Source organism: Rhinoderma darwinii, chromosome 1 (genome assembly GCF_050947455.1).
Source record: "Rhinoderma darwinii isolate aRhiDar2 chromosome 1, aRhiDar2.hap1, whole genome shotgun sequence".
Lineage (NCBI taxonomy): Eukaryota > Metazoa > Chordata > Amphibia > Anura > Rhinodermatidae > Rhinoderma > Rhinoderma darwinii.
The window spans coordinates 204650342-205803774 of NC_134687.1; the positions used below are offsets into that span (position 1 = coordinate 204650342).

The window sequence follows — 1153433 nt, forward strand, 5'->3', positions numbered from 1 at the left end:
ATCGTCATTGTCTACAGTAAATTTTTATATATTACATGTCTATATTAGGGTAATTGGGTCAGCGCTAGCGTTACAACAATGATTGGCGGGGGGGAACATTTTTTTTTTGGGGTGGGTATTTTATGTGTATTTATTATTTAAATTTTTTTTGCACTTTACTTTATTATTTTTTTATTACTATGGTCTGCCCCCCAAAGGTCAAAGAAGACCTTTGGGGAACTTTATATATATTTTTTCTTTCTTTTACACCATGTTTTTCCACTGTAACTGGGGCTGCACAGCAGCCCCAGTTACAGGGGAAATCAGCCCTCTCATAGTGACGATTGTCACTAATAGGGCTGTGCTGGGTCTAGTAAGACCGACCCAGCAGCAGCCTGCCACTAACGGCACCCGGCGATCATGTGACCAGTCACATGATCACCGGGAGGAATAGAGACAGCGCCGCTGCTGCTGTCTCTATTCCTGTACACAGCGCGCATTCAGCGCTGTGTACAAGTGATCAGAGAAGACAGAAGCAGCGAAAGCTGCTTCTATCCTCTCCTCAGGGTCCCCGGCAGTCACTGACAGCCGGAGGCCCGACATTCAGCTGCCCGATCGCGCGGGCAGCAAGTTAAAACCCGAGCCGTAAAAAGTCTATGGCTCGGGTTTTAAGGACCCTGACCGCTGGCCGTAAAAATACAGCCAGCGGTCAGGAACCAGTTAATGGCAGAGCGGGGAGATACCTCCCTGCTCTGCCGTAGTGTTCAGTGGCGTCCCGCTGTAGCATCCATAGCGGCTGCTAGCGGAGCCTCCGGCCATGGTGGGGGCCCGTGCCGGCGGGCGACACGGGCCCCCTCATGCCGCGGGCCCCGTAGCAGCCGCTACTGCTGCTACGGCGGTAGTTACGCCACTGTGTGAACACCAATATACACATTCCGGGCAAAGCTAATACACTAGTATGCCTATTGCAGGACCTAAGGGGCAATGGAATTTAAGTATCACTATAGGGAGAATTTTTGTGTCATGCACCTCCCCTAACACCATGCACTAGGACTAACTCAGTTTTGCCTAAAGTTTTTCTTTAAATGGACCCAACTTTTCAAACAACATATGCTAATCTAATAGTATACCTGATATAAATCAACTTGTAATTTACTAATTATTAAAATTCAGTTGTTTTGTCCTTGCAAACTGTGTGTTAAATTATTGCCACTAGGTGACTCCCTTCCTGTAATCTGCTGCCCACTCTCTGTTGTCAAGCAAAATCCATCCCTGGTTAAAGACAGACTGCATAAGGTGGGGGTGTATCCCTTTACTGTCTGCCAATACAAATCTAAGAAGAGGGGAGAAGGAGGAGGAAGAAGCAAGAGCAGAGTAAGAAAGACATAGACACACTGGTAAGATTTCTCTGTCACCCCAGTGCTGGATTCACAGCGACACTACACATTACTGCTGTATGATGTCCTCCATGTTGCTACAACTTTTTATTTATATATATATATATATATATATATATATATATATATATATATAAGTGAGCAGGATTCTCCTCTTCTATGTGTACAGTGTATAGAAGAGATGATAGCCATTAGGCTCCGCCCACTGAGAATTAGAGATAAAGCCCGCGGAGGTCACATAATGGCCAAATATCACCTGAAAAGTTTGATGCACTTTAAGTGAGCCCTGCTTTGTTTTGCAATGTCTACTAATTAATTAGTTTCATCGCTTTTTAAAAGGAGAGAAGTTTCCACTATTGATCTCCTGTATATCTGTGCCTACCATCTTTTGGAGCTGGTGTGAACACATGAGCATGCCGCCCTCCAGATCATAATATGATTCGATCAGTGTGATGATCTTGTAATGAAATTAGAGTTTCATGATGTGAATAAGGGAATCTGGTTACCCCCAAACTCCAATACCTATAGTGAAAAAGTATAGTGGCCAAAATAATCCCAAATCACCAGTATTTACTTTATTAAATTTTTCATAATTTTCCCCACAAAAAATTGAGAAGCAAAATTTAAAAATGATCAACACAAAATGGAAAAATCATTGAAAATAAATACAGAAATCAACTAAATACTGACCACAAGCAGAAACATATTTATATATAGATATAAATAAAACTTTTATTTCTAAGAACAGTATTGATTGTACACGTATTTGATACATGTCGTTTTATTAGCATGAAAATATCCATACAAATATTTCTATGCTGGTCTCTTCTTATATAATCTGTAGTACAAATGTAAGATCTGCATGGTGTTTGAGAAAAAAATAGATTCAACATAAAATATAAATATGTTTCTTTATAATAAAAATGGGATTTAAAGTATTATATTCTAGGAATCATTTTCTTTCAAGCTAATATGAATTATTAAGTAAGGGATACTAACAAAAAAATGAAAAAGCATAAAAGTGGAGGAGTTGCCCATAGCAAATAAATAGGTTGGTGCTTTTATTCTCCATGAAATATGATTGGTTGCTATGGGCAACACCTCCAGTTTTCCCTTGGACTATTTTTGCCAAATTTCCCCCAAAGTCCCCACTTACAAAAAATGTTGGCATATTGGGGGAGATGTATCAAAACTGTTGCAAACGAAAAGTAAAGTAGATAAATTGAAAAATTGGAACTGGATGTCCATGGGCTACTACTGCATTTTACTAGTTTTGATTCATCTTTCCCAATGTTAAGGGCATGACCACACGTAGCGGAATTGCTCTGGAATTCCGCTGCGGACAGTCCGCAGCGGAAATCCGCAGCGTACACGTTTCTCCATTGCCTTCCACAGCTTTTTAGTTGTGTTCGTTTACACGTTGCGGACAATTCCGCTGCGGAGCATAGGCTGCGGTGCAGAATTTGGTGTCCGCAGCATACAATGGTTGTTGCGGACGTGTAGCGGACTTGTTGCGGACTCATTGCGGAATTTCTCCATTGACTTCAATGGAGATTCAAAATTCTGCAATGAAGTCCGCAGATGTTATGTAGATGTTATGTGTGCTGCGAAGCGTATTGGTTTTACTAACATGACATTTCTTCATTCTTGCTAGACCTATGTATTTCTAGGTCTACAGCTAGACTGAGGAAGTCAATGGGGCTCCCGTAATTACGGGTGACTACGTGTGTGCACCCATAATTACGGGTGACTATGTGTGTGCACCCGTAATTACGGGAGAGTTGCTAGGCGACGTCAGTAAATAGTCACTGTCCAGGGTGCTGAAAGAGTTAAGCGATCGGCAGTAACTGTTTCAGCACCCTGGACAGTGACTTCCGATCACAATATACATCAACCGGTAAAAAAAATAGAAGTTCATACTTACCGAGAACTCCCTGCTTCTTCCTCCAGTGCGGCCTCCAAGGATGACGTTTCAGTCCAAGTGACGGCTGCAGCCAATCACAGGCTGCAGCGGTCACATGGACTGCCGCGTCATCCAGGGAGGTCGGGCTGGAAGGCGAAAGAGGGACGCGTTACCAAGACAACGGCTGGGTAAATATGAATTTCTGTTACTTTTACTAGGGAAAGGGCTGTCCCTTCTCTCTATCCTGCACTGATAGAGAGAAGGGAAGCCCTCTTCCCCTCAATACGCAACGGCTAGTCCGCATCAATTTAATGCCCATTGTAGGCAAAGCCGCAACAGAATCTGCAACGCAGATTCTGTGCTGCATTGATGCGGACAGTGGCGGAAGAAATCCGCCACGTCTAAGCATGCCCTAACAGCAACCAATGAGATTTAAGTTTCTAGTTAAAATTAGAAAATAGAAAAATATAAGCAGGGAACTCATTGGTTGCTATGGTCAGCCTCTCTATTTTTTTGTGCTGGTTTTCATACAGTCCCGTTATTTGAATTAATCAAATGAACATTTAACCCCTTAGTTAACTACAAGCTACTTTTTTTGTTTTTCCATAGTCGCATTCAAAAAGCTATAACTTTTTTATTTTTCCATCGACATAGCTGTATGAGGACTTGTTTTTTTGCGGGATTAGTTGGACTTTTGTAATGGCACCATTTTGGGATACTTATCATTCTTTGATTAACTTTTTTTGGGGGGGAAATAAAAAAATCCTGAAACTCCGCCCTTGTATTACTTTTATATTCACGCTGTTCACTGTGCGGCATAAACAACACACTTTCTTTATTCTATGGGTCGGTACGATTACGACGATACCACATATATATAGTTTTTTTTATGTTTTACTACTTTTTCAGAATAAAAACTCTTTTGAACTAAAATGATTTATTTTTGCATCATCGCTTTCCAAGAGCCGTCATTTTTTTATTTTTCCATCAATGCAGTGATTTGTTGGCTTTTTTTTTTGCGGGACTAGACGTAGTTTTGATTGGTACTGTTTTGGGTTACATGTGACATTTTGATTAACTTTTATTATGACTTTTTTGGGGGGCAATAGAAAAAAAATAGCAATGTCGCTGTGGTTTTTTGCGTTTTTTTTTCGGTGTGCACCTTGCCGTTTAAATTACATGTTAACTTTATTGCCTGGGTCATTACGGTCGCGGCGATATCATATATGTAAACTTTTATTAATTTTTTACACAAAATAAAACCACTTTTATTTCACATTTATTACTTTTTTTTTTGTCCGACTAGGGGAATTCACTTTGCGATCTTTAGATCGCTGCTAAAATGCTTTGGTATACTTAGTATACCAGAGCATTATTGCCTGTCATTATTGTCACCGGCACATCCTAATAGGCATATACCCACGGCAGACCTAGGGGCCTTTATCAGGCCCCCTGCTGCCATGTCACCCCATCGGAGGCCCGCAATTGCATTTGCAGGCCGCTGATGGGTGAGAGAGGCAGCTCCCCCCCTCTGCAAATGATTTAAATGCCGCGGTCGCTATTGACCAAGGCATTTAATGGGTTAAATGACCGGGATCGAAGTAAACTTTGATCGCGGCCATTGGAGCAGGAGCCCGGCTGTCATCAGACAGCCGAGCACCTGCTCCAGCCTGCACGGGACCCCCGTGCAGGACTTAAACTGGGCCGCCGTGAAAAGGCAACAACCTAGCCTAATGCCCCTTAGTAACCGGCATGAAAAGGCGTATTGGTGGTCACTAAGGGGTTAATATTTAATTGCTGATTTTTTTTCTACTTCTGAAATTTATTTTAGTTATAACATTTTCAATGAATGGAATTTTAAATACATATTTTTGGTTTGTGTTCTTTAGGGACATATTTTTGGGAAACTATTATGAATTTTGTCCGGCTGCGTTGTGAAACAGTACAGGACAACCCTTTCTTTCAATAAATTTGCCCAAGCCATGACTTGATCGTCACAGGTTCGGCTACTGAAATCACACAGAACATTTTCTCAGTATGTGGAAGAGATTTAATATAATCCGCAGCATTTCCGTCCTGTGCCTACTTAAAATTACAAGCTGCTGCACATTTCGCCTGCAGTGGCTGCATATAGTATGAAATGGTGCTGATTCAAAAGAATGGGTGGCAATGGCAGGGCCAAATTTGCCCCTCTTTGATATAAAAAGGTTGTCTGCTTTATATAATATCTACTTGTAAGAAGGGTGCCCCAAAGCGATCAGCTGTAATCTGTGGGGAAACCTGGCATTTAGTGTACAATTTCCCTGCAACGCCACCACAGGGCAAATTAAGCATTACACAATGCCCATTCAAATCAATGCAGTGTTCTGTATAATGCAGGACAGGACAGGTCCAAAGTAAGAGACACTCTTTGTAACCGCTCTCCACTCTGGCCAAGAGATTAGGATCCTAAACAGAGGAACCCCTCTATTAACTCAGAATTCCTAATAGGGTTTATGAAAATGGGTATTATAAAGAAGACAACACCTACCATAAATATGATGACCATGTTGTCTATTTTTTATGCCACTGGTTTTTTCCATAAACCAAGGCAGCCCAGCGTAAATATATTAAACTTGTCTCTTTACTTACAAAACATTACGGACACATTGTTCTGTTACCCTTATTAAACAGTTGAAGCCATATAAACATAAACCCCACATTAGTAAATTAACAAACACCCCCATCCCCATTATTGTAATGGAAAAAATTGGGTGTTCAGTATTAAAGTAGAACAAATAACGACACATACAGAGATGCTATACGGCACATACAACCCCATAGAGAATGCGAACGGGAGCCATTCCATTCTCAGTTGCGTGCGCCGTCTGTGTGGGAACGGCGCATGCGCCACTCCCACACAGACCAAAACGAAGCTCGTTCTTAGAGCGAAATCCGGCGCCATTTTTATGTGGACCAGAAGCCGCTGCCGGACAGTAAGATGGCGACTTCCGGCCGCGGCTTCCGGCCATATGTTCAACGAAGCGAAGGCGCAAGGAAGAGGAGCGTAGACCAGCGGAGGCGGCGGCAGGAGCAGGTAATTTATGTTCGTGTATGATGTGTGTATTATGTTCGTGTATGTTCATGTGATACTGTCTGCTGAGCCCTGTATCTAATCCTTCTACACTGTGCAGTCGCTCAGAAAATGGCGGCACACAGTGTAGGAGATTTGAAGACATTGAAACCCTTCCTTATCCTGGCACTAGCCAGAAGAAGGGAGGGGGATTGTGTGAGGACCCTAGAGGAGAATGTGTCCACCCCAAATTTGCAGCATAAATCAATGAGTTTGCTTTACCACAGTGACCATGCTGCAATTTTGGGAGCTGCTCCCTCTAGTGGCCAGCACATGGAAATGTTATAAATTAGAATCTAATATATACTATTTCCTGACTTTTGAAAAAATTACAAAAAATCTAACAATGTGTAATCACTTAAATACTAATTGTTTAACTCAAAAAAATATATATTTTAATTTCTAGCGACACATTCCCTTTAAGGGAAACACCACACTTTTATATATGGTAATCTATAAAATGTTAACAAATTCATGGCAATTAATTCATGGAAATAATCTTTTTAAAGCGTATCTCCAGTTTGGAGGTGCACTGCATGAAACATTATTGAACAGCGTAATGTCCCAATTATACTGTTCTTACCTAAAGTACTACCATTAGAAGCAGGAGTGGTTAAAAAAGAGAGCAGGACAGCCATTAGGGATTTAAAGCTCCCACTGCCAGCCCACTTTCCAAACTAAATGAGACCAAATAGTTTTTCTCGACCAAACAGTTGAGATAGACACAAAACAAAATACAGTGCCTGCTTTTTCGGAAATGGTACTAGTACCCAGTGATCTGCTTTTTCTTAGGACATCTATAAGCTTGACTAATATTCCCTTTAACAAAATTACTTTGTCCTTTACTTTGACAAAATAAATTTTTGAAGGTAGGGCTATTCATATTTTATGGGGTTCCCTGGTTTTGCCATTTATTTGTTCATTGTATAAAACACTAAATATTGAATGACTTTGCCGTTTATTTTCAAATATTGGTTTCCGAGCTGATGTCTTAGGGAAATATATGGGCAGTGGTTTTTATGGGATGTGCGTATCAAGCTATATGTATACAGATTACTCCACAAAGTATCTTGTACATATAGACATATGTACAAATCAAAACACAAGCTACCCATACAGTGCTGATCCCCCCCCCCCCCCCCCCGCCCCAAATCTTGGCTCAGGGAGCACATTTTCACTGTTAACCCCTTCCCTCTTTAGCCACTTTTGGCCTTCCTGACATTTTTCAAATCTGACATGTTTCACTTTATGTGGTAATAATGTCGGAATGCTTTTACCTATCCAAGCGATTCTGAGATTGTGTTCTCGTGACACATTGGACTTTATGTTACTGGCAAAATTTGCACGATATGTTCAGTATTTAATTGTGAAAAACACCAAAATTTAGCGAAAAGTTGCAAAAATTAGAATTTTTCTCAACTTAAATGTATCTGCTTGTAAGACAGGCAGTTACAACACACAAAATTGTTGCTAATTAACAAACACCGTATGTCTACTTTAGATTGGCATTGTTTTTTGAACATCCTTTTATTTTTCTAGGACGTTACAAGGCTTTGAACTTTAGCAGCAATTTCTCACATTTTCAAGAAAATTTCAAAGGGCTATTTTTACAGGAGCCAGTTCAGTTGTGAAGTGGCTTTGAGAGCCTTATATATTAGAAACCCCCAAAAAGTCACCCCATTTTAAAAACTTCACCCCTCTAAGTATTCAAAACAGCATTTAGAAAATTTCTTAACTCTTTAAACTTTTCAAAGGAATTAAAACAAAGTAGAGGTGAAATTTACAAATTTCATATTTTTTGCAGAAATTAATTTTTAATCCAATTTTCTTTATAACACAGAAAGTTTTACCAGAGAAATGCAACTCAACATTTATTGCCCAGGTTCTCCAGTTTTAGGAAATATACCACATGTGGCCGTAGCATGCTACTGGACTGAAGCACAGGCCTCAGAAGCAAAGGAGAACCTAGTGGATGTTGGGGCCTTATTTTTATTCGAATATATTTTAGGCACCATGTCAGGTTTGAAGGGCTCTTGCGGTGCCAAAACAGTGGAAATCCCCCAAAAGTGACCCCATTTGAGAAACTACACACCTCAAGGAAATTATCTAGGGGTATAGTGAGCATTTTGACCGCACAGGTTTTGGCAGTAGGCCATGAAAATTAAAATCTATATTTTTTTCAAAGAAAATGTAAGTTTAGCTAATTTTTTCTCATTTGCACAAGGACTGAAGGAGAAAAAGCACCACAAAATTTGTAAAGCAATTTCTCCCGAGTAAAACAGTACCCCACATGTGGTAATAAACGGCTTTTTGGACACACGGCAGGGCTTAAAAGGGATGGAGCACCATTTGGCTTTTGGAGTTCACATTTAGCAGGAATGGTTTGCTGAGGCCATGTCACATTTACAAAGCCCCTGAGGGGACAAAACAGTGGAAACCCCCCATAAGTAACCCCATTTTGCAAACTACACCCTTTGAGGAAATTATCTAGGGGTATACTGAGCGTTTTGACCCCACAGGTTTTTTGCAGAAATTATTGGAAGTAGGCCCTGAAAATAAAAATCTACATTTTTTCAAAGAAAATGTAGGTTTAGCTAATTTTTTCTCATTTCCACAAGGACTAAAGGAGAAAAAGCACCGCAAAATTTGTAAAGCAATTTCTGCCGAGTAAAACAGTACCCGACATGTGGTAATAAACGGCTGTTTGGACACACGGCAGGGCTTAGAATGGAAAGAGCGCTATTTGGCTTTGGGAGATCACATTTAGCAGGAATGGTTTGCGGAGGCCATGTCGCATTTGCAAAGCCCCTGAGGGGATAAAACAATGAAAACGCCCAAAAAGTGACTCCATTTAGGAAACTACACCCCTTGAGGAATTCATCTAGGGGTTTAGTAAGCATTTTGACCCCATAGATGTTTCATAGAATTTATTAGAATTGGGCAGTGAAAATAAAAACAATCCTTTTTCTTCAATAAGACTTAGCTTTAGTGCAAAATTTTTCGTTTTCTCAACAAATAAAGGAAAAAAATAACCCAACATTTGTAAAGCAATTTCTCCCCAGTATGGAAATACTCCATATGTGGTGATAAACTGCTGTTTGGGCACACGGCAGGGCTCAGAAGGGAAGGAGCGCCATTTGGAGTGCAGATTTTGCTGGATTGGTTTTTGGGCGCCTGTGGGACCAGAACAGTGGAAACCCCCTAGAAGTGACCCCATTTTGGAAACCACACCCCTCACTGCATTTACCTAGTGGTGTAGTGAGCATGTTAACCCTGCAGGTGTTTTGTAGAATTTAGTGTGCACTCGATGTTGCAGAGTGAAAATTGGATTTTTTCCATAGATATGCCAATATGTGGTGCCCAGCTTGTGCCACCATAACAAGACAGCTCTCTAATTATTATGCTGTGTTTCCCGGTTTTAGAAACACCCTACATGTGGCCCTAATCTTTTGCCTGGACATTCGACCAGGCTCAGGAGTGAAAGAGTACCATGCGAAATTGAGGCCTAATTTGGCGATTTACAAAGTATTGGTTCAAAATTGCAGAGGCTCAGATGTGAAATAATAAAAAGAAACCCCTGAGAATTTACCCCATTTGGAAACTGCACCCCTCAAGGCATTTATTAAGGGGTGTAGTGAGCGTTTTCACCCCACAGGTCTTTTCCATAAATGAATGCGCTGCGGATGGTGCAAATTAAAAATTGATATTTTTCCCTAGATATGCCATTTCAGTGGCAAATATGTCATGCCCAGCTTATGCCACTAGAGACACACACCCCAAAAATTGTTAAAAGGGTTCTCCCGGGTATGACAATGCCACTGTAGGGCTCAAATGGGAGGGAGCGCCATTTGGCTTTTGGAGAGCGGATTTTGCTTGGTAGTAGATTTGTTTGAGTATTACTGGTGTTTCCATTTATAATGTGGGGGTACATGTAAGCTGGACAGAGTACATCAGGGGCATAGTCAGGTGGTGTAATAATGGGGTAAAAAAACAATAAAATAATCCATAGATGTGTGTTACGCTGTGAAGCAAACCTTTCTGCACAGGCCAGTGTCGCACTGATATATGGCGTCCTTTCTTATGTCCATTTTGGTCCACACTCCGCACCTTTGCAGTTTGGGGAATTTTGCTGGGAAAGTGTTGTCCTGGTATAATACGGGCACCGTCGCTTCCAGCGGATATATTTGAGTCCTCCCCTTCCTGGTTCCCTAATTTTAGGTCCTTGATAAATCGCCTCTTGAAACAGAAGAAATGTTCCCCTCGGGCCGGCACAACTGGATATTTTTTATTTCCTGACTTATTGGAGCCTTAAATAATTTAATTTTTTCATAGACGTAGTGGTATGAGGGCTGTTTTTTTGCGGGACGAACTGTAGCGATTATTGGTACCATTTTGGGGTACATGCGACTTTTTGATCACCTTTTATCCTATTTTTTGGGGGGTCAGGTAAACAAAAAAATCGCAATTCTGGCATCGTTTTTTTAGTTTTTTTTTATACAGCATTCACCGTGCGTTATAAATTACATGTTAACTTTATTCTGTGGGTCAGTACGATTCCGGCGATACCTAATTTATAGCACTTTTTTATGTTTTACAACTTTTTGCACAATAAAATTACTTTTGTAAAAATAATGTATTTCTTCTGTCGCCAAGTTGTGAGAACCATAACTTTTAAATTTTTTTGTCTACGGAGCTATATGAGGGCTTGTTTTTTTCCAGACGAGCTATAGTTTTTATAGGTAACATTTTTGGATACGTGCGACTTTTTGATAACTTTTATTCCAATATTTGTAGGGCAAAGTGACCAAAAAACAGAAACTCTGGTATAGTTTTTTGCGTGTTTTTTTTACGCTGTTCACCGCGTGCAATAAATAATAATATTTTGATACCTCAGGTCGTTACGGTCGCGGCGATACCAAATACGTATAAGGGAAAAATGGCGATTGTGTTTTATTTTATTACTTTTTTACACTTTTTTATACACTTTTTTTCAAGTCCCACTAGGGGACTTGAAGTTCCAACTGTCTGATGATTTTTTTCTAATACATTGCACTACCTACGTAGTGCAATGTATTAGATCTGTCAGTTATTCACTGACAGCAAGCCTATTAGGCTTCACCTCCCGGCTGAGCCTAATCGGCTTCCGTGATGGCAGAGCAGGAGGCCACTGTGTCTCCTGTTGCCATAGCAGCAGTTGCCAGTCCTGATTGCCGCTAAGATGCAGCAATCACTTTCGATTGCTGCATCGAAGGAGTTAATGGCAGGGATCGGAGCTAGCTCCGGTTCCTGCCATTACAGGTGGATGTCAGCTGTAACATACAGCTGACTTCCAGCGCTAATGACGCCGGATCAGCTTCTGAGCCGGTGCCATCTTGCCGGAGGCTACGGAAGCTGATCATGCTCCGCTGCCGGGCGGATCTTGACCGGCTTCCATGCTAGGTAGATCAGGAGGCCAGTGTTAGGCCTCCGGTTGCCATTGCAGCCACCGGAGCTCTGGCAATTTCATTGCTGGGGTTCTGATGAGCTGCAAACACCTTAAGTGCAGCACTCGCGTTTGAGCGCTGCACTTAAGGGGTTAATGGCGGGGATCTAAGCTAATTTCGGTCCCCGCCATTACAGCCGGATGTCAGCTGTAAGATACAGCTGAGATCCGGCGATGATGGCACGGCTCAGCTCCTGAGCCGGTGCCAAACATTTGGCATATGGATACAGCAATTTGCGGGAAGTCATAGCTTTCCATGGCGTACCCATACGGCAAATGTCGGGAAGGGGTTAAATAGGTACCACACTTTTTATAAACTTTGCATAAATCAATAGTATAAGCGAATACAATAAACTTTATAATATATATCTATTTTTAGAAAAATGCCTCTTTCTCCCCTTATCAGGCTCTTTTCCTCCTCCCCCCACCTTACTAACTGTTCACTCTCTCTGAATCTAGTGTTTTTTTCCATCTTGAAAGGCAAGATGGATCATCAGCTCACTAAGGGATCAGGTAAAAGCTGGCTTGGGAGAGGGGAGGCGGAGAGCAAAGTGAGAAAGAGGAAAAGACACACAGACACACGCTGCATTGGCTTTCTGTTAAGTGTTATATCTGACCCAAGTGCTGGATTCACAGCTACACTGCGTATTACTGCTGTGTAATCTCCTTAATGCTACTGCGGCTTCTATATATGTGATAGATAGAGATAGGAGAGCAGGATTCTCCTCTCGATGTGTGCCGTGTATAGGAGACATGATAGGAGTGAGGTTCCACCCACTAGCTAAGAGAAAACGGAGAATTAGAGATAAGCTTGCAGGGGGAAAAACGAAAAACTGCTAAAAAACGCAGAATTCAAGTCATATAATGGCCAGATATAGTATTATTCCTCATATACACACATATGACAGTCTATTCTGAAAAGTCACCTGTAAGGTTAGGTACGCTTTAAGTTATCTAACATTTAGTTTTAAGTATGAACACTAATTACTAAATCACAGAAATTTTTAGGTTATGAAAACAATGGGGTGGATTACCTGCGAAGTTTCCGCAGTGTATGACAGTAGCAGCAAAGTGGATGAGATTCAAATAAAAGTCCTCCACACGCTGCAGAAAAAAATCTACTGAGCAAACTTTCATAAATTGACCTGTGGTGCAGATTTTAAATCTGTAGCATGTTAATTTATTATGTGTTTTCGTTGAACTTTTGATGCAGTTTTTCCCCATTAAGTTCATTGGGGAAGTAAAAGCTGCAACAAATAGCAAATGTTGCAATTGTTGCGGCGGAAAAGCTGCGATTCTATTTAAAACATTGCAAATCTGAAAAAGACCCATCTTTTTCTTGTTCAAATCTAAAAAGTCCATATTTACTTCCCTGGCATTACATAGCAATGGCTCCTTGCTCCCTGGCTGTTCTCTGAGCAACCCGGCCTCCTGGGATGACATTTAATCCTATGTGACTGCTGCAGCCAATCACAGGCTGTAGCGCTCACATGGGTTGCAGCGTCATTACGGGTGGCCGGGCTGCACGGCGACTAGAGGTGGGAAGCAGGGATGCATCGCTATGACAATGCCAGTGAAGGTAATAATTGACTTCTTTTTTTTTTCCTGCTCTGCTTTGCGCAGCAGCAATTCTGGTCAAAAATCTGCACCACAATTTGGTGCGGTCTCTCATCTGGAATTCCCTGCAAGTTCTAGGTCAAATACGCTGCATACTTTTCCGCAGCGCATGCAACCTGTGTGAATAAATCCTTAAGTAGTATATGTGTGGAAGGTCTGCTCAGCTGTGTAGAATTCAGTTATTAACTGCGTTTAGATAGAAACAACTTTTATTTGAAACGCAGTAACAGGATATGGAGATGTAGCAGGAGCCAGGCGGCAGCTGACAAACTGGCACCTGCTATATCTGTAACACACCGAATGATTTGTTTGTTTTAGTGCAAATTGTACATCATAATTAGAGATGAGCGAACCGGGACAACCGAACCCGGTTTCGGTCCGAACATCAGGAAAAGTTCGGTTCGCAGCGAATCCGAACTTCACCGTGTTCGGCCGAACATGTTTTGACCGAACACGGTCAAAAATATTATACAAATCGGCAGCCACTTGTCTCTATCAATCACTGATAGAGAAAAGAGGCTGCTGATTAAAAATAAAATAAAAAGCATTTCATACATAGCCGGTCGTTGTCTTGGTGACGAGTCCTTCTTCTTCCTCCAGTCCGACCTTCTTTTCTGACGCGGCAGCCTGTGATTGGCTGCAGCGGTCACATGGGCTGTAACGTCATCCAGGAATGTCGGGCCGGATGTCGAGAGGGACGCATCACCAAGGCAACGGCCAGGAGACCAGACTGGAGGAAGCAGAAAGTTCTCGGTAAGTATGAACATCTTTATTTTTTTACAGGTTACTCTATATTCTGATCGGAATTCACTGTCCAGGGTGCTGAAACAGTTACTGCCGATCAGTTAACTCTTTCAGCACCCTGGACAGTGACTATTTACTGACGTCGCCTAGCAACGCTGCTGTAATGACGGGTGCACACATGTAGCCACCCGTCATTACGGAGCCTCATGCACACGACCGTAAAAACACCCGTTATTACGGGTCGTAATTACGACCTGAAATAGCGGGCCCATAGACTTCTGTTAGCCACGGGTACCTTCCCGTTTTCTCATGGGAAGGTGCCCGTGCCGTTAAAAAGATAGAACATATTCTATTGTTTTATTTCACGGGCCGTGCTCCTATACTTTATAATGGGAGCATGGCTCGGACAAACGACCGGCTGCCCGTGGCCGGCCGTGGCCGTGCTCATCTCCTGAAATACTCTGTGCTGCCTTAAACTCTGTGGTCAGGTCAGGATCCTGTTTCTTTTAAATGCTGCTGGGGAACCCGCTCGATCCACTATATAAGGCTGCGCTACAGTGCAGCATTTAAAAGAAACAGGATCCTGACCTGTCCACAGAGTTTAAGGCAGTACAGAGTATTTCAGGAGATGAGCGTGCAGATTCAGTGCTGCTGTGAACTCTGCTCTTACCATTACGTAGCTCTCAGTCTGTTACCTCTCCTCCACTCCTGTCCTCAATAACACCTTCACATGATTGGCAAGTCACCACGTAATGGTAAGAGCAGAGTTCACAGCAGCACAGAGTATTTCAGGAGAGGAGCGTGCTGATCTTGTGCGGGGTGACTTGCCAATCATGTGAAGGTGTTATTGAGGACAGGAGTGGAGGAGAGGTAACAGACTGAGCTACGTAATGGTAAGAGCAGAGTTCACAGCAGCACAGAATCTGCACGCTCCTCTCCTGAAATATTCTGTGCTGCTGTGAACTCTGCTCTTACCATTACGTAGCGCTCAGTCTGTTACCTCTCCTCCACTCCTGTCCTCAATAACACCTTCACATGATTGGCAAGTCACCACCCCGCACAAGATCCGCACGCTCATCTCCTGAAATACTATGTGCTGCTGTGAACTCTGCTCTTACCATTACGTGGTGACTTGCCAATCATGTGAAGGTGTTATTGAGGACAGGAGTGGAGGAGAGGTAACAGACTGAGAGCTACGTAATGGTAAGAGCAGAGTTCACATGATTGGCAAGTCACCACGTAATAGTAAGAGCAGAGTACACAGCAGCACAGAATATTTCAGGAGAGGAGCGTGCAGATTCTGTGCTGCTGTGAACTCTGCTCTTACCATTACGTAGCTCAGTCTGTTACCTCTCCTCCACTCCTGTCCTCAATAACACCTTCACATGATTGGCAAGTCACCACCCTGCACAAGATCCGCACGCTCATCTCCTGAAATACTCTGTGCTGCTGTGAACTCTGCTCTTACCATTACGTTGTGACTTGCCAATCATGTGAAGGTGTTATTGAGGACAGGAGTGGAGGAGAGGTAACAGACTGAGAGCTACGTAATGGTAAGAGCAGAGTTCACAGCAGCACTGAATCTGCACGCTCATCTCCTGAAATACTCTGTACTGCCTTAAACTCTGTGGACAGGTCAGGATCCTGTTTCTTTTAAATGCTGCACTGTAGCGCAGCCTTATATAGTGGATCGAGCGGGTTCCCCAGCAGCATTTAAAAGAAACAGGATCCTGACCTGTCCACAGAGTTTAAGGCAGCACAGAGTATTTCAGGAGAGGAGCGTGTGATTGACTGCAGAGGCCGCTGCAGCCTGTGATTGGCTGCTGAGGCCGCTGCAGCCTGTGATTGGCTGCAGAGGCGGTCACGTGGGATGAAGCGTCATCCCTGGAGGCCGGCCTTCTGACGTCATCCTGACGTGCGTGACCGCCACTACAGCCTGTGATTGGCTGCAGCGGTGACATGGATGAAATGTCATCGCTGGAGGCCGGACAGGAGGAATGTAAGTATGAACGTATTTTTTTTATTTTTTTTATTACATTAAAATTTTATTTTCCGCGCGCCGAGCATGGTACTGTCAAGGTTGCTGAAAGAGTTAGTGCAGCCCATTAACTCTTTCAGCACCCTGGACAGTACCATGCTCGGCGCACGGAAATTACAGGTTCGGTCAGAACTAGTTCGGTCCGAATCGAACTTTTTCGTGAAATTCGGCGAACTAGCCGAACCGAACTTTTCATAAGTTCGCTCATCTCTAATCATAATATAAATGTCAGAAATAGTTCTCTATTTAGTTTTGCTATGGTAAAACATGCTACAATTTGTTTACTTCTAATACCTTTTCTCTTTTTGCATCTCTATAGTGGAATATATATGTATTTTTTTTATCGCCTTTTCACTTATTTTTCTTCTTTGACATATATGATGCTGCCTTCAAAACTGTAGAACTTTACGCTTGCATAGAGATATAGTTTATGAGTCAAAACCCTCCTTGTGTAGACAGTCGAGCTTTACCCATACAGGTATTTGTTGCCCTGTGCATCATTTTGCATCGAAAATGACCGTCTTCTACTGAGGGTTTAATGGGAATGAAAAAAAAATGTCTGAAAATATTCCTTATTGTTCCTAATAACTTTTTTACTATAGTATTTGTGACAGGCAGACAGACAGTAAGCTATTATTTTTTCAGTATACAAAGTACTGCTAGACCTATACTGTACGTTCTGACATCCTGACCGCACATTACTGGCTTTCTAAACTTATTTTGTGAAAAAAACAAAAACGTTTTTGTCTTTCCAAAATGCTTTCTGAAATTGTATTGATTTCTAAAGTGAAGGCTTTGTGTTAAAGTTGGAGTAATGCAGCTAAGTAGCCTTAAAGACCGGTCAGCTCTCCTGACATGCCTGTTTCTGTAAATACTTGCACTCCTTATAAAATAACAATTGCGGAGGATCTTTTTCAATGTACCTATCATTACAGAACAAAAATCACAATCACTTCTGCCAATGTATAAATGTGTATTAGATGTAGTGCATTCAGAAAAGTTGTAAAGAATCTGCACAATTTTGTTCTTTTTCCACCACTTTGCATGGTTCCTGGAAAGATATCCATTACTTTTCTATAATGTTTTCTGAATAGGCAGGATCTACCTGGAGTGATGTCTGAGTTTCCTGCTGACAACAGATTCCACAGCACACTTTGAGCCAGAAGTAGCAGTCGCACCCGGGCCCTGGTAGTAGCGGCGGCCCAGTATTATAAATGGCAGATGGTAGGTGGAGGCCCAGTTGTGTTGAGGCTCCATGTTACACTTCTGATTTCAACCAATCAGATGACTGAGTGTGAGTGAGAGAGAAAAGCTGCACCCTTCTCCCGTCCGCATTACTCAAAACAGAATTTTTGGGGGACTGATGAGATTTTACCGGCAGCCAACAGGCAGTTAAACGGGTTGTTCAAGACTTTACTAAATGGAATAGGCTGATGGATATGTCTTAAAATAAAAAAAACGAAACAATAATCACCTGTTAAATAACCTGCTGCTTCAGGATTGATGCTCCGGTGGTCCCCGCTGGTCTTTGTTTACTTGTCCTGCAGCGATACCATATATCCACGTGACCGCTGCAGCCAGTCACAGGCCTCAGCGGTGACATGTTCACATGTACTAAAAAAAAGATATAACAATAGCTACGCTATAATAACATGCTAATTTATACCATTTTTACACTGAGTTGTCTTTGTAAATAATTGTAATAGTACTGTGTAGTAGCAGATACGTTTACAATTTAGCTCCACCTTCAAGCTAGGCCTTTCAATAAATATTAAGAAATCACATTTATAGCAATTTCCTAATAGACTTTTATTAAAACGTTCACTAACAGAACTATCTGCTACTACTGTAATGGCAGCTTGGGAACTCAAATTTCCTGCTGCCTATCCCCTACCAACTACAGCCTGCTGGCACATGTTCAGGGTACGTTCACATGGTAAGGTTTTGCCCTACAATCCACCATGGATTTTAAAGATAATCTAAAACTCAGATTTCTACCAGATGTTTTGATCGGTGGGGGTCCGGGTGCTGAGACTCCCACCATCACTGAAACGCAGCACCTTCAACTGATCGGCTCTCCTGGTCAGCCAAAAGACGGGCTCACATATATCATGTCCATGAGTCCTTCGCAGCCCAATGAACGAGGAGCGCTTATCACAGTCGAAGGTGTAGAGTGCTTAGCCGAGCGCTTCTGCGCCTTCATTTCAGCGACGGAGGGGGTCTCCGCACCTAAACCCCCACAGATCAAAACTTATGATATCTCTATGACATATTAAAAGCTTTTTGAAAGTATGGTTACTCTTTAAATGAGGCCTGTCTACTGAAGTATAGTAAAAAATTGCTAATAAAATCAATTTCCTACTATACTTATTGAACTAAGTGGTAATTTGGGGTAGAACTGGCAAGTGTCACCAATTCCCAAGATGGAAACTACCTAATACAGAATTTTTTTGTCAATAAAAGGTACAAGAATGAGATGTTATAAAAAGGACTCAGGCATGACTAGTCTTGCTGTAATGCTTTATAAAATTCTGTACACTTTCTTTTGGTCATAGGCAAGTTGGTTGGCACAAACATCAAATTCACAAAGTATCATCCTATGTGTTTTTCTTTGTTCATTCCCTGTCAACACGGGAATCAACAATCAACATACAAAATAAGCTGATGGTAGCACAATGCGCAAAAATATTATATTATGTTTAAGTGCAAGGGTATATATATATATAGACTTCATATAAAGCTTGACTGCAACAACATATCAATTTGCCATTTTAAATACAATACTTCATTATTATAATTCTTGTAATACAATTCTGCTTTTATAACATAACACTTTGTTTTTATCTATGTACACACATCCAGTTGTAACACTTGACAGTAGCATTATGGAGCATGTAATAATAGAACAGACTCTGTTAGGCGGATACTGCTAAAGATGTTGGTTAGTTGTAGTCTCCTTCCTCTCTAGAGAGTACCAAGTGGTAGGAATATCAGGTGACCAGCCGCCTGCATACCCTCCCCAAAAAAATCTACAGCTACACCTCACTGTCCAACATACTTTGGGCCACTTCACTGAATCCATATTGTATTCCCTCTTTCTGGTCTACGAGGTTCAACTGTAAGGTCTCCAAAGGTTGAGAAAAATTGCTCCATCTCCTTCTGCAACATATCATTTCTTTTCTCTGCATCCTCTTTTGCACGTTCTGCGTTCCTCATTTTAATTTCCACCATGGTGTATTTTTTCTTTTCTTGTTCCAGTTCCTCGTGCAGGGAAATAACTTCTGTCTCTAGAGTTAAGCTTCTTTGTTCCAGGCTGAAAAAAAGGCAAAATGTGGTCAGTCACATACGTATTAAATGGCATAAGGTTAAAGAAAGACCAGTTTCACAACTTGAAATGTGAAGAACATAGTAAATCGAGTGTTGGCACATGACTATGGATGGATTAGAAAAAGTACAGTAAAATACATTTAGGTCAACACTCAGGCAATAGTTCATTCATCAGAACTGTACAATATTATTAAATATGTCCATTTAGAATAGTAAAATACAATATAAAGATATATAGATGACTATAATCCAGAAAGTTTGATTGTTCTATAGCTACAGTGAAGGAAATAAGTATTTCATCCCTTGCTGATTTTGTAAGTTTGCCCACTGTCAAAGACATGAACAGTCTAGCATTTTTAGGCTAGGTTAATTTTACCAGTGAGAGATAGATTATATAAAAAAAAAAAAGAAAATCACATAGTCAAAATTATATATATTTATTTGCATTGTGCACAGAGAAATAAGTGTTTGATCCCTTTGCCAAACAAGACTTAATACTTGGTGTCAAAACCCTTGTTGGCAAGCACAGCAGTCAGACGTTTTTTGTAGTTGATGATGAGGTTTGCACACATGTTAGATGGAATTTTGGCCCACTCCTCTTTGCAGATCATCTGTAAATCATTAAGATTTCGAGGCTGTCGCTTGGCAACTCGGATCTTCAGCTCCCTCCATAAGTTTTCGATGGGATTAAGGTCTGGAGATTGGCTAGGCCACTCCATGACCTTAATGTGCTTCTTTTTGAGCCACTCCTTGGTTGCCTTGGCTGTATGTTTCGGGTCATTGTCGTGCTGGAAGACCCAGCCACGAGCCATTTTTAATGTCCTGGTGGAGGGAAGGAGGTTCTCACTCAGGATTTGACGGTACATGGCTCCATCCATTCTCCCATTGATGCGGTGAAGTAGTCCTGTGCCCTTAGCAGAGAAACACCCCCAAAACATAATGTTTCCACCTCCATGCTTGACAGTGGGGACGGTGTTCTTTGAGTCATAGGCAGCATTTCTCTTCCTCCAAACACGGCAAGTTGAGTTAATGCCAAAGAGCTCAATTTTAGTCTCATCTGACCACAGCACCTTCTCCCAATCACTCTCAGAATCATCCAGATGTTCATTTGCAAACTTCAGACGGGCCTGTACATGTGCCTTCTTGAGCAGGGGGACCTTGCGGGCACTGCAGGATTTTAATCCATTACGGCGTAATGTGTTACCAATGGTTTTCTTGGTGACTGTGGTCCCAGCTGCCTTGAGATCATTAACAAGTCCCCCCCGTGTAGTTTTCGGCTGAGCTCTCACCTTCCTCAGGATCAAGGATACCCCACGAGGTGAGATTTTGCATTGAGCCCCAGATCGATGTCGATTGACAGTAATTTTGTATGTCTTCCATTTTCTTACTATTGCACCAACAGTTGTCTCCTTCTCACCCAGCGTCTTACTTATGGTTTTGTAGCCCATTCCAGCCTTGTGCAGGTCTATGATCTTGTCCCTGACATCCTTAGAAAGCTCTTTGGTCTTGCCCATGTTGTAGAGGTTAGAGTCAGACTGATTCATTGAGTCTGTGGACAGGAGTCTTTTATACAGGTGACCATGTAAGACAGCTGTCTTTAATGCAGGCACCAAGTTGATTTGGAGCATGTAACTGGTCTGGAGGAGGCTGAACTCTTAATGGTTGGTAGGGGATCAAATACTTATTTCTCTGTGCACAATGCAAATAAATATATATAATTTTGACTATGTGATTTTCAGTTTTTTTTTATTTTTTATATAATCTATCTCTCGCTGGTAAAATTAACCTAGCCTAAAAGTTCTATACTGTTCATGTCTTTGACAGTGGGCAAACTTACAAAATCAGCAAGGGATCAAATACTTATTTCCTTCACTGTATCTCATATGGAAAATTCCAGAATACAGATGTACAGCAGGTACAGTGCCATACATAGGAGACAGGGGATCCACTGCAAGATTGAAATGGGTTCCTCGTTATGGTGCCGCGTTTATCTCCCAGGGAAGAATGTTCTAGTGATTGTTTCCCCCTACACACCTTTTCCAGAACCCTTAAAGTGTAACTAAATGTCCAACAAACTTCTGACATGTCATAGTGACATGTCAGAAGTTTTGATTGGTGGGGGTCCGAGCACTGAGACCCCCACCAATTGGTAAAACGAAGCGGCAGCTGTGCTCGTGTAAGCACTGAGCCGCTTCGTGTCTGTTCAGCTTTTTCCAGAAAGCCGATGTAGCGGTGTACGGGCTGATAGACTTTTTATTGATTTCCTACATTGATTTCTGGAGAAAGCCGAACAGAAACGAAGCGGCTCAGCGTTCACACGTGTGCTTCTGTAGCTTAGTTTTAGCGATTAGTGGGGGTCTCAGTGCTTGGACCTCCACCAATCAAAACTTCTGACATGTCACTATAACATGTCAGAAGTTTGCTGAACGTTTAGTTACACTTTAAGCTAATTCCCAGACCCTTGTTTGCTAACAATGCAGTTTCTCTGGAGAGTGGAGTCCTGTATAAGTTCTCAACATCTAAAAGAAAAGGCTGAGCTTCCTCTCTCCCAGGGCCACATAGCACCCACGTGGGCTGGCTTTTATGGTACGTGCACCCTTGGCATGATTAAAGAGTATTTTAACCTAAACATAAAATTACCCTATGTTAGTAATTCAGAGGTTAGAGCAGCAGCCAAAGTTTGGTAATCATTTTTTATTACTTACAGATTTATTGACAAGTTTTTGTTAAGTTAGAAGTGCAAAAGTGAAAAGAAAAAAATGCAACCATATCGCGTGTCACCTTTACATTAGCTTCTCTAAAATTAATAGTAAAATTTGGACGTGGTTATTGATAGAACTGAGAAATTAAAGGTCACAACCAATATGGCTGCACTTTCTGTTTCTTCTGTCACATTTGCAAAATGGCAGCCACAAAAAAAAAAAAAAATGCCAATATCTCTGTAAGTAAATAAACATAATCACTGAACTTTAGCTGCTGCTCTAACTTCTGGTTTACTAATATTTGGCCCATTTTATGTTTTGCGTGGAATCCTCTGGATATTCATATAGAAAAATGCAAAAAAGCAATAGAAATAGATGAATAAATGGCTAGTTTTCGTCTTACAAGTTGGATATTTTGTCCTAAGGACCCTCTTGAAGTAGGTCTCAGTAACAACATCTAGTATAATACTCTTTTCTCTACATCTGGAATCACTTTGGAAGGACATCATTGTCTAATAAACCGCATACATAATAGCAATATTACCTTTTTATTCTTATCTCATACTCCAATTTTTGTTTGGACATTTCCTGCTTTAAGCTGGACACAAGGCTGTGCAGTGCACTGTGATTGCTTGAGTTGCTCACTACAAAAGTCTCACTGTTGTCACTGCTACTAGTAGCCCTGCTACTGCGACCCCCTGCGCTTCTCCTGTCAAATTTGGTCTCAAAGTCCGCCGGGTTGTTAATATCCTCAAGAACAGGCCCATCTAATACTGGGTCTTCAAAATTCCCACTGTAAAAGTCCTGCTCTGGACAAGTTGTAGTAGAAGAGCGGCAGGAGTTGGAGTTTTCGGGAAGGGATATTTCACATGACGATGTAGACCACGTTGCACTGTCTACGCTTTGTTTATCATCGGAGTTCACCATGGAGAACTGTTGCTGGACATTATCATACGTAGACAACCTGTGCTGCTGCAATGATTCAAGCGGTGGGTCCTTCTGTTTGTTATCTCTCAGTGTAACGTACCCATTGGGCAGCCAAGTTGTGGTCCGACTGTTCAAAGCGTTGCTCACTGTGTCTGTGCTGGACACTCCCATTTTGACTGCACCATTTTGTACACTGATGGTACCCATTTTTGTTCCCGAGCTCTTTAGAGAAGAGGTTCTTCTGGCCTGTAAGGTACCGTTCGGTAATGAGTGATGCTTCTCATGAACTTCCACTGAGCTACTGAAGGACCCATTGGTGACAATTCCACTGCCCTTATTAAATGCTGGATTTTTTTTCACCATTAACGGTGGGCTTCGGGTAACATCAAGTTTGTGAATGCTATTCCTTGGGCTGTTGGATTTACTTCCTGAGAGCCCAGTGGGAGAACTGTTGTCAACAACAGACCTTTGTGGAGACTCAGATTTCTCCCAAGAACAATGTCTCACTGCTATATCCTTTGTGTTATTGTTCTCTTTATTTTGTATTTGGCCTAAAATAATTTTTTTCTGTAATTCATTATTGTTGTTGCTCAGCTCTTGTCCAATTTGATTTTGGGCATCTGCATCTTTGGGGAACAGTATTTCATGTTCACTTATCATCACAGCCATTAACTGCTGAACCACAACGGTACCTGCAAAAGAATGAAAACAATTAAAGTTATAACATGTATAACACTTAACAACCAGTGGCATATTTATCATGGTTACAGTATGTGCGACGATGATGGTGCCTTGTGCTTAGATATAAATGAACATTGCCTGCGACTAAGCGATCTCCTGCAGAAGAAAGAAGTGACCTGCGAGCAACTGCTGATTGGCTGCTCACAAGTCACCTCATGCTGAAAGCCGTGGAAACAAGAAGAAGGTGAGTATATATTGGGGAACTTCTGAATAGGGCCTTGTATATGGGACACTGTGTGTGTGTGTGTGTGTGTGTGTGTGTGTGTGTGTGTGTGTGTGTATGTATATATATATATATATATATACATACAGTGGAGGAAATAAGTATTTGATCCCTTGCTGATTTGGTAAGTTTGCCCACTGTCAAAGTCATGAACAGCCTAGAATTTTTAGGCTAGGTTAATTTTACCAGTGAGAGATAGATTATTAAAAAAAAAAAAAAAAGAAAATCACATAGTCAAAATTATATATATTTATTTGCATTGTGCACAGAGAAATAAGTATTTGATCCCCTACCAACCATTAAGAGTTCAGCCTCCTCCAGACCAGTTACACGCTCCAAATCAACTTGGTGCCTGCATTAAAGACAGCTGTCTTAAATGGTCACCAGTATAAAAGACTCCTGTCCACAGACTCAATTAATCAGTCTGACTCTAACCTCTACAACATGGGCAAGACCAAAGAGCTTTCTAAGGATGTCAGGGACAAGATCATAGACCTGCACAAGGCTGGAATGGGCTACAAAACCACAAGTAAGACGCTTGGTGAGAAAGAGACAACTGTTGGTGCAATAGTAAGAAAATGGAAGACATACAAAATGACTGTCAATCGACATCGATCTGGGGCTCCATGCAAAATCTCACCTCGTGGGGTATCCTTGATCCTGAGGAAGGTGAGAGCTCAGCCGAAAACTACACGGGGGGAACTTGTTAGGGTATGTTCACACGTAGTCAACAAAAACGTCTGAAAATCCAGAGCTGTTTTCAAGGGAAAACAGACCCTGCTTTTCAGACGTTTTTTTACCAACTCGCATTTTTCGCGGCGTTTTTCGCGGCGTTTTTTACGTCCGTTTTTGGAGCTGTTTTCATTGGAGTCTATGAGAAAACAGCTCCAAAAACGTCCAAAGAAGTGTCCTGCACTTCTTTTGACGAGGCTGTATTTTTACGCGTCGTCGTTTGACAGCTGTCAAACGACGACGCGTAAATAACAGGTCGTCTGCACAGTACGTCGGCAAACCCATTCAAATGAATGGGCAGATGTTTGCCGACGTATTGGAGCCGTATTTTCAGACGTAAAACGAGGCATAATACGCCTCGTATACGTCTGAAATTTGGCCGTGTGAACATACCCTTAATGATCTCAAGGCAGCTGGGACCACAGTCACCAAGAAAACCATTGGTAACACATTACGCCGTAATGGATTAAAATCCTGCAGTGCCCGCAAGGTCCCCCTGCTCAAGAAGGCACATGTACAGGCCCGTCTGAAGTTTGCAAATGAACATCTGGATGATTCTGAGAGTGATTGGGAGAAGGTGCTGTGGTCAGATGAGACTAAAATTGAGCTCTTTGGCATTAACTCAACTCACCGTTTTTGGAGGAAGAGAAATGCTGCCTATGACCCAAAGAACACCGTCCCCACTGTCAAGCATGGAGGTGGAAACTTGGGGGTGTTTCTCTGTTAAGGGCACAGGACTACTTCACCGCATCAATGGGAGAATGGATGGAGCCATGTACCGTCAAATCCTGAGTGACAACCTCCTTCCCTCCACCAGGACATTAAAAATGGCTCGTGGCTGGGTCTTCCATCACAACAATGACCCGAAACATACAGCCAAGGCAACAAAGGAGTGGCTCAAAAAGAAGCACATTAAGGTCATGGAGTGGCCTAGCCACTCTTAATTAAGCCAGACCTTAATCCCAAAACTTATGGAGGGAGCTGAAGATCCGAGTTGCCAAGCGACAGCCTCGAAATCTTTATGATTTACAGATGATCTGCAAAGAGGAGTGGGCCAAAATTCCATCTAACATGTGTGCAAACCTCATCATCAACTACAAAAAACGTCTGACTGCTGTGCTTGCCAACAAGGGTTTTGCCACCAAGTATTAAGTCTTGTTTGGCAAAGGGATCAAATACTTATTTCCCTGTGCACAATGCAAATAAATATATATAATTTTGACAATGTGATTTTCTGTTTTTTTTTAAATATAATCTATCTCTCACTGCTAAAATTAACCTAGCCTAAAAATTCTAGACTGTTCATGTCTTTGACAGTGGGCAAACTTACAAAATCAGCAAGGGATCAAATACTTATTTCCTTCACTGTATATGTATATATATATATATATATATATATATATATATACATACATATTAATGCGTAACCTCTCTAGCTATTGCACAGAATATAGTGGTGCACTCTCCGGTTGGGGGACTATATACTGGGCTGGCGTCAGCTGTCAGCAAGGTTGGGCAAGGCCTGGATCTTTTGTAAGTGGGATACGGGAGGGGCTCTCCAATCACTTCTCTCTTCCCTTAAAGAGGCTCTGTCACCACATTATAAATGGCCTATCTTGTACATAATGTGATCGGCGCTGTAATGTAGATTATAGCAGTGTTTTTTATTTAGAAAAACGATCAATTTTGACGGAGTTATGATCTATTTTAGATTTATGCTAATGACTTTCTTAATGCCCAACTGGACGTGTTTTTACTTTTTACCAAGTGGGCATTGTGGAGAGAAGTGTATGACGCTGACCAATCAGTGACCAATCAGCGTCATACCCTTCTCTCCATTCATCTACTCAGTACATAGTGATCTTTCTAGATCATGATGTGCAGTCACATACTCACACATTAACGTTACTGAAGTGTCTTGTGAGTGAATAGACATCGCTTCCAGCCAGGACGCGATGTCTATTCACAATCCCGACATTTCGGTAACGTTTGTGGGGGACTTAATGACAGCAAGCGTGATCTCGCAAGATTATGCTGTAAACTGTCATTTACAGCATGATCTCGCGAGATTACGCTTGCTGTGCTGTAAGTCCCACACAAATGTTACCACAGTGTCTCGATTGTGAATAGACGACCTGGCTGGTAGTGATGTCTATTAACTCTCAAGACATTTCAGTAACATTAATGTGTGAGTATGTGACAGCACATAGTGAACAACGCAGGATCACTATGTGCTGAGTAAATGAATGGAGAGAAGTGTATGACGCTGATTGGTCACTGATTGGTCAGCATCATACACTTCTCTCCACAACGCCCACTTGGTAAAAAAGTAAAAACACGCCCAGTTGGGCATTAAGAAAGTCATTAGCACAAATCTAAAATAGATCATAACTCCGTCAAAATTGATCGTTTCTCTAAATAAAAAACACTGCTGTAATCTACATTACAGCGCCGATCACATTATGTAGAAGATAGGGCACTTATAATCTGGTGACAGAGCCTCTTTAAGGTGCTGGGAGGACAGCTCTATGTATTTCTCAGCCTCTACTTGTAATATGACTCTGCTGGGTCTTAAACTCAAGGTCCGAGCTCATCAGCACTAGGGAATTGCACTTTATTTGGATTAGGATTACAGGCTGTCCTTGTGCTTCAAAGCTAATAAACCAGAATCCCACATGGAATCTTAGTGATGTGCTTGATAGTAACTTAAGTCTTGAGTGGCACATGCATAACATACTGAGCCATTTTACATAACCACAAGATTAAGGCTATGACTCCCCTTCATGGTCTGCATTTATGTGATCACTGGCAGCCAGTATATTGTCTTCAAAATCACCAAACTGGCTCTTATGATGAGAGGGGATAGTACCCATGAACATGCCATAGATACAATATTATAAATTTAATCAGATTGCCCCCACGTAGAGCATGATATTGCTTATTCAACACCATCTAAAGTTGGAACGTGATGTCATTGCTATTGAAGCTATGTAACACTTGTGCTTGGGGTTATCATACTAGACATGATCAACCAGTCAGAAATGTGAGATCATATATCAGATGTGTGAATGATTGCTAGACGCTGTTCCTACAAGACTTGAAGCAGTAGACGTCTGCAAATATGTTGGCTTGTATGGCAGTATCAGATTCATATCACCTACTCTGTCAACACAAGAACATGTTACTGTATATTTCAGAATACTGTTCTTTATTAAAGAGCACCTGTCACTACAGTAGGTGCTTTTGTACCCACTAAGTGGCTCCCTGTAGGGCTACTTCAGTAATGAAGGCTCTGTTGGATATTTTGACTAGTTTTTCTGATGGGACAACCCCTTCAAGGATTCTCATAGGTGCTGGCCCATTGGCATATTCAAAGTTATGTAAATAAATTTAACACAGAAGAACCTTGACAGTACTGTATTTATTTATCCATCTTACCTTCCATGATAGTCATGGGATCCTCCACCTTAGGACGCAAAATGTTGGGGCCAAATACTGTAGCAAGGTTCTGTACACTCATTTTGTTTACACCAGAATATGACTGAACTTCATCAAGAAACCTAGAATATACAATAAAAAATTAGAAGATATTACATATGCATACTGTACAGGCTGGCACCAACATGTAGCCCACAATAGCTTTCTGTGCAGCCCATGGAGGCAGGACTCATACATTTGTGTCACGTTTGTATGCTCATTGTGTATTAGGCCCCATAAAGTAGTACATTCCGACAAATTGTACACTCCTGAAGCAGGTAGTAGAGTGGTACTGTAAGTATTTGTATTTCAGTGATATAGAAGATACATAAAATTAAAGATCCAATGTTTACATTAAGATCACATTAATACTAGGTCAGTTAAAGGGCTTTTATTTACCCCTTGAGTACCCAGCTCATTTTGGCCTTGAGGACCAGACCCATTTTTTCAAATCTGACATGTGTCACTTTATGTGGTAATAACTCTGGAATGCTTTTACCTATCCAATTGATTCTGAGACTGTTTTCTCGTGACATATTGTACTTTAGGTTAGTGAAAAAATTTGGTCGATAAATTTATTGCTTATTTGTGAAAAACACCAAAATTTAGAGAAAATATGAAGAAATTATGATTTTTCAAATTTTAAATGTATCTGCTTGTAAAACAGATAGTAATACCACACAAAATAGTTACTATTTCACATTTCCCATATGTCTACTTTATGTTTGCATCGTTTTTTGAACATCCTTTTATTTTTCTACGACGTTACAAGGCTTAGAACTTTAGCAGCAATTTCTCACATTTTCAAGAAAATTTAAAAAGGCTATTTTTACAGGGGCCAGTTCAGTTCTGAAGGGGTTTTGAGGGCCCTATATATTAGAAAACCCCATAAAACACCCCATTTTGAAAACTGCACCACTCAAAGTATTCAAAACAGCATTCAGAAAGTGTTTCAACCCTTTAGGCGTCTTACAGGAATTGAAGGAAAGTAGAGCTGAAATTTTCAAATTTCATTTTTTTTTACAAAATTCATTTGTAATACATTTTTTTCTGTACCACAGAAAGTTTTACCTGAGAAACGCATCTCAATATTTATTGCCCAGATTCTGCAGTTTGTATAAATATCCCACATGTGGCCCTAGTGTGATAATGGACTGAAACACACGCCTCAGAAGCAAAGGAGCACCTAGTGGATTTTGGGGCCTGCTTTTTTTAGAATATATTTTGGGCACTATGTCAGGTTTGAAAAGGTCTTGTGGTGTCAAAACAGTGGAAACACCCAAAAGTGACCCCATTTTTTAAACTACACCCCTCAGGGAATTTATCTAGGGGTATAGTTAGCATTTTGACCCCACAGGTATTTTGCTATGTTTATTGGAGTTAGGCTGGGTTCACACGACCTATTTTCAGGCGTAAACGAGGCGTATTATGCCTCGTTTTACGCCTGAAAATAGGGCTACAATACGTCGGCAAACATCTGCCCATTCATTTGAATGGGTTTGCCGACGTACTGTGCAGACGACCTGTAATTTACGCGTCGTCGTTTGACAGCTGTCAAACGACGACGCGTAAATTGACTGCCTCGGCAAAGAAGTGCAGGACACTTCTTTCAGACGTAATTTGAGCCGTTCTTCATTGAACTCAATGAAGAGCAGCTCAAGATTTACGAGCGTCACAGACGCCTCGTTTATTACGAGGAGGAGCTTTTACGGCTGAAACGAGGCAGCTTGTTTCTCCTGAAAACAGTCTGTCATTTCAGCCGTAAATGCCTGCTATCGTGTGAACATACCCTCAGTCTGTGAAAATCAAAACCTACCTTTTTTCTGGAAAAACGTAGAAATTTCGAATTTTTGCAAGGAATAAAGGACAAAAAGCACCCCAACATTTGTAAAGCAATTTCTCCCGATTACGGCAATACCCCATATGTGGTAATAAACTGTTGTTTGGACCCACAGCAGGGCTCAGAAGGGAAGGAACGCCATTTGGATTTTGGAGTGCTGATTTTACTGGAATGGCTTTCGGTGCCGTGTCATGTTTGCAATGCCCTGGAGGGACCTAAACAGTGGAAACCCCCCAAAAGTGACCCCATTTTGGAAACTATACCCCTCAAGGAATTTTTCTAGCGGTATAGTTAGCATTTTGACCCCACAGGTTTTTCGCTGCATTTATTGGAATTAGTCTGTGAAGATGAAAATATACTTTTTTTTCTGAAAAACATAGAAATTTCGAATTTTTGCAAGGAATAAAGGACAAAAAGCACCCCAACATTTGTAAAACAATTTCTCCCGATTACGGCAATACCCCATATGTGGTAAAAAACTTCTGCTCAGAAGGGAAGGAGCACCATTTGGATTTTGGAGCGCAGATTTTGCTGGAATGGTTTTCAGGCGCCATGTTGCATTTGAAGAGCCCCTGAGGTATTAGTACAGTGGAAACCCCCAAGAAGTGACCCCCATTTTGGAAACTACACCCATTGAGGATTTTGTTTTAGGGGTGTAGTGAGCATTTGGACTCCACAGATGTTTCATAGAAGTCATAAACATTGGGCAGGGAAAATGAAAAATTGCATTTTTTCCAATAAAAAGTCGATTAAGCCCCAAACTTTTCATTTATACAAGGGGCAATAGGAGAAAGAGCACTGCTCAATTTGTTACCCATTTTCTCTTGATTACAGCAATACCCCATATGTGGCTGTAAACTGCTATATGGGCACATGGCAAGGGTCAGAAAGGAGGGAGCACCATTTGGTTTTTGATCACAGATTCTGCTGTAATATTTTTCAGGCATCATATTGTGTTTTCAGAGCCCATGAGGTACCAATATAGAGGAAACTCACAAGATGTGACCCAATTATGAAAACTACACCGCTCAAGGTATTCATCTAGGAGTATAGTGAGAAATTTTACTTTTCAGATTAGGAATTAAAACAAAATTGGTAGAATTTTATTTTTTATTTATTTTACAAACGCGTGAGTTTGATGAAACATTTTGGGGATGTATCAAGCACCAATGAGAAAAAAAAAGAACTCACAATTCATTATTTTTTTTTTCCTGTGTTCATTGATACCCTATATAGGACCTTTTTGTATTGAGGCACACGGTGGGGCCCGGAAGTGAAGGTGTACCATGAGGCTCTTCAAGGCCTAGTTTTTGCTTCGGTGATTTTGGGCCACCATGGTGGTATTCATCTAGGGGTATAATGATTTTTTGTTTTGTTTTATATATCCAATTGGTGCACAAGTGGACAATTTTTAAATGAAGGTGACATAAAATTTAAGATGAAGTTTATATGGACATCCTGAAAATGGCATGAAAAAAATTAGTAGTCCACTGAAGAATGGTAGATTCTGAAACATTCTTTCATGCAAAGCCCTGGTTTGGAGGGGCAAGTGCTGCATTGATATATCGTATCCTTTCGGATACCCCTCTTCGAGCACACGCGACATCGTTTTTGTGGATGGCTCTTTTTTTCTGTTGGGGGTACTTCACTGGGGAAGTGCTGGCCAGGGACAATTCTATTTGCCTCACTTCCTGAAGCCCTGCTACTCGCTCCTTCCTCTTGCTCTTTAAAAATTAATTTTTTAATTACTTTTTCAAGGTACTCGAGGTACCTAGAACGATTGCCAGCACTTCGGTACAAAATAAAAGAATTGAGGAGGGCCATTTCAATTAAATATACGGACAGTTTTTTGTACCATACTTTTGTCTTTCGCATGGCACAGTATGGCTTCATTAGTTGATCTCCCAAATCCACCCCTCCCATATGCTTGTTGTAGGCCTGTATGCATACAGGCTTTGAAACAGTGGTGCTTGTTCCACGCACTGAAACTGGATTTGTGGTGTTGCCATGTATTGTGGAGAGCATGAGGACCTCTTTTTTGTCCCTGAATTTTACCAGGAGCACATTTTCATCATATCGTGCCCTGGTTTCGCCAACTGACAGTTTCTCAGCAAGAAAAGGCTTTGGGAGGTATTTTAGATTCCTGCGAGCAGTGCCACAGGCCATTGTTTTCCTTTCAACAAGGCACTTAAAAAGCGGAACGCTGGTATAGAAGTTGTCGAGGTATAGGTGGTACCCCTTATCCATCAGAGGATGCAGCAGGTCCCACACTATTTTACCGTATGTGCCAAGAACTGGGGGACACTCTGGGGGACTAATCGGTTTGTCTTTCCCCTCGTACACACGAAAGGTGTGTGTGTATCCAGACTGGCTCTCGGACAGTTTATATATTTTTATGCCATATCTGGCTCTTTTGTTTGGCAAGTATTGTCAGAAATGAAGCCTTCCTTTGAAATGGACTAAAGATTCGTCAATGGCTATGTTTTTTTCAGGAACATAAACTTCTGCAAAAACCAAATTAAAATATGTGATGATGGGCCTAATTTTGAACAGCCTATCAAAATTTGGATGATCGGGGGGGGGGGGGGCACTGCTCATTGTCAGCAAAGTGTAAAAACTTTAAAAGGGCCTCAAAACATTTTCGCGGCATCACAGCACGGAATACAGGTGTATCATACAAAACATCTGTGGACCAATATGATTTGATGGTTGGCTTTTTTATAAGGCCCATGTGGAGCAAGAGCCCCCAGAAGGTTGCAATTTCATTTGCATTGGTTGGATGCCAAGCTTGGGTTCTGGCATAATGGGATGTCGGATTTTTGCCTAAGAATTGTTGTGCATATAAATTTGTTTGCACAACCATTAGGTCAACTAAAGTATCCGAAAAAAACCATTTAAAAAAATCTATTTCCTGAAAGTCAGTTGGATTTATTTTTATGCCAGGGGCAGAGGTAAACGCAGGAATTTCAGGTGTGTAAGAGGTAGGCGATAGCCATATGGGGTCACTGGTGCTGGGGTCACTTGTGCTGGGCTCATTCGGATCACTAGCCCTGCTTCGTTTCTGAGGGGGTTCCTCATCATCACTGGAGGAGGATAACACAAACTCAGATCCACCCTCACTGGCGCTTTCTGTATCTGAACATAAAATGGCATATGCCTCCTCCACGCTAAATAGACGAGACATTATGGGTGTGTAATAACACTGCACTAACCCTGACGTGCAAAACTAAATTCCTGAACAGTATTGGCAAGGAAACTGTAACGTGCAAAAGTAGCACACAAAATTACTACTAAATTACTAAAACTTTTTTTGTATTTTTTTTTTTGTTTTTTTGTATTTTTTTTATGAAGATAAAATGTAGAACCCCACAAAACTACTACTCAAATATATGGTAGTAGTGGGCGAGGTTGAACTAGTGCTGATTGGCACTAAAGGGTGGGCAGTAAACGGTGCTGGTGGGCACTAACGTGTGCTGACAGACACTATAGCGTCACTGAAGTGTGGGCAGTAATGGGTCCTGGTGGACACTAAAAGGTGCTGGTGAACTATAGCAGTACTAAAGGATGGGCAGTAAAGGGTGCTGGTGGACGCTAATGGGTGCTGGCAGATACTATAGCGTCACTAAAGGGTGGGCAGTAAAAGGTGCTGGTGGACGATAAAAGGTGCTGGTAGGATCTATAGCAGAACTAAAGGATGGGCAGTAAAGGATGGGCAGTAAAGAGGGCTGATGGGCACTAAAGGGGGCTAATATACTGATGGGCACTAAAGAAAAGTATTATATAGGTTTGATTGTTACTAGGGAGGACTGATGGGCACTATAATGAGCACCAAAGGGGGCTGGTGGGCACTAAAGATTGCTGGTGGGCACTAAAATGGCTGGTGGGTACTAAAGATGGCTGGTGGGCACTAGAGAGGACTGCTGGGCCCTAATGGGCACTAAAGAATATTATTAGGTATATTCTGAGGGATGATGGGCACTATAAAGGGCAGATGGGAACTATAAAGGGCAGATGGGCCCTATAAAGGGCAGATGGGCACTATAAAGGGCAGATGGGCACTAAATTGGTCACTAGAAACGCTGTTTTTCCACTGTATTTCTGTCACTCTCACAGTTCTCACAGAAATGAGGAGATCAGAGACGCTGACAGGAGCTTTCTCCGGTTTCCTACATCATAGATAACTGTGATTGGTCAGTCTCTAAAGACTGACCAATGACAGCAATCGCCGACATCGGGGCATGCAGATCTGTCCCCAGCCCGGCAACAGAGGCGGTCAGCTATCACTGACAGCTGCCGCCATTTCGCTATCACTATGTGATTTCACATAGTGACAGTTTGATCCTTCTCCGCAATAGTACGGCGTAGGTACGCTGGAATAAGCGGCCAGCGACGTACTATTACGGCGAAGGTACGCAAGGGGTTAAGGACATTTATGACATATCCCAACCATGAAGAAGAAAACAGCATAGCTCGCTGAGCTACACTGTTTCCATAGAACTGAAAAGTAGTTACGGAAACAGCATAGCTTTCATGCTACACTGTTTCTGTAACTGCCATTCACCACTATTGGACTTACAGAAACAGCGTAGTTCAGCGAGTTACGCTGTTTTCTTCTTCATGGTCAGGATACACACGTCAGCTGGAACATAGAGAGGTAGAACGGGGTTTAGGGGGCCCCGTTCTAGTTTTCAGTTTGAGTCCCAGAGGGGGAACCTGCATCTATCTGACATCGCCAGCCGCTATCAGCCCCACTAGCGCTCGTCTATACAGTTTTCCAGCACGGCAAAGTGCCTGATGAAGGTCGCCTTTGACCGAAACATCGCACTCTTGGCATTAAAAACAAAATAAAAATACCTTTTGTTTCAAAAATTGGTGTGCCGGATACTCTTTTATACTTATCTGACATTTATGGCATATCCTGTGAATGTGCCATAAATGTCCCTGATTGGAAAGCCCCTTTAGGTGCACATAATTCTTCTACCCAAATCACATGGGTAGTGACATATGGATGCTGCCGCTATGCAAGGTGGTTTCGTGGTCTTTGAAGCAACTATAATTGTTCACTGCACTTCACAGGGATTAGCTCTTAGTATTTGATGTAGTCATACTCTTATATTATGCTGCACTCTGGTCATTGTCTCACAGGTCAAATGACTGGTTAGGTGTAGCCAACAAATGTTGAGACACCTCCAAAATATAAATAAAGGGTAGCAAACTCCAAATTATTATGACAAGAAAATGAGAACAAGGTGTCACAACGCCACAAGTACTAGCAAAAGGTATACATTTTATTTATTACTATATAAAAAACAAGAGAAATATAAAAACAAAGCGAGGATCTAAAACAGAGTCTGTATGTGGATCACTCAAAAGAGACGATAGTATAGCCTATGGCATAATGTTAATATTACATACTAAAGAAGTGTATACAACAGGCAGCAAAAGAGACCACTTAGTTAATTGTGTACAATTGACTAAGCGTTTATAAGTCTAATATCTCCTATTTAAAATATGACAATAGGTGACACTGAGGTGTCAGAAAAATTTCAGATATAAGAGACACTAGAAATAGTAATCTGCCCAGAATACCAGACAAAGATCGGGGAAGAGTGCCCTGGAATGACCGAAGATGTAAATCTATGCCCACCTGGTATCACCAGGGGGGCCAGTGTAACAATTCTTACCCATGGAAATGAAGGTAATTAGGTGGTCCACACAATGAGACAACGCCCTGACGCGCGTTTCGCTGGTACCGCTTCTTCACCCTTAGTACCCCTGAAGAAGCTGTACCAGCGAAATTTATCTGAAATTTTTCTGAAATTTTTCTTGAAATGTAGACCATTAAAGCACTAAGTATAGAAAAGCTTCTGAATTAGATCAATCGTAAAGTGATATATTACAAAAATGTGCTCACCTAGCAGATTATAAGAACACGCTTACCCCTAATAAAATATAACTAAAGCCTTGACCACATTGTTTTATCTTTGACATTTATGGCATTTCCACAGGATATACCATAAATGTTTGATTGATGCGGGTCCCAGTTCTGGGATCCGTACCTATGTCAAGAACAGGTGTCCCCTGACCCACATCACGGCTGCAAGGCGGCCACCAGGAGCGGCATCCGACCGAGAAATAATGGGGAGTTGGCCACACATGTGCATAGCTGTCTCTATTCACTTTTATGGGGGTCTATGTCCATTAGAATGGAGCATAGGTGCAAGTACTTCAGGTCCCAGAGCTCGGAGCTGTATCTAACAGACACTTATCCTATGGATATGCCATGTCTTAGATGGGAATAACGTAAAGTAATTTTTCGTACACGAAATCTGTTTTATTTGTTTATGTGCTACATAGGAATCTTACCTACAAATGTACTTCAATAAGTTGTAATTTACTGTCGGAAGGCTTTTCACTTGCTTCACTAGTTCAGCCACTCCCTGTAAAGTAAAATGAACATTATTATTATGCAGGGTATTATCATAAAACAGAAAACTGTGAGAACTGAAGGTCTGAGGGTGTCAATAAATTCCTCACTGGCTGCTTTTCTTTACCTATAAAAGCATGTTCAGACGTGGCAGAATTTTTCCGCAGCAAATGTTGCTGCAAATACGTGCCAATTACGCAACGAGTCTGCAGCAACGCTTCGTTTGCATATTTGACAGGTAATTCAGATGTTGCGGATATCACAGCGGACTTGCCGCAGATTTCAGCTTTTGCATTGCAAAGGCTGAAATCTGCAGTGAAAATCCGCTGTTTCTCCGTAACAGACTGTTCATGCTGCGGTGGGAAAATTCTGCGCCGCAGCCTAAATTCTGCATTCCTCACTGTTATTTTCTGCAACGTCTGAACAAAGTTACCTATAAAGGTATAGAAACCAATGGAAAAATAGCTGCTGCGGATTTCAACTGCGGACTGTCCACAGCGGAATTCAACAGCAATTCCGCCACGTCTGAACATACCATTACATTGTAATTGTACATAATCTCTGCATCAATGGTTCAAAAATCTGAAATTATATATTTCTATGGCTTAAAAATGTAAATGATGACTGATCCTGTTATGTGCCGCAGCATGAAATAAACCTGATAATCCCCTCCCCCACCCCTGTATTCTAGAGGTTTCTTCATAGAACTCCGACCCACACATAACTTCATTCCATGAATCTGGACAACTAGACAACTTCTATATCCTATGATGCTCAAATCTTCACTTTACTTTTTCTTCTAGTGCTCATGTTGCCATAAAGAAGATCTACTCATATCAATATATGGTGATATTACAAAAGGAGGATACAGGGGCTTTACTTGAAGCTCCAGGGCCCCAATGCAAAATCTATAACAGGTCCCCCCAACTATTACGCAACATTTTTTATAGTACTGATCGCCTAATATGGGGCATAGGGACCTTTTGGGTCTCTTTTGGCTCCAGCACCTGGGTGCAACCCCTGGATGGAAGTATACAGTAGTAGGCTTTTATTTCACATCAATATGTCATACCAGGAAAATGGGACTTTGGAAAAAGGAAGGTTAGCAGAATGGACTTCTGGACTTTTGGTTATGGGATTAATCCTCACTATAAAGCAATGACCTTAACTACAAAAACCAAACCAGATTTCAAAATGGCATGCCTACACACAATATTAGATTGAACGTGGGCAAGTATGGATTGGGATTAATTGATAACACAAGATTCTTCCTATAGCCCTGATGTCCTCATATGTGGCGGTGGCGCCAGTAGGCCCCTCAAGCACTAAACTGGGACTGCAACCCCTGCCCACCTACAGTAACATCCCTGCCTGTTAATTTTCTTAATAGAGATATAATATATATATGGCCTTCAGAACCCACCCAAATGATGCCAATTTTTGTCCATTTTCCAGCCGGCCATCAATTTCAGATAATTGTCTCCAAATGCTATAAATACTTATAGGCTAAGAACTCGCTGTGAGCAGCAGCCACGGGCGGATGAAACCACGCCCACGTGCGGTGACGGATGAGCGAACGATTTTGACAGTAATACCGCAGATTTACAGTCTAAATCGTGTGGCCATTCATTACCCATGTGGGCGTGGTTTTGGCTACCAGCCCCTGCCGCGGTGTGTGGTCTCACCCTTAAACAAGGTCTAGAATTGGATTTTTGAGACAAATTCAGAGTCCAAATAAAAAAATATCTTTAAAAGTAACATTTTTGTACTATGAATTATGTTGTTTACAAGGTAACATAGTATAGAGAGCAGAGCTAAATACAAGAAACATCATAGTTCATGTCATGCTATTAGGTAACCAGATCGTTTTCTTACTCGTGAAGAGTCAGCTCTTCCAAAACTCACCCTTATCTATGATATGATATAATAAAGCACGTGATACAATATACAGATTTTCCTTCATAAATAAATGAAGATTGGGAAAGCATTTCATCAACATGGCGATCACCCCGCTCGCTAATTCTCAGGCTACTTACGGATTCCTCCTCCTTGCTCAGCTGTTTTGCACATGAGAGGAAATCTTCATACTTTGAATATGGGATGACAGGCTCTGGCAGCTCTCGCAGGTACAGCTTCAGAAGGGAGGCTACGGTGTGGACATCTGTATTACTGGAGATAACAAAAAAGAAGGCCGTGGTAAATGTTTATACAGAAGAATCCGTCTGCAAATCCATAGCATAGTGTCTAATCTCTGCCATAGTTTCATACATGATTTCTATACTACGCCTAGAAAACGTCTTCATTTTCTCTTTGTCTGCATTTGCTTTCATGTCGAATGAAATAAACGTGTGCATTAGTCATTGCTCTATAAGAGCTTCCCTATTGACATGAACAGTATGGGGCCGGAATAGCTCCTGCGATAATAAAAAGGCAGCATAGAAAGTAAAACAATACATCAAAATCAGGTGAAGGGTTATATATTTTATGTAAGTCTGATTAAACGTAGAAATAAAAAATGAGTCCATAGTCTGCTAGTATTGCTCTGTTACCACATAGTAGAATTGTATTTTCATTATAGTACATGTTGTGTCAGAGAGGAACTCAAAAAAGTACCTAGCAAGATGGACAACTTCCAAAAACACGTATACGCGGTCTTATTGTTTGTTATGATGGGTAAGCGTGCAATTGTTTTCTTATCACATGACACCATTGGCGTGTGCGGCGGTTGCAGTTGCTCCCGACTCTGGCGCTTACATAAGATGACTGCAGTACTGTAGATGACATCTGATGGTTGGGGGAAACCTGGTAAACATTTTGTATTTGAGCCAAGCCAAGGTGTAACTTGAAGTACCTTGGCCTCAATGCAAAATCCAGGAAGCAGCAGGCAAAATTGGGTTAGGATCTGAGGTGATTGGTTTCAGATACATCACAGCATGTCTGGTTCTGGTTGGTATGGTATTTATTCTGTCATTTTTAATTTGCTAGATACCCATTTTATTTAACTATTTTTGCATATGTTATACATTCCTGCACATTTAAAGGGACACTCCGACCAAAACGAAACTTTCCCATGTGTAGTATTATGGTATTCCATGTGTCAGTCTCTCAGCTATTATTTTTCTTGCTGCTTCTATCTCTATATATCAGACTGGGATGGTTGCTTAGCAGCAGTGTGAATCAGGCACGGTGATACTTAGACAGGTTCCTGTCACACAGGTATAATGTAGAAGAATATAGTGCAGCCTCCCTGTCTGTATACGTATGGTTTCTCAGCGAATAGGAGAATGATAATCACAGTGTCCCCCAGCATGCAGGAATGGTATGGTCTTTAACTGGTCATGTGATGTGCTGAAGCATCATGAGTTTGATAGCAAAGCAGAGAGGAAGAGAAAGCTGGGGAAATCTAAGAATCAAAACTGAGGCTTTTTTAAAGCAGAGACAAGGCAATAGTTCTAAAAGTATACATAAAAGAAGTGTAGAGTGTGGTATACAGTCAGGTGGGGCTGCAGACATCGAAAGCTGTGTATCCACTGGAGGTCTTTTTTAATACATGTCCATTGATATAAACATTAGGTTTCGTTTCAGACATTTTTATACCATTCACTGATACAATATTATTTTTTATATATTGGAACATTTCTGTGCAAGTCACCATCTTTTCAGTGTTATTTTTATTGTCAGACACGTGTACAGTTTTTCATGCTTTTGCAGGGTTGTATTATGTTTATGCTCTGATTCAATAAAGGTATTATTATATTGTTTTTCCTGTGGGCTATATACAATAGGTTTTCCAAGGAAGAGAAATGTGTCTAGCATGCCTAGTGAATTGCCTAAAATATATAATGCGTCAAATATATTATATATTATGTATCATATTGATAAACGTGGTACAATTTCTGTGTTTTTTTTTTGTTTTGTTTTAGCTCATACATCTTATTACACTATTGTGTTGTTTCCTAATCATCTAATGGTGAAACATGAAGCATGAGTAACTACCTAATTCTACCACTAGATGGCAGAATGTCACAGCACATTTATTTTTTTTTCTCATAGAACAGCACAGGAAAGTTGACAATGTAATATTTTATCTTCAGAAAAATAGATCTTATAATCGAAATAAATTATTTATCGGCCTTTATTCACTGGTAATACACCAAGATAAGCAGCACAGAAAAATACACTAGACCATATGACAAAATATAGTGTTATGGGATCAGGTCACTTCTACCAGTGAAGTCAATGAATGATTACTAAAAAAAAACAAAAACATTGCCCCATAAAACCAAAAATATTATATTTTATGGTTTATGTGACAATACTATATCTGTTTAGTACATAGCACTACTTGGCCTTTGCAAACATACTGTAACCTCTCCAGCGCCATCCTGCGTGTAAGAAGATAAAAGATTCCTGCTTCTTTTAATGCGGTTTCCCTTAGGGTGGTGCCATTTTCATAAAGTCTTCACAGTGATATGAACATTCTATGGAAAGGTTTGTCAGAGACGATTACTTAGCTTTAACATTCCTCCCCTTGCCCTCAACAAGTCTTTCTAAACATCAATTACTTTGGCACAGCGGGTCACAGAGAAGGCCCACTTAGCCCACTAGCATTCTGGGAAGGCGTTATTCTGCTATAAACTTTATTGGAGGAACAGACTAATTAAAATGTATTTGGGATTAAAGTTACAGCATAACATATAATTTATAGCATAAAGTATACGAAGACTCTGTTGACATCTGCACTATGGTTCAGTTTATAACAGGAACTAGGACACAGTGCCAGATACAGGCCCAGACTGCCCATATGGCAATTCTGGCAAATGCAGATGGTATCTGCAGTGGGCTGCTCTCCTCCTTCTCCGCAGCAGCTGGCTCGTCCCCACCCAATGCACTACACAGCCTACTACAGTCACTGAACCTAGAAGGGGCGCACTATACATGAGCCGACAGGCGCTCTGTACTGACTGCAGGGGGCAACATATCTGCACAGATTCTGCCAGCCCTGCAATATTAGTGAATGCTTCTGTGGCTAGAACAGGTGAAGGACCTGCAGTGACATCATAGTTACATGATGACCTCACAGGTCCTCAACACAGCAGCAATGTGGAGACTAGAGAGGCACCGCAGAGGAGAGAAGCCTGGAGACTGCTGACACTTTTTCTCCTACCTTCAGCATCACCTTCGTACCTCTGCTCTGTGGTGGGGATACTACTGCCAGTAATTGAGAGCTGGTGGTGGGGAAACTGCTACTATCATTGGGGAGGGATAAGATGTGGAAAGTGCTGCTGCCAGCGGGTGTAGCATTGGTAAGGGATTTAAATAGGGCATTACTAAACTAGTGACACATCCTATCTCCTAGCTAATCTAATAGGCGCTGCCACACTGATAATGCTAGTGAGAATTGTGTCCCGAAACGTTTATTATTTTAAAAGTTATGAGCTTTTTTTCTAAATATGTAAAATGAGCCTATACTGGCCAAGTGGGAGGTAACAGCAGCGATTCTCCTGAGGTGGAGCTACCTCACAGCCTCTGACGCTGTCCTATCAGAATGAAGCTTCTTCACACAGTGTGAGAGACTAAGGAAGGAGGGAAGGGAGATCACTTCAAATAGCCATATCTCGGGCTGTGGACCACCTAGAACAGTTCTGATGGCATATGAAAGAGGAGATTCTAATCTATGAGATATCGCCAGTTGAATACATAGTTGGGAATGGATACTATAAGATCACGCTGTGTTGCTGGCCAGGGAATGGGTAGAAGCTGCATGTTGATTGGACAGCGTCATACAGAAAACATTACACTGCCCAGAGTGAAAAGAGTCACCACCTATTTGGCTATTAGAGCCACATTAGCATATTTAGAAAAATGCTCATAACTTTGCAAAAAATAAACGTTTTTTGAAACAAATCCCACTGTAGTTATCAGCAGCAAAGTGCCTATTAGATTAGTTAGGAGATAGGGAGTTAATAAACTGGTGACAGAGTCCCTTTAAAGCTGTTGAGGGGAAGGAGCACTGAGTAGTTTGAGAAGCGCCGTGGCCATCTTGGTTTACAGGAGAGGGGGCCTGGGAATCAACAGATGAGGTCACTTCCTATAAATACATGAGAGAGACTCCAGTGGGGTCGCAGATACTTGGTGAATAAATAGAATATACCCGTGAGGGTTTGTTTAACTAGAACTGGCGCACTCTGTGTTATTATGGCATTTGTCCTATTGAACTTTTTGTTCACATTTGGGTATACTCTTGTGAAATGCTTCCTTGTGATATTCTTTAAAATTGGGCCATTTTGTGTGCTGCGTTTGTAAGTATTATTTTAAATCTTATTCATTAACAATTATAATTGAATATTTGTTATTCGGTATTCCTTGTTTTGATAGGATTTGACTTTTAGATGCAATAGCCAAAGGTGTAATTTGAAGCTTCTGAGCCCCAATACAAAGTCTACCACCTACTATGCTCCATTTATATTGCCGGTGTCTCCTTATGTGGAAGAATGGCCTTCGGGCACCCCATGCGGGTGCACCCCCTAATGCCCCGGTCGGTAGCTTTCTGCTCCGTCACTATTGGTACATGTGAACCCAGCCTCATGGAATACACCGTGTTCCAAATTATTATGCACATTGGATTTAAGTGTTATAAACATTTAATTATTAGTTTTTCAATTAAACTCATGGATGGTATTGTGTCTTAGGGCTCTTTGGATCTTTGTAATCAATCTCAGACACCTGTGATAATTAGTTTTCCAGGTGTGCCCAATCAAAGGAAAACTACTTAAGAAGGACGTTCCACATTATAAAGCAGGCCACAGGTTTCAAGCAATATGGGAAAGAAAAAGGATCTCTCTGCTGCCGAAAAGCGTGAAATAGTGCAATACCTTGGACAATGTATGAAAACATTGGATATTTCAAGAAAACTTAGGCGTGGTCATCGTACTGTGAAAAGATTTGTGGCTGATTCAGAGCACAGACGGGTTAATTCAGATAAAAGCATAATGAGGAAGGTTTCTGCCAGACAAATTAATAGGATTAGGAGAGCAGCTGCTAAAATGTCATTGCAAAACAGCAAACAGGTATTTGAAGCCGCTGGTGCCTCTGGAGTCCCGCGAACCTCAAGGTGTAGGATCCTCCAGAGGTTTGCAAGTGTGCATAAAGCAATTATTCGGCCACCCCTAAACAATGCTCACAAGCAGAAATGGTTACAGTGGGCTCAGAAATACATGAAGACTAATTTTCAAACCGTGTTGTTTACTGATGAGTGCCGTGCAACCCTGGATGGTCCAGATGGATGGAGTAGTGGATGGTTGGTGAATGGCCACCATGCCCCAACAAGGCTGCGACGTCAGCATGGAGGTGGCGGAGTCATGTTTTGGGCTGGAATCATGGGGAGAGAGCTGGTAGGCCCCTATAGGGTCCCTGACGGTGTGAAAATGACCTCTGCAAAGTATGTAGAGTTTATGACTGACCACTTTCTTCCGTGGTACAAAAAGAAGAACCGTGCCTTCCGTAGCAAAATTATCTTCATGCATGACAATGCACCATCTCATGCTGCAAAGAATACCTCTGTGTCATTCGCTGCTATGGGCATAAAAGGAGAGAAACTCACTGTGTGGCCCCCATGTTCCCCTGACCTCAACCCTATTGAGAACCTTTAGAGCATCCTCAAGCAAAATATCTATGAGGGTGGGAGGCAGTTCACATCAAAACAGAAGCTCTGGGAGGCTATTCTGACATCCTGCAAAGATATTCAAGCAGAAATTGTCCAAATACTCACAAATTCAATGGATGCAAGAATTGTGACGGTGATATTAAAGAAGGGGTCCTATGTTAACATGTAACTTGGCCTGCTAAGTTTTTTTTGATTGAAAGAGCTTTTGATTTCTGTAAATGTTTCTTGTCCAACATTAGTGTCAGTGTCTGACCTCACAAGTGCTGTTCTGGGTGAATGGCCACAATTTCTCACAGACATGTTTATTGTGTGGTGATATTTGTGCACCGTATGAGTGGCATATGAACTGTGTGAGCGGCATCTCTCTGATGCGTGTGCATTTGTTTGCTGTGTCCAATAGGTTAGAATTTGTTTATATTCTGTAACAATGGAAAAACATAGGTCTGAATAGGAGCTGTATACTCCAAATTTTAAGATATTTTAAATCAAGACTATTTGCAAGACTATTTATTTTAAGCTTACTTCAGCAATAAAATATGCAAAATGTACATATGCTTTTCTAGCTTTGCCTTTTGTAGCATTATAAATAAAATAAATATGTAAACTGGGCTGTAGATTCTGGCGGATTTTGTATTTTGCAGGACATGCGCAGTTAAAAATCCCTTAAGATGCTCTAGTGAAAAAAAAAAAAGAAGACATTTCATAATGTGTGTTCTATTACTGTATGGGGAGGTTTAAGTCTCCAGAACAACACTGCACTCCCACCATTAATTTGTGAAATTCCTTACTAAGACACCAATTAGCCTGATTTACAGATACCAAGATTCTGCTGAGCTACGAGTCTTCTCCATAATGTGCAGAATGAGAAAGAGGGACATTTTCTGAATGTTTGAAATATATATATATATAAATATACACACACACACACACAGACACACACACACACATACAGTTAGGTCCAGAATTATTTGGACAGTGACACAAGTTTTGACATTTTAGCTTTTTACCAAACCATATTGAATATACAGTTATATAATGAATATGGGCTTAAAGTGCAGACTCTCAGCTTTAATTTAACTTGAGGAAGGGTTTAGGAATTACAGCTCTTTAATATGTAGCGGTCTCTTTTTCAAGGGACCAAAGGTAATTGGACAATTATCTCAAAAGCTATTTAATGGGCTGCATGGGCTATTCCTTCGCTAATCCATCATCAATTAAGCAGGTAAAAGGTCTGGAGTTGATTCCAGATGTGGCATTTGCATTTGGAAGCTGTTGCTGTGCACCCACAACATGAGGTCAAAGTAGCTCTCAATGCAAGTGGAACAGACCATCCTTAGGCTGAAACAAATGAAGAAATCCATCAGAGAAATAGCACAAATGTTAGGAGTGGCCAAATCAACAGTTTGGTACATTCTTGAAAAAAAAACTCCTTCACAACATCTACCCACGTGAAGAACACTCTTCTGGAAGTAGGTGTATCAGTATCTAAGTCTACCATAAAGAGAAGACTTCATGAGAGCAAATACAGGGGGTTCACCACAAGGTGCAAACCATTAATCAGCCTCAAAAATAGAAAGGCCAGATTGGACTTTGCCAAATAACATTTAAGGCCCTGTTCACACGGAGTATTTTGACCAGCTAAAACCGCTCCGCGAAACTCGTCAAAAACCGGCCGAAAATGCCTCCCATTGACTTGAATGGGAGGCGGGGGCGGTTTCTCCCGAAAGCGGTAAAACCGCCTCGCAGGAGAAAGAAGGGGCATGCCCTATCTTCGCGCGGCTACGCCTCTGACCTCCCATTGACATCAATGGGAGGCAGAGAAGCGTATTTCGCAGAGTTTTTGGCCCATAGCGCTCGAAAGGCACGAGTGAAAAATGCAGCGAAAAATGCGTCAAATGTGGCAAACGCCGTGCAGGAAGGTCAAAATCTGCCTCAAAATCCCAAACGCAATTTTGAGGCAGAATTTTCCTTCTGCAAAAAACTCAGCCTAAAGAAGCCAGCCCAGTTCCGGAACAGCATCCTTTGGACAGATGAAACGAAGATCAACCTCTATCAGAATGATGGGAGGAAGAAAGTATGGAGAAGGCTTGGAACGGCTCATGATCCAAAGCACACCACAGCCTCTGTAAAAAATGGTGGAGGCAGTGTGATGGCATGGGCATGCATGGCTGCCAAAGGCACTGAGTCACTAGTGTTTACTGATGATGTGACTGAAGACAGAAGCAGCCAGATGAATTCTTAAGTGTTCAGGGATATACTTTCTGCTCAGATTCAACCAAATGCAGCAAGGTACAGATGGACAATGACCCAAAACATACTGCGAAAGCAACCCAGGAGTTTAAGGCAAAAAAGTGGAATAATCTGCAATGGCCAAGTCAATCACCAGATCTCAACCCGATCGAGCTGCATTTCACTTGCTTAAGACTTGCAGAAAGACCCACAAACGAGCAACAACTGAAGACAGCCGCTGTAAGGGCGTGGCAAAGCATCAGAAAGGGGGAAACCCAGCATTTGGTGATGTCCATGGGTTCCAGACTTCAGGCAGTCATTGCCTGCAAAGAATTCTCTACAAAGTATTAAAAAAAAACATTTTATTTATGGTAATGTTAATTTGTCCAATTACTTTTGAGCCCCTGAAATGAGGAGGCTGTGTAGAAAAATGGTTACAATTCCTAAACGTGTCACAGGATATTTTTGTTCAACCTCTTGAATTAAACCTGAAAGTCTACACTTCAATTGCACCTCAGTTGTTTCATTTCAAATCCAATGTGGTGGCATGCAGGGCCCAAATAATGAAGATTGTGTCACTGTCCAAATCAATCTGGACCCAACAATATATATATATGTGTGTGCGTATGCACTGATCAATTAGGCAGTGATTCATTTCTCACAATTTGAATTGAATACTGTGCATACACTATATGGTCAAAAGATGTTTTAACCACATCCATTGCAAAATTACCATTTTCTAAATGTTAACTGTATCTGCTTGTAAAACAGGCAGTTATACCACACGAAATAGTAGCTAATTAACATCCCCATATGTCTACTTTAGATTGGCATCGTTTTTTGAACATCTTTTTATTTTTCTAGGACGTTACAAGGCTTAAAACTTTAGCAGCAATTTCTCACAGTTTCAAGAAAATTTCAAAAGGCTATTTTTACAGGGGCCAGTTCAGTTGAGAAGTGGCTTTGAGGGCCTAATATATTAGAAACCTCCAATAAGTCACCCCATTTTAAAAACTGCACCCCTCAATGTATTAAAAACAGCATTTAGAAAGTTTCTTAACTCTTTAAGCGTTTCACAAGAATTAAAGCAATGTACAGGTGAAATTTACAAAATTTCATTTTTTTTTGGGCAGAAATTCAATCCATTTTTTTTGTAACACAGAAGGTTTTACCAGAGAAACGCAACTCAATATTTATTGCCCAGATTCTGCAGTTTTCGGAAATAGCTTTCTAATGGACTGAAACACAGGCCTCATGAGCAAAGGAGCACCTAGTGTATTTTGGGCCTCCTTTTTGTTAGAAAATGTTTTAGGCACCATCTCAGGTATGAAGAGCTCTTGCGGTGCCAAAACAGTGAAAATCCCCCAAAAGTGACCCCATTTGGGAAACTACACACCTGACGGAATTTTATCTAGGGGTATAGTGAGCATTTTGACGCCACAGTTTTTTTGCAGAAATTGTTGGAAGTAGGTCGTGAAAATGAAAATCTAAATTTTTTCAAAGAAAATGTAGGTTTAGCAAATTTTTTTTTTATTTCCACAGGGACTGAAGGAGTAAAAGCACCACAACATTTGTAAAGCAATTTCTCCCGAGTAAAACAATACCACACATGTGGTCATAAAAGGCTGTTTGGACATACGGCAGGGCTCAGAAGGGAAAGAGCGCCATTTGGATTTTGAAATGGTTTCTGGGCGCCATTTTGGAAATTACACCCCTTAAGGAATCATCTAGGGGTATAGTGAGCATTTTGACCCCAAAGGTTTTTTGCTGAATTAATTAGAATTAAGCCGTGAAAATGAAAATATATTTTTTTCCAATAAGATGTAGATTTAGATCAAGATTTTTCATTTTCACAAGAAATAAAGAAGAAAAAGCACCCCAACATTTGTAAAGTAGTTGCTCCCAAGTACAGCAATACCCCATATGTGGTTATAAACTGCTGTTTACATATATGGGAGGGTTTAGAAGAAAAGGAGTGGTATTTGACTTCTGGAGCGTAGATTTTGCTGGAATGGTTTGCGGACGCCATGTTGCATCCGCAAAACCCCTGATGTAGCAAAAAAAAAAAAAAAAGAAACTACCCCCGTAAAGGCATTTATTAAGGGATGTAGTGAGAATTTAGACCCCACAGGTGTTTTCAGAAATTAATACGCAGTGGACGATGCAAAGTGAAAATTGCAATTTTTCCACTGATCTGCCTATTCACCGCTCAATATCTTGTGCCTAGCTTGTGCCACAGGAGAATCTTACCCCATAAATTGTTAAGCGGGTTCTCCCGGGTATGGTCATGTCTTACTTGTGGACGTAAACTGCTGTTTGGGCACACTGTAGGGCTAAGAAGGGAAGGAGCGCCATTTGGAGCGTGAATTTTGCTTGGTAGTAGTTTTGCTTGGATTATAAAGTGGAGGCATATGTAATCTGTTGATTATTCCCAGTAAGTAATCAACGGGCTGGTTCCCGTTATACCTTCCAAATGAAAGCAAATATATAGAGGAAGGAATAGTGAATAAAATGTAACTTTTAATTTGACCCATGTAAAATGGAATAGCAATGTTAGTATAGATTATACTCTTGTAATATGTAACATACACAGCACTTAGTATTCAACTTGGCGAATACTTGGTTTACGTTCCGTCAATGCACAGCAGGGTTGCTCAGCATCATTGGAGTTAACACAGTGGTATTCTGCCTGTCCCTTAAGCCTATTCTTAAACCCTCACTGTTGACAACACACTGGGCACTCGTTCTGAAAAGAAGAACCCTGTTGTCCCTGGAACCTGTCTTTATTACTAAATCCGTTTTCCTAACTAGAGCTCCAGCTCCTTGGACAATGGGAGGAAGAGAAAGCGGTTTTCACGGCGTATTTTGCCCACGGCGCTCAATGGCCACGGCAGAAAACGCCAAAAAAAAAACGCCGCAAATAGTGCAGGCAGGTCAAAATCTACTTCAAAATTCCTGAAGGAATTTTGAGGCACATTTTTCCGCCTGCAAAATACTCTGTGTGAACATGGCCTAAAACAGGAAAAAAATAGACCTGTGTATTGTTGCAATTCCACAAAGTAGTTCATTATTTTTGTAACGATTCAGCTATCAAAAGGAAACCATCCAGGGTGCAGCGCTTACAGTATATACTACCAGTCCTACGTACGTACTGTGTATATATATATATATATATATACATACATATATATATATATATATATATCCCACAATACGTTGATATTTTGTTAGTCTGGTTATTTTTTTTTTGTTTATACTTTGTGAATAACAATTGCATTTTGGTCTTTATTCATTTTGTCCTAAATAATTATAGCTGTTTTACTGACAAGTAATTCCTCCTTGGTAGGATTTGTACGCATTATCTTGTAGGCTTCTGCGAGAACAGATCTGCATTTGTAATGAGTAGACACCTGCACAGTGCACTTGACTGTATGTAATGTTTACATTAGAAGAGAAGTATGCCGATCTGTATAGCACGTGTACTTTGTTCTATCACCTATACTATGATAGTCAATCACACTGATTTCTTTATACTGTCATAATGACTGCAGCTGCATACAATCCTAGCGGAGACAGTAACGGCAGACGCATAAATTATGCTGAACTTACAGTGTTTGTATTCCTTTTATGAATTGTGCTGGAATACTACAAAGAGATGGTATCAGATGCTTGCTAGAAGAAAATAGAAGTAAGGCCCCATCCACATGAACGTGCTTTTGCGGCCGCAATTCCCCCAAAAATTCACGGGAGAATTGCAGCTCCATTCATTCCTATGCAGCCATGCACACGACCGTGGTTTCCATGGTCCATGCATGGCCCAGGAGCCCGGACCGCAGAAAGAACGGGCATGTCTTATTACGGCCGTGTTCTGCGGTCCAGGCTCATAGGAAATAATGGACGCGGCCATGTGCACGGCCCGTGATTTTGGGTGACACAACCCTGCCGGCCGACCCGAAAATCACGGCCGTGAACTTGGCTACGGTCGTGTGCATGGGGCCTAAATGTCTTAAAGAGGCTCTGTCACTAGTTTAGTAATGCCCTATCTCCTAGATAATCTGAGAGGCGCTGTCACACTGATAATGCTAGTGAAAATTGTGTCACAAGTTTATTATTTAAAAAAGTTATGAGCTGTTTTTAAATATGTAAATGAGCCTTTATTAGACAAGTGGGAGGTAACAGCAGCGATTCTCCTGAGGTGGAGCTACCTCACAGCCTCTGACGCTGTCCTATCAGCATGAAGCTGCTTCACACAATGTGAGAGACTGAGGCTGGAGGGAAGGGGGATAACTTAAAACAGCCACATCTCCGGCTGTGGGCCACCTAGAACAGTGGTTCTGGTGGCATATGAAAGATGAGTTTCTAGCTGTGACACAACCGGAAGTATCACTAGTTTAAAACACAGTCGGGAATGGAAGCTGTATACTATATGATCATGCTGTGTTGCTGGACTGGGAAGAGGAGAACTGTATTGTCACGTAGGGTTCGTGGACCCACTCGGCCGTGCTGCCTTGGCGGTATGGCAGCTGGCCAACATGGCACAGGTCAGAGTCTATAGTTTATATAGGGTACCTGTGGCAGCTCGGACAGTAGCAAGGCAGACTTGGCAGGAACTAGGCAGCAGGTAGACGTCAGGCGTGGAGAAGCAGGACAGGCGTGGTGTACAGCACAGCACGGCTACAGCTAAGCACGGCACTAGATCAGGATACAGGTTACAGGAACAGGGAACACTGGGAGCAGGAAACACTAGGGGACCATTTGCAAGACAGACTTGGAATACAACAAAGGATGGGGCTGGGACATTCTTATAGCCCAGGGTGCTCTAGAGCAATTAGCTCAATCACCAACATGCATGCGCTCTGGCTTCTTAATTCTGGACGGAGCTCGTGAGCGCACCCTGGTGGTCACTGTGGAGCAGGATGGCCGTATGTGCAGACAACTCTTGAGAAAAGGGCGTTGAATGGATGGAAGGAGTTTGTGGTCAGCGACCACAGACGTTACAGTATCCCCCCTCTTACGCCCCCTCCTCTTGGGACCAGAACGAGAGAGAAATCTCTTAATAAGGGTAGGAGCGTTGAGATTCTCCTCTGGCTCCCAGGACCTCTCTTCTGGACCAAACCCCCTTCCAATCTACTATATAAAAGGTTCTTCCTCTTACTTTTTTAATGTCCAAGATCTCCTTAACCTCTAAGGTGTCTGAAGGGCCGCTGGAGGCAACTGCAGGGCTTGGAGTCTTGGTAATGCAGTTCAGAACCACTGGCTTCAGGAGAAAAACATGGAAGGAGTTGGGGGTAGGAGGCAGCCGAATCTTGTAGGGTTGATCTGCTTCAAGATCTAGAAGGGACCGAGGAACCTGGGAGAAAATTTGTACGATGGCACCCTCAGTCGAATATTGCTGGAGGACAGCCAGACCTTCGTGCCAGGAAGAAACTGAGGGGTTTCTCTTCTCCTTGTGTCCGCCTTCCGCTTCATGCGGTCGACCACCAGAAGGATGGAGGATCGAGTCTGCTGCCAGATCTGTAGAAAGTCCCCAAAGGCCGTGTCAGCAGCTGGCACCTCGGATGTAACAGGGAGCGGGAGAGGAATTCGTGAGTGCTGGCCATAGATAATAAGGAATGGTGTCTTCTGTGTGGACTCGCTGGTATGATTGTTGTAAGAGAACTCAGCCTATGGAAGCAACTGCACCCAGTCATCATGCTGCTTGGAGATGAAGTGGCGTAGGTAGTTCTCCAAGATCTGATTAATCCTCTCGACCTGACGATTGGACTGAGGATGGTAGGCCGAGGAAAAGTCTAACTTTATACCTAGGAGTCTGCAGAGGGCTCTCCAGAACTTCGAGGTGCACTGAACCCCCCGATCAGACACAATATGCTGCGGCAAGCCGTGCAGGCGGAAGATGTGTTGGATGAACAGCTTGGCCAGCAGAGGAGTAGAAGGAAGACCGGTCAGAGGAACGAAGTGGGTCATCTTTGAAAATCGATCCACCACCACCCAGAAAGTACTGCATCCGGCAGAGAGAGCCAGGTTCATCATAAAGTTTATAGCTATATGCTGCGAGGGGGCATTGGGCACAGGCAATGGCTGGAGCAGACCAGCAGGTCTGGAGTGAGCGACCTTGTTGGCTGCACATACAGAACAGGAACAAATAAAGTCCATAATGTCCTTGGGCAGCGTGGGCCAACAGAAATGAGGAGCAATCAGATCCCGAGTCTTACGGGTCCCCGCGTGACCTGCCAGTCTAGAGGAGTGTCCCCAGCGTAGGATTCTTCCACGGTCAGCCAGACGCACAAAAGTCCTCCCTGGAAGAATGTCCCCAACTTGCAGGGGATTGACAATGCAAGACGGATCAATGATGTTCTATGGAATCTCCATGGTGTCTTCTGTCTCGAAAGACCTGGACAAGGCCCTCACATTCTTGTCGGCTGGGCGATAATGGAGATCAAACTGGAACCTGGTAAAGAAGGGCTCAGCCGTTGGGCCGTCTGAAGATAGGTAAGGTTCTTATGGTACGTAAAAATCAGGATGGGATGAGCTGCGCCCTCTAGTAGATGTCTCCACTCCTCCAGAGCCAATTTGATGGCCAGTAACTCCCGAACCCCAATTGAGTAGTTGCGTTCTGCGGAAGAGAAGAGCTTAGAAAAATATCCACATACCATTGACTTGCCCTTGGAGCCTCTCTGGAACAGGAGTGCACTAACACCGACAGAGGATGCGTCCACCTCCAACGAGAACTGTAGAGAGACATCTGGATGATGGAGGATAGAGGCTGACGTGAAGGCACTCTTCAAGCTATTAAATGCGGACTCTGCCTCAGGAGTCCACGCCTTGGTGTTCATGCCCTTCCTAGTGAGGTTAGTGATAGGAGAAGTCAGTGAGGAGAAGTTTGGAATAAACTGTCTGTAAAAATTGGCGATTCCCAGAAAGCGCTGTATGGCCCTCAAGCCTTGAGGGCGTGGCCAATCCAGGACAGACTTTACCTTTTCAGGATCCATCTTGAGACCTCGATTTGAGACGATATAGCCCAAGAAGGGTAGAGCATCTTTTTCAAACACGCACTTTTCCAACTTAGCGTACAGACGATTCTCCCTTAAGCGCAGCAAAACTTGACGGACATGTCTCTGATGCGTCATAGGATCTGGAGAAAAAAAATCAAGATATCATCAAGGTAGACTACTACACAAACATAGAGGTGGTCACGGAAAATGTCATTAACAAACTTCTGGAAGACCGCGGGAGCATTACACAGGCCGAAGGGCATTACTAGATATTCATAGTGTCCATCACGGGTGTTAAATGCAGTCTTCCATTCATCACCCTGGCGAATCCGAACTAGGTTGTAAGCCCCACGTAGGTCTAGTTTGGAAAAAATCTTGGCATCACGTATACGATCAAACAGTTCTGAGATCAGTGGCAACGGATATTTATTTTTCACCGTGATCTGGTTGAGACCTCGGTAGTCAATACAAGGACGAAGAGAACCATCCTTCTTTTTGATGAAGAAGAACTCGGCCCCTGCCAGGGAATAAGACATCCGTATGAAGCCTCCCTCCAAGTTCTCTTTAACATAGGCGGACATGGACAGAGTCTCTGGCAAGGAGAAAGGATATACCTTACCACGGGGAAAGTATGCACCAGGAGTCAGCTCGATGGGGCAGTCATACGCCCGGTGTGGAGGCAATGTCTCCGCCTCCCTCTTGCTGAAGACGTCCGAAAAAGCAGCATAATGACCCGGCAATCCTGCCAATGACCGAGGCAGCGAAGGCTGAGCCGAACAAATCTGCACCAGGCATCGGCTTTGACACTCAGGGCCCCACTGGAGAACCTCTCCGGAATTCCAGTCCAGGACTGGGGCATGTATTCGGAGCCAAGGCAGGCCCAGCAACACAGGGTTAACGGCTTTGGATAGGACATTTAACGACAGGAGTTCAGAGTGAAGAACTCCCACTTGGAGCCTCAGCGGCTTGGTCACAGCTATAACTGGGTCTGTCAGAGGTAGTCCATTCACTGATGCAAACGTCAACGGCCTCTCCAGGGGGGTGGTGGGTAATTGAAGAAGATCCAGCAGGTCTCTACGGATGAAATTAGCAGCGGATTCAGAGTTCAGATACGCAGAGACCTGATGCGTTCTCTCGCCGGAAACTATAGTCACTGGTAAGGACAATTTAGACAGAAGTCCTTTCTTACCCAAGGTTGCCTCTCCTAGCAACCCTAGGCTTTGGGATTTTTGGGGACACAGGCGCACAAGATGGCCACTGAGGCCACAATATAGACAGAGTCCCGAAGTGCGTTTGCGTTGTCTCTACTGGGTGGATAGCTTACACTGTGTAATGTCCGTGGCTGCGGGCTGTCAGGTCCAACCTCCCGCTGACAGTCGCAGCCACGAGTCAGCAAGCGCTGGCCCCAGCCTCCTCCTCAGGAGTAGCCAGCGCTCGCATCTTCTCCCCTCTGCCGGATCCCGTAGGGTGCGCACGCTCGACCCCGCTCTTAAAGGGGCAGCGCGCGCACCGGACCTCATGGACGACCTTTGACCCGTGAGTACCCTGGACTATAAGAGGGGACCAGCCCCCTAGTTCGATGCCTGAGCGTTGTTGTGTTTCCTTAGTCTGTCTATGCAAATTGGTCCCCTAGTGTTTCCTGCTCCCAGTGTTTCCTGTTCCTGTTCCTGTATCCCGATCTAGTGCCGTGCTTGCTATAGTCGTGCTGTGCTGGATACCACACTTGACTGCCTACCCATGCCTGTCGTCCACCTGCTGCCTAGTTCCTGCCAAGATGCTGTCCGTGCTGCCACAGGTACCATAGACTCAGACCTGTGCCCTGTTGGCCAGCTGCCTTACCGCCAAGGCGGTACGGCCCAGTGGGTCCACAGACCCTTCGTGACACAGTGGTCCATCATCAGAGACTCCTTAGGAGGATCGACATCTGAGGACAGCAGGGGTTGCTGCAAATTAGGGACCAGACTAGGAAGGCCTCCCTCCCGACGAGCCTCTTGGAGGCGTTCTCGGATCAGTATCAATTCGGGCGGACAGAAGGATGAGGTCATCCAGGGTAGATGGCAGGTCTCGAGCGGCAAGTTCGTCCTTAATTTTAGGAGACAGTCCATGCCAGAATGCAGCCACCAGGGCCTCATTGTTCCGTATCAGTTCTCCCGCCAGGGTGCGGAAGTGGATGGCGTACTCGCTAACGGAGGTGTCTCCTTGGCGTAGGTTAATCAAGGAAGCCGCTGCAGATGAGACCCGTCCAGGCTCCTCAAACACCATGCGAACAGTCCGGAGGATGCCCTGGAAGTCACGGGGCTCTGGTCCTTGTCTCTCCCAGTTAGGGTTCGCCCATGCAAGAGCCTTGCCAGTGAGGAGAGAGAGATGATGAAAGCGATCCTTGCGCCGTCAGACGAAAATGCCCTAGTATACAGGCTCAAGTGGTTCAAAAATCCACGACAGGTGCCTGCATCTCTTTCTTTTCCACTTCCGGACCGCTATGATAAACGTGGGTCGACACTGCCAGGAGTTGTAGTCTGAGGATCAACACTGCCAGGAGGTGTAGTAGGAGGAACAACAGCTCGTGCCTCCTGCCGACGTGCGAGAATATTCAAAGCCTGGAGGAGTTGGTCCTGTCGAGACCGGAGGTCTAGCATATCCGCCCGCATCTCTTGTGACATTGTCATGGTCTTGGATCGACTAGCGGGGTCCAGGGCCTGAGCTTACTATCACGTAGGGTTCGTGGACCCAATGGGCCATACCGCCTTGGCGGTATGGCAGCTGGCCAACAGGGCGCAGGTCAGAGTCTATAGTTTATATAGGGTACCTGTGGCAGCTCGGACAGTAGCAAAGCAGGCTTGGCAGGAACTAGGCAGCAGGTTGACGTCAGGCGTGGAGAAGCAGGACAGGCGTGGTATACAGCACAGCACGGCTACAGCTACAGCTAAGCACGGCACTAGATCAGGATACAGGTTACAGGGAAGACTGGGAGCAGGAAACACTAGGGGACCATTTGCAAGACAGACTTGGAATACAACAACAAAGCTTAGGCGTGGGAGGATGGGGCTGGGACTTTCTTATAGCCCAGGGTGCTCTGGAGCAATTATCTCAATCACCAACATGCGTGTGCTCTGGCTTTTTAAGTCTGGACTGAGCTCGCGAGCGCACTCTGGTGGTCACTGTGGGGCAGGACAGCCGTATGTGCAGACATCTCTTGAGAGAAGGGCGTCGACTGGATGGAAGGAGTTCGTGGTCAGCGACCACGGACATTACATGTATGATAATTGGACAGCGTCATGCAGAAAACATTACACTACCCAGAGTGAAAAGAAAGAGTAACTTCCCATTTGGCAATTATGGCCAAATTAGCATAGCGACTATTAGATTAGTTAGGCGATAGGGAATTAATAAACTAGTGACAGATGCTCATTAACCCCTTAATGACCGGGCCTGAAAAGGTCTTAATGACTTAATGCTCCATTTTTCCGTTTTTACCTCTCTGCATTACAGCAGCCATAACTTTTTTATTTTTTCATTGACGTGGCCGTATGAGGCCTTGTTTTATGCAGGAGAGATTTTATTATTTTTTTCATAGTTTGGAAGTAGAAAATAAATATTTTTACCGCGTGAATATAATAAAAAGCGATTCTCGATATCGTTTTTCTGGTTTATTTTTTATCCAGTTCACATTTCACGCTAAATAACCCGTTAGATTAATTTTTCAGGTTATTACGGTCATTTAGATACCTAATATATTAAAATATATTTTATGCAAAATAATGATTTTTTGGACTCTTTTTAATTTATTTTTTCTGTTACATTTTTTTTAAATCCCATTAAGAGAGAACTTTATTTATAACTTTATTTTTTACTTGTAATGTATATACTCCTGTATGCTAACACATCATACTGTGTCAATATAACACAGGCTGCTGTTAGGGCAGCACATAGTGTGCACTAAGAGCAGGCAAACTTAACAGACAGCCCTGGGGTCCTTTGTAGGTCCCCAGGGCTGACTGCTTAGGGATTCCCCAGTGTTTGATCACGTCACTGTGTTTCCGACGCGGCGATCAAAGGGTTAAACAGCTGGGGTCTGAATGTTTTCCAACCCCAGCTGTATTCTGTTAGTTACAGCTACTGCTTAGATGAGCGCTCATCAGCCTCTTCTACAGTGACGCCAAAAGACGTCGCTGTAGACTAAGGATATTCACCGCCTGTCGTCAAAAGACGGTGGGCGGTGGTTGATGTGGTAAGATGTGTCATGGTATGAGTCTAGTCATGTAGAGGAAGTGGATATTGCTCTTTAACTGGTACGGTCACAGTTCTGCATTCTAGAAGGGTTCATGTATTCTTGCTGTAATACAAACACGCAGAGTTTTTTGTAGGAGTAAAATCTGTGTCAAAATTTTTAGGTTTTGAGGCAGATTTTCCTCTGCCTGCACGCTGATTCTCGCAATGTTTTTCGCCCGCGTCCATTGAGTGCCACGGGCATGAAACGCGGCGAAATACGCTTTCTCTGCCTCCCATTAAGGCTATGTTCACACGGGGTATTTTGCCGAGTTTTTTGACGCGGAAACCGCGTCGCAAAACTCGGCAGAAACGGCCCGAGAACGCCTCCCATTGATTTCAATGGGAGGCGTCGGCGTCTTTTTCCCGCGAGCAGTAAAACTGCCTCGCGGGAAAAAGAAGCGACATGCCCTATCTTCGGGCGCTTCCGCCTCCGACCTCCCATTGACTTCAATGGGAGGCAGGAGAAAGCGTATTTCTCGCTGTTTTATGCCCGCGGCGCTTAATGGCCGCGGGCGAATAACGGCGCGAAAATTGCCGCGAAAATGGGCGTGCAGGGAGAGGAATATCTGCCTCAAAGTTCCAAACGGAATTTTGAGGCAGATATTCCTCCCCCAAAATACTCCGTGTGAACATAGCCTAATATCAATGGGAGGTCAGAGGCGTAAACACCCAAAGATAGGGCACATCCCTTCTTTTTCCTGCGAGCCGGTTTTTCCGCTCGCGGGAAAAAAAACGCCTTCGCCTCCCATTGGAATCAATGGGAGGCATTTTCAGCGGTTTTTTGGCGTGTTTTCCGACGCGGTTTCCGCGTAAAAAAACTCGTAAAAAAACTCTGCATGAACTCCCCCTTAGGATCTATTCACACAGAATATGTGTATGTCTACTTTTATTGTTATTGTAATCTTTGTTGCTATCATTGCAGACAAAGGACATATCTCCAATAAGGTCTAATACCGTCTGTTATTTGTGAATCATCTTATAAGAAATAAACCCTAGTGGCAAGCGATTGGCTCTACAGTCTCCTACAAATTGGGTGTCTACTGCATTGCATTCAAATATGCGTATAACTATAAATCTTATATCTTAGATCATTGGAAAACACAATTATGTTTGCAAGAGTTAAAAGGAAAAGAGAAAGAGAATGATAAGATCGATACCCAGGACTGTTAGGGTATGTTCATACGCAGTGAGCAAAAATGTCTGAAAATACAGAGCTGTTTTCAGGCGAAAACCGCTCCTGATTTTCAGAAGTTTTTTTTAACAACTCACGTTTTTCGCAGCGTTTTTTACGGCCGTTTTTGGAGCTGTTTTTCAATGGAGTCAATGAAAAACGCCTCCAAAAACGTCCCAAGAAGTGTCCTGCACTTCTTTTGACGAGCCGTCATTTTACGCGCCGTATTTTGACAGCGACGCATAAAATAAAGGCTCGTGGGAACAGAACATCGTAATTCCCATTGAAACCAATGGACAGATGTTTGTTGGCATATTAGGGGCGTTTTTTCAGGCGTAATTCAAGGCGTAAAACGCCCGAATTACGTCTGAAAATAGGCAGTGTGAACATATCCTAATAATAACAAGGGAGAATCCTCTATGTCTAGAGGAAGAAAGGTTTCTACACAAACATAGAAGGGGATTCTTTACTGTCAGGCTAAGTTCACACTAGCATTGTCTTCCGTCAGAGGAAGAGATAACCGAAAAAACTAATGGAAAGCATCGCTTTCGTTTGAACTACCATTGATTTCAATGGGAATTCTTTTATTTCAGTTGAATTCCGTTTGCCTCCGTTCCGCTAGGTTCACCTTTTTTTTACCAAAGCAAAAGTGCTGAAGACTACATTTTTGCTTCCGTGAAAAAACAGAAACCTAGTGAAACAGAGGCAAACAGAATCCAACTAATGCAAAAGAATTACCAAAATCAATGGTAATTCAAATGGAAGCAATGTTTTTTGTTTGGATTTTCAGTTATCTCTTCCTCTGACGGAAGAGACCTTAACCAGAGACAATGCTAGTGTGAACTTAACGCTACATTTACACGACAGTGAAAAAAAATTGCCATTAAAAACTATTAGTTTTTTATGGTCATTTTGAATCAGTGTGTCTCCGAATTTTCATCCATTTCCAGTCCATTTGTCCCTTTTTAATGGCCGTTTGTCATCCGTTTTCCATCCGTTATTCATGGCCATCAAAGAAACTGATCAATTTAATTTGTTGTCCAAATCCCCTGAAAAAACTACAGTGCTCATGTAGATAGTGCCACAATGCCCCTGTAGATAGTGCCACAGTGCCCACTGTAGATAGTCCCCACAAAGATGGTGCCAGTGCCCACAAAGATAGTGCCACAGTGCCCACATAGTGCCACAGTGCCCACTGTAGATAGTGCCAAAGTGCCCACATAGATAGTGCCACAGTGCCCATGTAGAAAGGGCCGCACACAGTGACAATTGTAATGTCCGTGGCTGCGGGCTGTCAGCTCCAGCCTCCCGCTGACAGCCGCAGCCACGAGTCGGCAAGCGCTGGCCCCAGCCTCCTCCTCAGGAGACGCCAGCACTCGCATCCACTCACCTCCACCGGAGCCCGCAGGGTGCGCGCGCACGCTCGTCCCCGCTCTTAAAGGGGCAGTGCGCGCACCGGACATCTTGAATGACCTTTGACCCGTGAGTACCCTGGGCTATAAGAGGGGTCCAGCCTCCTAGTTCGATGCCTGAGCGTTGTTAGTTTTCCCAGTCTGTCTTGCAAATGGTCCCTTAGTGTTTCCCGTTCCTGTTGTTACCCGTACCTTGTTCCCCGTTCCTGTTTCCCGTGCTTTGCCCTAGTATCAAGTCGTGCCACGTCCTGTGTCATCTGCCACGTCCAGAGGAATCTGCCACGTCCTGTGTCATCTGCCACGTCCTGTGTCATCTGCCACGTCCTGTGTCATCTGCCACGTCTGGAGGAATCCGCCACGTCCTGTGTCGTCTGCCACGTCTGGAGGAATCCGCCACGTCCTGTGTCATCTGCCACGTCTGGAGGAATCCGTCACGTCCTGTGTCATCTGCCACGTCCAGAGGAATCTGCCACGTCCTGTGTTATCTGCCACGTCCGGAGGAATCTGCCACGTCTGCGCAACTTGCGGCTCCTGTGTCATCCGCCATGTTTGGCGCCATCTGCCGCACCCATCTCATCTGTGCCAGAGCTGCGGCCACCATCTGGACTATTCAGGTACCCTTGTGCGGGACATTGTATTTCTGGGGTGTCCTGTTGTTTGGCCAGCTGCCTCCCCGCTGCGGCGGTACGGCCTAGTGGGTCCACTAACCCGCTCCGTGACACTCATGTAGATAGTGCCATAGTGTCCCCTCTAGATAGTGACCATATAGTGCCCATGTGGATAGGGCCACACCCCCTTGAAGATAGCGCCACACACTTCCCAAAATAGTGCCACAAACACTTCGGTAGATAGCACCACACACCCCCTGTAGATAGCCCCTCACCCCCCTGTAGATAGCACCCTCCTTGTATATATCACCACACCCCCTGCAGACAGGGGCATACCTTCCCCCTTGTAGATAGCGCCACACAAACCCCACCCTGCAGATATCGCTACAACACACCCCTGTACATAGCGCCATTGGGGCTCCCTCTAGGAAAGGAATCCCCAGCCAGAGCGTTGCCGACACTCTGGCAGGGGATTCTTCTCCTGGAGGATTCCCTGACGTCACTGTCCATTTATGGATAGTGATGCCAGGGGTTTTTCCAGGAGCGGAATCCCCAGCCAGAGCTTTAACAACGGTCTGGCCGGGGATTCCGCTCCAGGAGAAGCCCCTGTCTTCAATTTCCATATATGGACAGTGAAGTCAGGAGCTCCCGGTAAATCCTCTTGTGAGGGCCAGAATCAGTTTTTAACGGCAGTCACAAGGATTGACTCCTGAAAAACGGCCGTTAAAAACTGATCCATTGAGTTCTATGGGGGCTGTCTGGCGGTGAAAATGGGCAAAAATAGGACATGTCCTATTTTTTGACGGCTAGTATTCACAGGCCGTTAAAAATAACGGCTGTGTGAATACAGCCATAGAAGTACATTCTTCTCAAAACGGTCGTGTGATGGCCATTTTTCCCTGTATTGTGAATGTAGCCCAAGAGCAGTGAGACTATGGAACTCTCTGCCAGATGAAATTGTCATGGTTAATTTGTTTAAAAAAAATGGACCCTATAAGTACACAGTCTATTTTAGCCTTCAGTATGTTTTTTTTCAGTTTTTTTCATTACTGGAGTATCTGGCGGGGCTTAATAACCAAACACATGAGGCAGACCTAAAGGCCTTCACTAGGCCTCTAGCTGCCATGGCAACCGCTCGACACCCCTTTCCTCTTTCAGATTCTCGCTATTGACAGTGGCATCTGAGGGGTTAAATGGCCGGGATATGAGTTATCACATAACCTAGTGATCCTGGCCATTGCAGACGGTGTCAGGTGTATAAATCAGCTGCCACCCACAGTGTACAGTGCAAGCTCAGCAACTCCCATTCACTTCTATGTAAGTTCCGGAAACAGAATAGCTCAACTTCCTCGTCTGTTTTTATACTCCCCACCACCTCGTCAGTGAGTGGCTGGAGAGCAGCGAGAGCAAGAGAAGGTAGGATGGGGTTACGGTGCCCTGTTCTAGAGATATCATTTGATTTTCTCCTTTACACTAGGGTACTGCCTTAGGCACGGCCAATAGGCACATACGCTCGGCAGACCTGGGGGCCTTTGTTAGGCCACCGGCTATTATGAAAACTTGAGATCAGATTGGATCCCCCTCCCTCTGTTAAACTCCTTAGGTTCCAGGGTCGCTATTGATCTCGGCATCTAAGGGGTTAAACGCCCATGATCGGAGTTCCCCAAAATGTTACCAATAAAAATGACAGCTCATCCCGCAATAAAACAAGCTCTAGCATACCTCAATCTATGGAAAAATATAAAAGTTATGGCTCTTAGAATATGGCAACACACAACATTTATTTTTTAACGATTCAATTTTTTTTTGTAAAAGTAGTAAAACATAAAAAAAAACTATTTCAATTTGGTATCGCTGTAATTGTATTCACCTGCAGAATAAAGTTAACATGTCGTTTCAACTGACGATAAATGCAGTAAAAACTAAACCCCAAAAAACAATGGAGGTATCGCTGTTTTATTTTCCATTTTTCCAATACATTATATGATGCAATAAAAGGTGCTGTGAATAACTTCAACTCGTCAAGCAAAAAACAAACCCTTATACGGCTATATTGATGGAAAAATAAAAAGTTATGGAGGGGAGAAAAGTACGAAAATGGAAAACTGTATAATGGCTGCAGCGGTAAAGGGTTAACCATACAATAAAGAAAGCTATGAAATGGTTAGGCTTCATGCCGTAAAGGGGTTTCACATTTTGGAGATCCCCATTTTGTATGCCCTATTAGGGCATTTGGAGTTAATACAGGGGTCTCTACTCAGGATCTCCTCTATTAGCCAGAGCACAGAGTCTTAATAAAAAGCTGCTCTTCCTCTGGCAGACCCAGTGCCTAACGTCACCTGCAGTTATCTAGTTGCTGGGAGAAGTTGCCACTGGACATGGGTTGTGCAAAATGGACAACTCCTTTAAGAATAAACATGTTCTATGCAACACTGGATTAATGTATTAGTATACTCTGAGGGTATGTTCATACGCTAAACACCAATGAAAAACGGCTCCAAACACTGCTCAAGAAGTGACATGCACTTCTTTTTTCAAGGCGTTTTTTTTAAAAACCGCCCCGTCGGAACAAAATGCAGTTTTTCCCATTGAAATCAATGGGCAGATTTTTGGAGGCGTTTAGCCTCCATATTCTCAGCCGTTTTTAGAGGGCGTTTATTTTCAGCCGTGTGAACATACCCTCAGGCCTCATTCACACATTGCAGATTTGGTCAGTATTTTGCATTAGTATTTTGAAGCCAATGTCAGGAGTGGATGCATTACAATACTGCATTACAATACTGATTAAAAATACTGATCACATCTGCAATGTGTGAATGAGACCCTACAAACTCCATAATGTAAAATTATATCTGACGTATCAAACTAAAGGCCCTATTACACCGGCCAATTATGGCAGGTGCAACGAGCGCCGATCAACGAGACAGCTCGTTGATCGGCGCTCGTTTGCTCCTGTCACAAGGAGCTATGTATAGGGATGAGCGCTCGTTACTCTGATCGCTCGTCCCCATACATTATTATCATCTGGGCAGCGCGTCTCAGGGAGATGTGCTGCCGACAACGATAATATTTCACTTTCTTAAAATGATACGATCAGCAGATGATCGGGCGTTTGCTCTTTCATCTGCTGATCGCTGCCCTGTTTACACAGGGCAATTATCGGGAACAAGCGTTCTATAAACCCTTGAATGCCCGATGATCGCCCAGTGTAAAAGGGCCTTAACTAGAAGTATGAAACTAGCATACAATGGCCTTCATTTGACTTCTTGGGGTATGTTCACACGGCCAAATTTCAGACGTATACGAGGCGTATTTTGCCTCGTTTTACGTCTGAAAATAGGGCTACAATACGTCGGCAAACATCTGCCCATTCATTTGAATGGGTTTGCCGACGTACTGTGCAGACGACCTGTTATTTACGAGTCGTCGTTTGACAGCTGTCAAACGACGACGCGTAAAAATACTGCCTCGTCAAAAGAAGTGCAGGACACTTCTTTGGACGTTTTTGGAGCTGTTATCTCATAGACTCCAATGAAAACAGCTCCAAAAACGGACGTAAAAAACGCCGCGAAAACGGCGTGAAAACGCCGCGAAAAATGCGAGTTGGTAAAAAAACGTCTGAAAAGCAGGGTCTGTTTTCCCTTGAAAACAGCTCTGGATTTTCAGACGTTTTTGTTGACTACGTGTGAACATACCCTTGTTCTTAATACCGAGGGCAGTCAATAGTCTAGCTTGATGTCATAGTATTATGACTGGTCATATCGTGGCATGCAGATAGAACACCTTGTTTATTTACCGTCTAATAAGTTAATTGACAATTATTTATTGGAATCCTCGTCTCGTCAATGTTAGCTTTTGCCATATTTTGTGAATTAACTCAGTGAACCACAAGTCACAGTATAAAAATAAATTCATCCTGTTGTGACTTGATAATGAATTTAGGAATTGGCAAGATCAACAATGCCTGGCATTAAAAGGTTATTTTTCTCGGGGTTGGTTATAAACAAAATGTGCTAGTCACAGTAATGCTTTTTTTGTTTTTTTTTATAGTAAATAAAAGGACAGCTTCTGTTTTGTTCGTGTATAACAACCCAATATCATGACAACGGCAGAAGTCAACGACTGCACATTATGGAGAGGAGGACCATCTGTCTGCGTCAACATTTTCATTTCGATACTAATTAAAACGTGGTTGGGAGCAGATTCACAATTTCTCGTTTATTGTCTTTATTACTATCGACGGCTGCTGGGGCTCGTGCATAATGAAGGCAACAGGTTTACACAGTACAGAATGTCACAATGTTACATCTACATAAAGCAGAATTGCCTCTGCCAAATAAAGAGAGACGTCTTCTAAACATGAACGCAAATAGATCAAGCTGTCTTTTCTGGAGATAGGATCAGAATGGTTGCCATGAGTAACACCACTGGTCTTGTATATTTCTGTAATGGGCATTCTGGAGTGTTTAAAGGGGTATTCCAGCACAGCGGTCGGCTCTTTCCGTCAGCCTCCCAGGCTTTGAATAGAGTGACACGTGCATGCTTGTCCTCTACTACATTTAAAGTCCTCCCATCCGCCGTCTTGCAGCTGGAGGGAACAGGGAAATGCAGTCCCCGTTCTGGTGATCGGTGGGTGTCTCAGTGGTCAGAACCCCACTGATCTATCATATTTATATTATCCAATGGATAGATGAAAAATGTAAAAGGCTGGAATACTCCTTTAAATGAGCATATACTCAGCGGTTCCCTTTAGTGATAACAGCTGGTTACAAAGGTCAGAGGATCAGATGATCTCTGGGGGAGTAGTAGTAGCCTAAAATATGGTTGTCTACAACATTTATGTCATGTTTCAATACAGTGAAGCCAGTCCAATGGCATCTCATCAAAAAGAGATCGCTAAGGCGGGATTCACACGACCGGGTTGCGTCCGAGCCCGAGTGCCGGCCGGTAAAATCGGCCATTCTGCCCGGCCGGTTTGCATAAAGTTATGCATCCGTGCCGGGCCGATCCGGACAGTGACATCAGCGGCAACTCCTGAAGGGGAATCCCCATGTGTTCGGGGATTCCGCTTCAGGAATTTCCCCTGATGTCACTGCCCAGATATGGACAGAGACATCAAGCGCTCTGTCCAGGAGCGGAATCCCCGAACACACGGGGATTCCGCTCCTTCAAGGAGCTAAAGTGCGGCTAGCACATAGCAGAGCGGGGAGATACCTCCCCGCTCTGCTATAGTGGCGTCGCTACAGTAGTAGCAGCAGCAGCAGCTGCTGCAGCTGCTAGCGGCGCCATCAAAGGTGTCGCCGGGCCAGGGCGCTTTTAAAACAAGCAGGAGAAGGGAGCCAGCGCAGCGCTCCCTTCCACCTGCTGTACACCCCGGCCCTGCCACACCGTGTACAGCGATGCCATTCGTCAGAATGGCATCAACTCCTCCTCCTCACATGCACTCTGCGCTGTGAGGAGGAGGAGATAGAGCGCAAGAGCCGGAAAACCCGGCCGTCACTCGGGACACATCCCGGTGATGGCCGGGTATTACCCGGCCCCATAGACTTCTATGGGAGCCGGGCGGCCGGGTACCCGGGCGAAAATAGAGCATGTCCTATTTTTTGACGGGCGGTTTTCCCGGCCGTCAAAAAATCGGTCGTGTGAATAGCCCCATTAGGGGTCTATTATTGCTAATGCAGCCGGGTGCCGGCCGATTTATGAACGGCCGGCACCCGGCCGGGAAACCCTGCCGTGTGAATGAGGCCTAAGGAGATGAAAGAGAGTGGGAGAAGCATGAAAGTATAAAACAAGTAAGGGCTCATTCAGACGAGCGTGTATCACATGGTGTGATGGCCATTAAAACAACGACCGTCACACAGACTCATGTATTTCAATGGGGTCGTTCACACGATTGTGGTTTCAAAGGAGCATGTGAAGGGTCAGTTAAAAAAGTTGGACATGTCCTATTTTGTAGCACTTCACGCATCCCTCAATAGACTCTAGTCTATGGGGGATGCGTTATAACACGTCCCGCACAGGTGCAGCACGTGTGCACCTCGGAAGTGAAAAGACGGCAGATTTTCACGTCCGACATTGGTCACGTTTGTGTGAATGTAGCCTAAGGTCCTGTTCACATAAGGGTCATGTAAACAGAGTCATGACAGATCTGTTATCAAACGGATCCCAATGTATCCTGATGGACCCCATTGCCTTACATTAGGGTCCATCAGGTTTTTATTGGCAAGAATAGCACTGCAGACTGCATTATTCGTGCAATAAAATATGCCATAATGGAGAACAGCGCTATTGTGAACAGAGGCTAAGAGTGTCAAGATTTACTATCAGTCTGACACTTTGGGCACTAGCATAAGTTTGGCAAAGTGGGACTACTATGACCTGTGCCAAACCGCTGATCAAAGACAGGGGAAAAATTAAGGGGGTTTTCTAGGGCCTGAAAACCCCTCTCTGAACTGTTCACGAAAAAACTGCATATGAATTTATTATTGAGTTAGATAAGAGCAGTAAATATCTCTATGTAGTGAGCACCCCCTAGTGGTAATGCAGAAAGAAAGAATTGTCAGAACTGTGGAACTATTTATTACAAAAAATTTAAATATAGGTGCACTTTCCTGTCCAAGTCCACCCATAACCCCTGCACCATCCGAAACAATAGAATAATATGATATAATTATATAATTCTAATAAATGGTTAAGTGTTAAACACAAAGAACCATAGACCTCCAGGGGTATTAGATATTAACCCATAACACCCAAATATAATCTATAATCAATATCCCTTCTCCACCTTAGACCACTAGAGGTATTCGGTAGTAACTGCTAAACCACTCTAGTCCACTAGGAGTATGACAGGAATGCTATCACTAACCCCGAAACGAGTCCATGTAAAAGTGTATGATGTAATTTATGTAGAAAGTTGGCAAAGTCTGTATAATTAGGGGCATTTTGCTGTCTCCATTTTGAGCATCAAAGCATTTGGAAACCGCCTTTAAAAACCCTGTGTTTGCCCCTGTTTTTTTTAAATAGGCTGTCCTAATGGGATAATCCCCATAACATTTCATGGTGTAATGGTGTATTGCTGCAAACGCAAATCTGTCATGTATGTAATTTAGTGTTCAAACTGAGTGGTAGGATACCTGTCGAAAGATGGCTTCTCCCCACAATCGAAGGCATCTTGTAATTCCTTCACCAGGTTAGCCTGTCCAGGTAGTCGAAATAATCCTTCCTCTTTCAGCCCTCGCTGTCGGATGAAGTCCACACACTGCTCCACCAACATCGGCGCCAGACGAGCGCCATATCGCTTCTCATACCGTACTGTGTCTTCAAGCTTCTGACCAAAGATCCCTGGATTTATTGAAGTAAATCAAATTAAATGTAAGTACATAGCTTTATATGAATTATGTGTTACAATTCCAGGATTAAAGATTGTATGGACCCAAAAATATGCTAGAAATTAAAACATATATATTTTATAATATCTAATGTATTGAATAGAAATAGCATACTCTGAAAAGAAGAAAAATAATTATCCCAACCAAAATGTTTTTACAAGGATTTTACATTATTAATGTATACGGCTGCAAGGTTATCTAAAAACGGATGACTCCAGAACATTATACACACTGCTACTTGAAGGCATTCAGTGATTGCATTGGAATAAAGGTTGATTTCCTAGGAATCTGCTCTTACCTGCCATGAAGTGACAGGACAACTGTCCCGTATTGTAATCATGTTTTCAGTACGGGACAGTAGTTCCACGGAGAGGCAGGGACTCCTAGCATCGTACATAAGTATGATGCTAGGAGCCCGGCTCCCTGCACTGAGTTCGGTCCGGGACTTCCGGCCGAAATACGTCCGTCAATTACGGACATAATTAGTGTGTGTGCACATACCCTAAAAGTTATTTGATGAACTCAAATTTCCATAAATAGCAAGGTTACTTCTTGACAGTCAGTGTCAGTATAAAGTTCTCAGAGACCTTGTAAGCCATAAACCACATACTAAGGCCCACTGCACACGACCGTAGCCGTAATTCCCGTCCGCGGATAGTCACACACATTTGCGGGCCGTGCTCCCTTATAAAGTATGGGAGCACGGTTCGTAAAATAAAAAAATAGGACATGTGCTATTTTTTGCGGAGCATTTCCACAGCCCGAACACTTTCCCGTAAATATATACGGGAAGGTGTCCATGGGCAATAAAAATGAATGGGTCCGTACTTTGATCGGAAATTACGGTTCGTAATTGCGGATCAAAATTACAGCCGTGTACATGGGGCCTAACACATGGAAATATATGTCTTTCTGATACTACAGCCAGGTCAACATCAATCCTCCTCTAAATTAAGCTCTAGATCCATTTTTACTGAAGGCATGAAACTAGAGCCTCATTGACAGAAGATTTGATGTTGCCTATTTGCAGTACTGAAATCAGAGACCCTCATTGTGCAGTAGAAGCCGGGCAGCAATGTGGAGTACTCCTTTAAGGTGTATGTCCGCAACAATTTTTTTTCTCTATTGCAGCACATTTGTGAATAGTCTTGATTAAAAATATTCTACTGACCTGTGAATATAGCTCTTTTGCAGACCTATGTGTTGCCATGGTTACAGACTACAAACAAACCTGTGGGTATCCTGATCCTCCACTCTAATTGGTTCTCCACTTGCTTTTCCCGCTAACCCACAGAGAGTACAACAGTGCAGATAGAAAGGACTACCACATGATACAAAAAAATAAAAAGTACTGTAGCTTGCAAAGCTGAACGTCCTTCACACGGCAGTATTTTGTTCAGTATTTTGCATCAGTATTTGGAAGACAATATATCTAGTATATGGAAGATAATAATCTTTCAATATTTTAGATGCACTCCTGGCTTTGACTTACAAATTCTGATGCAAAATACTGCCGTGTGAATATGGCCTTAGGCCAGGATCACACACACAGTTGTGATGCAGTTTTTTGTGGCAGTTTTTGGCTCAGTGCTTTTTTAGCCAAACACAGAAGTGGACACAAAAAGAAAGGAGATGCTTCAGTCTTTCTTTATACCTTTCCTTCCTTTTGGATCCACTTCTGGCTTTGGCTAAAAAAACTACATTAAAACTGTGTGTGTGATCCGTCTTGCTCTCATGATTAGCAACGCTATGAGCATTCACCAGGAGGGGGCATCCTTTTTAAATTTTTTACTGGGGTCCCAACCTCTGTGTGCCCTTATGAGTCTAGTGAATTATGTGAAGTATCATAATGTCACAAAACGCTTTTTTCTTATTAATAGATATCACTGTTAGGGTCAGTTCGCACAGAGTTTTTTTGGCGCTGATTTTGACGCAGAAACGACATCGGAATCAGCACAAAAAAAACGGCCGAAATTGTCCCCCATTGATTTTAATGGGAGGCAGAGGCGTTTTTTTCCCCGGGTGGCTTTTGGCATGGCCTTCCTTGCTGCGGTTTCCGCCTCTGACCTCCCATTGAAATTGACGGGAGGCAGAAAAAACCTGCGGCGCTCGTTTCTGTGCATTTTCCGCTGCGTGTTTTGCTCTCGGTCCTTGCATTAGCTTCAATGTCCGCGGGCGAAAAACGGATGGAAAAAATTGGAAAAATACATGCAGGACGTTTAAAATATGCCTCAAGGAATTCTAAGGGTATGTGCACACGGTAGCAGGCTTTTACGTCTGAAAAGACAGACTGTTTTCAAGAGAAAACAGCTGCCTCGTTTCAGCCGTAAAAGCTCCTCCTCACATTTTGTGAGGCTTCTCTGACAGCCGTAAATTTTGAGCTGTGCTTCATTGACTTCAATGAAGAACGGCTCAAATTACGTCTGAAAGAAGTGTCCTGCACTTCTTTTGACAAGGCTGTATTTTTACGCGTCGTCGTTTGACAGCTGTCAAACGACGACGCGTAAATGACAGGTTGTCTGCACAGTACGTCGGCAAACCCATTCAAATGAATGGGCAGATGTTTGCCCACGTATTGTAGCCCTATTTTCAGACGTAAAACGAGGCATAATACGCCTCGTTTACATCTGAAAATAGGTCGTGTGAACCGAGCCTAAGGCAGATTTTTCCTGCCTGCAAAAAACTCAGTGTGCACAGGGCCTTAGGGTTCACACAGAGTTTTTTGGAAGGGAAAAAAAATCTGCCTCATAATTCGTTTAGGAATTTTGAGGCAGATTCTAAATAGTTCGGAAATTTTTTTTTTTGCATTTTTGTAGCCTTTTGTTGCCCACGTTTTTTTTTTTGTTGCTAATGCAAAAATCACAGGCAAAAACCGCCGCAGAAAAATGCTCAAAATGAGCGCCGCAGGTTTTTTCTGCCTCCCATTCATTGGGGGGCAGAGACGGAAACCGCTTGAAGAAAGAGCATGCCGCTTTTTTTTTCCACGAGCGGCCAAAAGCCAGCCGGAAAAGAGAAATCAATGTGGGCCGATTTAAGCCCTTATGCACATGACAGGATTTCCCGGTCGTATGACGGCCGTTCAAAAAGTGGCCGTCACGCGGCTGCAGTAGGAACAATAGACCCCTAATTCTAATTCACAAGGCCGATTTTTTGACGGCCCGGGAAACCCGGCCGTCAAAAAATGGAGCATGCCCTATTTTCGGCCGTTCTCTCGGCCACCCGGCTCCCATAGAAGTCTATGGGGCCGGGTAATACACGGCCATCACTTGAATGTGCTCCAAGTGATGGCCGTGTCTTCCCTCACTCGCTCTCTCTCCTTCTCCTCCTCACAGTGTGAAGTGCATGTGAGGAGTAGGAGGGTATTTTTTTGCGCCCTGTAGGAGCGGAATCCCCAATCCCCGGCCACAGCTTCGGCAACGCTGTGGCCGGGGATTGGGGATTCCGCTCCAGCAGAAGTCCCTGACTTCACTGTGTCCATATATGGACACAGTGACGTCAGGGACTTCTGAAGCGGAATCCCCGGCGATGCGGGCGGGGATTCCGCTCCAGGAGAAGTCCCTGGCTTCACTGTCCATAAATGGACACAGTGACGTCAGGGACTTGTGAAGCGGATTCCCCGGCGAGGTGGCCGGGGATTCCGATCCAGGAGAAGTCCCTCACTTCACTGTCCATATATGGACAGTGAAGTGAGGGACTTCTCCTGGAGCCGTCCCCTACAGGAAAGTAGGGGGGGTGCCATCTATGGGGGGTGACTATGTACAAGGGTTCTGTGTAGCACTACCTACAGAGGGCTGTGTGGCATTACCTACAGAGGGGCTGTGTGGCATTGCTTACAGGGGGACTGTGTGGCATTACCTACAGGGGGCTGTGTGGCATCGCTTACAGGGGGGTCTGTGTGGCACTAAATACAAGGGGGTCTGTGTGGCATTACCAGCAGGGGGGCTGTGGTAGTATCTACAGAGGGCAGTGTGTGGCATTATCTACAGAGGGAAGTGTGTGGCAAAAAATTTACAAATGAAATTCGTCCGATTTTAAAACAGACAGGGAAAACACGGATGCAAAACGGGTCAAAATCGGCCGTTAAAAACGGCAACACGGCCCGGAGCGGAATGGATGAAAATCGGATGCAAAACGGCCAGGAAAAACGGCTCAAAACGGCCGTTTTTATCGGCCGACACTCGGACCCTGTCGTGTGAATAAGGCCTAAGGCATTTCTTGGTGCTAATTCTGACGCGTTTTCCCGCATCAAAATTGTCACCACAAGACACTGTGTGAACTGACCCTTAAAGGGGTTGTCCAGTTGTAAAAATTGATGGCTTTTTCTCAGGATAGGCCATATGATCAGTCGGGGTCCATTTCCCGCCACCCCGCCGATCAGCTGTTTTGAAGGGGCCGGAGTGCTGCTTCCTCTTCATTTCCTTTACTGTTCACATTGTGAATCGCGGACACACTTGTAGCGGTGGTTCACAGTATTAGGCCGGATTCACACGAGCGTGTGCGTTTTGCGCGCGCAAAAAACGTGGCGTTTTGCTAGCGCAAAAGGTACATAACAGCTCTGTGTGTCAGCAGCATATGATGCGTGGCTGCATGATTTTCAAGCAGCCGCGATCATTATGACACTCTTTGTATGTTTGTAAACAGAAAAGCACGTGGTGCTTTTCTGTTTTCATTCATAGTTTTACTGCTGTTGCGCGAATCACGCGCGTCACACGGAAGTGCTTCTGTGTGCTGCGCGTGATTTTCACGCACCCATTGACTTCAATGGGTGCGTGATGCGCGAACAACGCACAAATATAGGACATGTCGTGAGTTTTACGCAGCGGACACACGCTGCGTGAAACTCACGGTCAGTCTGCACGGCCCCATAGACTAATATAGGTCCGTGCGACCGTTGCTTGGACGTATATCACGTTTGTCTGAATAAGCCCTTACAGTCTCTTCCCTTCAATGGAAGAATGCTGTAATACTGTGAACCGCTGCTACAAGTGTGTTGGCGATTCACAGAGTGAGTAGTAAAGGAAATATAGGGGAAGCAGCACTCGTACGAGCGCTCCGGCCCCTTCAAAACAGCTGATCGGTGACGGGAGTCGGACCCCAAACGATCAGATATTGATGGCCTATCCTTGGGATAGGCCATCATTTTATATTATTTAGAGCTGGACAACCCCTTTTAACTTTTAACGAGCTAAAATAAAACTTGTATTTAACTACACCTTACAACCTAAGTAAACTGCTGAAACAACATTCTGCTCTATTGCAAACCAATACCTAAAAAAGTTCCAAAACTGTATAGTAAATGATGTCAGATGGCTGGTGGCTAGATTATTGATTCTTAATAGGGACCATGGACATTGCCCAAATACTTTAGAAAGGAACTCTCTAGCCTCTCAGGAAACAATAGCAGTTCGAACAGTAAAAGTAATAGCCTATAATAATATAAATTAATTAGCATTTTCAAAATGGGGCATTGTGGATCTATCTACTTTAACCCACTTGTACCTTATAGAAATACTTTTTCGAGGGTTGGAAATAGGAACATTTTGAAGGCTTTTTCCTGGCTGGGATGTCAACCTGACTCAGTGTCTGACTTTAAAAAGTCATTCACGGAAGTCAACGAAATAAAGATCTCTAGAGGTTCAAGCTGTGACATATACCCGCACATCATTTATTTCAGCAGACTGGGAAGCTGCTCTTTAAACGTGAAACTAGTCCCACAACTCTGCTGCTCAACCACAGCTTTCAGCATACGTAAGTAGCAAAAGTGCTTACAGCTGAACGGAAAATAGTAATATGCATCTCATGACCAAGTGGCCGGGCAAAGGAAAGATTAAGCATTAACAGGAACACTCATAATAGCTCTGACAACTGAAACATGCCGAGATATCCCCAATCACGTGTCTGCCTTCTGTAAAGATACAGAATGATTAGCAATAGGGCTCATGCACACGGCATAGCTGTGCAGGCTTTAACAGACTTCATGTGGGGTTGACCGGGCATTTTATATTGATGACCTATCCATGACCTATCCATAGGATAGGTCATCACGGCACACCCACTGATGTCTATTCAGTGTTTACCAGGAACAGCGCCATACACTTCCGTAGCGGCTGTGCCTGGGATTGCAGCTCAGGCGGAATTACATGCAATCCCAGGCACAGCCGATCAACTAATTTTCACGGAGTTAGGCCTTATTTACACTGCAGTTTTTCACAGCGGCTGTTTCAATGAATAAAGCCTTAGGCCTTATTTACACAAACGTCCGTGGGATGGCCGTTGAAACAGCAGCCGTCCCACGGACCTATGTAATTCAATGTGGCCGTTCACACAGCCGTTGTTTCAACGGAACGTGTGAAGGGTCCGTGGGATAATAGGACATGTCCATTCTTTTCGCGCATCACGCATCCCTCTATAGACTCTCAACTATGGGGGATGCGTGACATCGCGTCCCGCAGCGCTGAGCACGGATGCACCTCGGACGTGAAAAACAGCAGTTTTTCACGTCCGAGATGCGCAGTGCTCGTGTAAATAAGGCCTTACAGTCAAGGGCGCATGCTTTTCTATGGCAGCCCTGCAAAACAAAGCGGTAATACAGTTGTGTGCATGAGCCAAATACTATATTTGTAGGGACTGTAACAATTTATATGAGGCAGTATCATATTTTCCTATTCATTAATATTCTGTTTCAGAAATATATTTCAGGGTGTTTACAGTCGAAAATATCTCTCTCTCTCTCTCTCTCTCTCTCTATATATATATACATATATATATAAATATATATATATGTAAATTACACAATGTACACTGTAACTTTAAGAAACAACAACATTCTTCGTGAAGCTTGTTTGTGATGTCCCCTGAAAGTAATTGCACATTTTATTTTCGGCAATGTCCTGAATGCACTTTAGTCATCTGAAAATTAATCTGTTAATCTCAGTCTCCAAATTCTGCACATTCCATGAGTTGGTGGGGGAGGGAGAGCATCTGCGGGAACCTGTCGCTGATTGGTGGATCACATAGTTTGCAAAGTCTTCCATAGACTTGTTTATACAAACTACAATATACGGCCAGAGATACAAAACATCACATTACTCTGGAGTCGAACAGGCAAAGTCCATGTTATGCGGTCAACATGTTATATTTATTATACCGGGCTATAATGCAAACTTTGAACATTTTGAGAGTAAACTGTTGTGAATATCTTCCTAAAAGTTTGATTTAAATTCAGAGATGTAAGAAGCAATGAGAAATATGTAGTATTAGTGCTATACAATTTACAGTTTTAACACATAAAGTTCTTCAATGTATGATGAAAAATTATACAATATCTGTATCAATAACTTTTCTTGTAGTCATTGAATGGGAACCTTTATTGCTTACTTCCAGTTATACGAATCTGTCCTGATGGACACACAGGTATATACTTGAATAGGCTCTGTTCTGAACATACGTAGCTATAGGATCCTATAAACCCGAGAGGGGCCAACAGGCTGTACTTTTGGCCTCCATCAGAGTGGTATGCAGACTGCATTTCCTATATAGTCGGCCACTGCAAAAAAAAATGTATACCGTACGTTTTTGTTTAACATTGTAGCCAATGGGCAGTATATGCCACTGTACTGTATGGGTTTGAGATATATACTAGTCCATCTCAGTGAATTAGAATATCATCAAAAAGTTAATTTATTTCAGTAATTCAATTTAAAAAGTGAAGCTCCTATATTCTATAGATTCATTACACACAGAGTGATCTATTTCCAGCAGTTTTTTCTTCTTTCAATGTTGATGATTATGGTAACCGTTAATGAAAATCCAAAATTTAGTGTCTCAGAAAATTAGAATATTATATAAGCCCAATTCCAAAAATGATTTTTAATACCGAAATGTCGCCCTACTTGAAAAGTATGTCCAGTATATGCCCTCAATACTTGGTCGGGGCTCCTTTTGCATGAATTACTGCATCAATGCGGCGTGGCATGGAGGCGATCAGTCTGTGGCACTGCTGAGGTGTTATCAATGAGGCGTGGCATGGAGGTGATCAGCCTGTGGCACTGCTGAGGTGTTATCAATGTGGCGTGGCATGGAGGCGATCAGCCTGTGGCACTGCTGAGGTGTTATCAATGCGGCATGGCATGGAGGCGATCAGCCTGTGGCACTGCTGAGGTGTTATCAATGCGGCGTGGCATGGAGGCGATCAGCCTGTGGCACTGCTGAGGTGTTATGGAAGCCCAGGTTGCTTTGATAGTGGCCTTCAGCTCGTCTGCATTGTTGGGTCTGGTGTCTCTCATCTTCCTCTTGACAATACTCCATAGATTCCCTATGGGGTTTAGGTCAGGTGAGTTTTCTGGTCAATCAAGCGCAGTGATACTGTGGTTATTAAACCAGGTATTGTTACTTGTGGCAGTGTGGGCAGGTGCCAAGTCCTGCTGGAAAATGAAATCAGCATCTCCATAAAGCTTGTCAGCAGAGGGAAGCATGAAGTGCTCGAAAATTTCCTGCTAGACGGCTGCGCTGACTCTGGACTTGATATAACACAGTGGACCAACACTGCTGCTCAGTGTCCAAAGTCCTGTTTTCAGATGAAAGTAAATTTAGCATTTAATTTAGAAATCTCGGTCCCAGAGTCTGGAGGAAGAGTGGAGGGGCAGCAATACAAGTTGCTTGCGGTCCAGTGTGAAGTTTCCACAGTCAGTGATGGTTTGGTGGCCATGTCATCTGCTGGTGTTGGTCCACTGTGTTATATTAAGTCCAGAGTCAGCGCAGACATCTACCAGGAAATTTTCGAGCACTTCATGCTTCCCTCTGCTGACAAGCTTTATGGAGATGCTGATTTCATTTTCCAGCAGGACTTGGCACCTGCCCACACTGCCAAAAGTGCCAATACCTGGTTTAATAACCACAGTATCGCTGTGCTTGATTGACGAGCAAACTCGCCTGACCTAAACCCCATAGAGAATCTATTGAGTATTGTCAAGAGGAAGATGAGACACCAGACCCAACAATGCAGACGAGCTGAAGGCCGCTATCAAAGCAACCTGGGCTTCCATAACACCTCAGCAGTGCCACATGCTGATCGCCTCCATGCCACGCCGCATTGATAACACCTCAGCAGTGCAACAGGCTGATCGCCTCCATGCCACGCCACATTGATAACCTCAGCAGTGCCACAGACTGATCGCCCCCATGCCACGCCGCATTGCTAACACCTCAGTAGTGCCACAGGCTGATCGCCCCCATGCCACGCCGCATTGATAACACCTCAGCAGTGCCACAGGCTGATCGCCTCCATGCCACACCACATTGATGCAGCAATTCATGCAAAAGGAGCCCGACCAAGTATTGAGGGCATATACTGTACATACTTTTCAGTAAGCCAACATTTCGGTATTAAAAAAATAATTTTTGAAATGGGGCTTATATAATCTAGTTTTCTGAGACTAAATTTTGGGTTTTCATTAACTGTTACCATAATCATCAACATTAAAAGAAAAAAATGCTGGAAATAGATCACTCTGTGTGTAATGAATCTATATAGTATATGACTTTCACTTTTTGAATTAAATTACTGAAATAAATTAACTTTTTGATGATATTCTAATTAATTGAGAAGGACTAATATGTCGGGGAATACTCCTGACGTATAACTCTGATGTGTCGCTCTGAAGTGATGTAAACAGACCTTACTGCCTTTTCCGATACGTTTTTAGGTGCGTTTTTTTAATTTTTATGCGAAAATAGATGCGATCTTTAGGCTGAGGATTTGGCACTTTTAAAAAAAAATAAAACTGCCAGATACAATTCTAAGATTGAAACGCAAGATAAATTGACATGCTGCAGATTTTAAAATACGCATTGCAGGTCAATTTAGGTGCGGAAAAATTCTGCAATGTGTAGATGAGATTACTTGACATCTCATTTACTTTGCTGGTACTGTAGTACACTGTGGATTTTTGTGTGCATGTGGCTTTACAGGTAAAGTGCAGTTATCAGAGCTTGTTGAGTACTATAAGGGCACGTTCAGACGTGGCGGAATTTTTACACTGCAAATGTTGGTGCAGTTTTGGGGCAATTACGCAACGAATCTGCACCAACAGTTGCATATTTCATTCAGACGTTGCAGAAAACACAGCGGACTTGCCACAGATTTCAGTTTTTGCATTGCAAAGGCTGAAATCTGCAGTGAAATTCCGCTTCTTCTCCGCAACAATCAGTGCATGCTGCGGAGGGAAAATTCCGCACCGCAGCCTATGGTCCGCAGCGGAGTTTTCCGCAAAGTCTGAACTAACTTGCCTAAAAATGTATAGAAATAAATGTAAAAAACGGCCGCCGGAGAATTCCACTGCGCACTATCCGCAGCGGAATTCCACAGCAATTCCGCCACGTCTCAATGTGCCCTAAGTGTTGGCTTTAAGCCAATTTTTCAAACCAAGACAAGTTCATGGTCAATACAACATTTCCCCAGATAGGTAGAGATGTAGTCTTCCAGCTAGTATAATCAAGTCCTGCATAAGCAGGCAGTGTGAAGGTAAAGTTGTATAACTTGCTTATTGCACAGTGAAGTCATATTGCTAGAGAGCCACTAGACCAGTGGTCCTCAACTGGTGGACAGCGGTCAAGTGGCGTCGCTGGCACTGGGCATCCATGGCAGAAGCCCAGATTTCTGGTGTGGTGCCCTGGGCGACTGCTACAATCAATTGTATCTGTGTCCTCAGGATGCAGATATATTTGAATACTATAGCGGAGCAGGGAGCTATCAGCTCGCTGCTCCACTATTCAATAGGCTACAGGCAATTTTAGGCATGCAGCCTATAAGACCCTGGGACAGGATCCCTGCACAGGCCAGCGTGATGACGTTACTGCATTGCACCAGCCTACACAATGGTCCCATCTCGGCTTCTCATTGGCTGCAGGCCTAACTTGGCGTTCTTTGCTATCTACAGGGGCTGTATGTGGCACTATCTATCTGGGGCATTGTGGATCTATCTACAAGGGGGTGTGTGGCACCATCTACAATGGGCATTGTGGCACTATCTACAAGGGGGAAATGTAGGGCACTATCTACAAGGGGCATTGTCTGGCATTGTCACAGTACCCCATGTAGATACTTTCTAAAAGGGGCATTGTTTGGCATTGTCTACAGGGGCATTGCGTGGCAACTATGTACAAAGGGCAATATGTGTGGCACTATCTACAGAGGGAACTGTGTGGCACTCTCTATAAGGGGCATTGTGTGGCACTATCTACAGGGACAGATAAGCCTCGGCATTCTGCCACAAATCCACGGGAAATCAGATCCGTATGGATATAGCCTGTTGGTGCTCAGCTGAGACCTTCATCTGACGACAGACCCAGGTAAATGGACCTTTACAAAAAATACTTAAGTACCCCTGCACTAGACTATACAAATGAATACTTAATTTTATTACGTTTGTATAATCTATTGTGTGTCATCATAATGGGTAGATGGTGGAGCAGGTTCTGGTAGCTTTTTTCCCACAAATAGCGGAGATCAAAATGTTTCTGGTGAGATACCAGGAAGCACTTGCTTTTCTTGTGAGCTAAGAATGCCGCTGGCTGCCCCTTGTTCACAGCTGAATGGAGTATACACAAGTGCTTGCTCTTAGGCTCTGAGGGAGCTTGGCTTCTCTCCCCATCCTTTCAAAGGCTGCTTTATATTTGCACATGATAATTGCTGGATAGTTTCTTTTCACCTGTTGGAAAAGGTCACAGCTCAGCAAGCCCACTCTGCTTTGATGCAAGCTTTGACTTAGCCATTCCTTAAATCGGAATTTAGATAACATGACAAAAAATAAAAGTGCCGCCTCAGAAAATGAATATAATGATTTACAAAGGCACTGAGAAGATTTTTAGATTCTGCACTGATTTACACAAGTGTATTTTAGGAAAACAAGACCTTAAGAGGTCATGAAACCAGTTAGGGCACATTCAGACGTGGCGGAATTGCTGTGGAATTCCGCTGCGGACAGTCCGCAGTGGAATTCTGCAGCGGCCGTTTTTTACATTTGTTTGTATACATTTTTAGGCAAGTTAGTTCAGACGTTGCGGGAAAACTCCGCTGCGGACCATAGGCTGTGTGGAATTTTCCCTCCGCAGCATGCACTGTCTGTTGCGGAGAAGAAGCGGAATTTCACTGCGTAATTCAGCCTTTGCAATGCAAAAACTGAAATCTGTGGCAAGTCCGCTGTGATATCTGCAACGTCTGAATTACCTGTCAAATATGCAAATGTTGGTGCAGATTCGTTGCATAATTGCCCCAAATCTGCACCAACATTTGCAGCGGAAAAACTCTGAACGTGCCCTTATAGTAAAGTACAGATTTGAGATTGTCCAATTGCTCAAACAATATCTCACTATAAAACCGTGTGCGTGGACATTATGGTGGCACACAGAGACCCTACGGTTTTGTATTACAGAGGTGTAGGCACAAAGTGTGCCATCCTATGAAGTTCAAGTGAGGTACCATCTTCTCCACTTAAAGAAACGCAGTTTATGGGCATAATATTATCTGTTGGTACATCATGAATCAATAATACAGCCATATGCGTGAGCCCTAAGATTGATGCTACACATCATATTTTGTATAAATACAGCCAGCACAAAATACATAAATAAATAAATATATATATATATATATTACCTGGGACTGGGGCGCTGTGTGGCACTACCTGGGACTGGGGCTATGTGGCACTACCAGGGAGGGGGGCTGTGTGGCATTACCAGAAAGGAGTCTGTGTGGCACTACCTGGGGGGGCTGTGTGTCACTACCTGGTAGTAGGGCGCTGTGTGGCACTACCTGGGACTGGGGCTATGTGGCACTACCAGGGAGGGGGGCTGTGTGGCATTACCAGAAAGGAGTCTGTGTGGCACTACCTGGGGGGGCTGTGTGTCACTACCTGGTAGTAGGGGGCTGTGTGGCACTACCTGGTAGTAGGGGGCTGGGTGGCACAGAGGGTACTAAATTTATGGGGGTACAAACTGGGGGCCTAACTTCTATATGGGGGCATAAACAGGGCCTAATGTCTATATGGGTGCACAAAGTTTTGTTTTCTGCCATTTTACTGCCGCCGTTAGTTCCCCCGCAAAGGGGCCTACTAAGTCTGTGTCGCCCAAGGGCCCACATAAACCTTGAGCCGGCCCTCAATTCACCCATTAAGCTTTGCTGCAGTTTTTAAGCCAAAGACAGGAATGGATACAACTAGAATGAGAAATATATTCAGGGAAAAATTATATTCCTAGGTCTGTTTTACAGTTGAGGAGGTAAGTGGGTGGGAAACTCCATTTAGGGATCTGATTTAATGTAGACGGGCTGGCCACATACTTTAATGGGATGAAGTAATAATTATTATCACTCAAGACAATCTTATTTGCACCCCCTTCCAAGTAAATTAGCATAAACTACGCTCCAGTTTGCAGAACTGTATTAGTTTAGATTCACCAAAGATGACAAACTACTAAACTAAACAACTGTATAAAACACACATAGGTAGGTAGATGATAGATAGATAGATATGGGCTAGATAGATAGATATTAGATAGATCTATCTATCTATCTAATATCTATCTGTCTCATATCTATCTATCTATCTATCTATTATCTATCTGTCTCATATCTATCTATCTATCTATCTATCTAATATCTTTCTATCTATCTATCTATCTGTCTCATATCTATCTATCTATCTATCTGTCTCATATCTATCTATCTATCTATCTATCTATCTATCTATCTGTCTCATATCTATCTATCTATCTATCTGTCTCATATCTATCTATCTATCTATCTATCTGTCTCATATCTATCTATCTATCTATCTGTCTCATATCTATCTATCTATCTATCTGTCTCATATCTATCTATCTATCTATCTGTCTCATATCTATCTATCTATCTATCTGTCTCATGTCTATCTGTCTGTCTGTCTATCTATCTAAGATAGATAAATAGATACAGACAGACAGATATGAGATAGATAGACAGACAGATATGAGATAGATAGACAGATAGATATGAGATAGATAGATAGATAGATATGAGAGATAGATATGAGATAGATAGATATGAGATAGATAGATATGAGATAGATAGACAGATATATATGAGATAGATAGATATGAGATAGATAGATAGATAGATAGATAGATAGATAGATAGATAGATAGATAGATAGATAGATAGATAGATAGATAGATAGATAGATAGATAGATAGATAGATAGATAGATAGATAGATAGGATAGATATGAGATAGATAGATAGATAGATAGATAGATAGATAGATAGATAGATAGATAGATAGATAGATAGATAGATAGATAGATATGAGATAGATAGATAGATAGACAGACAGAGCTAGGAGAATGCAGATATAAGCATTGCCACAAGCTGCTGCAATTTGTCAAATACAGTAGGATTTAACCCCCTAACTACCAGAGTTTAAAAAGGAGTTATTATTATAAGACATACTGTAGAATAGAATTCCAGAATAACATTACTGTGTACGGTAAATAATTCTACCTGTGGAATGTCAAGTGCTTAGAAAACGCCGTCAGCTCTTCGCTTTGACTTTGTGGGTGATTGAGTTCATTGCTTCCACACAACCAGCTGACTGCTGTGTGAATGCATCAACTCTAAACCAGCCAAAGAAGAGGTGAAAGTAAATACAAGTTATCTAATCTAACCGAAGAAAAATACTTTTCATCTGTATTCTGTCAATTATATTGTGCATACAGAGATGTAGCAGGGCTGAATTTGTCATTTGGCATAACTCCTAATATCACAATGTGTTATTTGTAATTTTACATAGGACTGCAGCTAACCCTACTTCATTATCTTAACCTTATTTCTAAACAAAGTTAAATGACAATTACAATTGTACTCATCTAAATTACATTACAATGTGTGGAAGCGTAAGAAGCTCCTACTACATCTGGACGTACCTCTCCTGAAGCTAAAACACCTTTTGATTTTCCTGTAGGTTGTTTTAGGAATGAATGAGTTGGTCGACAAGGAAGAGGTTGCTGCATTTCGGTCTTCCAGCATTATACAAGTGCAAGCTGGCGTGGGAATTAGTGATGTCCTTTACAGGTAGCATTTAGACGAGACCTATGAATCATTGCCTGGCCCAGAGATTTTCTTCTTTAATGTCATCGGCTAGCTATTGTTTGCCTCCTTGTATATTTACTTCATTTTCTGTCTGTCAGTCTTGAAAGGTTACAAAAATGTCTCAGGAAAAATGACTCATCTTCTGATCACATGTTTGGTGGCGTTCATAAACCATCGCTTCCCACTGTCAACTAGAAAATCCAAAATCCTCATGGCACAAGGCAGCTTTCTGGTTGACGGAAATAGAAAAATTTAATTTCTAGACAATAAGAAGCTGCTTTAAAGTTTATCCAGATCCTCCAAGAACTGCAGAGAACAATGCTAAACCTGAAAATGGGGCCACCACAATATCATTAGATCTTAGAAGAGTGAATGTACTAGTGATCTGAGCCTTATTCCCAGGCTGGCTGGAAAGAAAGGCAATGAAATGACTTCCCAGGAAATTATTCTGATAGAAGCTGTACCATAGAATGCCCGTTGGCCAAGGTATGGATTGGTTTGATGTGCCCCAGGCACGGTGCATGTGGCAGGTGCAGTTCTAAGCTTCAGCAAGTTGGAAAGGAGTAAACAACTATCCCAGGCAGCGGTAGCAATGAAATCCCCGGCTCTGACTTTGAGTTGACTTCAAGCAGGCATCACGTGTAGCAGCTTAGTGATTATTAAAGGTGCAGTCCTCCTTCGTCATTCCTTCTTCAAATAACCTCTACTTCTGCGTTTCACTCCATTCTCAATACCCCCGCAGATTTATTTATTTTTTCAGCAAAAATTCTTACTGTTTAGATAACAGTAAAATAAAATTCTGGAGTCGATTTATAGCACAGCGCATTCATATATATCAACATTGAAATTGCAACACCAAGAAGGAAAAGTTTTGGAATAGTGGAAATCACAGGATTGATAGACATAATCTGCAAATGATAACAAAAATGGAAACAAGAAATTCCAAACATCTTGATTTATTCAGTATCGAGTATGAGCGTCACGCGCAGAAATACACCCACTTTCACGCCTTGGCATGCTATCAATGAGGTAATTAATAGTTGTCTGTGGAATGTTATGCCACGCTGAATGCACTTGGGCACGCAAATAATCAAAGATTGGCTGCTGGCAGCTCCCTTTGCAATTATTGATCAATGATGTCCCAAATGTGCTCGATGGGAGACAAGTCCAGAGATGCTGCAGGCCATGGTAGCACATTTAGGCCACGCAGGCTGCTTACAGCAGCAAAGTATCATTGCGTCCGAGACAGAAGCGGGACTCCTCGCTGAAGAGGATAGACCTCTATTTCAACCTCCATTGCTGTTTTCCTGTGCACTATGATAGCCTTTAAGAGAGTTGGCGTGTGGTCAATGGAACACCTGTAGGTGGACGTCTGGCTCGTAGCCTAATGTCATGCAAATGCCTACTGATGGTTGCCGCTCTAGGCTTGGAATGTGACACCTAATTTCACTTGCAGTACTGAATGGATCACTACGCGCCATTCTTCCAATTAGACGATCCGTCCATGCAGAGGTTCGCCTCCGCGCACCTCTTCATGTAATTCCCGTTCGTTGTTATTCTCCCAACCTCCGGGACAAACCAAGGTCTCTTTGCGACAAGTTGCGATATCTATCACGTCTACAAACAGGAGGCATCACACAATCACTTCACACCATTTGATCCGATTCTTGTGGCTTCATGTGGCTAAAAAACTTTGCTTTCAATCTGACTTTTATGCCCCTCGTACATGCCACAGATTGGAGTGAGGTGCTTGAAAATGGGATAATTTGCAGATCTTAACGACACCTGCTACTTCTGGCTTGCCCTTCTTGGTGTTGTAATTTCAATGGTCAGGTGTGTATGTATGTATGTATATATATGGTAGTAGAGAAGAGAAAAGATTGATCCAGCGCTGATATACCATCTCTGCAATTCCCATATGTGAACTAACGCGTGCAAAACGCAATTGTAGTTCACACACAGGTTATATCAAAGAAGAATCCGCTATATGTCAGAGACTTAGTGCTAGAGGGTACAAAGATTGGACATTAACTAGGGCCAAAAATATAGTTGGAACTAAAAATAGAGAATCCCTACTATTTGCAGACAAAACTAAAGCAGTCGCAACTAATTATACTATGAACAGCAATACTCCAACTCTTGTACTTCAATTCAATAAACAATTTAACATTATCAAAAACATGGTTTTGAAATATATTCCATTGCTATGTGAGGATCCTAAATTAGATATACTTTTGAAAGACGGTTGTAGAATAGTTTCCAGACGAGCACAAACGTTAGGCAATATATTGTCCCCATCACTTCTCACAATGGATTCTCCCAAACCATCCTGGTTGACACATAAGGGATTTTTTAAATGTGGTGTCAACCCTTGCAAGGTTTGCACTTTTGTCAAAATAAACAAACAATACTCTAATTCTACAGAAACTAATACTTTTACAATTAAATCTTATATCAACTGTAATAGCGATTATGTTGTATATATCATTGAATGTACAACGTGCAAACTTAAATATGTAGGGTGCACCACAAGAAAATTCAAGATTCGCATTTTAGAACATTTAAGTTACATCAGGAATCCCTCTATTGTTAACATCTCCAATGCAGCAAGGCATTTCATTACATGCCATAATCGAAATATTAATACTTTCAGCACCTATGCCATTGAAAAAGTAAGAGGGACAATTAGGGGAGGAAATCTTAAACATCGACTTCTTACACGAGAGGCTTTCTGGATTTATAATCTGGAAACTCGCTCTCCCCAAGGACTTAACCTCAAAAAAGAACTTATGTTCCATTACTAAATATTGAGAATATCTATATTTGCCTTCTATTGTTCTCATTAATATTTACATTGACATTTCCAATGTCAGTGATTTCTGTCTTTATAGCCACAATGCAACTTATTATTTTCTGATAATTAATTAGTTTTTACTCACCCTTGTGGTAAATATCATTCTCAAATAATATATGTAAGCTTTAAATAAATTCATTCAAAATTATAGTGATACGCAGCCACAATTTTGTGTGGCTAATAACAACTATTATTCTCTCAGGAATATCGAGAACCCTCTTCACACTATGCGATTTATAGCAGCATTGCTGCGTTTGACCTTGAGTTCTCATACCCGATATATTCTCCTTTCAATGACCTACATTCTACATGCATTTCATGTCAGACAAATACCTAATATCATGATATATTAGTAGATCCATTCCTTATGTTCTTGACTTATTATACACTGCTGTGTTCTATATTGTATATGCATTATATGTGGCTAATAACTATTACTCTCTTACGAATATTGAGAATTCTCTTTACATTATGCGATTTACAGCAGCATCGCAGCATTTTCACACAATATATGTAAGCTTCAAATAAATCAATTAAATTATAGTGACACGTAGCCACAATTTTGTGTGGCTAATAACAACTATTATTCTCGTAGGAATATCAAGAACCCTCTTCATACTATGCGATTTATAGCAACATTACTGCGTTTGACCTTGAGTTCTCATACCCGATATATTATCTTTTCAATGATCTACATTTTACATGCATCTCATGCCAGACTGTATTTCATTGATTTCGTGTCCCATTATGCGGCACATACTCATATTATAGCTCCCTCTTTGAATTCTATATCCTCAATGGTTCACAACCTATTTAAATTTACATTCTCCAAGCTTAATTGTATATAAAGGATACTTCTAAAAAATTAATTCATCTATACACTAATGCTTTACACCAAATAGTCCAAATGACATGCTAATATATGTTATAATTATTTATGTATAGTGTTTCAAATACCTTCTCCCGTGTATACATTAATTGTTTATTCTTTAGGCATTCATCGTGATTCTGTCATATGCAGTTTTTCAAATATTTGACATTATGATATATGGTTATATCTTTTTCAATTGCTTCTCTTTTAACAACATTTAACTATCTGTTTAATGTTTTTAATTTTTGACTTCATATTTTGTTGTACTTTGTATATTTTCGAGTAAATAAAATACAAATTTATTTCTTTGATCGTGTGTCCCGGTCTCCTCCACCATATGCCTAAATTTAATATTTAATTTGAATTTGTTTAGTATAATATTGCACACAAATTTATTTTACTTATTTAGTTAAAGTAACTACATTGTTCAAAATATACAAATTCAGATAAATTCTTTTACTTATTCCCCGCATTGCCACTCCGTTATTCGTTATTCATTAATTGCCTTTTTTCTCTGTTTTACTCGGAGCTAATTACCGGCATTTGCATACTAATTTCAACAGCTGATATCCTGTGCATATAGTGGAGTCCCAGACACACGTTCAACACCTTCCTGCCATGACTAAGAACGCAGACCGCGTTCGAAACGCGTAGGCTTTGGGTATCTACCCACACATCTCCTACCTTTGCCTTGGGACTGCGTCTCCTTTCCAATTTTAATTTTTTCTACAATAAACATGGGACGTGCTTTTCCCTTTTAAACCTATATCAGCGCTGGATCAATCTTTTCTCTTCTCTACTACCATATACCGCGGGCCGTCGCGGGGATCCGACTGACGCTACCTGAAGACGCAGACCGGTGAGCTGGAGGTTTCTCCTTGTTTCTATACTATGTATATATATATATATATATATATATATATATATATATATATATATATACACACTACCATTCAAAAGTTTGGGGTCACCCAGACAATTTTGTGTTTTCCATGAAAACTCACGCTTATCGTTATCAAATGAGTTGCAAAATGAGTAGAAAATATAGTCAAGATATTGACAAGGTTAGAAATAATGATTTTTATTTGAAATAATAATTTTCTCCTTCAAACTTTGCTTTCGTCAAAGAATGCTCCATTTGCAGCAATTACAGCATTGCAGACCTTTGGCATTCTAGCTGTTAATTTGCTGAGGTAATCGGGAGAAATTTCACCCCATGCTTCCAGAAGCCCCTCCCACAAGTTGTATTGGCTTGATGGGCATTTCTTGCGTACCATACGGTCAAGCTGCTCCCACAACAGCTCTATGGGGTTGAGATCTGGTGACTGCGCTGGCCACTCCATTACAGATAGAAAACCAGCTGCCTGCTTCTTCCCTAAATCCCTTTTACCTTGTACAAATCTCCCACTTTACTAGCACCAAAGCAACCCCAGACCATCACATTACCTCCACCATGCTTGACAGATGGCGTCAGGCACTCTTCCAGCATCTTTTCAGTTGTTCTGCGTCTCACAAATGTTCTTCTGTGTGATCCAAACACCTCAAACTTCGATTCGTCTGTCCATAACACTTTTTTCCAATCTTCCTCTGTCCAATGTCTGTGTGCTTTTGCCCATATTAATCTTTTCCTTTTATTAGCCAGTCTCAGATATGGCTTTTTCTTTGCCACTCTGCCCTGAAGGCCAGCATCCCGGAGTCGCCTCTTCACTGTAGACGTTGACACTGGCGTTTTGCGGGTACTATTTAATGAAGCTGCCAGTTGAGGACCTGTGAGGCGTCTATTTCTCAAACTAGAGACTCTAATGTACTTGTCTTGTTGCTCAGTTGTGCAGCGGGGCCTCCCACTTCTCTTTCTACTTTGGTTAGAGCCTGTTTGTGCTGTCCTCTGAAGGGAGTAGTACACACCGTTGTAGGAAATCTTCAGTTTCTTGGCAATTTCTCGCATGGAATAGCCTTCATTTCTAAGAACAAGAATAGACTGTCGAGTTTCACATGAAAGCTCTCTTTTTCTAGCCATTTTGAGAGTTTAATCGAACCCACAAATGTAATGCTCCAGATTCTCAACTAGCTGAAAGGAAGGTCAGTTTTATAGCTCCTCTAAACAGCAAAACTGTTTACAGCGGTGCTAACATAATTGCACAAGGGTTTTCAAGTGTTTTCTAATCATCCATTAGCCTTCTAACACAGTTAACAAACACAATGTACGATTAGAATACTGGAGTGATGGTTGCTGGAAATGGGCCTCTAGACACCTATGTAGATATTGCATTAAAAACCAGACGTTTGCTGCTAGAATAGTCATTTAGCACATTAACAATGTATAGAGTGTATTTCTGATTAATTTAATGTTATCTTCATTGAAAAAAACTGTGCTTTTCTTGAAAAAATAAGGAAATTTCTAAGTGACCCTAAACTTTTGAACGGTAGTGTATGTAAATGGGTTTTCTAAACCAGACAACTCCTTTAAAGAGGCTCTGTCACCACATTATAAGTGCTCTATCTCCTACATAAGGAGATCGGCGCTATAATGTAGGTGACGGCAGTGGTTTTTATTTAGAAAAACAATCTATTTTTACCACTTTATGAGCGATTTTTAGCTTTATGCTAATGAGTTTCTCAATGCCCAACTGGGTGTGTTTTTACTTTAGACCAAGTGCGCGTTGTACAGAGGAGTGTATGACGCTGACCAATCAGTGTCATACACTTCTCTCCATTCATTTACACTGCACTAGCGATATAGATATAGCTATATCGTTATGTGCAGCTACATACACACACTATAAACATTACTGCAGTGTCCTGATAATGAATATACATTACCTCCAGCCAGGAGGTGATGTGTATTCAGAATCCTGACACGTCTGAATCTTTTCTGTGAGATTACAGCAAGGCAAACGTAATCTCGTTTACATCGTAATCTCGCGAGATTACGTTTGCCTTGCTGGAAATCTCACAGAAAAGATTCAGACGTGTCAGGATTCTGAATAGACATCACATCTGCGTCGGGACTCCGTTCATGGGTTCCGTTGGACCTTTCCGTCAGGGGAACACATGAATGAAATCCAAACTGAGACAAACGGAAACCATAGGTGCAAATGTGTAAGGGTTCCGTTGTTTTGACGGAACGAATAGCGCAGTCGACTACGGTATTGATTTAGTCAAAACAACGGAACCCTTACACAACAGTCACAAACAAAGACCATTTGCACCGCATCCGTCACCATTGAAATGAACGGTGATGCAAACGGAAACCTGGTTTCCGTTTGTGTCATTTTGGATTTCGTTCCCCTGACAGAGAGGTCCGAAGGAACCCATGAACGGAGTCCCGACGCAGATGTGAACCCAGCCTTACTCTTGACTGTTTTCCACAGCAGAAAATCCGCTACAAAATCTGCACAAACATCAGCACCATTTTGTGCGGCTTTTCTGGCAGATATCCCTGTTGATTCTGGGCTGAATTTGCTGCAGAATTTTATGCAGGAAATCCGACTGGTGTGGACGTACCCTAAAGTCGTGTGACAGTGTCATATTAGATTCAAATAGAAGACATTGAGCAGCATTCCAGTCAGTTGGTCTGCATATGTAGTCCAGGTCTTCCAACATCTGATCTACTCATAGCACGATGAAGGGTCTACTTCCCAAAGCATCAGTAGTAATTATTTGCATCGGAAAACCCAATAAACAAAATCTACATTATCATACCACCTGGGATACTGTTCAATTTCTTCTGCTGGAATTGGATTCAGAGGTAAAACTGGTCCAAAGAACGGCAATCATCTGAAAACTCCAATTCAGCTGACTGTTGAAATCTGCTTTAAAGGGGATCTGTCACTAGTTTAGTAATGCCCTATCTCCTAGCTAATCTAATAGGCGCTGTCACACTGATGATTCTAGTAAAAATTGTGTCCCAAAAAGTTTATTATTTTAAAAGTTATGAGCTTTTTTCTAAATATGTGAATGAGCCTTTATTAGACAAGTGGGAGGTAACAGTATCGATTCTCCTGAGGTGGAGCTTCCTCACAGCCTCTGACGCTGTCCTATCAGCATGAAGCTGCTACACACAGTGACTGAGGCTGAAGGAAAGGAAGATCACTTCAAACAGCCATATCTCGGGCTGTGGAACACCTAGAACAGCAGTTCCAGTGTCATATGAAAGATGAGATTCTAATCTTTCATATGACACCAGTTCTAGCTGTGACATAACTGGAGATATCGCCACTTGAATACACAGTCAGGAATGGAAGCGGTATACTATATGATCACGCTGTGTCGCTGGGCAGGGAAGGGGGAGAAGCTGTATGCTGAGTGGACAGCGTCATACAGAAAACATTACACTGCCCAGAGTGAAAAAGAAAGAGTCACCTCCTATTTGGCAAGTATAGGCATATTAGCATACTTAAAAATGGTCATAACTTTGCAAATAATAAACGTTTAAAAAAATAAAAACAAATCACACTGTAGTTATCAGCATCATAGCACCCATTAGATTAGTTAGGAGATGGGGAATTAATAAACTAGTGACAGATCCTCTTTGAAGGGAAATATAATGATGCCCATAGCCAGAAAGTCTGCAAGATCTATTGAGATCTAATTTCTACAGATAACCTAAAGCTGGCCATAAACACTAGAAAAAAGTCGACTGAACCAGTCAATTTTGTGAGTCGGGATCAGCCAATAATCTAATGTGTATGGGTGCCTCCCAATTGAACCCCTATGGCAGATGAGAAAGAAGGATTGGGCATGTTGAATTTTAACATGCCTGATCCTTTGTTACCACGGGAGATAAATTGCTGCCAGCACAGGCAACCGCTTATTCCCCTTTTCCCATTAAAAGAAACATTCATGCTTAGCTGAGCATATTTATGGTAGTTTTGGGTAAAATAGCTGCCATCAGACAGCTATTGCATGTGTTTAGCCAGATTTAGACACAATCATTTCTAAAAAGTTTTCTGTTGCCAAAATATGGTGTAAGTTTTAATGGATATAACAAACTGCACATGGATATTTGTGAACATAATGCCCACTAAAACTAGAAATGCCACACAAATCCTATAGATAAACAAAATGCATATTTGTGTCGAAACAAAAAAAAACACAAAAAAAAAGACTTTTACAATTGACACCATGTCTGACAATTGTTTTTGACAATCTGAACGTTACTGGTTACCATAAGGATACCATGTAAAACATATAGTTAGGCTCTATACAAATTTTCTACTCCAGATCTTCTTCATAAAATGTAAGACTTCGTTCAGATGATGTGGATTAGTTGCGTATTCTGCACCGAAAATCTGCAACAAAATACAGTACAATATATGTAAATAAGGATCTTAAAACCCCATTTACATGCTGTGAATTTTTCCACTGCGGATTGGAAGGCATGTTGCAGATTTTCAAATGCAAGAGGTGAAATCTGTGGCAGTACACACGTGATTTTTGCCGCGGATTTGCAGTGGATTCTAAACTCATCAGTTTTTAGAAATGTGGCACAGATTAGGGCTCGTTCAGATGAGCGTATATGTAGTCCACGTGACGGTCGTTAAATCGTCGGCCGCCACACGGACACATGTGCTTCAATGGGGTTGTTCACACACGGAGCGGAGCGTGTGAAGGGTCCGTGAAAAAATAGGACTTGTCCTATTTTTTTCGCGCTTTACGCATAACCCCCCATAGACTCTAGTCTATGGGGGATGCGTGATAATGTGTCCCGCAAGGGTGCACCTTGGACTTAAAAAACGGTTGTTTTTCACGTCCGAGTTTGGCTACGTTCGTCTGAATCTAGCCTTATTATAAATTCGAGCATTGTGCCAAAATCTGATGTTTATGATTTTAGACTTTTACGGTTGTTCTCATATTTTCCTGTTTGTATATGAGCATGTATAAATTACTTAAAGATTATCAGCTATTATTGCGTTTTCTGTGTATCCCCCTCTATTCAAGCTATCTAGCTGATCAGAATGACCTGTCTCAGTACATTCATATTATGTTAATTTCTCAGTAAATTCTATGCGGCTCAAAATGATCCATCCTTTAATAATGTATAAGGGCACTTTGTATGCAAACACCGCAGTAACGTCCTAAGTGACTTTGGTGGTGGTGATGTTTATTCAGGTAACAGGATAAAAAAAAGGAATCATGTTCTTGATACAAGCTCCCCCCAGCAGGACGAACAAACATGAATTTAATCATGTAGTTAATGATTAATAGGAATGCCAGCTCACATAGCAAGCCTGATGAGCCAGGTCCGGGGATAGACCAAACACTGGTTCACTAATAAACCGGCTGTTGTCCATGAAACAGATGTAGCCATAAGAGTTCTCAGTTGTCAGTAGAAAAGAATTCAGAAACAGCGTATGCAAAGTATATCTAGTATATAGCAATTACAGTCTGTTGGATTTATTATACCAAGTACACCACAGCAATAAAACGTGGTCGTTAACTTGCTTACAGATGCAAAAAATATATGTAGGCTACAATATGTGAATGGAGTACTATTCAGAATTATGACTGATTGATTTATATAATGCCATAATCTTCAATGGTGCTGTGCAATGTAGTATAAAACAGGCATGAGTGCAGAAAAGTACAATAAATGAGAACAGAAATGTGCAATAAATGAGTATGGAAATGTACAATAAATGAATACAGACATATATAATTAACGAGTACAGAAATGTGCAATTAACAAATCTAGAAATGTAAAATAAACAAGTACAGAAATGTACAATAAATGTATACAGAAATATACAATGAGTACGGAAATGTGCACTAAACTAATATGGAAATGTACAATAAATGAATACGGAAATGTACAATAAACGAGTAGAGAAATGTACAATACACGAATACAGAAATGTACAATAAACGAGTACGGAAATCTGTAATAAACTAATGCAGAAATGTACAATACACATGTCCAGAAATGTACAATACATAAAAAGAGAAATGTGCAATAAACTAGTAAAGAAATGTACAATACATGAGTCCAGAAATGTACAATAAACGAGAACAGAAATGTACAATATATAAAAAGAGAAATGTGCAATAAACTAGTAAAGAAATGTACAATACATGAGTCCAGAAATGTACAATACATGAGTCCAGAAATGTACAATACACGAGTCCAGAAATGTACAATAAACGAGTACGAAAATGTACAATAAATGAACAGAAATGTACAATAAACAAATACAGAAATGTACGTACAATAAACGAGTACAGAACTGTACAGCTACAGATAGGTAACCAAATTTAAAGGGGCTCTGTCACCACATTATAAGTGGCCTATCTTGTACATAATGTGATCGGCGCTGTAATGTAGGTGACAGCAGTGTTTTTTATTTAGAAAAACGATCATTTTTTATGTAGTTACGTCCTATTTTAGCTTTATGCTAATGACTTTCTTAATACCCAACTGGGCGTGTTTTACTTTTTGACCATGTGGGCGTGGTGGAGAGAAGTGTATGACGCTGACCAATCAGTGACCAATCAGCGTCATACACTTCTCTCCATTCATTGATTCTGCACATAGTGATTTTACTAGATCATTGTGTGCAGCCACATACACACACACTAACGTTACTCAAGTGTCTTGACAATGAATAGACATTACCTCCAGCCACGACGTGACGTCTATTCAGAATCCTGGAACTTCGGTAACGTTTGTATGAGATTTACAGCAAGGCAAGCGTAATCTCATTTTAAATGACAGTTTACAGCGTAATCACGCTGTACATCTCTCTCAAACGTTACCGAAGTGTCAGGATTCTGAATAGACATCACGTCCTGGCTCGTGGTAATGTCTATTCATTGTCAGGACACTTGAGTAACGTTAGTGTGTGTGTATGTGGCTGCACACAGTGATCTAGTAAGATCACTATGTGCAGAATAAATGATTGGAGAGAAGTGTATGACGCTGATTGGTCAGCATCATACACTTCACTCCACAAAGCCCACTTGGTCAAAATGTAAAATACGCCCAGTTGGGCATTAAATTGTAATGTACTTTGTATGTTTTGTATGGATTTGACTTGTATTAATAGTATTAGTAAGCCAGTGGAGGAAATGATCGGTCAGAGAGACCAGTATAGGGGCATGAGGAGGTATAGGAAGGTAATGGTATTTGCTTGACTTTTGATTCTGTGAGAGCCATGTCCAATGTTACAAATTATTTGCTGTAACTGTAAATTTGGGGAGGGGTCCATGTTGATATAGTGGAAAGATGATGAATTCAACTTTGTCCATATTAAGTTTGATGAAACATGAGCTCAAGAAGAAGACAGCTGACAGACAGTCAGCATAGCAAGGGAGTAAAATCAAGATCAGAAAGTATAGCAAATGTATAGACCTCAATTACAACCCAAATGCTCTTTATAACAACAACAAATAAAAACGTATATAAAGCAAAGTATCAAATTGTATTGTTTGTTATCAAAAGAAAATAAATTACTTGGTTACTTTGAGAAAATAGTTTCAGCAAGTAAGGCTTCGTTCACATCTGCATCACGGCTCCGATCATGGGTTCCGTCTGAGCTTTCTGTCAGGGGAACCCATGAATGGAGCCCTGACTGAAACAAATGGAAACTATAGCTTTCCGTTTGCATCACCATTGGTTTCAATGGTGACAGATCCGGTGCAAATAGTTTCCATTTATCACCGTTGTTTAACCCCTTCCCTCTTTGGCCACTTTTGACCTTCCTGACAGAGCCTCATTTTTCAAATCTGACATGTTTCACTTTATGTGGTAATAACTCCGAAATTCTTTTACCTATCCAAGCGATTCTGAGATTGTTTTCTCGTGACACATTGGACTTTATGTTACTGGCAAAATTTGCCCGATACATTCAGTATTTAATTGTGAAAAACACCAAAATTTAGCGAAAAATTGCAAAAATTAGCATTTTTCTCAATTTAAATGTATCGGTTTGTAAGACAGGCAGTTATACCGCACAAAAATGTTGCTAACTAACATCCCCCATATGTCTACTTTAGATTGGCATCGTTTTTTGAACATCATTTTATTTTTCTAGGACGTTACAAGGCTTAGAGCTTTAGCAGCAATTTCTCACATTTTCAAGAAAATGTCAAAATGCTATTTTTACAGGGGCCAGTTCAGTTGTGAAGTGGCTTTGAGGTCATTAGATATTGTAAACCGCCAATAAGTCACCCCATTTTAAAAACTGCACCCCTCAAAGTATTCAAAACAGCATTTAGAAAGTTTCTTAACCCTTTAGACATTGCGCAGGAATTAAGGCAAAGTAGAGGTGAAATTTACAAAGTTCATTATTTTTTTCCAGAAATTCATTTTGAATCCATTTTTTTTGTACCACAGAAGGTTTTACCCAAGAAATGCAACTCAATATTTATTGCCCAGGTTCTGCAGTTTTAGGAAATATCCCACATGTGGCTTTAGTGTGCTACTGGACTGAAGCACCGGCCTCAGAAGCAAAGGAGCACCTGGTGGATTTTGGGCCTCCTTTTTATTAGAATATATTTTAGGCACCTTGTCAGCTTTAAACAGGTCTTGTGGAACTAAAACAGTGGAAACCCCCAAAAGTGACCCCATTTGGGAAACTACACCCCTCGAGGAATTTATTTAGGGGTGTAGCAAGCATTTTGACCGGCCAGTTTTTTTGCAAAAAATTTTGGAACTAGGCCATGAAAATGAAAATCAAAATTTTTTCAAATAAAATGTAGGTTTAGCTCATTTTTTTTCATTTCCAAAAGAACTAAAGTAGAAAAGCACCACAACATTTGTAGAGCAATTTCTCCCGAGTAAAACAGTACCCCACATGTGGTAATAAACGGTTGTTTGGACACACGGCAGGGCTTAGGCTGGGTTCACACGTGGCGGAATTTCACTTAAATTCCGCTGCGGACACTCCGCAGCGTTAATCCGCAGCGGAGCCGTTTCTGCATTGACTTCCACTTCTATTTAGAAGTGTTCGTTTAGACGATGCGTAACATTCCGCTGCGGAGCATAGGCTGCGGAGCGGAATTTGGTGTCCGCAGCATGCTCTGTCTGTTGCGGAGCAGTGGCGGACTCATGGCGGAATTTCTCCATTGACTTCAATGGAGATTCTAAGTTCCGCAATGAAGTCCGCAGCTGTCATGCACATGTTATGTGTGCTGCGGATGCGTCTTGCTTTTTTGCCATGACATTTCTTCATTCTGGCTGGACCTATGTATTTCTAGGTCTACAGCCAGACTGAGGAAGTCAATGGGGCTCCCGTAATTACGGGAGCGTTGCTAGGAGACGACTGTAAATAGTCACTGTCCAGGGTGCTGAAAGAGTTAAGCGATCGGCAGTAACTGTTTCTGCACCCGGGACAGTGACTACCGATCACAATATACAGCAACCTGTAAAAAAATATAAGTTCATACTTACCGAGAACTCCCTGCTTCTGTCTCCAGTTCGGCCTCCCAGGATGACGTTTCAGTCTAAGTGACGGCTGCAGCCAATCACAGGCCAAGCACAGGCTGCAGCGGTCACATGGACTGGCGCGTCATCCAGGGAGGTCGGGCTGGATGCCGAAAGAGGGACGCGTCACCAAGACAACGGCCGGTAAGTATGAAAGTCGTTTACTTTCACTAGGGAAAGTGCTGTCCCTTCTCTCTATCCTGCACTGATAATAGAGAGAAGGGAAGCACTTTTCCCGCAGTCCGCAGCAGCTAGTCCGCATCAATTTTCTGCACATTTTGTGCAGATCCGCAGCCGTAATCCGCAACCCGGATTAGGTGCGGCATTGATGCGGACAGTTGCGGAGGAAATCCGCCACGTGTGGTCATGCCCTTAGAATGGAAAGAGCGCCATTTGGCTCTTGGAGCTCAAATTTAGCAGGAATGGTTTGCGGAGGCCATGTCGCATTTGCAAAGCACCCGAGGGGACAAAACAGTGGAAACCCCCAACAAGTGACCCAATTTTGGAAACTATACCCCTTGAGGAAATTATCTAGGGGTATAGTAAGCATTTTGACCACACAGGTTTCTTGCAGAAATTTTTGGAAGTAGGCTGTGAAAATGAAAATCTACATTTTTTCAAATAAAATGTAGGTTTAGCTAATTTTTTTTCATTTCCACAAGGACTGAAGGAGAAAAAGCACCATAACATTTGTAAATAAATTTCTCTCGAGTAAAACAATACCCCACATGTGGTCATAAACGGCTGTTTGGACACACGGCGAGGCTGAGAAGGGAAATTTGGCTTTTGGAACTCAAATTTAGCAGGAATGGTTTGCGGAGGCCATGTCGCATATGCAAAGCCCCTGAGGGGACAAAACAGTGGAAACCCCCAACAAGTGACCCCATTTTGGAAACTACACCCCATGAGGAAATTATCTAGGGGTATAGTGAGCAGTTTGACCCCACAGGTGTTTTACAGAACTTATTGGAAGTAGGCCGTAAAAATGAAAATCTACATTTTTTCAAAGAAAATGTAGGTTTAGGTATTTTTTTTTCATTTCCACAAGGACTGAAGGAGAAAAAGCACCGTAAAATTTGTAAAGCAACTTCTCCCGGGTAAAACAATAACCCACATGGGGTCATAAACATCTGTTTGGACACACGGTAGGGCCCAGAATGGAACTAGCAACATTTGGATTTTGGAATGGTTTCTGGGCGCCATGTCACATTTGCTGAGCCCCTGTAGTACTAGTACAGTGGAAACACCCCAAAATTGACTCCATTTGGGAAACTGCACCCCCTGAGGAATCATCTAGGGGTATAGTGAAAATTTTTATCCCAAAGGTTTTTTGCTGAGTTAATTAGAATTAAGCCATGAAAATGAAAAATAATTTTTTTTTCCAACAAGATGTAGTTTTAGATAAACATTTTTCATTTTTACAAGGAATAGAGAAGAAAAAGCACCCCAACATTTGTAAAGTAATTTCTCCCGAGTACGGTAACACCCCATATGTAGTTATAATCAGCTGTTTACATATATGGGAGCATTCAGAAGAAGAGGAGTGGTATTTATCTTTTGGAGTGTAGATTTAGCTGTAATGGTTTGCGGACAGCATGTTGCATTTGCAAAACCACTGATGTACCAAACAAAAGTGACCCCGTTTTAGAAACGACACCCCTAAAGGCATTTATCAAGAAGTGTAGTGAGAATTTAGACTCCATAGGTGTTTTTCAGAAATGAATACGCAGTGGATGGTGCAAAGTGAAAATTGCAATTTTTCCACTGATCTGCCCATTCACCGCACAAGATTTTGTGCCCCTAGAGATTGTTACCCCATAAATTGTTAAGCGGGTTCTCCCGGGTATGGTAATGCCATACTTGTGGACATAAATTGCTGTTTGGGCACGCTGTAGGGCTAGAAGGGAAAGACTGCCATTTTGAGCATGGATTTTGCTTGGTAGTAGTTCTGTTTGAGGTATTGCTGGTATTTCAGTTTATAATGTGGGGGCATATGTAATCTGTGCGGAGTACATCAGGGCATAATAAGAGGGTATAATAATGTGGTAAATAATACAATTATCCATAGATGTGTGGTACGCCGTGAAGCGATCCGTTATGTGCAGGCCAGTGTCACACTAATAAACGGTTTTCTTTCTTATCCCCCTTTTGTAACGCTCTGCACCTTTTGGGGACTTTTTCTCCGTAGTTTGGGAAATTTTGCTGGGAAAGTTTTGCGCTGGTATAATACGGGCACCCTCGCTTCCAGCGGATGTGCTATGTCCATTCCCTTTCCTAGTTCCTAAATACTAGGGCCCTGAAACTGAAGGAATGTTCCCCTCCGGCCTGTGCATTGAGATGTTTTTTCATCACCGCATTACTAGTGCCGTAACTTTTTTATTTTTCAGTTGATTGAGCGGTGTGTGGGCTTGTTTTTTGCGAGACGGGCTGTAGATTTTATTGGTACCATTTTAGAACACATACGACTTTTTGATCACTTTTTATTTCATTTTTTGGTAAAGGAAATTACCAAAAACAAGCAATTCTGGAATAGTTTTTTATTGGTTTTTTTTTCGGCATCTACAGTGCGCCCTAAATTACATGTTAGATTTATTCTGCGGGTCGATACGATTACGGCGATACCAAATTTATATAGTTTTTTTTAATGTATTGTGGCTTTTGCACAATAAAATCACTTTTTTTCTAAAATCATTTGTTTTCTGTGTCGCCATATTCTAAGACCCATAACTTTTTTTATTTTTGCGTGCACAAAGCGGTGTCAGGGATTATTTTTTGCGGGACGGATTGCCGTTTTTATTAGTACTATTTTGGACTAAATGTGACTTTTTGATCACTTTTTATAGCATTTTTTGGAAGGAAATGTGACCTAAAAACAAAGATTCTGGCGTTGTTTTTCAGGTTTTTTTTTTTACGGCGTTCACCGTGTGGGATGAATTACATAATTGTTTTGTAGTTTGGGTCGTTACGTATGCGGCGATACCAATTATGTATAGTTTTTTTAATTTATTGCGGCTTTTGCACAATAAAATCACTTTTTTCATAAAATCATTTGTTTTCTGTATCGCCATATTCTAAGACCCATAACTTTTATTTTTTGCGTGCACAAAGCGGTGTCAGGGATTTTTTTTTGCGGGACGGATTGTCGTTTTTATTGGTACTATTTTGGAGTAAATGTGACTTTTTGATCACTTTTTATAGCATTTTTTGGAAGGAGATGTGACCTAAAAACAAAGATTCTGGCGTTGTTTTTCATGTTTTTTTTTTTACGCCGTTCACCGTGCGGGATAAATTACATAATAGTTTTGTAGTTTGGGTCGTTACGGACGCGGCGATACCAATTATGTATAGTTTTTATTAAAAACCTATCAGATGCTGCGCTCTATTGAGCGCAGCATCTGAGGGGTTAATCAGCCGGATCGGAGAATAGCTCCGGTCCTGGCAGTTACAGGAGGGTGCCAGCTGTATAATACAGCTGTCACCCCGCGGTGATGGTGCCGGCTCTGCTTCTGAGCCCGCACCATCATCGCGCCGTAACATGTACATGTACGGCGGATGTCGGGAAGGGGTTAAGGGTTCCGTTGTTTTGACGGAATGAATAGCGCAGTCGACTACACTATTGATTCCATTAAAGCGACGGAACCCTTGCACAACTAAGACAAATGGAAACCATTGGCACCGCATCCGTCACCATTGAAATCAACCTATGGTTTCCGTTTGTGTCAGTCAGGGCTCTATTCTGATGGAAACCTCAGACCGAACGTCAGAACATGTTAAAAGAACACTCTGGGTAAAGCCTATTCTGAAGGAGCAGGGATTCTCCCTTTGGTGTTGTCTGAATCCCTGTGTCATACACCGCCCTATAGGCTCTGCACTAGGCATAATACAATTATGTATCAATTTTGCCTATATTATTCCTTACAATTTCTGTAGTTGAAAGAGAAATTAAGACTAATATACTTCTATTATCAAAATCAATCCTTTTCTGAGCGGAAGCAATTTTATACTACAGCAGTTAGACTCAGCTTGTCAGGAGTAGAGAAACAATGGCAATGTTGCCCATAGCAACCAATTACATCCGTTCTTTCATTTTTTAACACTCGCTAGAAAAAGCAGGATTGAATGGTTTCTAAGGGCCAGAGTCTTATATGTGTCTGCTGCAACATACCAGAATACATAAAGGCAGGGATGCGATTCAGAGAGTTTGACCTGATTCCTGCGTTCTGTATCTCAGGACCAGTTATGCTTACTACTGTCGCAACGACATCACTGCATCCACCTATGTCAAGCTTCAAGCTATTCAAACCACAGGCTTGCACCTCCATATGTGACATGGGTGTGAGGCCGCTACTGGGGAACTGTGTGGGGTGCTCCATGGGGCATATGGTGCTGTTCAGGATGCTAAATAGCACTCTAAGGGCATGACCACACATGGCGGAATTCCTCCGCAACTGTCCGCATCAATGCCGCACCTAATCCGGGTTGCGGATTACGGCTGCGGATCTGCACAAAATGTGCAGAAAATTGATGCGGACTGGCCGCTGCGGACTGCAGGAAAAGTGCTTCCCTTCTCCCTATTCAGTGCAGGATAGAGAGAAGGGACAGCACTTTCCCTAGTGAAAGTCAAAGAAATTCATACTTACCGCCCGTTGTCTTGGTGACGCGTCCCTCTTTCGGCATCCAGCCCGACCTCCCTGGATGACGCTCCAGTCCATGTGACCGCTGCAGCCTGTGCTTGGCCTGTGATTGGCTGCAGCCGTCACTTACACTGAAACGTCATCCTGGGAGGCCGGACTGGAGACAGACGCAGGGAGTTCTCGGTAAGTATGAACTTATATTTTTTTTTACAGATACATGTATATTGAGATCGGTAGTCACTGTCCCGGGTGCAGAAACAGTTACTGCCGATCGCGTAACTCTTTCAGCACCCTGGACAGTGACTATTTACAGACGTCTCCTAGCAACGCTCCCGTCATTACGGGAGCCCCATTGACTTCCTCAGACTGGCTGTAGACCTAGAAATACATAGGTCCAGCCAGAATGAAGAAATGTCATGGTAGTAAAAACAATACGCTCCGCAGCACACATAAGATCTGCGGACTTCATTGCGGAATTTTGACTCTCCATTGAAGTCAATGGAGAAATTCCGCCATGAGTCCGCAACCAGTCCGCCACTGCTCCGCAACAGACAGAGCATGCTGCGGACACCAAATTCCGCTCCGCAGCCTATGCTCCGCAGCGGAATTGTACGCATCGTGTAAACGAACACTGCTAAATTAAAGTGAAAGTCAATGGAGAAACGGCTCCGCTGCGGATTAACGCTGCGGAGTGTCCGCAGCGGAATTTAAGTGAAATTCCGCCATGTGTGAACCCGCCCTAACAATATCCAAATAGGCCCCATTGTCGAATCTCCAGGAATTATAAAGCGCTGAGTTAACCCCTTATCACCGCAGCCATTTTTCATTTTATTTCCTTTCTGCATTGCAAAAGCCTTAACTTTTTTATATTTCCATTGATATAGACGTATGAGCGCTTCTTTTTTTTACAGAACGCTTTGTAGTTTTTGTTGGCACCATTTAATGTACTATCTAATGTAATGGGAAACTGAAAAAAAAGTCAATTGTGGGGTGAAAAGCATAGTATAAACATAAAGCACAGTTACTTCTTCACTGTATACTGTACCTTTATAAATGGAAACTACTGACAGCAACGATAGTATTGCATGATGAATGGTAGTAATTTATATATATGTATATATATGTATATATATATATATATATATATATATATATATATATATATATATATGTTTGGTAACGTTATGGTCTTAAAATGCATTGTATCACTCACCAGGGGCTGAACATAAGTTAAAGTTGCGATATATAGAAAAATAGCAGCATATCCACAATATATGTTTAGAAAACGTAAGTGGGTGCACCAAGGTCAAGGGACCCAGGTCCAAGGACCTTCATAGATACGAGAAAAAGAGGGACTGCAGCAGTCCAAGATTGAGTAAAATAGTGGATTTATTCACCCCACAGCATGTATGCAATGTTTTAACGCCAAGGGTCTTTGTCAAAGACCCTTTTGGGGTGGAAACGTTGCATACATGCTATGGGGTGAATAAATACTCTATTTTACTTTAGTGCTGTGGTCTCTCTCTTTCTTGAAAATAAGTTAAAGTAAAGAACATGATGCACATATTTCCAAATGCACAAAAATACCCAGTAGCTATTCTGAAATGTTGGCATCATACAGACTTGTGTTTGTTAAATGTTAATAACAAAATACTCAAGCTTGGAAGCAGCTCCAGTTATGACAGTCTAAAAGAGGTTTGGCAGGCAAATGGATATTCATATAGAGATTATTGATCTCTGAGGACTAATGAAGTGCTGGCACATTTATAAATTTACATAAGCTAATGACAGAGCACGAACAAGGGAGTTTATCATCTGTCTTAATGTACAGTGATCAATGATCCCTACGCAAGCATTTGCATCAATCCATCCTTGTCAAAAAATGACAGAAGGAGATGGAAATGTAAACTCCCATCTGCACTTTGCCTGATGCTTGGAGATTTTTTTCAGCACTGTATCATTGTCATGTCGTACTGTCATAATTTGGCATTTACTGATGAAATATGCAGGACTGTAACATTGACTAGTCCAGAGTTTTGAGTCAGACCTGGGTCCTGATGCCTAAAGGGGCCAAATGGGGCCTAGGTGCTTCATGTTACACCTTAGAAAAAATTAGATGATCAAATAAAGAAAAGTTAGTAGAGGAAAAAAAAAATGTGGGTTTAACCCTGACCTGTTAGGGCCAGATTTATCAAAATGCACATTAGGCTCCATGTAGCTGATAAGATTGAGGACTCTATTAGTCCAAACCATGTCAGTGCTCTAGTATGAACTTTTTAATCTGTCAATATAGAAGCGGTATTTTGCAATTTTAGTACTGGTCTCCTTTGCATATTGCTCCAAGTTTCTTGTTCAACCACATGGTCCAGTTAGACCATTTAATCTAGATTGGATATGCCCGTGCCACTCTATTTTATACAGACATGCATGCGGATGTAGCCATCTTTATCTTGACTCGGATAACTTGCTGCAGCGCGATATCACACAAATAAAGCTATTGAAAAAGTCAAGATAAAAGATCTTGCCACTATGTATTTAATGCGTTAAAAGTCAACATAAAGACGGCTACACCTGTACATAGGATGTATCCAATGCACACCAGATACAGAGAAGGCATACTGATGTGTCCTTCCGTACCTTTCCTCTTATCTCAACATATCCTGAGATGTGGGGCACGAGACGACTAGCTTTGAAAAAACGCATGATTTTGCTATACTCTGTCACGAGATGTCAATTCTATATGTGTCTATGTGTGACCACCCTGTGGAAGTGATCTGCATTGCAACCTGCTAGCATGTCCCAATATTGTATTGCATTTGTTTCATTAGAAATTGGAGTCCTTAATCAAATTCAAACAAAGATAAGGGCGGACACATCTGTCTACTCTTTTAAGGCTTCATTCACATCTCTGCTAAGATTTTAAATTTTTCTGATGCGTCATAGGAACGGAAGAACAAAAAGATGGAAGTGCCTGAGTCATTGCATAACAGACACTAACGGCGCCCAATGGAACCTATTGACTTTAAGGGGTTCCATCGGGTTTTTGTGAGGGTGTCCGTAATTTTATCAGAATAAATATTACATGCTGCGCTATTTCTTCCAGAATTTTTCACTGGAACAGCAACGAGGGCCCCAGATGTAAAAGAAAAGCTATATAAAGAAAAAACTTGCATAGAACAGAACAAATAAATATATCCAGCTATATTTTGATTAAAATAAAGAAACTCAGCATTCATCTTTTGAAGTTGCGGAAAAAGTCTTGATTGTTACTCCTCCAAAATATACCTCTGCGCTGAATTGAAATTACTACATATTACACTGATGTCTATGGTATGCAAAACTCACCTCCTCCGAATGGTGCCCATATGACTCTACGGATAGACTTCACCCAGTCTTCCATGTCATTCTGTGTGCTGGCCATAAGAAGGTATGTCTCATGGTTTGCAGTCATTCGCTCCCGATCTCCCCCTGGACAAAGCAAAACAAAATTATAGAAATAAGTGATAAAAAAAAGTGATCAAACCTACACAGAGAAAAAGTATAACGGAAAGATTTGTAAATCCACAGTGTTTTGGACCCACTCCTGGTTTTGGCTTACAAATACTGATGCAAAATACTGACCAAAATACTGCTGGGTGAAAGTGGCCTTATTCTGTTTAACAACCCTTGTATTTTTTGTCTCTATGAGCGCTTGTTTTACATTATTAACTAAATAACATGCAACCTCTTCCATATTTAAAATGTTGCTCCTCCGCTATGTACAGAACTTGCAGCTCAAGAACAATTACTTTAAAAGGTTATACAAACAGACTAGCAGTATTAGTGCAAAAGGCGATAGTGATATTTGCAAACAATTCATTCCACATATCTTAAAATATTGTATTCTTCTTCGTCATAGAAACCATAAATAGCAACCTAAATAGACTGAAGAAAGTACAGTTGTAATGTACTAGTTACTATGTAATGGTTATAGATATGGAGAAACAAAGCAGGTTCCTTGTCATGGATGCAGTATATCCCCCATATGTTTTATTTGGTAAGACCAATAAATTAATAAAAGTGTTTCTTCCACTAAGAAAATGTAACACCTATGCACATGAGACATGACCCCATTATAATGGGGGACCCACGTTCTAATGGGGGTCCCAGCGACAGGGCTCCCAGTGATCATACATTTATCATGTTCTTAGTAGGAAAACCCCATTAGGGCATGCCCAGACGTGGCGGATTTCTGTCCGCATCAATGCCGCACAGAATCTGCGTTCTAATGCGGACTAGCCGTTGCGTATTGAGGTGAAAGTACTTCCCTTCTCTCTATCAGTGCTGGATAGAGAAAAGGGACAGCACTTTCCCTAGTGATAATAAAATAATTTCATACTTACCGGCCGTTGTCTTGGTGACGCGTCCCTCTTTCGGCATCCAACCCGACCTCCCTGGATGATGCGGCAGTACATGTGACCGCTGCAGCCTGTGATTGGCTGCAGCAGTCACTTATACTGAAACGTCATCCTGGGAAGCCGGACTGGAGGAAGAAGCAGGGAGTTATCGGTAAGTATGAACTTCTATTTTTTTTACAGGTTGATGTATATTGTGATCGGTAGTCACTGTCCAGGGTGCAGAAACAGTTACTGCCGATCGCTTAACTCTTTCAGCACCCTGGACAGTGACTATTTACTGACGTCGCCTAGCAACGCTCCCGTAATTACGGGTGCACACACGTAGTCACCCGTAATTATGGGTGCCCACACGTAGTCACCCGTAATTACGGGAGCCCCATTGACTTCCTCAGTCTGGCTGTAGACCTAGAAATACATAGGTCCAGCCAGAATGAAGAAATGTAATGTTAAAAAACCAATACGCACCGCAGCACACATAACATCTACATAAGATCTGTGGACTTCATTGCGGAATTTTGAATCTCCATTGAAGTCAATGGAGAAATTCCGCAATGAGTCTGCAACCAGTCCACCACACGTCCGCAACAACCATTGTATGCTGTGGACACCAAATTCTGCACCGCAGCCTATGCTCCGCAGCGGAATTGTCCGCAACGTGCAAACGAACCCTACTAAAAAGCTGTGGAAGGCAATGGAGAAACGAGTCCGCTGCGGATTTCCGCTGCGGAGTGTCCGCAGCGGAATTCCAGAGCAATTCCGCCACGTCTGTCCATGCCCTTAAAGAGGACCTGTCACCTGCCCAAAAAACTGCAGTTGACATTATTATGGTTATGACAAGTTTTTTTCCGCAACGTCTGACCTAAGTTACCTAGAAATGTATAGAAACCAATGAAAAAAACGGCTGCTGCAGATTTCCACTGCAGACTGTCCGAAGCGGAACTCAACAGCAATTCTGCCACGTCTGAAAATGCCCTTTAGATTGCAGACACGCCACAGATTCTGATGTTTTTAATTATTTTTCTTCTAGCCCACCCGGTTTCTTAGATATTGGGGATTTTGGTATGCTAGCATATAACAAAGGGCGTGGGGCTTAGCCAAGAGGGTAGGCCTTAACATTATTTGTCTCTTAATGCAGACAGAGCAGTAGGGAAAGGTTCCTTTTGCAGCCAGTTGTCTTAAAGAAATACTAAACATAGAAAATGCACACAAAAAAAAATATCCCATCATAAACAAATGGAGGACATAAAGGGAGAAATTTTTGGAATATATTTGTGTATAGCCAGCTTAAAATTGATCTTAAAGCATGAGGAATCCAGCCGCTTTAGGTTGATGTCATTTAGGTTGCAATGACATCACAAGTTCAAGGTAACAAGCTGGAAAGAACAATCTTCGCCGCTGTCGTTTATTTACTGCCCTAATCTCTATTAAATTGCACTCATGTATGCAAAAATAAAGATAGGGCTCCTCTCTTCCTGGTTCTTACCACCACCCTCCGAAAGAGGGCTTTTTAATTCCCCCTTACGTAACTCGTGAAAGAAGAGCGCTGTAACCTCCTCAGTACTTATTCTCAGTATTAGGGCTTGAGCTCTCTACTCTACTTCTGTATGACCTGATTTCATTCGTAAGTTTTTCCCGTCAGATTCTAAAATCGTGGCATGTTCTATCGGACTCAGAATATACAGAGGTATTCTCCCCTAGGAGCATTGCCCAGTAGTCCACAGAGGCTCTACAGCTAAGGGAGCCATCCAGGCTCTGTGCACTACTGTGCAGGCAATGTTCCAGGGTGCATGAGCCCGGGGTGTGTGCCAAGAAACTGGTAACACATCTTTTTAAGTATTTTGTTAAAGTTCTAGCTCAAATCTTGACAACGATTTTGTTATTTAGAAAGTTCAACCTCATGCTATTCATAGAAACATAGAGGACTTATCTGTGATAGCATCAGACATCATCTGAAGCTTACCAGCATGAGTACACAGTAATCCTATCCAGAGCTGTAGGAGATCAGCAAATATCCCATCATCAGATATAAAGAGCAATATTCCAAAACCTGCCAACCAGTAAAGGAGAAGGATATCGCAGTACACTTATGCAGCTTGATCACTCACGGGCTTATCGCTGCTGATTCAACAGTTTCTATTGAGCCGCAAACAGCTGATATTTAGTGTACACTTGTGATAAAAAAAAATTGGGTTTAATCTTCTTTTCAGATGTCAAGCAAGGAAACCGGATATTCAATACAATTACTGATAACTTTATAATAGAATCACATGTATTTGTGTGGCTATAAAATGTAAACAATTCTTATTATTATGACAAATACAGTATATTAACATATACTATTTATATGATTATTTTTTATTTCCCCCCAAAATATAGTTCTGCTCCCATAATCCTTACTTAAAGGTGTTTTCTGACTTGGGTCACCCCATTTTGTAAAAAGGTTTCTTGAATATAAGCTGATTTCAGAGAGTCTTGCTAGAGGGGGAATGAACACTGACTGAATTCGGAAGGGGCTACACTTTGTAGTCATTGTCCTCTCTAAACTATTAGTGAGAGTTTCTGAACAGGAGACCTTGTCTATTGACTTAACCTAACCAGGCATTCCCAAATGGGTTCTCTAAGATTCTGTTCACACTGCGGTTGGGACATACATTCTGGGTGCGCTTCTTCAGTGTGCGACCCATACATATACCCTAGAAATATACAAATGTATACAGTTCTAAATGTTGGACATTGACTACTATGGTAAAAAAAAAAATGGTCTGAATTTCCTGCTAACCTAGAGTTGGATTTAAACTGACATACAAATGCAATAGCTGTTGGCCAAGTGTGCATTTTAATTTTAGTGGGGAGAGTAGAGACGCTTAACCTGAAGCTTCTGTTCCCCAATGCAATATCTGTAACAGGCCCACCCCCTACCATTTGCCATTTAATAATAATAATAATAATAATAATAATAATGTCTAGGCCCCTAAGACACCTCATAGCTAGGTCCCTGGGGAGGGGAATGTTTTGCATCAGGCATGTTGAAATCATCTTGAAAGTAGATGGGCATTTTGGCATTATCACGCCAATGCAGTGTATAATTTACCAGATATGTTACATATTATATAGTAGTTTTGTGTATATAGAAAATAATGAAATAGCTGTTCCGCCCGGTGACTTACAGCTGACATTGACTTTCAATATAATAAGTTACTACAGAAGTCAGTAAACATCATTATTTTCATGTGGATAGCAAAAACCTTTCCATCATGGGCACTGCTGACACACGCTCAGCTCAAAATAAAGCATATCTACCTTCCCTCATGAGATCTGGAAAAAAGTAAAAGGTTAGATAATTGGATAGAGATTTGGAAGATTGAAATTCTTCCTCTCCTTATTGAAATGCGTAAGCAGGATAAGACTATGGTAAGGAAACAAATTGTCAGTGATTACATAATGGTCAAGATGTGCGTTGTAGAGCCCTTGTAAAAAGGAAAAGTGTAGTTGTCACCGCTAAAATTATGACCGCCTTTTTTCCTTTCCATTTTTCTTTTAAGGCAGGGGCGCACTATTATGTGGGAAACTGTACCTGAATTACAACTTAAGGGAGCAATGAAGGCAACACTGTTAGGGTATGTTCACACAGGCTATTTTCCATCCGTTTTTTGGGCTGTAAACGTCCCGAAAAACGGCTGAAAAATCAGAAGCAGAACGCCTACAAACATCTGCCCATTGATTTCAATGGGAAAATACGGCGTTCTGTTACGACGGGGCATTATTTTATGCCTCATTTTCAAATAACGGCGCGTAAAAAGATGCCCTGTAAAAAGAAGTGCATGTCACTAATTGAGCCGTTTTTGGAGCCATTTTCATTGACTCAATAGAAATACAGCTCCAAAAATGGTCGTAAAAAAAAACGGCGCAAAAAACGCTAGTTGCTTAAAAAACGCCTGATATTCAGGGTCTGTTTTCGCTTGAAAACAGCTCCGTATTTTACGGCCGTTTTTGGTTAGCCGTGTGAACATACCCTTACTGTTTTATACCTGTGTAGACCATGACTAGTACGTTGGTGCTCATTTAATCCCTGTGTTATGCACCACCCTCTAAAAGCCCCTCCCTGCACAAGGCATAATATAGGACATCAGTTTTACACCGCTTGCTCCTTCAACCCCTTAACGATGAGTGATGGATATACCCGTAGCGTTGCAGGTGTTTGATCGCGCTCAGTGATGGATTTATCTGTCAACTAGATCTCGTGATCTTGTCACAACTGTTGGAATCGGAGTTAACAAGTTTTCAATCTGACATCATCATTGCCTGTAGAATGCAGCAAGGTTGGTACACATTACCTGTAGAATTATAGTCTGTTTTTGGGAATGTATGACCGGAAATTCTCAGTATTTATCAAGGACACAATTTAACAGTGAGATACAAGACTCTTAAACTGCAATAATCAAGACAGACTACCTTTAGATAATGGCACAATGAACTATCAACGCTTAAAAAGGGGTATTTTGCAACTTGTAATTGCCCCCGTCTCCAATAGGGAGTCAGAAGAACCAGGCCGTGTCCCCTGACTTCTGAGTAGTCTGAACTGCAGAGAAGTGTCATGCAACTGTTCTTAGCTGTGTTGAATCAGTGCCCCGATGTAAAGGAGCCTGTGTTAGTGACGGGTTACATTTAAAGCATATTTCACAGCTTAAATCTACATCTACAAGTTCTGCTGGTTACCCTTGGAAACAGACAGCAGTTTAGGCCACTGTGTTGTCAGACGTGATCGAACAGCTTTGTTTTATGTAACTTTAACTGTGCTCCCACAATGCACTGCTCTGTTGAAACAAGAAACCAGCAGAATTCTGGGTTAAGCTTTGTATCTGATTAGAGAAGAAAACAATAAATTAATTTATTTCTCAGTACAAGATAAGTTAAGCAAAAGTATTTATTAAGTTATAAATAAGCCATTCTTTGATTAAATGTAAAACACTAAAATTAAAAAAGATGAAGCGGATGCCAAAACATTATCCCATAAAATAAAATATTCTACCAGCTTTACATATCAGCATGTAAACTTTTTCTCCAGACTTTTCCATGAGCAACATCAATCTTTCCTAAGAGGCCTGTCAAGTCTGAAGTCATTTTGTATGCAAACAGTAAGCATTTCATAATGTAATGCCACCGGGGTATGAATTGAGAGCCATTTACTCCAAATTTCATTAGAAATCAAATTACTCAAACTGCTACTTAAAAAGCTTGTAAGTAAAGTAGCAGCATAATACAAGGAATTGAGCAGTAATTCCCATTTAGTAGGAGAAAGAATGAAATGTATGAGTTTATTGTAACATGTTTATATTAAGATGCGGGACTTTGACGTTTTTATGCGTTAATGACATAAAATGTAGTCGTAGTTTTCTATTTTTTTTCTGCTGGATAAACAGAAAACCTTAATCTATAAGCATATTCAATATAATATTGATTTAGTAAGAGGGGGAAAGCAAATGTAATGTTCTTACTATAGATTGGTGCTTATAGCATCTGGCTATCCATTTAGTCTTTACATTTTTTCCTCCTTCCGAGTTTGCTCCCATCATTCAGGCTTTGGAGAGATGCCATTTAAAAATACAGCAATGCCTATATATTCTAGTAGAAGTTTGGGCTAACCAAAATATATGTCCAACGATGACAACTCAGGAACATTTCCTGACCTAGAATCTATCAAGTTTCCATTTTCGTCTGGCAGTGTAAATGATGACTCTCTTTGTTCTTTATTACTTAGTGCAGCCTACTTTACTTTCAACATGATCAAGGACGACCTTGGAAAGGACAAGAAGGGCATTGGTTGCTATAAAGAAGGCCAGACTCATATATGCTGTTGTTCAGTGTATTGCCAACAATGCTATTGTAAGTTTTTTGACCATCAGTATATTATTGTCGAACAGATTTAACTGAAGTCTACATTTCCTAGTAGTGTAATGTTTTTACAGAATTGTTTGTTTTAATGCGAAAAAAAAAAACCCAGAAGAATTTCTATAAACAATAAAATATGATAACTACGGTGAAACCTCTCCAAACGACTACCTCTTTGAGAAGACCAGCCCTTTATCTAGACGGGACTCTGTGTGACGGATTTTCAGTTCCTTCAAATGCTATATATACTGTCCGGCTCCTTTGAGAGGACCACCCCTCTAGAAGATAATCTTTAACCTGTAGTTATCAATAATACAATAGCTCAGCATCAACAGACCGGAATAGGGCTAACCAGAAGAATTCGCATTGATGCTCCTTTTTAGATCACTGTCATGACTAGGAAAGTAGTTCTAGAACTGCCGATCAGAACAGAATAACTGTGTAAAATATATATAGCGTTGTCTATTGGCTACATTAACTTACAATTCTAAGAAAGTCTTTAAATACATTAGGCAGTCATGGTATTTTAAACTCCATTTACATTCAGCCTTCTTCCTCAATGGATGGAAATTTGCATGAAATTAAACTGTGACTAACTAATTGATCTAGGAAATTCAGTTAATGCATCAGATTTAATAACATGCAGATAAAACTAATTTTCTTTTATTGCTATACAAATTATAACGCATATTCCTCTGCCTGAGAATATGAATCCTTTGGAACAAACTCTAAAATGTTATTTGATTAAGTCAAAGGAGCATAAATATGTCATGATCCCAACCATGGTCTCATAACATATCTTAAAGGCACAGATGTCTTTTGGAAATCAATTGAGATTCCAAAAAAATATACTGAAAGTTAAAATGTTGAATATGGCTGAAAGCATTAGGTTGGAAAAATGATGTAGAGGATCTGCCAGACACAGCTTCTGTGTCGACGCCCGTGGGTAATCAGTCTACACCTGTTCCTAGGTCTGATAGAGTGACTCGATCTGCTACCACTCAGGCTGGTAGGCTGAGGAGTGGGAGAACCTATCACAGCCTGGCCAGACGGTTCCAGCTCCTGCCCTCGGTCTATTTATACCTTCATTTGCTGCTTGTCTTTGCCTGTGATTCTCTCGTTTCCTGGCTCTGCTGTTCCTGCTAATACTACTGACCTCTGCTTCATATAGACCCTGGCTTTACTGACTACGCTCCTGCTCTGCGTTTGGTACCTCGTACACTCCTGGTTTGACTCGGCTCGTTCACTACTCTTGTTGCTCACGGTGTTGCCATGGGCAACTGCCCCATTTCCCTTAGCTTCTGTGTACCCTTGTCTGTTTGTCTGTCGTGCACATATTGAGCGTAGGGACCGTCGCCCAGTTGTACGCCGTCGTCTAGGATGGGCCGTGCAAGTAGGGAGGGACTGAGTGGCGGGTAGATTAGGGCTCACCTGTCTGTCTCCCTACCCCGACATTACAAATGATATATACATGTCACCAACAATTATATGTTAACTTAGGAATGATGTCCATGGCTGCTACACTGTGTAGGAAGCTTCACAAATTAATCCAAAAATAGCAGTATAGTAATTTTTGGATTACTGTCTAATTGCTGGTCTAGGAATAGGGCATGGTCCCCACACCCACACATTCATGTGTAGATTTTACATTTGGCCATGCCTTTGAGCTACACGCTTAACCCCTTAAGGACGCAGCCTAGTTTTGGCCTTAAGGCTCAGAGCCCATTTTTCAAATCTGACATATTTCACTTCATGTGGTAATAACGTCGGAATGCTTAAACCTACCCAAGCGATTCTGAGATTGTTTTCTCATGACACATTGGGCTTCATGTTGGTGGTAAAATTTGGTCGATATATTCAGTGTTTATTGGTGAAAAATTTCAAAATGTAGAGAAAATTTGGAAAAAATTGCATTTTTCAGAATTGAAATGCATCTGCTTGTAAAACAGACGGTTATACCACCCAAAATAGTTACTAGTTCACATTTCCCATATGTCTACTTTAGATTGGCATCGTTTTTTGAACATTATTTTATTTTTCTTGGACGTTACAAGGCTTAGAACATAAACAGCAATTTCTCATATTTTTAAGAAAATTTCAAAAGCCTTTTTTTTAAGGTACCTCTTGAGTTCTGAAGTGGCTTTGTGGGGCCTATGTATTAGAAACCCTGAAAAAACACCCCATTTTAAAAACTAGACCCCTCAAAGTATTCAAAACAGCATTTAGAAAGTTTTTTAAGCCTTCAGGCATTTCACAGGAATTAAAGCAAAGTGGAGGTGAAATTTGCAAATGTCATTTTTCTTGCTGAATTTCAATTTTATTCATTTTTTTTCTGTAACACAGAAGGTTTTACCAGAGAAACACTACTAAATATGTATTGTCCAGATTCTGCATTATTTAGAAATGTCCCACATGTGGCCCTACTGCGCTCGTGGACTAAAACACAAGCCCTAGAAGCAAAGAAGCACCTAGTGCATTTTAAGTCCTCTTTTTTATTAGAATATATTTTAGGTAGCATGCCAGGTTTGAAGAGGTGTTGAGGTGACAAAACAGTAGGAATCCCCCAATAGTGACCCATTTTGGAAACTACACCCCTCAAGGAATTCATTTATGGTTGTTGTTACCATTTTGACTGCACAGTTTTTTCACAGCACGTATTTGAATTGGGCTGTGAAATGAAAAAAATGTCATTTTTTCCAATAAAATGTCATTTGTGATCAAAATTTCTTATTTTCACAGGGAAAAAAATACCCCATTTTGTTGCCCAATTTGTCCTTAGTGTGGCAATACCCCATTTGTGGTGATAAACTGCCGTTTGGGCCCATGGGAGGGCTCAGAAGGAAAGGAGCGCTATATGTTTGTTGGAGTCCAGATTTTGCTGGATTGGTTTTCGGGTGCCATGTCGCATTTGCAGAGCCTCAGAGGTATCAAAGCAATGGAAACCCACCAAAAGTGACCCCATTTTGGAAACTACACCCCTCAAGGAATTCATTTATGGTTGTTGTTAGCATTTTGACCACACAGTTTTTTCACAGCACCTATTTCAATTGGGCTGTGACATTAAAAAAATGACATTTGTTCCAATAAGATGTAATATTTTATCAAAATTTCTTATTTTCACAGGGAACAAAATACTCAATTTTGTTGCCCAATTTCTCCTGAGTGCAGCAATACCCCATTTGTGGCAATAAACTGCCGTTTGGGCCCATGGGAGGCCTCAGAAGGGAAGGAGCGCTGTGTGTTCTTTGGAGTCCAGATTTTGCTGGATTGGTTTTCGGGTGGCATGTCGCATTTGCAGAGCCCCAGAGGTATGAAAGCAATAGAAACCAACCACAAGTGACCCCATTTTGGAAACTACACCCTTCAAGGAATTCAATTATGGGTGTTGTGACCATTTTTACCCCATAGTTTTTTCACAGAACTTATTTGAATTGGGCTGGGAATGAAAACAAAATTATTTTTTTCAAATAATATGTAGTTTTGGCTGAAAATTTCTTATTTTCACAAGAAACAAAATACCCCATTCTGTTGCGCAATTTGTTCTGAGTGCCGCAATACCCCATTTGTTGTGATAAACTGCCGTTTGGGCCCATGGGAGGGCTCAGAAGTAAAGGACCACCATTTGGCCTACTGGGGATTTTCTAGTGCGAAGTCATGTATGCAGAAGCACCTGAGGTACCAGTACAGTTGAAACCCGCAAGAAGTGACCCCGTTTTAATAACTACACCCTTAAGGCATTCATCTAGAGGTGTAGTGAGCATTTTGACCAGAGACCTACACCCCATAAACTGCAATGTGGGTTCTCCCGGGTATGGCAATACCCTACATGTGGCTGTTATCAGCTGCCTGGACACACAGCAGGGCTCAGAGGGGAAAGACGAGGGGGGATAAGCTGTGCGGAGTGCATCAGGGTAAGTAAAATTGGGGTAAATTATAAACCAAGGGATGTATGATAAATTTTAAAACTGACTTTCATACAGAGCTCTGGTTATTCGGGACACGTGTCACATTGATATATTGTGTCATCCCTTATAGCAGACTTTGCACCTCTTTTGACTTTTTCCCTTCTTGCCAGTTTGGGGAACTTCTCCTGGAAAGTGTTGCTGCCTTGGTACGATGCGTGTGGCCCCGCTTCCAGAAGTACTGGGTGCCCCCCCTTCTTGGTCCCTAAAGATTAGGTTCTTGATAATCACCTCTTGAAATTCCAGGAAAGTTCCCGTCTGGCCTGCACATCGACGCAGCACGTACGCATTGTACAATGCCATCTGTATGATGTGTTCCCGGCCAGCTTCTTATACCACACCACATGGCGCTGTAGGGCTTCAGGACTTGATCTGACAAGTCCACACCTCCCATGTACCTATTGTAGTCCAGGATGCAGTCTGGTTTTGGCGTGGCCTTTCCTTCATATAGCCTAAACCTGTAGGTATACCCGGATGCACTCTCGCAGCTTATACATCTTCACGCCATACCTTGCCCTCTTACCCGGCAGGTACTCGCGGAATTGAACCCTCCCTTTAAAATGTACCAGGGACTCATCAATAGAAATACACTTCTCTGGGGTGAATGCTTGGGAAAACCGGGCACTGGAACGGTCTAATAGGGGTCTCCGTTTATACAAACGGTCAAAACTGGGGTCATCTCGGGGTGGGCACGGCTCATTATCAGTATAATGTAAGAAGCGAAGTATTGCCTCATTTATTTATTCTTTTATGTTCCAGTTCAGTTCTGAAGTTGCTTTGAGGGGCCCATATATTAGAAACCCCTATCAAATACGCCATTTTAGAAACTAGACCCCTCAAAGTATTCACAACAGCATTTAGAAAGTTTATGAACCCTTTAGGTGTTTCACAGAAATTTAGAGCAAAGTAGAGGTGAAATTTACATTTTTTTTTTTGTCAGAAAATCCTCTTTATACCATTTTTTTTATAACACAAAAGGATTTATCACAGAAACGCAACTTAATACGTATTGCCCAGATTCTGCAGTTTTGAGAAATATCCCACATGTGGCCCTAGTGCGGTAATGGACTGAAGCACCGGCCTCCGAAGCAAAGGAGCACCCAGTGGATTTTGAGCCCTCCTTTTTATTAGGCACCATGTCCGGTTTGAAGAGGTCTTGTGGTGCCAAAACATTGGGAACCCCCCAAAAGTGACCCCAATTTGGAAACTAGACCCCTTGAGGAATCCATTGTAGTTTTCATGGGGTGCATGCGGCTTTTTGATCAGTTTTTATTCTATTTTTAGGTGGAGTGGTGACTAATAAACAGCAATTCTACTATTGTTTTTTTATTCTTTTTTTTTTACTGCGTGCACCGTGCGCTATAAATGACATATTCACTTTATTCTGCGGGACGATACGATTACGGCGATACCAGATGTTTATAGTTTTTTTTTTATGTCTTATGGCGTTTGCACAATAAAATACGTTTTGTAAACAATCATTTACTTTTTGTGTTGCCTTATTCTAAGAGCCATAACGTTTTTATTTTTCAATCAATAAAGCCGTGCGAGGACTTATTTTTTGCGTAACGAACTGTATTTTCGATCAGTACCATTTTTCGGTACATGCGACTTTTTGATCTCTTTTTATTCCATTTTTTGGGAGGTGAAGTGACCAAACAATTATGATTGTGGTTCGGTTTATTATTATTTTCCTTTACGGCGTTCACCGTGCGGCATAAATAATGAAATAATTTTGTAGTTCAGGCCGTTACGGACGCGGCGATACCAATTATGTACAGTTTATTTGTTTGTTTATATATTTTTATTAATAATAAATGACTGATAAGGGAAAAAGGGGGATTTTTACTTTTAATACTTTTAAAACTTTTATTTTCTTATTTTTACACAACTTCTTTTAACTTTTTTTTTACTGTATTAATTTGTCCCACTAGGGGACTTGAGGGCAGGAGGCCCTGATCGCAATTCTAATACACTGCACTACATGCGTAGTGCCGTGTATTAGAACTGTCAGCTACTCACTGACAGCAAGCATAGTGGACCCACTAGGCTTCCGTCTATGGCATAGCCGGACGCCATTGTTTGGTGTCCGATTGCTATAGTCACCATCGCCGGCCGCTGTCGCGTAGCAGGCCGGCGATGGCAGCTTAACCCCTAAAAAGCCGCGATCTCTATAGAACGCGGCTTTTAAGGGGTTAATCAGCGGGGACACAGCGATCGGTTCCCGCTGTAGGAGCTGTGACAGCTGCTGAACAAGACAGCAGCTGTCACAGCTCCTGTATGTGTCGGGAGGACGGCCGAAACGGCCGTTACTCCCGAGACGTACTATTCCGTCATGGAGCGCGAACGATACAGCTGCCATGACGTAATAGTACGTCCAGGAGCGGGAAGGGGTTAAAACATCAGTTCTTACTCCTGGATTTTTGTGCTTATTTTAAGATGGCATAATAAAACTAGATTTTTTTTTTAACCGAGGAGGTGCTAGACTATGCCCTATTCACTGTATATTTTACAAATTGTATGATATAAAACCCTTAGTGCTTAGTATCTAATCTCTATATCCACTCATAGTCAATGCATGTATTTAAACATAAAGGGGATGTTTTAGAACACTAAACATACAAAATGCAGTAAAAAAATAAATCTCAACAATTGCTTCCTTAATCTCTTTTTCTTCTTTGGTAATTTTTTCTTATATTGCAATTAACACTGATAAATATATCAAGAAATCTTCTATATGTGTTCCAGGATATCAGCCATGTTCCCCCGCCTCCTCGTTCTCACAATTCTGCGTTTGGCTGTAAGACAACTGGCTGCAGCAGGACCCAGTTCCCTCTGCCCTGTCTGCAGTAGGACACGCGGAGTGTTAAGTCCCTCCTTTGCTAAGCCCCACCCTCAGATATTTCCTAGCTGGAAATGAAACAGTTCAGCTGAAAATTAACCCCTTTGTTGTCTGCAGGATTTCTACAAGAAGATTTGTTTGAGTTTGCAGACTCATGAACAATGTGAGGAAGTTTATCTCCTGTCTATTTTTATCATTTCTAGCATTATTTTTGGAATCAACCAGCCATGTTTTTCTAACCATAGACTACCCCTTTAGATATACTTAACTGGTTGAAGACACAGGACAAGAATACTCGTTCTGAGTGGTGGGTGTTTGCCACATTAGTACAATCATTCTAATCCTGTGTGACACACAGTTTGTCCGCACGATCAGGAGCAGGGCAACGGCTGTAATACACAGCCGCAGCCCCGCTCTAATGGCGGAGAAGAGAGAAACATCTCTCCGTCGTTAACCCCTTGAATGCTGTGATTAAAGCTGACCGCAGCATTCAAAGTGAACGTGAGAAGGGGGACTCCGCTTTGATCGCTTCACAGGAAATCCCTGTGATGCGATCGAGGCCTATACCTTGTATGGCCAGACAGCTCAGGGTCCATTGAAGTACCCCAGGGCTGTCTGACCATATTTCCTGTTCTTAGGGCATACTGAGGTATGCTCTAACAACTGCCTGTGTAGAATCAGTACACAGGCTAATGTACTGGCATATAGGTATATGCCAGTACATAAAAATTCTAAAATAAAAATGAGAAATACCCCTATGGGATTAAAATAAAAAAAAGTAAAATTTATTTAAAAAACAGTAATGTTAAATAAAAATAAGTCAGTAAAAAAATACACAGAAATGCACAACATGAAATAATATACACATATTTGGTATCACCACGACCGTAAAAACATGTACAATAAATGTATAACATTATTCATGATGATCGGTGTATGGTGTAAAAATAAATAAATTACAACTACAGCGAAACTGGTTGTTTTTTTCTGCATTTTTGCCAAAATAAAAATGTATATAAATTAAACGATTATGTAAATGTACCAAAAAATGGCACCTACATAAAGTACAACCCATAAACAAAGTCTTATACATCTATGTTGTACAAAAAATATAAAAGTTATGAGCGCTGGTATGCAAACCGGGAAATATGAAAAAAATTGTTCTGTCCTCAAGGACAAAATTGGCCATGTCCTGAAGGGGTTAAAAATGTTGAATAACTATTTAAAATACTTTACTTGGTACAAATTTTGTGTTACATTTTTCTTTATTCATACTCATGGATATCATCATTCTGATTGTTGTAGTTGGAAAAAGATGACCATTTAACGTGGTTTTCTCACAAAATGAAAATATGGCACATCACTAGGATATACCTTAACTTTACGGTTTGGATTTGAACTGCTGGGAACTTCACTGGCCCTAGAACGTGGTCCTTTTTACACTTTTTGTTTTTAAGAGTGTCGTTTCTGCTCAGGTGCTTTGCAGAGGAGTGCAGCACAGCCCCATTCATTTTAATTTACAAGCACAGCAGCCACTGCGTTCTAGTCATCTGTGGGGATACCAAAGGGGAGATCTCTGATGATCGGTAAGTTTTGGCATTTACTTGTAGGGAAACCTCTTTACAGTACTTGACAGAGGGAGGAGGCTGCCCCTTTCAGCCCATCGGTGCCCTGCGATTCGATTGCCTGTCAGTTTATTAATGCATTAGTATACTGAGTATACCGAAGCCATATTTAATCAATCAGCTTATGATCAGCGATCAGGACTAAAAAATGTATTAACGTTAAAAAAAGTTTCTTAAAAAAAAAGTTTTTTTTTTTCAAAAGTGCTAAAACATATATGATATTGCCGCAATTGTAACGACTTGTCTGAAGAAGTGAGCAATTTATTTATTTTGCAGTTTTTTTTTCTGATCTCAAAAAATTTAACAAAAGGTAATCAATAAATTTTATAGATGTGTTCCTCGTTAGCTTTCCTCAAATCTCAACATATCATGCGAAATCAAAAAGTGTTTTGCAATACTCTGACCCAGTGGTTGCGATGTGAGTTGCAGCCTATCAAGTGTTTTGCTAGCATGTTGTGATATCATACTGAATTTGTTATTTTAAAAATTTGAAACTCAACCAAATTCAAGCAAAGGGTAGACACAGCTGTATAAAAATACTAAAAAAAAAAAACAAGCCCTCATACAGCTACATCCCCTTATTAATAAAAAAGTTACGTCTCTCTTAATGCGTCGACACAACAACAAAACATAAAGAAGTCCCACCATAACTACTTATCACCTATCCACAGGATAGGTGATAATTGTTTGATTGCTGAATTCCCCACTGCTGGTACCCACACTAATCAAGAGGAAGGGATTCTGCATGCCGTTCCATCCATTCTCTATGGGACTGACGGCAATACCCGAGTACAGTGCTCAGCAATTTCCGTCAGTTCTACAGAGAACTAGAGAGGAAGAGCGCATGCGTGACAGGCGCTTTGTTCAAACAGGAGCATTTGAACCCCCATTTTCGTGAGTGGTGTGGGTCCCAGTGGTGGAACAACCAGCAATAAAACACTTTTCACCTATTCTGTGGATAAGTGATAAGTTGTTATGGCGGGACAACCCCTTTAATGCCAGAATAGGCTCGGTATTTAAGGGCTTAAGTACCCTCCACAGGTTGACATACGTCTTGAAAACATCTGAGCCCCTACAATGCAATGCTCCCAGGCATCAAGGGGCCTGCAGATACTAGAAGTCCATGAGTCCTGCACCCCAGGCAAACTGATTTTGCTGGAGAAAGATACGGCCAGCTATGTATACCATTAGCTGTAGAGGAAATGTAGGATTACATGGCAGCCATCCAGGTGATTAGACGTCCAGAGCAAGAGGCACTACTTTTTAGCGAGTCTTCACAGTAACTTATAGAAGGGATCCCCCAATCAGGTCCCATTTGAAAGGGGTTGCCTTTAAACTGTGAAATGCTGTTAAATATGGAAGTAGGTTTTAATGAAAATATATCAATATTGCAAAAATACTTTATGGGAACAGTTATGTAAAATTCTACATAGCTTATGTTTTATTCTATAAACTTTCATTTCTGGTTTTAATAGTTTTCATAACAATTAAGAACCAGGGGGCCCTCTGGTGGCACCACTGCAAGATGGCTCCGAGGTTATTTTCAGGGAATGAGAACCTCATGAGATTTGAAATGAAAATCAGTATAAACATTCGATCATTTTTGCTTATTTATAATAGAATGCTACAATGTTTAATTAACAGAATTATATTTCTAATTGTCAAAAACACGGTAACTATCCAAAGCATGACTGTGTAAGAACGGTGACTGGTATTGATCCTTTTAAATGTCAGCATACACTGGATGGATCACAGCCTATTCTGTCTCATATTAATTCCGCTCGCATGTCTGAGTTCCGGTGTAGGCGAGCAGAAGTAAAACTGCTTTTCCTTTTTTCAAAGGACATTTAATCTGTTTTACTCTACAATGTCAGCAGAATAAGTAAGAAAACATAGATTTCTCAATTGAATTGCATCAGCTCATTGCAAATTCATTGCATGGAGACCTGCTAGGAGAGGTGAACATGTCCACTAGGCTAAACAATACTGCAATGGCCTTTGTGTTTTTTATTAATGATTTGTTTTACTGTTCTTCAAACCACATTCATACTCAGCATTACTGTGTTACTTCATAACTCTACATTGTATTATATATAATTATGAGACCAAGCTAGACCTTTGTACCCGATGTAGCCATCTTTATCTTGACTCTGATAACTTGCTGCAGCGCGATATCACACAACAAAAGCCATTGAAAACCCATTAAATAAGCCAAGTTAGTTTCTTTAAACTGTGTATTTAGTGCGCTTAAAGTCAAGATAAAGATGGCTACATCTGTAAATATTTGGGTGACTATAGTGTATAATGTCATATGATTGCGCTATGCAGTTTTTTTCCCCTGAATTTCATAATTTTGTTGAAAAAAATAGGGTTATTCTATCTCTAAAAGTTAACTACTGTCGCGAAGGGTTCGTGGACCCACTGGGCCGTACCGTATTGGCGTTATGGCAGCTGGCCAACAGGACGCAGGTCAAAGTCTATAGTTCGTATAGTGTACCTGTGGCAGCTTGGATACTAGCGAGGCAGGCTAGGCAGGAACTTGGCAGCATGTGTACCTGACGTGGAGAGGTAGGTACACATGTGTACCATGTGTGGAGAGGTAGGTCAGGTGTGGTATATAGCACAGCACGGCTAAATATATATATACATACACACTACCGTTCAAAAGTTTAGGGTCACTTAGAAATTTCCTTATTTTTGCAAGAAAAGCACAGTTTTTTTCAATGAAGATAACATTAAATTAATCAGAAATATACTCTATACATTGTTAATGTGCTAAATGACTATTCTAGCTACAAACGTCTGGTTTTTAATGCAATATCTACATAGGTGTATAGAGGCCCATTTCCAGCAACCATCACTCCAGTGTTCTAATGGTACATTGTGTTTGCTAACTGTGTTAGAAGGCTAATGGATGATTAGAAAACACTTGAAAACCCTTGTGCAATTATGTTAGCACCGCTGTAAACAGTTTTGCTGTTTAGAGGAGCTATAAAACTGACCTTCCTTTCAGCTAGTTGAGAATCTGGAGCATTACATTTGTGGGTTCGATTAAATCCTCAAAATGGCTAGAAAAAGAGAGCTTTCATGTGAAACTCAACAGTCTATTCTAGTTCTTAGAAATGAAGGCTATTCCATGCGAGAAATTGCCAAGAAACTGAAGATTTCCTACAACGGTGTGTACTACTCCCTTCGGAGGACAGCACACACAGGCTCTAACCAGAGTAGAAAGAGAAGTGGGAGGCCCCGCTGCACAACTAAGCAACAAGACAAGTACATTAGAGACTCTAGTTTGAGAAATAGACGCCTCACAGGTCCTCAACTGGCAGCTTCATTAAATAGTACCCGCAAAACGCCAGTGTCAACGTCTACAGTGAAGAGGCGACTCCGGGATGCTGGCCTTCAGGGCAGAGTGGCAAAGAAAAAGCCATATCTGAGACTGGCTAATAAAAGGAAAAGATTAATATGGGCAAAAGCACACAGACATTGGACAGAGGAAGATTGGAAAAAAGTGTTATGGACAGACGAATCAAAGTTTGAGGTGTTTGGATCACACAGAAGAACATTTGTGAGACGCAGAACAACTGAAAAGATGCTGGAAGAGTGCCTGACGCCATCTGTCAAGCATGGTGGAGGTAATGTGATGGTCTGGGGTTGCTTTGGTGCTGGTAAAGTGGGAGATTTGTACAAGGTAAAAGGGATTTTGAATAAGGAAGGCTATCACTCCATTTTGCAATGCCATGCCATACCCTCTGGACAGCGCTTGATTGGAGCCAATTTCATCTTACAACAGGACAATGACCCAAAGCACACCTCCAAATTATGCAAGAACTATTTAGGGAAGAAGCAGGCAGCTGGTATTCTATCTATAATGGAGTGGCCAGCGCAGTCACCAGATCACAACCAAATAGAGCTGTTGTGGGAGCAGCTTGACCGTATGGTACGCAAGAAGTGCCCATCAAGCCAATCCAACTTGTGGGAGGGGCTTCTGCAAGCATGGGGTGAAATTTCTCCCGATTACCTCAGCAAATTAACAGCTAGAATGCCAAAGGTCTGCAATGCTGTAATTGCTGCAAATGGAGCATTCTTTGACGAAAGCAAAGTTTGAAGGAGAAAATTATTATTTCAAATAAAAATCATTATTTCTAACCTTGTCAATGTCTTGACTATATTTTCTAGTCATTTTGCAACTCATTTGATAAATATAAGTGTGAGTTTTCATGGAAAAAAAAATATATATATATATATATATATATATATATATATATATATACACACACACACACACACACATATATGTAGAAAGAACAAGGGTGGAAGCAGCACTCCAAAGGTATCAAGAGGGCTTATTCAAGCATTCAATGCATGAAAATGCCCTTAATGTGAGGGTGAAACGTTGCACTAGGATGTGGTGGTGAATAAACCCTTTTGATACCTTTGGACTGCTGCTTCCATGCTTGTTCTTTGTATCCTGATCTTGGGGTGAGGTCACTCCACTGGAAGGCTCTGCACCCGCCGTAAGGCTTGCTTCACAGTGCTGCTCCAACTTTGTACTCAAAACCGTTAGAAAGAGGGTACGGCCCACTGCAACAGCTGAACGCCCCTGCCCATGACACAATCGCGGGGTGCCAATGGTTGTCATGGAAGTTTGGGGCCCTAATGAAGGCTCCCAGATCTGCCATATTTGTGCACCTAATAAGCCTTGCCAGAGGCAGGCTTTATACGAGCTTGTAAAAAAATAACGATATACTGCAATACATTAGTAAGCAGATAAAAAAAATATATATATATTAAAAGTTCAAAAAACCCCCCTTTTCCCATTTTCCCCCTAGAGCATAGTAACAAAATAAATAAATAAACATAATTGGTATTGCCGCGTCCGTAAAAGTCTGAACTATTACAATATATCATTATTTAACATGAACGGTGAACGCCGTAAAAAAAAAAATTGTAAACGCTAGAATGTCTATTTTTTGGTCACCTCATCTCCCACAAAAAATGAAATAAAAAGTGATCAAACCGTCGCATTTACACCAAAATGCTATTATTAAAAACTACAGCTTATCCCGCAAAAAATAAGCCCTCATACCACTTAATCGACGGAAAAATAAAAAAGTAGTAGCTTTTCGGAATTTGGCGACAAAAAATAAATTTTCTTTTTTACACTTAGGTTTTTACTTGTAAAAGTAGTAAAATATACTACTGTGAATTCCGTAAAAATGGAGCGCAAAAAATCATGGAGGAATCGCTGTTTTTTTCATTTTCTACCCCACAAATAATTTTTTTCCAGTTTCCTAGTACATTATATGGCAAAATAAATGGTGCTACTAAAAACTATAACTCGTTCCGCAAAAATCAAGCCCTCATAGTACTATAAAGACGTTATGGCTTTTGGAAGGTGGGGAGGAAAAAACGAAAATGAAAATCTGAAAAAGGGCTGCGGCGGGAAGGGGTTAATCCTGAATAAATTATTATTGTTATGCCAAAACCACAAATAAACGTTTTGTTTCATTAGAAGACTGACCAGGCGTGCTAATATGTGCCCCAACGTTTTAATGCTGCTACACATTGCCATAAAAAAAGTACATTATTAGATGGTGTTTTCATTATTTTAATATACTAGTATAAAAAAAACTCTTAATTTAGTATTATAGGTAACACATTCTCCAGGTAGAACCTCCATTTACAGCATGCTCTATGATCACGTGTCTCTAAGCGGAGTAGACGTTTTTTTGACAAGCCTCTTGTATACAGTTTCCTAGTGTGTGGTGCATACCAGTTCAGGAGGGCATCATATACTGTAGCTTGAAGACAGTAGAAAAACATTTTGGTTTGCCTGAGTGGCTAATTGGCACCTCTCTGATATTCTGCATATATTAGCATATAGTATGTGCCAAATGTTCCCTTCAGCAAGCGTTCCTAGGGGAATACATCAATAAAATGTGTTAGGAAAACACACCAGTACATAATTTGCAGAGAAACAGCTCACAAAAAGTGTTTAATGGAACATTGGCTTTGATTAAAATGATGGGAAATGCTTAGAATAATTTTATATTTGAAAAAAAGCCAGACATTAGGCCAAAATTATCAATATTGATGCAGAGACAACTGCTGGCGTATGTAAAACATATCTCAGCAAGTCACTATTGACGGTTTTCAGGTTCTCCGTTTTAATTTGTAATCCAGTGTTTCAATTGCAAAAATGATCAACCTACTGTGATTGGTAACTAAAATTCTGCTCTAAGTGTATCAAAACTTTTCATTCACTCGCCACTTCAAATGGAAACTCATTTAGATATCCCATAATTTTCCCAATTAAAACCTTTTAACTACTTCCAGTAGTAGCTGCATCATGACCAGCTCCCCTGCCATGCTGATTGGGCAAGCTCTGCTACATTACTCATACAATCAGGTTGATATAGAATAAAAAACGGGATACTGAGGCGCTGCTTGATAAAGAGTTAATACATTTAATTGAAATAGTATTAATAATAGACGATTGCTACGCGTTTCAATGCCGGACTGGCGTCTTCCTCAGGCAAGTTCTTGCCTGAGGAAGACGCCAGTCCGGCGTTGAAACGCGTAGCAATCGTCTATTATTAATACTATTTCAATGTATTAACTCTTTATCAAGCAGCGCCTCAGTATCCCGTTTTTTATTCTATATCAATCTATTTTGCCATCTCTTTTGAGTTTTGCGTTGGGATCGGCAGCAGCTTTGTACTTACAGATCATTTTCAACCTAACAGGTGAGCATTTACGATCTTTTGCCCATCTTATTCACAACTGATACACACATGTGGCGCCGTGTTTTTTTCACTCTATTTTCCATACAATCAGGAGCAAGGCAACTGCTGTAACACACAGCAGCAGCCGTGCACCAACCGTGGAGACAAAACCTCTGATCTCCGCTGTTTAACCCTTTGTATGCTGCAATCAGTACTGATCTGGGCATACAATAGGAGAGACTAAGGGGAACCCCTCTGATCACTTATACCTTGTATGGGCAGACAGTTCAGGGTCCATTGAAGGACCCCTCGGCTGTCTGACCATATTGCCTGTTCTTAGGGCATACTTAACATCTCACCCAAGGTTCCTTCTTTTACTCTAAGGCTGGATTCACACGAGCACATTACGTCCGTAATGGACGGAACATATTTCGCCCACTAATCCAGGGAGCCAGGCTCCTAGCATCATAGTTATGTACGATGCTAGGAGTCCCTGCAGGACAACTGTCCGGTACTGTAATCATGTTTTCAGTATGGGACAGTAGTTCCACGGAGAGGCAGGGACTCCTAGCATCGTACATAATTATGATGCTAGGAGCCCGGCTCCCTGCAGTGTGTTCGGTCCGGGATTAGCAGCCGAAATACGTTCCATCTATTACGGACGTAATGTGCTCATGTGAATCCAGCCTAAGACCGAGACCACTCCACTGCTAAGAGGGTCAGAAAGTGAGATGTTCATAGTTACAGTGTAGACACTTGGTATTGCATTATTACAGAATCATGATTCATTTCCAATTATAATGTGTATCTTCTAATTTTATCCAGCATGCGTAGGGCTTCAAGGTTATAAAAAAAACATATTTCCTCTAAGCACCCTACGCATCATGTGAAGGATATGTGCAACGCTAATACCATGGGCACCATGTGACCTGTTTTAAGTCACTTTCCCATAAAGCTTTTCCTGCTGTCACCATGTCATGAATTACTTGCCGAAGAGTTCAGTTGTACTAACATGACCCGGCTACCTTTTATGGCCTGAAATCCACTTCAAATTATTTTCTTGAGGAAGAAACAATAAATCTAGGAGACATGCTCAGTGAGCAGGGATTAGATTTTGTACATGAGTAGAAAATAAGCTAGAAGGCAGAGAGGAAACTAGAAAGGTATCTGCAGGTCGACGTTTCAAACTATTTTCTTACAGTACATGCTATGTTTAGTACTGAGAAACCGGGGATACAGTAATAACCTTGATACACAAATTACTTTCCCCACTGATGTATATACAGATTTGGCAATTCTTATCTTGACTCTGATAACTTGCAGCAGCGTGATAACTTATCACTTAAGCCATTGAAAACCATTGAAAAAGTCAAGTTAAAGTTTCTTGCCACTGTGTATTTTACACATTAAAAGTCAAGTTAAAGATCAATACATCTGTATGTGGAACTAGGTAAACAGTGTATTAAAAATAGTTACATAATTGATAGAGAAGAAAAAAAATAATTTCCTCTTTCCAATGATGAATCTATTATTAAAGAGGGACTGAAATTAAAGAGGATCTGTCACCAGATGATAAGTGCCCTATCTCCTACCTAATCTGATAGGCGCTGTAATAAGCTAAACATGAATGAAGAGAAGTGTATGACGCTGATTGGTACACTTCTCTTACACTTCTCTTTAGATTCGGATAAACGTCCTGGCATGGCTGAAGGCGGTCTGTTGACTCTTCCATCGCTCCGGTGAAGGATCTGTAGGAGGAAGTCCTGTCACAGCGTGATCTCGCGAAATCACGCTGTGCAGTGAAACAAGCTAAACATGAATGGAGAGAAGTGTATGACGCTGATTGGTCAGCGTCATACACTTCTCTTTACCATGCCCACTTGGTAAAAAGTAAAAAAACAAAACAGTTGGGCATTAAGAAACGAATTAGCATAAATCTAAAATTGTTAATAACTTGCTCAAAAATGTTCATTTTTCTAAATAAAAACCACTGCTGTTATCTACATTACAGAGCCAATAAGATTATGTAGGAGGCACTTATAATCTGGAGACAGAGCCTTTTTAAGGGGTTTTCTTTTTCTGCCAGTATCCATCAGCCCAGTGTGTTGACTAGGCCGCAGTGATGTATCCATAGTGACGTAAGATCACATGACTGCATCATTCAATTACTATAGGCCGCAGTAGTGACGCGTCCCTATTGATGTAACGTCTCTTGGAAGGTATGGCGTCAATATGGACACATCACTGCAACTGAAACAACACACAGGACCAATGGATTTTGGCATTATATAAAAGGAAACCATGACACAGATGTGAACAAGCTCGTCTTGTCATTATTCAGACTGATGGAATCGTTTAAAGCACTTTTTTAAAATTATAAGCCCACTTTAACAAAAATTGGAAGAGAAAATGGCTTTCCTTTTTTGGTAGTTTTCCTAGTGCCTCAGTGCTACAGCTATGTGAATAATAGGTTTAGATAAAAGGATATAAGCTTAGACAGCCATTTTTGATGCTGGGAGGCAGCTTGCTGCAGTACAAACCAGAAGCACTATTCTGCCTACAATGAACCAAACAATGTTTCCTCCAGCTCAGCCACACACCTTCCAACTCTCCAGTTGAGCATGGAGAGAACCATTTTGCTGTCACTTTAAAACTAATACTGCAACAATAGTAAAACCTGGTGCTAGAAAACACATGGTAAAAGAGTTGTAAATTTTCGATTAATGGAAAATGGGAACTGGTCTGTTCCTGCACGTAGTTACGAGAGTGGAAATAGCAGTTGGTATCGTGATACATTCTTAGTATCTTCCATGTTTAACTTTAGTTCAGGTCAAGTATTACACATTATTCATGGCACTTAGTCATGTGTCAGAAGTTCTATCACCATAACTAGTAGTACTGTTAATGCAAATCAGAAATGAATTAAAACACACCAAGAAGAGAATGAAATAATTGCCTCGGGAGGACTTTTAATGTATTTTCCAAAAAACAATTGGGACAAATGTCACGTGCATTTGTAGAACACATAACCATAAACATGATGCATGTTTCCATGGAACTGCAGAGTCCTTGACTGTTACCTCAGCTGACTTATATAACAAAAATTTATGATCATTCTAGTTACGGAAGTTTGTGTTTTTATGGGTATGAGGCCAGTTTTATTGAGGCCACCCTTGCTGCTGTTAAGGGGTCCATAGAGAAAAGTCCCTATTCGTATTGGCCCCACGGCACTTCTTCACAGGGTTTTTAACCTCCACATCCCTATCTCAAGAAAAGGGGAGATGACCCAAAAGTCATGCTGCCCTCTAGTAGGAAGACTACAAGATGGTGATGTGTTGGCATGAACCCGCACCTCTGGGGCCTCATTTTCATTTTTATCCTAGGTTTTTTTTCTTCTTTTGACACAACTGGTATGCACATGCTTTAAAGAGGCTCTGTCACCAGATTATAAGTGCCCTATCTCCTACATAATCTGATCGGCGCTGTAATGTAGATAACAACAGTGGTTTTTATTTTGAAAAACGATCATTTTTGAGCAAGTTATGAGCAATTTTAGATTTATGCTAATTAGTCTCTTAATGACCAACTGGGCGTGTTTTTACTTTTGACCAACTGGGCATTGTACAGAGGAGTGTATGACGCTGACCAATCAGCATCATACACTTCTCATTGTTCCTGCCCAGCTTCTTTCACTGCACAATCACACTGTGCTGTGGATCATGCTAGGCTGGAACAATGAGAAGTGTATGATGATGATTGGTCAGCGTGATACACTCCTCTGTACAACGCCCAGTTGGTCAAAAGTAAAAACACGCCCAGTTGGTCATTAAGAGACTAATTAGCATAAATCTAAAATGGCTCATAACTTGCTAAAAAATGATCGTTTTTCAAAATAAAAACCACTGTTCTTATCTACATTACAGCGCCGATCACATTATGTAGGAGACAGGGCACTTATAATCTGGTGACAGAGCCTCTTTAAGTTGTGTCCTGCCAGATCCTTTTTGCCTGACTCAGACACAACTGATGAAAAAGATGTGCACTTTTAGCACCTGTGCGACAGCAAAAGTGATGTCACTGGACAAAAAACAGTCCCCATGGAAAACTGATCATTTGGTCTCATAGAAACTCAATAATGTTATTAACGCGGTCACGGACCTCTGCCGCTCACCCCCGGTGAACAGCCGTGACCACAACTTCCCTGCTGTCTGCCGGCGTCTCCCTCCTCAGAGACGCCAGCTGGCGCGGCCTCCCCGTCCTGGACTTCATGATAAAGTTCCTTAAAGTTCCCTACCCTATCCCCAGTGCAATCTAGACCATAAAAAGGGCTCAGCCCTAGTCTTTGCAAATGGTCCCTTAGTGTTGTCCTGTTCCCGTTGTTTCCCGTGCCCTGCTACCTGTATCCTGTGCTGTTTTATTGTTACAGAGCCTGTTCAGTTATTGGAGTTGTATTCTGCTACACCTGTTGTCTACCGCCACATCTGGCGCAACCTGCTGCACCTACTACCATCCGTGTCAGAGCCCCTGCCACCATCTGGACTATTTCAAGTACCCTTGTGCTACGAACCTGTATAGACTCTTGCATAGACTGTGACTTGGCCAGCTGCCTCTCCGCTACGGCGGAGCGGCTTATTGGGTCTCTATTCTGCTGGGTCTGTCATGGCTTCACCTACACGCTCCGGTTCTCGACTGAAGTTCCGTAGAAGTCCTCCAATGGGGCCCCAGATGCCATAGCCACTGCCTGTCACAGGTTCGCCCTGTTTTGCCCACCCTGCCTCAGTCACTCTCTGATCTACCATCTCATTGCACTAGTTTTGTCGACATTTTCAGTAAAAGGGAAGCAGAGACTCTTCCTCCTCATCGCATCTACGACTACTTGGTGGATTTACTCCCTGACGCTTCACTACCTCGAGGGCGCATTTACCCTCTTTCCCTGCCAGAGACCCAAGCCATGTCTGCCTACGTTAAAGAGAATCTCAAAAGAGGGTTCATCCGAAAGTCTTCCTCCCCGGCCGGAGCAGGATTCTTCTTCGTGAAAAAGAAGGACGGATCTCTTTGGCCATGTATCGATTACCGGGGCTTGAACCAAATTACTGTAAAAAATAAGTATCCCCTGCTGCTCATCTCAGGACTTTTTGACAGAATCCGTGGGGCCAAGGTATTCACAAAACTGGACCTACGGGGCGCATATAACTTGATCAATATCTGCGGAGATGGATGGAAAACCGAATTTAGCACCGCTTGCCTGAGCGTTGTTAGTAATCCCATGTTAGTCTTTGCAAATTGTCCCGTAGTGTTGTCCTGTTCCCATTGTTTTCCGTGGCCTGCTACCAGTATCCCGTGCTGTGTTGTTGTTCCGGAGCCTGTTCAGTGATTGGAGTCGTGTCCTGCTACACCCTTTGTCTACCGCCACGTCTGGCGCAACCTGACGCACCTACTACCATCTGTACCAGAGCACCTGCCACCATCTGGACTATTTCAGGTACCCTTGTGCTACGAACCTGTATAGACTCTTGCATAGACTGTGACTTGGCCAGCTGCCTCTCCGCTACGGTGGAGCAGTCTAGTGGGTCCACATACCCCGTGATCGTGACAAATGTTCCTTGGAACACACACATACAAAGATTTCGCCTCAGACTACAAGCCGTATATATAGACAATTAATACCCCAACTTGGTAAATAACCAACATGTATGATAATTGGAAAGATCTTACCAGCGAGGTGATTGGTAGAAAAAATGGTGTGGGGTGATGTCCAGGTAGGGAGTTGAATATTTATATCACTTATCCCTGTTATGCCCTGATGAGATTTTCTCGTATAGATGCGGGGTAGCTGTCCTTAAAAGAGGGCCCCAGCTCAGGATCCTGTCCCTCACATAGTTTCCATACCATCACCCTTGCTCTGTCACTATGCACTTTATTGTACCATATTGGCAGACTCAAGGAAAGCTGGCAGAGGGGTATCTATGCAGCATACAGTTTAGCCACACAGATCTGCCCATGGTGTTGAATACACGTACCTCAGGAGCTGGGCACTGCTGCACATATGGCTTTATTTTATTAACAAAATGAATGAACATTATGTTTCATGTAGTTCTAGGACTTGGATTTGTGGAATACAGTAGCGGGTGGCCTCATTTTATTTGTCTATTGCGAATATACATGAATAGTCAGCCTCGTTCACACATTTTTATATAACCTGCAAAAATCAAAAACGTTAAAGTAAAAAATGCTGCTTAATCGCAAATAAAGGTTGCTGCCTGAGGTAAATAAAACTAAAGCGCTTGTCACATCTTATAAAGAATCACTATTCTGTTAACATCTCATTTTACTTTTCACAAAGAAATTGTGCACAGGACTTAGTCAGCCCTTTCACGTTTTGTTAATTTCCTATGAATGTAGATGTGCTGACGACTTGCACAGTGACAACAGCCCTGATCCTATTAGAGATGGTATAATGCTTGTCTCATGTATGGCAAGTATAGGTAAAGCATGAGACCGTTTCTCCAAGATGTGCGTCAAATAGAAAATGTAAAGTGGAGAGTGATGATTTTATCTACCACGGATGAATGTAACTTTGTCTTATTATTGTAAAACAGTATAAAGCAATTGTCCATAGCTCACTGTGCTGAAGGCTACGTGAAGAGCATAATGGATCAATGTACTCTAATGAGGTTGATAAATCAGAATACGGAGAAAATAAGGCCTCTTGATTCATGTAAGTGACTGTAATTGTGTGCTGACCTTACACTCTTTCTATTACACTACTCCATACACTTCAATCTCACAAGACAATGCCAGATATAAACATCTCATTTATTCCTTCAGCCAAATATCCTACAAAGTTCTTACAACTAACTTTTACTAGAGAACCATATTTGGTAAATTGACTGGCAGCCAGATGCATCACACGGGATCGGGAAATAGTATTTCCATGGTTTGTGAACAGAACTTTTTGTGTGTTGTTACACATCACGACAAATGAAGATGTTGTATGAAGACTGGTAAATTCTTTTAAACAATAACAGCAACCACAAAGTTCCCCGGATTGTGTCTCTATTTCAAATGTCTCTTGATAATACATATGGAAGATTTTGAGGCAGAAATGATGAATAATTTATGATTATCACGCCTTCCTTTGGCTGGAAGCTCCTTTTCTACCTTTTGGAGAATTGAGTGACAATCCCTATAGGACCCCAAGACCTGGATGAGGGATATTTTCTTAATCTGTGACTTGTTTATTATGGTCTTGTGCTTGTATCACGGGCTATAGGGGACAACCACCATAGGCACCAATTACAGCTCCTAATGATGTTGACCCATATGAAAGTCTTCCTGTAGTGAAAAGCTTCAGCAGATCTCCCCCCATGTGTTTCCTGATCACTTAGTCTTGCTTGTTTTGCTGTGACTGCTTGTTCATCTACAGGAGGATAAAATCCTGTAGGATTAAATACTGTATTTACAAGCTGTATGGATGATGTAGCAGATGGAGGGAGTTGGTCTCTCTTCCAGCAATAAACTCTTTCTCTTAGGCCCCATGCACACGATCGTATTTTTCATCCGTAATTATGGACCATATTACGGACCCATTCATTTCTATGGGCTACGGACACCTTTCCGTATTTTTATGGATGGGTGTCCGTGCCGTAGAAATATTAGAACATGTTCTTTCTTTGTCCGTAATTACAGCACAGACTTCCCATAGAAGTCTATGGGCGCTTCAGTAATTACGGATGGCTACGTATATGCATCCGTAGCCGTCCGTAATTATGAAAGCGTTGCTCTACGACACCAGGTGATTACCCAAAATTCCGCCCTGATTTTTTTGCGGATCTGTAAATGGATGCATTACGGATGTGCTATGGACCGTATTTATGGACACCGTTACATATATGCAGATGATTTACGGATTACTTTAAATGACTACGTATCCGTATTTACGGACAGTATTTACGTATGGATGAAATCTACGGACGTGTGCATGGGGCCTTACGTGCCTCTAATCATGGGCCGCGATTGCGGGCATGGCCGGCTGCCGACTGACGCGGACAGCCGCTCGCATTTTCGGCCCGTGCTCCCACACAAAGTATGGGAGCACGGACAGTAAAAAGCGAAATATAGGACACGGGAAGGTGTCCGTGAACAATAGAAGTGAATGCGTCCGTAATTGCGGTCCGAAATTACGGACGATTTTTATGGCTGTGTGCATAGGGCCTTAGCCAGTGTGTAGCAAATAATTGTAAAAAACTGTTTGTTAAAAAGAATAAACAGGAAAGTTTCTTTAACCCCTTTCAGACATTTGACGTATCCATACGCCAAAGTCGGGTAGGGGGAAGTATGGAGCGGGCTCACGGAGTGAACTCGCTCCATACGATGCTGGTGTCGGCTGTTTGTTACAGCCGACACTTCAGAGTAACGAGCGGCATCGCGCTCAAGCGCGATCCCGTTTGTTTAACTCGTTAAATGCTGCGGTCAATAGCAACCACAGCATTTAAATCGTTAGAAAGAGGGGGGCGACTCCCTCTAACAGCTCATCGCGCCCCCCAAAACGCAATCGAGGGGGGCGATGGTTGCTACGGCTGCCTGGGGGCCTAATGAATGCCCCCAGGTCCGCCATCTTTGTGCAGGGCTTAATAGAAGCCTGTCAGAATCACAATATACTGCAATACATTAGTATTGCAGTATATTGTGCAAGCGATCTAACGATCGCTGGTTCAAGTCCCCTAGGGGGACTAAAAAAAAAAGTAAAAATGAGTTTTTATGTAAAAAATGTAATTGGTATCGCCGCATCCGTAAAAGTCTGAACCATTACAATATATCATTTAACCCGCACGGTGAACGCCGTAACAAAAAAAAACTGTAAACGCCAGAATCGAAATTTTTTTGGTCACCTCATCTCCCACAAAAAAATTAAATAAAAAGTGATCAAAACGTCACATGTACCCCAAAACTATATCATTAAAAACTACAGCTTATCCCGCAAAAAATAAGCCCTCATACCACTTAATCGACGGAAAAATAAAAAAGTTATGGCTCTCGGAATTTGACGACACAAAATAAATTTTCTTTTTTACACTTAGGTTTTTCCTTGTAAAAGTAGTAAAATATAGAAAAAAACTATATATATTTGGTATCGCCGTAATCGTATTGACTCACAGAATAAAATTAACATGTTGTTTTAATTGCACAGTGAATTCCGTAAAAAAAATTGTAAAAGTAGTAAAATATACTACTGTGAATTCCGTAAAAACGGAGCGAAAAAATCATGGAGGAATCGCTGTTTTTTTCATTTTCTACCCCACAAATAATTTTTTTCCCGTTTCCTAGTACATTATATGGCAAAATAAATGGTGCTACAAAAAACTACAACTCGTCCCGCAAAAATTAAGCCCTCATAGTACTATATCGATGGAAAAATAAAGAAGTTATGGCTTTTGGAAGGTGGGGAGGAAAAAATGAAAATGAAAATCTGAAAAAGGGCCGCCGCGGGAAGGGGTTAATGTGTGTATACAACTGCATGCAGTTTTTATGGTTACTGGGTATTTGTTTATTTTTTAATACTGCAGACCATGTAGCATTGCAAGTGGCAAATTGACACAAAATGTCATTGTACCTATTTGTGCTTAAATCTACGATTATTCATGTATCCTTTATACAATTTGTAATGTTATGATATGAAATTATACAACATGCTCTCTATAAATAGCAACAGCAACACTGGACGAAGTAAAATAGCAAACGCACGAAGAACAATGTAGATCTCTTAAAAGTTATGTCATTTATTGACTTCAAGCTAGATGGAAAACTTGTAAAACCACCATCTCAGACCCCATGCATCCATTCAAGCAGCTCTTTGAAAGAGTTGAGTTGCAGGAAGAGTTAACACAGTGAGTATTGTACTGTGACTGTCCTTATGGGAAGTTATATTTCAAGTGTACTATGTTCAGCAGACGGGTCATGCTCCTTCTATATTAAGCCTAGAGGAGAAATTGACTGAAAAGTTGACTGTAATTTTACCTTCCATGTTCTGCAGTAGAAAGTTAATCATCCTTCAGTCGCTCCCATTTAAGCGCCATGCACGGCCTTCATAACCTTTACTCAGATTCAAGACTGTACCACGGGTAAGCCTAAACACAGGGTGAGAGCAGAGTTTGCAGACAATAAGCCTGAAATCCCTCATGAGCCAGCGTTTACATGACAGACGCACATTGCAGATTAAATCACACCCACATGGTCCTGTAGAACAGCAATGGCTTCAACAGACGGTAGATCACTGACAAAAGGACATGAAGAGATTATATAACAGTATCATATTTTTATGTTTGGGAATAATACAAACAAATGACGACGTCACTCATGGACGCTAATCAGATTCCAGGATTTAAAGTGACTGTCCATTATCGAGTTAGAAATGATATGTAAGTCAAAACCTATAGGTGATGATTACCCACTATTTATTTTCCCCGGTACTTGCTGCTTGGCTGATTTTTTAACTCATCTTCATCAGGGCAGAGCTGTGATTTGTTACTACAGTTTAGCCACGGTGCCTACAGGGAGTCTGGGGTAGTCTGAAATCCACCTCCTGTCTCATCATTGGTTTAGGCTGCTTCTCTCTCCCTCCCCACTGCATCTCTGTGTCCTTCGATTGGCTGCTGTGTGTGAACCCAAGCTGCTGTGTGTGAACCCAAGCCTATTACAGGCTCAGCAGGAAGTAAGTGCATTGAGAGCTGATTTCTATTACATCAGGGATAGATTGATTATAAAGTGCTGTACAGACTACATAAAGAGGACCTGTCACTAGGGTCCCTGTTCCTGAGATATGGCCCCCCATTGTTTTGGTAGTTACCTATTTTTTATCTTTTTCTCACTTGTGGCTAAAGAGCACCTGTCACTAGGTCATCAAATAAAAACTGCATATCTGACATGAATCCCACATTCCCCCTGATTCCAGCACCGTTTTATGTTCCCGTTTCATGTTACTGAGATATGGCCCCCTGTTGCTTTGGCATCTGGTATGCAAATTCACTGTAGTTGTACTACAGTGATTTTCCGGAGGTGGAACCAGCATCACAGTCTGACGCTGTCCAATCAGCATGAGGCAGCTTCGGACCGGCCAGGCCCAGCGTGATCTTGTGAGAACAACCTTGTCTCGCAAGACCACACTGAGTGAAGACAGAGCAGATCTGAAGCTGCCTCACGCTAAGTGGACAGCATTTGAGGCTGAGAAGCTGGCTCCACCTCAGGAGAATCACTGTAGTTCATACCCTGTTGGCTAACTACAGTAAATTTGCATATCAGGGGGCCATATTGCCCAGCTGCAAAAAAATGGCGCTGGAATCAGGGAGAAAGTGGGATTCAGGTCAGATATGCAGTGTCTGTGTGATGACCTAGTGACAGGTCCTCTTTAACCACAAGTGAGAAAAAGATAAAAATCAGGGAACTACCACACATATTGTGAGACAAATTAGGCCTAGTAGCGGGCAACCTGGAGAGTCGGTTTAAGTGCTGTCAGATTACACTGTCCTGTTCAGTTTGCAGAAATGTGAAACCTGAAAACGAAAATAGGTTCAAATCTGCAAGTTGATCATACATTTTCTGATATTACCGACTTCCACTGGATATCGAAATATAACAGTCAAGTGATTGTTCCACCAAGTTTGTTTCAGCCGAACATGCATGTCATTGCAACATAACTGGTGGATAAACGGCTAAATGAAACCTCTGGCACAGCTTATCTATGGCAAAAACAAAGGGATCAGACAAAGGAAAGCCTATCCTGCTGGATTGGCAAGATTCTATAGACATTAGATGTCAACGCACCTATGAAAAAATATTTAAAAAAGCATACAGTCTCAAAAAAATTAAAAAAGCAAAAAAAAAATACATTTATTTTTCAATATTGTGGCTCTATATATACAGTGGAGGAAATAAGTATTTGATCCCTTGCTGATTTTGTAAGTTTGCCCACTGTCAAAGTTATGAACAGTCTAGAATTTTTAGGCTAGGTTAATTTTACCAGTGAGAGATAGATTATATATAAAAAAATAAAAAAAGGAAATCACAGTCAAAATTATATATATTTATTTGCATTGTGCACAGAGAAATAAGTATTTGATCCCCTACCAACCATTAAGAGTTCAGCCTCCTCCAGACCAGTTACACGCTCCAAATCAACTTGGTGCCTGCATTAAAGACAGCTGTCTTACATGGTCACCTGTATAAAAGACTCCTTTCCACAGACTCAATTAATCAGTCTGACTCTAACCTCTACAACATGGGCAAGACCAAAGAGCTTTCTAAGGATGTCAGGGACAAGATCATAGACCTGCACAAGGCTGGAATGGGCTACAAAACCATAAGTAAGACGCTGGGTGAGAAGGAGACAACTGTTGGTGCAATAGTAAGAAAATGGAAGACATACAAAATGACTGTCAATCGACATCGATCTGGAGCTCCATGCAAAATCTCACCTCGTGGGGTATCCTTGATCCTGAGGAAGGTGAGAGCTCAGCCGAAAACTACACGGGGGGGAACTTGTTAATGATCTCAAGGCAGCTGGGACCACAGTCACCAAGAAAACCATTGGTAACACATTACGCCGTAATGGATTAAAATCCTGCAGTGCCCGCAAGGTCCCCCTGCTCAAGAAGGCACATGTACAGGCCCGTCTGAAGTTTGCAAATGAACATCTGGATGATTCTGAGAGGGATTGGGAGAAGGTGCTGTGGTCAGATGAGACTAAAATTGAGCTCTTTGGCATTAACTCAACTCACCGTTTTTGGAGGAAGAGAAATGCTGCCTATGACCCAAAGAACACCGTCCCCACTGTCAAGCATGGAGGTGGAAACATTATGTTTTGGGGGTGTTTCTCTGCTAAGGGCACAGGACTACTTCACCGCATCAATGGGAGAATGGATGGAGCCATGTACCGTCAAATCCTGAGTGACAACCTCCTTCCCTAAACCAGGACATTAAAAATGGCTCGTGGCTGGGTCTTCCAGCACGACAATGACCCGAAACATACAGCCAAGGCAACAAAGGAGTGGCTCAAAAAGAAGCACATTAAGGTCATGGAGTGGCCTAGCCAGTCTCCAGACCTTAATCCCATCGAAAACTTATGGAGGGAGCTGAAGATCCGAGTTGCCAAGCGACAGCCTCGAAATCTTAATGATTTACAGATGATCTGCAAAGAGGAGTGGGCCAAAATTCCATCTAACATGTGTGCAAACCTCATCATCAACTACTAAAAATGTCTGACTGCTGTGCTTGCCAACAAGGATTTTGCCACCAAGTATTAAGTCTTGTTTGCCAAAGGGATCAAATACTTATGTATCTGTGCACAATGCAAATAAATATATATAATTTTGAACATGTGATTTTCAGTTTTTTTTTTTTATATAATCTATCTCTCACTGGTAAAATTAACCTAGCCTAAAAATTCTAGACTGTTCATGTCTTTGACAGTGGGCAAACTTACAAAATCAGCAAGGGATCAAATACTTATTTCCTTCACTGTATATATATTTTTTTATAACTGAAGCAAGTCACTTGTAATATAAATCTCTTGTACATAGTTTTCTAGTTCTCTCAATGCTGCCAGCAATTGAAATAATGAAAACAATTACATTAGAGATATGTACATGTCCCTGGACGAAGCCATGGTAACCAGAATAAAAATTTCCATTGTTTACATAACTGGCTGTTTTGATGATAATTTGAAAGTAACGTTCAAACTGAAAAAAGGTTTCCATAACAAAGTAACTTTTTCATGTCTAAGAACCTTTTATTGATAAAACACTCAGAAACGCTTTAAATGTAAGATTAATCACACAAAAAGGCTGCACTACTTTTCCAGTTTTTGTGGTTAAAGGGGTTATCCGGGCACAGGACGGTTTGTCATACAGATAACCTATCCACAAGATAGGTCATCAGTATATGATCGGTGGGGGTCCGACACTTGGATGCAGCACCGATCAGCTGCTCCGGCTGCCTCCAGGCACCTGATGTTATGCAGTGGTCGTGTCAAAAGCAGATGGCTCCGTACACTGTATAGTGGCCTGTGATGCAGTACTGCAACTCTGCTCCTATTCACTTGAACAGGAGCAGATCTGCAGTTCTGCAGCACGGCTGCCATACTGTGACTAGAGCCATCTGCTTCCGGCACGGACATCCAGAGGAGCAGCTGATCGGTACGGGGTCCGGGTATCGGACCCCCACTGATCATATACTGTGGATGGGTCATTAGTATGAAAAAACGGCCCAGACAGCCCCTTTAATGCTATGAAATTCTCCCAAAAATAATTCTGTATTCTCTGCTTCAATGAGTGTTGAGGCCTTGCACACATGGCCATATTACTGATTAGTCCAACTGTACTGTAAGAAGGTACCCGTAGCAATCTATGGGGCTTTACTGTACCTCCAATTTCTTACAGAGGCATATAGTGACTTTTCTGTCAAATTCTGACATGGGATACCATATCGGGGTGGCATTTTTCCCTAGAAGCATTGATTTTAAAGGAAATGATCCCAGTGTCCCACAGGGGCACACAGAGTGCGTCAGACTTTGTAGCGCCATAGGGACTCTGCAAGCCACTGTTTAGGCTCCATGTACACGGCTGATTAAAACCTGTGCAGCTCATCTCAGACATGAAATCCTTGCTGACTAACCAGATATGAAGCTATCTTCATTGCATTACCAAAAAAAATAAAAAAATAAATCATCATGAAGACCTCTTTACGGTCTTAATCTGGTTTAAATGATACAATCCAGTTTAAATGATACAATCTATTACATAAAATTTCTACACATTTCTGTGTGCACGTTTTAAACTAGGCAAATTATATTTTTTGATTTTTTTTTTTTTATATAAATGACCCAGTCAACAAACTTTACAGAGATTGTATGTACTGCATTGCGGTATACTCCAGTGCTTTAAAAAGAAAAAAAGAAATCATAATATATAGTAAACAATGCCATGTGTTGAACTGGTATACTCTATAAAAAAAAAAAAAAAAACGTAAACATTTGAGGATACATTCATTACTAGGATGGAATTTTGATGGTACAAAAAAAGTTTTTGTATTTGGGACAAAATTAGTAAAAAACATTTCTATTCTAATAAAAAGCCTTACTTTATTGAGTGATAACAGTCTAAGCAATGGATTCAGCTGGGTGAAATATGTTTTATTCAACCTCCCCTTTAAATACGACATTGTTTTATCCAAAGTATATGAGTGGACTGGAGCCAAGAGTGCGCCTTACATCTCCCAGCCTTTCTTTCAAACACTCTTGTTCTTTGTGTAGTATTTATATACCCGCTAATCCATTGTTCCCTTTTTAGATAAATAATAAGATGAATTAGTCCATTGTGCAGTTCAGGTCGTGCAGTAAGAAACTAAAGCAAAACAGAAAGATTTTTTTGTGTCCTATAAATTAAAAAAAAGTGATACAGTAAAGTGTAAGTTCAGCTAAAATCACTAGTCCATAATGTAGAATTAGAGAGTATAAGCAGCAATCTGATAATAAAACATGGTACGGTAGCTCCCGGGAATTCAACAAGGACTGCTGTAGGCCTTTTTCACACACACACACACACACACACACACACACACACACGCACGCACACACACACACTATTTTTTCAGAATTTTTTTAAAAAATAATTAAAAAAACACCATAAATATCAAGCGTTTCTTATTGCGTATTTTTTTTAATGTGTTTTTGATGCCGTTTGTGAAGTCCTATAGACAAGCCTATGGGAAAACTAACAGAAAAAAACACTATACTAAGAGCATGCTGCATTTTGAAAAAAAAACAGAAAACATCACTAACCCCAAAAAACGCCACAAATCCAAATGCTATTTATTTAGTGTTTTCTATATTTCACTATTCATTTTAAAATAACATCTGGCCGCAGCATTTTTCACCTAAAAAACAACAATGTGAAAAACCCTACCAAAAATGCCTTGAAAAACCTATACCTAGACTTTGTATTGCTCATAAAAAAAACACTGTCCATAGGAATGCATTGAGTAGCTTGAAAATTTCTTTACAATCATTCCAGTTAAAGGGCAGCTAAACGTTTGACAAACTTCTGACATGTCATAGTGACATGTCAGAAGTTTGGATTGGTGGGGGTCCGAGCACGGAGACCCCCACCAATCGCTAGAATGAAGCAGCTGAAGCGCTCCTTTGAGAGCTCAGCTGCTTCGTGTCTGTTCGGCTTTATATGGTCGTGAGTTACGTAAACAGCGTAACTTGCTGAGCTGCGCTGTTTCCGTTACTCCAATAGCAGTGAATGGAAGTTACAGAAGCAGCGTAGCATCTGAGCTACACTGTTTCCGTAACTACTATTAACTTCTATGAGACTTATTGAAACAGCGTAGCTCAGCGAGTTACGCTGTTTATGTAACTCACGACCATATAACGTTTTTCATGGTCGGAAAACACCTCATTCAGCCGCAACACACAGCGGCTGAACGGGGTTTAGGGGGCCCCGTTCTGGAGATGGGTGCGGGTTCCAGAGTTGGGACCCGCATCTATCTGACATTTATGACATATCCTTTGGATAAGTCATAAATGTCTCTCGTAGGAAAACCCCTTTAAAGCATCTGCTGCTAACTTCTTGCTACCAGATGCCACAGGCAGTGTCAGACTGGGATGCCTAGGGCCCACCAGTAGAATGGACTCTGAGGGCCCGCCCTACAGTTACATGCAAATATTACCTGTACATTTTTAGGCCTTTAAGACGCAGAAATGTTAATTTTTTTTTCATTGCAGCATTCCAGAAGCCATAACTTTCTTATTTTCCTGTTTCTGTAACCACATGAAGGCTTTATTTTTTTTTAACGGCACAATTTGAACATACATATAATTGTGAGGAATGGGAAAAAAATTGGTAAATCTACTATAGTTTTTGGGCTTTTTTTTTCCCACAACATGCACCATGCTGTATAAATAACATTATTCCAAGGTAATTTCAATTGCGGTGATACCAAATATGTATAGTTTATTTTATATTTTACTAGTTTTGCACAATAAAAGCATTTTTTCTGGAAAAAAATTTGTGTCCCCGCTTTCCAAGAGTCATAACCTTTTTAATTTTTCCATTGATGTAGCCAAATCGGGGCTTGCTTTTGTGGGACAAGTTTTAGTTTTTAAAAGCACCATTTTGCGGTTCCAAATATTTATTTTCTTACTAGTTTTACTAATTAAATTGACAAATTTTTTACTAAATAAAATTATTTTCAATGTTAAAAAGGTTTATTTTATTTATTTATGGCATTTTTTGCAAACTTTTTTTTTTGTCACATTAAAGGACGATGCTATGGTCATTTACCCACAGGAGAGTTGGTAAATGTCTGATCGCTGGGTACCCCAGCTGATCGTATCGTTTATGTTGCAAGAAATATTATCGCTGTTGGCAGCAAAGTGAGAGAGGTGCTGCCGACATGAAAAAAATGTATGAGGACGAGCGATCGTAACGATCACTTATACCTAAACATAGCTGCTTGTGGAAGAAGTAAACGAGCGCCGATCAACGAGCTCTCGTTGATCGGTGCTCGTTTACACAGCCCATGTCGACCCTTGGAAGAGGACCCTTACATTCAAGATATCTCTGATTGTGAGACAATTTACAATATAATAGAATGATTGGATTATGATAATGGTTGACACAGCTGGCATATGAAGCACCAATGATAAAGCAATATCTGTAGACTACTGCTCTGTCGTCTTCTATATGGGGCCACAAAAAGAGCTGTCTATCATCAATGTATGGGTGGGGAGAAGCAGCAATAACAGGCTCACCCCCTCGATCAAACTCATCCCTCAAAAAAGGGCGCATAGGAGACCTGGCATATCTTTAAGGGCGTGAAATATATTTATAAGTGACATATAATAATGATATATATCGGTAACTTTTATGTCACATATGTCATATAATATTTAAATGCCATTTAATTAAAAGAGCATATTTTAAAAATAGAAAAATGTTTTGACAAGATCAGATTACATCCTACATTACTTCTCTGTTTTTCCTTCTTCGTACATAAATGCCAGCATGTGTTAATTAAAATGAAGCCCAATCTATTTAACATTGACTTGTATCAAAGGTTACACTATGCGATCTTCTAAAAAGAGAAATATATCTTCAAAGGAACTGGTGTGTCAAGACAGGTGTAATAGAGGAGAAGCTCATTAGCACAACATTAGAAAGAATGATCATTCTAATTTAATTTTAAGAAGTAGAAGCTGCCTCCAGGCAATCTTACTTCTAGAAGTAGGTAAAATGAAAAAGTTTCATGCCAAACATGTTTAGGATGAAATTAACCATTAACTGGATTGTCAGATCTTAAAGTCATATATCTTTGAAATGCTCAAATAACTCATGCTGTAACCAGAAAGAATTCTGGAATTAAAGTTCTAGTCTAAACCTTCACATAAAAGCCCAGAAAAAAAAAAAGAATAAACATTCAAAAGCAACTAAAACCCACATATTGATTTAAGGCAAACTTTCATGGGTAATTTTCTATCCATTCTTTACTTTTCCATTGTCCTTGTTTGAAAATGGTCTTAAGACTCTTTTGTAAAGTCTGGAATTGATTAGGGGTTTGCAAGACATGTCAAAGCTGCACCCTTCTCCATTGTCTCAACATTCAGCTAAAATTTGTCTCGTTCTGTATTGCTCAATAATTTAGGCCAGGTCCATTATGTCTAGTGAATTAGTGCCCAAATATCTGGTGACCAATGCTTTATTGCCCCAATCTTGAGTCCCTACAGTGGTTTGATGGTCCAGTCCCTGATGCCCAGTTGTTTAGTGTCCCAACCACTGATGATTATATTCAATGCCCAGTCCCTTGTGCTTCAGATTCTGATTTCCTAGTGTTTAGGATGTTAATGTGCCAGTGCATAAAGTCCAGTGTTTTTTTTACAGAGTAACTGCTTGGGTGCCCAAGACAATCACTGGTGTCTGGTGGCTTTGACAGTCCCTGCTGTTCATTGGGTTTATGGCCCATTTCTAATGTCTGTTACTTTGGTGCCCCAATATGTTTCACATCTGCTTGCTTCTGCATTGCTCTTCTCTCCTGTTCAGACAGGTGGCATTGTGTGATCTGCAGATGTCATAAAGCTTCATGTTACTGCATTGTGGGCTTATGTTTCCATGGTCTATGATATGCTTAGCAGATGTTATATATATGTCAATGCCTAAATGTATATAGAAATAAGTGATTTACAGATAAAAGACCCTTGTTTAGTTTAAATGACCTATGGGCACACGCATTATAACCTAAGAAACCTTAGCTGAGACTAAATATAGAGAAACATCAACTGCTTTGTTCTGTTTCTTTGTAAGCTGATATGCTTTGTCCCTGTCTAGAAGCGTCCAATATTATTATAAAGATTATGTGTGAAGGGGGATATATAGGCGGTTTACAAATTAAATTAGGTTATGTTATAGCAGTTGTCATTTTCCTTAGAAATTAATTTTACAATGTTTCCAAAATAACAAAGATCAGGACATTGTATTTCCAAAACACATTGCCAAAACATGTTATGCATGATATTTTGCCACTTTCTGTTCGCATTTTCTTTTATGTTCTCATGCAACTGTACCGTGCACAGTTTATCTGTAAGTACAGTGCATTTGAAAAGTCTTCAGACCCTTTCACCTTTTCACATTTTGTTAGGTTGAGGTCTTGTGCTAAAATAAAATTAAAAAAATCAAGTTTTTCCCCATCATTCTGCACTCAATACCCTGTAATGACAAAGTGAAAACAGAATTTTAGAAATTTTTGCAAATTTATTAACAATTAAAAGCTTAAATCTCGCATGGACATAAGTATTCAGACCCTTTGCTATGACACTTGAAATTTAGCTCTAGGGGCCTCCCTTTTCTGTAGTTCATCTTTGAAATGTTTCTACACCTTGATTGTCCACCTGTGGTCAATTCATTTAATTGGACCTGATTTTGAAAGACACACCTCTGTCTTTATAAGGTCTCACAGCTGACAATGCATATCAGAGCAAAAACCAAGCCATGAGGAGGACATTAAATGCCTGTAGAGCTCAGAGACAGGATTGTGTGGTGGCACAGATCTGGAGAAGGGTACAAAAAAATTTCCACTGCACTAAAAGTTCCCAAGATCACAGTGGCCTCCATAATTCTTAAATGGAAGTGTCACGATCCGTGGGTATGTGGACCCACTAGGCCGCACCGCCGTAGCGGAGTAGCAGCTGGCCAAACACGAGTCCTAGTACAATAGTACCTTTAATAGTCCAGACGGTAATGGAGGCTCGGCACAGAAGAACTTGTAGACACCATAAGTGGTGTATATAATAACACGACTCCAACAGGTTAAGGCACAGGAACAGATATAGCACGGGATACAGGTAGCAGGGCACGGGAACAACGGGAACAGGATAATACTAAGGGACCATTTGCAAGACTAACATGGGTAAACACAACAACGCTCAGGCAATGAATGAAAGGGCAGATCCCTTTTTATAGTCCAGGGTGATCATGGTCTAATTACAGATTTTCTTTATGTGTGAGCACTGGCCCATTAAGGCCGGGCGCGAGCGCACGCGCACACCCTACGGGAACTAGTGCAGCAATGCGGAAGTAAGTGCCGGTGTCGCTCATGAAAGAGCTGTGGACGTTATAGCAAGAAGTTTGGAACAACCAGGACTCTTCCTAGAGCTGGCCGCCCCGCCAAAATAGGTAATTAAGGAGAAGGGCCTTGGTAAGAGAGGTGACCAAGAACCCAATAGTCACTTTGGCTGAGCTCCAAAGATCCTGTGTGCAGATGGGAGAAACTTCCAGAAGGTCAAACATCACTGCAGGACTCCACCAATCTGGGCTTTATGGCAGAGTGGCCTGAAAGAAGCCTCTCCTCAGTAAAAGACACACGAAAGCCTGCCTGGAGTTTGCAAAAAGAGCACCTAAAGGACTCTCAGACTGTGAGAAACAAGATTCTGTGGTCTGATGAAACCAAGATTAAACTTTTTGGCCATAATTCTAAGCGTCATGTTTGGAGGAAAACAAGCACTTCTCATCACCTGCCCAATACCAACCCTACAGTGAACCATGATGGTGGCAGCATCATTCTGTGGGGGTGTTTTTCAGCGGCTTGGACAGGAAGACTGGTCAGGGTTGAGGGAAAGATGAATGGAGCAAAGTTCAGAGATATTCTTAATGAAAATCCGATCCAGAGTGCTCTGGACCTCAGACTGGGCGGAAGGGTCACCTTCCGACAAGACAATGACCCTAAGAACACATCCAAGACAACACAGGAGTGACTTATGGACAACTCTGTGGATGTTCTTGAGTGGCCCAGCCAGAGCCCTGACTTGAACCCAATCGAACATCTCTGGAGAGAGCTGAAAATGGCTGCCCACTGACGGTCCCCATCCAACCAGAAAGATTTTGAGAGGATCTGCAGAGAAGAGAAAGTAGAAAATCCCCAAATCCAGGTGTGCAAACCTTATGGCATCATACCCAAGAAGACTGGAGGCTGTTATCGCTGCCAAAGGTGCTTCAACTAAGTACTAAGTAAAGGGTCTGAATACTTATGTCAATGCAACATTTGAGTTGTTCCTTTTCAATAAATTAGCAAAGATTACGAACATTCTGTTTCCACTTTGTCATTATGAGGTATTTATTGCAGAATGATGGTGAAAAACTTGAATTTGTTATATTTTAGCACAAGGCCTTACAAAAACACACATCTCCCCGTGTAAACAGATGAGGTGCTGCCAGCAAGGTGCACATTATATTGAGATGAACGATCATATTAAAGTAAGGAAAGGTATACAGAAAAGACTGATGCATCTACTTTCTTTTGTGTCCACTAAAAAACTGAGCCAAAAACTAGACCAAAACTGTGTGTGTGATCCTGACCTTAAATGGACTCTAATGTTGCAAACAGCTTATGGTAATCTAATAGTATACCTGATATAGATCAACTTTGTAATTTACTTACTATAAAAATTTAGTTTTTTTTATCCATGCAAACTCTGTGTGAAGTTACGGGCACTAGGTGTCTTCCTTCCTGTCATCTGCTGTTAACCCCCTGTTGTCAAGAAAAGTCCATCCCTGTTTACAGAGCAGAATTGACGGGCTGCAGAAGGTGGGGGATGTCTCTTCACTGCCTACCAATACAAGTCTATGAAGAGGGGAGGAGGGAGCATAGACAGAGAGTGAGTAAGCAACAGACACGCTGCATACAAGTCTATGGAGAGAGGAGGTGGAGCAGGTGGAGGAAGCAGGAGCAGACTGAGAAAGACACAGGCTGCTGGTAAGATTTCTATGTCACCTCAGTGCTGGATTCTCAGCTAAACTTACTGCTGTATAATCTCCTCCATGCTACTGCAGCTTATACACACACACATATATATATATATATATATATATATATATATATATATATATATGTGATAGACAGGGATAGGAGAGCAGGATTCTCCTCTTCTATGTGTACAGTCTATAGAAGACATGATAGTCATTAGGCTCCACCCACTAGCTGAGAGACAACTGAGAATTAGAGATAAAGCCTGCAGAGGGGAAAACTGTTAAATAATGCAGAAAAGTCATGTAAAGGCCAGAAATATTGTTAATCTTCATGTACACACATGATAGCTTATTCAGAAAAAGTAAAAGCTCCTCCTTTCTGCTTTCTATTAGTTTTGAACCTATTCCTGGCTTTGGCTCCAACATACGGTTCAACTCAGACATATGTAGCAGTCATGTTGCAGTTTTTTGGCGAAATTACAGCAATATATTGTGTTTCTTGCGAAATTGTGGTAGTCTCTGCAAAAAAATTAGACATGCTATATCTGAATATACCCTCATAGGGAAACCAGTTTGGAGAAAGCTTTTGTATATCCGTGCAAGGCCTCATTTACACATTGTTTGTTTTAAACCGCATGAAAAAAATGCATGTAAAAACCCCAGCATTATTTAAACCTAACATGTTTTTAATACCTTTTTTTACATGCATTTTAGTAGCATTTGTTTATTTAGTGTCATTTTGTACATTAGTTGTTCCTGCCATTTTTTAAGTTCTATAGAGAAGTCTAGTCTATGTAGAAACACACCAGAAAAACGCCATACCTTGAGTATGCAGCGTTATAATAAAAATGCCGCTGACACAAACAATTTTACAAAAATGGCAAAAACAAAACGTTTCGTATTTAGGCTCTGATATTCTACTATAGATTTAAACATATGGCCACAGCGCTTTTGCATAAAAACGCAAAAAAATCAGCAAGAATTCGCTGATTGAAAACGTTTTGTGTGAAAGCAACCTATTTTTAATTGGTAAAAAGACTAACCCTTAGGGTATGTTTACACGCAAACTCAAAAACGTCTGAAAATACGGAGTTGTTTTCAAGGGAAAACAGCTCCTGATTTTCGTTTTTTTAGCAACTCGCGATTTTCGCTGCATTTTTTACAGCCGTTCTTAGATCTGTTGTTCAATAGAGTCTATGAAAAACAGCTCCAAAAACGTCTCAAAAAGTGACATGCACTTCTTTTTCGCGGCCGTTTTTCAAAACGGCCGCATAAAAAAACAGCCAATCGGAACAGAACGCCGTTTTCCCATTGCAATCAATGGCCAGATATTTGGAGGCGTTCTGCTTCCGATTTTTCAGCCGTTTTTCGGCCGTGTGAACATACCCTTACTGACCCTAGTAGAGGTTGGAAGAAGAGCTGAAGATAGACTACAGGGGTACTGGTTAAATTTTTTTGTAGGCTTTATAGATGGGTGTTGTAGTAGTTAAATTAACATATAAAAAGGGCGGATTCAAATTTTTGTTGTTTTTTCATAGTTATGGAACAAGGATACAGAGAATGTTGTAAATTAGAGGTAATTTGAAGTTACAAAAAAAATGTTCTGATCAAAATGTTACCAGATTTGAAAGATATATTACGTAATCGAATGGTCAAATAACTGGGCAAAATCTGACACAAAATCTCTATTCAAAATAGCAGCACAAACATAACACACAAACATATACTTAGTAGTCATATCCCTTATGGTTCACAATCAAAGAGAAATCAAATAAATAATAGCTATCTTCTGTTATTTTTTTATGGGGCTACAGAGTCACGTGCATTAAAGAGGCTCTGTCACCACATTAGAAATGCCCTATCTCCTATATAAGGAGATTGGCGCTGTAATGTAGGTGACAGTAATGCTTTGTATTTAAAAAAACTATCTATTTTTACCACTTTATTAGCGATTTTAGATTTATGCTAATGAGTTACTTAATGCCCAAGTGGGCGTGTTTTTACTTTAGACCAAGTGGGCTTTGTACAGAGGAGTGTATGACGCTGACCAATCAGCGTCATGCACTCCTCTACATTCATTTAGGTAGCGCATAGGGATCCTTTTAGATCAGTATGTGCGGTCTTATACTAACACATTAACGATAATGAAGTGCAGAGATTGTGAATAGACATTCCACGGGATGTCTATTCACAATCTCTGCACTTCATTACTGTTTCTGTGGTAGTTACAGCAGAGGAAGAGTAATCTCGTTGTCATCTACAAAGTAATCTGGCGAGATTACACTTCCTCTGCTGTAACTACCACAGACAGAGTAACAAAGTGCAGAGATTGTGAATAGACATCCCGTGGAATGTCTATTCACTGTCTAAACACTTCAGTATCGTTAATGTGTTAGTATAAGACAGCACATACTGATCTAAAAGGATCCCTATGCGCTGACTAAATGAATGGAGAGGAGTGCATGACGCTGGTTGGTCACTAATTGGTCATCGTCATACACTCCTCTGTACAACGCCCACTTGGTCTAAAGTAAAAACACGCCCACTTGGGCATTAAGCAACTCATTAGCATAAATCTAAAATCGCTAATAAAGTGGAGAAAACTGATCTTTTTTTTTTTAAATAAAAAGAATTACTGTCACCTACATTATAGCGCCCATCTCCTTATATTGGAGATAGGGCACTTATAATGTGGGGACAGAGCCTCTTTAAAAAACAAAATCCGTAGACTACATGGACAAATAATGACTGACTACAAAATGGGACTGACTACAAAAACTAAAAAGCAAATAAAAACACCACTGTTCCTTTAGCATATCTGCATTACAAGCTGTGCTAGAAACATGACAGCTATAATAAATCTGCTTGCTATGGCAAACCTGTACTTAAGAATATTATAGAGACATCTGAAGAAGGGAAGCAATTGTCTTCTGCAAACAATATGGTTTTACTTTAGGATTTAACACATTCAGCTGATTTACAGCCTAGTCCTACAACTCGCGATAAGGAGACTACAACACAGAAATTGACTTTCTAGTGTATCAGATATTAGTATTAAAGGGATTCTTAAGAGTAGTTTCATTTTTAGTGAGACAAAAATGAATACACCGAATATACTTACAAATTATAAAAATTCATATACTGCATTTCTATGGTAAACTATTATAATCAGAGCCATTCACTTCATGAGTGGGTAAGATCTGATATCTGGTATTCTGGTCGCATTGAAAAAAAAAAAAAAGAAGAAATAAGCCATTGCATAATGAAAAGTTATACAATTTTCCAGTATATTTTCTGTACCAATTTCTCATGGTTTTCAAGATCTGAGCTTGCAGTCATTTAATAGAAACCTTCATGTGATGTACTGTAACTGTAATCAGTCCTGCACTTGTGTGCATAATTTCTATCCACATGTAGTAGCAAATATTCAAAAATCATGAGGAATTGATACAGAATTTTTTTTGAAAATTGTCTGATCTTCATTCAGGGCTGGCCTTAGGGGTGTGCGACCTGTGCGAGTGTACAGGGCGCTGCAGCCTCCCCACATGTAGGGGGCGCCACTGGGCAGGCCGTTTGAGCTCTGTTCTCTGCTCCTCATTACACACATGGAGGAAGCGAGATAGCAAGTGCAGAGGAGGAAGCCCGTCCTGCAAGAAACCTGTGCAGCAAGGAGAGATGGTAAGTGGCAATTTTTTGTCCATACAGTATGTCTCTGTATGTATATGTTCCAGTCAGGGCCGGCTCCAGGTTTATGTGGGCCCTTGGACGACACAGACTTAGTAGGCCCCTTTGCAGGGGAACTCACGGCGGTAGTAAAATTGCAGAAACCGTTACTTTGTGCCCCCATATAGAAGTTAGGCCCTGTTTATGCCCCTTTATAGAAATTAGGCCCCCAGTTTGTACCCCCATAAATGTAGTGCCTTCTGTAGATAGTGCCACACAGCCCCCTCCCAGGTTATGCCACACAGCCCCCTCCCAGGTAGTGCCACACAGCCCCCCTCCCAGGTAGTGCCACACAGCCACCCCCCTGATAGTACCACGCAGCCCGTCTACCTGGTAGTGTCACACAGCCACCTTCCCTGGTAGTGCTACACAGTCCCCCTCCCTGTAGGTAGTGCATTTTGGGCTCCCTCTAGGAGTGGAATTCCTAGCCAGAGCATTGCCGACGCTCTGGCTGGGGATTCCGCTTCAGGAGAAGCCCCTGATGTCACTGTCCATATATGGACAGTGTTGTCAAGTGTAACCCCAGAGCCATAGTCCCGGGCAGAGTACTACTAGCTAAAGACTCATGGGCCCTGGTGCAAGAATTCAGCTTGGGCCCCCGTACCCCTCCCCAACACCACAAGACCCCTGCGCATGCCTATGTCCAGCTGCCTTGCCTGACAGACCCCATGAATGCCCCCACAGTATAATGCCACCACACAGTATAATACCCTCCATAGCTACCTCCCACACAGTATAATGCCCCCCACAGAGTATAATAATACCCCCCATAGATGCCCCATAGCTGATCCCCAAAATATAATGCTCCCCATAACTGCCCCCACAGTATAACGCCCCTATAGCTGCCACATACAGTATAATGCCCTCATACAATATAATGCCCCACATAGCTGCCCAATACAGTATAATGCCCCCATAATGTATAATGCCCTCCATAGCATCCACACAGTATAATGTCCCCCCCATAGCTGCCCCATACAGTATAATGCCCTCCATAGCTGCCCCATACAGTATAATGCCACGTATATAGTATAATGCCCCCATACAGTATAATGCCCTCTATAGCTGCCACATACAGTATAATGCCCCACACAGTATAATGCCCCCCATAGCTGCCCCATACAATATAATGCCCCCATACAGTATAATGCCATCCATAGCTGCCACATACAGTATAATGCCCCACACAGTATAATAACCCCCATAGCTGCCCCATACAGTATAATGCCTCCATACAGGATAATGCCCCATAGCTGTCCCATACACGATAATGCCACCCATACAGTATAAAGCCCCCATACAGTATAATGCCCTCCATAGCTGCCACATACAGTATAATGCCCCCATACAGTATAATGTCCCCATACAGTATAATGCCCTCCATAGCTGCTACATACAGCATAATGCCCCCATACAGTATAATGCCCCCCATAGCTGCCCCTTACAGTATAATGCCCCCATACAGTATAATGCCCCCCATAGCTGCCCCATACAGCATAATGCCCCCCATAGATGTCCCATACAGTATAATGCCCCCCTTAACTGTCCCATACAGTATAATGCCCCCTCAGCAGCTGCCATATGAGCCCCCCTCCCATATCCAGTATCATGCCTCCATATGTATGTACCTAATAGAAAAATAATAACTTAATTAGTTACCTATCCCCGTTCCCACGATGGGTGGAAGATCCTTCTCCTCCGGTCTGTGCTGTGAGTGACTCGGCACAGACAGATGCGATGACGCCACTACATCGCGCCTGCCTGTGCTGAGCCACTCGCAGCACTGTGCCTTACTCAGGCTCCAGCATTGAACCCAACTGAATGTGCATCTGCGGACGCAGATTCAGTTGGAAGCGGGTCCAGCGCAGACAGCGCTGTGTGGCAACGGGGGCCCTGCGGGCCCCCCAGTCTTAGGGGCCCGGCCGCAGTTGTGACTGTTGCAACCCCTATAGTCATTGCCTGGGACACATTGCCTGGGACACTGCTCTGCTCCTGACAACACTATCCATATATGGACAGTGATGTCAGGGGCTGTCCCAGAGACGGAATCCCGGAGCAGAGCCGCTAGCCCTCTGCCTGGGACTCCTCTCATCCTTACATCACTGTCCATATATGCACAGTGATGCCGTGACAATGGCAGCGTCAGCACCTGGCTGCCGAGTGGGCCCCTCCAAATGTATTGGGCCCCGGCAGTTGCCCGGGTTTGCCGGATGCTGACGCCGGCCCCGATTCCAGTATGTATATAGTTATCAGAGTGTGGAGTTACATAGGACTGCAGGTAACATATACTACATTATCTGTACTCAGAAAGTTATCACTGTGTTTTTTGTTACATAGAACTGCAGCTAACACTACTACATTATCTGTACTCAGAGAGCTATCTATCACTGTGTGTTATCTGTTGTGTTACATAGAACTGCAGAGAACACTACTACATTATCTGTACTCAGAGAGCGATCACTGTGGGTTATCTGTGGTGTTACATAGGACTGCAGGTAATACTAATACATTATCTGTACTCAGAGAGTTATCACTCTTATCTGTGGTGCTACATAGGACTGCAGGCAACATCTACTACATTATCTGTACTTAGATATTACTGTCTTTTATCTGTGGTGTTACATAGGGCTGCACATGAAATCCACAACATTATCTGTACTGGGTATATATGTGCCTGTGTGGGTATATATGGGTCTGTTTGTGAATGTGTCTTTGTTCTTGTATATATGTGCCTTTTATGTATTTGTATATGTCCCAATCCGTGTATTTATCTGCCGGTGTGTGTGTGTGTGTGTGTGTGTGTGTGTGTGTGTGTGTGTGTCTGTACATATGTGTCTGTACGTCTATATATTTACCTGTATGTATATATTCCAGATGTGTGTATGTATATTTGCCTGTATGTCTAAATATCTGTCTTTATGTATGTACAGCATATATGTTCCAGCATGTCTATATATGTGGTTACATTTTGGTTTGTGTAGGGGGCGGCAAAAGAGAGTCCCGTACAGGGCGCCATCCAACCTAAGGCTGGCCCTGTATATAATAACAACTTTTGAAGAACTACCATGTTAATATTCTATACCATACTTATATTTAATGTATATCAGAGCTCATGATTAGACTTTCCTCTTTTTATTGTGTCTGTAGACCTTTTTAAATGCATATATATTTGTCAATAAAGATCATTTCATATTTTTGATACTCAAAAATTGCAATTGCATCTTTTTCTCTTCTTTGGTTTATCTATTTAGTTATGATGCAGGCAATATATACTTGTCTTCTGATTACCCCCCTAAAAAACGATTTGTTTACATAATTGGTACAATCTGGTGGGTGATCACTACGATACTTGTTGGTTATACTAGTATAGTGGTCGCCTTACATTAACCAACTCTGCTGGATAGGATAGGTCCACAAATGGTACTTGTCATGTAGTGGAATGGGGGATTGTTGGTCAATTTACCCAACTGTTCAGTCCACCCCGGGGGAAAAGAGTGCAGAAATACTGTAGTTCAGGGGTCTCAAACTCGGCCGGGTAAGTGGGCGACATATAGAAAATATGGGAAGTTGACAGGCCGCATTACTTTCAAATTTGATACAATACCAAATTATTGTTAATCAATTAGTTATTTGAACTATTATAACACTATATTACTATAATAATAATAATAATAAAACATTACTATAATAATACAGCTAGGTTTAAAATTGCAGAGAATTCTCCACGTGCTTATTTCAACAATCCAGTTTCCCAGTTTAAGTGTCGCTAAATGCAGTCCTGCGGCTCAGTTGGCAGCGTTTGGCAGACACACATGTCAAGATTCGGCAGCCCCTTTTTAGATAGTGCCACAGAGTCCTCTGTGGATTCCTCTGCTGTTGGAACCCCTGACGTCACTTTCCATACACAGTGATGTCAGGGGATCCTCCTGGACCGGAATATGATATCTGGGGCAACCCCAGAGCCGGTGTCCCGGTGCAGAACACTAGTATAGGCTCTGTGCCAGAACTCTGGGGAAGCCACTGACATCAGTGTCCATATATGGACAGTGATGTCAGGGGCTTGCCCAGAGATGGAGTCCTGGAGCAGAGCTACTTCTAGCACTCTACCTGGGATTCCAGCTCTGTTCCTGACATCACTGTCCATATATGGACATGGATGTCAGGGGAAACCCCAGAGCTTGAGTCCCGGGCAGAGCGCTAGTAGTCTCTCCTGGGACTCCAGCTGTGCTCCTGACATCACTGAGACTCCTGCTCTGGGGAAGCCCCAGACATCGCTGTCCATATGTGGACAGCGATGTCAGGGGATTCCACAGAGTCCCGGAGCAAAGCCTATACTAGCGCTCTGCCCGGGACTCCGCTCTGGGGAAGACCCTGACAACACTGTGCATATATGGACAGCCATGTCAGGGAATTCCACTGAGTCCCGGAGCAGAGCCTATACTAGCGCTCTGCACGGGACTCCGGCTTTGGGGAAACCCCAAACATCGCTGGCAATATGTGGACAGCGATTTCAGGGAATTCCACAGAGTCCCAGAGCAGAGTCTGTACTAGCGGCTCTGTGTCCCGCGAGCCGCAGATGACAGCCCCAGGGGCCGCATGCTTGAGACCCCTGCTGTAGTTAGTGCTTTGTCAGGGCAGTGGTTATGAGTATATTAGTGTCATTAGGAGGAGGTAATGCAACCTGTTAGAGGGGTTTTTCACATTGAACATTTTTTTTTCCTAGTTCCTTGATGATAAGCTGATCACAAGGTGTCATTGGACTTCTTTGGCTAATACAATAGGGTCCTCAACAGGAGATCCCCCTCAATTAACTCAGAATTACCCAATAGGGTATTTTAAAATAAATTTTCTAAAGCAAACAACCAATTTTAATATTTGTACTTTACTTTTTTATGTCACTTCTACTATACTATGATGTGTGTTACTTTAATGCTACTTTCTAAACCTGTACCTCCAATCTATTACACCAATTGAATAAATACAGTATATATTTTTGATTTATATCTACAGGATTCCTGTTTATACTTTTTGAAATCTTATTTTGGTTTCGTAACTTTCTGCAACTTTATTTTACCTTTCCAATAGACAATAGAATTGACCTTTTATTATTGTGAGCAAGACACAATGTTGCTGCCTAATTTTGTATTTTCTAATTTGAAACCTATAACAGATGCCCATATTCTGTAATTTCATTTGTGATGTGTGCTTTTTGGAAAATGGGAGGGAAAACATTGATTTTGTTAAAAGCACAGCAAGGCAGAGGCTCACAGTGTGTGAAGAGCCTGCGTAGCGGTGAGATGAATAACATGCTGCTACCAAATAGAAGTGTCTACTTCTTTGGCAAAAAATATCTTGATATGAGCGCAATGTTATCTTTGGAATATAATCCTTATGGCCCAGGTCCCAGACAGCATGAAATCTCTATGATTAGAGATTGTTATATTACTTTTACTACCATAAGTCATTAACAGTAAATTGTACTTTATAAGCTGAACAGAGTCTAAACTTATTTTTAAAGAGGTTGTCCGGTTTTAGCAAATTATTGCTATTTTTCGTATAAAAGTTATAAAATATAATGATCCCAGCACCTGTGTGCCCATCCCATGACCATGGACAGAATTTTATCCACTGGAATAAAACACTGAATGTTTCTAGTGAATAACAACAAGAAGAAAACTTGAAGACTGTGAGGAATTAATACAGAAAATATATTGTAAAATAAAAAACTTTTAATTACACAAAAAATAAAATTTATTTGCTCAAAAAGGACAACCCCTTTAAAAAGCAATCCTAAAAACTTTACATGTATCTTATTGTTTTCTTATAGGTCAACAAAAGTCAGAAATGAAAATGTTACATGCTCAGATCCATATTCATAGGGTGTGGACACTAGAAGACTGTGGCTGCGCTGGGCTCCTGTGTCCCAGGCTAGGGAGGTCATCTCACCTGGTATCATGACATTATTTATTGTAATGAAGTCATCTACTTCAAAGGGGAAAACCCCCATTTACATGTGATCGAAGAGGAACTTTTTTTGGGTCTCTGAGTTGCCTTGGGATGAACAGTCCACCTACTAATATGATTATTACATGTAAGACTATTTCCATTTAGCCCCTGAACATAGGGGATTGAAAGGTGGCGGTAGCACCTGGGCCCTACTACCGGAAGGGGGTCAAAAGGCTGTATTAGGCAGACACCAGTATTATAAATGGCCAATGATAGTTGGAGCGCCCCGTTTTAGATTTGAATTAGATTCCAGGAGCTTCAGGCTATGCTATGGTATACAGCAACACAGTATAAATCTTAGTTGTGCTTTGTTTCTTGTAGTGGGGATTTCACAGTATATTGTTCATGTCATGAACAGTATGTCATTGATATATGTTACACATATGTACACAGCAAATTCACAATAGAATATTTTACATAACAACCAGCTAGGATAAGAAATTGAAATAGTAATGCAAAATGAGCAGACAATGACTGAAACTTTATACAGCACAAATATCTCATCTATGCATCATACACGATATAAGCTGGTGCCCCCCAATTTTCTTCAATTATCCTGATTAGCTGTTGCTGTACACAGCGTTTCCATCTCCATAACAGAGTATGACATTATCCTGTAATGAACTGGTGTAAAATGAGCGAACAATGGCTGAAACAGTATATAGTACAAACTTTCCAAAGATCTCATGCCAAGGTAATACCCTGGTTGCCGTCAGGAGAAAAAGCGGTTGGACTAGTTGGATTTTATACTTTTCAATCTTTTGTTCCCCAGGGGATAGTTGCCCCAGAAGATTATGAGGGTTGCTTATTACCGTACTTAAATAAACATGCACACTCAGCTGTTCCAACAATACATCTTTATGGGGGAGACAGACAAGGCAGGTGTCAGCTAATCTAAGTCTACAGGCAGCTTTAGAACAACCACATTATCTCTTTGTATGGACCAGGTTCTGTACTCCACACTTAAAGGCAGGGATGTAACTAGGAAAGACTGGGCCCCATAGCAAACTTTTGACTGGCCCCCCTCCCCTGGGTGCCACACACAGCCCCCCTTGTAGATAGAACCCCCTGTAGATTGTGCCATACAGCCCCCCTGTAGATTGTGCCATACAGCCCGCCTGTAGAATGTGCCATACAGCCCCCCTGTAGATTGTGCCATACAGCCCCCCTACAGATTGTGCCATACAGTCCCCCTGTAGACAGTGCTATACAGCCCCCCCTGTAGATAGTGTCACACCCCCCTTGTAGATAGTACCATATTTTTCCCCTGTAAATAGTGACATACAGCCCCGTTTGTAGATAGTGTCTCCCACCCGGCCCCTGCAAGACAGTTCCATACAGCACCCCATTGTAGATAGTGCCCCCACCTCCAACTTGTAGCTAGTGCCATACATCCCCCTTGTAGATAGCACCCCTACCTCCCCCTGTAGTTAGTGCCCCAACATCCCCCTTGTATATAGTGCCATACAGCCCCCCTGTAGATAGTGCCCCCACCTCCCCCTTGTAAATAGTGCCATATATCCCCCCTTGTAGATAGCGCCCCTACCTCTCCCTTGTAGATAGTGCCGTACAGCCCCCCCTTGTAGATAGTGCCGTACAGCCCCCCTGTAGATAGTGCCCCCCACCGATCCCTTGTAGATAGTGCCATACAGCCTCCCATTATAGATAGCACCACCCACATCCCCAATGTAGATGGTGCCATACATCCCCCCTTGTAGATAGTGCCCCCACCTCCCCCTGTAGATAGTGCCCCAACCTCCCCCTGTAGATAGTGCCCCTACATCCCCGTTGTAGATAGCACCCGACCTCCTCCTTGTAAATAGCATCCCCACCTCCCCCTTGTAGATAGCGCCCCACTAACAAATAAAACAAAAAAAATTATATTCACCTAGGCCCGGTTCCCACGACAAAGAGAGCTGCTTCACAGAATTCTCAATGCCGACGGGATCCTTGCGTGATCCAGTGACGTAATTTTTGCCGGCCTGCGCAGGGATCGGCACTGACGGGTTCTCTGACACGCAGGATCCACCTGTTATCAATCACAAGTTATAGGGTATGTTCACACGCACTACTTACGGACGTAATTCGGGCGTTTTTGCCCCGAATAACGTCCGAAAATAGCGCTGACAAACATCTGCCCATTGAAAGGAATGGGCAGACGTTTGTCTGTTCACACGAGGCGTAATTTACGCGCCGTTGTCAAATGACGGCGCGTAAAGAGACGCCCGCGTCAAAGAAGTGACCTGTCACTTCTTTGGCCGTAATTGTAGCCGTTATTCATTGACTCCAATGAATAGCAGCGCCAATTACGTCCGTAATGGACGCGGCGTTCAAGCGCCTGCACATGCCGTTACGGCTGAAATTACGGGGATGTTTTCAGGCTGAAACATCCCCGTAATTTCAGCCGTTACGGACGCCCTCGTGTGAACATACCCATAAACTTAGATGTGATCGGTAACAGCTCGATTCTGAGTGTCACTGGACCCACTGTTAGGGTATGTTCACACGGCGGGGGTCCGTAACGGCTGAAATTACGGGGATGTTTCAGCCTGAAAACATCCCCGTAATTTCAGCCGTACCGGTATGTGCAGGCGCTTGAACGCCGCGTCAATTACGGCCGTAATTAGCGCTGCTATTCATTGGAGTCAATGAATAGCGGCTCCAATTACGGCCAAAGAAGTGACAGGTCACACTTCTTCTACGCGGGCGTCTATTTACGCGCCGTCATTTGACAGCGGCGCGTAAATATACGCCTCGTGTGAACAGACAAACGTCTGCCCATTGCTTTCAATGGGCAGATGTTTGTCAGCGCTATTGAGGCGCTATTTTCGGGCGTAATTCGGGGCAAAAACGCCCGAATTACGTCCGTAAATAGGCCGTGTGAACATACCCTTACTGGACCTATCAGTGCCGCTGACCTGACAGATACAGTTGTCAGCACTAGATATACCTGCTCTTTATACAGGATACAAAGCGGCTGTATCTCAAAAAGTTCAAATAATTTTTACTAAAAAGTAATTAGAAAGTTGCTGTTTTATTGTAGAAAAAAAATGTTTTATCATTGCTATAGAACTGCCACTATTAACCCCTTCCCACTGTGGCCACTTTTGACCTTCCTGACAGAGCCTCATTTTTCAAATCTGACATGTTTCACTTTATGTGGTAATAACTTTGGAATGCTTTTACCTATCCAAGCGATTCTGCCATTGTTTTCTCGTGACTTTATGCTACTGGCAAAATTTGCTCGATACAGTCAGTATTTAATTGTGAAAACCACCAAAATTTTGCGGAAAATTGCAAAAATTTGCATTTTTCTACATTTAAATGTATCTGCTTGTAAGACAGGCAGTTATTCCACACAAAATTGTTGCTAATTAACGTCCCCCATATGTCTACTTTAGATTGGCATTGTCTTTTGAACATCCTTTTATTTTTCTAGGACGTTACAGCGCTTAGAACTTTAGCAGCAATTTCTCACATTTTCAAGAAAATTTCAAAAGGCTATTTTTTCCAGAGACCAGTTCAGTTGAAGTGGCTTTGAGGGCCTTATATATTAGAAACCCCCCATAGGTCACACCATTTTAAAAACTGAACCCCTCAAAGTATTCTAAACAGCATTTAGAAAGTTTCTTAACCCCTTACGTGTTTCACAAGAATTAAAGCAAAGTAGAGGTGAGGTGAAATTTACAAATTTCCTTTTTTTTTTTTTTGCAGAAATGCATTTTTAATCCTTTTTTTTGTAAAGCAGAAGGTTTTACCAGAGAAACGCAATTCAATATTTATTGCCCGGATTTTACAGTTTTAGGAGATATCACACATGTGGCTTTAGTGTTCTACTGAACTGAATCACCGGCCTCAGGAGCACCTAGGGGATTTTTGGGCCTCGTTTTTATTAGGTATATTTTAGGCACCATGTCAGGTTTGAAGAGCTCTTGCGGTGCCAAAACAGTGGAAATCCCCCTAAAGTAACCCCATTTGGGAAACTACACCCCTCAAGGAATTTATCTAGGGGTATAGTGAGCATTTTAACTCCACAGGTTTTTTGCAGAATTTATTGGAAGTAGGCAGTGAAGATGAAAATCTAATTTTTTTTTCAATAAAATGTAGGTTTAGCAATTTTTTTTTCATTTCCACGAGAACTAAAGCAGAAAAAACACTGCAACATTTGTAGAGCAGTTTCTTCTGAGTAAAACAATAGCCCATATGTGGTAATAAACTGCTGTTTGAACACACGGCAGGGCACAGAAGGGAAAGAGTGCCATTTGACTTTTGGAGCTCAAATTTAGCTGGAATGGTTTGTGGAGGCCATCTCACATTTGCAAAGCCCCTGAGGGGACAAAACAGTGTAAACCCCCCAAAAGTGACCCCATTTAGGAAACTACACCCCTCAATGGATTTATCTAAGGGTATAGTTAGCACTTTGACCCCACAGGTTTTTTGCAGAAATTATTGGAATTAGGCCGTGAAAATGAAAATCTACATTTTTTTCAATAAAATGTAGGTTTAGCTATTTTTTTTTTCATTTCCACAAGGACTAAAGGAGAAAAAGCACCACAACATTTGTAAAGAAATTTCTCCCGAGTAAAACAATACTCCATATGTGGTTATAAACTGCTGTTTGGACACACGGTAGGGCTCAGAACGGAAGGAGCACCATTTGGATTTTGGTATCTGGGCACCATGTCACATTTGCTGTGCCTCTGTAGTACCAGAACAGTGGAAACACAACAAAAGTGACTCCATTTTGGAAACTACACCCATTAAGGAATCATCTAGGTGTATAGTGAGCATTTTGACCCCAAAGATTCTTTGCTGAATTAATTAAAATTAAGTTGTGAAAATGAAAAATTAAATTTTTGTCCAATAAGATGTAGTTTTAGATCAACATTTTTCATTTTACAAGGAATAAAGAAGAAAAAGCACCCCAACATTTGTAAAGCAATTTCTCCCGAGTATGGTAATACTCCATCTGTGGTTATAAACTGCTCTTAACATATATGGGAAAGTTCAGAAGAAAATAAGTTGGTATTTGACTTTTGGAGCGTAGATTTTGCTGGAATGGTTTGCGGACGCTATATTTTGCATTCACAAAACCACAGATGTAGCAAAAACAAAAAAGTGACCCCATTTTAGAAACTACACCCTAAAGACATTTATCAAGGGGTATAGTGAGCATTTAGATCCCAAAGGTGTTTTCAGAAATTAATACACAGTGGATGATGAAAAGTAATAATTGATTTTTTCCACTGATCTGCCATTTCACCGCTCAATATGGTCTGCCCAGCTTGTGCCATTGGAGAATCTTACCCTACAAATTGTTAAGCGGGTTATGCCTTACTTGTGGACGTAAACTGCTGTTTGGGCACACTGTAGGGCTAAGAAGGGAAGGAGCGCCATTTGAAGCATGGATTTTCCTTGGTAGTAGTTTCGTTTGAGTATTACAGGTATTTCAGTTTATAATGTGGGGGCATATATAAGCTGTGCGGAGTACATGAGGGGCATAATAAGAGGGTATAATAATGGGGTAAATAATACAATTATCCATAAATGTGTGGTACGCTGTGAAGCAATCCATTATGCGCAGGCCGGTGACGTACTGATAAACAGTTTTCTTTCATATCCCCATTTTGTAACACTGCACCTTTTTGGGGACTTTTCCTCCTTTGTAGTTTGGAAAATTTTGCTGGGAAAGTGTTGCCCTGGTAGAACATGGGCGCCCTCCCTTCCAGCAGATGTGGTATGTCCCTTCCTTGTTCCTTAATATTGTGACCCTGAAACTGAAGGAATGTTCCCCTCCGGCCTGCACATCGGTTTGTTTTTTCATCACCATATTACTAGTGCCATAACATTTTTATTTTTCGGTTGATGGAGATGTGTGAGGGCTTGTTTTTTGCGAGACAGGCTGTCGATTTTATTGGTATAATTTTGGGCCACATACGGCTTTTTGATCACTTTTTATTTCATTTTTTTTAAATTGGAAATTACCAAAAACAAGCAATTCTGGAATATTTCTTTTTATTGGTTTTTTTTCTGCATTCACCGTGCATCATAAATGACATGTTAACTTTATTCTGCGGGTCGATACGATTACGTACCAAACTTATATAGGTTTGTCATTGTTTATTTTACGGCGTTTACCGTGCAGGATAAATTACATAATAGTTTTATAGTTTGGGTTGTTTCTCTAATACACTGCACTACATACGTAGTGCAGGGTATTAGAGCTGTCAGTTATTCACTGACAGCAAGCCTATGAGGAGCCGCCAGAGACGGGTCCTCATCGGCTTTCATACAAGGCAGACACAGAGGCCATTATTTGGCCTCTGGTTGACATAGCAAACCAGCAATTGTGTCGCTGGGTTGCCGGTCGGGTAAAAACCCCATAGATGCTGCGCTCTCTATTGGGCGCAGCATCTGAGGGGTTAATCGGATGGATCGGTCCTGGCCGTTACGGAAGGGTGCCAGCTGTATAATACAGCTGTCACCACTCAGTGATGGTGCGGGCACTGCGACGTAACGGTACTGCGGTTTGCGGGATGTCGTATATATACGGCGGATGTCGGGAAGCGGTTAATAGTAATAATAACAACGATAAATATTATAATAATAATATCAGAATTAGCATCTGTGCTAAGCTTGTAATGAGGAAAACAATCTACATCACACGTTTGATAACAAGGTAGATAGAACCTTGAAAACCCATGATATATCAACAACACATCTTAATCATAGAAATATTCATGTTTGGTAGAGACGCATTCTCTCAAGGACATACATTTCGCAAACCGCAAATTTAAACCCACCACTCTCAAAAAGTGAAAGATTTTGTTACCTAGCAACACAGGATCCATCTGAAAATGGTGGGTACAGTTGGTCACAGGGACGTTTCATGAATCAAAGAATCATGCGCGTGAAGAAAGCGAAGTATCTAGTCAATAATAGCACGACAAAAATAAAGGTACAACTTATAGATATAATCAGTATTATACTACAGATGAGTGAAAATTAAAAATTGGTCCCTGCTGAATCTGTAGAAAACCTATGCGTGTTTCAATTCACAAATCAACAGATCGCAGTAGTCTTTGGGTCATTCTAAAAGTTGTTTTATGTATTATGTTTAGAGATTCAAAGGCTTCTCCGCAGTTTGTGCTTCTAGCAGTGTGGAAACTGGCTGAAAATCACTTTGGGCCATCAAGCTAGAATCTCAAATTCCCACACTGTCACTGTCTGATAGTGTGAGAATACCCCAAGTTATGTTTAATTATATCCTAGGTCATTTCCCACAAACTAAGGAAGCCAAAGAGAGGCTTTGACCATTCAAAGGCCATCGTTCCAAATACTTGCTCATTGATGGTCCCACGCTGCGCTCCGCAGACCTCAGTTAGACATATCAGTGACAGTAACCTCAGGGTGACAAGATCTTAAACTGTAGTCTCAATAATAATACAACGTATATGTTATGAACCTTGAACTGAGTGAATTGATTCACTCATCTCTGTCTGATGGTTATCTATCTATCTATCTATCTTCCTGAAAACTGGCAAATATATATATATATATATATATATACACACACACACACACACATACATACATACATATATATACATACACACACACTACCGTTCAAAAGTTTAGGGTCACTTAGGAATTTCCTTATTTTTGCAAGAAAAGCACAGTTTTTTTCAATGAAGATAACATTAAATTAATCAGAAATACACTCTATACATTGTTAATGTGCTAAATGACTATTCTAGCTGCAAACGTCTGGTTTTTAATGCAATATCTACATAGGTGTATAGAGGCCCATTTCCAGCAACCATCACTCCAGTGTTCTAATGGTACATTGTGTTTGCTAACTGTGTTAGAAGGCTAATGGATGATTAGAAAACACTTGAAAACCCTTGTGCAATTATGTTAGCACCGCTGTAAACAGTTTTGCTGTTTAGAGGAGCTATAAAACTGACCTTCCTTTGAGCTAGTTGAGAATCTGGAGCATTACATTTGTGGGTTCGATTAAACTCTCAAAATGGCTAGAAAAAGAGAGCTTTCATGTGAAACACGACAGTCTCTTGTTCTTAGAAATGAAGGCTATTCCATGCAAGAAATTGCCAAGACACTGAAGATTTCCTACAACGGTGTGTACTACTCCCTTCAGAGGACAGCGCAAACAGGCTCTAACCAGAGTAGAAAGAGAAGTGGGAGGCCCCGCTGCACAACTGAGCAACAAGACAAGTACATTAGAGTCTCTAGTTTGAGAAATAGACGCCTCACAGGTCCTCAACTGGCAGCTTCATTAAATAGTACCCGCAAAACGCCAGTGTTAACGTCTACAGTGAAGAGGCGACTCCGGGATGCTGGCCTTTAGGGCAGAGTGGCAAAGAAAAAGCCATATCTGAGACTGGCAAATAAAAGGAAAAGATTAATATGGGCAAAAGCACACAGACAATGGACAGAGGAAGATTGGAAAAAAGTGTTATGGACAGACGAATCGAAGTTTGATATGTTTGGATCACACAGAAGAACATTTGTGAGACGCAGAACAACTGAAAAGATGCTGGAAGAGTGCCTGACGCCATCTGTCAAGCATGGTGGAGGTAATGTGATGGTCTGGGGTTGCTTTGGTGCTGGTAAAGTGGGAGATTTGTACAAGGTAAAATGGATTTTGAATAAGGAAGGCTATCACTCCATTTTGCAACGCCATGCCATACCCTGTGGACAGCGCTTGATTGGAGCCAATTTCATCCTACTACAGGACAATGACCCAAAGCACACCTCCAAATTATGCAAGAACTATTTAGGGAAGAAGCAGGCAGCTGGTATTCTATCTGTAATGGAGTGGCCAGCGCAGTCACCAGATCTCAACCCCATAGAGCTGTTGTGGGAGCAGCTTGACCGTATGGTACGCAAGAAGTGCCCATTAACCCAATCCAACTTGTGGGAGGGCCTTCTGGAAGCATGGGGTGAAATTTCTCCCGATTACCTCAGCAAATTAACAGCTAGATTGCCAAAGGTCTGCAATGCTGTAATTGCTGCAAATGGAGCATTCTTTGACGAAAGCAAAGTTTAAAGGAGAAAATTATTATTTCAAATAAAAATCATTATTTCTAACCTTGTCAATGTCTTGACTATATTTTCTAGTCATTTTGCAACTCACTTGATAAATATAAGTGTGAGTTTTCATGGAAAACACAAAATTGTCTGGGTGACCCCAAACTTTTGAACGGTCGTGCATATATTGTGACAACCTGGGGACCACTTAGCCCATGGGATCGCCATCTCCCAGGTGAGATGGTTGGCACACATAGAAAGTTCACTCCAACTCCTTGAGTAAAAGGTTTAAACCAGCCGCAGCTAGCTTTATTGTCTTCACCACAGCAATCAGTGGTACAACAATAAACATTCAAAATAAACCCTAGGCTGTCCAGCCTCTAACTAACACATTCAGTGTCCCTCACTACGAGACACTGAGCCTTGTGCCCAGCACCTCAAAACCTTCACAGTTTTACCTCACACGGTGGTGACTCTCACAGGCTAGCATGCCTGTCTTCCCCAGACTGAGAGCCCTGTGTGAACAGTACACACCTGAATTAAAGAGCCGTCTCAGGTGAAACCTAACTAGGCTCATCAGACAGCCCAAGACATGGACTGTCTGTATGGAGTGGAAGCCGCCCTTCTCCTTCACACTCCAGCAAACCAGGCCCTATTCCAGGCTTTACACCCAAGCAATAGCAGAGAAACCCCACTCTGCTGTACATGCTCCCTGGTTGCTTAAAACCTGAGTTTCTGCACTGTCCAGTAGCTGCACTGCTACAATATATATATATATATATATATATATATATATATATATATATATATATATATATATATATATACATACAAACTAAATTGCAGAGACAATTGCAAGTGTAAATATATATTGAAGTATTTACTTGTAATATTTAGTACTCTAAGGGCACGTTCAGACGTGGCAGAGTTTTTCCGCTGCAAATGTTGGTGCAGATTTGGTGCAATTACGCAACGAATCTGCACCAACATTTGCATATTTGACAGTTAATTCAGACGTTGCAGAAAACACAGCGGACTTGCCACAAATTTCAGTTTTTGCATTGCAAAGGCTGAAATCCGCAGTGAAATTCCGCTTCTTCTCCGCAACAGACAGTGCATGCTGCGGAGGGAAAATTCCGCACCGCAGCCTATGGTCCGCAGCGCAGTTCTGTCTGAACTAACTTGCCTAAAAATTTATTGAAACAAATGTAAAAAACGACCGCTGGAGAATTCCACAGCAATTCCGCCACGTCTGAACCTGCCCTAACTGGACGAAATACCAATAGGGATACAAGTTTCAATAAAATAAATTATTGCATATGAATCTAAGTGGGCTTTTTTTTCAGAGAATTTGTAGAATAAACTGTAAATTGCTGAAGAAATTGTATTGACTTTTTCCTGCTGTGAATTATTATAATAGAATGAGCGCAGTAACTGCAGAACAACATCCAATCGATATGAGAGTGTTAGAAGGTATTACTCAGCACGCTGCTTTCAGGTCTTTCCAAGAGAGATTGAATAGAAGAAAAAGGCATCTCCTGTGCACTGTCCATGTGTACCTGACATTGTATGCAACTCTACACTATTACAGACATACTGTCCTAAGTGGAAAATATATTAAAAGTTAACGTACATATATGTTTATATGTTGGTAATCATACTTTGTATACAGGCTAACTTCACGGGGTGAAGAAAATATGTTTTCACTTTTACTAATGCGAGTCTATAAATAAGCCATTATGATGCTATAGATGTATTGGTATGTGATGGTACTATATCTCATACAACATTTTAACAAGCCACTGCGATGATACTTTTGCAACCAATTTCTTTTTTTGCTCCAAAATAATCAACCTTAAAAAAGCCTCCTACCTTTTTGTCTACAGCTCCTATGCAGAACTAAGTGTCCCCATGGTGACAGAGTACAACCAAACCATGTGTATAGTCATCTGATCCTGCAGTCATGTGTTACCCCATTTCTATCTGCTCCTCTCCTATGGTCTATATGTTAGCAAATGCAAATAGACTACCCAGAATTTGTTTATAGTCTGTAACCATGTAGACCCATAATTTTACATATAAGCTGTAGACACAAAAAGGTAGAATGTTTTTAATCAAGTGTATCTGCAAAGTTGCTTCATTTTTTAGTTAAGATTCATTAAAGCAATAAGAAAAAATCGAAATGTTTTAAAGCATCGGTGTATTCTAAAAAAAATAAATCTATTTTGTATAAAGAGTTATCCGTAGGTAATAGCAGATAAGTATTGAGGGGGCAGATTGTGGAATGCCTTGTAAAGGCCCTATTACATCTCCCAATTTTGGCTGGTGCGAGTGCCGATCAAAGAGACATCGTTGATCGGCCCTCGTTTGCTCCTGTCACATGGAGCTATGTATGGAGACGAGTGGTCGTTACTCAGATCGCTCGTCCTTTGCTGCCGACAAAGATAATATTTCAGTTTTTTAAAATGATACTGTAAAGGATCTGCCAGACACAGCTTCTGTGTCGACGCCCGTGGTTAGTCAGTCTGCACCTGCTCCTAAGTCTGATCGAGTGACACCTCCTTCTACCAATCAGGCTGGGAGGCTGAGGAGTGGGAGAGCCTATCACAGCCTGGCCAGACGGAGCTAGCTCCCGCCCTCTGTATTTATACCTTCACTTCCTGCTCCTCCTTTGCCTGTGACTCTCCTGTTTCCTGGCTCTGCTGCTTGTACTATTTGTCCCTGCTTCATATGGACCCTGGCTTACTGACTACTCTCCTGCTCTGCGTTTGGTACCTCGTACACTCCTGGTTTGACTCGGCTCGTTCACTACTCTCCTGCTCTGCGTTTGGTACCTCGTACACTCCTGGTTTGACTCGGCTCGTTCACTTCTCTTGTTGCTCACGGTGTTGCCGTGGACAACTGCCCCATTTCCCTTAGCTTCTGTGTACCCATGTCTGTTTGTCTGTCGTGCACTTATTGAGCGTAGGGACCGTCGCCCAGTTGTACGCCGTCGCCTAGGACGGGCCGTTGCAAGTAGGCAGGGACTGAGTGGCGGGTAGATTAGGGCTCACCTGTCTGTCTCCCTTCCCCGTCATTACAGATACGATCAGCATAAGAACGAGCTCGTTCATCTCCTGATCGCTGCCCTGTTTACACAGGGCAATTATCGGCAACGAGCGTTCTATGAACGCTTATCTGCCCGATAATCGCCCAGTGTAAAAGGGCCTTTAGTCATTGTTAGTATTCTGAAATGTACTGTACTTGATAGTTGGAAGGAGAAGCGGTAGAGAAAGGGGGACGTGGATTAATCGAGCAGCAGAGTTGAAGATGTATTGGACGGTCACAGGAGTGTTAGACGGGAGGCCACAAAGAAGGATGTTGCCATAATCTAGAGCGGACATGATGAGGGCCTGTACAAGCACTGGGGTTGACTCGAAGTCGAAAGAGCAGCATATTTGAGATATTTTTTTAGCTGTAGACGGCAAGTGGTAAGTGCTTTATTGTGTGGTCTGAAGGACGGGCAGGATTGAAAGCTTTCATGAGACAGCGGAGTTGTGAGATTGGGTAAAGTGTGGAGCTGTTAACTATGATTGAGAGGGGCTTCTGGTAGGTTGTTTGAATAGGATGGGGGAAAGATGAAGAAGAAGTGGGAGGAGAAGAAGGGGGAGATAGCTGAAGGGCTGGTAAGTCTAATTTGAATGTCATCTGCGTAAATGTTAGAGTTCTTCTTACAGTCCGTCAAAGACACTCCTAAGAATAGACCAGCTTGACTTGCCAATGACATCATTTGCGGTGCCATGATGTCATTGGCAGGTTGGCTTCTCCTAAAACAAAAATATTACAGCTAACAATGTTTTATCTTTGACCTTTGGAGAAAAGCAGTTCAGTTTATTTGTTTGTTTCTTTCTATGGCTAAAATGAATTTGTAATACCAAGATTTCTCTAGAGAGCTGTAAACTGGCAAGCAAAAAGTTTCTTCATTTCTGTTCTCAAAATAAGCATCACTGCAAATTTTTCATTTAACCCCACTCAATGCATGAATTATGTTCTACCCAGTAAGTAATTTGTACCAAAAACAGCAATGGCAATAGAATCATTCGTTTTTGCAGAACTAAATCTACTGTACACAGTTTGTGGGTTAATTCTCATAGATAATGCACAGAATTATAAATGATTGGGCTACATGGAAATTGTAAACCACAGAGCTCTTACAACAGGATGCTCCTCAATGTCTTTTCATCAACGATCAATGATTGTCTACATGATTGTCTACATCGGCTACAAGATTTATGAAGTGTCTACATAACACTACAAAGTCTCTCTTTTCATTTATAGTTGCTTGATAATTGATATAAAAGTCTTCTTCTGTTATATGGAATAACTGCGCTCCTTCTATTGATATCCTCCTCAAAGTGTAGCGCCACTAACTGATGCCCAAACAGAGCTGTCCTGGCAAGCTGATCCAGTCAGAGGATCATAAATTGTGTAGATAGGCACATATACAGTTTCAAGTACATCCTGTATGTTTTCTAAATTATATTTACTGTGTATTGGTTTGCTGCTATGCTATCTATATGCACAGGAGCCATGACTGTGATGGATACTGCAGTGCGTTTAAAGTGAGGTATATTTATCTCAGTTTCCCAGCAGAAAGACTGAATACAATGTAACACTACCCAGTACAAAATACCTCTGTAACCAGAACCAACACAGATGTATGTTTCAAATACAACACAAATAATCGGATCACATAATGAAATACCTCATATATTTACTAGTCATCTATACTGTTATAACGCATATCGATTCAGAGTCTGAAATCAGGTATCCCCCTTACAACATGCTTATCATAATGCTTTATGTCTTGGCTTTATAAATGAATATTCAAAAGTCGAAATATTGGTTCTGATAATAAATGTAAATGTAGCAGAGCAGAATGCAGCACATAATATATTTAGCCTGGATTCACACATACACTTTTCGATGCAGTTTTTTTGAGCCAAACACAAGTTGATATAAAAGAGATTAGAAGTATATGTCCTTTCTTTTGAAAACCTTTTCTGGCTTTGGATTAAAAAACAGCCTTTAAAGCTTACACTAAAACTGCGTGTGTGAAGGCCGCCTGCAAAATTTGTGCGTAGTGATAACTGTAAGTCTAGATAATACAATAAATTGATAATACGATCTAATAATGCAGTCCTATGCCATACTACCGATAACACACTGTGGTATCACAATGAGATATACTCAGGATTCCGACATGTGCTCAGCTACATCTGGCAATTATTACAACCGAATGCAAAGCTGAATCTATCATGGAGCCGTTCTTTTTGTACATTATGGTAACTCAGTGAGTTGCAGATAACTCATTAGGTTTACCTGCAGTCCTATGTAAAACCAAAAATAATGTAATAACTGTGATGACAAACTGCCACATTGGACACACACATATATAAACATATACATGTACACATACACATACACATATATACAGATGTAGCCATCTTTATCTTAACTGTTTACGCATTAAATACACAGTGTCAAGAAACTTTAGCTTGACTTTTTCAATGACTTTTGTTGTGTGATATCACACTGCGGCAAGTGAACAGAGTCCAGATAAACTTGGCTACATCTGTACCGTATATTGTTTAAAGTCAAGGATAACAGGGTGAATGAGATAAAATCACATCTATGCCACCAGCATAAAATCAGTCAAGTCTACAAATGTATTTTCTTGCAGGAAACTAGAAAACAGGGAAATTTGTTGAGAACACACTAAAGGGGATACATTTAAGATGAGTAAAATAGCAACAAACACTCAACATTGCAATGACAGTGCCGGGTATAGAACGATCGCGGTGCTCACTCAGAACAACATCTTTACACCCACGTGCCACCCAGAGTTCTATTGATTTACATAGCTTCACCCACAGTACATTTTATCCAACAAATACCAGCTGTCAGATAACATGACGGGTTTCCGGGGACACAGAGTATCCAGCAGTAGACAATTGTTACTGGTTAACGTTTTACAACATTCTTTTATGCTGAACAACAAAGAACGCGTCTCCCCATAAGAATATAGAACATATGATGAGACGTGCTCATACATTACGTGAACTCTTCCAATGCAGGGAAGCTTGTTGAATTCCGGACACGGAATAATTAGCCAGCAAAGTGCTGTATATGGCAAAACTCCATACGCCGAGGTGGGGAGAAGCCAAGCAAGCGCCGGCTTTAGCTGGAAGACAGAACTCACCAGTGTTGATGCTTTCACGAGCCCGGTGGATACTTCCCGTACACTAGCTGTACAGTCGTTACTGCTGCTTTGATAAGTCCTGCATCTGTTCCCTGTGTGATTGCTCACTGCAGTTTCTCCCATTACTCCATCACCCAGGAATGGCTCTGACACATCCTCTCACCAGCACCGCTGCCTTTCCAGAATCAGGTATGAGGTGTCGTCGCATTAACAAGGTCACATGTAGAAGAAAACGAAGCAGGATGTAAAGCGAATGGGAAAGTAAGCAGCATGTGAAGAGACGGAGAGGAATGCGTCCCTACAGCAACTGCTTATTTCCAAACACGGCAATATGCTGTGTGCAATTTAAAGCTCCAGGAAGTGGAGGTTACAAGGGGAATTGCATTGGATAATAAAAACAGAACCGTGTCCATTAGAGCAAATATCCACAAGTGTGGCTTTCCAGTTCTAGAATGAAGTCCAGAGGTCAAGGGTTGTGTGTTTCATTACAGAAGCAGAGAGATTAGTAAAGACATGGAAATGACTTCTGGAATTCTACTTTGATTCCTTTTTTAACTTGACATGAATAAGACTGAGCAGTTTGCAGGCTGGGCAGGAAATTCCTGAACAAATGTCTGAACAATACCCTCAGTCGCCGAATCCAAGTCTTTATGCAAAGTCAGAGAGCAGCAAACTGCAAGCCTAGCAATATCATGCAAATGTACAAGTAGAATTATGGCCGAACACTTCTGATTAAATAGACTGACGGGGTAAGTCCTCGCTAGTGATAGGCCATGTAGTGTCAGGGTAAAGCACCCTTTTACACTGGCAAATTATCGGGCAAACGAGCGTTCATAGAATGCTCGTTCCGGATAATTGCCCACAGGGCAACGATCAGCCGATGAAAGAGCAAACGCCAGTTCATCTGCTGATTGTATCGTTTTAAATGCATAAACTTTTATGATTGGCGGCAGTACATCTCCAACAGGGAGACATGATAGAAATGTATGGGGAAGAGCGATCGGAGTAACGAGTGCTCGACCCAATACTAGCTCCTTGTGACAGGAGCAAACGAGCGCCGATCAACGAGCTGTCTCATTGATCGGTGCTCGTTTATACAGCCCACCTTGTGTAGAGTATATTTTAAGGAAGTCTTCTAGTTTTAAGAGATTCTCTGGTTAATATAAATGTAGTTCTCCTGACATGTCTGTTTTAGTAAATACTTGTATTTCCTATGAAATAATTCTGGAGCATCTATTCTTATAAATCTGTGTTGTGACATTCCTCTGCTATTCCTTATAGAAATGTATGAATAAATTAACAACCAGGTGTTACCAGTTGGTCTGAAACGGTCCATTCACTGCTTACTGAATGACAGTGTAGGGACACACCATTATGACAAGGGCAACGGCAACACCCAGTTGTTGATTTATTAAAAAAAAATTCTAAGTTACATTCAGATGAGTGTGTCTGATTTACACACGTAAAAAACGCAGCATTTTTTCTACATTTCATACCAGTGTGCTTTGCGTGTGGCATGCGTTTTTAACGCAATGGTCACACGCTGCGTGAAAACTCACACTTGTCTCAGTGGCCCCATTTAAATCAATGGGTCCGTGCAGGGGCGTAACTAGGAAAGACTGGGCTCCATAGAAAACTTTTGACTGGGGCCCCCCCTCTCCTGGGTATCACACAACCCCCCCTTGTAAATAGTGAGTCCCTGTAGATTCCGCCACACAGCGCCCCTGTAGATAGCACCATACAGCGCCCCTGTAGATAATGCCATACAGCGCCCCTGTAGATAACGCCATACAGCCCCCACTGCAGATAACGCCATATAGCCCTCCTGTAGAAAACGCCATACAGCCCCCCTGTAGATAACGCCATAGAGGCCCCTGTAGATAACGCCATACAGCCCCCAATGTAGATAACGCCATACAGCCCCCTGTAGATAACGCCATACAGCCCTCCTGTAGAAAACGCCATACAGCCCCCCTGTAGATAACGCCATAGAGGCCCCTGTAGATAACGCCATACAGTCCCCAATGTAGATAACGCCATACAGCCCCCTGTAAATAACGCAATCCTGCCCTCCACTGTAGATAACGCCATACAGCCCCCCTGTAGATAACGCCATACAGCCCCCCTGTAAATGACGCCATACAGCCCCCTGTAGATAATGCCATACAGCCCCCCCTGTAGATAACGCCATACAGTCCCCCCTGTAGATAACGGCATACAGCCCCCCTTGTAGATAATACCATACAGCTCCCCCTGTAGGTAACGCCATACAACCCCCAACCCCCCCCCCAAAATAAAACGGCCTATAGTTTGTCCTTCAAAAGAGATGTATCCCCTGTCCACAGGATCGGGGACACATGTGCATATGTCCCGGGCGGTCTGCAGAATGTCCCGCTGGGCGCTGCAGCTGTTTCAAAACAGCTGATCGCTGCTGACAGGCGCCCTGCATGCCAGACGTCTGCAGCAGCAATCAAAAGAAGGCAGGAGGCTTGCGGCGGTGTTCTCACTGGGATCGATGTCGGCCCGGGAGTGGACCAGTCATGTGGTGGAGCTGTGTGTGGAGCTATCTACAGGGGGGCTGTGTGTGGAGCTATCTACAGGGGGGCTGTGTGTGGAGCTATCTACAGGTGGGCTGTGTGTGGAGCTATCTACTGGGGGGCTGTGTGTGGAGCCATCTACAGGAGGGCTGTGTGTGGAGCAATCTATGGCGGGGCTGTGTGTGGAGTGATCTACAGGGGGCTGTGTGTGGGGCGATCTACAGGGGGGCTGTGTATGGCGCTATGTACAGGGGGGCTGTGTGTGGAGCTATCTACAGGGGGGCTGTGTGTGGAGCTATCTACAGGAGGGGCTGTGTCTGGTATTATGTACAGGGGGGCTGTGTGTGGAGCTATGTACAGGGGGGCTGTGTGTGGAGCAATCTACAGGGGGGCTCTGGTGGATGATTTTTCCATTGACCGGTAGCAGAGTTACACAACTGGAAAAAAAAAATACCCATCATGTAACTCTGCTACCTGTCAATTGAAAAGTCATCAACCACAGGGTCTCCCTCTTGACTTTCATTGTTCTCAGCCGTTTGGTTTGTCCTGCAGCTGCTGCTGCTGCTGCCATGATGAGCAAATGTTATACCCAAGTTAGGAAAAGTAACATGACGATATAACCGGATCCATAATCTGTGATACCCAGACAGTCTAGAGATCCGCAGTGAGAATGTGCGCGTGTTATTTGCAGAAGGATCTGGCCGTGATTTGATGTGTTGATGCGGGATATTTGGTGTGGTTAGGGGGCGTGGCTTAAAATGTCCCTCTTTTCCAAATTCAAAAGTTGGGAGGTATGAATATGAGATCGCTGGCAGCGATAAGGAGAACGGGGGACCGAAAGTCCCCTGAAGTTCTCCATGACAAACCTCGGACTTCCGGAGTCTGCGCAGTTCAATAAAAATGAAAGGAGCGCTGGTCACGCATGCGCAAAGGCGCGGCCGGTGCACAATTAATTTCTATGGAGCTGCCGACAGACCCCGGAAGTCCGAGGTTTGTCATGGAGAACTTCGGGCGACTTTCGGTCCCCCGTTCTCCTTATCGCTGCCAGCGATCACACATGTATCCCCTATCCTGTGGATAGGGGATGCATGTATTTTGTAGGAACAACCCCTTCAGTGGCGTCGTGCTGTAGCAGCCGTAGCGGCTGCTAGTGGAGCCTCCGGCCATGTGAGGGACCCGTGCCGGCGGGCGGAGCGGGCCCCCTCATGCTGCGAGCCCCGTAGCAGCCGCTACGGCTGCTACAGCGGTAGTTACGCCACTGGGTCCGTGTGGTGTGTGTTATTTAAAGCCACAGCTTACGGATGAGAATCACTCTCGTCTGAATGAGCCCTTACTGTACTAGATTCCGGTTATTACTGCTGGAAACTTTTTTTTGCTTTTCTGATTTTTTTTAAAAAGTATACATGGTTCTGATCCACGTCTTTCCTTTAATCATATAGTACCATCAGATAACGCAGAATATGGTAGGTCTACATTAAACTCAGCATCCACAGACTGCTTTATGGATATGCATGTCTTCACTTTACAGGCTGCCAGTCATTTGTTCAGGATTTAATAGACTGTGATTTATAGACACCGGTGAACCATTCTAACATGCACTTTGAAGTTTTACAATTTATGTATTAATTCTCTGTTTACTACATGAAACATGTACAATCATGTATGTAATTAAGCTATATCCCTTTATTGTGCACAGGAGTCTATAAATCCGTCTACAGGCAGCCAAAATGGGCCAATGTCTCCAGATATGATCCATGCTTCCCAATAGAGGGATCGATTCAAATTTAAAGGATATTACCACGAAACATAAAAAACAAATCACTAGTTTTCATTCTTCAGAACCAGGGTCACATATAGCCCATGAGTAATACCCCCAAAACAATGGGCTATTGATTGTATAACACATTTGAGAGAACTGGTAAGGAAAATAACCGATCGTTATAATGTTCTTTATAATGGAGATAATGATTAATGATTCAAACAGGATTCATTATAAAATTAATTGTTATGACCAAAATAAAACACAATTATGAGCTGTGAGTGTCGTTATCACAGTCTTCCCTTAGGCTGCTATGTCATAGCTAGAGATTAAGTGGTTAAAGAAAAGCTCCAGATATTCCTTGACTTTACTTTGATGACCCGTAATAGGATACCACTGATGATTGGGCTTGATAATTGTGGAATGGAAACATATAAATCAATTAATTCATTCATTTATCTTGCCTAACTTGGGCTCAGGGCCAGATGAAAGCTGGTGGAGGGTGCTGGGAAAAACATTTGGTGGGAGATATCACCCTAGTAACGGTCAGAATTTGTGGTTAACTTACATTGGCCATATACATTAGATAATTGTCGGCAGATCCCTCCAATGTCAACAGGATTTTTTGACAATATAAAGGCCCTTTTACACGGTCCAATGATCAGGCACACAAGCATTCATATGAACGCTCGTTGTCGGTAGCACATCTTGTGTAAACAGGGAGATGTGCTGCCGACATGATGGAAATGCATGGGGATGAGCGATTGTAGTAAGGACCCCATACCGAGCTCCTTGTAAAAAGAAGCAAACGAGCGCCAATCAACGAACTATGCAGGTGATATCTTACCATGCCTGATACTTGTTACCTACTAGGTAAGTGGAGCAGGAGGTATGGCAGAGGATTCTACCCCTTTGCCTATGGCAGGAATGCTCCACCACTGAGTTCTTTTTGTTAGCAATGAAGGTGAATGGAGCATTATAGCCTAAAACAAACAGAAAGGAGGTCCAACTGGCCTCATGCACACGACCGTAGCCATGTGCATGGCCGTGATTTTCGGGTCGGCCGGCCACAGAGTGTCAACTGCGAGCAGCCCGCAAATTGCGGGCTGTGCACATGGCCGCAGCCATTATTTACAATGAGCCTTGACTACAGAACACGGCCGTAATAAGGCTTGCCCCTTCTTTCTGCGGTCCGGGCTCCTGGGCCATTCACGGACAGTGGAAACCACGGTCGTGTGCATGGCCCCATAGGAATGAATGGGGCCGCAATTCTCCTGTGGATTTTTGGGGGAATTGCGGCCGCAAAAGCATGTTCGTGTGCATGGGGCCTTAGTAATAAAGTGTGAAAGCTACATAATCACCTCCTTTGCAACATATTCGATGTGCTGTACACTTAAAAACTCTTAAAACTTCAATGTCTTGCTGCTGGGAGTGTCTAAAAAGTACTTGAGGGAACTGGGTGGTGGCTCCAAGATGGTGAAGGCCGCTGGGCAATTACCCCTGTTATCCTCCCTTCAATCTGTCCTTGCTTGAGATTAGGAGTATGGACCAATGTAACAGCCTGGGTCCACCCAAGGTGCAAACGCAAGCCACGACAAAATGTGGTCTTTCCACAATTCGGCAAAGTTTTAAAGCGAATGTAATATTCACACGTTTTTGCAGGTAAACAGCAGTATAGACATTACAATCATTTGAAGACTTTGCAGTAAGACCAGAAGCCAGCCCCTCGACCAGACCAGCGCCGCTATGCATGTCCGTACCCTAACTGTCACATGACAATGTGCACCTGCAAACTGACACCTGTGTAGAGAAAAGTACTTAACATACACCTGACACATTTCCTAGTATAGGAAAACATGTCACTGAGATAACTGTCCTAACTGCTACACTATAGTGTAGCACAAATTCTTACAATGTACAGTACAGTTACGGAACGCTAATAAATGTGGTAATCCATTTTGCAATTGAGACTAGAGTTTTCTTTTAATTGTATGTTCATGAGCATTAGATACATTTATTTGTGCTCTTCTTTGGAAAACTTAGGGGTCATTTATGGAAGCTTAAATCTAATCTGTCCACTACTTCTCAAAGTGTATTGATATTTGTGAGGTTCCCTGCTGAGGTCATCGGAGGTTACTGATTTCTCCGCTCGGACTGACGGCTAGAATACAAGATATTCTGATTAGGGACAAGCAAAATCTCTTAGCAAGACAAGAACAGACTACAATGTAGCATTCCAATACAAAACTTCTTATGCATGCAGTAAGAAAATAATATCGGTGAGAAAAACTGACCGCTACTGCATAAACCACGGCTTCTCAACTTTTTTTTTAGTTGAGCCTTATTAATGGTTGAAAGTTTGTCAAAATTAACTTTTTCAATTTATTTTTAATTAGTCTCCTGAACCCAGTTTTACAATACAATATGCACAAATGGATTCAGTTCTATTGCTAAACCAGAGGTTGGCACACCCATAGACAGGCCTGTAGAGTATATTATCACTTCTGTCAAAACTGCCTACTGTGCCTCACCAACAACTGAGGGCACCTCACCAGTTAGGGTCACCTCATAGTTAGAGAAGCACTGGTATACACCATTCAAATGTATATAAAAATATATATTTAATACTTAGTAACAATTAGTAAACAACATCTTATAGTCAGTCTCAGACCTAAGGCCATACCTCCCAATTTTTGAATTCGGACATTTTAAGCCACGCCCCCTAACCGCACCCAATATCCCGCATGAACACATCAAATCACGGCCAGATACTTCTGCAAATAACGCGCGTACATTCTCACTGCGGATCTCTAGACTGTCTGGATATCACAGATATTATGGATCCGGTTACATCGTCTTTATGTTACTTTTCCTATCTTGGGTATAACATTTGCTCATCACGGCGGCAACTGCAGGACAAACCAAAAGTCTGAGAACAATGAAAGTCAAGAGGGAGACCCTGTGGTGGATGACTTTTCAATTGACAGGTAGCAGAGTTACATGATGGGGATTTTTTTTTTCCAGTTGTGTAACTCTGCTACAGGTCAATGAAAAAAATCATCCACCAAAGCCCCCCTGTAGATTGCTTCACACACAGCCCCCCTGTACATAGCGCCAGACACAGCCCCCCTGTAGATTGCTCCACACACAGCCCCCTGTAGATCGCTCCATGCACAGCCCCCTGTAAATAGCTCCACACACAGCCCCCCTGTACATAGCGCCAGACACAGCCCCCCTGTAGGTAGCTCCACACACAGCCCCCCTGTACATAGAGCCACACACAGCCCCCCTGTACATAGCTCCACACAAAGCCCCCCTGTACATGGCGCCACAGACACAGCCCCCCTGTAGATATCTCCAGATACAGCCCCCCTGTAGATAGCTAGACACACAGCCCCCCTGTAGATGGCGCCAGACACAGCCCCCCTGTAGATAACGCCAGACACATCCCCCCTGTAGATAGCTCCACACACAGCCCCCTGTACATAGCTCCACACACAGCCACCCCTGTAGATAGCTACAGACACAGCCCCCCTGTACATAGCTCCACACACAACCCCCCTGTAGATAGCTCCACACACAGCCCCCCTGTAGATAGCTCCACACCCAGCCCCCCTGTAGATAGCTCCACACACAGCCCCCCTGTACATAGCTCCACACACAGCCCCCCTGTAGATAGCTCCAGACACAGCCCCCCTGTACATAGCGCCACACACAGCCCACCTGTAGATAGCTACACACACAGCCCCCTGTAGATAGCTCCAGATACAGCCCCCCTGTAGATAGCTCCACACACAGCCCCCTGTAGATAGCTCCACACACAGCCCCCCTGTACATAGCGGCAGACACAGCCCCCCTGTACATAGCTCCACACACAGCCCCCCTGTAGATAGCTCCACACACAGCCCCCTGTAGATAGCGCCAGACACAGCCCCGCTGTACATAGCACCAGACACAGCCCCCCTGTACATAGCCCCACACACAGCCCCCCTGTAGGTAGCACAACACAACCACTTTGTGCCACAATGCCGCCAGAGCGGAGAGCAGTAGAGGTAGCCGGCCCTACTGCTGCCACTCTCCGCTCTGCTTTGATGTCACTCACCGTCAGAAGGAGGCAGGAGTCTTGTAGCGGCGTTCTCACTGGTGTCGATGCCGGCCCAGGAGTGGACCAGTCCAGTCACCTGACCTGTCACCTGACCGGTGAGGTTAGGTGACAGGTCAGGTGACTGGACTGGTCCACTCCCGTGCCGGCATCGATCCCAGTGAGAACACCGCCGCAAGACTCCTGCCTTCTTCTGATCGCTGCTGCAGTCAGCAGCAATCAGCTGTTTTGATACAGCTGCAGCGCCCAGCGGGACATTTTGCAGACCGCCCGGGACTGTGGGACAGCGGTGAGAAACCGAGACTGACCCGCCAGATCCGGGACGGTTGGAAGGTATGCCTAAGACAAATATCTAACCTATCATGCCCTCTCCTGCCCTGCCCTACTCAACATTACCAGGATACCCTATTTCTGAGATTTTTCCGGTGGGCTGAGGGGAACCACCCCTCCATTTAGACCTTCCCTCACCTGATATTTACAACAGTAGGACCCCCAGTAAGGAATTCTTGCTGGAGCTGGGAGGTAAAATCTTGAGTTTTCAGCTTTTGCCTTTAGATTCACAATAATAAAATGTGATTTCATGACAACCTAAGAAAGTAAACCGGACACTTTCTCAATTTTTCCTAGTTCTTATTTAACAAGGAATCTAATGATCTACTTTGCAACTGAAGATTAAACTGCATTGTATTTTTAATTTTTCTTCTTTCTTATAATAAATATTACTAGCGGTAAGTATGCATATGTGGGTCAAGCATGCAAGCGTAGAAATTAATAATAATACAACAGCATGCTATGATCTGAAATGTTTACTCTGTGTAGGGACACAACCTTATTCACAGATAGAATGGTAACACCCAGTTGTTAAATTATTTATACATTTCCAGGAGTTATAATAGAGGAACAGAAATGCAGAGTTCCAAGAAAAGCTGCTCCAGAATTTTTATTTTATGGGTAATGTAAGTATTTATTTAAATAGACATGTTAGGAGAGCTGACAGGTCCTCTTTAAAGAGGCTCTGTCACCAGATTTTGAAACCCCTATCTGCTATTGCAGCAGATAGGCGCTGCAATGTAGATTACAGTAACGTTTTTATTTTTAAAAAACAAGCATTTTTGGCCAAGTTATGACCATTTTTGTATTTATGCAAATGAGGCTTGCAAAAGTCCAAGTGGGCGTGTTTAAAGTAAAAGTCCAAGTGGGCGTGTATTATGTGCGTACATCGGGGCGTTTTTACTACTTTTACTAGCTGGGCGTTCTGACGAGAAGTATCATCCACTTCTCTTCAGAACGCCCAGCTTCTGACAGTGCAGACACAGACGTGTTCTCGAGAGATCACGCTGTGTCGTCACTCACAGGTCCTGCATCGTGTCAGACGAGCGAGGACACATCGGCACCAGAGGCTACAGTTGATTCTGCAGCAGCATCGGCGTTTGCAGGTAAGTCGATGTAGCTACTTACCTGCAAACGCTGATGCTGCTGCAGAATCAACTGTAGCCTCTGGTGCCGATGTGGCCGACACGATGCAGAACCTGGGGCAGGAAGTGAGTGACGTCACAGCGTGATCTCTCGAGAACACGGCTGTGTCTGCACTGCCAGAAGCTGGGCGTTCTGAAGAGAAGTGGATGATACTTCTCGTCAGAACGCCCAGCTAGTAAAAGTAGTAAAAACGCCCCGATGTACGCACATAATACACGCCCACTTGGACTTTTACTTTAAACACGCCCACTTGGACTTTTGCAAGCCTCATTTGCATAAATACAAAAATGGTCATAACTTGGCCAAAAATGCTCGTTTTTAAAAAATAAAAACGTTACTGTAATCTACATTGCAGCGCCTATCTGCTGCAGTAGGAGATAGGGGTTGCAAAATCTGGTGACAGAGCCTCTTTAATGTCACAAATCCTGATGTACCATATTGAATTTTTTTAAATATACTATTTTCTATGAAATGTACAGTAAATAGGGACCAGCAATCCATGTTAAAGATGTCAGCTCTTCTGACATGTCTGTTTAAGTGAATAGTAAAATAAATTTATGACACTTTTATAATATTTTACTGGAGTCTACCCTACAAAATAAGGACAGCACATACGTGACAAGAAGGCGCTAAAATATTAACTTAGTAGCAAATATATACATAAGCAGAAATAATAAACCGCAGAACAATAATACCATTATCCTACTGAGTCGTGGAAGTTTGCACCTAGATGGTGTCCCTTTTTTACAGTAGATGCCAACCTGGTCTCCATTTCTTTTATCCACCTATATCTATATTAGGCAAGGAACAATGACACTACTTGATATCACAGTGTAAAGTGTTGGAGGACTTTGCAGTTAAAAGGCAACTTTGGACTAAAGGCTTTCAAAGTTATCTATAGACTATAACTTATTTCAAGGGAAAAAAGGTTGGCGTGTAGGAGTAATAGGTGAGGATAGGGAGAATGAGAAAAGGACAAAGCTCTGCAGAACCTCCACAATCCATGGTTGGTCTAGTTTTCTCCTATAACTTTGCACTTCACCTATGGGTCCTTGGAAGCTAGAAGTCCGAGACCTGATCTTCAATAAGGTATCATGTCGGAAAATGATAGTGCTAAGATGTTCAGTAAGGGCTCATTTTGGAACCATGGTGTCGCAGAGATTGAAATCCTGAAGATAGATGTCGGAGGGGCAGAGTGGAATAACAATCTTGTCATCACAAGGGATTATCAAAGCAAAGGGGAAGCCCTAACAATAGAGTACCCTCCTTTCCTGCATGCAGGCAGTAACGTAGGTCAGGAAACATTTTATGTCGTATAATAAAAGTTGTACACTGTGAAATGGTGTTTAAAGGTGAACATATACTTTCATATATATGTTAATAGAATTAAGAAAATCACGCAGGACCATTGATATAGCATCTTATACAATGAGTTAACGAACTAGCAATAATTTGGGAGGTATATCTCTTAGCACAGCAGTGAATCTGGGAGCATCTCTTCCACAACCGCCCTGTCGCCTTTGTTTACACTTAATTTAGGATCTTATTTATTGTGTTGGAAATAATGGTCTGGGGATGTCTGACGTGAGTTGACTGAACAAAGCAACCGCCGTATAAAGAATCTTCCTGCTGAGTATAGAAGCCTCACTTTATCCATTTACACCACCAACATCCTGTATTTGATGTGATTTTACAGTATTTATGTGGTTTAATGTATAAAGTAATATAAAGTTTCTACTTGTCCTGATTAATGCAAATAATGCCGTGTATAACAATGCCGTAAAAGATTTTCCATAAGGACAAATGTATTCCTTTAATAAACGTGTTTTAATAAAGCGGTCTAATTTTTTTAAGCTTTTACTCCTCTCGGTCACTTCAAAGCCAATATAAAAAAAGCGACCAATAACTTGGAAACAAACAGATAAACCAAAGCTGTCAGAAGGAGAGTTTTGAATACTAAGACTCAGCTGGTGTTTTTACACCTCTCCATAGTGATACTAAGGCCTTATTCAGACGAACGTTGAAATAGTCCGCATGACGGATGTATTTTTAATGGCCGTCACACGGCTGCAAGTATTTCTATGGGGCTATTCACATGGCCGTTGTTTTAATGGACCGTGTGGAAGGCCCGTGAAAAAATGGGACATGTCCTATTTTTGTCAGTTTTTAAGGATCCCTCAATAGACTCTAGTCTATGGGGGATCCGTGAAAACAGGTCCCGCACGGGTGCAAATCGGCCGTGAATAACGTTTTTCACAACCGATTTGTCACACTGTTCAGGCAACATCTTCATTAAGATACAGTTTTATAAAGGGCCAATCAGCATGTAGGGAAAATGTATAAGTATTGTATAAGATAACCCCTTTCCATTTACCATATGAAACGCCATAGAGAGGATGGACAACCATTTTAACAGAGTTAGTTATGATTTAACACTAGGATCCAACTGTTTCTTAGCACAAAGTGTATACAGTGCTAATAAAATGCAACAGTTTTTATTACTATAGTGTCAGACCGGACCAGTGTCACAGTCCCAGCTCTCTTGTCAAAAGCGGATATGTTCAGAGACATAAATAAAGAGGCCTGAACCTCTTTGTTCTAGAGATCAATGGAAGTCTCAGTGGTCAGGCTCCCCCCAAACATGAAGTTTTGGCATATTTTAGTGATATGCCATAAATATGTATTGGTAAAATTTTGTGCATTTCCTGTCCGTGTGCCATCAGTGTGTGTTGCATATGGCATCAGTGGGCTTTGAGTGTGGCATGCGTTTTTCACGTCCATGCAAGCACTTGGACGTATAACACGTTCGTGTGAATAAGGTCTTCCCAACTGATGCGTGAAACACGGACAGCACACAGATGTCGTACGTGGGCTGTCTGCGGTTTTTACGCACCGGACTATCCGCAAACTAGGTAGAAGATGTGAATCAACTGGGCGGTATCTAACTGGGTGCAAAATCTAGCCCGAAACGTGACCAAGGGGCCCAGACTTTAAGAAACTCATCATGCGCACGACCCATGAGGTGATTTCCTTTAGTCTAACTCCCATTACTAACAATAGCAATGGGATTAGTAGTTTAGCTTCAGTGAGTAAATAAGTAGCTAAAGACCTGATGAAAAATAGGGGAGTCCAGCCAGAGCAGGATCAGTCGTAGGGACAAGTCAAGTTCGGTCCCGCAGATTTTGCTATGGTGCTCACTTTTAACATTAACACCAATTAAAAGGTAACAGAATGTCTGTAAATGTTAAAGCTAATAGCATTTCAATGATCAGCTGCCATGAAACGGAGCATGGGCTTGTTTCTCAGGTCATGGTTGCATTGTGATCTATATTGCCAGTATAAAATATGATCAGGTTTTACTAAATCTTTACATGCCAAGAGTGCATACTCTAAAATGCGATTAAAGGACAAAGTATATGAAAAACAAATACATGCTAGGCAAAGCATGCTACATCATTTGGTACCAGTAATCTAACAATCTCCATAAAGTTTTATTTGATATGATATACAGTACGAAATAAAAGTGTACTAACTATCTGGAAAACATCAATGACTGTATATCTGTTTCAATAGTCCATGCACAACTTTGTAGAATACAGAAGGAATAGCTCTGACTTCTAAACTGATATGTAATACAGTACTAGTCATTCTTGAAGAGCAACTAAGGCTTCATTCAGACGAGCGTGTCCTATTTGAGTGTGCAAAAAACGGACCTTATTTCCTGCTGTGTGCCATCAGTGTGCTTTCCGTTCCGCATCAGTGTGCTTTGCGTGTGGCATCCACTTTTCACGTCCATGCAAGCACTTTCTTTTTTTTATTTCTCTGCATTTCTTTAGCAACTGATGTGTGAAATACGGATAACACATGGATGTCGTCCGTGTGCTGTCCGTGTTTTTCACGCACCTATAGACTTCAATGGGTGACAAATTCCGCAAAAACCCGACCAATATAGGACATGCAGTGAGTTTCATGCAACGGACACTCGCTATGTGAAAAATCTTGCATGTCTGAATAGCCCTATTGACTTGCATGGGTCCGTGTGCTGTCAGTTATTTCAACGGACAGCAAACGGACGCGGAACATGCTCGTCTGAACGAGCCCTTGGTCTTTATTCACACGAGCATATCCGATTTGCGTTCGCGAAAATCGGGCCATTTTTCAAGCATATGACTGTCCATGTTGTGTCAGTGTGGTTTCCATGTGTCATCCGTTTTTTCTCGTCCGTTTTTCTCCTCTGCAAGCACTTCCTGGCTTCACTTTTTTCTTCTTTTAATTTATTAAGAAACTGATGAAGGGAAAATGAACGGCAGACAAATGTTGTCCCTGTGCTGTCCATTTTTTTTCAAACACCAATAGACTTTACCGGGCGAGTCCGATCCACAAAAACGAACCAGAATAGGACTTGCCGTGAGTTTCTCACAACGGACACATGCTTTGTAAAAAAAAAAAACGGATATGTGAATAGCCCTATTGAACCGTATGGGTCAGTGTGCTGTCCGTTGTTAAAACGGACAGCACACGGACGAGAAACACGCTCATGTAAAAAAGGTCTTATAATAATAAAAATAGTTATACCAAGGTCAAATGGGAGTTTTTGGGTTGTCTGACAGAGAGCTACCAAACAGAAAATGGAGATGTTTCTTATGTGAGCATCCTCATACCTTAAAGGGGTTGTCTGGATTAGTAGATTTATTTTTAAATACAATATTAGGGAATTCGGAGTTAGTAGAGAGGGGTCATCCCTACTAGACCTATATCTCTTAGGCAGAGGGAAGATTGGCTACAGAGAGTGTCCCCTGCTCTGGAGGATCCGACGTATCTGTGCATTACATGGACAGTACAATAGTTTCAATTTGGAATGAGTACTATGACTGCGCTATTGATTCCGCAAAAAAATGGAAACCTTACGGAACGGAGACAAACGGAAATCATTAGCAATAGAAGCATTACCAATGAAATCAATGGTAATGCAAACGGAAAGCTATGGTTTCCGTTCATGGGTTCCCCTGACGGAAATTTCTGACGGAACCCATGAACGGAACCCAGACGCAGATGTGAACGAAGATGTAGCCAAACTCTTGCATGTTCCACTATGGGGAGGTTTGTATAAGTGAGACTAGGAGAGGGACGTAGGCAGCACAAGTGTGAGCCAAACTCCCATTATATTGTAATAACGGAGACTGTAAGTTCTTGAACATCATAAATAGAAACATAATGTACATGCCATAATAATCACTTCACAATAGAAATAATGTTAGATGTATCACTTTAGCACCAGAGGAATATTGTATCTTGATTTCGTTATCTAAAAGCATTCTTGCTTTGCCCTGGCCTCATGTATCAAAACTATATCAGAGAAAAAGTGGCCCATAGTAGCCAATCGGAATTCAACTTCCATTTTATAAACTGCCAAGGAAAAAATAAATAAAACATGAGCTCTGAATAGAAACAATGGGTAACATGGCATGAAAAGCAAATGTGCAGGTCGACATCTTATTATGTACAGTCATATCTAGTCATATGAGCAAATCACTAGTAGTTAAAAGAAAAGTCAGTCAAAATGATCATCTGATACATAGAGTGGTTAAACCCCTTTCACCCTCATCACAGCTTTCTTTAACTGTATATCTAAATTAAAGGGATTGTCCTACCATTAAATATAATATTAATTGCATAAATCATGAAAAATGAACAATGTTTGTGAATGTTTTTAAAACACTATGCAGTGAAGAGCTTACTTACAAAGTACGGCCCCTCCTGGTGTCCAAAGTGTATAGCAATGTTCACATAAATTAAATGAGTGCTGGTGGACAGGCACAGGGCCGCCATCAGGGGGGGACTGGGGGTACTGCAGTGAGGGGCCCGGGCATAAATTTTAAAAAAAGGGGCCCGCACTCTGCCGCTGGAATTAATATACTCACGGCAGTGTGACTCTTACGATTTCATTTCGGTGAAAGGAACAGGTCCCATCACGAAGGAGTGGCCCGTTCATTACATCAGAATAAAATCGTAAGGGCCCGCTGGAGAGTGACATGTGCCTGCCCCTCCTCCTCCGCAACAGTGTGACAGCGTGTGGGGAGGAGACAAGGGGTGGAGACATCACAGCAGCGGGAGTTATGAGCTCAGCCTCGGAGGATACGTCCAGCAGCAGCAGCAGTCGTCGTCTTCTTCTTCAGACACAGTGAGTACTGAGTTATGTCTGTGTCCGGCTGCTGCTGCCCGGAGCCTCCTGAAAAGATCTCCTCCTGCCCCCATAGAAAGTAAATATCTTACCCACCTCTGTATTATGTTAACACCGCAGCATAGGATTGTATCAGCTCTGCGGCTCTTATCTCCCGTCCTGTGTAACATGTGACAATAAACCTGTCTTCTCCCTCTGTTTACACAGGACAGCAGAAAAGAGCCGTCGTGGAGCTGAGTGATACAATCCTATGCTGCAGTGTGAACCAATACAGACGTGGGGAAGATTTATGCTTTCTATGGGGAGGGGGTAGAGGGAGATGATAATGGGGGCAGGGAGATGATAATGGGGGCAGGGAGATGATAATGGGGGCAGGGAGATGATAATAGGGCAGGGAGATGATAATGGGGGCAGGGAGATGATAATGGGGCAGGGAGATGATAATGGGGGCAGGGAGATGATAATGGGGCAGGGAGATGATAATGGGGCAGCGAGATGATAATGGGGGCAGATAGATGATAATTGGGCAGGGAGATGATAATGGGGCAGGGAGATGATAATGGGGGCAGGGAGATGATAATGGGGGCAGGGAGATGATAATGGGGGCAGGGAGATGATAATGGGGGCAGGGAGATGATAATGGGGCAGGGAGATGATAATGGGGGCAGGGAGATGATAATGGGGGCAGGGAGATGATAATGGGGGCAGGGAGATGATAATGGGGGCAGGGAGATGATAATGGGGGCAGCGAGATGATAATGGGGCAGTGAGATGGCATTGGGTAAGGAGGGAAATGATGCTAGAGTGGGAAGGAGATAATAATGGAGGGAGGATGGCACTTGAGTAGGGATGCACGATGCATCAAAACTTCGATACGGTTTCGATACTGTGCACCCCCAAACGGTTCAATACCGTTATTTCATGTATTTCGATACTGAGCTGTGCGGCCGCACAGCTCAATATTGTAATACATGAATGTATGAGAGCGGAGCTGCGGCTGTGTAACACAGTCACGGCCCTGCTCCGGAGTCCTGACATGTGCGCGCCGCCAGGATTATGTGATGCGGCCAGCGCTGTACTAATGAGCGGCGGCACTGAAAACAGAACATGGCGGGCGCACTACAAAACACCCCCACATGTTCTGTCTTCAGTGCCTGAACCGCCGCTCATTAGTGCAGCGCCAACCGCATCACCTCGTGCTGACCGCGTGCGGGGCGGGGCAATGGTTGTATTACACAGCCGCAGTCCCACTCTATAAAGGCAGAGATCAAAGAAACCTCTCATCTCTGTCGCTATTCCCCTGAATGCTGCGATCACAGCTGACTGCAGCATTCAGGGGAAAATAAGAAGGGGGGATGCCCCTTGGATCACGTCACAGGAATCCCTGTGACGCGATTGAGGGACATACCATATATGGACAGACAGCCCAAGGTCCAATGAAGGACCCCAGGGCTGTCTTACCATATTTCCTGTTAGGGCATACTCAGGTCTGTCCTAACAACTGCCTGTGTACTATGCGTATATAGATATATACCAGTACATTAAAGTTTCAAAAAGAAAGTAAAAACATAAAGTAATGTTAAATTTAAAAAAAATACACATACACCTTTTTTACAAAACACATTAAAATAAGTCTCAATACATAAAATATACACATTCAGTATTGGCGCGGCCGTAATAACCTGCACAACAATTTTTTTGCGTCATTTATGATGTGTACGTTGTAAAAAATAAAATAAAAACTTCTTTCACTTATTAATGTGAGGCACGAGGTATTATGAATTTTGAACCTCCATGTGCCTCACATTAATAGTAATTAACCCCATCATGTACCTTACACATTAACCCTTTATAATTGAGGAACATGATGGGGTTAATTACTATTAATGTGAGGCACATGGAGGTTAAATTTACCATCACACCTCGCGCCTCACATAAGAAATGGAAGAACTGTTTTGTTTTTTTATTACTGTTGGCAAAGTATCGCTTTGTTATCGAAATCGCAATACTACACAAAGCATCGGTACTGAAGTCCAAATTCTGGTATCGTGACATCCCTCCACTGGAGGAGGCATTATACAATGGGGGGGGGGGGGTAATAATTGGGTGAAAAGTGATGATATCTGAAGGGAGGGGAGAAATTATACATGGGGAGGGGTAGAGGAAGGAGAGAGTATACCTGGGTAGGGGGAGAAAGCTTATACCGGAGGCATAGTTAGCAACAGTCCTGAATTTGCAGGGACTGTCCTGAATCTAAAGAGGCAGTCCCGGCAAATTACTGTCCCAGACGTGTCTCAGCCACTGCCATATTCAATTGTATCTGCGTCCACAGGATGCAGATACAATTGAATACTATGGCAGAGCAGGAAAGTATCAGCTTCCTGCTCTGCCATTCACCCATCCAGGAGCGAAATCCCCGGCCAGAGAGTTGCCGACACTCTGGTCGGGGATTCCTCTCCTAGAGGTAGCCCCTGAGGTCACTGTCCATATATGGACAGTGAGGTCAGGGTCTCCTCCTGGACTGGAATCCCCTGTAGAGAGTGCCACACACTCCCCTGTAGTCAGCGCCGAACATACCCCCTGTAGATAGCGCCACACACACACACCCCTGTAGATAGTGTCACACACTGCCCCCTGTAGATAGCACCACACAATCCCATGTAGATAGCGCCACACAATCCCATGTAGATAGCGCCACACCCACCCTGTAGATAGCGCCACACACCCCCCTGTAGATAGCGCCTCACCCACCCCTGCAGATAGCGCCACACACAGCCCCCTGTAGATAGCGCTACACACAGATAACGTGTGTGCAGCGTGTGAAGAGAATGCAAAAGCATCATCCAGACATGCCCGTGGCGGTGGGAGATCTTAGGGACTACATTTTGGTGAGTGACTCTGCTGTGTATAGGGCTTCAGTGCAATGATTTTTGTTTATATTGCCCTCCTACACCCTGACAGATTCTACATACACACACACACACACATACACACACACTCACTTTCCCTTTTTGCCCCCCACAGACCCGCTGTCTCTTGTCTCTTCCTTGTCACTCCACAGAGCCCCTGTGAGGTTGCGTCTCCCCCCTGGCTACCACTGCTACCTTCAGTTCTCCCAGCCCTGGGACTTAGTTTCTCCCCTTTGCCCTCCGACACCCACCTCCTGTCTCTGCCCTGCTCCTCCAAAGAGTTTTATTTTTAATGTGCCCTACCTCCCGCCCCTTTACATTTCACCCCCCCTCCTAATAACGAGGGGGGCGGGGGCCCAGACTCATTGGCTGTATGGGGCCCAGAAATTCCTGATGGCAGCCCTGGACAGGCATGCTGTCAGTCTCCCCACAGCCATGTCTCTGCATAGTGATCCTCTTTCCACATCCAATATAAATAGCTTTCTGCCCTGCTTGTCAGGGAAGGAGCAGAGCCTTTGCAGTAGTATGGCAGTATAGCGGAGTTGACTCTTTTTCAGCTTGTTAGTTAAGGTGCAGAGATTCTGTAATAGCATGGTATGCTGTTTTGTTTTTTTAACATTGTGGAAAATGGCAGACGTATGCTATTGTATGATTATACAGTGGCATACATGGTAGGTATACATTGGAGATATACATAGGGGAATACTCCTGATGTATACCTATGGCGTATAATGCCAATGTGTTATGAACAGAGTTTTACCTATCTGCAGGGAAAGGGGCTATGTTGTCAGCTGCAATAGGGGGAAGGAGACTGTTTCTGCTTAGAGCCCCTTCCCCAAGCAGCACATATTAGAAGCAGTACCAAGGGGGACACATGGAAGCAAAAAAAATATGAAATGGGTATTGTTATATGCTAGAAACACTGCAAAATACTGTAAAACGGCTATTAACAGGATTTCGGGACTTTTGGTATGAAATTGATTCATTGGAATCAACCCGTTATACTTTACTATTCAGCTCAGTAGAAGTCTGCTTAGAATTTGTGTCAGAAATTTATGAGCTCTATAGAGACACTTTGTTGTGGTGCAATATTACAGGTTTTGCCTTGTAATCTTCTCATATGTATCTATGACAGAGCAGAACATTTTTACTGTATTTTTCCTTTAATTTAAATATCCGACCGGGATGCATTTTGGATTATGTAGAAATATTGGCCTAGTGGGTATGCCAATCTGGGAAGGGCAATAGTGTATGCAGTATTCACCACCACAACACATGTCTGTTGGCAAATACAGCCCACCTTATTGAACAATGCCAGGTCGCACCTCCACTTTTCAAGAGTAAATCAGTCTGAGCGATAAGATCATGTCCACTTTTTCTGTAAAAAAGCAGGGACCTTTATACATGCCGAATGCCATTTTTTCAATACAGTGTTACCAGCTTCATCTACATAATGCACAATGCTTCCAGCACCGCTCTAGCATAGTAGGTGACTATGCTGATCTCTACAAGAGTGCGCAGATCAAGTATGGTTACCCTTGCCTGTCACTATGTGGCCTTCCAAGCTCATTTGGGAACTACCTACCTGAAGAACGTTCTAATAAATGCTTATAATGGGAAGCTCCAGTCTTCACCAGAGTTTCCCTTTTAATGACCAGTAAACAGAATTGTTGGCATGTTGTTGTTTAAGAATCATTTTATTTGCTTTGCTATGTATTTGTGAGTCATAAAAACATTGTATCAAAGAGAGGATGTCATTCTTTTATGCTGCATCCGATTCTGAATTCAGGTAAAATGACTGGAGATGCCAATTCTTATGAGAAGCCTCAGGAGTAACATTTGTTTGACAGGATATTTTGTTCTTGTTCAATGGCAGGAAATGTTTCATTGTAAAGTGTTGTTTTCTTTTATTACTATAATTCCATAGAACTAATGGTCTTTAATTGCTGTGCTTGAGTTTAGTGCATGTTAACAATATACTCACCCTGAGATCCACATATAAATATCTCCGATGGTTCACTCTGTTGCCTAAATTTTAGGATGGAAAGCTTTTTCAAGTGATAGTTTTAATTTCCTACTAAAGGTCAGAGACAAATCTATGATATATGTTGTTATTATTTTCCACTACTTTACATATTTTCTATGTGATCTACATTAAAGTTTGCTACATATTTTCCACTTTTTATAGTTTTTTTCCACTTTATCTTCTGACATATTAGTGAAACGTGCAAGAATATGTCACTGGTGGAGCTAGAATCCAGACAAATTCCCAGAAAGAAGGGTCAACATTGCTCGGTAATACACAATAGGTCACAGATTTCCACAGCCTCGGAATCTTTGGCACATCACTGCATCAGAAGAGCCATTATTATGGGAATCTCAATTCAGTATCTAAGTGGTTTGGATTCATTACTCCTCCTTCCGGAAAAAGGCAGAGGGTCTCAGCTTGTGTATCCTCAGAGGAGTGTCTGTCATTAGATTTTAGGCTAAGAAATGGATAGTAGGGTAAAGAAACAAGAAGATGCCAGTGTTGAAGATCTTAGGGCTTGCATCAGGGTAAAAAACAACTGAACATTAGGTTGGAGTGTCTGCCGAGCCTGGAAGTGTCCGGCATCTAGAGCTCCAACCAATACCCACCCCTCTGCAGCTGACTGACGGCTCTGCTTGTATGACGCTGAAGACAAGCAGAGCCGTCAAGCAACTGCAGAGGGGAGTGGTTGGAGCTCAGAAAACCTAATTTGCATACGGAACACAAAAAAATAAAAGTTATTTTCTACCCTGAAGCAAGCCCCAAGATCTTCAATACGATATGTTTCTACTTCTTTATCCTATCGCTAACTACTGGTGTCAGACGTTTGCTAGCCTAAAATCTCATGATAGACTCCATTTAAATCTCCTGGTCCCCAATGTAAAATGTTTAACTGGGCCCTTTACTTACTTTGCTTATTAGAATGCTGGTGTCTTATGTGGCACAGGGGGCTTTGGGCCCCCTCAGGCACCAGGGCCGGGTTCAACCACTACCTCTGCACCCCCTATAGATACACCCCTGACTACCCCCACTTATCTACTAACATTTATTATAGTCAAAACCTGCTTGATACATATCTTCTAATATCAAAGTAGAAGTAAGTCCTTTAGTTATCTGGGCATATCTCTCCACAGCTTCTTACACTATTTGTGGATAGAATTTTTGTAAAAATATTTTTTTGTTATTGAAGCTTCTCATCTTCCCAGAGTAAGTATTAGTCAGAGACATAGTAGCTATAAAGAAAGACATGAACAGTCGGCAATAAAGACGTGACATAAGTTCCTTACAGTGATTCTACACTTTTCATGTTTTCTCCTCTTTCATCTTTATTGGGGGTTTTATATGCTCTACAGCTGCAACAGAATGCCACATTCATACCAGCTTTATGCATTAATCTAAAAATGGCTGCATAGCTGAACACCTCCTGAATTAACAATGCTACATCTTTCATATACAGTACTAACGTTAAATGGGAAAATGTTGAGTGAGGTCTAAGGCAAATAGATGACAGACAGATATATTAGAAGTCTAGGATTGACACATAGGTAGATTGTCCTCGAGAAGTAGGAGATAGGTGAATGACACATCAAGAGGTATTAGATCTGCTGAAATGTATGACATCGATAAGAAGAAAAGCATTAGCTAAACAGAAAGATTTGAAAAGTAAAATAGATAGATATGAGATAGATAGATAGATAGATAGCACCAGGGCCGACTTTAGGGGCGTGCGACCTGTGCCATTGCACAGGGCGCATCACTCCAGCAGGTGGAAGGGGGTCGCTGCGCTGGCTCCCTTCACCTGGTTGTCTCAGCAGTCGCCTTTCCGCCTGGGAGCTTCTTCACTGAGTGGCATCGCTACCTCTAAAGCAGCCATAGCGGCTGCTAGCAGCGACACCATGCCGGGCGCCCTCATGGGCGGAGCCGCCGCTAGCAGTCGCTGCGGCTGCTACAGCAGTAGCGATGCCACTATAGCAGAGCAGGGAGGTATCTCCCTGCTCTACATTCTACTAGCGCCACTGTAGCAGAGCAGGGAGATAGCTCCCTGCTCTGCTATCTACTAGAGCCACTATAGCTCCCTGTAGGAGCGGAATCCCCGCGTGGCCAGGGATTCCGCTCCTGGACTGAGCGCTTCATGTCTCTGTCCATATATTGATAGTGGCATCAGGGACAACTTCTGAAGCGGAATCCCCGTCCAGAGCGGTGCCGACTCTGTGACCGGGGATTCCACTCCAGGATAAGCCAGTGACGTCACTGTCCATAAATGGACACAGACGACAGGGGCTTGAGTGAGATCCTGGTCACAGCGTCGGCAACGCTCTGGACGGGGATTCCGCTTCAGGAGATGTTCCTAATGTCCCTGTCCATATATGGACAGTGACATCAAGAGGAACGCTCCAGGAGCAGAATCCCCGGCCACAGGGGGATTCTGCTCCGTTAGCGAGCTACATATGCGCTATCAACAGGAAGGAGGGCTGCTATCTATAAGGCGGCTGTGGGCTGTGTGGCACTACCTTCAATGGGGCTGTGGGCTGTATGCCACTATCTACAAGGGGCTGTGGGCTGTATGGCACTACCTTCAAGGGGGCTGTGTGGCACTACCTCCAAGGGGGCTGTGGGCTGTGTGGCACTACCTACAAGGGAGCTGTGGGCTGTGTGGCACTACCTACAAGGGGGCTGTGTGACACTACCTACAAGGGGGCTGTGTGGCACTACCTACCAGGGGGCTGTGTGGCACTACCTACCAGGGGGCTATATGGCACTACCTACGAGGGGGCAGTGTGGCACTACCTACAGGGTGCTGTGTGCACTATCTACAGGGGTCTGTGTGGCACTATTTACAGGGGGCTGAGTGGCACTATCTACAGGGGGGCTGTGTCGCACTATCTACAGGGGGGCTGTGTCGCACTATATACAAGGGGGGCTGTGTTGCACTATATACACGGGGGCTGTGTGGCACTATCTACAAGGGGGCTGTGTGGCATTATCGATAAGGGGGCTGTGTCGGTCGTTTGGTGCTTTTTTTGCCAGCGTCTTTTGCATTAGCTTCAACGGCTTAAAAAAAATGCAAAAAAAAAAAAATGTCAAACAACGCTGTCAACTCCTGAAGGAATTTTTAGGCAGATTTTTTTTGCCTTACAAAAAACGCTGTGTGAACATACCCTACGAGTGTAGTAGTGCTTGTTTTTAGCCATTTTCTGTCTCTCTTTGTAGGGGTGCCCTGAGGAAATTTTATATTTCCAGTGGTGCCTAGAGTCCGAAAAGGTTGGGAAACTCTGTACTAGGCTACAGGATCACGCCGGCCTACGCAAGGATCCCGTCGTGGAGCAGCTCAGTTCATCATGGGAATGGGGCCTAGGTAAGTTACATTTTTTTGTTTGTTTGGGGGCACTGTCTACAAGGGGGAAGTGGGGGGCTGTATGGCACAATCTACAAGGTGGAGGTGGGGGATGTTGGCACTGTCTACAGGGAGGCTGAATGGCACATTATACAGGGACTACTATCTACAAGGAGGCAGCCAGGGGAGGGGGCATTATACTGTGTGGGGGCCACTAAGTGGACATTATACTGTGTAGGGGTACTACAGGGGGCAATATACTGTGTGTGGCACTTAGGGGGCATAATACTGTGTGGGCACAATTAGAAGACAAAATACTGTGTCCTTGAAGGGGTTATAATATATTATTAAATATTATTATTATACTGTATAGGGGGCACTAAAGGGGCATTATACTGCATGGGGGAACTATATAGGGCATTGTGTGGGGGCATTGTCCTTTTTTTATAAGGCATTTTTTTTATGATGGGGTGGGGCGCCGAAAGATAATTTTGCACGGGGCGCCATCTATCCTAAGGCCGGCCCTGGATAGCACACACAGCTGAGGACTTCATTAACATTAGCCCCGGAAAACCCTGAAGACACTACATATGTAGTGAAACATGTCGGGGGGGGGGGGGGGAGGGGGGGCTAACTATTTTAATACAATGCTTAGCTGTTAGATACACCTTTATTTTATTAGATAGTGGAGATATTGCGTTCTGCAGCCACTGACTCTGATTCCAACATTGAGATAAGCCTATGTTCACATCTGCGTCATGGCTCCGTTCCATCATTCTGTTGGAGCTTTCCGTCGGAACGGAGTCCTGACTCACACAAACTGAAACCATAGATTTCTGTTTCCATCACCATTGATTTTAATGGTGACGGATTCGGTGCCAATCGTTTCAGTTTGTCTCCATTGCGCAAGGGTTCTGTTATTTTGACTGGATGAATAGCATAGTCGACTACAGTATTCATCCGGTCAAAACGACGGAACCCTTGCACAACGGAGACAAACTGAAACCATTGGCACCGGATACGTCACCTTTGAAATCAATGGTGATGGAAACGGAAACCTACACTTTCAGATTGTGTCAGTCAGGGCTCCAATCTGACGGAAAGCTCCGAAGGAACGGAGACCTGACGCAGATGTGAACGAAGCCTAAGATAGAAGTGTGCTATCTATAGTTATCCTTCAGGCATTGCGCCCATGAGTTCACCCTCCAGCATCTTGCATTGACTATTTTAATATTTGTGGTTCGTCAAATTGCTTATAACAACATCAATAAAGTATTTTCTTATTTTATTTATTATCTTTCAGAGGCAGTTGGGAAGTTATGGCTCCACTTGCCTTCGGGCATTTAGTTAATACTGATGGCCTCACATGCTCAGCAGCTCAGTCCCACAACCTGGCTCCACTTGTTCATGGGCGGTGGAGTGATATTGTGCAGACCAGCCAATAAAAATCGGCGCACTAGAAGACACTTCATCTCCCCTCCACTGGACATGTTAGGTAGACATCCTAACAGGGAATCATAAGAACACCAGGGGGCGCCATAACAATATGTAACGTTTGTAAAAGCAATATCTAGAAACACGAGCCTTTTATTAAGATGATTACAATTGAAAAATTGTTGTTTTGTGAAATAGAGTAATGTAATATTAAATTGTGGTGCAACCGCTTTAATCTCCACATCTTGTTAACACTTAAAATGTCGCTCCACTTCTGGCTGAAATTACACTTATATACTGTATGACGTATATTATAAGATTACACAAATACAGTCATAGTCATTCCCATAAATACTTTCAGATCAATCTGTTAATAGGTAACACTTAGGGTATGTTCACACACACTAATTACGGACGTAATTCGGGCGTTTTTGACCCGAATTATGTCCGAAAAATGCGCCTCGATAGCGTTGACAAACATCTGCCCATTGAAAGCAATGGGCTGACGTTTGTCTGTTCACACGAGGCGTATATTTACACGCCGCTGTCAAAAGGCGGCGCGTAAATAGACGCCCGCGTCAAAGAAGTGACCTGCCACTTCGTGGGGCGTAATTGGAGCCGTTATTCATTGACTCCAATGAAAAGCAGCGCCAATTACGTCCGTAATGGACGCGGCGTTCAAGCGCCTGCACATGCCGGTACGGCTGAAATTACGGGGATGTTTTCTCCTGAAAACATCCCCGTCATTTCAGCCGTTATGGACGCTGCCGTGTGAATATACCCTTAGGGTATGTGCACACGCTAGCTTGCTTTTACGTCTGAAAAGACAGACTGTTCTTGGGAGAAAACAGCTGCGTCGTTTCAGACGTAAAAGCTCCTCCTCACATTTTGCGAGGCGTCTGTAACTATATTTTATTGACTTCAATGAAGAACGGCTCAAATTACGTTGCAAAGAAGTGCCCTGCACTTCTTTGCCGAGGCAGTCAATTTACGCGTCGTCGTTTGACAGCTGTCAAACGACGACGCGTAAATGACAGGTCGTCTGCACAATACGTCGGCAAACCCATTCAAATGAATGGGCAGATGTTTGCCGACGTATTGTAGCCCTATTTTCAGACGGAAAATGAGGCATAATACGCCTCGTTTACGTCTGAAAATAGGTGTGAACCCAGCCTTATTCTGCATGAGATGGATTTTCAGGAGAACAGGTGGGGGCAGTGAAATACCCTGCCATTGTTCTATATAGGATAATGCAGGCCTCCATTCAGCCTGTATTCTGCCTATAGAGCAGCAAGCACAGGCTGTCACAAAACAGCTTCTGTCTGTCACTGGTCTTATAGAGAAACAGTAAAGAATTAGAATTATTCGTTTCCCATGCTCTATGAATCCTGCTTGTAAAAAAAGTGCAATTGACATAATACATACAGGAAATTTTAACATCTTTTTGTATGCGTTTGTCTGTTACTAGTATATAATACCACTGATACCATAGGTGACTTCTGATTATGTAGTTGCTGGCTTTGTAATAACTGTAAAAATGTGCAATTTTTGTATTATAAAAAAAAACCAGTAATGAAACCAGTGAAATAGCTTGGTAATAAAATACGCATACAAATAGCAAAACCTTAGACAACAAAACAAATGTAGAGGCCAATGTGTTATAAAATAAACAGTACATTATAATATCACATGATCCGTTTGCCATGTATTTTTGTTTTGTGAGTCACAATTTTATTCATTTTTCTGGACACCGCCATCTGGTGGTGACATTTGTGTGTGCAAGTAACTATACTTTCTCTTAGGCTGGGTTCACACGTTGTGTAAATACTGCAGATTTTCCGCAACTGATTTAATTGCAGAAAATCTGCAGCGTATTAAAGTAGAGGCAACGTGGATGAGATTTGAAAACGCGCCGAAAAAAACATTCATAAATTGATCTGCTGTGCGTTTTTTTAATCCGCAGAATGTCAATTTATGCTGCAGAATCTGTGTTTTTCTGTTGCGGGTTTTCCTTATTGAATTCAATGGGGAGTTAAAACCCGCAACAAGTAGCAGATGCTGCGATTTTTGAGCCGGAAAAGCTGCGATTCCGCCGCAAAAATCGCAACTTAGAACAAAAAAAAAAATCTCATACTTACCCAGATCTCTCTGCTCCTGCGTCCTGCCCGGACTCCAGGGATGACATTTCATCCCATGTGACTGCTGCAGCCAATCACAGGCTGCAGTGGTCACATGGGATGAAACGTCATCCCAGGAGGCCGGCTCCAGGATGTCAGAGGGACGCATCACCATGGCTATGGGTAAGTGTAAGTTTTTTTTTTACCTGCTATTTTCCGCAGCGGACATTCCCAACGAAAAATGCATCACAATTTGGTGCGATTTTTTTGTCCAGAATTCCCTGCGGCATCTAGGGCGGATATACAGCGTATTTTTACGCAGCGTATCCGCCCTGTGTGAACATACCTTTATAGTATTTCTGGCTCAACTGTGTGTTAAATTTGGAAAGGCTGTTAATGATAGATATACTGTATATCTTTGTGTTATACGTCATATAAAAATGTAATGTTATATATTCGAGGTATGAACTACCCATTCTAGAACATATGAACCATTTCTAAAAAATGACAGGCACGTGCAGGTAATGCTTGCTGTGGCCTGTAAAAAATGTTTGGTCCTTTTTGACATTCCGCACAGAGTAATAGGAAGATAATACTAGTTATACTTTCTGTCCCTGCCTAACCACAATCTGTCCCTACTATGATGACAATAATTGTTTAATGTGACTAACAAGGGCAGTTGGACAGTACACTACTATGGCTCCTATCTGTCCCTGCCTAACCATTTTTCCCAATAAAGACCAGTTGGGTTTTCTTCAGATGTACTACGGCGTTAAACAGAGTAACAGTACTACGCATCCTGTCTTGCTATATGTCCATTCTGTTCCTAGACAGGTTCCAATTATATTTTTTGGTTGTTCTTTGGGCTGTCACTGGAGTTAGTGAGATCCCACAATCCTGTGTTGGTGCCTGGTGGGGTTCAGGAGGATTTCAAGTTTCAGAGAAGGTGGCAGAGTTACTCCCTTCTGCTCACACCACGCTAAAAGGTGGCACAATGTTGTGCTGTCAGTTTGGTATCACATGACTGACAGCAAAGGCGTACCTACAGCGGGTGCAGAGGTAACCAGCCTTGGTGTCTTAGGAGGCCCGAAGGCCCCTCTGCAACATAAGAAGACACCAGAATTATAAATAGCACATGGCAGGTGGTAGCCACTGTAATAGATTTTGTGCTGGGGCCATGGAGCTTTATGTTACGGCCCTGAGAGACGGCCAGTGACATTTGCACTGTACTCTGGTTCCGCCATTAAAATATGTAGTACTCAAGTTCAGATCCCTATGTCTGTTCCTGTCGGATTCCGCTGTATCCGTACCGCTCTTTGCCAACGTAAATAGTTATGGTCTCAGTATAGCCAGTTATGTTGAAATTATTGACAATAGTTCAGCATGTGGTTATTGTGACTATTGAAAAATACTTGTGCGAGAGAACAGGGTTAAATGCGGGATAAATGCGGGATTTTATAATATGATTACAGCAATGGAAACAAATAGGAAGCCCCATATTGGAATACCAGTGGAAGCAGCAGAAATGCCAGGCAGGCATTTGACTAAATAACCACTGCAGAAAAAAATTTGTGTCAAGATTTTTTTTTCTTTATTTTCAATCTTTGACAAAAACTTAATTCATATTTTTCACTCAATACCACCCTATTTGATATTGCCGGGATGAAACGAGGTTACAAAAAATTGAAGTTCATCAGAAATCAAGCTGTTCAATTTATTCCTCCTCTGTGTCAAAAGTAATAAAATGGTGTATAAATATTAAACAGAGGCAGCCAGCCGGAGGAGTATGAGAAGGAAGCAAAGTACGCGGCACAGGAAAGAGGCAGCTACGGCTAGATCTAGGTCTGATATTACATTTGCATTATAGATATGTATTATGTGCTACACTAATTGTATTTTATGAAAATCTCTAGCCTTAACTTATTAAAGCAGTGAGTCATATTGCTTGGTTGTAGAAGATTTCATTTTGGGAGACAATGTTTACTCCGGTTGTAGCAGGTCTAGATTTGTATTCAACACCCAAAAATCTATAAAGAAAACCTCACATGGAGCCATGTCCGAACCTTATTGGATGTTGGAAGCAAACGTAGATATCAAAATCTAAAAAAGATGTTCAAATGTAAATAAGGATAAGTAGGACAATAAACTCACTGTCTAACTAATGCAACACATTAGGCTTCGTTCACATCTGCGTCAGGGCTCCGTTCAACGTTCGTTTTGACGGAATCAATAGCGTAGATGACTACAGTATTGTTTTTGTCAAAACGACGGAACCCTTGCACAACGGAGACAAACGGAAACCATTTGAAATCAATGGTGATTCAAACAGAAACCTATGGTTTCTGTTTGTGTCAGTCAGGGTTCCGTTCATGGTTCCCCTGACGGAAAGATCAGACGGAACCCCTGAACAGAGCCCTGACGCGGATGTGAACGAAGCCTTATCTGGCTATTCAGACTAGGCACTAAAGAGATAGATTGTTCAATCATGGGCCTATGTGTACAGTGCCACATAAAAGTATTTTGCATATTTGTTACTTTTTAGAACTTTTTAGAACTTCAAGCAAAACTTAAGAACATCCAGAATAAAGGCAAAACACTTCATCCAACACCTATATAACACCTGTATAATTACTGTGAAAAAGTCATTGTTCTTAAGCTTAATGTTGTGACACTTTTAGTAACAACTGCAACCAAATGCTGAAGATCAGTCTTTCCCAATACTTTGGTATAATTTTGCAGAATTGCTTTAACTCTTGGAGGGCTTTCAAGCATGGACTACCCGTTTAAAGTCCTGACACAACATCCCAATGGGGTTCATGTCAGGACTTTGACTTGGCGCCTTTAATTTAATATTTTTTTTTCTTTTGAGCCATTGATATGTGCATTGCTCTTATACTCTGGGCAGCTGTTTTGATGCCTAACAGCTCGGCCTGATGACCAGACATTCTCCTTCAGAATTCAAGGTTTTTTTTCAATTATGACAAGTGGTTCAGGCTCTGAAACAGCAATGCAACAAATCACATTTCACTTACACCGCCATGTTTGACTGTTGGTATGATGTTCCTAATGTGGAATGTTGAAATAACTTTATTTGAGAACCCAAGTCTTCCAAAGTTAAACTTTTAACTCCACCAAGATTTTTTGGGCGAATGTGAGACTAGATTTTATGTGCCTCCACTGACGTTATCTAAGGAAATCTAGGTCAGAGGTTCCTTACATGCTCATATCGGTTCTGGTGTGGCTTCCGTGATAAGTCATACAGTAGATGCACTCTTGGAGAAATGCTAATAGTCTAGTCACTTCACTGCAGGCACATGGACTTTTAAGACACCACTAAATAGCACCATAGATCTCAGCTTCGTGGACCCTCATAAGGGTTTTACATCAGTCAAACTTGAATTTTTCTATAAATATACTGAGACCCAGGGTAGGCGGTAACAAGGACAACACAGCTATAGAAACATCTTCAGTTGACATTCAAACCTATTGAATAGAATCTCCTAAATCCTTCCTGGCAATGTCTGTCCAAATCTAGGTGTTAGCAGATACAATTTTCTCTTAGAGAAAGTTTGTATTATCCAGCGGTATATAAGGCAAGGGCTATGCATCTAGGTCTTGGTTACATTTCCATGCCTTCATTGTAAATTGATTGCAACCCATTGTCCTGTTATTTTCTTACACTCTTGTCGTTGGATGATATGGTTCCTATTTCTCAACTCATGAGCTCAATACTTTAGCTACAAACATATTTTAAGCATCCATTTAACTATGTTCCATTCTTGACACTAACATATTCCAAAAAAAATAACTAAATGTCACATGAAAAGGGCGCTGAGAGCAGAGTACTGACAAAGGACAACGAAGCACTGACTTGTATGCTAGACATTTGGCTACAGTTAGATATAAGACACTTAAGGACAACAACAACAACAACAAAAATCACTGAATTATGCAGGATACAACATGTGACATCAGGTATTATATTTCTGACCATGGACAATTAGATAGCATACCTTTAAGACTAAGACCCCTATAGCTCCACCACAGGATAGGATTAAATACAGCGGCTCAACAGACAGTATCACATGATAGGCTTAGATACAAGGCCCAGCAGACAGTATCACACATGTTAATCTTATATACAGCCTGTATCTAATCCTATCATGTGTGATACTGTCTCACGGGGCCCTGTATCTAATTTTATCATGTGGGATGGGCGCCCCAAAGCTCATTGTTATGCGTGGGGAGCAAATGCTAGCTCGTCTAGTCCAATCCCACAGAATATCTACCGTAACATAAATTGCTGAAAAACTTAATGCTGGCTATGATAGAAAGGTGTCAGAACACACAGTGCATCGCAGCTTTCTGAGTTTGGTACTTGTTAGAGTGCCGATTCTGACACCTGTCACCTGTCGAATGGGCCTATAATGGGCATGTGAGCACCAGAACTGGACCATGGAGCAAAGAAAGAAGTTGGCCTAGTCTGATGAATCACGTTTTTTTCTACATCATACGGATGGCCGGGTAAATGTGTATCGCTTACCTGTGGAACAGATGACACCAGGATGCACTATTGAAAGAAGGCAAGCAGAGGTTGTGTGATGCTCTGTGCAATGTTTTGTTGGGAAACCTTCAGTCCTGCCATTCATGTAAATGTTACTTTAACACGTACCACCTACCTAAACATTGTTGCAGACAAAGTACACGTGTGAATGGCAGTGGCATCTTTCAGCAGGATAATGCACCCTGCCACACTGCAAAAATTGTTCAGGAATGGTATGATTAACAGGGTGTTGACTTTGCCTCTAAATTCCCCAGATCTCTATCTGATGGAGTATCTGTGAGATGTTCTGTAAAAACTAGTCTGATCCATTGAGGCCCCACCTCACAACTTCCAGGACTTAAAGGATCTGCTGCTAACGTCTTGGTACCAGATAATACAGGACACCGTTATAGGTCCCGTGGAGTAAATTTCGCGACGAGTCAGAGCAGTTTTGGCAGCACGACAGGACCTATTATTGTATAGTTACATAGTTACTATGTAATTATATAATATTAGGCAGCTTGTTTTGATGTTATGACTGATGGTGTATATGGCATATTTGGGAAAACTGATCTAACATCATATCTTCAGGGGTGTAGCTAGGGGTGCTGTCAAGACATATGTCCCAAGTGCTGGTGGGCGCCAACAAGTCACTCTACCATGCCCTGCGTATTAACCCCTTGTGGACATAGACGATTTTTTTGAATCTGACATGTATCACTTTATGTGGTAATAACTTGGGAATGCTTTTACCTATTCAAGCGATTCTGAGGTTGTTTTCTCGTGACATATTGTACTTTAAGTACAGTGAAAAAATTTGGTCGACCCAGACCCACCAATCACAGCAATCGCCGGCAATGGACCGCCACTATCGGTCACATGGTGCATGTGGCAGGGAGGGGGACCTTTGTAACTGTTCCTGGACTTAACTACAAGTCCCGGGAACGGTTTTTAAAACTTTCACAGTAAAAACAATGTGATCCATTGCCGGTGACTCGGGAGTGTTAGCTGTCAGGGACAGCTTCTCTCACGGTTCCCGGCGCACACAGCCACCGGCTGTGTTCACCAGGAACAACTCAGTAACTATACATCCTCGTGCGGGAAGTAACCTCCCGTGACGACGTATAGTTACTGACTCGTGCGTGTAGGTGTTAAAATATAGAGTTATAAGAAGCTGTAATGACAGCAGTCTGGTAGTCAAACAATTAAGAGCAAGATACCCATATACATTATTCAAAACAAAAGTTCTCTACCAGTTCCATACATATATTCTCATTTGTGCCGACTCAGCAGAACTAAGTGAATTTATGTGGCATATGAATTATGTATCTTTCTGGCCTTTGAAATGACATTGACTTTTTCTATACACCGAGATCTTTATGGGAACAATATAAAAATCAGAGAACTAAATGATGACAAAAGACATCACTTTAACAAAACACGACAGTACTTCTTGTCACAAATAATTCATAAAAAGTCCCCGATGCATACACTATATTATGTATAGCCAAACTGATTAGTTAGCAGAAGATAAAAAAATAATTTACTTTGCCTATTTTAATTTGTGACCAGAAAATAATAATACAAAAATAACTCTTATGAATTAAATAAAAAATAGGCTCAAAAAGTTAACGTAAAGTTGAAAACATTTGCCATTATTGGACCAGTAATGTTGGACAGGTATGCAATCTAATAGGGTTTTTATATACATGTCCTCTGTAGCGCATTTTAAGTCTCGACACAGACTTTTCTAACTTTCGATGGTTTTAAACCTTGACCAGTGTCACTGTAAACCCAATGTTCCCATGGTGTGGTAATTTTTGGACTATGGAATTGGAAGAGCATTAGTGATATTCAAGCCTAAATTTAAAAAAAAAACATTAAAAACGAATCATAGAGGGAAAATGGATTTTTTTTAGGAAGCCAAACCTAAACAGGGGACTATTGTGATTATTAAGGCAGATCTGTTGTCATACTCTACTGCCCTGTTTAATCACAGCATAGTATGGAGATAGGCCACTGCACTATTAGCCCAAATGGCACAAACAAATATTGTCTAATAGCAGGTAACAAAGAATCCAGCAGTTATCTATAGTTATGTCCGCTATATTCATTAGGGGAGCACTCTACCCCATCATGACCACTCTCCCACCCCTATCAGCAGTGATTGGTGGCTGCTGTTTATACATGAAGATAAACAGAAGTCTACCAGTCACTGGTTAGAGGGGTGGGAAAGGGCACAAGAGGGCTACCCCACCCGTGAATGCATCAGACTCAATAATTCAGCATAGTATGATGACAGATCCACTTTAATGTTTTATTGCCACATTGTTTCCCTTCTCTTCCCATCTGCATTATGTTTTTTAATGTTAATGAGATTTTACATGTCAAAAATAAAAGGATTTACAGTTGTCCTATAGTCGTCCACACTTGCTGGCTTTAATTTATTTTCAAGTTTAAACACAGTGACTGTCATCAGAAGTTCTAAATGACATTATTAAGGCCCAATGCATACGAACGTGCTTTTGTGGCCGCAATTCCCCCGAAAATCCACGGGAGAATTGCGGCCCCATTCATTCCTAAGGACCGATGCACACGACCGTGCATGGCCCAGAATTTGCGGGCGGCTCGCGGGTGATACTCCACGGCCGGCCGACCCGAAAATCACGGCCGTCCACATGGCTACGGTCGTGTGCATGAGGCCTTACAAATCTTAGTTCTTTTCTTCATTTGTGACAACACAAAATGATCATTACTGCTACATTGCGGGTTTTCATTCAGCTTTCTTAGGTTACTACATAGCAAATCTCCTATGCGGTAAAGGTACATTGAATACATTAAGGGTATCACATGCTCTATTTTGTTTGCAGTTTGGCGATTGAATGACTATCCAATGCAAACTCAAATTCACACAATGTCTTCAAAGATAACACATTTTTAAGAACTTTTAGAAAAAAATGTGGCTGCCTTTGGCGGCACTGACTGCTCGACCCTGTACTGTGACAGGGAACTGAATAATCAGTGCCCGATCAATAAAAACGCATAAATAAACACAGCACTGATTTAGAGCACTGTGTTTAGGGTTTTTAGTGACAGTGCACTAATTATATCAGTCCCCTCATGAAGAGGACACTACTTCTGCATTCAGGGGGCTGCTAGGGAACCCTGTGATGTCATTAATGACATCACATGAATTCCCTGTGTAGTTGGGCTCCAAGGCATACAAAGAAGATGCAAAGTTCAACTTCCCTGCATGTCTCTGTGCACAGATCACTGGTAAAGGTTCACTGCTATCAGTACACCGTATATAGGGACATCAGGGAACACACAAATCATATATATCACACATTTCTCAATTAATCAAAAAATATATCATATTGTAAAAATAAATACATAAAATTAGAAAAAAATACAAAAAAGGAAAAAAGTAATGATAAAAAGCCCCCCCCCCAAATAAAAAGTGCAAACCCACACGCGCCAATAAGACATTCTACGTGACACATTTTGCTTGGGTGTCAGGCGCTCAGACAATAATACAGTCCTTTCATGCAGAATATACGCTATCCCAAACATAAAGTAATTATCCCCAGCCACCAATTTTAGTCTGTTCTACCCTGGCCCTATCTGCTTTTGCACATTCACAAAAAAAATGCTGTACTTGTATGTTTTTTCCTATGTACAAAGGTTGCGTCTAAAGTTAAGGGAGGGAGATATATTAAATTAATTAAATACATATTACATTTACATTGTATGGTTCACTTTACTGTCTTTTTTTTTGGTTGTATTAAAATCTTGAAAGTAAAGAATTTAAAATAGAAAATAGGGTCTGTATTCTCAGTGTTATAGCGACATCTTAATTTACACAATGTACACATATTTGGCATCGCTATGCACGGGAACATTAGAGGATTAATTTTTTGGGTAAATATTTTTCATTCAATTAACTACTTTAACCCCTTCCCCCGCATGCATTCTGGGCCCTAATGACCATCGTCATATTCGAAGAGCTATAACTTTTTTAATTTCACTTAATTTTACTTGTTTTTTTGCGGGATGAGTTGTATTTTTCAACGGCACTGTTTTGGGGTATGCAGAATTTTTTAATGAACTTTTATGAACTTTTTGGGGGGTGGATATAAAAAACAGCAATTTAGACATTGTTCTATGCATTTTACATTTACGCCGATCACTGTGCTGCGTAAATAACATGCTACATTTATTCTATGGGTCGGTATGATTACGGCGATACCAAATATGCATAGTTTTTTTTAATGTTTTACTACTTTTGCAGAATAAAAACACTTTTGAACGAAAATAATTTTATTTTGAATCGCCGCTTCAAAGAGCCATAACTTTATTTTTTTTATCAATGTCGCCATATGAGGGCTTGTTTTTTGCAGGACTTCATTGCTACCATTTTGGGGTACATGAGACTTATTGATTAACCTTTTATTATTATTATTTTGGGGGGAATGGGAAAAAATAGCAATTTTGCAGTTGTTTTTTGCAGTTTTTTTATGGGGTTCACCTTGCGGTTTAAATAAAATGATAACTTTATATTTTTTCAGTCTCACTAGGGGACTTCACTATGCGATATTTAGATCGCAGATATAATGCTTTGGTATACTTCGTATACTAGAGCATTATTGCCTGTCAGTAAAGAACAGACAGGCATCTATTAGGACATAACTCTGGCACGTCCTAATAGGTATATAGCCAGGGCAGACCTGGGGGCCTTTGTTAGACCCCCGATTGCCATTGCACCCCATCGGATGCCCGCAATTGCATTTGCAGGCCGCCGATGGGTGACAGAGGGAGGTCACTCCCTCTGTAAACAACTCAAATGCTGCGGCATTTGAGGGTTTAAACGTCCGCGATCTAAGTAAACTTCGATCGCTTATGTTGGAGCAGGAGCCCGGCTGTTAGACAGCCGAGCCCCGACTCCAGCCTGCACGGGAGACCCGTTCAGTATGTCGATTAGGCCGCCATGAAAAAGCGGCGACCTAGAATAAAGTCCATTAATGACCGTAGTGAAAAGACGTATCGCCAGTCATAAAGGGGTTAAAACAAAACATGAGAAATGCTTTCCTGTTTCTGACCATTTCTCTCTTCAAATTTAATTGATATCAGCTCCAATTTGAAAAAATAAGAAAGCCCTATGCACAAAAAAAAGAAACAAAACCTTTTGGGGTAGACTAAAATAAAAAATTAAAAAAAAAATCATCTTTAGATTCCAAAAGATGAAATTTCGCTCAAAACATTAAGCCCCAATACAACACCTGTCATGAAAGGGTTAAGAAAAATAGTTGACAGGTCTGTCTTCGGACACAGTACTGGTGAATGTGCTATACTACCATGTACTTTACCTGGACAGATTTGCCACTTAAGAATCAGTCAAAGCATGTGGGAGCTATAATGGTAGCCATATTATTTTTCACTCCGCTTGCTCTGAGATAAATATAAATAAGAAATGACTGGATAGAAATTTTAACAATCCGACAGAAAAGGACACCCCAAGAACTTACATAGAAAGGTGATGTTTGGATTTTGTAAGCTATTTATCCGGTTTACTAGGCATTGACCTAGCTATCAAGTCAATTTTATTTTATGCTGAGACAATGCTTAGGTCTTAGACCATACAGTTACTTAGTTCCTTTGACCATTTGTCTGAAACGCATGACAAAATAGGAGAAATAGTGAATGATGACAGGTTTGCCTTGTTCAATGTAGGGCAGGTTAGCCCTCAGGAAGGGATGAACTAGCTTCCAGTGAAAGCACACAGCAGAAAAAAGTATAGTAGGAACACAGCAGATAAAAAAGAAGTATAGTATGAACACAGCAAAAAACTAAGAAGTATAGAATGAACACAGCAAATAAAAAAAGAAGTATAGTATGAACACAGCAAAAAACAAAGTATAGTATGAACACAGCAAATAAAAAAAGAAGTATAGTATGAACACAGCAAATAAAAAAAGAAGTATAGTATGAACACAGCAAAAAACAAAGAAGTATAGTATGAACACAGCAAAAAAAAAAAAAAAGAAGTACAATTAGGATCTATCTATCTATCTATCGTCATGAGTGATTTTTTTTTCAAGAAAAATAACATGAGAAGGATGTTTTTTTTTTTAGCTTTATCCTTCTTGCCCACAAAAAAACATAAGTGAAAGCCATTTTGGAAATACAATGTGTAAACCTGGCGTTAGCCATGGCAGTACTCTGCTATCATACCTCCGACCTTCTCAATCTTATTTATTAAACTAGTCAGTCTTCTATAAATGGAGAGCTTATTAGAAATATGTACAAGATACACAGAGCATACAGATCTTTTTTTACATTCCGCAAGCTCCAGTGATTTGTTAATAATCATCTATATTTTAAACATATATTTTACAATTAGAACAACATCAAGTCCATTATCCATTTATAAATGGAAGCAAACCATTCGTTATGGAAATACTTTGATGGCATTGTATAATTCCATATCAATAATTTGTTGGTTTTAGTAATTACACTATTTGCAGTATCTTGGAATAAGGGTAGACATAGTCTGGGCAGAGCCTGATGTTATTAAACGGCAGAGAACAGTAGGTCTTGCTTGTGTTGGTTTATGAATTAACTGTCTGACACTTAAAACAAGAGACTTTTTATTATTTTGTGTTGCAGTAGTTGTGATATTTGCTGCATTTTACAAGACAGCAGCTAAGCCCATATGCTACGAAAGGAAAAAGTAATTTGCAGAGATGATAGTCTTTATGTGTAAGTCATACTTTAATATTGCTGAAGTTATGAAAGAAGAAATAAGATCAATTATTTGATTTACTACAAGCCATTGCTAATGTTATAGCAATGCGCTGCTATTCCCTTTATCTATAGGTACCTAAAGGCAGTGATAATAGAAAACAAAAATAAAATGTCTGCCGGGAATGTAATTTTTTATCCGTTGATTTTAAAAGACGTTTAGTTGGGGAATCAAACCTACATTCTCTTCATCTGCATTTAAATTGGAAAAGGGCTCAGTCAACATTGCTGGCTGATTCAGCTTTCATCTAAGTTACATTACTTTAGTATTTCTGTTATTCTGTGCATCTTGTACAAGGAATATCATAAAATCTCCCTAAGCATGAATGCGTATGTAAAACAGGAATGTCAAAAAGGAGGCTAGAAAAAGCTATTTAATGGGCCCTAGCTTTCCTGAGAAAAATTACAACCTGTATTGAATAGCAGGATATGCATAGTGCCTGAATATGGTCATACACATTAAATAGAAATAAGTTAATCGTCGAACAACCAATGAACAAATGATGAATGTCTCATAAATTATCGTTATGCCGACACAGCTATGATCATTTTAGTCTAAACTGGTCAAACATGGTCAATGATACAAGGTGAAGGATGAACGATCTTTCAGTGTAGAACATTATTTCACGGGAACGATTGTCAAACTTTCTTTTAACAGAACGATTGTTCATGTAACGGCTGACTGCACCATATACAGTCAGGTCCAGAATTATTTGGACAGTGACAAGTTTTGGCATTTTAGCTGTTTATATAACTGTATATTCAATATGTTTTGGTAATCAATATGGGCTTAAAGTGCAGACTCTCAGCTTTAAATTGCGGGTATTCACATTCGAATTTGAGGAATGGTTTAGGAATTGCAGTTCTTTAATATGTAGCTGCCTCTTTTTCAAGGGACCAAAAGTAATTGGACAATTATCTCAAAAGCTATTAAATGGGCTGCATGGGCTATTCCCTCGTTAATCCATCATTAATTAAGCAGGTAATAGGTCTGGAGTTGATTACAGGTGTGGCATGTGTATTTGGAAGCTGTTGCTGTGAACCCACAACATGAGGTCAAAGGAGCTCTGAATGCAAGTGAAATTGACCATCGTTAGGCTGAAAAAAATGAAGAAATCCATCAGAGAGATAGCACAAATTTTAGGAGTTACCAAATCAGCAGTTTGGTACATTCTTGAAAAAAAAAAAGCGCACTAGTGATCTCGTGAACTCCAAAAGGCCTGTTCGTCCATGGAAGACAACAGTGGTAGATGATCGCAGAATCCTTTCCATGGTGAAGAAAAATCCCTTCACAACATCTACCCAAGTGAAGAACACTCTCCTAGAAGTTGGTGTATCAATATCCATAAGGAGAAGACTTCATGAGAGAAAATACTGAGGTTTCACCACAAGGTGCAAACCATTTATCGGCCTCAAAAGTAGAAAGGCCAGATTAGACTTTGCCAAACAACATCTAAAGAAGCCGGCCCAGTTCTGGAACAGCATAAAACTAAGATCAACCTGTAATGACGGGGGTGGGGAGACAGACAAGTGAGCCCTAATCTACCCGCCACTCAGTCCCTGCCTACACAGAGCTAGGGGAAGAAGGGGCAGTTGCCCACGGCAACACCGTGAGCAACAAGAGAAGAGAACAAGCAGAGTCAAACCAGGAGTGTACGAGGTACCAAATGCAGAACAGGAGAGTAGTCAGCAAGCTGGGGTCAATATGAAGCAAGGACAATAGTACAAGAAGCTGCAGCAGCCAGGAAACCAAACGAGAAGAATCACAAGCAAAGGAGGAACAGGAAAGGCAGGTATAAATAGACAGAGGGCGGGAGCTAGCTCCGTCTGGCCAGGCTGTGATAGGTTCTCCCACTCCTAAGCCTGCCACCCTGAGTGGTGGAAGATGGAGTCAGTCTCACAGACATAGAAGCAGGTGCAGACTGATTATCTAAGGGCGTTAACGCTGAAGCTGTGCCTGGCAGATCCTTTACACAACCTGTACCAGAATGATGCGAGGAAGAAAGTATGGAGAAGGCTTGGAATGGCTCATGATCCAAAGCACACCACATCCTCTGTAAAACATTGTGTAGGCAGTGTGATGGCATGGGCATGCATGGCTGCCAAAGGCACTGGGTCACTAGTGTTTATTGAATATGTGACTGAAGACAAAAACAGCCGAATTAATTCTGAAGTGTTCAGGGATATACTTTCTGCTCAGATTCAACCAAATGCAGCAAGGTTGATTGGACGTCACTTTACAGTACAGATGGACAATGACCCAAAACATGCTGCGAAAGCAAGTCAAGAGTTTAAAGCAAAAAAGTGGAATATTCTGCAATGGCCAAGTCAATCACCAGATCTCAACCCGATCAAGCATGCATTTCACTTGCTTAAGACAAAGCTTAAGGCAGAAAGACCCACAAACAAGCAACAACTGAAGACCGCTGCAGTAAAGGCCTGATAAAGCATCTCAAAGGAGGAAACCCAGCGTTTGGTGATGTCCATAGGTTCCAGACTTCAGGCAGTCATTGCCTGCAAAGGATTCTCTACAAAGTATTAAAAAAAACCATTTTATTTATGGTAATGTTAATTTGTCCAACTACTTTTGAGCCCCTGAAATGAGGAGGCTGTGTAGAAAAATGGTTGCAATTCCTAAACGTTTCACAGGATATTTTTGTTCAACCCCTTGAATTAAACCTGAAAGTCTACACTTCAATTGCATCTCAGTTGTTTCATTTCAAATCCAATGTGGTGGCATGCAGAGCCCAAATCATGAAGATTGTGTAACTGTCCAAATAATTCTGGACCTAACTGTACATCGTCATGAAAATTTTAAACAGAATCTTCCTTCCATGGGATGATGGTCTGTCATCGGTAGGCTAAAATCATATTTGTTGTTAAATTTCACCCGGTAAAAGATTGTTTTGGTTGAAATAATCAGTTTTGATACATTTTAAATTAAGGTAAAAGGCCACCTTAACATTTATATTTATCAGGGTTGTGCTGACCTAAAGTACAGACTCCCCTTTTGCTCAAATTAGTTGTTCCTACTCAAGTCCTAGAAAGGCAGTTGAGTCAGTTTTAAGAAACCCTAAGTCACTAACCATGATTGAGAAAAGGTCTACTTATTTGGTGGTGACTGACCATTTTCTGCCTCTTTCACCCCCCAAAAAAATCTAATTTGACTAATTAAAGAGGTTGTCTGTTTAAATAACACATTTTAATAAACCCTCTATAGCAACTCTGAGTTAATCGAGAGGAGTCCCTTATTCTGCATCTTCACAAAGTAGCCATAGCGGCGAGTGTCTACAAAGAGCATCTCTTTCTCTGGAGGACCCAGCCTGTCCATGCACTACCTGAAAAGCCTATTGATTTTACTGGAAACTATGTAATTCTTCATTTCTCTAATGTAATGCTGCAGGGTAATTGACTTCCTGTCAGGTTTACCCTCAGATTACTGAAGATGGGTGAAGGTCCGAGCAGGAGGACACCCTGTGAGTAGCGTATTTTTGGAGATTTCCAACAAATGGCAATAGTGCAAAGCAGACAACCTCTTAAATCTTTCAGAGCTTTTACTTAAGGGAATACATTCACAGGTGATCACAGTGTTCACCCTCAGATTGCAGTTTTACAGGGTAAGGTACAGCTAGACCACTCTATTATCACAAGGGCCCTCTGCAGTAAAAAAAGTAAGGTTCCTATACGTTCCTGTGAGCATACATTTTTGGGGGTGGGGGATTGTGCTTACTCAACTCAATTCTGAATCTCTGTTTTTGGCTGCCAATAGAAAAAGATCAGCTGACAATTTCCCTATGGTGACTAGACAACCTTTGGGTGCCACAGCGAGACAAGAATCTTTATGTTTCCCATGGAGATGAGAGTTGCAAGAGATGTTTGGCCGTGTATTTCCATTTCTGAAGTGAAAAAAAATGTTTATTTGGCAAACCCTAGTGTACATCTTAGTAAAGGAATAGGGACTGATCACTATTAGCCCAAAAAAAACATTAAGATACCGTAGAGAATAATGGCACTCATCTACAAGATATCTTCGACTGCCCCATAGAAATAAATGGAGCGTTGGCCGAGCATGCGTACTACTGCTCCATTCCTACGGAACAGCAAGGTAAGCCGTTCTTGTGATTGGTGGGGGTCCCAGTGGCCAGACTCCAACCGATTAGATATTCATCACCTATCCTGTGGAATGGTGCTATATATTGATTATGGTAAAACCCCTTTAATGTGGAATTTAGAATTTATAAAGACTTGAACAGATACATAAATTCATATAAATAAATCTAAAAAATCAAATCAAAGTATTTATTGGTCAAAGACGTCGATATCTAAAATGTACATTTATATTTTTTTTAACCAAATCACTTAAATGAGAATTCTTATTAAACAGATGAGGTGATTAAACTGAAAGGACACTTTTCCAGAATTTTATATACTGGTATAATGGATACTGGCTATCCAGGAAACTGTTTATAAGTCAATTGTTAAATTTATTTTTAGCCTGTAAAAATGTAGGGACTATGTAAAAAATGTTAAACCCCTTGAACTAAAGCTGAGAGTTTTCACTTTAAAGAGGCTCTGTCACCAGATTTTGCAACCCCTATCTGCTATTGCAGCAGATCGGCGCTGCAATGTAGATTACAGTAACGTTTTTATTTTTAAAAAACGAGCATTTTTGGCCAAGTTATGACCATTTTTGTATTTATGCAAATGAGGCTTGCAAAAGTACAACTGGGCGTGTTGAAAAGTAAAAGTACAACTGGGCGTGTATTATGTGCGTACATCGGGGCGTGTTTACTATTTTTACTAGCTGGGCGTTCTGATGAGAAGTATCATCCACTTCTCTTCAGACCGCCCAGCTTCTGGCAGTGCAGACACAGCCGTGTTCTCCAGAGATCACGCTGTGACGTCACTCACAGGTCCTGCATCGTGTCAGACGAGCGAGGACACATCGGCACCAGAGGCTACAGATGATTCTGCAGCAGCATCGGTGTTTGCAGGTAAGTCGATGTAGCTACTTACCTGCAAATGCTGATGCTGCTGCAGAATCAACTGTAGCCTCTGGTGCCGACACGATGCAGGACCTGTGAGTGACGTCACAGATCTGCACTGCCAGAAGCTGGGCGTTCTGAAGAGAAGTGGATGATACTTCTCATCAGAACGCCCAGCTAGTAAAAGTAGTAAACACGCCCCGATGTACGCACATAATACACGCCCAGTTGTACTTTTACTTTTCAACACGCCCAGTTGTACTTTTGCAAGCCTCATTTGCATAAATACGAAAATGGTCATAACTTGGCCAAAAATGCTCGTTTTAAAAAAATAAAAACGTTACTGTAATCTACATTGCAGCGCCTATCTGCTGCAATAGCAGATAGGGGTTGCAAAATCTGGTGACAGAGCCTCTTTAATCACATCTTCATTGCTTTGTTTTAAATCCATTGTGGTTGTATACAGAGGCTAAATTCTGAAAATGGTGTCACTATCCAAATATTTCTGGACTCGACTGTTTAGTGAAGGTTTTTTTTTTGCCTCCACAACACTGCTAAAAGAGGTTTTCTGGGATTAAAATATTGATGGCCTTTCTTTAGGATATCTGTAGATTGGTGTGGGTCCGATCCATAACAGTTCCACCAATCAGCACAATGAGAATTGGCCATCCATACTCAATTCACAGAAAACTACTTTTAACTCTCGTCTTCCTAATTCCTCCTTTGTGATATCATATGTTTTCCCAAAGTTTTGGGTGGAACTAACTTATGAACAGGAAACTTTATTTTTACAGTACAGTCATCAGTAGTAAAACAACATGAAATTAAGGCCAGATTAGAATTGTTAATTCACTATCCATTATCTTACTATAAGTCTGCAAATGTTACCGCCAATCATATGCAATAGCGTACTTACTTACACTATAATAGGGCTGTTATGTTAAAAATTGTCTGTGACAATACACAGGGCTCAATATAAGCAACTGGCACAACCTCATTGCATGTAATTCATGGACAGCTCGAGTCCACCATAGCAAGAGCTGCTTTTCAGTGTCTCTCCGCTCTGGCTGATAAAGGACAGAGGTTGTCCTGATGGGACCATCCCTTAAAACAAATATTTGGATTCCTATGTGTAGCCGTAGAGAATAAGTGCAAATAAATATGGTTTCAAGTGAATAAATATATTGTATATTGATATTTACTGTTCTTGTAAATATAAAAAATAATTTTTTTGCCAACGTTAATGCACCTCTATTTTTTGCTATTTTGAGAAAAGGTAAACATTAGAAACAAATAATATATATTACTGGAGTCTTACATCTGCTTATATACAGTACATTGACAGAAAATATTAAGGGTGTTCAGGAAACTGATGAAATGTGGTTCAATCCCCCTGAAGAAATGAAACATCAGTAAAGAATACAATATATTATTGTATACAAGGAAATTGATACTATACCTAGATTTTAGATGCACTATAACCTCATGACAGTTTATGACTTATCTATTTTCAGCTTCCAATATAACTCACAAGATTATGATCATTCCCACTTTAATCAAAGAGACTCCCGTTAATATTAGTTTCTCCTGTCAAGATGTTAAAGGAGCACTACAGGCGAGGGGGGGGGGGGGGGGGGGTTGGTAGACTGAAAATATTGTAACTGGGGCAGCATAGGGTCCTGTCAGATACAATTTAATGTCGTTATTGCTGGCACCAATAGACCTGGGGCACTGGGCCAAATACATAGGGCACTTACGCCTAGTGCCAGGAGCTAACAATGAAAATGACTACGGGCAAAATTGATACATTGTGTTATGCCTAGTAGAAGGCTTGAGGGGGCAATACATGACACAGGGATTCTCTCTTTGGTGCTTTTAAATCCCGATGTCATGCCCCACTTCCTCAGACACGTGAGTTTGGCCCTGAGTGTTTCTTTAAAATGTTTTTTAGTTGAATAATAGTTGTGACAACCAGTACGGCACCTATTACAGCTCCTGTAAATTTGCTTAGATATATGGGAATAGGAGATATCATTGCATGACTAATAATAACAACCTCCTTGGCGGCTGTAATGGTAGACATATTGGTTGCACTCAGCCGCCACATAAATAGAGAATTAAGAAATAGATACAATTTTATACAATTTTATTTTTAAAGGCGAAATGCTCTTTAGAATGGTTCTCCAATTCAAGCAAATGATCATGATAGAGGGGCACTCCTCTGCTCACGACCCCACTCTATTAGTCAGAGCAGAGAGACACTGCACAGAGTAGGATGCCCATTCATTGGAATTACAACTGATAATCGTCCTCGGCAAGATGCGAAGACCCCTTAAAATGTACCTAATTTATTTATTTGGAGATTTATTGCCATTTTGGACAGCAGGGATCTTCCCTCCATTACTTGAAAATTAAATTTTTGGGTTATATTGATATTTATTATTTCTTTACTCTTGCATTTCTGATGTTATATGAAATCTTATTTACTCATGCATTTGTACCAGTAATTCTACATAAACTGATATTTTTTGTTGTACTCTATTATACACTTTATTTTGTTACATTAGTGGTTTCATGTGCTTTATATCCCATTGAAGGGTTGATCTGGGAGGTGGCAGCTTATTAGGGTCAGCATCCCCATGTTGAGGCGGATGTACTGATATAGTACTTTAAAATGTTTTTCATATATTTTGTCTGATGTGTTTGCGATGATCTCAATACAAGCCCATGTGTTTTTTGGATGTAGCTTTGGTGCACTTTTGCATTTTTTCACACACCACCTTCTTTTCTTTGTACATTTGATGGCATTTGATAAATTAATTAACTAACTAACTAAGCCCTCCAGCATATTCTGTAACAAAATAAGTAATCAGAATGTTTCAATATGGAAAAATTCCGAGCCATATGCTATTCTGTGAATATTGTGCAGCGCCAATTACAGGGAGCATGCTGTGATAATCATCCTATCATTTTAGATGTATTTAATGGAATAAACATGATATCTATTTTGAGCTTGAGCAGAAATACATAAAGAATTGACCATGATTACAACTTTTGTATTTATGCAGAAATATAGTAAATGCCATCAGTGAGGCTTAAAAATTAAAATCTGAGGCTTATCAATTCTGAATAAAAAATACACTCATATGCTGAGCATGTTTTATTATCGGGTTTAATGCAAATTATCACGAGGCAACCAGTGTATTACAAATATGGGACCATAGCTTAAACATACACGAAATGGGGCAGATTTACTAAAGAGTTTTAGATTTAGACAGCATAAACCTTAGACCAGGCAGTCTAAGATGCGCCAAATTTATCACAGGGGTGCACGTTATATGATCAATTTGGTAAATATAGTTTAGAAATGGTAGACACTTCTCTTTTTTTATACCATCTCTTGGTTGGCTTAATTTTTGTTTGGCGCACATTGGCACATTTTAAGCCTTGCCCCCTACCACGATAAGCCACATCCTCTTTTCTAGACACTTTTTAAAAATGTCTAGTGAGGTGCAAATATCTGTTTTTAATAAGTGTAAAATGAAATGCGCCAATATGCGCCAGATTTCAACAAAATTTGGCACATTTTCTACACATTCTAGATGCAGACACAGTAGCAAATCTGCCTCAATAGATTAACAAGCATGGAAAATCACAGATCATGAACATACAGCTTTACTACACTATTCTTAATGGTATTATACTTTATTATATCATCTGGTGTTAACTGCGTGTAAACCGCCTTAAAGCACAGACTCATTTCAAGCTAAGTGTGAAATGATCCGAGACGTGACAGTTTCTATGAACTTGTTGACTAAGAAACACTCATTTGTCAGTTTTATTAAACTGCTGTGATCTCGAGAAATTCACTACATTTAACAGCAAATGTGTCAGAATGCAGCTCAGAAGCAGCTAAAAATTGGACTAAATAGTAGACTTTGTTATCGTCACTTGTAAATGAAACATTGTCTGGGGACAAATGAACAGCTTGCTCCTTCATCTGGCGAGTATGTAAAAAATGTAGCCTTGCCAGACAATAAGGCTTGTACCCACATCTCTCTACAGTGAGGGTGATGTCTTTACTGGGAAGTAGGTGGAAGTAGAGCAATGTGAAGATACCAGAGTGGCCACTGAATAATCATCTTTGTCAATTATATTTATAGATTTATTGCAGTCAAGGCAATGGAGTCAGATGGCTGCAATACAGCCAGGATCCAATCCCATTTTTAGAGTTTAAAGAGGCTCTGTCACCAGATTCTCAAATCCCTATCTCCTATTGCATGTGATCGGCGCTGCAATGTAGATAACAGTAACGTGTTGTTTTTTTTTAAAAAACTTCCATTTTTGGCCAAGTTATGAGCTATTTTATATATATGCAAATGAGGTTTGAAATGGACAACTGGGCGTTTTTTTTTCGTTATGTCCAACTGGGCGTGTATTGTGTTTTTAATTGGGCGTGTTTACGTGTATGACGCTGACCAATCAGTGACCAGTCAGCATCATAAACTCCTCTCCATTCATTTACACAGCAGCGATGTGCAGCCGCAGATTAACGTTAATCAAGTGTCCTGATAATGAATACTCATGATCATCCAGCCTGGACGTCATGTGTATTCAGAATCCTGACACTTCTGACTCTTTTCTGTGAGATTTGCAGCAAGGGAAACTAAATCTCGTTTACCTCCGTAATCTCGCGAGATTTCGTTTCCCTTGCTAGAAATCTCACAGAAAAGATTCAGAAGTGTCAGGATTCTGAATACACATGACGTCCAGGCTGGATGATCATGTGTATTCATTATCAGGACACTGCAGTAACGTTAATCTCTTTTTATGTGGCTGCACATCGCTGCTGTGTAAATCAATGGAGATGAGTGTATGATGCGGACTGGTCACTGATTGGTCAGCGTCATACACGTAAACACGCCCAGTTAAAAACACAATACACGCCCAGTTGGACTTAACGAAAAAAAAAAAAAACGCCCAGTTGTCCATTTCAAAGCTCATTTGCATATATATAAAATAGCTCATAACTTGGCCAAAAATGAACGTTTTAAAAAAAAAAAAAAGTTACTGTTATCTACATTGCAGCGCCGATCACATGCAATAGGAGATAGGGATTTGAGAATCTGGTGACAGAGCCTCTTTAACATACAATTGCTGCACAGATCCATTATTTCAGGTGTACCCAAGATATCCCAGTGAAGACTCTATTCTCATTGATGCCTTGTCAAGGGATACTCACAATGAAACAAATAAAAATAGGGTTGTTTCGTTTAGTAAACCCATTTTCATATACCCTATTAAATCATTAAAGGGGTTTTCCCATGAGGGACATTTATGACATATCCACCTCTGGGACTCGCTCCTATCTCTAGAATGGGGGACCCCTGGAGAAACCAGCATATCCATGCATTATATAGACAGCCCATTGATATTAATAACATCTGTGTAATGCTTAATTTTTCCTGTGGTGGCGCCACAGGGGAAATTTAAAGGTACAATCGTCGTAAATTATAACTATTCAAAATATAATACAGATCCTAATGTTTTCTGCACCCTAATAAAATATCTCTACCCTTTTACTGTGCATGTCCATTACCAGTTTTTATTATTAATGAAAGCTTAAGTGAACAATGGCTTTCTTTGACCAGAATGTAGACAGAGGCTACACTTAGCGAGATAACCTGAGGCTATCAATGGATATTCCTATATTTCATTCATAATGTGAAATATACTAATAACATTATATTTACGTCTAGTTAATATTTTCCATTTGTTTAAACACTGTTACCTGCAGAATTTCTGCCTTCTCTGACCAGTAAAATGGATGAGAAATAACACTGACAGTTCTGCTGTGTCTCAAAGGAATCTGGGTAAAATGCGTCTTACTTTCCATTGTGACCATAACTGTTTTTCAGAGTTGACGGGACCTGTACGTGGCATTAATCTCTTGAGTGTATAGAAATCACCGCATATGGGATATTACTTCTAGTTATAGTACGATAAATGGCTTAGGTAACTTATGTGAAATGCGCGTAAAGGCGCAGGTCCCCTACTCTATTTATTTGCTTTGTATAAAGGTCAAGTTCTTTAGGATATTACTCTGTCTTGGGCGAGCAGCTTTTTTTTCCTGCAGAAACAAGCAAGGAAGCCAGGGATGCAACATAACTAAATAGCTGCAGAAGAATGTAGAATGTCCTGTATACAAAGCAGATAAAATACACATAGGCAGGCCTCTTATTATTATTAATAATAATAATAATAAAAAAAAAAAAAAAAGAGATACACTTGTGCTCATGAATGTTTCTCTTCTTAAGCTGCACAGTATTTAACTAATGAGGGTAGCAGTTTGTGCTCCAGAGCTGCTTTTTCTTCTCTAACTGGGGACAGGAAGTTACATCATAGGCAGCCATTTTGGAAGCTATGGATAACTGTATTTTATCACAGCACCAGAGGTTCATGTGATGCAGAAACTGATATTATTTTCTGCTTTCCACTCTCCATAGTCGCACACCCATTTTGCTTCTGTAACTGCTTGCATTAATATATCTAACTGTTAATCATCCTAACCTGGGATGTAAGAATACAAGCTTCTTTATTCATTTCAATTGAGGCAGGTCTTAGACAGAAAACAGCTATAAACTAGGGTAACTCTTTTGATATGTAATGAAGAAATAAAATAGCTTTTAAAAAGCACAACCCTTGGCACATGTATATAAGAAACTGAATAAATACTTGAAAATACACGTTATAGACAGCAAATACTTTAGCAGAGACTTAAACTATTGAATAAAAAAATGTCAGTCATACCAATCTGTAAAATGTCTTGTCTAGGAAGCCACTGTAGACTGAATATACAGTCACAATAATCAATATAAAAATATTTTCCTTTTGAATTCACCTTTCTCTGTATGACCCCACAAATCATTACATGGCAGAACGGTCTTAAATTGAGCAACTCCACAAAAATACACTACATATCTGAAGAATGCTGTTATTTAAAAAATATTAAAAAAATATGCACCTAGAATCGTGAAGGACTAGTGGCGTAGATATGTAAGTTATAGATATCTTTGGTTACTTCTATCAAGCCTCCTTTGGACCATTTTAATCATGGAGGAACATCTATTTTACCGGTTATATATTATTTTAAACTTCTTTTTATTAAGACTTGACATCTTTTATACAAACATAAAAGAAAAAATACTGTGATAATAGCTGTCATGAATCACAGTTTACAGAAGAATTAACAGTGAAAACATAGTATACTTCACAGTGAGCATTCCACCAGCCTTTATTTTTCAGCTCTCTAAAAACATTTTATGGTTTCAAATCCTCAAACAAACCCTCCCGTCCCACCCATCTTAGTCGGATGTCGTCATAGAGTAGATATCCAAAGAGTCAGACAATTCAGATAGCAAACCTGTTCTTCCATATTCTACACTAGAGAATACGAAGCCTTCCCAAGTTCCTTTTAAATCAGAAGTAAGAAACTTTGAAAAGCTACTAAGACGGGTCATTATCCGTGTTATTTCTGCCTCGGAAGATACAAATAATCTCAGTTTTTTAAATAATTACTTAGTCCTAGTCCCCTTACACTTAACGATGTCTAGTCTATCGATTTCCAAAAAATGTTGCAGTTGTGACAATATTTTAACGATTTATGGTTGAAGCCAATGAATTAGAACTTAGGCACCATTTTGCTATCAGTAGAGCTGCTACCAGTACAAGAGGAAAAGAGCCTGATGATGGTACTTAGGTTCTAGAGTTAGTCTTATCTTCCAAGTGTTCAGTATATATAAAGTGGTTCCTCAAGTTACAATGGCCTCAGGTTACAATATTTTCAACATGTACTGGTCTTTCCTGGACCATTGTAACTTGAAACCACATTCAACATACAATGATACAAAAAGTCTGGATCTCGGCGCATGTGATTGGCTGGAAGATCCAGTCAATCAGCATGGGATTTTACTGGTTAAACACCTGTGGTAATGTAGTGCATGTCCTGATTGGCTGTCTAGTAGCGCCTCTCTACATTACAGTACTACATGTCCTGTACTGCGCTTTACCTGCGCCAGGATGTGTTGCTCCTTTGGACACCAGATGAGGGCGACTCCATGTTATATTTCTGGTACATTGTGTCCTGTACAGGTGTATGAAGAAGCTCCTGTCCTCATCGTAGAAAGTGATTTATGCCTTCCAGCAGCTATAGTATTTCTGCTCAATCATAATTTTTTCTTATCTGTGGTTGACATTTTGGGGGCTATGGAACCAATTACTAGTTTTCCATAGAGTTATAGTCTCAAGTTACAATATTTTCAACTTCTAATCATCGCACCGAAACCAATTAATATTATATAAATATTCATATTAAACTTGAGGGACCACTGTACCAAAGTCTCCGTCCAGAATGATTGCACTTTCTATTGGGTCCGTACACCACCACATCGATTTCCGGAAAAAGCAGAACAGGAACGAAGCAGCTCAGTGATCACATGAGCGCTTCTGCCGCTTCATTTTAGCGATTGGAGGAGGTCTCAGTGCTCAGACCCCCACCAATCAAAATTTCTGACATGTCACTATGACAAGTCAGAAGTTTGTTGAACGTTTCGTTACCCTTTAATAAAAAATGTTAATATATATGTACCCCACAATGATGGCATTAAAAAATACTACTTGTCCTACAAAAAGCAAGCCCTCATATAGTAAAGACATCCCAAAAATTTATAAGTTATGGCCCTCGGAACGCAGTGATGAAAAAGAAAAAAAATTGCTGCGTCAAGGTCCAAAATAGTTGCGTCCTGAAAAGGTTAATACCCCTTTTGCATCACTACAAAATTGTGATTCTATCTGTGTTATTTACTTAGAAATAATATTTGAAACTCACATATACATAGTATCCTTTATTAAAAAAAAATTCTAGTTAGATTTGTGGCTGTACCATTCATATACTGTACGTTAATACATATCAGGTTGCAGGTTCATGATAGATCCTTTGTTACTTCCAGCCGAAATGAAATAATAGTTTTTATTTCTTTGACAAATAAGAGGTATATCAACCTAAAATCCATAAATGCCAATTTTCCATCAGGTCACAGTTAGGGCTCATGTACACGGCTTTATTATGGCTCTGTTTTGTACCAAGTCAGTATAGAGCTGCCATAGATGTTCATAAATCTTTGGAGGCATACTGAGGTTTTTTTGTTAAATTCTGTACAAATCCAACAATAAAAAAGTGACATTTTCCATAGGACATTTCTCCGTACATATAACGTCCAATGGAACCTGTACAGCCGTGCACGTAGGCTGTACGGCTCCATATTAAGAAACCATACCGATCCTGTGCACTGCCGCACAGGCTCCGTGGGGAGGGGTCTGCCATGTACATGAGCCCTTACACTGAGAGACCAGTATAGAGACAGGTTCACAAAGTACAGTTTTATTACAGTTTATGATTTTTTTAATGCAAAAACCTGTAGTGCATCTCCAAAAAAAGATGAATAGTATAAAACATTAAATTACACCTGACTTCTTTTCAGGATCCACTCCTGGTTTCGGCTAAAAAAAACTCTCCCAAAAACACATAAAAAATGACAATACAATTGTGTTCACCAGACCCAGGGTCAAACTGTCTCACCAGAGCACCAGAGGATCCTCTGTTGGGTCCAGCAGTAGATGGGCACATGCAGTGCTGACTTTGGTGCCAATTACATGCCACTAGGATCAATTTATTATCGGTTGATTCACAAATAACCTTATATCATATTTATGATATTTTCTGTGTGTGTAATGATAACAACAATGTTTATGATGATATTTAATGTAAACCTTCGGACAATCTGTATAGATGGAGTGCAGCCCTCAGAATCATTCCATCTGGTGGCCCCAAGAACCTCCATGTCGACACTGGCCTGGCCTATATAATTTACTACAGTCGCAATGGAATAGCAAAACAATGTAGTTTGACCTCTCTATCTCCCAATATGTCAGATGGTCAAAGTGATATACTTCAAAGATGGTCAAAGAGATATACTTATGGTCCATTGTTTCGAAAGATCAACTTTTTCATGCATGGCTTTGTTCCTCAGCAGTATTTCATTTACACATTACCAAAAATGTGCTGCATATGCAAAGTTAGATACCTAATAGTAATAAATAAAGAGTTCAATTAATGAGTGGGGGCCAATATGTAGTTAGAAACTATAAATATTGTTTCTGGAGTAATAAAATACAATTCTTAATGCAAATCTATGCATCTGCTCCAAATTGGGGTCAAAGAAGGGGACACTTGAGAAATATGGACCTGTATTTCAAAGAAGTGGAATTTATAATCTCACACGTCTTGCAAGTCCAATGCTGTAATGTACTTGGCATTTATCTTTATTCTATTTAGGAATAGGTGGCTTTATAACGTTTCATATACCTTGGCATATGACCACCTCTATAAACAGCCCAGCCAGTTGTTGAATTATTCCTCTATAACCTTAAGTCTTCAGGTCCAGCTAACCAGTCATAGTTATATTTCAATATCTGGCTCTAGTAAAGTATAGGGGCATTGCCGGAACCTATGAAGCATGTAGGAGAATGAAAAATTCTGTTTGCATAATTTTTTCATTCTAGTTCCCATTCTCATGCAGCCCGCACGGCAAAAAAACATTGGTTTCCAAAATATGATTAGACAAAGTACATATTTTATGTTCAATGCCATTAGAAGAAATATGCCGTTTACTTATCATCACACAAAACTGTTTTTAAGAATTCGCCATCTTATATTGTAGCTTTCATCTGATCAAAACTATATTATCCAATCTTTCATTGTATTCTATACCTCTGGTCATTACTGAAAATAAAGTAATGTACATGAAGTTCATTTCTTAGCTGTATTAGCCAAATTATAAGGAGGGCACAGGCCCCAGGGACTCCACCACCAATCCATCCTGTCCAAGCTGGCTCTTGCTGCCCATGCTCCCTGCCTTTCAACTTGTAGGCCCAGGCTAATTGCCAAGTATTTTCACGTGCTGCGTTGATGTCATGGATCCGGCCAGTGGGGAGCCTGCACCACTTAATGCTGACATGGACAAGTAAATATAGTACTGACTATTTTTGGTGGTCCCTTAGACCTCAGTGAAGAGGGCCACAGCCATCTCTCCTATATAAGGCTTCGATAGGCATTCAGGTGGGGTATGTCAAGTGGGGTACTGGTCCCAGGGGTGGGTTGGGGCTGCCATTACATCATGGTTTGAGCAGGGGCCTCCACCAACCTTAATCCGACCCCGACTATATCACGATGTGTTACGGTGTGGTTTTACGCAGTACTGTTGGTAAACTTGCTGGATCTTTTTTTTACACAGAGATTGTATACAAATTGATGCCTGCTACATTTGTGTACATTATTTCATTTTAACCCCTTGATACCGAAGGTATTTTAAACCTTAGTGACCAGAGCAATTTTCGCAGTTTTGCTATTCATAGATGTAACGCAGTATAACTCTGTATGTGTTTTATGTATCGATGTGAATTTTGCACTGTTTTCTTGGGACATGTAGTGCTTCCTTTTTGTGGTATATATGTACCGTATTTTTCGGACTATAAGACGCACCTGACCATAAGACGCACCCAGGTTTTAGACAACAGAAAATAGGAAAAAAAATTATTTGTTAAAAAATAATTTATTCTGTTTCATCACATTCTGAGAGCCAACATTTTTTTATATTTTTTTCATCGATTGAGCGGTGTGGGGGCTTATGTTTTGCGGGACTAGCTGTAGTTTTATTGCCACCATTTTTTGGTACATACGATTTTTTCATCACTTTTGATGTTTTACATTTTTTATTTCATGACTAACTCACCGTGCGAGTTAAATAATGGTATATTGTAATGGATTGGACTTTTAGGGACACAGCGATACCAAATAATTAAATTTTTTACATTGTGCTTGGGGAAAAAAAAATTTGGGAACTTTTAATATTTTTTTTTTTACACTCCTGAAAATGTATCTAGGTTTTTTTATCTTACACATTTTATTAGTTCCCCTAGGGGACTTGAACCAGTGGCCACTTGGTTACATGTGGAGTTACTGAAAGAGCGCAACTATGCTGTTTCCCTAACTCCCATAGTAGTGAATGGCAGTTAGGGAAGCAGCATAGCATGCGAGCTAGGCAGTTTCCGTAACTACTGTTCAGTTCTATGGGAGTTACGGAAACCGTGTAGCTCAGTGAGTTATGCTGTTTCAGTAACTCCACATGTAATCAAGTGGCCAGGAGAGCACAGAAAGTCCCAGACTATTTTGCCACTGCATCCTAGCTCACACGACAGCCTGTGACGTGCCGGAGGCGGCTCCCCTGGACCTAGCAACCAGAGAGGGTTCCTGAACGCCGAACGCGTCCATAGTAACTAGGGGACGCTAGACGCGGCTCCTGAACTGTCAGTCGACAGCAATACACATACGGATACAGTTAATGTAATACACGGCAGTGTGAAAGAACCAGGCCGTGTAAGTACATTGGGAGAGGTGAGTCCTCATGAGAGCCGTCTTAGTAGGAGACTACGCTCTCGAACGTGACAAAGTTAGTGTCCTTTTATCCCAGACGTCAGCCAGGGATCACAGATACATCCAGACAGCGTATATAGCATCGCCGAAAAGGTATGTTAGATACAAGGTATGGGGGATGCGATCCACAATGTTAATCATCCCGTCCCAGTTTTCCTTAGAAGATCGCACGCACAGGCACAGCTCGCGCCCACTGACCAGTGATACACAGGAAAAATCAACTGGTAACATACTCAAGTGGTATCAAAATCAGATGTAGGAGTATACTGGGTCAGAAGAGCCGGGAGAGCTAGAACGCGGAAAAACGCGTTCAAAAAACGCATGGTGTGCATGGAGGACAAGGGCCGATTGATCCACAAATACAGATGTGGAACATGCAAAGCCTGTGTGTCCATATTATGTAGCAAGAACTTCACGAGCACCCAAACTGGTAAAACTTTTGACAACAGGTCATTCATAAACTGCAAAACAAAGGGCATTGTTTACTTGATTACCTGTAAGTGTGGCCTACAATATGTGGGTAAGACCAAAAGGGAATTTAGGAGAAGGATTCGGGACCACATTGGGGATGTCAGAAGGAAAGTGGACACCCCGGTATCAAGACACGTGTGGTCCTGCCATGATGGGGATGCTACTGCCCTTTTCTTCCAGGGAATAGAACATGTGAGACCCCTCCTGAGAGGTGGGGACCTGGATAAGAAGATATTACAAAAAGAGGCAGAATGGATTTTTAGAATGCAGACAATTAACCCTCATGGCATTAACGAACAAATCTCTTATTCTTGTTTCCTTTAATCACATAATGTGACCCTATGGCTTGCTGGGTCATTTAGGGAGTCTTCCATACTTACAATATATGCCACTCCTGGGTATTTGTGGATCAATCGGCCCTTGTCCTCCATGCACACCATGCGTTTTTTGAACGCGTTTTTCCGCGTTCTAGCTCTCCCGGCTCTTCTGACCCAGTATACTCCTACATCTGATTTTGATACCACTTGAGTATGTTACCAGTTGATTTTTCCTGTGTATCACTGGTCAGTGGGCGCGAGCTGTGCCTGTGCGTGCGATCTTCTAAGGAAAACTGGGACGGGATGATTAACATTGTGGATCGCATCCCCCATACCTTGTATCTAACATACCTTTTCGGCGATGCTATATACGCTGTCTGGATGTATCTGTGATCCCTGGCTGACGTCTGGGATAAAAGGACACTAACTTTGTCACGTTCGAGAGCGTAGTCTCCTACTAAGACGGCTCTCATGAGGACTCACCTCTCCCAATGTACTTACACGGCCTGGTTCTTTCACACTGCCGTGTATTACATTAACTGTATCCGTATGTGTATTGCTGTCGACTGACAGTTCAGGAGCCGCGTCTAGCGTCCCCTAGTTACTATGGACGCGTTCGGCGTTCAGGAACCCTCTCTGGTTGCTAGGTCCAGGGGAGCTGCCTCCGGCACGTCACAGGCTGTCGTGTAGGACGCGGATTGGTGGCTTCCCCCGGGGACGACCTTTTGAGGGCGGGCTCTCAGCCTTTTAAACCATGGGTCTTTTCGGCGCGTGTACGGACAGTGTATTAGAGCCGTGCATGCGCCTGGAGGCTAATAATCAGCACATGAACAGTGCTATCCAGTGCTGTAACATTGCAACTATTGAAACACTTTAGAATTTAACTACAATTTATATCTATGAATCCCTGAGGAAACATCACCTTAAGTGTGATGAGGAAACGCGTAGGATCTATATAGATAGTGATTTTTGGCAAGGATATAGCGGAATTTATACTATTAGCAGGAGAAGTGTTACTTAGGTGTGAGATACATCATTCACTCTGAACCATTTTCTCCTGTCGCAAATCGCTTGCTTATGCCTGGTCTGGTATCAGTGGCTGGTTGAGCCACAATTTTATAAATACAATTAATAAACTTTACTTTTTAATCGTTCTTTCAGGCGGTGAACTATATTTAACAATATTGGAACGACATTCATTATCAATTTTTCAGTGAATCTACTATTTAACGATATCATTTAGTGGGGATGGCAGGATTCCTGACGAGTGACATCAATACCGACAAATGGTTTACAGATGCGAGGGAGGTTTTCTCAGACAAAGAACTGATACCGCAGTCTCAAAATTTAAGCATCACTGCTTCTTTTCGACAACTAACTAAAGTATATAAAGACCACATTAGATCCTGGTGGGAAATTCAAACTCTAGAAACGTACATTAAAAACAAGATTGTTCCAAGGGGCCTGAGAATTTCCCTTATCCCTGCAGTGAGGGTTCGCTCCCCTGAGCTTTTAAAAAAGTGGGAGAAAGAATCGATCGAATCCTCATTGAGGTTTATGGGAATTTTGTTAGAGGAGGAACATATCAGCCTGGCACGTAGTAATCAAGAACTAAAAGAGTGTATTACTGCAGTTAAAAAATTTAACAACAACTCAGAATACGAAAGAAAGGAGGCTGTTCTACAACAAACAGTTGAGAAGTTCACGTGTCACATTAAAGAAAGGAAACATTTCCAATTTGTACGTGACACTGTGGACTTCAAAGAAGGAAGAATCTTTGACTATAGTGCTAGGACTGGTCTGTCGCATGAGCCTGATACCGATCCTTCCTGATCTGAGCAGGAACAATCGGACTCAGAGTTTGGTAGAAATCCACCCAGAAGAGGTCAGGGAGGGAACGAAACTGGTAGATACCAGACCCGTCAAAACTTTAGAGGTAGAGGCAGAGGAAAGAGTCAGCATCGTGGTGGTTTTTTAGCCAAGAACCACCCGATCTCAGATTACCTTTTGCGAGACAGAAGGGAGCTATAGGCACTTCAGTAGGGAACAGTGATAGACTCCAGATAGTGAACCTCTCCACACGTAATCTCACAGGAGAGGAGGTGGAGGTACTCAGCAAGGGCCTCTCATTTGTCCCAACCAATAAATTTAATCTTTTCACGTGGGTTAAGGATCTCAACCTCTTTGCCAGGAAACTTAAGTGGAAAAAGTTTTTCAAGATGCATAATAAACGGCAATGCCTTGAATTAGGAATCATGGAAGAAGATCTCCCACATTTTAGACTGCTGGAGGATCTATGGGAGGAGGGTCACAGGGAGGAGGGCAAGGGCCCATTTACAGAGCTAAGGGTCCCGTCAACCAAATATGCACCCCTTAGTGACAACACCCCCATTGATGTTTTTGTTAAGGTAGTGGAGGACCAACTTAAATTAATCAATCAAAAGGAGCATGGCTCTAACATTTCCACTAGAGAGATGGCAGCTCTGTTATCTCTAGAGAGGGATGACAATATCATTATAAAACCCTCTGACAAAGGGGGGAATATAGTGGTGATGAATCGATCACAATATAGCAGGATGTGTCACGACATTTTGGATGATCATAACTGCTATGGGGTCCTTACCAGTAACCCGATGACCACCTTCAAAGAGAAATTAAAGGACATCCTTGGTCCGGCGAAATCGGATAACCTTATTAATGATAGGGAAATTTTAACAGAGTACCCGCAAACGGCAACGTTTTATAGCTTACCTAAGGTACACAAGGGGGTGAACCCGTTGAAGGGTCGTCCCATTGTATCGGGGATTGAGAGCCTCACAAAACGCTAGCCTGTACCTTGATCAGGTTCTTAGGCCGTTCGTTGTGTCCCTGCCATCCTATGTGAGGGACACAATGGATGTGCTGAGAAAGCTTGAGGGTATACGCTGCGATGGTGAGACTCTATTGTCATCTCTTGACGTTGAGTCCCTGTATAGCTCCATTCCACATAATCAGGGGTGTAGAGCTATTGAACACTTCTTGATGGATAAAGGGATACAATACCAGGCCCACAATAAATTTGTGATTGAACCACTTAGGTTTGTCCTAGAACACAACTTCTTTTTATTTGATCAGAAGATCTACCATCAACTCAGAGGAGTAGCCATGGGTAGTCCATGTGCACCCACCTTTGCCAACCTATATCTGGGTTGGTGGGAAAAAGAGGTTGTGTTCAGTGATTTGATGGACAAATGGTCATCATCTATCTTGCTCTGGCTGAGATTCATAGATGATGTCCTTATCCTGTGGACAGGGACCAGGGAGGAATTTAAGGAATTTGTGGAGATCTTGAATGCCAATGAACTAGGTCTTTTCTTTACATCTGAGATTCAAGACACTAGGATCACCTTTCTGGACATTACGATCTCTAAGACGGACATGGGGATTCTGGAGACCAATATGTATCGCAAGGAGACGGCGACCAATAGCCTACTACGGTGGGAAAGCTGGCACCCTTCTAACCTAAAGAGAGGGATACCAAAGGGCCAATACCTCAGGGCACGGAGGAATTGCTCTACCATTACCGATTTTAGGATATCCGCACGTGATCTAGAGAACAGATTTAGACATAGGGGATACCCCAGGGATGTGTTGAGAGGGGCATATCAGAATGCACTTGGGTGCAATAGAGAGGACCTGCTTAACCCAAAACCGAGGGAAACGAATGAAGAACAAATTAGGGTCATTGGTACTTTTGACTCGGCCAACAGAGAGGTCAGGGAAGTGCTCAAACGCTTCTGGGGCATTCTTAAGGCAGATCCAGATGTGGGGGCCATTGTTGGGGACGCCCCGCTCATTACCTATAGAAGGGGACGCAATCTCAGGGACCGACTGGTCCATAGCCATTTACAACCGATGACACCGTGTAGTACCTGGCTGGTTAACAGTACCAAAGGGACATACAGATGTGGAACATGCAAAGCCTGTGTGTCCATATTATGTAGCAAGAACTTCACGAGCACCCAAACTGGTAAAACTTTTGACAACAGGTCATTCATAAACTGCAAAACAAAGGGCATTGTTTACTTGATTACCTGTAAGTGTGGCCTACAATATGTGGGTAAGACCAAAAGGGAATTTAGGAGAAGGATTCGGGACCACATTGGGGATGTCAGAAGGAAAGTGGACACCCCGGTATCAAGACACGTGTGGTCCTGCCATGATGGGGATGCTACTGCCCTTTTCTTCCAGGGAATAGAACATGTGAGACCCCTCCTGAGAGGTGGGGACCTGGATAAGAAGATATTACAAAAAGAGGCAGAATGGATTTTTAGAATGCAGACAATTAACCCTCATGGCATTAACGAACAAATCTCTTATTCTTGTTTCCTTTAATCACATAATGTGACCCTATGGCTTGCTGGGTCATTTAGGGAGTCTTCCATACTTACAATATATGCCACTCCTGGCTATTTGTGGATCAATCGGCCCTTGTCCTCCATGCACACCATGCGTTTTTTGAACGCGTTTTTCCGCGTTCTAGCTCTCCCGGCTCTTCTGACACAGTATACTCCTACATCTGATTTTGATACCACTTGAGTATGTTACCAGTTGATTTTTCCTGTGTATCACTGGTCAGTGGGCGCGAGCTGTGCCTGTGCGTGCGATCTTCTAAGGAAAACTGGGACGGGATGATTAACATTGTGGATCGCATCCCCCATACCTTGTATCTAACATACCTTTTCGGCGATGCTATATACGCTGTCTGGATGTATCTGTGATCCCTGGCTGACGTCTGGGATAAAAGGACACTAACTTTGTCACGTTCGAGAGCGTAGTCTCCTACTAAGACGGCTCTCATGAGGACTCACCTCTCCCAATGTACTTACACGGCCTGGTTCTTTCACACTGCCGTGTATTACATTAACTGTATCCGTATGTGTATTGCTGTCGACTGACAGTTCAGGAGCCGCGTCTAGCGTCCCCTAGTTACTATGGACGCGTTCGGCGTTCAGGAACCCTCTCTGGTTGCTAGGTCCAGGGGAGCCGCCTCCGGCACGTCACAGGCTGTTGTGTAGGACGCGGATTGGTGGCTTCCCCCGGGGACGACCTTTTGAGGGCGGGCTCTCAGCCTTTTAAACCATGGGTCTTTTCGGCGCGTGTACGGACAGTGTATTAGAGCCGTGCATGCGCCTGGAGGCTAATAATCAGCACATGAACAGTGCTATCCAGTGCTGTAACATTGCAACTATTGAAACACTTTAGAATTTAACTACAATTTATATCTATGAATCCCTGAGGAAACATCACCTTAAGTGTGATGAGGAAACGCGTAGGATCTATATAGATAGTGATTTTTGGCAAGGATATAGCGGAATTTATACTATTAGCAGGAGAAGTGTTAGGAAACAAGGGGAGAAGTCCTCCAGCTCACCTGACACAAGAGTTGAGTGTCGCTGTCAGCGCCTGGATCTTTTTCGTGTCGGCACACGATGCAGGAACAGAAGTAACAGAGGAGGTTAAGTCCAGCGCATTAGTAGAGGTAAAATAGAAATTTTTTTTCCAAGTTTAATTAGATTTCCATTAAAAAGTCCATTAGAGTATGGTCCTGGTGTGTGGATAAGGGGAAAGAATGATCCTGTAAGCCTACGCGTTTCGGACGATAACGACGTCCTTAGACTTGGCTGTAGTGTGTTTTGAAACTGGCGCTCTGGCAGATTTATACTATTTCCGGGGTGACAGCTGAGTCCTGATTGCGTTTCACGTCTCTGCGTGTCACATGGAACGCAACCCGGAAGTAAGATGGTGTTGGCGTTGAAAGCGCCCGCTTTGATATCTCGTAAGTTTTCATAACCTATTATGCAACCTGCTCTACGAAGCAATTTGTAATTCTTTGTTGAGTTATGTTGTGAGTTTTGCCTAGTAGAATGTAATACTAAATTATTAAGAACGCTTGTAGAATAGATCGTGATGAGTAGTCACATGTGCGTTCCAGATCACATGACCATGTGGAACGCAAACATGCAGGACGAATCAGCGACGTGCAGTCTGGACGAACAGAAGTCATCCTATTTCGACTACACATAGTGGGTAAGCATTTGATTCCTTTGTAGTTAACAAGACTTGTACGTAGATGATGCTTTCTAGGAAATGTTAATATTGGTATAACTGTGACTGTGGACATAGCTGATTACCGTTCGGATCAAAATTTGTTGTGATGTTGATATGACAGGAAGTGGCCAGATTGGAACATCTTGCGCATCTAAAGTTCAAATTTCACTAGTTAGAATAATTGGATCATGGGTGCACAGGTAAGGAAAGTGAAATGAAAGTTAAAATCTATATTGTGAAAATGTAATGCATGTCAATCAGCATATGTTATGCATGCACCACAGGGGGTGATTGTTAAAATCATGAGTATATGGAGAAGTTCTTGTAAGGACAAGATATCAATATATGTTATGTTGAATCATATAATAGGTTGTTGGGACTGTGTATGGAGAGGTAGTATGACGTTAGTGACCTCACTCATGGATTTAATATTGGAACATAAGTTCCTTTCTTAGATTTAAGCCATCTGGAAATCTTGTTTTTAATCTATAGATCCAAAAGGCTTCTCTTAGGTGGGTTTTGTTTTTTATGTCACCTCCTCTTTTCGGCAAGTGAATTTTTTCGATAGCGTAGCAACGAAAGGTTTTGGTTATCCTATTGTGTTTGTGTATGAAGTGTTTTGATGCGTTAGAAATGTTCACAATATTTGGATTTCTGACATAACTCAGATGTTCCAGTATTCTAGTTTTTAATTTCCGGTTAGTACAGCCCACGTATTTCAGAAGACACTCTGTACATTCAATTATATAGACAACAGATTCCGTGTTACAATTTATATAATTTTGAATGATAAATGTGTCTGTTTGAGTAGAGTTGCTGAAATTTTTGGTGGGGTACGCGTAGGAGCAAACTTTACAGGGGTGTTGGCCACACCTGTAAAAGCCTTTTGTTTCTAACCATGTGGTTTTTGTTTTGTCGTGTGAACTGAAATAGGACGGAGATAGGACGCTGCCTAGGGACGGTGCTTTGCGGGCTACTATCCTGATTCCTCCTGCCAAGATGGTACGCAGACTGTCATCCTCCATGAGAATTGGTAAGTATTGGTTTACTAGATTTTTGATTTGAGAGAATTGATTACTCTGTTGGAGAATTAATGTAGGCTGACTATTAGTGTTTTGCTTTGTGATGGTCTTATTGTGGTACTCAAGTAGTTGTGTTCTAGGTTTTTTAGACATGATATCACTTGCTCTATTAAGTGTCCACTGTGGATATCCTCTTTTGGAGAGTCTAGATTTTATTTGCTCTTCTTCTAATATGAAACGATTGTGTGAACTACAGTTCCGTTTCGCTCGGTGCATCTCCCCTACTGGTATGGCCTGAATGGTTTGTTTGGAATGGTTACTTTTGGCATGGAGTATGTTGTTAGATGCTGTTGGTTTGCGATGTGTTTCGGTAGATATGGTCTGACCTACTTTGCCACTTAGTTTTAAATCTAGGAAGACAATCTCAGTGGTGTTATGGTTGTAAGTAAATTTGAGGTTGCATTGATTGTGGTTCAGACTCTCAACGAACACTGGGATGATATTAATGTCTCCTTTCCATATAAGTAATTTTACTTATATGGAAAGGAGACATTAATATCATCCCAGTGTTCGTTGAGAGTCTGAACCACAATCAATGCAACCTCAAATTTACTTACAACCATAACACCACTGAGATTGTCTTCCTAGATTTAAAACTAAGTGGCAAAGTAGGTCAGACCATATCTACCGAAACACATCGCAAACCAACAGCATCTAACAACATACTCCATGCCAAAAGTAACCATTCCAAACAAACCATTCAGGCCATACCAGTAGGGGAGATGCACCGAGCGAAACGGAACTGTAGTTCACACAATCGTTTCATATTAGAAGAAGAGCAAATAAAATCTAGACTCTCCAAAAGAGGATATCCACAGTGGACACTTAATAGAGCAAGTGATATCATGTCTAAAAAACCTAGAACACAACTACTTGAGTACCACAATAAGACCATCACAAAGCAAAACACTAATAGTCAGCCTACATTAATTCTCCAACAGAGTAATCAATTCTCTCAAATCAAAAATCTAGTAAACCAATACTTACCAATTCTCATGGAGGATGACAGTCTGCGTACCATCTTGGCAGGAGGAATCAGGATAGTAGCCCGCAAAGCACCGTCCCTAGGCAGCGTCCTATCTCCGTCCTATTTCAGTTCACACGACAAAACAAAAACCACATGGTTAGAAACAAAAGGCTTTTACAGGTGTGGCCAACACCCCTGTAAAGTTTGCTCCTACGCGTACCCCACCAAAAATTTCAGCAACTCTACTCAAACAGACACATTTATCATTCAAAATTATATAAATTGTAACACGGAATCTGTTGTCTATATAATTGAATGTACAGAGTGTCTTCTGAAATACGTGGGCTGTACTAACCGGAAATTAAAAACTAGAATACTGGAACATCTGAGTTATGTCAGAAATCCAAATATTGTGAACATTTCTAACGCATCAAAACACTTCATACACAAACACAATAGGATAACCAAAACCTTTCGTTGCTACGCTATCGAAAAAATTCACTTGCCGAAAAGAGGAGGTGACATAAAAAACAAAACCCACCTAAGAGAAGCCTTTTGGATCTATAGATTAAAAACAAGATTTCCAGATGGCTTAAATCTAAGAAAGGAACTTATGTTCCAATATTAAATCCATGAGTGAGGTCACTAACGTCATACTACCTCTCCATACACAGTCCCAACAACCTATTATATGATTCAACATAACATATATTGATATCTTGTCCTTACAAGAACTTCTCCATATACTCATGATTTTAACAATCACCCCCTGTGGTGCATGCATAACATATGCTGATTGACATGCATTACATTTTCACAATATAGATTTTAACTTTCATTTCACTTTCCTTACCTGTGCACCCATGATCCAATTATTCTAACTAGTGAAATTTGAACTTTAGATGCGCAAGATGTTCCAATCTGGCCACTTCCTGTCATATCAACATCACAACAAATTTTGATCCGAACGGTAATCAGCTATGTCCACAGTCACAGTTATACCAATATTAACATTTCCTAGAAAGCATCATCTACGTACAAGTCTTGTTAACTACAAAGGAATCAAATGCTTACCCACTATGTGTAGTCGAAATAGGATGACTTCTGTTCGTCCAGACTGCACGTCGCTGATTCGTCCTGCATGTTTGCGTTCCACATGGTCATGTGATCTGGAACGCACATGTGACTACTCATCACGATCTATTCTACAAGCGTTCTTAATAATTTAGTATTACATTCTACTAGGCAAAACTCACAACATAACTCAACAAAGAATTACAAATTGCTTTGTAGAGCAGGTTGCATAATAGGTTATGAAAACTTACGAGATATCAAAGCGGGCGCTTTCAACGCCAACACCATCTTACTTCCGGGTTGCGTTCCATGTGACACGCAGAGACGTGAAACGCAATCAGGACTCAGCTGTCACCCCGGAAATAGTATAAATCTGCCAGAGCGCCAGTTTCAAAACACACTACAGCCAAGTCTAAGGACGTCGTTATCGTCCGAAACGCGTAGGCTTACAGGATCATTCTTTCCCCTTATCCACACACCAGGACCATACTCTAATGGACTTTTTAATGGAAATCTAATTAAACTTGGAAAAATTTTTTCTATTTTACCTCTACTAATGCGCTGGACTTAACCTCCTCTGTTACTTCAGGAGAAGTGTTACTTAGGTGTGAGATACATCATTCACTCTGAACCATTTTCTCCTGTCGCAAATCGCTTGCTTATGCCTGGTCTGGTATCAGTGGCTGGTTGAGCCACAATTTTATAAATACAATTAATAAACTTTACTTTTTAATCGTTCTTTCAGGCGGTGAACTATATTTAACAATATTGGAACGACATTCATTATCAATTTTTCAGTGAATCTGCATCCTAGCTCACTGGGACATCCTGGGGGGTCAATATCACGTTCTTTACCTTCATAAATTCTAGATGTCAGATGTGTAGCCTGTACCGCTCTCACAGAACTTGTAGATTTTAACCCCATATTTTGCTCTCTTTGAGGGGATGTACTGGCGGAATGAGAGCCTGCCTTTCTAACTCATCAGCGATTCATCCACCGCTAGTTTTTTTTGGGGTTGTACACCGGCATAAATGACTCCTCCAAAATTTTGATATGGGGCCTTATTTTATACAGGCGGTCACGGCCTGGATCACTACGGGGGAGGGGCGCCTGGTGAGTGTCGTAAAAATGAAGATAGCGCAATAGCACTTCATATCTGCTTCTGGGCATAACGGCTGGAAAAACAGGTGTGGCATGTGTAGGGCTTGTTGCCCAATATGACCGGATTGAGTGCTTTTTCACTAAGGATGTTAAGGATGAGCCCCAAATTTTTTTTAAGTTCACCAGTATTTGTGGGGTGCCACTGCTTTGCATAGGAGGACGTTGGCTTTTCAGCAAAGAATTGGCGAGCATACAGATTGGTTTGGTTAACAACCAGCTTCAATAGTTCATCTGTAATGAATATTTTTTTTAAATCAAGGGCTGTAAAATTTTTCACATTAATATTTATCCCTGGTGTGGCAATAAATTCTGGGATATTAGGGGAAAATTACTCTGTGGGTACCCACTCAATATATTCTGGGGGAATAGAGTGGGCCGTGTTTTGTGGTACTTCTGCGACAAGCCCTGTGCTTGTGGACTCTGCAGCGACACTTGCATTTGCAGAAAGCGTATCACTATCGTCGATATCACTGATAGACAACATTTCTACCTCGGATGCGGTTTCTGTATTGCATTCATCAGAGTCATAAATTAACATGGCGTATGCCTCTTCCACCGTGAACCTTCTATGGGCCATTGTAATTAAACACACGTACAACAAAGACTGTAACCAGACACACACAGACAGGTTTATTTTTATTTTTTTTACTTTTTTATTTTTTTTTCACAGACAAAAATACACGGACGTCACAAAAGCACACTTCACAAAAAACTGATGTCGAACAAACACGTAGACTATAAAACTTTTTTTTTACTTTTTTTTTTATATATGTATTTTTTTAACTTTATTTTTCTTTTTTACACAAAAAAATACAGACGTCACACACATACGCTACACAAAAAAAACTGCCTAACCCTAGGCTAACCGTAGGGAGGGAGGAGAAACACTTTGTTTACGTTTTGTGATCACTGTAAATGGTTCTCACAGTGATCACATGAACAGAGACCACTGTTATTGGTCTCCGATCATCACTCTGAAGCCTTGGCTGTTGCTAACAGCCTTGGCTTCAGAGGCAGAATATGTGATGCCCGCGTAAAAAGCTCAGATGAGGCCCCCTCCCTCCAAAACCACTCAGATGCGGCGCTCGCTATTGAGCGCCGAATCTGAGGGGTGAAATAGGATCGCAGGCCACTGCTAGTGGTTTCCGATCGTTGCCCTGAAACCCGAGGCTGTTACCAGCAGCCCGGTCTTCAGGAGATCCCCGCACAATGCGGGTAAAGTTCTTCTGAAGTGATGACGTGAAAAGGCGGCCCTTCAGAAGAACTACCCCAAACGATCGACGTAAAAACACTATTCACCAGTCGTTAAGGGGTTAATCTCATTTTATAATGAAAACCTATATTTTTGCACTTAAATTTTCATGTAGCCCATCATCAAAGTGAAAAATTATGCAAAGAAAACAGTTGTTACCTGTTATTTTCTTAACTCTTTGAAGATCAAGGGCCTTCAGATACCTAAATGTCCACAGCAAAGTTTAATCTTTTGGAATGCCACATAAAGGTGCATATTTTCTTGAGTTATATTCTTTGTCCAAATATATACTTTCCAACTTTCAAGTTTTTGCCCTTTTAAGTCACTCCTCTAATCCTGCCCAATCCCTGCCCATACACACCCATACACACACCATTCAGCCCACACAGTATCATGCTCCCATAGTGCCTCCCACACTGTATAATTCCAAATAGCTCCCCCCACACAGTATAATGCCCCCCATACAGTATAATGCTCCATTGCTGCCCCATACAGTATAATGCCCCCCCACAGCTGCCCCATACAGTATAATGCCCCCATAGCTGCTACCATACAGTATAATGCCCCCATAGATGCACCCATACAGTATAAGGCCCCATGCACACGGTAGTGCCCGCAATCACGGCCCGCGATTGCGGGCACGGCCGGCCACCGACTGCCGCCCGCATTTTTGGACAGTGATGTCAAAGGGCTTCCGGGCTCAGCACTTAAAGTAGCGCTGTGCCTGGGGAGTGCTCTGTACTAATGCTGAAACAGGGAGATGACGGTTCCCTGCTTCAGCATTGGGTTTGTAACATCGCTGACCACGAACTTCTTCCATCCGGTCGACGCCCTGCTCTCCAGAGATGTCTGCACATGCGGCCGTCCTGTTCCACAGTAACCACTAGGGTGCGCTCGCGAGCTCAGTCCAGCCTTAAGGAGCCAGGTGTGAGATTGAGCTAATTGCTCCCAGAGCACCCTGAACTATAAGAGCTCTGCCCCTCCCTGTATTGCCTGAGCCTTGTTGTCGTTACCCTAGTTTGTCTCTGTAAATGGTCTCCTAGTGTCTTCCAGTTCCCAGTGTTTCCTGTTCCTGTTCCTGCTACCTGTAACCTGTACCCCGTGCTATCCTGGTCAAGTACTGTATTGAGTTGGAGTTGTGCTGTGTTCCACGCCTGTCCTGTTACACCATGCCTGGTGTCTGCATGCTGTCAAAGTCCCTTCCGAGCCTGCCTCGCTGCTGTCTGAAGCAACCACAGGTACACCCATACGAACTATAGACTTTTACCTGTGTCCTGTATGCCAGCTGCCATACTGTTAAGGCGGTAAGGGCCAGTTGGTCCACGTACCCAACGTGACAGTGTTCAACTGTATCTGCATTCTGAGGAAGCAGATACAGTTGATACCGGGAGTCCAGGACAGTTGGGTAAAATATATTTTTTTACTTTTTTGCAGAACAGATTTTGCAAAACAGAAACAGTATCTTTTTGTTTTTATGATTTTAAAAATGGAAAAATGGGAAAAATAGGGGATTTTTTTTCTTTTGTGATTAATGATTTTTGTTTAACCAGATACATTTATTCCACAAAATAATCCCGGAGCTGTCCCGAACAGATAGCTGCGGAACAAGGGAGAGAAAAACAAGGTAATCATTTGACAGGTTGTGTAGAATAGATACACTATATATTCTATAATATAGACATATTATTACTGTATATGAGTAAATAATGTACAAGTAAAATGCATTCCAGGCAGGATGGTCCATCTCAATGTGGGTGAGAGTAAAATAGTTTTTTAGTACACAGGCCATTTATTTATTTTTTACTTTTAGGGTATATCCACATATAGCGTACACACTGCAGATTTTCAACAACGGATTTAATTGTGGAAAATCTGCAGCATAATATAGTAGCAGCAGAGGGGATGAGATTTTAACAAATCTCATTCACATGCCGCATAAAAAAAAATGCTGAAAAAACGTTCACAAATTGACCTGCGGCACGGCTTTTTAATACGCAGTCTGTCAATTTAAGCTTTGGAATCGCTGATAAAACCCCCAACAACTAGCAGATGTTGGGATTTTTGTGGCTGACAAGCTGCAAATCCGCTGCAAAAATCACAATGCAGAAAAAAAAACCCTTATGCTTACCCATATCTCTGTGCTTCTCTGTCCAGGATGGCCTCCTGGGATGAGGTTTTATTTCATGTGACTGCTGCAGCCAATCACAGGCTGGAGCGGTCACATGGGAAGAAACGTAATCCCAGGAGGACAGGCTGCAGGACATCAAAATAACGCATCGCCATGATTGCAATTAAATCTAGGCTTTTTTTTTTTTTTTAGCCTGCCGTTTTCCGCAGTGGACATTCCGCCCGAAAAACTGTACCACAATTTGGTGCGGTATTTCATCCGGAATTCCCTGTGTACTTTTACGCAGCCTATCCGCCCTGTGTGATCATACACTTACTATTTTTTTTCCATGGGCTATTATATTATTAATAGTAACGATCTTCTTACAGAGGAATGCTAGGAGGACCTTGTACCCTTACAGCATGCTCCTCTCCCCGTGTGACAGTTGGAGGCCTTTGACATGATTGCAACGTCACGGTTTCCATGGCAATGGGTCAAATGCCAGACGTCCTGCATTTGGGTCCCATTGCTAAACACAGCGCTTACTTTGAGTACTGCGGTTAGCATTTTTGTGATAGGGAGCTGATAAATACAGCTCCCTGTTACTTCAGGAGGATCGGGCTGACACAGTGTCAGTCCAATCTCGTTAATGGCAGAGTATACAGCATTCCAGCTTCAGGGGCATGTAAATATATGTATTGTGGTTGTCTAGGGGTTAAACTGACAAAACTTGCTGTGGTACACAGTTCAAAAATGAATGTTTTTGACTATGCTAGTAAGGGTATGTTCACACGGACTATTTTCAGACGTAATTCGGGCTTTTTACGCCTCGAATTACGCCTGAAAAGACGGCTCCATTACGCCTGCAAACATCTGCCCATTGCTTGCAATGGGTTTTACGATGTTCTGTTCAGACGAGGTGTAATTTTACGCATCGCTGTCAAAAGACGGCGCGTAAAAATACGCCTGCGTCAAAGAAGTGCATGTCACTTCTTTGGACGTTTTTGAAGCCGTTTTTCATTAACTCCATTGAAAAACAGCTCCAATTACGTCCGTAATGGACGCCGCGAAAAACGCGAGTACTTGCAAAAACGTCTGAAATTCAGGAGCTGTTTTCGCCTGAAAACAGCTCCGTAATTTCAGATGTATTTTGCGTTTGCGTGTGAACATACCCTAAAAGAGAATAAAAAAAGCATCAGTTTTTTCTTCATGTCAGAGGCAGCAACAGTAACAGATAAAGCTGGAGCTCATCAAACAACTCCTCATATCTCAGCTTCCTGGAACCCCACGAGTTGTGTGAATATTCAAGTTCTTAGAAGAGTTAAGCTCCACTGGGTAATGCACTGCTAAAATTTACATTTGCCAAAGGCCTGTATAAAATAGGTACATTTGTCCAATGATCTATTTATCATAATATACATATAGAAGAGCTGAATTTGACATTGAATTGCCTCTTTTGTGCTTTAAGATAAGACAGAAAACTAGAGTGAAAAGTGGAGCTATTATTCACAGGGTAGTCCTCCTACTGACTCCCAAATGAATAACTTTGCTAAGCAGCAGCCTGAATATGTTTGGCCCACTGCTCAGCAACTCAAAACAGTGGGTGACCCTTCCTGATTTCTATGCTCTTGTGAAGTTCTAGATACATCAATAAAATTCACTGCAATTGCTGGTAGCATATACTAAATTGTACCAGTGCTAAAGAGCGAGAGCGAGAGGATAACTTTTTAAAAAAAATTGTATTTGAGTTTTTCCAGAAATTTTTAACAAACCATCAATAAATCAACACAGATACAAATTTGATGTAAAAGTTGCACGTCCCGAGCTCCAATCAAACAGCCAAAATGGAGTAGTCTGCCACATTGTGAACAAATATTAAAGTGGGTGTAGACTTTGACTTGTAAGAGAGTAATAAAAAAGGAAACATGTCATGGCAAGGCCCCGAAACAAAAAAAAGGTGGCACGGGTAACCGGAGCTCCAGGCAGCAACCAGGACAGGGATGAAAAATATCAAGCAACGCTGTCCCATTGCGTTGCTGTAATGGTTTTGACGAGGATAACTTTTTAAGTAGTTCATTCATTTCCTTTTTGCACTTTTTAACTTATATAGGAGAAGTAGAGGCATAAAAATAGTGCAGGCTTTCCACATGGCTGCCCTGGATGGGTGGCATCATCAGGGGGGAGGTCAGAGAAGCTTTATAGTTGACTATCCGGGGAGTCCCCATTCAGCAGGATTCAAACAAGTGCTTGGAGGGGTAAATATATGGACATAGTAAGGTGGAAAAACGACCTTCTGTAAGACCATCTAGCTCACCTAAATCAACCTATCATCCTGCAGTTTTGTTCCGTGTGCCACTGTATGATGCTTCTGTACGGTGCCATATTTGGAGGTATTCTAGAGTTTTGATGCCGTTTTTGGCTCAATTTTTTGAGCCAAATCAAGAAATAAATCCAAAAAGAAGCAAAGGTATGAAGAAAAGACTGAAGTATCTCTTTACTTTTGTGCCTACTACTGGGTTTGGCCAAAAAAACGGAACCAAAAACTGCGCCAATAACCACATTTTTTCATACAGAATTTGAGCGTATGCCTCCAATTTCATCTGGGTGTAGAGGTACATTATGTGCCATAGACTTCAACGGGTGTCACATTATGGTTTCTTACAACTCCAAAATTGTACGAAGCCATGTGCATAAATCTCTGGATCAACTCCCAATATCCATGCATTGACAAACTTAGCTCTACCACATTTGTATTTCTGTAAATAATTATATTTTATATAATGAATGATTATCTATTCTGTTCCTTGATTATAGGTAATGAGAAGAATAGTATTTTACTACAATGTGTAAATAAGCAGAAAACGTAATGGTATTAAGAAACAATAAGGCTTATCCAGGGCCGGCCTTAGGTTTTTATCTTTTGGCGCCCCACCCCCATCATTCAAAAAACCACCCCATAAAAAAAGTAGAATGTCCCCCACAGTATGCCCTATATAGTGCCACCACACAGTATAAAGCCACTTTAGTGCCCCCATACAGTTTAATAATATTTTATAATATAATATATTATAACCCCTTCAAGTCACCCCTTCAAGGTATTTTGTCCTCTAATTGTGCCCACACAGTATTATGCCCCCTAAGTGCCACACACGGTATATTTCCCCCTGTAGTACCCCTACACACTGAAAAAATAAAATTTCCTCACTGCACCCCTACCAAAAATTGTTTCGAGAAAGAGAAAACGGCTAAAAACAAGCACTACACTTGTAGGGTATATTCACACAGCGTTTTTTGTAGGGCAAAAAAAATCTGCCTCAAAATTCCTCAAGGAATTTTGAAGCAGATTTTGAATTGACAGCGTTGTTTGCCCTTTTTTATTTTTCGGTTTTTTTTTTAAGCCGTTGAAGCTACTGCAAAAGACGCAGGACAAAAAAGCTCTCCAAACGGGCGCCACAGGTATTTTCTGCCTCCTATTAATTTCAATTGGAGCTCAGAGGTGGAAACCACTTGAAGACTATCAGCCCCCCACTCACAGTAAAATTACCATCGAGGCCCCCCACTCACAGTAAAATAACTATTAGCCTGCCACTCACAGTAAAATGACCATCAGCCCAGCACTCACAGTAAAATGACCATTAGCCCGTCACTCACAGTAAAATGACCATCAGCTCGCCATTCACAGTAAAATGACCATCAGCCCCCCCACTCACAGTAAAATGACCATCAGCCCAGCAGTCACAGTAAAATGACCATCAGCCGCCACTCACAGTAAAATGACCATGAGCCAGCCACTCTCAGTAAAATGACCATCAGCCCCCCATTTACAGTAAAATGACCATCAGCCCAGCACTCACAGTAAAATTACCATCAGTCCGCCACTCTCACTAAAATGACCATCAGCCCGCCACTCTCACTAAAATGAACATCAGCCCGCCAGTCACAGATTCCCCCTGTAGATAGTTTCACACAGCCCCCTTGTAGGTAGTGCCACACAGCCCCCTGTAGGTAGTGCCACAAAGCCCCCTTGTAAGTGCCTCACAGCCCCCTTGTAAGTAGTGCCTCACAGCCCCCTTGTAAGTAGTGCCACATAGCCCCCTTGTAGGTAGTGCCACACAGCCCCCTGTAAGTAGTGCCACACAGCCCCCTTGTAAGTAGTGCCACACAGCCCCCTTGTAAGTAGTGCCATACAGCCCCCTTGTAAGTAGTGCCACACAGCCCACGTGTAGGTAGTGCCACATAGGCCCCTTGTAGGTAGTGCAACACAGTGTATAAAAGGACATCATTAAACAGCAATCAGTGGTAGTAGATGATTGTAGAGAGTGTGGATCGGTGCTGCTAACCTGAGGAGAGTCTCCGTATTTGCAACACCCTGATATGTAAGGATTCTGTTATACAAACTATGGACTTTTCACCATGTAATTACATTTTTTTGGAACAAAGAAATGCTTGAAATAAACTCCTTTGAATTATTTCTGTTTGTCTTTTTGGAAAATCCCATGCTTTACAGTGACAGACATCCCTCTTGTAGGTAGTGCTACACAGCCCCCTGTAGATAGTACCACACAGCCCCCTGTAGGTAGTGCCACACAGCCCCCTTGTAGGTAGTCCCACACAGCCCCCTTGTAGGTAGTGCCACACAGCCCCCTCGTATGTAGTGCCACACAGCCCCCTCGTAGGTAGTGCCACACAGCCCCCTTGTAGGTAGTGCCACACAGCCCCCTTGTAGGTAGTGCCACACAGCCCCCTTGTAGGTAGTGCCACACAGCCCCCTTGTAGGTAGTGCCACACAGCCCCCTTGTAGGTAGTGCCACACAGCCCCTTGTAAGTAGTGCCACACAGCCCCTTGTAGGTAGTGCCACAAAGCACCCTGTAGGTAGTGCCACACAGCCCCCTTGTAGGTAGCGCCACAGAGCCCCCTTGTAGGTAGTGCCACAGAGCCCCTTATAGGTAGTGCCACACAGCCCACTTGTAGGTAGTGACACACAGCCCCCTCGTAGGTAGTGACACACAGCCCCCTTGTAGGTAGTGACACACAGCCCCTTGTAGGTAGTGCCACACAGCCCCTTGTAAGTAGTGCCACACAGCCCCCTTGTAGGTAGTGTCACACAGCCCCCTTATAGGTAGTGCCACACAGCCCCTTGGTAGGTAGTGCCACAAATCCCCCTTGTAGGTAGTGCCACACAGCCTGACCACACGGGGATTCCGCTCCCTCAGGGTGCTACACTGGCACTAGTAGACAGCAGAGCAGGAAGACACCTCCCGGTTCTGCTATAGTGGCTTCACTACCGCTGTGGAGGGCGCCACAGGTGCCCTCATGCCCGATGTCGCCGCTAGCAGCCGCTATGGCTGCTACAGTGGTAGCATGGGCCACGGAGTGAAGCTACTGAAACAAGCAGGAGAAGGGAGCCAGCGCAAAGCCCCCTTCCACTTGCTGGAGTGATGCACCCTGTGCCATGGCACAGGTCGCAAACCCCTAAGGCCAGCCCTGCGCTTATCAATAAAACACAGTTTGTGAACAAGGATCCAGATTCATTTTTTGCAGCTCTGGCTTTTCAGATGTTCTCTTGCAGTTCCAGAGAATGAGACTTGACAGAGCAGCAAATTAAAGCAAGATAAGTAAATTTTATAGCAAACGTAACTCAATAATGGGTGTGAGGCATCTAGCAATTGAATGTGCCTATTAGCCTTGGAGCTTTCCCAATGCCATGCTGTAATGAAGCTTACTAGGTCTTCACAGTTACATCCAGACAGCACTCTCCATGGGAGCCAACAAATAAACCAAGCGTTGCTGTTCATGCTGCCATTGTCAGCTCTGCTCCTAAATAATTTATTCCATAATAAATAGACATTCTATAGAATTCACTATCTGAGGCACAGCTGAACATAGCATTCAAGTAAATACTTTCTGTACAATGCACATGGTCTTTACCTGATGATAGTTTTACATGCACAGTCATGTTACGGGTCTGTTCAATATCTGCTACTAAGTGTATGGTCTACGCTAATTGTTTTTCATAAATTGCCTATTATGGGGAGGTAAGACGGCATAAAACTAAGCAATGAAACTAGTATGCCATAGACAGCTAATACATTGAAAATGTAATGCAACACATAATGATTTCATTACTTCTACTGCAAAATCATTCTAGACCAAAATAGCAGTAAATGTTCTATACGAATGTTTCGATGTTCCATCTATCTGTAATATGGCCTATGGCTTCCTGTGATTTCTGGACAAATGTGGTCATGTCAAGCAGAACAGTAGAATAATGTATTTTTAGAAATATCTGATTAATAAAGCAGACTTAGGCCTCATGCACACGACCGTAAAAACTCCCGTTATTACGGGTCGTAATTACGACCCGTAATAACGGGCTCATAGACTTCTATTGGCGACGGGTGCCTTCCCGTTTTCTCACGGGAAGGTGCTAGTGCCGTTGAAAAAGATAGAACATGTCCTATTTCAGGCCGTAATAACGGCACGGACAGTCCATAGAAGTCTATGGAGCTCTCGTAATGACGTGTGGCTACATGTGTGCACCCGTCATTACGGCAGCGTTGCTAAGCGACGTCAGTAAATAGTCACTGTCCAGGGAGCTGAAAGAGTTAACTGATCGGCAGTAACTCTTTCAGCACACTGGACAGTGACTACCGATCAGTATAAACCTGTAAAAAATAAAAATAAAAGACGTTCATACTTACCGACAACTTCCTGCTTCCTCCAGTCCGGTCTCCCGCCCGTTGCCTTGGTGACGCGTCCCTCTTGACATCCGGCCCGACGTCCTGGATGACGTTTCAGGCCATGTGACCGCTGCAGCCAATCACAGGTCAATCACAGGCTGCAGCGGTCACATGGACTGCCGCGTCATCCAGGGATGTCGGGCTGGATGTCAAGAGAGGGACGCGTCACCAAGACAACGGCCGGGTAAGTATGAATTTCTTTAACTTTTATTACAGAAAGGGCTGTCCCTTCTCTCTATCCTGCACTGATAGAGAGAAGGGGCTGCCGATTAGTGCAGTGCTATTTTGCCGCCAAAAACGTGCCCGTAAATACGGGTGGAATACGGGTGACACCGGACCCATATTTACGGGCACGGGTTCGTAAATACTGGTGCAAAACGGGTGGAATACGTGTGACACCGGACCCGTATTTACGCCAGTATTTACGGGTGGGAAAAAATACGGTCGTGTGCATGAGGCCTAAGGCCTCATGCACACGACCGTATTTTTTCCCTCCCGTAAATACTGGTGTAAATACGGGTCTGGTGTCACACGTATTCGACCCGTTTTGCACCAGTATTTACGGACCCGTGCCTGTAAATACGGGCCCGGTGTCATCCGTATTCCATCCGTATTTACGGGCACGTATTCTCTGCAAAATTGCACTGCACTAATCGGCAGCCCCTTCTCTCTATCAGTGCAGGATAGAGAGAAGGGGCAGCCCTTTCCGAGGTAAAAGTAAAAGAAATTCATACTTACCCGGCCGTTGCCTTGGTGACGCGTCCCTCTCTTGACATCCAGCCCGACATCCCTGGATGACGCGGCAGTCCATGTGACCGCTGCAGCATGTGATTGGCCTGTGATTGGCTGCAGCGGTCACATGGGCTGAAACGTCATCCAGGGATGTCGGGCCGGATGTCGAGAGGGACGCGTCACCAAGGCAATGGCCGGGAGGCCGGACTGGAGGAAGAAGCAGGAAGTTCTCGGTAAGTATGAACGTCTTTTCTTTTTTTTTTACAGGTTGCTCTATATTGTGATCGGAATTCACTGTCCAGGGTGCTGAAAGAGTTACTGCCGATCAGTTAACTCTTTCAGCACCCTGGACAGTGACTAATTACTGACGTCGCCTAGCAACGCTGCCGAAATGACGGGTGCACACACGTAGCCACCGTAGACTTCTATGGGCGGCCCGTGCCGTTATTACGGCCTGAAATAGGACATGTTCTATCTTTTTCAACGGCACGGGCATCTTCCCGTAAGAAAGCGGGAAGGTACACGTGGCCAATAGAAGTCTATGAGCCCGTTATTACGGGTCGTAATTACGACCCGTAATAACGGGAGTTTTTACAGTAGTGTGCATGAGGCCTAAGGTGGGAGATAACACAGCGTAAGGGTATGTTCAAACATGGTAGAATTTCAAAATCTGCAGCAATTTACAGTATAATATATGTGGATGGGGTTTTAAAAAGCCAATCCACATATAGCAGAAAGTAAAAATTGTTAAAATCAGGGCATGCTGACAATTTTCAAATCCGCAGCATTCCCATTCTGTTGAGGAAATGAAGAAGATTTTCATTACGGATTTCATCCTCAGCAATGGACAGGATGAAATCCGCAATGAAAATCTTAGAAATATTTTCATATAACACATGCAGAATTTGCTGCGGATTTGTGGTAAAATCTTCAGCAGATTTTTATAGTGTGAACTCTTTTTCCCCCTCCCTACTGTCAGTAAAGAGCCTTGAGAGGAAGACCTGACTAATGCGTGACAGGCTGATTTCAATGGACTACCATGACTTTTTCCACCATATTGGAACATTGATTAAGGTTGTTTACGAGCTGCTGTAATCTCGCAATTTTATCTAATCTTGTGGGTGACCAAATGCTACCATGGAACCCTAGTTTAAATCTGTCTCCCACAATGTAATAATAACATGGGAACATTTAATACAAGGAGTACATTAGTTATCAAACCCATTTTATTACTGTGATGTATTGAATAAGGAGGCAGATAATTACATTTCCTAAATAGAACTGTACAATTATTTACATCAATTAAATTGTGCACCAGATTCTGAATAACTATTTATTAAAACTGAAACGAGAAAAATGTCTGCAATTTAAAGTTTAGATGTCAGACAACGCCACGGGAGAAGTAAAGTAATTATAAACCCACTATGGAATATGGGAAACCTGTGTGCACAATATAAATTGCAATTTCTGCAAAAAGAGAGGAATTGGTTACATCAATTTTCAGGCTCAGTGAATATAAGGAAGCGCGTGGATCCTGGGAGAGTTAAGAAGTTTAATATTAAGGTGCACTGAGGCGTCAAGCTCTTTCCTGGTTTTCAAGCTGTCTTCTTGTAAGAGGACAAATGACATTTATGTATTTATGACAATTTAGATTTTATGAAGATTATTGGCTTCCACCGATGACCACCACATACGGGTAGCTTCCACCAGTGGCGTACGCAAGGGAAGGTTATAGGGTTTACTGACCTTCCTCTTTGCTCCACACTCATTTCATATTACCTATATAAAGGAGTTTGGTCGGAAATAAGAGTAAGGAGCGAGGGCTTCCTATTAGCTGCCGTGTTTTCCTTTAGAAAATGTCTTATTACAGTTAAGATTCCTTATACTTAGCTTAACAGGGAGGTCATCAAGGAAGGAAGCCCCAAAACCGCTAACTGTAGCTATTCCATGTTGGGCACATAAAATAAGCATGATGAAGCTCTAGGATACAGATAATAGGGTTGCTTTCTTGAACGAATACCCCAATTCTTACTGTACACATATATCAATATATAAAAAACAAAAACTAGAAATGTCAAATGTACTGTAATAGCCTTGTGCCTGTGTCCGAAATGAATTTCTGTACAAAATGGGAAACTACAGGCGACATATTCCATATTAATGTGGGGTGGGGGATGGACTTCTTAATTAACAGTTCACTTTACTGTACATAAAATATTGGTTCAATACTAAACTTGTCTTTTTATTTGTGTCAGCAGTAACCCTCATTAGAATTAGTATAACAGACTTTGCAATGATTAGAAGAACTCTCTTACTTAAGGACATGTTCATCGTAATATTTTTCTCCAAACATGGTGCTAAGGCTCCTTATACCGCTAGTATTTGCTTTACAAAATTGTACTTTTATAAAACTCTCTCTTAAGCCTAAGAAGAAGTCCATTATTTATGAAACCCATGTCCATCTTGTCAAGAATGTCAATGGAAAATGAAAGGAAATATGTCCCTAGGGCAGAACCCCTTGGAATCATGTCAGGAAATGGCAACCAGGGGATTGAAATGAAGAGAACATTGCATATGTTAATGTGACAATCTGTCTCATAGAGAGTGAATTTCCACCTTTTTATATTATGTCACTTTTGGTCCAACATTTTGAGCTTACTAACTTCTTAATATATCGGTTTAAGCTCTAGTTTTTTTTTATACAAAGCTCCAAATCCCTTGCATAGACTTGAATTTAAATGATGAAAATCAGGCTGCCTGTATTCACCACTAGGGGGAGTTTTAGAGCTTACTACATACTGTTCACAAATTGAACTCAATAATAAAACTGTATGCAGTAATCATCTTAGCTCCCCCTAGTGGCCATTGCAGGCACTCAGAATTTCATCATGTAATGCTATAACGGCAGAGGATCTGGAGCTCTGGAAAGGAAAAATAAAGCTTCAGCCGATATGCTATATATTAAGAAACTAGTACATAATTTTGGATCTGTTTTGATTAAATTGAATAAATGAGTGGTCCCATGTTTCAATATTTTCTCATCCGTTATATTAATTAAAATCAGGATGTTTCTGAGTGACAGAGAGGTGTCATTGAGGACTGAAGAGCTACATTCACATGTAATGCACTTTTTTTTTTATCTCTGTCCCATTAATGAAACTCATTACAAATTCAATTGTATCCACTAGTTTAGATTTATTAAGGATTCATTACTATCTATCCTGGTGACAGAATCCCTTTAAAATGGAAGAATTTTTTTAACACAGGACTAGTGTTATAAGGATAAAGAGAGCAAAATATTACACAGTATGAAAAAGCAGAATGTAACTATATTGAACAACCGAGCCTGTGTTTTGCAATAATGGGGTTAAAAAAATATTTTTTTTCCAGCTACAATAAATGAATTATTCACGAATACACACTTATTGGTTTTAGTTTTAGAAGATTAGCATGAAATATTTCTGCTACCTTTATTTAAAAACTAGCTGGATTCCAACCAGGGGCTAGCCAGCGGAACGTTATTGAAAGATAACAATGAGGAGAGACTCTTGGAAAATAAAATTATCAGCAATAATGAATATGGTCCTGTGAGGTATAAATCATTGCAAACGAATGCTACTAAATCCATGAGGATGTAAGAGAGACCTGATTTATATTCTGTTTAGATCCTTCAAAGGCTTTGGGAAATAGTGCAATTTACATGGTATCATAATGTTAAAGCTATAAGCCTTGGTGCCAAATGATGCACCTGTATTTATTGGCTGTGTAATCGACCCTAATAACTCTTAGAAGGAAGACGGGACACTGTTATATTGAAGGGTCTGAATCAGATGGAAATTTTGGGTTTACAGAATTGCCTAATATAAATCATACAAATGTATTCATCTTCAATCTGCTTCATTGTACCATGTAATATCATTTGATGCTGTAATTGATTTTTCAAATTTTTAGAATTAGAGTCTAGCAGATTTGATCCCCCATTGATCACAAGATAATGAGGGGGCCCTGTAGGGCGCCTAGTTGTTGGAAAACTCACCAATCAAACTTTTATGACATATCTGATTGAAATGACTGGAAGACTAAAATCTTCAGGTATTCCTTGATGGCACAAATGGCAGATTTAGACCATCCGTACCATTTCGTGATACGCAAAGAGCTAGACAGATATTTGTGGAGAAGCCGATCTTTTGGTTTGGGATTTTAGTCCTGGTCAGGTACAGTAATTGATAATACTTGGAAAATCGTTCATGACAAACAACAGATGTACGTGGTTTGATGCATGCTCGAATATGGGGTGGAATAGGTCTATACAAAACTTCTTGATCTCATCTTCCATGGCATTATAGGAGCTCAGCTTAGCTGCTAGAGGTCTGTCTGCCAACAAGGTTCTTGTGTAGTTCCAATGACAATGAGCAGAATTGTGAATGCAGCTCTGGATTTTAATACAGACTGTAATTCAGGATGAGTGCTAGATAAATAATACAATGCAATTCAAAATTTTGTTTACACGTCATTTTGTGCAGTACGTTTTTGTTACAAAAATCATAACTAAAATTGGAGTGAGAGAATATATGTTTTCATCAGTTCTATCATGATCTGTTTTTTTTTTAATTTTTGGTTTGTTTTTGAAGATGGAAGGTGTAGACTCTAGAGTATGAACCTAGCCTTACAAAGTTACTAAACTTGTTATGCATTATCTAAACACTGTTAAATGGTGTTCAAATGCACGTAAAAGAAAAATCTCACCAAGGTCAATATCAAGGTCAAAGTTATAATACTGACACTGAGTGTGCAAACCATTGCATAGGGCATTGTTTTTATTATATGTTCAAAATTAAAATGGCACATTGCTGTTGGCTGTAATGGATAAACATTTGGTAAAAATAGATTAATATGTCTATCTATCTATCTATCTATCTATCTATCTATCTATCTATCTATCTATCTATCTATCTATCTATCTATCTATCTATCATTTACCCACATATTAATTTCTCTACCTACCCACTGACACTTGGGTAAGATATCTAACTAGAAGTGCATGCCAGAGGCATGTCAACAGACTGTAAATGTGTGAACTTAATCAGTCTCTCCTACTTTCTTTCTTTCTTTCTCTCTCTCTCTTTCTTTCTTTTTTTTCTTTCTTTCTTTCTTTCTTTTTGCTCTTTGATTTACAGCTCTGGATTTCCTTGCTGTTCTTGAACTATGGGTTGTCACCTCAATTTAGGAAAATGCTAAGTGAGCCAAGTCTTATGCTTGAATGGCTGTAAATTTGATCCTTCCATCACTTTTTTTTATGCTGATATACTTGCTATGGCGTTTATTTTCATGAAAACAAATCTACCAGTTGTTTGTAACATAATCTAGGTATGACCTGCCAGATCAGCAGAGTTTATTTAGCCAACATTTGGATACTAACTTTTTCAAAGAGATCCCTTTATGTTTAGTCTGCTGCATTAAGCAGTTTGTAAAGCTGAGTGTAGGGAATGAAAGTCATGAAGCCAACCATATAATCTGCAGGCATGTGTTTTATCCTGTCAGGCAGTACTAACCTGGATCAGGGGAAATCACTTGAAGTGATTGAGGTGCTTTTTTGTAGCTACAAATTACTACTCAGTCAGCGGAACAATTCTGAAACTATTTCAAAACCCTGCAATAGAGAATAAAAGTCCTTTTCTTTTTAGATCCAACATATACTATATGTACATTGTGGACAAAATGTTCCTAAAGCTCCAGTATTTCTAAGAATTATATATCTTTCAATAGAATATGCACCCATAAAGTTATTAGATATAAAGGTAATAGTAGGAGAAGACTATAAATGTCTAGACTACAGATGTAGCAATCTTTATCTTAACTATTCTTAAAGTGACCCTCCAGTCCCCACAAAAAAATTAACTAATGATAGTAGAATGTTTTCGGTCCCCGTTGTCTTCCATCCAAGATGGCCACCGCTGTCTCAGGCTTGCATAGGGAGCGTATTTTACAAGTATGAGACACGACCCCTCCTACTCCTTCACTGCTTCATAAAGACAACCACATATTAGGGCATATGGCCATTTTTATAAGCCAAGGAAGAGAGCCACTGAGAGAAAGCAGCTCACACTCTTAACTCGTTCATTTACAATATTACATTTCATTTATTTTCATCTCACCGTTTGGCCAAACAAAACTTCACCTAAAGTTAACAGCTTAACAATAGGGGTCCGAGAAGTCTGGGTGACTATTTTTCGAAAAGTGGTTGTCTTCATGAGAGAACCCCTTTAAGTCTCCAGTCTCAGTTACCTGTCCAACCACATGATGAAAGATTCTAGACTTTAGGTGGACACCTGCCCCTTCTAAAGATGATACAACAGAGCTGCAGAAAGAGGTTATGTAGGATAAATGCACCAATATTTTTATGGATCATTGGGCCCTATTGGCAGACTACAACCCTACTCTGTAGTGAGTGACACAGTGGGGAATAGAGATGGTTCTTCTGGCCCAGCACCTGGAAAATGGTGCTTGCACCATAGTTTTCTTTTTGCTATTACCCATTTTTACCCTAAGGTTCCCTAGAATCAAGTCCGGGACACACTGGTTTAGAGCAATGCAGCCATTAAGTTTACACATAAAGGTTAGTATTTAACATTATGCTTCCAGAGATGCCATAAACCCCATATGGAGGGAGTAATATGAAAAATAATATTACTGTACGCTATTACTATTTATGCAATTCCCTAATGTATTTTTCTAAGTAACTCTAGAGCTTATTCTAAGCAAACTAGAGCTGAACTAGGTAAATGTTGACATTTCTAATACCTACTTCATCTATCGGGTAATCCTAGAAATATAACGTTTAGATACTTAAATGTGTTATGTTGTACAGGGAATGAATACAAGCAGTAAACAGTAAAAAAAAATAATCATGACTTTAGCTTCCAATGGAAAAATACTTCTTAGATAGATTTAATATATAGAAAAATAGTCAAATCAGTTGAGGTCAGAATAGGTTCACAGAAACAGTCAATTACGTAGAGAAATGTTCTTCATCTCACAGTATTTATTAGTTTAGTTTGACACTCATGCTTTGAATTTAGTATTTTAGACATTTCAATTTCTGCAAAAAATAATGAGAACAAAATAACGAGCTGAAAATGCGTCATGAGAATCCAGTTGCTTTCTGACTGACACTTTTAACCCTCTGAGGTAAGACACAGACGCATTTTGCTATTACACAATTCTTCATGAACTTTTTGTCACGTACTTAACTCAACACTACCCAGCGCTGGCGGCCCCGGCCAATCGGAATTAAAACCGCAGTATTAAAAGCGGCACTGTACTGGCGTCAGGTTTTACCCTAGCCAGGCTTGTTTTTTCCTGTGAGTCCCTGCATTGTATTTGACTCTTAACCCCTTAATGACCAAGCTAGTTTGAACCTTAATGAGCAAGCCAGATTGGTCAAATCTGGTATGTCTGACTTTAATAGAGAATAACTCTGTGAAAGTTTTGAATATCCAAGTAATTCTGACATTGTTTTTTTGTAACATGTTGTACTTTATTTTAGTGGTAAAAGTAGACTGATACAATTTGCGGAAATTAATAAAAAAATTTACAATTAAAGAAATTTTGTCAATTATAATTGTTCCCTATTTTTAACTGCAATATGTCACATATGTACACACATACTGTACAATTTTTTAAATTAAATATGTATTTCCATCTCTTTACTCTATTTTGGCAGCACTTTTGAAAAAATGTAATACATTTTCAGCAATTTCGAGGACTTACAAATTGAATAATAATTTTATAAATTTTGAAGTACATTTTGTTTTCCTGCACAAAGCCAGGTTTTCAGAGGCGCATAGGTCTCAGAATGATGGAAACCCCCACAAATGACCCCATTTAGAAAACTAGACCCCTTAAGGTATTTATCTAGGGGTATAGTAAGTATTTTGACCACAATTTTTTTTGCTAAATTTAATACATAGCAGGTGAAAAAAAATGACATTTCACTTTTTTCATAAAAGTATCAGTTTGAAGACCAATTTCTTTGTAAAGCGACCATGAGAATGAAGAAACACACCACAAAATCTATCAACCTGTTTCTCCTGTTTTTAAAAATACCCACATTGTGGCCCTAATGCATTGCCTGAACACACGGCAGGGCTCAAAAGGAAGGGAGCACCAGGAGACTTTCAGGTCTAATTTTTTGCTTGAAAATGTTTTATTCCCCACTGTACATTTGGAGAGGCTTTGAGCTGCCAGAACGATAGAAACTCCCCATAAATAACCCCATTTAGAAAACGAGACCCCTTAAGGTATTTATCTAGGGGTATAGTAAGTATTTTGACCCCACAGTTTTTTGCTAAATTTAATACATAGCAGGTGAAAAAAAATTACATTTCACTTTTTTCATAAAATTATCAGTTTAAAGACCAATTTCTTTGTAAAGCGAACATGAAAATGAAGAAACACACCACAAAATCTATCACACTGTTTCTCCCGTTTTCAAAAATACTCCCATTGTTGCCCCAATCTGCTTATTAAACGTGTGGCTGGGCCAAAAAGAGAGGGAGCACCCTTTGGCTTTCAAGGCACAATTGAATAAATTCTAGGCCCCATATCATGCATTGAGCTGCCTGAACAAAAAAAAACAAAACACGCAGAAATGACCCCATTTTAAAAACTAAACCCCTAAAGGTATTCATCTAGTGGTGTAGTGAGCATGCAGACCAAAAACATTTTAAAGGAGGAAATAATGGGTATTATTTCAGACACTATGGGTATATAATGTTTTCTTCAAATTCTTATTACGTTTCCAGATAAAATAGAGGAGACGTGGTAGAAGGTTATTTTGTTAGAAATATGCCACATTAATAAATTTGTGCGGCATACAGAAGAGAAGTGAAGCCGTGTATTCATAACGGATACATGTCGCTATAGACATATTTGTGACTATGTCTTGCTGAAGAAGCAGTTGGTGCCATTATGATGTCATTGTGGACAGAATTCTGTCCTAATATAAAATCAGTCAGAGAGGAAAAAATAAACTGTACTGGAGTGACGGGCAATATCTTCAAACAAATGGAGGAAAATGTATCCAACTATGTTGCAAACTCGAGTCTGATCACTAGATAGAAGAACACCTGCAGGGCTGCCATGACAGGGTTTTTTTTTTTTTTCAGTGACTGGTTGTACAAGTCTCTTTGGCTCCATCAATCCTTATGAGGGACGAATGTGCCAAGTGACGCGGTACACCATAACAGGCCCCTGTCCGGCAAGGTAGAAACCGCTATGTCCTCAAAACAACCAATCACCTACAGAATATACACTACCGTTCAAAAGTTTGGGGTCACCCAGACAATTTTGTGTTTTCCATGAAAACTCACACTTATATTTATCAAATGAGTTGCAAAATGACTAGAAAATATAGTCAAGACATTGACAAGGTTAGAAATAATGATTTTTATTTGAAATAATAATTTTCTCCTTCAAACTTTGCTTTCGTCAAAGAATGCTCCATTTGCAGCAATTACAGCATTGCAGACCTTTGGCATTCTAGTTGTTAATTTGCTGAGGTAATCGGGAGAAATTTCACCCCATGCTTCCAGAAGGCCCTCCCACAAGTTGGATTGGCTTGATGGGCACTTCTTGCGTACCATACGGTCAAGCTGCTCCCACAACAGCTCTATGGGGTTGAGATCTGGTGACTGCGCTGGCCACTCCATTACAGATAGAATACCAGCTGCCTGCTTCTTCCCTAAATAGTTCTTGCATAATTTGGAGGTGTGCTTTGGGTCATTGCCCTGTTGTAGGATGAAATTGGCTCCAATCAAGCGCTGTCCACAGGGTATGGCATGGCGTTGCAAAATGGAAGGATAGCCTTCCTTATTCAAAATCCCTTTTACCTTGTACAAATCTCCCACTTTACCAGCACCAAATCAACTCCAGACTATCACATTACCTCCACCATGCTTGACAGAAGGTGTCAGGCAATCTTCCAGCATCTTTTCAGTTGTTCTGCGTCTCACAAATGTTCTTCTGTGTGATCCAAATACCTCAAACTTCGATTTGTCTGTCCATAACACTTTTTTCCAATCTTCCTCTGTCCAATGTCTGTGTGCTTTTGCCCATATTAATCTTTTCCTTTTATTAGCCAGTCTCAGATATGGCTTTTTCTTTGCCACTCTGCCCTGAAGGCCAGCATCCCGGAATCGCCTCTTCACTGTAGACGTTGACACTGGCGTTTTGCGGGTGCTATTTAATGAAGCTGCCAGTTGAGGACCTGTGAGGCGTCTATTTCTCAAACTAGAGACTCTAATGTACTTGTCTTGTTGCTCAGTTGTGCAGCGGGGCCTCCCACTTCTCTTTCTACTCTGGTTAGAGCCTGTGTGTGCTGTCCTCTGAAGGGAGTAGTACACACCGTTGTAGGAAATCTTCCGTTTCTTGGCAATTTCTTGCATGGAATAGCCTTCATTTCTAAGAACAAGAATAGACTGTCGAGTTTCACATGAAAGCTCTCTTTTTCTAGCCATTTTGAGAGTTTAATCGAACCCACAAATGTAATGCTCCAGATTCTCAACTAGCTCAAAGGAAGACAATAGAGAAAAGGAGGGTTGGATCCAGCATGGATTGTAGATAAAATAGAACGAAGTTCCAAGTTTAATGAACAAAAAATAGTTGGTTAAAAATCAGGACATGGGTTGAAGTGTGAAATCCTGTAGTGTGAGGAAAAATATCGATGATGTGGAAAGCCTACGCGTTTCAGACGCTGCAAGCGTCCTTAATCATGGCTGATGCTGGCCGTCTAGTTTGTGTGGCTAGAATATATATCTTTGCCTACAGGTGTTGCTGGTAACATTAATTGCGTTCCCCATGTGTCTCTATTTCCCTGTTTGATAATGACGAAGTGTTATGAATTTCTATATAGAAGAGAACTTTATACATAGGTTGGAGGAGCCCTTATTTAAGGGCAAATTAAGCTTTGAGGTTTCTAATGGTAGAATGTGTTACTGATATGGTAGAATAATGTGATCGTAATAGCCCAGATCTGACATATGTAATAACTTCCGGTTCAAAGAGTAGTTTTTTGTGCTTGCGTTCCACAGTGTATAGTAAGCTTGGAACGCAAACCGGAAACAACGTGGCAGCTGGAGATCGATACCAGGGTGAACATTGTACTCGGCTCACGGACATGAGAGAGAACACAGCTTATGTAAGTATGTTGGTAAAATATAATATATGTAGTGGGTATGTTGCTTCTTAGTAAAAAGTAAAATTGGTTATTATATTTATGTATTGGGAAAAGAGAGAGTAAGAGGGGAACGTATTGTGTAGATGTATTTAATTAGTAATCTTGATTAAATTTTTATATATTAGCTGACCAGGTTATGTATTTATTATTTAGACGGTCAGTGATTGATATTAGTGACCAGATGAAAAGTTAAAAAAAAAAGTGTCTACAGATATAATATGGAAATAATTGCAATAATTGTCGTTCTTTCAGTGTTTATCCAAAATCACAATTAATATATCAAAAAAGCCAAAGTTCACAATAATTTTTACATATGTTACGTGCATGTTATATGTTTCTTTCACGTCAACATCTTTTAAGTCACCTTGTTTGTAACAGCATTTCATCTTTCACACCCTTCGTACTTTCCCTTTATATCTGTAGACACTTTTTTTTTTTACTTTTCATCTGGTCACTAATATCAATCACTGACCGTCTAAATAATAAATACATAACCTGGTCAGCTAATATATAAAAATTTAATCAAGATTACTAATTAAATACATCTACACAATACGTTCCCCTCTTACTCTCTCTTTTCCCAATACATAAATATAATAACCAATTTTACTTTTTACTAAGAACCAACATACCCACTACATATATTATATTTTACCAACATACTTACATAAGCTGTGTTCTCTCTCATGTCCGTGAGCCGAGTACAATGTTCACCCTGGTATCGATCTCCAGCTGCCACGTTGTTTCCGGTTTGCGTTCCAAGCTTACTATACACTGTGGAACGCAAGCACAAAAAACTACTCTTTGAACCGGAAGTTATTACATATGTCAGATCTGGGCTATTACGATCACATTATTCTACCATATCAGTAACACATTCTACCATTAGAAACCTCAAAGCTTAATTTGCCCTTAAATAAGGGCTCCTCCAACCTATGTATAAAGTTATCTTCTATATAGAAATTCATAACACTTCGTCATTATCAAACAGGGAAATAGAGACACATGGGGAACGCAATTAATGTTACCAGCAACACCTGTAGGCAAAGATATATATTCTAGCCACACAAACTAGACGGCCAGCATCAGCCATGATTAAGGACGCTTGCAGCGTCTGAAACGCGTAGGCTTTCCACATCATCGATATTTTTCCTCACACTACAGGATTTCACACTTCAACCCATGTCCTGATTTTTAACCAACTATTTTTTGTTCATTAAACTTGGAACTTCATTCTATTTTATCTACAATCCATGCTGGATCCAACCCTCCTTTTCTCTATTGTTGTCCGTTTGTCGTGTGCCGACACGAGGATCCGTGCAGGATGATCTGAATCATATATATATATATACAAGGTGAGCTGGAGGTCTTTCTCTATATTTTTTGTCTAGCTCAAAGGAAGGTCAGTTTTATAGCTCCTCTAAACAGTAAAACTGTTTACAGCGGTGCTAACATAATTGCACAAGGCAGACACAATGTACCATTAGAACACTGGAGTGATGGTTGCTGGAAATGGGCCTCTATACACCTATGTAGATATTGCATTAAAAACCAGACGTTTGCAGCTAGAATAGTCATTTAGCACATTAACAATGTATTGAGTGTATTTCTGATTAATTTAATGTTATCTTCATTGAAAAAAACTGTGCTTTTCTTTCAAAAATAAGGAAATTTCTAAGTGACCCAAAACTTTTGAACGGTAGTGTATAAAGGGGTAGTGTCCAAAACCATCTATAGGAACAGTAAAGGATCACTAATCCCCAAAATGATGTCAGTATTTCCAGAAGAACTGTAACAAAGCCCATGGTGTATTGATAAGGAACAGCTCAATTATTAGAGATCCTCCCCAAAAAAAATATCATGCCCATATCACGGTACAGAATTAGGAATGTAACAGCCGTATGTGGCAGGACATAGTCATAAGAAAAAGGAAATACATCCTCAATTTATTCTTGTAACCATTGCTAATATGCACAACTTCCAATAATTCAGGGGTGGCTTAGGCCGCAGGTGTTGGATTTATCTACTAATAAATGCAATGCCCACATTTATTTTTTATTTCAAGAACATTTTTGGGGGTCCATGTTCTGAATAGACAGATGTGGGCTCCTGCACAATAAACAGTATTCATTTGTGAGTGATCAAGTCCTGGATTTAATTGTCCAAGAAATGTATAAAAAAATCAAAAAGGGGAAAATTTATTTTACAGTCTGAAATAAATAATTTACTACCTCCCCGTGAAAATCCCTCCCTCCCTTGGAAAGCCCAAAAACTAAACAAAAAATATGAATAAATTAAATTGACTCCCTAAAATGAATCCCCCACCCCACCCTTTTTGGTGTTCCCTAAATTATATATAAAATCAATAATTAGAAACGGTGTGATAGGTCTCAAAACAGGGGAAGTTGCACAGGCCTGGATTTGAAGGGCACATGGGGCAGTAAAACCGGGTATCCCTCCTCTTTCCATGTTTACTGCACAGCCGGCTTCTCCTTTGGGGGTATTCCTTATTCTCAGTGGCAGGGACGGGGCGAAGGAAGTGGCGCTCAGTGAGCCTTTTGAAATCCTCTGACTCAAAGGATTCTCCAGGTGCAGGGGAGTCAAACAGGAGGTGCTCTATAATTTTCTCCTGATATTGGAGGAAACTGAGCGTTCCCTGGGTCTTATAGAGCACATAACTATTGTAAGTGGCCATTTGGATGAGGTAGATCGCTACCTTTATATACCAGGCCCTAGTTTTGCGCTTGACCAGGTACGGTTGTAGGACCTGGTCAGATAGATCGACTCCCCCCATGAACTTATTATAGTCCACCACGCAGACCGGTTTCCTCTTATCAGAGGTAGCGCCCCTCTCTCTCACTGCCACTGTGGTGTCCTCATGCACGGTGGTCAGCATGTAAACCTCCTTTTTGTCACTCCATTTGACAGCGAGCAACTGGTTGCTTGCAAATGAGAGTGTCGCACCCCTTTCTATCCTCCTGGACACCAGTTGTTGAGGGAAGCCGACTCTATTTTTTTGCGCACTGTCCCACAGGCCCCTGTATTAGCAGCATGGAGGGACTTACACAGGGGGACACTGGTGTAATAATTGTTTTGGTGTACACATGGTACCCTTTCTGTAAGAATGGCACCATGAGTTCCCAGACAATTTTCCCACTAATGCCAACATCCTCTGGGCATCCTGGGGGATTAAGGTGGCGGTCCCTGCCTCATATATAAAAAAGGCACAGGTGTAGCCCGTTGTGCTCTCGCACACCTTATAAAGTTTCACACCGTATCGGGCTCTTTTGGAGGGCATGTATTGGCGAAACGATAGACGACCCTTGAAGGACATAAGGGACTCGTCTACCGCTATTTTTTGGCCTGGGGTGTACAAATTTAGAAATGACTCAGATAGGAGGGAGATGAGGGGTCTTCTTGGTGGGATTTGGGAGTTGTCTGAGAAGTGCATGAAACGCATTATTGATTCGTTCGGGCCATGAAAGCAGCAAATACAGGCGTGCTATGGATAGCGCTGGTAGCCCAGTAGGAGCGGATAGAAGTTTTTTTTTTTACTATCCCCATGTTTAGTGTAATTCCCCAAAAAATGTTAATCTCACAGACGGTTGTGGGGATCCATCCTCTGGCATAGTAAGACCTGGGATTTTGGGTGACAAATTGCCTTGCGTATAAATTTGTCTGCTGGACAATTAGTTCCAGGACCTGATCGCCTACAAACAAATTAAAAAAATTATAGGGGGTCAAATTTGCGACATCAGTGTTGATGCCTGGAGTGGCTGTAAATGGCGGAATTTGGGAGAAAGAAAGTGCAGGATCCCACATTGCGGGAGGGACTGCATTACTAGGCCCTGCTCCTGACCCTTCACCAGTGACAGCTGCGTCCACCACCATAGGGCTGGGGGGTCCAGTGGCAGAAGCAGAACTTGTGTCGCTTTCTGAGCCAAGTTCTGCTTCTGACGCAGTGTCCGTACCGCTCCTGGAACTGCTAGAGCACAGCATGGCGTATGCCTGCTCAGCAGAGAACATTCTACGGCTTCTGCGGTTCATTTTTTTTTAACACTAAACTAACAAGTACATTTTTTTTTATTTGTATTTTACATTTTTGGGGTATTTTTTTTTATATATATAATATAGACACAACACTAACAGAAAAAAATAGAAAAAATACGGTAAACTGCAGTTAATAACAGCAACTAAAACTAAATCAGCGAGAAAAAAAATGAATTACGGAGATAACAAGTAATTATGGGTAATCTGGGGTGATTTACGGGTAATCTGGGGTGATTACGGGTAATCTGCAGTGATCACGGGTAATCTGGGGTGATTACGGGTAATCTGCAGTGATCACGGGTAATCTGCAGTGATTACGGGTAATCTGGGGTAATTACGGGTAATCTCGGGGGTGATTACAGGTAATATAGGAACACTGGCAAATATGTGGTGTATTTCACAGTATAATACAGCACAAGATTTGTATAGTATTTCTCTCTCTCCTCTCACAGATCAACTACAGTGAGAGGAGGGAGGGAAAGAGAACAAATCCTGTGCTGTATTTTGAAAATATGGGACTATGGTCACTGTGATAGGTATATCAGAGTGACCATCTGATCAGGGACCAATTATAAGGGTCCCTGATCAGTTTCTATGTACAGGCAGAATAGCTGCCTTACACTGACAGCGCATGCGTGCACCATTTTTCTTTTTTCCCCCGGCAGTTAGGTGTGGGAGGGGGCACGGGGAGACACGATCAGTGGCAGCGGGGGCCTAACAAGTTGTTTTTTTTATCTCCTCTCACCAAACATACATGGAGGAGATAAAAAACGAATTTACATCGGCACATACATTGTATGCAATCGCCGGTATGGGGACCGCACACAGCGGTCCCCAGTCACTGCTCCAAGCCCTCAGCTACCTCTGGCAGCTGAGAGCAGGGAGCTAAACCTCCCCCCGGCGGCGCTACTTTATTCTGATGCAGTGACGTAGAAAGTCAATGGCATCGGAATAAAGCCCGATAGTGACCGACGTAGAAACACTATGGGCCGGTCACTAACGGGTTAATTGATCCGGCTTGTTTGACTCCTCTTTTGCTTTGTCCCATTGTACCACATATTCGGCTGTGCTACAACCTTGGCTCATCTGACTACCCTCCTGAATTACCCACTACTGTACCGCATACCTGGTTCAGCTAAATCATGGTTACCGACCATTGGTTTATCCAACTACATTTATGCTTCTCCTATAGTACCGCATCTGTATCTGTTTTACTCCCATTGTCGACTTTTAGACCACCTGACCTGCCTGACATTTCCTGGTATGTTATAGTAACTTTACATTTGTCATTGACGTACCTCATTTGGTCTGATTACCCAACCTGCTAAGTGTTATGCAGGGAAATAACCATCGGACTAGCTAGAGGCACCTAAATACCTCAATCCTCTCCTAATTCATGGGTAAGTGGGGTTCTATAGGTAAAATTGTGCCATCAAGTTGGTTCCTTCTCTGGATATTGCAGGAATCAGACCATTACACATATATAAAATGCTTACTCTAGTGTATAGCAAATATTTCAATAAAACAACAATAAATACCACATCTAAAATGTTCTATTCACACTAGCATCATGGCTTCTGTTCATAAGCAAGCTCTAATAGCTATGATCTGTATGGATCTATTTTAAAATGGAACTCACCAAGCCCTGATAATCTCATTGATTTATAAAGAAGTCCATCAGCTTTCCATCGGGATTAGAATATTTTTAACTGCCCCAAATGTACTATTCTTGCCATTAAAAATATCACAGATGAACAGAGCATAATACATATAAAGAATTGGGTCAATAAACGTTAAAATTGGATTACCACAGGCCAAATATGTCAAAAATGCAGGACCAGTAGTTGTGTTACAATGCAGTTAGATTTATTGCAGTTGGGAAGTACAAAGGGAATATCTCATGTACATTAAACTGCATAAATGAGTACACCATTGATTAAATGCAACAAAGAAGTAAGAGCATGTTCACATCAGCATTCAGTTTCTGGTCATGGGTTCCATCAACGGAAAGGCAAACGGAAACCATAGCTTCCGTTTGCATTACCATTGATTTCAATCGTATGGCTTCCGTTGCAAATGGTTTCCATTGGTCTCTTTTCCATAAGGTTTCCCTTATTTTGACAGAATCAATAGCGCAGTTGACTGCGCTATTGATTCCGTCCAAAAAATCTTACCTCAAGCTAGGGTTTCCGTTTGCTTTTCCATTGATGGGTTCCTCTGACGGAAGGGTCTGACAGAACCCATAAAGGGAAACCGAACGCTGATGTGAACAGGCCCTAACATACTAGTACTTAGTATGTTCTGTTACTCTTAAGTACGGCGCTGACCCTTCTTGGCATGGAAGTTCACAACATATTATCACATATTATCTTGTTCCAGTCCTGAGGGATGACCTCCTTCATACTTGATGGGGAGTGCTGCTGGACTTGTCTCTTCCAAATTCCCCACAGGTGCTCAACAGAGTTGAGGACGGGGGACATACTTGGCCACTGCAGCACTTACACCTTGTGCTTCCTGGGCTGGGATTCCACATGGCGTTTTGCTGCATTTTTTACCTGCGTTTGCTTGTTTATGTGGAGCCGTAGCAAAACAATGACTGATGTTGGTCTACGTAGTTTTCTATGTGTTATTTTCTTTGCGGTTTTTACACAGTCTGACTGGCAATAAGAACCTGAATTGGTTGAGTGCCGTACAGAGTTCATGTGCGGTTCTGCTTGCTGTTCCCATGGTTGTTTTGTCATGCTGGGCATATAGCTTCTATTTCTGTATGCAGATGTTTAACACAATTGAAAAATCGTACATGGTTTTTCCTGATGCGTTTTTTTTGCAAAATAAGGACAATATAAAGGAAGGCATGACAGGGTCTCCTCTTCAGGATCCAATTCTGGTTTTGGCTTAAAAAATGCATGCAAAATCTGCACTGTGTGAACAAGGCCTAAGGGTCATTGCTAGACGACCCAGGGTTTGTAGAGAGGGTAGGATCTGCCATAGTTAAGTCTGTAAGTGATTCGTGGGTTAAGTACCACTCCTAATTTTCAATTCTGCATGTTTCAGTGTGATGGTTTATCTGTCTCTGCTGATCAATTAACCCTAACTAGAACCAGAAAATATTTTCGTCTTTTGTCATTTGTAACTTTCAGGAAGGTATACCAGTTTTTGCAACATATTGCGGAAATTTTTTTTTTCATGTTTAGTATTGACATGTTTTTTTGGTAACTGATACACCAGATTTGCTGGAACATTACATCAAATAGGGACTCCAAAAAATGTCTGACTTGTAAAGAAAATTTTTTGCATTTTTTTTAGGTTTCATAGGGGGTGTACTCATGTAAATGCCCTGGAGATTTTAAGTAAATTATTCATAGGGCTCATAAAGAATGATGAGCCTTTGGTTCACATGTGTATACTGAGAAATAGGCAGAATGTATGATGTAGCCTTCTAATGTATTCAGAATTTGACATACATATGCTGCGCGCCGCCTGCGCTGTAACTCGACATATGTTTAGAGATATTATAGTATAAACAGAATCTGACACTTGTCTACTTATTAAATTAGAAAGAGAACTTTGTAGAGCTTGATATATATTCTTAGTTCATGCTGTTCTAAATTCTATGTTTGGCCAGTGCAAGAAAACATTGAAATGCTGAAAAAGGAATTGCTACGTGATTAAAATGTATTGTACTTAAGTAACTTGATGGGGTTGACTGGGAATATTTTGACCTTTCTTGTCTTTTTTTTCCTGGGAAAATGCTTGTCCTTGCCCTTTGACTTTCACTCATTTACTGTTATGTTATATATGTGTTTCTTTTTTTGCAATTCCACAAAGTTTTTGCAGTCTTTGCTTTATATAGTCTTGCTTTAAAGAGATCCCCATGCACAAAGATCTCAGGCTCAACACAATATTATTCTGCTGCCTTTTAATGGAAAATGTGCATATTTTTTCCAGAACTGTCTGCTAGAATCTTTTTAGTTTAGTTATTAATCACATATCTATTTCCTTCTATGTCCAGTATAATACAGCTGGTGCGGGAAACTGATACTTACATTGTGGCAAATTATGTGTCCTGTTTAGCCCTGGCAACTACAAGATGCCCTTAAAGGGGCATTTCCATTTCAGAGATTGAGGGCACAACCACGGAATGTGTCTGATTGGTGGGGGTCAGATATCCCACTAAACAAGCTTGCTCAGCTCTTTCTGTAACTGGCATAGATCTACATGGAGAGAGCCGTGAACTTGGGCGGCAACATCTCCATTCAGTTTTCCTTTATATGCCATAAATGTATGAAATGGACAAACCCTTTAATTGTTAAGTGTACTAAGTGTTATCTGCCCCAACAAAATTGCGCCCCTACCCACTCAAAAGGCTGTGTTGGAAGATGTCTTGGGGATCTAAGATCTTTAACTGTCGGATAAATAAACAGAAATTTGGATTACAGCAAGCAGTGAAAGATAGTGTAGTCAAGGGGAGGTGGGGGAGTAAATAGTTATTGGAACCCACTTAATGGAGCCCACCACGCAAAGAAATTAATAAGAACTCAACAACTTGCAGTTGGAGGACCACAAGTGGATTATAGTAAAGATTGATATGAAATGCAGCTTTTTTAATGATGAAAATCTGTACCTTTGATGTTAAAGAATGTTAGTAAGATTGCAGGAAAGGAATTCTCTAATAAATGTTACAAATAAACGATTGCTAAATATGAAATACTAATACTATATTATATTAATGATAGAAGAGCATTCTCTATTTTTGTCATTGTAGGTATTTGAGAATTAATCTTTGGTGGTACTTGACAATTTGTCTTTTTAAAGTAGATCTGTCATAATAAAACAAAAAGAAAAAATACGGGCGCTTCTTTGAGGAATATTAATAGGTTCGATAGTATGGGAAGGTGAGTAGGTGAGAGTCACTAACCTGAGAGAGTTGTGCTAGCAAATAGACACAACTCTATGATGAGATAAGATGGGCTTTCCATTTGTGACAGTAACTACTGCTGTTTACTGGAGCGCCTCAGCGATCTCTCCAAGGTCCGGGAGTTAGATGAGTGACTGACAGCTGCCACGTTTACATGCAGATACAAAGCAGCCCATCAGTAACTTTGAGGAGGGCGGCGGTAGCCACCAGGGGGAGCGCTACTTCTGTGAATACAGCGGACTCATAACTTTGAGTCTGCTGTATTCTTTGTTAGCTGCAGTTAGCCAGAATACTTTTTTGGGAAGTTTTGGCTAATAGTAGACCGGAGCTGTCCACATAATATGCTGCCCTTAAACAGGACTCCATAGTATGACGACATATTTGTATATGGTATCTCCTGCACCCCAAACACACATTTTTTGGTTTTTGCAAAGAGTTTGTTTTTTCGAAGGGCCTGGAGCACCTTCCTGACATGCTCAATGTGGGAGGACCAGTCCTTGGAAAACACAAGTATATCATCAAGGTACACTACAAGAAATACCCCCAGATAGTCTCTTAAAATCTAATTTATGAAATTCTGGAAGACCGCGGGAGCATTACACAACCCAAAGGGCATGACGAGATATTCGAAATGACCTTCGGGTGTATTAAACGCAGTCTTCCACTCATCCCCATCTCTGATCCGGATAAGGTTATAAGCCCCCGAAGATCGAACTTAGAGAACCATTGGGCCCCCTGAACCGGATTGAAGAGATCAGGAATCAAAGGAAGGGGATACTGGTTCCTTACAGTGATTTTATTTAAACTTCGGTAATCGATGCACGGCCTAAGACTACCATCCTTCTTCCCCACGAAGAAGAAGCCAGCACCTACCGGAGAAGTAGAGGGGCGAATGTAACCCTTGGCTAGGCTTCCCTGGATATATTCTCTCATAGCTTCACGTTTAGGACAAGAGAGATTAAATATCCTTCCTTTAGGGAATTTAGCTCCTGGTACCAAGTCGATAGCGCAATCGTACTCTCTATGAGGAGGTAACTCTTCGGAGGCTTTTTTAGAAAAGACATCCGCGAAGTCCTGAATAAACTCAGGTAGAGTGATCACCTCCTCAGCGAGAGAAAACAAATTAATAGAAAAACATGACGTCAGACATTCATTACCCCATTTAGTAAGATCACCAGTATTCCAGTTAAAAGTGGGATTATGCGTCTGAAACCAAGGGAGGCCTAAAATCAAATCGGACGATAACCCCTGCATCACTAACACAGAACACTGCTCCAAATGAATGGAGCCAACAATGAGTTCAAAAACAGGGGTATGCTGCATAAAATAACCATTAGCAAGCGGAGTGGAGTCAATAGCCACTACCGGAACAGGTTTAGGCAAATCAATTAGTGGCATAGCTAGAGACATGGCAAATTCCACAGACATAATATTAGCAGCAGACCCTGAATCCACGAAGGCATTGCCGGTGGCAGACCTTCCATCAAAAGAGACCTAAAAGGGAAGCAAGATTTTATTAGGCTTCATGTTAATGGGAAATACCTGTGCGCCCAAGCGACCGCCCCGATGGTCACTTAGGCGCGGAAGTCCTTCCGGCTGATTATTCTTGCGCCTGGGACAGGAGTTCAATTGATGCTTGTCATCCCAATAGTAGAAGCAGAGACCATTCTTCCTGCGGAAATCTCTACGTTGGGGAGACACGGAGGCTTTGAGTTGCATCTGTTCATCCGAGTTCTCCGTGGAAGAACGAAGCAGCGGAACCTCTGGAGCCATCATAGGGGAGCCAGAGGTGAAGGCACCAGAACGTTCAAGTCATCGTTCCCTGAGACATCGGTCAAGACGTACCGCTAAAGCCATAGCCTGATCTAGAGAGTCAAAGGTGGGATAGCTAACTAACTGGTCTTTAAGGGCTTTCGACAGACCCAATCTAAACTGGCACCTCAAGGCAGGGTCATTCCACCGAGAGGCTACACACCACTTCCTAAAGTCAGAACGGTACTCCTCAACGGTTCTCTTACCCTGACGTAAGTTCACCAGCTTACTCTCGGCAAAGGCAGTCTTGTCAGTCTCGTCATAGATGAGCCCGAGAGCAGAAAAAAAAAGGTCAACAGAAGAAAGTTCAGGGGCGTCAGGAGCCAAGAAGAAGGCCCATTCCTGGGGGCCGTCCTGGAGCAGGGACCTAATTATACACACTCGCTGGCTCTCAGAACCTGAGGAGTGGGGTCTTAATCGGAAATAGAGTCTACAACTCTCCCGAAAAGAGAAAAAAGTCCTCCGGTCCCCTGAGAACCAGTCAGGCAACTTGAGGTGTGGTTCAAGAGGTGAGTTGAAGGGTACTACCTGGGTAGCATCACGCTGGTTGAACCTCTGAGCCAGGTCTTGGAATTGTAGGGAGAGACCCTGCATTTGCTGAGCCAGGGCCTCAAGGGGATCCATAATAGAGTCAGGGACCAGGGTATGAAAAGGTATGTGGCCTGTGATTATGTAATGGTACGGGGTGCAGAGGTGACGGGTAAGCCATAATCTACCCGCAACTCAGTCCCTGCCTACTTGCACGGCCCGTCCTAAATGACGGCGTACAACTGGGCGACGGTCCCTATGCTCAGTAAGTGCAAAGACAGACAACACAAGACAAGGGCACACAGAAGCAAAGGGTAGTAAGGGCAGTTGCCCACGGAAAACCGTGAGCAACAGGCAGTGGTGAACGAACCAAATCAAACCAGGAGAATACGTAGTAGCAAAACAGAGCAGGAGAATAGTCAGGCAAGCCAGGGTCAAAAAGTTACAGCGGTCAATCAGGTAAATAGCAGGAATAGCAGAGCCAGGAAACAAGAGAATCACAGGCAAGGAACATGCTGCAAGTGAGGGTATAAGTAGACCAAGGGCGGGAGCTAGAACCGTCAGGCCAGGCTGTGATAGGTTCTCCCTCTCCTCAGCCTGCAAGCCTGAGTGGTAACAGATCGCGTCACTCTAGCAGACCATGGAGCTGATGAAGGCTGATTAACCCCGGGGGTCGACACAGAACCTGTGTCAGGCAAACCCTTTACAACTACTTTATGTAATCAGTCATTACCAATGAAATACATCGTACCAATAGTTAAAACTGCAAGATATCACTTGAAAGAATCCAACATATCTCAAGGCATCAGTGAATAGGAGTCGTATGCAAAATTATGTTTCATCATATATGTCAAAGCTTGCAAAACTAGTATGGTTATTTTATATTTAAAGGGGACCTGTCTGCACTTTTTCAAAAACATTTCATATACTTTGTATAAAGAACATTAAAAGCTATGGACACCTTTAGTGGCTTTTTTAAAATAAAATGTATAACTTTTATGTATCACTGTATACAAAAGCTGCAGAACACTGTCAGTCGAATCCGTCAGTGAGCTGGTCTGTCAACTTGGTCTGCAGCGGCTCCTATGTGCCCCTGAGCGATCTTCTTAGCGCAATACTGGTAAGCTTTGATCAGTATGAAGTTAGAAGCAACCAATATTAGTCAGAATACCTTTTTGTTTGTCGTATTGAATAGCGTAGTAGACTACACTATTACATACAAAAGTATAAAGTAAAAGAGTATACTTTTTTTTTTTTACAATGGGAGCTTATTAGCAATGGATTTTTTCCACTGTATGCCTATATAGTGGGATACATCACAGCCTTCTGTGGGTGATTCTCCCACGTATACCTGCAACGTAGGCTCCAGACTTGATGTGAACAGAGGAAAAGACAATACTAAAAGCAAATGATAAAATAATTACTATTATTTTATCTTGCACAATAAAACTTTTAGATGGAACCTTGTGTTAGTCAAGATGTATTGCTTGTAGCAAAGTTTTAGTTTTTCTGTTTTTTAACAACAATATTGTCAATGTGTGTCCGCAAACAGTGCACTTGGGCACCATGATGTTTTATTGGATTTCTGTTGAACTGAAAAGCAATAAACTGTAGAGCTGTCTACAACATAACTATACACTGTGCAGAACAAGACATCGGGAATGTGCTTATCTGATTGAATGTTTCATAGCTTAGAGATCATAGCTGACGCAATAAATGTGCACTGAAGGTCTTTAGCACTAAGTATGCTTCTACGGGGCAGAGAAGTTAGTCTTCTATAATAATCTTAGTAGAATGTTCATAGTAGAAATACTGAAGGCTCTTTCATTTAGTTTTGGTTTATCTGATACATTTTAGGTTGAGGACAAAATAGAAGAACTTCCCTTCAGTAAAATACAAGACAGGAAAGCCATTGCACCATACCTTGGAAGTGATCTAAAAAGTAAATAGTCTTGACTTTACTTGTACTTCTCAAACTGTGAGGGCTTCACTGGTGAGGCGCCCCCTAGTTGTTGGGGATCAAATGCTGCTCAGTCCTTTCAATGACATAACTGATTCCTTTTGTGCTTATTTTAATGGTCCACTGCATTTAGGAGACAATTTTTTAGATACAGTACATTTTTAAACATTTTAACATGGACTACCATCAATGGTGAGGCCAAAACACCCATACTATAACTATTGTTTTGAGCATTGTTTGTGGCTGGTGTATAAAACTATGTATAGAAATGTTGGGTGTCCTAAACACCATCCCAGTTGTTTTGATTTTTTTATTACTATATAAACAAAATTAAGCCCCGGAACCCCTGAGGACGCTGTATAGCACAGCGAAACATGTCGGGGGGGGGGGGGGGGCTCTAATACATACTTTTTAATCCAAATACTTACCTCCATTGCTTACCAATAACGCAGAGTGTCTGACTCGCTGGGCTGCAGCCAGGAGCAGCACTGCAATTGACATATACATACGTGGTGCACAGCCAATTCAATTTCAAATGGAAGTGATGTTTCTCATTTTAAACAAACTAGTGTAGTTAGTTCTTTTTTGCTCCAAGAAGTATAATAAAATTTATATTTATTTAGTTTATTTGTTCATACATTCATCATTGGTAGTTGGTGTTAGAGGAATTGCTCTGCTGGTAACAGCTCTTTGTAAGTAGATTTTTTTATTACAACACAAAAACATTTTTACACTGAACTCCTGTAAACTGGAGGAAAGGTTCATATGTAGTCATGTTACCTAACAACCTATCAGTTTTTAATATAAAAATGTCACCAGTTATTCACTCTGCACACTGTTTCTGGAAGTAATGCGCTCTTTGACATCTTGCTGGTCACAGTAGGTGGATATGTTAGTTAATGTCAAAAGCATCTGTGAAAAACATTATTTCCTACGATATTTGGATTCAGATATTGTAAATGAAGTGACCTTTGCAAGTTATTAAAGGGGTTGTTTAGTTTAGAAAACCCACTCTGCATTCCTATACAGAGGGTCATCACAGAAAAACATTTACTATGCAGTATGCATTTTATTTATTTTTTTACAATGAAACCCTTTGGGTGACAGATGCTACTGTATAGCATCCATCACAGGCCTTTCTCAGACATATACGAAATGAGTGTATACCTCTGACGGAAGCCACGAATGCTGTGTGTATATATAGTGTAATTGCTCATTTATCCTGTGGTGGTGCTGCAGGAAAGTGAAACCCTGCTGGTTTTCCTCACATGTTAAATTTGATCGCTGGAAGTCCCAGCAAAGGGACACCCTGTGAATCTAATTGTCAGGGGACCCTTTCAAGAAAAATACCTGGTCCTGTGTGAAAAAGTAATTGTCCCTTTTAACTACTAAATCAACCAGTTAACCAAATTCAATTGACATTTTGGTTCAATTTCACTAGTCACACCCAAGCATGCTTACTATCAGACCTGTTGAATCTAAATATCACTTATATAGAAGCTGTCTGGCAATAGGAAGAAGACTAGAAGGTCTAAAAAAAACAGCATATGATGCCTTGTCTAAAGAGATTTAAATACAAATGTGAAACAATTCATTGAAATCTACCTGTCTGTAAAGGGTTACAAAGCCATTGCTAAGACTCTGGGAATCCAGAACCACCGTGAGAGCCATTATCCACAAATGTAGAAAACTTGGAACAGTGATGAACCTTCCCAGGTATACCAAAATATCACCAAGAGTGCATCAACAACTCATTAAGGAGGTCACAAGAAAACCCAGATAAACATATAAAGAACTGCAGGACTCAGTTACAGAGTAACTGTAGTTTCAAAAAACTTTTGATGTATCATAGAGACATATCAGAAGTTTTGATCGGTAGGGTTCCAGGTGCTGAGACCCCTACCGTCATTGAAATTAAGGTGCAGAAGCATTGTTATTGGGGCTACTCATTAGACTGAGAACGGGCTCATAGACATTCTATGTGAGCTATCTTTAGCCTAACAAGGAGAGCAGACCACAGCCAAAGATGAAGGTCGCTCAGCTGAGTGCTTCTGGATCTTCGTTTCAGCGACGGTGGAGGTCTCAGCACCCGGTCCCCACCAATCCAAACTTTTGATATGTCTCTATTACATATCAAAGTTTTTTTTTTTTAAAGTACAGTTACTCTTTAAAGAGGCTCTGTCACCAGATTTTGCAACCCCTATCTGCTATTGCAGCAGATAGGCTCTGCAATGTAGATTACAGTAACGTTTTTATTTTTTAAAAACGAGCATTTTTGGCCAAGTTATGACCATTTTCGTATTTATGCAAATGAGGCTTGCAAAAGTACAACTGGGCGTGTTGAAAACTAAAAGTACAACTGGGCGTGTATTATGTGCGTACATCGGGGCGTGTTTACTACTTTTACTAGCTGGGCGTTGTGTATAGAAGTGTCATCCACTTCTCTTCACAACGCCCAGCTTCTGGCAGTGCAGACACAGCCGTGTTCTCCAGAGATCACGCTGTGACGTCACTCACAGGTCCTGCATCGTGTCAGACGAGCGAGGACACATCGGCACCAGAGGCTACAGATGATTCTGCAGCAGCATCGGCGTTTGCAGGTAAGTCGATGTAGCTACTTACCTGCAAATGCTGATGCTGCTGCAGAATCAACTGTAGCCTCTGGTGCCGACACGATGCAGGACCTGTGAGTGACGTCACAGATCTGCACTGCCAGAAGCTGGGCGTTCTGAAGAGAAGTGGATGATACTTCTCATCAGAACGCCCAGCTAGTAAAAGTAGTAAACACGCCCCGATGTACGCACATAATACACGCCCAGTTGTACTTTTACTTTTCAACACGCCCAGTTGTACTTTTGCAAGCCTCATTTGCATAAATACGAAAATGGTCATAACTTGGCCAAAAATGCTCGTTTTTTAAAAATAAAAACGTTACTGTAATCTACATTGCAGCGCCTATCTGCTGCAATAGCAGATAGGGGTTGCAAAATCTGGTGACAGAGCCTCTTTAAGGTCAATGTACATGATTCCACAATGAGAAAGACACTGGACAAAAATGGCATCCATTTGGGAGTTGCATGGCTCAAACCATTGCTGACCAAAAAGATGACCACCAAGACTTCTGGGATAATATTTTGTGAGATGATGAGTCAAAGGTGGAACTTTTTGGAAGACATGGGTCTTGTTACATTTGGCGTAAAGCTAACACTTCATTCTACCATAAGAACATCATACCAACAGTCAAACATGGTGGTGGTGGTGGTAGTGTGATGATCTGGGGCTGCTTTGCTTCTTCAGGACCTGGAAGACTTGTCATAATTGATGGAACCATGAACTCTACTCTCTATCAGAAAATCCTGAAGGAGTATAGCTGCCCGTCAGTTCGTGACCTAAAGCTCAAGCCCAGTTGGGTTACGCAGCAGGACAATGACCGGAAGCACACAAGCAAATCCAGCTCTGTATGGCTTAAGAGAAAAACAAATTAAGGTTTTGGTGTGGCCAAGTCAAAGTCCTGACTTGAACTCTATTGAGATGCTATGGCAAGATCTTAAACAAGTAGTTCATGCTTGAAAACCTTCTAACCGGTCGTAGAGGGATGACAGCGGTCACATGGGTGATACAGGTTTTGAGTAAATCTGCATTTTGTTCTTATTTGGGTTGTCTTTATCATATGTTAAAATCTAATCTATCTATCTATCTATCTATCTATCTATCTATCTATCTATCTATCTATCTATCTATCTATCTATCTATCTATCTATCTATCTATCTATCTATCTATCTATCTGTCTGTCTAGAGAGAAATTCTTGCAGCATATCCAATCTTATTTATTTCAGTTTTCATAGTGCAACATTTCAATCCCACATCAGGATTATTTATATCTATTATATCTATTACATCTATCTACACTCCGCAACATTGAAATTGGAACACCAAAGGAAAAGGGTGGTCACACCAAATATTGATTTGATTGAGATTTCTCTTCTGTTCATTCACTTTGCATTTAGTTAATTGATAAAAAAAAACTATTAACACTTATATTTTTAAAAGCATTCTTACTTTGCAGCATCCCTTCGCACCCTCATACCTTTTATAAAGAAGGTATGCAACAGCTGTATTTTGATGTTCTACAGCAATATGGCACATAGTGGTATAATACAGACTGTAGCTTCTGAAGAACCTCCACTTAAAGAAAGACAGAGCACTACATGTCAGTCAACCCAGGGGTGTAGCTAGGAGGGGCAGGCGGGGCATTTGCCCCGGGCGCAACTCTGAGGTAGGGAAGGGGGGTGCCGCAGAGCAGCCGTACCAGACAGCTGATCGCTGCTGACAGGCGCCCTGTATGCCGGGCGGCTGCAACAGTGATCAGTGTTAGGAGGAGGCAGGATGTCCTTTGGCGGCGTTCTGACTGGGATCGGTGCCGGCCCGGGAGTGGACCAGTTAAGTCACCTGACCTGCCACCTGACTTCTGACCTCAGGTGACTCAGGTCAGGTGACCGGACTGGTTCACTCCCGCCCCAGCACCAACCCCAGTCAGAACGCTGCCACATGACCTCCTACCTCCTCCTAACAGTGAGTCACGTCAGGCAGAATTGAGAGTGTAGGCTACCGCTCTCCATTCTGGCGGCAGTGTGATACTAAGTACAAGGGGGAGGAGGGTTCAGTGGCACTAAGTACAAGGAGAGACGTGGGTTGTGTGGCACTAAGTACAAGGGGGGAAGTGGGAAGGGGGTTTTGTGGCACTAAAAGCAAGAGGGAAAGGTTGTGTGGCACTTATTCTAAAGAGGGGTTGAGTGGCACTAATAACAAGGAGTGGGTTGTGTGGCACTAAGTACAAGAGGAGGGGGTTGTGCGGCACTAAGTACAAGGGGGAGGGGGGAAGTGTGGCACTAACTACAATGGGGGGGGCAGTGTGGCACTAACTACAATGGGGGGGCAGTGTGGCACTAGATATAAGGGGGGCAGTGTGGCACTAAATACAAGGGGGGTTGTGGCACTAAGTATAAGGGGGGTGTGGCACTAAGTACAAGGGAGGGCTGTGCGCACTATCAACAAGAGGGGGCTGTGTGTGGCACTATCTAAAGGGGACTGTGTGTGGAGCAATCTACAAGGGGGGCTGCGTGTTGCGCTATCTACAGGGGGGCTGTGTGTGGTACTATCTACAGGGGGCTGTGTGGCGCTATCTACAGGGAGCGCTGTGTGTGGCGCTAGCTACAGGGGGGCTGTGTGTGGTGCTATCTACAGAGGGTCTCTGTGTGGTGCTATCTACAGGAGGGCCTGTGTGTGGCGCTATCTACAGGAGGGGCTGTGTGTGGAGCCATCTACAAGGGGTGTGTGTGTCACTATCTATGGGGGGGCTGTGTGTGGAGTTCTCTACAGGGGCCTGTGTGGCGTTATATACAAGGGGGGCTGTATGTGGTGCTATCTAAAAGTGGGCTGTGTGTGGTGCTATCTACAGGGGGCTGTGTGTGGTGCTATATACAGGGGTCTATGTGTGATGCTATCTACAAGGGGTTGTGTGTGGCGCTATCTACAGGGGCTGTTTGTGACGCTATCTACAAAGGGGCCGTGTGTGGCGCTATCTACAAGGTGGCTGTGTGTGGCCTCTTTAATTTATTTTCTTTTAATTTATTGTTATGTTAATCTACCTTATTGAACTATATTGCTTGTAAAATGTACAAATAGTTTTATGCTCGAGTTACATTAAAAAATTGTGAAAAAAAATTACACCTCATTGATTGGTAGAGAAAGTAAACATGTCGAGGGGAAAGGAGATGTCGGGAAAGAAGTTGGGGATCTGAATCTTTGCCCCGGATGCTGGAGAACCTAGCTACGCATCTGGTCAACCATGGCACAGTAGGAGGAACTTCTTACATGAGAAATCTGTGATAGACCTATTCTGCAGGATGAGATGAGCAGTGTCTATGTAGCACAATTCATATCTGTATAACCGTCAGGTCCGAACATCAGAGTGTGATAATCATACAAATATTATTTACAGTTATGTCAATGGAAAATTACCATTGACATTTATTATATATATTATTTCAATTTACCTGAAACTTAGACACTTTAAACTTCAATTTATCAATGCACAGATGAACTCTGATTAATTATATTTTCATGGTTTACATGTGACATAAATAAAAGCAGTACATAAAATTATACTTTTGTCCATAAATGCTTTTTTTCCATAAAATAATTTTCATACACATTTATATATCTAACCATGGGAGCAATAATAACCATCATAATCCAGTGCAGCTTGATATGCTGTTACATACATTAATACAGTACTATAGAAAACTATACACACAGACAGTCTTCTACATATAACTTACATGCAGTGGAGTGTAGAGCGAGATTTCCAGGTATTCTTATTCCTAGCTGCATATGAAGAACCAGTAAAATGCTTAAGCTTTCCAAACAATGAGATACTGCAGAGGGCAGTGTTGTTGTGTGTTTCACTAGCTAAATCTTTCCATACCAATGTCAGAAGTAGAAAAAAAGCTGCAACATTAATTAAAAAGTAAAAGTTCTTTTTCATAAGCCGTTTCAGCTTGCTGCTTAAGACGTAGCAACCAAAAGTGTTCAGTTATCAATGCTAAGTGAGGAGTTGGTGTCAATGTCAGGCTGGTGCTCACAAGCCGCGTGTCCCAGCTCAGCTGTTTCATTCAGGAAGTCTCTCCATTCATCATTTCATGGTATGGATGACACATGTTGTCTGTCGTTTACAGCTGTAATTCCCGACATTGTATACTGGGCCTTACTAGAAGTCAGCTTACTCTATCTGCAGCATTACCACTTGAATGGGTGATAAGATGGAGAATTTTAACTGCTAGTAAAGATCTTCAATTCATGGATCTAAAAACCATCTAACTTTATATTTTACAACTACATTTATGAGCAAAAATTAAAATCTCACGAGTGAACACAATAAAAAAAATATTCGTTTCAAGTAAGAAGGCAATAAAATACCATATTAAGTATTCATTGTAGAGCAGTCAGGGAATTGTAGAGTAGATGATAGTGAATATAAATTGGTAACAGAGTTTACTACCCTGAGAATAGGTTAGATTGCTTAATATTTCCAGACTACTAAACTGCATAAATTGTACTTAAAAAAAATACTGTTTTTATGTAATATTAATAGAATACCAAATCTTACACAGCATGGCTTTATATTTCTAGGCATTTATGTGTCCTGGAAGAAACTCTGAACACCTCTTGGACAAAGAACTTGACAAATTTCAAGTGAATATTGAATTTATCATTAAAAGGAGCATGTCCGCTAGTAAAGGGTGCAAATAATGCATGTGCTGATGACTATTTGGATGGCAAAGTGGGGAAATGGCATTGAATGTCATAAAACTTCCAACTAATAAAAACTAAATCTAAGACTCTTGTCAAACGTATAAGACCAATCATTATGCCAGCCATTTTTTGCTGGTATTCCCCCCATAAACTGCTCAATGTGGAGTGGTATAGGGTAGTTTCACTTTTGCATGTGTCTACCATGTTATAAGATGTACTAACTTAAAGTGAACTGTCCTGGTAACAAATTTACAATAAAAATATATTAGAACACATAAACAGAGCTGTTTTGGTGGCACAAGGGGGACCTACACAATATTGGTTCTAATGTTATGGCTGCTGGGACAGCCCCTTTAAGTGAAAGAGTTTTAGAAACACATGCACCTATACTGTCTGTATAATGGGGTTTCATATCAGGACATAGGAATAGATTAACTAAAGTGGTTGTCCGGTTTTAGCAAATTTATTTTATTTATTTTAACAATTAAAATTTGTACAATTTTCTCATATAATTTCTGTATTAATTCCTCATGTTTTTCAATATCTCTCCTTGTTGTCATTCAGCAGAAACATTCATTGTTTATTTTGAGTGGATAAAATTCTGTCCAAGGTCATGTGATGGACACACAGGTGCACGGCTCATTACAGTTACACTATGTGTATTAGAGTTGTGTCTTTTAATAATCCCAGCACCTGTGTCCATCACATGACCATGGACAGAATTTTGCTGAAACTCGGGAACCCCTTTAATTGTTTAGTAATGTTTTATTAAATGTAAGCAGTAGTAATGTTAGACATCTGTTATCTTATCTTTTCTACCTCACATGACATTAATTCTATTAATTAATTAGATGAAATGCTGGGGTATAGTGACAACTGATAAGACCTAATAGTCACTCAAATTAGAGGTGTGCCCAATAAAAAATAACATATACTTTTTTTTCTCCTCCTGTTTGTATATAAGAAACATAGTGACTGAAAATCAAATTATGTGCCCCTTCCCCATTAATTTTAATGGAATAGGTACACAGATTGAAAAAGTTGTTTGAGCTGATGTTATTTTGCCATCAGTTGACCAATCTGATGAAGTTTACTGTTCTCAGCTGTATTGCTCAATGAATTGAGAGGCATTTTCGGATTGATTCCACCAGGATCATTTGCTGGTGTCAAGGACAACAGTGCGTTCTGTACTGACTCAGCCCTAACATGCCAAATGGTAGCAGATGGTGTTATCCTCACAGGCCTTGCATTCACAGTGCTATACTTGGCAAGCTATGAAGATCACCCTCGCTGGGTAATATTCTTGATAAACATATTGATATCACAACTGCATCTATACTTCTTCACATCCTATGTCTTGGCCATTAAGCTCATGTGTGGTTGCGTGGGGTCCTTTGACAGTTATGCAAGGTTTTTCAGAACCGTTAGGAATTTCTTCGCTCTGCTCTGCCAAGCTCTTCATACCAGCGCTTGAATTAAATATGAAATTCTATCAACAATTTTGGACAAAAACGTAACTGAAAATATAATCAAAACTTCAGCAACTACAGCTGAAGAGGAACAGGTGAAAGTTAAAGTGTCTGGATATCCTCAGCTTAGGAATAGCGGCTGTCTGCTGTCTGTTGTGTATGCAGCAATGCTGATCATTAGTCCTGAACCCTTCGTTCGGTATTGATCGTGGAAGGCAGCGACAGCTTTCTGTACACAGTGTGATACAAGATACTCTCATAAGGCTGCTGAATAGCTAAATGAATATACAGTCTGCTACTGTTCCCGTATTTGTTTTTCCCACAATTTCATAATGCATGAAGACTAATAATAATTTTACCATTATAACCTAGATGCAGGTAACATAACAATGTTCAGCATCTCTAATTTCATCTCACTACTTGTTTTATCTTAGAGCGAATCAATATTCTGATTGTGTATTATGCGTATGTATGACATAGTTGCCACTATGATGTCAGTGGAATGTTTTCGCATATTTATATTCATATCAGGGACCGAGTTGGTTTAAGTTACGTCTTTATGGAATTGTAAACACTATTAAAACCGGATTAACCAAATCAGCCAAATGAGGACATTGTATGACATGTTGGTTTTTGTTTTTAACTCATTAATATTTTAAAAATGTATAGTATGCTAGGTTGCTGGCAGAGCAGCATTCAGCTTTAATTTAGAACGAACCCTAACCCAAGTATAAATGGTAGAAATAGGTTTGGTTATTAAAAAGAAAAGAAAAGCTCAAGAGCAACTCATGCTATGAAAGTATATTTAGCCACAGTGACTAGCATATTACAACTCTATATGGTAAACTATGTTACCATTATTATTATTCAAAAATAATGGAGGCACTCCATGGGGCATCTGTGACAGGGATTCTGGGAAACATCTGTAGAAAGCTGTCTAGAGGGCACAGACTTTTAGGTGAACCTCAATAGCTTACTTTCAGGAACATTGTATTAGGAAACGTCTGTCACTTTAAGGTTGTCATGACTACTAGCCTTGCTTCTGGGTGGCCCTGGTTTGAGATGCAGGGCCAATCTAATTTCTCTGTATGCTACCTATCAGTGCCAAGAGTGTAGTATTTGAATCTGTTCAGTTTTCTCATTGTTGTTTGTGATTCTCTTGTGTATGCATGTTTCTGATCAAGCTCCTGGTTACACCCTGTATCACGCTGACTGTTTGGATTCTTTGAACTGGACATCAGATTGTCTTTGAATTTACCCTCTGCTCCCTGATTTGGACTTTTAGTATCTCCTGATTTTTGTACTCTGCTTGCTGATTACCACTCTGGCTTGTCTGCTTATCCGTTCTGGTATTGCCTGCAGTTGCACCTCCTGTTCAACACCGTATTCTATAAAAGCAACCTGGGTTCTATGGAGCCAAATCCAACCTGCCTTGTGGTGGGCTCTGCTGAAGACCATAGAATAGTCTTAGACTCTGCTGACCAGAGTGTTGACGGACTTGAGGTAGCTGATTTACCTGCACGCTTGATCCAGACAGTATCCAGTTCCATAAACTTGCACTCTGTGGAATTGCTCAAGTAGTGATTCCTTGACACATTGGATAACACAAAATTGTTTGTCTTTAACTCATGGGGGGTTGCTATTTTGAATCTATTTACCTGTTTTAGAGAGTGTGGGAGAACAGTTGCGTGACAACTGGGGGGGCCCACTCGGCCTCTGGGTGCTTTACGCTACTGTCATGGCTCCTCGAGGAGCAAAATCCCCGGCCAGAGCATTGCCGACGCTCTGGCCCTGGATTCTGCTCCTGGAGAAGCACCTGACGTCACTATCCATATTTGGATAGTGACGTCAGGGGCTCCTCCAGGAGAGGAATCCCCAGCCAGAGCGTCATGAATGCTTTGGCTGGGGATTCCACTCATAGAGGGAGCCCTAATGGCGCTATCTACAGGGAGGGGGTTTAGCGCTATCTACAGGGGGTGTGTGTGGCACTTTCTACAAAGGTATGTGTGTGGCACTATCTACACGGGGGATGTGTAGGGCACTATCTACAATGGGGTGTGTGCGGCACTATCTACAAGAGAGGGTGTGTGACACTATCCACAAGGGGGTGTGTGTGGCACTATCTACAAGGGGGTGTGTGTGGCACTAGCTACAGGGGGTGCATGTGGCACTATCTACAAGTGGCTGTGTGGCACTATCTACAGATGGCATTGTGGCATTATCTACAGAGGGCATTGTGTTATTATCTACAGATGGCACAGGGCCATGATCTACAGAGCACTGTGTGGCATTATCCACAGAGGACACTGTGGCATTATCTACAGAGGACACTGTGGGCAAAAACTGGGGGCCAAACTTCTATATGAGGGCATAAGCAGGGCCTAACTTCTATATGGGGGCACAAACTGCCATTTTCTGCCGTTTTACTGCCGCCATGAGTTCCCCCGCAAAGGAGCCCACTAAGTCTGTGTCGCCCAAGGGCCCACATAAACCCGGAGCCAGCCCTGGATAAAAACAAAAGTGTGAGTGTAGCACCAGCCTTAACAGTGGACTTAAATGGTGCCGCCAAGTTCTTCTCAAACTGTATTAGTGGATTGGTTACTATTCACCTTTAATGACATCATGAACATATCCGTAATAAGGAGTATCTGCGGGTCAATAATACAGAGATCTATAGTGCAGTTTGTCCACTGCCAAACAGTTCCATATGCATGAGGCCATAGATCACCCCAGGACTCAGTTTTTATATATATATATATATATATATATATATATATATATAAATATATTTATATAAAATAATAATTATTATTATTATTTATTTATTTTTTCACCTGCTAATACGTTTTTACTCCTATTGATTACATTTTATTTTTTGCCATGATCTTGCGTGAACTTCCGTAGACATCAATGGAAAATCATTCAAAACATATGCAGTAAATTTCTAGGCAAATCAGCTACCTAGCTATTGGCATTTGGCCAGCGCAGGCTTAAATTTCTAAAGTAAAAAATAGCATTTGAATAATGCAAAGAATTGTTCTTTGTCATGCAATACAAATCACAGAAGCTTTTTACAAGCTCGAAGCCAGGAACAGTATAATGTGAGACACACAGTTATATCAAGCGCACAGTGACATGCTGCTGTTCAGAAATCAGATTTCTTCTTCCTTCTGTGCAATGGATAGAGAAAGGGCATTTATTCGGAGTCATTATTAATGCCACCTGCTTTGGAGCCAAAACAATCAGTGGGCACTCGATATCGCAGTCATTTAGCAAGTGGCTGGACTCTGGAGCATTATGCCATTGACTTGCAAAGATGCTCAAACTGCAGCTCAGTTACTGGGTTCTCGTGTTTTACTGAATTTGATTTAATTTCCCTCTTGCTCTAAATGTCTATGCAGAATGTGATGAAATATATAATTATACCAATGCAATACCTGTATTACAATATGTCTATGGAGCTGCAAGGTGGCCTGTAATTGATATTCTCTACCAGCACACGTGTCCTTGCCTGCTCACACTACCTGTGGCTCTCCAGCTGTTGGTAAGCGGACGGCAGCCAGATAGGACCATGGGATTTTACTATGCAGTAAAAGTTAGAGAAGAAGATGTTGACCGGATTTAGGTAATGTATTCAGCATAATCTTTCGTTTTTTTTCCTCTTACCGCTACATTTAAGCTATACTTGCAGTTCATTGTAAGGTTACAACTGGTACATTGTTAGTATTCCGCTATTATATTTGGTCTTCCTACACAAGACTAAAAAGTCAATTTCAAATGGATTATTCTTCATCATTTACCTGTAGAGTTCAGGTCGAATGTTTGATTTGAGAACAAACGAAAAAGTAATAATTGCATGTGAATTACTAGCAGTGCCTTGTTAATGTACCACGATGACTAGAACTATTGCCATGACTGTAATATGGCTTTATAAAACAGATGCCTATGTTTGCTGATGGGATCCGATCCGATTCTTGGCACTACATATATGGCCCCAGGTAATCGAGACACTTAAATAAGTCTTTCAGTGCAAGCCCCCGACATGCAGCAGCCCAGGTCTCAGTTTCCTGGACCCCTGTATTCATGACTTAGAGATACAGTAAGGGTCATTTCACAAGTTGCGTAAATACTGCGGTTTTTCTGCAATGGAACTCATTGCGGAAAATCCGCAGCAAATACAGTAGCAGCAAAGTGGATGAAATAAAACAAATCTCATCCACATGCTGCGTAAATATTGTGCGGAAAAAACGCTCAAATTGACCTGCGGTGCGGAATTTTATTCTGCAGCATGTTAGTTGTATTTAGCTGCTTATTTGTTGTGGGTTTTCCCCATTGCATTCAATGGGGAGGTAAATCCCGCAACAAATAGCAGTTGTTGCATTTTTTGCGGCAGGTTCGCAGCAATCCTGCCCCAAAAAAGGCAATTCAGAAAAATAAAAAAATGTCATACTTACCCAAAAGTCTGTGTTCCTACCTCCAGCGTAGGCTCCTGGGATAACGTTTCATCCCATGTGACCGCCACAGCCAATCACAGGCCGTAGTGGCGGTCACATGGGATGAAACATCATCCCAGGAGGCCGGCCTGCATGACGTCAGAGGTCCGGCCTCCTGGGATGATGCTTCATCCCATGTGACTGCCGCTGTAGCCAATCACAGGCTGCAGCGGTCTCCTGGGGTGAAACGCTATCTCAGGAGGCCGGCAGGCCGGTAAGCAATGCAGTTTTCCGCAGCGGACATTCCGGGGATGAAAAACTGCACCACAGTTTGGTGCGCTTTTTTGTCCAGAATTCCCTGCAGCGTACAGGGCAAATACACTGCGTGCTATTACGCAGCGTATCCACCCAGTGTGAACACAGCCTTAAACCGCACTTTTCTGCTTTTGTGTAGAGGTGAGAATAAAGATAACAGTGTAAAACTACAAATAATTCTCTAATATGTCATGATAAATATATACAGTCATTCAATGGAAAATCTAAAGTCTAGAAAGCAATCTCTTTTTTAACATGACTGTTCGGTACAAGAAACAGCACGGCTCATAAACATTGATGCTACTGTACACCCTTGTACACTCAAAGTACTAAATAAAGACTTAAGTCCTAATCAGAATAAAACAATGCCATAAAAAGATTTATTAGCCATAGACAAAACTTCAAGCCTCTGGACCACAATTCAAAATCTATTACAGGATGCTCCAGCGATCATTTCATTACTCATGTTCCCTTACGGGGGACCGGAAGGTATATTAGCAGTGTACTCACATACTGCTGTAAGTACACTGCTAATACTTTTCGGTCCCTGCATAGCCCCTTTAAGTCCACAACAATAAGATAGCTTTGAAATCTAGTTTTTATTGGTCTGTAAAAAATGTAATTACTAACTGACTTCTTAATGGCACATCCATCCACTATTTATAGTTTATAACAGAATGAATTAATATCTCACAAAGGGTATCTGATTAAAATGCTGTATTTTAAGCCATGATAACATTATGTCAGATATATACCAGCATATTGCATAGAAGGCACAATCCAATTGCTTGCCCTCCAGCAATTAATGCTGAGTAGCATGTCATCTTCACTGTCAATTATTCTGGGTCCTGACACTTATGGGGAGTCATTAGTAAACAGTAAAAAATTTTATTGAAATTAGCAAACACAAAATCCATGGATGGATAGACTGGACCGTGTTCAGACTTGGTGTGGATGCGGCACGGGTTGGGAATTGGGGCATGGTGACTCAGAACACGCATTACGCCCAGAAGAACAGGTTGTGACTCTGGTGCTTTCTCGTTGCTCTCTCTGACAGTCTCTATAACTGATGCTCTCTTGCACTGTTTCGCTGCACTGCCATATATAAATACACTTTTTATGCATTACTGGAATACCTCTTTTATAGTTCTCCGTTTTAATAGAATGTTTTGTATTTCACTTTAATGATCACATCTTGTAGATGGACTTGTATAGGTTTAATAGTGAATATTCCAATTAGGGTATGTTCACACGGCCGTAAACGCCCGAAAAACCCCAGAAAAATTGGAAGCAGAATGCCTCCAAACATCTGCCCATTGATTTCAATGGGAAAAACGGTGTTCTGTTCCGACGGGCCGTTTTTTTACACGGCCGTTTTTGCAAAACGGCCGCGTAAAAAAACGGCCGCGAAAAAGAGGTGCAGGTCACTTCTTGGGAAGTTTTTGGAGCCATTTTTCATAGACTTTAGGGTATGTCCACGCGCTTAGCAAAATACGAAAAGCAAAAGCGAAAACAGCTCCTGATTTTCAGACGTTTTTGTAACAACTCGCGTTTTTTCAGGCGTATTTTACGGCCGTTATTGGAGCTGTTTTTCAATGGAGTCAATGAAAAACGCCTCCAAAAACATTCCCAAGAAATGACCTGCACTTCTTTTGACGCGGCGTCATTTTACGCGCCGTATTTTGACAACAACGCGTAAAATTAAGCCTCGTGGGCAACAGAACACCGTAAATGCCATTGCAAGCAATGGGCAGATGTTTGGAGGCGTAATGGTGCCATTTTTTCAGGCGTAATTCGAGGCGTAAACGGCCCGAATTACGTCTGAAACCACTGCGTGTGAACATACCCTTATTGAAAACAGCTCCAAAAACGGGCGTAAAAAATGCTTTGAAAAACGCGAGTGGCTTAATAAATGTCTGAAAATCAGGAGCTGTTTTCCCTTGAAAACAGCTCCGTATTTTCAGATCTTTTTGAGTTTGTGTGTGCACATACCCTTAAAGAGAACCTTTCACCTGCCCATACATGTGCAGCTGAGTGCAGTATGTAATAGGCAGGGTTGCACAAACCCTGGGGTGGTGTCACAGCCATGTCACACGCCCCCCTGCCATTATAGGCCCCATTGACAGTTCAGGTGGTTATTTAAATATCGGGTGACAAATATAACGGCACCGATATCTAAATAACGGAGGAGGGTAGGAGAAAAATGTAAAGTGCCCCAGGGTTTGTGCAGCCCTGCCCATTACATGCTGCACATGTACAGGGAGGTGAAAGGTTCTTTTTAAAGGGTAACTAAGCGTTCAACAAACTACTGACATGTCCGAGCACTGAGACCCCCACCAATCGCTAAAACGAAGTGGCAGAAGTGCTAGTGAGAGCACTCGGCCGCTTAATTTCTGTTCGGCATTTTTCCGGAAATCAATGTAGTGGAGTACGAGTGAGAGGTTCTGCCGCTTCGTTTTAGCAATTGGTGGGGGTCTCAGTGCTTGGACCCCATCAATCAAAACTTCTGACATGTCACTATGACATGTCAGAAGTTTGTTGAATGTTTAGTTACCCTTTAAGTTGGAAGATAGGAAAAGTAGAAATTATACAGTAAAATTATTGCATTCTAAAAAATATACTTATTGTGTAAAATCAACTTTATTTAGCTGCTTCTGTAATTTGCACAGCAATTTTAAATCTAATAGAGTGTTTTTATGTGGTAAATAGAAAAAAAAAATCTACTTCAGACAAAGATAGGCTCAACCCGAGATCTTATCGCCATATTTCATAGTGAAAAGATATTGGCCAAAGTATTGGTGAATAGGTTAAATAAAATAATGCCATCAGTAGTCGGAGAGGACCAATGTGGCTTTATTCCGCAAGCTATTTGCCAATATAGAGTTAAGTGGTTGACATGGCTTCCACTTCATACTGTCATTAGACACAGTTTGACAATGTGGTGTGGAATTATCTGTGGCTTTTGTTGGAGCGATTTGGTTTCAGGTAAAGCTTTATACATCATGCAAGGCCTAGGAGATGTGTTAATGGCTATAGCTCAGAATTTTTGGAGTTTGAGCGAGGAACTAGACAGGGATATCCTCTCTCCCTCCTACACTTCGCGCTTACTATAGAACTTATATTTACGTATTATAATAAGAACGGATGATGAGGTAGAGGAGCTCGGAGTGAGAGGAAGAGAGGACACAAAGAAGATTCTGCAAGATGTATTCTTATGTTTATTCTAGGATTTGTTTTGAATGAAAAGTAATTGTCACCCTGCATAGTGTCTACCTACTTGATTGCCATTGTATGTTACTTATTTCTTGTCTGTTGGAAGACATTTAATAAAAACATATTTGACAAAAAAGATTTCGCTATATGCCGACGATCTGATGTTATTTTTTAATAAACCCCAAATGTATTTAAGTCATGTCCTCCAGGTTATAGAACAGTTTGGAGGTTACTCTGGGTTGACTTTACACTGGCAAAAGTCAATATTGCTCCCACTTAGTAGGGAGATAACCAGATGTGGAAGTGAGTTAAAGTGTAGCTAAACGTTTGACAAACTTCTGACATGTAAATCGCTAGAGCGAAGCAGGTGAAGGTCTCATGTGAGCGCTCAGCCACTTCGTTTCTGTTTGGCTTTTTCCGGAAAGTCGATGTATCGGAGTACGGGCTCATAGACTTTCTATTGAGTCCGTACACTGATACATTTATTTCCGGAAAAAGCCGAACAGACACGAAGCGGCTGAGCGCTCACATGAACACTTCAGCTGCTTCGTTCTAGAGATTGGTGGGGGTCTCAGTGATCACACGAGCACTTCAGCTGCTTTGTTCTAACGATTGGGGGGGGGTCTCAGTGCTCGGACCCCCACCAATCCAAACTTCCGACATGTTTCTGTGACATGTCAGAAGTTTGTCAAACATTTAGCTACACTTTAAGGATATTGAGCTATAAGAATAGTTTCAAATATTTGGGTATAATAGTATCAGCTGAAGAAAAAAGTATGAAGAATTGAATGTACAACCATTAATTGAAAGGCTAAAAATGTCAGTGTCAGTTATGAAAAAGCTCTAACAATATCTGAACATATATATATACACGGTATAATAAGCAACACTTTGATATGACTGGGGGATACATGGTTTAAAATGATAGAAAAACACATCGAAGATGTTATTTTGATTAATAAGAGAGTGCAGTAGAAGCAGCCTTATTTGGCTAGACCAGAGATCTATGGAGGTTTGGCTTTCCCACAGTGGGGTAACTATTTTTGACAACACAAATTGGATCAATTTAATAAATTTAAAAGAAATCGTATTAATTAGGGACCTGTCTAAAAAAGTAAGGGACCAAAGCAAATATATACTCTCTGTTTTAAGAACCCATCAGATAAAAAAAATACAAAACAAGGCTTTTCCAACAATCAAATTAGTTGATAAAGGGGTTTTCCAGGGACACAAATTTTTCAGACTAATACTCTATGTAAATATTAATAAAAGTTCCTAATATTCTGTATTAAATCTGAATGAATTTCTTCCTATTCACACTACCTGTAACCGGCCGGAAGTTCTGCTTTTCATTTGTGTCTTTCTTTCGAAAACGTGCACGAGCGTTAGTATGCACACAGACCTGTTCCGATACCTCACTTACTTACGTAACAACACAGGGCTGTTCTTTAGTAAATATTTCTCCCCCTTCTATTTGTCTATTCGCCTCCCTCCCCACTAGTTCTCCCTTGCTCTTTAGTTTATCCCGCCCACCAGCTTTCTCTGCGTGCGAGTCAAGTGACCGCACCTCAGCTAGCTAATGTAATCCCCATCATCCATGTATATTTGTAATTCCCAACATCCCTGTATATATGTAATCCCTATAAATCACTGTAGATACAATATGTAAACCCCATTTTCCCTGTATTTTATAACCCCCTTCATCCCTGCATATATGTAATCCCCATCATCACTGTAGATACCACCGAGGAGGGAATTGAGGAATAACATGAACGCGAAGAAAATGGTATTGAAGCATAAGCAAAGAATGAACGGGGCGGGCAATGAGGAGGCTGTGGACCAATAGGATGTCTCAAACCCAGGCATACATCAGAAGTCCAGGATTGAGGCATCCTTTTGGTCCACAGCCTCCTCAATGCCCACCCCGTTCAATTTTTTGCTGATGCCTCAATGCCCACCCAAATTTCTTCGCATTCATGCTATTTCTCAGTGCTGGTGCGCTGCCCAGCCCGGAAAATGTAGTGTCCCTGGAAAACCTCTTTAAAGTTTGGGATAGATTAAAACAGATATTGGGGATAGACGGCACTCTGAATGTTATGTTGCTTTTTTTTTTTTAATGAAAGACTTTGAGAATTCATTTAGACTCCAGACACAAAAAATTGGACAGAAAGAGGTTTGATTTAATGAATTCAGTTTTATTAAGGGCGGGGGACTTATCGGGGTATTCTTAATAGATTCCATGGATATGCCATAAATGTTTCACAGGGGATAACCCTTTAAGTCTTTTGATAATATAAGAAGTAATTTGACACAGTGGACTCACACACAAAGGGTAAAGAGATATTAACATTTCAGAGGTAATAACACAATTGTTTAACTACCAGGAAAGAAAAAAAACTTTATTTTAAATTTATGGAGAAATAATGATGGATATAAATAACAAGAGTAAATGTAAAAGTGTAGAGCACAAGAAAAAGAATTAAGGGTTCGTAATATGTATTTTTGGAAAAATATATACGTAAATGCTCTCAGCTTTTTGAAAAATGCTTCACAAAGTGTGTCACAGTTCTTTATCATTCATAGACTGCATCATACACCTAGGAGATCGAAACTTTTTGGTCGAAGAGCATCATGTGCCATAGGAGATCTAGGTGTGAAGTAGAGGACACTGAAATAACATATGTGGTGGAAATGTTCAAAATTGCACGCATTTTGGCAATATATCATAAAGATTATGAGAATGGCATTTTAATCTGTATAGTGAGGAATCTGAATGCTCAAAATATAGACAGAAGGATTAGGTAAGCTACTTTAACAATAAGTTGTTTTTCATAGCAATATTGATAATTGTTAGAAACTGGATGGCAGTTAGTGCTCTAATGTCAGCCAATGGAAAAAAGTGAATAGGATAATGCTGTATGATTAAAGTTGTAATTTAATTAAGTTTAAGCTAATATGGGTCCCTTGGATGGTCTATTCTGAAAAGAGACACAGAAAAACCTGAAAATAAATTAGATTATCACCCATTTTTTTCCATTTTGCCCTGGTTTTTCAGCATCTCATATATGGTAGTGGGATGTAATTTCCCCCTTTAGTCTATCCTTTAATCTGGCCCTGACTGATAAAAAAAAAAGTTAATAATATTATAAATTATGTCATGAAAAGGGTTTTCCTAAAATAGATATTTATCACCTATCTAGAGGATAGGTAATTTAATACCTGACCGGTGGGGGTCTGACCGCTGTTGCCCCCACCGATGACAAGAATGGGCTTATCTTGCCGTATCTGTGCACCCCATATGAATGGAGTGGTACAGCACATGCTCAACCACCACTCCATTCAGTTTCTATGGGGCTGCCGAAGATAGCGCTCAGCAGCCACATAAAACATGAATAAAGCGGCGGCCGAACATGTGCAGTACCACTTCATTCATAAGGGGGTGCAGGGGGACAGCCAGGTAAGCCCCTTCTCTGGATCGGTAGGGGTCCTAGCGGTCGTACCTCCATCGATAAGATATTTTTCACCTATTCTGTGGATAGGTGATAAATATCGATTATGAAAAAACTCCTTTAGGAGATAAACACAGTTGGAAGGCGGTTGCTATCAGCCTACTATCGTTGTGTAATAAATCCTAGTGATTAAAACACCTTGGGTTCTGCCAGATAGTAATAAGTACAAATAAATACTTAAAATGATGAAAACTGTTGGATCTGAATTTAATAATGAATAGTAAATACATATTGCACAACTTGGTGGTTCTTAATCAGTTCACCCATGAAGTAATGGTTATGAATGGATTTCTCCTATTTCATGTGGAGGAGTCACTCATACTAGCAACAGTTTTAACGTGGTGCCGGGCCACTATACTTCATGTATTCAAATATTAACAATATACTATAATGCGCACTACAGGCCATTGTAATACAAAGAGCTTACTCTAATTATAACCAAGATTTGTAATAATGTCCATACAGATAGGGAAACGACAAAACTCGTTCCTAAGATGTCACCAACCTTGTATCAAGTGTTTTGGAAACAGTTTGGTTAAGTAAAATTATTGAGAAGCAGACATATTGAAATAAAAAAATAAATAAGAAAAAGTTAAGGTTAAAAAGTAAAAATGTCCATATGTTTATCCAGCTGACTATTTACATTTTCATTCAGAATATTGTTAAAGAGACTGATGGCATCTGGTGAAATATTTTGTTTTGTCTTTGTTCCTCTCAGATGTGGTGATGACATTTACAAGGAGATAACCTGGATTAAGATGCATTACCTGCACAGATAAAAAACAGCATCTGGATGCATCATTTTTTTTCTTCTTTGACACTTGTAAATATAAATACAAGTCTCCAAAGGCAGCAGCATATATATAAAGTAACAGGCCATGCTGAAGAGAGAGAATATCTCATAACTGCACTCAAGAACACCCAAAAATCAAGTGTGACTACAGTTAACCCCAAAATCCCTCTGGTCTGATGTCACAATCACCGTTTAATATACAGAAAAATGTTGATTATTCATGGAGATTATAACATGGTATATTGATGCAATAATTTTCATTTGTAAGAAATTGTTAATTAGGGGAACCTAAGACTGCATTAACATCCTAATGTCTAAGGAGGTTGGCAGGTGTCACAAAGTGGTGCAGCACTAAATTATCCATCACGTCAAGGTTACATAATTCCCTTCTAAAATATTTATACAAATTTTAAATACTCATAAATAATAAAAAAAATAATTAAATCTTCAACACAAATGCTGAACTTTAAACTATCTGAACTGTCCACATGCACTATTATGGTTTATGGACATCATTGAGTGTGGTTCCCTGCTCCAGTGCCACCTGAATATCCGACCTTATAATGGATGAACAGGCAAGGTCTTACATAGCTGGAGGTGCTTTTACTAAACGACCCACGGCTCTGATAGACCTGGACCATCAAAATAGTACAGACCTTCCCCCGGCAATGTCTGTTGATAGCCGGGGGTTCCAGACACATGGTGATCAGCTCTTCTTCTGGGTGGCTATCTTTAGAGTAGTGGTTGTCTTAACTTAAAGTGTACCTAACTTTTGAGGTGACATATGTGTGTACATGAGGAATAATACTATTTCTGGCCATTATATGACTTGTATATGGCATTTATAGTAGTTTTACCCTTTGCAGGATGTATCTCTAAATCTCGTTATTAGGTGGAACCTTACTGCTATCATGTCGGCCAAAAACAGCACACATAGAAGATGAAAATCCTGCTTTCCTATCTCTATTTATTGCACATATATATATACAGTATATATATATATATATATATATATATATATATATATATATATATATATAAACATCAGCAGCATGGATGACATTATATAGCAGTAATGAGCAATGTAGTAACTGAGAATCCAGCACTGGGGTGACATATAACTCTTAAACTAAACGGCAGCATGTTTGTGTGTGCCTGTGTCTCTGAATCTGCTCCTGCTCCCCAATTCACCTCTCAATAGACTTCTATAAGAGGCATGTCTGTGTCTCTTTATCTCTCTGCTCCCTCCTGCTGCTCCTCCTGCGGTCCGCAATTATGGATGATTTTTACGGTCGTGTGCATGGGGCAGCTTTTCAATTAAACACATATGGTAGGTAATAACACTGTATACATGCCGCATTTATGACATAAGCGTTACTGACTTCCGCCTATAGTACCAAGAATGCAATTAGTTGAAGTTGGTGGTGCCACTGATGCTCTTGAGGCATCTTCCTTTGCAGGATTAATAAAGAGTCTTTGCTAGCTGTCAAGAGTTACAAGAATGGCATTCATCATGGTGGAAACAGCAATTAAATGCCTCTTGGGAGCACCAAGTTCAACATTTCCATGTTATACAGGATGGAAGAAGAATGATTCATCCAGGAACTCTCCTTAATGTTGCTATCGTTTCTAATCTCCCTTGAAAGAACATAGTAACTTTAGATGATATGTTAGAAGTGCAAAATCTAGATTAAGAGCTTATTCTGTTTTTAGCTGTCCTTCCCCTGTCATTAACTGACAGTTAAGTCCTGGATAAATAGAAAAATGAAATTTCTTGCAGAGAAAAATATGGCAATAAACTTTTTTCAGCACTATAAATATTCCACTTAGACTGATCCACCATCAAATGAATTGATGTGTTATGCTTGAGCTAACTAGACGATGTACAATTATACTTTATATATGCCATGCAATATGTTGAGAAGATACTGGTGTCATTGTTTCAGCTTGTAATAATGAAAAGTGTGCGCCCCTAAATAGTACTCATTTCACGTTAGGTCAAACTACAATTATGTTTCCCTCATACTGAAACTCTTCTTCATCATATATGTGGCAGGTAACTGTTCTCTTTATTTTTATTTTTTATCACTGGTGGTTTAGTTGCTTGTAGTTTATAGTCATTCCATCATAAAGAAATCAGTTTTCTATGCACTGACTACCTTTTGGACTTGTGCGTATACACCGCAGCCAATCTGTCCAAGCCGAGCTGCAGCATAAATAGGGACAGATAAGCAGCCAGAGCCTGGGATGAGCCAGGAGGTGTATCACAGACTGTGTCACACTGCACATAGGTGCCGTAGCGAAGCTGTAGTTATTGATCATAGCTGTGCCCTAATAAAGCAGACCTATAAAGCAGCTAAGCGGTTAAAAAAGTAAACGTCTATGGAAAACTGGGAGAAAATTTATCAAGACTGGCGATTTATTAAAAAAACATACGTAAGATGCATCAAATCTATTAAGAGGCGAATGAATACCTCTTAAAAAATTAGGTGCATTACTGGCCGTCCATGTGCCAGAAAGTCAAATCTATGCCAGCTATGAGCTAGTGAAGTTTTGTGCTATAATTTACACCAATTTTTTGGGCGTAAATTATAGTCAATATACAGTATATTGGGCTGCGAGTGGCCCCTGTTCCTCTCACTAAGCCCCACCCACTATTTTTAAAAAGTGGCATAAAAATCAAAAAGTCCCTACATTTTTGCGCAAAAGGCCAGTGTTTGCACAAATTGCAACTTTTCTACGGAATCCCCCCCCCCCCCCCCCCCCTGGAGTTTTGAGCTTAAAGTATACAAGTATTTTGTTGTTCTAATGCATCTAAAATAAATAATGAATCAATTTAGTAAATAATCGGAATTAAAATATCCTACTATTTTGCATCTACAGCTCCCATGCAGACCTACGTGTCACCATGGTTACAGACTACAAACAAGCTATGTAGTCATACTGCCTTCCATCTGTCCCTTACTTAGTTACTAACGTAACTTTGTAGGCTACTAAGACGTAGAGGACAGATATAAGGGAGAATGACAGCAGGATCAGATTAAACAGGATTTATTTGTAGTCTGTAACCATAGAAACACATGGGAGCTGTAAACACAAAACGTTATTAGGTTTTTAATTATGACATTTTGCAAAGTTTCTTAATTTTTTCAGCTGCTGTGTGAGAGCATTGACACTAGTGTACGGGTATAACTGTGTAGCACAACTGTGTGGAACTGGTATACTAACCTATAATATGGTCATGTACAGTGTTGTAGCTAAAGGGGTCGCAACGGGTGCAACTGCGACCAGGCCCCTAAGCCTGGGGGCCTCGTTGCCACACAGCGCTGACCGTGCTGGTCCTGCTTTCAACTGAATCTGCATCCGCAGGACGCACATTCAGTTGGGTTCTATGCTGGTGCCTTGCCCCAGCATTCTCTGTGCCGCGAGCGGCTCGGCGCAGGCAGGTGCGATGTAGGGACGTAATCGTGCCTGTCTGTGCCGAGTCACTCACAGCAGAGTGCAGAGGAGGAGAAAGATCTCCTCCACCCGTCGTGGGAACGGGCATAGGTAAGTAATTATGTTATTATACTGGGTATTGGAGGGGGGGCTCATATAGTAGCTGCTGAGGGGGCATTATACTGTATGGGGGGCATTATACTGAGTATTGGACAGCTAAGGGGGGCATATTACTGTATGGGACATCTATGGGGGCATTATACTGTATGTGGGGCATTATACTGTATGTGGAAGCTATGGGGGCATTATACCGTATGGGGGGCATTATACTGCATGGGGCAGCTATGGGGGCATTATAATGCAATTGGCAGCTATGGAGGGCATTATACTGTATGGGGGCATTATACTGTATGGGACAGCTATGGGGCATTATACTGTATGGGGGGCATTATACGGTATGGGGCAACTATGGGGGCATTATACTGTATGGGGGAATTATACTGTATGGGGGTATTATACTGTATGAGGTAGCTATGGGGGGCATTATACTCTATGGGGATGTATAGGGCAGCTATGGGGGCATTATACTGTATGGGGTTATTATACTGTATGTGGCAGCTGTGGGTGGCAATATACAGTGGGGGAAGCTATAGGGGCATTATACTATGAGGCAGTTATGGGTCATTAAACTGTGGGGGGGCAGCTATGGGGGCATTCTATTGTGGGGACATCTATGGGGACATTATACTGTGGTGGTCAGCTATGGGGGGCATTATACTGTGTCGGGGTCGGGCAGCTATGGGGGCATTATACTGTGTGGGGGGCAGCTATGGGGGGCATTATACTGTGTGGTGGCATTATACTGTGGGGGCAGCTATGGGGTGCATTATACTGTGGGGGCATTCATGGGGTCTGTCGGGCAAGGCAGCTGGGCATAGGCGTGCGCAGGGCTCTGGTGGTGTTGGGGTGGGGCAGGGGGGCCCAAGCTGAATTCTTGCACCAGGGCCCATGAGCCTTTAGCTACACCCCTGTTCATCTACTATATGACCCTTTGACAATAATTCACTATTATACACGACTGCTTTGTTGTGGTGTACTGTATATGGCAAGCAAGTGCCAATAATGACACATAAATTTGATGATACTCTTGGGGAAGATTCAGCTGTGTGGCACAAATGCCCCTCTTTTGTTTGCTGCAGTTTAAGTGAATGGCAGTAATGCTGTTGCCTACATTCTGTCTACAGAGGAAAAGTCATAGCTGCACTCTGCTATCAGCTACAGGCTAGGAGACATTGTAAGTTGTGTTATAAGCCCCTGTGATTTCAGGCTTATGTGTCAACTATTTCCATAGTTCAAACGTAGTCACTAAAAGAGTCACCATTTCAGTAATGATATTATGTGTTCTTAGGCAGCTCAAAATCAAGTTTCCTTTCACAAGCGTTAATCAACCGCATTTAGAGAGCTAACTCTGTAAGTTCATAGTCTAAAGCTGAGTAAGTCAGCTCCTGGCGTGCAGTGTCTTATAAAATGGAATGCTAATCTATTCACAAGACAATTTGTAGCAGTTCCACATTCTGCTTGCACATTTATTAAGAATTGCTAGTTAGGGCACTAAAGCAGCTTGAAGGTCTGAATATTCAGTTCCACAGTAAAGGGCATATTAACCCATACAAGAGAGAGGATATCATCAAGTAGAGTCTGTGTATAGTTCGTTTTATCCCTTAAAAATACATTTAATAAACATAGTGCTTTCAGTCCCACGCTCCTAGTGCTTACAGTAGCTCCTGAATGTTGCTAGTTACATTGCATTCGGAAAATCTTTAGACCCTTTAAATTTTTTCACATTTTGTTACGTTTTTCCCCATCATACTGCACGCAATACCCCGTAATGACAAAGTGAAAACAGAATGTTATTAATCTTTGCTAATTTATTGAAAAGGAAAAACTAACATTGCATTGAAACAGGGGCACAGCTGGGGGGGGGGGGCAGGTGGGCTCCTGGGCGCAACTAGGAGGGAAGTTGGGGGGATGGAACCAACGCTCTGGCTGAGGCCCCCTCTAGAAGGGGAATTCCTGACCAGAGAGTTGCAGACACTCTGACCGGGGATTCTACTCCTAGAGGGAGCCCCTGACGTCCCTCTCCATATATGGACATTGACGTATGGGGCTCCTCTTGGAGCGGAATCACCGGCCAGAGAGTTGCCGGTGATTCCGCTCCTAGAGGTAGCACCTGACGTCTCTATTCATATATGGACAGTGACATCAGGGGCTCCTCCAGGAGCGGAAGCCCCGGCCAGAACGTTGGTAACGCTCTGGCTGGGTATTCCACTCCTAGAGAAGCCCCTCATGTGACTATCCATATATGGACAGTGTTGATAGGGGCTCCTCCAGGAGCGGATTCACCGACCAGAGGGTTGCCGATGCTGTGGCTGGGGTTTCCTCTCCTTAAGTTGGCCCTTGATGTCACTATCCATATATGGACAGTGACATCAGGGGCTCCTCTCCTCTCCCCAGCAAGAGGGTCGGCAACGCTCTGGCTGGGGATTCCACTCCTAGGGGGAGCCCTAATGGTGCTATCTACAGGGAAGGGGGGGGGGTGTAGCGCTATCCACAGGGTGGTGCGTGTGGCACTTTCTACAAGGGGGGTATCTGGCACTATCTACTAGAGGGGGTGTGTGGCAGTATCTACAGGGGGGCTGTGCGGCTTTATCTACAAGGGGGTGTGGCTTTATCTACGAGGGGGAGCGGCACTGTCTACTAGGGAGTTAGTATGGCACAATATACAGGGAAGTGTCTGGGACTATCTACTAGGGGGGAGTATGGCAGTATCTACAAGGGGGATGTGTGTGGTACTATATACAAGTAGGGGGTGTGTTGTACTTTCTACTGGGGGTGAGTGTGGCAATATCTACAGAAGAGCTGTGTGGCACTATCTACAAGGTGGGGTTGTGTGGCAGTATCTACAAGGGGGGGGGGTGGCACTGTCTACAAGAGGGGGGCTGTGTGGCAATATCTACAAGGGGTCTGTGTGGCACTATCTACAAGGGATGTGTGTGGCACTATCTACAAGAGAAGGCTGTTCATTATGTCCCCATATAGTCTCACTAGTCTCCGTTATACAATCTGTTTTAGTTAGGCACACTGATCTCTTCAATTCATTTTCTTTTAATTTAATGTTATGATAAATAATATATATAACTATATTGCTTGTAAAATGTACAAATGGTTTTATGTGAAATGTGAAAAAAAATTACACCTCATTGATTGGTAGAGAAAGCAAACATGGTAAGGGGGAAGGAGATGGTGGGAAAGAGGTACAAGGGGGAGGTCGCCAAATTGAATATTTGCCCTGGTTGCAGGAGGACCTAGCTACGCCTCTGCATTGACAGAAGTATTCAGACCCTTTACTTAGTACTTAGTTGAAGTACCTTTGGCAGCGATAACAGCCTCCAGTCTTCTTGGTTATGATGCCACAAGGGTTGGACGCCTGGATTTGGGAATTTTCTGCCATTCTTCTCTGCACATCCTCTCAAGCTCTGTCAGGTTGTATGGGGACCGTCAGTAGACAGCCATTTTCATGTCTCTCCAGGGGTGTTCGAATGGTTTCAAGTCAGGGCTCTGGCTGGGCCACTCAAGGTCATTCACAGAGTTATCCCTAAGACACTCCTGTGTTGTCTTGGCTGTGTGCTTAGGGTCATTGTCTTGTTGAAAGGTGAACCATCAGCCCAGTCTGAGGTCCAGAGCACTCTGGATAAGGTTCTTATTAAGAATATCTCTGTACTTTGCTCCATTCATCTGTCCCTCAACCTTGACAAGTCTACCTGCCCACCCGCCAAAAAACACCCCCACAACATGATTCTGCCACCACCATGGTTCACTGTAGGGATGGTATTGGGCAAGTGATGAGCAGTGCCTGGTTTCTTCCAGACAAAGGGGACCTAGCTACTGTATGGGGGCACAAAGGGGGACCTAACTACAAAATAGGGGCACAAAGGGGTCCTAACTAAAATATTTGGCACCAAAGAGACCTAACTACTATATGTAAGCACAAAGGAGGACCTAACTACTATATTGGGGCAAAAAGGGGAACATTGCTACTTTGTGTGGGAGCACGTACAGAGGCATTCCTTTGTAGGGAATACAGAGGGGCACTATTGCTGTGTGAGGTCTAAAGGAAGCACTCTTACTGTTTGGGGGGCTCTATTACTGTGTGGGGCCTAAAGGGCATACTATTACTGTTTGAGGGGCACCATTACTGTGTAGGGCACTAAGAGAAGCACTATTACAGTGTGGGGCCTAAAGGGGGGTACCATTACAGTGTGGGGCACCAAGAGGAGCCAAAGATGTTTGAAGAAAAGGGAAAGTAAATGACTCCAAACTGAGAAGACGTGACCTGTGAATCATTGGATGCAATTGTACTGTATTAACTTATATGGTCTGCAGCGCGCCTGTGTAGAACTGGTATCTGTCACTGTATGGTAACTATATGGTAGTAATATTGGTCTTTGTTTTACTACACACGTTTTACTACACAATAAAGAGTGGTCGCATTATTTCTATATAGCTGAAGGAAGAGCCCCAAGAATTATTTCCTTTGGTGGGCTCAGGGTACTTCTGTCCGACTCTGTTTCTCTTGATACATTGATAGTTTATAAACTAACATTTTTCTTGCCATGGGTTTATCCTGAAGCTGCATCATTTCTGGTACAGTATTATCATGTTTCCTGTTGGCAATTACTTTAATGTATTGCATAATAGAAAGAACCATTGTAAGACATGAAGCTACTTGTATCCAAATGGTGGTCACCTACAGAGGAATACAAGTGGTTGCTGGCAACCTGAGCTCATACCCTGCAGAGCACATAATAGGAAAGAAGAAAGGATTCTAGAAACATATGTAATACGAATCAAACTATACGCACTTGCTACAGTGGAGTTAGTCCCTAACCCTTGTCATAAAACTTTTATGAGTTACTATAATAGAATTTTCAGCCTCTTTTATCCCTCTGAGAATTACAGCCTTAATAGTTTTGCAATTTTGAACATTATTCTCAAGAATACCTTTAATAATTTGTTGTTTTTATCCACTCTGGCCCCTATTATCCCTCTCTTTATTATATTCTCTATTTCTACTCTACACATTCATTATTGAAGTAGGTGGTTTATGTTGATAATGGCTATGAACCTGACTATTTTACCAAAAACCTTGATATTTTCTCTTTCTGCTTTTTGCATTTATCTTTGGATAATAGTTTCTTCATTAGAGATCCCATGTACTATTGCCATGTACTATTGCTTTACTATTGCTTTACAATGCCTGTTAATAAACACTTTGCAATTATTACTTTTACTGAAGCGTTCTAATCATATTTTCTCTACAAATGTCAGAGACATTATAGATATTCTGTGGGATACCACATACAAACTTTCATCAAGAAGAAGAATAAAATATATAGTAGTTCCCACTTAGGTTGCATACAATGAAGGCCTAGAAAAACAATGATGACATCAACCTAAAAAGGCAAAAAAAGGCTATTTTAAAGGTAACACCTCCCAAAATCATTTTATGCCAGATATATATCAAGGCCCATGGATAGTGACAGGGCCTGCAGAGGATGGTGTGAACCCACTTTGTTACCAAGGGATTTGACGTAGGGCTAAACTAGGCAGCAGAGTCTGTAGGCAACCCAGGTATTCACCCTTTAACCCCTATACAGGGATCTGGACTTTGCTCTTGGGGAACCCCGAGTCGCTACCCCTAGAGTAGACCTCCCGTGGTGATGGCCAACGTAAACAGGCATACTACTAAAGTAGTAGACAGTATGCAGTCAGGTACTGCAAAGATCAGGGCAGTCGGCTTAGTCGAGGAAAAGGTCAGGGCCGATGGCAGAGGTTTGTCATGGATCACTAGCAAGAGGTCAGGGCAGGCGGCAGGCAAGGATAGTCAAAGGTACAGGCAGAGGTCAATCACAGAAAATCCAAATAAATAATCGCGGGGAATCTCTAGACAAACCTAATTGCTCAGGCAAGGTGTACAAGAAAGAGAGGATCTAGGAGCAGATGGTGAGCATCGGAGGCATGGGAGGCCGCCAGAAGCAGAGATCGGGTGAGAAGAGTGGTGTCAGCCAGAAGTCGAAAGATGCTGGGACCTGATAACTATATGGCGGCCCGACAATACTTTTCCTGACATAACTGTAATATGTGACTGCAATCGGGCAAAGCCAGGCGTAACTTATCTTATGCCCCAACTAATCTTATGCCCCAATGCAAAGTCTGCAACAGGGGCCCCCAACTTTCACTTGCAATTTATGGTACTGGTTTGCTCTGAGCTATTGGGCTCTCACAGATGCCAGGTAAGTTTGCAAGCTCTGTTCCCCTTAAACATGGTTTTGTTCATCAGCATACCAAGTATTCTACAGGGAGACATAGGATATGGGGATATGCTGCACACTATAAAACTGACCAACTTAACTGAGAGCACGAATGCCAATACTAGTAAATCTTCCCCACTGTTTGAAGACCGTTTAGATACTAATATGATAAGTAACCAACGTATATCAATAAAATAGAGAGATTTCTCCAGCTCACCAGTCTTGGCGTTTGAGCCTTGGTTGCGCACGGATCCTCGGGGTGGCACTCGGTTAAATCACAATAGAACAAATATATATCTTGATCCAGCGCTGGGTTTAAAAGGAAATATTTTCCACTTTATTGAAAAATTTGTTTAAAAATTGCAGTGAGCACAGAGGGGTGGATGTATAGAGCCTACGCGTTTCAAACGATTTGTTCGTTCTTATTCATGGTATAACAAACAACCTTGATGTTACACTTCGCATTTGTATCCACAATTACAGGTATGGGACCTCCCCTTTCAAACTACTAACCAACGTATATCAATGTATGAATATGCATGGTGTATGAGTGAAGGTATTTTCACACGCAGTGTTTTCAGGCGTATTTTGGGGCATTTACGCCTCGAAAAACGCCTGAAAAGACAGAAGCTGAACGCCTACAAACATATGCCCATTGAAATCAATGGGAAAAACAGCATTTAGTTCATACGGGGTCTTTTTACGCCTCTGATTTAAAAAACGAAGCGTAAAAAGAAGTAGCATGTCACTTCTTGAGGCGTTTTCCATTGAACACTGTGAAAAAAAACACCTCAAAAGAAAGAAGCCTCAAAAGAAGCTCCAAATTAAAAGAAGCTTAATTTTCAGCTTCAAAAAAGCCTGAAAATCAGAGGCTGATTTCTCTGAAAACAGCTCCGTATTTTCAGAAGTTTTTTTCTAAGTGTGTGAACATACCCTTAGAGATAGTAAATGGGACCCCATCTTGGAACACGGTATACATTCTCTGTACAGAACTGCAGAATGTGTTGGTGTTATATAAACAACAACACAAAAATAATGAGACTATACAATAGAATTGTTGATAAAATTGTTTTTTACTAATGACGTGACTGGGTTTTAAAATGTTTTTAAAATCTCTATTATTTTTTCATAAAACCCAGTTTTATGGTGTAGAATAACATATGTTCTGCTTTCCTTCGATACTATGGATTGGAAATTATGATTGTACTAAAGTTAAAAACACATTATCCTAACAGTTAAAAGTTCACACAATGTGGACGCCAGATTTACAGAAGATTATTAAACAGATTCAGTTTTACACACTAGAGGATGAGCATGTCTGCAATTTATGGTCTGTAAATTATGTGGCTGATTGTTTTCCTCCGCAATTATGATACGAAAGATCTTGTGTTAAATCTATTTCTCACAGAAGAATCTGGAACATGAGAAGTCAGAATTTCCTTGGAGTTGTATTTCAGCAGATCATTTCAATTAACCACACATCTCATCCCTATTTCAAGGCAACAGACTCACTAAGTCTCTCCTACATACATTCTCCAAATTATTTGCATGCATTATGGACAAGGAAAAAAACATTTACAGCTGCCCACAAGTTTATGAACAAGAAAAATTACTGTTTAATATTCCATTTCCAGTGCTAAAACTTAAATAAAACCCAAGAAAATACAAGAATGGAAAAGGAAGACATAACACTTTAGGATTACAACATAACAGATTCTGGTAAATGATGTGAAGAAATGTAAATCTTCGGTCTGGTTCAGACAAGGGTCTATATTTATTAATGCGATCATAATTGCATTAAAAAGAATGGCGTCCTGGCGGAAAGACATATTTGTCAAGTTCCCCTTATATTATGTTACACAAATTTTCTGTAAATGTAAGAAAAAGGGGGATGTACAGAAGCTTGCATGTGACTCACTGTGCAACTTCGTTTACAAAAAAGTAGTGGTGAGCTACAACAGGTACAACCAGACATAGATCAGAGCAGTGCTGTATTCCTAAACTAGTATGTGATATGCTGAAGGATACGGATCACACTGCACTACAATTCCATACTGGAGAGCTCTATGGTAGCTCGTATTAGTAAATTTTCCCCTTATTGTCTGTGCTCATGATTGTAAAATTATATGTACTTTTTTCTTTTGATATACCCCTCAACATTGAAATTGCAACACCAAGAAGGGCAACCTGTAAGGTTATACAAATCGCGGAAGTAGCAGGTGTCGCTAAGATCTGCAAATGATCAAAATTTCAAGCGCCTAGCTCCAATCTGTGACATGTGGGAGGGACATAAAAGTCAGATTGAAAGCAACGTTTTTTATCGGCATGAAAACTCAAAAACGGGATCAAGTGGTGTGGGATATTTGTGCGATGCCTCCTGTTGGTCGACGTGACAGTTATCGCCACTTGACGCAAACTGAGAGGGACAGAATCTTTGAACTGAGAGACCTTGGTTTATCACTCCGGCAGATCGCTACACGCCTATGCGAGATGTCAGCACTGTCCTGGAGGTTGGGAGCACAACAACAAATGGGAATGACAGCAAGAGGTGCGAGGAGGCAGACCTCCACATGGACAGATCAGCTGATTGGAAGAATGGTGCGTAGTGATCCATTCTGAACTGCATGGGTGGTACCAGTGTCGACACAAACCATCAGAAGGCGTTTGCACGACATTGGGCTACAAGCCAGACGTCCAGCTACAGGTGTTCAATTCACCCCACGCCACCGCTCTCAAAAGGTTATCATTGTGCAGAGCAAAACAATGGAGGCTGGAATGGAGGTCTATCCGCTTCAGCAATGAGTTGTCTCAGATGCAATGATAGCCGGAGATTGGTCTGGAGACCACGTGAGCAACGCCATGAAGAGGCCTTCACAAGGGAATGTCACACCAGTCCTACTCCTGGGATTATGGTGTGGGTGGCATAATCTATGGTAGTCGGACCCCTCTAGTGTTCATTTTAGGTAAACTAACAGCTCGGCGTTACATTGGTTTGGTTGTGGAACCAGTGGTACGGCCGTTTCTCCAAAGTGTCCCAGAAGCCGTTTTTCAACAGGACATCGCCAGGCCGCATGTTGCTCGTGCTACTGTGAGCAGCCTGCGTGGTCAAAACATGCTATCATGAACTGCAGTGTCTCCGGACTTGTCTCCCATCAGTTTATTATAATTTTTACAGGCTCCTTAACACAGGCAGAAATAAGGCAGACCTGGGGGCCTTCATTGGTCTAATTTTTGTTTGTATTTGTAACCTGATCTTTTCTCATCTGGGACTTCATTGGTCGGCAATTGCAAAGGAAACTGCCAGCAGCCAATCTCCAAGTGCAATCAAGGTAGAATAACATTCCTCAGACAACCATTAATAACCTCATTGATAGCATGCCAAGGCGTTTAAGTGCATGTATTTCTGTGCGTGGCACTCTTACTATATACTAAATAGATCAAGATATCTGGAATATTTTGTTTTAATTTTTTTTATAATTTGCATATCATTAACATGTCTATCAATCCTGTGGTTTCCACAATTTCAAAACTTTTCCTTCTTGGTGTTCCAATTTTAAATGTTAAGGAGTGTAGTTTTCCTTTCTATTTCTGGCCTTCCTTTATATTACCCTAGTCTTTCACAGATGACAAGAGTATAGTCACAGAAATGACTAATAAGCCATCAGCAGATAGAACCTTTTCAGAGAAAACAGCCTCTGATTTTCAGGCGTTTTTGAAGCTGAATATGAAGCTTCTTTTAATTTGCAGCTTCTGTTGAGGTTTCTTTTCAGGCTTCTTTTCAGCCGTTTTTTGAGGCATTTTTCATACTGTTCAATGGAAAATCAGCTCCAAAAAACGCCTCAAGAAGTGACATGCTACTTCTTTTTTACGGAGCGTCTTTTTACGCTCCGTTTTTTAAAACAGCGGCGTAAAAAGACACCCCGTATAAACTAAATGCTGTTTTTCCCATTGATTTCAATGGGCAGATGTTTGTAGGCGTTCAGCTTCTGTTTTTTCAGGTGTTTTTTGAGGTGTAAATGCCCCCGAAATAAGCCTGAAAACACTACGTGTGAACATACCCTAACCCTATAGAGGTTTATCTCCTTAATGACGTGTCCAATTTTCACTTTTTCACTTTGGTTTTTTACTCCTGCCTTCCAAAAGCCAGAACTTTCAAATTTTTTTTGCATTGTTATGGACTCCTTTACTGGCGTTGTAAATCACAGATTTTTTTCTTTTTAACCCTTTCCCGACCCATAACATGCCGTCACGTCACAAAGTGGGGGGGTGAAGTTTGAAGCTGGCTCACGTGCTGAGTAAGCTCCATACGCTGCAGGTGTCAGCTGTGTATCACAGCTGACATGCTGCTCTAAGGGCCAGAAACAGCGATCACGCTGTTCCTGGCCGATTAACTAATTAAATGCCGCAGTCAATAGCAACCGCAGCATTTAAATCGCTAGAAGGAGGGGGTGGACCCCTCCGACAGCCCAACGCCCCCCCCCACCCAATACGATTGAGGGTCGCCGATGGTTGTCATGGCAGCCCGGGGGCCTAATGAAAGCCCCCAGGTCTGCCTTCCCCTTCATTCCTTCTAGCTCACTGTGAATCTTCAACACGGATGTAGCAGCGATTCACAGGTATTGCAGCCTTCTTCTCTCATTGAAGTAAATGTGACAAAAGGCTGCAATACATGTGAATCGCCGCTAAATGAGTGTCATACGAGCGCTGCCGCCCCTTCCAAACTGATGATCGGCCTGGGTCCCGAAAGTTGGACCCCGACCCATCAGCTAATTGATAGGCCATCAATTTTTAGTGGCTGGAAAACCCCTTTAATACTAATACTACTCATACAATGCGCCAATGCCTCCCCCAATGTAGTTTGAGCCCCTTTGAATACGGCATAGGATAAAAATGACACCATGTTAAAAAATTTGTTGCGCTTGGTGCAATTCTGAAGTCCCGCCAACTTTTTCTACACATTCACATGGGTCGGTAAAAGTTGCACAAGGGGGTTTACAAATATGGCTGCTAAACTGTACAATAAAATGAATGACCGGCTTACATACATCACCTTTTTCAAGTTATGTTGTATTTTTAGGAACAGTGGGAACATGTCTCATAAACAAAGTTTTTGCATGTCTTTCTTTCTCCTTTGGGATCCATTTCAATGGTACAAATTCAGTGTATGAACGTGACCTCAGCGCCCCCATTGACCATTCAAACATTTGGAGGTATATGTCAATACTATCTATTCTTACACTGAAGCCTGTTAAATCACAACACGCACAATTAAAACCCCACTAAACAATTAGGCTAATTTGCTCATAGCAATGAACAAGACTGTAATCAATATTGTTGTTCTGCTTAGTGGTAGCGCTATCATTCTGAGGCCAGAAAGTGTCTCATTAGCGGTAAGAAACACAAAGATTAACACTGGATGCTAAACATCGACTAAAACGCCTTATTCTAGCAGGAAAAACACACTGCCCCACATTTACTAATGTTGTCTAATAGTTAGACAGAGCAAACTTAGACCAGGCAGGCACAAAATGCGCCAAATTTATCATAGTGGTGCGCGCTGCATAATAATTTGTGCGCGCCTTGAATAACCTGTTAGACACTTTAATTTTCCATATAGCACTTTTGAGTCGGCTTATTTGCAGCAGAATTTTCTGCCAGTCTACCTGTAATCAGATTCCACCATTATACATTAAACAGATATATAATGCTTACAGTATACAGTGTAATGTTCCATTATATATAAACCAAGGCAGGATGCAAATACAAAGTTTAATATGTACTGTAGGATATGCTCACATGACCATCTATGAAAAAATATTATTGAGATTGTGTGGCGTTGCTGATAATTATGCCCGTGCACATTTTTTACTCCAGTTGCTGTTAAATGTACATAATTTCTAGGTTTCCCATACTGAATACCCATTTCGTGGTAATCTCATAAGTGTTTTGGTGATTCATTTATTCACATCTAGTATTTGCTGTCACCAGGTTTATGCTGCCCTATCTGAGGGCAGCATAAAGTAGGGCCAGAGACCCTGATTCAAATGCTGTATCACTCACTTTTGAACGTTCGCATACCTCCCAACTCTTGAATTCGGAAAAGAGAGACATTTTAAGCCACACCCCTAACCACGCCCAATATCCCGCATAAACGCGTCAAATCACGGCCAGATCCTTCTTCAAATAACAAGCGCATATTCTCACTGCGGATCTCTAGACTTACAAAAAACAACAACTGTGGATATCACCAATTTTATGGATCAGGTTATATCGTCTTTGTGTTACTTTTCCTATCTTGGGTATAACATTTGCTCATCACGGCGGCAGCTGCAGGACAAACCAAAAGGCTGAGAACAAAAGTCAAGAGGGAGACCCTGTGGTGGATGACTTTTCAATTGACAGGTAGCAGAGTTACATGATGGGGAATTTTTTTTCCAGTTGTGTAACTCTGCTACCGGTCAATGGAGAAATCATCCACCAGAGGGAAAAATGTTTTTACCCCATGGCGGAGTACCACAAGGAAACACCTGGGAATAAGACATGATGGGGAAACATTTTTCTCTGTGGTGGATGACTTTTCAGCTGACAGGTAGCAGAGTTACATGAAGGGGAATTATTTTTCATTGACGTCTAGTTTCTATTGCAGTGCAGGGAAGAAGACAGAAGTCGCTGGAGGTGAGGAGAAGTTTTTTTTATTCTTCATATCACTAACCTGTTTTGCAGGTTCTGCTGGACTGTTTGGACTACGTCGTAGATTTGTTGGACTACTGCGATGATCTACGTTTTTTTGTTTAAATAAAATGGTTAACAAGGATTGTGTGGGGGAGTTCTTATTTCAATAAAAAATATTTTCTTATGTCTGTTTTTTTGAATACTTTATTAGCGCCTGGATATTGGAAGTTGTCCGTGTCCATTACTAAGGTGGGGCTTGGTGTTAGCCAATAAAAAGGCTGCAACTGACCCCCATTATTGCCGCGGTACTCACCGCCACCAAGGGTGCTGGGAAGAGCCGGGTATAATCCAGTATCTGACCATCTGTAGAGATGGGCGGGCACTGGGACGGCCACAGGCTAGTATTATGAGGCTGGAAAGGGCCAAAAACAGTGTCCCTTCCCAACCTGGTGATGCCAGGCTGCTGCTGTGTTGGATCTGGAGGGTTATGAAAAATGGGGGGGTCCACTTCAGCCCCCCTGTAGATTGCTCCACACACAGCCCCCCTGTATATTGCTCCACACACAGCCCCCCTGTAGATCTTTCCTATATATTTTATCAAACAGGACACAAGAGAGATTTGTGCTGATGTATTTAGCTCACAAAGCACGGGTGTACACCAGGGTTTTCCAGTTGCCAAGATAACCCTGTGACCAGGGCCAGATTCTCATTGGAGCTCTTGCAGCAACAGCACCTGGCCCCGCTTTCTACCTGTCTTAGGGGGCCCCCAGCCATCCCTGCTGGTTCTGGAGAACTTTACATCCCCCTGGACTCAATTGTATATAATTAACAGCGCTGGCGAGAAGAGGAAACCATTAGTTTCCTTCCCTGCCATTCAGCACTTTTATTGTGATGCATGTGGTGCGATCATGTAATTTAACTGTGGCACTATCTACATTGGGCACTGTGGCACTATCTACAGGAGGCACTGGCATTATCTACAGGAGGCACTGTGGCACTATAACAGGGAGCAGTGTGTGGCACTATCCACAGGGGCACTATAACAGGGAGCAGTGTGTGGCACTATCCACAGGGGCACTGTCTACAGGGGCACTGTGGCACTATCTACGCTGGTTTTTACGCTATATGTAGTGGTCAGCACATATCTACTAGCCTAGCCCTTTTATATTAGAGCTTGTTAAATAAAGGGCTAGGCTGGTAGATACGTTCAGGCCAATACTGAAGTATGCATTTGGAAACCTCCCTTTAAAAATCCTGCGTTTGCCCCTGCAGAGGACTGCATAGACTGGACAGAATAGTAACAAACTCTCAGCAGTGAGACCTTTTAGTTTCTTTTCACACTAGTGTCATGGCTACCACTTATAATGAAACCCATGATCTATGATGGATCTGATTTCCAGCGGATCGAAACAGACACTGACAGACTTCATTACCTTTAATGCGATTTATGTATCCGCATATATACAATAGATTGGATGTTTACAAGTGTGCACATAGCCTTAGACTTGTGGGGTTTTAGCCTTGAGATGTAAACAAAAAGAGTTGAAACATAAAATATATTAGAAAGAACATTTCTATACAGTAATGAAACTGTTTATATAATGCCAGAAAACTCTTCAAAATGGAGGTGATGCTATGAAAACTTAGCTGAATAACTCTCTGTTCACATATGTGATGTGACTTTCATTCGGAATGAAAGCCACTGCGCTGTGGCGGATCCATTAGATCCCAACGGTACCCTACAGATCTAATTGACTTGTAATGGGGGTCCATCATGGTTTCCATCATTCTGACGGCAAGAATAGCAAGGCATTCTTGTTAAATGTGAGAGAACTGCCAACTGTTGCTCTGAACAGCAGTGTGCACGTAGCCTAATATAGATGTATACATCAGATTCAAAAGGGCAGAAAGGTGTAAAGCTCGAGAAGTATAACCTGGAGTTAAAACCATATTTAAACTTGTATAAGCCAGTAAATTCAGAATTAATATATTATAATACTTTTGATGGTTTCTCCTATACTAAGAATAAGGATACATTAAATCCATGAATCAACTACTCATTGCAAATAATCTAGAATATCTATAAAAGAGCAAAGTCCAGTAACAAGTATTTGAAAACAAATTAGTTTAATAGATAAAACTCTGAGAACTTACCTGGAACCACTTCAAATAAGAATTTCCCAGGACTTTCCTCATTACATGGATGCTCCACAACTCTGTTTCCAGGCAGAAAGATGGTACCCTGAAATAAAATATGGCACATTGTAATTTATGCAGAATGGTACCTGTGACCAGTCCATAACTGATGATAAATATTCCTTTGGAATTTACAGACTTGAAAATGAAAACTATTACACTTATCTATAGGACTGAGCCAAAGTTCGACCTAATGATAGACAGCGGTCCTAATCATAGTTTGGACGCAGCCATAAGACATAATTCCTCCAGTAGAGATGCAATGCTATTTTGATTTTCCTGGCACTACAAACAGACTTTTGTGGCACGGCTGATTCAAAAGGAATTCTAGGTTTTGTTTTTTTTTGTTTTTTTTTATGTACAGTATTTGTAGTGTGGCAGTTGCATGAAAATCACAAAAGTTAGGGTATTCATACCACGTTTAGTGTGTCTGTTGAGTGTATGCGCTAGGAAAAACTTCTAGTGCATACACTGAACCCCTTAAATCCAATGGACACAAAAAGCGTGTCCTCTGCCAGGCTGGTATACGCTGATATACTTTTTTTTAAACTGCATAAATGTGCTTTCCTAGACATTGGACTAGTGCAAAAAAAACATATACTGAGAGTGTCGGCTGTATGTAACAGCTGACACTTTAGTATAACAAGTGGAATACAGCTCGTTTAATCCCTTAGATGCCGTGGTCAAAACTGGACGCAGCATCTAAGCCGTTAGGCCCCCTGTGACTCAGCATCGGTTCCCCCGCGGTGCGATTGTGGGGTACCGATGCTTGGCATGGCAGCCTGGGGGGCCTAACAAAGACCTGCAGGTCTGCCATCTTTGTACTCCTATGAAGCCCTCCCTATGAAGCCCTTCTGTCAGTATCACAAAATACTACAGTACATTAGTAGTGCAGTATATCATGCAAGCGATCATGTATAGCTGGTTTAAGTCCCCTAGGTGGACTAATAAAAAAGTTAAACACAGTTAAACAAAGTTTTTTTAATACATAAAAAAATTACATTTTTCCCATTTTCCCCCATACGCAATGTAAAAAAATAAAAAATTAACATAACTGGTATCGCCCCGGCTGTAAAAGTATGAAGTATTACAATATAACATTCTTTAACCTGCATGGTGCATGCACTAAAAAAATAAAAAAATTTATGCCAGAATCGTTGTCACTTCATCTCCCACATAATGGAATAAAAGGTGATCAAAAAGTGTTATGTACCCCAAAATGGTACCAATAGAAACTACAGCTCACCAGCAAAAAATAAGCCATCATACGACAGAAAAAAAAAAGTTATGGCTCTCAGAATATGACAACACAAAACAAATGTTATTTTTAACAATTAATTTCTTCCTTGTAAAATAAGTAAGACATAAACAAACTATATTAATTTGGTATCGCCATAATCGTATTAACCCACAGAGACAAAGTTAACTTGTCATTTTTACCACACGGTAAACACCGTAAAAACGAAACCCCTCAAAAATTGAGGAATCACAGATTTTTTTCATAGTCCACACCACAATTTTTTTTTCCAGTTTCCCAGTACATTATATGGTACAATAAATGGTACAACAAGCTCTCATACACCTATATCGACAGAAAAAGAAAAAAGTTATGGCTTTTGGAAGGTGGGAAGGAAAAAAACTAAACCGAAAATCTAAAAAAATGGCTGCAGCGGAAAGGGTTTAAACAAATAAATCCAATTTTTTGTTTATGGGTAAACCTTTAATATTTGTCTTTATTATTTATCTTAATCTGGTGTGAGTTAATATACAAAAGGGCTTAAACAAAACCAAAAACAACTGAGATTTAATGCATCAGGTAAATATTCAGCACGTTTTCTACCATCTTGTAATGTAACTCTCATCCATGGGGATATACACTTAATGACTGGTAATGACTTTTGTGATATATACCTCCAGGCTTTTATTGAGTTCCGCTCCTTTGTTGCATTTGAGGGTAATATTTTTATGTAGAATAACAGCCAAAAAGAAATTAAACAGCTTCGATCCAAATATTTTAAGTGACAAATAAAGAATGGAGCATGCCAAAGATAACAGGCTCAAGTCATGTCTGGCTGCCTATATTTAGTGATCACTCTTTCCATTCACCATCGGTGCATAGTCCAGTTGTTCCCAGCTCAACAGATGGCTGAAGTCTGGGTTTTACCATCTCTGCCAAGTTCATAACAGATGCAATAATTGTGGCAGGTGGCTTGATTCACGTTTGCGTAGGATAAAATAATTTTTGGATCTTATTCAATGACAAACTTTTTAATAGACCAATGAAATCAGATATTTAATATGAAATGTCATATTCTGGACCTTTGATATACCATATTTAGGGGGAAAAATTCAATCATACATTTGAGCTCATGTAAAAAGACTCTATGTAACCTATGATATGTCTGAAAATACTATACTGTAATACATCTATTAAAACCAATCATTTACACATTTAGGCCTCATGCACATGACCGTCATTTTTATCCGCAATTACGGATCCGTAATTGCGGATAAAAATACTGATCCATTAATTTATTTGGCCCATGGACACCTTCCAGTATATTTACAGTTAAGTGTCCGGGCCGTAGAAATGACCCGCAAAAAATAGGACATGTCTTATTTTTTGAATTTGCAGACTATGCTCCTATTCTTTATAATGGGAGTACGGCCCACAAATGCGGGTGACAGTCCGCGGCCGCCCGTGCCCGTAATCACAGACCGTGCATAAGGTGTATGATCATTTGGCAACATAAAGAACACAATAGATTTCAAAATATATATTATGTGAAATGGTTTTAGATGATAGATGCATTACTGGTCTGCAGGTGAGCATGAAGAAGGAATATGTTCTATGCAGGGACCTAGGTCTCTGAGAATGCTCCTTGAGATTGAAGGAAAGGCTAAGGCTTTTGCTGCATGATGGTGCCTTCTTCAATTTCAAATTCCCAACCCACTAAAAGCACCCACAGGAAGGTCACACGATCGCCTAGTCACCGTTTTCTCCTGCTTTCAGAGTATTGAGAGTTTGGTCTGATCCATCTGCTTTAGCATTGGTTTCTAGTGTTTTCTCTGCTATTTCTGACTTGCTACCATGTCCTCACAACCATTGAACCGTGCACTACAACTTTGGGTGATTTCTCAGCAATTCGTACAGCAACAACAGATGTTGAACGAAGAACAGAGGAGAGTTCAGAAGCTGTCAGGGCTCTGTGAGGGAGCAGGGACAGGGTAGATAGAAGGAAACAGGCCACTGTTTTAGGTTGGGGGGGGACAGAAGTTGGAGGAATGGGGGTGAGCCCATGTCCTCATTTTTACAAACGTGAAAAAAAAATCCAATATTGGCTTTATGAGGGAGCAACCTTCATGGTTTTCAATGCAATATTCAAATTAATATTGTAAAGTATAAGGCCTTATTTACATGAGCGTTGCGTACCTTGGACGTGAAAAACTGCAGTGAATTCGTGTTCGGCGCTGCAGTACGCGATGTCTCGCATCCCCCATAGATGAGTCTATGGAGGGATGCCTGAAGCGTGGAAAAATAGGACATGTCCTATTTTCCGACAGACCCTTCACACGGTTCGTTGAAACAACGGCTGTGTGAACGGCTACATTGAATTACAAAGGTCCGTGGGACGGCCGTTGAAACCGGCCGTCCCATGGACGTTTACCACGCTCGTGTAAATAAGGCCTAAGGAAAAATGAATTGCTTTTTATAGTACTATTCTATTATGTATTTATCCGAAGGACAGTCTATGATTAGTAAAAACATGTAGCGAAGAGGCCGTGTGAGCAAGAATGACCACTGCCTATATGGTTCTGGGAAGGAGGCAGAAATTTTGGCGCAGTGACACAGTGGTTTTATAGATATAAAAAAAGTAAGCAGTACCTTGTTCTGATCATTGGAAATAAACAGCTGCAGTACCGGATTTATATCTCAGGACCTTTGTAGATAAAACTTGGCATCTTAGACTCTGACAAACAAGTAGGCCACACCTTAAGTCATATATGACTTTAAAATGTTTCCTAAAAACCGAACATTGCTGTGCGCTCTTCACCTCATTTAGCACCCTCTGCATATTTAGCATCCACCCTCCCCTTGTCCCTCCCTGGGTGTCCTCCTATCATTCCTGCAACAATATAAATGCCTAACATATAAAAGTATAAAAGGTATAAAAAATTTCTGCGGAATGCTAAAACCCTGCATCCTTTACATAAAAAACCTGGACCTGTCCCTGCTTCCAGGAGCAAATTTACACAGTGCCAAGAGCATTACTTATATCATATACAAAGATAAGGGATTTTCTAAAAAAACAATGCACATTGAATACAAATGCATGAAGGTTCAGTCTTTCATTTTAATAAACACGTTTCATTCCTCTTTCCCAACCAAACACAACTTTTACAAATGATCATATTACTTTTTATAACTAAGATTGAGGGGAGGTTGCGATAGGGGTACACATCTTTTAGGGTTGTGCTGAACCCCAGAAAACTATATATATATATATATATATATATATATATATGTATATATATATATATATATATATAAAATCCAAAAAAAGTGGTGTGTTTATTCACCCCAGGCAGGCAACGTTTCGATCCATCTCTATGGGATCTTTGTCAAGCCTTGACAAAGTCAAAGATCCCATAGAGACGGATCGAAACGTTGCCTGCCTGGGGTGAATAAACACACCACTTTTTTTCACCAATTTCCTTGGAGTGCTGCCTCTTCATTTTTTTGGGATTTCATTAACAAGGGTTCCTAGCCTCAACCTAGGAGGCCTGTGTGTATTCTCTCCTCTCTCCAAGGGGTCAGATCAACCCTGAAAGGTACTGCTTACAAATATTTGTGGAATACAGCACTTGGGGTTTCTATCCTAAATATGAGCGGTTACTTAGCAGTGCCCGATGTACTGGCTTTTTTGTTGCTGTTTTGTATATTATTACAGGACATGATTTAGTAATAGATATCTGTATTCATACTATTGCCACACATTTTAATGAAAGTACTTGCTCTTGATGAAAGAAATCATAAAGATAATCCCAAAGTTATACCTATTATTGCTCGCCAATATCAGTGAGATATAGAAAAAATATGTCCCTGTACCACCTGGAAGTATAATGCAACCTCATCTCACCCGGTCTCCATAGTTACCTGAATCTCAGACAAAATAAAGAATATGATGTTGAGTTGTCATGCATTTTAAATGTACAAGTGAATATCACCAAGCTTTAAACCTCTTTTATAGTACTTCTAGCCGATCCGGCTTTAAAAAAAAAACAACAAAAAACTAAGTACGTGTAACAAAACTGAAAAAAAAATTTTTTCCAGCAAGTGTGGAGACGCGGTCAAGTGACTTTCATGAAAAAAGTGGCTATTTTATTCACTGGATTTGGCAAATGCCTCTGTTCTATTCTATATGGCTCTAAATTTCAGTTGAGGAGAGGAATATTATCGCTGTCCACAAGGAACTGGCATAGAAGGATATTTCGAAATTAGTATAGAACATTCTGAAAACATACCTAAAAAATTATTGTAAGATCACAGTAATAGAAAATTATGTTTGTCCTGGTTTATATGATAGTTTGTACCTTCTTAAATACAAAAAGAATGTAACAGTTTTTTGCTTTCCATTTTTCTTTATTTGAATACAATTATAGCATATTAACCCCTTAATGACCACCCTATTTTAGACCTTAAAGAGGCTGTCACCAGATTTTGCAACCCCTATCTCCTATTGCAGCAGATCGGCGCTGCAATGTAGATAAGAGTAACGTTTTTTTTTTTCAAAAGCGAGCATTTTTGGCCAAGTTATGACCATTTTTATATTTATGCATATGAGGCTTTCTTAAGTACAACTGGGCGTGTTTAAAGTTATGTACAAGTGGGCGTGTATTGTGTATGTACATCTGGGCGTTTTTACTTGTTTTACTAGCTGGGCGTTGCAAATAGAAGTGTATGATGCTGACGAATCAGCATCATCCACTTCTCTTCGTTACCACCCAGCTTCTGGCAGTGCACAGACACACAGCGTGTTCTCGAGAGATCACGCTGTGATGTCACTTACTGCCCCAGGTCCTGCATCGTGTCGGACGAGCGAGGACACATCGGCACCAGGCGACAGAGGCTACAGTTGATTCTGCAGCAGCATCAGCGTTTGCAGGTAAGTCGATGCAGCCTCTGTCGCCTGGTGCCGATGTGTCCTCGCTCGTCCGAAACTTTATTAAGCTTTTTTTAAACTTTTTTAATAGTCCCACTAGGGGACTTTAATATGCGATTCTCCAATCGCTATTATAATACACTGCAATACTTTTATATTGCAGTGTATTACTGCCTGTCCGTTTAAAACGGACAGGCATCTGCTAGGTCATGTCTGCGGCATGACCTAGCAGGCATTCACCACAGGCAGACCTGGGGGCCTTTATTAGGCCCCCGGCTGCCATGGGAGACACAGACACTCGGCGATCGTATCGCCGGGTGTCGGTGTGAGAGAGGGAGCTCCCTCCTTCTCTCCAAAACCACTCAGATGCGGTGCTCGCTATTGAGCACCGCATCTGAGGGGTTAAACTGGTGAGATCGATACTTATATCGATCTCACCCGGCAGAGCAGGGACGCCCCCAGCCCTCAGCTGCCTCTGGCAGCTGAGAGCAGGGAGATTTGACAGCTCCCTGCTCTGTTTACTTATTCCGATGCCGCGACGTAAAAAGTCTATGGCATCGGAATAAGGCCCGTTAGTGAAGACGTAAAAAGACTATGGGACGTTCACTAATGGGTTAATACTGGACAAGAGACAGAAAATAGAACAATGCAGAACATGTTAAATAAATAGGGTACAACATTATGAGCCAAAGACACGTTATCACACACTTTCCAACATCAAGTATGTAACGTCCACAGCCGCAAACCGTCGTTCTATCTTACCCGCCGCGGCCATGGACGAGTGAATGATGAGAGACAGGCACTCACTTCCGCACCACTGCACTGGCTCTCATAGGGTGTGTGTGCACGCACATGTCAGAAATCTGTAATTAACCCATAATTCCCCTGGACTATAAAAAGGTGTCTGCCCTTTCACTCATTGCCTGAGCGTTGTTGTGTTTACCTGTGTTAGTCTTGCAAATGGTCCCTTAGTGTTTTCCTGTTCCCAGTGTTCCTGTGCCCTGCTACCTGTGTCCTGTATCCCGTGCTATACCTGGTTTTGTGTCTTTGAAGAGTTTGAGTCGTGTGCTGCTTGCGTCCATGCCTGCTGTGTTACACGGTGCCTGGTGTCTGCTGCCAAGGTACCGTCTGAGCCTAGCCGTTACTACTGTCTAAACTATCACAGGTACTTGTGCTCAGACTATAGAGTTTGTCATGGTACCCTGTTTGGCCAGCTGCTATGCCATAAGGCGGTACAGCCCAGTGGGTCCACAAACCTACAGATCGTGGCAAAGTACATTTACCAAATTATTATTAATTTTTTTTCTCCTTATTTCTTCCACTTTCCTTCCCAACCCACCTACCCCCTCCACCCTTCTATCTCCAGGGTACTAAAATAAATAAATCTTAAATACTTTTCATATTTCTCCCATTTCTGCCATCTTTCATTCCATTTCTGTAATAACATATCAGAAGGGCTGGCAGCTTTTTCATGGGCCACATATCTTTTTACCTCTCTTCCAATCATCAACCTTAGGAGGTTCTTCTCTTTTCTAATAGTATAAAAATTGTTTTCTAGCCACATATAGAGATCTTAATACATCTAATCGCTCCTGCTTACATTTTATGCCCAAAGTTTCCCCCCAGTAAACACACCAGAGGATCTGGAGTAATATTAATCCCATAGATCTCTTCTAAGATCCCCAATATAGACATCCAATAATGTTGCAGAGAGGGGAAACCCATACTTTTCATTCTACTAGGAGTATAATGTGATTTATAAAGAATGTGATAACTTTTGGAAAGCAAACATTGACATTTTACATATATTATTAAAGACTCTCTTAACCCAATTACCATCTAAGAACTCTCCCAAATCCAACTCCCATTTCTTTTTAATTTCCACCAACCTATATTACAATTAAAAGAATGTAACAGTTATTAGGAAAATATGACCATCTCATGATGGATAGATAGATAGATAGATAGATAGATAGATAGATAGATAGATAGATAGATAGATAGATAGATAGATAGATAGATAGATAGATATTAGATAGATAGATATGAGATAGATAGATATGAGATAGATAGATACATACAGTGAAGGAAATAAGTATTTGATCCCTTGCTGATTTTGTAAGTTTGCCCACTGTCAAAGACATGAACAGTCTAGAATTTTTAGGCTAGGTTAATTTTACCAGTGAGAGATAGATTATATATATATATAAAAAAAAAAAAGAAAATCACATAGTCAAAATTATATATATTTATTTGCATTGTGCACAGAGAAATAAGTATTTGATCCCCTACCAACCATTAAGAGTTCAGCCTCCTCCAGACCAGTTACACGCTCCAAATCAACTTGGTGCCTGCATTAAAGACAGCTGTCTTAAATGGTCACCTGTATAAAAGACTCCTGTCCACAGACTCAATTAATCAGTCTGACTCTAACCTCTACAACATGGGCAAGACCAAAGAGCTTTCTAAGGATGTCAGGGACAAGATCATAGACCTGCACAAGGCTGGAATGGGCTACAAAACCATAAGTAAGACGCTGGGTGAGAAGGAGACAACTGTTGGTGCAATAGTAAGAAAATGGAAAACATACAAAATGACTGTCAATCGACATCGATCTGGGGCTCCATGCAAAATCTCACCTCGTGGGGTATCCTTGATCATGAGGAAGGTGAGAGCTCAGCTGAAAACTACACGGGGGGAACTTGTTAATGATCTCAAGGCAGCTGGGACCACAGTCACCAAGAAAACCATTGGTAACACATTACACCGTAATGGATTAAAATCCTGCAGTGCCCGCAAGGTCCCCCTGCTCAAGAAGGCACATGTACAGGCCCGTCTGAAGTTTGCAAATGAACATCTGGATGATTCTGAGAGTGATTGGGAGAAGGTGCTGTGGTCAGATGAGACTAAAATTGAGCTCTTTGGCATTAACTCTACTTGCCGTGTTTGGAGGAAGAGAAATGCTGCCTATGACCCAAAGAACACCGTCCCCACTGTCAAGCATGGAGGTGGAAACATTATGTTTTGGGGGTGTTTCTCTGCTAAGGGCACAGGACTACTTCACCGCATCAATGGGAGAATGGATGGAGCCATGTACCGTCAAATCCTGAGTGACAACCTCCTTCCCTCCAGCAGGACATTAAAAATGGCTCGTGGCTGGGTCTTCCAGCGCGACAATGACCCGAAACATACAGCCAAGGCAACAAAGGAGTGGCTCAAAAAGAAGCACATTAAGGTCATGGAGTGGCCTAGCCAGTCTCCAGACCTTAATCCCATCGAAAACGTATGGAGGGAGCTGAAGATCCGAGTTGCCAAGCGACAGCCTCGAAATCTTAATGATTTACAGATGATCTGCAAAGAGGAGTGGGCCAAAATTCCATCTAACATGTGTGCAAACCTCATCATCAACTACAAAAAACATCTGACTGCTGTGCTTGCCAACAAGGGTTTTGCCACCAAGTATTAAGTCTTGTTTGCCAAAGGGATCAAATACTTATTTCTCTGTGCACAATGCAAATAAATATATATAATTTTGACAATGTGGTTTTCAGTTTTTTTTTTTTTATATAATCTATCTCTCACTGGTAAAATTAACCTAGCCTAAAAATTCTAGACTGTTCATGTCTTTGACAGTGGGCAAACTTACAAAATCAGCAAGGGATCAAATACTTATTTCCTTCACTGTAGATAGATAGATAGATAGATAGATAGATAGATAGATAGATAGATAGATAGATAGATAGATAGATAGATAGATAGATAGATAGATAGATAGATAGATAGATAGATATTTGAGAACTCTATGGTATTATTATTTAGGCCAATATATATTCCCGTATAACCTAATAATTAGTATGATATGGTTAGAGGGGGACAGAGATAGCAGAGGGCACCTGTGCAAGAACAATAAATTGTCCCCTTGCTCACTAACAGCTCATTATAGAGAACCCCCTTATATCACTCTAAGGGTATGTGCACACGATAGCAGGCTTTTATGTCTGAAAAGACAGACTGTTTTCAGGAGAAAACAGCTGCCTCGTTTCAGACTTAATTCCTCCTCCTCGCATTTTGCGAGGCTTCTCTGACAGCCGTAAATTTTGAGCTGTGCTTCATTGAGTTCAATGAAGAACGGCTCAAATTACGTCTGAAAGAAGTGTCCTGCACTTCTTTTGCCGAGGCTGTATTTTTACGCGTCGTCGTTTGATAGCTGTCAAACGACGACACGTAAATGACAGGTCGTCTGCACAGTACGTCGGCAAACCCATTCAAATGAATGGGCAGATGTTTGCCGACGTATTGTAGCCTTATTTTCAGACGTAAAACGAGGCATAATACGCCTTGTTTACGTCTGAAAATAGGTTGTGTGAACCCAGCCTAACAATACACGAATAATTGTGAAAAATGCATTAGCTCAGTCCGTTACATGCAAACTAATAGATTCTAGGAAGCTGCTGGTTTCTTTTAAGGTGGCAATGGGCAAACTTACCTACTGGGCCCTTGTGCAAGAACAGTAAACTGACGGAAGCAACAGTGCAGTCTGCAGCACTGTTGCTTCCGTGAAAAATAACCTGAAACCTAGCGAACAGAGGCAAACAGAATGCATCTGAAACAGAAGTATTACCATTGAAATCAATGGTAATTCTAATGGAAGCGATGCTTTCCATTTGGACTCTTGTTCATCACTTCCTCTGGCGGAAGAAAGCTAAATGGAGCTTTACGGTAGTGTGAAAGGAGCCTTAGAAAACGGAAAGTTTGGTCAATTTTTTTTTTTACGTATCTGCAGTTTTCACTCTGTTCCAATAACATTCATCATTTTACAGGTCTCACAGACATTCCAGGACTGTGGGAAGGTGATCTCTTGTTCTGAAAAGACCAGCAAGGCATACATAAAAGGTACTAATGCACAAGGAAATTACATAATTATTGACTACTTTGAAATCCGTCTTATCTTCTTAGATAGAATATTAAATGTGTATTAGCTGTAAGCATATGAAAAGAATATTATGCAGCTTTAGCACTTTAACTAAACTCCTAGGAGAAAAAGGCACATGCAGCACATATTGTATCTTTAAAGCCTAAATTGAAGGCTATGTAAACCTTTGAAAGGCATATATATATATATATATATATATATATATATATATATATATATATATGGCCAATCCGTGTGATTGGTGCATCTTTAGAGAGTTTTTATTAAAAATTTTACTTTTTGAGATCCAGCTGCTCTGTATTTTCAATGCACCGCAGCTGTATCTTACGCTCAATCCTGTACCGTGGGACTAATGGGTTCAGTGACATCGGGTCCTGCGCGTCTGACACGCAGGATCCACGTGTAATCTGTTATGGCTGTGGTCGTGGACCGCTGCCGCTGACCCTCGGCAAACAGCCGCGACCGCAACTTCCTGACTGTCTGCCAGCGTCCTCCTCCTCGGAGACGCCGGCTGGCGCGGCCTTCCCTTCCTGGACTATGCGATAGGATGCGCACGCACGCTCATCCCCGGCCTATCCTATCCCCAGTGAACCCTGGACTATAAAAAGGGCTCTACCCCCCCACTCCTTGCCTGAGCGTTGTTTGTACTTTTCCCATGTTTGTATTGCAAATGTTCCTGTGCCCTGCTTTGTATCTCCTGTATCCCATGCTGTGTTTCATTCCTGAGCCTGCCTTGTATCAGTGTCGTGTTGTGCCACCTGCTGGATACACCACGTCTGGTGTCATCGGCTCACCACACCGGCTGGACTACACCACGTCTGGTGTCACCTGCTACTCTTTCCTTTACTCCTCACATTCAATCACTTTCACGCTCCTGTCATTTTCACCTCAAAGATATCTCCAGAATCTGCCCTCAATGTGGCGGTTATCAGCTGCCTGGGCACATGGCAGGGCTCAGAAGGGGAAGATGATGGGGATAAGCTGTGCGGAGTGCATCAGGGTAAGTAAAACTGGGGTAGATTAAAAATCAAGGGATGTATGATACATTTTGAAGCACTCTTTCATACGGAGCCTTAGTTTTTAGGGACACGTCACATTGATATATTGTGTCCTCCCTTATCCCCCTTATCCCCCTCTAGCAGACTTTGTACCTCTTTTGACTTTTTCCTTTCTTGCCAGTTTTGGGAACTTCTCCTGGAAAGTGTTGCCCTGGTACGATGGGCCTGGCCCCACTTCCAGAAGTCCTGGGTGCCCCCCCTTCTTGGACCCTAAAAATTAGTTTCTTGATAACCACCTCTTGAAATTCCAGGAAAGTTCCCATCTGGCCTGCACATCGACGTAGCAAGTACACATTGTACAATGCCATCTGTATGATGTGCACGGCCAGCTTCTTATACCACACCGCATGGCGCTGTAGGGCTTCAGGTCTTGATCTGACAAGTCCACCCCTCCCATGTACCTATTGTAGTCCAGGATACAGTCTGGTTTGGGGGTCTCTGTACTGGTACCTCGTACAGGTACATGGGTACTGGTGTGGCATCTCTCTTGTCTTGTACTTGACACACAATATGTTGCTGCTATATTGTGCCCTGCTCTCACCCCTTCTGAGCGTTTGCCCAAGCAGAGTCTTAGGGAGGCCTCTCAGATTTCTTCTAGCAATGCCGCATGCTGCAGTACTTCTAGAAGCGAGGCACTTGAAGAGTGGGACGCTGGTATAAAAATTATCCAGGTACAATTTTTCCACACAATTTTTGCATTAACTCCCAATAAGGGCGGGGGGGGGGGGGCATTCTGGGGGCTGAGCACTGGTGTCCTTCCCTTCATATATTCTAAATTTGCAGGTATACCCTGATGCACTCGCACAGGCGGAATTGAAGCCTATCTTTAAAATGTACCAAGGACTCATCAATAGAAATACACTTCTCGGGGGTGTAAGCTTGGGAAAACCGGGCACTGAGACGGTCTAATAGGGGTCTCCGTTTATACAAACGGTCAAAACTGGGGTCATCTTGGAGTAGGCAATGCTCATTAGGAGAAGCGAAGTATTGCCTCATTTTTATTTATTTTTAGGTTCCAGTTCAGTTCTGAAGTTGCTTTGAGGGGCCTATATATTAGACACCCCTATGAAACAACCCATTTTAGAAACTAGACCTCTCAAAGTATTCACAACAGCATTTAGAAAGTTTATGAACCCTTTAGGTGTTTCACAGGAATTTAGAGCAAAGTAGAGGTGAAATTTACATATTTATTTTTGTCAGAAAATCCTTTTTATACCATTTTTTTTTTATAACACAAAAGGTTTTACCAGAGAAACGCAACTCAATATTTATTGCCCAGATTCTGCAGTTTTGAGAAATATCCCACATGTGGCCCTAGTGCACTAATGGACGGGTTTTTTTTCAAAATTTTTTTTAATTAACTTTATGAAACTTTTTTTAAAAACTTTTTTACTAGTCCCACTAGGGGACTTTAATATGCGATTCTCCGATCGCTATTATAATACACTGCAATACTTTTGTATTGCAGTGTATTACTGCCTGTCCATTTAAAACGGACAGGCATCTGCTAGGTCATGCCGGAGGCATGATCTAGCAGGCATTCACCACAGGCAGACCTGGGGGCCTTTATTAGGCCCCCGGCTGCCATGGTGACACAGACACTCGGCGATCTTGGGTGTCGGTGGGATGAGAGGGAGCTCCCTCCCTCTCTCCAAAACCACTCAGATGCGGTGCTCGCTATTGAGCACCGCATCTGAGGGGTTAAACGGGCGAGATCGATACTAATATCGATCTCACCCGGCCGAGCAGGGACGCTCCCAGCCCTCAGCTGCCTCTGGCAGCTGAGAGCAGGGAGATTTGACATCTCCCTGCTCTGTTTACTTATTCCGATGCCGCGACGTAAAAAGTCTATGGCATCGGAATAAGGCCCGTTAGTGACCGACGTAAAAAGACTATGGGCCGGTCACTAATGGGTTAATTCCTCAAGGGGTGTAGTTTCCAAATTGAGTCACTTTTGGGGACTTTCCACTGTACTGGTAACTTAGGGGCTTTGCGACATGGTGTCAAGAACCCAATCCAGCAAAATCTGTACTCCAAAAGCCAAGTGGTGCTCCTTCCCTTCTGAGCCCTGCCGTGTGCCCAAGCTGCAGTTTATGACCACATATTGGATATTTCCGAAACTCAGAAGATATTCCTTTACAAATGTTGGGCAGCTTTTTCTCCTTCATTCCTTGTGGAAATAATTTTTTTTATTTAGCTAAAACACCTTGTTGGAAAAAAATATATTTTTCATTTTCACTGTGGGTTCAAAATGCTCACTACACCCCTAGATGTATTTCTTGTGGGATATTGTTTCCAAAATTGGGTCTTTTGGGGGGTGTTTTGCGTTGGCACCAAAAGACCTCTTCAAACCTGATATGGTGCCTAAAATATAATCTAATAAAAAGAAGGACCCAAACACACTAGGTGCTCCTTTGCTTCTGAGGCCTGTGTTTCAGTCCAGTAGCACACTAGGTCCACATGTTGGATATTTCTAAAAACTGCAGAATCAGGTCAATACATATTGAGTTGTTTCTCTGGTAAAACCTTCTGTATTACATAATTTTTTTTTATTAAAATGGATATTCTAAATTTTATCTCCACTTTGCTTTCATTTCTGTGAAACGCCTCAAGGGTTAAGAAACTTTCTAAATGCGGTATTAAATACTGAGGGGTGCAGTCTTTAAAATGGGGTGATTTATGGGGGTTTCTAATGTATAGGCCACTCGAAGCCACTTCAGAACTAGACTATTTTCTAAAAAAAAAAATTGGGGTTTTGAAATTTTCTTGAAAATGGGAGAAATTTCTGCTAAACTTATAAGCCTTGTTATGTCCTAGAAAAATAAAAGGATGTTCAAAAAACAATGCCAACATAAAGTAGACATATGGAAAATGTTAACTAGTAACTATTTTGTGTGGTATAACTCTCCGTCTCTGTCTTACAAGCAGATACATTAAAATTTTGGAAAAATACACATATTTGCAACTTTTCTCTAAAGTTTGGAGTTTTTCCACAAATAAGCAATGAGAGTATCGACCAAATTTTACCTCTGATATAAAGCACAATGTGTCACAAGAAAACAGTCTTGGAATTGCTTGGATAGGTAAAAGCATTCCAAAGTTATTACCACATAAAGTTACACGTCAGATTTGAAAAATGAGGCTCTGTCAGGAAGGTCAAAAGTAGCTGCAGTGGGAAGGGGTTAAAATAAATGTTTTCAAACAAGCCAAAAGTGTGATCATGGAAAGTAGAAATGATAGAAAGAACTCTCCTTACAGGGCTTTTCCAGAAGTCAAACATTATTCTATCCTTAGCATAGATCATTTATGTTTGCTTGTTCGACTCCTGGAGTACAGAATGAACGGTCTGCCGAACTCTAGCTACCAAGTTAGCCCCTTTATTATTTACAAAGTTACATATTGCAGCACTGACTTTAGAAAGAGATATAGTTTTTAATATAAGATAGAAAATTACAATCATTTTTGTGATACCTGGTTACCTAACAAAAGAGCAAGCTTTTAAGACTACATCTTAATAAGTCCTATAAAATCACAGTAAATGTGAAGTAGAGTAAATTTTTGAAAGTATCTAGACAAGGAGTGAGAATTTCCTTTAATTCAGATCTGGTTTATGGAGGTGGTGTCTCTACTCTTTCTGTGAAGCAGATTCCCCAGAATCATATGATGCACCTCTCACGATCTGTGGGTTTGTGGATCCACTGGGCCGTACCGCCATAGCGGTATAGCAGCTGGCCAACAGGATACCAAGTCAATGTCTATAGTTCGAATAAGGGTACCTGTGTTAATTCAGACAGTAGCAATGGTTAGGCTCGGATGGGAACATGGCAGCAGGCAGACACCAGGCGTGGTGTGACACAGCAGGTATAGTATATGGCACAACACGACTCCAACCCCCTGCGACACAGGAACAAGGTAGCACGGGATACAGGATGCAGGTACGGGAACACTGGGAACTGGAAAATACTGAGGGACCATTTGCAAAGACTAACACGTGTAAACACAACAACGCTCAGGCAATGAGGGAAGGTGCAGGGCCCCTCTTATAGTCCAGGGTGAGTATGGGCTAATTACATATTAAATTCATGTGTGCGCTGGCCCTTTAAGGCCAGGCACGAGTGTGCGCGCGCACCCTACGGGACACCACAGAATGAAGAGGAAGTGAGTGCTGGCATCTCCTGAGGAGGATATGCAGGCAAGCACTCACAGATCCATGGCTGCGGCCGTCGGGAGGTGAGTAATCCCGACGGCCCGTGGCCATGGGTGTTACAGCACCACTACTGTTTAACACTGTTATTTTTTTTGTTTTTTTCATGCTTTTTTCAGTAATATATTTTTATATAATTAATATGGGGTGTCCTTCATTAAAAAGTAAGATAATATCTTGTTTATGTATGACCAAGTGTCAAAACTACCACACTGTTAAAGGCTATGTCCACCTTCGTAACCACTGCTCCAATGCATCTAAAATAAAAAATAAAGCAAGTTTGAAAACACTAAATATATCCTACCATTTTATCTACAGCTCCAAAACAGATCTTTGAGTCTCCATAGTAACAGACTACGGACAAACCCTGTGGAGTTTGATCCTGCAGTTATACTACCTTCCATTTGCTCCCTACTGCTTGCTAACCTACCAAATCTATGTTATTGGAGGGTAGATGAAAGTAAGTTTAATGGCAAGATAAGACTACGTAGGCTTTGTTTGTAGCCTGTTATCATGGAGATGCATAGGTCAGTAGACACAAAACAATAGGATATTTTTTAAGAAAGACTATTTGCATAGTTACTTAATTTTTCATTTTAGATTTTATATATGTAGTAAGGACCATGGTAACATAAGTAAACTCATTTTTTATTATAGCTTTTATATAAAACCACTACTGTGTTGATAGCTTTTATAGGTAGTGAAAATAAGTTTTCACTGGTGTAGGTAACAAGCTAAGCACATAACTGAAAGCTTTTTTCTTTTGACTGGAATACTGCAATTTGAGGTCCTAAGCTATTTCACTCATGTAGCAAAATTTACATTATTTGAATAAAATATAGGTATGTTTTTTGGACTGAAGTAAAGGTTAAAGCCTTTTGTATTACTTATAAAGGAAAGATCAGTTAGTAGAAGTACCGCCTGTCATGTCCATGGCTGCGGGCCGTCAGGTTCACTCACCACCTGACGGCCGCAGCCATGGGTCTGCGAGCACTGGCCCCAGTCTCCTCCTCAGGAGACGCCAGTGCTCACTTCCACTCATCTCGTCCGGGTCCCGTAGGGTGCGTGCGCACGCTCGTGCCCGCTCTTAAATGGGCAGTGCGCGCACCGGACTTTAATATGAAATCAGCCCATGAGTGCCCTGGACTATAAGAAGGGCCCAGCCCCTTGCTTCCATGCCTGAGCGTTGTTTGTTGTATCCTAGTTTGTCTAAGCAAATGGTCTCCTAGTGTTTTCCAGTTCCCAGTGTTCCCTGTTCCTGTATCCTGTATCCGTGCTATCCTGATCAAGTGCCGTGCTGAGCTGTAGTCGTGCTGTGCTGTATTCCACGCCTGTCCTACTACTCCATGCATGACGTCTACCTGCTGCCTAGTCCCAGCCGAGCCTGTCTTACTACTGTCCGAGCTGCCACAGGTACCCTATACGAACTATAGACTATGTGACCTGCGCCCTGTTGGCCAGCTGCCATAGCGCCAAGGCGGTACGGCCCAGTGGGTTCACAAACCCTACGTGACACCGCCTTTTTCAAACTTCAGAAAGAGCCAAATCTTTCTACAAAGAATCTCCAAACTCCTACAGTTCAGAAACTTGAGGCAACAAGGAAATACTGGATAGGCTCAAAATATGGTAATTCTACTCTTTGCCAGGAAGGCTGTTGTCGTCCCCGGGATTTGAGAAAACATTTAGGCTGGGGTCATCTGTTTGTTATTTCAAGCCTGGGTATGGAACCAACAGTGTGTAAGTTGCTTCGTATTGTCACACTCTAGAGCTGAGGAACTGCTGAACTTTGATGAGTTTGTATTAAGGGATCTGAAGGGCTCTATTGAAGCTACAGTATCTGGAGAAATTGATGTCTTAAAGATTTTAGAGCAGCCCCATTTAAATGCAGTTAAGAAAAAACAGGTTTGGTGCAGGCTTTTCACCATACAAATATAGCACTATTATATACGGGTGTGTGTTCAATTTACAAGGTGGCCAGAAGTACGGAAACAGCCGAGCTTGCTAAGCTACACTATTTCCGTAACTCCCTTAGAAGTAAATGGGAGTTACGGAAACAGAGTAGTACAGTGAGCTATGCTGTTTCCGTTGCTGCGGAGTTCACGGAAATAGCATAGCAGAGAGCAGCGACAGTGGGGCAAGATAGGATGGTGGTCAGGAGTCCCATTCTAGAGATAGGTGCGGCTCCTAGAGGTTGAACCTGCATCTATCAGACAATTATGGCACTGCCTGTGGATATGCCATGAGTGTTCGTGATGAGAATGATAGGATAATACCCCTTTAAGATGTCTGAGGCGCTTCCACCCATAATAGCAATTTAACTCTACATGATCTGTGCTAAGAATAGGTGAACTTCTTGAATCTCAGTGGCTCAGACAGCAGTTTTTTTGCTGCAGTTCAGGTCTTCAACAGGTTTATGAGGGATTATGTGAGAACTCAGCAGGCGGCCCATTGGGATTGTCACTCCTATTTCCATTCATAGTGTCCTATTTTCTGTACTTTTGAAAACAAGTCAATACATACTATAGAAAACTGTAAGTTAGTAATAAACTTCTAATTGCAGCCTTGAATAATTTATTCTGGGAAGAATATACTTTAGGATATCAATTTTAAATTCCATGATGACTTGGGTCAATTCAATCTGCAGAATTTATATAAAATCATCAAAACAGCTGCTTCCATATTGGAAGCTGGGCTTCGCTCCAGAAAAAACAAGCTATAAATCCTTTTGGACTCTTTTGTTTTAGGGTTCCGGATAAACACAATTTTACAGCAGCTCTTAAAGAAAGATCTATGAATCCCATACCCAGAGGCTTTACAATTTCCCATCATACTTGTCTATGTTGTTGTATATGCACAAAATGATACACTAAATTCATAAGCGACAAGTACTGTAAATATATTCTTAGTTTCTTCCATGGAAAATTGCATATTATCTGTCCAAGATTGCTTGAAATGTATCCGTAAACTGTGCCTATTGTGCAATGCTTGCTTTTGTACTGTCAATATGTCATTTTGAACTATTTCCATTATAAATCATTTAAAATAGAAAAAAATTAGATGCTATGGGGCATGTACATGTATTTAATACATTGCCTATTTATCACATTTTAAACATAATTCATATTGTGCCAAAGGGCACACAGTCGCTGTCACCTCTTGTGCCAAAGTGCTTAATGCAGCATTTGGAATCCACCTAAGCTACAGAACAAATGTGCCAGAAGAAATGAAGTCACTCACATAAAATCAAAGCCACAAAATGAGTCTGTAGGAGGAACACCTGCATCTTTGTTCGAGCTTTACACGAATGCTGATTCCCAGATGCCATTAAGAACTAATGAGTGAATCTTGCTCTGATTTGCAGCATTAATTGCCCAGATTGTCACTGCATTGGGATCTAACACCTTATTGTAATCATTGGCCTTGTTTTCAGAAACAGGTGACTAAGCAGCGCCATGAATGTTTGCAGGGATTATATATGACTGACTTTTTCCTTTGACATCATTGACTTCCCCCTGCTTTTAACAAAGATTCATGTTTTTAAAGCTGTACAATCTCACCGATCACCTTCCATAGTTTATCTTTTTCACAATGTCCTACAAAGTATAAGTTTACATTACGAACCTGTACCAATGTGGTTCTCTGAAATGCATAGTTCCTAAAAAAGCTTTTTTTTGGAGGTCCCATAGGTTGCAGCCTTTGTACATTTTTTTTAAATATTTTTTTTTCTTTTTTAGTGTTTCCCAAAAAATGCTAAAAATGAAGACACAACTACAGTATGCATATGAAAAAATAAAGAAAGATAACAAAGTTGGTATAAGAAAAAATTTATTCCACATAGCGATACTAATGAAGCTTATACAAGGAAACAGATTTGAAAATTCTTGTAGGACAATACCAAGGAGATGAATACATTTAAATTGTTGAATATGCAAAGTCTTAAGATAGAGACAGTATATTCATCCTACATGAGAACCAATTAAAGAAATACAAATGAATGGTGCAGAAAAAAAAATTGTGGAGGAAGGGGGGGGGGGGTGCCATGTCCCTTCATATGCAGGGCAGCCTTAAGGGTGTGCGAGGTTGTGCGTCACCTCTGCTAAAGATGGCAGCTCTTATGGCCTGCACCCAAGGCTTGTGGCCCCAACGAATCTCAATATTAATGTATTCCACTATTACTTTTACGTTATACAGTGAAATGTCTTTGAGCCAACCACCCAAAATGGCACACAAAAATAGTCTTAAATGGGGGTAGTCCTCTTTAAACTGCATTCTGTGTCCTTTTTCTTTAAGTGTGTAATGCAGTTAGAAAACATGTACAGCACACAAATAAACAGCATTCTCCATTTTAGTCCCCAGCATGGCGCCTGCTCTAAATTTTAGTACCCAGGTTGGCTCCCCTCTCATTCCTAGTCCCCAGCATGGCTCCACTCTCATTCCTAGTCCCCAGAATGGCACCCCTCTCATTCCTAGTCCCTAGCATGTCTCCCTCTCATTCATTCCTAGTCGCCAGCATGACCCTCTCTCATTCATGCCCCCCCCTCTAAAGCTTGTTCCCCTTTCGGTCCACAGCATGGCTCTACCTTCATTTCTGGTCCCTGTTAGGGCTACCCCTCTCATTCCTAGTTCCTAGCATGACTCCTCATCTGATTCTTATAAAGTACAGTACACCAGCATGGGGGTGCGTAGCTGTAGGCTCATGGGCCCCGATGCAAAAGTTCTGCTTGGGCCCTCCAACTATGTTTCATGACTGACAGCCTTCAGCTGCAATGCTGGGTCTCCTAAGTAGATTTAGCAGCCAGGAGCGTTGCTAGGGTCTTAAAACATCAAGGGCACGAGCCCAAGACATATGTTTTGGCATTTTAGCTGTTGACCAAAACATATTAAATATACAGTTATATAATCGATATGGGCTTAAAGTGCAGACTCTCAGCTTTAATTAAAGGGAAGGGTTTTGGAATTACAGCTCTTAATATGTAGCTGACTCTTTTTTAAGGGACCAAAGGTAATTGGACAATTATCTCAAAAGCTATTTAATGGGCTGCATGGGCTATTCCCTCGCTAATCCATCATCAATTAAGCAGGTAAAAGGTCTGGAGTTGATTTGGAGTCTGGAGGTGTGGCATTTGCATTTGGAAGCTGTTGCTGTGAACCCAAAACATGAGGTCAAAGGAGCTTTCAATGCAAGTGAAACAGACCATCGTTAGGCTAAAGAAAATGAAGAAATCCATCAGAGAGATAGCACAAATGTTAGGAGTGGCCAAATCAACAGTTTGGTACATTCTTGAAAAAAAAAAAAGAGCGCGCTACTGATCTCGTGAACTCCAAAAGGCTTGGACGTCCACGGAAGACAACAGTGATAGATGATCGCAGGATCCTTTCCATGGTGAAGAAAAACCCCTTCACAACATCTACCCAAGTGAAGAACACTCTCCTGGAAGTAGGTATATCAATATCTAAGTCTACCATAAAGGGAAGACTTCATGAGAGCAAATACAGAGGGTTCACCACAAGGTGCAAACCATTAATCAGCCTCAAAAATAGAAAGGCCAGATTAGACTTTGCCAAACAACATTTAAAGAAGACAGCCCAGTTCTGGAACAGCATTCTTTGGACAGATGAAACTAAGATCAACCTGTACCAGAATGATGGGAGGAAGAAAGTATGGTGAAAGTTTGGAACGGCTCATGATCCAAAGCACACCACATCCCCTCTTAAAGAGGCTCTGTCACCAGATTTTGCAACCCCTATCTGCTATTGAAGCAGATAGGCGCTGCAATGTAGATTACAGTAACGTTTTTATTTTTTAAAAAACGAGCATTTTTGGCCAAGTTATGACCATTTTTGTAGTTATGCAAATGAGGCTTGCAAAAGTCCAAGTGGGTGTGTTTAAAAGTAAAAGTCCAAGTGGGCGTGTATTATGTGCGTACATCAGGGCGTTTTTAATACTTTTACTAGCAGGGCGTTCTGATGAGAAGTATCATCCACTTCTCTTCAGAACGCCCAGCTTCTGCCAGATCACGCTGTGACGTCACTCACAGGTCCTGCATCGTGTCAGACGAGCGAGGACACATAGGGGTTGCAAAATCTGGTGACAGAGCCTCTTTAAACATGGTGGAGGCAGTGTGATGGCATGGGCATGCATGGCTGCCAAAGGCACTGGGTCACTAGTGTTTATTGATGATGTGACTGAAGACAGAAACAGCCGCATGAATTCTGAAGTGTTCAGGGATGTACTTTCTGCTCAGATTCAACCAAATGCAGCAAGGTTGATTGTATGTCGCTTCACGGTACAGATGGACAATGACCCAAAACATACTTTGAAAGCATATACAAAATAAAAAACAAAAAAAGATTCCAGAAACAAGACAGGCACTCTTTTGGATAATAAGAAATATGTACAAATATTTTATTGAATTCTAAATAAATTTTAGAGTATTAATATATAGAAAAAAGTTTGGATAGAATTACTTTTTCCAAACAGAATGACCACTTTTATTTAAAAAAATCTCCTGGCCAGGAAACAAGCACATAAATGATTATAACATTATTCCCATTAGCATATCCCCCTTCATGCAAGATAAATTACCTATATAGTTTAGCAAAATTTCGTTTGTTTTGTGTCAGAAACCGCTGGACTCAGTTCACACTTGCGGTTCTCTATATTTCCCTGCCCTCCTGGGGCGAGCCATGGACTCCTTATTTACCGCCTTCCTGGGATTTAAGGTACCCATCTAATTTATTAATAAACTTTAATGAAGAATTATTTTTATAAATTATGTATTTATAATTTCTACATTTATTTTTTTATTTATTTATTTTTTATTTAATTTTTATTATTTATTTTTATATTTTTCTAATTTAATAATTTTTCGTTTTGTTAATTTTGTATTGTGGAGAGGACATCGCTGATCATCCATTAATATAACAGGGTTTAATGGCAGTACCCTGTGATCTATTATTGATATATACTTTCAATTATTTATGTTTATGTATTTTCCTTTATATATTGGTACGATAAAATATTAATGATAAATTATATAAATAAGGGAAATATATATAGGACCTTGTGTCCTAGTACTTCATCTTTGGAATAGAGTGAATAAGTGAATTAATTTGTTCCCATTAAGTTTGGTACTATAAATATATCATACTCTATTGCATCTACTAAATGGCTCTGAGGAAATCCCAGTCAGGGATGAAACGCGTAAGCTGATCAATCAAAACAGCTTGGCAGGTAGTGACGTCAAACCCTGCCTTGCAACCTCCGGCAGTGTCGAAAGCACCATATGGAAAACAGCACCATACAATTTTGAACTCACCTTCCTGGCGGTGTGTGCTCTCTTCTAGGACCTTGCACCTCTCCGTGTGTCCTCTTGGCCGCCTCGAGTACTTGAAAGTAGGAACTTTGCAAATTACATCCTCGGTGGGGTTGAAAGTACAAGGACAATGGTACCATACAACTAAAATGTCACCTTCTTGGTGACTTGTGCCTCCCATAGGATTCTGCCTCTCTCCGTGTGGTCTCTCGGTTGCATCCGAGTCTTTGGAGGTAGGAACTTTGCAAACAAATGCCGAGACGGAGCTGATTAAAAGGAGGTAACTCTATGGTGGCCATGGAGATCTATTTTTGGATCTAGGTGGTAATAAATTTTGACCAGAATGGTCTAAAAATAGACTAACATTTACCCCTGATCTGAATGATAAGATTTAATCTAAAGGAAGAGTCAATAGCATACTTCCGCCCCATTTTTTGTTAAACTCAGATTGCATATAGATGAGAACGGGCATAAAATTTATATTTCAGAAAGTATTCTGATTATCTGTTTGTGCCAGCTTCTGATTAAAATATAAAAAAACTAAAAAATATAGAGAACCGCAAGTGTGAACTGAGTCCAGCGGTTTCTGACACAAAACAAACAAAATTTTGCTAAACTATATAGGTAATTTATCTTGCATGAAGGGAGATATGCTAATGGAAATAATGTTATAATCATTTCTGTGCTTGTTTCCTGGCCAGGAGATTTTTTTAAATAAATGTGTACATCCTGTTCGAAAAAAGTAATTCTATCCAAACTTTTTTCTATATATTTATACTCTAAAATGTATTTAGAATTCAATAAAATATTTTTACATATTTCTTATTATCCCAAAGAGTGCCTGACTTGTTTCTGATATAGGAGAGTAATTGAAAAAGGGAGGATCCTGCAAGGCGCTGCTGCGTGGCTGCTTGTGAAGTATTTCACAGTGATAAATGAATTAATAAATATAGGTTTATTATAAAACAATGATGGCTACGCGTTTCAACGCTGTACCAGCGTCTTCCTCAGGCCGTTAAATTTAACGGAGACGCTTACTAACGTCCTTCTAGTCACCAAGCAACCAGTGACATTGTGTTGTTTCCATATGTATGCTAAAAATATAGAACTTACTATTTATTCCCACTTATGGTAATTAAATGTGCTTCTAAACAATCTTTTTGTTGACCCTCTCAACAACATTAACTGTGGTGGATACCTAGACCAGAGATATGCCTATTAGCGCTGTCTTAATGAAGGAAACTGCGCTTTTCCTTCATAGCATCCATTTGGATGTTATCATTACTATTTAATATTCACCCATAACAAATCCCATTGATAACAATTTTTTCTATTTGAGTAATGGGCATACTATACCGCTGGCCGCTGTGGTTGCCCTGACTACAGAGACAGAGACGCCTTCTGGCGGCGTCTGAATCACCCAGCATTCAGTGATACCGCACTTTCCCTCTGTAACATCCATTTGTATGTTAGAATCATAGAACTTAGTATTCATCCCCATTTTCATCAATTACATTAAAATAAAAATATAAATAAAAAAATCTTATTCATTAATCCTCTTTACAACATTAACTGTGTAAACTACAGAGACACCGCTCGGCGCCGGTGTAATAAGTGGAACTGCGCGTTTTCCTCTTAACATCCATTTAAATGCTATAACGATATATTACATTACTCACTATCTGTCACAGTAATTTCATCACTTTTCAACAAAAAAAATTCTTATCGATACAACATACACCACAGACCATTGAAAAACATGTTTCGTTGTATTTGTTCAGATTTAATAAACTTTAAATATTCATTTATACGTTTACATCGCACAATTAGCGATTTTTCGCTATTTGGTTGAAACTTCATCCTTCTTACTTTCCAAATGGGCTTTTACTACTAAGAACATGTGTTCATAGGCAGTATGTGGGTTTTTTTTATGCCTTTTATCGATCAGTATCAAATTGGATCTGTTGAATGTATTTTTTCACTATTTCATGTATAAAACCGCTTATAATGTAATTCCGATATTGATAATTTTCAGATTTTTAAGATAATTATTTTAGTTCATATGTTTTGGTACCGATGTTTTTTATGATGTCACGGCCACCCTTTGACCTTTGCCCTTTTGGTTCCTTCCTGTGTATTCTAATTTGTGCTGTTATATAAGAAACCTTTTCATTGAGTGTCATTTTAACGGCCTGAGGAAGACGCTGGTACAGCGTTGAAACGCGTAGCCATCATTGTTTTACAATAAACCTATATTTATTAATTCGTTTATCACTGTCAGGATCCTCCCTTTTTCAATTACTCTCCTATATCCTAACAAGCGGTGACCGTCTGGTTTACCTTTGTGGATCTCGGCAGCAGCACTTGTGGATTTTCTGATTGCCTTTTCCAAGCACTACCTAGGTGAGCATAAGTCACTTCTGACACTTCACCTAAACCCAATTGATCTGCACTACCGTGCTTTTTGTTTTTATGACTTGTTTCTGGAATTTTTTTTGTTTCTTATATTGTTCCTTTCCGAAACGGCACCGTGCAATATATTTACTGCATATTTTGGGAATTTCTATTAGGTATGGTTTAAAATCAAATTCCTTTCTTTAGTTTATACTGTGAAAGCAACCCAGGAGTTTTTTTTAAGGCAAAGAAATAGAATATTCTGCAATGGCCACGTCAATCACCAGATCTCAACCCGATCGAGCATGAATTTCACTTGCTTAAGAAAAAACTTAAGGCAGAAAGACCCACAAAAAAGCAACAACTGAAGACAGATACAGTAAAGGCCGGGCAGAGCATCACAAAGGAGGAAACTCAGTGTTTGGTGATGCCCATGAGTTCCAGTCGTTAGGCAGTCATTGCCTGAAAAGGATTCTCTACAAAGTATAAAATACTATTTTATTTATGGTAAGGTTAATTTGTCCAACTACTTTTGAGCCCCTGAAATGAGGAGGCTGTGTAGAAAAATGGTTGCAATTCCTAAACGTTTCACAGGATATTTTTGTTCAACACGTTTAATTAAACCTGAAAGTCTACATTTCAATTGCATTGTACCAACTGTAAAGTTTGGTGGAGTAGGGATAATGCTATGGGGTTGTTTTTCAGGGTTTGGCCTAGACCCTTAGTTCCAGTGAAGGAAAATCTTAATGCTTCAACATACCAATATAATTGTATGCTTCCAACTTTGTGGGAACAGTTTGGGGTTTCCGCCCTTTTCTGTTTCAGCATGACAATGCCCCAGTGCACTAAGCAAGTTCCATGAAGGCATGGTTGGGTGAGTTTGGTCTGGAAGAACTTGACTGGCTTGCACAGAGCCCTGAGGTCAACTCCATTGAACATCTTTGGGATGAACTAAAATAGAGATTGTGAGCCAGGCCCTCCTGTCCAATGGGCAAGAATTCCCACAGACACACTCCAAAATCTTTTAGAAAGCCTTTCCAGAACAGTGGAAGCTGTTTTAACTGCAAAAGGGAACCAACTCCATATTAATGCCTATGGGTTTAGAATGGTATGTCATAAAAGCTCCTGTAGATATAATGTGTACGTGTCCCAATACTTTGTCCAAATAGTGTACAGTCAGTATATTAACCCCTAAACGACCTATGACGGATATATCTGTCACGAGCGGGTGCTAGTTCCCGCTCTATCATTGGGATCTTGTGGGTACTGCCACAGTTCCCACGAGAACAGCGGCAGGAGCACGCCTGTTATACACAGCTGGTTCCTGCCACATTTGCCGTGATCGGAGATAACGCAGATTCCGTCAGTTTAATCCCTTAGATGCAGCGGTCAATAGCATCTAAGGTGTCTGACAGAGGAAGGGGGCTATTGCGGTGTTCCTATGTGTTACCATTGCAGCTGGAGGCCTTTCAAAGGCCCCCAGGTCTTCCATCAGTAATTGCCAGAGGCATGGCCTAATAGGTTGCCTGTCATCGATACACTGATAGGCAGTAATGCTTTGGAATAGTTTGTATTCTATAGCATTATACAAGTAATCAAAGGATCGCTGCTTCAAGTTCCCTAGTGGAAAAAATACATACTCAGTTATACCACACGGTACATGGCAAAAAAATATATATTATTGTTTTTTTTGGCGGAATTGCAATAAAATTTATAAAAACTAATCAATAAATTATATGAACCAAAAAATGGTACCAGTAAAAGCTACAAAAAATGAGCCGTCCCACAGAAAATCGAGCCGTCATACAGCTAAATCGATGCAAAAATAAGATAGTTATGGATCTCAGAATTAAGCAACACAAAAATGCCTTTTTTTTCTCCGTAAAACATGTTTTATTGTGTAAAAGTACAAAAGCGTAAACTATACGTATTTGGTATTGCCTCATTTGTACCTACCTGTAGAATAGAATGAACATGTTATTACTTCCACAAGGTAAACGGCGGAAAAAAACCCTCCAAAAAACAGGATATGTTTTTTTTTGCATTTCCTTAAATTATTAAAAGCTAACCAATAAATTATATGTACCCCAAAATGGGCCCTTAACTTCAAGTGATTATATCTCAGTATAGAAGTAGGGTATTGAAAAACAGTTTTCATATTTTTATTGTCCATTAAATGGCTTTTTACATTGCAATAAAATATTTTTTTTTATTTTTACTTTATTTCATAGAAATTCTTTACAACGGATACCTCACTACAGAGGATGACGGAGATAACAAGATAACATAAGCATTGTGCTTGCCAAATTATTAAGCTGACCTAGAAATAAGAAACTGAAAGACAATACTAACAACGTCCCTATGATGGAGGAAGTGCGGTTCCTACAGAATACACATAGTTGGAAGACAAAAGACATATAGGGCAGAGTTGAGTTTGACATATGGCTCAACTCATCATGAAATCCCAATATAATTTTTATAGGGAAACCTACTGCATCATCATCATAGCCACCCAGGAGATCAGGTAGGGCCTGAATAATATTAGTTTATACACTAAATACCAGATTAGAAGAAATTATAAGTAGAGACTTTTCCTCTAGTCCACAGCAATGCTGGCATCTCAGGGAAGAGGAAATGAGCTCCGTCATCCTCTGCATGACTGTTAACGTGGATGTGTTTAGTATGCATGAGACTTTCTCTACTCCATGGTTAATTAATAGCTACGCAGTCACGCAGCACCGAATGCCCCAACCAAATGCTATCCCTGCTGTAGTTTCTCTCCTGATCGCATTCTGATTTTATCAGAGTGAAATGTTGGCAGTAGGCAGCGACATTATTTTTCATTCATTATACCACATATCCTCTACATTTATTATCTTAACACATATAAATATATTTTTATAGCCGTGTTGTACTAGTTATTTGATGTTTTCAGGACGATTGAGCAAGATACTTTACGAAAATGAAAATGTTAATCATTAGTACAATGAATTGTAAAATTTATTAGGCATACAATTTTGATGCATGCGGGTCTAGTCTGAGTGAGAAGACATAAGTGAATACTTTACTTGGTGCAGATTATTTAATGGCAATGCTCACATATTGGTAATTTAAACTCCGTGATACTTCGTATGATCGTTTGCTTACTATCCATTTTCTATAGTGTATAACATAGTGTCTACAGTACTGGACACAGAATGCTATCATTCACATCAGTCCCTGTCCCCTGATGCTGCAAATAATTTGTGTTTTCTATGTTAGAGTCATGCAAGGGATCATTTCCGTTTCTGTTTTTGTGAGATAAAAGAAGAGTTCCCACTATAAACCAATTTGAGCATGAAAAAACATATAGACTCTAAGCAGCTGACAGCAGTACTAACCGCTAAGCCATCTTCCATCCTATGCAGATGTGCATGACCATTTTTCAAACTGCGATCTCAAATGAAAAGATGGAAACATACAGTAGCTGGATGGTTGTCGAAATGTTCAGGACACAAAAATTCAATGCAATGGGCCAGATGTACCCACTGTGACTGCAGAGTCAAACTAGTAATCTACAAAATAATTTTAAATTAAAAAAAATAATCTAAATGAAACATACAGTACAAAATATTTTTTAATAATAAATACACTACATACAATAAAGGACAGAACACCGCATCATGCCTTTCTCTATATTCATTCCACAATGAGTAATGTCCTGCTGATGTGACGCCACAGTACTCGTGTATGCAGCTTACAATGTTGACTATTCTTGTAGTTTAACCCCTTCCCGCTTTGGCCACTTCCTGACAGAGCCTCATTTTTCATTTCTGACCTGTTTCACTTTTATGTGGTAATAACTTCGGAATGCTTTTACCTATCCAAGTGGTTCTGAGATTGTTTTCTCGTGACACATTGAACTTTATGTTACTGGTAAAATTTGCTCGGTACATTTAGTATTTAACTGTAAAAAACACCAACATTTTGTGAAAAATTGCAAGAATTAGCATTTTTCTAAATTTAAATGTATCTGCTTGTAAGACAGGCAGTTATACCACACAAAATTGTTGCTAGTTAACCTTCCCAAAATGTCTACTTTAGATTGGCGTTGTTTTTTGAACATCCTTTTATTTTTCTAGGACACTACATGGCTTAGAACTTTAGCAGCAATTTCTCACATTTTCAAGAAAACTTCAAAAGGCAATTTTTTTTCTTAACCCTTTAGACATTTCACAGGAATTAAACCAAATTAGAGGTGACATTTACAAATGTAATTTATTTTTTTTGCACAAATTCATTTTTAATCCATTTTTTTACCAGAAAAACGCAACTCAATATTTATTGCCCAGGTTCTGCAGTTTTAGGAAATATCCCACATGTGGCCCTATCGCAATTTCTCCAGACTAAAACAATGCCCAACATGTGGCCATAAATGGCTGTTTGGACACACTGCATGGCTTAGAAGGGAAATTTTGCAGGAATGGTTTGCGGAGGCCATGTCGCATTTGCGAAGCCCCTGAGGGGACAAAACAGTGGAAACCCCCCACAAGTGGCCCCATTTTAGAAACTACACCCCTTGAGGAATTAATCTAGGGGTATAGTGAGCATTTTGACCCCACAGGTGTTTCATAGATTTTATTAGAACTGGGCAGTGAAAATAAAAACAATCCTTTTGTTTCAATAAGATGTAGCTTTAGCTAAACATTTTTAATTTTCTCAACAAATAAAAGAAAAAAAGAACCCCAACATTTGTAAAGAAAGTTCTCTGGAGTACGGAAATACCCCATATGTGGTCATAAACTGCTGTTTGGGCACACGACAAGGATCAGAAGAGAAGGGGTGCCATTGGGATTTTGGAGCACAGATTTTGCTGGATTGGTTTCTTGACATCATGTCGCTTTTGCAAAGCCCCCCAAGGTAACAGTACAGTGGAAACTACCCAAATCGGACTCCATTTTGGATCTAAGGGTATAGTGAGCATTTTTATCCCACAGGTGTTTCATAAATTTTATTTGAATTGGGCAGTGAAAATAAAATAAAAAAATTTCTAATAAGACGTAGCTTTAGCTCCAAATTTTAAATTTTCTCAACAAATAAAGGAATAAAAGAACCCCAACATTTGTAAAGCAACTTCTCTGGAGTACGGCAATACCCCATTTGTGGTCATAAACTGCTGTTTGGGCAAACGGCAAGGATCGGTTTCTTGACACCATGTCACTTTTGCAAAAAGCTACAAGTTTTTATTTTCTCAAAAAATAAAGGAGAAAAAGAACCCCAACATTTGTAAAGTAATTTCTCCAGAGAACGGCAATACCCCATATGTGGTCATAAACTGCTTTTGCCTCCGGGCGGGGGCTGAAAGTTTTCTGTGCTAGGCAGACCGGGAGTCCACTGTCTCCGAATGCAATTGCAGCCACAGACATCCCGGCGATTTCATTGCTGGGGTGTCGATGACCTGCAAACACCTTAAATGCAGCGATTGCTTTTGACCGCTGCATTTAAGGGGTTAATGGCGTGGATCGAAGCTAACTTCGGTCCCCGCCGTTGCAGCATGGTGTCAGCTGTAAGATAAAGCTGACATCCGGGGATGATGGCACCGACTCAGCTTCTGAGCCGCTGCCATCAATTTGTCTTAAGTATACAACATTCTACGGTAAGCACTGGTTTTCCATGACGTATACTTACGACAAATGTCGGGAAGTGGTTTAACGAAAAGTAAAAAAGAGGCTGCATGTTGTCAGAAAAAGGTAGATTTATTCTCCCATCAGTGCAAAAACGAGTGCAACGTTTCAGCTGCTCAATGCAGCCTTTGTCAAGCAGTGACAACATCTGCATTGGACTGCTTGGAGTGCCGCCTCTCTTTTTAACTTTTCACTTGGACATTGTGGAATCTACATGTCGGTTCCCTGGAGTCTGGCACCCATTTTGGCTTACCTTTTTCTGCTGTGCTGCCCATACTCTCTACCTTTGAATATTCTTGTAGTTTGTCAGTGATCAGTAATCATTATTTCATGAATCTATTGTGATTTAAATTAAGAGACTTTTTTTCTTGACCACTCCAAACTTTATGTCCCATGGCAGTATAATCGAATGTTAGGGTATGTTCACACGCAAACGCCAAATACGTCTGAAATTACAGAGCTGTTTTCGCCTGAAAACAGCTGATGATTTTCAGACGTTTTTGTAACTACTCGCGAACGTTATTGGAGCTGTTTTTCAATTAAGTCAATGAAAAACGGCTCCAAAAATGTCCCAAGAAGTGACATGCACTTCTTAGACGCGGGCGTCTTTTTACGCGCCGTCTTTTGACAACGACGTGTAAAATTACACCTCATGGGAACAGAACATCGTAAAACCCATTGAAAGCAATGGGCAGATGTTTGTAGGCGTAATGGAGCCGTTTTTTTACGCCGTAATTCGAGGCGTAAAACACCCGAATTACGTCTGAAAACAGTGCGTGTGAACATACCCTAATAGTCGACGGAAAAGAACTAGAACCCAGAAAAATGTTTTGTCAAACATACATTAAAAAATAACTTTGAGGAGGTGTTTAGGTCTCAGTCCCAGATAAAACAGTCCCTCTGTTCAAAGCTTAGCTATTTGCTATATTTATCTCTATCTCCTAATTCAGAAGCAAGAAATGAGTACCTTTTGAAGTACCCCCTCGGCAGGACCTTGCTACCCCCCTCTCTCTGCAAGTCACAGTGTGAGTTGCTTCCGATTGTCACCCAATAAAACGGCTGTGCTGTGAATCTATGTGACAAGTATTGAAAGGGCTGTAATGAAGCTTCTCCTATTACAGTGTCTGCAGAAAAAAACTGTTGGACAATAACATTTAAAAATGTAATTTCAATATCTGGAGCATTCATAAAAAATTTTATATATTTTTATTTTTTAATTTTTTTTTTGCTTTCAAAATGTTTCCTTTTATTTTCCAACATAAGATCCATCCATTATTGTTACACAAAAATGCATTTCAATAAAACATTTTATATTTAATACCCCTTACCCCATCCCCATCCCTTCCCTCCCACGAATGAAGATACCGGGTGTTGAAGGGGGAGCTAAGAAAAAAATTATAATTTAATAGAAAAACTAATTCCATAATATCTCTCATTTTTATCTAGAAGGTATAAAATATTAGTATACCATGTGTATTTTATTCATGCAATTTTTATTCTTGTGCTTCAAGCCAGGTTCCCCATACTCTATTAAATCCCATCAAGTTTTGATTTCTCATAGTCAAATTTTGTTCCTGCTGTATGTATACCTTTATTAATTGTTTCCAGGTGCCAACACTTGGTTCTACTTCTGAAATCCACTGTTTTAAGATACATTTCCTGGCCAGAAATAATAGGAAATTTATTGCTCTTCCCCTATTTTTTCCTATTCTCATATTTCCAACATCTCCCAGGATACTCGTCCATGGATATATTCCCAACTTTATTTTATAAAGCATATTTACATTTATTACTAAATCCCTCCAAAACTTGTGTAGTTTGGGGCATTTCCAAAACATGTGAATTGAATCTGCCCTACCATCTCCACATTTTGTGCATTTATCATTCACTTTGTACCAAATTTTAAATAAGAACATAGGTGTTCTATGTAATCTGTGTACAATAAAATATGGTGTAATTCTATGTGATAAGTTATTAGATACCTTGGGAATCAATTCCATAATTTTTCCTCATTCAATTTCACTCCTTATTTCTCCTAAATCTTCGTGCCAATGTACAATACATTTCAATTGTGTATTTTTAACCTGTGCGTCCATTAATTTATTATACAAAAATGACATTAAACCTTTCCTATCCCCCACATCCTCTATCCATTTCGTCCTCAATTATTTTTCTCACATCTTTTAGTATCCACTTTAATCTATTATATGACATGGTATTTACTATACAACCCGAATTCTCTTTGAAGAGTCTCAAATTATTTAATTCTGTTTCCTTCCATTATCTGATCCAAAAACTGAATACCCAATCTTATCCATTCCTTATACCCCTCTATTTATTTTTCTTATGATGAATAGGTTATCCCAAATAGGTGTCTTTGTAAACCAATGTTTCAGGTTATATTCACATGACAGTGAAAAAAAATGTCCATTAAAAACTGATCAACTGTCAGTTTTTCATGGCCATTTTGCATCAGTGTGTCTCCAAATATTCATCCATTTCCAGTCCGTCTGTCCGTTTTTAATGGCCGTTTGACATCCGTTTTGCATCAGTTTTTCATGGCTGTTAAAAAAACTGAATTTCATTGGTCAGGCTTTTTTTGTCCCAACCCCCTGAAAACACCCAAAGGAAGGTCACATGTTCACCTAGACACTATTTACAGCCTCCCTGTATATGATACCACACAGCCACCCTGTATATGATGCCACACACCTCCTGTATATGATGCCACACACCTATCTGTATATGATGCCACACACCTCCCTGTATATGATGCCACACACCTCCCTGTATATGATGCCACACACCTCCCTGTATATGATGCCACACACCTCCCTGTATATGATGCCACACAACCTCCCTGTATATGATGCCACACAACCTCCCTGTATACGATGCCACACAGGCCCCTGTATACGATGCCACACAACCTCCCTGTATATGCCCCACAGCCCGACATGAATGCCCTACATACACTACCGTTCCAAAGTTTGGGGTCACCCAGACAATTTTGTGATTTCCATGAAAACTCACACTTATATTTATCAAATGAGTTGCAAAATGACTAGAAAATATAGTCAAGACATTGACAAGGTTAGAAATAATGATTTTTATTTGAAATAATAATTTTCTCCTTCAAACTTTGCTTTCGTCAAAGAATGCTCCATTTGCAGCAATTACAGCATTGCAGACCTTTGGCATTCTAGCTGTTAATTTGCTGAGGTAATCAGGAGAAATTTCACCCCATGCTTCCAGAAGGCGCTCCCACAAGTTGGATTGGCTTGATGGGCACTTCTTGCGTACCATACGATCAAGCTGCTCCCACAACAGCTCTATGGGCTTGTGATCTGGTGACTGCGCTGGCAACTCCATTACAGATAGAATACCAGCTGCCTGCTTCTTCCCTAAATAGTTCTTGCATAATTTGGAGGTGTGCTTTGGATCATTTTCCTGTTGTAGAATGAAATTGGTTCCAATCAAGCGCTGTCCACAGGGTATGGCATGGCGTTGCAAAATGGAGTGATAGCCTTCCTTATTCAAAATCCCTTTTACCTTGTACAAATCTCCCACTTTACCAGCACCAAAGCAACCCCAGACCATCACATTACCTCCACCATGCTTGACAGATGGCGTCAGGCACTCTTCCAGCATCTTTTCAGTTGTTCTGCGTCTCACAAATGTTCTTCTGTGTGATCCAAACACCTCAAACTTCGATTCGTCTGTCCATAACACTTTTTTCCAATCTTCCTCTGTCCAATGTCTGTGTGCTTTTGCCCATATTAATCTTTTCCTTTTATTAGCCAGTCTCAGATATGGCTTTTTCTTTACCACTCTGCCCTGAAGGCCAGCATCCCGGAGTCGCCTCTTCACTGTAGACGTTGACACTGGCGTTTTGTGGGTACTATTTAATGAAGCTGCCAGTTGAGGACCAGTGAGGCGTCTATTTCTCAAACTAGAGACTCTAATGTATTTGTCTTGTTGCTCAGTTGTGCAGCGGGGCCTCCCACTTCTCTTTCTACTCTGGTTAGAGCCTCTGTGTGCTGTCCTCTGAAGGGAGTAGTACACACTGTTGTAGGAAATCTTCAGTTTCTTGGCAATTTCTCGCATGGCATAGCCTTTATTTCTAAGAACAAGAATAGACTGTCGAGTTTTACATGAAAGCTCTCTTTTTCTAGCCATTTTGAGAGTTTAATCGAACCCACAAATGTAATGCTCCAGATTCTCAACTAGCTCAAAGGAAGGTCAGTTTTATAGCTCCTCTAAACAGCAAAACTGTTTACAGCGGTGCTAACATAATTGCACAAGGGTTTTCAAGTGTTTTCTAATCATCCATTAGCCTTCTAACACAGTTAGCAAACACAATGTGCTATTAGAACACTGGAGTGATGTTTGCTGGAAATGGGCCTCTATACACCTATGTAGATATTGCATTAAAAAACAGACGTTTGCAGCTAGAATAGTCATTTAGCAAATTAACAATGTATAGAGTGTATTTCTGATTAATTTAATGTTATCTTCATTGAAAAAAACTGTGCTTTTCTTTCAAAAATAAGGAAATTTCTAAGTGACCCTAAACTTTTGAACAATAGTGTACTCACCGATGCAGCACTGTCACGGGATCTGCGGCGACGCGATGACACTCACCGATGCAGCTCGTCTTCACGCGAGGTCTCTCGCCTTCACGGGATATGTGAAGGCAGCGCAATGACGTCATCGCGTCTCCTTCGCAGAACCCGGGAAGACGGGAGACCACACCAGAAGAGGTCGGCGCTGCATCGGTGAGTGTCATCACGTCGCCGATAGCCAGCAAGGGAACTAGTAGTTCCCTTGCCAATCCCCATGTCACACATATGTTTTTAATGGTTGTTAATGGTTGTTACATCCCCATGTCACACATATGTTTTTAATGGTTGTTGACAATTGTTAGGGTATGTTCACACGGCAGCGTCCGTAACGGCTGAAATTACGGGGCTGTTTTCAGGAGAAAACAGCACCGTAATTTCAGCCGTAATGGCATGTTGAGGCGCTATTTCGCTGCGTCCATTACGGACGTAAATGGAGCTGTTTTTCAATGGAGTCAATGGAAAACGGCTCCATTTACGTCTGAAGAAGTGACAGGCACTTCTTTGACGCGGGCGTCTTTTTTTACGCCCAGCCTTTTGACAGCGGGGCGTAAAAAAATGACCGTCTGCACAGAACATCGTAAGACCCATTCTAATGAATGGGCAGATATTTGCCGACGCTTTGGAGCCGCTATTTCGGACGTAATGCGGGGCAAAAACGCCCGAATTACGTCCGTAAATAGTGTGTGTGAACATACGCTCAAAAACAGATCCATTGACTTCTACGGGGGCCGTCAGGCCGTGAAAACGGCCAAAAATAGGACATGTGAATACACCCATAGAACATAATTGTTCTGAAAACGGCCGTGCGACGGCAGTTAAAAGAACGGCTGTCACACCGCCGTTTTTCATGGTCGTGTAAATAAGGCCAAATACCTATTTTTTTTTTTTTTTTTATACCTGCATACAGAAGAGGTATATAAAAGTGGAAGCCATGAGCAGATACGGTGTGAACCTGCCTCTAACACTTCCATCTTTCCTAATTTTTTTATCCACAAAATGATTAACCGATTTATGTATTTCTGTTAATCCTTTTGGAGTTTCCCTCAGTGACCCTTGCCCTGCCAAATAATAAGCTTTCCAATTTGGCAACCGGAAGTTGTATATATTGCTTCCCACTTCTAGCATTGCCATTTTTCCATATCAATTCCCTCACCAGGGTATACATGATTGAGAAAAATTTTTCCGGTATCTCCACAGGGCAGTTTTTAAAACCATACAACGTTTGGGGTAACCACACCATTTTGATCAAATTTATCTTAGCGGCCATGGATATATTCATTTTGGACCAAACTTTCCCCTTTGCTCTCCAGCTATGGACCAAGGGGACCATATTCATTTCCACATATCGCTCCTTCTCCCTGGATGTATTAATTCCAAATTATTTAAAGGATTATTTTTCCTCCAACACTCTCAGTTTTGCTACTATTATTTTAATTCTATCCTTGTCCAATTTCCCCATAGGCATCAATACTGATTTCCCCCAATTAACTATGAACCCAGAGAATCTTGAATAATTCTCAATTATCTCCCCTACGTTTTTTAATGATTCATTAGTATCATCCAAAAACACCATCAGATTGTCTGCATAAAGAGAAACCTTAAATTCTAATTCCCCTACCTTAAATCCTTTCATATCCCTACTATTCATTATTTGGTTAGCAAGTACCTCTATCCCCAATGCGAATAGCAAAGGGGACAGAGGACAACCTTGTCATGTTCCTCGTGTCAGCAGGAATGGAGGCGATCTATCCTCAATGATATGCAGAGGTTCAGATAGCACCAGCTTGGGGTGGTGCATGGATAGGGACCCCACCCAATTCCGAATCAGTAAAAAGTATCCAGCATGCAAACCGGAGTTGAGATTTTCTTTATTTATCTTATTGCCAGTGGCTGAGTCCACTGAGCCGTGCTTGAGACTGTTGTGTGAGCGCTTGGCCTAGTAAAGTGGCGGCCCGCTGTATATAGAGCTATATACAGCGGCCAGCCGCTTTACTAGTCCTAGCGCTCACACAACAGTCCCCAGCACGGCTCAGTGCCGGAAGAAGGTCAACAAGACCGAAACGTTGCACTCAGCCACTGCCAATAAGATAAATTAAAAAAATCTCAATTCTAGTTTGTGTGCCAGATACTTTTTACTTATCCCCATTTATACACACTGAGACCTGTGGTTTCCTATAAATCTGTTTCATCCACCTAATGAATTGTGGTCCAAACCCCATTTACTCCATTATTGTCCACAAAAAGGGCCATTCCACCCTATCAAATGCTTTTGTTACATCCATCGAGAGGATTGCGTCTCCATTCCTGCTGACCTCCTCCAACTTCATAAGTGCAAAGAGATCGCAAAATATTATATGATGTTGTTTTGCCTAAAACAAATCCTGCTTGCTCTTCTCCCATGACCTCTTGGATCACCCTGGCCAGCCTCTGCGCCAAAACCTTTGTTAAAATCTTCATGTATACATTTAGCAGGGAGATTGGCCTGTATGACCCTGGGTCCAGTATATCCTTCTCTTGTTTACATATCAAAATTATGTCTGTACCATACATTGACTCCGGGAGTATCCCACCTTCATAAGCCTCGACCAGCGTGTTTAGTAATTCTCTGGACAATAATTTCTGATATTTTTGATATATCTCCACTGGGAGCCCATCAACTCCTGGTACTCTATTTTTCCCCAGGTCCTTAATAGCGTTTTTAATTTCTTCCAACTTCGGTGGGGCATCTAGCATATTACTAGCTTCTGCTGAAAGAATTTTCAACCTCGCGGAGTCAATATAGGCTGACAAGTCTGCTGTTGTATTCCTATATTCTGTTGTATAAATTTTCTCAAAATATTCCCTAAAATAGCACAAGATTTCATTCTCCTTCCGTAAAATAATTCTATCCGTGCTTCTTAGAGTCCCTATATCGTACTTTTAATTTGATTCTTTATCAAATTTATATATTTTTAATAGTTATTTTAAATCCGCTACTTTCATGCTATAGTCACTGACAAAGCTGGAAATTATTCTGAGGGCATCATTTTTGTGCCATCCCATATTCCTAATAAGGACTACCTAAATGCAGTGGCGTAACTACCGCGGTAGCAGCCGTAGTGGTAGCTACGGGGTCTGCGGCTTGAGGGGGCCCGTGCCGCTAGCCGACACGCCCCTCCATATGCCCGGTGGTGCCGCTAGCAGCCATTATGTCTGCTACAGCGGTAGCGACGCTACTATGGGGCCCGCATCTCCGACCCTCTAAGATTTATGGGCTGGGCGACACGGGCCCCCTCATGCCCGAAGGCGTCGCTCGCGACAGCCACCCCGTCTTGCAGTAATTGTACCTGCATCTATAGCAAGCAGGTACAAATACATGCATTAGCGCTGAATGGCCGGGCTTGTTCATTGCCCGACCATTCAGCGCCTTTCAATGACGCTGATTGGCAGGGCAAAATGACTTGACCCGCCAATCAGTGCTTTTCAACGACGCTATCGTCGCGATGACGTCATTGCACCGCTTCTGTGCTTGAAAGGCGCTGATTGACGAGGGCAGTCATTCTGCCCTGCCAATCAGCATCATTGAATGACGCGTCGTTCAGCTCCAGCAGACCTGCTCAGAAGAGAGCAGATCTGCATCGCCACCGGACAGCACGGGAACGGGATCATGTGAGTATGTAATTATTATTTTTTTCTACTAAAACTGTGAGTGGCATTATCTACAGTGGGGGCTCTATCTATGGGGGGGGGTTGTCTATATGTGGGCGACTGTATACACGGGGGTCTATATGGGGATGTGGGGCACTATGTACAGGGGGGTCTATATGTGGGGATGTGGGCCACTATATAGAGGCGGGGTCTATATGTGGGGATGTGGGGCACTATCTACAGGGGGTCTATATGTGGGGCACTATATACAGGGGGGTCTATATGTGGGGATGTGGGCCACTATATACAGGGGGTCTATATGTTGCGATGTGGGGCACTATATACAGGGGGAGCTATATGTGAGGTACTATCTACAGACACTGTATAGTACTATTATAATCAGGGACACAGTGTATGGCGCTATTATAGTTAGTGGTGCAGTGTATGGCGCTTTATTATTTTTAGAGGTATTTAGAATTTTACCTTCGTTTATAGGTGCAGAAATGTTTTAAATGTGAGAAGCTGAAGACAACTGAGCGGAAAACTGCAGAAATAGGTTGTGGTCGGGAGAAATCCATCATAGATGTCTGGACCAGAAGAAGAAGAAGAAAAGAACTAGAATCTGAGACGTCACCGGTGAGTCACTTAATGTAAATGTTTATTCTGCCTCTAATCAGAACTGTAGTCACTGTATGATCTGCAGCAAGATGATGGGTGGTATGATTTTTTTTTGTGAAACAGCATCTCCCAGCACATCCTTACTATTGTTCAGGCCATGTTGGGAGCTGTAGTTTTACGCCATACAAACCTATACGACAGGGGTTGCGCTAAATTGAGCTATATTTGTTCTGGTTCTGCATATATGTAATGAGCTTGTTCTGGTGCTGTATATATGTACTAAGCTTTGTTCTGGCATTGTATATATGTACTGAGATTGGTTCTGGTGCTGTATATATGTATGAGCTTTGTTCTGGGGCTGTATATATGTACTGATCTTGGTTCTGATGCTGTATTAAAGTACTGAGCTTTGTTCTGGTGCTGTATATATGTATGAGATTTGTTCTGGTGCTGTATTTATGTACTGATCTTTCTTCTGGTATTGTATATATGTACAGAGCTTGATTCTAGTGCTGCATTTATGTACTGAGCTTGGTTCTGGTGTTTTTATATATGTACTGAGGTTTGTTCTAGTGCTCTATATATGTATTGAGCTTGGTTCTGGAGTCGTATTTGTCAGAGCTTGGTTCTGGAGATGTAATTATATAGTGTATATTTATAATGACAAAATTGCAGGGCAGATAGAATTGTTCTCAATTCATTGTATATTTCATGGGAACCTGTCTGGTAGTTTTAACCCCTTGAACCGTCACCATGCGGTAATACATGACCTGAGAATATTTCCAAATGTATGTTTTTTTTTCAGATGCAGCAAAATCTTTAAAATACACTTTTAAAACGGTACAAACTATATGCTAATTACTCATTAAATGGTAATGGGGCGGTGCCACTATCCTGAAGCGTCACGTAGTCCTGCCTCCAAACCCAACTTTCCATGTTCGATTTGACATCCCCTGGCTGATACAACTTTCTCGGATGCGCCATTGCCTTGTGGCACTATACGTAAGGGGGATGGGCTGTGTGGCCCTATACACAAGGGGGGGGCTATGTGGCACTATATACAAGGGGGAGCTGTGTGGCACTGTACACATGGGGAGCTGTGTGCCACTATATACAAGGGGCTGTGTGGCACTACTAAGGGGGGGATGTGTGGCACTATCTACTAGGGGGTTGTATGGCACTATTTACAAGGGGGAGGGCCATGGCTCTACCTACAGGGGGCTGTGTGTGGCACTATCTACTAAGGGGGGCTGTGCGGCACTATATACAAGGGAGGGGGGCTGTGTAGCACTATATACAGTGGGAGCTGTATAGCGCTATATACAGGGGGGCTTTATGGCGATATATCTACAGGGGCTGTATAGCACTATCTACAAGGGGGAGGGGGCGCTATCTACAAGTGGGGTGTGACACTGTTTATAGGCGGGGCTGTATGGCACGGTCTACAGGGAGGCTGTATGGCACATTCTACAGGGGGCACTATCTATAAGGGGGGATGCTTGTAGCACCTGGGGGGGGGCACCCAGTCAAGAGTTTGTTATGGGTCCCAGTCTTTCCTAGTTACGCCCCTGCCTAAATGCCCATCACAAAAGTTATTACCTGTAAATCGTATGGTTACAGGGGATTATGCAACCATTTACAGCATATATCCAGTGGCAATCTTCAGAACTAGGTGACTCAATTTTAATATCAATATTGAAGTTGCAACTATTGTCAGACATTTTGTAGGTTATGGATCCAACTTTCTGTCACCCAGTTACATGCTGTATGCAAAGATATTTTCCTTCTCTCCCCTCTTCATTCTCTGTATATATCAGTTTTGTGTATGTTACTCCTACAGTCCCTGGCCTTTCGTGCTTACTTGAAGAGACCAGACCAGAAAGCAGAAAATAGCTATAAATTAAGATGCAATTTATAAACACATTTCTTAGAGAAAGAAGAAAGAGAGCTGCACTCACCCAATTTGACGGTTTCAAAAAAACCGGGAAAGACGGAGACTGTGATAAATAAATGTATTGCATTGTAATAATGCATTCTAAGGCACGTCACTGCAAGAAGGTGTGAACACTTTAAGGGCTTGTCCACACGTAGCGGAATTGATGCATATTTTCCGTCTGGAAATGCGGATGGAAAATATGCAGCAGAATACTAGTAGCAGCAAAGTGGGTGAGATTTAACAAATCTCAAAATCTCATCCACACACTGCGTAAAAATTCTGACCAGAAAATTACCTGAGGTGTGTATTTTTTGTACCGCAGCATGTCAATACCTGCTGCGGAATTGCTGTGTTCACACGTCGCAGATTTGTTGCGGATTATGTTGCAAATTTTACACACGTCACCCTTTTGCATTGCAAAGGGTAGAATCTGCGGTGAAAATCTGCAACAGATCTGCTAAGAGTGACGGCGGGGGATCTGGCCAGAAGAACAGGCGGCCCAGTTACTTCGGCAATTGTATAATGTTGGAAGCCTTTCCTGCAAAGGTTTCAATCTACTAATTCAACTTTGGGTTTATCGTCTAAAAACATTTTGGTTCAGTATGATGTGGAGTGATGCCATATGACTTATTTATGAATTATGTTAGAGATATAGATTTGTACAGCATGTGTTTTCAATATTCGTTAGGTACTTTAATGTAATTATCTCCTGATTATTATGAATATTTTTAGTCTCTAATGCTGTTTTATTTTCTATTTAGTAAATTTTAACCTATGTTGCATTTTCTTCAAAATATAGAATTATCGCTTTATGTCTAATCTTATCTTTTTTCTTTTTCCTAACATACTTAAATGCTGGCAGTAATGTGTGTATGAGCGTGCACACTGGTGACATTCGTTATTTGGATCTTCACAATATTCTCTTTGCATACTTGAATCATCACAGAACAGGACGTGTCCTAGGGACACAGGAGCAGAGGAACTGTAGATTAAAAAAATTATAATAATAATTTACACTAAATAGTTTCTTGTATAAAACATTAATGGAAGTTCTCCTTTAACTTGAAATCCCTTAAATACAAAGATATTATTTCATTTTCCCTAAGCCATAATTGTTGGGTTTTTTTCTGCCACAAACCTACATTTCTAATACTTCCTATCACATCTACAGTTACTCAATCTTTGAACGTTTTCTTTGTTTTTAAATATAATAGCTCCATTCTGCATACATGGTATCACTTGCTCAATGCATTGATATCTGCTATGATCCCATAGTCTGAATTATTACTCCGGTACAAGGATTTTTTTGACACTGATATACCACTTGACCTTCAGACTTGTGGCTTATAATGTCCCACTGATTGAATGATGTTGTAATTTATCTTCTTCTATCTATTATTTAGCTTTTAATGTGAGATCTGTGAAAGACAATGTGGATTGGGGAGTCTCAGTTTTCTCCATAAATATTTCCCAGATCAATAAAAATGAGAGAAAATAACCTTTTTATACTGATATCCCAGATACCTTATGAGATCTGGTTTAAGTCCGTCATTAATTTCATTATTTGATACATTTTGGTTTATCCTCCTTCCAGTAAATGCATAGGTCAATATTCTAATCAAAGAAAATAAGCTATAGGCAATTCTAAATTTATTTTTGTTGAACACAAATTTCTCCTTGTAATACTGTCATATTTGTTATACAGAAAATAAAATGAAATGGTAATTTGGATCCAAACAATAAACCAGTAACTATCGGCAGACATCAGGCCTTTAACAGTGTATACACAACACATATAAATAGTGACTTGAAGACCTCTCCCAGCCACAACTGTTGCCTTCCTCGTGATCAGCTGGGGTTTTAAGTATAAAAGGTTGAACTTGATTAATTTAGGTCAGCTACTGTATGGCTCTGAATCAGCCGTGATGGAGGAGGGTCTGGCTTAGCTGATGAATTGAGCCAGGCAGCCAGCCCCTTCATCCGCGTCACCGACACACAGAAAGGAGGGGGTGCTCCTTCCTCCCGGAGCCTGTGTAGACTCATCTCTGCAAGAATGGCAGTTCCAGATTTACGGGTCCACGCAACAGGGACTGAAAACCTGCGATCCGTGTAGGTTTTTAAAAAAAAAAAGTTTATAAGAAAGATTCTTCATTTCAGAAAATAAAAATAATAAATTGTTTTTCTTTTCGTCGGACAACCCCTTTAACTCGCCTCTGCAGAGTTTGCTGCCCAGACATGTTTGGCTCCTTATTTTTGCATCTTGTCTTTACCTTTCCTAGCAAAACAAACTCTCCATCCAACTGTCTATAGTGTGCCATGCTGCTGCTCCTGATTGCCACAATACAATATTACGCTGTTCATATTTACATATTTATATATAGTACTGTCATATTGTACACAAAAATAATAATGCCACAAAGATAATGCCTCCAAAAATAATAATGCCAAACATAGTGTCCCTTAAAATCGTGCCATATGCGTAGTGCCCCAAATAATAGTGCCACACTTTGTGGGTGGTGGATCCCCCCAAGGTCCCCAAGATTGGGAGACCCCATGATATGTTTTCGTTGTGCCTTCCATATAGAACCGGCCCTGCATAATATATTTATATCTATACTTCTGAGTCACAGTACTTATGGCAGTGCTGTACTGTAGTTCTAACATTAGATTTAAAGCGGTTGTCCAGGCACGGACAACTGATGACCTATCCACAGGATAGGTCATCAGTATATGATCATTGGGGATCCGACAACCGGACCCAGAACCGATCAGCTGCTCTGGCTGCCTCCGGGCGCCGGATATCCATGCCGGAAGCAGATGGCTCCGGTCATGGAATAGCCGCCGAGCTACAGTACTGCAGCTCTGCTCCTATTCAAGTGAATAGGACAAGAGTTGCAGTTCTGCAATGGCTGCTATGCAGTGGTCGGAGCCATCTGCTTCCGGCTTCAAATACTGCATACCCTGCATAAAATTCGGCACTGATTGGTGCAGGGTCTGGGTCATATACTGATGACCTATCCTGTGGATAGGTCATCAGTTGTTCGTGCCTGGACAACCCCTTTAAGAATCAAAAAGTGCAGCAAGAATAGTAATATGGGTCCCACCTAGATAAAGGATTGATCCACTGCATGAAATCATGGGAAAACAGTCATGCTTCATCTTCATTTGGGGAACTTCTGTAATAGCTGTTTAAAATTTATGTACTTATTTAAATACATTTTACAATTTTAAAGTATAATGAATCTTCATAAAATCAAGAGTAACTCTGTAAATACATTGTATTAATAGCCTAGAGCTATATTTAGAATTCAGGAGGCTTCAGGGCTGAAAACTCCCAGCACTACAGATTTTTCATTGACTTTCTTTTGGGGAGTATTATTAAACCAGGCACTGTACAGAAATCTGACATAAGTACAACTAAATCTCACACTACATTACATGAGCTGTTTGTCATTGGAAACAACCCCAACCAGCAAAATGATAAATTCTTCAATCCTCGTAAAAGCAGTAATCCCAGATCAGTACAAGATAAGTAGTAGAAAAATTTAAAGGCTTTGTAAACCATTGAAAGGGATTTTTTTTTAAATAAAAAAAAGGTCAATCAGTGTGATTGCTGCAACTTTATAATTAGTTTTTATTAAAAATTATTTTGACTTTTTGAGATACAGCTTCCTTGTATCCTGTATACAGAGCAGATGTATCGTTTGCTAAATCCTGTTCCCGTCAGGTCTGCGGGACTGACGGGTTCAGTGAAAAGCGGGCAGGATCCACATGTTATCCATCACATCTAAGTTCATAACTTAGACGTCATCGATTACAGGTGGATCCTGTGTGTCAGTGACACGCAGGACCAGGTGACACTGAACCCGTCAGGTCCGCGGGACTGACAGATTCAGGTTTTAGTGAAAGATACAGCTGCTCTGTATACAAAATACAGAGCAGCTGTATCTCAAAAAGTAAATATAATTTTTAATAAAAATTAATTATAAAGTTGCACCAATCACACTGATTGACCTTTTTATTAAAAATAAATAATCCCTTTCAAATGTGTACATAGCCTTTAATAAATTTGTTGATGAATTATCCTCATTTTTGTAACCAAGCAACTATGTATAGAAAGAAATACTCATCATCACGATTAGTGAACAACAAATTAAACCAGAAGAGAGTTTGGAAAAAATTAAACACTCTAAAATATCTCTCCATCTGTCACAGCGTCTGCAGCCTTTGTTGAACTTCCATAATTCATTGATTACACATCTTTCCATTCACACAGTATTCGTCTGGTGGTTGATAGCGATATTCTGCACTGTTTTGTTCTTTTAAGTCATATTTCTTTGTAAAGTCCTGAAGGGGATAGCTTGACCTTTCTATAAATCAGATATCTTGCAGAGAATATTGCATGAATTTAATGTATCTCTGTCACAAAACATCCATAGAATTAATTAATGTTAATATGCAAGCAATGGTGCAGATGCACAATAGAATATTCAAGGTCAAATCATACAGAAAGAATAGATCTGCAAAGCATATTTCGTCCGTGGACTGTTAAATTAGGTTATCAATGTTCTTTAACGCATGTCTATAGCCAAAAATGAAAACTAGACATAGCTTATGAATCCGTATATGTAGTAAGTGGCTGCAGTCTTTCTTTTGTAAGTTAAGCCGTTTGTACAGACTTCTGCCTTCAATACCTAGGATATGTTGTAACTGTCTAACAGTTTATTATTGTCAGCCATATTAGTTCTGATGGAGCTGTTGTTCTGTCACCTGGTCATCGTGAGGGATCTCCCCCTGTCTTTCATTTTGTCCGAATTCACTCCAGATCCTCTTAATTTAGCTGGCAGCCTGAGATATAACTGCATAAAAGCACGTCATTTTTAATAAACAAATGGAGAAATTATATTGTACATCCTGAGATATGTAGATCTTCTCAGTTTTTATTTTATATATATATATATATATATATATATATATATATATATATCTGTATTTATGTATATCTTATTTTTATTAGTGTACAATTATAGGGAAAATAAGACATTCACGTGCATTATAATATACAGCCCAACTTCAGGGCCTAAATGTGCAAGCCAGAAAGTGTGCAGCTAGGCCCTCATCCTGTTTGGATTTTTTTTATCAGACACAGTCCACTGATCGGGCAAACGAGCGTGCATATGTAAACAGGGCAACGATCAGCCGATGAACAAGCAAACGCTGTTCGTTTATACGGCCAAAAAAATGTTCGATATTTGGCAGCACATCTCCCTGTGTAATACCATATCTTCCATATATAAATTCATCAATGACTATTTAAAGGGATTGGCCACTTTATCTGGACTTATTTCTAATGTGTGGCAGGCAGGAAAATATTACACTTACTCATATACTTTCATTACCAGTTCTGCTGTTTTTTCATCCTATTTGCCACGCCACCTGGTGAAGAGAAACCTTTCGCCCCTCTGCCTCGCTGTTCTCATCCATCCCAGCACGTGACATGGAGGAGCATGTGACTAGTCCCTCTGCCATGCCTGAATGTGGCTGGACTTCCTGGTCTCTATCTGCACATGCGCTGGTTTCCTGCATTTCTCTCCCTCCTCACATCATCTCCAACTAGTTTCATCTCCCTCCTTACATCATCTCAAGCAGGGGCGGATTGGCCATGTACTTGATAGGGAATTTTCCCGGTGGGCCGGCCGCACCACTGCTCAAGGGCCGCTCTCCTGTACAGTCCTGCATACATCTGTGTACGAGGGTACTGTTCCGTGATATAAATAAATCCCCACATACACAGATGTATGCAGGGGCAGGGGGGAATGTGCCCCCCGGGCCGGTCTCCCAGTAAATGTTATGGCCACCAGCATATTACACAAGTTTTACTGGCTGCTGCAGTATAGCTTTAAGAAAAAAATAAATAAATTATCTCCGGCGCGCTAGGCACGTCTGGAAGAAGATCCGCCCCTGACGCTGCCCCCCAGAAAGGAGCAGGAGACTGGAGAGCAGGAAGTCTAGCAGCAGCTTGGGGAGAGCGGCTAGGCTGGGACCCGACAGGTGGAACAGGAGAATATATGCAGAACAGGACTGCTGAGCGGCCGTTACTTCAGCTTGTACTGCAGATGTGTGAAGCCCCTGCCCAGCGTCCTGCTCTGCATCTATATTGTACTGCCCACGAGCTGTACAGGTCAGCAGCACCCTGCTACATCACGGCGTCTGCACTGCTGACATGTACAGGTGCTGCTGCTGCTGCTAAAATGTCTGCTAAGCTCTGTAACAGCCCTGCAGACTTCTAGCTTGTCTATCCTTTTTAGACACTTCAGCTACTACATTCCCTCTGTACGCCCCTCCCCCAGAACTGAGTCCCGGCCCCTGCTAAAGAAGTGAGAGCAGGCTGAAGTTTCCGGGACTATAGAAAAGCAGAGACTACAGGAGGAAGGTAAATATCAGTATATGGGATCTAAAATGGTGACTGGTGTGTGTGTGTGTGTGTGTGTGTATATATATATATATATATATATATATATATATATGTGTAGTGCGTGTGTATATATGTAGTGTGTGTGTCCATATGTAGTGTGTGTGTGTGTGTGTGTATATATATGTAGTGTGTGTGTCCATATGTAGTGTATGTGTCCATATGTAGTGTGTGTCCATATGTAGTGTGTGTGTCCATATGTAGTGTGTGTGTGTGTGTATATGTAATGTGTGTGTCCACATGTAGTGTTTGTGTAGTATGTGTGCAGTGTTTGTATGTGTATGTCCAATGTATATATACATTTGTGTAGTATAATGATATATGGGATCAGATGAGTCCTGCTGTATCCATGGTTTGCCACAGGTCCAGCTTCAGAAACCCTGGCAGAGAAAGTTGTGTACAACCACGCTACAATGTAATATTGCATGGCAGTATTAAAATGGTTATCCATGTACTGTACAGGTCGAGGCCCCCAGAGCCGCTGAAACTTTAAGGGGTTTTCCCACATCATAAATTATGTCTGGAACCACTAGCGATTGTGAGAATGGGGTGTTCAGAATCCCCGTTCCTCCAACTGCAGTGACGAGGACATTGAATGGAGCTGCAGTCGAGCCTTTAATAAGCTGCAGCAGTCACATGGGATGAAATATTCTGGATATATGAATTCTAAATACGGCCCAGCTTTCACCTATACGCTCCCCCTCCTCCCACAGAGCCTCTGCCACCATCTGTGCCCAACACCACAAATAAAGTTTAAAATCCTCTTCAGTGTCCCCTGCACCCTATGATACCCCCCAGACACTTTTTGTTCCACATAGTACCCCTACCAATTGCTGCCTGGCAATTTACCAGACACAATAGCGGCGCTATTTTGGTCACAATTTTTTTTACCTGCAGTGGAAGCTTCTTCGGCTTCTTTCACACCATGGTATTTCTATCAGTTTACTGGTGGGAAAGCTCCTGATACATATGATAAATGGACCCATAGACCCCCATGCATATGTGCTTTTTTTTATATTTTTTTAACATGGGCGCCTATAGAGGACGGACAGCAGAGACATCCGTTTTTTAAATAGTTTAATGATCTCATGGGAACTTTATCAGCACATAAATTATATTCATAGAAATACTGTAGTGTTAAAGCATCCAATGCAGATGGGAACACAGCCGAATGCTGACAATAATAATAAGGCTGTATTATTACAGCTATCACCAATGTGGCTACAGCTAACGGTTTGCTGACTCCGCCTACTTGTTCTGGCCCCACCCACAACATGGGGCCACTTTTATATTTTTTTCCAGGGCCACTTTAAGCTTCCAATCCGCCCCTGATCTCAAGTATTATCTCCTGCTCACATAATCACCCCCCCTATAAGCAGCAGGTATCTTATCCAGGTCATCGGCATGATCTCCTATCTACACTGCACCATAACACTGTACTACTGTAGGCAGGGATGCATGCTGGGATTTTGAGTTTCACTTTTCGGAAGTCCCTCCCACATGAGCGTGCAGGAGAGAGCACTACTATGAGAGCATGGTAAGATGGAGAGATTTTATAAATTATCTATTCATACTTAATTTTGCCTAATACCAGTTCATTTTGGTTCTGTTTATTGTCTAAGGCACTTTGGATATTTTATACTGATGGTGGCCAACCCCTTTAAATCCAAACCAACTTAAGCTTACTGAAATCAATCTTTTGTTTAATGATACAAATCTTATTCCATATCTAATCACTCCACGAATGGATTGATATAACCGACCCTCTATCAAATACTCTAGTCCCCAATGTTCCCCTAACACAAGATGACCCGGTACATCAATTTCTGTATGAACAATTCTACTTACCTCTGCACTCAATTATGGATGCTACAGTTCATAAATATATTATATGTTCTTTTTTTTCTTTTCCTTTTATTTTACTTAACCTAAGCGCATACTGCTCTGGAAAACCTGTGGTGCAATTGTGCCTCTGTTTAACTTAAGAAAATGTCACAAAAAAATGTATCAGAAAAAAACAAACAAACACCTGCCTAATGTTGCGTAGGTCCCACTCAAGGCATGGACCCCACAAGACCTTTGAAGGTGTCCTGTGGTATCTGGCTTCAAGATGTGTATCCTCTAAGTCCTGTAAGTTGCAAAGTGGGGCCTCCATGGATACTCAGATTGAGAAATGGGGAATTTGGAGTCCAAGTCAATACCTTGAACTCTTTGTCATGTTCCTTAAACCATTCCTGAAGTCTTTTTGCAAGGTGGCAGGGCGCATTATCCCGCTGAAAGAGGTCACTGCCATTAGGAACACCATTGACATGTAGAGTTGTACTTGATTTGCAACAATGTTTAGGTAAGTGTCAAAGTAACTTCCACATAAATGCTAGGACCCAAGGTTTCCCAGGAGAGCATTGCCCAGAGCATCACACTGCCTCTGCCGGTTTACCTTCTTCCAGGAGTGTATCCTGGTGTCATCTGTTCCCCAGGTAAGAAACCCACCTGCACCTGGCCACCCACATGATAAAAGAGAAAATATGATTCATCAGACCAGGCCACCTTCTTCCATTGCTCAATAATGCTCACATGAGTATTGTAGGTGCATTCGGTGGCGGGCAGGAGTCAGCATTGGCACACTGACCAGTCTCCAGATATGCATCTCCAAACGCGGCAAGCTGCGACACATTTTGTGCTCTGATATCATTCTATCAAGGCCTGTATTAACTTTTTCAGCAATTGGTGCTAAAGTAGCGCTTCGTTGGGGTCGGACTAGATGGGCTAGCCTTCACATCCCGCATGCATCAATAACACTTGGGCGCCCAAGACCCTGTAGAGGGGTTAACCACTAGTTGTTCCTTTTACTATGTTTTGGAAGTACTAACCACTGCATGCCGGGAACACCACACAAGACCTGCCATTTTAAAGATGTTCTGACCTAGTCATGTAGCCGTCACATTTTGGCCTATGTCAAAGAAACAAGAAACATTGCTATGAGTGAATACAATTCTCTTTCTGCTGATATTTCATTGCTATAGCTGTACTCCAATGCCTGGTACACATATATAAAAACATACAAGTCATGGTGTAATAAAGTTTAGTTCACAGAAGTCACTGAAAAACTTGAATTTGCCATCATTGAGCGAAGATCATGAAGGATTTTAATAAATCCTCGTTCTATAGTAACATAGTTCTATCCACAGAGATAATGACATGGTAGTGGGATATTGAGGTTTTTTCTTATTTTTTTTGCAGGATACGAGATATATTTTACTGCTAGATGATCATTCATCTACAAATCCCACTTTAATGTTCAATGCAAAAGACTTTGAGGAAGCTTTTTCTTAATGCTAATAGGCTAAAAGAATACAATTCAGACAAATGCTAACAAGCAGCTATGCCAAGTCTAGTCATTTGTTCGGTAGCATGAAGAGAGATGTATCCCTTGTATAGAATCCAAGGATTCAGAAACAGACAAAGTCTCTATTTTTCTTGTGAAGAAAAAGAACATCATGCAGTTTAATCCTCTAAAATATTGGGAGAGATACTATAAAAATAGAAAGCCCACTTCATGAATATAATAGCCCTATTGAATAAAAGTCTGTGCAGCATAGCTAATGATACAGACATTTCTTACATGAATTGTTCATGACATTTCCATCAATAAAGTAAAAAACTTGCCAGCGAGGCCTTATTAAAGGAGATATAAATGTAAAATACCAAATAAAAAGCTTATAGATCTTGTTGAATGATATAATAAATACAACTATACTCATTTAATGTGCAGGAAAATCACTGTAGACCTTTCCCTGCAAGCTTGTCATTTAAATTTGATCTCTATAAAATATGGTGTAGACAAATAAACGTGAGAAAATATTACCGAAAAACATGACTGTTGATTCTATATCTAGTGTTAGTGGCCAACCACTGTTTTTTAATGAGAAATTCAGGATGCAGAACGCAGGCTACACACAAACAGGTGACTATGCAAGTCCCCATAGCGACATGGAGATCCTGTGTAGTGACTTACTGACTGCAGTAACAGTTGCTAGACTTCAGTTCAAACCTTTTCGGGAGCTGCCTATCCAATACATCACTTAAACAAATTATTCATTTGGAAGTGAAATACATTTTATTTAGCTTCGTTTCCATTCTGTATTTAAATGCATTAAGGCAAATTATGGTACTACGGTGGGGTAGGGAATAGGGCGGAGGTGAGTTTTATTGAGGATGGCAGGGGCATTGTGTGGTCCGCAATAGGCAGCATTGTGGCTGACAATGAAGGGAAAAGTTTTGCTAGGGTTTGGGGCACATTATGGCTTGTACTGTAAGGGGACACACTGAGGCTGGTAGCACTGTTTGGGTAGGGACTGTCATGTCCGTGGCTGCGGGCCGTCAGGTTCACTCTCCTCCTGACGGCCGCAGCCATGGGTCTGTGAACACTGGCCCCAGTCTCCTCCTCAGGAGACGCCAGCACTCACTTCCACTCACCTCGGCCGGGTCCCGTAGTGTGCTCTTAATAGTGGCAGCGCGCGCACCAGACTTTAATGTTTAAACAGCCCATAAGTGCCCTGGACTATAAGAGGGGTCCAGCCCCTTGCTTCAATGCCTGAGCGTTGTTTGTCGTATCCTAGTTTGTCTATGCAAATGGTCTCCCAGTGTTTTCCAGTTCCCAGTGTTTCCTGTATCCCGTGCTATCCTGGTCAAGTGCCTTGCTGTGCTGTAGTCGTGCTGTGCTGTATTTCACGTCTGTCCTGCTACTCCACGCCTGACGTCTACCTGCTGCCTAGTCCCAGCCAAGCCCGCCTTGCTACTGTCCGAGCTGCCATAGGTACCCTATACGAACTATAGTCTGTTACCTGCTCCCTGTTGGCCAGCTGCCATACTGCCAAGGCAGTACGGCCCAGTGGGTCCACGAACCCTACGTGACAGGCACATTCTGACTGGCATGGAAAAGGGACATAATCTTGCGCATAGGTAATACACATTTTAGCTCCAAAAGGACCTAATTTTTGAGAAGCAGCAGTTCATGTTCAATGACTGCTGTGCTGTGTATTATAGGGAGCACTGTGCCCCTACTATACTATACATAATAATGCACAATAGGGAGTACATGATCCCATACATAATATATAATAATACAGTACATTTATTTATTGGCTATTGTAGAAGAAATAATAATCTTATACAACATCAGCCCGTACCCCGCATATGGACGTTCTGTAACCTGCTCCTGCACTAAAACCTCACTTCTTTCTTATTGAATTGCTCCAACTTCTAGGGAAAGCAATTCTGATAATAAGATTATGTTATTATATAAGAGAAAACTTATTATTTATTTGTATTGTTCCAGCATTTTTCACAGCACTGTATAGAGATTTTTGCCATTCATATCAGTTCCTATAGGACTCTAATTCCCCTCTCAAACACAGACAATTTTATAGAAAATCAATAAACCTATCCGTATGTTTTTGGAGTAAGCAAGGAAACCAGAGTACTCCGAGGAAACCCACACAAACACAAGGAAAACATACAAACTTCATGCAGATATTGTTCTTGGTCAGATTTGAACCCAGGATCCCAGCGCTGCAAAGCAAAACACAGCTTATTGTCGGGGTAAGGCGAAATTCACACGAATGTGTGTGTTTTTTGCGCGCGCGCATTTGCCATCCTTATGACATGTGGTTTTGAAGAAATGAAGGAGGTGGTTTTATTTTTCCCTTCATTTCTTGATCTACTGTTGCGCGAATCACGCGCAGCACACGGAAGTGTATCCGTGTGCTGTGCGTGATTTTCACGCACCTATTGACTTCAATGGGTGCGTGATGCGCAAAAAACGCTCAAGTATAGGACATGTCGTGAGTTTCAAGCAGCGGACACACGCTGCGTAAAAAAAACACGGAATGTCTGAATGTCCCCACTGCCTTACATAGGTCCGTGCGACGCGCGTGATTTTCACCCGCGTATCACGGACGTGAAGCACATTCGTGTAAATAAGGCCTAAAGGAAGGAAAAATCCATCCTGTTGTATCCTTCTATTCAGGACCAGTAAAAAAAAACAGTCTATTACGATCATCTCTTCCCTTGTAGAGTCTTCCAGTGACCCCAAGGGTGTGATACCAATGAAAGGATCGGTGCTCTGATTGCCGCATCTGGAAGGGGGCCTTTCCTTTTCTACTAAAGGGCTGAGAATATGAGCAGTGGCACATCTAATGGCCTGCTGTGCCTAAATTGGTTGCCTGAAATTTTTCACCTTAAGATTTGAAGATTTTGTGAAGATATGTTTCATGTAGACAGAGGCATAAATGGCATATATGAACTCTGCATATCTTGAACTTTTTTTTCAGGAGTTGTGTGTCTAAGGCTTTGCTTGGGTCAGATTTTAAGCAATTGACATGATTTGTGATGTGCTTTTTTTAAAATTTGATGGAAAATTACATAAAGTTGTCTATAAGTGCTAGCTGACATTTACGCGATGTCCCAGGTGTCTCCTTTCAGAAAATAAATCGGTATTTGTGCATGTCAAACCCCTGGCAGCAAATGGGTTAAATGAGATAGATGTGGCTCATCAAGTTATTTTAGTGACCAAAGCAAAGCAACAGTGTTCATCTTTTTAGGCCTCCACGCATATGGTGTCCTATATCTATAGTGTTGAGTGTATGACACATGTTTTACTGTGTGCCAAAATCTAACATTTGTGAGCATTTTGTAGGACAGTTCGTAAATTTAAGGTATTTTTGTACCATGACATCATTGCATTATTATCTATGTGCATTATCTCATTACTGTGACATCACTGAGCTGTAACCTTGCTGTGTGAATTATCCCTGTACTGTGACATCACTGTGTGCATTATCTCTGTACTATGACATCGTTGTGTTCTGTTTACTTACAGATTTGAGACCAAACTAATCATAAGCTTTTCATGTTCTGATCTTAATTGCTGCTCAAGGTGGTCACAGTGGAGTAAGGTCCTATTCCAAAAAATGTTATGTGTCCCCATGATTACGTGTTACTCTCTTGCTGATGAGTCCAGCCCTGACAAATATCTGTATATTCACAGATTCTAAGGAATGATCATTTTAGAGAAATTGATTTATGCCCTTAATCTGAGGATTATTCTGGTGCCCTCTGCCTGTTAACCTGTAACAGAATCCATGACTGGTTTGTCACTATACTCCAATGCTGTTTTTGCTATGAGTCTAGAGTCAAAAAAGGCAGTGACTGTTTATTCCAAAGAACATAGCTTCTGAGGAAGTGGTTTTCCACCCCAGCTTGAGAAATCTGTCAGAGTTATAGATGTTAAGCATCTGATATCTTTCCCACACAACACAGAATTTTCTTTTCAACATTGGCAGGCAAGTTAATCTCCTCTCCCATGAGTATCGACCTCTTTGCCTAATTCACGCATGCTTTCCAAATTTTCTGCATGTTTTCCCATTGCTTCAGTTATTCTACTTTTTCTTAGTGTCCATTAATTTTCTGCACATAGTAACAATTCATCATTCTGCACTATAACGCATAAGGCTGGGTAGTTTGGCAATACAATCTTGCTAAGAAGACTGTTTACAGCAGCCATAATAAGCTCTTTTCCTCCTAACTTCAGTCTGGCATCTGTTCTTGAAATTTAAGTTAAAGAGAACCTTTCACCTCCCCAAACATGTGCACCTGAGTGCAGCATGTTATAGGAAAGGCTTCACAAACCCTGTCTCACGTAAAATTATTTTTGTAACTCCCTCCGTTATTTACATATCGGTGCCGTTATATTTGGCGCCCGATATGTAAATAAGCCCCTGAACAGTCAATGGGGCGTTTCTAACTGACTAAAAGGCAAGGGGGCGTGATGTCTTCGCTTTGACACTGTCCAATCAGCTACGGACAGTGTCAGGGCGGCTAGCGCTGTTACACACACAGACTTGGTGGTTGTGCTGCAGATAGCGTGGGCGCACACATCGACGGATGTATGTAGATCTCCTATTCTTCTCTCTTTCTTCTCCTCGTCTCTTCTCGTTCCGTGGCGACGGGAGTGGTGACCTCGATGTGCAAGCGAACGGCCGTGCGGGCATGCTATCTGCAGCACAAACAAGTCTGTCTGTGTTCTCGCGGGAGGGAGCACAGCGCTAGCCACCCTGACACTGTCCGCAGCTGATTGGACAGTGTCAGAGCGGAGACATCACGGCCCGTTGCCTTTTAGTTAGTTAGAAACGCCCCATTGACTGTTCAGGGGCTTATTTACATATCGAGTGCCAAATATAACGACACCGATATGTAAATAACGAAGGGAGTTACAAAAATAATTTTACGTGAGACAGGGTTTGTGAAGCCTTTCCTATAACATGCTGCACTCAGCTGCACATATTTGGGGAGGTGAAAGGTTCTCTTTAATCATAAAGAAAATTAAAGGGGTTTTCCAAGTTAACACTTATGTGTCAGTGCTTTTAACCTCTGAATGTGATTACATTTGTAATGCACTTACTGTATCAAAATTGGCCCCGTTTCCCGATGCTGCCATGGGGCACATGACTGGTGATGTTACTCTCTTTGCCCCATCTGTTTACGAATCGTATACCTATCCTGTGGTCAAACTGTTAAAAGTATCTGCCTGGTAGACGGCTCTTCACTAGTGACTTGCCGTGTATGGGCTGTTCTGTTATACAGAAGTGTCCATCTATAGAATAGAACATAATTATTGCCCATTTTTGTGTACAGCACATTAAAATATTTGGCTTCAGTTTATCTAGCACCTTTCCCATTTCTCTGAAATCCAGAAAATCTTCTGCATATTCTGGAGTAGAGCCAAAGACCATTTACCAGCGTCCAGCTCTCTCTTTACGCACGCAGCATGCCTAGAATAGTTACAGAGAACATTTTATAAAACACATAACTCTTCTTTGATAGAAAATGTAACCTTATTGTTGTGTCTCACTGCTGCCTATTTAGTGAACAGGTGCCCCTTTTTTGGTGATGGCACATAATTCTGAATATTTGTGTGCCATATGTTGCTGACACAGAATATGCATGAAATTCAGACACTGACATTCATGTTACAGTATATACAGATGGCAGCTTTGCTTTCCAATACGAAAAAATTACTGGTATGTATGTTGTACATACAATGAAACCTTCAGCCAAAATTGCAGCAAAAAATGTGATAGAGTGGGGGGGGGGGGGCGGTCCTCTCCAAGAAGAAGGCCAATATATGTAAGATATAAGGGAATTGAAAATCCATCTCAGAAAAATCTGGTCTAGATCTGCGGTCGGTGGTCTTCTCAAGGAGGTTCACTCTATGTTGCATACTTTTTTTTTTTGTTTAATTAGCAGCAGATTTTCTTTTGCTAGATTTATATACATCTAAAATTATAATAGCAATAAAATAATAATGATAATATTTTCTTAGTGTTTGTGATGTTAAACTTGTTTAGGTCTGTGGTTTCCCACTTTACGTGGGCATCAAATGTGGCCCCTGGTTCCATTAACGGGCCAACCATTACATTCAGCCAGGACCACACACTAGGGTAAGTATAAATACATACAAATATAGGGTTAATTTACGCGTACATATTTGCCCTCTGTTTTTACCTCCTTTCCAAAAAAGGGATTGACTCCCAGCAGAGAAGAAAAATAAATTTTTCCCCTTCTGCCACAGCCAAGATCTGTTCCAGTTTTTGGCATGTTTTTCAGATGCCACAGTATCCCTCCTACTTTCTATCTGTGAGAGCGAACAGCCTGATCATTATACTGGAAAAATGAAGCTGAACCCTTTGTGGTTGCCTTCCCCTTGGCACCAGACTCTACATCACAGATACACGTGCCACAGTAGGCCCCCGGTCTGCCAGTTGGGAATTTACAGACAATACTTCACAAATGTTGAGAAAAATCTGACAAAAAAGCAACAAAAATGGCCCATGCGAATGTGTTAATTACTTGAAGACAAATGACAAGTATACTCGTCATGATCGGCAAGCAGTAGCCACATCGTGGCAAGCATACTCATCATGCTGATTGTGGAGGCACTGCTACAGTGTCAGCTTGATCAGGAGCAGGGCAACGTCTGTAATACACAGCTGCTCAAACAGCAATGGTAAAAGAAACCTGTGACCTCCGCTGTTTAAACCTTTGTAGGTCACAATCATTGCTGATCACAGCATACAAAGGTAGAGGCTGGGAATAACTGTGACACAATCAGGGCCTATACATTCCAAGGGAAGACAGCCAATGGTCTATTGGAAGACCCGGGGATGACCGAAAATATTCCCTGTTTTTAGGACATACTTAGGTATGCTCTAACAACTGCCTGGGTACTATTAGTACATAGGCTATTGTACTGACATATAGATATACGCCAGTACCTTTTAGTTAAAAAATCAAAATCAAAGAGAAAAACACTGCTTTAGCATTAACCCCTTCAGGACGCAGCCTGTTTTGGCCTTGTGGCACAGCCGATTTGTTCAAATCGGACATGTGTCAATTTATGTGGTAATAACTTGGGAATCCTTTTACCTATCCAAGCGATTCTGAGATTCTTTTCTCGTGGCATATTGTACTTTATGATAGTGGAAAAATTTGGTCGATAAATTCAATATTTATTCGTGAAAAACACCAAAATTTCGAGAAAATTTGCAAAAATGTGCATTTTTCTAAATTTAAATGTATCTGCTTGTAAAACAGATAGTAATACCACACAAAATTTTTTGAACATCGTTTTATTTTTCTAGGACGTGACAAGGCATATAACTTTAGCGGCAATTTCTCACATTTTCAAGAAAATTTCAAAAGGCTATTTTTACAGGGACCAGTTTAATTCTGAAGTGGTTTTTAGGGCCTTATGTATTAGAATCCCCCCAAAAAATCACCCCATTTTAAAAACTGCACCCCTCAAAGTATTCAAAACAGAATTCAGAAAGTTTCTTAACCCTTTAGGCGTTTCACAGGAAATAAAGCAAAGCAGAGGGGAAATTTACAAATTTCTTTTTTTTTTTTTTGCCGAAATTCATTTCTAATAAAAAAAATTCTGTAACACAGAAGGTTTTACCAGAGAAACGCAACTCAATATTTATTGCCCAGGTCCTGCAGTTTTTAGGAATATCCCACATGTGGCCCTAGTGCCCTAATGGACCGAAACACCGGCCTCAGAAGCAAAAGAGCACCTACAGGATTTTGGGGCCTGCTTATTTTTAGATTATATTTTAGGCACCATGTCGGGTTTGAAGAGGTCTTGTGGTGCCAAAACAGTGGAAACCCCCAAAAGTGACCCCATTTTGGAAACTAGACCCCTCAAGGAATTTATCTAGGGGTATAGTTAGCACTTTGACCCCACAGGTATTTTGCTATATTTATTGGAGTTAGTCTGTAAAAATGAAAATCTACTTTTTTTTCTGAAAAAACATAGAAATTTGTAATATTTACAAGGAATAGGGAAGAAAATGCACCCCAACATTTGTAAAGCATCTTCTCCCGATTACGGAAATACCCCATATGTGGTAATAAACTGATGTTTGGACCCACAGCAGGGCTCAGAAGGGAGGGAGCGCCATTTGGATTTTGGAGCACAGATTTTGCTGGATTGGATTGGCGATCGCAACGCCCTGGAGGGAACAAAACAGTGGAAACCCCCAAAAGTGACCCCATTTAGGAAACTACACCCCTCAAGGATTTTTTTTAGGGGTATAGTAAGCATTTATACCACACAGGTTTTTTTGCAGAATTTAATAGAATTAGACTGTGAAAATGAATATAAACATTTTTGTTTAATTTTTTCAGTTTCACAAGGAATAAAGCAGAAAAAGTCGCCCTAAATTTGTAAACGTAATCTCTCCCGAGTATGACAATACCCGACATGTGGTCATAATTTCTTTTTTTAATAGAAATTAATTAACCTTTGCAGGACTGATCCTTTTTTGCTTTTCCATTTTAGTTTTTCACTTCACGCCTTCCAAACACCATAACTTTTTTATTTTTCCATGAATTGAGCGGTGTGAGGGCTTATTTTTGGCGGGACAAGCTGTAGTTTTTATTGGTACCATTTTTTGGTACATACAACGTTTTGATCACTTTTTATTACATTTTATTTAGAGATTTGGTGACCAAAAAACAGTGATTTTGGCGTTTTAAATTCTTTATTTGTTACGGCGTTCATAATGCGCTATAAATGACAATTTTACTTTATTCTGCAGGTCGGTACCATTACGGCGATACCATATGTATATCGTTTTTTTATGTTTTGCAGCGTTTGTACAATAAAATCACTTCTTTATAAAATAATTAATTTTCTGTGTCACCATATTCTGAGAGCCGTAACTTTTTTATTTTTCAGTCATAAAAGCTGTCTAATGGCTTGTTTTTTGCGGGACGGGTTGTAGTTTTTATTGGTACTATTTTGGGGTACATGCGACTTTTTGATCACTTTTTATTCTATAGTTTGGGAGGGGTGGTGACCAAAAAATAGTGATTCTGGCATTGTTTTTATTTTGTTGTTTTTTTTGCGGCGTTCACCGTGCAGTAAAAATAGCATTATAGTTTTATAGATTGGGTCGTTACAAATGCGGTGATATCAAATATGTGTACTGTTTTTTAAAGTTTTAATTTTTTTCCCTATAATAAGAGACTTATTATAGGGAAAAAAAATCTTTTATTTTTACACTTTTGTAAAACATTTTTATGATCTTTTTTTTACTTTTTTCTTTACTTTTTTACACTTTCTTTTTTTTACCTGCAGCTCTGATCGCTGCTAGAATACGTTACACTACCTAGGTAGTGTAACGTATTCCAACTGTCAGTGTGACGTCACAGTCACTCTGACAGTTAGTCTACGAGGACCAGCCAGAGGCTGATCCTCATAGGCTTGCATACATGGCAGACCCGGAGGCCGTTGTCTGGCCCCTGGGTGCCATCACAAGCATCAGGAGCCACCACAATTGCATGGGGGCTGCTGATGTGCTACAAACCCCCTACATGCGGAGATCACAATCGAGCTCCGCATTTAACGGGTTAATTGCCGAAATCAGTGGCAATGAGCCGCTGATCGGCAACAGTGGAGTATCAGCTGTCAGGGACAGTATGCATCGTGAACGGCAGTGACGTCCTGTCACTTTGACAGGAAGTCTATCTGGAGGCTGGTCCTGATAGGCTTCTGTATATGGCAGACAAGGAGGCCATTACTTGGCTTCCGGTCGCCATGCTAGCCATCTGCAAACCTCACGATTTCATTGTGAGGTCTGCCGATGTGCTAGAAACCCCAAAAATACGGTGATTGCAATCGATCACCGCAATTAAGGGGTTAATTGCCTAAATCAGCGGAAATAAGCTGCTGATCGGCATACAGTGGAGTGTCAGCTGTCAGGGACAGCTGGTCTCCCGGTTCCTGGTGCACACTATCGCCGACAGTGTGCACTGGGAACTGCGCAGTAACTATACGTCCCCGTGCGCTAAGACACTGGCCACCAGGACGTACAGTTGCTTCGTGGTGCGCCTAGGGGTTAAAGAAAAAAAGTTAAAGAAAAAAATTCTATACACACATATGTGGTATCCTCACAGCCGTAATTGTATACATAAATTAATTTATGATGATCCATGCACAGCGTAAAAAAATTAAAACCCTAAAAATCGTAGTGGAACTGTATGTTTCCCAAAATAAAAATGTATATAAATCAAACGCTGATACATATGTGCCATATAGTGGCATATAAATAAAGTACAACTCATCCTGCAAAAAACAAGGCCTCGTACAGCTACATCGATCAAACAATGAAATATGATGGCAGCCAAAACAGGCCGGTTTCTTTAAGGGGTTCAAATAGTTTAGGAGTGATGGGGTATATGTTCATAGCATTTAAGCAAAAATGTCCTGCAAATGCTGTGGACTGGCAAATTGCTGAACTAGCAGATTTTCCAGACCATTGGACAGACTTAAATTAAAGATTTCTGGAAAGTATCAATTGGGCTAATTGTTACATTTTTCAATAAAATGCACTTTAGAATAGTTAAGCAAAATTTTATATTTTACATATATTATTAATAATTAGAAGGTATGTATTATGAATATGAGATTAAATAATAGGTTAAAATGTGAGTTTACCATGTTGCTCTTACTTTTTGGATGAATCAGTCAAAGAAATACAATGTAGTCTATGGGCATAGAAACGTAGAGGGCAAGGTCCCCGACTGGAGAGTGGGTCATTGCAGTTACTTGTCAATCATTCCCAGTCCAGGTTTAGTCTACGGCTTCTTGGTTTGCTGTATTCTACCTATGACTGTAATATATATTAAACACGTTGCAGTCTATACTACTATACAAATTGTTTACCTGTTGCCCTTCACGTCCTTCAATATTTCTGATTATTATTATTTGGCAAAATTCTGCTAGGCGTTATTTATCTAACCATTTATTTTTCTATGTATATCACACTAACTCATGTATATAGGTTTTCACAGAACATGGACTTTATTCGGTCATATACAATACTAGTCAGCATATCGATCCCACAAATCTCATTCATTGCAACCCTCCAATTGTAGGCTGCCAAAACCTTACACAACTTCTATACAACTGGCACGCTTTATTTGGCCTGGCTGCATGTACAACACAAAGTACCCCAACCAGTGCCTTAGGTGCCACTGGCACCGAATACTAGAGTAAAAGCCATATCACATGGTCATATTGTTTTCATGAGGATTTGTTATATTGCATTGGTTTGTCAGTAAAGATATTTAATTATTTAATAGATTTTTTTTCTGTAGCTTGGGTATCTTGAGTAGACTATGTCTTTTTTTAATATGCCCCTTTGTCTCAACAGCACCTGTCATACTGGAAAGTAGCTCTGTGTTAATGGATAAGCTGGGCATTTTTATTCACTGGTTGTTTGTTTGATTTTTTTGTGGAATTTTTTTCTTAAAGGATAGACAGCAACTGAATAATAAAATTAGAGATGAGCGAACCGGGACAACCGAACCCGGTTTCGGTCCGAACTTCCGGTAAAGTTCGGTTCGCAGCGAATCCGAACTTCACCGGGTTCGGCCGAACCCGTTTTGACCGAACCCGGTCAAAAACATTATACAAATCGGCAGCCACTTATCTCTATCAATCACTGATAGAGAAAAGAGGCTGCTGATTAAAAATAAAATAAAAAGCATTTCATACGTACCCGGTCGTTGTCTTGGTGACGAGTCCCTCTTCTTCCTCCAGTCCGACCTTTTCTGACGCGGCAGCCTGTGATTGGCTGCAGAGGCCTCTGCAGCCTGTGATTGGCTGCAGAGGCCGCGGCAGCCTGTGATTGGCTGCAGCGCTCACAAGGCTGCATCGTCATCAAGGAATGTCGGGCCGGATGTCGAGAGGGACGCGTCACCAAGGCAACGGCCAGGAGACCGGACTGGAGGAAGCAGAAAGTTCTCGGTAAGTATGAACGTCTTTTTTTTTACAGGTACTGTGATCGGTAGTCACTGTCCAGGGTACTGAAACAGTTACTGCCGATCAGTTAACTCTTTCAGCACCCTGAACAGTGACTATTTAGTGTATGTGCACACACACTAATTACGTCCGTAAATGACGGACGTATTTCGGCCGCAAGTACCGGACCGAACACAGTGCAGGGAGCCGGGCTCCTAGCATCATAGTTATGTACGATGCTAGGAGTCCCTGCCTCTCTGCAGGACAACTGTCCCGTACTGTAATCATGTTTTCAGTACGGGACAGTAGTTCCACGGAGAGGCAGGGACTCCTAGCATCGTATATAAATATGATGCTAGGAGCCCGGCTCCCTGCAGGGTGTTCGGTCCGGTACTTGCGGCCGAAATACGTCCGTCAATTACGGACGTAATTAGTGTGTGTGCACATACCCTTACTGACGTCGCCTAGCAACGCTGCCGTAATGACGGGTGCACACATGTAGCCACCCGTCATTACGGGGCCTCATGCACACGACTAGAGATGAGCGAACCGGGACAACCGAACCCGGTTTCGGTCCGAACTTCCGGTAAAGTTCGGTTCGCAGCGAATCCGAACTTCACCGGGTTCGGCCGAACCCGTTTTGACCGAACCCGGTCAAAAACATTATACAAATCGGCAGCCACTTATCTCTATCAATCACTGATAGAGAAAAGAGGCTGCTGATTAAAAATAAAATAAAAAGCATTTCATACGTACCCGGTCGTTGTCTTGTTAACGAGTCCCTCTTCTTCCTCCAGTCCGACCTTTTCTGACGCGGCAGCCTGTGATTGGCTGCAGAGGCCTCTGCAGCCTGTGATTGGCTGCAGAGGCCGCGGCAGCCTGTGATTGGCTGCAGCGCTCACAAGGCTGCATCGTCATCAAGGAATGTCGGGCCGGATGTCGAGAGGGACGCGTCACCAAGGCAACGGCCAGGAGACCGGACTGGAGGAAGCAGAAAGTTCTCGGTAAGTATGAACGTCTTTTTTTTTACAGGTACTGTGATCGGTAGTCACTGTCCAGGGTACTGAAACAGTTACTGCCGATCAGTTAACTCTTTCAGCACCCTGAACAGTGACTATTTAGTGTATGTGCACACACACTAATTACGTCCGTAAATGACGGACGTATTTCGGCCGCAAGTACCGGACCGAACACAGTGCAGGGAGCCGGGCTCCTAGCATCATACTTATGTACGATGCTAGGAGTCCCTGCCTCTCTGCAGGACAACTGTCCCGTACTGTAATCATGTTTTCAGTACGGGACAGTAGTTCCACGGAGAGGCAGGGACTCCTAGCATCGTACATAAATATGATGCTAGGAGCCCGGCTCCCTGCAGGGTGTTCGGTCCGGTACTTGCGGCCGAAATACGTCCGTCAATTACGGACGTAATTAGTGTGTGTGCACATACCCTTACTGACGTCACCTAGCAACGCTGCCGTAATGATGGGTGCACACATGTAGCCACCCGTCATTACGGGGCCTCATGCACACGAGTCGACCATAAAAACACCCGTTATCACGGGTCGTAATTACGACCCGAAATAGCGGGCCCATAGACTTCTGTTAGCCACGGGTACCTTCCCGTTTTCTCACGGGAAGGTGCCCGTGCCGTTAAAAAGATAGAACATGTTCTATTTTTTTATTTTACGGGCCGTGCTCGTAATTACGACTCGTAACTACGAGCACGGCCGGCCGGCCACGGGCAGCCGGCCGCTTTTGCGAACCGTGCTGTCATTATAATTATAGCAGCACGGCCCGTAAAATAGAAAAATAGAACATGTTCTATTTTTTTAACGGCACGGGCACCTTCCCGTGAGAATACGGAAAGGTACCCGTGGGTAACAGAAGTCTATGAGCCCGTTATTGCGGGTCGTAATTACGACCCGCAATAACGGGTGTTTTTACGGTCGTGTGCATGATGGGAGCACGGCTCGGAAAAACGAACGGCTGCCCGTGCTCATCTCCTGAAATACTCTGTGCTGCCTTAAACTCTGTGGACAGGTCAGGATCCTGTTTCTTTTAAATGCTGCTAGGGAACCCGCTCGATCCACTATATAAGGCTACGCTACAGTACAGCATTTAAAAGAAACAGGATCCTGACCTGTCCACAGAGTTTAAGGCAGCACAGAGTATTTCAGGAGATGAGCGTGCAGATTCAGTGCTGTTGTGAACTCTGCTCTTACCATTACGTAGCTCTCAGTCTGTTATCTCTCCTCCACTCCTGTCCTCAAGAACACCTTCACATGATTGCCAAGTCACCACGTAATGGTAAGAGCAGAGTTCACAGCAGCACAGAGTATTTCAGGAGATGAGCGTGCGGATCTTGTGCGTGGTGGTGACTTGCCAATCATGTGAACGTGTTATAGAGGACAGGAGTGGAGGAGATGTAACAGACTGAGCTACGTAATGGTAAGAACAGAGTTCACAGCAGCACAGAGTATTTCAGGAGAGGAGCGTGCAGATTCAGTGCTGCTGTGAACTCTGCTCTTACCATTACGTAGCTCAGTCTGTTACCTCTCCTCCACTCCTGTCCTCAATAACACCTTCACATGATTGGCAAGTCACCACCCCGCACAAGATCCGCACGCTCATCTCCTGAAATACTCTGTGCTGCTGTGAACTCTGCTCTTACCATTACGTGGTGACTTGCCAATCATGTGAAGGTGTTCTGGAGGACAGGAGTGGAGGAGAGGTAACAGACTGAGAGCTACGTAATGGTAAGAGCAGAGTTCGCAGCAGCACTGAATCTGCACGCTCATCTCCTGAAATACTCTGTGCTGCCTTAAACTCTATGGACAGGTCAGGATCCTGTTTCTTTTAAATGCTGCACTGTAGCGCAGCCTTATATAGTGGATCGAGCGGGTTCCCCAGCAGCATTTAAAAGAAACCGTGTTTGTGTATGTGTGTTTGTGTATATATGTGTGTTTGGGTATGTGACTTTGTCTGTTTTTGTTTTTATATGTGTGTGTGTATATATGGGTGTGTTTGTGTATATGTGTTTTGTGTATATGTTTGTGTATATATGGGTGTATTTGTGTATATGTTTGTGTGTAGATGTTTGTGTGTGTTTTTGTATATGTGTATATGTGTGTATATGGGTGTGTGTTTGTGTGTATATATGGGTGTGTTTGTGTATATGTGTTTGTGTATATGTGTGTTTGGGTATGTGTGTTTTTGTTTGTATATGTGTTTGTGTATATGTGTTCGTGTATGTGTGTATAACTGTGTGTGTGTGTGTGTGTGTGTGTGTTTGGATATGTGTGAGTTCGTGTATATGTGTTTGTCTGTTTATGTGTGTGTGTATATCTTGTTGTGTTTGTGTATATATGTGTGTCTGTGTATGGTTGTTTGTTTGTGTGTGCGTGTATATATGTGTGTAGGAGAGTAGAAGTATTGGTATTGTTCACATTGATAACTGTTTTTTTATGTTGTTGCAGATTTTGATGTACCGATTGGACTACATCTACGATTCGTTGGACTACTGCGTAGATCTGCGTTTTTTCAAATTTTAATAAAATGGTTAACGAGGGTTTTGTTGGGGATTTCTTATTTCAATAAAAAAGAATTGTCTTTGTGTTTTTTTTTCAAACTTTATTAGTGCCTAGATAATGGCAGTTGGCTGATTGACAGCGTCCATTATTAAGGCGGTACTTAGTGTTAGCCGGTGCAGAGGCTAGCACTAACCACCCATTATTACCCCGGTACCCACCACCACCAGGGGTGCCGGGAAGAGCTTGGTACGATCCAGTACCCGACCATCTGTTGTGATGGTCGGGTACTGGGGCGGCCGTAGGCTGGTATTATGAGGCTGGGAAGGGCCAAAATCAGTGGACCTTCCCACCCTTGTAATGCTAGGCTGCTGCTGCTGTGTTGTATCGGGCTGGTTATAAAAATGGGGGGGACCCCCACGTCGTTTTTTTTTTGGAATTTAACAAATTTAGCAATAGACGGGTCCCCCACATTTTTAATAACCAGCCATATACAAGGCCGCAGCAGTCTGGCATTACATGGGTGGGAAGGGCCACTGGTTTTGTCCATTCCCAGGCTAATAACACTGTGTTGTATGTGGCTGGTTATGATAAATTGGGTGGAACCCCATGTCTTTTTAAAAAAAAAAAATGTAAATAAATAAATAATTTAAAAAAATGACGTGGGGTCCCCCCCACTTTTATAACCAGCCAGATACAACGCAGCAGCAGCAGCCTAGCATTACAAGGGTGGGAAGGTCCACTGTTTTTGGCCCTTCCCAGCCTCATAATACCAGCCTGCGGCCGCCCCAGAGCCCGACCATCACAACAGATGGTCGGGTACTGGATCGTACCTGGCTCTTCCCGGCACCCCTGGTGGTTTTGGGTACCGGGGTAATAATGGTGGTTAGTGTTAGCCTCTGCACCGGCTAACACTAAGCCTCGCATTAGTAATGGATGTTGTCACTCAGACAGCGGCCATTACTAAAGTGGTAATAATAAAATTTGAAAAGAAAAAGACAAAGATATAGATAAAATATTTTATTGAAATAAAGCACCCCCAACACAACCCTCATTAACCATTTTATTGTAGAAAAAAAACCGTCATCGAAGTAGTCCTCGAAACCGACGTAGTCCAAACACCAAACCTGTAAAAAAATAAAATAATGAAATAAAACATGTCGTAGGCTTAGATTCAGTTTAATGTGTGATACTGACTGTTATACCATGTATAGAAGCCTGCCGTGAAGTTGACTTAGATACAGGGCGCCAGCAGACAGTATCATACATGGCCATACATACATACATATATACAAATATACATACATATATACAAACATACATACATACATATATACAAGCATGCACATATATACATGCAAATATACATACATGCAAACATACACACATATATACATGCAAACTATCATACATACATGCATACACACACACACATGAAAACATACATACAAACAAACATGCAAAGATACATAATACATATATACAAGCATGCACAAATATACATGCAAACATAAATACATGCACATATATATATATAAACATACATGCAAACATACATGCAAAAATAAAAACATGCAAACATACATACATGCACATATATACATACATACATGACAACATACATACAAACATACATGACAACATACATACATGCAAACATACATACATGCAAACATACATACACACATGCAAACATATATACATGCAAATATACATACAAACATGCACATGTATACATACATGCCAACATACATGCAAACATACATGCACATATATACATACATACATGACAACATACATACATGCAAATATACATACATACATACACACATGCACATACATGCCAACATACATGCACATATATACATACATACATACATGACAACATACATACATACATATATATATATACACACATGCAAATATACATACAAACATGCATACATACATGCAAACATACATTCATGCAAACATACATGCAAACATACATACATACAAATATACATACACACATGCACATATATACATACATGACAACATACATACATACATACATGACAACATACATGCAAAAATACATACATGCAAACATACATACATACATACATGCAAATATACATACAAACATGCACATATATACATACATGCCAACATACATGCAAACATACATGCACAGATATACATACATACATGACAACATACATACATACATACATACATGACAACATGCAAACATACATTCATGCAAACATACATTCATGCAAACATACATACATACATACATACATACATACAAACATACATTCATGCAAACATACATACATGCAAACATACATACATACATGCAAATATATACATGCAAATATACATACACACATGCACATATATACATACATGCAAACATACATGCACATATATACATACATACATACATGACAACATACAACATACATACATACATGCCAACATACATACATGCCAAAAAATAATAATAATACGTTCATACTTACTTTCCTCCTGTCCGGCCTCCAGCGATGACGTTTCATTCATGTCGCCGCTGCAGCCTGTGATTGGCTGCAGAGGCGGTCACGTGGGATGAAGCGTCATCCTGACGTACGTGACCGCCACTACAGCCTGTGATTGGCTGCAGCGGCGAAAGGGATGAAACGTCATCGCTGGAGGCCGGACAGGAGGAAAGTAAGTACGAACGTATAATTTTTATTTTTTTATTACATTTAAATGGTATTTTCCGCGCGCCGAGCATGTACTGTGAAGGTTGCTGAAAGAGTTAGTGCAGCCCATTAACTCTATCAGCACCCTGGACAGTAGCATGCTCGGCGCACGTAAGTGACAGGTTCGGTCAGAACTAGTTCGGTCCGAACCGAACTTTTTTGTGAAATTCGGCGAACTAGCCGAACCGAACTTTTGATAAGTTCGCTCATCTCTACACACGACCATAAAAACACCCGTTATCACGGGTCGTAATTACGACCCGAAATAGCGGGCCCATAGACTTCTGTTAGCCACGGGTACCTTCCCGTTTTCTCACGGGAAGGTGCCCGTGCCGTTAAAAAGATAGAACATGTTCTATTTTTTTATTTTACGGGCCGTGCTCGTAATTACGACTCGTAACTACGAGCACGGCCGGCCGGCCACGGGCAGCCGGCCGCTTTTGCGAACCGTGCTGTCATTATAATTATAGCAGCACGGCCCGTAAAATAGAAAAATAGAACATGTTCTATTTTTTTAACGGCACGGGCACCTTCCCGTGAGAATACGGAAAGGTACCCGTGGGTAACAGAAGTCTATGAGCCCGTTATTGCGGGTCGTAATTACGACCCGCAATAACGGGTGTTTTTACGGTCGTGTGCATGATGGGAGCACGGCTCGGAAAAACGAACGGCTGCCCGTGCTCATCTCCTGAAATAATCTGTGCTGCCTTAAACTCTGTGGACAGGTCAGGATCCTGTTTCTTTTAAATGCTGCTAGGGAACCCGCTCGATCCACTATATAAGGCTACGCTACAGTGCAGCATTTAAAAGAAACAGGATCCTGACCTGTCCACAGAGTTTGCGCAACAAGACTTCTGGTCCCCCGCCAATGCTATGAAAATCTATTGGGATCTCATAATCAGCGCGATGAGAGACCGGAATGTATATTAGCGAGTAGAGATGAGCGAACTTATGAAAAGTTCGGTTCGGCTAGTTCGCCGAATTTCACGAAAAAGTTCGATTCGGACCGAACTAGTTCTGACCGAACCTGTAATTTCCGTGCACCGAGCGTGGTACTGTCCAAGGTGCTGAAAGAGTTAATGGGCTGCACTAACTCTTTCAGCAACCTTGACAGTACATGCTCGGCGCGTGGAAAATAAAATTTTAATGAAATAAAAAAAAATAATAAATACGTTCATACTTACATTCCTCCTGTCCGGCCTCCAGCGATGAAGTTTCATCCATGTCGCCGCTCGCTGCAGCCAATCACAGGCTGTAGTGGCGGTCACGCACGTCACGTGACCGCCTCTGCAGCCAATCACAGGCTGCCGCGGCCTCTTCATCCAATCACAGGCTGCCGCGGCCTCTGCAGCCATTCCCAGGCTGCCGCGGCCTCTTCAGCCAATCACACGCTCCTCTCCTGAAATATTCTGTGCTGCTGTGAACTCTGCTCTTACCATTACGTAGCTCTCAGTCTGTTATCTCTCCTCCACTCCTGTCCTCAAGAACACCTTCACATGATTGGCAAGTCACCACGTAATGGTAAGAGCAGAGTTCACAGCAGCACAGAGTATTTCAGGAGATGAGCGTGCGGATCTTGTGCGTGGTGGTGACTTGCCAATCATGTGAACGTGTTATAGAGGACAGGAGTGGAGGAGATGTAACAGACTGAGCTACGTAATGGTAAGAACAGAGTTCACAGCAGCACAGAGTATTTCAGGAGAGGAGCGTGCAGATTCAGTGCTGCTGTGAACTCTGCTCTTACCATTACGTAGCTCAGTCTGTTACCTCTCCTCCACTCCTGTCCTCAATAACACCTTCACATGATTGGCAAGTCACCACCCCGCACAAGATCCGCACGCTCATCTCCTGAAATACTCTGTGCTGCTGTGAACTCTGCTCTTACCATTACGTGGTGACTTGCCAATCATGTGAAGGTGTTCTGGAGGACAGGAGTGGAGGAGAGGTAACAGACTGAGAGCTACGTAATGGTAAGAGCAGAGTTCGCAGCAGCACTGAATCTGCACGCTCATCTCCTGAAATACTCTGTGCTGCCTTAAACTCTATGGACAGGTCAGGATCCTGTTTCTTTTAAATGCTGCACTGTAGCGCAGCCTTATATAGTGGATCGAGCGGGTTCCCCAGCAGCATTTAAAAGAAACCGTGTTTGTGTATGTGTGTGTTTGTGTATATATGTGTGTTTGGGTATGTGACTTTGTCTGTTTTTGTTTTTATATGTGTGTGTGTGTATATATGGGTGTGTTTGTGTATATGTGTTTTGTGTATATGTTTGTGTATATATGGGTGTATTTGTGTATATGTTTGTGTGTAGATGTTTGTGTGTGTTTTTGTATATGTGTATATGTGTGTATATGGGTGTGTGTTTGTGTGTATATATGGGTGTGTTTGTGTATATGTGTTTGTGTATATGTGTGTTTGGGTATGTGTGTTTTTGTTTGTATATGTGTTTGTGTATATGTGTTCGTGTATGTGTGTATAACTGTGTGTGTGTGTGTTTGGATATGTGTGTTTTTGTTTGTATATGTGTGAGTTCGTGTATATGTGTGTGTTTGTCTGTTTATGTGTGTGTGTGTGTGTGTGTGTGTGTGTGTATATCTTGTTGTGTTTGTGTATATATGTGTGTCTGTGTATGGTTGTTTGTTTGTGTGTGCGTGTATATATGTGTGTAGGTGAGTAGAAGTATTGGTATTGTTCACATTGATAACTGTTTTTTTATGTTGTTGCAGATTTTGATGTACCGATTGGACTACATCTACGATTCGTTGGACTACTGCGTAGATCTGCGTTTTTTCAAATTTTAATAAAATGGTTAACGAGGGTTTTGTTGGGGATTTCTTATTTCAATAAAAAAGAATTGTCTTTGTGTTTTTTTTTCAAACTTTATTAGTGCCTAGATAATGGCAGTTGGCTGATTGACAGCGTCCATTATTAAGGCGGTACTTAGTGTTAGCCGGTGCAGAGGCTAGCACTAACCACCCATTATTACCCCGGTACCCACCACCACCAGGGGTGCCGGGAAGAGCTTGGTACGATCCAGTACCCGACCATCTGTTGTGATGGTCGGGTACTGGGGCGGCCGTAGGCTGGTATTATGAGGCTGGGAAGGGCCAAAATCAGTGGACCTTCCCACCCTTGTAATGCTAGGCTGCTGCTGCTGTGTTGTATCGGGCTGGTTATAAAAATGGGGGGGACCCCCACGTCGTTTTTTTTTTGGAATTTAACAAATTTAGCAATAGACGGGTCCCCCACATTTTTAATAACCAGCCATATACAAGGCCGCAGCAGTCTGGCATTACATGGGTGGGAAGGGCCACTGGTTTTGTCCATTCCCAGGCTAATAACACTGTGTTGTATGTGGCTGGTTATGATAAATTGGGTGGAACCCCATGTCTTTTTAAAAAAAAAAATGTAAATAAATAAATAATTTAAAAAAATGACGTGGGGTCCCCCCCACTTTTATAACCAGCCAGATACAACACAGCAGCAGCAGCCTAGCATTGCAAGGGTGGGAAGGTCCACTGTTTTTGGCCCTTCCCAGCCTCATAATACCAGCCTGCGGCCGCCCCAGGGCCCGACCATCACAACAGATGGTCGGGTACTGGATCGTACCTGGCTCTTCCCGGCACCCCTGGTGGTTTTGGGTACCGGGGTAATAATGGTGGTTAGTGTTAGCCTCTGCACCGGCTAACACTAAGCCTCGCATTAGTAATGGATGTTGTCACTCAGACAGCGGCCATTACTAAAGTGGTAATAATAAAATTTGAAAAGAAAAAGACAAAGATATAGATAAAATATTTTATTGAAATAAAGCACCCCCAACACAACCCTCATTAACCATTTTATTGTAGAAAAAAAACCGTCATCGAAGTAGTCCTCGAAACCGACGTAGTCCAAACACCAAACCTGTAAAAAAAAAAAATAATGAAATAAAACATGTCGTAGGCTTAGATTCAGTTTAATGTGTGATACTGACTGTTATACCATGTATAGAAGCCTGCCGTGAAGTTGACTTAGATACAGGGCGCCAGCAGACAGTATCATACATGGCCATACATACATATATACAAATATACATACATATATACAAACATACATACATATATACAAGCATGCACATATATACATGCAAATATACATACATGCAAACATACACACATATATACGTGCAAACTATCATACATACATGCATACACACACACATGAAAACATACATACATACAAACAAACATGCAAAGATACATACATACATATATACAAGCATGCACAAATATAAATGCAAACATAAATACATGCAAACATAATTACAAACATGCACATATATATATAAACATACATGCAAACATACATGCAAAAATAAAAACATGCAAACATACATACATGCACATATATACATACATACATGACAACATACATACAAACATACATGACAACATACATACATGCAAACATACATACACACATGCAAACATATATACATGCAAATATACATACAAACATGCACATGTATACATACATGCCAACATACATGCAAACATACATGCACATATATACATACATACATGACAACATACATACATGCAAATATACATACATACACACATGCACATATATACATACATGCCAACATACATGCACATATATACATACATGACAACATACATACATACATACATGACAACATACATACATATATATATATACACACATGCAAATATACATACAAACATGCATACATACATGCAAACATACATTCATGCAAACATACATGCAAACATACATACATACATACAAATATACATACACACATGCACATATATACATACATGACAACATACATACATACATGACAACATACATGCAAAAATACATACATGCAAACATACATACATACATGCAAATATACATACAAACATGCACATATATACATACATGCCAACATACATGCAAACATACATGCACAGATATACATACATACATACATGCCAACATACATACATGCCAAAAAATAATAATAATAATACGTTCATACTTACTTTCCTCCTGTCCGGCCTCCAGCGATGACGTTTCATTCATGTCGCCGCTGCAGCCTGTGATTGGCTGCAGAGGCGGTCACGTGGGATGAAGCGTCATCCTGACGTGCGTGACCGCCACTACAGCCTGTGATTGGCTGCAGCGGCGAAAGGGATGAAACGTCATCGCTGGAGGCCGGACAGGAGGAAAGTAAGTACGAACGTATAATTTTTATTTTTTTATTACATTTAAATGGTATTTTCCGCGCGCCGAGCATGTACTGTGAAGGTTGCTGAAAGAGTTAGTGCAGCCCATTAACTCTATCAGCACCCTGGACAGTACTATGCTCGGTGCACGTAAGTGACAGGTTCGGTCAGAACTAGTTCGGTCCGAACCGAACTTTTTTGTGAAATTCGGCGAACTAGCCGAACCGAACTTTTGATAAGTTCGCTCATCTCTAAATAAAATGATTAATAATAATAATTAAAAAAATGAAGAACAGAGTTATAGAGTTATATAAAAGATATATTTGAAAACATTATTAAAGCACTTAGGTACACTCTACTTATATCTTGGCAATGTTATAGACTTCAATTGTCCCAAAAAGACTATATCTCCTTAGGAAATTGTCCACTTTGACTGTTGGCCTCTTGGCCTTAAGACACTTACCTCGACAATGCAAACTTTATCTCAAATATATGCAGTTCTGTCAAATTTACATATATATATTTCTGGGTTTTTCAGTGTCTGTTTTACATACACCAATTTTAATTTTACGTTCCCCTGCCCTTTAAATAACCGTCCCTAGCTTATATCAATACAGCTTTCTTGAAAACATGATATTATTCCTTAGGGTATGTGCACACACACTATTTACGTCCGTAATTGACGGACGTATTTCGGCCGCAAGTACCGGACCGAACACAGTGCAGGGAGCCGGGCTCCTAGCATCATACTTATGTACGATGCTAGGAGTCCCTGCCTCTCCGTGGAACTACTGTCCCGTACTGAAAACATGATTACAGTACGTGACAGTTCTCCTGCAGAGAGGCAGGGACTCCTAGCATCGTATATAACTATGATGCTAGGAGCCCGGCTCCCTGCACTGTGTTCGGTCCGGTACTTGCGGCCGAAATACGTCCGTCAATTACGGACGTAATTAGTGTGTGTGCACATACCCTTACTGTAATGAAAAGTCATAAATATGTTCTTTGGCTTTATCATACTTTATACTGCTCGTGATTACAAAAAGAAAAGTATTCACATAACAAGCGGTCTTCAAAGGAAAATTACTTTCTGGAATAAATGTGTTCTATCCAAAACAAATGGTGGTTAGGAAATCCCATTCGCTGTTTATGTATTTATAGATGAACTCAGGAAAATGAGAGTCACAGGTTTTGCATTAGAAAAGACCATTTATGAATGTGTAATGTAGGAAGTCTCACCATATAGCTACAATGCACATATGAGTACAGTGTACTGGGGGAGATTCACTGTAAATCACTCAGAGCTTGTCTCGGAACACCTAAGCTATAGAACTATTCTAAGCTTAGCCTGCAAATGTCCCATTTATGTAGAGCGATCAGGCCGTCCACACACAAGATCTGAAGAAGTTCTGCATTTGCATGGATATGAAGATAACACGGTGGTCAGCATCTATTTTCTACAAAGTAAGCAAATCTAAATGTAAGGAAAATGGCTATAGATGTACTTTTCTTACTTAAATTCAATATAGGGCCATGCAATATTTTCCAAAAACCTATTTTTCTATTATTTCAAATAGTGACGGATATAGACAGCAGAGTTAACCCATGCAAGAATAGTGTATGGGCCCTTTGCTTATCATAGAGCACCCCTCTTAAGTTTCTACAACAATCCACCAGTGATTTTAACCTATGAAATTCATTAGCTTGGTCCCTTATGAAACTGCTGTCTCCTTTAAACCGGTAGAGGGCACTTTTAAAGGGTAACTAAACGTTTGACAAACTTCTGACATGTCACTATGACTTGATTGATGGGGATCCGAGCACTGAGACCCCAACCAATCGCTAAATTGCCATTTTCCACAGATATGCTATTTCAGTGCCCAATGTGTTGTGCCCAGCTTGTACCACTGTAGACACACACCCCATAAATTGTTAAGCGGTTCTACAGAGTACAGTAATACCCCATATGTGATCATAAACTGCTGTTTGGGCACACTGGATCTAATAGGCTCCCGTACCTGGCAATCAGGAAGCCGTTGCTAGGCTTCCTGGTTGCCATTGCAACCATCAGCACACCGCAATTTTTTGTGGGGGGCCAACGGGGTACAGAGGGAACCCCCTCCCTCTGTGTCAATCACTTAAATGCCGCTGTTGCTATTGACAACGACATTTGACGGGATAACGGTGGCGATCGGAGAGAACTGTGATCGCCGCCGTTGCAGCGGGATGTCAGCTGTGTATTACAGCCGACACCCGCTGAAGATGAAGCGCGCACAGCTCCTGTGCTTGCTTCATCCTCAGGGCGTAACTACACCCATTTGCGGGAACGATCCGCTAAAAAGGACGTACAGTAACCCCATTTGCGGGAAGGGGTTAATAAGCTCAAGTTTACACTTTCCATTGTTTACATTTCCCTTCTAAGATACAGATTTAGCAATTCTTATCTTGACTCTGATAACACTTAAGCCATTGGAAACCATTGAAAAAGGCAAGATACGATTTCTTGCCACGGCGTATTTAACGTGTTAAAGTCAAGTTAAAGTTTGCTGCGTCTATACTATAAGGGAATTTATTAACGTCTTTGAACCACTTTCGTTGCACAAAAAAGATGCAAAGTTTGACACACGCCATATTGGAGCTAAAATGTTACAAATTTTTCTCCTCTCGCCACTTTTCAAGTAATGAGAAAAGTGGGAGGAGTTAGCCCGGAGGGGCCACCAAGGCACCGACAGATTTACTATAATTTACGGCAGAAACTGGCACAAATTATAGTGCGGCTCTACGCCTGCTCTTAGCATACGTAGATTTCAACATTTTAGTGCACGAACAGCCAAAGATACGTCAAATTTATAAAAAGTGTGCCCCTCTAATAAATTTGGTACATTTTACTCAAGCGAAGTCTGGTTTAAGAGGTAAATATGCTGCATTAAGTTTCAGTTCCTCCTCATTTTTAAGAACTCTGTTTGTTGTCAGTGAATGAGGGTATTCTTGTTTTACATCCATAAACCGGAAATCCACAAACCTAATACTTCTCACAGCTGAGCGTTTGCTACAGGTGTATCCAGTCTAGACAATCCGACAATCGTCTGTGAAATAGATACACCAGTAGCACAACTCTCTCCTGTCTTGATAGTTTGCTACAATGTGTAAAATTAGGTACATAGGATCAGTCTAGAATCCAGGCTGTTAAGCTGTCAAGGAATTGACTAGACTGGATACAACTGCATCCATCTCTCAGCTGTAGGCAGGATTTGTACTTGTTTTTTTTAGCTTCTAGATGTAACCGTAATATTTTCATTCACTGACAACTAACGCGATTTTGAAAATGACAGGGAATTAAAACACAAAGTGTAAGACAAATTTTAATAACTTGATGCATTGATAAAACTTTATTTACATGGACATTATTTACATAAATGCGAGGACTAAATCACAACTACTTGCCCCCACAACTTCATCACTGTTAGGCCGGGTTCCCACGTAGCGTAAACGCTACGGAATTCTGTGCAGAAATTCCGCTGCGTTTACAGTAGCAGCAAAGTGCATGAGATTTTGAAAATCTCATGCCCACGCTGCGGGGTAAAAATGCAGCGAAAACGTTAATAAACTGACTTGCGGTGCAGAATTTAAATACGCAGCATAAATTGACAATTTATGCTGTGTTTTCGATGCTTTTCTGTTGCTGGTTTTCCCCAACAAATAGCCAAGTGTTGCGACTTTTGCGGCAGAATCAGGAGACGTTTCATCCCATATGACCTCTGCAGCCAATCACAGGCTGCAGGGGCCACATGGGCTGAAGCAGCATCCTGGGAGGCCGGACCAGACGACAAAGGAGGGACGCGTCACCATGACAACGGCTGGGTTAAGTAGAATTATTTTTTTTCTACCGTTGCTTTCCACAGCTGAAATTCTGCCCGAATTGTGGTGCAGTTTTTTGGACGGAATGTACTGCGGGTTCCAGGTCGGATACGCTGCATAGTTTTACGCAGGGTATCCAACTCTTTAGAACCCTGCCTTACATTTTCTTTTCTCAGCATGCTTTGTTGCCAGTGGTATAAACTGCCAGTTAATCTTAAAGAGGCTCTGTCACCACATTATAAGTGACCTGTCTCCTACATAAGTAGATCAGCGCTGTAATGTAGGTGACAGTAATGCTTTTTATTTAAAAAAAACGATCTATTTTCACAACGTTAGGAGCGATTTTGGTTTATGCTAATGAGTTGCTTAATGCCCAAGTGGGCATATTTTTACTTTCAACCAAGCGGGCGTTGTACAAAGGAGTGTATGACGCTGACCAATCGGCATCATGCACTCCTCTCCATTCATTTAGACAGCAGAATCGCGTTCTTACTAGAACATGATCTGCAGCCACATACACAGCGATTCTGCTTGATTAACATTAATCCAGTGTCCTGATAATGAATACACATGATCATCCAGCCTGGACGTCATGTGTATTCAGAATCCTGACACTTCTGAATCTTTTCTGTGAGATTCCAGCAACGGAAACGAAATCTCGTTTACCTCCGTAATCTCGCGAGATTTCGTTTCTGTTGCTGAAATCTCAGAATAAAGATTCAGACGTGTCAGGATTCTGAATAAACATCACGTCCAGGCTGGTTACATTATTCTACCGAGGAAAAAGTCAATGGGGGTCTGTTAAGAACTGTTCGGGCATGTTCAGACGTGGCGTATTTCTGCAGACACTGTGCAGATTCCGTTGCGCCTTTGCCTAAAATGTGAAGTAAATTGCTGCGGATTAGTCGTTGTGGATTCAGGAGAAGAGTACATCCTGCTCTCTTTTAAAACATTCCATCTCAGTCTGGCTATAGACCTCGAAACACATAGATCCAGCCAGAATGATGAAATATCCTGTTCGTGAAAGCAATCCGCAACGCAACACACATAACATCTGCGGATTTCATAACGTAAATTTGCATCTCCATTGAATTCAATGGAGAAATTCCGCCACAAATACGCATCAAGTCCACAACAGCCAGTGTATGCTGCGGACACCAAATTCTGCACCGCAGCCCATGGTCCGCAGCGGAGTTGTCCGCAACGTCTGCACGAAGATAATTAAAAGGTGTGGAAACCAATGGACAGACTGTCTGCTGCGGCTTTCCAGTGCGGACTTTCCGCAGCGGAATTCCACAGCAATTCCGCCACATCTGAACATGCCCTTATACTACCATTTTATTATAAATTCTATTATATCGGGTCTGTCAAAAAAAAACTCTTGGTGCAAATATGGACAAAACCTTAAAGTCCTTTTAGACCAGGGGTCTCAGGCACGCGGGCCACATGAGGCCCCTGAGGCTGTCATCCGCGGCCCGCGGGACACAGAGCTGCTATTATCAGCTCTGCTCCGGGACTCTGTGGAAATCCCTGACATCGCTGTCCATATATGGACAGTTTTGTCAGGGTCTTCCCCAGAGCGGAGTCCCGGGCAGAGCGCTAGTATCGGCTCTGCTCCGGGACTCTGCGGAATTCCCTGACATCGCTGTCCATATATAGACAGTTTTTGTCAGGGTCTTCCCCAGAGCGGAGTCCCGGGCAGAGCGCTAGCATAGGCTCTGCTCCGGGACTCTGTGGAATCCCCTGACATCGCTGTCCATGAATGGACACGCGATGTCAGGGTCTTCCCCAGAGCAGAGTCCTGGGCAGAGCGCTAGCAAAGGCTCTGCTACGGGACTCTGTGGAATCCCCTGACATCGCTGTCCATGAATGGACACGCGATGTTTGGTGCTTCCCCAGAGCCTGAGTCCCGGGCACAGCGCTGGTATAGGTTCTGCTCCGGGACTCTGTGGAATTCCCTGACATCGCTGTCCATATATATGGACAGTTTTGTCAGGGTCTTCCCCAGAGCGGAGTCTCGGGCAGAGCGCTAGCATACGCTCTGCTCCGGGACTCTGGAATCCCCTGACATCGCTGTCCACATATGGACAGCGATGTCTAGGGCTTCCCCAGAGCTGGACAGTGATGTCAGGAGCACAGCTGGAGTCCCAGTAGGAGCGCTAGTAGTGCTCTGCCCGGGACTCCAGCTCTGGGTTTGCCCCTGACATCTCTGTCCATATATGAACAGTGATGTCAGGAGCAGAGCTGGAATCCCAGGCAGGGTGCTAGAAGCGGCTCTGCTCCGGGACTCCAGCTCTGGGCAATCCCCTGACATCACTGTCCATATATGGACACTGATGTCAGTTGCTTCCCCAGAGTTCCAGAGCAGAGCCTATACTGTGTATGAACAGTGACATCAGGGGCTCATCCAGAATAGGAATCCCTGGCCAAAGCGTAGGCAATGCTCTGGCTGGGGATTCCACTCCTAGAGGGAGACTTAATGGAGCTATCTACTGGGGGTGTCTGTGGCACTATCTACAAGGGGTGTGTGTGGCATTATCTAAAGAGGGCACTGTGGCAGCATCTACAGAGGGCACTGTGACGGCATCTACAGAGGGCACTGTGGCAGCATCTACAGAGGGCACTGTGGCAGCATCTACAGAGGTCACTGTGGCAGCATCTACAGAGGTCACTGTGGCAGCATCTACAGAGGTCACTGTGGCAGCATCTGCAGAGGGCACTGTGGCAGCATCTGCAGAGGGCACTGTGGCAGCATCTACAGAGGGCACTGTGGCAGTATCTACAGAGGGCACTGTGGCAGCATCTGCAGAGGGCACTGTGGCAGCATCTGCAGAGGGCACTGTGACAGCATCTACAGAGGGCACTGTGGCAGCATCTACAGAGGGCACAGTGGCATTTTCTACAGAGGGCATGGTGGCATTTTCTACAGAGGGCACTGTGGCAGCATCTACAGAGGGCACTGTGGCAGTATCTACAGAGGGCACTGTGGCAGTATCTACAGAGGGCACTGTGGCAGTATCTACAGAGGGCACTGTGGCAGCATCTACAGAGGGCACTGTGGCAGCATCTACAGATGACTCTGTGGTAGCATCCACAGAGGGCACTGTGGCATTATCTACAGAGGGCACTGGGGTATTATCTACAGAGGGCACTGGGGTATTATCTACAGAGGGCACTGTGGCATTATCTACACAGGGCACTGTGACAGTGTCTGCAGAGGGCACTGTGGCAGCATCCACATGGGGCACTGTGGCATTATCTACAGAGGGCACTGTGGCATTATCTAGGGGTGTGTGGCATTATCTACAGAGGACAATGTGGCATTATCTACAGAGGGCACTGTGGCATTATCTACAGAGGGCACTGTGGCATTATCTACAGAGGGCACTGGGGTATTATCTACAGAGGGCACTGTGGCATTATCTACACAGGGCACTGTGACAGCATCTACAGAGGGCACTGTGGCAGCATCTACAGAGGTGGCAGTACCTACAGAGGGCACTGTGGCAGTATCTACAGAGGGCACTGTGGCAGTATCTACAGAGGGCACTGTGGCAGTATCTATAGAGAGCTCTGTGGCAGAATCTATAGAGAGCTCTGTGGCACGATCTAAAAAGGGGCTGCCTAATTTTGACATTTGTGTGTCTGCCAAACGCTGCCAACTGACCCGCCGGACTGCATTTAGCGACACTTAAACTGTAAAACTGGATTGTTGAAATTAGCAAATTTCCGGTATGTTTAAACCTAGCGCTATTATTACAGTAATGTAGTATTATAATAATGTAGTATTATAGTAATGTAGTATTGTTATAGTAATGTAGTATTATAGTAATATAGTGTTATAGTAGTTCAAATAACTGATTAATTAACAATAATTTTGTAATGTATAAAATTTGAAAGTAATGCGGCCCATCAAATTCCCATTTTTTTCTATATGTGGCCCACTTACCCGGCCGAGTTTGAGACCCCTGTTTTAAACGGCCCAATAATGGCCATGAAAATGAGCGGTAATCGCGCCGATCGGCCCCCGTTAGTTCCATTCACAAGGAGCAATAATCAGCAATGTGTTGGGCTGAATAACCGTTACTACGATCGCTCGTACCCATGCATTTGCATCATATTTGTATCATGTTGGCAGCACCTCTCCCTGTTTACACAGGGAGAGGTCCTGCCGATTAGCAACAATTTTTTGGTTTGCATAAAAGATGCGCTCAGTCGGCTGATCGCTGCCCTGTTTACACAAGGTCATGATCAGGAACGAGCATTCGCAGGAGCGCTCGTTCAACCAAACATTGGCTTGTTTAAAAAGGCCTTTACACAGATATTGTTGCTACCATTTAGTTATAGGCTATGGACACGTTTTGAGGAAATATATATATATTTTTTAATAAATAGATTAGTCAGTGTGTTTAGTGTAACTTTCTAATTAGTCTTTATTAAAAAAAAATCACTTTGCTTTTGGAGATACAACTGTTCTGTATCCTACGAATGCTCGTTCCTGATCATGACCCTGTGTAAACAGGACAGTGATCAGCCGACTGAATGCATATTTTATGCAAACCAAAAAATGTGTCAGATGTTAGAGCTGACTACTACTTTGGATTTTATCTTTATCACATTTATTATCTGTGCTACTCAAAACTTTCCATATACAATGACAATTATCAATATAATAGTTTATAGCAATCAAGGAAAACCTGATCATGTGTAACACCAGGACTTTACATAAGGGCAATTTTTCTCTTCTAGCAGTCGGCTTCGACCAAAATCGAGATAATACATTATCTGCCCCTTATACTAGTTAGAGCCTTTATCATAGTCTGCACTCTAATTTTTAGCCCTATTCCAACACAGTAATTTTTGGGGATTTTCGTTTTCATTTTTTCCTTTCCACCTTCCAAAAGCCATAACTTTTTTATTTTTCCGTCGATAAAGCCATATGAGGGCTTGTTTTTTGCAGGACGAGTTGTAGTTTTTCACGCCACCATTTATTGTACTATATACTGTATTCGGAAACGAAAAAAATTCTTTGTGGGGTGGAATAGGAAATAAACAGCGATTCCTCAATCTTTTGAGGGGTTTAGTTTTTATGGCTTTCATTGTACAGTAAAAATGGTATGTTAACTTTATTCTACCGGTCAATATGATTATGGTGATACCAAATTTATACAGTTTGTTTTTAAACTGATTGTTAAAAATACAATTTGTGTTTTGTCACCACATTCTGAGAGCAATAACTTTTTTGTTTCTCCATCGATTGAGGAGGATGAGGGCTTATTTTTTTACGGGGCGAGCTGTAGTTTCTATTGGTTCTATTTTGGGCTGCATGAGATTTTTTGATCACTTTTTATTTCGTGAAGTGACCAAAAAACAGCGATTCTGGCATTTTTATATCTTTTATTTCTATAGTGTAATAATTCAGACTTTTACGGATGCAGCGATACCAATTTAGTATTTTTTTTTACATTACTTCAAAGGAAACAGGTGAGCCCGCTCCAAGTATTACCCCCCGCACCACGATGTGCTATTACGTCGTGGTGCAGGTAGAGGTTGAGATTGCCATTCACATCCCCTTCCGAATAAAATTCAAACTTATTACTCTCACCCACAAAGCTCTCCACAGTGCTGCACCTCCTTACATCTCCTCCCTCATCTCTGTCTACCACCCTACCCGGGCTCTACGTTCTGCCAACGACCTTAGATTAAAATCCTCCATAATCTGAACCTCCCACTACCGTCTCCAGGATTTCTCTCGTGCTGCACCCGTCCTCTGGAATGCGCTACCCCAGACAATCAGATTAATTCCAAATATCCACAGTTTTAAACGTGCCCTGAAAACACATCTATTTAGACAGGCCTATAAAATTCCCTAATCTGACTCCTTTTCATGGCCCTCCATTTAGATTAGTCATCAGAATAAGATTCCCTCACACTCCTTCTCTTCATGTCCGTCATACACGGATACTGGCTGGTGACCGGCTCATGCAGCTTTATGTTACCACCGCATGTGTATAAAAATGGCCGGACCATTGTACAGAACAAACACTATTACACTTTGTGTCTCCCTTATGTCCTCATAGATTGTAAGCTCTTGCGAGCAGGGTCCTCACTCCCCAGGTTTGAATTGTAAATGAACTTTGTCACTATGTAATGTCTGATATTGTTTTCATGTTCCCTCTAAATTGTAAAGTGCTACGTAATATGTTGGCGCTATATAAATAAAGATTATTATTATTATTATTATTATTAGATAAATGCTGGCTGAACCCACCAATTTTGGCAGGATCGGCTGACTATCTAAAATGTATGGGAGTCTGAAGTCCCCGTTCTCCCTATCGCTGCCAGCGATCACACATGTATCCCCTATCCTGTGGATAGGGGATACATGTCTTTTGTTTAATGGCAGAGCAGGGAGATACCTCCCTGCTCTGCCGTAGTGTTCAGTGGCGTCCCGCTGTAGCAGCCATAGCCGACACGGGCCCCCTCATGCCGCGGGTCCCGTAGCAGTCACTACGGCTGCTACGGCGGTAGTTACGCCATTGTAGATAGATACATAGATAGATAGGAAGTCCACCATCCAGCAGCACCAGCCAAAATTATGGATGTGTGCACGCCCTAGGAGCCCTATCACGGCTCCAAGTACCCAATAGTAATCCAAAAATAGGCAGCACTCCAGGTCAAAGTGAAACATTTTTTGCTTTTAATAGCCCTTGTGCAACGTTTCGGCTCTACATGTGGAGCCTTTTTTCAAGCATCTGCTTGAATGCTTGAAAAAGGCTTCACATGTAGAGCCGAAACGTTGCACAAGGGCTATTAAAAGCAAAAAAACTTCACTTTGATTTGGAGTGCTGCCTATTTTTGGATTACTACTAGATAGATAGATAGATGATAGATAGATAGATAGATAGATAGATAGATAGATAGATAGATAGATAGATAGATAGATAGATAGATAGATAGATAGATAGATAGATAGATAGATAGATAGATGTAATATAGGAAAAGTAACCTTAATAAACTTACTTAATATGGAGCATTAAAAATAGATGCAGCATTTTTTTTTAATGCTCTATTGCATACAATTTAAATATAGAATGTAGCACTGACACGGGCGCCAAAGAACCTCTGAAATGGCTTAATTTTAATATGGATTTGCCTGTTTGCAAATCCGGGGTGAACTAATTGCACGACTCTATTTAGCAGATTGCCCTCAATGCAGATTTTCAGTTATTCATTCATTTGTAATCCTGAGTACCTATAATTTTTTTTATATAAATCAATAGTATGTGTGAATACATTTTGACACTTAATATACAGCTTTACACAACTTTCTTTTAATGGCAGGTACTCTGTCATTCTTGGTTATGGTCTACATAACACACATTTCACATGTCTACTGTTCCTTGCCTGATCATGATCCTCAATGAAGGATTTGAGGAGCATTAGTAGTATTAGGAGGTTTTAATAGTAAGGTCGTCTTATGATTCAGAGATCCTCAGAACTCCGACTTTATAATCAGAAATCTTCTATTCACTGCAGTAGGGCAGCATATGTGCATGCACCCCACCGAAAACATCTTCTGACAAAGTCTAAAAATGTTTGAAGCTGAACCTGCCATAGAAATAGATTATATCTTTACAATAAGATCCTATATAACAATGGCAAAGCAAATAAGAAGACGCTAATACTACAAATAAAATAAAAAAATGGTAGATAGGGGGCCTGTTCCAGATTTTGCACTGGGGCCCAGGAACTTCAAGTTACGCCTCTAGAAAGTCTAAGGACCAATATCAGGATTTGACACACAAAAAGAATCAGGCTCATTGCATGATAATATATTACAAGTCTCTGCTCAAAAGAAACTGGGTCATTTTTATAACATTGCAATGAAACGTTACCTAGCAGATCTTCAAAGAGATGTACTGTATTAGAGAACCATTCATAGTACCTTTCAAAGGGCTTTAGAAGCATGTCCCTGTTTCTTTTATTAAAAGAGACACCAGCCAATGTCTGCCAGTCCTGCCACCTTGAAGTGCAGACAAACAAAGCCCATCTGTGGGATTTATGGAGATACAGTATTAACTTGTCTGTGTACAGAACACAATGCAGAATACGCTGGAAATACATAGCCATAGTATGGTAATAATAAACATAATTGAAGTTGACTGCCAGGTTAGAACTGAACATTTGGCACCAGGCCTTACGGAGTCCCACAGGAACAGAAGTAATTAATGAACGGGATGAATAGTAGATCTGTTATTCCATATTTCTCTTGTCTCATTCATCGAGCAAATAAGATGCAAATATAATGTGTTCAATGGGGGTCTCCTGTGAATGTACCCTAAACTCTGTTCTCCTCATACCTAGAGCAGGTATCTGCTCTACAGAGGCGGTAATGCATCTTTCCCTCGCTGGGAAGAAGACTGTGTGTTGCTGCTTAACATTGTGGTTCTGACTTCCAAGACCATAAAAAAAGGTATTCAGGGGAGTATATATTTTTTTATCATCAGATGAGTCTTGGGACCAATGAGGGGGGGGGGGGGCTATAAGACACAACTCAACATATGTAAATTTTATATGCCCAGACCCAACATGCATGCTTGGAAGAACCATGTATGTTAGTGGGTTAGTATGATTGAACAATTGCCCATCCAACAGCCATCATGCTGAAGGTGGGGGTGGGGATGTGGGGAGGGGGCACTTATAAAAATATTCCAAGGTTGCTGATCAAAAAGGCATCTCTGGAGTTTGGTTTTGTTACATTGCTTTTTCTACACACTATCACTCTGGCTTTTTATTCTAAAGGGGAAGCTTCGTGCCATGCAACCATATTAAACAACCTGCATAGAGAATATAAGAAAACTTCTACATCAATATAATCTACAGATGTAGCTGTGTAGGGCATGCTAAGTAGACCAAATTGAATATTTCGAGCAGGGGGTTAGAAACATCTGATATAATGTAGGATTTTTTCAGGATGTAATTTATAAGGGAAACAATGTGTTATTTAGACGTGTTTATCTCCATTTGTTGCCATGGAATCTTCTAGAATGAATCATGGCATACTAGTTTCAGGCCTCCATATTGGGTAAACAAAAATGACAAGGTACGACCCACAGTATTATTTACAAAGCAACAAGATAATAAATTATTTGTTATTATAAGATATATTTGGAACAACGAAAAACAAACTTTTAATGCAACTTCATTATGACCATAACAGTTTTCAAGCTTTCTCCCTAATGACTTTTTGGAAATATTTTTTTTACTCTGCAAAAAATGGAACTTTCTGTTTCGAGCTATATAATTAGTATGTTAGAAGGTATCAGTTACAAGAGGATATTATATACTTAGCCACAGTGTAGAGTACTCAAGAGCTTTACCTGCCTGCACAAAGTGGTTTGATGATGTGCCTATCCTCTGTACAAATAAATACTCTTCTAGATATAGGTTTTACTTGTGTATATATATACAGGAGCCTGGCAGACCCTAAAACAACTCAGTTCTGGCGCTGATGGTGTCATGAACAGGAGGAAGTAGGGAGGGACAACCCTTGAGATTACGCATTCTAGACTCCAGCTTAGTAAGATTTTTTTGGATAGGACATCCACATTCACTTTGGGAGTTTATATTTTAAGGGTTGATGAAATGGCGAATGCAAATGTGTCATAAAAATCTAATGTTATGTGGGCAGATGGGTTCCATTTGTAATGACAGAAGCATAATTGGACTTTCCTTCACCTAAGGCAAAGATTGAATTTGGTACTCCTAAACGTAAAACTTAGCATATGGACAGTGGTTGTCGTAACCTATCTATGAACGTCATAGAGGGGAATCCTCCTGCTCAGGACCCCTCTCTGTGAACCAGAATGGAGAGCCACTCTGGTAGGCTCAGCCCCTCCATGCATTACATGGTGGACCATTTATCTAAATGGTTAGAATGTAATGCTACATGCTACTTCCCCTGATGATAACCGCTGATTGCCGAGGGTTAGGGAGACCTGCGGCGATCATCTAATCGTAACACCAGATTATTTTTAAAAAGGGTTTGTCTACATGAGACGACCACTTTAACTTTACACGCTTGAAGTTGGTAGAGTGGCTTGATGGCTCACTCCCTGGCACCCAGCACCGGTGCACGTACCCCACCATCCGTGGCTACACCCCTATGTAATTGTATTAACAACCCATGTTGCATCTCTATTATTAGTGTGCTTTGTCTCAGGCCAGATCACTCTCTATATAAATCAAACTGCGCTACATGACCACAATACTGAATCATTGGCAGTTAAAGGAGTCCACAGAAAATGCAGCTCTTCCTTTATTCAGCTCTTATATTGTTTTAAACCAAGCATGCCTTTCAATTACATGTTAAATGAATTTAGAAAATGTATTTGGTTGTAACAATTTTGTTTATTGGACTGTTATTTCAATGACATATGTAATGAGGCGAATAATTATGGCTTGTTTTCGTGTTACTGTAAGAAATTCAATTGCATTATTTGCTTCATTGAACCAATCCATCTTTAATAAGTAACTTCATACAAAGAGCTGCAATTTCAAGTACAGTTGTGCTGCACCACTAGGCTTACTAAAGTCATATGTTACTATATGCAACTTTCTGAAGTCAGGCCTGAGTGACCTTAGGCTGATCTACAGACAGTTCTCCCTTTGGATTTAGTTTATGAATATAATGGCTCCTTATGTATAACCACTACTAACTCCTGAGATGACTCCCATGGAGAATTGATCATTGCTGATTCCCCCGTTAGTTTACACCTGTGACGCCATTACCTTTGTGCATGCATTGGTACTCTACAGGGGACCCACTATGTCCCTTACAATTCACCTCCCCCTGATGATCTAATCATAAGAAGGCAATGATGTCAGCCCCTGTGACAACATACTGGCGGCTCAATCACCCCCTGTAGTGCCTTAAAGTGAAAATAGTATCTCCGACATGGGCTACCCCTGGCATTAGGTGCAGCCACCACAACTTTCTGGCAGCTGTGTGTCACCCATGAAATGTCACTGCCCATCATGCCCTTACCTGTGACATCACTACCTATTCTTGGGCTTTGAAGGGAAATATCTTAATGTCATTGACATTGATCATTATAATGTCATCATCCCTGTGATGGCATCACCCTAGTGTTGTAATCACATGAAGTGGTACCCTACAGCTAACAACCCCCTGATGATGGAATCATACTGTCATATCGGCCAACCTTGAAGTCACAACTACAGCATTATCACCTTATATGAAACCTCAGAAATAAGTCACCTCAGCTCCTGGGTGCAGCCGCTGCAGCTGTCCAACATTTGTGGATCTTGGTGCTTGATTTATATGGCCGGCCCCCCCTTATGACATCATCAGTGAGACATCACCTGGGATTTCATCACCCATTCTAAGGCGTATTGCATTTGGGAACATCACACAATGTCTCTTCCATTTACGGTAGAGGTAAAGAAAAACTTGACAGTATAGGGGTGAACTATGTGAATTGGCTATGAATTAGAAGACCGGCTATATGTGTTAGGTTAATGCAATCTCTACAATACAAAGTGAGTGATAACAGAGTGCTCTTTCCAGCGCTGTAGACCATAACACATTTTACAGAACGTACACATTTTTTTCATCTGGAGACGTAATAGAGACAGGATGCAGCGCTTGACATGTATAAAACATGAGCAGCAAGTTATAACCCTTGACATTGTAATAAATAAAATAACCAAAGACGATTCAGAGATGGATCATTATGAGAATCTAAAAATATACAGCAAGGAGCATGGCAGAACATTCAGTCTTGATAACTTGCATGACAGCATGAAGCACATATTCACTAATCTCATTAAGACATTCAGAAGTGATAACATCAGGAGAACATGTTGTGTTAGGAGGTATGCATGTTGTCATTACCTAAATATACAAACAGGACTCGAATTGCACTAAGCAGTATTTTATTATTGGGCCATTTGAAAAAGTTATCTAATTGTAAGAAAAAAGCAGGTATTGTAATGATAGGGGTAGGGAAACAGACAAGTGAGCCCTAATCTACCCGCCACTCAGTCCCTGCCTACTTGCAACGATCCGCCCTAGGCGACGGGGTACAACTGGGCGACGGTCCCTACGCTCAATAAGTGCACGACAGACAAACAAACAAGGGTACACAGAAGCTAAGGGAAATGGGGCAGCTGCCGACGGCAACACCGTGAGCAACAAGAGTAGTGAACGAGCCGAGTCAAACCAGGAGTGGACGAGGTACCAAACGCAGAGCAGGAGAGTAGTCAGTAAGCCAGGGTCAGTATGAAGCAGGGACAAATAGTTCAAGAAGCTGTAGCAGAGCCAGGAAAACAAACGAGAAGAATCAGAAGCAAGGAAGAACAGGAAAGGCAGGTATAAATAGACAGAGGGCGGGAGCTAGCTCCGTCTGGCCAGGCTGTGATAGGCTCTCCCACTCCTAAGCCTGCCATCCTGAGTGGTGGAAGGAGGAGTCAGTCTCACAGACATAGAAGCAGGTGCAGACTGATTACCTATTGGCGTAGAAAAAGAAGCTGTGCCTGGCAGATCCTTTACAGGTATAGTTGTAGGCTGAACTATAGATCTACTAATTTGAGTTGAAAAATAAAGGCAAAACTGTTACCTAACCTCCTCCTGCCCTCCCGGTGCCACCTGTACCAGTTATTTGTTAGAAAATCGCCCCAATGGTAGGAAACAGAGTAGTCTCTGTAGGCATTCCATGTACCGCCATATGGTGATTTAATGTGGCGCCATAATACGGAGATATACTCTCCTAACAACAATGCACAAGCAAGCCACACATTTCTTATGGCAGATTCTGTATATATCCTTCAGAAAAAAAATCTCTTTAACATTCCATCGGAGGCATACAGAGAACCGGTATAGGCCTATATACCTCCATGGTTGCTTTAGTGCATGTGCCATAAGGAATTTAGTTTTTAGTGGCATAACAATGAAATATATATCAAGATTTTTTTTTCAATTTAATGAAGGATAAGTTGGCTACAAAAAAGTATTTTGGAACATTAAAAAAACTACATGTACTTATATTTGGTTGGATTGTTTGCTATTTTGGAAAGGAACCTTCTAATTGTATGTGACTAAATAGATCCATTCCAAATTTTACTGTAAAAATTATCATTGGCCCATCCACTAAGGCTCTCTAACTGACCAAAACCTAGAATTCTGGGAAATATTCCTAAGCTTTCCCAAGGACCTCGGATTCGTGTTACCCAGCTTTTTATTGTTAATGGAGCATGCTATTCCCCATATACAGTAGGTTGGCAAAGATGTTTAAGGATCGTGAAGCAATCTTCCCTAAGTGTTCAGGGGAAAAAGTCGATCTAATACAGATGCTGTGGTTATGTCCCCAAATCATGAGATTTTGAGAGGAGCTTCTGAAAGATATCTTGGAGAGATATGGGGGGGAAATCCCCAGGGGTCTGACTGTTTGTGTGTTTTGGGTTATGATGGATTTAAGATTTCAAGGGAAATTAGGAAGGCGACTTTACTGAAACTTGTATACTGGGCACGTAAGACCATTAAGCACCACCAACGGTAAACTGCTGGAGGAAGTATGTAAAAAAGATGTTACAACATAAAAAAATCTTCTATTTTAAAAAGAATAGAGACACAGAGTTTGAGGAGATGTAGGAAAAATGGTTGGAATAAATATGGTTTATATGCGGATGGTGTGGGAGAGTCGTTTTTTTGGGTTTCTTTTGGCTGGGAGGGGTAGGGATTGTGGCTATAGTAATCATCTGCTTATTTTTTGGTGGTTTATTATACAAAAGTATAAAATGTGAGGGGGATATGCCTAATTGGACTTATTGTAGAATAATGGGGATAATGGACGATACAGGAAGAAGGAAAATAAATAGGGAAAATAGAAAGAAAGGGATATAATTATGAGAAGGATAAGAGTTCTTGGGATAAGTAGAGAGGGAAAACATAAGTCTTGATGACCTGGTAATACAGGTCCAGAGAAAATTAGTCCCTTATCATATCCCCCTATAATAAAGGCTAAAACTACAAAATGGGTGATTAACCCCTTAATGACCGCCGATAAGCGTTTTCACGGCGGTCATTCATGGGCTTTATTCTACAGCGCCGCCATTCTACGGCGCTGCTGTAGAATAAAGTAAACAGAGCAGGGAGCTGTCAAATCTCCCTGCTCTCAGCTGCTAGAGGCAGCTGAGGGCTGGGAGCGTCCCTGCTCTGCCGGGTGAGATCGATATTAGCGTGCACCGCATCTGAATGGTTTTGGAGAGAGGGAGGGAGCTCCCTCTCTCTCCCACCGACACCCGGCAATAAAATCGCCGAGTGTCTGTGTCTTCTATGGCAGCCGGGGGTCTAATAAAGGCCCCTAGGTCTGCCTGGAGCGAATGCCTGCTAGATCATGCCGCAGGCATGACCTAGCAGATGCCTGTCCGTTTTAAACGGACAGGCAGTAATACACTGCAATACAAAAGTATTGCAGTGTATTATAATAGCGATTGGAGGATAGTGAAGTCCCCTAGTGGGACTAGTAAAAAAGTAAAAAAAGTTTAATAAAGTTAATTAAAAAAAAAAGTGAAAAAAAAAAATCAAAAACCCACTTTTTCCTCTTACAAAATGCTTTACTATTAAAAAAAACTACAATGAAGCAAAAAAGTTACACATATTTGGTATCGCCGCGTCCGTAACGACCCCGACTATAAAGCTGTTACATTATTTAACCCGCACTGTGAACGCCGTAAAAAAATAAAATAAAAAACAATGGAAAAATTGCTGTTTTCTGTTAATCCTGACTTAAAAAAAATGTGATAAAAAGTGATCAAAAAGTCGCATCTACTCTCAAATGGTACCAATAAAAGCTGCAAGTCGTCCCGCAAAAAACAAGACCTTATACAGCTATGCCGACGCAAAAATAAAAAAGTTACAGCTCTTCGAATGTGACAATGGAAAAATCAAAAAAATGGCTTGGACATTAGGGCCCAGAATGCAAGCAGGGGGAAGGGGTTAATGAATATTCTAAAGTTTGTGTATATAAGGCTATGCAAATTTGATGCTTTGGCTTTTGAAATTAATATACTGTATTATAAAAACTTTCAAGGAAAAATAAAAACTTATATATATAAAAAAAACTGACCAAAACCTGAAAATACAGGTGCCGGACTGAAGACTTAGTAGATTATTGCTCCTTAAATGTAAATAACAGCTGTTCTAAAACGGAATCAATGTATGATGTAGCCATGGAAGGTTATGTACCTAGTAATAGAAAATCCTACCACTTTGTAAAAAGGATAATTCAGATATAATTATAATAACATGACATCATTCTGTTTTGGTAGTTAAACTTCTATGCGGACCTTGTCTGAGCTTGTTAACATTGTAAACAGACATTTTTTTTTATATATAACAGCAAACAACTACTTGACTTTTAAGATAATAGAAGCCGTCTTGCTTGACATCATGTGGATGGAATGTACAGCAAACAAAAATGACAGTATTTTACCTTCATCAGGTATAAACATAAGGCTTCTGCCGGATTTTTTTTCTTAAAATTATTTATGTAATTCTAAAGCTTTACCTCACATCAGCGTTGGCTTTCCGTTAGGGGTTCCGTCTGAGATTTCCGTCGGGTGAACCCCGCAACCGAAAGTCAAACTGAAACCACAGCTTCCGTTTCAGTCACCATTGATTTCAATGGTGACGGAAACAATGCTAATGGTTTCAGTTTGTCACCATTCCGGCAGGTTTCCGTTTTTCCGACAGAATCAATAGCGCAGTCGACTGCGTTATTGATTCCGTCGATAAAACGGAAACCTGCCGGACGTGAAACAGGACTAAGGAGGTAAAATAAGTAATTAAGATATATTACAAAGGGGAATATTTTTAATATTTAATAACTATCAGCCTCAACTTGTTTAAAGGTGAATTTGCTTGTTAAGCATTTTGCTTCTGTTGAGACATTGTGATGAATTGCAGCTTTGTCAGTGGGACAAAGCATGGAGGAATTTTCCGTTTTCTAGATCTAAATAATATATTTGAACAAAAAGTATATTCGAAAATGTCATAACTTTTTATTATGCACTGATTACGCTTAAAGAGGCTCTGTCACCAGATTTTCAAACCCCTATCTCCTATTGCAGCAGATCGGCGCTGCAATGTAGATAACAGTAACGTTTTTTGTTTTTTTTTAAACGAGCATTTTTGGCCAAGTTATGACCATTTTTATATTTATGCAAATGAGCCTTTCTTATGTACAACTGGGCGTGTTTAAAGTTATGTCCAAGTGCGCGTGTATTGTGTGTGTACATCTGGACGTTTTTACTTCTTTTACTAGCTGGGCGTTGTGAATAGAAGTGTGTATGATGCTGACGAATCAGCATCATCCACTTCTCTTCGTTACCACCCAGCTTCTGGCAGTGCACAGACACACAGCGTGTCCTCGCTCATCCGACGCGATGAAGTTCCTGTGGGAGGAAGTGAGTGACGTCACAGCGTGATCTCTCGAGAACACGCTGTGTGTCTGTGCACTGCCAGAAGCTGGGTGGTAACGAAGAGAAGTAGATGATGCTGATTCGTCAGCATCATACACTTCTATTCACAACGCCCAGCTAGTAAAACAAGTAAACACGCCCAGTTGGACATAACTTTAAACACGCCCAGTTGTACATAAGAAAGGCTCATTTGCATAAATATAAAAACGGTCATAACTTGGCCAAAAATGCTCGTTTTTGAAAAAAACAAAAACGTTACTGTTATCTACATTGCAGCGCCGATCTACTGCAATACGAGATAGGGGTTTGACAATCTGGTGACAGAGCCTCTTTAATAAACAGGACTTTATAAACCCTGTAAACTTCCATTCACGATCTTCTGTGCTCAACTACGAAGTGTATTGAGCTATTGAAAAGACAGCATAATTCACCTGAGACAGATTTAACTGACAGACACATTTTTCTGTTTTTACAGAATAAAGCCAAGAGATTATACCCTTCATTTTGCGCTACAAAGTCTGGAAATATCTATGATTTAAACACGCCTCTGACTGATTTACAATCTGCTCATAGAATAACAGTGCCAATCATTTTATTTAGCGCATGTAATGAAAACAAAAGAGTCTTGCACTGCAGTTTTTAGATTTAGGGAATATATTATCTTCATTTCCACAAGCTGTAGTTGTAGAAATGACAGAATTACAGAAATGATAGCAATAATAACGATTATTTATCACAAATATATTTCAAATATTTTTCATTATTTCGTTTAGTTGGGGATTGCTCCAAAGGTAATGTTTTTAGGGAAACTTTTTTAATGCAGTAGGTAAATATGCTGGAAATAGCAAGAAGCAGAGCGTATCAAAAGACCTACGACACTCAGCAATCGACATGTTCAGTATGTAGTCAAGGTTTGATCATGAGTTACTAACCAGTAGAATATTTACAGTATCTGTTAATAGCAGGGAGTCTGAATCTCTGATCATCTTTGTACGGCCTTGTCATAGTTACAATATGGGTCTATTTTAGCTGCAACGCCTAGTCCCCCCATAGTTCTACTGAAACAAACTTAGGCCCCATTTATATTACGTTTTGGCCTTCCATCTGAAGTATATATTGGGAAGACCCCCAACGTATACCTCCGACAAAAAGCCCAGACGTATCCCACTGTATGGCATACAGTGGGATACGTCGCCCGGGGACCAGCACTGGGAAAACACTTGAAGTCACTGTCTCCGGGACTCCAGCACTGCTCCTGATGTCACTTTCCATATATGGACAGTGATGTCAGGAGCTTCCACAGCGTTGGAGTCCCTGGGCAGTGCGCTAGTAGATGATCTGTCCCGTGACTCCGGTCCTGGGAAAGCAATATATGGACAGTGACATCGGGAGTAGTGCTGGAGTCCCAGTTGTCTATTGCTGGAGTCCCTGAGCAGAGCATCAGCTGGCGCTCTGCCTTGGAACTCAAGGACTGCTCCTGATGTCACTCTGCATATATGGACAGTGACGTCAGGAGTAGTTCTTGAGTCCCAGTTGTCTATTGCTGGAGTCCCCAAGCACAGCATCAGGCTAGCGCTCTGCCCAGGGACTACAGCACTGCTTCTGATGACACTGTCCATACCTGTGATGGATGCCATTCAGTGGCATCCATCACACTTAGGCTACTATGTTAAAAAAAAAAATATACTTTGTGGTAAAAAAAATATTGTGGGATCCCTCAGGATGGAATAGCATAGTCTTCTACGCTATTTCATGCTTCAAGAAAAGGTATACCGACATATATCAGCCCAAAAGGACACTCTTTTGGCCTCTGTCGTGATAATGGAGCCTTAGGAATACCTTTATTTTGTACGTCGGGAGCTTTCCTGACATACAAGATAAAACTAGGACAATAACATGATGTGAATTGGGCCTTAGGTGACTAAAGAACCCTACTGTAAGTTTGTTTAGTAGCACTGTGGGATCCGTTTGTTGTGACGTTAATACTGATTCTCCTCTATTACTGTCATGTGAAAACCCCATAGACATATCTGGAAAATTAACCTAGATTTTTAAGTATACTAAAGTGACCCTCCAGTCAAAAACTGACATGTAGGTCCAGAGCAGTGGTTGTCATAAACTCCCTGGGAACCTGTCCTGAAAATAACTCTCTGCGCACGCAGCAGCTCATGAAAACCGCTGTGTTGGACCTGCATAGGCAACACGGGAACACCTGAAGAAGCCCTTGGCAGAATGGCGGGAACTAGGTAAGTAGAACTATCGATAATGGATGGCACATTTCTTTTGGAAAAATCATACAGCTTTTTCCCAAGGGTCACTTTATTTCTCGTTAATGTACAACTGCCTTTTACAGTTAGCAAAAGATTCTCTGGTGGGTCCAAAACCTAAGCTGGACTTTATATAACATCAGACTCCGTATTTACTTTACATAAAATATATTTTACAGATCACATTTTATCATTCTGCCGCTAGAGAGCTTGAGATATTATTTTTAACTTGATTGTTATCCTTCCACTAACTGCTTAAAAAAATGAAAAGAACATGAAATTTTACATCATATTTAGTAAAGCAAGTAATTATTAGAAAATAATTTCAACAGGGACAAGGACTTCTTCCAAATGAGCTAATGTATCTTCAGTACAAAGAGAAACAAGTAAAAATCTGCTGATATGAAGAACCGTTTACAGTGTTGGATGCAGACATTGCAATTATCTTGTGTTTACAAAGGAATAAAATATAGTGAACTATGCATATTCTATTCGCAATAGCATGCCTTATTAATAACTAAAACCCTACTGAAAGTTTCCTCACTTCATTTACATGAGGGTGCTGTGACATGCTGTGCTATCTTTTAATTGTAATCCGGTCAATGGCCTAAACCCATCTCAGCGGAAAGGTTTACAGATAATATCTGTCACATCAACTGTGAAGGTCAATATCTGAGGAAAAAGTGATGGCCCTTTTACAACAGCAGATATATGCTGGTAAACAAGCGGCGACGATGTAACATGACAATCGGCGCTTGTTTAGCTCCATTTATATGAAGCAATCACTTAACTGTATGGGGACGAACAAAATCATTTGCTCGTTTCACGGCTGATTGCTGAGCCCGTTTACACAGCCGATAATCGGAAACGACCGTTCCGTTCCCCCAATCATCGGCTCGTGTAAGTTCACACTACATTTTGCAATTGTCCCTTTTAAAACTTTGTTTGAGCCTTCCAAATGTATACCTCTGACAGTGGCCTGTGTATAGTCATACAGGACATCTGTTACCCATAGGACCCTATTGTAAAAATAAAAAAGTATAAAACGCAGTATTTTTTTTTTATACTATATTCATACCGGTCTAGCGTATGCCAAAAGGATAACCTTTTAACATCTGCAACAACTCTGAAGTCTCATCCTATTCATTAGTTCTCTGTACCATTCTGCTATATACTTAGATGGGAGGCTATATAGTGCCCACGAGGGTCTCGTACTGCCAGGCCTCCACTTTCAACAGTGTGTTTTAAATATTTTAGTTTCATCCTAGGTTGTCTTCCCCTCCATACCAATTCCCTTAATAAGTAAATACCTATACTGATATAGACCCAAGACAAACGTCAAAAATAAAGCGTCCGCACATATCAAGAAGCAGCAAATATAATACCTATAGTTATACGTGAGGACATATCAAATATCCAAGACTGAATAAATACCACAAAGTAGAAATGTGTACCATGAAAAAATAGAACTACTTTATTACAAAAATGAGAAAGATGACGGCGAAACGCGCGTCGGGGCGTTGTGTGTGGAGATACTCACCATGCAACAAACGCGTCGGTACAGGTGTTAGGTCCCTGCATTGGTTAACTTGTTCCATGTACTTTTATATTGGACTCAGTTCAAATACTGCTTAGAATATTTCTTTGTGTCACTGTTTTTTTGGTATTTGTCCTTATGATATCCGTGTACTATTGTAATTTACCCAGTGTACATATACTTTTCTTGAACTAATTTACCTGTACTTTGCCGCATCACATGATGGTTATAGGTCATCTGCATATCATTGGTGTAGCCCTCATTGTATCTCCATACTAGTTCTTAATTGTCTGTTATATTGCTTTTAAGTCTTGATGGCCAGTATGTTTTTATTATTTTTGTAATAAATTATTTCTATTTTTTCATGGTACACATTTGTACTATGTGGTATTTATTCAGTCTTGGATATTTGATATGTCCTCACGTATAACTATAGGTATTATATTTACAATTCCCTTAATAAGCCTGCCAACTTTCTAAATACTTTCTCTGGAATACACATCGGCGAATTTCCTAAAATGTACAGGATCTGGGGCAGAAGAACCATTTTAATGCGTGAAACTCGGCCGGGTATTGAAAAGACCATTTTCTTTACCTACCACGAATTCTATCAAGAAGAGGATTTGTTATCACCCATAAACTTCTATGGGGCTCTACTTTGCCTTGGCCTCCGATTTCATATGGTTGTAACCGAAGCAGCACTATTAGCATTGCTTCTAGGGAAGAATAATCAGATAATATGGTACCGCACAGAGACACTAATACGATGGCACATGGAGTGTCCACAGGTCTGTAGTCCGGAGCTGCGTTGACTCCACATGCCTCTGTACAGCCTCCTGCACACAACCTTAACAGCCATTCCTCCTAAGTTCTCCATACACATGCATGCTTAACTCGTCCGAATGTGAATGTGTTCTCAATGCGGAGAGGGGAATATGCTGCTGCCAGACACCTCCGGTGGCACATTACAATGTCTCCCTTGAGAACAAACGATCGGGCGTGTTGGTGACCGAAAGTCGCCCGAACATATAATACACATTAATATCGGTTGGTATGGCCAGCTAATGTGGCCAACTTAAAAAAGACACAGGTTTATGTACGGATTTAACTAACATAGCAAATTGTAAAGACTTTACAGAATATATTACGGAGCTGCATAAATACAATTTTTCCTATTATGATGTTATTCTAAAAATGTCTCTCTTTATCCAATGACTGTTAATGGACTGCACATTACACATACAATTAGTCTGTTTCTTTATTGTATACTTTTAACAGTAATAAAAGCAATGATCTTTACAAAACAAATGCTATAAATGCTTCTAAAATATGAGATACATTTAGTGCTAATGTAAAATCTCAACATTAAACAACAAGCCCTCTTTGTATTTTTCCACTTTTTTTTTCCTACTTTCATTCAATATGTTGAAGGGCTCATATTACACGCTGCCTTCATCTCTTCTGTGTTTTACTAATGGCTGTTTAATTTACTTTTGATGTTATTTGAGCCATTTCAAATTAAATGCCTGTTCTTAGATGTAATTTTAATAAAGATTCCTGTCATCTCCTGAACTAATTAACCACTAGATAATTCACTTTTGATAACACAATAGCGAGTGTTCCCAGGTACTTGGATGATGGACAAATAAAGGTTAAACCTGTAAAGTTCAGGTGCGGAGCTTACAGTCCCGCTCTACATGCTAGTATATTATGTTTTACTGTCTTCCACACATAAAATGAAAGAATAACTGCATTTTCAGAAAACTGAGCATTTTTGACCCTTCATTTCCGTGATAGTGGGGGTCTCAGAACCCGGACCCCCACCGTTCAAAACTTATGACATGTCTCTTTGACATATCAAAATGTTTGTGATAGTGATGTCACTCTTTAACCCCTTAACGACGTTTGACAGATATATTCATCACGATTAGGTGCTAGTTCCCGCTTCGTGGCGAATATATTCGTCACTCTGATCTAGTGGGTACTGCCACTGTACCCACTAGATCAGTGGCAGGAGCACGGCTGGTTTACACAGCCCGGCTCCTGCCGAAATCGAAGAGCTCTCCGATTCCAGAAATGTAACCCCTTAGATGCAGCTGTCAATAGTGACTGCAGCGTTTAAGGTGTTTGACAGAGGGAGCTCCGTTACCCCATCGGCACAACCTCGACATGATTGCGGGGCACCAATGGGTTTCCATGGCAGCGGGGAGCCTAACAAAGGCCCCCAGGTCTGCCTTCAGCACCTGCCTATTTTTACACTGACAGGCAATAATGCTTTGGTATACTAGGTATACCAAAGGATTATATAAGTAAAACAGTTAAATAAAGTTTATGAAAAAATAATAAAAAGATTACAGTAAAAATAAAATCACCTTTTTTCCATAAACAGTTTTCATTTTTTTTGTAAAAGTGTAAAAAAAATTAACACATACACATATATGGTATCGCCACGATCATGACGACTCGAACAATAAAGTTAGCACATTAATTAAACCACCAGGTGAAAGGCATCAAAACAAACCGCAAAACACAATGGTAAAATTCCCTTCTTTTCCCAATTCACCCCACAAAAAAGAAAAAACAGGTTAATCAATAAGTCCCTTGGAATGCGGCGATGCAAAAGCAAGTAATTTTATTTAAAAGGGTTTTTATTGTGCAAACATAGCAAAACATATAAAACGTTTATATATTTGGTATCCCCGTAATCGTGCCGACCCATAGAATAAAGGTAACATGTTATTTACGCTGCATAGAACACAGCGTAAATTTATAACGTGAAAATCAATGCTGGAATAGCTGCTTATTTTCAATTTTCTCCAAAAATAAAGTTAATAAAAGTCAATCAATATATTATATGCTTCCAAAAATGGTGCAATTGAAACATACAACTTATCCCACAAAAAACAGATGGAATTAAAAAAAGTTATGACTCTTGGAATGCGACAGTCAAAAAAAATATAATAATCCTTGGTCATTAAGGCCAAAAAAGGCCTGGTCATTAAGTGGTTAAAGGAAAAGAAAAACATTATTTTGTTTTTTCCATTTTCATATTCCACATAGTCGAGCACTATGAAGAACAGCAGGGGACTTCTTATTTTGAAAGCTCTCCTTGGGAGCCAACTCAAAGTGACAAGGCATAGGAAGCAAAGCCGCAGCCCTCCTCTACTCTATGGCAGAGCCCAGCACTCATTTTTTTCTATTGCCAGTGCATTATCTGTATACACATAGTTCTATTAGTATTATCTGACATTACAAAATCTGCAGTGATACTGCAGACTGCCTAGCACCCATTTGTCTTCCCGTATGGGTGACTATTATATTAGTTCAATTAGCTATAGGTGTGGTGACATAAATTATACGCAGGTTTATTTAAAGGGCAGCTAAACGTTCAACAAATTTCTAACATGTCATAGTGACATGTCAGAAATTTTGATTGGTGGGGGTCCGAGCACTGAGACCCCAAGTGATCGCTAAAAGGAAGCGGCAGAAGCGCTCGTGTGAGTGCTCAGCCGCTTAGTTTCTGTTCGGCTGTTTCTGGAAAGCCGATGTATCAGAGTACGGGTTCATAGACTTTCTATTGAGCCCGTACCCCGATGCATTGATTTCCGGAAAAAGCCGTATAGAAATGAAGCGGCTGAGCTATCACACAAGCACTTCTGCCGCATCGTTTTAGCGATTGGTGGGGGTCTCAGTGCTCGGACCTCCACCAATCAAAACTTCTGACATGTCACTATGACGTCAGAAGTTTGTTAAAAGTTTAGTTTAGTTACACTCTAACGAGGGTACTCTATCTTATAATGGGTCCAACCTCTAGGACCCCTATTGATGCAAAAAATGGAGGGCCCTAGGTACCTTTTTCCTGCAGTGTTCCTCTTCAGTCCAATTGCTATGCAGGGAACTTCAACACTGCTCTGTTCAAGTGACTGGTGTAGTATTAGGGTATGTGCACACGATAACGTCAATAACGGCTGAAATTACGGAGCTGTTTTCAGGAGGCGTCAATTACGGACGTAATTTGGAGCTGTTCTTCATTGGATTTAATGAAAAACGGCTCCAATTACGTCCCAAGAAGTGTCCTGCACTTCTTTGCCGAGGCTGTTATTTTACGCGCCGTCTTTTGACAGCGACGCATAAAATGACAGGTATTGGAGCCATGATTTCAGGCGTAATTCGAGGCGTAAAACGCCTCCATTTTGCCTGAAAATAGGTTGTGTGAACCCAGCCTAATGTACGCTCCCACGTGGTGTACTTGCATTGTATTTCCGCCGCGTAAAAATATGCTGCAGAAACTAATTGTAGTAATAGTATGCCTATGCGAGAAATATCCTGAAACGCACATAGATTTCTCTAGTTGTTGATTTGCAGAATATTTTCTCCCATAGGCATACATTGTAAAGTTTTCCGCAAGTGTATGTTTAGGCTGCGGAAATACAATGCAAGTACGCCATTTGTGAAAGCAACGTTCCCATGCTTTAACAATGAAACCCGGACCAGACCTAGTCCTATTTTCTGCCATCTGTTACAATTTCTCAGTGTAGGCAAACACAGCAGCAGCACAAGTCTTTATCCTATCATGGATGTCAGGCTTGTAGTTCTTATCTATGCTGATATATCACAAACTCCAGCAATATAGAGGTCTATGTCAGAGAAAATGTGAAATTGACAGCAAGCAAAGATCTTGAAAATGTTGAGTAGTTAAAATATACAAAACATATAAGAACATTACATAACTTTTCATTATACAATGTTTTAAGACTTGATGTCCAGAAAAAATTTTCACGACATACGGGGCTTTCTTATTATTTAGAATTGAAGCTGATATCAATTAATTTTGTAGGTATTATTTAGGAAAAATGGTCCAAAGCCTTCTGTTTTAAGGTAGTTTGGTCAATGAATAATACTTACCCCAAAGCTCAATCCTCTAATTCTCCTGTCCATAGCGATGCCAAATATGTGTATATTTTATAATGTATGACTTTGCAAAAGTGCAGAGAATAAGGACCCTGTTTTAGTTTTAAATGTACATAACGTTGTACATGGGGGATAAGCATCCAGGTATATCATTTTTGTTATTGAAGGTGCAAAAGCAAATAGGGCTGGGGTAGAACAGGTAAAACTTGGAGGCTGAGGATAATTATTGTAAGTTTGGGATAAGCAGCGTATAATGCCTGAGCACCTGACACCCATGCAAAATGCTTTGGCAGCATGCAGGACGCCTACAATTAGTGCCTGTGACTTCAGACACGGGTTCATTTTTTTTTTGAGGGGTGGTTATTAGTTTAATTATGTTTTCTCCTTTTATGTATTTATTTTTTGTTTTAATGTTTAATTTACATTTTGATATATCTATTTATTAAGTTATTCAATTTTTACTATGGGGCAGGGAGCAGGTAAGCAGAGAACACATGATCTCTGTGTTCCCTGCTGTTCCCATATACAGATCACTAATAAGTGATCTAATAGTAACAGCCCATTAGATCAGTTACCAGTTAAACCAACGCCTCAGTACCGGTTTGGGCTGTCTGTGCAGGAGTGCACAGTGCCATCAAAGAGAGCACACAAATTAACGGGCTTCTGGCACAGTGACCATTTCCCTTAATGGGGCATGTCCCTACACAGTATCATGCTGTCAGCACTGTTTGGACAGTGTCAGAGTGTGTAGGGGCACACCCCAAGGAGAATGGTAACACCCAGTAGAACCCAGTTATACATTTCCAGGAGGAATAACAGAGGAATAGCACAATGCAGAGTTTTAAGAAAAGCTGTTCCAGAATTGCTATTTTATGGGTAATGCAATATTTACTAATGTAGATATTAGCGGTATGTACATTCAAGGCTGGGTTCACACATTGCAGTCAAAATGCATCTTTTTGCCACAATTTTTGCCACAATTTTTGCAAAACTGCAGCAAACTGACCGTGATGTGTGAACTCAGCCTAACCGCTTAGATGCCGCAGTCAATAGTGACCACACCACCTAACAAAGGTCAGGTCTAATACAGGTGTATTGCATTGTATTATGTTAGCAGTCAGAGAATTGCATGTTCACCACACTTAGTGGGACTAAAGAAAATGATAAAAAGATTCATATATTGTACAGGAAAAAATCCAATGTTAAAAAACAAAATTTAAGAATTAAAAAACTTTACATAATTGGTATTGCTGCGATTGTATGGATCTGTACTATAAAATGACCATGTCATGTATCCCATATGGTGAACACTATAAGAAAAAAAAAAAGCCTAATAAAACAATGTAAAAAATACGTTGTTTTTTATATATATATTTATCCCCTTTCCAAAAAAGAAAACTCGGACCATTAAAAACAAGCCCTCAACCAGCTTTGTAGACGGAACGATAAAGTTATAGCTCTTAGGCTTCGTTCACAACTGCGCTAGGGCTTCGTTCAGATGGAACGTTGGAGCTTTCTGTCGGAATGGAGCCCTGACTGACACAAACGGAAACGATAGGTTTCCGTTTCCTCCACCATTGATTTCAATGGTGACTGATACGGTGCCAATGGTTTCTGTTTGTCTCAGTTGTGCAAGGGTTCCGTCATTTTGAAAGAATCCATAGCGTAGTCTACAACTTTGTGTCAGTCAGAACGGAAAGCTCCGACGTTCCGTCGGAACGGAGTCCTGGCGCAGATGTGAACGAAGCCTTAGAATGTTCCAACAGGAAAATAAATAATTTAAAAAAGTTTTCATTGTGCAAAAGTAGTAAAACATAAAAAAAACAATATAAATTGGGTATCGCCGTAATTTTACCGACCCCTAGAATAAAGTTAACATTTCATTTATACCGCACAATGAATGTTGTAAAAACAAATCCCCCCCAAAATTGCTCAGCCTGCAAAAAACAAGCCATCATAAGGCTACGTTGATGGAAAAATAAAAAACGATGTCTTTCAGAATGCAGTGATGATAAAACGAAAAGGGGTCAATCATAACACTGGACAATACACCTAAAATGTATTACTACATGGTCCTGTATCTTGGGACTGAGAGCTTGGATCCAGTATTCCAAAGTCAAGATATTCTCTATATACATGGAACAGCTGTGCTCAGAAGTGGCGTTTTTCTTTAGGATGCCCCATCTTTCACTGGTTAATGTGTAAATGGTTATAGTAAAGCATGGAATTAAATCGCTGATGCTACAAAGTTAAAACCAGAAAAACCACAAGACTGCACTGGTACACGGACTCATGCGGGCCTATAATATTTAGTAGAGGAAGATGTTAAAAGAGGAAGTCATTCTTCTATATACTTCATTCTGTCAACTTTAAAAAGCATGTCGTGGCAGTAATAAGTAACTACTGTATTATAAAAATGAGGACAGAGAGTACACAAAGCTTTACTTATGCTCTAAGTAATTTCCTAAAACATTCAATGTAATAATGCATAACAGATGGCAACTAAACACTGCTTTAAATCACGTTGATCTGTATCATACTACCATCTGCTCGGAGCCAAAAGTTTATATACAGGATAACTGTGACTACACCGAGGTTGTATAGGGTAAAAATAATACCATCTCTTTGCTTCATTCTGGGGTTGCTCTCCCAGGGAACCAGCAGTTACAGGATTAAGGGGAAGTGAAAATTAACGAAAACAGATTTATGCAACACAAAATGTACATTAGTGGTTAGACACCTGCTAAATGCTATCGTTCTACGAATTACAACTGTGAAGACAATACATAGCAGAAATTATCTATATTTTCTGAATACTGTACATAGGATAAATCATAATTTTATTTTTGTAATTTCAATCCAAATTATGCCTAGAGTGTCTAACTAGCCCAAAGCGAGCCAGATTATTTCCCAAGAGGTCCCAGCATCTGCCACAATAATGCCTCATACACACACCCATATTACAGTCCTGTCAAAGTCTGTAGCAGATTTAGAGTCCAGTATCTAATACTTTCTGTCAGGAGATTGATAATAACAAGGGTAGTCAAGTAACAGTCCAGGTTCTATACACAGATAAGTGGCAACAGGTTGCAATGTGAGCCAGGGACGTGGTCAGGATACAATCTAAGTTTGGTAAATACATAAGCGGTGATAGGTTGTAGCATGAGTCAAAAAAACGTGGTCCGGAAGCAATCCAAGTTCAGTACACAGATTTGCAGAAACAGGTTGTAGCATCAGGCAGAGACGTGGTCAGGAAAAAAAATAGTTCGCTACACAGATAAACGGTAACAGTTTGTAGCATAAGGCAGAGATGTGGTCAGGAAAGAATCCAAGTTTGGTAAACAGATAAGCAGCAGAGAAGCAAAAAGGAACTAGACTACAGGCAGGAAGCTCAATAGTCTGGCAAGGAGGAAGTACAAGGGCCAGATTTCTTATTAGCAAGCCAAAAGGGTGAAACCAATCAAGGCAAGGAATCCAGAGAGGCAAAAATCAAGAGAATCTAGATTCAGCTTCGTGAGCTGTCCAGCATTTCAGATAGCTCAATGAGCTATATTTTGGCACCTGTATATATGTATAGGGCCTTACTATACCTCTGTATGCCTCCAAGTTCATACAAAGATTTTTTATGTGGTATTTAGTATGAATTGTGACATGCTTTAACGGTACCGTATTATAGATTTGTTCTCTCCTAGAAAGCTTTCCCCGTTATTTGGTGCTGTACATAGGCACCTTACAGTGGTACACAATTCTGTAGTACGGAGCCGCAGGGACTCTGTGTGTCTCCACACAGACTCTGCATACTTGGCTCTGCCACGTGCATGACGCCTAACAGGATCCAGCAAGAACAGGACCCATGAGGTTCAGCAGTGGACAATCCAACTTAATGAACTTGCGGCAGAAGTTCATAATTTGTTAGTTATTTAATCAGTCCTTGCTGAGTATAGTTATTTTTTTCAACATAAAGATGTGTTCTTCCTTACCTTTACTTTTATTTCAACATATACTGAAATGTGTGGCAGGTTATGACCAGCTTTGAAAAAAACAACAACATGATTTTGTGATACTTTGTCACGAGATGTCTATGCTATATGTGTCTTCGTATGGTCACCCAGTGGTCGTGATGTTTATTACAGTCTGTCAAAGGTTTAACTAGAATGTCATGATATTGTATTAAATTTTTTTCATGATAAATTGGAGTCTTTAACCAAATAACCAAATTCAAGCAAAGGTAAGGGTGGACACATCTGTATGTGATATATCAATATTTGATTTTTATTCTAACAGTATAAAGATAAAAAAGTGATGTAGGTATGCAAAACTGTAAAACTGATTTACGCGTACAACATATTTTGACTATGTTCCAAGACTGATGATAACTACAGTATCTCAAATGCAACATTTTGTTATAAGTTTGCAATTGCCATATTTCCTATTCTAAAACCTGTGCAGGCTCTGACCTTCAAACGTCACATGTTGCACGTGGCTGCATCAATCATCTAATGTTTTCTATCAAGCTTGGCGTTTTCTGTGGTCACCACAGCTTCCTTGAATTAATTGTAGGGACTTATTTCCTTTGATTAACTAAGTAAGACTACACTAGACCAAGTAACTCAGGAGTTGGTCTAGTTCGTGATAACATCCTCAATGATAAACGTATAAATAGTGGTTAATTATTTTGTGCCCTGCAGATACAGTAACATGCTCTGGCAGAAAACCAGACGCTGGGGTTTGGAAATCTTAATTGGAACTGCGCTCAGCAAGGCGTCCTTAAAATAATTTCATCTGCAAATGCATGAAACTGTGAAGTGTGCAGAAGTCGTTAATCACGATACTTGTGCTCAACAAACGGGTCACTTATTAATGATAGATATATGTATTAGGCCGGGTTCACATTGCGTTTTTGTTGCGTTCTTAATACACGTTTGTTTTGTTTTGGTTGATGAACTAAAAAAAAAAAAATGCAGGTTAAAAACGCAAAAAAACAAACAAAAAAAAAAAAACGCAAAGTGTGAATCCAGCCATAAAGACATAGGGATATCAAGGTGGTAGCTAGGATAGACAGGAAAGGTTGTCAAGCAAAGTAGATGCTGTATTTACTACCGCTGTATTTCTCATTGTTTACACTGGTAATTAACTGATTATTGTAGTTATAGCTCAGGTAGTGAGATTGAAAACGCTGCTCTAAAACGTACGGACCTTTTATACCACAGTCCTGCCCTGGGAGCTTACAGACATCAGAACTGACATACACATACACATTTCAGTGGCAAAGGCAGGATTTTAAAAAGGGGGGGTTTCCTAGTGTGTTGGTCCCCACAACAGAGACCGCAAAATGTCCCCGATTGTATGGACTTTGCCAACTTTATACATAAATTACATTATACACTTTTACATGGGCTGGTTTCTGTTTCTAGTATTCCTATCATACTCCTGGTGCACTAGAGTGGTTTAGTGGTTAATACCGAATACCTCTGGTGAAGAAGAGGTATTGCTATAGATTATACATGGTGGTTATGGGTAAATATCTAATATTGCTAGAGGTCTGGGGTGTTTTAGTGGTTAATACTTATCCATTTATTCAAATTATATTATCATATAATATTATGAACCTACCTATAATTGTATTTTTTATTAAACTCAATAATAAATTCAAATGCAGGGAGCTCCCCTATTGGTGGCAGAAAAAAATTAATTTAACCCCTCCCCCTCCTAAGTCCACCACTGTGTTTGGCAGCTATTTAGCTCCTTCCCCCCATAAAAGTATACTTGTGTGTTTTTTGGGGGTATCTCTATGACTGTTGTGTATTATACCAGTGCTTAAAGGGGTTATGTGGGGGCTGAAAAATATTAGCAGTGTACTCACTGCAGTATGTGAGTACACTAGCTAATATACATTCCTGTCCCCCGTCGCGCTGATTATGTCTATTTGCTCAGTCTTCCTTGCTTATGACACGACTCTTCGTCATGTGACTGGCCCCGCTGTACTTTATGTAATCGTTTTACTAATACTACTGCTTGTACATAGAGTACGGCGGGGCTAGTCACGTGGCGAAAAGTCGTATCGTCATCAAAGAAGTCTGCGCAACAAGACTTCTGGTCCCCCGCCAATGCTATGAAAATCTATTGGGATCTCATAATCAGCGCGATGAGAGACCGGAATGTATATTAGCGAGTAGAGATGAGCGAACTTATGAAAAGTTCGGTTCGGCTAGTTCGCCGAATTTCACGAAAAAGTTCGATTCGGACCGAACTAGTTCTGACCGAACCTGTAATTTCCGTGCACCGAGCGTGGTACTGTCCAAGGTGCTGAAAGAGTTAATGGGCTGCACTAACTCTTTCAGCAACCTTGACAGTACATGCTCGGCGCGTGGAAAATAAAATTTTAATGAAATAAAAAAAAATAATAAATACGTTCATACTTACATTCCTCCTGTCCGGCCTCCAGCGATGAAGTTTCATCCATGTCGCCGCTCGCTGCAGCCAATCACAGGCTGTAGTGGCGGTCACGCACGTCACGTGACCGCCTCTGCAGCCAATCACAGGCTGCCGCGGCCTCTTCATCCAATCACAGGCTGCCGCGGCCTCTGCAGCCATTCCCAGGCTGCCGCGGCCTCTTCAGCCAATCACACGCTCCTCTCCTGAAATATTCTGTGCTGCTGTGAACTCTGCTCTTACCATTACGTAGCTCTCAGTCTGTTACCTCTCCTCCACTCCTGTCCTCAATAACACCTTCACATAATTGGCAAATACGGAAAGCGATACGGAAAGGTGTCCGCGGCCAATAGAACTAATTGCAGTCCGTAATTACGTGCGATTTTACGGTCGTGTGCATGGGGCCTAAACTAGTGTTTCTGCCCGAGTCTTTTTTGAATTCGTCATATTCCAACATTGATCTCCAGAGTAAGAAAGATAGGGGATGTAACTGTATAACAATTTAGATTAATATTCCATTGATTTAGAATCCTTAGAAAACTGTGTGACAATACTCCTGGGCAATGTAATAACTGTTTAAGAAGAGCAAGATAACACAGAGATGACGGCTAAGAAGTGAGGGCCTATATGTACAGTTTGATTTGATTTTAGGCCGCATGCACACAAACAGGCTTTTGCGGCCGCAATTCCCCCGAAAATCCACGGGAGAATTGCGGCCCCATTTATTCCTATGGAGCCATGCACACGACCGTGGTTTCCACGGTCCATGCATGGTCCAGGAGCCCGGACCGCAGAAAGAACGGGCAAGTCTTATTACAGCCGTGTTCTGCGGTCCAGGCTCATAGAAAATAATGGCTGCAGCCATGTGCATAGCCCACGATTTGCGGGTGGCTTGCGGGTGACACTCCGCCCCCGGCCGACCCGAATATCACGGCCGTGCACATGGCTACGGTCGTGTGCATGAGGCCTTAGGCCAACATTCTTTTTAATTGGTGCCCTGTGTGAGCCGCAAACTTGTACAAAGTTTACTTTAGTATTGGATAGGATTGTTTCTGGATGAGATAAAGAGTTAACAAGTTGCTATTTGGAGGATTGTATAATATGCTGGGAGAACAACTAGAATGGGCAGTGTTCAGAAGAAGTTATGTGGGCGTTTAATAATGACTTTTGCATAATCTGACAGAGCAGTGAATAGTTAATAAGGGCTCTGCCCACGTGCCAGCTTCTGCTCTCTGTAAAGAAAACCTTCTCATTACTTATCAATTAATTCTTTACATTCTTGGGATATCAAATAGGACTTTACTGCCAGGACCAAGGAAAACTAATATGCTGATTTCAGCTCTCAAGCATGCTCTTATAAAACTAGACATTTTATATGATGCAAATAGACTAAAATCAGGGCTGGCCTTAGGTTGGATGATGCCCTGTGTGGGACGCTCTATTGCTGCCCTCCACAAAACAAAAATTAACTATATATATATTTACTAGTTCTTCTCAATGAATTAGAATATCAAAAAGTTAGTTTATTTCAGTAGTTCAATTCAAAAAGTGAAGCTCCTATATTATATAGATTCATTACACAGAGTGATCTATTTCCAGCATTTTCTTCTTTTAATGTTGATGATTATGGTAACCGTTAATGAAAACCCAAAATTTAGTGTCTCAGAAAATTTTAATATTATATAAGCCCAATTTCAAAAATGATTTTTAATACCGAAATGTTGGCCTACTGAAAAGTATGTACAGTATATGCACTCAATACTTGGTCGGGGCTCCTCTTGCATGAATTACTGCATCAATGCGGCGTGGCATGGAGGCGATCAGCCTGTGGCACTGCTGAGGTGTTATCAATTTGGCGTGGCATGGAGGTGATCAGCCTGTAGCACTGCTGAGGTGTTAGCAATGCGGCGTGGCATCGGGGCGATCAGTCTGTGGCACTGCTGAGGTGTTATCAATGCGGCGTGGCATGAAGGCGATCAGCCTGTGGCACTGCTGAGGTGTTATCAATGCGGCGTGGCATGGAGGAGATCAGCCTGTGGCACTGCTGAGGTGTTATGGAAGCCCAGGATGCTTTGATAGCGGCCTTCAGCTCGTCTGCATTGTTGGGTCTGGCGTCTCATCTTCCTCTTGACAATACTCCATAGATTCTCTATAGGGTTTAGGTCAGGCGAGTTTGCTGGTCAATCAAGCGCAGTGGTACTGTGGTTATTAAACCAGGTATTGGTACTTCTGTCAGTGTGGGCAGGTGCCAAGTCCTGCTGGAAAATGAAATCAGCATCTCCATAAAGCTTGTCAGCAGAGGGAAGCACAAACATTTCTTGGTAGACGGCTGCGCTGACTCTGGACTTGATATAACACAGTGGACCAACACCAGCAGATGACATGGCTCCCCAAACCCTCACTGACTGTGGAGACTTCACACTGGACCGCAAGGAACTTGGATTGCTGCCCCTCCACTCTTCCTCCAGACTCTGGGACCGAGATTTCCCAATGAAATGCAAAATGTACTTTCATCTGAAAACAGGACTTTGGACACTGAGCAACAGTGTTGTACCACTGTGTTATATCAAGTCCAGAGTCACATTCACATGACCCATTCACATACAGACCCATATATTCCCATACAGGCACATATATACCCAGTACAGATAATGTACTAGACGTTAACTGCAGTCCTATGTAGCACCACAGATAACACACAGTGATAGCTCTCTGAGTACAGATAATGTGGTAGCGTTACCTGCAGTCCTATGTAACACCACAGATAACACACAGTGATAACTCTCTGGGTACAGATAACATAGTAGCATACCTCCCATCTTTTGAATTCGTAAAAGAGGAAAATTTTAAGCCACGCCTCTAACCACGCCCAATATCCCGCATAAGCACATCAAATCACTGCAAGATCCTTCTTCAAATAACAAGAGCATATTCTCACCGCAAAACTTACAAAAGGAAACTATGGATATCACAAATATTATGGATCAGGTTATATCGTCTTTGTGTTACTTTTCCTATCTTGGGTATAACATCACGGCGGCAGCAGCTGCAGGACAAACCAAAAGGCTGAGAACAATGAAAGTCAAGAGGGAAACCCTATGGTGGATGACTTTTCAATTGACAGGTAGCAGAGTTACATGGTGGGGAATTTTATTTCCAGTTGTGTAACTCTGGTATCGGTCATGGGAAAAACACCTGGGAAACACCTGGGAATGTGGTAGCGTTACCTGCAGTCCTATGTAACACCACAGATAACACACAGTGATAACTCTCTGGGTACAGATAACATAGTAGCATACCTCCCATCTTTTGAATTCATAAAAGAGGGACATTTTAAGCCACGCCTCTAACCACGCCCAATATCCCGCATAAGCACATCAAATCACTGCAAGATCCTTCTTCAAATAACAAGAGCATATTCTCACCGCAAAACTTACAAAAGAAAACTATGGATATCACAAATATTATGGATCAGGTTATATCGTCTTTGTGTTACTTTTCCTATCTTGGGTATAACATCACGGCGGCAGCAGCGGCAGGACAATCCAAAAGGCTGAGAACAATGAAAGTCAAGAGGGAAACCCTATGGTGGATGACTTTTCAATTGACAGGTAGCAGAGTTACATGGTGGGGAATTTTATTTCCAGTTGTGTAACTCTGTTACCGGTCATGGGAAAAACACCTGGGAATCAGACATGATGGGGAAACATTTTTCTCGGTTGTGGATGACTTTTCAGCTGACAGGTAGCAGAGTTACATGAAGGGGAATTATTTTTCATTGACGACTAGTTTTTATTGCAGCACAGAGAAGAAGACAGAAGTCGCTGGAGGTGAGGAGGTTTTTTTATTCTTCATATTACTAACTTTATTTTTTTTGCTTTGCAGGTTCCACTGGACAGTTTGGACTACGTTGTAGATTCGTTGGACTACTTCGAGTATCTACGTTTTAAAAAAAAATAAAATGGTCAAAGAGGGTTGTGTGGGAGAGTTCTTATTTCAATAAAAAATATTTTCTTATGTCTCTGTGTTTTTTTTAATGCTTTATTAGTGCCTTGGTATTGGCAGTAGTCTGACCACATCCATTAATAGGGTGGGGCTTAGTGTGAGCCAGTAAAAAAGCTGCAAAAAAAACCCCATTATTACCCCGGTACCCACCGCCACCAGGGGTGCTGGGAAGAGCCGGGTACGGTCCAGTACCTGACCATCTGTAGTGATGGGCGGGCACTGGAGCAGCCACAGGCTGGTTTTATTAGGCTGGGAGAGGCCAGAAACAGTGGCCCTTCCCACCCTGGTATTGCTAGCCTGCTGCTGCTATGTTGTATTTGGCTGGTTTTGAAAATGGGGGGGGGGGGACGCAACGTTGTTTTCTTCATTCCCCATTTTTCATAGCCAGCCAAATACAACATAGCAGCAGCAGCCTTGCATTACAAGGGTGGGAAGGGCCATGGTTTCTGGCCCTTCCCAGCCTCATAACACCAGCCTGCTGCCACCACAGTGCCCGCCCATCACTACAGATTGTAGCGTCCATGGCCGCGGGCCGTCGGGTTTACTCACCTCCCGACGACCGCAGCCATGGATCTGTGAGCGCTGGTCCCCATCTCCTTCCTAGGAGACGCCAGCGATCACTTCCGCTCCATTCGGCTGTGTCCCATAGGGTGCGCGCGCACGCTCGTGCCCGGCCTTAAAGGGCCAGCGCGCGCAAATAGGAGGAAGTCATCATCATCAACTGCCACGATTTCCTGGTCTATAAGAAGGCCCCTGGCCTTCTAATCCTTGCCTGAGCGTTGTTAGTTTTCCCAGTCTGTCTTGCAAATGGTCCCTTAGTGTTTCCTGTTCCTGTTGTTACCCGTGCCTTGTTCCCTGTTCCTGTTTCCTGTGCTGTGCCTTAGTATCAAGTCTTGCCACGTCCTGTGTCATCTGCCGCGTCCGGAGGAATCCGCCACGTCCGGTGTCTTCTGCCACGTCCTGTGTCATCTGCCACCTCCGGAGGAATCCGCCACGTCCTGTGTCATCTGCCACGTCCGGAGGAATCCGCCACGCCTGGCGCAACTTGCGGCTCCTGTGTCATCCTCCACATTTGGCGCTGTCTGCTGCAACCATCTCCATCTGTGCCAGAGCTGCGGCCACCGTCTGGACTATACAGGTACTCTTGTGCGGGACATTGTATTTCTGGGGTGTCCTGTTGCTAGGCCAGCTGCCTCCCCGCTACGGCGGTACGGCCTAGTGGGTCCACTAACCCGCTTCGTGACACAGATGGTCAGGTACTGGATCGTACCCGGCTCTTCTCAGCATCCCTGGTGGCGGTGGGTACCGGGCCTTTTTACTGGCCAACACTAAGCCCCACCTTAGTAATGGACGTTGTCAATTAGACTACTGCCATTACCAAGGTGCTTATAAAGTATTAAAATATTTTTTTATTGAAATAAGAACTCACCCACACAACCCTCTTTCACAATTTTATTTTTAAAAAATGTAGATCATCGCAGTAGTCTAACGAATCTACGACGTAGTCCAAACAGTCCGACGGAACCTGCAAAACAAAAAAATAAAGTTAGTAATATTTACAAGGGGGGGCTGTGTGTACATAGCGCCAGACACAGCCCCATGTAGATAGTGCCACACACAGCCCCCCTTGTAGATAGCGCCACACTCAGCCCCCATGTAGATAGTGACACACACAGTCTCCCTGTAGATAGTGACACACACAGCCCCCCTTTTAGATAGCTCCACACACAGCCCCCCTTGTAGATATAGCCACACACAGCCCCCCTTGTACATAGCGCCACACACAGCCCTCTGTAAATAGCGCCACAAAGCCCGCTTTGTAAATAGCACCACACACAGCCTCCTTGTAGATAGCTCCACACACAGCCCCCCTGTAGATCGCTCCATACACAGCCCCCTCTTGTACATAGCGCCACACAAACCTCTCCCGACCCTTGTACATAGTGATACACGACGCCATGCCCCTTGTACATAGTGCGACCCGACCCCCCTTCCCCTTGTACATAGTGCCGCCTAACCCCTCTCCCCCTTGTACATAGTGCCACACAACCCCCCTCCCCTTGTACTTTATGCCACACTGCCGCCAGAGCGGTAGAGATAGCCTACTGCTACCACTCTCCGCTCTGCCTGACGTCACTCACCGTTAGGAGAAGGCAGGAGGTCTTGCGGCGGCATTCTGAATGGGGTCGGTGCCGGCCCGGGAATGGACCAGTCCAGTCACCTGACCTGTCACCTGAACGATGAGGTCAGATAACAGGTCAGGTGACTGGACTGGTCCTCTCCCGGGCTGGCATCGACCCCAGCCATAACGCCACCGCAAGAACTCCTGCCTCCTTTTGACACTGATTGCTGCTGCAGTCGTCCGGCATACAGGGCGTCTGTCAGCAGCGATCAGCTGTTTTGATACAGCTGCTCTGCGGTGCCCCCCTCTTCCCTACCTCTGAGTTGCGTCCAGGGCACCGTGGCTCCAAGCGGGAAATTTTTCAGACCGCCCAGGGCCGTCGGGACAGCGGTGAGAAACCGGGACTGTGCCGCCGTATCCGGGACGGTTTGGAGCTATGATAGTAGTGTTACCTGCAGTCCTATGTAACACCACAGATAACACACAGTGATAACTCTCTGAATACAGATAATGCAGTAGATGTTACCTGTAGTCCTATCTAACATCACAGATAACACAGTGATATTGTAAAGGATCTGCCAGACACAGCTTCTGTGTCGACGCCCGTGGGTAATTAGTCTGCACCTGCTCCTAAGTCTGAGAGAGTGACACGATCTTCTACCAGTCAGGCTGGGAGGCTGAGGAGTGGGAGAGCCTATCACAGCCTGGCCAGATGGAGCTAGCTCCCGCCCGCTGTCTATTTATACCTGCATTTCCTGCTCCTCCTTTGCCTGTGATTCTTTTCTGTTTCCTGGCTCTGCTGCTCCTGCTATGATACTTGACCTTGCTTCATTTTTGACCCTGGCTTTACTGACTACGCTCCTGCTCTGCGATTTGTACCTCGTGCACTCCTGGTTTGACTCGGCTCGTTCACTACTCTTGTTGCTCACTGTGTTGCCGTGGGCAACTGCCCCATTTCCCTTAGCTTCTGTGTACCCTTGTCTGTTTGTCTGTCGTGCACTTATTGAGCATAGGGACTGTCGCCCAGTTGTACGCCGTTGCCTAGGACGGGCCGTTGCAAGTAGGCAGGGACTGAGTGGCGGGTAGATTAGGGCTCACCTGTCTGTCTCCCTACCTCGTCATTACAGATATCTACTACATTATCTGTGCTCAGAGAGTTATCACAGTGTTATCTGTGATGTTACATAGGACTGCAGGTAACATCTTCTACATTAGCTGTACTCAGATAGTTGCTACATGCAGGCCTATGTAGCACCACAGATAACACAAAGTAATAATTCTCTGAGTACAGATAATGTAATAGATGTTACATGCAGTCCTATGTAACACCACAGATAACAGACTCTGATAACTATACCCACTATATATATCAATATATAATCAGATATCAATCATCCTGTGCACCTCCAATCTGGAGATACACTTTAAAGGGTAACTAAACGTTCAACAAACTTCTGACATGTCATAGTGATATGTCAGAAGTCTTGATTGGTGGGGGCCCGAGTACTGAGACCCCCACCAATCACTAAAACAAAGCTGCAGAAGCTCTCATGTGAGCGATCAGCCACTTAGTTTCTGTTTCGCTTTTTTGGGAAAGCAGAGGTATCGGAGTATGGGCTCATAGACTTTCTATTGAGTCCGTACTCCGATACATTGATTTCCGGAAAAACCCTAACAGAAACAAAGCGGCTGAGCGCTCACACGAGCACTTCTGCTGTTTCGTTTTAGCGATTGGTGGGGTCTCAGTGCTCGGACCCCCACCAATCAAAACTTCTGACATGTCACTATGACATGTCAGAAGTTTGTCGAACATTTAGTTACCCTTTAAAATACAATTGCCATGGATTGGTTAACGTTTTATAGATAACCATATATGAAAATGTGGTGTTTCCCTAAGGGCAGCATAGTATATAGGGGGAAGCATAGTATATAGGGGCAGCACAGTAGATAGGGGGCAGCACAGATATCTTCATTTTATCTGTTCTACTTTAATATTGAACACACACTTACAAAGAGACATACACACATGCAGACACATATTTAGACGCACACACACACACACACACTCACACACTGGAACATATACACATACAAACATGGAGATATATATACACACATAGACACTTACCATCTCTCCTTGCTGCACAGGATCACAGGTTTCTTGCAGGATGGGCTGTGGGTGGAGCTTCCTCCTCTGTTATTTCCTTGGCTCCTGTTTACTCCTTGTGTGTAACTAAGGGCAGAGGCAAAGCACAGTGGCTCCCCCTACAGGTTGGGAGGGTGCAGCACCCTGTGCCCTCGCACACCCCTAAGGCCGGCCCTGACTAAAAGCGATATAACAAAGTGAAGTGAAAGGGTATGTTCACACACTTAATAAAAAACGGCTGATTTGAAGGGAAACCAGCTCCTGAGTTTTAGCCGTTTTTTTTAGCAACTCGCGTTTTCGCAGCGTTTTTTACGGCCATTTTTGGAGCTGTTTTTCTACGGAGTCAATGAAAAACGACTCCAAAAACAGCTCAAGAAGTGACATGCACTTCTTTTTCGCGGGTGTTTTTTTACGCGGCCAATTAGAAAAACGCCCCGTTGGAACAGAACGCCGTTTTTCCCATTGAAATCCATGGGCAGATGTTTGGAGGTGTTCTGTTTCCGATTAATCGGCCGTTTTCGGCCCGAAAAAACGGTCGAAAATAAGCCTTGTGAACATACCCTAAGTGCATGAAGAAAAAATAGATCTGCCAAGATTTACCAAGAATGCAATTCAGATACAAATATATATATATATATATATATATATATATATATATACACACACACACACACACACTAGTCCCTCTCAATGAATTAGAATATCATCAAAAAGTTAATTTATTTCAGTACTTCAATTCAAAAAGTGAAACTCATATATTATATACACCGCGTTACAAATTATTATGCAAATGTTATTTTTCGCTGATTTTCCTAAATAGTCTATGCAAATGACAGTCAGTATAATCTTCAAGCCATCAACCGTTGGAGTATAATGCAAATTTTATTGAACAAATCTCCTAATGATAACAGGTTTTTTTTAGAAGTAAAAAACTCAAAATGCACTGTTTCACATTATTATGCACAACAGAGATCAAAACATTTTATATTATAGGTTGTAAAGAGAACTAAAATGGTTTACAGAAATCAAAAGCTCTTTCAATCCAAAAAAACTTAACAGGCCAAGTTACATGTTAACATAGGACCCCGTCTTTGATATCACCTTCACAATTCTTGCATCCATTGAATTTGTGAGTATTTGGACAGTTTCTGCTTAAATATCTTTGCAGGATGTCAGAATAGCCTCCCCTAGCTTCTGTTTTGATGTGAACTGCCTCCCACCCTCATAGATATTTTGCTTGAGGATGCTCCAAAGGTTCACAATAGGGTTGAGGTCAGGGGAACATGGGGGCCACACCATGAGTTTCTCTCCTTTTATGCCCATAGCAGCCAATGACACAGAGGTATTCTTTGCAGCATGAGATGGTGCATTGTCATGCATGAAGATAATTTTGCACGGTTCTCCTTTTTGTACCACGGAAGAAAGTGGTCAGTCATAAACTCGACGTATTTTGCAGAGGTCATTTTCACACCGTCAGGGACCCTAAAGGGGCCTACCAGCTCTCTCTCCATGATTCCAGCCCGAAACATGTCTCCGCCATCTCCTTGCTGACGTCGCAGCCTTGTTGGGACATGGTGGCCATTCACCAACCATCCACTACTCCATCCATCTGGACCATCCAGGGTTGCACGGCACTCATCAGTAAACAACACGGTTTGAAAATTAGTCTTCATGTATTTCTGAGCCCACTGCAACCTTTTCTGCTTGTGAGCATTGTTTAGGGGTGGCCGAATAATAGCTTTATGCACACTTGCAAACCTCTGGAGGATCCTATACCTTGAGGTTCGCGGGACTCCAGAGGCACCAGCGGCTTCAAATACCTGTTTGCTGCTTTGCAATGCCATTTTAGCAGCTGGTCTCCTAATCCTATTAATTTGTCTAGCAGAAACCTTCCGCATTATGCCTTTATCTGAATGAACCCGTCTGTGCTCTGAATCAGCCACAAATCTTTTCACAGTACGATGATCACGCCTAAGTTTTCTTGAAATATCCAATATTTTCATACCTTGTCCAAGGTATTGCACTATTTCACGCTTTTCGGCAGCAGAGAGATCCTTTTTCTTTCCCATATTGCTTGAAACCTGTGGCCTGCTTTATAATGTGGAACGTCCTTCTTAAGTAGTTTTCTTTTGATTGGGCACACCTGGAAAACTAATTATCACAGGTGTCTGAGATTGATTACAATGATCCAAAGAGTCCTAAGACACAATACCATCCATGAGTTTCATTGAAAAACTAATAATTAAATGTTTATGACACTTAAATCCAATGTGCATAATAATTTGGAACACGGTGTAGATTCACTACACACAGAGTGATCTATTTCCAGCATTTTGGGTAATGCTAACACCGGCGGTAGCCAATAATGAAGATCATAACTTTAAAGTTAAATATCTCAGCGGAAAAAAAATCCTATCTCAAAATAGATTGCGCCATTGTTTTCGTATTGAAAAGAGCTTTCAAATGAGCCCAGCACTCGATCCCCCGTGCCATTTAAGATTTTTCTGCACCCACCCACCCAACCGCCCCCAAGGGAGTGGGGGTGGTTTTTTTGGGCGTTAACTTGTAGATTTTATGACCCCATTAAATCCCACCAAATTTCAACCCTCTACCTCGAGCTGTTCAAAAGTTATGACGGTGTTCACACAACTACCCACTACTCAATGAATACTCATGCATCTAAATTTCCAGTCTTCACTAGGCTGGGGGAATTATATTTAGCAAGAAGAATAGCAAGGTATGATGTCCTACATCTTTTGATGGGTTGTTGTCTTATACCAATAGCAATCACTAATAAGTTCTATAAGCCAGCTCTAACAATGGGGTAATTTCACACGTAGCGTAAGGACTGTGGATTATCCGCAACAGAATTTGGTGTGAAAAATCTGCAGCATAATACAGTAGCAGCAGAGTGGATGAGATTTGAACAAATCTCATCCACAAGCTGCGTAAATGCTGAGTGGAAAAAACACTCAGAATATGACCTGTGGTGCGTTTTTTTAATCCGCAGCATGTCAATTGTAGTTACGTAAACGCTGCTTATTTGTTGCGAGTTTTCCGCATTGAATTCAATGGGGAGGTAATACTCGCAACAAATAGCAGAAGTTGCGCTTTTTTTCTGCAGAAAAGCAGAAATTCTGCCGCAAAAAACGCAACTCAGAAAAAAAATCTTATACTTAACCAGAATTCTGGGTTTCTTTGTCAAGCTGGCCTTCTGGGGTGACGTTTCATCCCATGTGACTGCTGCAGTCAATCACAGGCTGCAGGGGTCACATGTGATTAAACGTCATCCCAGGAGGCCGGGCTGAAGGACGGCGGAGGGACCCGTCACCATGGCTACGTAACTATAAATCTTTTTTTTTTTTAGGTGCAGTTTTCCGCAGCGGACTTTCAGGTCTAAATACTGCACCACAATTCGGTGCGCTTTGTCGGTGGAATTCACTGCGCCGTACAGGGCAGATACGCTGTGTGCTTTAATGCAGCGTATCCGCCCTGTGTGAATTTACCCTTAAAGTGAATGTCCACCTTTTTAAGTGAACAAGGATGAGCCGGGCTGAGCTGCAGTACCACGTACAGCCACTAGCATATGTAAGGCGCTGTGCCTGGATAAACAATGATGGGGCCCTGGTACTCCAGCGAGTGTGGCGACCCCTTCATTTCCATAGGTCGGTCCTAAGGATAGGCCATCAATTAACAGTCCCAGGCAACTCCTAAATCCTGTAAGTCATTAATCATAACTCAGTTCACATAATAGAGTGGTTTTTCTAGAAGAATAGAATTAATTAATCATTACATGACAATTTTATAAGGAACATTTTTACTTGCATAATGTAGTAATTATTTGCTAACATAGTGTGCCCGTCTTCTAAACAGATCCTCATTGAACGAGATAGGCAGTTTAAGTGCAGACACCATTCCCTTATAACCATACTTGTCATGATTAAACTAAAGGACATTTCAAAGCAGGTATTATGGGAATTTCGAAGTGTGAATAAACTCGGCTACTCAGCTGAAAATCTATTAGAGGTGCCAAATGTGCTTTAATTAATTTCCCCTCCCTCCAGGGGTAAATCTGCAATAACTTTTTACTCATTCAGTACATCACTGATACATTTTCAGCTAAGAAACATTGCATTATATATAGTTTTTCATTGAACTGTTTCTCACTAAGGTAACTCAGTATGCATACCTATCAAACTCAGCTCTGATACAATGACAAACTCATAAATTGACTAATGACATTGAATTAATAAAAGAAGCAGTACTCAACTATCCTTTGCCCCGGTCATCCAGCTCTGATGCTCCAGCGGCACTGCCGGTGATTGTTTACATACACGTAGCATGTGACCGCTGCAGCCAATCAGAGTACTCAGCAGTCATGTGTTGCATTTCTGTCATTATGGCAGAAATACGATTAGTCACCGCTGAGCTCTCTGATTGGCTGCAGCGGTCACATGAGTTTAATTTATTACCGAAGGCTGCATGTACATGGCAGAGCTGTTTACATGGAGCCTGTATGAACACACATGGTAGCATAAGCTGTAATGGAAGTCTAAAGGTGGTTTGAAACACACCTCCTGCCTCTGCCTCTCTAGTCCTCCCCCATGCTTTAAACTGCAGTACTATGTGATCTTATTGGTTGCTGTGTTTAAGTACAAGCTTACAGAACATCAGTGCATGTGGAGAGGATTTCTCTTACACCTAGGTTAGCCACCAACTGAAGACAAATATCAGTGAATATCTCTTTCTGAAGTGTTAGACTGCGTTCACGTCTGCGTTGTGGCTTCCGTTCTAGCGTATCCGTCAGAGGACCACAAGAATGGAAGTAAACGTTTCTGTCAAAAAAACCATTGATTTCAAAGGGTTTTATTTTTGCATCAGTTGTGCTCAGTTAGGCTCTGTTTCGTCTGGTTTCCCATCTTTTGACAGAAGAAATACCGTAACATGCTGCTCTATTGTTTCCATCAAAAATGATGGAAACCTGATGGAAATGAGCTTTCCGTTATTGGAAACAGTGAAGTCAATGGATGACGGATACAAACTGATATGTCATCTGTTTGTGTAACGAATCGGGGTAATGAGACGGACAGGTGAGCCCTAATCTACCCGCAACTCAGTCCCTACCTACTTGCACGGCCTGTCCTAAGTGACGGCGTACAACTGGGCGACAGTCCCTACGCTCAATAAGTGCAAGACAGACAACACAAGACAAGGGCACACAGAAGCAAAGGGGGAAGTGGGGCAGTTGCCCACGGAAACACCGTGAGCAACGGGCAGTAGTGAACGAGCCGAGTCAAACCAGGAGAGTACGTAGTAGCAAAATCAGATCAGGAGAATAGTCAGTAAAGCCAGGGTCAATAAGTAACAGCGGTCAATCAGGTAAATAGCGGGAATCGCAGAGCCAGAAAACCAGACAATCACAGGCAAGGAGCATGCTGCAAGTGAGGGTATAAATAGACCAAGGGCGGGAGCTAGAATCGTCAGGCCAGGCTGTGATAGGTTCTCCCTCTCCTCAGCCTGCCAGCCTGAGTGGTAACAGATCGCGTCACTCTAGCAGACCTTGGAGCTGATGAAGGCTGATTAACCCCGGGCGTCAACACAGAACCTGTGTCAGGCAAACCCTTTACAGTTTGTATCAGTTATGCATTACGTTTAATGGATCCATTTTCCCCCTAAAGCATTGTAAAAAGAAAAATAATAAACATAATTGGTATCGCCGTGTCCGTAATAGTCTAAACTATTACAATATGACATTATTGAACACGCACGCACGGTAAACTTCGTAAATAAAAAGTAAACTGCCAGAATCGCTGTTTTTGGTCACCTCATCTCCCACAAAAAAATTAATGGAAAGTGGTCAAAAATTTGCATGTACGCCAAAATTATACCATTAAAAACGACAGATCATCCCACAAAAACACAGCCCTCATGCCGCTCGATCGATGGAAAAATAAAAAAGTTATGCCTGTCAATGTAGCAACACATAATACATTTTATTTTTTACAATTAGATTTCTCCTTGTAAAAGTAGTAAAATATTGTAAAAAAAGATATAAATTTGGTATTGCCGCAATCATGTTGACGCGCAGAAAAAAAGATAACATGTCATTTTAATTACACGGTGTGCGCCCTAAAAACAAAGCGCAAAAAACTATGGAGGAATCGCTGGTTTTTTTCATATTCCACCCCACAGATAATTGTTTCCCTGTTTCCTAGTACATTTTATAGTACAATAAATGGTGCCCTGAAGAACTACAGCTCGTCCCGTAAAAATAAAGCCCTCATACAGCTATTTTGACGGAAAAATTAAAAAGTTATGGCTTTTGGAAGGTGGGGAGGAAAAAATTAAGATGAAAATCCGAAAAATGGCTGTGGCGGGAAAGGTTTAAAACTAAAAGAACCCATACAGAACTTCTGTAACAACATAGTGAAACTTCTCAAAATACATAGATACTATAGATATCTAAAACATATATTCCGTCTCTGATTTCCCAGACACGGCCGACAAACGGCGCAAAAAAACGCGGCAAATAAAGTGCAGGCAGGGCAAAATCTGCATCTGAGTTTCAGTTTGTCTTTTCCAATTTTGACTAAAAAGGTCTTTTTTTTTCATTGCAAATTCTACAAAATATATAAATACCCACAATACATAAATATAAAATAAAAAAGGAAAAATAAATCCACAAACAATAATATGTACATCTTATCCCTCTACCCCTCCCCTAGCCCAAGATGCGGAGATGTGGCAAGTGGGGAGAAAGGAGAGAAAAAAAAAGTTTACACTCCTCCAAATAAATCTTCCATGGATTTCATATTTGACTAAATTTATTAACCACCTCACTTTTTATACCACAGTTTTCGTACATCCTTATCTTGTCCAACTAAGATTGGGCAACACTTGGGAGTTTATCCACCATCTAATTCCTGGCTATTAGGAGTCTAGCCATAACAACTTTTTTATAGAACCATCCCTATTTCTAATGCTCATTTATCACCTAAATTCACAATTTTCAAATTCTCTACCATAAAGTTCCCTCATTATTCATAAAACATTTAACCAAACTGTGTGTAGTTTAGAACATCTGCATTACATAAGAGAAATATCTGCGTGGCTCTTGCGCGTCAAATAGTATTGTGCAACACATTAATTTTGTCATCACCTTCTATTGTAACCTTTGTTATATTTTCATAACCTTAATAAAAATAGGGGTTATCCGAGGACCAAAAATTTAAAAAATTGCTTTGCAATCATATTTTTATGTAAAAAGAAGTCACTTACTAATATATTTTAATTGAAACTTCGGTATTAAATGGTGTCGTTCAAACCCGGTGAACTGTTCCCGGAAGTCCTGTCGCTTTTCTAATAATGAAGACGCGCCGACACGGCCCCATGTGACTGAGGGCTTGCTTCCTGTGCTGTTTGTGTTTGCGTGTTATCAATGGCATAAACGCAAGGGGCTGTCACACTGCCTATTGCTGGAGTCCCCGAGCAGAGCATCAGCTAGCGCTTTGCTCAGGACTTCAGCACTGCTCCCGACATTTGGTCAGTGACAGCTTGCGATGCTCAGGCTGGGGACTCCATAGTTCAAAGTCCCTGACATCACTGTCCATATATAGACATTGACATCAGGGGCTTCCCCGGGCTCAGCGCTTAAAGTAGCGCTGTGCCCGGGGAGTTTAGCCGACGTATCCCACTGTATGCCTATACAGTAGGATACGTTGGTGCCTTCAGTCGGAGGTATACGTTGAGATTCCTCCCGACGTATACCTCAGATGGAAGGAAAATAACGTGATGTGAACAGGGCCTTACATAGTGTTACTTTTATAATATTTTTTTTATTAATTCTAGCAACACTCCAGGAAAAACTGATACACTGTGTCATGCCTACTACAGGGCCTGAGGGATTGGCGCAAGGCTCAAACTTTAAAAGAACACCAAAACTAGAGATAACGCATTGTCCCTTTATATCTTGCACCAGCCACACAGTAGGAGACATTTACAAGGTTTAAGATTAATTTGGCGCAGTTTCTGCCAGTCTGGTCTAATTTTACACTTTGTAAGACAGTATTAATAAATCTGCCCTAGTGTATCCGTTTTTTCTGGAGTGTTGCTTTAAACTTATACACTAATAACGAAGCGCCTATCAGATATATATACCACTGAAGTCGAATAATAAAAAATTAAAAAGGAAATAGCTGCTTCTTTTTAATAAAAAGTTGATAAATTGTTAATACTTGTAAACATTTTAATGGTAAACGTACCTTTTCCCTGCAAACATTTACAAGCCTGTTGCAGCAATTTTTTAATAACACTGATATAATGTCTGCCATGCCACATATGGGTATCTTTTACCTGTACAGCAATTGGTAAGCATCCTTCCACTAAATGAATTTCTTGCTTTTGATTAACACAATAAAGATGTTAGACATTCATAAACTATAATAGACAGTAATAGGCGTCTGCTTTAAAACCCATAATTAATTCCAGCTCATCTACTAAAACTATGCTAGGCTGGCTGTTAAACAGCAATGTAAGAAATAGTAATACTTTGATGCATTTTTAATTTTATTCATCATATTCTTTACCTGGGATGTAGCTAGTGAGCCTAGTGGGGCAGGCTGAAGTACTGTAGAGTATTATAAAATCGATCAAACGATTGCACAGTGAAGTCCCATATTGGGACTAAAAAAAAACATAAATCATAAAAAATACATAAAGTTTGTAATAAGAAAATGAAAAACCCATTTTTACCCTGAAACCTCAAAAAAACGAAAAACGTACATATAATTGGTTCTGCCGCATCTATACTGACCTGATCTACAAAAATATCATGTGTTTAATCCGCACAGCGAAAGGCGTCAAAATAATTTTTTTTAAACAACTGCCAGAATTGCTGTTTTCTGTTCATCCCGCCTTCCAGAAAATGCAATAAAAAACGATCAAAAAGTCATATGTACCTTAAAATGATACGAATAAAAACTATAACTAAGAACCTTTGTTTTGAAAAGCGTAAGTGTCCTTCCCGGGATTGTTTCTACTTTGTTTTAAAGTGATGAAAAAGAGTTTTTAATTTTATGGGATCCAGTGCTGGACATTGTCTTCTTCTATACATCTACTAATAAACACTACAGGTTGTCACGCAAAAAAAAAGCCCCATAAAGCGATGTCGACGGAAGGATAAAAATGTTAAGACTCTTTGAATATGGCGACACAGAAACAAATACTTCAAGAAAAGTGTTTTTATTGTACAAAAGTAGTAAAACATAAAAAAAAAAACATACATTTGGTATCGCCATAATCGTACTTACCCAGAAATAAAGTTAATATGTTATTAATACCACATGGCAAATTACATAAAATTTAAATCGCGTAAAAGAATACCGTAATTGCAGGTTTTGTTTTTCCATTCCCCAAAAAAGTTAATAAAAATTAATCAATAAATTAAATGACATGTACCACAACAGGTGCCATCATAAAATACAACTCTTCTAGCCAAAAAACAAGCCCTCACATTATTATCACATTAAAGATTTGTGGCTCAACCCATAGCTGGGGAGGTGGCAGTATTTGTTTACACTGCTGGATCCATGTATACCACTCTAAGGGTAAGCTGCATAGATAGAGATCATTATTTACAGGTTGCCCAAAGAAACTGTAAGAAATACTGTCAATTCTTCAGGCCTCTCTTCTTCTCTTCTATAGAGTTTTTGTGTTAGACAAATTCAGTGCAATGGGTCCTAAGTGGTTAACAAATAATTCCCTTTATTACATTGTTTGTGAATCAAAATTTGCTTGGAACACCGGTAATCCCAACAAGGATCCATAGGTTCAAATTAGAAATAAATTAATAAAATGTGACACACAAAATGTTCTCTTCCTTTAAACCCCTTCTGGCAACAAAATGGTCAAAGGATTTTCCACTAGATTAAAGTCCAATGTTAAATGATAGGAACCTGGAATATGAATTCTTATTTGAAATAGCTTCTGTGCCTGCCAATACGTCTCGATAATTGAATACTGAGCAATATTCAAACAACTTAAATTAAATTCACTTTTAGGTAATAGCGTAGATAAATTTAACTGGCACCCCACCTTCTATGCATATATAGCACCACCATAATCTACAGGTATTTCCATTTTATTTTGAAAACTGACTTAATAAAATTATTCTCAAAACTTTAAAAATTATACCCGCCTTGTGTATGAAATGTAAATTTGATTTAGTGAAGTCTTACTTACATGGAGGTATCACGAGTTCTCTCTGATGCAAAACTCACATGGTATTGTGATGAGCCAACCAAGCTTCTCCTCAAGAAATATTCTTTCTGATGATCTCACACGAACCTTTATACAAGTACTTTATACAAGTACCCGGACTGATCATAGCAATGCTATCCAATAATCATGCAGAATTCTGGAAAGTTCTCCATATTTGAGGGGTATGTAAGAGGTGATCAACAAGCCCCATGTACCAAACAACTGATGTTCTATCCACCGGTATATCATCGGTGCGGGTCAGACACCGGGACCTCGCATGTTAAGCCGCTCCGGCTATCTCCGGGCACTGGATGTTATGGCCCTTTATGCTATGTAGGGAGCCGGAAGCAGTTGGCTCCATACACAGCATAGCGGCAATGCTGCCGAACTGCAGCTCTGCTGCTATTCACTTGAATACGGCAGCTCGCCATGTACGTCTGGTGCTCGGATCCAGCTGAGGCTTAACAGTGCCGGGTCCGGGTGACCCCCACAGATCATGTACTGATGACCTATCTGGTGGATAGGTCATCAGTTGTCCAGTAGTGGACAACCCCTTTAAGTATATTTGTATATTTGTTCTGTGATAATGACTGAACCTATTATTAAATTATTAATATACAATGGTTACATTTTCTCATTAAATTATCATTTGTGAAAGTCTTTATGATAAATATTCCAAGCATTGCGCTAGTCTCCAGAGTAAGGCAAGGTAGTAGATAATCATTACTGTACATGCATTGCAAATATATCTGTGCAGCTAGAAGGTAACATAAACCTTGAGAATGATAGCAGAAAATCCATTCCTTAGACTTCTAAGTGCTGACATAGACCATTTTGAGAATGGATTAAATTTTCCCTTTGCTCTTATATAGTGTTGAATACTCAAAATGCCAATGCACTCGGGACTATCAACTATTCCTTTAACATTTTAAATTATACAAAATAAATAAATGCATCATTGAAAAGTTCCTATGTATTTTGAATGCTCAGGAGGCATTCCACAAATTTCCAACAGGAAGAAAATGAAATAGATCAACAATTTGATCAAATTATTTAAAGGGAAATTGCAGTAAAAAAAAATAAAAAATCAAGGGGTCTATCAAACTTCCTAAGGAATAATTCTGAGAAGCAGCTTGGACACAAACAGGTCACTGCTTAGCAACAGAGGGTGCAGTTGGCGGGTGACACTAAAATTTCTATGATCTTGTAAAGATTCAACGCTGTAATTCACTATATGGACTAAGTTCTTAATATCTGCTTATGTAGATATGACATTAGCAAACATTAGCCCTGTTGCAACTGTGGTCCCTAAGATCAGTTTTACCAGAATTTATATTACTAAATGAACATGACATGTGCTCTGTTATTCTGTAATTGCAAATGTGTTTGAGTGATCCTATGCATAGATCCCCTTTAATATTATGTATTTACAGTATAATGTCTCATATACAAGGCAAACCTGTGTGCACGTGTCCTATAGAGCAGTGCATAGAGGCTGTACGACACACTAGTACGGAGCTGTACAACCTCTGTGTGCTCGGGTACAGGCTCCTTCAGGTATCATATGTTTAGAGCTATTCTCCCCAAGTAGCAACAATGCATCCCGAAGGGAATATCTCCATCCATTCAATGGAGCCCGCCACAATGTTTTCTGAAGTCAGACAGAAAAAAAATCTCTGTATGCTTCTATATAAAATTGGAGGCTTACAGAGGTACAGTCGAGGCCACATGTACCATACAGGAGCCCTATTACGGCTCTGTACAAAACAGAGCCATAATACAGACGTGTGCAGATTCAAATTTATTTCAATCATACTTGGACTGCACTAAAATTATAGGATTATTTATGAAAAAGACTAGGGCTAAAACATTCAACAGCAAATAAGATCATGAAACATTTCTCAATACCATAACAATAAATACTAAGACATCTTTATATTGCCGTTTTTGTCTTACTTTTTGTCTGTAGTTACTATTTTAGACTGTATATAGAAAGGAAGAAACCCTGAGCCAAAATGAGTGTCAAAACTAAGAAATCGACACCATGTTATAGTCTCCCACACAGGCTTTCTTGAAAACTAGCAAATAAGAGACATCTTTAATAATTGTACTGGAACCAAGGCTATAGCTTGTGGCACAAAATGTAGACCCTCTATTAACCAGTATCCTAATGCCAAAGCATGACTCTTTGTTTTGGAGGGCCACCCCATGATTCCAATGAGGTGCTGTACTGCTTCACTGAACAGTAAATAGCCGATGATTATGGGGGTTTAGTAGCAGCCAATGATTGAGGCTTCCAGTATCAGGAACTTCTAGAATCAGCTTATCTTCAAGGACAAGTTACTGGAAACAAATAAGATCAAGTTAGGTTCCAAATGTTAGGGTCCTATTACAAGGCCCGACATGGGCCGTGTAAACGAGCGCCGATCAACGAGGCAGCTCGTTGATCGGCGCTCGTTTGCTCCTTTCACAAGGAGCAATGATTGCTTATGTACATCATTACAAAGGGAATTGTGCAGGCGAAAACAATGATTTTTAAGAGCATAAAAGAGCAGATCGGTTAATGAACGAGCGTTTGCTCATTCTTCAGCTGATCGCAATTATCGGGAACGAGCGTTGATATGAACGCTTGTTTGCCTGAACATTGGCCCGTGTAATAGGACCTTTAGGTTCATGTTTCTTGAATTTCACCCTGACAAGAGAAGATAAGGTTTCTGTAAAGTTTGATACTTAAATGGGTTTCTATTCATGGCCACGAAATCTGGGCCCAACATAAATGACACAAAGGTGAAGGCTTGTCCCATTTTTCCCATGCTATAACCATCTTTTCAATTCAATCCTTGAAATCAAGGGTCAAATCTACCCCAATATCTATTTCAATACGCAGCAATGAAATAGTCTGTTCATTAATAACTAATAATATACATTCTCATTGAGGTCACTTGGCTCCTGACTATTTCCCTTCCATATATCATTTTCCTTATATGTATTAATAAATAGATGTGTTTATTCACAAACAAACACAACTGCCAATAAAATGAATTCACCTGTTCAATCCTGGCTAGATTTGGAAAGGTTCTCATTTCTGTAATCCACACTAAAAGAATGCTTGGAATGATGACAGATCACATACAGTACATAGCGTTTCATCACACTGTATAAATAACTTGGGAAAAGTAATATTCTTTGTAGTTTGTTTGAAATTGTGTTATTTCTTGTCATGGCACGCAACTGTATTTACCGTAACTTACTTATAACAATTACTTTCCTTGTTTTTTCGCATGTGTGATATACAGAACTAAAAGATAAAAAAACACAAAGCACGCCGCCACATGGTGCAGATTACCCAGGAGGAGATGATAGAAATAAGATGAGCAATATGCGCACCTTGGGGAGTTGTGCAGGCACTGGCACAACACTGGTTTAAAGCATTGACGGTATCCACATGGAAAGCTGCAGCCGGGGTCCAAAAATGCTGGCAACAAAAATTGTTTTGTTCCACAAGGTTTAGGAAAAGGGTGGGTAGGAAAGAAAAAAATATATGAGTGGATGTGTATATATATATATATATATATATATATATATGGCCCGAAATGGTGCTGCTAAACAATTGAGTAGTCCGATATATTAATATCGGGAGTTTAATGTAATACAGCTACCTTGTTGTGACGCAGGACATGCGTCTTCATCAGGCCATACAGTTACAGTACAAAGGACATCTTAAATACACCTGGTCAAATGCAACGAACAGCAAAATAAAAACAAGAACAAGAGGAAAACCCATCAAATCGGAAGGTCAGAGATCACCTATGACGTCACAATGGGTCATCACATTGCAAAACACAAGGACGAATACGTCAGGTAAAAAAACAGAACGGTTATAAACAATGTTGTCTTAAAAACCAAAGTAGCTGTGTCAATTAGTACAAATAACATGATAATCAAAAAGAAAATATAAAAATAATTATAAATCAAAGAACAAAACAGCATAGTCGTGTAAAAAAATAGCACAACATTACATATTCGCTTCCACAGTTGAGAAAACATTTAATAGGGAAGGATTCCAAGGAAACAGTAGAAGAATAATAGAAGTACATTATACTTACACAATCCCTTGTGCTGCCAAGCGCGATCTTAGCCTCTTTCTTTTATGATATGCAGACCTCGTAACGTATATCATGCGACCCACATCCTTTTTGTCCCACCACGGCCTCCGTATCTTCTTAGGATGACGCTAGGGACGCTTATTGAGCGCCACCTGTGTTTTAATCTCCCTTAGTCCGATGTGGATCAGCAATGCAGACGCTTAGCCCCGGATTGTGAGTTTTGATACATTTATTATTATGGACTAAACACTGCTTATTAAATACTACTATATACTTTTATTACAGTGATTGTTGTTTATTACTTTGCCGCTGATCTTACATCCCAGTGCTCATTTTTACTGATTTTACAGATTTTTACGCGACTATGCTGTTTTGTTCTTTGATTTAGAATTTATCTTTATATTTTCTTTTTTATTATCGTGTTACTTGTACTAATTGACAAGCTACTTACGTTTTTTAAGATTTGACAACATTGTTTATAACCATTATGTTTTTTAACTGATGTATTCGACCTTGTGTTTTGCACGCGATGACACCTTGTGACATCATAGGTGATCTCTGACCTGCCGGTTTGGCGGGTTCTCCTTTTGTTCTTGTTTTTTTTTTCCTGCTCGTGGCATTTTACCAGGTGTATGTAAGATGCCTTTTGTACTGTAACTGCATGGCCTGATGAAGACGCATGTCCTGCGTCAAAATGCGTAGCCGTATTACATTAAACTCCCGATAATAATGCATGTGTGATATGCCTTAAAGGGTTATTGGTTATCACAGAAAGTAACGGAATATTGCTAGGATATGCTGCCACTCTCTGATCGTGGGGGTCTGACTGCTGGGACCCTCACCGATCCTGATAATTAAGGGACTACAGCTGTAAAAAAATGAAGCAGATTGTCTTTGGAAAACTATGTACAATTATAAAATGTTATATTTTAAAATGTATGAATATGTTTTAAAAAGTTTGACTATCAGATTGAGTTTAATAGTGTTTATTTCTGCTACTTTAAAAACTATGACGTATGAGGCTGCAATAATTAAGATTCGGACCAGGGAACAAAGGCGCAGCTTGAAACTCCTTGGCATAGTGCAAAGCATGTATACATGGCCACTTCTTACTGTCACATGCCATTTTGTGTAGTAACTTCACACTTAAATTGTAAGTAAAGTAAAGTATTAATTTGTATAGTAATAGCTCTGGCTACAGTTATCACATGGTTGCATTGCCCTTATAATACTTTTATGTTCTCCTATGTGGCAGAAAGCCATTGAGTCTCCTCAGGCACCAGGACTTTGAAGCTACTGAAACTTCTGCACCCTCGGTAGCTATACCACTATCAGGGCATTACATACTAAGCTTAGCCATTACTCTCTGGTCATCTGAGGACACATATTCTGAGCAATGAAGTATCTAAATTGAAAATTTGTTCCACATCCTAGTTGACCTATTTTAGCTACTGATCAACATTGTATGTCTCTAATAACCTTGCATCGTATTCTATGCAAAATACATACTGCATATTGTTCTTCACGTATCAAAACGGTCTAAAAAAGTGCAACCAATCAGTGATCAACTCCCATTTTCTCAACTGCATTATATAAATAAAGGATGAATTATGATTAGTGTGAAACATTTTTTTCTGATACATGAGACCCATTGTTTTACAAAATAAAGTGAGAATATAAATGCACTTAAGTCTCCAACTGAAACATCCCCCATGACATAAGTGAAAATAGTCTTAAGCTTACTCTGCTATTCAATAATTGCAAAGTAACATTGCTTCTTGGAAACAGCAAAACAAGTGCTGGAAATTGCAGCTCAACCACACAAAAGATGCCTTTCAAATCCCAGCTCGTCTGCTCTGAAGGCCATACAGTGCGGCCATATAGATGACCTTTCTAGCTGGCATTGCCTTAAGTTCCTAAGGCCTGCTGCAAGGCCAGAGCTAATTCATATTCCAGACTGAAAATAATTTTCTCATGAGTTTATATCAGGTCATTAGAACCGATAGTATCAGCTGTGTATACAGTATAAGATAGGAACTAGGTCGGTGCAGCGAGCGCCGATCAACGAGAGATCTATGGAGCTATTGATGGGGTCGAGCGGTCGTTACTCCGATCGCTCGTCCTCATACATTATTATCATGTCGGCAGCGCGTCTTCCTGTTTACACAGGGAGACGTGCTGCCGACAATGATAATATTTTACTTTTTTAAAACGATACGATCAGCAGATGATCGAGCGTTTGCTCGTTCATCTGCTGATCGCTGCCCTGTTTACTCTGGGCAATTATCGGCAACGAGCGCTCTATGAACACCTGTCTGCCCGATAATCGCCCAGAGTAAAACCCTTTAGTGCTTCAGATAAGTTGTCATGTAAACTAACCAGGGATACATTTATTACAAACACAGAGTTTTTCACATTTTTTAATCACATCATTGGTTTTCTAGAAGTAAAATCTTTACATACACATATATGCAATGAAAACATATTCATATTTGACATACATGCAAGTTATAATAAGGATCACTGAAAATAATTACTATATTGCCCTTAGCAACCAATTAGATCACCGCTTTCACTTTATGACTGTACTAGAAACAATACAACTTCATCTTTAACATTTATGGCATACCTACAGGACATGCCATAAATGCGTGATAGGTGGGGGTCCGACCCCTGGGACCCTCATCTATGGGAGGAGAAGGGGTCCCGAGACCCCTGCTTGCTGATTCGTAAAAGTAGCGCTCCCCATAGACTAAAATCAAGAGGTGGCCTGTGGATATGTCATAAAAGTTGAAGATGAAAGTATTCTTTAACTTGATTGGTTGGTGTGATAATACCCCAAACTGTTTTCACACAAAGAGCATGTATAGTCTCATATATGAAAACTACTGCAAGCAAAAGATGAAGGAGTTGTCCATAGCAACCAATCAGATCATAAATTTCGATTTCACATTTGAGATAGAAATATGACAGCGGGATTCCTATTGGTTGCTATGGGAGACACTTGCACTTTTTGTTTGCCCCAGTTTTAATAAATGAGGCCCACATTTTATAACATGCAGAATTTTTTTAATAAATTTTTTAGAGCCAAATACTTGAAGAATTTTAACATTTATGCATCCACCAAACCAATAATATTAAAACTCAAATGTAATTCTGATGTTTCTGCAAAGAACTCATTTAAGCTTTGCGTATCCGAACTGTTTAGAGGAAAGTCTCGTTGCTGCCAGTGGCAACCAACTAGAGTTGAGTTCTAATTTTTTAACTGCACTGGCAATATGAAAGGTGAATTCTGGTTGCTTGCTCCAGGCAATAAGGCCACTTCTGCTCTGAAACCTTTTTCATACAGGAGACCTAATGTCTCTTGTGATGCATAAGAAACATGGGAAAAAACCATACTCCCAACATTTGAATTCCCATTTGCCCATTTACGCCCCACCTGTTCAGCTCAGTAATGCCTACAAAACTTTCCATAAACACTCACTTTGGGATTTTCATAAGCTTTTAAACTCTTTTTCGTAGGACAATCCAGCACAAAAATGGGACGGTTGCGAGGTATGCAAATCTAAATAGCTGTTTCAAATATGAATGAACTAATAGAATATGAACATGCAATTAAGTCATCATCTGTAGTTAAAGTCAGTCTGTCATCACGCTAATATCGTTATATAGGAAAGGACGATCATTTTTCAAACAGTCCAATGTTGCCCAAGTCAGCCCCATAGTGAACCATAAAAAAGTGCTTTAATTCCTCCGGGCGCCATATTAAAATGAGTACTGAAGAGTCTTGCAATCTAGGAAGTGTCTTGCATTCTAAGCAGAAACCATGTAAAGTGCAAGGCAAACTTCCTGGATGGCAGGACTCTTCAGTACTCATTTGCATATGGCGCCCGGAGGAATAAAATCACTTTTTTATGGTCCACAATGGGCTGACTTGGGCAAATAGGTATACTTGAAAAGTGATCGTACTGCCGTTTATATCGGTATTAGTGGTTTGTGTGGTGAAAATGTGGTGACAGACTCCCTTTAATAACAATGTAATATTACCAAATGACACCTATCCCACAATCACAACCCACAACTGGTATATCACAGGTTGAGCAACCTGTAGGAAGGTGTTTCAAATGACACAAGTTATAATAAGTCACCTTTTCTCTGACTCTGTTTTTAAATATCTCTTTAACTGGTTCTTTTATGTTTCATTTACTTACCAAAGGTTTCATTTCATCTTCATCTTTGAAGTAATAGAGCTGGTCTCCCTTGAGAACAAACCAGCGCGTGTGCCAGGTTTTTACAAAACCTCCTTGCTTCCGCAGCCATCCACATTTAATTGTGTTCTGCCGTCCTTGGCCAGTTTGGGGGCTTTCTGCAGAGACATTGTAGTCATCCATAATCAGACTGATAGACTTTTCTATTAAAAAAAAAAAAAACAAGGGAAAAGAGAAATTAAATACATATCATCTTTGTTCTAGAGGAAAAAAAAAAAGCTAAATAGTTTCCTCTGTGGACATACAAAGGTAAAATAAATAGTCCCTGACAACAAAAGTTGCACTGCAAGGGTTCCTACTGTATTCTTCAATCTTATCTCCATGCCTGTGGCAGTCAGCGGGGAGCTAACCTACTTTTTAAAGTGTGGTACAGCTGTAAAAGGCAAACAAAGGAAAGGAGCAAATCATGGATGTGTCAGGTAGTCTGGCATACAGCCAACCTTTTGCCTTTACAAATCCTCTTTGTTGAAGAAAATACTGCCGGAATGGACATGTCATGTACTATTTCTACCGTTTCAGTCTATCACAAGTACAGTACAGTGTGAAAGCTTCAAATTTTACCAATTACGTGAACCCATATACTTCCCAGGGGACCTAATTCCTTAAGAGAACATTACATAATGCAAGGACCCACACGAAGGTACGTCATTTTAGACCCAAATATTTGACGTGTTTTTAGATTATTTGCTTACTGTTGTTCATGATGCCCAAGTAGGAGCTATATATTATTGTTCTCTTTTTTTCTAGTTCAGACCATAACTTTTCTAAATACCTTTACTTTTAGTTAATAAGGACATTTCATTGTTTATTTAAATCTTAAAGATAAGATCCCTTTCAGTGCTAGCAGCAGGTACGAAAGCTTGTACGACTGCTCGTTCACGATCATTGCCCAGGCCAGTGATCAGCCAACAAACGAGCAAACGCTTGTTCGTTGGCTGATCGTATCTTTTATGCAGCCATAAAAATGGTCGCTTGTCGGCAGAACATCTCCCTGTGCAAATAGCGGATGTGCTGCATACAAGATGCAAAATGAACAACTGTATTAATGATCGCCCGTCCCCAACAAGCTCCAATCGACATGCTATATTGTTGATCCACACTTATTTACTAAGCAGATATGCCCATGTAAAAGGGCTCGTACACACAATATTATGCAGAGGCTAAACTTAAAATCTCTGGGCCACATAGTAAAATTTGTAACAGGCCCCCTAACATGCAATTTTTTTAGTACTGTTATCCTCTTATGCGGTAGAGGAACCATTGTACCACTTCAGACACCATTTCCCAGCTGCAAACCCTGCACCTCACATGCACACAGCAGGGGAATAATAGTAACAGTGATGTCACTTTTACTGACTAATAACATAACGTGTATTTTTTCGCAGTAGAATAAACTATGTACTTCACTAAAAATAACTATTTGACATTCAATATAAGTGACTAACGCCAAAACAACATTCTATGAAATACATATGTCAATAACAAACAATATGGGTTACAACAGGGACCAATGTCGGCACCTTGCTAAACGACTAGGTTTCCACTCATCAGTATTATTACGATTTAAAGAATACTAATATGTTGTGTATATTTAAGTAACACTGTTACACTGTCCTCCCCACAAATTGAAAATTATGATGATAAGTAGATGGGAGGCTACAGTCAGATGAGCATCTCTTTATGGGTCGCTATCTACAGGGGGCTCTATGTGGGGCACAGTCTACACGCGGCACTATGGGAGGGCACTATCTACAGGGGGAACTGTGTGACACAGTGTATGGTGCTATTATAATCAGGACACAGTGTATGGTGCTATTATAATTAGAGGTGGAGTGTATGGCGCTATCATATTTATGGGCATAGTGTGTGGCACCATGAGAGTTTTATTTTCGCTTATATGTGCAGAAATGTTTGAAAATAGAGAAGATAGCTGCTTGAAAACTGCTGCAGATATCTGAGTGGAAAACTGCAGAAATGGGCTGTGGCTGGGAGAAGTCATCATAGAGGTCTGGACCGCATGGAGAAGAAAAGAGAAAGAGAAGTCACTTAGTGTAAATTTTTATTCTGCCCCTTTTCAGTACTGAAGTCACTGTATGTATGTATGTATGTATGTGTATGTATATATATGTATATATATATATATATATATATATATATATATAATGCTTGAAAAAGGCTCCAGCCTCAGAGCCAAAACGTTGCACAAGGGCAATACAGGATACTTTTATTCTACATTGAATTGGAGTGCTGTCTACTTTTGAATATATATATATATATATATATATATATATATATATATATATATATATATATATATATATATATATATATGTAAATAAATACAGTCCAAAGATAGATGAACACAGCACTCCAGTACTTCCAAAATCAGGCCATGTGCTCATCACCAGGGGATGAATCAATTCCCCAATTCAGAATAGAGAAAAACAGAGAACACAGTAGCACCCTGCTTTCATCTACCTTGAAGTCCTGGTGCCATCACTGTGTTCTCTGTTTTTATATATATATATATATATATATATATATATATATATATATATATATATATATATATATATATATATATGGGCGTTATGATTCTTTTTTAATGAAACAGCAACTCCCAGCATATCCTTACTATTGTTCATACTGGGAACTGTAGTTTTACGCGGTACAATCCTATACGGTTGGGGTTGCACTAAATTGAGCTGTATTTGTACCGGTGCTGTATTTATTTACTGAGATTTGTTCTGGTGCTGTATTTATGTACTGACTTTGGTTCTGGTGCTGTATATATGTACTGAGCTTTGTTCTGGTGCTGTATATATTTACTGAGCTTGGTTGTGATTCTGTATATATGTACTGAGCTTGGTTCTGGTGTTGTATTTATGTACTGAGCTTGGTTGTGGTGCTGTATATATGTACTGAGCTTTGTTCTGGTGCTGTATTTATGTACTGAGCTTGGTTCTGGAGCCATATACGTCAGGGCTTGGTTCTGGAACTGTAATTACATAGGATATATTTAGAATAAAAAATTGCAGGGCAGATGGAATTGTTTTCAATTCATTAATGGGAACCTGTCAGGTAGTTTTAACCCTTTGAACCGCCACCATGCAGTAATACATGACCTGGCAATATTCCCAAACATTCCCCTGTATGTTTTTTTTTAGATGCAGCAAAATCTATAAAATCAACTTTTAAAATGGCGCACACTGTATGCTAATTACTCATTAAAGGGTCATAGGGCGGTGCCGCTATCCTGAAGAGTCACAAAGTCCTTCCTCCAAATTCACCTTTCCATGCTTAATTGACACCCCGTGGCTATTATACATCACTACCAGTCTCCTCCAACTTTCTCAGATGCGCCATTGCCTTGTACTACTTGGGCACGCACCCTGCAGCGAGGTGTACTCTGCCCAGCTTCATAGCTGCCAGGGGAGTACAAGGCAACGGCACATCCGTAAGAGTTGAAGGAGGCTGCAAGTGATGTAGAACGGTCATTTCAATTTTCGCCTCAGCCAGCAGAAAAGCTAGAATCGGCCCTGGCTACAGTGTATCCATAGGGCTATCTAGCTATTTATTGTGTAGAAAATCTATACCTAAAAGAGCCACCAGTTGGATGTCTGACAATAAGCTGTCTAAAAATCAATAATCTCTCTGTCTAACCCTAACAAAGTCCTACGCGTTTCTTCACCATTTATTGTGTGCTGCAGTGAATCGTCAGAGGAATCGCGGCATATTAATGTTTAGTACCCATTCTGACAATACAGCAGTACTTTAAAACAATGATGTACAGATGTAGCCATGTTTATCTTGACTTTTAACGCATTAAATACACAGTGTCAAGAAACTTTACCTTGACTTTTTCAATGGCTTTTGTTGTGTGATATCATGCTGCAGCAAGTTATCATAGTCAAGATAAACTTGGCTACATCTGTATCACCCACTCGTGCTCAGCATGGACCTAAGTGCAATTATGTTTCTTTAGGGCTAATTAATGGTGTTTATTAACGGGGATCCCCTTTATTAACCAAGAATGTCCTAATAGTGTTTTTGTAAAGCCCCCTTTAATATCATTTTATGTCTTATGATTTTATTTTACTGAAAGAGTAGTGAATGCTTAAAATTTGGGACTTACTGTATAGATTCTGCTAATGTAGTAAAAACATCAACAGTAAAATGCTGAATAAAAATAAAGTTAATTAAAAAGACAGACCGGATGGACCACTTGGCCTTTTTCTCTTGTAAATCTTCTGGTTTTTCTCTGTAAAATGGGGACACTTTCTATTTTAAAAACAAGCAGGGTTTTATATCTTATAAGAAAGCCTTAGGCCTCATGCACACGACCGTAGCCGTGTGCACGGCCGTGATTTTCGGGTCGGCCGGCTGCGGACTGTCAGCCGCAGGCTGCCCGCAAATCGCGGGACATGCACATGGCCGCCATGGTCCGGGCTCCCGGGCCGTGCAAGGACCGCAAAAACTACGGTCGTGTGCATGGCCCCATAGAAAAGAATGGGGCCGCAATTCTCCCGTGGATTTTCGGGGGAATTGCGGCCGCAAAAACACGTTCGTGTGCATGGGGCCATATACCTGTGTTCTGATTTTTGTACCTGTATTAAATATGTTCCATTATTTGTCAGGTTTACTGCACCGCTGAACTACCTAGAAGTAAATTTCATCTCTGAACTTCTGTCAACATAATATTTTCTCATTTTTATTACTAAAGCAAATTATGCTGAAGCAAACCTGAATATTATGAGCAATTCTGAATTGTAATTTGCTGGCGGAAAAATGAATAGACTGAACTGTAATGAGAAGGTTAGTTGCTTATGGCTATGAACAGTTTGTTAAATTACAAATCTCAACATGGTATAAATGAAAAGCACTGATACTTAAAGGGGCTGTTTAAGGAACACAACACCTGTCCATATGCTCTGTTATGGCATGTGGACGTCATAGAGGGGGTCCCCAATGTGGGACCCCTCCTCTATGTGCCAAAACAGAGAGCTGCTCTGTAAGAGCAGCTCCTGATCTGGCACGTCCATGCATTTAATGGATGTCCATTTATTTAAATACTACATTTCCACTGCAGGTAAATACAGAAGTATTGCAGTGTATTATAAAAACAATCAAGAGATCGCATAGTGAAGTTCCATAGTTAGACAAAAATGGAAAAAAAATAGATCAATAATGTTTATAATAACAAAATGAAATATCCCAAGTAAAAACAATTAGAAACCTGTTTTTTCCTCTTCTAAAAGGGCTTTATTATGAAAAAAATAATTATTATCGCCATGTCTATAACGACCCAAACTATAACCTACACAGTGAACGCCATGAAAAATATAATTAAAAATAATGCCAGAATTTCTGTTTATCCTACATTTAAAAAAAAAATCCAATAAAAAGCGATCAAAAAGTTGTATGTACCCTAAAATAGGGCCAATAAAACTACAAGTTGTCCCCACACAAAATAAGCCCTCATAAAGCTGTCGATACAAAAAAAGAAAAATGCTATGGCTCTAAGAATATGGCGACACAAAAACAAACAATTTTTTAAAGTGTTTTTTATTGTGCAAAAGTAGTAAAATCGAAAAAAAAAATATGCAAGTTTGATATCGCCTTAATGGTTTCAACCAACAGAATAAAGTTATTATGTTACTTATAGCACATAACGGTGTAAATTTTAGATGCAAAAAAGAATGGCGGAATTGCTGTTCTTTTTTCTATTACCTCCCAAAAAAGTTAATAAAAGCCAATTAATACATTGTATCTACCCCAAAATGGTGAAATTAAAAAATACAATGTGTCCAGCAAATAAAAGCCGTCACATGGCTATGTCTAAGAAAAAATAAAAAAGCTAATTGCTTTTGAAATGCAATGATGAAAATACTAAAAAAACTATTGGACATTAAGGCCCAAAACAGGCTTATCACAAAGGGTTAAGTACACAGGTTGAAATCACCCTTCTGTCCCCAAGTGGTTTGTTATCAGCTATAAATCAATGTCGGCTTGTGGTTGGACATGCACCGTGATTCTTTGTCTGTCGCTTACTGTTGATTTTTTCCCTACAATAGAGGGATCTTTCAGCTCCACGTTCCAAGCATCCAAAACTCTTTCAGTAAAATAAAACTCAACATTAAAATATATAAAATAATATTTTAACATTATTACTTATATTGGCCTTTCTCTGCCCTTAGCCAAGGGTGTAGCTAGGGAAGGAACTGATAGGGCATTTTCCTTGAATGCTGGATGCCGTCGGAGGGGGAGGGGCAACAACAGGCGACTCTGCCTAAGTTGCTCAGGGTGTTTAGACAAAGGACTAGGGCAGTGAAACCTAGCTACAACTCTGGCCTTATTTCAGTGGCAATACTGCCTTGAACTAAAGACCTAAGTAACATACGACAGACTGGTTGCTTAATATATGCTTTCAGACAACCTCTTTGAAAAAACAGTGGTTGTTGGGCAGTATATGCCTAGCAACCAGACTGTGAGACGTGACTCAGATGATCAAGTTGGATTGGCATCATGCTGACAGATAAGAAAGTAAATTGAGATTATCAGCGGTCAAGTCTAAAAATGTTCAAGCTCCCACCACTATCTAGATAGCTGTTCCATCAATCTTTCACTTCTGCCAAAAAATGGCATTTTCTTGTTTGCCCACTGGGGGCCTCCTTGTTTAGACCCCTTTGCCCAGCAGAATGGGGGTTACAAGCCCCCCCATTTCTCTTCACTTTCAAGGTCGAGCATGTGAAGCAGCTGTCAAGCATGTGTGCTGCTGCGCCATACAAACTCAATGGGAGTTACAGTTTTGCAGGTGTCGAGGAACCAGCAGACTTTGGTTGAATGCTGAACCAATGGGACCTTCTCAGATCAGTAGAACAGCAGTGGACCATATATAGTTTCACCTATCCACAGAATAGGTGCTAAATGTGTTAGGTGGGAAAACCCCTTTTAAAGAGTTGACGTCAAGTAAATTTGTATCAAGTAAAGTTTATGTCCCCCAGATTGAACAAGTGAAATTTATGTCCCCCTCCCTGATTAAACGAGTGAACATTATGTCCTCCTCCCTGATTGAACATGTGAAGTTTATGTCCCCCTCCCTGATTGAACAAGTGAAGTTTATGTCCCCCTCCCTGATTGAACAAGTGAAGATTATGTGCTCCTCCCTGATTGAACGAGTGAAGATTATGTCCCCCTCCGATTGAACGAGTGAAGTTTATGTCCCCCTCCCTGATTGAACAAGTGAAGATTATGTCCCCCTCCCTGATTGAACGAGTGAAGATTATGTCCCCCTCCCTGATTGAACGAGTGAAGATTATGTCCACCTCCCTGATTGAACAAGTGAAGATTATGTCCCCCTCCCTGATTGAACAAGTGAAGATTATGTCCCCCTCCCTGAATGAACGAGTGAAGGTTATGTCCCCCTCCCTGATTGAACAAGTGAACATTATGTCCCCCTCCCTGATTGAACAAGTGAACATTATGTCCCCCTCCCTGATTGAACAAGTGAACATTATGTCCCCCTGCTTCCTCGGTGACATTGGGGGAGATTTATCAAGCTGTTTTATAGTAAGAATGTCCTTGGTTTCACATAGCATATATTAATGAGCTCAGGTAAAATGAAAGCTAAGCTCTGATTGGTTGCTATGGGCAACAAAGGACAGTCTTACTATAAGACAGCTTGATAAATCTCCTCCATGAATTGCAATATTTTGTTGCCCTTAATTTTAAAATGGATCAACATTTTTGAGTCTCCTCCACTCCAGCCTATTATAGCTGGTACCAATAAAACCGATGTCATCGAATTCATAAAACAGAACTATTTACTTGCAAGCAATCTGGACTGCGAAAACTGCCATCAACCTCTGCGTTGGATCGCTCATCGCCAATGTTCTGATGGATATTCTTGGAAGTGTAGTTACAGGAACTGTGCGTTATCATGGGTATCCATCAGAAAAGGCTATTTCTTAGAAAAGTCCAACTGGTGCTCACACGTAACATATATAGAGGCTTACTGGAATAAACGTAAGGCTCGTATCAAGACGAAAAGTGGTGTTATTCGTGATTTGCTTCCTACATATCTTGCAGAATTCATGTGGAGAGATCGGTTGGCAAAGACGCACTTAACACTCTGCTTCTGCATATTGCCGAGCAGTTCCCTGTTAACGATTATACAGAATGATTATGTTTATAAATAAATAAATTGTTATCACTAAAAATATTGACAGGGGACATATACTTTATTTGTGTTAAAAACATTTGTGTCAAGTAAAGTTCAATCAGGGGGACATAAACTTCACTTGATCCCAAAATTCTAAGTAGTAAGTCCTGAAATGTTCATCGGGTTCTTTCGGCTTGTGTGTTTATTTGACAGTATTACTACAGTACTTATTCAGGCTTTATATGCTGTTATAGTTTATCTCTAAAATGAAATGTAAATATCCCCATTCTAAATGAAATGAATTAATTATTTGTGATAAAGGTGGAACTTGAGTTAATAGTGCAATAAAAATGATAAATAGTGTAATCTCTGTCTGAAGTCTTGAGAAAAACAAAACATTTTTCTTTTCGATAGAATTTATTCTTTTGCATGCTGCTTTAATAAAAACATCACAATACTGGTGACGATGTGGGATAAGATAAGAAAATGGTTAAGGAACATGCGTTGTATCTTGTGTTTTCCTAAATTGATATTCTTGAGCGTTATATATATCTATCACAGGTCTATGCTGGAAATCTTTACTTATAGTAATGTTTCGAGATGAGCGAACTTATGAAAAGTTCGGTTCGGCAAGTTCGCCGAATTTCGTGCAAAAGTTCGATTCGGACCGAACTAGTTCTGACCGAACCTGTAATACAAGAAAGCCCCTAAAAATCGTGTATAACACTGTTTTAAAGCCCTAGAAGCCCTGTATAACACTCTTAGGTCACCCATGAGTGTATCCAAGTACTTTTGAGCTGTCTTTAATGCAAAGTTGGTGTCAAAGTTACGCCAACATGTATGGCTCTAGGAAAACGGATGGGACACGGAGATAACTAACAGAAACCTCTGCACTTGTGCATGTTGTATGCTTAATGCATTGTTAAAAAGGTACAAAAATTAACCATTTTAGGCGGCTGATGCCTGCCAGGGTTCATACATATAAGGTGGTAAAAGAAGAAGCAATGGCTTTTGACAAGCCCTCCAAAAATTGACCCTTTTTATTGGCAGATGCCTGCCGGGGTTCTTCCATACATGGATGTAAAAGCATTAAAGCAACAAGCAATGGCTTTTCACAAGCCCTCCAAAAATTGACCCTTTTTATTGGCAGATGCCTGCCGGGGTTCTTCCATACATGGATGTAAAAGCAACAAGCAATGGCTTTTCACAAGCTCTCCAAAAATTGACCCTTTTTATTGGCAGATGCCTGCCGGGGTTCTTCCATACATGGATGTAAAAGCATTAAAGCAACAAGCAATGGCTTTCACAAGCCCTCCAAAAATTGACCCTTTTTATTGGCAGATGCCTGCCGGGGTTCTTCCATACATGGATGTAAAAGCAACAAGCAATGGCTTTTGACAAGCCCTCCAAAAATTGACCCTTTTTATTGGCAGATGCCTGCCGGGGTTCTTCCATACATGGATGTAAAAGCAACAAGCAATGGCTTTTCACAAGCTCTCCAAAAATTGACCCTTTTTATTGGCAGATGCCTGCCGGGGTTCTTCCATACATGGATGTAAAAGCATTAAAGCAACAAGCAATGGCTTTTCACAAGCCCTCCAAAAATTGACCCTTTTTATTGGCAAGGGTGAGTAGTAGCAGCACATTAAAAGACACTGGACGACAGTCACAGGACAAAGCCCTGTGGTGGGGCAGGCCTGCTTGTAGCAGACGGGCGGCAGTGGAGGTGTATTGGTGGTAGTAGAGGTACTAGCCAACACAGACAGCAAGGGTGCAAGCAGTAGTAGCAGTAGTAGCAGCACATTAAAAAAAAGAGACTGGACAGTCACAGGAGGACAAAGCCCTGTGGTGGGGCAGGCCTCAGGCCTGCTTGTAGCAGACGGGCGGCAGTGGAGGTGTATTGGTGGTAGTAGTCGAGGTAGCCAACACAGACAGCAAGGGTGCAAGCAGTAGTAGCAGTAGTAGCAGCACATTAAAAAAAGAGACTGGACAGTCACAGGAGGACATAGCCCTGTGGTGGGGCAGGCCTCAGGCCTGCTTGTAGCAGACGGCAGTGGAGGTGTATTGGTGGTAGTAGAGGTAGACTAGCCAACACAGACAGCAAGGGTGGTAGACTGGTAGTAGCAGCAGCACATTAAAAAAAGAGACTGGACGACAGTCACAGGACATAGCCCTGTGGTGGGGTAGGCCTGCTTGTAGCAGACGGGCGGCAGTGTAGGTGTTTTGGTGGTAGTAGAGGTAGACTAGCCAACACAGACAGCAAGGGTGCAAGCAGTAGTAGCAGTAGTAGCAGCACATTAAAAAAAAGAGACTGGACAGTCACAGGAGGACAAAGCCCTGTGGTGGGGCAGGCCTCAGGCCTGCTTGTAGCAGACGGGCGGCAGTGGAGGTGTATTGGTGGTAGTAGTCGAGGTAGCCAACACAGACAGCAAGGGTGCAAGCAGACAGTAGTAGCAGTAGTAGCAGCACATTAAAAAAAGAGACTGGAGAGTCACAGGACAAAGCCCTCTGGTGGGGCAGGCCTGCTTGTAGCAGACGGCACTGGGGTGGATTGGTGGTAGAAGTAGTAGCAGCTGCAGCACCAACAGCGGTACATTAAAAAAAGAGTGGACAGGACAGAATCCCATAGTAGCAGGCAGCAGTAGCAGGCGGCAGCGGCAGCAGCAGCAGCAATGTCAGATCTAATCAGTGGCATCAGGCACAGGGGTTTTAAAATCCTCACCGATCCACGCTTGATTCATTTTCAGAAACGTGAGATTTTCCAAGCTGTTGGCGGACAATCTTGTTCGCTTAGGGGTGACGAAGCCCCCTGCTGCGCTGAATACCCTCTCTGACGCTACACTGGAGGGTGGACAAGACAGTACACCCATGGCAAACTGGGCCAGTTCTTGCCAATGATCCAATCTGCTGACCCAGAAGTCCATGGGGTCTGGGATCAGCATTTCTGACGGAGAAAGGGCACAGTCCAAGTACGAGTGAACCTGGTTGTTTAGGTGCTGCACCTGGAGATGGTGAACATCCCTTTGGTGACTAGTGCTACGATGTGTGTCAGGTCGGGGTATTGGATGTAAAAATGTTGTCATCATATTTTCCAAACTGAATTGGCTGCTGCTGCTGCTGCTGCCGCTGCTGCCACGGCTGCCGCCTATTGCAGAGGTAGCTCTGCCAGAGGCGGTGGAACGATGAGACAGTGGGGAGCGGAGAGTGGCCCCCCGGTCAGACATGCTTGCAGCGGGTGTCTGCCGTTTGAAAGCCATGACAAGCTGGCTGCATAGCTTCTCTCTATAATAAGCCAATTTTGCCTCCCTCTCGGAAGGCGCAAAAAACTCCCCCATTCTGGCTTTATACCGAGGGTCTAAAAGTGTGGCTATCCAGTAGTCATCTCTTTGCTTCATGCTAACAATACGACAGTCAGCGCGCAAGTAACGAAGCATACAGTTTGCCATCTTGGCCAGCGTTTCAGAGGGCCCGGTTGGTTCCATCTCCGCCCCATACTGCCATGGTTGTCCATCATCAAGGTCGTCGTCAGACTCGTCATCACCACCATCACTGTCATGTTGTGCGGCTGCCTCGTCCCCTATCCCTTCCTGTGATTCCATCTCCAAATCCAGCTCCTCTTCAGGTCCTGTTTCCTCATCCTCCTCCTCCTCCTCCTCCTCAACATCCATAGCCAGATGTGATCCTTCCTCCATCCTTTGCTGAATCATCGCTGTGAGCGCTTGCTCCATAATGAATATCAGCGGCATAACATCGTTCATTCCGGTAGCGTCACGGCTCACAAATCGTGTGGCCTCTTCAAAGGGCCTCAAAATGCGACATGCGTCTCTAACCAGCTGCCAGTGCCTGAGCTCGAAATTACACTGGCTCCAAACGCTGCCCGTCTGCTGCATCAGGAAATCATTCACGGCTTTCCGCTGTTCGTACAGACGGTCCAACATGTGCAGGGTGGAATTCCATCGTGTTGGAACGTCGCAAATCAGGCTGTGTTCTGGGAGATTGTTTTGACGCTGCAAGTCCAGGAGGGCGTGCTTAAATGCATACGAACGTCTAAAGCGAACGCAAACCCTCCTGGACATGGCCAGCACACCCTTCAAACCAACATATGACTTTAAGAAGCGTGTTATGACCATATTGATCACATGTGCCATGCAAGGAGCGTGTGTCAGGTGACCTAGACGCAGTGCAGCCACAACGTTCTTGCCGTTATCAGAGACAACATTGCCCAGTGTGAGTTTCAGAGGAGACAGCCAGCGTGCGATTTCCTCCTTAATGCACAGCAGCAGCTCCTGCCCTGTGTGGCTTTTCTCGCCCAGGCTCAGCAGGTGTAAGACAGCGTTGTGGCGCTTCACCTTGCACCTATGAAAAGAGGAGGGAGGAGGAGTGGAAGATACGCTGTGTCCTGTCGGGGACGGGAAGACCTCCAAGGAGGAAGGCAAGGAGGAGGAGTAGGAGGAGAAGGATGGTAGGCGCCTGGTGTCCGGAGTTGAACTAGAAACATACAAGCGTGGAGGTGGTAATGCCTGGCATTGCTGCGGTGGTGCATCGGACTGCAAAATATTGACCCAGTGGGCCGTGAAAGACATGTACTGTCCCTGCCCATAGTTGCTGCTCCACGTGTCGACGGTGGCATGTACCCTGCTGCACACGGATAATTGCAAGGACTTGGACACCTTTTCCTCCACATGCTTGTGCAAGGCAGGGACAGCTGTTTTGGAGAAGTAATGTCGGCTAGGTATTCGCCACCTAGGCTGAGCGCACGCCATCAACTGCTTGAAGCCGGCGGAGTCGACCAGGTGGTACGGCAGCGACTGCACCACCAACAACTTAGCCAGGTGTGAATTAAGCCGCACGACAAGTGGATGACTGGGTATATATTGTTGCTTATTGGACAACGATTCCGTAATGGATAACTGACGGGACATAGGAGGAGCACTAGATGACAGTGATGATGATGATGACAACGACATGGTGGATAAGGCCTGGCTACTACTTAGATGACAGGGACTCGGAGCAGCAGCAGCAGCGGAAGAGGGGTCTTCATTAGATGTACATGATGGTGGGGAATGTTGATTGTCCCACATGGCCTTGTGATGCCGTTCCATGTGTTTACGTAGAGCAGTAGTTCCTACATTGCTGCCCTGCCCACGCCTTACTTTCTGCTTGCAGATACGGCACTGTGCCATGTTTTCCTCCTCCGGGAAGGTACAGAAAAATTGCCACACGGCAGAGTACCGTAAAGAGGTAGTACCACGTCCACCACCACCACCACCACCACCACCACCACAACCACCCGAGCTTGCCCCTTGTCTGGCAGGCTTTTTTCGGGAGCCTACACCAGCATCTGTGTCGCCGTCACCGGCTCCTGAGCTGACCCTACCGCTGCAACGTTTTGCAGATTGACTTCTGCCCCTACCTCGGCTTGGCTGTTTATCACGTCCAGTGCCGCCACTACTACCCTCCTCCTCTGACGCCGTCATCACCTCGTCACCTGGTTCCCACGTCCTGTCTAAAACAACATCATCATCATAGCCTTCCTCATCATCCCCGCCACTTCTGTCACTGTGTTGTGAATGTGATGTGACATCATGGCGGGCTCCATGCCCCCCTCACTACTGCGTCTGCCACCACGGCTACCACCACCAACACCCCCACTACCGCAGCTATGCGTCTCGGTCACCGCTTCCACCTCCACCACCGCCGCAACACACTCCGTTGGCTGACTCGCGGAAAACAAATCATCATCATCACTATGTTGTTCAGTATCTTCCTTCGCACCCGAGGAGATGTCTCTTAGGACTCTCAGGAAAGATGGCTTCCCGCTAGGAAGGGGGAGCGAAGACATAGATGATGGAATGGAAACGCTAGAAATACCTATATTACTACTGTCACCGTGCCAAGGAACTGTAGAGGATCTGGAATCCAACGAAACCTGGCTTGAAGCCAGATCGTCAGAGTCTTCCTGCTGAGATGACCGCGAGCTAGCCAACCAGTCCACAATGGCCGTATTGTCTAAAGTAACCCGCCCACCGGAGGAGATGGACAAGTCTGGCTTGCTGATACTACTACGAGCAGGCACATGGCAGCTGCTACTAGTGGAACTGGGCACATGTCTTGTGCCACAAATGCTGCTACTGGGTCTGGCACCAACAGATCCAACATTTGGACTGGAAGAGGAGACGGCATGGGTGTTTCTTCCTCTACCCCGTCCTTTCACAACCTTTTTTTCCCAGACATTTCAGAGCCCCTTTTAAAAGCGTATTCACACACGGACACTGGCTTGGCAAATGGCAATGAATGAGAATTTCAATCAGCCTCGCTGCAGTGCACTCAGGGAATGCTGGGCCTTGTAGTACTACTAGGCTGCCTGTATGGCAAGTTGGATTGTTATCCTGTTAATAACGGCCAGGGATGAGCCCCTTTTAAAAGCGTATTCACACACGGACACTGGCTTGGCAAATGGCAATGAATGAGAATTTCAATCAGCCTCGCGGCAGTGCACTCAGGGAATGCTGGGCCTTGTAGTACTACTAGGCTGCCTGTATGGCAAGTTGGATTGTTATCCTGTTAATAACGGCCAGGGATGAGCCCCTTTTAAAAGCGTATTCACACACGGACACTGGCTTGGCAAATGGCAATGAATGAGAATTTCAATCAGCCTCGCTGCAGTGCACTCAGGGAATGCTGGGCCTTGTAGTACTTCTAGGCTGCCTGTATGGCAAGTTGGATTGTTATTCCTGTTAATAACGGCCAGGGATGAGCCCCTTTTAAAAGCGTATTCACACACGGACACTGGCTTGGCAAATGGCAATGAATGAGAATTTCAATCAGCCTCGCTGCAGTGCACTCAGGGAATGCTGGGCCTTGTAGTACTTCTAGGCTGCCTGTATGGCAAGTTGGATTGTTATTCCTGTTAATAACGGCCAGGGATGAGCCCCTTTTAAAAGCGTATTCACACACGGACACTGGCTTGGCAAATGGCAATGAATGAGAATTTCAATCAGCCTCGCGGCAGTGCACTCAGGGAATGCTGGGCCTTGTAGTACTTCTAGGCTGCCTGTATGGCAAGTTGGATTGTTATCCTGTTAATAACGGCCAGGGATGAGCCCCTTTTAAAAGCGTATTCACACACGGACACTGGCTTGGCAAATGGCAATGAATGAGAATTTCAATCAGCCTCGCGGCAGTGCACTCAGGGAATGCTGGGCCTTGTAGTACTACTAGGCTGCCTGTATGGCAAGTTGGATTGTTATTCCTGTTAATAACGGCCAGGGATGAGCCCCTTTTAAAAGCGTATTCACACACGGACACTGGCTTGGCAAATGGCAATGAATGAGAATTTCAATCAGCCTCGCTGCAGTGCACTCAGGGAATGCTGGGCCTTGTAGTACTACTAGGCTGCCTGTATGGCAAGTTGGATTGTTATCCTGTTAATAACGGCCAGGGATGAGCCCCTTTTAAAAGCGTATTCACACACGGACACTGGCTTGGCAAATGGCAATGAATGAGAATTTCAATCGGCCTCGCGGCAGTGCACTCAGGGAATGCTGGGCCTTGTAGTACTTCTAGGCTGCCTGTATGGCAAGTTGGATTGTTATTCCTGTTAATAACGGCCAGGGATGAGCCCCTTCTAAAAGCGTATTCACACACGGACACTGGCTTGGCAAATGGCAATGAATGAGAATTTCAATCAGCCTCGCTGCAGTGCACTCAGGGAATGCTGGGCCTTGTAGTACTACTACTACCACTACTACAAAGGCTGCCTGTATTGCAAGTTGGATGCAATGGGGATGAGCCCCTTATAAAAGCGTATTCACACACTGGCTGAGTAGTGAGTAGTGGATGAGCCCCTTCGATTTCTGAATTCCTGCCTTTTAGATTCCTAAAGCTTTCCCTTACTGCACAGAGATGCTATCCCTACAGCTCCTGTCTGTAAAATGGCCGCTGAGCTCCGTGCATAGACTTTTATTGCAGGCTTGAGCCCGCCCCTATGCTGCCTCCCGATTGGCTGGGAGAGCCGTTTGCAAGGCATTATGGGGTAGCCTGATGTCAGGTGATCTTCTGTAATCCTCCATTTTAGATGTAACATGTGGCAGGCGCCAAAATGTAGCCGGGTTCGGTCAAAACGGGTTCGGCCGAACTCGGTAAAGTTCGGATTCGCTGCGAACCGAACTTTTCCTGAAGTTCGGACCGAAACCGGGTTCGGTTGTCCCGGTTCGCTCATCTCTAGTAATGTTCCTTTTCTTGAATGAGTTTAGTGTTTATAATATTCCCATTAACCCATGCGTTCCATGACCCATGAGATCCGAATTGTAAAAATAAAAGTGCAATAGTGTCTTTTAAAACACTAAATTATGTGGTATAAAAAGAAACAGCCACATCACGATTCTATAGGATATTTCTATTCACCTACCATAGTTCACACATGTTTTGAGAGCAAAAATGTTGCTGTGACTTGGTGAAGTAGATACTTTAAGAATAAATACAATATTTACACTATTTATGTTGTTGTTTTTTCTCATAATTATATATTAGAGAAGTGCATAAACAGCAGTTTATAATGAAACAAAAATTGCTAGTAGTACTGGTTGTACTGAAAAGCTCAGTAACTTTAAACATTTCACTATCATAGGATACCACCTTTGCCACTAGTCAGTTGGTGAAATCACTTATCTGTTAGATCTGCCCGAGTCAACTGTAAACGCCCTTTTACACGGACCAATTATCGGGCAAACGAGCGTTCACAGCAACGATAGATCCTTGTACATATCTCCTTTTACATAGCTCCTTGTGAAAGGACCAAAAGAGCGCCGATCAACAAGCTATCTCGTTGATCGGCGCTCAATTACGTGGCCCACATCAGGCCGTGTGTGTAAGAGGACCCTAAGTGCTGTTGTTGTAAAGTGGAAGCATCTAGGATTAATAGCAGATCAGACATGAAGTGGTAGACCCCACAAACTCACAGCGGGGTCGCCAAGTGCTGAAGCGGGTGGTGTGTGGAAATAGCCTATTTTCTGTTGTATCATTCACTACAGAGTTCCAAACTGCATCTAGAAGAAGAACTCTGAAAAACGGTGCGTGGGGAGCTTCATAAAATGGGTTTCCATGGCCGAGCAGCTGCACAAAAGCCTAAGATGAAGATGCGCACGGCCAAGCGTCGGCTGGAGTGGTGTAAAGCACGCTGTCACTGGACTTTGGAGCAGTGGAAACGTGTTCTCTGGAGTGATGATTCACGTTTCACTGGCAGTCCATCTGGCAGTCTGATGGATGAATCTGGGTTTGGCAGATGCCAGGAGATTGTTACCTACTGGAATGCATAGTGACTACTGTAACATTTGGTGGAGGAGAGATAATGATCTGGTGCTGTTTTTCAGGGTTTGGGTTATGCCCCTAATTTCCGGTGAAGGATAATGTTAATGCCACAGGATACAAAGACATTTTGGACAATTGTGTGCTTCTAAATTTATGACAACAGTTTGAGGAAGGCCCTATTCTGTTCCAGCATGACTGTGCCCCAGTGCACACAGCAAGGTCTATAAAGGCATGGTGTGACAAATTTGATGTAGGGGAAGGAACTGCAACCCCATAAAACACCTTTGGGATGAATTAGAATGCTGATTGCGAGCAAGATTTTCTCATCCAGCATCAGTGCCTGACCCCCGTGCTCTCTTAGCTGAATGGGCACAAATTCCTAGTCTCACTCCAAAATCTTGTGGAAATACTTTACCAGAAGAGACTGTTATAGCTGCAAAAGGGGTCCAACTCCATCTTAAAACCCATGGTTTTGGAATTGGATTTCCAACAAGCTCATATAGATGTCATGGTCAGGTGACCACATACCTTTAGACAGATAGCGTATATACCGGCTTGTAAAGCCAGACATTCTGATAAAAGGATGGAGAACAAAAAGAGAGCAGTTTCAATGCAGCAGACTACAGGCTGTTTTACAATAGCCTCTGTCTACATAAATGGCAATCTGCATTCTGTTCATTGTTTCACAAGGTTATTATGAGAAGCTTTCATTTTTTTTTCAGGTCTGCAAGGTTTATGAATCATACACTTATAATGGTTATAAAATAACATAATGAATATTATTCATATAACAGTGGCTCAGTGGTTAGCATGTTTGCATTGGTGTCATCCAGGTACTCCGATAAAACATACTGATAGGCTAATTGACTTTCTATAAAACTCTGGATCAAGTGTGCATCTGAGTTAAGGAAATTAGATTGCGAGCCTCAATGGGAACAAGGACATATGTTGCGACTATGTATTGTGCAATCATTTAAATACAATCGGATATTGTTACCAAATGTTAACAACTATCTAAAGATTTGTATTAAAACCTCTTTGGTATATTTTTGAAAATGTTACCTTATTTCTGTACTTCGTTATCAGAGGGTGACTTCACAAGCCTCCTGTGAGAATAATTTATGTGTTTGTGTCTCTACGATGCCACTTTCTGCCCAAACACTATACCAGGTCATTGTTATCATATGGGTATAACCAATCTGATATCTTTTTTGCTCTGCTAGAAAAACTATAGTTGGATTTTGATTGGTTGTTGTCTAGTGTGCCTATGACAAAACTGACCTGCTACAGCAAGTTTTTTTTTTAATTTTTATATATATATTTTTGTATTAATACATGTTCTACATTATAATGGCAGGCTACAAGGGATCTCATATGCAGATAACCAGAGATCCAAATTTAAAAGTTTAAAATTTATTTCTCTAACCAGAATATTCCTTTGTATGCATAATCTTGTAAATGTAAGCACAAAGTACTTTTATGGGGACAATTAAAAAAAGAGCCATACGAGAGTGTACCTGGGTATAACTGTATTAGCCCATAATTACATGTGCCACAGGGATTTTTCTCATTTATAAATGATCCCATTAATTACCAACTTTTGGCAGGAGATAAAAGGGCAGCCTGGCATCCAACAATTCTACTGCGATAGTCCGAGACCAATGTGGCCTTTGGATAAACACATGACTAACTGCATATCCTACTGTAAGATTTAATGCTTAAGTGACCTTATAAAAGCACAATGACTCGAGTCAAGAGTTTGTAAAAAGTTATGTTACTCCAGTCTCATTTATGATATCTATATAAGCTGAATGTTAATCATTTACTTTTCCACTACTTTTTATAGAATGTAGTCTTTATTTGTAGGGTTGGGGCTACATATGGTACATGTTTTTATTGTGCGACAGTTTCAGTTACAACTTTTGTTCAAATTGTATGCAACTTAAGTGTAAACATCGGTAGGAGTTTGTTCTCTTTGGCCGGCAGTTTCAATGTTGCCTAGCGGCAGATCTCCGGTGGGCCGTGCATTAATCAGGTATTATATATATGTAGATGTCGCTGCTTGATACCACCAATGATGGTAATTTATTTTTTTAAACTTCCTGATTTTATTAATTTTCAATAACATCCTAATGTATTGCATACAAGATATCTGCATTAGATGAAGAGGAGGAAAGAGGGGAAGGCAAAAAAAAAAAAAAACTACTAAAAGGGAAAAAAAAAGAGGATGGTGCAGAAAAAACATAAACCGCAAAGTAAGGAGTGCATCCTAAGAATAATCACACTTAAAGAAGTAGTCATGGATTTCTAGGAGAGAAAGGAAGAGCCTTATATTATAATAATAGCCATTTACGATCTCCTAATCCCTATTTGAGTACTGCTTCAAAAACATTGGAAATGCTCGATAAATCTTGTACAGTATAGATGCTGTTCTTAGGCAATAACGCAATTCACACTCATCAGTATTAATATGTTGATAAATTATTTTTGCCTTTATAATGTTGTATTATATAGAATATACTGTAGCATAAAAAAGAAATCCTCTGTTCTAGCAATGTTGACACAGGTAATAAACAATTACACTTGCTACTTAACTTGTTTAATGCACATCATTATAAAAAGGTATCACTTTATAGCCGCCGTATATTAGTCACTGAAACGTGCATGGAAAACTAAACATCTAGCACTTGGCCCTAAAATGTGTTTTATTTCTCTCCCTCTAAAGTTGCTTGGGCCATTTACTCAACTTAATTCTTCAGTTGTAAATAAAAGTTTTAAACAATCTCTCTGTCCACTAAATTGCTGAGCAGAAAGGCGACTGTAGTCACATAATAATCAAACCATAGTGATCAAATAAGTGTCTCTCTCAAGAAACTGAAATGTGGCAGCCGGTATCTGTTTGGCATTCAACATTCTGTGATATGATGTATTTTCATGATCGTGATTCGAACTGTAGGAAAATATGTTTTGTTATCTTTACTAAGATACTTGTATTGATGATGTTTCTAAAGTAAATTTAAAATTTTATTAATCTACAAAAAAAAATAAATGCTTTAACTCCCTCCCACAAAGTAGAATGCCAAAAAAGAGAAATCTGTTGCTGGAGAAACTACCTCCATCTGCTGTATCACTCTAGACTACCTGTCATTTCTAGCTGTAAAGGAGCTCCGTATTTTATCTCTGCTTTTAACCTTAGAAAGGTTTTCACCATCAGCATCCTGGTAGTAGTGCATAGAAGCAGGGAATCCAGGATGACTGGCAATGTAGCAGACTTCATAAGGACACAAGAGGAAGTCGGCGTGCCATGAGCAACGTTTTAGAGTAGGAAATAGGCTTATTTTTATTGGTGACAATTGACAACTGAATATAATTGTTTCTTCTTTGCATTTCCTGTTTTTAGGATCAGGGAGCAGTGGGGTTGATAGCACCAGGCTACCTTGGAATTTTGGCCCAGTGCCCGGGATCCCAGGGAGGGCACCACTTGCTTTCAACTCTTTCTGCTGGGCGGGGGTGCAAATTACACTACCGTTCAAAAGTTTGGGGTCACCCAGAAAATTTTGTGTTTTCCATGAAAACTCACACTTATATTTATCAAATAAGTTGCAAAATGACTAGAAAATATAGTCAAGACATTGACAAGGTTAGAAATAATGATTTTTATTTGAAATAATAATTTTCTCCTTCAAACTTTGCTTTCGTCAAAGAATGCTCCATTTGCAGCAATTACAGCATTGCAGACCTTTGGCATTCTAGCTGTTAATTTGCTGCTGTAATTGGGAGAAATTTCACCCCATGCTTCCAGAAGGCCCTCCCACAAGTTGGATTGGCTTGATGGGCACTTCTTGCGTACCATACGGTCAAGCTGCTCCCACAACAGCTCTATCGGGTTGAGATCTGGTGACTGCGCTGGCCACTCCATTACAGATAGAATACCAGCTGCCTGCTTCTTCCCTAAATAGTTCTTGCATAATTTGGAGGTGTGCTTTGGGTCATTGTCCTGTTGTAGGATGAAATTGGATCCAATCAAGCGCTGTCCACAGGGTATGGCATGGCGTTGCAAAATGGAGTGATAGTCTTCCTTATTCAAAATCCCTTTTACCTTGTATAAATCTCCCACTTTACCAGCACCAAAGCAACCCCAGACCATCACATTACCTCCACCATGCTTGACAGATGGCGTCAGGCACTCTTCCAGCATCTTCTCAGTTGTTCTGCATCTCACAAATGTTCTTCTGTGTGATCCAAACACCTCAAACTTCGATTCGTCTGTCCATAACACTTTTTTTCAATCTTCCTCTGTCCAATGTCTGTGTGCTTTTGCCCATATTAATCTTTTCCTTTTATTAGCCAGTCTCAGATATGGCTTTTTTCTTTCCCACTCTGCCCTGAAGGCCAGCATCTCGGAGTCGCCTATTCACTGTAGACGTTGACACTGGCGTTTTGCGGGTGCTATTTAATGAAGCTGCCAGTTGAGGACCTGTGAGGTGTCTATTTCTCAAACTAGAGACTCTAATGTACTTGTCTTGTTGCTCAGTAGTTCAGCGGGGCCTCCCACTTCTCTTTCTACTCTGGTTATGAGAGAAAACGAAACACGGCGCCACATAGTGCAGGTTACCCAAATGATTAAGGATAATTAAGAAGAGTGATGCTCACCTTAAAGCAATAAAATTAAGCGATGGAGAGATATGGTGCTGCTGCTGCCGGGACTCGAAGCCGGTGATCCAAGATGAACGACCGCAAATAATAAGCCGGGTGAGCTGGAAAAAAGAGAGTCTGCAAAGGCGCTGCTGCACACAGATGAAAACGAAGTTATAACTTCGGAATGATATGATAAATCAATGATGAATTGATGATGGTTGAATAAAATTTAATTTATTGTGAATGACTACGCGTTTCAATGCCGCACCGGCATCTTCATCAGGTCATGAATGAGAACACAAACAACACTGTTTAAATAGAAACCTAAAGTCAGAAAAAACCCGCCAATGTGAACGAGGGCAGGGCGTTCTGGTGACGTCAGAGTTCAAAGGTTAGACCATGGCCGAAAACATGAACAATACATACTAAACACAATCAAGAATGATAAAACAGGAAAGATAAAATTCATATGCTGAGGAACAATAAGAACAAGAAATTGGTGGCACCAAATGAATCTCAAGAGATGCAGAACTAAATGAAGGGCTGTCCGTGAAATAAACGGATAAAACCGAGTACCGGTAAATTGCAAAATATAAGACAATTATGAACAAAAATAAGAATATAATAAAATAAGTAAAAAATATATAAATGGTCAGCATACTGGCATAATAATCAGGAATGTCAGAGAGGCAATTAAAGAATTATCCTTATACACACGAAACAAATGTGCCGGCAAAAGCCGGTAAAACATAATCATAATTAGTGGCTCAACGAATTTGGAAGAAAGAGATGTCCTATATATAAATTAAGAATCCAAAAACATAAATATGCACATTAATGAGGGAATGAGAGTAACAATAATGTATATGAATATTGTATATGAAATTAGTGAACCAATGAATCAGGTATGGTATAATGATACACTGTGAAGCAGATAGTAAAGTCGGCAGCCGGTAAATGGTAATGAGTAAAGAACGAAATAATAAGAATAAAATTAGAAAATGATGAAGAAATGATGAAATATATAATTGTAAAGAACGGTAAGTGGTAATTAACAGTATATATTATTAATACTCAATACTCAATAACGACCAAGGGCATATGACCTGAATATATTCATAAAAAACATGTATGTGCCAGTTGCGAAAACAACCACTAATGTTGCAGGAGAAACTTAAAATTAAGCAAAAATATGAAACACTAATAATTCATAACACAAAGTTGCAAAAAAATGTATATATATAAATATGTAAATTGAACCAAATAGTGCGGGTCAAAAAACAGTAAAGCCATAATAATGTAATGTCATATATTGAAATAAAACATAAAAATGAAAATGATAAGATTAATAATTGAGACATTTGCTAATCCAGAGTGGACTCAGAGACATCATTGAGGCCATCAGGTTGGAGAGTTTTCATTTTAAAAATCCAATAATTTTCTCGTTGTTTAAGTTTGCTAAATCGATTAGTGATATTGAGCGGAATCTGCTCTATAGGTGTAATAAGCAGACTATTAAATTGACAATTGTGTGTAATGGAGAAGTGTCTAGAGACACTATGTTTTAAGAAACCAGTATTTATGTTGAATCTATGGTTGTTAATCCTGGTCCGTAAACATTGCGTGGTTCGGCCAATGTATTGGAGATGGCACGGACATTCCAACAAATAAATAACGAAAGAGCTTCCACAGTTCAGAAAGCTATTGATCCTAAAGGATTCTTTAGTCGTTGTGGATGTGTAGGTGGAGGCCTTGTGGGTGATATTGGTACAGCACATACATCGCTGTCGGCCACATTTGTAGGAGCCTAAAATTCTAGGGAGCAAAATGGAACCAGGTACCATGGGATTTCTTAGTTTGCTGGGTGCTAAAATGTTTTTAAGAGATTTTGATCGTCTATAAGTAATGATGGGTTTATCCGGTAATTCGGTTTTTAAAAAAGGATCATTTCTCAAAATGTACCAATGTTTAGCAAGGACCTCTCGGATTTTTTTGTTTCCACTGTTAAAAGTTGTAATAAAATTATTGCTAAAATTCTGTTTATTTATATTTTTAATCGCTCTATCATGCTCAATGCACGAAACTTGAGAAAGTAGACAGGCTTTCCGACGTGCCCCTTTGATCAGACTTAAAGGAAAATGTTTTTCCCTGAACCTTTTTTCCAATAAATTACATTCCTCTGTAAAATCCAAGTCAGTTGTGCAATTTTTCCTCACTCTTCTAAACTGTCCAAAGGGAACATTTTTAATCCATGGGGGGTAGTGGGCACTGTTGAAATTTAAGTAGCTATTTACATCAACAGATTTGAAATGTGTCTTTGTAATAAATTTATTGATTCTGGTATCGAATGAAATGGTCAGGTCTAAAAAGTCAATAGACAAAGTGGAAAAAGTGAATGTGAAAGACAGTCCTAAGTTATTCAAATTTAAATACTCAATGAAGGATGAAGCTTCAGTTTCATTGCCCAACCAAACGAAGAAGAGGTCGTCGATGTAACGTTTATACAATAGAATGTTACTTTTGTAGGGGTGGTCATGGTATATATATTGATCTTCAAATTGTCCCATATATAAATTAGCATAGGACGGTGCAAACCTTGAGCCCATGGCGCATCCTTTGATTTGGTTATAGAATTTATTATCAAAAGTAAAAGAATTATGATTTAAAATAAAGTCAACACATTTATTCAAAAATGCAATTTGATTCTCTGGCATACAAGTTTTAGTGGATAATGCAGAACTAATGACCTTTAGACCTTTGGAGTGGGGAATATTGCTATAAAGGGCAGTTACATCAGCTGTGAGGAAATTGATGGGGTACATAGAATTGGTGACGTTAAGTGAGTGAAGTTCTCTAATTAATTGGGTAGAGTCCCTGAGGTATGATGGAAGGCTAACTACTAAAGGTTGAAGGTGAGTATCAATAAAATGTGAAAGGTTGCTAGTAAGGGACCCAATCCCCGATATGATCGGACGACCTGGGGGGTTAGTTATGGATTTGTGCACCTTGGGGAGATGGTATAAAAAGGGTATACTTGGGAAGGGCATATTGAGAAAACCCCTTTCCTTCTTGGTGATGACCCCTTCATGGAAAGCTGTATCTATAAGAAGGGCGTATTTAGGTATATGAATGGGTAAAGGGTTTATAGCTAATTGAACATAGAAACTGTTATCGTCCAAAATTCTGTACGATTCTTCCAAATATTTGTCCTTGTCCATGATAACAATACCACCGCCCTTGTCAGCAGAACGAATTACAATAGTATTATTTTTGGCTAAAGATTTCAGGGCAATCCTCTCCTGGTAAGTGAGATTGTGAGGAGTATTGATGGGTTTATCAAGGGATCTGAGTTCATTACCTACCAGAGCAGAAAAGGTTTCTATAAAGGGACCTTGGTGGTGCAAAGGGTAAAAATTTGATTTGGGCTTCAAATTGGTGGCTATAATTAATTGGGGACTAGCTGAAGTGGATGGTTCAGAAATCGCAGTCGGTAATGGAACGGTAGGGGTCATTTTTGACATAGAGAAATGCCTGGTTAAGGTAAGTTTACGGATGAAACGATTAAGGTCCATAAAAAGATCAAAAGTATTAGGTGGGGAGACTGGGCAAAAAGAGAGACCTTTGCTAAGAAGACTGATCTCATGTGTATTAAATTTGTGGGAGGATAAATTGAAAAGTTTGATATTTAATAATTGGTTCGATGTTTCTTCAGATGGGTTGGTGAGGTTCTCTTTTTTTGTATTTCGTTTACGGCCTCCTCTTCTTCCTCTATATCTAATTTTCTTTTTGTCGATATTTTTTGAACTAAGGGAAAAAAATGTGTGATAGTTTGAATTTTTGGACTTATGAGGTAAGTGATGAGGTGATCGTTGCTGTTGATGGTCGGCGTGACAGGTGGCATTGTGAGTTGGGAAGGAAGTCCTAAAAAAGAAGTAGTGGTGTCTAAAAAGGATACAGGCGCTGAAGATGCAGCTTCAGATGCAACAAAAATTGTATCATTGGGTAATGATGCAAAAGCGACATTCTCTGAACAGGTAGGTAGAGACATTTCAAAAGGACTAACAGAGGTATTATGAATGGACAATTGTAAAAGGGAGGGGGATATGCCATGGTCAGAAGATGGAATAGACTCGTTGGGAGATGGGGATATTGGGATGGGATTGGAGGACTTTTCAATGGTGGATTGGAATTGTAGTAGACGGAATTCCAATTCTGAGGCCTTAAAAGCATTGATGGGTACTTTGGTAAGGTGATTAACGGGTGGTGCCGAGATAGTATCCATAGGAACATTGGTGTGCTCAGGTACAATGGGAACAATGGGAACGGCAGTGGAGACTGGTGCTGAAACCATAGTACGTCTAACTGTTGGTGAAAAAAGGTGAGCACAGTCTACAGTGGGTTTTGAAGGATTATTGCTCCTAAGACTGTTCTTAAAAAATCTATTGCGGGGTGAAAAACTGCGTGGTTCACCCCTAATAAGACCGTTAGTAAGGGGATATTTGTTTGAAGCCGCTCTAAAGGGAAGATGCGCACCTTCACGACGGGAGTTAACCGTATTCTCACTGCAGTTGTCAAAAGTTACGTTATTAGAACTGGAGAAATTCTCATAATCGCGACGGTCTCTTTTGAATTTGTTCGTTTTTTTGAGAATTAAATCTTTTTCATAAATATTCAGACGTTTGTTAATGGATGTTTCTATTTGCAAAAAATCGGGATGTTCGGAGAATTTGAGAAGATTCCCCTTAATTGTATTAACCTCTAATTTAAGTGCATCACTAAGGGCTGTCCTTTTTTTGAGAAGGACATTGAGAACGCCTAAGTGACAGTCATCCAACACCTTTTTCCAAGTTGTACTGAAGGAAACATCAGCAGGATAGGGGTTGCTTAACTCAACCTTCAAACCCCTAGGGGTAATGTTTTCTGAGATGTAGGTTCGTAGAAACAAACAGTCAATATTTTGTTTCGCCTCATCCATGAGACAATTTTCTAAAGTTAGGAGTGTATCAGTCATAATCTTCGTGAGTTCAGGAGTAAATTGGTTACTCACCACGTCTGCTGGATCTATGCTGTCCATGATCCCTAAAGATTGTAGAATCCATTGCTCACGGAAATGCCTCCTGTCGTTAATGAAATCCGTCATATTGAAGAAGGGTAAAATATGGAGTAGTGCAATAGTCCAAGATCCAGATGATGAAGACTTCTCAATGGATTTAAGATGAAAGAATAATAAGATGAAATGTGATAAAACTTGCTTCTAAACGAAAGAAGTGGCAGCCAGTGCAAAGAAGAAACTGCTAAGGCAATGTTCACACGAGGAGACCAAAACCGCAGCAAGGTGACTTCACTCCAGGACGTCAACTCAAAGGAGGAGAAGGTCCAGGACTGGACTGATGAGAGAAAACGAAACACGGCGCCACATAGTGCAGGTTACCCAAATGATTAAGGATAATTAAGAAGAGTGATGCTCACCTTAAAGCAATAAAATTAAGCGATGGAGAGATATGGTGCTGCTGCTGCCGGGACTCGAAGCCGGTGATCCAAGATGAACGACCGCAAATAATAAGCCGGGTGAGCTGGAAAAAAGAGAGTCTGCAAAGGCGCTGCTGCACACAGATGAAAACGAAGTTATAACTTCGGAATGATATGATAAATCAATGATGAATTGATGATGGTTGAATAAAATTTAATTTATTGTGAATGACTACGCGTTTCAATGCCGCACCGGCATCTTCATCAGGTCATGAATGAGAACACAAACAACACTGTTTAAATAGAAACCTAAAGTCAGAAAAAAAACCCGCCAATGTGAACGAGGGCAGGGCGTTCTGGTGACGTCAGAGTTCAAAGGTTAGACCATGGCCGAAAACATGAACAATACATACTAAACACAATCAAGAATGATAAAACAGGAAAGATAAAATTCATATGCTGAGGAACAATAAGAACAAGAAATTGGTGGCACCAAATGAATCTCAAGAGATGCAGAACTAAATGAAGGGCTGTCCGTGAAATAAACGGATAAAACCGAGTACCGGTAAATTGCAAAATATAAGACAATTATGAACAAAAATAAGAATATAATAAAATAAGTAAAAAATATATAAATGGTCAGCATACTGGCATAATAATCAGGAATGTCAGAGAGGCAATTAAAGAACTCTGCCCTGAAGGCCAGCATCCCGGAGTCGCCTCTTCACTGTAGACGTTGACACTGGCGTTTTGTGGGTACTATTTAATGAAGCTGCCAGTTGAGGACCAGTGAGGCGTCTATTTCTCAAACTAGAGACTCTAATGTATTTGTCTTGTTGCTCAGTTGTGCAGCGGGGCCTCCCACTTCTCTTTCTACTCTGGTTAGAGCCTGTGTGTGCTGTCCTCTGAAGGGAGTGGTACACACGGTTGTAGGAAATCTTCAGTTTCTTGGCAATTTCTCGCATGAAATAGCCTTCATTTCTAAGAACAAGAATAGACTGTCGAGTTTCACATGAAAGCTCTCTTTTTCTAGCCATTTTGAGAGTTTAATCGAACCCACAAATTTAATGCTCCAGATTCTCAACTAGCTCAAAGGAAGGTCAGTTTTATAGCTCCTCTAAACAGCAAAACTGTTTACAGTGATGCTAACATAATTGCACAAGGGTTTTCAAGTGTTTTCTAATCATCCATTAGCCTTCTAACACAGTTAGCAAACACAATGTACCATTAGAACACTGGAGTGATGGTTGCTGGAAATGGGCCTCTATACACCTATGTAGATATTGCATTAAAAACCAGACGTTTGCAGCTAGAATAGTCATTTAGCACAGTAACAATGTATAGAGTGTATTTCTGATTAATTTAATGTTATCTTCATTGAAAAAAACTGTGCTTTTCTTTCAAAAATAAGGAAATTTCTAAGTGACCCCAAACTTTTGAACGGTAGTATATGCCGACATGGCTTGGGTCTCAGGCAGAGAGAGAGGATATACTCATCCTCGAGGTGGTGATATCCCAGGGAGCAACTTGACTGGACAATCGTAAGGACGATGTGTAAACAGAGCCTCGGCCTTCTTCTTGTCAAATATGTCAGAATAACAAGCATACTTACTTTTTAAGATACAGCTGCTCTCTATCCTGTATATAGAGCAGCTAAATCTTGCACTGCATCCTGTATCCTTTAAGTCAGCGGGACCTGACACGCAGGATCGAGCTGTTACCGATCACATCTAAGATCAGAACTTAGATGTGATTGATTACAGGTGCATCCTGCATGTCAGAGACACACAGGTCCCGCTGAAACTGAACCCATCAGTCCCGCTGACCTGGCGGATTCAGGTCTCAGCACACAATATAGCTGCTCTGAATGCAGAATACAAAGCAGCTGTATCTCAAAAAGCAAAGAGATACATGAGAAATCTTAGGTGTTTAGACTGTATTTGTGATCTTCAAATCTACTCGTTTTCAGACTCCTTGTTGGTACACCTTGCATTAATCCACTATAAATGAACGCTCAGTTATTTTCTCATGAATGTGAATCTTCTGAACTGCTGGCAGATCTTTCAGCACTTTTCCCTTTCAAGTTCTATCATTTTACATTCAAACATTGAGGTCATTTATTTTTAAATGATAGCTCCCAAATCTACCAATTTGCTTGTGGTTTTATAGGGCTACAAGATATAATCTGTTAATACCGCTATTGTAAATTCCAATCAGCTTGTGAAAAACTGCTTAAAGGATAAATGAAAGTTACTTAAAAAGCCATCAATACTCTAAGAAGATATTGACTGCATGTAATTAGAGAAGCAGAAATTGAGCAAGGAAGGCGCTATGTAGCAGTGCTTGCAGTAGTGATGGTAAACAGTTTATTTCTTCATTTTCAGAAAAAAATACATTATATTGAGTAGCTCATTATTTTTCTGTATTGATTTAGGCCAGTTTTATATGCTCCTAATTTGGCAACATTTTACTGTCTTATTGCGGCTGCAACACCCGGACCAAGGACAGTTCTATAGCGCCAAACCTACAGTATATGACCAGGAATAATCAGCATTAAAAACAAGTACTAATTAAACAATTTTTACTTACAAAATATATCGATAGGCTAACTACCACCCCCTAGTTACTTTGAACATACAGGTTCTATGGGCTGAATTTGGAATTCACATTTTTGATATTGCATTTACTGAGCACTATGAAAAGTGAAAATTACATGCAGTTCTACAAAAAAACACATAACATGGTGAGATACATAATAATAATCTTATAATATAAATATAATTTTCTAATAATCTTAATATAGTGCCAACATATTCCGCAGCACTTTACAATTCAGAGGGAACATGTACAGACCATATCAGCGCTCGTTTTGTACAACATTTAAAAAAATAATAATAATAATGATAATGATAAACTATTCTAGCACTTAGTTTCATTTCACTTAAGCTACCATTAATATGCTTTTGGCTTTTGCTTTATTTTTTTTTATTTTTTTCTGGGAGGGAGTTGAGTTTCTACTGTATTATTCCCATTTTCCTAAACCCCTTTTTATAATTCAAGGACAAGATCATATTCAGAACTGTACCTTTCATACTCAATGGACCAGTTGCAACACCAACTTCTGCTACCCCTTTAGTAACACCCTTGATCAACAGCGCGAGGGAAGGTGAAGCGCAGTTCATGCTCTCATGTTCATCCGTATCACCCGCCCCCGTCAGCGTAGAAGAGCCGTAGGTCCTGCTCTGACTGAGCTGACATGGGTAGCTGCGGACAATTATACCCCCCAGGTGCCTGCATTTACAACCCCCTCAGGCATTCAAATTGACATTACAGGGTTCAGCCGTATTGATTATTTTAAAGTTTTTTTTTCAGACGCCCTTTTAGATTTAATGGTCCAGCAGACCTGATAATAATGTAATTTTTCATTTTCACTGCCCAATTCTAATAAAATCTATGAAACACCTGTGGCGTCAAAATGCTCACTACACCCCTAGATGAATTTCTCAAGGGGTGCAGTTTCCAAAATGGGGTCTTTTTTGGGGGGTTTCCCTTGTTTTGACACCACAAGACCTCTTCTAACCTGACATGGTGCCTGAAATATAATCTAAGAAAAGGAAGGCCCTAAAATCCACTAGGTACTCCTTTGCTTCTGAGACCTGTGTTTCAGTCCATCAGCACACTAGGGCCACATGTGGGATATTTCTAAAAACTGCAGAATCTGGGCAATTAATATTCAGTTGTGTTTCTCTGGTAAAGCTTTCTGTGTTACAGGAAAAATTGATTAAAATTTAATTTCTGCAAAAAAAATTAAATTTGCAAATTTCCCTTCCACTTAGCTTTAATTTCTGTGAAACGCCCTAAAAGGTTAAGAAACTTTCTAAATGCTGTTTTGAATACTTTAAGGGGTGCCGTTTTTAAAATGGGGTGATTTGTGAGTGTGCCTAATATATAAGGCCCTCAAAGCCACTTCAGAACTGAACTGTTCCCTAAAAAAATAGCCTTTCGAAATTTTCTTGAAAATGTGAGAAATTGCTGCTAAAGTTCTAAGCCTTGTAACGTCCTAGAAAAATAAAAGAATGTTCAAAAAACAATGTTCAAAAAACGATGCCAAAATAAAGTAGACATATGGGAAATGTTAACTAGTAACAATTTTGTGTGGTATAACTATCTGCCTTATAAGCAGATACATTTGAATTGCGAAAAATGCTAATTTTTGCAAATTTTTCTCTGTATTTTGCTGTGTTTCACAAAAAGATATTGAATTTATCAACCAAATTTTTTCACTAACATAGGCCCCATGCACACGAACGTAAAAACACCCGTAATCACAAGCCGTAATTACGACCCGTAATTACGGGCCCATAGACTTCTATTGGCCACGGGTACCTCCCCGTATGTTTACGGGAAGGTGCCCGTGCCGTTGAAAATTATAGAACATGTCCTATTTTAGGCCGTAATTACGGCACGGGCAGGCCCATAGAAGTCTATGGGGCTCCCGTAATTACGGGTGACTACGTGTGTGCGTTGCTAGGCGACGTCAGTATATAGTCACTGTCCAGGGTGCTGAAAGAGTTAAACGATCGGCAGCAACTCTTGCAGCACCCTGGACTGTGGCTACCGATCACAATATAGATAAAGCTGTAAAAAAAAAAAGATGTTCATACTTACCCAGAACTCCCTGCTTCTTCCTCCAGTCCGGCCTCCTGGGATGACGTCACAGTCCATGTGACCGCTGCAGCCAATCACAGGCCAATCACTGGCTGCAGCGGTCACATGGACTGCCGCGTCATCCAGGGAGGTCGGACTGGATGTCAAGAGAGGGACGCGTCACCAAGACAACGGCCGGGTAAGTATGAATTTCTTTTACTTTTATTACGGAAAGGGCTGTCCCTTCTCTCTATCCTGCACTGATAGAGAGAAGGGCTGCCGATTAGTGCGGTGCAATTTTGCAGTGAAAACGTGCCCGTAAATACGGGTGGAATACTGGTGACACCGGACCCCTATTTACGGGCACGGGTCCGTAAATAGTGGTGCAATACGGGTCGAATACGTGTGACCAAGGACCCGTATTTACGCCAGTATTTACGGGAGGACAAAAATACGTTCGTGCGCATGGGGCCATAGGCAACTGAAGGGTTGTTCCTACAAAAGACATGCATCCCCTATCCACAGTATAGGGGATATATGTGGGATCGCTGGGACGCCCAGCGATAAGGAGAACAGGGGACCAAAAGTCCCTCGAAGTTCTCCATGACAGACCTCGGACTTCCGGAGTCTGTCGGCAACTCCATAGAAATGAATTGTGCACCGGTCGTGCTTGTGCGCATGCGTGACCAGCGCTCCTTCCATTTTATTGAACTGCGCAGACCCCGGAAGTCTGAGGTTTGTCATGGAAGAACTTCGGGGGACTTTTGGTCCCCCGTTCTCCTAATCGCTGCCAGCGATCACACATGTATCCCCTATACTGTGGCTAGGGGATGCATGTCTTTTGTAGGACAAACTATAGGCCGTTTTTTTTTGGAGGGGGGTTGGGGGCTGCATGGCGTTACCTACAGGAGGGATTTAGGGCTGTATGGCGTTATCTCAAGTGGGGGTTTGGGGCTGTATGATGTTATCTACAGGGGGAGAGCTGTATGGCGTTATCTACAGGGGAGGGCTATATGGCGTTACCTACAGGGGGGGTTTAGGGCTGTATGGCGTTATCTAAAGGGGGGTTTGGGGCTGTATGATGTTATATACAGGGGGAGGGCTGTATGGCGTTATCTACAGGGTTGGTCTGTATGGCGTTATCTACAGGGGAGGGCTGTATGGCGTTATCTACAGGGGAGGGCTGTATGGCGTTATCTACAGGGGGCTGTCTGGCGTTATCTACAGGGGGAGGGCTGTATGGCGTTATCTACAGGGAGAGGGCTGTATGGCGTTATCTACAGGGGGCGGTATGACGTGATCTACTGGGGGAGGGCTGTATGGCGTTATCTACAGGGGGAGGGCTGTATGGCGTTATATACAGGGGGAGGGCTGTATGGAATTATCTACAGGGGGAGGACTGTATGGCATTATCTACAGGGGGAGCGCTGTCTGGCGTTATCTACAGGGGGTGGTCTGTATAGGGTTATCTACAGGGGGCCTGTATGCCGTTATCTACAGGGAGAGGGCTGTATGGTGTTATCTACAGGGGGAGGGCTGTATGGCATTATCTACAAGTGGAGGGCTGTATGGCGTTATCTACAGGGGAGGGCTGTATGACGTTATCTACAGGAGGAGGGCTGTATGGCATTATCTACAAGTGGAGGGCTGTATGGCGTTATCTACAGGGGGAGGGCTGTATAGCGTTATCTACAAGGGGGCTGTATGACGTTATCTACAGCGGGGCTGTATGATGTTATCTACAAGGGGCTGTATGGTGCTATCTATAGGGGGCGCTGTGTGCCGGAATCTATAGGGAGGCACTATCTACAAGGGGGCATTGTGTGATACCCAGGGGAGGGGGGCCCCAGTCAAAAGTTTGCTTAAAATAATTCATAAAATCCCCCCTTTTCCTATCCCCTCCCCAAAAAAAATTAACATACAGAAGTAGCCAAGTTTATTTTGACTGATAACTTGCTACAGCGTGATATCACACAACAAAACCCATTGAAAAAGTAAAGTTAAAGTTTCTTGCCACTGTGTATTTAATGCGTTAAGTCAAGATAAAGATGGCTACATCCGTAACTGGTATCCCCGCGTCAGTAAAAGTCGCAACTATTACAATATAACATTATTTTAGCCGCAAAGTGAATGCCAAATAAGTCCTCATACTGCTCAATTGGCTTAACAATAAAAAGTTATGGCTCTCAGAATATGGTGACACAAAACAAATTTTATTTTTAACAATCAGTTTTTCCATGTTAAATTGGTAAAACTTAAAAAAAACTATATAAGCTTGGTATCACCGTAATCGTTTTGACCCGCAGAATAAAGCTAACATTTTGCTTTTTGCAAACGGTGGACGCCCTAAACCCCCCCCCCCCAAAAAAAAAACGAAATCGCTGTTTTTTTCCCCACTTGACCCCACAAATAATTTTTTGCCCAGTTTCCTAGTACATTATCTGGTACAATAAATGGTGCCATGAAAAACTACAACTGAAATCGAGCCTTCTTTAGGCTTTATCGAAGGAAAAATAAAAAAGCGACTTATCTTGCAGCGGCATCCCTTTTCAGATGTAACACAGCAGACTGCAGTGACTGAGGAGAGCTATCTTAGCAGCAGCAGGGAGAAAGGAAGGCCTGAGGAGACATTATAGCCTGCATTGGTGGTGCTGTGGGGGGGGGGGAGTGGCTGCCCCCGTGTAGGAAAGAACTATCTCAAACAGCAGGCCGTGGAAAGTGTGTAGTATGTACCTGGTCCCAAAACAAGGGCTTGCTAGGAATTCGCAGCCAGTAGTCTACAATAGGAGTACTTTTCGACCCCAATAAATGTCACAGACAAGGGTGATGTAACAAATCAAATTTTTACTGAAGGATGACTTTTCTTGGAGAAGCAGAACTTGCAGGGTTTAACACAGTCTTTGTCAACAGAAAACCGTTTTTAAAAAAGGCATCAGCGGCTTCCAGCCGGCTTGCCAACTCCGTTTCCAATCAGCCTTTTCAGTGGCTTACGTCCCGCCTAGGTAATCCGGATGGCAGACAGCTGCTGTCTTTCTACCCGTATCACAGGAACAACAGGCCCTCCTACATCTTACACTGTCACATTCCTCAGCAGGAGGGGAGATTCTCTCTTTGTTCACCAGATAACGCTTAACCCTTTGACAACAACACTCTCACCCATTTATACTAACGGATGAGGCTCCACCCTCCTTCCCCAGCCTGCACATCCCAGAAGCCTTTACACTACAGCACCTCGAATCTCCCAAAATATGGCTGTAAAGGATCTGCCAGGCACTACGTGTGTGGATACTCCCAGGATTAATCAATCGACACCTGAGGCCGGACCTCTTAGACTGACTCCGGCTCCCACCAATCAGGGTGGCAGGCTCAGGAGTGGGAGAGCCTATCGCGGCCTGGTCAGTCGGAGTTAGCTCCGCCCCCTGTCCATTTATACCTGCCGTTTTCTCTTCCTCATTGCTTGTGATTCTTCCTGGTTTCCTGGCCCTGCTACAGCCTTGCTATAGCCTGCTTCTGCCTTGCTTCAGCCTTGCTACAGCTTCCGCTTATCCTGCTTCGCTCTGACCCCGGCTTGCTTCCTGCTCCTTGCTCTGCGTTCGTAGACTTCGTGACATCCTGATTCTGACTGGCTCGTTGACCACTCTCTTTTCCTCACGGTGTTCCGTGGGCTACTGCCCCTTCCCCTGCTTGTTCCCTGTTTGTATTCCCTTGCACTTAGTCAGCGTAGGGACCGCCGCCCAGTTGCACCCCGTCGCCTAGGGCGGGTCGGTGCAAGTAGGCAGGGACAGGGCGGTGGGTAGATTAGGGCTCATTTATCCCCTTCCCCTTCTTCCTGCCATAACAATGGCGCCTGGGAATGGCCCTGCTACGAACCCATTATGCCCATTTACATACAAGGTACTCTCCTTGTGTAAGAGTGTCGTGCCAGAGGAAATTATCGACACTCGTTCACCCCAAAAACACACACAATTAGGCTGGGTTCACACGACCATGTTACGTCCGTAATGTACGGAACGTAATTCGGCCGGAAGACCCGGACCGAACACAGTGCAGGGAGCCGGGCTCCTAGCATCATAGTGATGTACGATGCTAGGAGTCCCTGCCTCGCTGCAGGACAACTGTCCCGTACTGTAATCATGATTACAGTATGGGACAGTAGTTCCACGCAGAGGCAGGGACTCCTAGCATCGTACATCACTATGATGCTAGGAGCCCGGCTCCCTGCACTGTGTTCGGTCTGGGTCTTCCGGCCGAATTACGTTCCGTACATTACGGACGTAACGTGGTCGTGTGAACCCAGCCTTACAGTGATCACATGACAGGCAGAGGTGGAGAGTGTGTAGTGTGTGCCACAATGCAGTGATGAGACAGTGATCACATGGCAGGCAGCGGTGAAGAGTGTGTAGTGTGTGCCACAATGCAGTGATCACATGGCAGCAGGGTGGAGAGTGTGCAGTGTTTCACAATGCAGTGATGAGACCGTGCTCATATGGCAGGCAGGGTGGAGTGTGTGCCACAATGCAGTGATGAGACAGTGATCACATGGCAGGCAGGGTGGAGAGTGTGTAGTGTGTGCCACAATGCAGTGATCACATGACAGCAGGGTGGAGAGTTTGCAATGTTTCACAATGCAGTGATGAGACCGTGCTCATACGGCAGGCAGGGTGGAGTGTGTGCCACAATGCAGTGATGAGACAGTGATCACATGGCAGGCAGGGTGGAGAGTGTGTAGTGTGTGCCACAATGCAGTGATGAGACAGTGATCACATGGCAGGCAGAGGTGGAGAGTGTGTAGTGTGTGCCACAATGCAGTGATCACATGGCAGGCAGGGTGGAGTGTGTCACAACGCAGTGATGAGACAGTGATCACATGGCAAGCAGGGTGTAGTGTGTGCCACAATGCAGTGATGAGACAGTGATCACATGGCAGGCAGGGTGTAGTGTGTGCCACAATGCAGTGATGAGACAGTGATCACATGGCAGGCAGGGTGGAGTGTGTGCCACAATGCAGTGATGAGACAGTGATCACATGGCAGGCAGGAGTGGAGACTGTGTAGTGTGTGCCACAATGCAGGGATGAGACAATGATCACATCGCACCGGACCTCGTTATTAACTTTAACCCGTTAGTACCCTTGACTATAAGAGGGATCCAGCCACCTAGTTCTATGCCTGAGCGTTGTAGTGCTCCCTAGTTTGTCTATGTGATGGCCTCCTAGTGTGTTAACTGTTCCAGTCCCTTTTCCAGTCCCTGTCCCTGTACATGTTCCTGTTCCTAGCATTTCATACATTCCCGGTCTAGCACTGATACTGGTGCTGCATCCACGTCTGACCTGCTTCACCTCGCCTGACGTCTGTCTACCTGCTGCCTAGTCCCAGCCGAGCCTGCCCTGTTGCTGTCTGAGCTGCCACAGGTACCTAAAGAACTATAGACTCTCACCTGCTCCCTGTTGGCCAGCTGCCTTACTGCCAAGACGGTACGGCCCAGTGGGACCACAGATCCTTCGTGACACATATGTAATTTTGTACTTGAACAGGAGGTTTCTGATTTTTGTTACAAAATCATTTTTACAAGGAAATAAAATTCCATGAAAACTATTGCGGCCTTTTTCTCAGAACCCTTATGTTTCACTTAATTTAAGCAAGTAACAATATTCTCTGAAGCACTAGAACAACTTGGGTGCTTCTTTCTACAAGTTATAAAATCCAGAGTGTCTACATAGAAGCCACATACACTACCATTCAAAAGTTTAGGGTCACTTAGAAATTTCCTTATTTTTGAAAGAAAAGCACAGTTTTTTTCAATGAAGATAAAATTAAATTAATCAGAAATACACTCTATACATTGTTAATGTGCTAAATGACTATTCTAGCAGCAAACGTCTGGTTTTTAATGCAATATCTACATAGGTGTATAGAGGCCCATTTCCAGCAACCATCACTCCAGTGTTCTAATGGTACATTGTGTTTGCTAACTGTGTTAGAAGGCTAATTGTGTAATTATGTTAGCACCACTGTAAACAGTGTTGCTGTTTAGAGGAGCTATAAAACTGACCTTCCTTTGAGCTAGTTGAGAATCTGGAGCATTACATTTGTGGGTTCGATTAAACTCTCACAATGGCTAGAAAAAGAGAGCTTTCATGTGAAACTCGACAGTCTATTCTTGTTTTTAGAAATTAAGGCTATTCCATACGAGAAATTGCCAAGAAACTGAAGATTTCCTACAACGGTGTGTACTACTCCCTTCAGAGGACAGCACAAACAGGCTCTAACCAGAGTAGAAAGAGAAGTGGGAGGCCCCACAACACAACTGAGCAACAAGACAAGTACATTAGAGTCTCTAGTTTGAGAAATAGACGCCTCACAGGTCCTCAACTGGCAGCTTCATTAAATAGTACCCGCAAAACGCCAGTGTCAACGTCTACAGTGAAGAGGCGACTCCGGGATGCTGGCCTTCAGGGCAGAGTGGCAAAGAAAATGCCATATCTGAGACTGGCTAATAAAAGGAAAAGATTAATATGGGCAAAAGCACACAGACATTGGACAGAGGAAGATTGAAAAAAAGTGTTATGGACAGACAAATCGAAGTTTGAGGTGTTTGAATCACACAGAAGAACATTTGTGAGACGCAGAACAACTGAAAAGATGCTGGAAGAGTGCCTGATGCCATCTGTCAAGCATGGTGGAGGTAATGTGATGGTCTGGGGTTGCTTTGGTGCTGGTAAAGTGGGAGATTTGTACAAGGTAAAATGGATTTTGAATAAGGAAGGCTATCACTCCATTTTGCAACGCCATGCCATACCCTGTGGACAGCGCTTGATTGGAGCCAATTTCAGTCTACCACAGGACAATGACCCAAAGCACACCTCCAAATTATGCAAGAACTATTTAGGGAAGAAGCAGGCAGCTGGTATTCTATCTGTAATGGAGTGGCCAGCGCAGTCACCATATCTTAACCCCAATAGAGCTGTTGTGGGAGCAGCTTGACCGTATGGTACGCAAGAAGTGCCCATCAAGCCAATCCAACTTGTGGGAGGGCCTTCTGGAAGAATGGGGTGAAATTTCTCCCGATTACCTCAGCAAATTAACAGCTAGAATGCCAAAGGTCTGCAATGCTGTAATTGCTGCAAATGGAGCATTCTTTGACGAAAGCAAAGTTTGAAGGAGAATATTATTATTTCAAATAAAAATCATTATTTCTAACCTTGTCAATGTCTTGACTATATTTTCTACTCATTTTGCAACTCATTTGATAAATATAAGTGTGAGTTTTCATGGAAAACACATAATTGTCTGTGTGACCCCAAACTTTTGAACGGTAGTGTATATTGTTGGCTGAGTGCATTCTCCTGCTAGTCTATGTCCAGAGAGTACAGGGACATGGTTCAATTGAAATATAATGGGCCCCAACATCATAATTTGGACACTTCAAGCTCAGGCCGGCCAACCAAGAAATGCCTCTCCAACTGCCAGAAACACCCCTTGTTTATGCAAATTAGCATAAACCAGCCCTGTTTGTGGTCCAGTTCTCAGGACAGTTCCACCAAAATAGGGACTGTTGGTAACTAGGAATTATACATATAACAGGGTACATATTTTTGCCATGAATAAGAACACTGCTGGTGTAGGCTCGGGCATTTGCCCGCATCATTAACCACCTTGAGACTGCATCTCCTTTCTATTTTAACATTATTTTTCTACTAATAAAAGTGGGAACGGAGTATCCCTTTTATCCTGATACAGCGCTGGATCATTTCTTTCTTCCTTTCAAATATCATTATAATGTGACACACGACTACAATCTGGAACCTGGCATTGCAAAGTTTGAATGTAAAGTTCTATACAGTTATTAGGTCCCCTTTATTTCCTAACATCTGTGTAGCATGTTCACACTTTATCCTAGTTTTTAGGCAAACAATTTAGGGATAGAGCTAACATCTATATGAACTCTACAAAATCCCTATCCCAATTTAGCAAAATAGCACTTACTTTTTTTGTGCCACATTATAGGACAGACTCACAGGAATCTGAGTATAAGCAGGATTTCCCATAGGACAGGGTTTCAGGCTTGCTGATTGTTCTATTAGACCCCCCCATGGTTTGCAGATACTGTATGACTATTTTTTGATCTTCCTATTTATACTTCTTTACCTCCACAGATTTAATGCAGAATGGCTCATGGTTGCGCAAACAAGTGTGACCACAAGATCTTCTCAATATGCAAAACAAATGGAAAGGGAGAAGAAGAGAGATGGGGCCCAATACTGCATAGCAAAACCATTGTTTGGGAATTTCTTAATAAAGAGCTGAATGAGTCACAGCTTAGAATATATCAAACACGGGTGGAGATTCTCGGATGTCTGGAGAACATTTGCTATCAGTTGAAGACCATATCAACATTCTGGAGCCTTCAACCATGACTCAAATCATTGACCAAAGGAAGCTTCAGCGTATGAAGACGATAGGCAACTCCCAAGCAAAAATCCAGATAATTCTTCTGGAGGAATTTTTAAAGCAATTTAAAAGAGACAGGGATGTTCTAATGAAATTTGTACAGTCAAATGACAGTTCCAGCAGCTTAGCAGGATAGAATTCCACCATGGCTGGTCTACTTGACAACTTCCAGTCAATGAAAGTGCCTGGTCAACTGTATGATATCGTAGAATCCAGCTTGTCCTGAAGAACAAAGCACCAGTGATATTTGACAGAGAGGTATCTGTGGCTCCTGAGACTGAGATGTTGGTGTTTGAAGCTTGGCATGATATGCTACTAAAGACACAAAAGCCTAAATCACTGCAAACACAAAAGATACAAAACTCCCCTCCACCTCCCATCTACTGTACAGAGCTATAAATGCACTATTGTTCGAAATTAAAACACCACAATCTTTTGTCAGAATGCCATGACACTAGAGACACAAACAACTTTACCACCACAATTTACCAAGCATCAAACACAAGAGATACAAAACATAAATTCTATAGATCAGCATTACAAATATTCTCGAGCACGAAATACAAAAAAATTAACATTCCATTCTGCACTTAGTTCATGACAGAGATGCACAACTCCCCCACGTAACAAACAAAGTTGAGATCACACAGCTTTACTGCACAACTGTTTACACATAATAGTAATTCAGCAGGAAAATATGCTATTCAATACATTTCTCTTATAGGGTTTAATTTTTGTCTTATTCAACTATATATATATTGTGCCAAATATAGATGGTCTTGAGACAGCAATATGTTTGTGAGTCTAGGAGGAACCCCTAAGTTACCCATTTTATACTGGATAGGTAAGCTATTAGTATTGGGTATAACCAATAATATTTGACCTAAAACTGAATTTTTGGTAAACAACAAATTTTCAATCCATCACAATTTTTGAAGGACTTCCATTTTCAAATGGTCTGGAGGTGAAAGAAAAGGAGGGAGAGGCTAGAATGACATTTGAGTGAATAGATAAAGATCGTATTATAAAGAAATGTAGCATGACCTTCATCCAATCTCTTTAGAGTAATGTACACACATAGTTAAGATATGGGCCTCAAGTACTGTAGGTCAATAAGAATATCTATTGCAGTAAAATCAGTTTATTCTATAATACAAATACGGTCTCTTAGTTCCCTTTTTTACAGAACGCATGATATTCTAAAATTTAACAAGAATTTATACGGAGGAATGAAAACACAAGCTAGCAATTTTCTGGTCCTGTAAGCAATAGCAAAAGACAGTTTACACTGTGTAAAGGTATGTGCACACAAAAACAAAAACGTCTGAAAATACGGAGCTGTTTTCAAGGGAAAACAGCTCCTGATTTTCAGATGTTTTTTAAGCAAACTCGCGTTTTTTTACGTCTGTTATTGGAGCTGTTTTCTATAGTCCATGAAAAACTGCTCCAAAAACGGCTCAAGGAGTGACATGCATTGAAATCAATGGGCAGATGTTTGGAGGTGTTCTGCTTCCGATTTTTCAGCCATTTACGGCCCAAAAAACAGCCGAAAATAAACCGTGTGAACATACCCTTAGACTCTGTTCACTGGGATGTCATGGTGTCTATCTTAAAAGGATTTATAACTGATATGAAGGATCCAAGCTGATCCGTTTTGTAACAGATATAAATGACCCCATGTTACATAGGTTGAATAAAGACACAGGTCCATCAAGTTCAACCTTCCTCAATAAGGGTATGTTCACACGCAGTGACCAAAAACGTCTGAAAATACGGAGCTGATTTCAGGCGAAAACAGCTCCTGATTTTCAGACGTTTTTGTAGCAACTCGTGTTTTTCGCTGTGTATTTTACGGACATTATTGGAGCTGTTTTTCAATGGAGTCAATGAAAAACTGCTCCAAAAACGTCCCAAGTAGTGACATGCACTTTTTTTTCGCGGGCGTCTTTTTACGTGCCGTATTTTGACAGCGAAAATTACACCTCGTAAGAACAGAACACCGTAAAACCCATTGAAAGCAATGGGCAGATGTTTTTTTAGGCGTAGTGGAGCCGTTTTTTCAGGCATAATTCGAGGCGTAAAACACCCAAATTACGTCTGTAAACACTGCGTGTGAACATACCCTAACCCTGAATGCCTTTTGTCATGTTTATTTATAATGTGTGAGTCAGGTTTACTTTTTTTTTTTAACTGACTGGGTAGAGTTGCAGCAGGCTATGATATTTAGTCCAGCAGGAGCAACAGAAACATGGTAGAATGGCACCATGAGAACAGAGCCTAAGCTTAGCATTGCGCTCCATTTTTTTTTTTTCTATGATCAAACCAAACCCAGATCTCTTTAAAATATTAGTGGCTATATACATGTATTTCACAGAGCTTATTTCCTGGGGAAAAAAAATATCAGGCATGAAAATTTTAGTTCCTGAGACACATCTACCCGCCACACAACAGCTCTAACCCGTCCATGTGTTGTCTGATATTGCAGCTCAGCTCCACTGAAGTGGATGGGGCCAAGCCGCTATACCACACACACACACACACACACACACACACACACACACACACACGTGTGTTGCCATTCTACGAATCAAGCAACCATGTTTTTCTGATCCTGGACAACCCCTTTAACCCCTACCCGCAAACGGGCGTTACTGTACGTCCTTTTTAGCGGTGCGTTCATGCAAATGAGGATGAGGCGGGCACAGGAGCTGTGCGCGATTCATCTTCAGCGGGTGTCGGCTGTAATATACAGCCAACATCCCACTGCAACAGCGGCGATCACAGTTATTTCCGATCACAGCCGTTTAACCCCTTAAATGCCGCTGTCAATAGTGACAGTGGCATTTAAGTGATTGACCACTTAACAATACACTGCACTACTTATGTAGTGCAGTGTATTGGAACTGTCATTTTACAACTGACAGTTAAGCCTATTATGACCTGCCACGGGCAGGACCTAATAGGCTTCCGTACCTGGCAACCAGGAAGCTTAGCAACAGCTTCCTTGTGACCAGGTACGGAAGTCTATTAGGTCCTGCCCGTGGCAGGTCATAATAGACTTAACTGTCAGTTGTAAAATGACAGTTCCAATACACTGCACTACATAAGTAGTGCAGTGTATTGTAAAGGGGATCAGAAGATTAGATCTTCAAGTCCGCTAGTAAGTGTAAAAAAAAAAAGTTAAAGAAATGTTTTAGATAAATAAATAAAAGTTTTATGTAATAAAAACAATAATCGCCCTGTTTCATTGGTCAAGTCCTTTTATAATTAGAAAAAAAACAGAAAAAAAACTGTACATAATAGGTATCACCGCGTTCATATTGGCCTGACCTATAAAAATATCATATTCTTCATCCCGCACGGTGAACACCGTTAAAAAAAAAAACAATGGCAGAATTTTCTTTTTTGCTCACGTTTCCAAATAAAATGGAATAAATGGTGATCAAAAAGTCACAAGTACCCCAAAATGATACCAATTAAAACTACAGTTTGTCACGCAAAAAAACAAGCCCTCACACAGCTCCGTCGACAAAAAAATAAAAAGTTATGGTTCTCAGGATATGGTGACACTAAAACATTATGTTATTTAGAATAAAGTGTTTTTATTGTGTAAAAGTAGTAAAACATATAAAACCGATATAAATTTGGTATTGTCGTAATCGTATCGAACCGCAGAATAAAGTAAACATGTTTATACTGCACAGAGAACGTCGTTAAAAATTGATAAAAAAGTTAGAGAATTTGTTTTTTGGTCTCCTCCCAAAAAATTGAATAAAAACGGATCAAAAAAATCGCATGTACCCCAAAATAATACTAATAAAAACTACAGCTCATCCCATGAAAATCAAGCACAAACACAGTTTGTCAACGGAAAAATAAAAAGTTATGACTCTCGGAACGCAATAACGCAAAACAATGGCCCAGACTAATTTATATGTGCAGCAGTTCTTCACCTAAAACCCCACGTCATCATTTGCAGCCCCCACTGGTAGACCCTATAAATGCAGCAGAAACTATGGCATTTTGGGGTCTCCGCTACATATGGGGCTAGTGATGAAGATTAGGCAATGCTGGAGTGCGGATATTTTTTCAATACCACGGACACCCTTTAAAAGTGTGACTCCTGCTCCCAAAAATCTGGCTTGGGCATAAAGGAATGGTTCAAAGCGTACGTCACTATCCATGGATAATTAATTTTATTATTCATTTACCACATTATTACATCATCCTATTATGACCTGATGCACTCCGCCCAGTTTACATATACCCTGATGCACTCCGCCCAGCTCACACATACCCTGATGCACTCCGCCCAGATTACATATACCCTGATGCGCTCCGCACAGTTTACATATACCCTGATGTACTCCGCCCAGCTTACATATGCCCTGATGTACTCCACACAGTTTAAATATACCCTGATGTACTCCGCACAGCTTACATATACCCTGATGTACTCCACATAGCTTACATATACCCTGATGTACTCCGCCCAGTTTACATATACCCTGATGCACTCCGCACAGTTTACATATACCCTGATATACTCCTCACAGCTTACATATGCCCTGATGTACTTTGCACAGCTTACATATACCCTGATGTACTCCACCCAGCTTACATATACCCTGATGTACTCCGCACAGCATACATATACCCTGATGTACTTCACCCAGCTTACATATACCCTGATGCACTCCACCCAGCTTACATATACCCTGATGTACTCCGGCACAGCTTACATATGTCCCCACATTATAAACTTAAGCACCAGTAAAGCACTAAACAAAACTACTACCAAGCAAAATCTGCTCTCCAAAAGCAAACTGGCGCTCCTTCGGGGCCTGGCAGTATGCCCAAACAGCAGTTTATGACCACATATGGGGTATTACTGTACTCTGGAGAACCGCTTAACAATTTATGGGGTGTGTGTCTGAAGTGGCAAAATCTGAGCACAACACATTGGGCACTGAAATAGCATATCTGTGGAAAATGGCAATTTTCAATCTGCAACATCTACTGTGTACTAATTTCTGCAAAACCTTTGGGGTCAAAATGCTTAATACACTTCTAGATGAATTTCTTGAGGGGTGTAGTTTCCTAAATGGGGTCACTTCTCTGTGGTTTTCACTGTACTGGTACTATAGCTCAGCGGAATGAAATATGGCGCCAAAAAATAAAATTTTGTAAAATCTCCACTCCAAAAACGAAATTGCGCTTTTTCCCTATAGACACTTGCCGTGTCCAAATAGCAATTTATAACCACATAAGGCAGATTTCCCTTCTCAGGAAAAATTGTGTAACACATTTTGGGGTGTCTTTTTCTTGTGTATTCCTTGTGGAGATTAAAAATTATGAGCTAAATCTACAGGTTATTGGAAAAAAATATTTTTTTTCATTTTCACGGCCCAATTCTAATAAAATCTATAAAACACCTGAGGGATCAAAATGCTCACTACCCCTCTAATTTAATTCTTTTAGGGGTATAGTCTCCAAAATGGGATCACACCTGGGGAATTTCTACTGTACTGGTACTTCAGGGGCTCTGCAAATGCGACATGGCCCCCAGAAACCAATTCAGCAAAATCTGAGCTGCAAAATCCAAATGGCACTCCTTCCCCCTCTGAGCCCTGCTGTGGGCCCTGCTGTGGGTCCAAACAGCAGTTTATTACCACATATGGGGTATTGCCGTAATCAGGAGAAATTGCTTTACAAATGTCAAGGGGCTTTTTCTCCTTTATTCCTTATAAAAATTAGAAAATGCTATTTTTTTTTCAGAAAAAAGTAGATTTTCATCTTCACAGACTAATTCCAATAAATTCAGCAAAAAAACCTGTGGGGTCAAAATGCTAACTATACCACTAGAAAAATTCCTTGAGGGGTGTAGTTTAGAACATGGGGTCATAAATAAATATTGACATGCATTTCTCGGGTAAAACCTTCTGTGTTACAGATTTTTTTCTTATTACTAATAAATTTTGGCAAAAAAAAATGAAATTTGTGAAATTCACCTCTACTTTGCATCAATTCCTGTGAAACACTTGAAGGGTTAAAACACTTTCTGAATGCTGTTTTGAATACTTTGAGGGGTGCAGTTTTCAAAATGTGGTATTTTATGGGGGTTTCTAATATATAGGCCCCTCAAATCCACTTCAGAACTGAACTCGTCCCTGAAAATATAGCCTTTTGAAAGTTTCTTAAAAATGTGAGAAATTGCTGCTAAAGTTCTAAGCCTTGTAACGTCCTAGAAAAATAAAAGGACATTCAAAAAACTATGTAAACAAAGTAGACGTATGGGAAATGTGAATTAGTAACTATTTTGTGTGGTTTTACAATCTGTTTTACAAGCCGATACATTTAAAATTAGAAAAATCATAATTTCTTCAAATTTTCTCACAATTTTGGTGTCTTTCACAAATAACCAATGAATTTATCGACCAAATTTTTCCACTAACAAAGTATAATATGTCACGAGAAAACAATCTCCGAATGGCTTGGATAGGTAACAGCATTCCAAAGTTATTACCACATAAAGTGACACGTCAGATTTGAAAAAAAATGGGGCTGGTCCTGAAGGCCAAAATGAGCTTGGTCCTGAAGGGGTTAAACTGACCATAAACATGAGAAATATACAATCATGCAGACACAAGAGTTAGAACAAAAATCCAACGCCGGGTGTGCTCTTTCATTACGTCCAATAGGCCACAATTTAGTTTAATGTAACTTAACATAAAACTTCATATTGCAACCAAACCATCCAAACAGCAGATCATTGTTTCGTGCGGAATGTGTGTGGGCAGTTGGTCTTTTAGATGAAAGAGCTAGACCAATTATTGGCCAAAAATTTGGAAAAACAGTCACAATATATTTCGACTGACTATTACGTAAAGTCTCTGAAACCAGGCCACTTGTTGTGATCTCTCAAATCAAAATGATCGATCAAGCAATTATGGTTACAAAAAAAAATCCCTAAGCCTACAATTACCAATTCATCATGTTTAAGACATTCATTACAAGAGAGAATCATCGGTAGCTTGTCACTGTGATCTTTATATATTGTATAAGCCTTGCTTAGATCCAGTGCTATTTTAGTAAACGCTCTTCAGCAATCCCTTTGGTCAGATCTTTAATAATACATGATATTCGTGGAATTACGCTGGGTGTAAATTACTTCAAGCAAGGTTACAGAAATAATGTTATTTACCTCACATGACCCTTATAAGTGAAAACTAATTTATTGCAGATTTTTCCTTTGGAGCAAAACAATTACGGTATCTAAGATGATGGCCAAATTAAATTAAATATAGTTTCCAATTTAAAATTGAATCTGTCACTTTGTGTGCTATTTGCAAATTGTCACTAAGAAGCAAAAATAATCTAATTTCTAAAAATCTAATTTCTAATGTCAGTATGTACGGCATCATACACTAATGAGTCTTAAATATGTTGAAAGTATTCAATAAAATATGATTTTCTTAGAAGAGCCTATTATTGATTGGAGATATAATTTGCATTATTTTCTTTTATATATGAGAACGAGGGAGTTCTCACCTTTCAATACGTGGGGTATTGACTATAAGGGATTTGGGGAATAGGAGGTCTTTCAAAGTGTGTTTAAAGGGAACCTATGACCAGCATTTCGCCTATTGAACTCTACTCACCCCACGCTGGCCGCTGCTGTCAAAGTTCATTGCCGACATCCCCTCTCCTACAATCCTCCTCCGACCGTAAATAACGGTCTGCAAACATTTTGCGCCATTTGTGGTAATAATCAGGTGTCCCTTTGTGCGCACACACCAGAAGAGGACATCGGTGCAAAAGCACGGGATAATTATAGGTTACATAAATCAGATTTTTCACCGACTTCCACCAGGTATTGCTGGTTTAATAGGTGAAATGCTGGCGACAGGTTCCCTTTAATAAACTTACCCCATATTCTAGTCCCCAAGTGAAACACTAATTTTGGAATAAATAACCAGAAATATGCCCCCAAAACAGTACTAGCCACAATGCCACTACAACAGTGCCAGTTGTAGAGCCCCCAGGACAGTGCCGATGATACAGCCCATAATTGACCAACTAGAGGGTTTCGGAGACAATGCAAAAAGCTGTTGTCCTCTCTGCCCACCAGCAACTTTATAAGGCTGGATTCACACGAGCACATTACGTCCGTGATGGACGTAGTCCCGGACCGAACACACTGCAGGGAGCCGGGCTCCTAGCATCATAGTTATGTACGATGCTAGGAGTCCCTGCCTCTCCATGGAACTACTGTCCCGTACTGAAAACATGATTACAGTTGTCCGGCAGCGAGGCAGGGACTCCTAGCGTCGTACATAACTATGATGCTAGGAGCCCGGCTCCCCGCAGTGTGTTCGGTCCGGAACTTGCGGCTGAAATACGTTCCGTCCATTACGGACGTAATGTGCTCGTGTGAATCCAGCCTTAGGGTATGTGCACACGATAACTGCATTTACGTCTGAAATTACAGAGCTGTTTTCAGGAGAAAACAGCTCCTGAATTTCAGATGTAAATGCATGTACTGGCGTTTTTCGCCGCGTCTTTTACAGACGTAATTTGGAGCTGTTCTTCATTGAAGTCAATGAAAAACGGCTCCAATTACGTCCCAAGAAGGATCTTGCACTTCTTTGACGAGGCTGTTATTTTATGCGCCGTCTTTTGACAGCGACGCGTAAAATGACAGGTCGTCGGCACAGTACATCGTAAGACCCATTGAAAGTAATGGGCAGATGTTTGCCGACGTATTGGAGGCATTTTTACAGACTTAATTCGAGGCGTAAAACGCCTCCAATACGTCTGAAATTAGGTTGTGTGAACCCAGCCTTAGAGATGATCATGCAGTTCTCTTACGTGGCCAGTTAATTGCTTTGCAGTGCTCAATTCACATGCCGCTATCCCGATGTTAGCATTAAAGTCAGGGTCTGCGTTGAATACAGTTGAATAGTAACACAGCCCAAATTTCACACACATGAAAATAAATATTGCCAAATTATATTTCAACACTTACTTCAAACCTACTTTAGAGAAAAATAGTCAGATGCCCTGAGGCGCTAGAAGTCGATGACAGGCAAGTTTCATTATAGAGAAAGTGCAGTGGTGAGCCGCTGCAGAATTTGCACTGACTAAACAAGGACACGAAGTCTAAATCAAACCCTGATATTCACCTTTAACCCCTGCAAGTATTTATGGCAGGGACTGTGATAGGTGAACTGACCTAATATAGCAGGTGCAAGCACAGTCGACACGCAGTATACATGGTTGGACATGCTAAATCAGCAACTACCATACACATAAGATTTGGATCGGCTACAATGTGGCCCGTAAATCCTGTGTTGCATCTTTCATATGAACAATCTGATTACCAACATGACAGACTAAACTGGCAGATCAGGGACACAGTTAAAAAATTTTTTGTAATACAGCAGAATGTGCTTGCACAAAGTGGCAAATGATTGGACATAAGGTGACGACGAGCGAAAATATTCAACATCACAGATCCCGTTTTTGTCAGATAGCAGTCTGCTGTAGGCCATCGCAAACAATGATCGGTTGAAATGGTCAGAATCGGCTGTTTAAGTCGCCTTTCATCTTATGTTTATGGCCAGCTCAACCTCTGAGTAACCTCACATGAAAATTATTACAAATCCTTATGCATGCAAGCCTGAATATTTCTGCAGTTACTATCATTTGTAAGGCTTTACAGGTGTAGTTTAGACTTGTCAGTGGTAAGTTCCTAGCACAGAGAACACAGAAAATTGCATTTCAAGTGAATTCAGATAATTTTAAAGGCTACGTAAACCTTTGAAGGGCGCGATGTGTATTCAGAATCCTGACACTTCGCTAATACAATCCCGACACTACAGCACAGCAAGCGTAATCTCGCGAGATTATGCTATAAACTGTCATTTCAAACGAGATTACGCTTCCTGTGCTGTAGTGTCGGTATTGTATTAGCGAAGTGTCAGAATTCTGAATACACATCACGTCCTGGTTGGAGGTAATGTATATTCATTGTCAGGACACTGCAGTAATGTTATAGTGTGTGTATGTGGCTGCACATTGCGATATAGCTATATCGCTTGTGCTGTGTAAATGAATGGGGAGAAGTGTATGACGCTGATTGGTCACTGATTGGTCAGCGTCATACAATCCTCTGTACAACGCCCACTTGGCCAAAAAGTAAAACACGCCCAGTTGTTCATTAAGAAACTCATTAGCATAAAGATAATATAGGTCATAACTCCGTCAAAAATTATTGTTTTTCGAAATAAAAAACACTGCGGTAATCTACATTACAGCGCCGATCACATCATGTACAATATAGGCCACTTATAATGTGGTGACAGAGCCTCTTTACGCTTCCGTTTTCATTACCATTGATTTTAATGGTAATGCTTCCATTGCAGTTGTTTTCTGTTTGTTTCCATTCCGCTAAATTTCCGTTTTTTTTTCACGGAAACAATAGCGAAGTAGACAGCACTTTCGTTTCCGTGAAAAAAACGGAATCTATGTGAAAGGGAAACAAATGGAAACCATTTGCAACAAAAGAATTACTATTGAAATCAATGGTAATGCAATCGGAAGCTATAGTTTTCATTTGGCCTTCCGTTCATCGGTTCCTCCGACGGAAAAGTTGAACGGAACCAATGACCGGAAACCAAATGCTGATGTGAACAGGCCCTTCGAGTGTTTCCCAGACACAAGAAGTCCATGTATTATTTATTATTTTGTCAGCCAGTCATTTGAATAACCGGAATATAATACTAAAATTGCTCTGCAGCACCGACAAATGTATGAATGGACAAAACTTTCTCTAGCAGTAAAAGCTGATCCCCGGGGGTTTCAGAAGCCTGATCAACAGTGGTCATCTGATCATTCGGTGAGCATTTTACTTGTGTCCTGTTTGCTGATTTTTTTTAATGGAGATTTGTATTTAAGTTAATAAACAGAACAAAACGGCTCCTGTGAGTGCACGTTATTCGTGGTGAAATTTCCTCTTTCGCTGTAATCTGTTCTAATTTCTTAAGAAACATTTTAAAATCTTTAATCATACTTTTGAAAGTTTATCGCCTCTCACAATTTATCTTAGATTAGTAATGATTTCATGCTGTGACAGGTAAATAAGTATTGACAGTAATATGTCAATCAACGTTAAGCTCCGTCTCCTGAAAATGCTTTCAGTCTTGTCGGGATCAATGCTTGCTTGTTAACATTCAACTGCAATAATGTCTGACTATCACCTTTCAATAAGTGGGGCTCGTGAAATTGGTTTGATCCATGTGATGATTGTGTAGATTAACTTTTAATATATAATTCTTGCTTTCTAATTTAAAAAAAAAAACATGTTGCAATTTATTAAATCTTCATAATTTTCATCAGCAGATTAAAAAGTGCTAACCCTTTTCTATCTGGATGTACCAGATAAGAAGGGAAAATTAATCAAGTATTCTGAAGTCACTGGTAAGCGAAGTAGAGCAGAAAAAGTTAAAAAAAAGTTGGGAAACATAATCTCATTAAGGGCTAGGGCATTTTTTAGTGCTCCAATATATCTGAGAATAAAAAGAAATAAAGTAAATATCAAATAGTTTGGGGCATGCTTCATAGGGAACGACCAATGAGCTCTGAACCTGCAAGTCCACAATCAAGCATTTCAGGGATATACAGAGTAGCAATACAACATAGTGCAACTTGCACCTCTCCAGATACTTAGAAACATATACAAAAAAATCATGTTTTCCATGCTCAAATCTATTACGAGCCGACGGCTGTTGAGCATACCTGTGCTGCCCTCTTCTTTTCTCATCCCTGCCACCCCATAAGGTGCGTGCGTGAGTTCTGCTACATCTTAGAGTCATGCCTATGTCAGCTGGTCGGTGCTCAGCCTGTGGCTGATCTCCTTTGATTATCTAAACCTACTCAGGACTGCAACACTTTGCCTAAGCAATAAGGTTTTTTGGGTCCTGTCCATTTGTGAAGGTGTATGGATGTAGCCATTGAAATAGTCAAGATAAAGGATTTTGCCCCTGTGTATTTAATGCGTTAAAAGTCAAGATAAAGATGGCTACATCTGTATGTCGTTTTCTTTTTTGGACTTCATTCTGACTGTTTTCTGACTTGGGATTGATGTCTGCTCTGACCTGTATCTGTTTTATCGTATTGCTTGAACTTTGGCAGCCCTGACCTTGAATTTGTAAGACCGTGCGTCTGTTCATTGATACTGGTACCTAGCTTCAGAAATTGTATCCGCATGATGTGAGAAATTGCCGTTGGAGGCCATCCCGTGAAAAATATTTTAAGGTGTAAATTGCAAAATCCCTAAGAATTTTCCCCCAATTTAGCCCTATTCAACTTTAATGGTGACACAGGGGGTCCATGCTCCTGTCCCGAGGCATGACCATGACAATACCTTCTAAATTATGTAATTCTGGTTTCCTGCATCCACCTTTATAAGGAGCCTAGATGCTGTCAATGAGAGCTATATTAATTTTTTTTGGACTGATTTAGAAAAAAAAAGTAAATGGTACGCTTTAAAGCACGTGTGCTATCATATTAGTTATTAAACAGTACAGCCTTCTCTACTAGTAGAGCAGACTCTTTGAGGTGCCATGCACACCTCTCATGGTGAAGATCATGTCGACTTAAAAAGCTAAAACATATTTAGATGATCACAAAAATGCAGATATATCACAGATGAATTTGTAAATTACCTGTTTATTTTTTGTACTATTAAATCAATGAAACAACCTTGTGATAGCACAATGTGATATCATGGTATATTGTGCCATATAATAAACTTGGCTGTGGTGCGTTGTATGGTTCTTTTGTAGACTTTTTTAAAACTTGTTAAATGTGCCTTTTACAATATAATATTCCATCTTAGCGGTATAAGAACATTACTTGTTTGGCACATTATGAAATAATGGATTTTAAGTAAAAGAAAGTTAATTGGAGAGCAGCGTCCACATACACAAGAGAAGCATTAATTCATCAAAGTGATCCTAATGAGCGTCTTTCACCGTGCTCCCTGGCCCTTAGTCATAATGCTATACATAGCATTCCATTCATTAGAAGACATTTCATTTATTTTTAGCTGACTGACAAACCCTGGCAACCCCCATTTTAATAACACATGTTTGAACCGTAGATTAGCGATAAAAACAATAACTTTTTTTCTAAACTTTATTCTTGGCGTTTAAGTGCTCTAAATTCACATTTGCTGTACATGTAGCAGTATTCTTTTATATTTTTGCTGAGCGTTTATTATGATAGTTATGTGCACATGGTCCCTTGTGTACTAATATTTTATATAGTCAGAAGTAAATGGGGGAGGAATCCTCAAGCTCACCGATCCTATGTCCGAGCCCGGACAGCGCACGGATCCTCGTGGCGGCACACGATGAAGATCAAAGCAGAAAAAGAGAAACTTTATCCTGCGCTGGGTTTAAAAGGAAGTAATATTCCAATTTTATTCCAAATATATTAAAAGTCCATATACGTAAGGGTGGATGCATCAGATAGCCTACGCGTTTCAGACAAATCACTTGTCCTTACTCATGGCGTGTTGCATGACAACTTCCTTTTTAAACCCAGCTCTGGATCAAGTTTCTCTTTTTCTACTTTTATATAGTCACTAAGCAAAATGTATTACCATACACTATCAAAAGTACCTGGGGTAAGGTACCATTTAGAAACAAGGCAGTACATACTAGGTAGTCTGACCAAGCAGGCAGCCTCATTCTCTTTACTGTGAGCTGTGCAAAATGGCAAAGGTCTCACCCCTTCCAGAGTCACAGCAGTGGTAGCAAATAAATAGCCGAGCTTTATTCTACCCTCCCCTTCTACAATGGAAGTGAGCCAGCATAATGCTCTGGGTCTTCCTTGCCAGAATGAAAGGGAATATTGATTCCTGCCATCACAGGCTGCAGATTTTGCTGCAGAATTTGATTTGCAAAGGGTAAAATTGACGTCAGAAATCTGTAACATTTCTGCAATCTAATGAGCAGGCTGCGCTTTTTAGAATCCGCAGCATGCCCTGAATTCAATGCAGATTGTTTTCGCGACTGTACATGTGGATGGGATTTTGAAAGCCCCATCCACATGTATGTATTGTAAGCCAGGGGCGTAGCTAGGGGGGGGGGCAGGCGGGGCATGTGCCCCACCCGCAACTTAGAGGGGGGCACCTCCGCCACCCCATCCTGCACTATAATTGTACCTGCGTCTATAGAACACAGGGACAATTAGAAGCAATGAATGGCTGGGTACGCTCCGTGCCCGGCCATTCAGTGCCTTTCTACGAGTGAAGCGGCGCGATACTTTGCGCCGCTTGTGTTGTTGAAAGGCGCTGATTGACAGGGAAAGTCATTCTGCCCTGCCAATCAGCGCCTTTCATAGACTCTTCATTCAACCCCAGGAGACCTGCGCAGAAGAGAGCAGGTTTCCATTGCCGCCGGACGGAGCGGGAACGGGATTAAGGTGAGTTTATATAGTTTTTTTTATCGTAATAAAGTGTGTAGCATTATCTACAGGGGGGTGGCTTTATCTACGGGGCTGGTTGCTTTATCTACGGGGGGTCTCTATCTACAGGGGTGCTATATACTGGGGTGGGGTATATGTGGAGCACTATATACAGGGGTGAACTATATCTACCGAGGGCTATATACAGGGGTGGGCTAACTGTGGAGCACTATAGGGGGTCTATATGTGGGACACTATGTACAGGGGTGGGCTCTATGGGGGGCACTATCTACAGGGGGTGCTATGGCAGGCACTATCTACAGGGGGCACGGTGTGTGTGTGTGTGTGTGTGTGTGTGTATGTGTGTGTGTGTGTGTGTGTGTGTGTGTGTGGGACACGGTGTATGGTGTTATTATAATTAGAGGTGCAATGTATAGCGCTATTCTGTTTAGGGGCATAATGTGTGGTATAATGAGAACTTTATCTTTGTTTATAGGTGTATAATTGTTGGAAAAGTGAGAAGCTGAAGACATCTGAGCGGCAAACTGCAGAAATGGGCTGTGACTGGGAGAAGTCATCATATAGGTCTGGACAGGATGAAGAAAAAGAACTAGAATCTGAGATGTCACCGGTGAGTCACTTAATGTAAATGTTTATTCTGCCTCTAATCGGTACTGTAGTCACTGTATGATCTGCAGGGGGATGATGGCTGGTATGATTATGATATGTTTTTTGTTTTTTTTTGTGAAACAGCATCTCCCAACTTTATCCTTACCATTGTTCGGGCCATGCAGGGAGCTGGAAACAGTTTAGTGCAAACCTATATGGCAGGGGTTGCACTAAATTGAGCTGTATTTGTGCTGGTGCTGTATATATGTACTGATCTTGGTTCTGGGGCTGTATTTATGTACTGAGCTTGGTTCTGGTGCTGTATATATGTCATGAGCTTTGTTCTGGTGTTGTGTATAGAACTATATTGCTTATGAAATGTACAAATGTTTTTATGCTCGCGTTACATAAAAAAAATGTGGAAAAGAAATGACACGTCATTGATTGGTAGAGAAAACAAACATGGTGAGGGGGAAGGAGATGTCGGGAAAGAGGTTAGGGGGGGTGCCAAACTGAATATTTGCCCCGGGTGCTGGAGAACCTAGCTACGCCTCTGCTGTAAGCTTTTGGAGAATCTACACTGCAAATTTACAACTTCCAAACTTACCCTAAGTTTCTTGAATCCTTAGGAAAAATTCTCAGGTTACTCAGATCTTCACCTTAAAGCAGAATTGTACACTGCAAACCATATTTTTCTCCACTGTTGTAAGTATATGTTGAAAAAATTACAGGTGGATTAGTGAACATAGACTTTTTACTTTTACTTTTTTAATTTCCATCAAACTCCATTACACGGAGAGTCGTTTTTCAGAAAGGTTCTCATTTTATGACTTTAAAACTAGTTGTTAAAGGTGCCCTTGAATCTTTAGTACATATACCCTCTTGTGCTTCACGATTTATTTGACTATACATTATGTCATAGTGTATTATGTTTGCAAATCATGTCTTGGATAGAACACCACATGCAGCTAAGGCATACTACCATTGATTACATATGGCAGGAGCTAGAAGTGAGAATATTTAATTCTTTACTTCTCATTCCAGCCTTATCATCTCAAGATATGAAGCGAATAACATCTTGATCTGAATTCTCCAATCTCAGTGGGTGTCTGTAAGGTTCTCCATTGTGGCAAACTGCAGGCACGCTGGATGCTGCATACAAAAGACTGTGGCTGCTTTGAATTTACTATTATTCATTCTGGTGGCACAGCTATTTTCTGTGAGATCAATGGACTCAAAATGAATGGAAATATAATGCTAACATTTGTATGGATCTCAGATTACTATGGCAATTGTTATGAGCCTTTGTTTTTTAACCTATACCTTCATGCTTTTATAAACTGTAAACATGAATATCCGCTATATCACTATTAGAACAAACTAAAACTGACCATTCACTGGAAATACAATGTAGATCAATGTGTAAAAAGTGCCATTCTTGTGATCTTAAAGACATTTTCATCTGAAGGCTCTTGCTTCAATGCCTTAAAATAGTTTCTTAAATTGTAAAGTTGATGTATATGTATGAATTTCCTTGCAAAACATTTTTTCTGTTTTGAATTGCACCCTCATCCACAAGTAGTTTTTATCTGAATTGTAAAGTGCTGCGGAATATGTTGGCGCTATATAAATACAGATGTATATTATTATTATTTAGAAATTTCTGTTAGATTTAGAGATGGAGAATGAGTTCATTAGCACGTTTATCCATGGACCATGTACACACAAGATGTGCATTGACTTTAAGGAGCCTGGAAACCCGTGTGCATTGGCCCATACGATAGAATATGTCCTATACTATCAGCAATAGCGGCTCTACAATTGCGAATAGTATGCGGACCATAATGCACGGTTGTGTGCATGAGACCTTCCGCTCGCGTCATTGAACAAGCGCCGGTTTTTTGTCTCGGCGATAATGTGGATTCAGTTAGATACATGCACACACTATAAAAGGACCATACATGTTGTGGGTCTTATGTACCCCCTGAGGAAGCGACCAAAAACAGCGAAACGCGCTGTGGACGGCTCAGCACGGACGTATACTGACACTCTCTACTTTTAAATGGGTAAGACTGCATTGCTAAAACTGCTCACTACCTAATTACTGATTTTTCCCTCTGTGACTCTCTCTTGACCTGGTAATATCTATTGTACTTATACAACTGAGAGGACACTGTGGATTATCAGTATACAATCCACTTGGATGTGCTACGCGATAAATATTTTTGTGGGTAGAATGTACAGTTATTGCACTATATATCACTCTGTCTCTTTACGTAATACTTTCCTGTGCTGAACGACGTACCACAGTATCAGTACTAGAGTCTTTTTATGATGTGTTTTTAAATGTATGTTATTTTGCATAAATAAAACTGATATATTCTTATATACTCCGACTATATGCTCTATTCTTCTTCGGTATTGTTCTATAATCATGGAGCAGTCTATCTGATACATTATGGGGGGAAGTTGGTTTCATAAACTTTACCTAGCCTGTAACAAATATGCGCTTGGAGTCTATTTATCTATCTATCTTACTGTACATGTGCTGCACTGAGTTCATTAGCATTGTCCACCTCAGAAATTGACTACTAAGAAAAATAAATTATTCACTACTTAAAGCAGCAGACAAATCTGAACATCAACTGTTCAGAGGAGACTTCATGAATCAGACCATCATGGTAGAATTGTCGCAAAGATACTACTACTGAAGGGGGAGAGGGTAAAAAGAGATTTTCTTGGGTTAAACAACACTAGCAGTGGACATTAGTGATTTAGAAATATGTCCCTTGGGCTTTATTCACATGACCGGATGTCAAATCGGCCATGTAAAACGCCCGTTTTTCACGGCCGATTTGCAGACTTGAGTCTATTGAGGGATCCGGGAAAATGCTCAAAAATAGGACATGTCCTATTTTTTCCTGGACCGTTAACACGGTCCGTTAAAAAAACGAATAGTGAATGTCTGTGAATATTCCCATAGACATGCATTGATTTTAATGCCATGAAAAAAACTGCCGTCACCCAACTGATTATCCCAGTCATGTGAATAAGGCCTAAGTCTGATGAATCAAAGTTTGTGATGTTTGCCTTAAACCTCTATATCTTTATGAGAAACAGAAAAGATAAGCGGATTATATCTGGATGTGTGGTTCCCACAATGAAGCATGGTGTGGGGTTGTTTTACTGATGATACTGCTAATAATTTACTAAAAACATAACCAGTATTTCTACCAAAGAGTACTGCAACAACATACGCAATTCATCTATTTTGTGCTCAGTTAGGCCATCATTTTATTTTCAGGATAAACAGGACCATGCCCCAAAATATAACTCTAAGCACATCAGTTGACTTGGCTTTCACGGTCTCTTAACCTAAACCTAAAACAGATGGTTTGGGATCAGTTGGAACTGTTGAGCTGAAAACTGAAGGAAAAGCGGCCAAAAAGTGATATTACAGCACATTCGAGAATGTTGAAAAGACATCTTCATGGCTACCTTATATAGTTGGCTGACAGAATACCAAGAAATTGCAAAGTTATTAGGGCAAAGAGTGGTTACTTTTGTGTAACATGTTCTTGGTCACGGAATAATTATTTTTGTGCTATTGCTTAGTTTTTAAGAGTAATATTCTAAAATTTGAAAGGAAAAAAAAATAAAGAAAACATATTCTCAGACAGGGGCATAACTAGGAAAGACTGGGCCCCATAGCAAACTTTTGACTGGGCTCCCCCTCCCCTGGGTGTCACACAACCCCCCCTTGTAGATAGTGCCCCCTGTAGATAGTGCCTTTTTTACAGCCCCCCCGTAGATAACTCCATACAGCCCTCCCCTGTAGATAACGCCATACAGCCCTCCCCTGTAGATAACGCCATACAGCCCCCCTGTAGATAATGCCATACAGCCCCCTTGTAGGTAACGCCATATAGCCCCCCTGTAGGTAACACTATACAGCCCCCCCTGTAGGTAACGCCATACAGCCCCCCCTGTAGGTAACGCCATACAGCCCCCCTGTAGGTAACGCCATACAGCCCCCTGTAGGTAACGCCATACAGCCCCCCCTGTACGTAACGCCATACAGCCCCCCCTGTAGATAACGCCATACAGCCCCAACACCCAAAAAAAATCTGACCTATAGTGTGTCCTACAAAAGACATGTATCCCCTATCCACAGGATAGGGGATACATGTGTGATCGCTGGCAGTGATAAGGAGAACGGGGTACCGAAAGTCCCCCGAAGTTCTCCATGACAAACCTCTGACTTCCGGAGTCTGCGCAGCTCAATAAAAATGAAAGGAGCGCTGGTCACGCATGCGCACAATAGCGACCGGCGCTCCATTCATTTCTACGGAGCTGTCGACACAGACCCCGGAAGTCTGAGGTTTGTGATGGAGAACTTCAGGGGACTTTCAGTCCCCTGTTCTCCCTATCGTTGCAAGCGATCACACATGTATCCCCTATCCTGTGGATAGGGGATACATGTCTTTTGTAGGAACAGCCCCTCTTTAGGCAGAGCGGGGAGATACCTCCCTGCTCTGCCGTAGTGTTCAGTGGCGTTGCGCTGTAGTAGCCATAGCGGCAGCTAGCGGAGCCTCCGGCCATGGTGGGGGCCCATGCCAGCGGGCGACACGGGCCCCATCATGCCGCGGGCCCCGTAGCAGCCGCTACGGCTGCTACAGCGGTAGTTACGCCACTGTTCTCAGAGTAGGTGTACACAAACGTTTCACTGGTACAATATACCAGGAAATTCAGGTTCAAATTCCTATTGAAATAATCCATTCGTGAGTCACAATTATTTTGACTATTGTTATGCACTTTGTTGGCTAGATAGTGCCCAATTCTATGCCTGCAAACTTTACAGTAGGTAGGTTACCATGCTGAAAACTCACCTATCAATAGGCAGAATGGCTGGTGGCACATATAGATGATACACCACCAAATCTTACGCACTGAGGGAAGAACTAGAGGTAAGTTAATTGAAAACTCTTCAAAAAAAAATCTCTTTAAAGAGACCCTGTCACCACATTATAAGTGCCCTATCTCCTACATAATAAGATCGGCGCTATAATGTAGATGACAGCAGTGCTTTTTATTTAGAAAAACCATCTATTTTCACCACGTTATGAGCGATTTTAGCTTTATGCTAATTACTTTCTTAATGCCCAACAGGGCGTGGTTTTACTTTTGACCATGTGGGCGTTATGGAGAGAAGTGTATGACGCTGACCAATCAGCGTCATACACATTAACGTTACTGAAGTGTCTTGACAGTGAATAGACATTCCTTCCAGCCAGGACGCAATGTCTATTCACAATACTGACACTTCGGTAACGTTTCTGTGGGACTTTTGCCGGTGCCACTTTACGGTGAAAGCCAAAACCCAAAAAAACATGGAGGAAACACAGTTTTTTCCAATTCCACAACACAAAGACTTTCTTTTCAGGTTCCCAGTACATTATATGGTACTTTAAATCATTCCAATAGAAACTACAACTCCTTCCACAAAAAATAAGCCTTCACACCACTCCATTGATGGAAAAATAAAAAAGTTATCGCTCTTGGAAAGCGGGCAGTGAAAAATGAAAATGAAAAAGCAAAAAATGGCTTAGTCCTGAAGGGGTTAACATAAAGATGCTTTGCAAAGCATCTAACACACCTGCACCACAATATAGCATGGGCATAAATTACTGATTCTAATTTTGCTGGTGTTTTATTCTATTTTCAACACAAATCATCAGAAATATTTTACAGTTCTAGATAAAATACACACGTAAATAAAGTTACTATCAAGGTCTCAGTGGAAAACTATGTCATCTACACCTGCCAGCTGAGCCTACATTGAAAAAGCAGTGGCAAGGCTGTAAAACTTCACGGACACCAGACTATGATGAGAATATGGTAAATCTCCACCGGTAAACAATGTGAATGACAGCCATAAAATGGAAATTGATACCATTTGATGAAATTAGCTAGAACCAATCAGCTGAAATAATTATTATATTGGAGTGAAATGACATAGGCATGGTGAGTAGTTCAAGGATTCAGGGGAGCTAATTTAACGGTGAATCACAAAGGACATTTCAGGCGATTGACAAAGAACTGACTCACCACAATGAAATATTACAGCCATTAGCTGTGAAATACCTGAACTGATATGTAATGTATACAGCAAATTACGTAGGCACATTACTAAATGAGACAAGGAGATGCTATTTTATAGTTTATTTGACTTCAAACAATTATGCTGATATACAGTAGTATGAAAAAGTATTTGCTCTTACCAGATGTCATCTATTACTGCCTATTTGTCACAATGAATGATTTATGATCTTTACACAAATGTAATATTAGAAGAACTGAGTATTCACATAACAAACTGAATTATTACTGCATACCCTACAACAATATCAAAATGATCGAGGTCCAACAATATTCCCCTGTGAATGACAGAAAGGCAAAAACCAATGCAAGTTGTTGAGCAATGTTCCTGAGTGTAAGCTACTGTGGTTCCTTTAACAGTACATGCTCACCCCAGATTGTCTGCAACAGATGCCCCTCAGAAAGTGTGCCACAGATGCCCCCCAGAGGGCCTGTCACAGATGCACCATTGACTTTATCCAGCCAATTTCCCCCATAGTGCCTGTCACAAATGCCCCACAGACTGCCTGCCACAGAAATCCACCAGAGTGCATTCCACAGATACCCACCAGAGTGCCAGTGACAGATGCCACACAGACTGCCTGCCACAGATTTCCATTTTCTAGCCACAGATGTTCCCTATAGTGCAAGCCAGAGATGCACCCTACAGTGACAGTCACAGATTCCCTCATTCTATCCACAGATGCCCCTCTAGTGGCAGCCACAGATGCCTTTTATAGTGCCAGCTGGCAAATCACTGTGGATTTGCCTTTATACAACTATTGTTGAGTAGAAGATAAGTTGGATAGGTGACAAATGTTCTTAGAGGAAAAACCCTTTCAACATAATGAAGACAGTATCAACCGTTGCATGAATACTTCCAGGATAGCTAGACCTTATATCCCATTTCTGATCCATCCATAGTCATATTATCAGGTCTCTCTTAACATCCTATTTAAATAGTATATAGTATTCTATGTAGATATATTACATGTCCTCATCCAATAAAATATTTAGAATGTTAAACTTTACCTGATATTAAAGAATTATGACATGCTAATCATTCCCTCTTATGATTAAGTCAAAGTAAAAAAACTAAAATGAATTAATTGATTTATAAATATTAATCCAAGTAAAGTTCTAATTTTACTTTCTAAGATGTTAAAGTAAATGCTATCAGTTCCATAGGGAGGAATTTACATGGAAGTTTAAATATAATTCCCAGAGGCGATATATTCCATAAATGTGATAAGTCTTCAAAGTCTATCTTGTAGAGACATATACATAGTAATAGGAAGATTTTGTAGGCAAACTTTAATAATTGCTCTAAGTTTTTCAATGATAACATTTACGTTCTGCTCATGACACTTAAAATAGAAGTAATTCCTACTTGGTGTTTGATGTGTATTTAAAGGCTATTAAAGTCCCAAAAACAAATGGAAAACATCAATCGTAGAGCTTTTATTAACCCAATAAAAGTACTTAAAGTATATCTCCAACCTACATCTTGATTCATACAGCATGATCTCAACACCAACGTGGTCCATGGCATGTGAGAGGATATCACATTCCTTCCCCCACATGAAAGTTTTAACCTTCATATCATCCATGTAGGAATATGGTTGGTGGAATACAATGCAAAATCAGATGTATTAAAAGTAATTTTCATCACGAATAATGGACACATCATCTATAGGCTTTCCAAAAACACAGGAGACCAGTTCACTTTTAAAGAGTATGTTAAGCTTAGTGGATGGTGAAAAGTCTTTATAAAAAAATATCGTCCCATTTGTTATATACAATCTTTTATTGTAGTCATGTGTTACTCCTTTCCATCTGAACCCAACTTCTTACTAACCTACAGACAGTAGGAAGGGTGATACATGGTAAGGGTATGACTGCAGGATCAGACTACATACAGGATTTATTTATAGTCTGTAACCATGGAGACACATAGGTCTGCGTAGGAGACGTACTCAAAAACTCAGAAATTTTTTATTTTTTATTTTTGAAGCTTTTTATTTTCGAAGGTGGAAACACCCTTTGTGATTTCTATGTTATATTACTTCAAACTTCCTTTCACATTGTTACATAGATGAGACTTTTATATTAAAGACAATTAATTTTAATAATATTTGGTAGGGGACTAAATATAATATACCAGAAAAAACTTTTATCTCTCAGTGAAACTTTTGTGTGTCCTATATAATTGTATAAGAAAGCAGTGGGTATCATAAAATATAACTACACAGTTTACTAACAAATTGCGCTCTCAGGGAAATAACATTAAAGTCAGCTTCTTTCACATTTTTGGCACATTTTTGTATTCATTAACCTTTATAGCTTTTGTTTTTTGCTGCCAAAGCTTCTAAAATTTAGTTTTATTTTTGAAAACAATGGATAACATGTTCTAAATGTGCTGGGTGTTGAGCGTGAATTTCATCAACGTTGTTGTTGTATTTAGATGAGAAATTTAATTCAGTGTTGGCCATCAAAAGAATCAGTATATTTTGGCATTATCTTCAGTTTTTTTGGATCTGAAGCAGAAAAAAATGGAAATTCTAACCTATATGGGATTTCAAAAATGGAACAGCACTCTTAAATTCTTTGCAAAAGCATAATGTTATTTAATTGTAGATGAACAAAAAATATCTAAACTTGGTTAGAAAGTCTTAAGCCAATGAACAAATATTTGGTCAATATTTGTCCTTCATTAGGGTGATGAAAAGGAATATAAAGGAAAGCAAGATTTGTGGTCACCTTCAACAAAAAAGTGTTACAAAGAATTTGGAGTAATGTTCTAATTTTTATATATGAAATGTCCGCAACCTGTAAAGAGTGAACCCTGAATGGGCACCTATCCTATCTTCACAATATTTAGGAATGAGTAAAACCACATCTGTATTGTTGTCTTCATGGGATTTCTAATGATTTTTATACATTTTAAACATTCCTTAAAGGCTATGTACATTTTTTTTTTTTTTAAATAAATCAATGTTTTTCTTCATTTTGAACAACTTTTTAATTGTTTTCTTATAAAAAAAATAACCTTTTGAGAAACAGCTTCTATGTATCCTGTACAAATAGAAGCTGTGTCTTAGATGTGATCAATAATAGCTGGATCGTGTGTGTCAGACTGTAGACCTGACGGATTTGGCTTTGACGGCAAGATACAGCTTTTATGTATTCAGGATACAAAGCTGTATCTAAAAAAAAGTTTAAAAACAATAATAAAGAACAATTAAAAAGTTGTTTAAAATAAAAAGAAGAAAACATTGATTTATTTAAAAACATTTGCCTTCAAAAGTTTACATAGCTTTTAAAGAATATTTTCATCCAAGATGGAAAATTGGTTATATACTTGTTAATTTAGAAGTAATAGCAATAGCTTAAGTTTGGTAATTATATTTGCTTTATATACAGATATATTAACATTTTTCTGTTTTATTGCAGAAGCAATTTTTTAAAAGTGAAAACAGGAAGTGCTGCCATATTGGTACTCCCGTTTGATATAGCTTCCAAAAAACTCATGGTAAAACTATCACTTTTTTAATGGTAAAACATAACATGCTGATAGAATGAAAGTTGAGTAACGGTTTCTGAGAAGCTTATTCAAAGGTGAAAACCAATATGGCTGAACTTCCTGTTGTCCCTTTTTTGAAAAATAGTTGCCGCAATAAAACAGAAAAAGTTCATACGTATGTCTGTAAAATAACCATAATTAAACTCTTGATCTAACTTTTAGTTTACCTGTGTATAATAGACAGTTTTTATATTTTGGATAGGAATAATGTTTAAATGAAACTGGTTATGAAACCGTGTCAGACTAGGATTTCTTTGACACATCAGAGGAAATTATTCTGACGGGGTGGACGCCAATTTGTTGCTGCTCTTTTTGTTACTACATTATGGGTCAGAATGATTGTTCCTGTTTGACTAGACTGTATCTTAGGTATATATGATTCTTACACATTTCTGAAATGACGATTTCCTATGTACTCCTATGTTAACCACCTGTATTGCACCTACACTCTGTCCCTTATTCATTTGAAGGGAACCTGCCACCACCATTTCACCTATTGAACTTTACATATCCCTCACTGGCCGCTGCTATCAAAAGTTAATTGCCGTTATCCCCTCTCCTAAACTCCTCCTCCGACTGTAAATAACGGACTGCAAGCCTATCATCGTAATAATCCGGTGTCCCTTTGTGTGTACACCTCAGAAAAGGACATCAATTAATAAGCGCAAGATTTTTTTTGTGCTGGGGAAGGCGAGGAGCTCTCAATCAAAAGTAAGGAGGTGGGGGAAACTCGGAAAGACTTGAGGAATGAAGATATGACTCTTTTTAAACGAAGATTTGACTCTTTTCAAATAAAAATATGACTCTTTTATGCTCATTAGCATACGGTATGGGAACACTATAAAACTGAATATTTTTTTCCATTGCAATCAATGGGCAGATGTTTGGAGGCATTCTGCTTCCGATTTTTTAGCCGTTTTTCGGGCGTTTACGGCCCGAAAAACGGCCGAAAATAGGCCGTGTGAACATATCCTAATGGTATTCTTCTGTGACATTTGTGTCGTATTTTTCCCCACTGACTACAACATTGTGATACAAATACACATATGGCATTCAAACACATACCTTTATATAGTTACTTTCAATTCATGCCATTTTAAAATAAACCAAATTACTATTTTTATCTATAAAATGTTGAATAATGTGAACAAATTAACATCAATCATTTAATCAAAGCTCCAGATTATATTTGCATATTCTACAAAATTGTTTATTAAACTGGAACTGAGTTTATTAAATTAGGTGACTAACACTTTTCAATGTAACTGGCAGCAGGTACACTCTACATCAGGGGTCTCAAACTCAGCCAGGTAAATGGGCCGCAAATAGAAAAAATGTGAAGGTGACCAATAAAAGAAAATATAGCTTCATTACGGATTTTAATAGTGGACACAAGACTCTAAGGATTATTCTGATCAAATACTGGGGAATTTTGGCAAGATCACACCATTGGAACAAATCTCCATAGAGGCCAACAATAGATTCTCAGTTTTAAAAAATAGGGAATCCTTCTGGATATACAAATTTCACAGTCTCTCTCCGGATGGGCTTATTTCACAGTCTCTCTCCGGATGGGCTTAATGAGACCCTTGAGAAAACCTATTGAATTATATCATACCCGATTCACATCGTACAATAGTGTAAAATCATTATAGTATCCTTTTATTAAAAACAATCATGACTTATCAAGGTAGCGTAACCAGGGGTGAAGAAATAAATAAATAATGAAAGGTTTCCTATTTACTTCATTTACATTTAATACACACTACATTCAAAACAGCGAGTGTTGTAAATACCAGCGTTAATGGTAAACATTTGTCTATGGGAGACTAATGTAACACATCGTTATCTTCATATCTATACAATGTATATAATAATGTCTTAATACCCTGCACAGACATTATATATTTATTATTATTATTTTTAGACACACACATTCTTTTTTAAATAAGCGGTAAAATTGCGACTTTACTTTGATTTTTAATGGCTAAGTGTGGAAATCCAGATTTTTCCCATTTTTTAGATTTTCTTTTATGATTGCATATTTCTAAATAAATATGTTCAATTTTATTCTGCCCGTTAACGATGCTAAACTTCATTCTATTTATTAATTTTATTTATGTAGCATTGCATTTTTATAGATGCATATTATATGTATATATATATATATGTGTGTGTGTATATATATATAAGATATATATATATGTATGTATGTGTATATATATATATATATATATATATGTATGTATGTATATATGTGTGTGTATATATATATATATATATATATATATATATATATGCATGTGTGTATATATATATATATATATATATATATATATATATATATATATATATATATATATATGTAGTAAAGTCCTCCAAAATACGAGACAGCACACCTTGATAGTGAAAAAGTGGATTTATTCACCACATGCGTCGTTTCAGCCCTACTCCATGGGGCCTTTCTTAAGCACATATATGTATGTATGCATATATGCATGTATATATATATATGTATGTATATATATATGTGTATATATGTGTTTATATATATGTATATAATATGTGTATATACAGTGAAGGAAATAAGTATTTGATCCCTTGCTGATTTTGTAACTTTGCCCACTGTCAAAGTCATGAACAGTCTAGAATTTTTAGGCTAGATTAATTTTACCAGTGAGAGATAGATTATATAAAAAAAAAACAAACAGAAAATCACATTCATAATTATATATATTTATTTGCATTGTGCACAGAGAAATAAGTATTTGATCCCTTTGGCAAACAAGACTTAATACTTGGTGGCAAAACCCTTGTTGGCAAGCACAGAAGTCAGAAGTTTTTTGTAGTTGATGATGAGGTTTGCACACATGTTAGATGGAATTTTGGCCCACTCCTCTTTGCAGATCATCTGTAAATCATTAAGATTTCGAGGCTGTCGCTTGGCAACTCGGATCTTCAGCTCCCTCCATAAGTTTTCGATGGGATTAAGGTCTGGAGACTGGCTAGGCCACTCCATGACCTTAATGTGCTTCTTTTTGAGCCACTCCTTTGTTGCCTTGGCTGTATGTTTCGGGTCGTTGTCGTGCTGGAAGACCCAGCCACGAGCCATTTTTAATGTCCTGGTGGAGGGAAGGAGGTTGTCACTCAGGATTTGACGGTACATGGCTCCATCCATTCTCCCATTGATGCAGTGAAATAGTCCTGTGCACTTAGCAGAGAAACACCTCCAAAACATAATGTTTCCACCTCCATGCTTGACAGTGGGGACGGTGTTCTTTGGGTCATAGGCAGCATTTCTCTTCCTCCAAACATGGAGAGTTGAGTTAATGCCAAAGAGCTCAATTTTAGTCTCATCTGACCACAGCACCTTCTCCCAATCACTCTCAGAATTATCCAGATGTTCATTTGCAAACTTCAGACGGGCCTGTACATGTGCCTTCTTGAGCAGGGGGACCTTGCGGGCACTGCAGGATTTTAATCCATTACGGCATAATGTGTTACCAATGGTTTTCTTGGTGACTGTGGTCCCAGCTGCCTTGAGATCATTAACAAGTTCCCCCCGTGTAGTTTTCGGCTGAGCTCTCACCTTCCTCAGGATCAAGGATACCCCACGAGGTGAGATTTTGCATGGAGCCCCAGATCGATATCGATTGACAGTCATTTTGTATGTCTTCCATTTTCTTACTATTGCACCAACAGTTGTCTCCTTCTCACCCAGCGTCTTACTTATGGTTTTGTAGCCCATTCCAGCCTTGTGCAGGTCTATGATCTTGTCCCTGACATCCTTAGAAAGCTCTTTGGTCTTGCCCATGTTGTAGAGGTTAGAGTCAGACTGATTAATTGAGTCTGTGGACAGGAGTCCTTTATACAGGTGACCATGTAAGACAGCTGTCTTTAATGCAGGCACCAAGTTGATTTGGAGCGTGTAACTGGTCTGGAGGAGGCTGAACTCTTAATGGTTGGTAGGGGATCAAATACTTATTTCTCTGTGCACATTGCAAATAAATATATATAATTTTGACTATGTGATTTTTTTTATTTTTTTTTATATAATCTATCTCTCACTTGTAAAATTAACCTAGCCTAAAAATTCTAGACTGTTCATGACTTTGACAGTGGGCAAACTTACAAAATCAGCAAGGGATCAAATACTTATTTCCTTCACTGTATATGCATGTGTATATATATATGTGTGTATATATATGTATATATATGTGTATATATATATATATATATATATATATATATATATATATGTGTGTATATATGTGTATGTGTGTGTGTATGTGTGTGTGTGTGTGTGTGTGTGTGCATGTGTGTGTATATATATATATGTGTATATATGTATGTATATATATAAATGTGTGTGTGTATATATATATGTATGTATATATATATATATATATATATGTGTGTATATATATATATATATATATATATATATGTATATATATATATACACAAAAAAAAGGAGAAGTATGTAAAATACACAGTAGTTTTCAATATGGCAATTATATAAGGTGAGTACATACTTGAGATAGAAATGTCAAATGCTCCTTTTTTAAACATGCATATAGTCCACCTCTATCATCATAGGGAGGGCTACCATTATACATCGCTAGGTTCTCTGTACTGACCTTTGGCGTTAGTTAATTGAGAAATCCTTACTCCTCCTCTCTTTTTTTCAAACTGCGGGGTGTAACTGTCATCCCATGTATTGCCGCAGGAGGCCTGAGGAAGGGACCTGTCCGGTCCTGAAACGCGTAGTGTCATTTGCAATAAAAAGATTGAAATATATACATCGTATTGAGTACTTACCTGACAGGCGCCGTGTCCCGAAAGCTGAAACTTTTCCTTCACTTCCTGTATTCGTCTCCCCGGACATAGAGATTTTCACCCGTGGGATAGCAGTGGGTGGCAGCCGACATCTACAAAGATCATCATCATCATCGTCTTCCATGCAAAGCAGTAGTGTTGTGCCTACACTTGCACAACGCTGTCAGGTGAGTGATCCAGCTCACCTTTTACTGCTTCTGACTCTGAGTCCATACAATATCACCTTAGAGGAGCGCCGTTCTTCTCCTCTTCCCTGTTTTCTCTTTTCATATATCTCTGTAGATAATGTCACAGTGCCCTCTATAGATACTGCCACACACCCACCCGTAGATAATGCCACATTGCCCTCTGTAGATAATGCCACATACCCCCTAGATAATGCTGCAGTGCCCTCTGTGGGTAATGCCACAGTGCCCTCTGGGGATAATGCCACAGTGCCCTCTGTAGATAATGCCATACCCCCCATTGATAATGCCACAGTGCCCTCTGTAGATAATGCCACAGTTCCCTCTGTAAATAATGCCACAGTGCCCTCTGTAAATAATGCCACACACGCAGACCTCCCTGTAGATAGCTCCATAGGGGCTACCTTTAGGAGTGGAATCCCCAGCCAAAGCTTTGCTGATGTTTAGGCCGGGAATTCCTCTGCTGGAGAAGCCCCTGACGTCACTGTCCATACACAGTGACGTCAGGGGATCCTCCTGGACTGGAATGTGATGTCAGGGGCAACCCCAGAGCCGGAGTCCCAGAGCAGAGCACTAGTATAGGCTCTGCTCAGGACTCTGTCTCTGCTCCTGACATCACTTGCAGAGCGTTTATCCTGGGACTTCAGCTCTGCTCCTGACATCATTGTCCATATCTGGACAGTGATGTCAGGTGCAAGTCCAAAATCCAGAGTCCCGGGCAGAGTGCTACTAGCACCCTGCCGGGACTCCATCTCTGCTCCTGACATCACTGTCCATATATGGACAGTGATGTCAGGGGCAAGCCCAGAGCCGGAGTCCTGGGCAGAGCACTAGTATAGGCTCTGCTCTGGGACGTCATGAAGAAGAGCCAGTGCAATCATCCTTCGGCCTGTTCTCCCTTCTCCCGAGGGAGCTACGGTGCCCCGCGGGCTGCAGATGACAGCCTCAGGGCCCGCATGCGGCCTGTGTGTGTTGAGACCCCTGCTCTACATGGATTTTTAAATCTTGTATATTGACTTTTTCACAACACACATTCTACAGTTTTGGTCATTGATCTCATCCGGTACTTTATCTTTCCTGACTTATTTAGTGAGAAGAAGACCAGCCATTTAATTGTTAATCTACAAACTATTAACACTCGGTTGTATTCTGTAGCCTATTGCTTCTTTGTAATTTATTAATTCAGCACCAGTGTTTTTGTATCGGCCAATTTTCTTGGTATTCATAATGCGCATTGACCAGTATTACATAGGGCCAACCCTTGAGAAAGTACTTTGATCACTACCCGAGGACACAAAGCTGACTAGCAGGAGATCAATATAGAAGAACAAATAGGGTTCTTCATATAACATGAAAAGCAGTTAGTTGTGGTTAATAGAAACCAAAGTCACTTAAACCCCTACATGCTCAAGGCATGTTTTTAAGCCGAGTTTAAATTCCTTTCCCAAGATGCTTTCTTCAACAACACACTGTTTTTTTTAAATAAATACTATTACAATATATATATGTGTGTGTGTGTGTATATATATATATATATATATATATATATATACACACACACACATATATATTGTAATAGTATTTATTTGAAAACAGCGTGTTTATATATACAGTGAAGGAAATAAGTATTTGATCCCTTGCTGATTTTGTAAGTTTGCCCACTGTCAAAGACATGAACAGTCTAGAATTTTTAGGCTAGGTTAATTTTACCAGTGAGAGATAGATTACATAAAAAAAAAAAAAGAAAATCACATTGTCAAAATTATATATATTTATTTGCATTGTGCATAGAGAAATAAGTATTTGATCCCTTTGGCAAACAAGACTTAATACTTGGTGGCAAAACCCTTGTTGGCAAGCACAGCAGTCAGACGTTTTTTGTAGTTAATGATGAGGTTTGCACACATGTTAGATGGAATTTTGGTCCACTCCTCTTTGCAGATCATCTGTAAATCATTAAGATTTCGAGGCTGTCGCTTGGCAACTCGGATCTTCAGCTCCCTCCATAAGTTTTCGATGGGATTAAGGTCTGGAGACTGGCTAGGCACTCCATGACCTTAATGTGCTTCTTTTTGAGCCACTCCTTTGTTGCCTTGGCTGTATGTTTCGGGTTATTGTCGTGCTGGAAGACCCAGCCACGAGCCATTTTTAATGTCCTGGTGGAGGGAAGGAGGTTGTCACTCAGGATTTGACGGTACATGGCTCCATCCATTCTCCCATTGATGCGGTGAAGTAGTCCTGTGCCCTCAGCAGAGAAACACCCCCAAAACATAATGTTTCCACCTCCATGCTTGACAGTGGGGACGGTGTTCTTTGGGTCATAGGCAGCATTTCTCTTCCTCCAAACACGCCGAGTTGAGTTAATGCCAAAGAGCTCAATTTTAGTCTCATCTGACCACAGCACCTTCTCCCAATCACTCTCAGAATCATTTGCAAACTTCAGACGGGCCTGTACATGTGCCTTCTTGAGCAGGGGGACCTTGCGGGCACTGCAGGATTTTAATCCATTACGGAGTAATGTGTTACCAATGGTTTTCTTGGTGACTGTGGTCCCAGCTGCCTTGAGATCATTAACAAGTTGCCCCCGTGTAGTTTTCGGCTGAGCTCTCACCTTCCTCAGGATCAAGGATACCCCACAAGGTGAGATTTTGCATGGAGCCCCAGATCGATGTCGATTGACAGTCATTTTGTATGTCTTCCAATTTCTTACTATTGCACCAACAGTTGTCTCCTTCTCACCCAGTGTCTTACTTATGGTTTTGTAGCCCATTCCAGCCTTGTGCAGGTCTATGATCTTGTCCCTGACATCCTTAGAAAGCTCTTTGGTCTTGCCCATGTTGTAGAGGTTAGAGTCAGACTGATTTATTCAGTCTGTGGACAGGAGTCTTTTATACAGGTGACCATGTAAGAGCTGTCTTTAATGCAGGCACCAAGTTGATTTGGAGCGTGTTACTGGTCTGGAGGAGGCTGAACTCTTAATGGTTGGTAGGGGATCAAATACTTATTTCTCTGTGCACAATGCAAATAAATATATATAATTTTGACTATGTGATTTTCTTTATTTTTTTTTTTATATAATCTATCTCTTACTGGTAAAATTAACCTAGCCTAAAAATTCTACACTGTTCATGACATTGACAGTGGCCAAACTTACAATATCAGCAAGGGATCAAATACTTATTTCCTCCACTGTATATATATATATATATATATATATATTGCAATAAATCGATCCTCAACAGCCCTTCAGATGCAAAGCTTTTTCTTTAATGTAACACATAAGCAAATAGATATAGATTAGGCATATAAAGAATGCAAGATTTCGGACCATTCCAGATCCTGCCTCAGGCATGGATAATTACATTTAACATAGTAAACTATTTATGCAATCAGAATAGACCACGTCACACGGGCTCAAACTACTAAGTATCAAACTTAACCCCTCATACATATAATCAATGTGATACAATCCACATATCATGATAATAGTAATCATTCCGTTACCAAAACATTATTTGAACATTTTAATATTAAATCCTCACAACAGACAAAAGCTAAATCTAGAGGCTTCATGAAATATCCAAAACCAATGCACTTTTGCTAATCCGGATGATCGTCACCATACAACGTCAGATTCCCATACAGAGTTATGTATACTGTCCCCTTAAAAAATAAATACTATACCAGTCATTATACAAACAGATGTATTTAAAAGTCACAATTTAGGCCACTTGGACACATAGTCTTAAAACAATCTATCCAAAACACCTCCCTTCTTTTGAGGCGCTTATGGTGATCACTCCCTCGGCGTGCTTTCTTGAACTTTTCCAGTACCCGGAACCTTATCTGACAGGGTTAACTTTCTTAGGACATTCACCCAATCAGGGCTATGTGTGTAGGTAAATCACATTTTTGTAGGGGACGAGTTTAAATTACTTTAAATCACTTACAAAATCTTTCAGGGAGTCAATGTTGCCCCGCTATACTGCAAACACGTCATTGATATAGCGCCACCGAACCACACGGTGGGAGGTAAATGCTACATTGGAATAGACAAAGCGATGTTCAAATTCATCCAGAAACATGTTTGTGTATCTTGTCTCCGTCCACTGGGTCTGGATGAAAATCCTGCTCAAACAGAATGTAAATTTATATAAAATGATCACCAAAAGCCTTTTAAGAAGGTTCACATGTTTTTGTGTATAATCAAATTTCTGAAGGGCCGACCAAATATGTTTGTATATTCACACACACCATTCAGCCATATCATTAAAACCACTGACAGATAAAGTGAGTAACATTGATTATCTCGTTACAATGTTAACTATCCAGGGGTGAGATGTATAAGGCAGCAATGGAACAGTCAGTTTTTGAAGTTGATGTGCTGCAAGCAGGATAAATGGTAAAGCGTAAGAATCAGAGCGACTTTGACAAGGGCCAAATTATGATGGCCAAACTATGATGTGTCAGAGCATCTCCAAAATGGCAGATCTTTTGGGTGGTTCCTAGTTTTGGTTAGGGGGTTTCTACTTTTGGTTAATGCCTAACAAAAGTGGTTTAAGAAAAGACAACTGGTGAACCTGTCCTAAGCGTCCAAGGCTAATTAATGCACGTTTAATGCAGGCCAGGGATGGGTTAAGACCTGCTTCAGGGCTAATCGCAGAAAGATAGAACGGAGACCAGGATTGATGGCAAAAGAAAGTCACTTAACTCTCATGCACGGTCACAAAGCAAACAGCAGCACAACATTTCTCATTATAAATGAGAGGCACACTTTCTTAAACTGAAGTACAAATTTGGTTAAACTTTGGCGCAACTTGGTTCAGCTATCGCACAACTTCATTCAGTCAATGATGGCTTGCTCACCACTCTGGATTTAGGACAGAGTATTCTTCCTGATACAGGGCTATACCCTTTTTAAATGCTGGGTCATGCTTGATCACCAACTCACAGCCTATCCAAATATGCTTTCAGGGATGTTCCTGAGTGGAGACTCGCCAATCACACACTGTCTCTCCCACTTTCCCCCGACATACACGGCGAAGCTCCTGCATATCATCCACCGATGCTCCGGACCTACTCTAGATTTCAGGGCCCTCACATGTCAGAGGCACTATGCTGTAGTACTCATGCTCCACAGGCACCTCAACAATCACCAGGCCCGTTAGGCAGAAAAACACCTTTTAACAGAAAAGTGCCGCCCCCAGCATGGGACATGCAGCCTAGCCACACTTGTCATGTCCCCATTGCCATTAGGGCGCAACACATACATACGGTATGAACAAAATTGCATTTGGCCCATTTTTCCTGGTGCCAAAAATATTAAGGCTACAGTAGCCACTATTTTTTGTACCATAACCAAGTTACATTAAAATGAGATTACAAATGATACACATAGAACGTGTCTTCCTCTGGCACCTCCAACTCTTGGGGTAGAAAGCAGTTAGCAACAAACAAACAACATACATTTACAGAGACTATGACAATTAAAATGTTTACACTTTCTGGCACAATACAATTTACATATACTCAATACACTTAACATTGAAATTGCAACACCAAGAGGGGCAAGCCGGAAGGTTAACCCCTTAAGGACGCAGCCTAGTTTGGGCCTTAAGGCTCAGAGCCCATTTTTCAAATCTGACATATTTCACTTTATGTGGTAATAACGTCGGAATGCTTAAACCTATCCAAGCGATTCTGAGATTGTTTTCTCGTGACACTTTGGGCTTCATGTTCGTGGTAAAATTTGGTCGATATATTCAGTCTTTATTTGTGAAAAATTGCAAAATTTAGAGAAAATTTACAAAAAATAGCATTTTTCAGAATTTAAATGCATCTGCTTGAAAAACAGACGGTTATACCACCCAAAATAGTTACTAGTTCACATTTCCCATATGTCTACTTTAGATTGGCATCGTTTTTTGAACATTATTTTATTTTTCTTGGACGTTACAAGGTTTAGAACATAAACAGCAATTTCTCATATTCTTAAGAAAATTTCAAAAGCCTTTTTTTGAAGGTGCCAGTTCAGTTCTGAAGTGGATTTGAGGGGCCTATGTATTAGAAACCCCCATAAAACACCCCATTTTAAAAACTAGACCCCTCAAAGTATTCAAAACAGCATATAGAAAGTTTTTTAACCCTTCAGGCATTTCACAGGAATTAAAGCAAATTGGAAATGAAATTTGCAAATTTAATTTTTTCTGCTGAATTTCAATTTTATTCAATTTTTTTTTAGTAACAGAGAAGGTTTTACCAGAGAAACACTACTAAATATGTATTGTCCAGATTCTGCAGTTTTTAGAAATGTCCCACATGTGGCCCTACTGCGCTCGTGGACTAAAACACAAGCCCTAGAAGCAAAGAAGCACCTAGTGCATTTTGAGGCCTCTTTTTTATTAGAATATATTTTAGGCAGCATGCCAGGTTTGAAGAGGCGTTGAGGTATCAAAACAATGGAAACCCACCAGAAGTGACCCCATTTTGGAAATTACACCCCTCAAGGAATTCATTTATGGTTTTTGTTATCATTTTGACCGCACAGTTTTTTCACAGCACCTATTTGAATTGGGCTGTGAAATGAAAAAAATGATATTTTTTCCAATAAAATGTCATTTTTGATCACATTTTCTTATTTTCACAGGGAACAACATACCCCATTTTGTTGCCCAATTTGTCCTTAGTGCGGCAATACCCTATTTGTGGTGATAAACTGCCGTTTGGGCCCATGGGAGGGCTCAGAAGGAAAGGAGCGCTATGTGTTTGTTGGAGTCCAGATTTTGCAGGATTGGTTTTCGGGTGCCATGTCGCATTTGCAGAGCCCCAGAGGTATCAAAGCAATGGAAACCCACCAGAAGTGACCCCATTTTGGAAACTACACCCCTCAAGGAATTCATTTATGGTTTTTGTTATCATTTTGACCGCACAGGTTTTTCACAGCACCTATTTGAATTGGGCTGTGAAATGAAAAAAATTATATTTTTTCCAATAAGATGTCATTTTTGATCAAAATTTCTTATTTTCACAGGGAACAACATACCCCATTTTGTTGCCCAATTTGTCCTTAGTGCGGCAATACCCCATTTGTGGTGATAAACTGCCGTTTGGGCCCATGGGAGGGCTCAGACGGAAAGGAGCGCTATGTGTTTGTTGGAGTCCAGATTTTGCAGGATTGGTTTTCGGGTGCCATGTTGCATTTGCAGAGCCCCAGAGGTATCAAAGCAATGGAAACCCACCAGAAGTGACCCCATTTTGGAAACTACACCCCTCAAGGAATTCATTTATGGTTTTTGTTATCATTTTGACCGCACAGTTTTTTCACAGCACCTATTTGAATTGGGCTGTGAAATGAAAAAAATTATATTTTTTCCAATAAGATGTCATTTTTGATCAAAATTTCTTATTTTCACAGGGAACAACATACCCCATTTTGTTGCCCAATTTGTCCTTAGTGCGGCAATACCCCATTTGTGGTGATAAACTGCCGTTTGGGCCCATGGGAGGGCTCAGACGGAAAGGAGCGCTATGTGTTTGTTGGAGTCCAGATTTTGCAGGATTGGTTTTCGGGTGCCATGTTGCATTTGCAGAGCCCCAGAGGTATCAAAGCAATGGAAACCCACCAGAAGTGACCCCATTTTGGAAACTACACCCCTCAAGGAATTCATTTATGGTTTTTGTTATCATTTTGACCGCACAGTTTTTTCACAGCACCTATTTGAATTGGGCTGTGAAATGAAAAAAATTATATTTTTTCCAATAAGATGTCATTTTTGATCAAAATTTCTTATTTTCACAGGGAACAACATACCCCATTTTGTTGCCCAATTTGTCCTTAGTGCGGCAATACCCCATTTGTGGTGATAAACTGCCGTTTGGGCCCATGGGAGGGCTCAGACGGAAAGGAGCGCTATGTGTTTGTTGGAGTCCAGATTTTGCAGGATTGGTTTTCGGGTGCCATGTTGCATTTGCAGAGCCCCAGAGGTATCAAAGCAATGGAAACCCACCAGAAGTGACCCCATTTTGGAAACTACACCCCTCAAGGAATTCATTTATGGTTTTTGTTATCATTTTGACCGCACAGTTTTTTCACAGCACCTATTTGAATTGGGCTGTGAAATTAAAAAAATGATATTTTTTCCAATAAGATGTCATTTTTGATCAAAATTTCTTATTTTCACAGGGAACAACATACCCCATTTTGTTGCCCAATTTGTCCTTAGTGCGGCAATACCCCATTTGTGGTGATAAACTGCCCTTTGGGCCCATGGGAGGGCTCAGACGGAAAGGAGCGCTATGTGTTTGTTGGAGTCCAGATTTTGCAGGATTGGTTTTCGGGTGCCATGTTGCATTTGCAGAGCCCCAGAGGTATCAAAGCAATGGAAACCCACCAGAAGTGACCCCATTTTGGAAACTACACCCCTCAAGGAATTCATTTATGGTTTTTGTTATCATTTTGACCGCACAGTTTTTTCACAGCACCTATTTGAATTGGGCTGTGAAATGAAAAAAATGATATTTTTTCCAATAAGATGTCATTTTTGATCAAAATTTCTTATTTTCACAAGGAACAACATACCCCATTTTGTTGCCCAATTTGTCCTTAGTGCGGCAATACCCCATTTGTGGTGATAAACTGCCCTTTGGGCCCATGGGAGGGCTCAGAAGGAAAGGACCACCATTTGGCCTACTGGAGCTTTTCTGGTGCTAAGTCATGTGTGCAGAAGCCCCTGAGGTACCAGTACAGTTGAAACCCCCGAGAAGTGACCCCATTTTAAAAACTACACCCCTTAAGACATTCATCTAGAGGTGTAGTGAGCATTTTGACCCCACAGGTACTGTGTAAAAGATAATGCGCAGCAGATGGTGCAGTGTGAGATTTGCAATTTTATATATGTATATGCCATTTCAGTGTCCAATATAGTGTGCCCAGCATGCGCCACCGGAGATATACACCCCTTAAATTGTAATGTGGGTTCTCCTGGGTACGACAATACCCTACATGTGGCTGTTATCAGCTGCCTGGGCATACGGCAGGGCTCAGAAGGGAAAGATGAGGGGGGTAAGCTGTGCGGAGTGCATCAGGGTAAATTAAAAATCAAGGGATGTATGATACATTTTAAAACAATCTTTTATACAGAGCCCTGGTTTTTCGGGACACGTGTCACATTGGTATATTGTGTTCTTCCTTATCCCCCTCTTATAGCAGACTCTGCACCTCTTTTGACTCTTTCCCTTTCCACCGGTTTGGGGACCTTCTCCTGGAAAGTGTTGCCCTGGTACGATGCGTGTGGCCTCGCTTCCAGAAGTACTGGGTGCCCCCCCTTCCTGGTCCCTAAAGATTAGATCTTGAAATTCCAGGAAAGTTCCCCTCTGGCCTGCACATCGACGTAGCACATACGCATTGTACAAAGCCATCTGTATGATGTGCCCGGCCAGCTTCTTATACCACACCGCATGGCGCTGTAGGGCTTCAGGACTTGATTTGACAAGTCCATCCCTCCCATGTACCTATTGTAGTCCAGGATGCAGTCTGGTTTGGGGGTGGCCTTTCCTTCATATATCCTAAACCTGTAGGTATACCCTGATGCACTCTCGCACAGCTTATACATCTTCACGCCATACCTTGCCCTCTTACCTGGCAGGTACTGGCGGAATTGAACCCTCCCTTTAAAATGTACCAGGGACTCATCAATAGAAAAACACTTCTCGGGGGTGTATGCTTGGGAAAACCGGGCACTGGAACGGTCTAATAGGGGTCTCCGTTTATACAAACGGTCAAAACTGGGGTCATCTCGGAGTGGGCACGGCTCATTATCAGTATAATGTAAGAAGCGAAGTATTGCCTCATTTATTTATTTTTTTAGGTTCCAGTTCATTTCTGAAGTTGCTTTGAGGGGCCCATATATTAGAAACCCCTATCAAACACCCCATTTTAGAAACTAGACCCCTCAAAGTATTCACAACAGCATTTAGAAAGTTTATGAACCCTTTAGGTGTTTCACAGGAATTTAGAGCAAAGTAGAGGTGAAATTTACTCTTTTTATACCATTTTTTTTATAACACAAAAGGATTTATCAGAGAAACACAAATTAATACGTATTGCCCAGATTCTGCAGTTTAGAGAAATATCCCACATGTGGCCCTCGGGCGGTAATGACTGAAGCACCGGCCTCCGAAGCAAAGGAGCACCTAGTGGATTTTGAGCCCTCCTTTTTATTAGGCACCATGTCCGGTTTGAAGAGGTCTTGTGGTGCCAAAACATTGGAAACCCCCCAAAAGTGACCCCAATTTGGAAACTAGACCCCTTGAGGAATCCATTGTAGTTTTCATGGGGTGCATGCGGCTTTTTGATCAGTTTTTATTCTATTTTTAGGTGGCGTGGTGACTAATAAACAGCAATTCTACTATTGTTTTTGTATACTTTTTTTTTTACAGCGTTCACCGTGCGCTATAAATGACATATTCACTTTATTCTGCGGGGCGATACGATCACGTCGATACCAGATGTTTATAGTTTTTTTTTATGTCTTATGGCGTTTGCACAATAAAATACGTTTTGTAAACAATCATTCACTTTTTGTGTTACCTTATTCTAAGAGCCATAACGTTTTTATTTTTCAATCAATAAAGCCGTGCGAGGACTTATTTTTTGCGTAACGAACTGTATTTTCCATCAGTAGCATTTTTAGGTACATGCGACTTTTTGATCTCTTTTTATTCCATTTTTTGGGAGGTGAAGTGACCAAACAATTGTGATTGTGGTACGGTTTATTAATATTTTTTTTTACGGCGTTCACCGTGCGGGATAAATAACAAAAGAATTTTGTAGTTCAGGCCGTTACGGACGCGGCGATACCAATTATGTATAGTTTATTTGTTTGTTTATATATTTTTATTAATAATAAAGGACTGATAAGGGAAAAAGTGGGACTTTTACTTTTATTACTTTTAAAACTTTTATTTTCTTATTTTTACACATCTTTTTTTAACTTTTTTTTAACTTTATTACTTTGTCCCACTAGGGGACTTGAGGGCAGGAGGCCCTGATCGCTATTCTAATACACTGCACTACATGCGTAGTGCAGTGTATTAGAACTGTCAGCTACTCACTGACAGCAAGCATAGTGGGTCCTGACGTTGTCAGGACCCACTAGGCTTCCGTCTATGGCATAGCCGGACGCCATTGTTTGGTGTCCGGTTGCCATAGTCACCATCGCCGGCCGCTATCGCGTAGCAGGCCGGCGATGGCAGCTTAACCCCTAAAAAGCCGCGATCTCTATAGAACGCGGCTTTTAAGGGGTTAATCAGCGGGGACACAGCGATCGGTCCCCGCTGTAGGAGCTGTGACAGCTGCTGAACAAGACAGCAGCGTCACAGCTCCTGTATGTGTCGGGAGGACGGCCGAAACGGCCGTTACTCCCGAGACGTACTATTACGGCATGGAGCGCGAACGATACAGCTGCCATGACGTAATAGTACGTCAAGGAGCGGGAAGGGGTTAAGTAGCAGTTTTCGCTAAGATCTGCAAATGATCAAATTTTCAAGCACCTAGCTCCAATCCGAGGCATGTGAGAGGGGCATAAAATCCAGATTGGAAGCAAAGTTTTTAGCCACATGAAACCTCAAAAATCGGATCGAGTGGTGTGGGATGATTGTGCGTTGCCTCCTGTTCGTCGACACGACGTGATAGTTATCGCCACTTGTCGCAATCTGAGAAGGACAAAATCCTTGAACTGAGAAACCTTGGATTATGACTCCACCAGATCGCTATGCGCCTAGCCCGAGATGTCAGCCCTGTTCAACGTTGCGTGTCCCGGAGGTTGGGTGAACAACAACGAACGGGAATGACAGCACAGACGGATCATCTGATTGGAAGAATGGTGCATAGTGATACATTCTGTACCGCAAGTGAAATTGGATGTCAGATCCCACACTAGGGTGGCAACCAGCATCAACACAAACCATCAGAAGGCATTTGCACGACATTGAGCTTCAAGCCAGACGTCCAGCTACAGATGTTTTATTGACTACACCCACCGATCTCAAAGGCTATCATGGTGCACAGCAAGACGACAATGGAGGCTGGAATGAAGGTCTATCCCCTTAAGCGATGAGTCCTGCTTTTGTCTTGGGTGCAATCATAGCCGGGGATTGGTCTGAAAACAACGTGGGCAACGCCATGAACAAAGTGCAGACAAAGACATATGCAGTACAAAATACAGTAGATAAACGTAAATCAATTACAAGCTATATAACCAATTGAAGTAATAGCAGGTCATACAGTAGAGGAGGCCAACTCTTTCATGACCATCTAATCTAAACAGCACACCAGAGAATTTTAGCTAACATTTGTATTCATATTTTAACCCCTTAATGACCAGCCTATTTTAAACCTTAATGACCAAGCCATTTTTTAAGTTTTTCCATCGTCGCATTCCAAGAGCTATAACCTTTTTATTTTTGCGTCGACATAGCTGTATAAGGTCTTGTTTTTTTGCGGGACAAGTTGTATTTTTTAATAGCACCATTTTGGAGGACATATTATTTATTGATTAACTTTTATTAACTTTTATTTGGGGGAAATAGAAAAAAACCTGAAATTTCGCCACACTTTTTCGCGTCTTAAATCTACGCCGTTTACCGTGTGATATAAATAACACAATAAGTTTATTCAGCGGGTTGTTACGATTGCAACGATACCAAATTTGTATAGTTTTTGTATGTTTTACTACTTTTACACAGTAAAAACGCTTTTTTTTCAAAATTATTTGTTTTTGTGTCTCCATATTTGAAGAGCCGTAAAGTTTTTATTTTTTCGCCGATGCAGTTGTATGAGGGCTTTTTTTTGTGGGAAGACTTGTAGTTTTTATTGGAACCATTTAGGAGTAGATGCGACTTTTTGATCACTTTTTATCACATTTTTTTAAAGTCAGTATTCACAGAAAACAGCAATTTTTCCATAGTTTTTTATTAAATTTTTTACGGCGTTCACCGTGCGGGTTAAATAATGTAATAGATTTATAGTCGGGGTCGTTACGGACGCGGCGATACCAAATATGTGTAACTTTTTAACTTTATTTAGTTTTTTTTAATAGTAAAGCATTTTGTAAGGGGAAAAGCTGGGTTTTTCATTTTTTTCACATTTTTTTTAAAATTAACTTTATTAAACTTTTTTTTCACTTTTTTACTAGTCCCACTAGGGGACTATAATATGCGATTCTGCGATCGCATTTATAATACACTGTAATACTTTTGTATTGCAGTGTATTACTGCCTGTCCGTTTAACACGGACAGGCATCTGCTAGGTCATGCCTGCGGCATGATCTAGCAGGCATTCACTCCAGGCAGACCTGGGGGCCTTTATTAGACCCCCGGCTGCCATTGGAGACACAGACACTTGGCGATCGTATCGCCGGGTGTCGGTGGGAGAGAGAGGGAGCTCCCTCCCTCTCTCCAAAACCACTCAAATGCGGTGCACGCTATTGTGCACCGCATCTGAGGGGTTAAACGGGTGAGATCGATACTAATATCGATCTCACCCGGCAGAGCAGGGACGCTCCCAGCCCTCAGCTGCCTCTGGCAGCTGAGAGCAGGGAGATTTGACAGCTCCCTGCTCTGTTTACTTATTCCGATGCCGCGACGTAAAAAGTCTATGGCATCGGAATAAGGCCCGTTAGTGACCGACGTAGAAACACGATGGGCCGGTCACTAACGGGTTAAACCTATGTTTATGCCTAAATATAGACTCAAATATATAGACTCAACAATATTTTAATATTTATGTTTAATGGTCAAACTGTATTCCTGTTAAGGCAGAAAGGAGGTGAAGGGAACAAGTGAGCCCTAATCTACCCACCGCCCTGTCCCTGCCTACTTGCAATGACCCGCCCTAGGCGACGGGGTACAACTTGGCGGCGGTCCCTACGCTGACTAAGTGCAAGGGGATACAAACAGGGAACAAGCAAGGGAAGGGGCAGTAGCCCACGGAACACCGTGAGGAAACGGAGTGGTGAACGAGCCAGTCAGGATCAGGATGTAGTGGAGTATACAAACGCAAAGCACGGAGCAGGAAGCAAGCCAGGGGCAGAGCGAAGCAGGATAAGCGGGAACTGAAGCAAGGCAGAAGCACGGCAGAAGCAGGCTGGAGCAAGGCAGCAGTGGGGCCAGGAATCCAAGAAGAATAACAAGCAATGAGGAAGAGAAAACGGCAGGTATAAATGGACAGGGGGCGGAGCTAACTCCCCACTCCTGAGCCTGCCACCCTGATTGGTGGGAGCCGGTGTCAGTCTAAGAGGTCTGGCCTCAGGTGTCGACTGATTAATCCTGGGAGTATCCACAGACGTAGTGCCTGGCAGATCCTTTACAGTACTCCCCCTTTTATGAGGGGCCACCGGACCCTTACTAAGAGGACCCGGTTTAGTGGGGAAGAGAAGGTGGAACCTCCTGACCAATACCCCAGCGTGAACATCTCGAGCAGGTACCCAAGTCCTCTCCTCCGGCCCGTATCCTCTCCAATGGACCAGGTACTGGAGGGAGCCCTGGATCATCCTACTGTCCACAATCTTGGCCACCTCGAATTCCACCCCCTCAGGGGTGAGAACGGGAACAGGAGGTTTCCTCGAGGGGGACCAGGACGGGGAGCAGCGTTTAAGGAGGGAGGCATGAAAGACGTCGTGTATGCGAAAGGATGGGGGCAGCTCCAGACGGAAGGATACAGGGTTGAGGACTTCAATGACCTTATAAGGCCCAATAAATCGGGGAGCAAACTTCCTGGACGGGACCTTAAGGCGCAAGTTCCTAGACGACAACCACACCAGATCCCCGATGACAAACCGGGGGTTAGCAGAACGTCTTCTATCAGCCTGAATCTTTTGTACGCTCTGGGACGCCTCTAGGTTCTTCTGAACCTGGGCCCAGACTGTGCACAGTTCCCGATGAACGACCTCTACCTCGGGATTATTGGAACAACCAGGAGAAACGGAGGAGAACCTTGGATTAAACCCGAAATTACAGAAAAACGGGGAGACCCCTGACGAGTTACTGACCCGGTTATTCAGGGAAAATTCGGCGAGGGGAAGGAATGAGACCCAATCAAATTGACAGTCAGAGATGAAACACCTTAAATATTGTTCCAGGGATTGATTAGTCCTCTCCGTTTGGCCATTAGTTTCGGGATGGAAGGCGGAGGAGAAGGACAGATCAATCTCCAACTTTTTACAAAAAGCTCTCCAAAATAAGGAAACAAATTGTACCCCTCTGTCAGAAACGATATTGACTGGGGCCCCATGGAGACGCAAATTGTGTTTAACAAACAAAGAAGCTAACGTCTTGGCGTTAGGTAGTTTCTTAAGGGGCACAAAGTGGCACATCTTGCTGAAGCGGTCTACTACCACCCACACCACCGACTTGTCCTGAGATGGAGGCAAATCGGTGATAAAATCCATGTAGATATGGGTCCAAGGTCTCTGGGGAATGGGCAAAGAACGTAGTAAGCCCGCAGGTCGGGACCTGGGGGTCTTAGACCTAGCACAAACCTCACAAGCGGCGACGTAAGCCCTAACGTCTTTAGGCAACCCAGGCCACCAATAGTTTCTGGTAATGAGGTGTTTGGTACCCAAGATGCCAGGATGACCAGATAGTGCGGAGTCATGGTTTTCCCTGAGTACCCTTAGCCGGTATTGCAGGGGGACAAACAGCTTGTCCCCAGGGAGGTTCCCGGGAGCTGAACCTTGATCAGCCACAATGTCAGAGGCTAAATCAGAATCAGTGGCAGAAACGATTATACCAGGGGGTAAAATACAAGCAGGATCCTCCTCAGAAGGAGGATTGGCCATGAAACTACGTGACAGTGCATCAGCCTTAATATTTTTGGACCCAGCCCTATAGGTAACCAAGAAGTTAAATCTGGTAAAGAATAGCGCCCATCGAGCTTGTCTAGGATTAAGCCTCCGGGCAGATTCTAGGAAAACCAGATTCTTGTGGTCAGTAAGGACCGTTACCTGGTGTCTGGCCCCCTCCAGGAAGTGACGCCACTCTTTAAAAGCCCATTTAATGGCTAAAAGTTCGCGGTTGCCAATATCATAGTTACTCTCCGTGGGCGAAAACTTCCTAGAGAAGTAAGCACAGGGGCAGAGATGGGTTAGGGAGCTGGTACCCTGGGACAAGACGGCCCCCACTCCCACCTCGGACGCGTCAACCTCCACAATAAATGGCTCCCTTTGGTTGGGCTGAACCAGCACGGGGGCCGAGATAAAGCACTTCTTGAGGGTCTCAAAAGCCTGGACGGCCTCAGGAGGCCAGTGGAGGACATCAGCACCCTTGCGAGTGAGGTCCGTAAGAGGCTTAGTGACGACCGAGAAGTTGGCAATAAATCTCCTGTAATAGTTAGCGAACCCCAAAAAACACTGTAGCGCCTTCAGGGAGGCAGGTTGGACCCATTCCGCCACAGCCTGAACCTTGGCAGGGTCCATGCGGAATTCATGAGGAGTGAGGATTTGACCCAAAAATGGTATCTCCTGTACCCCAAACACACATTTTTCGGTTTTCGCAAACAGATTATTTTCCCGGAGGACCTTCCTGACATGCTCCATGTGGGAGGACCAGTCCTTGGAAAACACCAGTATGTCATCAAGGTACACTACAAGAAAATTTCCCAGGTAATCTCTCAGAATTTCATTAATAAAATTCTGGAAGACGGCAGGGGCATTACACAACCCAAAGGGCATGACCAGGTATTCACTACCCCATTTGGTGAGATCCCCAGTATTCCAATCAAACGTGGGATTATGCAGCTGCAACCAGGGAAGACCTAATACCAGATCGGACGATAATCCCTGCATCACCAGTACAGAGCACTGCTCCAAATGCATGGAGCCAACAAGGAGTTCAAAAACAGGAGTATGCTGAGTAAAATAACCATTAGCAAGAGGAGTGGAGTCGATACCCACTACCGGGACAGGATAAGGCAAATCAATAAAAGGCATTTTTAGAGACATAGCAAATTCCACAGACATGATATTAGCAGATGAGCCAGAATCCACGAAGGCACTGCCAGTGGCAGACCGGCCAGCAAACGAGACCTGAAAGGGAAGCAAAATTTTATTGCGTTTCATATTAACGGGAAATACCTGTGCGCCCAAGTGACCTCCCCGATGATCACTTAGGCGCGGAAGTTTTCCGGCTGCTTATTCTTGCGCCTGGGACAGGTGTTCAGTAGATGCTTGTCACCCCCACAATAGAAGCAGAGACCATTCTTCCTGCGGAACTCTCTACGTTGTCGAGGGGACATGGAGGCCCCGAGTTGCATAGGTACCTCCGAGTCTTCCGTGGAAGAGCGAGGAGACGGGACCTCGGGGGGAATCGCAGGGAAGTCAGAGGGGAAAACATTGAAACGTTCAAGCTGACGTTCCCTGAGACGTCGGTCAAGTCGTACTGCTAGGGCCATAACCTGGTCTAGGGAGTCAGAAGAGGGGTAGCTAACAAGCAGATCCTTCAGGGCGTCAGATAATCCTAACCTAAACTGGCACCTTAGGGCCGGGTCGTTCCACCGAGAAGCTACGCACCACTTCCTAAAATCAGAACAGTATTCCTCAACCGGTCTCCTACCCTGACGTAAGGTCACCAGCTGACTCTCGGCTAAAGCAGTCCTGTCAGTCTCGTCGTAAATGAGTCCGAGGGCAGAGAAAAAACGATCAACAGAGGAAAGTTCAGGGGCGTCAGGAGCCAAGGAGAAGGCCCACTCTTGGGGCCCTTCCTGGAGTCGGGATATGATGATACCCACCCGCTGGTTCTCGGAACCTGAGGAGTGGGGCTTTAGGCGGAAATACAGTCTGCAACTCTCCCGGAAGGAGAGAAACGTCTTACGGTCCCCTGAAAACCGGTCAGGTAACTTGAGGTCGGGTTCTAGAGGTGAGGTGAGGGGTACTACTAAAGCAGCGTCACCCTGATTGACCCTTTGGGCCAGGGCCTGGACCTGTAGGGAGAGGCCCTGCATCTGCTGGGTCAGGGTCTCAAGGGGGTCCATGATAGCGTCAGCGTAGGAGAAATTGTAGACTAGGTATGGGCTTGTTATTATGTTAAGGCAGGTAGGAGGTGAAGGGAAAAAGTGAGCCCTAATCTACACACCGCCCTGTCCCTGCCTACTTGCAACGACCCGCCCTAGGCGACGGGGTACAACTTGGCGGCGGTCCCTACGCTGACTAAGTGAAAGGGGATACAAACAGGGAACAAGCAAGGGAAGGGGCAGTAGCCCACGGAACACCGTGAGGAAACGGAGTGGTGAACGAGCCAGTCAGGATCAGGATGTAGTGGAGTATACAAACGCAAAGCACGGAGCAGAAAGCAAGCCAGGGGCAGAGCGAAGCAGGATAAGCGGGAACTGAAACAAGGCAGAAGCACGGCAGAAGCAGGCTGGAGCAAGGCAGCAGTGGGGCCAGGAATCCAAGAAGAATAACAAGCAATGAGGAAGAGAAAACGGCAGGTATAAATGGACAGGGGGCGGAGCTAACTCCGACTGACCAGGCCGCGATAGGCTCTCCCACTCCTGAGCCTGCCACCCTGATTGGTGGGAGCCGGTGTCAGTCTAAGAGGTCTGGCCTCAGGTGTCGACTGATTAATCCTGGGAGTATCCACAGACGTAGTGCCTGGCAGATCCTTTACAATTCCAATATTAGACTAACTCAAGCCAACTGATCACAAGTGAATCTTATTCCTTGACAAAACCTCAGATTGTTGTACATTTGTTTAACACTCTGGCAGGCTTTTTCCGACTATGTATCACATGGTTGCCGACAACTGCTGCAGGGAAAATGTGTAGCTAGAAAAAACTTACCCACGGCAATATCAACTGTTTGCTGTGGGTTCAATTTTTTTTTTTAGAGGAATTGTCTTGGTGAGACAACCCTTTAAGGCAGCAGTAACCAACCTTTTAAACCTTGTAAGCCACCTTCAACTTTGAATGATGGCTGGGAGCCACATAGAAGTAAAAATTGTTAACATATTAAACAGAGAGAAACATAAAATCGGGAAATTTCAATTTGCAGGTAAAAAAATTCAGTTTAAAATTTAACACACTTGTATTCCCCCACCCAAATTAGCACTTTTCTGGTGATAGGATATGTCTGTAATATTGTTAATGTGGTTGTCATATTGTAGCAAGAGAATATGATCAAAACTTAGGGTTCTTATGGCGAGCAACACAGCATGGGGGTGCTAGTCACATGTGGCTCCCGAACCACTGGTTGGGAACCACTGCTTTAAGGCAAACAGCCTGTTAGCTGGGAGGTTGTCAATTGTTCTCAAGTAAAGAGAAACAATAACACCTTCCTAACTTACTCATCTTAAGCAATCTAATACAGATATAACCGTTAATATTGTGTCTATCCAGAAAACCATCCAGACACCTTTCAAATTAATCTAAAGCCCAGACATCATTTCTTCCTTTCAGTCAATATAAATCTGATGTTCTTGTTGTCCTTTCCACCAAATATTACCCAAAAGTTTAAACAATATATATTATTTATCAAAACTGCAAAAGTTGCAAGTGCTCCTTTGTAAAGTCAAACCTACATCTCTTATAATGCATCCATTTTTAGAGGAAACTTTTTGCTCTACTCGTGGAACAAGTCCTTGAAGGGAGAGTTTGGAAGAGTTACATAGTTACATAGTTACATAGTTAGTACGGTTGAAAAAAAGACACATGTCCATCAAGTTCAAACAAGGGATGGGAGAAGGGAAGGGAATCATTTCTACACATAGGAGCTAATATTTTTTTGTTCTAGGAAATTATCTAAGCCTTTTTTAAAGCCATCTACTGTCCCTGCTGTGACCAGCTCCTGCGGTAGTCTATTCCATAGATTCACAGTTCTCACAGTAAAGAAGGCAATGATCCCCTCTGCAGGTTGAACCTTTTTTCCTCCAGATGGAAGGAGTGCCCCCTTGTTTTTTGAGGGTGTTTTACATGGAACAGGATTTCACCATATTTTTTGTATGTGCCATTAATATATTTCTATAAGTTAATCATGTCCCCCCTTAGTCGTCTTTTTTCAAGACTAAATAGGTTTAATTCTTTTAATCTTTCCTCATAACTTAGATTCTCCATGCCCCTTATTAGCTTTGTTGCTCTTCTTTGTATTTTTCCTAACTTCGGGGCATCCTTTCTATGAACTGGAGCCCAGAACTGAGCTGCATATTTTAGATGAGGCCATACTAATGCTTTGTAAAGTGGTAATATTACATCCCTGTCCCGTGAGTCCATACCTCTTTTAATACACGACAATATCTTGATGGCCTTTGAAGCAGCTGATTGACATTGCATGCTGTTATTTAGTTTATGATTTACAAGTACACCCAGATCCTTCTCAACAAGTGAATCCCCCAGTGTAGGTCCCCTAGGACATATGATGCATGCAGGTTGTTGGTACCCAGATGCATAGCTTTACATTTATCTACATTAAACTTAATTTGCCAACTGGATGCCCAAACACTTAGTTTGTTTAAATTCGCTTGCAATTTACGAACATCTTCCATAGACTGAACATTACTACATAGCCTGGTGTCATCTGCAAAAATAGAAATAGTGCTATTAATCCCATCCTCTATATCATTAATAAATAAGTTGAATAATAGTGGTCCCAGCACTGAACCCTGGGGTACACCACTTATAACCGGGGACCATTTAGAGTAGGAATCATTGACCACAACTCTCTGGATACGGTCCTTGAGCCAATTCTCAATCCAATTACAAACAATACTATCGAAACCTATAGTCCTTAATTTACCCATTAGACGTCTATGAGGGACAGTGTCAAATGCCTTTGCAAAGTCCAAAAACACTATATCCACAGTGGCCCCTCTGTCTAGGCTTCTGCTCACCTCTTCATAAAAACATATCAGGTTAGTTTGACAACTTCTGTCCTTAGTAAAACCGTGCTGGCTGTCACTTATCATACTATTTATTGTCACATAATCCTGTATATAGTCCCTCAATAGCCCCTCAAACATTTTCCCCACAATGGATGTTAAGCTTACTGGTCTATAATTACCCGAAGAAGACCTAGAACCCTTTTTGAAAATAGGCACCACATTTTCCCTGCACCAGTCCCTTGGCACTATACCAGTCACTAGAGAATCACTGAATATTATGAAGAGGGGTACTGAAATAACTGAACTAAGCTCTTTAAGAACTCTAGGGTGTAACCCATCTGGTCCCAGGGCCTTGTGCACATTTATTTTATTTTATTTCGCTTGGACCATATCTACATTCATCCAATTCAGTATATCAACTGATATATTAACAGTACTGGCACCGGCTATATTAGCTGCTCTTTCTTCTGTTGTATATACAGAGCTAAAGAACCCATTTAGTAACTCTGCCTTCTCTTGATCCCCTGTGACCAACTCCCCATTACCACTATCTAGGGGTCCTATATGTTCAGACCTTGGCTTTTTTTCATTTATATACTTGAAGATTTTTTTGTGATTTGTTTTACTATCCTTGGCCACCTGCCTTTCATTTTGTATTTTTGCTAATTTTATTACATTTTTACAGATTTAATTACGCTCTTTAGAATTTAAAAAGGCTACAGATGTATCCTCAAATTAGTATTTTTCAAATGCCCTTTTTTTGTCATATGTTGCTCTTTTTACAGAAGGTGTAAGTCATGTCGGGTTTAATTTTAGTCATTTATACTTGTTACCTATAGGAATAAATTTTGTACTATAATTTTAAAATCCCCCATTTATCATTTGTACCATTATTTGACATTAGTTCTTCCCAGTCTATATCCTGAATTGCAGCCCTAATCCTGGGGAAATTGGCCTTCTTAAAATTCAGTGGTTTTGCCCTCCCAGTCTGTGTTTCTTTTTTTACAGTATAGGTAAAATGTTACTATATTGTGATCACTGTTACCGAGGTTTTCACGAACATTGACATTCCCAACAAGCTCTGCATTATTAGAAATGACCAGATCCAACAGAGCTTCACCTCTAGTCGGGTCTTCCACAAACTGGCCCATAAAATGGTCCTGCAACAGGTTGAGGAAATTTCTCCCTTTCGCAGTGGTAGCCGAACCATGACCCCAATTAATATCCCGGTAATTAAAATCTCCCATTATCACTACAGTACCCGCCTGTGCTGCCCGCTCCATCTGTTTATATAGCTGACCTTCCATCTCCTCAGTTATATTGGGGGGGGGGGGGTCTATAGATTACACCAAAAATATATTTTTTCAGTATTTACCTCCCTTTCTAGTTCCACCCACAAGGTTTCATTCTCCTCACAGTCTTCACCCACTATTGTCTCTTTCACACTCGCCTTCATATCGCTTCTCACATACAGACATACACCACCGCCTTTCCTATTTGTCCTGTCTTTCCGAAACAGTGTAAAACCCTGTAGATTTACAGCCCAGTCATGTGAAGAGCCTAGCCATGTTTCAGCAACACCAACTATATCTATATTTTCTTCCAGTACCAAGGCCTCCAGCTCCCCCATTTTGCTTGCTAGACTTCTGGCATTTGTGAACATACACTTTAACTTGCCTTTAAATGTTTCACTTTCGTTATCAGAAATGTGATTGACATTATTTGGGTATTTTTATCTTCATTGTTGTTTTGTAACCAGAGGATCTCCTTATCCTGTTGTCTAGTCCTCTCTCCACAGTCTATTTCTCCCCCCATCAATATAGTCTGACTCTCTAACCTAACGACCCCTTTATTTTCTACATTGACCTCCCTCCTCAGCCCTAGTTTAAATACTCCGCCACCCCAGCTAGAATTCTCTCCCCCAGCACAGCGGACCCCCTTCCATTTAGTTGCAAATCATCTGCAGATTACAGTTTGTACCCCAAAGGGACTGAACCTTCACACGTGCAGGTCAAAGTGTAGATCTGTTTCTCAATAACGTGATTTATAGGGAAACTAGTTTGTCACCAATTTGCAAATATTACAGTTCCCCCGAAAAGTAGTAACTATCCCAGACTGTCTGGATGTATCTTTTAAAAAGACAGATTTGTGGTTCAATTTTCTAAAGAAGACCAGAGGAAACAATTCTGAGTGTCCACCCTCCAACTATACATAACATGTGCATGTCCAATTTTAATTCAATCCTAAATAATGATGTTATCATGGTGCATTCAGGATATATCATCAGTAAGTTATGGGGTATAAATAGGTCTACTGCTGGACCTCCAGGGCCCACTAGAGGATCGACTGGTACTCTGATGGTCCTTTCCAATCCTTCCTGTGTGAGATTTCATGGCCTCCATAATAGATGTCACTAAGGATTCTCAGGACTAGTTTACTAGTGATTTTATGATCTCAAAGGCACATTTTCATTGCATACGGTCAAGTTTTTATGCAGAATTTGCATAATAATCTACTTTTTTAGTGAATTTCAGGCTATTTAAATCTGCATCCAAACTGATGCTGAGTCATCTATTGCTTTACTTACTTATCCAGCTGAAAACAGTATTTCTTTTATGTCAAGAAGATTAAAGCGATGAGGTTTAAACTATGAGCAACTGTCTAATGCATACAATATTTATTATCCCAATCTTTTCCTTTACAAGCAGCATTGATTCAGTAATAGAGAAGGGTACCAAGCAGTGGCGTAACTACCGCCGTAGCAGCCGTAGCGGCTGCTACGGGGCCCGCGGCATGAGGGGGCCCGTGTCGCTACAGCGCGACGCCACTGAATACTACGGCAGCGCAGGGAGGTATCTCCTCGCTCTGCCATTAAACAAAAGACATGTATCCCCTATCCACAGGATAGGGGACACATGTGTGATCGCTGGCACTGATAGGGAGAACGGGGGACTGAAAGTCCCCTGAAGTTCTCCATCACAAACCTCGGACTTCCGGGGTCTGTGTCGGCAGCTCCGTAGGAATGAATGGAGCGCCGGTCGCGCTTGTGCGCATGCGTGACCAGCGCTCCTTTCATTTTTATTGAGCTGCGCAGACGCCGTAAGTCAGAGGTTAGTCATGGAGAACTTGGGGGGGAATTTCGATCCCCCGTTCTCCCTATCGCTGCCAGCGATCACACATGTATCCCCTATCCTGTTGATAGGGGATGCATGGCGTTACCTACAGGGGGGGGGGGACTCTGCATGGCGTTACCTACAGGGGGGGACTCTGCATGGCGTTACCTACAGGGGGGGACTCTGCATGGCGTTACCTACGGGGGGGGGGGGGACTCTGCATGGCGTTATCCAAAGGGGGGACTCTGCATTGCGTTACCTACAGGGGGGGACTCTGCATGGTGTTACCTACAGGGGGGGACTCTGCATGCCGTTACCTATAGGGGGACGACGACTCTGCATGGCGTTACCTACAGGGGGGGGACTCTGCATGGCGTTACCTACAGGGGGGACTCTGTATAGCGTTAGCTACAGGGGGGGGACTCTGCATGGCGTTACCTACAGGGGGGGGACTCTGCATGGCGTTACCTACAGGGGGGGACTCTGCATGGCGTTACCTACAGGGGGGGACTCTGCATGGCGTTACCTACAGGGGGGGACTCTGCATGCCGTTACCTACAGGGGGGGACTCTGCATGGAGTTACCTACAGGGGGGGACTCTGTATGGCGTTATCTACAAGGGGGGACTCTGTATGGCGTTACCTACAGGTGGGAACTCTGCATGGCGTTACCTACAGGGGGGGACTCTGCATGGCGTTACCTACAGGGGGGGACTCTGTATGGCGTTACCTACAGGGGGGACTCTGTATGGCATTACCTACAGGGGGGGACTCTGCATGGCGTTACCTACAGGGGGGGAATCTGTATGGCGTTAGCTACAGGGGGGGCTGTATGGCGTTATCTACAGGGGGGCTGTAAAGAAGGCACTATCTACAAGGGGGGGGGCTGTAAAAAAGGCACTATCTACAAGGGGGGGGGGGTTGTGTGACACCCAGGGGAGGGGGGGCCCCAGTCAAAAGTTTGCTAAGGGGCCCAGTCTTTCCTAGTTACGCCCCTGGTACCAAGTATGTATAAGGGAATAGCCCATATTAGCAAACAGCTCAACTTCACACTAAAATCTAAAAAAGATCCACCTGCTGTGTAATCTGAAATACATGGCAATGAATATTTGCCCTGTTTTTGTTCCACAGCGATAATGACCTTTTTACTTGTATAGAAGATATATTTGTGCCGAGAGAATACACTTGTGAAGCCTGCTTATGTCTCCACAGCTATTAAATATCATTTTATAGGGAATAGGCACTGCAGCACAATTTTTTTTGCAGTATTTGCATAACTGAAGCTCATTTGTACCTTGTCCTATTCAAATATGACTTTGCCTGTACTCTTCCCAGTAATGCAGTAGTCACTGTAATTTATTCTTTTACTTACAGACTGGTAGCATTTGGTAGATGAACCTGCTGTTATCATTATCATACAGTATTTAAGTGTGCATGCCTATCATTACATTTTTTCAATAGTATTTGTAAATATATGAAACTTCGTAATATATTGTATTAGAGAAAATTGGCATTTTCCTCATCTTCCAGTTGCCTCTAGTTCCCCTCTCCCTGCTTACAGGCTCTCTGTAAATGTTTAGAAAGACATCTAGAGTAATACAGTAGAAGAGAGGGAGGAGAGGTGCACCTGCAGTTTCTTGCTCTCGCCCTATTTATGAGATGTATGTGATTGAATGCTGTGAGAGGGGAGTGGGAACAGAAGTGGGGAGATATCAGCACTACCATTACACCAGGAAAAGTATGCCCACTCAGCAGGAATGGAGAGAGAAAATATTCCTTTTTAGATGGCACTCAGACAGACAGAATTACAAATACAGAATTCCTGACTGTATTATATCATATATTATATCATATGTATTATATCATATATACTTCTTTTGCTGCCTTATGAGTAGTTGTAATTGTTTTTTTTTTAATCAATTGTTACACTTTAACAGCTAATCAATGCACTTAAAGGGGTTGTCCAATATTAGAAAAAAAAAAAAAGTGCCACATCTGTCCATGGGCTGTGTCTGCTATTGTAGCTCATCTCTAATTCAATTGAGTCAATCGACGGGTGTGGTGCTGTTTTTTTATTTGGGGAGAGTGTGACAAAAATTTAAAAAAAATTAAAAAAAAAATCTAAGCTTGGACAACTCCATTAATACATCAATAGCTCTTATGACCTCTTTTTCAGATTCCCGAAACACAAATTTGTCTTTTGGAAAGATACATCTCTTTTCATACTGTGTTTCATAACTGAGAAAAGTGATCATGAACATTAGTTCAGATACACTAAAATCTCTGAGTTAAAAACTGAAAAGGACACAACGCTTAGAAAAACACTTGTGGCTCCTATGTTCTAGCAATTGGTGAGGGTTTCAGCTCATGGACCCCAAGTAATCTAGTAGAAGTACACTATAAGAGGCTAAATATGTCCTTTGGGTCACCTATTATCTATCATCTCCCAAGTATTTTGAAGCCTGGTGGCTGCTGCTTGTTTGTGATCTGTGAGGGCTTAGGCCCTACATGTATCTGGTATGAAGACCCCTTTAAGGACATTACCATAGTAACAGTTGTTACTACATTTAAATGCTGCCTTTGTATGAACCTAGGTTTTAACTAAAATGTGTAGCTGTAGCAGAGCCAAAATGCTAATATCACATGTTTTTTTGTGCTCTTATAAAAGGACTGCATTAAACCTACTAAGCTATGTTAAAGGGGTTATCCCATGAACCATTTTCACAACAAAAGTCCAGAAATGCTGTTCATAGCTGTTTCAAAGTCATTTGCAGTGTTTCTAGCATCAAAATACCTTTCTCATCTTTTTTTGCTTCCCTGTCTCACCCTTGTGCTGCTGCTAATCTGTGCTGCTGGGGATGGGTTCCGAGCAAAATCAGTCTCTCTCCTCCTCTGGTAATATAGGCCCTTCTTACTTTCCCTGCAGATAGGTCATATGGGATGCAGAGTAGTGAAGATATGCACTGTATGGCATCCACAGTATGCACTCCCTTAGAAACCATATGAAAATATAATGAAATTAAACTAGAAAGACTGTGCGGGCATGTGCAGGGTTCATATCATATGTCGGGATGCAGAGCTTTACTGTCCTAACCAGCTAAAAAGGAGTCTCATCAGCTATACTGCCAGGCTACTTCAGAGGCTCTGCTCCTTCCCTGACAAGCAGAGCGGAAAGCTATTTCTATTGGCTGCTCTACAGAGGATCAGTATTTAGGGACCTGGCTGTAGGGAGAGTGACTGAGCATGCGAGTCCACCATCACATTCTGTTTATTAGATAGAAGTGCACATTGCTATACACTTTGAACACTAGGTGACGTCACACTATGTAAGTAAATGTCATAACTCTTAACTGGATCATTGTTTAGCAGCATGCAAACATTGCTCATTTTTTATGATCTATACAATAAATAAGATATTTAATGCTGGGACAGCCCCATTTAAGAAAAGAGTTCAATTATTAATTCAGTTTTTATTGAAGATGCTACCAATACGTGTAAGCATTATGTATATATCAGTAGGACTGGTTGATGTGGTTTCTAGATGTGTTGAGGTAAAATAAAATATTAACAAAAAATAGGCTACACTGTCCTATTACCTCTATTACCTATTGTGAAATAGCATTAGTAGAGTTCTTGTATTCAAGTTGCGGTGTAGTTTTCCTCTAAATTGCGAGATCAATACAGTAAAACAGAACATTTACCTTCACCAAATATGATATTGCAATCTTGTGATGAATAATTCTGTTCTCTTTCTTAAACCCTAGGGCATCCTAAAGTAACTCTTAATAAATTCTGTCATGCCAAGATTACCTTATCAAAATGATCTATAGATCGTACACGTCATTATATCTGTCCCTTCCCTTCACTTTACTTCTCAGTAATGCATCACAACTGTACAATGCATCCTCACCTACCAAAGAGGGAACATTTATACCTGAATCGGCTATGTCAGAGAAACATTTACTGCATCTTAATTACAGCTATTCCGCAGATTCCCAGGCAGTGGATAAATGAGATCTGCCACTTTAAGGATTTCAAAGCCATTAGGGATTTAGTATAGGAACACAATTACCGGTATTCTTCCACAAGACTCCAAACCTACGTTAACTAAATAGAAACAAAAATCTCTATTTGTGTATGTCTGCCAGCTTATTACAGCTCAGCGGTATATCTAGTTTAGCATCACTATATATAAGATATACATGTTTTCACCACTTATTCCTTTACGATGCACCCTGTATATTTACCGCCCTCCTCTATAATAGGTTTCATTCTTCAATGCAAGAAATGAGACGACACTGACTTACGTTTTCCCGTTCTCTTCTCGATCGATGATGGAGATATCAGAAGCAGTGCTCCAGAAGTCACACCGTCAAACAGCATGCAAATATCTGAAGGGAACCTGTGCATTTAGAAATCTCTGTCCTCTATCTAGTTCCTCTTGCGGACTCTCACAATACACCACTCCGAATGCTGCACTTTGCTGACAGCTGCTGAGGGGTGGCTTGTGCTGTGCAGATTGTTTCAGGCAGATAGAGTGAAGGCATGGAGATTTATTCTCCTTTCTTGAAAAATTGTTTCAAGCACATGTGCCACGTAACGTGCTCTCATAGCCAGTCCTAGAGTCAGATGAGTCACAGGTAGTCTAGATGGAGAGAGGACTTATATAAAGCACTTGTGAGTGTCTGAGGCACACAACATTTAAATAAATGGTACCCGGGAGTATGCGAGGAAGTGGACTGAGCTGTAAAGATTCCTCTCAAGCATAAGATTGCCTATTGGAAAAAATGAACCGGGTGAAAGCGCAATATGTATCAAAGGTCCATTAAATAGGGAAAAACAGATAGGGAGATATTGGAAAATTATTATAGCTTATGTTTCCACTACATATAATTTAAAAAAAAGGCAAATAAGAATAATACATAAATAAAAACGACAACAATAATTAATAATAATATGAGAATCTTTGTCAGAAAGTCTTTGATATTTTTCGTGCTGGTTAACGGAATATTGTATTACTGTAGGTACATGAAATATATGTCTCAAGGGACAATTCAGCTTCTGAAAAACTTCCTGTAAGAAGTTTCCCGTCGTTGAAAGATTTTTTTGGTCCTTTTTGGCAGAGAGAACCCATATTTGTTTGGGCAGTTGCCTAGCAACAGGTCCAGGAGGAAACAGCTGACACCAGTGTTGTCTCCCAGAAATATACAGAAGCACAGACAAAAGAAAATAAATGCAGTGATGCTTTATGTTCCTTCATAACTTTACAATGTGCCACAGATCTGTAGGGTTCTATAGTGACCTGAGCTCAGTTCAGCAGAACTGCAAGAGTTCAGGTCTTGTGCGGTAATACAGATCTTAAAATGAAATCTGTATTATAGCCATCTGAAACCGCCAACTTTCCTATAAAGTCCTCTAGATAGCCCAGATATAACTAAGAAACAGTTGAGTTTTCACTGCATGTTTAAAAAGTTCTGTAATCATCTTATTGTTATTACTATTACTATTAGGCTAAGTTCACACCTGCATTGATGTGTTCCATTGCACAATGGACACCGCCGGTGGCCGACGGAACCCATTGACTTCAGTGGGGTCCGTCAGCTTTCCAACAGGGTGTCTGTGATTTTACCGGGAACAATAGTGCAGTATGCACTGTAATCCCTGCTGGATCTGCGACGGAGGCCCTGGATCTGTCTTCATAACTTCAGACTATTGCTTCCCCACATTGGCCATGGAGGAAAAGGTAGCATGATACTAACCCAAAGATAGGGCTGACTTCTAATATTATCTGTCATCAGAGTCTCCTCTATGATTGGATGGGATGCTCTACATCATTGGTGGGAAAATAGAAGATTCTGATCTCCCAGTTGGGGCTAGAAGTGGACTGCAGAAGTGGAAAAATTCTGATTCGTGTTTCAGTGTACTGCTATTAGCTAGTCTCAGTTTTACACAGTCCCTGATGGCTAATATTTACACTGTAACACAGAGCTGGGCAGGAATGAAGAAGGCATGTATAAAGAAGGCATGTATGAAGAAGGCATGTATGAAGAAGGCATGTATAAAGAAAGCATGTATGAAGAAGGCATGTATGAAGAAGGCATGTATAAAGAAAGCATGTATGAAGAAGGCATGTATGAAGAAGGCATGTATGAAGAAGGCATGCATGAAGAAAGCATGCATGAAGAAGGCATGTATGAAGAAGGCATGTATGAAGAAGGCATGGCTGTGAAAAAAGTGCAATAGGTAAGTAACTGTGTCTGCTATCACTATTATGGGAGCTCTAGGGCATTTGAAAAAGGAACATACAAAAATGTCCTTATCAGAACTGATCAGACTGGCTTAGGTCATGCAAAAGCGGGTGAGTTTAAAATGCTGAATTTATCGTTGACAGGTTAAGATGTAGGTTGCAGAGCTGTCAGAAAGCAGTGAAGCATATCTTTTATACTATTTTGTGCTATACTATACAGTGGCGGACACAGACTGCAAAAGGCCCCTGTGCAGATAATGTGCCAGGGCCCCCCCGCCCCCCCCCCCAATACCGACAAAGTTACCTAAACATATATATGCATATAAAAATAAACCTTACTAATAAAAATTATGAAGGAAGATTTATATTGTACATTTTATTACCAGTTTAGAACACAAGTAACACATTTTTTTCCGGGTTAAATTCTTATCTAAACTAAGTCCCTAAATGTGGGCAAAGAAAATGAAAAACCTATACTCACCTCCTCCGGCGCCTCCGTTCCCCCTCCGCAGCCCCTATCCCTTTCTGTGTTTACAAAGCTGCTGTGGTGACGCGCGGTCGATGGCACATGACCGCTGCAGCCAATCAATGCCCTCAACAGCGATTTGCTGTGGAACTACTGTCCTCAGCAGCACACCAATGAGGAGTTATTGGCAGCAGCGGTCACGTGCCATCGGCAGCGCGTCACCAGTGCAGCCTTGTACACTTGTAACACAGACCGAGACAGGAGGATGGGGGCTGCGGCGGGTGAACGGAGGCGAGGGAGGAGGTGAGTATAGTTTTTTTATTTTCTTTGCCCACATTTTCTTTGCCCAGCTACTGTCCACGGGGGGCCCGCTGATGGGCTCGCAGCTACTGTCCACGGGCCTCTGTCTCAGTCCTCAGCATCGCGCAGCTGAGAACTGAGTCGGCCAGCAGAGGAACGGGCCCCCTTCCCACGCGGGGCCCTTGTGCAGCTGCACCGGCTGCACATGCGGTATGTCCGCCCCTGATACTATATACTCTCCAGTCAGTGAATTCAAGTGAAAAGAGCACAGCGTATTACTAGCCTAGAGTCGTGGACTCAGCAGCCACTATATAGCACAGCTTCTCTCTGGTTCTTCATGTTTGAAGTATAAGGTCTAATGCACACAACCTGTACCACTCACTTCTCCGCTTCAGGACTCAATGTGTCCATCAAAGCCCGATTCTATTTTACTTGCTTTACTTTACTTTTAAGATCATCTTTTCAAGTTCTACCTTGCTTCTTTGTGTGACTTGGGTTTGAGAACTATTAAAGAAATCCAATATGACCAAAGAACATGTGCGTATTTGAGCCTCTCAATGTGTCTGCTTTTTACAAAAAGCAACCAATTGACCTTGAAGCTCAATCATCCTGGCTATTATAGTACTGATCCTTTTTTATTATTAACATTATTATAAGGTCCCTAAAGGTAGTAAAACATACTTTTCTTCCTTTTAATTACGGTTTCACCAAAAAAAAAAAAATAACAGCAGAATTTTTATTTTTATTTTATAGCATAGAAATCAATTTAAGATGGTAGAAGAATCTAAGTTTTTTTTTTAGGAGAATTAAAACTGAAAAAGGATGATAAATTAAATTAAAGGAGTTGCCCGCATTTTGTTAGCATGGACCCCAAGATAAGCTGATCCCAGAGTGTCTTTCTGCTGAGACCTCCAGCGATCAGCTGTAATCTGTTGGGTACTTCCGGCAGCAAGTGTTCAATTACACTGCAGTGCCCCTATAGCAGAAATTAAGTATTACATAGTGCCAATGTAGTGTTAGGCGCGACTTTCTACATCTCAGAATGTGCTATTGTAATTGAGTAATGTGTATCAGTTGCCCTAAAAAATAAAACCAGGCTGACTAATTGACAATAATATGATTATTCTTTTACATTTGTTTTTTTTTTTTATATTTTATGTTTTCTGGAATCTACTTAATTTGCATCGATGTAACCACATAATTAAATGTAATGTTAGATTTACCTTTCTCTCTGCAGTGAATTTTTAGACACTAGAATTTATATTATTTATTAAATATTATATTGTTATAAAGTTGACTATTTAAGCCCCTGCCATGTGTTTGCACTATTCTATTACCAATTTTACCAACATTGTTTCTGTAGACTTTATTTTACATTCCTCAATCACTAACTGCAAAAAGAAAGAAAAAAAAAACCAATACCCATAATTCCTTAAATCTACTATATCTTTGTTGGTATGTGCTTGCCTTAACAGTTCAATACTTATATATATTCAAACACGAGTTTACAGGGTCGACTATGCTCTATTCACTATTACATTATTTCATTTATTTTAAGAGCGACAATCGCACTCTTAAAATTAAGAGAGTAAAAGAACACATGACTGCAAGATCATATTTCACACCGTTTGTTTGGAGTCTGTTACCATGAAGCCATATATGTGTGAAAAGGAGCTGTATACACAGAAGAATAGGACATTTTTAATCAAGATAACAAAGTTGCTTTTTTTATTTTTTATTTTACACAACCACACATTTTAACCTCAGCCTATTTTAGGCCCTAATGACCAAGCAATTTTTTACGTTTTTCTATCGTCGCATTCCAAGAGCTATAAGTTTTTTATTTTTACGTCGACATAGCTGTATAAGGACTTGTTTTTTTCAGGACAAATTGTATTTTTTTTAATAGCACCATTTTGGGGTACATATAATTTATTGATTAACTTTTATTAACTTTTTGTGGGGGGCAATAGAAAAAAACACAGCAATTGTACCACTCTTTTTTGCGTCCTTAATTTACGTAGTTTACCTTGTGGTATAAATAACATAACTTTATTCAGTGGGTCGTTACGATTGCGACGATACCAAATTTATATAGTTGTCTTATGTTTTACTACTTTTACACAGTTTTTCAAAATTATTTGTTTTTGTGTCTCCATATTTGAAGAGCCATAACTTTTTAAATTTACCGCCGATGCAGCTGTATGAGGGCTTTTGTTTTGTGGGACGTCTTGTAGTTTTTATTGTTACTATTTTGGAGTACATGCGTCTTTTTGATGACTTTTTTTGGAGGCAGGAGGAACAGAAAACCGCAATTCTGGCATTGTTTTTTGTTTGTTTTTTTACGGCGTTCACCAAGTGGGTTAAATAACATAATAGCTTTATAGGTGGGGTCGTTATGGACGCGGCGATACTATATTTGTGTAACTTTTGTAATTGTTATCATTTTTTTCTCATAACAAATTTTGTAAGGGGAAAAAGTGGGTTTTTCACTTTTTTTCACTTGGGATTTTAATTTATTTATTATTAACTTTATTAAACTTTTTTTTTACTTTTTTATTAGTCCCACTAGGGGACTTCACTATGCGATTGTTTGATCGCTTTTATAATACATTGCAATACTTCTGTATTGCAGTGTATTATTTTGCCTGTCAGTGTAAAATTGAATGGCATCTGTTAGGCTGTGCCTCTGGCCTGGCCTAATGGGCATTAACTAGAGGCAGACCTGGGGTCCTTTGTTAGGCCCCAGAAAGGAGGACAAAAAACACGGCACCACATGGTGCAGATCACACGGTGTAAAGTAAGAGCAAGATAGGTGATATCTCACCTATTCCAGTTGTGCAACAGCAGGCACAACACTGGTAAAAGGAATAGCTATGCGATGGAGTTGCAGCTGGGTTCAGGAGCCAGTCCACTGGAAAGGGAACCGCTTAAATTAACAGATAAGAAAACGAAAAAAAGAAGAACCACGGTGTAGCGCTGCTACCATCAAGAAAAAACAGTAAATAATTATATTTAAGAACCATTTATTAGTCTAGGCTACGCGTTTCAACGCCGTACGGGCGTCTTCATGAGGTCAAGTAGAGAGAGGAAACAAAGACTGGTTTAAATAGTGATTGACAGCAGTGTTTTGACCCGGAAAAAACTGCCGAACCGGGGTCAGAGAGCCTCTATGACGTCATTACAGGTTAGATGTATATAAAAACATAGCAAAACAACAGTATACATTTCTAAAAGTATAAAACACATCAGTGCAGGGAATAATCATAAACAGTATCAATTTTTTTTAAATACATTAAAAATACATTAATAATTGTATGAATATGTGGTTTAAACAATTTAGGATGTGGAACGGGAGTTCAAACATGCGGCATAAGAAGAGCATGAAAGTAGAATATACTTGTTCATAAATGGGCACATATGATTAGGGCCAATATATTGCATATATACCAGAGAAAGGAAAAAACGAACTGATACAAAAGATTATATACTAACCGCTAGTTGCAGGCAACAGTTCACAGGCAGCTACGGAGAGCACAGGCAAACACTCAGTTGGGCGTCCCTGGCGTCATAGCAACACCAAACGGCTGTCAGCCGAACTACGGTGGCCGATGAGGGAAGAGATAAAGAGACTGAAAAGGCAGAGTTCACACATCCCTACCAACATACGAACAGAAGCAACATTAGGTGAGTAATCATAGTCAGATGAAGCAGAGGGCAAATTATAATACCTAATGAGTGTGGTGAGAGTAATTAGAGGGAGTAGTCGTAAGGAGTAGGAAATGCAACCAAAACAGTAAAAGTACCCAATTAATTATTAGAAGACAGCTAGAATATATGAAATTTGACTTACATAGTGGACTTAATTGTGTGCACATAAGGTGCATATATACATAAATATGTAAGAACTGACAGATGTATGGACATATTGGATTACAAATACAGCATAAAAATCTAAATAAAAGATAACAAAAATTATCAAAAAATAGTTATACTTGAAATGTTAATCAAGAGCAGTTTCAGCAAGATCATTTAGTCCCCCTGGGCTTAAAGTGGCCATTTTAAAGATCCAGTAATTCTCTCTTTGTTTCAGTCTCACAAATCTATCTGGTATATCAACACTGATCTGTTCGATGGGAATGATGGAGATAACTGTAAAGGATCTGCCAGACACAGCTTCTGTGTCGACGCCCGTGGTTAATCAGTCTGCACCTGCTCCTAGGTCTGATAGAGTGACTCAATCTGCTACCACTCAGGCTAGGAGGCTGAGGAGTGGGAGAACTTATCACAGCCTGGCCAGACGGTTCTTGCTCCCGCCCTCGGTCTATGTATACCTTCATTTGCTTCTTGCCTTTGCCTGTGATTCTTTCTTGTTTCCTGACTCTGCTGTTCCAGCCATTACTATTTACCTCTGCTTCATTTTGACCCTGGCTTTTCTGACTACGCTCCTGCGCTGCGTTTGGTACCTTGTACACTCCTGCTTTGACTCGGCTCGTTCACTACTCTTGTTGCTCACGGCATTGCCGTGGGCAACTGCCCTATTTCCCTTAGCTTCTGTGTACCCTTGTCTGTTTGTCTGTCGTGCACATACTGAGCGTAGGGACCGTCGCCCAGTTGTACGCCGTCGCCTAGGATGGGTCGTGCAAGTAGGCAGGGACTGAGTGGCGGGTAGATTAGGGCTCATCTGTCTGTCTCCCTACCCCGTCATTACAATAACATTGAAATTACAATTATGTGCTCCTGTAAGGGGTCTCGAGACACTTTGTTTAAGAAAACAAATATGTGCATTAAAACGATGCTCGTTAATTCTGCATCTTAAAGTCTGAACAGTCCTTCCTATATATTGCAATTTTCAGGGGCATTCGAGTAGATAGATTATAAAATCACTGCTACATTTTAAAAAGGTTTTAATAGGGAAAGTCTCACCAGTTACTGTAGAGGTGTATGTTTTAGTTTGATGGCTAATATTAGAGCAACATAAACATCTGCTGTCGCTACAACGATAGTACCCTTTAAGCAATGGGAACATACTCACACTTTTGGTAGTTATTGAACGCAATCTGATGGGAGCTATTAGAATGTATTTTTAAGTATTTTTTTTAAAAAAATTCTACTGTTTATGATTATTCCCTGCACTATACTTTTAGAAATGTATACTGTTGTTTTGCTATGTTTTTATATACATCTGACCTGTGATGACGTCATAGAGGCTCTCTGACCCAATTTTGGCGTTTATTTCCATGTCAAAACACTGCTGTCAATCACTATTTAAACCAGTTTTTATTTCCTCTCTCTATTTGACCTAATGAAGACGCCCGTACGGTGTTGAAACGTGTAGCCTAGACTAATAAATGGTTCTAAAATATAATTCTTCACTGTTTTTTCTTGATGGTAGCAGCGCTATACCGGTGGTTCTTCTTTTTTTCATTTTCTTAGTTGTTAGGCCCCAGGCTGCCATAGAAAACATTGGCACCCTATGATTGCATCGCAGGGTGCCGGTGGGGTGAGAGAGAGAGCCCCCTCCCTCCAAAACCACTTAGATATGGTGCTCGCTATTTAGCGCCGCAATCTAAGGGGTTAAACGGGTGGTTTTTCATCCGCCCACTCGAGCAGCGCTGCTCCAAGCCCTTAGCTACATCCGGTAGCTGAGAGCAGGGATCTTTTAGTGCTCCCGGCGGCGCTGCTTTATTCTGATGCAGCGTTGTTAAAAGGTGTATGCATCAGAATAAAGCCCGTTAGTGGCCGACCGTGAAAAGGAATATTGGCGGTCAATAACGGGTTAAAGCATTATTAATACAGTAAACTGAAAGATATAATTTATTATTATAAAGTGTATACTACATTGTAACAACACCTTCCTCCTAAGTTTGTTTTCCATTACAGTAAAATATGCTTTCTATCAGCAGCAGAATAAACCCCATTTTCCTCCATTAATCGCCTAAATACCCATATGAGGCATACAGGACTTTTTAAAAAATCTGCCTCACAGTGTCATCTATAGGTTGCATCGTTTACTATAGGATTGATATTCTTGGGCTGCGAAGTTAACAATTGTTAGGCAATTGTTAGGCAAAGTAGATTTCCTTATTTTACAGTTTAGATAATGCAATTCAAACACAAAAATGTATATGGGAACAAGATCAAACTATAAAGCGTATAGAGTGGACTTTGGTGTAACATATTATATTCATTATAGAGTATGAGTTATTCAACAGCCAACATTAACAGGTGAACGGGTGGAGAACAAACAGTCCGAAAGTAAAAGTTGTTTACGAGAACATGGTGTCACGGTCTATTGCAAGTGAAGTCAACTAGCAGCGCAGAACAGCTGCACAAACATATATACGGCTTATTGTGTTCACTGTGCATCGTATAAGCAAGAAAATGCTTTACTGCTCAACATTGAATCCATATTTATGATGTAATGAATGCATGCACTGCTTCTGTAATTAAATTGTCAATATATTCATAACTAACCGGGGAAATCCGGGATCAAAGAAAAAGGGTTTTGTTTTTTTCTTCTGAAACAGTACTACTTTTGTCTAGGGGCTGCGTCTGGTATTTGAGCTCATCCCCATTCAAGTTAATAAGGCGGAGCTGCAATACAGGACATGAACAAGAGTGGCACTGTATTTCTGCAAAAATTTGACCTTTTTCTCTAATCCTGGACAACCATTTTAGGTCATTATTGTAATGCTGGGGGTAGGGAAACAGACAAGTGAGCCCTAATCTACCCGCCACTCAGTCCCTGCCTACTTGCAACGACCCGCCCTAGGCGACGGGGTACAACCGGGCGACGGTCCCTACGCTCAGTAAGTGCACGACAGACAAACAGACAAGGGTACACAAAGCAAAGGGAAATGGGGCAGTTGCCCACGGCAACACCGTGAGCAACAAGAGTGGTGAACGAGTCGAGTCAAACCAGGAGTGTACGAGGTACCAAACGCAGAGCAGGAGAGTAGTGAACAAGCCGAGTCAAACCAGGAGTGTACGAGGTACCAAACGCAGAGCAGGAGAGTAGTCAGTATGCCAGGGTCAGTATGAAGCAGGGTCAAATAGTTCAGAAGCTGAAGCAGGGCCAGGAAACCAAACGAGAAGAATCACAAGCAAGGAGGGACAGGAAAGGCAGGTATAAATAGACAGAGGGCGGGAGCTAGCTCCGTCTGGCCAGGCTGTGATAGGCTCTCCCACTCCTAAACCTGCCATCCTGAGTGGTGGAAGATGGAGTCAGTCTCACAGACATAGAAGCTGGTGCAGACTGATTACCTATGGGCGTTGACACAGAAGCTGTGCCTGGCAGATCCTTTACAATTATAGTAACTAGATATAATTTGTAATAACAGTAGTTTTTTCATTTTATTTACCAATTCTTCTTCAGGTTTACAGTGTTAGGCCCCCTGCACATGGCTGTTTCCGCGTGTATGGTTCGTGATTACTGCACGGACGGGCCGCGTACTGTCACCTGCATTTGTGGGCCGTGCTCAAATTATAAAGTATAGGAGCACGGTCCGTAAATGCAAAAAATAACGGGTCATTTCTACGGCCCTGAAACCTATCCGTAAATATATGGGAAGGTGTCCGTGGCCTATAGAAATAAATGGATCAGTATTTTTATCCGCAATTACAGATCTGTAAGTGCGGATAAAAATTACAGTCATGTGCGTGAGGCCTAAGATTACTTTTATAAGGCAGTAGTCAGAATATACGTGTAACGAAAGTCTGATAACAAATCAGCAGAAATATGAGGTTGGGGAGATTTATTAAAACTAGTTCCGCACTTACAACAGTATTAAATGGAGACTACTGCACCAACTCCCACTGCAACGTATCCTTCCCTACAAGACCACCTATACATATGAATGAGACTTTTATGCCTCATAGAAAGTCCAGCTTTGAATACAGGGCATAGATAAGTTAAAAAATCCTTTCTCTCCTAGTGCACAATACGGACTGACATCAGGCAATGTGGGCAAGGTATATACAGAAAAATATGCCCCTAATACATTTTATTCATTACTGTCAATTATTCTAGTACCTAGTTTTTTCTGGTCTTCAGATACCTGTAAGACTATGTTACATGGATCATGGATAAGAAAAGAAGAATAGCTGAAATTACCAAATGTTGCTGTCTATATATATATATATATATATATATATATATATATATATGTATATATATGTGTGTGTGTGTGTGTGTGTGTGTGTGTGTGTGTGTGTGTGTGTGTGTGTGTGTGTTTTATTTATATTTATATCTATACATATATATATATATACACGAGAAAAAAGATTGCAGCTCTCCAGCAAGAAAATCTGTGCGTCACGATCTGTGGGTATGTGGACCCACTGGGCTGTACCGCTGTAGCAGCTGGCCAACAGGATACCAAGTCAATGTCTATAGTTCTAATAAGGGTACCTGTGTAATTCAGACAGTAGCGATGGTAGGCTCGGATGGGACCTTGGCAGCAGGCAGACACCAGGCACAGTGTAACACAGAAGGCGTAGTATACGGCACAACACGTTCCAACTCTCTATTGCACAGGAACAAGGTAGCATGGGATATAGGATACAGGTAGCAGGTACGGGAACACTGGGAACTGAAAAACCATTTGCAAAGACTAACACGGGTAAACACAACAATGCTCAGGCAATGAGGGAAGGGGCAGGGCCCTTCTTATAGTCCAGGGTAAGTATGGGCTAATTACATATTTAATTCCCTTTAAGGCCAGGTACAAGCATGCGCGCGCACCCTACGGGACACAGCAGAACGAAGTGGAAGTGAGCGCTGGTGTCCCCTGAGGAGGAGATGTGGGCCAGCGCTCGCAAATCCATAGCTGCGGCCATTGGCAGGTGAGTAATCCCGACGGCCCGTGGCCATGAGTGTTACGGTATCCCCCCTCTTACAACCCTCTTCTTGGGACCAGAGCAGGAGCATTGAGGTTCTCCTCTGGCTCGCTGGATCTCTCTTCTGGACCCAACCCCTTCCAATCCACCAAATAAAAAGTTCTTCCTCCCACTTTTTTGGTATCCAAGACCTCCTTGACCTCAAATGAATCAGATAAACCGCTGGGGGCAAATGCAGCACTAGAAGTCTTGGTGTAGCGGTTCAGAACCACAGGCTTCAGGAGGAAGACATGAAAGGAGTTGGGGATTTTGAGGGTAGGAGGCAGCCGAAGCTTGTAAGAGACAGAGTTGATCTGCTGTAGGATCTCGAAGGGTCAGAGGAACCTGGGAGCAAACTTGATGACGGCACACTCAGCCGGATATTTCTGGAGGACAGCCAGACCTTGGTACCTGGAAGAAACTGGGGAGGTTCTCTTCTCCTTGTGTCTGCCTTTTGTTTCATGCGGTCTACCGACCGCAGAATAGAGGATTGGGTTTGCTGCCGGATCTGCAGGAAGTCCCTGAATGCAGAGTCAGCTGGGGGCACCTGGGACATAACTGACACCGGGAGAGGGATTCGTGGATGTTGGCCATAAATGAAGAAGAATGGTGTGGTTCTTGTGGACTCGCTTGTATGGTTGTTATAAGAGAACTCGGCCCAAGGAAGAAGCTGCACTCAGTCATCATGCTGCCTGGAGATGAAGTGTCGTAGGTAGTTCTCCATGACCTGTGTAATGTCCGTGGCTGCGGGCTGTCAGCTCCAACCTCCCCCTGACAGCCGCAGCCACGAGTCGGCAAGCGCTGGCCCAAGCCTCCTCCTCAGGAGACGCCAGCGCTCTCGCATCCACTCACCTCTGCCGGATGCCATAGGGTGCGTGCGCACGCTCGTCCCCGCTCTTAGAGGGGCAGCACGTGCACCGGACCTCATGGACGAACTTTTTCACACGTGAGTACCCTGGACTATAAGAGGGGTCCAGCCCCCTAGTTCTATGCCTGAGCATTGTTGTGTTCCCTAAGTTTGTCTATGTGATGGCCTCCTAGTTGTTTCCTGTTCCAGTCCCTGTCCCAGTAACTATACTTGTTTCCAGTTCCTGTTCCTAGCAATCCATACCTTCCTGGTCTAGCACGGAGCCGTGCCAAAGTCGTGTCGTGCTGCATCCACGTCTGACCTGCTTCATATCGCCTGACGTCCGCCTGCTACCTAATCCAAGCCGAGCCTGCCCTGCCGCTGTTTGAGCGGCCACAGGTACCTATAGAACTATAGACTATCATCTGCTCCCTGTTGGCCAGCTGCCTTACCGCCACGGTGGTACGGCCCAGTGGGTCCACAGACCCTTCGTGACAATCTGATTGATACTCTCGACTTGACCATTTGACTGGGGATGGTAGGCTGAGGAAAAGTCCAACTTTACATTGAGGAGTTTACAGAGGGCTCTCCAGAACTTTGAGGTGAACTGAACCCCCTCCCCCCTCCGATCAGAGACTATATGCAGAGGTAAGCCATGCAGGAGGAAGATGTGTTGGATAAAGAGGTGTCACGTAGGGTTCATGGACCCACAGGGACATTGCGCCTTGGCGGTATGGCAGCTGGCCAACAGGGCGCAGGTCAGAGTCTATAGTTCATATAGGGTACCTGTGGCAGCTCGGACAGTAGCAAGGTAGGCTTGGCTGGGACTAGGCAGCAGGCAGATGTCAGGTGTGGAGTAGCAGGACAGGCGTGGTATACAGTACAGCACGGCAACAGCTCAACACGGCACTAGATCAGGATACAGGTTACAGGATACAGGAACAGGGAACACTGGGAGCAGGAAACACTAGGGGACCATTTGCAAGAGAAACTTAGGATTCGACAACAATGCTCAGGCATGGGAGGAAGGGGCTGAGACCTTCTTATAGCCTAGGGTGCTCTTGAAGCAATCAGCTAAATCTCCCACATGCGTGCGCTATGGCTTCTTGAGTCTGGACTGAGCTCGGGAGTGCACCTTGGTGTCACTGTGGAACAGGACGGCCGTATGTGCAGACATCTCTGGAAAGAAGGGCGTCAACTGGATGGGAGGAGTTCGTGGTCAGCGACCACTGACGTTATAATAGGTTGGCCAGTCGAGAAGCAGACGGTAGGCCAGTCAGCGGAACAAAATGAGCCATTTTCGAGAATCGGTCCACCACCACCCAGACCGTACTGCTGCAGAGTGGGTCAAAGTCTGTGACAAAGTCCATTGCTATATGCTGCCAGGGAGCATTGGGCACAGGCAGCAGCTACAGCAGGCTTGGAGTGAGCAGCCTTGTTTGCCGTGGACACCGTGCAGAATGAGACAAAGTCCATGATGTCTTTGGGCAGCGTGGGCCACCAGAAATGATTGGCAATCAGGTCTCGGGTTTTACGGGCACCCGCATGAACTGGCAGTTTGGAGCTGTGTCACCAGCGAAGGATTCTCCCTCTCTAACTTGCAGAGGGTTGACAGAGATAATGCAGGATGGATCAATAATATTTTGTGGAGACTCCATGGTGTCCTCTGTCTCGAACGACCTGGACAAGGCATCGGCCCTCACATTCTGGTCGGCTGGGTGGTAGTGGAGCTCAAACTGGAAACGGGCAAAGAACAGCGACCACCTGGCTTGATGGGGGTTCAGCCGTTGGGCCCGTCTGGAGATAGGTAAGGTTCTTGGGGTCAGTAAATTTCAGGATGGGATGAGCTGTGCCCTCCAGTAGATGTCTCCACTCCTCCAGGGCCAATTTGATGGTCAGTAACTCCCGATCCCCAATTGAGTAGTTGCACTCTGTGGAAGAGAAAAGTTTAGAGTAATAGCCACATACCACTGCCTTGCCTTTGGGACATCTCTGGAACAGAAGTGCGCCAGCACCAACCGAGGAGGCGTCCACCTCCAACAAAAACTGTCGAGATACATCAGGATGATGGAGGGTAGAGGCTGACGTGAAGGCACTCTTCAGGCTATTAAATGCGGATTTAGCTTCTGGAGTCCACACCTTAGCGTTCATGTCATTTTTTGTGAGGATAGAGATGGGAGCTGTCTGTGAAAAGAAACTTGGGATGAACTGCTGGCAGAAATTGGCAAATGCCAGGAAACGCTATATGGCCTTAAAGCCTTGAGGACGTGGCCATTCCAGGATGGCCTTTACCTTCTCAGGATCCATCTTGAGGCCTTGATCCGAGATGATGTAGCCCAAAAAGGGAAGAACATTTCTCTCAAATACGCACTTCTCCAGTTTGGCATACAGGCGATTCTCCCTTAATCGCAGCAAAACTTGACGGACATAACTCTGATGAGTCGTCGGGTCTGGAGAAAAAATAAAGATGTCATCGAGATAGACCACAACACAGACATAGAGGAGGTCACGGAAGATGTCATTAACGAACTCTTGGAAGACCGCGGGAGCGTTACACAGGCGTAAGGGCATCACCAGGTATTCATAGTGCCCGTCTCGGGTGTTAAATGCCGTCTTCCATTCGTCACCCCGGCGGATCCGGATTAGGTTGTAAGCCACACGCAGGTCCAGCTTGGAAAAAATCTTGGCTCCTCGTATGCGGTCAAACAGTTCTGAGATCAGTGGCAACGGATATCTATTTTTTGACCGTGATCTGATGAGGCCCCGGTAGTCGATGCAAGGTCGAAGAGATCCGTCTTTCTTTTTGACAAAGAAGAACCCTGCCCCGGCCGGGGAGGAGGACTTTCGTATGAAACCCCTCTCCAAATTCTCCTTAATATAGGCGGACATAGACTGAGTTTCTGGCAAGGAGAGAGGGTATACCCTTCCACAGGGAAGGGATGTATACGGAACGAGTTTAATAGGGCAGTCATACACCCAGTGTGGGGGCAGTGTCTCCGCCTCCTTCTTGCTGAAGACATCCGCAAACTGTGAATAGTGAGAAGGCAATCCTGCCAATGACTGAGGCAGGGAAGGCTGGGCCGGATGGGTCTGCCCCAGGCAGCGGTTGAGGCACTTGGGACCCCACTGGAGAACCTCTCTGGAATTCCAGTCCAGAACTGCAGCATGTAGTCGAAGCCAAGGCAGGCCCAGCAGCACAGGGTTGACGGCATTGGCAGGACAAGAAACGAGGCTAGCTCTGAATGAAGGGCTCCCAGTTGGAGTCTCATTGCTTTGGTCACAGCTGCAATTGGGTCGGGCAGAGGCAGTCCATTCACCGAGTCAACGATCAATTGCCACTCCAGGTGGGTTGTGGGCAACTGGAGAAGATCCACCAGGTCTCTCTGAATGAAGTTAGCTACAGATCCAGAGTCCAGATAGGCAGAGACCCGGTGCATCTTTTCACCGGACACTATGGTCATGGGGATGAACATGTTTCTTCTGGATAGACAACTTGAGATGGTCCATCTTCCTAGACTCCTCTGGGGAGGAGAGATTATAAAGTCGATCTTTGCGTCATCAGAAGAGAAGATCTCTGCATAGAACGTGAAGTGAATCTGGCATTCAAAAACCCCCTGCAGGTCCTCGCATCTCCATCATAGCAATGAGGTACTGGCAGAGAAAATCGGGAGTTAGCACTGCCAGGAGTTGTAGTAGGAGGAACAGCAGAGGTAACAGGAACAGGTGCCGGGAAGGCGGCAGCTTGCGTATCCAGCCGATGTGCAATGATGTTCACCGCCTGGAGGAGTTGGTCTGGTCGTGACCGGAGGTCTACTGCATGGCTTATGATGTCGTCATGGTCTTGGATTGACCAGGAGCGTCGATGGTTTGAGCGTACTGTCACGATCTGTGGGTATGTGGACCGACTGGGCTGTACCGCAGCTGGCCAACAGGAAACCATGTCAATATCTATAGTTCGAATAAGGGTACGTGTGGTAATTCAGACAGTAGCGATGGTAGGCTCGGATAGGACCTTGGTAGCACACAGACACCAGGCAGTGAGCTTATTAGCACACATTTTGATCAAATTGTGGGAGCCCACCTGCCACGACAAGGCGTCCTCTATAAGGTGGGAACCTACGCTGCACATACACCCAGAACTGGGACTAAGCCTACATATATCTGGGGATGGTAGGAACCAGCATTAAAGTAATTAAAATCACCCGGGGAAGAATAGGAGGAGGCAGTTGTGGAAATATGCAGCAAAGTAAGAATGCTTTCAAATATAGAAGTGTTAATAGTTTTTTTTAATTAATTAATAAAATACAAAGTGAATGAACAGAAGAGAAATCTAAATTAAATCAATATTTGGTGTGACCACCCTTTGCCTTCAAAACAGCATCAATTCTTCTAGCTAAACTTGTACAAAGTAATGGATATTGTAGGATTATAGTCAGGTGTATGATTAAACAATTATATTAAACAGGTGATAATGATCATTTTCAAGTGTAGGTTGAAACACAGTCATTAACTGTAACAGAAACAGCTGTGTAGGAGGCTTAAATCTTTGTGAGAAACATCCAAACTCTGCTACAAAGGTGAGATTGTAGAAGACAGTTTCATGTCACAGGTCCACCAGGCAAGGCTGAGCACAGCAGCAAGACACAAGGTAGTTATGCTGCATCAGCAAATTCTAACCTAGGAAAGATTTCAAAGTACACTGCGGTTTCAGGATGTGCTGTTCAAGCTCTTTTGAAGAAGCACAAAGAAACAGGCAACATTGAGAACCATTGATGCAGTGGTCGGCCAAGGAAACTTAGTGCAGTAGATAAAAGACACATTATGCTTCATTTCCTTCCAAATCGGAAAATGCCCAGCAGAGCCATCAGCTCAGAACTGGCAGAAACCAGTGGGACCCAGGTACACCCTGTAACGACTTGCAGGTATGTGGATCCGCTGGGCCATTCCGCCGTAAAGGAGCAGCTGCTAATCAACAGCGTTTGAGAGAGTCAGTAGTGCAAAAGTACCTGGTAGGTCAGAAGTGGGTAAATGCCAGACAGTCAGGGGAAAGCGGCCTGTGCAGGATGATGAGGCTAGGGCTCCGAACTGGAGTAGTGCAGTTGTCTTGGATACTGGACTTGGCTAGGATACCGGACTGGAGTCTTGCAGTCATCTCAGACACTGGACTTGTCAAGGAAACCGGACTGGAGTAGTGCAGTCGCCACGGACACTGGACTTGGCTAGGACACTGGACTTGAGTAGTGCAGTCGTCTCAGACACTCGGTATGGCACGGGCACCGGACACAGATGCTGAAGTCGTCTCAGACACACGGTTTGGCACGGGTACTGGACACAGATGGTAAACTCGACTCGGACACTCGACTTGGCACTGGAACTAAACACAATTACTGGATACGGGAAACGGGATACAGGATACGGAATGAAGCTAAGCAACCATTTGCAGGACAAACATGGGTAGACACAACATTGCTCAGGCAAGGAATGAATCGGCATAGTTCCTTTTATAGTTCTTGGTATGCTGGGATATGTTGGGGGAGATTTTCCTGGTGCATGCGCTGGCCCTTTAAGAGCTGAGGGAGGAGACGCTGGCAGGAGCTCAATGGTCTGCGGTCGAGGTCGCTGGTAAGTATAGAATGCCATTACACACCCATATACCGTTTGGAGAAGTCTGGCCAGAAGTGGTCTTCATGGAAGAATTGCGGCCAAAAAGCCACGCCTTCGACGTGAAAACAACGCCAAGCGACTTGCATGAAAACATAGAAACTGGGGTGCTGAAAAATAGCAGCAGGTGCTCTGGACTGATGAGTCAAAATTTTAAATTTGTCTATAACAGAAAGCAGTTTGCTCGCCGAAGGGCTGAAGAGCGGTACGTGTGTATGCAGGTAACAGTGAAGCATGGTGGAGGTTCCTTGCAAGTTTGGGGCTGCATTTCAGCAAATAGAGTTGAGGATTTGGTCAGGATTAATGGTGTCCTTAATGCTGAGAAATACAGAAAGATACTTATCCATCATGCAATACCATCAGGGAGGTGTCTGATTGGCTCCAAATTTATTCTGCAGCAGGACAACGACCCCAAACATACAGCCAATGTCATTAAGAACTATCTGCAGCGTAGAGAAGAACAAGGAGCCCTGGAAGTGATGATATGACCCCCATAGTGCCCTGATCTCAACATCATCATCGAGTCTGTCTGGGATTACATGAAGAGACAGAAGGAATTGAGGAAGACTACATCCGCAGAAGATTTGTGGTTATTTCTCCAAGATGTTTGGAACAACCTCCCTGCCGAGTTCCTTCAAAAACTGCATTTTGTTAATTGATAAATAAACAAACTATGAACACTTCTATTTTTGAAAGCATTCTTACATTGCAGCAGTCTTCCACAACTGCCTTTTGCACAGTACTGCATATATATATATATATATATATATATTAGCATGTATGTGTATATATATATATATATATATATATATATATATATATATATATATATGCACACACATCTCCAGCCAAAATCTGATTTATAATTTCAAAAACACAAAAATGGATCGCACATGTTCATGACTATCCTCTGAGAACTGCACTACTCTGTTCTATGCATCACAGCAGGACGTTTTAGTTGATAAATCAGTAAGTACAGGATATTATATTAGTGTTGCTGTCAGAACATATCATTCAGGGTGTAATTACTTATCCAGATACACAGAGCTATCGTGAATGGCCTCAGGGCAGCACATATCAACATAACACCTCTTTCATTGACTTGTAAAGTAGGTTTTTAAATAATATCCTTTGCTGACATCTGATCAGTGACTTAGGACATTTCTCCCCTAGCATTTTTCCATCAGTGGAGATGGGTTAAGGGAAGATCCGGTTTCCTTCCTCTGAGTCGGCAGAAATCTTGGAGCTACCCATTTCTTGTCAGAGACCATTCCATGCCGGCGACATCAATATTGTGTTATGAATAATCCCTCCTGGCATCATACAGAACAAGCAGCTAGGTCAGGAATAAGCATTTAAAACACAGAACTTTTGACCTGATGTGTAGATCACTATCAAAACAAAGCAGCAATTCTTTAGGGAATGTTAGTAACATAATAGGCATTACATGCTGTCAAGCTCTCTCGCCTCCAGCGCACCCTCCGGCTTAAAAGTTGTGTACTTAGACATAGCTGCTTCTCAGGACTACTGTCGAAAGAGAAAGCATGTTTCTACTTGTTGATTCGTGGGAATTAGAAGATAAAATCATACCGACATTGATTCCAGTTTATAGAAAAGTAAAAAAAAACATTTGCATACATATCCACTATAGAAAGACAATATAAACAACATCACCCATCTGCTTATTGTAATACTCGAATATCACTTTGCAAGGGTAAATTCACACGTGGCAGATTTGTTGCAGAAATTGTTGCGACTGTCCCTCTAATCTGAATGAGGCTTGGAGAAATCTATGTGCATGACACAGAAACAACCCCTTTCACATGTATGAAACTGATTCTAAGTTAAAGAAATTACTACAATAAATCTGCCGCGTGTGACTATACACTAAGGCACCATACACACAAACGTAAAAACCCCCGTAATTACGGGCCGTAAATACGGCACGTTTTTACGGGCCCATGGACTTCTATTGGCCACGGGTACCTCCCGGTATGCTTACGGGAAGGTGCCCGTGCCGTTGAAAAATATAGAACATGTCCTATTTCAGGCCGTAATTACGGCATGGGCAGGCCCATAAAAGTCTATGGGGCTCCCGTAATTACGGGTGACTACGTGTGTGCACCCGTAATTACGGGAGTGTTGCTAGGTGACGTCAGTAAATAGTCACTGTCCAGGGTGCTGAAAGAGTTAAACGATCGGCAGTAACTGTTTCAGCACCCTGGACAGTGACTTTCGATCACAATATAGATCAACCTGTAAAAAAAAAAAGACGTTCATACTTACCCAGAACTCTCTGCTTCTTCCTTCAGTCCGGCCTCCTGGGATGACGTTTCAGCCCATGTGACCGCTGCAGCCAATCACAGGCCAATCACAGGCTGCAGCGGTAACATGGACTGCCGCGTCATGCAGGGAGGTCGGACTGGATGTCAAGAGAGGGACGCGTCACCAAGACAACGGCCGGGTAAGTATGAATTTCTTTTACTTTTTCTGCGGAAAGGGCTGTCCCTTCTCTTTATCCTGCACTGATAGAGAGAAGGGCTGCCGCTTAGAGCAGTGCAATTTTGCAGCGAAAAATGTGCCCGTAAATACGGGTGGAATACGTGTAACCGTACCCGTATGTACGGGCATGGGTCCATAAATACTGGTGCAATACGGGTCGAATACGTTTGACCAAGGACCCGTATTTACGCCAGTATTTACGGGTGGACAAAAATACGGTCGTGTGCATGGGGCCTTATAGTGTATTTTCCCTAACATAAAAAAATTACCTTCTGTCTTTTTCAAATTCAGCTTAGCCATTTCTGGGGTAGTTTCTTTAGGGGGTATCATCTAGCATGGTTATGTAGCTATCCCATTCCTAAGTGCGCTACCTGGTAATTGTGTCCGCAATGAACTCTTGAGGCTTCGGTAAAATAATAATTTAATTAGCCTGCAGATATTCCAGTCTCCTACTAATTATTTAACGTTTTGGGATTTTAACGAATACATTTCACATACAAGCATATTTGTAAATCTGAAGCATTTTATTTAGCCAGCTACCACCCCCATTTTAATAGGGACACTAGCCACTGCCATACACTACTGATTCGGATCATCTCGCAGGGGAACAAAAGATTTGCCACAATGGCAGTTTAGCTCCCTACATACACATTGGATTGTTGATGAAATCGGAAGAATTGACCGACATTTATTTAATGTAAATGGTCAGCTTAAAGGGGTTGTCTTATAAAGGGGTCCAGCTTTTTTAAACCTCAGCGATCAGCTCCTATTGCTGGGGGAAGCCGCGGCCAGCTACGTATTTCGCCTACAGCCCTGCATAAATGTATCTTTACAAAGCAGCTCTCCGTTAGGGCAAATTCACATGGGGTGTTGCAAAACCACATGTAGACACATTCATTTTACCATGGTTTTGACTATAATCACACTTCTACACAGGCAAAATGTGCTTCTTTTTTCATGGGCCTTCATCGTGGTCTGCACCATTACTAACCCATGTTTACTCTTAGACTACTTTCCCATGGCAGTATGCACCCACTCCTAGTTTTGAATTGGAAATACTGATGCAAAATATTGACCAAAATACTGCTGTGTGAATGAGGCCTAAGGCTGCTATTATTTATTGACAACTACTTAATCCATAACTCATAATTCTAGATATATTTTTCTATATGTTATCACTGTACATCATCACCATAATATTACAGAAGCAAAAAGGCTTCACACCCAATTTTTCATTACATAAGACCCTGCTGAAAATGATTTAGATTAATTAAACAACTCCAACGATGTATATATAATGAGGAAAAAACTACAGTATATATAAATGAGTTTCTTTATTATGAGAGTAAAGGCAATTAATATCTTGCAGTGATCTATCATCCCTAAAACTGACTGCTGTATGCAATGCCTCAAAGTAGCTACCTAATGCTTTACAAATGGGACCTGTCCAAAACTCAATCAACCTTAAGGGGTAATCTTTATTAGTCCATTAACTAGCGGCAATAGTCATACACAGTAAAGTGCAGAATGAATAATATGTGAATAGCAGACTTCATCTTATTTACATTTTTTATGAATTAGTTATAATTCTCAGTTAGGCTTAAGGCATAGATATACCATTTATGTCAAGCAGAACTATAAAATGAAATAGGCATACAATACTATGTGTGTGCGTGTGTGTATATATATATATATACAGTGAAGGAAATAAGTATTTGATCCCCTGCTGATTTTGTAAGTTTGCCCACTGTCAAAGTCATGAACAGTCTAGAATTTTTAGGCTAGGTTAATTTTACCAGTGAGAGATAGATTATATGAAAAAAAAAAAAAGAAAATCACATAGTCAAAATTATATATATATTTATTTGCATTGTGCACAGAGAAATAAGTATTTGATCCCCTACCCACCATTAAGAGTTCAGCCTCCTCCAGACCAGTTACACGCTCCAAATCAACTTGGTGCCTGCATTAAAGACAGCTGTCTTACATGGTCACCTGTATAAAAGACTCCTGTCCACAGACTCAATTAATCAGTCTGACTCTAACCTCTACAACATGGGCAAGACCAAAGAGCTGTCTAAGGATGTCAGGGACAAGATCATAGACCTGCACAAGGCTGGAATGGGCTACAAAACCATAAGTAAGACACTGGGTGAGAAGGAGACAACTGTTGGTGCAATAGTAAGAAAATGGAAGACATACAAAATGACTGTCAATCGACATCGATCTGGGGCTCTATGCAAAATCTCACCTCGTGGGGTATCCTTGATCCTGAGGAAGGTGAGAGCTCAGCCGAAAACTACACGGGGTTAACTTGTTAATGATCTCAAGGCAGCTGGGACCACAGTCACCAAGAAAACCATTGGTAACACATTACGCCGTAATGGATTAAAATTCTGCAGTGCCCGCAAGGTCCCCCTGCTCAAGAAGGCACATGTACAGGCCCGTCTGAAGTTTGCAAATGAACATCTGGATGATTCTGATAGTGATTGTGAGAAGGTGCTGTGGTCAGATGGGACTAAAATTGAGCTCTTTGGCATTAACTCAACTCGCCGTGTTTGGAGGAAGAGAAATGCTGCCTATGAACCAAAGAACACCGTCCCCACTGTCAAGCATGGAGGTGGAAACATTATGTTTTGGGGGTGTTTCTCTGCTAAGGGCACAGGACTACTTCACCGCATCAATGGGAGAATGGATGGAGCCATGTACCGTCAAATCCTGAGTGACAACCTCCTTCCCTCCACCAGGACATTAAAAATGGCTCGTGGCTGGGTCTTCCAGCAGGACAATGACCCGAAACATACAGCCAAGGCAACAAAGGAGTGGCTCAAAAAGAAGCACATTAAGGTCATGGAGTGGCCTAGCCAGTCTCCAGACCTTAATCCCATCGAAAACTTATGGAGGGAGCTGAATATCCTAGTTGCCAAGCGACAGCCTTGAAATCTTTATGATTTACAGATGATCTGCAAAGAGGAGTGGGCCAAAATTCCATCTAACATGTGTGCAAACCTCATCATCAACTACAAAAAACCGTCTGACTGCTGTGCTTGCCAACAAGGGTTTTGCCACCAAGTATTAAGTCTTGTTTGGCAAAGGGATCAAGTACTTATTTCTCTGTGCACAATGCAAATAAATATATATAATTTTGACAATGTGATTTTCTTTTTTTTTTTTTATATAATCTATCTCTCACTTGTAAAATTAACCTAGCCTAAAAATTCTAGACTGTTCATGTCTTTGACAGTGGGCAAACTTACAAAATCAGCAAGGGATCAAATACTTATTTCCTTCACTGTGTGTATATATATATATATATATATATATATATATATATATATATATATATATATATATATCGATCTGGCATTTATAATATACTGTATATTACATGAATTGTGTGGGATTATAAAAAAAATGGTGTCTTTTTTCCAGACAGCGATAGATCTCTAACCCGTCGAGGCATGGACTCCATGAGACTTCTGAAGCTGTCCTGTGGTATCTGGCACCAAGACAGTAGAAGAAGATCCTTTAAACCCTGTTTAAACCCAAGTTGTAAGGTGGAGCCACCATGGATCGGACTTGTTTTTCCAGCACATCCCACAGATACTCGATCAGATTGAGATCTGGGGAATTTGGAGGCCAAGTGAACACCTTAAACTCTTTGTCATGTTACTCATACCATTCCTCAACAATTTTTGCAGTGTGGCAGGGCGCATTATCCTGCTGAAAGAGACCACTGCTTGATGTTAAAGAAAACGTTATTCATTAGACCAGGCCACCTTCTTCCATTGCTCCATGGTCCAGTTCTGATGGTCATTTGCCCATTGTTGGCCCTTTTGGCGCTGAGCAGAGGTAAGCATGGGTCTAAGACTATGCAGACTAAAACGCAGCAAGCTGTAATGCACTGTGTATTTAGACACCTTTCTATCATAGCAAGCATTAAAGGGGCTGGCCACTTTATATATAATGTGTACTAAACAGTGGGTAAAGGGGATCTATGCCACTTGCTAATATACAGTGTTAAAAAATTCAGTGCTGGTTACTTGCATTTTAAATCGCCAACCCCTGGTTATCAAGGTCGTTTCTGAGAGCAGCCCTTTCGCTCTCTTCCTGAAAATGGACACTGATGAAGTAGCACGTGAGGCGACCTCATCTATCAACATCTCCCTTGGTAATGCACTGCACCTGCACTATTTTCCTGTTGCCCAAGTGAAGATGAAGCCTTTGTACAATACTTTTATCTGCGCTTGCGCACCAAGAAACTAGCGTAGACACAATGCGTTACAATGGGAGATGCTGATGGAGGGATTGCGTTACGTGCCCTTCAATTAACGGCCATTTTGGAGATTAGAGTGGAGGGGCTGCACAGGCAGACCTGGATAACTAAGGGACGGTGCTTCGAAATGCAATAGAACGGCACTGGGCTTTTGAACACTGTATATCACTTAGTAGCATACTGTGTATCCCCTTTACTGACTGTTTAGAACACATTATATATAAAGTGGCCTACGCCTTTTGTTCTACATTAGATCTTCTGTGAAATCAGACAAGGTGGGTAAGCCTTTGCTTTCCTTGAGCATTAATGAGCCTCGAGCGCCCATGACTTTGTTACCGATTATCCTTTTTTGGACCACTTTTGGTAGGTACCAACCACTCCATACCGGGAACACCCCACAAGACCTGCAGTTTTAGAGATGCTCTGACCCAGTCATCCAGCCATCACAATTTGCCCTATGTCAAAGTCGCTCAGATGTTTACACCCATTTTTCCTGCTTCCAACACATCAACTTCAATAACTGACTGTTCGCTTGCTGGCTAATATATCTCACCCTTTGACCGGCACCATTGTAACTAGATAACCAATGTTATTTACTTCACCTGACTACTTAATGTTATGGCTGGACAATGTATAAAGATGGGCAGACAGATAAAGAGAAATGTAACATAAAATGTTCCATCTTGAGTTATGATGCAGAAAATATATGAAATAATAATGTCAAATAAAAGACCTATGCCTGTTACATCTGTGGCTGTCTCCATTTTCTTGTGTATTGTTTTGTAGTCACAGGTGTATTTGCACCTATTCACGTTTTTTTTATTTTGCTGGAATGTGCTGATCAAACTTTCTTGTGTATTGGATGAATAGATAGATCGATATGAGATAGATAGAAAGAGAGAGAGAGATAGATATGAGGTGGGTAGATAGATAGATAGATAGATAGATAGATAGATAGATAGATAGATAGATAGATAGATAGATAGATAGATAGATAGATAGATAGATAGATAGATAGATAGATAGATAGATAGATAGATGTAAAAAAAATTCTACACAGGATAAAATGAATGGGGTACTAGACAGGCCATGCTGTGATTTGTTATGTGCAAGGTCTTGGTTGATTGTCATCAGTCTCGCGTCTTGCTTGGAACTAAATATTCCTAACAAATGAGCTCATGTGTGGCGTCTCAACTGTCATCAGAAAGTATGAGATATTGTAAACTGCAGCAACGTTCTGTCTTACCACCTGTTTTAATAAATGTGCTGTTTAAGGACGGCTTTCTCCACAGGTTGCTGAAAAAAGACTTGCTTTTATTACAAAATGATTGCTGATCAATGCATGGCATGTGGATCCTGGCAGAAGCATCACAGACAGCAGAAGGTCTTTCAACTCAGAACTGAAGTGTTTCTCCACTGTAAGTCCATCTGGCTCATAATAGTGGTGGCCTAATAACTGGCAGAAGAGCGGAAGCTAATAAACCCAAAAGTGTGTCCTAGCATAATGTATACCACAAAAACACCATAGGGAATCACTTCTAATAATATACAAAGCGTTGTAGAGGTGGGGGAGGGGGGTCCCGGACATATTAAGCATTTTATTTTGATACAGTCTGACTGTAGATTTGGATATTGGGTGGAAGCTTTATTTGGCCTGCATGATGGAATCATTTGGGCATTGCATGCTACTATTATGCACATATTTTCTGTCCATATTAATTGGGTCTGTAAAGCATATTATTTAGGTACTTTAGTGTTATAATTTGGGCATGGTATGATGGTATAATATAGCATTTTTACAATAAACCTCCATCATAAAAAATATGCCCGTTTGTAAATGAGAGTTAGGGTAGGTTCACAGGTTGAGTCAAAAACGTCTGAAAATACGGAGCTGTTTTCAAGGGAAGACAGCTTCTGATTTTCAGACATTTTTTAAGTCACTCGCGATTTTCGCAGCGTTTTTTGCTGCGCTTTTACGGACGTTTTTGGAGCTGTTTTCAATAGAGTCTATGAAAAACCGCTCCAAAAACGTCCCAAGAAGTGACAGGCACTTATTTTTCGCGGCCGTTTTTTTAGGCGGCCGTTTTTCAAAACGGGCGTGTAAAAAAACAGCCCGTCTGAACAGATTGCCGTTTTTCCCATTGCAATCAATAGGCAGATGTTTGGAGGTGTTCTGCTTCTGATTTTTTGGCTGTTTCTCAGCCGTTTACGGCCTGAAAAATCCCTTAGGGTATGTTCACACAGCTCATTTTCGGGCCATAAACGCCCTCCAAACGGCTGAAAAATCGGAAGCAGAACGCCTCCATACACCTGCTCATTGATTTCAATGGGAAAAATGGCGTTCTGTTCCGACGGGCCGGTTTTTTTAACGGCCGCAAAAAAAATGCGTGTCACTTCTTGAGCCGTATTTGGAGCCATTGACTCTATAGAAAAACAGCTCCAAAAACGGCCATAAAAGACGCAGCGAAAAACGCGAGTTGCTAAAAAAACCAGTTGAAAACCAGGAGCTGTTTTCCCTTGAAAACAGCTCCGTATTTTCAGACGTTTTTGATTTTGTTTGTGCACATACCCTTATCTGTGATTGTGGTGGTTGGTATTTAAAGGCTATATACACCTTTGCACAGTTTTTCTAAAAATTGCTTTGTATGTTCTTTTGCAACATAAAACACATTTCTAATTGGTCTTAAAAATTGTCTACCGTTTGTCCTCTGTACCTGCAGTATATTTCAGTACAGGACCGGCTGCTGTATTCAGTTCTCTCTCTGATCCGTCAGTCTGCTCCCTGATGGTAAACTCAGCAGCTCCTCCTTTGTAGGCTCATGTACGAGCATTTACTGTGATATGTTCAAGGTCCTAATCACTGGTGTGTGCCTTGGCAGAGGAGAACAGTTCTCCTTCAGTTATTCAACAGCTACTTTCTCCTCTTCACTGAGGACTACAGTGCATGCCCGGCGATCTCTCCCAACCACAGATAGCTGGGCATGCACAGTGTAACATGTCTACTATGTTAGCAGAGAGCTATAGTGTAGTGAGAAGATCGTGAGCAGAAGCTCAGAGGTTGGCAAATACATAGATATGCTGTGTAACTGTGTGGGCGTGGTTATGCAAAACAGCCTCAGAAGCAATAGAAGGGAGGGGGGAGAGCAGAGGAAAGGCTGTGCTCCTGCATGAGAAATCCACACAGCCAGAGAAGGGAACATGTGACCAGTGCTGGGGAATGCCCCTACAGAAGAGCACATGTGACCAGTGCTGGGTAACACCCCTAGAGAAGAGAACATGTGACCAGTGCTGGGGACCTCCCCTAGAGAAGAGAACATGTGACCAGTGCTGGGGAATGCCCCTAAAAAAGAGAACATGTGACCAGTGCTGGGGAATGCCCCTAGAGAAGAGAACATGTGACCAGTGCCTGGGAATTCCCCTAAAGAAGAGAACATGTGACCAGTGCTGGGGAACGCCCCTAGAGAAGAAAACATATGACCAGTGCTGGGGAATGCCCCTAGAGAAGAGAACATGTGACCAGTTCTGGGGAATGCCCCTATAGAAGAGAACATGTGACCAGTGCTGGGGAATGCCCCTAGAGAAGAGAACATGTGACCAGTGCTGGGGAATGCCCCTAGAGAAGAGAACATGTGACCAGTTCTGGGGAACGCCCCTAGAGAAGAGAACATGTGACCAGTGCTGGGGAACGCCCCTAGAGAAGAGAACATGTGACCAGTGCTGGGGAACGCCCCTAGAGAAGAGAACATGTGACCAGTGCTGGGGAATGCCGCTAGAGAAGAGAACATGTGACCAGTGCTGGGGAACGCCCCTAGAGAAGAGAACATGTGACCAGTGCTGAGGAACGCCCCTAGAGAAGAGAACATGTGACCAGTTCTGGGGAACGCCCCTAGAGAAGAGAACATGTGACCAGTGCTGGGGAATGCCCCTAGAGAAGAGAACATGTGACCAGTGCTGGGGAATGCCCCTAGAGAAGAGAACATGTGACCAGTGCTGGGGAACGCCCCTAGAGAAGAGAACATGTGACCAGTGCTGGGGAATGCCCCTAGAGAAGAGAAGATGTGACCAGTGCTGGGGAATGCCCCTAGAGAAGAGAACATGTGACCAGTGCTGGGGAACGCCCCTAGAGAAGAGAACATGTGACCAGTGCTGGGGAATGCCCCTAGAGAAGAGAACATGTGACCAGTGCTGGGGAACGCCCCTAGAGAAGAAAACATGTGACCAGTGCTGGGGAATGCCCCTAGAGAAGAGAACATGTGACCAGTGCTGGGGAATGCCCCTAGAGAAGAGAACATGTGACTAGGGCTGGGGAATGCCCCTAGAGAAGAGTACATGTGACCACTGCTGGGAAATGCCCCTAGAGAAGAGAACATGTGACCAGTTCTGGGGAATGCCCCTATAGAAGAGAACATGTGACCAGTGCTGGGGAATGCCCCTAGAGAAGAGAACATGTGACCAGTGCTGGGGAATGCCCCTAGAGAAGAGAACATGTGACCAGTTCTGGGGAACGCCCCTAGAGAAGAGAACATGTGACCAGTGCTGGGGAACGCCCCTAGAGAAGAGAACATGTGACCAGTGCTGGGGAACGCCCCTAGAGAAGAGAACATGTGACCAGTGCTGGGGAATGCCGCTAGAGAAGAGAACATGTGACCAGTGCTGGGGAACGCCCCTAGAGAAGAGAACATGTGACCAGTGCTGAGGAACGCCCCTAGAGAAGAGAACATGTGACCAGTTCTGGGGAACGCCCCTAGAGAAGAGAACATGTGACCAGTGCTGGGGAATGCCCCTAGAGAAGAGAACATGTGACCAGTGCTGGGGAATGCCCCTAGAGAAGAGAACATGTGACCAGTGCTGGGGAACGCCCCTAGAGAAGAGAACATGTGACCAGTGCTGGGGAATGCCCCTAGAGAAGAGAAGATGTGACCAGTGCTGGGGAATGCCCCTAGAGAAGAGAACATGTGACCAGTGCTGGGGAACGCCCCTAGAGAAGAGAACATGTGACCAGTGCTGGGGAATGCCCCTAGAGAAGAGAACATGTGACCAGTGCTGGGGAACGCCCCTAGAGAAGAAAACATGTGACCAGTGCTGGGGAATGCCCCTAGAGAAGAGAACATGTGACCAGTGCTGGGGAATGCCCCTAGAGAAGAGAACATGTGACTAGTGCTGGGGAATGCCCCTAGAGAAGAGAACATGTGACCAGTGCTGGGGAACGCCCCTAGAGAAGAGAACATGCGACCAGTGCTGGGGAATGCCCCTAGAGAAGAGAACATGTGACCAGTGCTGGGGAACGCCCCTAGAGACGATGTTTGAATGGAGAAAAGCTTGAAACTGGTTATGACAGCTGCTGAAGACAAAAAAAGGAAAGCTCAATGCATAAAACAGATAAGTGCAACTTTTTTTTCTGCAGGGACTTACTGCAGGGACTTAGTAACATGCATGTACATTGATTTTTCATGCACAAAGGTTTCCATAGCCTTTAAATACAGTTCTAAGAAAAAGTTTGCAAAAAATGTATATCATATCTGTATTGTACCTTTATCCCTACATTTCTTCAGCGGCTCTAACATATTTCTGTCGCTAGAAATCAGACACAGTATTTAAGACAGAGCCCTACCATCCTTTTGTCAGTAGGGGTGAAGGAGGTACTCAGGGAGAATTTTAGTAGTAATATGTCTATATGAAATTTATAATAAGATTTTTTTTACTGTATGCAAATAATAAATACAATTTATAAAAATAAAAAAAACACTTATGATGGTGGCATAGATGGGCATCAAAAATACAATACTAATATAACATAAGGCCAGTCCTGATGGGGTCCTATGGACATGTTTGGTGTGTACATCGTGAGCAATATGAATAAAACCTTACTGGTCCCTGTTTATTAGTAACTTTTTTCTTTGTAGTGTATACTCTGGAGGTGGGCACTTATATGTGTTATGCATTAATACCAATTTCCAAGTACAGTCTTATTATAAGAATAGCTCCATTTACAAGAAGACAGGAGTGCTGCCAGGTAATGGAACAGCAGAAGGGACCTCCATCAGGGGCACCTATGGCAGTATGGTGGCTCAATGGGTAACATTGACTGGGGTCCTACCAAAGACCAAATCTGCATGGCGTTTGTGTGTTCATCTCATGTTTACGTGGCTTTCCTTCCAGAATCCAAAAACATACAGATAGATTAAGTAGCTTCCTATGAAATTGTCCCTAATGTGAGTTTGATATAGGGAAATTAGATTGCGAGTTCAATTGGGATCAATGAATGACGACAACCTCTGTACAGCGCTTCACATATTGTTAGTCTCTGAGTGCTTTCATTTTTTCATTTGGAATCTCTTGTAATAATAAAAAAAATCAATGACAGAATAAATATATATATATACACTTTTCTTACACAACTTGACACAATTTGATTTGGTAAAGTAGTGCAGTATTTCTGGGGAATTTATTATTGTATATACATTTGTCAGGTGATGTCTTAATGCTGGAAAATAATGTTTGTAAAGGTTTCATCATATCTTGAGGGCAACTACACTTTTTCTTTGCTGGTGTAAAAATCTCTCCTTTGTTTTTGAATGGAAATGATATTCCCAGCATTCAGAGCCTAGAGCTGAAAACAATCCAGACAGGTGCAGTCAGGCAGTTTTTCCTTTCTATCTGCTCTCATTAATAAATCGTTATCATTTTCCTCACTCCTGGCTATAGAAACTAGAAAAGCTCCTTTTTGTGGAGAACAGGCAGGGGAGGCGTATACGATCAGGTTCAAGCCCAATGGCCCGGACAAGTCACCTTGGACTGCATACACAGCTGATGGAGAGAAATGATATTCCCAACTTTCGCTGCTAACAGACTTGCACTTTTTTTTATTATGTTTATCAGAGACAAGTGCTCTACAAGTCACTCTTACACGTGTCCACACTTACCTTTGATTCAATTTGGTTAAGGACTCTACTTTCTTATAAAACCATATAAATACAATCTAGCAACATGCTAGAAAATTCATTGACAGGCTGCAACTCGCATAACAACCACTCAGTGGCTACACATAGACACATAAAGCATGGACATCTCGTGACAGAGTATCGCGAAATCATAATCTTGCTTCAGACTTCAGGATATGTTGAAATAAGAGGAAAGGTAAGAAATGATATACCATCAGTCCATCTGCAGCTATAATACAGCCGTGAGATTGTTCACTTTCGGTCAATTCTCAGTTAGTGATTGTTTATGTTAATTTCTTATCATTGAAATTATTGCTATGATGCTGAGTAAATATTTACTGTCAAACCCAAATAATTTATGACTGTAGGTATTGTGAGCAGGTGTAGGCATAGTGTCTGTGTAGCCTGTCCAGCTGCACATGTGCCCTATGGGCAGATAGTCCATTATATCCCTTTCTCACAGATAGATATTAACAGTTAAAGGAGCCCTCTGGGCAAAACTGATATACTGTATTTTGCCTATTGCAGGGCCAGATCTTTGGTGCTCTTTGAATCATTGTGTCCTTCAAACCTAGGCGGAACAGAGTGTATAAGTTCTGCCTCGAGTGTTTCTATAAGAAGCCCAGACACTTGCACACTGGCCCTACTTCGAAGTCCTCATCTTTTTGTAGTGACTAAATCATCTTGTTTTTATCTGGTTGGAAACACTATTCAAAAACCATTAACTGTCTATGAAAATAGTAAAATCACCACATTATTATTTTATTTTTAATAATTTCACAAAAATTCAGTTTCATCAAGAGATCCAAGAAAAAAAGGATACAAAATCACACACTTATATAACTTAACCCTTCCCACCCTCCCCCCCCCCCCCCCCCCACAATCCAGCACCCCGCCCCCCTTCCACATTGCAGGGAGAAAAAAAAAGACAAAAAAAGGGAAAGAAAACCTTATATAGCCCTAAATCAATCAAACAACACCTTCTTATGTTGAGTAAGGGAATCAATAAAGGGTTTCCAGCTAGCAAGAAAATAAGCAAGTTTTCCACTCTTGGAGTAAGGACCTGTTGACATCAGCATTCAGGTTCTGTTCATCTGTCCCGTTCAACCTTTCCGTCAGAGGAATAGATGAACGGAAAGCTGAACGCTTCCGCTTCTGTTTGCATTACCATTGATTTCAATGGTAATGCTTCCGTTTCAGTTTGTTCCCGTACTGTAAAGTTTCCGTTTTTTTTTCATGTAAACAATAGCGCAGTAAAATTACTTAGAGTCTTAAGCTAAATTCCAATTTCCGTTAATATGACCATTTTCTTATACTGCCCCTAGCACAGAACAACATAACTAGCCAGCAAATTACTCCTCCTATACTAATAATCGCTACACAGGAACGCCTTGCTCATCGAGCCATTTAACAATATCAGGAAGATCCTGAAAGAAAAAGGATTTTTCATTATAAACTACACGCAGTTTCGCAATACAATACAATATTGTGTATGAAAGTCCAGCTTTCCTCAATCTATGCTTCACTTCAAGAAACCTTGAATCATGATTTTTTTGCGTCTCCATAGAATAATCAGGAAAGACCATTATTTTATTATTATCTCTATTATCAGTATCTCTGTCCCGTGAGCACCCCAATTTTGCCAGGATCGATCTCGGTCTGGTACCTGGTGTAGTACTTCTGGAGGGGACACTGTGGGTCGATCCACGTGAAACCATTCTGTAAAGAAACTACGATCTTTGTGGGTCAATAACCATTTTCGTACAAACATCGAGCAGTTATTACCCTCGGCCTTCTCCGGAAAGCCTAACAAGCGAATGTTATATCTTCGTGACCTATGTTCAAGATAAACTAATTTTTCCATATGCTTTTCTACGGTTTGAGTAATAGCATTCATTTCACTTTTAGGCTGGGTTCACACGACCTATTTTCAGACATAAACTAGGCATTTTATGTAATTTGAGCCGTCTTTCATTGAATTCAATGAAGAACAGCTCAAAATTACGCCCATAATTGACGCCTCGCAAAACGCGAGTACCAACAATTACGTCTGAAATGCAGGAGCTGTTTTCTCCTGAAAACAGCTCCGTAATTTCAGACGTAATGGTCGTTATCGTGTGCACATACCCTTAGGGTATGTTCACATGCTTAACAAAAAACGCCTTTGATTTTCAGGCGTTTTTGAAGCTGAGAATGAAATTTGGAGCTTCTTTTGAGGCTTCTTTTCAGGCATTTTTTTTAGGTGTTTTTCATAGTGTTTAATGGAAAATCAGCTCCAAAAACGCCTCGAGAATTGACATGCTACTTCTTCTTACGGAGCGTCTTTTTACGCTCCGTTTTTTGACAGCGACGAGTAAAATAAATGCTCGTGGGAACAGAACATCGTAATTCCCATTGAAAGCAATGGGTAGATGTTTGTAGGCGTATTAGGGGCGTTTTTTCAGGCGTAATTAGAGGCGTAAAACGCCTCAATTACGTCTGAAAAGAGGTCGTGTGCACATACCCTTAGCTGACCCCATAGAGTCTTCCAGAGTGCTAGTGCGAGTCTCCACTTCTGTTAATCTCTCCCTATAGTTGCCCTTCCACATTTTTAGACAAATCCACCAAGGAGGTATTGCATTTATATATCGCCACTAGAACGTCCCCAAGGGATGGTTCTGGATTAGTATTAGTACATTTAACATTCTGTTGCCAAGAACTGGGAGCAACCAGCGTAGAAACCTGCAAGTTTGGCTTAGCAAGAATGTTTTTGTCCTTCTTTGAAGTATCAGTATTTTTACTCTTTTGATCACTTTTTTTCTGTGTCAAGGTCGACATCTTGGTTTGTATATCTCTACTTCTAGTGTTCATTAGAGATGACCAAGGGAATTAGGCCTTATTCACGTAGACGTGTCCGTTTTGCGCACGCAAAAAACGCTGCGTTTTGAGCGCGCAAAAGGTCTGTGTGGCATCAGCATATGGTGCGTGGCTGCGTGATTTTCGCACAGCCGGCATCATTATGACACTGTTTTTATGTTTACAAACAGAAAAGCACAAGGTGCTTTTCTGTTTTCATTCATTTATTTTACTACTGTAGCGAGCATCAGGCACGGCAGCCGGAAGTGCTTCTGTGTGTCGTGCGGGATTTGCACGCACCCATTGACTTCAAACACGGGCAAGTATAGGACATGCCGTGAGTTTTACGCAGCGCACATACGCTGCATGAAAATCACTGACAGTCTGAACGGCCCCATTCACTAACATAGGTCCGTGCGACGCACCTGAAAATCACACGCGGATCACGGACGTATAACACGTTCGTGTGAATAAGGCCTCATGATCTCTTTTTGCCACTCTGCAGTCGCTTATGATCAAACACCATCAATAGATAATATAAGAATACGTTTCTATTACTAATTCCTCACTGTAGGTTATAGAGTCTAGGTCTGGGTATAGGACATAAGCATATCCTATTATGTAAAAAATGTAGGGCACAGTCCACGTACACTAGAACTCATAATAGTGATAGCCAACAGTTTAATTAGTCGATAAAGAAAAGACAGAGGGGGACATTGTACTTTGCACTCAAGCAAAGTTATAATAATGGGGTCTTAGACTCCGCAGCGAGCATAACATCGGCAAATAGCGCTAGAAAGCAGAACATGCAGCATATATTACTGGACCAGCCAGGACAGATGATTGGTGGCCAGCGGGGACTGGGCTGGAGAGCTTATGGGTTGTAGCGGTCAGTAATCAGCGATCTCAGGCTGCAGCTAGGACAATATCAGTGATCTGTAATCTGGAGTCTGTGTCCACGGAGAGTAATGGTAAACAGACAGGATTTTACGCCTCGAATTACGCCTGAAAAGACGGCTCCATTACGCCTACAAACATCTGCCCATTGCTTTCAATGGGTTTTACGAAGTTCTGTTCTCTCGAGGTGTTTTTTACGCGTCGCTGTCAAAAGACGGCACGTAAAAAGACGCCCATGTCAAAGCAGTGCATGTCACTTCTTGGGACGTTTTTGGAACCGTTTTTTCATTGACTCCATTGAAAAACGCGAGTTGTTAAAAAACGTCTGAAAATCAGGAGCTGTTTTCAGGCAAAAACAGCTCCATATTTTCAGACGTATTTTGCTACTGCGTGTGAACATACCCTAAAGGTATGTTCACACGGCCCATTTTCGGCCGTTTTTTGGGCCGTAAACGCCCGAAAACGGTCAAAAAATTGGAAGCAGAACACCTCCAAACATCTGCCCATTGATTGCAATGGGAAAAACGGCGTTCTGTGCCGACGGGCCGTTTTTTCACGCGGCCGTTTTTAAAAATGGCCGCGTAAAAATAACGGCTGAGAAAAAGAAGTGCAGGTCACTTCTTGGGACGTTTTTGAAGCTATTTTTCATAGACTCTATTGAAAACAGCTCCAAAAACATCCGTAAAAAAAGCTGCGAAAATGCCGTGAAAAACAACGAGACAACAAAGTTGCTCAAAAAAACTTCTGAAAATCATGAGCTGTTTTCCCTTGAAAACAGCTCCGTATTTTCAGACGTTTTTGACTCAGCGTGTGAACATACCCTAAGTGTATTGAATACCTATACTGATTTAGAACACAAACAAACCTCAAAATAAACGTCCGCACATATAAAAAAACTAGAAACTTAATACCTATAACTGTACGTGAAGACATATCAAACATCCAAAAAGGAATGAATAACACAAAGTACAATATATGTACCATAAAAAAATATATAAATACGTTATTACAATGATTATAAGAACATATTGGCCATCAAGACTTAAAAATAAATAAACTAACAATTAAAAATAGCGTGGAGATTAGATGAGGACTACACAAGTAACATGCAAATATCATATAAACACCGTATGATGCAGTATTGTTCAGGTAAATTGGTTCAAAAGAACATGCTATATATACACATGAATTAATTTGGGTAGTACAAAAATACCATAAGGCAAAATGCCATTTGAAATAGACTACACAAAAGGACAAGTTTCACAAGAAGTTAAAGAGGCTCTGTCACCAGATTTTGCAACCCCTATCTGCTATTGCAGCAGATAGGCGCTGCAATGTAGATTACAGTAACGTTTTTATTTTTAAAAAACGAGCATTTTTGGCCAAGTTATGACCATTTTTGTATTTATGCAAATGAGGCTTGCAAAAGTACAACTGGGCGTGTTGAAAAGTAAAAGTTCAACTGGGCGTGTATTATGTGCGTACATCGGGGCATTTTTACTACTTTTACTAGCTGGGCGCTCTGAAGAGAAGTAACATCCACTACTCTTCAGAACGCCCAGCTTCTGGCAGTGCAGACACAGCCGTGTTCTCGAGAGATCACGCTGTGTCGTCACTCACAGGTCCTGCATCGTGTCAGACAAGCGAGGACACATCGGCACCAGAGGCTACATTTGATTCTGCAGCAGCATCGGAATTTGCAGGTAAGTCGATGTAGCTACTTAACTGCAAACGCTGATGCTGTTTTTAAAAAATAAAAACGTTACTGTAATCTACATTGCAGCGCCTATCGGCTGCAATAGCAGATAGGGGTTGCAAAATCTGGTGACAGAGCCTCTTTAATCAAAAAAATATATGAGCATGAGTGCAATATGATTCACTGTAATTTCACGATATATATTGACTTGTGCTCCCACAAAATATGGAAAATTGTAAATTCACTGAAGTGATATATGAGTAAAACGTATAACTTTTATTTCATAACTCTCTAAAAATAGGGGTACAATCACCACTTTGAAAAGCCCCACCGTGTGCATTAAAAACGCATTAAACAAATACTCCAAGTCCTGATTCGTTTGTGAACCCTCTCTGACTGGGTATACTTCAAAGATACCAATATGGAATCAGCGTTTCAACATTGGTGTAACAGTGGATAAGACCCTAAAACACACCGGAGCCTGCCATAACCGCACCTAAATCTCCTGATGCTAAGGTACACAACAATACCACTGTCCCCTACGCTAAAATCCCTCACTTAACCTGACCCTACGCGTTTCTATACTTATCATCAGGGGTCTGTAGCTTGGTCACTCTGGCTAGGATGCCAGCGATATTTCTTCACCAGCAGATATTCTGCTGTACAACACGGAAGCGTGCACGCATAGATGTCAGCGGCAGACCCCTGATGATAAGTATAGAAACGCGTAGGGTCAGGTTAAGTGAGGGATTTTAGCGTAGGGAACAGTGGTATTGTTGTGTACCTTAGCATCAGGAGATTTAGGTGCGGTTATGGCAGGCTCCGGTGTGTTTTAGGGTTTTAGTATTTGTTTAATGCGTTTTTAATGCACACGGTGGGGCTTTTCACAGTGGTGATTGTACCCCTGTTTTTAGAGAGTTATGAAATAAAAGTTATACGTTTTACTCATATATCACTTCAGTGAATTCATGAGTGTAATATGCAATTACATAGGTCCCAGAGAATCACTCAGCATAAAGACCCAAGAACCTGTACCGACCCGTTTGTTGCATGGTGAGCCCAAACAAACAATCTCCACACACAACACCCCGACGCACGTTTCGCCGTCAGCTTTCTCAAGGGGAAAAAGCTGTCAAAATACGGAGCGTAAAATGACGGCTCATCAAAAGAAGTGCAGGACACTTCTTGGGACGTTTTTGGAGGCGTTTTTCATTGACTCCATTAAAAAACAGCTCAGCTTTCAGACGTTTTTGCTCACTGCGTGTGAACATACCCTTATAGTTATAGTGAGCAGCAAGCACTACAGGCCCTGATTGATGGGGGGCGCGGGGATCGGACCTCCTCTGATTACAAATTTATGGCTTATCCTAAGAATATGCCATCAATGGGTATTCCTGAGATGCTTCTTTACTATTATGAGTTCAGATAATTTTTAAGCCACACAGTTGAAGTTTTTTTTTAGTTTGTTTTTTACTGCAAAAAATCATATGCGAATGTATTCACTTTTCTACATTTACACTACCGTTCAAAAGTTTGGGGTCACCCAGACAATTTTGTGTTTTCCATGAAAACTCACACTTATATTTATCAAATGAGTTGCAAAATGACTAGAAAATATAGTCAAGACATTGACAAGGTTAGAAATAATGATTTTTATTTGAAATAATAATTTTCTCCTTCAAACTTTGCTTTCGTCAAAGAATGCTCCATTTGAAGCAATTACAGCATTGCAGACCTTTGGCATTCTAGCTGTTAATTTGCTGAGGTAATCGGGAGAAATTTCACCCCATGCTTCCAGAAGCCCCTCCCACAAGTTGGATTGGCTTGATGGGCACTTCTTGCGTACCATATGGTCAAGCTGCTCCCACAACAGATCTATGGGGTTGAGATCTGGTGACTGCGCTGGCCACTCCATTACAGATAGAATACCAGCTGCCTGCTTCTTCCCTAAATAGTTCTTGCATAATTTGGAGGTGTGCTTTGGGTCATTGTGCTATTGTAGGATGAAATTGGCTCCAATCAAGCGCTGTCCACAGGGTATGGCATGGCGTTGCAAAATGGAGTGATATCCTTCCTTATTCAAAATCCCTTTTACCTTGTAAAAATCTCCCACTTTACCAGCACCAAAGCAACCCCAGACCATCACATTACCTCCACCATGCTTGACAGATGGCGTCAGGCACTCTTCCAGCATCTTTTCAAATGTTCTTCTGTGTGATCCAAACACCTCAAACTTCGATTAGTCTGTCCATAACACTTTTTTCCAATCTTCCTCTGTCCAATGTCTGTGTGCTTTTGCCCATATTAATCTTTTCCTTTTATTAGCCAGATATGGCTTTTTCTTTGCCACTCTGCCCTGAAGGCCAGCATCCCGGAGTCGCCTCTTCACAGTAGACGTTGACACTGGCGTTTTGCGGGTACTATTTAATGAAGCTGCCAGTTGAGGACCTGTGATTCGTCTATTTCTCAAACTAGAGACTCTAATGTACTTGTCTTGTTGCTCAGTTGTGCAGCAGGGCCTCACACTTCTCTTTCTACTCTGGTTAGAGCCTGTTTGTGCTGTCCTCTGAAGGGAGTAGTACACACCGTTGTAGGTAATCTTCAGTTTCTTGGCAATTTCTCGCATGGAATAGCCTTCATTTCTAAGAACAAGAATAGACTGTCGAGTTTCACATGAAAGCTCTCTTTTTCTAGCCATTTTGAGAGTTTAATCGAACCCACAAATGTAATGCTCCAGATTCTCAACTAGCTCAAAGGAAGGTCAGTTTTATAGCTCCTCTAAACAGCAAAACTGTTTACAGCGGTGCTAACATAATTACACAAGGGTTTTCAAGTGTTTTCTAATCATCCATTAGCCTTCTAACACAGTTAGCAAACACAATGTACCATTAGATTGATAAATCTTCAAACATTACTTTTATATTAGAGAGGTTATGCCACTTTTCTTGTCAGTATGACGGGCAAATGAAATGCCCGTCTGCCATGGCATTCAACTTATTATTCTAACCATCAAAGGCAACAAGTACTTTTGGTAAAGCAATTACAAAACATATAAATTCCCTAATAATGTATTCTTGGTTTAGATTCACCCATTATAATACATAATTTTAAGGTAAATTCTCCTTTATTCATGAAAATGAATGGGAGGTCATCACAAGGTTGTCCCCATTAATAACATGACTGATGGTAATACAATCTTCTTTAATGTCCTGACCTGTAACAATATACGTAAAATGATAAGATAACTTCTTTCAGAATGTTTATCCATCCCCTGACAAGGAATCTATCATCCAACAACTGCCCAGACCATTGATTTTATTTAACGTTATCCAATAATGCCATTGACATGTGGTACTGGAACTACTTTGGAGTATATTTATGCACAGTAAAAAATCCAGATATATATTCAAATGATATTATAAGCTGTTGTTCCTATTTCTGCCAGAGACAGAAATATGATCCTAGCGGCGTTTAAAGTTCATACAGTTTGACATCTACATTGTTTTTGCACATTTCTGCTTGTAGGCGAAAACCAGTGAAACAAAGCTCGCTCTAGACTGCAAATCACAGCTTTTCATGACATGTACATTGAAACTGCTTACCTTCTCTTTCCTAATATTCTTTCTGCTAGTTAATAGACTACTATGGCACCACTTACATCAGTCTTTGTAAAAGAATAAAAGACACATTCTCAGTATCCAAACTATTCAGTTTTCCATAATTCTTCAAAAATGAACTACAAATAAACCATTCTCTACTCTACCCATTTGTCATTCATATTTGATTGGAAGTTTTCTACCGTTTTTAACCTCTTAGGTAACATAGAAAAGGCACTTGACCACCACCTGCACGGGTAGTGAGATCACACAGAGGGTTGGGTTTCAAGTGGTATATCGAAGTTAAAGGCTATCTTTGAAAGGGATTTTTTTTTTTTAAATAAAAAGGTCAATTAGTGTGTTTGGTGCAACTTTATAATTAGTTTTTATTAAAAATAAATTTTAATTTTTGAGATAAAGCTGCTCTGTATCCTGTATACAGAGCAGCTGTATCCTTCGGTTCAGTGAAAGCGGGTCCTGCGTGTCTCTGACACGCAGGATCTACCTGTTATCCATCACATCTAAGTCCATAACTCAGATCTGATAGATTACAGGTGGATCCTGTGTGTCAGAGATATGCAGTGACAAACACTAACTTGCCAAAGGCAAAGACAAAAGCTCTTGTTTCCCAGATACCGAAAGCTATTTAATAGTGTAGCTAAAACATAACTTTTTATTGGATGTAAACAAACAGAACAAACTAAACCACAAATGTTTAAAATTGCGCTGCGATCTGATGGCGGAGTAAATAAATGTTAAAATTATTGCAACATCCGTTGCTGGATGAGCAAATGCCCCTATCATTTATCATTAAGCTTTCTCCAATTTATATAACCTAAATTAGGGGCTGCAGTCCACTCTAGCTGTACCACTCATCAGATAACCTCAATGATTAAAATATAGAAAGCTCCCCCAACATGTTTCGCCACAAACGTAGCGTCCTTAGGAGTATGGGGCTAATGGTGTTGGACACTTGACTTTCCCCTTTTATAACTTTTGAAATGACGTCACAAAACTAGACATTCCCCAGAACCAATCCTGTCTCTGAACCTCGGTCAAGCTCATCTTAAAGTTTGATAGACATATGTATGAACCAATCAAAGGGCTCAAATGACTGGCCAATAGAAAGTACATACGAGCGCATGCGCACTGTGATGTCACAAAAGAAACTAAGTTGCGAGTGCTGATTTCCGGTCCACTGCGCATGTCAAGAGACTTGGTCTCAAATGAGACGTCTCTAATGTTGTTATCTAATGCGTAGGCGCAGAATATTAGTGTCTAATAGTAAAAGGTTAAACAGAGTTGCATGTGCCGAGTACGATACACTGCGCATGTCAGAAGACTTAGTCTCAAATAAGATTGTTATGGCCCTATTACTCCGGACAACATGTCGGCCGCTGCGATGAGTGCCGATCAACGAGAAAACTCGTTGATCGGCACTCGTTTGCTCCTGTCACAAGGAGCTATGTATAGGGACGAGCGGTTGTTACTCCGATCGCTCATCTCCATACATTATTATCATGTTGGAAGCGCGTCTCCCTGTTTACACAGGGAGATGTGCTGCCGACAACGATAATATTTCAGTTTTTTAAAACTATACGATAACCCGATGAACGAGCGTTTACTCGTTCATCTGCTGATTGCTGCCCTGTTTACACAGGACAATTATTGGCAACGAGCATTCTATGAACGCTTATCTGCCCGATAACCTCCCAGTGTAAAAGGGCCTTTAGTATCTGATTGCAAAAATGAGGAAAGAGAACTGGATTATAGGTATCAATGGACTAATTGTAAATGGATGCAATATATTTAATAGTATCAGAAGCAGAGTTGTATTACTCTCTGTCTACTATTTGTTATACCAAGTGTTATCTATCAAATCCATTGGTTAGTTATTGGAGTCATTTATTTATAAAGGAATATTTAAGGTCTATTTTGACCCAAAATTAAGGGATTTCACTAGAAATGAGTGTCAGTACCATGAGTATTAGGAAGTTCTACATGGATATATACATTAAATTCTCATGATTTATACATTTCTAAAGCTTATTCGTCATAGTGATGCATAGGAAAAACTGTAAAAAAAGAACATCAGCATTCTTATACATGTCTTATCAAAGAAAAGGCATGAAGGTAAAACCCTCTGTAAGACCACCATGGTTCAAGCTACCCAGCCGATGGATCCATCGTGCTTCTTCTTGTAATAATTTACAATCTAAATTACCACCGCTGGAGCCCAATTTTACTTGGGTGATGCCCCAAAATTGGAGTGTCCTGGTTTCACCATTATGAACAGATCTGAAGTGTCTAGATAATGGGGTATCTATGAACAAGAAATTCTCTAAGATTTTTACCCCTGCGATAAGTAACATTCGGTGTCATTGATATTACATCCTGTAGATCAGGATCAGCATGTAGGATAGGCCAATGTTTATGCAAAATATTAGTAACCTGATTGGCACATGCATCGTATGTGCCAATACATCTGATGTTACTGGTAGACTCTTTACGATTTTTATTCTGGTTATTTAAAAGAACACTTCTTCTAGTTGCCCTGGCCCTGGCATAGGCCCAGTGTAAACTTTTCTTGGGGTAGCCTCGTGCTAGAAATTTGCAATTTAAACTGTCACATTCAATTTGGAAAGCACTGTCATCTGAGTAGTTTCTCCTGGCCCTCAAGTACTGTCCTATTGGAATACCCTTCTTCAATGTCGGGGGATGAAAGCTTTTTAGTGAAGAAAACTATTAGCGGCAGTAGGCTTCCGAAATACATCAGTAACACACCGCCACCAGGGTCCAACAAAATTTTATGATCAAGAAAATTGATGGTGTTGTCATGTATTTCACAAGTAAATTTCATACCTATAGTGTTAGAATGGTCTAGAATTCAGAAAATAACGTCTTTTCTCCATCCCCTAAAATAAGAATATCATTGATATAACGACCACCAAAACAAAATGTGACAAGTGTAAAAAAATAAATCCTCTGAAAATAGATGTGTTCTCCCACCACCCTAAAAAAAAATGTGCATAAGTGCACAAACCGTGCCCATCACGTACCTTTTAATTTATGATCAAATTTACCATCAAAAAGAAAATTGCGTGTTAACAAAAATTCTAAAAGTTACAAAGTATATTTATTATGTGTGCGAAACGGAATACTCTTAGTGCTCAAAAAATACTTAACAGCATCCAGACCAGGTTTATGCTGGATATTGGTGTACAGTGACTCAACAGCAATGCTAGCTATTAGTGTAGTATCAGTGACGTTAATTTCATGGATCCTGGTGACAGTGTTCTTAGTGTCTTGTAAAGACGACGGTGGAGTAGTGACAAACGGTGCAAGAATTTAATTTACGTAGGTGCTGATACCTTGTGTAAGGCTATCATTCCCCGAAACTATCGGCCTGCCAGGGACAGGATGAGTAGCTTTGTGAATCTTAGGTAATGCATAAAAAGTAGTCGTAGTAAGATTTGAATTATACATGCGTTTAAATTCATCTAGTGTGATAAGATCCCGTGTTTTTGCCTCAGTAAGATGAAGATGTAATTCCAAGAGAAAGAGATCTCTAGGGTTCTTATCTAAAATAGTGTAGGTAGTAGTATCACCCAGCAGCCTATAAACCATGTCCACATAATCAGTGTGATCCCTGGCTACTATGTTTTCTCCTTTGTCGGAAGGATTAAGAATAAATTCTTCATTTTTACATAACTTCTCTAGTGCTATTTGCTCAGGTGTACTGAGATTGTCAAAAATCCTGAACTTATTGTTCCTAACATGGTGTAAGTCTGCACTAACCATTTTGACAAAAATATCGATGTTGCTATACTGTGAAAATGAGGGTGTATTTTTTGATTTGGGACGTAAGGACGAGAAAGGGTCAGCCACCTCACCTACCCATATTCATTTTCATTAAGTAAACCTTTAAAATCTCTGATAGCATTTAGTTAAAGGCCATGTGTAAACCATTGAAAGGGATCTCAAAAAGTAAAAATCATTTTTAATAAAAACTAACTATAAAGTTGCACCAAACACACTGACAAAAATTTTTCGAAAAAAAAATAAAAATCCTTTTCAAAGGTGTACGTGATTGACAGACCTATTAACTGCATATGCACTTATCACTCTATAAAAAAAACAATGGCTGTACAAAAACCGCAGCCTAATACACATAGGTACCTATCGAGTCAAATCTGGATTTCCAGTATTAGATCTAAAAAAGGGTAATGGAGACATGCATATGTATGTAAAGGTAAGTAAAAAATAGTGTAGTACCGTGTTAGCCAGAGACAATATGAAATGTTAAATACTTTTGTGTCAAAAAAGACAAAAGTATAATAGGTATGATACCTTTATTGGCTAACCATAAAAGTTCTATATGCAAGCTTTCAGAGCACAGAGGCCCCTTCTTCAGGCAGTTTACAAATGAATGACTTAGAAAAAAGCACAACATTTAGATGTTACACAAAGACAATTAGTACATGAGGTGATACATCATTAAGATAAGCCGGGCCCATAAAACTGAGGTTATAGGGGTGATGACTTGGGAGTTAAGGCATCTCCCCATCAGACTGACTCCAGATGCCTTAACTCCTAAGTCATCACCCCTATAACCTCAGTTTTATTGCCCCGGCTTATCTTAATGATGTATCACCTCATGTACTAATTGTCTTCTAAGTCATTCATTTGTAAACTGCCTGAAGAAGGGGCCTCTGTGCTCTGAAAGCTTGCATATAGAACTTTTATGGTTAGCCAATAAAGGTATCATACCTATTATACTTTTGTCTTTTTTGACACAAAAGTATTTAACATTTCATATGTAAAGGTAAGACTGTTATCTATTTATCTACTGAAATTCAAGGACTACACATGCATAAACTGTCTGTGTGATATGCCTGCACACTGCACTTTAGTTTAGTATAAGGCTACACTCACACGACAGTGAAAAATGGCTGTGCGACATGTCCTATTTTTGGCCATTTTAACGGCCCCGCGGCTCCCATAGAAGTCAATGGATCCGTTTTTACCGGCCGTTTTTTATGAATCAATCCTTGTAACGGCCGGTAAAAACTGATCCTGGCTGAGCATTCTCCGCACACCACGCTACTTTGAGCGCTGAGCCCGGGGAAGCCCTTGACATTACTATCTATATATGGACATTGATGAGGGGCTGTCAACTGTGGAGTCTCCGGCCAGAGCATCGCGAGATCTCAGGCCGGGGACTCCTGTCTCCCTCGGAACCCCCAGAGATAGCGGCACCCCCCGTAAATGGCACCCCCCATAGATGGCACTCCCACCCCTCCAGATAGCGCCGCTGTAGCTCCTTGAAGGAGCGGAATCCCCGGCCGACGCTCTGGCCAGGGGATTCCGCTGCTGGAAAAGCCCCTGGCATCACTGTCCATACAGTGAAGGAAATAAGTATTTGATCCCTTGCTGATTTTGTAAGTTTGCCCACTGTCAAAGACATGAACAGTCTGGAATTGTTAGGCTAGGTTAATTTTACCAGTGATAGATAGATTATATTTTAAAAAAAAACAGAAAATCACATTGTCAAAATTATATATATTTATTTGCATTGTGCACAGAGAAATAAGTATTTGATTCTTTTGGCAAACAAGACTTAATACTTGGTGGCAAAACCCTTGTTGGCAAGAACAGCAGTCAGACGTCTTTTGTAGTTGATGATGAGGTTTGCACACATGTTAGATGGAATTTTGGCCCACTCCTCTTTGCAGATCATCTGTAAATCATAAAGATTTCGAGGCTGTCGCTTGGCAACTCGGATCTTCAGTTCCCTCCATAAGTTTTCGATGGGATTAAGGTCTGGAGACTGGCTAGGCCACTCCATGACCTTAATCTGCTTCTTTTTGAGCCACTCCTTTGTTGCCTTGGCTGTATGTTTCGGGTCATTGTCGTGCTGGAAGACCCAGCCACGAGCCATTTTTAATGTCCTGGTGGAGGGAAGGAGGTTGTCACTCAGGATTTGACGGTACATGGCTCCATCCATTCTCCCATTGATGCGGTGAAGTAGTCCTGTGCCCTTAGCAGAGATACACCCCCAAAACATAATGTTTCCACCTCCATGCTTGACAGTGGGGACGGTGTTCTTTGGGTCATAGGCAGCATTTCTCTTCCTCCAAACACGGCGAGTTGTGTTAATGCCAAAGAGCTCAATTTTAGTCTCATCTGACCACAGCACCTTCTCCCAATCACTCTCAGAATCATCCAGATGTTAATTTGCAAACTTCAGATGGGCCTGTACATGTGCCTTCTTGAGCAGGGGGACCTTGCGGGCACTGCAGGATTTTAATCCATTACGCCGTAATGTGTTACCAATGGTTTTCTTGGTGACTGTGGTCCCAGCTGCCTTGAGATCATTAACAAGTCGTCCCCCCCCGTGTAGTTTTCGGCGGAGCTCTCACCTTCCTCAGGATCAAGGATACCCCACGAGGTGAGATTTTGCATGGAGCCCCAGATCGATGTTGATTGACAGTCATTTTGTATGTCTTCCATTTTCTTACTATTGCACCAACAGTTGTCTCCTTCTCACCCAGCATCTTACTTATGGTTTTGTAGCCCATTCCAGCCTTGTGCAGGTCTATAATCTTGTCCCTGACATCCTTAGAAAGCTCTTTGTTCTTGCCCATGTTGTAGAGGTTAGAGTCAGACTGATTATTTGAGTCTGTGGACAGGAGTCTTTTATACAGGTGACCATTTAAGACAGCTGTCTTTAATGCAGGCTCCAAGTTGATTTGGAGCGTGTAACTGGTCTGGAGGAGGCTGAACTCTTAATGGTTGGTAGGGGATCAAATACTTATTTCTCTGTGCACAATGCAAATAAATCTATATAATTTTGACTATGTGATTTTCTTTTTTTTTTATATAATCTATCTCTCACTGGTAAAATTAACCTAGCCTAAAAATTCTAGACTGTTCATATCTTTGACAGTGGGCAAACTTACAAAATCAGCAAGGGATCAAATACTTATTTCCTTCACTGTATATAGACAGAGACATCAGGGGCTCCCTCTAGGACTGAAATCCCCGACCAGAGGGATTCCGCTCCTACATGGAGCTACAGTGCCGCTATCTACGGGGGTGCCGTTATCTACAGGGGGTGCTATCTACATGTGGGGGTGCTATCTACAAAGGGGGTTGGTGCTATCTACAGGGGTGTGACGCTATCTACATGGGCACTGTGGCACTATATGGGGGTGTGGCTATCTACAGGAGACACTGTTGTGCTATCTACATGGGCACTGTGGCACTATGAAAGCATTGGCACTTTATATGTGGGCACTATGTCACTTTTTATGTAGGCACTGTGGCACTATCTGCAGTGGGCACTGTGGCACCATCTACAGGGTCATTGCAGCACTATCTACATGGGCACTGTGGTGTTTTCAGGGGGTTTGGACAATAAAACCATCAAATTAAATCCATTAGTTTTTTTAACGGCCATGAAATACGAATGGCAAATGGTAGTTTTTTTTAACGGTCATGAAATACGAATGGCAAATGGATGACAAACGGTCATTTAAAACGGAGACGGACTGGAAATGGATGAATATTGATGCAAAATGGCCATGAAAAACTGACAATTGATCAGTTTTTAATGGCATTTTTTTTTCACTGTCGTGTGAATATAGCCTTACCTTTATATACAATACTGCAAGTATGTTTTCTGCCTGTACATTTTTGGATTAGAGAAGGAGATTTTTTTTTTATAACACGAGTTGCTGAACATTCTTCTCTTTTTTTTTACTTGGATATCTTAGGCCTTTTTCACACAGCACGGTAGTTTTGTATGGCTTCTTAGTACGAAGATGCTGCGTCGGGTGCTACATGTGTTGAGCATTTCTCAGCATTTCTTCTAGGGAAAAATATTTCCGTATATACGACAATTATTTTCTGGCAGATTCGTATGACATCCGACAGAATGTGACAGGCTGAAACTATATAGCAGATCGCAGGAGTGTGTGTGGCGAGTTAGGTGAGTAACAACTTGCCGCTGTCAGCATCGGTGTGATTTGCCACGTCTGTGTGCTGGATGTTCAGTGGTGGTTAGAAAAGATTGCTGTCTCATCCACCAACACTGAAATGATATTTGGTGCTCTTTGTTATTATGCCTGCTGTTATCACCACAAGCATCGCAGCCTACAGAGCATCAAAGATTAGTACGTTAGAGCTGAATTTCAGTTCTCTCCTAATATTGTCCCCCGTTCTCTCCCCGGTATTACCGTGGAGAATAGGGTTCAAACTAGAATCTAGTTCTTTCTATGTTGCCTATTTGTAAGGGTCCTAAGTGCATGCATAGAAATATGATAGATCCCTATGTGAACTGCATGAATAGAATGTATGAAATGCAGAGGTCTATGGTCAGGAAAGGTGCGGTATTAGTTTGCACTTCGCTACTGATGTTGTATTGATCTCTATGGTATCCCCTTATTATATTAGCAACACTCTGCACAATAACGCAGCAGCTGTGTGAAGACAAATGCCAAGAGGCTACCAAGGGATTTTTATATGCTTGCGAAAGGAATATTACAAGATGTACAATGTACAGTAAAAAGCAAACGATAATATTCTGTGATTTATGAGGCCTTTCAAAATCTCTGTGATACAATAACCCTAGATTTTCCTAGAAACCAAGACTTATGTGTGTTAGTTTAGGCACCCTCGAAGGTGAAGAACCATCTTGGAGCCACTTTTAAAAATCAATATCAGCATTTCCCTTATATCATGCCACAGTCTACCTCCAGTTTTTATATATGTAAATATATATATATATATGTATATATATATATATATATATATATATATATATATATATATATATATATATATATAAAAACAATTACAGTGGAACACACCCTATACAGCTTCTAAACAGCAGCATGGAGGCTGCTCATAAGTCTGCACTAGGAGACAGAGCGTCCTGCTCTGTCTCCTAGGCTTCTGCCTCCAGTACAAGAGCCAGAACTGTAAAATGTAATGTGATCCTATAGTGCTGGCTTCTGTACTACAAACAGGAGCCTAGGAGACAGTGCAGGATGCCCTATCTCCTACTGCAGAGTTATAAGCAGCCTCCAACACGGACCATGCATGACCTTTATTGAACCTTCACTTGTACAATGATCAGCCATACCATTAAAACCACTGACATGTAAAGGAAATAACATTGATTATCTGGTTACAATGGCGTCTGTCAAGGGGTGGGATGTATTAGGCAGCAAGTGAACAGTTAGTTCTTGTAGGTTGATGCGTTGGAAGAAGGAAAAATTGTCAAGGACCAAATTGTGACGGCTAGAAGACTGGGTCAGAGCATCTCCAAAACAGCAGGTCTTGTGGAGTGTTCCAGGTATGCAGTGGCCAGGACCTACTGAATTGTTAGTTTGAGGAACATAACAAGAGTTCAAAATGTTGACATGGTCTCAAATTTTCCCAGTTCTCAATCCGATTGAACATCTATGGGATGTGCTATAAAAACAAGTCCAATCTATGGAGGCCCCACCTTACCACTTACAAGACTTAAAAGATCTGCTGCTAACGTCTTGGTGTCAGATACCACAGGACATCTCCCGAGGTCTTGTGGAGTCCACGACTCGACAGGTTAGAGCTGTTTTGGTCGCACAAGGGGAACCTACACAAGCAGGGGATTTTAAAGGTAGGCTTCATTTAGTGTTATACAACTTTTTCTACTATCATGCACTTCTTGTCTTGTCTTTCCCTGTCAATGGCCAGAGGAAAGGGACTTTGTAGTAGCTGTAATCATATGACAAAAGCCAATTTCCACTCTACATATAGAGAATCAAGGCCTTTTAAGTGCCAGAGAGTGAAGTGATGGGTAATTTTATTCCCATGTCTGATCTCCCATATAACCTGAAATATAACCACTTGTAAAGGGAGCAGATTTTACTTTAGTAGTATATTATTATATTGTTGTAAGAGAAAGCTCACCAGAATTTTTAAAAATGTTAAGGCTCATGCACACAGCCGTATTCCAGCTTCGTTCTTTACGGAGCTGTAAAAAAGTTGCCATAGAGGTGCATGAGCAGTTTAACCCCTTAACTCTCCAGGACATACTATTATGTCATGGTAAGTGCATTGTTCGCGCTCCATGACATAATAGTATGTCATGGAGTAAACACGGCGCCGTTCGCGCGGGGCGCGTTCATGAGCTGTGATAGCTGCTGTTTCCGACAGCAGACTATCACTACTCAATGTGCCGGGATCGATCGCGGAGCTCCCCCGCCGATTAACCCCTCAGAAGCTGCGTTCAATAGCGATCGCGGCTTCTTAGGGGTTAATCCGCCATCGCCGGCCTGCTACACGATAGCGGCCGGCGATGGTGACTATGGCAATCGGACACCAAACATTGGCGTCCGGCTATGCCATAGACGGAAGCCTAGTGGGTCCTGACAACGTCAGGACCCACTATGCTTTCTGTCAGTGAGTAGCTGACAGTTCTAATACACTGCACTACGCAATGTAGTGCAGTGTATTAGAATAGCGATCAGGGTCTCCTGCCCTCCATTCCCCTAGTGGGACAAAGTAATAAAGTAAAAAAAAGTTAAAAAAAGTTGTGTAAAAATAAGAAAATAAAAGTTTTAAAAGTATTAAAAGTAAAAATCCCCCTTTTTACCTCATCAGTCATTTATTATTAATAAAAATATATAAACAAACAAACTATACATAATTGGTATCGCCTCGTCCGTAACGGCCTGAACTACAAAATTATTCTGTTATTTATCCCGCACGGTGAACGCCGTAAAAAAAATAATAATAAACCGTACCACAATAACAATTGTTTGGTCACTTCACCTCCCTAAAAATTGAATAAAAAGAGATCAAAAAGTCGCATGTACCGAAAAATGGTCCTGATCGAAACTACAGTTCGTTACGCAAAAAATAAGTCCTCGCACGGCTTTATTGATTGAAAAATAAAAACGTTCTGGCTCTTAGAATAAGGTAACACAAAAAGTGAATGATTGTTTACAAAACATATTTTATTGTGCAAACGCCATAAGACATAAAAAAAAACTATAAACATAGGGTATCGCCGTAATCGCATCGCCCCGCAGAATAAAGTGAATATGTCATTTATAGTGCTCGGTGAACGCTGTAAAAAAAATTGAATAAAAAAACAATAGTAGAATTGCTGTTTTTTAGTCACCACGCCACCTAAAAATAGAATAAAAACTGATCAAAAAAGCCGCATGCACCCCATGAAAACTACAATGAATTCCTCAAGGGGTCTAGTTTCCAAATTGGGGTCACTTTTGGGGGGTTTCCAATGTTTTGGCACCACAAGACCTCTTCAAACCGGACATGGTGCCTAATAAAAAAGAGGGATCAAAATCCACTAGGTCCTCCTTTGCTTCGGAGGCCGGTGCTTCAGTCCATTACTGCACTAGGGCCACATGTGGGATATTTCTCAAAACTGCAGAATCTGGGCAATACGTATTAAGTTGCGTTTCTCTGATAAATCCTTTTGTGTTATAAAAAAAATGGTATAAAGAGGATTTGACAAAAAAAAAAAGTAAATTTCACCTCTACTTTGCTCTAAATTTCTGTGAAACACCTAAAGGGTTCATAAACTTTCTAAATGCTGTTGTGAATACTTTGAGGGGTCTAGTTTCTAAAATGGGGTGTTTGATAGGGGTTTCTAATATATGGGCCCCTCAAAGCAACTTCTGAACTGAACTGGAACCTAAAAAAATAAATAAATGAGGCAATACTTCGCTTCTTACATTATACTGATAATGAGCCGTGCCCACCCCGAGATGGCCCCAGTTTTGACCGTTTGTATAAACGGAGACCCCTATTAGACCGTTTCAGTGCCCGGTTTTCCCAAGCATACACCCCCGAGAAGTGTATTTCTATTGATGAGTCCCTGGTACATTTTAAAGGGAGGGTTCAATTCCGCCAGTACCTGCCTGGTAAGAGGGCAAGGTATGGCGTGAAGATGTATAAGCTGCGAGAGTGCATCAGGGTATACCTACAGATTTAGGATATATGAAGGAAAGGCCACCCCCAAACCAGACTGCATCCTGGACTACAATAGGTACATGGGAGGGATGGACTTGTCAAATCAAGTCCTGAAGCCCTACAGCGCCATGCGGTGTGGTATAAGAAGCTGGCCGTGCACATCATACAGATGGCTTTGTACAATGCGTACGTGCTACGTCGATGTGCAGGCCAGAGGGGAACTTTCCTGGAATTTCAAGATCTAATCTTTAGGGACCAGGAAGGGGGGGGGGCACCCAGTACTTCTGGAAGTGAGGCCACACGCATCGTACCAGGGCAACACTTTCCAGGAAAAGTTCCCCAAACCGGTGGAAAGAGAAAGAGTCAAAAGAGGTGCAGAGTCTGCTATAAGAGGGGGATAAGGAAGAACACAATATACCAATGTGACACATGTCCTGAAAAACCAGGGCTCTGTATAAAAGATTGTTTTAAAATGTATCATACATGCCTTGATTTTTAATTTACCCTGATGCACTCCGCACAGCTTACCCCCCTCATCTTTCCCTTCTGAGCCCTGCCGTATGCCCAGGCAGCTGATAACAGCCAAATGTAGGGTATTGCCGTACCCAGGAGAACCCACATTACAATTTAAGGGGTGTATATCTCCGGTGGCGCATGCTGGGCACAATATATTGGACACTGAAATGGCATATATATATATAAAATGCAAATCTCACACTGCACCATCTGCTGCGCATTATCTTTTACACAGTACCTGTGGGGTCAAAATGCTCACTACACCTCTAGATGAATGTCTTAAGGGGTGTAGTTTTTAAAATGGGGTCACTTCTCGGGGGTTTCAACTGTACTGGTCCCTCAGGGGCTTCTGCATACATGACTTAGCACCAGAAAAGCTCCAGTAGGCCAAATGGTGGTCCTTTCCTTCTGAGCCCTCCCATGGGCCCAAACGGCAGTTTATCACCACAAATGGGGTATTGCCGCACTAAGGACAAATTGGGCAACAAAATGGGGTATGTTGTTCCTTGTGAAAATAAGAAATTTTGATAAAAAATGACATCTTATTGGAAAAAATATCATTTTTTTCATTTCACAGCCCAATTCAAATACGTGCTGTGAAAAAACTGTGCGGTCAAAATTATAACAAAAACCATAAATGAATTCCTTGAGGGGTGTAGTTTCCAAAATGGGGTCACTTCTGGTGGGTTTCCATTGCTTTGATACCTCTGGGGCTCTGCAAATGCGACATGGCACCCGAAAACCAATCCAGCAAAATCTGGACCCCAACAAACACATAGCGCTCCTTTCCTTCTGAGCCCTCCAATGGGCCCAAACGGCAGTTTATCACCACAAATGGGGTATTGCCGCACTAAGGACAAATTGGGCAACAAAATGGGGTATGTTGTTCCCTGTGAAAATAAGAAATTTTGATCAAAAATGACATCTTATTGGAAAAAATATAATTTTTTTCATTTCACAGCCCAATTCAAATAGGTGCTGTGAAAAAACTGTGCGGTCAAAATGATAACAAAAACCATAAATGAATTCCTTGAGGGGTGTAATTTCCAAAATGGGGTCACTTCTGGTGGGTTTCCATTGTTTTGATACCTCAACACCTCTTCAAACCTGGCATGCTGCCTAAAATATATTCTAATAAAAAAGAGGCCTCAAAATGCACTAGGTGCTTCTTTGCTTCTAGGGCTTGTGTTTTAGTCCACGAACGCAGTAGGGCCACATGTGGGACATTTCTAAAAACTGCAGAATCTGGACAATACATATTTAGTAGTATTTCTCTGGTAAAACCTTCTCTGTTACAGACAAAAATTGAATAAATTTGAAATTCGGCAGAAAAAATGAAATTTGCAAATTTAATTTCCACTTTGCTTTAATTCCTGTGAAATGCCTGAAGGGTTAAAAAACTTTCTATATGCTGTTTTGAATACTTTGAGGGGTCTAGTTTTTAAAATGGGGTGTTTTATGGGGGTTTCTAATACATAGGCCCCTCAAATCCACTTCAGAACTGAACTGGTACCTTCAAAAAAAGGCTTTTGAAATTTTCTTAAGAATATGAGAAATTGCTGTTTATGTTCTAAGCCTTGTAACGTCCAAGAAAAATAAAATAATGTTCAAAAAACGATGCCAATCTAAAGTAGACATATGGGAAATGTGAACTAGTAACTATTTTGGGTGGTATAACCGTCTGTTTTTGAAGCAGATGCATTTAAATTCTGAAAAATGCTATTTTTTGTAAATTTTCTCAAAATTTTGCAATTTTTCACAAATAAAGACTGAATAGATCGACCAAATTTTACCACGAACATGAAGCCCAAAGTGTCACGAGAAAACAATCTCAGAATCACTTGGATAGGTTTAAGCATTCCGACGTTATTACCACATAAAGTGAAATATGTCAGATTTGAAAAATGGGCTCTGAGCCTTAAGGCCCAAATTAGGCTGTGTCCTTAAGGGGTTAATATACCTCCGTATACCCCTAACAAAAAAACAAAAATGTGGTATGCTCTATTAGACTCTTTATGTACGTATGGCGTTATTCTTCTCTATTACCATTACTGCAAGTTCCAGGGTCTATGCCAGTGTGCATAAGCCCCCAGAGTTGAATATACAGAATACACAAATATAGTGAATGACACATTAAAGGGGTTTTCCCAGACTTTCAAAGGGGGGTAAGAAGTCCATTATAGTTGTGAACATTTAAGTTCATATAAAAGGTACTTAATTTACATTTTAACGTTGTAACTTGACTCTAGTGCTTTCATTTTACAACTTGTAATATAGTCTGCATTAAGATTTGGTAACTAGGAGTTGACCTTGGCAGCACTGGCTGCAGGGGGTTGTTAAATGCTATACTGTATGTATGTCCATGGCTTGATGTTTGGTCAAGATACATTAAAATATTTTAGGTACATGGATCACTATGTATGTATCACATCCCTATAGCTGACTGTATCGATATGTAGCGATATGTATGGTATACAGTGAAGGAAATAAGTATTTGATCCCTTGCAGATTTTGTAAGTTTGCCCAAAGACATGAACAGTCTAGAATTTTTAGGCTAGGTTAATTTTACCAGTGAGAGATAGATTATATAAAAAAAAAAAAAGAAAATCACATTGTCAAAATGATATATATTTATTTGCATTGTGCACAGAGAAATAAGTATTTGATCCCTTTGGCAAACAAGACTTAATACTTGGTGGCAAAACCCTTGTTGGCAAGCACAGCAGTCAGACGTTTTTTGTAGTTAATGATGAGGTTTGCACACATGTTAGATGGAATTTTGGCCCACTCCTCTTTGCAGATCATCTGTAAATCATTAAGATTTCGAGGCTGTCGCTTGGCAACTCGAATCTTCAGCTCCCTCCATAAGTTTTCGATGGGATTAAGGTCTGGAGACTGGCTAGGCCACTCCATGACCTTAATGTGCTTCTTTTTGAGCCACTCCTTTGTTGCCTTGGCTGTATGTTTCGGGTCATTGTCGTGCTGGAAGACCCAGCCACGAGCCATTTTTAATGTCCTGGTGGAGGTAAGGAGGTTGTCACTCAGGATTTGACGGTACATGGCTCCATCCATTCTCCCATTGATGCGGTGAAGTAGTCCTGTGCCCTTAGCAGAGAAACACCCCCAAAACATAATGTTTCCACCTCCATGCTTGACAGTGGGGACGGTGTTCTTTGGGTCATAGGCAGCATTTCTCTTCCTCCAAACACGGCGAGTTTAGTTAATGCCAAAGAGCTCAATTTTAGTCTCATCTGACCACAGCACCTTCTCCCAATCACTCTCAGAATCATCCAGATGTTCATTTGCAAACTTCAGACGGGCCTGTACATGTGCCTTCTTGAGCAGGGGGACCTTGTGGGCACTGCAGGATTTTAATCCATTACGGCGTAATGTGTTACCAATGGTTTTCTTGGTGACTGTGGTCCCATCTGCCTTGAGATCACTAACAAGTTCCCCCCGTGTAGTTTTCGGCTGAGCTCTCACCTTCCTCAGGATCAAGGATACCCCACGAGGTGAGATTTTGCATGGAGCCCCAGATCGATGTCGATTCACAGTCATTTTGTATGTCTTCCATTTTCTTACTATTGCACCAACAGTTGTCTCCTTCTCACCCAGCGTCTTACTTATGGTTTTGTAGCCCATTCCAGCCTTGTGCAGGTCTATGATCTTGTCCCTGACATCCTAGGAAGCTCTTTGGTCTTGCCCATGTTGTAGAGGTTAGAGTCAGACTGATTAATTGAGTCTGTGGACAGGAGTCTTTTATACAGGTGACCATTTAAGACAGTTGTCTTTAATGCAGGCACCGAGTTGATTTGGAGCGTGTAACTGGTCTGGAGGAGGCTGAACTCTTAATGGTTGGTAGGGGATCAAATACTTATTTCTCTGAGCACAATGCAAATAAATATATATAATTTTCACAATGTGATTTTCTTTATTTTTTTTTATATAATCTATCTCTCACTGGTAAAATTAACCTAGCCTAAAAATTCTAGACTGTTCATGACTTTGACAGTGGGCAAACTTACAAAATCAGCAAGGGATCAAATACTTATTTCCTCCACTGTATGTAAAAAAAAAAAAACACTGTCTCCCCCATGACCCACTCACCCCTCTGCTGCCATGGTCCCTAGGTTAGTGTGAGGGCACCAAACTTCCCACTGGTTAGGACTGTCATCTAATAACTTTTCACAATATTAACAGCTTCTTGAAAACCACAAACACCACTATTTTAAGAGTCGGGGAAATGAAATGATGGTGCAAGTAAGAGAATTTGTCTGGTGGCTTAGACAACCCCATTTCTCATTACAGGGGATGATGGCAGAGACCGGCCGACCACCTGATTCATTGTTTGTCAAAGCTTTACATGGGTGCCTAGTAGTTCTTAGTCCTCGACTATGAGGAGCATCACTGGATGCAGCATTGATTTTTTTTTTCTTTTATAGATGGGGGTCCTGAGACACCCATGACCTAATGGTGACTATGAAAATGGGAAGCTTTTGAAATTCTTATAAAACAAGTCGACCATGGCCAAAAAGTGGAGGTCTTATTGAACTCATGATCCCAGCAGAATCATAAGTAGCTTGCTAAAGTTAGCCATACATTGAGCACCAATTTCTCTGGGATCTTCCAACAACAAACAGGATCTGCATATGAAATGCAGAATAAAACTCCCCCTGTAAAAAAAACAACCCATAAATAACCAATGTACTTTGTAAAAGTACAAGGTCTCTGCCACCCCATGCCTGTCTTCAGCAATCTTGAGCACTAGGATCTGCTGAAGTCTTCTGTTAGGTGGCAGCAGAGTTAATAGGGATGTCTCAGACTACAACTGGCCAATATGGACAATGAGGGAAGCAGGAGTCTGATGTCATTGTGTCATAGGTCACCATGACTGGTCACGTAATTGCACTTGCATTACTACAAGCATAAAATGTCAAGGCTGAACTTTTCATACCCTGCTATTTTATTATGACCACCACCTGGGGATTCGCTTAGAAGCCAATGGCTCCCACAGACATTAGATTGTAAGTACATACCATTAGAATTAGCAGAATCTGTTACCAAATATCTGATCTCTATGGCCATCAATAACAACATTCACTATCAAGTGCAGCTATAATTGTTTATATAGTACTTTCAGGAAAGTCAGGGTACATCATCAACGTTTCCAAATGCTATAAAAGAATGCCCACCACAAACTAACCATTCTAAATGCCACCTCACGACATGTTGTCACAAATACTGTCAATTCCTATAACAAAAACATTGGAGGAACATTAACAATAAAGCATTAACATATTAAAAATAAACACAGAAACACATGATATACTGAAACAATTTCTGAAACATAAGAACATCATGTAGGTTGCTGTCTTCTCAAGTTCTTTATAGATACAAACACTCATATGGTAGCAGCTGCAAACTTAGCTTAGGGTATCCTTTACATCACAAGCATGCAGCCTGTTTCTTTTATAAAAAAAAAAAAAAAGTCCTGATCCTAATCCTATAGGGTAGGCAAAAACCTTTACAAAGCATAGTCCTTGTGAAGGCAGAACTGACGCAGTGGGCATGATGTGTACCCAATGACAGTTGAAATCCTACCAGACCTTTGTAGACCTTTCACTAACCCTGTGGGAGAACACAGTCCCCAGTCACCCAGACACATTCCACAAGACAGCTGCTCCTTCCTAGGACAGCAGAATAACTTTCAGTGTCAATAATTAAGGGAGCAATTTCTATGTAGAGAGACAGGAGAATAAACACTTACCCTTTCCAATAAGAGATCAGATTCAAGAGCTGCAGATGATAAGTAAATCCAATATAGTGTTATAGCAATCCGCAAGGCAAGGCAAGATCAGATAAATATGTCTTGTCAGTGAGATGAAGTTCTTCACATACAGCTCTGGTAAATGCAGTCTGGCCATGCAGAGAGATCCCTGTGAGCTCCTGGATAATGATACAGTCTAGTCCCACTACAGTCTAGTGCCAGGCACCTAGGCTCTATGAAGTGTAGCAGGGCACTGTCCCTGAAGTTGCAAGGACTGATAGTGTGTGAATCTGTCACCACACTGCACAGTGCAAGAGGCTGGGAGAAAAAAGCAGGACAGCCCTCTCTGGTTTCAGATTTCACAGGCAACTGGCAGCCAGTGCAATACTACTGTGGAGATGATACAGAACTCATTACTGTCACCAGCTGCAATAAGGGACAGTATAGAAAAAGGAAGAACGCAAACATTTTATATCAGTTACATCTGCATATGGTTTGTGTCTATTTTCTTATATGTTATAGGGCTGCCACCTGTTCCACCATAAAATACGGGCCAAGGTAATAAGAGGGCGTGGTTTTGGGGGCGTGGTCTCAAGACCATTTACAGTTACTTGACATTTGATATCAGCAGTGGCAGATTAAGTAGACCGTATATGAACACCACCTTTCTGTACTAGGGGGTGTAATTCTGGTTACACAGTATGTCCTTGTTCTGCTTGTATGAATAAATTGACAACTGGCTGTTATCATTCCCCTTGTCAAAGGGCTGGGTCTCTACTCACTGACAGTCTCCAATCATCACTGACAGTATCACGCTGTGTAAGGACACATCATCCTGACAAGGGAATGGTAACATTTAGTTGTCACTTCGATCTGGGCTACACAGAGACATTTTGTGGATTTCCTATAACAGACATGTCAGGAGGGTTGACAGCACTTCTATAAATCCAGTGACTCACAGGTGATGTATTTTCTGATGCGAGACATTCTCTTTTGTTTTCTTCTCCATTTTCGGACCATAATGACTACTGCAGAATTGACTGCTGAGACATCTTTAGCCCTTCGCTTCTGTGGAAGTACTCATCCCCTTGATGTTTTGCCTGTTTTGTTGCACTACAACCTGGAATTAAAGTGGATTTCAAATTCGATTTTAAGTAATGGACCTGACAAGACAGTCTAATTTGTTACAGTGGAATGAAAAACAAAATACCATGTTTAAAAAATAAAATAAATAACTATAAATATAAAAAGTTGTGAGTGCATATGTATTCACCCACTTTGCTATGAAACCCCTAAATAAGGTCTGGTTCAATCAATTAACTTTAGAAGTCAAATAATTAGTTGAATAAGGTCCCCTGTATGCAATCGAAGTGTCACGTGTTGTCACATGATGTCAGTATAAATACACCTGTTCTGAATGGCCCCTGAGTCTGCAACACCACTGCAAGCAACATGAAGACCAAGGAGCTCTCCAAACAGGTCAGAGACAAAGTTGTGGAAAAGTATAAATCAGATTATCACAGGGCCCATTGGAAATTAAACTGTCACAAGGTCTGCAGAGGATGGTGTGAACCCACAGTGTCACCGAGGGATCTGGACTTTGCAGCTGGGAAACCCCAGGTTGCTACCCCCAGAGTCATCTCCCTTGCCAACAGAAACAGGCGTAGTACAAAATCAGCAGACTGAATGCAATGTCAGGTATAGCAAAAGTTAGGGCAGTCGACAGATGGCACTCACAGTTGGTTGAGTTAAAGGTTAGGGCAGTCGGCAGAGGATCGTTAATGGTCACAAGCAAGCGCTCAGGGCAGGCAGCAGGCAAGGATAATCAAAGGCACATGCAGAGGGCAATCACAGGAAATCCAAACTGAAAATACTGCAGGGTCTCTAGCAAGCTAGGAAGGAACAAAATTACTCAGGCAAGGATAGGAAGGGGAGGTTCTCTTTTATATCCTGGAAGCTGGGTGGAAATTTGGCGTGCATTGGCCTTATAAGAGTAGAAGGGTCCAGCGCGTACACACACTAGGAAATGCAGGAGGAGCGCTGTGATGATGGAGAGTGCTTCAGTGTGGAGAGATGGAGGGATGTGGCAGCCAGGAGACACAGAACACCGTAAAGAGGTAAGTATGCCGCAGCAGAGGTAGCGGCGGCCCTTACAGTACCCCTTTTCTAATACCTCCTTTTTTAGGCTTGTGAGTGAATAAACTAAATTTGAATGGAGCATGAACATTCTCCTTAGGTTCCCACGATCTCTTCTTAGAATCACAGTTCTTCCAATCGACAAGGAACCAGAGCTTCCCTCTGAACTTTTGTCATCAAGAATTTTGTTAACCTCAATCTCAGTATCAGGAGTAAGGGAAGCAGAAGAACAAGGAAAACCCAGGAGGAGAGGACCTAGTGTTCCCTGTAGAACAGTGCTTCTACTTGCATGGAGATGGGCTTGGTAATCTGGTGGAGGGTTTCTGGCAAAAATTTTCCATCCCCCGACACAACAGATAGGGTGTATCTAGAGATTGGCAGAGAAAGTTACCTGCAGAACTAGAATCCAGAAATGCTCCCCAAAACACATGGAAGAAAGTACTCTGGTTAGGTGAAAGTAAAATACAATTTTTGGCCAACATGGGAAATGCTATGTGTGGTGCAAACCCAACACTTCCTATCACCTCAAGTACACCATTCTGACAGTGAAGCATGGTGGCGGCCGCATCATGCTGTGGGGATGCTTTTCATTGGCAAGGACTGGAAAACTGGTCAGGATTGAAGGAAAGATGAATGTCAGTAAATACAGGGCAATTCTTAAGGGGAAACCTTTTTCAGTCTGCCAGAGATTTGAGACTGGGACAGAGGTTCACCTTCCAGCAGGACATTGACCATAATCCTACTGCTAAACTTAAACTGAAGTGCTTTAAGGGGAAACATTTAAATGTCATGGAATGGCCAAGCCAAAGCCCAGACCACAACCCATAGCATGACCTGAAGACTGCAGTACCATGATAGAATGCTGGCCATGATAGAAAGGTTTCAGAGCACACTGTCCACTGCCGAAAGTGCCTACAATGGACACGTGAGCATCAGAAATGGACCATTAAGCAATGGAAGAAAGTAGCTTGGTCTCCTGAATCACATTTTCTTTTACATCATGCGTAAAGCCGGGTACGTGTGCGTTGCTCACCTGGACAAGAGTCAGCTTGATGCTCTGTGAAATGTTTTTCTGGGAAACCTTGGGTCTTGACATTCATGAGGATGATACTTTCACACATACCACCTACTTAACCCCTTCGCGCTCAGCGATGTAATATTCCGTCGCGCTAACCAATACGTTCGCGCTCAGCGACGGAATATTAAATCCCAGGAGTAACGGCCATTTCGGCCGTCCTCCCGACACATGCAGGAGCTGTGACAGCTGCTGTCTCGTACAGCAGCTGCCGCAGCTCCTGCAGCGGGGACCGATCGCTGTGTCCCCGCTGATTAACCCCTTAAAAGCCGTGTTCAATAGCGATCACCGATCACGGCTTTTTAGGGGTTAAGCTACAATCGCCTGCCTGCTACAATCGCTGGCCGCTATCGTGTAACTATGGCAAACGGACACCAAACAATGGCGTCCGGCTATGCCATCGACGGAAGCCTAGTGGGTCCTGACGAAGTCAGGATCCACTATGCTTGCTGTCAGTGAGTAGCTGACAGCTCTAATACACTGCACTACGCATGTAGTGCAGTGTATTAGAATAGCGATCAGGTCCTCCTGCCCTCAAGTCCCCTAGTGGGACAAATTGATAAAGTAAAAAAAAAGTTAAAAAAAGATGTGTAAAAATAAGAAAATACAAGTTTTAAAAGTAATAAAAGTAAAAATCCCCCCTTTTCCCTTATCAGTCCTTTATTATTAATAAAAATATATAAACAAACAAATAAACTATACATAATTGGTATCGGCGCGTCCGTAACGGCCTGAACTACAAAATTATTTCATTATTTATCCCGCACGGTGAACGCCGTAAAATAAAATAATAATAAACCGTACCAGAATCACAATTGTTTGGTCACTTCACCTCCCAAAAAATGGAATAAAAAGAGATCAAAAAGTCGCATGTACCTAAAAATGGTACTGATCAAAACTACACTTCATTACGCAAAAAATAAGTCCTCGCACGGCTTTCTTGATGGAAAAATAAAAAAGTTCTGGCTCTTAGAACATGGTAACACAAAAAGTGAATGATATTTTACAAAAAGTATTTTATTGTGCAAACGCCATAAATAAACTATAAACATCTGGTATCGCCGTAATCGTATCGCCCCGCAGAATAAAGTGAATATGTCATTTATAGCGCACGGTGAACTCTGTAAAAAAAATAGAATAAAGAACAATAGTAGGATTGCGGTTTTTTAGTCACCACGCCAGCTAAAAATAGAATAAAAACTGATTAAAAAGACACATGCACCCCAAGAAAACTGCAATGAATTCCTCAAGGGGTCTAGTTTCCAAAATGGGGTCATTTTTGGGGGTTTTCCACTGTTTTGGCACCACAAGACCTCTTCAAACCGGACATGGTGCGTAATAAAAAAGGAGGGCTCAAAATCCACTAGGTGCTCCTTTGCTTCGGAGGACGGTGCTTCAGTCCATTATTACAATAGGGCCACATGTGGGATATTTCTCAAAACTGCAGAATCTGGGCAATACGTATTGAGTTGCGTTTCTCTGATAAAACCTTTTGTGTTATAAAAAAAATGGTATTAAGAGGATTTTCTGACAAAAAAAAAATGTACATTTCACCTCTACTTTGCTCTAAATTCCAGTGAAACACCTAAAGGGTTCATAAACTTTCTAAATGCTGTTGTGAATACTTTGAGGGGTTTAGTTTCTAAAATGGGGTGTTAGGGGTTTCTAATATATAGGCCCCTCAAAGCAACTTCAGAACTGAACTGGAAACTAAAAAAAATTAAAAATTAGGCAATACTTAGCTTTTTACATTATACTGATAATGAGCCGTGCCCACCCCGAGATGACCCCAGTTTTGACCGTTTGTATAAACGGAGACCCTTATTAGACCGTTTCAGTGCCCGGTTTTCCCAAGCATACACCCCCGAGAAGTGTATTTCTATTGATGAGTCCTTGGTAGATTTTAAAGGGAGGCTTCAATTCCGCCAGTACCTGCCGAGTAAGAGGGCAAGGTATGGCGTGAAGATGTATGAGCTGTGCGAGAGTGGAGAGTGCATCAGGGTATACCTACAGATTTACGATAAATGAAGGGAAGGACACCAGTATTCAGCCCCCAGAATGTCCCCCCTTACTGGGAGTTAATGCAAAAATTGTGTGGGATTTGGTGCACCCACTGCTGGACCAGGGATACCACCTGTACCTGGATAATTTTAATACCAGCTTCCCACTCTTCAACTGCCTCGCTCCCAGAAGTCCTGTGGCATGCGGCAATGCTAGGAGAAATCTGAGAGGCCTCCCTAAGACTCTGCTTGGGCAAACACTCAGAAGGGGTGAGAGCAGGGCACAATCCAGCAGCAACATATTGTGTGTCACGTACAAGGACAAGAGAGATGTCACACCAGTACCCATGTACCTGTACGAGGTACCAGTACAGAGACCCCCAAACCAGACTGCATCCTGGACTACAATAGGTACATGGGAGGGGTGGACTTGTCAGATCAAGTCCTGAAGCCCTACAGCGCCATGCGGTGTGGTATAAAAAGTTGGCCGTACACATCATACAGATGGCTTTGTACAATGAGTACGTGCTACGTCGATGTGCAGGCCAGAGGGGAAATTTCTTGGAATTTCAAGAGGTGATTATCAAGAACCTAATCTTTAGGGACCAAGAAGGGGGGGCACCCAGTACTTCTGGAAGCGAGGCCACACGCATCGTACCAGGGCAACACTTTCCAGGAGAAGTTCCCCAAACTGGCAAGAAGGGAAAAAGTCAAAAGAGGTGCAAGGTCTGCTATAAGAGGGGGATACGGCAGGACCCAATATATCAATGTGACACGTGTCCAGAAAAACCTGCTCTGTATGAAAGAGTGTTTTAAAATTTATCATACATCCCTTGGTTTATAATTTACCCCAATTTTACTTACCCTGATGTACTCCGCACAGCTTATCCCCCCTCGTCTTTCCCCTCTGGACCCTGCTGTGTGTCCAGGCAGCTGATAACAGCCACATGTAGGGTATTGCCGTACCCAGGAGAACCCACATTACAGTTTATGGGGTGTATGTCTCCGGTCAAAATGCTCACTACACCTCTAGATGAATGCCGTAACGGTGTAGTTTTTAAAATTGGGTCACTTCTTGCGGGTTTCAACTGTACTGGTACCTCAGGGGCTTCTGCATACATGACTTTGCACCAGATAATCCCCAGTAGGCCAAATGGTAGTCCTTTCGTTCTGATCCCTCCCATGGGCCCAAATGGCAGTTTATCACCACAATTAGGGTATTGCTGCACTCAGGACAAATTGGGCAACAAAATTGAGTATTTTATTTCTTGTGAAAATAAGAATATTTGAGCTAAAACTACATATTATTGGAAAAAAAATATATTTTTTTAATTCCCAGCCCAATTCAAATAAGTTCTGTGAGGAAACTATGGAGTCTAAATGGTCACATTACTCATAAATGAATTCCTTGAGGGGTGTAGTTTCCAAAATGGGGTCACTTCTGGTGGGTTTCCATTGCTTTGATACCTCTGGTGCTCTGCAAATGCGACATGGCACCCGAAAACCAAACCAGCAAAATCTGCACTCCAAAGAACACACAGCGCTCCTTCGCTTCTGAGGCCTCCCATGGGCCCAAACGGCAGTTTATCGCCACAAATGGGGTATCGCTGCACTCAGGAGAAATTGGGCAACAAAATGGGGTATTTTGTTTCCTGTGAAAATAAGAAATTTTGATAAAAAATGACATCTTATTTGAAAAAAAAATAATTTTTTTCATTTCACAACCCAATTCAAATAGGTGCTGTGAAAAAACTGTGCTGTCAAAATTGTAACAACAACCATATTTGAATTCCTTAAGGGGTGTAGTTTCCAAAATGGGGTGACTTCTGGTGGGTTTCCATTGCTTTGATACCTCTGGGGCTCTGCAAATGCGACATGGCACCCGAAAACCAATCCAGCAAAATCTGGACTCCAACAAACACATAGCGCTCCTTCCCTCCCATGGGCCCAAACGGCAGTTTATCACCACAAATGGGGTATTGCCGCACTAAGGACAAATTGGGCAACAAAATGGGGTATGTTGTTCCCTGTGAAAATAAGAAATTTTGATCACAAATGACATCTTATTGGAAAAAATTTCATTTTTTTAATTTCACAGCCCAATTCAAATAGGTGCTGTGAAAAAACTGTGTGGTGAAAATGGTAACAACAACTATAAATGAATTCCTTGAGGGGTGCAGTTTCCAAAATGGGGTCCCTATTGGGGAATTCCTACTGTTTTGGCACCTCAACACCTCTTCAAACCTGGCATGCTGCCTAAAATATATTCTAATAAAAAAAGAGGCCTCAAAATGCACTAGGTGCTTCTTTGCTTCTAGGGCTTGTCTTTTAGTCCACGAGCACACTAGAGCCACATGTGGGACATTTCTAAAAACTGCAGTATCTGGACAATACATATTTAGTAGTATTTCTCTGGTCATACCTTCTGTGTTATAGAAAAAAAATTGAATACAATTTAAATTCAGCAAGAAAAATTAAATTTGCAAATTTTACCTCCACCTTTCCTGTGAAATACCTGAAGGGTTAAAAAAACTTTCTAAATGCTGTTTTGAATACTTCAGAACTGAAGAGGTACCTTAAAAAAAAGTATTTTGACATTTTCTTAAAAATATGAGAAATTGCTGTTTATGTTCTAAGCCTTGTAACGTCCAAGAAAAATAAAAGAATGTTCAAAAAACGATGCCAATCTAAAGTAGACATATGGGAAATGTGAAGTAGTAACTATTTTGGGTGGTATAACCATCTGTTTTACAAGCAGATGCATTTAAATTCTGAAAAATGCTATTTCTTCCAAATTTTCTCTACATTTTGCAATTTTTCACCAATAAACAGTGAATATATCGACCAAATATTACCAAACATAAAGCCCAATGTGTCACGAGAAAGCAATCTCAGAATCGCTTGGGTAGGTTTAAGCATTCCGATGTTATTACCACATAAAGTGAAATATGTCAGATTTGAAAAATGGGCTCTGAGCCTTAAGGCCAAAACTAGGCTGCGTCCTTAAGGGGTTAAACATTATTGCCGACCAACTACACCACTTTATGACAATGGTATTTCCTAATGGCAGCGGCCTCTTTTAGCAGGATAATTTGCCCTGATGCACTGCAAAACTTGTTCAGGAATGGTCAGAACATGACAAAGAGTTCAAGGTGTTGACTTGGCCTCCAAATTCCTCAGATCTCTTTCCAATCGAGCATCTGTGGGATGTGCTGGAAAAACAAGTCCTTCATCTATGGAGACCCCACCACATAACTTACAGGACTTAAAGTATCTGCTGCTAACGTCTTGATGCTAGATACCACAATACACCTTCAGAGGTCTTGTGGAGTCCATGTCTAGACAGGTCAGAGCTGTTTTGGCGCCACGACGAGGAATTACTCAATATTAGGCAGATGGTTTTAATGTTATGGCTTAATGGCGTATACACAGTATTGCTGGCACATAACGTCTTTCGAAATTTAGATAGAGTAAATGCATCAATGGTGTGGTTTATGCAGTCTAGGCAATACTCTGAGCCAAACAGTTTGGATTTTAGGCAAAAAAAAATTATGACAAGAGAGAGAGTTGTCCAGTAGGTCCACAGACCCTTCGTGACAGTACGCTCAGGCCATGGAACCCGCTGGTTGATTCAAGACTATGACAACGTCTCAAGAGATGCGTGAGGATGTGCTAGACCTCCGGTCTCGACAGGACCAACTACTCCAGGCGTTGAAAATTCTTGCACGTTGGCAGGAGACACAAGCTGCTGTTCCTCCTACTACACTTCCTGGCAATGTTGATCCTCAGACTACACCTCTTGGAAGCGTTGACCTGCGTGTTTCTTTGCCACTAACTGACCGCTATGATGAAGAAGCAAGTACCTGTTGAGGATTTCTGAATCACTGCCAGATCCACGTCAGCCTGTATGCTAGGACATTTTCATCTGATGGCGCCAGGGTCGCTTTTATCATCTCTCTCCTCACTGGCAAGGCTCTTGCATGGGTGAACCCTATCTGGGAGAGACAAGGACCAGAGACCCGTGACTTCCCAGCCTTCCTCCGGACTTTTCGCATGGTGTTTGAGGAGCCTGGACGGGTCTCATCTGCAGCGGCCTCTTTGATTACCTTCGTAATATGGTACCATACAGAGGCACCATAAGGCAGCATACAGAGTGCCTACGGCTCTGTAGCATGGAGCCATTGGGCCTTTGGGCCTTATACTACTTAATCTGTATTCAGCAATTCAACAAATATGACTTTTAAAATGATTCTAACTGTTTTGTATATTAATAAAAAAGAACCGTAATAAAGATCTTGTCCTGAATTATTATGGATTCATTATGAATTTAAACAGGGAATACATAATTTCATTTGCAAGAAAAATCCTGACCTGCTAATTTCCATATTTGGAAATAATAATAACTTTTTTAGTATTCAAACATAATTTACTGCATGATTATAAGCAACTAAAGACCAAAATCTGCCTAAATATTATACTCCCAGTCAAGTCCTGCATATTTCTGCAGTATGTCAGCTCTTCTGGTGTTGAAGGAAAAGTACAATGATTTATTGACTTAAGGAGAATACAAGTAAAATAATGCTGAACTCAAGTACAAAACCAGAAAGTTGTCCTGCGTGTAATTGGTATTCAATGTCCGCTGCGCACTCTGGTAACAGCAACTGGCATATAAAGGGCTATCAATCTAAATTGATTATAAAGCACTTTATTGTTATTGCAGATGTTCTACGCCCACAGTTCTTCGGTTCTGTCTTGTCGACCGACATCTAGGGATGTGATTTACATTATATCCTTTAAGGCGAAACGTACATAAAAAAACAAAAGTCTAATACATTTTTGGTGTCTCTTAAAACGCATATGAAATACACAAAACATTATGGTGATCAATTAGTTCCTTAGTATTTAAACATGGATGCATAAATTTGGAATACATTTGGAAATGTTGGAATGGGTATTATTGGGACCATGGGTTTAATTTAAATCATTGCTTTAACCCCTTAACGACCAGCGTATATTCTTTTTATGGTGGCCATTCGGGGTAGTTCTTCTGAAGCAGCGCCTTTTTACGTCGGCCCTTCAGAAGAAGATTTCCCGCATCGGGCGGGGTGCTCCTGAAGCCCGGGCTGTTGCCAACAGTCTTGGGCTTCAGGGTATCGATCGGAGACCATTAACAGTGGTCTGCGATCATATTTAACCCCTCAAATGCGGTGGGCAATAGTGACTGCCACATCTGAGTGGTTTTAGAGTGAGGGGGCTCCTTCTCTCACCCCACCGGCACACCCGTGATGCAATCGCGGGGTGCCGATGGTTTTAATGGCAGCCTGGGGCCTAACAAACGGAGGCATGACCTAACAGATGCCAGTTTTACACTGACAGGCAATACACACTGCAATACAGAAGTAAAGTCCCCTAGTGGGACTAAAAAAAAATTTAAAAAGTTTAATAAAGATTGTAATAAATAAATAAAAGTTACACGTATTTGGTATCGCTGCGTCCGTAATGACCCCAACTATAAAACAATTGCATTATTTAGCCCACACGGTGAACGCCATAAAAAAATTTAACTGCTGTTTTCTGTTAATTCTGCCTTAAAATTTTTTTTATAAAATGTGATCAAAACGTCGCATGTACTCCAAAGTGGTACCAATAAAAACTACAAGTCGTCCCGCAAAATAAAGCCCTCATACAGCTATGTCAGCAGAAAAATAAAAAAGTTATGGCTCTTAAAATATGGTGACACAAAAACAAATAATTTAGAAAAATATGTGTTTTTACTGTGTAAAAAGTAGTAAAACATAAAAAAAATTAGATACATTTTCTAACGCCACAATCGTTACGACCAGCTGAATAAAGTTGGAAAAACTTAAAAAATTGCTTGGTCATTAAGGTTTAAAATACCTTAGGTATTAAGGGGTTAACCCCTTAACGCCAATGTGTCACAGTAAACGTGCAGTCTCATCTGGGACATAATGTTAGCGAGTAGGATGAGCTGAACACATTGATATATCGTTTTCTGGGAAAAGGTAAAAATAATCTGTAATTTATTGATCAAATCCCTGTGCACTGTGGAATAAAGAGTCCATTGGGCGGTCTCACTCTGTGATTGACAGCTATTTCTGTATTCACACTCATAAAGGGAAGACTGTCAATCAATGGTTGAGACCGCCCACTGCACTCTTTAGCCTACAGTGAGAAGGGATTTAAAGGAATAATTTATAGGTCATCCTAAAACTTTTCCCAATCTTTTCCCCAAAAACTGTACATCAATCTGCTCAGTTTCTCCTGCTTTATAACACAATGCCTGCTAATTGGACAGCATGCTGGACTTGACAGGGTCCCTTTAAGAACACAGCCAATATTCATTTTCTCATCTTTCCTTCCAAAAGCCATAACTGTTTTTATTTTTCTGGTGTATGAGGTATTGTTTTTTGCGGGACGAGTTGTATCTTTTACTCCTCCTTATATGGCACCATTTAATATACCATATTATGTAATGACAAACTTTAACAAAAAATGTTTGACGGCTGAAATTGAAAAAAACAAAAACAAAAGTACGCCATAGTTTTTTGAGTTTAGTTTTTACAGCATTCACTGTGCAGTAAAAATGAAATTTTTACTTTATTCTGCAGGACAGTGTGATTACAGTGTTATCAAATTTTTATTGTTTTTTTTATGTTTTACTACTTTTTAAAAAAACAAACCTTGTGTGATGCCGTTTTTGGCTCAGTTTTTTTAACCAAACACAGGAGTGGCTACACAAGAAAGGAAATGTATCAGTCTTTTCTTTATACCTTTTCTTCCTTTTGGATCCACTTCTGACTTTAGCTAAAAAAACTGAGCCGAAAACTGCACCAAATACTGCATGTGTGGTGTAGCGCCCATGGCCGCTGACCATCGGGATTACTCACCCCACGACGGCTGCAGCCATGGATCAGTGAGTGCTGGGCCGCATCTCCTCCCCAGGAGACGCCAGTGCTCACTTCCGCTTCGTTCGTCTGTGTCTTAAAGGGTCAGCGCGCGCACATGAATATAATTACCAATTAACCCATCATCACCCGGGACTGTAAGAAGGGCCCTGCCCCTTCACTCATTGCATGAGCGTTGTTGTGTTTACCCGTGTTAGTCTTGGAAATGGTCCCTTAGTGTTATCCTGTTCCCAGTGTTCCCGTACCTGCAACCTGCATCCTGTATCCCAAGCTACCGTTGTTCCTGTGCTTTAGAAGTTTGAGTCGTGTTGTGCCTCTGGTCACGCTTGCTGTGTTACACCACGCCTAGTGTCATCTGCCATGCTTTGCATCATCTGCCGTCTGAAGTACCATCTGTGCCTAGCCACTGCGACTGTCTGTTCTATTCAGGTACCCTTGTGCTGGACTTTGTATTATTGGGTACTCTGTTGTTTGGCCAGCTGTCTCCCTGCTACGTCGGTGTGGCCTAGTCGGTCCACATACCCACACATCGTGACATGTGGTTCTGGCCTAAGGGCTTGTTTTTTTTAGGGCAAGCTGTAGTTTTTATTGTTATCATTTTGGGATACATACAACATTTCTGAACTTTTTATTCCATTTCTTTGGTGAAGTGAGGTTACAAAAAACAGCAATTCTGGCATTATGATTTTATTTTCCTATGCCGTTCACATACCAAATATGTTTATATTTTTTATTGATTACATTTTTATATGTAAGTAAAATGGGAAAACTTTTTTTTAACATTTATTTTTATTTTAGTGCTGATGCTTAGTTGCAGGTTTCCAGCGCCATAAATGTACGACAGATGGCACCAACGGATTAATCACTAAATAATGAAAAGTGGAACAACTTTCTAATACACCTTTCAATTTCTCACCATTTGCTGTCAGTGAGCGAGAACACTCTTGTTTACATTCACAGGCTGCAAATTGCAACAAACCTAGTCCCAGGGGCGAACGCTGTGGAGGGCAAAAATTGTTTATGGGCCCCTTACTCTCCAATATCTCATCAAAGATCACCCCCTTATATCTCTCTTACGATCCATCAGTAAATGATAGCCATAAAATGCATTAGCTTGTGCATTTACATCTTATAAACAGAAGAAAGCTGCTTTAGGATGACAGTGGGCCCCCTTACCCACTGGGCCCCTGTGAGGCTGCAGGGGTTGCGCTAATGGTATGTCCACCTCTGCCAAGTGCTGTTCTCAGCTATGAAGTGCATACAATTGTATCTAGTCTAGGCAATGTGAGCTTAATCTCTCTGGTAGTTTGCTATAATGTATCAGTTTGAAGTCTAGGCTGTTTCACATTGCCTGAACTGGATACAATTGTATTCACTTTTCAGCTGAAAGCGAAAATACAGCCTCTGAATGTAAAAGCTCATGTACACGGGCACAGAGCCTGTATAGCATTGCATGGACATGACTGCGAAGTACGGAGCTGCATTCCATGCACTAGTGTACAGACTCCGTCAGACTTACTTGTCAAAGCATTGCTACTTTGTGAAGAATACGCAGCACATTCAGAGTCTAAGGGCACGGCCAGACGTGCGGACAGTCCGCAGTGGAATTCTCCAGCGGCCGTTTTTTACAGTTGTTTCAATACATTTTTAGGCAAGTTAGTTCAGACGTTGCGGAAAACTCTGCTGCAGACCATAGGCTGCGGTGCAGAATTTTCCCTCCGCAGCATGCACTGTCTGTTGTGGAGAAGAAGCGGAATTTCACTGCGTGTCAGCCTTTGCAATGCAAAAACTGAAATTTGTGGCAAGTCCGCTGTCTTTTCTGCAACGTCTGAATTACCTGTCAAATATGCAAATGTTGGTGCAGATTCGTTGCGTAATTGCCCCAAATCTGCACCAACATTTGCAGCGGAAAAACTCCACCACGTCTGGCCGTGCCCTAAAGAAGCATGCCACAACTTTTTTCAGTTGGATTTTGTATCTGACTGAGCAAAACCTCTATATACTTTCGTGAAATTGGGTATATGGGGGTACCTTGTGGGCCTTAACCTGTTCAGGACCCAGCCTGTTTTGACCTTCAGGACACAGCAGATTTTTTTCAAATCTGACGTGCCACTTTATGTGGTAATAACTTTGGAATGCATTTCCCTATCCAAGCGATTCTGACACGGTTTTCTCGTGAGATGTTGTACTTTATGTTAGTGAAAAAATTTGGTCGATAAATTCAGTATTTATTTCTGAAAAACACCAAAGTTTAGAGAAGATTTGCAAAAATAAGTATTTTTCTAAATTCAAATGTATCTGCTTGTAAAGCAGATAGTAATACCACACAAAATATTTACTAGTTAACATTTCCCACATGTCCACTTTATGTTTGCATCGTTTTTTGAACGTCCTTTTATTTTTCTAGGACATTACAAGGATTAGAACTTTAGCAGCAATGTCTCATATTTTAAAGAGAATTTCAAAAGGCTATTCAAGAGAATTTATCTAGGGGTGTAGTTAACATTTTGACCACACAGGTTTTTCGCTAAATATATTGGAATTAGTCTGTAAAAATGAAAATCGACTTTTTGTTCTGAAAAAACATAGACATGGAGGGACCAAAACAGTGGAAACCCCCCAAAAGTGACCCCATTTTGGAAACTAGACCCCCTCAAGGAATTTTTCTAGGGGTAAAGTTAGCATTTTGACCCCACAGAGTTTTTGCAGAATTTAGTGGAATTAGTCTGTAAAAATGAAAATGTACATTTTTTCGGAAAAAACATAGAATTTTTTAATATTTACAAGGAATAGAAAAGAAAATGCACCACAACATTTGTAAAGCAATGGCAATGCGGCAATACCCCATGTGTGGTAATAAACTGCTGATTGGACCCACAGCAGGACTCAGAAGGGAAGGAGCGCCATTTGGATTTTGGAGCACAGATTTTACTGGATTGGTTTTTGGTGCAATGTCACACTTGCAACGCCCTGGAGGGACGAAAACAGTGGAAACCCCCCAAAAGTGACCCCATTTTGGAAACTAGACCCCCTCAAGGAATTTTTCTAGGGGTAAAGTTAGCATTTTGACCCCACAGAGTTTTTGCAGAATTTAGTGGAATTAGTCTTTAATACTGAAAATGCAATTTTTTTCGGAAAAAACATAGAATTTTTTAATATTTACAAGGAATAGAAAAGAAAATTCACCACAACATTTGTAAAGCAATGGCAATACGGCAATACCCCATATGTGGTAATAAACTGCTGATTGGACCCATGGCAGCGCTCAGAAGGGAAGGAGTGCCATTTGGATTTTGGAGCACAGATTTTGCTGGAATGGTTTTCGGTGCCATGTCGCGTTTGCAACGCCCTGGAGGGACCAAAACAGTGGAAACCCCCCAAAAGTGATGCCATTTTGGAAACAACACCCCTCAAGGAATTTTTCTTGGGGTATAGTGAGCATTTAGACCCCACAGGTCTTTTGCAGAACTTATTAGAATTAGGCGTGAAAATGAATATCAAAATATTTCCCCTAAAATGTTGAATTTTATTATTTTCACAAGGGATAAAGGAGAAAAAGCACCTAAACATTTTTAAAGCAATTTTTCCCGAGTACGGAAATAACCTACATGGGGTAATACATTTTTTTTATTAGAAATGAATTAACCCTTTCAGGACTGATCCATTTTTTGCCTTCTTATTTTCGTTTTTCACTCCCCGCATTCCAAGAGCCATATCTTTTTTATTTTTCCGTCAATAGAGTGGTGTGAGGGCTTATTTATTGCTGGAGGAGTTGTAGTCTCTATTGACACCATTTAAAGTACCATAAAATGTACTGGGAAACTGAAAAATAAAATTTGCCGGACAGAAATTGGAAAAAACTGTGATTCCTCCATTTTTTGGGGGTTTTGTTTTTACCGCACGGTGAAACGAAAACGTTACTTTATTCTGCAGCTCATAATTCACTGTATTAAACGATACATATGATTTGCGCTCCCACAAAATATGAAAAATTGTAAATTCACTGAAGTGATATATGAGTAAAATATATAACTTTATTTCATAACTCTCTAAAAACAGGGGTACAATCACCACTGTGAAAAGCCCCACCGTGTGTATTAAAAACGTATTAAACAAATACTCCAAGTCCTGATTCATTTGTGAACCCTCTATGACTGGGTGTACTACAAAGATACCAATCTGGAATCAGCGTTTAGACATTGGTGTAACAGTGGTTTAGACCCTAAGACACACCGGAGCCTGCGATAACCGCACCAAAAAACTCCTAATGCTCAGGTACACAATGATGCCACTGTCCCCTACGCTAAGATTCCTCACTTTAACCCGACCCTACGCGTTTCTATACTTATCATCAGGGGTCTGTAGCTTGGTCACTCTGGCCAGGATGCCAGCGATATTACTTCAACAGCAGATATTCTGCCGTACAACACGGAAGCATGCACGCATAGATGTCAGCGGCATGCTTCACTACGGGACTCTGAGTTACTATAACACATTACTCCTCCCCCTGGCCTCGGCAGCGCACTCCGAACCAGCCAATCACACTCACCCACCAGATTCGTGACGCCTGACCATGTGACTCCCGGCTGTCATCTGACATACCCGGAAGCAACATCGACAACATCAACCCGAATGCGCAGGCGCAGTGGAAGGCTGTAGGCGCATCTCATTGCTGCACAAGAGCTCATTTTAATCGAGGATGGAGTATAACAATAATAATAAGTTTGGATAAGTATTGCGGGTCAGCTCAAAACCGCAACTGGACTGCCATCGATAAAACACCTTCCCTGTTGATACAATTTGTATGAATGAATGAGCGATATAATGTCTAACACACTTTGGAATTTTGAAACACTTACTGAAACGAGGACCTGGCACAACGGCCATATATCTGCCTAGGAAATCATCATAATATACAAACGATAAGGATGCATATTTAAATAAAACAGGCATAATTTGTCTGCTCGTTCAGACCTTCCGGCTGTACACAAGCCAATCTATAAATCCATTGGGCTTCTTTACGCAGAATGAGGTTGTCCCAATCCCCTTCCCGCTTAGGAGGACGTATTAGTTCAATTGCCTGAAATTTTAAACATTCTGCTCTGCCTTGATGTTTTGCATGTACATGTTTGGATATAGGAGTATCTCTTGAATTAACAACATCTCCAACATGTTCTCTAATCCGGCGCCGAAACTGCCGCACCGTTTTGCCCACATAATTCAGGGGGCATGGACATGTTATTAGGTAGACCACCCCTGCTGTTTTACAATTCACGAAGTCTCGAATATTATACTCCACCTTCGTGGTAACACTTTTGAATTTTTTCCCACTCTGGATAAAATCACAAGCTTTACAACTGCCACATCTATGTGTGCCCGGTATCTGCCTATCCAGCCAAGTTCCTTTTTGTGTAATGGGGTCAAAGCAACTCTGCATCACCCTGTCCCTAATGTTTTTACCTCTGCGTAATGTTACTGAAGGCCATTGTGTGATCTGATCCGCCAAGTCCACATCAGCACTTAGGATACGCCAGTACCTTTTTAAAATTTGCATGATCTCAGATTGTTTAGAGTCATAAGTACCTATGAGTCTCGTGACTCTTTCCTCTTTCCATTGTCTAGGGACAAGAAGACTCTGCCTATCTGCATCCCTCGCTCCCTCATAGGCCTTTCTAATTACCCCCTTAGGGAAGCCTCTCTCCTTCAATCTATTTGTGAGGTCCTGCGCCTGTATCTCAAAATCATCCATCGAGCTACAGTTCCGGCATACTCTCATAAACTGGCCTCTGGGGATCCCTCGTTTAAGGGGATAAGGGTGGCAACTATTCCATTGAAGGAAGCTATTAGTCGCTGTTTCCTTACGGTGTACTTTAGTACGTATTGTGCCTTCCTTAGTTTTGATGATCTTGAGATCTAAAAAAGATAATTCCTGATCACTGATTTCACATGTGAACCTTAGCCCTAGATCGTTTACATTAATTGCTGCTACAAAGGTATTGAATTCCTCCACTGTGGAATTCCAAAGCAGCAACACGTCATCAATATATCTAATCCAGATCCCTATTGATGAAGTCCATTTAGCAAATCTGTCCCCAAATACTACTGTCTCTTCCCACCAACCAAGAAATAAATTTGCATAGGTGGCAGCAGTAGGACTCCCCATTGCTGTACCACGTTGCTGGTGAAAAATGCGGTCTTCAAAGATAAATACATTTCTTTCTAACACAAAATGTAGCAACTGCAAAACAAGCTGGTTATGAGCCACATATTGAGTACCTCTAGATTTTAGGAAATATTCCACTGCTTCACAACCAAGTCTATGTGGAATAGAGGAATACAAAGCCTCTACGTCCAGGCTGGCCAAGAATGTATTATGTTCCAGTGTGATACCCTCAATTTGTTTCAAAAGATCCATAGTATCACGTACATATGATGTAAGGCTCAATACAAACGGACGCAACACCTGGTCTATATATGTGCTCACATTCTGGGTTAGATTGTTAATGCCTGATACAACAGGTCTGCCACGTAAGGGAGGATACCCTTTGTGGATTTTGGGCAGGCTATAAAAACATGCCATGATGGGAAATTGTGGAAACAAAAAGTTAAATTCACTGGCACTGATCAGAGACCTGCTCTTTGCATCACGCAAGATGCCCAAAAGCTCCTTTTTGAACAGTGCTGTGGGATTATCTTTTAAAATGGTATAACAGTCAGGATTGAGCAAAATGTCCTCACACATTCTCTTATAGTGTTCTCTACTCATAACCACGATGTTCCCACCCTTATCGGATGCTTTTAAAATGATATTTTGTCTTTTTTCCAAAGTGGTAAGAGCTACACGTTCAGACCCAGACAAATTGTTGTCAATGCCTGTCATATCCTGACTCAAAGCCTTAATCTCATCTCCCACCATGTCAACAAACAAATCCACATTTGTAAAATCTCCCAATGGCGGCAACTTCCTACTTTTAGTTTTTAAACTGGTAAAAGGGCCTAGTCCTGGGGCTCTACTCGATTCCTCGAGCAACCCTTCCAAGGCTTCTAGGCCTTCCAAATCAGATTCTTCTAAACCCATTTCCAGACATTTTTTCCGGTTGTGATGTTTGAAAAACTTAATCCATTTTAATTTACGAGCAAACAAATTCAAATCCTTGATCCAGGTAAATGAATCAAACTTCACTGTGGGGACAAATGAAATCCCCTTCTCTAACAGCATGATCTCAGATGCACTCAGATTATATTCAGATAAATTAATAATTTGTAACTTATCCGTTCCTCTTCCCTTTATAAATCCTTTTGTCCCCTCAGCATGTAGCGGGAAATGGGGGGATTGTTGGATTAAAAATTATTACTGCCACTATTGGAAGAAGCTCTAGCCTGGCCTCTATTCCTACCTCTGGCACCTCCCGTATATTTCTGTCTACCACCACCAGTCCCAAAGAAAGGGCCCACTCTTTCAGAGTCTGTTGTTTCACTCTCAGATGTAGAGGGGTCAGATTCTCTTAAACCCCTATTTAACTGCTGATGCTGCTGTTGTTGTTGATTAACAAAATCATAAGCTTTTTTCTCCCTGAACTCCTGCAGATCTCTCTGGAACTGGAAATGCTTACACTCTTTTAGATGATTAGTAAACCTCTCTAAGGATTGTTGTAAGATTTTGTCTTTTTTGTCAAAACCTGGGGTATCTACCAGAGTCTTGACCGTCTCAATTTCTTTTTTCAATTCAACACTGATATGATCAAACTGGATTTTCTCTTCCTCAACCAAAATTTGCATTAGTCTAAGTGAACTCCCTGTAATCTCCTGCTCCCACCTCTCTTTTATATTAGGTGTCTTTAATCTAGAGGCTTGGACAATAGGAACTCTCAGGCCTCTAGGTACTATTTTATTCTTGAGATAATTCTCCAGACTCTGAATTTCCCACCAACTCCTTGTATAATCCTTATGTAATCTGGTGAGGTTTTTAAAGGTGGATTTAAAGGACGCACCCTGCGTTGTATACACAAGTTCACACTCAGAGAAGACGCTTTTGGCCTCACTCATCCATCCTTCTGTACTTAAATCAGAGAGTGCAAAGGCTGCCATACCCAGATATAATATACTATATAATGAACTGTACTAATTCGTAATAATTCACTGTATTAAACGATACATATGATTTGCGCTCCCACAAAATATGAATAATTGTAAATTCACTGAAGTGATATATGAGTAATGAGTAATGATATATGAGTAAAATATATAACTTTATTTCATAACTCTCTAAAAACAGGGGTACAATCACCACTGTGAAAAGCCCCACCGTGTGTATTAAAAACGTATTAAACAAATACTCCAAGTCCTGATTCATTTGTGAACCCTCTATGACTGGGTGTACTACAAAGATACCAATCTGGAATCAGCGTTTAGACATTGGTGTAACAGTGGTTTAGACCCTAAGACACACCGGAGCCTGCGATAACCGCACCAAAAAACTCCTAATGCTCAGGTACACAACGATGCCACTGTCCCCTACGCTAAGATTCCTCACTTTAACCCGACCCTACGCGTTTCTATACTTATCATCAGGGGTCTGTAGCTTGGTCACTCTGGCCAGGATGCCAGCGAAATTACTTCAACAGCAGATATTCTGCTGTACACCACGGAAGCTATATATATTGCCGTTGTGCCAGGTCCTTGTACAGCAACTTGCATTATGCCATTTAATGTTAATAGGCATGGTTCTTCGTTTCAGTAAGTGTTTCAAAATTCCAAAGTGTGTTAGACATTATATCGCTCATTCATTCATACAAATTGTATCAACAGGGAAGGTGTTTTATCGATGGCAGTCCAGTTGCGGTTTTGAGCTGACCCGCAATACTTATCCAAACTTATTATTATTGTTATACTTCATCCTCGATTAAAATGAGCTCTTGTGCAGCAATGAAATGCGCCTACAGCCTTCCACTGCGCCTGCGCGTTCGGGTTGATGTTGTCGATGTTGCTTCTGGGTATGTCAGATGACAGCCGGGAGTCACATGGTCAGGCGTCACGAATCTGGTGGGTGAGTGTGATTGGCTGGTTCGGAGTGCGCTGCCGAGGCCAGGGGGAGGAGTAATGTGTTATAGTAACTCAGAGTCCCGTAGTGAAGCATGCCGCTGACATCTATGCGTGCATGCTTCCGTGGTGTACAGCAGAATATCTGCTGTTGAAGTAATATCGCTGGCATCCTGGCCAGAGTGACCAAGCTACAGACCCCTGATGATAAGTATAGAAACGCGTAGGGTCGGGTTAAAGTGAGGAATCTTAGCGTAGGGGACAGTGGCATCGTTGTGTACCTGAGCATTAGGAGTTTTTTGGTGCGGTTATCGCAGGCTCCGGTGTGTCTTAGGGTCTAAACCACTGTTACACCAATGTCTAAACGCTGATTCCAGATTGGTATCTTTGTAGTACACCCAGTCATAGAGGGTTCACAAATGAATCAGGACTTGGAGTATTTGTTTAATACGTTTTTAATACACACGGTGGGGCTTTTCACAGTGGTGATAGCAAATTTATATAGTATTTTTTTTATATTTTACTACTTTTAAAAAGAAAAATCTATTTGTTAAAATAAAAAGTTGTTTTGTTTGACCACATTCTGAGAGCCGTAACTTTTTTATTTTTTAGTCGATTGAACGGTTTGAGGGCTTATTTTCTGCGGGGCGAGCTGTCGTTTTTATTGGTACCATTGTTTGTTATATAAAAAGTGATCAAAAAGTTGTATTAAATTTTTTTTGAAAGCTAAGGTGACAAAAAAAACTGCGATTTTGGTGGTTTAAATTCTTTCATTTTTTACGGTGTTCACCGTGTGAGTTAAATGATGGTGTATTGTAATAGTTTGGACCTTTACGGACGTAGCCATATCAATTTTGTTTACTTTTTACATTACTTTAGAAGAAAAATGGGAAAAGGTTTTTTTTTAACTTAAAAAAAATAATAATTCTCACTACTTAGAACTTTAATTATTTTACACATTTTATTAGTCCCCTTAGGGGACTTGAACCAGCGATCATTGTTAATTTTACAGGCTTCTGTAACAGCACGATCACTGTTCCTGTCCGTTAGTCCAGAGTGTCAGTTATAATACACAGCTGACACCCACAGCGTATGGAGTGGGCTCAGCACGTCAGCCGGCTCCATACATAAACCCCCGGACCATGACGTGCTATTTAGTTATAGTGCGCAAAGGGGTTAATGCACAGCGGATGGTTCAAAGTGAAAATTGCAATTTTCCACTGATATGCCATTTTAGTGCATAATATGTTGTGCCCAGTTTGTTCCACTGAAGACAAATACCTGATAAGACGTTAAGCGGGTTCTCCCGGGTATGACGATGCCAAACAGAGAAAACTGCTGTTTGGGCACGCTGCAGGGCTCAGAAGTGAGGGAGCGGCATTTTGCTTTTGGAGCGCAGATTTTGCTTGGTAGTAGTTGTTTGGCATTTTGCTGGTATTTCAGTTTATAATGTGAGGGGCATGTGTAATCTGTGCGGAGGACATCAGGGCATAATAAGAGTGTATAATAATGCAGTAAATAAATAATAATTCATAGATATGTGGCCAGTGTCGCATTGATAAATGCTGCCCAATCTTATCCGCTTTTGGAACACTCTGCACATTTTGTGTCGCCATCTGTAGTTTTCATTGATACCATTTTGGGGTACATGCGATTTTTTGATCACTTTTTATTACATTTTTTGCAAACCAGTTGGTTATTTTTTTTTACAGTATTCCCCGTGCGCTATAGATGAAAATTTTACTTTATTCTACAGGTCGATACGATAGTGGCGATACCATATATATATATATATATATATATATATATATATATATATATATATATATATAGGTTTTTTTATGTTTTGCAGCGTTTGCACAATAAAATCACTTATTTTCTGTGTCACCATATTCTGAGAGCCGTAACTTTTTTCTTTTTCAGACAAAAAAGCTGTATAAGGACTTGTTTTTTGCTGGACAGGTTGTAGTTTTTATTGATACTATTTTGGGGTACATGCGACTTTTTGATCACTTTTTATTCTCTATTTTGGGAGGGGTGGTGAATAAAAAATAGCGATTCTGGTATAGTTTTTTATTGGTTAATTTTGCGGTGTTCATCGTGCGGGAAAAATATCATTATAGTTTTATAGTTTGGGTCGTTACAAACGCGGTGATACCAAATATGTGTACTTTTTTTAACGTTAATTTTTTTCCTATAATAAAAGTTTTATTATAGGAAAAAAAGCAGTTCTTGGTTTTTTTTAACGTAAATTGTATTACTTTATTTAACTTTTTTTTTTTGTCCCACTGGGGGACTTGAGGACTTGCGGACTTGCAGCTCTGATCGCTGCTAGAATACATTACACTACCTACATAGTCCATTAGGACAGTGTGCGCTGGGATCCGGTCCGCAACTGTGCGGGAAGCAACCCCTCTTCAGGACGTACTGTTGCGGCGTAGCACGGGAAGAAGTTAATGGCTGCCCTATTATGGTTCAGTACAAACCTGACCTGTAATTTAGTTGTCTGGATAAGTCCTTAAAGAGGATCTGTCATTAGTTTTCACAATACAAACTCCATACAGTATTAAATAGATCTCTTAGACCTGATGCAACTGATGTACTTTGAAAGTCCATGTCAGAATGGTTGTATAATCCTAGGTCTGTATTAGTTTAAGGGGTCTGTATTTAGGGGGTTTGTATTAGTTTAAGATCTCTGGGGTCTGTATTTAGGGGGTCTGGTCTGGGGGTCTGTATATTTAGGGGGTCTGGTCTGGGGTCTATATTTAGGGGTCTGATCTTGGGTCTGTATTTAGGAGGTCTGGGGTCTGTATATTTAGGGGGTCTGGTCTGGGGTCTGTATATTTAGAGAGTCAGGTATTGGGTCTGTATTAGTTTATGGGATCTGTATTTAGGGTGCCTGGTCTGGGTCTGTATTAGTTTAGGGAGTCAGGTCTGGGGTCATTAGTTTACGGGGTCAGGTCTGGGGTTTGTAGTCAGGTGTCTGGTCTGAGGTCTGTATTTAGGGTGCTTGTTCTGGGGTCTGTATTTGCTTAGAGGGGTCTGGTCTGGAGACGGCAATAGTTTACAAGGTTTGGGGTCTGCATGCATTCTAATTTATTAGTCTGAGTAAAAGGGGTTATAATAGAACCTATCCATAGGGTATATACATGCATAATTTTACATAATCATTTCCCCACGTAACACGACTGTGCTCCTTATAAATATTATACCAAAAAAGAGTACATGGAGTCTTTAAGTCAAGAGATAAAACATATACTTTATTTAGCAAGATCTAAAAAGTTAATACATAAACTGTTTAAAAATGAAACACCACAGATGACAGACAAAAAGACCGCCAAAAGATGAGGCAATTATCATAAGAGTTCACATAACCATTATATATCCACATATACATTGGTATACAGTATCATAAAGAAAGTGCATAGTGCGACATGATTACTTTGACCATTTGTATATCTATTTCTAAGGGTATGGAAAATATACTGTTACCAACCTCAATACAAGGGCCAATAGGGACCCCCCTACCACTATTCCATTTAGTAAAGTGCTAAGTGCAAACAATGAACGACCTGGAAAAAGGTGGACTACTGACCCATGATGCTGTGTCTCAAGGAATGGCGACCTTTCCCACGACGCACGTTTCGGCTTCCGCCTTCGTCTGGGGGTGGCACTTGCTAGTTTCTACTTCCTATTTATCCTATCTACTAGCCAATTACAAACTGTTGTACTCATCTGCAGAATATTATTACCTGAAAGTATCTCTGTCATTCCTCGGCGTCATGGCCGCGATTGTCCATGGCAGCTCATCACATGATATGGGCGTCATGTGACACGTGGAGTGCGTGCATGATTACATCATCGCAACGCATCACCATCACGGATCTGTGTCAAGTGCGCATGTGCAGGCGTCCATGGCGACTCACTATGAGTCGGCGTCTGCAACACATGCGTGATGGTGATGCGTTGCGATGATGTAATCACGCACGCACTCCACTTGTCACATGACGCCCACATCATGTGATGAGCTGCCATGGACAATCGCGGCCATGACGCCGAGGAATGACAGAGATACTTTCAGGTAATAATATTCTACAGATGAGTACAACAGTTTGTAATTGGCTAGTAGATAGGATAAATAGGAAGTAGAAACTAGCAAGTGCCACCCCCAGACGAAGGCGGAAGTCGAAGCGCGCGTCGGGGCAGGTCGCCATTCCTTGAGACACAGCATCATGGGTCAGTAGTCCACCTTTTTCCAGGTCGTTCATTGTTTGCACTTAGCACTTTACTAAATGGAATAGTGGTAGGGGGGTCCCTATTGGCCCTTGCATTGAGGCTGGTAACAGTATATTTCCCATACCCTTAGAAATAGATATACAAATGGTCAAAGTAATCATGTCGCACTATGCACTTTCTTTATGATACTATACACCAATGTATATGTGGATATATAATGGTTATGTGAACTCTTATGATAATTGCCTCATCTTTTGGCGGTCTTTTTGTCTGTCATCTGTGGTGTTTCATTTTTAAACAGTTTATGTATTAACTTTTTAGATCTTGCTAAATAAAGTATATGTTTTATCTCTTGACTTAAAGACTCCATGAGTAAAAGGGGTTGTCCGGGCACATCGATAGGTCATCTGTATGAAAAACCGGTTCGTGCCCGGACAACCCCTTTAATGTATGGTCCTGGGCCTTGGTGTCTGAATTTTTGTGTTTCTATAGAGGCTAGAAATGGCTGCAGAAGCGAGGAGCAAAGATGTCTCATCAGGAGAAGTCACCATACTGGTCTGTGTCAGATGGAGAAGAAAAGAGAACGACTCTCATCAAAGAAGACGTCACTTGTGAGTCACTGGATCTACAGAGGATCTGCCCCCTCTTATGACATATCTGTTGTAGGAAATACTTGTATTTCACATAGAGTCTTTGTGTACCCGGGACTAATAGACAAATGTGTGTTACCATTTCCATTGTCAAGAAGATGTGTCCCTACACAGTGTGATACAGTCAGCGATAGTGGGAGATTGTCAGTATGTAGGGACACAGCCCTTTGACAAGAGGAATCATAACACCCATTTGTCAATGCTCGCACAAAAAGGTGGCGCTCACTATAGACACGGCAGAGCGGCGGTTGGAAAGGGGACCCCTAGTTTGTGGAACAGCCCTGGGCCTATGGTCTACTTAATTCGCCACTGGTGTGGAATTACAGCTTCTAACTCCCATCTGCTGATTTCTTTTGCTGCAGATCCAGGGAGACTGCAGCTTGTACTGATCATGTGGGAGATTTCAGTATGTGTAGGGGAGGAGGAACACTGATAGATGTTTGTCAGCTTTAGGTGAGATGAGATTAAGATTACATAATACATACAGTGAAGGAAATAAGTATTTGATCCCTTGCTGATTTTGTAAGTTTGACCACTGTCAAAGACATGAACAGTCTAGAATTTTTAGGCTAGATTAATTTTACCAGTGAGAGATAGATTATATATATAAAAAAAAAAAAAAGAAAATCACGTTGTCAAAATTATATATATTTATTTGCATTGTGCACAGAGAAATAAGTATTTGATCCCCTACCAACTATTAAGAGTTCAGCCTCCTCCAGACCAGTTACATGCTCCAAATCAACTTGGTGCCTGCATTAAAGACAGCTGTCTTAAATGGTCACATGTATAAAAGACTCCTGTCCACAGACTCAATTAATCAGTCTGACTCTAACCTCTACAACATGGGCAAGACCAAAGAGCTTTCTAAGGATGTCAGGGACAAGATCATAGACCTGCACAAGGCTGGAATGGGCTACAAAACCATAAGTAAGACGCTGGGTGAGAAGGAGACAACTGTTGGTGCAATAGTAAGAAAATGGAAGACATACAAAATGACTGTCAATCGACATCGATCTGGGGCTCCATGCAAAATCTCACCTCGTGGGGTATCCTTGATCCTGCGGAAGGTGAGAGCTCAGCCGAAAACGACATGGGGGGAACTTGTTAATGATCTCAAGGCAGCTGGTACCACAGTCACCAAGAAAACCATTGTTAACACATTACGCCGTAATGGATTAAAATCCTGCAGTGCCCGCAAGGTCCCCATGCTCAAGAAGGCACATGTACAGGCCCGTCTGAAGTTTGCAAATGAACATCTGGATGATTCTGAGAGTGATTGGGAGAAGGTGCTGTGGTCAGATGAGACTAAAATTGAGCTCTTTGGCATTAACTCTACTCGCCGTGTTTGGAGGAAGAGAAATGCTGCCTATGACCCAAAGAACACCGTCCTCACTGTCAAGCATGGAGGTGGAAACATTATGTTTTGGGGGTGTTTCTCTGCTAAGGGCACAGGACTACTTCACCGCATCAATGGGAGAATGGATGGAGCCATGTACCGTCAAATCCTGAGTGACAACCTCCTTCCCTCCACCAGGACATTAAAAATGGCTCGTGGCTGGGTCTTCCAGCACGACAATGACCCGAAACATACAGCCAATGCAACAAAGGAGTGGCTCAAAAAGAAGCACATTAAGGTCATGGAGTGGCCTAGCCAGTCTCCAGACCTTAATCCCATTAAAAACGTATGGAGGGAGCTGAAGATCCGAGTTGCCAAGCGACAGCCTCGAAATCTTAATGATTTACAGATGATCTGCAAAGAGGAGTGGGCCAAAATTCCATCTAACATGTGTGCAAACCTCATCATCAACTACAAAAAACGTCGGACTGCTGTGCTTGCCAACAAGGGTTTTCCCACCAAGTATTAAGTCTTGTTTGCCAAAGGGATCAAATACTTATTTCTCTGTGCACAATGCAAATAAATATATATAATTTTGACATTGTGATTTTTTTTTTTTTTTTTATATATATATAATCTATCTCTCACTGGTAAAATTAACCTAGCCTAAAAATTCTAGACTGTTCATGTCTTTGACAGTGGTCAAACTTACAAAATCAGCAAGGGATCAAATACTTATTTCCTTCACTGTATACTTGGTCTCATGCATATACTTGGTTTGATAAAATGCTAGTTTTAATATCGGGCAGAAAAACTTTGAGAAAGGATTATACAGCCATTCTTACAATGATTTTTTAAGTAAGTACATCAGTCTTATCAGGTCTATTTAATAATGTATTTAGTTTGTATTGGGACAAAATGAGAGTGTTCTCATTTACTTATAGCAAAACAAATATCTTGAAAATGGTGAGAAATTGAAATAGGTATATTTATAAGTTGTACAAGACTGAAAGAGGGCGAAGCCCAACATTTCTTATACATTTGTTATATAAATTTGTTTACACTTGCAAATTTGATACTTTATAATAGCTGAAAATTTTTTGGGTAGTTAATTAGTCTAAAACTAGGTTAAAGCACACACCTACACAATTTATTTCATATCCAGGCCCTGCAATGTTTCTGGATTGTGAAGATAACAATACATACATCTTTTAAGATTGGACTGGGGAACTGGGACACTGATAGAAAAGAATATTTTTCATGATAATTCACTGTGGCTGAACATTGAATGAAGACACTATTATGTGCGCTTAGCACTTAGTGTGGGTGTAAGAAGGACGAGGTGAGCAAAAATGTTACAGGATAAATAACTTTCAGTATTTCAAGCAACTCTAATGCCTCATGTACTTGACCGTTGTGCCACTCGGGCCGTTTTTGACAGCATCCGAGTGGCACCCAATAGTCTTCTCGGACCCAGTCACTTTAGCGGGTGAATCGGGTCCGTGAAAAATGGTCGGAGTTTCCGATCTTAGGAAAGATAGAACATGTCCTATCTTTCCTCGGATCACTGACGGGACTCGGGCGGCACACACGGTCGTGTGCATGAGGCGTAAGAAACATTCAAACTCGTTTATTCTGTGGTGCATTATTCTGCTTTCAAAATGTGTTTTGATTTACTAAGCCCCATTTTTTAAGTAAACAGCTCTGATGTAGGTGTATGTTTGTTTTACTCGCCAGAACATTTCCCATAATGCAGAAAAACGGTTCTACATCAAAACAAAATGACAGCATAAAGTGTGACAAAGGAAAAGGGATTTCTTTTGACCGTGTTAGTCATGTCCATAGTATTGCTTGCTCAAATGAAGGTGTACATAACAAACTTTACAAATTGGTTAACTCTTGAAGGGATTGTCCAGAATAGGAAAAACAGCTTTCTTCCAAAAGCAGCACCACATCTGTCTACAATCACTTCAATAAAGCTGAACTGTAATACCAGACACATACTGTGGGCAGGTGTGGTGTTGTTTTCTGGAAGAAATCAGCCATTTGTATCTGTAAAAGGGCTAGTATTTGGTGTGGTTCACTGGGCTAGTGTCCCCCACTATTACTACCTCCTTTTATTAGGGTCACTAGGGTTATGCCTAACTCCCCTACCTTTTCCCTTCTGTTACGCTTTCTATTTGCACTAACCCCTTCCCGCCGCAGTCACTATTGGACCAAATGACAGAGCCTCATTTTTAAAATCTAACATGTGTTAGTATATGTGGTAATAACTTTGGAATGCTTTTATGTATTCAAGCGATTCTGAGACTGTTTTCTTGTGACATATTGTACTTTATGTTAGTGAAAAAATTTGGTAGATACATTCAATATTTTTTGTGGAAAACACAAAAGTTTAGAGAATATTTGCAAAAATTAGCATTTTTCGAAATTCAAATGTATCTGCTTGTAAGACAGATAGCTATACCACACAAAATAGTTACTAGTTAACATTTCCCATATGTCTACTTTATGTTAGCATAGTTTTTTTGAACATCCGTTTATTTTTCTAGGACGTTAGAAGGCTTATAAGTTTAGCAGCAATTTCTCACATTTTCAAGAAAATTTTAAAGCCTATTTCAGTTCTGAAGTGGCTTTGAGGGCCTTATATATTAGGAACCCCCACAAATCCCCCCATTTTAAAAACTGCACCCTTTAAAGTATTCAAAACAGCATTTAGAAAGTTTCTTAACCCTTTAGGGCATTTCACAGGAATTAATGCAAAGTGGAAGGGAAATTTGCAAATTTTATTTTTTTTGCAGAAATTCCATTTTAATCAATTTTTACTGTAATACTGAAGGTTTTACCAGAGAAACACAACTGAATATGTATTGCCCTGATTCTGCAGTTTTTATCCCACATGTGGCCCTAGTGTGCTAATGGACCGAAACAAAGGCCCCAGAAGCAAAGGAGCACCTAGTGGATTTTAGGGCCTTCCTTTACTTAGATTATATTTCAGGCACCATGTTAGGTTAGAAGAGGACTTGTGGTGCCAAAACAAAGGAAACACCCCAAAAAAGACCCCATTTTGTAAACTACACCCTTTGAGGAATTCATCTAGTGGTGTAGTGAGCATTTTTACATTGTCGCTGCAGACAGCTCTACTCTCTCCTAATTTTAGTATCTGACCCAGCAAAGTTTTGGGGAGGCCCTTCTGATTATTGCGGATTGTTTCGCACACCAAGGTGGATCTGGACGAGAGAGCTTTTAGCAATGGGACACTATTGTAAAATTTGTCCAGATATAAATGATATCCTTTGCTGAGCAAAGGATGAACAAGATCCCATACGATTTTCCCACTAATTCCTAGGAGGGGGGGGGGGCATTCTGTGGGATCTATATGGGAGTCTTTCCCCTCATAAACTACATAAAAGAGTAGGTGTAACCGGTGGCAATTTCACATAATTTGTACCATTTTATGCCGAACCGGGCTCTTTTATTGGGTAGATACTGTCTGAAGTGCAGTCTACCCTTAAAGCTTACTAATGACTCATTGGCTGCAATGTTTTGTTGGGGGGTATAAACTTGGGAAAAACTTTGGTAGTAGTGGGCAATTAATGGTCTTATTTTATAGAGCATATCAAAATTTGGGTCCTGTGGGAGTGGGCAGTGACTATTGTCATTGTAATGCAGGAACTTTAGGATGGCTTTGAATCGCATCCTTGTCATTACTGTGTGGTAAAGGGGGGTGTTGTATAAAATATCAGGGGACCAATAGTCTCTAATACTGGGCTTTTTTACGAGACCAAAGCTTAAAAATAAGCCCCAGAACTTCCGCAATTCCACTGCGTTTGTGGGGATCCAATTTTGGCCTCTCCCGTAAAAAGAGTCAGGCTTCTGGGAGATAAACTGATCCGCATAGATGTTGGTCTGCTGGACCATTAAATCTAAAAGGACGTAAAAAAAAAAAACTTTAAAATAATCAATGGGGCTGAAACCTGTAGTTTCAATTAGAATGCCTGAGGGGGCAATAAATTCAGGCACCTGGGGGGTATAATTGTCTGCAGCTACCCATGTCAGCTCAGGCAGAGCAGGACCTCCGGCTCTGTACTGACAGTGTGGGTGCAGACTCAATCACTGGATACGGACGTAGATGAGAGCATGTACTGTGCTTTACCTTCACTTGCGCTGTCTGTATCGGAACACATCATTTGATATGCTTCCTCGGCTGAGAAGACTCTTTTGGCCATATTGAATAATTGACTACAAAGTGCAGCTACTAATTCAAAAAAATTTTTGTAACTTTTTTTAGTTATTTTTTTGCTTTTAAAAAAAAAAACTTTTTTACAAAAAAAAAACACCACTACTCCCAACTGAGCAATGAGAACAGACCGGCGACCAGCGACCCTGCTGTATTCGCTGAGTAAGGGTACCCTACCTACCAGGGCGAAAACTAAATGAGACATGGCATTGCTACCTAACAGGGAATTCGGTCAGTGGGCAATCTAGGGACACAGCAGGGTGATGGCGACTGGGTACTGCGACAGGTGATTGCTGGGCACAGATCACAGCACGGCAGAAGGGCACTGTGGGTGACTGAAATTATATATTTGATAACCAGTGGGCACCAAAGGTGCAGAAAAGGGGAGATCGCTGTTTTTGTTTTTTAACACTGTTACTGTCTTCTCACTGCCAACCGACTCTGACAAGCTCTCTGACAGAAAAGAGCTTGTCAGAGCCGGAGATGCCGGCAAAACAAGTCTCCTGTGCTGTGATTGGCCAGTCAGTACTGACTGCCCAATCACAGTGCTTGCCGGCACAGGACCATTCTGATTGGTCTTGTGCCGTGTGTCCTGATCGGCAACTGTCTCTGACAGTTGCGATCATGACACTGTCACTGTGTATATTGAGCTTGGGCGTGACTTTACGCCCTATTGCGTTAAATCACTCTTAATCTGGACGTACAGTCACGCCCAATCGCCAGAAGGGGTTAATAGCTAAGTGTGTGCAGTGATTCATGAAAATCACACTCAGCTATAAAACACAGTATACACAAAATATATATATATTCACGGTATGGCATCAGTATACTTCAATACATATAATTACTATCAATATGTATGAAGAATACTAATACTATGCGTGGTACAATATAACTAAAAGATATTAACAATACCCATACAATCCTATGCTAGTACCCACCCACATACCTAAATACACATATAAAATACAATACACTCACTTGCGCTTACTTCTGTGAACCTCCCCCACTTGGCTCTGGCCCTGTAACTAAGGGGTTAACACAATAATTGTCTGTAGGGCTAGGTACTAGGGAGTTGCAATATGAGTAAAAAGTTGCAATAGGGGTTGTGGGATATGGATGTGGGCTGAGGTCTAGGGTTATACGATGGCAGTTAAGGAGTTAATAAAGGGTTGCTGTAGTGCAGGGTTATGGTAGGGTAGGTCAGGGTGAAATGCAGTGGGAAGGAGCTGCAGTGGTTAAGCTATTGCTGGGGAGGGATACAGCAGTTTGGGTAGTTACGGCAGACCAGGGAAGGGTTAGCTCAGCTAGCAGCTTGGCTACTGTTGCTGAGAGAGGGCCAGAATGATGCTTAGACTGCTGGTCCTGTCCAAGGATTAAAGGGGTTTTCCAACCAGTAAAAATTGATGGCCTATCCTGAGGATAGGCCATTAATAGCTGATGGGTTGGGGTACGATTCCCGGGACCCCTGCCGATGAGCTGTTTTGAAGGGGGTGCATTTAGCATTTAGCCGTCATTCACAGGTATTGCAGCCTTTTCTCCCATTGAAGTGAATTGGAGAAATGTCTGTGAATTGCCGTTAAATCCGTGTCGAAGATTCACAGTGAGCAAGTAGAAATGAAGGCAGAGCAGCCCTTGTATGAGTGCTGCACCTCCTTCAAAACAGCAGATCGGAAGGGTTTCGCAGGCGGGGACCTATCAGCTATTGATGGTCCATCCTGAGGATAGGCCATCAATTTTTACTTGCTGGAAAACCTCTTTAATGCTATGGCCTGTAGCTTATTAGTGGCTTCAATGGTTGGTGGTGCTGGAGTGTGTTCAGTAGGCCTATGTAGGGCTGATGTGCAGGTCTCCACAGGTGGGGGGTGGAGTGTAGGTCTGAGGACTATATCAGCACGGAACTATTAAGCCCAGAGGGTGCACTCCTGTATGAAATCACCATGCTAATCTCATGAACATGCAGGGGGGCAGGTAGTGGGAACATCCTGTGATGTATCAATACATGCTTTTGTCACTTGGTCCCCCTAGCAGTGGAAGAGACAAAGTAACAAAAGAGATCCTCTGCTCCTCCCAAGTTGTAAAACTAGACAGTTTCCCACAGCTGTTTATACAGGCATGTGTCATGGGACATTATATATATATATATATATATATATATATATATATATATATATACACACACACACACACACATATATATAGATAATAATACATAAAACACTTCCCTTTACAGTATCCTGGACAACCACTTCAAAGACCAAGCCAATTTTTTCCTTAGGTATGGAGGGAATTCTTTAAAGGTAAGACACAGGCATCTCTGCTTTGATCACACCAAGCCCATAGCACATATAAGCCTCGCACAATTATCGTGTTAAGTCTTCTCTCATATAGCACTAAGCTTCACTCCTACTAGCCATGTTTCAAAGAAGAACCATCACCCACCAGTTTGCCATTGAGCACAGTAATTGGTCTCTGGCTGGGATACCCCCCCAGTCTGCCCCCCCCCCCCAATCTGGGCTCCTGTCCATCTGAACCGGCTGTACAGGTGGGATGTCTGCCCCTAAATCACAGTTCATTAGTGTTTAAACAGCCAGGTTTGGAGTTTTCTATAATTCCAGCTATTAGTACAGGAGGACAGCAGTCATTCATAACTGCCCACCTGCTGATGATTGTGTGGGTATGTCATCTTTGCCCCCAGATCAACCTGATGTACATGTATGTCAGAATGTGGGAAGGGGTTAAAGGTAAATTTCCACTTGAAAGTTGGTCATCAGTTTCTGAAATGGTCAAAGGTCACCAATATGGCTATATAGCAGAAAGACCTGCCAAAACAAAACAAAAAATGGTGGAAATGTTCTTTAACGTTTTGTGCAACATTCTATCAATTTATTGCCAATGTCATAGATATTATATGCAATATATGGACAAAAGTATTGGGACACCTACACATTACACCTACAGGAGCTTTTATGAGATGTATAATAAATTCATATCGGAATTTGTGATGATTGGTGTACGGCATAAAAATGTAAAAAAACTGTAGTGGAATTGCTTTTTTTCCTGCATTTTTGCCAAAATAAAAATGAATAAAAAATGACTACATTTTTACCAAAATAAAAATTCAAATGGGTTATCCAGACGCAAAAGACTACTGAGCATTGATTTCCTAACATAATAAGAAATTACTAGTTGCACTTTCAAATCTTCACAATACCGCCAGATCAAAGCCCAGTCATGTGGTCCTGAAAGTGGTATAGTTTCCTCAGTCTAGGTGACGTGCTGACACAGCTTCTCTGGAGTTTGGAGTGTGCACTATGTGGAGTGGTGGCCGATCAGTTCTATGTCTGTCGTTATTATCGTCATCATCATTATTAGCTGCAAACGCTGTATGGGTGACATATGTAGTGTATGGGGAGAACAGGCAGCCACTGCTCTGTCACTCTGTATAGGGTGTATAAGACGGCGGTGGTACCATACATATCAGCAGGAGTGTCAGTACTTTCACTGCCGATATGCACGGTACCACCGGCGTCTTATACACCCTATACAAAGTGACAGAGCAGTGGCTGCCTGTTCTCCTCATACACGGCATGTGTCACCCATACAGCGGTTGCGGCTAACGATGATGATGACGATAATAATGTATGTATGTATGTATATATATGTAGAGAGAGAGAGAAATGCGGAGAGAGAATATGTATATGTTTACCTATATATGTGCATTTGTATGTCAAATCTCAAGCACAATACATTTAAAAACCATAAAGAAATGTCAGACACCGCTTAGACAAATCAGTCCCTAGGGGCAAGGCCGTATTTACAGCTCATGCTGCCCTAGGCACTAAGCCTGAATACGCACCATTAACTCCTTCCCGCTCCTGGACGTACTATTAGGTCATGGTAGCTGTAGCGTTCGCGCTCCATGACCTAATAGTACGTCACGAGAGGAACGGCCATTTCGGCCGTCTTCCCGACACATACAGGAGCTGTGACAGCTGCTGTCTCGTATAGCAGTTGCCGCAGCTCCTATAGCGGGGACCGATCGCTGTGTCCCCGCTGATTAACCCCTTAGAAGCCGCGTTCAATAGCGATCGCGGCTTTTTAGGGGATAAACCACCATCGATGGCCCACTACATGACAGCGGGCAGCGATGGCTGCTATGGCAACCGGACGCCTAACAATGGCGTCCGGCTATGCCATCTACGGACGCCTAGTGGGTCCTGACAAAGTCAGGACCCACTATGCTTGCTGTCAGTGAATAGCTGTACGCATGTAGTGCAGTGTATTAGAATAGCGATCAGGGCCTCCTGCCCTCAAGTCCCTTAGTGGGAAAAAGTAAAAAAGTGTAAAAAAGTAAAAAAAAAGTTGTGTAAAAATAAGAAAATAAAAGTTTTAAAAGTAATAAAAGTAACAATCCCCCTTTTTCCCTTATCAGTCCTTTATTATTAATAAAAATAAATAAACAAATAAACTATACATAATTGGTATCGCCGCGTCCGTAACGGCCTGAACTACAAAATTATTTTGTTATCTATCCCGCGCGGTGAACGCCATAAAAGAAAATAATAATAAACCGTCCCAGAATCACAATTGTTTGGTCACTTCACCTCCCAAAAAATGGAATAAAAAGAGATCAAAAAGTCGCATGTACCTAAAAAGTGGTATTGATGGAAACTACAGTTCGTTACGCAAAAAAACAAGCCCTCACATGGCTTTCTTCATGGGAAAATAAAAACATTATGGCTCTTAGAATATGGCAACTCCAAAAGTAAATGATATTTTACAAAAAGTATTTTATTGTGCAAACGCAATAAGACATAAAAAAAACTATAAACATATGGTATCGCCGTAATCGTATCGCTCCATAGAATAAAGTGAACATGTAATTTATAGTGCACGGTGAACGCTGTAAATTTTTTTTCATAAAAAACAATAGTAGACTTGCTGTTTTTTAGTCACCACGCCTCTTAAAAATAGAATAAAAACTGATTAAAAAGTCGCATGCACCCCATGAAAACTACAATGAATTCCTCAAGTGGTCTAGTTTCCAAAATAGGGTCACTTTTGGGGGATTTACACTGTTTTGGCACCACAAGACCTCTTCAAACCGGACATGGTGCCTAATAAAAAGGAGGCCTCAAAATCCACTAGTTGCTCCTTTGCTTCGGAGGCCGGTGCTTCAGTCCATTACCGCACTAGGGCCACATGTGGGATATTTCTCAAAACTGCAGAATCTGGGAAATAAGTATTGAGTTGCGTTTCTCTGGTAAAATCTTCTGTTTTACAGAAAAAAATTGAATAAAAAGGATTTTCTGACAAAAAAAAATAAAGTAAATTTCACCTCTACTTTGCTATAAATTCCTGTAAAACGCCTAAAGGTTTAATAAACTTTCTAAATGCTGTTGTGAATACTTTGAGGGGTTTAGTTTCTAAAATGGGTTGTTTCATAGGGGTTTCTAATATATGGGCCCCTCAAAGCAACTTCAGAACTGAACTGAAACCTAAAAAAAAAAAAATGAGGCAATACTTCGCTTCTTACATTATACTGATAATGAGCCGTGCCCACCCCGAGATGACCCCAGTTTTGACCGTTTGTATTAACTGAGACCCATATTAGACCATTTTAGTGCCTGGTTTTCCCAAGCATACACCCCCGAGAAGTGTATTTCTATTGATGAGTACTTGGTACATTTTAAAGGGAGACTTCAATTCCACCAGTACTTGCCGTGTAAGAGGGCACGGTATGGCGTGAAGATGTATAAGCTGTGCGAGAGTGCATCAGGGTATACGTACAAATTTAGGATATATGAAGGACACCTGGGATGGGAAGGACACCCCAGAATGCCCCCCCCCTTACTGGGAGTTAATGCAAAAATTGTGTGGGATTTGATGCACCCACTACTGGACCAGGGTTACCACCTCTACCTGGATAGTTTTTATACCAGCGTCCCACTGCAAATGCCTCACTCCAGAAGTACTGCGGCATGCGGCACTGCTAGAAGAAATCTGAGAGGCCTCCCTAAGACACTACTTGGGTAAACACTCAGAAGGGGTGAGAGCAGGGCACAATCCAGCAGCAACATATTGTGTGTCAAGTACAAGGACAAGAGAGATGTCCTTGTATTGACAACTATACATGGCCACACCAGTACCCATGTACCTGTACGAGGTACCAGTACAGAGACCACCCAACCAGACTGCATCCTGGACTACAATAGGTACATGGGAGGGGTGGACTTGTCAGATCTAGTCCTGAAGCCCTACAGCGTCATGCGGTGTGGTATAAGAAGCTGGCCGTGCACATCATACAGATGGCATCGTACAATGTGTATGTGCTACGTCGATGTGGGGACTTTCCTGGAATTTCAAGAGGTGGTTATTAAGAACCTAATATTTAGGGACCAAGAAGGGGGGGCACCCAGTACTTCTGGAAGTGAGGCCACACGCATCGTACCAGGGCAACACTTTCCAGGAGAAGTTCCCCAACCTGGCAAGAAGGGAAAAAGTCAAAAGAGGTGCAAAGTCTGCTATAAGAGGGGGATAAGGAAGGACACAATATATCAATGTGACAGGTGTCCCGAAAAACCAGGGCTCTGTATGAAAGTGTTTTAAAATTGATCATACATCCCTTGATTTTTAATCTACCCCAGTTACCCTGATGCACTCCGCACAGCATATCCCCCTCATCTTTCCCTTCTGAGCCCTGCTATGTGCTCAGTCAGCTGATAACAGCCACATGTAGGGTATTGCCGTACCGAGGAGAACCCACATTACCATTTATAGTGTGTATATCTCCGGTGGCGCATGCTGGGCACAATATATTGGACACTGAAATGGCATATATGTATAGAAAATTGCAAACCTCACACTGCACCATCTGCTGCGCATTCTTCGGGGTTTCCATTGCTTTGATACCTCCAAACAGCGCTCCATTCCTTCTGAGCCCTCCCATGGGCCCAAACGGCAGTTTATCACCACAAATGGGGTATTGCCGTACTCAGGACAAATTGAGCAACACAATTTCTTGTGAAAATTTATTTCTTGTGAAAATAAGAAATTTTGAGCCAAAACGACATATTATTGTAAAACATTATATATTTTTTAATTCACAGCCCAATTCAAATAAGTTCTGTGGAAAAACGTTGGGGTCTAAATGGTCACAACACCCATAAATTAATTCCTTGAGGGGTGTAGTTTCCAAAATGGGGTCACTTCTGGTGGGTTTCCATTGCTTTGATACCTCTGGGGTTCTGCAAATGTGACATGGCACCCGAAAACAAATCCAGCAAAATCTGTACTCCAAGGAACACAAAGTGCTCCTTCCATTCTGAGGCTGTCATGGGCCCAAATGGGAGTTTATCCCCACAAATGGGGTATTGCTGCACTCAGGAGAAATTGTGCAACAAAATGGGTTATGTTGTTCCCTGTAAAAATAAGAATTTTTGATCAAAAATCACATCTTATTGGAAAAAATGACATTTTTTTAATATCACAGCCCAATTCAAATACGTGCTGTGAAAAAACTGTGCGGTCAAAATGGGAACAACAACCATAAATTAATTCCTTGAGGGGTATAGTTTCCAAAATGGGGTCACGTTTGGGGATTCCTACTGTTTTGGCACCTCAACACCTCTCCAAACCTGGCATGCTGCCTAAAATAAATTCTAATAAAAAAAGAAGCCCCAAAATGCACTAGGTGCTTCTTTGCTTCTGGGGCTTGTGTTTTAGTCCACAAACACACTAGAGCCACATGTGCGGCATTTATAAAAACTGCAGAATCTGGAAAATACATATTTAGTGGTGTTTCTTTGGTAAAACCTTCTGTGTTACAGAAAAAAATGGAATCAAATTTAAATTCAGCAAGAAAAATTAAATTTGCAAATTTCATCTCCACTTTGCTTTGATTCCTGTGAAATGCCTAAAGGGTTAAAAAATGGTCTAAATGCTGTTTTGAATACTTTGAGGGGTTTAGTTTTTAAAATGGGGTGTTTTATGGGGGTTTCTAATACATAGGCCCCTCAAAGCTACTTCAGATCTGAACAGGTACCTTAAAAAAAGGCTTTTGAAATTTTCTTAAAAATATGAGAAATTGCTGTTTATGTTCTAAGCCTTGTAACGTCCAAGAAAAATAAAAGAATGTTCAAAAAATGATGCCAATCTAAAGTAGACATATGGGAAATGTGAACTAGTAAATATTTTGGGTGGTATAACCGTCTGTTTTACAAGCACATGCATTTAAATCCAGAAAAATTCTATTTTTTCAAAATTTTCTCAAAATTTTGCAATTGTTCACAAATAAACACTTAATATATCGACCAAAGTTTACCATTAACATAAAGCCCAATGTGTCATGAGAAAACAATCTCAGAATCCCTTGGATAGGTTTAAGCATTCTGAAGTTATTACCGCATAAAGTGAAATATGTCAGATTTCAAAAATGGGCTCAGAGCCTTAAGGCCAAAACAAGGCTGCGTCCTTACGCGGTTAAAAACCAATTTACTTTAGCCAATTATCATCATGATAATCAAGTATGATGCTAGGAGCCCGGCTCCCTGCAGTGTGTTCGGTCCGGTACTTGCGGCCGAAATACGTCCGTCAATTACGGACGTAATTCCCTCGTGTGCACATACCCTAATTGTGTTATGATTACTTTATAAGATATAGTAGGTAAACTCAGTATTACTTGTATTCTTTCAGCCCAGTAAGACAAATGTTTCTGATTAATCACAGTTAACGTAGCAGAGAGTAATTAGAACTGTGGTGTCAGGGAAGGCTGAATGAGCCTCTGGAGGATGGTCACAGGATTGATGCCCTGGCAGTACCACCACCATAGTTTCCTTGGACATGTATCAGCAATAGTAAAGAGATATAATAAATTATACAATGACTTCTACTGTTATTCTCTTGTACAAATTTACTTTATTTGCCACATACTTAGAATTCTGTATTAATAATGGAAAAAATCTTAAAGACATAATAAACCCATGATAAGTTTCAGGAGTACCAACACAGGGTGTGTCCACTCCAATACGCGTTTCGGTGCTAAATGCCTTCGTCAGTATAAATGTTTGATTTACTTCTGCTCTTATAAATTACTTAGTGTACGCAGGTCTGTGTAGTAAGTCACATAGTGAGTTGTCCTTTTTCTCTGTAGGTTTGTGGATTCTTTTTCATTGTATTGTAACTCAGCTTTTATTGGTCATTTCAATAAAGATTTTTCTCAATTTTTTTATACCTTTGGTTTTTGTAGCTTCAATTCTTTGTAGGTTGGAAATGTATTGATAGTAACAACAGGATGGGGATGACACTACCTTTTAGTACATCTGCAGTTGTCACAGTTCATTATATAAATAGCTGCTACTACAGCATAATTACAGCAAGAGCGTATAATGTTAAATGCTATCATGGAGAGACCAAGAATAAACTAGCAAAGTTAAAAGGATAATTATGTATTTTAGATGGGTTTAATGTTTTAGTGTATTTTAGATACCAACTATAAGAATGCATGGAAGCGGTTGCTTGGCATGATCATCATGTAAAGCTGCTTAGATATGGCACACCTGTCAGTCTGATGAATGCATTTACTGTTCTCTGATTAATCCTAAGGGCATGGGCACAATCATGCTTCCATCTATGGTAAAATATATTTCCTTGCTCTTTTCTTTTACTGATGCCAATTTTTCAAACCCATGGAAGCAAAGCTAAATATAATACTTTTTAGCATATCTATGAATTCAGGTGCATCTGGGAGAATGAAAACAAATTTAGATTTTTTTGAGAAACTAGATTAAACATTTCAGTTTAATTAGTGCTAGTTTATCATTTCTATTGTTTTGCAATCTTGTGCATAATATTTTGGGATTGTACTTTGTTTCCCAGAATTTTTTAAATGATAGAATTCTCGCTGCCTGTGGCCACTACTAGGGGGAGCCCACTGCATATTGATTTATACCCAATGATCCCTCCCCAGTAGTGGATGCAAGTAACCCGAATTGTATCATTTAACTCAGTTAGCATAGTCTACATTTATGGTAGGCATTGTGGTACAGTAGGTCGCAACTAAGGAACTTTATAGATTTTAACCAAGCTGCACTGGACCGTATGTTTATTAGGACGATCTAGTGTATCTAAATTTTAGAGTTGTTACGGTTCTCACCAGAAAGTGGATTCTTTAGCTGCAATTAGTTTGACGTTGGCTAAACTGAGTCCGAGAAATGCCCCAAGTTTTCACTTAAGAACCCCCGCAGCGGGGTATGGTCTTTCTTAGCCGAATACCAAGATCACAGTCCCAGAATAGTCACCAGTTAGCGGCTGGTGTGTTTTAGTTATGTTAGAAGCGATGCGGAATCATATTTGCGGTCATCAGTGGGAGAGCGGTCAGGATGCATCAAAGCAGTGGAGAAGCTGTAACCAGAAGATGGGCCAGAGGTAAAAAAAAAAGCAGAAGGTCCAGGCAACAAATCCAAAAGGAGGAAGATGAAATCTAGAGATAAATCTTTGGTCATGGTCATAATACAGGTTACTAGCTTAACAGAATGTACCTTAATTCACAGGCTATGGTATCCAGGCAGACCTTTTCTTTTAGAACTTCTGCTGCACAACGTCATCATAGAGGGCAAGTCGTCATAGAGGCCCAACATGGCCCACAGCTGTGTGCATAGAGCGAACGGCCACAAGCAGGAAAGCGACGCTCAAACGGGGTAATTTGAGTAACAATGTCAATATTTCGTTATTTGGGTTTAGTCCATTAAATTTACTTTTTTATTTATGGAGTGGAGCTCCAATTTCTAACTCTGTCTAGCTAATGATAGAGTAACTGTGACAGATGCTTAGTTTTGAGATAGTGCGCTTCAGCATATTTGGGGTGATAGGACATATATTAATCCAATAGTGATAATCTCTTACAACTGGTGGAACAATTAATTCATATGATATTATCTTCTATAAAGATTGACTGTCCATTCCAGAATAGATTTAGCTACTTGAATGCATTTCTTATGCATGTATTACCTTTTTTGGATGCTACAAATGTATCTATACAGGTATGTTTTTACATATGGGGCATTGCTATAGGGGGTGAAGATAAACCATTTTTTTAAGTCTTGTGTAACAACTGCTCCAAGAAGTAGTATTCAACGAGAGCTTGGACAATAGATCCACAAACTTGATTGAGTAAGTGAAGAGATGTCGTCAAAGCACCAGCTTTCCTCCTACATATGGGTCCTGCATATCCTACATATGCACAAATTTTTGCTGATCATGCCCTTGAAGTGTGACTAGCAGACAGCCTGAGCATATTTTACAAAATTCCACCCCCTAACAAAACAATTGTATGTACACGTTTAGGGCTCATGCGCTCGGCGGTTACTGTACGCCCTTAATTTCATACAGAGGTGTATAGAGTTTTTTATGTCGGTTACCATATGCATTTTTGAAAAACAAATTGTGGTATGCTCCATCGAATTCTGTATGAATGAAGGTATAAGGAAGCAATGCTTGTAGTGGAGCATATCTCTGTACATACAGCACCTGATAGAGCCCTAATGGCTGAGTGCAGGAGCCCTTATTGCTAGCCATAGAAGACTGTAGCCAAACAGAATCTTCAAATATACAAAAGGAAACAATTTTTTGTTTGGCTATGTGGCATGTAAAACACTGGCACACCAAGACTATATACCATTATATACCTTCATTTTTGTATGAGTTTTAGATCTGTCTCAGATATTTTATGCAACTATCCAAAATGACAAAATAAATGGTCTCTTATGATATACGTTCTGCACAAGTTCAACTAAATACAGCGATGGAACTATTAAAAAAAATGCTACTTCAAAAATACATTCTGACAATCTACCTTCTGCTAAACTGAATAGGGTTATAAATCTCTATAATATTGTGTTAATTCCTAACTAATGCTGTTCTGTAATGCCTTGTATTGACCAGTGTGTAAGCGGCTTTAAAGTAGTCTGAATTACTTTAAAAGCATTATCGACAAATGAGGGGATTTTCATAAGCCACACTTTCAAATCATGAGTCTTAGATTGCGAACAAACAGGACACCAATAAATGCCTATTACAATTGATGAAATGGACTGGTGGACAACGTTACGATTTCATACACAAAACACTTACAATCAGTATTATATACATTGACATTTTATACTGAATTAAGTAAGATTTGATCCTAAATTATATCATATATATATAACCTAAAAGGCTATGCACACCTTTGAAAATTGTTGTTTTTTTTTTAATGAAAAATGTGTATCGGTGTGTTGGTGCAACTTTTTAATTACTTTTTATTAAAATTAATTTCTACTTTCTGAGATGCAGACTCTTTGTATCCTGTATACAGAATAGCTGTATCTAGTGCTGAGACCTGATTATGGACTTGGATGTAATCAGTAACAACTCAATTTTGTGTGTCAGAGACATGCAGGACCCGCTGACACTGAACCTGTCAGTGCTGCTGACCTGACGGATACAAGTTTCAGCGCTAGATACAGCTGCTCTGTATACATTATAAAAAGCAGCTGTATCTCAAAAAGTAAAAATAATTTTTAATAAATAGTAATTACAAAGTTGCACTAAAAACACTGATAGACATTTTTATTGAAAAACAAATTAAAAAAAGCGTTTTCAAAGGTGTCGATAGTTTTTAACTTAAACTAATAATACTGTCATTATTCATAAATGAGAGATTTTCATTTTAAATGTGTGAATGACAAATATAACTTAAAGGCTATGCAAACTATTGAAGGCAATTTTTTAAAATAAATCAATGTTTTAATTTATTTTGAATAACTTTTTAATTGGTTTTTATTTAAAACATTTTTTTGCTTTTTGAGATACAGCTTCTATGTATCCTGTATCCTATCATAGCTGAATTCATCAGGTCAGCAGGACTGACGGCTACGGTGAACAATGGTCCTGCGTGTCAGAGACACGTAGAATCTAGCTCTTATCGATCACATCCAAGTTCATGAACTTCAATGTGATCGATAATAGCTCGATGCTGCTACATTCCAACGAATATTCTTGACCAAATGAGCCATCTTAGAGCTATCAACATGAAACACTCCCAAAAATATATCATTAATGCTGGAGTGACTTGATATAAAAGTATAAAATTTAGTCTGGCCCTGGAGAAACAGGTAATGTAAACATATGTGGTATATAAAAACCTGTATAATAAATTGACAAACTTACTTTTGATGTTTGGTAAATCACATAGAAAAAAAGTTACCCAAAAACATTGTTAGAATATATATAATATGAAATATGCAAATGCTACCTTCTAAAAATGCCAAATTTAACTGAAAACAACAAAGCGTCATACAGCTATGAAGGCTGCAAAATAAAAAAAAATATTTGTTTTGGAATGACTAGGGATAAAAATGACAACTCCTTTCAGATTAGAGTAGTTGCGACAAGTTCAGCTCCCGGCAACCCCTGGCAAATAACGAATCTTACCAGCCAGACATTTCCCATATCGCACCTCCTGCAGGGGAATTGTAGTGTTGCATGGCAGCTTCTCAGATCAATGGTTGTCCATATAATAAATAGACAACTTAAGTCCGCCAGAATGGGAGTCTCTCTGACAGCCACTCTCCATTCTGGCTTATTGGGGGAGTCCCGAGTAGGGGACACACTCTATGATGTCCATATGCAGTAATAGGGCATATGAACAGTGGTTTTCTTCATTAGGCAACCCCTTTAAGGGGTTAAATAATTAGCTGCAGCACAATGAGCAGCCTAGGCCTACATGACAAATTATGCAGAAAGTCGGAAGGTAGAGTCTTTTTCATGGATCAAATTTTGAGAAGGCTGTGGTGTACTACCTTATTTTGAACCATTCTGCCCCCCATATTCACCTTTAGGTTTTCCTGTAAAAATTCTAAAATGTCCCCATTCACCTTTTTAATGATTAGCCCTGCCCATGACCAATGTTCCCTCTAAGTCTTGGCAGCTCCTGAGTGGGGCAGTTAGGGAGCAGGGCAATTCTCCATCAATAGTGGGTGATCTGATGACCAAAAGTAATACCCTCAGTAAGCGCTAAGAGAATAAGAAAATATATTTTTAATTACCGTATTTTTTTGACTATAAGACGCAGTTTTTAGCAAGAATAAATCTTACTAAAAAGTCCCTGCGACTTATAGTCGGCAGTCAAGGGGCCCGGCAGCTGAGCCCACTCCATACACTACAGGGGTCCGCTGTGTTTTACAGCTGACATGAAGCTCTAATGGCCAGGAAAAGCAATGGCGCTGTTCCTGGCCGTTTAACTAGTTAAAAGCCACGTCAATAGCGACCGCGCCATTTATAGGGGTCTTTCCATAAATGTCAGAGAGATAGAGAACTGAATAGTAGTTACGGAAACAGTGTAGCATGCTACGCTGCTTCTGTAACTGCCATTCACTACTATGGGAGTTACGGAAAAAGCGTAGCTCAGCGAGTTACGCTGTTTTCCGTAACTCATCCATGTATTGCAGTGTATTGTACCCAAGTCCCCTAGGGGAACAAATAAAATGTCTAAAAAAAAAAAGTTAGATACATTTTCAGGAGTGTAAAAAAATATTAAAAGTAAAAAAAAAAAAACTTTTCCCATTTTTCCACAATATAAAATTTTTAAAAAAAGGAATTAAATATAAAGTGATAAAAAAAATAACGTATGTACCAAAAAATGGCTCTCAAAATGTGGTGAAAAAGAACAAATTATTTTTTTTTAACAAATATTTTTTGCTTTGTAAAAGTAGAAAAAGTTGTAAAATCTGAATTTTTTTCCTATTTGCTGTCGTCTAAAACCTGGGTGCGTCTTATAGTCATGTACGTATTATAGTCCAAAAAATACGGTAGTTTTAATTACTTTTTTAAATACTGTAATATTACAAGTCCACCAGTAAAATAAACACCAATTATAGGCATCAATGAAAGAATCCCTCATTATACCACTGCCCCTATAGATCACGCCACCCAGACCCCCTGTAGATAGCGCAACACAGACCCCCTGTAGATAGCGCCACACAGACCCCCTGTAGATAGCGCAACACAGACCCCCTGTAGATAGCGCCACACAGACCCCCTGTAGATAGCGCCACACAGACCCCCCTGTAGATAGCGCCACACAGATCCCCTATAGATAGCGCCACACACAGCCCACCTTCCCCTGTAGACAGCATCACACACATCCTATGTAGATAGCGCCACACATACCCCCTGTAGATAGGGCCACACACAACCCCCTGTAGATAGTGCCACACAGACCCCCTGTAGATAGCGCCACACAGACCCCCTCTAGATAGCACCACACACAGCCCCCCTGTAGAAAGCATCACACACATCCCCCGGTAGATAGCATCACACAAAGCCCCCTGTAGACAGCATCACACACAATCCCCCTGTAGATAGCGCCACACACAGCCCCCCTGTGGACAGCATCACACACATCCCCCTGTAGATAGCGCCACACACAGCCCCCTGTTGATAGCGCCACACACAGACCCCCTGACCCCTGTAGACAGCATCACACACATCCCCCAGTAGATAGCGCCACACACATCCCCCTGTAGATAGCGGCACACACCGCTCCCTGTAGATAGCGTCACACACAGCCCCCTGTACACAGCATCACACACATCCCCCTGTAGACAGCATCACACACACACACACCCCTGTAGATAGCGCCACACACACACCCCTATAGATAGCGCCACATATCTCCCTGTAGATAGCGCCACACACACCCCTGTAGATAGCGCAACATATCTTCCTGTAAATAGCGGCACACACATCCCCCTGTAGATAGAGCCACATATCCCTCTGTAAATAGCGCCACACACAACCCTCCGTAGATAGTATCACACAAAGCCCCAGTAGATAGCGTCACACACACCCCCTGTAGATAGCGCCACACAGACCCCCTGTAGATAGCGCCACACAGACCCCCTGTAGATAGCGCCACACAGACCCCCTGTAGATAGCGCCACACAGACCCCCTGTAGATAGCGCCACACAGATCCCCTATAGATAGCGCCACACACAGCCCACCTTCCCCTGTAGACAGCATCACACACATCCTCTGTAGATAGCGCCACACATACCCCCTGTAGATAGGGCCACACACAACCCCCTGTAGATAGTGCCACACAGACCCCCTGTAGATAGCGCCACACAGACCCCCTCTAGATAGCACCACACACAGCCCCCCTGTAGAAAGCATCACACACATCCCCCGGTAGATAGCATCACACAAAGCCCCCTGTAGACAGCATCACACACAATCCCCCTGTAGATAGCGCCACACACAGCCCCCCTGTGGACAGCATCACACACATCCCCCTGTAGATAGCGCCACACACAGCCCCCTGTAGATAGCGCCACACACAGACCCCCTGACCCCTGTAGACAGCATCACACACATCCCCCAGTAGATAGCGCCACACACATCCCCCTGTAGACAGCATCACACACATCCCCCTGTAGATAGCGGCACACACCGCTCCCTGTAGATAGCGTCACACACAGCCCCCTGTACACAGCATCACACACATCCCCCTGTAGACAGCATCACACACACACACACCCCTGTAGATAGCGCCACACACACACCCCTATAGATAGCGCCACATATCTCCCTGTAGATAGCGACACACACACCCCTGTAGATAGTGCAGCATCCCAGAAGATACCCTTCTGGTTCCCTGTTATTTGTATGTCATGCATTGTATGTGTTTTACATGTCTTTATTATTTTTCACACAGTGTGCTGTTCACCAGCTGAAGAGTAGGATGAAGGTATCAGTGGGGAGCCACTAGAGGGTGCATTGTACATCTAGCATTGTTTGAAAAGGGGGTGGAGCCTGGCTACAGCCCGAGAGCCTCACTCTGACTCTGTCTCACAGTCTACACAGAGGAGTCGGGTCGTGTCTGTGAGGAGACAGACATGTCTGCTAGCTGCTCTGACACAGCAGATTAATACAATCCTTTCAACTGGCAACAGGTCTCAGCACCTGCAGCCCAATGCAAGAGGAGGAACAGTAAGGAGATTGTAACCAGCATATCATCTCTATCATCACCACAGCAAGTATTATTTAGCTGAAAAGCTGTCTGTCTGTTTCTGAGGAGAAGTCTATATAATATTGGGCCTCAGAACTCCTGCTGGCGCTGTTACCGGTTCTGCCGCACGCCACAATTAATATAAGAAGTGTCTATCAAGTCACTCAACTACAACCCTCATCACTGAGAAAAGTGAGTTCATTTATTACACACGCTGCTGGAAAAGTGAATGATTTCTAGATATAGCTGGACAATTGAAACCCTCCTTGGTCACCCACTGGTCCCTTCTTCCCCTCAACTGTTGAAGTGGACAGAAGATAACGTGCCTCCATTTTGGAAGACTGTATAAAGTTCTTCAGTAAACGTGAGTTATTCAAATCCCCTGTGTCGTCTGGTCCCTGCACTGCATAACATCAAGGGCACCCCACATACCACCTTGCCAGGCGCACACATACTATTACCACCATCATCCATAGTGCAGCCCCCCTGTCACTGTGCCAGCCCGAGAAGGAGCGAGGGAGGAGAGGTAGAGATTCCTACAGATACCTCAGGCCATACACCGTGCACTTCACTACTGCTCCCATCCTCCTGGGAAGCTCTTCCTCGTGGTTGCTGCAATAGTGCAACATATCTTCCTGTAAATAGCGGCACACACATCCCACTGTAGATAGAGCCACACACGCCCCCCTGTAGATAGCGCCACACACATCCCCCTGTAGATAGAGCCACATATCCCTCTGTAAATAGCGCCACACACAACCCTCTGTAGATAGTATCACACAAAGCCCCAGTAGATAGCGTCACACACACCCCCTGTAGATAGCGTCACACATAGCCCCCTGTAGATAGCGTCACACACAGCCCCCTGTAGACAGCGTCAAACACAGCCCCCCCTGTAGATAGCGACACACATCCCCCTGTAGATAGCGCCACACAGACCTCCTATAGGTACCGCCACACACAGCCCCCTTGACCCCGGTAGACAGCATCACACACACCACGGTAGATAGCGCCACACACAGCCCCAGCTTTGACCTTCATGAAGTTATTAAGTTAAGGAACCAGCAGTAAATGAACCACTAGGATCCCGGTCATGGCATACTGAAGATTTAGGACTGACCTGAAGGGAATAAGTATACTGTATATAACTCTCTGTTAATACAACGTTGTTGATATTTATTACCTTAACCCCTTCCCGACATGCGCCGTACATGTACGGCGCTGCCGGGAGGTGCTTCCCGCAAAGCGCCGTACATGTACGGCGCAGTGATTGTGCGGGCTCAGAAGCAGAGCCGGCACCATCACCGCGGGGTGACAGCTGTATTATACAGCTGGCACCCTCCTGTAACTGCCAGGACCGGAGCTATTCTCCGATCCGGCAGATTAACCCCTCAGATGCTGCGCTCAATAGAGCGCAGCATCTGATAGGTTTTCACCCGATCGGCAACCCAGTGATGCAATCGCTGAGTTGCTGTGGCAATCGGACGCCAGAAAATGGCGTCCGAGTCTGCCTTGTACGGCATAGGCTTGCTGTCAGTGAATAACTGACAGCGCTAATACACTGCACTACGTATGTAGTGCAGTGTATTAGAGTAGCGATCGGGGCATCAGGCCCTCATGTCCCCTAGTGGGACAAGTAAAAAAAGTAAAAAAAAGTTAATAAAAATGTGGTAAAACAATAAAAACACACACATTTCAAATAAAAATAAAGCTAAACTGACTTTTTTCCCATAGTAAGTCTTTTATTATGGGAAAAACCGTAAAAATTAAAAAAACTATACATAATTGGTATCGCCGCGTCCGTAACGACCCAAACTACAAAACTATTATGTAATTTATCCCGCACGGTGAACGCCGTAAAAAAAAAACATGAAAAACAACGCCAGAATCTTTGTTTTTAGGTCACATCTCCTTCCAAAAAATGCTAGAAAAAGTGATCAAGAAGTCACATTTACTCCAAAATAGTACTAATAAAAACGACAATCCGTCCCGGAAAAAATAATCCCTGATACCGCTTTGTACACGCAAAAATAAAAAAGTTATGGGTCTTAGAATGTCGACACAGAAAACAAATGATTTTATAAAAAAAGTGATTTTGTTGTGCAAAAGCCGCAATACATAAAAAAAACTATATAAATTTGGTATCGCCGTAATCGTATCGACCCGCAGAATAAAGCTAACATGTAATTTAGGGAGCACTGTGGATGCCGATAAAAAAAACAATAAAAAACGATTCCAGAATTGCTTGTTTTTGGTAACTTCCTTTACCAAAAAATGGAATAAAAAGTGATCAAAAAGTCGTATGTGTTCCAAAATGATACCAATGAAATCTACAGCCCGTCTCGCAAAAAAAGAGCCCGCACACCGCTCAATCAACTGAAAAATAAAAAAGTTATGGCACTAGTAATGCGGTGATGAAAAACATCTCAATGCGCAGGCCGGAGGGGAACATTCCTGCAGTTTCAGGGCCCTAGAATTTAAGAATTAGGAAAGGGAAGGGACATCCGCTGGAAGCGAGGGCGCCCGTATTATACCAGCGCAAAACTTTCCCAGCAGTATTTCCCAAACTACGAAGGAGAAAAAGTCCCCAAAAGGTGCAGAGCGTTACAGAAGGGGGATAATAAAGAAAACCGTTTATCAGTGCGACACCGGCCTGCGCATAACGGATCGCTTCACAGCGTAACACACACCTATGGATAATTGTATTATTTACCCCATTATTATACCCTCTTATTATGCCCTGATGTACTCCGCACAGATTACATATACCCTGATGTACTCCACACAGATAACATATACCCTGATGTACTCCACACAGATAACATATACCCTGATATACTCCGCACAGATTACATATACCCCTGATATACTCCGCACAGATTACATATACCCCTGATATACTCCGCACAGATTACATATACCTCTGATATACTCCGCACACATTACATATACCCTTATGTACTCCTCACAGATTACATATACCCTGATATACTCCTCACAGATTACATATACTCTGATATACTCCGCACAGATTACATATACTCTGATATACTCCGCACAGATTACATATACCCTGATATACTCCTCACAGATTACATATACTCTCATATACTCTGCACAGATTACATATACCCCTGATATACTCCGCACAGATTACATATGCCACCACATTATAAACGGAAATACCAGCAAAACTCAAACAAAACTACCAAGCAAAATCCATGCTCAAAATGGCGGTCTTTCCCTTCTTAGCCCTACAGCGTGCCCAAACAGCAATTTATGGCCACAAGTAAGGTATTACCATACCCGGGAGAACCCGCTTAACTATTTATGGGGTAAGATTCTCTAGGGGCACAACATCTTGTGCGGTGAATGGGCAGATCAGTGGAGAAATTGCAATTTTCACTTTGCACAATCCACTGCGTATTCATTTCTGAAAAACACCTGTGGAGTCTAAATTCTCACTACACCCCTTGATAAATGCCTTTAGGGGTGTCGTTTCTAAAACGGGGTCACTTTTGTTTGGTACATCAGGGGTTTTGCAAATGCAACATGGCGTCCGCAAACCATTCCAGAAAAATCTACGCTCAAAGTCAAATACCACTCCTTTTCTTCTGAATGCTCCCATATATGTAAACAGCTGATTATAACCACATATGGGGTGTTACCGTACTCGGGAGAAATTACTTTACAAATGTTGGGGTGCTTTTTCTTCTCTATTCCTTGTAAAAATGACAAATGTTGATCTAAAACTACATCTTGTTGGAAAAAAAAAATATTTTTCATTTTCATGGCTTAATTCTAATTAATGCAGCAAAAAACCTTTGGGATCAAAATTTTCACTATACCCCTAGATGATTCCTCAGGGGGTGCAGTTTCCCAAATGGAGTCACTTTTGGGGTGTTTCCACTGTACTAGTACTACAGGGGCTCAGCAAATGTGACATGGCGCCCAGGCACTATCCAAAATCCAAATGGTGCTAGTTCCATTCTGAGCCCTACCGTGTGTCCAAACAGCCGTTTATGACCACATGTGGGGTATTGTTTTACTCGGGAGAAGTTGCTTTACTAATTTTATGGTGCTTTTTCTCCTTCAGTCCTTGTGGAAATGAAAAAAAAAATACCTAAACCTACATTTTATTTAAAAAAATGTAGATTTTCATTTTTACGGCCTACTTACAATAAGTTCTGTAAAACACCTGTGGGGTCAAACTGCTCACTGTACTCCTAGATAATTTCCTCATGGGGTGTAGTTTCCAAAATGGGGTCACTTGTTGGGGGTTTCCACTGTTTTGTCCCCTCAGGAGCTTTGCAAATGTGACATGGCCTCCGCAAACCATTCCTGCTAAATTTGAGTTCCAAAAGCCAAATGTCGCTCTTTCCCTTCTCAGCCTCGCCGTGTCTCCAAACAGCCGTTTATTACTACATGTGGGGTATTGTTTTACTCGGGAGAAATTTCTTTACAAATTTTACGGTGCTTTTTCTCCTTTAGTCCTTGTGGAAATGAAAAAAAATTAGCTAAACCTACATTTTATTTGAAAAAATGTAGATTTTCATTTTCACAGCCTACTTCCAAAAATTCCTGCAAAAAACCTGTGGGGTCAAAATGCTCACTATACCCCTAGATAAATTCCTCGAGGGGTATAGTTTCCAAAATGGGGTCACTTGTTGGGGGTTTCCACTGTTTTGTCCCCTAGGGGGCTTTGCAAATGCGACATGGCCTCCACAAACCATTCCTGCTAAATTTGAGCTCCAAGAGCCAAATGGCGCTCTTTCCATTCTAAGCCCTGCTGTGTGTCCAAATAACCGTTTATTACCACATGTGGGGTATTGTTTTACTCGGGAGAAATTGCTCTACAAATGTTGTGGTGCTTTTTCTACTTTAGTTCTTTTGGAAATGAAAAAAAATTAGCTAAACCTACATTTTATTTGAAAAAATTTAGATTTTCATTTTCATGGCCTAGTTCCAAAAATTTTTGCAAAAAAAACTGGCCGGTCAAAATGCTTGCTACACCCCTAGATAAATTCCTCGAGGGGTGTAGTTTCCCAAATGGGGTCACTTTTGGGGGGTTTCCACTGTTTTAGTTCCACTAGACCTGTTCAAACCTGACATGGTGCCTAAAATATATTCTAATAAAAAGGAGACCCAAAATCCACCAGGTGTTACTTTGCTTCTGAGGCCGGTGCTTCAGTCCAGTAGCATGCTACGGCCACATGTGGGATATTTCCTAAAACTGCACAACCTGGGCAATAAATATTGAGTTGCATTTCTTGGGTAAAACATTCTGTGGTACAAAAAAAATGGATTCAAAATGAATTTCTGGAAAAAAATAATGAACTTTGTAAATTTCACCTCTACTTTGCCTTAATTCCTGCGCAATGTCTAAAGGGTTAAGAAACTTTCTAAATGCTGTTTTGAATACTTTGAGGGGTGCATTTTTTAAAATGAGGTGACTTATAGGGGGTTTCTAATATCTAAGGACCTCAAAGCCACTTCATAACTGAACTGGCCCCTGTAAAAATAGCATTTTGAAATTTTCTTGAAAATGTGAGAAATTGCTGCTAAAGTTCTAAGCCTTGTAACGTCCTAGAAAAATAAAATGATGTTCAAAAAACTATGCCAATCTAAAGTAGACATATGGGGGATGTTAGTTAGCAACAATTTTGTGTGGTATAACTGTCTGTCTTACAAGCAGATACATTTAAATTGAGAAAAATGCAAATTTTTGTAATTTTTCGCTAATTTTTGGTGTTTTTCACAATTAAATACTGAATGTATCGGGCAAATTTTGCCAGTAACATAAAGTCCAATGTGTCACGAGAAAACAATCTCAGAATCACTTGGATAGGTAAAAGCATTCCGGAGTTATTACCATATAAAGTGAAACATGTCAGATTTGAAAAATGAGGCTCTGTCAGGAAGGTCAAAAGCAGCCAAAGAGGGAAGGGGTTAAAGAATGAAATTTAAAATCATGAAGTCATAAAATGAAAGTTTGATTTTCTGAATTGTTAGGTACTGTGTAGGTTTTTTTTTTAACTATGCTTACCAGAGGGCACACATTCAGCTGTCAAATAATATCCCCTTGAAACTAGAGAAGATTAAAAGTGACAGAAATGTACTACACATTTAAAGACATATGTATTCAGAATGCCTTGGGAGCAAACCGTCTGTAAATCACCCAGCTCTGTTTCTACAGTATACGGTATATTTCAAATTTCACAAGGGGAATAAAAAAATATTCTCTACTACTAAGCAACTAAAGAATGTTTTATATGGTTCTTGGGGCTCTATAACTTTTCTTTAAAAAAGTCAATGCCCAGATGATCTTACGCATGAAGCATCTGCACTAAATATGCAAATGCACATAATTGACTAAGGATGGTTATTCGTTGTATAATGAAAAGTTTCTGTATATCTGCTTGCAGTCATTTAGTAGTAACCTTCAATGTTTACATTCAGTGCATAAAAATTTGGCCAGGTCTTGTGATGGACTCACAGGTGTATGACTTTTTACAGTTATAGACATGGTTCAATCGTTTAAGGAGCCGAGCTCCTGTGTGTGTCCATCACATGACCAGGATAGATTGTTTTATTCAGTGGAAGTAAACAAAGAAAGGCTTCTATTGCATTCTTGCAAGCAGAAAACCATGAGGAATGGGTACAGAAAGTATATAAGGAAAAATTGCATTGGAAATTTGTTACTATATTTATTATTATGCGACTTTCTTCATAAACATATAATTTTTCATAGACAGAACAATGAAACAGTATCCAAAACAATCACGTTTCAGTCCGTCTCGGACCTTTATCAAATCGCGTCTCTATGTAGAAACAACTATAACAGAATTAGAACTAAGATGCCGCCCAAAGGAAAGGGAATTTTACATATAATAGATATATAGTATTGAAGAAATTAGAGAAAACGTTGAAAAGAATAACTATACTATCAGTGGGTAATACAGTATGCATATGTTGTACCATAGTACAGTAACCTACGAGGGTGAGTCAAAAATGATCCGCGCTCCATTAAATTAAAACTTCTGTTGGCCCCACTGTCTTTTTAGCGCTTTCCGTATAAAGACGCTGTCTCCCCAGTCACTGCTGTACAGGTTTGGACATGTTACGGCTGTTTATTGGTGACTGCGATGCGAGAAACAATGGATCCCACTTGGGATTTGCGGGAAGGAAGAGCAGCATGTAGTGATTAGTTTCTTGTGGTTTGAGGGTGTGGTGCCGATGTGTACTGAAGACTTTGTGCACAGTATGGATAAAATGTTTTGTCTCGAAGAAGTGTGTATGAATGGATAAAAAAGGTCAAGGAAGGTCGCACAAGTGTCAGCCATGAAGAAGGAGCCGGACGCCCGTTCAAGTCCACGACTGATGACAACATTGAGCGTGTACGTGAACTGATTCTATTGGATGAGTATCAGTGGATTATGTGGCTAATCATTTTAAAATCAGCCATGGATCTGCCTATGCAATAATCCACGACACACATGGGTTTGGAAATGTTTGTGCGTTATGGGTACCGAAACAACTCATGGAAGTGCACAAACAGAAGCTTAAGGAAGGTAAAAGTTTCTTAAAAAGAATCATTACTGGCGTCGAGACATAGATTCAGCACTACGAGCCTGAGAGTAAACGGCAAAGTATGGAATGGAAACATCCTCACTCACCAACCACGAAAAGTTAAAAAGTCAACCATCAGCTGGAAAAGTGATGATTACAGTTTTCTGGGATTCTCAAGGGTTAGCATTGGAACATTATCAGTATAAAGGTTCAACAATCAACAGTGCTCCTTACAGTGAGATGCTCACTGAAGCCTAAAATTTGGACAAAACGCAGAGGACTGCTATCCAAGGGCGTTGTGTTGAAGCATGACAATGCAAGTCTGCACACGGCTGCCCATAGTGTCGTCACTCTATAAAGACTTTGTTTTGAGGTGTTAAAGCATCCTCCCTATAGTCCTGATTGTGCTCCATCGGACTATCACCTGTTTGGTCCCCTAAGAGAAGCGCTGGGAGGACGAAAACTCACGTCTGATAAAGAGGTGAAGACAGCGGTACATTCGTGTCTCGCAGCTCAGCCTAAAATATTTTTTTAATGTGGTAATACAAAAGCTTGTTGACAGATGGACAAAGTGTATTGAAAAGCGGGGAGATTATGTCGAAAAATTATGTATTGGTCTTTTCTGAAAGTTTATTAAAAATAAATTCTCCAGCCAGAGTGCGGATACGTTTTGCGACTTTTGCATTTTTACAACGCCTCTCCGACTTTTCTGAAAAGTGGATGAGGTTTAGCTAAAGGGGGCGTGGCCTGTTGCCGCCCAACAAATTTACTATAATTTTAATTAAAGCGAAAATCGACACCAGTTTGTAGCTGCCACCCTTTGTATTATACTCCCAAAAAAAGGAAGGTACCAAGTCTTAGAGGAGTTATGTGTATGTCCTGCCTTGTTAATTATGGGGGATCCTCCCCCTCTTCCCTCTTGGTATGCGGATAGTGGTTTGTCCCACTGTCACACTGTCACATAGTCAGAGGAGACGAGCTGTTCCTCCTCTTTCCGGCTGCCTTTTCCAGGAGTTGCATCACCCCAGGTATGGCCGACGAGAGACACATTATCTCAGTTCTAAGATCTCATTATGTGCCTCAGGGAGAGAGTTTTTTGTCCCAGCTCGTAGCTGAGCTCCGGGGACCTCCTACTGCTGTGGCGGGTAGTGAAGCTCATAGAGCAGGTGGCAGACGGACCTCTCGGCGAACCCGTCCTCCTGTTAGGCTGGGTCATAGTCCCCCTGTTTCTACCAGGCGGCGAGGCAGTAATCTTACCTCTAATGCAGTTGCTCGGGTCCCGACGACTGTTGCTATAGCACTTCCGGTTGCGGGTCCATTTCTCCGCCCACTTCCGGTTCGACTGCTTCGCGCCAAAACTCTGCCTCTCCTGCTTCAGCACAGACTATCCCTCCTGCTCCTGCTACCTCCTCACTGCAAAGCAGTGTTAACATAGTTTTACCGGTGTCTGAACGGATCAGGCTCAGGTTCAGCAACTTGAAACTGATCCGCCCTTTATTGATGTCTCACAATCAGGGCATTAATTGAGTTGCAGGCTTCCACAGCTGAGCACATGCCGCTATCTATGCCCCTGCTTGATATTCCTAGGAGGTCCCGTGGCCGCCATTGCTACTCCTCGAGGGCCTGCTCCCAGAGTTCTGCCCGGCCTAGTCGGCGCAGGGCTGCTGGGCAAAAACGCCACCATTCTCGCCATAGATCCAGATCTTCAAGGAGAAGCAGTAGATCTCGTCGTTCAAGATCATCTAGGTGGCATTCTCCATCTATCTCAGACGTGAGCTCTTGTAGTTCCTCGAGTGCTGGCAGGGCTTTGAAAAGATGCAGTATGAGGCGGGAGCCTGTTGGGTCGACCAGACGGTCGTTCCGTGGAGCCAGTCGAGCTAGCGCGGTTCCAGACTTAGTGCCGTAGTCTGCTCCTGTTCCACCAGAAGAACCTTCCGTTCAAGCTGCTGTTGGTGTGTTTCATTTTACAGGGGCTTGGGGTTCGGTGAATAATAAAAATCTAGTCCCGGCCCTTAAGGCCTTCTTAATGCAGTTGGAGCCTCCCTCTGCTCCCGCTGCACCAGTTAGTGCTGTGGGAGTTGACACTTCTACCGCTGAAACACGAGCGGGTATACATAAAGAACCTTTCTTTTGTGGTATAAGTCCATTTAAATGATGAAGTACGTAATAAAATTTGGATTAGTCAAGACATAGACATTTGGTCATTGAATTCAGTTGACCAATATACGGTTGACAGGGAGAGACGTTTTTATTCAGATAAACCTGCTGATAGACATCCCCACGTAGCATGTACTATGAATAACTGGCTTCAAGACTTTTCAGTCTTGGGATGCGTGATGGGTCAGAAGCAGCCTGAATCATGCTCTGACCTTTTTAGTTATATGGACACAGTTTACAATGCCTATAGGTCCCATAGTGGTAGCGCTTGGTGGAAATACGATGAGGAATTCATTATACACAATTCATTTATTTTTTACTACATATCCCATGCACCACACGCCACTCCCCTCAAGGCTAGTGGGAGTGGCTATTATTATTTAACACACCTGAGCACTTTCCTTCAGCAGCATTTTTGACCGGGCTGCATCCTGTTGGGATTATACCTGCCCAATTTGTGAGTATGGCCATTTTTTGTGTTTTTAATCTTATTATATGTCCCACTTTTTTTCTGTGGTTAACGATGAGGAATTCTGTAGGCGTCTAGCACTGCAAACAGACATCGGATGGGGCGTTAAAGCCACTGATGTATGGTTAAGCTTGATGATGGCTCAAAAAAGCTTGCCCTTTCAATCAGCGGGACCAGCGGCCGTGCGTAGACCAGGCGCCTGTTGGATCTTTAATGAGGGCCATTGCAAATTCTTTGGTTTGTGTAAATACAAACATGAATGCCCCGCATGTGGTGGGCCGGACTCAGCAGTGCGTTGTTCTCCACCAGCAAAACCCGCTGGCAAGACCCCTGGTGCGGCTGACGGGAAGACGCCAGTGAGCGTAGACGGGATGTCCCCGTGGCTAGACCTGTATCCTAATAGAATTAATGCCGCGCAACTCTGTTTTGGTTTCTCATATGGCTTTTTTATCCCCTTTTATTTTTCAAGTTCACTAGTTCTTAAACATAATTTGAAGTCTGCTAGGGACAATCCCTATGTGTTGAGTGAAAACATGTCAAAGGAGGTTTGTTTGGGTAGGATGTAAGGTCCTTATCGGGACCCCCCTTTTTCTAATTTGAAATTATCTCCTCTATGGGGGGTTCCCAAAAAGGAGTTGGGAAAATTCAGGCTTATTCACCACTTATCGTTCCCAAAGGGCTTTTCAGTTAATGACGGAATTTCAAAGGAAGATGCTCCCATATCATATGTGTCTTTTGACAGGACAGCGTTCTATCATACATTGCCTCGATGACTTCCTGTTTGTGGCCCAATTGATGGCGGCAATCAGTGTAAATTTTTACTTTCTACATTTATCTTTTTGATGAACAAATTGGGAGTTCCCCTATCTTCAGAAAAAACTGAAGGTCCTGTTACTAAATTATCCTTCCTGGGTATCAAAATGGACTCGGCGGGCATAGTGTTTCGCTTGCCTACCGACAAGCTGGTAAGACTTCTCGGCATCATTGATTCTTTCTGTTCCTTGAAGAAAGTCACCCTTAGGGTATTTTCAAACGCAACGCAAACGCAAAATACGTCTGAAATTACGGAGCTGTTTTCAGGCGAAAACAGCTCCTGAATTTCAGAAGTTTTTGCAAGTACCCGCGTTTTTCGCGGCGTCCATTATGGATGTAATGGTCAATGAATAACGGCTCCAAAAACGTCCCAAGAATTGTTCTGCACTTCTTTGACGTGGGTGTATTTTTACGCGCCGTCTTTTGACAGCGACGCATAAAATTACACCTCGTCTGAACAGAACATTGTAAAACCCATTGCAAGCAATGGGCAGATGTTTGCAGACGTAATTGAGCCGCCTATTCAGGAGTGAAACGCCTGAATTTCATCTGAAAATAGGTCATGTGCACATACCCTTAAGCAGATGCAATCTCTTTTGGGTCTTCTGGTATTCGCCTGTCGGGTTATGCCAATGAGTAGTGTTTTTTCCTACTTGTGACGTATCTAAACTAGAACACTGCATTCCCCTCACAAAAGCCCTAAAGGCAGACTTAGAAGTCTGGCAAGATTTTCTCAGGCTATACAATAGAAACAAATGCTGCCAAGCGGCAGAAAATCCCAACAAGGAAATATCATTATTTACAGATGCCTCGGGTTCTGTGGGTTTTGGGGCAATATTGGATACAGAATGGTGTGCAGAACTTTGGTCAGACTCATGGCACAAGCTAGGGCTATGTAGTAACCTAACCTTGCTTGAGCTTTTTCCCATCATAGTGGCTGTTGAGTTATGGGGACATGTTTTGAAGAATCGTCGGGTATGTTTCTGGACAGATAACCTTAGCGTTGTTTATTGTATTAACAGACTATCGTCTTCTTCCTTACCAGTTTTAGCACTTTTACGCCACTTTGTGTTTCGCTGCCTGCAGTACAACATATCGTTTCGTTCCCATCATGTGCCTTGTGTTGATAACGTCATTGCTGATGCCCTCTCACGTTTTCGTTGGCAGGAGTTCCGCAACCTATTGCCCGGAGCGGTTGTGGAGGGCCTGCCTTGCCCCCTGTTCCTGTGGGACTTGGTGATGACAGAATGATGTCCTCAATCCATTCTTCAGTGGCCCCTGCCACTTGGAACAGTCACGGTAAGGCATGGATGGAATGGCGGCTATTGAACGACAGTCTAGGCCCCACCACTACTGACAATGAAGGGTTAAACGTTACTGTTTATTATTTACTGCAATTAAAAGATAAGGGTGTTTCAGTAGCGCTTGCACAAAGGCGTCTCGCCGGTGTTGGCTTCCATTTTAAATTACGTGGTTGGTTGGATATTACTAAGCATTTTTTTCCTTAGGCAGTCCGTACGGAGTTGGAAAAAGGGATCCATTAGAACTGAATGTAGAAAGCGTTACGAATTGGCGAACTATTCCCCCCATCTAAATTTCGCCCGGGAGGGTTTGCTGTTTGAAGACGTCCTTTTGTCTAATGGTGTTCTGCAAATTACATTTCGCCGCTCAAAAACTCACTGTTTTGGTCAGGGTGTCTGGATCCGCGTGAAAGGGGTTTATGGACCCGTGTGCCCTGTCCGTTCTGTTTCTGAATTGTTAGCCCTTCGTCAGAGTGGAAACCGTTTTTAGTCCCACGCTGATGGATCGCCTTTAACTCGTTTACAATGTCAAACTATTTTTAAACGTTGCTTATTGGTGTCTGGTCAGCAGCCATCTGATTTTGGCACACATTCCTTCCGTATAGGAGCAGCGACTGAGGCGGCCAGAGTGGGCCTTCCCAATGAGGAGATTCAGCATATTGGGCGTTGGAAATCTTCATGATATGTTGGGTATATATGCCCGGATATACTAACTTGATGTCATGTCCATGGCTGCGGACCGTCAGGTTCACTCTCCACCTGACGGCCGCAGCCATGGGTCTGCTGCCCCAGTCCTCACTTCCACTCACTTCAGCTGGGTCCCGTAGGGTGCGCGCGCACGCTCGTGCCGCTCTTAAAGGGGCAGCACGCACACCGGACTTTAATGTTTAATTAGCCCATGAGTCCCCTGGACTATAAGAGGGGCCAAGCCCCTTGCTTTGATGCCTGAGCGTTGTTTGTCATATCCTAGTTTGTCTATGCAAATGGTCTCCCAGTGTTTCCCAGTTCCCAGTGTTTCCTGTATCCTGTATCCCGTGCTATCCTGGTCAAGTGGCGTGCTGTGCTGTAGTCATGCTGTGCTGTATTCCACGCCTGTCCTGCTACTCCACGCCTGACATCTACCCGTTGCCTAGTCCCAGTCAAGCCTGCCTTGTTACTGTCCGAGCTGCCACAGGTACCCTATACGAACTATAGACTGTTTCTGACCCTGTAGGCCAGCTGCCATACCATCAAGGCGGTACGGCCTAGTGGGTCCACGAACCCTACGTGACACTTGATTTTGTTTTTCAAATGTTTTTCACTCTGTTGTCTGGTTTCTGAGTCACTCATATTTATTTTGGACAGCCCAGAGGGCTGAGTGCAGACCGGGTGGTGGAAGCCTTGGTTTGCGGAATATCGAGCCCTGTTGGCGAGAAATTTGGGATTTAAGATGGTCAGATACATTACAGGATGCAGTGGATATTAGTAGAGGTGTTTCATCCCCAGTTATTCTTGTTATTCATGCTGGGGGTAAAGATCTTTGTTTTTTTGAGAATGGCTGAATTGATCACCCTGATGCGGGCCGACATATAGCGCATACTTGGTTATATCTCAGAAATTGGTCTGGCCTGAGATCATTCCACGGGTTACATGGCAGGGTGCACGGGATGTGCTGGCAGTCGAGAGGGTGCAGAGAACGATTAACGCCCGGCTTTCTCGTTTTGTCCGCTCCCGTTCAGGTGTGGTGGTACGTCATCGATAGCTTGAGGGGGATAACCATCGCCTCATACGGCCAGATGGGGCTCAAAATGTATTCAGACCCAAGACCAGACCCCTAAATTAAGTCAGACCCAAATCAGGATAAGCCATCAATTTTTCAAACCTGCATAACTCCTTTATGTCCTATAAGTTGCAAGGTGGGGCCTCCATTTATCAAACTTGTTTTATTTGTGAACAATTTTTGCAGTGTAGCAGGGCACATTATCCTGTTATAAAGGCCACTGCCATTAAGAAATACCATTACTAGAAGCGGTGTACTTGGTCTGACACAAAGTTTAGGTAGGTAGTACGTGTCAAAGTAACATCCCCATGAATGCCTAAAGGATAACACTGCCTGTGCCGGTTTGCCTTTTTCTTATAGTGCATCCTGTCTACATGATGTAAAAGAAAATGTGATTCATCAGACCAGGCCAGCTACTTCCATTGCTCCATGATTCAGTTCTAATTCTCATGTGCCCCTTTTAGGCACTTTCTGCGTGGGACATGTGTCAGAATGGGCACTATGAACGTTTACAGCAAAGCAACCCTAAACACAGCTAGCTTTAATACACTGTGTATTTTTACTTCTTTCTATCATAGCCAGAAGTAATTTCTGCTACAGTATCTCTACCATGGTTTCGGACCAAATGGGTAATCCTTCGCTCCGCACGCAAACTAATGAGTCTTGGGCACCCCTGGCACTGTTATCCTTCCTTGGACCACTTTTGGTGGGTACAAACCACTGTATACTGGGAACACCCCACAAAGCCAACCATTTTTGTGAAGCACTGACCCAGTTGTCTAGCCATCAAAATGTTGCCCTTGTCAAAGTTACTTAGATCCTTTACGCTTGCCCATTTTTCTTGCTTCAAACACATCAACTTCAAGAACTGAGTGTTCACTTTCTTTTTTTATTATATCCCAACCGTTGACAGGCTTCATTGTAACAAGATGGTTAATTTTATTCACTTTTCCCTGTCAGTGGTTTTAATGTTATTGCTGAACCAGGGCTGGACACAGATAGCTGAGGGTCCATGTGCATTAATGGTAAATGGCCCCCTTGCTCTCCAATATCTCATCAAAAATTACCCTCTTATGTCTTTCTAACAAGCCAGTGAAACCTCTTTAAGATGACCAAATATCATTAAGAAATAGTCTTCTAGATAGGTGATAGTCTATAGTCAAGATAGTCTACGGCCCTTGCAGGTTTGTAGTAAAAGACATGGAATGGAGACCTGGAGCTCGTAGCAACAAAACCTTTACTAAGCTGGCGTTATCGACACATCCGGCCACAGCAGGCAAATGAACACTTCTCAGAATGAGAGGCACAGTCTCTTGCGTATGGCAGGTCAGAGTGGCGATTGATGGCTGGCTGGCTCACACTTTCATCGGACAGACTGAAGGGCACTCCTCCCTCATATAAGAGACATCATACACATACACGGGGAGGCTCATTCCTATCACCTGCAATCAAGGCAAGGGGCAGGTACATGACACAGAGATTTGAAAAATATCCAAAGAAGGACCTCTGTATGATGAATAGCCACCTTAGGCTATGTACTGAAAATAATGCAGTGTATTAGTTTTGCCTGCAGTGTTCTTTTAACTGCATCATCGGTCACACTGTAAAAAAAATATTGATTTAAGAACAGCATGCCCCTACATTGTGATTCTTTTGTATTTCATGTGTGTATCTTCTAATTAAAATATCTACTAATTAATATTCATTATGAGATAATCCCTCTTATACTAATATATCACTGTAAAGGATCTGCCAGGCACAACTTCTGTGTATACGCCCATAGGTAATCAGTCTGCACCTGAGTCTATGTCTCTGAGACTGACTCCATCTTCCACCACTCAGGATGGCAGGCTTAGGAGTGGGAGAGCCTATCGCAGCCTGGCCAGACGGAGCTAGCTCCCGCCCTCTGTCTATTTATATCCTGCCTTTCCTGTTCCTCCTTTGCTTGTGATTCTTCTCGTGTGGTTTCCTGGCCCAGCTACAGCTTCTGACTATTTGATCCTGCTCCATACTGACCCTGGCTTACTGACTACTCTCCTGCTCTCCGTTTGGTACCTCGTACACTCCTGGTTTGACTCGGCTCGTTCACCACTCTTGTTGCTCACGGTGTTGCCGTGGGCAACAGCCCCATTTCCCTTAGCTTTGTGTACCCTTGTCTGTTTGTCTCGTGCACTTACTGAGCGTAGGGACCGCCGCCCAGTTGTACCCCGTCGCCTAGGGCGGGTCGTTGCAAGTAGGCAGGGACAGAGTGGCGGGTAGATTAGGGCTCACTTGTCCGTTTCCCTACCCCCATCATTACATAATCACAAGCCAGTATACCTAGTCTACCCTGGTCCTTGACACTACTATGGACCCCCTTGAGACCCTGGCCCAGCAAATGCAGGGTCTCTCCCTACAGGTCCAGGCCCTGGCTCAGAGGGTCAACCAGCCTGACGCTACCATGGTAGTGCCCCTCACCTCACCTCTTGAACCCCACCTCAAGTTGCCTGACCGGTTCTCAGGGGACCGGAGGACTTTTCTCTCCTTCCTGGAGAGTTGTAGGCTCTACTTTAGCTTGAAGCCTCACTCAGCTGGTGACCTTACGTCAGGGTAAGAGACCTGTTGAGGAGTATTGTTCTGACTTTAGGAAGTGGTGCGTAGCTTCTCAGTGGAATGACCCGGCCTTAAGGTGCCAGTTTAGGTTGGGTCTGTCGAACGCCCTGAAAGACCTGCTAGTTAGCTATCCCTCTTCTGACTCCCTAGACCAGGTTATGGCTTTAGCGGTATGACTTGACCGACGTCTCAGGGAACGACAACTTGAACGTTTTTGTGTTTTCCCCTCTGACTCCCCCATGATGCCTCCCGAGGTCCCATTGCTTCGCTCTTCCACGGAAGACTCGGAGGTACCTATGCAACTCGGGGCCTCCGTGTCCCCCCGACAACATAGAGAGTTCCGCAGGTAGAATGGTCTCTGCTTCTATTGTGGGGATGACAAGCACCAAGTGAACACCTGTCCTAGGTGTAAGAATAAGCAGCCGGAAAACATCCGCGCCTAAGAGATCATTGGGGAGGTCACTTGGGTGCACAGGTATTTCCCGTAACTATGAAACGTAATAAAATCTTGCTTCCCTTTCAGGTCTCTTTTGGTGGTAGGTCTGCTACCGGCAGTGCCTTCGTGGATTCAGGGTCTTCTGCTAATATCATGTCTGTGGAATTTGCTATGTCTCTAGCTATGCCTTTAATTGATTTGCCTAAACCTGTCCCGGTAGTGGGTATCGACTCCACTCCTCTTGCTAATAGTTATTTTACACAGCATACCCCTGTTTTTGAACTCCTTGTTGGCTCCATGCATTTGGAGCAGTGCTCTGTACTGTTGATGCAGGGATTATCGTACGATTTGGTTTTAGGCCTTCCCTGGTTGCAGTTGCATAATCCCACGTTTGACTGGAATACTGGGGAGCTTACCAAATGGGGTAATGAATGTTTGACGTCATGTTTTTCTGTTAATTCTATTTCTCCCCCTGAGGAGGTGAACACGCTACCTGAGTTTGTTCAGGACTTCGCTGATGTTTTCTCTAAGGAGGCCTCCGAAGTGTTACCTCCTCATAGAGAATAGGATTGCACTATCGAATTGGTACCAGGAGCTAAGCTTCCTAAGGGTAGGATATTTCATCTTTCTTGTCCCGAACGTGAAGCCATAAGAGAGTATATCCAGGAATGCCTGGCCAAGGGTTACATTTGCCCCTCTACTTCTCCGGTAGGTGCTGGCTTCTTCTTCGTAGGGAAGAAGGATGGTGCTCTTAGGCCATGCATTGACTACCGTAACCTGAATAAGGTCACTGTAAGGAACCAGTATCCCCTTCCTTTGATTCCTGATCTCTTTAATCAGGTTCAGGGGGCCCAATGGTTCTCTAAGTTTGATCTACGGGGGGCGTATAACCTTATCCACATCAAAGAGCGGGATGAGTGGAAGACTGCGTTTAACACGCCCGAAGGTCATTTCGAATACCTCGTCATGCCCTTTGGGTTGTGTAATGCTCCGGCGGTCTTCCAGAATTTCATAAATGAGATTTTGAGAGATTACCTGGGGATATTTCTTGTAGTGTACCTTGATGACATACTGGTGTTTTCCAAGGACTGGTCCTCCCACATTGAGCATGTCAGGAAGGTGCTCCAGGTCCTTCGGGAAAACAAACTGTTTGCAAAAACCGAAAAATGTGTGTTTGGGGTACAGGAGATACCATTTTTGGGTCAAATCCTCACTCGTCATGAATTCCGCATGGACCCCGCCAAGGTTCAGGCTGTGGCAGAATGGGTCCAACCTGCTTCCCTGAAGGCGTTACAGTGTTTTTTGGGGTTCGCTAATTATTACAGGAGATTTATTGTTAACTTCTCGGTCATCGCTAAGCCTCTTACGGACCTCACTTGCAAAGGTGCTGATCTCCTCCACTGGCCTCCTGAGGCTGTCCAGGCTTTTGAGGTCCTTAAGAAGTGCTTTATCTCGGCCCCGGTGCTGGTCCAGCCCAACCAAATGGAGCCATTTATCGTGGAAGTTGACGCATCCGAGGTGGGAGTGGGGGCTGTCTTGTCCCAGGGTACCAGGTCCCTCACCCATCTCCGCCCCTGTGCCTACTTCTCCAGGAAGTTTTCGCCCACTGAGAGTAACTATGATATTGGCAACCGCGAACTCTTAGCCATTAAATGGGCATTTGAAGAGTGGCGCCACTTCCTGGAGGGGGCTAGGCACCAGGTAACGGTCCTTACCAACCACAAGAATCTGGTTTTCCTAGAATCTGCTCGGAGGCTAAACCCGAGACAAGCTCGATGGGCGCTATTTTTTACCAGATTTAACTTTTTGGTTACCTATAGGGCTGGGTCTAAAAATATTAAGGCCGATGCACTGTCGCGTAGCTTCATGGCCAGCCCTCCTTCGGAGGAAGATCCTGCTTGTATTTTGCCTCCCGGTATAATCATTTCTTCTATTGATTCTGATTTAGTCTCTGAAATTGCGGCTGATCAAGGTTCAGCTCCCGGGAACATTCATGAGGACAAGCTGTTTGTGCCCCTGCAATACCTGCTAAGGGTACTTAGGGAAAATCATGACTCCACACGATCTGGTCATCCAGGCATCCTGGGTACCAAACACCTCATTGCCAGAAACTATTGGTGGCCTGGGTTGCCTAAAGACGTTAAGGCCTACGTCGCCACTTGAGAGGTTTGTGCTAGGTCCAAGACTCCCAGGTCCCGACCAGCGGGCTTACTACGTTTGTTGCCCATTCCCCAGAGGCCTTGGACACATATCTCCATGGATTTTATCACCGATTTGCCTCCATCCCAAGGCAAGTCGGTGGTCTGGGTGGTAGTTGACCGCTTCAGTAAGATGTGGCACTTTGTGCCCCTCAAGAAACTACCCAACCCCAAGACGTTAGCTACCTTGTTTGTCAAACACATCCTGTGTCTCCATGGGGTCCCTGTCAATATTGTTTCGGACAGAGGGGTTCAATTTGTTTCTTTGTTTTGGGGAGCCTTCTGTAAAAAGTTGGAGATTGATCTGTCCTTCTCCTCTGCCTTCCATCCTGAAACCAATGGCCAAACTGAGAGGACTAATCAATCTCTAGAACAATATTTAAGGTGTTTTATCTCTGACTGTCAATATGATTGGGTCTCATTCATTCCCCTCGCCGAATTTTCCCTTAATAACCGGGTCAGTAACTTGTCAGGGGTCTCCCCCTTTTTCTGTAATTTTGGGTTTAATCCACGGTTCTCCTCCGTTTCACCTGGTAGTTCCAACAATCCCGAGGTAGAGGTCGTTCATCGGGAACTGTGCACAGTCTGGGCCCAGGTTCAGAAGAACCTAGAGGCGTCCCAGAGCGTACAAAAAACTCAGGCTGATACAAAACGTTCTGCTAACCCCTTGTCTATGGTCGGGGATCTGGTGTGGTTATCGTCTAGGAACTTGCGACTTAAGGTCCCGTCCAAGAAGTTTGCTCCCCGGTTTATTGGGCCGTATAAGGTCATTGAAGTCCTCAATCCTGTCTCCTTCCGGCTGGAGTTACCCCCATCTTTTCGTATACATGACATGTTTCATGCCTCCCTCCTTAAACGCTGCTCCCCGTCCTTGGCTCCCTCGAGGAAACCTCCTGTTCCCGTTCTCACCCCTGAGGGGGTGGAATTCGAGGTGGCCAAGATTGTGGACAGCAAGATGGTCCAAGGCTCCCTCCAGTACCTGGTCCATTGGAGAGGATACGGGCCTGAGGAGAGGACTTGGGTACCCGCCCGGGATGTTCACGCTGGGGTATTGGTCAGGAAGTTCCACCTTCGTTTCCCCAGTAAACCAGGTCCACTTAGAAAGGGTCCGGTGGCCCCTCATAAAAGGTGGGGTACTGTAAAGGATCTGCCAGGCACAGCTTCGAGGTTAACTCCCATAGGTAATCAGTCTGCACCTGAATCTACGTCTCTGAGACTGACTCCATCTTCCACCACTCAGGATGGCGGGCTTAGGAGTGGGAGAGCCTATCGCAGCCTGGCCAGACGGAGCTAGCTCCCGCCCTCTGTCTATTTATACCTGCCTTTCCTGTTCCTCCTTTGCTTGTGATTCTTCTCGTGTGGTTTCCTGGCCCAGCTACAGCTCCTAACTATTTGATCCTGCTCCATACTGACCCTGGCTTACTGACTACTCTCCTGCTCTGCGTTTGGTACCTCGTGCTCTCCTGGTTTGACTTGGCTCGTTCACCACTCTGGTTGCTCACGGTGTTGCCGTGGGCAACTGCCCGTTTCCCTTTGCTTTGTATTCCCTTGTATGTTTGTCTCGTGCACTTACTGAGCGTAGGAACCGCTGCTCAGTTGTACCCCGTCGCCTAGGGCGGGTCGTTGCATGTAGGCAGGGACAGAGTGGCGGGTAGATTAGGGCTCACTTGTTCGTTTCCCTACCCCCGTCGTTACAGCTGGGGTAATTTTACCAGTGAGAGATAGATTATATTTAAAAAAAAAACAGAAAATAACATTGTCAAAATTATATATATTTATTTGCATTTTGCACAGAGAAATAAGTATTTGATCTCTTTGGCAAACAAGACTTAATACTTGGTGGCAAAAGCCTTGTTGGCAAGCAGAGCAGTCAGACGTTTTTTGTAGTTGATGATGAGGTTTGCACACATGTTAGATGGAATTTTGGCCCACTGCTCTTTGCAGATCATCTGTAAATCATTAAGATTTCGAGGCTGTCGCTTGGCAACTCGGATCTTCAGCTCCCTCCATAAGTTTTCGATGGGATTAAGGTCTGGAGACTGGCTAGGCCACTCCATGACCTTAATGTGCTTCTTTTTGAGCCACTCCTTTGTTGCCTTGGCTGTATGTTTCGGGACATTGTCATGCTGGAAGACCCAGCCACGAGCCATTTTTAATGTCCTGGTGGAGGGAAGGAGGTTGTCACTCAGGATTTGACGGTACATGGCTCCATCCATTCTCCCATTGATGCGGTGAAGTAGTCCTGTGCCCTTAGCAGAGAAACACCCCCAAAACATAATGTTTCCACCTCCATGCTTGACAGTGGGGACGGTGTTCTTTGGGTCATAGGCAGCATTTCTCTTCCTCCAAACACGGCGAGTTGAGTTAATGCCAAAGAGCTCAATTTTAGTCTCATCTGATCACAGCACCTTCTCCCAATCACTCTCAGAATCATCCAGATGTTCATTTCCAAACTTCAGACGGGCCTGTACATGTGCATTCTTGAGCAGGGGGACCTTGTGGGCACTGCAGGATTTTAATCCATTACGGCATAATGTGTTACCAATGGTTTTCTTGGTGACTGTGGTCCCAGCTGCCTTGAGCTCATTAACAAGTTCCCCCCGTGTAGTTTTCGGCTGAGCTCTCACCTTCCTCAGGATCAAGGATACCCCACGAGGTGAGATTTTGCATGGAGCCCCAGATCGATGTCCATTGACAGTCATTTTGTATGTCTTTAATTTTCTTACTATTGCACCAACAGTTGTCTCCTTCTCACCCAGCGTCTTACTTAGGGTATGTGCACACACACTAATTACGTCCGTAATTGACAGACGTATTTCGGCCGCAAGTCCCGGACCGAACACAGTGCAGGGAGCCGGGCTCCTAGCATCATACTTATGTACGATGCTAGGAGTCCCTGCCTCACTGCAGGACAACTGTCCCGTAGTGTAATCATGTTTTCAGTACGGGACAGTTGTCCTGCAGAGAGGCAGGGACTCCTAGCATCGTACATCACTATGATGCTAGGAGCCCGGCTCCCTGCACGGTGTTCGGTCCGGGACTTGCGGCCGAAACACGTCCGTCAATTACGGACGTAATTAGTGTGTGTGCACATACCCTTATGGTTTTGTAGCCCATTCCAGCCTTGTGTAGGTCTATGATATTGTCCCTGACATCCTTAGAAAACTCTTTGGTCTTGCCCATGTTGTAGAGGTTAGAGTCAGACTGATTAATTGAGTCTGTGGACAGGAGTCTTTTATACAGGTGACCATTTAAGACAGCTGTCTTTAATGCAGGCACCAAGTTGATTTGGAGCGTGTAACTGGTCTGGAGGAGGCTGAACTCTTAATGGTTGGTAGGGGATCAAATACTTATTTCTCTGTGCAAAATGCAAATAAATATATATAATTTTGACTATGTGATTTTCAGTTTTTTTTTAATATAATCTATCTCTCACTGGTAAAATTAACCTAGCCTAAAAATTCTAGACTGTTCATGACTTTGACAGTGGGCAAACTTACAAAATCAGCAAGGGATCAAATACTTATTTCCTTCACTGTATGTGAGCATTTTTTAATTGCCAGAAAAGCTTTAGTTTTTACTGGTACCATTTTGTGGTACATACAACTATTTCATAACTTTTTAAATGATTTTTTTGAGGGAAGTGAGGTGTGTAATTACAGGTTTTTTTTTGGGTTGTTTTTTTACGGCGCTCAACGTGCAGAATAATGATATATTGTAATAGTTCATACTTTTACGGATGCGGCAAGGAATTTTTTTTTCAATTTTAAGATTTTGTTTTCCTATTTTAGTAAAAACTTGTTTCAAGTTATTTTGAATGTTTTTTTTTTTTACTAAGGAAATTATTGGAGTTGGACCAGAATAAAAAATGATCATCTATCGACATGAAAGCTAATTATTTTTTGACCGCTAGCACCACCACTGATTGTGTTCGCGATCTTGCAATCAGTAGGGGACTCACGGTGGGGCCCCCAGCAGTCAGACAACTATATATAATTATTAATATATATTATATTATTATTTTTGATTCTGGGAATACCTCTTTGAACATGTGATTCGTACAATAAACTGCAATCCTTATGAATTGCAGTGTATTGCACTTTTATAGCTCTCCTATGCAGCCCTGCCTATACCAGGCCTTAATAGAAGGACAAAGATGGCAGGCCTTCATTAGTCCCCCAGGCTGACATGACAATCATGGGCTCCCCACTACTGCATCGCAGGGGGGCTCAAAGAGATGATGGAAGGGGCACCCTCAACTAACTAACGGCTCAAATGCCGGGGTCACTATTAACCGCATGCATCTAAGTGGTTAAACGGCCAGGTTCATAACTATCTATGATGCCGGCCGTTATAGTTAGATGCCAACTGTAACATACAGCTTTTACCCTCTGGGTAGGGAGCAGTCTCAGCCCGTGAGCTCGCTCCATACTCCCCCTTCCTGGCCATGATATATAGCTACATCAAATGTTGGGAAGGGGTTAATTAAATTCTCTCAAGAGAATATATGGTAACCTAATCAGTGGAGTAAATAGGAGACGGGGTTCACCATAAAGATAAAAATGAAGCCGATTTCATATGCTGCTTGACACCCCAGTCACCTAACTACCCACAATGGGAGTACTTTGTTTTCTAACATTACAGTACTTGTGGAGAAAATGAGAACAATACCAACCAGCAAAGGGCCCCCGTTCTGTAGGGGCCTCCATGGCAGATTCTTTAATTTTTGATGGACAAAATAGCGCATCATGAAGCGCTATTTTGTCTGGCAAAAAGACGGAACTCATGACGGAACCCCAACGGAACACATTAAAGTCAATGGGATTCATCGGGCACCATTGGCTTCCGTCATGCAACAAATGCGGTGCTTCCGGTATTTTTGTTGTTCGGCTCCTATAATGGAACAATGTGAACACAGACTAAGCAGCGGATATGCCAGAGGAGTTAATCAGCTTTATGCACACTTCTCCATATAATAATAAAAACATTCTTCCTTCTATTATTTAATTAAGAAAACACATTGTAAATCAAATAAATAGATGCATGATATGCAGAACCCTCAGTGATTCATAAGGAGCATATTAATTACAATCACATACTCCAAAGACTGAAAATCAGGCATATTTTATAATCTCAGTATATTAAATAGTCTATAAAGTTCTTTGTAGATCACTAATCAAGAAGATTTAATTAACGTTTTTTATCCCATGTCTGCTAAACACCTGTAGAGAAATAATTGCAGCAAATAAATTGTAACATAGTGAAATTACAGGAGAATGATAGGAAGGTAAAATAACAAAATATAGAATATAATGTTCAAAAAACAAGAGACAATCAAGTTATTATATCTCATATTACTGTAGACCTTTTTTTAAAAAAAATCTGTGCCCTTGTGTTCTAGGTTTTCCAGGTAGTACTAAAGCACATAGATTTATAGATTTAAAGCACAACTTTACTCATAACCTCACTTTATATTGATGATGTTGATCAATACCAATTATAATATGGCTCGAAAATTTTTCGGCATGAAACAAATTAATCTTAACTTTGCATTTTTACTAGATCACATGGTCAAACATCAAATTATTCTTATACCAGATGAAGCTTTGCTGGGACATATTTTGTGTGACATCCAACTGAATCCAGTGTGGGGAAGGGAGCTGGCAAATACTGCTTATCTAGCTGTAGTCAGCTTACTGGCAGATTTTAGCCTAAAAAGCAAGTGAAAGAAAATTCTTATTCTTAAGGCACTGGGGCAGAACTACTAAACTGTCTGAGATTTAAACAGCACAAACCTTAGACCAGGAAGTCTGAAAAAATGCACCGAATTTATCACAGTGGCGCACGCAGTATGATAAATTTGGAGCATCTTGCTAGACAAGGTAGACACTTTTCTTATCCTTATTCCACTTCTCGGTTGGCTTAGTTGTCATTGGTGCACATTGGCGCAATTTTAATCCACTACATTTCCCACTAAGCCATGCCCTCTTTTCTTAACACTTTTTAAATGTGTTTAGTGTGGCGCAAAAATTTGTTCTTCAATTGATCTAAAACTAAATGCACTAAAAATTTAAGATTTGGCACATTTTACTACACATTCTAGACGATGACTCAGTGGTAAATCTGCCCCCCCCCCCCCCCCGGTAATCTTGCCAGTATTCCCTTCTATGTATGGATTTTCTGAGGGATGAATATTAACAATACTTAATATTTAATATAATTCCTACTAATATAAATGACTACTTTATAAACATTGCTGTCTGCTGGGAAAGTTCTGATTTGGTCTTCTCTATACAGGGCCGGCCTTAGTTGTGTGTGACCTGGGCCATTGCACAGGGCTCATCACTCCAGTAGGTGGAAGGGGGCGGTGCACTGGCTCCCTTCCCCTGCTTGTTTCAGAAGCGCCCGGGCCCCTCCCATGGGTGGCGGCGCCGCTAGCAGACGCTGCAGCTGCTAGTAGGTATCTCCCTACTCTGCTATCTAATAGTGCCACAGTAGCTCCCTGAAGGAGCGGAATCCCCGTGTGGCTGGGGATTCCGCTACTGGAGCGCTCAGTTTGATGTCTCTGTCCATATATGGACAGTGACATCAGGGGCAACTCCTGAAGCGGGATCCCCGTCCACAGCGTTGCCGACTCTGTGACCGGGGATTCCACTCCAGGAGAAGCCCTTGACGTCACTGTCCAGTGACGTCAAGGGCTTCTCCTGGAGTGAAATCCCAGATGCTGTGATCGGGGATTCCACTCCAGGAGAATCCAGTGTCATCACTGTCCATGTGGACACAGACGACAGGGGCTTCTCCTGCAGTGGAATCCCCGGTCACAGCGTCGGCAACGCAGTGGACAGGGATTCCACTTCAGGAGTTGCCCCTGATGTCACGGTCCATATATGGACAGAGACATCAAGCGGGGAGCTCCAGGAGCGGAATCCCTGGCCATTGGGGAATTCCGCTCCTTCAGGGAGCTACCATGGCGCTATAAACAGGAAAGGGGTGCTATCTACAAGGGGGCTTTGGGCTGTGTGGCACTACCTGCAAGGGGGCTGTGTGGCACTACCTACCAGGGGGCTGTGTGGCACTACCTACCAGGGACTGTGTGGCACTACCTACCAGGGGGCGGTGTGGAACTACCTACCAGGGGGCGGTGTGGAACTACCTACCAGGGGCTGTGTGGCACTACCTACCAGGGGCTGTGTGGCACTAACTACCAGGGGGCAGTGTGGCACTACCTACAGGGGGCTGTGTGGCACTACCTACAGGGGGCTGTGTGGCACTACCTACAGGGGGCTGTGTTGCACTATCTACAGGGGGCTGTGTGGCACTATCAACAAGGGGGCTGTGTGGTACTATCTACAAGGGGGCTGTGTGGCACTATCTACAAGGAGGCTGTGTGGCACTATCTACAAGGAGGCTGTGTGGCACTATCTACAAGGGGGCTGTGTGGCACTACCTACAAGGGGCTGTGTGGCATTACCTACAAGGGGCTGTGTGGCACTATCTACAGGGGGAATCTGTGAGTGGCAGGCTGATGATCATTTTACTGTGAGTGCTGGGCTGAATGTCATTTTACTGTGAGTGGGGGGCTGACGGTCATTTTACTGTTGGTGGGGGACTGATGGTCTTCAAGTGGTTTCCACCTTTGACCTCCAATTTAAATTAATAGGAGGCAAAAAATACTTGCGGCGCTTGTTTGGTCCTTTTTTGCCAGCGTTTTTAGCATTAGCTTCAACGGCTTAAAAAAACCTGCAAAATAAAATGGTCAAACAACGCTTTCAATTCAAAATCTGCTTCAAAATTCCTGCCTTACAAAAAACGCTGTGTGAACATACCCTAGGAGTGCAGTGCTTGATTTTAGCAGTTTTCTGTCTTTCACAAAACAATTTTTGGTAGGAGTGCCCTGAGGAAATTTTATTTTTCCAGTGGTGCCTCTAGTCTGAAAAGGTTGGAAAACTCTGTACTAGGCTGTCACGCCGGCCTACGCAAGGATCCTGTCGTGGAGCAGCTCAATTAGTCATGGGAACGGGGCCTAGGTGAGTAAAAAAATTTTGGGTTTGGGGCACTATCTACAAGGGGGAGGTGGGGACTGTAGGGCACGATCTACAAGGAGAAGGTGGGGGATTATGTCACTGTCTACAGGGAGGCTGTATCTACAGGGGGCACTATCTACAAAGGGGGGGTGTTGTGTGTGGCAGCCAGGGAAGGGGGCATTATACTGTGTGGGGGCCACTAAGCGGATATTATACTGTATAGGGGTACTACAGGGGGCATAATACTGTGGGCACAATTAGAGGACAAAATACTGTGTCCTTGAAGTGGTTATGATATATTATTAAATATTATTATTATTATACTGTATGGGGGCACTAAAGGGGCATTATACTGTGTGGGGGCAATATATAGGGCATTATACTGTGGGGGACATTATACTTTTTTATGGGGCATTTTTTTTCATAATGGGGATGGGGTGCCGAAAGATAATTTCGCACGGGGCGCCATCTATCTGTCTAAGGCTGGCCCTGTCTCTATTTCTTGTGCTGGGTTCCTCTGGGTTCTTCGTACACAGATTCTGGCTGTATTCAAACGAGCATTGTAAAACTCATCTGTGTTACATCTACGAAACTGACTACTTTACATCAGAGTCCAATCATTATTCTGTCAGAGTGTGTTACGTGTGTCAGTTTTTAATGTCCGTGTAGCATCCGTGATCATCAGTATTTCACGTCTGTCAAAAAATTTCCTAGCAACCCATCTGGTGAAAAACAGACCCCCCTTGAATGGCATTTATCTGATTTTTTTTTCATAAACCCATTGACTTGAATGGACAAGTGTAGTGCAAGAATCAGAACATAGTAGTGCATGCTGCGATTCTCTCTGCACGGACCAATAGTCCGTGCGGAAACTTGGACATGTGAATTAGCCCATTGACTTTAATGTGTTGGTGTTTAGTCCATGTGATGTACGTTCTACACTGGGACAGCACACAGATGTGAACAATGCTCGTCTGAATAGGCCCCCATTTGTATTCTTTATTGCTTCTACAATGGATTTATTTTTTCAGACAAGTCTTTTGATCTCACAGATACCCTGAAGAGGGCAGATGGCATGCACTTATTGAAACTTTTATGGGCAAAAAAGACATAATATATGAACACTTAATTTCATATATTTCTATATCATGCACATACAGTAGGCATATGGAATTATTTTAGTACTGTCGATCACTAGTATATATTAGATATTGGGACCTAAATTTGCAGCAATAATATATCCTCACTATATGACAATACTTTATAGCATTTATATATTGACTTTGGTGCTATTTGCTTTTGTTGCGTGGGTACTGTTGCCTGATATTATGAATGGCAATAGCGCCATAGTTGACAACCTTTCCGAATTTGCCAGGACTGTCCCGAATTTAAAGAGACGATCCCGGCAAATTATTCAGACATGTCCCAGCAAACCCCACCCCTGTGATGTAAAACTCTGCCCGCCATGTAATGTCAGGGAAGCCATAATTGCAGAGGCAGGCTGGGCCGGGGACCAGGCTGCCTTATTTTAACTAGAACAGACGCGTGTTAGCATCTTTATCTTGACTTTTAACGCATTAAATACACAGTCACAGGAAACTTTAAGTTGGCTTTTTCAATGGCTTTTCAATGGCTTTAGTTGTGTGATATCATGCTGCGGCAAGTTATCAGAGTCAACTTACATGCTGCTTTTGTGTGGAAGATCCTCGTCTCGCAGTTAGGAATTGCAAAAAAATTAGATATATGTGCATCCCGCCATTGGGAACTGCATAGGACAGAAAGTGTCATTTGGAGAATTGAATCAGAGGAACAGAATTGCTGAACTTGAGATTGAAATTGAGATTTGGGAAACCTTGCTTCAGCACAGACAGCCCATTGTTGAAAAACTGTTTTATAGAACTGTGTGCCTCCATCTTGGAAGTTTTCTGAAACTTGCTAGTAAAGGAGCTGTGAGTAATCTGTTCAACTTTACTACAGTCTCCTGCCTATGATTTGCATTACACCATCAAGGGCACCCCACCGTCCACCAGCCAGGAGACATTTACACTGGGTATGCCCAGAGAAACATCTACCACCATCATCTAGGTGCAACCCCCTCATCAGTGTGCCAGCCCTAGAAGTGTGGGAGGTATAGTGGAGGCAGGCCCTCTCACCGTGACCAGACCGAGATAGAGGACTATAACTCCCAACATCCTGCCTGCCAGCTTTCCAACTGGGTCAAACCTCACTACCACTGTGTTGCTGCAACTAAGTGAAATATCTCTACCACTAGGTGACAGTTTAGGGATTCAGAAAAACTAGAAAAAAAAGTAGAGTACTTGCCCGTAGCTACCAACCAAGTTACAACGCTCATTTTTGACACATAGGAATATTACATACGCGGTTTGATTTGTTGTCCTTGGCAACTCCTTTACTTTTTCTCTGCACTAGTTTTTTATAACTCTCCCTCTGTACACTGTGTTGTTTACAGACATATTTCCCTGTAAAGAAACTCTCCAGGAAAAACTGATACATATCTTATGCCAAGTGCAGGGCCTAAGAGGGTGGTGCATAACACAGGGTGTCCTGTTTTAGTTGTCATACACCACCCCTTTGACCCTGAACTAGATATAACAGTATTCGCAATGTTCCATTAACCCCTTAACCCCTTCCCGCTGCAGCCACTTTTAAACTTCCTGACAGAGCCTTATTTTTCAAATCTGACATGTGTCACTTTATGTAGTAAGAACTTTGGAATGCTTTTACCTATCCAAGCGATTCTCAGACAGTTTTTTCGTAACACACTGTACTTTAAGTTCGTGGTAAAATTTGTGCCAAGTGTGCTGCGTTATGCATCAGTTTGCTTTTCGAGGGGCATGCGTTAGTCACGCACTCGCAAAGCACATCTTTTATTTTTTTTTATATTTTCAAATGAACTTATGCGCTAATCACGCACCGCACACGCAACCGTATGCAGTGCGTGGTTTTCACACACCCATTGACTTCAATGGTCGCTTAGGTGCGTGATAATGCACCAATATAGGACATGCAGTGAGATTCACGCAGCAGACTCTCGCTGCGTGAATAATCATGCATGCGTAAATGGCCCCATTGAAATCAATGGGTCCGTGTGCTGTGCGTTGTTTCAACGCACAGCACATGGACGTGATTCACGCTCGTGTGAATGGGGCCTTAGGGGTTTCACAAGAATTAAAGCAAAGCACAGGTGAAATTGACAAATTTTATTTTTTTTGCAGAAATTCATATATAAAAATTTCTGTAACAGAAGGTTTTACCAGACAAACGCAACTCAATATTTATTGCCCAGATTCTGCAGTTTTTAGAAATATCCCACATGTGGTCCTAGTGCGCTAATGGACTGAAACACCGGCCTCAGAAGCAAAGGAGCACCTAGAGGATTTTGGGGCCTTCTTTTTATTGGAATATTATTAGGCACCATGTCAGGTTTGAAGAGGTCTTGTGCTGCCAAATCAAAAGAAACAGCCAAAAAAGGACTCCTTTTTGGAAACTACACCCCACAAGGAATTAATCTAGGGGTGTAGTGGGCATTTTGACCCCACAGGTGTTTCATAGATTTTATTAGAATTTTGACGTGAAAATTAAAAATGTTAATTTTTTCCAATAAGATGTCGTTTTAGCCAAAAAAATTCAATGTTCACAAGGAATAAAGAATAAAACATTTGTAACATTTGTAAAGCAACTTCTCTGGAGTACGGCAATACCTCATATGTGGTCATAAACTGCTGTTTGGTCACACGGCAGGGCTCAGAAGAGAAGGCGTGCCATTTGGCTTTTGGAGTACAGATTTTGCTGGATTGGTTTCTTGGCACCATGTTGCATTTGCAAAGCCCCTAAGGTACCTGTACAGTGGAAACTACCCAAAAGTGACTCCATTTCTGAAATTATAGCCCTTGACTAATTCATCTAGGGGTGTAGTGAGCATTTTGAGGTGTTTCATCGATTTTATTAGAATTGGGCAGTGAAAATAAAAATTGCATATATTTCCAAAAAGATGTAGTTTAGTGCAAATTTTTTTAACCAATATAAGGAGAAAAAGTTCCCCAACATTTCTAAAGGAATTTCTCCCGAGTACGGCAATACCCCATATGTGGTCACAAACTGCTGTTTGGGTATACGATAGGGATTAGAAGGGAAGGAGCGCCATTTGGCTTTTGGGGTGCAGATTTTGCTGGATTGATTTCTGGGTGCTATGTCGCATTTGCAAAGCCCCTGTGGGACCAAAACAGTGGAAACCACCCAGATGTGACCTAATTTTGGAAACTACACCCCTCAAGGTATTCATCTAGGGGTGTAGTGAGCATGTTAACCATGCAGGTGTTTTCTAGAAATCAGTATGCACTCGATGTTGCAGAGTAAAATGGGAATGTTTCCATAGATATGCCGATATGTGGTGCCCAGCTTGTGCCACAATAACAAGATAGCTCTCTAAATATTATGCTGTTTTTCACGGTTCTAGAAACACCCTACATGTGGCCCTAATCTTTTTCCTGGACATTCGACCAGGCTCAGGAGTGAAAGAGTACCATGCGAAATTGAGGCCTAATTTTGCGACTTACAAAGTATTGGTTCACAATTCCAGAGGCTCTGATGTGAATTAATAAAAGAAACCCCTGAGAAGTGATACCATTTTGGAAACTACACGCCTCAAGGCATTTATTTAGGGGTGTAGTGAGCATTTTCACCCCACAGGTCTTTTCCATAAATGAATGCGCTGTGGATGGTGCAAAGTATAAATTTAAATTTTTCCCTAGATATGCCATTTCAGTGGCAAATATGTAATGCCCAGCTTGTGCCACTGCAGACACACCGGGTATGCCGATCCCATATATGTGGAAGTAAACAGTTGTTTGGGCATACTGTAGGGCTTAGAAGGGAGGGAGAGCCATTTGGCTTTAGGAGCGTGGATTTTACTTGGCAGTAGTTTTGTTTGATTATTGCTGGTGTTTCAATTATAATGTGGGAGTATATGTAAGCTGGGCAGATTACATCAGGGGCAGATGTGTGTTACACTGTGAAGCAATCCTTTCTGCCAGTAGATGAGTAGATGCCACCGCAACGGGCCGCGCCATGACCGCTGCTCCCGTTGCCCCCGGCGCACCCACGCCACACAGGGCGGACTTCTACCTGTCTGAGGGGGCAGCGGCGCAACTGAAACCAGCCGCCGCCACCCCCTCCCTCACTAATTGTACCTGCGTCTATATGACACAGATACAATTACATGCAAAAGCACTGAATGGCCGGGCAAGTTCCATGCCCGACCATTCAGCGCCTAACAATGATTCTGATTGGCAGGGCATAATGACTTGCCCAGCCAATGAGCGCCGTTCAACAACGCTAGCGCTTCCGTTGTTGAAAGGCACTGATTGGCGAGGCAAGTCATTTTGCCCTGCCAATTAGCGCCTTTCAACGCTAGAGGTCCGATGACGTCATCGTGTCGCTTCCATTGTTGAAAGGTGCTGATTGAAGGGCCAAGTAATTCTGCCCTGCCAATCAGCGCCCTTCAATGATGCAAGCGTCGTTCAGCCCCAGCACACCTGCTCAGAAGAGAGCAGGTCTGCATTGACACAGAACGGCGCGGGGACGAGATCAAGGTGAGTATGTAATGTTTGTTTTTTCTTCACTTAAAAGTGTGTGGCATTATCTACAGGGGGAGCTATATGTGGGGCACTATATACAGGGGGGGCTATATGTGGGGCACAATCTACAGGGGAGGCTATATGTGGTACACTATCTACAGGGGGGCTATATGTAGGGCACGATCTACAGGGGGGCTATATGTGGGGCACTATATACAGGGGGCTACATATGGGGCACTATCTACAGGTGGGCTATATATGGGGCACTATCTACAGGGGGGTTATATGTAGAACGCTATCTACAGGGGGGCTATATGAAGAGTGCTATCTACAGGGGGGCTATATGTAGAGCGCTATCTACAGGGGGCTATATGTAAGGCACTGTCTACAGAGAGGCTATATGTGGGTACTATCTACAGGGGGATATATGAGGGGCACTATCTACAGGGAGCATTGAGTGTCTGTGGGACACAGTGTATGGTGCTATTATAATCAGGGACATAGTGTATAGCGCTATTATATTTAGGTGCGTAGTGTGTGGCACAATGAGACTCTTGTCTTCGTTTATAGGAGCAGAAACATTTGAAAAGTGAGAAGCTGAGTGACAAACTGCAGAAATGGGCTGTGGCCAGGAGAAGTCATCATAGAGGCTTGGACCAGATGGAGAAGAAAATAAAAAAAGTACAACTAGAATCTGAAAAGATATCACCGGTGAGTCACTTAATGTTAATGTTTATTATGCCTCTAATCAGTACTGTAGTCACTGTATGATCTGCAGCGAGATGATGGGTGGTTTGATTATGATATGATTTATTTATTTTTTCAGGTCATGCTGGGAGCAGTAGTTTTACACTGTACAAATCTATACAGCAGGGGTAGCCTGGCTGGTATATACAGGGATGATGGGGATTTATATACAGGAACGATATAGATATGTTTTGCCACCCCTGTGCTAAACCCCTAGCTACGCCTCTGCTTTCTGCACAGGCCAGTGTCGCACTGATAAATGGTGTCCTTTCTTATCCCCTTTAGGGTATGTTTACACGGAGTGTTTTCAGCTGTTTTTCGGGCCAGAAACGTCCCGAAAAACGGCTGAAAAATCGAAAGGAAAACGCCTCCAAACATCTGCCCATAGATTTCAATGGGAAAAACGGCGTTCTGTTCCGACGGGGCGTTTTTTACGCATTCATAGACTCTATTGAAAAACAGCTCCAAAAACAGGCGTAAAAAACGAGACTTTGATTAAAAAACATCTGAAAATCACGAGCTGTTTTCCCTTGAAAATAGCTCCGTATTTTCAGAAGTTTTGGGTTAAGCATGTGAACATACCCATAGAAAATAAATTAGAAAGTTGGACCTTCAAGTCCCCTAGTTCGTGTGCATGGGGCCTTACAGAGCAGACAACCCTGGGGTCCTCTGTAGGTTCCCAGGGCTAACTACAGAGGGTTCCTCATTTTCTGAGCACGTCACTGGGTTTCCAGTGACATCATCAAAGAGGGGAGTCCTCTTTGATCATAGGACGGTCACGGACCATGGCGGTCAAATGGTTAAACAGCTGGGATCGGAGGTTCTTCCAATCCCAGCCGTATTCAGGTGGCTGCTCTAAGTACAAAAGCTCTTAGTAACAGATCCTGCTTAAAACGCTCACTGAAACGCTCATAAGCCTTTCTACAACAGATTTCGCTCTAGACTTAGGATATACATCGCCTCCTGTCAAAAGACAGTGGGCAGTCAGGAACTGGTTAATAGTAAACCATGTAGTTAGATTGTAGTATTATTAATCTTTTTCGCCCCGGTTCACGCTGTTTTTTGGCGTTGATTTTGATGCGGAAACTGCGTCGGAATCAGTGCTAAGAAACTTCCAAAACTGCCTCCCATTGACTTCAGTGGGAGGCAGAGGCGTTTTTTCCCAGTCACAGTTTTAGCCGCTCGCGGGGAAAAAATGTGACATGCTCCCATTGCCTGGGAGGCAGAGAACGAGTTTTTTTGCGGAATTTTTTGCCTGGGGCGCTTAATGGCAGTGGCCGAAAAACGCAGCGAAAACCACGGCAAGACAGTGAAGGAATTTTGAGGCAGATTTTTTCAGCCCCCAAAATACTCTACGTGAAACGTTAAAACTACCAGCAGAATGGGGAATAAAAACAAAAGCCCCATGCAGATGTGAACATGGACTTAACTGATCCATGAAGTGCGCAAAGCAACAGGATGAAAAGTGTTAATAGACAACTTGGTGCATGCCACCCTGTATTTTTGAGTAGCTGGTAATAGAAGAAAATAGCGGTACTATTGAACGTTTATGACATTCAGACAGGCATTTTGAGAGAAAGCTGAACAATTATCTTGTTTTAAGGATTGCCCCTAAGGTTATTTATACTAACAACAGTGAGACTCTGAAATAATAGTTACTGAAGGCAATGGGCTGTATTCTATGATTAATCACCCTATTACTTCTCTGTGTATATTTGCAATTACTGATAGCAAATGTCTTTGGAAGAAAACAAGGTGTTGTGTTTACAGGAATATTTTACTTGCTAATCTGCACTGACTCTTGAAAATGCATTGACATTAGACTGTTATTCATTAATGGAAGATAATCCACACTTGCAAAGCATTTCTCACTCTGAGGCCTGTGATACGCGCCTGATTTTCACGTGCGACGCACAGACCTATGTTAGTGAATGGGGCAGTTCAGACTGTCAGTTATTTTCACGCAGCGTATGTGCGCTGCGTAAAACTCACGACATGTCCTATACTTGCCCGTGTTTCGCTCAGCACGCACCCATTGAAGTCAATGGGTGCGTGCAAATCTCGCACGGCACATGGAAGCACTTCCGGGTGACGCGCGTGATTCGCACTACAGCTGGTAAAGAAGAGAAGGGAAAAATAAAATCCCCGCCTTCTTTACTGGGTCGTCACATAAAAAGGGAGGGTCATAATGATGCCGGCTGCGTGAAAATCAAGTAAATGGTGCCCGCCCACCAGAACTGTCCACCACCGCCGCTGCCACTGCCCAAATTATTTGGAGAAAGTAATGGGCCCCATTATATTGCACGGCCCGTTTCCTTCTCCAAAGTAAGGGCATGACCACACGTGGCGGATTTCCTCCGAAACTGTCCGCATCAATGCCGCACAGAATCTGCGTTGCAGATTCTGCTGCGGATCTGCACAAAATGTGCAGAAAATTGATGCGGACTAGCTGCTGCGGACTGCGGGAAAAGTGCTTCCCTTCTTCCTATCAGTGCAGGATAGAGAGAAGGGACAGCACTTTCCCTAGTGAAAGTAAAAGAATTTCATACTTACCGGCCGTTGTCTTGGTGACGCGTCCCTCTTTCGGCATCCAGCCCGACCTCCCTGGATGACGCGCCAGTCCATGTGACCGCTGCAGCCTGTGCTTGGCCTGTGATTGGCTGCAGCCATCACTTAGACTGAAACGTCATCCTGGGAGGCCGGACTGGAGACAGAAGCAGGGAGTTCTCGGTAAGTATGAACTTCTATTTTTTTACAGGTTGCTGTATATTGGGATCGGTAGTCACTGTCCCGGGTGCAGAAACAGTTACTGCCGATCGCTTAAAGAGGCTCTGTCACCAGATTGTGCAACCCCTATCTGCTATTGCAGCAGATAGGCGCTGCAATGTAGATTACAGTAACGTTTTTATTTTTAAAAAACGGGCATTTTTGGCCAAGTTATGACCATTTTCGTATTTATGCAAATGAGGCTCGCAAAAGTACAACTGGGCGTGTTGAAAAGTAAAAGTACAAGTGGGCGTGTATTATGTGTGTTACATCGGGGTGTGTTTACTACTATTACTAGCTGGGCGTTGTGTATAGAAGTGTCATCCACTTCTCTTCACAACGCCCAGCTTCTGGCAGTGCAGCACTGTGACGTCACTCACAGGTCCTGCATCGTGTCGGCACCAGAGGCTACACTTGATTCTGCAGCAGCATCAGCATTTGCAGGTAAGTAGCTACATCGACTTACCTGCAAACGCCGATGCTGCTGCAGAATCATCTGTAGCCTCTGGTGCCGACACGATGCAGGACCTGTGAGTGACGTCACAGTGCTGCACTGCCAGAAGCTGGGCGTTGTGAAGAGAAGTGGATGACACTTCTATACACAACGCCCAGCTAGTAAAAGTAGTAAACACGCCCCGATGTACGCACATAATACACGCCCAGTTGTACTTTTACTTTTCAACACGCCCAGTTGTACTTTTGCGAGCCTCATTTGCATAAATACGAAAATGGTCATAACTTGGCCAAAAATGCTCGTTTTTAAAAAATAAAAACGTTACTGTAATCTACATTGCAGCGCCTATCTGCTGCAATAGCAGATAGGGGTTGCAAAATCTGGTGACAGAGCCTCTTTAACTCTTTCAGCACCATGGACAGTGACTATTTACTGACGTCTCCTAGCAACGCTCCCGTCATTACGGGAGCCCCATTGACTTCCTCAGTCTGGCTGTAGACCTAGAAATACATAGGTCCAGCCAGAATGAAGAAATGTCATGGTAGTAAAACCAATACGCTCCGCAGCACACATAAGATCTGCGGACTTCATTGCAGAATTTTGACTCTCCATTGAAGTCAATGGAGAAATTCCGCCATGAGTCCGCCACTGCTCCGCAACAGACAGAGCATGCTGCGGACACCAAATTCCGCTCCGCAGCCTATGCTCCGCAGCGGAATTTTACGCATCGTCTAAACGAACACTGCTAAATTAAAGTGAAAGTCAATGGACAAACGGCTCCGCTGCGGATTAACGCTGCGGAGTGTCCGCAGCGGAATTTAAGTGAAATTCCGCCACGTGTGAACCCAGCCTAATTAAGAGGTTTGATCGGCGGGCTGAATTAATTTAGGAATCTGTTCAGGGGGCTGAATTAATTTAGGGGTCTGGTAGGGGGTGCTAAATTAATTTAGGGGTCTTGTCAAGGGGCTGAATTAATTTAGAGGTCTGGTCAGGGGGCTGAATAAATTTGGGGGTGTAAATTAATTTAGGGGTCTGGTCGGGGCGCTAAATTAATTCAGGGGTTTTGTCAAGGGTCTAAATTAATTTTGGGGTCTGGTCGGGGGGGCTGAAATAATTTAGGGGTCTGGTCAGGGGTCTGAACTAAATGGGTGTAAATTAATTTAGGGGTCTGATCGGGGGCTAAATTAATTTGGAAGTCTGGTCGGGGGTCTGAATAATTTTTGGGGTGTAAATTAATTTAGGGGGCTGGCAGGGGATCTGACTAAATTTAGGGGTCTTGTTGGGAGACTAATTAATTTAGGGGTGTAAATTAATTTAGGGGTTTGAATTAGTTTTAGAAATCTTGTTGGGAGTATGAATTAATTTAAGAGTGTGGTCGGGGGTCAGAATTACATGTGACGTGTGAGGAGTAGGTGTAGCGTTTGTCCAGACGTGCAGTGGTGGTGAAAGATCGTAGAGCCTGCAGGAACCAGAAGAAGCGGCCAGAACTTTAAATTGGTGACTCTGCTGTGTAAATGCAGCAGCTTCAGTGCAATGATTTTATTTATGTTGCCCCCTGCACACCTACTGTCTCCCCCTTGGCCTCCCACAGAGCCCTTGTCCATCTGTCTCCCCGCTGCCCCGCTACAGAGCCCCTTCCTAGCTGTCTCTCCCCTGCCCCTCCAAAAAGCCCCTGCCCATCTTTCTCCCCCCTGCCCCTCCACACAGGTCCTGCCCATCTGTCTGCCCCTTCACAAAGCCCCTGTCAGAGTGGCACTTTCCATTGCCACCCCCTGGTTATGGGGGGGGGGGTGACACTATGACTGTATGGGACCCAGAAATTTCTGATGGTGGCCCTGAAAATACCTTTCAGCTTTTTATTCATTCCTGCAAAAGCAGGCTTTTGTGGTTGGGCTATCGGGCAGAATCACGTGATCGCTTTTTTTCTCTCCTGCCTACAACTCCCAAAAATCCTTCTGTTCTCTTTATGTGTAGTCCCCCCCTCCTCCTCTGTATCACTGCTAGACGATCCCCCCCTTTTGCAGCCGTAGATATAGTCCCCTATTACTTTCCCAGCAGATAGACAATAAATCTAAAGTTGGACCAGGAGCAACAAAGCAAAATAGTTTGTTCATTCTCCACACACACACATACCACTCTTAAAAGCATGAATTTACCCTTCTACTTGTCAGTGAAAATGCTGGTTTCTGAATACTGAACCTCGGCATATTCACTGACAAACAGAAATACCAAATACTGACAAGCAGGGAAGAAAGGACAGGCTGGACTGCAGCACAGAGGGCTTAAGGGGAAGCCTCCATGACTGCTATAAGAGGGAAGGGGTTAATTGTTACGGTCAGGAAGGGGTTAGTGCAGGGGAGGGCAAGGAGGAGTTGGGGAAGGGAGGAGTAGTGGGTGGTATAACGGTTCTTCCCGCTGTTTTCGGCATTGAGCCGGAAGCAGTGGGAAGAACAACAGCATATTACAGTAAGCTCCCACTGCCCTGCTCTTACCTGACTCATGGCGTCCGCCGACAGGCTGCTGGAGCAGCTCCGTGCTGCAGCTGCTTTCCAAGGCCCAGGATGGCTGGAGGAACGCGTTGTGGTGCTGGCCAGGATACTGCCGGCTGGCCCCTCTCCACGCCGAGCCCGGCGCTCTGTATCAACTGCCGGGCCAGACATGCTCCCCTACCCCGGTCCTCTCTCTAGTTCCGGTGGCATGGCGGCGGGAGGGGAATTATTAAGTGGTGCTCCTGCACCAATGGAGGATCGTGCACAATCGGGAGCGGCGGCTGCTCAGGCACGGTCCCCCCGCCGCTCCCGGTGTTCTCGCCCACCGAAGAGGCTTAGCCCAGAGGTGGTCCCGCGGGTCCGGTGTCGCAGGAGGAGCCCTTCTAAGGACGCTGCAGGCCAAGCAGCTGGGATGGCTGTCTCCTCTCAGGTCCTGCGGCCTGGCAGGAATCCTCAGCCGCGACGGGGCTCGGCAGTCCAAAGGAGTCACAGATCGGGCTCCCGGTCACGCCACCTCCTTCTGAGGCCGTTCCCAGGGGGATGTCCACGGCCGCCCTGCATGGTGATGTTCCGGCCAGGGGGCTGGCTTCCTCGAGGTCATCAGGGAGGACGCCAAGATCGTCAGCAGCGGTGAGGCAACATGTCCGGTCGGAAGTCTGGGTCCCTTCTGTCGGGCATCAGATCGCCGGCCCATCTGCCAGCACGCCGGGGTCCCCGTGTCGTAGATGTCGGTGTGATTGCCAGTCGTCAGCGATAGATGAGCTGGAAGATGGCGAGTTGGACGTGTCTCAGCGTGGTCAGGATTTTCAGGCTGGTGGAAGCACAGCACATGTGCAGCCTGGTGAGTATGTAACTCCTTCTTTACCGTATCCAGCAATTTTTGTGTCGGGTGTCGTGGGTGGGGGGCCAGTGAGCGCGGATGCATCGGCCGTCGTTAGTGGCGCTGCAGGGCGTGACGGTTTAACGGATTTAGTGGGTTGTTTGCGGGAGTTAGTCAGGCGCTTAGATAGGGCATCGACGCCAGTAGTCCCGACGGGGTCCCCGGTTGTTTTCTGGGAAGGTTCTCGTGAAGTTGGGGGGGCGATACAGTGGTGTCCCATTGTCGGGGAAGTTTTGGGGATGTCCAGGGAGGCGGTTGCGGTGTCGGTACAAACCGATGCGCATAAGGACGGGGATAGAATTTACCTTGATGATCGTGCTCGTGGCGAGGTTTACGTTTGTTTTGAGGGCCCGTTAGGGGCTCACCTCAAACAGGAGGTACGCGAGCTGATTTGGAAAGATTAGTATGTTGAGATTTGTTCAATTTGGATAAGGGCAAGCGGGACGAGAGTAAGAAGGAGGAGGAGGAACGTCGGCAGTATAGGCTTATCCCGCAGACGTTCGTCAATTGGTTGCAAGCTTTTGCAATTTTGGCTAGTGTGATCGAGGAAAAGGCGCCTGAAAATTGCTCAGCGTTATTTTGCTATTTAGATGCCATTGTTGAAGTACATAGAGTCTACGGTGGTCAGGCGTGGTTGCGTTACAACGAGCAGTTTCGCCAGAGCAAAGCGGTTCACCCGGCGATTAGGTGGGATCAAAAGGATATTGCGTTGTGGTTAAGGGTGACAGCTCCAGTTAAGCAGTCCTTTCCCGGGAGCGTCGGGCACGGAGGTCAGTCTAGCCAGGCCGGGCAAGGCTCTGGGTCAAAACTTGGTTTTTGCTGGCAATTCAATGATGGCCAGTGTAAGTTCGGGGCTACCTGTAAATTTAAACACGTGTGTTCAGAATGTAATGGATCCTCGCACAGGGCTGCAAAATGTATGCGTAAGGGGAAGCGGTCGGGTAATCAGTCCACCTCGACTGGTCAAGGGGGTGTCGCCGGTGAGGGTGGAAAAGATGGCCCCGTGTCTAAATGAATACCCAGATAGGATTGCGGCCAAGTTAATTTATGAGGGGTTTTGTTTTGGTTTTGTTATTCCCCCTCCTCCTCATGAGGTTCCGGCTACACGGCGCAATCTTAAGTCGGCTTATCAGCACTCCGAAGTCGTTTCGGCAAAACTTTTTAAGGAGGTTTCGTTAGGTCGCATGGCGGGCCCTTTCGTTGATCCGCCGATAGAGAATTTAATTGCCTCCCCCTTGGGAATAGTGCCGAAACGCGAGCCCCTAAAAGTTCGTTTGATTCACTATTTGCCTTTTCCCAGAGGTTCGTCGGTGAATGACGGGATTGATCATGATTTATGGTCAGTAGTCTACACGTCCTTTGACAAAGCAGTGGTGTTAGTTTGGAGGGCGGGGGCTGGCACGTTGTTGCCAAAAACTGATATCGAGGTGGCTTTCCGATTGTTGCCAGTTCATCTCGAGAGTCAACGGATCTTGGGATGTTTCTGGAATGGGTGGTTTTACGTTGATTGGTGCCTTCCTATGGGGTGCTCCCTTTCTTGCGCATATTTCGAGGTGTTTAGTAGCTTCGTGAAATGGGTAACGAAGGGCGTAGCCGCGGTTGATTCTTTGATACATTACCTCGATGATTTTTTGTGTGTCGGTCCCAGTGGTTCGCCTATTTGTGGTAATTTATTGTATTCATTGCAAAAAGTTGCAAGGGAATTTGGGATTCCACTAGCGTCTGAAAAAAACTGAGGTCCCTGTCACTAATATCTGATTTTTAGGGATTGAGATTGATTCGGTTGCTATGGAGTGTAGACTTTCCGAGGATAAGTTAACGTCGTTGCGTCAGGAGGTGCGGCGGGCCTGTCATTTAAAGAAAATCACATTACGCGATCATCAGTCTCTGCTGGGGAAGCTGAACTTTGCATGTCGGATTATGCCAATGGGTAGAGCTTTTAGTAAACGTTTGGCGGTAGCGACAGCGGGCGTACGTGCACCATCATTTTGTAAGGATAGGGGTGGATCTCCAGGTATGGGACGATTTCCTCGATCAATATAATGGTAAATCTCTATGGATGTCTCCGGTGCAGGACACGAGCGAGATGGACCTTTTTACTGACGCGGCAGGGTCAGGCGGTTTTGCCGCGTATGGGGGAGGTCAATGGTGTGCGGGGAGTTGGCCGTCTAGCTGGGTGGTCAGTGGTCTTACGCGCAATCTGGCCCTGCTCGGGCTGTTCCCTATCGTGGCTGCGGTAAACATTCGGGGGGGGACAGGCTCAGGGATAAAAAGGTTCGCTTCCACTATGATAACATGGGGGTGGTGTTAGCGATTAATAACACATCGGCGTCTCCTCCACATGTGGTTCAGTTGTTGCGACACTTAGTACTTGTTTGCTTGTCATTTAATATGTGGGTTGTTGCAGTGCATGTGCCGGGTGTTCACAATTGTATCGCTGACGCTCTTTCTCGCTCACAGTGGGATAGTTACTGTCAATTGGCGCCGGGAGCGGATCTGCTCGGTTTGGCTTGTCCGGAGCATCTCTGGGATCTGGTTTGGGTTCCACGGAACGGTTGATTCAAAGGTCTTTGGCGAGCGGGACGTGGAGCGCTTATTCTGCTTGTTGGAGGCAGTGGGAGGCGTGGGTAAGAGGTCTGGGTAACGTCAGCACAGATCAAGACAGATTGGTGGCATTATTGTATTGGTTGGGGGATGCTTGGGAGGCGGGGTTTTCACTGGCTAAGGTTAATCGTTTTGTCTCCGCCTTGGCTTTTGGTTTTAAATTGCGGGGTTTAAGGGATGTGTCCAAGGATTTTTTGGTAGGGCAAGCTTTAAAAGGTTTGCGTCGAGGCAGGGCTGAAGCAGATCAGAGGCGACCCGTGTCTTTTACTCTCCTCTGTTCCTTGGGCACATTTGTGGTGTCTGTTTGTAATTCACCTTTTGAAGTTAGGCTGTTTCGTTTAGCTTTTTCTCTCGCGTTCTTTGGAGCACTTCGAATTGGTGAGTTTGTTTCTCCTAGTACAGCGCGGGCAGGGGGATTGAGACAGGAGGATGTGGGTCTGTATGGGGACAGACTCGAATTGTTTCTGCGGCGGTCCAAGACGGATCAGTTGGGACGGGGGAAGCGCATAGTGTTGTTTGCCCTACCGGGGTCGGCGATGTGTCCGGTTGATTGCATGTTTGCTTTTAAGCCACGGGTAGGGGGACCTGAGTTGCCATTGCTCCGTCATGAAAATGGATCGTTTTTGTCTAGGTATCAATTTTGTGCGGTATTTAAAAAATGCTTAGTCGGAGTCGGTTCCGGCTCTTACTCTTCTCACTCGTTTCGGATTGGTGAGGCGACTGAGGCTGGGCGTTGGGGGCTTAATGACGAGGGTGTGCGTCACATTGGGCGTTGGGAGTCCATCATTATGTTCGCCCTCATTTGTTATAAGATTGTACTGTTACTTTGTTTGTTTGGAGGTGGGTTGTGCTGTTGTGGTCATGGTGGATCGGCTTACGTGTGTGCGTGCTTGTCCTTTTTTAATTTCAGATCAGCGCCCGTGCTTAGTATGGCTGTTAGGACACTCTTATGTGCATTGGGGGCTCTGAGGGCGGATGTCCGCCCCGATGGCCTCTCAGCTACGCATTCCGCGTAATGACGCAGCCTTACATTGGCTGGGATTCAGAGGTCTGTTATGGAGCCGGGTATTGACCGAGTTTCAGACATACTCTCAGTTAGATAGGGTTCCGGAGGTCCTGGTGTTACACGTGGGCGGGAATTATTTGGGGGTGTGCCCCTTTCGGGAATTGTTGCGGGATATTAAACACGATATGTTGTGTTTATGGGCATCTTATCCATGCCTAATTATAGTTTGGTCTGACATAGTCCCGAGGAGGCGGTTGGCAAGGTCTGTGGAAAGGGTTAACAAAGCCTGCATTAAAGTGAACCGGGCGGTGTCACGTTTCGTGGCCAGGAACGGGGGCATTTGTGTGCGTCACAGGGATTTGGAGTCCGGGGGAAGGTAATTACTGGAGGAGTGATGGAGTGCATCTGACCGAGGTTTGGATGGATTTGTGGAGCCTGGCCCTAGCAGAAGGCATTGAAAGGGCGGTGGTGGTTTGGAGGGACTCACAGGTTTAAGGTGGTCAAGGCCTGTTTCGCTGTGTCGGGGGGAGTCCTTGAGGTTGGTCAGTACGAATAGGTGGGGTGGTCGTATCGGGGGTATGCGTCCCCAAAAAGGTATATTATTTGGAAGACTTCATAGGGTGTTATCCCTTTGAAGTGGTCTCCTGGTGGTTGGAGCCATCTGCAGAGGTGAGGGGTGCCTCCGAGCTGGTTTACGGCAGGAGGTAAAGAGTTGGTGGTGGTTTGCAGATGGCTAACTCAAGGTAAAAAAAACGGGAAAATGGCTTCAAGGACTTCCCCTGCTCTAATTGGTGTTAATGTTGTTGTTATGACTGATACTGACCCATGTTGGGTCATGTGAATTATAGGAGGAATTCTTTGGTTGAATTCCTAGTACTTATCCGAATGTTTCGGATTAAATTGCAATTTTTATAACTAATGTAAATTAATAAACGGCTGCTGTGGCCATTTCACATCCAACCTCGGTTGTCACGTGTCTTTCTTTGGTAGGGGGGGGGGTGAGAAAAAGGAGAACTCATAGGGTTCAACAGCACACAACTCTACTTAGGCAAGTCAAGTAATTTCTATTCGCTAAACTAAAATGTACATACTGTAGGTTCAATACACTTATAGTCAGAATGATGTTCCAGGCAGTGGGAAAGTATAGTTGAGCATGTGTGTCGTCCGACACTTAGCCCATTAGGTGGACGTGCACATTGAAAAATCCGATGAACACCAGGGGGTGCCATACTGTGAAATTAAATGTAATAACTCGGCACTGAAACTTTTTTATTTTGGTTTGTTTTGCTGTTTTTGAAATAATGTAATTTGCAACAATAATAATTTTTTTCAATCTTTATTAGGCCCAGTTCACACAGAGTTTCTTGACACTTTATTTGACCCGAAAACCGCGTCGGAAAACACGCCAAAAAAAGGCCGAAAATGCCTCCCAATGATTTCAATGGGATGCGGAGGCGTTTTTTCCCACGAGCGGAAGAACTGTCTTGCGGGAAAAGGAAGCGACATGCCCTATCGTCGGGCGTTTACGTCTCTGACCTCCCATTGATATCAATGGGCGGTAGAGAAAGCGTATTTCGCCAGTCATTTTCGTCCATCATCGTTCAATGGCCGCGGGCGAAAACACTGCGAAAAACTCGGCAAAGGGCATGCTGGCAGATCAAAATCCAAACAGAATTTTGAGGCAGACTTTTCTGCCCGCAAAAAACATTAAAGTGTAACTAAACTTTCAACAAACTATAGTGACATGTCAGAGGTTTTGTTCGGTGGGGGTCTGAGCACTGAGACCCTCACCGATCGCTTAAACGAAGTGGCAGAAGTGTTTGGGTGAGCGCTGAGCCGCTTCATTTTTGATTGGCTTTTCTTGGAAAGCCGACTTTCCATTAAGCACTTACACCGTTACATCGGCTTTCTAAATAAAGCTAATCAGGAATCAAGCTGCTCAGTGCTCACCAGAGCGCTTCTGCAGCTTAGTTTTAGAGATTGGTGGGGGTCTTAGTGCTCGGAACCCCACCGATCAAAACTTTTGACATGTCACTATGACATGTGAGAAGTTTGTTGAAACAATTTTTATAAAAGAGTTTTAAAAATGTTTTGTAGAGCGACCTTTTGGTTGCGTTTTACAGCATGTCCAACAAATATTTTAAGAGGTTTTTTTTCCGTTAATACATAAATTGAATTACAAGATTGAGTTACATAATATATGATATATTATTGCAGTGAGAGTGGCTAACATTATTGTGCAGAGATGGGTACATACATAAAACTTTGCCTGTTGATCTAGGAATGCCTTCAGCCTCCTGTGTTTTGAAGTTATATAAGGGGCCAGTGTTCCCTCCAACATGTCACGTTATGTATGTTATATCATGCCTTTGTAAAGATGGTGGAGTAAGGGAATAAAAGTGGTCCTCCTAACTTGCCCTATCTTGCCGGTATTTGTAAATACTTGTATTCCCCATGAAATAACAATTCTGGGGCATCTTTTCTTTGAACTCTGCATTGCGCCTTTCTGCTATTATTCTTCCTGGATATTTATACATAAATTAACAACTGAGAGTGACAGTCCCAGACTGGGTGGGGTCATGCCCAATTGACAAGGAAAACGGCAACACCCGGTTGTCATCTTATTACATATATTTCCAGAAAAAATAACAAAGGGATGACACAATACAGCAGATGCTCCAGAATTGTTATTTTATGAGGATTATGACTACTTACTAAAAGAGTCAGGTTAGTTGACAGATCCCCTTTAATACCTTTAATCGCAGTGCAGCAGTAACTTTGTTTTGTGGATACCCATTCAACCGAGCCCCCAGTAGGCTTTTACTGTATTTCCTTCTGACTAATAAATCTTTATGATTGGCATACAATATACATATTTAAGTAGTCTACATCATTAGAATTTAAAAATATGCGCGTTCGGATCTTAGCTGATTTAGAACAGTGAGCAATGTATAAAGCACCATTCATTTGCAAGACTCATTAAATGCATGCCAATCTTTCTACACATAAATGATCACAATAAATTGGCAGCAATAATGTTCTTTTAAAATATTTCAACAAAATAGCTTGACAGAGAAATGCATATTCAGTACATACCATGCCTACCTTCAATATTATATATCCAAGCACATTGTAGTTACACCCTGCAAATTATGGTAATTATTGTACATGTAAAATTCATGTTCCCACCCTATTTCAGGCTATATTTCGTAATGTGACATTAAATGTGCTATTCAGCTTGAACAATATGAAATATGGAAATGTATTTTTTTATCCAGCTGCTACAGTTAGTTGTAACTGAGATTCTACAAGTTCAGTAACATGAAAGCTGATACATTATCCCTACTAACTGTATAGTTACTGTAGGCATAGCAGCTGCTGTGGGGCCCTGCAGGTAAAGGGGCCCATCTCTACACAGAGGTGAGGTACAGTTAGTGATTACAGAAGATGATCTTAGAAGCGAGTGAAAAATTGAATGTGGATTGTTAGGATGAAAACACATAGGGGACCAAAGTAATAATCAAAAGATTCTCATGTCCATAGCCAGGGGTGTAGCTATATGGGGTGCAGAGGTAGCAGTTATCACCCGAGCCCAAAAGCCCCTCAGCCATATAAGAAGACACTAGTATTATAAATTATATATGGTAGGTGAGGGCCCTGTTATAGATTTTGCACTGGGGCACATGAGCTTCAAGTTACGCCTCTGTCCATAGCTCACTTATTATTGAAGGTAGTTTTAGTGGAGTAGGGCCCTATGAGTACTTGTTGCACCACTGCTTTCTCAAAGAACCTGTGCGGAGGCATAGCTAGATTCTCCTGCACCCGGGAAAAAGATTCAGGTGCAATTTTTCGAGCATAAAGCCATTTGTACACTTTACAAGAAATAAAGTTATATAAGGGAGTTAACATAACAATAAATTAAAATAAATTAAAGAGGTCAGTGCCTGACTAAAACGGATTGTATAACTGAGGCTAATGAGACTATATGGTGACATAATGAACAGCCTCCTCTTGCAAATGGTGCCAACAGCCTCCCTGTAGATAATGCCACACCCCCCCTGTAGACAGTACCATACAGCCCCCCCTGCACTATGCCCACTACTGCCACACAGCACCCCCCTTGTAGATAGTGTCACACAGCCCGCTGTAGATATTGCCACGCTTGCCCTGTAGAAGATAGTGCCACACACACACATTTGTAGATAGCGCCAAACACCCCCCCCTGTAGATAGTGCCATTTCCCCCCTTGCAAATGCTGCCACACTCCCCCCTTTTAGATAGTGCCAAACACCCCCTGTAGATAGTGCCACACCCCCCTTGTAGATAAAGCCACACACCCACCCCTTGTAGATAAAGCCACACACCCACCCCTTGTAGATAGTGGCACACACACACCCCCATGTAGATAGTGCTACACATCCTCTTTTTAGATAACGCCAATCTGCAATAAGCATTGCCGACGCTCTGGCCGGGGATTCCTCTTCTCGAAGAGCCCCTGACGTCACTGTCCATATATGGACAGGGATATCAGGGGCTCCCTCTAGGAGCGGAATACCTGGCCAGAGTGTTGGCAACTCTCTGGCCGGGGTTCCGCTCCAGGAGGAGCCCCTGACGTCCTTGTTCATATATGGACAGCGATGTCAGGAGCTCCCTCTAGACCAGAATATGTGGACAAATCTGTTTCAATTTGTGATAGAAATAAGCGTATTCTTTGTAATTCTCTGGCCATTTGATTGGAAATAGTAGAGATGTATGCCACAATTAATTCATTAATATACATCGTATGTGATTTATAACATATTATCTGTGGTGACGTTCTATTTGTACTCCCTTATCTCTTATGTCTGTATAATCTTTGGTAAACGCTGACTTTTGGTGTTAATTTCTTTTGCATATTATTATGTGACATAAAAATGATGTTATATACTATTATTTTTTTCTGTTTTGTTTTACATAGAATTATCTGATGAAGGCCTAATGTGGCCAAAAACGTTCATATTATATGAGTGGATTGCATAATAAAATATATTTTAAATACTACTTGAGCACCACCATCTTTATTCAGCACAATTCAGCCTGCTATCGTCCATATAAATTGCAACCAAGATATTTATACTCTTTTCTATGATTATCACAAACTGTATTATTTCAGTGTCATGAAATGCTAGATGTACTCACTAAATTATATGCTTCATGTTTATTTTAAATAATCTTAATATAAATAGCATCTTCCTGTAAAGGAAAGAAGTACTTAAATGAAATAAGGTGATATACAGTATAATTACTGGTATTTATGGAACTCTTCTTAACAGTATGTATTTTATCCTCATGCATATTCCAGGCAAGCGGTTAATCTTATCATTATGTTGAGTAACGTAGGAGAAACGAGTCTCGGGAAAAGAGCTGCTCGGAACCGTCATAAAGAAAGTTAACAAATCAGAAGTTATAAACATAAACGATTTTGTTTTTTCAGTATAGAAAATAATTTTGGTCAATAATTATAATTTATAATGCAAAATAGGTTAAAACTGAAGAATTATACCACATGGATTGTGGATTCCATGTGGTCTATCCATGTCCTTTTGGCTCCTGTAGCCTCCATCCAGCTATTTCTTATGGCTGTGCAAAAAGCCAAGGAGAGCCGTCAGGAACCAGGGGTCACATCAACTATACCCACATTGATCAGACATTTGTAGCATATTCTAGTGGGAAAACCCTTTTTACTACTTGACACTGATCCTGAGATCCTCCACTTCTAGCAGGCCTCTGTGAAGCCTGAAGCTCTAAGTGATGGCTGTCAAAGATCATCCAGGAACCTGTACATACAAATAATTCTCTGCATGTTAATTCCTATATAGGTTTCCCGGTGGCCTATGACAAACACCACTCAGGAAGATAAAGCAAATAAAGACTTCAGCAGAGCCCTTCTGAAAGATAGTGGAGGTCCTCAATATCAGTGTCAAATGCAGGGGTGTAGTTAAAATTCATAGGGCCCAATAGCAAAATGAGATGGACTCCCACCACCTAGCGCCAGAAATCTAAAACAGCAGCATAAGTAGCAAAAATTAAAGATATGGAGAATAGCGCCATATATCAGAGAACCCATAGATCTACATAGTAGTGCTACATAGCAGAAAGCCACCAAACAGTTATTCCCCACAAAAATGAACAATGATTTTGCACCTCAGTGGGCCCCCTCAACCCCTAGGCCCCATGGTTACTATGCTGCTATGGTTATAGTTACACCCATGGTCAAGTAGTTAAGTGAAATGTGAGATCTAGGTGGCCTGCGTGGAATCTTATTGTACAGTAAGGGTATGTGCACACGCAAAATCAAAAACGTCTGAAAATACGGAGCCATTTTCAAGGGAACACAGCTCCTGATTTTCAGAGATATTTTTAAGCCACTCGCGATTTTCGCTGCGTTTTTTACGGCCGTTTTTGGAGCTATTTTTCTATAGTGTCAATGAAATACGGCTCCAAAAACGTCCTAAGAAGTGACATGCACTTCTTTTTCATGGGCTTCTTTTTACGTTCCGTTTTTGGAAGACGAGGCGTAAAAAAAACGCCCCGTCGGAACAGAACGCCGTATTTCCCATTGAAATCATTTGGCAGATGTTTGTAGGCGTTCTGCTTCCGATTTTTCAGGCGTTTTTCGCCCCGAAATACTCCTGAAAACACTCCGTGTGAACAAACACTAACACATTCAAGTTCAATTTTCTTATTAATGGCCAGAGGCATATGTTGACGTTCCTAGGCCCAAATAAAAACAAGGCCCCCCAAAATGCTAGGCCATGTCAGGCATTAGTACCCAGGTGCAACTGTAGCACCTGCACCTCATATACTGTAGTATTATATAGAGAAAATATACACAAGAATGCAGAATAACTATTAGGCCCAGTTCACATGGAGTTTTTTGTTGCTGATTTTGAGGCGGAAACTGCGTCGAAATCAGTGCCAAAGAACGTCCGAAACCGCCTCCCATTAATTTCAATGGGAGGTGGAGGCGTGTCTTCCCGGAGCGGCTTTTATCCACTATTTAAGGCTGCGCTACAGTGCTTGGGAATAAGTGACTGGGGCAGAAGAGGATGGAGGCGCAGCCTTATATAGTGGATCGAGCGGGTTCCCCAGCAGCATTTAAAAGAAACAGGATCCTGACCTGTCCACAGAGTTTAAGGCAGCACAGAGTATTTCAGGAGATGAGCGTGCGGATCTTGTGCGGGGTGGTGACTTGCCAATCATGTGAAGGTGTTATTGAGGACAGGAGTGGAGGAGAGGTAACAGACTGAGAGCTGCGTAATGGTAAGAGCAGAGTTCACAGCAGCACAGAATATTTCAGGAGAGGAGCGTGCAGATTCTGTGCTGCTGTGAACTCTGCTCTTACAATTACGTAGCTCTGTCTGTTACCTCTCCTCCACTCCTGTCCTCAATAACACCTTCACATGATTGGCAAGTCACCACCCCGCACAAGATCCGCACGCTCATCTCCTGAAATACTCTGTGCTGCCTTAAACTCTGTGGACTGGTCAGGATCCTGTTTCTTTTAAATGCTGCTGGGGAACCCGCTCGATCCACTATATAAAGTCACTTATTCCCAAGCACTGTAGCGCAGCCTTATATAGTGGATCGAGCGGGTTCCCCAGCAGCATTTAAAAGAAACAGGATCCTGACCTGTCCACAGAGTTTAAGGCAGCACAGAGTATTTCAGGAGATGAGCACGGCCGGGCACGGCCGGGCACGGCCGGCCACGGGCAGCCGGTCGTTTTTCCGAGCCGTGCACCCATTATAAAGTATAGGAGCACGGCCCGTAAAATAAAAAAATAGAACATGTTCTATCTTTTTAACGGCACGGGCACCTTCCCGTGAGAAAACGGGAAGGTACCCGTGGCTAACAGAAGTCTATGGGCCCGCTATTTCGGGTCGTAATTACGACCCGTAATAACGGGTGTTTTTACGGTCGTGTGCATGAGGCCCCGTAATGACGGGTGGCTACATGTGTGCACCCGTCATTACGGCAGCGTTGCTAGGCGACGTCAGTAAATAGTCACTGTCCAGGGTGCTGAAAGTGTTAACTGATCGGCAGTAACTGTTTCAGCACCCTGGACAGTGAATTCCGATCAGAATATAGAGTAACCTGTAAAAAAAAAAAAGACGTTCATACTTACCGAGAACTTTCTGTTTCCTCCAGTCCGGTCTCCCGGCCGTTGCCTTGGTGACGCGTCCCTCTCGACATCCGGCCCGACATTCCTAGATGACGTTACAGCCCATGTGACCGCTGCAGCCAATCACAGGCTACAGCGGCCTCTGCAGCCAATCACAGGCTGCCGCGTCAGGAAAGAAGGTCGGACTGGAGGAAGAAGAGGGACTCGTCACCAAGACAACGACCGGGTACGTATGAAATGCTTTTTATTTTATTTTTAATCAGCAGCCTCTTTTCTCTATCAGTGATTGATAGAGACAAGTGGCTGCCGATTTGTATAATATTTCTGACCGGGTTCAGTCAAAACGTGTTCGGCCGAACCCGGTGAAGTTCGGATTCGCTGCGAACCGAACTTTTCCCGATGTTCGGACCGAAACCGGGTTCGGTTGTCCTGGTTCGCTCATCTCTAACAGGGACAATAAACATAGTAATGTAACAATACGGGTATAGTGAAAATTGTGATGTCACAAAACAGACATAATAAAGATAATGATGTCACAGCACAGGAGTAACTACCAAAGTGAAATAACAGCACAGGAATAATAATCACAGTGATGTCACGGAGCAGGAATGGTATCACAGTGCATGAATAATACATACTTTGAAGTTAAAGGAAAGTGTTATTACGCTCAGTGATGTCAGTATGGGAATAAATTGCACAGTGATGTGACAATACAGGGATAATAAAGTGATATCTCTGCACAGGGATAATAAAGATTGTGCTGTCAAAATGTAAGGGTAATGAGCAAAGTGAAATAACATTATTATTCACTAACACACTACATTTGTTTTATGCCACATTTAATGAATAACTAACGCCTCATGCACACGACCATTGTGCCCATCGGACCGTTTTTGACGGCATCCGAGTGGCACCCGATAGTCTTCGCCGACCCATTCACTTTAGCGGGTGAATCGGGTCAGTGAAAAATGGACGGCGCACACGTTCATGTGCATGAGGCGTAAAGACAAAATGTTTCACTTCAATTCTTCACCTGGTACTTTGCTCAGCACTATTCCCAAGTTTTACAAAACAAATTTACATTGATTTCTTTAAATGTGGTAACAACAACAGATGTGTTAGTTCTATTTTATTTTGAAATAATATTTTTAAACTTAAAAGATGACACAAATTAAAACATTTTCAATTGATGCAGTTTTTTTCTTTTACCTTAGGGTATCTTCACACGGTTAACAAAATAGGGATGAAAATATGGAGCTGTTTTCAAGGGAAAACAGCTCCTGATTTTCAGCTGTTTTTTAATCAAACTCGCGTTTTTCGTGGCGTTTTTTACGCCCGTTTTTGGAGCTGTTTTTCTATTGAGTCAGTGAAAACGGCTCCAAAAAACAACTCAAGAAGTGACATGCACTTCTTTATACAGGGCGTCTTTTTACGCGTCGTTATTTGAAAATGTGGCGTAAAAAAACGCCCCGTCGGAACAGAACGCCGTATTTCCCTTTGAAATCAATGGGCAGATGTTTGTAGGCATTCTGCTTCCCATTTTTCAGCTGTCTTTTAGGACGTTTATGGGCCGAAAAACAACTGAAAATAGGCCGTGTGAATATACCCTTAGGCTTCGTTCACATCTGTGTCGGGGTTCCAGTCATGGGTTCCGTCAGACCTTTCCGTCAGGGGAACCCATGAACGGAAACCATAGCTTTTGTTTGCATTACCATTTACTTCAATGGTAATGCTTCCGTTGCAAATGGTTTCCGTTTTCTCTTCCGTAAGGTTTCCGTTGCTTTGGCGGAAACAATAACGTAGTCGACTGTGCTATTGTTTTCCGCCAAAACAACGGAAAACGTACATAACGGAGACAAATGGAAACATTTGCAACTGAAGAATTACCGTTGAAATCAATGGTAATGCAAACGGACGCTATGGTTTCCGTTTGGTTTCCGTTCATGGGTTCCCCTGACGGAAAGGTCTGACGGAACCCATGAACGGAAGCCCGACTCAGATGTGAACTCAGCCTAATATAAAATGAGTTTAGCTGCATCAGTGTTAATCCCTTAATTAATGCTTTTTTTTTAAATTATTTGAAATCGCGGCTGGATTAAACAAAAAGTAATAATTTTATGCGGTCCCCAGAGGATCATATTATCAGCGATAACTCAGGATAACACAGAGTGGGTTAATGCTACAATTTTTCATACAATTTAATTAACTCAAGGACACAACGATTTTAAATTTTTTTGTCACTGCGTTCTGAGAGCCACCACTTTTTACATTTTCTTGACAGGTAGCTGTATGAGCTTGTATTTTGGTGAAAAAAAAGTTGCTTTTTGTAATGGCACCCTTTTGGGGCACATATAATGTATTGAAAAACTTTTGACTAACTTTTTGGGGGGAATGGAAAAACAACAGCAAGTCTGCCATTGTTTTTTGGGTTTAACTTTTATAATATTCACAGGTATTAATGACATGTTGTGTCATGACAGGTTGAGTCATTACAGAAAATTGTAGCATATGTGCAGGATATGCCATAAATGTCTGATAGATGTGAGTCCTAGCTCTGGGACCCAAACCTATGTCCCAAACTGGGGTTCCAAACCCCAACCTGCCTGGTCACCGCATTCAGTCGGAGTATCAGTGCACAGCAGGACAGAATAAGAGAATGGGAGTTATGGAAACAGTAAGCTACGCTTTTTCGATAGCTTGGGAGTTAACTTCTATGGGAGTTACAGAAACAGCGTTGTTTACCTGGCGGGACAGGGACGGGGGATTGTTGTTCTGGACTTAGGTGCAAATCTATTGTTTTTGTATTTCCACATTCTGAGAGCCATAATTTTTTTTTACCATCGACGGATCTTCATGTGGGCTTATTTGCAGGACTAGTTTTGAATTGTACCACTTTGGGGTGCATAGGACTTACTGATTACATTTATTTCCTTTTTTTGAGATTCCTTTTTTTTATTTTACATCTTTCACTGTGCGGGATTAATAATGTATTAGTTTTATTAGTTTTATAGTATGGGCTGTTGCAGTTCTACCAATTAAGTGTAGTTTTTTTTACTAGAGATTTTTTTCTATAATAAAGCATTTTCTAAGGGAAAATGAGTTTTATATATATATATACATACACACACACATATATATATATATATATATATATATATATATACAGTATATGTATATAGAAGACATTGGCAGCAGAATAGCCATCAATAGGCAACATGTTGAATCCTGTTTTTAAAAAAAATTCTCGTCTTAGAAACAAAACCGTACAAGATGAAAAAAAAAATGTTGTGAAGCAGGGCAAAGCATTGGCCTTAAAGGTCCAGCAGCAAGGTCCAAGCTGATTTGACTTGCTGTTTAGGACAAATTTTATAGGTTAATTCACAGATGCGTATGTTCTTTAAACATTGGGGTTAAACACACAGAATTGTCTACGTATTAATTTTTAATTACAAGTAATTAATGTTTGTTGCATTTAGTTTATAGCAATATCCCCATTTGCGAATCAACTCTTTGGAAAAGTATCATAATGGCTTACAGTCAACTCATCCTGGCTGCATTATTAGTGCATGATGATGGCTCACTGATTTAAAGGTGATATCTTTATTAAAACAACCTCTTTTTAAATTGAAGCCAGCATGGTGATCAGTTAATTGTCATGTGTCCAGCTTCTGAAAGCCCGGAAGGTCAGCTGTTGTCTCCGAGGGAAGCTGGCCGACAATGTAATACATGGATAGGACAGCTCCACCAGAGCGTGAGCCTCTGTTTATTAGAGGCTCGTCACTGTCTAATCAAGTGGGGGATGTCCATAAGTCCTAATAGAGCATATGGCAAGGGCCGGTTCTGTGAGCCCCTTTAACCTCTTGGCGACATGTGATGTAACTATATGTCACATCCACCAAGGGGGAATATGGAGCCGGTTCATCTTGGGTGACTAAAAAAAAAGAAAAATTTAGAATGAAAAAAAAAATTAAAAGTTAAAAAATGAACCCTTTTCCCATTTTACTCCTAAAGTAATGTAAAACATTACAAATAATTGGTCCATAGCAGTTTGAACTATTAAAAAATTATATTTAAACCGCTGGATGAACAACCCTGTAGGTAAGTGCTGTTTTTTGGTCATATTGCTTTTTTCCACCCCCACAAAAAAAGGAATAAAAATTGATCAAAAAGTTATATGGTATCAATAAAAACGACAGCTCAGTGTGCAAAAAACAAGCTCTTACAACGCTTCGACAGAAAAATAAAAAAGCTATGGGTCTCAGAATATGGCGACACAAAATAATTGTATTTTTTAACAAATATAGTTTTTTCTTTGTAAAAGTAGTACATTATAAAAAAAACTATAAAAATTTGGTATCGTCGTAATCTAATTGACGCACAGAATATAGTTAACGTGTAATTTTTACTGCACTGTGACTACTGTAACAACTAAACCCAAAAAACAATGGAAAAACCACAGTTTCCAATTCGACCTCACAATGAATTTGTTTTCAGTTTCCCAGTACATTATATGGTACCTTAAATGGTGACATTAAAAACTACAACTTGTCCCACAAAAAACAAGCCCTATAAATAAAAAATGTATGGCTGTGCAGGTCAGGAAGGAAAAAATAAAAAATTGCCTGCGTCAAAGGGTTGTAATCCCGATGCTGAAAATATGTCATGACAATCACAGTGGAAAAACATCAAGATATAAAGAAGCAATACACAATAAATCCCACGAGAAAATGTAAAAAGTAATGTTTTTAGAAAAAGAAACCATCATAAGCACCTATCAGACTTGAGTGTTCATTGCACAGATACGCTGGTATTCCTTTGTGATAACAGCTAACCTATGAGAAAAGCTTCTTTTGGGATTAGATAGGAACCTCACCAAGGATACTTCACATGTTGTCCCAAGGACTTGTAAACATTAGCTTAAAAGAAGATATTCTATAGCGGGGGCTTCCTTGTCCCATTCATTCTCTCTCCGCTGTTTTCCTATCAAGAATACCATGTATTAGATGGAAACATTATCAAATATTTATTGTGGCACAATGACAGCGTTTTAATTTCCAAATCACTCTTCCTTTGTTATTATTCCATCCATAGAAAATCAAATTGATATTCTACACCAGATTGTGACTAAGGTTAAGCAATGTCAAAGCAGCTTTTAGTCCCTGCATCATCTATCTACTTTGACTGTTCATTCATTTACAAAAACAACCAATGTTGACATTGCCAGCTGCATTGCGTGGGGCCTTCAAATCTACAAAAAACCACCCTTAGCTACGGTGAGGTTGGCACATTAATTGTCACAATCTTGTAGATAAGAATCCACTTCCTTAAAATTATATGAAAAATATATGCATTTCACTAACACAGACCTATCAGCCCGAGACACACAACAGTTTATTGCTTTGGAATTTTTTCTTCATAAAATCACAAACATAGATATGCAGATGTATTCTTCCTTACCCTTCTTTTTTTTACAACATATTCTTAGATGTGTGGCGCAAGAGAACCAGCTTTAAAAAAACAAACCATGATTTTTCAATACTCTGTCTATGCTATATGCGTCTACGTGTGACTACCCAGGTGGTTGTGATGTGAGTTGTATCCTGTCAAGTATTTTGCTAGCATGTCGCGATATTATATCAAATTCGATACAGGTGAAATTGGAGTCCTTAACCAAATTCAAGCAAAGGTGAGGGTAGACACATCTATAAACCACTCAGCCATAAAATGAAAACCGCCTGCCTGATATTGTGTAGGTCACCCTTGTGCCACCAGAACAGCTTTGACCCATTGTGGAATGAATGTGGTATCTGGTACTAAGATTTTAGCAGCAGATCTTGTAAGTCCTGTAAGTTGCATGGTTGGGCCTCCCTGGATCAGACTTGTTTTTGCAGCACATCCCCCAGATGCTTAATCAGATTGAGATGTGGGAAATTTGGAGAGCAATTCAACACCTTAAGCTCTCTTTTATCGTGTTCTTCAAACCCTTCCTGAATATTTTTTACATTGTGGCACATTGCTATGAAGGGGTTTACTTGTACTTGGTCTGCAACTATGTTATCATAGGCGATACATGTCAAATTAACATCTACATGAATCCAAGGTTTCCTAGCAGAACATTGCCCAGAGCATCACACTGCCTTTGCTGGCTTCTCTTCATCCCATAGTGCACCCTGGTGCAATCTCTTCCCCAGGTTATCGATGCACACGCACCCGCCATCCACATGATGTTAAAAAAACGTCATTCACCAGACTAGGCCACCTTCTTCTATTGCTCCACAGTCCAGTGTTGATACTAACATGCTGATTGCAATGGTTTGGGTGGTGGACAGGGGTCAGCATGGGCACTTTGACCAGTCTGCGACTATGAAGCCCCAAATGCAGCAAGCTGTGATGCAGTGTGTATTCTGAATCATAGCCAGTATTATCTTTTTCACTAATTTGTATTACAGTATCTCTTCTGTGGGATTGTGTCACGATCTGTGGGTATGTGGACCCACTGGGCCGTACCGCCATAGCAGGATATCAGCAGGCCAAACAGTGTACCAACTGAATGTATATATAGTCCAAGCACAAGAGTACCTGTAGTAGTTCAGACAGTAACAATGGCTAGGCTCAGATGGGACCTTGGCAGCAGACACCAGGCGTGGTGTAGCACAGCAGGTGTGACCGGTGGCACATGACTCCAACTTTCTAAGGCATAGGAACAAAGGTAGCATGGGATACAGGATACAGCTAGCAGGTACGGGAACACTCGGAACAGGATAACATTAAGGGACCATTTGCAAGACTAACATGGGTAAACACAACAATGCTCAGGCAAAGAGTAAAGAGGCAGGGCCCCTCATATAGTCCAGGGAATCATGGGCTAATTGATGATTATTATCATGTGAGCGCGCTGGCCCTTTAAGGTCGGGCAGGAGCGTGCACGCACACCGTACGGAACACAGCAAAACAGAGCGGAAGTGAGCGCTGGCGTCTCCTAGGGAGGAGATGCGGGCCAGCGCTCACAGATCCATGGCTGCAACCGTCGGGGGGTGAGTAATCCTGACGGTCCGTGGCCGTGGACGCTACAGATTGTACCAGATGAGCTAGCCTTCGCTCCCTGCAAGCGTCAATAAGTCTTTGATGCCTGTAACCTTGTGGCCGGTTGACTAGCCAGTGCATACCGAGCACAACTAGCAAGATCTGCCATTTTGGAAATGCTCTGTCCTAGTCGTCTAACAATTACAATTTGGCCCTTGTCAAAGTCACTCATCTCCTCATGCTTTCCCATTTGCCAGCATATAGGATATTTAGATACAGAGCTTTGTGCATGTATATATATATATGCATACCTATATCTTAGGTACTCGATAATCTTTGTTTAATTATGGTTCTGTTACCTGGCTTAATACTATCCGGAAAAACAAGCGCCAAAGACGATACAGTACGTCATGTTAGAGCCATTGACAAGGAGCAATGATCATTACTGTATTGGGACGAATGATCAAAAATACGATCGCTCGTCACTCATGCATGTGCATCACCTCGGCAGCACATCTCCCAGTATACAAAGGGAGATGTGCTGCCAACTAGTCACCATATTTTTTGCTGTATAAAAGATTCAATCAGCTTATGAACGCGCGTTTATACAAGGAAATGATTGGAAAAGAGCGTTCGAATGAACGCTCGTTTGCTCGATCATTGGCCCGTGTTAAAAGAACTTTACTCTTGGTTTGTTTGCTTGCATTTTCTAATCATTTTATCCTGTTAAAAGGAAAATTAACCCTCTGCCAATTGCTGGACAATGCAGCTGACTTGATCACAATCAGACATGTTTTAACCCCTTAGTGACAAGCCTATTTTAGGCCTTAATGACCAAGCTATTTTTTATGTTTTCCGTCGTCTCATTCAAAGAGCTATAACTTTTTTATTTTTGCGTCGACATAGCTCTTGTTTTTTTTGCGGGACAAGTTGTATTTTTTAATAACACCATTTTGGGGTACATAGAATTTATTGATTGACTTTTTTTTGTGGGGAATAGAAAAGAAACAGCAATTCCGCCACACTTTTTTCCATCCTAAATTCACGCCGTTTACCGTGTGGTATAAATAACACAATAACTTTATTCAGCGGGTTGTTACGATTGCAGCGATACCAAATTTATATAGATTTTGTATGTTTTTCTACTTTTACACAGCAAAATCTTTTTTATCAAAATTATTTGTTTTTGTATCTCCATATTTGAAGAGCCATAACTTTTCTATTTTTCAACGTATGCAGTTGTATGAGGGCTTTTTTTCGCGGGACGACTTGTAGTTTTTTTTTGGTACCATTTTGGAGTAGATGCGACTTTTTGATCACTTTTTATTGCATTTTTTTTAAGGCAGAATTCACAGAAAACAGCAATTTTTGCATTGTTTTTTATTTTATATTTTACGACGTTCTCCGTGCGGGTTAAATAATATAATAACTTTATATTTGGGGTCGTTACGGAAGCGGCGATACCAAATATGTGTAACTCTTTCACTTTTTTTTTTCTTTTCAATAATAAAGCAAGGGGAAAAATGTGTTTTTTCATTTTTATTTTTTTTCACTTATTTTTTTTATTAACTTTATGAAACTTTTTTTTTACTAGTCCCACCAGGGGACTTCACTATGCGATCCTCTGATCGCATTTATAATACACTGCAATACTTTTTTATTGCAGTGTATTGGTGCCTGTCCGTGTAAAACGGGCATGCGTCTGGCATGGCCTAGCAGGCATAACTAATGCCAGACCTGGGGCGCTTTATTAGGCCCCCCGGCTGTCATAGAAACCATCTACATCCTGCGATCTTATTACAGGATGCCGGTGGGGTGAGAGAGGAAGCTCCCTCCATCTCTCCAAAAACAATCAGATGCTATTGAGCGCCGCATCTGAGAGGTTAAACTGGCGAGATCGATACTGATATCGATCTCGCCCGTTCGAGCAGGGCTGCCCCCAGAGCAGGGAGATTTAACGGCTCCCTGCTCTATTTAATTATTCCGGTGCAGCGCCGTGAAAAGGCGTATGCATCGGAATAAAGCCCATTAGTGGCCGCTGTGAAAAGTAATATTGGCGGTCACTAACGGGTTAAATATAAATTATATTATTGTAAACTACCTGCAAGAATTAACTATCCATGCCACTGTATTAGAAGTAAGCAGTACAAGGTCTTAATGATTATGAACAAGTTTTGAAATATATAAGTATCTTTATATTTGAACAACCTTATAAACTCAGACTAAAATCACTTACAGGCAGGTTCTGAAAACCATCACAATGTATCCAATTTATAATGTGGTATTATATCAATTTAGAAATCTCCACTGGGTAAGGGCAGACCACTTTTGCTAGTAAATTATGGTGCTACATTAAGAGCACTTGTTTTTTCCAGGCTTCCTGCACAGTGTTTTGTCAGTTCTTTCTCTGGGTATTGCTGGACAGCTTTATAAATTGTTTTGGCCTTTACTTTCATCTTATTATTGATAGCACAACTCTATATTTGTCTTTATCCGACCTTACCCTAGCAAAATATTGATTGCCATGCCTACCTGTGATCTATGGATGGCTTCTATTCAATTCTGAAAAGTTCTTCTACAATATATTTTCTAAATATTAAAACCCAGAGGGTTCAGAGGGTAACACTATTTTCTACTAATATTTTTTACAACGGAGCTGATCTTCTTGCGGCAGAGATCAAGCGGGGTGAGAGAGGGGGAGCCCCAGAACCACTTCCTGTTGGGGCACCAGTGGATACCGATTCACATCCCAATGGAAAGTGTGACTTTCCATTAGGACGTGAAAAGGCAGCTCTATGATTGGAAGCGCTAAAATAAGAAAGGCAAAACTCACTACAGTTATATTTTTGACAAATAAATGATTGATATTATCTAGCATGATACAAAGGTTCAGTGGTGTAGCTGGGGGGTCATTTAGGTATGTGCCTCAGGTGCTGGGGGCATGAACAAGCAACCTGCCCTGACAGAGTATTTAGATACAGTGCTAGTACAGAAAATTGAATTCTCGCCCAGGGTGAAGAAAAACCTAGCTGCTGGTTGAATCTGCACAGGTCTACAATGACAGGATTGCAAAAATTAGGTGTAACTAAAAGGATAGCATGCTAAACAGCAGAGGGGGCCCACCATACTATCAACCCCTTAAGAACCAAGCCCAGTTTTGCATCAATAGGAAGGGGTTAAAGGAGCGTCAAAGGTAAGGATTAGGAGGAGAGACAATCGATAGCAAAAGTAAGAGCATTGAAAGGCCAAAGACAAAGAGTACAATGACCATTCTCTGCTGGTGGTAGCCATTGTGGAGTGGGGATGCCTTCAAGGTTTTGCTATGGCATACCTAGGGTTGTTGTCCTGCTTTACGAATGTTGTTTATTAGTGTTTGCACACGGGGGGCAGAAACAGGGCCAACAAGGCACAACTTATGCCAGCACACAAAGACAGCACAGTGGCATCTGTAGTGGGTACAGAGGTAGCCGTTGCATCGGGCTCTAGTGATTTGATTAATTTTTTTCAAGTTTGACACTGCTTGTTAAAACATGAATGTACTAAACTGAAGGAAAACAGCAGGTATGGCTGAAAAAGAGCAAAATCTAGTCAAGAAAAAAAACACTGACATATACTGGCATCAATACATTTTTACAGATTTGGAAATATAATTTATAATAATTAGATGTAAAGCAGGGTGCCAATAAAAGCAAAGGCCTATGCTGGAAAAGTGCCTATATCTCATGCCAATATTGAAAACAGCAAATGTGCCCATATGGCAGTTACCCATACACTGATGAGGGCCAATGCATGATAAACAGTTTCCTACAAAACAAATATCCATTCCCATCAGTCTTGGCTTCCTTGACTTTCAGCAGTGGTAAAGCGTACCTCAAGGGTTGGATATAACTATAGAAATAAAAATGCTATAAGAAAATAGTTATGTAATAGTGGGGAACTGCTGTTGCCAGTGACTTTTTCCAAGTGTGAAATACCACTCTTCGTCTCGGCATCATTTTTCCATGTACAGAAAATGCCAGAGACCTAATTAAATAGTGTTTAGAATCGAGCAGTCTTAGCAGAGAAACAAGTGTTAGAAGTGGGATGATTCCAGAGAGCTCATCTCCTTGAGATTACTAATAATGTGCAAGACAGCAGGGATTATCCACGTTACATAGAACGAATGTGAGAAGTGAAAATGGAAAGACTCATTGCCTTGGCATTTATATTAAGCGCCAATATAAAGTATCGGGTTACGAATCCGAAAATTCCAGGAAAGAAACAAACAATCCCATTATTTCTTTTATTTCTAACAGCTGTTTTCTTTTGTTTTTATTCTTTTTTTATTCAGGGCATTTATATAGCTGTAATATACACTAGTGTGTGAGCGATTATAGACAAGTACAGATTAAACACCTGTTTTCCCTGATTTATATTATATATATATATATATATATATATATATACACACACACACATATACATAAATATATATATATATATATATACACACACATATACATAAATATATATATATATATATATATATATATATATATATACTATAGATAAGCTGAGATATATACAGATACGATCAGATAAGCTAGATCTCACAACATATTTCAGAAGAGATCTAATGATATGATACCCTGGCTGCTTTGTTATAGGATATTCTTCTACATTGTTTGACGATAGATTGAAGCAATATGGTCTTTGGACAGTGGTTTTTTCAGAGCATGCAATGTAACTGTGTATTAAGCAATTGGTATCGGGAATACATTTAGATTTATTTAGCCAGTCCAAAATCGTCATAGCACAAATTCCTATAATGTGTTTAGGAGCTACCAATGCAAATAGAGACTGATGATAGTATGAACGAGGCATCATAGACATATCATTACTATAACAGAACAATAATAAATGCTTACAAATAACTTGTCACCTACACATATGGAAAGAAATACTTCATAATATGCCTTCATGCAAAAGATGTAAAATATTAATATCATATAGAAGGAAAAGAATGATCATTTCAGTATTCTGTAGTACTGAATTATGTATTATCTTATAGTGGCTAAAGTAAAATTGCATGATATTGAAGGAGTCGCTGCGCTTCTTTTCAGAAAAGCCTAATCCTTTATTCACATGAATACAAACAGGCTGTTGGTAAGTATGTAAATAAAGGATTACGGTTTTCCGAACGGAAGTCTTGTGACTCGTTCCATATTGTGTATCTGTGATATTTTGAACTAGGACATCTCGTCGCATAGCACCCAGCCATCTATATCGAATGATTTGCATTGCTGTTTTTGGTGTTTTTTATAGTAAAATAGCAGCCATCTTTTCAGGCATCCATTTGAATAATCTGCTGTGTATTCACCAAATAGCTCAATTTCTAATAAAAATTAAAGGGGTGTCCTATTCTGGTCATATAATTGTATGTAAATTACTACCTATGTCTCATGCTGAACTGCTATTTTTTTCTTCTTTGCAGCACTTCAACATAAGTTGAAGACGTATTACTCACCAGACATTTGTGACGTTTCGTCCAAATTAAAACCTTTCTTGAAGCGAACGTCCAAGGATTGGTGATGGGTACAGAAAACAGTGAAAGGTGTTGGGCCTTGGGAGGGGACTCCTAAAGAGCTAGAAGAGGGAGGAGAAGCATAGGGGAATTTGTGGGACACTACCCTGTAAACCTGACCAGAGTTCACCTGAGCTCGTCTGCGCAGGTTGTAGGGAATATATTTACAGACAAAAAAATAAAAGAGAAGTTTTGACATTTAGAAAGACTCCCTCCTGCTGAGGAGTTGGATAAGAACAATTACTTTGTGATGTAACAATGTTCTATGACATCACAAAATAGGGAGACCAAATCATGTTAACAAATTCATGAGAATTAATAATCCATTAATTCCTTGTTTACACAGTGCAGATTTGCGGCAGATTTTGCATATATTTTTTAACCCCTTAATGACCAGCCTATTTTAACCCTTAATGACCAAGCTATTTTTTACGTTTTTCCATCGTCGCATTCCAAGAGCTATAACTTTTTTATTTTTGTCTCGACTTAGCTGTATAAGGTCTTGTTTTTTGCGGGACAAGTTGTATTTTTTAATAGCACCATTTTGAGGTACATATTATTTATTGATTAACTTTTATTACCTTTTTTGGGGGGGGGATAGAAAAAAATCTGACATTTTGCCACTCTTTTTTGGCGTCCTAAATCTACGCCGTTTACCGTGTGGTATAAATAACACAATCATTTTGTTCAGCGGGTTGTTACGATTGCAACGATACCAAATTTGTATGTTTTACTACTTTTACAAAGTAAAAACGCATTTTTTTCAAAATTATTTGTTTTTGTGTCTCCATATTTGAAGAGCCGTAACGTTTTGTTTTTTTCGCCGATGCAGTTGTATGAGAGCTTTTTTTTTGCGGGAAGACTTGTAGTTTTTATTGGTACCATTTTGGAGTAGATGCGACTTTTTGATCACTTTTTATCACATTTTTTTAAAGTCAGGATTCACAGAAAACAGCAATTTTTCCGTCGTTTTTTAATTTAATTTTTTACATCGTTCACCGTGCGGGTTAAGTAATATAATAGCTTTATAGTCGGGGTCGTTACGGATGCGGCGATACCAAATATGTGTAACTTTTTTACTTTATTTTGGTTTTTTAATAGTAAAGCAGTTTGTAAGGGGAAAAAGTGGGTTGTTCATTTTTTTTTCACATTTTTTTTAATTAACTTTATTAAACTTTTTTTTAAACTTTTTTACTAGTCCCACTAGGGGACTATAAGATGCGATTCTCCGATCGCTATTATAATACACTGCAATACTTTTGTATTGCAGTGTATTACTGCCTGTCCGTTTAAAACGGACAGGCATCTGCTAGGTCATGCCTGCGGCATGATCTAGCAGGCATTCATTACAGGCAGACCTGGGGGCCTTTATTAGGCCCCCGGCTGCCATAGAAGACACAGACACTCAGGAATCTTATCGCCGGGTGTCGGTGGGATGAGAGGGAGCTCCCTCCCTCTCTCCAAAACCACTCAGATGCGGTGCTCGCTATTGAGCACCGCATCTGAGGGGTTAAACGGGTGAGATCGATACTAATATCGATTTCACCCGGCAGAGCAGGGACGCCCCCAGCCCTCAGCTGCCTCTGGCAGCGGAGAGCAGGGAAATTTGACAGCTCCCTGCTCTGTTTACTTATTCCGATGCCGCGACGTAAAAAGTCTATGGCATCGGAAAATAAGGCCCGTTAGTGACCGACGTAAAAACACTATGGGCCGGTCACTAACGGGTTAAACCAAAACAGGAACTGAACTTAAACAGAACGCTCGTTCCCGATCATAAATGTATGGGGACGAACGATCACAGTAATGAGCTGTCTCGTTGATCGGTGCTCGTTTACACGCCAATGTCGGACCGTGTAAGGCCCCATGCACATGACCGTAAAAATTGTCTGTAATTTTGGACCGTAATAGTGGTCCGCAATTACGGACCCATTCACTTCTATTGACCATGGCACCTTCCCGTATATTTGCGTGAAGATGTCCGGGCCATAGACGTGTACCACAAAAGATAGGACATGTCCTATTTTTTGCTTTTTATGGGCCATGCTCTAATACTTTATATGGGAGCACGACCAGCAAATGTGGGTGGCTGTGCCCAGCCATCCTTGGCCGGCCGTACCCACAACCGTGGGCCGTGATTACGGGCACGGGCGTGTGCATGGGGCCTAAGAGGACCCTTGGAGTGGAAGGTGTGAAGAAGTATTAGTACAATTATTGATAAGCACTTTGCTCTTTGATTGCATTAAGGACCTCGTTTTCTTTAAAAATATGCACTCGTACAAGCATTATGGAGGAAATTAAATGTGTGTGTGTATATATATATAAATATATATATATATATATATATATATATACACACACACCCGTGTCAATATATATATATATATATATATATATATATATATATATATATATATAAAAATAAAGGTAACTGCAGGTTCCCACATATATTTCCTTACAGCCCCCATTTATTTGATAACTTCCAAAGTATTTTATGTTATTTTACTTTCCATGTCAGGTTTTTGTATTGTATAACACTGGTTACTCAACATGAATGTCACCTTCCTCCATATGCAATGAATAACAGGAAGAAAAGGTAATAAATAGCAGAGGAATATTAGCATATGGCAGACTATGTAAACATGTGGCCACCAGATCTCTGTCCTGCAGAGACTCAGAATCTCGCTTCAATATAACTGGCTTAAAGAGGTAAACAGTCTGTAAAGTAAACTTGACTAAATTCATATCATATAAAATAGAAGATAGATATGAGATAGACAGACAGACAGACAGACAGATAGATAGATAGATAGATAGATAGATAGATAGATATGAGATTGATAGATAGATAGATAGATAGATAGATAGATAGATAGATAGATAGATAGATAGATAGATAGATAGATAGATAGATAGATAGATAGATAGATATGAGAAAGAACACAACTTAAATACAGACAGACTCTCATAATAGAGAGCAGCATTTAACCCCTTTCCTCCGCACCCATTTTTCGGATTTTCACTTTAATTTTTTCCTCCCACATTCCAAAAGCCATTACTTTTTTATTTTTCGGTTGATGAGGGCTTGTTTTTGAGAGAGGAGTTGTAGCTTTCACAGAATAATTTCTTGTACCATATAATGTAGTGGGAAACTGGAGGTTCGTTTTTTACGGTGTTCACCGTGCGCTAAAAAACGGCATGCTAACTTTATTATGCAGATCAATACAATTACGGCGATACCATATTTATATAGTTTTTCTATGTTTTACTACTTTTACATTGAAAAAACTGATTGTTAAAAATAACATTTCAGTTTTGTCGCCATATTCTGCGAGCCATAACTTTTTTTTCCGTTGATTGAGCGGTATGAGGGCTTATTTTTTTGCGGGGTGAACTGTAGTTTCTACTGGTACCATTTTGGGGTACAGGAGACTTTTTGATCAATTTTTGTTCCATTTTTCTGTGGGAGATGAAGTGACCAAAAAACAGCGATTCTGGCGGTTTTATTTTTTACAGCATTCAAAGTGCGGTCAAAATAATTATATATAGTTCAGACTTTTATGGATTTCGTATATCGCTATACTGACAGTCTCCTATGAAGCCCTTCATCAGGCACCCAGGCTGCCATGACAACCATTGACGCCCCTCGATCGCGTCTGGGGGGGGCGTTGCAATGTTACAGGGCCCCCCTGTTTCTAACTACTTAGATGCTGCAGTCGCTATTGACTGCGGCATCTAAGGGTTTAAAATAGTGTGATCACGCTCTAGCAGGATCCCACTCATTACACTGAAGTGTCGGCTGTAAGATACAGCCGATACACTCGTTCTATGGAGCAGGCTCAGCCCGTGAGCACGCTCCATACTCCCCCACCCAATCAGCTGTTTTGAAGGGGCCGTGGCACTCGTATGACCACTGCTTCCCCTTCATTCTTGTCACTGCTCTGTACTGTGAAATGCTGACACACTTGTAGCGGTGGTTTACAGTATCACTGCCTTCTTCCATTCATTTGAATGGGAGTAGCGGACAGGGATCAGTATGGGCACTGTGATCGGTCTGCGGTTAGGCAACCCCAAACACAGCAAGCTACGATGTATTTTGTGTTCTGACATCTTTCGATATATCTTTCTTTATAGCAAGCGATTTGTACTACAGCAGCTCTTCTGTGGGATTAAACCAGATGGGCTAGCCTTTGCTTTCCATGCACATCAATGAGGTACTAAAAACTGCACACTGGGAAGACCTGCTGTTTTGGAGATGCTCTGACTCTAGCGATCTAGCCATCAGAATTTGTTACTTGTCAGACTCGCTCAGATCCTTACACTTGCCCATAGTCAATGATTCAGAAAAAAAATAAAAAATAACACATTCTATGTCATGTAACTAAGAAACAGTAAAACAAAAATATGAAACTAACAAATTAAAGTAGAAGCACATGTGCAGTTGCTCTGAGCCAAGGACAATGTTGTGACGTGGCTATGTGACACCAGAAGGACGCAACTTCACAATGCCAGTGGGAGTGGAATCTTGACAGGGATACATTAGGATGAGGTTTTCTTTTATATTACTTTTGTGCTAATTAAAAATACAAGAAAATCACATCTTTCATTTACGCAATAATTTGCAGAAATTCTGCCTGGGTATACAAATATCCCGTTAGTGCAATAGAAAAATGTCTGTGGCCCTAAAAATAAGAATGAGCTGCTTAACCAAAAGCTTCTCCTAAAACTCTGAAAAGCTATTATTGGCACATTGTTTGTGCCCAAGGGTGGAGCACAATACTTCCCAATGCTAGTTACTGTAAGTTAAAGGGGTTGTACTAAAATCAAAACTTATCACCTATTCACGGGATAGGTGATAATGGTCTGATCGCTGGGGGCCCCCCAGCTGGGACCCCCATAGATTGTGAGAAGGGAGGTCCCAGTGCCCCTGTACCGCCTCACTGCTCAACCGCAGAGAGGAGGACATTGAATGGAGCGGTGGTCAAGCATGTGCGCTACCACTCTAATTAAAGTATATGGGAATTACGGAAATAGTCAAGTACAGCACTCCATTCAATCTCCTCCTCACTGCTGGGGGAACAGTGAGGAAAACAGGGGGTTTGGGACCCCCATTCTTGTGATGGGTAGGGGTTTCAGTGGTGGGATTTCCTGGCAATCAGACAATTATCACCTATCCTGTGGGATAGGTGATAATCATCGATTCTGGGAATACCACTTTAAAGGGAGTCTGTCACCCGAAATGTATTAAACTAGCAACAGAGTAATATAGCGCAGGCTCAGCTGAATGTAACATTATTTTCCTTTTTCACATGGGTGGCTCCAGGGCCGCCATCAGGAATTTCTGCGCCCCATATAGCCAAGAAGTCTGGGCCCCCTCCATTACCAGGGGTGGACAACGGAAAGTGTGGCGCTCATGTTTGCACATTATACGCGTTAACCAATTTTGCTGCTGATGTCAATTACAGTGAAGGAAACCATGGAGCAGGCAGCGACCGATTAATGCCCTGGATTTTGTTCAATTTAGCCAAAACGTAATCCGACTGTATGGCATACAGTGGGATAAGCCACCTGGGGAGTGGAGCTTCTACTAGCACTCTGCCCAGGGACTTTGGGGCTGTTTCTTATGTCCATATATGTTAGGCTTCTTTCACATCTGTGTCGGGACTCCGTTCATGGGGTTGTCTGACTTTTCCATCAGGGGAACCCATGAATGGAAAATAAACTGAAACAAACAGAAACCATAGCTTTCTATTTGCATTACCATTGATTTCAATGGTAACGCATTAGTTGAAAATGGTTTCCGTTTGTCTCCGTTCTATAAGGTTTCCGTTGTTTTGACGGAATCAATAGCTCAGTTGACTGTGCGGTTTTGATGAATTTTTTTTAACTGCACCTCAAACGCTACATGTGAATATACCCTCTGCCGCACAAAAACTATAACTAAACTTTTTCCTTGCATAACATCTACAGCAAAGCCCCCCCTACCCTATACAAATGAACTACAAGGGTCTCTTCACACATCGAGGTCAAATCACGTTTTTTGCAACAGTTTTTGTAAAATTGCTTTATAACCATGTCATTTTCCATGGTTTTGCGCATATATCTGTGCAAAAAAAAAAACGCAATGTGACCGTAACTTGTGTGTATATGCTAAATAAGTTCCAACACATGACATTTACAGTCAAATCCCCCCTCCCCCACAAAAAATTATTTAAAGGCTACAGCCGCTACACCTTTGAAAACTTTTTTTTAATAAAAATGTGTATCAGTGTGTTTTGTGCAACTTTGCAATTACATTTTTTTTCAAAATAATTTTTACTATTTGAGATACAGCTGCTTTATATCCTGTATACAGAGCATCTGTATCGTGCGCTGAAACCTGTATCCTTCAGGTCAGCGGGACTGACGGGTTAGACTGGGTTCTCACGGGTCGAATACGCTGCACAAAAATCACGCAGCGTGTCCGACCTGGAACCCACAGGACATTCCGTCTGAAAAATCGCACCATGATGTGGTGCGGTTTTTCGGACAGAAATTTCTCTGTGCAAAAAAGCACTCATACTTACCCCCTCCTCTGACGTCCGCTCCGGCCTCCTTGGATGACGTTGCAGGCCATGTGACGCTGCAGCCTGTGATTGAATGCAGCAGTCACATGGGATGCAACGTCATCCCAGAAGGCCGGACATGATTTAAATTCTGCACCGCAGGTCAATTTATTAACGTCTATGCTACTTTTTTTCAGCAGCGTGGGCATGAGATTTACAAAATCTCATCCTCTTTGCTGCTACTGTAAATGATGTGGAATTGCCACACAGAATTCCGTTGCGGAAATTCTGCAGCGTTTAGCTACGTGGGAACCCGGCCTTACATTCAATGAGTTCTTCCAGCAGATACAATTCTGTCCATGTTCATGTGATAATCACATCGCTAGAAGACACAGGTCTGATACACATACTGCAACTGTAACGATCCCAGCACCTGTGTGTCCATCACATGACCATGGAGAGAATTGTATCCACTGGAAGTAAATATTGAATGTTCCGACTAAATAACAACAAGCAGAGATATCGAAAACTGAGAAATAAATACAGAAAGTATACTGGAAAATGTTACAACTGAATTGTACAAAAAAATATCATTAATTTGCTGAAACCGGACAATCCCTTTAATGCCTCTGAATAATCATTGCAAAATCCTAGCTCACATTTGCAGTCTGATTGAAAATGTCCACAAAATGTTTGGGGGGCATCAGAACATTCTAGAATTTGATTTGCATTGCTTTGTTTACTATAAATTCTTTTTACATTTTATAGTATGAGACACTGATATTGTATCCTCTGGGCAAAGAAACATTAGACAAATGCTAATATGGTTTTTACTGCTTGTGAATGTAAAAACCTAATCAGCAGCAATGCTATCAACAACCTAACAATGACTTTTCTATAGATTTTGCAAAAAGCCCATTAAGGGAAAACGCGGAGTTATACAAATCTAAAACATATAGCAATTTAGATGATGGCAGCGATTTAAAAAAACTCTGACATTATACCCAGAGAACCACCAGTGCTGCAAGTTACCAAGATATAGGTGGACTAAGGAAATATATCTGTTGTTATGACTATGCAATAAAGTTATTTTACCACTTTCTTAAAGTGTTGTGATGGTGTAACTAAAGCTACTTACCCCCATTGCAAAGGCCAGTGGCGTTGCTAGTTTCAGGTATCTTCAGAGTCTAACAACACCCTTGACAGTGGCCCTCAACTTCTGCTATTTAAAGCACGGCTCTCCTCTTGTATTCTATCAGTTAATTTGGGCCTCACCAGGGCCTAGATGTGACTGCACCTTCTGTACCCCAAGACGTATTATTTTGACTAATCTACAGTTCTACCCTGGTCCAGGGACAAAAACTGAGACTGGGAACGCTAGAACATTGGCTAAATGTTTCTCAAGCTGGTACGAATTGTTATACACAAAGCCTTAGACTATTTTCTAAAGCAAACAAAAGATTCTACATAACAAAGACTTTCTGTGCATGGCAATTTGTGGCTGGCACTTGTGGTGGTGCTGTTACTAGTAATTATGATTACACTATAGCTGTCACTTATAGTGGCACTTTTGGTGTCACTTTTATATGGGAATGGTGGCTTGCTTTGTTATAGGCGCCACGTGACCAGGGTCGGACTGTTCATCTGGCATCTGGCAAATGCCAGATGGCCCTGTGGTGGCAGTGGGCCGCTCTACCTGGAGAGTGCCACTGTTAACTGTATCCATGTCCTCAGGACGCGGATCCAGTTGAAAGCCATGGTGCCATTTACTCTCATAAGCCTCCAGATGCTTTAGGCCTGCGGCCTCCGAGAGGTTGGGAGCACTCGGTGTGGCACGTGACGTCAGCGACCTGCGCTTTGCAGTGGACAGGAGAGACAGGAAGAGGCCCCAGCCGCACATCATCGGAACGAGGAGAGGTGAGTTAATATTTTTTAATTATTGCTGCACAGGGAGCACATTTAATGGGTGGAGGGGATAGACACAACACCTACACTAGTTCTCATTTGCGTAGTTTCTGTATGCCCTACAGTAACTACGCAAATAAGGATTTCTGATGTGTGGAGCATAAAGGTGGGCTGTTACTATGTGGGGGCACAAAGAGGAAACATTAATACTGTATGGGGGTTTAAAGGGGGCATTACTACTGTATGGGGGTACAAAGGCGGATATTAATATTGTATGGGGGCTTAAACGGGGGATTACTACTGCATGGGGCACAAAGGGGGGAATTAATACTGTATGGGGGCTTAAACGGGGCATTACTACTGTATGGGGGCACAAAGGGGGGCATTAATACTGTGTGAGGGCACAAAGGGAGGCATTACTGTGTAGTTATCACAAAAGGCGGCATTATTCTCTGTTTAGTGGGGACTCTTGCTGTTTGGGGCCAAAAGGGGGCACCATTACAGTGTGGGGCCAAAAGGGCGCACTATTATTGTGTGGGTCTAAAAGGGGGCACTATTACACTGTGGGGCCAAAACAGGGTATTATTACTGTGTGAGGCACCAAGAGGGGCATTATTACCATATGGGGCAGTATGGATGAGGAGTTTATGTAGTGGTGGCAGGTACTGGAAATGCAAAGAGACAAAGATATCGGTGTATCGAATTCTGCAGAGACAATTCATTGCTGGAAGAAGACGTCATGGCGGTCTGGGCCGGATGAAGAAGAAAAGAAAAAGTGAATGACTCCAATCTGAGAAGATGTCTACTTTGAGTCACTGGATGTAACTGTACTTTAGTCACTTATATGGTCTGCAGAGTGCCTGTGTAGAACTGGTATCAACCACTATATGGTCACTGTATGACCATATGGTGGTTCCAGCATTTTCACGTACAGTTACATGATGAGAGCTGTTGTTTTCCCGCAATTCCACGTAACAGTACGTGAAAGAGATGGAGCTGGCTCAGGAGCTGAGCCAGCGACATCTCCGCCGGGTGACAGCTGTATGTTACAGCTGGCACCCTGAGGTATCAGCCAGGACCGGAGCTAGCCTCCGATCCGACCGATTAACACCTCACATGCTGCATTCAATAGAGATCACAGCATGTGAGGAGTTAAGAGCCACCGGTACCCCAGCAGCGTGATCGCTGGGTTGCCGGTGGCAGCAAAGGCGATCTGAGGCCTAATACTTACCTCCCGGTCTGCCAGTAACGGAATCCTCCTATGCCCCGTCGTCGGCGGGGGCCCAAAAGGCTTCCGGTACCATCGGCAAGATGGCGCCGGCTCAGCTTCCGGCTCAAAAGCTGAGCCGGCGTCATCAGCAGTGTGTGTCCACTGTATGTTACAGCGGACATCCCACTATAAAGGCAGGAACCGGAGCTAGCTCCGATTCCTGCCATTAACCCCTTCAATGCAGCGATTCAATGCAATCGCTGCATCAAAGTGGTTTGTATGAAATCGGCAGCGTGCCATGCGATGGCAAGGCTGGCGACTGCTACCATGGCAACAGGAGGCCTAACAATGGCTTCCTATCTGCCATTACGGAAGCCGATTAGGCCCCGTCCGGAGGTGGAGCCTGATCGGCTTGCTGTCAGTGAACAACTGACAGTTCTAATACATTGCACTACATAGGTAGTGCAATGTATTATAACATCAAACAAACAGTTGTAGCTTCAAGTCCTCTAGTGGGACTAAAGAATAGTGTAAAAAAAAAAGTGTAAAAAAAAGTAAAAGTTATAAAAAATTCAATAAAAGTTTCAAGTAATAAAATAAAACACAATCACCCTTTTTCCCTGATCAAGTAATTTATTATTGAAAAAAAGAATAAAGCCATACATATTTGGTATCGCTGCGACCGTAACGACCTGAACTATAAAAATATTATGTTATTTATTCCGCACAGTGAACGCCGTAAAAAAAACAACTAAAAAATACTGACATAATTGCTATTTTTTGGTCACTTTGTCTTCCAAAAATTGCAATAAAAAGTGATCAAAAAGTCGCATGTACCCAAAAATGGTACCTATAAAAACTATAACTCATCTCGCTAAAAACAAGCCCTCATACAGCTCCGTCGACGAAAAAATGAAAACCGTTATGGCTCTCATAACTTGGCAACAGAAAAAATCCATTCTCTTTACAAAAGTTATTTTATTGTGCAAAAAGTTGTAAAACATAAAAAAGTGCTATAAATTAGGTATCACCGGGGGCGTGGCCAGCTGCTGATGTGAGAGGACGCGTGTGGCGATAGTTCCGGGCCAGCATCCTGTCTAACATCCTCCTGACGGTGCTGTAATCCCTGAAATCAGCCAAAATTCCTTACCTGCTGCGTCGGAAGGGAAGGACGTCTTCCAGGAAAAAGATGAGCCCACCTAAAGCGATGGATGCGGCTGAAAAGCTGAAATGATATGCCCGCGTGGGGATCCAAGATGGCGCCGGCGGGAGCTCTGCTGCGCAGGCCGCGGCTGCTGCTGTGGCTGGGACATCAACCTCTGCTCCCTCGGAACAGCATGCAGGAATCACACTGCAGGAGGCCTCGGATAAGCTGCTGACGGCCATCCTGGAGACGCGTACGTCGCTAACGGCTAAGATCGATGAGGTGAGAGTGGACGTGGGCCTACTGAGGCAGTACCTGCAAAATGTGCGGCAGAGAGTCACGGAGGCGGAGGGCAGGATTTCAACCTAGGAAGACCTTACTGCTAACATGCCGGCGGCTATTCAAGATCTGCACCGTAAAGTTGATCTGTGGCGCCAGAAAGCCGACGATTTAGAAAACAGATCGCACCGCAATAATCTCCGTATTGTGGGATTGCCGGAGAGGGCAGAGGGGCAGAGGCCTGGGGAATTCGTGGAAAAATGGCTGAGGGAGATCTTTCCAGCTGCCTCCTTTTCGTTGACGTATGCGGTGGAAAGGGCGCACAGGGTTCCAGCACGACTACCAGTTCCGGGTGCTCCCCCAAGACCCCTGCTTGCTCGGATGTTGAATTGTAAAGATCGGGACACGGTTCTGCTGGAAGCTCGGAAGGCCGGCGGGATTCGATTTGAAAATGCCTCTGTGTCCATATATCCGGAATTTTCTCCTGATTTGCAGCGACAGAGGGCGTCATATGTCCCTATTAAGCGCCGACTTCGGGACCTGCAGATTCCGTATTCGATGGCCTATCCGGCTAGATTGCGGGTTGTGGATGGAGATCGAGCCATATTTTTTACGGATCCAACTGAGGCGGAGGAATGGCTTACGAGAAAGCATAGGCGCTCTCCTCGACGCTGATCGCTGTGGCTGTGCAGGCTGGGAGATTATTGCCGATATATGGAACTCATGGATACCCCATATTGTTTGTATTACAGAAGTTCCAGTTGAAAGTATCCTTATACGATAATGATGTGATGTTGTAACATGTTATCTACAAGCTGCTATGTGAGGCATAAGGTCTGTGATATGATCTGGGAAGTTTAGTCCTCATAATCTCTTCCTTATGTGTTCTGAATAAGAGATATGGGGGACATTTAATACGAGTCAGGTTTTAATATGTTTTATAATATCTGGTGGATGGGATGCTGGTCGGGAGAAACGCTATACCTATATAGATAGTGTATTTGCGGCAGAAATACGCTAGCCGTAGAAACTACCCCCTAGAGTATTGGCTACAAAGGTTTGCTCCTGTTGAGCAATGTCTGTTCTTGGTTTTGTTATGAAGGATATTGAGTCAACTCACATTGCTGCAGAAATTAGCATAAATGTTGTACACCTACGGGACATAGTGGGAATTGCAGACGGGTTCGGGACAATTGTCACTCAGGGGCTCGTGGCTAGGATTCTGGGCTACGGCTCTCCAATATGTGTTAACAGTACGAAATGGCAGGATTACGGTTAATGTCCTGGAATGTCCGGGGAATGGGGTCTCCTGAAAAGAGGCATATGATATTCACTGCTGTGCGGCGACAGCGTCCTCATTTAAAGTGTCTACAGGAAACACACATGACACCTGATACTGTGAGGAATTGGAGTAAGCCCTGGGTGCAGTGGGTGGGACATGCCTCACACACCTCGTATTCTAGGGGGGTGGCCATCTTAGTGCATGTTGAGCTCCGTTGGAAATTGCTACAATCCAACATGGATCCTGAGGGGCGGTACATTTTTCTACATGCGGTTCTTGATTAATGTCCCTATGTGATCTTGGGGGTGTATAATCCTCCACCAGCCTCATTGGCAATAATCCAGGAAGCCGTCCGATTTGTGTCAGCCTACCCGGGGGCCCGGGTGATCATGATGGGGGATTTTAACTTGGCTATGGACCCTGGTATAGATAGATTTCAGGGGAACGGGAGTAGAGGTCCTGGAAGCCCCTCTCAGTTAAGTCTCTTTGTAAAGGAGATGGGCTGGATTGATCTGTGGAGACCGACACACAGAGGGATTAGAGAGTACACATGCCACACCCCACAATACAATGCGCTGTCCAGAATTGATTATATATTTGGTTCGCCTGCGGTTTTCCAGGAGGTGGACTCTGTAGATCACTTACCGAGGGGGATCTCGGATCACAGCCCGATCTTACTGACATTGAAAAGGCCACAGGCAGGGGGGCGTGGCTTGGCTGCCGGACTGAATGGTCGCGTGAGAACCTAGCTCCGTGCTGCCTCACCGTACCTAAGCGACACACAAGCAACCAAGACCTCTCTTACATTCCGCCGTTGTTACACCAGAGAAGGATTCCCGCCTAGCATGCCTAGACAAAAGAAGTCGGTGAGTAGACCAGCGAAAATGCTGGATTTCTACTTTCCCCACGACCGCCAGACGGCCCAAAATGGCGCCGATGCCGAAAATTGCACAAGCCCACTCACCTCAGTGCCGGGACCCCAGCAGTTCAGATCCCCACTTCGCCGAAGTAGCTCCGTCCCAGCGCTGTCACCTGGATCACTGCCAGCTGGTCCGCACTCACAGAGCGCAGCTCTAACACCGAAGAAGGGGACAAGGGGGATGACAGAACCTAGAGGACGCCATCTTAAAGGCCACACACGTGGCATCTCCTCCTCCTCACCTCCTTCACCGGGATATGGGAGCCCTTCTTCTCGGTCAAAAAGGGATTGTCACACTGCCCTAACACACCAGGAGACAGATTGTCCTGAGGGAGATATGAGGGAATCTTCACATCTTTTTACAGATATGCCATCTACATCTAACCCTGTCACAGAACTCACTCTCAAGACCATGCTGCAGGCGCTTCAACAATCTCATGTCTGCCGCAATACATGCAGTGGAAGATCGAGTACAACACGTGGAATCTAAAATGGGGGATTTTGCAGCTTCCCACAACGAGCTTATAGACGCTCACTTCGACGTAGAAGCTGATATTACACAAGTCAAAGCAAAAATCGCTGATTTAGAAGACCGTTCCCGAAGGAACAATATCAAGTTTCGGGGTATACCTGAAGATATAGCCCCAAAAGATCTAACCCAATTTATCCAAAGCTTTCTTAATACCTTGCTGCCTGATTGCACTTCTAGAGATCTGATCCTAGATAGAGCACACAGAGTTCCCAGACCTAAACACCTATCGACAGATGTTGCCAGAGATGTTTTGGCTTGGTTTCACTTCTTCCACATCAAGGAACTCTTTATGACAGCCGTAAGAAATAAAGAGAGAGCCATACAATTTGATATCTCTCTATACTGATCTTTCTGCCGTCACTCTGCAGTTAAGGAGAGAACTTGCGCCCATCACTACAACTTTGAGGAACAACAAAATTCTATATAAATGGGGCTTTCCGGTACGACTATTGATCCACCGAAATGGTTCTATGCACGTGGTCAGAACTGTCCAAGAAGGTGCGTCACTTCTACAAAAATGGGGCATTTCCATTCCTGATGCCTCTTCGGGAGCTAAGAAAAAATCCCTACCTCACACGATTAAGGATGACTGGCAGGGGCCCAACCTCCGACATCGCCCGCGACGCTGAGGTATATTCACTTTATGGCGGTGGAGCGGCGGGGTTATTCCCGAGATCTAAAAGTCCGGTGCACAAGTTGACTGTTTTTCCCCCCACCGTGTCTGAACCCATTGTGGTTCAGTCTTTTTCTTTATTCAAACGTATTTGAATGCTTTTGTTTTGTTGTTTTAAGTTCCTTCTTTGTCAAGTGCAGGCCACTATGTTACACTTGTACTCATATAACAGTCAATTCACATACATTCCTTTGGATCATACCAAGTATGACCTACAACTCGATGTGATACGGTCGAGTATACAACAGCACTCTCACATATACGATGGCTCTTAAAATTGGTTCTCTAAATGTAAATGGCCTTAATAGCCCACATAAGAGGGCACATATGTGGAAAGAGGCACAACAGCTGGCCTGTGAGGTTTTGTGTATCCAGGAGACTCACCTCTTGGAAAAAGACGCTCACCGCATTAAGCATGCCCAATTTCCTCATGTCTTTCAGTCACATCACTCTACCAAGGCTCGAGGAGTTTTGGTGGCAGTGAAAAATACAGTTGCTTTTCAACCAATTGAAATGCTCGCAGATTCCAATGGGAGATATGTGTTACTAATTTGTTCTATTAACAATGTCAAATATTCTTTGTTGTCATTGTATGCGCCTAACAACCACCAACTGAGATTCCTTCACAAGATCCGCAGATTAATTGCTAAACATAAGCAGGGAAAATTGATTGTGTGTGGGGATTTCAACTTTGTTATGGACTCTGAGATGGACACTACGTCTCAGCCTAGACAATCTCGGGCTGCTTTTGGGGATTGGTTCTGGGGGGAGGAGCTGTACGATATCTGGCGTATGCAACATGGATCGGAACGTGATTATTCGTTTCACTCTCAAGTCCATAATAGTTACTCTAGAATTGATATGTTCATTGTAGATAAGGCGACACTCCTTGTATCAAAAGCCACGACAATTGAGAGCATACAGTGGTCTGACCACGCGCCGATCACTCTGATGATCGCGGAAAAATATGACACTAGTCCAGACTACCTCTGGAGATGCAACTCCTATCTTTTATCTCATCCTACTTATAAAATGGACATAGAAAGAGATCTTCACGAATACTTCCAGTATAATGATACGCCAGATGTTGGAATCTCCTCCCTCTGGAATGCTCATAAGGCATATATAAGGGGTACGTTTATACGTCTAGGGCATACGGTCCGCAAAAAGCGTCTGGAAGAGGTATCTCTGTTGACTGACTAAATACGTCTTGCAGACACAAAAAACAAATTATCTCCATCCTCAGAGGGGGCTGCACAATTGCTTCTACTTCGACAACGACTACGTCTTTGCTTAGTGTCAGAATATGAGAAAAATTTAAGGAAAACGAAAGCCCGTTACTATTCACAGAATAATAAGGCAGGGAAACTACTGGCTACTCGGCTTAAAACTCAGTACCAGAAGACGAGAATACCTTATCTGAAAGATCCCCTCACACAAGATAAACGTATGGATCCCAGAGATATAGTAGAACAATTTAGAAAATACTATTCATCTCTTTACAACCTAAAGGATGATCCCTTTACTAACTGTCCTACTCAACATGAGATAGTGGATTTCATTAGGAAAGCATCCTTACCTAGACTGTCAGCAGAACAATTAAGATCTTTAAATGCCCCAATCACAGAATTGGAAATTTTGAATAGTATACGTTCCCTTCCAATCGGCAAATCTCCAGGACCAGATGGTCTTTCCAACTCTTATTATAAAAATCTATCTACTGTATTGACCCCTTATTTGGCCAAATTTTTCCAACAGGCTATGGATCAGGGGTCCTTTCCAAAGGAAAACCAAATGGCCACTATTGTTACTCTCCCTAAACCGGGCAAAACTCCCGATATCCCCCAAAATTTTAGGCCCATTTCGCTATTAAATTCAGACCTCAAACTCTATGCTAAGATTCTTGTGGCAAGGCCCACCCCTATGCTAACTACCCTGGTGAGCATAGATCAAGTGGGCTTTGTTAAGGGACGACAAGCATCAGACAACACAAAAAGGATTGTGAATTTGCTTCACCTCATTGAAACACGAGCCACACCAGCATTGATGCTGGCTCTGGATGCTGAAAAAGCGTTAGACCGAATTAATTGGGCGTACGCATTTGCTACCTTGGGAGAAATGGGATTTGAGGGCAACATTCTGACAGCTATTAGAGCACTTTACTCGGCTCCCACAGCGAAAATCTACACTAATGGCATCCTGTCTACAGAGTTCCAAATAACTAATGGTACTAGACAAGGATGCCCATTATCCCCACTAATTTTTATACTCTCCATGGAGCCGTTAGCTCAACACATTAAACGCTGCGTGGACATTCAGGGAGTTCAATGCCGTGAGGTTTCACACACTATTCATTATACGCAGATGATATTATCTTATCATTAACTAATCCAGAATCATCATTAGAAGCTTCCATGGACATTATTAAAGTTTTTGGCACAATATCATATTATAAATTAAATGCGCAGAAATCACAAATACTTCCCTTTTACTTAGACCCCTCCACATTGCATTTTCTTGAATCAAAATACCCCTTCGATTGGCAAATGAAGGGCATCCAGTATCTGGGGATAACTTTGACTTCTTCATATAAAGACCTATACGCAGCTAATTATGAACCTCTAATAAAAACTATTCAGACAGACACAGATCGATTACTTAAATTCGAAACTTCATGGCTAGGCCGGATTGCGGCCTATAAAATGCTTCTATTGCCAAAACTACTATACCTATTCCGAACCTTGCCTATTACTCTCCCTAAAAGATTTTTTCAGACAGCACAAAGGAATCTCTCCCAATTTGTCTGGTCAAAAACACATCCTCGAATTGCCATGCATTTATTGGTCAAAGATAGAAAAGTTGGAGGCCTGGGTATACCGGACATTCATAGCTACTATATCGCCACCCAAGTAGCGCAAATTTCTAGCTGGTGGGCCATGGACACAGGAAAGCAGTGCTTACAAATTGAAACTTCCTATATCTCACCTTTACCTTTAAAAACCACTCTTTTCTGGACGTTCTGGGATTTGGTACCTTCGCGTCCATTGTCCCCTCTGACAAAGACGACTCTGGAATGCTGGTCCTACATTCAGAATAACACGCTAAATCGTATTCCGTTACTCAAAAGTTATATTCCTTTAGAATTCTTTTACTAAAACTCACCTAGTCAAGTCATGGGAAAAAGACTTAGGGAAATCGTTTAACGACGCCACATGGCTGGCTTCTTTCAAGCTCATACATAGGGCTCTGCCGTGCATTCAACATATCGAAGCAGCACTTAAAACATCCCTGAGATGGTACTACACTCCTGACCGTCTACATAGGATATATCCTGAGTCTTCACCTCTCTGTTGGAGAGGGTGTGGAAATACAGGGTCCTTATTCCACATGCTATGGCAATGCCACAAATTAGACTGGTTCTGGGCCCAAGTATTTAGACTACTGGTGAAAGTAATACAAAATCCAGTTATCATGTCTCCTCAGGTAGCGTTATTATTCCTAGAATTAGAGGGTTTCCCTTCCTTGGCGAGATGCCTTATTTGTAAAATCCTGGTAATGGCAAAACTAGTCATTACAAGATATTGGAAGAAAGTAGAAACCCCAATACTTGAGGAGCTCATAGCATTAATTAACACAACATATTCCTATGAAAGAATAATGGCCTTAGGAAACTCCACGTACGCGAGATTCAGCCTTTTGTGGGCCCCATGGTGCAACAGCATCTTCTATAAATCTCTTTGAGTAGGTTTTATTACACAATTATGCGAGGTCTTAATAATAATATGTTCCAATAACATCAAAATTGAAGGCCACGACCACAAGAATACAAATATATGTAGATATTGACTGTACAATATAGTTTTATTGCACTATACGAATGGTTTGTTATGTTTTGTTTTTTCTGTTATGTTCTTACTGTCATTTATTGGGACTGAATGTCTCATTGTTCTGTATCTACAGTATGCTTGAAATACTTGTAATGTATAAATGTTTATATGTTAAAAAACTCTCAATAAAAACTATTGAAACGAAAAGGCCACAGGCAGGCAGAAGGGGAGTGGGTAAAATTCACCCGTTTTGGCTTCAGCTCATTCAGCAAAATGATCGTATACCGGATCAGCTATCAATCTTTATAGAAGCGCATGCTCAGATGGAAAATCGGTAGCTGGTGTGGGATACCCTCAAGGCCTATTTGAGGGGATGTCTCCGATCCTCCATATCCTATGTAAAACGTGCTTCCGCCCTTCAGGAGGAGGACTTAGCATGTAAATGTTCACAGGCGGAAGGGGCATTCGTTCAGGATCCCTCACCGGCTAACCGGAATGCCTGGCTGGATTTGGGTAGACAGTATTTACAGGTCTTGAGGGATAAGACTTTGCGTAGTCTATTCTTTAGTAAACAATCTCACTTTGAATTGGGCAATCAATCGGGTAAAATTCTTGCTCATATGGTTCGGAACAGTTCTAGATCCCCCCCCCGGGGATGGGTATAGTGGGGCCTGGCGATAGAACCTGCACCTCCTCGAGGGATATTCTTGAGCAATTCACACATTTTTACGATCAGCTGTATGCTTCAAAAGTTGATTATGGGCTGGATGAGCTGGAGATGTATTTGGATGGAATATCGTTTCCTACCTTGACAGCCGAGCGGGTGGCAATGCTAGATGCTCCATTTACAGTGGACGAGATTTTGGAGGGGATGGCGTCTATGTCTAAGGGGAAGGCCTCAGGGCCGGATGGTATCCCCCTTGAGGTATATCTACAGTATGGGGAGCTGCTGGCCCCCCAATTGCTGGCCCTGTTTGAACATAGCTATCGGAGCTCTGCTCTTCCGGAATCGATGTGTGACGCCACCATAATTGTGTTCTTGAAACCAGGCAAAAATCCAGATGAATGTGGTTCATATACACCGATCTCATTGCTGACAGTGGATTACAAAATCTTGACTAAGATGCTAGCTAATAGGTTATGCAATGTGATAAAGGAGATCATCCATTCAGACCAGTGTGGCTTTATACCGGGCAAGTCCACCTCAGAGAATATTAGACGGGTACAGGTGGTGACGCAGATTGGATGGGAGGAGCAGCAGGACTGGGCTGTGGCATCTCTGGATGCGGCAAAGGCATTTGACTCGGTAGAATGGCCTTATCTGCTGGCAGTGCTGCGAAGATTTGGGTTTGGGGATGGATTTATTAATTGGGTCTCCTTGTTGTATAAATCTCCACGAGCGCAGGTGTTGGTAAATGGGGCCCTGTCCCCTTCCTTTGGTCTCCATAGGGGCACGAGGCAGGGGTGTCCACTTTCGCCACTTCTCTTCGCATTGGCCATTGAACCACTGGCTCTTAACATCAGGCGGGATCCCGCATATATGGGAATTAGAATAGGGGCCAGAGAGGACCGGATAGGGTTGTATGGGGATGACATGGCGCTGTTTATGGCGAACCCCAACGCCACTCTTCCTAGGGCCATTTCCCTTATTAACGTTTTTGGAAGGTATTCCGGGTTGCTAATTAACTGGTCCAAATCGTATCTGATGCCTTTGAGGCAGGATGACTGTGGATGGGGCACCCAGTTCTGCGGACTGCCAGTAAGTCCTGAGTTCAAATACTTGGGGATTAATATTGCTAGGGATAGCTCTAGATCGTACGGGTTAAATGTAGCGCCCTTGGTCACCTACCTATGGGATAAAATACAGGTGTGGAAGGGTCTACCTTTGTCAGTGGCAGGACGCGTTAATCTGTTAAAGATGATAGTATTGCCGAAGTTTTTGTATGTTCTGGAACACATGGATGTATTGGTGCCTAAAAGCTTCTTTAAAATAATAAACTCGTTGTTCGCGCCGTTTGTATGGGGGGGGGGAGATCTAAACTCAAGCTTTTGATTCTACAGAGGCCTAAAGATGAGGCCGGGGCTGCGTTACCGGATGTTCTTCTATATTACTTGGCGGGTCAGCTCAGGTACTTGACTTCTTGGGTCTCCCCCCCCCCCTAACGACTAATGCTGAGTGTCATTTAGCCCGGGTGCTGGGCTTGAAAACCCTGTGGCCGGTATTGGAACCGCATGATTTTAGACACCGCTCCCTGTTACCCTTGCATAAGCTGGCCAGACGAGTCTGACAACAGGCTAAAGATCTACTGGGGTTTGTGGGGGTGGTGGCGGAGAGTCCGCTGTGGGATAATCCGAGTTTTTCCCATCTGCATGGGATGGTGGGGAAACACTATTGGTCCTCTAGAGAGGTAGCTGCTCTATCACAACTGCTAACGGAGGAAGGGTCGGTCATGACGGTGAGTGAGATTCGTGCAGCTTTCAATATACCACCGGGGGATGAATTATATTGCATACAGCTCCATCATGCTCTATTAGCACAATTCCCACTGAACTCCGGGACGTACTCTAGTTATGACTTGGTGGTGAGGTTGAGCACTCCATTCACACGTGGAGTCGTATCTCAAATTTATTCCTTTCTACTAGAGGCTAAATTGCGAACGGAGCCCCTTGTGGCTGAGGATAGGTGGCGAGCACTTATTCCACAACTCACAGCGGAGGACTGGAGGGAGGCTCAGGGTTCCCACTTGCTGGTTTCACCAGCTGCAAACAATAAACTAGTACAACTGTTCATCATCCACCAATGTTATTTAACGCCCGTAAGGTTACATCGTATGGGAAGGATGGCATCCTCACAATGTCATAGGTGTGGAGAGGTACGGGCTGATTTTGTTCACCTAATGTGGGGTTGCCACTGGATTCTTAGCTTTTGGGAGGAGGTGGTTGCATTGCTGACGGCAGTGCTGGGAAGGACGATACCTTGCAGGCCGGAGGTGTGTTTGCTGGGACTGCTTTCTGAGGAGCAATGGTCAATATATGAGAGGACTTTCCTCACAGAAACACTATTTATGGCAAGGAAGGTGGTGGCCATGAGATGGATGGCGGATAGGGCACCGACAGTAGCGCAATGGCGTAAATTGGTCAATGACATACTTCCATTTGAGAAAATAGTGTATAAACACCGGGGGAAGCCGGCTAAATTCGATCTGATCTGGAGTGGCTGGTGCTCATCGAATCTCACTCACTGTACAGTCCAAGGGCTATCTGCTGCTCTGATTCAAGCTGGGGGTGGGAGTGGCTAAAGGATTCGGGTGGATGGCACATCCAAGTGCTCTTTTCTTTGCCGTACGAGATGGTGGGTGCGTTATTGCAGAATATTGAAATGTGGGCACATTACTGTTTTCATGCTGTACTGGATTAGAAGTTTTATTAGAATGTTTTGATCAATTTGTATTATGCATAAGTGGTCTGCGAACCACGGTCTAACACCATGGGTACCTGCGAGTATTCCTTTTGTATGTATTGATTCTTCTGAAATATGTACTAATGATTGTATAATGTTATCCTGATGTATGTGATGGTTTGACTCTGACAGTTATTTTCAATAAAACGAGTTTAAAAAAAAAATTAGGTATCACCGGAATCTGACTGACCCGCAGAATAAAGGTAACATGTAATTTATAACGCTTGGTGAACGCTGTATAAAAAGAACTTAAAAAAATATGCCTGAATTGCTGTTTTTTGGTCACCTTGCCTCCCAAACAAAAAGGATAACAAGTGATCAAAAAGCCGTATGTACCCCAAAATGGTACCAATAATAACTACAGCTCGTCCTGCAAAAAAAACAGCCTTCATACCACTACGTCTATGAAAAAATAAAATTAGTTAAGGCTCCAATAAGTCAGGAAAGAAAAAATATGCAGTTGTGCCGTCCCGAGGGGAACATTTCTTCTGTTTCAAGTGGCGAATTATCAAGGCCCCTAAAATTAGGGAACCAGGAAGGGTAGGGCCCAAACATATCTTCTGGAAATTAGGGTGCCCGTATTATACCAGGACAACACTTCCCAGCCAAATTCCCAAACTGCTAAATTGCAGAGTGTGGACCAAAAGGGGAATAAGTAAGGACCATTTATTAGTGCGACACCGGCCTGTGCAGAAAGGATTAAAGGATTGTGTCACAGCGTATCAAATATCTATGGATTATTTTATTGTTTTTTTTTAACCCCATTATTATACCACCTGACTATGCCCCTTATATACTCCGCCCGGCTTACATATACCCCCACATTCTAAACGGAAACACCAGTAAGACTCCAAACAAAACTACTACCAAGCAAAATCCACGCTCCAAAAGCCAAATGGTGCTACCTCCGTTTTGAACCCTACAGCGTGCCCAAACAGCAGTTTACTTCCACATAAATGGCATCGCCATACCCGGGAGAACAATTTTTGGAGTGTGTGTCTCCAGGGGCACAAGCTGGGAATGACATATTTGCCACTGAAATGGCATATCTAGGGAAAAATTGAAATTTTTACTTTGCACCTTCCGCAGCGCAATCATTCATGGAAAAGGCATGTGGGGTGAAAATGCACACTACACCCATTAAAAAATGCCTTGAGGGGTGCAGTTTCCAAAATGGGGTAACTTCTCAGCAGTTTCTTTTATTATTTCACATCAGAGCCCTGCAATTGTGATCCTATACTTTGTAAATTGCCAAATTAGGCCTTAATTTTACATGGTACTCTTTCACTCCTGAGCCTGGTCGAATGTCCAGGCAACAGATTAGGGCCACACGTAGGGTGTTTCTAAAACCGGGAAACACAGCATAATAATTAGAGTGCTGTCTTGTTATGGTGGCACAAGCTGGGCGCCACATATTGGCATATCTATGGAAAAAAATCCCATTTTCACTCTGCAACATCGAGTGTACATCAATTTCAGCCAATCACCTGTGGGGTTAATATGCTCACTACACCCCTAGGTGAATACCTTGAGGGGTGTAGTTTCCAAAATGGGGTCACTTCTGGGGGGGATCCACTGTTTTGGTCCCACAGGGACTTTGCAAATGCGACATAGCGCCCAGAAACCAATCCAGCAAAATCTGTACTCCAAAAGCCAAATGGTGCTCCTTCCCTTCTGAGCCCTACTCTGTGCCCAAACAGCAGTTTATGACCACGTATGTAGTATTGGTGTACACAGGAGAAGTTGCTTTACAAATGTTGGTGTTCTTTTTTTCCTTTATTTGTTGAGAAAATGAAAAATTTTCAGCTAAAACTAAGTCTTATTGAAGAAAAAGGATTTTTTTTATTTTCACTGCCAAATTCTAATAAAATCTATGAAACACCTGTGGGGTCAAAATGCTCACTACACCCCTAGATTAATTCCTCAAGGGGTGTAGTTTCATAAATTGAGTAACTTTTGGGGAGTTTCCACTGTACTGGTACCTTAGCAGCTTTGCAAAAGTGACATGGTGTCAAGAAACCGATCCTTGCCGTGTGCCCAAACAGCAGTTTATGACCACAAATGGGGTATTGCCGTACTCCAGAGAAGTTGCTTTACAAATGTTGGGGTTCTTTTATTCCTTTATTTGTTGAGAAAATGAAAAATTTTGAGGTAAAGCTACGTCTTATTGGAAAAAAATGATTTTTTTTATCTTCACTGCCCAATTCTAATAAAATCTATGAAACCCCTGTGGGTTCAAAATGCTCGCTACACCCCTAGATAGATTCTTCAAGGGGTGTGGTTTCCTAAATGGAGTCACTTTTCTGGTGTTTTCACTGTTTTGGTCCCTTAGGGGCTTTGCAAATGCGACGTGGTCTCCGCAAACCATTCCTGCTAAATTTGAGCTCCAAAAGCCAAATGGCGCTCTTTCCCTTCTAAGCCCTGCCGTGTGTCCAAACAGCCATTTATGACCACACGTGGGGTTTTGTTTTACTCGGGAGAAATTGCTTTACAAATGTAGTGGTGCATTTTCTCCTTTAGTCCTTGTGGAAAGTAGAAAAAATTAGCTAAACCTACATTTTCTTTGAAAGAATGTAGATTTTCATTTTCACGGCCTAATTCCAATAATTTCTGCAAAAAACCTGCGGGGGCAAAATGCTCACTATGCCCCTAGATAATTTCCTCAAGGGGTATATAGTTTCCAAAATGGGGTCACTTTTGGGGGATTTCAACTGTTTTGGCACCGCATGAGCCTTTCAAACCTGACATGGTGCCTAAAATATTTTCTAATAAAAAGGAGGCCCCAAAATCCTCTAGGTGCTCCTTTGCTTCTGAGGCCTGTGCTTCAGTCAATAAGTTCACTAGGGCCACATGTGGGGTATTTCTAAAAACTGAAGAATCTGGGCAAGAATCTGGGCTAGATATTGAATTGCGTTTCTCTGGTAAAACTTTCTGTGTTACAAAAAAAATAGATGAAATATGAATTTCTGCAAAAAAAAAAGAAATGTGAAAATTTCACATCTACTTTGCGTTAATTCCTGTGAAACATCTAAAGGGTTAAGAAACTGTCTAAATGCTGTTTTGAATACTTTGAGGGGTAAAGTTTTTAAAATGGGGTGACTTATCTGGGGTTTCTAATGTATAAGGCCCTAAAATCCGCTTCACAACTGAACTGGTCCCTGTAAAAATAGCCTTTTGAAACTTTCTTGAAAATTTGAGAAATTGCTGCTAAAGTTCTAAGCCTTGTAACGTCCTAGAAAAATAAAAGGATGTTCAAAAAACAATGCCAATCTAAAGTAGACATATGGGTGATGTTAATTAGCAACAATTGTGTGTGGTATTACTATCTGTCTTACAAGCAGATACATATAGATTTAGAAAAATGCTAATTTTTGCAATTTTGCGCTCAATTTTGGTGTTTTTCACAATTAATTACTTATTGTATCGAGCAAATTTTGGCAGTAACATAAAGTCCAATGTGTCACGAGAAAACAATCTCAGAATCGCTTGGATAGGTAAAAGCATTCCGAAGTTATTACCACATAAAGTGAAACATGTCAGATTTGAAAAAATAGTCTGTGTCCTGAAGGCCAAATCAGGCTGCGTCCTTAAGGGGTTAAAATTGTTCTTTACGATTCAGTAACAGTATGGTGGTATTATTCAGTCACTATCTGGTGGTAATATGTGGGCATGTTTTGTAGATATGATTCAGTAACAGTATGGTGGTATTATTCAGTCACTGTCTGGTGGTAATATGTGTTCATGTTTTGTAGATATTATTCAGTAACAGTATGGTGGTATTATTCAGTCACTGTGGCGGTAATATGTGGTCATGGTGTCGAGGTGTTATTTCGTTGACGTATGATGGTAGTATTCAGACACTATGTGGTGGTAATTTGTGGTCTTGGTGTAGCTGTATTATTTATTCTTAATATAGTGGTATCATTGGTAAGGTTGGTATTGGTGTACTGGGTTTTATTCAGTAAAAGTATTATGGTAATCAGTATGGTGACAATATTTGTTCCTTGCATAGAGGTGTTATTTGGTAACTCTATAACTGTATTATTTAGAGATATATTATTAGGCAAAAAATTGCAGGGACTGTGCAGTGATCAGGCTCACTCTGCACAATCACTGAGAACGCTAGGGCTATCGGCACCTATGCAGGGGACTCACTTTTCTCATCCCTGCTGAAGGATACTAACAGCTTCATTTCGGAACCATGGAGGAGAGGGGTGGAGCAGGCTTCTATTACAGCCTGCCCTCTGCATCAATCACATATAGAAATTTAAAAGCAAATATACAAAAAATGAATTACTATAAAGTGCAGCCTCTCTACTGTATTCAGTATTAAACAGCTTTGCATTTTAGAATTACATTGAAATTACAGCAAATTTTGTTCCTGACAGCATGCAGGGCCATATTTGTAATATAATATAGGAGAAAAGGACAAAGAGGCCCACTTCTCCAAGGAGTAATATCATCTGGGACAGTGTTTCCCAAACTGTGTGTCGCGACCCCCTGGGGGGTCGTGTGAAGATTTCCGGATGGTTGTGATCCACTCACTGATGTGCTGTGCTGCGATGTTGTCCAGATATGCCGCTGATGGTCGGGTCTAGTAACATGACCCACCATCCACGGCCATAGTCGAGCCTCAGAAATGTACAGCAGTAGGATACCTTGAGCATCAATGAAAGCAGCTGGCACCTGCTTGCGCCAATGATGACCGGTCTCTCCCACAGTCCTGTGTGCAAGGGCCAATAAACTTGGCTCTTGCTCTTCATGTGACCTCCCTCCTCCATCCTTCCTCTGTGTAGTGTGTTGAATCAGTCAGTGTCGCCGTCATAACGGTGCTGACTGTAGTGTGTGCAGTAATATGAATACCGTGAATACCTTTAAAGGTAGAAGAGGATAGATAGCAGAATAGAGGGAGAATGGAGGCAGACAGTGGCATAACTATAGGGGTCGCAGTGGCCCCCTGCACCACATCAATGAAAAGTTACTATAGTAACTGGGGCCTATGTAATAAACTACACGGGACCCCGTTACTATAGTAACGGACAGTACTTACCTTCCTCATTTTGGAGCGCAGCGGAGGTCCTGATATCACAGCACTGTGCGCAGCGCATGACGTCACAACGCTATGCGCTGCGCACAACATTCCGACCCTGTATGGAGTCAGGACCTCTGCTGCGGCCGAAGCAGAGGGTAGGTATAATACCACTGTCTGCTGGAGCTGATAGGTTGGGGTCCGACTCCCGGGACCCCCGCCAATCAGCTGTTTTGAACGGGATGCAGCACTTGTACGAGCACCACTTCCCTTTCATTCCGGTCACTTTCTCACACTTTGAATCGCCAACATGGACGTGTCAGCGATTCCCAGTGTGAGCAAGTAAGGGAAATGAAGGGGAAGCAGTGCTTCAAAACAGCTGATTGGCGGGGGTCCCGGGAGTCGGACCCTGACCCATCAGCTAAAGAGGGCCTATCCTTAGGATAGGCCATCAATGGGTAGCCTACCATGTAGTAGGTTTACATACAGGGCCCCAGCAGACAGTAATCTTATACTGTATAAGATTACTGTCTGCTGGACCCTGTGTCTAAGCCTACCTTGTGGTAGGCTTAGTTACAGGGTCCAACAAGCAGTATCACACATGCACATGGGCCCTGTATCTAAGCCTACCATATGTGTTAGGCTGTGTTCAAATCACCATTGCCCTTCCGTTGTGTGGTTCCGTCTGAGGTTTCCGTCGGGTAACCCCTCAACGGAAAGGCAAAATTAATCCTCAGCTTCCGTTTCCCTCACCATTGATCTCAATGGAGACGGAAACATTGCTAAAGGTTTCCATTTGTCACTGTTGTGACAGGGTTCCGTTGTTTTGACGGAATCAATAGCGCAGTCAACTGCGACAAACGGAAACCTTTAGCAACGTTTCCGTCACTGTTGATATCAATGGTGAGAGAAACGGAAGCTAAGGTTTCAATTTGCCTTTCCGTTGAGGGGTTACCCGATCTAAACCTCTGACGGAACCCCTCAATGGAAGGGCAGCGGTGATGTGAACAGGCACTTACTAATGTCTTGTTTTTTTGTGTTTGTGTTTTTTACAGGTTCCGTCGTTGGACTACGTCAGATTTGAGGACTACTTCGATGACGGCTTTTTTTTGTCATCAATAAAATGGTTAACCAGGGTTGTGTGAGGGTTTTTATTTTAATAAACCAATTGTTTCTATGTCTTTGTATTTTTTTTAAACTTTATTACTACCGCCTTAGTAATGGCCGCTGACTGATTGACAGCGTCCAATACTAAAGCGGGGTTTAGTGTTAGCCGGTGAAAAGGCTAACACTAGCCCCCTTTATTCCCCCTGGTACCGACCGCCCCCAGGGTACCAGGAAGAGTCGGGTATGATCCGGTACCCGACCATCTGCAGTGATTGTCTGGCACTGGGGTGGCCGCAAGGTGGTATTATTAGGCTGGGAAAGGCCAAATACAGTGGCCCTTCCCACCCTGGTAATGCTAGGCTGCTGCTGATGTGTTGTATCTGGCTGGTTATGAAAAATGGGGGGGGGGCCCACGTCTTTTAAAAAAAATTCATAATAATAATTGGAAAGAACGATGTGGGGTTCCCCCATTTTTAAAACCAGCCAGATACAACATAGCAGCAGGCTAGAATTACCAGGGTGGGAAAGGCCGCAGGCCTTTCCCAGCCTGCGGCCGCACCAGTGCCCCTCCATCACTACAGATAGTCGGGTTCTGGATCGTACCCGGCTCTTTGCAGTACCCCTGATGGCGGTGGGTACCGGGTAATAATGGGGGTTAGTGTTAGCCTCTTCATGCCTAAGATTAAGCCATTGCCTTAGTAATGGACTTTGTCAATCAGCCAGCGGCCATTGCTAAAGTGGTAGCAATAAAGTGTAGAAAAATACAAAGACATAGAAAAAATATTATATTGAAAAAAAAATCCCACACAAAACCCTCCTTAACCATTTTATTAAGAATAAAAAAACGCTGTTATCGAAGTAGTCCTCGAATCCTAAGTAGTCCAACAACCGAACTTGTAAAAAAAACACAAACACACAAAAATAATTAGTTACACGTAAAAAAGCAAACCAATTCTTATACTTACCTTTCCTGGGTCCAGCACTGTAGCCGCAATGTCAATGAGCTGGGCCCTATATCTAATTCTATCATGTGTTATACTTTCTGCTGAGCCACTGTATCTAATCCAATCATATGTGATAAAGTCTGCTAAGCCACTGTATCTAATCCTATCCATAGCTATAGGGTCATAGTGCTATAGATATGCTCTCTCCTATATACACATATACATACACACACATTTTGGGAGGTATATGTATTGGGGCTATTTCACCCTGGCATTTCCTTAGTGACGCCCCTGGCTGCTAGTGCTGCATCGTTAAGTCACTTAAGAGACCCGGCGATGCAGCTGAAAGCTGCGGGCCGTCGGCCATGAGAAGTTTGGGGGGGGGGGGCCCAAGAAGAACCTTTCATCGGGGACCATGAGTCTTTAGCTACACCCTTGGCGGCAGAGAACAGGAGAATAGAGCCAGTATACGGGAGGAAAAGCGTATAGATGCGGTATACAGGAGGACAGGATAATAGAGGCAGTACACAGTAGTATAGAGGCAGTATACAGGAGGACAGGATAATAGAGGCAGTATATAGAAGGACAGGAGTATAGAGGCAGTATACAGAAGGACAGGAGAAGACAGCCAGTATACGGGATGACAGGAGTATAGAGGTTGTATATAGGAGGACAGGATAATAGAGGCAGTACACAGTAGTATAGAGGCAGTATACAGGAGGACAGGATAATAGAGGTAGTATATAGCAGGACAGGAGTATAGAGGCAGTATACAGAAGTATAGAGGCAGTATATAGCAGGACAGGAGTATAGAGGCAGCATACAGGAGGACAGGGTAATATGGGCAGAATACAGCTAAAAAGCAAAATAGAGGTCAAATACAGTTGAAAAGTGCAATAGAGGCAGAATACACGAGAATAGAGGCCAAATACAGCTAAAAAGCGGAATAGAGGGAGAATACAGGAGGATAGAGTTTGAATACAGATGAAAAGCAGAATCAATAGAGGCCAAATACAGCTGAAAAGCAGAACAGAGGTAGAATACAGAAGGATAAATCCTGAATACAGACGTAAAGCAGAATAGAGGCCAAATACAGCTGGAAGTGGAATAGGGGCAGAATACGGGCGGATAAAGGCAGAATACAGCTAAAAAGCTAAATCAAGGGAGATTACAGGAGAATAGAGGCTTAATATAGCTGAAAAGCGTAACAGACAGAATATGGGAGGATGGAGGCAGAATACAGCTAAAAAGCGGAATCGAGGGAGAATACAGGAGGATAGAGGCTGAATATAGCTGAAAAGTGGAATAGAGGCAGAATATGGAAGGATAGAGGCAGAATACAGCTGAAAAGCGGAAGAGAGGTGAGAATACAGGAGGATAGAGGCAGAATAGAAAGAGACTAAAACAGCTGAATAGCGGGATAGAGGGAGAATACGTTCTTTGGATGGTATTCTCTGGTTTTGAAAACAATTATCATTGTTTGTGATGTTACAGGGAATTATTTTTCGAATGGGGCTAAGTATGGTAGGGTGAGGTCCCAAACAAAAGTCTCGGCCAAAAGTGGGTCCTGGCCTCAGAAAACTTGAGAACCACTGGTCTAGGATATGCAGGTGTTTTAGGCTGGTGATGTATAGGTAATAAAGATCCACTCACCTATTCAGGTTGTGCTGACATAAGCATAACTCTACTTGATAGCCCATAGAAGGCATGTCTGATAAGCCGACTGACTCCCACTGCCCCCCCCCCCCTCTAGAGGTAACTTCATCGTTCTTTTACTGCATGTAATAGAGATCATAGAGCCCCTATTACAAATATGGCCCAATCAAAAATATGGAGCAATCAAAATTGATTTCAGATTTTTAGGGGGTGGATGAGGGTGTAGCTCATAGCAACTCATGGATTCAATTTTCTATCCTGCACTGGAAATATAAGTGGTTTCTATAATGAACTGCTCCCCTCTTTGTCTGCACTAGTTTTTATGCCTGAAGCCCAGACTCTATATCAATTGCATGTCATAAATTATAAGTTCCTTTTTCTCCAAAAGAATAAATGTAAGAATTACAATTACTGCAACTACATAGAATATTTCTTCTCACTGTGAAAACCAATTTTCTTTTGTGAAACTAGAATGGTGATACTTTGCTAATAATAACCCGGTTATGTTTGGTAATAATCATATTTTGTTAAATGGTTCTTACTGTGCTTTAGAAAACTATTTTTGTTGCAAAGTAATAGATAGATGACACAAATATTTATGAAGCTTGCTATTTCAATTTAATACTATAATATAGATTATATGATTTAGCAAGCCGCCTGTTGGTCTGCCAATCGTTATGAAACAGATCAAATATTTACTAATATCTAGAATCAAGTATTTTAGAAATTGAAAAACCAATAATTTGTTGTATAAATGGGTCATGGAGTATTATAATGGGGTATGACTTCAATGGTAATTATTTTGCTTCAGTTGCTTTCCGTTTGTCTACGTTCGCTAGGTTTCCGTTTTTTTGAACGGAAACAAAAGTGCAGTCTGCAGAACTTTTGTTTCCATTCAAAAAACATAAACCTAGCGAACGGAGACAAATTGAAAGCAACGGATACAAAAGAATTACCATTGAAATCAATGGTAATTCTAATGTAACCATTGCTTTCCATTTAATGTATCAATCCTCTCTTCCTCTGACGGAAGACAGGTAAACTGATAGTAACGGTAGTGTGAACTTAGCCTAATCTGATTAAAAAAAACTCCATGTAGATATACATTTATTCCGTTGTCCAGATAATAATATGAGACCTTTTTTGTATCTGGTGGAGACCTGCCCGCGGGATCTATAAAATCCTCATAGTTGCGGTAAAAATGTTGTTTCAAAAAAATTATCTTCTAATATTTCCTTCCTACAGGCTGATAACTATAAAAAAAAAATGTATTTGTATACACTTCATAGTTGTTAGCATATTTTTTTCCTTCGAGTACCAGCTTTTAGGATTTTAGCAACATGTTTGAGACCCTCAAAGAAAGAGGAATTACTGAAAAGTGTTGCCAAAACAGTGAATTGATACATAGCCTGTATCTACACCTGAAAGCAATGTCATCAAGTATGTCCCAAATACATGAAATAATGTAAATTGATATATAATGTGCCGTCAGGGTTTTTGTCTGGAGATGTAATAGATAGAACACATTTCTCAGCTTACATATTGTAAACACATGGGCAGAATCTTCAGGACTTGCACTTTCTTGCATTCCTACCATGTTTCAAATCCAATCTCAATCCATAAACGGCATCAGACTGAACCAGCAAGCAATAAGACAGATGGTTGCGTAAAATGATTGCAGGCTCTAATTGCAACATATTTTCCATAAACAAGGATTTCACAGATATACAGAAAAACAGATGATACTTTGAGATAATTAAGTGCCAATCTAGGGGAGTAAATTAATGTACTAATGCATAAATAAAGTCACGTTATTATGACCACCATCTAATATCCAGAGTAACCAACGTGTGCAGCATGGACAGCAGCTGGACGGGCTGGGAGTGACTCAATAATGACCACGAGCTCCTTCCATCGAGTCGACGCCCTTCTCTCCACCAGGGTGCGCTCGCAAGCTCAGTCCGGACTTAAGAAGCTAAAGCACACGCAGGTGGGAAATTGAGCTGATTGTTTCCAGAGCACCCTGTGCTATAAGAAGGGCCCAGCCCCTTCCTCCCATGCCTGAGCGTCGTTGTCGTATTCAAAGTTTGTCTATGCAGATGGTCTTCTAGTGTCTTCCATTTCCCAGTGTTTCCCGTACCTGTATCCTGTATCCCGTGCTATCCTGGTCAAGTGCCATGCTTAGCTGTAGTCGTGTTGTGCTGCATACCACGCCTGTCCTGCTACACCACGCCTGATGTCTGCCTGCTGCCTAGTCCCAGCCGAGCCTGCCTTGCTAAAGGCTGAGCTGCCACAGGTACCCTATACGAACTATAGACTGTTACCTGCGCCTTGTTGGCCAACTGCCATACCGCCAAGGCGGTACGGCCCAGTGGGTCCACAAACCCAACGTGACAGTACGCTCAGGCCATGGACCCCGCTGGTCGATCCAAGACCAAGATGACGTCACAAGAGATGCGGGCGGATATGCTGGACCTCCGGTCTCGACAGGACCAACTCCTCCAGGCCTTGAACATTCTCGCACGTCGGCGGGAGGTACAAGTTGCTGTTCCTCCTACTGAACCTCCTGGCAGTGTTGATCCTCAGACTACACCTCCTGGCAGTGTTGATCCCCGTTTTTCTTTGCCACTTCCTGACCGATGAGATGCAGGTAGCTGTCGGATTTTTGAACCAGTGCCAGATCCACTTCAGCTTGTATGCAAGGGCATTTTTGCCTGATGGCGCAAGGGTCGCTTTCATCATCTCTCTACTCACTGGCAAGGATCTTGCGTGGGCGAATCCTATCTGAGAGAGACAAGGACCAGAGACCCGTGACTTCCAGGGCTTCCTCCAGACTTTTCTTATGGTGTTTGAGGAGCTTTGACGAGTCTCATCTGCAGCGACTTCCTTACTAAACCTACACCAAGGAGACACCTCCATGGGCGAGTACGCCATCCACTACCGCACCCTGGCGGGAAAACTGTTGTGCAACAATGAGGCCTTAGTGGCTACATTCTGGCAGAGACGGTCTCCTAAGATTAAGGACGAACTTGCCGCCCGAAATCTACCGTCAACCCTGGATGACCTCATCCGTCTGTCCGCCCGGATTGATAAGAGGATCCAAGAATGGCTCCAAGAAGCTCGTCGGGAGGGAAGCCTTCCTAGTCCGGTCCCACCCTTGCAGCAACCTCTGCTGTCCTCAGGTGCCGATCCTCCTAAGGAGTCTGTGAGGATGGACCAGTGTAAGCTATCCACCCAGGGGAAACAACGCAGACGCACTTTGGGACTCTGTCTATATTGTGGCCTCGGAGGACATCTTGTGCGTCTGTGTCCCCAAAAGTCCCAAAGCCTAGGGTTGGTAGGAGAGACAACCTTGGGTAAAAAAGGACTTCCGTCTAATTTGTCCATACCCGTGACCATAGTGTCCAGCGAGAAAACGCATCGGGTCTCTGCGTATCTGGACTCTGGATCCGCTGCTAATTTCATATGTAGAGACCTGGTGGATCTTCTTCAATTACCCACTACCCCTCTAGAGAGGCCGTTGACGGTTGCATCGGTAAATGGACTACCTCAGTCAGACCCAGTTATAGCTGTGACTAAGCTGCTGAGGCTCCAAGTGGGAGCTCTCCACTCCGAGCTGTTATTGTTCTTTGTCTTGTCCAAGGCCGTTAACCCCGTGCTGCTGGGCCTGCCTTAGCTCCAATTACATGCCCCAATCCTGGACTGGAACTCTGGAGAGGTTCTCCAGTGGGGCCCCGATTGTCACAACCGTTGCCTGGGACAGATTCGTTTGGCTCATCCTCCTCTGCCTCAGTCATTGGCAGGATTGTCTGGTCATTATGCTGCATTTACGGACGTCTTCAGCAAGAGGGAGGCGGAGACACTGCCCCCACACCGGGCGTATGATTGTCCTATCGAGCTGATTCCTGGTGCATCCCTTCCCCGTGGTAGGGTATATCCTCTCTCCTTACCAGAGACTCTGTCCATGTCCTCCTATGTTAAAGAGAACATGGAGCGGGGGCTTCATATGGAAATCTTCCTCCCCTGCAGGAGCCGGGTTCTTCTTTGTCAAGAAAAAGGATGGTTCTCTGCGTCCCTGTATCAACTACCGGGATCTCAACCAGATCACGGTGAAAAATAAGTATCCGTTGCCATTAATCTCAGAATTATTTCATCGTATACGTGGTGCCAAGATTTTTCCAAACTAGACCTGCGTGGGGCTTACAACCTAATCCGGATTCGCTGGGGTGACGAATGGAAGACTGCATTTAACACCCGTGATGGACACTATGAATATCTAGTAATGCCCTTCGGCCTGTGTAATGCTCCCGCGGTCTTCCAGGAGTTCATTAATTACATCTTCCGTGACCTCCTCTATGTTTGTGTAGTAGTCTATCTTGATGGTATCTTGATTTTTTTCTCCAGATCCTATGACTCATCGTCAGTCAAATTTTGCTGCGGTTAAGGGAGAATCGTCTGTACGCTAAGTTGGAGAAGTGCATGTTTGAGAGAGATGCTCTACCCTTCCTGGGCTACATCGTCTCGAATCGAGGTCTCGAGATGGGTCCTGAAAAAGTAAAGAAGGGTATGAACGCCAAGGTGTGGACTCCTGAGGCAGAGTCCACATAGCCTGAAGAGTGCCTTCACGTCAGCCTCTATCCTCCATCATCCAGATGTTTCTCTACATTTCTCGTTGGAGGTGGACGCCTCCTCTGTCGGTGCTGGTGCACTCCTGTTCCAGAGAGGTTGCAAGGGCAAGTCAATGGTATGTGGATATTTCTCTAAGCTCTTCTCTTCCGCAGAACGCAACTACTCGATTGGGGATCGGGAGTTACTGGCCATCAAATTGGCTCTGGGGGAGTGGAGACATCTACTAGAGGGCGCAGCTCATTCCATCCTAATTTTTACGGACCACAAGAATCTCACCTATCTCCAGATGGCCCAACGGCTGAATCCTCAACAGGCCAGGTGATCGCTGTTCTTTACCACGTTCCAGTTTGAGCTCCATTATCGCTCGGCTGACAAAAATGTGACGGCCGATGCCTTCTCCAGGTCTTTCGAGACAGAAGACACCATGGAAATTCCACAGAACATTATTGATCCGTCTTGCATTGGCTCTGTCAACCCCCTGCAAGTTGGGGACATTCCTCCAGGGAGGACTTTTGTGCGCCTGGCTGACAGAGGAAGAATCCTCCACTGGGGACACTCCTCTAGACTGGCAGGTCACGTGGCGACCCGTAAGACCCGAGATCTGATTGCCCGTCATTTCTGGTGTCCCGCACTGCCCAAGGACATTATGGCCTTTGTTTATTCCTGCTCAGTGTGTGCAGAAAACAAGGTCTGGCCTGCTCCAGCCATTGCCTGCGCCCGATGCTCCCTGGCAGCATATAGCTATGGACTTTATCACTGATCTGCCTCTCTCTCTGCTGGATGCAGTACTGTCTGGGTGGTGGTGGATCGATTTTCGAAGATGGCCCACTTCGTTCCTCTGACCGGTCTTCCTTCTGCTCCTCAACTGGCCAAGCTTTTCATCCAACACATCTTCCACCTGCACGGCTTGCCGCGGCATATTGTGTCTGATCGGGGGGTTTAGTTCACCTCGAAGTTCTGGAGAGCCCTCTGCGGACTCCTAGGTGTAAAGTTGGACTTTTCCTCTGCCTACCATCCTCAGTCCAATGGTCAAGTCGAGAGGATCAATCAGATCTTGGAGAACTACCTACGCCACTTCATCTCCAAGCAGCATGATGACTGGGTGCAGTTGCTCCCGTGGGGGGAATTCTCATACAATAATCACACCAGCGAGTCCACAAGGAATACACCGTTCTTTATTGTCTATGGCCAACACCCACAAATTCCTCTCCCAGTGCCTGATACGTCCGAGGTACCAGCAGCTTTTAGGGACTTTCTGCAGATCTGGAAGCAGACTCGATCCTCCATCCCGCTGGAGGTCGACCGCATTAAACGGAAGGCGGACACAAGGAGAAGAGAACCTCCTCAGTTTCTCCCTGGAACGAAGGTCTGGCTGTCCTCCAGGAATATTCGACTGAGGGTGCCATCATACAAATTTGCTCCCAGGTTTTTGGACCCTTCGAGATCCTAGCTGATCAACCCTGTCGCCTACATGCTTCGGCTGCCTCCTACCCTCAAGATCCCCAACTCCTTACATGTCTCCCTCCTGAAGCCGGTGGTTCTGAACTGCTTTACCAAGACTCCTAGCCCTGCGGTTGCCTCCAGCGGTCCTTCAGACACCTTCGAGGTTAAGGAGATCCTGGACATTAAAAAAGTAAGAGGAAGAACCTTTTATTTAGTAGATTGGAAGGGGTTTGGTCCAAAAGAGAGGTCCTGGGAGCCAGAAGAGAATCTCAATGCTCCTACTCTCATTAAGAGGTTTCTCTCCCGTTCTGGTCCCAAGAGGAGGGGGTGTAAGAGGGGGTTACTGTAACAGTCGACGCCCTTCTCTAGAGACAACTGCTGTCTCGTACAGGAGTCGCCGCAGCTCCTTCATCGGGGACCGATCACGTTGTCCCCGCAAATTACCCCCTCAGAAGCCTCGTTCAATAGGGATTGCGGCTTCTTAGGGGTTAAATCACCATTGATGTCCTGCGACATTATCGCGGGTGGCGATGGTTGCTATGGTATTCGGTATGCCATCTATGGAAGCCTAGTGGGTTCTGACAAAGTCAGGACCGACTATGCTTGCTGTCATGTAGTGCAGTGTATTAGAATTGCGATCAGGGCCTCCTGCCCACAAGTCCCCTAATGGGACAAAGTAAAAATAAGTTGTACTCAAATAAAAAAATAAAAGTTTTAGAGTAATAAAAGTAGAAATCCCCCTTTTTCCCTTAGCAGTCCCTTTTTATTAAAAATAGAAATAAAAAATACAATAAACTATACATAATTGGTATCACTGCGTCAGTAGCAACCTGAACTACAAAAGTATTTAATTATCCCGCATGGTGAACGCCGTAAAAAAAATAATAATAATAAACCATACCAGAATTACAATTTTTTGCTCACTTCAACTTCAAAAAATGGAATAAAAAGAGATCAAAAAGTCGCGTGTACCTAAAAATGGTACTGATCAAAACTACAGTTTGTTACGCAAAAAAAACAAGTCCTCAGACGGCTTTCTAGATGGAAAAATAAAGAAGTTATGGCACTTAGAATATGGCAATACCAAAAGTAAATGATTTTTTATAAAAAGTATTTCATCATGGAAACGCTGTAAGACATAAAAAAAACCTATAAACATATGGTATCACTGTAATCGTATCACTGTGCAGAATAAAGTGAATATGTAATTTATAGTGCACGGGGAACGCTGTAAAAAAAAAAAAAGGAATAGAAAACCATAGTAGAATTGCTGTTTTTTAGTCACCATGCCTCTTAAAAAATAGAATAAGTGCTCATCAAAAAGTCGCATGCACCCCATGAAAACTACAATCAATTTCTCAAGGGGTCTAGTTTCCAAAATGGGGTTTCCCCTGTACTGGTACCGCAGAAGCTCTGGAAATGCGACATGGCACCGAAAAACCAATACAGCAAAATCTACATGCTAAATAGCGCTCCTGCCTTTTTGAGCCCTGCCGTTTGTCCAACCAGCAGTTTATGACCAGATGTGGGGTATCGCCGTAATCGGGAGAAATTTGTTTTCAAATGTTGGGGTGTTTTTTCTCCTGTATTCCTCGTAAAAATTAAAATTTTGTAGCTTTTATCGGAAAAATATGTGATTTTCAATTTCACAGCCTAATTCTACAAAATGCAGCAAAAAAACACGTATGGTCTAAATGCTCACTATACCCCTTGATAAATTCCTTGAGGGGTGAAGTTTTGGCAAATGGGGTTACTTTTGGGGGTTTCCACTGTTTTGGCACCAAAAGACTTCTTCAAACCTGACATGACGCCTAAAATATAATCTAACAAAAAGGACGCCTCAAAATCCACTAGGTGCTCTGCTTCGGAGGCCTTTGTTTCAGTCCATAAGCACACGAGGGCCACATGTGGGATATTTCTAAAAACTGCAGAATCTGGGCAATAAGTATTGGGTTGCGTTTCTCTGGTAAACCCTTCTGTTTTACAGAAAAAAAATTGAATAAAAAGCATTTTCTGACAAAAAAAATGAAATTTGTCAATTTCACCTCTACTCTGCTTTAAATTCCTCAGAAACACCTAAAGGGTTAATAAACTTTATAAATGCTGTTTTGAATACTTTGACTGGTCTAGTTTCCAAAATGGGGCGTTTATTGGGGTTTCTAATATATAGACCCCCTCAAAGCCACTTCAGAACTGAACTGGTACCTAAAAAAAAGTGGCTTTTGTCACTTTATTCAAAATATGAGAAACTGCTGCTTATGTTCTAAGCCTTATAACTTCCTAGAAAAATAAAAGAATGTTCAAAAAATGATGCCAACATATAGTAGACATATGGGAAATGTGAACTGGTATCTATTTGGGGTGGTATAACCCTCTGTCTTAAAAGCAGATGCACTTAAATTCCGAAAAAAGGCAATTTTTCACAAATAAACACTGAATATATCGACCAAATTTTACCACTAACATAATGCCCAATGTCTCATGAGAAAATAATCTCAGAATCGCTTGGATAGGTTTAAGCATTCTAAAGTTATTACTACATAAAGTGAAATATGTCAGATTTGAAAAATTGGCTCTGAGCCTTAATGCCCAAACTAGGCTGCGTCCTTGAGAGGTTAACCTACGTAAACATTGTTGCAGACCAAGTGCACCCCTTCATGGCTACGGTATTCCCTAATGGCAGTGGTCTCTTTCAGCAGGATAATGTGCCCCACTACATTGCAAAAATTGTTCAGAAATGGTTTGACGCACATGACAAAGAGTTCAAGGTGTTGACTTGGCCTCTTGGTGCCAGATACTCACTTTTATAGATCTTGTGGAGTCTATGCCACATCAGGTGGTTTTAATGTTATGGCTGAAGGCAGGGCCGGTGTTAGGGGGGGCAAACTGGCCAATTGCCCAGGGCCCCCTGCCCAGTGGTGGAAATATCACTATAGCAGCCATAGCGGCTGCTACGGTGGCTGTGGCATGAGGGGGTCTGTGCTGCCTGGCACATAACATTTATGGGCTGGGCAGCACGGGCCCCCTCATGTCCGGTGTTGTCACTAGCACCTCTGGGACAGAGATACAATTGATACTATGGCAGAGCAAGGAGCTATCCCCCTGCTCTGACATCCACGGTAGGCCTGCAGCATATAAGACGCTAGGACAGAAGCGTGTTGAAGTCACTGGATCATGCTAACCTATGCAAGGGTTCGGTTTCGGCGTCTGTCCATCGGAGGAACTGGGCTAGGTGAATACAATATTTTTTTTCTTGTTTGTGGGGCTGTGTTTTACAACCTACAAGAGGGGGTGTGTAGTACCATCTACATGGGGGGGGGGGGAGTGTGTGGCACTATCTACAATAGGGGGTGTGCAGCACTATCTACAAGTTGGTTTATGGCACTATTTATAAGGTGGTTTATGGCACTATCTATAAGGGGGCTAGGTGGCACTATCTACAAGGGGGGTGGCACTATCCTCAAGAGGGGGTGTGTGGCACTATCTACAAGGGTGTGTGTGGCACTAGCTACAAGAGGGGGTTTGTAGTACTATCTACAAAGGGGGCATATGGCACTATCTACAAGGGGGGCTGTGTGGCCATATCTACAAGAGGTGTGTGTGGCACTATGTACATTGGCACTGTGGCACTACAGGGGCACAAAGGGGGCATTATTACTGTGTGGGAACACAAAGGGGTCACAGTTACTGATAGGGCACTTTTATTGTGGGGATCATTTAGGGATCATTATTACCATCTAGGAAACTGTGGATTACGAGTTTGTTTAGAGGATGGGGTATAGGTAGAGAGGGTGCTGTAAAAGTGATAAACCAACATGTCTGGGTGTCAAATTCTGCAGAGACAAGTCATGGCTGGAATAAGTAATCACAGTAGTCTGGGCCGGATGGAGAAAACATCACCTGTGAGTCACTGGATATAAATCTGCTGTAATCACTTATATTTTTTTGCAGAGATCCTATGTATAACTAGCATCCAGGGCCAGCCTTAGGTTGGATGCTACCCTGTTCGGGATTCTCTATTGCTGCCCTCCACAATTAAAAAATGTACCACATACAGTGAAGGAAATAAGTATTTGATCCCTTGCTGATTTTGTAAGTTTGCCCACTGTCAAAGACATGAACAGTCTATAATTTTTAGGCTAGGTTAATTTTACCAGTGAGAGATAGATTATATAAAAAAAAAAAAAATAATCACATTGTCAAAATTATATATATTTATATGCATTGTGCACAGAGAAATAAGTATTTGATCCCCTACCAACCATTAAGAGTTCAGCCTCCTCCAGACCAGTTACACGCTCCAAATCAACTTGGTGCCTGCATTAAAGACAGCTGTCTTAAATGGTCACCTGTATAAAAGACTCCTGTCCACAGACTCAATTAATCAGTCTGACTCTAACCTCTACAACATGGGCAAGACCAAAGAGCTTTCTAAGGATGTCAGGGACAAGATCATAGACCTGCACATGGCTGGAATTGGCTACAAAACCATAAGTAAGACGCTGGGTGAGAAGGAGACAACTGTTGGTGCAATAGTAAGAAAATGGAAGACATACAAAATGACTGTCAACATCGATTTGGGGCTCCATGCAAAATCTCACCTCGTGGGGTATCCTTGATCCTGAGGAAGGTGAGAGCTCAGCCGAAAACTACACGGGGGGAACTTGTTAATGATCAAGGCAGCTGGGACCACAGTCACCAAGAAAACCATGGGTAACACATTACGCCGTAATGGATTAAAATCCTGCTGTGCCCGCAAGGTCCCCCTGCTCAAGAAGGCACATGTACAGGCCCGTCTGAAGTTTGCAAATGAACATCAGGATGATTCTTAGAGTGTTTGGGAGAAGATGCTGTGGTCAGATGAGACTAACATTGAGCTCTTTGGCATTAACTCAACTCGCCGTGTTTGGAGGAAGAGAAATGCTGCCTATGACCCAAAGAACACTGTCCCCACTGTCAAGCATGGAGGTGGAAACATTATGTTTTGGGGGTGTTTCTCTGCTAAGGGCACAGGACTACTTCACCGCATCAATGGGAGAATGGATAGAGCCATGTACCTTCAAATCCTGAGTGACAACCTCCTTCCCTCCACCAGGACATTAAAAATGGCTCGTGGCTGGGTCTTCCAGCATGACAATGACCCGAAACATACAGCCAAGGCAACAAAGGAGTGGCTCAAAAAGAAGCAGATTAAGGTCATGGAGTGGCCTAGCCAGTCTCCAGACCTTAATCCCATCGAAAACTTATGGAGGGAGCTGAAGATCCGAGTTGCCAAGCAACAGCCTCGAAATCTTAATGATTTACAGATGATCTGCAAAGAGGAGTGGGCCAAAATTCCATCTAACATGTGTGCAAACCTCATCATCAACTACAAAAAACGTCTGACTGCTGTGCTTGCCAACAAGGGTTTTGCCACCAAGTATTAAGTCTTGTTTGCCAAAGGGATCAAATACTTATTTCTCTGTGCACAATGCAAATAAATATATATAATTTTGACAATGGGATTTTCTTTTTTTTTTAAATATAATCTATCTCTCACTGGTAAAATTAACCTAGCCTAAAAATTCTAGACTGTTCATGTCTTTGACAGTGGGTAAACTTACAAAATCAGCAAGGGATCAAATACTTATTTCCTTCACTGTATATAGACACGCACATACTGGAACATATATGCTTTACATACTTAAAGACATATTTAGACATACAGGCAGATATATGTGTATATATATATATATATATATACACACACACACACACACACACACACACACATATAAACATACACACACACACACGAGCATGTATACACAAACACACACATATATATATACACACACACACACACATATATATATATATATATATATATATATATACACATACACACACACACACTGGAACATATACACACATATACACACAGCGACATATGTACACAGACATACACACAAAGAGACATATAGACGCACTTTACCATCTCTCTTTGCTACACAGGCTTCTTTTAGGGGTGGGCTGTGGGCAGAGATTCCTTCTCTCCTGTCACGATCTGTGGGTGTGTGGACCCACTGGGCCGTACCGCCATAGCGGGATGGCAGCTGGCCAAACTATAGTGTACCAAGTCAATATATATACTCCAAGCACAAGGGTACCTGTAATAGTCCAGACGGTAGCAACGGCTAGGCACAGATGGAATCTTGACGGCAGGTGATGCAGACGAGACAGGTGACACCAGACATGGTGTAACACAGCAGACAAGGCCAATGACAGAACATGACTCCAACACTATAGCGGGCACAGGAACAACTACAACATGGGATACAGGGTACAGGTAGCAGGACACGGGAACAACGGGAACAGGATAACACTAAGGGACCATTTGCAAGACTAACAGAGGAATACTATCAATGCTCATGCAAGGAGTAAAAGGGCAGAGCCCTTCTTATAGTCCAGGGTGATCATGAGCTAATTACTGATTATTTCCATGTGTGCGCACTGGCACTTTAAGGATGGGCGTGAGCGTGCGCGCACCCTACAGGACATAGCAGAGTGGAGCGGAAGTTAGGCGAGGAGATGGGGGACCAGCACTCACAAGTCCATGGCTGCGGCCGTCGTGGGGTGAGTAATCCCGACGGTTTACGGCCGCGGATGTACCCTCTTCTTGGGGCCAGAGCGAGAGAGGAACTTCTTAACGAGGGTAGGAGCATTGAGGTTCTCTTCTGGCTCCCAGGACCTCTCCTCTGGACCAAACCCCTTCCAATCCACCAAATAAAAAGTCATTCCTCTTACTCTCTTGAAGTCCAGTATCCCCTTTACATCGAACACATCGGAAGAACCGCTGGGAGCAACTACAGGGCTAGGAGTTTTAGTGTAGCGGTTCAGGACCACAAGCTTCAGGAGGGACACATGAAAGGAGTTTGAGGGAAGGTGGCAGCCGAAGCTTATAGGAGACTGGGTTAATTTGATGCATTATCTCAAAAGGTCAGAGGAACCTGGGAGCAAATTTTAGATGGATATTCCTTGAGGACAACCAGACTTTGGTACCTGGAAGATAATGAGGTGGCTCTCTTTTTCATTGGACCAGCGTACCTCATGAGACTGTTCCTGAATCCGCATGTCTCTATCCGGCAAGCTTGTCCTTGATTTCAGAGTATAGACCCTGCCAGAATGTGGCCACTAAGGTGTTGTTGTTCCAGGTCAGCTCGGCCGCCTATGTACAGAACCGAATGGCGTACTCGCCCACAGAGGTCTCTCCTTGGCGCAGGGTCAGCAGGGATGCAACTGCTGAAGAGACTCGTCCAGGTTCCTCAAATACTGTGAGGAAAGTTTGTAGGAAGCACTGTAAGTCACGGGTCTCTGGTCCCTGATGTTCCCAGATGGGATTCACCCATGCCAGGGCTTTGCCAGCCAGGAGAGAGACTATGAATGCGATCCTAGCACCATCGGAAGGAAATATTTTGGCATGTATGCTGAAGTGGATCTGGCACGGGTTCAGAAATCCCCTGCAGGCCCTCACGTCTCCATCGTAGCGAGGAGGTAGTGGCAGCGAGAATTGGAAGTCGGCACTGGTACTGACAGGAGGTGTAGCAGGAGGAACAGCCGGAGCCACAGGAGCAAGTGCTGTGGCGGCTGCAGCTTGCACATCCAGCCAATATGCAATGGAATTCACCGCCAGGAGGAGTTGGTCCTGTCGTGACCGAGGGACGTGCGACCTGTGCCATCGCACAGGGTCCATCACTCCAGCAGTTGGAATGGGGCGCTGTGCTGGATTCCCTTTCCCTGCTTGCTTTAGAAGCGCCCATGCCCGGCGACTCAGTAGTTGCCTTTCCGCCCGGGCACTTCTTCACTCAGTGGTGTCGCTACTGCTGTAGCAGCCAAAGAGGCTGCTAGCAGCGACACCGGGCATGAGGGCGCCCGTGCCGCCCGTCAGCCCCGCTAGCAGCCGTGGCGGCTGCTACAGTGGTAGTGACGCCACTATAGCAGAGCAGGGAGGTATCTTCCTACTCTGTTATCTACTAGCGCCACTGTAGCTCCCTGAAGGAGCGGCATCCCTGTGTGGCTGGGGATTCTGCTCCTGGATGAAGCACTTGATGTCTCTGTCCATATATGGACAGTGATATCAGGGGTAACTCCTGAAGCAGAAACCCCGTACACAGCGTTGCCGCCGCTGTGACCGGGGATTCCACTCCAGGAGAAGCAGAGCGCTCCAGGAGCGGAATCCCCAGCAGCAGGGGGATTTAGCTCCTTCCGGGAGCTACAGCGGCACTATCTAAAGGAATGGGGGGTGAATGCTATCTACAAGGGGGCCGTGGGCTTTGTGGCACTACCTACAGGGGGCTGTGTGGCACTACCTACCAGGGGCCTGTGTGGCACTACCTACCAGGGGCTTGTGTGGCACTACCTACAAGGGGGCTGTGTGACACTACCTACAGGGCACTATGTGGCACTACCTACAAGGGGGTTGTGTGGCACTATCTACAGGGGGAATCTGTGAGTGGTGGGCTGATGGTCATTTTACTGTGAGTATGGGGCTGATGGTTATTTTACTGTGAGTGGGGGAGCTGATGGTCTTCAAGTGGTTTCCACCTCCGAGCTCCAATTAAAATTAGTAGGAGGCAGAAAATACCTGCGGCACTTGTTTAGTGATTTTTTTGCTTGCGTCTTTTGCATTAGCTTCAACGGCTTAAAAAAAAAACACAAAAAAAAAAAGTCAAACAACGCTGTCAATTCAAAATCTGCTTCAAAATTCCTTTTTTTTTGCCTTACAAAAAACGCTGTGTGAATATACCCTAAAAGTGTAGTGCTTGTTTTTAGCCATTTTCTGTCTTTCTCTAAACAATTTTTGGTAGGGGTGCCCTGAGCAAATTTTATTTTTCCAGTGGTGCCTCGAGTCCGAAAAGGTCGGGAAACTCTGTACTTGGCTACAGGATCTCGCTGGCCTAGGCAAGGATCCCGTCGTGGAGCAGCTCAGTTTGTCGTGGGAACGGGACCTAGGTAAATACAATTTTTTTGTTTTGTTTGGGGGCACTGTCTACAAGGGGGAGGTGGGGGGCTGTATGGCACAATCTATAAGGAGGAGGTGGGGAATTATGGCACTGTCTACAGGGAGGCTGTATGGCACAATCTACAGGGGAGCACTATCTACAATGGGGGGCTGTGTGTGGCAGCCAGGGGAGGGGGCATTATACTGTGTGGGGGCCACTAAGCGGGCATTATACTGTGTAGGGGTACTACATGGAGCAATATACTGTTTAGTAAAATACTCGTTTAGTGCCTTTTTGCCTGCGTCTTTTGCATTAGCTTCAACGGCTTAAAAAAAACACCAAAAAAAAGGTCAAACAACGTTGTCAATTCAAAATCTGCTTCAAAATTCCTGAAGGAATTTTGAGGCAGATTTTTTTTGCCTTACAAAAAATGCTGTGTGAACATACCCTAAAAGTGTAGTGCTTGTTTTTAGCCGTTTTCAGGTGCCCTGAGGAAATTTTATTTTTGATGTTGATGTTATCATCATGGTCTTGGGTTGGCCAGCGGGATCCATGGCCTGAGCGTACTGTAACGATCTGTGGGTGTGTGGAGCTACTGGGCCGCACCGCCGTAGCGGGAAGGCAGCTGGCCAAACTATAGTGTACCAAGTCAATATATATAGCACAAGGGTACCTGTAATAGTCCAGACAGTAGCAACGGCTAGGCACAGATGGGATCTTGACGGCAGGTGATGCAAACGAGACAAATAACACCAGACGTGGTGTAACACAGCAGACGTGGCAGATGACAGAACTCGACTCCAACACTATGGCGGGCACAGGAACAACTACAACACGGGATACAGGATACAGGTAGCAGAACATGGGAACAACGGGAACAGGATAACAGTAAGGGACCATTTGCAAGATTAACAGAGGAATACGAACAACGCTCAGGCAAGGAGTAAGAGGGCAGAGCCCTTTTTATAGTCCAGGGTGATCATCGGCCAATTACTGATTATTTACATGTGCGCTCACTGGCCCATTAAGGCTGTGTGCGCGCGCGCCCTATATATATATAGTTCAAATAGATGCAAAAAACACAGCACTCAATGCAGACTGGAAATCAGGCCATGTGCACGTTACCATAGTAAGGATGAATCAACTCCTTGGAATAAAAATAGTAGGAATGAAGAGCGAGTAACGGCACCAGGACTTCAGTGTTGGGGAGATGTTGGTTTATTCACCGCCAGGTGGAAAGAATGAGCGACGTTTCGGTTCACACCTTGAGAAAGGTTCAGGTGTGAACCGAAACGTCGCTCATTCTTTCCACCTGGCGGTGAATAAACCAACATCTCCCCAACACTGAAGTCCTGGTGCCGTTACTCGCTCTTCATTCCTACTATATATATATATATATATATATATATATTTATAAATATAAATACAATATTAACAATTTATATAAATATATATATATATATACCCTATAAAGGGTTCTGAATATAAACCTCCACGCAATAGGCTGGGCTTTCCTTTGCCTTATATATGCACATACTTATTGGGCACTTCAGTATAAACTGTCTCCCCACATTGAGTACAAGTGATAAGGGCTTCCCTTTCACTCGTTAAAATCCATTACTTATCATGGATTTTTTCGCACATCTGTGATTGGTATTTGCCCTCTTCAGATATGGCTGACTGGCGTTCCTTTCGGGACTGCGCATGCGTGACATGCGCAATACGAATACTAATGTTTTTGACAGCCCGATGTTCCTGAGCCTGCGTAGTAGCGGCTCGGTAATGGCGATCATAACACACATGTACTGTGTGTTTATAATGGAGCCGGATCCTTACTCTCGGTGAGTCCCTCAAGTGTAGTGATATTTACACATATGTACGATCTCTACTAATTACATACAATTAAAAGATTGTTAGATTGTATAACCATCTATATTGTATCATGTTATGTATTGTAGTCCTGCTTGGATAACACTTTTGTAAACACACCCCTCACTGTGTATTCTTTTGGCAACATTGTACGTGTGGTTGCATTTTATTGGCACTACTTTTTTACAATATTAATTCTCCTATATATGTGTGGTCATGACATGAATTTGTTCACTTGAGAAAGGCTCCTGTGTTGAGCTGAAACGTCGTGTTTGTATGGACCAATAAAGCACCTTTTTCTACTTTGCTTATAACTTGGAGTGCTGCCTGATTTTTGGATTCTACTGCGGCAGGTCTGTTAGCCCTGACCTGGGCGGGTCGGCACCCACATACGATTTACATGGCTGTGCGGCTGACATTGCGTTTGGTTTATATATATATATATATATATATATATATATATATATATATATATATACACATAAAAATAAAACAGTGTATCAGTGTGATTGGTGCAACTTTGTAATTATATTTAACACAAAAATGTTTTAACTTTTTCAGATACAGTTGCTTTGTATCCTGTATACAGTGCAGCTATATCGTGCACTGAGACCTGAATCCATCTGGTCAGCGGGACTGACGGGTTCAGTGACAGCCTGTATTGTCAGAGACACGCAAGACCCTCCGACACTGAACCCATCACGTACGTGGGACCGACAGATTAAGGTCTCGGCGCACGGTACAGCTGCTCTGTATGCAGGATACAAAGCAGCTGTATCTGAAAAAGTAAAAATAATTTTTAATAAAATGTAATTACAAAGTCATACCAATCATACTGATACACTGTTTTATTTTTATTTTTTTTAAATTTCAAAGGTGTACATAGACTTTAATCTCTGTGCACGTGGCATTGTTTGGGAAAAAGCTTTCCTGATCCAAGAAGATAGGATCAATTAACCCTTACTTGACACTAAATATATAGATCATTCATGGAGCCATAATATGGCCTTGCAAAACCATCATTACCTTCAAATGTTACACATACTAGTACAGAACAGATACATATATTCATGATCTCATTCTACTTGTGAAAAATTCTGACCCATATCTATCAAATTGCTGCAAAATAAATGATCAATCAACAGACAAGGCATCCTCAATTATTACATTTTTGCACTTATGTGCCCACTAAAGTCTTGCTTTCTTGTTTTTGTTAGAAAATATGCATCAGCATGGTCATCTGTTGCTTTAGCTTACCTATGCCAAGGACAGATAAACTGCATATTGTGAAATTAAACACGTCAATTGTTTATACAGCTGTTACTTGCAGTAGGTGGCATGTGTGATAGTCTGCACTCATCTTAAGGCCTTATTCACATGAACATTTAATACGTCCGTGTGACGGCCGTTAAAACAACGACCGTCACGCGGACCTATGCAATTCAATGGGGCCATTCAGACATGCAGTGTTTTTACGCAGCGTGTTTCCGTTTCGTGTAACTCACTGCATGTCCTATTTTTGTGCGTTTTTTGCGGATCACGCACCCATTGAAGTCAATGGGTGCGTGAAAGTCACGGATAGCACACGGATGCACATCCGTGTGCTGTCTGTGATTCACGCACCAGTTCCTTATAATGGAGAGGAAAAATAAATAAATGTGCACGAACACTGACATCAACAACTGATGGCACACGGAACTGCAACGCACGAAAAACGTGTCAGTTTTCTGCGGATGCAAAACGGAAACGCTCGTGTGAATCTAGCCTAACAGTCTACCTCGGAAACCTTGCGGAACGGAGACAAACGGCAACCATTAGCAACGGAAGCATTACCATTGAAATCAATGGTAATACAAACGGAAGCTATGGTTTCTGTTTGCCTTTCCGTTGATGGGTTCCTCCGACGGAAAGTTCCGACGGAACCCATCAACGGAAAGCGAACGCTGATATGAACACACCCTCAACTCAAAGGACTGCTGAACAGTAGATTTTTTTGTATCTTTTATTTTTGTGCTAATCACTATTGCAAGGAAGAATCTGCATCTAAATCCAGTGAGAAATAAAAACTTCACAGTGATGTTTTACATCACCTGTGAAGCTATTCCCTTCAAAGCTCAGATATTTCTGCTGCAGACAAGAAGCGAATGTCATTATCTGCCAGATACAGTGGAGCTGCATGCTTGGTTAATGGACACAGTTTCTACAAGCCACTCTTGCCACCCCTCTCCAATACACTGTCAGGGTATGTGCACACGGTCAGAGGCTTTTACGGCTGAAATGACAGACTGTTTTCAGGAGAAAACAGCTGCCTCGTTTCAGCGGTAATTCCTCCTCCTCGCATTTTGCGAGGCTTCTCCGACAGCCGTAAATTTTGAGCTGTGCTTCATTGAGTTCAATAAAGAACGGCTCAAATTACGTCTGAAAGAAGTGTCCTGCACTTCTTTTGACGAGGCTGTATTTTTACGCGTCGTCGTTTGACAGCTGTCAAACGACGACGCGTAAATGACAGGTTGTCTGCACAGTAAGGCTGGGTTCACACGACCTATTTTCAGGCGTAAACGAGGCGTATTATGCCTCGATTTACGCCTGAAAATACGGCTCCAATACGTCGGCAAACATCTGCCCATTCATTTGAATGGGTTTGCCGACGTACTGTGCCGACGACCTGTAATTTACGCGTCGTCGTTTGACAGCTGTCAAAAGACGACGCGTAAAATTACAGCCTCGTCAAAAGAAGTGCAGGTCACTTCTTGGGACGTTTTTGGAGCCGTTTTCTCATAGACTCTATTGAAAACAGCTCCAAAAATGGCCGAAAAAATGGCGCGAAAACGCTGCGAAAAACGTGAGTTGCTCAAAAAACGTCTGACAATCTGGTGCTGTTTTCCCTTGAAAACAGCTCCGTATTTTCAGACGTTTATGGGCTCAGCGTGTGAACATACCCTAAGTCGGCAAACCCATTCAAATGAATGGGCAGATGTTTGCCGACGTATTGTAGCCTTATTTTCAGACGTAAAACGAGGCATTACACGCCTCGTTTACGCCTGAAAATAGGTCGTGTGAACCCAGCCTTAGGGTATGCACACACGGCTTATTTTCAGCTGATTTTCGGGCCGTAAACGCCCAGAAAAACGGCTGAAAATATGGGGGTTGAATGCCTCCAAACATCTGCCCATTGATTTCAATGGGAAAAAGGCGTTCCATTCCCACAGGGCGTCTTTTACTCGGCAGTTTTTAGAAAGGTGCGTAAAAAAACGCCCCGTAAAAAAGAAGTGCATGCCCCTCCAAAAACGGCCATAAAAAAACGCATCAAAAAACGCTTGATGCTTAAAAAACAGCTGGAAATTAGAGGCTGTTTTCCTTTGAAAACAGCTTTGTTTATATTTTGTTAAGCGTGTGAACATACCCTTATAGTTACAGACCGCCTGCCTAAATTAGTGCTGATGCATCAGTAATAACAGGATTTTATTAATTTGCAAATACCCTCTATAGACACTCAGGCATTTGTAATTCTATGTTTGGAGAAGATATTCAAATTATTGTGTTTCTATCGCTTTCTCCTACTCTCTCTTTCTGTCTCTCTCTCACTCTCTTAGCAGGGGGAAGTAAATGGCTGCAGTAATTTAAGTCTCCTCCTATTCTGCCCCATATTGAAATGTATGAAGTGTGCATGCTGAGGTACATTGCATTCAGACCCTTTCACATTTTGTTATGTTGTTATGTTGAGGCCTTGTGCTAAATTAAAAAGCTATTTTTCCCCATCATTCTTCACTCAATACCCCATACTGACAAAGGGAAAACTGAATTGTAGAAATTTTTGCAAATTTATAAAAAATTTAAAAACTCAAATTTTGCATGGACTGCAAACCCTTTGCTATAACACTTGAAATTTAGCTCTGAGGGCCTCCCATTTCTGTAGTTCATCTTTGAATTGTTTCTACACCTTGATTGGAGTTCACCTGTGGTAAATTCATTTGATTGGACATGATTTGGAAAGACACCCCTGTCTATATAAGGTCTCACAGCTGACAATGCATATCAGAGCAAAAACCAAGCCATGAGGAAGAAAGAACTGCTTGTAGATTTCAGAGACAGGATTGTGTGGAGGAACAGATCTGGAGAAGGGTGCAAAAAAAATTCTGCTGTACCGAATGTTCCCAAGAGCACAGTGGCCTCCATAATACTTAAACGGAAGCAGTTTAAAACAACCAGGACTCTTCCTAGAGCTGACTGTCCCATCAAACTAGGTATTCGGGGGAGAAAGGCCCTTGGTAAGAGGGGTGACCAAGAACCCAATGGTCACTCTGGGTGAGCTTCAAAGCTCCTGTGTGCAGATGGGAGAAGCTTCCAGAAGGTCAACCATCACTGCAGCACTCCACCAATCAGGGCTTTATGGCAGAGTGGACGAAAAGAAGCCTCTCCTCAGTAAAAGTCACATGAAAGCCCGCCTAGAGTTTGCAAAAAAAAAGCACCTAAAGGACTCGCAGACTGTGAGAAACAAGATTATGTGATCTGATGAAACCAAGATTTAACTTTTTGGCCTCAATTCTAAGCATCATGTCTGGAGGAAACCAGGCACTGCTCATCATCTGCCTGATACCATCCCTACAGTGAAGCATAGTGGTGGCAGCATCATGTTGTGGGGTGTGTGGGACAGGGAGACTGGTCAGGGTTGAGAGACATATGAATGGAGCAAAGTACAGAGATATTCTTAATGAAAACCTGATCCAGAGTGTACGGGATCTCAAACTGGGCCAAAGATTTACCTTCCAACAAAACAATGACCCTCAGCACACAGTCAAGACAACACAGGAGTGGCTTAGGGACAACTCTGGGAATGACCTTGAGTTTCCCAGCCAGAGCCCTGACTTGAACCCAATTTAACATCTCCAGAGAGAGCTGAAAATGGCTGTCCACCGACAGTCAACATTCAACCTAACAGAGATTGAGAGGATCTGCAGAGAAGAATGGTAGAAAATCCCTAAATCCAGTTGTGCAAACCTTGTGGCATCATACCCAAGAAGACCGGAGGCTGTTATCACTGCCAAAGTTGCTTCAACTAAGTACTGAGTGAAGGGTCTGAATACTTATGTCAATGCAACATTTGAGTTTTTCCATTTCAATAAATTAGCAAAGATTACTAACATTCTGTTTTGACTTTATCATTATGGGGTATTGAGTGCTGAATGATGGAGGAAAACTTGGAAGGGTCTGAAGACTTTCCAAATGCATTTTACATACAGTATCCTAATAGGTTTTTAAGTGCATCACGGGAGGTACACTTTAACAATAGACACATGCTGGCAGTTAGGCTAGCATTGTCACTTTCCATTCTACAAAAAGTGCTGGTATCACAAGTGTAACCAGAGTTCTTCTATTTCTTAAGTCTGCAGTAGAATATGGCAACTAGTCCAAGGACCAGAATTGGCAGTTTTAGACAAATACATTTTTATTTCTCTCCTCTCTCTCATATATACAGGGAAGGAAATAAGTATTTGATCCCTTGCTGATTTGGTAAGTTTGCCCACTGTCAAAGTCATGAACAGTCTAGAATTTTTAGGCTAGGTTAATTTTACCAGTGAGAGATAGATTATATTTTTAAAAAAAAACAGAAAATCACATAGTCAAAATTATAGATATTTATTTGCATTGTGCACAGAGAAATAAGTATTTGATCCCCTACCAACCATTAAGAGATCAGCCTCCTCCAGACCAGTTACATGCTCCAAATCAACTTGGTGCCTGCATTAAAGACAGCTGTCTTAAATGGTCACTTGTATAAAAGACTCCTGTCCACAGACTCAATTAATCAGTCTGACTCTAACCTCTACAACATGGGCAAGACCAAAGAGCTTTCTAAGGATGTCAGGGACAAGATCATAGACCTGCACAAGGCTGGAATGGGCTACAAAACCATAAGTAAGACGCTGGGTGAGAAGGAGACAACTGTTGGTGCAATAGTAAGAAAATGGAAGACATACAAAATGACTGTCAATCGACATCGATCTGGGGCTCCATGCAAAATCTCACCTCGTGGGGTATCCTTGATCCTGAGGAAGGTGAGAGCTCAGCCGAAAACTACACGGGGGGAACTTGTTAATGATCTCAAGGCAGCTGGGACCACAGTCACCAAGAAAACCATTGGTAACACATTACGCCGTAATGGATTAAAATCCTGCAGTGCGCGCAAGGTCCCCCTGCTCAAGAAGGCACATGTACAGGCCCGTCTGAAGTTTGCAAATGAACATCTGGATGATTCGGAGAGTGATTGGGAGAAGGTGCTGTGGTCAGATGAGACTAAAATTTAGCTCTTTGGCATTAACTCAACTTGCCGTGTTTGGAGGAAGAGAAATGCTGCCTATGACCCAAAGAACGCCGTCCCCACTGTCAAATATGGAGGTGGAAACATTATGTTTTGGGGGTGTTTCTCTGTTAAGGGCACAGGACTACTTCACCGCATCAATGGGAGAATGGATGGAGCCATGTACCGTCAAATCCTGAGTGACAACCTCCTTCCCTCCACCAGGACATTAAAAATGGCTCGTGGCTGGGTCTTCCAGCACAACAATGACCCGAAACATACAGCCAAGGCAACAAAGGAGTGGCTCAAAAATAAGCACATTAAGGTCATGGAGTGGCCTAGCCAGTCTCCAGACCTTAATCCCATCGAAAACTTATGGAGGGAGCTGAAGATTCGAGTTGCCAAGCGACAGCCTCGAAGTCTTAATGATTTACAGATGATCTGCAAAGAGGAGTGGGCCAAAATTCCATCTAACATGTGTGCAAACCTCATCATCAACTACAAAAAACGTCTGACTGCTGTGCTTGCCAACAAGGGTTTTGCCACCAAGTATTAAGTCTTGTTTGCCAAAGGGATCAAATACTTATTTCTCTGTGCACAATGCAAATAAATATATATAATTTTGACTATGTGATTTCCTGTTTATTTTTTTAGATAATCTATCCCTCACTGGTAAAATTAACCTAGCCTAAAAATTCTAGACTGTTCATGTCTTTGACAGTGGGCAAACTTACAAAATCAGCAAGGGATCAAATACTTATTTCCTTCACTGTATATATATATATATATATATATATATATATATATATATATACTGTATATATATATATATATATATATATATATAAATGAATTTCTGTTGTCTGTTGCATGTTCTTTATGCACGGCCAAACGACAGGACCAATCTGCGCCAAGTTTAGCACATAAGTAAATCAAGTTTTTCAGAAGATTTTAGAATGGGATTCAGCTCTTTAGGAGCTACCGTTCTTGGCATATTCACAAAAGCACATATTACACCAGTGGCTTCCACAACAAGGACCTTCCTCCATATCACATGACCCGTATTAGCCAATAGAAACTCGCAGGTCCTTCATTCTTTGCCTCACTCACATACACACCGTTTTAGACCAGGTTTTCATAACAACCAAGTCATTTTTCTTTACTCGATGTGTTACTCCCCGTAAACGAACCGCACCTATACTGGATTTGAGCTTTCTCATAAATTGAAACCGTTTCATACCAGTCATGCCTCCAAAAAGGAACCCTGCACTTAGACAAAAGACTCCTGTGGCAATGCGCATGGCTGCTGCCCGAGCTGCTGAAATCTCTCAACAGAAGCAAGCCTGTGGATTTCAGCATTCTCATAAATTGAACCCCTTTCAGACCAGTCATGCCCTGCACTTGGACTTTATTGGATATGTTGGCTTCATATCAGTAGGAAATTACGTTATTAACAACACACACACGCACACACACACACACACACACACACACACACACAAACAAGTGGACCTGTGTGAAGCCAAGCCGGGTAATTCTCCTATTCTATATTAGAAAAGTGAATGTCTGTTTGTCTGTCCTCTATAGGCACCATTTGACCCCAAATTTAGCACATGGGTACACCGGTTGTCCGAAGATTTTCGTAAATATCCCAACCTTGACATTGTTCTCGGTTATCAGCCATTATAGCGAATGTCTGTTTGTCGTCCTCTATAGGCATCCAAACAACTGAACTATTTGACCCCAAATTTGGCACATAGGTACATCAGGTGTTCAGGAAGATTTTCATAAAGGTCCCGACCTTGCTGTTGTTCTCTGTTATCAGCCATTATCACATGATCACGATCCAATACTATAAAAGCGAATACAGACATTGTTTTTATCTGGCAGTAGCAGATAGTGCACTTTACAAGATAATCCTAGATGGGAAGGTACAGGGGAGTGGTTACCCAGAGAAACCAATCAGATTACTGATGGCCAGGAGTAATTACTAGCTGCAGAGACTCCTCTTGCACAACGGCAAGCTGATCAAATGAGTCATTGTTAGAAAAACACCTGCTCCCTTAAGTTTGCTATGACGACTTCTCTAGCTTCTGGGTGGTTCTTCCTTTGCCTCGAGCCTATCTCTTTTCCCTGTCTGTCTGCCAATCAGCTGTGGGGTTGTATTTATGCCTATCTTTTCCACCTGTCCTTTGCTTGTGAATTTCCTCCTTTGGTTTCTGATCAAGCTTCTGACATCACCTGCACTTCTGATTCTGCATCTCGTGCACACTGACCTTGGCTTTTCTCCCGTTTATTCTCTGCTTACCATTTTTGATTATCTGCTCCCGGACGGTTTTGACCTTTTGCTACTCCTGATATCCACTTGCCTTCTGTTTTGAACTTTCAGTTACCCTCTGGCTGTCTGGTTTCCAGCTCAAGTTTGCCTGCACTGCACCTCTCGTCCCAGACTGCAATCTGCTAAGACAACCTGGGTTCTGAGCAGCAAAGACCATCCCATCTTTTGGTCATCTCTGGTAAACACTTCAGAGTAGCTTTAGGCGCTGTCAATCAGAGTGGTTGCAGATTTGGGCTTGCGGTTTACGTGCACACTGTCTCCTGGCAGACTCCAGCAGCCTTGAGGTAATTGTTAACATTACAGTCATACTGCTGCTCGAGCTGCTCAGCAAACTCGGGCTTTCTTAGCAACAGATCAGGCAGGTGACTCTCAGAATCGCAGAGACTCCTGCCCGAACCCAGGCCAGAAAGCACACTGATAGAGCACATCATCATATTCAGTGTTCTAATGAGTGTGCTCTCTTGCATTATGCTGTTTTCAATTATGGTCCAACCGTAGTCTATGGCAACTGGTAATACAACTGCCAATGTTGTTAATCAACAGGCTCTGTCACAGTCTTATGACTCCATTTCCTACCTGTTTAGCTATAACGTATTTAGGAAGTTAAAATTTAAATAAACAGTGTGTAACTTTCAGAGTATATAGGGCTCCTAGCAATTTCCCCATAAACCAAGAAAATAAGAGCTCATGGATTAGCCTCCTGGGCACCCTTGGAACAATTCCAATGAACACACAAACAGACAGAACGTTACGTTATACCCGGGCAGCGCCGGGTACTTTTTCTAGTTTTATATATTTTCCATAGCAATTTGAGCTGCAATGGGGTACAATGGGATACATTTATAAAGAGTGGCACAGTCCAAAAATATGGAGATACATATTGTGCCACCAAATTTTTTAAACCGCCTGGCCACCCTTTTTTGATAATTTCTGGAGTACATGCAACTATTTTTCATGTCAAATAAACATTGCAGATACATTTTGTTTATTTTGCAACATTTACATGACATTTGTGCAACATTTTAGGTTTCAGAGTCAGGAACAATAATACCAATATTGTCATGTAAGCCATGCTGGACCAAGAAACACTGCTAAACAGACCACCCATTGACATGGCAAATGCCAAAGGGGATGCAGAAGCGGCTACTACACACATCAATGAACTAGGGAGAGGTAACATCCTTGACGGTTTTATTTTCGACTAGTTAACATCTTTAGTGATGACGGGTGTCATTTAGAGGCTTAATTACCTGGCCTTTAACAAATACATGGCACTAAATTAACCTGTTAAGATAAATTAATAGATTTGTCCACAAACCATTGAAATGCAATACTGTCACATTAGACTAGATCAATGAATATAGATTTTGTTACTCTCCTTCAGATATTTTTTATGGCATGCTGCATCTGCACAAAAAAAAAAAAAAAAAAAATCAGCATATATTGACGGCATTAAATAGTGTCCAGATTTCTGATACTTTAATTTACTGTTTGAGCATTAAATATTCTTGTTCGCTCAAATTCGTTTGAAATCTGCATTGAATTAAACATGATTTTCTTTTGTAATTTTTTTCATTTTTTATTTCTACATGTTTGAAGAACCTATTGAATACACTGGTATTTAAAATGTATACTGAAGTAATTCAATATGTTTTATATATCTAATATCCATATATTATCTTCTATTAGACCACCTTCACAAACACTTTATTTTCATCGTTTTAAAACGCCTGTAGACAGGGGCGTAGCTAAAGGCTCATGGGCCCCGATGCAAAAGTTCTTATTGGGCCCCCCCCCCCCCGCAAAAATCTCATGGCCGACAGTCCGCAGCTTTCAGCTGCATCGCTGGGTCTCCTAAGTGACCCAACAATGCAGCACTAGCAGCCGGGGGCGTCACTAAGGACTTAAAATGTCAGGGGAAATAGCCCCAATACATATGTGTCCCCCCAAAAAAATTGTATGTGTGTATAGGAGACAGCATAGCATATCTATAGCACTACAACCCTATAAACTATGGATAGGATTAGATACAGTGGCTCAGCAGACAGTATCACACATGATAGGATTATATACAGTGGCTCAGCAGACAGTATCACACATGATAGGATTAGATACAGTGGCTCAGCAGACAGTATCACACATGATAGGATTAGATACAGTGGCTGAGCAGACAGTATCACACATGATTGGATTAGATACAGTGGCTCAGAAGGCAGTATCACACATGATAGGATTAGATACAGTGGCCCAGCAGACAGTATCACACATGATAGGATTAGATATAGGGCCCAGCTCGCTGACATTGCGGCTCCAGCGCTGGACCCAGGAAAGGTAAGAATAATAATTGTGCTTCTTTATGTGTTACTGATTATTTTTGTGTGTTTGTGTTTTTTTACAGGTTCGGTTGTTGGACTACGTCAGATTCGAGGACTACTTCAATGACGGCGTTTTTTTATTCTCAATAAAATGGTTAACGGGGGTTGTGTTTTTTTATTTCAATAAAATATTTTTTCTATGTGCTTGTATCTTTTTAAACTTTATTATCACCGCCTTAGTAATGGCCGCTGGCTGATTGACAACCTCCATTACTAAGGCGGGGCTTAATGTTAGCCGGTGCAGAGGCCAACACTAACCCCATTACCCCGGTACCCACCGCCACCAGGGGTACTGGGAAGAGCCGGGTACGAACCAGTACCCGACCATCTGTAGTGACGGTCAGGCACCAGTGTGGCCGCAGGCTGGTAGTATTAGGCTGGGGAAGGCCAAAAACAGTGGCCCTTCCCACCCTGGTAATGCTGCCTGCTGCTGCTGTGTTGTATCTGGCTGGTTATGAAAATTGGGGGGGACCCCACATCGTTCTTTCCAATTATTTTTTATTCTATTTTTTTTAAATGACGTGGGGTCTCCCACATTTTTCATAACCAGCCAGATACAATAAAGCAGCAGCAGCCTAGAATTACCAGGGTGGGAAGGGCCACTGTTTTTGGCCTTTCCCCTCCTGATAATACCAGCCTGCGGCCACCCCAGTGGCCGACCGTCACTACAGATGGTCAAGTACTGGATGGTACCCGGCTCTTCCCAGCAATCCTGGTGGAGGTGGGTACCGGGGTAATAAAGGGGGTTAGTGTTAGCCGCTGCACCGGCTAACACTAAGCCCCGCCTTAGCAATGGATGCTGTCAATCAGCCAGTGGCCATTACTGAGGCGGTAGTAATATAGTTTAAAAAAAACACAAAGACATAGAAAAAATATTTTATTGAAATAAAAAAAAACCCACACAACCCTCATTAACCATTTTATTGATAATAATAAAAAAAAAAAGCCGTCATCGAAGTAGTCCTGGAATCCGACGTAGTCCAACGACCGAACCTGTAAGAAAACACACAAAAAAAACGATTAGTAACACATGTGTTAGGCTTAGATACAGGGCCCATGTGTGATACTGTCTGTGGGACCCTGTATCTGAGCCTATCACAAGGTAGGCTTAGATACAGGGTCCAGCAGACTGTAATCTTATACAGTATAAGATTACTGTGTGCTGGGGCCCTGTATCTAAACCTACAGTGTGGTAGGCTTATATACAGGGCCCATCAGACAGGATCACCCACAGGGCATGTATCTACCTCTACCATGTGATTGGCTTAGATACAGGGCCCAGCAGACAGGATCACACAATCTGTGATCCTGTCTCATGGGCCCCCTAAGCCTGCTACATCGTAGGCTTAAAGAGGTTGTCCAGTCCCTAAACATTGATGGCCTATCCTTAGGGTAGGCCATCAATAGCTGATGTGTCCAGTGTCCGTCTCCTGGGACCCGCCAATCAGCTGTTTTGAAGGGGCCGCAGCGCTCGTACGAGAGCTACTTCCCCTTCATTTCACTACTCGCTCACACTGTGAATCGCCAACACCGATTCACAGTGTGAACGGAATGAAGTGACCGGAATGAAGGAGAGCAGCTCTCGTACGAGTGCTGCGACCCCTTCAAAATAGCTGATTGGCGGGTCCCGGGAGTCGGACCCCGCCAGTCAGGGCTACTAATCTTACCTTCCTCTTCAGCCGTGGCGGTAGTTCTGTCGTCTCGATGCTGTGCGCGGCGCATAGCGCTGTGACGTCATGCGCTGCGCACAGCGCTTGACGTCAGGACCTCCGCTGCGATCCGGAACCAGGAAGGTAAGTACAGTCTGTTACTATAGTAACAGGGGCCTGCGGCCCGAGTTATTATAGTAACTTTTTATTGACGTGGTGCGGGGGGCTGTGGGCCCCCCTGGCTTCGGGGCTCGGGAGAGATAGAGATGGATGGATAGATATACTTTGTCTGTTATGCTAAACAGTCAACCCTGAAGTGTGACTGCTCAGCATGACAGACATACACAGTGAAGGGGTTAATAGCTGCATTACTAGCAGTTACTTCCATACATCGGGTGTGGGGTCAGAGAGCAGCAGGAGTCAGGATTCCAGGGAGTAGCAGCAGCACACGATTTTCTTCCTGTAGCCATTCCTTTCCCTCTGCACAGGCCAGGAGGAAGAGGGAAACAGCTAGAAGCCAGCTGATTGGCTGGACAGCACAGTGGGCGGGCAAGAGTCTTCCCCCTCGGTGCAATGACTGTTTCACCGCCGAGCTGCCACCAATGCTTTAAAATACATTGCTGGGTCTCTTTTGTACCCCAGCAGGGACCCAGCAATGCAGAGGAATCATTGTAGCACTACTGTGCTACTGTGGTGAGGGGGCAGTTGCGACCGCTGCGACCCCTATAGCTACGCCACTGCCTGTAGAAACATAATGCATAAAGAGTTTTTCAATGCATTTTTTTTACACATGTTTTTAGTGGCATTTTTTTTATTTCATGTAATTTTGGACATACTTTTTTTTTGACATTAGAGAAGTTAGAGAAGCCTATGGCAAAAATGGCAGATAAAATGGCATACCTTGGGAATTATGTATTTTACAAAAAAAAACACCACTGACCCAAAAAACTCTACACAAACACTACAAAACAAAACATTGTGTGTGTAGGGGCTGTCTCATATTTTGCTATAGACTGGCTGCAGCCTTTTAGAGCAAGAAAAAACACAGAAAAACGCCACTTAAACTTGTGTAAACACTGTGTGGGAATTCAGCCTTAAAGTGTACCCAGCTTTTCATGGAACTTTACAAAATAAGCTGTCATATGTGTGTACATAAAGAATAAAACAAATTCTGGCCATTATATGACTTGTATTTTTGAGCAGTTTTCACCTCTGCGGACTCTATCTCTAATTCTTAGTTTTCTCTGAGCTAGTGTTCATAGCCTAACGGCTATCATGTCGTCTATACACTGCACACAAGGAATATAACATCCTGCTCTGTCAGCATATATAGATGCTGCATCAGCATAGAGGACAGTGTAGCCGAGAATCCAGCACTGGGGTGACAAACAACTTACGAGGCAGCTGCAGTGTCTCTTTGACTCAACTCCTGCTCTCCCTTCCCTCTCTATGGACTTGTATGGGCAGTCTGTGTCTGACTTACTCACTCTCTTTGCTCTCTTCTCCTGCTCAACCCTCCCATCTCCATAGAATTGTATGGACAGGCAGTGAAGAGACACACCTCCATTTTCTGCAATCTGTCAAATCTATTCTGTTACCAGGGACGGATTTTGCTAGACAACAGGGGATGGACAGCAGATAACAGGAAGGGAGACACTTAGTGACAGTAAATTCACACAAAATTTGCATGGATATAACAACTAAATTTTAACAGTAAGTAAATGACAAAGTTGTTTTTTTTATCAGGTATACTATTAGATTTGCATAAGTTGTTTGAAAAGTTAACGTCCATTTAAAGGAGTTAGTAGAAGAAAGAAGGTAGGCAGCACCCAAGGGTGAGGATAAATCACCTGTGGTTCTATTCCAGTGTGCGACTTTTCGGCTTGTATGAGACTTTATCAAGCATGTAGTATACATGTTTAGTGTGAGAAACCCTTTAACCCCTTGACTACCAGTGACGGATATATCCGTCACAAGCAGGTAGTAGTTCGTGATCCATCACTTTGATCTCGTGGGTACAGTGGCAGTAGTCAGCAGCAGGAAAATGGCTCTTATACACAGCCAGGCTCTGACCGCAACTGCCGGAATCGTAAAGCTCTCCGATTCCTGCAATTTAACCCTTTAGATGCCGCTGTCAATAGCGACCGCAGCATCTAATGTGTTTGACAGAGGGAGGGAGCTCCCTCTGTCATCACATCAGCTCACCCGCAACGCGAACGCGAGGCAACGATAAGTGCAAACGGAATCTATGGTTTCCGTTTGCCTTTCTGTTGATGGGTTCCTCCGACGGTAAGGTCTAGCAGAACCTATAAACAGAAGGGTGACGCTGATGTGAACAGGCCCTTAGAACACTCACATTATGATAATAATGTTTACCTACTGTTTGCCATTGTTTCAATTTTTATCGAATACCTACTGACTTTTGCTCCACATTTGCACCAACATTTAAGAAGAATTCCAGTTACTATTATTAGATAATTGGTAAAGTAAATATTCGTTAAATCGTTTTAACCTATGAATTATTTTATTCCTTCTATAACAGACACAGATGGCATTGTCTCAGTAGTTATGAATGCTCTGCCTTTGAGTCTTGTGTCTACTCATTAAATACATCTGTTTTTATGTCTTATTCATAAAATTAAGGTTACACTAATAAAATTAAGGTTACACTAATATCAGTAAGTGTTTAAGAAGAATAACAAGGTATATACAATGAATAATTATACCCAGGAATCTAATGTAAGTGTCCTTCTGCTATCTCACAGCAATGTTTCTGTTCTAAATATCTAAATGTGCATTGTGCCAAGTCCTTTACGGCTTTTCTGCAGATTTGTAAACATTTCTTCACGAAGCATGGAATCTTAAGGGAGTGCTAAAATCATATTACAGATAGATCTTTGCTTTGGGGTTGTAGTTAAGGTTGTTAGCATTTTTAAAGCATTCCATTCAACCATAACTGCATCCTAGCAAGTTATTTCAATTAATTTTCTGTATGAGTAACTCATGTCAGCATTGTTTTAGCCAAGTCAGATACAATTTGTACTACATTATTCCATATAATAAGCATTTTTATTTTTAAATCTGTAAATAACATAACAGTTAAACCTCATGGGTTCCCTAGTAGAATTCTCACAAGAGTGGCATCCATCCTGTTTTAGAAAATCCAATAGCATATGTAGCGTCCATGGCCGCACGCCGTCGGGTTCACTCACCTCCCGACGCCCGCAGCCATGGATCTGTGAGCACTGGTCCGCATCTCCTTCCTAGGAGATGCTAGCGCTCACTTCCACTCCGGTACAATGTGTACCGTAGTGTGCGCGCGCGCGCTCGTGCCCGCTCTTAAAGGGCCAGCGCACGCACATGAAAATCATCATCATCAACCATCATGATTTCCTGGTCTATAAGAAGGCCCCAGCCCTTCTGATCCTTGCCTGAGCGTTGTTAGTTTATCCCAAGTCTGTCCCGAAAATAGTCCCTTAGTTGTTCCTGTGCCTACTAGTGTTGGAGTCGTGTCCTGCTGTTGTTTGCCACGTTCAGTTTCTTCCGCCACGTCCAGTGTCTTCTGCCACGTTCAAGTTTCTTCTGCCACGTCCAAGTGTCTTCTGCCACGTCTTGTACTGCCCGCCACATCTGGCGCAACCTGCTGCACCGACCTCCATCCGTGCTGAAGCCACAGCCACTGTCTGGACTAGCTCAGGTACCCGAGTGTTACGAACTGTTGTAGACTTTCGTATAGACTAAGACCTAGTCAGCTGCCTCTACGCTACGGCGGAGTGGCCTAGTGGGTCCACATACCCTGTGACTGTGACAGCATAGATGTCCATAGAGTGATAACTCTCACAGTGAAAGACAATTGAACAGTTGGTCATATTCTGCATTTTGCAAAGAGTAACGCAAAATTATTTTTCAGTTTGTGACACCCCTCCCCGAGTGAAGCTTGGGGTGGGGGGGTCATGGATATTGAAAGACAAGTTGCATCAGACCTTAACCCCTTGGCATGTGATGTAACTATACGTGACAGCAACCACGGGCTGAGCCCGCTCCATACTCAGTGGGTGTCAGCTGTAACATAAACCCCACATCTCATTGCAATGGCCAGGTTTAGACATAACTCTTATTTGGAATGTTTAACCACTTAGATGCCGTGACTGCGGCAACTAAGCTGTTAGAAAGAGGGGGCGGCCCCCTCCGACAGACTGTTGCCCACCTGCGATGCGATCACAGAGTGCCGATGGTTGTCATGGCCATCTGAAGGCCTCCTTAACCCCTTCCCGTGCAACGACGTACTATTGCGTCGTGGTGGGGGAGGTAATGTTCGGAGAGGGCTCACCCTCTGAGCCCGCTCTGTACGCAGCAGTAAAACACAGCTGACACCCGGGAGTAACAGCCAAGAACAGCAATCTCACTGTTCCTGGCTGTTTAACCCCTTAGATGCTGCGATCAAGCACAATCGCAGCATCTAAGACATTACAAACAGTGGGGTGCCCGCCTCTGACAGCTCTTCCCCCCCCCCCCCACAAAGTTATCGGGGGCACCAATGCTTGTCATGGCAGCCCAGGGGCCTAATGAAGGCCCCCAGGTCTGGCTTACTTCATCTCCTGTTAAGCCGTGTCTCTGGCACGGCTTAACAGGAGCCTATAATAATGACAATACACTGCAATACATTAGTATTGCTGTGTATTGTACCAGCAAACTAATGATCACTGGTTTAAGTTCCCTAGAGAGACTAATAAAATGTGTAAAAAAAAACTTAAATAACGTTTTTGTTATTGTAAAAAACAAAATTAACAGTTAAAAAAAAAAAAAACTGGGGCGTGGCCAGCTGCTGATGTGAGAGGACGTGTGTGGCGATAGCTCCGGGCCGGCATCCTGCATTATATCCTCCTGACGGTACTGTAATCCGTGAAAGTTGCCAAAATTCCTTACCAGCTACGTCGGAAGGGAAGGACATCTTCCAAAAAAAAGATGAGCCCGCCTAAAGCGATGGACGCGGCGGAAAAACTGAAATCCTATGCCCGCGTGGTGATCCAAGATGGCGCCGGCGGGTGCTCTGCTGGGCAGGCCGCGGCAATGGCAGGGACATCCACATCAGCTCCCTCGGAACAGGATGCGGGACTCACGTTGCAGGAGGCATCGGATAAGCTGCTGACAGCCATCCTTGAGACACATACGACACTCACGGCTAAGATAGATGAGGTGAGAGTGGACGTGGGCCTATTGAGGCAAGACCTGCAGAATGTGCGGGAAAGAGTGACGGAGACGGAGGGCAGGATTTCGGCCTTGGAAGATCTCACTGCTAATATGCCTGCGGCTATACAAGATCTGCACCGTAAAGTGGATTTGTGGCGCCAGAAAGCCGACGATCTGGAAAATAGATCGCGCCGTAATAATTTCCGCATTGTGGGGCTGCCGGAGAGGGCAGAGGGGCAGAGATCGGGAGAGTTTGTGGAGAAATGGCTGAAGGAGCCCTTCCCAGATGCATCATTCTCGCTGGCGTATGCGGTAGAAAGGGCGCACAGGGTCCCAGCACGATTACCGCCTCCGGGTGCTCCCCCAAGACCTCTGCTTGCTCGGATGCTGAACTGCAAAGATTGGGATACGGTTCTGCTGGAAGCTCGGAAGGCCGGAGGGATCCGCTTTGGAAATGCTTCTGTGTCCATATATCCGGATTTTTCTCCTGATTTGCAGAGACAGAGGGCGTCTTATGTCCCTATCAAGCGACGACTACGGGACCTGCAGATTCCTTATTCGATGGCATATCCGGCTAGATTGCGGGTTGTGGATGGAGACAGAGCCATATTCTTTACGAATCCAACTGAGGCGGAAGAATGGATTACGAGAAAGCATAGGCAATCTCCCCGAAGATGAGTGCTGTGGCTGTGCAGGATGGAAGTTGTGTCCGACATATGGAACTCATGGATACCCCATATTGCTTATAGTACAGACGTTCCAGCTGAAAGTATCCTTCTAAGATAATGATGTGATGATGTACCATATTATCTGCAACTTGTTATGGGGGGCATGAGGCCCATGTTATAAGGTGGGCAGTTTAAGCCCCATAGTAACATCCTTATATGTTCTAAATTGAAGGTATGGGGGACCGATATTATACGTCAGGTATTAAAATGTCTTTATAAGTGCCTGGGGATGCTGGCTCGGGGGTGTGCTACACTTATACAGATAGTGTATTTACGGCAGAAGCACGCTAGCTGTAGAAACTACCCCCTAGAGTATAGGCTACAAAGGTTAGCTCCTGTTGAGCAATGTTTGTTTTTGAAGGTGTTATGAAGGATATTGAGTCAACTCACCTTACCGCAGAACACGGCTTTGATATTGCATACCTACGAGTCATGGAGGGTAATGCATACGGGACTGGGATAATTGTTACTCAGGGGTTGGGGGATAGGCTCCAGGGCAGTGGTGCTCCAATGTGTGTTAACAGTATGAAATGGCAGGATTACGGTTAATGTCCTGGAATGTCCGGGGAATGGGGTCTCCTGAAAAGAGGCATATGATATTTGCTACTGTGCGGGGACAGCGTCCACATATAACGTGTCTACAAGAAACACACATGACACCGGACACTGTGTCGAATCTGAATAAGCCCTGGGTACAGTGGGCGGGACACGCTTCGCACACTTCGTACTCCAGAGGGGTGGCCATCTTAGTACATGCAGAGCTTCGTTGGAAATTGCTACAATCCAATGTAGACCCGGAGGGGCGGTACATTTTTTTACATGCGGTTCTAGATGACTGCCCATATGTGATCCTGGGGGTGTATAATCCTCCACCAGCCTCATTGGCAGTAATTCAGGAAGCCGTCCGATTTGTGGCAGCACACCCGGGGGTTCGAGTGATCATGATGGGGGATCTCAACTTGGTTATGGACCCAGGTATGGATAGACTGCAGGGGAATGGGAGTAGAGGCCCACTCAGTTGAGCATGTTGGTAAAGGAAATGGGATGGATAGACTTGTGGAGGGTGACACATGAAGGGATCAGAGAATTTACATGTCACACCTCGCAGTACAACGCGCTGTCCAGAATTGATTATATATTTGGATCACATGCGGTTTTCCAGGAGATAGAATCAGTGGATCATTTACCGAGGGGGATCTCGGATCATAGACCGATCTTATTGACATTAAAAAGGCCACAGGTAGGCAGAAGTGGGATGGGTAAAATACACCCGTTTTGGCTTCAGCTCATCCAACAGAATGATCGCATACCGGAACAGTTATCAATATTTATAGAAGCGCATGCTCAGATGGAGAATCTGTCACTGGTGTGGGATACCCTCAAGGCCTATTTAAGGGGGTGTCTCCGATCCTCCATATCCTATGTAAAACGAGCATCCGCCATGCAGGAGGAGGACATAGCATATCAATGTTCACAGGCGGAAGGGGCATTTGTTCAGGATCCCACACCAGCTAACCGGAATGCATGGCTGGATTTGGGTAGACAGTATCTACAGATCCTGAGGGATAAGACATCGCGTAGCTTATTCTTTAGCAAACAATCCCATTTTGAATTGGGCAACCAATCGGGTAAAATTCTGGCACATATGGTACGGAACAGTTCTAGATCCCCCCCGGTGATGGGCATAGCGGGGCCTGGAGATGAGATCTACACCTCGCCGGGAGAGATTCTCGAGCAATTTACACAGTTTTATGATCAGCTGTATGCATCAAAAGTTGATTATAGGATGGAGGAGATGGAGAGCTACTTGGATGGAATATCGTTTCCTACATTGACAGCGGAGGGGGTGGCATCGCTTGAGGCTCCATTTACGTTAGATGAGATTTTGGAGGGAATGGCTTCATTGGCCAAGGGGAAGGCTTCAGGGCCGGATGGTATTCCTCTGGAGGTATATTTACAATATGGAGAGCTGCTGGCCCCCCAATTGCTGGCCCTGTTTGAACACAGCTATCGGAATTCCGCTCTTCCGGAATCCATGTGTGACGCCACCATAATTGTGTTGCTGAAGCCAGACAAAAAACCAGAAGAATGTGGTTCATATAGACCGATCTCGCTGCTGACAGTGGATTACAAAATCTTGACTAAGATGTTAGCTAGCAGGCTCTGCAGAGTGATAAAAGAGATCATCCATTCAGACCAGTGCGGCTTTATACCTGGCAAGTCCACCTCAGAAAATATCAGGCGGGTACAGGTGGTGACACAGATTGGATGGGAGGAGCAGCAGGACTGGGCGGTGGCATCTCTGGACGCGGCAAAGGCATTTGACTCGGTAGAATGGCCTTATCTGCTGGCAGTGCTGCGAAGATTTGGGTTTGGGGAGAGATTTATTAATTGGGTTTCCTTGTTATATAAATCTCCACGAGCGCAGGTGTTGGTGAATGGGGCCCTGTCCCCTTCCTTTGGCCTCCATAGGGGCACGAGGCAGGGGTGCCCACTTTCGTCACTTCTCTTCGCTTTGGCCATTGAACCACTGGCTCTTAACATCAGGAAGGATCCTGCATATATGGGAATTAGAATAGGAGACAGAGAGGACCGGATAGGATTATATGCGGACGATATGGCGTTGTTCATGGCGAACCCCAATGCCACCCTCCCCAGGGCTATTTCCCTCATTAACGATTCTGGAAGATACTCAGGGTTACTAATTAATTGGTCTAAATCGTATCTGATGCCTTTGAGACAGGATAATTGTGGATGGGGCACCCTATTTAGCGGACTGCCAGTAAGATCAGAGTTCAAGTACCTGGGGATTAATATTGCTAGAGATAGCTCTAGATCGTATGGGTTAAATGTAGCACCCTTGGTCACGTATCTAAGGGACAAAATACAGGTGTGGAAAGGCCTGCCTTTGTCAGTAGCAGGACGCGTCAATCTATTAAAAATTATAGTATTGCCAAAGTTCTTGTATGTGCCGGAGCACATGGATGTGTTGGTGCCTAAAAGGTTCTTTAAAATAATAAACTCGTTGTTCGCGCCGTTTGTGTGGGGGGGGGGGAGATCTAAACTCAAGCTGTCGATTCTACAAAGACCTAAAGATGAGGCTGGGGCTGCGTTACCGGATGTTTTTCTATATTACTTGGCGGGGCAGCTCAGGTACTTGATCTCTTGGGTCTTCCCCCCCCTAAAGACTAATGCTGAGAATCATCTAGCCCGGGTACTGGGCTTAAAAATTTTATGGCCGATACTGGAGCCGCATGATTTCAGACACCGCTCCCTGTTACCCTTACATAAGCTGGCGAGACGAGTCTGGCAACAGGCTAAAGATCTACTGGGATGTGTGGGGGTGGTGGCGGAGAGCCCGCTGTGGGATAATCCGAGCTTTTCCCATCTGCATGGGTTGGTGGGGAAACGTTACTGGTCATCTAGAGAGGTAGTTGCTATATCACAACTGCTAACGGAAGAAGGGTCGGTAATGACGGTGAGTGAGATTCGGGCAGCATTCAATATACCGACAGGGGATGAATTATATTGCATACAGCTTCATCATGCTCTATTAGCACAATTCCCATTGAACTCCGTGACATACTCTAGCTGTGACTTGGTGGTGAGGCTGAGCATGCCGTTTACAAGGGGTGTTGTTTCCCAAATTTATTCTTATCTAATGGAGGCTAAAATGCGAATGGAGCCCCTGGGGGTGGAGGATAGGTGGCGTGCATTAATTCCACAACTCACAGCAGAGGACTGGAGGGAGGCGCAGGGCTCCCATCTGCTGGTTTCACCAGCTGCAAATAATAAACTAGTGCAACTGTTCATCATCCACCAATGTTATTTAACGCCCGTAAAGTTACATCGTATGGGAAGAATGGCGACCTCACAATGTCATAGGTGTGGAGAGATGAGGGCAGACTTTATACACCTAATGTGGGGTTGTCATCGGATTCTTCGCTTTTGGGAGGAGGTGGTTGCATTATTAACGGCAGTGATGGGGAGGACGATAACTTGCAGGCCGGAGGTGTGTTTACTGGGACTGCTAAATGAGGAGCAATGGTCAATATATGAGAGGATATTTCTCAGAGAAACACTGTTTATGGCAAGAAAGGCGGTGGCCATGAGATGGATGGCGGATAGGACCCCGACAGTAGCGCAATGGCGTAAAATGGTCAATGACATGCTTCCATTTGAGAAAATAGTGTATAAACACCGGGGAAAGCCAGCTAAATTTGATCTGATCTGGGATGGTTGGTGCTCATCGAGTCTCACTCATTGTACAGTCCAAGGGCTAACAGCTGCTCTGGCACAAGCTGGGGGTGGGAGAGGGTAAAAGACTAGGGAGGATGACACGTCCAGGTGCTTCAGGGTATGATGTACAAGAGGATTGGGGCGTTGTGATAGAATATTGAAATGTGGGAGTATTCCTATTCTCATGATGTAATGTAATAAAAGTCGGGTTGGATTGAATTGAGAATCCTGTATTATGTGTGTGTGGTCTGCGAACCACGGGTTATTATGATGGATACCTGCGAGTAATCCCTTTGTATATATTGATTCTTCTGACATATGTACTATTGAATGTATAATGTTCTCCTGATGTATGTGATGGTTTGACTCTGACAGTTACTTTTAATAAAACGAGTTTAAAAAAACAAAAAAAAAAACAAACCCTTTTCCCATTTTTCCTCTGAAGTAATGTAAAAAAATAAATAAAAAAATACAAAATTGGTATCTCTACATCTGTAAAAGTCTGAACTATTACACTAAAGCATTGTTTAATGTGCATGGTGAATGCTGTAAAAATAAAAAAAATAAAAACGATAGAATCGCTGTTTTTTGGTCATTTCATATCCCACAAAATTTTTTATAAAAAGTGATCAAAAAGTTTCATGTAGCCCAAAATGGTACCAATAGAAATGACAGCTCGTCCCACAAAAAATAAGCCCATACTGCTCAATCGATCGAAAAATAAAAAAAGTTATGGCTCTGAGAATGTGGTGACACAACACAAATTTAATTTTTAACAGTAAGTTTCTTCCTTGTAGAAGTAGGAAATAAAAAAAAACTATAAAAGTTACGTATTGCCGTAATCGTATTGACTGGTAGAATAAAGTTAACATGCCATTTTTACCATATGGTGAAAGCCGTAAAAACAAAACCCCTCAAAAGATTGAAGAATCACAGTTTTTTTCCTATTCCACCCCACAAAGAATTGTTTTGGTACAACAAATGGTACTGTTAAAAACTAAACTTGTCCTTCAAAAAACAAGCCCTCATATAGTTATAATGCCAAAAAAATAAAAAAAAGTTGTAGCTTTTTAAAGGCGGGGAAGAAAAAAATGAAAACGTAAATCCAAAAAATGGCTGGGTCCTAGGGAGACTAAACAAAATAAATAAAAAATAGTTAACCCCTTCCCGCACCTTGACGTAACTGCACGTCAAGGTGAGCAGTAAATTCACGCACCTTTACGTGCAGTTACATCTGTACTTTGACAGTTAACCGCCGAGCGGCGCTACACCGCAGCAGAGGTTAACTGTGCAGGGTTTCTTCCCTGCATTCCCTGTTGCCGATCAGCAGCCCATCACCGCTGATTTCGGCAGTTAACCCCTTCGATGCGGCGGTTGATTGCGATCGCCGTATTTAAGGAGTTTAGCGGAGATCAGCAGCCCCCACGTGAAATCACAGGGTCTGGCGATGGTACCCATGGCAACCGGACGCCAGACAATGGCTTCCGGGCTGCCATGTATAGAAGCCTATGAGGACCAGCCGCAGGCTGCTTCTCATAGGCTTCCTATCAGAGTGACTGTCACGTCACAATGACAGTTAGAACACATTACATTACGTAGGTAATGTAATGTATTCCAGCAGCGATCAGAGCTGCAAGTCTAAATGTCCCCTAGTGGGACAAGTAAAAACAAGATCATAAAAATGTTTTATAAAAGCTTAAAAATAAAAGTTATACGTTACATAAACAAGAACTGCTTTCGTAACGACCCCAAGTATAAAACTATAATGTTATTTTTCCCGCACGGTGAATACCGCAAAAAAATAAGTAATAAACAATGGCAGAATCACACTTTTTTGGTGACCACCCCTCCCAAAATATACAATAAAAAGTGATCAAAAAGACACATGTGCGCCAATATAGTACCAATAAAAACTACAACCCGTCCCACAAAAAATAAGCCCTTACACAGCTTTTTGACTGAAAAAAAAAAGTTATGGCTCTCAGAATATGGTGACAAAAAAGAAATTATTTTATAAAAAAGTGATTTTATCACGCAAACGCTGCAAAACGTAAAAAAAAAACGATATACATATGGTATCGCCGTAATCGTATCGATATGCAGCATAAAGGAAAATTGTCATTTATAGCACAGGGTGAACGCCGTAAAAAGAAAGAATAAAAAAACATTATCAGAATTGCTGGTTCTTGGTCAACTTTAGAGATAAGCGAACTTATGAAAAGTTTGGTTCGGCTGGTTCGCCGAACTAGTTCTGACCGAACCTGTAATTTCCGTGCACCGAGCATGGTACTGTCCAGGGTGCTGAAAGAGTTAATGGGCTGCACTAACTCTTTCAGCAACCTTGACAGTACCATGCTCGGCGCACGGAAAATACAATTTTAATGTAATAAAAAAAATATATAAATACGTTCATACTTACATTCCTCCTGTCCGGCCTCCAGCGATGACGTTTCATCCATGTCGCCGCTGCAGCCAATCACAGGCTGTAGTGGCGGTCACGCACGTCACGTGACCGCCTCTGCAGCCAATCACAGGCTGCCGCGGCCTCTGCAGACTCACAGGCTGCCGCGGCCGCTGCAGCCGATAACAGGCTGCCGCTGCAGCCGATCACAGGCTGCCGCGGCCGCTGCAGCCAATCACAGGCCAAAAAATATATATATATATATCTCTCTTCAGAAAACATACAGAAGTTAGGTTCATGTTTAAAGGTGGGTCATGAGAAATTCATGACCTTGTGGCTAACGCAGTATTGAAACATGTACATATACACCAGAGGTCTCAAGCACGCGGAATTCCCTGACATCGTTGTCCACATACGAACAGCGATGTCTGGGGCTTCCCCAGAGCCGGAGTCCCGGGCAGAGCGCTAGTACAGGCTCTGCTCCGGGACTCTGTGGAATTCCCTGACATCGCTGCCCATATATGGACATTGGGTCAGGGTCTTCCCCAGAGCGGAGTCCCGGGCAGAGCGCTAGTACAGGCTCTGCTCCGGGACTCTGTGGAATTCCCTGACATCGCTGCCCACATATGAACAGCGATGTCTGGGGCTTCCCCAGAGCCGGAGTTCCGGGCAGAGCGCTAGTACAGGCTCTGCTCCGGGACTCTGTGGAATTCCCTGACATCGCTGCCCATATATGGACAGTGTGTCAGGGTCTTCCCCAGAGCGGAGTCCCGGGCAGAGCGCTATTATCGGCTCTGCTCCGGGACTCTGGGAAAGCCTCTGACATCGCTGTCCATACATCAACAATGATGTCAGGGGCTTCCCCAGAGAAGGAGTCCCAGGCATGTCAGGAGCCCAGCTGAAGTTCCAGGAAGAGCCTACTAGCGCTCTGCCTGGGACTCCGGCTCTGGGGAAGCCCCAGACATCGCTGTTCATATGTGAACAGTGATGTCAGGGAATTCCGCAGCGTCCCGGGCAGAGCCGATACTAGCGCTCTGCCCGGCCTCCGCTCTGGGGAAGACCCTGACACACTGTCCATATATGGGCAGCGATGTCAGGGAATTCCAAAGATTCCCGGAGCAGAGCCTGTACTAGCGCTCTGCCCGGGACTCCGGCTCTGGGGAAGCCCCAGACATCGCTGTTCGTATGTGGACAACGATGTCAGGGAATTCCAGAGTCTCGGAGCAGAGCCGATACTAGCGGCTCTGTGTCCCGCGGGCCGCAGATGACAGCCCCAGGGGCCGCATGCGGCCCGCGGGCCGCGTGCTTGAGACCCCTGATTTAAATGCTGAGAAGGAGAGAAATGGGTGCACAGCACCAAAGCCATTCGTACTCACGCCAAACTCCCGCCAATCACAGGCTGCCGCGGCCGCTGCTGCCAATCACAGGCTGCCGCAGCCGCTGCAGCCAATCACAGGCTGCCGCGGTCGCTGCAGCCAATCACAGGCTGCCGCGGCCTCTGCAGCCAATCACAGGCTGCAGAGGCCTCTGCAGCCAATCACAGGCTGCCGCGTCAGGAAAGAAGGTCGGACTGGAGGAAGAAGAGGGACTCATCACCAAGACAACGACCGGGTACGTATGAAATGCTTTTTATTTTATTTTTAATCAGCAGCCTCTTTTCTCTATCAGTGATTGATAGAGACAAGTGGCTGCCGATTAGTATAATATTTTTGTAATGTTTTTTCTGCCCGCCCGGGTTCGGTCAAAACGTGTTCGGCCGAACCCGGTGAAGTTCGGATTCGCTGCGAACCGAACTTTTTGCGATGTTCGGACAGAAACCGGGTTCGGTTGTCCCGGTTCGCTCATCTCTAGTCACCTTGCTTGCCAAAAAATTGAATAAAAAGTGATTAAAAAAAACGCATGTACCCCAAAATGATACAAATGAAAACTACAGATTGTCCCGCAACAAATAAGCCCTCGCACAAATCCAGTGGAGAAAAAATAAAGAAGTTCTGGTTCTTGGAATATGGCGATGCAAAATGTGCAGAGTGTCCAAAAGCGGATAGGATTGGGCAGCATTTATCAGTGTGACGCTGGCCACATATCTGCGGATTATTATTTATTTACCCCATTATTATACCCTCTTATTATACCCTGATGTACCCCGCACAGCTTATATTTGCCCCCACATTATAAACTAAAATGCCAGCAAAACACCAAACACAACTACCAAGCTAAATCTGTGCTCCAAAAGCCAAATGGCGCTCCCTCCCTTCTGAGCCCTACAGCATACCTAAACAGCAGTTTACCTCCACAGATCTGGCACCGCCATACCCGGAAGAACCCAATTAATATTTTATGAGGTATTTGTCTTCAGTGGCACAAACTGGGCACAACATATTGTGCACTCAAATGGCATATCAGTGGAAAATTTTAATTTTCACCCCGCACCACACCTTGCGCATTAACCCCTTCATGCACCACGACTTAATAGTATGTCGTGGTGTGCGTGGGGGGATGTCTGGAGCGGGCTCACAACACGATGAGCCCGCGCCATACGTTGCAGGTGTCAGCTGTGTATTAGAGCTGACACCCAGGAGTAATGGACAGGAACAGCAATCGCGCTGTTACAGGAGCTTGTAAAAATGACAATATACTGCTATACTGCAATAAATTAGTATTGCAGTGTATTGTACCAGCAATTTAATGATCGCTGGTTCAGGTCCCCTAGGGGGACTAATAAAATGTGTAGAAAAAAAAAAAGGAAATAAAGTTATTAGTGAAAAAAATTCAATAAATATTTAAAGTCCAAAAGAAAACCCTTTTCCCAATTTTTTCACTAAAGCAATGTAAAAAATTAAAAAAGGACACAAAATTGGTATCGCTGCGTCCGTAAAAGTCCGAACTGTTGCAATATACCATTATTTAACTCACACGGTGAACGCCGTAAATAATAAATAATTAAAAAGGCCAAAATAGCTTTTTTTAGTCACCTCAGCTGTAAAAAAATTTTTTAGAAAAGGTGCTAAAAAAGTTGTACGTAACAAAAAATGATACCAATAAAAACTACAGTAGGTCTCGCAAGAAATGAGTCCACACACCACTTTATTGATGGGAAAAATAATAAAGTTATGGCTGTTGGAAAATGCAAAAAATGGATCCGTCCAGAAAGGGTTAATTAATTTCTAATAAAAAAAAACATTTATGACCACATGTGGGGTATAGCCGTACTCGGGAGAAATTGCTTTACAAATGTTGGGGTGCTTTTTCCTCCTTTATTCTTTGTGAAAATTAAAAAATGCAACATTTTAGTGGGAATAATGTTGATATTCATTTTCACGGCCTAAGGCCTCATTTACACGAGCGTGTGCATTTTGCGCACGCAAATAAACGCAGCGTTTTGCGTGCGCAAAAGTCACTTGACAGCTCCATGTGTGATCAGTGTATGATGCGCGGCTGCGTGATTTTCGCGCAGCCGCCATCATAGAGATGAGGCTAGTCGACGTCAGTCACTGTCCAGGGTGCTGAAAGAGTTAACTGATCGGCAGTAACTCTTTCAGCACCCTCGACAGTGAATTCCGATCACAATATACACCAACCTGTGAATAAAAAAAAAGACGTTCATACTTACCAAGAACTTCCTGCTTCCTCCAGTCCGGTCTCCCGGCCGTTGCCTTGGTGACGCGTCCCTCTCTTGACATCCGGCCCCACCTCCCTGGATGACGCGGCAGTCCATGTGACCGCTGCAGCCTGTGATTGGCTGCAGCCTGTGCTTGGCCTGTGATTGGCTGCAGCTGTCACTTGGACTGAATTGTCATCCCGGGAGGTCAGACTGGAGGAAGAAGCCGGGAGTTATCGGTAAGTCAGAACTTCTTTTTTTTTTTTACACGTTCATGTATATTGTGATCGGAAGTCACTGTCCAGGGTGCTGAACCAGTTTAACTCTTTCAGCACCCTGGACAGTGACTGTCTCCTGACGTCGCGTACCGGAATTTTTTTTTGCCGGGTTCGGTCAAAACGAGTTTGGCCGAACCCGGCGAAGTTCGGTTCGCTCATCTCTAAGACACTCCGTTTGGATGTTTGTAAACAGAAAAGCACGTGGTGCTTTTCTGTTTACATTCAGAGTTTGACAGCTCTTGCGCGAATCACGCAGTTCGCACGGAAGTGCTTCCGTGCGACCTTCGTGGTTTTCACGCACCCATTGACTTCAATGGGTGCGTGATGCGCGAAATACGCAAATATTTAGAACATGTCGTGAGTTTTTTTCAGCGCACTCACGCTGAGCAAAACTCACGGACTGTCTTCATGCCCCCATAGACTTGTATAGGTCCGTGCGACCCGCGTGAAAAGCACGCGCATCGCACGGACGTATATTACATTCGTGTAAATGAGGCCTAATTCTAATAAATTCTGAAAAAGACCTGTGGGGTCTAAATGCTCACTATAACCATAGATAGATTCCTTCAGTGGTGTAGTTTCCCAAATGGGGCCACTTTTGGGGTATTTTCACTGTTTTGGTCTCTCAGGAGCTTTGCAAATGCGACATGACACCCGAAAACGATTCCAGCGAAATCTTAGCTGCAAAAGTCAAATAGCGCTCCTTCCCTTCCAATCTCCGCTGTGGGTTCAAACAGCAGTTTATTACCACATATGGGGTATTTCCGTAATCGAGAGAAATAGATTTACAAATGCTAGGGTGTTTTTTCTCCTTTATTCCTTGTAAAAATTAACAATTTCTAAGTTTTTTCAGAAAAAAGTAGATTCTCATCTTCACAAACTAATTAAAATACATTTAGCATAAAATCTGTGGGTTCAAAATGCTAACTATACCCCTAGAAAAATTCAGTGAGGGGTGTAGTTTTCAAAAGGGGGTCACTTTTGGGTAGTTTCCATGGTTTTGGTCCCTCTAGTTCATCGCAAACGTGACACGGCACTGAAAACGAATCCAGCAAAATCAGCGTTGCAAAATCCAAATGACGCTCCTTCTCTTCTGAGCCCTGCTGTGGGTCTAAACAGCAGTTTATTACCACATATGGGGTATTGCCGTAATCGGGAGAAATTGCTTTACAAATGATGGGGTGTTATTTCTCCTTTATCCATTGTGAAAATTTAAAATTTCTATATTTTTTCAGAAAAAAAGTAGATTTTCATCTTCACAGACCAATTTAAATACATTTAGCATAAAAACTGTGGGGTCAAAATGCTAACTATACCCCTAGATAAATTCATTGAGGGATGTAGTTTCCAAAATGGGGTCACTTTTGTTTTGTTTTTTTACTGTTTTGGCACCACAAGACCTCTTCAAACCTGACATGGTGTCTAAAATATATTTTAAAAAAAAGGAGACCCCAAAATCCACTAGGTGCTCCTTTGCTTCTGAGGCCGGTGCTTCAGTCCATAAACACACTAGGGCCACATGTGGGATATTTCTAAAAACTGCACAATCTGGGCAATATATATTGAGTTGCGTTACATAGTTACATAGTTACATAGTTAGTACGGCTGAAAAAAGACACATGTCCATCAAGTTCAACCAAGGGAAGGGAAAAGGGAAGGAAAAATGTCTACACATAGGAGCTAATATTTTTTTGTTCTAGGAAATTAACTAACCCTTTTTTAAAGCCATCTACTGTCCCTGCTGTGACCAGCTCCTGCGGTAGGCTATTCCATAAATTCACAGTTCTCACTGTAAAGAAGCCTTGTCGCCTCTGCAGCTTGAACCTTTTTTTCTCCAGACGGAGGGAGTGCCCCCTTGTTTTTTGAGGGGGTTTTACAAGGAACAGGATTTCACCATATTTTTTGTATGTGCCATTAATATATTTATATAAGTTAATCATGTCCCCCCTTAGTCGTCTTTTTTCAAGGCTAAATAGGTTTAATTCTTTCAATCTTTCCTCATAACTTAAATTCTCCATGCCCCTTATTAGCTTCGTTGCTCTTCTTTGTATTTTTTCCAACTCCAGGGCATCCTTTCTATGAACTGGAGCCCAGAACTGAACTGCATATTCTAGATGAGGCCTCACTAATGCTTTGTAAAGTGGCATTATTACATCCCTGTCCCGCGAGTCCATGCCTCTTTTAATACACGACAATATCCTGCTGGCCTTTGAAGCAGCTGATTGACACTGCATGCTGTTATTGAGTTTATGATTTACAAGTACACCCAGATCCTTCTCAACAAGTGAATCCGCCAGTGTAGCGCCCCCTAGGACATATGATGCATGCAGGTTGTTGGTACCAAGATGCATAACTTTACATTTATCTACATTAAACTTCATTTGCCAAGTGGACGCCCAAACACTTAGTTTGTTTAAATCTGCCTGTAATTCATGAACATCTTCCATAGTCTGAACTATATTACATAGCTTGGTGTCATCTGCAAAAATAGAAATAGTGCTATTAATCCCTTCCTCTATATCATTAATAAATAAGTTGAATAATAGTGGTCCCAGCACTGAACCCTGGGGTACACCACTTATAACCGGGGACCATTCAGAGAAGGAATCATTGACCACAACCCTCTGGATACGGTCCTTGAGCCAATTCTCAATCCAATTACAAACTATATTTTCTAAACCTATAGTCCTTAATTTACTCATTAGGCGTCTATGGGGGACAGTGTCAAATGCCTTTGCAAAGTCCAAAAACACTAAATCCACAGCGGCCCCTCTGTCTAGACTTCTGCTCACCTCTTCATAAAAACAGATTAGGTTAGTTTGACAACTTCTGTCCTTAGTAAAACCGTGCTGGCTGTCACTTATAATGCTATTTATTGTCACATAATCCTGTATATAGTCCCTCAATAGCCCCTCAAACATTTTCCCCACGATGGATGTTAAGCTTACTGGTCTATAATTACCCGGGGAAGACCTAGAGCCCTTTTTGAAAATAGGCACCACATTTGCCCTGCGCCAGTCCCTTGGCACTATACCAGTCACTAGAGATTCTCTGAATATTATGAAAAGGGGGACAGAAATAACTGAACTAAGCTCTTTAAGAATTCTAGGGTGTAACCCATCTGGTCCCGGAGCCTTGTGCACATTTATTTTATTTAATTTAGCTTGGACCATCTCTACATTCATCCAATTCAGTATATCAACTGATATATTAACAGCACTGGCACCGGCTACATCAGCTGCTCTTTCTTCTGTTGTATATACAGAGCTAAAGAACCCATTTAGTAACTCTGCCTTCTCTTGATCCCCTGTGATCAACTCCCCATTACCATTATCTAGGGGTCCTACATGTTCAGACCTTGGCTTTTTTGCATTTATATGCTTGAAGAATTTTTTAGGATTTGTTTTACTATCCTTGGCCACCTGCCTTTCATTTTGTATTTTTGCTAATTTTATTACATTTTTACAGATTTTATTAAGCTCTTTATATTTTACAAAGGCTACAGCTGTACCCTCAGATTTGTATTTTTTAAATGCCCTTTTTTTGTCATGTATTGCCCCTTTCACAGAAGGTGTAAGCCATGTGGGGTTTAATTTGAGTCGTTTATACTTATTACCTGTAGGAATAAATTTTGCACTATAATAACTCAAAGTAGATTTGAAAATCTCCCATTTATCATTTGTTCCATTATTTGACATTAGTTCTTCCCAGTCTATATCCTGAATTGCAGCCCTCATCCTGGGGAAATTGGCTTTCTTAAAAAACCTTCTGTGTTACAGAAAAAACTGTATTACAAATGAATTTTGGCAAAAATAAATGAAATTCGTAAATTTCACCTCTACTTTGCTTTAATTCCTGAGAAACGCCTATGGAGTTAAAACACTTTCTGAATGCTGTTTTGGATACTTTGAGGGGTTCAGTTTTCAAAATAGGGTGAGTTATGGGGTCTAAGATATAAGGCCCTCAAAGCCGCTTGAGAACTGAACTGGTCCCTGAAAAAATGGGCTTTTGAAATTTTCTTGAAAATATGAGAAATTGCTGCTAAAGTTCTAAGCCTTGTAACGTCCTAGAAAAATAAAAGAATGTTCAAAAAAATGATGAAACCATAAAGTAAACATATGGGATATATGAAATAGTAACTATTTTGTGTGGTATTACTATCTGTCTTACAAGCAGATACATGTAATTTTCGAAAAATGCAAATGTTTGCAAATTTTCTCAAAATGTTGGTGTTTTTCACACATAAATATTAAATTTATCAACCAAATTTTTTTACTAACATAAAGTACAATATGTCACGGGAAAACAATCTCAGAATCACTTGGATAGGTAAAAGCATTCCCACGTTATTACTACATAAGTTAACACATTCAGTCATTTAGATTTGAGAAAATCGGCTTCGTCCTCAAGGCCAAAACAGGCTCAGTCCTGAAGGGGTTAAATAAAGTTTTATTTAACTATTATAGCCAAAGGTGTTTGGGCCTTGATGCTCAAAAGCAAAGTTTAACATTTTGGAATGCTGCAATCGAAAGGTGATTTATTTATTTCTTTGTTTCTCATCCTACCAAATATTTTTTTCTTTTTCAGGACAAAAGGGTTTTTATTTTTTTAAATTGAATCTGATAATTTTGTTACAAAGTCTTTTTTAGGATATAATGGGCAGAAATCTGGAAAAAAACACATTTTTTCTTATTATTTTGATATTCTGTTCTAAGGTAGTTGGTACAATTGATTAATATTTACCCCAAAAATGTATCCCCTTAATCTCATGTAATGATGTTGCCAAATATATGTACATTGTCTAAAATTATAACGCTGCTATAGCTTCAGTTCACTATCGCAGCATTAAAATGCTAGCCCAAACCAGATGGCATTGTGCACAGGAATGAGTAGTGTCATCAAACAGAGCACGTAAAATGGCAAGGACTATGACAGTAGCCCTTTAATTTAACTGTAGCAGGCCTCCCACTGTAAATATATGTCCACATTTGCTTGCCAATTTTCAGAACCAACGTATATTTACGTTTATTCTTTTGCTGAAGTTTCTGTACCCTACATTAACCCCAACACCCGGATCTGAATGTTATGAACAACCTCTGGTCCTGGTGACAAACACTGGGACCTGAATGGTTCAGGTCCCAATCATGTGATCACCATGACAACCAATCATGGCATTCGCAGGAAAAGTTTGTTGCCATAACAAATTTTCCTGGCGTCTGTGCTGTATATAATCCTCTCTCTCCTCCCGTCTCCTGTCAGAGTGAGATCTGAGGAGTAAGGAGATGTGTTACACAAAACAGACATATATTTGGCTGAATGTTATTAGCTAATAGTGTTCGTCCACACACACACAGAGGAGTTTCCGACCAGATTTTATGTGCGTAAATTCAGCTGCATTTTCCGAAGAGAAATTGACATGCTTCAGATTGAAGATCCGCACCGCAAGTCAATTTCCGCGCTTCTTTTCTGTGTATTTTTTCCACAGCGTGTGGATGAGATTTGTTGAAATCGTATCCACTTTTCTGCTAATGTAAAACGCTGCAGATCTTCTGCAATGAACGTTGTGGAAAATCTGTATAAAATAAGAAATGTTATAAAAAAAAACTTTTACTAATTTATCCTCTAAAGTAATGTAAAAAAAAAACAACTAAAATAATTAATATAATTGGTATTGCCGCGTCTGTAAAAGTCTGAGCTATTCTAAAATAAAGTTATATAACCCGCAAGCGGAACGCTGTAAAAAGGAAAGAAAAAAAACAGAATTGCTGTTATTTCGTCACCTTAGCGCCCAAAAAAGATGAAACAACAAGTGTTTAATAAGTCTCATATACCACCAAAATGGTACCACACAAACTAAAGCTTGCCCTACAAAACACAAGCCCTCACCCCGCTCAATTGACAGAAAAATAATAAAATTATGGCTCTCAGTGTGGCGACACAAATTAAATTCTTTGTAAAAAGGGTAAAACATTTAAAAAAAATCATTACAAATTTGGTATTGTCATAAAAGAATAAAGTTAACATGTTATTTTTACTGCATGGTAAATACCGCAAAAACAAAACCCAAAAAACTATAGAGGAATCTGTTTTTTCCCACAAATTATTTTTCAGTTTGCCAGTAATAGATGGTACATTAAATGGTACCAATAAAAACTACAACTCATTCAACAAAAACAAGCCCTGATACAGCTATGTTAACAGAAAAATAAAAAGTTAAGGCGTTTGAAGGGTGGGGAGGAAAAAATTTAAAAGAAAAATGGCTGCAGCACCAAGGGGTTAAAGAGGTTGTCCACCTTCTAACAACTGATAACCTATCCACCGGATAGGTCATCTGTATATCATCGGTGCGGGTCCGATGCCCGAACTCCACACTGATAAGCTGCTCCGGTGGCCTGCGGGCACCGGATGCTATGGTACATAATGCTATGTACGGAGCCCGGAAGCAGTTGGCTCCGTACATAGCATAGCGTTACTGCAGCTCGGCCGCTATTCCGTGGCCAGAGCCAACTCCTTCCGGCATGTACGTCCGGGGCACGAAGGCACTGGACCAGCCGATCTGTGCAGGGCCCGGGTGTCGGACCCCCACAAATCATGTACTGATGACCTATGCGTCGGATAGGCTATCAGTTGTCAGAAGGTGGAAAACCCTTTAAGAGAAAATGTTTAGTCAAGCCTTTGGCCATCATTCATGTTTTTCTAACCTGTACGGTTCAAAATGACAGCTGGAATCTGGTTGCTATAGGCGATACATTAGTTTGCACTAGTTTCTTAGATGCCAAAAGAATGAAGAAAGCAGGATCTCACATTGTTTGATATTCCCATAGAGAAAGACTAAAGAAATCCAGACATTTGAATAGAAGAGCAAAGAACTGAAAGTAACATGTCAGTCTTTTTAATGAAACTTTAATAATGAAAAACATTGGAGTTGCAGCAATCTTACCAGATTCCTTGCATAATACAGCAAATTAAATCTGTGTACGCCACTGAAAATAATACTGTTTGAATAGCTGTGTTAAAGAGACATCGAGGTCTGGAAGCTTTATACAAAATGTTCAGGAAAATTACAATACAGGTAAATGGAAAAGTTCTGCATGCAATCTAGAGAGACTCACAAAGGTGTCTTCTGTCTACATGAAAATAGGCTAGATATTCATGTATTATATTATAAAACTGCTGATTCTTTTAGTAAGCATTAATTGTAAAAAAGTGATCAAGTTAGTTTTTGATCCAGTATAGTATCACAAGAGATATAACCTACATCACGGATGCTGCATCACAAGAGATATAACCTACATCACGAATGCTGCATCACAAGAGATATAACTTGCATCACGAATGCTGCATCACAAGAGATATAACATACATCACGAATGCTTCATCACAAGAGATATATAACCTACATCACGAATGCTGCATCACAAGAGATATAACCTACATCACGAATGCTGCATCTCAAGAGATATAACCTACATCACGAATGTGATCACAAGAGCTATAACCTACATCACGAATGCTGCATCACAAGAGATATAACCTAAATCACGAATGCTGTATCACAAGAGATATATCCTACATCACTGATGCTGCATCACAAGAGATATAACCTACATCACGATCGCTGCATCACAAGAGATATAACCTACATTGAGAATGCTGCATCACTAGAGATATCACATACATCACGAATGCTGCATCACAAGAGATATAACCTACATCACGGATGCTGCATCACAAGAGATATAACCTACATCACGAACGCTGCATCACAAGAGATATCACATACATCACAAATGCTGCATCACAAGAGATATAACCTACATCACGAATGCTGCATCCCAAGAGATATAACCTACATCACGAATGTGATCACAAGAGATATAACCTACATCACGAATGCTGCATCACAAGAGATATAACCTAAATCACGAATGCTGCATCAAAAGAGATATAACCTACATCACAGATGCTGCATCACAAGAGATATAACCTACATTGAGAATGCTGCATCACTAGAGATATCACATACATCACGAATGCTGCATCACAAGAGATATAACCTACATCACGGATGCTGCATCACAAGAGATATAACCTACATCACGAACGCTGCATCACAAGAGATATCACATACATCACGAATGCTGCATCACAAGAGATATAACCTACATCACGAATGCTGCATCGCAAGAGATATAACATACATCACGAATGCTGCATCACAGGCAGGGGCGTAACTAGGAAAGACTGGGCCCCATAGCAAACTTTTGACTGGGGCCCCCCTCCCCTGGGTGTCACACAACCCCCCCTTGTAGATAGTGCCTTTTTTACAGGCCCCCCTGTAGATAACGCCATACAGCCCCCCTGTAGATAACGCCATACAGCCCCCTCTGTAGATAACGCCATACAGCCCCCTCTGTAGATAACGCCATACAGCCCCCACTGTAGAGAACGCCATTCAGCCCCCCTGTAGACAGTGGCGGATTAAGAAGACCATGGGCCCTGGGCTGTTACCCAAACTTGGGCCCCCCTTCTCCACCACCACCCTGCCGCGCCGTAACTATTGCTAACACTACCTAAACACTAGTACACAAAGTAGGCACATTATGCACAAAGTACACACAGTACACAAAGTACGCACATTATGCACAAAGTACGCACATTATGCACAAAGTACGCACATTATGCACAAAGTACACACAGTACACAAAGTACCACATTATGCACAAAGTACGCACATTATGCACAAAGTATGCACAAAGTACGCACAGTACACACATTATGCACAAAGTACGCACAGTACACAAAGTACACACATTATGCACAAAGTACACAAAGTACGCACATTATACACAAAGTATGCATAGTACACAAAGTACCAAATTATGCACAAAGTACACAAAGTACGCACATTATACACAAAGTATGCATAGTACACAAAGTACACACGAGTATGCACATTATACACAAAGTACACCTTGTAAACACATGAATATACACATTAAACACACATGAATATGGACATTAAACATACATTAATATGGACATTAAACACACATGAATATACACATTAAACACACATGAATATGGACATTAAACACACATGAATATGGACATTAAACATACATGAATATGGACATTAAACATACATGAATATGGACATTAAACACACATGAATATGGACATTAAACACACATGAATATGGACATTAAACACACATGAATATGGACATTAAACATACATGAATATGGACATTAAACACACATGCACTTACCTTTTATGTCTTCACTGCAGCTCTTCTCCTGCTCACAGCACGACACAGAGCCCGCCGACAGTCTCCCCTCCCCCATGTCCCGACAGCTAGCAGCAGAGGAGAGATGTTTAGAGAAGGGAAGGGGGGCTGGAGGGGGAGCTTATAAAGCAGCACAGGCCACGGCTGCTAAGTAGAAGCGAAGCTCCCCTCACCTGACAGGTGCGGTCCTGGCACCGGGGCTCCCTCCGATGCTAGCGATGCCACTGGGCATGAGGGGGTTCGCCCGAATGATAATCCGCCACTGCCTGTAGAGAACGCCATACAGACCCACTGTAGAGAAAGCCATACAGCCCCCACTGTAGAGAACGCCATACAGCCCCCCTGTAGGTAACGCCATACAGCCCCCCCTGTAGGTAACGCCATACAGCCCCCCCTGTAGGTAACGCCATACAGCCCCCTGTAGGTAATGCTATACAGCCCCCCCTGTAGGTAACGCTATACAGCCCCCCTGTAGGTAACGCTATACAGCCCCCCCTGTAGGTAACGCTATACAGCCCCCCCTGTAGGTAACGCTATACAGCCCCCCCTGTAGGTAACACCATGCAGCCCCAACCCCCAGAAAAAATCCGACCTACACAGTGTGTCCTACAAAAGACATGTATCCCCTATCCATAGGATAGGGGATACATGTGTGATCGCTAGCAGCGATAGGGAGAACGGGGGACCGAAACTCCCCCGAAGTTCTCCATGACTAACCTCTGACTTCCGGCGTCTGTGCAGCTCAATAAAAATGAAAGGAGCGCTGGTCACGCATGCGCACTAGCGCGACCGGCGCTCCATTCATTTCTACGGAGCTGCCGACACAGACCCTGGAAGTCCGAGGTTTGTGATGGAGAACTTCAGGGGACTTTAAGTCCCCCATTCTCCCTATCAATGCCAGCAATCACACATGTATCCCCTATCCTGTGGATAGGGGATACATGTCTTTTGTTTAATGGCAGAGCGGGGAGATACCTCCCTGCTCTGCCGTAGTGTTCAGTGGCGTCGCGCTGTAGCAACCATAGTGGCTGCTAGTGGAGCCTCCGGCCATGGTGGGGCCCGTGCCGGCGGGCGATACGGGCCCCCTCATTCCAGCGGGCCCCGTAGCAGCCGCTACGGCTGCTACGGCGGTAGTTACGCCACTGATCACAGGAGATATAACCTTGTAACCTTCATCACGAATGCTGTATCACAAGAGATATAACATACATCACGAATGCTGTATCACAAGAGATATAACCTACATCACGAATGCTGCATCACAAGATATATAGCCTACATCACGAATGCTGGATCACAAGAGATATAACCTACATCACGAATGCTGCATCACAAGAGATATATCCTACATCACGAATGCTACATCACAAGAGATATAACCTACATCACGTATGCTGTATCACAAGAGATATAACCTACATCACGAATGTGATCATAAGAGATATAACCTACATCACTAATGCTGCATCACAAGAGATATAACCTACATCACTAATGCTACATCACAAGAGATATAACCTACATCACGTATGCTGTATCACAAGAGATATAATCTACATCACGAATGTGATCATAAGAGATATAACCTACATCACGAATGCTGCATCACAAGAGATATAACCTAAATAACGAATGCTGTATCACAAGAGATATATCCTACATCACAAATGCTGCATCACAAAAGATATAACCTACATCACGAATGCTGCATCACAAGAGAAATAACCTACATCATGAATGCTGCATCACAAGAGATATAACCTACATCACGAATGCTGGATCACAAGATATATAACCTACATCACGGATGCTGCATCACAAGAGATATAACCTACATTACGAATGCTTCTTCACAAGAGATATAACCTACATTACGAATGCTGCATCACAAGAGATATAACCTTCATCACGAATGCTGTATCACAAGAGATATAACCTAAATCACGAATGCTGCATCACAAGAGATATCACATACATTACGAATGCAGCATCACAAGAGATATAACCTAAATCACGGATGCTGCATCACAAGAGATATAACCTACATCACGGATGCTGCATCACAAGAGATATAACATACATCACAAATGCTGCATCACAAGAGATATAACCTACATCACAAATGCTGCATCACAAGAGATATAACCTACATCACAAATGCTGCATCACAAGAGATATAACCTACATCACGAATGTGATCACAAGACATATAACCTACATTACGAATGCTTCTTCACAAGAGATATAACCTACATCACGAATGCTGCATCAGAAGAGAAATAACCTATATCACGAATACTGCATCACAAGAGATATAACCTACATCACGAATGCAGCATCACAAGAGATATAACCTAAATCACGAATGCTGCATCACAAGAGATATAACCTACATCACGAATGCTGCATCACAAGAGATATAACCTACATCACGAATGCTGTATCACAAGAGATATAACCTACATCACGAATGCTGGATCACAAGAGATATAACCTACATCCAGAATGCTGTAATTCAGTGTCTGTGGAACGAAATATTCCAGCATCACCTTCATCCAGTGTTATGGGCATGTGCAGGGTCAGGAGAGAGGAGCCACCTGCAAGTGAGCACTCTCTTAAGGTTGGGTTCACATTGTGCGTTTGTAATGGCAGGAAGGAGGTGAAGGGAAAGTGAGCCCTAATCTACCCACCGCCCTGTCCCTGCCTACTTGCAACGACCCGCCCTAGGCGACGAGGTACAACTGGGCGGCGGTCCCTACGCTGGCTAAGTGCACAGGAAGACAAACAGGGAACACGCAAGGGAAGGGGCAGTAGCCACGGAACGCCACGAGGAAACGGGGCGGCGAACGAACAGTCAGGACCAGGACGAAGTGAGTACACCCGAGCAGGCACGGAGACAGAAGCAAGCCAGGGCAAGCAAGCAGGTCAAGCAGAACTGCAGCAAGGCAGAAGCACGGCAGAAGCAGGCTGGAGCAAGCAGCAGTGGGGCCAGGAATCCAAAAGAATTACAAGCACTGAGGGAGAGCACAGGGCAGGTAATAAAGGGCAGGGGGCGGAGCTAACTCCGAGAGACCAGGCCGCGATAGGCTCTCCCACTCCTGAGCCTGCCACCCTGGTTGGTGGGAGATGGTGTCAGTCGAGCAGGTCTGGCCTCAGGTGTGGATTGATTAATCCCAGGAGTATAGCTAGATGAAGTACCTGGCAGATCCCTAACAGTACTCCCCCTTTTATGAGGGGCCACCGGACCCTTACTAAGGGGACCCGGTTTAGTGGGGAAGAGGAGGTGGAACCTCCTGATCAATACCCCAGCGTGAACATCACGGGCAGGTACCCAAGTCCTCTCCTCTGGCCCGTATCCTCTCCAATGGACCAGGTACTGGAGGGAGCCCTGGACCATCCTACTGTCCATAATCTTGGCCACCTCGAATTCCACCCCCTCAGGGGTGAGAACGGGAACAGGAGGTATCCTCGAGGGGGACCAGGACGGGGAGCAGCGTTTAAGGAGGGAGGCATGGAAGACGTCATGTATGCGAAAGGATGGGGGGAGCTCCAGACGGAAGGATACAGGGTTGAGGACTTCAATGATCTTATAAGGTCCAATAAATCGGGGAGCAAACTTCCTGGACGGGACCTTAAGGCGCAAGTTCCTGGACGACAACCAGACCAAATCCCCGACGACAAACCGGGGGTTAGCAGAACGTCTACTATCCGCCTGAATCTTTTGTGCGCTCTGGGACGCCTCTAGGTTCTTCTGAACCTGGGCCCAGACAGTGCACAGTTCCCGATGAACCTCCTCTACCTCAGGATTATTGGAACAACCAGGGGAGACGGAGGAGAACCTTGGGTTAAACCCGAAATTACAGAAAAACGGGGAGACCCCTGACGAGTTACTGACCCGGTTATTCAGGGAAAATTCAGCAAGGGGAAGGAATGAGACCCAATCGAATTGACAGTCAGAGATGAAACACCTTAAATATTGTTCCAGGGATTGGTTGGTCCTTTCCGTTTGGCCGTTAGTTTCGGGATGGAAGGCGGAGGAGAAGGACAGATCAATCTCCAACTTTTTACAAAAAGCTCTCCAAAATAAGGAAACAAATTGTACCCCTCTGTCAGAAACGATATTGACTGGGGCCCCATGGAGACGCAGGATGTGTTTCACAAACAAAGAAGCTAACGTCTTGGCGTTAGGTAGCTTCTTAAGGGGCACAAAGTGGCACATCTTGCTGAAGCGGTCGACTACCACCCACACCACCGACTTGCCCTGAGATGGAGGCAAATCGGTGATAAAATCCATGGAGATATGGGTCCAAGGTCTCTGGGGAATGGGCAAGGAACGTAGTAGGCCCGCAGGTCGGGACCTAGGGGTTTTGGACCTAGCGCAAACCTCACAAGCGGCGACGTAAGCCCTAACATCTTTAGGCAACCCAGGCCACCAATAGTTTCTGGTAATGAGGTGTTTGGTGCCCAAGATGCCAGGATGACCAGATAGAGCGGAGTCATGGTTTTCCCTGAGTACCCTCAGCCGGTATTGCAGGGGAACAAACAGTTTGTCCCCAGGGACGTTCCCGGGAGCTGCACCCTGATCAGCCGCGATATCAGAAGCTAAATCAGAATCCGTGGCAGAGACGATTATACCAGAGGGTAAAATACAAGCGGGATCCTTCTCGGAAGGAGGATTGGCCATGAAACTACGTGACAGAGCGTCAGCCTTAATATTCTTGGACCCAGCCCTATAGGTAACCAAGAAATTAAATCTGGTAAAGAATAGTGCCCACCGAGCTTGTCTAGGATTAAGCCTCCGGGCCGATTCTAGGAAAACCAGATTCTTGTGATCCGTAAGGACCGTTACCTGGTGTCTGGCCCCCTCCAGGAAGTGCCGCCACTCCTCAAAAGCCCATTTAATGGCTAGAAGTTCGCGGTTACCAATATCATAGTTACTCTCCGTGGGCGAAAACTTCCTAGAGAAGTAAGCACAGGGGCGGAGATGGGTGAGGGAGCTGGTACCCTGGGACAAGACGGCCCCCACTCCCACCTCGGAAGCGTCAACCTCCACAATAAATGGCTCCTCTTGGTTGGGCTGAATCAGCACGGGGGCCGAGATAAAGCACTTCTTGAGAGTCTCAAAGGCCTGGACGGCCTCAGGGGGCCAATGGAGGACATCGGCACCCTTGCGGGTAAGGTCCGTAAGAGGCTTAGCGACGACCGAGAAGTTGGCAATAAATCTCCTGTAATAGTTGGCGAACCCTAAAAAACACTGTAACGCCTTAAGGGAGGCAGGTTGGACCCATTCCGCCACAGCTTGAACCTTGGCAGGGTCCATGCGGAATTCATGAGGAGTGAGGATTTGCCCTAAAAATGGTATCTCCTGTACCCCAAAGACACATTTTTCAGTCTTAGCAAACAGATTATTCTCCCGAAGGACCTGGAGCACCTTCCTGACATGCTCCACGTGGGAGGACCAGTCCTTGGAAAACACCAGTATGTCATCAAGGTACACAACAAGAAAATTACCCAGGTAATCTCTCAGGATTTCATTAATAAAATTCTGGAAGACAGCAGGGGCATTACACAACCCAAAGGGCATGACCCATGACCAGGTATTCGAAATGACCCTCGGGTGTGTTGAACGCAGTTTTCCACTCATCCCCCTCTTTGATGCGGATAAGGTTATATGCCCCCCGTAGATCGAACTTAGAAAACCATTGGGCACCCTGAACCTGATTAAAAAGATCCGGAATCAAAGGAAGTGGGTACTGGTTCCTTACGGTGACCTTATTCAGGTTACGATAATCAATGCAGGGCCTAAGACCACCATCCTTCTTCCCCACGAAGAAGAAGCCAGCACCTACAGGAGAAGTCGAGGGGCGAATGAAACCCTTGGCCAGGCATTCTTGGATATACACCCTCATCGCTTCACGTTCAGGACATGAAAGATTAAATATCCTACCCTTAGGAAGCTTGGCACCAGGCACCAAATCGATAGCGCAATCGTAATCTCTATGGGGGGGCAACACCTCGGAGGCCTCCTTAGAAAACACATCGGCGAAGTCCTGAACAAACTCAGGAAGCGTGTTTACCTCCTCCCGGGGAGAAATAGAGTTAACAGAAAGACATGACATAAGACATTCATTACCCCATTTGGTGAGATCCCCAGTATTCCAATCAAATGTGGGATTATGCAACTGCAACCAGGGGAGACCTAATACCAGATCAGACGATAATCCCTGCATCACCAGTACAGAGCACTGCTCCAAATGCATGGAGCCAACCAGGAGTTCAAAAACAGGAGTATGCTGAGTAAAATAACCATTAGCAAGGGGGGTTGAGTCGATTCCTACTACAGGGATGGGATAAGGTAAATCAATACAAGGCATCTTTAGAGACATAGCAAAATCCACAGACATGATATTAGTAGATGAGCCAGAATCCACGAAAGCACTGCCCGTGGCAGACCGGCCAGCAAACGAGACCTGAAAGGGAAGCAAAATTTTATTGCGTTTCACATTAACGGGAAATACCTGTGCGCCCAAGTGACCTCCCCGATGATCACTTAGGCGCGGAAGTTTTCCGGCTTCTTATTCTTGCGCCTGGGACAGGTGTTCAGTAGATGCTTGTCGTCCCCACAGTAGAAGCAGAGACCATTCATTCTGCGAAACTCCCTACGTTGTCGAGGGGACATGGAGGCCCCGAGTTGCATAGGTACCTCCGAGTCCTCCGTGGAGGGGCGAGGAGACGGGACCTCGGGGGGAATCGCAGAAAAGTCAGAGGGGAGCACACTGAAGCGTTCTAGCTGACGTTCCCTGAGACGTCGGTCAAGTCGTACTGCTAGGGCCATAACCTGGTCAAGGGAGTCAGGCGAGGGGTAGCTAACCAGCAGATCCTTCAGGGCGTCAGATAATCCTAACCTAAACTGGCACCTTAGGGCCGGATCGTTCCACTGAGAAGCTACGCACCACTTCCTAAAATCAGAACAGTATTCCTCAACCGGTCTCCTACCCTGACGTAAGGTCACCAGCTGACTCTCGGCTAAAGCAGTCCTGTCAGTCTCGTCGTAAATGAGTCCGAGGGCAGAGAAAAAACGATCAACAGAGGAAAGTTCAGGGGCGTCAGGAGCCAAGGAGAAGGCCCACTCTTGGGGCCCTTCCTGGAGTCGGGATATGATGATACCCACCCGCTGGTTCTCGGAACCTGAGGAGTGGGGCTTTAGGCGGAAATACAGTCTGCAACTCTCCCGGAAGGAGAGAAACGTCTTACGGTCCCCTGAAAACCGGTCAGGTAACTTGAGGTCGGGTTCTAGAGGTGAGGTGAGGGGTACTACTAAAGCAGCGTCACCCTGATTGACCCTTTGGGCCAGGGCCTGGACCTGTAGGGAGAGGCCCTGCATCTGCTGGGTCAGGGTCTCAAGGGGGTCCATGATAGCGTCAGCGTAGGAGAAATGGTAGACTAGGTAAGGGCTTGTAATTATGTAATGGCAGGAAGGAGGTGAAGGGAAAGTGAGCCCTAATCTACCCACCGCCCTGTCCCTGCCTACTTGCAACGACCCGCCCTAGGCGACGAGGTACAACTGGGCGGCGGTCCCTACGCTGGCTAAGTGCACAGGAAGACAAACAGGGAACACGCAAGGGAAGGGGCAGTAGCCACGGAACGCCACGAGGAAACGGGGCGGCGAACGAACAGTCAGGACCAGGACGAAGTGAGTACACCCGAGCAGGCACGGAGACAGAAGCAAGCCAGGGCAAGCAAGCAGGTCAAGCAGAACTGCAGCAAGGCAGAAGCACGGCAGAAGCAGGCTGGAGCAAGCAGCAGTGGGGCCAGGAATCCAAAAGAATTACAAGCACTGAGGGAGAGCACAGGGCAGGTAATAAAGGGCAGGGGGCGGAGCTAACTCCGAGAGACCAGGCCGCGATAGGCTCTCCCACTCCTGAGCCTGCCACCCTGGTTGGTGGGAGATGGTGTCAGTCGAGCAGGTCTGGCCTCAGGTGTGGATTGATTAATCCCAGGAGTATAGCTAGATGAAGTACCTGGCAGATCCCTAACAGCGTTTTTGTTGCATTTTCTAACGCTGCCAAAAGAAACGCAACTAAAAAACCGCATGTGTTTTTGTAAATGTAAAAATGAACAATGTGAACCCAGCCTCATACCACAAGCATTTGTCATCAGGAAATCAGTAACTCTACGCCAATTTTCTGGTGTAGAAAAGTCACAAAAGACATAAAAGTGACAATTTGTGGGGTAAATTGCAACTTTTGGCCATTTTACACCTTATATGGGACTTTTTAAGAAGAGTGCTTGGTTTCATTAAAAGGGACATGGTAACCCGCAGTACTAAATGTTTATTATAATTTGCACCAGAAAGTGGTGTCAATTATAGCAGAAATCTAGGCCAGCTCCTAGCTGCCACAGATTTCACTCTATGGGGCGCGATATATGCCCATGCCGGGCCCCGTACCTTTTCCCCATGATTAGACTACTGCCTTTCCCCATCGGACAATAAAATATATATTTTTTAAAATAATGTGTACTCTCCTCACCGCTTCTCTCCTCGTGCTCTTATAACAGGCCATGGCTCATACAAAAGACTGATTTAGGAGGGCTGCGTCACTCAGAAGACCCTGTTGTTGCTCAGCGTCAGTACCTTGTATGAGTTGCGTCCTATTGTGAGAGATTGAGGGGAAGAGCGGAGTAAGTATTTTTTATTTTATGCGCATTGGGACCGGCCATGGTTGCCCTACTTACGACCGCGATTGTTAAACCAGAATTGGGGTGTATGAACAGCTGAAAAATGCAACACTTTTATCAAGAGGCATTCTCCTCTTAATAAATGTGTCTCATCTTACTCATCTTGCATACGTTTTTTTCCCTGTCAGTTTTAAAATCGGATGAATTTCATTTACATTTTTTGCCACATACAGCATTCAGTAGATAATGCCACTGCCCCCCTGGTAGGTAATGCCACCCAGCCCCCTGTAGATAATGCCACCCAGCCCCTGTAGGTAATGCCACCCAGCCCCCTGCAGGTAATGCCACCCAGCCCCTGCAGGTAATGCCACCCAGCCCCCAGCAGGTAATGCCACCCAGCCCCCAGCAGGTAATGCCACCCAGCCCCCTATATGTAATGTCACCCAGCCCCCTGCAGGTAATGCCACCCAGCCCCTGCAGGTAATGCCACCCAGCCCCCTGCAGGTAATGTCACCCAGCCCCTGCAGGTAATGCCACCCAGCCCCCTGCAGGTAAAGCCACCCAGCCCTCTGCAGGAAATGCCACCCAACCCCCGGCAGGTAATGCCACCCAGCCCCCCTGGTAGGTAATGCCACCCAGCCCTCTGCAGGTAATGCCACCCAGCCGCGGCAGGTAATGCCACCCAGCCCTCTGCAGGTAATGCCACCCAGCCCTCTGCAGGTAATGCCACCCAGCCCTCTGCAGGTAATGCCACCCAGCCCTCTGCAGGTAATGCCACCCAGCCCTCTGCAGGTAATGCCACCCAGCCCTCTGCAGGTAATGCCACCCAGCCCCCTGTATGTAATGCCACCCTGCCCCCTGTAGGTAATGCCACACAGCCCCCTGTAGGTAATGCCACACAGCCCCCTGTAGGTTGCACCCACCCCCCCCCTTCCAGGAGAAGTCACTGACTTCAATGTCCATATATGGACAGTGTAGTCACTGACTTCTCCTGGAGAGGAATTCCCTGCCACAGGTCGGGAATTCCGCTTCAGAAGTGAGTGACTTCACTGTGTCCATGTATGGACAGTTTGGTCACTCACTTCTTCTGTAGCGGAATCCCCGGCCACAGTGTCGGTGATGCCACTTCAGAAGTGAGTGACGTCACTGTGTCCATATATGGACAGTGTAGTCACTCACTTCTCCTGTAGCGGAATCCCCGGCCATAGAGTTGGGGATTCCGCTTCAGAAGTCAGTGACGTCGCTGTGTCCATTTATGGACAGTGTAGTCACTCACGTCTCCTGTAGCGGAATCCCCAATCCCCGGCCGGGGATTGGGGATTCCGACTCCTACAGGGAGCAAAAAAAGACCCTCCTCCTCCTCACATGCACTCTGCACTGTGAGGAGGAGGAGAGAGAGCGCAAGCGATGGAATACATGGCCATCACTCGGGACATATTCCGGTGATGGCCGTGTATTACCCGGCCCCATAGACTTCTATGGGAGCCGGGCGGCAGGGTAAACGGCCGAAAATAGGGCACGTCCCATTTTTTGACGACCAGGTTTCCCTGGCCGTCAAAAAAATCGGTCGTGTGAATAACCCCATTAGGGGTCTATTGTTCCTACTGCAGCCGGGTGATGGCCAATTTATGAACGGCCGTTAGGCCTCATTTACACGAACGTAATATACGCGCGTGCGACGCGCGTGCTTTGCACGCATGTCGTACGCACCTATATTAGTCAATGGGGCAGTTTAGACGATGCGTGAATTGCGCTCAGCGCGTGTGCGCAGAAAAAAACTCACGACATGTTCTATAATCGTGCGTTTTTCGCGCACTCACGCACCCATTGAAGTCAATGGGTGCGTGAAAACCACGCATGCCGCACGGAAGCACTTCCGTGCGAACTGCGTGATTCGCGCAAGAGCTGTCAAACTCCTGAATGTAAACAGAAAAGCACCACGTGCTTTTCTGTTTACAAACATCCAAACGGAGTGTCAAATTCGAGATGAGCGCACCGAACTTCACCGGGTTCGGCCAAACTCGTTTTGACCGAAACCGGTAAAAAATGTTCGGGTACGCGACGTCAGGAGACAGTCACTGTCCACGGTGCTGAAAGCGTTAAACTGGTTCAGCACCATGGACAGTGACTTCCGCTCCGAAAATCCATGAACCTGTAAAAAAAAAAAGACGTTCTGACTTACCGATAACTCCGGTCCGACCTCCCGGGATGACAGTTCAGTCCAAGTGACAGCTGCAGCCAATCACAGGCCAAGCACAGGCTGCAGCCAATCACAGGCTGCAGCGGTCTCATGGACTGCGGCGTCATCCTGGGAGGTGGGGCCGGATGACAAGAGAGGGACGCGTCGCCAAGGCAACGGCCGGGAGCCCGGACTGGGGGAAGCAGGAAGTTCTTGGTAAGTGTGAAAGTCTTTTTTTATTCACAGGTTGGTGTATATTGTGTTCGGCATTCACTGTCGAGGGTGCTGAAAGAGTTACTGCCGATCAGTTAACTCTTTCAGCACCTTGGACAGTGACGGGCGTCGACTAGTCTCATCTCTATGAGGCCGGCTGCGCGAAAATCACGCAGCCGCGCATCATACACGGATGACACACGGAGCTGCCAAGTGCCTTTTGCGCGCGCAAAACGCAGCGTTTTTTGCGCGCGCAAAACGCACATGCTCGTGTAAATGAGGCCTTATATTAAGAAATTAATCAGCACAGGATTGAAAATCTGTTCAATTAAAAAAACAAATGGTGTTCTAGAGTGAACATCTGCTGTCATCTACTTCATGGTCCACCAGCAGAAAAAAAACAGAATGACAATAGATGGCCAAAAACTAAAGCTCACTTTAAAGCAGTGTTCGACGTTGCAGAATACTGTGATCTATTACTTTTTTTTTCGTTGAAAGCTTTTGCTTAAATACATATAATTATATTATTCCAGAAATCCCTATAGCTCTGTAAATGGGAAAAAAATAGTCCAGAAGGGCAGTTTATAAGTATTTATTAAACAGTCAATAACTTTAGGGATTAGGGATTAGCAGTGGAGGTAGAAATAAAAGCAGAGGTAAGAAATGAGACCTATAGTAGGAAGAAAATCACTTAGCTTTCTGAGACCTATTAATCTTGTATTATGCTCAGTTTGTTATTTTAATCATATTTAAATTATTTTTATCTGGCACCCAATAATTCAGAAAATATGATAATCCAGTGTTTTTTTTGCAGCCCAGAACCGCAATGTTATGTGCAATTATACAAGACCACAAACAGAAGACTGAGCAGAGAAAACCAATTTGGATGTTCCTATGATTAATATATAAAATAACTTTATTCGATTTTTATATTTAGGTTTTTATTATGTCTAATAATATTTTAAGATATTTAGAAATTACTTATTTTTGGATGGAAGCCTCTATGATTTATTGACTAAGGGCCTGTTCACATCAGCGTTGGCTTTCCGTTCCGGGGTTCCGTCGGAGGTTTCCGTCGGGTGAACCCCGCAACGGAAAGTGAAAGTGAAACCACAGCTTCATCAGCTTTGATATCAATGGTGATGGAAACATCGCTAATGGTTTCCGTTCGTTACCATTTCAACAGGTTTCCGTTTTAACAACGGAATCAATAGTGGAGAAGACTGCGCTATTGACTCCATCGGAAAACCGGAAACCTGCCGGAATGGTGAAGAACGGAAACCGTTAGCGATGTTTCCGTCACCATTGATATGAATGGTGACTGAAACAGAAGCTGTGGTTTCACTTTCCGTTGCGGGGTTCACCCGATGGAAACCGCCGACGGATCCCCGGAACGGAAAGCGAACAGTGATGTGAACAGGCCCTAAGGCTAAATTCACACTACCGTTAATTTAGCTTTCTTCCTTCAGAGGAACAGATAAAGGAGAGTCCAAACATAAAAGCATCGCTATTCAATTACTATTAAATTCAAGGGTAATTCTTCTGTTGCAGATGCATTCTATTTGCCTCCGTTCGCTAGGTTTCCGTTTTTTTGACGGAAGCCAAAGTGCAGCTTGCAGCACTTTAGCTTCCGTGGAAATAAATGGAAACCTAGCGAACGGAGGCAAACGGAATGCATCTGCAACAAAAGAAATACCATTGAAATCAATGGTGATTCTAATGGAAGCGATGCTTTCAGTTTGGACTCTCGTTCATCTCTGACGGAAAAGAGCTAAATGGAGCTTATCGGTAGTGTGAAAGGAGCCTAAGAAATATGTACATTTTTCCTAACAGAACTTCCTTTAAAACATTAAAGCATCAGGTTGGATAAACCATTATCTATTGCCGTGCAAAGAAGGTATGAATGATATAAAGCAGATAAAACGAATGTGCCTGTCAGACATGTTAAAGCAAACACATGGACACGACATGAAAAATACCTCAGACATTAAATGATTTGAGAACAAAACAGTTTGTCATATTTATGTGCTTCTGGATGAAAATTTATATATCATATCTACCGCTAGAAAGATCTAGCAGGCATTCAGTGCAATTTAATACATTTTAGGAGCTCAAAACACATTTAAAGTTCCACATGTTTCATTTTTTGTGTCCGTTTAATATATATTATGTATATGGAATAAATATTCATAGCCATTTTAACCTCTTAAGGACTCGGCCAATCTTCGTTTTTTCATTTACGTTTTTTCCTCCATGACCTTCCAAAAGCCATAACTTTTTATTTTTTCGTATACATAGCGGGTCAATGGATAATAGGGCTTGTTTTTTTCAGGACAAGTTGTAGTTTTTCATTGCACCATTTATTGTACCGCATAATGTACTGGGAAACTGAAAAAAATTGTAGAGTGAAATGGGCAAAAAAAATGAGATATTTTTTTTTTTTTGGAGGGGGGTTTGTTTTTACCGCATCCATTGGGCGGTAAAAACGACATGTTCACCTTATTCTATGGGTTGATACGATTACGGCGATACCAATTTTATCTATTTTTTTTATGTTTTACCACTTTTTGTCGCCATAGTCTGAGATCCAAAACGTTTTTCTTTTTCCAATAACTGAGCAATGTGAGGGTTTATTTTTGCAGGGCGAGCTGTAGTTTTTATTGATACCATTTTGGGGTACATGCGACTTCTTGATCACTTTTTAGTCAATCTTTTTTTAGAACTAAGGTGACCAAAAAACAGCAATTTGGGTGTTTTATATATATTTTTTTACGGCGTTCACCGAGTTAAATAATGCTATATTGTAATAGTTGCTTTAAAATGGAAAAAAGGGTGTTTTTTCAACTTTTAATACTTTAAAGTTTTTTTAATGTTTTTTACTTTTTTCATTAGTCCCCCTAGGGGGACTTGAACCAGCGATCATTGGATCGCCTGCATGATATACTGCAAAACTAAAGTGTTGCAGTATATCGCTATACTGACAGTCTTGTTTAAAGCCCTGCCAGAAGCCCCCAGCTTACCATGATGTCCATCGGGGAAAAAAAAATATTTGTTAAAAAAACATTGTATTCTGTTTCATCAATTCTGAGAGCCATAACTTTTTTAATATCTCTTTCATCGATTGAGCGGTGTGAGGGCTTATTTTTTGTGGGACGAGCTGTAGTTTTATTGGCACTATTTTTTGGTACATACGATTTTTTTGATAACTTTTTTTGTTATTTGATTTTTTTAAGCGCTAAGGTGACCAAAAAACAATTTTGATGTTTTCAATTTTTAAACTCACCGTACGAGTTAAATAATGGTATATTCTACTAGATCGGACTTTTACGGACACAGCGATACCAAATTATTTTATTTTTTACATTGTGCTTTGGGAAAAAAGGGACAAAAAGGTTTTTCTTTTTTGAACATTTAACCCCTTCCCGACATCCGCCGTATATATACGGCGCTGTCAGGAAGGTGTTCCCGCAAACCGCAGTACAGTTACGTCACAGTGATGGTGCGGGCTCAGAAGCAGAGCCGGCACCATCACCGCGGGGTGACAGCTGTATTATACAGCTGGCACCCTCCTGTAACTGCCAGGACCGGAGCTATTCTCCGATCCGGCTGATTAACCCCTCAGATGCTGCACTCAATAGAGCGCAACATCTGAAGGGTTTTAACCCGACCGGCAACGCAATCGCTGGGTTGCTATGGCAATCGGAGGCCAAATAATGGCGTCCGAGCCTGTCTTGTACGGGAGCCGATGAGGACCCGCGGCGAGTCCTCATAGGCTTGCTGTCAGTAAATAACTGACATCGCTAATACACTGCACTACGTATGTAGTGCAGTGTATTAGAGTAGCGATCGGGGCATCAGTCCCCTAGTGGGACAAGTCAAAAAAGTTAATAAAAATGTCGTAAAACAATAAAAGCACACAAGTTTCAAGTAAAAAAAAAAGCTAAACTTTCCCATAGTAAGTCTTTTATTATTATGGGAAAAACCGTAAAATTTTTAAAAAACTATACATAATTCGTATCGCCGTGTCCGTAACGACCCAAAAGACAAAACTATTATGTAAATTATCCTGTACGGTGAACGCCGTAAAAAAACAAACCATGAAAAACAACGCCAGAATCTTTGTTTTTAGGTCACATCACCTCCAAAAAAATGCTATAAAAAATGATCAAAAAGTCACATTTACTCCATAATAGTTACAATAAATACGACAATCCGTCCCGCAAAAAATAATCCCTGACACAGCTTTGTCCACGCAAAAATAAAAAAGTTATAGGTTTTAGAATATGGCGACACAGAAAACAAATGATTTTATAAAAAACGTGATTTTATTGTGCAAAAGCTGCAATATATAAAAAAAACTATATAAATTTGGTATCGCCGTAATCATATCGACCCGCAGAATAAAGTTAACATGTAATTTATGGTGCACTGTGGGTGCCGAAAAAAACCCAATAAAAAACTATTCCAGAATTGCTTGTTTTTTGTAATTTCCTTTACCGAAAAAAGAAATAAAAAGTGATCAAAAAGTCGTATGTCTTCCAAAATGGTACCAATAAAATCTACAGCCCATCTCGCAAAAAACAAGCCCACACACCGCTCAATCAACTGCAAAATAAAAAAGTTATGGCACTAGTAATGTGGTGATGAAAAAACATCTCAATGCACAGGCCGGAGGGGAATATTCCTTCAGTTTCAGGGCCCTAGTATTTAGGAACTAGGAAAGGGAAGGGACATAGCACATCCGCTGGAAGCGAGGGTGCCCGTATTATACCAGCGCAAAACTTTCCCAGCAAAATTTCCCAAACTACGGAGAAAAAGTCCCCAAAAGGTGCAGAGTATTACAAAAGGGGGATAAGAAAGAAAACTGTTTATCAGTGCGACACTGGCCTGTGCATAATGGATCGCTTCACAGTGTAACAAACATCTATGGATAATTGTATTACTTATCCCATTATTATACCCTCTTATTATGCCCTAATGTACTCCTCACAGATTACATATGCCCCCACATTATAAACTGAAATACCAGCAAAACTCAAACACTACCAAGAAAAATCCATGCTCAAAATGGCGGTCTTTCCCTTCTTAGCCCTACAGTGTGCCCAAACAAGTAAGGCATTCCAATACCCGGGAGAACCCGCTTAACAATTTATGGGGTAAGATACTCCAGGGGCACAACATATCGTTCGGTGAATAGGCAGATCAGTGGAAAAATTGCAATTTTCACTTTGCACCATTCACTGTGTATTAATTTCTGAAAAACACCTGTGGAGTCTAAATTCTCACTACACCCCTTGATAAATGTCTTTAGGGGTGTAGTTTCTAAAACGGGGTCACTTTTGTTTGGTACATCAGGGGTTTTGCAAAAGCAACATGCTGTCCGCAAACCATTCCAGCTAAATCTACACTCCAAAAGATAAATACCGCTCCTCTTCTTCTGAATGCTCCCATATATGTAAACAGCCGATTATAACAACATATGGGGTGCTTTTTCTTCTCTATTCCTTGTAAAAATGAAAAATATTGATCTAAAACGACATCTTATTGGAAAAAAAAATATTTTTCATTTTCATGGCTTAATTCTAATTAATTTAGCAAAAAAACTTTGGGATCAAAATTTTCGCTATACCCCTAGATGATTCCTTAGGGAGTACAGTTTCCCAAATGGAGTCACTTTTGGGGTGTTTCCACTGTACTAGTACTACAGGGGCTCAGCAAATGTGACATGGCGCCGAGAAACCATTCCAAAATACAAATGGTGCTCCTTCCATTCTGAGCCCTACCGTGTGTCCAAACAGACATTTATGACCACATGTGGGGTATTGTTTTACTCGGGAGAAATTGCTTCACAAATGTTGCGGTGCTTTTTCTCCTTCAGTCCTTGAGGAAATGAAAAAAAATTAGATAAACCTACTTCCGATAAGTTCTGTAAAACACCTGTGGGGTCAAAATGCTCACTGTATCCCTAGATAATTTCCTTAAGGGGTGTAGTTTCCAAAATGGGGTCACTTGTTTCCACTGTTTTGTCCCCTCAGGGGCTTTGCAAATGCGACATGGCCTCTGCAAACCATTCGTGCTAAATTTGAGTTCCAAAAGCCAAATGGCGCTCTCTCTTCTCAGCCTCGCCGTGTGTCCAAACAACCACTTATGACCACATGTGGGGTACTGTTTTACTCGGGAGAAATTTCTTTACAAATTTTCTGGTGATTTTTCTCCTTTAGTCCTTGTGGAAATGAAAAAAAATTAGCTAAACCTAAATTTTATTTGAAAAAATTTAGATTTTCATTTTCACAGCCTACTTCCAAGAATTTCTGCAAAAAACCTGTGGGGTCAAAATGCTCACTATACCCCTAGATAACTTTTTAAAGGGGTATAGTTTCCAAAATGGGGTCACTTGTTGGGGGTTTCCACTGTCTTGTCCCCTCAGGGGCTTTGCAAATGCGACATGGCCACCGCAAACCATTCCTGCTAAATATCAGCTCCAAGAGCCAAATGGCCCTCTTTCCCTTCTCAGCCTCGCCATGTGCCATTCATGACCACATGTGGGGTATTGTTTTACTCGGGAGAAAATGCTTTACAAATGTTGTGGTGCTTTTTCTACTTTAGTTCTTTTGGAAATGAAATAAAATTGGCTAAACCTACATTTTATTTTTAAAAAAATGTAGATTTTCATTTTCATGGCCTAGTTCCAAAAATGTTTGCAAAAAAACTGGCGGGTCAAAATGCTTGCTACACCCCTAAATAAATTCCTCGAGGGGTGTAGTTTGCCAATTGGGGTCACTTTTGGGGGGTTTCCACTGTTTTAGTACCACAAGACCTCTTCAAACCTGACATGGTGCCTAAATTATATTCTAATAAAAAGGAGGCCCAAAATCCACTAGGTGCTACTTTGCTTCTGAGGCCTGTGCTTCAGTTTAGTAGCACACTAGAGCCACATGTGGGATATTTCCTAAAACTGCAGAACCTGGGCAATAAATATTGAGTTGCATTTCTCTGGTAAAAGCTTCTGTGGTACAAAAAAAAATAATTCAAAATGAATTTCTGGAAAAAAATAATGAATTTTCTAAATTTCACCTCTACTTTGCCTTAATTCCTGTGAAATGTCTAAAGGGTTAAAAAAAACTTTCTAAATGGTGTTTTGAATACTTTGAGGGGTGCAGTTTTTAAATTGGGGTGACTTATTGGGGGTTTCTAATATCTAAGGACCTCAAAGCCACTTCGGAACTGAACTGGCCCCTGTAAAAATAGCCTTTTGACATTTTCTTGAAAATGTGAGAAATTGCTGCTAAAGTTCTAAGCCTTGTAACGTCCTAGAAAAATAAAAGGATGTTCAAAAAATGATGGCAATCTAAAGTAGACATATGGGGGATGTTAATTAGCAACAATTTTATGTGATATAACTGCCTGTCTTACAAGTAAATACATTAAAATTTTGAAGAATGCAAATTTTTGCAATTTTTGGCTAAATTTTGGTGTTTTTCACAATTAAATACTGAATGTGTCGAGCAAATTTTGTCAGTAACATAAAGTCCAATGTGTCACGAGAAAACAATCTCAGAATCGCTTGGGTAGGTAAAAGCATTCCGAAGTTATTACCACATAAAGTGAAACATGTCAGATTTGAAAAATGAGGCTCTGTCCCGAAGGTCAAAAGTAACCAAAGAGGAAAGCGGTTAACGAACACTGTATAGATATAAATACTGTCCTTCAATTTTTTTAGAAAATTTTTTATAGCGTTAAAGTGTTCAGGTATAACAAAGACTCTTACAGCAATTTTACAATCCTATTTCTACCTACGAAAAATTGGGTGGTTGGATCCAGCGCTGGGTGGAATGTAAAATGGAAACGATTTCCAAGTTTAATAGTCCAATTCAATAAAATCCAATAGTATAGAGTCCTGGTGTGAAGAAAGCGAGGGGGTGGTATCCTCGGAGCCTATTTCTACCGGTCTACAGTACAATTCCATTAAAATACTTTTGGTCTTTCATCTACAGAAATAGCACTAAAGTTCATTATATACTCAAGGTCTGGAAATGTTTTAGTTCACACAGAAATCGAATAGACAACCACAAAATAACAAATACAAAAACTTAAAACGGCTGACAGTGGTATAGACTAACCCCCTCCCAGCAATATCACACTTCTTTAAAAAGAAAGTACTGGTCTAAATAATACTTGTTCTAAACAACCCTTTTAAATCATATTTTTCTTCTTCGGATTATCAATAAGTTACCAAATGGTCAACCATGAAGAGTTTATACGTCTATATTTCTTTGGTTATAATTTAGTTACAATCTGTGTCATTGATACCGGATTGTTTTCGGACCAAAAGGTATTGGGGTTCAGAGCTATATAACAGTAAGCGCTACATTCCAGTAGAAAGAAGGTAAGTGTCACGTAGGATTCGTGGACCCACAGGGCAATAGTGCCTTGGGGGTATGGAAGCTGGCCAACAGGGGGAAGGTCAGAGTCTATAAATCATATAGGGTACCTGTGGCAGCACGGACAGTAGCAAGGGAGGCTTGGCTGGAACTAGGCAGCAGGTAGACGTCAGGCGTGGAGTAGCAGGACAGGCGTGGTATAAAGCACAGCATGGCAACAGCTCAACACGGCACTAGATCAGGACACAGGTTACAGGATACAGGAACAGGGAACACTGGGAGCAGGAAACACTAGGGGACCATTTGCAAGACAAATTTAGGATACGACAACAACGCTCAGGCATGGGAAGAAGGGGCTGAGACCTTCTTATATAGGAGCGTTGAGATTCTCTTCTGGCTCCCAGGACCTCTCTTCTGGACCAAACCCCTTCCAATCTACTAAATAAAAGGTTCTTCCTCTTACTTTTTTAATGTCCAGGATCTCCTTAACCTCGAAGGTGTCTGAAGGACCGCTGGAGGCAACCGCAGGGCTAGGAGTCTTGGTAAAGCGGTTAAGAACCACCGGCTTCAGGAGGGAGACGTGGAAAGAGTTGGGGATCTTGTGGGTAGGAGGCAGCCGAAGCTTGTAGGTGACAGGGTTGATCTGCTGTAGGATCACGAAGGGTCCGAGAAACCTGGGAGCAAATTTGTAAGACGGCACCCTCAGTCAAATAATCATGGAGGACAGCCAGACCTTCGTGCCAGGAAGAAACTGAGGAGGTTCTTTTCTCCTTGTGTCCGCCTTCCGTTTCATGCGGTCGACCGCCAGCAGGATGGAGGATCGAGTCTGCTGCCAGATCTGCAGAAAGTCCCTAAAAGCCGTGTCAGCAGCTGGTACCTCGGACGTATCAGGCAGCGGGAGAGGAATTTGTGGGTGTTGGCCATAGACAATGAAGAACAGTGTCTTCTGTGTGGACTCGCTGGTGTGCTTGTTGTAAGAGAATTCAGCCCACGGAAGCAACTGCACCCAGTCATTTTGCTGCTTGGAGATTAAGTGGCGTAAGTAGTTCTCCAAGATCTGATTGATCCTCTCGACCTGACCATTGGACTGAGGATGGTAGGCCGAGGAAAAATCCAACTTTACGCCTAGGAGTCCGCAGAGGGCTCTTCAGAACTTCGAGGTGAACTGAACCCCCCGATCAGACACAATATGCTGCGGTAAGCCGTGCAGGCGGAAGATGTGTTGGATGTACAGCTTGGCCAGTAGAGGAGCAGAAGGAAGACCGGTCAGAGGAACGAAGTGGGCCATCTTCGAAAATTGATCCACCACCTAGACAGCACTGCATCCAGCAGAGAGAGGCAGGTCAGTAATAAAGTCCATAGCTATATGCTGCCAGGGAGCATCGGGCACAGGCAATGGCTGGAGCAGGCCAGCAGGTCTGGAGTGAGCGACCTTGTTAGCTGCACACACTGAGCAAGATGAAACAAAGTCCAAAATGTACTTGGGCAGCGTGGGCCACCAGAAATGACGGACAATCAGATCTCAGGTCTTACGAGTCCCCGCGTGACCTATGAGTCTAGAGTATTCCCAGCAGACGATTCTACCTGGGTCAGCCAGGCGCACAAAAGTCCTCCCTGCAGGAATATCCCTCAACTTGCAGGGGATTGACAGAGACCATGCAAGACGGATCAATAATGTTCTGTGGCATCTCCATGGTGTCCTCTGTCTCGAAAGACCTGGGCAAGGCATCGGCCCTCACATTCTTGTCGGCCGGGCGATAATGGAGATCAAACTGGAACCTGCTAAAGAACAGCGACCACCTGGCCTGACTACGATTCAGCTGTTGGGCCGTCTGGAGATAGGGGAGTTTCTTGTGGTCCGTAAAAATCAGGATGGGATGAGCTGCGCTCTCTAGTAGATGTTTCCACTCCTCCAGGGCCAACTTGATGGCCAGTAACTCCTGATCCCCAATCGAGTAGTTGCATTCTGCGGAAGAGAAGAGCTTAGAGAAATATCCATATACCATAGACTTGCCCTTGGAACCTCTCTGGAACAGAAGTGCACCAGCACCGACTGAGGATGCGTCCACCTCCAGCGAGAACTGTAGAGATATATCAGGATGATGGAAGATAGAAGCTGACGTGAAGGCACTCTTCAGGCTATTGAATGCAGACTCTGCCTCAGGAGTCCACACCTTGGCATTCATGCCCTTCTTAGAGAGGTCAGAGATAGGAGAAGTTAGTGAGGAGAAGTTTGGAATAAACCGTCTGTAAAAATTGGGGAATGCCAGAAATCACTGTATGGCCCTCAAGCCTTGAGGGTGTGGCCATTCCAGAACGGACTTTACCTTTTCGGGATCCATCTTGAGACCTCTATTCGAGACAATGTAGCCGAGGAAGGGTAGAGCATCCTTTTCAAACACGCACTTCTCCAATTTAGCGTACAGACAATTCTCTCTTAACCGCAGCAAAACTTGACGGACATGTCTCTGATGAGTCACAGGATCTGGAGAAAAAAATCAAGATGTCATCAAGATAGACCACAACACAAACAAAGAGGAGGTCATGGAAAATGTCATTAACAAACTCCTGGAAGACCGTGGGAGCATTACACAGGCCGAAGGGCATTACTAGATACTCATAGTGTCCATCACGGGTGTTAAATGCAGTCTTCCATTCATCACAATGGCGAATCTGGATTAGGTTGTAGGCCCCACGCAGGTCTAGTTTGTAAAAATGTTTGGCATCACGTATATGATCAAATAATTCTGAGATCAGCGGCAACGGATATTTATTCTTCACTGTGATTTGGTTGAGACCCCGGTAGTCACTACAAGGACGCAGGGAGCCCCTCTCCAAGTTCTCCTTAACATAGGTGGACATGGACAGAGTCTCTGGCAAGGAGAGAGGATATATCCTACCACAGGGAAGGGATGCACCAGGGATCAGCTCGATAGGACAGTCATACGCCCGGTGTGGGGGCAGTGTCTCTGCCTCCCTTTTGCTAAAGACGTCCGAAAATGCAGCATAATGACCAGGCAATCCTGCCAATGATCGAGGCAGAGAAGGCTGGACTGAACGAATCTGCACCAGGCATCGGCTGTGACACTCGGGGCCCCACTGGAGAACCTCTCCAGAGTTCCAGTCCAGGACTGGGGCATGTAGTCGGAGCCAAGGCAGACCCAGCAGCACAGGGTTAATGGCCTTGGATAGGACATAGAACGGTAGAAGTTCGGAGTGGAGAGCTATAACTGGGTCTGGCATAGGTAGTCCATTTACTGAAGCAACCATCAACGGTCTCTCCAGAGGGGTAGTAGGTAATTGGAGAAGGTCCACCAGGTCTCTACAAATGAAATTAGCAGCGGATCAAGAGTCCAGATGTGCAGAGACCTGATGCGTTTGCTCACCGGACACTATGGTCACGGGTATGGACAACTTAGACGGGATTCCTTCTTTACCCAAGGTTGTCTCTCCTACCAACCCTAGGCTTTGGGGCTTTTGGGACACAGACACACAAGATGGCCTCCGAGGCCGCAATAAAGACAGAGTCCCAAAGTGCGTCTGCGTTGTCTTTCCTGGGTAGATAGTTTACATTGGTCCATCCTCACAGACTCCTGAGGAGGATCGGCATCTGAGGACGGCAGGGGTTGCTGCCAGTTAGGAGCCAGACTAGGAAGGCCTCCCTCCCGACGAACCTCTTGGAGCCATTCTCGGAGCCTTCTATCAATCCGGGCAGCCAGGAGGATGAGGTCATCCAGGGTAGACGGTAGGTCTCGAGCGGCAAGTTTGTCTTTAATCTTAGAAGACAGTCCATGCCAGAATGTAGCCACCAGGGCCTCATTGTTCCACAACAGTTCTAACAGTTCTCCCACCAGGGTGCGGAAGTGGATGGCGTACTCGCCCAGAGAGATGTCTTCTTGGCGTAGGTTCAGCAAGGAAGCCGCAGCAGAGGAAACTCGTCCAGGCTCCTCAAACACCATGCAAAATGTCCGGAGGAACCCCTGAAAGTCACGGGTCTCTGGTCCTTGTCTCTCCCAGATAGGGTTCGCCCATGCAAGGGCCTTGCCAGTAGGAAGAGAGATGATGAAAGCGACCTTTGCGCCATCAGACAAAAATGCCCCTGAATACAGGGTGAAGTGGATCTGGCACTCAAAAATCCACGACCGGAACTTGAGTCTCCATCATAGCGGTCAGGAAGTGGCAAAGAAAAACGAGGATCAACACTGCCAGGAGGTGTAGTCTGAGGAACAGTATTGCCAGGATGTGTAGTAGGAGGAACGGCAGCTTGTGCCTCCTGCCGACGTGCGAGAATGTTCAAGGCCTGGAGGAGTTGGTCCTGTCGAGACCGGAGGTCTAGCATATCTGCCCGCATCTCTTGTGACGTCGTCATGGTCTTGGATCGACCAGCGGGGTCCATGGCCTGAGCGTACTGTCATGTAGGGTTCGTGTACCCACAGGGCCGTACCGCCTTGGCGGTATGGCAGCTGGCCAACAGGGCGCAGGTCAGAGTCTATAGTTCATATAGGGTATCTGTGGCAGCACGGACAGTAGCAAGGCAGGCTTGGCTGGGACTAGACAGCATGTAGATGTCAGGCGTGGAGTAGCAGGACAGGCATGGTCTACAGCACGGCACGGCAACAGCTCAACATGGCACTAGATCAGGATACAGGTTACAGGAACAGGGAACACTGGGAGCAGTAAACACTAGGGGACCATTTGCAAGACAAACTTAGGACAACAACGCTCAGGCGAGGGCTGAAGGGGCTGAGACCTTCTTATAGCCCAGCGTGCTCAGGGAGCAATCAGCACAATCTCCCACATGCGTGCACTCTGGCTTCTTGAGTCTGGACTGAGCTCACGAGCGCACCCTGGTGGTCACTGTGGAAGAGGATGGCCTTATGTGCAAACATCTCTGGAGAGTAGGGCGTCGACTGGATGGAATGAGTTCGTGGTCTGCGACCACAGACGTTACAGTAAGTCATACAATGGACTCTATCATCTACATGAGCAATTTTGTAAGCTCATCTTAATATTCTATACAGGAACTACTGAACTTGTTGAGGTAAAGCAGCGTGACCTATAAAATCTAGTTTACATTTTTGGGATACTAGATCTTTTGAAATATGTTTTTTCATGCAATGGTACCCAACATCTATTTTATATGAATGTTTAGAACAATTGAAAGTTCTTAAATTTAGCATAGATTAGGGCCAAACTAACATATAAACCAATTTACTTTTATTCAGATATAATGTCCTTCAGTAGAATCAATTGAAAAAACAACACTAATCTATTGATTCAGTAGATATCAGCATGGTTAATATAAATTGTATGTTCTAAAATCAAGTACATTGCTGAATATGACTCAAATAAATACTTTAATGAGTTATGCTGAAACGTGCTTTTAGCATTCACATAATGTTCCCTAAATGCTTCTTTTTCATTCAAATGGTTATGACAATTAACGTCCTTGAATTATGTTTAATGCATTTTAACAGAATGGAGAAAGTCACTGCGTTTTTATTGTGAAATCACAGCATTCTTTTATAACATTATGTTGGGAATATGTTTCAAATAAAATAATACATAAAATATTCCCTTCCCTTATATCAGAACAAGGGCGCACTTGGGTGGGAGAATCCTGGCACACAAAAAACCCCTCTGAGCAGTTCAGGAGAAAATATCTAGTTAGGGCACGTTCAGACGTGGCGGAATTGCTGTGGAATTCCGTTGCGGACAGCGGCCGTTTTTTTATTTCTTTCTATACATTTTTAGGAAAGTTAGTTCAGACGTTGCAGAAAATTACTTTGCGGAAATTAGGCTGTGGTGCAGATTTTTCCCTCCGCAGCATGCTCTTTCCATTGTGGAGAAGAAGCGGAATTTCACTGTGGATTTCAGCCTTTGCAATGCAAAAACTGAAATCTTTGGCAAGTCCGCTGTGATATCTGCAACGTCTGAATTACCTGTCAAATATGCAAATGTTGGTGCAGATTCATTGCGTAATTGCCACAAATCTGCACCAACATTTGCAGCAGAAAAATTCCGCCACGTCTGAACGTGCCCTTAAAGAGGATCTGTAACCAGATTTCACAATACAAACTGCATACATTATTAAATAGATCTTAGACCTGATGAAGCTGGTTTACTTACTTTGAAAATCTGTGTAAGAATGGCTGTTTAATCCTTTCTCAAAGTTTTCCTGTATGATATTAAAATTAGCATTTTATGAGGCCAAGTATATGCATGAGACCAAATATATGCATGATAATCTCCTCCCACCTACAGCTGATAAGCTCCTATCATGGTCCACTGCACCACACTGAAATCTCGCACATGCTCAGTACAAGCTGCAGTTTCCCTGGCTCTACAATGAGAAAGACAGCCCGTCTTCCAGCAGCAGTTTCACTGCGGAGTTACAAGTTGTAATGACATCTGCTGCTTTCTTTTACTTCAGATTCAGGTAGACAGTAGTTTTAACAGACCATGTGCTACATTTCATAATGGTGCAGATTTTGAAGGCGGACTTTACCCTTTTGCATTACAAAGTGGAATATCTGCATCGAAACCACGCGAATATGCATGTAACGCATGCAGAACTTGCAGTAGGTTTTCACCACATTTAAATTTACCCTAATTATATTCAAATTCACAGCATGCATCTTATGTTGTGGGTTTGCCACAGATTTTTACAGCGGACTTACATTTGCATTCCAAAGAGGGAAAAAATTTGAAATATGCTTGTAACACAAGCAGAATTTTCTGCAGATTTTCTCCACATCTGAAATTACAATAATTATATTATTATATAATATTAAGCTTTCACCACTAAATCACTCAGGAGTATTATATATTAACCCTAGAACACCAGGTCTAAGTCTCTTCTTTATTACCATAGACTAGAAGTATGAGGTACTAACCACTTATACCACTAGAAATAAGACATGAATACTATTACTTGTGTCTAAACCACCCTAAGTAAAAAAAAATGTGTAATGTAATTTAGGTAGAAACTTGGCAAAGTTTGTATAATTGAGGATATTTTGCTGTCTCTGTTAAGGAGAAACTCCCCTTTTAACATCCTGCTCAAAACAGGAGTGTACATAAAAAGGAAGGCGCCCAAATGCAAACAATAGAAAGAGGGCTTCCTCCTGGTGCTGAATCATTCCACCACATCCTTCCACCCTGGGACAAAGGCCCTTGTCCTTATTGAAACCTCACCTTCTTATTTCGTGTAGCGTAACATGCCTTCATTGTTTAACATTGTTATAGCCTGTTCACATCAGCATCGGGGTTCCGTTGAAAGGTTCCGCTAGACCTTTCCGTCAGGGGAACCCATCAACGGAAAGGCAAACGGTAACCATAGCTTATTTTTCCGTTTGTTTCCGTTACATTGGGTTTCCGTTTTTTGGCGGAAATAGCGTAGTCGACTATTGTTTCCATCAAAAAACTGAAACCTTGCATAAAGAAAACAAATGGAAGCCATTTGCAATCAATGGTAATGCAAACGAAAGCTATGGTTTTCGTTTACCTTTCCGTTGATGGGTTCCTCCGACGGAAAGGTCTAGCGGAACCCATCAACGAAACCCTAAAGCTGATGTGAACACATCCTTACATTGCTTGATGAGATCGAAAGCCTGCAGGGTTGTCTACCTCTCATGAGGAAAAGGGTGGAGCCAAATATGGCCTCTATCCAAAGGTCACTTGAAAGATTAACCCCTTAATGACCGCCGATATGCCTTTTCACAGCCATCATTAACCCCTTCCCGCAAAGCGCAGTGCAGTTACGTCGCAGTCATGGTGCGGGCTTAGAAGCAGAGCCGGCACCATCACCACGGGGTGACAGCTGTATTATACAGCTGGCACCTTCCTGTAACTGCCAGGACCAGAGCTATTCTCCAATCCGGCTGATTAACCCCTCAGATGCTGTGCTCAATGTTGTGCAGCATCTGATAGGTTTTAAGCCGACCGGCAACCCAGTGATGTGCTGTGCTGTGGCAATCGGACGCCATAAAATGGCGTCCGAATCTGCCTTGTACGGGAGCCGATGAGGACCCGCCTGCGGCGCGTCCTCATAGGCTTGCTGTCAGTGAATGACTGACAGCGCTAATACACTGCACTACGTATGTAGTGCAGTGTATTAGAGTAGCGATCGGGGCATCAGGCCCTCATGTCCCCTAGTGGGACAAGTCAAAAAAGTTAATAAAAAATGTGGTAAAACAATAAAAACACACACGTTTCAAATAAAAATAAAGCTAAACTGACTTTTTTCCCATAGTAAGTCTTTTATTATGGGAAAAACCGTAAAAATTAAAAAAACTATACATAATTGGTATCGCCGCGTCCGTAACGACCCAAACTACAAAACTATTATGTAATTTATCCCGCACGGTGAACGCGGTAAAAAAAAAAACATGATAAACAACGCCAGAATCTTTGTTTTTAGGTCACATCTCCTTCCAAAAAATGCTATAAAAAGTGATCAAAAAGTCACATTTACTCCAAAATAGTACTAATAAAAACGGCAATCCGTCCCGCAAAAAATAATCCCTGACACCGCTTTGTGCATGCAAAAATAAAAAAGTTATGGGTCTTAGAATATGGCGACACAGAAAACAAATGATTTTATATAAAAAGTGATTTTATTGTGCAAAAGCTGCAATACATAAAAAAAAATATATAAATTTGGTATCACCGTAATCGTATCGACCAACAGAATAAAGCTAACATGCAATTTAGGACGCACTGTGGATGCCGGAAAAAAAAGCAATAAAAAACTATTCCAGAATTGCTTTTTTTGGTAATTTCCTTTATCAAAAAAAGAAATAAAAAGTGATTGAAAAGTCGTATGTGTTCTAAAATGGTACCAATAAAATCTACAGCCCGTCTCGCAAAAAACAAGCCCGCACACAACTCAATCAACTGAAAAATAAAAAAGTTATGGCACTAGTAATACGGTGATGAAAAACATCTCAATGCGCAGGCCGGAGGGGAACATTCCTTCAGTTTCAGGGCTCTAGTCACTGGCGTAGCTATAGGGGTCACAGCGGTCGCAATTGCGACCGGGCCCCGAAGCCAGGGGGGCCCACAGCCCCCCCGCACCACATCAATAAAAAGTTACTATAGTAACTCGGGCCGCGAGCCTCTGTTACTATAGTAACAGACTGTACTTACCTTCCTGGTTCCGGATCGCAGCGGAGGTCCTGACGTCAAGCGCTGTGCGCAGCGCATGACGTCACAGCGCTATGCGCCGCGCACAGCATCGAGACGACAGAACTACCGCCACGGCTGAAGAGGAAGGTAACATTAGCCCTGACTGGCGGGGTCCGACTCCCGGGACCTGCCAATCAGCTGTTTTGAAGGGGCCGCATCACTCGTACGAGAGCTGCTCCCTTTCATTCCGGTCACTTCATTCCGGTCACACTGTGAATCGGTGTCGGCGATTCACAGTGTGAGCGAGTAGTGAAATGAAGGGGAAGCAGCTCTCGTACGAGTGCTGCGGCCCCTTCAAAACAGCTGATTGGCTGTTCCCGGGAGACGGACCCCGACACATCAGCTATTGATTGCCTATCCTGTGGATAGGCCATCAATGTTTAGGGACTGCACAACCCCTAAGCCTACGATGTAGCAGGCTTAGAGGGCCCATTAGACAGGATCACAGATTGTGTGATCCTGTCTGCTGGGCCCTGTATCTAAGCCAATCACATGGTAGGCTTAGATACATGGCCCATGCGTGATCCTGTCTGCTGGGCCCTGTATCTAAGCCAATCACATGGTAGGCTTAGATACATGGCCCATGTCTGATCCTGTCTGATGGGCCCTGTATATAAGCCTACCACACTGTAGGTTTAGATACAGGGTCCAGCACACAGAAATCATATACTGTATAAGATTACTGTCTGCTGGACCCTGTATCTAAGCCTACCTTGTGGTAGGCTTAGATACAGGGTCCCACAGACAGTATCACACATGGGCCCTGTATCTAAGCCTAACACATGTGTTACTAATCGTTTTTTTGTGTGTTTTCTTAAAGGTTCGGTCTTTGGACTACGTCGGATTCCAGGACGACTTCGATGACGGCTTTTTTTTTATTATCAATAAAATGGTTAATGAGGGTTGTGTGGGTTTTTTTTTTATTTCAATAAAATATTTTTTCTATGTCTTTGTTTTTTTTTAAACTATATTACTACCGCCTTAGTAATGGCCACCGGCTGATTGACAGCATCCATTGCTAAGGCGGGGCTTAGTGTTAGCCGATGCAGAGGCGAACACTAACCCCCTTTATTACCCCGGTACCCACCGCCACCAGGGGTGCTGGGAAGAGCCGGGTACGATCAAGTACCTGACCATCTGTAGTGATGGTCGGCCACTGGGGCGGCCGCAGGCTGGTAGTATCAGGAAGGGAAAGGCCAGATACAGTGGCCCTTCCCACCCTGGTAATGCTAGGCTGCTGCTGCTTTATTGTATCTGGCTGGTTATGAAAAATGGGGGGACCCCACGTCATTTAAAAATAATAAAATAAAAAATAATTGGAATGAACGATGTCGTGTCCCCCCCAATTTTCTTAACCAGCCAGATACAACACAGCAGCAGCAGGCAGCATTACCAGGGTCGTAGGTGCCACTATTTTTGGCCTTCCCCAGCCTAATACTACCAGCCTGCGGCCGCCCCGGTGCCTGACCGTCACTGCAGATGTTCGGGTACTGGTTCGTACGCGGCTCTTCCCAGTACCCCTGGTGGCGGTGGGTACCGGGGTAATAATGGGGGTTAGTGTTAGCCTCTGCACTGGCTAACATTAATCCCCGCCTTAGTAATGGGTGTTGTCAATCAGCCAGCGGCCATTACTAAGGCGGTGATAATAAAGTTTAAAAAGATACAAGCACATAGGAAAAATATTTTATTGAAATAAAAAAACACAACCCTCATTAACCATTTTATTGAGAATAAAAAAACGCCGTCATTGAAGTCCTCGAATCCGAAGTCCAACAACCGAACCTGTAAAAAAACAAACACACAAAAATAATCAGTAACACATAAAGAAGCAAAATTATTATTCTTACCTTTCCTGGGTCCAACGCTGGAGCCGCAATGTCAGCGAGCTGAGTCCTGTATCTAATCCAATCATGTGTGATACTGTCTGCTCAGCTACTGTATCTAATCCTATCATGTGTGATACTGTCTGCTGGGCCCTATATCTAATCCTATCATGTATGATACTGCCTTCCGAGCCACTGTATCTAATCCTATCATGTGTGATACTGTCTGCTGAGCCACTGTATCTAATCTGATCATGTGTGATACTGTCTGCTGGGCCCTATATCTAATCCAATCATGTTTGATACTGTCTGCTGAGTCATTGTATCTAATCCTATCATGTGTGATACTGTCTGCTCAGCCACTGTATCTAATCCTATCATGTGTGATACTGTCTGCTCAGCCACTGTATCTAATCCTATTATGTGTGATACTGTCTGCTGAGCCAATGTATCTAATCCTATCCATAGTTTATAGGGTCATAGTGCTATAGATATGCTATGCTGTCTCCTATACACACATTTTTTTTTGGGCGGACACATATGTATTGGGGCTATTTCCCCTGACATTTTAAGCCCTGAGGGTATGTTCACACGGCAGCGTCCATTACGGCTGAAATTACGGGGCTGTTTTCAGGAGAAAACAGCACAGTAATTTCAGCCATAAAGGCATGTGCAGGCGTCTTTCGCTGTGTCCATTACGGACGTAATTGGAGCTGTTTTTCCATGGAGTCCATGGAAAGTGGCTCCATTTACGTCTGAAGAAGTGACAGGCACTTCTTTGACGCGGGCGTCTTTTTTACGCGCTGCCTTTTGACAGCGGCACGTAAAAAAATTACCGTCGGCACAGAACATCGTAAGACCCATTCTAATGAATGGGCAGATGTTTGCCAACGCTTTTGAGCCGCATTTTCGGACGTAATTCAATGCTAAAACGCCCGAATTACGTCTGTAAATAGGGTGTGTGAACCCAGCCTTAGTGACGCCCCCGGCTGCTAGTGCTGCATTGTTGGGTCACTTAGGAGACCCAGCGATGCAGCTGAAAGCTGCGGACCGTCGGCCATGAGGAGTTTACGGGGGGGGGGCCCAATAAGAACTTTTGCATCGGGGCCCGTGAGCCTTTAGCTACGCCCCTGGCCCTAGTATTTAGGAACTAGGAAAGGCAAGGGACAAAGCACATCCGCTGGAAGCGAGGGTGCCCGTATTATACCAGCGCAAAACTTTCCCAGCAATATTTCCCAAACTACGAAGGAGAAAAAGTCCCCAAAAGGTGCAGTGTGTTACAAAAGGGGGATAAGAAAGAAAACTGTTTATCAGTGCGACACTGGCCTGTGCATAACGGATCGCTTCACATCGTAACACACATCTATGGATAATTGTATTGTTTACCCCATTATTATACCCTCTTATTATGCCCTGACCTACTCCGCACAGATTACATATGCCCCCACATTATAAACTGAAATACCAGCAAAACCCCAAACAGAACTATTACCAAGCAAAATCCATGCTCAAAATGGCGGTCTTTCCCTTCTTAGCCCTACAGTGTGCCCAAACAGCAGTTTATGGCCACAAGTAAGGCATTACCAGACCCGGGAGAACTCGCTTAAAATTGCAATTTTCACTTTGCACCATCCACTGCGTATTCATTTCCGAAAAACACCTGTGGAGTCTAAATTCTCACTACACCCCTTGATAAATGCCTTTAGGGGTGTAGTTTCTAAAACGGGGTCACTTTTGTTTGGTACATCATGGGTTTTGCAAATGCAACATGGCGTCCGCAAACCATTCCAGCAAAATCTACGCTCCAAAAGATAAATACCGCTCCTTTTCTTCTGAATGCTCCCATATATGTAAACAGCTGATTATAACCACATATGGGGTGTTACCGTACTCGGGAGAAATTTCTTTACAAATGTTGGGGTGCTTTTTCTTCTCTATTCCTTGTAAAAATGAAAAATGTTGATCTAAATCTACATCTTGTTGGAAAAAAAAAATATTTTTCATTTTCATGGCTTAATGTAATGACAGGGTAGGGAGACAGACAGGTGAGCCCTAATCTACCCGCCACTCAGTGCCTGCCTACTTGCAACGACCCGTCCTAAGCGACGGGGTACAACTGGGCGACAGTCCCTACGCTCAGTAAGTGCAAGACAGACAAAACAGACAGGGGTACACAGGAGCAGGGGAATGGGGCAGCTGCCCACGGAGACACCGTGAGCAACAAGAGAGGTGAACGAGCCGAGTCAAACCAGGAGAGAGCGAGGTACAAAACGCTGAGCAGGAGAGTGGTCAGAAAGCCAAGGTCAATAACAAGCAGAGGATCAGTAGTACAAGCAGCAGCAGCAAGCCAGGAAACAAGCATAGAAGAATCACAGGCAAAGGAGGAACAGGAAAGGCAGGTATAAATAGACAGTGGGCGGAAACTAGCTCCGTCTGGCCAGGCTGTGATAGGCTCTCCCACTCCTAAGCCTGCCATCCTGAGTGGTGGAAGATGGAGTCAGTCTCACAGACATAGGAGCAGGTGCAGACTGATTGCCCACGGGCGTCGACACAGAACCTGTGTCTGGCAAATCCTTTATACTTAATTCTAATTAATTCAGCAAAAAACCTTTGGGATCAAAATTTTCACTATACCCCTAGATGATTCCTCAGGGGGTGCAGTTTCCCAAATTGGGGTGTTTCCACTGTACTAGTACTACAGGGGCTCAGCAAATGTGACATGGTGCCCAGAAGCCATTCCAAAATCCAAATGGTGCTCCTTCCATTCTGAGCCATACTGTGTGTCCAAACAGACGTTTATGACCACATGTGGGGTATTGTTTTACTCTGGAGAAATTGCTTTAAAACTGTTGTGGTGCTTTTTCTCCTTCAGTCCTTGTGGAAATGAAAAAAAAAATACCTAAACCTACATTTTCTTTGAAAAAATTTATATTTTCATTTTTATGGCCTACTTCCAATAAGTTCTGTAAAACACCTGTGGGGTCAAACTGCTCACTGTACCCCCAGATAATTTCCTCATGGGGTGTAGTTTCCAAAATGGGGTCACTTGTTGGGGGTTTCCACTGTTTTGTCCCTTCAGGGGCTTTGCAAATGCGACATGGCCACCGCAAACCATTTCTGCTAAATTTGAGTTCCAAAAGCCAAATGGCGCTCTTTCCCTTCTCAGCCTCGCCGCGTGTCCAAACAGCTGTTTATTACTACATGTGGGGTACTGTTTTACTCGGGAGAAATTTCTTTACAAATTTTATGGTGCTTTTTCTCCTTTAGTCCTTGTGGAAATGAAAAAAAAATTAGATAAACCTACATTTTATTTGAAAAAATTTAGATTTTCATATTCACAGCCTATTTCCAAAAATGTCTCCAAAAAACCTGTGGGGTCAAAATGCTCACTATACCCCTAGATAATTTCCTCAAGGGGTATAGTTTCCAAAATGGTGTCACTTGTTGGGGGTATGCACTGTTTTGTCCCCTCAGGGGCTTTGCAAATGCGACATGGTCTCCGCAAACCATTCCTGCTAAATTTGAGCTCCAAGAGCCAAATGGCGCTCTTTCTCTTCTAATCCCTGCCGTGTGTCCAAACAACAGTTTATTACCACATGTGGGGTATTGTTTTACTCGGGAGAAATTGCTCTACAAATGTTCTGGTGCTTTTTCTACTTTAGTTCTTTTGGAAATGAAAAAAATTGAGCTAAACCTACATTTTATTTGACAAAATGTAGATTTTCATTTTCATGGCCTAGTTCCAAAAATGTTTTCAAAAAAACTAGCGGGTCAAAATGCTTGCTACACCCCTAAATAAATTCCTCGAGGGGTGTAGTTTCCCAAATGGGGTCAGTTTTGGGGGGTTTCCACTGTTTGAGTTCCACAAGACCTCTTCAAAGCTGACATGGTGCCTAAAATATATTCTAATAAAAAGGAGGCCCAAAATCCACTAGGTGCTACTTTTGCTTCGGAGGCCGGTGCTTCAGTCCAGTAGCACACTAGTGCCACATGTGGGATATTTCCTAAAACTGCAGAACCTGGGCAATAAATATTGAGTTGCATTTCTCTGGTAAAACCTTCTGTGGTACAAAAAAATGGATTTAAAATGAACTTCTGGAAAAAAATAATGAACTTTGTATATTTCACCTCTACTTTGCCTTAATTCCTGCGCAATGTCTAAAGGGTTAAGAAACTTTCTAAATGCTGTTTTGAATACTTTGAGGGGTGCAGTTTTTAAAATGGGGTGACTTATTGGGGGTTTCTAATATCTAAGGACCTTAAAGCCACATCAGAACTGAACTGCCTCCTGTAAAAATAGCATTTTTAAATTTTCTTGAAAATTTGAGAAATTGCTGCTAAAGTTCTAAGCCTTGTAAGGTCCTAGAAAAATAAAATGATGTTCAAAAAACGATGCTAAACTAAAGTAGACATATGGGTGATGTTAATTTGCAACATTTTTGTGTGGTATAATTGCCTGTCTTACAAGCAGATACATTTAAATTGAGAAAAATGCAAATTTTTGCAATTTTTCGCTAAATTTTGGTGTTTTTCACAATTAAATACTGAATGTATCGGGCAAATTTTGCCAGTAACATAAAGTCCAATGTGTCACGAGAAAACAATCTCAGAATTGCTTGGATAGGTAAAAGCATTCCGGAGTTATTACCACATAAAGTGAAACATGTCAGATTTGAAAAATGAGGCTCTGTCAGGAAGGTCAAAAGTGGCCAAGAGGGAAGGGGTTAAGGGGCTTTATTCCAGGCCGTCGCCTTCTCATGGCAGCCTAATCAACGACCTGCACAGGTGTCCCGTGCAGGCTGGAGCCAGGGATAGGCTGTCGGACTTCGATCGCGGCTGTTTAACCCCTCAAATGCCGCGGTCATTAGCGAGTACTGCATTTGAGTTGTTTTCCATTGAACACTATGAAAAATGCCTCAAAAAACACCTCAAAAGAAGCTCCAAATTAAGGGTATGTTCACACGCAGTGGTTTCAGACGTAATTTGGGCGTTATATCCATCGAATTACGCCGGAAAAAATGCCCCTAATACGCCTACAAACATCTGCCCATTGCTTTCAATGGGAAGTACGATGTTCTGTTCCCACGAGCCTTTATTTTACGCGTCGCTGTCAAAATACGGCTCGTAAAATGGCGGCTCATCAAAAGAAGTGCAGGTCACGTCTTGGGACGTTTTTGGCGGCGTTTTTCATTGACTTCATTGAAAAACAGCTCCAAAAACGGCCGTAAAAAACTCAGCGAAAAACGCGAATGGCTTAAAAACCGTCTGAAAATTAGGAGCGGTTTTCCCTTGAAAACAGCTCCGTATTTTCAGACGTTCTTGAGTTTGTTCTATGAACATACCCTAAGGGTATGTTCACACGATTAACAAAATACGTCTCAAAATACGGAGCTGTTTTCAATAGAGTCTGAGAAAACGGCTCCAAAAACGTCCCAAGAAGTGGCCTGCACTTCTTTTGACGAGCCGTAATTTTACGCGCAGTATTTTGACAGCGACGCGTAAAATGACAGCTCGTCTGCACAGAACATCGTAAGACCCATTGCAAGCAATGGGCAGATGTTTGCCGACGTATTGGAGCCGTCTTTTCAGGCATAATTCGAGGCGTAAAACGCCTCCATTACGAGGAATATAAGTCGTGTGCACATACCCTAAAAGAAGCTTCATTTTCAGCTTCAAAAACGCCTGAAAATCAGAGGCTGTTTTCTCTGAAAACAGCTCCGTATTTTCAGACGTTTTTGAGTTTGTGTGTGAACATACCCTTAGGGTATGTTCACACGCAGTCTTTTCAGACGTAAATAGGGTGTTTTTTATGCCTCGAATTACGCCTTAAAAAATGGCTCCATAAGGGTATGTTCACACGTAGTGACCAAAAACGTCTGAACCAGGAGATAAGAAGGTAAAAAACGGAATGTCCAAGGGTGCAGCCAGGGGCGTAGCTAGAGGCTCATGGGCCCCGATGCAAAAATTCTTACTGGGCCCCCCCCCCCCCCGCAAACTTCTCATGGCCGACGGTCCGCTTTCAGCTGCATCGCTGGGTCTCCTAAGTGACCCAACAATGCAGCACTAGCAGCCGGGGCGTCACTAAGGCTGGGTTCACACACCCTATTTACGGACGTAATTCGGGCGTTTTAGCATTGAATTACGTCCGAAAATACGGCTCAAAAGCGTCGGCAAACATCTGCCCATTCATTTGAATGGGTCTTACAATGTTCTGTGCCGATGGTCATTTTTTTTTACGCGCCGCTGTCAAAAGGCGGCGCGTAAAAAAGTGCCTGTCACTTCTTCAGACGTAAATGGAGCCGTTTTCCATGGACTCCATGGAAAACCAGCTTCAATTACTTCCGTAATGGACGCAGCGAAAGACGCCTGCACTTGCCATTACGGCTGAAATTACGGCGCTGTTTTCTCCTGAAAACAGCACAGTAATTTCAGCCGTAACGGAGGCTGCCGTGTGAACATACCCTCAGGGCTTAAAATGTCAGGGAAATAGCCCCAATACATATGTGTCCGCCTAAAAAAAAGTGTGTATATGAGACAGCATAGCATATCTATAGCACTACGACCCTATAAACTATGGATAGGATTAGATACAGTGGCTCAGCAGACAGTATCACACATGATAGGATTAGATACAGTGGCTCAGAAGGCAGTATCACACATGATAGGATTAGATACACAGCTCAGCAGACAGCATCACACATGATAGGATTAGATACAGTGGCCCAGCAGACAGTACCACACATGATAGGATTAGATACAGTGGCTCAGCAGACAGTACCACACATGATAGGATTAGATACAGTGGCTCAGCAGACAGTATCACACATGATAGGATTAGATACAGTGGCTCAGCAGACAGTACCACACATGATAGGATTAGATACAGTGGCTCAGCAGACAGTATCACACATGATAGGATTAGATACAGTGGCTCAGCAGACAGTATCACACATGATCGGATTAGATATAGGGCCCAGCAGACAGTATCATACATGGTTGGATTAGATACACAGCTCAGCAGACTGTATCACACATGATAGGATTAGATACAGGGCCCAGCTCGCTGACATTGCGGCTCCAGCGCTGGACCCAGGACAGGTAAGAATAATAATTTTGCTTCTTTATGTGTTACTGATTATTTTTGTGTGTTTGTGTTTTTTTACAGGTTCGGTTGTTGGACTTCGGATACGAGGACTTCAATGACAGCGTTTTTTTTATTCTCAATAAAATGGTTAATGGGGGTTGTGTTTTTTTATTTCAATAAAATATTTTTTCTATGTGCTTGTATCTTTTTAAACTTTATTATCACCGCCTTAGTAATGGCCGCTGGCTGATTGACAACCTCCATTACTAAGGCGAGGCTTAATGTTAGCCGGTGCAGAGGCTACACTAACCCCCATTATTACCCCGGTACCCACCGCCACCAGGAGTACTGGGAAGAGCCAGGTACGAACCAGTACCCGACCATCTGTAGTGACGGGCAGGCACCGGGGTGGCCGCAGGCTGGTAGTATTAGGCTGGGGAAGGCCAAAAACAGTGGCCCTTCCCACCCTGGTAATGCTGCCTGCTGCTGCTGTGTTGTATCTGGCTGGTTATGAAAATTGGGGGGGACCTGACATCGTTCTTTCCAATTATTATTATTTTTTTTTAAATGACGTGGGCTCCCCCCCATTTTCATAACCAGCCAGATACAATAAAGCAGCAGCAGGCAGCATCACCAGGGTAGGAAGGGCCACTGTTTTTGGCCTTTCCCCTCCTGATAATACCAGCCTGCGGCCACCCCAGTGCCCGACCATCACTACAGATTGTCAGGTACTGGATCGTACCCGGCTCTTCCCAGCACCCCTGGTGGCGGTGGGTACCGTGGTAATAAAGGGGGTTAGTGTTCGCCTCTGCACCGGCTAACACTAAGCCCCGCCTTAGCAATGGACGCTGCAATCAGCCGGCGGCCATTACTAAGGCGGTAGTAATATAGTTTAAAAAAAACCACAAAGACATAGAAAAAATATTTTATTGAAATAAAAAAAACCCACACAGCCCTCATTAACCATTTTATTGACAATAAAAAAAAAGCTGTCATCGAAGGAGTCCTGGAATCCGCCGTAGTCCAACGACCGAACCTGCAAGAAAACACACAAAAAATGATTAGTAACACATGTGTCAGGGTATGTGCACACACACTAATTACGTTCGTAATTGACGGACGTATTTCGGCCGCAAGTACCGGACCGAACACAGTGCAGGGAGCCGGGCACCTAGCATCATACTTATGTACGATGCTAGGAGTCCCTGCCTCGCTGCAGGACAACTGTCCCGTACTGAAAACATGATTACAGTATGGGACAGTAGTTCCACAGAGAGGCAGGGACTCCTAGCATCGTACATAACTATAATGCTAGGAGCCCGGCTCCCTGCACTGTGTTCGGTCCGGGACTTGCGGCCGAAATACGTCCGTCAATTACGGACGTAATTAGTGTCTGTGCACATACCCTAAGGCTTAGATACAGGGCCCATGTGTGATACTGTCTGTGGGACCCTGTATCTAAGCCTACCACGAGGTAGGCTTAGATACAGGGTCCAGCAGACAGTAATCTTATACAGTATAAGATTACTGTGTGCTGGGGCCCTGTATCTAAACCTACAGTGTGGTAGGCTTAGATACAGGGCCCAGCAGACAGGATCACACAATCTGTGATCCTGTCTCATGGGCCCCCTAAGCCTGCTACATCGTAGGCTTAGGGGTTGTGCAGTCCCTAAACATTGATGGCCTATCCTCAGGATAGGCCATCAATAGCTGATGTGTCTCTCGGGACCCGCAAATCAGCTGTTTTGAAGGGGCCGCAGCACTCGTACGAGAGCTGCTTCCCCTTCATTTCACTACTCGCTCACACTGTGAATCGCCGACACCGATTCACAGTGTGACAGGAATAAAGGGGAGCAGCTCTCGTACGAGTGCTGCGGCCACTTCAAAACAGCTGATTGGCGGGTCCAGGGAGTCGGACCCCGCCAGTCAGGGCTAACCTTACCTTCCTCTTCGGCCGCGGCGGGAGTTCTGTAGTCTCGATGCTGTGCGCGGCGGCATAGCGCTGTGACGTCATGCGCTGCGCACAGCGCTTGACGTCAGGACCTCCGCTGCGATCCGGAACCAGGAAGGTAAGTAAAGTATGTTACTATAGTAACAGGGGCCCGCGGCCCGAGTTACTATAGTAACTTTTTATTGATGTGGTGCGGGGGGCCGTGGGCCCCCCTGGCTTCGGGGCCCGGTCGCAATTGCGACCGCTGCGACCCCTATAGCTACGCCAGTGGGTGCAGCCGTACTGAAGAGTACTTTTATTTTTGTACAATAATAACAACAATGTGTTTCAAGGCCGTACCAGCCCCTTCGTCAGGTTAGCTACAAGTGATTAGTCTATTCCCGATGTCTGTGGTTATATAGCAGGTTTAGAGATCGGTAGTCGAGATGGCTACCGGGTTAGGTTATAGGTCAAAGGGTCACTTATGTAAGCAAGTTACGGCAATGAAGTATAGAAAAGTTATTCATTTTAAAACCAAACCAATTTTACAATGATATATATATATACACATTTCAAGTGGAGTGTCTTTGAAAGCTATACTTATTGGCTAGGAATAATATGAAGTTTTTTATTCTTTGTATGTACTTGGACTGTATTATTGTTCAGGTTTAAAACATTAATCATTCAGGGCTGTCATGTTCACACGCAGTGACCAAAAACCTTTGAAATTACGGAGCTGTTTTCAAGCCAAAACAGCTCCTGATTTTCAGACGTTTTTGTAACTACTTGCGTTTTTCGCGGGGTATTTTACGGATGTTATTGGAGCTGTTTTTCAATGGAGTCAATGAAAAACGGCTCCAAAAACGTCCCAAGAAGTGACAGGCATTTCTTTTTCGTGGGCGTCTTTTTACCCGCCGTCTTTTGACAGCGACGCGTAAAATGACACCTCGTGGGAACAGAATACCGTAAAACCCATTGCAGGCAATGGGCAGATGTTTGTAGGCATAATGGAGCCGTTTTTTCAGGCGTAATTCGAAGCGTAAAACACCCGAAGTACGCCTGAAAACACTGCGTGTGAACATATCCTAACAGGCAATAATGCTCTGGTATACGAAGCATACCAAATCATCACTATGCGATCTAACAATCGCATAGTGAAGTCCCCTTGTGGGACTGAAAAAATCATTAATGTAAAATAAAAATTCATAAAAAGGTACATACTAAAAAGAAATAAAACCATTTTATTATGGAAAAAATGGTTTTATTTAGTAAAAGTGTAAAAACAAACGAAAAACTACACATATATGGTATCCCCGCAATCCTAATGGCCCAAATAATAAAGTTAGCTAATTTTTTTAAACCGCAAGGTGAAAGCCGTGAGAAAAAACCCCAAAAAACAAACGACAAAATTGATATTGATTAACCTTAAAAAATAAGTCCCATGTACCCCAAAATGGTAGTAATGAAGTCCTGCAAAAAAAAACAAGCCCTCATATGGCGACATTGACGGAAAAAGAAAAAAGTTTTAGCTCTTGGAAAGCGGCGATGCAAACTAAAAATATTTTAGTTCAAAAGTGTTTTTATTCCGCAAAAGTAGTAAAACATTAAACAACATCTTTGGTATCGCCGTAATCGTACCGACCCATAGAATAAAGGTAACATGTTATTTACGCCACACAGTAAGTGGCGTAAATGTAAAATGCATAAAACAATGGCTAAATTGCTGGGGGTTTTTTATATCCCCCCAGAAAAAGTTAATAAAAGTTAATGAAAAAATTCTATATACCCCAAAACAGTGCCATTGAAAAATACAACTCATCCCACAAAAAACAAGTCCTCATACAGCCATGTCCACATGAAAATAAAAAAAGTTATAGCTCTTGGAATGTGACGATGGAAAAACGAAAAAAGATTGCTTGGTCATTAGGGCCCAGAATACATGCGGGGGAAAGGGGTTAAAGGGGTTTTCCCATAGTCAATATTTATCACCTATTCACAGGATAGGTGATAAATATCTGATCGGTGGGGGTTCGACTGCTGGTACCCCCATGATCAAGAGAATGGGCTTACTCTGCCATTCCTGAGAGCCCCATAGAAATAAAATTGCAAAAACGGGAAAAAAGGCGCTGCTTGTATAGAATAACGGTTTAATAAATAATAACAAGGAGATGCTACGCGTTTCGACGCCAGACCGGCTTCTTCATCAGGCATGTCAAGGAGATAAATAACACATGTATATATACACACTAGCATAAAATGAATGACAGAATGATTGGACCAGTTCAGACCAGCCTCCTGGTCAAAAAACCGCCAAAAACTGCAGGTCAGAGTTCAACAGTTGTAAAATAAACAAACAGAACAAAAACAATATATAATGAGAAAAAGAGTCATACGTAATAAATAATAAGCAAAAAGGGGTAACAAATATGCTTTAGATAGATGAACCGATGATATGCTAAATAATCAAAACGCAAATGCATTACAAAACTATGCATCGCGCAGCCGAAATAAAAAGGGATTGCCAGTTTTTGCTCTCTCTTTCTTGAGAGCCCCATAGGAATGGAGCGATAGCGCGCATGCTCGTTCACCGTTTCATTTATTTCTATGCTGCTTCAGAAGATAGTGCTCGGCCGCCCAAATAAAGAAATAAATGGAACTTTGGGCGAGAATGCGCACTACCGATTAATTCTCCAAGGAATGGCAAGGTAAGCCCGTTCTCATGATCAGTGGGGGTCCCTGCAGTTGGAGCCCCCCCCATCAGATATTTAACACCTATCCTGTGAATAGGTGATAAATATTGATTATGGGAAAACCGCTTTAATCTTTCAGTAGACTGACATAGATTTTCTAGACACAAACATGCATCTATGGTAAGAAAACAACTGCTTCCAAGCAAAATAATTTTGTCCTGTACAATTTACGGACCATGAGAAAAGTTTATAGAACCATGTACATGGTGATCTGGCTGATAACTTCCTATCTGATGGCTTAGATGAGAATTAATTTTTAGTCCAATTGTATTAAAACATTTCTGGTTGTGTATACATTTCTCTAAATGAGCTTTAATATTATAAAAAATAAAATTAGGTTTATAATAAAAAAAAAGTATAATTAAAAATAGATTTATAAATAAAAACAAGTGAAATATTTGTACTTGTTTCAAACTGACACAAAGGAGAACTCCAGTTATCACATAATGCTTACTGATAAAAACCCCTATAGTGCTGATCAGGCTTGAAAGCAGTCAAGTTAATTGTATAAATTCCTTATTTTGATATTTTTGTTGGTTTTCATGGTGCCTGAATCTTGTCCATATAACACAATGGGTTGCTGTTGAATTTAGCTTGTGCCCAGGCAAGGGTACAGACTCTAGGGGATTTTTTTATTATACACCATGTACCCCCTTATTAAGGTATGGACTCGTTCACAGTGAATCCCCCGGTTGCAGTTTCCTGAATAGTCTTCTATAGCAACAGTGGCCAGAGGACAGAAGCCTAGTAGAGAAAGGGCAAAGCGATCGTCCTTCAACAGCAGCACAGGACAGGCTGAGTTTGCTTACAAGCAGTAAAAATATAAACAGGTTTAGGCAGGCAGAGATCCGTAGCACGATCAGGTCAATGGAACAGCAGACACAATCAGATAGCACACCTTTGAACAGTAGTCAGGTACACTAGTGCCCTTATTGTTTGGGAACCAGAGTGGTGATCTGAACCAACATATATGGTGGATGGTACAAAAGACCTTTGACTAACTCATCAGGATTTCCTGTGCTCTGTCCCTATAAGCAAAGGACACACACTCACATGCCTGGAGCAGCAGGTGGCAGTAGAGAGCAGGAAGCAGCACCAAAGTACAAAGGAGCCAGCTGTGACAGGTATGAGCAAACTTTAGAAACCTAGAAACTCTACAATACTATTAGGTGGATTGAACTCTTAAGGCGATGAAGAGAGTCAAATATATTTCACTTATTAAATTCATGAGAGAAAATAATTCATTATTATTCCCATTACTTCAATGTCTGATTCATAATTAACAGCGATTTGCTGTCTTCCCGCTAATAATATAACACATCATTAAGTTTCTGCCTGGTATTGGACGCATGTCTAGTAGAAGGATGAGAAACATTAATGACACACTTTTATTTCTACTGAAAAATTTCATAGACTTGAAGCCACTAAGCTGAAATTATTAGTTCCAGAAATTATTTATAAGGTGTTTGTTTCGTTCTAAAACAGAATATACAGGACGTCATCAAATGTTTCATTAATAAAAGAAATTGGAATAGAGATATTTTAACAGTAAACAGTTGCTAATGGCGATACATCCTTAGAAGGAAACTAGAAACATTTATTTAGTGGTTACTTATAAAGAGTTAAACATTTAACCACTTAAAAACCATGCCCATTTCCGCTTAGCAGTTTAAATAAAATGATAACTTTAACACTTTCAGAGAATAATTTAACTGTGACGTAGCTGGAGGGTGACAACACTTGATCATTCATGTATTCATATCTGTCACCAGGACTTCTGGGTCTGGCTGACTGGGAGATACAGTCCCTGATAACTGGGACACATTGCTGGATTGCATGATAAATATTTTATTCTTTATTGTTGAAAGACATATAGAAATGTACAGAACGTGTCCTGAGAGGTACTAGAAGGAGACAAAAATTTCCTTTTTCCAAGGAACATCTATTCACGAGGCATATAGTCTTACTATTGGGCTGGATTCACACGAGCACATTACGTCTGTAAAGGACGGAACGTATTTCGGCCGCAAGTCCCGGATCGAACACACAGCAGGGAGCCGGGCTCCTAGCATCATACTTATGTACGATGCTAGGAGCCCCTGCCTCTCTGCAGGACAACTGTCCCGTACTGAAAGCATGATTACAGTACAGGACAGTTGTCCGGCAGCGAGGCAGGGACTCCTAGTGTCGTACATTACTATGATGCTAGGAGCCCGGCTCCCTGCACTGTGTTCGGTCCGGGACTTGCGGCCGAAAAACGTTCCGTCCATTATGGACGTAATGACCTCGTGTGAATCCAGCCTTAGTCTTTTTAGTATTCCATACTGATCAAGAAAAGTCCTACTGTATGAGAATGGGGAATTATCTTTTTAGTTGAAAGCTTCCCTTTTGCTGAAATGTGCTGCATATCACTTAAAATTCTACCTTAGCAACAGACTGTAAACTGACACTTTGTCGCTATCTACTGTCACCAAATAGCAGACCTTTTCGGCCTGTCACTAAAGAACATCTGACAGAATTTTAAATGTCATGCAGCATCTCATAGTAAGGTAAAATTTCCTTTAATATAATTCTATAATATTCTTAATCTTAAATCTTGCATAAATACCTAACAATAAACAGTCCTAAAGGTCACCCTACAGTTTGTGATGGTGCAGCTGATACCAGGCTACACTATTCCCAATATGTTTCCATATCCTATTGATAATAATATTTTCAATATTGAGTATTGAGTAAAATAAATATGAAAGATAAACCTAAAGGGGCTGTCCAGTCATAAGAAATTGATGGTACATCCCTATAATACGCCATCAATATCTGATCGGAGGGGGTCCGACTACCAGCACCCCTGCCGATCAACGAGCGCTGCTTCCCCTTCATTCCTGTCAGTTGCTCGTACTGTGAATCGCCAACACACTTGAAGTGGCGGTTCACAGTATTACAGTCTGTTCACTTCAATGGAAAAAAGCTGTAATACTGTGAACCGCCGCTACAAGTATGTCGGCGATACACAGTACAATTAGATTAGGATTGAAGGGATTTTGGCGCTTCTTACGAAAAAAATTATGAAAAAGACTCCAATAAAGAAAGGATATCAAATGTTCTCATTAATTAGAATTAATTGGCTATGGAAAAAAATGTGAATCTACGTTTTTAGCAGCAGTAACCGTTAATCATGCCTTACATTGTCTTTGAGGAATTAAAGGGAACGTGTCGCAAAATAACAAAATAAATGTTTTTTTGCTGTATTTTTTTTTCTTACACAAGGTGGAAGGTCTGAAAAATTAAATAATAATTTGACATGTTTTCCTATGTTGGCCACCAGAGGGAGCACTTCCCAGAATTACAGCAAGGTGAATCAGGCAAGGCAGCCTGACTTACAGCCGTTGTAAATGTGGGAGGGAGACTCATCCCCCCTCCCTATTTTTGGCTACAAGCCAGAAAAATGTGTTTTCAAATTGCTAAGCATTGTGCTTTTGGCACAAGCTACAGGACACAACAAAAGGCTAAGGGTATGTGCACACACAAAATCAAAAACGTCTGAAAATACAGAGCTGCTTTCAAGCAACTCGCGTTTTTCGCTGAGTATTTTACGGCCGTTTTGGAGCTGTTTTTCTATAGAGTCAATTAAAAACGACATGCACTTCTTTCTCAGGGAAGTTTTTTTACGCGGCCGTTTTTAAAAAAGGCCCATCGGAACAGAATGCTGTTTTTCCCATTGAAATCAATGGGCAGATGTTTGGAGGTGTTCTGCTTCCGATTCTCCGGCTGTTTTACGGCCGTTTACGGCCCGAAAAACGGCCGAAAATAAGCCCTGTGAACATACCCTAACAATGATGAAAGTAAAGAGGGAAGCCCCTATGGTGAATAACTTTTCAGTTGACAGGTTGACACGGTTTTCGAAGCATTTTAGGTGCCGAAAAACGAGTCAAACTCTTGACTAAGCTTCCCATTTACATCAATGGGAAAGCGTGCCATTAGTACATACAACACAATTTTTTTTTAAAAATGCGTTGCGTAAAAAAAAGCATCTTGTCAATTCTTTGGCACATAAAGTACGCCAAATGTTCCATAGTCAATGGGACTCATAATTACGCAAAATGCTTAAAGGGGTTTTCCAATCCTTTTTTTTTTTATCAATGCAATGTTCCTCTATTAATATATTAGTGCACTCTGACTATCTTTTTCTTGATAATAATAGGGTTTTAGTAACACTACTCCCTATTGTTTACCTTGAGAGGTTTGTTTTGCTCAGTAAGTTCATTCCTCTTCTCTTCCTGTGTTTCTCCTCCCTGCATGCACTGCTCTAGTCCCAGCATGCAATGTGCATGCAGCAGTGCACTTGCTCCGCCTACTACACCCAGCTCTACTAACTTCTGCAATCTCAGTCTTCATTTTGGTGCTCTCATTCTATTACTGATAGCACAAACTGAAATCACTGGATATCTGCGTTTTTAACCTCTTAACGCCGAAGGGCGGATATATCCATCCTCAGCAGCTGCTAGTTCGCGCAGGAGGACGGATATATCCGTCCTGTAATCGTGCGGGTACTGTCACTGTACCCACGCGATCAGCGGCAGGAGCACGGCTGTTATACACAGCATGGCTCCTGCTGCAACTGCCGGAATCGAAGCACGCTCCGATTCCGGCAGTTTAACCCATTAAATGCCGCTGTCAATAGTGACAGCGGCATCTAATGTGTTTGACAGAGGGAGGGAGCTCCCTCTGTCACCCCATCGGCGCCCCCGCAAAGAAATCGCGGGTCGCCGTCGGGTTTCCATGGCAGCGGGGGTCTAACAAAAACCCCCAGGTCTGTCTTCAGCATCTGCCTGTTAGGCGATGCCGGAGGCATGACCTAACAGATTGCCTGTCAGTTTTACACTGACAGGCAATAATGCTTTGGTATACTAAGTATACCAAAGCATTATATATGCGATCGGCACATCGCATAGTGAAGTCCCCTGTTGGGACTAAAAAAAAAAATGTAAATTCGTTAAATAAAGTTGGTGAAAAAAAAAAAATACAGTGAAAATCAAATAAAACTAGTAAAAGTGTCAAAACAAATCACACATACACATATATGGTATCCCCGCGATCGTAACAACTTGAACAATAAAATTAACACATTAATTAAACCGCCGAATGAACGGCGTCCAAAAAAAACGCAAAAAAAACCGGCAAAATTTGCTCTTTTCTCCCATTCCCCCCATAAAAAAATTAAATAAAAATTAATCTATAAGTCCTATGTACCCCAAAATAGTACTAAAAATAAATAAAAACGTTACGGCTCTTGGAATGCGGCGATGCAAAAACAAGTAATTTTTTTCTAAAAGGCTTTTTATTGTGCAAACGTAGAAAAAACATATAAAACCTTTACATATTTGGTATCCCCGTAATCGTGCCGACCCATAGAATAAAGTTAACATGTTATTTACGCTGCATAGTAAACGGCGTAAACTTATAACGTGAAAATCAATGCTGGAATAGCTGCTTATTTTCAATTCTCTCTGAAAATAAAGTTAATAAAAGTTAATCAATATATTATAAGCATCTAAAAATGGTACAATTACAAAATACAACTCGTCCCGCAAAAAACAAGCCCTTATACGGCTATGTCGACGGAATAAAAAAAATGCGACCATGGAATGCGACCATGAAAAAACAAAAAATAATCCCAAGGTCATTAACGCGCAAAATGGCCTGGTCATTAAGGGGTTAAACGGTTTGAAGAGGTCTTGTGGTACCAAAACAGTGGAAACCCCCAAAAGGTGACCCCATTTTGGAAACTAGACCCCTTGAGGAATTCATTGTAGTTTTCATGGGGTGCATGCAGCTTTTTGATCAGTTTTTATTCTATTTTTAGGTGGCGTGGTGACTAAAAAACAGCAATTCTACTATTGTTTCTTTTTTCTATTTTTGTTACAGCGTGCACCGTGCGCTATAAATGACACATTGACTTTATTCTATGGGGCGATACGATTAGGGCTCATTTACACGAGCGTGTTATACGTCCGTGCAACGCGCGTCGCAGGGACCTATGTTAGTCTATGGGGCCGTGCAGACAGGTGCGTGATTTTCACGCAGCGTATGTCCGCTCCGTGAAACGCATGACGTCCTATATTTGTGCGTGGTTCGCGCAACAGCACTGTAAAGGATGAATGAAAACAGAAAAGCACCACGTTCTTTTCTGTTTACAAACATCCAAACGGAGTGTCATAATGATGGCGGCTGCGCGAAAACCACGCAGCCGCGCATCATAAAGGGCTGACACAAGGAGCTGTTAAGTGCCTTTTGCGCACGCAAAACGCCGCGTTTTTTGCTTGCGCAAAACGCACACGCTCGTGTAAACCCGGCCTTACGGTGACACCAGATGTTTCGAGGTTTTTTTTATGTCTTATGGCGTTTGCACAATAAAATACGTTTTGTAAAATATCATTCACTTTTTGTGTTACCTTATTCTAAGAGCCAGAACTTTATTATTTTTCCATCAATAAAGCCGTGCGAGGACTTATTTTTTGCGTAACAAACTGTAGTTTCGATCAGTACCATTTTTAGGTACATGCGACTTTTTGATCTATTTTTAATAAATTTTTGGGGAGGTGAAGTGACCAAACAATTGTGATTCTGGTTTATTATTATTTTCTTTTACGGCGTTCACCGCGCGGGATAAATAACGAAACAATTTTGTAGTTCAGGCCGTTACGGACGCGGCGATACCAATTATGTATAGTTTATTTATTTATATATTTTTATTAATAATAAAGGACTGATAAGGGAAAAAAAAGGGGATTTTTTCACTTTGAAAACTTTTATTTTCTTATTTTTACACCTTTTTTTTTACTTTTTTTTTTACTTTATTACTTTGTCCCACTAGGGGACATGAGGGCAGGAGGCCCTGATCGCTATTCTAATACACTGCACTACATGCGTAGTGCAGTGTATTAGAACTGTCAGCTACTCACTGACAGCAAGCATAGTGGGTCCTGACGTTGTCAGGACCCACTAGGCTTCCGTCTATGGCATAGCCGGACGCCATTGTTTGGTGTCCGGTTGCCATAGTAACCATCGCCGGCCGCTATCGTGTAGCAGGCCGGCGATGGTAACTTAACCCCTAAAAAGCCGCGATCTCTATTGAACGCGGCTTTTAAGGGGTTAAACAGCGGGGACACAGCGATCGGTCCCCGCTGTAGGAGCTGCGGCAGGTGCTGTACGAGACAGCAGCTGTCACAGCTCCTGCATCTGTCGGGAAGACGGCCGAAACGGCCGTTATTCCCGCAACTTCATAGTCCATTGCTAATTTCACAGAGCATGCGCGGTGGAGTGTGTTCACCACGCATGCTCTAATCAGATAAAGAAGCACGTGGTACGGTTACGTCATTTGTGACGTAACCGTACAGTGTGAAAGCCGGAAACCGGAAGTAAGGTAGCAGACCAAATGGACGGGTCTGCACAGGAAGTGCAGATTTTGCTTTACTAAGGGGGCGGTGACGGAAGAGGATATACGACGCTACAGCCATCTGATGAAACGTAAGTACATTGTAAAGTTGTATATTTTTCATTGTTTAATTTAAATGAATGTAATTTTTTACTTCTGGAAAACCCCTTTAAAAAAAACCGTTAAAAAACACATAAAAAATGCCTGTATTTTTTTCACAAGAAACGCTAGCGTATTTGACACATCTACATGTCGGGTTTTTTTGAGTGGCGTGTGAACATGCCCTAATGGAATTATTTTTCATTGGCCTGTAGTTTATATTGCGGTGCAGAGAGAAGACAGAAAACACTGGAGGTGAGAAAATTTTTATCTTTTATATTACTAACTCTATTTTTTTAATTTTGCAGGTTCTGTTCGACTGTTTGGACTACATTGTAGATATGCTGGACTACTTAGATAATCGACGTTGTATTAAAAAAAATAAAGTGGTTAATGAGGGTTGTGCGGAAGAGTTTTTATTTGAATAAAAAAAATATTTTCTCAGGGTGTATTCAAACAGTGCGGTTTTGCGGCGTTTTCGCCACGCAGCCCAAAACCGCATCGAAAAAATTGTGGTACAGGGAGTTATATCTCTGTTTTTTAATGCTTTATTGCCACCTTAGTAAAGGCAGTTGTCTGTTTGACGACGTCCATTACTAAGGCGGGACTTAGTGTTAGACAGTAAAAAGGCTAGCAGTAACTCCCCATTATTTCCCCGGTACCCACCACCACCAGGGGTATCGGGAAGAGCTGAGTACGATCCAGTACCGGACCATCTTTAGTGACAGTCGGGCACCGGGGCAGCCGCAGGCTGGTATTATTAGGCTGGGAAGAGCCAAAAACAGACGCACACACACTTTACCTGCATGTTTGGGGGGGTTTGTCTGTGGGGGGTGCGCTCGCCCCCACACACACACACACTTTACCTGCATTCCTTCAGGAATTTTGAGGCAAATTTTTCTGCCTGCAAAAAAACTCTGTGTGAACTAGGCCTTAAGATTGGTCATATTTGTATAGAAAAATGGAGAAAGCTATAAATAGAGAAACGTCTACCATTTCAGACTATGGCAAATGTCAAAGAAGATAATTATAAAACAATAAAAGTACTGTTAAATTAGAATGCCAGCAATTACAATAACGAATGCCAACCATCTAAGTAGAACATTTTCCGTAGCCTTTGAGCCCCTGCTTGAACATGTAAGCACAGCAATAAGATATGCAGGAACAGCCAAAACAGCTTTCCAAATTACAGCATACACATAAAATCCTTGACTTAAACTTGGGTTAATGAATTTGAACTGCATGAATGGGCTGTGATAATGGAAGAGTAACAAAGATAATCAAGATTATTGCTCTACAGACATACTTATCTCGCAGAACATAGAGATTGAATCAAGAATGTCATAAGGTGTTTTGACATATTAATACTTTCATTTATTGTTTCATCACTTTATTATTTATGGAGTATGTCGATTCCAAAACAAGCTAATAAACTGATGAAAGCTTTGACTCACTTTAAATGAATGCTCTGTATCTGAAGTTCAAATACAACAAGGTTGCCCTCTAGTGGTAAAGTAAAAGAATACTCCATGGAAATATTTGAGGATTTAGTTATTTTGAGTAGCAAGGAGAGCATATTTAAATATAATTGAAATAATAACATTTTCCACATACAATTAGTTACTATTTATCAGATTGAATAATAGTATTATTATTATGTATTCATACAACTTATATGCTGCTGTACAAAGTGGTAAAAATCAGTAAGAACATAAAACATCATGAATAGTTATCAAAGCAAAAGACAGTAGAAGAAGGTCCTGCCCATTTAATCTTACAATCTAAAGGAATTGAGGGATAGAGATATCTGGGCTGTATCAAATCCCTTAGGGTATGTGCACACGATGAGAGGCTTTTACGTCTGAAAAGACAGACTGTTTTCAGGAGAAAACAGCTGCCTCGTTTCAGTCGTAAATGCTCCTCCTTGCATTTTGCGAGGCTTCTCTGACAGCCGAAAATTTTGAGCTTCTCTTCATTGAGTTCAATGAAGAACGGCTCAAATTACGTCTGAAAGAAGTGTCCTGCACTTCTTTTGACGAGGCTGTATTTTTACGCGTCGTCGTTTGACAGCTGTCAAACGACGACGCGTAAATGACAGGTCGTCTGCACAGTACGTCGGCAAACCCATTCAAATGAATGGGCAGATGTTTGCCGACGTATTGTAGCCCTATTTTCAGACGTAAAACGAGGCATAATACGCCTCGTTACGTCTGAAAATAGGTCGTGTGAACCTAGCCTCACAGTCAAATTAAACTTGAAAAAACCATCTACCGGAAAAAAATCACTTATTTTTTATTGTAAAAAATACTGAATTTATGTCTTGTGTTGGCACATAATTTGAGTCCCACAATCTTATTTCTTGCTCAGTGTCCCAAACTTCTAAAATAATCACAGTTTTCAAATACAATCAATAGTTAAGAGTGCATGCTGTTTGGGATACCCCCCCCCCCCCCCGTATGTATAGCTCATTGGTCAGAGATCTGTCCTCCTGTAGATCCTGTCAAGGATGCGCGGTTGATACCCACTGTTGTTCTATAGCGGGTATCCTCTTCTTTCTGTGCAGTGAGACGGCGCATGCCGACTGTGCGCCAGCTGTTGAAAAAAACGCAGCAGCTCTTCTCAACTTCGCCTGGCCCTCAGTTGTATATTAGGCACGGCCAAGCAAGTGCAGAAGTATCAGCCATCAAAACACCAATGGTATTTTCCGCTGAATATGCAATCTTATGCCCATATATGTTATACTGAACATCTCCTACCCATAAATGTAATGTGCCTAGGTTCCGTTCTCCTTCATTTCTTGGCCAGTGCTATGTCTCTTAATGTCAGATGATGGACCGCCCACTTTACACTGAGCAGAGAGACAGAGTCATGGAGGACTGGGTGCCAGAAAAAGGGGCAAGAACTTAGCTAGTGAGTATCTAAAGGCAGGATTGGGTTATCTGAGAAAGGCTCATAGGCTACAGTTATATTAAAAAAACTTTTAGATTATGGGATAACCTCTTTATTGTCGAAGATGATTTTGACCTTAAAGACCAATGGAACCGTTCAACCCTATGCATTCTGGCGGGCATAACTTTTTTAAAATTTTTTATCAATATAGCTGTGTAAGGCCAGGGGGGTAGCTGGGGAGGGGGGCAGGCGGGGCCCCGGGCACAACTCTGAGGTAGGGAATGGGGGGTGCTGCAGAGCAGCCGTACCAAACAGCTGATCGCTGCTGATAAGTGCGCTGTGTGTCGGACGACTGCAGCAGCGATCACCGTCAGGAGGAGGCAGGAGGTCTTGTGGCGGCATTCTGACTGGGGTCGGTGCCGGCCCGGGAGTGGACTAGTCCAGTCACCTGACCTGTCCACTCAGTGACATGAGGTCAGGTGACTGGACTGTTCCACTCCCGGGTCAATAACGACACCTGTCAGAACGCCGCCGCAAGACCTCCTGCCTCCTCCTAATGGTGAGTCATGTCAGTAGAGCGTAGAGTGGTAGAGATAGGCTACCACTACCGCTCTCCGCTATGGTGGCATTGTGGCACTAATTATAAGGGGGAGGGCGGTTCAGAGGCACTAAGTAAAAGGTGGGGGGACGGGGTTTGTGTGGCACTAAGTACAAGGTGGAGAAGGGGGGTTGTATGGCACTAAGTACAAGGGTGGGAAGGGCGGTTGCGTGGCGCTAGGTACAAGAGGGGGAAGGGGGTTGTGTGGCACTAAGTACGAGGGGAGGGGGGTTGTGTGGCACTAAGTACGAAGGGGGAGGGGGATTGTGTGGCACTATGTACAAGGGGGAGGGGGGTTGTGTGGCACTAAGTACAAAGGGGGCAGTGTGGAACTAAGTATGAGAGGGGCAATGTTGCACTAAGTACAAGGAAGGGTGTGGTACTAAGTACAAGGGAGGGCTGTGTGCAATATCTACAAGAGGGGACTGTGTGTGGCACTATCTAAAGGGGGCTGTGTGGAGCTATCTGCAAGGGGTCTGTGTGTGGCGCTATCTACAGGGGGGTCTGTGTGTGGCGCTATCTTCAGGGGGGTGTGGAGATATCAAGAAAGGGGTGTGTAGCACTATCTACAGGGGGCTGTGTGTGGTGCTATCTACAGGGGGACTGTGTGTTGCGCTATCTACAGGGGGCTGTGTGTGATACTAGCTACAGGGGGCTGTGTGTGGCGCTATCTACAGGGGGCTGTGTGTGGCACTATCTACAAGGGGCTGTGTGTGGCACTATCTACAAGGGGGCTGTGTGTGGCGCTATCTACAAGGGGGCTGTGTCTGGCGCTATCTACAAGGGGGCTGTGTGTGGCGCTATCTACAAGGGGGCTGTGTGTGGCGCTACCTACAAGGGGGATGTGTGTGGCGCTATCTACAAGGGGGATGTGTGTGATGCTATCTACAGGGGACTGTGTGTGTCGCTATCTAAAGGGGCTGTGTGTGGCGCTATCTAGAGGGGGCTGCATGTGGCGCTATCTACAAGGGGGCTGTGTGTTGTCTCTTTAATTAATTTTCTTTTAACTTATTATGTTAAATTACCTTATAGAACTATATTGCTTGTAAAATGTAGAAATGGTTTTATGGTTGAGTTACATTAAAAAAATTGTGAAGCCTCATTGATTGGTAGAGAAAACAAACATGTCGAAGGGGAATCTGAATCTTTGCCCCGGGTGCTGGAAAACCTAGCTATGCCTCTGGTAAGAGCTAGTTTTGTATGGAACACGTTGGAGTTTTAATACTATATATATTATATATATAACTTTTTTTTCTTTTTATGTTACGCCTTGCAACCACTTATATAACACTATTAAGCTCACTGCGTATGGATTTATAAAGCCCCTATATAACTTAATGCTAGTTGTATAAAACTGTATACTACAAGCTCCCTTGAGTGGTGCTGGCAGAAAGAGTTATTATTTAAAAGTCACAATCAGAATTTTTTAAGTCCTATAGAGATGCTTATGGGAAAAATGTCTGAAAATACGTCATACCCAGAGCTTGCTGCTCTTTGGAAAAAACGACATTGTCCCCAAAATTGTCTCAAAAATGCCACAAACCAATACATAGTTGTTTGTAATGAATTTGTTATTTTAATGTATCATCTGGCCGCACTAAAAAAACGCGTTAAAAAAATGCTGAAAATATGCCATTAAAAATGCCACGAAAAACACAAACGCAAAACTGTGTGAATCCAGCCTAATACTGATAAAATCAAAGTCCTGCAGCTTCTATGTACAGTGGATACATAGAATCTGTAGAAATAAAACGTATGAAAATTTTAAATAAAAGTTCATTTATAAAATTATTTGATTGCAAAAATACATACATTTTAGTTTTTAGTAAAAAAACAAAACAAAACACTGAATATGACCATAGGATTTAACTCTACTGCAGAGGAGCTGAAACAGACAGGGGAACCTGCAACTTACAGCATACAGCTCCCCTTTACCGTTTAAGCTTTTTTACATTTAATTTTTATCTCCCATCAGCATGTGCTAATAGAAGGTTGTGAAGGGAGAAGACCAGGGGCGTAACTAGGAAAGACTGAGCCCCATAGCAAACTTTTGACTGGGCCCTCTCCCCTAAGTGATAACTAATTGCTGTTAGGCAAAAAAGCCCTGTTTTCCAACTGCCATGAAAGATAATAAATAAATAAAGTAAATTCTTTAATGTGCTATATATAGCAATAGGACAGACCACATAAAAGTTAAAATTATCACTGCTTGATTGCCGGGTAAACGTATGCAAGACTGCTGTCCATGCACTAGTGTGATACACCTATGAACCAACGTCAGTGGTTATAGTGTGTGATTTAGTTTAGCCAGCAAGCAGGAATTAAAAATTGAAGAGCCCCCCCGACATGTTTCGTTACTGCTGTAACGTCCTCAGGGGAAATTGGGCTAATGGCGACGCGCCGGGAAATCCTCCCCTCTTGTAAAGTCCGTCTATGACGTAAGCCGAAGTACGTCAGTATACACTCCCAATCACCGAGAGCGAAAGAGTACCAGCCTCCACAGCTGATCCGCGAACCAATAGGAGACCGTTCACGGAGCCAATCAGCCATGGAGAGGTGCACAGGCGCACACTTACAATTGAGGACCACGCATGCGCAGTGATACAAAATCACAACTTAGAAAAAAGTAAGATAAGATTACAGTGTAAGTGGAAAGTATAAAATAGGCAGTGACGCCTGTGCATGCATGGATGGATAGGACTTCATTTCGCTAAAAATGCTTGCGTTCTTTAATTTCTCCCTGTAATTTTTCAATATTGCTCTGTAATTTATTTTCTGCCACATTAAATTCAGGACTAGACTCAAACACCCTTATGTCAGCTATTTCCTTTTCCAATTGGACTCCAATTTTATTGTGATTTTGTTTTTCAAAGTCCAGGAGATAATGAAGCATCCGTAAGGAGCTATCAGTTAGGAGTTCTTCCCAACCTTTCATAAAGGTAGTATCATCACGATGTGAATTCGGTATGATATTAATGCGTAGGCCTCTGTACACTATTTTTTGTTGGATGTATGTGTCAAGGCTAGCTATTTCCCAGCACGATCGAACATATTTCTGATATGTCTTTTGTAGGTCCCTGAATGCGGTGTGGACATCAAACTGATGTAAAGGAATACTCTCAGTAGAAAAAACATACGCCACCTCAGCAGATAGCGTTTCTAAATTAGGTTTTTTGGATAGGAAACCTGCCATAACCAGGTGTACGATTGGTAAAGTGTTCCTAAGTAGGAACAGGATCAGAACGTGGGTGATTAACCCAATATAAATACTAACAAAAATGAAAAGGATCCTGGGTAGTTGGTGGGCGCAATACACAATAATAACTAATTGCCGTTAGGCAAAAAAGCCCTGTTTTCCAACTGCCATGAAAGATAATAAATAAATAAAGTAAATTCTTTAATGTGCTATATATAGCAATAGGACAGACCACATAAAAGTTAAAATTATCACTGCTTGATTGCCGGGTAAACGTATGCAAGACTGCTGTCCATGCACTAGTGTGATACACCTATGAACCAACGTGCCACGACCGCTGACTAAGCCGTCAGTGGTTATAGTGTGTGATTTAGTTTAGCCAGCAAGCAGGAATTACAAATTGAAGAGCCCCCCCGACTCGGCACCGTGACCCCGCAGGGCTTGAATGAGGGGTTCACCTTCACTGCTTTTCTCTGATGCTGTTTCTGTTTTTAATTTGGAGCTCTTGATTACGTGTCCCTGATGCGTATTGTGGCTTCTCTCCTATATGTGTTTATACACATTTATTGATTTATTGATATATTAGTGGATAGTGTAGCCATATACCTGTTCTTGACGATGAATTATTTCTCTCATAAAGTTTACACTATCTAGGACCACATTTTTATGGCGGCCCCCATATTCTCCCCTCTAAATTTGGAATCAATATTTGCAATTGATATCCATCTGACATTTAGTCAACATAATGGACTTTAAAACCCCTGTAGCCTATCCGCATCCGATTCCGATGCGGAGTGAAATGGAGATTTATCTATTTATGCTCCCTAATGTATTAATTGCATCATTTACTTCTCGCTCCGCCTCGGGCACTGTGATGTTTGGTTACATCTTTATTCCAGGTAAAACAAGTCCGCTGAATTCATGAATTCATACCCGACTTACTCTAAGTCTGGATATCATCTACCTGCGCATGCGTCACTTTTACCGTGATCCTTGCATATGCTGTGCATTTGTCCACAAACTATTGACTCCTCAGACTATGTCCCTCATGATATGTATGTGCCCTGCGCACACTGCCGCTTCCCATTAGTCCTTGCTTCCATCTCCTAATAAAGTGGAGACCATATGTTTGTCCTTATCTTGGATAAACATATAGGTCCTGCTGCATGATTAGGTTCTTTATATCATTTACCAACGGTGCTCCGTTTCCTTCGTTTTAGCGAAATGAAGTCCTATCCATCCATGCATGCACAGGCGTCACTGCCTATTTTATACTTTCCACTTACACTGTAATCTTATCTTACTTTTCTCTAAGTTGTGATTTTGTATCACTGCGCATGCGTGGTCCTCAATTGTACCAGCATAGACGCTGTATAATCAGTCTATCACTATAGGACTTCTTTTGGACTATGTTTCCGATCGGCAAGTGTGCGCCTGTGCACCTCTCCATGGCTGATTGGCTCCGTGAACGGTCTCCTATTGGTTCGCGGATCAGCTGTGGAGGCTGGTACTCTTTCGCTCTCGGTGATTGGGAGTGTATACTGACGTACTTCGGCTTACGTCATAGACGGACTTTACAAGAGGGGAGGATTTCCCGGCGCGTCGCCATTAGCCCCATTTCCCCTGAGGACGTTACAGCAGTAACGAAACATGTCCGGGGGGCTCTTCAATTTTTAATTCCTGCTTGCTGGCTAAACTAAATCACACACTATAACCACTGACGGCTTAGTCAGCGGTCGTGGCACGTTGGTTCATAGGTGTATCACACTAGTGCATGGACAGCAGTCTTGCATACGTTTACCCGGCAATCAAGCAGTGATAATTTTAACTTTTATGTGGTCTGTCCTATTGCTATATATAGCACATTAAAGAATTTACTTTATTTATTTATTATCTTTCATGGCATTTGGAAAACAGGGCTTTTTTGCCTAACGGCAATTAGTTATTATTGTGTATTGCGCCCACCAACTACCCAGGATCCTTTTCATTTTTGTTAGTACTCTCCCCTAAGTGACACACAGCCCCCCTTGTAAATAGTGCCTCCCTGTATATTCTGCCACACAGCCCCCCTGTAGATTTTGACTTATAGCCCGCCCCCTTTAGACAGTGTAACAACCCCCTTGTAGATAGTGCCCTCCTCCCGCTTTGTAGATATTGCCCCCACCTCCCCCTGTAGATAGTGCCATGCAGCTCCCCTGTAGATAGCGCCATGCAGCCCCCCTGTATAGTACAATACAGCACCCCCTGTAGATAGAGCCCCACCTCCCCTGTAGATACTGCCACACAGCCCCCTCTGTAGATAGCATCCCCACCACCTCCTTGTGGAGTGCAATACAGCCCCCCTGTAGATAGTGCCATACAGCCCCCTCCTGTAGATAGTGTCACACAGCCCCCTTGTAGATAGTGCCACACAGCCCCCCTGTAGATAGTGCGATACAGGCCACCCTGTAGATAGTGCGATACAGCCCACCCTGTAGATAGTGCCATACAGCCCCCCTGTAGATAGTGGCATACAGCCCACCCTGTAGATAGTGCCATACAGCCCACCATGTAGATAGCGGCATACAGCCCATTGTAGATAGTGCCATACAGCCCCCCCTGTAGATAGCACCATACAGCCCCCCTGTAGGTAGTGCCATACAGCGCCCCGCCTGCAGATAGCACCCCATAAATAAAACAAAAAATTATACTCACCTAGGCCCCATTCCCACGACCAACGGAGCTTCTGCACAGCCTTCTCAACGAGACAGGATCCTTGCGTGATTCACTGACGTCATCACGCCGGCTGGATAGGCTGCTGCCTGTAGCCTAGTTAATAAAGGAGTATTCCGGTTACAATAGGTTACCCCCCTATCCGTAGGGTAAGGGGTAACTTGCTGATCGGTGGGTGTCCGACATCTGGGACCCCCAACGTTTACAAGAATGGGGGTCCCGAACCCCTCGTTTGAACCGAGCGTCAGGTCGCTCATGTGCACTGCCGGTCCATTCATTCTCTATGGCAGCGCCAGTAATGGCTGAACGCACTCTGCTATTTCCAGCGCTGCCATAGAGAATGAATGGAGCAGCAGTGCACATGAGCGACCTGCCACTAGGTCCAAACGAAGGGTTCGGGATCTCCGTTCTTGTAAAGGGTGGGGGACCCATCCGATCAGCAAGTTACCCCTTACCCTACAGATAGGGGGTAACTTGTTGTAACCGGCAAAGCGGGGAGATGCCTCCTTGTTCTGCCATAGTGTTCAATAGTATCTGCATCCTAAGGACACACGTACTATTGAATGTAGCGTCGCTACTGCTGTAGCAGCGATAGCAACACCACCGGAAATGGTGGGGTCTGTGCTGGTGGGTGGCACGTGCCCCCTAATGCCACGGGCCCCGTATCAGCTGCTATGGCTGCAACAGCGGTAGTTACGCCACTGGAGAAGACACTGCTGCTGTTAAGCTCCCCCTGTGTTCACATCACTACCCAATCTATGTCCTGGCAATACAGTAAAGCCCTTTTATCTTTTGTGGGGGGACCAAAGCGTACAACCCTTTAAGTTGATTTTAAAAGCTTGGAGAGGAGTAGTTAATCAGTTGAGCAGTAGATATAGGATAAAATACAAACATGCAAGGCAGTTTGTTTGTAGGCTGCAGATCTATCAAAATTTGGTATTAGTGTAGCTCTGTAATATTCGTTGGTAAGGCATATTCTTATAGTTTATGGGAAAGTATATTTAAGTAAATATCAATGGGTCGAGCGCCCTATTCTGGTTCTTGTACCCCAAAAAAAATCTTCAGTAGAACAACAAACCACTTAATTATTAGATATTAGTCCATATACATATATACTTCACCGTTCAGACGCTCTCTGGACATGAGACTTAGCTGGGTCTGTGTGCACACGGGGAAACTGGACAAACTCCAGTCCCAATCCCAATTGTCTATTAGCCTGAAATAGGGCCCTTTTTTCCCCCCCACTTTGCGACACGTGGTTGGAGGTAAAACCACTGGGTCCAGAATACCTTCTGCAGAAGTTTGTACACACACAGCTGTTTTCCATCTGCTGCATTTACTCCGTCGAGGTAAACGTTGTCCAGTTTCTCCGTGTGCACACGGACCCAACTGAGACTCATGCCCAGAGAACGAGTGGTGAAGTATATATGTATATGGACTAATTTCTTAAAGTTGTGAGGACTCTAACTTTTTAACTTTCACCTGCTCCGTTCATTTACTCTTGAACTGCTGTTTGTTCTTAGTATTTATCATATCCAGAATTATTAGATATTGATATGTTATCATAAAGACTTTAAAAAATCTGAACGACCAATGTATTGATATGCAAATGATTGGGCAATGCTTTTTCTTTTTTTGGCGACATACAGTAACTGTATGAGGGTTTGTTTTTTTGCGAGATGAGTTGTATTTTTAAAGGCATCATTTTGAGGGACATGTAATATATTGAAAAACTTCTATAAAAAATGTTTGGGGCAAATGGAAAAAATACAGTAATTTCGTAATAGTTTTTTTTGCAATTTGCTTTTATAGCATTCAATGCATTATAAATAACATAATAAGCATGTTCTACGGGTCGATACGCTTACAGCAATACTAAATTTATACACTTTTTATGTTTTTATGCTTTAATACTGCACATTAAGAACACTTTTTTATTAGAAAATCATTTGTTGTTGTGTTGTTGTTTTGTGTCAAGGTAGCTTTTTGAGAACTTTTTGAGCTTTTTAACCCAAATCATCAATTTTCATTGATGATTTGGGTTACATACGACATTTTCAATTTTTTTATTGTTTTTTTTTTTGGGTGGCAGGATGAACAAAAAATAGCAAATCTGGAATTTTTGTTTTACGGCATTCATCGTGAGGGATAGATGTCATTATCATTATAAATTTAGAGTATGGGTTGTTACAGATGTGGCAATACCAATTCAGTATAATTTTTCAAAAGTTTTTCGTTTTCCCATAATAAAACATTTTATAAGGGAAAAAGGTGTTGTTTGTTTTGTTTTTCTGTACACTACTTATATAATGCAATGTATTATGCCTATCAGTGTAAAACTGACAGGACCCCTATTAGGGGAATAGCCGCAACAAATAAGCAGCGATTACACAAATACAATTGACATACTGCAGATTAAAAAAACGCACACATGTCAATTTCTGAGCGTTTTTTCTGCTCAGCATTTACACAGCTTGTGGATGAGATTTGTTGAAATCTCATCCACTCTGCTGCTACTGTATTAGGGTATGTGCACACACAAAATAAAAAACGTCTCAAAATACGGAGCTGTTTTCAAGGGAAAACAGCTCTTGATTTTCAGACGTTTTTTTAAATAAAGTCACGTTTTTCACAGCATTTTTAACGGCCGTTTTTGGAGGTGTTTTTCTATAGAGTCTATGAAAAACGGCTCCGAAAACGGCTGAAGAAGTGACATGCACTTCTTTTTCGCGGCCGTTTTGAAAAACGGCCGAGTCAAAAACGCCTCGTCGGTACAGAACACAGTTTTTCCCATTGAAATCAATGGGCAGATGTTTGGAGGTGTTTTGCTTCCGATTTTTCAGCCGTTTCTCGAGACGTTTACGGCCCGAAAAACGGTTGAAAACACTCTGTGTGAACATACCCTTATGCTGTGGAATTTCTGCAGTATTTACGCTATGTGTGAACTTACCCTAAATATGTGGCACAGTGCAAAAAGGGGTTAAACATTAGAAATAAGGATCTGTCTATCACAGTATACAATTTCTGCAGTACTAGACTACGCTATTGTTTCCGCTAAAAAAACGAAAACCTTACAGAACTGAAACAAACAGAAACCAATTGCAATGGAAGTATCACCGTTGAAATCAATGGTAATACAACCGGAAGCTGAGGTTTATGTTTGGCTTTCCATTCATCGGTTCCTCTGACGGAAAGGCCTAATCGAACACATGAACGAAAGGCTGACGCTGAACAGGCCCTAAGTGTTCATAAGGCGGTGCTAAACTTCTTACGTGGTTGGGCAGGTGACATTTAAAAAAAAACTCACATTGCTTCTAATCATGTAACATGTCATTCAATTTTTTTTAAACATTTTGGATGTCTCATAAAAGACAAACTAAAGCTATAAAAGTTGAGAAAACTCTTTAGAAATTATGAGTTGGGGGCTCTGAAAGTTTCTGGTTAATATTTTAAATTTTCAGATCAACACAAGTGGAAAATAATACATAGCTATGTGTAATGTATACAATGGCACGGTGCTTTCAGCAATGTCATCACCTTCCATTAAATACGTAAGGTCACAGTGAAATGTATTAATAAAAGCTCCTTGAGAAATTGAGTTCATTCAGGTGAAGCTACTGTGGAAACTACACACAATTGCTGCAATTTTCCAAACACATTCTCTGATGGAATTTCTCTAAGGAACAATGCATAGAAAATATATATTAATTTAAAACCATAAGAGACGGTTCTCTAATATAAAGCACATGAAATACATCTATACTATAAAAGTGAATGTCTGCTTGCTGGTTCTTTATTGGCATCCAAACGCCTGGACCATTTGACCTCAAATTTGGCACATAGGTACATCGGGTGTCTGAGAAGGTTTTCGTAAAGTTCCCGACCTTGCTGTTGTTCTGTTATAAGTCATTATTGCAGGATCACGATCCAATACTATAAAAGCGATCACAGACATTCACTTTTATAGTATAGATGTTTTTATTTGGCAATAGCAGGTAGTGCACTTTACTACAGTATAGTGGTTGCCCATAGCATCCAATCATATTACTACTTTCATTTTCAAAGGGGCCTTGAAAGATGAGAGCTGGACTCTAGGCAACTGCTTTATTTTTCTTTTACACCAGTTTAGATAAATTATCCCCCATTTCATCTTATGCTTTTTGGGCACATATTAACGTTTTCAGTCATAAATCTTGAAGGGGGGTAGCAGCTGCCAGTTAATATTCCTGACTTCAGTTGGATCCTTTGGAGCCGCTAAGAAATCTTGAAAAATAAAACCAAGTCCCGTGGAGACATTAAGGGGTTGTCCACTGTCAGACAACTGATGACCTATGAACCGGATAGGTCATCAGTATATGATATGTGGGGGTCCGACACCCAGACCCCGCACCATTAAGCCTCCCCGGCACCAGACATACATGCCAGAAACAGTTGGCTCTGGCCGCGTAGTAGTGAATAGGAGCAGAGCTGCAGTTCTGCAGCACAGCCGCTATGCTATGTATGGTGCCAACTGCCTCCGGCTCCGTACATCGCATAATAAGCAATAACATCTGGTGCCCGCAGGCCACCTTAGTGACTGATAGGTGCTTGGCCCGGGTGTAGGACCCGCACCGATGATATACTGATGACCTACCAGGTAGATAGGTCATCAGTTGTCTGGTAGTGGCCAACCCCTTTAAAGCAACTCTGGCCAGGAAATTTTGATTTGACGTTTCTAAAGTGTATTGCACTTGGCTTGTAAGCCAGCCACTACACCTTCAGGAGCTAAATTTAACAAATTTGAACTCAACTAACCGTTAACTTCAATTTGTAAAATGCCACCAAAGAGATTTCCCTCAATTGGCAGGAAGCGGCCAGGAGGAAAGCTGCATCATGAGAAGCAGAGACTTCAGGCAAACTGTTGCCTGACTACAAGCTGATCAAATGCATCATACTGCTGCTCAAGCTGCTGAAACTCCTCAGCAAACTCAAGCCCGGCTTTCTCAGCAACAGATCAGACAGGTGGCTCTCAGAAGCGCAGAGACTCCCGCCCAAACCCAGGCCAGAAAGCAAGCTGATAGAGCACATCATGTTGTTTAGCGTGCTAATGAGTGGGCTTTCATGCATGATGCTGCTTACAATTATGATCCAACCATAGCCTGTGACCAACATATATTGGTTGTGATTGGCAAAATGGAAATTCCATGCACTTTATGTGGTGCTTTATAGTTTCCATAAGAGGCACCTGGTATGTGCTGTTCTGGAGGTAAGGTACAGATTCCAGACTTGCCAGCTCCTCCGGAGCCACGCAAGTCATTGTTTACAGGCAATAGCCTGGAATCAAGAGATTTTCATAGCAAATTCCAAAGTTATAATAACTGCTTTCACATGACTTCATTTGGAGCAACTGAAGTTAGAGAGAGTGGTTTCATGCCCACATTTAAAGAGGCTCTGTCACCAGATTTTGCAGCCCCTATCTGCTATTGCAGCAGATAGGCGCTGCAATGTAGATTACAGTAACGTTTTTATTTTTAAAAAACGAGCATTTTTGGCCAAGTTAAGACCATTTTTGTATTTATGCAAATGAGGCTTGCAAAAGTCCAAGTGGGTGTGTTTAAAAGTAAAAGTCCAAGTGGGCGTGTATTATGTGCGTACATCGGGGCGTTTTTAATACTTTTACTAGCTGGCCGTTCTGATGAGAAGTATCATCCACTTCTCTTCAGAACGCCCAGCTTCTGGCAGTGCAGATCTGTGACGTCACTCACAGGTCCTGCATCGTGTCGGACACATCGGCACCAGAGGCTTCAGTTGATTCTGCAGCAGCATCGGCGTTAGCAGGTAAGTCGATGTAGCTACTTACCTGCAAACGCCGATGCTGCTGCAGAATCATCTGTAGCCTCTGGTGCCGATGTGTCCCCGCTCGTCTGACACGATGCAGGACCTGTGAGTGACGACACAGCGTGATCTCTCGAGAACACGCTGTGTCTGCACTGCCAGAAGCTGGGCGTTCTGAAGAGAAGTCGATGATACTTCTCATCAGAACGGCCAGCTAGTAAAAGTAGTAAACACACCCCGATGTACGCACATAATACACACCCACTTGGACTTTTACTTTTAAACACACCCACTTGGACTTTTGCAAGCCTCATTTGCATAACTACAAAAATGGTCATAACTTGGCCAAAAATGCTAGTTTTTTAAAAATAAAAACGTTACTGTAATCTACATTGCAGCGCCTATCTGCTGCAATAGCAGATAGGGGCTGCAAAATCTGGTGACAGAGCCTCTTTAAGATACAAGGGCAGATATCCCATTTTATTGGATCTCTTTTGCCAGTAGAGAATCAGGAACATGCAGATCTACTTCATGGGTGATGATCAGGTATAGGCTAATGCCTGACATGGAAATTTCCCAGCTACCAAGCAGGGAATAATACTTCAATTACAGGAGATGCTACATCAGCATAATCTTAATGTCAATCTTTTTACGGCATCAATTGAAAAAATGCCCTCAGACAATCATAAGGTTGTTATCAGGGCAGATAAGGCCTCTACCGGCCCGTATCCAGGCAGCTTCAATGCTCCAACTATTAATAAAGTTTCCATTTTTTCTCGCATGGACCCCCAGACGAAGGTATTTAGCGGCGAAACACACATTGGGGTGGGCGCTCCCTGTGTTGATACTCCTGAATAAACTTATTATGGGTATGTTAGGCTTCGTTCACATCTGCGTCAGAGCTCTGTTCTGGCATTTCATCTGAGCTTTCTGTCAGAACGGAACCCTGACTGAAACAAACAGAAACCATAGGTTTTCGTTTGCATCACCATTGATTTCAATAGTGACGGATCCGGTGCACATGGTTTCCGTTTGTTTTCGTTGTGCAAGGGTTCCGTAGTTTTGATGGAAGCAATACCGTAGTCGACTAGGCTATTTCTTCTGTTAAAACGACAGGACCCTTGCACAACAGAGACAGACGGAAACCATTTGCACCGGATCCGTCAATGGTGATCAGGGCAGTACTAGGGGTACTGCTGTTGGGGGCCTGGACCAAATCAAGGAGGGGGCCCGCTAGCCTCTCTGCCTCTGGGCTGCAAATAGCAGAAATTTCCGAGCGGTGGGTGGCGTGCGTCATGGGGGCCCGGCCGATGCCCACCTGCCCCCACTCGTAAACTTCTATCTGCAGAGCCTCCCGCCCGCTCGTCCGCCCGCCCCTCTTTTTCTACTGACCTCCTACTCCACATAATAGCACGAGGAGAGGAGGAGGAGTCAAGTCCCAATTCATAATGCGGCGGCGGGCGTTCTCTGAGCCCACCGCCATTTTCTGGAGCCTGGACCTGTGTGCTGGAGTCGGAGGTCTTAATCATCGCTCGGAGCTGGCATAAGTACTGGATTTGGAGCCAGCAGCTCTTCTGACATAGTAAGTAATGTGTCTGAAAGTGCTGAATAAGGGCTAGTCCACACGTGGCATAAATACTGCAGATTTTCCGCAACGTATTTAGTTGCGGAAAATCCGCAGCAGGAGAGTGCTCATCCATACGCTGCGTACGTTATATGCGGAGTTTCCGCACACAAATTGACCTGCGGTGTGGTTTTTTAACCCGCAGCATGTCAATTGTGTTTGCGGAATCACCACTATTTTGTTACGTATTTTCCCCCATTGAATTCAATGGTGATCTAAGACCCGCAACAAACATTCATGTGTTGCGACTTTTGCTGCAAAATCGCAGCAATTACGCCGCAAAAATCGCAACTTAGAAAAAAAACAGGACGTCATCCCATGTGACCGCTGCAGCCAGTCACAGGCTGTAGCGGCGGTCACATGGGATGAAACGACAATTCTACTGTTTTCAGCAGCGGACATTCCAGGCGAAAAGCTTTTTCGCCCGGAATTCCCTGTGGCCACCAGGGCGGCTACGCTGTGTGCCTTTACGCAGCGTATCAGCCCCATGCGAACTTAGCTTAAATGTTACTATTAGGACATGTTCACACGTAGCGTAAACACTGCGTATTTTACGCAACGGATTTCATTGCGGACAATTTTCAGCGTAATTGTAATGTCAGGATAGGGAGACAGACAGGTGAGCCCTAATCTACCCGCTTCTCAGTCCCTGCCTACTTGCACAGCCCGTCCTAGGCGACGGCGTACAACTGGGCGACGGTCCCTACTCTCAATATGTGCACGACAGACAAACAAGACAAGGGAACACAAAGCAAAGGAATGTGGGGCAGTTGCCCACGGCAACACCGTGAGCAACAGAGTAGTGGACGAGCCGAGTCAAACCAGGAGTGTACATGGTAACAAATGCAGAGCAGGAGAATAGTCAGTGAAGCCAGGGTCAATATGAAGAAAAGGCCAATAGTAACAGCAGGAACAGACGAGCCAGGAAACAGGAGAATCACAGGCAAAGGACAAGCAGCAAATGAAGGTATAAGTGGACCAAGGGAGGGAGCTAGAACCGTCTGGCCAGGCTGCGATAGGCTCTCCCACTCCTCAGCCTACCAGCCTGAGTGGTAGCAGATCGAGTCACTCTAGCAGACCTAGGAACAGATGCAGGCTGATTAACCACGGGCGTTGACACAGAAGCTGTGTCAGGCAAATCCTTCACAGTAATATAGTAGCACCGGAGTGGATGAGATTGCAGTGACCTACTTTCAATGTGACCGCTGGTGACCCGGTCACATTGAACTCCCCATTCATAAGAAATTGATGGCCTATGTTCAGGATAGGCCACCAATACCTGATTGGTGGGGTCCGACTCCCGGCACCCCCAACGATCAGCTGCTTTGAAGGAACAGAAACGCTCATACAGCGCTGCTTCCCCTACATTCCCCGCTTCTACTGTGAATCACCGTTATGCTTGTAACAGGGGTTGACAGTATTACAGCCTTCTCCCATTTACGTGAATGGGAGAATGCTGTAATACTGTGAACCCCTGTTACAAGCATAACAGTGATTCACAGTAGGAGCAAGGAATAAAGGAGCAGCTGACCGGCGCCGCTGATCCTTCAAAGCAGCTTATCGGCGGGGGTGCCGGGAGTTGGACCCCACCGATTAGGTATTGATGGCCTATCCTGAGGATAGGCCATCAATTTCTTATGAATAGGGAGTTCAATGTGACCAGGTTACCAGCGGTCACTTTGAAAGTAGGTCACTGACTAGTAATCCCTGTCACATGGCTAATGCAGAAACTCTGTCACTTTAGGAGTCCCTGCATTAAATTTTTCTGGCGCAGGGTACTTAATTCGCATGAATTATTAATAACTATTAATATATGTGACGCAACTCTAGGTCCTGTGCGCAACAATAGACACTACAGTTCATTTACGTCTAATTTCTATTGCGACGCAGGGGAGAAGACAGGAGTCGCTGTAGGTGAGTATAAGTATTTATATTTTTCATATTACTAACGTTATTTTTTTTGTTTTGCATGTTCCACTGGACCGTTTGGACTATGCCGTAGATTCGGTGAACTACTGCAATGATCTACGTCTTTTTTTTAAAAATAAAATGGTGAAAGAGGGTCCGCTGGACCATTTAGACTAGGTCGTAGATTCGTTGGACTACTTCGATAATCTAAGTTTTTTAATTAAATGGTTAACGAGGATTGTGTGTGGGAGCTTTTATTTCAATAAAAAAATATTTTCTTATGTCTCTTTGCATTTTTTAATATTTTATTAGCACCTTAGTAATGGCAGTTCTCTTAAGGCTGGGTTCACCCGACCTATTTTCAGGCGTAAACGAGGCATTTTACGCCTCGAATTACGCCTGAAAACACGGCTCAAATACGTCGGTAAATATCTGCCCATTCATTTCAATGGGTTTGCCGACGTACTGTGCCGTCGACCTGTAATTTTACGCGTCGCTGTCAAAAGACGGCGCGTAAAATAACAGCGTCGTCAAAGAAGTGCAGGACACTTCTTGGGACGTAATTTGAGCCATTTTTCATTGACTTCAATGAAGAACAGCTCTAAATGACGGCCTTAATTGATGCCTCGCAAAACGCGAGTACGAGCAATTACGTCTGAAATGCAGGAGCTGTTTTCTCCTGAAAACAGCTCCGTAATTTCAGCTGTAATTGTCGTTATCGTGTGCACATTCCCTTATGACGACGTCCACGTCCATTACTAAGGCGGGGCTTACTGTTAGCCAGTAAAAAGACTAGCAGTAACCCCCCCATTATTACCTCGATACTCACCGCCACCAGGGGTATCGGGAAGAGCCGGGTACAATCCAGTACCCTACCATCTGTAGTGATGGTCGGGCACTGGGGCAGCTGCAGGTTGGTATTATTAGGCTGGGAAGGGCCAAAGACCGTGGGCCTTCCTACCCTGGGAATGCTAGGCTGCTGCTGCTGCTATGTTGTATCTAGCATGACTTACACACTATCCCTCCATGTTTCACACACTTGCATCCCATTATTCATTTATTTTTTAGGCACTTTACTCATTACTGCCCCCTATATTTCACTTACATTATTGCACTTGCACATACACTATTCATTTATTATTTCTTACTACACATCCCATGCACCACATACCACTCCCCTCAAGACTAGTGGGAGTGGCTATTATTATTTAAAGCACCTGCTCACTCGCCTTCATCAGCGTTTCTGACCTGGCTGTGTCCATTTGTAAGTATGGCCTTTTTCGGTGTTTTTGCATAAATGTCCTTGTTTTTATCTGTTTTGTCTGTACATCAGGAGCTTTTCGCTCCAGTTAGGGACTCGCAAGTCTGGGGATCCTTGTCGTGGATTGCGAGCTTGCGTCCTTTTGGCCAAAATGATCACTAATACCCCAGGTATTTTTCATTATTACTTATATTCGCTTCTTTTGGACACAGCCAGGTCTTTGATGCTGGGAGAGCATGGTGTGTTGTTGTTTGGCCTAGCAAGCAGGGTAGCCCGCTCTATGAATTATCAAGGCGTCACAAATAGGCTTCTACCTGGCTAGACACGTTGCGCCTCATGACTTACACACTATCCCTCCATGTTTCACACACTTGCATCCCATTATTCATTTATTTTTTAGGCACTTTACTCATTACTGCCCCCTATATTTCACTTACATTATTACACTTGCACATACACTATTCATTTATTATTTCTTACTACACATCCCATGCACCACATACCACTCCCCTCAAGACTAGTGGGAGTGGCTATTATTATTTAAAGCACCTGCTCACTCGCCTTCATCAGCGTTTCTGACCTGGCTGTGTCCATTTGTAAGTATGGCCTTTTTCGGTGTTGTTGTATCTAGCTGGTTATAAAAATGGGGGGGACCCCACGCAGTTTTTTTATTTTTAAAAATGAATAAATAATTAACGAATATAATGTGTGGTCCCCCCATTTTCATAACCAGCTGCCCCAGTGCCCGACAGATGGTCGGGTACTGGATCGTACACCGACTCTTCCCGTTAGCCGCGGTGGGTATTGGGGTAATAACGGGAGGGTCAGTGCTAGCCTTTTTACTGGCCAACACTAAGCTCCGCCTTAGTAATGGACGTCGTCATACAGACAACTGCCATTATTAAGGAGCAAATAAAGTATTAAAAAAACGCAGAGACATAAGAAAATATATATTTTTATTGAAATAAAAACTCCCCCACACAACCCTCGGTAACCATTTTATTAAAAAGAAAAACTCTGCCTCCCATTGAGATTGATTAGGGGCAATTTCAGATAACATTTCAACATTAACGCCAAAAAAAACTCTGTGTGAACTGGGCCTAAATCTGCTCCTATATTTTTCAATATGCTCAATACTGCTGGTAGCTGTGTAAGGTGTGGCCGGAGTCCACCTTTGGAAAGTGAATGGGCGCTCAATGTCTTATTCTGCTGTGCCATGTTATGCTTACTTTTATGTGCTGTTTACTTGTATTTTATTATACACATGCCTTTTAATGTTAAATTTAATGCTTTTTTTTACACTGTATTGTGTGGAAAAGGCCATGTCATGCAGTGCCCCACCCTGTTACATGTCATTAAATGCCTGCTATACTACTCACTCTTGACACTAGGTGTAGTGCTTCTGTGATTATATATAAGGGCTTGCGACAGAGTATAGGAGGTTGTTGTTGGTGTTATTTAGCTGAAGCTACATGAAGTAGGAGTCTGGCGTGTTCCCATGTGGGGTTTGGGCAACATAGGCCTGCTGCATGGGGCAGGTGAGTGGAGCAGTGGCAGCCTGCCTGGAAGTGAGAAGTCTCCCTGTACAGGTGCCATATGAAGAGCCGAATCCATGGAGAGAGACGCACCAGAGATGCCAGAGAAACGAAAGGCCAGAAGTTCGGGGACTTCCCTCCATCAAGGTTAGCTGCCACCTGGCCTGTGCGTCAACCCCTGAGAGTCACTCAATTCCGAGGGGCGAGTGGATTGAGGGGACTCCTTGCTAGTACCTGAGTGAAGGTGGAAATGATCTGCAGAAGAGACCCTGGAATAAGCACCATGGGCCTAGGAAAGGCCTTCGGCACACCCCTGCATATGTGCGGAGTCACTAATAGGACTTGTAGATAGCTATGGAACGTGAAAAGCCTTGCTGTACATTAAGCCTAATTTTAATAACTGCCATGAATAATTTATCTTTATAGTAAGAGACTCAACCATATGGTTATAAATTCTGTAAATGTGTTTATTAAAGCCAGGGCCAGCCCTAGGATAGATGGCGCCCTGTGCAAAATGATCTTTTGGCGCCCCACCCCATCATTAAAAAAAAATGCCCCATAAAAAAATTATAATGCCCCTTTAGTGCCCCCATACAGTATAATAATAATATTTAATAATATAATATATTACAACCCCTTCAAGGACACAGTATTTTGTCCTCTAATTGTGCCCACAGTATTATGCCCCCTGTAGTACCCCTACACAGTATAATGTCCGCTTATTGGCCCCCACACAGTATAATGCCCCCCTGTAGATTTTGCTATAGAGCCTCCCTGTAGACAGTGCCATAATCCCCCACCTCCTTTTTGTAGAGCGTGCCATACAGCCCCCCACACCTCCCCCTTGTAGACAGTGCCATACAGTCCCCCACCTCCCCCTTGTAGATCGTGCCATACAGTCCCCCACCTCCCCCTTGTAGACAGTGCCATACAGTCCCCCACCTCCCCCTTGTAGATCGTGCCATACAGTCCCCACACCTCCCCCTTGTAGACAGTGCCCCCAAACAAAAACAAAAATTATACTCACCTAGGCCCCGTTCCCATGACGAACTGAGCTGCTCCATGACGGGACCCTAGTACAGAGTTTCCCAACCTTTTCGGACTCGAGGCAGCACTGGAAAAACAAAATTTCCTCAGGGCCCCCCTACCAAAAATTGTTTTGAGAAAGACAGAAAACGGCTAAGAACAAGCACTCCACTCGTAAGGCATGTTCACACACGTTTTTTTGTAAGGCAAAAAAAATCTGCCTCAAAATTCCTTCAGCAACTGACAGCATTGTGTGACCTTTTTTTTGTGTTTTTTCTTAAGCTGTTGAAGCGAATGCAAAAGACGCAGGAAAAAAAGCTCCAAACGAGCGCCGCTCTTATCTTCTGCCTCCTATTAATTTCAATTGGAGGTCAGAGGTGGAAACCACTTGAAGACCATCAGCCCCCCACTCACAGAAAATGACCATCAACCCCCCACTCACAGCAAAATGACAATCAGCCCCCTACTCAGTAAAATGACCATCAGACCCCCACTCACAGATTCCCCCTGTAGGTAGCGCCACACAGCCCCTTGTAGGTAGCGCCACACAGCCCCTTGTAGGTAGCGCCACACAGCCCCCTTGTAGGTAGCGCCACACAGCCCCCTTGTAGGTAGCGCCACACAGCCCCCTTGTGGGTAGCGCCACACAGCCCCCTTGTGGGTAGCGCCACACAGCCCCCTTGTAGGTAGCGCCACACAGCCCCCTTGTGGGTAGCGCCACACAGCCCCCTTATGGGTAGCACCACACATCCCCCTTGTGGGTAGCACCACATAGCCCCTTGTGGGTAGCGCCGCACAGCCCCCTGTAGCGAGTGCCGCACAGCCCCCTGTAGGGAGTGCCGCACAGCCCCCTGGTAGGGAGTGTCGCACAGCCCCCTGGTAGGGAGTGCCGCAAAGCCCCCTGGTAGGGAGTGCCGCAAAGCCCCCTGGTAGGGAGTGCCGCAAAGCCCCCTGGTAGGGAGTGCCGCACAGCCCCCTGGTAGGGAGTGCCGCAAAGACCCCTGGTAGGGAGTGCCGCAAAGACCCCTGGTAGGGAGTGCCACAAAGCCTACAGCCCCCTGGTAGGGAGTGCCCCACAGCCCCCTTGTTGGTAGTGCCCACAGCCCCCTGGTTGGTAGTGCCACACAGCCCACAGCTCCCTGGTTGGTAGAGCCACACAGCCCACAGCCCCCTGGTAGGTAGTGCCACACAGCCCCCTGGTAGGTAGTGCCACACAGCCCCCTAGTAGGTAGTGCCACGCAGCCCACTGGTTGGTAGTGCCACACAGCCCGCAGCCCCCTGGTTGGTAGTGCAACACAGCCCACAGCCCCCTGGTAGGTAGTGCCACACAGCCCCCTGGTAGGTAGTGCCACACAGCCCCCTAGTAGGTAGTGCCACGCAGCCCACTGGTTGGTAGTGCCACACAGCCCGCAGCCCCCTGGTTGGTAGTGCAACACAGCCCACAGCCCCCTGGTAGGTAGTGCCACACTGCCCACAGCCCCCTGGTAGGTAGTGCAAGGATTACGAAATGACCGATAGCTGGCGGGCAATAGACATTCAAAAAAGGACAACTGTGCAGGAGCACACAGAATATCCAGCTTTCCCAGCTATCAAATAAATGTGTGGAAATAAACTAAGATATAACTTTTATTTAGTCTGAGTAAAGGATTAATCCTTTTAGCTAGATTAAATAAAAGTTATATCTTAGTTTATTTCCACACTTTTTTTTGATACCTGGGAAAGCTGGGTATTTTGTGTGCTCCTGCACAGTTGTCCTTTGTAGGTAAGTGCCACACAGCCCACAGCCCCCCTGTAGATAGCAACCCCCCCTCCTTCCAGTAAAGATAGCGCCACCGTAGCTCCCTGAAAGAGCGGAATCCCCGTGTGGCCGGGGATTCCGGTCCTGGAGTGCTGCTTGATGCCTCTGGACAGTGACATCAGGGAAAACTCCTGAGGCGGAATCCCCGTCCACAGCGTTGCAGACGCTATGACCGTCGATTCCACTCCAGGAGAAGCTCCTGTCGTCTATGTCCATGACGTCATTGGCTTCTCCTGGAGTGGAATCCCCGGTCATAGAGTCTGCAATGCTGTGACCGGTGATACCTCCCTGCTCTGCTATAGTGCCCCCCTGTAGATAGCGCCACTGTAGCTCCCTGAAGGAGCGGAATCCCCGTGTGGCCGGGGATTCCGGTCCTGGAGCGCTGCTTGATGCCTCTGTCCATATATGGACAGTGACATCAGGGAAAACTCCTGAAGCGGAATCCCCGGTCACAGCGTTGCAGACGCTATGACCGTCGATTCCACTCCAGGAGAAGCTCCTGACGTCTGTGTCCATGACGTCATTGGCTTCTGCTGGAGTGGAATCCCCGATCATAGAGTCTGCAATGCTGTGACCGGGGATTTTGCTTCAGGAGTTTTCCCTGATGTCACTGTCCATATATGCACAGAGGCATTAAGCAGCGCTCCAGGACCGGAATCCCCGGCCACACGGGGATTCCGCTCCTTCAAGGAGCTACGGTGGTGCTATCCTGGAAGAGGGGGGTTTGATCTATACAGGGGGGCACTATAGCAGAGCAAGGGAGGTATCTCCCTGCTCTGCTGTCTACTAGCGCCGCTGTAGCTGAAGAGAGCTACAGTGGCGCTAGTAGACAGCAGAGCAGGGAGATATCTCCCTGCTCTGCTATAGTGCCGTCGCTACCGCTATAGCAGCCACAGCAGCTGCTAGCGGCGCCACCGCCCTCATGCCCGGTGTCACCGCTAGCAGCCGCTACGGCTGCTACAGCGGTAGCAACTAAGTGAAGAAGCGCCCCGGGTGCGACTGCGGTTAGTGTGTGTATCCCCGCTGGTAGTTCAAACGGCACGGGGATACACACACCCGCTGGCGCCCCTCTTGCCGTGTGGCGGCTGGCGCCCTGTGCGACCGCACTGGTCAAACATAGCTAAGGCTGGCCATGATTAAAGCAACCGCCATACTTGATCGTGCTTGAAACTGCACTTTTTAGTAGAGATTTACGTTTTGCGGCAATGGAACTCTGTGTCCACATGCCATTAATTCACGCCATTTCACACCTGCACTTTACAGCTGCAACTTCTTTTCTCAACCTGTGGGAGGATCAGCTTGCCTGCCTGCTTTTTACCCTGTGGAAACTATAATAGAAGCATTTTTTTAAGATCTCTTTATTTATAGACTGTCACTGTGCTTCCTCTTGGACTAAAAGATTTGAGCAGGAAGAAAATTTACTATTTTATTAATAGAGGTGTGAAGCCCTGCCTGGAAAAAGCAGGGCACTATTACTAGCATGCCCTACTAAATTAAAAATAAAATGTTGCAGCTAACAGAAATAAGAAGAGGAGGTTAAGTAGGTATTAAGGGCACTGCCTAATTGAGTGTTCCTTGGTTTCATCAGTTGGACTCTATCTTTAACTACTGAGTACATTAAGAAAAATCTTATTTTCCTGTGCTCTGAGAATTAAAAGCTCAAATGTACATCAAAGTAGACCACGACTGACATCATAAGTTAATATATGCACGCCCACAAAGCACATACACAGCCGCTGAACAGCAATTATGACACAAGTAGCATCTGGTAAAAACATCTGATTAATATCCTTGAAGTTTCTTGCAGGACTGAATGGATTAAGAAAGTGACGTGTTGATTACACATCGTCCATATAATGAACAGTCATGAGATAAATGGTTTAAATATCACTCCTGCACTATAAGCGTTTTTCACTGAAAGTAGAGGTATGCTTTACAGACACCACCAACCCAAGTACTTTGGGTTCACCAAGTACTTTCTGAAAATTGATGTAGTCTCTTAGTTACAAAACACATATTTAGCAATGGAGTGGGTAGAATTTAACATTTACCAGAAAATTGCTTATTACATCTGACACTCTGTAGTCGTTGATACGGCAGCAGAATGTACTGGACTTTAGTTGCTTAAACACAGACACTTGACTGAAGGTCAGTGTGACTTGATCTGCATACAGCCAGGCAACAGGCACACATCATTTTTTTCAAATAGGTGCCCACATTAAAGGGGAACTGTTACCTGTTTTTGGTGGTAGTTTCTAGTGTACAGAAAGAATGTTGTATGATATTATACTAAAACATATTTCATATCTATCATACATCCATTTTCTCTGTGTACTGCTGTTTTTGAAGTTGTAGATAGTTTTAAGTCAGTGGTTGTGACCCATTTTATGTGCTATGTGAAAAGATGCAGACAATTACACATACAAAACAATGGCATTCCAATGCCAGCTCCTCTTTAAATGGGTCAAAGGGGTACTTAGAGAAATAATATCTAAGGTATATCCAAAGGATATGTCATAAATATCTGATCAGTAAGGGTCTGAATGCTGGGAACTCCAACCAATCATGAGAACTGGAACCTTATGTCCGCCATTGCTCATTAGAATCCAGGGGTAGGTGAGAGGAACAGTAAGGCCCCATGCACACGACTGTAGATTTCATCCGTAATTACGGACCGTAATCATGGGCCCATTCATTTCTATGGCTGACAGACACCTTCCCATATATTTATGGGAAGGTGTCCGTGCTGTAGAAAGGCTCTACAAAAGATAGGGCATGTCCTGTTTTTTGCTTTTTACTGACCATGCTCCTATACTTTATATGGGAGCACGGCCCGCAAATGCGGGTGGCTGTCCACGGCCGGCAGTGCCTGTAATCACGGACTGCGATTACAGGCATGGTAGTGTGCATGGCGCCTTAGGATGTGCATTTGTAAACCCAATTCTCATGGTCATTGGGATCCTTGACGTCAAATGCTCAACTGTCACACATTCATAATATATTCTATGGAGGGGAAGGGTATATATTGAGTACATAGTAAGCAGCCAATTATACTGTAAATTGCCTACTAAATATTTTACTGAAAATAGTTGGTAAATACAAGCAGTGGTATTTCAGGGATTATTTCAAGAACATCAGGCAGCTATAGAAATGGAGTAAAAGGGAACCATAAATAAAGAGTGGTCCACATTATTAGACTACATGTCGACTAGACCTACATATTATTGCTGGCAAAACTCAGAACTGTAGGGCATATGAACAAACACAAATCCTATTAGGGTATGTTCACACGTAGTCAACAAAAACGTCTGAAAATCCAGAGCTGTTTTCAAGGGAAAACAGACCCTGCTTTTCAGACGTTTTTTTACCAACTCGCATTTTTCGCGGCGTTTTCGCGGCGTTTTCGCGGCGTTTTTTACGTCTGTTTTTGGAGCTGTTTTCATTGGAGTCTATGAGAAAACAGCTCCAAAAACGTCCAAAGAAGTGTCCTGCACTTCTTTTGACGAGGCTGTATTTTTACGCGTCGTCGTTTGACAGCTGTCAAACGACGACGCGTAAATAACAGGTCGTCTGCACAGTACGTCGGCAAACCCATTCAAATGAATGGGCAGATGTTTGCCGACGTATTGGAGCCGTATTTTCAGACGTAAAACGAGGCATAATACGCCTCGTATACGTCTGAAATTTGGCCGTGTGAACATACCCTAACTCTTAAAGCTGTATTTCATTCCAAGAGCCATCAATGAATTAGACCACATAAGTTATACTCGCCAAACACATCGAGCTCTAAAAATGATTTAACACAAGCATAGGGAAATTCCGAGATGTTAACGCTTCCATCATATTTAGACAGTTAAGAAAGAAATAGATAAAGAACATTCACCTAAAAATGATTTATTGTTAGCTGCAATGAACAATCAAAACAAGTTTACTATTCGCTGAATGTGATGTACTACTCATCATAAGGCAGTAGAAACGTGCATTGTTTCGCTTTTGTTTGTCATTTTAAAGCGAATATTTAAAAACAAAGTGTAATAATGGGGGTAGGGAAACAGACAAGTGAGCCCTAATCTACCCGCCACTCAGTCCCTGCCTACTTGCAACGACCCGCCCTAGGCGACGGGGTACAACTGGGCGACGGCCCCTACGCTCAGTAAGTGCACGACAGACAAACAGACAAGGGTACACAGAAGCTAAGGGAAATGGGGCAGTTGCCCAAGGCAACACCGTGAGCAACAAGAGTGGTGAACGAGCCGAGTCAAACCAGGAGTATACGAGGTACCAAACGCAGAGCAGGAGAGTAGTGAACAATCCGAGTAAAACCAGGAGTGTACGAGGTACCAAACGCAGAGCAGGAGAGTAGTCAGTAAGCCAGGGTCAGTATGAAGCAGGGTAAAATAGTTCAGAAGCTGCAGCAGGGCCAGGAAACCAAACGAGAAGAATCACAAGCAAGGAGGAACAGGAAAGGCAGGTATAAATAGACAGAGGGCGGGACCGAGCTCCGTCTGGCCAGGCTGTGATAGGCTCTCCCACTCCTAAGCCTGCCATCCTGAGTGGTGGAAGATGGAGCCAGTCTCACAGACATAGAAGCAGGTGCAGACTGATTACCTATGGGCATTGACACAGAAGCTGTGCCTGGCAGATCCTTTACAGTACCCCCCCCCCTTTTATGAGGGGCCACCGGACCGTTTCTAGGTGGACTGGTTTATTGGGGAAACGAAGGTGGAACCTCCTGACCAATACCCCAGCGTGAACATCCCGGGCAGGTACCCAAGTCCTCTCCTCAGGGCCGTATCCTCTCCAAAGGACCAGGTACAGGAGGGAGCCTTGGAAAATCTTGCTGTCCACAATCTTGGCCACCTCGAATTCCACCCCCTCAGGGGTGAGAACGGGGACAGGAGGTTTCCTCGAGGGAGCCAAGGACGGGGAGTAGCGTTTAAGAAGGGAGGCATGAAACACGTCGTGTACTCGAAAAGATGGGGGCAACTCCAGTCGGAAGAACCAGGATTGAGGACTTCAATTACCTTGTACGGCCCTATAAACCGGGGAGCAAACTTCTTGGACGGGACCTTAAGGCGCAAGTTCTTAGACGATAGCCACACCAGATTCCCGACCATAAACAAGGGGTTAGCAGAACGTCTTCTATCTGCCTGAGTTTTTTGTATGCTCTGGGACGCCTCTAGGTTCTTCTGAACCTGGGCCCAGACTGTGCACAGTTCCCGATGAACGACCTCTACCTCGGGATTGTTGGAACTACCAGGTGAAACGGAGGAGAACCGTGGATTAAACCCAAAATTACAGAAAAAGGGGGAGACCCCTGACGAGTTACTGACCCGGTTATTAAGGGAAAATTCGGCGAGGGGAATGAATGAAACCCAATCATATTGACAGTCCGAGATAAAACACCTTAAATATTGTTCTAGAGACTGATTAGTCCTCTCAGTTTGGCCATTAGTTTCAGGATGGAAGGCAGAGGAGAAGGACAGATCAATCTCCAACTTTTTACAGAAGGCTCTCCAAAACAATGAAACAAATTGTACCCCTCTGTCAGAAACAATATTGACAGGGACCCCATGGAGACGCAGGATGTGTTTGACAAACAAGGTAGCTAACGTCTTAGCGTTGGGTAGTTTCTTGAGGGGCACAAAGTGGCACATCTTACTGAAGAGGTCTACTACAACCCACACCACCGACTTGCCTTGAGATGGAGGCAAATCGGTGATAAAATCCATGGAGATATGGGTCCAAGGTCTCTGGGGAATGGGCAAAGAACGTAGTAAGCCCGCTGGTCGGGACCTGGGAGTCTTGGACCTAGCACAAACCGCACAAGCGGCGACGTAGGCCTTAACGTCTTTAGGCAACCCAGGCCACCAATAGTTTCTGGCAATGAGGTGCTTGGTACCCAGGATGCCTGGATGACCAGATAGTGCGGAGTCATGATTTTCCCTAAGTACCCTTAGCCGGAATTGCAGGGGAACAAACAGCTTGTTCTCAGGAAGGTTCCCGGGAGCTGAACCTTGATCAGCCGCAATTTCAGAGACTAAATCAGAATCAATAGAGGAAATGATTATACCTGGAGGCAAAATACAAGCAGGATCTTCCTCCGAAGGAGGGCTGGCCATGAAGCTTTGCGACAGTGCATCAGCCTTAATATTTTTAAACCCAGCCCTATAGGTAACCAAAAAGTTGAATCTGGTAAAAAATAACGCCCATCGAGCTTGTCTCGGGTTTAGCTCCGGGCAGATTCTAGGAAAACCAGATTCTTGTGGTCGGTAAGGACCGTTACCTGGTGCCTAGCCCCCTCCAGGAAATGGTGCCACTCTTCAAATGCCCATTTAATGGCTAAGAGTTTGCGGTTGCCAATATCATAGTTACTCTCAGTGGGCGAAAACTTCCTGGAGAAGTAGGCACAGGGACGGAGATGGGTGAGGGACCTGGTACCCTGGGACAAGACAGCCCCCACTCCCACCTCGGATGCGTCAACCTACATGATAAATGGCTCCATTTGGTTGGGCTGAAGCAGCACCGGGGCCGAGATAAAGCACTTCTTAAGGACCTCAAAAGCCTGGACAGCCTCAGGAGGCCAGTGGAGGAGATCAGCACCTTTGCGAGTGAGGTCCGTAAGAGGCTTAGCGATGACCGAGAAGTTAGCAATAAATCTCCTGTAAAAATTAGCGAAGCCCAAGAAGCACTGTAACGCCTTCAGGGAGGCAGGTTTGACCCATTCCGCCACAGCCTAGACCTTGGAGGGGTCCATGCGGAATTCATGAGGAGTGAGGATTTGACCCAAAAATGGTATCTCCTGCACCCCAAACACACATTTTTCCATCTTCGCAAACAGTTTGTTTTCCCGAAGGACCTGGAGCACATTCCTGACATGCTCAATGTGGGAGGACCAGTCCTTGGAAAACACAAGTATGTCATCAAGGTACACTACAAGAAATACCCCCAGGTAATCTCTTAAAATCTCATTTATGAAATTCTGGAAGACCGCGGGAGCATTACACAACCCAAAGGGCATGACGAGGTATTCGAAATGACCTTCGGGCGTATTAAACGCAGTCTTCCACTCATCCCCCTCTTTGATGCGGATAAGGTTATACGCCCCCCGTAGATGAAACTTAGAGAAACATTGGGCCCTCTGAACCTGATTAAAGAGATCAGGAATCAAAGGAAGGGGATACTGGTTCCTTACAGTGACCTTATTCAAGTTACGGTAGTCAATGCATGGCCTAAGACCACCATCCTTCTTCCCTACGAAGAAGAAGCCAGCACCTACCGGAGAAGTAGAGGGGCGAATGTAACCCTTGGCCAGGCATTCCTGGATATACTTTCTCATGGCTTCACGTTCGGGACAAGAGAGATTAAATATCCTACCCTTAGGGAGCTTAGCTCCTGGTACCAAATCGATAGCGCAATCGTATTCTCTATGAGGAGGTAACACTTCTGAGGCCTCCTTAGAGAAAACATCAGCGAAGTCCTGAACAAACTCAGGTAGCGTGTTCACCTCCTCAGGGGGAGAAATAGAATTAACAGAAAAACATGACGTCAAGCATTCATTACCCCATTTGGTAAGCTCCCCAGTATTCCAGTCAAACGTGGGATTATGCAACTGCAAACAGGGAAGGCCTAAAACCAAATCGGACGATAATCCCTGCATCAACAGTACAGAGCACTGCTCCAAATGCATGGAGCCAACAAGGAGTTCAAAAACAGGGGTATGCTGAGTAAAATAACCATTAGCAAGAGGAGTGGAGTCGATACCCACTACCGGGACAGGTTTAGGCAAATCAATCAAAGGCATAGCTAGAGACATAGCAAATTCCACAGACATGATATTAGCAGAAGACCCTGAATCCACGAAGGCACTGCCGGTAGCAGACCTACCACCAAAAGAGACCTGAAAGGGAAGCAAGATTTTATTACGTTTCATATTTACGGGAAATACCTGTGTGCCCAAGTGACCTCCCCGATGATCACTTAGTCGCAGAAGTTTTCCGGCTGCTTATTCTTACGCCTAGGACAGGTGTTCACTTGATGCTTGTCATCCCCACAATAGAAGCAGAGACCATTCTTCCTGCGAAACTCTCTACGTTGTCGGGGGGACACGGAGGCCCCGAGTTGCATAGGTACCTCCGAGTCTTCCGTGGAAGAGCGAAGCAACGGGACCTCGGGAGGCATCATGGGGGAGTCAGAGGGGAAAACACAAATACGTTCAAGTTGTCGTTCCCTGAGACGTCGGTCAAGTCGTACCGCTAAAGCCATAACCTGGTCTAGGGAGTCAGAAGAGGGATAGCTAACTAGCAGGTCTTTCAGGGCGTTCGACAGACCCAACCTAAACTGGCACCTTAAGGCAGGGTCATTCCACCGAGAAGCTACGCACCACTTCCTAAAGTCAGAACAATACTCCTCATCGGGTCTCTTACCCTGACGTAAGGTCACCAGCTGACTCTCGGCAAAGGCAGTCCTGTCAGTCTCGTCATAAATGAGTCCGAGAGCAGAAAAGAAAAGATCAGCGGAGGAAAGTCCAGGGGCGTCAGGAGCCAAGGAGAAGGCCCATTCTTGGGGCCCTTCCTGGAGCCGGGACATAATTATACCCACCCGCTGGCTCTCAGAACCTGAGGAGTGAGGCTTTAAGCGAAAATAGAGCCTACAACTCTCCCGAAAGGAGAGAAAAGTCTTCCGGTCCCCTGAGAACCGGTCAGGCAACTTGAGGTGGGGTTCAAGAGGTGAGGTGAGGGGCACTACCATGGTAGCGTCAGGCTGGTTGACCCTCTGAGCCAGGGCCTGGACCTGTAGGGAGAGACCCTGCATTTGCTGAGCCAGGGTCTCAAGGGGGTCCATAGTAGTGTGAGGGACCAGGGTAGACTAGGTATATGGGCTTGTGATTATGTAATGATGTGGGTAGGGAAACAGACAAGTGATCCCTAATCTACCCGCCACTCAGTCCCTGCCTACTTGCAACGACCCGCCCTAGCCGACGGGGTACAACTGGGCGATGGTCCCTATGCTCAGTAAGTGCACGACAGACAAACAGACAAGGGTACACAGAAGCTAAGGGAAATGGGGCAGTTGCCCAAGGCAACACCGTGAGCAACAAGAGTGGTGAACGAGCCGAGTCAAACCAGGAGTATACGAGGTACCAAACGCAGAGCAGGAGAGTAGTGAACAATCAGAGTAAAACCAGGAGTGTACGAGGTACCAAACGCAGAGCAGGAGAGTAGTCAGTAAGCCAGGGTCAGTATGAAGCAGGGTAAAATAGTTCAGAAGCTGCAGCAGGGCCAGGAAACCAAACGAGAAGAATCACAAGCAAGGAGGAACAGGAAAGGCAGGTATAAATAGACAGAGGGCGGGAGCTAGCTCCGTCTGGCCAGGCTGTGATAGGCTCTCCCACTCCTAAGCCTGCCATCCTGAGTGGTGGAAGATGGAGTCAGTCTCACAGACATAGAAGCAGGTGCAGACTGATTACCTATGGGCGTTGACACAGAAGCTGTGCCTGGCAGATTCTTTACACAAAGAAATTATTTGGGGTTTGGGGTACTCCCATCTTTTACATTTATGGCATATATACAGGGTCCACCTCTGGGATCTGTACCTATTTCCCCGAACAGGGGTCCGCCAACTTTGAAACACCTGGCTGATGCATCTAGGTGGAGAATTAGCGACTCACTTCTATAGGAGCTACCAAGCTTAGTCTCAAAGCATAGCTTAGCAGACTCTGCTGTTTTCAAGATTCCTACTTCTGCACTGATTCTCTGCCTTTATGTGACAGCCAGCGGGCGCCTTACCAGGCAGGACGGGGTCAAGGAACACTCGTTTGGGAGATAGGTGCGGGTTCTTGAGGTGGGAACCTGTCAATAAGCCATCAATGTCTAAGAAGAGAATACCCCTTTAAGTAAGCAAAGGGGATCAGACATATTATATACTATACTGTACAGTATAATTGTAGTGAAAATGTATATTATACACACTGACCATAAGAGATTAAATCAATAACATCAATAATTCCTTAACTGCTAGTGCAAATGATGGAAAATGCAGAAATCAGACTGAGAGATCATGGTTTTTGGGGTATTCTTTAACTATATCTCCCAGCATGCTTTTCCAGCTCATAATGTTATATATTTTTGCATGAGGGCCTGGGTTTATTTTAACCCATAAGACCATTTATGTGCGGTTAGCAACTGATTACCTGGTAGCTTGAGATCGGGGGTAATGACTGCATATGGTACAATAGTAAGACGTTTAGAGAGCAAATTCCTTTCGATGCATGTCAAGCTTTCCAACTGAGAAATTACATATTTCTCTAATGCATACAATCATATCTTTAAAGATATTATATCAAACATGTAATTTCTGACATGAAAGAAGAGTTTCATGTGAAGCTGTCGACATATCAAGACGTCTAGAAGAATTTACCAAGTAACTAATACCTTAAATGTTCATTAAATGAGACAATTTGGTCTAACTGTCTACACATGAGTATTTTTGGCCATGTGATCTAATCTCAGATTAACCTTTCTGACCCAATTTTGATCAAAAGGGCAATTAGTGTTATTCTTGGACATAGACACTTAAGGCTCTGTTACATGGGCCAATTATTGGGATAATGAGCGTTCACAGAACGTTGGTTCCCAAACATTGCCCTGTGTAAACAGGGCAACGATCAGCCGAGGAACGAGCAAACTGACGTTCATCGGGTGATCGTATCATTTCTGCAGCAGAAAATGTTATCGTTGTCAAACGTGCTGCCAACATGATAGAAATGCATAGGGACGAATGATCATAGAAACGAGCTCTCGTCCCCATACATTATTGATAATAGCTCTTTGTTAAAGGAGCAGATGAGCGCCGATCAGTGAGCCGTCCCATTGATCGGCGCTCGCTGTTGTCTTTAGGGTTATGTTCACATGCTTAACAAAAAACATCTGTAAAATACGGAGCTGTTTCCAAGGAAAACAGCCTCTGATTTACAGCCGTTTTTTTTTTTTTGGAGACAATGAAAAGCGGTTCAAGAAGTGACCTGCACTTTTTTATGGGGCCTTTTTTTTACGTTCCGTTTTTAAAAATGGCCACGTGAAAAACACCTCGTGGGAACGGAAAGCCATTTTTCCCATTGAAATCAATGAGCAGATGTTTGGAGGCGTTCAGCCTCCGTATATTAAGCCATTTTTCGGGGCGTTTAGCCGTGTGAACATGCCCTTAGAATCATTTAATCTAGCAAAATGGTTCAAATGCTAAAATATAAAAGAATGTGTTAAATAATACCTTAAACTTTCTGAAAAGGTTATTCCATCTAAATGTTCTGACTTGACATATAAATATGTCAGTAGGGGCCCCACCAATTTCATAAACAGAGAGAAATTGAGTTGAATTGTGAACACTTAACAGAAAACTAAAAGGACTTCAAAATATTTTTAGGCTTTTTTCTAAGTGCCCCAGACCATATAAAAAAGTTATAGCACAGCGTCTCACTACTAATAGATAGACAGAAGATATCAGCAGCACAGCCAGCAATAGGGTAGGACGGACCCAGTTTAAATCCCAACTTTGGGAGGGTGCTAGCAACAAATAATCCCAGTCCAGGGGAAACAGCAGATCCAAATAAAGAGAAAACCGCAGGGTCTTTGACAAGCACCCTGTGGGGGTTGAAACGTTGCAGGTAATGCTTTGGTGAATAAAGGATTCTTATTTTCTACTGGAATGTCGCAGAGCACTCCTAATAGAACCATCTAAAGGTCCTCAATAGGGTCCATAGGGGGAAAAAGCCTCAGCATTCACAGAGTGTAAAGTAATGGAAAAATTCCTTATTTTATTTGTTACCCATCGATAGAAAATAAAGTTTCGGCATAAAATTTATTTTTCAAGTTTTGTATTGATTAGCGATAAAAAAAATGTTTGTTTTTTTCATCACTCAACACCCAGTGGATGGTGTTTTTTCTTCTCTCTTTGGCGATAGCAGCCAGTGTAGATTTCTTTGTTGCCCAGAGGCTGATGGTGCCCACACAGAAGCATCCACACAGCCAAAGGAGTTAAATGAGCGACTAATTTCTGCCTACAGACACCACTATGGGTACCTTATTGCATAAAGACTTATACAGCTAGTATTTTGGTCAATGGGCCCAGGACCCCAGCCTTAAAAGGGCATGTGGAACAGAGTGTTCTTCATAAGACAACCCCTTTAAATGATACAAATTTGGCTTCCTGCCGCCACAACTAGGGGGATCTCACTATATAGGTATTTCTACAAAACCATTTGTTTTATGATGACAACTCCCACCTATATTACCTATTAAGTCTGGCCATGGGTGACGGGAGCTGGATTCATGGTGATCAACTGATTGCTGTGGCTACTCCAATCTAAAGTGGGTGGTCTCTGACAAAACAGCCCATTGAAATGGGTTGTCCAGGATTAGAAAAACATAGCTTCATTGAAGTAAATGGGGCTTAGATGCAATACCACACACTCCCCTTTGGACAGGTGTGGTGCTGTTTTTGGAAGAAAGCAGCCATGTTTTTCTAATGCTGGATAACCCCTTGAAATCTATGGTTTTTTTAAAGGAAGTAAGGGATCTATAACAGACATATAGAACGGCTATCAGCACAGAATTGTGGACCTATTTATATTAAAAATAAATCTAAATCATTGGCGCACTTAACCCCTTACTGCCCTATACAGCTGCATATAATATTATCATAACTGGGTGCATCATTACTTCGAACATAAGTGATGGAGAAAGTGAATTTGCACGATTAGCTAACTTTTACAGGAACTGTTCTAATAAATTTTATAAATACCTTAGGTTAGATACAAGCTCGAGATCTACACCAGTTTTCAGAAGTCACAGGACAAACAAAGCCTACAGTATTTATTTTCTGTTTCTACACCATATTACTTTTATAAATAATGTAGTTCTTATTGGGAAGCTAAAAGGTAAGTAATATAACACTTTAGATTGATATAAGTCTGATTTCAAGTTCACTTTAAGAAAACACCAGAAAAACTTTTGTATTTTATTTATCTCACATATAAACACAAGCAGCATTAACCTTATGACCGGTATTTACAGCAGCAAAATGCTATTCAGCTCTGCTCAAAACATAAACCCCAGGTGAAAATGTCACTTATCAAACAGCTGCCAGTAATTGTATTGAAAATTATACAGTAGAGGCCAAGCTGGATCGAGCTCCCAAACTAGACTTTTTCCCAGGAAATAATAAAGCAAATAGTTTCAGAATTGAGTTCAGTAAGAACAAATCAAATTGTCTTCGAAAAAGGATTAAACTGCATTTTTTTTTTTTTGTACAAAAGTTCTAGACTATGTGCTTTGTGGTATGATGAACATATTATATTATATGATGTCAGATACAACAAATGGACTTCCATTTACAATTTCTCCATTCAATATTTTGGGGGAATGATATGGTGATGTCAACGACTCCCTGAGCTTCTCCACTATAGAGATCAATAATTTAAACTGCTTAAAACTTGTAGAACTGACCCAGTTTGTAATCACAAAACACGAGAATCCAAATAAACTGTATGAAATAATTTTAACATAAATTACCAACAATATTTAACACTGAGGTATAGTCTACATTGTATATAACTCAAAAGCTGAGGTCTACTTATACTGTATATATATATTAAGATCATCTGTATGTGGGCTAAGGAAAACTATGTTCATATCTGCGCTGTGGCTTCCGTTCAACAGAAGCCATAGCGGTCCGCCACTATGTCCCGATGGAATCTATTGACCTTTAATTTGGTCTGTCTCGGTTCTGTCTGTTTCCCCTAACAGTAATAGCCACATTGCCCCATAACAACAACATTTACAATTCCCTATCATAACAATGACAGACAATAAAGCCCCCTAATAGTGTGAGGTAATGACCCCCAAAACAATGAAAACCACAGTGCCAACCCATAAGTGCTAGCCACAGTACACCACATTAATGCCAGCCACAACTCTCTATTGTTACGTCCATGGCCGGGGATCGCCGTTCTAACTCACCCCCTGACGATCCCGGCCATGGACACCTCTCTGCTCGGCGTCCTCCTCCCTCTTGCAGTCGCCGGCACTGTCTTCCGGGTCCTCGCGCCGTTCCCCGCAGGGCGCGCGCGCCCGCGCGTGCACGGCCTTAAAGGGCCAGTACGCGTCCAGCTGCCAGTAATCAGTTATTAGCCCAAATGGCTGCTGGACTATAAAAAGGAGCTCTGCCCACTGGTTCCTTGCCTGAGTGTTGTTGTATACCCTAGTCTGTCTTGCTAAAGGTCTCCCAGTGTTTTCCAGTTCCCAGTGTTGACCGTTCCTGCTGCCTGTACCCTGTATCCCGTACTATCGTTACCAGCTGTGAAAGCCAAGTCGTGTCTTCCGCCGCATCCGCGGCATCACCTGCTGTGAAAGCCAAGTCGTGTCTTCCGCCGCATCCGCGGCATCACCTGCTGTGAAAGCCAAGTCGTGCCTCTCCGCGGCGTCACCTGCTGTGAAAGCCAAGTCGTGATCCTGCCACTGTCTACTATTGCCTCAGGTACCCGTTTTGAACTATAGACATTGTTTTGTACCTAGTTGGCCAGCTGCTACCCCGCTACGCGGTACGGCCCAGTGGGCCACACCCCGCGTCGTGACATCTATTAGTGCCAGCCACAGCCATCCAATTTATGTTGACCACAGCCCCCCGTTAGTGTTAGCCAAATTGCCCACTATTGCAGTGACATTACTTTAGCTATATAAATCAGAATAAAAAGCATGTTGAAACTAATAGGAGTAAACAGATAGGAACACATTATGGATATTAAAGTATCTAACCTGTAATGAATAAAAAAAATTACAATAGAAGAAAAAAACAGATTGAATATTGTGTCTTTCTTCTAATACAAAATACATTCTTTCTCACTTTTCAACATTAAATGCTTTATTGCAGGCTTTTAAGCCATGTAGCCAAGAATAGAGAACACGAGACATGAGTACATATAATTATAAACAAAAGGCAATATCCATATGTTGCCAAGCTGCTCCCACACAAACACTCAAGAAAAATTCCAAATGGGTCCCATTGCAAAATATTTAGCCTCCCCAATTTCAGAGGGACAGTTTAGAAACCTCAGCATTTGTACCTCAGAACCTCAGAACTTGATTCACACGATCATGTTCGGTCCGTAATGGACGGAGCGTATTTGGGCCGCAGGTCCCGGACCGAACACACTGCAGGGAGCCGGGCTCCTAGCGTCATAGATATGTACGACGCTAGGAGTCCCTGCCTCTCCGTGGAACTACTGTCCCATACTGAAAACATGATTTCACTATGGGACTGTTGTTCCGCAGCGAGGCAGGGACTCCTAGCATCATAGATAACTATGATGCTAGGAGCCCGCATCCCTGCAGTGTGTTCGGTCCGGGACCTGCGGCCGAAATACGTTCTGTCCTTTACGGACCGAACATGCTCGTGTGAATCCAGACTAACACCTTCTTGTTTTGTTCAAGAAGCGAGGCTGGAGGTAGTCACTGAGGCTTGTAACCTGGTAATAGGTAAGACGACCGACATTTACACTCTAGGTACGCTTTTGGCATCGCCCACGATTATGTGCCCATTGGTAGTAGGAACTTTGTTGGGCCATCGGGTAAACCAATTGAGAGAGCAAGAGATGACACACCTGGCACAGAGAGTATGTGCAGCCAGGTATCCGCAAATTGGCTTGTCCCTGGATTCAATAATGCCACCACTAGGTTTGTAGCAGCCTGCATGATATGCGCACGGCATGACATAGGTAAAACAGCAAACGTACCTATGAAAAGTCAACCCTGTAGTTGGCGCTCTGAGTATAATTGTGGCTAGCCGCTAGTAATGGCGCTAATCATAACGACCGAAATGTCGCACTGTCATTGGCATTTTTTTCAAATAAAAACAAGATTTTTTTCTAACTACAGCATTGTGTCCCGAACACTTCTGTTCATTACAATTGGGTTGGGACCCTATTTGTGCACCAGTTAAGTCTAGTGCGATCTGAACCACTACGTAATTATGGCAGAGTATGGAGATATCTCCCTGCTCTGCCAATTACTAGGTTACAGGCAACGGCCTATTGACAATGTAAACTACCGGGAAGACTCCTGCTGGGCCGTTCAGTCAGAGGGCTGGCCCCATGCCTCCAGCTGCCGGCTCCTCTGCACGCAGCACACTCTGTGCCACTTGGAATTGCTGATTGGATGAGAACCTGTCAGTCTCCCTAGATGACAGGCATTCATCCAATCAGCAGGTCCTCTTGCAGGTATAAAAGAACCAATGGAGTGACTGTGGGCAGAGCCATGACGAGAGGGCGGCCTTGTAAGGTAATGCAGGCAAATTACAGGAGAAAGTGAAAGAACCTAGGCTGCAACATACTACTAAAAATAAGAGTAATGTTGGGGGGGAAATGTCTGATTATATTTAATGTGCTGGGGAAGGTAAGAGGAAAAGTAACAAAAAATTGCGACAGGACATGTCAGATTTGAAAAATGAGGCTTTGCCAGAAAGGTCATAAGTGGGCTGGTTTCACATGCAGCAGTCAAATGTTTTTTTTACTACACCATTTTCCTGCGATTTTCCAAAAATCGCGGCAAATCTCCGCCGTTTTCCTGCGATGTTGGGAAAAATCGCAGAAAAACGGGGTGGTTTTGTAGTGATTTTTGAAAAATCACAACAAAATGGTGCGGTAAAAAATGCATTTTGACTGCGGCATGTGAACCCAGCCTCTTGAATATGCGCCGCTCCTGTCCCCTGTTCTATAACTCTTGGTCCACACATTGTGGTCAAAATGTGTTTTGACTGTGCTGGGAAATCCCAGCCTCAGGCCGGGTTCCCATGTAGCGTAAACCTGAGGGAAAATACTGAGATTGGTGATAGCATTATTTTATTAGTTGCCCTATTGTTTATATTGTTTGAGATTTAGAATTATTATGTATGTAAATATGCCACGGTACTGTGAATAACAACTTAAGGTGTTCTTTTATGTGAAGTTATGAGGTGAAGGTCACTGGTTGTTGTCACTCATAAGTAAGAAGTACATGGCAGCAATGATAACCTTGAGGTAATGTTACCTGGGTATTTTTAGGTATTAGAAAGATGCTGCCCACGACCTGTTATATCCGCATTAGGACAGTAATAATGCAAGAAAATTATGACCAATTCATGTGCCGTGGCAGAACAAGTTTGGCTTATCGCTAACATTAGTAGGCTTAGCAGTAAAGAATGTGCATAATATAGAGAAATTAACTGAAATATTTGACACTGTTACAGATTATGTGTTTGATGTTTTGAATGTAACTTCTGCATTTGCTAGATAATTAATATGTGTAACTAACTGTATAACATACAGTAGTGCTAGATTATTTGACAGCTGCCCAAAGGGGCATGTGCCAAGAATTTGTCCCAGCATGTTGCCATTATATAGACCCTTATGGCATTATGCAGGTCAAACATTACATAGAACAAGCTAAGAAAATAAAGGAAGAGTTCAGGAAAGCCAATTCCAAAGATGATTGGTACATGGAGTGGCCAGATTGTTGTCATGACTCAACCCCTCTAACTGGTTTAAGGGTATTGGAGGTGGATAATGGGGTTGCTCCAGAGTGTCCTGCAGGTTGTTTTATTATGCATGCATTATATTTGCTTTGCGCCTCATATTTTCGGGCCTGCCAAAACTTTTACAATGCTTCGCAGCATCCTAGATCCTTTGATGGGGTGTAACCCATGAATGAAATGAGTATGGGAAGGAATTTTGTTGACATGCCCAGGGGATGAGGTGAAAAGGTTAGGTCATTTCTCAAGGGGGGGGGGGTAAGCTCTCTTTTAAGTACCTGGCTTGGATACAAAGTGTCCTCAAATAAACAAAAGGTGGGAAATGTTAAAGTGAGCAAAATGTGTTTATGTGACTCCATTTTGAAAGTATGGTTATGTGACTCCATCTTGTATGAATGTGACTCCATCTTGTATGAAAGAATACATTTTGTATTTGAAGAGTCATCTGTTTCTTTAAAAGAGGTAGATTCATGTTGGGGATTGTCTGAACAAATTACATATTATTCTCTATCTTATCTGGGTCTGCTAGGAGAATATACGTGTAGACCTTGGAGCAAGGTTGTTACGACAAAATCTTGTCTTGCTCACTATTTTGCGTGAGAAGCTCTCGTCTTGCAGTAATTTTCCATAAGATGCCTTTCTTGCCTGTGATTGGTTAACCTCAAGACTATTCCCCTTTTGAAAGATATTATTGTAATTGCTTTTGTAAATAAAGCCAGAGAAGGATATTTGAGTATACAAGCATTGTCTCTTACTTCTCTAAGATATATCGATATAACCTATGATTTGGATCTGGATAAATTTACTGGGCGGGTATGGCTTGACATACCCATTTGAAACTTCAGTCTAATATATTTTGGCCATGATTGCATCACCACTAACATGTCCTCACAACCATTGAACTGGGTACTGCAACTTTGGCTGATTTCTCAGCAATTCGGACAGCAACCGCAAATGTTGAATGAAGAACAGAGAAGGGTTCAGAAGGTGACAGGGTTCTGCGAGGAAGCCTGTAGACAGTAGGAAACAGTCCACTGTTTTAGGTGAGGGGGAGAGAAGTTGAAGGAAGGGGCTCTTTGTGGGCTCTGTGAGGGTGTCGAACAAGGGAATACAAAAGATGGCAGGGGCACAGAAAGTGGTAGGGGTACTTTGGAGAATAGAAAGTGGCAGGGGGGTGCAAGGGACGCTGAAGAGGATTTTGATCTTTATTTGTGGTGATGGCACAGATGGTGGCAGAGGCTCTGTGGGAGGAAGGATAAAGGGGCATAGAGGGAGGAAGAGGTTAAGTGGGGGCCCAGGGGGGAGAGTGTAGGTGAAAGCAGGGCCGTAATTAGAGTTGATGCTGCCCTAGGCACTTTTACTGCTGATGCCCCCTATAACTTCCGAAGTTACAGAAACAGCGTTTCTCGCTGACATTCAGCGCTGGACCCAGGAAAGGTAAGTATAATAATTGATTTGCTTTTTTATGTGTTACTAATTTTATTTTTTGTGTTTGCGTTTTTTTACAGGTTCGGTTGTTTGACTACTTCTGATTCGAGGATGACTTCGATGACGTTGTTTTTTTTATTCTCAACAAAATGGTTAACAAGGGATGTGTGTGTTTTTTTTTATTTCAATAAAAATGTCTCTTTTTTTTCAAACTTTATTACTACCGCCTTAATAATGACCGATGTCTGATTCACAGCGTCCATTACTAAGGCAGGGCATAGTATTAGCCGGTGAAAAGGTTAACACTAACCCCCCATTATTACCCCGATACTGTAACGTCTATGGCCGCGGTCTGTCGTTCTAACTTACCCCTTGATGACCGCGGCCATGGACGTCCTGCTGCTGTGCTGCGTCGTCCCCCTGTGAGGCGCTGGCACTCACTTCCGGGTATCGAGCCTGTCTCCCGGAGGGTGTGCGCGCGCGCTCATGCCCGCTCTTAAAGGCCCGCTTGAAAATCATCATCATCAACTCATGAACTCCTGGACTATAAGAGGGTCACCGTCCTTCTTATCCTCGCCTGAGCGTTGTTGTTGTTTCCCTTAGTCTGTCTTGCAAATGGTCTCCTAATTGTCTTCCAGTCTCCCAGTGTTTCCCATACCTGTATCCTGTGCTATCTGTACCATCCTGGTCTACTGCCGTGCTGAGCTGTTGTCGTGTTGTGTTGCATCTCCACGCCTGTTCTACTACTCCACGCCTGACGTCTACCTGCTGCCTGGTCCCAGCTGAGCCTGCCTTGCTACTGTCTACACTGCCTCAGGTACCATTTTCTGGACTATAGACTCTGTACCAAACCTGATTGGCCAGCTGCCATCCCGCTACGTGGTATGGCCCAGTGGGTCCACACCCCGCCTCGTGACAGATACCTACCACCACCACTACCAGGGGTACCGGTAAGAGCCGAGTACGATCCAGTATACGACCACGACGGCCGCAGGCCAGTATTTTTAGGCTAGTTATGAAAAATAGGGGGTACAACACGTGCTTTTTCTAATTAATTAAAAAAAAAACTTATATGGGGTCCCCCCTATTTTTTATAACCAGCCAGATACAACATAGAAGCAGCAGGCTAGCATTACCAGGGTAGGAAGGGAAACGGTTTCTGGCCTTTCCCAGCCTAATAAAACCAGCCTGCAGCCGCCCCAGTACCCGGCCATCACTACAGATGGTCGGATACTGGATCGTACCTGGCTCTTCCCGGTACCCCTGGTGGCAGTGGGTATTGGGGTAACAATTGGGCGGGGGGTAAGTGTTAGCGTTTTTACCAGCTAACACTAAGTCCGGCATTATTAATGGACGCTGTTAATCAGACAGCGGCCATTACTAACGCAGTAGTAAAGTAGTTTAAAAAAAAACGCAAATTTATTGAAAATAAAAAAAATAGCAGTCATTGAAGTAGTCCTCGAATGCAAAGTAGTCCAACAACCAAACCTGTAAAACAACACAAACAAACACAAAAAAAATAATTATTATACTTACCTTTTCTGGGTCCAGCCATGGAGTGAAGGGAAACTACTGACGTCCATATAAGGGACAGTGCCTTCAGGAGTAGTGCTGGAGTCCCTGGGCAGAGTGCTAGTAGAGGATCTGCCCCGGGACTCCGTTCCAGGGAAAGCCCCTGATGTCACTGTCCATATATGGACAGTGATGTAAGGGGCTTGCCCAGAATCGGAATCCCCAGGCAGAGCACTAGTAGAGGCTTTGCCCCAGGATTTCAGCCGTGGGATAACTCCTGACATCACTGTCCATATATGGACAGTAATGTCAGGAGCAGTTCTGGAGACCCCGGGCAGAGCGCTAGCTGATGCTCTGCCCTGGGGCTCCAGCGCTAGGGAAGCTCCTGAAGTCACTGTCCAAATATTCTTCCATTATCTGTACTCAGAGAGTTATCACTGTATGTTATCTGTGGTGTTACACAGGATTACAGGTAACACTACTACATTATCTGTACTCAGAGTAATCACTGTGTTATCGTTGGTGTTACATGGAACTGCAGGTAACATCTACTACAATATCCGTACTCCGAGAGTTATCACTGTGTTATCTGTTGTGTTACATAGGACTGCAGGTAACATTACTGCATTATCTGTAGTCAGAGATTTATCACTGTGGTATCTGTGGTGTTACATAGGACTGTATGTGAAATCTACTACATTATCTGTACCATGTATATGTGTGCCTGTGTGGGTGTATATATGGCACTGTATGTGAATGTGTCTTTGTGTTTGTATATATGTGCATTGTATGTATACCGGTCAGTGTATTTGTGTGTGTGTGTGTATATATATATATATATGTATCTGTACGTCAATATATTTACCTGTATGTATGTATATATTCCAGAATGTTGCTTTCAATCTGGAATATATATATATATATATATATATATATATATATATATATATATATATATAGTGAAAAAAAGAACATGTAATGACACAGTCATGATTTAAGTATTCCGATGGCTTAATAATAATAATTAGCAAAATTGTTAGTTGTCTTCTTCTGTGATTGAAAGGTGTCACTCTCGCTGCATGCCAGGTAGACAACAGTGAACTAGGCTTTGTCTTTACATGCAAATTTACTGGCATTCTTTTCATTAATGCACTGGCATGACTGCAAACATTCTTGTAATTTATACATAACAGACACATGATTTTCTCAACAATTTTAGTTTGAGGTCCTGTTCACGACTGCTATTCTCAGACGCAGCTTCTACAAAAATAGCGGGGCAAGATGTTTTTACATGTGTTTTTTTTTTCTTGACGCGTACAAACTCTTTCTAATAAAGTAAACAGGCCACAAAACTCCAGGGTTAGTGCACGCAGCATGCCCTAAAAGCTGTGTGTGTCTCTTTCATATTGCATAAACAGGATTTCCTAATATATGGTCAGTGGCGGATTAAGTAGACCATAGGCCCTGGGCTGTCCCACAAACTTGGGCCCCCCTTTCCCACCGCCGCGTCTATAGTGAACACCACCTTTTTGTGAGCATTGATAAATGGTTGTTACGATTCCCCTTGTCAAAGGGCTGTGTCCCTACATACTGACAGTCTCCAACCATCGCTGACAGTATAACACCTTGTAGGGACACTTTCTCTTGACAATGGGAATGGTAACACGCATTTGTCTATTAGTCCTGGGTACACAAAGATATGTAGAATACAAGGATTTCCTACAACAGACATTCAGGAGAGGGAACAGATCCCCTATAGATCCAGTGACTCACAAATGATGTCTTATCTGATGGGAGTCATTTTCTTTTCTTCTCCATCTGACGCAAACCGTTATGGCAACTTATCCTGATGAGAAATCTTTACTTATCACTTCTGCAGCCATTTCCAGCCTCTATAAAAACACAAAAATTTAGACACCAAGGCCCAGAACCATACATTAAAAGGGGAATCCGGTCATGGACCGGTTTTTATACTGCTGACCTATCGATGTGCCTGGACAACCCCTTTTACTCAGACTAATAAGTTTGGACCCCAGACTAGATCATAGAATACATACAGACCCAGACCTTCTAAACTATTGCAGTCCCCAGACCAGACCCCCCTAAACAAATACAGACCCCAGTACAAGCACCCTAAATAAATACAGACTTCAGACCAGACCCATAAATACAGACCCCAGATCTGACCCCCTAACCTAACAATGACCCCAGACCTGACTCCCTTAATACAGACCACAGACCAGACCCCCTCAACAAATACAGACCCCAGAACAAGCACCCTAAGTACAGACCTCAGACCAGACCCCTAAATACAGACCCCAGACCTGACCCCCTACACTAATAATGAACCCAGACCTGACTCCCTTAATACAGACCCCAGACCAGACCCCCTAATCTAATACAGACCTCTAAATAAAGAGCCCTAAACTAATACAGACCCTAGACCAGGCCCCCTAAATAAAAACCCCATAAACTAATACAGACCCCAGACCCCTAAATACAGACCCCAGACCTCAAACTAATACAGTCCTCCTAAATACAGACCAGAGACCTGACCCACTACACTAATAATGACCCCAGACCTGACTTCCTTTATAGACCCCAGACCAGACCCCCTAATCTAATACAGACCCCAGACCAGACCCCTAAATACAGACCCCTAAATACAGACCCTGGAAGAGACCCCCTAAAGAAAGACCCCAGACGTCAAAATAATAGACCCCCTAAATACAGACCCCTTAAACTAACAGACCCTTAAATATACAGACTCTAAACCCCTTAAACTGAGACAGACCTCAGGCCCCCTAAATACAGACCACAGACCCCTTAAACTAATACAGACGCCAAACCTCCTAAATATAGACCAGACCCCCTAAATACAGACCCCAAACCAGGCCCCCAAATACAGACCCCTTAAAAAAATCCATCCCCTTATACTTACAGAGCAGCTCACCTCAGTATTCTCTGTGGAATCTTGCTGCTGCTCATGGACCTGCGATCATGTGACCAGCAGGTCTCTAAACAGTAGTAAGAACTTCAGAGATGAGGTCATGTGACCTTATGTCTAAAGGTCCTTTTGCAGAACATATACAATGCTGTTTCGTCACGTTTTTTGCCGCGATTCGCCCTATAATGATCCGCCATTGTATAGTATATTGTACACCTAAACTAAAAGAGACCCTCCAGTTCCAAAATATATGCCCTATTGTTTGTGTAGCGGGGGTAACGAATTGAGACTACTGTTATGTTTTAAGAAAAATTGTCTCACTCCGTTTTCACTATGGACCACCCAAACCGATGCAATTTTGTCTTCCTATCTCCTTAAATAGGCAGTGTAAGGAGAGTCTCACACGAAAGACTTCATTGCAAGAACATGTGATTTTGGACGACTAGCGGTCTAAAGCATTAACTTATCAATTATACATATGAAAAATTATTTACATGGGTACAATCAACATAAAGAAACGACATAGCGGATAAAGATGGAGGGAATAGAATGGCATAGCCCAACACACTGCAGAAGAATAAAAAGCGCTCCCTAAATGACAGTACGAATATCAAGCTACAGTGCACATATCTAGGGTATAAAAAATTGTGGAGGTTATAGATATACAGTGGAGGAAATAAGTATTTGATCCCTTGCTGATTTTGTAAGTTTGCCCACTGTCAAAGACATGAACAGTCTAGAATTTTTAGGCTAGGTTAATTTTACCAGTGAGAGATAGATTATATAAAAAAAAAAAAAAAAAAAAAAAACATTGTCAAAATTATATATATTTATTTGCATTGTGCACAGAGAAATAAGTATTTGATCCCTTTGGCAAACAAGACTTAATACTTGGTGGCAAAACCCTTGTTGGCAAGCACAGCAGTCAGACATTTTTAGTAGTTGATGATGAGGTTTGCACACATGTTAGATGGAATTTTGGCCCACTCCTCTTTGCAGATCATCTGTAAATCATTAAGATTTCGAGGCTGTCGCTTGGCGACTCGGATCTTCAGCTCCCTCCATAAGTTTTCGATGGGATTAAGGTCTGGAGACTGGCTAGGCCACTCCATGACCTTAATGTGCTTCTTTTTGAGCCAATCCTTTGTTGCCTTGGCTGTATGTTTCGGGTAATTGTCATGCTGGAAGACCCAGCCACGAGCCATTTTTAATGTCCTGGTGGAGGGAAGGAGGTTGTCACTCAGGATTTGACGGTACATGGCTCCATCCATTCTCCCATTGATGCGGTGAAGTAGTCCTGTGCCCTTAGCAGAGAAACACCCCCAAAACATAATGTTTCCACCTCCATGCTTGACAGTGGGGACGGTGTTCTTTGGGTCATAGGCAGCAGTTCTCTTCCTCCAAAAACGGCGAGTTGAGTTAATGCCAAAGAGCTCAATTTTAGTCTCATCTGACCACAGCACCTTCTCCCAATCACTCTCAGAATCATCCAGATGTTCATTTGCAAACTTCAGATGGGCCTGTACATGTGCCTTCTTGAGCAGGGGGACCTTGCGGGCACTGCAGGATTTTAATCCATTACGGCGTAATATGTTACCAATGGTTTTCTTGGTGACTGTGGTCCCAGCTGCCTTGAGATCATTAACAAGTTCCCCCCGTGTAGTTTTCGGCTGAGCTCTCACCTTCCTCAGGATCAAGGATACCCCACGAGGTGAGATTTTGCATGGAGCCCCAGATCGATGTCGATTGACAGTCATTTTGTATGTCTTCCATTTTCTTACTATTGCACCAACAGTTGTCTCCTTCTCACCCAGCGTCTTACTTATGGTTTTGTAGCCCATTCCAGCCTTGTGCAGGTCTATGATCTTGTCCCTGACATCCTTAGAAAGCTCTTTGGTCTTGCCCATGTTGTAGAGGTTAGAGTCAAACTGATTAATTGAGTCTGTGGACAGGAGTCTTTTATACAAGTGACCATTTAAGACAGCTGTCTTTAATTCATTCACCAAGTTGATTTGGAGCGTGTAACTGGTCTGGAGGAGGCTGAACTCTTAATGGTTGGTAGGGGATCAAATACTTATTTCTCTGTGCACAATGCAAATAAATATATAGAATTTTGACAATGTGATTTTCTTTTTTTTTTTTTATATAATCTATCTCTCACTGGTAAAATTAACCTAGCCTAAAAATTCTAGACTGTTCATGACTTTGACAGTGGTCAAACTTACAAAATCAGTAAGGGATCAAATACTTATTTCCTCCACTGTAACATGTTAGGCTCCTAATGTCACATACATCATTTATTTATTCAGACCGCTGATAAGGAAATCTTAAACAAACTCTCTTGTTTCTCTGAAATTAAATGAAAACTTACTACAAAGAAAAGTTACAATTAGAGAGGCGTAATAAAAAAGAAAGACATGACTACTACAGAGATCCTCTCAAGAATAAGACAAATGACCTAAAGATTGACTTTTAGATTAACCTTTTACAGGTTTTTTCTGACTAAGTACCATCAAGGAACCGCCTTACAAGAGATTGGCCACACAAGAAATGCATACTAATAACACGTAATTTTATGTACAAGCTTTATGTGGTCTGAATATCACGTCTGTCTTCAGCAAACTCGAAAATGTTATCTCAGAATGACCTCCACCGCTATCCCCCCTAAGAAGGGATAACCTGCAGAAATAATTGGCAAAGATACCTCCTTTATCTTACTAAGACCTCATAACATTCCATAGGAACAGGAGAAACATAAGATGTATTCATATGTATATGGTATAAGCATATAATATTGGCAATTGAGTATTAGCAAAGCTATAATGATTCTTTTTCTTTATTATAGAATATATGTGAGTAAATAGGCATAATAAACCAGGCTATTTCCAAAGTCAAAATGGCATACAATCAAGTGGGCCTACTGGGATAATGGTAAATTATCCAAGAATAGACAGAGTCCTAAATTATGCTTATAATATATATAGGTGCTTAGCACTGCTAGTATCTAAATATAATCAGTGGAGTATATATTGCCCCTTCTATTTAATACAAAGGATGAACATTACCAATAGGATTGGAATCACTTCACATTAGATCAACATCTATGATATAGAGTACAGAATTATGTCTTACTTCATTGACATGATGTACTAGTATCAGGGAACAGGCAAAGTCCTGTTTCCTGATACCATAGGAGCAACTCTCATAGGAACCTGTGAATAGGAGGAAACCCATAGAATTCTATAAGTGTGTTCTAGACATACTCTGTGACTTGTGCAGAGGTCATCGTGCAGGAAGGGATAAGAGGGGAGCTGTGTCCATCACCTATTATCAATGGTGGATTCTGTGTTGTCTTTATAGTGGTGTTACCTTTTATTGTAATCCTGCCTCTGACACTTCCTGTTCTGTAAAGATCACTTCTCAGCGGTCATCTGATTATCATCAGTCTATTGTGATGCTCAATGACCAGGGGGAAAAATGCAAGATTTTAGGAGTATTTTTAATATAGGTAATGACATAGAAAATAAAAATAACCACCAAATTTTTTTTTTAAATATGCTTAACCTGAAAACTTGATTTAAACAGTAGGGCAATTTCTGATGACACATTCTATTTAACGCATTTACCCATTGTCATGTACATGACAATCATTAAGGGAAAGTATCTAACGCGCTCATGGCTGAGCACGCTCCATACTTCGTATGTTACAGCCAACACTTCACTGCAATGGGAGGGAATAAAAGATCACTTAGATGCCGCGGTCAATAGCCTAACGAAGGCCCCCAGGTCTGCCAGCAGTGAGTCAGTGACAGGAAAATTTCTAGGAGATTGCTGTAGTTCCCCTAAATTCCTCTCATATGTGTACTAGGCTCCAGTATCTGTCTCATTCAGGGAAAGCTGGATGAGATAGAAGGAATGCAGGAAAGCTGAGTATCCTTAGCAAGGAGTAGTTCGGGCCGGGATTTTTATGGAATGATAGGCCCCAATACCAACCTGCCTATCATTCCCCTTTTGTCCAGTATGGGTTTTCTCTGCAACTTCATGGTGAAGGGTGTAAAAAAAAAATGTTAAACGACAAAATTGCTGTTTTTTGGTCACCTTAGTTCCCCCAAAATATGGAATAAAAATTGTACCCCAAAATGATGATACCAATAAAAACTACAGCTCACCCCTCAAAAGGCTCTCATACTGCTCAACCAATGAAAAAATAAAAAAGTTATGGGTCTCAGAATGTGGCGACAAAAAAAATAATCTTTTGATTAACAAATCGTTTTTTCTTTGTAAAAGTGGCATGACTTAAAAAAAATCTATATAAATTTGGTATCGCCGTAATCGTATCAACCCATAGAGTAAAGCTGACGTGACGTTTTTCTGCACGATGAACACCGGGCGTAAAAACCAAACCCAAAAAACCATGGCAGAATTTTTTTTCCATTTCCCAGTACATTATATGGTATATTAACATCTGCCGTATATATACAGTGCAGGTCTGGTGGGGGAGTATGGAGCGGGCCACTCGTATAACTCCTTAGATACCATGGCAGCTAAGTGGTTAGGAACAGGAGGAAGCCCCTTCTGATGTGCCATCGCCCCCCCCCTGCTATGCAATCGTCTGATGCCGATGGTTGGCATGGCAGCCTGGGGCCTGATGAAGGCCCTCAGATCTGCCATCTTTGTACTCCTATGAAAACCCCCAAAAAATTGAGGAATCGCTGTTTTTTTCCTATTCTACCCCACAAAGAGTTTTTTGTTCTTTTTCAGTTTTCCACTACATTATATGGTACAATAAATGGTGCCGTTTAAATCTACAATTTGGCCCGCAAAAAAACAAGCCCTCATATGACTATATAAACTAAAAAATAAAAAATTATGGCTTTTGGAAGGTGGGGAGGAAAAAACAAAAGTGAAAACCTCAAAAATGTCTAGAAGGGGTTAAATTGTGCCATGACAAACTACAACTCGTCCTGCAAAAAAACAAGCTCTCATATGGCTATTTTAATGGAAAAATGAAAAAAGTTATGACTCTTGGAAGGCGAGAAGCAAAAAACATAAATGAAAAAGCGAAGATTGGCCTTGTTATTAAGAGGTTAAACAATGGGGCTGCAGGTTAAATCTGCGTGACTCAAAGCTTAGGAGTCCAAGGGGCTTCCCGGGAGGGCACCCCCAGCATCTGCATCCCATCTGTAAAAGATTCGTCTAAACTGAGATTTTCAGTATGAAGGCTTCTTTTAAACTATGATTGTCTTCATAAAATGATGACACGTTAGAATGTTACAAATCAAAAAAAGAAATCAAAGCTTTTATGTTGCTCTTCATGATGCATTCATTTACATTCCATTTAGACCCCCCTTTATTATTTTACAGTCATATTTTACAATTAATTCATTGTAAAATTCTAGAATTACACTTCTAGTCTGAACTTTCAAACAATTGCGCAGACAAATAGTTAGTGAACAATTGACTCAACTTGAGTGCTCATGAGATATTCTGTATTAGCCGCAAATCATCCTCTTCATAGGAATGGTACAAAATGTTTCTTTTTGTTAGAACAATCACAGATCAGATATCGCAAAGTAAGAATCAGGTAATTCAGCTTTTTATATATTTTTTTCGTGACTGCTGCAGTTTACCGGGCATAATCTGCTGTATTTATCTGCTTTAACATTAAAACTCTTGACAGAGCCACTTTTTCAGCATATTTTTTTTTTTTTCAGTTCATTTCATCAAATTATATTGTGAAAATGGTTATCTACTTCTTCATGTGTACTGGGATACAGAACCTAATGAGCAATGCAGCAGTGGGACACATACAAGTATAGTAGATACAGAGCAACAGAACAGGAGTTATGTGCCCCATTTGGACATTACCCATAATTACTGTAAATCCTATGAGGCGCTCCCATTCACAAAAGTGTGTGATACTCCCAAGAATGCATGCAATAAATAATGTAGCTATGATTGGTATGATTCATATAAAGAAAACATACACTATAACCAGGGCCGCACCGTCTATGTGGCGAGATGAGCATCTCGCCTCAGGCGGCGCCCTGCTGCCTCTCTGAGGGGGCGACGGCGCCACTGAAACCAGCTGCCGCCGCACCCTCCTGCACTATAATTGTACCTGCATCTATAGGATACAGGTACAATTACATTTATAAGCGCTGAATGGTGGGACACGTTCCGTGCCCCCGCTATTCAGGGCCTTTCACTGACGTAAGCGGCGTGATGTGTATGGGACACAGTTTATGGTGCTATTATAATCAGGGACACAGTGTTATTATAATTAGAGGTGCAGTGTATGGCGCTACTATATTTAGTGTGTGGCACAATGAGAATTTTGTCTTCGTTTATAGGTGCAGAAATGTTTGAAAAGTGAGAAGCTGAAGACATCTGAGCGGAAAACTGCTGAAATGGGCTGCAGCCGGGAGAAGTCATCATAGAGGTCTGGACTGGATGGAGAAGAAAATTGAAAAATGAATAACTAGAATCTGAGACGTCATCGGTGAGTCACTTAAAGTAAATGTTTATTCTGCGTCTAATCAGTAATGTAAGTCACTGTATGATCTGCAGCGAAATGATGGGTGGTATGATTTTTTATTTTATTTGTAAGGCTGCTAATGATGTAGATCAGCCTGGGGGGGCACTATTTCAATTTTCCCTTTAGGCAGCAAAAAAGCTACAATCGGCCCTGAGTATAACCTACGACAAACAAACAAACAACATAAAGCATCACATGCTGTATTTAATAAAACATACAAAAAAATTGTCCCCTTCTAATATTATCTTTAATTCGCATAACCAATTTACTCCCAGGCACTCTACACTCCACCCTATTCCATCTCATGGGATGTAATATAAAAAAAAGTAGCAATGCTATTGGCAGTTAAAGTGGACCTGTTACCTGCCCTGACATTTCTGTTTTAATAAACAATTGTATTCCCCATGAAATAACAATTCTGGAGCATCTTTTCTTAGGACTCTATGATGTATTGTTCCTCTGTTATTTATTTTACAAATGTATGAATGAATTTACAATTGGGTGTTACAGTTGGGGGTGTGTCTGTAATCAGACTAACAATATCCAATCACTGCCGATAGAGTAAGAATGTGCAGGGACACGCCCCATTGACAAGGGTAATGGTAATTCCCAGTTGTCAATTTATTAAAAAAAAATCTAGGAGGATTAACAGAGGAATGGCACAACAATATGTTCCAGTTATTTCTTGAGGAATACATGTATTTACTAAAAAAAAAAATACGTCAGGAGATGTGACAGGTCCTCGGTAAATAAGTTGTCCACAGGAAAAAGTGTCACTTTTGTCTATGGGATATGTCTGAAATTGCAATTCATCCCCATTCACTGCAATACCTGCACACAGGGACGCAATCAGGAATTTATGGGCCTCATACAGCTAAAGCATCCCCCCTCGCCACCCCGTCCGTCCCCCCCGTCCCCCACATTACCGATTTTCCTTCTTGTACCCCATGGCGCTTTTTCCCTGTTCATGAAAACGAATGGCAGATGTTTAAATCCATTTTTTCCCATTATTTTTATCTAAATGTAACATAAAAAGGAGTTTCATACTTTTATCTTAGTAATACGTATGTCAGACATTTAGATATTGTTATTTTTGTCCAAAAAAGTATATCTGAAATATGTGAAATATATGAAATGGGCTAATAGCGAACAACTATTTTATAGGCTATCCATAAGATGTCAAAAGTCTGAAAGGTGGGTTCTGACCGCTGGGTGCGCCACTGATTCTGAGGACAGGGGAACCTCATAGAGAAAGAGCACTCTCACCAGGCTGTTTCCATCTGTTGAATGTTCACGCATGCTCAGCCACTTTCCGCCAAGACCCCTATTCTCAGGATCGTTGGTCAGGCTCCACTATTCAGGTGGTATTACCAAGGGACAAAGCGTTCTGATCGGCTTTTCTTGGAAAGCTGAGGTAACGGTGTACGGACTTAATAGAAAGTCTAAGAGCCCATACATCAACTTCTCGGCTTTCCCGAAAAAAGCTGATCAGAAATTAAGCGGCTCAGCGCTCACACGAGCGCTTCTGCTGCTTCGTTTTATCGGTGGGGGTCTCAGTGCTCAGACCCCCACCAATCAAAACTTTTGACATTTCTCTATAACATGTCAGAAGTTTCCTAAAAGTTTATTACCCTTTAATTAAATGAACTTGACCCCTTTGACTGATGCTTTTTCATTTGAATGTAAGTTTATGCAATGTAGACAATTTCTTCACAAAATTTGCTTTGCATATTTTTTTTTTGCATAACTACATTTAATTAATTGTAATGAAGAGTCTGTTTCAGGAGTAATACAAAACAAATGTATTCATGTACTTATCTAGCTTACTAATGATCAGTCATTTAGCGCTAAACATTTTGGTTACATAAGCTTCACATAAAGATATAGAACAGTTCTGTAAGATATTATGTGGTTTCTCAGCATACTTGCAATAAATTATGTTACATGTGGCATATCAGCTAGTGTTGAAAGCAGCTTTAACCTTTTTAACCCCTTAAGGACACGTCCTATTTTAGGACCAAACAATTTTCTTTCGATTTTTTTTTTATCACCACATTTCTAGATGATATTATAATTTTCACTGGTATTATAAGAATTATCTTTTATTTAGTATGCAAATGCTCATTCATCGGCTGATCGCATCTTTGATGCAGCACAAAATATAATCGTTGTCGGCAGCACATCTTCCTGTGTAATCAGGGAGATTTGCTGCCTACATGATGCAAATGCATGGGGACGAGCGATAGTAGTAACGATAGTTCGTCTCGTCCCCATACTGTACAATCATTGCTCCGTTTAAAGGGAGCAACGAGCGACAATCAACAAGCTGTATTGTTGATTGGCGCTCGTTTTAAAAGTGGCAAACAGGGGCAATATATGATATATGGTTGTGATTAATGCAATACAAACAACTGCCAGGACTTATTAAGGTTAGGTAGCGGCGGTGGGACGCTCTTTTGAGAGTAATACTGAGATCCAGGCCGCACTAAAGGGACAGTAATAGGAGGAGCACACATCAATCGCATACCTCCCGACATTCAAGAATCACAAAGAGGGACAACTGATGCGGCGCACGCAGAGCGTCGCGCCAATTTGTCTTCTTTTAAGCCATGCCTCTAATCTCGCCTAATCCCCGCCCATACACACCCGATTCAGCCCACACAGTATCATACTCCCATAGTGCCTCCCACACCATATAATACCAAATAGCTGCCACCACACAGTATAATGCCCCCATAAATTATAAAGCCAACACAGATGCCCCCATACAGTATAATGCCCAAATTCCCCCATACAGCATAATGTCCCCTTAGCTTCCCCTAGTGCCAGTGCCCTTGCAGATAGTGACACAGTGCCCATGTATATAGTGCCCATGTACCTAGCGCCACAGTGTCCCCTGTAGATAGTGCCCCTATATAGTGCAACAATATCCATGTAAATAGTGCCACACCCCCATGAAGGTAGCGTCAGTCCCCCCTGTAGATAGCGCCTTTGGGACTCCCTCTAGGAGCGAAATCCCCAATCAGAGCGTAGGCCTGGGATACCGCTCCTAGAGGGAAGCCCTGATGTCACTGTCCATATATGGACAGTGACGTCAGTGGCTACTCCTATAGCGGAATCCCCATTGCCGACTCTGGCCGGGGATTCCACTCCAGGAGGAGCCACTGATGTCCATGTCCATACATAGACCGTGACCTCAGGGGTTTCCTCTAGGAGCGGAATCCCTGGCCAAATCATTGGCAATGGGAATTCCGCTCAAGGAGTAGACACTAATTCTGAAGCAGGGAAACATTAGCTCCCTGCTTCAGAATTAATTTAGAGCGGAGGATCAGAGGGAGCTCCTCCGCTCACCGAGGACTCCCCAGGCACAGCGCTACTGTAAGCGCTGTGCACAACGGTACTGTCCATATATGGACAGTGACGTCAGTGGCTACTCCTTAAGCGGAATCCCCATTGCCGACTCGTTGGTTCTGCTCCAAGAGTAGCACTGACGTCACTGTCCACATATGGACAGTAACATCAAGGGCTTCCCCGAGCACAGCGCTTACAGTAGCACTGTGCCTGCGGAGTCCACAGCGAGCGGAGGAGCTCCCTCTGCTCCTCCGCTCTGAACTGATTCTGAAGCAGGGAGCTGATGGTTCCCTGCTTCAGAATTAGTTTGACAGCGGGCCATACTCCCGGCTGCCCGGGACAGCGGGACACCGCCCGGGACAGCGGGACACCGCCCGGAATCCGGGACTGTCCCACTGAATCCGGGACGGTTGGGAGGTATGCAATCGACTGTTATGGTGCACTGGTAGTAATAATTAAAAAGTCAAAAGTCAAGTGTTACCTGCACCTAACCATACCCATAATTTTGGGATCATTGAATGTTGTTAGCGTTGCTGTCACAGGCAGATACATTTTCAAATATGTATGTGTGTATATATATATATATATATATATATATATATATATATATATATTCTTACAATGTAAATACCCCATTCATCGGAGATCGGATGAATGAACAATTTTAGACTAAATAAATTTACTACTTTGTTTATTTTTTATGCGCATACTAAATAAAAGATAAATCTTATAATACTAATGGATATCCTTTTCCAGTGATATTTGACTAGTCACGGGTTACGTAAACCAAGTCTGTATAGGTAAATAACCAGTGAGAATCACATTAATAGAGCCATAACTTTTTAATTTTCTCGTAAGGGTTCTTGATTTTTTTGCAGGGCAGGTTGGATTTTTTAATCCCACAACTTTAGGGTGCATATTTTTATTAAAGAGGTATTCCCATTTCGGAAATTTATGGCATATCCATAGTCTATGGCATAATTGCCCAATTGATGCGTGTCCCACACCTATCTCTAGAATGGAGTCCCGTGACCCCTGTCCTACCTTCTGCTGCTGTCAATGGTCCCTAATACTGTCTGACGAGGTGGCCGGGTTGTCCAGAAATAGCCACATTATTTTTGTAATTCTCATATATGAATAAGAGTTACGGAAATAGCGTAGCGCAGTGAGCTCTGCTGTTTCCGGAACTCCTATTCACTTCAATGGGAGTTACAGAATCCGCGTAGCTCAGCTGTTTCCGCCGTACTCCTGTGGATATGCCATAAATGTCCATGATGGGAATACCAGTTTGACTTAAATGTTTTATTTTTTTAGGGATTTTTTTAATCTGTGTGCCTTGCGGTAAAGAGGACGTTAACATTATTATACAAGCTGTTATAATTATGGCCATGAAAAATATTTATAGTCTTTTTATTTGTTTTAGTACCTTTGCACAATTAAGGCATGTTTTATGGATAAAAGTTCATTTTTGTGTCGCTAAATTTCAAGAGTAATAACAGTTTTATACGTTCAAATGAGCTAAGGGGTTAAAGCTAAAAGACAGTTGGAAGGCTATGTTGTGTATGGTTTTAATCACCTACTATTATCATCCTAAAATATTGAATGAGGACCTACCAGAAGAAAATGTAGAAATGGCTTTATAATGCAAAAAAGGTAGAGATATGATCACTTGATTTTACCGGCTCAAAGTCTGTGTTGTAAAACTGCCATGTTCTAAAAACAACATGTTGCCCTCCAATTCAAGTCAAGGGCTGTATTATCATGAAGACCATGTGTTTCTCCAAATGATCACACGCACACACACACACACACACACACACACACACACACACACACACACACACATATATATCTGGCAATATTCAAGCCAGTTAGGATTCGAATATGTTGTATTTTATCATTTCAATCCATACAAGGTCTCCATTACAACACTGCACCTGAGAGGAAACATAGGGAAACATAGAGCCATATCAAAGTCTGTGGAGATCCCTGGGTAAAAGTGGGTGCCCCCTATGTTTTGTCTGGAGAGAATGGATTTTAGCTCAGGAAGAAAAACAGATAAAAATTTGTACATCTACAGTATATCACAAAAAAAGCACAATCACAATAGTCTTTCATATGCTACCCTAAAGCTCCCAAATAAGTATTCGTTCACATCTGCGTCAGGGTCCTGTTCTGACGTTCCATCTGAGTTTTCCGTCAGGACGGGACCCTGACTGAAACAAACGGAAACCACAGGTTTCCGTTTGCATCACCATTGATTTTAATGGTGACGGATCCGGTGCCAATAGTTTCCGTTTGTCTCAGTTGTGCAAGGGTTCCATGATTTTGACAGAATCATTAGCATAGTCCACTAACTTGTCCCATGGGATAGCACAGGATAAGTTCTAGCATCAGATTTCCTCCAGAATTTCTGTAGAATGCCGGAGGGAATCATAACCAAATCACAAGGGGCCTTAGCGGTCTCTAAATAATTCCATTATGCCGGACCCTGAGGAAAGTGATGAGGTCCCACATGGCAAACCAGATGGTATAGCATGCTATGGTTTATTAGAATATGTATTTGAAATCATCTGACTAGTCTTTTATTTCATTATTGGTCAAACAAAATGATGGACATACCCACATCCATCCATATCTCCCTATATGCTAATTTGCTTAGTTAGCCAACAGGGTGTGAATTACTCTCAAGCTGCCTCATGCTGATTGGTCTGCATCAGAGGCAGGAAAGCTAGCTCCACCCCGTTGGCTAACTACAGTTAATTAGCATATAGGGATCTGACACAGCAGTGGGTCATATCTCTGGAATGGGGATATCTAGGGGGAAACAACTGTGCTGGAATTAGGAAGACAGTGCTATTCAGATCAGTCAACCAGTTCAACTTATATGACCTTGTAACAGTTCCTCTTTAAGCTGAGATCCTGGAATGGAGTGGGACATTTCGTTTTTCCTACAACAAATTAATATACAATGCCTCTCAAACGCAATTCTTCAAATTAAGTTCTGTGCAGACACTGAGCAATCCGAGAATGCTGGGAGCTTTCAGCTCTGAAGCCTGTAATTGTAATTGTATTACAGTTTATAATATAGGCCGTATTTAAGGATCAATGCAGATAAGTAAAGCAATGCATTTTCAAAGTTACTCAACTGTTCATATAGGCTGATTCCTTATGCAAACTGCTATAATGATGTCTGATATCGGGACTGCTATTACAGTAACTGATAGATTTGAATAAATTCTTGCCCTTATATATATGGACCCAAAAGTGGTATCCGTCCTTTGTGGGGTCTGCAGTGTATGTATTATATATCCCCCGCATATATTCAGGAGTAATTAGCTTGTACATTGCCAACACAGAATTTATCCATGCCCTGGTTATGAACTTGGATGTTTCCAATTGAGAATAGAAAATAATACAAATAATAGGCACCTTCAGTTCAATAACTCTTGGCAAGCTGGCATCCTGCTCCACAAACTATACAAAAGTACATCTTTCCAGAACACTAGTATGTGTGGGTGTTCATGTAACCTTCTGAATAAGGCATCTAGAATTTACCCGCATATGTAAAACTAAACAGCCTTTCCAGGATATAATACATGTAGCTAAGAGAATGGAATCTTTATAACTTTGTCCAATCTGATATAAAAAAAAAAAATAGAACATCTAGCCATATTCTCTGTCAGGGAAGGAATAGTTTCCCTTGATTGAGCAAGTGCTTACAAAATTTCCCCCAAGGAGCTTTGTAGTAACTGTTTATAATAGGAGATGAACAAATATGACAAAAAAAACAAACTCTGCAGATCTAGTAGGAAGTCTTTGTTTCAAATCATCTAAAGTCCAATTTTTCCAAACAGCAGAGTTTGTATAGGGCTGAGTTTGTTATACAGTGTAGTAGATGCTTGGTGACTTTAAGTCCTTATGCTTTTACCCCTTAATGACTAGGCCAATTTTGTTTTTTTTTCATTTTCGTTTTTTCCTCCCTGCTTTCCAAAAGCCATAAAAAAAATAATAATTTTCGTCAACATAACTGTATAAGAGCTTGGTTTTGCGGGACAAGTAGTAGTTTTTCATGTCAGGATTTAATGTACATGTAATGTACTGGGAAACTGAAAAAACAAAATGGTCAACAATGGGAAGAAATGGGCAAGAAACAACAATTCCACCGTTGTTTTTTGGGTTTCGTTTTTATGGCATTCATTGTGCAGTTAAAACGACATGTCAACTTTATTCTACGAGTTGATACGATTACAGAAATACCAAATTAATATAGTTTTTTTTATGTTTTACCACTTTAAAAAAAAAAAACTATTTGTTAAAAATCACATTTATTTTGTGTCGCAACATTCTGAGAGCCAAAACGTTTTGATTTTTTTCGTCGATTGAGCAGTATGAGGGTTTATTTTTTGCAGAGTGAGCTGTAGTTTTTATTGGTACTATTTTGGCGTACATGTGACTTTTTGATCATTTTTTATTACATTTTTTGGGGAATTAAGGTTACAAAAAATAGCAATTCTGGTGTTTAATTTTTTTTTTCTTTACAGCATTCACTTGTTCGGGGGTCCCGGGTGTTGGACCGTGACCAATAAGATATTGAGAGCCTATGCTGAGGATAAGCCATACATGGTTAGGGACTGGTCAACCCCAGTCCTTTTGGCAGGGCTTAAATAGGAGCACAAAGATGGCAGACCTGGGGGTCTTCATTAGGCGCCCAGGCTGCCATGTTAACCATTGTCACCCCACGATGACGTCACGGGGGAAGACGATGGGCTGTCGGATGCTGCCCCCTCATTCTAACGCCTTAGATGCCACGGTTGCTTTTGACCGCGGCATCTTAGGGGTTAAACGGGCGGAATCAAAGTGATCCTTGATTCCGACCATTTCAGTGATGTGTCAGCTGTAACATACAGTCGACACGTGCTCAGTATGAAGCACACTCAGTCTGTGAGCGTGTACCATACTTTCGATTAACGCTTGTCATCTACATTTATGTGACAATGTGTTAAGGTGTTAATAAGACAGCTCTTCTAGATGATTGTGGACAGGTAATATGTGTTGCTATTTTGCTATTTCTGTGTTTCTTCCCACGTAATATGTTGTTCTTTATATAGGGATTGACTTTAGTTAGTAATCTAAAGAGAAAAGTCAGAACCATTTTGCATTAAAACTTTTAACCTTTCAAACTGTGTTTTGATGAAATTTCAGTTTATTTAATGTATATTTTATGAAAAATACATTTTAAAATTAACCATTTACAAGTTTCTTCTCCTAAAGTTTTAATGTGATTTACCATAAACTGCAAGATCCTATTCTCTTACATTGTGTCTGATATTTGATGGAGATTTAATGAGCTTACTGCACACAGATTTATTATTGAGTTCAATGGGAGCTATATAAATATATATGCATCATTTTTCCCTATAGTGGTGACTGCAAACAGCCAGAATATTGATATCTAACTCTGTGGCAGAGATTTGTGAAATTTATTTAACGGATTACTTATAATTATTAATCCTTATAATCAGTATATATTAGGGAATTACATAAAAACATATTTTTTTTTCGTTTTGTCCTGTAGTTATTTGTATTCTTGTTCTTTGAAACTACAGTACCTTAAAGGGGTTTTCCACTATAGGTCAACTGATGAACTATCCCCCAGATAGGTCATCGGTATATGATCGTTGCGTGTCCGACACCCGGACCCCGCACCGATGAAGCTGTTCCGGCTGCCTGTGGGCACCGGATGCCATTGCACACTATGCAGTGTATGGAGCCGGAAGCAGTGTGCTCCGTACATTGCATCGCGGCTGTGCTGCAGAATTGCTGCTCTGCTCCTATTCACTTATATAATAGTTCCTCCTCCAGTACTTAACGAAACATTTTCTTAAGCAATATAAAATATTGTACAATAGTTTCATGTTTGCTATTTTAACATTAGAAAACTCAGGACCGTTATCATTTCAAAAGCTCACTATTGCCAAATATAAAAGGAAAAGTTTAAAATCAGCAAACACACAATAGTACTAGTTATGCCAGTACCTGTACACAACTTGTAGACGTCTATAGAATGAATGCAAAGCACAGAAATTTACCAAGCAAAACAAGTAATGGCTTAAAGCAAAACATAGTTCTTTCACATAGATGTGTTGCCTGATGTAGAGAGATTGTTAAAGAAGCAGTTGGGTCTCTTTTTGTTATTCATTTTTTTGTGGGTTACTGTTCAGCAAATGTTCCAAAATAAAGTGCACCCAGTCACAGCACAAAGGCGTTTTTTTCCCCCTACAAAAACTATGAAATTACTCATTGTAAGCAGGAAAGCAAAGCATTATAATCACAAAGGCAAAGTTGCCAGCAGAGTTAACAAGGCAGGAGTTGTGATAACTAATCAGTTTTTTATGAATAGGAGAAAAGTTGTCATAATAACTTACTCAAGCAGACACAAAGTTAACTTTTACATGCTACTATTTTCTGTAGATATGTGAGAGTAAGGAGAATGAGCAATGATTTGAACCTGTTATAAAAACATAAAATCTGAATTCTAATTGGTTGCAATGCTTGACTCCTCCAAGTAATATCCGCACTAGTTTTCATATGAAGCCTACTTTATGAAAGCATAGCAAATATTATAGTGCTTGCATGACTGCCATGCAAAGCTGGAACAATAATGGTCTTCATTTAACACAATTGTCTTACAGAAAAACTGCATTTTTCTAGGACTTTTAGGTTAAAGAGTAACTGTACTTTCCAAAAACTGTTGATTTGACCTTCTACGTGTAATGCCCGCGGTCACTAACGGCAGCCGCAGGCCTCTGGATCAAGTCTTGTCGCGGTTAAGGGGGAATAATCTCTACACCAAACTCGAAAATTGCATATTTGAAAATAAATCTTTGCCCTTTCTGGTCTATATAATCTCAGATCGTGAACTCCAGATAGATCCGGAGAAAGTGAAGTACGTCTTAGAGTGGCCACGTCCTCAAGGTCTCCGTGCCATACAGAGATTTCTTTGGTTTGCAAATTTCTACTGTAAATTCATCCCAAAATTCTAATTTTGTACTGCTCCAATCTCAGCTCCCACCAAGAAAGGAGTTAACGCTAAGGTCTGGACCTCTGAGGCAAAGTCAGCATTCACCGACCTCAAGAGGACCTTCACTTCACCTTCCGTTCTTCACCATCCTGATGTGTCTCAGCAGTTCTCATTGGAGGTTGACGCTTCTTCCATTGGTGCTGGAGCACTTCTCTTTCAAAGAAACTCGAAGGATAAGGCAGTATCTTGTGGCTTCTTCTCTAAACTCTTCTCTCCTGCAGAACGCAACTACTCTATTGGGGACTGTGGGTTACTGGCCGTCAAATTAGCCCCAGAAGAGTGGAGGCACCTACTAGAGGGGGCTGCTCATCCTATTATTATTTACACCGATCACAAGAATCTCACTTACTTACAGTCTGTACAATGACTGAACCATCGTCAAGCCCAATGGTCACTGTTCTTTGCCAGATTCCAGTTCCTACTTCACTTCCGTCCTATTGATAAAATATTAAGGCCAATGCCTTGTCTCGATCGTTAGAAACAGATGACTCAGAGGAGGACCCTCAACATATAAATGATCCTTCTAGGATTATTTCTGCTAACCCTCTGCAGATTAGAAACATTCCCCCTGTAAACATTTTTGTTCATCCTGCTGACAGAAAAACAATCCTTATCTGGGGTCATAATTCCAAGTTGGCTGGGCACTCTGGTGTCCGTAAGACTCAGGACTTTGCTTCTCATCACTACTGGTGGCCCATTCTGCCTAAAGATGTTGTGGACTATGTCTCTTCTTGTACCCACTGGGGCCAAAACAAGGCTACCAATTCCAGGCCTACTGGTTTTCTCCAATCTCTGCCTGTTCTCGATGGTCCCTGGCAACACATTTTCATGGGTTTTAACACCAACCTTCCTCCTAATGCTGGATGTACCTGTCACGGTCACAGGGTATGTGGACCCACTGACAAGGTCACAGTCTATACGAAAGTCTATAGTAGTTAGTAACACTTGGGTACCTGAACTAGTCCAGATAGTGGCTGTGGCTTCAGCACGGATGGAGGTCGGTGCAGCAGGTAGCACCAGACGTGGCGGGCAGTATCCGATGTGGCTGAAGACACTGGACCTGGCAGAAGACACTGGATGTGGCAGAAGACACTGGATGTGGCACTGACAGCAGGTGCAGTAGACACAACTTTGACACTAGTAGGCACAGGAACAAGAACAGCACGGGATACAGGAACAGGTAACAGGGCACGGGTAACGACTGGAACGGGAAACACTAAGGGACCATTTGCAAGACAGACTTGGGATAACTAACAACGCTCAGGCAAGGATCAGAAGGGCTGGGGCCTTCTTATAGACCAGGAAATCATGTGGTGGATGATGATGATTGTTTTACAGGTGCGCGCGCTGGCCCTTTAAGAGCAGACCGGAGCGGAAGTGAGCGCTGCTATCTCCTAGGAAGGAGATGGGGACCAGCGTTCACGGATCCATGGCTGCGGGCGTCGGGAGGTGAGTAATACTGCGGGAGCGTTACACTGTCCGAAGGGCATCACTAGGTATTCATAGTGCCCATCATGGGTGTTAAATGCAGTTTTCCATTCGTCAGCCCGGCGAATCCGGATTAGGTTATAAGCCCCCCGCAGGTATAGCTTTTAAAAAATGTTGGCTCCTTGTATGCGATCAAACAGCTTGGATATAAGTGGTAACGGGTATTTGTTCTTGACCGTTATCTGGTTGAGACCACGGTAGTCAATGCAGGGTCGAAGAGATCCATCTCTCTTCTTAACAAAGAAGAAGCCGGGGAGGAAGATTTTCGTATGAAACCCCTCTCCAAATTCTCCTTGATATAGGCTGACATAGATAAAGTCTCTGTCAAGGAGAGAGGATATACCCATTCACGGGGAAGAGAAGCATTTGGAACCAGTTCAATGGGACAGTCATAATTCCGATGTGGAGGCAACGTCTCAGCCTCTCGCTTGCAGAAGACATCCGGAAAACTGGCATACTGAGATGGTAGACCGGAGAGTGACTGAGGCAGAGGGGGCATAACAGGACGGACTTGTGACAGGCAATGGCTATGGCATCTGGAACCCCAATGAAGAACCTCTCCGGAACTAAAGTCAAGAACCGGGGCGTGCAGGCGAAGCCATGGCAGACCCAGTAGGATAGGATTGATAGCCTTAGGTAGTATAAGGAAGGCGATCTGCTCCGAGTGAAGAGCTCCGACTCGTAGTGTCAACGGCTCCGTGATGAACACAATTGGATCGAACAATGGCAGACCATTCACAGAAGCAACAGCCAGGGGTCTCTCCAGAAGAACTGTGGGTAGATGTAGACGTTCCACTAGATCCTGCTGAATGAAATTAGCAGCTGCTCCAGAGTCAAGATAGGCGGAGGAGGGATGTGACGTCTCTCCGGAGATGATGGCCACAGGAATCGACAATTTGGGAGAGGTTTTAACGTTTGGAGACGTTCCACCTAGAGTTGCCTCTCCAACCAACCCTAGGTACTGGAGTTTCCCGGTTTCTGTGGGCATTGGCGCACAAAATTACCCTTAAGGCCATAATACATACATAGTCCAGAGGAGCATCTGCGCTGCTTCTCCTGTTCAGACAACCGGACTCTGTCTACCTGCATGGGTTCTTCAGGTAGTGCAGTAGGGGAAGGCCATAGTGGTCTCTGGACCAAGGGTGCTGGTCTTTGGACCCGGCTCTCCTGTCGATCCTCTTGAGTGCGCTCCCGAATTCTCATATCAACCCGAGTGGCTAACAGGATGAGGGTATCCAAGGTAGAAGGAAGGTCGCAGGCTGCCAATTCATCCTTGATGTGAGAGGACAGTCCCTGCCAGAAGGTCGCCACCAGTGCCTCATTGTTCCATGCCAGCTCGGCTGCCACGGTACGGAAGGAGATAGCATACTCCCCTACTGTGGAACCCTGGGTCGACCCAGTTCCTCGAACACGGCACGAAAGGACTGCAGGTACAAGGCTAGGTCCGAGGATACAGGTCCTTGTTGCTCCAAGATTGGGTTCGCCCATGCGAGGGCCTTGCCAGCAAGAAGGGAGATGATAAAGGCTACCTTGGCCTCCTCGGAGGGGAAGAGATGAGCCCATAGCCTAAAATGAACCGTGCATTGATTAATAAATCCTCTACATGCTCTGGGATCACCGTCGTAGTAAGGAGGAAGAGGCAGAGGAACTGTGGATCCGGAACAAACAGGAGGAGCAACGGGCAGTGGCACAGCAACAGCCTCAGGGGGAAGAACCGGAGGTGGAACAGTGAGTAGATCCAGACGGACCAAGATAGAATTCATAGCCTCAAGGAGTTGATCCTGACGTGTACGTAGGTCATGCATCTCCGTCTGTATCTTCTGGACTGCGGTCTTGGGCTGGCCAGCGGATTCCATGGCCTGAGCGTACTGTCACGTCACAGGGTATGTGGACCCACTAGGCCGCTCCGCCGTAGCAGAGAGGCAGCTTACCAGGTCACAGTCTATACGAAAGTCTATAGTAGTTAGTAACACTTGGGTACCTGAACTAGTCTAGACAGTGGCTGTGGCTACAGGAGGTCGGTGCAGCAGGTTGCGCCAGACGTGGCGGGCAGTATCCGATGTGGCAGAAGACACTGTACGTGGCAGAAGACACTGGACGTGGCAACGACAGCAGGTGCAGTAGACACGACTCCGACACTAATAGGCACAGGAACAAGAACAGCACGGGATACAGGAATAGCTAACAGGGCACGGGTAACGACTGGAATGGGAAACACTAAGGGACCATTTGCAAGACAGACTTGGGATATTTAACAACGCTCAGGCAAGGATCAGAAGGGTTGGGTCCTTCTTATAGACCAGGAAATCATATGGTAGATGATGATGATTGTTTTACAGGTGTGCACGCTGGCCCTTTAAGAGCGGGCACGAGCGTGTGCGCGCACCCTACGGGACACAGCAGACCGGTGCGTAAGTCAGCGCTGGCATCTCCTAGGAAGGAGATGGGGACCAACGTTCACGGATCCATGGCTGTGGGCGTCGGGAAGTGAGTAAACCCGACGGCCCGTGGCCATGGATGCTACAGTACCATTGTCTGGGTCGTGGTGGATCGTTTTTCTAAGATGACGCATTTCGTCCCTCTGTCTGGCCTCCCCTCAGCTCCTCGTTTGGCAAGTTTATTTACTCAACATATCTTTCGGCTGCACGGACTACCCCTCCATATTTTGTTTGATTGGGGTGAACAATTTACGTCTAAATTCTGGAGAGCCCTGCGTAGACTTTTGAATGTGAAATTGGACTTTACATCTGATTATCACCCACAATTTAACAGCCAAGTTGAAAGGACTAATCAAGTACTAGAAAATGACCTTCGTCATTTTATATCTGTTCAACGTGACAATTAGGTGTATCTTCTTCCATGGGCCGAATTCTCCTACAATAATCACATGAGTGAGTCTACTGCTTCTTCTCCATTCTATATTGTTTACAGCCAACATTCACGTGTTCCTCTGCCTGTACCGGCTACATCTCAAGTGCCTGCAGCCAATTCTTCTTTCAAAAGCTTTTTTCACATCTGGCAGCAAATCAAGTCTGCGATCCTGCAGGCAGTGGATCGCATGAAGAAATATGCCGATAGGAAGAGAAGAATTCCTCCCCAATTTCTTTCCGATGTCAAAGTCAGGTTGTCTTCAAAAAATATTTGTCTGAAAATCCCCTCCTACAATTTTGCTTTCAGATTTCTTGGTCCCTTTGAGATTCTACAACAAATCAACCCTGTGTCTTATCAGCTACGGGTTTCCCATACTCTCAAGATTCCCAACTCATTCCATGAGTCCCTCCTGAAGTCTGTGGTCCTGAACCGATAAAGTCAATCTCCTGGTTCTGCAATTTCTCCCAGTAGTGCTTCCGAAGTCTTCGAGGTAAAGGAGATCCTGGACTACAAGAAGGTAGATTGGAAGGGTTTTGGTCCTGAGGAGCGGTCTTGTGAGCCTGAAGATAATGTGGATGCCCCAGCTCTCATAAAAAAATTATTCCTATGCTCTGGACTTACGCCCCCGCTTCTCAAGCGGGGTACTGTTTATGCCCGTCTCTGGATCCTGGTGGGCGTATCCTCCCACTGAGACACCGGCACACACTGCTCTCTCCTCCTGGTGTTGCCAGTAGGGTGCGGACCAGGAAATTTAGCCCTAGCCAATCCCAGCATACCGGGGACTTTAAAAGGGACCCTTCCCACTACCACTTTGCCTGAGTAATATTTTGTTTTTCCAGTGTTTGGCATGCAAATTGTTCTGTATCCTGTATCCCTTATCCATTATCTGTGTCCATTGTCCGAGACAACTTCTGTGTTCAAGTCGAGTATGCGAGACAATTTCCGATAGTCCAGCACCAGCCTGCTTCTGATTATCCGGCACAAGCTAGCAACCCAGGTAACTTTCTCCCTAGTGACTGTCATTGACATTTTGTTTGATCAGCTGCTACTCCGCTATGGCGAGGCGGCTCAGTGGATGTTGGCGGCCCATATCTGTGACACTACATAAGCCATCTTTGCCATTCTGCACCTTAGTTTCAGCAATGGTGGGGTCTCAGCACCCAGATTTCCCCCCCCCCCCCCTGATCAAAGCTTCAGATAGGTCACTATGACATATCAAGTTTTTGGAAAGTACAGTTACTCTTGAAATGAAACTTTTACTTTGGCACATACAAGGGGAATATAAAATCCACATCATACAAAAAATTATTAACATAACATGTCATGTTAGATTCATTCCTTGAATACAATGTAATAAAGTCAATCAATCATCAATTTGAGTGCCCTTTTGAGTAAAACACAAAAATTCTTTATGAACAAAATGGTACAATGACACAAAGACGCAGACAAGGAAATAAAGGGGTAACATGGGATGGTGTGGTGACCAGTTTTCCCTATAAGTTTCGCTGCTGCGCACCTTCCACAGTCCACACACTCAATAAAGTTAAAAGCCTGCGCACTGTCACGGGCTGTGGGCGGATGCAGTGGCGTTGCTAGCACCGGAGGGGGCTCCAGTGCTAGCGACAGCCACATTCACTTGTATGTGTGTCACATCAACACGCTGGTCTGCGCATGCATCCCGCCCAAGAGGCTGTGTAGCGCTCCGTCCGTCGCGGGAGCGGGGCAAGGTGAGTAGAATATTTTTATTTGAAGGGGGCAATATATATTTGAAGGTGTAGTAATATACAGGCGGGGGATTGCTGTGTGGTAATATACAGGGGGGATTCATGCGTAGCACTATATACAAAGGGAGAGGGGGGCTGTGTAGCACTATATACAGGGGGAGAGGGGATTGCTTTGTGGCAGTATATACAAGGGGAGGGGGATTGCTGTGTGGCAGTATATAAGAGGGGAGGGGGGATTGCTGTGCAGCAGTATATACAAGGGGAGGGGAGATTGCTGTTTGGCAGTATATACAAGGGGAGGGGGATTGCTGTGTGGCAGTATATACAAGGGGAGGGGGATTGCTGTGTGGCAGTATATACAAGGGGAGGGGGGATTGCTGTTTAGTATTATCTACAGGGGGCTGCATGGAGCTATCTACAGGGGGGTCTGTATGTGGAGCTTTCTACAGGGGGCTGTGTGTGGCGCTATCTACAGGGGGTCTGTGTGTGGCACTATCTACAGAAGGGGGTGTGTGGCGCTATCTACAGGGAGGGGGTGTGTTGTTATCAACAGGGGGTCAGTGTGGTATATCCATGGGGACAGTGGTGTAATGAAAGATTCTTTCATTGATGCCTATAATTGGTGTTGTCTATTTTACTAGTGTACTTGTAATATAGTATTTAAAAAGTAATTAAAACTAATTTAAAATAAGTTTTCTTATTCTCTTATTTAGTCGCTATATTAGTGTTTACTGGGGTATTACTTTTGGTCATCAGATTGCCCACCATTGATGGAGACTTGACCTGCTCCCTAACTGCCCCGCTCAGGAGCTGTCAAGACTTAGAGGGAACATTGGTGGTGACACGACCGTTTCCTTCACTTCAAGATGCAAATCCTGTCCAATGTCTTAGGGTATCTTTGATGGCTAGGTAGGAAGACTTACCCCTAGCCAGATATAGAATTGGGTAAAAGAGTGAAAGGTAGTCCATGGGAACCATAGTGAGCAAAGGTCTGAGTACATGTCAATTTCTCATGCTATCATGTGCTCCATACGCATAATTCTATGTAATTCCTCAGCCCAATGGATTCGAGTTGCAGCTCTATCAGATTTCCAGAATAATAATCCAACTCTGAGAATCTCATTGCAAACACTTATCTTTATTAGAGAATTTTTTTACATAAAAATATTAATTTAAAGGAACCTATTGTTAGTAATTACCTAGTGTTTAAATCAAGTTTTACTGTTAAATAATATATTTTGAAATGTTTGGTGCTTTTTTTTTTTCGTTTCTTAACACTTCTTGTTCTGTAGAGATAACTTCTCAACAGTCATCTCGTTATCATCACAGGCAAGATTACAATGAAATATATCTAACACAGGATCCACCATTCATAAGAGGCTGACCCTTCCTGTTCTGTAGAGATCACTTCTCAGCTGTCATCTCATTATCGTCACAGGCAGGATTACAATGATAGGTAACACCTCTCTACAGATAACACAGGATCCACCATTCATAATAGACTGACCCTTCCTGTTCTGTAGAGATCACTTCTCAGCTGTCATCTCATTATCATCACAGGCAGGATTACAATGATAGGTAACACCTCTCTATTGATAACACAGGATCCACCATTCATAATAGACTGACACTTCCTGTTCTGTAGAGATCACTTCTCAGCTGTCATCTCATTATCGTCACAGGCAGGATTACAATGAAATATATATATAACACAGTTCCACCTTTCATGATAGACTGACACTTCCTGTTCTATAGAGATCATTTCTCAGCTGTCATCTCATTATCATTACAGGCAGGTTTACAATGAAAAGTAATATCTCTATATAGATAACACAGGATCCGCAATTAACAATAGGTGATGGACATCTCCCCTCCTATCCATTCCTGCAAAATTACATCTGTACTGGTCACAGAGCATGGTTACAACACTCCTATAAAAGTCATTTAGTAATTTTCCAAGGCTTTTATGTCCATGTGGCTGCTGTAAAGCAAATCTGTAGAACTCCTGTTACAACTCAGAGCAGCAGCTCAGACAAGATAGCTGCCTCCATAATCATGTAAAGAAAATAGAATAAGAAAATCTACAATCAGAAAATAAAAACAGACTAGAAAAAAAAAGAACACGTGTCACTATCTGGTTTTAATTAGTAGCAAATAATAGGTGATACATTCGCTTTGATTAAAGACAATGGGGTCGATTTTAGGCCTCATGCCCACTTCAGTGTTTTTCTTCAGGGTGCTAGCCGTTTTTCTGATGGCTAGCACCCTGACCCATTCATTTCAATGGGGCCATGTACACTTCAGTTTTTTTGACGGTCCCGTTGCTCCGTTCCGATCCAAAGTAGAGCATGTCCTACTTTGGTCCGAGATTCCGTGACCGTGAGGCCCATGCAAGTCAATAGGGCCGTCAAAAAAACTGAAGGCACACGAAAGGCATCCGTGTGCCGTCCGTGTGTGACTGAGCCATTGCATAGCAACGGCCGGGCGGGCAGAAATACATTACAGAAATATTACACTAATCGGCAGCCACTTGTCTCTATCTGACGAAGCCGGTCTCAGGCGAAACACACGTCGAGGCGTTCTGCCCTTGTGCCACATCTCATCACGTCCTGTCTCCCTACCATGTCTCTAAGTATGCTTAGACATCCTTACCATTCGTTTTTGCTGCTCTTGCCGTCATTGTGTCTATTTACTTATATAGGTTTCACCATATACCTTAATTTATTGTTCTATACACACTATGCAGCTGTTTTAGTGCTATTTGGCTTGGCATTTCCTATTTGTACATACATTACTTTCTACCATAATTTTTTTGTATGGGGTTTATTGCATACAGGACGTTACATGTTGAGATGGGTTAGGTCTGTTAACCTCTTGGTATATTTATTGATATACCTGTTGCTGCTGCTCTCCATGTGACCATTTGTATTTTTATTATATTCTATGTGATACCGTGTATTGTTTACTAATAAAGTTATATTCTTTTACAATACGTGGCCGGTATTTGTGCTATACCATTTATTGGGGTGTTCTGTCCCCTTGCTCTTGTGCTTTTAGGTTTTTGCTACCAGTTGTTGGGGATCCCCTGTTTCTTTCTCTTTTGAGGCTGTTTTGTAGGTTTACTATTGTCTCTATCAATCACTGATAGAGAAAAGAGGCTGCTGATTAAAATAAAATAAAAAGCAGTTCATACGTACCCAGTCGTTGTTTTGGTGACGAGTCCCTTTCTTCCTCCAGTCCGACCTTCCTTTCTGACGCGGCAGCCTGTGATTGGCTGTACAGGCGGTCACGTGGGATGAAGCGTCATCCCTGGAGGCCGGCCTTCTGACGTCATCCTGACGTGCGTGACCGCCACTACAGCCTGCGATTGGCTGCAGCAGTGACATGGATGAAACGTCGTCCCTAGAGGCCGGACAGAAGGAAAGTAAGTATGAACTTATTTTTTATTTTTTTCATTTCATTAAAATTGTATTTTCCGAGCGCCGAGCATGGTACTGTCCAGGGTGCTGAAAGAGTTACCGCCGATCAGAGCAGACCATTAACTCTTTCAGCACCCTGGACAGTACTATGCTCGGCGCACGGAAACACGGAGTGCACACGGGAGGGCACACGGCCGCTAAAACGGGCACACGGATCCATCAAAAACGGCCGTGAAAACGGTGTCGGAAGTGGCTGTTTTACACTGGCCAATTATCAGGCAAACGAGCATTAAAAGAACGTTCCCCATAATTGCTCTGTGTAAAAAGGGCAGTGATCAGCAGACGAACGAGCAGACGCTCGTTTATCAGCTGATCATATCGTCTTAAATGTGCAAAATATTATCATTGCCAGCAGCACATCTCCCATGAGACGTGGATACAAATGTATGGGGACGAGCTATAAGAGTAACGAGTGCTTGTCCCCATACTAGCTCCTTGTGAAAGGAGCAAACGAGCGCCGAGCGGTCTCGTTAATCGGCACTCGTTGCACAGGCCAAAATTGGCCGGTGTAAAAGTACCTTTATGCGGATCCTAAGCCAAATTTATCATAGTGGTGCATACTGTATGATAAATTTGGTGCATCTTGCGAGACATTATAGACACTTTTCTCTTTCTTATACCCCTTTTTTGGTTGGCTTAATTTATGCCGTTTTTTTGCCCTGTATGAAGGAAACCCTAGCTACAACTCACAGTACTACTTACAGTACTACCAATTAAACACCATTTAATTTTTAACTCTAAAATTCAATTATGATTCAAGTCATAGCATACCTTTATAAGGGTCAAAACTCAGCTTTTCTGATACACAGCTTGAAAAACATTTGCACGGCATGTTCTGCTTGCCTGTATCTATCACTGCATACGGATTTAGGCGTCTGTGTGTAAGGCCCCATGCACACGATCGCAGTTTTCATCTGTAATTACAGATCAGGTAACTATGGATGAAATTGCAGACCCATTCATTTCTATAGGCCACGGACACCTTTTCGTATATTTACGAATATCTGTCCGGGTCGTAGAAATGATCCGCAAAATATAGAACATGTCCTATTCTTGTCTGCAATTAAGGCACGGACTCGGCCATAGAATTGTTTGGGCGCTTCCGCAATTGCGGACGGCTACGGATGTGCATCTGTATTTGCTGAGAAAAAAAACCCTTATGGTCATGTGCATGAGGCCTAACACCGGCCTTATGTGATTCCCATTGAACTCAGAGGCAGTTGTATAAATCTGTATGCATTGAGCCCCCTAATGGCAATTGCAGGTAAACAGAATTTTATTAATTAAAGAGGACATGTCAGTAGGTCATATAAGTTGAACTGGTTTACTGACCTGAATAGCACTGTCTCCTTGATTCTAGCGCTGTTTTTCTTTTTTTCCTTAACCCCCCCCCCCCCCCCCCCCCATTCCAGAGCTATGGCCCACTGTTGTGTTGGCTCCTTCTATGGTAATTTTCCGTAGATAGCCAACAGGGCATGAACTACACACATGCTGCCTCACACTGATTTGTCAGCATCAGAGAGAGGAAAGCTAGCTCCACCCTGTTGGCTAACCACAGCAAATTAGCATATAGGGAGCCGACATAACAGTGTGCCATATCCTTGAGACGGGGGGTACAGGAAAGAAAAAAGAACAGCACTGGAATCCGGGAGACAGCGTTATTCAGATCAGTTAACCAGTTCAACATATATGATCAAGTGACAGGTCCTCTTTAACTCTATAACAGTGTGAAGGTAAGCTGCAGGTGAAGTTAAGTGTCAGGCCCCATTTCAACCCAGTCCCCATAGCAGTGATGTGGCCCATAGACACCCCTGTTGTGGTCTGCCTCTCTGGTAAGCACATCACCATAGAGGAGGTTTGCATGAACCTTTTCCCTTGCACCTATTTGTTTATGAAATGATGCTTATGGATAAGTGTAAACCTGTGTAGCTTCACAACATCCATAGAGAAGAGGACTTGCGCAAACTTGGACTGTCTTCTCACTACATGGTCAACATAGCACATGCGGTCTCTATGCTGCATACTCCTCTCTATTAGCATGTAAAGCTATAGCAAGTTAATAACTTCAAGTATTGTGTCTATGAAGCTTATGGTGACACACACGTGTATTCTTTAGCACAAAAACCAGCATACTTTTCTAGCCATACACACATATCCTCCCCTATCCACCATTACAGCACAATATTAGCTAACGCCTGTTGTATCTTTACAGTTTAATATACTAAGTATCCACCACAAGTCGAAAAATGATAAACCATCATTAAAAACACAGATACACAACAGCCTAGCAAATCAAACATTTCTAGAATAGTGAAATAATGACATAGTTATATTTTCATCTAATGTCAAAGACAAGCTGAGCGTACGCTGCTTAACTTCTTTAAACAGTTACCATGGAAATACATTTTGCTGGATCTGATATCAGAGCATGAGGTAACGGCAGAAAACGGGTTTAGTTGTATTGACAATGAAAACACATCTGCGAAGAGTAACAAACAGCAAATTATACAATCTTCATTAATCTTGAAGAATTTACTACACAAACAGGCAAGTCAAGTCAGTATGTACGAAAAGGAGGGGCTGCAGCAAGAAAAAGGACCACTTATCTTTAATATGATTACTTTTATTCTCTATTATTATACTTTAGATTGCAAAAGTAGAATAAAAAATGATTATTGCATATACAAATACAGTTTGAATATTTAGAGTCGAAATAGAATAAGGCAAATCCATTAGTAAGACATAATACAGTCAATACACATAGTTTCTAGCTATCTATCTATCTATCTATCTATCTCATATCTATCTATCTATCTATCTATCTATCTATCTATCTATCTATCTCATATATTTCTATCTATCTATCTATCTATCTATCTATCTATCTATCTATCTATCTATCTATCTATCTATTCCTATATATAAATTCCACTACAAAAACAATGTTTAACCCTTCCATATGTGATTTCATGTCCCTTTAGTACAGCTGAAAATGAGCAAGGAAAGAATAAAAGAACATTCATAAACAGCATTAAATGAACCCTGTTTGCTGTAGCCAAAGAGCACTGTATTGTCATGCAAATATCCAAATGTTTCCTGCAGGAATATTGAAAATGACATCTATTTCTAAGCAAGACCACCGACTATAAATTATAAAATGGAATGATATTATAGATGAATTGCTCATCATTGGCCTACATGACACTGAGTGCGATTCTTCTAGCTGTCAAGACAACTGCAACAACTGCAATACACTCTCTTTACCCAGCAAGTCAAGTGTTAAAGGGTTATATAGTTAAGAGTAAGTGACAGCAAGTTTATCTTGTATGTCTAGCAATATGGTTATATACAAGCCTGAGAAGCGGTGGACTGCAATGACAAGTATTAAATAGAGCAATGTATCCTTGTAACAATGTACTTACTGATTCCTGTGTGTGTCTGGCTGAACGCTGTAGCCACCAGCCCCGGGAGCAGAGTTTCTCTTAACGCGGATGGAAGAGTCATCATATTTCACACATTTACCACACCAAGTAGAAATAATCGTAGAAAAGGAGAGTGTGTCAGACTAGAAAGTGTCGCCGGTGGTGAATAGACACACACTAGGGGAAAAAACACACTTCAGAAAGAGCGATCTGTTAACGGCTTCTTTATAATGAAATGAATATGTTGCTCTCCTTCCTCCGGCTCACATTGGATAAAGACATTCAGATATTTCAAAACCAACCAACCAGAGACCCCATATGCCTGAAATACGTCATTTACCTATTCAAGCATCTCACTAGGTAACAGTTTAAAACACAGAAAAAGAATTGCTCTGCCCCTTGAACGACACAATGTTCATAATCTTGACCATGTCGCAGTTTATTTAGTCAAGTTTGTCCATTTGCATTTCAATGACTTTAATGGGGACAATGAAACCAACCTGCAATGCTCTAATTAACATTACTATTAGCAGTTCTGGAGTGCGTCCTGTCACAAAAAAACTCATTCTATCCTAAAAATATGACAATTACATTTAATGAATCCATTATAGTCTAGTAAGTCTTATAAATGCTTAGAAATAAAGATGTAGCAGAGCTGAAATTGCCAGTACTCCGAGATAACTCATTCAATTAAGGTACTGCAGGTAAGGGCTCATGCACAAGACTGTATTACAGCTCCATTTGTACAGAGCCATAATAGAGCTGCTATAGTGGTCCATAAGACCACTTCCGTTTGCCTACAAAAGAAAAAACAATCACGGCATGTTCAATCAAACTCCATATGTACAGAGGTATTGTCCCCTAGAGATATTTCTTCTAGTGGAGAATAACTCAATACAAATGGAGTCCAATAGAGACTGTACTGCAGCACATGGAAGCTGTATGGCTCCATACTCTGAAGCCATACAGCCTTCGTGCTCTGCCGTACAGGCTCCATAGGGCACTGCCATTTCCATTAATGCAGCAACCACGAGGAAGAGCTTCCCAGGAGGATGGGAGCAGTAGTGAAGTGCACGGTGTATGGCCTGAGGTATCTGTAGGAATCTCTACCTCTCCTCCCTCGCTCCTTCTCGGGCTGGCACAGTGACAGGGGGGCTGCACTATGGATGATGGTGGTGATAGTCTTTTCCCCCGTAGCAACTCCCGTGATGGTGGTAGTAGTATGTGTGCGCCTGGCAAGGTGGTATGTGGGGTGCCCTTGATGTTATGCAGTGCAGGGACCAGACGACACAGGGGATTTGAATAACTCACGTTTACTGAAGAACTTTATACAGTCTTCCAAAATGGAGGCACTTTATCTTCTGTCCACTTCAACAGTTGAGGGGAAGAAGGGACCAGTGGGTGACCAATGAGGGTTTCAATTGTCCAGCTATATCTAGAAATCATTCACTTTTCCAGCAGCGTGTGTAATAAATGAACTCACTTTTCTCAGTGATGAGGGTTGTAGTTGAGTGACTTGATAGACACTTCTTATATTAATTGTGGCGTGCGGCAGAACCGGTAACAGCGCCAGCAGGAGTTCTGAGGCCCAATATTATATAGACTTCTCCTCAGAAACAGACAGACAGCGTTTCAGCTAAATAATACTTGCTGTGGTGATGATAGAGATGATATGCTGGTTACAATCTCCTTACTGTTCCTCCTCTTGCATTGGGCTGCAGGTGCTGAGACCTGTTGCCAGTTGAAAGGATTGTATTAATCTACTGTGTCAGAGCAGCTAGCAGACATGTCTGTCTCCTCACAGACACGACCCGACTCCTCTGTGTAGACTGTGAGACAGAGTCAGAGTGAGGCTCTCGGGCTGTAGCCAGGCTCCACCCCCTTTTCAAACAATGCTAGATGTACAATGCACCCTCTTGTGGCTCCCCACTGATACCTTCATCCTTCTCTTCAGCTGGTGAACAGCACACTGTGTGAAAAATAATAAAGACATGTAAAACACATACAATGCATGACATACAAATAACAGGGAACCAGAAGGGTATCTTCTGGGATGCTGCATACTCCCGGACTTAAGACAAGACGTCCTCGTCGTTTTCTTGGATATGAACAGCCTAAAAGATGTAAAAAGGGTTAACATGAAATGCAAACATCTTAATAACATTGTATTCCTGTATTCTTGACTCTCGAAGGGGGAATAGGGGCGAAGATTTCTTCTGTAACAGTTGGAAGATGAGGGGCAGAAGTCTCAAGTCAAGATGAGCGGCAGTGTCCAACAGTTTATGGCACTTAGGATATGAGGGGCTCTGGTACGTCAGAGTCTATGGGGATATTCCCTCTTGAACGTAACAAGGGTTGGTAGGCTTCGGCCTAACTTGGATAGGAATAAATGAAGAAATGAAGAAGGGGCTCTAGAACATAAGAGTCTTTCTTGTTCCCTACTTGCAATTATATTCAATCCCTATAGCGAACTGGTTTCACTCCTTTAGTGGTTCTCTCTGATCTCCTGACAGGTTCAGGTACAACAACAGCAGGTACATGATGTGATCTGTCCTCTGTGTGAGTTGTAGACACTGTAGGTGTAGGATCAGGTGCAAGGAATGACAAAATTGGGGTAAACCACCAACTCAGTGGGTTCTTTATGTCCAAGTGTTGCTCTTGAGTTGAGGACTCAGTAGTTGTTGCTTCAATAGCTTCAGTTACTTCTGGTAGATCAATTGCAACTGGTTCTCCAATTGATATTTCCTGTTCAATGGTAGGCAACTGTTGATCTTGTAGGCACAGTTTAAGCCTGTTACGGTGGACAATTTGCGGTTGTTTACCATCTCTTTGGATCTCATAGATATCTGTTCCTTGGTATGGGACAGCCTTGATGGTATAAGGGATTCTTTCCCACTTAGTGTCCAATTTGCTGGTTCTTTGAAAGTTTTTCAACCAGACAAGGTCTCCAACTTGAAAGGGTTTAGCATTAGCATGTTGGTCATAATCTTGTTGTTGCTTCTTTCTCGCTTCTTCCATCCTAGCTTCAACAATTTCATTTGCATCAGCCATGCGTCTTTGGTGTTCACTCACCCACTCTGTGGTTGGTAGAGGGTTCAAGTCATCTGGAACGGACACATTCAATGAAATGTCTGAAGGCAGCTTTCCTTGTCTTCCGAACAATAGGAAGTATGGGGTGTAACCTGTGGAGGCTTGCATAGTGTTGTTGTAGATGTACACCAACTCAGGCAAATGATTTGGCCAGACAGCTCTCTGATGAGGCGGTAAAGTTCTGAGCATCTCAATCAGAATCTGGTTCATCTTCTCACACAACCCATTTCCTTGGGGATGGTAAGCGGTTGTTCTTAGTTTCTTACAGTTGTACAGCTGACAAAGTTCCTGAAATAGTTGGGATTCAAATGCAGAACCTCTATCTGTCAAGATCTTCTCAGGACAGCCATAGGGTAGAAGGAAAGTTTTTAGGAAGACTGCAGCGGTGGTCTTTGCTGTCAAGTCCTTTACTGGTACTGCGACTGTGAATTTGGTGTAATGGTCGATGATGGTCATGGCATAGGTGTATCCTGTTCTACTTGGCTCCATTTTCACATGGTCGATGGCCACGATCTCCAGCGGTCGATGACTCACGATAGGATGCAGAGGGGCCTTTTGGTTTGGCTTCTCTCCTCTTGCTAAGGCACAAGCAGTACATTCTTGACACCATTTCTCGACATCACCTCTAATTCCGATCCAATAGAATCTTCTGCGAATTGTAGCTTCTGTCTTTTGAACTCCAAAGTGTCCAGACTTGTTGTGGTATGCCTCAAGGACAACTTTGGCATCTCTCCTTGGGATGACAATTTGGTGCAGCCGATTACTGGTGATGGGATCCAGCACTCTCCTCAGCAGCAGACCATTCTCTTCAAAGAGACGTTTCCTTTGTCTCCAAAGGCGAAGTAGTTCTGGGTCTGTGTTGCCTCGGCGGATTCTAATGGGTATTTTTTTGGTATCCAGGTAGTCTAGGATATCTCCAATCACTCTGCTCTCAGCTTGCAACAGGGCCCATTGTTCTTGTTCTGGTGACTGCTTCTTGGCCTGTTGGGAAGAACAATGTACCTGGGTTTTGTTGTTGATAGCATCAGGATCTGCAAAGCGGTTGTAGAATGCAGGCATCTCTACTTCCTCTTTGTGGTTGTCATCATCAGGATTCTCCGGGTCTTCTCCTGTAGGCAGGCGGGACAAGGCATCCGCATTGATGTTAGACTTGCCTGTTCTGTATTTGACCACAAAGTTGTAATTTGCTAATCGTGAAGCCTATCTCTGTTCTAAGGCTCCCAGCCTTGCAGTGTTCAGGTGTGCTAGCGGGTTGTTATCTGTGAAGACAGTGAAGGAAGAAGCGGCAAGGTAGTTGTTAGGGATCTGCCAGGTACTTCATCTAGCTATACTCCTGGGATTAATCAATCCACACCTGAGGCCAGACCTGCTCGACTGACACCATCTCCCACCAACCAGGGTGGCAGGCTCAGGAGTGGGAGAGCCTATCGCGGCCTGGTCTCTCGGAGTTAGCTCCGCCCCCTGCCCTTTATTACCTGCCCTGTGCTCTCCCTCAGTGCTTGTAATTCTTTTGGATTCCTGGCCCCACTGCTGCTTGCTCCAGCCTGCTTCTGCCGTGCTTCTGCCTTGCTGCAGTTCTGCTTGACCTGCTTGCTTGCCCTGGCTTGCTTCTGTCTCCGTGCCTGCTCGGGTGTACTCACTTCGTCCTGGTCCTGACTGTTCGTTCGCCGCCCCGTTTCCTCGTGGCGTTCCGTGGCTACTGCCCCTTCCCTTGCGTGTTCCCTGTTTGTCTTCCTGTGCACTTAGCCAGCGTAGGGACCGCCGCCCAGTTGTACCTCGTCGCCTAGGGCGGGTCGTTGCAAGTAGGCAGGGACAGGGCGGTGGGTAGATTAGGGCTCACTTTCCCTTCACCTCCTTCCTGCCATTACATAATTACAAGCCCTTACCTAGTCTACCATTTCTCCTACGCTGACGCTATCATGGACCCCCTTGAGACCCTGACCCAGCAGATGCAGGGCCTCTCCCTACAGGTCCAGGCCCTGGCCCAAAGGGTCAATCAGGGTGACGCTGCTTTAGTAGTACCCCTTACCTCACCTCTAGAACCCGACCTCAAGTTACCTGACCGGTTTTCAGGGGACCGTAAGACGTTTCTCTCCTTCCGGGAGAGTTGCAGACTGTATTTCCGCCTAAAGCCCCACTCCTCAGGTTCCGAGAACCAGCGGGTGGGTATCATCATATCCCGACTCCAGGAAGGGCCCCAAGAGTGGGCCTTCTCCTTGGCTCCTGACGCCCCTGAACTTTCCTCTGTTGATCGTTTTTTCTCTGCCCTCGGACTCATTTACGACGAGACTGACAGGACTGCTTTAGCCGAGAGTCAGCTGGTGACCTTACGTCAGGGTAGGAGACCGGTTGAGGAATACTGTTCTGATTTTAGGAAGTGGTGCGTAGCTTCTCAGTGGAACGATCCGGCCCTAAGGTGCCAGTTTAGGTTAGGATTATCTGACGCCCTGAAGGATCTGCTGGTTAGCTACCCCTCGCCTGACTCCCTTGACCAGGTTATGGCCCTAGCAGTACGACTTGACCGACGTCTCAGGGAACGTCAGCTAGAACGCTTCAGTGTGCTCCCCTCTGACTTTTCTGCGATTCCCCCCGAGGTCCCGTCTCCTCGCCCCTCCACGGAGGACTCGGAGGTACCTATGCAACTCGGGGCCTCCATGTCCCCTCGACAACGTAGAGAGTTTCGCAGAATGAATGGTCTCTGCTTCTACTGTGGGGACGACAAGCATCTACTGAACACCTGTCCCAGGCGCAAGAATAAGAAGCCGGAAAACTTCCGCGCCTAAGTGATCATCGGGGAGGTCACTTGGGCGCACAGGTATTTCCCGTTAATGTGAAACGCAATAAAATTTTGCTTCCCTTTCAGGTCTCGTTTGCTGGCCGGTCTGCCACGGGCAGTGCTTTCGTGGATTCTGGCTCATCTGCTAATATCATGTCTGTGGATTTTGCTATGTCTCTAAAGATGCCTTGTATTGATTTACCTTATCCCATCCCTGTAGTAGGAATCGACTCAACCCCCCTTGCTAATGGTTATTTTACTCAGCATACTCCTGTTTTTGAACTCCTGGTTGGCTCCATGCATTTGGAGCAGTGCTCTGTACTGGTGATGCAGGGATTATCGTCTGATCTGGTATTAGGTCTTCCCTGGTTGCAGTTGCATAATCCCACATTTGATTGGAATACTGGGGATCTCACCAAATGGGGTAATGAATGTCTTATGTCATGTCTTTCTGTTAACTCTATTTCTCCCCGGGAGGAGGTAAACACGCTTCCTGAGTTTGTTCAGGACTTCGCCGATGTGTTTTCTAAGGAGGCCTCCGAGGTGTTGCCCCCCCATAGAGATTACGATTGCGCTATCGATTTGGTGCCTGGTGCCAAGCTTCCTAAGGGTAGGATATTTAATCTTTCATGTCCTGAACGTGAAGCGATGAGGGTGTATATCCAAGAATGCCTGGCCAAGGGTTTCATTCGCCCCTCGACTTCTCCTGTAGGTGCTGGCTTCTTCTTCGTGGGGAAGAAGGATGGTGGTCTTAGGCCGTGCATTGATTATCGTAACCTGAATAAGGTCACCGTAAGGAACCAGTACCCACTTCCTTTGATTCCGGATCTTTTTAATCAGGTTCAGGGAGCCCAATGGTTTTCTAAGTTCGATCTACGGGGGGCATATAACCTTATCCGCATCAAAGAGGGGGATGAGTGGAAAACTGCGTTCAACACACCCGAGGGTCATTTCGAATACCTGGTCATGCCCTTTGGGTTGTGTAATGCCCCTGCTGTCTTCCAGAATTTTATTAATGAAATCCTGAGAGAGTACCTGGGTAATTTTCTTGTTGTGTACCTTGATGACATACTGGTGTTTTCCAAGGACTGGTCCTCCCACGTGGAGCATGTCAGGAAGGTGCTCCAGGTCCTTCGGGAGAATAATCTGTTTGCTAAGACTGAAAAATGTGTCTTTGGGGTACAGGAGATACCATTTTTAGGGCAAATCCTCACTCCTCATGAATTCCGCATGGACCCTGCCAAGGTTCAAGCTGTGGCGGAATGGGTCCAACCTGCCTCCCTTAAGGCGTTACAGTGTTTTTTAGGGTTCGCCAACTATTACAGGAGATTTATTGCCAACTTCTCGGTCGTCGCTAAGCCTCTTACGGACCTTACCCGCAAGGGTGCCGATGTCCTCCATTGGCCCCCTGAGGCCGTCCAGGCCTTTGAGACTCTCAAGAAGTGCTTTATCTCGGCCCCCGTGCTGATTCAGCCCAACCAAGAGGAGCCATTTATTGTGGAGGTTGACGCTTCCGAGGTGGGAGTGGGGGCCGTCTTGTCCCAGGGTACCAGCTCCCTCACCCATCTCCGCCCCTGTGCTTACTTCTCTAGGAAGTTTTCGCCCACGGAGAGTAACTATGATATTGGGAACCGCGAACTTCTAGCCATTAAATGGGCTTTTGAGGAGTGGCGGCACTTCCTGGAGGGGGCCAGACACCAGGTAACGGTCCTTACGGATCACAAGAATCTGGTTTTCCTAGAATCGGCCCGGAGGCTTAATCCTAGACAAGCTCGGTGGGCACTATTCTTTACCAGATTTAATTTCTTGGTTACCTATAGGGCTGGGTCCAAGAATATTAAGGCTGACGCTCTGTCACGTAGTTTCATGGCCAATCCTCCTTCCGAAAAGGATCCCGCTTGTATTTTACCCCCTGGTATAATTGTCTCTGCCACGGATTCTGATTTAGCTTCTGATATCGCGGCTGATCAGGGTGCAGCTCCCGGGAACGTCCCTGGGGACAAACTGTTTGTTCCCCTGCAATACCGGCTGAGGGTACTCAGGGAAAACCATGACTCCGCTCTATCTGGTCATCCTGGCATCTTGGGCACCAAACACCTCATTACCAGAAACTATTGGTGGCCTGGGTTGCCTAAAGATGTTAGGGCTTACGTCGCCGCTTGTGAGGTTTGCGCTAGGTCCAAAACCCCTAGGTCCCGACCTGCGGGCCTACTACGTTCCTTGCCCATTCCCCAGAGACCTTGGACCCATATCTCCATGGATTTTATCACCGATTTGCCTCCATCTCAGGGCAAGTCGGTGGTGTGGGTGGTAGTCGACCGCTTCAGCAAGATGTGCCACTTTGTGCCCCTTAAGAAGCTACCTAACGCCAAGACGTTAGCTTCTTTGTTTGTGAAACACATCCTGCGTCTCCATGGGGCCCCAGTCAATATCGTTTCTGACAGAGGGGTACAATTTGTTTCCTTATTTTGGAGAGCTTTTTGTAAAAAGTTGGAGATTGATCTGTCCTTCTCCTCCGCCTTCCATCCCGAAACTAATGGCCAAACGGAAAGGACCAACCAATCCCTGGAACAATATTTAAGGTGTTTCATCTCTGACTGTCAATTCGATTGGGTCTCATTCCTTCCCCTTGCTGAATTTTCCCTGAATAACCGGGTCAGTAACTCGTCAGGGGTCTCCCCGTTTTTCTGTAATTTCGGGTTTAACCCAAGGTTCTCCTCCGTCTCCCCTGGTTGTTCCAATAATCCTGAGGTAGAGGAGGTTCATCGGGAACTGTGCACTGTCTGGGCCCAGGTTCAGAAGAACCTAGAGGCGTCCCAGAGCGCACAAAAGATTCAGGCGGATAGTAGACGTTCTGCTAACCCCCGGTTTGTCGTCGGGGATTTGGTCTGGTTGTCGTCCAGGAACTTGCGCCTTAAGGTCCCGTCCAGGAAGTTTGCTCCCCGATTCATTGGACCTTATAAGATCATTGAAGTCCTCAACCCTGTATCCTTCCGTCTGGAGCTCCCCCCATCCTTTCGCATACATGACGTCTTCCATGCCTCCCTCCTTAAACGCTGCTCCCCGTCCTGGTCCCCCTCGAGGATACCTCCTGTTCCCGTTCTCACCCCTGAGGGGGTGGAATTCGAGGTGGCCAAGATTATGGACAGTAGGATGGTCCAGGGCTCCCTCCAGTACCTGGTCCATTGGAGAGGATACGGGCCGGAGGAGAGGACTTGGGTACCTGCCCGTGATGTTCACGCTGGGGTATTGATCAGGAGGTTCCACCTCCTCTTCCCCACTAAACCGGGTCCCCTTAGTAAGGGTCCGGTGGCCCCTCATAAAAGGGGGAGTACTGTTAGGGATCTGCCAGGTACTTCATCTAGCTATACTCCTGGGATTAATCAATCCACACCTGAGGCCAGACCTGCTCGACTGACACCATCTCCCACCAACCAGGGTGGCAGGCTCAGGAGTGGGAGAGCCTATCGCGGCCTGGTCTCTCGGAGTTAGCTCCGCCCCCTGCCCTTTATTACCTGCCCTGTGCTCTCCCTCAGTGCTTGTAATTCTTTTGGATTCCTGGCCCCACTGCTGCTTGCTCCAGCCTGCTTCTGCCGTGCTTCTGCCTTGCTGCAGTTCTGCTTGACCTGCTTGCTTGCCCTGGCTTGCTTCTGTCTCCGTGCCTGCTCGGGTGTACTCACTTCGTCCTGGTCCTGACTGTTCGTTCGCCGCCCCGTTTCCTCGTGGCGTTCCGTGGCTACTGCCCCTTCCCTTGCGTGTTCCCTGTTTGTCTTCCTGTGCACTTAGCCAGCGTAGGGACCGCCGCCCAGTTGTACCTCGTCGCCTAGGGCGGGTCGTTGCAAGTAGGCAGGGACAGGGCGGTGGGTAGATTAGGGCTCACTTTCCCTTCACCTCCTTCCTGCCATTACAGTAGTCCTTAAACTTCTCTGTGACGGCCCAGACCAATGCAAGGAACTCCAGCTTGAAGGAACTATAGTTCTGATCGTTTCTTTCAGCTCCTTTGAGTGCTCTACTTGCATAGGCGATCACTCTTTCTTTGTCTCCTTGTTGTTGGGCCAGCACTGCACCAAGTCCTTGGTTGCTTGCATCTGTGTAAAGATGGAAGGGCAGGCTGTAATCTGGGTAGCCCAGAATGGGTGGTTCAGTCAATAATCTTTTTAGTAACTGGAAGGCAATTTCTTGTTCTTCTTTCCAGTTAATGGGAATTCTCCTCTTCAAGTGTTCTTTAGGGTGCCCCCTCAAGAGTTCTTGTAGCGGTTCAGCGATGCGGGCAAAATGAGGAATGAATCTCCGGTAGTACCCGGCAAATCCGAGAAAGCTTCTTACTTCCTTCACAGTGGTAGGTGTAGGCCAACTGTGGACAGCAGCTATCTTCTCAGGATCTGGCTTTATGCCTTCTGCGCTCACTATATGTCCCAAGTACTGGACTTGAGGTTGGAGGAGGTGACACTTGGAGGGTTTGATTTTTAAGCCATTTTTGATTAGGACCTGGAACACTTCAGCTAGATGCTTGAGATGATCTTCATAGGACTTGGAGTAGACTATGACGTCATCCAGGTATAGGAGCACAGTCTCAAAGTTCCTGTGACCTAGGCATCTTTCCATCAGCCTTTGGAATGTTCCAGGAGCATTGCACAGTCCGAAGGGCATGCAATTGAACTCGAATAAGCCCATTGAGGTGGTGAAGGCTGTCTTCTCCCTATCAGCTGGAGACATTGGTACTTGCCAGTAACCACTTGTGAGATCCAGTGTAGAGAAGTAGGCAGCTGATCCCAGGGCTGTCAGAGATTCTTCAATCCTTGGAAGAGGATAGGCATCCTTGTGGGTAATGTTATTAATTTTTCTGTAATCCACACAGAAGCGAAGGTTGCCATCTTTCTTCCTGACAAGAACTAGTGGTGCAGCCCAGGGGCTGTGACTTTCTTGGATGACTTTGGCCTCTTTCATGTCGTGGACCATTTGTTTCACGTCTTGGTATAGGGCAGGTGGTATAGGCCTGTGTCTTTCCTTAATGGGAGGATGAGTACCAGTGGGAATAGTGTGCTCAATGTCTTTTGCTCTCCCATAGTCCAGAGGATGCTTACTGAAGGCTTCATGGCTATCCTGAGCCACTTCAAGTACTCCTTGGATCTGGTAGGCAGGTGTTGTTGCAGTTCCCACATGGATTTCTCCCCACCAGGGTGTTACTGGTGCTTCTTCTGACGTCTTTAGTTGCTGTGCAGCCTGTTTAGCGGTGACAGTTGGAATGTCCACCAGGTCTTGCACACTGAGTTGGGACAGCTGTGCTACAGGGTAGTACTTCCTCAGGGTTACTGAATGGTCTCCTAAGTTGAGAAGACGGATGGGTACTTTCCCTTCGACCACAGTCACTAAACTTCGGGCAGCCATAACCATTGGATGTTCATCTAGTGGTATTGGTTCCACTAGGGCTTGGTAGTCAAGTCCTTGTAGGCCTGAACGGGCCCGACACCATAGCAGTGTTTCTGTGCCAGGTTTTAGGGTTACTGGATGGTGGTCCTTGATGCGAGCTCTGCAGATCTCTCCTCTGGCGTTGGTGAATCGCTGTTGGGCAGCCAGTACACGGATGGTCTTGTGTATTACCTTCTGGGCAGCCTGGGAAGCCGTGGGGACGGATTGTCGTAGGGCCTCTAGCATTTCTCCATAGCAGTGCTTTAGAATGTTCATTCCCAGAATTACTGTGGGTTGTCCTTGATCTTTAACTTTGATCACGAGGACTCCTTGCTGAGGTAAGTGCACTCCTCCCACTTGGACAGTAGGCTCCCAGTACCCGTGCAGAGGTAGGGACTGGCCGTTGGTAGCGATGACGTCTAACCAGGCTTCTGGAGGTTGCATCAGGATCTCGCTACTCCAGTGTTGTTCAAAGGCGGCCTGCTGGATGGTTGTCACTTGGGATCCCGTATCCAGGAGGGCAGCAAATGGTACTCCATTGATGCGGATGGTAACTTCTGGACGAGGTCCGACAAACCGTGGCAGCCATTTTGGATCTTTGGGACCTATTATTTCTCCTCCCGAGGAATGGTCCTCTGCCTCGGGAGACGTCCGTTTAACGCCCAGCATTGACGTTCTTGGTGACCTATCTTATGGCAGTGTCTGCAGGCAGGTCTCCCATGTTCATCAAAGCGATCTGTCGACGTTTTGTTGGGACTATTGCGGTAGCCCTTGCTAGGACTATTTGGATAACTGTCTCTAGATGTTGGCAGCTCACATTTTACTGGAGAGCTGGCTTCTAGATTCTCCAGTCGTTGGCAGACTTGCTCCAGGCTTTTGGCAATGAGTTTCAGTTGATCTTGGTACTGATCTCCTCCAGCTGTGATTTGAGCCTGTGTAGCCTGGTAGGTGATGGGCTTGCAAGGTGTTGGATGTGGTGCTACTGGGGCAGGTTCCTCTTCTGCCTCTTTAAGAGGGGTGGTAGCCCTGACTGTTCTTCTTCTGGGCCTTCTTTCTAGTACCTCTATGGCCAGTTCTTTAAACTCATGGAAGGTGCTGTCAGGGTTCTGGACGGACATCATTTGTAGTTGATGACTCATGGAATCTGAGGCGACTCCTTCAATGAACTGCTCCCTCAGGATTCTGTCTGCTTTTTCAGCCTCATGGGGGTCGGCTTGTATCATGGCCCTCATGGTCTCCTGTAAGGAAAGAGCAAAATTTCGGAGTGTCTCACCTGGTTGCTGAACTCTGTCCATGAACCTCATCCTGAGCTCAGAGATGGATTTGGGCTCAAAGGTGGTACGTAGCTGGACCAGGATCTGATCCACAGCCTTCTTTTGGATACGTGGCCAGGACTCCACTTCTTTTAGGGCCACATCTTGTAGTTGTCCCATTAAGATCTCTACCTTCTGTTCTTCTGGAATGGGGTAGAGGCGGAACATGGCAAGCATCTTTTTTCTAAAGTCTTTTAAGGTGTGTGGTTCACCTTTGTAGTGGGGCAGCCATGGGGCCCCTGCATAGTAGGGCATGGACAGCGGCATGATGCAGGGTGCTGCAGCAGGTGTTGTTCTTTCTGTCATGGCCGGTGTAGTGACCGTGCTGAGACCGGGCTCTTCCGTGTCACTTGAGTCCGACATTGTTACTGTCCCTTTAAATTTTTCCAATGTCTATTATTGGCGCTCCCGGACTTTCAACTGAGTCGGGGGTCTTGTTAAAGGTGCTCCCGGACTTTTTATTGGGTCCGGAGTGATGTCCAGGATGCTCCCGGGCTTTTTATTGGGCACCGGTGGTGGTACAGCAGGGGTTAACTTGATGGCCAATTGAATCGGGACTCACCGATGGTATGCTGTTGCTTCCCTCTGGGCTGTACTTTGTTACCGGGCTGTTCCGTTGCTCTCCTGTGATGTTTTTGGGAGAGTTGCTGGTTGCAGGGGATCCGCGGTGGAGGTGCTGTGCAGAGGCTTCACTCATCCAAGATGGCGGCGCCTAGCAGTTTTCGGCCGTTCCCTCTTGCCTGTACTGGATATTGTGAGTTCCTATAATCATCCAGATGGTGGCGCTAGACTGGCGCCGCAGGTTAACCTGTCTGGAGCGGGTAAATGGAACTGAGACGCAGCAGTTTGTGAGGTAAAATGGCGGATTAACCCCTTTTGGGCTGGAACTGCCGGGAAACAGTGATTTTAACCCCTTTTGGGGCTGAAATAGTCTCTTGCAGCTGCGGTTGCAGCTTTGTACGGTGGGGACCAGGGCTTTGGGACAAAGTCTCTCTGGTTTGGGGCCCACATGAGATTTAAACGTATCCTGTTCGTGACGCCAAAGTTTATATGCAGCAACCACGAGGAAGAGCTTCCCAGGAGGATGGGAGCAGTAGTGAAGTGCACGGTGTATGGCCTGAGGTATCTGTAGGAATCTCTACCTCTCCTCCCTCGCTCCTTCTCGGGCTGGCACAGTGACAGGGGGGCTGCACTATGGATGATGGTGGTGATAGTCTTTTCCCCCGTAGCAACTCCCGTGATGGTGGTAGTAGTATGTGTGCGCCTGGCAAGGTGGTATGTGGGGTGCCCTTGATGTTATGCAGTGCAGGGACCAGACGACACAGGGGATTTGAATAACTCACGTTTACTGAAGAACTTTATACAGTCTTCCAAAATGGAGGCACTTTATCTTCTGTCCACTTCAACAGTTGAGGGGAAGAAGGGACCAGTGGGTGACCAATGAGGGTTTCAATTATCCAGCTATATCTAGAAATCATTCACTTTTCCAGCAGCGTGTGTAATAAATGAACTCACTTTTCTCAGTGATGAGGGTTGTAGTTGAGTGACTTGATAGACACTTCTTATATTAATTGTGGCGTGCGGCAGAACCGGTAACAGCGCCAGCAGGAGTTCTGAGGCCCAATATTATATAGACTTCTCCTCAGAAACAGACAGACAGCGTTTCAGCTAAATAATACTTGCTGTGGTGATGATAGAGATGATATGCTGGTTACAATCTCCTTACTGTTCCTCCTCTTGCATTGGGCTGCAGGTGCTGAGACCTGTTGCCAGTTGAAAGGATTGTATTAATCTGCTGTGTCAGAGCAGCTAGCAGACATGTCTGTCTCCTCACAGACACGACCCGACTCCTCTGTGTAGACTGTGAGACAGAGTCAGAGTGAGGCTGTAGGGCTGTAGCCAGGCTCCACCCCCTTTTCAAACAATGCTAGATGTACAATGCACCCTCTTGTGGCTCCCCACTGATACCTTCATCCTTCTCTTCAGCTGGTGAACAGCACACTGTGTGAAAAATAATAAAGACATGTAAAACACATACAATGCATGACATACAAATAACAGGGAACCAGAAGGGTATCTTCTGGGATGCTGCATTAAGAAGTAACCACATTATCCAGGGTGGCATCCTTTGATGCCCGATCAAACTTAAAGGGGTTTTACACTGGGCAATTATCAGGCAGACACGCATTCACAGAACGCTCGTTGCCGAAAATTGCCCAGTGTAAACAGAGCAACGATCAGCAGATGAACGAGCAAACGCTCGTTCATCTGCTGATCATATTGTTTTAAAAAAGTAAAATATTATAGTTGTCAGCAGCACATCTCTCTGTGTAAACAGGAAGACGCACTGCCGACATGGTAGAAATGTGTGAGGACGAGCGATCAGAGTAACGATCGCTCGTCCCCATACATAGCTCCTTGTGACAGGAGCAAGCGACCGCCGATCAATGATGTCTCGTTGATCGGCGCTCGCTGCACTGGCCAAAATAATAGGGCCTTTACTGTAACAGCATACATATTGAAACATGTTTTCAGTTTGAATCTTATCATGCGCAACATTTACATGTTTTTACCTTATTTGTGTGGGTTTCCTCCAGGTTTTCGGTCCCCTTCCGCACTACAAAAAAATACTGAGAGGCAAAATTGGCTTCCAGTAAGTTAGTTATAGTGTGCGAGTTTGATATAGGGAAATTAGGTTTTGCCCAACATACGTACTGTTCTTTCAATGTCATATGGCATTCACACTTGACGATGCTTGTACACATAATCATGCGAGGACGACTGTCACTTAAAGGTTTACTGATTGGGCATGGCACTAATGTCTGAAAGTGGAAGTCTCCTGATCCCAGTAGAGATGTGGACACTCATTTAAAGGACAGGTGTCGCGGAAATTTTTTTTTTTATATAAATTTGCTTTTAGTGTGTTATTAAAATCAATTTTATTTATTTGTGTTTTACTTTTTTCTTACTTTTACTTCACTATGGGGGCTGCCATTTTTTTTTCATCTCTGTATGTGTCGATTAACGACACATAGAGAGATGGAATACGGCACATACATCCCCATAGAGAATGCGAACGGGAGCCGTTCCATTCACTATAGTGTACGCCGTCTGTGTGGGAACGGCGCATGCACCACTCCCACACAGTCCAAAAGGAAGGTCTTCGGCAGAGCGACATCCGGCGCCATTTTCATGTGGACTGGAAAGTGACAACGCATGCATGGCCACCATTTTGCTGGGATTGAGGGAACCGGGCACCCCCATTCTCAAGGTTATTGTTGATCACAAACAGTCAGATCCCCACAAATCATACATTAATGACATATACAATAGCTATTTAGGAAAAAATGCTTTAGAATGTAATTTTTTAGTGCATAGCTTTGCTTTTGAATATCAATCTACTGTTTAAATCTACATTTAAATCTAGTGATGAGTCAAATTTTGCTTACATTATGTATTATACTCTACTAAATCATGCTTTTATAATTCTGCTGCTTTACTGTTAGTACTCTAGCTGCTTTGTCTCACATTTCTAATCTGCCCCTGCCGGTTTATTGTCTATACAACTACAACGTATCTGTTGTATTTCAAGTAAACAGTACATCAGTGATATACTGTACTATATGTATAAGGACATCCCCAAATACTCCTCCTATACTAATGTACTGGGAAGCTAGTCTTTTATTCCATACAGTTGGGTAAAAAAAGTCCAAACTTTCTTTCAGAAGAAACTAAGTTAGTAGAAGATTATAAAATGATTTTTTTTATTCTCTGCGCTGATTTTACTCTATAGAAAGTGTCAATTATCAAAGTTGGCTTTAAGAAAAAAAAAAACAAGATTCAAGCACTCAAATAATTATGCAATGCAAGGGACAATACAGGCAAACACCTTTCATTAGACACATATTGTTAAATCAGCCATCAAAAATACATAATGTCCTAAAATTGTACAAAAATTCATTCGAAGCAGTTAAACAGAGCAATATTGTTCAAGATGGTTTAGCCATGTAATATGAAAAAAATGACATCATAGTACTTGCTGAGCATGTTATCATTAAGAGCAGACGTACAAATACAATCTGATGAACAGACGATGCAATGTCAAGCAAATTGTAGCCTAAGGGCATGCCCACACGTGGCGGATTTCCTCCGCAACTGTCCTCATCAATGCCGCACAGAATCTGCGTTGCAGATTCTGCGGCGGATCTGCCCAAAATGTGCAGTAAATTGATGCGGACTAGCTGCTGCGGACTGCGGTAAAAGTGCTTCCCTTCTCTCTATCAGTGCAGGATAGAGAGAAGGGACAGCACTTTCCCTAGTGAAAGTAAACGAATTTCATACTTACCGGCCGTTGTCTTGGTGACGCGTCCCTCTTTCGGCATCCAGCCCGACCTCCCTGGATGATGCGGCAGTCCATGTGACCGCTGCAGCCTGTGATTGGCTGCAGCCGTCACTTAGACTGAAACGTCATCCTGGGAAGCTGGACTGGAGACAGAAGCAGGGAGTTCTTGGTAAGTATGAACTTCTATTTTTTTTACAGGTTGCTGTATATTGGGATCGGTAGTCACTGTCCAGGATGCAGAAACAGTTACTGCCGATCGCTTAACTCTTTCAGCACCCTGGACAGTGACTATTTACTGACGTCTCCTAGCAACGCTCCCGTAATTACGGGAGCCCCATTGACTTCCTCAGTCTGGCTGTAGACCTAGAAATACATAGGTCCAGCCAGAATGAAGAAATGTCATGTCAAAAAAGCAAGACGCATGCGCAGCACACATAACATGTGCATGACAGCTGCGGACTTCATTGCGGAATTTAGAATCTCCATTGAACTCAATGAGTCCACAACCAGTCCGCCACTGGTCCGCAACATCCATTGTATGCTGCGGACACCAAATTCCGCACCGCAGCCTATGCTCCGCAGCGGAATTTTCAGCCTCGTCTAAACGAAGCCTACTAAAAAGAAGTGGAAGGCAATGGAGAAACGGCTCCGCTGCGGATTAACGCTGCGGAGTGTCCGCAGCGGAATTCAAGAGCAATTCCGCCACGTGTGGCTTTGCCCTTATACAACGCTGACGCTCCGACTAACATGTCCGAATGCGCAACTTGTTGTCCTATAACATGGATCAGTAAGGCTGGGTTCACACACCCTATTTACGGACGTAATTCGGGCATTTTAACCTCGAATTACGTCCGAAAATACGGCACCAAAGCGTCGGCAAACATCTGCCCATTCAAAAGACGGCGCGTAAAAAAGACGCCCGCCTCAAAGAAGTGCCTGTCACTTCTTGAGACGTAAATGGAGCCGTTTCCGATTGACACCATGGAAAAACAGCTCCAATTACGTCCGTAATGGACGCAGTGAAAAGCGCCTGCACTTGCCATTACGTCTGAAATGCCGGAGCTGTTTTCTCCTGAAAACAGCTCCGTAATTTCAGCCGTAACGGAGGCTGCCGTGTGAACATACCCTAACAGTAGATGACCAGTTCAAGTAAAACAGGAGGATAAGACGCCTGTGTGCAAAACCGCACCAAAATTATATCACTGAGTAGTGGAAAAACATTGCCTGGTAGGATTAATCAAGATTTCTGTGGCACCATGGTGTTGGGATGGTTAGAATTTGGCACAAGCAGCATGAATGGATAAAAATCCTTCCTCTCAGCTATCAACAGTTTAGACTGGTGGAGGTGGAGTAATGGTGTGGAGAATGTTTTCTTGGCACACACTGGGTCCTCTGATACCTGTGGATGGACGTTTGAACAGCAGGGCTATCCTAAGCATTGTGCCAAACCAAGTTCTCTTCATGGTAACGGTTTTCCATGGCAGGAGTGGAATCTATGCCTTGGCGAATTGCTGCGGTTCTGAAAGCTAAAGGAGGTCTAACGCGCGACTAGATGGATGTGTCTAATGAAGTGGCCATTAAGTGGTTGACATAAAGCAACTTCTTAGCCACGCCCAGTGTGATTGGTATCTGAGGTAAAAAATAAAGTAATATGTATTCACTAACTAATCGCCATATTTTCTGATATATTTACTCCACTTTTGTGATTTACAACACTTGATAAATGACGCCTAACAGTGGCGTAACTACCGCCGTAGCAGCCGTATCGACTGCTACTGGGCCCGCGGCATGAGGGGGCCCGTGTCGCCCGCCGGCACGGGCCCCCAGCATGGCCGCAGGCTCCGCTAGCAGCTGCTATGGCTACTACAGCGGGACGCCACTGAACACTACGGCAGAGCAGGGAGGTATCTCCCCCCTCTGCCATTAAACAAAAGACATGTATCCCCTATCCACAGGATAGGGGATACATGTGTGATCGCTGGCAGCGATAGGGAGAACGGGGGACTGAAAATCCCCTAAAGTTCTCCATCACAAACCTCGGACTTCTGGGGTCTGTGTCGGCAGCTCCGTAGAAATGAATGGAGGGGGGGCTGTATGGCGTTCCCTTCAGGGGGGGGCGCTGTATGGCATTCCCTGCAGGGGGGGGCGCTGTATGGCATTCCCTACAGGGGGGGCGCTGTATGGCGTTCCCTACAGGGGGGGCTGTATGGCGTTCCCTACAGGGGGGGCTATATGGCGTTCCCTACAGGGGGGGCTGTATGGCGTTCCCTACAGGGGGGGCTGTATGGCGTTCCCTACAGGGGGGGCTGTATGGCGTTCCCTACAGGGGGGGCTGTATGGCGTTCTCTACAGGGGGGTGCTGTATGGCATTCTCTACAGTGGGGGGCTGTATGGCCTTAGCGCCATACAGCCCCCTCTGTAGATAACACCATACAGTCCCCCTGTAGATAATGCCATACAGTCCCCCTGTAGATAACGCCACACAGCCCCCCTGTAGATAACGCCACACAGTCCCCCCTGTAGATAACGCCACACAGTCCCCCCTGTAGATAACGCCACACAGTCCCCCCTGTAGATAACGCCACACAGTCCGCCCTGTAGATATCGCCACACAGTCCCCCCTGTAGATAACGCCACACAGTCCCCCCTGTAGATAACGCCACACAGTCCCCCCTGTAGATAACGCCACACAGTCCCCCCTGTAGATAACGCCATACAGTCCCCCCTGTAGATAACGCCATACAGTCTCCCTCTGTAGATAACGCCATACAGTCCCCCCTGTAGATAACGCCACACAGCCCCCCCTGTAGATAACGCCACACAGTCCCCCCTGTAGATAACGCCACACAGTCCCCACTGTAGATAACGCCACACAGTCCCCCCTGTAGATAACACCACACAGTCCCCCTGTAGATAACGCCACACAGTCCCCCTGTAGATAACGCCACACAGTCCCCCCTGTAGATAACGCCATACAGTCCCCCCTGTAGATAACGCCATACAGTCCCCCTCTGTAGATAACGCCATACAGTCCCCCCTGTAGATAACGCCATACAGTCTACAGGGGGGGCTGTATGGCGTTATCTACAGGGGGGCTGTATGGCGTTATCTACAGGGGGGCGCTGTATGGCGTTATCTACAGGGGGGACTGTATGGTGTTATCTACAGAGGGGGCTGTAAAAAAGGCACTATCTACAAGGGGGGGGGTTGTGTGACACCCAGGGGAGGGGGGGCCCCAGTCAAAAGTTTGCTATGGGGCCCAGTCTTTCCTAGTTACGCCCCTGACGCCTAATATATTGAACTAGGACAGGACTAGAATTCCTGGATATGACCAAAGGGTTAAATAAAAGTATAAGATTAAAAAAGTTGCTACTATTCTAACAAACACAATTATATGGTACCTCGAAAAAAACTTAATTGCATAACTATTTTGTGAGATAACAATGATTACAATTTCTGTAAATTTTAATAACTAGACAACTACAGTCATTTATGGTATGTTCAGGCTAGCATGAGAAATATTTCTAGTCTTTACAGTAAAAACAAAGGACCTTCAGATCAGCCGCGCAGTGGTCATGCAGCCATTTGTTATCAGCATGTTCTGCTGCTTCTAATTTTATCAGCACCACTTAGAAATGCAGTCATTACAATGAAAGAGCAGGTTTTTTTGTTGCTTTTAGGATCAGGAGCAGTATTCCAATCAAGTTCTATTATAGGGTTCTCCACAACCGCTCTGCGGATGCAGGCACATTACTTTTCACATTTAACATACCTCTACTGAGAAGCTAAATGCAACCTTTGTCCACCTGTGAACTGACAGATGTGAATTAGCCATAGTGGTCCACTGAAAAAGAAAAGTCTAGAATGTTTCTAATTAGGTTTCCTACTGCCTCTATTCTTTAGCACAGGTTGCCCTAAAGTCAACCCTGTTAAATAAAAAAAAAAAACATCCAATTGAAAGAAAAAGCAAGATAAACTTTAAAGTCCATTTGTAAACAGGGAAAACCTGAAATATATTCATTATAGATATGTTATAGCGGTTGAATGTAGAATAGCATAATAAAATGAAAAGAAGGTTGGAAGAAACACACCCAGAGCAAGTTTGGAAAAAGGTTTAGATGCAAATTATATTTTTCTTCACTCATTTTATTTTGTTTACAGTTAGGGGAGCAAAAAAAACCTAAAACTATAAGTTTTTTATGTTCCAAACATAGGGGTTTTCAAAGGTGTGGGATTCCAAATTTGTTGATGACCACGGTGGAGATGGCAAAGGGCCTTCTGATTTTACATCATCCCATATTTTTACATAGGGTGGTTTAAGAGTTTGTGATAGTATTCCTGGTAACATCCCTTGCGGTCTAGAGGTTAATACCTAATATCTTTGGTGGTCTATAGTACTAAACAGGTAAATGGTAACATCCTTGGTGCTCAAGTTATGGATTGATACCTAATTTAGGGGGAGTTAAAGGTTGAAACTTAATATTCTTGGTGGTTTAGGATGGTGAAGGGGTTACTGTACATACATTTATGTTATCTAATCTTATTAGCTCCAAAATTCTGTGTTTATAATGATGAATTTTATGATATATCTTAATATTGGTTGGAGCTCTGTTTTTCTGTTCTAACACCTCATATCCTCTGCTTCCCCTTATATACCAATACAGTTAAATTTGTAAAATTCTGCCTGCAGTCACCACTAGTGGTGGGGTATGTATTTACACAGCTACCAAGTAACTAAATATTAGCTGTATAAATTGATATCTAAGATGCTCCATCTCCCTGGAATATTAGCATTTAAAAAGGGGAGTAGAAGGGTTTCCTGGTTTTAGGAAACCTTCATCTAAGGGCCTCGTTGTGTTGGTCCCAGTGTGCATAACCCTTAAATCTCCCATACTCTACAGGGCTGTCCCAGATTATGAGCCTAGTCCTGCTTTCTTCTGCTGTTGGAGAGTAACACTGGTAAATGCTTGAAGCCGGAAGAGGTGAGTATGGCATAAACTTATGGGGAGAAGTTCTGTTATCTATAATTTGGTACTGGGAACAGTATATGCAACTGTCTAATAGACTTGAGACCTCATGAGTCACTCTGACACTAAACTTGTGTTACAGGGACTTAGAAGAATAAAACATCTAAAATGTAATTACAAAAATAAATTAAAAAAAATATGTGTATATATATATATATATATATATATATTAGATAGATAGATAGATAGATAGATAGATAGATAGATAGATAGATAGATAGATAGATAGATAGATAGATAGATAGATAGATAGATAGATAGATAGATAGATAGATAGATAGATAGATAGATAGATAGATAGATATAGTCAAATCCTCCAAAATACGAGACAGCACACCTTGATAGTGAAAAAGATGATTTATTCACCACATGCGAAGTTTCAGCCCTACTCCATGGAGCCTTTCTCAAGCATAAAAAAGAGTGAGTAGTGCACATATAAATACCCACATCATGGTGATCCATAATGGGTAAGATAATTAATACAAATTCCTATAAAACTTTTAGTGTCAATCACTGACAAGTGTAAAAAACAGTAATACATATACATATTAATACAGTCATTATATTTCCTTCAAACATATAACAAAAATAATTTGCCATTTGCTGTATATATTTTATAAAGTGCAAAGTGCTAATTAGTCAAGTGTTCTAAAGTTACAATCATGATTATATTTACATTCAAAACAGACTCACCGTTTCCGGATATACATCCTGTATTTGTCCTCGGCGTCTCAGATTTTTTTTAGGGTGCATGCGTGGACTCAATAGTTCCGTGTACACAGGGGCGTAACTAGGAAAGACTGGGCCCCATAGCAAACTTTTGACTGGGGCCCCCCCTCCCCTGGGTATCACTCAACCCCCCCCCCTTGTAGATAGTGCCTCCCTATAGATTCCGCCACACAGCGCCCCCTATAGATAGCACCATACAGCCCCCTGTAGATAACATCATACAGCCCCCCTGTAGATAACGTCATACAGCCCTCCCCATGTAGATAACGTCATACAGCCCTCCCCTGTAGATAAAACTATACAGCCCTCCCCCTGTAGATAACGCCATACAGCCCTCCCCCTGTAGATAATGCCATACAGCCCTCCCCTGTAGATAACGCCATACAGACCCCCGGAGATAACGCCATACACCCCCTTTAGATAACGCCAGACAGCCCCCCTGTAGATAACGCCATACAGCCCCCCTGTAGATAATGCCATACAGCCCTCCACCTGTAGATAATGCCAGACAGCCCCCCCTGTAGATAATGCCATACACCCCACTGTAGATAACGCCAGACAGCCCCCCCTGTAGATAACGCCAGACAGCCCCCTCCCTGTAGATAACGCCAGACAGCTCCCCTGTAGATAACGCCACACAGCCCCCCTGTAGATAACGCCAGACAGCCCCCCCTGTAGATAACGCCATACACCCCCTGTAGATAATGCCAGACAGCCCCCCCTGTAGATAACGCCAGACAGCCCCCCCTGTAGGTAACGCCAGACAGCCCCCCCTGTAGATAACGCCAGACAGCCCTAAACCCCCCCTGTAGGTAACGCCATGCAGCCCCCAACAAAAAACGGCCTAAAGTTTGTCCTACAAAACACATGCATTCCCTATTAGAGATGAGCGAACTTATGAAAAGTTCGGTTCGGCAGGTTCGCCGAATTTCATGAAAAAGTTCGATTCGGACCGAACTAGTTCTGACCGAACCTGTAATACAAGAAAGCCCCTAAAAATCGTGTATAACACTGTTTAAAAGCCCTAGAAGCCCTGTATAACACTCTTATGAGTGTATCCAAGTACTTTTGAGCTGTCTTTAAGGCAACGTTAGTGTCAAAGTTACGCCAACATGTATGGCTATAGGAAAACGGATGGGACACGGTGATAACTAACAGAAACCACTGCACTTGTGCATGTTGTATGCTTAATGCATTGTTAAAAAAGGCACAAAAATTAACCATTTTTGGCGGCAGATGCCTGCCAGGATTCATACATATAAGGTGGTAAAAGAAGAAGCCATGGCTTTTGACAAACCCTCCAAAAATTGACCCTTTATGGTGGCAGATGCCTGCCGGGGTTCTTCCATACATGGATGTAAAAGCAACAAGCAATGGCTTTTGACAAGCCCTCCAAAAATTGACCCTTTTTATTGGCAGATGCCTGCCGGGGTTCTTCCATACATGGATGTAAAAGCAACAAGCAATGGCTTTTCACAAGCCCTCCAAAAATTGACCCTTTTTATTGGCAGATGCCTGCCGGGGTTCTTCCATACATGGATGTAAAAGCAACAAGCAATGGCTTTTCACAAGCCCTCCAAAAATTGACCCTTTTTATTGGCAGATGCCTGCCGGGGTTCTTCCATACATGGATGTAAAAGCAACAAGCAATGGCTTTTGACAAGCCCTCCAAAAATTGACCCTTTTTATTGGCAGATGCCTGCCGGGGTTCTTCCATACATGGATGTAAAAGCAACAAGCAATGGCTTTTGACAAGCCCTCCAAAAATTGACCCTTTTTATTGGCAGATGCCTGCCGGGGTTCTTCCATACATGGATGTAAAAGCACCAAGCAATGGCTTTTGACAAGCCCTCCAAAAATTGACCCTTTTTATTGGCAGATGCCTGCCGGGGTTCTTCCATACATGGATGTAAAAGCAACAAGCAATGGCTTTTCACAAGCCCTCCAAAAATTTACCCATTTTCTTGGCAGATGCGGCTTGCTCTCTGAGGAGTGAGGAGGTGCTTGGTTTTTGGGTGTGTTTTTTTTTTTGTGTATACCTTCCCAGGGACTCTGCTCTGTTATCTGCCCAGGTATAGTACATCTGCCTGGGCTAGCAGAGTGCCCCGAGGGGGGCTCCATCTGGAGATGGAGTCCCGGTCCTCCACCCTCCGGAGCAGGCCGGTGGGGGGGTGGAGGGACATCCCAGCCGGCTGGGAAAGCTCAGCCAGCCCCAGGGGAGAGGAGGACATCGCGGGGCTGCAGCAATGTGGCCTCATCCCCCCAAGCGGCTGGGGCATCGCAGCATGCCGCCAGGAGAGCAGAGGTAACGGAGCATGGAGAAGCAGGACCGGAACACCATGGCTGCAGGGACCTCGTGGAGTGGGGGTCACTGAGGCCGGGAGAGGAGGCCACTACTTTTGGCTCCCGCCTGGTGGCCCACCTCGAGGAATATAAAGACCTGGGGAGGTCCCTGCATCGGCTCCGAGGAGACCTAACGGTGGCCCGGCAGAGAGCGGCAAAATCCTCCGGCAGCAGGAGGGCCAAATACTCGGCACAGGTCCGTTCCCTGCTGCGGGAGGTAAAGGAGGTGGAGGAGAGGAGAGCCGCAATCCTGGAAGGTGGAGGAGCCTTTTCCGAGAAATTAAGGAACGATGACCGGTTCCTGCAAATGGCTGGGTCAAGCCAAACAGAGGAAAAAAAAACAAAAAAAAACTGACAGCAAGCAGAGGAAAAGACATGACAGCAAGCAGAGGTACTTCAGAGGAGGAAACGCCCGACATGTCAACGCCGGTCCATGTACGAGATGGATCAGGTACAGAGGCGCCCAGCCAGTCGGGGGATGCCTCCATCAGCAGGATTGTGCCAAACGCTGTGCGGCTGCCAGATTCGGGGAACAGCTCCGGGTCCGAGGGGGATCACCCCCCTGGTCTGATGACCCAAATCTGCGACCTGGAGTCCCCCATGTCGCTGGAGGGGTTTAGCTTCGGATCGGAGCTGCCCCCGGAAGAGGAAGAGAGGAGTGCGGCATCGGAGCGGAGAAGGAAAAAAAAACTGAAACAGAAGCAGATGGAAGAGCGGAGAAAAGAGGTGAGGCTGGTATATGTGCACGAGTCTCCCCTGCACTCCGGGCCAGAAGAGATTCTGGTCCGACGTGCATGACCCGCAAACCCCCCAGCCCCGGCTTCTGCAGTGGAGTCGGGGCGGGAAAGCGGGGAGATAGCATCGAGGGCGGGCAAGATGGCGCCGGACGCCGCTCACTGTGAAGTGGGCGGCGCTGGTTGTCAGAGCGCTGCAGGGGGCGTGGCCCCAGTCCCGGCTGATGGCGAGCCCCGGAGACCGGTGTGCGGTGTGAGCCGCATATCGGTGGGGGCGGACCGGAAGTCGGGGGCACCGCTGTCCCGCGGGTCGGGTGCCTGCAACGTGGCCGGTCCGGTCGTACCGGGTCCGGCCAGCGTGATAGGCCAGCGGGCACCCGACGCCTCGGACAAGGGCGTAGCCAAAGCCTCGGCTGGAGGCGGAGCCGGCCACTCCAGTATGGAGGGCGGAGCCGGCCACTCCGATATGGAGGAGGGGAGTGGCCTGGCTGATGGATACATAGAAGGGCCGCTGCTAAGCAGCTCAGCAGGCATAGTGGAGATGGAAATAGCCTGCAACGTTTCAAATGAGGAAGTTAATAAAAATGTTAATAATAGCAAAGTAAATACAAAAGTAAATACAAAAGTTAATAATAAAAAAGTCAATGATAATAAAGTGAATAAAAATGTAAATAAAAATGCAAATGAAAATGTGCCTTTCCCTGCCCTGGCAAGTGACATGGACACCAATGATGCGGAGGGTTGCGTGGAGGTGCCGCTTATGTCATCTGGCGGCCCCTCCATATTTGCGCCTGATGATGCAGAGGTGGGGGTTGGGGTCAGGGCAGGGAAGGCAAGCCAAAAACGTAATAATGTGGAACCTGGCTTGGCCAAAAGGGTGTTAGGATCACGGGAGGATGTTTCAGCCGGAAGTGTGGGGGGGCCTGGCGCTCCCCTTCCCAGTGCCCCGAGCAGGACTTATGCCGGGGTAGTGGGGGGGGGGGAACGCCGGTCCGCCCACCCTCGTCCTCTGGCCCTGGGGAAGGTCACTTGCAACAGCGCCTCCTGCAGGCCTTAAGGGAGGGGAAGCAGTCCCTAACTATAGAGGGTGTGCAGAGGGATCTATCCTTCTGGATAGATAGGTACGGGTTAGAGGCCTTCCGAGAGAAGAGAGGAGATCAGTGGTCGCTCCCGACAACCGGGCAGGCTGTGGTCAGGAGGAATGTGGTCCGTCTCCGGTGGCGTGGCAATGAAATCTGTCCCCCCAGAAAAACGGTGGTGGAGCTGCTGCTGGGGATGGGCTTCAGGGCACGTGACATCTTCGCCCTGATACATCCTCATGGCTCAGCTGAGTTCGACATCAGCTTTGTTCAACCGGGAGGCCTAGAGGTCTTCTGGGGGAATTATGAGCTGGTGAAGGACGAGCCCAGCTGGCGGGATTTTGCTGCACAAGCAATATCCCGTCAGAATGGTCTCAAGAAGGTGACCGTTCTCACCCGTAACGAGTCACTTTCTTGCGTTGACATCATGACCTGGCTAAGTCGGTATGGGGAAGTAGCGGAGATGCCCAGGAAGAACCTGGACGAGTTTGGCATCTGGTCGGGGGCCTGGACGTTTATGGTGAAACTTAAACGTCTGGGGCAAACTGTGTCCCACATCCCATCTTCTGCTTTCCTTGGGAGGGATCGTATCCTGGTCTTCTACCAGGGGCAACCGAGGCTGTGTCACCGGTGTGGCGACCCCTCGCATTTGAGTGCAGCCTGCACAGTGCAGAAGTGCGCCCATTGTGGGGGGATAGGTCATCTAGCCGCATCGTGTGACCAGATTAGGTGTCACCTGTGTGGTGACTTAGGTCACCCATTTAGTAGGTGTCCCCGCTCCGTAGTCAATGCCGTCGCCAGGCCTGCAGGAGGAGAAAGTGGGGTGGCTCCTGTGGGTGAGGGGGCGTGCAGAGATGGCGGAGCAAAAGGGCAAGTGAAGACATCAAGGAAAGGGCTCCAGCCTTCCTACCATCGAAGGCTGGAGAAGAGGCAAAAGGAGAGGGAGCTGAGGGAAACCCAGGCAACTGGGCGGACCTCTGGCCTGAATCCGGAGCCTGCCCTGGAGACAGATGCCCTTGGGGACACTGAATTGGATGAGGAGGTCAGGAGGATCCAGAGGGAGCAAGCGGCTGAGGACTCTCAATCCTCCCAATATGAAAGTGTTGGTGAGGAAGAGAGGGTACAGCCTAAAAAAACACCTGGGACACAGGGCAAGATCTTGAGCGGGCCAAAGTCATCTGGCCATGCCCCGGCCACGGAAGGCAACATCTGCACCCCTCTGGTGCTCTCCCCCAACCGCTACCAAGCCCTCATGGATTTTCCAGCTCTTCAGCAAAGTGAAGAGGAGGGTGAGGTAGGGGTCTCAGAGGGCGCTGGACCCCCTCCCCCGAGAGGTACAAAGGCATCTGGGGCAGGGGTCAAACTGGGGCAGGGGGACGAGGATGGGAGTGTGAGTGAGGGTGGGGAGGTCCGCCAGGAGGGAATGGACTCCACCACCTCCAAAAAGCGTGCAAAAAAAGGAAGAGAGTCTGGGGGGTCCTCCTCAGACCATGACAGGGGTGGGAAGAATAAAGCCATTTAATTTTATCATCCAGGATGGCGGTACCCACACCGTTGACGCTGGCTTCCATTAATGTCGCCAGCATTAAGTCAGATATGGCTAAATTTATGGCCTTTGATTTTCTCAGCCGAGTTGAAGCTGACATTTTGTTTTTGCAAGAGACCAGGCTGTCACTTTTGGCAGACGTCGTAAAAGCCAGGAGGGATTGGCGACGCGGGCCCTCCTACTGGTCTCTTGCGGCCGAGCCATATAGTGGTGTGGCGGTTCTTTTTACCGCTCCTGTAAAATGCCGACGGATGATAGAATTAGAAATGGGGAGGTGCCTGATTTTAGATGTTCTCATAAAGGGACAAGAATTGCGATTAATCAACATCTATGGTCCCCAAACTAAGTGGGACCGGAAAAGTCTCTTTATGAGGATTAAGCCTTTCCTTTTTTCTAGGCGACAGGTCATCTTTGGAGGGTATTTTAACACTGTCGTTAGACCCCGCGATAGAGGAGGTTCCATAGACAGACTGGCCTATGATAGTATAGCCTTAAATAGCATAGCTAGCGAGGCTCGCCTGGTGGATATCCACATCAGGCATACCCCAGGTCACCCCGGGTTCACCTATCAAAGAGGAAGCTGTAGGTCTAGGATAGATAGGTTTTTTTTGAAGGAGGAAGCCATCTCTTCACCAGTGTCCGTTGTTGAGGTGGAATTCTCCGACCACTGTATGATTTTGTTTTCTCTGAACATTGCAGAATCCCTTCGAATGGGTCGAGGTATATGGAGGCTGAATTCTACTCTCCTGGAAGAAGCGGAAATAAGACAGGCCTTTGAAGATTTTCTCCAGGACCAGGTACCTTTGTTGGATCTAGGTGGCACTAAGTCTGAGTGGTGGGAGTTGTTTAAATATCGGGTGGCAGGATTTTTCCGCCGGCTTTCAGGCCTCAGGTCCATGAGCAGGTACCGCCTGTATCAGGAGCTGAGGAGGAAACTCGAACGTCTGGTCTCGGACGGAGGTAGCCAGGAGGAGATCTCCGGGGTGAAAGCGTTGCTCAAGAGGTGTCAGTATGATAGGCACGCATCTTTGGTTCTTGAGAGGGATTTCGGGAGGTACCGCTCGCCCGACCCCTACAGGAACTGTAAGATGTCAGTGAGTCGTAAAATAGTGACAGGACTAATAGACAGTACAGGGTCCCTGAGGAGATCCAAGTCAGGGATTCTGGAGGTCGTTAGATCCTTCTACTCTCACCTTTTGGGTAGGCAGGATCCAGACCGGGAGGAGATGTCGGCTTTCCTGGCTGAAACTATCCCTGAGCCGGGAGAGGACTCCTCCCTTAATGTTTTGATGGATCCAATCAAAGAAGAGGAAGTAATGCTGGCGATTGACGGACTAGGTCTGAAAAAATCGCCAGGGCCGGATGGCTTAACATCCGAGTTCTATAAGACCTTTAAAGGAACCCTAGTTCCTCTCTTGACAGCGGTATTTAATGAGTGTCTATCCTCGGGCACTCTGCCAAAGTCAATGAGGAGGTCAGCTTTGATTGTTCTATCAAAGGGTAAGGATTCGACCCGTATTGAGAATTGGCGTCCCATAGCGCTCCTCAATACGGACAGAAAGGTTCTCGCAAAGGTGCTGTTTAATCGGTTAGTGAAATTTGCACCCCGGCTTCTTTCGCCGGTCCAGCATTGTTCCGTTCCAGGCCGCAGCACTTTTAGTGCTGTCCTCAGTGTCAGAGAGGCAGTGGAGCGGGGAAATTCTGGCCAGTGGAAGGGGTACGTCCTGTCCTTGGACCAGGCCAAAGCGTTTGACCGAGTGAATCATGAGTATCTATGGTCGGTCCTTCTGAGGTATGGTCTGCCGGGAGGGTTTGTCAATTGGCTCCAGACCTTATACACTGGGGCAGAGACTTTCGCGCTGGTTAACGGTTGGGTTGGAACCCCCTTTGAGGTTGGGTCTGGTGTCCGCCAGGGCTGTCCTCTGAGTCCCCTGCTATATGTGTTTGCGATTGACCCTTTTTTAAGAAGGGTTGACCGTGGACCATTGGCGGGGATCGGGGTCGGCTTGGAAGGGCCGGAAGCCACTCAGAGGGTGGTTGCATACGCGGATGACGTCTCCATTTTCGTCTCCTCTCAAGGGGAGGCGGAGTGGGTGATGTCAGAAGTGGAATGTTACTCACGGGCATCTGGGTCCAAGGTTAACCGTGACAAGTGCGTGAGTCTCTGGCTGGGAGGAGGAGATCCTAGTTTTGGTCTCCTGGACACCCTTCCAGAGCCTCAGGGGTCTGCAAAGATCTTAGGAGTGGAATTTGGCCCGGGTGATTATCCCAAGAAAAACTGGGATGACAGGCTAAAGTTAGTTGCCCAGAAGGTCGGCCAATGGAAGGGTTGGTCCTTAACCCTTAGAGAAAGGGTTCACTTGGCCAAAGCTTACCTGGTGCCCATGTTGCTCTACCTCGGCAGTGTGTGCATCTTGCCAGAACCTCTCTGGGCTCAGGTCTATAGCCTGTTCTTCCAACTGTTATGGGGGAACAGGCTCAACCTAATTAAGAGAGAAGTTACGTATCTACCAAGGAAACTAGGAGGGTTAGGTATGGTTAACCCAGTGGTGTTCCTAGTGAACACCTTTGTTAAGATCAATATGGCAAACCTCTGGCAAGAGAGGGCTCCTTGGTGGATTCTCTCCTACAGGGAGTGGTTTCAGCCCTTCTTCCAGGAATGGGAGAGAGGAGGCCAAGTGAAAGACCTGCGTACACCAAATGGACATCTCCCAGCTTATGCCGCCCTGGTCTTGAAGATGGTACGCCGGTGGGGTCTGGAGGTGTGGGAGATCAGGATCATGCCGAGGAAATTCCTCGACAGAAGGGTTCTGATGACCCACTTCCAGAAGCCCCTGGCTCTCAAAGACTGCCCAAGTAGTGACCTCAGGGAGGGATTAAAACTTTTAAATTCAGTGAGGATTCCCCAGAAGTTTTGGGATCTGGCTTGGCGCTGCTTCCACGGGAGACTGTACGTAAGGGGCAATTTGAAGTACAGAAACACTGATGACAGAGGATGTCCTCGGGAGGAGTGTAGCGATACACTAGAGAGTATGGAGCATTTCCTGCTTCATTGCTCCTTTAATGCAGAGGTGTACAAAAGGGTGGGTGCCTCCATCGGCTGGCTCGGCTTAGCCAACCTCTCCTACGCCGGGTGGGCTTATGGGATGTTCGGAGACCTAGGTGGTAGGGACCGTAACACTTCTTTTTTAGTTAGCATAGTGGTTAGGCACTTTACCTGGAACGCACGGTGTTTAGTATCTACGCAGAGCAAAATCCTTCTGGTGGAAGAAGTTGTAGGGAACATCATCGGTGGCCTGGTGAAGGTACGTTCCTTGGAGGTTGATAGACTGAGAGCATCCAAAGCCTCTCGCCTATGGAGGGGCTTTTCTTTTGGGGTGCCTTAGGGTATTGACCTTCAGGGGGAGGGGGGGCTCATCTGGCTCGTCTGGGGGGGTCCGCCCTCGCTTAGGCACTAAAAAATTAAGCGATAGGGAAAACAATAGGGAAAGGAGGGCGAGTTTAGGGCTAGATCAAATAAAGGGTAAGAGAAGGGACAGCTTTAGGGGAAAGCGATAGGGGAAGCGATAGGGAGGTGTCGGCGTGGGTGGATCCTATCCCCGGGGGGGTCGGGTGGGTCTCTTTCTCCTCTTTCTGGTGGTAGGCTGGGATTGTGCACGGCAGAGTTTTTTGTTTTCTGTACATAAAGGCAGTATAAAGGCTTATGTATATGCGAGGGAGAGTGACAGGGGTTTAGATAGGTTGGGTGGGGGAATGGGGGGGGTGTGCGGAGGATTATATTGTTTTCTTTTTTTCTCCCGCTCGGGCCCGGACTATGCAGAACATGAGAGGACATGGGGCGAGGGTCTGAGTGGGAGGTCTACGGTGTGGTGGCGGAGGCCAGCATCAGGACTAAGCGGACATGAGGGGACATGAGGCGGTGTGTTGGCCTGGTGTGGTGATGGGTTAGGTTAGTTAGAGTTAGGGTTAGTATATATATTGAGGGAAAAAAAAAATAATAATAATAAAAAAAAATAAAAAAAAATATATATATATAGGTATATAGGTGGAGGTGTAAAAAAAGTATAGGTGTATATATATTCTTATGTATATGTGGGTGTAAAGATTAAAGTATGTTGTATATAAATATGGGTATGAACGTTGGGGGGTTTGACACATTCCGGCTGATTGTTTCAAATGAGTACGGAAGGGAGTGAGTGGGGGCAGATGGATACTGAGAGGTGGCGGGGGATACGATAAAAGTTGAATGTGGATGAGTGTAGCTGGTTGAGGAATTGGCCAAGTCCGGGAACATGGAGGAATACAGTGATGTATTTAAAAATATGTATATAATGTCTTATGTTTATGTTTGTATATGTTGTATTTTGGTTATGGTTTACATCGGCTGATGTTGTTGTTATGTTTTTTACTTTTATAATAAAAGAGTTCCATACATGGATGTAAAAGCAACAAGCAATGGCTTTTGACAAGCCCTCCAAAAAATGACCCTTTTTATTGGCAAGGGTGAGTAGTAGCAGTACATTAAAAGACACTGGACGACAGTCACAGGACAAAGCCCTGTGGTGGGGCAGGCCTGCTTGCAGCAGACGGGCGGCAGTGGAGGTGTATTGGTGGTAGTAGAGGTAGCCAACACAGACAGCAAGGGTGGTAGTAGTAGTAGCAGCAGCACATTAATAAAAGAGTGGACAGGACAGAATCCCGTAGTAGCAGGCGGCAGTAGCAGGCGGCAGCGGCAGCAGCAGCAATGTCAGATCTAATCAGTGGCATCAGGCACAGGGGTTTTAAAATCGTCACCGATCCACGCTTGATTCATTTTCAGAAACGTGAGATTTTCCAAGCTGTTGGCGGACAATCTTGTTCGCTTAGGGGTGACGAAGCCCCCTGCCGCGCTGAATAACCTCTCTGACGCTACACTGGAGGGTGGACAAGACAGTACACCCATGGCAAACTGTGCCAGTTCTTGCCAATGATCCAATCTGCTGACCCAGAAGTCCATGGGGTCTGGGATCAGCATTTCTGACGGAGAAAGGGCACAGTCCAGGTACGAGTGAACCTGGTTGTTTAGGTGCTGCACCTGGTGATGGTGAACATCCCTTTGGTGACTACGATGTGTGTCAGGTCGGGGTATTGGATGTAAAAATGTTGTCATAATATTTTCCAAACTGAATTGGCTGCTGCTGCTGCTGCCGCTGCTGCCGCGGCTGCCGCCTATTGCAGAGGTAGCTCTGCCAGAGGTGGTGGAACGATGAGACAGTGGGGAGCGGAGAGTGGCCCCCCGGTCAGACATGCTTGCAGCAGGTGTTTGCCGTTTGAAAGCCGTGACAAGCTGGCTGCATAGCTTCTCTCGATAATAAGCCAACTTTGCCTCCCTCTCGGAAGGCGCAAAAAACTCCCCCATTCTGGCTTTATACCGAGGGTCTAAAAGTGTGGCTATCCAGTACTCATCTCTTTACTTCATGTTAACAATACGACAGTCAGCGCGCAAGTAACGAAGCATACAGCTCGCCATCCTGGTCAGCGTTTCAGAGGGCCCGGTTGGTTCCATCTCCGCCCCATACTGCCATGGTTGTCCATCATCAAGGTCGTCGTCAGACTCGTCATCACCACCATCACTGTCATGTTGTGCGGCTGCCTCGTCCCCTATCCCTTCCTGTGATTCCATCTCCAAATCCAGCTCCTCTTCAGGTCCTGTTTCCTCATCCTCATCCTCCTCCTCCTCCTCAACATCCATAGCCAGATGTGATCCTTCCTCCATCCTTTGCTGAATCATCGCTGTGAGCGTTTGCTCCATAATGAATATCAGCGGCATAACATCGTTCATTCCGCTAGCGTCACGGCTCACAAATCGTGTGGCCACTTCAAAGGGCCTCAAAACGCGACATGCGTCTCTAACCAGCTGCCAGTGCCTGAGCTCGAAATTACACTGGCTCCAAACACTGCCCGTCTGCTGCATCAGGAAATCATTCACGGCTTTCCGCTGTTCGTACAGACGGTCCAACATGTGCAGGGTGGAATTCCAGCGTGTTGGAACGTCGCAAATCAGGCAGTGTTCTGGGAGATTGTTTTGACGCTGCAAGTCCAGGAGGGCGTGCTTAAATGCATACGAACGTCTAAAGCGAACGCAAACCCTCCTGGACATGGCCAGCACATCCTTCAAACCAACATATGACTTTAAGAAGCGTGTTATGACCAGATTGATCACATGTGCCATGCAAGGAGCGTGTGTCAGGTGACCTAGACGCAGTGCAGCCACAACGTTCTTGCCGTTATCAGAGACAACATTGCCCAGTGTGAGTTTCAGAGGAGACAGCCAGCGTGCGATTTCCTCCTTGATGCACAGCAGCAGCTCCTGCCCTGTGTGGCTTTTCTCGCCCTGGCTCAGCAGGTGTAAGACAGTGTTGTGGCGCTTCACCTTGCACCTATGAAAAGAGGAGGGAGGAGGAGTGGAAGATACGCTGTGTCCTGTCGGGGACGGGAAGACCTCCAAGGAGGAAGGCAAGGAGGAGGAGGAGGAGTAGGAGGAGGAGGATGGTAGGTGCCTGGTGTCCGGAGTTGAACCAGAAAGATACAAGCGTGGAGGTGGTAATGCCTGGCATTGCTGCGGTGGTGCATCGGACTGCAAAATATTGACCCAGTGGGCCGTGAAAGACATGTACTGTCCCTGCCCATAGTTGCTGCTCCACGTGTCGACGGTGGCATGTACCCTGCTGCACACGGATAATTGCAAGGACTGGCACACCTTTTCCTCCACATGCTTGTGCAAGGCAGGGACAGCTGTTTTGGAGAAGTAATGTTGGCTAGGTATTCGCCACCTAGGCTGAGCGCACGCCATCAATTGCTTGAAGCCGGCGGAGTCGACCAGGTGGTATGGCAGCGACTGCACCACCAACAACTTAGCCAGGTGTGAATTAAGCCGCACGACAAGTGGATGACTGGGTATATATTGTTGCTTATTGGACAACGATTCCGTAATGGATAACTGACGGGACGTAGGAGGAGCACTAGATGACAGTGATGATGATGATGACAACGACATGGTGGATAAGGCCTGGCTACTACTTAGATGACAGGGACTCGGAGCAGCAGCAGCAGCAGCAGAAGAGGGGTCTTCATTAGATGTACATGATGATGGTGGGGCATGTCAATTGTCCCACATGGCCTTGTGATGCCGCTCCATGTGTTTACGTAGAGCGGTAGTTCCTACATTGCTGCCCTGCCCACGCCTTACTTTCTGCTTGCAGATACGGCACTGTGCCATGTTTTCGTCCTCCGGGAAGGTACAGAAAAATTGCCACATGGCAGAGTACGGTAAAGAGGTAGTACCACGTCCACCACCACCACCACCACCCGAGCTTGCCCCTTGTCTGGCAGGCTTTTTTTGGGAGCCTACACCAGCATCTGTGTCGCCGTCACCGGCTCCTGAGCTGACCCTACCGCTGCAACGTTTTGCAGATTGACTTCTGCCCCTACCTCGGCTTGGCTGTTTATCACGGCCAGTGCCGCCACTACTATCCTCCTCCTCTGACGCCGTCATCACCTCGTCACCAGGTTCCCACGTCCTGTCTAAAACAACATCATCATCATAGCCTTCCTCATCATCCCCGCCACTTCTGTCACTGTGTTGTGAATGTGATGTGACATCATGGCGGGCTGCATGCCCCCCCTCATTACTGCGTCTGCCACCACGGCTACCACCACCAACACCCCCACTACCGCAGCTATGTGTCTCGGACACCGCTTCCACCTCCACCACCGCCGCAACACACTCCGTTGGCTGACTCGCGGAAAACAAATCATCATCATCATCATCACTATGTTGTTCAGTATCTTCCTTCGCACCCGAGGAGATGTCTCTTAGGACTCTCAGGAAAGATGGCTTCCCGCTAGGAAGGGGGAGCGAAGACATAGATGATGGAATGGAAATGCTAGAAATACCTATATTACTACTGTCACTGTGCCAAGGAACTGTAGAGGATCTGGAATCCAACGAAACCTGGCTTGAAGCCAGATCGTCAGAGTCTTCCTGCTGAGATGACCGCAAGCCAGCCAACCAGTCCACAATGGCCGTATTGTCTAAAGTAACCCGCCCACCGGAGGAGATGGACAAGTCTGGCTTGGTGATACTACTACCAGCAGGCACATGGCAGCTGCTACTAGTGGAACTGGGCACATGTCTTGTGCCACAAATGCTGGTACTGGGTCTGGCACCAACAGATCCAACATTTGGACTGGAAGAGGAGACGGCATGGGTGTTTTTTTCTCTACCCCGTCCTTTCACAACCTTTTTTTTCCCAGACATTTCAGAGCCCCTTCTAAAAGCGTATTCACACACTGACACTGGCTTGGCAAATGGCAATGAATGAGAATTTCTATCAGCCACGCCGCAGTGCACTCAGGGAATGCTGGGCGTTGTAGTACTACTACTACCACTACTACAAAGGCTACCTGTATTGCAAGTTGTATTGTTATTTGTTTGTTATGTTAACGGGCCGGGGATGAGCCCCTTCTAAAAGCGTATTCACACACTGACACTGGCTTGGCAAATGGCAATGAATGAGAATTTCTATCAGCCTCGCTGCAGTGCACTCAGGGAATGCTGGGCGTTGTAGTACTACTAGGCTGCCTGTATCGCAAGTTGGATTGTTATTTATGTTAACGGCCGGGGATGAGCCCCTTCTAAAAGCGTATTCACACACTGACACTGGCTTGGCAAATGGCAATGAATGAGAATTTCTATCAGCCACGCCGCAGTGCACTCAGGGAATGCTGGGCCTTGTAGTACTACTACTACTACCACTACTACAAAAGCTGCCTGTATTGCAAGTTGTATTGTTATTTGTTTGTTATGTTAACGGGCCGGGGATGAGCCCCTTCTAAAAGCGTATTCACACACTGACACTGGCTTGGCAAATGGCAATGAATGAGAATTTCTATCAGCCACGCCGCAGTGCACTCAGGGAATGCTGGGCCTTGTAGTACTACTACTACCACTACTACAAAGGCTGCCTGTATCGCAAGTTGGATTGTTATTTATGTTAACGGCCGGGGATGAGCCCCTTCTAAAAGCGTATTTACACACTGACACTGGCTTGGCAAATGGCAATGAATGAGAATTTCTATCAGCCACGCCGCAGTGCACTCAGGGAATGCTGGGCCTTGTAGTACTACTACTACCACTACTACAAAGGCTGCCTGTATTGCAAGTTGTATTGTTATTTGTTTGTTATGTTAACGGGCCGGGATGAGCCCCTTCTAAAAGCGTATTCACACACTGACACTGGCTTGGCAAATGGCAATGAATGAGAATTTCTATCAGCGACGCCGCAGTGCACTCAGGGAATGCTGGGCCTTGTAGTACTACTACTACCACTACTACAAAGGTTGCCTGTATTGCAGGTTGTATTGTTATTTGTTCGTTATGTTAACGGGCCGGGGATGAGCCCCTTCTAAAAGCGTATTCACACACTGACACTGGCTTGGCAAATGGCAATGAATGAGAATTTCTATCAGCCTCGCTGCAGTGCACTCAGGGAATGCTGGGCGTTGTAGTACTACTACTACCACTACTACAAAGGCTGCCTGTATTGCAAGTTGTATTGTTATTTGTTTGTTATGTTAACGGGCCGGGGATAAGCCCCTTCTAAAAGCGTATTCACACACTGACACTGGCTTGGCAAATGGCAATGAATGAGAATTTCTATCAGCCACGCCGCGGTGCACTCAGGGAATGCTGGGCGTTGTAGTACTACTAGGCTGCCTGTATCGCAAGTTGGATTGTTATTTATGTTAACGGCCGGGGATGAGCCCCTTCTAAAAGCGTATTCACACACTGACACTGGCTTGGCAAGTGACAATGAATGAGAATTTCTATCAGCCTCGCTGCAGTGCACTCAGGGAATGCTGGGCCTTGTAGTACTACTAGGCTGCATGTATTGCAAGTTGGATTGTTTGTTATGTTAACGGCCGGGGATGAGCCCCTTCTAAAAGCGTATTCACACACTGACACTGGCTTGGCAAATGGCAATGAATGAGAATTTCTATCAGCCATGCCGCAGTGCACTCAGGGAATGCTGGGCCTTGTAGTACTACTACTACCACTACTACAAAGGCTGCCTGTATTGCAAGTTGTATTGTTATTTGTTTGTTATGTTAACGGGCCGGGGATGAGCCCCTTCTAAAAGCGTATTCACACACTGACACTTGCTTGGCAAATGGCAATGAATGAGAATTTCTATCAGCCACGCCGCGGTGCACTCAGGGAATGCTGGGCGTTGTAGTACTACTAGGCTGCCTGTATCGCAAGTTGGATTGTTATTTATGTTAACGGCCGGGGATGAGCCCCTTCTAAAAGCGTATTCACACACTGACACTGGCTTGGCAAATGGCAATGAATGAGAATTTCTATCAGCCACGCCGCAGTGCACTCAGGGAATGCTGGGCCTTGTAGTACTACTACTACCACTACTACAAAAGCTGCCTGTATTGCAAGTTGTATTGTTATTTGTTTGTTATGTTAACGGGCCGGGGTTGAGCCCCTTCTAAAAGCGTATTCACACACTGACACTGGCTTGGCAAATGGCAATGAATGAGAATTTCTATCAGCCACGCCGCAGTGCACTCAGGGAATGCTGGGCCTTGTAGTACTACTACTACCACTACTACAAAGGCTGCCTGTATTGCAAGTTGTATTGTTATTTGTTTGTTATGTTAACGGGCCGGGATGAGCCCCTTCTAAAAGCGTATTCACACACTGACACTGGCTTGGCAAATGGCAATGAATGAGAATTTCTATCAGCGACGCCGCAGTGCACTCAGGGAATGCTGGGCCTTGTAGTACTACTACTACCACTACTACAAAGGCTGCCTGTATTGCAGGTTGTATTGTTATTTGTTCGTTATGTTAACGGGCCGGGGATGAGCCCCTTCTAAAAGCGTATTCACACACTGACACTGGCTTGGCAAATGGCAATGAATGAGAATTTCTATCAGCCTCGCTGCAGTGCACTCAGGGAATGATGGGCGTTGTAGTACTACTAGGCTGCCTGTATCGCAAGTTGGATTGTTATTTATGTTAACGGCCGGGGATGAGCCCCTTCTAAAAGCGTATTTACACACTGACACTGGCTTGGCAAATGGCAATGAATGAGAATTTCTATCAGCCACGCCGCAGTGCACTCAGGGAATGCTGGGCCTTGTAGTACTACTACTACCACTACTACAAAGGCTGCCTGTATTGCAGGTTGTATTGTTATTTGTTCGTTATGTTAACGGGCCGGGGATGAGCCCCTTCTAAAAGCGTATTCACACACTGACACTGGCTTGGCAAATGGCAATGAATGAGAATTTCTATCAGCCACGCCGCGGTGCACTCAGGGAATGCTGGGCGTTGTAGTACTACTAGGCTGCCTGTATCGCAAGTTGGATTGTTATTTATGTTAACGGCCGGGGATGAGCCCCTTCTAAAAGCGTATTCACACACTGACACTGGCTTGGCAAATGGCAATGAATGAGAATTTCTATCAGCCACGCCGCAGTGCACTCAGGGAATGCTGGGCCTTGTAGTACTACTACTACCACTACTACAAAGGCTGCCTGTATTGCAAGTTGTATTGTTATTTGTTTGTTATGTTAACGGGCCGGGGATGAGCCCCTTCTAAAAGCGTATTCACACACTGACACTGGCTTGGCAAATGGCAATGAATGAGAATTTCTATCAGCCACGCCGCGGTGCACTCAGGGAATGCTGGGCGTTGTAGTACTACTAGGCTGCCTGTATCGCAAGTTGGATTGTTATTTATGTTAACGGCCGGGGATGAGCCCCTTCTAAAAGCGTATTCACACACTGACACTGGCTTGGCAAGTGGCAATGAATGAGAATTTCTATCAGCCTCGCTGCAGTGCACTCAGGGAATGCTGGGCCTTGTAGTACTACTAGGCTGCATGTATTGCAAGTTGGATTGTTTGTTATGTTAACGGCCGGGGATGAGCCCCTTCTAAAAGCGTATTCACACACTGACACTGGCTTGGCAAATGGCAATGAATGAGAATTTCTATCAGCCACGCCGCAGTGCACTCAGGGAATGCTGGGCCTTGTAGTACTACTACTACCACTACTACAAAGGCTGCCTGTATTGCAAGTTGTATTGTTATTTGTTTGTTATGTTAACGGGCCGGGGATGAGCCCCTTCTAAAAGCGTATTCACACACTGACACTGGCTTGGCAAATGGCAATGAATGAGAATTTCTATCAGCCACGCCGCGGTGCACTCAGGGAATGCTGGGCGTTGTAGTACTACTAGGCTGCCTGTATCGCAAGTTGGATTGTTATTTATGTTAACGGCCGGGGATGAGCGCCTTCTAAAAGCGTATTCACACACTGACACTGGCTTGGCAAGTGGCAATGAATGAGAATTTCTATCAGCCTCGCTGCAGTGCACTCAGGGAATGCTGGGCCTTGTAGTACTACTAGGCTGCATGTATTGCAAGTTGGATTGTTTGTTATGTTAACAGCCGGGGATGAGCCCCTTCTAAAAGCGTATTCACACATTGACACTGGCTTGCCAAATGCCAATGAATGAGAATTTCTATTAGCCACTGTGCACTGACTCAGGGAATGCTGGGCGTTGTAGTACTACAAAGCCTGCCTGTATTGCAAGTTGGATGCAACGGGGATGAGCCCCTTATAAAAGCGTATTCACACACTGGCTGAGTAGTGAGTAGTGGATGAGCCCCTTCGATTGCTGGATTCCTGCCTTTTAGATTCCTAAAGCTTTCCCTTACTGCACAGACATGCTATCCCTACAGCTCCTGTCTGTAAAATGGCCGCTGAGCTCCGGCATAGACTTTTATTGCAGGCTTGAGCCCGCCCCTATGCTGCTCCCGATTGGCTCGGAGAGCCGTTTGCAAGGCATTATGGGGTAGCCTGATGTCAGGTGATCTTGTGAAATCCTCCATTTTAGATGTAACATGTGGCAGGCGCCAAAATGTAGCCGGGTTCGGTCAAAACGGGTTCGGCCGAACCCGGTGAAGTTCGGATTCGCTGCGAACCGAACTTTTCCGGAAGTTTGGACCGAAACTGGGTTCGGTTGTCCCGGTTCGCTCATCTCTATTCCCTATCCACAGGATACATGTGTGATCGCTGGCAGCGATAAGGAGAACGGGGGACCGAAATTTCCTCGAAGTTCTCCATGACAAACCTTGGACTTCCGGCATCTGCGCAGTTCAATAAAAATGAAAGGCGCGCTGGTCACGCATGCGCACAAGCGCGACCGGTGCGCAAGTAATTTCTATGGAGCTGCAGACAGACCCCGGAAGTCCGAGGTTTGTCATGGAGAACTTCAGGGGACTTTCGGTCCCCCGTTCTCCTTATCGCTGCCAGCGATCACACATGTATCCGCTATCCTGTGGATAGGGGATGCATGTCTTTTGTAGGAACAACCCCTTCAGTGGCGTCGCGCTGTAGCAGCCATGTCGGCTGCTTGCGGAGCCTCCGGCCATGGGAGGGGGGGCCCGTGCCGGCGGGTGAAGCGGGCCCCCTCATGCTGCGGGCCCCGTAGCAGCTGCTACGGCTGCTACTGCGGTAGTTACGCCACTGCGTGTACACCTACCTAATCTCCACAGTGTAACTGAGTCGTGGAACGCACAGCATGACCCGCATGTCCATTGCTCAGAATTCATCATGTACCAGGCTAGTGATATTCGGAACTACGGAAAAAACTTTTAACCCTTAGCCACCTTGGTTTTCTCTTTGGATTGTTGTAAAAAAATTGTTTTTCTCTCCCACAAGAGTGGCACTACATAAGTGCTCAATGATTATTTATCCATAAGTATAGGTGTATGCGTTTATACAAACACCCAATATTTGGGGAATATTCTAAAAGATGGTCCAAATTATCGCAGCATTCTGCTTCAAACGGGGGGCAGTAAGGTCCACTTTAACATTGTGTAACCTAGTGACATATATTGCATATCAATAACCATTATCCGACTCTGGAGAAAAGTTGGTTTAATTACACAATGTATTGTATACAGAGGAAAAAAACTTTTTTATTTATACATTTTCTTTATATTTTGAGGGGATCCGTGTCGGGTGAGTCTTTCGTTCTTGAGAATCAGACAGTTTCAATCTGTAATAAAAAAGTTAGAATTAGAATAAATGACATATTCTTTAACAATATTTCACGAAAATATAATTATTTAAGAAATATGCACATGATGTCAGACCAACCCCAACGCTGGCATGGTAAGGAAACCCCAGGGTCGGGTCAACCGTCCTCTATCCAATACCCTTCAACTTAAAGTCCACGTTTAAACCATAAGGCCGTAATGTATTTAGTTTAAAGATCCATTATAACTCTCGTCTCTTCAATTGAGCTACTCTATCCCCTCCTCGTCTAGGTTTCACTATATAATCGATAATCCTAAAGCGCAAATCTTTCTCTGTATGGTCAGCCTCAAAAAAATGCTTAGATACTGGCAAATCTAGTCGTTTATTGCGGATTGTAAATCTATGGTTGTTCATCCTCATTTTGAACTCCAGTGTCGTCTCCCCTATATAAAACAAATTACAAGGGCACTGCAACAAATAGATTACATGATCTGACATACAGGTCAGATAGTGTTTAATTCGAAACTCTTCTCCAGTGAAAGGATGTATAAACATTTCTCCCTTCAGCATATATGTACAATTGATGCAATTCAAGCATGAGAAACAACCACGTTTTTTTGTTCCAAAGAACGTCTGTCTGGTCTCCCTAGTACTACCTACATCAGCTCTTACCAGTCTATCCTTCAGATTATACGATCGTTTAAACGACATTAAGGGTGGTAGATCAAACTCTGGAACATATTTCAAATTACTCTTTTGAATTGGCCAATGTTTACGGATTATTGCAGCTACACTATTGCTCGATTCCGCATATGTGGATATAAATGGCATCCTTTTACACATAGCCATTGTGTTATTCACTCTCCCAGAGGAGGACTCTCTGTCTATCCCCATCACCCACATCACTCTATCCCTATGGTACTTCACCAGTTTTTTTGGGTAGCCCCTGGAAACAAATTTCTCACCCACCCCATCCGATCTATTCACAGTTTTTTCCTCACTCTTGTCTCCTATATATACATATATATATATATATATATATATATATATATGTATATATAAATTAAATAATTACTGGAGCCTGGAAAGATTTGTAAGCTACTGGTCTCCGCCAGCGGCCACCAGGAATACTGTAATTAACAGTTTCACTACCCTAGACCACCAGTGAAACCTCTTCGCACAAACACACACTCCCCCCCCCCCCCCATAGACCATAAGAAAAATAACCATAGGAAAGTTGTCTCATAAACGCAACCCCTTTTCAGAATTAAGCCAGCCTGGTGATTCATTGATTACTAGGGTCTGGCTATATCGCTGGGGAAAGCTGCAGCCAGATATTTCCTCTACAGAGGCCACTGCATGGGAAATGTAGCATAACATGCAAGCCATTCATTTGTCATACATGGACAAGCTGGGTCAGAGTGAGAGCTCTTTGTGACCGGCTCTGGCTAGCTCGTACCTTTCTCTATGACACCTTCAGGCCATAATAGGGCATATGGAAAGGTTTTTTTTCCATAAAAGAACCCCTTTAAAACTGTAAGTTATTCTTAGAATATTTACCCATAGACAACCTAGGGGTGAACGTGTATTCTGTGCAGCCTGAGTAGCTGCACAGGGGCCCAGAGGGGAGAGAGGGCCCATTGTGGCCACAGAGAGTTTGAAAACAAGTATACTGATAGCCTGATTGCCCCCTCTCGCTGCTCACACTCTCCATAGAACTCATAGATTACACAGACACTGCATCATCCCAGTCAACCAATCACAGAGCCTCTATGGTTGTCTGAACTGCTCTGATTGGCTGATATCTGATGATGCAGTATCTGTGTGTCTGAGCAATCCCAGATGGAGGAGCAAGAAGTAAAATCGTTTTAGCCTTCAGTATAGGTAGTTAACCTCTTCACAGGGAGTTATGCCTTTTACAGAACTACTCTACAGAGGGGCTGTGTGGCATGATCTACAGGGGGCGGTGTGGCATGATCTACAGGGGTGTTGTATGGCATGATGTACAGAGGGCACTGTGGTATTATCTACAGAAGGAACTGTGTCACTATCTACAAGGGTTTGTGTGGGGCACGATCTACAGAGGGGAGTGTGTGGCATGATTTACAGAGGGCACTGTGGCACTATCTACAGAGGGCACTGTGCTATTATCTACAGAGGGTACTTTGGCACTATCTTAAAAGGTGATGTGTGGCACTATCTACAGATGGAACTGTGGCACTATCTACAAGGGTTTGTGTGGGGCACGATCTATAGGGAGCTGTGTGGTATCATCTACTTGGGGACTGTGTGGCATCATCTACTGGGGGCTGTGTGGCATCATCTAATGAAGGCTGTGTGGCATCATCTACAGGATGGGATGTGTGGCATCATCTACAGGGGGCTGTGTGGCATCATCTATAGGGGCGCTGTGTAGCATCATCTACAGGGGCTGTGTGACACTATCTACAGAGAGCACTGTGGTATTATCTACAGAGGGCACTGTGGAACTATCTAAAAAGCGGATGCGTGGCACTATCTACAGAGGGCACTGTGGCACTATCTACAAGGGGGTGTGTAGGATCATCTACAGCGGGACTGTGTGGCATCATCTACAGGGGGCTTGATGACATCATCTATAGGGGGCTGTGTGGAATCATCTACTGGGATGCTGTGTGGCATCATCTATAGGGGGCTGTGTGGCATATACTGGGGGGCTATGTGGCATCATCTACAGGGGGCTGTGTGGCATCATCTATAGGGGGCTGTGTGGGATCATCTATAGGGGGTTGTGTGGCAGCATTTATAGGGGCTGTGTGGCATCATCTATAGGGGATGTGTGGCATCATCTACAGAGGGGCTGTGTGGCATCATCTACAGCGGGGCTGTGTGGATCATCTACAGGCAGCACTGTGGAACTATCTACAGAGGACACTATGGTATTATCTACAGAGGGCACTGTGGCACTATCTACAAGGGATTGTGTGGGGCAATATCTACAAGGGGGAGTATGTGGCAATATCTACAGAGGGGAGTGTGTTGCATCATCTACAGGGGGCTGTGTGGCATCATCTACAGGGGGGCTGTGGGGCATCATCTACAGGGGGCTGTGTGGCATCATCTACAGAGGGGCTGTGTGGCATCATCTACAGTGGGGCTGTGAGGCATCATCTATAAGGGATGTGTGGCATCATCTACTGGGGGCCTATGTGGCATCATCTACAGGGGCTGTGTGGCATCATCTATAGGGAGCTGTGTGGCATTACCTACAGGGGGAAGTGGCATCATCTACAGGGGGGTGTAGCATGATCTACCGGGGGGCTGTGTGGATCATCTACAGGGGGCACTGTGGCAAAATCTACAGAGGGCACTGTGGTATTATCTACAGAGGGCACTATGGCACTATCTAAAAAGCGGATGTGTGACACGATGTACAGAGGGCACTGTGGCACTATCTAGGGGGAGTATGTGGCACTATGTACAAAGGGGAGTATGTGGCACTATCTACAGAGGGGAGTGTGTGACATCATCTACAGGGGGCTGTGTGGTATCATCTACAGGGGGATGTGTGGCATCATCTACAGGGGGCTGTTTGGCATCACCTACAGGGGGCTGTGTGGCATAATCTACAGGGGGCTGTGGAATCATCTATAGGGGATGTGTGGCATCATCTACAGGGGGCTGTGCGGCATCATCTACTGGGGCCCTATGTGGCATCATTTATAGGGGCTGTGTGGCATCATCTATAGGGCACGGGGCGGCATCATCTATAGGGGGCTGTGTGTCGTCATCAATAGGGGCTGTGTGGCATCATCTATAGGGGGTTGGGTGGCATAATCTATAGGGGGCTGTGTGGCATTACCTACAGTTGGAAGTGGTATCATGTACAGGGGGCTGTGTAGCATGATTTATGGGGGGGCTTTGTAGATCATCTACAGGGGCACTGTGGCACTATCTACAGAGGGCACTGTGGTATTATCTACAGAGGGCACTGGGGCACTATCTAAAATGGGGGTATGTGGGGCACTATATATAGGGAGTATGTGGCACTATGTACAAAGGGGAGTTTGTAGCACTATCTACAGAGGGGAGTGTGTGGAATCATCTACATGGGGGCTGTGTGGCATCATCTACAGGGGGCTGTGTAGCATCATCCACAGGGGGCTGTTTGGCATCATCTATAGGGGGATGTGTGGCATCATCTACAGTGGGGCTGTGTGGCATAATCTACAGGGGCTGTTTGGCATCACCTACAGGGGGCTGTGTGGCATAATCTACAGGGGGCTGTGGCATCACCTGTAGGGCATCATCTAGAGCGGAGTTGTGTGGCATCATCTATAGGGGGATGTGTGGCATCATCTATAGGGGGCTGTGTGGCATCATCTACTGGGGGCCTATGTGGCATCATCTGTAGGGGGCTGTGTGGCATCATCAATAGGGGGCTGTGGGGCATCATTAATAGGGGGCTGTGTGGCATAATCGATAGGGGGCTGTGTGGCATAACCTACAGGGAACTGTATGGCATCATCTATAGGGGCTGTGTGGCATCATCTATAGGTGGCTGTGTGGCATAATCTATAGGGGCTGTGTGACATAACCTACAGGGGCTGTATGGCATCATCTATAGGGGGCTGTGTGACATGATCTACGGGGGGCTGTGTCGCTCATCTACAGGGGCACTGTGGCACTATCTACAGAGGGCACTGTGGTACTATCTACAGAGGGCACTGTGGCACTATCTAAAAAGGGGATGTGTGGCACTATCTACAGAGGGCACTGTGGTACTATCTACAGGGGGCGGCACTGTGGCATTATTTACAGGAAGCATTGTGTGGCATCATCTACTGGGGGCATTGTGGAGCACCATCTACAAGGGGCACTGTATGTGGCACTATCTACGCTAGTTTTTACGTTACTACTAGTGGTCAGCACATATCGCGTAGCCCTAGTGATAAATTGAGACATCACCTGTCTGTAAACAACTGGATAACCAGAGGGATACTGGCCACAATAGTAGTTGTTAGCCAAACTAGTACATACATTTTTATTTGTCTATTTAAATGCAGAAATTCTGGAAAGAAAGCCACGCCCAACTAACACCCACCAGATAAGCCATGCCCCCATAAGACTCATCCACTAAAGATGCCACACCCTAAGTGTCCCTGGATAAAAAATTCAAATGTTGGCAACTAGTGTTCTTACTGGACAACCCATTTAAAGATTTCCCGGTCTTATTTATGATCAACACTATATATTGATATAAGTACAGCAGTTGGGTTAATTTTGCTGAAGATAATGGTATCACATACTACAGTGTAGAGGTCAGAGGGAAATACACCATGCAATTGACAAAATATAAGGAAAATGGATTGACTCAATAAACTGGCTGGGGGGAGGGGCTGGGCTATGTTTTCTCCTTTTTGCATAGTAATTTGTATACAATGTCCTTGCCTGATTTGATTTATGTTTTTCTATAAACAACATATTTTTTGCATGCTGAGATATAGTCTACTCCCTGAGAATGAAATAATGCAAACTGCTGATTTCATTGACTACACTTTATTTTAATATAATGACATACTAGTCAGACTCTTCTGTTCTGCCTCATTTCCAAGTGTGCCCTGCACTTAGAGCTCTGTATATTTTCCTACTGAAGAGGGGAGATCAATGGAGTTTGCCCTTATTATGAATTGTAAGCAAGCAGTTCTTATAAAGTAAAATGTGCTCCATTGTTTTTCTGCAGTTCCACATATAGTTAGGCTAAAGGCAACTTTTTTGTTCCCTTCTCTGATGCAACATGTAGTCATTATTATTTTATATTATTTTATAAATCCTGTTTGCCACAGGATATGAGGAGCCTATGGAAGAGAGAATATAAGATGAGTTGGCCAATAGAATGGTCCTCCTTTTATTAGTTATACAAACAAGCATAAAAAAGATGAGAATTTTTCAACCTAAATTTATTTAGAAAAATCTGATTAATGTGGAAGTAAAAAAGTGGGACCCAGTCATATTTGAAATTTTATTGCCCTCTGCTTAGTGCCACCTTGACCCTGAGTAGAAGACTTATTCTGAAACTGTAAACCCAACATAAAATGTAGACAGTGTTTCTCTAATGTAGTCCTCTAGGAGTATTTGTTTGTAAACCAAATATTTTATATAACTAGACATTGTTCCAGCTGAGTCTTTTTAGACTGGCATTTAACCTTATGTAAATAGGGAGAGGTTGTTATTACACCGGAGCACCAAGGAGTGAATGTCATTCTACAGGGTCACCAAGGACTGGTCAGTATGTTACTTAGTTACAAACGAGTAGATTTTATCCCACTTGTTGGCAGCTAATTGGACACAATCCAAATGGGATAATATAGTAGCAGCGGATACTATAACACTGTGTCACTAGGGAAGCGATGCTATAACACTGAGTCAATAAAGATGGGATGCTATAACACTGGGTCACAAGGTACAGGGTGGCATAACACCGGGTCAGTAAGGACAAGATACCATAACACAGGGTAGGGAAATCCAATAACACTAGGTCACTAGAAAGTGAATATAATACTACTAGGTTGCTAGGGAGCACATTCTCTAACACTATTACTAGGGATGGGATGCCATAACACTGGGCCACTAAGGAAGTGGATGAAATGATCAGTGGCAATAAAGTATACCGTAGGCCCTGGGCTGTTCGCAAATAGGCATCCACTGGGCACTGAACAGAAGGGCACAAAAGGGTCAAGGAATGACAAATGGGCACTAATTCTGTGCCATTTGCCATTTATTGCCCCTGTATTGATCTTCTGTTCAGTAGCCAGTGGATGCCAATTTGCCATTTATTGTCTGTTTAGCACCATTCTGTAAAAGAAGGACACTAACATTGAACTGATGTACCCGGTCCAAACCTAAGTTACAATTACCCCCCTCCACACCAAAAGTTTTATAATGGTTTTCATAGTTCAAATAATTGTAAACATATACCGCCACTATTTCACAAACAACATTTTGAAAGTAGGCTACCCTATAACAAAGGAAATAATGGTACAATAAGCCAGGGGGGCACCACCGAGACAGCTCGATCCCCAAAATCATTGCCCATTTGAAACTTCAAATAGTTTTTCGATGCTAGCTCAACCAAATTAGAATACCCCTTTTCAAAAAGGTATTACAAACAAGCAGCCTTGGGGAGATTTCGAACAAAGTAAAAAAGAAAAGAGATTTAGAAAGAGAGAATGTAGAGGTAGGGGAAGCAACTCCGAAAAAGAGAGGACAGGAGTAGAAGCGGTAGAAGGGCTACCTGCGATTTTCAATCTGGCAGGCATTACATGAACCGCTGAACATAAGAAACTAATACGAAAAGGTCTTAAAGGTGTTTTCCAGCTGATAAAAATTGATGGCCTACCCTCAAATAGGGAAAATAGGGCAAAGACAAAAGGAAATTAATTCATACACAATGTTAAATGTTGTACATACCACCCTCAACAGATCTGCCTCGAGAGAGGTGTTTGAGAATATGGTTTGCAACGATCTGGCCAAAATACAAACAAAATCTATTGGTAAGCCTAACCTGACCAGAAAAGAGAAAATATGCCTTAAGAAATTAGAGAAGAATAGGGGAATAGTAATAAAACCTGCAGACAAGGAGAGGGGTTATTTTAACACATGAAAAATATATTGAAGTAATGAATAAAATGCTAAACGATGATAACACATATAAAAAATTAAAGAATAATCCGACTAATAACTACCAAAGCCAATTAAAAACTTTACTAGGAAAAGGGAAGAACCAACAGGAGCCTCAATAAAAAGGAACTTTACTTTTCAACTATTAAATATCCCAGAATCCCAGTAATATATTATTTACCAAAAATTCAAGAGGATCAACTCGACCCCCCCCCCCCCCATCCCCGAGACTATAGGCTCTCTAACACCAAATATGGGGGAGTATATAAATCACTTTTTACAGAAGTGTGTAAAATTAATGCCCTCCTTTATAAAAGACTCCACTGGTGTGATTAGGACTTTTGGGATGCCATTCTGGGGACCTGATTTATGACTCCGTATTGTTGATGTTACTTCTCTTTACACGATAATTCTCCATGATCTTGGCATGAAAACCACCAGAATTTCCTTTGCTTGTTGAATGGGAAGGTCTAGATCACACTCAAACTTCCTATATGAATGTATCGAATACTGTCTTACCCATTTTTTCTGATGGGATAACAGTTTTTTTTGCAGACCACCGTAGTGGCGATGGGGGCGAAATTCAACCCCAGTTCCGCAAATTTATTTATCGGCATGTGGGAAATTTATTTTGTTTATGTGAAGCCACCAGATATTGGGGGCGCTATATAGATGACTGCTTAATCATATGGGAGGGTGAGAGGCAGGGCTGGCTCCAGGTTTATCTGGGTCGTTGGACGACACCGACTTAGTGAGCCCCTTCACGGGGAAGACACGGCGGCAGTAAAATGGCAGAAAACGTCACTTTGTGCCCCCATATAGAAGTTAGGCCCTGTTTTTGGCCCCATATAGAAATTAGGCCCCCAGGTTAGACCCCCATAAATTTAGTGCCAAACAGCCCCCTGTAGATAGCGCCATACAGCCCCCCTGTATACAGCACCATAAAGCCCCCCTGTAGATAGAGCTATACTGCCCCCCTGTAGATAGCACCATACAGCTCCCTATGCAGATAGCGCCATACAGCCTCCCCCTGTAGATAGCGCCATACAGCCCCCCTGTAGATAGTGCCATACAGCCCCCCTGTAGACAGCCGCCCCTGTAGATAGTGCCATACAGCCCCCCTGTAGATAAGGTCATACAGCCCCCCTAAAGATAGCGCCATACAGCCTCCCCCCTGTAGATAGCGCCATACAGCCCCCCTCCTGTATATAGCGCCATATAGCGAGCCCCCCTCCTGTAGATAGCATCATATAGCGAGCCCCCCTCTTGTAGATAGCACCGTATACCGACCCCAAAACGAATAAAACCAAAAAACTTCATACTCACCTAGGCCACGTTCTCGAGTCGAACGGACGAATCATCACCGACAGGATCCTTGCGCAGGCAGGCATGATCCAGTGACATCATCACGTGGGCCTCCGCAGGGATCCCGTCCCTGCGCCTGATAGTGGCCTGTAGCCTAGTAAATGTCAGAGTAGGGAGCTACCTCCCTGCTCTGCCATAGTGTTCAACAGTATCTACGTCTTAAGGACCCAGATACTATTGAATGTGGCGTCACTACCGCTTTAGCAGCCATAGCACCTGCTAGCTGCGCCACCGGGCATGGGGGCCGTAACGGGAGCTATGGCTGCTACAGCGGTGGTTACGCCACTGGCTCCTAGACAGGGGCTCCCTCCAGAAGTAGAATCCCCGGCAAGAGTGTTGGCAACGCTCTGGCCGAGAATTCCACTCCTGTAGGAGCAATGACGCCGGCCCTGGTGAGAGGGAAGGTCTGGACAACTTTATGGGGAAACTCAACTCCAACGATTGGGGTGTGAACTTGATTTAACCATATTTGTTGAAGACGGAACTTTATGCACCAAAACGTTTCTTAAAAATACTGACCGCAACAGCTACATAGATAGTAGAAGTTGTCATTTTTCTCCATGAATCCGCAACATCCCCAAAAATCAGTTGCTCAGGATTAAAATAAACTGTAGTAATGAGGTGGAGTTTGTGGAGCAAAGTAATTTCCTAAAAGAAACGTTTAAAAAGAGAAACTATCCCTCCCACATTATCGATAGGGCGATTAACGACGTGCACAAGGTGGATAGACATCACCCTGTAAACAACAAAAAAGTGGAAACCTGGTGATGAATGGAGGCGACAAAGATTAATTGCCTCCATTCATCACTAGTTTTTCCGGAGATGGGAATATGATTAGGAAAATATTAAATAAACACTGGCACATTGTGAAAAATGAATTTAGACTCGTCCCTCGAGTACAGGACAAACCCACTGTAGTCTATAGGAGAGCAAGGACGATTAAGGATAGATTGGTTAGCAGCTTGATTGTAAGGCTCCCTGCAAACGACCGTGCCCGTAATCACGGTCCGTGATTGAGGGCACAGCCGGCCGCAGACTGTCGTGGTCAGCCACCCGCATTTGCGGGCTGTGCTCACATTCTAAAGTATGGGAGCACGGTCCGTAGAATAAAAAAAGAGGATATGTCCTATCTTTTTGCGGAGGCTTTCTATGGCCTGGACACCTTCCCGTAAATATACGAGAAGGTGTCCATGGGCAATAGAAGTGAATGGGTCCGCAATTACGGACTGTAGTTATGGACGAATTCTACGGTCGTGTGCATGGAACCTAACTGTGTGAATGTGGTCTAACTTCTGAGGTGCAGTTGTGGACAGCAGTATGCGCGGCGGACGGGTTATGACAAATATTGTGTCAGCTCATTTCCAACTTGCCATAATAAAAACCCGAAGGATATAAAGATGATGGGAATTTGCAAGCTTGACCCAAACTGGAGGGGGGGGGGGGATAATAAAATTTCTGTCTCAAAAGGAAACAGAGATTATTTATCTTTTGAAAACAATGACACCGCAAGGTTTAACCCCTCCTGTACGTACTATTAGGTCATGGTAACCACATAGTTCGCGCTCCATGACCTAATAGTTAGTCACGGTAGGATCGGCCATTTTGGCCGTCCTCCCGGCACATACAGGAGCTGTGATAATAGCAATCTCAGCTTCTTAGGGGTTAAACTACCATCGACGATCCGCTACATGATAGCAAGCGGCGATGGTTGCTATGGCAACCGGAGGACTAATAATGGCCTCCGGCTATGCCATCTACGGAAGCCAGGACCCACTATGCTTTCTGTCAGCGAGCTGCTGACTGCTCTAATACGCTGCACTACGCATGTAGTGCAGTGTATTAGGATAGCGATCAGGGCCTCCTGCCCTCAAGTACCCTAGTGGAACAAAGTAAAAAAGTTACAAAAAAGTTGTGTAAAAATAAAAAATAAAAAGTTTTAAAAGTAATAAAAAGTAAAAATCCCCCTTTTTCCCTTATCAGTCCTTTATTATTAATAAAAAAATAAACTAAACAAATAAACTATACATAATTGGTATCGCCACATCCGTAACGGCCTGAACTGCAAAAGTATTTCATTATTTATTCTGCGTTGTTAACGCCATAGAAGAAAATAATAATAAACCATACCAGAATCACAATTTTTTTGTCACTTTATCTCCCAAAAAACGGAATAAAAAAAGATCAAAAAGTCGCATGTACCTAAAAATGGTACTGATCAAAACTACAGTTTGTTACGCAAAACACAAGCCCTCACATGGCTTTCTTGATGGAAAAATAAAAAACTATGCCTCTTAGAATATGGCAACACAAAAAGTAAATGATTTTTTATAAAAAGTATTTTATTGTGCAAACGCCATAAGACATGAAAAAAAACTACAAACATATGGTATCGCCGTAATCGTATCGCCCCGCAGAATAAAGTGAATATGTAACTTATAGCGCACGGTGAACGCCGTAAAAACAGAATAAAAAAACAATAGTAGAATTGCTGTTTTTTAGTGACAACGCCTCTCAAAAATAGAATAAAAACAGATCAAATAGTCGCATGCACCCCATGAAAACTACAATGAATTCCAAAATGTGGTCACTTTTAAGGGTGGTCACTTTTTAATTGTCAAAATTAAAAATTCGTACCATTTATCGTAAAAATGTGATTTACAATTGCACAGGCTAATTCCACAAAATGCAGCAAAAAACCTCTGGGATCTAAATGCCCACTATACCTCTTGATAAGTTCCTTGAGGGGTGTAGTTTGCCAAATAGGGTCACCTTTGGGGGTTTTCCACTGTTTTGGCACCACAAGACCTCTTCAAATTGGACATGGTGCCTAATAAAAAGGAGCTTCAGTCCATTACCACACTAGGCCCACATGTGTCGTAGGTTTAGATAGCACCAGGCGATTCAGTATAAGGGTGCATAGATAGGGGCCCAACCGCTATTCCTTGCGCCGTCACGCAGTCTTACCAGTCGATAGAAGTGCTTGAGAAAGGTCCGTGCCAGGACTGAAATATTGCACCCTGGTATGAGAGATTAAAGATTTTACCTGCAAAATTATCCCCAGTGGTGTGCGTAATACTTTCCATAGGGCCACATGTGGGATATTTCTAAAAACTGCAGAATCTGGGCAATAAATATTGAGTTGCGTTTCTCTGGTAAAACCTTCTATTTTACAGAAAAAAATTGGAATTAAAAGGATTTTCTCACAAAAAAATGAAATTTGTAAATTTTACCTCTACTTTGGTTTAAATTCCTGTGAAACACCTAAAGGGTTAATAAACTTTCTAAATACTGTTTTAAATACTTTGAGGGGTGTAGTTTTTAAAATGGGGTGTTTATGGGGGTTTCTCATTTATAGGCCTCTCAAGGCAACTTCAGAACTGAACTGGTACCTAAAACAAAGAGCCTTTAGAAATTTTATTCAAAATATGAGAAATTGCTGCTTATGTTCTAAGCCTTGTAACGTCCTAGAACAATAAAAGAATGTTCAAAAAACGATGCCAACATAAAGTAGACATGTGAAATATAAACTAGTGAGGCGTCATGCACACGACCGTAAAAACACCCGTTATTGCGGGTCGTAATTACGACCCGCAATAACGGGCCCATAGACTTCTGTTAGTCACGGGTACCTTCCCGTTTTCTCACGGGAAGGTGCCCGTGCCGTTAAAAAAATAGAACATGTTCTATTTTTTCATTTTACGGGCCGTGCTGCTATACTTTATAATGGCAGCATGGCTCGCAAAAGCGTCCGGCTGCCCGTGGCCGCCCGTGAACGGCCGTGCTCGTAATTATGACTCGTAATTACGAGCACGGTCGTGTGCATGAGGCCTAACTCTTTTGGGTGGTATAACCATTTGTCTTACAAGCAGATGCATTTATATTCAGAAAAATTCTATTTTTTTCAAAATTTTGCTGTTTCACAAATAAACACTGAATATATCGACCAAATTTTACCAGTAACATAAAGCCTAATGTCTCATGAGAAAACCACCTCAGAATCGCTTCGATAGGTATAAGCATTCCGAAGTTATTACCACATAAAGTGAAATATGTCAGATTTGAGAAAAAGGCCAAAACAAGGCTGCGTCGTTAACCCCTTCCCGCTCCTTGACGTACTATTACGTCATGGCAGCTGTATCGTTCGCGCTCCATGCCGTAATAGTACGTCTCGGGAGTAACGGCCGTTTCGGCCGTCCTCCCGACACATACAGGAGCTGTGACGCTGCTGTCTTGTTCAGCAGCTGTCACAGCTCCTACAGCGGGGACCGATCGCTGTGTCCCCGCTGATTAACCCCTTAAAAGCCGCGTTCTATAGAGATCGCGGCTTTTTAGGGGTTAAGCTGCCATCGCCGGCCTGCTACGCGATAGCGGCCGGCGATGGTGACTATGGCAACCGGACACCAAACAATGGCGTCCGGCTATGCCATAGACGGAAGCCTAGTGGGTCCTGACAACGTCAGGACCCACTATGCTTGCTGTCAGTGAGTAGCTGACAGTTCTAATACACTGCACTACGCATGTAGTGCAGTGTATTAGAATAGCGATCAGGGCCTCCTGCCCTCATGTCCCCTAGTGGGACAAAGTAATAAAGTAAAAAAAAAGTTAAAAAAAGATGTGTAAAAATAAGAAAATAAAAGTTTTAAAAGTAATAAAAGTAAAAGTCCCACTTTTTCCCTTATCAGGCCTTTATTATTAATAAAAATATATAAACAAACAAATAAACTATACATAATTGGTATCGCCGCGTCCGTAACGGCCTGAACTACAAAATTATTTTGTTATTTATCCCGCACGGTGAACGCCGTAAAAAAAAATATTAATAAACCGTACCACAATCACAATTGTTTGGTCACTTCACCTCCCAAAAAATGGAATAAAAAGAGATCAAAAAGTCGCATGTACCTAAAAATGGTACTGATGGAAAATACAGTTCGTTACGCAAAAAATAAGTCCTCGCACGGCTTTATTGATTGAAAAATAAAAACGTTATGGCTCTTAGAATAAGGTAACACAAAAAGTGAATGATTGTTTACAAAACGTATTTTATTGTGCAAACGCCATAAGACATAAAAAAAAACTATAAACATCTGGTATCGCCGTGATCGTATCGCCCCGCAGAATAAAGTTAATATATCATTTATAGCGCACGGTGAACGCTGTAAAAAAAAAAGTATACAAAAACAATAGTAGAATTGCTGTTTATTAGTCACCACGCCACCTAAAAATGGAATAAAAACTGATCAAAAAGCCGCATGCACCCCATGAAAACTACAATGGATTCCTCAAGGGGTCTAGTTTCCAAATTGGGGTCACTTTTGGGGGGTTTCCAATGTTTTGGCACCACAAGACCTCTTCAAACCGGACATGGTGCCTAATAAAAAAGAGGGCTCAAAATCCGCTAGGTGCTCCTTTGCTTCGGAGGCCGGTGCTTCAGTCCATTACCGCCCGAGGGCCACATGTGGGATATTTCTCTAAACTGCAGAATCTGGGCAATAAGTATTGAGTTGCGTTTCTCTGATAAATCCTTTTGTGTTATAAAAAAAATGGTATAAAAAGAGTAAATGTCACCTCTACTTTGCTCTAAATTTCTGTGAAACACCTAAAGGGTTCATAAACTTTCTAAATGCTGTTGTGAATACTTTGAGGGGTCTAGTTTCTAAAATGGGGTGTTTGATAGGGGTTTCTAATATATGGGCCCCTCAAAGCAACTTCAGAAATGAACTGGAACCTAAAAAAATAAATAAATGAGGCAATACTTCGCTTCTTACATTATACTGATAATGAGCCGTGCCCACTCCGAGATGACCCCAGTTTTGACCGTTTGTATAAACGGAGACCCCTATTAGACCGTTCCAGTGCCCGGTTTTCCCAAGCATACACCCCCGAGAAGTGTTTTTCTATTGATGAGTCCCTGGTACATTTTAAAGGGAGGGTTCAATTCCGCCAGTACCTGCCAGGTAAGAGGGCAAGGTATGGCGTGAAGATGTATAAGCTGCGAGAGTGCATCAGGGTATACCTACAGATTTAGGATATATGAAGGAAAGGCCACCCCCAAACCAGACTGCATCCTGGACTACAATAGGTACATGGGAGGGATGGACTTGTCAAATCAAGTCCTGAAGCCCTACAGCGCCATGCGGTGAGGTATAAGAAGCTGGCCGGGCACATCATACAGATGGCTTTGTACAATGCGTATGTGCTACGTCGATGTGCAGGCCAGAGGGGAACTTTCCTGGAATTTCAAGATCTAATCTTTAGGGACCAGGAAGGGGGGGCGCATCGTACCAGGGCAACACTTTCCAGGAGAAGGTCCCCAAACCGGTGGAAAGGGAAAGAGTCAAAAGAGGTGCAGAGTCTGCTATAAGAGGGGGATAAGGAAGAACACAATATACCAATGTGACACGTGTCCCGAAAAACCAGGGCTCTGTATAAAAGATTGTTTTAAAATGTATCATACATCCCTTGATTTTCAATTTACCCTGATGCACTCCGCACAGCTTACCCCCCTCATCTTTCCCTTCTGAGCCCTGCCGTATGCCCAGGCAGCTGATAACAGCCACATGTAGGGTATTGTCGTACCCAGGAGAACCCACATTACAATTTAAGGGGTGTATATCTCCGGTGGCGCATGCTGGGCACACTATATTGGACACTGAAATGGCATATACATATATAAAATTGCAAATCTCACACTGCACCATCTGCTGCGCATTATCTTTTACACAGTACCTGTGGGGTCAAAATGCTCACTACACCTCTAGATGAATGTCTTAAGGGGTGTAGTTTTTAAAATGGGGTCACTTCTCGGGGGTTTCAACTGTACTGGTACCTCAGGGGCTTCTGCACACATGACTTAGCACCAGAAAAGCTCCAGTAGGCCAAATGGTGGTCCTTTCCTTCTGAGCCCTCCCATGGGCCCAAAGGGCAGTTTATCACCACAAATGGGGTATTGCCGCACTAAGGACAAATTGGGCAACAAAATGGGGTATGTTGTTCCTTGTGAAAATAAGAAATTTTGATCAAAAATGACATCTTATTGGAAAAAATATCATTTTTTTCATTTCACAGCCCAATTCAAATAGGTGCTGTGAAAAAACTGTGCGGTCAAAATGATAACAAAAACCATAAATGAATTCCTTGAGGGGTGTAGTTTCCAAAATGGGGTCACTTCTGGTGGGTTTCCATTGCTTTGATACCTCTGGGGCTCTGCAAATGCAACATGGCACCCGAAAACCAATCCAGCAAAATCTGGACTCCAACAAACACATAGCGCTCCTTTCCGTCTGAGCCCTCCCATGGGCCCAAACGGCAGTTTATCACCACAAATGGGGTATTGCCGCACTAAGGACAAATTGGGCAACAAAATGGGGTATGTTGTTCCCTGTGAAAATAAGAAATTTTGATCAAAAATGACATCTTATTGGAAAAAATATAATTTTTTTCATTTCACAGCCCAATTCAAATAGGTGCTGTGAAAAACCTGTGCGGTCAAAATGATAACAAAAACCATAAATGAATTCCTTGAGGGGTGTAGTTTCCAAAATGGGGTCACTTCTGGTGGGTTTCCATTGCTTTGATACCTCTGGGGCTCTGCAAATGCGACATGGCACCCGAAAACCAATCCAGCAAAATCTGGACTCCAACAAACACATAGCGCTCCTTTCCTTCTGAGCCCTCCCATGGGCCCAAACGGCAGTTTATCACCACAAATGGGGTATTGCCGCACTAAGGACAAATTGGGCAACAAAATGGGGTATGTTGTTCCCTGTGAAAATAAGAAAATTTGATCAAAAATGACATTTTATTGGAAAAAATATCATTTTTTTCATTTCACAGCCCAATTCAAATAGGTGCTGTGAAAAAACTGTGCGGTCAAAATGATAACAAAAACCATAAATGAATTCCTTGAGGGGTGTAATTTCCAAAATGGGGTCACTTCTGGTGGGTTTCCATTGTTTTGATACCTCAACGCCTCTTCAAACCTGGCATGCTGCCTAAAATATATTCTAATAAAAAAGAGGCCTCAAAATGCACTAGGTGCTTCTTTGCTTCTAGGGCTTGTGTTTTAGTCCACGAGCGCAGTAGGGCCACATGTGGGACATTTCTAAAAACTGCAGAATCTGGACAATACATATTTAGTAGTGTTTCTCTGGTAAAACCTTCTCTGTTACTAAAAAAAAATTGAATAAAATTGAAATTCAGCAGAAAAAATGAAATTTGCAAATTTAATTTCCACTTTGCTTTAATTCCTGTGAAATGCCTGAAGGGTTAAAAAACTTTCTATATGCTGTTTTGAATACTTTGAGGGGTCTAGTTTTTAAAATGGGGTGTTTTATGGGGGTTTCTAACACATAGTCCCCTCAAATCCACTTCAGAACTGAACTGGCACCTTCAAAAAAAGGCTTTTGAAATTTTCTTAAGAATATGAGAAATTGCTGTTTATGTTCTAAGCCTTGTAACGTCCAAGAAAAATAAAAGAATGTTCAAAAAACGATGCCAATCAAAAGTAGACATATGGGAAATGTGAACTAGTAACTATTTTGGGTGGTATAACCGTCTGTTTTTCAAGCAGATGCATTTAAATTCTGAAAAATGCTATTTTTTGTAAATTTTCTCTAAATTTTGCAATTTTTCACAAATAAAGACTGAATATATCGACCAAATTTTACCACGAACATGAAGCCCAAAGTGTCACGAGAAAACAATCTCAGAATCGCTTGGATAGGTTTAAGCATTCCGACGTTATTACCACATAAAGTGAAATATGTCAGATTTGAAAAATGGGCTCTGAGCCTTAAGGCCCAAACTAGGCTGCGTCCTTAAGGGGTTAAGGGCTTAAACATTGACCTGGATCTAAATTGTTTTATTTTAACATAGTTTTTATATATGTTTTTATGCTTGCAAATTTGTATTTGAAACATTGTGACCTTTTTGACCCGGAAGTTAATTCTGCTATGGGTTTATAAAGGAATGAGGTGTCCTCAGCATTATGTTCCCGATGTAGCTGTAATAGGCAAAACTAGTCGTACGTATACACTGAGGATCAATTGATGTAGCCTGCAAGTCAGGCCGATATATGCTTTTATTCAAGAAATCATTTTGTAAATTAAAAAATAAATTCAGGGCATCTAACTGTTTAATCGGTCTCCACCCAGTGTTTTGTTGTTGTTTTTTTTTTTTTTGCTTTTCTCTCACCGCAAAGTCCTTTGGAGCAAAAATAACCATCTATCAGCTTCCCAAAGGATCCAAGGGTCATCTGTTTGTCCTTCAGTCTTCTGATTAGGAGGAAGTTTGAACAAGAGCACTGTCCGCAGAGCTGGACGAAGGAGAGCGTGCGCTTCTGACAGAGACGCCGAGGCGGTGAGAAATCAGCTGGAAAAAGAGGCCGAATTGTACAGGACAGTACAATATTGCAGAAATCGTATGGCTACTGAAAAGTAACTATTAACGAGCAGTGCTGATTTTTGTAGAGTTTTTATTTTATTTTATATTTGACCCTTTCACTTTCGTTTTTTCCTCCCCGCCTTCCAAAAGCCATAAGTTTTTCTATTTTTCTATCAATATTGCCATATGAGGGCTTGTTTTTTGCGGGACGAGTTGTAGATTTTTACAGCAGCATTTATTGTACTATATCATGTAATGGGAAACTGGGGAAAAAATATTTGTGGGGTGGAATAAGAAAAAAACTGTGATTCCTTCATGTTTTGGGGGTTTTTACGGCGTTCACCGTGCGGTAAATACTACATGTTAACTTTATTCTCCGGGTGAATACGATTACGGCGATAGCAAAATTATATATATTTTTTTTATCTTTTACTGCTTTTACAAGGATATAACTGATTGTTAAAAATAAAATTTGAGTCTTGTCGCCATATTTTGAGAGCAATAACTTTTTTAATTTTCGATTGAGTGATATTAGAGCTTATTTTTTTTGCGGAGCGAGCTTTAGTTTCTATTAGTACTATTTTGGGGTACATGAGACTTTTAGATCACTTTTTATTAAATTTTTTTAGTGAGATGAGGTGACCAAAAAAACAGCGATTCTGGTGTTTTTAAATTTTTTCTTTTTACAGCGTTCTTCATGCGGACTAAATAATGATATATTGTAATAGTTCAGACTTTTTCGGATGCATCAATACCAGTTATGTTAATTTTTTTATATTTTTACATTGTGCTTGAGGGAAAAGGGTGTTTTTTTTTTAACCTGCTTCATAGGAGTACAAATATGGCAGACCTGGGGGCTTTTATCAGGCTGCCATGCCAACCAATGGCACCCCGCAATCGCGTCGCGGTGGGGCCGTTACAATGTTACAGGAGGTCCCCCCTGTTTCTAGCCATTTAAATGCCGCGGTCACTATTGACCGCGGCATTTAACGGGTTAAACAATCGGGATCGCACTCGAGCGGGACACTGCTCGTTACACGGAAGTGTCGGCTGTAAGACACAGCCGACACGCTCCAATACATAAATAATATTACAATAAATGTAAGATACAGCCTGTGAGCTCACTTCATACTTCCCCACCTGACGTGCGCCGTATATATATGACAGATGACGTGAAGGTGTTAATATTTTTTCATTATTGCATGCAGTTCCGAGACTAACCACATTGCTAATAACATTGAATTGAGTTTGCATACAGAAATCAGAAAGTTCCAACAGAGTCCGCAATGGTAAATAAGTGTCTGTGTACAGTATTTTTTAAAACCCAGCTGGGTCTCTAGCTTTGGCACTCATGGAGGGATAAGTGCTTCTTACATTGATCTCTATCTTCAGAAAATGCCTATCCAAACCCAGGTCTGTCTAATGCTGTAACACCTACCCAAGCAGCTCAACGTGGTCCTCACCTGTCCTGCTGCTTTCTTATTATTTACCTCTGCCTCTCTCTCCAGCCGTACAATATACCAGCTCTCCCCTTCGCTGCAGGTCAGAAGGAAGTTTCCTTTCAACGAATACTATACCTCTGACGTAGTGCTCTGACGTGGTTTTAACAGAGCCTAAGCTGCACAGTCCTTTCTTTCTGCACCAATTGCTCGATTAGTAACAATTTACTTTTTGTGTTTATTTTAATGCTTTAGTGTGTTCAGGAGACAAATAAAATGCAAATTGAGCAATAATTTTTATTTTGGTATGGACATAGACCATGGGTGGTAAGGCCCAGGCATCATTATGTTCTGGCTGGTGAGGACCCAGTAGAAAACTTTTGAGAAGCCTTGCCCTAAGCAGCCTCACAATGTTACATCTTAAGGTGTAACTGTAAAGATAAAAAAAACTTTTTATATGTGTTCCTTTTAACATAATAAAAAACGTTTCAATATATTATACTTACCTTACTGCAAGCATTAGCCTGCTATGCTGTAGTCTTCTTCCCTCTCTTGCTGCTCCTCCGTCTCTTCTACTTCAGCAGTCTCCACCCGTTGTCAATTGGAATCTGTAGCCACCAGCATCAGACGCTGGCTACGGACTCTATGTAGAACAGAGGCTGAGGGGAGGCACCACGTAGACGTGCGCGCTACCAAGCCTCCTCAATCTAGGCCCTATTCACAGCACTGCTCCCGACATTACTGTTCATATATGGACAGTGATGTCAGTAGCAGAGCTGAAGTCCTGGGCAGAGCGCTAGTAGAGGCTCTACTCTGGCTCTGTGGAAGCCTCTAACATCACTGTCCATATATGGACAGTGATGTCAAGGACTTCCCCATTGTCGGAGTCCCGAATTAGAGCCGCTTCAAGTGCTCTGCCTGGGACTCCTTTCCTGCTGACATCACTGTCCATATATGGACAGTGATGTCAGGGACATCCCCATTGCCAGAGTCCTGAAACAGAGCTGCTTCAAGCGCTCTGCCTGGGCCCCCTTCTCTCCTCCTGAGATCACTGTCCATATATAGATGGTGATGTCAAGGGAAACCCCAAAGCCGGAGTCCCAGGCTCTGCTCTGTTCCTAACATCACTGTCCATATATGGACAGTGACGCCAGGAGCTTTCCCAGGGCCGGAGTCCTGGGGCAGAGTCTCTACTAGCGCACTTCCTGGGGATTCCGACTCTGAGGAAGCCCCTGACATCACTGTCCTTATATGGACCTCCCAGATGTATACGTTTAACGTATACCTGTGACGGATGCCATACAGTAGCATCCGTCAGCCATAGCCTCTCATGTTAAAAAACATGTATACCGTGTGGTATAAGTTTTTTTGATGGGATCCCTCAGAATGGATTTGCGTAGTCTACTGTGCTATTTCATCCTTTCTTTTTTTTTTTCTTTTTTTTTAAACAAATTTTTAAAGTTTTTTTACAGGTTTGGTTGTTGGACTACTGCGAATTTGAGGACTCCTTCGATGACTGCTTTTTTTTAATTTTTTAATTTTTTAATTAAATGGTTAATGAGGGTTGAGTGTTTTATTTCGATAAAATATTTTTTCTATGTGTCTGTGTTTTTTTTTTATTTTTTTATTATTACCACTGCCTTAGCAGATTGACAGTGTCGATTACTAATATGGGGCTTAGTGTTTTACCCAATGAAAATGCTAACACTAACCCCCCATTATTACCCCGGTACCTACAGCCACCAGGGGTACCGGGAAGAGTCGGGTACAATCCAGCACTGGGGCGGCCACAGGCTGGTATTATTAGGCTGGGAAGGTCCAAACACTGTGGTCCTTCCCATCCTGGTAATGCTAGGCTGCTGCTGTTATGTTGTATCTGGCTGGTTATGAAAAATGGGGGGGACCCCATGTCTTTTTTTTTCAGTAATTATTTTTTTTTATTTTTTTTAAACGACGTGGTGTCACCCCCATTTTTCATGACTAGGCAGATATAACATAGCAGCAGCAGGCTAGCATTACCAGGGTGGGAAGGCCCACAGTTTTTGGGCTTTCCCAGCCTAATAATACCAGCCTGCGGCCTCCCCAGTGCACGTCCATCACTACAGATGGTCGGGTACTGGATCATACCTGGCTCTTCCCGGTACCCCTGGTGGCAGTGTGTACTGGGGCAATAATGGAGGGGTTAGCGTCAGCCTTTCCATCGGCTAACACTAAGCCCCCCAGACAGTGGCTATTACTAAGGCAGTAATAATAACGTTTTAAAAAAAAACACAGACACACAGAGGAAATATTTTATTGAAATAAAACCCCCCCATAATCCATTTTATTTAAAAAAAACAAAAAAAAAACGCTTTAATCTAAGTAGTCCTCGAATCTGAAGTAGTCCAACAACCGAACCTGTAAAAAACCAAACACAAAAAAACCCATTAATAACACATAAAAAACTTTTAACACCCTAGCAACGCCCCTGGCGACCGCGACATTTAAATGACTAGAAATAGGGGGCAGGCCCCCTCTAAACTTTCCAATGGCCCCCCTACGATTTTGGGGTGCCGTTGGTTGGCATGGCAGCCTTGGGGCCTGATGAAGGCCCCCAGGTCTGCAGGGCTTCATAGGAGACTGCCAGAATCACGATATACGGGAATACATTATTATTGCAGTATATCGTGGAAGCGATCTAACGATCACTGGTTTGCCCCTTAGGGGGACAAGTAAAAAACAGTAAAATAACTATTTTAATAAATGGAAAAAAAAATTACAAAAAATTTAAAGTTAAAAAAAAACTTTCCGGGTCGTCCTACACAGCAGCACAGAAATGAAATAGGTTAATACCCCACTGCTGGTAGGACAGGTGACAAGAAACAATAAAATAATCAATTAACTAGACTATATGTAGGAACCTAAGCCCCACCCCCTGTGTCTTTTTTTCCCCTACCGTTGGTGATGACAGGTGACATGATGGTTCTGTTTCCTAAAGGTGATTGTTCCCCTTTTCCCAGGTCCCTTTCATGGGAGGGAAAGCTTTGCAGAACTTCTTGCCAGAAGTGGCGTCCAGGAGTTTATTTTCTTCATTTTCTTTACTTCGGCCGTTGTTTTTAATTTTCACAGCACAAGCTGTAGGACCTGCTTGCTGTGACGCGATTAGCCAGTAAGATTTCAGGGGGTGGAGCTGAGTGACATCAGCAGCCCTCCTCTAGCTGGAGCTAGTCTCGTTCATGGGCGCCGCCATCATTTTGGTGGCGGCGCTCCTGATTGGTTGTTCCTCCACTCCTGGCGCCGGTCAGGGGGCGGAGCTAGAGACTGCGCTCTGCAATCAATTTATACTCAGGGATTAGTAGAGCTTCAATTTGAGAGGTTTTTCTCCTATAGAAAGGACAGTCTTTAGGTGTCTCTCCCGTTTCTTGGGTAGGGCGTTTTTTCTTCCAGAAGAAGTTCCTACTAAAGAGGGGGAGTTACTAAACCAGTGGGTTCTTCCCACTGGGAGTGGTCTTTTGTTTCCTTAAGTATTTAAAGCCCCAGTCTGATTAGTTAGTTGCCTGTGAAGAATCTCCTCGTAGGCTGCTGAGTTGTCTGCTGGCCCTTTCAAAATGTCCAGTCAAAGTTCTGAGGACAAGCTTCTGAAGAAGATATGAGCGAAGAAACGGAAAAGTGTCTTCTAAAAGAAGGTTGCACAATAGGATGAGGAAGGTGAGGGATCAGCGACGCTCCTCCAAGGCTATATGTGGAGTGAGGTGGTATTGGTTGCTGGCTGCCACCCACTGCAGTCCCTCGGTGGTAGATTCCTTCGTACCAGGGACGGAGCATATGGAGAATAAATTAACAGGAAAAAAGCAGTGTAGCATCGGCTAACGGCGCCAGGCTCGGGAGGACAAGGAACGAGTTCAAAGGTGAATGATCAAGGTAACTGTAATGACGGAGGTGGGGAGACAGACAAGTGAGCCCTAATCTACCCACCACTCAGTCCCTGCCTACGTGCAACGACCCGCCCTAGGCGACGGGGTACAACTGGGCCACGGTCCCTACGCTCAATAAATGCACGACAGCCAAACAGACAAGGGTACACAGAGCTAGGGGGAGAAAGGGGCAGTTGCCCATGACAACACCATGAGCAACAAGAGAAGTGAACAAGCCTAGTCAAACCAGGAGAGTACGAGGTGCCAAACGCAGAGCAGAAGAGTAGTAAACAAGCCGAGTCAAACCAGGAGTGTACAAGGTACCAAACGCAGAGCAGGAGAGTAGTCAGCAAGTCGGGGTCAATATGAAGCAAGGACAATGGTACAAGAAGCTGCAGCAGGGCCAGGAAACCAAACGAGAAGAATCACAAGCAAAGGAGGAACAGGAAAGGCAGGTATAAATAGACAGAGGGCGGGAGCTAGCTCCGTCTGACCAGGCTGTGATAGGTTCTCCCACTCCTAAGCCTGCCACCCTGAGTGGTGGAAGATGGAGTCAGTCTCACAGACATAGAAGCAGGTGCAGACTGATTATCTATGGGCGTTAACCCCGAAGCTGTGCCTGGCAGATCCTTTACAGTACCCCCCCCCTTTTATGAGGGGCCACCGGACCCTTTCTAAGTGGACCTGGTTTACTGGGGAAACGAAGGTGAAACCTCCTGACCAATATCCCAGCGTGAACATCCCGAGCGGGTACCCAAGTCCTCTCCTCAGGCCCGTATCCTCTCCAATGGACCACGTACTGGAGGGAGCCTTGGACCATCCTGCTGTCCACAATCTTGGCCACCTCGAATTCTGCCCCCTCAGGGGTGAGAACAGGGACCGGAGGTTTCCTCGAGGGAGCCAAGGACGGGGAGCAGCGTTTAAGGAGGGAGGCACTGAACACGTCGTGTACTCGAAAAGATGGGGGCAACTCCAGTCGGAAGGAGACAGGATTGAGGACTTCAATGACCTTGTACGGCCCTATAAACCGGGGAGCAAACTTCTTCGACGGGACCTTAAGGCGCAAATTTTTAGACGATAGCCACAACAGATCCCCGACCATAAACAAGGGGTTAGCAGAACGTTTTCTATCTGCCTGAGTTTTTTGTATGCTCTGGGACGCCTCTAGGTTCTTCTGAACCTGAGCCCAGACTGTGCACAGTTCCCGACGAACGACCTCTACCTCGGGATTGTTGGAACTACCAGGTGAAATGGAAGAGAACCGTGGATTAAACCCAAAATTACAGAAAAAGGGGGAGACCCCTGACGAGTTACTGACCCGGTTATTAAGGGAAAATTCGGTGAGGGGAATGAATGAGACCCAATCATATTGACAGTCAGAGATAAAACACCTTAAATATTGTTCTAGAGATTGATTAGTCCTCTCAGTTTGGCCATTAGTTTCAGGATGGAAGGCTGAGGAGAAGGACAGATCAATCTCCAACTTTTTACAGAAGGCTCTCCAAAACAATGAAACAAACTGTACCCCTCTATCAGAAACAATATTGACAGGGACCCCATGGAGACGCAGGATGTGTTTGACAAACAAGGTAGCTAACGTCTTAGCATTGGGTAGTTTTTTGAGGGGCACAAAGTGGCACATCTTACTGAAGCGGTCTACTACAACCCACACCACCAACTTGCCTTGAGATGGAGGAAAATCGGTGATAAAATCCATGGAGATATGGGTCCAAGGTCTCTGGGGAATGGGCAAAGAACATAGTAAGCCCGCTGGTCGGGACCTGGGAGTCTTGGACCTAGCACAAACTTCACAAGCGGCGACGTAGGCCTTAACGTCTTTAGGCAACCCAGGCCACCAATAGTTTCTGGCAATGAGGTGCTTGGTACACAGGATGCCTGGATGGCCAGATAGTGCAGAGTCATGATTTTCCCTAAGTACCCTTAGCCGGAATTGCAGGGGAACAAACAGCTTGTTCTCAGGAAGGCTCCCGGGAGCTGAACCTTGATCAGCCGCAATTTCAGAGACTAAATCAGAATCAATAGCGGAAATGATTATACCTGGAGGCAAAATACAAGCAGGATCTTCCTCCGAAGGAGGGCTGGCCATGAAGCTACGTGACAGTGCATCAGCCTTAACATTTTTAGACCCAGCCCTATAGGTAACCACAAAGTTGAATCTGGTTAAAAATAATGCCCAACGAGCTTGTCTCGGGTTTAGCCTCCGGGCAGATTCTAGGAAAACCAGATTCTTGTGGTCGGTAAGGACCGTTACCTGGTGCCTAGCCCCCTCCAGGAAGTGGCGCCACTCTTCAAATGCCCATTTAATGGCTAAGAGTTCGCGGTTGCCAATATCATAGTTACTCTCAGTGGGTGAAAACTTCCTGGAGAAGTAGGCACAGGGACGGAGATGGGTGAGGGACCTGGTACCCTGGGACAAGACAGCCCCCACTCCCACCTTGGACGCGTCAACCTCCACGATAAATGGCTCCATTTGGTTGGGCTGAACCAGCACCGGGGCCGAGATAAAGCACTTCTTAAGGACCTCAAAAGCCTGGACAGCCTCAGGAGTCCAGTGGAGGAGATCAGCACCTTTGCGAGTGAGATCCGTAAGAGGCTTAGCGATGACCGAGAAGTTAGCAATAAACCTCCTGTAATAATTAGCGAACCCCAGGAAGCACTGTAACGCCTTCAGGGAGGCAGGTTGGACCCATTCCGCCACAGCCTGGACCTTGGCGGGGTCCATGCGGAATTCATGAGGAGTGAGGATTTGGCCCAAAAATAGTATCTCCTGCACCCCAAACACACATTTTTCGGTCTTTGCAAACAGTTTGTTTTCTCGAAGGACCTGGAGCACCTTCCTGACATGCTCAATGTGGGAGGACCAGTCCTTGGAAAACACAAGTATGTCATCAAGGTACACTACAAGAAATAACCCCAGGTAGTCTCTTAAAATCTCATTTATGAAATTATGGAAGACCGCGGGAGCATTACACAACCCTAAGGGCATGACGAGGTATTCGAAATGACCTTCTGGCGTGTTAAACACAGTCTTCCACTCATCCCCCTCTTTGATGCGGATAAGGTTATACGCCCCCCAGTAGATCAAACTTAGAGAACCATTGGGCCCCCTGAACCTGATTAAAGAGATCAGGAATCAGAGGAAGGGGATACTGGTTCCTTACAGTGACCTTATTTAAGCTTCGGTAGTCAATGCATGGCCTAAGACCACCATCCTTCTTCCCTACGAAGAAGAAGCCAGCACCTACCGGAGAAGTAGAGGGGCGAATGTAACCCTTGGCCAGTCATTCCTGGATATACTCTCTCATGGCTTCACGTTCGGGACAAGAGAGATTAAATATCCTACCCTTAGGGAGCTTAGCTCCTGATACCAAATTGATTGCGCAATCATATTCTCTATGAGCAGGTAACACTTCGGAGGCCTCCTTAGAGAAAACATCAGCGATGTCCTGAACAAACTCAGGTAGCGTGTTCACCACCTCAGGGGGAGAAATAGAATTAACAGAAAAACATGACGTCAAGCATTCATTACCCCACTTGGTAAGGTCCCCAGAATTCCAGTCAAACGTGGGATTATGCAACTGCAACCAGGGAAGGCCTAAAACCAAATCGGACGATAATCCCTGCATTAACAGTACAGAGCACTGCTCCAAATGCATGGAGCCAACAAGGAGTTCAAAAACAGGGGTATGCTGTGTAAAATAACCATTAGCAAGAGGAGTGGAGTCGATACCCACTACCGGGACAGGTTTAGGCAAATCAATCAAAGGCATAGCTAGAGACATAGCAAATTCCACAGACATGATATTAGCAGAAGACCCTGAATCCACGAAGGCACTGCCGGTAGCAGACCTACCACCAAAAGAGACCTGAAAGGGAAGCAAGATTTTATTACGTTTCATATTTACGGGAAATACCTGTGCGCCCAAGTGACCTCCCCGATGATCACTTAGGCGCGGAAGTTCTCCGGCTGCATTCTTACGCTTAGGACAGTTGTTCACTTGATGCTTGTCATCCCCACAGTAGAAGCAGAGACCATTCTTCCTGCGGAAATCTCTACGTTGTTGGGGGGACACAGAGGCCCCGAGTTGAATCGGTACCTCCGAGTCTTCCGGGGAGGAACGAAGCAACGGAACCTCGGGAGGCATCATGGGGGAGTCAGAGGAGAAAACATCAAGACGTTCAAGTCGTCGTTCCCTGAGACGTCGGTCAAGTCGTACCGCTAAAGACATAACCTGGTCTAGGGAGTCAGAAGAGGGATAACTAACTAGCAGATCTTTCAGGGCGTTCGACAGACCCAACCTAAACTGGCACCTTAAGGCAGGGTCATTCCACCGAGAAGCTACACACCACTTCCTAAAGTCAGAGCAATACTCCTCAACAGGTCTCTTACCCTGACGTAAGGTCACCAGCTGACTCTCTGCAAAAGCAGTCTTGTCAGTCTCGTCATAGATGAGTCCGAGAGCAGAAAAGAAAAGATCAACGGAGGAAAGTTCAGGGGCGTCAGGAGCCAAGGAGAAGGCCCATTCTTGGGGCCCTTCCTGGAGCCGGGACATAATTATACCCACCCGCTGGCTCTCAGAACCTGAGGAGTGGGGCTTTAAACGAAAATAGAGCCTACAACTCTCCCGAAAGGAGAGAAAAGTCTTCCCGTCCCCTGAGAACCTGTCGGGCAACTTGAGGTGGGTTCAAGAGGTGAGGTGAGAGGGACTACCATGGTAGCATCAGGCTGGTTGACCCTCTGAGCCAGGGCCTGGACCTGTAGGGAGAGACCCTGCATTTGCTGAGCCAGGGTCTTAAGGGGGTCCATAGTGGTGTCAGGGACCAGGGTAGACTAGGTATGGGCTTGTGATTATGTAATGACGGGGGTGGGGAGACAGACAAGTGAGCCCTAATCTACCCACCACTCAGTCCCTGCCTACTTGCAACAACCCGCCCTAGGCGACGGGGTACAACTGGGCGACGGTCCCTACGCTCAATAAGTGCATGACAGCCAAACAGACAAGGGTACACAGAGCTAGGGGGAGAAAGGGGCAGTTGCCCACGGCAACACCGTGAGCAACAAGAGAAGTGAACAAGCCGAGTCAAACCAGGAGAGTACGAGGTGCCAAACGCAGAGCAGAAGAGTAGTAAACAAGCCGAGTCAAACCAGGAGTGTACGAGGTACCAAACGCAGAGCAGGAGAGTAGTCAGCAAGGAGGAACAGGAAAGGCAGGTATAAATAGACAGAGGGCGGGAGCTAGCTCCGTCTGACCAGGCTGTGATAGGTTCTCCCACTCCTAAGCCTGCCACCCTGAGTAGTGGAAGATGGAGTCAGTCTCACAGACATAGAAGCAGGTGCAGACTGATTATCTATGGGCGTTAACCCCGAAGCTGTGCCTGACAGATCCTTTACAGTAACCTTTTGTTTGAACGACAACGCGTTTCTGGACTGGACTGGTCCCTTCGTCAGGTCAGTTACCAGGAAACTGACCTAACGAAGGGACCAGTCCGGTCCAGAAACACGTAGTCGTTCAAATAAAACATTATTTTGTTCATTCACCTGTGAACTCGTTTCTTGTACTCCCGAGCCGGCGCCGTTACCCGATGCTACACTGCTTTTTTTTCTGTTGATTTATTCTAAAAGAAGGAACTTAGTTTGTAATACCTGTGATACTCCATTATCTGACGGTTGTCAAGAGAAATTATGCAGAGATTATCTACTGAGGCAAGGCGGTGAGACCGCCATATCTAGAGACAAGAAAGCTTTCATTAGAGAATGTGTAACCGAATCCATAAAAGAACTAGGATCTGCTCAATCTCAGACGTTATCTAATCGTAGGCTTAGCCCTAAGACAAGGACCTTCAAGGAGGATGCATCTATGTTGTCCTATGCAGACCTACAAGTACTGGATGAGGTATATATGTCAGCCTCAGAGGGAGAGGAAGATCCGATGGAGGCTATGTTCCCTCTAGAGAAGATAAACCGGCTGATTCAGGCAGTCAGGGCAGACGAGCCAGAGATACCCTCAGAGGAGCAAGAAGTACAGAGAAAACCTAAAGCTTTTGCTATAGATGACTCAGCTAATTTATGAAGAGAGAGTGGAGCACCCTGGATAGAGTTCCAGTAATAAATAAAAGATTCAAGATAATGTTCCCTATTGAGGAGGATCAGAGTAGAGTGGGAAAGCTCTCCTAAAGTTGATGTAGCTGTGGCAAAATTGTCCACCCGTACCCTAGTGCCGGTGGAGGATGGAGCAAGCCTTCGAGAGCCCCTTGATCGTAAAGCCGACTTAGCTTTCAGGAAGTCATATGATTCTGCATTGGCACAGTCTAAGGTAGCAATTGCTAGTTCAGCGATAAATAAAAGTCTTAAGAGTTGGCTAGCTCAGTTGCAGGATGACATTCAGGAAGGACTCCAGAGGGATGAGCTCTTGAGGGTTTTTAGGTATATGTGTAACGTCTATGGCCGAGGGCTGTCGTTCAGACTTACCCGCTGATGGCCTCGGCCATAGACATCTGTGTTCTCAGTGGCATCTCCCTCCAGGGAGACGCCGGCACTCACTTCCGGGTTCTCGCACTTTTTCCCGCAGGGCGCGCACCCCCTGAGCGTGCACGGCCTTAAAGGGCCAGTACGCGTCCAGCTGTCATTAATCAGTTATTAGCCCAGAATGCTGCTGGACTATAAAAGGGGCCCTGCCCACTTGATCCTTGCCTGAGCATTGTTGTTTACCTAAAGTTAGTCTTGCAAATGGTCTCCTAGTGTTTTCCAGTTCCCAGTGTTACCCATTCCTGCTGCCTGTGCCCTGTATCCCGTGCTACCGTGCCTCTGTGCCATCTACAGTGAAAGTCATGTCGTGTCTTCCGCTGCATCTACTGTGCCATCTACAGTGAAAGTCAAGTTGTGTCACCGCTACTGTCTACATTGCCTCAGGTACCCGTTCTGGACTATAGACATTGTTTTGTACCTAGTTGGCCAGCTGCTATCCCGCTACGCGGTACGGCCCAGTGGGTCCACACCCCGTGCCGTGACAGTATGTCTTTAGCTACAGACTTTTTTAGTGATGGATGCCTCCAGTCAGTCGTTAAGGTTAGCAGCCAGAAATATGGCTTTATCTGTGGCAGGCCGATGGGCCATATGGCTCAAGCCTTGGGTTGCGGACTGGAAGTTCAAAAACGCATAATGTGCGATGGAATATAAGCCTGGGAGTCTATTTGGAGAGGAGTTAGATGAACTCATGGAAAACTCTCAGATAGGAAGGGGAAGTTTCTCCTGTTTTTTCAGAGACCTAGAAGAAGATTTGCCTGTAGAGGGTCCTCTTCAGCGATGGGTTCTAGAAACCTCAGAGAAAATTTTAGTTTTGAGAAAAGCGGCTCGACTTCCCAAAGGGGAACTTCTCGTAGACCACGGGGAAGAGGAAGATCTAATCAATCCTTCTCCTCCTTTTGCTTCAGTCTGGCGGGATCAAGGCTTAGATCCCTGGATAGTGCGAGTTATCTCAGAGGGTTATATAATAGATTTTCAATTTCCTCCACAGGCAAAGTTTCAAGTCACAGCTTTCCCCTCAGACCTCCAGGCAAGAGGAGCTCTCAGAACATCTATCATAGAATTTATCCACAAAGGTGTACTGGAAGATATTCCACTAGTTTCAAGAGGCAAGGGGGTTTATTCCCCCCTATTCCTGGTTCCAAAACCAGTCGGGAAGTTTCGGGTCATTATAGACCTGAGATACCTAAATACCTTTGTAAGGAAACAAAGGTTTCGTATGGAAACCATAAGATCTGCAACAGCCTTATTAGAGGAAGGAGACTTCATGGTGACACTGGATTTAATGGAAGCGTATATTCATATACCCATAAGAAGATCTTGCAGGAAATTTTTAAGCGTGGCCTTCCAGGAAAAGTATGTCATGAGACACTTCCAGTTTACATGCCTTCCATTCGGCCTATCTTCAGCCCCGTGGATCTTTACAAAGGTGGTAGCTTCTATGATGGTCAAGCTAAGAACAGAAGGTATAACGATAGTTCCATATTTAGACGACAGGCTCTTGATAGCCAAGTCAGCAAGTCTGATGGAGAGTCATCTTCAGGAGTTGATAGAATTTTTGATCATCTAGGTTGGCTCGTAAAGAGGACAAAATCCAATTTAATTCCTGCACAAAGGTGCTAGTTTCTAGGATTCATCCTCGATTCCAAAAGTATGACAGTTGCCCTCTCAGAGGAGAGACGTCACAATTTAACTACCAATATGGCAGAATTGACGCTGATCAAGGTGGTTTCATTTCGCAAGGTGATGAAGACTCTAGGACTATTCAGCAATAGAAGCGATCCCATGGGCCAGAGGGCACATGAGGGATCTACAGCAGAATCTGCTATCTCAATGGAACAGATCCACAGAGTCTCTAGAGGAGTTCATGGTGATTCCTTCTACCACCAGAGAAGCTTTAGAATGGTGGCTGAGCTCAGTGAACGGCAAGTCAATAAAGTCACCGAGGGTATATAGCGGCAGCAGGATATATAGGGGGCATCAGGGTATATAGGAGGCAGCAGGGTATATAGGAAGCAGCATGGCAGCAGGATATATAGGTGTAGCAGGATATATAGGGTTCAGCAGGGTTTATAGGAAGCAGCAGGGCAGCAGTTGATATAGGGGCAGCAGGGTATATAGGGGGCAGCAGGATATATAGGGGCAGCAGGATATATAGGGAGCAGCAGGATATATAGAGGGCAGCAGGGTATATAGGGGGCAGCAGGGTATATAGGAAGCAGCAGGATATATAGGGGCAGCAGGTTATATAAGGGGAAGCAGGATATATAGGGGGCAGCAGGATATATAGGAGGCAGCAGGGTATATAGGAAGCAGCAGAATATATAGGAGGCAGCAGGATATATAGAGGCAGCAGGGTATATAGGGACAGCAGGATATATAGGAGGTAGCAGGGTATATAGGAAGCAGCAGGGCAGCAGGATATATAGGGGGCAGCAGGATATATAGAGGGCATCAGGGTATATAGGGCGGCAGCAGGGTATATAGGAGGCAGCACAAATATCTTTGTTTTATCTGTTCTATTTTAATAATGAACACACACTTTTACAGAGACATAAACACATGCAGAGGCACAGACACACACATACACACACGCACATTGTAACACATACACATACAAACACAGAGACACATACTGTATACACAGACACATACTGTATACACAGAGACACACACACACACACTGTATGCACAGACACACATAGAAACTTACCATATCCCCATGCTGACAGGATTACAGGCTTCGTGCAGGATGGACTGTGGGCGGAGCTTCCTCCTCTCCTGCTCCTCGGCTCTTTACTCTGTGTGTGTGTAACTAAGAACAGAGCACAGAGTAGAGGCAGAGCCCAGTGGCGCCCCCTACATGCTGGGAGGGTGCAGGGCCCTGTGCGCTTGCACAGCTCGCACACCCCTAAGGTCGGCCCTGCCTGGAGTAACACAGATATAGCTTTTATCCCCTTCACCACACTAGACCACCAGAGATGTAAGGGGGACTGTTATCTTGCTGAAAAATCGCAGACGCCTCTAGTGCTTACACAAACTTGGTGGGATTTTACACTTAAACAGATGAATGGTTGCAGAACACCAACTTGACTTTGGATATACCGTAGCGGTCTTATTATTATTATTATTATTATTATTATTATTATTATTATTATTGCATGGTTGTACCAACCACTTGTCTTCCTTAGCCCAGTGCCTCCGTGAGTCCTTGCAACCGTTAGGCCGGTAGCCTTCACAGAATAACCTATTGAACGCCCTTGGTTGCGTACGTACAAAGGTGTACGCCTTACAACACAGAGATACCAGAGTACATTCCCTGCCACTTTGGGTGGTTCAAACAGTTCAAGTCCTGGTCTTTGTATAGGGACACCACCTCTTTGAGAGAACCGCTTACACACACTGAAACTGAACCAGCAGCAGTACTAGCACTTTGCTTTAACCCTTCAAGGATAAACTGGTTTTGAGGCTTAAGGGCATGACCACACGTGGCGGATTTCCTCCGCAACTGTCCGCATCAATGCCGCACAGAATCTGCGTTGCAGATTCTGCTGCGGATCTGCACAAAATGTGCAGAAAATTGATGCGGACTAGCTGCTGCGGACTGCGGGAAAAGTGCTTCCCTTCTCCCTATCAGTGCAGGATAGAGAGAAGGGACAGCACTTTCCCTAGGGAAAGTAAAAGAATTTCATACTTACCGGCCGTTGTCTTGGTGACGCGTCCCTCTTTCGGCATCCAGCCCGACCTCCCTGGATGACGCACCAGTCCATGTGACCGCTGCAGCCTGTGCTTGGCCTGTGATTGGCTGCAGCCGTCACTTAGACTGAAACGTCATCCTGGGAGGCCGGACTGGAGACAGACGCAGGGAGTTCTCGGTAAGTATGAACTTATATGTTTTTTACAGATACATGTATATTGAGATCGGTAGTCACTGTCCCGGGTGCAGAAACAGTTACTGCCGATCGCTTAACTCTTTCAGCACCCTGGACAGTGACTATTTACAGACGTCTCCTAGCAACGCTCCCGTCATTACGGGAGCCCCATTGACTTCCTCAGTCTGGCTGTAGACCTAGAAATACATAGGTCCAGCCAGAATGAAGAAATGTCATGGTAGTAAAAACAATACGCTCCGCAGCACACATAAGATCTGCGGACTTCATTGCGGAATTTTGACTCTCCATTGAAGTCAATGGAGAAATTCCGCCATGAGTCCGCCACTGCTCCGCAACAGACAGAGCATGCTGCGGACACCAAATTCCGCTCCGCAGCCTATGCTCCGCAGCGGAATTTTACGCCTCGTCTAAACGAACACTGCTAAATTAAAGTGTAAGTCAATGGACAAACGGCACCGCTGCGGATTAATGCTGCGGAGTGTCCGCAGCGGAATTTAAGTGAAATTCCGCCACGTGTGAACCCGCCCTAATGAGCAAGCAATTTTCTCAGTTTTTTCAACAGCCATAATTTTTCCGCAGACGTAGCCATCAAAGGGCTTGTTTTTTGTGGGACATGTTGTATTGTTTAATGGCATTCTTTTGAGGTGCATATAATTATTTGAATTACTTTTATTAACTATTTTGCGGGGTTTGTTAACTATTTTGTGGGGTAATGGAAAAATAACATGTATAATTTTTACCGTGTCGTATAAATAACATAATCACTTTATTCTGCGAGCCGTTACAATTACAGTGATACCATATTTATATTGTTTTTTCTCTATATTTTACAACTTTTGCACAATGAAAAAAAAAAGTATTTGTTTTTGTGTCTCCATATTCTAAGAGCCATAACATTTTAATTTTTTGCCAACATAGCTGTGTGAGGGCTTATATTTTCAGGGTGGACTTGTAGATTCTATTAGTATCGTTTTAGGGTGGAAGCAACTTTTTAATTGCTTTTTATGACGTTTTTTGAAAGGAAGGCTAAACAGAAAACGGCAATACTAGCATTTTTTCGTTATTTTTTCTTACGCCATTCACTGTGCGGGTTAAATAACGTAATGATTTTATAGTTTGGGTTATTACGAACGCAGTGATACCAATTTTATGTGTAGCTTTTTTAGTTTTTTTTTCATAATAAATTATTTTATAAGGGGAAAAATGTTGTGTTTTTTATTTTATTTACTAGGGATTTTTTATTTCTCTGTTACTAAATTTATTTATCTCTTTTTTACTTGTTTTTTAGTCCCCCCTATGGGACTTCACTATGCAATACCTCTGTATTGCAGTGTATTATGCCTGTCAGTGTAAAACTGACAGGCATTCTATTAGGCTCTGCCTCTGGCACAAACTATTGTCAGACCTGGGATCCTTTGTTAGGCCCCCGGCTGCCATAGCAACTATCCACACCCTGCGATCATGTTGTGGGGTGCTCAGGGGGGGATAGAGGAAGCCCCCTCTCTTTGAAAGCAATTCGATACCACAGTCACTATTTAAGGGGTTAAACAGCCTGGATTGGAGGTTAGAGCAAGAGCTAGAGCCCTGCACCCGCTCAAGCCGGCACTGCACAATCGTGCCTGGCTAATGAGACAGCACCGTAAAAAAAGGCGGCCCTGTGGCATACGTACCCTTAATGATCGTCATGAAAAGGCGTATTAGCGATGATCAAGGGGTTAACTCAAAGTTGACACAGAAATTGCTTTTAGCTTCACAATCCAATCACAAAACATACTTGGTATCATTTGCACCTTGTAGGAGGTGGGTTCACTTGGCAAATACTAAGCCTACAAATGAGCCAATTGCAGACCCGTCTCTTGTCTCCTTTAACCCTGAAACACTCCACTATCTGAGTAAGTTCTCTACAGGTCATCCCTTGAGTCTCCGAGCAGCTCATCCTCACTATGCACTTCCACAGATTCTGGGCTGATATGTTCCCTGTCCTACAGCAATTCGGCCCCTGGCTCTAACACACTACAGTCCCTCTATCAGACTCACAAACCATTCAGGTTCTGTCAGTGATGCTTCTGAGGCCTTTACGTGCACTCTAAAGGTCTCTCCTGATTGATGGGTCTCACTACTATCATATAAAGGCTTCCTCACAACAGCTACCCCAGACCTTAACCGCTTCACAGCTTATTATAGGCTTTCCGTCCTTTACAAGCGTCTCCCAGCCTGGCTTGCTCCTCGGTGGCTGGTGTCAGGCTCTTCCTCGGTTTACTCCTAGAGCAGGTCTCTCTGACAACCTCATGCCCCTCCCCATGCATACTTCCACACCACTTGGTGCCAAATACTGTCTCATATAGATACCCTTCTATCCCCACCTACCAAAGTTGTGGCTCATGTCTCAGTGCCACATCAAGCTTAGGGCTCCCATCAGAATGCCCCCCGATAACTGACGCCTCCTAATCCTGCAAGCTGGTATTCAAACCTTATTCCTGGTGCCAACCCCCCTGACAGTGCATGGTGTCACCACCACATGCTGCAATCCACCCGGCCAATTATAAAGCGGGCTACAAATGAATGACTATCTGATATACATAATAAAACAGTGCAAACATGGTATAGCAAAAAAACAACAACAATAAACATGTCTTAACCCGTTAGTGACCGGCCCATCGTGTTTCTACGTCGGTCACTAACGGGCCTTATTCCGATGCCATAGACTTTTTACGTCGCGGCTTTGGAATAAGTAAACAGAGCAGGGAGCTGTCAAATCTCCCTGCTGTCAGCTGCCAGAGGCAGGTGAGGGCTGGGAGCGTCCCTGCTCTGCCGGGTGAGATCGATATTAGTATCGATCTCACACGTTTAACCCCTCAGATGCGGTGCACAATAGCGTGCACCGCATCTGAGTGGTTTTGGAGAGAGGGAGGGAGCTCCCTCTCTCTCCCACCGCCCCCCCGCGATACGATCGCCGAGTGTCTGTGTCTCTAATGGCAGCCGGGGGCCTAATAAAGGCCCCCAGGTCTGCCTGTAATGACTGCCTGCTAGATCATGCCGCAGGCATGACCTAGCAGATGCCTGTCCGTGTTAAACGGACAGGCAGTAATACACTGCAATACAAAAGTATTGCAGTGTATTATAAATGCGATCGCAGAATCGCATATTATAGTCCCCTAGTGGGACTAGTAAAAAAGTGAAAAAAAAGTTTAATAAAGTTAATTTAAAAAAAAATGTGAAAAAAAATGAAAAACCCAGCTTTTCCCCTTACAAAATGCTTTACTATTAAAAAAACAAAATAAAGTAAAAAAGTTGCACATATTTGGTATCGCCGCGTCCGTAACAACCCCGACTATAAATCTATTACATTATTTAAGCCGCACGGTGAACGCCGTAAAAAATGTAATAAAAAACTATGGAAAAATTGCTGTTTACTGTGAATACTGACTTTAAAAAAATGTGATAAAAAGTGATCAAAAAGTCGCATCTACTCCAAAATGGTACCAATAAAAACTACAAGTCTTCCCGCAAAAAAAAAGCCCTCATACAACCGCATAAAAAATAAAACCGTTACGGCTCTTCAAATATGGAGACGCAAAAACAAATAATTTTGAAAAAAAAGCGTTTTTACTGTGTAAAAGTAGTAAAACATACAAAAACTATACAAATTTGGTATCGTTGCAATCGTAACAACCCGCTGAATAAAGTTATTGTGTTATTTATATCACACGGTAAACGGCGTCGATTTAAGATGCGAAAAAGAGTGGTGAAATTTCAGGTTTTTTTATATTTCCCCCCAAATAAAAGTTAATAAAAGTTAAGCAATAAATAATATGTCCCCCAAAATGGTGCTATTAAAAAATACAACTTGTCCCGCAAAAAACAAGACCTTATACAGCTATGTCGACGCAAAAATAAAAAGGTTATAGCTCTTGGAATGCGACGATGGAAAAACGTAAAAAATGGCCTGGTCATTAAGGTTTAAAATAGGCTGGTCATTAAGGGGTTAAAGGCATACACAAAGCGTCATAGTATGGTTCCATTCCATTTCAAAGATGCTCCATGTGGTAGAGAACTAGGTGCAGGCGACAAATGCAAAGTAAATGACCTTCTTCCTCACATTAAACAACACATCTTTTTATAATTTTCTTATATTATACAAACTGTTTTACAAAATCCGCCTGGATTCTAGAATAATTTTAACAAACAAGGCATACACACACAGCCATAAATAGATGTATTTTTTCTTCTGTTGTTTTAGACATCTATTTTTAGGGACTGTGGGGGATAGCTAAGAGAAAGCGCCTTTATGTGCAGAAACATTTGATTGTAGTAAAACAGTACATGGAGCTCACATTATTTGCTAATCTGCTTAGTAAGTCTTTCCCCAATGTCCATGTAGAATTGTATGTAATAATGTGTTTGGGAGTGAATTAAACTCACACAAAGGCTCATGTGGAGTTCTCTTGTAAAGTGCTCAATAATTACCTTCGTTTTTTGGTGTTGAGGAAAGAAATAGGAAATAATGAGTGATCAGCAACCTGTCACATTAGGATGACTCAGGTAATAAATTATGTTTGAAGATTGTTCTTTCAAACATGAACATTTTCTTTCTCTCCAATACCAGTGAGGATGGAACAGTTTTAACGCAAACCATTCTCAATACAAATCAGTTATTGCATGTACGCCATTACTAATGAAGGAAATGCTTTACCATATAATTACTTATAAAGTTAGGGGTACTGTACGCTCTTCATAACTACTTCATTGTGGCCTTTACAGAACTTTGTATGGCAACAAGAAAAACCTCTCGAGTTAACAAGCAACTCCAGTTGTAGGTTTGGATTACTTGCCCACAATATGCCCAAGAAATGTATTAGTTATGCAATTATCATCTTCAGTTCATGCCGTGACACATTAAAGGGTCCTAATGGGGTTTTCTAGGAAAAAAACATTGATGGACTATCCTTCACTTGGGCGTGACTGAGCTGCAGTACCAAGAACAGCCCCATGTATGGTTGCACCAGTGTGATTGGATAAATTTGCTTATTTATGCTGCTTAACGTGGGGGTTTTGGGGGTCTGATCCACCCCGAATACATATTGATAGCCTGTCGTAAGGATAGCTCATCAATGGAGATTCATGGAAAACCTCTCTAATAATTCTTCCACATTATCATGTATTGAGAAGGCCACAGTCTATGTAAAGGTAATACAGTGTATAATTCAATCAATATTCCTTCCATTTGTTATTGTGAATATTACTCTGTAGTACATTGACTTAATATGGGTGTCCTGTCAATTTCATCTGGTACATTTAGAGGTTTAACAATCTTGCAATATTTTTTTTCCATTGATTTAGTGCAGTGATAATGGAAACTGTGAACATTTTCTGCATGGGCTAAATGGTGACATAAAGCTCTATGTAGACTAATCTAATAACTCCTTCAAATAACTCCTTAGTGTTCAGATAATTCTATACAAATATATTTGTTATATTGCTATTAGATGAATTTTGTGGAGCATTTTAATTCTATTCTTAACACGCATTGTTAAGTTTGAACTGTGATTTCTGACATGTCATTGAGATACATCAGAATTTTATAGATATGGGTGTCCGGATGCTGAGACCCCCATCGATCACTAGAAAGAACGGGCACAAGCGCTCAGATGAGTGCTGTGCCCCTTTGGCCCCTATTGGTATTTCCTGGCTCTCTTTCTCCTGCTCTCCATCAACGGGCCTTATTCCGATGCCATAGACTTTTTACGTCGCGGCATCGGAATAAGTAAACAGAGCAGGGAGCTGTCAAATCTCCCTGCTCTCGGCTGCCAGAGGCAGCTGAGGGCTGGGAGCGTCCCTGCTCTGCCGTGTGAGATCGATATTAGTATCGATCTCACACGTTTAACCCCTCAGATGCGGTGCTCAATAGCGAGCACCGCATCTGAGTGGTTTTGGAGAGAGGGAGGGAGCTCCCTCTCTCCCCCACCGACACCCGGCGATACGATCGCCGAGTGTCTGTGTCTCTAATGGCAGCCGGGGGTCTAATAAAGGCCCCCAGGTCTGCCTGGAGTGAATGCCTGCTAGATCATGCCGCAGGCATGACCTAGCAGATGCCTGTCCGTTTTAAACGGACAGGCAGTAATACACTGCAATACAAAAGTATTGCAGTGTATTATAAATGCGATCGCAGAATCGCATATTATAGTCCCCTAATGGGACTAGTAAAAAACTGAAAAAAAAGTTTAACAAAGTTAATTTGAAAAAAAATTTGAAAAAAAATGAAAAACCCAGCTTTTCCCCTTACAAACTGCTTTACTATTAAAAAAAACAAAACAAAGTTAAAAAGTTACACATATTTGGTATCGCCGCGTCCGTACCGACCCCGACTATAAATCTATTACATTATTTAACCCGCACTGTGAACGCCGTAAAAAAAATTAATAAAAAACGATGGAAAAATTGCTTTTTTCTGTGAATACTGACTTTAAGAAAATGTGCTAAAAAGTGATCAAAAAGTCGCATCTACTCCAAAATGGTACCAATAAAAACTACAAGTCGTCCCGCAAAAAAAAAGCCCTCATACAACCGCATCAGAGAAAAAATAAAAACGTTACGGCTCTTCAAATATGGAGACACAAAAACAAATAATTTTGAAAAAAAAGCGTTTTTACTGTGTAAAAGTAGTAAAACATACAAAAACTATACAAATTTGGTATCGTTGCAATTGTAACAACCCGCTGAATACATTTATTGTGTTATTTATACCACACGGTAAACGGCGTAGATTTAGGACCCAAAAAAGAGTGGCGCAATTTATGCTTTTTTTCTATTCCCCCCCAAAAAAAAGTTAATAAAAGTTAATCAATAAATAATATGTACCTAAAAATGGTGCTATTAAAAAATACAACTTGTCCCGCAAAAAACAAGACCTTACACAGCTATGTCGACGAAAAAATAAAAACGTTATAGCTCTTGGAATGCGACGATTGAAAACGTAAAAAATAGCTTGGTCATTAAGGTCCAAAATAGGCTGGTCATTAAGGGGTTAAACAAACTGAACGTTTGGGCGTCCACTTGGCAAATTAAGTTTAATGTGGATAAATGTAAAGTTATACCAACAATCTGCATGCATCATATGTCCTAGGGGGCGCTACACTGGCGGATTCACTTGTTGAGAAGGATCTGGGTGTACTTGTAAATCATAAACTAAATAACAGCAATGTCAATTAGCTGCTTCAAAGGCCAGCAAGATATTGTCTTGTATTAAAAGAGGCATGGACTCACGGGACAGGGATGTAATATTACTACTTTACAAAGCATTGGTGAGGCCTCATCTAGAATATGCAGTTCAGTTCTGGGCTCCAGTTCATAGAAAGGATGCCCTGGAGTTGGAGAAAATACAAAAAAGAGCAACAAAGCTAATAAGGGGCATGGAGAATCTAAGTTATGAGGAAAGATTAAAAGAATTAAACCTATTTAGCCTTGAAAAAAGACGACTAAGGGGGGATATGATTAACTTATATAAATATATTAATGGCACATACAAAAAATATGGTGAATTTCTGTTCCATGTAAAACCCCCTCAAAAAACAAGGGGCACTCCCTCCGCCTGGAGAAAAAAAGGTTAAACCTGCAGAGGCCACAAGCCTTCTTTAGGGCGGGTTCACACATGGCGGAATTCCACTTAAATTCCGCTGCGGACACTCCGCAGCGTTAATCCGCAGCGGAGCCGTTTCTCCATTGACTTTCACTTTAAATTAGCAGTGTTCGTTTACACGATGCGTACAATTCCGCTGCGGAGCATAGGCTGCGGAGCGGAATTTGGTGTCCGCAGCATGCTCTGTCTGTTGCGGAGCAGTGGCGGACTCATGGCGGAATTTCTCCATTGACTTCAATGGAGATTCAAAGTTCCGCAATGAAGTCCGCAGCTGTCATGCACATGTCATGTGTGCTGCGGATACGTCTTGCTTTTTTAACTTGACATTTCTTCATTCTGGCTGGACCTATGTATTTCTAGGTCTACAGCCAGACTGAGGAAGTCAATGGGGCTCCCGTAATGACGGGAGCGTTGCTAGGAGACGTCTGTAAATAGTCACTGTCCAGGGTGCTGAAAGAGTTAAGCGATCGGCAGTAACTGTTTCTGCACCCGGGACAGTGACTACCGATCCCAATATACATGTATCTGTAAAAAAACATATAAGTTCATACTTACCGAGAACTCCCTGCGTCTGTCTCCAGTCCGGCCTCCCAGGATGACGTTTCAGTGTAAGTGACGGCTGCAGCCAATCACAGGCAAAGCACAGGCTGCAGCGGTCACATGGACTGGCGCGTCATCCAGGGAGGTCGGGCTGGATGCCGAAAGAGGGACGCGTCACCAAGACAAGGGCCGGTAAGTATGAAAATCGTTTCCTTTCACTAGGGAAAGTGCTGTCCCTTCTCTCTATCCTGCACTGATAGGGAGAAGGGAAGCACTTTTCCCGCAGTCTGCAGCAGCTAGTCCGCATCAATGTACTGCACATTTTGTGCAGATCCGCTGCAGAATCTGCAACGCAGATTCTGTGCGGCATCGATGCGGACAGTTGCGGAGGAATTCCGCCATGTGTGGTCATGCCCTTACTGTGAGAACTGTGAATCTATGGAATAGCCTACCGCAGGAGCTGGTCACAGCAGGGACAGTAGATGGCTTTAAAAAAGGGTTAGATTTTTTACTTCCCTTTTCCCATCCCTTGGTTGAACTTGATGGACATGTGTATTTTTTCAACTGTACTATGTAACTATTTGTCTGTGATTTTACTGGAAACAATAGGTATTTCCGGCCAGATCTACGACGGAGGCATCTAATTGAGCCTCCAACGCAGATGTGAACGAGGCCTAAGGCTTGCACACATGCAAATATACCCAAAACATTTGTAGGCATCAAGAACACTAAGGAATTGAAGATTACCAGCTATATAAATTATAATACCACTTGTGTTATTTATCTCGCCACCTGCACTTTAAAGAGGCTCTGTCACCAGATTTTGCAACCCCTATCTGCTATTGCAGCAGATAGGCGCTGCAATGTAGATTACAGTAACGTTTTTATTTTTAAAAAACGAGCATTTTTGGCCAAGTTATGACCATTTTTGTAGTTATGCAAATGAGGCTTGCAAAAGTCCAAGTGGGTGTGTTTAAAAGTAAAAGTACAAGTGGGCGTGTATTATGTGCGTACATCGGGGCGTGTTTACTACTTTTACTAGCTGGGCGCTCTGAAGAGAAGTAACATCCTCTTCTCTTCAGAACGCCCAGCTTCTGACAGTGCAGATCTGTGACGTCACTCACAGGTCCTGCATCGTGACGGCCACATCGGCACCAGAGGCTACAGTTGATTCTGCAGCAGATCGACTTACCTGCAAACGCTGATGCTGCTGCAGAATCAACTGTAGCCTCTGGTGCCGATGTGGCCGACACGATGCAGGACCTGTGAGTGACGTCACAGATCTGCACTGTCAGAAGCTGGGCGTTCTGAAGAGAAGTGGATGTTACTTCTCTTCAGAGCGCCCAGCTAGTAAAAGTAGTAAACACGCCCCGATGTACGCACATAATACACGCCCACTTGTACTTTTACTTTTAAACACACCCACTTGGACTTTTGCAAGCCTCATTTGCATAACTACAAAAATGGTCATAACTTGGCCAAAAATGCTCGTTTTTTAAAAATAAAAACGTTACTGTAATCTACATTGCAGCGCCTATCTGCTGCAATAGCAGATAGGGGTTGCAAAATCTGGTGACAGAGCCTCCTTAAGTGATTTAAAATATGCAGGCTGGGCAACAGGTCCCTTGAAAGTTAGAAAACTACATGTCAGACTCTATGTTTTGAAACTGCCTCAGAAATTTCAGAACATTTCTTAGAATATTATTCAGGGAATTTGGAGTACTTTTTTTTTTAGGCGTAGCTAGATTCTCTTACACCCGGGGCAAAGATTCATCTTGGCGGCCCCCCAAACTCTTTCCCGACACTCAGAAGGTTTGCTTTCTCAACCAATCAATGAGGTGTAACTTTTTTTCACTTTTATTTTAATGTAACTGAAGCATAAAGCCATTTGTACATTTTACAAGCAGTATAGTTCTATGTGCGATCCTCGTTTTGCGGATCCGTGATATGCCACCGTATAAATGGCAATGGATGTGTGCTTGAGGCCTTCAGCCTCATGCCCACTTCAGTTTTTTCAACAGGGTGCTATCCATTGTTTGAACTGATAGCACCCTTACACATTCATTTCAATGGGTCCATGCACACTTCCGTTGTTTTAACGGAACCGTGCCGCCGTTCCCTCAAAAATAGGACAGGTCTTACTCCTGCCTGTTTTTGATGGAATAGTCTCGGCCTTTGCATTGATTTGATTTGCATTGATTTGATTGATTTGCATTGATTTGGTCCGTGAAACAACGGACTGCACACGGAAGCCATCCGTGTGAGGTCCGTGATTCACGGAACCGTCATTAGCAGCAGTACAACGGCCGACGGAAGTGTGCATAAGGCCATACAGTCAAATCCTTCCTCCCCACTAAAACAATTTATACAGAATCCCCTCACGCCACACATAATATTTACAGTCAAATCCCCCCTCCCACACAAGAACGATTTATAAACACACACACACCTCCACCCACACACCTCCACACACACACACACACACACACACACACACACACACACACACCTTCCCCTACTTGCACATACAAAGTTGTTTGAATACCGCTAGTACACATACTTTATGGTGCTCTGTCGACTAATTTATACTTATGTGTCTTCACTTTTTTCACTAATTTTAATTTTTAAATTTTTATATCTTCACTTTTTTATTCACTTATATACACAAATTTATACTTTTTTAGGCGATCATTACACATTGCCATATTAGTTTCTCACTACATCGATCCCCACTGTCATGTTCACTCTTGCACAGATGATATCAGTAATCGGCAGTATCACTTTTGATATTATTAAACTTTTCTATTGTCTGTTTTTAATGCATGGACATATAGTGCATATTAGAGTTAGTTGCTGTACTTTTTGTAAGCATGTGTATAAATACCGATCTTCTTGTTCATGTTTGTTCCTTGTCCAATGGGTGCGCGCCTCCTCTGTGTGTCACCGATCTGTGTCTGGCCCGGTCCGCGCCCCCTATGCGCATTGCGCATGCCCGGGATCCCTGTACGCGTCGGGGATCCTGGGTGTGCGCTACGGCGCTGGGGACAGGAAGTGGGGCCTGCCGCACTTCCGGTGTCGACGGAGGATGCGCGCCATCGCACGTTTGGCATTTAGCAAACACCCACATCAGCTGCTGCCATATGTATTTAAGACAGCAGTTTACTGGACACACTAAACCCCTTGAGGAAGCAAAGTGCGAAACGCGCGTTGGGGTCCAGTGCACACTGCCAGACTGCTTCTATAGCCGTTTATGGGTAAGAGACTTGTCCTCAGCTAACTTCCTATACACCTCTTTAGAGTTGTTTTCTGAGTTCAGCTTTGTAAGCCACTCCATGGTTACTGTGTATATATACTAGTTTATCTGTGCACACTGTTTTGCCTTTGACTCTCATTGTCATAGTTTTAATACCAGTGCTATGCATGTTACCATATGGCTGTATTTCCACTTTCAGCACTGATTTTTCTTGCTCTCCGGCATGATCATTACACAGTCTGAACATATGTGTCTTTTTCTACTGTTATTGGAACAGTGTCCTTTAGTCCTTTGTGTGCATCTGTTTTATACATTTTAAATATACCATATGTTAATGTCAATAAAGTTAAGTTTTACATATAGGCGTGTATTCTCCTTTTCTTTTCTCTGTACATACAAAGTTGTACTTATCAGTCTGGAGCTCCGTGGAGGGATCTTCATGTTATGAGGGGTCACACGTTGCAGGCAGGAGGATAGCTGTGTGTAAGACCGCTCCTCCCCAGCCCTCTCTTCCTCCATCCTCCCTGCCTGTCTGCTAGCTGGGGCTGAACACTTCAATGGTGTTCTCCTCACAGGCAGAGTGTATGGCCGGCTGCATTATATGACGTCAGATGTGACGTATAATGCAGCCGCCCGGAGCACACACGCTTTGCCTGTGCAGGAGAACATCGTGCACTACATACACAGCTCCAGTTCCTGTCTCATGCACTGCCCATGGCACTAAATGTCCATGGGTGTACCGGCCCAGAGGGCACATGCCTCCACTCCCCTGGTCGGCACCCCCCTTCCTTCCCTTGTAGTTGCGCCCGGGGCACATGCCCCGCCTGCCTCCCCCCAAGCTACGCCCCAGGTTTGAAGGCCCCTTTAAGAGGAAGTGATCAGCAGCACCTCTTGCTTAACAGAGAGAGTTAGGGTATGTTCACATGCTTACTAAAAAAAAGTCTGAAAATACGGAGCTGTTTTCAAGGGAAAACAGCTCCTGATTTTCAACCGTTTTTTTAGCAACTCGCGTTTTTCGCTGTGTTTTTTACGGCCGTTTTTGGAGCTGTTTTTCTATAGAGTCAATTAAAACGTTCCAACAATGGCTCAAGAAGTTACATGCACTTCTTTTTTGCGGGCGTTTTTTAACGCGGCCGTTTTTCAAGACGGACACGTAAAAGAAACGGCCCATCTGAACAGAACGCCATTTTTCCCATTGAAATCAATAACCAGATGTTTGGAGGCGTTCTGCTTCAGATTTTTCGGCCATTTTTCGTCCGTTTACGGCCCAAAAACAAGCTGTGTGAACATACCCTCATTAGATGTTTGTACTGAACACCAGTTATCCAACCAAATTCAATCACTGGAGTGATCTTATCGATCATTACTCCTGCTTGGCTTTGAACCAGGGACCTTTCACATGTAGGGTAAACATGCTAACCACTATACAACAGAAACCGCGATCCTCAACACTGGCCAAATAGTAGTAGTTGAGTAATACAATTAAGATATTCATAATATGAAAAAGAAGACTACCTAGCTTTGAACCAGAGACCTGTCACATATAAGGCAAATGTGCTAACCACTGCAGGGGCGGACATACCGCATGTGCAGCCGGTGCAGCTGCACAAGGGCCCCGCGTGGGAAGGGGGCCCGTTCCTCTGCTGGCCGACTCAGTTCTCAGCTGCGCGATGCTGAGGACTGAGACAGAGGCCCGTGGACCACTGGCGTAGCTATAGGGGTCGCAGCGGTCGCAATTGCGACCGGGCCCCGAAGCCAGGGGGGCCCACGGCCCCCCGCACCACATCAATAAAAAGTTACTATAGTAACTCGGGCCGCGGGCCCCTGTTACTATAGTAACATACTTTACTTACCTTCCTGGTTCCGGATCGCAGCGGAGGTCCTGACGTCAGGCGCTGTGCGCAGCGCATGACGTCACAGCGCTATGCCGCCGCGCACAGCATCGAGACTACAGAACTCCCGCCGCGGCCGAAGAGGAAGGTAAGATAGCCCTGACTGGCGGGGTCCGACTCCTGGGACCCGCCAATCAGCTGTTTTGAAGGGGCCGCAGCACTCGTACGAGAGCTGCTCCCCTTCATTCCTGTCACTTCATTCCGGTCACACTGTGAATCGGTTTCGGCGATTCACAGTGTGGGCGAGTAGTGAAATGAAGGGGAAGCAGCTCTCGTACGAGTGCTGCGGCCCCTTCAAAACAGCTGATTTGCGGGTCCCGGGCGACACATCAGCTATTGATGGCCTATCCTGAGGATAGGCCATCAATGTTTAGGGACTGCACAACCCCTAAGCCTACGATGTAGCAGGCTTAGGGGGCCCATGAGACAGGATCACAGATTGTGTGATGCTGTCTGCTGGGCCCTGTATCTAAGCCAATCACATGGTAGGCTTAGATACATGGCCCATGCGTGATCCTGTCTGCTGGGCCCTGTATCTAAGCCTACCACACTGTAGGTTTAGATACAGGGCCCCAGCACACAGTAATCTTATACTGTATAAGATTACTGTCTGCTGGACCCTGTATCTAAGCCTACCTTGTGGTAGGCTTAGATACAGGGTCCCACAGACAGTATCACACATGGGCCCTGTATCTAAGCCTTAGGGTATGTGCACAGACACTAATTACGTCCGTAAGTGACGGATGTATTTCGGCCGCAAGTACCGGACCGAACACACTGCAGGGAGCCGGGCTCCTAGCGTCGTACTTATGTACGACGCTAGGAGTCCCTGCCTCGCTGTGGGACAACTGTCCTGTACTGTAATCATGTTTTCAGTACCGGACAGTTGTCCGGCAGCGAGGCAGGGACTCCTAGCGTCGTACATAACTATGATGCTAGGAGCCCGGCTCCCTGCAGTGTGTTCGGTCCGGTACTTGCGGCCGAAATACGTCCGTCAATTCCGGACGTAATTAGTGTGTGTGCACATACCCTAACACATGTGTTACTAATCATTTTTTGTGTGTTTTCTTACAGGTTCGGTCGTTGGACTACGGCGGATTCCAGGACTACTTCGATGACAGCTTTTTTTTTTTATTAATAAAATGGTTAATGAGGGTTGTGTTTTTTTTTTTTATTTCAATAAAATATTTTTTCTATGTCTTTGTGGTTTTTTTTAAACTATATTACTACCGCCTTAGTAATGGCCGCCGGCTGATTGACAGCATCCATTGCTAAGGCATGGCTTAGTGTTAGCCGGTGCAGAGGCTAACACTAACCCCCTTTATTACCCCGGTACCCACCGCCACCAGGGGTGCTGGGAAGAGCCGGGTACGATCCAGTACCTGACCATCTGTAGTGATGGTCGGCCACTGGGGTGGCCGCAGGCTGGTATTATCAGGAGGGGAAAGGCCAGATACAGTGGCCCTTCCTACCCTGGTGATGCTAGGCTGCTGCTGCTTTATTGTATCTGGCTGGTTATGAAAATGGGGGGGACGCCACGTCATTTAAAAAATAATTGGAAAGAACGATGTCGGGTCCCCCCCAATTTTCATAACCAGCCAGATACAACACAGCAGCAGCAGGCAGCATTACAAGGGTGGGAAGGGCCACTGTTTTTGGCCTTCCCCAGCCTAATACTACCAGCCTGCGGCCACCCCGGTGCCTGCCCGTCACTACAGCTGGTCGGGTACTGGTTTGTACCCGGCTCTTCCCAGTACCCCTGGTGGCGGTGGGTACCGGGGTAATAATGGGGGTTAGTGTAGACTCTGCACCGGCTAACATTAAGCCTCGCCTTAGTAATGGAGGTTGTCAATCAGCCAGCGGCCATTACTAAGGCGGTGATAATAAAGTTTAAAAAGATACAAGCACATAGAAATTTTTTTTATTGAAATAAAAACACAACCCTCATTAACCATTTTATTGAGAATAAAAAAAACGCCGTCATTGAAGTCCTCGTATCCGAAGTCCAACAACCGAACCTGTAAAAAAAACACAAACACACAAAAATAATCAGTAACACATAAAGAAGCAAAATTATTATTCTTACCTTTCCTGGGTCCAGCGCTGGAGCCGCAATGTCAGCGAGCTGGGCCCTGTATCTAATCCTATCATGTGTGATACAGTCTGCTGAGCTGTGTATCTAATCCAATCATGTATGATACTGTGCTGGGCCCTATATCTAATCCGATCATGTGTGATACTGTCTGCTGAGCCACTGTATCTAATCCTATCATGTGTGATACTGTCTGCTGAGCCACTGTATCTAATCCTATAATGTGTGGTACTGTCTGCTGAGCCACTGTATCTAATCCTATCATGTGTGATACTGTCTGCTGAGCCACTGTATCTAATCCTATCATGTGTGGTACTGTCTGCTGAGCCACTGTATCTAATCCTATCATGTGTGGTACTGTCTGCTGAGCCACTGTATCTAATCCTATCATGTGTGATACTGTCTGCTGGGCCACTGTATCTAATCCTATCATGTGTGATACTGTCTGCTGAGCTGTGTATCTAATCCTATCATGTGTGATACTGCCTTCTGAGCCACTGTATCTAATCCTATCATGTGTGATACTGTCTGCTCAGCCACTGTATCTAATCCTATCCATAGTTTATAGGGTCGTAGTGCTATAGATATGCTATGCTGTCTCCTATACACACACTTTTTTTTGGGGCGGACACATATGTATTGGGGCTATTTCCCGGACATTTTAAGCCCTGAGGGTATGTTCACACGGCAGCGTCTGTTACGGCTGAAATTACTGTGCTGTTTTCAGGAGAAAACAGCACCGTAATTTCAGCCGTAATGGCATGTGCAGGCGTCTTTTGCTGCGTCCACTACGGAAGTAATTGAAGCTGGTTTTCCATGGAGTCCATGGAAAACGGCTCCATTTACATCTGAAGAAGTGACAGGCAGTTTTTTACGCGCCGCCTTTCGACAGCGGCGCGTAAAAAAAAATGACCATCGGCACAGAACATCGTAAGACCCATTCAAATGAATGGGCAGATGTTTTCCGACGCTTTTGAGCCGCATTTTCGGATGTAATTCAATGCTAAAACGCCCAAATTACGTCCGTAAATAGTGTGTGTGTGAACCCAGCCTTAGTGACGCCCCGGCTGCTAGTGCTGCATTGTTGGGTCACTTAGGAGACCCAGCGATGCAGCTGAAAGCGGACCGTCGGCCATGAGAAGTTTGCGGGGTGGGGGGGGGGGGGCCCTGGCACATTATCTGCACAGGGGCCTTTTGCAGTCTGTGTCCGCCACTGAACCACTGCACTACAGAAACTGCAATACGCAATACTGACCAAACAGTAGTAGTTGAAGGTCAGTTCAATTACGGCGGGCACTGTCTCATTCGCTCCTGCTGGTGAGGTCTGTCTGCGGTGTGGGGGTGGTAACTAGTCAGAGACTCTGAGACTCAAGAGTCAGACTGGCTGCTGCTGCATGCAGTATGCACTGGGAGTGACTGTGGGACTCACCAATCCAAGCCCCACTTGTAGCTTTCCCATGCTAATTAAGCGCAGAAAAGCTACAAGTGGGGTTGTGACTGGTGAGTCCGACACTCAATCCACCCCCACATGCACCCCCCTGCCTGGTCTCGGGACCTGGTCAGGACCAGGTGACTCACAAGTCACTAGCCCCGGCACCGACCCAATAACGGTCTGCGTGCTCTAACTGAGGTCACCTCAGTCAGGGACATTCACAGACCGTCATACGCTGCTGCTCCTCCTCCTCAGCCGCTCCAAGTCCATCCTCCTCCTAAATGCCGGCTGCGGGACGGGATGCTGTGGGACCACCGCCTGCTTCCCTTCTTATTTGCACTGCATCTGTGCATGTAAATTTTGGTGCATGCGCTGTGTAAATCATGGAGGGAACATAAGAAATCACGGACAGTGTTTTTTTTCTGCCAGACGCTACAGACAGCAGAAAAAAACATAAGGACGGTTGGCAACCCTGAATCTGACGTGTCAATTTATGTGGTAATAACTTGGAAATGCTTTTACTTATCCGAACGATTTCTGAGATCGTTTTCTCATGACACATTGTAATTTAAGTTAGTGAAAAAATTTGGTCGATAAATGTAACATTTATTTGTGAAAAACACAAAAATTGAGAGAAAAATTGCAAAAATTAGCATTTTTCTAAATTTAAGTGTATCTGCTTGTAAAACAGATAGTAATACCACACAAAATATTTACTAGTTAACATTTTCCATATGTCTACTTTATGTTTGAATCGTTTTTTGAACGTCGTTTATTTTTCTAGAACGTTACAAGGCTTAGAACTTTAGCAGCAATTTATCACATTTTTAGGAATATTTTAAAAGGCTATTTTTACATGGACCAGTTCAGTTCTGAAATGGCTTTGAGGGGTCCATATATTAGAAACCCCCTATAAAACATCCCATTTTAAAAACTGCACCCCTCAAAATATTCAAAACATAATTCAGAAAGTGTTTTAACCCTTTAGGCGTTTCACAGGAATTAAAGCAAAGTAGAGGTGAAATTTGCACATTTTTTTTTTTGCCAAAATTCATTTGTAATACATTTTTTTCTGTAACACAGAAGGTTTAACCCAAGAAATGCAACTCAATATTTATTGCCCAGATTCTGCAGTTTTTAGACATATCCCACATGTGGCCCTAGTGTGCTAATGAACTGAAATACAGGCCTCGGAAACAAAGGAGCACCTAGTGGATTTTGGGGGCCTCCTTTTTTATAGACTATATTTTCAGCACCATGTCAGGTTTGAGACTTGCTGTTTTTTAGTCACTATGCCTCTTAAAAATAGAATAAAAACCGATCAAACAGTCGCATGCACCCCATGAAAACTATAATGAATTCCTCAAGGGGTCTAGTTTCCAAAATGGGGTCAATTTTAAGGGGTTTCCCCTGTACTGGTACCTCAGAAGCTCTGCAAATGCGACATGGCACCCAGAAACCAATCCAGCAAAATCTACACGTCAAATAGTGCTCCTTCCTTTCTGAGCTCTGCCGTAACCAGAAATTTATGACCACATGTGGGGTATTGCCATAATTGGGAGAAATTGCTTTTCAAATGTTGGGGAGCTTTTTCTCCTTTATTCCTTGTCAAAATTAAAAATTTGTCACTTTTATCTGAAAAATTTGACTTTCAATTGCACAGCCTGATTCCAGAAATTGCAGCAAAAAACCTGTGGGATCTAAATGCCCACTATACCCCTCGATAAGTTCCTTGAGGGGTGTAGTTTGCCAAATAGGGTCACTTTTGGGGGGTTTCCACTGTTTTGGCACCACACGACCTCTTCAAACCGGACATGGTGCCTAATAAAAAGGAGGCTTCAAAATCCCCTAGGTACTCCTTTGTTTCGGAGACCGGTACTTCAGTCCATTACCACACTAGGGCCACATGTGGGATATTTCTAAAAACTACAGACTCTGGGCAATAAGTATTGAGTTGCGTTTTTCTGGTAAAACCTTCTGTTTTACAGAAACAAAATGGAATAAAATGGATTTTCTGACAAAAAATGAAATTTGTAAATTTCACCTCTACTTTGCTTTAAATTCCTGTGAAACACCTAAAGGGTTAATAAACTTTATAAATGCTGTTTTGAATACTTTGAGGGGTCTAGTTTCTAAAATAGGGTATTATATGGGGGGTTTCTAATATATAAGCCCCTCAAAGCCACTTTAGAACTGAACTGGTACCTAAAAAAAGAGGCTTTTGACATTTTATTCAAAATATGAGAAATTGCTGCTTATGTTCTAAGCCGTGTAACGTCCTAGAAAAATAAAAGTATGTTGAAAAAATGATGCCAACATATAGTAGACATATGGGAAATGTGAACTAGTAACTATTTTGGGTGGTATAAGCATCTGTTTTACAAGCAGATGCATTTGAATTCAGAATAATTCTATTTTTTTCAAATTTTCTCAAAATTTTGCAATTTTTAACAAATAAACACTGAATATATATATATCGACAAAATTTTACCACTATCATAAAGCCCAATGTCTGACGAGAAAACAATCTCAGAATCTCTTGGATAGCTATAAGCATTCTGAAGTTATTACCACATAAAGTGAAATATGTCAGATTTGAAATATGGGCTATGAACCTTAAAGGAACAGTGTCACGAAAAAAAAAAATTTAACATCAGTTTGATTTTAGTCTTTTATTAAAAACTTTTATATTTATTTGTGTGTTTGTGTGTTACTTTTTTTTATTTTTACACTTTTTCTTCCCTATGGGGGCTGCCATTTTTTACTCCATTTCTGTATGTGTCGATTAACGACACATACAGACATGGAGTACGGCAGCTACAGTCCCATAGTGAATGCGAACGGGGCCCGTTCCATCCACTATGGTGTACGCCGTCTGTGTGGGAACGGCGCATGCGCCGCTCCCACACAGTCAAAGTTGAACTGTGCGCCGTCCAGCGCCATTTTCCTGTGGACCGGAAGTCGCGGCCGGACAGTAAGATTACTACTTCTGGTCGCGGCTTCCGGACTTGTGCACTTGGAGCAGCGGCAGCAGACGGAGCGGACGGACCGGAGGGAGCGGCGGCGACTGGAGCAGGTAAGTGATTTCTATGTATGTTCGTGTTTCAGTGTGTGTTTACTACTGTATGTAAACCTACTACACTGTGTGTTAGCTCAAAAAATGGCGACACACAGTGTAGGAGGTTTGACCGTTCAATCCCCTCATTTCTCCCGGCACTAGCCAGGATAAAGGAGGGGGGGATTCTGAGAGCTCACTAGAGCGAGTGAGTTTTTTCCAATTTTGCAGCATAAAGCAATGTGGTTGCTTTACCACATGCAATGCTGCAATTTTGGGAATTGCTCCATCTAGGGACCAGCACTGGGAAATATTATAAATTAGAATCTAATTTATAATATTTCCTGACTCGTGAAAAAAAGAAAAAAAATTAGAACAATGTTTAATCACCTACACACTAATTGTTTAACTAAAAAAAAAATATAATTTTTTGCTAGCAACACATTCCCTTTAAGGCCCAAACTCGGCTCCGTCCTTAGGATTTGGGGTTACATCCATGGTATAATTTTAAGTGCCTTGGTAGAGTTTTTAATTGTGCAAGATCATTTATAGCATTAGCACCTATGATGTCCCACACGTCATGTCTGGTGCGTAGTCTGAGCTCTCTGGAGGTCAAGCCTATATAGATCTTAGGACACCCACATGCCGCGTAATAAATTACGTGGGTCGTATTACACGAAATGTACACTCTAATTTCAAAGGATCTTTTACCGTCAACGGACATAAAGCCTGTTGCTAAGCTGATATTGGGACATGATATACAATCACCGCAAGTGTAACACCCTAATCTAGATCCTCGTGATCCAAAAGGATTCATAGCTTTGGGTAGATAATGGCTCTTAACCAAAAGATCTCTAAGGTTCTTACTTCTCTTGGCCGTCATCATGGGCATCCCATTTAAAGAGGCTCTGTCACCACATTATAAGTGCCCTATCTCCTACATAATGTGAGCTGCGCTGTAATGTAGATAACAGTGGTTTTTATTTTGAAAAACTATCAATTTTGAGCAAGTTATGCACAATTTTAGATTTATGCTAATTAGTTTCTTAATAGACAACTGGGAGTGTTTTTACTTTTTTACCAACTGGGCGTTGTAAAGACGCTGTACTCTCACATACTCACACATTAATTTTACCATGGTGTCTTGGGAGTGAATAGACATGACCCCCAGCCAGGACGCGATGTCTATTCATCGCTCCCGACACTTCGGTAAAGTTTCTGTGAATGACAGCACACGTGATCTCGCCTTAATTCTGGATCGTGTGTGAGATGACAAGGCATGCAGTAGTGAATTCACAGATGTTGATTTACGAAAACATCTGTTTGGAGAAATCCACACTGGTGAGTGAAGATTTGTGTGTCTAAAAATTCTAAGTCTATGAAAGGTGTATGTCAATCTGACATTAAATTGATTCACATTTAGATTCTGCATGAAACTTGTCAACTCAGACTCCAATCCTTGCCACACAAAGAGAACGTCATCTATATGGCGTAACCAGCACTGCACATGGTACGCAGCATGGGCGCCGTCCCCATGAAAAAATGTCTCTCCCAAAAACCAAGTAACAGGTTCACATAGGACGACGCGCATGCCACCCCCATGACAATGCCCTTTATCTGAAGGTAGAAATTATCTATAAACACAAAAAAATTGTGGCTCAAGATGTATTGCAACAGTTCTAAAATTAATTCACACATCTCGCCATCCCGGTTGCTGGTCCCCAGGAAGAAGCGGACCGCCTTTACACCATCGTGTTGTCGTATACAAGTGTATAGTGACTCAATGTCTGCAGTTACAAGGTACATATCTGGCTCTATTTGAATCCCATCAATCCTCCCAAGGACATCCGTCTTATCTTTTACATAAGATGGTAACTCAGTGACCAAGGGTTTAAAGTAATAGTCAAAAAATTTACATATGGGGGTCACATAAACCTCCCATACCTGACACGATCGGACGTCCCGGAGGGTCTATGGGGTTTTTGTGCACTTTTGGCAGGAAATACAATGTTGGAATCTTGGGATTATTGGTCATAAACCCTTCATAGATTTTTTTCGGGATAATCCCTTTTTCCAGGGCTGTATATAAGATCAGGGCCAATTCTGTAGAGAATGAGGGCAATGGATTATATGTTAACTTGGTGTATGTTTGTTTATCCCGCTGTTGCCTAAACACCTCTTTTTCGTATTTGTCAATAGGCCAGACCACAATGTTACCCCCCTAGTATGCGACCTTGATTACGACATTGTCAAAGGATTGAAGCTCTCTCAGAGCCTTCCTCTGAAGTGCTGTTAGATTATCATTACTCCTGGAGGTGGATAGTTGTTTAAACTCCTCCACCACCAGTTTCGTAAAAATTATAATTTTTCTCAATTTAAATGTATCTGCTTCTAAAACCGATAGTAATACCACACAAAATATTTACTAGTTAACATTTCCCATATGTCTACTTTATGTTTAAATCTTTTTTGAACGTCGTTTATTTTTCTAGGACGTTACAAGGTTTAGAACTTTAGCAGCAATTACTCACATTTTTAGGAATATTTCAAAAGGCTATTTTTACATGGACCAGTTCAGTTCTGAAGTGGCTTTGAGGGGCCCATACATTAGAAACCCCTATAAAACACCCCATTTTGAAAACTGCACCCCTCAAAGTATTCAAAACATAATTCAGAAAGTGTTTTAACCCTTTAGGTGTTTTACCCTTTTGGACTGAAACACAGGCCTCAGATGCAAAGAAGCACCTAATGGATTTTTGGGCCTCCTTTTTTATAGACTATATTTTCAGCCCCATGTCAGGTTTGAAGAGGTCTTGTGGTGCCAAAACAGTGAAAACCCCATAAAAAGACAACATTTTGGAAACTACACCCCCCCCCCCAGCAATTAATCTAGGGGTATAGTGAGCATTTTGACTCCACAGTTTTGTTGCTATATTTCTTTGAATGAAGCTGTAAAAATGAAAATCCCAATTTTTTTCAATAAAACAAAATGAAAACATTGTATTACAAGGAATAAAGGAGAAAAATCACTGCACCATTTGTAAATCAATTTCTCCCGATTATGGCAATACCCCATATGTGGTCATAAACTGCAATTTGAACACATGGCAGCCCTCAGAAATGAAGGAGCGCCATTTAGAGCTCAAATTTTGCTGGAATGGTTTTCAGGCACGATGTCGCATTTGCAAAGTCCCTGAAGGATTAAAACAGTGGAAACCCCCCCAAGTGAACCCATTTTGGAAACTAAACCCCTTATGGAATTTATATAGGGGTATAGTGTGCATTTTGACGCCACAGGTTTTTTGCAGAATTAACTGGAATTAGGCCGTGAAAATGAAAATCGACATTTTTTCCCCCCGTAAAATGTAGTTTTAGCTTAGATTTTCACAAGGTCTAAAGGAGGAAAAGCACCCCAAAATTTGTAAAGCAATTTCTCCTGAGCATGACATTACCGCATATGTGGACATAAATTGCTGTTCGGACACAGGGCAGGGTTTAGAAGGGAAGGAGCATTTTTTGGCTTTTGGAGTTCAAATTTTGCTGAAATGGTTTACGGCGTGATCTCAAATTTGCAAAGCCCCTAAAGGATCAAAACAGTGGAAACCCCCCAAGAGTAACCCCATTTTGGAAACTACACTGCTTATGAACTTTATCTAGGGGGGTACAGTGAGCATTTTGACCCCACAGGTTTTTTGCAGAATTAATTGGAAGTAGGCTGTGAAAAGGAAAATATAAAAAAAACAATTCCCATAAAATGTAGTTTTAGCTTAGTTTTTCATTTTCACAAGGTCCAAATGCGGAAAAGCACCCCAACATTTGTGAAGCAATTTCTCCTGAGCAAGTTAATACCCCATATGTGGTCCTAAACTGCTGTTTAGGGCACACGGTAGGGCTTAGAATGGAAAGAGCGTTTTTTGGCGTGCAGATATTGCTGGATTGGTTTTCAGGGGCCATGTCACATTGGCAAAACCCCTGAGGGGCCAAAACAATAGAAATCCCCTAAAAGTGACCCCATTTTAGAAACTACACCCCTTCTCCAGCTAGAGGTACAAATAAGAAGTAGTATTTTTTGGGGGGTTTTGGTGGTATTTTAATCTGTAATTGTGGGGGCATATGTAAACTGTGCAGAATGCATCAGGGTATAATAAGGTGGTATAAAAAAAAGGGTACATGATTAATAAAATTAATAATCCATAGATGTGTGGCACAGTTTGAAACACTCCTTTATGCACAGGCCAGGTTTTTCTGGGCAGGTGTTGCAGTGATAAGTGGTGTCCCTTCTTATGCCCCTTTTGGTACACACTCTGCACCTTTTTTGGGACATTCCCTTCTTTGCAGTTTGATGGGGACGTTGCTGGAAAAGTGCTGCCCTGGTACAATATGGGTGCCCTCGCTTCCAGCAGATTTGCTTGGGCCCTCTCCTTCCTGGTTTCCAAATAGAAGTGCCCTGATAACCACCTCTTGAAACTGAGGAAATGTCCCTGTCTGTCTGTCTGTCGGGATAGCACACTCTCCCACAGAATAGGCCCTGAGGCTGCAATCCTCTCCTTTCCAACAAAAAGTTATAAAAACATTAAATCCACTTCACTCCTCCTTCTGTTTGTCAAGGCATACAATAGTAATACCTTTAAGGCGTACTTCACCAGTTTCATGCACTGTGTATGATAAATATGTCCTAAAAATGAACTATTTGAGGAAAAAAAATAAACAATTATATATATATATATATATATATATATATATATATATATATATATATATATATATACACACACACACACATATTTTTACACCTTATCTCATGCTATAAAAAATTTACAATCAACATGGCCACTACACCCCTAGATGAATACCTTAAGGGGTCTAGTTTTCAAAATGGGGTCATTTATGGGGGGTTTCTATCGTTTTGGCAGCTCAGTGCCTCTATAAATGTCTAATGGGGCCTGAAACATTTTCAAGCAAAATGTGTGTCCTGAAAGCCTACGGGTGCTCCCTTCCTTTTGGGTCCTGCCATGCGTCCAGGAAACGCATTAGGGCCACAATGGGGATATTTGTGAACACAGGAGCATTTGTGGTGCATTTCCTTATTCTCATGTCCGCTGCACAAGAAATCTGTCCTTAAAATTACACATTTTTGGAAAAAAAGTGAAATCATTTTTTTTCCCACCTGCTTTGCATTAATCCCTGGAAAAACTGTGCAGTCAAAATACTCATTACACCCTTAGATGAATAACTTTAGGGGTCTAGTTTTCAAAATGGGGCCAATTACAGGGTGTTTTTATAATTTTGATACCTATGAGCCTCTTCAAACTTGGCTTGGTGCAGGAAAGCCAAATGTACGTCAAAATTGTAAAAAGTATTGTTAGATTTGTAAGTGTCCTATATCGCTCAGAAATGTAACAAAAAAAATCAAAAGTGCTGCCAAAGTAAAGTAAAGAACTGGAAATATATATTTGATGAAATATTTGCACAGTTTGTATGTACATATGTGACGTATTGGAGTTGAAAATAGGAAAAAAAAATAAAAATTTTCATCAGTTTTAATACTTTTTAATAAATATAAGCAAATTTTAGAGGTCTACTTTTACCACTCAAATAAAGTACAATATGTGATGAAAAACCAATGTCAGAATTAGTTGTATATGTAAAACTATTACAGAGTTATTCTCTGATAAAGTTACACATGCCAGTTTTCCGAAATCTGGCTTGGTCATTAAGGCACTTTCAGGTCTGGTCACTAAGGCGTTAAATATACATTGAATTGAAAACAATTCCATCTGCCCTGCAATTTTGTTATTATAAATACATCCTATATAATTACAGCATCAGAACCAAGCTCTGACATATATATGTCACGAGAGCCAAGCTCAGTACATATATACAGCTCCAGAACCAAGCTCAGTACAAAAATACAGCACCAGAACGGAGCTCAGTATATATATATATATATATATATATATATACACACACAGCACCAGAACCAAGCTCAGTACATATATACAGCACCAGAACAAAGCTCAGTATATATATACAGCACCAGAACAAAGCTCAGTACATAAATACAATACCAGACCCAAGCTCAATACCTAAATACAGCACCAGACCCAACCTCAGTACATAAATACAGCACCAGACCCAAGCTCAGTGTAACGTCTATGGCCACGGTCCGTCATTCTGCCTTAATCCCCGACTGCCGTGGCCATGGACATCTTACCTGCTTGCAGCGTCGGCACTCACTTCCGGGCTTTGGGTGTCTCCGGCGGAGGCGCGCGCACACGCGTGCACAGTCTTAAAGGGCCAGTGCGCGCATTTTTGCAGGAAGTCTGCAATATAGCCCAGGATGCCCTGGGCTATAAAAAGGGCTCTGCCCCCTTGCTCTTTGCCAGAGCATTGTTCGTTACCCATTGTATGTCGTGCTTATGGTCTCCCAGTGTCTTCCAGTTTCCCAGTGTACATTGTTCCTGTATCCCGTATCCTGTTTCCGTGCTACCCAGTGCTAGTGCCGTGCTGTGCTGTTGCCGTGCTGTGCTACAGTCTACGCTTGATTTGCTACGCCTCACCTGACGTCCTCCCGCCACCTGGTCCTGGACGTGCCTGCCTCGTTACTGCCTACGATTGCCTCAGGTACCCTCGCTGAACTATTTGAACTCTGTACTTACCTGTTTGGCCAGCTGCCATTCCGCTAAGCGGTACGGCCCAGTGGGTCCACACTCCGCATCGTGACACTCAGTATATTAATACAGCACCAGACCGAAGCTCAGTACATAAATACAGCACCAGAACAAAGCTCAGTACATAAATACAGCACCAGAACAAGCTCAGTACATAAATACAGCACCAGAACAAAGATCAGTTCATATATACAGAACCAGAAACAAGCTCGGTACATATATAAAGCCCCAGAACCAAGCTCAGTACATATATAAAGCCCCAGAACAAATACAGCTCAATTTAGTGCAACCCCTGCCGTATAGGTTTGTCCGACGTAAAACTACAGCTCCCAGCATGGCCCGAACAATGGTAAGGATATGCTGGGAGATGCTGTTTCACAAAAAATCATATCATAATCAAACCACCCATCATCTCGCTGCAGATAATAGAGCGACTACATTACTGATTAGAGGCAGAATAAAGATTTACATTAAGTGACTCACCGGTGACGTCTCAAATTCTAGTTGTTCTTTTTCTCTTTTCTTCTCCATCCGGTCCAGACCTCTATGACGACTTCTCCCGGCCACAGCCCATTTCTGAAGTTTGCCGCTCAGATGTCTTCAGCTTCTCACTTTTAATACATTTCTACACCTATACACAAAGTCAAAATACTGAACACCCTTAAATATAATAGCGCCATACACTGTGTCCTTGATTATAATAGTACCTTACACTGTGTCCCACACACACACACTGTGCCCCCTGTAGATAATGCCCCCATAGCCCCCCTGTAGATAGTGACCCCCCATAGAGCCTCTGTAGATAGTGCCCTCTATAGAAGCCCCTGTAGATAGTGCCCCACATACAGCCCCCTGTAGATAGTGCCCACATATCGACTCCAGAGCTGCAAGGCAATAGTGCTAACCACTGAGCCACCGTGCTGCTCTACATATAGCTCCTCCTATAGATAGTGCTCCACATATAGCCCACCACTGTATATAGTGTCCCACATATAGCCCACCCCTGTAGACAGTGCCCTACATATAGCACCCCTGTAGATAGTGCCCCACAGGTAACCCACCCATGTATATAGTGTCCCACATATAGCCCACCCCTGTAGATAGTGCCCTACAAATAGCTCCCCCTATAGATAGCGCTCCACATATAGCCCACCACTGTATATAGTGTTCCACATATAGCCCACCCCTGTAGATAGTGCCCTATATATAGCTCTCCCTGTATATAGGTCACTACATCCCCACATATAGACCCCCCTGTAAATAATGGCACTCACAGTTTTATTAGAAGCAAAAAAATAATTTACATACTCACATGATCCTGTTCCAGCGCCATCCAGTGGCAATGTAGGCCTGCTCTCTACTGAGTAGGTCTGCTGGGGCTGAACAATGCAAGCGGCGCGATGATGTCATCGCGCCACTAGCATCGTTGAAAGGCGCTGATTGGCGGGTGCAAGTAATTTTGCCCTGCCAATCAGCATTATTGTAAGGCGCTGATGGTCGTGTACGGAATGTGCCCAGGTATTCAATGCTAATGCATGTATTTCTATCTGCGTGGTATAGCCGCAGGTACAATTAGAGCAAGAGGGGGTGGCGACGGCTGGTTTCAGGGGCGCCGACGCCCCCTCAGAGAGGCAGCAGCAGCCTATAATATTAATTTGTATCTAAGTCCAGAGGACGCAGATGAAAGTGAATGTAGCTGTCGCTAGCACCGGGGCCCCCTCCGGTGCTAGCGACGCCACCGGGCATGAGGGTCCTTGTAGTAGCAGCCATAACAGGCGCCCCCCCATGCCTGGTGGCGCCAGGCATGGGGGGCCCCATGTTGGCAGACGGCACGGGCTCCCTCATGACACGGGCCCCATAGCAGACGCTATGGCTGCTACAGCGGTACTTACGCCACTGGTCCTTCCCTTCATAAACCTGAAACCTGTAGGTGTACCCTGAGCTGCTCTCGCACAGCTTGTACATTTTTATCCCATACCTTGCCCTCTTACTTGGCAGGTATTGGCAGAATTTTAGCCTCGCCTTAAAACGTACAAGGGCAGGGGCGTAGCTAGGCGGGGGCAGGCGGGGCATGTGCCTCAGGCGCAACTTAGAGGGGGGCGCCAGCGCCACCTCCTCCTGCACTATGATTGTACCTGTGTCTATAGGACACAGGTACAATTAGAAGCAATGAATCACCGGGCACGTTACGTGCCCGGCCATTCAGCGCCTTTCCACGAGTGTAGCGACTGGTACCTTTTGTACCAGTGAAGCTTCCGTCGATGAAAGGCGCTGAGTGACAGGAAAAGTCATCCTGCCCAGCCAATCAGCGCCTTTCATAGACACTGCGTTCAACCCCCAGGAGACCTGCGCAGAAGAGAGCAGGTCTCCATGGCTGCCGGACGGCGTGGGAGCGGGATTAAGGTGAGTTTGAATAGTACTTTTTTTTTAATTGTAATAAAAGTGTGTGGCTGTATCTACAAGGGGGACTTTATCTACGGGGGGACTTTGTCTGCGGAGGGGGGACTTTGTCTACACGGGGGGAGACTTTATCTACGGGGGGGCTTTATCTACACGCAGGGGGCTTTATCTACGGGGGGTGTCTATCTACAGGGGGGCTATAAACTGGGGTGGGCTATCTATGGAGCACCATATACAGGGGAGGGCTATAGCTACAGGGGGGCTATATAGTATATAGCCCCCCTGTAGATATAGCCCCCCTGTAGATATAGCCCACCCCTGTATATAACCCACCCCTGTAGATATAGTCCCCCTGTATATAGCCCACCCCTGTATATAGCCCACCCCTGTAGATATAGCCCACCCCTGTAGATATAGCCCACCCCTGTAGATATAGCCCACCCCTGTATATAGCCCACCCCTGTAGATATAGCCCCCCCTGTAGATATAGCCCACCCCTGAAGATATTGCCCACCCCTGTAGATATAGCCCACCCCTGTAGTTATAGCCCACCCCTGTAGATATAGCCCACCCCTGTAGATATAGTCCCCCTGTAGATATAGTCCCCCTGTAGATATAGCCCACCCCTGTATATAGTATCCCACAAATAGCTCCCCCTATAGTGCTCCACAGAAAGCCCACCCCTGTATATAGCCCCCCTTTACATATAGGCCACCCCTGTATATAATGCGCCACAGATAGCCCACCCCTGTATATAGCCCACCCCTGTAGATATAGCCCCCCCCTGTAGATATAGCCCACCCCTGTAGATATAGTCCACCCCTGTAGATATAGCCCACCCCTGTAGATATAGCCCACCCCTGTAGATATAGCCCACCCCTGTATATAGTATCCCACAAATAGCTCCCCCTATAGTGCTCCACAGAAAGCCCACCCCTGTATATAGCCCCCCTGTACATATAGGCCACTCCTGTATATAATGCGCCACAGATAGCCCACCCCTGTATATAGTATATACAGGGGTGGGCTATCTGTGGAGCACTATATACAGGGGTGGACTATCTAGCGGAGCACTATATACAGGGGTGGACTATATTTACAGGGGGGCTATATACAGGGGTGGGCTATCTGTGAAACACTATATACAGGGGTGGACTATATGTGGAGCACTATATACAGGGGTGGACTATATGTGGAGCACTATATACAGGGGTGGGCTATATTTACAGGGGGCAATATACAGAGGTGGGCTATATCTACAGGGGGGCTATATACAGGGGTGGCCTATCTGTAGAGCACTATATACAGGGGTGGGCTATATCTACAGGGGGCTATATACAGGGTTGGGCTATACGTGGAGCACTATATACAGGGCTGGGCTATATCTACAGGGTGGGCTATCTGTAGAGCACTATAGGGGGAGTTATTTGTGGGACACTATATACAGGGGTGGGCTATATGGGGCACTATCTACAGGGGGCTCTATGGCAGGCACTATCTACAGGGGGCACAGTGTGTGTGTGGGACACGGTGTATGGTGCTATTATAATTAGAGGTGCAGTGTATGGCGCTATTATATTTAGGGGCGTAGTGTGTGGTATAATGATAACTTTATCTTTATTTATAGGTGCAGAAATGTTGGAAAAGTGAGAAGCTGAAGACATTAGACCGGCAAACTGCAGAAATGGGCTGTGATCGGGAGAAGTCATCTTAGAGGTCTGGACCGGATGGAGAAAAAGAACTAGAATCTGAGACGTCACCGGTGAGTCACTTAATGTAAATGTTCATTCTGCCTCTAATCAGTAATGTAGATATATAGAACAAACCTAAAGCACTCCAGGAACACTTGGAACTAATTTTCAAAAATATTTTATTTTATTCCAAACAGTATTTTTGGAAAAGCGATAAACGTTTCGGCCCAACCAAGGCCTTTCTCACAATCGCTGTATGTAGTATTGAGAGCAGAACGGTGTACAGGTATCTACCAGACGCTCGAAGCAGATCTGCTTGGAGCGTCTGGTAGACGCCTGTACACCGTTCTGTCACGGTGTCAGAGAAGCCTCGCAAAATGCGAGGAGGAGCATTTACAACTGAAATGAGGCAGCTGTTTTCTCCTGAAAACAGTCTGTCTTTTCAGACGTAAATGCCTGCTATCGTGTGCACATACCCTTATTGTAGTATAAAAAATATACTACAGTAAATTTAGACAAACTATAAGGCTGGGTTCACAGAGTTTTTTGCTGGCGGAAATTCCGCCTGTAAAATCAGGTCCCTTTTTTGTAAGCGTTATTTTTGCAATAGACGCGGTTTTTGGCGTGTTTTTTTTACGCGTTTTTGACGCGTTTTCCTTCTGGAAGGTTGTACTTCCAAAGAGGGCTATGAAAACTCCACCCATCCACCTCCTAGGTGCCATTTTATGCACAGTAGTGCTAGAGGAAGGAGAATCTGCTAGTATTAAAAATACTATTAAAATAGTATTAGAAAAAGCGTAGTCGACTACGCTATTGCTTCTGGTCAAACGACGGGTCCGGTGCACAAAAGAGGCAAACGGACACCGGCTCTGTCACCATTGAAATCTGGTTTCCGTCGGTGTCAGTTTGTGTCTGCTCAGGGCTCCCTTCTGACGGAAACCTCCAACGGAATGTCAGAACAGGACCCCAACGCCGATGTGAACGAAGCCTAAATAGGGTGGATTTACGCTAATTCGATATGTATCCCTTAAAGGAGTTTTCCCATGAGGGACATTTATGACATATCCACTAGATATGTCATAAATGTCAGATAGATGCGGGTCCCACCTCTGGGTCCCGCACCTATCTCCAGAACGGGGCCCTTAAACCACGTTCAGACGCTGAATGAGGTGTTTTCCAACCATGGAAAAGGTTTTATGGTCGTGCGTTACGTAAACAGCGTAACTCGCTGAGCTACGCAGTTTCCGTAACTCCAATAGTAGTGAATGGCAGTTACAGAAGCAGAGTAGCATGTGAGTTACACTGTTTCCGTAACTACCATTGACTTTTATGAGACTTATGTAAACAGCGTAGCTCAGGGAGTTACGTTGCTTACGTAACTCACGACCATATAACCTTTTTCATGGACGAAAATTAACCTCATTCAGCCGCAACACAGAGAGAGCGGCTGAACGGGGTTTAGGGGGTACCGTTCTGGAGACAGATGCGGGTCCCAGCTCTGGGACCCCCACCTGACATTTATGACATATCCTGTGGATGTGTCATATATGCCTCTTGTGGGAAAACCACAAGAAAATTAACGGGGGGAAAAATACACACACAATGTACAGAAATTATAAAGAAAATAATTTAGTACAAAACAAAAAAAATCAACTATCAACGAATCCCTTATTGCCCACCCACCATAATTTACCCCTATTTTATTAATGTCTGTAAAACGAAAACATGTCCACCTCCACCCAGAGCTAAACTAAAAATGTAAGTAACGAGGGGGACTGGGGGGGGTTGAGCCAGTAGGCTGTGGCCCACTGCTGGTAGGATGGTATGGGAAAAAGGAATGAAAAAATTGGGCACCAGCAGTGGGCAGGGGAGGAGCGGGGTAAAGGGCAGGAGTGGTAAGTGGTTGGCTCTGCGTGGCGGTGGAGACCGCGCCAGAAACTTGGGCTTGATGGAGCCCTAAAGCCGGCCGGAACTGGGTGATAAGTCCACCCAGTTCCGGCAGGGCGGGGGCGTTAGAGAAGTCTGCCGCCACGACGTGACAGTATGACATAAATTTGTCTTGCCCTTCCATTGGCATCTGGCGGCAGGAAGATGCCAACGCGTACCCAAAGAAATCAAATTTGTCGCCGCTGTCCACCCTCCGGATAAGGAACATGGCCTCACTCTCCACATCCAATTGCGTGCCCATTACCCGGGGGGTCCTTCTACGCCCCCGCGTGGAAGAGGTGCAGGTAGGGTGCGGGATCACTGACCTGGGTAGCCACAGGGGGGCATCAGAATGTGAGGCCGACAAGGGTGAGGAGACCAGTGGCATGTCTGTGGCCAAGAAGCCTCCCGCCAGTTGCTCTTCCCCCTCCGCTTCATGATGGGTGGATGTAGAAGGAGTGGGTTCCCTCTCCATCTGCTACTGATCATCTTGGGTGGCATGGGTCTCTGAATGTAACATTAAGTACATAGTAAAATTATTTTGGAAAATTCAAACATAGGCATCAATACTTACGGCCGTTGTCCCCTGCTAGGCAAGATGAACAGCAGCTCATCATGGTGAGGGACCTTTGGTCTTTTAGATGGAGAGCCCCCACTCCTCTCGGCCTTCCGCACCTCCTTCATGAAGCGGTCCTGCACGCTCTTCCACCTTTTTTTCACATCTTCCTCTGCAAAGACAAAATGTAAGTTAGTTTTTAAAATACTTTAAAAAAAAAAAAAAACCTGTGGAAAAAAGTTCAAATTAAAAAAACAAAGACATACTCACCGTTACGCCTTTTTTTGGCTGGTGAGAGGCCGGGTACAGTGCCTTACATATTTCAATAGATGCATCTTCCCGCAGATTACGGTCACGTCACTTTGTCCCATAGGCAGGGATGTGACTGGACCTGTATTAAAATACGCTTCAAAGGTTAGTTTATTAACTCAACTAAGATTGTCCTGCACACACAATTTATGATCCGCCACTGGGTATGTTCAGACGAAATTTATTTCATAGTGGAAAATCTGCAGCGTACAGTAGAAGCAGAGTGGATGAGATTTAAAATCTCATCCACACGCTGCATAAAATCCACTAAAAACTTATGATCACACAGGACGCATACGCTGCCGATAAGGGCCAGATTAGGTGACGGAAACTTAGTTCAAAATGGGCTAGTGATTCCGTCAAAAAGACAGAACCCTGTCACAATGACGACAGACAGAAACCATTACAGTTAGGTTTCCGAAGCCATTGAGTTAAATGGTGAGGAAAGCTGCAGCGTAGGTTTCAGTTTGCCTTTCCGTTGAAGGGATACGGAAACCTCCGTTGGGACCCCTCAACAGAAGGGCAACGCTAGTGTGAACACAGTGTATCCACCCTGTCCGCACAGGTAAGGGCCTGTTTACATCAGCGTTGGCTTTCTGTTGAGGGTTTCTGTCTGAGGTTTCCGTCGGTGAACCCCTCAACGGAAAATCAAACGGAAACCTTAGCCTCCGTTTGCATCACCATTGATATCAATGGTGACGGAAACATTGCTGAGGGTATGTGCACACGAGCAATGGCTTTTACGGCTGAAATGACAGACTGTTTTCAGGAGAAAACAGCTGCCTCGTTTCAGCCGTAAATGCTCCTCCTCGTATTATGCGAGGCGTCTGTGACGCCTGTAATCTTGAGTTGCTCTTCATTGAGTTCAATGAAGAACGGCTCAAATTACGTTGCAAAGAAGTGCCCTGCACTTCTTTGCCGAGGCAGTCAATTTACGCGTCGTCGTTTGACAGCTGTCAAACGACGACGCGTAAATGACAGGTCGTCTGCAAAGTACGTCGGCAAACCCATTCAAATGAATGGGCAGATGTTTGCCGACGTATTGTAGCCCTATTTTCAGGCGTAAAACGAGGCATAATACGCCTAGTTTACGCCTGAAAATAGGTCGTGTGAACCCAGTCTAATGGTTTCCGCTTGTCACCGTTCTGGCCGTTTTCTGTTTTTTCGACGCAATCAATAGCGCAATCTAAACGATTTTTGGGCTGGGCTTAGCTGTCTTTTGCTCTTTTTTTTAAATTTAGGGACAGATCACAGTGCTGCTGACGATGACGTTTTATGGACAAAACTAGTTCTGGATCTGTTATCTTTATTTATAGGCTGTGCCCTATTATTTTTAGGTCATAATAGTGTTTGTGTTTATTCCTAGTGTTTGTTCTATTACGTTGATGTCACAAAAGTGATGGTCTTTTTTGCTAGGCAGCATTCTATTGGAAGTATGTCACAATGGCCTGTGTCTTTGATAAGCTGTGTTCTATTTTGATGATCTAACAATAGACTGTCTTTTCATTTTATACGCTGTGCTCTAATGTGATGATGTCACAATATCTATTTCTAGGTTGTGCTTTAGTGTGACGATGTCTCAATACTGTTTGTCTAGGCAGTGTTCTATTTGGTGTTGTCACAACAGCTTGTGTCTTCAATAATAAGCTGACCAGTGGCTTACAGCCAAGTGGCAGACATAGGTAGCAGCTGACTAGTTAGGTGCAAAATAAGGGTATGTTCACACGCAGAGTCAAGAGAAAACAGCTCCTGATTTTCAGATGTTTTTTGTGTTTTTTACGGCCGCTTTTGGAGCTTTTTTCACTAAAGTCTATGGAAAACTGCTCCAAAAACGTCCCAAGAAGTGTCCTGCACTTCTTTTTCGCGGCCGTTTTTTTACGCGTAAAAAAACGCAGCGAAAAACGCTCCGTCGGTCTGCTTCCGATTTTTCGGCCGTTTTTCGGGCATTTACGCCACGAAAAACAGCCGAAAATAGGTCGTGTGAACATACTCTTAGAATTTTAGTAAGGCCGGGTTTACACGAGCGTGTGCGTTTTGCGCACGCAATAAACGCGGCGAATCACGCTTGTCCCACGGAAGTGCTTCCGTGTGACATGCGTGGTTTTCACGCACCCATTGACTTCAATGGGTGCGTGATGCGCGAACAGCGCACAAATATAGGACATGTCGTGCGTTTCACGCAGCGGACATACGCTGCGTGAAAATCACGCACCTGTCTGCACGGCCCCAAAGACTAATATAGGTCCCTGTGACATCGCACGGACGTATAACACGCTCGTGTAAATGAGCCCTGAGTGTTTTACCAAGGTGCCAATTTATCTGGAATATCACAAACAATTGATTAACACAGTTCCCTACATGCAATCTAGTAGACACAAAAAAAACACAATTTTTTTTAACCTCTGCACCCTCTATATATTTGTCCCTGACTTTAGTGCATGATATATAAAGTTAATACAAGTTACAATTGTACAGTCTCTATAAGAATGCATAAGGGTCAATGTCCATGTCATTGAGAACGTTTGTATTTATTATGCTCACTTATGTACCATATGTACCTGCCCTGTTATGTTGAAACATATGGAAAGAAAATTGCCAAAATATTCTTAAACCACTCGTAACCTTATATTTTCACTTCTCAAAAGCATTTTCTGTACATATTACAACAATGCAACTATTGATCTTTAAATGGTTAAAGTATTGTGCATACATCTGAGGTTAAAGATACATATACTTAGCTTATACCTGATTGCAAGTTTTACATATACAGTACTTATGACTTCCAGAAGGAAACAGCAGATGGCACTGTTATACTTTGCTAAAGTCATGATGAAATAAAAACCTCTATTATAACAATAATATTAATTATTATTATTTTTATTATTAGTTTTAAGAGTGAATAAAAATTGGACCACACATTTTTTACAGCACAGTTTACACTTTTAGATAAATTAAGTTTGATAATTGTCCCTTATTGTCCCTATTCTTTCCAGTTGATTGCATTTGCTTGTAAGATTCTGTTTTCTTCCTATTGCGAGACCATACTGTTCACATTGAGTATCTCTTGTATTGTACCGGAATATGGTAAAATATGAAACAAACTTCTTCTGTATCCTCACATTAGGACATTTGTATTTTCTTTGTACACAAACCACAGACATACAGTCATTTAGATCATTAGCCAACATCTTTACATTCAGCAACGTTTAAGGGGAACTGTGCCCCTTTCCTCAAGCGCACCATTTTGAGCATAACTCACTCCATAAGGCAAACGTACATTAAAATCGGGAATAATTACAGTTAAGAGTGTCAATCAATAGAAAAACAATCATTCATGAGTTTAGATAACTTAATAAAACAAATTCTACACAAAGCTTTGTGAATAAATGCTGTGCTTCAAAATAAAGAGAAGATTTTTGAGGATATAAACAGTTGCAAGGAGAATCAGGCCAGAACTGGTTACTAGATGATCTCTACCATTCCACTATAAAGCAGATAGGGAAAGAATTACAAATACGATTAGATTTACGCGTAAGAGCAAATGGTGCAAATTGAACCCAATTGTATGTGCCATTCATATATTTATATAAGTTAATCATGTCCCCCCTTAGTCGTCTTTTTTCAAGGCTAAATAGGTTTAGTTCTTTTACTCTTTCCTCATAACTTAGATTCTCCATGCCCCTTATTAGCTTCGTTGCTCTTCTTTGTATTTTTTCCAACTCCAGGGCATCCTTTCTATGAACTGGAGCCCAGAACTGGACTGCATATTCTAGATGAGGCCTCACTAATGCTTTGTAAAGTGGTAATATTACATCCCTGTCCCGCGAGTCCATGCCTCTTTTGATACACGACAATATTTTGCTGGCCTTTGAAGCAGCTGATTGACACTGCATGCTGTTATTTAGTTTATGATTTACAAGTACACCCAGATCCTTCTCAACAAGTGACTCCCCCAGTGTAGCTCCCCCTAGGACATATGATGCATGCAGGTTGTTCGTACCCAGGTGCATAACTTTACATTTATCTACATTAAACTTAATTTGCCAAGTGGACGCCCAAACACTTAGTTTGTTTAAATCTGCCTGCAATTCACACACATCTTCCATAGTCTGAACTATATTGCATAGCTTGGTGTCATCTGCAAAAATAGAAATAGTGCTATTAATCCCATCCTCTATATCATTAATAAATAAGTTGAATAATAGTGGTCCCAGCACTGAACCCTGGGGTACACCACTTATAACTGGGGACCATTCAGAGTAGGAATCATTGACCACAACTCTCTGGATTCGGTCCTTGAGCCAATTCTCAATCCAATTACAAATTATACTTTCTAAACCTATAGTCCTTAATTTACCCATTAGATGTCTATGACGGACAGTGTCAAATCCCTTTGCAAAGTCCAAAAACACTATATCCACAGCGGCCCCTCTGTCTAGGCTTCTGCTTACCTCTTCATAAAAACAAATCAGGTTGGTTTGACAGCTTCTGTCCTTTGTAAAACCGTGCTGGCTGTCACTTATAATACTATTTATTGTCACATAATTCTGTATATAGTCCCTCAATAGCCCCTCAAACATTTTCCACACAATTGATGTTAAGCTTACTGGTCTATAATTACCCGGCGAAGACCTTTTTGAAAATAGGCACCACATTTGCCCTGCGCCAGTCCCTTGGCACTATACCAGTCATGAGAGACTCTCTAAATATTATGAAGAGGGGGACAGAAATAACTGAACTAAGCTCCTTAAGAACTCTAGGGTGTAACCCATCTGGTCCCAGGGCCTTGTGTACATTTATTTTATTTAATTTAGCTTGCACCATATCTACATTCATCCAATTCAGTATTTCAACTGATATATTAACAGCACTGGCAGCGGCTACATCAGCTGCTCCTTCTTCTGTTGTATATACAGTGGAAGAACCCATTTAGTAACTCTGCCTTCTCTTGATCCCCTGTGACCAACTCCCCATTACCACTATCTAAGAGTCCTACATGTTCAGACCTTGGCTTTTTTGCATTTATATGCTTGAAGAATTTTTTAGGATTTGTTTTACTATCCTTGGCCACCTGCTTTTCATTTTGTATTTTTGCTGATTTTATTATCTTTTTACAGATTTTATTAAGCTCTTTGTATTTTACAAAGGCTACAGCTGTACCCTCAGATTTGTATTTTTTAAATGCCCTTTTTTTGTCATGTATTGCCCTTTTTACAGAAGGTGTAAGCCATGTGGGGTTTAATTTTAGTCGTTTATACTTGTTACCTGTAGGAATAAATTTTGCACTATAATTACCCAAAGTAGATTTGAAAATCTCCCATTTATCATTTGTCCCATTATTTAACATTACTTCTTTCCAGTCTATATCCTGAATTGCAGCCCTCATCCTGGGGAAATTGGCCTTCTTAAAATTAAGTGTTTTTGCCCTCCCTGCCTGTGTTTGTTTTTTACAGTATAGGTAAAATATAACTATATTATGATCACTGTTACCAAGGTTTTCACGAACATTGACATTCCCAACAAGCTCTGCATTATTAGAAATGACCAGATCCAACAGAGCTTCACCTCTAGTCGGGTCTTCCACAAACTGGCCCATAAAATTTTCCTGCAACAGGTTGAGGAAATGTCTCCCCTTTGCAGTTGAAGCCGAACCATGACACCAATTAATATCCCGGTAATTAAAATCTACCATTATCACAACAGTACCCGCCTGTGCAGCCCGCTCCATCTGTTTATATATTTGACCTTCTATCTCTTCAGTTATATTGGGGGGTCTATAGATTACACCAAAAGTAATTTTTTTCAGTGTTTACCTCCCTTTGTAATTCCACCCACAAGGTTTCAACCTCCTCACAATCTTCACCCTCTAATGTCTCATTCACACTCACCTTCATATCGCTTCTCACATACAGACATACACCACTGCCTTTCCTACTTGCCCTGTCTTTCTGAAACAGTGTAAAACCCTGTAGATTTACATCCCAATCATGTGAAGAGTCCAGCCATGTCTCAGCAACACCAACTATATCTATATCTTCTTCCAGTATCAAGGCCTCCAGCTCCCCCATTTTGCTTCCTAGACTTCTGGCATTTGTGAACATACACTTTAACTTGCCTTTAAATGTTTCACTTTCAGTATCAGAAATGTGATTATTTGACATTTGGGCCTTTTTATTTTCACTGCTGTTTTGTAACGAAAGGATCTCCTTATCTTGTTGCCTAGTCCTCTCCCCACCGTCTGTTTCTCCCCCCACCAATATAGTCTGACCCCTCTCTAACCTAACTACCCCTTTATTTTCTACATTGGCCTCCCTCCATATATATATATATATATATATATATATATATATATATATATATACACCACCGTTCAAAAGTTTGGGGTCACCCAGACAATTTTGTGTTTTCCATGAAAACTCACACTTATATTTATCAAATAAGTTGCAAAATGACTAGAAAATATAGTCAAGACATTGACAAGGTTAGAAATAATTATTTTTATTTTAAATAATAATTTTCTTCTTCAAACTTTGCTTTCGTCAAAGAATGCTCCATTTGCAGCAAATACAGCATTGCAGACCTTTGGCATTCTAGCTGTTAATTTGCTGAGGTAATCGGGAGAAATTTTACCCCATGCTTCCAGAAGCCCCTCCCACAAGTTGGATTGGCTTGATGGGCACTTCTTGCGTACCATACGGTCAAGCTGCTCCCACAACAGCTCTATGGGGTTGAGATCTGGTGACTGCGCTGGCCACTCCATTACAGATAGAATACCAGCTGCCTGCTTCTTCCCTAAATAGTTCTTGCATAATTTGGAGGTGTGCTTTGGGTCATTGTCCTGTTGTTGGATGAAATTGGCTCCAATCAAGCGCTGTCCACAGGGTATGGCATGGCGTTGCAAAATGGAGTGATAGCCTTCCTTATTCAAAATCCCTTTTACCTTGTACAAATCTCCCACTTACCAGCACCAAAGCAACCCCAGACCATCACATTACCTCCACCATGCTTGACAGATGGCGTCAGGCACTCTTCCAGCATCTTTTCAGTTGTTCTGCGTCTCACAAATGTTCTTCTGTGTGATCCAAACACCTCTAACTTCGATTCGTCTGTCCAAAACACTTTTTTCCAATCTTCCTCTGTCCAATGTCTGTATGCTTTTGCCCATATTAATCTTTTCCTTTTATTAGCCAGTCTCAGATATGGCTTTTTCTTTGCCACTCTGCCCTGAAAGCCAGCATCCCGGAGTCGCCTCTTCACTGTAGACGTTGACACTGGCGTTTTGCGGGTACTATTTAATGAAGCTGCCAGTTGAGGACCTGTGAGGCATCTATTTCTCAAACTAGAGACTGTAATGTACTTGTCTTGTTGCTCAGTTGTGCAGCGGGGCCTCCCACTTCTCTTTCTACTCTGGTTAGAGCCTGTGTGTGCTGTCCTCTGAAGGGAGTAGTACACACCGTTGTGGAAATCTTCAGTTTCTTGGCAATTTCTCGCATGGAATAGCCTTCATTTCTAAGAACAAGAATAGACTGTCGAGTTTCACATGAAAGCTCTCTTTTTCTAGCCATTTTGAGAGTTTAATCGAACCCACAAATGTAATGCTCCAGATTCTCAACTAGCTCAAAGGAAGGTCAGTTTTATAGCTCCTCTAAACAGCAAAACTGTTTACAGCGGTGCTAACATAATTGCACAAGGGTTTTCAAGTGTTTTCTAATCATCCATTAGCCTTCTAACACAGTTAGCAAACACAATGTACCATTAGAACACTGGAGTGATGGTTGTTGGAAATGGGCCTCTATACACCTATGTAGATATTGCATTAAAAACCAGACGTTTGCAGCTAGAATAGTCATTTACCACATTAACAATGTATAGAGTGTATTTCTGATCAATTTAATGTTATCTTCATTGAAAAAAACTGTGCTTTTTTTTCAAAAATAAGGAAATTTCTAAGTGACCCTAAACTTTTGAACGGTAGTGTATATATATTTTACACTAGCCCTTCTCAATAAATTAGAATATCATCAAAAAGTTAATTTATTTCAGTAATTAAGTTCAAAAAGTGAAACTCATATATTATATAGATTCATTACACACAGAGTTATCTATTTCCAGCATTTTTTTCTTTTAATGTTGATAATTATGGCTAACAGTTAATGAAAACCCAAAGTTTAGTCTTTCAGAAAATTAGAATATTGGGTAAAAGCTGAGGATTATAGACTCATGGTGTCACACTCTAATCAGCTAACCAACACAAAACACCTGCAAAAGTTTCCTAAGCTGGTCTGGACTGGTCTGTTGCTCAGAGTCCAAAGTCCTGTTTTCAGAGGAAAGTAAATTTTGCATTTCATTTGGAAATCTCGGTCCCAGAGTCTGGAGGAAGAGTGGAGAGGTGTCACGGACACAGGATATGTGGACCCACTAGGCCGCTCCGCCATAGCGGGGAGGCAGCTGACCAGGTCACAGGCTATGTGAAAGTCAATGGCAGACAGTAACGCTTGGGTACCTGAAATAGTCCGGACGGTGGCTGTGGCTTCAGCACGGATGGAGGCTAGTGCGGCAGGTGGCGCCAGACGTGGCGGGCAGTATCCGATGAAGCAGAAGACACTGGACGTGGCAGAAGGCACTGGACGTGGCAGAAGACACTGGACGTGGCAAACGACATTGGACGTGGCAGAAGACACTGGACGTGGCAGAAGACACTGGACGTGGCAGAAGACACAGGACGTGGCAGAAGGCACGACTCCAACGCTGGTAGACACAGGAACTGGAACAATACGGAATACAGGAACGGGTAACAGGGCACGGGTAACAGCTGGAACGGGGAAACACTAAGGGACCATTTGCGAGACAGACTGGGATAGACTAACAACGCTCAGGCAAGGATCAGAAGGCCTGGGGCCTTCTTATAGACCAGGGAATCAGGGCAGTTGATGATGATGACGATTTCCTATTTGCGCGCGCTGGCCCTTAAAGGCCGGGCGCGAGCGTGCGAGCGCACCCTACGGGACACAGCCGAACGGAGCGGAAGTGAGCGCTGGCATCTCCTAAGAGGAAGACTGGTACCAGCGCTCACGGATCCATGGCTGCGGGCGTCGGGAGGTGAGTGAACCCGACGGCCCACGGCCATGGACGCTACAAGAGGCATCAATCCAAGTTGCTTGCGGTCCAGTGTGAAGTTTCCACAGTCAGTGATGGTTTGGGGAGCCATGTCATCTGTTGGTTTTGGTCCACTGTGTTATATTAATTTCAGAGTCCACGCAGCCGTCTACCAGGAAATTTTCAAGCACTTCGTGCTTCCCTCTGCTGGCAAGCATTATGGAGATGCTGATTTCATTTTCCAGCAGGACTTTGCATCTGCCCACACTGCCAAAAGTACCAATACCTGGTTTAATAACTACAGTATCACTGTGCTTGATTGGCCAGCAAACTCATCTGACCTAAACCCTATAGAGAATCTATGGGGTATTGTCAAGAGGAAGATGAGACACCAGACCCAACAATGCAGACGAGCTGAAGGCCGCTATCAAAGCAACCTGGGCTTCCATAACACCTCCGCAGTGCCACGGGCTGATCTCCTCCATGCCACGCCGCATTGATGCAGCAATTCATGCAAGAGGAGCCCCGACCAAGTATTGAGTGCATATACTATACATTTCAGTAGGCCAACATTTCGGTATTAAAAATCATTTTTGAAATTGGGCTTATATAATATTCTAATTTTATGAGATACAAACTTTTGGATGTTACCATAATCATCAACATTAAAAGAAAAAAATGCCGGTAATAGATCAGTCTGTGTGTAATGAATCTATATAGTATAGGAGCTTCACTTTTTGAATTGAATTACTGAAATAAATGAACTTTTTGATTATTTTCTAATTCATTGAGAAGGACTAGTATGTGTGTATGTATATATATATATATATATATATATATATATATATTCACGGAGCTGCCAGGTTCTATTGGCCGCAGACACCTTTCCGTAGCGCTAATTTATTTTTTTAACATTACTTTAGTGAAAAAATGGAAAAGTTTTTTTTTATTTTAACCCTTTATAGTTTTTTTGTGCATTAAAAACTGTTTTTTTGTTTGTTTTTTATAAGTCCCCCTAGAGGACTTGAACCAGCGATCATTGGATTGCTTGCTCTATATACTACAATATGTGTGCAGTATATCGCGATTTAGACCTTTGAAGCTCTGCCTCGATGGGCTGCCGGTGGGGGCTGCCACCCCTTTCTAGCGCTTTATATGCCGCAGTCGCGATTGACCACGGCTTCTAAGGGTATGTTCACACGATTAACAAAATACGTCTGAAAATACGGAGCTGTTTTTAAGGGAAAACAGCTCCTGATTTTCAGATGTTTTTTGAGCAATTCGCGATTTTCGCAGCATTTTTCGCTGCATTTTCTACGGCCGTTTTTGGAGCTGTTTTCAATAGAGTCTATGGAAAAACAGCTCCAAAAACGTCCCAAGAAGTGTCCTGCACTTCTTTTGACGAGCCGTCATTTTACGCACCGTATTTTGACAGCAACGCGTAAAATGACAGCTCGTCTGCACAGAACATCGTAAGACCCATTGCAAGCAATGGGCAGTTGTTTGCCGACGTATTGGAGCCGTCTTTTCAGGTGTAATTCGAGGCGTAAAACGCCTCCACTACGTCTTAGGGGTCAAACTGGCAGAACCAAAGTGATCTTTGATTCCGCCCGTTGCAGTGAGGTATCGGCTGTATTACATAGCCGACACCCGCTAAGTATGGAGCGCGCTAAGCCCGTGAGCCCACCTCATACTTCCCATGTACGTGGCATGTCGTTAAGTGCTTAAAATTCTTCAATGTTAAAGCAGCACTTGAAAAAAGTCTGAAAATCATGGACATTCTAAAAATAGATTTGTTTACACCTTTTTTAAATTCTTTGAAATTTTAAATGACCCCAGTCCATAACTTAAATTAAAGGGAATCTCATCACATGTCCGTTCCATGCCTGCTCTTTTTGCTGATGCCTCTTTCACTAAACATTAGATCCACCACACTGGGGCTGTTGCAGGGACACAGCTTTCTGTCCAACCTCTTCAGTCTCTCCCTCACATGGACTTTTCCGCTGGAGGTTTTCTGACATATCTGTTTTAGTAAATACTGATATTCTTCATGTATAACAAATGTCTGATACTGTCAGCATGTGTCCATTATTTGGACAGTGTCAGAATGTGCAGGGACTCGCCCCATTGACCAGGGGAATGGCAACACCCGGTTGTCAATTTGTTCATAGATTTCAAGGATGCATCGGAGAGGAATGACACCATACAGAGAGGGCAGCAGAGTATGGGGACAGGTCCGCTCTATTATTAGCCCAAATGGCACAAAAAAACAATAGCACAAACAAATGTTTATAATGTAATGTATGTTTTAGATGCCTCTTCACCTCACTGGACTGTTTTGAAAAGTGTCTACAAAAAAGGGTGTAGCTAACAAAAGTCGTAACAAATATACCAGATTTCTTAATGGCGTGCACCATTATTTTGGCGCAAAATATTGGTGTAAAGTATGCCAGTCATGAGCTAAAATAAGAAAGTGAAAAGTGCCTAACATGTCTAGCGTGTTGGGCCAAATTTATGATACAGCATGCACCATTTAGGCGCATTTTTTGCCTGTCTGATCTAGTTTTATACCGTCTGACTTCAAGACGCATGATGCATCATTTTACATTTCGAATAACTGAAAAAAAAGTTTTGTCATTTCAATTTTACATCCTTATTAACAGGCGTCTTTTTTAGATTATCCCACCATAAGACGAGGTAGCTATACAGTCTGCATTCAAGGATAACGGTTGATTCAGTAGAAGACTTTTATTTGGAAAGGGTGAATATATACAGCATAATCATTTCAAAATAAACTTCTAAGTATCCCTTATTCTTAATGTGCCTAATACTTTCAGTCAGAATGTATCTGTTTCATTAACATAAAGGACACATTGCATCTCATCCTGACTATAATCTTAGGGCTCCTGCAGGGTAAACACCAGGCATGCCACTGAGCTGTTATCCCTATAATGAGTAAATTGCATATCAGCAATTGAAGAGAAAAAGAAAATACACTCTGCTTATCTACAAAGTTGAGCTGTATTCTGTGTTTTTTTCCGCCGTTACGGTGCTAAGGCTGCAACCTCCGACGGAACCCCTCATTTGAAGGGCAACGCTGATGTGAACAGGCCCTTATGGACAAGGAGGAGGAAACAAAAAAATGTATGCCACTTATAACCTATAAATGGCGTAAAGAATGGTAACTTACATATACTTCTTGTTTATTAAGTGAATCAAATATTTTGTACGTGCACCACTTCAGTAACATTTTGCTAATATTAAAGGAGATTTACGCTTTGTACAATCCTTTTTTGATAGAAGGGTCTTTTGCAGTGACATCACTAGCACCATGCACCAAGGGTATGTGACCCAGGTCTTTTGCCCTGTGTCCCGAGTGTCAATTGTCACTTTCAATTGATTGAAACCTAGCAGAGGAAGCACCCGTTTTTAAGTAACTAACGTCAAAGACGTTGGTAAGTGCCGCACGTCAGATGTAGAGAGAAGCCCAGTCGTAACAGGTAATCGCAGGCTGAGCTTAGGCAGCAGAGGGGGCGCTGTGGCTAGAAAGGGGGACATTGGAGGGTATAATGGCTGTAATTGGGGATAGTGGCTTGCATATGGGGCATTGTAGATGGCATAGGGGCATGGTGGCATTGAGAGCATTGTGGCAGGCATGGACGTACTATGGCTGGCATGGGGGCATTATGGGTAGCATTGTGGCTGGCATTAGGGAACATTATGGCTGTTGTGGGTAATTTGTGGCTGTACTGGGGGCATTGCTGTGTAAAGGAGAGAAACCTGTGCAGCAAAATGTGCAGAGTCTTATCACAGCTCAGAGAAGTTTTTATGTCAGGCTGGACAAGATGGAAAAAATGGGGAAAGTGAACAACTACAATCAGAAAACATGTTACCTGTGAGTCATTGGATTTAATTTACGTTTATTCTCTCATTGCACCTGAGCAGTACTGATATTATGCCCCAGCGATCTTTACTCAACATCTACTATCTTCCTGCTTCTTCAAAATTCTAAACTAAACTGTGTCCCACCCTAAATATATCAAGATTATTGAATGGTATACTAATCAATGTTCACCTTATTCAATGTCCTCTTCAATCAATGTCCTCAATGTCCTCCTCACGGAGGTCGAGAATGGATTGGTGATAATTAGTGATTCTGGGAAAACCACATTAACAAAGCCCGCACCAGTAGACATGGAAACAGTTGATGTGTCACCCTTATCATCAGGGTCTGTTACCCATGAGACAATGCAGCTTCATGTTCTTATCAACCCTGATCCCTAAGAAGTTCTTAATTTTCAACTGATTACTTCTCCAAAGTTCCCAGTTATTTTGGTAAGTCTTTGGCTTTCTACTCACAATCCATCCATCAATTGGGAAACACGTTGTATACATTTTATCTCTGAACATTGTCAGTTATATTTTCTGCCTAAACCTATTTCTTCACTACCTGAGAACACTTCAATCGCTAAATTTTCTGTTAAAGACTCCTTACCGTCACAATATGATGAATTTCAGGATGTCTGTGATAAAAAAAAAGAATGCTGATAAGCATATCGTTCATGTGATTGCCTATTAGAATTCTTACACGCAACTAAAATACCTTTGGTCGTATCTACTTTCTTTCTGAATCAGAAGTGAAGGCCTACAGGAATCTTTGGGTGATAATTTTTATAAAGAGCTTTAGGATCAAGTAAAGATTGAACAAGTGAAGATTATGTCCCCCTGGTTGAACAAGTCAAGATTATGTCCCCCTGCTTAATCTTCACTTGACACAAACTTTGTTAACACAAATTAGGTATGATTATGTCCCGTCAATATTTTTAGTCATAACAATTTATTTATAAACATAAACAAATAAACATAATCATACTGCATAATCCTTAACAGGAAACTGAACGCTGCTTGTTTATTACCCCCCTATCTTGTCTGGTTATCCATTCTGGTATTGCCTGCAAGTGCACCTCCTGTCCAACACCTTATTCCGTAAAAGCAACCTGGGTTCTATGCAGCCAAATCCAACCTGCCTTGCGGCGGGCTATGGTGAAGACCATACAGTAGCCTTAGAATCTGCTGACCAGAGTGGTGACAGACTTGGTGACAGACTTGAGGTAGCTGATTTACTTGTTTGCTTGATCCAGACAGTCTTCAGCTGCCTTTGGGGAATTGCTTGTATAGCAATTCCATAAACTTTCACTCTGGGAATCGCTCAGCGTCTTTGCTGAACCGATCTCTCCACATGAATTCTAAAAGATATGTAGGAAGCAAATCATTAATAACACCCCTTTTCATCTTGATACGAGCCTTACATTTATTACAGTTAGACTCTAAATGTTGTGTGTGAGCACCTTTTTGATGGATACCCATTATAACGCACAGTTCTTGTAAATACACTTGCAAGTAGGGCTGGGCGATTTTGCCAAAAAATAAAATCTAGATTCTTTTCAACCCTATGGGCGATTTTTGATTTGAATCTTGATTTTCTTATTACTCTAAGGGTATGTGCACACAATAACTGCAATTACGTCTGAAATTACGGAGCTGTTTTCAGGAGAAAACAGCTCCTGAATTTCAGACGTAATTGCTCGTACTCGCGTTTTGCGGGGCGTCTTTTACGGACGTAATTTGGAGCTGTTCTTCATTGGAGTCAATGAAAAACGGCTCCAATTACGTCCCAAGAAGTGTCCTGCACTTCTTTTGACTATGCTGTAATTTTACGCGCCGTCTTTTGACAGCGACGCGTAAAATGACAGGTCGTCGGCACAGTACATCAGAAAACCCATTGAAAGTAATAGGCAGATGTTTGCCGACATATTGGAGACGTTTTTTCAGACGTAATTCGGGACGTAAAACACCCGAATTATGTCTGAAAATAGGTTGTGTGAACCCAGCCTTAAATAAATTGAAAAAAAATACCAAGAGATAATTTAATAAATTATTTACTTTTATATACAGTATTTACAGCAGTGTAAATTGCAGCAGATCCAGGCAGATAGCGCCGAGCGGGCACTCTGGGGCGAGATTACATTATAGTGTCTGAAGTGTGAGCAGGACCCTGTGCAGTACCGTTTCCACGATGGAGGGTTAAATAAAGAACATTAAAGAGGCTCTGTCACCAGATTTTGCAGCCCCTATCTGCTATTGCAGCAGATCGGCGCTGCAATGTAGATTACAGTAACGTTTTTATTTTTTAAAAACGAGCATTTTTGGCCAAGTTATGACCATTTTCGTATTTATGCAAATGAGGCTTGCAAAAGTACAACTGGGCGTGTTGAAAAGTAAAAGTACAACTGGGCGTGTATTATGTGCGTACATCGGGGTGTGTTTACTACTTTTACTAGCTGGGCGTTGTGTATAGAAGTGTCATCCACTTCTCTTCACAACGCCCAGCTTCTGGCAGTGCAGCACTGTGACGTCACTCACAGGTCCTGCATCGTGTCGGCACCAGAGGCTACAGATGATTCTGCAGCAGCATCGGCGTTTGCAGGTAAGTCGATGTAGCTACTTACCTGCAAATGCTGCTGCAGAATCAAGTGTAGCCTCTGGTGCCGACACGATGCAGGACCTGTGAGTGACGTCACAGTGCTGCACTGCCAGAAGCTGGGCGTTGTGAAGAGAAGTGGATGACACTTCTATACACAACGCCCAGCTAGTAAAAGTAGTAAACACACCCCGATGTACGCACATAATACACGCCCAGTTGTACTTTTACTTTTCAACACGCCCAGTTGTACTTTTGCAAGCCTCATTTGCATAAATACGAAAATGGTCATAACTTGGCCAAAAATGCTCGTTTTTTAAAAATAAAAACGTTACTGTAATCTACATTGCAGCGCCGATCTGCTGCATTAGCAGATAGGGGCTGCAAAATCTGGTGACAGAGCCTCTTTAAGGCCGGAGTCACACGACCGTGACAAACTTGGACTATATCCTGACCATGGCTCTGCCTCATGCTACAACCTGTTATCTGTGTACCGAACCTGGACTGTTACTTGACTATTTGTGCTATTATCACCCTCATGCCTGATTGTTTCAGCCGCTGGACTGTGAATCTGCTACATACCTTGACACTGTCTTATGTTACTGTCTTATCAAAGACAAGCTTATTAGTGACTGTGGAGGCTTCTGAACATTTATAGAGAGCCTGCAGGCAGGGAAAGGGGAAGTATGGGATGCTGGAAGAAGACACGTTTTCCTAATAAATGTATCACAAAGTACCAAGTATTCACATGTACTACTGTTTCACACAATCTATATGGATACTCAGTTGGTACCCCTTTGCACTCAGAGAATTCTGTCATTCATTGAATTAGTACACTGATCTTATAATCAGCTTGAGATAACATGTGCTTTGAGATATTGTACAGTCAAGGAACCCTCCACATTCCCCACACTAAACCTTCACCACCAGCTTAACCCCTTAATGACCAGCCTATTTTGGACCTTAATGACCAAGCTATTTTTTACGTTTTTCAATCGTCGCATTCCAAGAGCTATAACCTTTTTATTTTTGCATCGACATAGCTGTATAAGGTCTTGTTTTTTGCGGGACAAGTTGTATTTTTTAATAGCACCATTTTGAGGTACATATTATTTATTGATTAACTTTTATTAACTTTTTTTTGGGGGGGAATAGAAAAAAATCTGAAATTTCGCCACTCTTTTTTGCGTCCTAAATCTACGCCGTTTACCGTGTGGTATAAATAACACAATAACTTTATTCAGCGGGTTGTTACGATTGCAACGATACCAGATTTGTATCGTTTTTGTATGTTTTACTACTTTTACACAGTAAAAACCCTTTTTTTTCTAAATTATTTGTTTTTGTTTCTCCATATTTGAAGAGCCGTAACGTTTTTATTTTTTCGCCTATGCGGTTGTATGAGGGCTTTATTTTTGCGGGACGACTTGTAGTTTTAATTGGTACCATTTTGGAGTAGATGCGACTTTTTGATCACTTTTTAATCACATTTTTTTAAAGTCATGATTCACAGAAAACAGCAATTTTTCTGTCTTTTTATATTTAATTTTTTACGGCGTTCACCGTGCGGGTCAAATAATGTAATATATTTATAGTCGGGGTCGTTACGGACGCGGTGATACCAAATATGTGTAACTTTTTTACTTTATTTTGGTTTTTTAATAGTAAAGCAGTTTGTAAGGGGAAAAAGTGGGTTTTTCATTTTTTTTCACATTTTTTTTTATTAACTTTATTAAACTTTTTTTTTTACTTTTTTACTAGTCCCACTAGGGGACTATAATATGTGATTCTGCTATAGCTATTATAATACACTGCAATACTTCTGTATTGCAGTGTATTATGCCTGTCCGTTTAAAACGGACAGGCATCTGCTAGGTCATGCCACCGGCATGATCTAGCAGGCATTCGCTCCAGGCAGACCTGGGGGCCTTTATTAGACCCCCGGCTGCCATTAGAGACACAGACACTCGGCGATCTTATCGCCGGGTGTCGGTGGGAGAGAGGGAGCTCCCTCCCTCTCTCCAAAACCACTCAGATGCGGTACTCGCTATTGAGCACCGCATCTGAGGGGTTAAATGGGTGAGATCGATACTAATATCGATCTCACCCGGCAGAGCAGGGACGCTCCTAGCCCTCAGCTGCCTCTGGCAGCTGAGAGCAGGGAGATTTGACAGCACCCTGCTCTGTTTACTTATTCCGATGCCGCAACGTAAAAAGTCTATGGCATCGGAATAAGGCCCGTTAGTGACCGACGTAGAAACACGATGGGCCGGTCACTAACGGGTTAAAGCTTTGATAGGTTCATGTGGTTTATGCCAAAATTCTCAGCATACAGCTACATGGTGCAGCATAAATATTTTTTACATTCTTAGACCCTGTTCACACTGAGTTTTTGACAAGTTTTTGGACGCGGAACCCGTGTCAGAAACCGCATCGGAAACCGTGCAAAAAACGTCCGAAAATGCCTTCCATTGATTTCAATGGGAGGCAGAGGCGTTTTTTTCCTGCGAACGTCACTGACCTCCCATTGACATCAATGGGAGGCGGAGAAAGCGTTTTTCACTGTGTTTTTGTCCGCGACGCTTAATGGCGCGGAAAATGCAGCAAACAACGTATACCTCCGACGGAAGGCACTGATCTTTCACACTGTATGAACATACAGTGGGATACGTTGCCCGAACTCCCCGGGCGCAGCGCTGTTTTAAGCCCATGGATGCCCCTGACGTCACTGTCCATATATGGACAGTGATGTCAGGGGCTTTCAACATTGGAGTCCCTGGCCAGAACATTGCAAGCACTCTGGCTGGGGATTCCTGTCTTCGGAAAGCCCTTAACGTCACTGTCCGTATATGGACAGTGACGTTAGGTGCTTTGTAATGCAAAAATCTCCGGCCAGAGCTCTTAGAGAGAGCCCGTGACGTCACTGTTCACATATGGAGAGTGACGTTAGTGGCTTTGAGATGCTGGAATCCCTGGCTAGAGTGTCAGGAACAGTCTGGTCAGGTATTCCGCTCCTGGAGGAGCCCCTGACGTCACTTTACATATATGTACAGTGACATTAGGGGCTTTGTAATGCAAGAATCCCCGGCCAGAGCGTAGGCACCGTTCTGGATGGGGATTCCGTTTGGAAACCCCTGACTCACTATCCATGTATGGACAGTTATGTCAGGGGCTTTCAACTACCATCCATCGGTAGCGATCTGGCTGGGGACTCCGGGACTGGAGAAGCCCCTGACGTTACTGTCCATGGACAGTGATGTCAGAGGCTTTAACTATGGAGTCGCCGTCCAGAACATCAGAAGCGCTCTGGTCTGAGACTTCAGGGGCTCCTCCAGTACCGATGTCACTGTCCATATATGCTCACCAAGGTATACATTTAACAAGCACCTATGACAGATGCTATACAGTGGCATACATAGGCTCCAATGTATAAAAACGTATACCATGTTGTATACGTTTTTATTTTTGCGTGATCCTCAGGGTGGAATAGCGTAGTATACTATGTTATTCCATCCTCCAAAAAAAGGTATACCGACGGTGGCCAAAATGACACTTTTTTGGAATCTGTAGGGTTATGAACATGTTAAGTGTGTATGTAGTTAGCTTTCCCTATGTGCACGCTAAACATAGGGCCAAAACGTGATGTGAACAGGGCCTAACATATAAGGAATTTATAGTCATGGGGAAAGATAATTACAGTATAAATGCCAATGGATAAGGGACTGATGTGGACTTCATATGGTGATTCAACATTGTTCCATGAAATGTGCATGTTTACTGAATAACGGATGATAATAATTAGCATATGGTATCCTTTGAATAATTACACAACTTTCATCCCTTGTTAAATGGCAACTAAGTCATATTACTCCTTAATAATTTAATTAGATGGGAGATCAATTAAAATATTTGTTTGTGTGATAACAAATAGAAGTCAATGGGGCTCCCGTAATTACGGGTGACTACGTGTGTGCGCCCGTAATCACGGGCCGTTATTACGGCACGGGCAGGCCCATAGAAGTCAATGGGGCTCCCGTAATTACGGGTGACTACGTGTGTGCACCCATAATTACGGGAGCGTGCTATGCGACATCAGCAGATAGTCACTGTCCAGGGTGCTGAACGATCGGCAGTAACTGTTTCAGCACCCTGGATAGTGACTTCCGATCACAATATAGATCAACGTGTTAAAAAAATAGAAGTTCCTACTTACCGAGAACTCCCTGCTTCTTCCTCCAGTCCGGCTTCCCGGGACGATGCTTCAGTCCATGTGACGGCTGCAGCCACTCACAGGCCAATCACAGGCTGCAGCGGTCACATGGACTGCTGCGTCATCCAGGGAGGTCGGGCTGGATGTCGAAAGACAACGGCCGGGTAAGTATGAATTTCTTTTACTTTTACTAGGGAAAGGGCTGTCCCTTCTCTCTATCCTGCACTGATAGAGAGAAGGGAAGCACTCTTCACCTGAATACGCAACGGCTAGTCCGCATCAATTTAATGCCCATTTTAGGCAAAGCCACAACAGAATCTGCAACGCAGATTATGTGCGGCATTGATGCGGACAGTGTCCGCAGAAATACGCCACTTCTGGTCATACCCTAACTCTGGCAGGCCAGAAGTTCTGCTTTTCATCATACGTTTTTTTTTCTTCAACACACGCTCGTGCACGAGCGTTATTATGCAGCCAGACCTGTGTCGATACCTCACTGAGTATCAATACAGCTCTGTCTTTGAAGCATAAGCAAAGAATGAACGCCGCAGGCATTGAGGAGGCTGTGGACCAATAGGATACTTCAAACCTGGGACTTCTGACATATACCCGGGTTTGAGGCTTTCTATTGGTCCACAGTCTCCACAATGCCCGCGCCGTTCAACTCTTTGCTTACGCCTCAATGCCCGCCCCATTTTGTTTGTGTTAATGAAATTCATCAGTGCTCGTGCGCTGCCCGCCCCGAAAACTGGGAAAACCCCTCTAAAGTCACATATCTTCAGGGCTCATTAACTGGTTCCTGACCACCAATGGCAGGTAATGTGTTGGTGAATTAAAGACACATTTTTCCACTGGAGTGCTGCGGTTTCCTTCTCTTTATTTGGTTCCTGACTACCCACCGTATTTATACAGCGGGTGGTCCAGGTCCTTAAAACCCGCACCATAGTATACTTACGGCACAAGCTTTAGCTGGCTGCATGAGGGATCGGGCATGTAAACGTCAGATGACTGTAAGTCAGAGACTGGCAGGCATCCCGAAGAGAAGATGGAAGCAGTTTTCACTGCCTCTGTCTTCTCTAATCTCTTGTACACAAATAAATAAATAAAAGTAAAATAAACTAAATAATAAATACACATAAAATACCCACCCCAAAAAAATGTTCCACATGCCAATCCTTGTTGTAACGTTAGCCTTTACCCAATTACCCTAAAATAGACTTGTAATATATCAAAATCTACGGTAGACCATGCCGATCACAAATAAAAGGTCTATTTTATGGTAAAACTATATTATTGCCAGAAAAAAAATTAGCTGAAAAGTAAAAAAGCATATTTTTCTTACTATTATTTTTAAACTATAAGCCTAAAATGTAAAACAGCAAAAAGGATGTTTATAAAAATAAAAAAAATAAATAAACCTCCATTGTCTATGAAAACAATGTTGCATAAATCACTTAGCTAGCCCAAAAAATAAAGTTATAGCAGTTTTACTAACATGTGCTAAAAATGGCTAAGCGGTGTCTGGTCCTAAAGGCTCAAAACATCTTGGTCCTGAACTGGTTAAGAGGAAACTATAGCTGCGGCTAAGTTGGTTTCTTTAAAGGGATCCTGTCATCACCATCTTACCTTATAAAACGTCCTGAGCCTGTAGTGGCCGCAGCTGTCCATAGTTGATTGATGTGTTATTCTCTCCTCACGTCCTCCTCTTGCCCGAAATATTATCATTTAAAGTTTTACCGCCATTTATGGTAATTAAATTTAGCTTAGTGACGCACGATCTTAACTCCGCCCACGTACGCCGCCTGTACAGCCCTAAATGCCGAAATCGTGTTTCAGATCTCGCACATGCGTGCCTCACCACCCTTCCCTGCTTCATTCATCCTAAAATATTTAACTGCGCATGCGCCGCGCGGGTACACACCCCCTTTCGTCGTCGTATGTTATACAGCATAACTGTCTCAATGAGCAAGCGTGGGATTTCATGTGCAGTGCAGTGAGAGGAGCTGTCAATCAAAAACAAGGAGGCGGAGCCAACTCTGAAGCGCCGGAGGAATGAAAACCTGACTCTTTTCGAGTGAAGATTTGACTCTTTTGTGCTCATTTGCATACGGCGCGGGACCACTGAAAACCGGAATACTGAAGGTACAGAGCCGACTTTTAACATATTTATAGGTTAGCTAACAATGATTTTTCACCCACTTTCACAAGGTATTGCTGGCTTGATACCGAAAATGCTAGTGACAGGTTCCCTTTAACTCCTTCCCACACATTGGCGTAAATGCACATCCAGGTGAGCAGTAACTTTGCGCACCTGGGCATGCAGTTACGTCCGCACTTTAACAGTTAACCGCCGTGCGGCACTAGAAGGCGGATAACTGTGCAGGGTGTTTGCCCTGCTCTCCCCGTTGCCGATCAGCGGCCCGTCGCCGCTGAAATCGTCAATTAACCCCTTCGATGCGGCGGTTGATTGCGATCACCACATTGAAGAGGTTTAGAGCAGATTGGCAGCCCCCCCACATGCATTTGTGTGGGCTGGAGATCCTTGTCACGGCAACCGGAGGCCAAACAATGACCTCCGGGCTGCCACGTACGGAAGCCTATGAGAACCTCATAGGCTTCCTGTCAGAGTGACTGTCACGTCACAATGACAGAACACATTACACTATTTTTTGGTCACCACTCCTCCCAAAATATACAATAAAAAGTGATCAAAAAACGTGCAAAACTACAACCCGTCCCGCAAAAAACAAGCCCTTAGGCTGGATTCACACGAACGTGGCGTTTTTCGCGCGCAAAACGCCGCGTTTTTGCGCGCGCAAAAATCACTTGCCAGCTCCGTGTGTCATCCGTGATTTTCGCGCAGCCGCCATCATAGAGATGATTCTAGCCGACGTCAGTCACTGTCCAGGGTGCTGAAAGAGTTAACTGATCGGCAGTAACTCTTTCAGCACCCTCGACAGTGAATTCCGATCACCATATCTAGCAACCTGTTAAAAAAAAAAGAGGTTCGTACTTACCGAGAACTTCCCGGCCGTTGCCTTGGTGACGCATACTTGGTGACGCGCCCTTGGTGACGTGCCTCTCTTGACATCTGGCGCCACCTCCCTGGATGACGCGGCAGTCCATGTGACCGCTGCAGCCTGTGCTTGGCCTGTGATTGGCTGCAGCTGTCACTTGGACTGAATTGTCATCCCGGGAGGTCAGACTGGAGGAAGAAGCCGGGAGTTATCGGTAAGTTAGAACTTTTTTTTTTTAACACGTTCATGTATATTGTGATCGGAAGTCACTGTCCAGGGTGCTGAAACAGTTTAACTCTTTCGGCACCCTGGACAGTGACTATCTCCTGACGTCGCGTACCGGATATTTTTTTGCCGGGTTCGGCCAAAACGAGTTCGGCCGAACCCGGTGAAGTTCGGTTCGGTTGTCCGGGTTCGCTCTTCTCAAAGACACTCCGTTTGGATGTTTGTAAACAGAAAAGCACGTGGTGTTTTTCTGTTTACATTCATCCTTTTGACAGCTCTTGTGCGAATCACGCAGTTCGCACGGAAGTGCTTCCGTGCGGCATGCGTGGTTTTCACGCACCCATTGACTTCAATGGGTGCGTGATGCGTGCAAAACGCCCAAAGAATGGACATGTCGTGACTTTTTTTCAGTGGACTCACGCTGAGCAAAAATCACGGACATGTCTGCACGGCCCCATAGACACATATAGGTCCGTGCAACGCGCGTGCAAATCACGCGCGTTGCACGGACCTTTTTCACGTTCGTCTGAATAAAGCCTTACACAGCTTTTTTGACTGAAAAATAAAAAAAGTTATGGCTCTCAGAATATGGTGACACAAAAAATAAATTATTTTATAAATAAGTGATTTTATTGCGCAAACGCTGCAAAACATAAAAAAAGATATACATATGGTATCGCCTAATCATATTGACCCGTAGAATAAAGTAAATGGTCATTTATGGCCCAGGGTGAACGCCATAACAAAAAAAGAATAAAAAAACATTGTAAGAATTGCTGGTTTTTGGTCACCTTGCTTGCCAAAAAATTGAATAAAGAGTGATAAAAAAAACCAAAAAAAAACCGCATGTACCCAAAAATGGTACCAATGAAAACTACAGATTTTCCCGCAACAAATAAGCCCTCACACAGCTCCGGTGAAGAAAGAATAAAGAAGCTCTGGCTCTCAGAATATGGTGATGCAAAATGTGCAGTGTTCCAAAAGCGGATAAGATCGGGCACCATTTATCAGTGCGACACCGGCCACAAATCTGTGGATTATTATTTATTTACCCCATTATTATACCCTCTTATTATGCCATGATGTATTCTGCCCAGTTTACATATGCCCCCACATTATAAACTGAAATACCAGCAAAACGCCAAACAGAACTACTACCAAGTTAAATCTGCGCTCCAAAAGCCAAATGCCACTCCCTCTCTTCTGAGCCCTACAGCGTGCCCAAACAGCAGTTTACATCCACCGATATGGCATTGCCATACCCGAGAGAACCCGGTTAATATTTTATGAGGTATTTTTCTTCAGTGGCACAAACTGGGCAGAACATATTGTGCACTAAAATGGCATATCAGTGGAAAATTTTAATTTTCACTCTGCACCATCCACTGCGCATTAACCCCTTTGCGCACCACAACATAGCATGTCGTGGTGTGGGGGGTGATGTATGGAGCGTGCTCTCGCGCAGAGCAGCACCATATGCTGCGTGTGTCAGCTGTGTATTAGAGCTGACACCCGGGACTAACGGACAGAAACAGCAGTCGCGCTATTACAGGAGCCTGTAAAAATGACAATATACTGCAATACATTAGTATTGCAGTGTATTGCAGCAGCGATCTACTGATTGCTGGTTCAAGTCCCCTAGGGGGACTAATAAAATGTGTAAAAACAAAAGTAAATTATTATTAGTGAAAAAAATGTAATAAATATTTAAAGTCCAAAAAAAAACCTTTTCACACTTTTTTCTCTAAAGTAAAAAAATTAAAAAAAATACTAAAAATTGATATTGCTGCGTCCGTAAAAGTCATAACTATTACAATATACCATTATTTAACTCGCATGGTGAACGCCGTGAAAAAAAGAATTTAAAACTGCAATATCGCTGTTTTTTTGGTCACCTTGGCTCTACCAAAAAGTGTAATAATAAGTGCTCAAAAAGTTGTATGTACCAAAAAATTTTACCAATTAAAATTACAGCTCGTCCCACAAAAAATAAGCCCTCACACCGCTCTATTGACGAAAAAATAAAAAAGTTATGGCTCTTGGAATGTGGGGAGGGAAAAACGAAAAAGAAAAAGAAAAAAATGTTTCAGTCCGGAAAGGGTTAATTACTTTCTAATGAAAAAACATTTATGACTACATGTGGGGTATTACTCGGGAGAAATTGCTTTACAAATGTTGGTGTGCTTTTTCCCCCTTTATCCTTTGTGAAATTGAAAAAATTAAACATTTTAGTGGAAATAATGTTGATATTAATTTTCACGGCCTAATTCTAATAAATTCTGCAAAAGACCTGTGGGGTCTAAATGCTCACTATAACCCTAGATAGATTCCTTAAGTGGTGTAGTTTCCCAAATGGGGTCACTTTTGTGTGGTTTCCACTGTCTTGTCCCCTCAGGGGCTTTGCAAATGCAACATAGCACCCGAAGACCATTTCAGCTAAATTTCAGCTCCAAATGCCAAATAGCGCTCTTTCCCTTCTAAGCCCCGCTGTGGGTCTAAACAGCAGTTTATTACCACATATGGCATAGTTACGTAATCGGGACAAATTGTTTTACAAACCTTGGGGTGCTTTTTCTCCTTTATTCCTTGTAAAAATGAAAAATGGCTACGTTTTTTCTGAAAAAAAGTAGATTTTTACCTTTAGAGACTAATTCCAATGAATTCAGGAAAACAACTGTGGGGTCAAAATGCTAACTTTACCCCTAGAAAAATTCCTTGAGGGGTGTAGTTTCCAAAATTGGGTGACTTTTGGGGGGTTTCCACTATTTTGATCTCTCCAGTGCATTGCAAACGCGACACGGCACTGAAAACTATTCCAGCAAAATCAGAAATCCAAATGGTGCTCCTTCTCTACTGAGCACTGCTGTGGGTCCAAACAGTAGTTTATTACCACATATGGGGTATTGCTATAATCGGAAGAAATTGCTTTACATATGTTGGGGTGTTTTTTCTCCTTTATTCCTTGTAAATAAATGTAGCAAAAAAACTGTGGGTTAAAAATGGTAACTATACCTCTTGATAAAACCTTCTGTGGTACAGAAAAAAATGTATTACAAATGAATTTTGGCAAAAAAAAATGAAATTTATAAATTTCACCTCTACATTGCTTTAATTCCTGTGAAACGCCTAAAGGGTTAAAACACTTTCTGAATGCTGTTTTGAATACTTTGAGGTGTGCAGTTTTCAAAATGGGGTGATTTATGGGGACTTTCTAATATATAAGGCCCTCAAAGCCACTTCAGAACTGAACTGGTCCATGAAAAAATAGCCTTTTGAAATTTTCTTGAAAATATGAGAAATCGCTGCTAAAGTTCTAAGCCTTGTAACGTCCTAGAAAAATAAAAGAAGGTTCAAAAAAACGATGCAAACATAAAGTAGACATATGGGAAATGTAAACTAGTAACTATTTTGTGTGTTATTACTATCTGTTTTACAAGCAGATACATTAAAATGTTGAAAAATGCTAATTTTTGCAAATTCTCTCCAAATCTTGGTGTTTTTTACAAATAAATATTGAATTTATCGACCAAATTTTTTCACTAACATAAAGTACAATATTTCACGAGAAAACATTCTGAGAATCACTTTGATAGGTAAAAGCCTTCCGAAGTTATTACCACATAAAGTGACACATGTCAGATTTGAAAAATTGGCTTAGTCCTGAAGGCCAAAACAGGCTCAGTCCTGAAGGGGTTAATGTTCTCGAGGTTTCACGGGAATGATTTTCTCTCTGGGAACGGTTTTGTCTCTTTTATCAGTTTGTGGACATTTTCAGAGTGAATTTTACCAGGTATATTATCACCAGGGCCGCCATCAGGAATTTCAGGGCCCCATACAGATAAATTTTCTGGGCCCCCCTTTTACTGCTCGCGGGAAAAAGACGCCGACGCCTCCCATTGAAATCAATGGGAGGCATTTTCGTGCTGTTTTTTAAAAGTTTTGCTACGCGGTTTACGCGTCAAATAACTCGTAAAAATACTCCGTGTGAACATAGCCTTACACGTATAAATTCCCTGCGAGTGGTGCAGCACCCCAGCCTACTGTATAATGACATTCTGCAGCTTTCTGTCTTCCTGCTTCAGTTCCTCATGATTTTCAAGATCTCTGCCTGCTGTCTGTGAATGAGAACATTAAAACCAGTCCTGGCTTATTACTTTCACAGCTGATGGTCTTGTTACAATGTATCAGTGTAGATAAGAGCCATCTGCCTGGAGTCCAGCACAGGAGAGGGGTTTGTGCTGTTGCTGCGTTTAGCTCAGAGATGATTGACTGATACATTGTAACAAACTTTCTTATATACAACTTTAACGCCATACAGCCCCCTCTGTAGAGAACTCCATACAGACCCCCTTGTAGAGAACACCATACAGCCCCCTCTGGAGATAACGCCATACAGCCCCCTCTGTAGATATCTACAAAGGGGGCTGTATGGCGTTATCTACAGGGGGTCTGTATGGCTTTCTCTAAAAGGGGGGCTGTATGGCGTTATCTACAGAGGGGGCTGTATGGCGTTCTCTACAAGGGGAGCTGTATGGAGTTCTCTACAAGGGGGGCTGTATGGAGTTCTCTACAGTGGGGGCTGTATGGAGTTCTCTACAGAGGGGGCTGTATGGAGTTCTCTACAGAGGGGGCTGTATGGAGTTCTCTACAGAGGGGGCTGTATGGAGTTCTCTACAGAGGGGGCTGTATGGCATTCTCTGCAGAGGGGGCTGTATGGCGTTCTCTACGGGGGGTGTATTACGTTCTCTACAGGGGGGCTGTATAACGTTACCTACAGGGGGGGCTGTATAGCGTTACCTACAGGGGGGCTGTATAGCGTTACCTACAGGGGGGGCTGTATAGCGTTACCTACAGGGGGGCTGTATAGCGTTACCTACAGGGGGGGCTGTATAGCGTTACCTACAGGGGGGGCTGTATAGCGTTACCCACAGGGGGGACTCTGTATGGCGTTCTCTACAGTGGGGGCTGTATGGCGTTATCTACAGAGGGGGCTGTATGGCGCTAATGCCATACAGCCCCCTTGTAGGTAACGCTATACAGCCCCCCTGTAGGTAACGCTATACAGCCCCCCTGTAGGTAACGCTATACAGCCCCCCCTGTAGGTAAACCCCCCTGTAGGTAACGCTATGCAGCCCCCCCTGTAGGTAACACTATGCAGCCCCCCTGTAGGTAACGCTATACAGCCCCCCTGTAGGTAACGCCATACAGCCCCCCCTGTAGGTAACACCATACAGCCCCCCTGTAGGTAACGCCATACAGCCCCCCCTGTAGGTAACGCCATGCAGCCCCAACCCCCCCAAAAAAATCTGACCTACAGTGTGTCCTACAAAAGACATGTATCCCTTATCCACAGGATAGGGGATACATGTGTGATCGCTGGCAGCAATAGGGAGAACGGGGGACTGAAAGTCCTCCGAAGTTCTCGATGGCTAACCTCTGACTTCCGGCGTCTGCGCAGCTCAATAAAAATGAAAGGAGCGCTGGTCACGCATGTGCAGAAGCGGGACCAGCGCTCCATTCATTTCTACGGAGCTGCCGACACAGACTCCGGAAGTCCGAGGTTTGTGATGGAGAACTTCAGGGGACTTTCAGTCCCCCGTTCTCCCTATCAATGCCAGCGATCACACATGTATCCCCTATCCTGTGGATAGGGGATACATGTCTTGTTTAATGGCAGAGCGGGGAGATAACGCCCTGATCTGCCGTAGTGTTAAGTGGCGTCGCGCTGTAGCAGCCATAGCAGCTGCTAGCGGAGCCTCCGGCCATAGCAGATGACACGGGCCCCCTCATGCCGCGGGCCACTGGCCGGGCCCCTTACAGAAGTATCCCTAATATCCCCCTGATGGCGGCCCTGATTATCACCAGGAGTGAATACAGAGACTGTTGTTGAATTACCCCTTTGGTTATCAAGTGTCCTAGTTTTCAGCACATACTGCAGCAAGACAGCTTTTACCTGGAATATTGCAAGTGAAAGATGTAATTATCTGCTCCATTTTCTCTCTTTTTCTGCAATGTGGTCATTTTGTGAAGAGTTTGAGTTATTTGACACTTTTTGTCTAGTGCAGGGGTTTCAAAACATGCGGGCCGCATGCAGCCCCTGAGACAGTCATCTGTGGCCCGCGTGGCACCAAAGCCCCCTCGGCAGAGTAGAGAGCAGGCCAATGGAGCGCAGTCCCTTTCCCGCACTACTGGATAGTTGGTGGTAGTTGAGCAATGGCCACACAGCTTCCTGTAGATAGCACCCCACCCTGTTGACAGTGCTATACCGCCCCTCCCTGTAGATAGCACCATTGTGGCTCCCTCTAGGAGTGGCATCCTCAGCCAGAGCATTGCCGATGCTCTGGCCGGGGATTCCTCTGCTGGAGGAGCCCCTGAATTCACTGTCCATATATGGATGGATAGTGACTTCAGGGGCTCCTCCAGCAGAGGAATCCCTGGCCAGAGTGTCGGCAACGCTCTGGTCGGGGAATCCGGTCCAGGAGGATTCCCTGACGTCACTATCCATATATGGACAGTGACTTAATGGGCTCCTCCAGCAGAGGAATCCTCGGCCAGAGCGTTGGCAACACTCTGACCGGGGATCCGGTCCAGGAGGATCCCCTGACGTCACTGTCCATGTATGGACAGTGACTTCAGGGGCTTCTCCAGCAGGGAAATCCACGGCCAGAGCATCTGCAACGCTCTGGCCTGGGAATCCGGTCCAGGAGGATCCCCTGACGTCACTGTCCATATATGGACTGTGACTTCAGGGGCACTTCCAGCAGCGCTCTGGCTGGGGATTCCACTACTAGAGGGAGCACCAATGGAGCTATCTATAGGGGGATGGCACTATCTATAGAGGGTGTGTGGCACTATCTATAGGGTGTGTGTGTGTGTGTGTGTGTGTGTGTGTGGCACTATCTACAAAGGGGGGTATGTGGCACTATCTACAAAGGGCAATGTGGCATTATCTAGGGGGGTGGCACTATCTACAGAGGCACTGTGGCATTATTTACAGAGTGCACCATGGCATTTTCTAGGGGGGAGTGGCACTATCTACAGAGGGCAATGTGGCATTATCTACAGAGGGCACTGTGGCATTATCTGGGGGGGTGTGGCACTATCTACAGAGGGCACTGTGGCATTATCTACAGAGCCCTGTGGCAGTATCTAAAAAGGGGTTGCCCAATGTGCCAGGAGAAGGAGGTGGTTGAATCTTCTAATCCTCCTACACTGTGCATTCGCTCAGAAAATGCCGGCACACAGTGTAGGAGGATTAGATACAGTGGTAATCAGACAGTATAACATGAACATAATACACACATCACATACACGAACATAACTTACCTGCTCCTGCCGCCGCTGCTGTCTCCGCTCCTACTCCTCGCGTCTTCGCTGCTTGGAACATATGTCCGGAAGCCGTGACCGGAAGTCGTCATCTTACTGTCCGGCCGCTGCTTCCGGTCCACATGAAAATGGCGCCGGATTCCGCTCTGCCAAAGACCTTCTTTTTGGTCTGTGTGGGAGCGGCGCATGCGCCGTTCCCACACAGACGGCGTACGCTATAGTGAATGGAACGGCTCCTGTTCGCATTCTCTATGGGGATGTATGTGCCGTATTCCATCTCTGTATGTGTCGTTAATCGACACATACAGAGATGAAAAAAAAAATTGGAAGCCCCCATAGTGAAGCAAAAGTAAGAAAAAAGTACAACACAAAAACACAAATAAATCAAATAAATTTTAATAACATACTAAAAGCAATATTATATATAAAAAAAAAAAATTTGCAACACCTTCCCTTTAAACTGGAAAACTGGATTGCTAAAATAAGCACGTGGAGTAAACTCGCAAATTTCTGGCTAGTTTAAACCTAGCGGTATTATTATAGTAATGTAGTACATAACTATAAAAAAATAAATGTCCTATTTTTTTGTAGTACAAGGATTTGATTTTAAACCAAAAAAAAGGATTTAAATCAAATCTTCATTAGCAATACACACCAGTAGAACTACGTAACATATAATGTAAGCATTGGTGTTCACAAGGGTGTTGAGATCTGCAGTGGTCACCAATGGCAGGCAGACTTGTGGATAGGCAGAGGCAGCCAGCTAAACTCATTTGGGTACTGCCCTTTAGGCCTCATTCACACGACAGGGTTTCCCGGCCGGGTGCCGGCCGATCATAAATCGGCCGGCACCCGGCTGCATTAGGAATAAAGACCCCTAATGGGGCTATTCACACGACCGATTTTTTAATGGCCGGGAAAACCGGCCGACAAAAAGTAGGACTTGCTTTATTTTCGGCCGGGTACCCGGTAGCCCGGCTCCCATAGAAGTCTATGGGGCCGGGTAATACACGACCATCACCGGAATGTGTCCCGAGTGATGGCCGGGTTTTCCGTCGCTTGCGCTCTATCTCCTCCTCCTCACAGCGCAGAGTGCATGTGAGGAGGAGGAGTTGATGCCATTTGGACGAATAGCTGTACGCTGTACAATGTGTGGCAGGGCCGGGGTGTACAGCAGGTGGAAAGGAGCACTGCGCTGGCTCCCTTCCCCTGCTTGTTTTAAAAGCGCCCTGGCCCGGCGACACCTTCCATGGCGCTGCTAGCAGCTGCTGCGGCTGCTACTACTGTAGCGACGCCACTATAGCAGAGCAGGGAGGTATCTCCCCGCTCTGCTATGTGCTAGCCCCACTTTAGCTCCTTGAAGGAGCGGAATCCCCGTGTTTTCGGGGATTCCGCTCCTGGACAGAGCGCTTGACGTCTCTGTCCATATCTGGGCAGTGACATCAGGGGAAATTCCTGAAGCGGAATCCCTGAACACATGGGGATTCCCCTTCAGGAGTTGCCGCTGATGTCACTGTCCAGATCTGCCCGGCCCGTAACGGATGGCCGATTTTACCGGCCGACACTGGGGCTAGGGCGGGACCCTGTCGTGTGAATCCCGCCTTAAGCTTAATGCTTGCATAAATTATTTAATAAAGGCATCAGCAATAAATAATTACAATTAAAGCTTATGATTTTCAACATAACTTAATGGCACCTACCACCTTTCTGCTTTTGTGCACATTTCAAGAACATTCTAATAACAAAAACACTGTCATTTATATTATTTAAATTGTCTTCTTGGCATTGCAGGTTTTCTCTCAGACTAAGGGCGGATTCACACGAACATGATTTGCGTCCGTGCAGCCCGCGTTGTTTTCACGCGCCACGCACAGACCAATAGAAGTCTATGGGGCAGTACAGACAGTCCGTGTTTTTTGCGCAGCGTTTCTCCGCTGCATACAAAGCGCGACAAGTTCTATATCTCTGTGTTTTTCGCGCATCACGCACCCATTGAAGTCAATGGGTGCGTGAAAATCACGCATGTCATACGGAGGCACCTGCGTGGAACGCGAGTTTTTCACACCGGAGTCATGTCTCTATGCTAATGAGTTTGACCTAACTTGTTCAAATCAGCAGAAAAGCAGGAAGTTGTTGATAGGCCAGGTTTGAACAGACCTTACTCCAGCAGCACAAGCAACTTGCAGCCATGCCACGCCACATGGATATGGAGAAGCTAATTATTTTAGTTCAGGAGCGCCCGGTGGTATGGAACACCCATGCGGAGTCATACCATGATCGGACACTCAAGGAGGTGGCATGGGAGCATATTGCGGAGGCGCTGTTCGAGCAGGATTGGGCCAAGAGCACCTGCCACGACCGGCAACGCATTGGTGAGTCGGTGTCTGTATACATATACGTGTAATGTGATCCATATTCACTAGTGTGTCCCTGTGGTAACAGTTCCTCTCATGACCAACGTTTCGGTTCAGTCGCAGCTTTAGCAGCTTAAAGTAATGTCTGTTCTTCTGTGTAGGTGTCGTCCTGTCGTTTCTAAGCAGTGCCTGTGTGGGCAGTAACATCATGTGTGTTCATTGAATGTTGTGTTCATTCTACAGTGGATGATGTAAAGAGACGGTGGCGAAGCATCAGCGACCAGTTCCGCCGTGAATATGGTTCCCGCTGGCGCAGCGGAGATGGTGCCACCAGGAAGCGCCGCTATATATACTATGAGCAGCTGCTGTTCTTGCGCGAAATCATGGACATGCGACAGTAAGTAATCGACGTTTCCCCTTTTTGCAATCGTGACCTCGCAGAAATGTCATATACGTAAAAGATGGTGGGTTTTCCATCAGTAAAATGCGATACTCAACTCTCGTGTCTATTATTCTAGAACTAGCGACAATCTTGACGACTCTCAAGAGGAGGCACTGCCAGAGTCGTCTCAGGCGTCCGAAGCCGCCGCTCCCTGGTGACCCTAACCCCGGAACCCACCGCAGAGGAGCCTGCCCCAGTAGCCTCGGCGCCAGAAGCGGGCCCACCTGAGGAAGTGGCACCTACGCCTGCAGCACCCCGACGCAGACGGCCAGTGAACCCGTCCGCAGGTGCACAGGTGGATGCTCATGTTCTCGACTACCTGCGGCGCGCCGCGCCGCAGAAGAGGACAACTGTGATTTTTTTGTCGCAGCATGGCCCCTTTAATGCGCCGGGTACCGGAGCATAGGCTGGGGCGCCTCCAGTCCAACATCCTGTCACTGATCGACAGTGCTACACCCCCGCATAGTCCAGGGCGGTGCTTCACTGCAATAGAGCAGTGGGGTACTGTCCCTGTGCCCTTGCCGGGGGTCCATTTTCCTGGGCCCTCACAACCTGCCCCAGCCATATCGCATATGCTGCAATATGGTCCAGGCCCAAGCCACTTCGCTTCGCTGCTCAGGACCATCCTCCTCAGGGCCGTGGACAGCATAGTGCTGCTGATATGTCCGCCTACACCTCACCGACCCATTCATATCAGAATTTGTAAGTGTGCGTGGGCAAGGGCGTTTAATAATTTAAAACTGATGAAACCCTTGACAGGGTTGTAGGGTTGTGTTCGTTACGGGTTATAATGTTGATAGCATCATGTTGGTGCATAACTGTGTTTGGGTATTTAATCCTACTATGTCGTTATTTTTGAGGGAGTTTATGTGGCACTAACATAAACTCTGAAGTCATTTGTTTAACTTCCGTGTGGACAATCCTTATTTTACATATCTCAGCAATTTGTAGAGGCTCTACCGCTAGGAGGTGACATGTCTTAAGAGGTTTGCAGGGTACGACATTTCACCACCACATCGTTGAGGTCTTAGTTGATCGGTAGGGGTTTGGAATTCCGGGGACTAAGGTATTAGTATTTTGGTGCCCACAACTAGCTTGGCTCAGGCATAAAGGGCCGCTGACATAGGACAGGAAATCATTGGTCTACACAAGGGGATGTTGTGGCAAGGAATTGGTGCCCACAAAAAAGGGAACTCCATACCCCTACCGATGTTGAAGCTCGCAACCCACGTCAAGGGTCCTCAAGTATTGCGAGTCCCTAACACAACCCCCCCCCCCCCAAAACAAAAAAGGCCTAGAGGGAGAAACAACCGTTCTCGCAAATAATTATAACTTCGCAACACTTCAAATGGCAACGTGCTGCCAGGGTACATCTCCAGCCGGGCTGTCAAAATACTCTGCAAATTGCTGACGCACTCGCAGGCCAGATGTTGGTGGCCGCCCTAGGCGACCTGCCTGCACAATGTTGGTGGTGGGTGCAGGTGGTAACATATATTCCCCATCATGACTGGCATCATGGATGCGGGTAAAGTTGTGCAGCACAACACACGCTTTGATCACACGTGTCACATTGGCCGGTAACATTTGCATTGCTGTCATCAGGACCCTCCACTTGTTTGACATGATGCCAAAGGCGCATTCCACACATTTGCGTGCTCTGCCTAGCCGGTTATTGAACATGTGCCTACGGTTATCCAAGCCCCTCCGCGCATATAGACGCATTACTTGTCTGGTCAGGGCAAAACCCTCATCACCAACCATAACATATGGAAGTGGTGGGCCGCTGGTGCCAGGGAGGATGTTAGGTTCGGGAACATCCAGTTGGTTTGACATTAGGCGCTGGCCCATTCTGGACAAGCGAAATATGCGGGCATCCGCAGAGCTTCCATAGGACCCGATGTCTACGATGGTAAAGCATAAATTACAGTCCGCCAAGGCCAGCAAGACTATCGAAAAAAACTTTGTAGTTGAAGTATCGCGATCCAGAGTGGGGGGGTTTCTGGACACGGATGTGCTTCCCATCGAGTGCACCAATACAGTGTGGAAATTGGGTGTCGGTTTCAAACTGCTGGGCTATTCGAAGCCAGTGTTGTGCCGTTGGGTGAGGCATCACGGTGCTCTTCAATCTCAGCCACAGGACCACACAGGTTGATGTGACAATGTCGGAAATTGTCGACACCCCAAGAAGGAATTCGAAATGAAGCGAATGGTAGCTATTGCCTGTCGCCAAAAATCTACATGAAATCAGAAACACAAACAACAAAGCCAACATGTTAGGTAGGACATGAAGCACATAAACCACTGTGTAACCTCGCTTAACAAACATCACATACCGCAAGGTGACAAGGAGACGCTCCTCTGGGGAAATACAGCGCCTCATCTTGGTGTCCTGGTAGGTTATTCCTGTCCGAACCAGCTCAAGCAGCATATCAAAGGCGCCGACAGACAGGCGGCAAAAGGAGCGGAATTTATTAGGGTGACGACGGAGGTCAGCATACAGGGTATGAAAATGGCCTTTGGAGGTGCGTTGGGCCACGATGGGATGAACCCATATCCTACCTCTTCTCCGCGGGTGTGGCAGTAGCATGGTACGGCGTTCCCCAGATCTTCAGGAAACCATCCATGCTAGAAGAACACGGGCCAGCGAGCTAGGTGGCATCATTGCAGTTAAGCAGGCAAAATATCCACAAATAGGGGTTATATTAAACACTGTCTTGCACAAAAAGGCTCAAAAATGCTGCATCACAGGTGCGCACATCAAGCAGGGGTGTTGCATTGTTGGCCTTTTTGTACGCTGGCGAAAAGCTCACACCTCCTTGCGTTTTTTAGACACGCGTGAAAAACGCATGTCGTACGCACGTATTCAATGCACAAACGCGCCAAATACGCATGCCACACGCTGCTGACACGCGAGCAAAACGCTGCGTTTTTTGCGTGCGCTAAAACGTCACGTTCGTCTGAATCTGGCCTAAGAAGAACTGGCTAGCAACCCAAACCCCCTCCCTAAACATCGCCACATGGCTTTAAAATAAGATTTTAGCAATCTTGCAATATTTCCCTGTCTGCACTGACTAGAAGCGGACTAGAGAAGAAGCTGAGCAGGACAAGAGCTGCTTTAACCCTTTCACGACCAAGGACGAAAATGAACGTCATGGTCGGCTGCTAGTTCCCGCACCATGACGTTCATTTTCGTCCGCATTTCAAACTGTCACTCTGTGTAAACACAGAGTGACAGACGCGCGCTGACAGCTGTCCTAGACAGCTGAGACATCAGTCTCGCCGGACAGCGGAGCATCGCCGCTGCTTTCGGCAGTTAACCCCATATGTGCGGCGACGGATTGCCGTCGCCGCATTTAAGTGGTTTGAAGCACATCGGCAGCCCCCACGAAGTGATCGTGGGGGCTACCGATGCTTGTCACGGCAATCGGAGGTCAGATAATGACCTCCGGGTTGCCATGTACGGAAGCTCTTTCTGAGCTTGGTGGTTTAAGTGGCTTGTGAACTAAGTGGAGTTCTAAAACCGGAGTTGAAAAGAGGAGTTGAAGCCCCAGTAAGTACTCTTCTTTTTCTTTGACAATTATTCGCTGTTTTGGTGTAACTTGGATAATGGATAGCAAGATTGGAGGTTTTCTTCAGTGCACAGTTTGTCATATGTATACACGACTGGAGCCGGAGTTCCAGGGTGAATATCTCTGTGGCAGATGTGAGCATGTTGTTCACCTGGAAGCTCGTATTAGAGATCTGGAGGAGCAGAATGCAACACTGAGGAGGATAGACAATTTTGAGCGGAGCTTGCTGCTCACAGAGCATGCAGTTAGTGGGTTAGAACTGGAGGGTGAAGACATGGGTGAGCAGGATCAGGTAAGTAGCTGGGTTAATGTAGTTAGGGGCAGTAGAAAGGGGTCAAAGACAAGGAAGGCCGATCCGGTTTCTGGTATTCCAAGCAAAATTGCCAGGTTGGGTGATGATGCGAGGGTGTCAGTCTCAGAAAAGGCAGCCCTAGTGGATACTGATCTCCCTAACAGCCGGGAGAACAGCCCAGCTAGTAGTCGGCGGGATGGTAATGCAGGCAAGCCAAGACAATTGATAGTCGTAGGGGATTCTATAATCAGGAAGACGGATAGAATAATTTGTCGCCAAGACCGCCTCAACCGAATGGTTTGCTGTCTCCCTGGTGCCAGGGTTCGGCATGTGGTGGAACGGGTGGACAAATTGCTGGGAGGGGCTGGTGATGATCCAGCTGTCGTGGTCCATGTCGGTACCAACGACAGAATAAATGGTAGGTGGAGGAGCCTTAAGAATAATTTTAAAGAACTAGGCTACAAGCTGAAGGGAAGGACCTCCAAGGTTGTATTCTCAGGAATACTGCCTGTGCCATGCGCATCACAGGAAAGACAGCGGGAGCTTAGGGAGTTAAATGCATGGCTGAAGTCTTGGTGTAGAGGAGAAGGATTTGGGTTCCTAGAGCACTGGGCTGACTTTTCATTGGGGTACAAACTGTATTCTGCAGATGATTTGCACCTAAATGGAAGGGGGTCCGCTGTGCTGGGGGAGAGAATTCTAGCTGGGGTGGCGGAGTTTTTAAACTAGGGCTGAGGAGGGAGGTCAATGTAGAAAAAAAAGGGGTAGCCAGGTTAGAGAGGGGTCAGACTATATTGGTGGGGGGAGAAACAGAATGTGGGGAGAGGACTAGACAACAAGATAAGGAGATCCTTTCGTTACAAAACATCAGTGTAAATAAAAAGGACCGATTAATGTCAAATCACATTTCTGATAATAAAAGTGAAAAACTGACAGGCAAGTTAAAGTGTATGTTCACAAATGCCAGAAGTCTAGCAAGCAAAATGGGGGAGCTGGAGGCCTTGATACTGGAAGAAAATATAGATATAGTTGGTGTTGCTGAAACATGGCTGGACTCTTCACATGACTGGGCTGTAAATCTACAGGGTTTTACACTTTTTCGTAAAGACAGGACAAATAGGAAAGGTGGTGGTGTATGTCTGTATGTGAGAAGTGATATGAAGGCGAGTGTGAAAGAGACAATAGTGGGTGAAGACTGTGAGGAGGTTGAAACCTTGTGGGTGGAACTAGAAAGGGAGGTGATCACTGAAAAAATTACTTTTGGTGTAATCTATAGACCCCCCAATATAGCTGAGGAGATGGAAGGTCAGATATATAAACAGATGGAGCGGGCTGCACAGGCGGGTACTGTAGTGATAATGGGAGATTTTAATTTCCGGGATATTAATTGGTGTCATGGTTCGGCTTCAACTGCAAAGGGGAGACATTTCCTCAACCTGTTGCAGGAAAATTTTATGGGCCAGTTTGTGGAAGACCCGACTAGAGGTGAAGCTCTGTTGGATCTGGTCATTTCTAATAATGCAGATCTTGTTGGGAATGTCAATGTTCGTGAAAACCTCGGTAACAGTGATCATAATATAGTTACATTTTACCTATACTGTAAAAAACAAACGCAGGCTGGGAGGGCAAAAACATTTAATTTTAAGAAAGCCAATTTCCCCAGGATGAGGGCTGCAATTCAGGATATAGACTGGGAAGAACAAATGTCAAATAATGGAACAAATGATAAATGGGAGATTTTCAAATCTACTTTGAGTTATTATAGTGCAAAATTTATTCCTACAGGTAATAAGTATAAACGACTCAAATTAAACCCCACATGGCTTACACCTTCTGTGAAAGGGGCAATACATGACAAAAAAAGGGCATTTAAAAAATACAAATCTGAGGGTACAGCTGTAGCCTTTGTAAAATATAAAGAGCTTAATAAAATCTGTAAAAATGTAATAAAATTAGCAAAAATACAAAATGAAAGGCAGGTGGCCAAGGATAGTAAAACAAATCCTAAAAAATTCTTCAAGCATATAAATGCAAAAAAGCCAAGGTCTGAACATGTAGGACCCCTAGATAATGGTAATGGGGAGTTGATCACAGGGGATCAAGAGAAGGCAGAGTTACTAAATGGGTTCTTTAGCTCTGTATATACAACAGAAGAAAGAGCAGCTGATGTAGCCGGTGCCAGTGCTGTTAATATATCAGTTGATATACTGAATTGGATGAATGTAGAGATGGTCCAAGCTAAATTAAATAAAATAAATGTGCACAAGGCTCCGGGACCAGATGGGTTACACCCTAGAATTCTTAAAGAGCTTAGTTCAGTTATTTCTGTCCCCCTTTTCATAATATTCAGAGAATCTCTAGTGACTGGTATAGTGCCAAGGGACTGGCGCAGGGCAAATGTGGTGCCTATTTTCAAAAAGGGCTCTAGGTCTTCCCCGGGTAATTATAGACCAGTAAGCTTAACATCCATCGTGGGGAAAATGTTTGAGGGGCTATTGAGGGACTATATACAGGATTATGTGACAATAAATAGCATTATAAGTGACAGCCAGCACGGTTTTACTAAGGACAGAAGTTGTCAAACTAACCTAATCTGTTTTTATGAAGAGGTGAGCAGAAGTCTAGACAGAGGGGCCGCTGTGGATTTAGTGTTTTTAGACTTTGCAAAGGCATTTGACACTGTCCCCCATAGACGCCTAATGGGTAAATTAAGGACTATAGGTTTAGAAAATATAGTTTGTAATTGGATTGAGAATTGGCTCAAGGACCGTATCCAGAGGGTTGTGGTCAATGATTCCTTCTCTGAATGGTCCCCGGTTATAAGTGGTGTACCCCAGGGTTCAGTGCTGGGACCACTATTATTCAACTTATTTATTAATGATATAGAGGAAGGGATTAATAGCACTATTTCTATTTTTGCAGATGACACCAAGCTATGTAATATAGTTCAGACTATGGAAGATGTTCATGAATTACAGGCAGATTTAAACAAACTAAGTGTTTGGGCGTCCACTTGGCAAATGAAGTTTAATGTAGATAAATGTAAAGTTATGCATCTTGGTACCAACAACCTGCATGCATCATATGTCCTAGGGGGCGCTACACTGGCGGATTCACTTGTTGAGAAGGATCTGGGTGTACTTGTAAATCATAAACTCAATAACAGCATGCAGTGTCAATCAGCTGCTTCAAAGGCCAGCAGGATATTGTCGTGTATTAAAAGAGGCATGGACTCGCGGGACAGGGATGTAATAATGCCACTTTACAAAGCATTAGTGAGGCCTCATCTAGAATATGCAGTTCAGTTCTGGGCTCCAGTTCATAGAAAGGATGCCCTGGAGTTGGAAAAAATACAAAGAAGAGCAACGAAGCTAATAAGGGGCATGGAGAATTTAAGTTATGAGGAAAGATTGAAAGAATTAAACCTATTTAGCCTTGAAAAAAGAAGACTAAGGGGGGACATGATTAACTTATATAAATATATTAATGGCACATACAAAAAATATGGTGAAATCCTGTTCCTTGTAAAACCCCCTCAAAAAACAAGGGGGCACTCCCTCCGTCTGGAGAAAAAAAGGTTCAAGCTGCAGAGGCGACAAGGCTTCTTTACAGTGAGAACTGTGAATTTATGGAATAGCCTACCGCAGGAGCTGGTCACAGCAGGGACAGTAGATGGCTTTAAAAAAGGGTTAGATAATTTCCTAGAACAAAAAAATATTAGCTCCTATGTGTAGAAATTTTTCCTTCCCTTTTCCCTTCCCTTGGTTGAACTTGATGGACATGTGTCTTTTTTCAGCCGTACTAACTATGTAACTATGTAACTATGTAACAGCCTCCGGCCGTTCCTCCTCTGCTTCCTGTCAGTGTGACAGTTACATCACAATGACAGTTAGAACACATTACACTACGTGTGTAGTGTAATGTACTCTAGCAGCGATCAAAGCTGCAAGTCTAAATGTCCCCTAGTGGGACAAGTGAAAAAAGTAAAAAAAGTAATAAAAATGTTTTCAAAAAAGTGTCAAAATAAAAGTTATAAGTTCTATAAACACTAAATGCTTTTTTTCCCTATAATAAGACTTTTATTATAGAAAAAAAATGAACACGTTAAAAAAGTACACATATTTTGTATCACCGCGTTCGTAACGACCCCAACTATAAAACTATAATGTTATTTTTCCCGCACGATGAACACCCCAAAAAAAATCAATAAAAAACGACGACAGAATCACAATTTTTTTTGGTCACCACCGCTCCCTAAATAAAGAATAAAAAGTGATCAAAAAGTTGCATGTACCCGAAAATAGTACCAATAAAAACTTCTATCCGTCCCGCAAAAAACAAGCCCTTACACAGCTTTTTTGACGAAAAAATAAAAAAATTATGGCTCTCAGAATATGGTGACACAGAATTATTATTTTTTTATAAATAAGTCATTTTATTGCGCAAACGCTAAAAAAAAAGGACCAAACCTATATACAAATGGTATCGCCGTAATCGTACCAACCCGCAGAATAAAGTAAAAATGTCATTTATAGCGTACGGTGAGCGCCGCAAAAAGAAAACCTAAAAAACGGTGTCAGAATTCCTGTTTTGATGCTCAGGATTGCAGAAACATTGAATAAAAAGTGATCAAAAAAAATCGTATGTACGCCAAAATGGTACCAATGAAAACGACAGATTGTCCCGAAACAAATAAGCCCTCACAGGGCTCCGGTGGTGAAAAAATAAAAAAGTTCTGGCTTTCAGAATATGGCGATACAAAATGTGCAGAGTGTCCAAAAGTGGATAAGATTGGGCGCCATTTATCAATGCGACACCGGCCACATATCTATGAAATATTATTTATTTACCCCATTATCATACCCTCTTATTATGCCCTGATGTACCCCGCACAGATTACATATACCCTGATGTACTCCGCACAGATTACATATACCCTGATGTACTCCGCACAGATTACACATGCCCCTCACATTATAAACTGAAATACCAGCGAAACCCAAAACAGAAACCTACCAAGCAAAATCTGCGCTCCAAAAACAAAATGGCGTTCCCTCCCTTCTGAGCCCTGCAGCGTGCCCAAGCAGCAGTTTGCGTCCACACATATGGCGTCGCCATACCCGAGAGAACCCGCTTAACGTTTTATGAGGTATTTGTCTTCTGTGGCACAAACTGGGCACAACATATTATGCACTAAAATGGCGTATCAGTGGAAAATTGCAATTTTCACTTTGAACCATCCGCTGCGCATTAACCCCTTTGCGCACTATTACTTAATTGCCCGTCATGGTGCGGGGGTGATGTATGGAGCGGGCTCACGTGCTGAGCCCGCTCCATAAGCTGCGGGTGTCGGCTGTGTATTACAGCAGGCCCCCTCGGTACTAACGGACAGGTACAGCGATCGCGCTGTTACAGAAGCCTGTAAGAATAATAACATACTGCAATACATTAGTATTGCAGTATATTGTACCAGTGATCCAATGATCGCTGGATCAAGTCCCCTAAGGGGATTGATTAATAAAATGTGTAGAAGAATAAGGGTATGTGCACACACACTAATTACGTCCGTAATTGACGGACGTATTTCGGCCGCAAGTCCCGGACCGAACACAGTGCAGGGAGCCGGGCTCCTAGCATCACACTTATGTACGATGCTAGGAGTCCCTGCCTCGCTGCAGGACAACTGTCCCGTACTGTAATCATGTTTTCAGTACGGGACAGTAGTTCCACGGAGAGGCAGGGACTCCTAGCATCGTACATAAGTATGATGCTAGGAGCCCGGCTACCTGCACTGTGTTCGGTCCGGTACTTGCGGCCGAAATACGTCCGTCAATTACGGACGTAATTAGTGTGTGTGCACATACCCTTATAGTTATTAGTAGTGAGAATTTTTTTTTTTTTAAGTTAAAAAAACAAAACACCTTTTCGCATTTTTCTTCTAATGTAATGTAAAAAAACTGAACAAAATTGGTATCGCTACGTCCGTAAAAGTCCAAACTATTACAATATACCATTATTTAATTTGCACAGTGCACACCTTAAAAAAATGTAATAATTGAAACCGCCAAAATCGCTGTTTTTTTGTTTTTTTTTCACTTTCGCTCTAAAAAAAAAATGTAATACAACTTCTGAATCACTTTTTATGTACCAAAAATGGTACCAATAAAAACTGCAGCTCCTCCCGCAAGAAAAATCAATAGAAAACTACAACAGAATCACAATTTTTTTGGTCACCACCGCTCCCTAAATAAATAATAAAAAGTGATCAAAAAGTCGCATGTACGCGAAAATAGTACCAATAAAAACTTCTATCCGTCCCGCAAAAAACAAGCCCTTACACAGCTTTTTTGACTAAAAAATAAAAAAATTATGGCTCTCTGAATATGGTGACACAGAATTTTTTTTTATAAATAAGTCATTTTATTGTGCAAACGCTAAAAAAAAAGGACCAAACCTATATACAACTGGTATCGCCGTAATCGTACCAACCCACAGAATAAAGTAAAAATGTCATTTATAGCGTACGGTGAGCGCCGCAAAAAGAAAACCTAAAAAACGGTGTCAGAATTCCTGTTTTTTTGCTCAGGATTGCAAAAAAATTGAATAAAAAGTGATCAAAAAAAATCGCATGTACGCCAAAATGGTACCAATGAAAACGACAGATTGTCCCGCAACAAATAAGCCCTCACAGGGCTCCGGTGGTGAAAAAATAAAAAAGTTCTGGCTTTCAGAATATGGCGATACAAAATGTGCAGAGTGTCCAAAAGTGGATAAGATTGGGCGCCATTTATCAGTGCGACACCGGCCACATATCTATGAAATATTATTTATTTACCCCATTATCATACCCTCTTATTATGCCCTGATGTTCTCCGCAGAGATTACATATGCCCCCACATCATAAACTGAAATACCAGCGAAACCCAAAACAGAAACCTACCAAGCAAAATCTGCGCTCCAAAAACAAAATGGCGTCCCTCCCTTCTGAGCCCTGCAGCGTGCCCAAGCAGCAGTTTGCGTCCACACATATGGCGTCGCCATACCCGAGAGAACCCGCTTAACGTTTTATGAGGTATTTGTCTTCTGTGGCACAAACTGGGCACAACATATTATGCACTAAAATGGCGTATCAGTGGAAAATTGCAATTTTCACTTTGAACCATCAGCTGCGCATTAACCCCTTTGCGCACTATTACTTAATTGCCCGTCATGGTGCGGGGGTGATGTATGGAGCGGGCTCACGTGTTGAGCCCGCTCCATAAGCTGCGGGTGTCGGCTGTGTATTACAGCAGGCCCCCTCGGTACTAACGGACAGGTACAGCGATCGCGCTGTTACAGAAGCCTGTAAGAATAATAACATACTACAATACATTAGTATTGCAGTATATTGTACCAGTGATCCAATGATCGCTGGATCAAGTCCCCTAAGGGGATTGATTAATAAAATGTGTAGAAGAATTATAGTTATTAGTAGTGAGAATTATTTTTTTTTAAGTTAAAAAAACAAAACACCTTTTCGCATTTTTCTTCTAAAGTAATGTAAAAAAACTGAACAAAATTGGTATCGCTACGTCCGTAAAAAGTCTGAACTATTACAATATACCATTATTTAATTTGCACAGTGCACACCTTAAAAAAATTTAATAATTGAAACCGCCAAAATCGCTGTTTTTTTGTTTTTTTTTCACTTTCGCTCTAAAAAAAAATTTAATACAACTTCTGAATCACTTTTTATGTACCAAAAATGGTACCAATAAAAACTGCAGCTCCTCCCGCAATAAATAAGCCCTCCCACCGCTCTATTGATGGAAAAATAAAAAAGTTATGGCTCTTGGAAAGCGGGGAGTGAAAATCTAAAATATGAAAGCAAAAAATGGATCAGTCCTGAAAGGGTTAATTCATTTCTAATGAAAAAAATGTATGACCACATGTGGGGTATTTCCGTACTCGGGAGAAATTGCTTTATAAAAAATGGTTGTTTTTTTCCTCCTTTATCCCTTGTGAGAATGAGAAAATGCAACATTTTAGTGGAAAAAATTTTGATATTAATTTTCGCGCCCTAATTCCAATAAACTCTGCAAAAGACCCGTGGGGTGTAAATGCTCACTATACCCCTAGAAAAATTCCTTGAAGGTTTTTCCAAAATGGGGTCACTTTTGGTGGGTTTCCACTGTTTTGGTCCCTCCAGTGCATTGCAAATGTGACATGGCACCGAAAACCATTCCAGCAAAATCATAAATCCAAATGGCGCTCCTTCCCTTCTGAGCCCTGCTGTGGGTCCAAACAGCAGTTTATTACCACATATGGGGTATTGTCGTAATCGGGAGACATTGCTTTACAAATGTTGGGGTGCATTTTCTTCGTTATTCCTTGTAAATAATAAAAATTTCTATGTTGTTTCAGAAAAAAAGTACATTTTAATTTTTACAGACTAATTCCAATATATTTAGCGAAAAACCTGTGTGGTCAAAATGCTAACTATACCCCTAGATAAATACCTTAAGGGGTCTAGTTTTCGAAATGGGGTCGTTTATGGGGAGTTTCTATCGTTCTGGCAGCTCAAAGCTTCTCCAAATGTACAGTGGGGCCTAAAACAAATTCAAGCAAAATATGAGTCCTGAAAGCCTCCGGGTGCTCCCTTCCTTTGGGGCCCTGCCGTGTGTCCAAACAACTCATTAGGGCCACAATGTGGGTATTTTTGAAAACAGGAGACAGAGGGTGATAGATTTTGGGGTGTGTTTCTTCATTTTCATGTTCGCTTTACAAAGAAATCGGTCTTCAAACAAATACTTTTATGAAAAAAGTGAAATTATTATTTTTTTCACCTGATATGCATTAAATTTAGCAAAAAAACTGGGTGGTCAAAATAACTACTATACCCCTAAATAAATACCTTATGGGGTCTAGTTTTCTAAATGGGGTCGTTTATGGGGAGTTTCTATCATTCTGGCAGCTCAAAGCCTCTCCAAATGTACAGTGGGGCCTAAAACATTTTCAAGCAAAATATGAGTCCTGAAAGCCTCCGGGTGTTCCCTTCCTTTTGGGTCCTGCCGTGTGTCCAGGCAGCGCATTAGGGCCACAATGTGGGTATTTTTGAAAACAGGAGAAAGAGGGTGATAGATTTTAGGGTGTGTTTCTTCATTTTCATGTTTGCTTTACAAAGAAATCGGTCTTCAAACTAATACTTTTATGAAAAAAGTGAAATTATTTTTTTTTTCACCTGATATGCATTCAATTTAGCAAAGAACTGTGGGGTCAAAATACTTACTATACACCTAAATAATTACGTTATGGGGTCTAGTTTTCGAAATGGGGTCGTTTATGGGGAGTTTCTATCGTTCTGGCAGCTCAAAGCCTCTCCAAATGTACAGTGGGGCCTAAAACATTTTCAAGCAAAATATGAGTCCTGAAAGCCTCCGGGTGCTCCCTTCCTTTTGGGTCCTGCCGTGTGGCCAGGCAGCGCATTAGGGCCACAATGTGGGTATTTTTGAAAACAGGAGAAACAGGGTGATAGATTTTGTGGTGTGTTTCTTCATTCTCATGGTCGCTTTACAAAGAAATTGGTCTTCAAACTGATACTTTTATGAAAAAAAGTGTTTTGTTTTTTTTTTCACCTGCTATGTATTAAATTTAGCAAAAAACTGTGGAGTCAAAATACTTACTATACCCTTAGGTAAATACCTTAAGGGGTCTAGTTTTCTAAATGGGGTCATTTGTGGGGGTTTCCATCACTCTGAGACCTATGAGCCTCTGAAAACCTGGCTTGGTGCAGGAAAACAAAATGTACTTCAAAATTTATAAAATTATTATTCAAATTGTAAGTCCTCTAAATTGCTGAAAATGTATTTTATTTTTTCAAAAGTGCTGCCAAAATAGAGTAAAGAGATGGAAATATATATTTAATTAAAAAAATTGTACAGTATTTGTGTACATATGTGACATATTGCAGTTAAAATAGGGGGAAATGGTAATTTTTACAAAATTTCTTCCATTTTTCTATTTTTTAATTAATTTCCGCAAATCGTATCAGTCTACTTTTACCACTAAAATAAAGTACAACATGTGACGAAAAAACAATGTCAGAATTACTTGGATATTCAAAACTTTCACAGAGTTATTCTCTGATAAAGTCAGACATACCAGATTTGACAAATCTGGCTTGGTCATTAAGGTACAAACATGCCCGGTCATTAAGGGGTTAACAGAGTCTGACCACCATTAACGTTTTCATAATGATGGTATTCAAGGTATATGCGTGATAGAAAATTTTAAAAAAACATTCTATATTATTTAAAGTATGTTTATAATAAATGTAAAGTGTATTATGAAGCTTTGGTCAGTTTTAGTAAGCGATTTAAAAAAAACGGAATGTACATAAGCCTAAGCACTAGAATTTTAGCATAGACTCTAACGTCCGTGTTTAGTAACAACATTGGGCGATGCTTTCGGGTGTGATGGGGCCATCGCCCAGCTTAGGAAGAGTGATAATTGTTGCAGTAAGCATTTTGGTGTGGAATGAACCATCTTGGACTGCTTTGTTGAACATTGATAGATATTTTTTAAAATAACAATTGGAGGTAATTTTTAGGTAATTTTTTGGATTGTATAAATACTGATAGTAGTCTCTAAAATGTTCTGCAATATCGTCGGGGTGCGTTATCTTATTCCCTTGTTTATCAAGGAGGTAGGCTATTGGGAACCTTTTAGTTGTAAGTATTTTTCCAGCTTTGTTATGTGTAAAAATAAGTTTCGCGTTTTTAAGAGTGCGTTCATGTTTAAATGTAAGCAATGACTTAAAATCATCCCTCCATGTTTTGAGTTTTATGTGGTTAATATAAGATGGGCAAGTCTTGTTAATTGTAATGCCCATGGCCGCGGGCCGCCAGGTTTACTTACCTCCTGACGGCCGCAGCCAAGGATCAGTGGGCGCTGGTCCCCATCTCCTCCTCAGGAGACGCCAGCGCTCACTTCCACTTCACTCTGCTGTGTCCTGTAGGGTGTTCGTGCCCGCTCTTAAAGGGCTAGCGCGCACCTGAATTAAAGACCAAATTAGCCCATGAGCACCCTGGACTATAAGAGAGGCCCAGCCTCTTCCTGCATTACCTGAGCGTTGTTGTCATTTTCCTGTTTGTCTCTGCAAATGGTCCCCTAGTGTTTCCTAGTTCCCAGTGTTCCCGTTCCTGCTACCTGTATCCTGTGTCCCGTGCTATCCAGAACCAAGTGCCGTATAGAGTTGGTGTCGAGCTGAGTGAAGTACTACGCCTGTCCTGTTACACCACGCCTGGTGTCCGCCTGTTGCCAAAGTCTCATCTGAGCCTGTTTTACTGCTGTCTGAAGTTGCCACAGGTACACCTCTTTGAACTAAAGACTTTGACCTGTGTCCTGTTGGCCAGCTGCCATACCGTTAAGCGGTACGGCCCAGGGGGTCCACGCACCCAATGTGACATTAATGGCTTCATATTTGCAAATATCTTGTAAGATCATTGTAAATTTAGCCACCCCTGTGTCTTTTTTTAATGCTTGAGTATTCCTTTACCGCTTTAGGATGGCTCACGATAACTGTTAAGCATGCATGCAACTCTTGAAGTATGGAATGCTATGACAGTCCACCAAACTTAAAAAACCAACTCATCCCACTTTGTATTCAACTTCTCTCATGAATTAGATTCATCCTCTAGGGCATTACATGGTACCAAACTATATTCAAACAAAATATTCTAAGGCCCTGTTCACACGGTGGAATTTTTGCGGCGGACCCCACCGCACATTCCGCCTCCCATTCATTTCAATGAGAGTCGGACGCTTCTTTTTTTCAGCTAGTCGGAAAAAGAAGCGTCCTGCCCAATCTTCGGCCGAATTCCACCCAAACCTGCCATTGAACTCAAAGGCAGAAATAATTCCGCAGCGGGTTTTGTGGCGGGTCTCTGAACTGACTGTTACCGTTATATTATGAATATTATTGTAATGTCCGTGGCTGCGGGCTGTCAGCTCCAGCCTCCCGCTGACAGCCGCACCACGAGTCGGCAAGCGCTGGCCCCAGCCTCCTCCTCAGGAGATGCCAGCCCTTGCATCCACTCACCTCCGCCGGAGCCCGCAGGGTGCGCTCGTCCCCGCTCTTAAAGGGGCAGTGCGCGCACCGGACATCTTGAACGACCTTTGACCCGTGAGTACCCTGAGCTATAAGAGGGGTCCAGCCCCCTAGTTCGATGCCTGAGCGTTGTTAGTTTTCCCAGTCTGTCTTGCAAATGGTCCCTTAGTGTTTCCCATTCCTGTTGTTACCCATACCTTGTTCCCCGTTCCTGTTTCCCGTGCTTTGCCCTAGTATCTAGCCGTGCCACGTCCTGTGTCATCTGCCACGTCCAGAGGAATCTGCCACGTCTTGTGTCATCTGCCACGTCCGGAGGAATCCGCTACTTTCTGTGCCATCTGCCACGTCCGGAGGAATCTGCCACGTCCTGTGTCATCTGCCACGTCCGGAGGAATCCGCCACGTCCTGTTGTTACCCGTACCTTGTTCCCCGTTCCTGTTTCCCGTGCTTTGCCCTAGTATCTAGCCGTGCCACGTCCTGTGTCATCTGCCACGTCCAGATGAATCTGCCACGTCCTGTGTCATCTGCCACGTCCGTAGGATTCCACCACGTCCTGTGTTATCTGCCACATCCGGAGGAATCCGCCACGTCTGGCGCAACTTGCGGCTCCTGTGTCATCCGCCACGTTTGGCGCCATCTGCTGCACCCATCTCATCTGTGCCAGAGCTGCGGCCACCATCTGGACTATTCAGGTACCCTTGTGTGGGACATTGTATTTCTGGGGTGTCCTGTTGTTTGGCCAGCTGCCTCCCCGCTGCGGCGGTACGGCCTAGTGGGTCCACTAACCCGCTTCGTGACAGTACGCTCAGGCCATGGACCCCGCGGGTCAACCTGAGACGTTGACTACACAAGCCATGCTGGCTGAGATGGAGGATCTCCAGTCACAACAAGACCAGCTCCTCCTGTCGGTGAACGCAATAGCCCATCGGCTGCTTGCTCCGTCCACAGTCATCACCGCACCCGTTCCTGCGGTTCCGCCTGCTACACCTCCTGTCTGTACCGGTACCAACCCCCTGTGTTTCTTGCCGCTACCTCCACGCTATGACGGAGATCCGAGGTCCTGCAGGGGATTTTTCAATCAGTGCCTGATCCATTTCAGACTACATGCCAGGTCCTTCTGCTTGGATGACGTGCGGATCGCCTTTATCATCTCTCTCCTTACCGGCAAAGCCCTGGCATGGGCCAATCCTCTGTGGGAACATCAGGGACCTGAGACCCGGGACTTGCAGTGCTTCTTACGGACCTTCCGCTCGATCTTTAAGGAACCTGGGAGAGTTTCTTCGGCTGCTGCATCCTTGCTGACCCTACACCAGGGAGACCTCTCCGTGGGCGAGTATGCCATTCAGTTCCGTATCCTGGCTGCTGAATTGACCTGGAACAACGAGGCTTTGGTGGCTACATTCTGGCAGGGACTGTCTTCAGGGATCAAGGACGAGCTGGCTGCTCGCGATATGCCATCTACCCTGGACGATCTTATCCTACTCGCCTCCCGTGTCGACATGAGGATCCGGGAACGTTCCCAAGAGGTTCTCCGGGAGAGAGAACTTCCTAGGCTGGATTCTGCTGTCCCGCAATCCTCCTCAGTCGTCCCACCAGAGTACCCGATGCAGAGTAATTATGTTAAATTGTCTACCCAGGAGAGACAACACAGACGCACTTCTGGACTTTGTTTGTATTGCGGCCATGGAGGCCATATTGTGCGTCTGTGCCCCCAGAGGCCGGAGAGACCCCATTGCCTAGGATTGGTTGGAGAGACAACACTAGGTGGAACAGAATCTAACAGAGGATTCGCTTCCAAACTGACTATTCCTGTGACCCTGGTATCCGGCGACAGGACGCATCAAGTCTCTGCCTATCTTGACTCTGGCTCTGCTGCAAACTTCATCCAGAAAGAGCTTGTGGATCATCTTCAGCTGCCCACAGTTCCCCTGGAGACATCTTTGGCTGTGGCCTCAGTTAATGGACTGCCTCTGCCTGATCCCATTATCTCTAGAACCAAGCCGTTGAAGCTCCAGGTTGGAGTACTTCACTCTGAATTTATTTCGTTCCTTGTTTTGCCCAAGGCCATCAATCCTGTTCTGCTGGGCCTGCCTTGGCTTCGACTTCATGCCCCAGTCCTGGACTGGAATTCTGGAGAGGTTCTCCAATGGGGCTCCAAGTGCCATGGTCATTGTCTGTTGCAGTTCCATCCTGTCAAGCCTTCTCTGCCTCAGTCGCTGTCGGGACTGCCTCCCCATTTTGTTCAGTATGCAGATGTTTTCAGCAAAAAGGAGGCTGAGACGCTGCCTCCACATCGCACCTATGACTGCCCCATTGAACTGGTTCCTAATGCCTCTCTTCCCCGTGGATGGGTATATCCTCTCTCCTTGCCTGAGTCTCTATCCATGTCGGCCTATATCAAGGAGAATCTGGAGAGGGGTTTTATACGAAAATCTTCCTCCCCGGCCGGGGCTGGATTCTTCTTCGTTAAAAAGAAGGATGAATCCCTTCGTCCCTGCATTGACTACAGGGGCCTCAACCTGATCACAGTCAAAAACAAATACCCGTTGCCACTCATCTCTGAGCTATTTGATCGCATACGAGGGGCCAAAATTTTTTCTAAGCTAGACCTGCGTGGGGCTTACAATCTAGTCCGGATTCGCCGGGGTGACGAATGGAAGACGGCATTTAAAACCCGGGACGGGCACTACGAATACCTGGTGATGCCCTTCGGACTGTGTAACGCTCCAGCAGTGTTTCAGGAGTTCGTTAACGACATCTTCCGAGATCTACTCTATGTCTGTGTTGTTGTTTATCTCGATGATATTTTGATCTTCTCCCCAGATCAGACGACTCATCGGAGGCATGTTCGTCAGGTTCTACTACGATTGAGGGAGAATCATTTATACGCCAAGCTGGAGAAGTGCGTCTTTGAGAAGAGTTCTCTGCTCTTCCTGGGCTACATCATCTCGGATCAAGGCCTCAAGATGGATCCTGAGAAAGTAAAGGCTGTCCTGGAGTGGCCACGTCCCCAAGGCTTAAGGGCCATACAGCGGTTCCTGGGATTCGCCAATTTCTACCGGCAGTTTATTCCTAACTTCTCTTCTCTGACGTCTCCCATCTCGACCCTTACCAAGAAGGGTGTGAACGCCAAAGTGTGGACTCCAGAGGCAGAGTCTGCATTTAATAGCCTGAAGAGTGCCTTCACTTCAGCCTCGATCCTCCATCATCCTGACGTATCTCGGCAGTTCTCACTGGAAGTGGACGCTTCCTCTGTCGGTGCAGGTGCACTTCTGTTCCAGAGGAGCTCCAAAGGAAAGGCTGTAGTATGTGGCTACTACTCTAGACTGTTTTCTTCTGCTGAGCGCAATTATTCCATTGGAGATCGGGAGCTGCTGGCCATCAAATTGGCCCTGGAGGAGTGGAGACATCTTCTGGAGGGCGATGCTCACCCCATCCTGATCTTCACCGACCACAAGAACCTCACTTACCTTCAGTCCGCTCAAAGACTTAATCCTCGTCAAGCCAGGTGGTCGCTGTTCTTCACCCGTTTTCTGTTTGCGCTCCACTACCGTCCCGCGGACAAGAATGTGAGGGCAGATGCCCTGTCCAGGTTGTTTGAGACGGAAGACACGGTGGAGTCCCTCCAGACCATCATAGACCCGTCCTGCATCGTCACTGCTAATCCTCTGCAGGTTAGAGACATCCCTCCTGGGAGGACTTTTGTTCAGTTGGCGGACAGGAGAAGAATTCTCCGGTGGGGACATAGTTCTAAACTTGCTGGGCACGCCGGTGTCCGTAAAACCCGAGACCTGATCGCTCGTCACTTTTGGTGGTCCACGCAACATAAGGATGTTCTGGACTTTGTCTCTTCTTGCACGGTGTGTGCCTCTAACAAAGTGACTCACAGCAAGCCTGCCGGCCTGCTTCAACCTCTGCCTGTACCCAATGCCCCCTGGCAGCACATTGCGATGGACTTCGTCACAGACCTTCCCCCCTCAGCAGGATGTAACACTGTCTGGGTGGTGGTGGACCGGTTCTCTAAGATGGCTCATTTTATCCCGCTGACCGGCCTACCTTCTGCTCCTCGTCTGGCAAGCCTCTTCATCCAGCACATCTTCCGCTTGCATGGCTTGCCTCTTCACATTGTGTCCGACCGGGGGGTTCAGTTTACCTCTAAGTTCTGGAGAGCTCTCTGTAAACTCCTGGATGTGAGATTGGACTTTTCCTCTGCCTATCACCCCCAGTCCAATGGGCAAGTTGAGAGGATCAACCAGATCATGGAAAATTATCTCCGCCATTTCATCTCTTCACAGCACGATAACTGGGTACAGCTTCTACCATGGGCCGAATTTTCTTACAACAACCACACAAGTGAGTCCACCACTTCCTCTCCGTTTCACATCGTCTACAGTCAACATCCCAGAGTCCCTCTTCCTGTGTCGACTTCATCCCAGGTTCCCGCTGCTGACTCTGCATATGGGGACTTCCTGAAAATCTGGCAACAGACCCGGTCCTCTATTTTGCTGGCAGTAGATCGCATGAAGCGAAAGGCAGATACTAAGAGAAGAGAGCCGCCTCAGTATCTTCCGGGGACTAAAGTCTGGCTGTCCTCTCGGAACATTCGCTTGAAGATGCCCTCATACAAGTTCGCTTCCAGGTTCCTTGGACCATTCGAGGTCCTGCAGCAGATCAACCCTGTCGCCTACAAGCTTCGGCTGCCTCCTACCCTCAGGATTCCCAACTCCTTCCACGTCTCCCTCCTGAAGCCTGTGATCCTAAACCGCTATTCCAAGACTCCCAGCCCTGCGGTTGCTCCCAGCGGCTCCTCGGACATCTTTGAGGTAAAGGAGATCTTGGACACCAAGAGAGTGAGAGGAAAGACCTTGTATTTGGTGGATTGGAGGGGGTTTGGTCCCGAAGAGAGTTCCTGGGAGCCAGAGGAGAACCTCAATGCCCCTACTCTTCTAAAGAAGTTTCTCTCTCGCTCCGGTCCCAAGAAGAGGGGGCGTAAGAGGGGGGATACTGTAATGTCCGTGGCTGCGGGCTGTCAGCTCCAGCCTCCCGCTGACAGCCGCAGCTACGAGTCGGCAAGCGCTGGCCCCAGCCTCCTCCTCAGGAGACGCCAGCGCTTGCATCCACTCACCTCCGCCGGAGCCCGCAGGGTGCGCGCGCACGCTCGTCCCCGCTCTTAAAGGGGCAGCGCGTGCACGGACATCTTGAACGACCTTTGACCCGTGAGTACCCTGAGCTATAAGAGGGGTCCAGCCCCCTAGTTCGATGCCTGAGCGTTGTTAGTTTTCCCAGTCTGTCTTGCAAATGGTCCCTTAGTGTTTCCCGTTCCTGTTGTTACCCGTACCTTGTTCCCCGTTCCTGTTTCCCGTGCTTTGCCCTAGTATCTAGCCGTGCCACGTCCTGTGTCATCTGCCACGTCCAGAGGAATCTGCCACGTCCTGTGTCATCTGCCACGTCCGGAGGAATCTGCCACGTCCTGTGTCATCTGCCACGTCCTGTGTCATCTGCCACGTCCAGAGGAATCCGCCACGTCTGGAGGAATCCACCACGTCCTGTGTTTTCTGCCACATCCGGAGGAATCCGCCACGTCTGGCGCAACTTGCGGCTCCTGTGTCATCCGCCACGTTTGGCGCCATCTGCTGCACCCATCTCATCTGTGCCAGAGCTGCGGCCACCATCTGGACTATTCAGGTACCCTTGTGCGGGACATTGTATTTCTGGGGTGTCCTGTTGTTTGGCCAGCTGCCTCCCCGCTGCGGCGGTACGGCCTAGTGGGTCCACTAACCCGCTCCGTGAAAATTATGACATACCAAATACAGACTTTTCAAAATATTTGAGACTTTAACACCTCCTGACAACTCCTACTGTGTCCAGACCATTACTTCCTGTGGTGGTTAAGAAGATCTTCAAAGATCCTCTTAAGCATCTTAAAGGTATCTCATTATTTTACAAGCTGATCCTATGCCCACATTCTTTCTCCAAAACTCCCTATATGTTGCATTGGGAAGCAGACTTTAAAAAAATCTTGCTCTGCATCGACTGGCCTAAACTCATTTCCAAAAGCATTGTATTATGGGAAACATCCCATAAAATTCTACTGAGAATCAGGTCACGCAATCGCAACCCCATTGAATCTTTCATTCATCTGCAAAGTTTCATCTTTTGATCGCATGATTTACTCCATTCTCTAAATCCACAAAATATGAAACGTCACAGATCATGTGACAATTCTTGTAGACAGTGCTATTCTCCCTCAAATGTAAGGGGAGACGTTAACCTGATTAGATCTGGAGGGGGAGGCCCAATAAAAATGAATGGGGGAAATGTACTAACTTTTCTACGCCAGTTTTCAAAAGTCTTGAAAGGCTCAAAGGTCACGAACATTTAGGCAGTTTCCGTTGCTCTCGATACTTTTCTAAAATGTGGATGGAGCTTAGTGGAATGAGCAGGGACACCAGCGGCATGAAACTTTCATTAAAATTTACACCAGAAAGTAGCGGAAATCTACGGCAGCTCCAGGGTGGCGTAGATGTCACAGTTACGCATAGACAGTCGAAGATGCAACAAATTTATTAATCATAGTAAAACTGCCCCATAGTTGGAAAGAAAAATGGAATGAGACAGGTTCTCTTTAATATATACACTACCGTTCAAAAGTTTGGGGTCACCCAGACAATTTTGTATTTTCCATGAAAACTCACACTTATATTTATCAAATAAGTTGCAAAATGACTAGAAAATATAGTCAAGACATTGACAAGGTTAGAAATAATGATTTTTATTTGAAATAATAATTTTCTCCTTCAAACTTTGCTTTCGTCAAAGAATGCTCCATTTGCAGCAATTACAGCATTGCTGACCTTTGGCATTCTAGCTGTTAATTTGCTGAGGTAATCGGGAGAAATTTCACCCCATGCTTCCAGAAGGCCCTCCCACAAGTTGGATTGGCTTGATGGGCACTTCTTGCGTACCATACGGTCAATCTGCTCCCACAACAGCTCTATGGGGTTGAGATCTGGTGACTGCGCTGGCCACTCCATTACAGATAGAATACCAGCTGCCTGCTTCTTCCCTAAATAGTTCTTGCATAATTTGGAGGTGTGCTTTGGGTCATTGTCCTGTTGTAGGATGAAATTGGCTCCAATCAAGCGCTGTCCACAGGGTATGGCATGGCGTTGCAAAATGGAGTGATAGCCTTCCTTATTCAAAATCCCTTTTACCTTGTACAAATCTCCCACTTTACCAGCACCAAAGCAACCCCAGACCATCACATTACCTCCACCATGCTTGACAGATGGCGTCAGGCACTCTTCCAGCATCTTTTCAGTTGTTCTGCGTCTCACAAATGTTCTTCTGTGTGATCCAAACACCTCAAACTTCGATTCGTCTGTCCATAACACTTTTTTCCAATCTTCCTCTGTCCAATGTCTGTGTGCTTTTGCCCATATTAATCTTTTCCTTTTATTAGCCAGTCTCAGATATGGCTTTTTCTTTGCCACTCTGCCCTGAAGGCCAGCATCCCGGAGTCGCCTCTTCACTGTAGACGTTGACACTGGCGTTTTGCGGGTACTATTTAATGAAGCTGCCAGTTGAGGACCTGTGAGGCGTCTATTTCTCAAACTAGAGACTCTAATGTACTTGTCTTGTTGCTCAGTTGTGTAGCAGGGCCTCCCACTTCTCTTTCTACTCTGGTTAGAGCTTGTGTGTGCTGTCCTCTGAAGGGAGTAGTACACACCGTTGTAGGAAATCTTCAGTTTCTTGGCAATTTCTCGCATGGAATAGCCTTCATTTCTAAGAACAAGAATAGACACATGAAAGCCCTCTTTTTTTTTCCATTTGGAGAGTTTAATCGAACCCACAAATGTAATGCTCCAGATTCTCAACTAGCTCAAAGGAAGGTCAGTTTTATAGCTCCCTAAACAGCAAAACTGTTTACAGCGGTGCTAACATAATTGCACAAGGGTTTTCAAGTGTTTTCTAATCATCCATTAGCCTTCTAACACAGTTAGCAAACACAATGTACCATTAGAACACTGGAGTGATGGTTGCTGGAAATGGGCCTCTGTACACCTATGTAGATATTGCATTAAAAACCAGACGTTTGCTGCTAGAATAGTCATTTAGCACATTAACAATGTATAGAGTGTATTTCTGATTAATTTAATGTTATCTTCATTGAAAAAAAACTGTGCTTTTCTTTCAAAAATAAGGAAATTTCTAAGTGACCCTAAACTTTTGAACGGTAGTGTAGTATGTATGCACAAAGACTGTGGTGAGCCGTTATATGGCTCTGGAACCAGTGTTTACTTTACCAGTCAACTATAAGGCCCATGCACATGACCATACTTTTCAGTTGTAATTACAGAATCCAAAATTACTGATGAAATTGTTTTTCACAATCACCTTGTCTAGTTTTCCTTCCTAATGAAACTGTGTTCTGCTCTCTGTTACCAAATAGAGCTTGTCTAGAAGAGAATAGATTAGTCCTCCATCACACACTTTTTTTTACCGTTTTTGAACGCTTGAAAATAACACCAAGAATTAAACGTTTTTCATTGCATTATTTACTCCTGTTCTTGGTGGTATTTTTTATTTTATAACATTTTGACCGTGCTTTTTTCTGAGTTTTTTATTTCCTATAGAGAAGTCTATGGAAAAAAATGACAGAGAAAAAGCTATACCCATGCTACATTTAAAAAAAAGTATTTTAAAAAACGCCTCAAACAATTAGTTTGCAGTTGTATGTTTTCTTTCTTTCACTGTAGAGTTTAACCCCTTCCCAACATTTGATGTATGGTTACGTCATAGCCGGGCAGGGGAAGTATGGAACGGGCTCACAGAGTGAGCCCGCTCCATACGATGCGGGTGTCGGCGGCTGTATGCTACAATCGACACGTCACAGTAATGAGTGGGATCGCACTCGAGCGCGATCCCACTAGTTTAACCCGTTAAATGTCGCGGTCAATAGCGACCGTGGCATTTAAATAATTAGAAAGAGGGGGGCGACACCCTGTAGCAGCTCATCGCGCCCCCCCCCCCCAATGCAATCGCGGGGTAGCGATGGTTGCTATGACAGCCTGGGGGCCTAAATAGAAATTAATAGAAGCCTGTCAGAAAGACGATATTCTGCAATACCTTAGTATTGCAGTATATAGTGCAAGCGATCGAACGATCGCTGGTTGAAGTCCCCTAAGAGGACTAATAAAAAAGTAAAAAATGAGTACAATAAAGGGTTTTTTTTTATGTAAAAAATATATATATATATATTAAAAGTTTAAAAAAAAAAACCTTTTCCCATTTTCCCCCTAGAGCATTGTAAAAAATGAAATAAATAAACATAATTGGTATCGCCGCATCCGTAAAAGTCTGAACTATTACAATATATCATTATTTATCCCGCACGGTGTACGTCGTAAAAAAAAAAGTGTAAACACCAGAATCGCTGTTTTTTGGTTACCTCATCTCCCACAAAAAAATGGAGTAAAAAGTGATCAAAACCTCGCATGTACCCCAAAATGGTATTATTAAAAACTACAGCTTATCCCGCAAAAAAATAAGCCCTCATATCACAATATCACAAGTTATGGCTCTCAGAATTTGGCGACACAAAATAAATTTTAATTTTTACACTTCGTTTTTTCCTTGTAAAAGTAGTAAAACATAGAAAAAAAAACTATATATATATTTGGTATCACCATAATCGTATTGACTCGCAGAATAAAGTTAACATGTTGTTTTAATTGCACAGTGAATTCTGTAACAACGAAGCGCAAAAAACTATGGAGGAATCGCTGTTTTTTTTTTTCGTTTTCTAACCCACAAATATTTCCCAGTACATTATATGGCACAATAAAGGGTGCTACGAAAAACTACAACTCGTCCCGCAAAAATCAAGCCCTCATAGGACTAGATCGACGGAAAAATGAAAAAGTTATGGCTTTGGAAGGTGGGGTGGATAAAAAGAACTGAAAATTGTTTACGACGGGAAGGGGTTAAAGTAACATCCGGTGTGTGTGTGTGTGTGTGTGTGTGTGTGTGTGTGTGTGTGTGTGAGTGTGTGTGTGTGTGTGTGTGTGTGTGTATCCAGCCTAATACAAAATGAAAGTGCAAACCTTCACAGAACACCGGAATAGTAAGGTTAAAAAATTAACAAATAAATACCAGCAACACTTACCATAACTTCCTTGATCTTGTTCTACTTTAAATTATAGAATTCATATTAATGTTCCCATATGGTCTATGACTCCATACCGAACATCAATAGACCCCATACACAAAGAAAGAAGACATAACCATACCAAAGTACTATGAAACATAATTCTATTTACAGAATATTGCGTTAAATGTTAACAAAATAACTCCAATGAGTTTCCGCTGCACTAAAAATGAATTCAAGACTGCTTTAATCACCCAGCGATCACAGCAACGTTTCACCTTCTCATTGAAGCTTGAAAATGCCTTCAATGAGAAGGTGAAACGTTGCTGTGATCGCTGGGTGATTAAAGCAGTCTTGAATTAATTTTTAGTGCGACAGATGTGGATGTTTAAGGCGACAGAGTGAAACCCCCTGAGGCTGGCACCCGCCATACAAGCCTTTTTTTACAGTGCGGCTCCTATTTTTTTAATTGGATTCACATTAAATAGTGATGTACAGTACACCAGTTTAATGACAGAAAAAAATGACTGATCCAAAAAACGACACAATAAAACATAACATACTTTATATTGATAAAAAAAGGAGGTTGTCCTTTAAAAAAGAGGGTGGGTCAAAAAATGCTCTATGGAAAACAAACTGACCTTGTTAAACCCTACCAGGTCACCCTGTCTAAATAGAGCAAAGTCTCTACTCAAGGGACGGCCCGACCTCCAACCCATACCCTAGACGCCCTGTTAATGGCCTATCCGATTTATTAGTCTAGGGAATGGGTGGAGTTTAAACACAGTGAGATTTGGTGTGATTACCAATAGGTCAAAAAAAGAAAAAACAGCAGTGTATTATTCAGATAAATAACATATTGGCTTATATTCTTCAAGGATGGAAAAGATGTATTGTAGAAAGTAATAATATAAACATGTACTACATTCTAGATCTCTTTGGCCTTATGTGTCTCTAAGGCTTCGTTCACATCTGCGTCAGAGTTCCATTCTGACGTTCCGTTGGAGCTTCCCGTCAGAACAGAATCCAAACTGAAACCATAGGTTTCCGTTTGCATCACCATTGATTTCAATGGTGAGGGATACGGTACAAATGGTTTCTGTTTGTCTCCGTTGTGCAGCGATTCCATCGCTTTGATTAAAAGAATAGCGAAGTCGACTATGGTATTCATTCCATTAAAACGATGGAACCCTTGCACAACGGAGACAAACGGAAACCATTTGTTTCGTATCCGTCACCATTGTAATCAATGTTTATGTTTATTATGCATTTTTATTATTTTTATTGCATTACTGCTATAGTTATTACGTTAATAAATGTGAGGTTCTTAGCGCTCAGTTTGATCAAAATGTGCGAGCCCACCTGCCACGACAAGGCGACCTCTATCAGGGGGTCCCTACACTGAACATTGTATCCCTATTTTGGAGACTTACCTCTCTCTCTTGGGCTGAGCCCACAGTGAGCTCAGGATAGGTAGGAACCAAATATATTCTGTTCTAATTAAAAGCAGCCCAGGACAGGTGGGTGGAGAGAACGACCAAAATGGAAGCAGTCAGTGCCCCCATGCAAATACTACAAACAAAGAAGTTGGTCAACTCCTCCTAAAACATGAAATGGAAATGCATGTACTAATCTGCTGTGACTAATGTATTACCAGTAACAAGAGAGAGAGGTAAGTCCCCAAAATAGGGATATAATGTTCAGTGTAGGGACCCCCTGATAGAGGTCGCCTTGTCGTGCCAGATGGGCTCGCACATTTTGATCAAACTGAGCGCAAAGAACCTCACATTTATTAACGTAATAACTTTAACAGTAATGCAATAAAAATGCATAATAAACAATAAGTGTGTGTGTGTGTGTGTGTGTGTGTGTGTGTGTGTGTGTGTGTTTGTGTGGGTGTATATATATTTATATATATATATATATATATATATATATATATATATATATACACACACTACCGTTCAAAAGTTTAAGGTCACTTAGAAATTTCCTTATTTTTGAAAGAAAAGCACAGTTTTTTTCAATGGAGATAACATTAAATTAATCAGAAATACACTCTATACATTGTTAATATGCTAAATGACTATTCTAGCTGCAAACGTCTGGTTTTTAATGCAATATCTACATAGGTGTATAGAGGCCCATTTTCAGCAACCATCACTCCAGTGTTCTAATGGTACATTGTGTTTGCTAACTGTGTTAGAAGACTAATGGATGATTAGAAAACACTTGAAAACCCTTGTGCAATTATGTTAGCACCGCTGTAAACAGTTTTGCTGTTTAAAGGAGCTATAAAACTGACCTTCCTTTGAGCTAGTTGAGAAGTTGAGAATCTGGAGCATTACATTTGTGGGTTTGATTAAACTCTCAAAATGGCTAGAAAAAGAGAGCTTTCATGTGAAACTCGACAGTCTATTCTTGTTCTTAGAAATGAAGGCTATTCCATGCAAGAAATTGCCAAGAAACTGAAGATTTCCTACAACGGTGTGTACTACTCCCTTCAGAGGACAGCACACACAGGCTCTAACCAGAGTAGAAAGAGAAGTGGGAGGCCCCGCTGCACAACTGAGCAACAAGACAAGTACATTAAAGTCTCTAGTTTGAGAAATAGACGCCTCACAGGTTCTCAACTGGCAGCTTCATTAAATAGTACACGCAAAACGCCAGTGTCAACGTCCACAGTGAAGAGGCGACTCCAGGATGCTGGCCTTCAGATCAGAGTGGCAAAGAAAAAGCCATATCTGAGACTGGCTAATAAAAGGAAAAGATTAATATGGGCAAAAGCACACAGACATTGGACAGAGGAAGATTGGAAAAAAGTGTTATGGACAGACGAATCGAAGTTTGAGGTGTCTGGATCACACAGAAGAACATTTGTGAGATGCAGAACAACTGAAAAGATGCTGGAAGAGTGCCTGACGCCATCTGTCAAGCATGGTGGAGGTAATGTGATGGTCTGGGGTTGCTTTGGTGCTGGTAAAGTGGGAGATTTGTACAAGGTAAAAGGGATTTTGAATAAGGAAGGCTATCACTTCATTTTGCAACGCCATGCCATACCCTGTGGACAGCGCTTGATTGGAGCCAATTTCATCCTACAACAGGACAATGACCCAAAGCACACCTCCAAATTATGCAAGAATTATTTAGGGAAGAAGCAAGCAGCTGGTATTCTATCTGTAATGGAGTGGCCAGCGCAGTCACCAGATCTCAACCCCATAGAGCTGTTGTGGGAGCAGATTGACCGTATGGTACGCAAGAAGTGCCCATCAAGCCTATACAACTTGTGGGAGGGCCTTCTGGAAGCATGGGGTGAAATTTCTCCCGATTACCTCAGCAACTTAACAGTTAGAATGCCAAAGGTCTGCAATGCTGTAATTGCTGCAAATGGAGCATTCTTTGACGAAAGCAAAGTTTGAAGGAGAAAATTATTATTTGAAATAAAAATCATTATTTCTAACCTTGTCAATGTCTTGACTATATTTTCTAGTCATTTTGCAACTCATTTGATAAATATAAGTGTGAGTTTTCATGGAAAACACAAAATTGTCTGGGTGACCCCAAACTTTTAAACGGTATATTGTCATTTTATGTTATATATCCATTGCTGGACCTTTTTTATTTGATGGAACTTTGTACTATTGTCTATATGATAATTCCATCACATATATGTGTTTTGTATTTTACTTTTTAAGAGATTTTGAATGTTCCCTTGCATATGTGCTATATGTGATATTTATTCTGGGTTTGATTTATGCATATATATGAACATTTGGAATCTTTTCCATGTGGGTATGAGTTTCTATCCTCATATATTTCTTCATATATATAGTTTTCATTCATGGATGCTTTTAATGTATATGCATATACTCTTCCTATTTGAATAATTTTTTTGTGAGGGCTTATCTTTTGCGGGGGCGAGCTGTAGTTTCTATTGGTAAAATTTTGGAGTTCATGAGACTTTTTGATTACTTTTTATTCCATCTTTTGTTTGAGAAGACGTGACCAAAAAACAGGCATTTTAAATTTATTTTTTTTTACGCCGTTCACCTTGTGGACTAAATAATGATATATTGTAATAGTTCAGACTCTTACAGACGCGTCGATACCAGTTATAATAATTTTTTTTTTAAATTTACATTGTGTTTGAGGGAAAATGGTAAAAGTTTTGTTTGTTTTTTTACTTATTAAAAAAGCTTTATTTTACTGTTTTTTTACCTGTCCGCCTAGGGTACTTGAACCAGCGATCGTTGAATCGCTTGCATGATATACTGAAATGCTAATGTATTGCAGTATATCGAGATACTGACACTCTCCTATGAAGCCCTGCCCAAGCAGGATTTAAGTGTCGGATGTAAGATACAACCGCCACGCTCGTTCTATGGAGCAGGGTCAGCCCGTGAGCCTGCTCCATACTCCCCCACCCGACGTGTGCTGTATATATACGGCGGGTGTCAGAAACGGGTTAATCTTATCGTGGATTGCCCTTATGGTATATTCATTCACATTACATGGTCACTTGGTGGATTTTTGTGTGTCACTTTTTCACATTTCACGTTTTATTTATTTATTTTTTATTTCAATTTTTTGCACCTTACTATTTATTTTTATTCAATTTTTGTTTACATAGTTTCTACCTATTTACATATCTACAAATCAAAAGTAGCAGCACTCAAGAGCAAATTCCAATATGGGTATGGGTGCCCAGCAGGTAATCCTGATCCAAGGACTGTGCAATATATATAAAGAAATCCTGCAGCACTGCGGTATAGCAAAAAAAATGTGGTTTATTCAATCAACATACAGTTGAAACGTTTCTGTCCTACCTTAGGACCTTTCTCAAGCATATGCTGCAGGATTTCTTCATATATATTTACATATCTATGGATATATCTTCCCAGTATCTCTGTGATTATGCTTTAGGTATCATGGTAGTTCTTGGTACAATTTTATTTATCTAATTTATTATATTGATTTACTTTCCAGTTTAGGAGAATATCCTGTAAGACATATATAATGATGACAGTGGATATGCGTGATATTTTAATTCTAACATGTCTCTTTGAACATTTCATAGTCATCTTCTGGGCATGTTTATGTATATATAAGCATGACTTTAACCCCTTAGCGCACCTTGACATAACTGTACATCGAGGTGAGCAGTAAGTTCGCGCACCTTGACGTGCAGTTACGTCTGTACTTTGACAGTTAACCGCCGTGCGGCGCTACACCGCAGCGGCGGTTAACTGTGCAGAGTGTCTGCCCTGCATTCCCCGTTGCCGATCAGTGGCCCATCGCCGCTGATTTCGGCAGTTATCCCCTTAATTGCGGTGTTCGATTTTGAACGCCACAATTAAGGTGTTTAGCGCCAATCGGCATCCCCCACGTGAAATCACGGGGGCTGGTGATGGTACCCATGGCAACCGGACGCCAGACAATGGCTTCGGGGCTGCCATGTACAGAAGCCTATGAGGACCAGCCGGAGGGTGGTCGTCGTAGGCTTCCTGTCAGTGTGAATGTTACGTCACAATGACAGTTGGAATGCATTACACTACGTAGGTAGTGTAGTGTGTTCCAGCAGCGATCAGAGCTGCAAGTCTAAGTGTCCCTTAGTGGGACAAGTGAAAAAAGTAAAAAAAAGAATAAAAATGTTTTAAAAAAAAGTGTAAAAATAAAAGTTATAAGTGACATAAACATGAACTGCTTTTTTTTCCTATAATAAGTCTTTTATTATAGGAAAAAAATGAACATTTAAAAAAAAGTACACATATTTGGTATCACCGCGTTCATAACGACCCTGACTATAAAACTATAATATTATTTTTCCCACACGGTGAACACCGCAAAAAAAATAAACGAAAAACAATCCCAAAATATGCAATAAAAAGTGATCAAAAAGTCGCATGTTCGCCAAAATAGTACCGATACAAACTAAAACCCGTCCCGCAAAAAACAAGCCCTTACACAGCTTTTTTGACTGAAAAATAAAAAAGTTATGGCTCTCCGAATATAGTGACACAAAAAATAATTTATTTTCTAAATAAGTTATTTTATTGCGCAAACGCTGCAAAACATAAAAAACCTATATAAATATGGTATCGCCGTAATCGTACCTACCCGCAGAATAAAGTATAATGGTCAATTATAGCCCAGGGTAAACGCCGTCAAAAATAAATAAAAATCATTGTCAGAATTGATGGTTTTTGGTCACCTTGCTTGCCGAAAATTGGCATAAAAAGTGATCAACAAAATCGCATGTACCCCAAAATAGTACCAATGAAAATTACAGATTGTCCCGCAACAAATAAGCCCTCACGCATCTCCGGTGGTGAAAAAATAAAAAAAGTTCTGGCTCCCAGAATATGGCGATGCAAAATGTGCAGTGTTCCAAAAACGGATAAGATCGGGTGCAATTTATAAGTGCGACACTGGCCACATATCTGTGGATTATTATTTATTTACCCCATTATTATACCCTCTTATTATACCCTGATGTACTTTGCCCAGCCTACATGTGCCCCCACATTCTAAACTGAAATACCAGCAAAACGCCAGAGCTACTACCAAGCAAAATATGCGCTCCAAAAGCCAAATGGCGTCCCTCCCTTCTGAGCCCTACAGCGTGCCCAAACAACCGTTTACGTCCACCGATATGGCATCGCCATACCCGGCAGAACCCGGTTAATATTTTATGTGGTATTTGTGGCACAAACTGGGCACAACATATAGTGCACTAAAATGGCACATCAGTGGAAAATTGTAATTTTCACTCTGCACCATCCGCTGTGCATTAAACCCTTCGCGCACCATGACTTAATAGCATGTCGTGGTGTGTGGGAGGTGATATATGGAGCATCTCACGCGCTGAGCCTGCGCCATACGCTGCGGGTGTCAGCTGTGTATTACAGCTGATACCCGGGACCAGGGCCGCCATCAGGAATTTCAGGGCCCCCTACAGCTAAATTTTCTGGGCCCCCCTACCGTGGCACCGCCTGTTAACGGTACTCCGTCCAACACTATATCATGGTACCCAGGGCCGCCATCAGGGGGGGTATTAGGGGTACTGATGTGAGAGGCCCGGCCAAACCTAATTGAAAGGGGGGCCCGGCAAACTGCCGCGATTTGCCTTTGGTAGAAAAAAAACAGGCCCCTGCAATGGGGCCCGTTTTTTTCACCAAAAGAATGTCATGAGCTGCGGGCCCCCCTTTCAATTAGGTTTGGCCGGGCCTCTCACATCAGTACCCCTAATACCCCCCCTGATGGCGGCCCTGGGTAGCATGGGGGCCGTCAAACTCCCGCGCATGCGCACCGGCGACCGCCTGGAACCGCGCACCGAATTTTGAGGCAGATTTTGACCTGCCCACACTATCTTGCCGCGTTTTTTGCCTGCGGCGATTGAGGACAGCAGACAGAAAACGCAGCGAAAAATGAATTTTCTGCCTCCCATTGATTTCGATGGCAGGTCAGAGGCGGAACCGCGGTAAGAAAGGACGTGCTGCTTTTTCTTTTTTCCGCGACTGGCTCCCATTGATTTCAGATTAAATCAATGGGAGGCGGTTTTGGAAGTTGTTTGGTGCTGATTCTGACGCAGCGTCCGAGTCAATATCAAGGCCCAAAAACTCTGTGAACTGGGCCTTATTGTTGGGGCTTATTCAGACGAACGTGTAATACATCCGTGCAACGTGCGTGATTTTCACGCGCCTCGCACGGACCTATGTTACTCTATGGGGCCGTGCAGACTGTCAGTGATTTTCACGCGCCTCGCACGGACCTATGTTACTCTATGGGGCCGTGCAGACTGTCAGTGATTTTCACGCAGCGTGTGTCCGTGTGTCCGCTGCGTAAAACTCACGACATGTCCGATATTTGTGCATTGTCCGCGCATCACGCACCCATTGAAGTCAATGGGTGCGTGAAAATCCCGCCCAGCACTTCCGCAGCAGTATAAACTATGAATGAAAACAGAAAAGCACCACGTGCTACAAACATACAAACAGAGTGTCATAATGATGGCGGCTGCGCGAAAACCACGCAGCCGCGCATCATACGCTGCTGCCACACGGAGCTGTTATGGACCTTTTGCAAGCGCAAAACGCCACGTTTTTGCGCTCGCAAAAAGCACACGCTTGTGTAAATCCGGCCTTAGGGTAGGAACACACTAGGCATGAACACTGCGGATTTTATGCAACACATTTTATTGTGGAATATCCGCAGCGTATCACAGTCGCAGCAGAGTGGATGAGATATGAACAAATGTCATCCACACGCTGCAAAAATAATGGACCTGCAGTGTGGCTTTTGGCTTTTTAAGCCGCAGCTTGTCAATTTATTCTGTGGAATCGCCGCTCCTCTGTTGCAGAAATGCTGCGGTTCTGCCGCAAAAATCACAAATGAGAAAAAAAAAAAAGGCACTTTTTAAAATTTATAAAAAAGTTTAGACTTGCCCCGACCGTAGTCCTGGTGACGCAATCCTCTATTCTTAGCGCAGCCCGGCCTCCTGTCATGACGTTTCATCCCATGTGACTGCTGCAGCGGTCACACGGTCTACAGCGTCATCCCAGGAGGCGGGGCTACGTTCAGAAGAGAGAGACGCGTCGCCCTAAACTACGGCCGGGGCAAGTCTAAACTTTTTTTTCCCTGCAGGATTCCCGCAGCGGACACGCCTCACGAAACCTGCGCCACTATTTGGTGCGATTTTGCTGGCAGAATTCCCTGCGGCTACCGGGGCGGATAAGCTGTGTAGTTTTACTCAGCATATCCGCCTAGTGTGTCCCTTATGATGTCGCTCCTGGAGCTGCTGCCGGTCTCTAAATAGGCAGTTGGTCCAGTAGAATTTGGAATTATTTTTTTTTGTGAACCAGCTTAAAAAAATACAAAACTTTTGTGTTAGGGCCTGTTCACATCACTGTTCGCTTCCGCTCCGGGGTTCCTTCTGAGGTTTCTGTCGGGTGAACCCCGCAACGGAAAGTGAAAGTGATAGCACAGCTTCCGTTTCCATCACCATTACCGCAGTCGACTGCGCTATTGATTCCGTCCGAAAACCAGCCGAAATGGTGACGAACCACCGCTCCGGGGTTCCGTCTGAGGTTTCTTTCGGGTGAACTCCGCAACGGAAAGTGAAAGTGACAGCACAGCTTCCGTTTCAGTCACCATTGATCTCAATGGTGACGGAAACATCGCTAATGGTTTCCGTTCGTCACCATTCCGGCTGGTTTTCGGACGGAATCAATAGCGCAGTCGACTGCGCTAATGGTGATGGAAACGGAAGCTGTGCTATCACTTTCACTTTCCGTTGCGGGGTTCACCCGACAGAAACCTCAGAAGGAACCCCGGAGCGGAAGCGAACAGTGATGTGAACAGGCCCTAACACAAAAGTTTTGTATTTTTTTAAGCTGGTTCACAAAAAAAAATAATTCCAAATTCTACTGGACCAACTGCCTATTTAGAGACCGGCAGCAGCTCCAGGAGCGACATCATAAGGCCTCATTTACACGAGCGTGTGCGTTTTGCGCGCGCAAAAAACGCTGCGTTTTGCGCGCGCAAAAGGCACTTGGCAGCTCCGTGTGTCATCCGTGTATGATGCGCGGCTGCGTGATTTTCGCGCAGCCGCCATAATAGAGATGAGGCTAGTCGACGTCCGTCACTGTCCAAGGTGCTGAAAGAGCTAACTGATCGGCAGTAACTCTTTCAGCACCCTCGACAGTGAATGCCGAACACAATATACACCAACCTGTGAATAAAAAAAGACTTTCATACTTACCAAGAACTTCCTGCTTCCCCCAGTCCGGGCTCCCGGCCGTTGCCTTGGTGACGCGTCCCTCTCTTGTCATCCGGCCCCACCTCCCAGGATGACGCCGCAGTCCATGAGACCGCTGCAGCCTGTGATTGGCTGCAGCCTGTGCTTGGCCTGTGATTGGCTGCAGCTGTCACTTGGACTTAACTGTCATCCCGGGAGGTCGGACCGGAGTTATCGGTAAGTCAGAACGTCTTTTTTTTTTTACAGGTTCATGGATTTTCGGTGCGGAAGTCACTGTCCATGGTGCTGAACCAGTTTAACGCTTTCAGCACCGTGGACAGTGACTGTCTCCTGACGTCGCGTACCCGAACATTTTTTACCGGTTTCGGTCAAAACGAGTTTGGCCGAACCCGGTGAAGTTCGGTGCGCTCATCTCGAATTTGACACTCCGTTTGGATGTTTGTAAACAGAAAAGCACGTGGTGCTTTTCTGTTTACATTCAGGAGTTTGACAGCTCTTGCGCGAATCACGCAGTTCGCACGGAAGTGCTTCCGTGCGGCATGCGTGGTTTTCACGCACCCATTGACTTCAATGGGTGCGTGAGTGCGCGAAAAACGCACGATTATAGAACATGTCGTGAGTTTTTTTCTGCGCACACGCGCTGAGCGCAATTCACGCATCGTCTAAACTGCCCCATTGACTAATATAGGTGCGTACGACATGCGTGCAAAGCACGCGCGTCGCACGCGCGTATATTACGTTCGTGTAAATGAGGCCTAAGGGACACACTAGGCGGATATGCTGAGTAAAACTCCACCGCTTATCCGCCCCGGTAGCCGCAGGGAATTCCGCCAGCAAAACCGCACCAAATAGTGGCGCAGGTTTGGTGAGGCGTGTCCGCTGCGGGAATCCTGCAGGGAAAAAAAAGTTTAGACTTACCCCGGCTGTAGTTTAGGTGACGCATCTCTCTCTTCTGAACGTAGCCCCGCCTCCTGGGATGACGCTGTAGACCGTGTGACCGCTGCAGCAGTCTCATGGGATGAAACGTCATGACAGGAGGCCGGGCTGCGCTAAGAATAGAGGATCGCGTCACCAGGACTACAGCCGGGGCAAGTCTAAACTTTATCAATTTAAAAAAGTACCTTTTTTTTTTTCTCATGTGTGATTTTTGCGGCAGAACCGCAGCATTTCCGCAACAAAGGAGCAGCGATTCTGCAGAATAAATTGACATGCTGCTGCTTAAAAAGCCAAAAGCCACACTGCAGGTCCATTATTTTTGCAGCGTGTGGATGAGATTTGTTCATATCTCATCCACTCTGCTGCGACTGTGATACGCTGCGGATATTCCACAATAAAATGTGTTGCATAAAATCCACAGTGTTCATGCCGAGTGTGTTCCTACCCTAAGGCCGGATTTACACAAGTGTGTGCTTTTTGCACGCGCAAAAAACGTGGCGTTTTGCGCATGCAAAAGGTCCATAACAGCTCCGTGTGTCAGCAGCGTATGATGCGCGGCTGCGTGATTTTCGCGCAGCCGCCATCATTATGACACTCTGTTTGTATGTTTGTAGCTCGTGGTGCTTTTCTGCTTTCATTCATAGTTTATACTGCTGCGGAAGTGCTGGGCGGGATTTTCACGCACCCATTGACTTCAATGGGTGCGTGATGCGCAAACAATGCACAAATATAGGACATGTCGTGGGTTTTACGCAGCGGACACACGGACACACGCTGCGTGAAAATCACTGACAGTCTGCACGGCCCCATAGAGTAACATAGGTCCATGCGAGGCGCGTGAAAATCACGCACGTTGCACGGATGTATTACACATTCGTCTGAATAAGCCCCAACAATAAGGCTCAGTTCACAGAGTTTTTGGGCCTTGATATTGACTCGGACACTGCGTCAGAATCAGCACCAAAAAACTTCCAAAACCGCCTCCCATTGATTTAATCTGAAGTCAATGGGAGCCAGTTGCGGAAAAAAGAAAAAGCAGCACGTCCTTTCTTGCCGCGGTTCCGCCTCTGACCTCCCATCAAAATCAATGGGAGGCAGAAAATGCATTTTTCGCTGCGTTTTTTGTCTGCTGTCCTCAATCGCCACGAGCAAAAAACGCAGCAAAAAAACGCGGCAAGATAGTGTGGGCAGGTCAAAATCTGCCTCAAAATTCTTTAAGGAATTTTGAGGCAGATTTTTTTTTGCCTGCAAAATACTGTGTGAACAGGGCCATACATAAACAGCACTTTGAGATAATTTACTCACCGTGTCAGAAGAGATGCTCCCACTCCAGTCCTCTTCCGGCGATGTCTTCGGTCCAGACGTCCAGTCCTTCACCTCCAGCCAGGCTCCAGGTAAGTTTTCTCCATGTGTGTCCGCGGCTGCGCGCGCTTCGTTCGCGGGTGCGCGCGCGGCCGATCGCGGGTATGCGCGCGGGCGGTCTCCAGTGCGGGCGTTCGTGGGTGCGCGCTCGCGAGTGCGCATGCGCGGGAGTTTCCTTGTGCGCGCGATCGGGTGCGCGCGCGTGGGCGGACGGTTTGACGGCCCCCCATGACGAGGGGAGGGGGCCCGCAGCAGCAGCAGCAGCTCACGACATTCTTTTGGTGAAAAAAACGGGCCCCATTGCAGGGGCCCGTTTTTTCCTACCAAAAGAATGTCGCGGCAGTTGCCGGGCCCCCCTTTCAGTTAGGTTTGGCCGGGCCCCTCACACCACTACCCCTAATACCCCCCTGATGGCGGCCCTGCCCGGGACTAACGGACAGAAACAGCGATCACGCTGTTACAGGAGCTTGTAAAAATGACAATATACAGCAATACATTAGTATTGCAGTGTATTCTAACAGTGATCTAACGATTGCTGGTTCAAGTCTCCTATGGGGACTAATAAAATATGTAAAAACAAAAGTAAATAGTTATTATTAGTGGAAAAAATTTAATTAATATTTAAAGTCCAAAAAGAAACCCTTTTCAAATTTTTTCTCTAAAGTAATGTAAAAAAATAAAAAAATACACAAAATTGGTATCGCTGCGTTCGTAAAAGTCCAAGCTATTACAATATACCATTATTTAACTCACATGGTGAACGCCGTGAAAAATAAAGAATTTTAAACGGCAAAAGCTCTGTTTTTTGGTCACCTTGGCTCTACCAAAAAATTTAATAAAAAGTGCTCAAAAAGTCTTATGTACCAAAAAATGGTACCAATAAAAACGACAGCTCGTTCCGCAAAAAATAAGCCCTCACATCACTCTATTGACGGAAAAATAAAAAAGTTGTGGCTCTCGGAAAGCGGGGAGGAAAAACGAAAAAGAAAAAAGCAAAACATGGATCAGTTCGGAAAGGGTTAATTACTTTCTAATGAAAAAACATTTATGACCATAAGTTGGGTATTGCCGTACTCGGGAGAAATTGCTTTACAAATGTTGGGCGGCATTTTCTCCTTTATCCTTTGGGAAATTTAAAAAATTCAACATTTTAGTGGAAATAATGTTGATATTAATTTTCACCGCCTAATTCTAATAAATTCTGCAAAAGACGTGGCCTAAATGCTCACTATACCCCTAGATAGATTCCTTAAGTGGTGTAGTTTCCCAAATGGGGTTACTTTATGGGGGCTTCCACTGTTTCGGTCCCTCGGGGCCTTTGCAAATTCAACATGACACCCAAAAACTATTCCAGCTAAATTTGAGCTCCAAAAGCCAAATAGCGCTCCTTCCCTTCTGAGCCCCAGTGTGGGTCCAAACAGCAGTTTATTACCACATGTGGGGTATTTATGTAATCAGGAGAACTTGTTTTACAAATGTTGGGGTGCTTTTTCTCCTTTATTCCTTGTAAAAATTAAAAATGTCTAAGTTCTTACAGAAAAAAAGTAGATTTTTACCTTTACAGACTAATTCCAATGAATTCAGCAAAACAACTGTGGGGTCAAAATGCTAACTTTACCCCTAGAAAAATTCCTTGAGGGGTGTAGTTTCCAAAATGGGGTCACTATTGTGGGGTTTACATGGTTTTCATCCCTCCAGTGCATTGCAAACGCGACACGGCACTGAAAACTATTCCAGCAAAATCAGAAATCCAAAATCCAAATGGTGCTCCTTCTCTTCTGAGGCCTGCTGTGGGTCCAAACAGCAGTTTATTACCACATATGGGGTATTGCTATAATCGGAAGAAATTGCTTTACATATGTTGGGGTGTTTTTTCTACTTTATTGGTTGTAAAAATGTAAAATTTCTATGTTTTTTCAGAAAAAAAGTAGATTTTCATTTTCACAGACTAATTCCACTAAATTCTGCAAAAAAAACTGTGGGGACAAAATGCTAACTATACCGCTAGAAAAATTCCTTGAGGGGTGTAGTTTCCAGAATGGGGTCACTTTTGGGGGAATTCCACTGTTTTGGTCCCTCCAGGGCATTGCAAACATGACATGGCACCAAAAACTATTCTAGCAAAATCTGCGCTCCAAAATCCAAAAGGCGCTCTTTTGCTTCTGAGCCCCGCTGTGAGTCCAAACGGAAGTTTATTACCACATATGGGGTATTGCCGTAATCGGGAGAAATTGATTTATAAATGTTGGGGTGTTTTTTCTTCTTTATTCCTTGTAAAAATGAAAAAATTCTATGTTTTTCACAAAAAAAGTAGATTTTCATCTTCATATACTAATTCAAATAAATTTAGCAAAAAAACTGTGGGTTCAAAATGGGGACACTTTTGGGGGATCTTTACTGTTTTGGTACCACAAGACCTATTCAAACCTGACATGGTGCCTAAAATATATTCTAAAAAAGGGAGGCCCCAAAATCCACTAGGTGCTTCTTTGCTTCTGAGGCCGGTGTTTCAGTCCATTACCGCACTAGGACCACATGTGGGATATTTCTAAAAACTGCAGAATCTGGGCAATAAATATTGAGTTGCATTTCTTGGGTAAAACCTTCAGTGGTACAGAAAAAATGTATTACAAATGAATTTTCGAAGAAAAATAATGAAATTTGTAAATTTCACCTCTGCTTTAATTCCTGTGAAACGCCTAAGGGCGGGTTCACACATGGCGGAATTCCACTTAAATTCCGCTGCGGACACTCCGCAGCGTTAATCCGCAGCGGAGCCGTTTCTCCATTGACTTTCACTTTAAATTAGCAGTGTTCGTTTACACGATGCGTACAATTCCGCTGCGGAGCATAGGCTGCGGAGCGGAATTTGGTGTCCGCAGCATGCTCTGTCTGTTGCGGAGCAGTGGCGGACTCATGGCGGAATTTCTCCATTGACTTCAATGGAGATTCAAAGTTCCGCAATGAAGTCCGCAGCTGTCATGCACATGTCATGTGTGCTGCGGATACGTCTTGCTTTTTTAACTTGACATTTCTTCATTCTGGCTGGACCTATGTATTTCTAGGTCTACAGCCAGACTGAGGAAGTCAATGGGGCTCCCGTAATGACGGGAGCGTTGCTAGGAGACGTCTGTAAATAGTCACTGTCCAGGGTGCTGAAAGAGTTAAGCGATCGGCAGTAACTGTTTCTGCACCCGGGACAGTGACTACCGATCCCAATATACATGTATCTGTAAAAAAACATATAAGTTCATACTTACCGAGAACTCCCTGCGTCTGTCTCCAGTCCGGCCTCCCAGGATGACGTTTCAGTGTAAGTGACGGCTGCAGCCAATCACAGGCAAAGCACAGGCTGCAGCGGTCACATGGACTGGCGCGTCATCCAGGGAGGTCGGGCTGGATGCCGAAAGAGGGACGCGTCACCAAGACAAGGGCCGGTAAGTATGAAAATCGTTTCCTTTCACTAGGGAAAGTGCTGTCCCTTCTCTCTATCCTGCACTGATAGGGAGAAGGGAAGCACTTTTCCCGCAGTCTGCAGCAGCTAGTCCGCATCAATGTACTGCACATTTTGTGCAGATCCGCTGCAGAATCTGCAACGCAGATTCTGTGCGGCATCGATGCGGACAGTTGCGGAGGAATTCCGCCATGTGTGGTCATGCCCTAAGGGGTTAAAACACTTTCTGAATACTGTTTTGAATACTTTGATGGGTGCAGTTTTCAAAATGAGGTGACTTCTGGGGACTTTCTAATATATAGGGCCCTCAAAGCCACTTCAGAACTGAACTGGTCCCTGAAAAAATAGCCTTTTGAAATTTTCTTGAAAATGCGAGAAATTGCAGCTAAAGTTCTAAGCCTTGTAACGTCCTAGAAAAATAAAAGCACGTTCAAAAAACGATGCAAACATAAAGTAGACATATAGGAAATGTTAACTAGTAAATATTTTGTGTGGTATTACTATCTGTTTTACAAGCAGATACATTACAATTTAGAAAAATGCAGATTTTTGCAAATTTTCTAAAAATGTTGGTGTTTTTGACGAATAAATATTGAATTTAACGACAATTTTTTTTTCAGTATCATAAAGTACAACATGTCACGAGAAAACAATCTCAGAATCACTTGGATAGGCAAATCTGGAGTTATTACCACATAAATTGACACATGTCAGATTTGCAAAAATCGGCTGTGTCCACAAGGCCAAAACAGGCTTAGACACTAAGGGGTTAAGGACAGAAGATTGACATCCGGCTCAACCATGACCCCACCTTTCCCATTTAAAATAAAACTCGACTACCGTTATGGTGAAAGGCCATAGCAGCCATATTTATTAAAACGAATATTCTCATAAATAACTTAAATCAAATTTACATAATTTACGAAATTTACATAATAATACAATATGTATAACAGGTATACATTGTTATGCAAATAATCAAAACATCATAGAACATTTTACCCTATTCTATCTTCTCAACTTTATGGGGAAAAACGATCCTTAGGCCTCATGCACACGAAAGTAAAAACGCCTGTATTTATGGCCCGTAATTACGGGCTCATAGACTTCTATAGGCCACGGGTACCTCCCCGTATACTTACGGAAAGGTGCCCGTGTCGTTGAAAAATATAGAACATGTCCTATTTCAGGCCGTAATAACGGCACGGGCAGGCCCATAGAAGTCTATGGGGCTCCCGTAGTTACGGGTGACTACGTGTGTGCACCCGTAATTACGGGAGCGTTGCTAGGCGACGTCAGGGGATAGTCACTGTCCAGGGTGCTGAAAGAGTTAAACGATCGGCAGTAACTCTTTCAGCACCCTGGACAGTGACTACCGATCACAATATACATCAACGGTGTAAAAAAAAAATAGAAGTTCATACTTACCCAGAACTCCCTGCTTCTTCCTCCAGTCCGGCCTCCCGGGAAGACGTTTCAGCCCATGTGACTGCTGCAGCCAATCACAGGCCAATCACAGGCTGCAGCGGTCACATGGACTGCCGCGTCATCCAGGGAGGTCGGGCTGGATGTTGAAAGAGGGACGCGTCACCAAGACAACGGCCGGGTAAGTATGAATTTCTTTTACTTTTACTACGGAAAGGGCTGCCCCTTCTCTCTATTCTGCACTGATAGAGAGAAGGGGCTGCCGATTAGTGCAGTGCAATTTTGCAGCGAAAACGTGCCCGTGAATACGGGTGGAATACTGGTGACACCAGACCCGTATTTACGGGCACGGGTCCGTAAATACTGGTGCAATACGGGTCGAATACGTGTGACCAAGGACCCGTATTTACGCCAGTATTTACGGGAGGAAAAAAATACGTTCGTGTGCATGAGGCCTTAGAGGCAGTCTTCATTTTGACCCCCACTTTCCAAGTGAGGTAAAACTCCTTACCCATAGCCGTCCAAACCTGGCCTAAGGGCACCGAATACAACTTATCCAACTATTCCTGGGGACTCCTTCCCCCCCTAGAACTCCAATCATTGTATTTCACCATAAATTCAGATGAACGGACCATTTTTGTGCACCTGACCATAAAATTTCTACTTCCAAGGTCCCCTTCTCCCTGCTCCGAAGTCAAACTGCTATGACAAAACAAAACCCCTTACAACTACCGGGCGGGTGGGCGGGAACTTCAGCATACTGGCGCTAACTGAGGCACCTTCCCCCTAATTCCTCCTTTTATAACCCCCACCCAGGCAATGCACATACCCCCACCTAGTGACATAAAATATTATTGCAGACCAATTAGCCTCAACTAAGCTGATTAATGATCCTGCTTACTTCTCCCCCAGTAAGCTGCACTCCGCTACGGTTTCACCCTGCTCCATTGCTCTCCTTAGTCCCTATTATGTTTGTGCCAGTTTATGCCTACTATATATTTAAAACATTGCATTGGTCATGATGGTCATTTGGATCTACTTACATCCACACCAACCCATTACACTTTATGCCTTCCCATTTTTCCTACTTTCTTGTGCAACCTCCCATGTTATGTGATGGCTGGCGCGGACCGCACATGCGCTGGTCCAGCCGCATCCCCTGGTGCCGCTTAGCGTCAGCATTCCGATGACCACTGACGTATGACGTCTTATGGATGTCCTGGTGTCATGTCATGACGCTGGTAGCGGCGCTCGGGGGATGTGGGCGGTTGCAAAATGGCGGAGTCACGCCTCTGTTGCCTGTGGTTTAGGTGTCACGGCAACAGTTCATTATTTTTTCCCTTTATATTTCCTGTTTTTTTAGCCACTATTAGCCTCCTGCCGAAGCCATAGGCGAAATGCACTTCGAAGCATGCTTTGTTGTACATCCTCCCTTGCTTCCTAGGACCTTCTCATCATGGGCATCGGTATATTGTTAGTCTCCATCATATCCATAGGTCGCTGACATTCATTCTTTGACTTGTGCATAGGCCAGAGTACATTTTTTACTGGTTGCATTTGGTTTTAGGTAGACACTCTAGGGACCATTTGACCTTGAGGCACTTCACTATTGTATTTACACAGATGGTCAGAGAAACCTGTTGGCATTCCTGATACATGGTTTCCGATCATTTATTTAAATATTTGATACCCCCTTGCTTGCACCCTGCCTGATATCTTTGGTCATTGGTGGGGTTATGTTTTGTGTTGCATATGTGCATATTATTCTTAGGCATAATTTTTGGTCAAATCACTTTTGTCCAGATATTTTATAACTGGTATTATCTGGTATGTACGCACATATGCACTAGGACATGGTCCTGGTAATGGATGTTGAGGAGTACCGGTACTAATTTCCTGTGTCTCTCGACATTCTGCTTCCATCTTGTCCCTCTTGTGCTCTCATATATTTTTAATTGTGCTTTTGATACTATTGTTATTTAAAAATATATTTAATAAAAATATCATTAAGGCTCTGTTCACATCTGCGTTGGGGTCCCGTTCTGACGTTCCGTCTGAGGTTTCCGTCAGAACGGGACCCTGAGCAGACGAAAACTGACACCGACGGAAACCAGAAGTTTCCGTTTCCATCGCCATCGATTTTAATGGTGACGGAGGCGGTACCCGTGGTTTCGGTTTGTCTTTTTGTGCACCGGATCCGTAGTTTTGCCGGAACCAGTAGCGTAGTCGACTGAGCCTTATATATCTGCTGGGCTCTTTATCCTTCTTTTGGGTACATATATAGGTTTTGCTTTTTTTATAAACTTGTCAGATGAAATTCTGAGACGGAAATACGAGATAAATTCACATGCTGCAGATTTTAAAATATGCACCGCAGGTCAATTTCCGGGTTGAAAAAATCGGGAGAGTTGTAGGCTCTATTTTCGTTTAAAGCCCCACTCCTCAGGTGCTGAGAGCCAGTGGGTGGGTATAATTATGTCCCGGCTCCAGGAAGGGCTCCAGGAAGGGCCCCAAGAATGGGCCTTCTCCTTGGCTCCTGACGCCCCTGAACTTTCCTCCGTTGATCTTTTCTTTTCTGCTCTCGGACTCATCTATGACGAGACTGACAAGACTGCTTTTGCCGAGAGTCAGCTGGTGACCTTACGTCAGGGTAAGAGACCTGTTGAGGAGTATTGCTCTGACTTTAGGAAGTGGTGCGTAGCTTCTCGGTGGAATGACCCTGCCTTAAGGTGCCAGTTTAGGTTGGGTCTGTCGAACGCCCTGAAAGATCTGCTAGTTAGTTATCCCTCTTCAGACTCCCTAGACCAGGTTATGGCTTTAGCGGTACGACTTGACCGACGTCTCAGGGAACGACGACTTGAACGTCTTGATGTTTTCTCCTCTGACTCCCCCATGATGCCTCCCGAGGTTCCGTTGCTTCGTTCCTCCCCGGAAGACTCGGAGGTACCTATGCAACTCGGGGCCTCCGTGTCCCCCCAACAACGTAGAGATTTCCGCAGGAAGAAAGGTCTCTGCTTTTACTGTGGGGATGACAAGCATCAAGTGAAAAACTGTCCTAAGCTTAAGAATACAGCCCGAGAACTTCCGCGCCTAAGTGATCATCGGGGAGGTCACTTGGGCGCACAGGTATTTCCCATAAATATGAAACCTAATAAGATCTTGCTTCCCTTTCAGGTCTCTTTCGAGGGTAGGTCTGCCACCGGCAGTGCCTTCGTGGATTCAGGGTCTTCTGCTAATATCATGTCTGTGGAATTTGTTATGTCTCTAGCTATGCCTTTGATTGATTTGCCTAAACCTGTCCCGGTAGTGGGTATCGACTCCACTCCTCTTGCTAATGGTTATTTTACACAGCATACCGCTGTTTTTGAACTCCTTGTTGGCTCCATGCATTTGGAGCAGTGCTCTGTACTGTTAATGCAGGGATTATCGTCCGATTTGATTTTAGGCCTTCCCTGGTTGCAGTTGCATAATCCCACGTTTGACTGGAATTCTGGGGACCTTACCAAGTGGGGTAATGAATGCTTGTCGTCATGTTTTTCTGCTAATTCTATTTCTCCCCCTGAGGTGGTGAACACGCTGCCTGAGTTTGTTCAGGACTTCGCCGATGTTTTCTCTAAGGAGGCCTCCGAAGTGTTACCTCCTCATAGAGAATATGATTGCGCAATCAATATGGTACCAGGAGCTAAGCTCCCTAAGGGTAGGATATTTAATCTCTCTTGTCCCGAACGTGAAGCCATGAGAGAGTATATCCAGGAATGCCTGGCCAAGGGTTACATTCGCCCCTCTACTTCTCCGGTAGGTGCTGGCTTCTTCTTCGTAGGGAAGGATGGTGGTCTTAGGCCATGCATTGACTACCGAAGCTTGAATAAGGTCACTGTAAGGAACCAGTATCCCCTTCCTCTGATTCCTGATCTCTTTAATCAGGTTCAGGGGGCCCAATGGTTCTCTAAGTTTGATCTACGGGGGGCGTATAACCTTATCCGCATCAAAGAGGGGGATGAGTGGAAGACTGCGTTTAACACGCCCGAAGGTCATTTCGAATACCTCGTCATGCCCTTTGGGTTGTGTAATGCTCCCGCAGTCTTCCAGAATTTCATAAATGAGATTTTAAGAGACTACCTGGGGTTATTTCTTGTAGTGTACCTTGATGACATACTTGTGTTTTCCAAGGACTGGTCCTCCCACATTGAGCATGTCAGGAAGGTGCTCCAGGTCCTTCGAGAAAACAAACTGTTTGCAAAGACCGAAAAATGTGTGTTTGGGGTGCAGGAGATACCATTTTTGGGCCAAATCCTCACTCCTCATGAATGGACCCCGCCAAGGTCCAGGCTGTGGCGGAATAGGTCCAACCTGCCTCCCTGAAGGTGTTACAGTGCTTCCTGGGGTTCGCTAATTATTACAGGAGGTTTATTGCTAACTTCTCGGTCATCGCTAAGCCTCTTACGGATCTCACTCGCAAAGGTGCTGATCTCCTCCACTGGCCTCCTGAGGCTGTCCAGGCTTTTGAGGTCCTTAAGAAGTGCTTTATCTCGGCCCCGGTGCTGGTTCAGACCAACCAAATGGAGCCATTTATCGTGGAGGTTGACGCGTCCGAGGTGGGAGTGGGGGCTGTCTTGTCCCAGGGTACCAGGTCCCTCACCCATCTCCGTCCCTGTGCCTTCTTCTCCAGGAAGTTTTCACCCACTGAGAGTAACTATGATATTGGCAACCGCGAACTCTTAGCCATTAAATGGGCATTTGAAGAGTGGCGCCACTTCCTGGAGGGGGCTAGGCACCAGGTAACGGTCCTTACCGACCACAAGAATCTGGTTTTCCTAGAATCTGCCCGGAGGCTAAACCCGAGACAAGCACGTTGGGCGTTATTTTTTACCAGATTCAACTTTGTGGTTACCTATAGGGCTGGGTCTAAAAATGTTAAGGCTGATGCACTGTCACGTAGCTTCATGGCCAGCCCTCCTTCGGAGGAAGATCCTGCTTGTATTTTGCCTCCAGGTATAATCATTTCCGCTATTGATTCTGATTTAGTCTCTGAAATTGCGGCTGATCAAGGTTCAAATCCCGGGAGCCTTCCTGAGAACAAGCTGTTTGTTCCCCTGCAATTCCGGCTAAGGGTACTTAGGGAAAATGAGGACTCTGCACTATCTGGCCATCCAGGCATCCTGGGTACCAAGCACCTCATTGCCAGAAACTATTGGTGGCCTGGGTTGCCTAAAGACGTTAAGGCCTACGTAGCCGCTTGTGAAGTTTGTGCTAGGTCCAAGACTCCCAGGTCCCGACCAGCGGGCTTACTATGTTCTTTGCCCATTCCCCAGAGACCTTGGACCCATATCTCCATGGATTTTATCACCGATTTGCCTCCATCTCAAGGCAAGTCGGTGGTGTGGGTTGTAGTAGACCGCTTCAGTAAGATGTGCCACTTTGTGCCCCTCAAAAAACTACCCAATTCTAAGACGTTAGCTACCTTGTTTGTCAAACACATCCTGCGTCTCCATGGGGTCCCTGTCAATATTGTTTCTGATAGAGGGGTACAATTTGTTTCATTGTTTTGGAGAGCCTTCTGTAAAAAGTTGGAGATTGATCTGTCCTTCTCCTCTGCCTTCCATCCTGAAACTAATGGCCAAACTGAGAGGACTAATCAGTCTCTAGAACAATATTTAAGGTGTTTTATCTCTGACTGTCAATATGATTGGGTCTCCTTCATTCCCCTCGCCGAATTTTCCCTTAATAACCGGGTCAGTAACTCGTCAGGGGTCTCCCCCTTTTTCTGTAATTTTGGGTTTAATCCACGGTTCTCTTCCGTTTCACCTGGTAGTTACAACAATCCCGAGGTAGAGGTCGTTCATCGAGAACTGTGCACAGTCTGGGCTCAGGTTCAGAAGAACCTAGAGGCGTCCCAGAGCATACAAAAAACTCAGGTCAGATAGAAAACGTTCTGCTAACCCCTTGTTTATGGTCGGGGATCTGGTGTGGCTATCGTCTAAAAATTTGCGCCTTAAGGTCCCGTCCAAGAAGTTTGCTCCCCGGTTTATAGGGCCGTACAAGGTCATTGAAGTCCTCAATCCTGTCTCCTTCCGACTGGAGTTGCCCCCCTCTTTTCGAGTACACGACGTGTTCCATGCCTCCCTCCTTAAACGCTGCTCCCCGTCCTTGGCTCCCTCGAGGAAACCTCCGGTCCCTGTTCTCACCCCTGAGGGGGCAGAATTCGAGGTGGCCAAGATTGTGGACAGCAGGATGGTCCAAGGCTCCCTCCAGTACCTGGTCCATTGGAGAGGATACGGGCCTGAGGAGAGGACTTGGGTACCCGCTCGGGATGTTCACGCTGGGATATTGGTCAGGAGGTTTCACCTTCGTTTCCCCAGTAAACCAGGTCCACTTAGAAAGGGTCCGGTGGCCCCTCATAAAAGGGGGGTACTGTAAAGGATCTGACAGGCACAGCTTCGGGGTTAACGCCCATAGATAATCAGTCTGCACCTGCTTCTATGTCTGTGAGACTGACTCCATCTTCCAACACTCAGGGTGGCAGGCTTAGGAGTGGTAGAACCTATCACAGCCTGGCCAGACGGAGCTAGCTCCCGCCCTCTGTCCATTTATACCTGCCTTTCCTGTTCCTCCTTTGCTTGTGATTCTTCTCGTGTGGTTTCCTGACCCTGCTGCAGCTTCTTGTACCATTGTCCTTGCTTCATATTGACCCCGGCTTGCTGACTACTCTCCTGCTCTGCGCTTGGTGCCTCGTGCTCTCCTGGTTTGACTCGGCTTGTTCTCTTCTCTTGTTGCTCACGGTGTTGCCGTGGGCGGCTGCCCCTTTCTCCCCCTAGCTCTGTGTACCCTTGTCTGTTTGTCTGTCGTGCACTTATTGAGCGTAGGGACCGTCGCCCAGTTGTACCCCGTCGCCTAGGGCGGGTCGTTGCAAGTAGGCAGGGACTGAGTGGCGGGTAGATTAGGGCTCACTTGTCTGTCTCCCCACCCCCGTCATTACAGTAAGACATTAAAATAGGATCCAGCTGTAAAATGCTTACACCTTTCAAATACCCAGAGTATGTAGAAGGGAACCTCACCCTATCCATGCTCTATGCAAACCTTTCAATTTATTCTCCATTAAATACGTCTCCTGGAGACATACTATTCCTGGTAGATGTGGTACTGTCACGGCTATGGGGTATGTGGAGCCACTGAGCCGCTCCGCCATAGCGGAGTAGCAGCTGGTCAAACAGAAAGTCAATGACAGACACTATGACGAGACTACTAGGGTAGCTAGCTTGTGCCGTACTATCGGAAGCAGTCTTGTGCCGGACTGTCGGAAGTAGGCTTGTGCCGGACTATCGGAAGCAGGCTTGTGCCGGACTATCGGAAGCAGGCTTCTGCTAGATAACTGGACTTGAACACAGAAGTCGTATTGAGCAATAGACTGGACACGGACACTGGACTTGAACACAGAAGTCGTCTTGGACACTTGACTTGGCACGGGCACCGGACACAGATACTGGATACGGAATACAGGATACAGCTAGGGAACCATTTGCATGACAAACGCTGGGAAGACACAACATTGCTTAAGCACTGAGGAAAGGGGCAGGATTCCTTTTAAGGGCCAGGGTGCTCAGGGATAAGTTAGGGACAATTTTACTGGTGTGTGCACTGGCCCTTTGGGGCTTGGCACGAACGCGCACCCACACCCTATGGGACAGCCGGGGAGAGAAAGCAGAGAGCACAGCGTGCCGGCATCCCTGGGAAGGGAGACACCGGTGAAGAGACACAGTCCTTCGGTCGCGGCTGTTGGTAAGAGGGGAATGCCGGCGGGCCGCGGCCGCTACAGGTTTAATATACGGTGGTTGAACATTGTATTTCTTTTTGTAGAATCCCCCAGCCCTGTAACATTTCACGACAGGAAGGTTACAGACTTGGTTATAATCGAGCAAACCTATCGTGAACATGAGGACATTACTCTCCATCCTCATATGTAATTATAGCCGCTGGTTTACATAGAGTATAGAAAGCACAGGCAATTTCAGCAATGCGGAAACACAAAACCTCAAAGCAAGTACAAACAAACGAAGAATTAAATTTCTAGGAAACAATTTGATTAAATTGCCCAAAGCTTCTGCATGTTTGGTTTAGATTGATTCTGTCAAACTTTAGGACAGAATTAATCTGCCCCAAATTATCAGTGTTGAAACAATCAGTGTGGTTGCAGGTGTGCTATTCCCAGGCCTGGCCTTACGTTGCATGGTGCCTTGTGTTGTACCTTCTGTTGGCCAAACAGTTGCCTAAATAATAATGTTACACAGTGTCACCACCACATACACTGCAGTGTAGAAGCGCCACACAATGCCTAAGCAAATAACACCACATAGGGCTCAAACAACACCAACATACAGTAACCAAAAAAACAGCTCTATACATAAAATAATTTAATGAGTGCTATAAATGTCTAAATAATATTGCTATATAATTAATACTTAAGATTCGTGGTGGTTACCCAAGCCTCAAGTATCAGGCCACCTCTGGTGCCCCCGCCAGGGTTGCCAACCTCCACTTTAGAAATTTCTGGACAACTGAGCTAAAATTCATGGACAGACCAAAATTTTTACGGACACAGACAAAATCATTGCCTGTGCACTGTGCAGTGTTCTAGGAGTGACTCACCAATCACAGTTCCGCTTGTAGCTTTCCCCTGCTAACTTAAGTGATGTTTTCCCCGATTAGATTCGTTCACTTTCCCTTTATTCCTCCATCTGGCCCAGATCGCTGCGACGATTTATTCCAGCCACGACTCGTCTCTGCAGAATTTGACACACAGACATGTTGGTTTCTCGCTTTTCCAGCACCCTCCCCCCCCCCCTATACCCCATCCTCTAAACAAACTCGTAATCCAGTGATCCAGATGGTAATAATGATCCCTCAGTGCTCGACACAATAAAAGTGCCCCATCAGTAACCGTACCCCCTGCAACTAACACCACACACAGCCCCTTGTAGATAGCGCCACACAGCCCATCCTTGCAGATAGTGCCACACAGACCCCCCCTTGTGGATAGCGCCACACAGCTTCCCCTTGTACATAACGCAACACAGCCTCCCCTGGTAGATAGTGCCACACACAGCCCTCCTTGTAGATATCGACACACAGCCCCCTTGTAGATAGTGCCACACAGGCCCCCTTGTAGATAGCACCACACACAGCCCTCCCTTGTAGATAGCGCCACACAGCCTCTCCTTGTAAATAGCGCCACACAGCCCACCATCCCTTGTAAATAGCGCCACACAGCCTGCCCTTCCCTTGTAAATAGCGCCGCACAGTCCCCCCTTCCCTTGTAAATAGCGCAGAACAGCCCCCTTTCTCTTGCAAATAGCACTGCACAGTCCCTCTCCCCTTGAAAATAGCGCCGCTCAGCCCCCCACCTACCCTTGTAAATAGCGGCGCACAGCCCCCCTTCCCCTTGTAAATAGCCTCGCACAGCACCCCTTTGCTTGTAAATAACTCAGCACAGCCCCCCTTCGCTTGTAAATAGCGCCGCACAACCCCCTTCCATTGCAAATAGCGCCGCACAGTCCCCCCTTCCCTTGTAAATAGCGCAGCACAGCCCCCTCTTCCCTTGCAAATAGCGCCGCACAGTCCCCTCTTCCTTTGTAAATAGTGCCGCACAGCCCCCACTTACCTTGTAAATAGTGCCGCACAGCCCCCCTCCCTTTCCCTTGTACTTAGTGCGAACAGAGCAGAGAGCGGTAGCTTACTACTGCTACCCTGCGCTCTGCCTGACGTGATTCACCATCAGGAGGAGGTGGTCATGTGGCAAAGTTGTAGAGGATCACTTTTGACTGGGGTTGGTGACAGCACAGGCGTGGACCAGTCGATACCTCCCAACTTTTGAATTCGGAAAAGAGGGACATTTTAAGCCACGCCCCTAACCACGCCCAATATCCTGCATAAACACATCAAATCACGGCCAGATCCTTCTGCAGATAACACGCGCACATTCTCACTGCGGATCTCTAGACTGTCTGGATATCACAGATATTATGGATCCGGTTATATCGTCTCTGTGTTACTTTTCCTATCTTGGGTATAACATTTGCTCATCACGGCGGCAGCTGCAGGACAAAAGGCTGAGAACAATGAAAGTCAAGAGGGAGACCCTGTGGTGGATGACTTTTCAATTGATGTGTAGCAGCGTTACATGATGGGGATTTATTTTTTTCCAGTTGTGTAACTCTGCTACCGGTCAATGGAAAAATCATCCACCAGAACCCCCCTGTAGATAGCTCCAGATACAGCCCGCCTGTACATAGCGCCAGATACAGCCCCCTGTACATAGCGCCACACACAGCCCCCCTGTAGATAGCTCCAGATACAGCCCGCCTGTACATAGCGCCAGATACAGCCCCCCTGTAGATAGCTCCACACACAGCCCCCCTGTAGATAGCTCCAGATACAGCCCCCCTGTAGATAGCTCCAGATACAGCCCCCTGTACATAGCGGCAGATACAGCCCCCCTGTACATAGCGCCACACACAGCCCCCCTGTAGATTGCTCCACACACAGCCCCCCTGTAGATAGCGCCAGACACAGCCGCCCTGTAGATAGTTCCAGATACAATCCCCCTGTAGATAGCTCCAGATACAGCCCCCCTGTAGATAGCTCCAGATACAGCCCCCCTGTACATAGTGCCACACACAGCCCCCCTGTAGATTGCTCCACACACAGCCCCCCTGTAGATAGCGCCAGACACAGCCACCCTGTAGATAGTTCCAGATACAATCCCCCTGTAGATAGCTCCAGATACAGCCCCCCTGTAGATAGCTCCAGATACAGCCCCCCTGTACATAGTGCCACACACAGCCCCCCTGTAGATAGCTCCACACATAGCCCCCCCTGTAGATAGTTCCAGATACAGCCCCCCTGTAGATAGCTCCAGATACAGCCCCCCTGTAGATAGCTCCACACACAGCCCCCCTGTAGATAGCTCCACACACAGCCCCCCTGTAGATAGCGCCAGATACAGCCCCCCTGTAGATAGCTCCACACACAGCCCCCCTGTAGATAGCTTCAGACACAGCCACCCTGTAGATAGCTCCAGACACAGCCCCTCTGTAGGTAGCGTAACACACAACCCCTTAGGCCTTATTCACAACACAGGTTCCGAGTGTCGGCTGATAAAAACGGCCATTTGCATCCGTTCCGATTCCATTCCGGGCCGTGTTGCCGTTTTTAACGGCCGATTTTGACCTGTTTTGCATCCGTTTTTTTCCCTGTCCGTTTTAAAATCGGATGAATTTCATTTTAATTTGTTGCCACACACTTCCCTCTGTAGATAATGCTACAGCCCCCCTTGGTAGGTAATGCTACCCAGCCTCCTGCAGGTAATGCCACCCAGCCCCCTGCAGGTAATGCCACCCAGCCCCCTGAAGGTAATGCCACCCAGCCCCCTGTATGTAATGCCACCCAGCCCCCTGAAGGTAATGCCACCCAGCCCCCTGAAGGTAATGCCACCCAGCCCCCTGTATGTAATGCAACCCAGCCCCCTGCAGGTAATGCCACCCAGCCCCCTGTATGTAATTCCACCCAGCCCTCTGCAGGTAATGCCACCCAGCAACCGGAAGGTAATGCCACCCAGCCCCCTGTATGTAATGCCACCCAGCCCTCTGCAGGTAATGCCACCCAGCCCCCGGCAGGTAATGCCACCCAGCCCCCTGTATGTAATGCCACCCAGCCCTCTGCAGGTAATGCCTCCCAGCCCTGGCAGGTAATGCCACCCAGCCCCCTGTATGTAATGCCACCCAGCCCTCTGCAGGTAATGCCACCCAGCCCTCTTCAGGTAATGGCACCCAGCCCCCTGTATGTAATGCCACCCAGCCCACTGCAGGTAATGCCACCCAGCCCCCTGTATGTAATGCCACCCAGCCCTCTGCAGGTAATGCCACCCAGCAACCGGAAGGTAATGCCACCCAGCCCGCTGTATGTAATGCCACCCAGCCCTCTGCAGGTAATGCCACCAAGCCCCCGGCAGGTAATGCCACCCAGCCCCCTGTATGTAATTCCACCCAGCCCTCTGCAGGTAATGCCACCCAGCCCTGGCAGTTAATGCCACCCAGCCCCCTGTATGTAATGCCACCCAGCCCTCTGCAGGTAATGCCACCCAGCCCTCTTCAGGTAATGCCACCCCGCCCCCTGTATGTAATGCCACCCAGCCCACTGCAGGTAATGCCACCCAGCCCGCTGTAGGTAATGCCACCCAGCTCCCTGTATGTAATGCCACCAAGTCCCCTGTAGGTAATGCCACACAGCCCCCTGTAAGTTGCACCCATCCCCCCCTTCCAGGAGAAGTCACTGACTTCAATGTCCATATATGGACAGTGTAGTCACTGACTTCTCCTGGAGAGGAATTCCCGGCCACAGGGTCGGGGATTCCGTTTCAGAAGTGAGTGACGTCACTGTGTCCATATATGGACAGTTTTGTCACTCACTTCTTCTGTAGAGGAATCCCCGGCCACAGGGTCGGGGATTCCGCTTCAGAGGTGAGTGACGTCACTGTATCCATATATGGACAGTGTAGTTACTCACTTCTCCTGTAGCGGAATCCCCGGCCATAGGGTCGGGGATTCCGCTTCAGAAGTGAGTGAAGTCGCAGTGTCCATATATGGACAGTGTAGTCACTAACTTCTCATGTAGCAGAATCCCCGGCCATAGGATCGGGGATTCCGCTTCAGAAGTGAGTGACGTCGCTGTGTCCATATATGGACAGTGTAGTCACTCACTTCTCCTGTAGCGGAATCCCCGGCCACAGGGTCGGGGATTCCGCTTCAGAAGTGAGTGACGTCACTGTATCCATATATGGACAGTGTAGTCACTCACTTCTCCTGTAGCGGAATACCTGACCATAGGGTCAGGGATTCCGCTTCAGAAATGAGTGACGTCGCTGTGTCAATATATGGACAGTGTAGTCACTCGGCCGGGGATTGGGGATTCTGACTCCTACAGGGAGCAAAAAAAGACCCTCCTCCTCACATGCACTCTGCTTTCACTCACCGTCAGAAGAAGGCAGGAGTCTTGCAGCGGCGTTCTCACAGGTGTCGATGCCAGCCCGGGAGTGGAACAGTCCAGTCACCTGACCGGTGAGGTCAGATGACAGGTCAGGTGACAGGTCAGGTGACAGGACTGGTCCACTCCCGGGCCGGCATCGATCCCAGTGAGAACACCGCCGCAAGACTCCTGCCTTCTTCTGAACGCTGCTGCAGTCAGCAGCGATCAGCTGTTTTGATGCAGCGCCCAGCGGGATATTTTGAAGATCGACTGGGACGGCGGGACAGCGGTGAGAAACCGGGACTGTCCCGCCGGAATCGGGACGGTTGGGAGGTATGGACCAGTCCAGTCACCTGACCTGAGTCATCTGACCTCATGTCAGGTGACAGGCCAGGTGTCTAGATTGTCCACTCTCGGCACCGACCTCAATTGGCAGCAGACAGCCTGCATATTTTCAGATTCAGCAGAATTCAAGCGGAATCTGAAAATATGCTCGGCCGCGGGCTAATATTCCTTTGCTCTGCGCATGTACATTTTGGCGCATGCGCAGTGCAAATTTCCGGGAGACTGCAGAGAAATCCCGGACGGTGCTTTTTTATGTCGGATGCTACAGACGGCAGAAAAAAAACACCCATTTTTGTGGACTGTCTGTAAATTTACGGACGGTTGGCAACCCTGGCCCCTGCCAACAGGGGTGTCGATGCAACTTGTGCGATCTTACAGGCGCACGACCCAAAAGTCAGCCTATGCTATTTCTCACACTTTCCTACTAACAACAATTTAGTATAATCTATTTCTAGACACCATGGCATCATATCTACAATATACTTTGGCCATTGTACATGGTTTAAAAAATCAAGAAGGTTATAGCAAATGTTCTATTCCAGACTTTTGCTGTCATAACAACAAGTTGTTTCCATAGAAATAATCTAATATTCTTTTTATTATACTGTGACTGGAACTAAAAATTAACATAGTATAAAAAAAGATAAGTTAAATTGTGGTGGCTTGTAAAATTGTACAGGTTATTAGCAGAGTCGCAGAAATCATAGGGTCTTATAGAAAACTCAGTATGGGCCTCATATCCCACTGAGACCTTTGCTGAATGTAGAACAGTTATTGTTCTACAATCTATTAACATTTATTAACCCCTTGGAGACACAGCCAGTTTTGGCCTTGTGGACACTGCCTATTTTTTCAAATCTGACATGTGTCACTTTATGTGCTAATAACTTAGGAACGCTTTTACTTATCCAAGTGATTCTGAGGTTGTTTTCTTGTGACATATTGTACTTTATTTTAGTGAAAAGATTTGAGCGATACATTCAATATTTATTTGTGAAAAACACCAAAATGTTGAGAAAATTTGCAAAAATTTCAATTTTTCTAAATTTAAATGTATCTGCTTGTAAGACAGATAGTAATAACACACAAAATAGTTACTACTTTACATTTCTCATATGTCTACTTTATGTTTGCATCATTTTTTGAACGTTGTTTTATTTTTCTAGGATGTTACAAGGCCTAGAACTTTAGAAAAGAACATTTCAAAAGGATATTTTTCAGGGACCAGTTCAGTTCTGAAATGGATTTGAGGGCCTTATATATTAGAAAGTCCCCATAAATCACCCCATTTAAAAAACTGCACCCCACAAAGTATTCAAAACTGCATTAAGAAAGTGTCCTAATCCTTTAGGCGTTTCAGAAGAATTAAAATGGAGGTGAAATTTACAAATTTTATTTCTTTTGTCGAAATTCATTTGTAATAACTTTTTCCCTGTAACTCAGAAGGTTTTACCAGAGAAACGCAACTCAATATATATTGCCAAGATTCTGCAGTTTTTAGAAACATCCCACATGTGGCCCTAGTGTACTAAAAGACTGAAACACACGCTTCCGATCAAAGGAGCACCTAGTGAATTTTCAGGCCTCCTTTCTATTAGAAAATATTTTAGGCACCATCTCAGGTTTGAAAAGGTCTTTAGGCTGAAGAAAATGAATAAATCCATTAGAGAGATGTTAGGAGTGGCCAAATCAACAGTTTGGTACATTCTTGAAAAAAAAAAGGGCGCACTTGGGATCTCGAGAACTCCAAAAGGTCTGGACATCCACGGAGGACAATAGTGGTGGATGATCACAGAATCCTTTACATGGTGAAGAAAAACCACCTTCACAACAAGTGAAGAACACTCTCTTGGAAGTAGGTGTATCAGTACCTAAGTCTACCATAAATAGAAGACTTCATGAGAGCAAATACAGAAGGTTCACTACAAGGTGCAAACCATTAGCAGCCTCAAAAATAGAAAGGTCAGATTAGACTTTGCCAAACAACATCTAAAGAAGCCAGCCCAGTTCTGGTGCAGCATTCTTTGGACAGATGAAACTAAGATCAACCTCTACCAGAATGATGGGAGGAAGACAGCATGGAGAAGGCTTGGAACAGCTCATGATCCAAAGCACACCACATCCTCTGTAAAACATTGTGTAGGCAGTGTGATGGCATGGGCATGCATGGCTGCCAAAGGCACTGGGTCACTAGTGTTTATTGAAGATGTGACTGAAGACAGAAGCAGCCGGAGGAATTCTGAAGTGTTCAGGGATATACTTTCTGCTCAGATTCAACAAAATGCAGCAAGGTTGATTGGACGTCGCTTCACAGTACAGATGGACAATGACCCAAAACATACTGCGAAAGCAACCCAGGAGTTTTTTAAGGCAAAGAAGTGGAATATTCTGCAATGGCCAAGTCAATCACCAGATCTCAACCCGATCCAGCATGAATTTCACTTGCTTAAGACAAAGCTTAAGGCAGAAAGACCCACAAACAAGCAACAACTGAAGACGGCTGCAGTAAAGGCCTGGCAAAGAATCACAAAGGAGCAAACCCAGCGTTTGGTGATGTCCATGGGTTCCAGACTTCAGGCAGTCGTTGCCTGCAAAGGATTCTCTACAAAGTGTTAAAATAAACATTTTACATATTGTAATGTTAATTTGTCCAATTACTTTTGAGCCCCTAAAATGAGGAGGCTGTGTAGAAAAATGGTTGCAATTCCTAAACGTTTCACATGATATTTTTGTTCAACCCCTTGAATTAATCCTGAAAGTCTACACTTCAATTGCATCTCAGTTGTTTCATTTCAAATCCAATGTGGTGGCATGTAGAGCCCAAATCATGAAGATTGTGTCACTGTCCAAATAATTCTGGGTGTGTGTATAGTGTTTATAGTCTGTATAATGTAAATCTATATAGTGTGTGGTGTGTTTATAGTGTGTGTGTATATAGTGTAAGTCTATATAGTGTCTGCTGTATGTATAGAGTTTATAGTGTGTACAATGTAAGTCTGAATAGTGTGTATATAGTTTAAGTGTGTGTGTGTGTGTGTGTGTGTGTGTGTGGGGGGGTGTGTCTGTGTGTGTGTGTATGTGTGTGTGCGTGTGTGTGTGTGTGTGTGTGTGTGTGTGTGTGTGTGCGTGTGTGTAATGCACATAGTATGTGTAATGTCGGGGTAGGGAGCATTACACAACCCAAAGGGCATGACGAGGTATTCGAAATGACCTTCGGGCGTGTTAAACGCAGTCTTCCACTCATCCCCTTCTCTGACTCGGATAAGGTTAAAAGGCCCCCTGAAGATCAAACTTAGAGAACCATTGGGCCCCCTGAACCTGATTGAAGAGATCAGGAATCAAAGGAAGGGGATACTGGTTCCTTACAGTGACCTTATTCATGTTTCAGTAATCGATGCACGGCCTAAGACCACCATCCTTCTTCCCTACGAAGAAGAAGCCAGCACCTACCGGAGAAGTAGAGGGGTGAATGTAACCCTTGGCCAAGTTTTCCTGGATATATTCTCTCATGGCCTCACGTTCGGGACAAGAGAGATTAAATATCCTACCCTTAGGGAGCTTAGCTCCTGGTACCAAATCGATTGCGCAATCATATTCTCTATTAGGAGGTAACACTTCGGAGGCCTTTTTAGAAAAAACATCAGCGAAGTCCTGAATAAACTCAGGTAGAGTGTTCACCTCCTCAGGGAGAGAAATAAAATTAACAGAAAAACAGGACATCATGCATTCATTACCCCATTTAGTAAGATCCTCAGTTTTCCAGTTAAATGTGGGATTATGCATCTGCAACCAGGGAAGGCCTAAAACCAAATCGAACGATAATCCCTGCATCACCAGTACAGAGCACTGCTCCAAATGAATGGAGCCAACAATGAGTTCAAAAACAGGGGTATGCTGCGTAAAATAAACATTAGCAAGTGGAGTGGAGTCGATATCCACTACCGGGATAGGTTTAGGCAAATCAATCAATGGCATAGCTAGAGACATAGCAAATTCCACAGACATAATATTAGCAGAAGACCCTGAATCCACGAAGGCACTGCCGGTGGCAGAAGACCTGAAAGGGAAGCAAGATCTTATTAGGTTTCATATTTACGGGAAACACCTGTGCGCCCAAGCAACCTCCCCGATGGTCACTTAGGCGCTAACGTTTTCCGGCTGCTTATTCTTACGCCTAGGACAGTTGTTCACTTGATGCTTGTCATCCCCACAGTAGAAGCAGAGACCATTCTTCCTGCGGAGCTCTCTACGTTGTTGGGGAGACACGGAGGCCCCGAGTTGCATTGGTTCATCCGAGTTTTCCGTGGAAGAACGAAGCAACAGAACCTCGGGAGCCATCATGGGGGAGCCAGAGGAGAAGGCACAAAAACGTTCAAGTCGTCGTTCCCTGAGACGTCGGTCAAGATGTACCGCTAAAGCCATAACCTGATCTAGAGAGTCAGAAGAGGGATAGCTAAATAATAGGTCTTAAAGGGCGTTCGACAGACCCAATCTAAACTGGCACCTCAAGGCAGTTTCATTCCACCGAGAAGCTACACACCACTTCCTAAAGTCAGAACAGTACTCCTCAACGGGTCTCTTACCCTGACGTAAGGTCACCAGCTGACTCTCGGCAAAGGCAGTCTTGTCAGTCTCGTCATAGATGAGCCCGAGAGCAGAAAAAAAAGTCAACAGAGGAAAGTTCAGGGGCATCAGGAGCCAAGGAGAAGGCCCATTCTTTGGGGCCATCCTGGAGCCAGGACATAATTATACCCACTCACTGGCTTTCAGAACCTGAGGAGTGGGGCCTTAGACGGAAATAGTGCCTACAACTCCCCCAAAAGGAGAAAAAAGTCTTCCGGTCCCCTGAGAACCGATCAGGCAACTTGAGGTGGGGTTCAAGACGTGAGGTGGAGGGCACTACCTGGTTAGCATCACGCTGGTCGCACCTCTGAGCCAGGGCTTGGACCTGTAGGGAGAGACCCTGCATTTGCTGAGCCAGGGTCTCAAGCGAGTCCATAGTAGTGCAGGAACCAGGGTAGAAAAGGTATAATGGCCTGTGATTATGTAATGTTGGGGTAGGGAGACAGACAGGTGAGCCCTAATCTACTCGCCACTAAGTCCCTGCCTACTTGCACGGCCCGTCCTAGGCGACGGCGTACAACTGGGCAACGGTCCCTACGCTCAATATGTGCACAACAGACAAGGGTACACAGAAGCTAAGGGAAATGGGGCAGTTGCCCATGGCAACACCGTGAGCAACAAGAGTAGTGAACGAGCCGAGTCAAACCAGGAGTGTACGAGGTACCAAATGCAGAGCAGGAGCGTAGTCAGTAAAGCCAGGGTCGATATGAAGCAGAGGTCAATAGTGATAGCAGGAGCTGCAGAGCCAGGAAACAAGAAAGAATCACAGGCAAAGAGAAGCAGGAAATAAAGGTATAAATAGACCGAGGGCGGGAGCTAGAACCGTCTGGCCCGGCTGTGATAGGTTCTCCCCCTGCTCAGCCTACCAGCCTGAGTGGTAGCAGATCGAGTCACTCTATCAGACCTAGGAGCAGGTGCAGACAGATTAACCACGGGCGTCGACATAGAAGCTGTGTCTGGCAGATCCTATACAGTATGTGTGTATAGTGTACATAATGTATAGTGTGTGCGTATAATGTGTGTGTGTGGTTTGAATATATAGTGTGATATGAGTGTGAATTGTATATTGTGTGTGTGTACGGTGTATATAATATAAGTCTATATAGTGTTTGTAGTGTGTACAATGTTATTCTATATAATGTGTGGTGTGTGTGTATAGTGCATATAGTGTAAGTGTGTGTATAGTGTGTGCGTGTAGTGTGTGTATATAGTGTGTGTGGTTTGGATATATAGTGTGTGGTGTGAGTGTGAATTGTACATAGTGTGTGTGATGTACAAAAACAAAAAAGTACATCTCAGAAAGTCTAAAACTGACCGCTGAGGACTCTATGGGCGGGGAAATTATTTCCCACCTATAGAGCCCTCTACAGTCAGTCAATGCTGAAAACCCTTCTTGCAGTATAATTCCCCCCCCCCCCCCCAGAGAGCCCTCAGTTGTTATTATACAGCAAAGGGGGAGGATCAGAGCTTCTGACTGACTGCTGAGGGCTCCATGGGGGGATAACTCCTTCCGCCCAGAGCCATAAGAGTCAGACGCTCAGACCCTCCCATTGAGCACTCAGCAGTCAGTCAGAAGCTCTGGCCCTCAGGAGTTATTTTACTGCAAGGGGAGGCGTGTCTGACTGCTTAAATGGTAACTAAACTTTAAAAAAAAAATTGACATTGCAGCAACCACGAGGAAGAGCTTCCCAGGAGGATGGGAGCAGTAGTGAAGTGCACGGTGTATGGCCTGAGGTATCTGTAGGAATCTCTACTTCTCCTCCCTCGCTCCTTCTCGGGCTGGCACAGTGACAGGGGGGCTGCACTATGGATGATGGTGGTAATAGTCTTTTCCCCCGTAGCAACTCCCGTGATGGTGGTAGTAGTATGTGTGCGCCTGGCAAGGTGGTATGTGGGGTGCCCTTGATGTTATGCAGTGCAGGGACCAGACGACACAGGGGATTTGAATAACTCACGTTTACTGAAGAACTTTATACAGTCTTCCAAAATGGAGGCACGTTATCTTCTGTCCACTTCAACAGTTGAGGGGAAGAAGGGACCAGTGGGTGACCAATGAGGGTTTCAATTGTCCAGCTATATCTAGAAATCATTCACTTTTCCAGCAGCGTGTGTAATAAATGAACTCACTTTTCTCAGTGATGAGGGTTGTAGTTGAGTGACTTGATAGACACTTCTTATATTAATTGTGGCGTGCGGCAGAACCGGTAACAGCGCCAGCAGGAGTTCTGAGGCCCAATATTATATAGACTTCTCCTCAGAAACAGACAGACAGCTTTTCAGCTAAATAATACTTGCTGTGGTGATGATAGAGATGATATGCTGGTTACAATCTCCTTACTGTTCCTCCTCTTGCATTGGGCTGCAGGTGCTGAGACCTGTTGCCAGTTGAAAGGATTGTATTAATCTGCTGTGTCAGAGCAGCTAGCAGACATGTCTGTCTCCTCACAGACACGACCCGACTCCTCTGTGTAGACTGTGAGACAGAGTCAGAGTGAGGCTCTAGGGCTGTAGCCAGGCTCCACCCCCTTTTCAAACAATGCTAGATGTACAATGCACCCTCTAGTGGCTCCCCACTGATACCTTCATCCTTCTCTTCAGCTGGTGAACAGCACACTGTGTGAAAAATAATAAAGACATGTAAAACACATACAATGCATGACATACAAATAACAGGGAACCAGAAGGGTATCTTCTGGGATGCTGCATACTCCCGGACTTAAGACAAGACGTCCTCGTCGTTTTCTTGGATATGAACAGCCTAAAAGATGTAAAAAGGGTTAACATGAAATGCAAACATCTTAATAACATTGTATTCCTGTATTCTTGACTCACGAAGGGGGAATAGGGGCGAAGATTTCTTCTGTAACAGTTGGAAGATGAGGGGCAGAAGTCTCAAGTCAAGATGAGCGGCAGTGTCCAACAGTTTATGGCACTTAGGATATGAGGGGCTCTGGTACGTCAGAGTCTATGGGGATATTCCCTCTTGAACGTAACAAGGGTTGGTAGGCTTCGGCCTAACTTGGATAGGAATAAATGAAGAAATGAAGAAGGGGCTCTAGAACATAAGAGTCTTTCTTGTTCCCTACTTGCAATTATATTCAATCCCTATAGCGAACTGGTTTCACTCCTTTAGTGGTTCTCTCTGATCTCCTGACAGGTTCAGGTACAACAACAGCAGGTACATGATGTGATCTGTCCTCTGTGTGAGTTGTAGACACTGTAGGTGTAGGATCAGGTGCAAGGAATGACAAAATTGGGGTAAACCACCAACTCAGTGGGTTCTTTATGTCCAAGTGTTGCTCTTGAGTTGAGGACTCAGTAGTTGTTGCTTCAATAGCTTCAGTTACTTCTGGTAGATCAATTGCAACTGGTTCTTCAATTGATATTTCCTGTTCAATGGTAGGCAACTGTTGATCTAGTAGGCACAGTTTAAGCCTGTTACGGTGGACAATTTGCGGTTGTTTACCATCTCTTTGGATCTCATAGATATCTGTTCCTTGGTATGGGACAGCCTTGATGGTATAAGGGATTCTTTCCCACTTAGTGTCCAATTTGCTGGTTCTTTGAAAGTTTTTCAACCAGACAAGGTCTCCAACTTGAAATGGTTTAGCATTAGCATGTTGGTCATAATCATGTTGTTGCTTCTTTCTCGCTTCTTCCATCCTAGCTTCAACAATTTCATTTGCATCAGCCATGCGTCTTTGGTGTTCACTCACCCACTCTGTGGTTGGTAGAGGGTTCAAGTCATCTGGAACGGACACATTCAATGAAATGTCTGAAGGCAGCTTTCCTTGTCTTCCGAACAATAGGAAGTATGGGGTGTAACCTGTGGAGGCTTGCATAGTGTTGTTGTAGATGTACACCAACTCAGGCAAATGATTTGGCCAGACAGCTCTCTGATGAGGCGGTAAAGTTCTGAGCATCTCAATCAGAATCTGGTTCATCTTCTCACACAACCCATTTCCTTGGGGATGGTAAGCGGTTGTTCTTAGTTTCTTACAGTTGTACAGCTGACAAAGTTCCTGAAATAGTTGGGATTCAAATGCAGAACCTCTATCTGTCAAGATCTTCTCAGGACAGCCATAGGGTAGAAGGAAAGTTTTTAGGAAGACTGCAGCGGTGGTCTTTGCTGTCAAGTCCTTTACTGGTACTGCGACTGTGAATTTGGTGTAATGGTCGATGATGGTCATGGCATAGGTGTATCCTGTTCTACTTGGCTCCATTTTCACATGGTCGATGGCCACGATCTCCAGCGGTCGATGACTCACGATAGGATGCAGAGGGGCCTTTTGGTTTGGCTTCTCTCCTCTTGCTAAGGCACAAGCAGTACATTCTTGACACCATTTCTCGACATCACCTCTAATTCCGATCCAATAGAATCTTCTGCGAATTGTAGCCTCTGTCTTTTGAACTCCAAAGTGTCCAGACTTGTTGTGGTATGCCTCAAGGACAACTTTGGCATCTCTCCTTGGGATGACAATTTGGTGCAGCCGATTACTGGTGATGGGATCCAGCACTCTCCTCAGCAGCAGACCATTCTCTTCAAAGAGACGTTTCCTTTGTCTCCAAAGGCGAAGTAGTTCTGGGTTTGTGTTGCCTCGGCGGATTCTAATGGGTATTTTTTTGGTATCCAGGTAGTCTAGGATATCTCCAATCACTCTGCTCTCAGCTTGCAACAGGGCCCATTGTTCTTGTTCTGGTGACTGCTTCTTGGCCTGTTGGGAAGAACAATGTACCTGGGTTTTGTTGTTGATAGCATCAGGATCTGCAAAGCGGTTGTAGAATGCAGGCATCTCTACTTCCTCTTTGTGGTTGTCATCATCAGGATTCTCCGGGTCTTCTCCTGTAGGCAGGCGGGACAAGGCATCCGCATTGATGTTGGACTTGCCTGTTCTGTATTTGACCACGAAGTTGTAATTTGCTAATCGTGAAGCCCATCTCTGTTCTAAGGCTCCCAGCCTTGCGGTGTTCAGGTGTGCTAGCGGGTTGTTATCTGTGAAGACAGTGAAGGAAGAAGCGGCAAGGTAGTCCTTAAACTTCTCTGTGACGGCCCAGACCAATGCAAGGAACTCCAGCTTGAAGGAACTATAGTTCTGATCGTTTCTTTCAGCTCCTTTGAGTGCTCTACTTGCATAGGCGATCACTCTTTCTTTGTCTCCTTGTTGTTGGGCCAGCACTGCACCAAGTCCTTGGTTGCTTGCATCTGTGTAAAGATGGAAGGGCAGGCTGTAATCTGGGTAGCCCAGAATGGGTGGTTCAGTCAATAATCTTTTCAGTAACTGGAAGGCAATTTCTTGTTCTTCTTTCCAGTTAATGGGAATTCTCCTCTTCAAGTGTTCTTTAGGGTGCCCCCTCAAGAGTTCTTGTAGCGGTTCAGCGATGCGGGCAAAATGAGGAATGAATCTCCGGTAGTACCCGGCAAATCCGAGAAAGCTTCTTACTTCCTTCACAGTGGTAGGTGTAGGCCAATTGTGGACAGCAGCTATCTTCTCAGGATCTGGCTTTATGCCTTCTGCGCTCACTATATGTCCCAAGTACTGGACTTGAGGTTGGAGGAGGTGACACTTGGAGGGTTTGATTTTTAAGCCATTTTTGGTTAGGACCTGGAACACTTCAGCTAGATGCTTGAGATGATCTTCATAGGACTTGGAGTAGACTATGACGTCATCCAGGTATAGGAGCACAGTCTCAAAGTTCCTGTGACCTAGGCATCTTTCCATCAGCCTTTGGAATGTTCCAGGAGCATTGCACAGTCCGAAGGGCATGCAATTGAACTCGAATAAGCCCATTGAGGTGGTGAAGGCTGTCTTCTCCCTATCAGCTGGAGACATTGGTACTTGCCAGTAACCACTTGTGAGATCCAGTGTAGAGAAGTAGGCAGCTGATCCCAGGGCTGTCAGAGATTCTTCAATCCTTGGAAGAGGATAGGCATCCTTGTGGGTAATGTTATTAATTTTTCTGTAATCCACACAGAAGCGAAGGTTGCCATCTTTCTTCCTGACAAGAACTAGTGGTGCAGCCCAGGGGCTGTGACTTTCTTGGATGACTTTAGCCTCTTTCATGTCGTGGACCATCTGCTTCACGTCTTGGTATAGGGCAGGTGGTATAGGCCTGTGTCTTTCCTTAATGGGAGGATGAGTACCAGTGGGAATAGTGTGCTCAATGTCTTTTGCTCTCCCATTGTCCAGAGGATGCTTACTGAAGGCTTCATGGCTATCCTGAGCCACTTCAAGTACTCCTTGGATCTGGTAGGCAGGTGTTGTTGCAGTTCCCACATGGATTTCTCCCCACCAGGGTGTTACTGGTGCTTCTTCTGACGTCTTTAGTTGCTGTGCAGCCTGTTTAGCGGTGACAGTTGGAATGTCCACCAGGTCTTGCACACTGAGTTGAGACAGCTGTGCTACAGGGTAGTACTTCCTCAGGGTTACTGAATGGTCTCCTAAGTTGAGAAGACGGATGGGTACTTTCCCTTCGACCACAGTCACTAAACTTCGGGCAGCCATAACCATTGGATGTTCATCTAGTGGTATTGGTTCCACTAGGGCTTGGTAGTCAAGTCCTTGTAGGCCTGAACGGGCCCGACACCATAGCAGTGTTTCTGTGCCAGGTTTTAGGGTTACTGGATGGTGGTCCTTGATGCGAGCTCTGCAGATCTCTCCTCTGGCGTTGGTGAATCGCTGTTGGGCAGCCAGTACACGGATGGTCTTGTGTATTACCTTCTGGGCAGCCTGGGAAGCCTTGGGGACGGATTGTCGTAGGGCCTCTAGCATTTCTCCATAGCAGTGCTTTAGGATGTTCATTCCCAGAATTACTGTGGGTTGTCCTTGATCTTTATCTTTGATCACGAGGACTCCTTGCTGAGGTAAGTGCACTCCTCCCACTTGGACAGTAGGCTCCCAGTACCCGTGCAGAGGTAGGGACTGGCCGTTGGTAGCGATGACGTCTAACCAGGCTTCTGGAGGTTGCATCAGGATCTCGCCACTCCAGTGTTGTTCAAAGGCGGCCTGCTGTATGGTTGTCACTTGGGATCCCGTATCCAGGAGGGCAGCAAATGGTACTCCATTGATGCGGATGGTAACTTCTGGACGAGGTCCGACAAACCGTGGCAGCCATTTTGGATCTTTGGGACCTATTATTTCTCCTCCCGAGGAATGGTCCTCTGCCTCGGGAGACGTCCGTTTAACGCCCAGCATTGACGTTCTTGGTGACCTATCTTATGGCAGTGTCTGCAGGCAGGTCTCCCATGTTCATCAAAGCGATCTGTCGACGTTTTGTTGGGACTATTGCGGTAGCCCTTGCTAGGACTATTTGGATCACTGTCTCTAGATGTTGGCAGCTCACATTTTACTGGAGAGCTGGCTTCTAGATTCTCCAGTCGTTGGCAGACTTGCTCCAGGCTTTTGGCAATGAGTTTCAGTTGATCTTGGTACTGATCTCCTCCAGCTGTGATTTGAGCCTGTGTAGCCTGGTAGGTGATGGGCTTGCAAGGTGTTGGATGTGGTGCTACTGGGGCAGGTTCCTCTTCTGCCTCTTTAAGAGGGGTGGTAGCCCTGACTGTTCTTCTTCTGGGCCTTCTTTCTAGTACCTCTATGGCCAGTTCTTTAAACTCATGGAAGGTGCTGTCAGGGTTCTGGACGGACATCATTTGTAGTTGATGACTCATGGAATCTGAGGCGACTCCTTCAATGAACTGCTCCCTCAGGATTCTGTCTGCTTTTTCAGCCTCATGGGGGTCGGCTTGTATCATGGCCCTCATGGTCTCCTGTAAGGAAAGAGCAAAATTTCGGAGTGTCTCACCTGGTTGCTGAACTCTGTCCATGAACCTCATCCTGAGCTCAGAGATGGATTTGGGCTCAAAGGTGGTACGTAGCTGGACCAGGATCTGATCCACAGCCTTCTTTTGGATACGTGGCCAGGACTCCACTTCTTTTAGGGCCACATCTTGTAGTTGTCCCATTAAGATCTCTACCTTCTGTTCTTCTGGAATGGGGTAGAGGCGGAACATGGCAAGCATCTTTTTTCTAAAGTCTTTTAAGGTGTGTGGTTCACCTTTGTAGTGGGGCAGCCATGGGGCCCCTGCATAGTAGGGCATGGACAGCGGCATGATGCAGGGTGCTGCAGCAGGTGTTGTTCTTTCTGTCATGGCCGGTGTAGTGACCGTGCTGAGACCGGGCTCTTCCGTGTCACTTGAGTCCGACATTGTTACTGTCCCTTTAAATTTTTCCAATGTCTATTCTTGGCGCTCCCGGACTTTTAACTGAGTCGGGGGTCTTGTTAAAGGTGCTCCCGGA

The 1153433-nt window shown here is 42.8% G+C and overlaps 1 protein-coding gene and 3 long non-coding RNA genes across 9 annotated transcripts; 1 reads left to right on the top strand and 3 right to left on the bottom strand.

The window, feature by feature from the left end:
- Window positions 1-18780: 18780 nt before the first annotated feature.
- On the bottom strand, window positions 18781-942573 carry ARHGAP24 (Rho GTPase activating protein 24). Of its 6 annotated transcripts, XM_075861028.1 has the most exons (11): window positions 942160-942573; window positions 940849-941025; window positions 456252-456451; window positions 318000-318087; window positions 105651-105773; window positions 68152-68359; window positions 38705-38837; window positions 36608-36681; window positions 28363-28484; window positions 22846-23920; window positions 18781-19585 (listed from the first exon to the last, which is right to left on the bottom strand). In XM_075861028.1, the coding sequence occupies exons 2-11, from the start codon at window positions 940931-940933 to the stop codon at window positions 19342-19344; spliced, it is 2352 nt and encodes a 783-aa protein (XP_075717143.1). In that variant the 5' UTR covers window positions 940934-941025; window positions 942160-942573; the 3' UTR covers window positions 18781-19341. The 6 variants fall into 6 exon arrangements, with proteins under 6 accessions (XP_075717143.1, XP_075717135.1, XP_075717148.1 ...); XM_075861020.1 differs by lacking the exon at window positions 942160-942573 and having other exon boundaries at window positions 940849-941096; XM_075861033.1 differs by lacking the exons at window positions 940849-941025; window positions 942160-942573 and adding an exon at window positions 614208-614518.
- Window positions 190956-201790, top strand: LOC142759157 (uncharacterized). The gene is made up of 3 exons (XR_012883103.1): window positions 190956-191116; window positions 199265-199409; window positions 200692-201790. It is a non-coding gene; the product is annotated as an uncharacterized LOC142759157 (long non-coding RNA).
- Window positions 405073-409086, bottom strand: LOC142739438 (uncharacterized). Its single transcript, XR_012880607.1, has 3 exons — window positions 409036-409086; window positions 405700-405804; window positions 405073-405362 (listed from the first exon to the last, which is right to left on the bottom strand). It is a non-coding gene; the product is annotated as an uncharacterized LOC142739438 (long non-coding RNA).
- On the bottom strand, window positions 687661-727652 carry LOC142739449 (uncharacterized). Its single transcript, XR_012880608.1, has 3 exons — window positions 727452-727652; window positions 719694-719902; window positions 687661-687904 (listed from the first exon to the last, which is right to left on the bottom strand). It is a non-coding gene; the product is annotated as an uncharacterized LOC142739449 (long non-coding RNA).
- Window positions 942574-1153433: the final 210860 nt, after the last annotated feature.

What these genes read in the sequence shown, in the direction of transcription:
- ARHGAP24 (XM_075861011.1), bottom strand. Translation starts at nt 555,199, where the DNA reads ATGCACAGGTTCCCTTCAGATATTTGCATGCTGTTTGACGGTGTGACT. An exon ending in CGAGAAGAGAACGGGAAAAC is followed by an intron (nt 456,452 to 555,096) that starts GTAAGTCAGTGT and finishes TTTTTTTAATAG; the next exon opens with AAAAGTCTATCAGTCTGATT. An exon ending in TTATTGAAGTACATTTGTAG is followed by an intron (nt 28,485 to 36,607) that starts GTAAGATTCCTA and finishes TGTATATTCTAG; the next exon opens with GTTTCTTGATGAAGTTCAGT.